The following is a 1,153,433-nucleotide window of genomic DNA, read 5'->3' on the forward strand; positions in this document are numbered from 1 at the left end:
AGCTTATCTTCTCCATGGTTGCTCAGAAGCAAGTTATACGGAATTCAATCGGAATTTCCCCCCAGAGATAAGGAATTGCAGTCTGAAGGCCAGTGGGCTTAAGTGAGCCTAACCCTGTGTGAGCACTTACCGTACTTTTCCATGTATAAGATAAGGGGTTTTTTTATTAGAAAATTATGTTTAAAATCGTGGGTCATCTTCTACACGGATAGTGCATAGTGGGGACTTGGGATTGGTTGCTGCCGTGAGCCAGAGATTGTCAGCGGCTATTGGGCATGCTATTGGTAGCTGTGGCAAGGGCTGGTGTTGATTGGCTGTCGCTGCGGCAATTGGGCAGGTGATTTGCGGATTCTGCAGGCAAGAGGATAGACGATAGGTAGCTTTTGCGACGTGTTCAAGTGGCAGCATCAGTTGGGTGAGCGATTTTCGGCAATCCCCCCCAAAAAAGCTCAGCAACTCTGGGCCACCCCCCAAAAAAGCTCTACAACTATGGGCAATTTTCCCCATTTTCTTAATTTGGAGTCCCCCAACTCCAAATTGTTATACACAGAAAAATACGGTAACTTCTAAAAAGAGAATCGCTGGGTGCAGAATCTGCCTGGAAAGCATTTGTGCTCCAACTGGGAAGCTTTTTCTGGATGTGGGCGAGATGATTGTGGTGACTTTGTGGTGTCATTCTGTAGTCTTAGATGCTAAAAGGCAAAAAAAGGTAAAGGTAAAGGGACCCCTGACCATTAGGTCCAGTCGTGACCGACTCTGGGGTTGCAGCGCTCATCTCGCTTTATTGGCCGAGGGAGCCAGCGTACAGCTTCCGGGTCATGTGGCCAGCATGACTAAGCCGCTTCTGGCGAACCAAAGCAGCGCACGGAAACGCTGTTTACCTTCCCGCCAGAGTGGTACCTATTTATCTACTTGCACTTTGCCGTGCTTTCAAACTGCTAGGTTGGCAGGAGCAGGGACTGAGCAACGGGAGCTCACCCCATTGCGGGGATTCGGACCGCCGACCTTCTGATCAGCAAGTCCTAGGCTCTGTGATTTAACCTACAGAGCCTTGTAAATAAGACAAGTGACATCACTTAGCCACAAACATGAATGCTAGTCACCTTCTCAGTCAACACACTGTATGTAGTCCCCCAGTACCATGTCTTATAGAAGTTTTTCTGCCCCCCCAAAATACAAAGCAAGTGGCCTGCACAAGAGAACATTTGACTCCCTGTATCTTGGTGCTAAACCATGGTATCAGGAATGGAAACAGAGCCCGAGTCTTTGCTCAGATTAAAGAGTGGATGGTTCAGGACTAAGATTTGGCAACAGAAACAGGCTGCATAGCTCTGGTCAACCCTCCAAAACCCAGATTACAGGCATCGGGGGGGAATGAGAACTCAGTCCCACACGAAGGTATACCGAATTCAAATGCCTGGTCAAACACACATTCCTGCAGAGATCAGATGAACCTTATTCCGCAGAGATACAAACATTCTTCAAGGTTTGATCCGGTTCCAGCAAGTGATATGCCTGAACGGAAGAAAGCCAAGTGTCACATCTAAATACAACAGGAGCTAGAATGGCCCCAGGATCCAGATGGCTCATGTTGCTTCCCAGCCGCTGATGCCTGTACCTCTTCCAGTTTGAAACCTCTGCCATGCCTAAATCTGGCACCATTTTCCACCGGCCTGTGTAAACATTTGTAGAGAAAAGAAAGATAAGAGGGAAATATTCTCTGTAAATAGCAGATTGTTGGGTGCCAGCAGGCATTATTAATACATTAGAAATGTCAAATATTTTGCTGCAAGGACATCGTGGTGCGGGGAGTAAATGTGAGGATTACAAGTTTGCTTCTGAGCCTTATTTCAATGCTCGCAACTCACACCCATACGCAGTATTGTGGAATTCTGTTTTTTTTTAAAATGCAGTGAGATTAAAGGGAAGAGCCCAGTTTTGACTTCCTTACTACAAATAATTTGGAAGAGTATGGCGTTCTAGTAAACACCATCGGGGAATATTAACCTGGAAAGCCTGGGCTGTCGTGCCCAAGAATGGGCTTGAAAGCAGCAATCATACTGGTGTGGGGTCCAGTGTGACCAATTCTTGTGTGTGGTTTAATTAAAGGCAGGGGTGTGAATTACCGTATTTTTTTGCTCTATAAGACTCACTTTTTCCCTCCTAAAAAGTAAGGGGAAATTTGTGTGCATCTTATGGAGCGAATGCAGGCTGTGCAGCTATCCCAGAAGCCAGAACAGCAAGAGGGATTGCTGCTTTCACTGCGCAGCGATCCCTCTTGCTGTTCTGGCTTCTGAGATTCAGAATATTTTTTTTCTTGTTTTCCTTCTCCAAAAACCAGGTGCGTCTTGTGGTATGGTGCGTCTTATAGAGTAAAAAATACGGGGTGTGTGGAGTTTTCACTCTCTGTGTATCTGCCTGAACCTCTGAAAGACGTTCTTGGGCAGAACACCTAATCTGGAGGGTGCTGGTCCTCTAAGAAAATGGGTGGGTGGTTGAGTGGAACAGCCTTCCTGTGATTTTTCTGAGCAGCCAAACGAAAGACACACCTGGCTGTTGAACAGCTGTGTGCTCACCTGGTCCATCCACATCAATGGCAGACATGGAAGTCAACTCTAGCATGCAGATCTCCCTTGCTGGACCCAGGCGACAAGCACAGAGGGCTGACAGGCCTCCCCAGCCGCAAAAGAAATGAACCGAACACACACACACACACGAGATAGAGATCGAGATCTCTACTGTAATGTTTATTAAATAGTACTTTTAAAAGGCTTTTATACAAATAATAGAAACACAGTTTGAGTTTGTCTTTCCTTAAACACTGAAGAATCACAGTAAAAGCTTTAAAGTCCACATGACCTGGCTCAGCCAGTAAATGGTCAAACTACCTTGAGCTGGTAAAATGTGAGAAATTCTGTTTTCCCTGCATACCACTTTTTTCCAATGGGGTTGGTTTTCTTTTTTCGTTTTTTCATCCCAATGCTCCCTTGTCAACACCTTCCTGCAAAAGCAAGGATCGGCTACACTAAAGCCTTCCCTCCTGTCAGCCACAACAAAGAGGCCTTTGAGGGGGTGGGGAGTAACACCTATTTCAACAAAGGCATTGGTAACACAGGATTGGACTACTTCTTCTTTTTCTCCTCTGTGCACTTTGGAAAGGGGGGGGGGGAATTGCCAAAGAACGTGGATCAGCAAATATAACACTTTTCCTTTTTTTTTTGCAGGTGAAGATGTATTTGACATGAATGTATGCACCGTTTTTCCTTCCTTGCCCTATTAAAAATACAATCAGTCAAGTTTTCTGCATTAGAACGCTAAAGCACCCAGCAGAGAGGTAAGTGAGGTATCAGCTATGCAGCATTTTGGCCTGATTCTGCTCACTGAGTGCACACAGCCAAGCCCCTACAGCAACCAACATGGAATACCAAAGTACGGGACTCTCCGAGAGGGAGCTGGTTTCGTTTCTACGCAGTTTGCGCCAAAACTCCCCGCTGCATTCATGCCAAGGTCAGTAACATCCTCTGGCCGCCGATTTAAAGGTACAAGTAGTCCCACGTAACCACGCACATACATAACGCATACAGAGAACTCACAAGCACGCGCAAACACATATGCGTTGAAATATATGTATACACGAACTCTCACTCTCTGCATGTCTACTATAGACAGCGACTCTACCTTTTAATATATCTATTAACTCCTGTCAGGTGACCTTCACAGATACAGCCTGTCCTCCTTCATACAAATATAAGAGAAATAAAAATTGAGGGGCGCAATCCTGCCAGAGTTTAGCACATGCTTATCTCCCCCATTGAAATCAATGGGACCGAAATAAAGCGGCTACATTTGGCCGGTTCAGGCCCCTTTCTTTAATGACAGTAGCAGCAATCTGGTCTGCAAAATGACCCTGTACATTACTCTCTGCGTTTCTCTTGAAATTAGGGGGGAAGGGGAGGGAAGTTTGTATGTGGAATATGCCGGAAAGACACAGGAATCCTCTATGAAAATGGACTTTTTAATGGTGCTGCATCCAAACTGCTGGAAAGGCAGTGTTTTTCAAACTTTCTACCACCAGGGAAACTTCCACATCAGCTTCTGCCGAGATAGATACCCCGTGAGCATCAGCCACAGAACTCCTGCACTGAATCTCAAAGCCTGTTTTTTAAAGCATGCAGACAGTTCGCAAGAGATGCTGGCTTTGGGTTGGTTGCCTTGCTTGAACTGTGTGCATGTGCTCTAGGACAAAACCCAAGGCTTTGTTGCGGTGCAGTTTAGGAAAGATTTGCAGCAGTAGACCAAGTTGTTTTTTGGGGATGTGTGTCTACCGGTGTTACTGATGTATAAAAATAACTCCTGCAAAGTTTCCAGGGAATCCCGGCGGTTCCCTAGGGCACGGTATGAAAAAGCACAGTTTTAAGGCCCAGGGTCTGCCACAGAATTAAATGCACTGGGAACATTTGAGTTCAAGGAAACCCAACTCTGTTCTGGATTGTGGCGTTGGCACGTCCCAGAGAATACCGTATTTTTTGCTCTATAAGACTCACTTTTTCCCTCCTAAAAAGTAAGGGGAAATGTGTGTGTGTGTTATGGAGCGAATGCAGGCTGCACAGCTATCCCAGAAGCCAGAACAGCAAGAGGGATTGCTGCTTTCGCTGCGCAGCGATCCCTCTTGCTGTTCTGGCTTCTGGGATTCAGAATATTTTTTTTCTTGTTTTCCTCCTCCAAAAACTAGGTGCGTCTTATAGAGCGAAAAATATGGCAAGTGCTTTGCTCATCCACTTGTATACTGAAGTAAAGAAGCATCGCACGTGCCAAAAGCTCTGTTCATTCTGCAAGATAAGCATACGTGTCAAAGCTGCTCTGAGGGCATTTCACATGTTATGCAGCAAGCAAATCCTGTTCGCTATCTGTTCACACATGACAGGGTGCACACCAAAGAAGCGAAACATGTGAACTGGGCCTCAATGCTTGCTGACATTATGTACCTAGGAGACTGCATCTCAACAGCTGTGCCGGCACAACGTCACAAAACATGCTATTGCGTCAGCATCCCAGCAACGTTATCTCGGCATGCGTGTTTACTGTTGGGTGTCAACCCACAGCAGATTTCTGAAATTTCTGCTGCAGATCCTCACCCACTGAGTCTGGAGATCGTTCCTACATAGCAGCCACTTGGATTTCTCCTAAAACAGTCACTTGAAGATGGCTGAAACAAAAGCTGAAACAAAAGGCATTGGAGATCAAAACTTAGCATTTGTAAACTTCTCTTTTACTGGTCTGTGACACACCTCAGGCGTGACAGCATTAGAAATATATTGGACCAATTGAAAGGACAAAACTCTACCCAGTAGAGTTCCAAGGACGACGATGATGATGATGATCGTGAGGATGAAAAGGAAGAGGAACAGGGGAAAGAGGGGGTGCCTCCCTTGTATTTTGATACATCACACACCTCTAAGTAAAGGGGAAAATATTTGTCTAAGGCACTTGATTAAAAAAAGATACACACACGTACGAACACAAAACCCTTCAAAAACAAACAATTTGCCTTGCAAATCACTAGGGAGCAAGTTGCACTGTTCTGAAGGGATAGGAAGGTGGCAGCAGATTGGTCCAGACCTTTTTTTCTGTTTCCCCGACAACCGCACTGGAATATCAGACGAGACTCGATACCCTGCAAAGGATCGTAATGGTTGCTTCCCACCCAAAGGCCTAACTCTGCAAAGAAGCGATGCCTCGGCTGGGCATAAAGCACCAGGGCCATGCCAGCTGTGCATGTGCTCAAAACAGCGCCACTCAGAGGCGGGGGGATCTGTCGCTGTTGGGATGTTGTTGGACTACAACTCCCTTTATCGCTGACAAATGGCCAGACGTCTTTGCAGAATGAAGCCCTTAGTCCTAGCAAATGAAGAAACTTAAATGATGCCTGTTAAGAGGAAGGAGGTATCCGCAACCACTCTCCATCGGGGCTGTGTTCCTCCCCCCTCCCTTAAACTCCACTCCTCCCCCCTCCCCCACAAGAGTGGTCACAGCATTAACAAAAATATATATAGCAGCCTGTCCTCCTCTCAAAGCATATAAAAAGCCATCTCCTGAGTTCCCGGGCATCTTATAATTGTGTCTTTTGTTTGCTGCGATTTTCTTATAATAAAAGGAATGGGATTATAAAGGGAAGTGCAGGTGGGGGGGGGGGAGGACAGAAAGAAAAGTAAAAGACAGCCCTTATGATGAAGGCCTCTGCTGTTTCAATCCATGATCTGGATTTAATAAATGGCTCTTATTCGCAAATCACTTTAAGGCTCTTCAGCCTCTCTTGAGGAGGCGCCTCTGTCAAATTTCGCACCTCAGGCTGCCTTTCTCTTTTGCTTTGTAATCTGGGAAGAAAGCACCGCTGCTCCCATTGACCCGCAAGCCTAATTCCTGATCAGAAAAAGGTAAAGGCAACAACATACTTTCTTTTTTTGGGGGGGGGGAGCGGGGTGGTGTGTCTATAAACTGCAGCTTGCTGGGCTCGTCTTACCGACAGGAAAGAACAAATCCCTTAAAATCAAGGAGCCTTTCTGAATGGCGATAAGCTGAATTGGGATGGGTGGGTGGGAGATAGGCTCGCATGTGTGGTTGTGTGTAATTTGTAAAGATTAGCCTGGCCACTGAAAGAGGAACCGGGTGTGGGGTGTGGGGAGAGGGGAGGGCGGGGAGAAACTCTCTGGAGTTTTCTCAACTAGGGAAAAGAAGTGGGAAATAACGTTCAACATTCTGTTTCTCACTTCCTAAATGCTAACCAAACGTTTGGACTCTTCTGGATTTGATTCACTTGAATAAGACATAACAACAATAAGCATGGCAGCTCCTTTGCCCGCCCCAACCTGGTTCTTATCGTGAGAACAATAAGCCGTAGAGTTCTCTCCGACGGTCATCCTTCCCCCTGGAAAAAAGAAAGTTTACACCGTCCTCGTTTCCTCCTCCTTTTGTGAAACGGCAGGGCTGTCCGTGACTCCTCCCCACTTGCGTATACCAGCTCCGGCTTCGTGTAAGATTATGGCATTCAGCTCCCATATAAAAAGTAATCTTCACCAGCCACTTTTGCTGGAATGAAATGTCAAATGCGATTCTGGTGCAATCAGTCATGCCTCAGAGCAGCACTTTTGGTGGTTCATTTTGACCTTGTGCTTGATGCCGTCATAAAGCTCAAAGTTGTAGTTCTCCAATGTGGTGGAGCTCCGAGAGGACAGGCCGGCGTAGGAACACGTGCAGTACAGGAGTAACCCCGCGCAAATTGCCCCCAGGAGCACACCGAGGGAACTCATGGCTATGATGGTGACCAGAATGGGGTCCAGTGTGTACAGCCAGCTCTTCTCTTTGCCCATCTTTGGGGTGAGCGGAGAGTTTGTTGAAAACAGCGTGTTGTTGTTCTTCTCCAGGCCTAAGTAGTCTGAAACATAATTGAAGCAGGCGATTAGAAAAGGAGTTATCTTCCTTTATTCTTTGATAACTCCAACCAGTGCAGTTAGGGAAAATGTACAAAACTAGTTCAAATATATGTTGGAAGTGTAAGGAAAAGGAAGGGACATTTTATCATATATGGTGGGATTGTAATGTAATTTTAAAAAATTGGGAAATGATATGCAACGAATTGAAGAAAATGTTCCATTTAACATTTGTTAAAAAACCTGAAGCATTTTTGTTAGGGATTGTAGGGAAAGATCTGCCAAAAAAGCTGAAAAACATCTTCATGTATGCAACAACGGCCGCAAGAGTTCTGGTAGCACAAGAATGGAAGAGTGAAGAAACCCCAACTAAAGAATCATGGCTAGAAAAATTGATGGACTATGCAGAACTGGCAAAACTGACGTACAAGCTATAGGACAAGGATAACTGTGACTTTAAAGATGAATGGGAACCCTTTACAAAGTATTTGAAGACACAACAAAGCGAACTGGACTCCTTGGCTGGTTTTGAATAAACATTCACAAACTTTTTATTGATAATAATCAGCTAAATAGTTTGAGGATTTATACAACTGTGTAACATGCAGAAAACAGCATTTTTAGAGAAACCAAAGACTGGAATTGAGGGAAGTCGGGGGTGGGTTTTGTGTGGGAGGGGGGAGGGAGGAAAAATGGGGGGAATAAGGATGATATGTTTCTGGATAATATGTTTTGTTTTAATTTTGAATAAAAAAGTTATTTAAAAAAAAGAAAAAGAAAAGGAGTTATCTTTGTGCCCCATATGCTAGCTCACGGGCAACGTGGTCCTCACAAGGGCTGGGCGATATATCGTCCCAAACTGGTTTGAAGTCCATGATGGACTTTGCAGAACTGGCCAGATTGACCTTCAGGGTTCGAGATCAGGGCGATCAAGAATTTCAAAGGGATTGGAGTAAATTTATTGTATATTTGAATAATAATTGCAAAAATTTGAAAACCCTAGCAGGATTGAAATAAATCCTACAATGCGGACAATGGAAGTTAAAGAGCTAAATTGCAAGACAGGACTTGAAAGCAGAAAACCTGCTGAAGGGATGTCATATGCTTGGCAGAGCAGAAAGTTTGTTTGTTTGTTATTGTATTGTCGAAAATATTGTTTAAAGAGGAAAATATATATTTTTAAAAAATTTAAAAAATGAAGTCCATCTCGTGATATCAGTTTCATAATTTTTGACCTGGCAATATATTGTGAATCATGATATGTGTGTGTGTGCTGTGCGGAAAACCACAATGTGAGGAAAACCGTGAAGCCAACCGGTGCCTCTACCTAGTTCCATCCTTATTTCAGACATCATGATATATCAGCTGGTGATATATATCACGATGTTGAAAACCAGATATCGCCCAGCCTTAGTCCTCACATGATCACTTTAGGCGATGGGCTCGTGTGGTGCGAACCACCATCTCTGTGTGGAAAATATATATATATCTCCCTGCCCCAACTCTTGCTTCCAATTTGTACAGTCTGTGGAGGTCTGGCTCTGGTAGGGGCAGCGTCACCCACACCTCCAAATTATCTCTCTCTACGATTTCCCCAGCCCATGTTTTCCTCTCTGCTTTTTTCAAAGAAATCCTGCGCAGTTCTGGCTCAGTGCGATGAAAAGAGTGCAAGATAGCATTCCCCCCACAACGAATCAAAACTGTAGCTGTTGGTTGCCAAATTTCTATGCCTAATTTGTCCCCACTTTATGCTCCAGCTGATTTCTGTTCCTCTTGATGTATTACATCTGAAGGATGTTAATTCTGACGTGCTCACAAAAATAATAATGGGAGGGGGAGAATTCAGAAGAGTTCAAGTAACGGTTTTTGAAGTAACTTTTTCTCACACAGTGGCAGCCAGTTTGTTTACTGCACTCCAATGTATTAAGGCCCTGAGGAGAATGCACCCTCAATATTAACTATCAAGGTAAAAGGTAAAGGTAAAGGACGCCTGGATGGTTAAGTCCTATCAAAGGCGACTATGGGGTTGTGGCGCTCATCTCGCTTTCAGGCTGAGGGAGCCGGCGTTTGTCCACAGACAGCTTTCCGGGTCATGTGGCCAGCAGGACTAAACTGCTTCTGACGCAACGGGACACCGTGATGGAAGCCAGAGCGCACGGAAACACTGTTTACTTTCCTACCACAGTGGTACCTATTTATCTACTTGCACTGGCGTGCTTTCGAACTGCTAGGTTGGCAGGAGCTGGAACAGAGCAACAGGAGCTCACTCCGTCGTGGGGATTTGAACCGCTGACCTTCTGAACGGCAAGCCCAAGAGGCTCAGGGGTTTAGACCACAGTATCACCTGCGTCCCTTGTAACTATCTATACTCCATGTTGTCCTAGAATCTAGATAACTGCACCTGCCATTATCCAACAGGATGGAGGAAGTTTCTCCACCTGTGAAAAAAACCTTCCTTTCTGAAGTTTCTCTTCTTCTTGACCAGGCATAGGCAAACTCTGGCCCTCCATATGTTTGGGACTACAATTCCCATCATCCCTGACCACTGGTCCTGTTAGCTAGGGGTGATGAGAATTGTAGTCCCAAACCTCTGGAGGGCCGGAGTTTGCCTATGCCTGTTCTTGACTGTTGGGATTCTCTGAGGGCTAGGTTGTCATACGCAACTTACTTCAGTATATAGTCCCCGCCATTAAAAAGATAAGTACCCCAGTATTTGCTGGAAAAGTCTTTTGCCTGGGATAACTGCCAGTGTCAACAACAGTGAGCTAGATGGACCATTGCGATGACTTGGTATGCAACAGCTTGCTATGTTCCTATGATGTACAGATTTACGAAGTCAAAACATGCTTCGGCCAACCGGGGCGGTAGTTATCAAAATTTGGCATGTTCCAGTGGTCCTTAGAGCAGTGATATGGGTGGTCAGACCAAATCAGATTGTTTTGTGATTCGAGGACCCGTCCCCCGCTTGGGAATAATAAAAAACACGTGGACACGGCATATAAGGTTAATGGGCTAGGAAAAGGCCACAACTTGAGAAGGTATTGGCTTAGGCATTGGACAAGAGCAATTTGACTCTACCCACTCAGGATGAGGAGTGAGTCTAACGAGGGGTTAACCACCGGGGGTCGTGCCACGGCCCCCCGCCACACAGGGCATCGGACAGGATCCACGACTGCCGGATTCCTTTAACGGAATACCCACCTTGCCCTTCCATACACCAACAACACATTCCAGTGCCTAACCACCAGATACCAAGAAAGTTGTGACGATTGCTATGAGGTAGGCGGAAAAAACCACGAGGCCGGTGCCAATTTGCCAATTGAAAAAAACTCCTACCGGGCCCCCCTACCAACCATGGGTCCATAGCAAGTTCAAGCGAGAAACTATGCACTAAAAAGAGTGGTGGGTGGGTGACTTGCAGAAATCGGCAGGGCAATGGAGGGGAGAGCTGGCGCGGCCGCATTTGAACGGCTAGACCACGCCCCCCGCGGTGTCTCCCGATTGGGTGACCGGCTGGGAGGCGTGCCGCGCCAGCGATGATGACTGGGCAGGGGGCAGAACGCCCCCTGTGTGACGCGGGAGCCGGCTCCCGCTCACAACACCTCCCCTCCAGAAGGAGCAGAGGCTTTTCCCAGGCAACTAGTTTAGGTCCCTATCTAAAGCTGCACAGATCGTGATTGACTATCCAGTGGGAAATTCCAATAGCCATCTATCACTAGTTGGCTCTATATTGGAAGGTATTTCGCGAGAGGCAGGCGAAGACAACACCACGCTCCTCCTCCTCCTCCTCAGCCGGCTTTGCTTTGCGTTTCAAGTGTATGTTTGTAATGTATCAATTGCATTTTATAAATGCTGTGATCCGCTCTGGGAACTTCCATCAGAAAGCAGGGTATTAATCTGCTAAGTAAATAAATACGTCGAGTGTGACCTGACTCTCCATTTAAACAACTGGCCACTCCACAGAATGAAAAATGGTGAACTGGGTACAGAAAGCAAAAAAGAAAAGAAAAAAGAAAAGCTCAAATATTTCTAAACATGAAATGAAGCCTCGTAACATTTGAAGATTTTCACTACAGCTCAATCCTCTTTAATGGTGTGACCTTTAATTTAAATGACCTTTGCTCAAGCCCACAAGTCTTACCCTCCCAGACATCCCGGGAATTACTTCCAGACTGAAATGCCTTCTGACATTATTTTCATATACTCCACATGTACTGTTCATACTTTTAAAGCAGCGGCAGGGGATCTCTGGCCTGTGGGCCAATCTGAGAATAATAATAATAATAATAATAATAATAATAATAATAATAATAATAATATATTATTTCTGTCCCGCCCATCTGGCTGGGTTTCCCCAGCCACTCTGGGCGGCTCCCAACAGAGTATTAAAAACACGACAAAACATTAAAAACTTCCCTAAACAGGGCTGCCTTCAGATGTCTTCTAAAAGTCAGATATAGTGGTGTCTTGGTTTACGAACTTAATCCGTTCTGGAAGTCCGGAAGAAAGCATTCTTAAACCAAGGCGTGCTTTCCCATAGCAGCGGGGGACTCAATTTACAAATGGAACACACTCATGTTCTGCTTCCAAGGCAAAGTTCACAGACCAAAACACCTACTTCTGGGTTTGCAGCGTTCTTAATTCATAAACTAAGCTGTTCTTAAACCAAGGTACCACTGTAGTTGTTTATTTCCTTGACATCTGATGGGAGGGCTTTCCACAGGGTGGGTGCCACCACCAAGAAGGCCCTCTGTCTGGTTCCCTGTAAGCTCACATCTTGCAGTGAGGGAACTGCCAGAAGGCCCTCAGAGCTCGACCTCAGAGTCTGGGCTGAACGATGGGGGTGGAGATGCTCCTTCAGGTATTCTGGCCCGAGGCACCAACACTTTTAATTGCGCTCAGAAATGTACTGGGATGCTGGGAGGGGTGGTCTGCAAGGCTATTTCCCCCAAACCACGCCCAACTGCCCATTCCCTGATGGCACCCATTAGGGTGGGGTTGAATCCTGTTGATTATTCAGCTTAAAGAGTGGGGGGGTTTTGGCCAATGAATTCATTCCAAAGCCTACCTATTCATTCCACTGGGCAGTCAGCTACCTTTGGGAAGTGTCAGGGAACTGCCATCGGTTCAGGAGGGAGAGAGGAAAAGCCAGATGGATTACAGAGAGCCCCCAAAGATCATAGAAAGCAGCTCCTCCTCGGCGGGGAAGAGTAACCACGCCTCCAGTGGAGAGGAGCTGCAGGGCTCGGAGGAGGTGAGGCGTTGCCAGGACACCTTGCCTGGGCAAAGCGGGGAGGGGAGAGGTCCTCCGTTACCCACGCCCTCCTTGCGCAGTAAGGTTTCGTGCCGAGAGGGGAGGCGCAGACTGGGTGTCAAGAAATTACTTTGCTGGGGAAAGTTTAAGCCCCGCCCACTCACGGATTCTGCCAGTGAATGAGTCAGCCATGGGAGAGTGGCGCTCTGGACAGATAAAGTTTATTTTGCACCAAAAGCAAGGCTTCACAGCCGAGCAGGGAAGTATTTGCCTGCTTGCTCTCGAGCAACCCCTTGGAAACTTAACAGGAAGCCTAGAAGCAGGGCTTGAAAGAGCCTTCTCCTGCTATTGTGCTCTAGTATCTGGTGTCCAGAGGCATGTTGGACGTCAATACTATGTAGCCATCATGATTAGTATTCATTGGTTCCAACTTGTGGCTGAGCAACTTTGATATAACGTATTTAACCCAGAACTTGAGATTCCACTGTATCTCTGAGATACAGTGGTGCCTTGGTTCTCAAACGCCTTGGTTCCCAAATGCCAAAAACCCAGAAGTAAGTGTTTCGGTTTTCAAAGGTTTTCCGGGGCACCTGCACCAATCAGAAGCTGCGCCTTGGTTTTCGAACATTTCAGAAGTCAAATGGATTTCTGGAATGGATTAAGTTTGGCGCTTTTGTTTTTGCTATTTATTTTGTGTTTTGGTTTTTGAGGCTTTTTTGGTTAATTTGTTTTTGTGACTGTGTGGAACCCAGTTCGGCACAGTACTGATTGATTGATTGATTGATTGATTGTGTGACTGTGGAAATGGATCATCAGTGCAGGTAAGAATTTTTTTTTTTAATCATCTACAATACTGTCTTATTTATTTAAATAGTACAGTACATTGATTATTGCTTTCATTTTATGGATCAATGTTCTCGTGAAATAGTAAAATTCACGTTAAATTGCAGTTTTAGGGGTTGCTTTTAAAAGTCTGGAACAGGCTAATCCGTTTTGCATTACTTTCAATGGGAAAGCGCGCCTTGGTTTTGGGACGCTTTGGTTTTGGAACGGACTTCCGGAACGGATTAAGTTTGAGAACCAAGGTACCACTGTACTTTTCCTGGAGCTGCATAAGGCACATTGCTTTTAAAATACAGTGGTACCTCTGGTTAAGAACCTAATTCATTCTGGAGGTTCGTTCTTAACCTGAAACTGTTCTTAACCTGAAGCACCACTTTAGCTAATGGGGCCTCCCGCTGCCGCCACGCAATTTCTGTTCTCATCCTGAAGCAAAGTTCTTAACCCGAGGTACTATTTCTGGATTAGCGGAGTCTGTAACCTGAAGCGCCTGTAACCTGAAGCGTTATGCAACCCACAATATCTCATACTCACCGTCTTCAGAGTCTTCTCCAAAGTCTTCCCCGTTGATTGAAATGTCATCCTCTAAAGCTGGGAAATCGACTGGAATGAGAAATATTTTGTTGTTACTCTAAAAGTCTGCATCACCAACCAGCAATGACACACTTTTCATAAGATATGCAAGCTCAAGAAAGCATTTTTGTGTGTGTGTGTGGCTATTCATAACCAGGGCCAACTTCCGCTAATATTCATGAGCATACAATGGAAGATATGTATATCATAGGAGCTCTTCTTTCATCTCTACCAAATAATCTGCTTTTAGGGAAAATGAAAGGGAGGGGGGGAGGAGTGGAACTAGATAATTCTGATTGCTGTTGAAACATTGTCAGTAGTGTCTTCATAATGGCTATAATTCATTAGCAACCACTGACACAGGTATTATCTTTGTAACTTTCAACAATGACCATCATTAGTCACCATTAACACAACATCCATTTGGCACACTCTGCATGCCATCATCTGGCGTGCTTCTCAGCAGATGCGACGACCCAAATGACCCGCTTTCAACCTGGGCTTCAAATGAATTCAAAGTGATTTATGGAATGATGTGTGTCATCATCATCACCTAGGTATTAATATAAAAGCCGGACTACACTAAGGAGATGCAGGACCCCACAAATGGGTATCCAGTATTTATGAAAATTATTTCTGTGACCCGAGCCTTTTAGTGTGGGAGATTTTTCTTTAGGTTCTTTGAAACATGTTAAAATATAGGTCCAGAGAGTATTGCGAACGGTGCTAGGTCTCTATCACAATCTGCATTTCATTGTACATCTCCTTGGAAAGTTGTTTTCAAAAGGTATTTTTAAAAAAAGGGGGAGTGAGAACATGTATACAAATCAGAATATATAGTTTCAGCATGTTTTCTTTTCTTTCTTTTATAATAATATTTATTGGTTTAAAATACAGACATAAAAAATCTTCTACAACAGAAACACAGAAGAAAAAGAAAAGAAGGAAAAGTCAAGGTAAAAAGAAAAAACTGTATACAACAGGAAACGGCATCTTCTCGGATAACAATCAAATAAAAGTTTTGGATATAAAACGTCAGCACATTTCAGTTTCAGCACGTTTTCAATGTATGGTTCTTTTGCGGTTAACATGTTCCATATTATGTTTCTGTGTGCATTGTCCCACATTTTCAAAAAGTCTAATTTCACACACGTATGTATGTACAATAGTACCTTGGTTCTCAAACGCCTTGGTTCCCAAACGCCGAAAACCTGGAAATTGAATGTCCGATGCGGCTGTCAGCTATTGTTTCTGGGGTGCCTATTCTAATTAGAAGCTGTGCCTTGGATTTTGAACATTTCAGAAGTCAAACGGACTTCTGGAACGGATTAAGTTTGGCACTTTTGTTTTTGCTATTTATTTTGTGTTTTAGAGGCTTTTTGGGTTAATTTGTTTTTGTGACTGTGTGGAACCCAGTTCGGCACAGTACTGATTGATTGATTGATTGATTGATTGTGACTGTGGAAATGGATAAAAGCCCCCCATCCAAACAATGACTATCATCAGTGAAGGTAAGAGGAAAAAAATTAATGTTAATTTTTATCATCAACAGTACAGTGGTACCTTGGGTTAAGAACTTAATTTGTTCTGGAGGTCCGTTCTTAACCTGAAACTGTTCTTAACCTGAGGTACCACTTTAGCTAATGGGGCCTCCTGCTGCTGCTGCCGCCACCGCACAATTTCTGTTCTCATCCTGAAGCAAAGTTCTTAACCCGAGGTAATATTTCTGGGTTAGCGGAGTCTGTAACCTGAAGCGACTGTAAGTTGAAGTGTCTGTAACCCAAGGTACCACTGTACAGTGAATGCTTGGGTTGTGAACGTGATCTGTGCGGGATGTTCGTTCGCAACCCGCAGCGTCCGCAACCTGCAGTGGCGCGTCTGCGCATGCGCAGGTTGCAATTTGGCGCTTCTGCACATGGCGACCACCGAAACCCGGAAGTAACCCGTTCTGGTACTTTCGGGTTTTGGCAGTCTGCAACCCAAAATAACGCAACCTGAAGCATCTGTAACCTGAGGTATGACTGAACTATCTTATTTATTTTATAATATGGAACATTGATTATGCTTTCATTTTATGGATCAATGGTCTCGTTAGATAGTAAAATTCATGTGAAATTGCTGTTTTAGGGGTTGTTTTCAAAAGTCTGGAACGGATTAATCCATTTTGCACTACTTCCTATGGGAAAGCGTGCCTTGGTTTTGGAACGCTTTGGTTTTGGAATGGACTTTCGGAACGGATTAAGTTTGAGAACCAAGGTACCACTGTATACCACTTGTTCTCTTGGCACTTGATGGCTTACAGCTAAGGGCAGTAGTTCTAGCTGTTTCGACGCAGAATGGCCTGGCTCACGTAGAAAGAGAAAGGTAAGGCAGTTTCATTTTTAACAGTGCAAGGGATTCGGGGTGAGAGATGACTAATGTTTGACTTCCTGCAGCTGCTTAAGTGTTGGATTGGAAGGGAAAGTGCTCAAGAGGAAGTAGCCTTGGGGGACATTTGCCAGAAGCCAGGGGAAGTCTCTGCATTCCTTCCCAGATCTCCTTTCACTGTTTTCAAAGCATTCCCCTCTCTTGCAACACGACTGGCGTAGATCCATTTGAAAGCATAAGCAACTGAGACCACCATATCTAGCTTGGTCCTAAATGTGAGGACTGTCTGCAGAGAAGAATCTATCTGTGATGTCTAATTTGTGACGGCTTTCGCACATGCAGGAACCTGGTACGCAGGCTAAGACCCTACCTGCCCGCGGACTGTCTCGCCAGAGTGGTGCATGCTCTAGTTATCTCCCGCTTGGACTACTGCAACACGCTCTACGTGGGGCTACCTTTGAAGGTGACCCGGAAACTGCAATTAATCCAGAACGCGGCAGCTAGACTGGTGACTGGAAGTGGCCGCCAGGACCACATAACACTGGTTCTGAGAGATCTGCATTGGCTCCCAGTACGTTTCCGAGAACGATTCAAAGTGTTGGTGCTGACCTTTAAAGCCCTAAACGGCCTCGGTCCTGTATACCTGAAGGAGCGTCTCCACCCCCATCGTTCAGCCCGGACACTGAGATCCAGCGCCGAGGGCCTTCTGCCGGTTCCCTCATTGCGAGAAGTAAGGTTACAGGGAACCAGACAGAGGGCCTTCTCAGTAGTGGCGCCCACCCTGTGGAACACCCTCCCTTCAGATGTGAAGGAAATAAGCAGCTATCCTATCTTTAAAAGACATCTGAAGGCAGCCCTGTTCAGGGATGTTTTTAATATTTAACGCTGTATTGTTCTTAACACTTGATTGGGAGCTGCCCAGAGTGGCTGGGGAAACTCAGCCAGATGGGCGGGGTATAAATAATAAATTATTATTATTATTATTAACTGAAGCCGTCAGGTGATGAATTTGGATGTGTCAACAGAGCCAAAGATGACTCCATCTCACGTTGCTGAACCTCAAATGTCTCCAAGAGTGAAGACAAAGAGCAGAACCGCTGAATTTTTTTTTGCCCTATGCTCTCTTAGGCTAAGCAACACGAATGGAGCCACTCCTACCATTCTAGGAAAAAATGTATTCTGCTGTTCGGTGTCTCTCACACAAGTCGAAACACAAACAAAAAACAAACAATCAGCCGACAATTTGTAAGGCCAATGAAGTGAAACCATGAATATGTGCCTGACAAGCATTGCACAAACAATTTGCCTCGCAAGCAATGTGGTGATATAACATTTAGGAATTACAAGCAATTATTAAAACTACAGATGTACTTGCCACAAGGAAAACTAGACATGAATTGCTGTGCAGAAATACGTAAGAGGCTCTGCCGCCGGAAGAGGCACCAGCTAAGTATGTCTCTGGAAAAGGAACGGTTCCAGCGGCTGGAGCAAATAGAACGGATACAGCAGCTCTGTAGCAGCCGGGCTTTCAAGGATGCAGCCAGTGCCAGCCAAAAGCATCATGCTACCTGAAGCACAGCCCAAACGCTTGGCCAATGCTTTCCTAAGTCTTGCTGCTGTATTTAGTCACCAATTCCTCCCCCTTGCCACTCGTGGGGTATCCCAAAACAGATTATTTCACCCTGCTGCATGGCCAGCACCAGTAACATCACAACTCGTCTCCAGGCAACGGCCCTCCAGGCTAGGGCAGCTGCTACTTTTGTACTGCTCTGCTTGAAAGACCTACATACTGGTCTTGAAAGACCTACATTGGCTCCCAATACGTTTCCGAGCACAATTCAAAGTGTTGGTGCTGACCTTTAAAGCCCTAAATGGACTCAGTCCAGTATATCTGAAGGAGCGTCTCCACCCCCATCGTTCTACCCGGACACTGAGGTCCAGCACCGAGGGCCTTCTGGTGGTTCCCTCACTGCGAGAAGCCAAGTTACAGGGAACCAGGCAGAGGGCCTTCTCGGTAGTGGCACCCGCCCCGTTGAACGCCCTCCCACCAGATGTCAAAGAGAACAACAACTACCAGACTTTTAGAAGACATCTGAAGGCGGCCCTGTTTAGGGAGGCTTTTAATGTTTGATGTAGTACAGTATTTTAATATTTTTTTTTGGAAGCCGCCCAGAGTGGCTGGGGAAGCCCAGCCAGATGGGCCGGGTATAAATTATTATTATTATTATTATTATTATTATTATTATTATTATTATTAGTGCAAATTTCTTGGAATCTACACTCATCTCCTGCAGGAGGAAGTCAGGAAGAGAGTGTCACTTGTAAAAAATGGTCAGTGTCATTTCAGAAGGGGGTGTGTGGATCTGTCTATCTCCAGTCTGTGTCCATTTAGCATGAAGTCTACCTGTCCTGTTTTCACATTAATCATAATTTTTAAAACACCCACAAGAAAACTAGTCTCTAAAATGCATCTTTCGTCACAAAACGCATTTTACACGAGCATTTCATCATTATGTGTGCATTTCTTAATGCACCTTATTCTATAACATGCATTTTATTTTTTTATTTTATTTTTTTATATAAATATTTATTGGCATTTTCAAAAAATAAAGAAAAAACAAAAAAACACACACTTAAAAACACATAAAATTTACATTTCTTACTGTCAATAACCAATTTCCTTGACTTCCCCACACCTCCCCTTCTTGTATTCCAGTTCCAATTTTTAGCTCAGCAAGTTCTTGTCCTCAAACTTTACCTTATTTTCTCTAATTCAATTTAGTTAACCAATTTTAACTTATAAACCTCAATCTTTATACATCAATACTTATTCTTAAAAATCTTTTTCTAAGGTCGGCCCCAATTCCCTTCCCCGAATTCCCCATTTTTATGTTATTGGCAAAACAAAATTAAATGAAACAGAATATAATTGTACACCCTTTGGATTCCCAAAGCCCCACCACCCCCTTTCCCGGTTTCGAACCCCAACAAAAGTCCATCAGTCCATCTGCAGTCAGCCTGGCGACCTCACGTCCGAGGCTCTTAATTCTCTCTCAATTCCTCTCTGCCGGTTTTTTTGATAGTCCTTTATATTGAACTCCAAATCTCGAAGAAGCTCTGTCCCAGTAAGGTCCATGTTTCTTCCAGGCAGGCCTCCATATTTAAAAGTGGAGCCAAAATCTTGTTTCTTACTTCTCTTAAGTCCAAATGTCCCAAAAGCTCCAGTTTCCACTTTAGCCAGGTTTGTATTCCATAAGTCTTCAGATCTCCACATAGGGAGATCTCTCCATTCTCCATTCTTCAATTCAAACCAGATTTTCATCATCCTGATCTTATTTTCCTTTATATCCATCTTAACCGGCCTCTGGCTCTCCTCAATCATCTGTGGCATTATAGCTCCTCCTTCTTTTTCCTTCAAATCATCATGTTCCTCTTTCATCACATTCTCAGATTTCTCAAATTTCTTTTCTTGTTCAGCTGCAAAAAATTTTAATTCAACCTCAAAACTTTCCTGTTCAGCTGCAAAGACTTGAGTCAAGTCCCTCCCAGGCTCAGTAACTTTATTTACTGTTCCATTCAGTATTGTAACATTTGTAGCCAAAACATCACTCTGTTCCTGCAACTTTCCCAAGAGAAAAAAAGTCCTCTCCAGTTCAGCCAGTGTTTTTCCATTTACAGCCATTTTTGTAATGTCCTAAACCCCCTCTAGAGGGATTCTGGTTTCTTAGTGTCTTCCAGTTCCAACCCAAAAGTCAAGTTAGCCTTTTCTTCTTTATTTTTAACAATTTGTTACCAAATTGTAACAAATATAACCAGCAAAGACAACAGAAACAAAGTTCTCCTTTTTTCCCAACTTTGACAGCTAGTTTGACAGCTGTCAAAGTCTTTATGTCTCTTCCGCAGGCTCTCTCACCGATCACTCCCGGGTCTTGGGGGAGGGGTGAATTCCGCTCTCAATGTTAGCTCTTATCCTCCAGCACAATCACTTATATTGCCAAAACTTGGAGTTAATGGCTTTTATCCACAAAAAAGAAAGGTATTCTCTCAACCTTAGTTGTAAAATCCTTGCTTTAAGATGTTTACAAGGCGGGTAGGCAGACTTCCTCTTTACACCTTACCTGGTCGTGCCTAATTCCCAAAAAAATTTCCCTTTTAAGTCCAATTTCTGTATTACTCACGGGTTGTTACTTTTAGTCCAAATGTTCAGAGAAAGAAGTCAGCGCTCTCTGTCCATGGCATGCGGCTTCACTCAGTAGGGGAAGCAGTCAACTCACAGCACCGCACCGCTCTCCATCCCCCGTTCCAGAGCCTTTGAAAAGGCTCCTTCGCGGGTCGGGGGGCGCAAATAGTGCCCGCCGAGTCACCAGGTCCACAGGCTTCAGCGCCTGTGGTTTCTGAGGGTCCCCGCGTCGCCGCCGCGGCAGGACCCGACCCCTACTAAGCCGATTCCCTCCGGAGCTCGGAGGGAATCCGCCATTAGGCGATGGCGCTAACCCGGAAGTCCTATAACATGCATTTCAAATGCCCTTTTTGTATTTTGAGCTGAGAAGCGAAGTGCAAAATTCAGACAGGTGCAAAATTCAAAGGATAATTACATGGATCTGGGAACTGCGGACAAGACTGTTTTGCTTTGGAATTTGGGGAGATCAAATTTTAGCCGTTAAAGTTTTTTGTACCGCTTGCTGCTGCTTCCTCGATAGTGCTTGATGGCACCAACAAAATGGAGAAACATGCCACAATTAGAGACTTTGGGAGAGGGTTCTCACCCGCAAATTATCTGGCTGATTTACAAATACCTAAGTACAGACACTCCTTTACCCTGGCCAGATTTAACGTTCTGCCCTCTGCCCTGCTGCTAGGCAGATATGAGGGCAAACCATATGAGTCACGTGTTTGCCCATGTGGCTCATCGGAAGTGGAAACAAGTCTGCATGTATTGCTGCACTGTAGTTACTACGAGGATCTACGCCTGACCTTTATTGCCCCAGTTCTACAAAAGCTTAAAAATGAACCAGAACTCCAACGTATGAGAGCCTTGGTAGAAGATAAGGTTCCTGAAATTACAATCAATGTTGCCAAATTCTGTGTAGCCGCTATTAGGCGCAGGAAACAAGAGCTTTCCAATGCCAATATGCAGGCGAAGGCAAATACTTAATTTTATTTATGCTGTCTAATTTTAAATTGTTGTTATGGCCTAATCTGTATTGAAATTGTCCTTTGTTTTTTCTGGTGTTATGCTTTGCTGACTAGCTGTACGAGTTAATCTGGTCTGTGACCGTTTTAATAAATTTGATGTTTGATGGCACCAACGCTCAAGTTCTGTTCAAGGAATAAGATTTTAGAAAGTAGCACCCAAAACAACAGGTTGCCACCCTGATAGAGAAACAATTACTGAACCACAGGGACAGGGATTCCTGCACTAAAAGGGGTTGGACTACATGACCCTCAGGGTTCCTTCCATCTCCACAATTCTATGATTTTAATAACTTCTTCACATATACAATGACATGGCAGTGAATTTCCATATACAAGCAACCATATTTTTGCAGTGGCCTTAAGACAACCCTAGTTATGTACCAGGGTTCATTTGAAAATAGCACACAGCGTACGGCATGTGGTGAGGTTGTAAAAAAATTAAGAGCTTTTGGGAACTTATATACAATGAATTAATTTTTTTTCAAATTAACATTTACCAAAAATCCTGAAACATTCATTTTAGGTATTATGGCATCAGACATTCCAAGAGAGAAAGGAAGGTTTTCTATGTACACAACAGCAGCAGCGAGAATGCTGACTGCCAAGGGGTGGAAAGGAGAAAAAACTCCAACAGAAGAGGAGTGGCAGGTCAAATTATTTGAATATATGGAATTAGCCAGTATGACAGAGAAGATAAGGGATCGGTCAACCCAAAAGTTCAATAAGGAATGGACAATATCTAAACGAACATTGTCCCCATATTAAAACTTTAGTACGCTTTGACTAACTCTCGGAATGACATGAGGCAAAAAGAACACAAATAACATTTAATACAGACTAAGTTTATAGATAGATAGATGCAAGTAATAAGGAAACAAGGGACCCATGCCGAGGTCGGAAGTTGATAGAGACAGTGTTCAGTTTGTAATAATTTTGTGTTTTGGTGTCGCACTTTTTTCTTCTTTTTGTTTATGAGTTACCTTTTATGGTTTTTTGTATGTATCGTTTATAAACTAATAAAGAAAGAAAATAGCACATAGCAGTGATTCCCATCCCTCACCTGGGCTCTAGAACTTGGAGCAAATGCAATCATATTACTTCATAGCATATCAGCATCTGAGACCAACCTGTGATCCTCCATGTCTTGCTGAACTCCAAATCCCATCCACCCCAGCAAGCATGGCCAATGATCAGGGTTGAGGGAAACTGTAGTCCAACAACATCTGGAGGCCAACAGCTTCCATACCTCCAGTGCTATTTTTCTAGAAAAAGAACTCACCATAAACACCTCCCTCCTTCTCTTAGAATGGCAATGGTGCCCACCTGAGAGGTGCCGGAATTGAGTTCTGGTGAGTTGCATTTGAAATAAAGCCCTGCATACCAGTAAAAGCTATGGTTTTCCCAGTAGTGATGTATGGAAGTGAAAGCTGGACCATCAAGAAGGCTGATCGCCGAAGAATTGATGCTTTTGAATTATGGTGCTGGAGGAGACTCTTGAGAGTCCCATGGACTGCAAGAAGATCAAACCTATCCATTCTGAAGGAAATCAGCCCTGAGTGCTCACTGGAAGGACAGATCCTGAAGCTGAGGCTCCAATACTTTGGCCACCTGATGAGAAGAGAAGACTCCCTGGAAAAGACCCTGATGCTGGGAAAGATGGAGGGCACAAGGAGAAGGGGACGACAGAGGACAAGATGGTTGGACAGTGTTCTCAAAGCTACCAGCATGAGTTTGACCAAAGTGCGGGAGGCAGTGGAAGACAGGAGTGCCTGGTGTGCTCTGGTCCATGGGGTCACGAAGAGTTGGACACGACTAAACAACAACAACAACCAGTGCCTTACAAAGTCTTCTCCGGGAGATGTTGCAGAATGCAAAATGTCCCTTACGATAAGTAATTCCAGCTTAGTTGCAACTGGAATCAGAACACAGCATGTATGGTGTTGTTGTTTTTTAAAACCCAACAAAACCCAACAAAAAAGTTGAAGCTCTATAACATTTGCAGGAAGTCATTATTTTAAAAGTGAGTTCAGATTTCTCATCCCACTTCAGAACCAAGAGAACCAGATGGAAACATCTGCATCAAGAGCTGAAAAGTGCCTCTTGGAAGCAGGATCAAACACGGACAGCATTACTGAGTAAGGGGAAGATGGGGGAGCTCAAGAGGGTGCCTGATGTGCCAGTTATACATTAAAAACACATAGTGATTTTCAGCCTTGTGACCTCATTGGATCCAAGAGGATTGATAGGATCAGCAGAAGGAACATGATCTACCCAAAGTTAGCAATTTTCTGTTTTAATGGAAGAGGAGAATAGTGTTCATGCCTAATGTTCCTATTATAGTAAACAGTGCTTAACTTGGGCTGGATTTCCCCCTCTTTTTTTAGTGTTATCAGTGATTTTTATTCATTCATACTTTTCAAGTTTATACATTTCACTAATTTTACAATCATTTTGACATTTCAAAACTTGGCTTCTTTCTCCCTCTTTCTGCGGTTCCTTAAATTTGTTTTTAATATCTTCTGTATATCCAAATTAACTTAATTTACTCATTTATTCATACTCTATAATTCCCGCCCCCAATTATATGATTTGTAAATCTTTTATGAACTTTCACCTTTTCATACCATAAATAAGCGTGCCAACCAAAAATACTATCCTGACCTTCTAGATCTAGAATATGTGGATTTTCTAATGTCATCCATTCCTTCAGCCACCAAAGACAAGATGCCTCATAATATATCCAGCAGGGAAAAGCCTCCTCTTGGCTGGATTTCACCCCCTCTCCCTGGAACATAGTGGCCTTGCCTTCAGTGTAATATACTGAGCACGAGTTTTGGTGTGTTGTGACCCAGCTGCTTATAACTCGATCGGATCTGTTCTGTGGCAGACAAGCACAAGACCTTTGGTGGACATTCCAGCTGACAGGAGCCTGCTGTCTTCATGGAAGGTCATGACTGCAGCCATGTGGTTTGAGAAGCTGGGTGGGCAATTTTCGTCTTCCCACATCACAGGAAAGCCTGCATTTCAGGGGGACTTGCCGGCGCATGGCACACGAAGGAATAATTTAGCAGATATGAAATGCATCCCGCCGCACTGGAATTTGCGAAATGCCAAAGGCTTGCACTCCAGGAATTAATTCTTAAAGCACATATTCAGAGGAAGAAATAAACAAAGAGAAAATTACAGAGTAGCCCTGTGGATTGAGGGCTGGGCCTGAGATCCGAGTTCCCTGCTGAGCTATAGAAAAGCCGGTTGACGGGGCAAGTCACTTGCTGCCTCATTTTCCCAACTTAAAAACAGGAATTACAGCATCCTACATCACCGAGTTACTTTGAGGACAAATCTGGTTTTGTATTAAAAACGAAACGAAAACAGAACTCTGAAGTAGAGAAGAAAATAAAAGCAGTGGTGGGAACATGAACGAACACATACACACACACACGCACCCCAAGATGGACCAAAATCTGGCAGAGGAATGCTGGAGGATACTCAAATCACACGCAAGGACAGATTGTGAGCAAATGACTCCTTCTAAAAGAATGCTAAGTTAACATGCAAAACTTGGGAGACTTCACATGCAAAATTAGATTCTATCCATCCAGAATCTTGAAATATTTGGTATAGATTGACAAAAAACTTAGATTGCTCTGTGCTCTTCACCTGAGCTTTTTTAAAGGAAATATTAGAACTGCCTAATTGGGATATTGGGGCTCGGGCGGTGCTGTGCTCTAAACCACAGAGCCTAGGGCTTACCAATCAGAAGATCGGCAGTTCGAATCCCCGTGATGGGATGAGCTCCCGTTGCTCAGTCCCTGCTCCTGCCAACCTAGCAGTTCGAAAGCATGTCAAAGTACAAGTAGATAAATAGGTACCGCTCTGGCGGGAAGGTAAACGGCATTTCCGTGCGCTGCTCATGACCTGGAAGCTGTCTGTGGACAAACGCTGGCTCCCTCGACCAGTAAAGCGAGATGAGTGCCGCAACCCCAGAGTCATTCACAACTGGACTTAATGGTCAGGGGTCCTTTTACCTTTAATTGGGATATTATGATTTGCATGCAAAGGACCTGCCACTACAACATGCCCATGCATTCCCTCCATGTTGCACTGGATACTCTTGGCATTGCCACCCTTATCTGAACAGTGGTAGTAGCTTCACATGACTTGCCAGGAAAGGGTTAAAGGTAAAGGGACCCCTGACCATTAGGTCCAGTTGTGACCGACTCTGGGGTTGCGGCGCTCATCTCACTTTATTGGCCGAGGGAGCCGGCGTACAGCTTCCGGGTCATGTGACCAGCATGACTAAGCCACTTCTGGCGAACCAGAGCAGCACACGGAAATGCCGTTTACCTTCCCACCAGAGCGGTACCTATTTATCTACTTGCACTTTGACGTGCTTTCGAACTGCTAGGTTTGCAGGAGCAGGGACCGAGCAACGGGAACTCACCCGTCACGGGGATTCGAACCGCTGACCTTCTGATTGGCAAGCCCTAGGCTCTGTGGTTTAACCCACAGCGCCACCCGCGTCCCAAGGAAAGGGTTACCCATGTTTTAAAATTACTTCATATTTTATGAAGAGCAGCAGCAGAGAATGGTGGGGCAGGGAGGGCAGAGAAATGGGCATGCTTGATCAGGGCCTGAGGTTCTAGGGGTATTTTCCACATCGTTTTTACATCACCAAACAGAACTGAACTTTTGCATGGCTCGAATTTTTGAAAATGCACAAACGTCCTTTTTTGAACGGTCCATTTCCCCTGGCAACTGTCCATTTTGGGTCTGGCTGCCTGTTAACAAAAGCCCAGGCCTCCACCGTCAATGAAACTCACCACCAGCAAAATCTTTTGGGGTGCTTATCTCTTTCCCTACAAACCAGGAGTTGGGCAGTGAAGAAACACACTAGCTAATTACCGTATTTTTCGCTCTATAGGACACACTTTCCCCCTCCAAAAATTAAGGGGAAATGTGTGTGTGTCCTATGGAGCGAATGCAGGCTCCTTGGCTTCAGCGATAGCAACGTGAAGCCTCCGAAGCGCAGAGGGAGCGCTCCCTCTGTGCTCCAGAGGCTTTGCGTTGCTTTCACTGAAGCCTGGAGAGCGAGAGGGGTCGGTGCGCACCGACCCCTCTCGCTCTCCAGGCTTCAGGGATAGCCGCCTGAAGCCTTCGGAGCGCAGCGTGAGTTCCTGCTGTGCTTCGCAGGCTTCGGGTTCCCTTTGCTGAAGCCGGGAGAGCAAGACTCTCCTGGCTTCAGCAGAGAGGGAGAGCTGCGCAGCGCCCTTTCAGCCAAGCAGGTGGAGAAATGGAAGGGGCTCCATTCCTCCTGCCGCTTCACTGAAGGGGCGCTGAGCAGAGAGGGGGAGAATTTTTTTTCTTGTTCTCCCCCTCTAAAACAAGGTGCATCCTATGGTCGGGTGCGTCCTATAGAGCAAAAAAATATGGTGATTGAGGTGGAAGAGTTCTCTCCCATCTTGTACTCCATACTTTCCTTTCTGCCTCTTTTTTTCAGCCAGAAATGTGACTCTCTCAAGTTTCTCGGTTCTTCTCACATGTTTAACTGGGGAGAAGAAATTTACTGCCCCAATTGAGCAAGGGATAAACTGTGCATGGAAAGCAATTTCTGAACGCAGACCTCCCACGATGAATGTACAAGAGGCTGCTACGAGGGAACAGAAAATCCCCTCAAATTGAGCATGTGGGGCTTACTTGCTGTGTGAAGAACGTAAGACCACGTGCCTACTGTTGTACTGCAGTGCCCCCTCCCCGGTTTCCCACTTCCCACCAGTCTAGACCCTTCTCCTCCTCTTCCTTCAAGAGCTGATACTGAGAACCATCTGTTGGGTGCAAGAAAATAAACCGCTAAGAACAGCAAATGTGTAGCTGGTGCAAATGTGACACAGTGACTTTGCTCTTCTCTCTTCTCTGCAGTTTTGTGTGTGTGTGTGTGTGTGTGTGTGTGTGTGTGTGTGTGTAAAGTCACGGGGAACTGTGTGAGGGTATCAGTTAATCAATGTTTTCTAAAGAAAATTCACTCTCCGGGCCTTAAAAGGAAAAAAAATACACTGGGGGGAATTTGAATAAGGAGAACATTTATACAAAAAGCTATTTACTCTGCTAGCAATTTTCTCTATTCCCTTTGCTAACGTTGCCGGCACTTGTGCGTTTGATCAAAAGCTTTATCCTTCACAATCCCATTTCCTTTCCCCGTCCAGTCCTGTAGTGAAGCCATAAACTTACTTAGTGGGGAATTGTTTGGGGATTCAGGAACCAGTCCTTGCGGGGCACGATTAGCAGGCCAGGTTGGTCCCCTCCCAAATGAGCAAATCTTGTGATTTTGAATTACCGCTGACTGTTGATACACGAGGGTTCCTGCCACCGTCGTGGCAACAACTTCTAGTGGCTTCGTAGCCTGCCTGCTGTTCTTCCTCTAAATCTGTGAGCAATAGATGGGTAACCATCGATGCAGTTTCTAGCCGATTCATATCGCAGTGCTTGGGAATGGGATTATGCAGCACATTTGTTGGCAAACCTGAGCCAGAACGAACACAATATAAAATCTGATCACCAGAGAATGGAGAGAGCGAGGGGTCAGTCTACAATTACACTGTGATGCACATATTTCCAATGCTATCTTTTGGTGTGATTTCTTTTTTAAAAACAAAACAAAGGAGTGTTTCATTCTCTCAGCATGATCCAGCTTGCCAGTGCAGCCATGGTACTTGCATACGAAGGCAGTTTAATCCCACTGGCTTCGGGATAACTGGCAGACCAATTTGTAATATTGCTGGAAGAAGCTATGCTGTTACCCCAGGGCTCAACATGGCTAGCCACATAAGCACACATTGATTCACAGGCTGATGTAGGTGTCACATCCTCTAACAATGCAATGTGTTGCAAAGAAGCATTTCACACACAGAAACATCTTGCCTATTGTTTTTCCTCCGTTTATTCCATAAGGTGGAGACTGCTGGGAGTTTGCACATATCCGAGCTGTTGCAAGTCCCCTGGAGTACTTTGTTGGTTTTGCATCGGCGGGTCAGGATTTTTATAGGTTTCTACCCCCAAACATCCCATCTTAATGGCTTTGAGGATGTAGCTGGGAAAAGATCTTTCAGTCAGGCAGCCTCCATTCATTCAAACTGTATAACATTCAAACTGTTAAGTTGTGGGTGAACATATCAGAATTGATGCTTTTGAATTATGATGCTGGAGGAGACTCTTGAGAGTCCCATGGACTGCAAGAAGATCAAACCTATCCATTCTGAAGGAAATCAGCCCCGAGTGCTCACTGGAAGGACAGATCGTGAAGCTGAGGCTCCAATACTTGGGCCACCTCATGAGAAGATAAGACTCCCTGGAAAAGACCCTGATGCTGGGAAAGATGGAGGGCACAAGGAGAAGGGGACGACAGAGAACGAGATGGTTGGACAGTGTTCTCGAAGCTACCAGCATGAGTTTGACCAAACTGTGGGAGGCAGTGGAAGACAGGAGTGCCTGGCGTGCTCTGGTCCATGGGGTCACGAAGAGTCGGACACAACTAAACGACTAAACAACAACAACATATCAGACGACACAGCTCTTGTTTATTCACAGGCCAGAACAGAACTGAACTGAAGGGTTCAGCCAGCCTGCTTATATAGAGCTCCACTAGAACGCAACAGTAACCATTTTCTGTAACTATCCAATCACTGAACATCACTTTCAACCCCTTATTTGCATATGTGGACCTGAGTGAAAACTATCTACAGTATCCCCCTGCTGGCCCAGGGTGAGAACGTCAGTACATAACACAAACGGAGCAGGACTCTGACTGACCAACAGGTTGTTATAATAATGCATTGTCCCCTCAAGATTTTAATATCTGCATTAAACCCACCCGACACAATTTGCCTCTGACTTAAGCAACTAAGCACGTGCATTGTTTCAAGAGGTAATTTGGGGAGTGGATATGTCAATCCTTTGTTGTTGTTTTAATAGCCGCTGCAAACATTTAAACATAAGACGTTAAGTGCAATACTGTTGCTGCTGCATGCATGGAACAGACTGCTGCTGGCACAGAAGATTTTCCCTTCCTCTCTTCCCTACAGCAACCCTCTGTGCACCCTTCAAAATCTGCAGCCACAAAACACACACACACACACACACACACACACACACACACAATCACTCCAGGGGCTGCAGGGGTTAGGAAGGGAAAGTCTATGCACAGCACAGCATTAGATGTAACCTATAAGCTGAAATACCACACACGTATTTTGATCAAATTCGGTGAATATTTCAAAACTAAATTGAGGGGGAAATGTCATCAATATTATATTTTTTTGGGTGGGGGAGGTAGGGGGCTTCCTAAACATGCCGTGAATTACAGCTGTTGAACGTTGACTATCTGAGCAATAACAATAAAGCCATTATTAAGTGATGTCTTATGAAATGGCTGTTTTCCTGCTTCTCCCAGCCTTTCTCGAATCACTGGAAGGATCATTTATAAATCTTGAAAGGGGAAGGCTGCATTTTAATCGATGCACAGGACACCTCCACAGTACATTTCGCGTAGCAGCTGAAAATGGCTGGGAAAATCAGAAAAGAGAGATAATGGCATTTGCATTAAGAGTGCCAAAGGTAGAAGGCTTTAAAACATCCATCTGAGAGCCAGGAAAAGGACGTGCGCAGCCACTGTGCTGACCTCTCTAGATGATTTTCCTGAGATTCGGCTGAAATCATACAAGAAACCAGCATGGTTTATAGCAAGACAGGTTGATCGCCTCTGACCTCTGGCACAGGATAATTTGACTCAGGCAGGCACCCATGTATTCAAAACCAACAAGGTCAGGGGAAATGAAAAGAATGAGGTCTGTTGGCTCTCCCAATATTTCCCCCTTTAATAAAGGTGCTCTTCTTTTGAACTGTGTGGCGCTGTGGGTTAAACCACAGAGCCTGGGACTTGCTGATCAGAAGGTCGGCGGTTCGAATCCCCGCGACAGGGTGAGTTCCCGTTGCTCGGTCCCTGCTCCTGCCCACCTAGCAGTTCGAAAGCACATCAAAGTGCAAGTAGATAAATAGGTACCACTCCGGCGGGAAGGTAAACAGCATTTCCATGTGCTGCTCTGGTTCGCCAGAAGCAGGTTAGTCATGCTGGCCACATGACCCGGAAGCTGTACGCCGGCTCCCTCAGCCAGTAAAGCGAGATGAGCGCCGCAACCCCCGAGTCGGTCACAACTGGACCTAATGGTCAGGGGTCCCTTTACCTTTACCTATCACATAGACAGCTTTTCTGATCTAAAGCACCCCCACTTTCACTTTTGTGAATAGCCTTCCCGGGCGCAATACAAACCCCTATGTCACCTCCCTGCCCCCCAAAGAGCAGGGTTATTAGTAGCTTGGGGCTGTAATTTAACTGGGAAAATATCACTGGGAGGAGGACAAAGACAGAGGGCGGTTAAACACTCCCTACCCCAGCGCCAGAGTTCTGTGAGAAGGCACTGCACCTTACAGCTGCCCGTCCAACTGAGAAATGAAAAGGGTGCCTCCTGCCTTCTCCTGATCACCCCACACTCCCAAGCTGAGGCAGTATTGGGAGAGCAGTCAGCCAAGGAAGCCCAGGGCAAACTTATGGACTGCCTGTTGGCCATCCCCCATATAGGGCATAGCAACGCTTGAGCTGTCCCCAAATTTTCAAAACCCAAACCTCGTTTGTGCCAGGGTTCACTAGGGATGAACTGTTTTCAGTAGCAAGACTGAAGCCTGAGTTGTGTGAAGCTGGGATACAGAAATGCGCCTATGGGCACGAGATTGTCTCTTCTACTCTTGCCACCCCACAGCAACAACAGATCTGCAACCCCACATGCCACTCCCTGCATGGCAGCTTTCTGCAGCATAGTTTATCATGGCGTGCCCTCACCTGTCACGAAAATGTTGTTAGGTGCCTCTTAAACTCCTGAATTAACAGCCCCTTGCTCTGTATCTGCTTTCAGTGTAGTATGAGAGAGGGGCACGAGTAACATTCTTTGTCCAGGGTGCATGTGTTCCAAACATCATAATTTTATTATTTGTACCCTGTCCAGCTGATTGGGTCACCCCAGAGACTCTGGCTGGCTTCAGATGTCTTCTAAAGGTTGTCTAGTTATCTCCTTAAACATCTGATGGGAGGGCGTTCCACAGGGCGGGCGCCACTACCGAGAAGGCCCTTTGCCTGGTTCCCTGTAGCTTCACTTCTTGCAGTGAGGGAACTGCCAGAAGGCCCTTGGAGCTGGACCTCAGTGTCTGGGCTGGAAGCCTTCAGGTATAATCATAGCGCTGCACTGCACAGTGAAGTAGCAACCAAAATCCACCAGTGGGACTGGGATGGAGTACAGAAACTAGTGTATCAGTTGTGGTCCAGTGCAGTGCCAGATTTAGGACGATGTGAGTGGTTCCTTGCATGCGGTGGCGAGCCAAGCGGGGGCCAAATGGAGAATGCGCATAATTGTGAAGATCTGTTTGGGGGTGTCAAATTTTGGCCTCGCACAGGGTGCCATATTGCAAAAAAAACCCAACAACCAAATCCTGCCCCTGGCCCAGTGGCATGGGGCAGGACTCCCTTGCTCAATTGTGTGAGTTGCTGCAATGGCAAAGCTCAGGGATGATGACTTATAGCTGAGTACCGGACGCACTCCATCTGCTGTTATGGGCTGCCTTAATGTGGTTCAACTCAACATCACAAAAAGGAAGATCCTGGCCACTGGTCCCATCACCTCCTGGCAAATAGAAGGGGAAGAAATGGAGGCAGTGAGAGATTTTACTTTCTTGGGCTCCATGATCATTGCAGATGGTGACAGCAGCCACGAAATTAAAAGATGCCTGCTTCTTGGAAGGAAGGCGATGGCAAACCTAGACAGCGTCTTAAAAAGCAGAGACATCACCTTGCCAACAAAGGTCCGTATAGTAAAAGCTATGGTTTTCCCAGTAGTGATGTATGGAAGTGAGAGCTGGACCATAAAGAAGGCTGATAGCCGAAGAATTGATGCTTTTGAATTATGGTGCTGGAGGAGACTCTTGAGAGTCCCACGGACTGCAAGAAGATCAAACCTCTCCATTCTGAAGGAAATCAGCCCTGAGTGCTCACTGGAAGGACAGATCCTGAAGCTGAGGCTCCAATACTTTGGCCACCTCATGAGAAGAGAAGACTCCCTGGAAAAGACCCTGATGTTGGGAAAGATGGAGGGCACAAGGAGAAGGGGACGACAGAGGACGAGATGGTTGGACAGTGTTCTCGAAGCTACTAACATGAGTTTGACCAAACTGCGGGAGGCAGTGGAAGACAGGAGTGCCTGGCGTGCTCTGGTCCATGGGGTCATGAAGAGTCGGACACGACTAAACGACTAAACAACAACAATGTGGTTCAATCTATTCTGCATGCTTATTTGATTATTCCAGCACAGTCTGAGAGAATGAGTCAAAAAACAAATATCCCAGGCCCTCTCTTCAAGCTCTGGCTGCTGAAAAGCCTGGGTTTAGTCACACTCATGTGATGCCTTGCAACATGCCCTGCCCACCGGAGAAAAATCTTATATATATGTGGCCATAATCTGCCGCAGAATGCAGAAGCAGCAGTAAAGAAGGCTGACTGCAGTGCCCTTGAGCAGATATCAGTGACTCCAGGGGCTGACAGAAACATGCACAGCACTGCATCTTCTTCTAGCATTTGGACACAAAAATGTAAAGAAGCTTTGAAGCTGCTGCAGAGTTCTGGGAAGCCTGCTACGAGAGCCTTTTAAAGCCGTACAATTACCTTAATAAAATATAGCAGGGCGTTCTCGAGATTAATGGCCGAAAGAACGGTGATTTACAGCGGAGCCTTAAGCCAAGACTATTTTGCATTAGGGGGGAAATGGGTGAAGGGAGTGTTTGGCACCAGCCTCGCGCCAGAAATGCAAGGGACTCTTGTCCTCTCCCAAGAGAAGCTTCAGGAAGAAAAAAAAGATTGCAGAAAATTATTCTGCATTTAAGGGCAGAGGAGGAAGGGGAAAGCTGATACACCACAATTATCTTTCCAAACATGCTTGTTACAGATGATGTCTGTACTTTGTAGGTGCGCATCAGAGTTTTTCTCTGAATGCCTGGAATGAGTTGCAACCACACACAGAGATATTGTGTAATTCTCCTGTTGCACACAGCCAGATCAATGACAACCAGCTTTCTTTTTGCAAACTCTTTTGAGTTTATATAAGGGCTAAAAAAAGAAAAAGAAAACCTCTTGCCAAATTTAAATGTTTAAAGGAACCTAGCCAAGCTGAAATGTTTTGGACAGAGCTTCATACAAAAACAAAATATTTTTGTGTCAGCCTGACAACCTCTGGGTTGTGCTACATACTGAGAACTTCCACATGAGATTGTCGGTCTCTCGGTCTCTATACAGTCATACCTTGGTTCTCAAACGTCCCAGAACTTGTACGTTTCGGCTCCCGAACGATCAAAACCCAGAAGTAAGTGAGCGTTCTTTTGGAAGCCAAACGTCCAACAGGGCTTTCACGGCTTCTGATTGGCTGCAGGAACTCCCTGCAGCCAATCAGAAGCAGTGCTTTGGTAGTCAAACGTTTCCGAAGTCAAATGGACTTCTGGAATTGATTCTGTTCGACTTCTGAGGTACGACTGTACATATAATCCACCTCAGCTTTGGACACAGGATGCCACCAACTCACAAAGAAGTTAGAATGTGGACAAAGCTGCTTTCTGGGACGCAGAGAAGGGGAACCTCAGGCCCACAGGCAAACTGTGGACCCCTGGTCTCTCTCTCTCTGGCCCCTGAAAATCTCTTCAAGCCACACCCAGAAGATATTATTTGGCAGGGAACTGCTGATTGGCCGATACTCCCTGTGTATCGCACCCCCAGCGATGTACATTGCCTTTTCGATTACCTTTCCTGCCCCACTTCCCCCTGGGTCCTTTTGCCCCTGTCCTCCTCTCTCATCTGCTGGAGCAAGAACTCCCATTTGGCCTCACGTCAGGAGAAGGGAAAGTTGGGTGGAAGACTTGGGAAGGAGAAGGGCCCAAACGCCAGGGCTCAATCTGGCACATTTGGCGCCTGTATTTTAGGAAAGCATGTGCCTTCCAGTCTGAAAATGGCCGGAGGAGGCCAACTCAGACGTTGGGAGCTCTGCTTGCAGCATCTAAGCTTGCTTGAGGTGCTCCAAGCTAGATGCCTCCACAAGTTCTGTCAGCTCACTGTATTAAATAGAGTACTCCATCCTCTTCCCTTCCTTTGTAGACTGTAAATGTTAAAAGGATTACGGATACCTGAAGCGTTAATGAAGCTAACCCCGTGCATCGTGAAAAACATACGGCCTTGTTTTATTTTAAATCTGCCATGTGTTAAAATCTGATTTTGATTCCAGCCCATTCTTATTTTTAAAAAAGTCTGCAGACACCACTTGCTCTTTGCAAACCACTCATTATAAGTTAAATGCTGATAATTCAGTCCCACCACCTCTCATCCAAGCGGAAGCTCTCCGTCTTTTTATCCTCTCCTACGTGGAAAGCATTTTGCGGCCAAGAATGTTGCCGTTGAAAAATTATAGCTGCTTGAAGTCTGACCCTAACAACCCACTTGCCATTCTGACTTCTAACACTTGCCCGTCAGAATTCCTCTAACTGCTCATATTTGTTCCTCGGGGCTGCCTCCGTCTCCAGAGTAATCAATCAAGTTCTTTTGGTGAATCCATCTAACACGCCTGAAGGCAGCGGGATTATGGAAATTGATACCAACTGAGAACATGACCATTTTTGTTCCCCATTAGCACTTTATCCAGATTAAGACAATATGAAAGATGAAAAGCTAATTGCTCTAATGAACTGATTCATTTCATTGAACATGGAGTGGGTGGGTAGGAGGGGATGGGGATGTTTAAGACTAGCAAAAGGCTTTTAAATGCCGAAGGGTTGATAGGAATGATCTAGGTGCTTCCAGTTCATTCAGGCAATTTATTTAATATGACTTTTTCAACAATTATCCATTGGCCAGGGGTAAGATGCAACTCAACAGCAGTTTCCTTGCTAAACTGGGAAGTATGGCATACGGTGTCTGTAAAAAACGAAGTGCAGATCTCTTAATCACTTGTGCAGATTCTGCTGATTCCCACAGCTGTGTTAACCCATGTTTCTTGGTGGCATATGAGTAGAGGGGGTGCTGAGTCAACATATCAGACACCCCTCATACGCCTTTTATTTAGACGCATCCCTCTTAATCTGAGAAGTTTGTTGCCTTTGTAAAAACAGTCATCTGCTTTGAAATAGGTAAATTTATGTGGAATCAATTCTTATACCAGCTGCACTGGCTCCCGGTGGAGTACAGGATCAGGTTTAAGGTGCTGGTTTTAACCTTTAAAGCCCTATATGGCCTAGGACCCTCGTACCTACGGGACCGCCTCTCCTGGTATGCCCCACGGAGGACCCTACGGTCTTCAAACGAAAACATCTTGGAGGTCTCGGGCCACAGGGAGGTTAGGCTGGCCTCGACCAGAGCCAGGGCTTTTTCGGCTGTGGCTCCAATCTGGTGGAACGCTCTGCCACAAGAATCCGGGGCCCTGCGGGACTTGACATCTTTCTGCAGGGCCTGCAAGACAGAGCTGTTCCACCAGGCCCTTGGCTGAGGCACAGCCTGACCCTCTCCTTCTGTAATCCTCATAGAACTCCAGCCCAATGGTTGCCATTAATTTGACTCTGAAATGATTTCATAATGAATGGTTTTAGAATGTTGTATTATTTTACTGTTGTTAGCTGCTCTGAGCCTGGCTTCGGCTGGGGAGGGTGGGATATAAATAAAATTTTATTATTATTCTCTTCTAAATAAAAAGTGACCTTAATAATCAATCCACAGCCCTAGACAAAGAGCGCAGATTTGCATAAAGGTAGACAACACACCCTGAGGAGCACAGAATCAAATGGCTACACTAGGAGTGAGGAACCTTTGACCATCCAGAGATGGTGCTAGCCTACAACTCCCAGCAGCATTGACCACTGGCTCTGCTGGCTGTGGATAATGGGAGTTGTAGTCCAGCAACATCTTGAGGACCACTTTCCCCCCACCCCAGGGCTAGACAGCATCCCATGGATGTGATCTATTCCAGTCCTTTACCCTAAGAAAAGGATCCTTCACAAATTCAATATGTATTTGTGCCAATTCATCTGACAATTTCCATTACTCATTGATATTTTTGGTTTCCCTTCAAATTCCTCAGCTGTTTTGCCTGAGGACACATAAAAACCCTGACTTACCAGATGTAAGGTAAAGGGTAAAGGGACCCCTGGCCTTTAGGTCCAGTCGTGACCGACTCTGGGGTTGCGGCGCTCATCTCACTTTATTTGCTGAGGGAGCCGGCGTACAGCTTCCAAGTCATGTGGCCAGCATGACTAAGCTGCTTCTGGCGAACCAGAGCAGAGCACGGAAACGCCATTTACCTTCCCGCCAGAGCGGTACCTATTTATCTACTTGCACTTTGACGTGCTTTCGAACTGCTAGGTTGGCAGGAGCAAGGACCGAGCAACGGGAGCTCACCCCATCGCGGGGATTCGAACCACCGACCTTCTGATCGGCAAGTCCTAGGCTCTGTGGTTTAACCCACAGCGCCATATACTGCACATAAAATCTCAGCGCCGACAGTACTAAGAAGCCATCATATGAGCTCTATCCCTTTAATGCACATGGAGGTGCGCTGCAGGTAAGAATGAGGAGTCATTCGGGTCCCCATTGCTGTCAGGGTCAGCACGGTGCAAGGAATAGTTTCTCAAAATTGGGGTGCTGCTCCAGTTTTTCCGCATAATTCATTTAGGGTTATGCAGATCTGAAACGGCCGAGGCTAAGCTATTTCACCCCCTCCACCCCATAGAGGCATTTGACGGTGGGCAAGCTGGCCAGATACACATCCTAATTACCAAAGGTTTTTTTTGCAAATGTGCTTTTTGAATGGCAGCTTCTTGCCTTGTTTTGCTGTAGCTGAGCTATCTTGAACCCTCTGGGACGTTTTGAAATGATGTGTCTCGTCTCCTGGGTACGCTCTCCTGAGAAATCTGGCATAATCACAATCAGTAACTGAACACTTTAGCAGAATCCCAAATGAATCATATGAGTTGGCTCAGCTGATCAAGATGATTATGTTCCTAACAAGCACTGACAGAAAGAAAAAAACTGGGAGTGGTAAGCTATCACTGAGGCTTGAATCTTATGCATAAATGGGGTTTGATCCTTGTCTGAGATTAGTCAGCAGAGCACCACAGATAAGAATTAGGATCAGGGTTTAGTCTTCAACTTGGAACCCAACCCCATCCCAGATGTATGGATGCTAGATATAGTTACTCACTAGTGAGGAGGAAAAGGGACATGGGTGGCGCTGTGGGTTAAACCACAGAGCCTAGGACTTGCCGATCAGAAGGTCGGCGGTTCAAATCCCCGTGACGGGGTGAGCTCCCATTGCTCAGTCCCTGCTCCTGCCAACCTAGCAGTTCGAAAGCACCTCAAAGTGCAAGTAGATAAATAGGTACTGCTCCGGCGGGAAGGTAAATGGCATTTCTGTGCGCTGCTCTGGTTCGCCAGAAGTGGCTTAGTCATGCTGGCCACATGACCCGGAAGCTGTACGCCGGCTCCCTCGGCCAATAAAGCGAGATGAGCACTGCAACCCTAGAGTCGGCCACGACAGGACCTAATGGTCAGGGGTCCCTTTACCTTTACCTAGTGAGGAGAAAACATTCTGCATATGGTTAGAACAGTTCTCTTTCACCATTTGTGTCATTTCAGTGACACAACACTGGAAATCAGGATCTGGGTAATAAGATTTAGCAATCTCGTGGCTTAAATTAAGCCGTGTTTTTAGTTGCTGTTGTTGTTGTTGTTGTTTAAAAAAACCCAAGGATCTAGACATTTGCCAATGCAAGTTTCTTCAAATTAAGGGTCCTACAAAATATCAGCACCAATTCCCCTTCCCAAAATTTGTCGTGGGGTGTGTTTGTGTGTGTGGCTTTCTTACAGCTGTTTCCAGCTTTCGCCAAGCTCTGTCAGGAGCTGAAATTGGAGTAAACGTTGACCCTCTCTGCATCTAAAAATCAGACCTATTTTCTGCCATCATTTGGCTCACCAGATCTCAGAGCACATAAAAAAGGAACATTGTCAGATCTTCAAGTTTGGGCTGATCTGTAACTATGGACTATGGGCAGGGATAGGCTACCTAAGGCCCGGGGGCTGGATCCGGCCCAATCGCCTTCTAAATCCGGCCCATGGACGGTCCAGGAATCAGCTTGTTTTTACATGAGTAGAATGTGTCCTTTTATTTAAAATGCATCTCTGGGTTATTTGTGGGGCATAGGAATTCATTCATCTTTTTTTTCCAAAATATTGTCCGGCCAACCACATGGTCTGAGGGACGGTGGACTGGCCCACAGCTGAAAAAGGTTGCTGACCCCTGGACTATGGACATGAGTAGCATAATTTACCGGGGTGGGTGAGGATGAGTGTCATACCCCAGATCACCTTCTGTGAGCAGGATGTGTGCTGTAACAAAAAACGCCTTACCCACACAAGTTGATTTTCAGTATTATGTGTGCTCCTTCCTTCCCGGAAATATTGCTCACAATGAGTAGACTACTTTTGTGAATTGATAAGAGCCATAAGTGACATACGAACCAGCCCAAGAGACGGGTTCTGTAAGGCACCAGGAGTCCCAAACTAGGATTACTTGTGACCAGATTTCAGTGCTACTGAGGGAGCCCATCTGATGAAGGAATTGCAGCCAAGACAGCATTGGAAAGCTCATCAGCTAATTCAGCAACTGGTCAGGTCATCCAGTGGACCAACACAGCTCTAAAATAGGTGGTTGACCTTTATGGGGCCTGGGGGCAGCTTTCCAAAAGCCACATGCTGGTGATGGATGTGGCGAACACACACCTCCTTGGGTGCCCACACACACACACATTCAGACACATAATTTAACTAGGCAGGCACATGCAAACTTAGATAGTCTCTGCCAAGGGGTGGGAACTTCTGCCACACCAGGCTTTGCTATGCATGGAAAAGCCTTCCACTTACCTTGCAAAGGAACCTCTTCTCCCTCTGAAGCAGGGCCAATGGAGGGCACAAGCGCTTAGGAAACAGGAAGGAGTGTCCCTTCCACACACTTCCGCTTCCTTCTTCATAACTTCTTGTTGTGGACTGCTGAACTGGACTGCAAGTGATGTGCAGCCAACAGCAAGCCAAGGCAAAACATGAAGCCATCTCTTGCACGGTGTTCAGTTAGGGCAGGTGTGGGCAACCTTTGCCCCTGCCAGCCGATGGTGCTGAACTACAACTCCCATCAGTCCCGACAAGCGTGGGCAATGGGCAGGGATGATGGGAGTTGCAGTTTGGCAACATCTGGAGGGCCAAAGGTTTCCCTCAGCTGAATTAAACAGGGGAGAGGAGAAGCGAGTAGCAACAGCAGCACTTTTCTGTTGTACAATCTAATTATACTCTAAGATTCCTGAGGAAAACTAAGGGAAGTGGGCAGGCACAGACAACGCCAGGGGGCTGTTTCCTCCCCAAACACACACCAGCAACTTTAGATCTTCCTATACAGTAACGCAGGTGGCGCTGTGGGTTAAACCACAGAGCCTAGGGCTTGCTGATCAGAAGGTCGGCGGTTCGAATCCCCATGACGGGGTGAGCTCCCGTCGCTCGGTCTCTGCTCCTGCCAACCAAGCAGTTCAAAAGCACATCAAAGTGCAAGTAGATAAATACATACCCCTCCGGTGGGAAGGTAAACGGCGTTTCCGTGCGCTGCTCTGGTTCGCCAGAAGTGGCTTAGTCATGCTGGCCACATGTCCCAGAAGCTGTACGCCGGCTCCCTCGACCAATAAAGCGAGATGAGCGCCGCAACCCCAGAGTTGGTCACGACTGGACCTAAAGGTCAGGGGTCCCTTTACCTTTACCCTATACAGTAAGCCCACAACTTACGTGGGGATTACGTTCCAGGGATCACACCTAAAGCCAACATTACATATAGTCCGTTGGCTTCAATGGTGGGCGGGCTTGCCAATGTCAATTTTCCCCAGAGAGCTGGCCCCTTTTAAAGTAATTTTTTTTTTGCCATGTGCATAATTTGTGAGTTTACTGCATCCATAAAAATGTAAAGGCGCAGAACTAGATGGACCAAAGGTTTGACTCAATATAAGGCAGTGCCCTGTGATCCCCATGTGCTTCTACAGAGCCTCTGAAATTCTGCAGATCAGCTGAAGACAGGCAAGAGAGACACAACTCTAGACTGCCCTTAGCTCTGTCAACGAGCTACTCTTATGTGTAGTTATGTGGGAAGCAGCTTCCTTGTCCTTGTTGTTCAGGCTGCGTACTAGACACACCATGCATTTAAAGCATATTTAAAGATAAAGGTAAAGGGACCCCTGACCGTTAGGTCCAGTCGCAGACGACTCTGGGGTTGTGGCGCTCATCTCGCTTTAATGGCCGAGGGAGCCGGCGTACAGCTTCCGGGTCATGTGGCCAGCATGACTAAGCCGCTTCTGGCAAACCAGAGCAGCGCATGAAAATGCCATTTACCTTCCCACCAGAGCGGTACTCACTGACCTACTTGCACTTTGACATGCTTTCGAACTGCTAGGTTGGCAGGAGCAGAGACCGAGCAACGGGAGCTCACCCCGTCGCGGGGATTCGAACCACCGACCTTCTGATCGGCAAGCCCAAGAGGCTCAGTGGTTTAGACCACAGTGCCACCCGTGTCCCTCCTAAAGCATATTTACATCCCCCCAAAAGAATCCCGGTAATTGCAATTACCCCTGGTTTCCAGTATTATCTGATGGCGTGTAAGCAGCTGCACACTCAAAATCAATTTGTGTGAAACAGCTAGCCCACCGTCGACTTGCGTCATTCTCTGCATTCATAACCAAGAGCAGGTTTCAAATTTTTCAATGTCCGCTCGGCATTCGCCAGGATGACCAAAGTGTCCGGTCTTTCAAAGTATGACTAGGGGTTATGTGGTGGTTGTGGTCTACTCTAGTGAGATGAAATCGGGGGCTATTTGCTTTATTCCTGGGATAACAGCAGCATAATCTTCAGGGGGGGGGGGGAAAGTGCTGTGGTGATATACCGTATTTTTTGCTCCATAACACTCACTTTTTTCCTCCTAGAAAGTAAGGGGAAATGTCTGTGCGTGTTATGGAGCGAATGCCTACGGATGGCGGGGGGATCTGCTGAAGTCGTGAGCAGAGGATCCATGGTTCCCCTTCCTTCCCTCCTCCGTGGCTCGCTTTGAAACAGCAAAGCGGGAGAAGAGCCACTGAGTGGAGAGGAGAGAGGGACAGAGAGCCTGCTTGCTTTAGAGGAGAAAAGCGGGAGAGGAGAGGCGCTGCTTATACGAGTGTAAGCGGCTCCTGTCCGGTTGGTTCCTTTAAAGCAAGCAGGCTCTCTGTCCCTCTCTCCTCCCCACTCAGCTCGCTACATAGCAGCAAAGTTTTTCAGCTCGCTAAGCCGGGGATGAGCGGGGAGGAGGGAGAAAAGCAGAGCCTGCTTGCTTTAAAGGAGCAAAGCGGGAGAGGAGAGGAGCCTTCTCCCCTTATACCCCTCTTCTTCATTATTAGCAGCATCCTTCTCCACCCACCCCACGCGTGCTCCTTGTCCCTTGAGTGCTTTTCCTTCCCTCCCCACTTAAAACATGGTTACAAAGCACGGATCCACATGGATCCTAAGGATTTTTGCACTGGGTCACCCCAAATTCACCATCAGATCACATAGCATGTCCATGGCTACAGCTTGCACCAAAAAAATCATGCACCCACTGTTGCCTGGGGCCGCAGTGGTGCAAAAACATGGTTACAAAGCATGGATCCACATGGATCCTCAGGATTTTTTCATTGGGCTACCCCAAACTCACCGTCAGATCACATGTCTGTGGCCACAGCATGAACCACAAAAATCATACATCCACTGTTTCGTTTAGAATATTTTTTTTTCTTGTTTTCCTCCTCTAAAAACTATGTGCGTGTTATGGTCGGGTGCGTGTTATAGAGCAAAAAATACGGTAATCCAACTCCTCCAACCCTTTCCTTCACTTCAAATCAGTGGCTTTAATGTATTAAGATTTAAGCCTCCAATTTCAAAGTGGAGGTGATCAAAGTGTTTTAATGTCAAGTTCTCCTGGAGAGGCGAGGGCTTCATAAGCTTCCATATTTCCCCACCTGGGTGTTGGAAATCCATAGCCTCACATTCCAGCGGTCTTTAGTCATCTTGTCTGGCCTCTTGGCCTTGCATTTCTTGTTCAGTCCACAATAACTTCAGCCATGTTTGTGGTGCTGCAGATTCAGTTTCCCCCCAGTCTCTAATCTTACACCTACCATTTGTCCAGCTGGTTCCCCCCTTCCTTTGATTACCCCCTCTCTCCTGCGTGAAACACACCGATAAGGCTCTGTCCTGAAAGAACAGATCTAAAGAGCCCCTAGACAATACACACGCACACACATATTTGGAAATACATTTTCGTTCAGACACACTGTTCTTACAATCCGATCGGGAGGAGAAGGGGGACAAAAACCAGATATATCTATAAAAAATATCATCATTTTATTACATTCCACACAGTACATTGTCAAGAATTTCAAAATTCCACAAGATATTTTCACACACAGGCAACTGGGTGATGTTGACAATGTCATAGCTGTTAAGGGGCGGGGGTGAAAAGTGGCAGTAAAAATCACGGCAGGGTGGCAGGGCAGTCTTTGGCGAATATCTAAAAATGGGAATCTCTCAATTGGGTTAAAACACAGCCAGGCTGAGCATATTTGAACTATTGTGAAATCTGGAATACAACTGGAGGTATTTACACTTGACTGCTGTTGGGGGTGGGGAGATCAGGAAAATCAGTGGGAGGGAAAAGTTTACATTTTTCTCGTTTTATTTTATTTATTTATTATGTTTTTATCCCACCTTTCCTTCCAAAGGAGCCCAGGGTGCCAAATTCACTTTGGAGATTTCTGATCACACGTACCAGGGATACAGAAATTAAGGTACTTACTAACATTATTTACTTCCACACAGGAAGATGTTCTCTTGGGACCCACAAGAACGAACAAATCACATCTCAAAAGGTGGCATCTGCTTATCTTCTGGCATAAGATGAAGTTGTCACCTTGCTCAGAGGCAAGGTGTCTCTCCCCTCCCCCCCCAAAAAATATTCTGTGATCTGGGACAGGTGATCGCTTTGCTCTCACAAATCCCTTCTTTCTAGATGCAGTTTATAAGCGCACACGCTCCTTTCCCCAACCCCACCCCCATATACACTCTGCACTTTAAAGAACAATTTCCCTAATAAACAGCACTGTGTGGCATTTTAAACCAGCTAAGCAAGCATCTGGACAGAGTAAATTTGCTACATGCACTTAGAGCATGCTACCTGAATAACACAGGGCGGCAGGATGTGACATAGACACCCCTAGATAAAAGTGTTCATTTTGGGGAACTGGCAAAGAATATCCACTCTCTTTCATGACCCATGCCAACCCTGTACATACATAGGGTTCAACCCACTGGGAGTTTGTCCCGCATGGTTATATCAGGGACAGGTCTTGGGGTCGGTCCACACTTCCACTGTCCCGTGCCTAGAAAGAATGGGGCAAGAAGAGGTGTGCACCGCCCCCAAGACACGGGGCTGAGCGGTTTCCCCCTTGCCCGGCTCCTTTCCCAGGGAAAACCACTCTCTAAATCGGAAGAAATATGTGGAAAACCTGATTGCTGTTTGCTCTGAATGAGCACAAAAGAGCAGTTTTCCCCAGCAGGGAGCAGCAGGACAAGAGGAAACCTGGATATGCCCCCAGTGATTTTAGTAGGGCTTCCATAATGGAAAGCACTCATGACTTTCACCCCCAGTATTACAACGCTGCTACTCTCTCCTGAATTCTCAGTTTTCACATGAGGGAGAAATGGCAGACAGGAACTTTAAGAAGGATATAGCAGTAGTCATGGCTGGATATTTTTTTTAAGCAAACAAAGTGTTCAGTGGAGATGTCTTTTGCCAGAAAATATGTCCGATTTAACTGTTCCAACCACCTTTGTGTGTTATCACTTGATAAATCTATATAAGGCATTTCCATTGCATTACTTCAGAGCAAAATCAATAGATAGAGGCTCCATTATACCATCTTCGTTAAAGATGCAGAGATAGTTGGGTTTTAGCAGGCCCTATTCTCGGGGCTTTGGTTGACAGATGTCATTACCAACATCTTAAGAAGCAACATGGCCACGAAAGTAAATTGTGTCAGGCAGCCATTTATGTCGACATGGAGAGAGAAAACAAGAGGGCAAAAGCGTTTTTTGTGTCTTTTTTCAAAATTACCAGTAAAAACACAATGGCGGCATTTCTTTGCTCTCACAAAAAAGAAAAGAAAAGAAAGCATCACCAAGAGTGAGGTTTACCTATAAAATGAAATAAACCTCAGATTCATGGAGCTATAGCGTTTTTCAAAACCTTACATCTATTGGCATCTATGCATCTCTCTAAGGCTGGGTTTAACAGATAAACTGAACATTCATTACAAGCTTCTCTTTTTTTTAATAAGGCAACTTGAAAAATATTTGTTTTGTTGAGGGATTAATTCCACTACCAAAACGATGGCTATGTTTTTGTGATTTCTGGGGGGGCGGAGGTGAAGGAAGCCTACAAGACCTTGAAGTTGACCGTCTCCAAGCCTTTCTCAGTTCTCCCCCATCATACACTGTGGCATTTTGTTTTTGCCCTATCTTTAGGCTTGCCATTTAAAATTTTCCAGGGGCACAGCCTCTCCTCCACCCCCCCCCCAAATCAGCATGAACCTGCTGACGTTTTCATTAAGGATATCAAATGTAAACCCAGCCAGAGCTAGATAAGGCAACAAAAAGCATCGTTCACTTCTCCTAGTAAACAAATCAGTGTATCTGTCCTCAAAAAAAAGGTGTTCTGGGCCTTCCACGAGGCAGGTCAGGGGGGGGAAAAGCACTCCCTTGTGAAGGTCGCAGCGGCACAAGCAAGTCCCAAAAGACCTTTTCGAAATAGCCATTCAGCCAATTCCCCCCCCCCACATGCACACTTACATACATAGATAGGTAAGAGATAATACAAGCACACACAACTTTACTCTGGCATACTCCTCCTGACGCGCTACTGAGTTTTCTTGCAAGTTGTCTACCGGGGACAAAAAAAACCCCACAAGTCCTTGAGAAACGAAATAAAAGGAGCATTCACTTTCAAAGAGACTGGGATGGGGGGGAGGCAAGTCTCCTCTCGCGATCCACGATGCAGCATTACCGTTTTTAAGAGTGTGTTTTTTTTGTCAAGAGAACGAAGGGGAGATGTCTATAGAGTTCACAGATATGCTGGGTGAGGAGGAAAAGTGCAAAATTGAGGCAACGTCTCTGAAAGTCTCTTTTTAAAAAGTTTCTGTGTGTTTCCTGGCTCCGCTCTCAGCAATGCGAACTGCGGTCTTGCTCTAGTTTTATCGTTAAGGTGGGCTCCACCGCCAGAGGGGCCCCGCTGGCATAGTGGGAGCTTTTGTAGGTGATGGAGTGATCGCTCTTCTTGGCCGCATAGCGGAAGCGGTGGTAGTGAAGCACAAGAGCCAGCACGACGGAGACCACAACCAGAACAGCACCTCCGGCGGCCATAACGTAATACCAGTAGGCTGGGATGGGCTGCACTGACACCGTGTCCACTGTGGGCTCGTTCCCTGGCAGAAGGGTGGCCCCTGGGGGAGAGACAGAAGAACGTTGCTAGGTGGCATGCTATAGCGTTTTTCAAAACCTTACATCTATTGGCATCTATGCATCTCTCTAAGGCTGGGTTTAACAGATAAACTGAACATTCATTACACTCGTCAAAGCATACACACACACATATACATGCGTTTCAGAGTTCCCAGCAACTTAAATAAAGGTCTGCATGACCGAGCTTTCCCCTGGGTGGGAACGTAATTTGGGTTTTTGACAAGCAGGCAATTTAAAGCATTTCATTAATTAGGCTTGGGAGGAGGAGGAGGAGGAGGAGGGGGAAAGAGGATGTAAATGTTGTTCATAGCCATTATATTTGGAAGGAACAGCTTCCGCGCCGCCCCCCCTGCCCCCCCCGCCCCAGCCTTGCGCTCCCTGCCACAGCCACCCACAATCAGCTCCGTCTTGTTTCAGCGTGGCACTTGTTTGTCAAGCAATGACAAAACACGTCAGGTTTTTTTAAAACACGTGACAAGAGTTTAATTGCCAAGTACGAAGGAGGTTGTGACAGGATCCCAGAAGAGATTCTAGAGATGAAAAACATGCTTCTTTCCTATGGGGGGGGGGGGGAGAAAAGCAGAAAAGGAATCCGCAGGCAAGACCTTCCGGAGGTCATCATGCTTCAGAGACCCAGAATTTTTAAGGCCATCCCCACCGCAATGCTATCTTCTATAATTCAGGCATGGCTTTCCAAATCACAGCTAAACTGAGACCTTCGGGCAGAAGTAAGACGCCCTGTGTTCGGTGAAGTTTACTCCCCAGTAAGTAATGCTTATGGCAACAGTCTCACACTGCAATTTTTCCCCTTCCTACCTGTTGAATTCAATAAGATTCACTCCCAGGTGACTGTAAATAGGTTTGCAGTCTCTCTGTGTGTGTTACTAATGACAACTTCATATTTAACAACTACAGCAAGCTACAAATTCAGGTTTTACAACTCTCCTGGAATCTCTGTACAGTAGTACCTCGGGTTACATACGCTTCAGGTTACATACGCTTCGGGTTACAGACTCCACTAACCCAGAAATAGTGCTTCAGGTTAAGAACTTTGCTTCAGGATGAGAACAGAAATTGTGCTCCGGCGGCGCGGCAGCAGCAGCAGGAGGCCCCATTAGCTAAAGTGGTGCTTCAGGTTAAGAACAGTTTCAGGTTAAGAACAGACCTCCGGAACGAATTAAGTACTTAACCCGAGGTACCACTGTATTTCCAATGTTTACGTTTTTTTGACCCCATTGAAGTTGTGTCTTGAGGACCCGAAGAGATGCAAAGAGGCCAACCACATTTATTTGTTCCCATGTCTTCCCCATTCAGGTATAAAGAAGTGAATAAAAAAGTTCCCCTGCTGGATCAGGTGAAAGGCTCACCTGGTCCAGCATCCTGTTCTCTTGAGTGGCCAACCAAATGTCTATGAAAAGCAGGTAAGCAGGACCTAACAGCACCCTCTCCCCTTGCGACAGTGGAGGCAGAACACAGCCATCCTGGCTAGCAGCCGCTGATATTCTTACTCTTCATGAGTTTGTCTAATCCTCTTTCAAAGCCATCCAGTTTGGTAGCCATCTCTATGCAATTAATCCAGAACGCGACAGCTAGACTGGTGACTGGGAGTGGCTGCCGGGACCACATAACACCGGTTCTGAGAGATCTGCATTGGCTCCCAGTACATTTCCAAGCACAATTCAAAGTGTTGGTGCTGACCTTTAAAGCCCTAAACAGCCTCAGTCCTGTATACCTGAAGGAGCATCTCCACCCCCATTGTTCAGCCCGGACACTGAGATCCAGCGCCGAGGGCCTTCTGGCGGTTCCCTCATTGCAAGAAGTGAGGTTACAGGGAACCAGGCAGAGGGCCTTCTCGGTAGTGGCGCCCGCCCTGTGGAACGCCCTCCCTTCAGATGTGAAGGAAATAAGCAGCTATCCTATCTTTAAAAGACCTCTGAAGGCAGCCCTGTTTAGGGAAGTTTTTAATAGTTAACGCTGTACGGTTTTTAACACTTGATTGGGAGCCGCCCAGAGTGGCTGGGGAAACTCAGCCAGATGGATGGGGTATAAATAATATATTATTATTATTATTATTATTATTATTATTATTATTATTATTATGCACTATGTGAAGGAGGACTTTCCTTTGCCTGCCCCGAATCTTCCAAGTTCCAACAGTATGAGAGAGAAAATCTTCTCTATCCACTCTGCTCACACCATCACATCTCCTTTTCTCTAGACTAAAAAAACCCCCAAATGTTGTAGCCTCTCTCCTCACAGGGCAGTTACTCCATCCCCTTGGCCATATTGAGTTATTCAGAAAGCTGCATGCTTCAGACACTATATTTTGCATGGAATGTAAAGATGCAAGGAAAACATGCCTAGCGTTGGTGCTGGGAAGCCCCACAAGTCCCCATCCAGACCCCCTTGCCCATGGGAGTGCATCTATCATGGTGGGGAAACCGTTTCTCTACCTTTGAGCGTATTCATTTAAGGGTGAAGGTAAGAGTACGTTTCCCAGCACAATTCAAAGTGTTGGTGCTGACCTTTAAAGCCCTAAACGGCCTCGGTCCAGTGTACCTGAAGGAGCATCTCCACCTCCATCTTTTTGACTGGACACTGAGGTCCAGCACCCAGGGCCTTCTGGTGGTTCCTTCACTGTGAGAAGCAAAGCTACAGGGAACCAGGCAGAGGGCCTTCTCGGTAGTGGCGCCCTCCCTGTGGAATGCCCTCCCACCAGATGTCAAAGAGAAAAACAACTACCAAACTTTTAGAAGACATCTGAAGGCAGCCCTGTTTAGGGAAGCTTTTAATGTTTAATAGGTTATTGTATTTTAGTGTTTTGTTGGAAGCCGCCCAGAGTGGCTGGGGAAACCCAGCCAGATGGGTGGGGTATGAAATAATAATAATAATAATAATAATAATAATAATAATAATAATAATAATAATTAGAGATATGAAGTCAAGATTATATTGCCTTGGGTCCAAAGGACCTTCTGAATCTAAGAGGACTCCACAACTGGGTCACTCTCTCTGAGCAGGTGGGTCACTGGGCAGCCCACATTCACTCTCTCTAATCATGGAAGGGATGCGCAAAATTGAGCATTCCCTTCCATGGCTAGTTGCTGGGCTTCTGCAAGCAGGGCTCCTGTTTCCTCCTCAATCCAGCAACGGCAATGACTGCTGCAGGGAAACCAAATGTGCGTGCATTCTATACATGCTCTGAATTTTACGAGGGGGGCAATAAAACAGGGAGGGCTGTGCATGGCTATAAACCCAGAAAAGAGAAGTTTCCCGCAAACAACCCTACTGAAACAAACTCTTAAAAAAAAAAAGCTGTTTCTCCTATGCACCGTTACCCGGGAGTAAGCGCCACTGAACATAGGGGAACTCGCTTCTGAGTAAGCATGCGTTAGGATTATGTTGTACAACACCAGCAAGTTGCCTTCCGTGCAGTTAAGTAATTCTTTTCAATGTGGTCTATCTGCTCAGTGGGTTCTGGTTCAGTTGTCTCAAATGCCGGGCCCCCAAATTAAGTTTAAAACTATACTCCAGAACACGTGCTCCTCCAGAAACAGAAAAAAAAAAAGCAGCCACTGAGGGATTTGTAATGGAGCAGCAAGAAAGATTCGATTTGTAGCACATACGTGAAATCCCCTTCTGGCGCACGCAAGCTAGAAGCCACTATCTAAGCCATCAGCAATGACCTCCCATCTCCACAGAGAGGCCGTTTATTGGAGAGGGTAATGGAAAGGTGACCTTTCTTCTCGCTCTCCACCAGAGACGACCCCCTCAGCGGCCGACTGGAGTGACCCAGAGTGAGAACGTGCGGCAAACCTTGCTCAGAGCCTGTTCCAGACATAACTAGAGAGCCTTGAATATTAAGACCCTCTCTGGCAGGTATCAGCTTGCAGGGTCCTCTCCCCTCAAAATAAAATAAAGAAAAGTTTAGGAGAGGGAGAGGAGGTTCTGTTCCTGCCTGTCTTCATTCTTCGTCAACTGATAGGATTAAGAAGCAGAATGCTTGATGCCATTCCAGCTATTTCGGCGAAGAGGCTCTACAATCTGCCGCTGGCACTCATACTCACTCACTAAATGTACTAATAAGAAGCTTGCTTTGCTTTTAAAATTGATATTGTGAGGGGTGCGGGCTTAGAATATGGAGCTGCAAACATCAAAAGCTGTCTAACTCCCAGTTCCCAAGGCAGATCACCGCATCTCAAAAAATCAATCGACCAAATTCAGGTCACAGTCAGTGAAGGAGGGTAGACTCTGCAGAGCAAACTGCTCCAGATGACTCCATGCCAGATGGGGAGTGTAGACTGCGAGGGCCTCGGGGGGTGAAGGGAGTGACTCCTGAGAGTACGTGTGATCCAGATTGTGCCGCCTTCCGTGGTTCTGGCTCCATCTCAGGGCCATGTGCCCTGTTGCCTCTGGAGTCATGTCACGGGAGTCTGTAGGCCCTCCTGAGCCCGTGCTCTGGCAACTGCCTAAAGTCAGGGTCATGACACAACTGAGCCAAGCCACAGGGAAGGCAACAAGGAAATCTCCTGACCTTAAATATGTGGGGGTAGTCTGGCCACGATGGAGTGCTAAGTACATTTTACTGGTTGCAACTCCCATCCCATCAATGGGGGTTAAGATGGCGGAGGGAGCCAAATTCAGAGCCAGTCTATGCACTGGGGGTTGTAGGAGAGGTAAAGGTAATGGGACAAATGGTGAAAGAGAACTGTTCTAACCATATGCAGAATGTTTTCTCCTCACTAGGTAAAGGTAAAGGGACCCCTGACCATTAGGTCCAGTTGTGACCGACTCTGGGGTTGCAGCGCTCATCTCACTTTATTGGCCGAGGGAGCCGGCGTACAGCTTCCGGGTCATGTGGCCAGCATGACTAAGCCACTTCTGGCGAACCAGAGCAGCGCACAGAAATGCCATTTACCTTCCCGCCAGAGCGGTACCTATTTATCTACTTGCACTTTGATGTGCTTTTGAACTGCTAGGTTGGCAGGAGCAGGGGCCGAGCAACGGGAGCTCATCCCGTTTGTGGGGATTCAAACCACTGACCTTCTGATCAGCAAGCCCTAGGCTCTGTGGTTTAACTCACAGCACCACCCGCATTAATTCAGAGGACTTCCGATTAGCCTGATTCACACCCACCTTCTCTGCATTCCTTGCTTCCTCCCCCAAATGAACTTTTGGTTCATTTTATAGTGGAAAGTTCTGTCTTGTTTCAAGAAAAGAAACATTAACAAAGGTGGCCATAAAACAACACTGGAGTAATAACGCTGCCTATCTCCTTAGGGAGGATGAACAAGTACAAACTGTCCGGCAAAGTGACAAATGATGTAAATATCTCCAGTTGATCTCCCTGCTGTGCCACCCAGGCAGCCCAGGAATGAAAAACACAAATGGCAGTTTAATCACCAACCTCTTGTAGCCAAGTCACTGGCACTTCAAGGTCTGAATTCTCAGAGAGAGCAATGCAACCCTATGCCAAGGGGGAGGTGGAATCGACTCTGTGGGTCCTTCCTGGCTCAAGGATGACCTTTCTTCCTTCTATTCTATTATAAATGATTAAACCTTGCTGGAAAAGGATGCTCTTTCGCTTTCTCTTGCCTTCAGCGTGGGTAGAAGTCAGAAAATGAGAATCATGACTGAACTATATTCAGGTCCATGGAAAACATGTGCATAAGGTAAAGGTAAATGGACCCCTGACCATTAGGTCCAGTCGTGGCCGACTCTGGGGTTGCGGCACTCATCTCGCTTTATTGGCCAAGGGAGCCAGCGTACAGCTTCCGGGTCATGTGGCCAGCATGACTAAGCAGCTTCTGGCGAACCAGAGCAGCACATGGAAACGGTGTTTGCCTTCCTGCTGGAGCGGTACCTATTTATCTACTTGCATTGGCATGCTTTCAAACTGCTAGGTTGGCAGGAGCAGGGACCGAGCAACGGGAGCTCATCCCGTTCAGGGGATTCGAACCGCCGACCTTCTGATCGACAAGTCCTAGGCTCAGTGGTTTAACCCACAGCAAGTCATGACTGAACTATATTCAGGTCCGCGGAAAACATGTGCATATCTAGACTCAATTAGCTGGAAAAAAAAAGTTCAAGTGGGTCTTGGGTTTGGGGAAACCTCCACTGGGGGGTGGGGCGAGGTATTCTAGACCTGTACAAAGAATGGGATATTTTAATGTTTTGTGGGATCTCCGGACAGAACGGAACCAAGGAGACTTAAGTTCCTTATGGGGTGGAAAAGAATCCATACTTTTTCTCGCATAGTGGACCAGGGATCAGTATTTGTGCAACACTGCTTTCTGGGGAATGAAGTCTATAAATAAAAATGCATTTCCAGGGCATCACCTGGGTCACAGGCTAATGTTTTTATTTCATAAATGCACCCGTTTCCTTGCTTAACAGACTTTCCAAGCTTCTTTCAGTTTCCTTGGGCCCTGGTACTGTGATCCTACCCTCCAAGACAACCATTTCAAAAGGGATGTATCATCCTAGAATTTTGGTGGTACTGATCATACTACAACCCCACCTTCCCCATCATTAAATCATGGTTCTGATGAATCAGCTGCAGCCAATGATGGACCCTAATATTCGGTGTCTAGCTGCTAAAGTTGCTTCGGGTGGTTTCAGGTGTGCCTGTGACTTCCTTTCTCTCTGTCCCTTTTTCAGCATGCAGTCGGGTGCAAGTACATATACCGTATTTTTTGCTCTATAAGACTCACTTTTTCCCTCCTAAAAAGTAAGAGGAAATGTGTGTGCGTCTTATGGAGTGAATGCAGGCTGCGCAGCTATCCCAGAAGCCAGAATAGCAAGAGGGATTGCTGCTTTCATTGTGCAGTGATCCCTCTTGCGGTTCTGGCTTCTGAGATTCAGAATATTTTTTTTCTTGTTTTCCTCCTCCAAAAACTAGGTGCGTCTTGTGGTCTGGTGTGTCCTATAGAGCGAAAAATACGGTACATAGTCATCTCTTGTAACATATAAACGGATGCCACAGGGTATATACATGTAGATATGGTACATGAGACCCCAATGTGCCCTAATTCTTTTTCCTCTCATCATTTTCTATAGCGTGATAAAGCCAGTTTGGGGCCAACAGACTTTGTCACACTATCCTACTGCTAAAAATAGTTGCCCATTTCCTTCCGACCTAACACTGCAGATTCCATCACATTTAGGATACACGTACCAAGACCTGCCTTAAACCAATGGTCCATCCTGCTTTGTGCTACAAACTCTGGGTGACAGCAGCTTGCAAGGAGCTTCGGCCGCTCTGCCACTCGGAGTCCCTTTGGGAGAAGCCGCATGTCAGAATCAATGCTGAAAATGGCCAACCTATGTCACGTTCTCCCTCGTCCACGACCCTCCCCGCTCCCCTACATCCTAATGATCAATATGTTAAGCATTTCCCTCCCTTGATCAGAAATAGCCAACTATGTGAGCAGGGGAATGCTCAGTAGAAGGGTCTCAAGTAGCAGGGCTAGGAAACATAACAGGTGAAGTGCTTTAACAAGCGGCCAGGGGAGATGGATTGCTGGCCTGGGCTCAGCTACGGCTCCTTGTGTATGTTTCCTAAAGGTAACAGGCCCTTCTCTTACAGGCTGAAACCAAAGTAACAGAACAACAACAACAAGGGGTTGATCTTTTAACATCCCTAGTGTTGAGTGGGAAAAATATTGGCAACTGTTTTAAGTACAGTGGTACCTTGGTTTAAGAACAGCTTAGTTTATGAACAACTTGGATTAAGAATGCTGCAAACCCGGAAGTAGGTGTTTTGGTTTGTGAACTTTGCCTTGGGTGTTTTCCATTTGTAAACTGAGTCCCCCGCTTCTATGGTAAAGCACGCCTTGGTTTAAGAATGCTTTGGTTTAAGAACGGACTTCTGGAACGGATTAAGTTTATAAACCAAGGTACCGCTGTAGTTGGATAGGGGTGGGTTGTTGTTTTTTGTTTTGGTAATATATAGTTCTGCCCTTAGGGCCACTTTATAACTTATGCTTTATAGGGGTACACCTATTTAGGCAAACATCAAAACATGCAAAGACCAAAAAATGATAAACAGGTACAGTCGTAGCTTGGATCCCGAACACCTTGAAACTTGGGACGTTTTGGCTCCCGAACGCCGCAAACCTGGAAGTGATTGTTCCAGTTCACGAACTTTCTTTTGGAACCCGAACGTCTGATGGGGCTTCCACAAGCTTCTGATTGGTTGCAGGAGCTTCCTGCAGCCAATCAGAAGCCGCGCTTTGGTTTCCGAACGTTTTGGAAGTCAAACGGACTTCCGGAACGGATTCCGTTCGACTTCCAAGGTACGGCTGTATTTGAAAACAACTGTAGATTTCTGTTGGGGGAATGCTTGGTGGAAAACCCAGTTTCGCTGTCAAAACTAAGCCACATTGTTCTGTGGTTTCCCCAACCCTTTGGAGTACATTTGGGGACAACACAGCGGAAGGGGGGAATCCCCTACTCCTAGTGCCTATCCAAAAAGTTTATTGAGCTGAAAATCCCTGGCTGCTGCTACCTTGAGGATTCCCCCAACCAGCCTCAAATATCCCAGTGAATACCTGGCAGTTAGAACTTCTTCCATTTGTTTCTACTGAGCAGTGCATGTGGGATCCTGCTTCAACTAGTCTGGAAAGGACACACAGTGAAGGTCTGGGAGGAGAGAACTCTTGAGGTATGGGGAGGGACCACAACTACCTTGTCTCCCGATTCCCTGGCAAACTTTCAAAGCGCAAGAGGAAATCTCTGGGCTGCAACCTGGCAGTCCTGCTTAGTCCCATCAAAACGTTTACACGATCTTTTCTGACACAAAAATGGCCTGTGGAAGTCATCCCACGTCCTTCAGTTGCAACTTGCACGGGGGCCTGCGAATCGCTCAGAGCTGTGCTGATGTGGAATACAGCTGTGCCTGGGCTTCTGTCAGGTTAGGGTGCCTCATATATGAAAACACAGCAGAATGAAAGCACATCCAAGCCGTCTCATAAAATCCACCCCTCAGGCCATACAATCTCATATGTTCAACAAAATTACTTTTAGGCTGGTGTTTCTAAACTCTGCTTCCAGTAAACATGGGGCTTTGCTTTTGTTTTCATTTTCAAGGGTAACTAGCAATTTGCATTTGCCTTACTTTTTGTGAAGAAGGTAAGGAGCGTTCAACGAAGCATTTAATTTATACAAGGCTGCCTGGCATTCAGAGTTCTCACTGTGAGGATAAATCTGTGTGTACCAATTCAGGGTTCATGCTCTCTAGGTTTGAGCAATTTTCTGTTTGCCCAGGCACTATCCCCAGGAAACCCCACTCTTCATGCACCAAATCAGAGCAAATATCAATCCACCCAAAACCCAATTGATGTTTGATCCAAATCAGCAGTAAAGGTTGGGTTTTCCCAGGGGAAAGCCACAGGACAAGCCGAAGTCCGGATGAGCCCTCAGGCTGCATGACTGACTATTCCCCCATATGAAAAGAATCTCTGCACATAGGAAACTAGCACATCAAGGAGAAGGCTGGATTAGAACACTTCTACTAGGCATAAAAAGGTAAAGGTAAAGGGACCCCTGACCATTAGGTCCAGTCATCTCGCTTTACTGGTCGAGGGAGCCGGCGTACAGCTTCCGGGTCATGTGGCCAGCATGACTAAGCCGCTTCTGGCGAACCAGAGCAGCGCATGGAAACGCTGTTTACCTTCCCGCCGGAGCGGTACCTATTTATCTACTTGCACTTTGACATGCTTTCGAACTGCTAGGTTGGCAGGAGCAGGGACCGAACAACAGGAGCTCACCCCGTCGCGGGGATTCGAACCGCCGACCTTGGGATCAGCAAGTCCTAGACTCTGTGGTTTAACCCACAGTGCCACCCGCATCTAGATGTCTGGTTTTGTTTGTCGTGTAGAAGGATTCCCACCCACCACAGAAGAACATTTCTGCTTGTGAAACATCAGCTGAAAGGGCATAGCTGAGACAGTAGTCAACCAGCGAGATCTAGGCCAGAATCATAGCTGGGTGTTTCTGCAATCACAGATTAAAATGTGGATCCCAAATTCTCCATCAGAACATGGCTGTCCTTCTGTCTTTTGAAAATGTGACAGAATTGGACCTCAGACCGCCATTTCTGTCTCCTCCAACTGAAGTGAGAAGGGAGCATGCCTAAAGTAATATCCTATGGTTTATTAATAGCTCTGAACAAATATGCCCAGGACTTGAGCAAGCACTGCCCTCAAAGAGGTGCTCTGCTGAGAGCCCAGCATGCTTTGCTTCATCCTGAGCATACTTTGAATGAAGATGGATTCACTGGTGTGTTCACGGCCTGACTTCTGTACCAGGGAACCTCCGCTCTGACTTCTCGCATTAAAACCAAACAAAATGCCAGAACCCTTACAAATAAAATATTTGGCTTTTTAAAGCCGAGCTGCCATTCATATGTAGCAGGGCTGCCATTCACTCTCTGGTCCATCTCTGCCTCCTCCCACTGATTCCTCTGCCTGATTCCCACTGATAAAGGGCAGTATATAAATTGAAATAATAATAGTAATATGCTAATGTAAAAAGCCGTGGAAGGACAGAAAGAGATTCCTAGCCTAGCACAAGTACAGCAAGCATAGAAAGACCTGAGATCACAGATGGTGGACAAATACAGCGGGATTTGGCCAATCATATTATGCAGATGATCACCTTGCCAACAAAGGTCCATATAGTTAAAGCTATGGTTTTCCCAGTAGTGATGTATGGAAGTGAGAGCTGGACCATAAAGAAGAATTGATGCTTTTGAATTATGGTGCTGGAGGAGACTCTTGAGAGTCCCATGGACTGCAAGAAGATCAAACCTATCCATTCTGAAGGAAATCAGCCCTGAGTGCTCACTGGAAGGACAGATCCTGAAGCTGAGGCTCCAATACTTTGGCCACCTCATGAGAAGAGAAGACTCCCTGGAAAAGACCCTGATGTTGGGAAAGATGGAGGGCACAAGGAGAAGGGGACGACAGAGGACGAGATGGTTGGACAGTGTTCTCGAAGCTACCAGCATGAGTTTGACCAAACTGAGGGAGGCAGTGGAAGACAGGAGTGCCTGGTGTGCTCTGGTCCATGGGGTCACGAAGAGTCGGACACGACTAAACGACTAAACAACAACAACAAATTATGCAGATGACGACTCCAGTTACTATATGAAAGCCAAGTTTAATGATCTGCCATTCATGAATGAAGGCTTAAGGGAATTCCTATTAGCGCTTACAGATTTGCTTGCAACGCCCATGTAACATCTTTGCAATGTACGAACAGAAGAAGAGCCTGCTGGATCAGGCCAAGAGCCCATTAGTTCTCACTGTGACCAGCCAGAAGCCCATGGGAATGCCAAAAGCATGGCCAGAGCCCAAGAGTGTCACCATCACGTCAACAGTGGCAAAAACATGGGGTTGAACCATTGGGTCTGCTTCCTTTTAGGAAAATAATAAATGAGCCAGCAAAATCTAAGTATAAAAATAATCATGACTAGGTTGCTATGGAACTTGAAAGCATTAACTTTCAGATCAAAGCAGAGGTTTATGGATGTCTGTGCACCTTTCACCCTTGGCCACAACAGATGCACTGCCTCTCCGTGTTCAATGCCAGATGACTTTACAAACTACTTTTCAAAGAGAAAACACCTTCTCCCACCCACTGAGAAGGCATCTCTTCTGGAAGTCAAAGCCAGCCGCTTTGGCGATGCGTCAGCAATGGCTTGAGAGATTGCTCCAGGAAGAGCAGTCTATCCAATGATAAATAAAAAGGAAATGATTTAATAGAAGCAGAAAGCTCTTGGAGGCGGACGCTCCCTGCCTTTTTGCTGCGCCGGGGTTTTCACCATCCCACAGGTGAAAAGAGAGTTACACAATGAAACGAAATGAAAAATCTCTGGAGCCGCCATGCTCCTTTCCCCACACCACAGCATCTCCACTGACTCAGAAACAAGTTTAATGAAGAGGACGGTCTCTCCGAATCCCTCTCTCCTTTTGTTTCCCTCTGAAGGTTTTATCAACTCCAGGCATCCCATTTTCTTTTCTCCAGGCCAGAATTAAGCTATTAAATGCACAATTTCACCCTGCTTCTCTCTTACTAAATGTCAGCCTTCAAACTCAGGGTGACAGTTGCTCCTGTGATCCAGTCCCCTCCCCATCCTGCTGCTGCTGTCCCTAAAAGCCCCACCGCAGCTCCTGCCTTGCCACTTTTTGGCTGGAATGCAAAACCTCTCTGTGCTAAATATTAATCATTGCCACCTCATTGCACTTCTAATTCGCCACTGATTTGGGGGTTAAGCCTCCCTGCGGTTGCTGTCCATTCCCCCAGCCCCACATCTTAAAGCTTCACTGCTCTTCCCTAGGCGCTGCAGAGGAACAGGGGTTTATCTGTAGCCACATTTATCCCTGTTACCACTTGGCCTCCATTTTATTACATCTGAGTGAAGCTGATGAGTTAAGACCACGATCTAAAGCTTTCAGGTGTCCTTCTAAAGTTGGTTTGTGAAAGGCTTTTGACCGGGCTGCAGGGGGCACACCTGGAAGATCCAGGGATCTGTTGCAACACTTCTGATCTAGGCAGACAAGAAGTGGGGGGCTGCCCTTGAGACTGACCCAGAAACTCCAGTGGGTGCAGAATGCTGCAGCGAGACTCCTTATGGGGTCCTCACTGCGAGATCACATTCACCCGGTGCTATACCAGCTGCACTGGCTCCCAGTGGAGTACAGAATCAGGTTTAAGGTGCTGGTTTTAACCTTTAAAGCCCTATATGGCCTAGGACCCTCGTACCTACGGGACCGCCTCTCCTGGTATGTCCCACAGAGGAACTTATGGTCTTCAAATAAAAACATCTTGAAGGTCCCAGGCCACAGAGAGGTTAGGCTGGCCTCAACTAGAGCCAGGGCTTTTTCGGCTGTGGCTCCGATCTGGTGGAATGCTCTGTCACAAGAGACTAGGGCCCTGCGGGACTTGACATCTTTCCGCAAGGCCTGCAAGACAGAGCTGTTCCACCAGGCCTTTGACTGAGGCACAATCTGACCCCCTCCTTTGGCAATCTTCACAGAACTCTAGCCCAATGGTTGCCATCAATTTGATTTGAATTAATTTCATAATGAAATGATTTTAGAATGTTGTATTATTTTATTGTTGTTAGCCGCCCTGAGCCCGGCTTCGGCTGGGGAGGGCGGGATATAAATATTATTATTATTATTATTATTATTATTATTATTATTATTATTATTTCACCTCTCTAGTCTGTGTCAGATGGAGATAAAGGCAACTCCAGCGCAGGACAGCTCTCAGACTGTGCAGTCTGCAAACACCTCTCACAGGGTGCCTTTGCCATTAACATCCAGGTGACAAGCAGAAATACTGTATCTGGAAGTAGATACAGTGGAGAAAAAATGCACCTGTGGAACTTCAGCCTGTCACACTGCAGTTAAAGGCTTAAGAGGCGCACTTTTTGAAAAAACAAAACTAAAAATGTGTATCAAGGTTCACATACTGAGCAGCAAAGGATATTGACCCAGGTGAAAGAAAGGGCACCTGAATTTCTTCCAGTTCCCCCTGGGAGCCAAAATGCAGAGTTTGCACTAAAGAGAAGCACAACTTATGCATCAATTAAGTACACCTATTTGAAATTCATTTGGGGGCACCTGCAACTGACGTGAAAACTTGGAGCAGGTTTTCATTTGGGAAAATCTTCCGTGAGCTTTCAGGCAACTGATTCAATAAAAGCGGGAGAAAAACTATTCTGTGTTTTATGGGGCAAATAACAGCCAAGCTACTTTTAGCCCCCTTGTCTGCAGACTGTACCTAGTCTAGTGCCACCTGCTGGTGTTAAGGGATGATGCAAATGTGAACATCTTGCATAGCAGCAGGTCTTGTGTTAGTTTTTCTGTTTCTTTCTTTTGCACACACACACACACATTAATTTTTAAAAACTAAAATAAAAAAAAACCATGCAGCAAGAAAGAAACTGCTAAAAGAAATGCAGTTTTACCTGAGATTTCAAATGTGTGTTCTCCGGGGAAAGCTGCGATGGGTTCTGTAAAGAAACAGGAGAGTTGAACTTTAGTCTGATCTCCAAGACAACAGATGAGAGATTCCCCAAAACGGCCTTAGCGACATGTGAGCCTGGCAGCAATGCAGAGAGCTCAGACCTACAAGAGCCTCTTTGTGCAGCTTCCCCCAAATTGCCGTTTTAACTGATTATCCCCCCCTGAACTTAAGAACTCTGCTGGAAGTCATTTCTCTAACAAAGCAATCCTATGTGTGTTGACTTGGAAGTAAGTCACACTGGGTGCAATGGTCCTTACCCCTAATAGTAAGTGTCTTTAGGATTATAGCCTGACTTAACATTTTTCTTCTAGAGCAGGGGTAGGCAACCTAAGGCCCGGGGTCTGGATGCGGCCCAATCGCCTTCTAAATCTGGCCCGCAGGTGGTCCAGGAATCAGCGTGTTTTTACATGAGGAGAATGTGTCCTTTGATTTAAAATGCATCTCTGGATTGTTTATGGGGCCTGCTTGGTGTTTTTACATGAGTAGAAGGTGTGCTTTTATTTAAAATGCGTCTCTGGGTTATTTGTGGGGCATAGGAATTCGTTCATTTATTCTTATTTTTTTCAAAATATAGTCTGGCCCCCCACAAGGTCTGAGGGACGGTGAACCGGCCCATGGCTGAAAAAGGTTGCTGACCCCTGTTCTAGAGACATCATGAGATCAAAGTGTCCAAGCATTCATTCCCTATGTACAAGAGAGAACACATATCCCCTTCTGGAGTCAAGCTGAGAGATGTTTGGAAAGAGATTTTTATGTATAATATTAGCAGCTTCCGCAGATGCATGAGCCCTTAGGTGGCATGAATTCTCCCCTCCTCTTGCCCTGAATTTCACATGGTCTGTGGTGCCTGACGCTAACATGTTTCATAGTCAAATAGGAGAGTGGTCATCCCAGCGTCTGACTAAGAGCCAAGCAACATTGCTATGTTACTCATGCTTTTAAGAAAGTATGCTTGCTGGCCAATTTCATTTTAGAGAAAAAATCAGGTACACAGCGCTGGTCTGCAATGTACGTCCGCTGCCGAAAACCCTCTCCTTCCTCCACGCTGCTTTGATCCTGCAGATGCTGTTGGCTGCAAATAACAGGCCTAGGGACGAAAAGGAGCAGCGTTTTTCAGCAGGAAATTGGCTCAGGAGCCCAATCCAGATCAGGAGTGTGTTCCAGAACATGATTCCGCAGCTGCTTTTTTCCTCTCCCCAGATTAAGCTGGCCAGTTTAAACGTACTTTTTTCAAAAGTGTGAATAGCATACCATGCTATCCGACCACAAGATTGGCTGGTTTGGGATGCATTAGACCAGTAGAAGGGGAACTGAGCTCAAAGGAACAGTCTTCCAAATGGGAGGATATCAAGCCGCCGTATACCTGAGGGAGCGTCCCATTGTTCAGCCCAGACACTGAGGTCCAGCTCCGAGGGCCTTCTGGCAGTTCCCTCACTGTGAGAAGTGAGGTTACAGGGAAACAGGCAGAGGGCCTTCTCGGTGGTGGCACCCTCCCTGTGGAACACCCTCCCATCTGATGTCAAGGAAATAAACAACCATCTGACTTTTAGAAAACATCTGAAGGCAGCCCTGTTTAGGGAAGTTTTTAATGTTTGAAGTTTTATTCTGTTTTTAATGTTCTGTGGAAGGCCACACAGAGTGGCTGGGGAAACCCAGCCAGATGGGCGGGGTACAAATAATAAATTATTATTATTATTATTATTATTATTATTATTATTATTATTATTATTATCAAGCAGTAACAAGCTGCTAGAAAGAAACGGGCCAGAGAAGCGGAGTAGAAATGATAAATAATCATCATCATCCTCCTTAAAATGGGTTTATATTTTTTCATGGACATTCTGACTCACTCTTAAACTGCCTCAAGCATTTACCTCTGATATTATATTACAAGGATTATGGTGGGTGATTCCTCCCCTCCCCAGTCGGGTCTTCTTTGCTTTTAAAAGCTTTGTTGCAAGCAGAAATTAATGCGATAAAGCTGTTCCTTAGCCCAGGGCAGCAATGGCAGCAAAAGCTTTCCCTGCTGAATTTTGCAGGCAGCCTACAACTCTTAAAGGCCAGAAAGATGTTGGCAACCATTTGCTGCAGTGCCACTTTACAAGGCTGCTCAAAAGGAACCACGTGATCTGAACATCGCTGGCATCCCAGAAAGAGGAAACCTCGTCAAGACCTCTTCAGGTCTCTTGGCAAGAGTCAGCACTTTACTGCCTCTGCCTTACCGAAATAAAAAGCTTTGCAGTTTTGCAAATGGGTAAAGGGACTTAAGTTTCCTCCACCTAAACTAGTGATGGGGAAGCTGTGGGTATCCAGGTGTTGATGAACTACAACTTCCACCATCTCTGATCACTGGCCATGTGGCTGGGACTGACGGGAGCTGGGAAGCTCCCCAATCCACGCCTCCCCTTGGGCTACCTTTTCTGCCTCCTCGCTAGGCACCCAAAGCCCTGGCACAAGCCAGGTGCCCACTGAAACAGAGATGGATAATTTTTTGTGTTTCTTATTTTATCTCCCGCTTGGACTACCGCAATGCGCTCTACGTGGGGCTACCTTTGAAGGTGACTCAGAAACTACAACTAATCCAGAATGCGGCAGCTAGACTGGTGACTGGGGGCGGTTGCTGAGACCACATAACACCGGTCTTGAAAGACCGACATTGGCTCCCAGTAAGTTTCCGAACACAATTCAAAGTGTTGGTGCTGACTTTGAAAGCCCTAAATGGCCTCGGCCCAGTATACTTGAAGGAGCGTCTCCACCCCCATCGTTCTGCCCAGACGCTGAGGTCCAGCGCCGAGGGCCTTCTGGCGGTTCCCTCATTGCGAGAAGCAAAGCTACAGGGAACCAGGCAGAGGGCCTTCTCGGTAGTGGCGCCCTCCCTGTGGAACACCCTCCCAGCAGATGTCAAAGAGATAAACAACTACCTGAAATTTAGAAGACATCTGAAGGCAGCCCTATTCAGGGAAGTTTTTAATGTGTGACATTTTAATGTATTTTTAATCTTTGTTGGAAGCCGCCCAGAGTGGCTGGGGAGACCCAGCCAGATGGGCGGGGTACAAATAAATTTATTATTATTATTATTATTATTATTATTATTATTATTATTATTATGCAGTAACAAGCTGCTACAAAGGAGCGGGCCAGAGAAGCATACTCAGAGAAGCAGCGCTCTGCGATTCCATGATTATTTTCCTTCTGCATTCTGCCTGGGAACGCAGTCTCTTGGCTCCAGTGCAGTTTCAATGGAGTGCTCTGAAACAGTCACCCTTCCACAGAATGCAAGTGACAGGTTTGTCAAAAGAACAAAATAATAATAATAATGTGAGTTATTAGATCCTTTTCTCAAGTTGAAAAGGAATTTGATTACTTCTCTGGGTGACAATTTTGAAGCAGTAGCGTGCCACTCCAGTTGCTTCCTTTTTGTAGTCCTGAGAGTGGGGGGAGATGCGCAGAACAGTTCTGCCTATGGTATTATTTCATATCCTGAATGATTCATCAGAAGAACCAGCTTCGCAGTCAAACACTTGAGCTCAGTTCCCACCCACCCACCCAAGAAGCTGCTCTCAAAACCCTACTTTGGAGACAAGCATCCGTGTGGGGCAAACAGGAGCTACAGGGAAGTGGGTGCAGTTTAAATCAGGAAGACAACATGATGCAGAGGATTAAATTATTGCTCCTCAGCTGCTGCAACCCCAATCTGAAACCTCTCTGGCTGCTTTTGCATTTTAAAAAAGCTGCACTTCACAGATTTCCCGCCGCATCTTGTTTGATCCTCAGATAGTTTCGCTTTTCACACAGCAGACAAAATTTGCAACTTGTATACCAGCACAACCTTAGCTTTTTTCTACGGGATGGATGACTTGCCCAGATCATGAAATAGCCATTGTGTGTTCGGTGGAATCCTAACACAATTAATTTTCCAGGCAAGTGTACAGAGATATCTAAGAACACATGTCTGTGGTTTACTGTATTTGGTCTATAAAGTGTTAAAAGGTAAAGGTAAAGGGACCCCTGACCATTAGGTCCAGTCGTGGCCAACTCTGGGGTTGCGGCGCTCATCTTGCTTTACTGGCCGAGGGAGCCGGCGTACAGCTTCCGGGTCATGTGGCCAGCATGACTAAGCCACTTCTGGTGAACCAGAACAGCGCACGGAAATGCCGTTTACCTTCCCGCCGGAGTGGTACCTATTTATCTACTTGCACTTTGATGTGCTTTTGAACTGCTAGGTTGGCAGGAGCAGGGACCGAGCAACGGGAGCTCACCCCGTTGCGGGGATTCGAACCACCAACCTTCTGATCGGCAAGTCCTAGGCTCTGTGGTTTAACTGACAGAGCCACCCGCGTCCCTCTATAAAGTGTAGAACCGCACTAAAGCATTTTGTTTCTTGTTTAATTTCCAACAGTGAGCACTTTTAAGGGCCAAGCTTGCCTGGAAACCGAATGCTCTTTCTTTTTCTTCTTTTTCTTTTTTTAAAAAAACAAGTATACTTGCTTTCCCCTCCACAAATGGCTTACCAATGTAAAAGCAAGCCAAAAAATCAGCAATGGTCCAATGATTAAATGCAAGCCCAGAGATTAAAGAATAGCCTCAGAAGTATGTTGCTTCGTCTTTGTGAAATAAGACAGGCTCTTTGTGTTATTTACTCACGGGTAGAGCTGAAATCACCCATGTTACATGCCCTTACTCTGAACACAGGGGGATTCAGACGCATGGCAAAGAAACAGAACTGAGTCAACTCTTCTAATAACCAAGTAGCATTAGACAGAACAGCCAGCCGCAGACAAGACTGTGAATACGTAAAGCTCTTTAATCAACTCCAGAATTCTAATTCAAGGTATTTTATTAAATGATTCAAGATAAAGGTGTAAGAGATATCAGAAACTGCACAAAAGAAAATAAGCAGTAATTTTCCAACTAATTTTTCCTCTAATACAGTCCCTACATTAGTGCACTGATGTTATGTGCAGTCAGGTGGAGCTGAATTGAGCGAGCTGAGTTCTCTCGGGCAGCAGAGACACACTCAAACCAACCCGGTTTTCATGTTGTGTGCCAGAAAAGTGATGATTCCTGGGTCAACCACCTAGTCCAAAGCGGGCATGGAGGTATGGAATGCCACCATGTAGACTGGAACCCATGGAGATGGGTGCTTAGCACCAGCCCTTCACAGAAATCAGGGAAGGAGGGATTTAAATTGGGGAATAACTCCTTTTGGGTTCTTGCTAGATGGGTTTAACTAAACAGGAAAACATCCCATTCAAGTAAAATGCAGAGCCTATATAGGCGTAGGCAAGCTCGGCCCTCCTGATATTTCTGGCCTACAACTCCCATGATCCCTAGCTAACAGGACCAGTGGTCAGGGATGATGGGAATTGTAGTCTCATCCGGAGGGCCAAGTTTGCCTATGCCTGGCCTATAAGCACCTAAATTAATGTTATTGAGAACCAGGTGGAGAGCCTTCTCGGTAGTGGTGCCCACCCTGTGGAATGCTCTCCCATCAGATGTTAAGGAGATGAGTAATTATGTAACATTTAGGAAACATCTGAAGGCAGCCCTGTATAGGAAAGCTTTTTAAGGTTTAATGTTTTACTATGAAAAGCGGCTAACAATCTCCTTTCCCTTCCTCCCCCACAACAAACATTCTGTGAGGTGAGTGGGGCTGAGAGACTTCAGAGAAGTGTGACTGGCCCAAGGTCACCCAGCAGCTGCATGTGGAGGAGCGGGGAAGCGAACCCGGTTCACCAGATTACGAGTCCACTGCTCTTAACCACTACACCACACTGGTTCTCTCGATATATGCCGGAAGCTGCCCAGAATGTCTGGGGCAAACCAGTCAGATGGGCGGGGTAAATCATCATCATCACCCTATGTTTTGACTGGTAGACGATGGGTTTTCTTAAAGAAACAGAGTTTTGGACCTTTGGTTTTCATCACATACGGCAACTAGTTGCAATTATTTGGTGAAGAAAAGGTATTGTTCATGTGCTCCACAACGTTCATAGTTAGTTCTTGGGAAATTATGGAAGCAGATCCCAAGGTGAAGCCTTGAAAAGCTGTGGTTCATAGCAACACGGGGAGCTGTCCTCTAGCAGATCAGACTATTTGTCCATCTAGCCTAGTACCGTCTACTCTGACTGACAGCATCAGCAAGGGTCTTGCCCAGCACTCCCTATGTGATCCTTCTAACGGGAGATGCCAGGAACTGAACCTGGGACCTTGTGAAACATATGCTCTGCTACCAAGTTATTTCAGGAATAATAATAGCACCTCTGTCCATTAGAAATGTATGTGTGTGTTTGTGTAGCTGCTTTTCTACCAAATATGACACCCCTAATAATATATGCAGGGACGCGGGTGGCGCTGTGGGTTAAACTACAGAGCCTAGGACTTGCAGATCAGAAGGTCGGCGGTTCAAAACCCCGCGACAGGGTGAGCTCCCATTGCTCAGTCCCTGCTCCTGCCCACCTAGCAGTTCAAAAGCACATCAAAGTGCAAGTAGATAAATAGGTACCGCTCCAGCGGGAAGGTAAACGGCGTTTCCGTGCACTACTCTGGTTTGCCAGAAGCGGCTTAGTCATGCTGGCCACATGACCCGGAAGCTGTACGCCGGCTCCCTCGGCCAATAAAGCGAGATGAGCGCCGCAACCCCAGAGTCGGTCACGACTGGACCTAATGGTCAGGGGTCCCTTTACCTTTAATAATATATGCACTGGGTATTCGTTTTGTACATTTCATATTTTCTCCTTTGAAAATACTGTAAAATTGTGGGGTGATCTTATTCATCATGTTGTGGTGGGGCAGTAGAGAGATTAAAACTATTTGTCAAATGCAGACACATAATATTTTAACATATGGAGCATTTAACAAATTAAAGATCCACAGTAGCCAGCGGAGTTCAAAGAGCCAAAATCTAAAACCTAGCCTGGCAGCTGCTTTTCCTAGATGAGCAAAGAATGAGTTACTGTGATGGAATTATCTTGCTTCGCTTTGGAAATGTGCTGGAAGGGAGGGCCCATTTGCACAGTTTATAACTTCCACCGGAGAGGAACTGCACTGCCTTTCAGTCTGGCTCATTGACTTGCTAACACTCTGCAGGTCTTGGGTGTGAAGCAATTCCTCTGAGGTCAGTGGGAAGAATGCCACCGCTTATGGTAATTAGACAGGTACAAAGTATAGCAATGGCAATTCTCCTAGACTTAAAAGAGGAGCCAACCTTCCTTCCATGGACTCCTGGAAGCAGCAGAGAAAGGACTGCTGCTGCAATGTTAAAATCCATAGTAATGGGTATCGTGGTGGTTGAACTGGTTAACTGAGGCCGGTGTGTTGCAGTGAACAGAGCACCAGACTTTGCTCAGAGATACCCAGGTAAAAAGCCTCCCTCATTGCTGGCCTTCCCTGGTGGACCTTGAGCTGGTCCCCACTGTTCAGTCTAGCCTTCACCACAGGGCTGTTGCGAGGATATGCCGTATTTTTTGCTCTATAAGACTCACTTTTTCCCTCCTAAAAAGTAAGGGGAAATGTGTGCGCGTCTTATGGAGCGAATGCAGGCTGCGCAGCTATCCCAGAAGCCAGAACAGTAAGAGGGATCACTGCTTTCGCTGCGCAGCAATACCTCTTGCTGTTCTGGCTTCTGGGATTCAGAATATTTTTTTTCTTGTTTTCCTTCTCCAAAAACTAGGTGCGTCTTATGGTCTGTTGCGTCTTATAGAGCGAAAAATACGGTAATTGGCACAATCACAAGCATATCACCCTAAGCTGCTTGCGGGAAGTGAAGGAACACAAAAGTAATATTTAAATAAAAAGCTACGGCCACTGATCATCTCCATATACACAAGGAACTGCAGAAGAACAAGGCAGGCTGACGGCAAAGGAATAGGAACGTTCTCGCGACAACATTTTAATTCATTTGTGAGGTATTCAATTTCAAATAAAATCACTGCTTGATGCTTGCAATAAAAGTTTCCAGTCTGGCTGCTGTCCCAGCTCAGAGACTGATAAATTCCAGTCCAGTGCAGGAAACTGTTTTGTTATTATTAATAATGCTCGAAGACGTCCTCACTGATTATTCCTATTAATTAAAGGCTCGTGGTGATTTGATCAGCCTTTCTGAGCATGTAATGCTAACTGACAGCTGTTTCCCTGTCTCAAGAGCTTTTCCTTTCGTATGTTTTTCCTTGGTGTCCCCCTATCTATTCCTCTGGCCATCGCCTGCCATCACGGAGACTCACAATGTTCTCTCAATGAGTTGATAGCAAAACCATCAATATCTGCTCCCTGGGCACTCCTGCTCCCTGACTTCCTTCGGGAAGGAACGGACAAGCTAAGCAAATTCCTGAAACTTACCACAATGCAGGCCAGGGGTTCTGTCTGCTTAGCAACTTGAAAAAGTGACTGCCAACAAGGACGGCTGCTTTGTGGTCTATTCGCCGCTGCTGCACTACAGTGCTTCCCACATATTAACTATTCAGTTGCTATTTGCTACGGGAAAAGCTATTCCCATTTATTCTATCCCACAGCTGTCTTCTACTTACTGATGCAATGGAAGCCAGTGATATGTATCTTGCACGCAAAGTGGGTTTGAACCCAGGACCAAAGAGATATTGGGGGGGGTAGATAAGGTGTGCCACTGCTACCTCTGCCCACCCTGGTTAGACTTCTGGTTTTCTGTTTATGGGCTGCATCAGATCGCCAGGGGGGTGGGGACTGCATGAGACTGAACACCATATGTAAATAAGAAGAGAAGTCAAAAGCCTCCCTACATATAAAGTAAAGGGACCCCTGACCATGAGGTCCAGTCGTGACCGACTCTGGGGTTGCGGCACTCATCTCGCTTTACTGGTCGAGGGAGCCAGCATACAGCTTCCGGGTCATGTGGCCAGCATGACTAAGCCACTTCTGGCAAACCAGAGCAGCGCACGGAAACGCCGTTTACCTTCCCGCTGGAGCAGTACCTATTGACCTACTTGCACTTTGATGTGCTTTCAAACTGCTAGGTTGGCAGGAGCAGGGACCGAGCAACGGGAGCTCACCCCGTTGCAGGAATTCAAACCACCAACCTTCTGATTGGCAAGTCCTAGGCTCTGTGGTTTACCCCACAGCGCCACCCGCGTCCCTTTCCCTACATATAGACAAGGCTTATATGTGCAACTTTCACTGCCACTAGCCTCATGTGGAATGCTCAGCCATGAAATCTCCTCACTAACAGTGGTTTCTACCCCCAATATGCCATTTGTGTGAATGAACAGTTTTTGCACAGGTAGTGGCAATGTTGGTTGGAATCCAGGCTCCTGTTTTTGCACTCCGGAGCCAGGATTGCCAGTTTTGGTTGAGAGAGTGAATTGTGGGTTATCGCTATCGTGGCCTGCAATGGTATTTACTGGGGGAGAGGAACAGGAACAGCTAACTGCTTCTTTGCGTGAACCGGCTGCCCGCAGGAACACCACTTGGAATTTCTTTGTTAAAAGAAATTTTGCAACTCAGTAATTTTTTTTTTTTAAATTGGCACCCAAAAAAAGGAAGCATTTGCATCAGCGTTGCGGCTGTTATTTGAAGCGAGAAGCTTGCCGTGCAGATCTCTCCATACTTCCACCAAACACTCCAGCTGGCATTTGCCATAACAGAGAACAGTGCGCATCCGTGGTCAATCTGTACATATACAAATGGTTTGGCATGTGCAGCAGTCACCAAAATAGCCTCCACACAACAGCTCTTTTGCTTTGTATGAAGTGGACCTATGACATAGAGCACCCACAAGAATATAACCCAATAACAGAAGTGCCATGACCTGTAGGCTTGATGGCTGCATGCACCGTCACCCATCACTTGGCGCCATCCATGCTGGTTATGCGCAACAAGAAATGCCATTGCAAGAGCCTCAGTACAGATGGTTGCCTTTTAAACTTGCCTAGCCTCCTGCACAGAAATGATTTTTTTTTTGCTTCTTCCTATCAAACCACTATAGATGCGATGCATGTTGACTTACCCATACAGTTCTCCAAGGAGGTATCAGTGCCTATCCGGACATCATCGATGGCAATCTCACCCAAATGTCCTTTGCTTATAATTCCCTCGAACACAATCTAGGAGTGAATACAAACAGAACAGTGATTGTTATGCTTCCAGTCCAAACAGCTGTTGAATCTTTTTTTTTTTTAAAGGATATACGGTAAAATATACTGAATCCCCTTTGAAAAGTTTTTGCCTTTATTCAGCCAGCTTCCAAGTGACAATGGAAGTTGCACCACTTTATACAATATTTTCTGCAAAAAACCCACAACTTATTCTGCCTTCACTCCCCAAACAGCCGCAGTTGAAAAGGGGAAAGCAGTTTAGTTGCCCAGCTGTCTTAAGATCCACTCCCAGTTACTTCTGGATTTGACCTGCAAGTGTCTGAGAAGCACACTCAACAGTTACTAGGTGTCTACAACATGCTTAGTCACCATCTCTTTCCCTTTCTTACCCTCACAACACTTATAGAGGACATAATGTATAATGGCTGAAAATTCCACGTTGCATCTTTCCTCCCATACACAAGCAGCCCCACCTGTTGGTCTTGCACCAAAGAGCCGGCCAAGTGCACGTGAACCTTGAATATAAGCTTGGTAAGATGACGCAGTCACGAAATTAAAAGACGCCTGCTTCTTGGGAGAAAAGCAATGACAAACCTAGACAGCATCTTAAAAAGACATCACCTTGCCAACAAAGGTCCATATAGTAAAAGCTATGGTTTTCCCAGTAGTGATGTATGGAAGTGAGAGCTGGACCATAAAGAAGGCTGATCGCCGAAGAATTGATGCTTTTGAATTATGGTGCTGGAGAAGACTCTTGAGAGTCCCATGGACTGCAAGAAGATCAAACCTCTCCATTTTGAAGGAAATCAGCCCTGAGTGCTCACTGGAAGGACAGATCCTGAAGCTGAGGCTCCAATACTTTGGCCACCTCGTAAGAAGAGAAGACTCCCTGGAAAAGACCCTGATGTTGGGAAAGATGGGGGGCACAAGGAGAAGGGGACGAGAGAGGACGAGATGGCTGGACAGTGTTCTTGAAGCTACCAGCATGAGTCTGACCAAACTGCGGGAGGCAGTGGAAGAAAGAAGTGCCTGGCGTGCTCTGGTCCACGGGGTCACGAAGAGTCGGACACGACTAAACGACTAAACAACAAGAAGATGACGCCAGATTATTCTGATTTATTTTTGCCTTTGGGTTCCATCTTGCCTTGCCTTTCCTCTTCTGTCTCGGTACCTCTCCCAACCAAGTCACTTGGGAGTGCAATAACATTAGTCCTAGGGCTGAATTCTGTTTCGTTTTGGGCAGTGGCAGGAGGCACTGGCTACATAAGTGATAAGAGCAGCTTCCTCCCACTGGGAAGCCTGGCATGGCCTGCTTTGTTACTCAGCTGTAGCTTTCATTTCCCCGAGATCAAGAATAATACGCTGAGGACCACCTGGTCCTGCACAGTCCCCACTTATGGACTAAATGGATGGACCTTTGGCAAACAAGCATGAGTTTCAAGGGCAGACAGTTGCCAAATCAGACCTAGAATGTCTTGCCTGGGGCCAGGGCCATCTCTTAGCAATTCTCACTGACTACTAAGAAGCAGAGCTGTTTGAACTCCATGCTAGGTAAAGGTAAAGGGACCCCTGACCATTAGATCCAGTTGTGACCGACTCTGGGGTTGCGGCGCTCATCTCGCTTTATTGGCCGAGGGAGCCGGCGTACAGCTTCCGGGTCATGTGGCCAGCATGACTAAGCCGCTTCTGGCGAACCAGAGCAGTGCACAGAAACGCCGTTTACCTTCCCGCTGGAGTGGTACCTATTTATCTACTTGGACTTTGACGTGCTTTCAAACTGCTATGTTGGCAGGAGCAGGGACCGAGCAATGGGAGCTCACCCCATTGTGGGGATTCGAACCGCCGACCTTCTGATTGGCAAGTCCTAGGCTCTGTGGTTTAACCACAGGGCCACCCGCGTCTCCATGCTACACAAATCCAAATTCTGGTACTGTATGTGGAAATGCAAACTCGGCATGAAGCTGGGTGGGGGTAGAGTGAAACAAAATTAATTCCATGCCCTGGCTAAATTATGCAACTCACCGCAATGTATGCAAATGCGCTTGTCAGGTTTAATTTCCATGCTTTATTCTCAAGCTGATAATTGGCGTTTTTACGGGATTTTCTGGCAAGTAGCAGTGCAAGGAACAGAAAGACAATCTGGGTAAACGGGAGGCAGTAGGGGGAAGTGGCGAGGATAACATGTCTGAAGGAGCGTGGTACAGGCAGACAACCATGCAGGACGCAGTAGGTCTGACCCATGCATGATCCAGATATGTCTGATGTTTCCTCAGCTCAGATCCACTGTTCAGACTTAAACTGTTTATAACTATTCTGTTCCCAGGAAACCCTGGAAATTGTAGTTCTCTGAAGGTGGTGCTAGAGATCTCTAGCAGATGATTCAAAGCATCCTCATAAACCATAAATTCTAGGAATCTCTGGAAGGGAGAACCATGATTGTTAAAGTAGTACCGTATTTTTTGCTCTATAAGACTCACTTTTTCCCTCCCAAAAAGTAAGGGGAAATGTGTGTGCATCTTATAGAGTGAATACAGGTTGCACAGCTATCCCAGAAACCAGAGGGATTGCTGCTTTCACTGTGCAGCGATACCACTTGCTGTTCTGGCTTCTGAGATTCAGCATATTATTTTTTCTTGTTTTCCTTCTCCAAAAACTGGGTGTGTCTTATGGTCCGGTTCGTCTTATAGAGCGAAAAATGCGGTATATAAAACAGATTTAAATTTGTCACATAGAAAGGGCCACAAATATTTCAATCACCCTAAGCAGAATTTCTTAAGAAATGTTCAAATCAGCTCTGGAACTCAATTTCCGTGTTGGATTTTGAATATAAGAAGCAGAGACAGTGTTTTAGTTTTCTTTCCTAAATTATCTATTTGTACTCGGCTTCTGCTGTCATATAAGGCGTCTGAGCAGTAGAAGCTCATTTCGCACAACCCTACGCCCCAAATCGAGGAAGTGCTAATTGCTTCCATCCTTCCTCCAAAACAGCTCTCCCCCTCTTTGAAAAACAAGAGCCCTCAAAACAGCATAGAGAAGCTCTTACACAGCCCTTTTCCTATCTGCACGATGCATTTGTGCTTATCCCTCATGAGTTTTCCAGTTCCCTGACAGGACTACCTGATAATCATCTAAGAGAAAATGGGTGGGGGAAAAATATTTGCAGAGGAGAGATTTTAGGAACATAAAAGGCAACCGTATGAACAAAGACCTAAATCTATGTATAAAATAGGCAAATTCTGAATAACAAATACAGTGTCATTTAGTTACTATAGCAACATGGAAAAACACAATGAAGAAGAAAAGGCCCTGCTCAACAATGTTCTCTAATGATGAATGAAATGGGTTCTGTTGAAGTGCATGAAATGAGAGCACAGCAGAAATATCCACTTGAACCAAAATCTCCAGGCTCACCTGATATGCCATATCGTAGCTGGGCAGGAGGATCCGGCCTTCTCGCCACTCGTCCCCTTGGTCTTCCCGGATAATCCACAGGGGCTTGATCTCATGCATTGCTTCCCGACGGACCTGAAGCATCGCTCCGAGGCCGGATACCTGGTATCGGAACATCATGCACACGGCACTCCTGGGCAAGAAGACCCTGGGGCTGATGAGACGGGCGTGTTGCTTTTCTCTCCTCGCGCTGCTCTGCAGTCGCAAATAGTTCTTGCCATCTGTTGAAGGAGAAGGTTGATAATAAACTAGCTAAACCAAAGAAGTAACAAGCTTACTGTCTTGCCCTGTAATAACAGGAGCAATCTTTACGGTTCACAACTCCTCCCATTCTGGACCTCTTTCCTTTCATTTTTTTTTTTTGGGGGGGGGGATTTTAAAAAATCAATTTTAAAAGCAAACAAACTATTGACTGATTGTCCTCACCTTCTGATCCGTACACCAATACAGTGGTACCTTGGTTTGCATACGTTGGTGTTATGTACTGAAGTTCTCACCGTGGGCCAGCAGGGGGATACTGTAGATAGTTATGCAAATGAAGGATCGAAATTGACGTTCAGTGATTGGATAGTTTTTATGCAAATGAAGGATCAAAAGTGATGTTCAGTGATTGGATAGTTTTAGAAAGTTGCTACAGTAACGTTGTACTGGAGCTCTATATAAGCAGGCTGACTGAGCCCTTCAGTCAGTTCTGTTCTGGCCTCTGAATAAACAAGAGCTGTTTGAAGAATCGCTGTGTCGTCTGATATGTTCACCCACAAGTTAAAAGTTTTGGATTACAAACATGTCAAACCTGGAAGTGCGTGTCCTGTTTTGCAACCTATTTTTTGGATTACAACCTTTTTTTTATTATTATTACGAACAATTTTGGGGGGGAGGCCTCATTGGCGAAAGCGCGCCTTGGGTTACAACCTGTTTTGGTTTACAAACGGACCTCCGGAACGGATTATGGTTGTAAACCAAGGTACCACTGTATTCACTTATTCAAGACCTGTTCGTAACTTTGCACGTAGCCCCTTACAAAGATGTCTTTAAAAGCCCCGCATCTATCCTTGTCCAGATATTGCAAACCACAGCAAAGTCAGTAGCGCATCGAGGAGAGCATATTAACCACAGCTTACAAAAATAACGCCACTAAGAGCAGCCCACTTATCACTGGGGAAGGAAGCAGGAGCAGGCTGCAAACGAGGTACAACGCAGAAAGCCCACAAAGCAGGAAAGAAAGAAGCCATCGCTCATTATGAGACAAAATATGGAGGATTTCACGGTTGACATGAACCAAAAGAGACACAGGAGCATAAAAAGGGAGGTAGTCTCAGCATACTTTGACCAAATAGCTAGCACACTGCAAAAACAAGGTCAGAGCAAAACATGCTACTTCAGCACATTGTCATTTGCCTCCTTGAAGTCAGGGACTGGCCTCCTACTTTGTTGTCCTGCACTCGATTCCTATCAAGGTGCGTCGCCTACAGTTACAATGCAGACTCCTATTGTACCTAAGATCCTATCTATGGGATGATCTAAAGGAGGAAAGAGTTCCTGCAGATGCGGTGCAAAAGAGGAGATATTAACAGGATATATTTGTCATGCAAAAGGGACGCGGGTGGCGCTGTGGGTTAAGCCACAGAGGCTAGGACTTGCAGATCAGAAGGTTGGCGGTTTGAATCCCTGCGACGGGGTGAGCTCCCGTTGCTCGGTCCCTGCTCCTGCCAACCTAACAGTTTGAAAGCACATCAAAGTCCAAGTAGATAAATAGGTACCACCCTGGCAGGAAGGTAAACGGCGTTTCCGTGCGCTGCTCTGGTTCACCAGAAGCGGCTTAGTCATGCTGGCCACATGACCTGGAAGCTGTACGCCAGCTCCCTCGGCCTATAGAGTGAGATGAGCGCACAACCCCAGAGTCGGTCACGACTGGACCTAATGGTACCTTTTTATTTGTCATGCAGGGATTCAAAAAGCTATACCTTTTAACATTCCCTCTTCTAAACAACCATCAAAAGTCCACAGACCCTATTCTCCTTTGAAACAGAAGTGTGGCATGGTAACACGCTGCCTCCAGCTCCTGCACTCAACATGGCACACTAATGTTTGGGGGAAGATGCAAAATATTAATGCAAAATAGTTTGATTGCTTTCTGACCTTCTTGCCCAGCAACAGAACTGGTTTGGGCTTTCTTGAATCTTCCAGCACCAAAGGAGTTGGCAACATCTGTCAGCTGGAAGCCAAATGCTACAAGCCTACCTAAAGGTAAAGGTGAAGGGACCCCTGACCATTAGGTCCAGTCGTGACCGACTCTGGGGTTGCGGCGCTCATCTCGCTTTATTGGCCAAGGGATCCAGCATACAGCTTCCGGGTCATGTGGCCAGCATGACTAAACTGCCTTTGGTGAACCAGAGCAGCACACGGAAATGCCGTTTACCTTCCCACCGGAGCGGTACCTATTTATCTACTTGCACTTTGACGTACTTTTGAAATGCTAGGTTGGCAGGAGCAGGGACCGAGCAATGGGAGCTCACCCCATCGCGGGGATTCGAACCGCCGACCTTCTGATCGGCAAGTCCTAGGCTTTTTGGTTTAACCCGCAGCGCCACTCGCATCCCCCCAAAAAGCAAAGGATTACTTACATTGTATTAGGTCCATCCAAGGCTCCTATATCTTTAACAGCTGTGCAACAAGCAGAAATTCGGTTTCCGAAGCTTTTCCCATCACTCCATTTGCACATGGGGAAAAGCTCACCTGGTCACTTTCTGCTTATTGCACAGATATTAAAGACATGGAAACCTTGGGAGGGAAACAGATTCTGCATGCAATTCTAGAAGAAGAAGAAGAAGAAGAAGAAGAAGAAGAAGAAGAAGAAGAAGAGGAGGAGGAGGAGGAGGAGGAGGAGAAGAGGAGTTTGGATTTGATATCTCGCTTTATCACTACCCGAAGGAGTCTCAAAGCAGCTAACATTCTCCTTCCCCTTCCTCCCCCACAACAAACACTCTGTGAGGTGAGTGTGGCTGAGAGACTTCAAAGAAGTGTGACTGGCCCAAGGTCACCCAGCAGCTGCATGTGGAGGAGCGGGGAATCGAACCCAGTTCAGCAGATTACGAGTCTACCGCTCTCAACCACTACACCACACTGGCTCTCATGCTGGAGCTGACTGAAAGAAAAATCCTTAGACAGAGCAAGTAGATATACATAGGATCAGGCTGTAAAAAAACACAAGTCTTCAATTTTTGAAAACATCAGTGTTTTGAGAAAATATGGCACAGAATATGTCATTATAATTAATGGAAGAAATTGAGATATGTGTACCACACAAATTATGATGCATATGTTGGGCTTAATTTATTCAAGTTTATCAATTACGTATTTACTATTTATAACTCTCTAACCTGGTACATTAAGTTATTATCAGATACTTAGTAAAAAGAACCCGTCAAAATGGTCGCTAATACTTTGCGTGGAGAACTTTGTGCAAAGGGTCCCATATCTTGCAATAAAATCGCATCTCTTAGCCTGCCAAGTTCAAATGTTTCTCGTCTGTCCCTCTTTTAATATCAAAAAGAAAATGGGCCACCAAATCCTGCTTCTATTCCCCCAAGATTGGCATCTTGCATCTAAAGGGCTTAGATTATTTTCTGTATTTTCCCTCTCTCCTCCTGTTGCTTATATAGTGGTACCTCGGGTTACAGACGCTTCAGGTTACAGACTCCGCTAACCCAAAAATAGTACCTCGGGTTAAGAACTTTGCTTCAGGATGAGAACAGAAATCGTGCTCTGGCAGCGCGGCGGCAGCAGGAGGCCCCACTAGCTAAAGTGGTGCTTCAGGTTAAGAACAGTTTCAGGTTAAGAACAGACCTCTGGAACGAATTAGGTTCTTAACCAGAGGTACCACTGTACTTCACACCATTCTGAATGACCTCAACTTGTTTTTGTAATAATTTAATTAAAAAATTTGAGAATCAAACATACTAAAAGATAGTTGGTAACTTGCATATGACTTTCGGTTTGAACCCAACCTGTTGGTTAATTAATTAATTAATTAATTAATTAATGATAATAATAATAATTTGTACCCCGCCCATCTGATTGGGTTGCCCCATCCACTCTGGGTGGCTTCCAGCATATATAAACCCATAGCAAAACATTAAATCTTAAAAAAGCTGCCTCCAGATGTCTCCTAAATGTTATCTCCTTAACATCTGATGGGAGGGCATTCCACAGGGTGGGCACCACTACTAAGGTGGCCGTCATAAATGTCTTGCCTGTGGGTTATGAATCCTTTTTGTTTGTTTTATATCTTGCACAAGCCAGTATACGGAGAGACTAGTCTCAGGAATATCCACTGGGTGTACGGAAAGGCGGCAGATTACATTGACTGAGACAGATCAGCAAGGAGGACGTCTATTTCACCAGCAGCCATAAGCATGGAAGTCGGCTGATTAAGACACCGAAAAGCTTAAGGCAAAAGATTGACATAATTAGGACAAGTGAAAGTGCTGTAATCGGCAGGAGAAAATTGACTCTGTAATCATGACATTGGTGGTGGCGGCGGCTCATATTTATTCTGCCTCAAATTTGCTCCGCTTACGAGTCAGAAGCTGATCACAACCCCTTGCCAACATTGCAAGAACGAGGAAGGCAAGCTGGGAGGAGGGAACCTCTCCCTGACACTTGTGGTGTCCCCCCACCCCACTCCCATCACCAGCAGCAAATACTTTGCAATCAGAGCCTGGCTGACAATTTCACTGATGATACATGAGGGAGAATGAAGCTCATCATCTTTCACTTTCTCTATCTCCCCACTTCTTCATATTGCAGACGACTGGCCACCCCGAAGCATAAACAGTGCGGCGAAGTCCTTGCCATCTTTGATCTAAGTAAAGGTGATTCAATCAGGTGAAGCAGGGGTTCAGGGAGAAACGGGGCTGTTTTTAGGTAAAACAACTCTGCCCCCTCTAGTAGCCATGGCCAGTTGGCCATCGTTTCTCCACAATGTCCCTTAAAAAAATAAGTAGGCAGAGGCCTGGTAACATGGGAGGTGTGTATTGCTGAACTTCTGCCCAAAAGTCCTGCCAGAAAACAAGATAGCAACCCAAGGTGAGGAAATTTGAATAAGCATGTCTAGGTGGTGGACAGACTGAAAGTAATCTGAATTTGACTTGTCAACGTTTTAAATAGGAATAGCAGCTGATCGTGCAGTTGAGCCTGGGGCAGCAGGGACTCTTTGCATTACTGAAACTGCTATTACAATTAAAAGGTGTCTCCCCCCTCCTCCACCCCACAATTATTGACCTTGTACACACACACTGGACACAATCTAGTACAAAATTAGGTGTGCTTAAGCAAGTTCGAATCAATTGGATCAAGGACAACTAACTAACTTGGTGTTGGGATGGAGTTGTCGCATCTTGAACTATCTTTGGTCATAAAGAAGAACAATTGTGCTTCTTCTCAGTGCTGCCAAGTGGCTAGTGTTGAACCTCGGAACGTTTGGTCTTAAATGTGATGCCTCTGCTAAGCAGGCAAATAAACACTGTCCTTATATTTATATTGAGAGACACGGGGGAGCTGTGGGTTAAACCACAGAGCCTAGGGCTTGCCGATCAGAAGGTCGGTGGTTCGAATCCCCGCGACGGGGTGAGCCCCTGTTGCTCGGTCCCTGTTCCTGCCAACCTAGCAGTTCGAAAACACACCAAAAAGTGCAAGTAGATAAATAGGTACCGCTCCGGCGGGAAGGTGAACGGCGTTTCCGTGCGCTGCTCTGGTTCGCCAGACGCGGCTTAGTTATGCTGGCCACATGACCTGGAAGCTGTACGCCGGCTCCCTTGGCCAATAAAGCGAGATGAGCGCCGCAACCCCAGAGTCGGTCACGACTGGACCTAATGGTCAGGGGTCCCTTTACCTTTATGCTGAGTGAGACTTGCTTGACTCCTCCAAGCCATCCTTCATATGCTTGTCATGCATTCTAAAGGCTATGGTGTCTTTTGATAACTTTGTTTTCTTACTATATTATTTTCACTCCAACTCATCTGCAGGTGAATTTCAGACAACAAATTTTCTTAACGAGATGGACTTTATTTCCTTTTGCAGTTGATGCTTAGTAAGATGGAACTAAGAGGAACCGCGCTAACGCGTTCAATGCCTGGTACTCATGTTGTCAACAATTTAGATCTTCAGCAAGGCAAACCTGAACCCACCAAGTGGGAACTAAAAATAATAATTGTTAAGTTGTTAAGACATCTGAATCCAAATAATCACCATATGATGAGATGTTAAGTCACCCAAACACGGTTAAGTCATCCAAATACGCAACGTACTTCAGCTGGGGTTGAATTCATATCCAGAAGAAGCTGATTCTATGTACCCTTACCTAGTTCAATAAGCTGGATAGCTCATGGTAGATTTTGACTTGACTCAAGCTATTTTTCATAATTCCCTGCCTTCAAAAGTGAGTGACGTCTAGGCTGATGAGAGCTCAGATACCAAGAAGTACATTTTTCAAAGGCTCTTAGGCACTTATCTTCCAATGAAATTAATAGGTGTCAGACACTCGAGTGTCACTCTGGCATCAAAAAATTCTACATCCACGCAACTAGTATCATAATGTAGCCCTCTTCATTAAAAACATGTAATCAAAGTGTCACTGGATTTAGAGGAGCCGTATCAAGGGAATCAAATGAAATTTGTCAAGACTCTCCACCACTTCTGAATTTCCTGCCAATATGACCAATAGGAGGGAAACACTTCCAGGAGATTAGAGCAGCTGTGCAATAGTGGAACAGGAGACCATTCCCCAAAGCCTTTCTCTGTAGAAGCTATGTGCTACAGAGAAATTGTATTATGCTTGTCTACTATGCCCACAGATCATGAAGCTGAGGCTCCAATACTTTGGCCACCTCATGAGAAGAGAAGACTCCCTGGAAAAGATCCTGATGTTGGGAAAGATGGAGGGCACAAGGAGAAGGGGACGACAGAGGACGAGATGGTTGGACAGTGTTCTCGAAGCTACCAGCATGACTTTGACCAAACTGCGGGAGGCAGGAGTGCCTGGCGTGCTCTGGTCCATGAGGTCACGAAGAGTCGGACACGACTAAATGACTAAACAACAACAACATTATGCCCACTGACCGTATCTACAGTCATACCTCATGTTGAATTCGCTTCATGTTGCGTCTTTTCGCGTTACGTCCTGCGGCAACCAGAAAGTACCGGAATGGGTTACTTCTAGGTTTCACCGCTTACACATGCGCAGAAGCACTAAATCACGCCACACGCCTATACAGAAGCAGCGCTTCAAATTGTAGGCATTTCACATTACGGACGGGCCTCTGGAACGGATCCCATTCGTAACATGAGGTACTACTGTATCTTGCCTCTGGCCTTGGTAAACACTCAAACATTGGGTGTTAACATTTGCACAGTGCCTAAAAAGTCCATGGTTGGTATCCAACATTTCCCCCAACTCTCTTCTGCAGCCCACTGCACATCCCCATAACCCCCTTCAGAGGGTTGGGGGGTCCTTTGGAGAAGATTGGGGGGGCAGCACAGGGTAGGAGAGGAAACAAAGTGCTGTTGCATCAGTGGAACACCACTAGTGCTCCTTTGGCAACAACCCCATAAGTCAAACTGCACGGTCATTTCCCAGATTGTGCGGGTTAACATCTATTTAGGGCCTATGCAGGACCTATGAGAAGGCAAGCTGGATATCCTTCAAACCTAGAAGCAGTGAAACACACTAAAGGAATGCACAGAATTCTGCTACTTGTAGCCTATGGGACACATTTGTAGCCTATGGGACACATTTGCCTAACTTAAGAAGGCTTTTTCAAGTAGAAATAAACATGGACAACACAGAGGTGGTTTTGCCTTTTGTCATATGTAGCATCCCAAGAGTAAAGATGCCTGCTTAATCCCCATTGATCTCCCCGTTATATTACCTAACACAACTGAGCAGCCAAACAGATCACAGCATGGATAAAAGGAAAATGGGAAAAGGTGAGGACACAACAAACTGGCCATCTCCTGACGGAATCGAGGCATGAGGAGTCAGGGAAGAGACCCTTGATAAATGATTATGAGGGTAAAGCTCCAACAAAGGTCCTTGCCAACAAAGGTCCGTATAGTAAAAGCTATGGTTTTCCCAGTAGTGATGAATGGAAGTGAGAGCTGGACCATAAAGAAGGCTGATCGCCAAAGAATTGATGCTTTTGAATTATGGTGCTGGAGGAGACTCTTGAGAGTCCCATGGACTGCAAAAAGATCAAAACTATCCATTCTTAAGGAAATCAGCCCTGAGTGCTCACTGGAAGGACAGATCCTGAAGCTGAGGCTCCAATACTTTGGCCACCTCATGAGAAGAGAAGACTCCCTGGAAAAGACCCTGATGTTGGGAAAGATGGGGGGCACAAGGAGAAGGGGACGACAGAGGACGAGATGGTTGGACAGTGTTCTCGAAGCCACCAGCATGAGTTTGACCAAACTGCGGGAGGCAGTGGAAGACAGGAGTGCCTGGCGTGCTCTGGTCCAGGGGGTCATGAAGAGTCAGACACGACTAAACAACAAAAACAAAGCTCCAACGATGCTTGCGTTGTACACTGAAAACCATTGGTCAATAGTGTCTTAGGCCATCACCCGCTTCAGGTTAAAGTTCAGCAGATCAAAGAACTTTTGACCACTTTGCCCAAGATGCTTTGACCACTTTGCCCAATTCTTTGGTCAAGCAGATCCCAGGTCAACTCTTGCATGGAGGTATCAGGAGTGCATATTAGGCTCCTCCTGTATTGAATTGTTTAGCAGGCTCTGCTGAAGGCTCAGAAACCTTTCAATTTGGGTGTTGCTTTCTATGTGTACCAAAGGAGTAGGAAATGCCATCTGAATACACTCTTGACTCATTGGGATTGCAAAATGTTGCAGTGAGACAAAGATTCCTGGGGAGAGCGTCAGCTGAGGAAGCAAGAACTTTTACTTGTACTTGTACTTTTTTTGCAACGAAAGGAAAGAAAAAATAAAACCAAACCATTGACCGCTGACATTAACCATAAGAACGTTCTATCAATCCTAATTCAAACAGTGATATAGGCAGCCCATATGTCCAAATAGGCATCTAAAGTAGATTAATGATTATAAACCATATGTTGAAACCTAGAAATGGCACATGAGATTCGCAGTAGTGGAGGATGGGTGATTGTCCCTTCAGCTTTGCAGTGCAAGTCTCTTTTATTTTAAGATAGAATATCAGCCTTCCTAAGGAATGATTAAAACAAAAATAATAAAAAACCAAGCAGCAATCTTATGGTTACCTTGAGTACAAAACTGCTTTGCCAAGCAAGACACAAATTTTGAAATGCTATGCTATGCTATGTTTTTTCTTAAATCCACTATCTAGTCATATCTTCGTTTCCTTGCTCTGAAGCTTTAAAAGCTATCTGCAATTCAATGAAGATTAGTCAAGCCAGACTGTTAGCTTCCTGCAGCAGAGTCCAACGTTCTGTAGAGTGCTTAGCAAAACTTATTTAATTCTCACGTTGTCACTACAAACGGTATCACCTATGCACATACACATAGCCACAGATACAGATGTTTTAGAGTTAAAATGGTATCTGATGAACCCTTGGTCGAAAATTAACCACTTAACCTTTTGGAGGAAAATTAACTCATCGCGAATTGCTGCGAAAAACAGTCCAGCATCATTTCACAATTTCTGAGATCCACACGTTCATTACTTGATGGCTGCACCATTAAGCAACTTATGTGAATGCAGATAGAATACCGCAGAAAGAACTTTGGTATCACTAGACACAACACTCCTCAGTAGATCATTTCGTACATCTAGCTGCCAGCCATCATATGTAGAGCAATTCAGCATGGAGAAAGTAGATAAAAGGTAAAGGGACCCCTGACCATTAGGTCCAGTCGTGACCGACTCTGGGGTTGCGCGCTCATCTTTCTTTATTGGCCGAGGGAGCTGGCGTACAGCTTCCGGGTCATGTGGCCAGCATGACTAAGCCGCTTCTGGCGAACCAGAGCAGCGCATGGAAACGCCGTTTACCTTCCCGCCGGAGTGGTACCTATTTATCTACTTGCACTTTGATGTGCTTTCGAACTGCTAGGTTGGCAGGAGCAGGGACCGAGCAATGGGAGCTCACCCCGTCACGGGGATTCGAACCGCCGACCTTCTGATCAGCAGGTCCTAGGCTCTGTGGTTTAACCCACAGCGCCACCCGCGTCCCTGATCAGGAGAAAGTAGAAGGGAGGAGGAAATTTGCCCCAATAGAACTTTTCCTTTCCCTCACTGTCCTGCAATTACTGTGTCGCTGGCAGGAAGACTTGGTGGTTGTGTTAACCCCTTCCAACAATTCACTAGATAATGAGTTCTCTGGACAGCTGCTAGGAAAACCACTGTTTCCTCCAACACAGCCGCTGGGGCACTAAGTAGAGCTCAAGCGTGGTAAGATAGTGAGTCTGACTTGTATCCTAAGTGTTGAACAACATGAAGACGAAATATTGGTGCCCCTTTAAAAGTTGCACAAAGGGGAGAATTTTAGTGGGCGTGCTTTTCTTCCAGTATAGTTCTGCAGCATCGGACTGAAGTTCTTCTTACTATACACTCAGACTGTACCTGAATTTCAAAGCTCCATTCCTAGAACAGTCAGATGAGACAAGGCCCAGCATGTGGGATGTAGAGCATTTGGAACTGGGAAGACATTTGTGGCACTAAGCAAGTAGAAAAGGGGGCGAAAGAATATCTAAGGGCAGCCACAGGGATTGCAGCTAACCTTAAATACAGATGTACACCTATCACAAAAAGATATCCTATGGTCACTAAACAAGAGGGAGGATGTGTTTATTTCCCCCCTAAAGTGATTGATTTTGGCTTTGAGGGCATCCCAAATGCTTTGATGTCCAGACGTTTATTCTTTGGGGAAGACAAGGGGAATCTGTACATAGCTGCGGATCTGGTTCACTGTGCTTCTGAGCTTCAGAATATACTTTGGAGAGACGAGTACAGAACAGGCAGCAGGTATTACCTGCTCTCGTGTAATTTTAAGTATGAAATTGGTGGGTCTCTTGAACGACTGGAGGAATCTGATGAAAGCCTTGTGGCCAAATAAACAAGACCAGCCGCAGAGCTAATTGCCAAAACAGCTTGCCTCAGCCAAGCCATTCCAGTAATTCATATTTTTTTTGACACAGCAAACAGAAAGATAGTGATCGGCACCAAAGGAAAGGAGGTACCTGAATTGAGGGGATGTGGGAGATTATTACTTTTTAAAAAAACCTACCTGACACTTAACCATTTGTAGAAAGCATTTTTGCAGCAAGTTTCTGATCAATACCTCTGGGATCAGTAGCACATCACTCTTTGGTTTTAAAAAGTATCTGTTCTTAGTAAAGAGATAGCAAAAGCTTCCACTGAACTGGCACCCAGTGTTCAAAAGGGTGATCCTAGGATCTGAGGGCAAACCAGTCTCAGAATTTCTGCCTGCTTCTGCAAGCTACAGCTTAATATGGAGATTGATGGGAGCATCTGGAACAGGGGTCAGCAAACTTTTTCATCGGGGGCCGGTCCTCTGTCCCTCACACCTTGTGGGGGGGCCGGACTATATTTTGAAAAATATAAATACAGTGGTACCTCAGGTTACATACGCTTCAGGTTACATACGCTCCAGGTTACAGACTCCGCTAACCCAGAAATAGTGCTTCAGGTTAAGAACTTTGCTTCAGGATGAGAACAGAAATCGTGGTCTGGTGGCGCGGCGGCAGCAGGAGGCCCCATTAGCTAAAGTGGTGCTTCAGGTTAAGAACAGTTTCAGGTTAAGTACAGACCTCCAGAACGAATTAAGTACTTAACCCGAGGTACCACTGTACCCTGCAAGCTGGTCCCGCAGCTGCCTCCAGAGCTGGGGAAGGAACGCACTCTGCACGCGCTCAGGAGCGTGTATTGGCGCCGCCCGCTCACCAGCGTTGTTGATGAGCAGCAGCCGGTCTATTGGCCCGTCCCTGCGGAGCTCCCAGGTGGCATGCACCACGTGCTGTGGCCTGTCGTCCAAGGCCAGGTCAGCAGGCAGGCTGCGCACACGGAGCACCGGGCAGGCGGCGTGCAGATCGCCCTCCAGCTGCTCCAGCGTGGCTGCCAAGTGCGCCACCAGCTGAAGCCCCACAACGTGCCCATCACGATGCCCATGGCGCAGCCCAGACCTGCTGGCCACCCACCGGACTCTCCGTCCATAGCCACACTGGCTTTACCTCAGTGCGCGGGTGGTGAGTCTTCAGATTGCCTGCAGGAGCTTCCTGCAGCCAATCCGAAGCTGCATCAGCGTCACCACCCGCACAGAGGCGTCTGTGGCTTCAGATTGGCTGCAGGAGCTTTCTGCAGCCAATCCGAAGCCACGCAGCGTTGCGGAAGTGTGTCCCCGCGCAGCAAGGCATCCGCTGCTTCTTTTCAAGGAAACGCTGCGCCACGCCGGTTTAGATCAGCGAGGACTGATCGAGTGGGTGGCAGGGTCAGTGGGCCGGATTTATGAGACTGCTGGGCCGCATCTGGCCCCCGGGCCGTAGTTTGCCGACCCCTGATCTGGACAAAGCACTTTCTTAAAGATATAGAAGATCGACTGGCTGACCCTTATGAAATATGAGTGGCTGGACTTTAGCTCGTGCAACATAACAGAAGTGTTTGATTGGTGGGCCCAGTGTCTGTTCCGGCCAGGTAAAGTCTTGGGGGGGGGGCATTTTTACACAGGACTCTAAAGCTGTTTTTGAACCGCTGCTCCACAATTTACACACATTTTTTAATTGTTCAGACAGAAGGAGGAAGAAGTGCACCCTTCAGCCGATGCTAATATTACAGAGAGAAGGCCCAAGGATCCACTGTTCCTCAACGCCTTCCTCTGATCTTCAAAATGAAGACAACAGATCCATAACTCATGGATTCTGGCTGAAATCCCTGAATGGTTTTAATGATCTTACAAAACAATAAATACACAACAAGGCCAACTTAAGCTGGTGCTTTAAAAGTTATACCTTTTCTGCCTGTGTGACATCCTTCTTAACCTGCAGTAGCCTTCCTTGGATAAAGATGGATCAGTCATCAATAAATGTGATATTTATACCAGGTGGGCATCTTGCCTCACAGGGAAAACCTTCTCAATTCAGTTACCTGTTAATTTACTTGCCAAGTCATCACCATTTTATTTTCTAAATAAAAATCCATCTATCAGGCAAATCAATGAAGACTTACAGCACTGCAAGTCGGCACAAAATCAAGCCCTTAATCTAATTTAGGGGAGCCAGTAAGATGATCAGGCCCATCGCTTCAATCACTTTTAATTAAGCTTGCTTTCTCTGAATGGCAACTGCAGCTCCCACTAAGTTTAGCTGTGGTCCTTCTGTTACCATAACTTATTTCAATACCTGAAAGACCAGGCTAACGTCCCTTGTTGTGTGATGTTCACACTAAATGCAAGCTGTCCTCCCTCTGCGAGGGTAAGTGGGAAGGACTGGGCTGAGATGCAAAACCAGCTGGGATAAGACAGTTATTAATAGCATGTGTGTTGATCACCTGGAAGAGGATATGTTCCCAAAACCAGAAGGCATGGAAGAGAATGGACAGGACACACTAAAGAATGCCATGGGTCCCATATAGCTACGGAGAGCTCTGTGCCTAGTTTTTTTTTTACTGTCGTTCACAGCAAGCTGCTTTCTCTTTCGCTGTGGGCACCGGATCACCCACCCACTCCCCTTGTTTGGGCTTGTGCTTTGACCTTGCTATGCCTGTCATGGGGTTGTCCGCCTTGGTGCGGGGGCCTGGTAGGAATTTTTCCATTTGGCTGATTAGTGTGTGCCATTTGGTTTTTGCCTACTGCGTAGCAAATCGTCACAACTTGTAAGGTTGGCGGTTAGGCATTGGTTTAAATTGGTTGGTGGAGGGGTAAGGATTGGCTGTGCCTGCCCCTCCAATGCTGCTGCTGCTGCACAGGAATTCCGTTAAAGGAATTCAGGGGCTTACCATCCTTTCGTCCAAACCCCTGGAATGGGGTTTGGGCCGCGTAAGCCCCTGGGAGCATGCGGGGAGAAGCTGAGGGTCTGTGCCGCAGCTCCAGTTACCCCTGATCTTGTTCCTCCACACTGGCTTTCGCTGGAATCCGGGAGTCAGTGCTGTCCCCCAAGGCGGGAGGACGGGGACAGATAGTCATAACCAATGCCTAAGCAACCACTCACAATTTGTATGTTTAATAAAGTTGTGGCCAAAATTATGCCAAAAACCTTAAACAAAAATTTATGAGTGATGTGTGAGTTATTTGGGCAGGGGTGTTTTGGGGGACCTCAGCACACAAATGCCAATTCTTATAATACTGATAGTTCTTGCTGTTGCTGCTACTACTACTACAACATAGCTTGGGGAAAAGAAAAGGCTAAGGAGTAAAGGTAAAGGTAAAGGTACCCCTGCCCGTATGGGCCAGTCTTGACAGACTCTGGGGTTGTGCGCCCATCTCACTCAAGAGGCTGGGGGCCAGCGCTGTCCGCAGACACTTCCGGGTCACGTGGCCAGCGTGACAAAGCTGCATCTGGCGAGCCAGCGCAGCACACGGAAACGCCGTTTACCTTCCCACCAGTAAGCGGTCCCTATTTATCTACTTGCACCCGGGGGTGCTTTCGAACTGCTAGGTTGGCAGGCGCTGGGACCGAGCAGCGCAAGCGCACCCCGCCGCGGGGATTCGAACCGCCGACCTTTCGATCGGCAAGCCCTAGGCGCTGAGGCTTTTACCCACAGCGCCACAAATCCAGAGTGGAGTCCCCAAGATGGTTGGATGGCACCTTGTATGCCTCCTTCCGGCAACTCCTGCAGCCAAGCTGGTGCCAAATGTATTGCTCTGTTTTCCTTTGGAGATGGACCACGTCAGTGAGGCTGAGAAGGTGGTCTTGTCATCTGGGAAGCCCAGGACCTCCATACACACCACCCAGGCTTGTGCCCCAGGGAGGTCACTTTGTTGCTGCTAACACAGCGGTTTGACTTCACCCCTGAAGGTGCACTCCATTGCCTCTCAAGACAGACAGATGCCAACACCAACATAGCAAGCTGGCATCCATCTAACTCAGTACTGTTTCCACAGATTGGCAGCAGCAACCCAGGGTCTCTGACAGGATTCCTGTCCTGCCTTACTTGGAAATTCCAAGGATTGAACCCAAGGCCATACAAAGCGTGTTCTACCACTGAACTAATCCCCCAAATGATGATACTAATAATACCATTACTGTACCACTCTTTTTGAGGTCACACTCCATTTCCCACAAAATTCTGCCTAACTACTAAATGGTTATAAAATCTAACTCCCAATATCCTCCTTGATTGGCGGCTTCTTCTTCTTCTTCTTCTTCTTCTTCTTCTTCTTCTTCTTCTTCTCCTTCTTCTTCTTCTTCTTCTTCTATTTATTGAGCTCTTCTACTTCACAAGGAGAATTGTGGACTTTGAGAGACCAACTTCGATTTCACTAGGCACTCTTCCATTACAACTAAGAGTGGAATCTGTTTGCCTACGGAAGGCATGTGAAAATCCATAGGGAGAAAATGTTTGCAATCGCTCCTGGTGGCGTGAGGACTGAAGGTTGCATATTCTATTGCCTTGGATAACAGCTGGAGCTCTGATAGGGTGTTGGGGGTGGGAGGGAGACGGGGGTGGATTGGGGGCAGATATGAATGTATGAATGACCTGCCTGGCTCCCTTTTCACCAACAGGGGTCCCAGAATTTGTAACAGGAGCTTTCAGGAGGATGGCATGGAGATAATCTGTGAAGCTGAAGGTACAAGGAACGGGGGGCTAAAAAAGGAAACATGAAGCTGCCTGAAAGACTATCTTGGAAAAAATGGAATGGAAGCAGCGTGTGTCTTGAGGAGTCATCCCCAATGTCAAAGGAGAACTGGAGATGGACACGTACGCCATGAAATGGAAACCAAAGGACATAGGTAGGCTGAAAGATCCCTTCTATAGACTTTACCAGTCAAATGACAATTGCAGCACAAATTTTCCCTTCTCCATCTCTCCACACCTCATCTTCATTTAGTATGAGCTGCCTACTCTCCCTTTCATTTCTTTTAAATCAGATACTTGTTTCGTATCGCTGGCTGTGAAGAATCCAGAGCGCTGTCTGAGTGCCTCTTAGAAGCGGACGATGTGCCTACAGAGTTTGTTGTTGTTGTTGTTGTTGTTTAGTCGTTTAGTCGTGTCCGACTCTTCGTGACCCCATGGACCAGAGCACGCCAGGCACTCCTGTCTTTCACTGCCTCCCACAGTTTGGTTAGACTCATGCTGGTAGCTTCGAGAACACTGTCCAACCATCTCGTCCTCTGTCATCCCCTTCTCCTTGTGCCCTCCATCTTTCCCAACATCAGGGTCTTTTCCAGGGAGTCTTCTCTTCTCATGAGGTGGCCAAAGTCTTGGAGCCTCAGCTTCAGGATCTGTCCTTCCAGTGAGCACTCAGGGCTGATTTCCTTAATAATGGATAGGTTTGATCTTCTTGCAGTCCATGGGACTCTCAAGAGTCTCCTCCAGCACCAGAATTCAAAAGCACCAATTCTTTGGTGTTCAGCCTTCTTTATGGTCCAGCTCTCACTTCCATACATCACTACTGGGAAAACCATAGCTTTTACTATACAGACCTTTGTTGGTAAGGTGATGTCTCTACTTTTTAACAGAGTTAAAGAAGAGTTTAGAAGAGCTCTAACCTGCAACTGCAGGACCTTTGACCCTTAATAGAAGGAGGACCTTGAACACTTCAGAACCACAGCATCTGGCCTGGGCATGGACTGAAAACAGCTGCTGTCCTTTGCCCAGTGGCTTAGCAGGGAAGGAGGGAGAGGGGGGAAGTGGGGGGTTACAAGATTTCAAGAACTCTCCAACCAGAAAGAACGTTTTCATCCTTTCTTGCCTGGGGCCTGATGCTGGTTTTATAGGCATGGAAGGGGGATGACCAGAAAAGCCTCTGAAATATGTGAGTGTGAACTAGACAATATCACTATTCTTCTTCCAGCTAGCATAGTACAAGAGGTTCTTTTTATAACTAGAAACCTGAGGGAGCAGAAAGGCACATTGCCTTTCTAAAAAAAATCTGATAAAATGATCTAATAGTTGCAATGTAAATAGGAAAGCCTTCTGCCTACCGTTTCTTAAAATGAACAGCCTTGCATCTTGGCACCTTACAACCTCCAAGCAAAATATGATGTCCACAGTCCACAGCATCATGTTATTACAACATGAAGGGATGCGGGTGGCGCTGTGGTCTAAACCACTGAGCCTCTTGGGCTTGCCAATTGGAAGGTCGGCGGCTCCAATCCCCACAACGGAGTGAGCTCCTGTTGTTCTGTCCCAGCTCCTGACAACCTAGCAGTTCGAAAGCACACCAGTGCAAGTAGATAAATAGGTACTGCTGCGTCAGGAAGGTAAACGCTGTTTCTGTGTGCTCTGGCTTCCATCATGGTGTTCCATTGCGCCTGAAGCGGTTTAGTCATGCTGGCTACATGACTCAGAAAGGTGTCTGCAGACAAATGCCGGCTCCCTCAGCCTGGAAGCGAGATGAGCGCCACAACCCCATAGTCGCCTTTGGCTGGACTTAACCGTCCAGGGGTCCTTTACCTTTACTATTACAACATACTAAGGCAAGAAAGGCCCCTACCAAAGTGTGATGGAGAGCACAGCACCCTCAAAGTTTAAGAGCATGGGTAGGCAAACTAAGGACCGAGTCTTCACACCCCTGATGCATGTTCCTTTTGGTGGACAACCTGCAGACCCAAAGGCTGTGACCCTCAGCCTAATTTCGTTGGGTGGCAAAGAGGGGGAAAGGAGAGGGAGAAATGGGCAGCAGAAAAGGGAAGAGATGGGTTCTCCTGCCCACGTCGGGCTCCACTCACCAGATGCCCTACAACCTTTTTCAGCCGTGGGGCGGTCCACCGTTCCTCAGACCACGTGGTGGGCCGGACTACAGTGGTACCTCGCAAGACGAATGCCTTGCAAGACAAAAAACTTGCAAGACGAAAGGGTTTTTGGTTTTTTTAGTTGCTTCGCAAGATGATTTCCCCTATGGGCTTGCTTCGCAAGACGGAAACGTCTCGCAAGTTTGTTTCCTTTTCCTTAACACCGTTAATACAGTTGCGACTTGACTTCGAGGAGCAACTCGTAGCACACGGTGTGGTAGCCTTTTTTGAGCTTTTTGAAGACTTTGGTGATTTTTGAAGCTTTTCCAAAACTTTTCCGAAACCGTGCTTCGCAAGACGAAAAAAATCGCAAGACGACAAAACTTGCGGAATGAATTAATTTCGTCTTGCGAGGCACCACTGTATATATATATATATTTTTTTTGGGGGGGAATGAACAAATTCCTATGCTCCAGAAATAACCTAGAGATGCATTTTAAATAAAAGGAAACATTCTATTCATGTAAAAACACGCTGATTCCCGGACCGTCCGCGGGCCGTATTGAGAAAGTGATTGGGCCGCATCCAGCCCACAGGCCTTAGGTTGCCAACCCGTGCCCTACAACCACCAAAACCAAGTGGCCCAATAAATTGCTCCAGAAGAAATGCCACAAAAACAGTAGAGCATTTTGTGAGAAAATTCCACGAAGATTTGGCCTGGTGGTGGGAAGTGATGAGAAAAAGAAAAATCTCAGAAGTCGTTTCAGAAAACTATCTTCTGGGAAATTTTACACTGGATATAGCAGACGTTTTAAAAAATAAAAATGGAATAGAATTGAATGGATGAGTAGCAGTGTGGTTAGTTTCTCCCCCAACATAGATCCCATGCACTGCAATGTGCTGGAAAGGGTTTTGGTGTATCGCTCAAAGGCTGAGATGCATAAGGAGAACCTTCTAACTAAGCATACAGAATAATAATAATCTGTACCAGAGTAATCTAAAGCAAATTGCTTCTTTACCCAACATATGCAGACATAAATGCTTAAAGGGGTGGGGAGAGGGAAAATAATTAATTATAAAAAGTGTCCAGGGAGAGGAAATGGATTGAAAAATTGACTCTGAGTTATAAAAATAAGTAATTTTGGCGACCTTGCAGGAGGCTTATTATATTAAATAAACATTATTACAGCAAATGAGTTGGGGAGGGTTATGAAGTCTTGGGGTTGGCAGTAAGCATTCTCTCCTGTTGCCTGAGGCCCCAGTCATCCTCAGATATTAATCTTCTAAAGTACTCTAAATGCTGAAGAGATAAACACTTGAAATATGAAAATAGTTCTCCGACCCCCTACCCTCACAGCCATAGACACAGTGACCTTGTGTCAACCCGAGATATTTGCTAGATGCCCAGACATCCTGTTCTTCTCTCTAAACCAGGTTATTCTGTAAGTGATACGGTTGTTTCAAGGCTTAGCAGCAGCAGCAACAACAACAGAGAAAAACGTGTGCAAGAGTCAAGGCCAAGCCAGGAATGTGTGTGTTTTGTTACACACATACTCATCGGTTTTGCTATCAATAGGGTGTGGGGGGACAGGGGACTATGAAGCAGGGGTGGAATAATACTTTTACCACTAAATAAACTGTGCAAAGGACACACACCGACCTCCCCGCATTCTGGTACTTAACACCCCTCTCCAAGCTGAGCTCTGAAACTACTGGGGTTGGGGTCTTTAAGAAGCAGGGCATGGAGGATTGGGGGGGGGAAGCAAATTTCACTTCTTTTCACTGAACACACTTCATTTAGTGTTAAAAGTAGTACCCCCCCCACAACAAGCATATATGGCTTCACCCTTCATAAAGGTTGTAAGGGAGCCATCTCCATGTGACATTTTGAAGCTCGGGGAAATGAAAGCTACAGCTGAGTAACAAAGCAGGCCATGCCAGGCTTCCCAGTGGGAGGAAGCTGCTCTTATCACTTATGTAGCCAGTGCCTCCTGCCACTGCCCAAAACGAAACAGAATTCAGCCCTAGGACTAATGTTATTGCACTCCCAAGTGACTTGGTTGGGAGAGGTACCGAGACAGAAGAGGAAAGGCAAGGCAAGATGGAACCCAAAGGCAAAAATAAATCAGAATAATCTGGCGTCATCTTCTTGTTGTTTAGTCGTTTAGTCGTGTCCGACTCTTCGTGACCCCGTGGACCAGAGCACACCAGGCACTTCTTTCTTCCACTGCCTCCCGCAGTTTGGTCAAACTCATGCTGGTAGCTTCAAGAACACTGTCCAACCATCTCATCCTCTGTCATCCCCTTTTCCTTGCGCCCTCCATCTTTCCCAACATCAGGGTCTTTTCCAGGGAGTCTTCTCTTCTCATGAGGTGGCCACAATATTGGAGCCTCAGCTTCAGGATCTGTCCTTCCAGTGAGCACTCAGGGCTGATTTCCTTAAGAATGGATAGGTTTGATCTTCTTGCAGTCCATGGGACTCTCAAAAGTCTCCTCCAGCACCATCATTCAAAAGCATCCATTTTTCGGCGATCAGCCTTCTTTATGGTCCAGCTCTCACTTCCATACATCACTACTGGGAAAACCATAGCTTTATAGCGGCATATATAAAAACACACATGGACATAAAGCCATGTTGCGCAAATTGGTTCTTTGTATAAATCTTTTCATAGAAAAGACATAGGTGGCAACTGTCCCAAAATCCCAATTATTCAGTTTCCTCTACCAACGTATTGGATGAGTGATAATTTTGTATGACATGTTTTGACATGCACGAGCCTTAGAAACCTCTCCGGGAAAAGGTTAAGTTGGAAAGGATTGGAACAGAATGTCTGTATAGAGTTCTTCCCTCCCCTTGCCCGAGGCTCTGATATTTCAATTCAACACATTCAATTCTGCCCTCCCCCCAAGATCTCCAGAACCAGATCCCAGATTCACCTGGAAAGTCGATCACCCAGAAGCAGTGGGGATTTAGTTAGAAAACAAATCTTTCCTTCAACCACCGTGAAAGGGAATTCTGTGCTCAGTGGCATGTCAAGCTGTGTTCCGGTTAGGAGTTACTCAATGAGAAGGTCAGACAAGCTTTCCTGAGACATATCTTCCCACCGCTGCAGGAGAACATAATAGGGGGTTTGGGGCACATTCACGAGGGGAGAAGATGAGAGGCCCAACAGTCCAAGGCCAGTCCCCCAGAACCTTCAAAATCTTCTTCAAATGCACTGGGGTTCTTTGGCAGATACCGCATTTTTCGCTCCATAAGATGCACTTTTTCCTTCCTAAAAAGTAAGGGGAAATGTGTGTGCGTCATATGGAGCGAATGCAGGGGGGAGGCAGGCAGGAAAAGCCCCCAAGAGCCGCACACAAGCTCCCCGCGGCTCTTGCGGGCTTTTCCCCAGGAGGGAGAAGGGACGAAGCCAGTCAGTCCCTTCTCCCTCCTCGTAGAAAAGCCCGCAGGAGCTGTGCGCTCCTTAAAGGCTCCTGTGGGCTTTTGCCGGAGGTGGGGGAACTGCCATAGCCGCGCACAGCCTCTCCCGGCAGGAGAGGCTGCGCTCGGCTAAAGAGGAGGCCAAGACAGCCAGCGGGATCCATCCTGCTCGCTGTCTTGGCTTCTTTGCTCTTTGGGGCTGGGGGGGGGGGTGTGCTTCTTGATTTCCCCCTCTAAAAACTAGGTGCGCCTTATGGTCCAGTGCGCCTGATGGAGCGAAAAATACAGTACTTAAGAGCTCGTGCACAGGAAATGTCGCATGAAAAGTGTTCCTTGAAAACAGAAAGTTTGAAACGCACTGCTGCAAACAAAACAGCCTAACCAGCCAGAAGTCAAATTAATCAGAAGCGCTCTCCTTTATATACAAAACACACGTTCCCTTATTTCTGATCCACCAAGCAGGAGGAGTTTGCTATCCTTCCTTTCAAAAACCAGTCTTGTTATCTCCACCAACAAACAGCAATCAAGAAGACACATCAGTCTGGTTTTCAAAAACGCTGCCTTTTTAGTCAAGAAAGATCCACTGGAAAACTGAGGGGGATGAATTGGGTTCATCAAATTCCCGCGCTCATCACATACAGATGTTGCAATGATCAGTACTAGAGTGTGCAGGCAGCTGGCGGGGGTGTGTGTGTGAAATTAAGCAGTGTGAAGGATTTCCCTAAACAGCAGGCCCACTCCTTGGATTCGTGGTGTAAAATCTTAATGCATGTCTATGGAAACTAAGCAAGTCCAGGCAAGCATTTATTTGAAGCTAGCAAACCTCTCCTGTTCTTTCCAGGTCCCATTTTGGAAGTTTGCAGAAGAGGGGAGCATCCGTCTAGTCTAGTGCAAGAAATGGCACCTCTTGGCAAACCTAGGTTTTCCTCATTGCATTAGAACTCATATTGCAATGGCCTTACCAAAAACAAAAACCCAGTTCTTTTGCCCATGAGCCCGTGCCTCTGTCTTAGAAAAAGCATAACATCTAATGCTAATTTCAGGAGTTTAGTTCCCACCACCCTTACAGGCCCATGCTGAATTCCAGGCTTAGGGATAAATGCACAATCACACAGCGGAAAAGCTGCCCGGTTCCAATTTAGCAACTATAGCTGGAGAGAAGATACTAAAGGAGTTCAAATAACCGTGCCAAGTCCTGTGGCCTGAGTTAGAAAGTACGGGCCAGAGTTGCAAACTCTTCTAAATACTGGGAAATTCAGAGTGAGATATTCCAGCTCAAAGCTTTTCCAGAGGCACTTCAACAGAAAAGGCAGATAGTTCGTTTTCTTTAGTTAGGAGAATGCCACCATTCAACATGCAAGGTCGGGAAAGACTGCATATTATATTAAATTGAATACTGCTTGATGACAAAAGCACCATGTATGTGGACAGCTCACATATATCACCGTCACCTCTTTGACATGCAATGACTTAACTTGCAGCAAATTTGCCCATTTGTCAGTATTCACAAATGTGATTTCCTGGGAGGGCTGTACTATGTATTCCTCCCCCCCACCCAACATATAAAACTGAATGACAATCTCTGTCTGAAAGCAGTGTGGCATCTCTTCAACCGCATAATAACTCAGAATCCCTATTCATAGAATTTTAAAGGTATGTCATATTTCAGGAACTTATTACTTGGTTCCATATTTCGTGCGTCATGCATTTCTTCCTTCTGGGATTACGTGAATTGGCTTACCCGGATAGGCCCCAATGCCTGGTCCTGAATGGCCAGTCCAGGTGTTTCTCGAATGAGAAATCCATGTAAATCCTGTAGATGTGTCGTGAGTCCAACCACAAATATCTCCAGGAAGATCAAAGTTGCAGTTGAATCCCACAGGGATCTGGAAATCTGGTAACAAGAACAGAACAACATAAAAACAGGATTAAAGGAAGGCCAGTCCCAGAGAAATGCTATTTAATAACTAACATAGTTGGCAAACCATAAATAGCTGAGGAAGTATGAAGTCTCTGCCATGTGTGCTTGTATGCTCTCTCTCTCATGATACTTTTAACATGTCTCATGTTTCGACAGCGTTGGGAATCAGTCTTCTGTTCCAAATCATCAAAATGTACATGCCCATATCCCTCAGCTAAGTAAATATAAGCAAAAGCACCAAATGTTTCCATTCTCTTCTTATCCTCCAGAAAACCATACTCTTCAAAATGTCAAGGCTGTTCTCCAGCTGCCCTCCACCACTCTATTGTGGGGAGAGAGAGAGAGAGAGAAGAAAGGAACAGCAAGAAGCCTCAGTATTTCTGATTACTGAATAATGATCAAAACACTAAGATTCTAGCCCAAGATAATGGCCTGAACAGTAGCAATTTTTGGAGCTCTAGAATCCTTCTTGCATCCTCGGTACAGGATCCTTTCTTGGGGGCGAATGTTCAGTCATTTCTGCTCATTATTTGTTTATTTGATTTCAGAATTGTCTTTGCTGTTTCTGTTTCTGCGTTCTGGTCTTCTTAGTCCACAAATCAAGTACGCAGAGCAGGGCTAAGAAACAGCTAGTCAGACTGTGAAGAAGGCTATGCATTCAGATACCTTGCAAGATGATGCAGTGGCACTTTTGCAAACTATTGCTGATTAAGGTGTCTGCGTCAAATCTGCAGGACTTGGTGAACAGGTTAAACAACTGATATGGTGGAGAGGACATGGGGGGCCAGTAAAACAGAGGCCACAAAAAAACCTACAGGCACATAACACTGCTCTCAAGCCAAGTATTAGGAACAATTTCAGAACTTGGGGGTTTAGGAGCAAGGAGAAGAAGGGAACTCTAGCAATCTTCTCTGTGAGCTCCTGACATCGCTGAATGATTCGCCTGAGGGCCTTTATAGTGAAGATTATCAGGTTCCGCACTAAAGAAGATCGCTTAAAGTGTGCAATGGGTAAGGATAAACCGAGCACTGGCAGAATCCTGACCTCTCCAGAATACGTGAAAGAGTTTGCTGAAGCCCAACATATGAAGGATAAAGCTGGTTCCTATCCATACTTATGCAGGTATGTCTTACGTTAGTGAGAAATGCAAATGACTTGATCCTCCACAGATTTCAGGCTGGTTCAGTGCTCCTTGGTTAAGCAGAACATCTGTTGTATCTGCGTCAGCACTTCTGCAAGGTGTTTGCCTGTGTATATGGCAGGATGACTTGCAGAAGTGATCCAATACGGGATAGAAAGCCATCCTTCAGAACTGGCCCTCCCATGAAGGATAGAACTGAAGGCCAAACCAGATGTGTACTTGTTATGTAGCAGACAGCAGATGCCGCATTTTTCCTTAATAAATAACAGGGGTAGAGGACTCCGATTCTCACTGTGTAGAGAGTGCAACTGAAGGAGAGCCTCCCTGCCATGGGGCTTGGAGCCTTAGAGGGGAAAGTCCTCATTTATACCAATGGGGACTTCTTTTCCATTCCGATCTCAGTGAGGGAGTGAAGAGAGACGCCTCCCCTTACAATGGCTGCCTTCTCAATGAGAATCTGAGTGAGAAACACAAGTTGTAGCTGCAGGCTACTTGGAAAGGACAAGTAAGAGAGTTCTACTAGGCCATGCTTGCAGCAAAGCAAATAGCCCTCCAACACTGGAAATCATGGACCACACCAAACACAGAAAATGAGGTGCAATGCCTGCCTAGTGCAAGAAATGAAATCCTTCCAACACAAGAGTTTGCTTTGCTGGACACAACTCTAATTTTATATTGAATGTATAAAATGGCTGCATAGCGGAAAGGTATCTACTATTGCTAAAAGATAAAATAAAATAAAGGAATGAGTGGAATGAAGGGAGAGAAGGCACAGGATGGAGAGAAGGCGCTGAGAGTCTTTATTGTAAAAGACTATCTATCTATCTGGGACGTGGGTGGCACTGTGGGTTAAACCACAGAGCCTAGGATTTGCCGATCAGAAGGTCGACGGTTCGAATCCCCGTGATGGGGTGAGCTCCCGTTCCTCGGTTCCTGCTCCTGCCAACCTAGCAGTTCGAAAGCACATCAAAGTGCAAGTAGATAAATAGGTACCGCTCCAGCGGGAAGGTAAACGGTGTTTCCGTGCACTGCTCTGCTTCGCCAGAAGCGGCTTAGTCATGCTAGCCACATGACCCGGAAGCTGTACGCCAGCTCCCTCGGCCAATAAAGTGAGATGAGCGCCGCAACCCCAGAGTCGGTCACAACTGGACCTAATGGTCAGATGTCCCTTTAACTTTATCTATCTATCTATCTATCTATCTATCATCTATCTATCTCTCTATCTATCTATCTATCTATCTATCTATCATCTATCTATCTATCCATCTATCATCTATCTATCTATCTATCTATTTATCTATCTATCTATCTATCTATCTATCATCTATCATCTATTTATCCACCTGCTGCCTCTCTGCTCTAAATAAATAGATAGATAAATAGACAAACAAATAAACAAATCCCTGCATGTAGAACACTAGCACGCCAAGGAGAAGGTTAGGCTGAAACATGTCAATGTAAATTACCCAAATAATGTGGATGCTCCCAGACCATTTGATAAATGAGATTGGAAGGGAGCATTCTCTCAGAAGCTACTCAAAGCAATCTCTGGATAAGCTCTGGTCGATATAGGTTGAACATAAATACATCAGTCATCTTCTTTTTATTTTTTTTAAGCAACCCTTAACAATACAGTAAATCAATGCAGCATTTTGTGAAGTCACTCACTCCTTGCCATTAAATAAGATCAGACTACTCTAGAGCTTCAACTGTCACTAGTAATATCGTCCCGCAATTTTCAGCTTTCCTGGCTAAGAAGCTCGGGGAAAAACAACAAGGATCACTTAGCAGCAAACTCATTATTGACAACAATATAACTGGAATGGCCAGACTGAAGCTCAGGGCTTAGCTGTGCTCTCAAGAGGTTCGAACCTGACTCCTACCCAACTTGAGGAATAAAGAGTTCACGAAACAATTTGCTCTCTCCCAGCCAAGGAGAGGGTAGGGCAGGAGCCAGGGAACATGGTAAATTTTATAGCCGCCAGGGCATGGGTGAGGGCAGGTGCATGGTATACCGCCGGGACCACATAACACCGGTTCTGAGAGATCTGCATTGGCTCCCAGTACGTTTCCGAGCACGATTCAAAGTGTTGGTGCTGACCTTTAAAGCCCTAAACGGCCTCGGCCCGGTATATCTGAAGGAGCGTCTCCACCCCCATCGTTCTGCCCGGACACTGAGGTTCAGCGCCAAGGGCCTTCTGGCGGTTCCCTCATTGCGAGAAGTGAGGCTACAGGGAACCAGACAGAGGGCCTTCTCGGTAATGGCGCCTGCTCTGTGGAACACCCTCCCATCAGATGTCAAAGAGATAAACAACTACCTGACATTCAGAAGACATCTTAAGGCAGCCCTGTTCAGGGAGGTTTTTAATATTTAACACTGTACTGTTTTTAACACTTGATTGGGAGCCACCCAGAGTGGCTGGGGAAACTCAGTCAGATGGGCGGGGTATAAATAATTATTATTATTATTATTATTATTATTATTATTATTATTATTATTATTATAATACGGGTGCCATTCCTCATGGCCCTGGCATGACAAAAGTAGCATGTGTCCTGGCCCTAGGACTGGGCAAGCTCAGAAGAGGCGACGTGGCAAGACATATTAGTGATAGCTCTTGCCAGGAAGACTGTATCTTCCTTGGAAATGTGACCTGGGTCAGTGGAGGATGAGGAGCAAGAGACTCCCAAACTGAGCTGTGTATGAATTATGGGATGGGCAAGAGAGGGGTGCGAGGCAGCAGGCCAAGAATCTGTGATCACCATACAGGAAATGGAAGGAAGATTTGGGGTGGGGGAGGGAGGAAGAAGGGGCCCAAGAAACCCGAAGTTGTCTCCTGACTTTATGGTGCGAAAGGTGAAATTCCAGCATTAATTATAAAGACCATTTCTTCATCTAAGTTGCTGCAGGCTGCAACAGAGAGCTCCCAAGAGGAATGGCGAAGTAACCGCTTCTGCTGAGGTCATTCTTTCTGCTTCCCTTGGAGTACGAATGCTCAGGCTGACAACAATGTTTGAAACCTTCGCAAGGGGCAAGTTGTGGCTCTTGGCCAAACAGACATTTTTTTCGTCTGCGGCTTTTTTGCTTGGGGCCCCTGCGCATCCTTTTCAACGTAGGATAATAATATTGGCCCAGAAAATACCTGCGTTCTCCAAACAGCCATCACCACAGTCGGTTGCTTCTTCGTCTGTGGGAAACTGAGTGGTGGTCTCCTCGCTCCTCAAGGTGGGCTTCAGAGTCTCCGCAGTGGACTTGACATCTGCATTTAAAAGAAGGCGGGGGGGGGAGAGAGGGGGGGACAAAGAGCGATCATTTCACTGGATTCGGAAAGACGAAAGCAGACAGGCTAGCAACATAGCACGTGGTTTCACTCACTTGAGAGAATGCAGCAGGGAATGTGTCCAAACCCCAGTCATGAGGCTTTTTGTTTACAGAACAAAAAACCCTCTGTATTTGTAAAGTTCTTAATTACACAGTCGTACACCGGATCGTTATGCTAAACTGTTCCTCAGAAAACCTTTGCTGTATGGAGCGCAAAGTTCATCTTCGCTTTCTGCCTGTGGGTGGACGATGCAATCAGAGGGTTCTCCAGTAAAAGGGTCGATGTGGTTTACCTTTGAGGAAAAGTCTTACCTTACACAGGGAGTTGGGAAAAGATCAGTTTTGCTTAATTGAATTGCCAGCCAGCGAGCCTCAGGACCCTAATTTGCTGTCCTGGAGGTAAAGCCCAAGACTAGTCAGTTGCTATGCCCCTAAGCACCAGCTGCTCTCTGCTTCTGTCAACACCCCAATCCTTGAAACCTTATTTCCTTATGGCAGTGTTCCCCAACCTTGGGCCTCCAGCTGTTTTTGGACTACAATTCCCATCATCCTTGACCACTGGTCTTGCTAGCGAGGGATGATGGGAGTTGTAGTCCAAAAACAGCTGGAGGCCCAAGGTTGGGGAACACTGCCTTATGGCACTCTGCATCTCAAGCACCCTGAGACAGTATATTGGCAAGAACTGTTGCACTCATGCGAGGTATGAAGCAATGGGAAGAGAAAGAGGTACCGTATTTTTTGCTCTATAAGACCCACTTTTTCCCTCCTAAAAAGTAAGGGGAAATGTTTGTGCGTCTTATGGAGCAAATGCAGGCTGCACAGCTATCCCAGAAGCCAGAACAGCAAGAGGGACTGCTGCTTTCACTGCACAGCGATCCCTCTTGCTGTTCTGGCTTCTGAGATTCAGAATATTTTTTTTCTTGTTTTCCTCCTCCAAAAACTAGGTGCGTGTTGTGGTCTGGTGTGTCTTATAGAGCGAAAAATACGGTAGTTGGAGGACCAGTTGCCAAGAACTGAGGTGGCAATGATTCTATGCAGACAGAACAAAGCAGTCAACGCCAGGATTCTGCAAGGATATCAACAAAAGGAGTGATGTTGATCCCAAGCACAGGATGCACACCGTGGAAATAGACCAGAACTAAATTTTAACCATCAGAATAATGAATTCAGACTCGCAGCACTCGAGTCACGAAACTTAACAGAAAAGCTTCCTTATGTGCAGGGTAATAAGGTGAGGGAAGAAAAGTTTCTCACATGCCACAGATGTCAACATGGCTCAAGTCCCTTGTAAAGCTTGATTTATGGATGTAGAGGAAATAAAGAATTCTTTCATGTTTGGACTCCAGTGGACAGCAATCTCCTTTGTACTTAGGTTCCTACTGATTTTGGTTTGGGTTTTAAAAAGCAAGGAGGTTTGCTACAGCTTCATGAAAATTGAGATCACAAGGCAACACATTCTTTCCCCTTCTTTACAGAAATGAGACATGGAAAAGACCGGCACCCACATAAACACCCTGAACATGGCAATGTAAAGGAACAAGTCACTCAACACGATGGATGATGCAGCTACAGAAGGGAGCAAAAGAATTTCTGTGACTCTTTGCCGAAAAGCATCTGGCTTCACACTTCAATTGTGAACTTTATCCCACTGCAACTTTTAAAAAAAGAGCCCATGAAACTACCTAATGGCAGGTGTCATGGGCAATTTAAGCCACAAATGAATGAAGTGAAGATCAACAGTAACTTATATTACAGGCACTTACTGCTTCACTTAAGGAGAGAATTAGGCTGGAAGAGCATTTTGAAGAAGTTGGTGTGATACAAGACTGTTCAAATGCAATGCCAAAACAAACATCAAAGATGTTGTGATATGGAAACAGGAATTCTGAACTAAGGAAACACAAATTCTGTGAAAGAAATAGACTATGAAAATCAATGTGCCTGGTAAGAGTTTCATTGCTTTGCATAAATGCATTCAAGGCTTTTATCGTGTGCTCAATTAACTGAGCTTTTGCATTGGTTTTGGGACTGATGAAAGGGAGAGAGACGTATGGGTAAGTCAGAGGCAGGTGGACTTTAAGGAGAAGAGAATACACATGGACCAGTACACATGAGCCTTTGCACATGCTGTCATGTGGGTCAAGTGAGAGAGTGCATTGCAGACAGGTGTTAGTAAAGCACCCATCTCATTGCTTCATGGCATGTCCAACGGCTCAGCACATGAGATGAGTGTCAGGTCTACTTTGCCGAAGCATATGCAAAAGGTTGTGTGAATACGTCCTATGACTGGAAACCAGGGGGAGATAAACAATACACTGATGTTTTGTTCCTTGAACACTGAAGCCATTATCAGATATTGCCTACATATTTTCACATATATACCCACAACCATGAAATATAAGAAATCTGGGGTTGCTTGTTTTTCAAAAAATGGAAGCATCAAAATCCGGCAGCAGATAAAACACTTTTCATGGGAGTGAGCATGAAAGAAGCTGGCAAACATTTCACTACTAATTTCAGGTTATCGTTAAATAAAATTGAAAGCTGAAGAAAATTGCTTTAAACACCTTTCCTTTAGCTTGGACATTCTAGACCTTCTGCTGCTAAATAACCTTCCAAATAACCTTCAACCATCTCCTCTGGCTTTGGGCAGAATACTGTGCAACTACAAACTTGCCAAAATTACAAGGTCAAATCTCTTACAGTGCCATCAAACTCCAAAGGCATCTGAGAACAAGTTACATGCAAGGAATTGAAGCATTTGAGTACTGAAAACTCCCAGGGAAAGCAAAAAGTCCAAAGCTGAGTCAGATACAGTAAACCGTTTCCCCTTGTGCACTGATTTACAGTAGGAGCACAACTGTGTGAGAGATCTTTAAACAGGAAAAGCCACACACTGTGCTGGCATCCTCTGCTGCTGTAATTTTAGAGTCGCTCCAGCGTATTGCATGGTCAATAGAGCTGTACAGGTTTCATGGCAGAATAAAGCAAAATTGCTCCAGCAGTAGGACAGGCAACACGCTCTAAGAATGAAAAGTGAGGGAAAGGTGGCCTCTCTCCTGCCGAGCAGTGTGTGTGCTTGCAAAAGGCATCTGTGGATCCTGTTACAAAGTTCTGTAGCAATGGGAACCAGATGTTTGGAAGTTCAAAGGAGGAAAGACCAGTCACGAGCTCATGTTCGTCAATCTTCAGAGGGGGAAAATGTTGGCAGGTCCTTGAGACAAGCCAGCTGTTGAACTACTGCTTCAATTCCACCCCCCAGTACCAGCCAGTGAATTAGGTCCTGGACTGGGGGTTCTCTACTGGAGCTACTTCAGCTATTACTTCTTGTCCTCAGGAACAAGTGCCTGTGCAAGTTCACATCTTTGAAGTGGTCATTTATTGCGTAACTGAATCAATTAGTACTACTTGTCTTTAGCGGCAAAAACGAGGCCCGAGTATTGCCATGTTCCTCAACACCAGGCACCCCCAAACTTGGCCCTCCAGCTGTTTTGGGACTACAACGCCCATCATCCATGACCTCTGGTCCTGTTAGCTAGGGATGATGGGCATTGTAGTCCCAAAACAGCTGGAGGGCCGAGTTTGGGGGTGCCTGCTCCACACCTAGCGCTGTGCTGCACATATACTGTTGTAGTAGATATCAAAGTGCTGACATTTGGAATTCACAATCGATTTTTGCAGGGGTTGGTTAAGTCGGTTAACAGGCCTCATAATGTGAGGGGTAGGTATGGGTGACCGAAAGGCAAAGCACAAGGTCTCCACTCGGTGACTCCACTCGGGGTGCAGCTTCATTAAACCAGAAGGCAGATGACCACTTCTCTGTACAAGGGCATAGTACTAACGGTGTTGGTAAACCTGTGGCTGGGCTGTACCGCTTCAGGTTGTTGCTCACTTGACTGAATTGCTCCACATAAAACTCATATCGCTTATACATTTAGTTTTCCATGTTTGGGGGTGAGACAAAGGTTTAACAGAGGACCACTTGGTCCCAATCTGATGCCTGAAGTGGTACAGTCCAGACACTAGGGTACCACTCCAGTGAGAACAAAGCTGAAATAGGAGGCTGTATCATAAAAGTAGAGACATCATCTTGCCAACAAAGGTCCGTATAGTTAAAGCTATGGTTTTCCCAGTAGTGATGTATGGAAGTGAGAGCTGGACCATAAAGAAGGCTGATCGCCGAAGAATTGATGCTTTTGAATTATGGTGCTGGAGGAGACTCTTGAGAGTCCCATGGACTGCAAGAAGATCAAACCTCTCCATTCTGAAGGAAATCAGCCCTGAGTGCTCACTGGAAAGACAGATCGTGAAGCTGAGACTCCAATACTTTGGCCATCTCATGAGAAGAGAAGACTCCCTGGAAAAGACCCTGATGTTGGGAAAGATGGAGGGCACAAGGAGAAGGGGACAACAGAGGACGAGATGGTTGGATGGTGTTCTCGAAGCTACCAGCATGAGTTTGACCAAACTGTGGGAGGCAGTGGAAGACAGAAGTGCCTGGTGTGCTCTGGTCCATGGGGTCACAAAGAGTCGGACACGACTAAACGACTAAACAACAACAACAATCATATGCCAGCATCGTTTGCCAGCGCAGGGGGGGGGGGGAGCTGAACAGCAGCATTTTCCCCCACCCCCACCCCAAGTCTTTGCTCCACCAGAGTCCTCCATCCAATAATCTTAAAACAAGCAAGCTTTATTCCTCTTCTTTTTTTATTCTGCCTAACCTTCACAGTCTCATGACAAGCCCTGCCAGGAACTCTGCCTGTCCTCGTTATATCTTAAGGCTTTATTTACATATTTTGAAGTTTGTGAGGCAACTTCCCCAAACCATCCTCCCTCATTCATAAAGTGTTGGCAATGTGTTTCTAGGTTTCTAGGTAGCACCACACCTCTCTCTATCAGGGCAGCGTGGGAGATGCCCACAAAAATTCCTGAGCAAGAAGGGGCATGCTGTGATGTTAAGCCATTTTAGGGTTGTGGTGCAGACATTTCCTGCGGAATAGATAAAAATGGTCAAGGAGACTGGTCCCAGTAACGTGATTGTGAGATGTACAAAGAGGGAGGTTAACCTTCTGAAATCCCTCTCCAGGCAGCTTATCAATTTGTGTTTAAAGCTTTTAAGTCTCCCGTTATTTTTTGTGTGTGTGTGTTATAATTTGATGATGAATGCTTGCAGTATGTTATCTTGTACAGCTTAATTATTGAAAGGGTAATAGCAACTGAGTGAAAGGCTAGGCATGGACTCTTCCCTTTGAGCTTCTTGCAGAAGAAGCCCATGCAAAAACGCTTTTTACAGATGTGGTTTCTAAATGGAAATCAAGCCTCTTTTACCAGTGACATCTGGAAAGCAGATTGAACGTTACGACGCATCTTAACAAAATAAAGGAGAAATAACAACTTTCTGGCCCTAACATTCAGCAACAACAACAACAACAAAGATTTTGTTGTCATTGGTATATTGTGCTTATTTTTGGTCATTTCAGATAAGCGGTGGAAGCTAGAGAGCTAAATTCAGCTGACAGCTCTCATGGGTTATAACTGCACATATCGAAAGGTAAAGATGAACAGTTCTTTTATTTTTAAAGAATCTAATGGATGGAAAAATAACTGAACCTCAAGAACTTTCGGAAGTGAGAGCTGGACCATAAAGATGGCTGATCGCCGAAGAATTGATGCTTTTGAATTATGGTGCTGGAGGAGACTCTTGAAGATCAAACCGATCCATTCTGAAGGAAATCAGCCCTGAGTGCTCACTGGAAGGACAGATCGTGAAGCTGAGGCTCCAATACTTTGGCCACCTCATGAGAAGAGAAGACTCCCTGGAAAAGACCCTGATGTTGGGAAAGATGGAGGGCACAAGGAGAAGGGGACGACAGAGGACAAGATGGTTGGACAGTGTTCTCGAAGCTACCAGCGTGAGTTTGACCAAACTGCGGGAGGCAGTGGAAGACAGGAGTGCCTGGCGTGCTCTGGTCCATGGCGTCACGAAGAGTCGGACACGACTAAATGACTAAACAACAACAACAAGAAGAACTTTCAGGTGCGAAGGCACTGCACTGTAGCTCACAGGCTATCTGCCCCTAACAGTGAACTCAGGTGGGGACTGCCAAGAGAAATGGAGTCCATGTTGGGCCACAGAGAAACAGGAAGGAGGAATCGCCACTTTCAAGGAAATGCAAAAGCACAAAGAAATATATTTTCGAAGTCTAAGGCAGCGAAACCAAAACCATCCAGCTTGCCAACATGGTCTGGACCACATGGCCAGCAAGCCATGGAAAGCTGAGTATCAGCTCAGAAAGAAAAAGTGAAATGGAAGAAGGATTGGGGTATCCTGCAAGGCAGGGCTAGCTGGCTGGCAACTCTTGTCAGGGGAAAGGACACACAGATCCTGACCTATCTTCCTGCCTCCCCCCCCAAAAAAAAAATTAACCCACAAAAATCATGATGGTGAGGAGCATAGAGTAGCAGTGGAGGTTAACAATACCCACTCTGCTTGGGTATTATTCTTCCATATATTCAAAGAAGGCATGGAGAGCGGCACCCCAAGACCAACATCCTATCACTGCCAGCGCCATCTCTTCCTGTATTGACCAGGAATGTCTTATGGGAGATGAACTGGTGCACTTGGCTAAATTCTCCTTGTAATCAGAAACGTCCCCGCAATCACAGATCCCAACAGCAGGATGGATCGTTCCGTCAAACGTCCAAAGAATTTCCATTCAGACCTCAGGCACCGAACGCGCCAGGCCTGAAGCTGCAGCTAACAGGGAGACTGGGAGCAGGACTGGTGTGTGTGTGAAGCTCTGCCCATCCCTCCATACGGACACAAAGGGCTAGCGTGTCTTCACAAAACAGTGTGGCAAGTAGTTCTACTAATTATGAATTGAGCAGAGATCGTTCACAAAGGAGTGCTCGTTTGGGTGAGCATGCTTGACATGACCCCCACAGCCCTTACAGCAGGCATCCCCAAACTCGGCCCTCCAGATGTTTTGGGACTACAGTTCCCATCATCCACTGGTCCTGTTAGCTAGGGATGATGGGAGTTGTAGTCCCAAAACATCTGGAGGGCCGAGTTTGGGGGTGCCTGCCTTACAGCATGGGAATGGTTTCCCCTATGCTTCCTTCCCTAAGGAATCCCTTTCTTCTGCATGGATTTGTCTCTCATCATCAATAAAGCTTGTGCTGGTGGTGGATTCTGGGAGGAGGTGGACCACAGAGTCATACGTTCTTATGATCGAAACAGCTGCAGCAGTCAGTTAATTATATAGGTATATTCAAAGGATCCTTACCGGTCCAATCACATCCCAGCACCTCCAATCGCATACCGATCCCTGCGGGAGACCACCTTTCTGGGTGAACCCTGATGTACTGTGCAGGAACAGGATCAAACCTTCGAACCTCTGGAGTATCATAGTGCATGTTTCCTTCAAAGATCTTGGAGAGAGAAACAAAAGGTTAAGCAAGAACCTCCTTGGCCGCTAGCCACACAAAACAAATCGCCGGTGCACTGAAAGGAGCTGCTGCGTTCTGGGACAGCGGCCGCTCATTTGAACTTTTACGTTTTATTGAGCAACAGCGATGTCTGCTGTAATAAATCAAGACAACCTGCAGAACGCATGCGGTTACAAAACCATCACTGGGAAGAGAAAATGTGAGAATGCTTTAAAAACAACAAGCAGTTAACAGTTCCAACTCTATTTGCTTTATTTAAAAAAACAACAAAAAACCCTTCTCTGTTAGCTTTAACATTGTACAAAAGCTCTCCATCAAACATAGGCATTTTTAGAGCAAAAACAAACAGCCCTGGAGTTTGTGTTATTTACATATCCAGGCTTGGAGCATTGTCAGGTTGATCTGAGGACAGGAGATGGCATGAGAGCAGATTTTTGATTTTTTTTTTTAAGCATCTAAATCAGTACAATTATTTAGTATTGCCTCTGAGGCCAAAAAGCAGAGGTTGCAAGCTCTACCAAGGTTGGTTAGAATGATCAAGAACATTTCCTAATCGTGTAGGTAAAGGGATGAACAATGGAGCAAGGGAACAAGGGAAGCTGTACCGTCTCCTTGCCAGGGATTTTTAAAGCTGAACCCTGCTGTTGCAGGGGGCAAGGTGAACGACAAACATTTCCTTGAACTGCATCAACCTGTGAAGCTGCTATGCGGGCTATGTTAATCTGATTACAGTTCAGTAAGGTATGCTCAGTGGAGAGATAGCCTACAGCTTGGGTTTTCAGAACCACACTGAAAAGGGAGCACAAACTGAGTTGGGCACACTTTTTGACTCTTGATTCTGTTCAAGGTGCACAAGGACCCATGTAAGAAACAAAAGAGACCCCAGTGACTTAGCTGTGAGAAGAGAGTCACGTGTAAAACACAACAGACACAGCACCATTTTCTGATATTTGTAGTTAAGTAAAGGTAAAGGGACCCCTGACCATTAGGTCTAGTCGTGGCCGACTCTGGGGTTACGGCGCTCATCTTCCTTTATTGGCCGAGGGAGCCGGCGTACAGCTTCCGGGTCATGTGGCCAGCATGACTAAGCTGCTTCTGGCAAACCAGAGCAGCACACAGAAACGCCGTTTACCTTCCCGCCGGAGCGGTACCTATTTATCTACTTGCACTTTGAGGTGCTTTCGAACTGCTAGGTTGGCAGGAGCAGGGACCGAGCAATGGGAGCTCACCCTGTCGCGGGGATTCGAACCGCCGACCTTCTGATCGGCAAGTCCTAGGCTCTGTGGTTTAACCCACAGCACCACCCGCATCCCATTTGTAGTTAATGGCTGTACAAAAAAAGGAGAGAGAACCTCACAGTGTTGTGCCCAAAGTGAAAGACCCCAAAAGGTTATATTAAAATAACTTTGATCTGGAAGGCATGCATTTGAGAGACAGCCTAGACTGTCGAACTACATCGGTGTAACTTTGAATAAGGATTAAGCAGTGTCTGTCCTCCTCCTTCCTCCCTCTCACCCCAACCCTACCAGAGGTTGCGGCCAACTTAGTTTTATACAAGAGAAACATATGCCATTGCCAACTATGCAGTCCATCTGACAAAACCACACAGCATGCTTTGGCACGAAACATGCGTCCTCCTAGCCAGATCCTGATCCCAGATACACTGACTCAAATCTGGTATAGCTCTACTGACATCTTGTGTAAATACGATTGGCTTTTGACTCTCTGTTTTTAATGGGCCTTTCCCACCACACTTCCAGAGCACTCCGTCTCCCTTTGAAGCCATATGTACTAAGTCAAGAAAGAAGCCATCAGCAACACAGCTTTGTGTTTCTGTAGGAATCAGATCCCCGGGTCCTCCGGATTAAGGTTATTACAACGGTGCAAAAGTTCAGATATTTCAAACCCTCTACAGATAAGAACATTGCTCCAGGGGACTGGGGGGTAAGGGGTGGAAATTAAGCAGAACCTCTTCAATATCCTCAAGCATTCCCTCACATGCGGTGCCTAAAACACTTCCCCATGGGACAAGGGGCTACCTAAGAAAGAGCACAGCATGATAACACGGTCAAGTGTCTTAATTTGTGTGAAGACATGGCTGCTCACCAAGAAATATTTGTCCTTCTGCGCTCACCTAACAGTCCTGTTTCTTTGCAGGCTCCTCGTCTGCTACCAGAAATCTTGTTTTAAGGAAGTAACTTTTCTCCCTTTACCTCAACATCATCACGGAAAACAGATGAAGCCAAGGGATGCAAGAATACTTCAGATTTCGAAGGTTCCCCGTAATAAAGAGGAAACAGTAAATCTGGATGATTTACAAGTATGGGTAAAATTACTGGACTATCCTAGCTTACTGAACATGCTCCGCATACATCTTCAATCAGTATGTACCATTTTGACACATTTTACACTTTAATCTTTCCATTTCCCTGTAAGGAAAAATATTATATCCCTTGCTTGCAGCCTAAGGTCTCATTGCATCCTCATCCCCACCCCCACCTGCACCATGAACCTACATCTGGGCAGTACAGAGAACTAGATTCAACCAAAAATCCTTTCCAAGAAGTGTGGAAATTTCTTTCCATTGTGTGGCGGCACCATGAAGCACTCACAGTGAAGACAAGGGAGCCTGCCTTCACTCCTAAAGCACGGACTGTCTCGCCAGTGGTGCATGCTCTGGTTATCTCCTGCTTGGACCACTGCAATGCGCTCTACGTGGGGCTACCTTTGAAGGTGACCCGGAAACTACAACTAATCCAGAATGCGGCAGCTAGACTGGTGACTGGGAGTGGCCACCAAGACCATAGAACACCGGTCCTGAAAGACCTACATTGGCTCCCAGTATGTTTCCGAGCACAATTCAAAGTGTTGGTGCTGACCTTTACAGCCCTCTATGGCCTCGGCCCAGAATACCTGTAGAAGCCTCTGCATCCCCATCGTTCACTGAGGTTCAGATCCGAGGGTCTTCTGACAGTTCCCTTACTGCAAGAAGTGAAGCTACAGGGAACCAGGCAGAGGGCCTTCTTGGTAGTGGCGCCCGCCCTGTGGAACGCCCTCCCATCAGATGCCAAGGAAATAAACAACTATCTGACTTTTAGAAGACATCTGAAGGAAGCCCTGTTTAGGGAAGTTTTTAAATGTTTGATGTTTTATCGCTCTATTATTATTACAGTGGTACCTCGGGTTACATATGCTTCAGGTTACAGACTCCGCTAACCCAGAAATAGTACCTCGGGTTAAGAACTTTGCTTCAGGATGAGAACAGGAATCATGCTCTGGCGGCACGGTGGCAGCAGGAGGCCCCATTAACTAAAGTGGTGCTTCAGGTTAAAAACAGTTTCAGGTTAAGTACGGACATCCGGAACGAATTAAGTACTTAACCCTTGGTACCACTGTATTAGTAGTAGTAGTAGCAGTAGTAGTATTCTGTTGGGAGCTGCCCAGGGTGGCTGGAGAGGGCCAGTCAGTGGGCGGGGGTATTAATAATAATAATAATAATAATAATAATAATAATAATAATAATAATAATCCTCTCATTAGGATGTGTCCAACCAACGGTAAACTTCACAATGAAGAAGAAGAAGAACAAGAAGAAGAAGGAGAAGAGGAGTTTGGATTTGATATCCCACTTTATCACTACCCGAAGGAGTCTCAAAGTGGCTAACATTCTCCTTTCCCTTCCTCCCCCACAACAAACACTCTGTGAGGTGAGTGGGGCTGAGAGACTTCAGAGAAGTGTGACTGGCCCAAGGTCACCCAGCAGCTGCATGTGGAGGAGCGGGGAATCGAACCCGGTTCACCAGATTACGAGTCCACCGCTCTTAACCACTACACCACAAGAAACAAAAACAAGGAGGGCACGAAACAGCTAAGAAACGGGCACGCAACCATTTTGTACCCCTTGCGGCATTTCCACTGAAAGGTCCTACCTTAGGCTGCATTGTTTTGGAGTCCTGTATAAACTCCCAGTCCTTCCCGTTCATGCTGTAGCTGACTTTGAACTTCTTCACGAAGGCTCGAGCCTCTGCCACGTTGATGCTGTCCCCACCTCGGGCCCCTTGGATAATCACACCTTTCACATTCTTGGGGACGCCCAGGTCAACCTGAAGCCACTCCTCCCCAGGCTGCGCTTGAGGGATGCGAGGGAACCACCCTGAGCGGCTGCTGACCAGGCGTGCTGCACTGGGAACCCAGTGATATTCTCTGGTAGAGGAGGCTGAGATCTGGGAGTCTGGGATGAGCCCAGAGAGCATCCCCAGCATGTTGGAACAGGGAGAATCTGTGTCAAAAGAAACAGGGAAGGCGGGGAAAATGAAGCAACACAGGCAAAAAAGCAAGTTTGTGATATAAGCACGGGAGGAGAAACATCCCACTGCGACTAACTGCTAGGTACCAAAATGTCAAAACACTTAAGCCTGCTATGCTTTGCTTTATAACAGCCATCACAGCCCGCAGGAGCCCTTCAACAGATCCTCAGGACACCCCTGCTATTACAATCTTCATCCAAATTGCTCTCGCTTGCTAGCCGGCCTTGCCTTCCCAGCCCCCAACCTCCCAAAGTCAGTAGAGGGGGGAAAAGAAATCACATCCACTAACAGCATCCTGGCTGCTCCTCCAGTCCTCTTTAAAAAATAAATATCAGTTAAGGCCATTCGAACAAGAGATAAACTGCAACTGGAGACAGTAATATTAAACAGTTCGGCTGACGGCCTGGCTCATAATGCTTTTTTGTTTGTTTGTTACATGGCAATAAAATACCACTGGAACCACAACCCCTAATGTAGGGAAGAAGCAGTCCTGAAAACACTTCGCCGCATCTACAATCTGAGTTACGGTTCATGGCCCACAAGTTTCCATACATGAAGGTAATGTGTGCATTGAGCTAAGAAGAGATGCTTGGGCAAACTTTGCATGTCAGAACGTTTAGGAGTCCCATCACCATCAAATAATGAATTACCGTATTTTTTGCTCTATAAGACTCACTTTTTCCCTCCTAAAAAGGAAGGGGAAATGTGTGTGCGTCTTATGGAGTGAATGCAGGCTGCACAGCTATCCCAGAAGCCAGAACAGCAAGAGGGATTGCTGCTTTCACTGCTCAGCGATCCCTCTTGCTGTTCTGGCTTCTGAGATTCAGAATATTTCTTTTCTTGTTTTCCTCCTCCAAAAACTAGGTGGGTCTTGTGGTCTGGTGCGTCTTATAGAGCGAAAAATGCGGTAACTTTTAAGTCGGACAAGGCATCAACACAGATCACCAACAGACAGAATGGGAAGCTGGGTCCTTTCCCTGTGTGTCGTCCCTCCCTCAGAGGTGCAGCCTGGACAACCTACCAAATGACTCGATGGAACAAAAAGTTATCTAAATAACTTCCATAATCCCCTCTTCTTAATGGCCACAGTTTAAACATTCCAGTTTAAACTAAGAGGCGTCAAGCACTGAGAAACTGAACATCCACAAATGCATTTAGAATATTCTCTTTCACTCCTTTCAGGAGATCTTTTGGCAGACATGTTTCTCTTCCATTACATCAACCAGCACCGCCCTGTTTTAGAAAATACTTTTGTATTTATAAAATACTTTTGTATTTTGCACTGTTTAATGGTATTTCATTTTTTGGTTGTTGTTGCATATTTTGCTGTGAACCGCCTCAATGTTTTTATATATGGGAGAGATCTATATATTTTAGATTTGCAGGGTCCCTTAGCAGAGCCATCCCAGCTGATGACTGAAGAAGGTGGACTTCCGTAAGTGACATCGCATAATCTGGGTAGCAGGGAAGAATAAGTCTGGGCTGTTCAGATGTGGAGAATCCAGCTTTAGCGCAGGACTGGCAACATCATGAACTGCCGTTGTGGTGATCAGGAATGTGGTGGAGGCCAAGTGCTTTAAGCCTCCCATTTCCCTAGCATGATACCAAACCAAGACTCTCTCGCGACCCCATTACCCTCACTGCTGCCTATTCAAGAAAGAATAGAACTATGCAAGGGCAAACAGAGCAACAAGCGTCACTTCTGTTTTGAGGCATGCTCTGAACCTGGCACTTTCTGGCTCATACCCAACGAAATCATCCTATTAGCACGAGAACGGCTGCTTGCACAACAAAACTTCCCCTTCCCCTCCTTGTGCCTCCCCAGACGGAATCCCCAGAACAGATTTCAGGGTGCACAGGGAGGGCGAGGGCAAATTCCATTAAGCAAACACCCCATAGTCAGGATCGTCCGCCATCTTCCCTTCTGGGAGTGGGGGGAGCTTCCCTCCAGAAGAAAGATCTTTGTGGACTACATACAGTTTGTGAACGATGGCCTCAGGCTAGTTGCTGCTTGGTTAGCTCCCAAGTCTTTAATTCTACAGAATAAGGTAGCCGAGGCACGGCCAACAGGTAGATCAACTGGACATCAGTGGTAGATCATTGGCTGCCCCCACAGAAGCTGAACAACTTTTGCTCCTCTAACAAATGCTCAATATTCTTGTCCTGCACCCCCCCAAAATGGACCTTCCTAAAGAAAGCTGTACAACCTTGACCTGACCCCCCCAAAACAAGGCAAAAAAGCTCAACAACTTAGACCTGAACCACCCAAAAGGAGGTAGATCACTGCCAGTTTTTAACTCTGTGAGTAGACTGCAGTATCTTGGCAGTTGGCCACCCCTGAGCTAGCTGAATTACTCCCACAACATTCCAGGTGTCTCTGCACAGGACGCTGTTGTGACAGTGGTTGCAGGTGGTCAAATTCTACATTTAGGTAATCCACAGCTGGTGATCTCTCTTCTGTCACACGCAGCGGTCTTGTTCCCCAGATCAGTCTATTTCTGGTCTGTGCCGATTGTGCACATGCTTATTAACAATTTCATTCCATCCCAGTTCTGTTGTTGTTGTTCTAATCCATGCAAACAACTGGGTTTAAAATGCTTTTTTTTTTATTGTGTTACAATGCGCAAGCCGGACAAATTTTATCTCAGGGTATGCATATTTAAAGGAATTTTATCCCAAAGCATGCATTTGTTTATGGATTTTGGTACATGTTTTGAGCCAAAAACCTATATCACAGAATTTGAAGAAGTGCAAAATCTAAAGAATAACTGTTTTGATTCACACATTATAGTCTTGGGAGGTGTGACTTAAGTCAGAACAACTAAAAATGCGGGCCAAGTGAGATTTTCCTCCATCCCTGTACTCAGGAAAGGACAACTAAAAAACGCAAACCTGTGATCCGACAGCCATACAGTTCCAAACGAAGTGCAATTCCGCTGTGCCAAACCTGGGGGCGGATCCTGACAAAGCGAGTCAGCACTGGAGCATGAATCTTGTTCAGAACCACTTCCGAGGCATCGGTGTTAGCCTGGAATACCTGGAAAGGAGAGAGCACAAATATAGCGTTATCCTTTCCTACTTGTCAGAACAAGAAAGCCTGGAATGTGAAAGGAGAAAAATGAGAAATAAAGATAACTGCCTGAATGGTTGCACAAAATGCCAGAGAGGATAACTGGCTAGGGCGAAGGTTGTCAAAGTTTCAATTAGTCTCTATTTCTTTGCCTCTAACAACAACCTAACCTGCACATTCGGTGTTTGCCAATGGTTATCTTAAAAAGCAGAGACATCACCTTGCCAACAAAGGTCCGTATAGTAAAAGCTATGGTTTTCCCAGTAGTGATGTATGGAAGTGAGAGCTGGACCATAAAGAAGGCTGATCGCCGAAGAATTGATGCTTTTGAATTATGGTGCTGGAGGAGACTCTTGAGAGTCCCATGGACTGCAAGAAGATCAAACCTCTCCATTCTGAAGGAAATCAGCCCTGAGTGCTCACTGGAAGGACAGATCCTGAAGCTGAGGCTCCAAGACTTTGGCCACCTCATGAGAAGAGAAGACTCCCTGGAAAAGACCCTGATGTTGGGAAAGATGGAGGGCACAAGGAGAAGGGGACGACAGAGGACGAGATGGTTGGACAGTGTTCTCAAAGCTACAAACATGAGTCTGACCAAACTGAGGGAGGCAGTGGAAGACAGGAGTGCCTGGCGTGCTCTGGTCCATGGGGTCACGAAGAGTCGGACACGACTAAACGACTAAACAACAACAACATGTTTAACTCCATGGCATGAACATCTTCGCCTAATCCTATCTTCTAACTTTTAAAGGGAAAAAGAATAGCCCAATATAATTTTTTTCATGTCAGATGGTACCTCAGTTCTATCCTATTCTGTTATGACAACAGCTTAAATGCAAACCCAGACAAACCAATTAAATATAAAAGAGCTTCTGATTTCAGATGGACAAGCCTGAAACACTTTGGCGCAATTCCCAGGAGTGCAAGATGTTCAAAACACTCCTCAAATCTACAGCCCACTTGCCTGAAATAGAGCATACAAGCAACAATTAGCGTTATCAGTTGAACTACTGACTTTACCCACTCGTTCTTCAGCTTCAATATTTACAAAGTGGGCGTAATAATCATAATAATTCTCTTTTGTAAGCATTGCTGATTCAAAACCAGCCCATTGGAACGCATTCGTTTCCTCCATGGAAGTAGCAACCTCTCCGAATAAAAGCATGTCAGTCACTTCCCTTCAATGCAAATGCGCACACGTACAAACACCAGAAATAAAATAAAAACTTTTTTTAAAAACAAGACCTTTATTTGGTACAAGGCATGTTGCAGTATTATTCAAACAAACGGCTGTCTTACCAGATGGTCTTAATCGATAATTACCATATGGACAATTCCATCACCACCCCTTCTGCTATTTTAATAGCCTGTGTAAGTGTCAGCAAATTTTCTATGGGGGCTTCATCTTCTACGTGGGGAGAAAAAAGACAAAAGAGATGTTCTAAAAAGAAAACTGCTACAACCATCCTGGGACACACACTCCCTGCATGCCAGAATCTGAGGGGTCTTCATGGATGAACTCTCATCTGTTTTGGACCAGAGAATCCAATTTTTTTCCTTTTGTGAGTTTTCGGTAGGTGTGCAAATCTCCACTGACCTTGCTTGTGGCTTCGATGCTGGATTAAGCAGAATTGAATCGGACTAGCACTGAAGAGCTAAATCACTTAATCTTTAGAGTCCAGGGATTCAAGAAAAGGCTCTTTTTTTGAAGATCCAACGGCATTTTCCTAATATTCCAGGGGAACCAGCATTAAAGGGATAATGCAGATGTTTCCTGGGTTTGTAACAATCAACTTTAATCATCTTGGGGCAGAAATAGTTTGCCAGAGTCCATGTATCACAACTGCAGTGTCCTCTATGTGAACTTGCTCTCTGCAGGAACGCATGGGGCAGTTGTTCCCACAGCATGAAGCGTGGGAAGAGAAGCCCGGATGCAAACCACGAAAGATCGCAACATGGAGATGGAGTCCTGGTGGGTCTTTCAGCAAAAGGCTATCAGTGGGCCCTCCTAGTCCCAAGATGATCCTTTATCCTTTTTTAAAAATTTTTTTAATGTATTTTTATTTTTTACTTTTCAAGTTTATACATTTTTTACATTTCAAAACTTGACTTCCTTCCCGCTCTTTCTGCAGTTCCTTAAATTCATTTTTAGTATCTTCTACATATCCAAATTAACTTAATTTGCTCATTTATTCATCTTCTTTACAACTGCAGGTTATTACAATAATCCTGCTACTGTTTTAATCTGTTTATAATTTATTTGTAAATATTCAATAAACCATTTCCATTCTTTTATATATATATTAAAATGTTATCTTAATTTCTTATTCTTTCGGTAAGTTTTGCCATTTCTGCATATTCCGTAAGTTTTTTTATCCATTCTTCCTTTGCTGGGACCTCTGTTTCTTTGCATTTTGGGGCAAGTAACATTCTAGCTGCTGTAGTAGCCTACATGAATAAGTTTCTATACATTTTAGGTAGTTCTGTCCCTATAATTCCCAAAAGAAAAACTTCTGGGTTGTTGTTTTTTACAAACGTTATTTTAAACATCCTTTTCATTTCATTATATGTCATTTCCCAGTCCCAAACTGCTCCTGGGTATTACTTTATCTCTGCACAACCATGAGGAGCCTCAAAAAAGCCTTACATTAAGGGGAGTTCTCTGTAAGGGTTCCTGGGACTTATTTATGAGACCCACCTCTATAGATCTCACCAAGTAAATGGCTGTTAATGTGCAAGGAATCAGTGGCGAGGACTGACGATGTGCCTCTTATTCAATTGTTTCTCAATTTGATCCTTTCACACGGTTTTGCATGTTTTGTGGTATTTTATGCATTGTGACTTGCCATTAAAGGTAAAGGGACCCCTGACCATTAGGTCCAGTCGTGGCCAACTCTGGGGTTGCGGCGCTCATCTCACTTTATTGGCCGAGGGAGCCGGTGTACAGCTTCCGGGTCATGTGGCCAGCATGACTAAGCTGCTTCTGGTGAACCAGAGCAGCGCACGGAAACGCCGTTTACCTTCCCGCTGGAGCGGTACCTATTTATCTACTTGCACTTTGACGTGCTTTCGAACTGCTAGGTGGGCAGGAGCAGGGACCGAGCAACGGGAGCTCACCCCGTCGTGGGGATTCGAACCGCCGACGTTCTGATCGGCAGGCCCTAGGCTCTGTGGTTTAACCCACAGTGCCACCCGCATCCCTTGTAAACTTGCCATTACAGTTTAGTAATTCTTCATTGCAATTGTTAAGTGTAAGCTGTTTAAATATTATTGTGAGATATTTAATTTTTCTGTTCACTATTATATTGTAACAGATTTTTGAATACGTCTTTATTTGATACGTTTATTTTAAAGTTAGGCTTTTATTATGACTTTTTTTTATTGGATCAGATTGTTAATAGGTGTGTGATCATTGCTCTCTATTTTGTTCTATTTTTTTCAGCTTGTAAAAAGACTTGTGTATAGTAATATGGAAAGGCGGTACACAAATGAAAAGTGAAATGAAATATAAATGCTCGACTCTGACCACTGCTGAGAATGGCCATCCACAAAAACTATTATAATTGGAGACATCTGAAACTTTAAAATACTTAAAAGCCTATAGAGACAACTCAGCAGTGCATCTCTCTCGGGATTCTGGCATGCCAGCAAATGGAGATTGTGCTAGGAGGAGCTGAATAAACGCCTTGCTAAATCCATGAGGCCCCTTTTCGTCAGCAACAACTGTGCCACAGTCACAACAAGTGTGTGCGATGTGGATTCCAGTCTTCAGGACAGCAAAGTTGAGCGAGATGTATATCAAGGAAGACTTTGCCTGCAAAAATCTGTGCTGGTAATTGGGATCTGGAGTAGGTTTAGAGTTGAACAGAAATGCTAATCCAGAGAATACGGATCACGCTGGTACCGTTTAGAAACACAGCGTGGTTGATGTGTTTTTAATATCCTACTTTTATCCCAGCAGACCCCTCCTTTCTCCTCTCCCTTCGCCTGCTCAGCAGTCACAGAATACCCTTCCTTCAGCAGGAGGCCTGGAAACATCAGCGTCTGCTGTGAGTGGCCTTCATGTGTGCCAATATCCAAGATTCTGTGTGCCAGGATATATTTCACCACTGAAGCTGAAGCCTGTAGCTTTGTGTCAACCCACAAAGCTGATCTGCAGCATGTCATCTAAGAACCTAAGACAAGAGGGACCCCATCTGGCTCCCCACGCCTGCCCTGATTTCAATTTCCCTCCTAATCCTACTTCTGCTGCTTTCACAACTTCTGCCGCAAAACCTTCCTTCTCCAAACACGTATCTAGGTGTCTCTGAAATTTATTTATCTTTTCCCCCTTTCAGCCACCTTCTTCCCTGATTTGTTCCATATGGTGATTACTTCTAATTCTGTCTTGTTTCTTCAGTCTGCACACCAATTTTATTTTATTTTTCAAGCCTCCTTTGCAGTGTGAAAGTTATAGGGGGCAATGCTTTGTCTGAAGTGGTGGGTTGCTGCCAATAACTTTAGCAACTCTCGCTTCCTCGTTTACACCCTTCTCTTTTTATGGCTTCACCATCTTTATCAATCCTTTCTGGAACGCTGATAAACAGCCTTTAGGTACAGCCTCTTATTTCAAAGGGGGGGGGGCGGAATAGTGTTAACAACCTTAACTGCTGCATCACAACTTCAGGCTACATTCATTCATTAGATTCAGCCAGGTGTCTAATTCCAAACAGATGGGCAGGCCTAAAGATTTCGGAATTCCTCTTAGCCTGGCCTTACCTCCAGAAATTGCAGGATTTAGGTATGTGTAACTTGCAATGAAAATCAAACAGAGCACTCCAAAACAGGCTGTGCCATTTCAAAGGCCAGGGAGCAACCGCTGTTATCCAGGGCTTCACTCTTTCCTGTGCAATAACAGTCCCTGCTACCTGCACACAGAGTCCAAAGTGAATTACTTGTGGTATTTCTTCTGAGGGCTTTAAACGGTAACAAAATTATCTCTTAAATTCTATAAAGCTCCAGTATCTTTGTTGTTCCGCTTAACAGTGCCTTTCTCATGAACTATTGCCACTGAAAGCCCCCCAGACATTATCTTGATCACATCCTCTACTGCCCTAAGTCTACTTCCTAAATTCAAGATACAGATTGCTTCAAATATCACTCTCCTTGATGTTTAGCCTCCTCGACAAAGGACACTTCCAGTCTGATGGCCTTCTTCCAACTGTTGGGTATTATGGGTTTGGAGTGCCTCAAACTCCTTCCTGCCCTGTGTTGCACAAAAGGACTAGACCATGTCCTTTGTCAAATTATGCTCATTCAAGTAGCCCATAAGAAATTACCTATGAGGGCAGCCAATGTAAATGCCTAGATTGCAAAATGGCAGCTCCACTATCTCCATATTTGTTGTTGTTGTTTAGTCGTGTCCGACTCTTCGTGACCCCATAGACCAGAGCACGCCAGGCACTCCTGTCTTCCACTGCCTCCCGCAGTTTGGTCAAACTCATGCTGGTAGCTTCGAGAACACTCTCCAACCATCTCGTCCTCTGTCGTCCCCTTCTTCTTGTGCCCTCAATCTTTCCCAACATCAGGGTCTTTTCTAGGGAGTCTTCTCATGAGGTGGCCAAAGTATTGGAGCCTCAGCTTCACGATCTGTGGGCATAGTAGACAAGCATAATACAATTTCTTTGTAGCCCATAGCTTCTACAGAGAAAGGCTTTGGGGACTGGTCTCCTGTTCCACTATTGCACAGCTGCTCTAATCTCCTGGAAGTGTTTCCCTCCTATTGGTCATACTGGCAGGAAATTCAGAAGTGGTGGAGAGTCTTGACAAATTTCATTTGATTCCCTTGATACGACTCCTCTTCTCATGAGGTGGCCAAAGTACTGGAGCCTCAGCTTCAGGATCTGTCCTTCCAGTGAGCACTCAGGGCTGATTTCCTTCAGAATGGAGAGGTTTGATCTTCTTGCAGTCCATGGGACTCTCAAGAATCTCCTCCAGCACCATAATTCAAAAGCATCAATTTTTCGGCAATCAGCCTTCTTTATCGTCCAGCTCTCACTTCCATTCATCACTACTGGGAAAACCATAGCTTTAACTATACGGACCTTATCTCCATATTTACTTTGGTACAAAAATACACACATGAATAACACCTGCCCCCTAACAGGTTTGAGTATGCCTTCCTGAAGGGAGAGAAATTAATTAAACAACGATGAAGCTGTAGCAGGAACCCCCCCACCCCAATCATTCTGTTTGTACAAACTTCTCACACACTACATACGCCACATTTCTGTTATAAATTCATAGAAAATCAAGCATACATCGGATTTGCACTGTTCCATTTTATTTTACTCCATATGACAAGAACTATCAAAGGGGGGTGGCTTGGTCCTGGTCAGCCATAATCCCTTCACCGTCTCAGCACATCCACAGGAGCCCTGCCCAGTTGCTATGCCAACCCTCGATGATCCCAGACAGAAGACAATCAAGATCACAAAGAACTTGCATATGGGAGTGGATTCAGCATGGACTGAAACAAAGGACAATGATCAGATCTTCCCTCTGGGGGCAGGAAACTGCAAACTCCCCTTTGTCTCCTGGAAGTGACTCATGGGGAGGGGGGAAAGGAGGAACCAGCCAGGTGACAAGACACTCAGGTTACCACCAACTCCTCCCTCAACCCCTCCTTTCTGTAATGTATGCATGATGTTTCTGGGGGTGGGCTTGACCTAGAGGAGGGGAATTTCAAAAAGTTTTTATAAGACCTTGCACACTATTTTTCTGGGTCTTTCCTCTCTCTTGCAAGTGAGGGGAACACCCTGTTGCAACAGTTCAATAAAGGCCAAGCCTACAGGCTGCTGTTTTGCTCCAAGTTATCCTGGTTGGTGTCTTTACTTTTTGTCCAAGGGAGCCCTCGGATTTTTCCGTTAACAAAGCAAGCTGCTTGTAATTCGGAGTGTTTGGTATCCAGATTTGACCTTACTGCTCAGTGCACTCAGGACATCACAACTGTTTCGAGTCTCTTCAGACTTTCCCTCAAAAGCAAAGCACGTCTGAAAAACTCAACTTCTGGTTTTTCCCTGTGAAATCTTTGCACTTAAATCTACTGCTGAGAGCACACTGCGAGGCAAACCTCCTTGTTTTTATTGGAACTAAATGCAAACAGGCAGCTTCCCAAGGCATAAAATAGCACCACAATGTATTATTAATGTAAAACATGCAACGCTCAGAGCTTCTAGAAAATAACATTTTCGTTGTCATCTCACAAGCATAAAAAGTTTGAAACTGCAATTAATCCAGAATGTGGCAGCTAGACTGGTGACTGGGAGTGGCCGCCGGGACCACATAACACCGGTTATGAGAGATCTGCATTGGCTCCCAGTACGTTTCTGAGCACAATTCAAAGTGTTGGTGCTGACCTTTAAAGCCCTAAACGGCCTCGGTCCTGTATACCTGAAGGAGCGTCTCCACCCCCATCTTTCAGCCCGGACACTGAGGTCCAGCGCCAAGGGCCTTCTGGCGGTTCCCTCATTGCAAGAAGTAAGGTTACAGGGAGCCAGACAGAGGTTCTGACTATCTGACGTTTAGAAGACATCTGAAGGCAGCCCTGTTTAGGGAAGTTTTTAATATTGAATGCTGTATTGTTTTTAACACTCGATTGGGAGCCGCCCAGAGTGGCTGGGGAAACTCAGCCAGATGGGCAGGGTATAAATAATAATTTTATTATTATTATTATTATTATTAGTAGTAGTAGTAGTAGTAGAAGAAGAACTTCACACGCTCGTCCATGTTTCACGTTTTTCATCCCAGCTATACTCTGCCATTTCAGATCCTTAGCTGCCTCAAAACTATTTTCCACGTCCAGTAAACATCAATATAAGGGGGTGGGGGGGCACAATAAGACTTTAGCAATGAGCCACCCTCAAGAGGCGAGTGGCCGAGTAAGAGCCATCATGAGCCGAATGCAACTCTCAAGCAATTTAAGTACTGCTTTAGTTCAAGGCAGCAGATGGAATTGAAAGAAGCCCATATTGTGGTGCAGGATCTACGGATCTTGTGCTCCATCAAGCCCAACCCAGTCTTCCCAACCACTTTCTGCGGCCTGGATTACCATGTTTCCTGCTGTCCCAGGAAGCCAGCCAAAACAGGACACTGATCACAGCTTATGCATGTGAGGAAACCGGAGGTATAGAGAATTGCCCTTCCAAGCCTCTTCTCTTTGGGCATATGGTGACCAAGAAAGGAGGGGGTTGAAGCCACACAACAACAAAAATCCCAGGATTGGGGAGGAGAACCAAAAGGAATATTTTCTGGATGCTGTCTATGGGGTCTGGGTTGTGAAGGTGTGTTGGTGGAGCAGCAGAGTCGTAAACGGTACATAATAAACAACTAGAGTGGTACCTCGGGTTAAGTACTTAATTCGTTCCGGAGGTCCGTACTTAACCTGAAACTGTTCTTAACCTGAAGCACCACTTTAGCTAATGGGGCCTCCCGCTGTTGCCACGCCGCCGGAGCACGATTTCTGTTCTCATCCTGAAGCAAAGTTCTTAACCTGAAGCACTATTTCTGGGTTAGCGGAGTCTGTAACCTGAAGCGTATGTAACCCGAGGTACCACTGTATTTCGATTTGTAGTTTTCCCAATTTGTAGCTTTTAACCCAAATGAATGGCTTTACCCGCCCCCCTTTCCTTTTTTAACTGCTACTGCCCCCCCCCAAGACATACATACACCTGCCCTTCAGCTCATGCATATACTTAACATTTACCGCTGGTTCTCACTATCCGGCAGGTCGACATGTATCGATAGTCAATAAAGATCTGACCTACATAATTAATTTGCTTTAAGACACCAAGGGAGTGCGCAGAATGACATGGCCGGATGAAGGGCCTTTATCCCACCACGCCGTTCCCTTCTCTCTCTCCCCCCCCCCCAATTCCCCTCTACTGGATTTCATGGCCAGGCTGCTCTTCCAATGTTAAAATGTCCCACTGTCAGTTTGGAGCGTGTGTGTTTTTTCAGTTCCAGTGTGTGTGTGTGTGGGGGGGGGGAACTCTGCTAGCTACAGCGTCAGCAGGGAAAGCAAAGCAAAAAAAAAAAAAAAACCACAACCAGGTGGGTTGAGTACACATTACATCCAAGAAGCAGTTTATGATCCCAAAGACCCTTCGCCTTATTTATTTTTAGTTCTGGTTTTCTCGTCAAGAGTTTCTGAGGCAATTAAAAGGGAGAGGGGTTTGAGTTTTCTGGGAGGGGACCAGAGTTGGGGAGAAAATTCCCCTGCATAATTCGTGCGTGCTTGGACCTGTCTCCCTGGACCACTTGGATTACGTTACCCACCCCCCGTGGAGACAAAAAACGCTAACAGGATTAGGGGGTTCAGGACTTCAGAGGGAGAAGAATGAAGGAGAATCTGTGGAGATTATCTTTCTGCTACAGAGAGACAGGGCTTTGGGTGGAGAGCAGGGAAACTTCAGGCACACGGCGACTCAGAAGTTGGCCAGATCAGTGGTCAGGGATTATGGGAATTGTAGTCCAAAAGCAGCTGGAGACTCAAGTTTGGGGGATCCTGCACTGGAAGCACAATCCTGCACTTGCAAGCAATTTAAGATCACGCTCACATGACCAGTCCCCTCTGCATAGCTGCCAACGTTTCCCTTTTTTTAAGGGAAATTCCCTTATTCCGAATAGGATTCCTTGCGAGAAAAGTTGACAGCTATGCCCCTCTGGGCACTGACAATGGTAACACCAAATGTCTACCCCATTCGCATCTAAAGCAAGGGGTGAGGGAGGCTCCCTGCATTCAGCCGTCTCCAAATTCTTTACTCCTGTCCTGGCTGGAAGAAAAGGGATTGAAGTGACAGAGGAAATCAAGGAAGGTAAAGCTGTGTGTGTTTGTGTGTGTATGTTTTTCCTTTTATTTAATATTTATACCTCAATTCTCTTTTCCAAATAACACTGAAAGTGGCTTACGGCAAAACTAAAACAATAAATACAGCCATATCAAGACAACATGCAATAAAATGCATCTATCTAATACAGTGGTACCTCGGGTTAAGTACTTAATTCGTTCCGGAGATCCGTACTTAACCTGAAACTGTTCTTAACCTAAAGCACCACTTTAGCTAATGGGGCCTCCCGCGGCTGCTGCACCGCCGGAGCACGATTTCTGTTCTCATCCTGAAGCAAAGTTCTTAACCTGAAACACTATTTCTGGGTTAGCGGAGTCTGTAACCTGAAGCGTATGTAACCTGAGGTACCACTGTAATAGTAATATCCCCAATTCATATGAACTTTTCACGCCTAACCAATTAAATAATATAACAGAATTAAACAACAATTAACTAAGTCATCCAGTCCGCTGTAACCTTGCTCCCACCCACACTTTTGTGTAAATAATTATCACCTCCCCACCCCTCTACATGTGAATAGGGAAGACACATGAACAACCAACATGGCTGACCTCTTCAGCTCTCATTTGGCCCTCTGCAGAGGTTCAACAGATTTATAGTGGTACCTCAGGTTACATACGCTTCAGGTTACATACGCTCCAGGTTACAGACTCCACTAACCCAGAAATAGTACCTTGGGTTAAGAACTTTGCTTCAGGATGAGAACAGAAATCGTGCTCCAGCGGCAGGGAGGCAGCAGGAGGCCCCATTAGCTAAAGTGGTGCTTCAGGTTAAGAACAGTTTCAGGTTAAGAACGGACCTCCGGAACGAATTAAGTACTTAACCCGAGGTACCACTGTAACTGGAAATCACATGCTCTCTTCCTTAGCTTCCTGCCTATTGTCCTATACATTAAGCAATCACAGGGAGACGTTAACTTCCAGATGTCCACTATAGCAGTATTTATATCACTGATCCAATGTGGAGTAGCAGCCAGAACAGGCCTGCACCACCAAGCCAAGCACAATCTGCCAGCTGTATATTCGCAGCCTCCCGGAGTGTTAAGAAAGGCACACAGTTCAGGAGCCTGACAATACCACCTCGCTGCTGTTCTCCAATATATTTCAAAGCTCGCGGGAAGGGTATCTTTGCCTCATCTCTTAGAGCAAGGAACTGAGGCACAGAGCGAACTAACTAATTCAGCCTAAGCCACAGCAAGCACCAAGGTACCTTCTGGCCTTGGAAATGTCACTCTAGTTCCCTGTGCACTACACAGCCCTGGATGGTTGCTAAATGCCAAAATGTTAATTTGCACAGAGACTGTGAAACCCATGAAAGGAAAAATAGTATATATATCGAGGGGGGTCTTTTCAGCAGCTGCACCTAGTACACTTGGCTCCCTTCTTACCGGTTTTTCATTTTTTAACTGAGCACTTTATTTCATCCTGGTGAATTTCTACAGATAACGTTTTTTTATGCTTGGTTTTTACTGCTTCTCCTGTCTCCTCCCTTTTGGGTGGTTGTTCTGCGATATTGTGATTTTAATCCAAGCCACCCTGGCTGGGGATTTTGCACCAGAAGTGTGGAATGTAAATATTTTAAGAACTAAAATAAATTAAATAGACCCCTCTCAAATGAAAAACAAAATTAAAGCCCTGAGTTTTAGGCTGTTTACGTAATTTGGTTTGTTGCATATAAAACAGTGCAGTATAAGCAAGGCATTGCAAATGGACTGTACATAAAGGCTGCCAGGTTGTGTCACTCTCCGCCTGGCAGTGAAAGTCCAGATACTGGACATTGCTGAGATGCGCCCCTGAACTTTTAATAATAATAATAATAATAATAATAATAATAATAATAATAATAATTTTTATTTATACCCCGCCCTCCCCAGCCAAGGACACGCTCAGGGTGGCTAACAAGCAATAATAAAAACAAGTTGAATGAATACAACTTAAAAACAAGATTAAAATACATTAAAATATTGAAACATTAAAACATTAAAATGCAGCCTCATCACAGGAGGAGAAAGGAAAAAAGAAAGAGAGGGAGGGAATCAAATTGGCTCCAAGCCAAAGGCCAGGCGGAACAACTCTGTCTTACAGGCCCTGCGGAAAGAAATCAGATCCTGCAGGGCCCTGGTCTCATGAGACAGAGCGTTCCACCAGGCCGGAGCCAGTGTTGAAAAGGCCCTGGCTCTGGTTGAAGCCAATCTAACTTCCTTAGGGCCTGGGACCTCTAGGGTGTTGCTATTTATGGACCTTGAGGCTCTCCGTGGGGCATACCGGGAGAGGCGGTCCCATAGGTACGAGGGTCCTAGGCCGTGAAGGGCTTTAAAGGTCAAAACCAGCACCTTAAATCTGACCCTGTACTCCACCGGGAGCCAGTGCAGTTGGAAAAGCACTGGGTGAATATGTTCCCATGGCAGAGAGCCCGTGAGGAGCCTCGCTGCAGCATTCTGCACCCGCTGGAGTTTCTGGGACAGCTTCAAGGGCAGCCCCGCGTAGAGCAAATTACAGTAGTCAAGCCTGGAGGTGATCATTGCATGGATCACTGTGGCAATGTCTCTCAGAAAAATGAACAAGGCCAAGTCCAATTATTTTTGCTGGTCCCCTATAAAGGATTTTGGCATATTTCAGTTCTGGACCTACAGGAGATGGTTCCTTCAGCCAGGGACATTGGGGTCCCCAATGCATTCATAAAAATATATTTAAAGATGCACACATTTCCCAAACAACAAAGGTCACAGGGACCAAGCATGGTGGGCCATCAGCCAGCTGAGGGCTGGCAATAAGGATGGGAGCAGTGGCAGATGTATAGCCAGATCCCATTGGCTATGGTGCTAATGCCTGCTCTCCTTTCTGGAACAAAGGATTTGCCTGGGCAGCCGTGGTGAGACAAAGTTGGAAGGGACTGGTAGGATAGCTGCCACCCCTTTGGAATTTGGAGGTTATTTGGGAGTGGGAGATGTGCCAAAGCCATTCCACCTCATCTGCTTTTTGAAATTGGCAGATTCACCCATCCCTTGCTGGCAGAAAAACACTTCCAAGCTGAGAAGGAGGACGGCTTGGAGTCTTAGATGGGTGGGAAATCGACCACTGCCTTCTTGCTCTTGTTAGGCACTTCCTGGCTTGAGTAGAGGGGCTGCAATGGTAGTGGCTGTCCTCGAATCCAGTTCTGGGGGTGGGGAGATTAAGGGAAAAGAGAGAAGATTTCCTCCTCTTTGTCCCCATCAGATCCCGCTTGCTGCAATGTATTTGTATATGCTTCATGCAGCTCTCAAGGCATGGCACTAATAATTTAAGTAAAGGTAAAGGGTAAAGGGACCCCTGACCATTAGGTCCAGTCGTGGCCGACTCTGGGGTTGCGGCGCTCATCTCGCTTTATTGGCCGAGGGAGCCGGCATACAGCTTCCGGGTCATGTGGCCAGCATGACTAAGCCGCTTCTGGCGAACCAGAGCAGCGCACAGAAACACCATTTACCTTCCCGCTGGAGCGGTACCCATTTATCTACTTGCACTTTGACGTGCTTTCGAACTGCTAGGTTGACAGGAGCAGGGACCGAGCAACGGGAGCTCACCCCGTCGTGGGGATTCGAATCGGCGACCTTCTGATCGGCAAGTCCTAGGCTCTGTGGTTTATTCCACACAGATTTTAAAAGGGGGGGGGGGGACTTTGCCAAGATGGGCAGACCAGTATTTTTTTGTGGGTGAAAACACTCTCCTCTTCCTGAAGGACCTGAAGATCGTTCGGTGATGCTGATGGCAGACGTGAGGTTTGGAGAATTCAATCAGTTCAACTCAGGTGTCAGGTGTGCAAATCCCTTTCCACCCCACTCCGTCCCTCCTTCTCCCTGAAAGCAGCGCTGCTCTTTATGAAAAACAACACGACCATCCCCTTCTGCTGAAAGCTCTTGCTAATCTTGTTTTCCCTCCTCTTTATTCAACTTATCCCTAGTCCCTTGTCTCTGGTGCACTGCATCAAGACTGCCAACAGCCAGGGAATTGGGAGTGTACTGGTCTTCACAGCTTATAGAAATCCCCAACAACACCAGTTCTTTTCGCCTCCCTTGGTACCAGCGATGACTGAAGGCGAGGGCTGCTCTCTTACGTTCTGGGGGAAATATAATCTTTCTTCTCCAGCTTTGCTTCATGCAGCTCTCCCTGCCTCTTTGGCTCTCTCTGTCTCAATTTCTTTTATGAAGATGTAGATGTTAGTTGACCTGTCAGTAGCACCAGTTAAATTTGGCTCTGAGCCCAACTTACAGATTCAGCAGAGAAGGGACTCACTGCTAGCTACAGAGACACACACGTATGTATGTATGTATGTATGTATGTATGTATGTCTCCGTGTGTGCACATATATACATGCATAAGCAAAATTTGACAGAGTCCTCCTCTATTCTCTTTCCCTGCACTCCATGGCACCAAATCACACTGCGGCAGAATTGACAAATCTATTTGGCATGGCGTAGCTATTTCAATTTGAACCATGCAGAGTGCGGCACTGAGGCACCACAAAAGAAACCCAGTGTGGAATCTGTGCATTCAGTTCAGAACTTTGGGGGCTTCAGAGAGAGAGAGAGAGAGAGAGAGAGAGAGAGAGAGAGAGAGAGAGAGGTTGTGCAATCAGCTTCCCCCAGCGAACAACACATTCAGGCCATTTTCACTTAAGCCAGCTTCTTCCTTTCCTGTACCTGAACATCAAATATGAAACCCGCAGTGGCACAAAATAAGCATTTTGCTCTACCTCTGCTCTCTCTATCCCACATTTCATACAAGAGTCAACTCCCTCTGGGTTTATTTATTTGAAAGATTTCCATCTCACCCTTCCACTGTATTCCCAGAACAATTTTAAAATAATAAAATGGGGGCGAGAGAAAGGATTAAACAGTAACAAAAATAATAAAAACAGAGGTAGGTGCAACAAATCAAAGCAATCCAAAGTCAATGGGTTTAGTCACCAGAAGACCATCAACCTGGCAGGTCATACGCTTGCCAGAACAATAATGTCTTGGGCAGAAGACAAGGGTGCAGAAGACAGAACTAAAGAGGGAGGGAGTCTCAAAAACTAGGCATAGTCACAGAGGAGGCCCACTCCCATGGTCCATCCAGTTGCGTCTTGACCACCCAAAGGACACCAAGTAAAACCACTCGAGTAGATCTTCATGAAAGGGGCAGGTGTTGACAGAACGAGACAGTCCCTCAGATATCCAAGGCACCAGCCATATATGGCTTTAAAGGTAATGACCAACACTTTCTTAAGGATTGGAGATGACCCGTGGGTCATCTCAAACAACCCCCTGCAATGAAGGAATCTCAGCTGAAATCATAACAGATGCCCATCCAACCTCTGCTTAGAAACCTCCAAGGAAGGTGATTCCACCACATCTCATTGGAGTCGGTTGCACTGCCGAACAGCTCTTACTGTCTGAAAGTTTCCCCCGAATGTTTAGTCAGAATCTCCTTTCTTGCAACTTGAAGCCATTGCCTCGAGTTCTACCCTCCAGAGCAGGAGAAAACAAGCATGCTCCCTCTTCCATGTGACAGCCCTTAAAAGTATTTTAAGATGGCTATCATATCTCCCCTCAGTCTCCTCTTTTCCAGGCTAAACATAACCAGCTCCTTCAAGCGCTCCTCATAAGGCTTAGTTTCCAAACCCACGATCATCTTGGTTGCCCTCCTCTGCACACGTTCCAGCTTGTCAACGTCCTTCTTAAATTGTGGTGCCCAGAACTGGACGCCGTATTCCAGGTGTGGTCTGACCAAGGCTTTGAACTGTGCCTGGTAATGGGGTTGTTGTAAAACTGAGCTCCCTTGCTGCCACATAATGGGGCTTGAAAATACTACAGTGGTGCCTCGCAAGACGAAATTAATTCGTTCCGCGAGTTGTGTCGTCTAGCGATTTTTTCGTCTTGCGGAGCGCGGATTCGCTGGGTATTAACGGCTTTAAGAAAAAGGAAGCAAACTCGCAAGACGTTTCCGTCTTGCGAAGCAAGCCCATAGGGAAAATCGTCTTGCGAAGCAACGCAAAAAATGAAAAACCCTTTCGTCTTGCGCGTTTTTCGTCTTGCGAGGCATTCGTCTTGTGAGGTACTACTGTACTTCCAGACCAGCTTCTGCCACATTCAGCCTGCAACTGCTGAACTAATCTGAGGCTAGCTGCTAAACAGGGATGGGGAACAATGTACAGTGATACCTCAGGTTAAGTATTAATTCGTTCCGGAGGTCCGTTCTTAACCTGAAACTGTTCTTAACCTGAAGCACCACTTTAGCTAATGGGGCCTCCTGCTGCCTCCCTGCCGCTGGAGCACGATTTCTGTTCTCATCCTGAAGCAAAGTTCTTAACCCGAGGTACTATTTCTGGGTTAGTGGAGTCTGTAACCTGGAGCGTATGTAACCTGAAGCGTATGTAACCTGAGGTACCACTATAAATCTGTTGAACCTCTGCAGAGGGCCAAATGAGAGCTGAAGAGGTCAGCCATGTTGGTTGTTCATGTGTCTTCCCTATTCACATGTAGAGGGGTGATGAGAGCTGAAGAGGTCAGCCATGTTGGTTGTTCATGTGTCTTCCCTATTCACATGTAGAGGGGTGGGGAGGTCATAATTATTTACACAAAAGTGTGGGTGGGAGCAAGGTTACAGCGGACTGGATGACTTAGTTAATTGTTGTTTAATTCTGTTATATTATTTAATTGGTCAAGACAACATGCAATAAAATGCATCTATCTAATACAGTGGTACCTCGGGTTAAGTACTTAATTCGTTCCGGAGATCCGTACTTAACCTGAAACTGTTCTTAACCTAAAGCACCACTTTAGCTAATGGGGCCTCCCGCTGCTGCTGTGCCGCCGGAGCACAATTTCTGTTCTCATCCTGAAGCAAAGTTCTTAACCCGAGGTACTATTTCTGGGTTAGCGGAGTCTGTAACCTGAAACGTATGTAACCCGAGGTACCACTGTAATCAGCACAACTTGGGATGGGGGCCTTAATCCTTTCCCTGAAGGCTGCTTTTCCTCTGCAACCCCTTCAGCCAGTGTGGTGTAGTGGTTAAGAGCGGTGGACTCGTAATCTGGTGAACCGGGTTCACTTCCCCGCTCCTCCACATGCAGCTGCTGGGTGACCTTGGGCTAGTCACACTTCTCTGAAGTCTCTCAGCCCCACTCACCTCACAGAGTGTTTGTTGTGGGGGAGGAAGGGAAAGGAGAATGTTAGCCGCTTTGAGACTCCTTCGGGTAGTGATAAAGCGGGATATCAAATCCAAACTCTTCTTCTTCACAATCCACCCAAGTCTCTGTCCTCACCCAGCTGGATCAGGTTTTTCAATTTAGGAGGGAAGAGGGACTGGAAGAAGGAACTAAAGAGGACGATCGACAGAAGGTGGGGAGCAGAATTAGGTGTTGTCCCTCCTGCCTGACTCTTTTCTCCTGCAAATCCCATGTTAATGTTTCTCTCCCCCTACTCCCAAACACCACACTGCTCTGCTCAGGATTCCACATTTGCTGTCAAAGGTCTAATTCCAGCCCGAGGCCAGTTTAAAACAGGGGCATATTTTGTTTAAAATGGGGGTGGGGAGAATCTTGAGTTTGTTGGGTAGGGAGGGAATAGCTTTGAAGGAAATTAGATTTCTGGATTAATATCAAACGATGGGTTTGCTCAGCTGGGACAAATCAGCTTTCGAAGTCACTGGCTCCACCCTATTTGCTCCAGATGAGAGCAACCAGGGCTTACCATACTAAATGGGCTAAGAAGAAGAGAACCAGATGTGACAAGAAAGACTTATCAAAACCCACCTCACACCTCCCTTTGCTGTGAACGGCAAATTTCCTACAAGTGACAATCTCGAGTAATTTATGGCCTTTTCTTCCCGAGCATGATTTTTAACTAGTTCTCCAGATCTGTGAATGCTGCAGATATAATCTCGCATGAATCATCTCTCTCCAACTCCTGCCAGAAGGTTAACCTTGGCTCAGGTTCATCCAAAGGCCTGATGATGACAACTCTAAAGATTATTTCCCTTCCTTTAACGAGATCTGCATGGGAGCATATATATATTTGGGTATCCTAAATGTAACTAGGGACGCGGGTGGCGCTGTGGGTTAAACCACAGAGCCTAGGGCTTGCCGATCAGAAGGTTGGCGGTTCGAATCCCCGCAACGGGGTGAGCTCCTGTTGCTCTGTCCCTGCTCCTGCCAACCTAGCAGTTCGAAAGCACGTCAAAGTGCAAGTAGATAAATAGGTACCGCTCCAGCGGGAAGGTAAACGGCGTTTCTGTGCGCTGCTCTGGTTCGCCAGAAGCGGCTTAGGCATGCTGGCCACATGACCCGGAAGCTGTACGCCGGCTCCCTCGGCCAATAAAGCGAGATGAGCGCCACAACCCCAGAGTCGGTCACGACTGGACCTAATGGTCAGGGGTCCCTTTACCTTTACCTTAAATGTAACTAAGATAAAACAAAGGCAGGTAGGTTCGGTGGGTGGGCATTAAAGGAAGGAGGGAAAGACCACATCCCACTGAAAGCCACTTGGGCATCGTAGGTGCTTTAAATCGTGGAGCCCAGAAGAAACAAAGCATGCACTGAAGCAGGGGGAAATCTGCAGCCATTGAAGAAGAAGAGGAGTTTGGATTTGATATCCCGCCTTTCACTCCCTTTAAGGAGTCTCAAAGCGGCTAACATTGTCCTTTCCCTTCCTCCCCCACAACAAACACTCTGTGAGGTGAGTGAGGCTAAGAGACTTCAGAGAAGTGTGACTGCCCCAAGGTCACCCAGCAGCTGCATGTGGAGGAGCGGAGACGCGAACCCGGTTCACCAGATTATGAGTCCACCGCTCTTAACCACTACACCACACTGGCTTGAAAGACAGAGGCAGAGCAGCACTCAGAACACCTCTGAAAGTAGAGGTCTCACATCCTCAAGCCACACCTGGACCTTTTTATGGAGGCCAAAACATCACCTCTGATAACTGCAGTGTGTTGCTTCTTCCCTGCCTGGGCTGCCATTTCATCGCAATAAACTCTGGTCAGGAATACCACAGAGTTTATGTTGCTTCTGCTGGTTATATATGTTACAATTTTTGTTATAATTTGTTGAAAACAAGGAAGAACTGATACAAACTAGCTGGATTTTTGGACTTGGATTGGAATGAACACTAAGAAACCAAAATCCCTCTAGAGGGGGATTTGGGACATTACAAGAATGGCTGGAGAAGGGAGAATTCAAGCTGAATTGGACAGAGTCTTTGTTCTCTTGGGAAAGTTGCAAGGCCAAATTGATGTTTTGGCTATAAATGTTACAACTCTGGACTCAACTGTAAACAATATCATTGAAACTGATAAGGAGTTGAATCTGGAACACTGAACAGAAAGAGAAACTTGACAACTTTGAGAATTTGGAGAAGGAGACATATGTTGTCCCTGAAGAGCTGCAGATGATGAAGGAGGACTTGAGGCCTGACATGATGGTAATGAAGAAAAATAAGAATTTGATGTGGAAAATCTGGCCTGAATTGGAGATTGAAGAAAGGAAAGATCTCCTTATGTGGAGATCCAAAGACCTAAGGATTATAAATTTGCTCAAGGTGGAGGTTGGAGCCTTGGGGACATTTGGACTTGAAAGGAGTAAGAAACAAGATTTGGGTTCCACCTTTAAGTATGGAGGACTGGTTGAAAGAAACATGGATCCTGAAGGGCCAGAGCTTCTCTGAGAGTTGGTGTTTAATTTTAAGGACTATCAAAAAAACCAGCAGAGAGGAACTGAGAGAGAATTAAGGGCCTCGGATGTGAGATCTCCAGGCTAAATAGTAGATTAAGACTGATGGACATTTGTTGGGGACTGGAACCGGGAAAGGGTGGGGTGGGGTTTGGGAATCCAAAGGGTACATAAGTATAATGTGTTTTGCTTTTATTTTTGTTTTTGTAATGTTTATGAAATTTGGGAAATTCGTGGAAGGGAATTTGGGTCGACTTTAGAAAGAATGTTTTAAGAATATGTATTGATGTATAAGTATTGATGTTTAAGTTTGGATAAGGTAAAATTGGTTGTTGTTTTTTTAAAATGAACTAAATTAAAGGAAAATAAGGTTAGCAAAAATAAATTGAGGAAATGGATGAAAGAGTAAAAGTAAAAGAATAACATGTTAATTTATTAGGTTAAGAATTATGGTTAAGGATTTGCTGAATCAATAATTTGAATTGGAATACAAAAAGGGGAGGTATGAGGAGGTCGGGAAAATATGTCAATGAAAGTAAATTTTGGTGAACTTAATGTGTTTTTAATTTTTATGTATCTTTTTTCTGTTTTTTCGTATTTTTTTTCCTTTTTCTTTTTGACTTTTTATATTCTTACTGTATTAATTTTGAAAATTTTAATAAATATCTTTAAAAAAAAAAGGAATACCACATTCTGGAAAACCTAATCTGTTACTCCAAGGAAGCGAAACAATTAGGGCTGGGCGGAATATCGACAGAGCGTCCAAAACCGGTTTGGAAATCCATTTTGTGATATAGGTTTCATAATTTTTGATCATTATTTGATGCTATACAAAAATCACAATGTGGGGGAAACCATGAAGCCAGCCAATGCCTCTACTTAGTTCCATCCTTATTTGAAATTTTGTGGTATATCGGTATATTACGATGTCTAGCTGGTGATATATCACAAAGTTGAAAACCAGCTCCATCCTTATTTTAGACATTGTGGTATATTGATACATTGCAATGTTTAGCTGGTGTTATATCGCGATGTTGAAAACCAGGTATCACCCACCCCGAGAAAACAATACAGTAATCTTCCCTATGTTGTTGTTGTTTAGTCGTTTAGTCGTGTCCGACTCTTCGTGACCCCATGGACCAGAGCACGCCAGGCACTCCTGTCTTCCACTGCCTCCCGCAGTTGGGTCAAACTCATGCTGGTAGCTTCGAGAACACTGTCCCACCATCTCGTCCTCTGTCGTCCCCTTCTCCTTGTGCCCTCCATCTTTCCCAACATCAGGGTCTTTTCCAGGGAGTCTTCTCTTCTCATGAGGTGGCCAAAGTCTTGGAGCCTCAGCTTCACGATCTGTCCTTCCAGTGAGCACTCAGGGCTGAGCGATCCACAAAAACAGTCCCACTTGAACCCCCAGCTCTGGATTACAAAACTAGATGGGAAGGAGTTTGAAGGTGCTGGGTTCTGGGTGGAATTACTTGCTGCTTGGTTTGAGCGGAATTGCTTGTCTCGGGATCACAGACAAACGAAGAGGGAATAAAAGAGGTGCCCCCAACCTTCACCTTGGTAGCAGCCAAGCCGAAGTTTCTATTGCTCCTAGCTAGCATTCGCTGCATCTTCGAGAAGCTTCCCTCCCTCTTAGCTTAAGGTGGGTTTGCTCTGGCAAAGTTTGAATTTGTGTTCTACAGTATTCTGCAGCGGAGAGCACCGAGGGTCAGTTCAGAAGCGCCTCCACAACAAAGGCAAAGATGAATGACAGCTCCATGCCATCCCAGGAGCAGAGACAGCTTTATTATAAACAGCTGCACTCCATGCGGCCTGCTCTCTCGCACACCTGCCCAAAGCACAAAGTAAGTGCCTTCTCTCCCCCCCACTGAGCAAACACTAAGCATTCGGAGGTTGAGGGATCAGCAAGGGTCAACACAGCCATATTTATAGACAGAGGAGGCACAAGCAGAGAGAGGTCAATGCATCACTGCCAACCAACGGCTGCCGCCGCCGCTGCAGATCCCCTATCCCTGACAAACCGAATTTCTCCTCGTTATTTATCGTCGGGCTTTATTCTCTAGGACACTGTGATCCCCTCTCAGGATTTGTGCCCTTTCATTTTCTAAGCCTCAATAACTCCTGAACTGCAGTTTCATGCGGTTTGTGATTGTTAACCCAGCATGTGGACGGGGCTCGGGCCATAAATGCTCAATGAATCTTCTATGGCAAAACACGGGCTGCAGAAGCATTTTCCCCTTCATTTGCAGTCCACAGACGTACCGCAGGCTCTCTCCACTGAGCAAAGCACAACAGCAGCCAGATTCCCGCCCCCCCCCCGTCAAGGAGGAACACTGTTTCCTCACCCCTCAAGAGATAATAAAGATTACTTGGGGAGGGGCGACAGCTCCATGTTTTGCATCTTGGCAGTAAGCAAACGAACAAAAAAAAAGGCAGCAAAAAAAGCAACAACTCAAGTTAATGTAGACCTTCCATTCGACCATCAACAGAATCCTTTGCAGTCTGGAATTATTATTTTGGGGGGAGGGGGTTGTGGGGAAGAGGAAGCACTTACCTTGTGATTTTTCCCGTGACGGTACATCATCCAGTCCTCCCCGTTTGTGCTGACCTCCAGTTTGTACGACCGGACATAGTAGCCATTCTGGGTTTCCCTGGAGATGGCACCCTGAGTAGCAATGGCTGTCAGGACCGTCAGAAAGCGGAGGTCCACCTGTGGGGGGGGGGGGAAGGAGGGCGAAGGAAGAACGACAGGAGCTTCGTAAGTTCAGCAGTAATAAGGTAGACCTGCTCTTTGCTTGAAATATTGGCAGATACAACCTTCCTGAAGCAGCGTCTGCAGACGCCAAATGAGACAAAACTGCATATCAAGAGCAGTGGCATAGCGTGGGGGGTGCAGGGGGGGCCGGCCGCACCGGGCGCAACATCTGGGGTTAGGGCAAATCCACGGGTTAGGGGCGCAAATTACTTGCCTTGCCCCGGGTGCTGACAACCCACGCTACGCCACTGATCAAGAGGGTGAGGACGAGGAAGCCGACGACACAGAACTTGCAGTGAGCACATCCTTCGACAGCAGTCGTGAAGACATATGGGTTTGGTCTGAAGGCACATGAGGCCACCACTGTTCTGAAGCAGGTCTGGGACAGGTCAATGCCTGGATCAATGGACATGAACCCATGTACACGGCCTTGGGTGCCAATAAAGGCAGGCTATACAAATGGGTGGCGCTGTGGGTTAAACCACAGAGCCTAGGACTTGCCGATCAGAAGGTCGGCGGTTCGAATCCCCGCGACAGGGTGAGCTCTCGTTGCTCAGTCCCTGCTCCTGCCAACCTAGCAGTTTGAAAGCACGTCAAAGTACAAGTAGATAAATAGGTACCACTCCGGTGGGAAGGTAAACGGCGTTTCCGTGCGCTGCTCTGGTTCGCCAGAAGCGGCTTAGTCGTGCTGGCCACATGACCCAGAAGCTGTACGCCGGCTCCCTCGGCCAATAAAGCGAGATGAGCGCCGCAACCCCAGAGTCGGCCACGACTGGACCTAATGGTCAGGGGTCCCTTTACCTTTACCTTATACAAATGGAATCATGAGCCACAATGGATCTCAGAGCCACCAACAGCATACAATAGTAGTGTGTTTTGCTAAAGGCATTCTTCAGGACTCGCCATGTTGGGCTGCAGCTGCTTTAAGAAGGCTATGTTTGAAAGTAGACCTGAGGATCGGGTGCTCAGCTGGTATAAATTAGCATGGCGGTATTTCATTTCTAGTAGATCACTGTGACGCAGCTGTAGCTTTTGCCACTGGCCATGTTTAGAGTTGCCTATTCTGTCTAAGCTCTGTTCCAGTATAAGAACTTAATAGGATCAATTTTCAGACCAGCTGAGTTAACATCCCTAGATGTGGCAGCCCGTGAGCCATAGAAGGAAATGTTTTCAGCCTGCCTGGTTTTGTTGCAAGGTTCATAATTGAGGGAGGGAAGCACATTTTGAAAGTGCCCCCCCCCCGCCCACTTCCCGTTGCTTCGTCAGATTGAACGGTAAAGATCTCTGGGATGAAATCCTTACTATGTCTCTTAAAAAATGCCCACCACAACTGTGTACCAGCCTCAGTTGCAAGCCATGATAAAAATTATGCATTGGAGTGGAAGTAATTTGAGCAAAAACAGGCTGTGTGCCCCTTTACCATTATGTCATTAATCATACAGTGGGACCGCCCCCCCCGCCCCCCCGATGCCTTGCTAAGTCTGTTGCAAGCAAATGCCGACAGATTTCAGGAGTGAAAAAGCATTTTTCTGGTTCAGGCAAGGCATGTGCTAGTATTGTGTTGGGAGGAGCCCCTGACCATAAGCTGAATAAAGAACTTTGGCTTTGATGTTCTTAAAATCCAAATAAAATCAAAGCTCAAACTAGGGAATCTTCACCCAAATTAAGCTCTTGCCTCATTTGCAGTGGAAAAGAGGTCAGCATGCATTATTTTTTTGGGGGGGGGCCATGTCCTTTCACATGTAAGATTAAGTCGTGGTGTCCGATTAGTGCTTTTTGGAGATTTTTAGTGATACAGCAGCTTATCGAGACATGCTGGCTTAATAACTGCGCCATGAAGAGTCAGACAGTTGCTCCATTTGTTCCAGTACTTCCCGTGTTGAATGCCCTTTAGCACATCCCACCACACGGTTCTCCATCCAACCCATATGACTTTTTTTGCTGCCATGAAATGGTCCTGTGCAGCCCCTGCTAAAGCCTTCCTTTTGTACGTTCCTGCTGGTTTTCCCAGCTGCTGGTATGCACTGAGATTCCCCGGCAGAATAAATATTGTTCTAGCTGTACTCGCCTAGCACACGCGGGAAAGCCCCGCTCCTTTCGATCTGTCGCGGAGTCGACGGGGCATGTAAGCGGCAGCGTGTTCTCTCCTCTTAGCCCTCTGGAAAGCCCATCAAGGCTCAGGGGCCACCAGGTCAAGCCGAGACTTCTGTAGGAATGTTAATGGCCTAACAGTGCTGCCTTCAGTTCATGAAGGCAAGAGTCACGCCGCCTTTGCCAAACAGCAGCTCAATGCCCTCCTGCTGATTCCCAGCATGCAACAAGGAGATTCTACAAGCTTCATGTACCGGGGTCAATTTGACAGCATGGCAATCAGTTTGGTTTAAGGAGAAAGTGTGTGTGTGTTTGTTTGTGTGTGTGCGACCTGAAAGTCCAGAGGGCAGTGGCAGCTCCCTGCCAAGACAAACCATGTGTCTAAACAAAGACACTTGCTTCCCTCACATCACCCTGCCAAGCCTGCTTCCATGGACACACAGCATGCCAGCCCATGCCAAGCCAAGCTTTTCATAGAGGAGAATGCTAGCTGGGGACTCTCGCTGGCCATGTGTTTGATGACAAAGGCTTGAACATCAGATCTCACCAGTTGCCTGGCAATTCAACTGTTGCTAAGCCGGATATTATGGTTTCGGTACCAGCCTTTCTGAATCGTGCTGCTCTCCCTCCTTAGTTACCGAGTACCGCTTATCCTCTGCCAATTGCTCTCTTGGAGCTGGGCATACATACCTGCAGGAATTCCTTGTTGTTATCTACATTAGGAGTCCACCCATTGTCATCACTATTGAGCCGGCTTTGTTGTGGGGTCCATCTGCCATCCGAGTAAGTAGAGGAGGCCGTGATCTGCTCGTTGGAGATCCGGCCGGTTTCCATCCCCAACGGGCTGTTGCACTGAAAGTCTACAGCAGGTGGAGAGTGGATTAGAAGAGAAACGCGTGCCCCCCCCCTCCACGAATCTGTGGAGCTCCGCTAAGGGAAACGCCGCTAATGGCCTCGTAACATCCGATCAAATAAAATAAGAATTAAAAAAACATGTGTCTGCAAAAATGAGCACAAAATAGAATTGTCTCTATGCACCTATGAAAAGCTGATGAAATATTAATGTTCAGAAACAGCCACATCTGGAGCTCCATCAAATCCCTTCTCATCTGCATCAAAGGGCTGCAACTATGGCAGGTCGGGAACGTCCTTGCCTGGCAATCTTCTGCAAAGTGCAAGGAAAACTGGAATTCTTCACTAAAAGCCTGAAGAAAGCCCTCAATTTTCCAAGTGTGATTAAATATATTGCAGCTGTGCATAGCTAATTTCCAAATCATCTCTATATTTAGGTGGTCGTCCCCCCCGCAGCATTTACAGTTTTTTGTGTGCTGTTGTTGTCCTACAACAGGGGTGGGCCAGCCAGCATGCTCAATGGTCAGGGATTGTGATGGGATTTGTAGTCCAACAACTTCTGAAGTAGCACAGGCTCTGAACCCATGACATAAAAAGAAGATTTTTAAAAAAAACCAAGATATGATGTCACACACTAGAGCAGGGGTTGGCAACGTGCGGCCCATGGGCCAGCTGTGGCCCACAAAGACCGTTTTACCGGCCCACGAGCCACCCCTGAACCGAGCCGCCCGCTCGGCGAGTCCCCCGCGCGCTGTGCTAAACCAGTGCAGCGCGGCGAGTCACCAAGCAGTGCCGGAAATCACGTCTGCACACACGCAGATACCGAAAATCTCTTCTGCGCATGCCCAGATGCTGAAAATAGCTTCTGCGCAGGTGCAATTTCCGGCATCTGGGCATGTGCAGATGCGATTTCCGGAGTCATGCTGTGCTGGCCCAGCCCACGGACGATCTCTGCGGGAGTGATCTGGCTCATGGCTGCTAAGCCTTGCCGAGCTCTGCACTACAGGAAGAGACAACTGTTAACATTCTAATGGTTCAAATTCATGCTTTTTCAATATGGCTTCAAGTGTCTTTCCTTCCTTCCTTCCTTCCTTCCTTCCTTCCTTCCTTCCTTCCTTCTCCTATGTAGAGCATACCCAAAACTCCAATCTGAAACATTTCTGAACAAATTTATTTCACAAAATTTTGACATTTTAATCTTGGGTTTAGGGTTTCCATAGCAATTTCTAAATCTGCTGCGGAAGCTTGGGTGCTAGCAGTGAGCAAAGATAACAAAACAAATAAGAGAGGCTCCAGATGACCAAATTTTAGTTCTGCCATGAAATTAAAATAGCAAAATTAAAAATAATTCTGATGGGGATTCAGAAAAGTTACCCACATGTGGCTACATGTTTGTTTTATTCAGGGTCCCCAGTGCAGAATCTGGAACTAGAGGAATACTGGCGAACGCTCCAACTGAACAAGATGCCAACTTACTCTCTGGCACCTCCTGCGGAACTAAGTAATAGCGAGCAGAGAACCCATCCTTGGCCACTGCCAAATCTGTGTGGAACGTGAGTGACAAGATGCCAGTAGTCGAGTGGATATCCGAAGGAGTTTTAGTTCCACAGTACCTGCCAATCAAGGGGCCAACTGCAACAGAAACAGAAGAAAAGCACAACTCTCAGTTAGATAAACTTGTCGGCATCTTGCCTACGTCGCTTGGGAAGGTTTGAAGGGGCAGAAATAAGCCATCCGTATTATCAGAGGCTACAAGATGAAAATCAAAACATGCAGGGATGAAAACCCCTCGCATGTACACCCTTGTGCAAATTAATTGAAACAAACAATGAATTTAGTACAGTAGTTTATTGTACAAAACTCCCATATACGTACATTAGTAACGGATATGACCTCTGCTATTTTTAAGCAGCATTTGAACACGGTTTGGCAAGGAGTCTACTCGTTTCGAACAGTCACTGTTGATTTTTGGATCCCTGTACCACACTTGAATCAGCGCCTGAATGAGCTTCTCCGTAGTCGTACAGCCTACAGCACAGAGGCAACTTCTGCATATAGCCCACAAATTCTCAATGGGATTTACGTTCAGGGAATTCCCTGGCCAATCAAGTATCTGTATTTGCTGCTCTGTCATGAATTCCTTTACCACTTTCGATGTGTGACAGGGGGCTAGGTCCTGCTGCAATATCCCAGTACCATCAGGATAACTCTTTTCCAGCTCTGGAATAACTCTCTTTTGTAGAACCTCAATATATTGTGGCGAGCGCATCATTCCTTCTATTGGCTGCAGGCTTCTGACACCATAATAACAAGCATCCCCAAATCATCATTTTTTGTGGGTGCTTGGCAGACTGATCGATGTGGCATAGAAAGCATGCTTCGTTTCAATTAATTTGCACAAGGGTGTCTCTGTACCCCAGATTTGCAAGAGCTCTTCTCTGAAAACATAGCAGCCTAAACAGATGATTAAGCTTAGTGGCTGTTGCGTAAAATGCTGCCTGCAGCAAATTTTGTGCATAGGTCAGTAAAGGTAAAGGGACCCCTGACTGTTAGGTCTAGGTCATGGACGACTTTGGGGTTGTGGTGCTCATCTCATTTTACTGACCGAGGGAGCCGGCGTACAGCTTCCGGGTCATGTGGCCAGGGCATGGAAACACCATTTACCTTCCTGCCGGAGTGGTACCTAGTTATCTACTTGCACTTTGACATGCTTTCAAACTGCTAGGTTGGCAGGAGCTGGAACCGAACAATGGGAGCTCACCCCGTCGTGGGGATTCGAACCACCAACCTTCTGATTGACAAGCCCTAGGTTCTGTGGTTTAGTCCACCATAAATTTTACCACCCCATCTACCTACAATCTGGTTTTTGGGCCATGAATGATTACGGCTGCAGTGCTCCACTCACTGACCTGGGAGTACGTCCAAATGAACTCAATGGTTCCTCCTTTTGAGCAGACATGTCTGGGATTATGAAATAAAGAAATCACATACAGTGGTACCTCGGGTTAAGTACTTAATTCATTCCGGAGGTCCGTACTTAACCTGAAACTGTTCTTAACCTGAAGCACCACTTTAGCTAATGGGGCCTCCTGCTGCTGCCGCGCCGCTGAAGCACAATTTCTGTTCTCATCCTGAATCAAAGTTCTTAACCCGAGGTACTATTTCTGGGTTAGCGGAGTCTGTAACCTGAAGCGTATGTAACCTGAAGCATATGTAACCCGAGGTACCACTGTATAGAGAGCTCTCCTGCCTGGTCCCCTGGTGGAGGTTCTTATTCAACGCAAGTAATCATACATGTTCATGCCATTGGAAAGCCTAACCTTCAGCTATTTTCACTTTTAGTGCATACGTTGTTTCGCTAGCAGGAAAAACGGTGACTGACCGATTGATGGATAACATTTCTCGGCAACTTTTTCATAAAAATCGTTCTCAAGGTGTCGTACAAAACTTTTCTGTATGCAATCAATGTAGAAAATGGTCTATTCTATACTTTCTGGCTAAGGGAGCCTCTGAATACTTCAAAGAACTCTCAAAGATGCCAACTTCTGAACTTGATGGTCTGATTATATGAATCAGGTTGTTTTAAGGCCTCAATGTATTTTTAACATCACCTGAAGTTACACTACGGGTGCAATGCCAGCACAGGAAATAGAAAGGAACTCTATCACTGTTCAATTTAAGCTCTGGTCCCTGCTAAGGACAAGGCAACAACATGGGAGATTGGATGGAGCCGTAAAGTGTTAGCAATTTATGACCTTTATGGAATTCTGGAGACTCAAAATTGATGCTGTTAGTGTGACAGTAGCCAGACACGGAAGAGAGCGTCGGCGATACATCACTTTAATCCTTACCTTGAGGAATACCGTCCCAGATGTCCAGCCAATCGTACTTGCAATCTCCCTCCCCGACTTGCAAGGGGTCGTGCTCCAGGTCAAAGGTTAGAAACTGAAGGATGATCTCCATCTTTGGCTTGGCCATGATGGTGAAAGCACAGTCCAAATTGTGAGGATACTTATCGGGGAAACCCGGGGATTCAATAGTACCGTTCGAAGTGGTGAAGTTTCTGGAACAATCTTCAGAGCCTATAGCGAGAAACAAGGGGACATTAACATACCACATCAACATTAACAGTAGCCAAGCTGAGAGGCATAATTCATAATTGCGTGTGTGGTTTTTTTTTAAGAAAGCACTTAAATCCCTCATGCGGAAAATTGCTACAGCCTTGCAAAAGTATTAATTATTAATATTACTGTCCTCGTTTTATTTTCCATCAGAGTGGCAATTAGCAAAGCAGCCTTGCTGAGGTGACACCTGAAATCCTGCGTCTTAAGCACTATAAAAATCGAAAATAAATAGTCGCAGCTTGCACAGTGGCTTAGCTTTAAACGTTTTGGGGTGTAGGAATTGAGGGATTTGGTCAAGAGGACAAACAGAACCGCCTTTCTCACTTGTCCATGCTAACCGCCAGAAATGCAAGTTATTTGCATCCTTATGGAACGCTTTCAGACTGCCAGCAGCACAGACAATATTACCACTTATTTAGCGGTGAACCCAACACTGCCCTCCATTGTGCCCCAGCCGGCTAAGTGCCTTCTATTTCTTGCTGACCCAAGGTGCCTTGGGGGAGAAAGGGGTTGCATTCTGTTCAGGCTATGACTGCATAGAAACTATGGCTCTGTAGGGACCAGACAATTAACAATTGAATTCTCCAGCCCACGGGTCACTGGGAGGGGAGGGGAGGGCTTGGAACAAGGAATTTTACAAGACCCCGAGGTTCCACTGCTTTAACAGAGGATTAACTTTCACAAATGTTCCGTCTTTTGTTTTATTACACAGACGTTGCTGAGAAAAACGCACAACTCCAACTGTGAGCAATTCCTAACACACTGCTAACAACCACCGCAACAGAGCTATATGGGTGTGCATTTGTGCTATATTTTAGAAGAGAGAGAAAAGATTCAGCCCCTTTAAGGGAGATGAAAGATGGACAATGGCAATGTTAAACTAATGGCTATGTAAATTAATTTAATCAGATGACTTCCAAAATGAGTGGGTCTTAATTGGATTGCCTGGCAATGTAGACTCTAGTTGACCAGCTTAGATATAGGCATCTGAAAACAAATCACCAAATTTGCTAACACAACAGACCACACATAATAGGTTTCTTCTCATTCTCCTTTCATTTCAAAACCATTACTAAAGGGCACAGAACAGAAGACCCTGCGCGACCTGTATATACTTTGAATATGTAATTCAGAGATAAAGTGCTTTGATATTTAAATAAAATTTTGTATTCCTAAGAGGAGGAGTTGTTGTTTTGATTTCTTTATGTGTTCCATTTAACATTTGTTAAAAAACCTGAAGCATTTTTGTTAGGGATTGTAGGGAAAGATCTGCTCCAAAAGTTGAAAAACATCTTCATGTATGCGACAACGGGTGTGAGAGTTTTAATAGCACAAGGATGAAAGACTGAAGAAACCCCAACTAAAGAATCATGGCAAGAAAAATTGACAGACTATGCAGAACTGGCAAAACTGACATACAAGCTACGAGACAAGGATAACTGTGACTTTAAAGATGAATGGGAACCCTTTACAAAGTATTTGAAGACACAACAAAGCGAACTGGACTCCTTGGTTGTTTTGGATAAACATTCACAAACTTTTTATTGATAATAATCAGCTAAATAGTTTGAGGATTTTTACAACTGTGTAACATGCAGAAAACAGCATTTTTAGAGAAATCAAAGACTGGAACTGAGGGAAGTCGGGGGTAGGGGGTGGGTTCTGTGGGGGGAGGGAGGGGGAGGGAGGGAGGGAAAATGGGGGAAAATAAGGATGATATGTTTCTGGATAATATGTTTTGTTTTAATTTTGAATAAAAAGTTATTTTTTAAAAAAGATTTCTTTATGTGTGTGCGTGTGTGTGTGTGTGTAGCTACAGATATTGGATTCCAGAGTGTAAAGCAACCTTTCTCAAAGTTGGGTCCCCAGATGTTTTTGGACTACAGTTCCCATCATCCCTGACCACAGTCTTGCTAGCTAGGGTGGTTGGAAATTATAGTCCAACATCTGGGAATCCAAGATTGAGAAAAGCTGGGAGTGAGGGAGGAGAGAGAGAGAGAGAGGGTGGGTGGGAGAGAGAGACTGTCTGGGATGATGAAGAATAAATCTTGGGATATTATCCCAGTCACTGAATGACTCTCTAGTAAACTACCGGGTGACTGAGTGCATTTGAATTTCTCAGTTGTGTCCCAGGCAACCAATGCCCTTTTCAAAATGAGTTTTTTTCCCTATGAAGGAAGTCATGATCGCTAAGAACATAACACCACTAGGACTGGGCAATATATTGATATATCACCCATAACCAGTTTAAAGTCCATACATCATAAATCACTGGGCGGTATATCATCCAAATCCAGATTCAAGTCCATATCATGATACTGGTTTCATGCTGGATATGTGTAAGTAAAAATGAGAACTTACATATGATGATTAACTGCCCAATGATAACATCATTTTGGTGCGAGGTGAGTATATATATATATATATATATATATATATATATATACACACACACACACATATATATAGCAAGAGTAATAAAAAGAAATTGTTATTTAGGGGATTTGAATTTAATTCTAAATTATATACCGGAAACGTGGGAGATTACAAGGGGTAAAAAAAAATGGATGTATCGCGCCATACTAGAAGCAAAAAAACTTGTCTTGATGAATTGGAAGAGCCACAAAAAGATCCCATTGAGCACATGGATTGACACTATGGACAGACTAGTTACCTACGAACAAATTGCATATCGACACAAATTAAGAATGGATAAATACAAAGAAATCTGGAAGGAATACTTAAGCGATAAGGCGGACAGTGGTGGGAAGTAGGGGGAGGAGAGGTGGGGAAATATTGTTAAAAAGGTGTAGTTAGAGGTATATCAGTACTCAAATCTGAATTGTTAAATTGTGTTATTAGTGTTATTGTGGTTTTTGTTGTATATGTTTTGTTGTTGTTGTTGTTTGTATTGAAAAAAAACGATTAAATAATTTTTTAAAAAATGATATTGCTTTCATCATTTTGATCTGGCAGTATTATATTCTGACTCAAAATTGCGGGGGACACTATAAAGCCAGCCAATGCCTCTATATCAGGGCTCAGCAAGGTTTATCTTGCCTGGGCCGGATTGGTCCTGCGGAGATCCCTCTGTGGACCGGATTGCGCACGCCTGCGATTTCGGCGTCTGAGCAGACACGATTTTCTGCGCCGTGTAAGAGAGGCATCGCACTGCGCCGGTTTAGCGCGGCGCGTGAGCGGGCAACTTGGGGGCAGCTCGTGGGCCAGTCAAAAAACCTCCGGGGGCCCCTTCCGGCCCATGGGCCTTAGGTTGCTGCCCCCAGCTCTACATTTGTTGTTTGTTGTTGTTTAGTCGTTTAGTCGTGTCCGACTCTTCGTGACCCCATGGACCACAGCACGCCAGGCACTCCTGTCTTCCACTGCCTCCCGCAGTCTGGTCAAACTCATGCTGGTAGCTTCAAGAACGCTGTCCAACCATCTCATCCTCTGTCGTCCCCTTCTCCTTGTGCCCTCCATCTTTCCCAACATCAGGGTCTTTTCCAGGGAATCTTCTCTTCTCATGTGGTGGCCAAAGTATTGGAGTCTCAGCTTCAGGATCTGTAATTCCAGTGAGCACTCAGGGCTGATTTCCTTAAGAATGGAGAGGTTTGATCTCCTTGCAGTCCATGGGACTCTCAAGAGTCTCCTCCAGCACCATAATTCAAAAGCATCCATTCTTCGGCGATCAGCCTTCTTTATGGTCCAGCTCTCACTTCCATACATCACTACTGGGAAAACCATAGCTTTAACTATACGGACCTTTGTTGGCAAGGTGATGTCTCTGCTTTTTAAGATGCTGTCTAGGTTTGTCATTGCTTTTCTCCCAAGAAGCAGGCGTCTTTTAATTTTGTGGCTGCTGTCACCATCTGCAGTGATCATGGAGCCCAAGAAAGTAAAATCTCTCACTGCCTCCACTTCTTCCCCTTCTATTTGCCAGGAGGTGATGAGCCCAGTGGCCATGATCCTCGTTTTTTTGATGTTGAGCTTCAAACCAGATTCATAGCTCCATCCATATTTCAGACACTGTGATATGTCAGTATATCGTGATGTTTAGCTGGTGATATATCACAAAGTTGAAAACCAGCTCCATCATTATTTCAGACATAAAAGCACTTTGGACATAATCTTAGGTGAGAGGAAAGTAGCAGAACAATTCTTGGAAAATGAGACTCGGCAAAGACTTCCTTTCCTCCTTCCTTCCTGATCAACTGCAGAACACCCTTGGCAAATGTAACAAAGGAGTCCAAAAGTAATTGGAGGAGACCAAAGGACATTATGAAGCCACATGACTCAGTTCTATTGCTAAAGCTAACTAGGGCTGGACCTGTATAACATGACACAATGAGGATATAAGCCACTAACAGTAAGGTTAAAGTGTAATAAATAAGTAGCTGGAAAGGTTGTTCTGGGGGTTTCTCGCACCTACAGAATTGAAATGGATATTATTATTATTTTAATTTATTATCCAACCTTTCACCCTGAGGTCCCAGGGCAGGTTAGAACAATTTGAAATACAACATTAAAAATGCTAGCCTGCCAGCTTCTCTTTGTAGTTGGTTCACATTTGTTTTCCTCAATATACAATTAGCTACACATGTATCTGCAAACGCTAGGAAGCAATATTTGTGTTAGGGCTGGAACCCAGTTGAATAAATCTTGGTTGATTAGTCATAGGGGTTTTTAATTAAGTATTGATTAAAACTGCATAAATTTGCATATAAATAAAACAAACAGTTTGAAACAAACACTCTATTTTTAGACGATGGCAGGCATACATGACAAAGGCGCCATCTTTGATGAGGCACCCCCTTCCTCGTGACAGAACCTGCTACATGAAGGGGCATGTTTCACCTTACAGTTTTTTACAAATACTTTGAAAGTAATGTAATTTTACATGAAACTCTGGTGCTTGAAGATTCGAAAGCACTTTTGTTTAACTGACCAAAAGCAGTTTTGAGCAGTTAAACTAATCAGTTAGTTAGCCAAAGAGTGCAATCCCAACTAGTGTAAAATGAAGACAGCTGTCAACAGTTCCACAATCACAATACCACGTCTTCCTAGCCACACAACCATTTCCTGCAATTCCTGCAAATGGGAATTGCGGTGGAGGAATCTGCCAAGAGCTCAGCCCATGCTAACATTTCCCCCAGCGAGCAGCATTCCAGAGGAGGAGGCACAGCTGATACTGGAGAAACCAAACAGCGAATTTCTCCATGTCACGAAAGATATTGTTGAAGCCTCCCGAAATCAAACCAGAAGTCCAGACATGCTGGTTTTATTAAACTCATGCACTAGCACTCCAGTCGGTGCACAGGGACAATAAATAAACAACATGAACAGCAGTCCACAAACAGAACAACAAATACAAATGAAACTTGCCAGCTGAACTGGAGATGGAACAAAAAATATGCATTTTGCACCCCTCCCCTCAATAAGGCTAAAGAGGAAGGAACCACAGATCTGGGGAGGTGAGTTCATTTCGCAGCCTTGGGACAAGTGGTATAAAGACCTTTCCACAATCGTCTTCCCTTTGCATACAGCAGGGCCCAATGACTTCTTAGCTAAGTGCCAACTACTCAAATTGAACCCAGAAGCATCTCGAAGGCCAGTGCAGCTGTAACAATACTAGTTGAATATGCATGTGCTGACTCACATCTTCAAGGAAATGCACAGCAGCAATTTACAGTAGTTGAACCTTCTGAATTGCCTTTATGGGAAAATCTATTTACAGCACTTAAAACAGTGCTGAAGCCTGAACTTCATAGATTAGAGTTGGAAGGGAAACTCAAGTTCAAACAAGACCAGGAAGGCCCAAGTTCAAATCTTCACTCATCTGTCAAGTTCAACGGGTGGCAATGGGATGGCCTCTCTATCTCATTGCTGTCATGAGAATGAATGGAGGAAACCATCACTTATGCTACTGAGCTTGTTGGATGAAGTTGTTGTTGTTTAGTCATTTAGTCGTGTCCTACTCTTTGTGACCCCGTGGACCAGAGCACGCCAGGCACTCCTGTCTTCCACTGCCTCCCGCAGTTTGGTCAAACTCATGCTGGTAGCTTTGAGAACACTATCCAACCATCTCATCCTCTGTCGTCCCCTTCTCCTTGTGCCCTCCATCTTTCCCAACATCAGGGTCTTTTCCAGGGAGTCTTCTCTTCTCATGAGGTGGCCAAAGTATTGGAGCCTCAGCTTCAGGATCTGTCCTTCCAGTGAGCACTCAGGGCTGATTTCCTTCAGAATGGAGAGGTTTGATCTTTTTGCAGTCCATGGGACTCTCAAGAGTCTCCTCCAGCACCATAATTCAAAAGCATCAATTCTTCGGCGATCAGCCTTCTTTATGGTCCATGTTGGATGAAGAGCAGGTTACAAATGCAATTAAGAAATGTATTTAAATATATAACCCAGGGGTTTTGCAAAGGTATCAGGTACACCTACAGAACTGATCCCAGAACTATTACATCACACATGAGCAGACTCACCTAACAATAAACTATGGATTATCAATACATGAATGAGCCTTGATTGCACTCCCCTTCCTTCCTCTGGCACAGCCAAAAGGAGGAGCTCAGAAGCTTTAAGTTTCATTCTGAACTAGCTGCAGTTTAGTGGCACTGTGGGTTAAACCACAGAGCCTAAGACTTGTTGATCAGAAGGTTGGTGGTTCGAATCCCCGCAACGGGGTGAGCTCCCATTGCTCAGTCCCTGCTCCTGCCAACCTAGCAGTTCGAAAGCACGTCAAAGTGCAAGTAGATAAATAGGTACCGCTCCGGCGGGAAGGTAAACGGCATTTCCGTGTGCTGCTCTGGTTCACCAGAAGTGGCTTAGTCATGCTGGCCACATGACCCGGAAGCTGTACGCCAGCTCCCTCGGCCAATAAAGCAAGATGAGCACCGCAACCCCAGAGTCAGTCACGACTGGACCTAATGGTCAGGGGTTCCTTTACCTTTTTTTTATGCATGGACCACACAGCGGAATCTCTTGTGTGTCTCTGAATTTATGCTTCCACCATTTGTTAAGGTTTCTGAGTAAGATTAGGAAGCTTGTTTGCCCCCCCCCTTATCTCTCTCTCTCTCTGTGTGTGAGAGAGAGTTTCTTCATGTTCTACTTGTGACATAAACCTCCTATGCAAGATGCTAGGAATGGAATGTCTGCCAACCCAGAGCCCTCGCTATCCTTCTTCAAGACACAGCCAGGCCTCTCCTTGATCACTTAAAAACATCGCCTCACCCACGCTCACAGGCACAACACAAGACTATTTTTAATTCTCCAAAAGTCTCATCCCCACACCCACCCATCTGACAAATATTTAGACAGAGCCAATTTAAAAAGGCCTCTGATTAGCTTTTCACTTTCTCCAAGAATAGTTTTGTATTAGAAAGGCATGATGAATAGTTCCTCTTATACGGAGCTCAAGAGGCGCCCGTCTTGCTCCCTTGATGGCACTGCCAACAGCAGCCTGTTTCAGCCAGCGTTACAACCAGTTGCAAAACCCTTGGCTTCTTGAAAAGAGAAAACACAAGGCTATTGATCTGTGCTTGAATCACATATTCACAGGAGAGCGGGGTTGGGAGAGACCTCACTGCAGATCTAAGAGAGGACCACTTTCGCTTAGCCTTGACTTTAACAAGCTTTTTAATATATGCCGCAGAGAAAAGATATACTGTTTGTAGTTCTAGACCATACGGGATAATTTAATGAAGAAGCTGGCTTTCCATGCCATGGTAAAAAATAAAAACACATCGTTAATACCGCGCGTTGCTAAAATATTTTACATCCTTGGAAATGTTGTGGAAACAGATAAGGGAAGGGGTGAGGGAAACTTAAAATAGACTGTGCTGATATGGCCTATGTAGCTAGTTTAAGGACTCTCAAACTTTGTCTCTGTGAATCTACGAAGGATCAAAGTACCCCATTCTGTACATGTTTGTTCAACGCTTGGATATTTCATGACTGAGCGGTTTATAAATTTTCGCATAAAATAAATGAATAAAAGTCATACTCCCTTTCTGTGTTTACATTAGCAGCTCACTGGGCTGAGTGAAAAGCAAAGAATGACTCATGCTTTCCAGGATACTATAAAGTAGATTATATATTAAAATAAAGCTACCATAGTCTGTTACATGTTTTAGGGCTTTTCCAGGGAAGGAAATCATTCTGGACAAAAACGTGGGGGGGGGATATTTTGGGGTTTTTTCACATTAAAACCACATCTTGTTCCCCACATTTTTTGGGGTTTTTTTCACATTAAAACCACATCTTGTTCAGGATATTCAAGTAAGTGTAGAAAAGTTAAAGGACCCCTAGACGGTTAAGTCCAGTCAAAGATGACTAGGGGGTTGTGGCGCTCATCTCACTTTCAGGCCGAGGGAGCCAGTGTTTGTCCACAGACAGCTTTTCCAGGTCATGTGGCCAGCATGACTAAACCGCTTCTGGTGCAACGGGATACCGTGACAGAAACCAGAGCACACAGAAATGCTGTTTACCTTCCTGCTGCAGCGGTACCTATTTATCTACTTGCACTGGTGTGCTTTCGAACTGCTAGGTTGGCAGAAGCTGGGACTGAGCAATGGGAGCTCACCCTGTCACAGGGATTCGAACCGCCGACCTTCTGATCAGCAAGCCCAAGAGCCTCAGTGGTTTGGACAGCAGTGTACATAGGGTTCCACTGCAGCCACCCACCCAGGCGCTGACCAGAACTGGATCTGCTACGCTTCAGCAAGGCTGCTTTATTATATGCCCTCAGACCATGCCCTAGAAGCTGTTCCATTGGGCACCAGTTCTGTCAATCAACATACAATGAGGAGAAGACAACTTGGCTCAATCAAGGCACACGTAACAACTTGGTTGAGGGGCATCAAGAAGTTTGGTGTTTTCCTGCATAGCTGTCAACTTACAGATTTGAAAATAAGGGACCAGCAGCCTTGAAAATAAGGGACCAGCAGCGGAAATAAGGGACCTGCAGGCACTCCAGTCTTCCTGTCCTTCTGCAGTCTGGTCAAACTCATGCTGGGTAGCTTCGAGAACACTGTCCAACCAACTTTGTAACCAGAGGTTCAACTGAATAGAATCTGAATCACATGCACCACAAGGCCTATGCAGCCTCAACTTAAGATGGCTCCCCGGCCTGGCTTTGCACTGCAAAATTTGCAGCAGCACATGCAACAAAATGGCGTCCAGCATTCAAAAAACCCCTCAGCTTGCATTAACTAGCCACACACAAGGCATGCAAGTTCCACCCCCCAGTCGTTCTTAGACTTCTTATTGGGTGAGCAACACAGCCAAGCAACACAGTTGGAGCCTCCCTCCTCCCTGGCTGGCAGGGAGGGGGGGAGAGGAGCTGCTTCCTTTGAAATTTAAGGGACATCATTTAAGGGACATTTAAGGGACATCCATCAGTAAGGGACAGCAGTGGGACATGGCGCTGGAATAAGGGACTGTCCCTTCAAATAAGGGACACCTGACAGCTATGGTTTTCCTGAACAGGTAGGTACTGACCTGTCTTGTAGATCTCATAGCGTAGAGAGAAGCCAGCACCTTGGCGTGCATAGTCTGAGGTGAATTTAATATAGAGAGAAGGGCCTGATGATGTGATGGTAGGTGGAGCGATGTTCCCACAGTGCTTGCCCAGAAGGTCAGCTGATTCACTGTCTCCATCCCGAATCTCAATAAAATCGTATCTGTCAGTGGGGGGAGAAAACAAAGCAAGAAACAATTAAGAGAAAAATCTACCATGAAAATATAGTTCTATTTTACAGATGGCTTATACTTTGAACATGTTGATTTATCTCATCTGTCATGCCAGTCACAGCTCTATAAAAGGTTTCTTTAGACTTATTTCTTTACACATTAAGCAAAAAGCATTGTATTCTAATTAATAAGTTATCACGCTATTTCACATCTGACCTCCTGCGATCAGTATATGCTGATCAGAATTCACATTGTTTCTTCCAAATAGCTTGAAAGCAACAAAACTTTGAGAAATCTGCACGTCTGCTCATTGTATTCAAAACATTTCATTATCTGAATGTTTTAGATGCCCAACGAGCTATTGTGATGAATAAAGTTTTATAGCCATCATAATCTGTAAAACATACAGAGCCAAAGACATCTCTCGCTCTTCCTACAGTTCATAAATCTTTGGCCTTGCTATTTACTTATCTATAAAAATCGCTTCCCCACCCCTTCTTTATAATCCAAGCTGCTTGTCTTTGCCGAATCTTTGCGTGCAACATTCATAATCCGCCATAGAAGCTTGTCGTTCATTAAAAATAAAATTTTAAAAATCACATTTTCAAGCACTGTGGCTGTAAAGGCATGTTCTGAACTTGCTGCAGGAAACTAGTGAGCACATTTTTGAGGCTCGATTTGAGCAGAGCAGTTTATAGTATAGAGAGCAACCCAAAACTCATAATCTGTCAATGCCCTGGAAAGAGTTTTGATGGGGAGGAGGCACCTTCTTGCCCAGCACTGCCAGCCCCACCGGTGAGGATCACCAAGCTAGCACTGGCAACATCCCGGGTGGTATAATTATTCAGTAAATTGCCAACCCTTCACCTGCAAGTGCCAAGGCAGGTTATAACAATTAATCCCAATCTAATGGTGGCCAGTGAAAACTCCCCAACTGAGTGTGGGGTTTTGGGGTTGGCGCTGTGGTCTAAACCACTGAGCCTAGGGATTGCCGATCGGAAGGCCGGCAGTTCGAATCCCCACTATAGGGTGAGCTCTTGTTGCTCTGTCCCAGCTCCTGCCAACCTAGCAGTTCAAAAGCACGTCAAAGTGCAAGTAGATAAATAGGTACCACTCTGGCGGGAAGGTAAACGGCGTTTCCGTGCGCTGCTCTGGTTCGCCAGAAGCGGCTTAGTCATGCTGGCCACATGACCCGGAAAAACTGTCTGCAGACAACGCCAGCTCCCTCAGTCAGTACAGTGAGATGAGCGCTGCAACCCCAGAGTCGTTTGCGACTGGACTTAACTGTCAGGGGTCCTTTACCTTTTTAAGAGAAGACAGTATCTGCTGAATCCTGAGCCAACGCTGCTGCCATCATGTGACAAGAGCAAGCCTAATATGAGCCTCTTCAATGCCTGGGACCTAGCACAGAGGAGGGGGAATTTTTTCTCTGCCCTCCCCTAAGCTTCCGTCCTGGGCTGGATGAGCAGAAATCTCCTTCCTCCTCATCATGAAGATCTCGCTTTCCTTGCCGTGCCTTTGTTCTCTGCCTCCAAGCACACAACTGATCTTTCCTGGGCCACGTTCAAATGCTCATCATGTTGTCACTCAGTGTGGTCTCGCACAAATTTCTCAAGGAAGCCCATGGTGGGGTTCTGGATTTGAAGAGTGTTGCCATATGCTTCTTACAGATAAGTTATCATATCCCAGCAGCTAAGCAAACCCCAAATTCCTTGTGTTAACCAGAATGTGCAAGATTACTCATATATACTTGTATTTTGTGTGTGTCCTTAACAGGTATTGTACAGACACTAACGTATCAATATAATTATTTGAGAGAAAGGTCTATGTAAAAACTTATGGTGCAATCCAATCCCTGACTAAGCTGCATTAAGAACCTAATACAGTGGTACCTTGGGTTAAGTACTTAATTCGTTCCGGAGGTCCGTTCTTAACCTGAAACTGTTCTTAACCTGAAGCACCACTTGAGCTTATGGGGCCTCCTCCTGCTGCTGCGCCGCTGCTGCACGATTTCTGTTCTCATCCTGAAGCAAAGTTCTTAACCCAAGGTAATATTTCTGGGTTAGCGGAGTCTGTAACCTGAAGCGTATGTAACCTGAGGTACCACTGTAATAGCAATATAAGCTTAACCAGGTCTTTTAAAGTCTTTCTTTACCCTTCCAGAGACAGCAATACAAGTGAAATGCAGGTGAACAAATTACCTAACCAACCATTTTGGCAGGTGTTGATTAGAAAATACTGAGATAACAGAAACCAACTAGCAGATAAAGCACAAGGTGAAAAAGCCTATAGGACTGGTTAGCTATATCAAGGTTGATATGAGAGTGGATGTAACTGATATTTTCAACCTCTCGCTTAATATTTCCGCAAAACTGCAGGCAACAATTCAATCATGGAGCAAAGGTTATTGGGCAAGCTGTGTAGGCAACAATAATTACAAAGTTCATTTTAAACTAAGCAAAGTGCTAGTTAGAAGGCTTCTGGGATCATAATCAATCAATTTCCCTCTACTATCCATGACAAGAGAATAAAAGAGGATATTCTCCTCAGAATAAAGGAGTAGACTGTGGATTTTCATGTGTGAAGGCACGACCAGTTTGCTGGCATATTTTTTCCAGTTCATCTGAATACAGTGGTACCTCGGGTTACATACGCTTCAGGTTACAGACTCTGCTAACCCAGAAATAGTGCTTCAGGTTAAGAACTTTGCTTCAGGATGAGAACAGAAATCGTGCTCCGGTGGCGTGGCAGCAGCAGGAGGCCCCATTAACTAAAGTGGTGCTTCAGGTTAAGAACAGTTTCAGGTTAAGAACGGACTTCCGGAACGAATTAAGTACTTAACCCGAGGTACCACTGTACCATGCAGTCTAGTGGACTTTCTGACATAAACGTCTCTCCCCTCCCTCCAATTTGTACTAACATGTAATACATATTGTAAGCACTTTTGCACTCACAATAACATTCATTTGCAGGAGAAGGCCAGTCTCCCTTCCTGTATTTATTTGCATTGTGTTGACCTGTTTAAAACAGCATGTTACCAATCTGCTCCTCAAAGGGGCAGAGGTGGAAAGAAAAGTGATACACTGCCAGGATTCTGGCTTTGTCACAAGATCCTCTATCAGCAAATCAAGAGTTGAAAGGAAAAATAGCTTGCTGGACAAGAAACAAATCTCATGTGACTCATTCCTTTTCCTACAAGACACACAATGCCAAACAACCACTCTAAACAAACTTGCAGGGACTCAATGTGCTACCAGAAAGGCTGGCTGACGGAGTAGTCCTCATTTCAGTCCTTTCTGGGAGTTAATCAGGCTTCACTCCAGAAACAAATGCCTGAGGCAAATATACTCTCTATCTATAGGTTAAATCCACACACTCCACTAAGAGATTTATCTTCTGAAATTGCTTGCTTGGTCAATAGCAGGAAGAATCCCCACCCAGGACTTGGGCTCTGAGCCTGCAGAGACAGAAGAGGTCACCCTTTGGAGTGGCAAACATCTCCCAGCATTAGATACATTAGATCTTCCTCCCTCCCAACCCACCAGCCAGGATAGGGGCCTAAAAGGTATGTCCCTGAAGGGTGAAGAAGGGCAGTCTGCTCTACGTTACAAGGGATGGCCCACACTCAAGATGGGAAGCTACTAGAAAGAAGAAGAGTTTGGATTTGATATCCCGCTTTATCACTACCCGAAGAAGTCTCAAAGCGGCTAACAGTCTCCTTTTTCCCTTCCTCCTCCACAACAAACACTCTGTGAGGTGAGTGGGGCTGAGAGACTTCAGAGAAGTGTGACTAGCCCAAGGTCACCCGGCAGCTGCATGCGGAGGAGCGGAAACGCGAACCCGGTTCACCGGATTACGAGTCTACTGCTCTTAACCACTACACCACACTGGCTCTCACACCACACTGGCTCTCGAGAAAGGATGGGAGACAGCAGGACAACACTTTGGGGCAGACGTCCAGGTACCCCAACAGCAGAAGGAGCACCAAATGCAGCAGAGCTGGCTTGCAACATTTGGAAGTTACCAGAGTAATGCACATAACCATGGGGAAAAGTCCCACCCTGACCTCACTAAGACCCTTAAGTCCAGAATCTAAAATGACCTAACTGCTCCAATTCTGCAACACTAGTAGTTAAGTTGGTGCTGGGGGAGACTCTTGAGAGTCCCATGGACTGCAAGAAGATCAAACCTCTCCATTCTGAAGGAAATCAGCCCTGAGAGCTCACTGGAAGGACAGATCCTGAAGCTGAGGTTCCAATACTTTGGCTACCTCATGAGAAGAGAAGACTTCCTGGAAAAGACCCTGATGCTGGGAAAGATGGAGGGCACAAGGAGAAGGGGACGACAGAGGACGAGATGGTTGGACAGTGTTCTTGAAGCTACCAACATGAGTTTGACCAAACTGCGGGAGGCAGTGGAAAACAGAAGTGCCTGGTGTGCTCTTGTCCATGGGGTCACGAAGAGTCGGACACGACTAAATGACTAAACAACAACAACAACAGTAGTAGTTAAGTTCAGGAAGTGTGCATTACCTGCCATCAAGAGTCAACATGAAGCTGCTCTTGAACATGGAGTTTCTCTACTCTGGAAGGATGCCCTGCTGCTAAATCACAGGCCTCATTCAGGCAGGCAACCTTGCTTTAGTTTGGGGGCTGGGCAATTGATGGCCTCAGGGCACTCTCTGGAATCCTAAGGTTCCTTCTTGAAAATAAGTAATAGTGATAACCAAGCAAATTCATTTTGCAAACAGGTTTAGTGCAGAGCTGTCAACCGTCCCTTATTTGGCTGGAAACTCCCTTATCCCAGCGCTGTGTCCCGCTGCTGTCCCTTATTGATGATGTCCCTTAAATTTCCCGGGTTTCAAAGGAAGCAGCTCCTCTCCCTCCCTCCCTGCCAGCCAGGGAGGAGGGAGGCTCCAACTGTGTTGCTTGGCTGCGTTGCTCACCCAATAAGGAGTCTAAGAACGACTGGGGGGTGGAGCTTGCATGCCTTGTGCCGATCAAATCGGCCGCCTTGCCTGGGGACTCGCCTTTGCTCAGCGCTTCCCAGCAGAGAGGTGACGGTGGTTTACCTTGCTGCATCCCCTTTGCCGGGTTGCTACACTGTGGGAACCACCGCTTGAGGCTTTGTTTGGCTGCTGGCTGGGCTTTCTGCCTTTGGCTCGGAGGGGCTCAGAAGTTGAACCTCCCTGTGCCCAGAAAATCCCTTATTTTGGCTGCTGACCCCTTATTTTCGAGGCTGCTGGTCCCTTATTTTCAAATCTGTAAGTTGACAGCTATGGTTTGGTGTGGTGGTGCAGGCAAGAGGGAAGACAACCTACAGCCTCTTGGCTGTCCAGAAATCATAGAGGAGAGTGTGCTGAGACTTAAGTACCTTTTTAAGGAAGTACTAAATTTCCTGCCATACAATCTGGAAGTGCTGTTTAGGGACAATCAGACACTGGTCTCAGAGTAAAGGAACAAAATGCACTAGCTACTTACCATTAGATCTAAAGTACAGCGTGTGGAAGGAACCCGCCCCCCGCCCAAGCTAATGCAGACTTGAAACCGCTGCCAATCTATAATCAAGAATCCTCTCCAAAAAAAGGAGAAGAGTCATCCCTTATCTGGTTTCTCTATGGAATGGTGATAGCTGCTGCTCTGCAAGTGCTGAGTGAGGGGGGAGATGTCCTCATGATGACATGAGGTGATGATATATGTATCCTCACATCAAGACTAGGAACCTAAAACCAAACCTCACAACTGCTGTATCCATGCAGCAGCTCCCAGGATAGGACCAGTGCTTTTTTTCCCTTTAAAAATGTTTAGAGGTACTCTCGTTTTCCTACTCCTATTGAAATATTGCCCCTCAATGAGGCCAAACTTAAGATTCACAAAATGTTTAGGGGTATGCGTACCCCTGCGTACCCCCCAGAAAAAAAGAACACTAATAGGACTATTAGCCTGCAACCCTATGCCCACTTACCAGGATGTAACCCCAGTGAACTCCACGGTAGACACATGGTTTGTCATTTATTGTGTGTTTTTGTTAGGTACTATGTAAAGAAGGCTGATCACCGAAGAATTGATGCTTTTGAATTATGGTGCTGGAGGAGACTCTTGAGAGTCCCATGGACTGCAAGATGATCAAACCTATCCATTCTGAAGGAAATCAGCCCTGAGTGCTCACTGGAAGGACAGATCCTGAAGCTGAGGCTCCAATACTTTGGCCACCTCATGAGAAGAGAAGACTCCCTGGAAAAGACCCTGATGTTGGGAAAGATGGAGGGCACAAGGAGAAGGGGACGACAGAGGACGAGATGGTTGGACAGTGTTCTCAAAGCTACAAACATGAGTCTGACCAAACTGCGGGACGCAGTGGAAGACAGGAGTGCCTGGCGTGCTCTGGTCCACGGGGTCACAAAGAGTAGGACACGACTAAACTACTAAACAACAACAATGTTTTTTAAAAAAGGCCTTCAGAGACTGGGTGCATTTTGGGAATGTGAAGTTGTTGTTTTTGGTGGTGATGCTATTAGCACTGGTAAGACAAAGCCATCTGCTTGATCTTCCGACTATTTTGATTATTTGTATGTGCTTTCCATATTTGTCAACAAACCTCAAAACCAGCAGAAGGCATGATTTAGATTCCCCACCCCCAATTCTAATTGAAACATTAAGATTTTAAAAATCTGCTGATTGACAGTTTAAACGCAGAAGGAAAGCCAGATTTTATCATCGATTTGCTACATACTGGCTCCATCCTCACATCTCTCCTACGGCAGAGCAGCCGATTCTCAACAACAAACGGTTGCACAGGCATATGGAAATTAATATGCAGAAGGGTCCCAAAAACTAGTATTCATACCACAGCTCAGCCCAGCAACACACGAAGTACAGTGGTACCTTGGGTTACATATGCTTCAGGTTACATACGCTTCAGGTTAAAGACTCCGCTAACCCAGAAATATTACCTCGGGTTAAGAACTTTGCTTCAGGATGAGAACAGAAATCGCGTGGCGGCAGCAGGAGGCCCCATTAGCTAAAGTGGTGCTTCAGGTTAAGAACAGTTTCAGGTTAAGAACAGACCTCCAGAATGAATTAAGTTCTTAACCCGAGGTACCACTGTATTCAACAACAACTACAACAGGGGAGATTTGGGGAGCAATCAATAAAACACAGGACCTCCAAACCAACTACAGTCATAGGTAAAGGTAAAGGGACCCGTGACCATTAGGTCGTCATGGCCAACTCTGGGGTTGCGGTGCTCATCTCGCTTTATTGGCCGAGGGAGCCAGCGTACAGCTTCCGGGTCATGTGGCCAGCAGGACTAAGCTGCTTCAGGCAAACCAGAGCAGCACACGGAAACGCTGTTTACCTTCCCGCTGGAGCGGTACCTATTTATCTACTTGCACTTTGATGTGCTTTCAAACTGCTAGGTTGGCAGGAGCAGGGACTGAGCAACGGGAGCTCACCCCATCGCGGGGATTCGAACCGCCAACCTTCTGATCGGCAAGTCCTAGGCTCTGTGGTTTAACCCACAGCGCCACTGGGATAAATACGCTTCAGGTTGAGCGCTTTCGGGTTGCGCTCCGCGGCGACCCGGAATTAACGGAGCACGTTACTTCCGGGTTTCGCCGCTCGTGCATGCGCAGACGGTCAAAATGACGTCATGCGCGGAGGAAGCAAAATGCGACCCGCAGATGCGCTGTCGCGTCTTACGTTCTGTTCAGGATGCGAACGGGGCTCCGGAACGGATCCCGTTCGCATCCTGAGGTACCACTGTAAAGTGAAGTCCCAATGGTTTCAGTGGGGTTTAAATTAATCACCACTAATATGTACCATCCTTTTAAAAAATGGAACTGAAGCATACAGGATATTGTGACTCACTTCCATTGCATTGGCAGGAGGCAAATCTCCTACAAATGTGGGGATAAAGGTCGCTCAGGACAGGAAGTGTGGGGCCTGAGGAAACAGGCTTCCTCCTACCTTCCTTTAAAAAAAAGATAAGTATGTGAAAAGCTAAATATATCAAAGAGATGAGATGGGGTGGGTGGGGGGTGGATAATGATCTCAATGTCCAATATATACCAAATGTGGCATTTATGTAAACACAGCTCCATTTTCTCTCCCTTGTTTTTTTGTCCAGCTCCTGCAGTCTTCATTCGCTCAAAATTCTTCAATATATATTTTTAACACACTCCTAAAGAGATCTGCATGGTGAGAGACAGCCTCTGTCATGAAATTACTGCTGACAGAGGATGCTGTCTGGCACCTGGGTAGAGATTATGTGCATTTCCTCCAAGAGGGGGAAAAAAATGGGGAGAAGAAGGAAAGAACCCTTTCATTCCCAAAGCCTGGGCAAATATCCCAGTTTGTTTTCAACATGCAATGATTGCTGCTTCGTGTTTTAGCTTTTACAAACACACACACTGATGTCACTCTGCAAAACCACATCAAAATAGGGTTTTTCCTAGTGCTCATATGGTTTTGTTTTCATTTCTCAGTCTGCAAAGGAGAGGGAACTACTTTTATTTTATTTTCTGTTTTCAAAAAACTATGATTCAGTTCACCCATTGCTGGGTGGAGTAACTTTGGGATCCAAAGCTAACTCAGCCAATCACAAGACAGCTCAATTCAAGTAAAAACTGCAGAGCCATTGGTTAAAACCGGTGCTTACTTTTCAAAGTAAAGAGTGCAAGAGGTTCAAGCTTGCCTGGAGCTATTCTTCTCTACCTACTGCTCCTCCTCCAGCTGGAAGGTGAATAGCTGTGATTTCTCAGCAATTAGGAGGGTGTTGAAATATACTCGGAGTCGAGAGTGGATTTCATGCTCTTTATTCGGTTCATAGTGGTGAGGAGGAATGGAAGTTCCCCCAGAATGTCTGCTTTATATACATTATTTACACAATGGGCCCCACATGATTGGCTAATTCCGGGATACTCCTGTGGGCCAATCAGGTTGTGGATTCACTTCCACCTGGAGCTGGATTGGGTGGCTCCTGTGGACCAATCAGACTGCTGCATTCTGAATCCTATTGTTCTAGGACCAATCAGACTGCTGCATTCTGGATCCTATTCAACTCAGTACATAACAGGTGTGCTCAGAAGAACTCTGAAACTGGTCAAAATATCAAGCAAAAAAACAAATCACAGCTAACCCACAGCAGGAAAGACTCTGGCTGGGCAGCAATTATGGAATATGTTCCACTCTGTGACTGATAGGACCAAGATACAAAGCACTGAGATGGGCTGAGATCAAATCCTGACTGCAATGAGCATTTGTTTGCAGATTGCTTTGGTGTGTTGAAAATGGACGGAGACATTTTTTACCCTCTTTCACAACCCTATAACCTGAGTCTGCTCAATGGAACTGATTGACAGCAGGTTTGGGACGGAAAGGTGATGAGGGAATGCTTATTCACACAACATGCAATTAATCACGGAATTCATTTCCATGAGATGCAGTGGTTGTCATTAGCCTATGTGGCTTTTCAAACAATTAGACAACTGGCAGTGGGGTGCAGGTCTATCAACAGCTAAATGGAACGGCAATGTTGGAGGACAATATATTTCTATGTAGTTGCTGACAACAAACAATGCAGGTGGACTTCATACTTGGCTTGTGGGCTTCCCACTGGACACTGTTGGACACAGATTACTGATTAGGTCAAACTCTGGTCTGATCCATCAGGACGCTCATAACCAAATGTATGTGTCATGCGCCAGACCACGTATTGCTTTCGAAAACCACTGAGGTCCATGAACAGTCAAATTATGCAGTCAATTGTTCAAACTGAAATAAAATAAGGCTGTGAATGATTCACTGATCAAATAAAGTGCAATTGGCCTAATGCTGTCAATATGGAACACAGGATGAAATCTCTTTACAAAGAGCTGTATAGTGGAAGGGATCTTACGATACATGTTGCCCTGATTCAGTCTTGTATTTTAGCCCTACAACAGGAAACCAGGAATTCCATGCAGGTGAGGTGGGGGCGGATGGAATATGGATGGATTGCTTCATCCCCCTTCCATTAGCCTGCATGGTTACTGTCTAACCATGGAGGAAATAAAGTCTTTTCTCCCCTGACCATCAGGGAAATGCTGGTGGAGGAAGGCCAATTGCTCCGGTCTACCTCCACCAGTCCAGTTAGTAGAAAGAATGATGTTTTTGTTTTTACAGCTAATATCCTGAAAGATATTAATATCCTGAAAGGGACGTGGGTGGCGCTGTGGTTTAAACCATAGAGCCTAGGACTTGCCAATCAGAAGGTCAGCGGTTCGAATCCCCGCGACGGGGTGAGCTCCCGTTGCTCGGTCCCTGCTCCTGCCAACCTAGCAGTTCGAAAGCACATCAAAGTGCAAGTAGATAAATAGGTACCGCTCCGGCAGGAAGGTAAATGGCGTTTCCGTGCGCTGCTCTGGTTCGCCAGAAGCGGCTTTGTCATGCTGGCTACATGACCCGGAAGCTTTACGATGGCTCCCTCAGCCGATAAAGCGAGATGAGCGCCGCAACCCGAGTCGGTCACGACTGGACCTAACGGTCAGGGGTCCCTTTACCTTTATCCTGAAAGAAGTGTCTCCTCTTTTGCAGCCATCATGGAAATGGAGACTGGTAAAAAAAAATGCTGCAGGATAGTAACTTCTTTAGGCTTATTTCCAAGGCTGCCTTTATCAATTACTTTTTCTTTGAAGGGAAAAACACCTCCCAAAAAAATATTCTGGAGAAGAGGTCACACAGTGAAGGACAATGCAACATTCCTCCATGGACACACGTCACAGTAGGCTCTTAAAGAACAGAACCCAATGTGTGTCATGCTTTTAACTAGGAAAACATATCCATATCCCAATTTTATTACTTCAGAGAAAATAATTCTGATACTCTGTTTTCTTCTTATTCAGAGCAAGCCACTTCTAATGTCTCTTCCATCTCTTGTGGCTAACACTTATCCATTTCCCAGAAATTCATTCCTCTGTTTTCTCCATTAGCCCTGAAAACATTCTAGGCAAAAATAAAGGAAACAAACAAACAAACAAAGCCATTTATTTGTTGCTCCAGTTTATAGCACTCAGGAGAAAACCCGTCACTTCATTTCGGCTTGGTTCTAGCGCATCACCCAAGCAAAATAAAAAGAAACACACTATTCTCTTGCAAATGAACTGAAATCTTTCCCACACATTCAGGGCTTATTGGCAAGAATTATGTAGCCAAGCACAATGGCTAAACTGTTGTCTTCAGATCTTTGATATGGTGCCACGTAGTCCAAATGGAAATCAGAACTTGGAAGTTGAGAGAGGAACCCATGAGCCTCTTTTCTCACCTTCATTCCACTTCAGGATAACTGACCACATGAAAAGAAACCACAAAAAAGCATATAGAATTTAATATTCTATGTTGGAAAGCAGGTCTTTGAACCCCAACTGTAATCTGAAATACGGCTCCCCTGGTTCTTTTCTTGTTACAACCAAACATAAGATAAAGATAAATCTGATGTAACAACCCGAAAAACAATTTTGGAAACTCAGTTCATGTAAAGAATGTGCAATGAATGCAACAACCTGTCTTGAACCAAACTGCCAGCTTGCATAATTAAATGTCATTCAACAGAGAGAACAACTGGGGGTCCTTTATCTGCTTATTTTACCATACTTGTAAAGCAGTTTTCAACCGTAAGGATTCTCAAAGTAGTTCACAATAAAGAAACCATATTTATAGGCAAATCATATTGCCTGCACAATCATAAATCTGGAATACCAGGTGTTATTGACAACATCAAAAATGGCATCATGTGGATCCCTTTTCTGCTCTCCGCAAAAGGTGCTTGGTCGGAGGCAAAGGCGAATCAGATTCCTCTCCTAATCTACCAGCTGCTCCAGCTGAAAACGCTGCTCAACGGAAAATTAAAACTGAACCACCAGCCATTTTATTTTATTTTTAAAGAAGCAGCTCCTACACGGAAGTGGGTTGACACACTGAACTCACACTGCTTAGACAAAAATGAGAAGTTTAACAATCCTCTTCGCACCTTCTCTACCTCCAGATCCTCACCCTTGGCCTTCACTTTTGAAAACACAGCCGTAGGAAAATCAGGACTTGCTTGCATCAGCTTTCCGAAAGTCTGCCTTAACCCATTCTTCCTTAACGCTTCCCATCCGTCTTCGCTGGTAAAAGTATAAAAAAGCCAACTGCTGCTAAAGATCTCCCATGAAATATAGCCTTTCCTAGTGCTTCACAGTTTACTGCTCACATGCAGGAGGAGAAATGAGATAAGATGTGCCCTATTATTTCAGTTACCCTGTCTCCAGAAATTACATAGCCTTGTTATCTCGTGGAAGGGAGCAAGCCACACAAATGTGTATCCTAACTTTTCCAGCCATTTATTGTTATTACTTTTATCAGCAAACATTTATTTCTGTGGCACTTGTCGCTGCCTTGACTGAGCCCACGGCAAACATGAGCGAGTTTATCCTCGCAAGACCCCCGTCGAGGGAGGAAAGAAGACGGGGTCAGTATTTTGCCCAAGGTCACGCAGGAAGTTTGCAAGAGAGACTGAAATAGAGCAGAGATTTGTTCTGACATATATTGTAGGAGACTAAGCCCGCGTCAGATAAGCAACAGAAAACAGAAAGATTAAGGTACTAGGTACCAGTTAAACCTTAATCTTGCAAGTTTCTGATAACTGTTTGCACTTCTCAATTCTGCAGTCGGAGCTGGATCAAAGGGCATCAAAACATGTGATAGTGCCAAACACTGTATGCCACACTCCAAGAGTGTGGTGTGTGTTCTGCGCATTTGTACAGTACTGTGCCAGCACAGAAGTAGGCAGTAGCCAGGATCGTGAAAGATCTCAGGGCTTCCTTTTTTAAAAAGTATACTTCTAGCCAGTACAGGCCAGTACATGGGGCAATGCCCTCTCAGATTTCAGAAGCCAGAGGCAGTGGCAGAGCTTCATGCTCCGGCACTGTGGGGCAGAGAGCAGGCGAATGTGGGGCTGGTGCGCACCCCATGGGCACCCTGGGGGCGTGGTGCTCTGCCCAGAGGGGTGTGACACGCGTCCTGGGGGCAAGGCATGCCTCCTGCAGGGGCGTGGGGCCCAGCACAGGGGGGGGCAGCCGCGATGGCACCCCACCGGGATCGCACTGCCAGGGGCGGTGCGCTGCCCCCTTACCCCTCTTCCTCCGCCAGTGGCCAGAGGAACATCCCGTGGTCAGGGTTGGGTTTTGGTTGACTTTGCAGTTTGTGCCCATAGCAAAATGAATTAAGGAGAATTAAGTAAATACGCATGAAATTCAGTCTTCAGAATGTGACTTGTTTTGACGAAAGATCTGAGGCACAGTCTTCTTTACACTTGTAGGTGAGGCATCTGTGCGTGAAGGGACCTCACAGGGCAAAACATCCAGCACTGTTCTCCCACATCACCTCTTAGAATGCATGTTCAAGGACATGTGCACCATATTCTTTATGGTGCAAGTGAGACTTTGCGCTCCTCCCATCTCCCCATCCAGTCACCCTCTATCCTCCGTCAAGGAGTACAAGATACAGGAGATGCCATCCAGTATCCCCACCCAGATACACCTGTGGGTTAAACCACAGAGCCTAGGACTTGCCGATCAGAAGGTCGGCGATTTGAATCCCTGCGACGGGGTGAGCTCCCGTTGCTTGGTCCCTGCTCCTGCCAACCTAGCAGTTCAAAAGTACGTCAAAGTGCAAGTAGATAAATAGGAACTGCTAAACGGCGTTTCCGTGCGCTGCTCTGGTTTGCCAGAAGCAGCTTAGTCATGCTGGCTACATGACCCGGAAGCTGTACGCCGGCTCCCTTGGCCAATAAAGTGAGATGAGCGCCGCAACCCCAGAGTCGGCCACGACTGAACCTAATGGTCAGGGGTCCCTTTACCTTTACCTTTATGCAGGCTCTGAGTGGAAAATGAATGCACCTGTCAGGGAACTGCCATCTGAGACGCAGGAGGTGAAAGGGCTCACGGAGAGTGAGAGAGACCATTCAGCGGAGGAGGGGACCAGCAGGGGGAGAAGTGGAGTTCCAAGGGAAAGTGAGTCGGAGGGAGGGCTCAGAGACACTTCAAGCGAGAACAGTGGGGAGGTTTCAAGACCTCCTGTAGGGACACCCACTCCTCGCCGGAAACTGTCACGCCGAGAGTCCAGAAGACGCGTTTCCGTTAAGGAGCTTTTATGCTGGAAGAAGTTCCGTAAACGCCCACTGTCCGATTCAACGAGCGACTGATGGAGCCATGCTTAAGGAGCTCCGTCACAGACAGAGGTTTGTGGACTTAGCCAAACTCTGAGGGACTAGGATTTTACGCACAAGCAGCTCACCATCCCATCACAGCAATCGGACAGTCCCTGAAAGCAGCTTGTGCAGAGAGGCATCATGAGCAACCCAGCCGGAGCCGGGGGAGCAGGAGGAGCTGGAGAGGGTCCAAGCCTGGAAGAAAGGTACAGGGTGTTGGAAGTCCAGCTAGCACTGCAAACGGCGAGGCTAGAAGAAAGGAGGGCGCAGGATGCAGAAAAGGCAAAAGGCGCTACACTAGCAAGAAAGATGCCAGGATTGGTGCAGAAGTTTGGGGGGGACCCCAGGAACTACCAAGCCTTTAGGACAGAGATGCAGTATGCTCTCGAACTGCAGTTTAACGACTTTCCCGACGAGGCATCGCGAGTGGCGTTTGTGATTGGCCATCTCGAAGGGGGGGCGAGAGACTGGGTTAGACCCCTGATGGCAGGGAATAGTGAAATGCTGAAGGACACGAGGAAGTTTTTTCGCGCCATGGATTTGATGTTTTCCAGCGAGATTGAACAGGGACTGGTGCGCAGACAATTGATGGCTTGCAAACAGGGGAGCCGATCGGTTCGTGAGTACTGGACTGAGTTTACAATGTTGATACATAAATTGGGATGGGACCTATCGGCGGAACCCATTCAAATGCTCTTTGAAGAGGGGCATTCTTCGGCGGTGAAAGACGAACTTTCCCGGGCGCCCAGGGCGGAGTCTATGGACCAGCTGACCAAATCAGCGCTGACCATTGGAGCGCGCCAGGAGGCAAGAGCCTTGGAGAAGCGGGAGGGGAAAGGAGAGCGTTGGAGGGATTTCCGCATTCCAGAGATTCCAGAGCCAAGTTTCCCGCCAGGAGAGCCGATGGAAGTTGGAACAGCGCGCGCGCGCACAGTTTCAAATCCCAGTGAAGGGAGGAAGAAGGAGGGAAAGAGCGCCAAGAAATGTTATCTCTGCCAGCAGCCAGGTCACTTTGCCAGAGTCTGCCCGCAAAGAAAGGAATGGCAAGGGATGGCGGGAGCTGTTGGGGGGAAGGAGGAGGGAGTCCAGGAGCCAGTAAAAGCCAACGCCTGGCTGCCACCGTCAGGGCACTGCAGCCAGGCCAAGGAGCAGTAAAAGTGCCCACTCCGGAACCTCCAAGACCAGCCCAAGTAATAGAGGTGTTGCTAGAGCTGGCAAACGGATACCCACTAAAGACAAAGGCGCTGTTGGACTCAGGCAGCTCCTGTAATTTTATGAGTAAGGAGTTTGCAGCTGAACACCAAATACAGACACTCCCTTTAAGCAACCCCCTGCAGGTGACCACGATCGATGGGAGGGAGCTGTTGGGAGGAGAAGTTAGCCTACAGACCGTCCCAATGGTTATGAGGGTGGCCAGGCACACCGAAAGGATAGCGTTCAATGTGGCCACCCTGGGAGGGGCTCCCGTCATTTTGGGAATGAGCTGGCTAGCGTTGCATGACCCGCTAGTGGGCTGGCATCAGAGAGTGGTCTCCTTTGGGTCAGCACATTGCCTGGAACACTGCAGAGAGGGAAAGGTGCCAGAAGGGGCAAAAGCCTTTCTAGCAGGGACGGAAGTGGCGGACAAAGGGAAGGTGCCCAAACAATACGCTGACCTGAGCAAGGTCTTCAGCGAAAGGGAAGCAGATAAACTACCACCGCATAGAGACTTTGACTGCCAAATTAACCTGGTCCCTGGGGCCCAGCTCCCCGTGGGCAAGCTGTACGCCATGTCAGACAGGGAAATGCAGGAGTTAAGGGAGTTTATTGATAAAAACCTGAAGAGGGGCTTCATCAGAGAGTCCAGAGCGGTGGGGGGGAGCCCAGTGTTTTTTGTGGACAAAAAAAACACGGATAAACCCAGGCTTGTAGTGGACTACCGGCGGCTAAATGCCGTGTCAGAACCAGTGACTTTCCCCATGCCCAGGATTGATGACATTTTGACCAGGGTGAGGAAGGGAAAGATATTCACGAAACTGGACCTGAGAGGGGCATACAACCTGATACGAATAAAGAAAGGGGATGAATGGAAAACCACCATGTTCACCCCTTTGGGGGCTTTTGAATATCTCGTTATGCCATTCGGATTGCAATCAGGCTCCGCCTGTTTTCAATCGCTCATGAACCATGTCCTGGGACCTTTGCTCTACAAGAATTGTGTGGCCTTCCTCGATGACGTGCTGATATATTCAGAGAATGAGGAGCAGCATGTAAAGGGAAGTGCTGAGCCAGCTGCAAGCAAACCAGCTGTGGGTGAAATTGGAGAAGTGTCAGTTTCACACCAAGGAGGTGGAATTCCTGGGGTACCGCTTATCAGACAAGGGATTAGCCATGGATCCAGGCAAGGTCCAGGCGGTGCTGGAATGGAAGACACCGAAAACGAAAAAGGATGTGCAAAGGTTCTTAGGGTTTGGGAACTTTTACCGTAAATTCATCAAGAACTTTGCCCACTTAACGGCTCCCCTCACGGACTGTCTAAGCAGCAAGAAGAAATTCGTTTGGACGGCGGAGGCGGAGCAAGCATTTGAGGAATTGAAAAGGGCATTCGCTTCGGAAGAACAGCTCCTGCATGTGGATTTACAAAAACCCATGAGAGTGGAAACTGATGCCTCAGACCGGGCGGTGGGGGCGGTGCTGCTTCAGCCAGGGAGCAATAAGTCGGAATGGAGACCGTGTGCCTTCTTTTCACGTAAGCTGAACAAATCCGAGAGGAACTACACCGTATATGACCGAGAACTACTCGCCATTCACGAAGCGTTCCGGAGATGGAGACACTTACTAATTGGCGCACAGCATAAGGTGCAAGTGTGTACGGACCACAAGAATTTGGAGTATTGGAGAACCGCACGAGTGCTCAACCAACGACAAGTGAGATGGGCCCAGGAGTTCTCCAAATTCCATTTTGAAATCTGCTATGTGCCAGGTCCAGAAAACATCAGAGCGGACGCTCTCTCTCGCAAACCTGAATATTTGGAGGGGGAGGGAGCGCCTGAAGAGAGACATATTATCCCAGAGGACCACTGGGTGTGTGGGGCGGCCTGGGTGGGGCAAAGAGAACTGGTAGAGGGAACGGTAAATGAGGAATACGCCCAGGATAAGCTCAGAGGTTTAAGGAGAGAGGGAGAAGACCCCGGAGGTTTTGAAGAAAGAAACGGGGCATTGTATTACAAAGGGGCACTATATATACCCGAAGGGGAATTGAGGGGGAGAGTACTCAAACAGCTGCACGACAATCCCACAGCGGGGCATTTTGGGCAACACAAGACCATGTGGTTGGTGACCAGGGAGTTTTGGTGGCCCAAGGTGAGGGAGGATGTACGGGAGTATGTGAGAAGGTGTGACCAATGCCAGAGAGCCAAAGGAGAAAGGCGGGCACCAGCGGGGTTATTAGAACCGTTACCCACACCAGAACGACCGTGGGAGGCGGTATCGATAGATTTTATGACTGATCTGCCTAAATCCCAGGGGAAAACCGCCATACTAGTCGTAGTAGACCTGTTAACTAAGATGGGTCACTTTGTAGCTTGCTCACATGCAGTCATGGCGGAAGAGACAGCGAAATTGTTTGTAGAACATATTTTTAGGCTGCATGGCGCCCCCTTGAGGGTGGTCTCCGACAGAGGGAAACAGTTCATGTCCAGATTCTGGAGGAAACTTATGAGCTTGTTGCACGTAGAGGTCAACTTTTCGACTGCCAGGCACCCTGAGACCAATGGGCAGGCGGAGAGGGCAAACGGTATCCTCCAACAATACCTGAGGTGTTATGTCAATGACAGAGAGAACGATTGGGTCGAAAAGTTGGCGCTAGCGGAATTTGCTTACAATAATGCAGAGAATGTGTCCACCGGGATGAGCCCCTTTTTGGCTAATTATGGGTACCACCCCAGGGCGTTTCCAGGGGGAGGAGGGGAGAGATGGAGTGTCCCGGCCGCTGAACATTTTGTAGAAGAAATGGAAGCGATCCATTGTCAACTCCAACTCAACTTAGAAAGGGCCAAAGAAGAATATAAGAGGCAGGCAGACAAGAGCAGAAGGGAAGGTGAAACCATTAGGGTGGGGAGTCAGGTCTGGCTATCAACCCAAGGGTTGCCGTTCAAGGGGGGTTGCAAGAAATTGAGACCCAAAAGATTGGGACCATTTGAGGTCATCCAACAGGTCAACCCAGTGGCTTTCAGACTCCGGTTACCGAACCACATGAAACTGCACCCAGTATTCCACAGGTCATTACTGTCACCATATAGGGGGGAAGGTGAAGGGGTATCCACACGGGGGCCAGCCATAGAAGAAAGGGAAAGCAGCAACCATGTGGCGGAAATCATCGACTCCAGGTGGAAGGGTAATCAGGTGGAATATTTGGTCGCGTGGGAAGGGGAACCGGAGTCGGAAAACACCTGGGTGACGGCAGAGGAGGTCCGTGACGAGATCTTGATCGAAACGTTCCACCAAAGGTTCCCCAGGAAACCTCAGCCAGTAGCGAGGTTCCGGAGGGAGTACTTTGGCACCACCGACGATGAGGAGGAACTGGAAGGATTCAGGGAATCGGAGTTGGAAGGAGGAACAGACTCCGATGAGGAGGAGTACTTGGAAACCGGAAACAGCAAGAGGTGGAGGGAAGTGTTCGAAACTTTGGAAGATGAGGGAGGTTCCTTCAGGGGTTTTGCTCCCTCGCCTCCCGCAGAGGAGGGGAGGGAAGGGGGTGAAGGGGGCCCTGGAGGGGAGGTGGATGTCAGGGAACTGCCATCTGAGACGCAGGAGGTGAAAGGGCTCACGGAGAGTGAGAGAGACCATTCAGCTGAGGAGGGGACCAGCAGGGGGAGAAGTGGAGTTCCAAGGGAAAGTGAGTCGGAGGGAGGGCTCAGAGACACTTCAAGCGAGAACAGTGGGGAGGTTTCAGGACCTCCTGTAGGGACACCCACTCCTCGCCGGAAACTGTCACGCCGAGAGTCCAGAGGACGCGTTTCCGTTAAGGAGCTTTTATGCTGGAAGAAGTTCCGTAAACGCCCACTGTCCGATTCAACGAGCGACTGATGGAGCCATGCTTAAGGAGCTCCGTCACAGACAGAGGTTTGTGGACTTAGCCAAACTCTGAGGGACTAGGATTTTACGCACAAGCAGCTCACCATCCCATCACAGCACCCATGGCTTTTTTAGTGCAAGGAGGAGACCTGGCAATATCCTCCTCTTAATCCTGTTAATACAGTATCAGAGTAAAACAGGATGCCTGGTTCTGCCCCCTAAGCTATATAGGTAATGCAGCACCACTTACATTTCTGTACTATCCAGCATTTCTCCAACACCACATCACATGAGAGAACATCCATATTCTGACCTTTGGGTGGAGAAGAGGCAGTCTCTAATACACATATGACCTCCGACGATTACACAGGTATGTGTAGAGCCCTTCTTTCTCGTAATCTAGGGCAAGACAAGAGAGGAAGGATATCCCAACAGACCCTCCAAGTGTCCCAATTTTCCAGGGACAGTCCCAGATTTACAGAAGCCGTCCCAGTTTCTGATTTGACCTCGGAATGTCCCGCTTTTCCTTAGGACGTCCCCGTTTCCATCAGAGAAATATTGGAGGGTATGGAGTTATCCAACCCCTGAGCCAGCTGAAGGCAGCTCTGCGAAGGGAAGTTTTTCTAATGTTTAAGGTTTTATTCTGTTTTTATATGTGTTGGAAGCCATCCAGAGTGGCTGGGGCAACCCAGTCAGATGGGGGATATCACCATCATTGTCATCGTTATCATTATTATTATTGAACAGGATGTCCCTGTTTTCATCAGAGAAATGTTGGCAAGTATGCTCCCAAGTCTTCCCCCAACCTCACCCTGTTAATGACAAACAACATAAATAAAAAAACTCCACAAAGTAAACTCACCATAAACATGTTGCGTAACAATGATGAATTCAACCTTACCATCATTCCTTCAGTTTACTGTGGAGTTATCAGAAGTTTTGAGTTGTTGAAGCAATGGCAAATAGCTGTTTACCAGGGAACAACTGACCATGATGCGTCTCTGTGGCCACTTGGTATGCCACTCCCTCTATTTATCGTCCTGCAAAATGGTGAGTTTTGCCACATTTTTTACAACATCTGGAGAAGCAGTAAAATCCCCCTGTTGACTTAAGACAGCAATTGTGGCAAATTGCAGTACAGGGGTACCTTGGGTTAAGAACTTAGTTCGTTCTGGAGGTCCGTTCTTAACCTGAAACTGTTCTTAACCTGAGGTACCACTTTAGCTAATGGGGCCTCCCACTGCCGCCGCAATTTCTGTTCTCATCCTGAATCAAAGTTCTTAACCCAAGGTATTATTTCTGGGTTAGCGGAGTCTGTAACCTGAAGCATCTGTAACCCGATGTACCACTGTAAACAGAATCCACCCACCAGGCATGTGGAATCAGACCTATTCATGTGCAGATTTAAAGTAGGCTGCACAAGGGCATGATAGAAATCAGAACGAGGGCTTCATTAAACATCGCTTTAATTTTGTCTCATGAAATTTCATTTTCAATTCAGTTTAGAGAGAGGGAGAGGGAGGGAAGGAATAGCTCCTCTTTCATTTTTCCTTTGCGGCTGATTACTTTCCTTCCAAATTCCCTCCATCCCTCTGTTAGGCTGTGCTCCAGGGGCACTGCTGCCAAAATCCTGCAGAGTTGGGCAAAAGAGGAAAAGACTGCTCTTCTCTCCCACATGGGACACATTTGTGAAACAGTTCAGCAATGCGGTATATGGAGACATGGTACAATACCACACGTCTTCGGGGTTTTCTGCAACTTGTCATTCCTGAGTAATACGTGGCTGGGTAATGCTATTTGCATCCATAGAACCCATGAAAGTGCTTTTTCGTTACAAGAACTCTTCAGGAACCGAACAAGGCCAGAACTAAGAGCTTGTAATAAAACCAATCAAATATACTTCACAGAACGCTACTATTTCCACATTATTCTACATTCTGTAACATAAGAAAGAACAGGCCCCATCCTCTAGTCACATTTGAAAACACGACTCTCAGAGATATGGCGCCTCAAGAAACCATATTTGCACCTTCCTAGTGCTACTGCAATCCATTTGTGGAGAAAATTGGACTTTGCTTTCTATTTCATTGCACTGTCACTGCTCAGTAGCACTTGATCACTGAAAAGATGGGGAGGGGGGAACCCACAATAAAATATTATATGAATGTTTACCTCTGAACAGTACCAAGGCAACGGATTGATGGCAGGCCAGTTCAAAATGACGTCCTCATCATATACAGGCCCAGTTCCCTGTCACAGAACACTTCGGAGGAACAGGGAGATTTTAATTCAGAAGAGAACTTTACAGCACCAGAGGACTTTTAGCAGTCAGCACCCTTTCACAGAGTGCGGGTGGCGCTGTGGTCTAAACCACTGAGCCTCTTGGGCTTGCCGATCAGAAGGTTGGTGGTTCAAATCCCTGTGACGGGGTGAGCTCCTGTTGCTTGGTCCCTGCTCCTGCCAACCTAGCAGTTCAAAAGCACATCAAAGTGCAAGAAGATAAATAGGTACCACTCTGGCGGGGTGGTAAATGGCTTACCTGTGTGCTGCTCTGGTTTCGCCAGAAGCGGCTTAGTCATGCTGGCCACATGACCCAGAAAAACTGTCTGAGGACAAACGTCAGCTCCCTCGGTCAGTAAAGTGAGATGAGCGCCGCAACCCCAGAGCCGTTCGCGACTGGACTTAACTGTCAGGGGTCCTTTGCCTTTGACCCTTTCACAGAATATTCTCCACTTCCACAGCCTAAACTGCACAACATGTTTTTGCTGTGCTTCCTTGACCCTCCTCAGCAAATGTGAACAGGGTGGTCACAGATACAACTGGGAAGGATTCCTGTGATAGTACCTACATCAGGGTTGCCATATGTTTGGGAAAACCCAGACATGTCCTCTTTTGGGGGGCGAACATGCCCATCCGGGTGGGTTTTTTACATTTTAAAGGAAATGTCCAGGTTTTTCGGGCTTGGGCTCAGGCTGCTCCACACGCCGTGGACGCTGCCAGCCCGAGCCAGCGAAAGAAGTAGCCGCATGAGCACGGTGGCAGCCCCACATACCCACACACCTCCTTCCTCGGCTTGGGCTGTCCTCTTTTTTTGCTCTTCAAGATATGGCAGACCTAATCTATATGCTTGTTGACACACTCGGAGAATTCTAACAGACTGGAAAAATCCAGGTTCTAAATCCCACTCACCATCAAAGCTCCGCTTGCGCCAGCCACTATCTTTCAGCCTAATATGCCTCACAGAGTTTCTACAAGACTACAATGGAGATAACAGAACCACGAAGGCTCCCTTGAGCTCCCTTGGAAGAAAGGAGGGCTATTAATATAATCAAATCTCGTCAGAACACACCCAGAAAAGAATGGCTGTTAAAGTGGTACCTCGCATTAAGTACTTAATTCGTTCCAGAGGTCCGTTCTTAACCTGAAACTGTTCTTAACCTGAAGCACCACTTTAGCTAATGGGGCCTCCCACTGCCGCCGTGCCGCTGGGGCACGATTTCTGTTCTCATCCTGAAGCAAAGTTCTTAACCCGAGGTAATATTTCTGGGTTAGCAGAGTCTGTAACCTGAAGTGTATGTAACCTAAAGCGTATGTAACCCGAGGTACCACTGTAATGGCTGTTATAAGAACAGCAAATAGCAAGTACATTTTGACTATTGATGGAGATTTAATTATGTACCCTCTTGACTCAGTGACAAATGTGTCACCTTGCCCCTCAAAACATTCTTGCTTTGCTATGCAATAGATTAAAACAATCAATAAGATATTTGTAACCCTCCCAACTGCTGGAACTGGCATAGCCCCAAATCCTAGCCCTCAATAGGCCGACCATCTTATTCTATGCAATGTCTTGAACAGGTTTTATACATTAAGGGAGGTAGCCGTGTTGGTCTGACGCAGTCAAAATATATATAAAAAATTGTCCGGCAGCACCTTAGAGACCAACTAGGTTTGTTCTTGGTATAAGCTTTCGTGTGCATGCACACTTCTTCAGATACACTGAAACAGAAGTCACCAGACCCTTATATATATAGGGTAGTAGGAGATGGGTGATTGACTCAATGGGTATGGTAAACCTGTTGACTATTAATGACTGCAATTAGTCCTACAGGAAAAAGCAAGGGATAATATGCAGATGATAAGCATATGTAATGAGACAGGAATCCAATATCTCTATTAAGACCAGGTCTCTCCATAGCTTTCAGTTTACTGATAAGTTGTAATTTAACAACTTCTCCTTATACAGCTTAACTTACACTAAAAGCATCGCTGAGTACCAATATGAACTTTGAGTCCCGGTCAGGCACAGGTGTTGTGGGTAAGTGGTTCCTGCGTCCAGAAGATGGGAAGGTGGTCTGTTCTGGTTTGGGGGGGGTCATACGCCCTCCGATGGAGCAGGTTCACAGCCTTGGGGTTCTTCTGGGTTAATCACCAGTGGCTGTGAGTGCCTTCTGCAAACTTAGTAAGCAATTTCCCAAGGTTTACTTTAAGCTGGAGAGGCACTGCTGAGGCACCTTTTTTCTACAAGATGGAAGGCTTTTAGTGCAGAACTAAATGTTGTGGAACTCCTTTCCCTACTACTATTAAGCAAGCACCATCAGTATTGTATTTCAGATGCCTGATTAAGGCTCTTCTGTTTCCACAAGCCTTTTCTGATGTAAAGCTCAAACATCGATTGTTGTGTACCACCGTCCAGAAGTTGACTAAGTATTTTTAATGCTCTTTTATGGGTGCATTATGCCCACTGCCTACATGGTCCGTTTACTGTGCAGTAAGTAAGCCTATAAATAAACAAATAAAATATCCTCTAAAAGGGAACCATGAAACTCCCCATGATGCCTTCATTGTCGGAACAGTTTGTTTTTCTTTTTCCTTTTTTTAGTGGCAGGGCAGTGAAGAGGGTGCGAGGCATCTCCCAGTGGCTGGTTTGAAGAGATAGCTTCTTTCGCGTTCAGTAATTTCTTTGCTCTCTTACTGTTTGCACTCTTGGCACCTCCTTTGCCGGATGAATTATGAAGACATTGTTCTGGCTGGGTATAAAAGGCAGCCCTGACACAATAAGACTGGGCTGGAGATTTAATTTTTCCCCCTCCCAGGCCCTAGGGAGGGTTGGAGACTGGTTGGACTTCAAGCAGTAGAACACAGTAAATAGTTTATTCTATTGTTCAGATCGCTTATTGTATTCTGCTCCCTTCCCCCAAATAAATAAATAAAATAGAATCGCATCTTTATAACATTTAAAAACGTATTTTTTAAAAAACAGGAAAATATGCTGACCATCTCAGTCAATCAAAAGATTGCTGGGCTGCAGAGATACAAACACAAAATGACTAACGTATCTGCAGAATGCATTCTGGCTATACATTGTCTGCATTTCTGCCTGATTTAGGCAGAGGGTCTAAATGTCAAACGCAGCCCAAGCACAGGCTAGAAGTCAGGGAGAGGAAGAGGACAATGTTGATCTGTTTTGCTGAATAAAACAGTGGCACCTCCTTTTAGTGGTACAATTTCCAGATTATTGACCATACATTGCTGTCAACTTACAGATTTGAAAATAAGGGACCAGCAGTCTCAAAAATAAGGGATCAGCAGCCAAAATAAGGGATTTTCAGAGCACAGGGAGGTTCGACTTCTGAGCCCCTCCGAGCCAAAGGCAGAAAGCCCAGCCAGTAGCCAAATGAAGCCTCAAGCGGTGGTTCTCACAGCGCAGCAACCCGGCAAAGGGGATGCAGCAAGGAAAACCACTGTCACCTTTCCGCTGGGAAGCGCTGAGCAAAGGCAAGTCCCCAGGCAATGCGGCCGATTTGATTGGCACAAGGCATGCAAGCTCCACCCCCAGTCATTCTTAGACTACTTATTGGGTGAGCAACGCAGCCAAGAACACAGTTGGAGCCTCCCTCCTCCCGGCAGGGAGGGAGGGAGAGGAGCTGCTTCCTTTGAAACCCGGGAAATTTAAGGGACATCATCAATAAGGGACAGCAGCGGGACATGGCGCTGGGATAAGGCACTTTCCTGCCAAATAAGGGATGGTTGACAGCTATGTGACCATACTTCCTCAAGAGGCACTCCCAATTCTCCCAGTGGTATCCTCAGTCTCTTGAAACTGGGAGGGAGCAGAATAGACTTGTCAGTCATGCATGACAACCCAATGCCCCTGGCAAGGCAGGGAACAGTTACTGGGTGGTTTCACCTGTCTATGCAGAAATTTTATCAGCCACCAGAAACCTTTTTAAAATGCAGAGTTACTAATAACACCACTGGGTATTATTTTCAACTTTTGGAAAGTTCAAACCTTCCCTCATGATCTCAGCATTCCTTACAACAACAGCATTGTCATTATCTTCCCCCATATTGCAGATAGGCTTAAGTTTACGGCAGAAGGTGAACAATTGTTTTAGTATTAAAAATCATGCTCTGTTAACCTACCGCTAGTGGATTACAGCATAAATCAAGTAGTAACATATGAACTGAAATAAAATCTCAAGAAACTATTCGGCAAGACAAACAGCTAGCATCAGCGAAGTGAACAGTGAAAATACAACTGCGACACTATCAAAATGGACCTGCAGCACCAACATTTCCATCTTACCTGGCCTCATCCTGTCCATCACCAGCTACAGCTGAAAGAGGCAGTCAAGGGCAACCAGAATACCTCACCACAACCTGCCAAATGGCCTATCCTAGTCTTATGCCGATGATCACAGGTGTGGAAGGGGCGAGGTGTAGCACAGCTACAGAGCTTTGCATATAGAAGGTTTTATCCCAGCCACCCCCATTTAATTTGCTGCCAAGGAGTGTGGTGGAGTCTCCTTCTTTGGGGGTCTTTAAGCAGAGGCTTGACAACCATATGTCAGGAGTGCTCTGATGGTGTTTCCTGCTTGGCAGGGGGTTGGACTCGATGGCCCTTGTGGTCTCTTCCAACTCTATGATTCCATGATTCTATGATTCATTTATATCCCTCTCTGTGGAAAGACAAGGTGGGCAAAACTGGGCTAGATGGACCAAGACCCTACCTCACTATAAGGCAGCTTTATGTGTTAAAAGTATGAGGAATACGATGGAAACACATGGCACCCTGCAGGACAATTCTTGTTACAAACCAATAATCTCCCTAAAGTTTTATTGGGAAGTTTGGGAGGGAGCGGAGCCTGGGCTTGGTTATTAGGCCACTCTACAAAAGTGGGTTTAACCAGTTAAGCAAGGCAATAATCTACAGCGCGGGTGATAGGTCAAGAAGCTGCAAAGACCTTGCCTGCCCCTTCAGCTGGAGCAAATGACGCACTTATCCAACTGTAAAGGTAAAGAACCCCGGACCGTTAGGTCCAGTCGCAGATGACTCTGGTGTTGCGGTGCTCATCTCGCTTTACTGGCCGAGGGAGCCGGCGTACAGCTTCCGGGTCATGTGGCCAGCATGACTAAGCCGCTTCTGGCAACCAGAGCAGCGCACGGAAACAACATTTACCTTCCCGCCGGAGCAGTACCTATTTATCTACTTGCACTGCTGTGCTTTCGAACTGCTAGGTGGGCAGGGGCAGGGACTGAGCAACGGGAGCTCACCCCGTCGCGGGGATTTGAACCGCCGACCTTCCGATCGGCAAGCCCTAGTGGTTTAGACCACAGCACAACCCGCGTCCCCTTATCCAACTGACTCACATCCAAATCAACTGGATAAATGCAGGCCAGGGACACCTCTCGAGCAGGAACGGCATTCCAAGTGGTGCCTAAGTTGGAGCAGGCAAGAACACATTTTATCAGCAAATTTGCTGTGCAAGTATGTTAAGTGGGCTACCCAGAACTCTTAGCCTCTCATCTTGAGGCTTAGAAAAGAGCCAAGCCCAACACTGCCTGGGGAAAACTACCCTGGCAGGCCCTGTGCCTTACTGCTGGAAAAGGAGGACCCTTCACCCGACACGGAGCAGCCCTTAACACCAGCCTTAGCCCACCTCTGTCAACTTTCTGGGGCTCTAGACTGAAAAGCCTCTCCAGCGTTAATGAGCCAGAAGAACGCGCCCTTCTCAATGAACACCAAACACACTTTGTTACCTTACACTCAGACTACAACACAGCTTCTGCTGCAAGCACCATTGCTGCAATGAACGGCTGAAAATAGGTGGCCGGCTGCCTGCAGCAGGTCAGCAAAAGTGGTGGAACAGTGGGGTAGAGGAGAAAGGAGAAATAGGAAGGGACGAATGGGTTTGATAAATATGCTGTTGCAGGAATTTATGTCTAGGTTGGGGGGGGTTGCCCCTCCAGCAGATATCATGCGCATGCAGTCCACTACCAAAATCAGCACAATCGCTTTTGTTACTTTTGTGGTTTGTCCCCACAAAACACCCCATCACAGTTTCTTCCTATCTATTCAAAGGGCACGATACCAGATGTAAGAATTCACTGATAAATGTATCTATGTACTGGCTCACTGGGAAAACTTCAGAAATTCATATAGACATCTGAGCTCAGCTACTCAGCAGCCCCTCTGCCTGAGTGATAATCCCTGGCCTCCTGATACCTGAGTGCCAGACAGGTAGCCATTCCAGAAATAACAAGCCCAGATGAAGACAAAAGGGTGTGATTAACTTGGCTGGGAAACAGGGAAATGTACCGTATTTTTCGCTCTATAACACGCACCCGACCATAACACGCACGTAGTTTTTAGAGGAGGAAAATCCGTAGGCATGCCACCCGTAGGCATTCCCTCCATAACACGCACAGACATTTTCCCTTACTTTCTAGGAGGAAAAAAGTGAGTGTTATGGTGCAAAAAATACAGTAAATATATTTTTTGTTACACTTGATGGGTGATTGGTGGAGGTTAAGGAGAACCATGGGGCAGGGTCCAGGATGCTCAGATTACTGCCACCAGACCTCTCCTTTCATGATGTAACTGTGATGTATGAGTGATGTAGTTTGGGGGGGGGGTGTAACATGGGGATTGGATGCGGGTAGTGCTGTGGATTAAACCACAGAGCCTAGAACTTGCTGATCAGAAGGTCGGCGGTTTGAATCCCCGCAACGGGGTGAGTTCCCATTACTCGGTCCCTGCTCCTGCCATCCTAGCAGTTCAAAAGCACATCAAAGTGCAAGTAGATAAATAGGTACCACTTCGGCGGGAAGGTTAACGGCGTTTCCGTGCGCTGCTCTGGTTCGCCAGAAGCGGCTTAGTCATGCTGGCCACATGACCCGGAAGCTGTACGCCGGCTCCCTCGGCTAATAAAGCGAGTTGAGTGCCACAACCCCAGAGTTGGTCACGACTGGACCTAATGGTCAGGGATCTCTTTACCTTTACCTAACATGGGGATTAGCAGCTAATAAAAGTTTGGGGGCTCTTTTGTTCGCACTCTAGCTCACAATAAAGGGATCCTGACAGTGCCTTGTTTAGTGGTAGTTTCCCATTTTTGTGTAAAAGGCAATGCTTTATTTCACTTCCCGGATGTCTCTCCCCCCCCCCCACTCCTAAGTCTGGTTCAGATCCACTGCCACCAAAGGCAAAACAATTCTAATGCAAACTTTTTCTTCCCGCGCCCGTGTGTCTGTCAGTCTGACCTGCCTGCCTCTCTCTGCCTTTGTCTCTATATCTCTCTGTGTGACAGAAATCAATTACTTCCCCCCCCCTCAACCCTCTTACAACTCTGCCGCTTCTCAAGATTACAGATGAAAAGGGGGAGGTGAGGAAGACGATCCCCGGTTCAGAAGAAATACCTCCTCCTGAATGGTTAGACATCACAAGAAATACCATATTTAAAACACGCAAATAACCCATACTTTCCCGGGTCATCTGCTATTTAAAACACTCTGCTCTGAACTCAAGATAGGTGCCTCCTCATGAAAACATCCATAAAAATGGAGAATATTTAAAGAATATTTGAAGAACCGTGGTATAAATGGTAATCTCCTGGCAGACTTAGACTGAGCCTTGTAGTATATAAAGGTAACTGACAATTTACATAGAAATGCGGTAAAAAATAGAAGAAATAAGTAACTGTGCGGTGAAAGCGTATTTAACAGATAACGTACAATGAGAATGTTTGGAAGTCTCTTTAAAACCTCAACTACTTTTTCTTCTTCTTCTTTATCTTATTTTTATTTATTTTACTTTTTTCACTTTTTCATAAATTGTAGTGTCAGGTGTATTGTGAGGTATACAAAGTATCTTTGCTTCAGTTGCTATCATTTTCTTTTTTGTTAGAAACGAAAACAGCGAGTGTTGTACAAATGTTGTATAAATGTACCGTATTTTTTGCACCATAACACTCACTTTTTTCCTCCTAGAAAGTAAGGGGAAATGTCTGTGCGTGTTATGGAAGAAATGCCTATGGGTGGCATGCCTACGGATTTTCCTCCTCTAAAAACTACGTGCGTGTTATGGTCGGGTGCGTGTTATAGAGCGAAAAATACGGTATATTTTGGGGGTGGAGGATTAAAAATGAAAAAATAAAAGACGACATCTATAAAAAATGCTAAGGGAATCATACTCAACACACTGAGCCCCCAGTGTCACCATCTCTTCTTACTGCTTCCTGCTATTTTTCAGGAGGCAATAAGAAGGGCTCCCATTCACAAATTATGGTAGCATCAGGGTCTTGGGCTGCAGCAGCAGTGCCTTCAGTAACTAACATGAAAGAGGGAGTAAGGTAAGGTAAAGGGACCCCTGGCCATTAGGTCCAGTCGTGGCCGACTCTGGGGTTGTGGCGCTCATCTCGCTTTATTGGCCGAGGGAGCCGGCATACAGCTTCCGAGTTCAAATCTTCACTCATCTGTCAAGTTCAACGGGTGGCAATGGGATGGCCTCTCTATCTCATTGCTGTCATGAGAATGAATGGGGAAAACCATCACTTATGCTACCCTGAGCTTGTTGGATTAAGGTAAAGGTAAAGGGACCCCTGACCATTAGGTCCAGTCGTGGCCGACTCTGGGGTTGCGGCGCTCATCTCGCTTTACTGGCCGAGGGAGCCGGCGTACAGCTTCCGGGTCATGTGGCCAGCATGACTAAGCCGCTTCTGGCGAACCAGAGCAGTGCACGGAAACGCCGTTTACCTTCCCGCTGGAGCGGTCCCTATTTATCTACTTGCACTTTGAGGTGCTTTCGAACTGCTAGGTTGGCAGGAGCTGGACCGAGCAACGGGAGCTCACCCTGTCACAGGGATTGGAACCGCCGACCTTCTGATTGGCAAGTGCTAGGCTCTGTGGTTTAACCCAGAGCGCCACCCGCGTCCCAGGGAGTAAGGTAGGAGCCCCAATTCACATCCTGAAAGTTCTAAGCCTCAATCTCTCTCAGGCCCTGGACCAAGGCAATGTTAGAGCCTAGGAACCCAATCCAGACTCGGGATGGATTTGTTTTCTGGACGGCCGGGAGACAGCTAGGAATTTACTCTTCCTGTTTCACTCAATACTAGAGTGTGTGGGAGAGGGAAAAACGTCCTGCCCAGATGCTCAGGTACAATGGGACCTCGGAAGTCGAACGGAATCCGTTCCAGAAGTCCGTTCGACTTCCAAAACTAAGGTGCGGGCTCCAGCTGGCTGCAAGAAGCTCCTGCAGCCAATCAGAAGCCGTGCTGGACGTTCGGGTTCCAAAGAACGTTCACAAACTAGAACACTCACTTCTGGGTTTGCGGCGTTCGAGAGCCAAAACGTTACGACTTGCAAGGCGTTTGGGATCCAAGGTACTGGTTTCTTTCGAGAATCACAGAAGCTGCCTCTTCCTTAATTTGTTTCTCTCTGCTCTCTATTCTTCCTCCATATGCTGCTCATGTTTTGGTGGCAGAGGCAACATGATGGGGCAGAGGCAGCTTACCTGACCTCCCAGCAGGGGAGTTGCTGCTGCTTACAGGGAGAAATGAGGCAGCACTGAGCAAACACGGCAGCAGGAAGACCAAATGGGCTCCATTTGTGTGTTTGCACCACACAGAGGTAGGTTACTGCTGCATTGCTCCTACACTTCCCAATAAGCAGTGACTTATCTGTCACACAACTGTGCTTTGGTATCTCTTTAGTCTTACATGAACATCCCCTTGCTGCCAACGGTGCAAAGTGAACTCAGCGACTATTCATACTTCTTTTTCGAAACACAGGGCCAACGTTGCTCCTTTTAGCACAGAGCCAACTTCTAATTCCCCCCAAAAAACTACTGTGAAACTATTGCAAGAAAAGTATACATGCTGCTATCCGCTGACTTTTCACATGCACCCACAAATCCCACATGGAAAATCCCACCAAAAGAGGGGAACCACAGAATTTTATAGGTTCCATCAACTTGTCCTAGGGTTGCAAACTGCAGAAGGGAGCAGGCATCTGAAAGATAATAATCTCCATGCCAATATTTAGAAAGCTTCTTGAGTTAAGGCCACTTAATCCTCAAGTAGCTAGAAAAGAGCAGTGTGCTAGGATTAGCTGAGAAATAATTCTATTATTACCAGAATGTTCCCTCTTACAAGAAGTAGAGAACAGACACCAAAACTGCCATAAACACTGGCAAATTTCTCTAGTGGTATTAAATAATCTCAGTAATTGGTCACAGATTGTTACAGGGTTGCCACATCTAAGACTGCACATTTTAGATATTTCTTACAGTAAAATATTTGGATTTCTGCAGCTGCCAGTTTAATCTGGGGTTTGATTGTGTAAACAAAACTAGACACCCCCCCCCCGCATGTTTGATATCTGATGAATTACAAAGATTTGCATTGCCTGATCATTTCTACAAATCTTAGTCCAGAGCGAGATGCTAAAACGGTAACTGTCAGGCTACTGGCCAAAACAGCAGCTTCACATCTTATTTTGCCCACCTCCCGGCAGTATTTAGTAATGCAAAATGTGTGATGACACCACTGTGTTCCAAGTTTCACCATATCTGCTTTACTTCACTGGTTAATGGTAATAGGGAAGAGAAACCTGCCACACAATGGTGCCTAACTAAGCATTACTGGGAGTAAGAAAAGAGACAACACATCACTGCTATCAGTTGTGACTCTACTATGCATAAGCCTGGCCTTAAAAATTTGTATAAGAAAAAGACACACAAGGCACAACCGTCAAGAGTCATGTCATGTCATGTCACACACAGAGAAATCTTGCAGGTATTTTACATGTAACCCGCTTCATGTAGTTTCTCAAATGCAGCAGTTACACACAGAGAACTCAACCCAGATATAGTTGCTTTCAGTACAGCATGCACATCCCATGACAGTATCAGGAAATATGGATTCCCAACCATGTTGCCATGAGGATAGAAATGCAGGTTTTAAAACAACAACAACATAGAAGGGCGTTTTACTGCAGTCCTATTCTATGCTATAATGTGGAACTTGCAAATTTAAATTTAACGACTATATATACATGTTGATTTAGTAGCATAATGATACGCAAGCCAGTTTAAGCAGGTTCACAACCTCTTTATGTTTAGGATTTAGCAGGTTAGCCCCAGGTATACTTGTTTAGTTTTATTTTCCAATAAAATTAGGGGGGAGAAATATTCTGCTAAGATTTCAGCGGCTGGTTGCTACTTAAATGCTACATTTTCAATAAACAAATCAAAGATTTTGGAAGATGTTCATTTTAATAGTGGCAACGCGGCCAAACCATAATATGTTCAGTTTCATCCACTTGTCCAAATGAATCATGAACAATATGGTTGAAGGGTATCCTTGATAGGTGCTGCCTTGTAGACAAGTGTTTGGAATGTTATGCATTAATTAACAATTTTGCCCAAGATTTATATTCCATGAATTATTCCTCTATTCCCAAACTCTGCAGTGTGGCAAAAGGAGCTTGCCACTCCACCCTGTTGAAGGCTTTTTCTGCATCAATGAACCTCAATGCAGCAACTTCCTTTGTCTCCTTGCATTTGTTAATTATTGATCAGCCTCTTCTAGTGTCGGCTGATAATTGTAGTCCTCAAAACCAGATTGCTCCTAATGCACATTATTACCAGTTACGTATATTGTTTAACATATTAGCCTACAGCAAGAGATATTATAATCCGGATGTAAAAGTGAAATTTATATATGTGTTAGGGTCTTTCTCTGGTCTATGTAAAAACATAGTTCTTCTTAACATCATTTCAGAGTGCTGAATCTCTCCAAACATTTGTATGGAGTTTTGTTGGTGGTTGATTCAAAGTATCAGAAGAAGTTTTAGAATATTCACAAAGCAAGCCAACCAATTCATAAGTTACAGTATATTGCTTTGAGCTTTAGAATGGTCGGAGACCTCTGCCTCAACTAAAATTAAATGTAAGAAGCATTTATTAATATTATTTAATCTAGGATGGGGAAAAGCTTCTAATATTTCTTATATCAGTAGTATTAGATAGATACAGATCTCTATTTTTTTAAAAAACCAAAACCAAAAAAGAACCAATGATCATTTTTTTCATTATTCTGCATTGGCCTCTGCATCTTATGATTTCTCGTAGTGTGAAACAGTCTTTTTTGGTTCTTTGGTAATAAATATATTGAGCTAGATATTTTCCGCTTTGCTTCCATTTTCAAATATTTTTTGTTTGACAAAGCTCAATGCTTTTGCAGTTCTGTATGTGTTGACTCTACGTACTTAAAACATAGCTCAAGTTCATTGGAGATTTTAGAATCAACTTTCTAATTATATATAAATTCTATGGCTGATATCCAATATTACTCATACTCAGACTAAGAATTCGGTTGGTCCTCTCTGGATATGACTTAGTTGGATACCATCCTAAGTCTTCAATTTTATATATTAAGTTTTGTTCATTCTATTTATGTTACTTATTGAAGTAAGCAAATATATGAATAAAAGGCCTCCACTCAAATAGTCTTTGTTTGCATCACAAATTACCTTCCCGCCAAACTCGGTTGAATAATTTAACAAAAAGTATTCATGCACTTTTCTAACTGATTTCAGAACAAACTTCTGTTCTTCCAACAACAATAACAAGGCAAAAACCACTTTTCAGTTTCTATCAACAGCAGCTATTTTACAAATTATACACTTAATATTTACATGAACAAGATCTGGCGGGGCGGGGAGAAATGCAAACCAGTTTCCACCAAATTTGTAAGAACAAAAAGTTCTAAACAATTTGTTTAAGTTTGGAAAAAACACACACACACGAGAGAGAAAGTATATATAACAAGCCAGATGTTTTCTTTAAAGCAGGGAGAAAACTCATCTCATCTTCAGTTGTATGTTTTATATTTCTAGCAGCAGTTCCAATTCTAGAGATGAATTTGTATTGTTTCCCAAATGTTTACACATCAGCTAATTATTCATCAATTTCCAAAACAGGGACTAATTATCCACCAGTAATTACTGCCTCAACTGCTCTTTGACCTGAGCTGCTGGAAAGAAAACCGTTTGCAACAGTGCATTCTTGTGTAGAAAAGATCCAGCAAAGGCTGGATGGCCTGAAATTATAATCATCAGCTGATGTCTGGGTATGTGTGTGAGTAGTCAACTCATAACCAAACTTCTCTGACTCACTATTTTATCTTCTGCTTCCTTCCATTTAAGCAACCTAAAAAGAGTTACAAAAAACAAAATCCAGATTTACATAAGATGCACCCATAGCCATGTTACAAAATTGGTATACCAGGACTTCCTCTCTTCATGTGTCCTCCTCGGAGCCCCTCCATCAGCTCCAGGTGGTTGGGGAGGGGGGAGGGGACCCCCAGAACAGATTTTGGGTGTGTGCAAAGGGAGGAGAGAGAAGATATGTTGTGGAAGTGGAAGTCCCAGTGCAAACGGGACGACTTTGCTGCGTACAACCAATAGTATCTTAGCAATTCTTACAACAATCCTGTTGCTGTTATTTAGTCGTTTAGTCGTGTCCGACTCTTCATGACCTCATGGACCAGAGCACGCCAGGCACTTCTGTCTTCCACTGCCTCCCGCAGTTTGGTCAAACTCATGCTGGTAGCTTCGAGAACACTGTCCAACCATCTCGTCCTCTGTTGTCCCCTTCTCCTTGCGCCCTCCATCTTTCCCAACATCAGGGAGTCTTCTCTTCTCGTGAGGTGGCCAAAGTACTGGAGCCTCAGCTTCAGGATCTGCCCTTTCAGTGAGCACTCAGGGCTGATTTCCTTCAGAATGGAGAGGTTTGATCTTTTTGAAGTCCATGGGACTCTCAAGAGTCTCCTCCAGCACCATAATTCAAAAGCATCAATTCTTCGGCGATCAGCATTCTTTATGGTCCAGCTCTCACTTCCATACATCACTACTGGGAAATCCTGTAAGGTAGGCCAACTCCATATTCCAGAAAAGTGAGGCTGGGAGATAATTACTTGAGTTCACTTCGTGAGTTCATTACACCCCTCTTGTTACAGTTTTCTCAATTTAGACATGAAATATAGGCCTCTCATTGCAATGATGAAGGGGGGGGGACCCGTTGCTAGCACTTTGTGTGTGTCAAGGTAAAGGTAAAGGTAAAGGGACCCCGACCATTAGGTCCAGTCGTGACCGACTCTGGGGTTGCAGCGCTCATCTCGCTTTATTGGCCGAGGGAGCCGGCGTACAGCTTCCAGGTCATGTGGCCAGCATGACTAAGCCGCTTCTGGTGAACCAGAGCAGTGCACGGAAACGCTGTTCACCTACCCGCCGGAGTGGTACCTATTTATCTACTTGCACTTTGGTGTGCTTTTGAACTGCTAGGTTGGTAGGAGCAGGGACCGAGCAACGGGAGCGCACCCTGTCACGGCCAACCTTCAGGCTGGCAAGTCCTAGGCTCTGTGGTTTAACCCACGGTGCCACACACGTCCTTGTGTCAAACTACCCCTCAAACTACCCCTTGTGTGTTTCAAACTACCCCTCAAACAGAAGAAAATGGCATAAATAGGCTCCAAAGCAACTTCAACATTTGTCAGCAACTGGAAGAGGTTATAACATCTGGAAATCAGTTATGCCATTCTTTCGGAGAGAACATTTTGCAGACGTGGGCAGTCAGAAAATCGTCACCTCATTACTTTTAAGTAATGCCAGTGCAAATTGCTAAGGCATTCACCAGTTTCTGTTAGTTTTCTGCGAAAGGTATGGATTCTCTAGAGCCTTCTCTATTGACTTCTCAGAGCTTGCAAACGACAGTCCTCTTTCAGCAAGGTTTCTAAAAAATTCATACCATCTGGTATCTGCCTTAGATTTGAATCGATTTTTTGTATGTGCTATTGGGTGTTTTGAACTGTTTCTATATTTTTATATATTTATAACTGTTTTTATATCTGCAATTGTTTTAGCTGTTTTTATACGGTGGTACCTCGGGTTAAGAACTTAATTCGTTCCGGAGGACCGTTCTTAACCTGAGGTACCACTTTAGCTAATGGGGCCTCCCGCTGCCGCGCGATTTCTGTTCTCATCCTGAAGCAAAGTTCTTAACCCGAGGTACTATTTCTGGGTTGGTGGAGTCTGTAACTGTTAAATTGTGGGTGAACATATCAGATGACACAGCGATTCTTCAAACACCTCTTGTTTATTCTGAGGCCAGAACAGAACTGAACTGAAGAGCTCAGTCAGCCTGCTTATATAGAGCTCCAGAACAACGTAACTGTAGCAACTTTCTAAAACTATCCAATCACTGAACGTCACTTTTGATCCTTCGTTTGGATACAAACTATCCAATCACTGAACGTCACTTGTGATCCATCATTTGCATAACTATCTACAGTATCCCCCTGCTGGCCCAGGGTGATAACTTCAGTACATAACAGTAACCTGAAGCTTTTGTAACCTGAAGCATCTGTAACCCGAGGTACCAGTGTATACGCAACTGTTTGATGTATGCTTTGTTGTTGTTTAGTCGTTTAGTTGTGTCCGACTCTTCGTGACCCCATGGACCAGAGAACGCCAGGCACCTCTGTCCTCCACTGCCTCCCGCAGTTTGGTCAAACTCATGCTGGTAACCTCGAAAACACTATCCAACCATCTCGTCCTCTGTCGCCCCCTTCTCCTTGTGCCCTCCATCTTTCCCAACATCAGGGTCTTCTCCAGGGAGTCTTCTCTTCTCATGAGGTGGCCAAAGTACTGGAGCCTCAGCTTCACAATCTGTCCTTCCAGTGAGCACTCAGGGCTGATTTCCTTCAGAATGGAGAGGTTTGATCTTCTTGCAGTCCATGGGACTCTCAAGAGTCTCCTCCAGCACCATAATTCAAAAGCATCAATTCTTCGACGATCAGCCTTCTTTATGGTCCAGCTCTCACTTCCATACATCACTACTGGGAAAACCATAGCTTTAACTATACGAACCTTTGTTGGCAAGGTGATGTCTCTACTTCTCAAGATGCTGTCTAGGCCTGTCATTGCCCTTCTCCCAAGAAGCAGGCGTCTTTTAATTTCGTGATGTATGCTATTGTAGTGTAATTCACTTTAGGGTACCTTGTAGAAGCAATTCCTCTGCAGCCTCCCCTTTCCCTTCACTGGGATGTCACACTACCTTAAAGGTTGGCAGAGCCTTATAATACTGGACCTGAAAAAACTACTGTTGCAAGACTGGATCCCGTATCGGTGAAAAATCACCTGGGGAGAGGAGCTGCAGAGAAACAGTGGGAGACAAAAAAGGATGGGAATTCTTTTATCTGTGTTTTGCCAGCATTTGACGACTTCTCTGTTTAAACAAGTCTTTGATTTGGTTGCTGCTTAATTTTATTAACAGCTCGCCTTGGTCTATAAGGCCCCATATTAAATGCTCTTTTTGTTCTTAATTATGGGAAGGAAAGCTTGGGCAATGGATGGTTCCCTCCCCCCCCCCCGCAGTCCCCAGAACTCCCCCCCCCTCCAAAAATTAAACTCCAGAGGATCAGGGTGAACTATCCAATGTTGTGAGCGATGTCGTACAGGACTGCAGCAGAGGGGAGAGGGAATTGGCCCCAAATCAGGGACAAGAATGTGGCACTCTGCAGCAGCAAGATACCTCCAACCTCTGTGGGACACAGGTGGCACTGTGGGTTAAACCACAGAGCCTAGGACTTGCCAATCAGAAGGTCGGCTGTTCGAATCCCCGCAATGGGGTGAGCTCCCGTTGCTCGGTCCCTGCTCCTGCCAACCTAGCAGTTCGAAAGCACGTCAAAGTGCAAGTAGATAAATAGGTACCGCTCCGGTGGGAGGGTACACGGCGTTTCCGTGCGCTGCTCTGGTTTGCCAGAAGTGGCTTAGTCATGCTGGCCACATGACCTGGAAGCTGTACGCCGGCTCCCTCGGCCAATAAAGTGAGATGAGCGCCGCAACCCCAGAGTCGGCCACGACTGGACCTAATGGTCAGGGGTCCATTTACCTTTACCTTTAGTGAAGCAATGGGGAACCTGTGGTCCTCTAGCTATTTCTGGGCTACAACTCCTATCATCCCTGACCACTGGACATGGTTGCCTGGACCTGATAGGACTTAGAGGGCAACGGCATATAGAGAGCCACCGATTTGCAATCCCTGGTCTAGTGGATGGGGTCTAAAAGAATGGCAAAAAAATGACAGCCACAGAAAGCCTCTTCCTGTATAGCTTTCCACGCTATCTACAATATACGGGCCCTTAAAACAAGCTGGGATGGAATAATTAAGCAGCGACATTAACACACTGAAAGAAGAAAGAGATTGGGTTTTAAATCAATGCTGTTAATATACTCTGGGGGCAGCTGATCTATTTTCCAGGATCAAGACAGCTGTTTTAAAGAACAATGCATAATATCCCTAATGCAGGCTACATTCAAAGTCTGCTTTCTCAAGCCTCAACACTACTAGACTTTCAAAGATTTGGTCACTAGACAGCAGGATGATGTGCAACATAATTTTCCTCCTGGTCCTTTGTTTTTGTTTTTAACAAAAGCACACTTCTCTTTGGGGTGAACACTCCTGTCTGGAATTCCCGACGGAAGTCACCAACTTTTCATCTCATAATATCCCTTTGGCTATAGCCACCCATTCTCAACAGGCCTTTGGGGAACCTACGGTCCCAAGAGATCATGTGTCCTCTTTTTGGCATGTTACCACCAGAGGGGGCTGCAAGCTACACATGCGAGTAGGAGAATTCCAGAGGCAGGGTGGACGCTGGATTGCTCATAACTCAATTGAATGTCATGTTCGGTAAATGATGACGGGGGAAAAACACGCTGGGCTGTGTGTTTTTTTGTGTTTTTTAATGGATCCGTTCTTCGAAATGTCTTTGTTTGCAGAGAGAGAGAGATTGAGAGAGAGACTGTTCCGCTGTGATGTGGCATGAACATGTTTATGCAAGACAGACTTGTGATGCAAAGCCCGCTGAACACCCAATACAATCCTTCAGCAAGATGATTAGTCTAGTGTGGAACAGTGGGTGGCACGTTTCGGCAACATTAATTCAGAAATTGGACGGGCGGGGAGGTGGGCTGAGGGGAGCGATGATGCACACATATGAATTCCAAAGCGAAACTTTGAATTTGAAAGATGCTGTGGGAGGGAGCGAGGAAATGGAAAAGGTGGGCCCTTTCTGTGCAGTGATTCACATACGGATGAGGTTTCAGAGTCAGATTTTCCAACGTTGGCAGCAGGCAATGGACCAAGAAGCAGCGATCATAGAAGAACTGACTGGGCAGGACAGCTACGTGACCAAGCGAGTCTTTCTTTTGCGAAAGGGGGGCAAATAAGTCGCCGCCGTCCCCCTCACCCTTCTCCAGGGAGGCTTGCCCGAGTCTCTCCCGAGATCAAAAATAAACCTTGGCATGGGGATTTTTTGCCCGATGTAACGTGACAGAATGGCAACCTTTTAAAGCAGCAGAATGCTCTTTTCAAACTCCCGGTTCAAATAGCATATACCCAATCCCCACGGCACGGAGGGGGCTGAAGAGCAGCCGTAGGAAAACGGCAGCTGCACTCGCAGGGAGAAATGGCAAGCAGACGGGGGCTATTACAGTTATTTCCGAATAGTTTGGCACGCCTCTAATCAGAGCTTCTGTCCCCCCCCCTTTCCCCTTTCACTCTTGGTTTACTGCTGTGTCATTGCTTCTGAAGGGCAGCAGAACAGACAATGGCTCAGCTTCCAGCCTTCATTTGAGAAAAGTGCCCATCCTGCAAAGTATTAAGGGTCCCGGCTGCGCCGATCGCGAACACACACAGGGCACAAGAACAGGAGGAAGCCAATTTTCTTGGTTTTTGAAGTGCTTTCCAAAACTAAGGAGCTTTTCCTGGAGCAGAAATGGAAGCCGTGGGGGTGAAAGTTGCTTTGATTGTGCCAAGTTGATTCCATTCATGGTGGGGAAGGCAAGAGTCTTTTCCTAATAGAGAACCCTCCCCTCTGAGATTAACCGTTTGAATAAATGAATGAAATGTGCCCCCATAAAAAAGTGGACCCAAAGGGGAACATGAATAGCACACTCGATTTAACCTGCGATGGCAGTCGTGCAAATCACACCTTTGTCTGCAGAGAATGCAAAACTAGACCTGTGCCAAATATTTCTCAATCTGTGTTTTTTTTTATTAGATGGAAACCATTAAGCCATTTTGACAGGGTAGAGGTTTTCGTTTTGTTCAGTACAATTTGACCTCAGCTACTTCACCGGCATTTTCTTTCTATGGCTGCTACTAATTTCTTCTTTATGAATTAGTCACACAGCTTATGCCACCAAATCAGGGATCCTACAGAGAACGGGCTAACATCACAATATGCTACCAAGACAATCAGTCTTGATGTCACCTGGGGCATGAGGCTGCTTGAGATTAAGGGCAAATAAACTAAACACTTTGCTGAAAATATGAAGCCATTTTCTATTTAGCCATAATGAAAACTACATTTATTTATTTACTTACTTACTTACTTACTTATCTATTTCTTTCCCACCACCCATCTGGCTGGGTTTCCCCAGCCACTTTGGGCGACTTCCAACAAAAGGTTAAAAATACATTAAAACATCAGTCATTTAAAAGTTCCCTAAACAGGGCTGCCTTCAGATGTCTTCTAAAAGTCAGATAGTTGTTTATTTCCTTGACGGGAGGGCGCTCCACAGGGCGGGCGCCACCACCGAGAAGGCCCTCTGCTTGGTTCCCTGTAACTTCACTTCACGCAGTGAGGGAGCTGGACCTCAGTGTCCGGGCTGAACGATGGGGGTGGAGGCGTTCCTTCAGGTATACAGGGCCGAGGCTATAAAGGTCAGCACCAACACTTTGAATATCTTGTAATATCTGATTACAAGTATCTGTCTTTGAAGGATTAATATCTTTATACTATGAAACTATACTAATTACACGCAATCACATTACAGCCCCAATGCAGCAAGGCCAATTAACATTTCCACAAGTGAATGAGTCCCTCATCATAGCACCGCAAACAGTATCAGACAAAGTTTAACAGCAACTTACAGTGCAGTTGTTAGACACAGGTGTGCTTTTTTTTTAATATATAATTTTTATTCATTTTCCAAAACAATTATACAAATTACACAAATTTCCATACATTTGATTCCTTTTTGACTTCCTTCAGCTTCTCTGATAATCATCCATATTTACGTCTCAGTTACGCATTTCTCTGATTATATTGCCATTGATCTTCCCTCCCACCTCTATTGCTTTTTAACAATATATCTCGACTTTTACAGTGCTTCTTGAAACCCCGCCAGTGTTGTTTGCACATCACATATTCTTTTCAGATATTCAACAAATTTCCCCCAATCCTCGATGAACTTTTGGTCTTTAAAGTATCTAATTTTTCCAGTTAATCTGTCCAATTCTGAATAGTCTGTCAACTTCAGTCTCCATTCTTCTATCGTCGGAATTTCTTCTTGTTTCCATTTCTGGGCCAGTAGAGTTCTTGCTGCTGTAACCGCATATTGAAAAAGTTTACAGTCTTTCCTTCTTATTTCATTTCCTGTAATTCCTAAAAGGAAGGTCTCTGGTTTTTTAACAAATGTATATTTTAACATCTTTTTCATTTCATTATAAATCATCTCCCAAAAGCCCTTCACTTTCTTACATTCCCACCACATGTGATAAAACGTGCCTTCTTTTTCTTTACACTTCCAACACTTATTGCACGTCTTGTACAGGTGTGCTTTTTAACCACTTTGCATATGTGTTTTGAAAAGGTAAACAAGGGCACTACCGAAGCAATACGAAATCTTGCAGTGCCCACACGACAGCTGCCTTATCAAAATGTCACCCCGTATTCCACCATCCCCCGCATCTGGATTTACTGTTTCCATTGCTTTGTTGTTGTTGTTTTGTTCTTTACCTCTCAAATTTTCAAAGGAAATAGTAAAACTAGATTATATGAGAAAATTACACTGTCTGGCATTTTGATTAAGGCAACATTGTGGAAACACGGCGCCACATCTGCATCCATGAGCAGCACCAAATTCTCAAGAAATAGCCATGTGAAAGAGCCGCAAAGTGAATTTAACAAAGTTGAAAGGCCACAGGTTTATGCTGACCACATTAAACCCAGATACGTTAGACAGACCTGCTGTAATAAGCTTCTCTTCCCACTACGATCACACCATCCTCTCCCAACAGACATTTTCCCACCATTTCATGAGCTTCCTCTTGCATTACGTTTTAAATTTAGTTGTCTTTTAAGCCATGTCAATTCTTTCTTTAGTGCCAGAGTGTAGATCTCCCATTATTCTTTGTTCTGAAATGGGGAACAGCACCCTAGCAGCAAAGTTATACTTGGAATTGAAAGAGGGATAGGATGTTGCCAGAGGTTTATCAGTCCAAACCTTAACTGCAGTTTGTCTGAATTGACAAACCATGGTTTGTGATCAACAAATAAATGAGAATGAGAAACCATGGTTTGAAATTGGCTTGCACACCACACTTTGGAGCAACTATAACTTGATATGTGTGAACTACATCATAGTTATGGCTGCTGCACTGCCTCAACAAGTTTTTGATTCGTTGAAAGGAGAGTGTTGAACAGCTTTAAATCATGCTTTGTGTTGGAATGGTAGGAAATGAAATAAACAGAAAAGATTATAAGCTTTTTCTATACGCAGTAACAGCGGCAAGAATACTGCTAGCCCAAAAATGGAAACAAGAAGAATTACCGTCGATGGAAGAATGGAGAATGAAGTTAATGGAATACGCAGAACTTGATAAACTAACAGGAAGGATCCGAGGCCTACGAGACCACAGATTCACTGAAGACTGGAGTAAATTTGTAGACTATTTGAAAAGTATTTGCGATGAACAATTAACGTTTGTAGGTTTGCAAGAGGCTCTGTGAAAATAATATCAGAAATATTGTAAAAAAGGGAATAAGAGGTTTTTAATAAAAGGCAATATTGGATTAAGAAATGCGGAAGAAGGACTAAAACGGAGGATTTGCAGAAGAGCTGAGGGAACTCCAAAAAAGTGTATTTGTGAAAAATTGTGTTATGTGTTTTTATATTTTTGTATTGTAAAATGAATAAAAAATAATTTAAAAAATAATCATGCTTTGTGTTGGTTTATGGCAGGGGTAAGCAGGGGCCAGATGCGGCCGAATCACCTTCTAAATCCGGCCCATGGACAGTCCAGGAATCAGCGTGTTTTTACATGAGTAGAATGTGTCCTTTTATTTAAAATGCACCTCTGGGTTATTTGTGGGGCCTGCCTGGTGTTTTTACATGAGTAGAAGGTGTGCTTTTATTTAAAATGCATCTCTGGGTTATTTGTGGGGCCTGCCTGGTGTTTTTACATGAGTAGAAGGTGTGCTTTTATTTAAAATGCATCTCTGGGTTATTTGTGGGGCATAGGAATTTGTTCATTTTTTATTTTTTATTTCCAAAATATAGTCCGGCCCACCACATGGTCTGAGGGACGATGGACTGGCCCACGGCTGAAAAAGGTTGCTGACCCCTGGTTTATGGTTAGCAGAAACCATGACTTGATGTCTGAAATAAGCCCATGTTCTTGCCATGTAGAAGAACCCCCCCCCCTGCTGTTTTTACTTGAATTGCCTTTGGTGGTTCCTATTAGTTTTAGAACAGAGATCAGGACACTATGGACCAGAGCCAGGTTTTTTGCAACCATTGCACTGCTTCATATTTGGATTGGAAGATGAGAGAGAGTGAGTATTGGTGTAGCCTGCCCATCAAGTACTATTTCCCACTCCTTTAAGAAAAACAGGATGCAAAACCACATAGAAAAGACTGCAAGATAACACCCAGTTGTAGATGCACAAGAAAAGCTGAACATTTTAGACAGCCTCTCGACCACAGACGTTCTAACAGACCCAAGGGACTACCTCATTAATTCATGCTTTTAATGGTGCTCACTGAAGCTGTTAATTATTTCTTACTAGCTGCTAATTGTTTTTCTTGGACATCCAGCTCCCCAAGTCTTACATTTCACCAAATGCAGAAGAATCTGTCGTATTTGCGATAGAAAAGAGGAAACACCTTGTCTTCTTAGGGGAATGCACATTATAGCAGCAGAATCTACAAGCAGCGGGGGCCGGGGGAAGGGACGAGCAGAGCTCCTGAATTTTGGGTTTAGAAGAAGAAATCTTGGCAACTGCAGCTTTTCTCACTCCTGAATGACAAGCAGCACTTTCTTTAAAAAATAACAATAACGCTCCACCCTTCTGTGCATTTGGTAAACCCTGCCAGAATCTGATTGTTGCAGCTAAGAGTTACAGCAGGGGTAGCCAATGGACTCCAGCCCCCAACATCTCCAGCCAACATGGGCAGTAGTCATGGGTCATGAAAGCAGTAGCCCAGTAACATCTGAAGGGAGCAGCACTGGCTACCTCAAAGTTACAAGGCCATACAATATAGAGGTACCTTGGTTCTCAAACGCCTTGCTACTTGAACAACTTGGAACCCAAACACTGCGAACCTGGAAGTAAGCGTTCTGGTTTGTGAACTTTTTTTTGGAAGCCGAATGTGATCCGTTTTGAGTGTTACGCTTCCATTCTGAGTGCCACACTTCTGTTTTGAGTGTTAACATAGAGGTCTGTCTGTTTTTGATATTTAGTTTGTGTTTTTATTTTTGTGTGTGTGACTGTGTGGAACCCAGTTCAGCTACTGATTGATTGATTGATTGATTGATTGAGTGACTGCAGTATATTGTTTATTGCTTTCATTTTATGGATCAATGGTCTCGTTAGAGAGTAAAATTCATGTTAAATTGCTGTTTTAGGGGTTGTTTTTAAAAGTCTGGAATGGATTAATCCATTTTGCATTACTTTCTATGGGAAAGTGAACCTTGGTTTTGGAACACTTCGGTTTTGGAACAGACTTCCGGAAAGGATTAAGTTTGAGAACCAAGGTACCACTGTACTCCAATACAGGTCTTCAGTTCATACTTGGGATTAATGCACATAACCAAGGGTCTATTTTTCCACTTCTTTTCAAATCAGTATCCCTTTCATCTGGTACACAGGCTGAGACCCTCCCTGCCCGCAGACTGTCTCGCCAGAGTGGTGCATGCTCTAGTTATGTCTTGCTTGGACTACTGCAATGCGCTCTATGTGGGGCTACCTTTGAAGGTGACCCAGAAACCACAACTAATCCAGAATGCGGCAGCTAGACTGGTAACTGGGAGCGGCCGCCAAGACCACATAACACCGGTCTTGAAAGACCTGCATTGGCTCCCAGTATGTTTCCGAACACAATTCAAAGTGTTGGTGCTGACCTTGAAAGCCCTACTGGCCTTGGTCCAGTATACCTGAAGGAGCATCTTCACCCCCATCGTTCTGCCTGGGCACTGAGGTCCAGTGTCGAGGGCCTTCTGGCGGTTCCCTCACTGTGAGAAGCCAAGTTACAGGGAACCAGGCAGAGGGCCTTATCGGTAGTGGCACCCTGTGGAATGCCCTCCCACCAGATGTCAAGGAAATAAACAACTATCTGACTTTTAGAAGACATCTGAAGGCAGCCTTGTTTAGGGAAGCTTTGAATGTTTAATAGACTATTGCATTTTAATATTTTGCTGGAAGTTGCCTGTAGTTGTAATATACAGTGGTGCCTCGCAAGACGAAATTAATTCGTTGCGCAAGTTTTTTCTTCTTGCGAGTTTTTCGTCTTGTGAAGCACGGTTTCCCATAGGAATGCATTGAAAATCAATCAATGCGTTCCTATGGAAACCGCCTTCAGACCAGGTCTGGGGACAGTCTGTCCCCCGACCTCTTCTGAAGGCTGGGGGGGGGGGGGACAAGGGCTTTTCTTCCCACCGCCAGCCTTCAGAAGGCTGTTCTGAAGGCTGGCGGTGGGAAGAAAAGCCCTTCTCCCCACCTCCCACCCCGCAAGCTCCGGGGACAGGAGGGCTTTGCTGCCGACTGCCAGCATTTTAAAAGCCCCCGAGACAGCGGAGGTCTTCTGAAGGCAGGCGGTGGGCGAAAGTCTTTGCTCCCCCCCCGCCTGCCTTCAAAAGCTGTCCGGGATAGTGGAGAAATGCGCTGCGCTTCTCCGCTATCCTGGGAAGGCAGGCAGGGGGGAGCAAAGACTTTTGCCCCCCGCCGGCCTTCAGAAGAGGTCCAGGACCTCTTCTGAAGGCCGGCGGCGGGCGAAACTCTTTGCTCCCCCCCCCCGCCTGCCTTCAAAAGCCGTCCGGGATAGCGGAGAAACGCGCTATCCCGGACCGCTTTTAAAATGCTGGCGGTGGGGAGCAAAGCCTTTCGGCCCCCGCCGGCCTTCCTGGACCTCTTCTGAAGGCCGGAGGGGGGCGAAAGGCTTTGCTCCCCACCGCCAGCATTTAAAAGAGGTCCCCGGAGATTTCCCTATGGGCTTTCTTCTTGCGAAGCAAGCCCATAGGGAAATTCATCTTGCGAAACGACTCAAAAACGGAAAACTCTTTCGTCTTGCGAGTTTTTCGTTTTGCGAGGCGTTCGTCTTGCGAGGCACCACTCTACAACTTTCAGCACTCTCTGTCACCATGGGGTTTGGGGTCTCACCCCACCTTGCAACTGTCCATCTAGTTCAAGAGACCCTGTTGTGGGCAGAGCTCTTACTTTCAGTGGTGGAGTACATGGCCCACATGCAGGTTCAACTCCAGTAGCAAGTGGTAAAGTAGCAAGTAATGGGAATGACCGTTGCCAGAGTCCCTGGAGAGACCCTGCCAGTCAGATAGGAAGACGTCATCTCGCCCAGCATTGTCTACGATCAGTATTAGCAACAAGTGAATCATTACATGAATGGAATTATTCAAAGCATGGTATTCAGCTCTGCTGAACTCCACAGGATTTACTCCTGAATTGCTGCTTAGGATCTGAGCATGGGTAGGCAAACTAAGGCCTGGGGGCCGGATCTGGCCCAATCGCCTTCTAAATCTGGCCCACAGGCAGTCCGGGAATCAGTGTGTTTTAACATGAGTAGAACATGTGCTTTTATTTAAAATGCATCTCTGGGTTATTTGTGGGGCATAGGAATTCATTCTTTCCCCCCCCCAAAAAAATATAGTCTGGCCCCCCACAAGGTCTGAGGGACAGTGGACCGGCCCCCTGCTGAAAAAGTTTGCTGATCCCTGGATCAGAGTACTGTATTTTTCGCTCTATAAGACGCACCAGACCACAAGACGCACCTAGTTTTTGAAGAAGGAAAACAAGAAAAAATATATTCTGTGCAGTGAAAGCAGCAATCCTTCTTGCTGTTCTGGCTTCTGGGATAGCTGCACAGCCTGCATTTGCTCCATAAGACGCACACACATTTCCCCTTACTTTTTAGGAGGGAAAAAGTGAGTCTTATAGAGCAAAAAATACGGTATATATTTTTAAACAAACAAACAAACAAACAAACAAACACCATGCTTCAGCAATAGGGTTTCCAACCAAATTGGGGCCCTTGCTATGATGAGATTCTATACCAGCTGCAGGGAACACCAGATACTGCTGAACTCCCATCATCTATAGCCCACGGCCATGATTGCTAGGGCAGATGGGAGTGGCTGTTCAGCAACATCTGGAGAGGCAAATGCTTCCCCACTCCTGCTCTATCCTGAGCCGCTTATATTTCCCTACAGCTCAGAAGAAAGTGGCTTCTCCCTTCTGACATCTGTTGAACAGCCGGTTCCCAGCCATGAGAAAACTGGAAGTGCCGATAACGTTCGCCAAACGTGGGCAATTTGAGGCCTTCTAGACACAAGCGCTTAGTTGGACAAAAGCAAAAACGAGCGTTTAAGGGGCGCCGTCATTTCTGAACGCAGAATGCAGTCCCACACATCTTCCCTTTAATCTCCATCCTACTGCAGAGCAGAAATGCAATCCTGGGTTGCAAATGCAGCGCTGGAGTTTACAGCTTGAGCGTGTGTTGCGGAAGAGGCTGATGAGATATAATAATGGCTCATCAGACACCCCTGCGCGTATTTTTAACAGTGCACCATATGTGATATATTACAGGCAACTCCCATTTCAGTTCCAACCTCACACACACGTTTACTCCAGTTTTTATGGGTAGCACAGTACTCATTGTACTGCAAGATTAAAGATTAAAGACAGCAAAAAGTCCCATCAGAGATACACACACACACACACACACACATACACCGTATTTAATCTATAAGACGCACCAGTCGACAAGACGCACCTAGTTTTTGGAGGAGGAAAACAAGAAAAAAAATATTCTGAAGCCAGAACAGCAAGAGGGATCACTGCGCAGCGAAAGCAGCAATCCCTCTTGCTGTTCTGGCTTCTGTGACAGCTGTGCAGCCTGCATTTGCTCCATAAGACGCGCACACATTTCCCCTTACTTTTTAGGAGGGAAAAAGTGAGTCTTATAGAGCAAAAAATATGGTGTGTGTGTGTGTGTGTGTGTGTGTGTGTGTGTGTGTGTGTGTATATATGAGTGGTGGTGAGTGGTGGGGGGCGGGGAGTAAAGAGAGAAGAGAAAGAGGATGTGGGGTAATCTCTTACTTGCAGTCATGTTTCTCAATTTCAAAGTGTGGGTTGAAGTTCAGGAAAATCTTCTGGTTGGGTTCCGGAGCATAAATGATCCACTCGCAGTTCTGGTGGGAGGGGTAGTCTTGCGGATACCCAGGTGAAGTCACGTAGCCAGCGTCTTTGGAATTCAGGCGGCCCCCACATGGTTGCGCTACAAACAAATAGAAAACAAAACCTAACATCAGAACAGGCACTGAATTTCAAACACATTTATGGCTTATTCCTCTGGGTTTGTACCAGCAGATTCTGGGCTGCATTAAAAAAAAAAAAGTGTGTTGTTGTTTTTTAACAGACATGTATATTACAACCATGTAAAATCTCCCAAGTACAAAACAAATCTCTGGAAGGTGATTACAACACGCCACAGTCTTCCCCACACACAAGCACATACCGCTGCTCAGACAGACCAGAAAAGGGGTGTGGGGAGAGGAGAACAGCTATAAATGGGCCCAAACTACTGTTTTGTCTTAAAAAGAGCGAGAGAGAGAGAACACAGACATCAGATTATTTGGAAACAGAGTGAACTGCCTTTACATCCTCCCTTCCGCTAACTCTTTTACAAGCATTCCTGTGGCATTCTTCCACTGTTACCCTAACAGCACCTCACAAACATTGCTAGACCCAAGCTCAGCGCTGCCCTAGCAAAATACGAAAGAAAATCCCATCCTTTGCAAAACAAGGACCATCACGGAAAGAAGCTAGGCTAACCGATGTAAGTTTGATGCCTGTCCCTGTCTTCCGAACTCTGCCTGCCTGCCCGCTCCCTTCCCTGAGTTACGTGGCAGCACATAATTGGGTACCCCTCACATAGCAGTCACTTCCATGCTTCAGTGCTGCCATTTGCTTAAGAAAGGGTTTCATAGCACTGAAGAGTCTACTAACCTTCATCATCAACCGACCTTCTGAGGACCACCTGCCAGCTGGGTGCAGCCACTCTGTGCTCTCACAAGCGCCCATGGCTAGGACACCCAAGAAAACCAGTCTCCCTTCTTTAGTTTATCTGTGAAAATCCAGCCTCCCCCAATCTAATGTCTGAGAAGGCAATCCCCCATCCCCATCAAGGTACTGATCCCACCAGGAGGAGTAGGCTTGCTCTGAGTATTTTTCCTTTCCTTTTTGCCATAGCCCAAATTGGAGGGAGAAAAATGTTTGAGGAGCTGGATCGGGCCCCCTAGGCCAGGGTTTAGTCACCCCTGATCTAAACGCTTGAAGATGCAAGATGGGCGGACAAAGAAATTTCTATAGAAGGATTGCAAAATGGCATGTGATGTATTTTTTTAACGATTACGGCAATGTGATCAGCACAGGTTGAACAGTCTTCCTTTTAAAACACACACACACACACAGAGAGAGAGAGAGAGAGAGAGAGAGAGAGAGAGAGAGAGAGGCCCAAAAGGATTTCATTTTTATCCCTCCGTTTCTTCCAAGAATTCATTACAGTTTACAGGGCTCCCCATTTTACCCTCAAGAAAACACCAATAGGTATGTTAGGTCAACACTGACACCATTAACATCCTGGTCAAATGGGGAGTCAAATTCAGGTCCTCCCTGCTCCTAGTCCAACGCTCCAACAACCATTACAGACCAACGGCTCTTGGCAATTCTACCAAATATTTATTTATTTATTTATTTATTTTACGGCTATTAGCCCATTAAGTATGTACAAACATAAAAACACAGAGACATAAAAACCGATATATCCGAAAACAGAAGGTGAACACCACGATGCAAGGGTGGGTCCTTGAGCAGAGCCAAATGACAGCTTGGGGCCAGGAGAGCTCCAAGGGCCAGTTCACAGAAAAAGAAAAACTGAAGACGAGATCTGACATGCACTCTCATCATAACAGTCCGATTAGTTTTGGTGTTTTTGTTGTTTTCTGGTGGTTTTTGTGTGTGAGATAACCGCATTCAGGAATCTCGCCACCTGCAGAGTTACAGAAGGATCTGTATCCTGCAAAAGCAGTGCGGCGTGTAACTCAACAGGCCTGCCAACCAAGCGCAGTAAAGCAGGACCCAGGAATTTAGTCCTGGCTATGCTATGTAGGGGACAGTTGAACATTATATGTGGGAGAGATTCAACAGTTTTCCCGTCACACACGCATAGCGGAGACACCAAACCCTTGGAAAATCTGTGGCTCAGCAGGTTCGATGGAAAGACATTGAACCTTGCACGAATAAATGCGAGTCGGTGTGGTACTGATGAAAGAGATGACATGTATGATGGAAGGCCAAGTGGTGGGGTTATTCCGTGATAACTGGGGGAGCAGACACCCCCACCACTGGCGAGGTTGTGTTGATTTTCAATGTCTGCTAATCTTTGCTCAATAAGGCTTTTGGCTGAGCGTAAGTTCATCTTTAAGGAGTCCGCTGGGGAAATTCCGATGCTCAGAAGTTTGGCTTGGATTTTTCCTACCCACGGATTGACAAATTCTACCAAATAATATTGGCCTGTTCAGTTTCTAAGGCCAGACGTAGGCCTAAATGGAACAAGAAATGAAGGTTCTCCACCCATTGAATAATCATGTGTGGTTTGAGACAAACGCTGCCCCTGCAAACTTTGAACTGACTGAGAAGCAACCCCAAGCAATTACTAAACCACACGGTGGCCCTTTGCAAAGCAGCCTCCGCCCCGTCCAACATTAGGGCTTTGTCTGTGAGATGGTGGGCCCACACAGGAAGCTTCTGGCACCACTAAAAAAATGGCTTCCAGATCGCATTACGGCATCCCTCGTTTCTGTTCCAACCACAAAACTGAGTTTGCACACCCGTATCTGCCTCCTTTCCAAATCTCCCTCTCCCTCTCGGCTTTGCCTCCATCTCCTCCCTGCCTCCTCCAATGTTTCAAGCCAAGCTAAGCAGTTGGAATTAAAAGACTGCAATAATCAACAGTGGTGGTTTTTGTGGTGCAGGCCCACAAAACAGCCTGGTAACAATTACATCTCGAGCGAGCAAAGCACTTTCAGCCCTTGGTTATAACAAGAGACCCAGGAGGGCGATTTCATCTTCAAGTAAACATTTCATCTTACGAATGCCACAAATCTGATTTACTATTTCATTACTGGCTAAGGGACGGGGGAGAGAATCTGCATCATATACACAATTGATAACATACTAAAGAATCCCAACAATGCCCCTTCTCTTCTCTCCCTTTTCCCACAGAACGTCCATCTGTATGGCAGGTTGCTTTTGTTTTCACTGGGTCTTGACTGCACCACAGCCAACAGGCCCTTGTAAGCAACCAGATGAGGTCCTTAGATGGTCCTTAGTCTTCCTACTTCCATGATAGGCCTCATGGCTAGGGATAATGGAAAGTCTGCCTAGGTGGTCCTTGAGAAATACAGTCACCTAAGAGTCGAGAGTGATCTACGTTTCCGAGCACAATTCGAAGTTTTGGTGCTGACCTTTAAAGCCCAAAATGGCCTCAGCCCTGTATACCTGAAGGAGCATCTCCACCCCATCATTCAGTGAGGTTACATAGAACCAGGCAGAGGGCCTTCTTGGTGGTGGCACCTGCCCTGTGGAATGCCCTCCCATCAGATGTCAAGGAAATAAACAACTACAGCGGTACCTTGGGTTAAGGACTTAATTCGTTCCGGAGGTCCGTTCTTATCCTGAAACTGTTCTTAACCTTAAGCACCACTTTAGACAATGGGGCCTCCCACTGCCGGAGCACGATTTCTGTTCTCATCCTGAAGCAAAGTTCTTAACCCGAGGTACTATTTCTGGGTTAGCGGAGTCTGTAACCTGAAGCGTATGTAACCCGAGGTACCACTGTACCTGACTTTTAGAAGACATCTGAAGGCAGCCCTGTTTAGGGAAGTTTTTAATGTTTGGAGTTTTATTCTGTTCTTAGTGTTCTGCTGGGGTCCACCCTGAGTGGCTGGGGAAACCCAGACAGATGGGTGGGGTATAAATAAAATTATTATTATGATTATTATAATTATTATTATTCCAGTCAGGCTCGACTCATTCTTTTCTGCAAATCATTTTCTGCTAAAATTCGTCACCCTCTCACTGCATTTGTTGTTGCATCCGCCCCACCCCGAAACCACTTCTGGGCTAGGCCTAAGATGCAAAGGGGCTTTTCTGCTCCCTTTGAGCACCACCTCCCTAGTCTGAAAAGCAACGAAAGGTTTCAAAAGAGCTCGTCCCTTCTCCTTGTACACCTCAGCTTGCCTCATGGGCACAGCTAGGATTTTTGTTTGGGGGGGTGCAGGCCTTTTGTTGGGGGGGAGAGAGCGAACCTCAGTTAGTTATGTATTTTTATTGATTGGGGGGGGGCAGATGCCCCTCCCTGGCCCCCTTTGGCTACACCCATTGTTATGTACTGAAGTTCTCACCCTGGGCCAGCAGGGGGATACTGTAGATGGTTTTCACTCAGGTCCACATATGCAAATAAGGAATTGAAAGTGACGTTCAGTGATTGGCTAGTTACAGAAAGTTGTTACAGTTGCGTTGTAGTGGAGCTCTATATAAGCAGGCTGGCTGAACCCTTCAGTTCAGTTCAGTTCTGGGTCTGTGAATAAACAAGAGCTGTCTGAAGAATTGCTGTGTCGTCTGATATGTTCACCCACAACTTAACACCCATGGTTTGCCTGTGTGAGCCAAGCCACGGGTACATAGGTAGAACTTTGCCCTAGTCTAGGTTTCTGCCCATACTAAGAGGGGAAACCTAGAGAGAGGGGTTTCAACAAGAACATAAGAACAGCCCTACTGGAATCAGGCTGAAAGCCTACAGTGGTGCCTCAGGTTAAGTACTTAATTTGTTCCGGAGGTCTGTTCTTAACCTGAAACTGTTCTTAACCTGAAGCACCATTTTAGCTAATGGGGCCTCCTGCTGCTGCCGCGCCGCCGGAGCACAATTTCTGTTCTCATCCTGAAGGCAAAGTTCTTGACCTGAAGCACTATTTCTGGGTTAGCGGAGACTGTAACCTGAAGCATATGTAACCTGAGGTACCACTGTATTTGTAAAGCAGCAGCGGCAGCCCAGAAGCTCTTTGGGGACCCACCTGACCCACAAATGCCTCACTCTGGTGGGACCCTAAGTCATGACGTAGGGCTGTTTCCTCAAAGCCCCACACTGAGGGCTGGCATGGCCTGGGGAGGCACCATGTCTCTCATACCAGCTCTGAGGCTACCTGTTCCGTTTGTCTGCTGTAGGCTTGGGAGCCGTGTTCGAAATTCCCATTGTTCCTAGGTGTTATGTACTGAAGTTCTCACCCTGGGCCAGCAGGGGGATACTGTAGATAGATATGCAAATGAAGGATCGAAAGTGACGTTCAGTGATTGGATAGTTTTAGAAAGTTGCTACAGTAACGTGGTACTGGAGCTCTATATAAGCAGGCTGACTGAGCCCTTCAGTTCAGTTCTGTTCTGGCCTCGGAACAAACAAGAGCTGTTTGAGGAATTGCTGTGTTGTCTGATATGTTCACCCACAACTTAACACTAGGTGCATTTTGCGAGAGAGGATTTCATGAGTGCGAGCGGTTTCTGAGCTCTGGGCGCAGTACTGCCCCTAAGATTTCAGATTAAAACTGCAGTCTCTAGTCTCTGAAGACTGGAGAAGAGACCCACTTAAGAATATTAGGGGGATGCGCAGGGGAAGGACAAGACCATGTGAAAAATGAACGTAATATTTTCGTTCATTTTCAGCTTTGTATTCTTTTTATTGGGACTCGGGTGGCGCTGTGGGTTAAACCACAGAGCCTAGGACTTGCCGATCAGAAGGTCGGCGGTTCGAATCCCTGCAACGGGGTGAGCTCCCATTGCTCGGTCCCTGCTCCTGCCAACCTAGCAGTTCAAAAGCACATCAAAGTGCAAGTAGATAAATAGGTACCGCTCCAGCGGGAAGGTAAATGGCGTTTCCGTGCGCTGCTCTGGTTCGCCAGAAGCGGCTTAGTCATGCTGGCCACATGACCCGGAAGCTGTACACCAGCTCCCTCGGCCTGTGAAGTGAGATGAGCGTCACAACCCCAGAGTCGGTCACGACTGGACCTAATGGTTAGGGGTCCCTTTACCTTTTTTATTCTTTTTATTAACAAAGGGTGCCTAGACATTTTGTTGTTGTGCCCATAAACCAGGTTCAAGGTGCCATTTAGCTCGTATCTCAGTTTCTAACACTGCTTTCCCACCCAATCTCTCTCTGGCAATGGCTCTAGTTCCACAAAGACACAGCATTCTAGAATAAGGAATATATTTTAAAACAAGGAGCACCAAGAAAAGCTTAATTGCACGTTCCCTGCATTCTGCTTTCCCAGCACAGCCCTGCAAAAATAACACTCCCACTTTCCCAAACCTCTGATTACCCAAATGCATCGGGTGACCTCATGGCCCTCCAGACACAAAATGAGGATGAAATATATATATATATATATTTTTTTTTTTCGGAGGGGGGGTGAGAAACGTCGCTTCGGCTGGATAGACGTCTGAAATTGGAGCCTAGCAGAAGCTACTGTACAATTATGCAGTGCCTGAAGTGCCCAGGTTTGGGCAATTTTTAACGTCGAGAGCTTCAGCAGACCGCAGCGAGGAGAGGAAGGAGAAAGGTTGAAGAGAAGAAAGGCTTCAGAGATTTTGCTCCTCTTAACGTCAGTCATGCTTGAATATCACCATCTGCGTGAAACAGCATGGCCTTGTGAATTATATATTACTTCTCAGCAGCCAGCTCTCAATAGGAGGACCGGGGGGGGGTTTTCTTCCCTATAGGTGCCATTTCACTCCCCCCCCCAAAAAAAAACCCTGAGAGAGTGATTGCCTCCAGCGTTTCCAGGGTATGGTGCTGAGGGGTCAAGATGCAAGAGGGAAAGATGGGCTCTGGGTACCACAAACCTCTCCACTTTCTTGTGGCCCAGCCTCACTACAAAGCTGAGAAGGTGGTAAACTAAGCTGCCTACTAAATCACACAACAAAATCAGGCCACCGCCTTTAATGGGTGAACACAATCCCCTACGCACAGAAGGGAGTCTGCTCTCTGGCACAGATTTACAATTACACCGCTTCTAACACAATGGCAGAGATATCAAGGGATAATTAGCTCCTTGCAAATCACCCCGCTTCTGATGAACCAAGCTCCCTTTCTCTTCATGCAGCCTCTAACCGCCCCCCCCTTCAAATCCACCACAGGTTGCAAGCAAAACCCAATTATATATATTTTTTGCCTGGGCACTCTCCCCTGAATACCAGAAAGGGTGTGTTTCTGAAACCACAGAGAATGGCAAGGCCAAAACACCTCCGCTGGCTTCCGAGCCACACGCTGACTTCACTCAATCGGGATCCGCTGGCCCTTCCAGGTGTAACCCAACAGGGAGGTGCCAGCTGGCTCTCAAGCTGCGGAGGGTGTAATTTTCCAATTTGTATGCTCCTCTGCAAAAAAAAGCTGGCAGGGGACCCGCGACCCTGGAGTCAACATCCCGCATGCCATGGCGAGACCAAGGAGAACGGCAAAGCCAGACGCCAACACCCTCAGGAAAGGGAGCCAGCAGGGCCTGAAAAGCTCTTTAAACTTTACAAACTGCTTCGCTTCTCTCCCCCTCCCCATCCCTGCAAGGCAGATCTCCAGGAGAAAAACCACCCTCCTTCCTAAGAGAAAGGCACCCCGCTTTGCACAGAAGCTGCGAAAGGGAACAATGGCAAGAGGAAACAGCATCGCAGGAGGGTCCCTCCCTCTGTCCGCCTCGCCAGGGAGTCATCACTTCCTATCCCAGAAATGACTATTTTTATCTTTCACAAATAAAGCCGGTCTTCCTTTGCATGTATGTGTGTGTTGCTTTGTTCTAAAACACTCGGTTGTTTGAATACTTTCTCCTCTTCACATGCCATTGCAATAACAATAATAAAAAAAATGACACAACTTTCCCCTTTCAGGAAAGAGGTGGAGATTAATTCTACAGAAATCACGAGAAAGTATTTAAGTACTAAGAACTTATAAAAACATCTGGTTTTGTTCCACAGAGAGAACTTTCTCAACGCAGAAACATTTTTTTATACAAACCCACTGTTCTGACTAAAATCTCTTCCCTTCACTTGGAAAGCAAAGCACACAAACACGTCTGCGTGTCAGTTTACATTTCACGCAGGAAAGCTACACGCCCATCTTTCAGCTAACTCGAAGGGTGCAGATGTATATGCAATTTACACCTCCGTCCTGTACACACGTTTGCACCCTCCTCGTAAAAACAATCACTTTCTATTTGCCCAAGCAAGAAAACCTTCCAAGAAAAACATTCACACAATGTTTTATGTTTTGCTTGGAGCAGGGCAAAGGCTTGAGGCAAAGAAAACATGTTTGCACTTTCAACACTCCATCATCCCTCACAAGGTCGTAACAGGATTCCCACGTACTCTTAGAATATGAAAAAGTAAGTCTGAAAAGTATCTTCCCTGTCACAGGTCAGTCTGAAACTACAAAGTACTTATTCCTAAGCAGTTCTGATTACCGCATTTTTTGCTCTATAAGACTCACTTTTTTCCTCCTAAAAAGTAAGGGGAAATGTGTGTGCGTCTTATGGAGTGAATGCAGGCTGCGCAGCTATCCCAGAAGCCAGAACAGCAAAAGGGATTGCTGCTTTCACTGCGCAGTGATCCCTCTTGCTGTTCTGGCTTCTGAGGTTCAGAATATTTTTTTTCTTGTTTTCCTCCTCCAAAAACCAGGTGCGTCTTGTGGTCTGGTGCGTCTTATAGAGCAAAAAATACGGTATTTCCTTCAGTACTGGGCTATAAGAATTCAAGATCCATCAGGTTTTCTCCCTAAAGCATTTAGGGTGATTCAGGCATTCCACAAAAGGTTATTCAAGATTATACCCTCAACAAGCATAGGCAATAAATCTTGACTCATTAAGAAGCTTATCTGTATAACAGTATGAGCTAGAAATGGGAGAGGAATTCAATTCAGGCCTCATGAAAAACTGAATCTACGAAATCCACATTTTCTGAAACCATGTGTAAACTGAAACACAGCTTTCCTTTGAAATCTGTGAATTTTATTATGCAGTTCTCAAACCAATGTTACAAAAATGCACATATTAAGGAAAGTGTGGCTAAAAATGGATATATTGGTGCAAACATAAAGCAGTATAGAAATGAAATAAATAAAAAATAGCACACACAAATGCATTCGATTACAGGAATTTGCCTGCAAAAATGTGCACATTAGTCAAAACTGCATATAAAATGTATTATTGGAAGAAATTCATAAAACGTGAGTTTTTTTAAAAAACCAAAAACTTACAAATTGGAAACTGAATTTATGATTGGAAAAACGAGAAATGGAGAGACCCAAAAATGACAGACCCTTTGATCTCTAGTCATGGCCACAAACAACACGATTGCTGCATCCAAAGTTTACATTTTTAGTTGTTATACAGGCATTCAAAAAATGTGCGACCATGCACGTGTGCATTGCTGCAACCCAGAAGTGGTTAGAAAAGGGGGCACAACGGGCTTATATGCGCTACACCGACACACACAGGGTCAGGGAACAAAACCCTCGAGGAAAACAGTTGTGGCCTATACTTAAAACCGTATTTGATATACAGTGGATGCTCGGATTGCTAATGTGATCCGTGTGGGATGCACGTTCGCAACCCGCAGTGGCACGTCTGCACACACACGGGTTGCGATTCGGCGCTTCTGTGCATGTGCGACCGCCGAAACCCGGAAGTTACCCGTTCCGGTACGTCCGGGTTTCGGCGCGTCCATAACCTGAAAAAACGCAACCTGAAGCATCTGTAACCCGAGGCATGACTGTACCTCTAAAGATGTACTGTTTGAAGAGGCCTTGATCGGCACCTCAACACCTATAGTTGCACATGTGGCCAGTTGATGTGCGTTGGGAAAGTTTGGGGATGTGTGTCAAATTCCAGGTTCTGCTCAAGACAAATGAAACTGATGACCCAGGTGCCAAAAGAAAGGACTCAGCATAGCCCAAATGCAATGGTCACCATAAATAGAATACACAGGATTCTACATTGTTTATTTTATTACCATCTCCATAATTGAGAGTGTGTTCCAGCACTCAGGAGACAAACTACGGCTTTCAGAAGACGTGGGGTGGCTACATGCTGGGAGGGGGAAAAACATTCTCCCCTCTCCTTGTGACACGGAGTGTCACTTACTCATAACATGACGTCGCGAAATCAGGCATTCCCCTCCAAAAATAGTCAGTCGTGTAGTGGAGGGAACACATGATTTTATGACATAGCTACATGGGGAAGTGAAACCACACTTTTCTAAGGAGAGCACATAGGGCTGGCCCAAGACGTTTTGTTGCCTGCGTGCAAGGGGGTTGCCCCAGCCTCTCTGGGTGGCTTCCAACATATATAAAAACATTAAACATTAAAATAAAAACTTCCCCATACAGGGCTGCCTTCAGGGGTCTTCTAAAGGTTGCATAATTATCTCCTTGGCTCAGGGGTCGCCATGCCCTCCAACCTTTCTCAGATGAAAACAGAGAAGTCTAAGGAAAAGCAAACATTCTGGGTTCAGATTAGAAACCAGGACAGCTTCTGTAAATCCAGGACTGTCCCTGGAAAACTCTCCTGGCCCCTACCTGGGATAGGTAAAGGTAAAAAGGTAAAGGACTCCTGGACGGTTAAGTCTAGCCAAAGGCGACTATGGGGTTGCTCATCTCACTTTCAGGCCAAGGGAGCCGGTGTTTGTCCACAGACAGCTTTCCAGGTCATGTGGCCAGCATGACTAAACTGCTTCTGGCGAAACAGGATACTGCGACGGAAGCCAGAGTGCACGGAAACACCATTTACCTTCCCGCCACAGCAGTACCTATTTATCTACTTACACTGGTGTGCTTTCGAACTGCTAGGTTGGCAGGAGCTGGGACAGTGCAACGGGAGCTCACCCCGTCATGCGGATTCAAACCACCAACCTTCCGATCGGCAAGCCCATGAGGATCAGTGGTTTAGACCACAGTGCCACCGCGTCCCATCTACCTGGGATACCAGGGACCGAACATGTTCATAGCTTACCCTACCACTAAGCTATGGCCTTTCTTCACTCTACCCAACAATATGGTCTTGGACCATGAAAACGTTTGCACTTTGACCACAGTCACTTTTACCCTTCGGCCCCTGAAATGCTGACCACAGGTCAACGTGGCCCTTGGCCCAAAATTATAGCCACCCATGCTCTAACCACCTCACATTAACTATCTTGCCCTTCCCACAGCGAAGTTAAAGCATGGAAAATGGGAGACGGGGCATTTTAATTCTGGACTTTTACAGTGGTACCTCAGGTTAAGAACTTAATTCGTCCTAGAGGTCCATTCTTAACCTGAAATTGTTCTTAACCTGAGGTACCACTTTAGCTAATGGGGCCTCCCGCTGCCGCTGCACCACGGCCACGCAATTTCTGTTCTCATCCTGAAGCAAAGTTCTTAACCTGAAGCACTATTTCTGGGTTAGGGGAGTTTGTAACCTGAAGCGTATGTAACCTGAAGCATCTATAACCCAAGGTACCACTGTATTTCAAATGTATTAACAAAAGTGTTTCGGCTACCTAAAGCATTTTTGAAAGAACTTTCACCACCACCCCTTTCATGGCGTGAAGAAAAGATTTCGGTATGTTAGTGAATAACAAATCTGTGTAAAATGATCTAATGAGTAAAATATGCAAACTGCTTCAGAGGGCATAATCCTTCCCCTACATGACCTTAGCAGTATTCCCTTCAGCACTTCACAAGCCTCCTGCAACCTAAAAAGCTTACATTTTAACTATCACAAATCTGTACATATTTTCTGGGTGTCGCACATTTCATTAAAACATATATATTTGAACCCATACATGCCATCAAACTTGCGAAACTCTCTCTTGTAAATGCCCAGATGGCTAGGGTTATTTGAGGACAGTTTAAGAGACCAAAAAAGAAGAAAAAGAAGAGTCAAAGGCTCACGCTGCCTAACAATTCAGGCAAGGTTTCTGGAGGAGCTAAATTGCTTGAAATTTATCCCGTACCAGCTTATTATAGGGTGGAGTGGGCATGGGGAGAGAAAAAAAAGCATTGCCTACTGCTAAGCAACTACGTCAATAGCAGCCAATATGGCACTTTCCACAGGCTGTTAAGACTGACTCCCATTGGCCCCAGTGAGTATTACCAACAGTGAGGAATGATGGGAGCTGGAATTCCAGTTATCGTCTGGATGGGAACACATTGGCTAACTCTGTACTAGTGTCAAGAGTGGATCAGATGCACATTCCATTGTGGGAAGAGCACAATGTGCATATAGTTTTGCAGATGTATGCTTTGCTGCGTTTCACGCTTGTGTCCTGGGAACGTCATACTTTTCCGTGTACAACACGCCCCCATGTGTAACACGTCCCCTATTTTGGGGGACTCAAAATTAAGAAAATTGGGGGGGGGGATTTCCCAAAGTTGTTGAGCTTTTGGGGGGAGATTGCCCCCACAATTGCTGAGCTTTTTTTAGAATGACAATTGCCAATGCTGCTCATGCTTGTCGCCACTGCAAACTATCTTCTGTCCCATCAGCATAAAAAGGAGCAAATCAACTGCCCAATTGCTGCGGCGATAGCCAATCAACAACAGCCATTGCAGCCACCAATAACGAGCTCCAGTTTGCGGCAGCAACCTATCCCACGGCCCCACAATGCACTACCCATATATAGGTAAAAGGTAAAGGGACCCCTGGCCATTAGGTCCAGTCGTGGCCGACTCTGGGGTTGCAGCGCTCATCTCGCTTAATTGGCTGAGGGATCCCGCATACAGCTTCCGGGTCATGTGGCCAGCATGACTAAGCCGCTTCTGGCGAATCAGAGCAGCACACGGAAATGCCGTTTACCTTCCCGCCAGAGTGGTACCTATTTATCTACCTGCACTTTGACGTGCTTTCGAACTGCTAGGTTGGCAGGAGCAGGGACCGAGCAACGGGAGCTCACCCCATCGCAGGGATTCGAACCACCGACCTTCTGATCGGCAAGTCCTAGGCTCTGTGGTTTAACCCACAGCACCACCCGCGTCCCACCCATGTATAAGACGACCCCTAATTTTGAACACAATTTCGGAATAAAAAAAACACAGTCTTATACATGGTATTAGAGCATTCTGTCCACCCACCCCACTTCCCCAGATTCCATGCTGATGTTGGACCAAAGAATGGCCCTCTCTACAATGCATCAGCACAGGACTGGATTAACCATTATATTAAGGGCCACTGACTGCGTAGAGCCTGTACTGGAACACGAATCTTGCAGTGAAGTGTCATCCCATTTTTTAACAGGGTGCAAAACAAGAGGCAGAGACCGTATGAAATTGTCCTTTACCAAGTCAGACCTCGGATACTTCTATCCCAGTTTGGTCTCCTCCGAGAAGCAAGAGAAGCCCTTGCTCATGGCTCCAGGTTGAGTTTTTCCCAGCATTGCGACCCAAGATCCATTAACTGATGGACATTGATCCTGACAAATGATGTGCTCTTATCCCTGACGGACTGGACCTCCATGTTCTACCCATTTTTAAAAAGTGGGAAGCACAGGCAGACGCCAGGGCCCCCAGTGACTTGGCCAGGCTCAGCACCACTGATCCCTGCCCTGCATCTCCAGCAATGGTTGGCTAAGAGCTGACATTTAAAACTTCCTTCAATGCCCCCCAAAACCACGGCATTCTGTATCCCTACCACTTCCACTGCCACCAGATAAACCAATCGTCAACACATCCACACAGGAAGGGTGTACAAATGGCGCTTTGCCAAAGGAACTCTCTGTTGGAGATTCATTCCCCGTGTCTGCAGTCATGAGATTGTTGTCCATCACATGACGGTGTATGTTTTCATTCCACAGTGTGGGAAGTGATGGAGACAGGATGTTTGTGTTACTATGTCCCATGAAATGGGATCATTGTCCTTTGTTCTCTCTCTTTGCTGTCTGATGAGAAAGAGGACGGAGCCAAGTCAGAATGCTCCGAGTGTATTATATGTAAATAAACGTAGATTAGCCAAAATGCTGAGTTGCTGAGGTCCGTTACGCCAACTGCAAAAACTCTGTGGATCCCTGAGCGTGTCGGTGTCTGTAGGCATCAGTCGCTGTGATGTTCGGGCAAAAGAAAGCTTTTGAAGCTCCCGAATGATTGACCGGGAGGGAGAGAACATGCCATTTGGGCATGTGTCTCTGCCAGGGTCCTACACAAGAGTAGGATGATCATAACACCCCCAAACCTGGAGCTGGAGCTTCTGAAATGAGCATTTCACTTTGTTCCCAGGTGGACACAGAAGTGCTGCAAGTTTCCGGATATCTGGAAAATATATCTGGCAGATCAAACCCTGTGGGCCATATACATGGGAAATGTAGGCAATAGCCAGTCAAAACTCATCAGCCACAGTCAGACTCTCACAGATGGGAATCACATTGAAAGCAGATCTTATATCAGGGCACCTAGGAATGCAAGGCCAGGGCAAGACTCTGCACTGTCATGACCACAGGAGCAGATACCACAGGCATGCAAGGCTCCTTGTGGATGTAGCCAACGTCCAATGAGATTCTCTGTAACTCCCTGTGTGCCTGAGTCACCCTGTGCTATCTGGTCTAAGCAACCAGAAAGCTAAGAGTGCTTCTAAGAGCAAAACAAAATGGTCTGGCTCATCTGCTCCACAAGTCATCAATGTGTTTCTTATACTGAGAGCAAACATATTCTAAGTGCTTCTAAGAGAAGTTGTTTTCTTTTCCTCCAGACGTAAAGGTAAAGGTAAAGGGACCCCTGACCATTAGGTCCAGTCGTGACTGACTCTGGGGTTGCGGCGCTCATCTCGCTTTATTGGCCGAGGGAGCGGGCGTACAGCTTCCGGGTCATGTGGCCAGCATGACTAAGCCGCTTCTGGCGAACCAGCGCAGCACACGGAAACGCCGTTTACCTTCCCGCCGGAGTGGTACCTATTTATCTACTTGCACTTTGACGTGTTTTTGAACGGCTAGGTTGGCAGGAGCAGGGACCGAGCAACGGGAGCTCACCCCGTCGCGGGGATTCGAACCGCCAACCTTCTGATGGGCAAGTCCTAGGCTCTGTGCTTTAACTCACAGCGCCACCCACATCCCTTTCCTCCAGACGTACCAACTCCCAAAGTTACAGAACTTGTTAAAACAAGAAACGTTTATAACCACGTCAACGAACAACCAATACAGAATCCTATGCAAAAAGAGAGAAGGGGGAAAAGAAGAGATTGCATTGGATAAGCAGCACTTCTAAGATGAGTGGGTTTTCTTTTCCTACTAGATTGGAAAACTAGCACATTCTTGGTGCATTTCTACATTAAAATCCCCAGCAAAAATCACACACATTAAAAAAATAGTATTAACATGCACAAGACAAATACCTATTGAATAGAAAGTTATTTCCCTTTGAGTCTCACAGCCTTACTTGAAAGGGCTCCCAGTAATTGGAGACATACAACTACTAGATGATTTTTGTGTCATTGTTTCGGAGGAGGGTGAATTGGATAATGGATTTAGAGCTCCTTGCAACTAACTAGAGAGCATCTGTTAAACAGCAAAGAGTTGCCCAGGTGTGGTGCTGGAGATTCAGATCTCAGGTGCAGCTCCACCCACTCCCATAAAATGCACATACCAGCCGACCTAAAAGAAAAGAAACAATAGCCAAATGTGCAATTAAGATTTATTGGTTTAAAGCTTGGTATAAGACCCCCCCCCCAAAAAAAAACCCCTCTCCTAGAAATTATGGCGAGAAATACAGGCTACCGAGGATGCTCTGTCCAAATGCTCGGAGTGTAATTGCAAAGGAAGAAAAAGTACAGAAAGCAGAATTTCTGAGCAGCCAGAACTCCAACCCCTTAAGCTGAATTCCTTATTTACTCTTTTCTAAATGCCACGCACATTCGGGTTCACACTCAGCTCCTGCTTGCCTCCCAAGCAAAAAGGAGATTTTCTGCTCATCGCAATTCAGCGCAGAGCGGGAAGATTTCCCGAAGGCAGCTTTCTACACCCGCACGTGTGTCCATTTATAGCTCGCTATAGACTTCATCCAGTTAAGGCTGAGTGCCTCTTGCAAAACACACACACAAAAACAACTCTCTAGGCTGGCAGTGAGGCTGGAAAGTGACCAGCACCCCAACTTGATGAGGCCTTCCAGTGCCCTTCCCTTCTGCAAACCATAAACTTCCCTACCGCAGCTCAGAAATCACAGATGCTTAGAAGTCTGCTTAAAGCTCTGTGAATCAGTAGCTTAAAATCTCAATCCCTCAGCACTGTTCTGCACGGCACTTAAGCACCTATTTGCTCGTGGGCAATCCGTATGTCACAGCGAAGATGCGGCTTGACCGCAGATTTTTCCATGTCTGGAGGGTATTTGGAGGTACGAAACCACACAGGGAGCATATGCCCACTTGAACTTTCAGAGTTGCAAATACCATTCAAGCGTTACTGAAGAGATGTGCTAAACCCGTAACGTGGGAAGGGGTCTTTTTTTAAAGATAACCAGCGCCTTAAAGGTTTAGCAAGTTTGTTGTGGAATAAAGACTCCTTCCTCAGACACATTCAGAGTCATCTTCCTCTAGTACAGTCGTACCTCAGAAGTTGAACGGAATCCGTTCCGGAAGTCCGTTCAACTTCCAAAACGTTCAGAAACCAAAGCGCTGCTTCTGATTGGCTGCAGGAAGTTCCTGCAGCCAATCAGAAGCTGTGGAAGCCGCATCGGACGTTCGGCTTCCAAAAAAAGTTTGCAAACCGGAACACTCACTTCCGGGTTTCGATCGTTCGGGAGCCAAAACGTTCGACTCCCAAGGCGTTTGACAGCCAAGCTATGACTGTACTAGTTTTCTCTCTGCCTGTACGTGACAGAGCGTTATGTTGATGGATCTGTCAAGTGAAGGTAAACACTGCAGGCATCCCAGAAAGTGTGCTCTGGTCCACGTAAACCGATGCCACCATGAACTTGCTGGCCTTTAAGGTGCCGCAAAACTCCTCTGCTGTTTTTGCTGCAGCAGACAGGGTCATAGCTGTCAACTGCCCCTTATTTGGCGGGAAAGTCCCTTATCCCAGTGCTGTGTCCCGCTGCTGTCCCTTATTGATGATGTCCCTTAAATTTCCCAGGTTTCAAAGGAAGCAGCTCCTTTCCCTGCCGGCCAGGGAGGAGGGAGGCTCCAACTGTGTTGCTTGGCTGCGTTGCTCACCCAATAAGGAGTCTAAGAACGACTGGGGGGTGGAGCTTGCATGCCTTGTACTGATCAAATCGGCTGCGTTGCCTGGGGACTTGCTCAGCGCTTCCCAGCGGAGAGGTGACGGTGGTTTTCCTCGCTGCATCCCCTTTGACGGGTTGCTGCGCTGTGGGAACCACCGCTTGAGGCTTCGTTTGGCTGCTGGCTGGGCTTTGTGCCTTTGGCTCGGAGGGGCTCAGAAGTTGAACATACCTATGTTCGGAAAATCCCTTATTTTGGCTGCTGATCCCTTATTTTCAAGGCTGCTGCTCCCTTATTTTCAAATCTGTAAGTTGACAGCTATGGACAGGGTACAACGAAATCTGAAGAGACGGGTAGCAGCCACTCTGCAAACGTAAAGCGTTGTTTGTTGTTATTGTTACTAAATTATTTAAATAGAAAGTAAACAGGCAAATACAGCTACCCCTCTGGAAGTGATTTTCTGAAGACTTTTGATTTCAACAAGGCCACCTTGGGGCTGCTCACCAAGGTAAGGAATCTTGGGGTGAATCAGCCACATTCCCTTTATTAAACTAAATACTAAATAAATCATTTGCCTTGTTCTAAGGAGGCTCCCGCGATGCCTGTGACAAGATGTAGGAACTGGTGATCTAGGTTTCCGTATATTCACTTAGAAGTATCAGAGGCAAAAATATTCTAAAGATCAGAGAGACAAAATCCCAACAGAGAGTTGCAGCCTAGAGGCATGAACAGGGATCGAATAATGTAAATTTGACATCCTCTGATTTAAACAACAGCGCTTATGAAAGTAATTTATCAAAGAATGACACCCAAGACAGGAGTCACTAATAAGGTAGAGAAAAGACAGTTTCAGGCTTGATGGCAAAGGTCATTTTTAAGAGACGTGTCGCGCTGGTTTAATTTGAGCTGTGGGGTAGTTTTTAAGAGACTCCTGAAACAAATTAATAACATGGGGGGGGGGGAATAAAGAGAAAGAAATACTCCCAAACGTGTTACACTTTACCAATGTCACAAAGTCACAGGCCTTTTGTAACCAAATCAGAATGCAAGCCAGCATATATAGAAACACAACTTTCCATTAGCAGCTTGCAAACTAGAAATCCAACCCGTATTGCTAATAAATCCTTCAGACAGATTTTTTAACTTAATTTCATGCTAGGGACACAGCTAAGCTGATTTTAAAGGGTATTCCTTTTCTTCCAGTCTGAAGTGGGATTCTGTTTTATTCAAAATGACTTCAGTCTGTCACAAGACAACCTCATAAATGCCATGTCTGAACTTAAGGAGAGGAGAGGAGCCAATCTATCAGAACAAAAATGTGGCCATTTGACCACTTCCTAAGGCAATCTAGGAAGGGGTATAATATATTCATTTTATAGCACAAGATAGCAGGGGGTGTAAATGAACTCCCTGAAACCTCAGCATATGGCTTTATTTTTCCTGGAAGCTTTCAAGAACAGGAATCAACTTAAATCTTCTTTTCCGAAACAAAGATAAAAAGAACTCTTTTTTTAAAAAAAAAAGCACAAGCCACATTTTCTTACGCATTTAATATCCCATTCTTACAAAGACTTGGGCATGCTTACTTCAACCAGTTTTCAAAGTATGAATGTATTCGTTTTCATCCCGAGCTTCATGATGTTTACATAAACTTTCGAGGTGAGATTGGCCCCAAATCACCCAGCGTACGTCATACCAATGAATGAAGTTACAAATTTGATTAAGAATAATATCAACCAAGGGAAATTCATCTTCCTCCCAGATCTGAGAAAGAACTGTAATCCTGGGAGGGATATTTCCCAATGATGGAGCAAGCTTATTTGCTCCTGTTCTGGAGAGAAAGGACCTGAACCAATGGCTTCAAGCTACGTCAAGGGAGATCTGAACTCAACATCAGGAAGAACTTTTTGACGGAAAGAGCTGTTCGGTGGTGGAGCAGACTCCCTCGGAAAGTGGTAGACCATAGCTGTCAACTTACAGATTTGAAAATAAGAGACCAGCAGCCTTGAAAATAAGGGACCAGCAGCCAAAATAAGGGACCTGCAGCCTCACCTGTTCCAGGCACTCCAGTCTTCCTGTCCTCCTGCAGTCTGGTCAACCTCATGCTGGTAGCTTCGAGAACACTGTCCAACCAACTTTGTAACCAGAGGCTCAACTGAAGAGAATCTGAATCACATGCACCACAAGGCCTATGCAGCCTCAACTTAAGTTGGCTCCCCGGCCTGGCTTTGCACTGCAAAGTTTGCAGCAGCACGTGCAACAAAATGGCGTCCAGCATTCAAAAACCCCCTCAGCTTGCATTAACTAGCCACACACAAGGCATGCAAGCTCCACCCCCCAGTCGTTCTTAGACTTCTTATTGGGTGAGCAACACAGCCAAGCAATACAGTTGGAGCCTCCCTCCTCCCTGGCCGGCAGGGAGGGAGGGAGAGGAGCTGCTTCCTTTGAAATTTAAGGGACATCATTTAAGGGACATCTATCAATAAGGGACAGCAGCGTGACATGGCGCTGGAATAAGGGACACTTGACAGCTATGTGGTAGACTCCTTGAAGGTTTTTAAGCAGAGATTGGATGGTCATCTGTCATGGATACTTGAGATTCTTACATTGCATGGGGTTGGACTAGATGACCCTCGAGTCCCCTTCCAACTCTGTGAAGGGAGTTCATTTTATCTTTAGCCCTACATCTGTAAGGCTATGTATAGTAGCCAGTGCCGGATTTACGTATAAGCTAAACAAGCTATAGCCCCACTCTCTTGGGGGCCCCCAAAAAATGTAAAGGAAAAAAATTGGATGTACATTTCCAAAATATAAGATAAAAAATAAAAGAATATAAAACCTATGTACAGCAACAGTGTTTTGTGTTGTGTAGGCTCCTATGATGTAAGCAATGGGCCCCGCCTGCTAGCCTGCTCCCTAAAATATCACTGGTTTGCTCCTTTCTATATATAGGGTGCCTGCATTCTGCATGTGCAAATGGCTTTAGGTACCTAGTAGGTCCATAGATTACCATATAGCATATATTCAACACAAAAAACAGCAACAGTTTGTTGTTGACAAAGGACAGCTGGACATATAAAGGGCTCCATTACCTTCAGTAGCTGAGGGCCTCATCAAACCTAAATCTGGCCCCGATAGTAGCTAGCATTCTATGTTGACTCATCAGCATACTGTATTTGGAATTTCTTGTTGTTCAAACAAGTGTGAGTGCCTACACACACACACACACACACACACACACACACACACACACACATATTCTCAGGACTTGCAACTTTCGGCCAACAGACACCTAAGCAAGAATTAGCTACATCTACAAAGCTACATCTACAAAGCACACCTGCAACCTGCAATCTGAGGTGTAAACCTGTGCAAGAACGCTTCAATGGCGATATGTTTATTTAATTAAAAAAAGCCTAATTTGGAAAGGGTGGAATTTAGAATAGTGGAATAGAGGGATACTTTCCCCTTCCACCCCACGTACCAAAAAGCCATTTTTGATCTCCAAATCTCTCCCCAATTTCTCAACTCCAGAGAGTTCCATCCATGCACTGGCAACAACAAACTAGCCTTTTGAACTTCCCAGGGTAGGAAGCTAATGGGAAGCGTAATTTGCAGGGGGGGGGGGACCAAGGCAGAGAAAGAGTTAAGTATTCTCCTGCTTCCACACTTTTAAATTTTCCTTCTTCCGAATCTTCTATTCACCGAATTTTTAGAAAGCTGCTTGGAGTTGTGCGGCTCGATATACTTGCATATAATGTGTAGCTTGCCCATTACGGAAGTCAATGGCGTAAAGCCATTTGCAGGAAGCTAGAGAGATAACCCATAATTTATCTTTTAATATTCACATTTTGCTTTTTAACAAATGTAACCGATGCGATTTCACATCCTGAGTTACCCACAATGCCACCTACGCTAACATCATTACCTGTCATCTTATATCATAAACAAATGTAATTCCAATAGGACATGTGATTTCGTAAGTGTTAATTTGTATTTGTGTCCACTATTGCCCAAGCATTACTGCAAATGCAATTCTGGGGCCATTGCTGATAGTTCTGGAATTACAATTTGTATCAACACCATCAATCATTGGTTCTGCCTTAACACAGAGCAGCTCTGATGCCTTGCACAATTTCAGCTCTCTGAGCTCACGTACATATAGCTTCACCAACATGGGTGCTGCTGCATCCAGAATTCCTCTCCTAAATTTTGCTCCAGTGGGTTGGGGGAAACCCATAGAACAGATTGGGCGGGGGGGGGAGGGAAGTCCTCTTGCCCTTATGGGACGCATTGCTCAGCACAACTTTGGATACAACCTCAGGTGTTCAATAGAAATGGACAGTTCAGAAACAGCAGATGAAATCTCCTGCATTTTGTGTTCACCTGCGATTCACTTGTGAAAAGATACAATTGAAGCCACATACAAATTTATTCTTTGCTGCTATAATTATTATTATTATTATTTATTATTTATACCCCGCCCATCTGGTTGGGTTTCCCCAGCCACTCTGGGCGGCTTCCAACACAATATTAAAATACAATAACCTATTAAACATTAATAGGGTGGGACGCGGGTGGCGCTGTGGGTAAAAGCCTCAGCGCCTAGGACTTGCCGATCGAAAGGTCGGCGGTTCGAATCCCCGCGGCGGGGTGCGCTCCCGTTGCTCGGTCCCAGCGCCTGCCAACCTAGCAGTTCGAAAGCACCTCTGGGTGCAAGTAGATAAATAGGGACCGCTTACCAGCGGGAAGGTAAACGGCGTTTCCGTGTGCAGCTCTGGCTCGCCAGAGCAGTGATGTCACGCTGGCCACGTGACCCGGAAGTGTCTCCGGACAGCGCTGGCCCCTGGCCTCTTGAGTGAGATGGGCGCACAACCCCAGAGTCTGTCAAGACTGGCCCGTACGGGCAGGGGTACCTTTACCTTTACCTTATTAAACATTAAAAGGGCTGCCTAAAGAGGGCTGCCTTCAGATGTCTTCTAAAAGTCTGGTAGTTGCTTTTCTCTTTGACATCTGGTGGGAGGGCGTTCCACAGGGCGGGCGCCACTACCGAGAAGGCCCTCTGCCTAGTTCCCTGTAACTTGGCTTCTCGCAGCGAGGGAACTGCCAGAAGGCCCTTGGCACTGGACCTCAGTGTCCGGGCAGAACGATGGGGCTGGAGACGCTCCTTCAGGTATATTGGACCCAGGCCGTTTCTGATGCTGTGCTAATTATAATCTCTTCTCCCCGTACTGAGATATGCTTCTCAGTGCCATTTGTGGCCTGCATTTGGGTTATAGGTTATCTGGTAGCCAGCATCTTGACAGTGCAATCTGAAACACTAGTAGCTGAACAAAATGGGACTGACTTCGCAGTAAACACGCTCAGGATCACGTTGCGCAATTCAGTTTGCATTTCGAGTGTTACACCTTTGCACTGGGGTGCTCAGCAAAACTTCCGAGGCAGTTGAGGCGACACACATCGCTTCTCTAAAAAGAGCAGGGATATCACCATTTCCACATGATCTGTCCTGGCTTACTAAGACACAGGTGTGGACATCAGCATCAGCTGGAAGTTGCAATAAATAATGGAGCTGGAGACTGTGAATGGTGTCAGGCAGGGATGGGGAAAATGGAGCCCTCCAGATGTTACTGGACTCCAACTCCCATCAGCTCCAGCCACCAGTCAGTGGTCAGGGATGTTGAGGACTTGGAAAAGTTCAGTAACATCTGGAAGGTCACAGGTTCTCCTCCCCTGGAATAAAAGCACTTTCTACCTTTCACCAAATATGGTCTGAAGCTCAACATCAAAAAAAGGAAGATCATGGCCACTGGTCCCATCACCTCCTGGCAAATAGAAGGGGAAGAAATGGAGGCAGTGAGAGATTTTACTTTCTTGGGCTCCATGATCACTGCAGATGGTGACAGCAGTCACAAAATTAAAAGACACCTGCTTCCTGGGAGAAAAGCAATGACAAACCTAGACAGCATCTTAAAAAGCAGAGACATCACCTTGCCAACAAAGGTCCGTATAGTTAAAGCTATGGTTTTCCCAGTAGTGATGTATGGAAGTGAGAGCTGGACCATAAAGAAGGCTGATCGCCAAAGAATTGATGCTTTTGAATTATGGTGCTGGAGGAGACTCTTGAGAGTCCCATGGACTGCAAGAAGATCAAACCTATCCATTCTGAAGGAAATCAGCCCTGAGTGCTCACTGGAAGGACAGATCCTGAAGCTGAGGCTCCAATACTTTGGCCACCTCATGAGAAGAGAAGACTCCCTGGAAAAGACCCTGATGTTGGGAAAGATGGAGGGCACAAGGAGAAGGGGACGACAGAGGACGAGGGAGTTGGATAGTGTTCTCGAAGCTACCAGCATGAGTTTGACCAAATTGCGGGAGGAAGTGGAAGACAGGAGTGCCTGGCATGCTCTGGTCCAGGGGGCACAAAGAGTCGGACACAACTAAACGACTAAACAACAACCTTTCACATACTATACACAGCACTTTCTATAGATCCTGCACTGACTCATAACAAGGTCCTCAAGGTCCCTTCCAACTCCACAATCCTGATTCTCATCAAGAAATACTGTCCCACCAAAGTTTGCTTGTTCCTCTAGTCCAGAACCACAACATCTGGGCAGGTAACGCCAACAATCTAATCAGCAACGTTGATCCCGATACGAGAGAAACGCGAATTCTACTAAGAAACCCCTCCTGTCTTTGTTCAGCTTTTAACATATGATTCTGCCATATGCTTTAGGGTTGCACTTCGTCAAGGTTTGCAAGCACAGGATAAAGCTCCTGGATCCTGGATCGACTCCAGTTCAGTATACACAACAATGTACTGAGGCTGTGCCAATGTAAGTGCACTTTCCAAAGGAAACACGGATTCTCTGCCAAGGAAGCCGATATACCATGCTTGAAACAAACTATAAAAATCAATCGAATGTATGCAAATCTACCTGCCTTGCATTGACTTGCTTAATATACATGAACTTGCTTTGTAATGACTTCTAGATCCGAGGATTTTAACTCCATAGCAGATGGCCCACTTCACTGATATGGGCCAATACACACTGCACGTTTGGTACTTTGATACGGATGCGCGAGTACAAATTACATGTGCTGGCAACGCATCAGCTGTGGCTGGTGCAGGTGCACTGTGCAACTGTTCGAATTATCCCACGACATCTGTGGAAACAGGGCTTTGGCCTGCTGTTTTGGGATTTATTGCAGGGAAACCCAGTCACTTAGGCTTGAAGCACATTTTGCAGCGGACTTTTGACTGCTGCCTGAAGTGGTGGCCACACTCATTCCTCTCTCTTCTCTTGTGGGGGTAGAGAAACTCACCAGACCATGTTGCCATATCACACATTTTTTACAAGAGAGAGAGAGAATGTGGAGTGTCTGCTTTTCCACTACGCACATACATCAGCCATAACTTTTAATTCCAGACACACTCACGCCATTCAAAAAGGGCACGCTGAAAGTGTCCATGCCTAAGTAATAAAACATACAGTGGTACCTCTGGTTGCGAACGGGATCCATTTCAGATGCCCTTTCACAACATGAAAAGAGCACAACCTGAAGTGCCGTATCTGCGCAGGTGCGCAGCGTGATTTGGCGCTTGTGCGCAGCACAAATTAGCGCTTCTGCTCATGTGCGAGCGGCGAAACCCAGAAGTAACCCTTTCCGGTACTTCTGGGTCACCATGGGATGTAACCTGAAAGAACGTAACATGAGGTATGTAAAGGTAAAGGTACCCTTGCCCATACGGGCCAGTCTTGCCAGACTCTAGGGTTGTGCGCTCATCTCACTCTATAGGCCGGGAGCCAGCGCTGTCCGCAGACACTTCCAGGTCACGTGGCCAGCGTGACAAGCTGCATCTGGCGAGCCAGCGCAGCACACGGAACACCGTTTACCTTCCCACTGGTAAGCGGTCCCTATTTATCTACTTGCACCCGGGGGTGCTTTCAAACTGCTAGGTTGGCAGGCGCTGGGACCGAAAGACGGGAGCGCACCCCGCCGCAGGGATTTGAACCACCGACCTGACGATCGGCAAGTCCTAGGTGCTGAGGTTTTTACCCACAGCGCCACCCACGTCCCCTCCAACATGAGGTATGACTGTACCCCAAAATATAATAATGTCTGAATCAGCCAACTGGAGAAGCAGTAGCACATATAACTAGAAGCAATTTTGCGGAACACTCTGCCCACTGAACCTGACCACCATGAGAGCTAGAAACATACAGGGAAGAAAGCGAGATTTTTCTGAACCTGGTTTCTTTGGCACTGGCCCAATCCTCCCCACTAGTAAACAGTTGTTGTGTGCCAACAGTATTCTAGGTGCGCATGCCATCCCAGGTCTGCACAATTCCTGCATTGCAGCGGGTTGGACTAGATGACCCTCGGAGTCCCTTCCAACTCTACGATAATCCTTGAAGGTTTATGCATTGTTGGGTTTTTGAAAACCTCGCCTATTATAGCGTGACTCTGTTCTTATTCATCACAGGCTTATCCCACCCTCTCTCAAGGAAGTCCAGGTGGCTCACACGGGGCAGTCTTGAGTTGATATTTGGAATAGCCCAACAAACTTCATGTCTTGAGCATTGATTTTAACCCAGATCTCTCTGCTCCAAGCCCAGAATTATCTGCTGCTGCGCTACTCCTTACGGAGTCCTCGCTGCTAGATCACATTCACCCGGTGCTATACCAGCTGCACTGGCTCCCGGTGGAGTGCAGGATCAGGTTTAAGGTGATGGTTTTAACCTTCAAAGCCCTTCACGGCCTAGGACCCTCGTACCTACGGGACCGCCTCTCCTGGTATGCCCCACAGAGAAACTTACGGTCTTCAAATAAAAACATCTTGGAGGTCCCAGGCCACAGAGAGGTTAGGCTGGTCTCAACCAGAACCAGGGCTTTTTTGGCTGTGGCCCCAATCTGGTGGAACGCTCTGTCACAAGAGACTAGGGCCCTGCGGGACTTGACATCTTTCCGCAGGGCCTGCAAGACAGAGCTGTTCCACCAGGCCTTTGGCCAGGGCACAGCCTGACTCCCTCCTTTGGCAATCCTCACAGAACTCTAGCCCAATGGTTGCCATTAACCTGATTGGAATTCATTTTATAATGAAATTATTTTATAATGTTTTATCATTTTACTGTTGTTAGCCGCTCTGAGCCCGGCTTCGGCTGGGGAAGGTGGGATATAAATAAAATTTATTATTATTATTACTCAGAAACACTGGCATGTCAAAAGAAAAAACCCAAGACTCTGTGAATTTGAGAATTGCTATAATGGGAGGATCAGCAACTTACGCGCTTCTCGTTGAGCATTTGGCAGGAGGCTGTCCAACAGGCATATCAGCGATGTGCTAATGTGCCACTATGGAGATGCTCCCTGCAGCCATCTTTGCTTTCCCCATCCCCCACCCCCAACTCTGCTGGAAGAGATTGGGGCTTTTCTGTGGAGACGCAGGAGGAGAACGGATTATTAAGAGCCTTGCTGGGCAGAGAGCTATTTTGTCTTTTATGATGACTTTCTCCAATTCAGCTATTGCTCGGAGCCTCAATGCCACAGCAGAGTTTATTACACATTCTGCCTTAAACACACCGCTTCCCACTGAGCAAACTCGCAGTAACGGGAAGGAAATAGGAAAATCAGGACGAAAAGGGAACCGGGAAAAGGAAGGGTATTTTTGCTCATCCATGGATGCACGTTCACAAACCTCTCTCCATGGTTCCTCGATGGTTGTTTGGGGGGTGAACTCCTGCCTGCAGGATTTATCTTACCGGGCGATCTTATAACATGTTTACTCAGAAGTAAGTCCCGCAGAACTCAGTGGGACTTACTCCTAAGTCAGCGGGTGCATATCAGCTCAAACGTGTGTGGCAACCAACCATAGGTCTTTAAGATCTGGGTAATGCCCTTATTGGGACGCGTGTGGCGCGGTGGGTTAAACCACAGAGCCTAGGTCTTGCAGGTCAGAAGGTCGGCGGTTCGAATCCCCACGACGGGGTGAGCTCCCGTTGCTCGGTCCCTGCTCCTGCCCACCTAGCAGTTCGAAAGCACATCAAAGTGCAAGTAGATAAATAGGTACCGCTCCAGCGGGAAGGTAAATGGTGTTTCCCTGCGCTGCTCTGGTTCGCCAGAAGCGGCTTAGTCATGCTGGCCACATGACCCGGAAGCTGTACGCCGGCTCCCTCGGCCAATAAAGTGAGATGAGCGCTGCAACCCCAGAGTCGGCCACGACTGGACCTAATGGTCAGGGGTCCCTTTACCTTTACCTTAATGCCATTATCACTGCAAACTACTTCTGAAAATGATTGCAAACTGCTGCACAACCAAGCTGGGGGATCTAGTCCCTTGGACAAGTGTTTGAAATTCGCCAGGCACATTTTGCACCTAGCTATCGGCCACTTGCGACAGAGAGAAGATGCCCTGGTGCCAGGATGGCGCCTGACGTCTCCACCTTGTGGAGGTGCATCCCTGGGGATCCTCGGATCTTGACTGTTTTCGAACGCCAGCATCACTTCCTGTAGAATTCTAGCCATCATTTTTCATCTGCACAATCGGAATGAATTTCAGGAACCCAAAAGTCGTACTAAAAAATATGACTTTCATTTAGCCCTCAAATGGCAACTAGGAGTTCTATTTTGGAGACTGCAACCCTAGTCTAAGAAGCCATTTGGCACCTAGCTTATATATCTGAGTTTCTAACACTGCCTTGCCCAGACATCCCTGATCGGTACAGTGGTACCTTGGTTCTCAAACTTAATCCGTTCCGGAAGTCCGTTCCAAAACCAAAGCGTTCCAAAACCAAGGTGCGCTTTCCCATAGAAAGTAATGCAAAATGGATTAATCCGTTCCAGACTTTTAAAAACAACCCCTGAAACAGCAATTTAACATGAATTTTACTATCTAACAAGACCAGTGATCCATAAAATGAAAGCAATAATGCACTGCAGTCACACAATCAATCAATCAGTAGCTGAACTGGGTTCCACACAGTCACAAAAACAAAAAAAAAAGAACCAGAAAAACAAAAAACGCAAAGTCCAGTTGTACCTCTGGTTACATACCAACCTCCTTGCGAATGCTTCGGGCAACGAGCTTCGCTAACCTGGAAGTAGTTGCTCCTGGAAGCGAACTTTGCCCCAGGATGCGAGTGGAAATTGCGTGGCAGAGATGCGCACATGCAGTGGAAAACCGCATTAGTGAAAGCATGCCTCAGGATAAGAACAGTTTCAGCTTAAGAACGGACCTCCAGAACAAAGTAAGTTCATAACTGGAGGCACCACTGTAGGAAAAACAAAGAGACCTCAGCGTAACACTCAAAACGGAAGTGTGGCACTCAAAATGGAGCACATTCGGCTCCCAAAAAAGTGGTTTACAGTGTTTGGATTCCAAGTTGTTTGACTACCAAAGCGTTTGAGGACCAAGGTACCACTGTAGTAGCCAGCAGGCCAAGGCAGGTGAGGATGTGTTGCTCTCCTGACCTTCTCAATGCTGCCCATGGCCGCCATGCGAAAAAGGGGAAAGGCAAGGCAGGGTGGAGTTCAGCATGGTGTGGTCACAGCGTTGGGAGCATAGGATCGGCTGGCGCTGAAGAGTGTTGGAATCCATCAACGTCTGGAAGCCACCACTTTGGCTACCACTATCCTAGGCCTTTTCCTCAAGAGCCAGAAACGTTTCAAAATATTACAAAAGTGGCTTTGGGCCCAGAACCTCGACACCACCAAAAGCCTGTTCTGGCCGAAGCACCATTGCTCCTCCCAATCGCTTAGCTCACAGTCTGCCTTAATGTTCAGGTCCCAATCCAAACCCTTTGGCAATCTTCAGCAAGAGCTCATGTGCGCAGACAACGGCAAGCGTGCCAAGAAATCGGGGCCGGCCCTCCCATTAGGCAAAGCGAGGAAGCAACTTGATTTTGGACGTCGTGAAAGAACTGCAAATTTTAGAAATAACAGTTGTCCTTATTGCGTTTTTACCGCCCGGGAAGGGGAGATTTTTTAATATAATTTTGTGCCTCGGGTGCCAAAATCACTTGACCCACCATGGGTACTTTGCACCTTGGATTGGGGGGGCCACCATTTTCTGCTCCACCTCAGGCAGCAAAATGCCCTGGCCTGGCCCTGCAAGGAAATGGAAGATAGAAGGGGAGTTTGGTGATCAAAGCTGGAGAATTGGCTTGTCTATCGTAGTTTCCTAGCAACCACAGAGAACCTTTCTTTCCCTCGCACCCCCCCAATACTGGCAAAGGATCCTGGGAATGTAACGGATGGCAAGGGCAGCAGTGCCACCCGGCTGACGACAAGTCTGGGACAAGGGACAAGATTCCCACTTACCGGTGCCACCTCCAGGGGGCCCTGGGGGCCCAGGCACCCCCATTTTATTGCCGTGGGCTCAACTAGATTGGGGCCTGCACCTCCACCATGGGGGCCCAACAGTGGAGGTGCAGGCCCCAGTTTAGCTGCAGCATCAGAGCATGTGCGCCGTGCCCTCGCGATGTCATTACAGTGCGGCGCAGTGCTTGCAGACATTGGGCACCCACAGTGTGTTGGGCCCAAGGTGGCGCCCCTTATCCCACTTACCCAATATGTGGGCCAGCCTCTTATCTGAGCTTGGAGATAAGCAGTTTTGAAGGATCATAAAGTGTTAGGGGAGGAAAGCATGTAAGAACATGATGCTGAGAGTTCACGATTCAGAGAAAAACGCCTCCCGCACCGGGAGAGACTTTGATAGAGGAGAAACAAAAACAGGATAAGAACCTTGTATTTGAAAGTATACACTGATGGATGCCAGCCCATTCCAGAAGACTTGATTAAGGCAAACTCCTACCTCACTCGTGTGTGTGTGTGTGTGTGTGTGTGTGTGTGTGTGTGTGTTTTTCTGTCTGTAATTACACATCAGGAAGCACAAGGACATTGGAGCCGGTCCTTTGAGGGTTCGATTTGACTTTGACTTCAAAGGGTCTCTGCCCTTTATTTTACAACATGGTGACTAGAAGAATTTGTGCTTCTGCTAAGCGCCAGTATTAAAACCATGACAGGAGCTGCAGTGATTTACAATAGCCAATCATGGCTAGCAGGAATCCAGGATGTGGGGAAAGGGGAGTTGTTGTTTTTTTTTTAAAAAAAGTTGTTTTTGAGGGTTGATGCTGCTTTTGCAAAGAACCCAATTCTCCTTTGGCTTGCAAGTATATTAATTAGAAGTGTCAAAGGGCTGCGGCGAGGGTGAGGGGGAAACTGAAATTGGTTATTGCCCCCTCTCTCCCTCGGGTGTGCCTTGGCTGTCATCGAGCCACACTTTCCGGATTAGACTACTGTAATCTGGGACCTCAAGGGGGATGCAATGCTTGTATCGGAAACTGCACATCACTGAGCGAAGAGAGAGAGGGGGGCTTTAGCAGCTTTCCAGTTTGTTGGTGGTGTTTTTCCTCTCTCTCTCTCTCTCTCTCTCTCTCTCTCTCTCTCTCTCTTCTTTAGGACAAAACTGCACCCATCTTCCATGATAAGGGATAAATTGTCTGCTTTGAGATGGGATCCCTCTCTGTCCCCCCCTCAAACCCCCTGCATTCCCACCCCCGGATTCTTAGATATCTGCAATTTGTTTTCATACCGCAGCTGGTCTGCCTAAAGGTCATATGATTTGGCAGCCATCCCAGTTGTTAAAAATTAATTTTTCCTTATTAATACTACTGGGGGTCCCACAGGATAGGATCCCAGGCTTATCTGAACCTGACAGCTTCCTAAACCCTATGAAGGATGCTTTATCCTCTAAGGCTATCGACGGAACAAGGCCGCTGTGTCCTGAAACTCAACTGCTCTGGAATCCTGTTAGGAAACCAAAGCAAATTCCTCCTTATTCTTATTCATTTCTTTAATTTATGTACGCGCACACAATGGCTGTCTTCTAGAGAGGGAAGTGGCTTCTGGGTGAAGCCTTGAGGTTTATCTATAATATCCCTATGGCCTTAGCCACACACCCAAAGCAAACGGTGCTAGAATTATGTGGAAATCATCTATACAGTGGTACCTCAGGTTACATACGCTTCAGGTTACATACGCTTCAGGTTACAGACTCCGCTAACCCAGAAATAGTGCTTCAGGTTAAGGACTTTGCTTCAGGATGAGAACAGAAATCGGGCTCCGGCGGCAAGGCAGCAGCGGGAGGCCCCATTAGCTAAAGTGGTGCTTCAGGTTAAGAACAGTTTCAGGTTAAGAACGGACTTCTGGAACGAATTAAGTACTTAACCTGAGATACCACTGTAATAGCAAGGTTTTCTTAAAAAAAAAAAGTTTTGAGAGAAAGTGCAAGTGTCTAGCCCTGCAAAAGTTGAAAGTGCACAGGGGATGCCCGACAAAATATGGGAGAAAAATCTACACAGCTCTTTTGTGTACCGACACTCCCCTTCATGACGAGAAAAAGCCGAATTACAGCACAATCCCAGCCATGTATACTCGGAAGTAGTTTACTGTCGTGCAGGAGACTTCCATGAGCTCCTTTACTCTTCTTTACCTACTGCTGACCAGATGGGGCTGCCACCGAGAGCTGTTCCAATGCCACGTGGGTGTGTGGGTGTGAGAAAACTCACTCCCGTATCTTAAACATGTTGTAAATATAATACAGAAAAGGGTTTAACATGCATAATCCACTCAGGGGTTATAAGGCAGCTGCCTACGTCCATCTCCTAAAAGGCACTCCTTTGGCAAAACTCTAGCAGTGGTTTCCAGTATTAAGGCGCCTTCCCTGAGAAATGCATTGAGTGGTGCTGTTTTTCCTACACAACTTTTATTATGCACACCTTATGAAATCGGGGCGCAAGACAGTCACAGTTGAAGCACTTTTTTAAAAAATCACTTAGTTCCAATGAGAGCGATTTATGCAGGCACATCCAACTCTCTCAGGTCCTACAAATGTTTCAGGGAAAAGTACTCACTATGAAGTTATTACAGTAAGTGCCACATATTTAATATTATTTTTTGGGGGTACCGGCACTGCCTACCCATGGGGGCTACCAGAAAAAAGGACTGGTTATGCTCTCCTGTGGAAGCCTGGACACCTTTAAAAAAGCATATTTGCCAGCTATTCAAAGAGCTGTTCAAGAGTGGACAGAGTTTCTGGGGTACAAGGAAGGTGACAAGTCTAAACAAAAGGCACTATCAGGAGTTTCCGAATCAGGGCCAAGCCCATTTTAAACCATATGGGGAATTTCGTCTCCTTCCTTTTGCAGCTATCCCTACTCCAGGGAAGTTAACAAAGCAAATATCGCTGACTTAATAAAGTTGATTAACATTCTTAATTAAAGGCAGGCTAGGTTGTTTCAACGGTTCTTCCGACAGCTGTCCATTTCCTGTTGCAATTCCTCATTTCCAATTTTTTTAAAAAAGCAAATCCCCTTCGTACCAAGATTTCGGAAGCCACAGAGCCAAACTTACCAGTTAGTGTGTACAAAATATTTGCTGCAGACCTGCCTCTCTCTCTGCAGCAATATGTTCTGCTAGATTTAGTAGAGCCATTTCTAAAAATACTAGCTTTTCACAAAACATTTCGAAGTCTTTATGAGTGCACATTGCTCAGAGTTGCATAAACAATATCTCTGCCGTGGTCACCCAAATTTCCACCCTCCCCTTCCTTTTTCTAACTAGCCCAGGGAGATGACAAAAACACCCAGTTGTGTACAAGCACCTGATTTTTATCCTTCATCTCCAGCGGGCTGCCTTAAACTGATGTCCTAACTGTTTGCTTGACTACATACAAATTGGCAGCTGAACTGTTTACCTCGGGTTTTTTAAAAGGTTTTTTTTTTATGTATATAAAATTGCAGAAGGCATTTTGATGTACATTACCATATTATTGTCTATTTAAAACTCTTTCCTCTTCTCATCTTACATCCCTTTGGGGAGCTGAGACAGGCTTTCATAATGGAGGAAAGCTTTCAAACACACCAGATTTTGACATAAATTTATCTACCTCCAGCATGTTTTCTTACTCTGCTTTGCTAATTACCAAAGCCATCTGTGGTGAAGTCAGGGCTTCCTCCTTGTCACAATTTATCTTTATCTCCTGCTAGATTATGTAGCGAAGTCACATTACAGTATCTCGGATATCGCACTCATTTCTTTGATGATGGAGCCCGACCGATATAAACAGGATTAGGATTTAATTACCAGATCCAGCACTAGGTCAATACCTCCCCCCCCCCTTATTTCAAATAACAGGAGACTGGCAGGGGCCCAAGAAAAAAAAATGGCATAGCAGTGGGTTAGAAAGAGGGCCACAGTTCAGAAGGAAGACAAAACAGGAAGCCCCACATTCACCAGCCCACAGATGACTGAAAACCAGATGACTCACAGCTGAACATGGGAAGTGATTTCATTAATAAGGTACCACGTGATGAGACAGCAGATAGCAAACTGAAGCAATTCCACTTCCTGTTCCTATCTAGTCAAGAATTCCACCCAGGACTCCTCTTCTCTCTCTCTCCAGACGTCAATAACCTAAGGCTGCTACCATCTCCTCTGCTGATTTAGGTTTGCAACCTTCATAAACTTTGCCTCTTCCTAATGGAACATGCTTCTGCCACCCTAGCAGTTCGAAAGCACATCAGTGCAAGTAGATAAATAGGTACAGCTCTGGCGGGAAGGTAAACAGCGTTTCTGTGCGCTGCTCTGGTTCGCCAGAAGCGGCTTAGTCATGCTGGCTACATGACCCGGAAGCTGTACGCCGGCTCCCTTGGCCAATAAAGTGAGATGAGCACTGCAACCCCAGAGTCGTCCACGACTGGACCTAACGGTCAGGGGTTCCTTTACCTTTAATGGAACATGACCGGCTGCAAAACAATAACGTAAGCCTGCAATTCTATGAGTTCTAGACATAATTCTGCTTTCACTGGGCAAAGATCCTTGCCGTATTTTGCAAAGAGATTGTCTCCGTTCTGTTCCACAGTCAAACCTCGGTTTTCAATCGTCTCTGTTGCCGAATGTTTCGGCTCTCAAACGTCGAAAACCTGGAAGTAAGTGTTCCCGTTTTCAAATGTTTTTCGGAAGCCGAACGTCCAATGTGGCAAACAAGAGGCTTCCGATTGCAAGAGCCAATCAGAAGCCACGCCTTGGAAATGGAATGTTTCGGAAGTCGAACATCTATCCAGAACAGATTACGTTCGACTTCCGAGGTACCACTGTAGTTCCTTTAACAGAACTGAGTTGGAATGGACTGCAGAAATCTCAACTAGATCGTCCATGACCGTTGACCATCCAACCTCTGCTTACAGACTTAAATAGAGCAAATCTCATTGCATTTGCCAATGCTTCAAACATCCTTAGGTGTACACTGCAATTCTGCCATGACCGACAGGACCATCCTAAAAAGTCACACTGATTTCAATGGAACTTTATTCCAAGCCGATTGGTTTTGAATCACATCCTCATTGCACCACCAAACAGGCTCCCACCGTTTCTTGCCTTACACACCTGTGTGCCAGCAACCAAAGGAAGCGACGACTGCTTCCTTTTGGTTTCCTATTTATTTAAATGTAACTATTCACTCATTCCCACAGTGAGGCAGCGGCACTTGGCAAAGAAAGCTACTTGAAGTAGATTTGCTGGGAATGTTTACATTTGTTCTTGTAAAATATACTGAGCCTTTCATGCAGTAATGTGTTGTGCTTATAAATGTTGCTTAACTGCAGGGTTGGAATGGGAGAGCGGAGGACTCAAGGGAAACAGCACAAGGGAGCTGTGCGTTTTCTAATATATACATTCCAATTTCTTGGAATTATACAGTAATACGTTTGGGCCTTCTGGGATTGCATTATTAACAGCTTCTCAACTTTTGCCCCCCCTCCTTTTTTTAAAGAGTCAACAGTTTCTGAATTTCTCCCATCCTTCTTCAGAAAGACATTGGGCATTTCTGAGACCAAAGATTCCTCAATATTTGGAAAACTCAATCACCTTACAGGTGCATATCCAACAATATCAAGGACTCCAGTCTTGAAACATCACTAAAAAGTTAATATCCCCCCCCCCCCAAAAAAAATAATCTAATAGGCATGTCTGAATTTGGAAAAATCCAGCTTCCCACATTACAATTTATTGCTGGTTAAATAGTTTGGTGGCGCTGTGGGAAGGGACGCAGGTGGCGCTGTGGGCTAAACCACAGAGCCTAGTACTTGCGGATCAGAAGGTCGGCAGTTCGAATCCCCGCGACGGGGTGAGCTCCCGTTGCTCGGTCCCTGCTCCTGCCAAACTAGCAGTTCGAAAGCACGTCAAAAGTGCAAGGAGATAAATAGGTACCACTCCGGCTGGAAGGTAAATGGCATTTCCGTGCGCTGCTCTGGTTCGCCAGAGTGGCTTAGTCATGCTGGCCACATGACCCGGAAGCTGTACGCCGGCTCCCTCGGCCAGTAAAGCGAGATGAGCGCCACAACCCCAGAGTCGGCCACGACTGGACCTAATGGTCAGGGGTCCCTTTACCTTTAAATAGTTTGGTGAAAATTTGCAGAGCAACAATAATATACTAATTGGGGATTGCCCTCTCAGGAATTCAGGGATGTACACTGAGTGCAGAATGACAGGCTTATAGAACTGGGAGGGACCATTAGAGTAATCTAGTCCAAACCCTGCAATGCAGAATTATTCGTCCGATCTGGGGCTCAGACCCATGATCCTAGACTAAGAGTCTCATTTATGGATTAATTAAAGATTTGATAGAACTGAAGTAACAGATGAGATGCAGGAGGAAAGGTTGAGATGAAGACCCACAGAAGTTGAGGAGGGAATTTATTGATTATATCTTATTTGTTTCCTTTGTGATCGTTTGTAAACCCAAAAACCCAAAAACAAACTATAAAAAAGAGATTAAGCGTCTCATACTCCAGATTTTGCCTTTGGGGGTTTGGTGGGAGGTGGGTTAGAAGAATTCTCCACCCGACACAAAGAAGCAGCTATTTATACACAGCAACAACATTGCTGAACAGAGCACTGGTTAAAGACGGGATGCGGAGGAGATAAAGGAGTGCAGAATTTCATGTATTGATTCCAACCAGCCATTGGTTTCTAGTTATTAATAATCATCATCCGATGTAACGTTTTTACTGTGCAAAATACATCATCGTTATCACTCCCTTCCATACCCCATGCATTTCAGCAAGACTAGCCATTATTATTCCCATATGATAGATGGGGAACTGAGGCTGAAAGAGAAGGATTATCGCTGAAGCCACCTACCAAGGCCATGGGATTCAAAGCCGAGGCCAGACCTGCCTGGTCCCAAGTACAAACATACCCTCCTCCCTTGCCTCCTATTTGAATGAAACAAAATGGGGAACGGGGCACAGGGACCACCAGACCTGCTTCATATAATAAGGTAAAGGGACCCCTGACCGTTAGGTCCAGTTGTGACTGACTCTGGGGTTGCAGCTTTCATCTCACTTTATTGGCTGAGGGAGCCGGCGTATAGTTTCTGGGTCATGTGGCCAGCATGACTAAGCCGCTTCTGGCGAACCAGAGCAGCGCACAGAAACGCCGTTTACCTTCCCGCTGGAGCGGTACCTATTTATCTACTTGCACTTTGATGTGCTTTCAAACTGCTAGGTTGGCAGGAGCAGGGACCAAGCAACGGGCGCTCACCCCGTCACAGGGATTCGAACCGCCGACCTTCTGATCAGCAAGTCCTAGGCTCTGTGGTTTAACCCACAGCGCCCTGCTCCCAACAGAGTGACAGCCAGATGGGATACAGGTATTAACACATTTACGTCGCCAATGGAGGACATTGTCCTGAACAACTTCCCATTTCAAAACTGGAAATTCAATAAAGCTGGCTGGTTGTTTCTGAGGCGCTCCAGACTTCACATAAGGCAGCGAGGAGTTTGTGCGTGATGTCCCGTCCACGCTTTATCATCGATTTAAGCTCTGTTGAAGGACCTTCTCCCATAACTAACCTGCCTGAGTGTTAAGATCAGTCGGGGTAGGGGGGCTTTTTCCTGGTGACACCACCCTAACGTGACTTGCGGGGCACTGGCATGTGTGAGGGCCTTTTCAGTGGTAGCCCCTTGGAAGTGGGATGTTCTCTCTTCCAAGATGCATCAGTGCAAGATGCATTGGCACTGTACAGCTTCCCTGCTTGTGGAGAGGTTTTTAGTCAGTTCCCCTTCCCTCCTCTGTCTTGTCACTCACCTTCGGTCAGATATAGATGCTACAATTAGTCCAGGTCCTAGCGAAATGTCAAGGGCACTGCCTGGTCATGCGGTATGGGGTCACTTTCGGCTATTTCGTTCCCAGGATGTTGAGAAGATGCTTGGAGAGTTCCACCCTACTACATGCTCCCCTGAACCTTGCATGCCAGTGTGGTGTAGTGGTTAAGAGCGGTAGCCTCGTAATCTGGGGAACCGGGTTTGCTTCCCCGCTCCTCCATATGCGGCTGCTGGGTGACCTTGGGCCAGTCACACTTCTCTGAAGTCTCTCAGCCCCACTCACCTCACAGAGTGTTTGTTGTGGGGGAGGAAGGGAAAGGAGAATGTTAGCCGCTTTGAGACTCCTTCAGGTAGTGATAAAGCGGGATATCAAATCCAAACTACTACTACTACTACTACTATTCTTCTTCTTCTTCTTCTTCTTCTTCTTCTTCTTCTTCTTCTTCTTCTTCTTCTTCTTCTTCTCAAAATTAGCTGTTGGGGAATGATGAGTGTGCCCAGGGGGTGATAAATGCCTCATTGCGGCAGAGGGTGTTTCTTCCTACCTTCAAAGAGGTGGTGGTGGTCCTTTTCCTTAAGAGGAACCTCCCATGGACTCTTAACGGTTGTCATAGCCATCCACCAGCTCACCACCTGCCAACACCCTCTTTTGTTATTCAAGGTGTGTTTGGATTAAGTTGATTATCTTGACCCATTTCAGTCTGGCTTCAGGTCTGGTTTGGGGACCAGAACAGCTTTGGTCACTCTGGCCGATGACCTATCTTGGGACAGAGAGGAGCGGGATACAATCCTGCTTATTTTTCTCAGCAGCTTTTCATACCACTGACCACAGGATCCTCCTGTGACAGTCCCACTGCTCCCTGGAGGGCTGGTTCCAACAGGTAGCATCATGTGACTCCTGTCCGGTGTCCTAGCAATCTTGCTTGGGGTCTCACAGGGTTCTCTTCTGTCCAGTGCTGTGGCCATCCATGGATTTGGAGCTTAGTGCCATCCCTATGACACCAAGCTCTACAAGCCAATAAACTGATGCTTGATCGTGACAAGAGGGAGGCGCTCTGGGAATTTGCTTGTGGTCTGTTCTAAACACAGTTGCACTCCTCTCAAAGAAGCAGGTCTGTAGTCTGAGTCCTGGATCCAGCATGGTTAGTAAAGCACATTAGAAATGAGGAATGCCTGTCACCAGCTAAAGGCCTTCCAGGATCACAAATATTTGCCAGATTAAGCCACATGTTTAGATTACTGCAATGCTGAATGTTCAGCTACCCTTGAAGACAGTCTGGAGATTGCAGCTAGCGCAAAACACTCAGTTATTGCCTGGTGCATCTGCATGCAGTCATATAACACCAGCAGCTCTTGCAAGAGCTGCACTGGTGGGCAATATACTACCAGGCCCAAATTAAGTGTTGGTATTTAAAGTCCTGCACGGCCCGGGGTTCCAGGTATTCGTTGAAGCACTTTCTCCCCTACCATCCATTCTGGGTCACATGGTCAGTAGGGACAACTCTTATTGTTGTCCCGTCAGTTGTCTCGGGCTGCTACATAGCGACGTGTTCAAGAGCCTTCTTTGTTGTGGCCCCACAACTATGGAATTGTCACCGTATCTAAAGTCCAAAATGGCAGAATGGATGATGGAAGCTTTGTTTTCATTTGCTGGCAGAAACCCATCAATCTCATTCTCCCAGTCATCTGTAGCAAATCAGTAAGACCACCCACTGGTGCTTAGCGCTCCCATGCTGTTGGTCCTATTGGTAGTTTCGCTAACTGATTATTTTAATTGCTGTTGTGCATTTGATATACAGTGGTACCTCGGGTTACATACGCTTCAGGTTACATACGCTTCAGGTTACAGACTCCGCTAACCCAGAAATAGTACCTCGGGTTAAGAACTTTGCTTCAGGATGAGAACAGAAACCGTGCGGCGGCAGCGGGAGGCCCATTAGCTAAAGTGGTACCTCAGGTTAAGAACATTTTCAGGTTAAGAACAGACCTCCGGAACGAATTAAGTACTTAACCCAAGGTACCACTGTATCTGTTGTGTGTGTTTTGATATTGATGGAGGAGGTTGAAAAACATCTTCTTGTATGCGACAATGGCCGCAAGAGTTCTGATAGCACAAGGATGGAAGACTGAAGAAATCCCAACTAAAGAATTATGGCAAGAAAAATTGATGGATTATGCAGAACTGGCAAAATTGACTCATAAGCTACGGGACAAGGATAACTGTGACTTTAAGGATGAATGGGAACCTTTCACAAAGTATTTGAAGACGCAACAAAGCGAACTGGACTCCTTGGCAGGTTTTGAATAAACATCCACAATTATTTTTTTTTTAATAATAATTAGCTAAACAGTTGGAGGATCTATACAACTCTGTAACATGCAGAAAATAGCATTATTGGAGAAACCAAAGACTGGAACTGAGGGAAGTCGGGGGGGTGGGGGTGGGTTTTGTGGGGGGAGGAAAAATGGGGAGAGAATAAGGATATGTTTTTGGAAAATATGTTTTGTTATAACTTTGAATAAAAAAAAACTTTTTTAAAAAAGATATTGATGGAGGAGCATCACTCTGATGCTGCGAAGGGTGGTCTACAAATTTAACCAGTGGAATTAAAAAAATTATGTTTTAAGCATTTTTGGTCATTCTGGAGGAATAACTGGAGTAGGGAAGGAACTTCCCCAAGTTACATCACCCAGAGATTTCTGTGCTGACAGTCAAGTCGGACCACAGTGTTGGCCTGGCCTTCATCGCTTGGTCCTCCTCCTTCAACATGGCTGCCTACACCTTCTCCTGCATAGCAGCGCTGTGCATTTGGAACAGTCCTACACCAGAGTGCTTGCGCGTGTGAATTTCTCTGCCAGAAACTGCACCTCACATGCTGCTGTTGCAGGAATATTATGACCCAACAGCAGGGGTGAGATTAAAACCACAGCCTCGCTCCCCACAAATGAATGCGTGACTAGGCCTGGAGCTCCTGCCAACCTAGCAGTTCGAAAGCACATCAAAGTGCAAGTAGATAAATAGGTACCACTCCGGCGGGAAGGTAAACGGTGTTTCCGTGCGCTGCTCTGGTTCGCCAGAAGCGGCTTAGTCATGCTGGCCACATCACCCGGAAGCTGTACGCCGGCTCCCTCGGCCAATAAAGCGAGATGAGCGCCGCAATGCCAGAGTCAGTCACGACTGGACCTAATGGTCAGGGGTCCCTTTACCTTTACAGCTGCAGAACAGGGCCTTGTTTTCGCATTCCCATTGCCGCACACGGCTATGTCATGCAGACATTTCCCTGCCCTTTAGTCACTTTTCTCCAGCAAACTTTCTCCTCTCTTGACCGGAGCACGCTGCAGGATTGAGATTCAGAGCCGCAGGTGACCACGTGGGCTTGCCTTGTAACAAGGGGGTTGGGCCAAATGGTAGCTTTTCATCTCTTCAAATTGTAGTAATCAGAGACGCAACAGGGACAGGACCAGGCTGTCGCACCCCCTGCTCCTTGCTTCCCCTGTGGATTTAATGTAGGTCATATGCTTTTCTAAAGGCAGGGAGCTACCGAGTTACAAGACGTTTCTTTATCTTCAGTAAATTGAGTAGTCCGGGCTCAAGTTCTGGAGCTTGAAGACCAGCACCACACAGGCAATCTCCCCGAACTGAATACTCCACGAGGGTTCCTCCCAGTCTGTACCCGATGCCGAAACCAGCAGATGGCCTCTTTGCTACGAGAGCTACATTGGAAGTGCAAGCCAGAAGGGCAAGGGATAAACAGCCCTGGAGACAAAACTCCCACCATCACTGCCTTCAGATGTGGTCCGCCTGGGTCAGGACCAGGGCAATAAAAGAAAGCCACCGACTTCCTTCTGAAGAGAGCGGAAAGAAGCAGGGGAGGGAAGGAGCAGCAGGCAGGGAGGCTGGGCTTCACCTTCCAGGGCTATCAATCAGGCACCTTTCAATAAACACTAAATGCAAATTGCTGCAAAGACAAATCTCCACCAGCAACAAAGGACCTCCAATGCCTAGCTTGTAGGCTGAAAGGTGCCCATATACATATACATATACATATACACATATTGTGTGTGTGTGTGCGCGCGCAACGCTTTATAAGTTTGTGGATTTATAAATATTTAAATTAAATTAATCAAATAAATAAGCGTGCTATTCTCCTGGGTTGTGAGTTTTCACATTTGCTTAAGCAGGGAGGTCGACTTTGAAGCGTTAACCCCTGCCTTGGCAAATCAACTCTTTACCGACTCCCCTTTTACTTACAGTTATAGCTAAGCCACACAGGAGTTGCCATCGCTACCCTGCCAATTCTGTATTCACAAATAAAGAACCGTCTTAGATTTACGGGCATTAGCTGGGAATCCCACCTAAAACTAGCCCCATGCAAGTCCAAAAGAGTGAATGCACTGCCTTAAAGGATATAATCCTCAACCACATTCAATTATCTTGAATGAGCACCCTTGGGGGTGCGCCTTGCCGAGTAACTTTTACACAGGAGTAGTTCCACTGATGTCTACCGTATTACACCAGGTTGGCCTACAAGCTGCTCCCTTCCTCCTCCTCCTCCTCCTCATCATTAACAGCTTTGCTCATCCAAAGCAAGTTTTGGGCCTCTTTGATTATATTTGTAAAGAACAGAGATTCAATCAAACTAAGTCAAGCGGCTGGGGCGATATAGCTTAATCACAGCTCTGCTCCCCTCTATTAACTTTATGCCGGTATTAAGGAGAAATCAATCAGCTGAAATGAAGCATTAGCCACAATTTCCTCCTCACGTGGGAAAAGCAACAACAGGCAGAGGTTCATTTGCAACTGAAATTGTTCCTGAGGGTGGCGAGAGATCGAAAACGGTTCAGCTCCAAGAATGAGGGAGTTTCCTTTGCGATACATCGGCCCCCCTTCCTTGGGTTCCTAAGCACCCCTTACATTTACACTGAAAGCCAGGGCTGGGAATTTGCTGAGGAGAACCGAAGGCCGTGGTGAAAACGTATCGTAAGCCGGAGAGCCGCACACCATCGTTACATCTAATTAATGCAATCTGCATATCATTTTCACAAACACGGCAGATGCTAAACTACAGTTGGTGGACATGTTGCACAGATTCTTGATCTGAAGCGCCACTGGGGGGCGGGGGAGAAATCTTGCAGCAGTCCTTGAAAAGTCTTAATATGTCTTCTAATTTACAAAGCCGAAAGTTCGGAAACCTAAAGGCGGCAGGCTTCTTTTCTTTTTACTTGCATACTGGAATCTGAAAGCTTTCACATCTGTTTGCCAGCAGCATCTAATTTATCTCTGAAACCTTGAGGACTAGGCAGTTCATTCAAAATTGGTGCAAGGAAAGTTTGTCTAAAAGCAGCAGCAGCATTTCGTAGGCTGCAAAGAAGCCAGCAATAACTTCGGACAGCAAACACAGATGCTGCCCGGGCACATTTGCACAGGACACCCCCGTCTTATTAAAATTAAGAAATCCTTCTTATATGATGTTAGAACTCTCAGCTCAGCTACTGTGGCTGAACAATCGCTAGTCTTCTTTTCTGCATTCCAACTGGTCCACCTTTGCTGTTCCAAGCCTTTACAGCTCCCATAGCCATAATAAGCCTCAATCCTGTATGGGAAGCCCATTAAAAGGTTCCACTTAGGGACTCTGAGCTGATTTGTCTTACCTGTGTTCTTGTATTTTGTTTGGGTGGGTAATCTTTGTCTTAATAGAATTTTTATGGATTGCCTGGGTTTTGTTTCCGCTTCAGCGGCCTAAGCAAATCAATGCCAAGTGGTAAAAAGAGATTGTTCTTCGCTACAAACAGGGACAGCAGCCCTCCCTGCCTGAAAGGAGAGTCAGTCACAAGGACTGGACTAAGCACAAGAAAACCCCTGGAACCACACGCCAGTCTTTATGCGCCGATACATTTCGGCCCACGAACAACGTGGGAAGCAAAGTTAGCTCTTGTCTTCTCCAGCGGCCGCCACGAAGAATCCAAGCCACCTGTTCTTACACCTCTCCCTAACTCTTGTTCGCAGTGCCATTTGGTTTGCATCAAGCATTAGCTGGAACTTAAGCACACAGAAAATCCCCCCATAGCGGCCCGGGAGAAAAAGTTACATCATTGCACTGCGGCGGGGGATGGAATCCTGACACCTGCAGTTCTGCCAGCAAATCTCTCCACGTGCGCCAGAGAGGGCTCTCTGAACACCACAGCTGCAGAGCCCAAGCGGATATGCTTCTTATTCACAGAATCATAAGCGCTGGGAGGGACTCCAAAGGCTGCTTCGGCCAATCCTGAGCCTCCATTCAGCAACCTCACCTTCTCCCCCTACCCCTGCACATCTCTGCAACCCGGCAGTGAGCTATAAGCAGGTACATCTGCTGCAGGCAGCCCTAGCAAGCCATCCACATGCTCAAAACCCAGAAAAATCACATTTTTTGGTATGCAATTACGTTTTTATTTGCAAAGCTAAGAAGGTCCAGTAAGGTTTCGAATCGGGTGGGGGGACGGCGTGTCAAGATTCTGGCATTGCAGGGGTTGGACTAGATGACCCTCGGGGTCTCTGACAATTCTACGATTCCGTGAATCCAACAAAATATACGCCGCAATCTTCTGTTGAGGTTCACGGAACGAACAAGCAACACCTGATTTGCCGAAAGCAAGTCTGTGCCGTGGCAGATTAACCCGCCAAGATACCCCTTGCCACACTTTCCAGTTCTCGCCAGCCATGCTTGCCCCCGCACATGCTTACAGATCCTGCCCACGAAGAGCTCTGGGGCCTGCCCCAGAGAGCCAAGCAGGAAGGGGGCAGGCAGCTCCGATGAGGCTCCTCCATGCTCGGCAGCTGTTGCGCTCTGCCTAAATGGGTACTCTCCAGGGCTCAACAGCTGGGCAGGGAGGCAAGGGTACTACTACTGCCTGCAAATCTTCACCTGACACCCCCAGCCCTCCCCAACCCCTTAGTTCAGCCTGCCTGTGTGTGCTGGGCCTCTGGGAAAGTGGCTTGCTAGGTTCCTGGTGGCTGCCAAACAGAGGTTCCACTGCAGTCTCCAAGACAGGAGCCGTCTCCGCAGCACAGCACGAGTGCCAGGAATCCAGGGACAAGCTTGTATTTTACTACCGCTTCCCCTTTTCTCCCCCCCCCCCCGCCCTCCATTACTTCAATCACATGTTTCTGCTTCCCCTGCCGTTTTCACTTAAATCATCTGGCGGGGTGGGGGTGGGGAAGAGGAGCGGATCCCCTGGAGGGATTCCACAGCACAGTGGTGATGAGATGGCTCATAATCTACTTAGAGGAGAGGGGGTTTTGCAAGGGAAAATACAGCTCCCGGCAACCACCTTGCTTATCCCCAGGAGTCAAAAATCCACTCTGGAGCAGCTCTTGGGAATGTGCACATCAGCTTTTCAGAGGTGACTTCAGGAAGGCATGCTGAACCGAGGTGATTGCTAGGGCTAACAGCTCCGGAGAGCAAGGAAGCGTGTTTCATTATCCCGAATCACTTTTACCCCATATGCCCAGTCCGAATGGGAGAGCAAAGCCCCTTTCTGCTCCCGGCCTATTTTCCTCCCTTCCATTCCTTTGGTGCCCTGGTTTACTCTCTGAGCAAAAGAGCACCCTTAAGGGATAACTGAAGGCAGAAACAAGAATCCGGACTGAGTCTCCCTCCCCTGAACCCTTCTGCCAACACTTATGCTTCACACTCTACCCTCTAGATGTTGTTTGGGTTGGCTGGTTGCTGGGTGTGGAGGCCTGGGCATGTTTCAAGCAGTTTTGTGCTTTCCTTTTTTGGGAACCAAAGCGATGTAGCCATCCCTCACCCTGGACCACAACTGGGTCTCTTCGGCCAGTCCATTCTCATCTCGCCTGTTTCATAGATCATTTAATTCATCTATAGGGATGGCTCCCTTCTCTATATACTGTAGTAGCTGGTCTTTACAGCGACGAGAGCGGAGTTTGCAGCTAGCCACACACAAGGGAGAAAAACATGGCAGGCCAGGCGGGCATTCCAGCCATCCATTCTCTCTCGCCCTAGCAGGGGTAAAGATCAAGCCGGCAAACCTTTTGCCCTGCGAGGGCAGGCGGAGGTGCCCACCCCTGCCTTCACCATGCGAGCTGGTAACTTCTCCTAAAGGCGTTGTTTTTGCAAAGGAAAGCTGCGGGGTTGTTTTTAAGCGAGGGGCGGAGTGATGGTACAGCGGCTGGCGTGGAAAGGGCGATGGGGAGGGGGAGAGAGGCTGGAAGGAAGCAAGAGCAGCTTCGCAAAGCCAGCTTCTCCTGACGGGACTTGATGTATTTGTTTACACGCCGCCCAGCCGAGGAGAGGCGGGCACTGCCGCAAGGTTCAAGCCTTGCCAAAAGGGAGACTCTGCTGCTGCTGGCGGCGTGCAGCACGCTTTGCGCCCGCCGCACCAAGCGCCGCCACCGGGAGAGACCCGGGAAGAGCGCGCTCGCTCGGCGCCGGGCGTTTTACGCACGCGGCCCTGGCCAAGGGACCGGCCGGAGGCTTTGCAGCTAGGCGTGAAACGAGTGAGGGGGGGAGAACGTCCAGTAATACAAAGAGAAAAATAAGTGTGCATTTAGAACAGGGCGTCCGCCCACACACCAATAAAACGCTTCGCTTGCCTTGCTGCAATCGGCTGCCGCCGCCCTTGAATGCTGGCAGGGGTTTCTGTGGCCAGACAAACACCCACCGGGTGCCAAAGCTGTCGAGTTTAACACTTTGGGACCGCCGCCGCCGCCTGCGATTTGCGGCATGGGTTCAGATCTCGCCTAGGGTGGAGAGGGATTTTCTCTCTGGTTTTCCGCCATGCCTTCCTTGTCTCAGAGAGGGGCCGGGGCTCAAACCCACTTAAGGAGCCCTGCCTCTTGACGCGGAGGCCGCGCGCTCTCCGCCTCTAGTTGCGTTGGCAGAGGTGCTCTGCGAGAAAGGCACTCTGCTTATGCTCAGGGCCGCTCCCTACGACTTGATCTCCGGGGCCTGGAGATCCCCGGCTCAAACTACACCCTAGTTTCCTCACCAGCAAAATGGTTTCCTCGTCTGTTTGTTTTTTAAAGCAAAATTAAACACGCGTACCCCTCGCCAGGACTCGCGCGAGGATGACCGGTTGAGGTTACGCTTGGCACCGTGGTGGGCGCAGTTTACCTGGGGGTCCGCCAGCCCCACAGAGCTCGGAGAGGCTTGCTTGCGCGTAACCGTGCGCAGGCAAGCCCCGCTGAGATCCCTTAGCACGCTTACTCGCCAGGAAGCCCCGATGAACAGAGCGGGGCTGGCTTCTAAGAAGACAAGCCCGGAAGAAGCGCGCGGCTGGGATGCCGACCACTCGCCCCAAACTGCGGGGATAGCGCGGGCTCCGAGCATCATTCCCTTGCTTTCTGAGCGCCTCTCCAAGGCTGATACTGCCTCGCTCGTCTTCCCTCCCTCTCCCAAATCCTGTTGTTTTGCTTCTAATCTGCCTTATCTGAGTTTTCACTGCCTGCTCGGTGGCTAATTCGGAGGAAATGAGTGTCGGCTCTCCGATGGAGTAATTAAGGCGGACGGGTTTAGTGCGCCCTCTTCGCCAGTAAGCGGGGATTAGCTCCAGACTCCTTTTTCAGTAACAAGACTGGGGGAGGAGGAAGTTTTTTGTGTTTGTTTTTAAAGAAACAAGACCATTTTACTTTTGGTAATAATAATTCATTGCGGTTTGGGTTGGGGGAAGCAGTCTCTCCTTATCTCTGCATGGCCTTGTCTTACTTATTTCTCCTTCCACCCCCGCCTGTTGGTTTTTTTTTGGGGGGGGGGGGGTTGGTCAGCTCCACCAAGAAAAGTTTACATCCTACTTTGCAAGGTTGTCCTGCTGCCTGTTTGTCTGTGCTTTGCTGATAATGATTTCTCTTTAGCGTGCTCTTTTCTGCCTCTCTCTCCCCCCCTTTAAGCAAAGCCACACGACGGGGTGTTGGAGGGGCTGGGAGACACCAGCACTTTCCCCAGTTACTGCAGCTGTCAGATACCAGGCGAAAAAGGTGTGATGTTCTTACACTCCCCTCCTCAACTGTATTCAGAAAACGCCACCAGCTTTTCGACTTCTGGAAGCCCGCTGGTTCCCCCTTTTCATTTGCAAGAGATGAAAACGTGGGGAATCTGCGAAATGCATCCCAAACGTATAAATGATTTATTATGTCTTTCTGCTCAAAGATAGAGAGCTCTTCTGGGCAGCTCCCCGGGGAATTACGCTCCGCATAAACGGAGTGACGGGGGTGGGGGTGGGAGTCTTGCCTCCGCCCCCGGAAAAATTGCAAGTCGAGGAGACTTTGTAGTATTTTGAGACCTTTGATTTATTCCATATGTGACAACAGCATTATAAAAGGGAAATCCTAAACAGCCTGCCTCCTGCCTATTGCAAGGCGTACCATCCACGCTACAGCCAACTCTACTGGAGGTGAAAGTTGGATTTGGGGGAAGGAGAAGAGTTCTGGGTTCGTGGATGTCAGCAGATCCACTGGAGAAATTTGGCGACGCAAAGAGGGCTCGCTCGCTCGCTCCCCCTCCCCCTCAACCCACACCCCTCAAATACGAAATCGTTGACATGAACGTTGGGAATACTCTGGTTTGCCTTACCTGCTTGCCCCGTGACTCCGGATCCGACCAGGTGCAGAACCAGAAGTGCCCAGAGGAGAGGAAACGTATCCATTTTGGGGAGGAAATGTTCGGCTGCAGAAGGGCGATTCCTCCCAAGCGGCGTGGGCTCGGCGACGCGGGTGGATGCGAGGCGGAGCGAGGTGTTTCCTTCGCAACTCCCTTCTCGTCCTCTTCCTCTCCGAAGGGACACCGAGCCGGTGACTCCCCTTCGCCAAGACTTCGAGTCCCCTTCGGTGCTCCCTGCGCGCCGCTCGCTGATTTAAACACACACGCACACGCGCGCGCAAAACCCACTTCCAAAAAGGATCAGGACGCCGGAGGGAAACTCCTCACATTCGCCAGAGGAAGGAGGCGCAGGCAGCTGCTCGGGAAGCCGCGCGCACCCGCCCGAATGGCACACGGCGCTGGGGATCAAGGCGGAGACGCACGCGCGCACGCCTTTACGCAGGAGAGGGAGAGCGCGCCAGTTCTTCAAAGTGGCGTTCCCCTTAGCGCCGCGGCGGTGCCAACGCTCCGAGCCGAGCCGCCGACAGAAAGGTGCCGCCTGGGCATCGCCAGCAGCCGGGCTCAGCCTCAGATGGACGTCCACACGCACACAATCCGGAGCGAGATGGCAACGGGTCTGGCGAATGCTGCTGCTGCTGCTGTTGCTGCTCCTCCTTCCCAAGCCCCTTGTCCCTCCACGCCCGCCTGCTGCCCCTTTGCGCTCAAGGGCTGCTGCTGGTGGTGGTCAGTTTCACGCTAGAGGCGTTTTCCGGATGCAGCGCCGGGAAGGAAGGAGAAAGCGCTGCTTGCTGCTGTTGCTGTTGCAGCCGCCGCCTTCCAGATGCAGAAATCCCCGGGCTGGAGCTCGAGTTTTGCTCCAAGCCTCCGCCGCTGCCGCCGCCTTGCTTCTCCTTCCTCCTCCTGGGCTTTGCGCGGCTTTCCCCCTCCGGAGCTGAGCGTTGCCGGCGCCCTGTCGCCTCGCTTTGCCTGCCTCTCGGCTCGCTCGCCGCCTTTTCAGGCAGAGCGGCATGTGCATGTCAGACAGAAAGGCAGAGCTCTCCGATTACACGCTCTCGCAGGGCCCGCCCCTTCGATGTTTCTCATTTAAGCCCGACGCGCCGAGAGGGGAAGGGGGAGAAGGAGGCAGAGCCCCGGGAACGCCGAGCAGGCCACGCTCGCAACTCGGCCGCGATCCAGCGAAAAAGGAGAAGGAGAGGAAGAGGGAGGGTGGAGAGAGGAAGAGCCGAGGCAGCAGAGCTCTTCTGGATTCCCTTGCAAGATCAAAGCGGCGGCGGCGGCGGCAGAAACTGGAGTGCCCCCCCAACTCCTGCGCTCCCGGCTGCAACCCGCGCCTCGCCCTTGGCAGAAGCAACAAGTCCAGAGCAAATGCTCCTCTCGCTTTGCACACAAACACACACACTACAGCATCCTGCGCTGCGTAGGTAGCTTTATATTGGCGGCTGCTGTTGGGCGATTCTTGCAGGGCTACCCTGGTTATCGTGGCTTGGATCTGTGTATGACACGTTATTATGTAGATGGGATTATTTTTAAGAGCACATTATTTTTACGCCCGGGAAACGGGGCTGCAGGAGGGAGAGAAGGGGCGAGGTGATCGCGCTGGAATGCAAAAATGCGAAGCCTTGAGTTCCAAACACCCGCCCACACGGAGTGAGACACACAAATAACACTTAAGAGGCTGGCAGGAGGCACGTTATTTGCTGTAACACCGTGGAAGGGTTTTTACTTAAAACTTGCCAGCAGCAGCTCAATAAATAAATTTACCTCTGGGATAAGGCCAAGTATGTAAAGACTCAGCCTTATAAAGAGATTGAGACAGAGTCTGCATGGTAAAGGAAGAAAACTGCAACGCACCAAGAGGCTGTTGGTCCATTAAAGGGTAACACTGCACAGGCTTCCCTGTTGCACAGAGCTCTTCATCAGGCAGAACGGAACCATAGAATTGGAAGCGGCCACGAGGATCTAGTGAGCCCACCCTCCTTTGCAAAGCCTGGTGTGAGGCTCAAACCCGCAAACCTGAGATTAGGAGTCTCCTCTCCCGACTGAACTAGGATGAAAACCTCAGTGTAATATGGAAATGTGTGCATTCTTATGCCTAGGTCTCAGTGAAGTGGCTTTACCTATCTCCCATTCCTTCCACAATCCTCAGAGCATTGACCTGCAATTAACACCCAGTCAAAACTGGTAGAACTTAAAGGAGGACTAAGGAACCCATGAAAGGGACATGGGTGGCGCTGTGGGTTAAACCACAGATCCTAGGGCTTGCCGATCAGAAGGTCGGTGCTTCGAATCCCCACAACGGGGTGAGCTCCCGTTGCTCGGTCCCTTCTGCCAACCTAGCAGTTCAAAAGCACGTCAAAGTGCAAGTAGATAAATAGGTACCACTCCGGCGGGAAGGTAAACGGCATTTCCGTGCGCTGCTCTGGTTCGCCAGAAGCGGCTTAGTCATGCTGGCCACATGACCCGGAAGTTGTACGCCGGCTCCCTCGGCCAATAAAGCGAGACGAGCGCCGCAACCCCAGAGTCGGTCATGACTGGACCTAATGGTCAGGGGTCCCTTTACCTTTAAGGAACCCGTGACCCCTCAGATGTTGTTGGAGCATAACTCCCATCATCCTGTGCCATTGGGTGTGCTGGCTGGAGGCCACAGATTCCTCCTGGTCCCATCTTTGACTTGGGAGGCTGGTTCCCATAACCACATCTGACACTGAAGGCACCTATGTCAGTGAAGTGCTGGTGCTGAAGGGATCACGTGAGGCAGGCTGACTTTTAGCAGGTCCCTCTGTGCTTTAGGAGCACCTGGCGGTGTCCCCAAAAGCAGTGTGCGCCATCAGCCAGACGCATAAACTCTTCCACATATGGCACTGGCGGATGGAATTTAACATGCACTGTAGCCAACTCCAGCCCAAGACATTCTGTTTTTGTTTTTAATATTTTCAAATTTATACATTTCGTTAGTTTTTACAATCCATTTAACATTTCAAAATTTGACTTCCCCCTCTTTCTGCAGTTCCTTAAATTTATTTTTTTCTATCTTCTGCATATCCAGATTCATTTAACTTACTCATTTCTTTACTGTAGATATATACTCATATAAAACTGCAGGTTATTATATTAATCCTGCTAATGCATTTATCTGTTTACAACTTATCTGTAAATATTCAATAAACCATTCCTTTATTAAAAGTTTGTTAGCTTGATTTCTTATTCTTCCGGTAAGCTTTGCCATTTCTGCACATTCCATGAGTTTTTGTATCCATTCTTCCTTCACTGGGACTTCTGCTTCTTTCCACTTAGGGGCAAGTAACATTCTTGCTGCTGTAGTAGCATACATAAATAAAATTCTATACAATTTAGGTAGTTCTGTCTCTATTATTCCCAAAAGAAATGCTTCTGGGTTTTTTTAACAAATGTTATTTTAAACATCTTTTTCAATACATTATATATCATTTCCCAATAAGCTTTAACCTTACTACAAGACCACCACATGTGATAAAAAGAACCTCCTTTCTCTACGTTTCCAACCCTTGATTTAAATTTACACATTTTTGCCAATTTACTTGATGTTCAATACCATCGATACATCATTTTCACATAATTTTCTCTTAAGCTGTAACATGCTATAAATTTTATATCCGTATTTCACAATCTTTCCCATGCTTCCATATCAGCCAAAGAGATTCTGGCAACCACAAAATGGCATCCCCACACCCTCGTCACCAGGGAAGAAGGGGTGAGTGAAGCTCTACATCAGGAATAGGGGTGGAATAAAGATCTGCTGCCCCTGTAGATCCTGCCGCCCGAGGCAGTTGCCTGACCTTGCCTTATGGGTGGGCCGGCCCTGACTAGCTACCATTCCTGAGATTGTGATAAGAACTTGTCCTTGGACCTGCTTAGTTTCCATCAAGAGTCCCTCCGTAATTCTCCTTGTGAAATGGTAACATGAGCAATTAATGTCAGCAATGGCAATCCTTTTGCACACCACCAAAATACTTCCTAGGGGCCGAGTGTTCAAATCAGTATGTGGTTGTGCTTGCTGCTCATACATCATCAGAAGCACAGAGAGCATGTGAATGGACATTTAGGCACAAATCACCTTGCCAACAAAGGTCCGTATAGTTAAAGCCATGGTTTTCCCAGTAGTGATGTATGGAAGTGAGAGCTGGACCATAAAGAAGGCTGATCACCGAATAATTGATGCTTTTGAATTATGGTGCTGGAGGAGACTCTTGAGAGTCCCATGGACTGCAAGAAGATCAAACCGATTCATTCTGAAGGAATCAGCCCTGAGTGCTCACTGGCAGGATAGATCGTGAAGCTGAGGCTCCAATACTTTGGCCACCTCATGAGAAGAGAAGACTCCCTGGAAAAGACCCTGATGTTGGGAAAGATGGAGGGCACAAGGAGAAGGGGACGACAGAGGACGAGATGGCTGGACAGTGTTCTCGAAGCTACTAACATGAGTGACCAAACTGCGGGAGGCAGGAGTGGAGTCGGACACGACTAAATGACTAAACAACAACAAACCAGAACGGTTAAACAGGCAATTCTGAATTCCCTTTCTGGGGAAGAAACTCTGTTGACCTCAGTGGGACTCACTTCTGAATAAATATGGATAAGTCCGGGCTGCACATGTGCTTAAGGGGTGCTGCGCTGGGTACAAGAGGTGGGAATCGACCCATCATCCTATAACCTGGGGTGAACAGGCACCATCTGTCTTCTTCTTTGGAGATCACTCGTAGCTGAGTAATAATAATAATAATAATAATAATAAATTTATTATTTATACCCCGCTCATCTGGCTGGGTTTCCCCAGCCACGCTGGGCGGCTTCCAACCGAATATTAAAAACAATACAGTGTCAGACATTAGAAACCTCCCTAAACAGGGCCGCCTTCAGTTGTCTTTTAAAAGTAAAATAGTTGTTTATAGCCTTGACATCTGCTGGGAGGGCGTAAGATTGCCTTCCATAAACACAATTTTAACAATGAGTACGTAAGTGATTGTGGGCCAATTCTGGATCCGCAAGTCCTGCCACAGTGGGGACATTGGTTTCCGGGCAGGAGTTGATCACGATGTGGATTTGCCACGTGTGCCTTCCTCTTAGCACATTTCTCCCTTGCATCCTGAGTTCGAGTGTCTTCAAAGCCTTTGGTAAAGGCTGTTCTCCAATTGGAGCACTCGCAGGCCAGTGTTTCCCAACCGTTGGTGTTTCTACTACATTTTTTTAGATTTGCCTTGAGGCAGTCTTTAAACCTCTTTTGTTGATCACCAGCATTACGCTTTCCATTTTTAAGTTCAGAATAGAGTAGTTGCTTTGGAAGGCGATAATCAGGTATCCGCACAACATGACCACTCCAACGAAATTGATGTTGAGGAATCATTGCTTCGACACTGGTGATCTTTTCTTCTTCCAGTACACTGGTATTAGTTCGCCTGTCTTCCCAAGTGATGTGTAAAAATTTTTGGAGACAGCGTTGATGGGTCATGTGACCAGTATAACTAAGCTGCTTCTGGCGAACCAGAGCAGCGCACGGAAACGCCGTTTACCTTCCCGCCAGAGTGGTACCTATTTATCTACTTGCACTTTGACGTGCTTTTGAACTGCTAGGTTGGCAGGAGCTGGGACCGAGCAATGGAAGCTCACCCTGTGGCGGGGATTCAAACCGCTGACCTTCTCATCGGCAAGTCCTAGGCTCTGTGGTTTAACCCCCAGTGCCACCAGCGTCGCATGCTGAGAGCTGTTAGGAGACCCTTAATCCCCTCCCAAAGATGCAAAGCTCAGAGTTGCTTAACAGTCACTCTCTTTAAATCCAAGGGACCTCCCTGACTTGGGCTCACTCGCAGCAACTCAGATCAGTTTCTTTGCCCTTTGAAGTGAAAGGTAACCCAGCAGCATTTAATACTAATGAGCCACATAATTAAAAGCTTGTTTGTTATTGTGATAAGGACATGCATTGATTCACTGCTGCCCTGGGGTCCTTTGGGAGGATTGTTAGGATATAAATTTAATAAATAACTTACTGTTGCATGAACTCTGTCTCTGTCTGTGTGTGTGTGCTTAAACATATGCTTGGGGAAGAAAAGGATACCTTTGCCAAGCCAAGGTTTGGGTTGGCTCTCAGTGGAACAATATAAAACGATACCATTAATCTGAAGGAAAAAGGAATGCAGCTAACTCAGACAGAAAGAAATACGGGTAGAGGAGGGTGAAATAGAAATGTGAGAGAAACTCTCCTTTAATATTTTTTTTATGGTGATATGGTATTCCAAAGATAGACAGCTTGTACCTACCAAGTATTTTTAAACTGTGTGGGTGCATGTGTACATTTCACAAGTTCACACAGAGACCCAGGGCTAACAGATTGGAAAACACTTCAGCTTCCCCTCTGAATACCGAAGCGAGACTTGCGGGTTCCAAGCAGCCTTGCTGCAACAGACAGACATAAATACTGAGATTGTGTACACGCTATGCCTTAACAGCACATTCAAAGCACGTCTCTTCCTAATTCTAGGCCCTGTAGTTTACTTCTTGTAGAGTTACCATTGTGAGTCAAGGACCCTCTATCCGCATAGGATTATAATAAAACACACAGATAATAATAATAATAATAATAATAATAATAATAATAATAATAATAATTTATTTATATCTCGCCCATCTGAAGAAGAAGAAGAAGGAGAGTTTGGATTTGATATCCCGCCTTTCACTCCCTTTAAGGAGTCTCAAAGCGGCTAACATTCTCCTTTCCCTTCCTCCCCCACAACAAACACTCTGTGAGGTGAGTGGGGCTGAGAGACTTCAGAGAAGTGTGACTAGCCCAAGGTCACCCAGCAGCTGCATGTGGAGGAGCGGAGACGCGAACCCGGTTTCCCAGATTATGAGACTACCGCTCTTAACCACTACACCACACTGGCTCACATCTGGCAGAGTTTCCCCAGCCACTCTGGGCGGCTCCCAATCAAGTGTTAAAAACAGTACAGCATTACATATTAAAAAGTTCCCTGAACAGGGCTGCCTTCAGATGTCTTCTGAATGTCAGGTAGTTGTTTATCTCTTTGACATCTGGTGGGAGGGTGTTCCACAGGGCGGGTGCCACTACCGAGAAGGCCCTCTGTCTGGTTCCCTGTAACCTCACTTCTCACAATGAGGAAACCGCCAGAAGGCCCTCGGTGCTGGATCTCAGTGTCCGGGCTGAACAATGGGGCTGGAGACGCTCCTTCAGGTATACAGGACCGAGGCCGTTTAGGGCTTTAAAGGTCAGCACCAACACTTTGAATTGTGCTCGGAAACGTACTGGGAGCCAATGCAGATCTCTCATAACCGGTGTTATGTGGTCCCGGTGGCCACTCCCAGTCACTAGTCTAGCTGCCGCATTCTGGATTAATTGCAGTTTCCGGGTCACCTTCAAAGGTAGCCCCACGTAGAGCGCGTTGCAGTAGTCCAAGCGGGACAGACACATTATTTCAGGTTAATGGGCAAAATTAGGCCACAACTTTTATTGGTTACAGCATGTGAGTAGCATTGGCTTAGGCACTGGATGAAACAGCAATACCAGACTCCACCCAGCACAGCCGGGAGTCATATCAGGGTTAACAACCAATGGGAGGAGCTTATTGATGCAAATACAACTGGAAGCTCCCCCATGACGTCACTGGGGGTCGTGCCATGGCCCTAGCCACCAGCAGGGCATCGGACAGGATCCACAACCGCCAGATTCCTTTAATGGAATGCCCAAAAGAGGAGGGGTAGATGATGGCGCATACCCAATCTTCCAACACAGCACACCTATTCCAATGCCTAACCGCCAATACCAGAAAATTGTGACGAATTGCTATGAGGTAGGCGAAAAAACCAAGAGGCTGGTGCCAATTTGCCAAATGGATAAAAAAGTCCTACCAGGCCCCTTGGGCAACCAAGGCAACCAACCAAAGTCCATAGCAAGGTGAATACGCAAAAAGAAGCTGACCTAAGAGGGAGGGAGATCCGAAGAAAGCAGGAACAGACTGGGAGCAGAGCACTGCCGCGGCTGTTTAAATGCATTTAGCCCCGCCCACCAGCCGGCCCTATTGGTCAGCTGGGAGGCTTGGCCGTGGCAGCAGAAGCAATCAGGAGCAAGGAGCCGAATAGGCCCCGCTCTCCGTTCTGGGAGGTAGGCATACACTTCGAATTTGCTCTACTGTGAAGATCAGCAGATATAGATGGAACTGTTGTCTAAAGGGGACTGTGCAGCCTTCCCTACTTGTGAATAAAGGCAAGACACCTGGATTTGTCCCCAAATGTCCACCTGACGGATCCAACCATGTCAAACCTTGGTAGGGCAGCTCCAGAGAATAAAAAATGCACACACACACCCTAACGGGTTACTGCTTCTGAAAGAATAGGTAGGGAGTTTATATTCTGTGCATCAAATTTTTATTTCCCCCTCCCCAGAAGGACTTGCACCTGATTTTAATTCAAGCGTCATTGTTTTAGGCTGTAAAGGTGGAAGAGAATTAATTGCTCCTCCTCACCTGTCTTCCCTCTTTCAGAGACAACCTATAAAACGTGCTCTTCCAAGGAGAATGTGATTCTCCCCTTTTTCCTCCAGTCTTCATCACAGTCAAGCCCTCACTTCTCCCCCACCTTCCCTTATCTTTGATCGTAGATGCCTAAAAATGGGGTGATAAGGATTTCCAATATAATGTGTGTGAAGTGCTTTGTTCACTTAGGAAAAGCATGGTAGCAATATCAACATCTGGTGCTGCAAGGCAGGTAGGGCAGCTGTTGGAGCTCCCCTCCTTGTTTTAGAAGCAGGCAGTCTTCTCAGGAAAAGGGACGCGGGTGGCGCTGTGGGTTAAACCACAGAGCCTAGGGCTTGCTGATCAGAAGGTTGGCGGTTTGAATCCCCACGACAGGGTGAGCTCCCATTGCTCGGTCCCTGCTCCTGCCAACCTAGCAGTTCAAAAGCATGTCAAAGTGCAAGTAGATAAATAGGTACCACTCCGGCAGGAAGGTAAACGGCATTTCCGTGCGCTGCTCTGGTTCGCCAGAAGCGGCTTGGGCATGCTGGCCACATGACCCGGAAGCTGTACGCCGGCTCCCTCAGCCAATAAAGCGAGATGAGCGCCGCAACCCCAGAGTCAGCCACAACTGGACCTAATGGTCAGGGGTCCCTTTACCTTTACCTAGTCTTCTAGGGAAAGTTGTTATTTTGAATTACACAACTGTAGGGCTCTGGCCTTTGTCTGGCGCTTCTTCCTTTACGAGGACACTTTCAGATCTCTCAGTGCTAATTACTAATTGCACTGGATGTTATCATCACACACACACATACAGTGGTACCTTGGGTTACATACGCTTCAGGTTACATATGCTTCAGGTTACAGACTCCGCTAACCCAGAAATAGTGCTTCAGGTTAAGAACTTTGCTTCAGGATGAGAACAGAAATCGTGCTATGGCGGCGCGGCAGCAGCAGGAAGCCCCATTAGCTAAAGTGGTGCTTCAGGCTAAGAGCAGTTTCATGTTAAGAACAAACCTCCGGAATGAATTAAGTACTTAACCTGAGGTACTACTATACACACACAAACACACCCCTACCTCCAGGAAAGAGCCATCTTCTGGGGACAGAAGAAATGCCCACAGTGAATATTTGTGCTGATAAAAGCAAAGCTCTTGGTATTCCTGAATTTATTTTTATTTATTTTTAATCACTGGAAGTTCAGATATACTGCCCACCTCCCTCCAGCATACAGTGGACCCAGTGCCGGACATAGCTGTTAACGTTCCCCTTTTTAAAAGGGAAATTCCCTTATTCCAAATAGGATTCCTCGCAAGAAAAGGGAAAAGTTGACAGCTATGGTGCCGGATTTATGTATAAGCTAAACAAGCTTTATAGCTTAGGGCTCCACTCTATTGGGGGCCACAAATAATGTAAAGGAAAAAACCACCTGGATGTACATTTTCAAAACAGAAGATAAAAAACAATTAAAATAAAACCTATATACAGCAACAGTGTTCTGTGTTGTGTATTACTTTGATAAAATACAATGCACACACACAAATGGTCCATAAACTACCATATAGCGTATATTCAACACAAAAAAGTGACAATTTGTTGTTGACAAAGGACAGCTGGACGTATAAAGGGCCCTATTAGCTTCAGTAGCTTAGGGCCTCATCAGACCTAAATCCGGCCCTGAGTGGACCCAGCTCCCCTCCCCTCCTGCCAGTTTCATCTCCTTTCCTGCCTCTCTCCTCAGATCCCACGCAGCCATTTTCTTCTCACTCAAAACATGTTAGGTTGTTTTTCTAGGCATACCATCTGGGGTGCAGTGGGTCTGCAGCCTGTAGCAGGAGATATACTTAGGCCGCCTGTTTGAATTAGTATGCCGGGGGAGAATTGTAGCTCATTGGCGGAGCATCTCCATTGCACACAGGGTCCAAGGATCAGATCCTGGCAACTCCAGGTAGGAGCTTGGAAAAGCTCCTGCCTGAAACCCTGCAAACCTCTGCTGCCTGTCGGTGCAGAGAGTGCTGGCTTCAATGGACCAAGGCTGTAAGGTCTCGCCAATGTACTACCAACACGGGCTGGTGCACAATAGCAGCTAAAACTATGAATTAAGAGGTCTTCAGTTTCACAGCCAAAGAATCAGTAGCATGGGCAGCCCGCTCTTCTCGAAGCCACTGGCCTCCCTGAGTGCAAGAAAGGAAATCAACAATAGAGGCCGACTACTTACTGGGATAAGGGACGCAGGTGGCGCTGTGGGTTAAACCACAGAGCCTAGGACTTGCCGATCAGAAGGTCGGTGGTTCAAATCCGCGCAATGGGGTGAGCTCCCGTTGCTCGGTACCTGCTCCTGCCAACCTAGCAGTTCAAAAGCACGTCAAAGTGCAAGTAGATAAATAGGTACTGCTCTGGCGGGAAGGTAAACGGCGTTTCCGTGCACTGCTCTGGTTCGCCAGAAGCAGTTTAGTCATGCTGGCCACATGACCCGGAAGCTGTATGCCGGCTCCCTCAGCCAATAAAGCGAGATGAGCGCCGCAACCCCAGAGTCGGCTACGACTGCACCTAATGGTCAGGGGTCCCTTTACCTTTACGTTACTTACTGGGATAATATAAGAGTGTTGCAGTAACAACACTTAGCATTTATACAGCACTGTAGAGTATTTAATGTGCTCACTCACACTGAAACCAGCTCCAGGCACAATATGATGAACGAGATGTTATAGGCATGGGATCTGTTACCTAACCATCTCATGAAGAATCCTATGGCAACTTCAAAGCACCAGATTGATGGTGTCACAATAAAGTTTATGTTGCAATAATGCTGCAATCCTATAACGCATACCTGGGAGGAAGTCTCATTGAGCTTAATGAGAACTTGCTTCTGAGTAAACATGCACAGGGTCACACTGTCATTTTTCTTATCTTTAAGATGCCACAGTAAACTTTATGTTTGTGGGCACAGACTGGCATGGCTACCTCTCTGAGATATTCATGAGATCACTGGGGATCAGTTCAGCTACTCTGCAAGTTGAGAAAAATCACTTTGTAAGCATAGCTGTCAACACTTTCCTTTTTTACAGGGAAATTTCCTTATTCTGAATAGGATTCCTTGCAAGAAAAGGGAAAAGTTGACAGCTATGGCTGTAAGAAAGAGTTTGGATTTGATATCCCGCTTTATCACTACCCGAAGGAGTCTCAAAGCGGCTCACAATTTCCTTTCCCTTCCTCTCCCACAACAAACACTCTGTGAGGTAAGTGGGGCTGAGAGACTTCGGAGAAGTGTGACTGGCCCAAGGTCACCCAGCAGCTGCATGTGGAGGAACGGGGAAGCGAACCCGGTTCCCCAGATTATGAGTCCACCGCTCTTAACCACTACACCACACTGGCTCTCCAGAGGTGAGGTTAGCTGAACACGAACGTGAATTAAATTAGTGCCCGCGTTTTTTTAAGAAAATCTGTGACCAAATTTAATTGCCAGCACAATCCCATTGAGTCCAGTGACATTTACTCATAGGTAAGTGTGTTTAGAATCACTGCCCGGGTCTCTTGCAGTTGGTTCAAGCGGTGAGAGTTTGGTAGGCAATTTCTAAGTCTGGTGGCAGCATCTCAGTGGACTACTTTGGGACTTGCATCTAGGCAGAAAGAGTAAAGGCCTTTGAACAGAATAACTTTCCAGTGGATTGGGCCCATTGTAAGTAGAGTTATCTGTTGCAAGTATTTCCCTAAAGTATAACATCTGATAGGGCATATTTTTGTCTTCATTACAATCTACACCTGCTCACAAAATTCTAAAAAAACTGGAAACTTTATTTAGTCGGTCACAGATGTCTAAGGATAATTTTTAATACATCGCAATGCCCAATTTTGTTCTCATTCTGAAAACCAGGAAGAACTGGAGAATGGCGGGGACACGGAGAAAGTGTCTCGGCTATTAATCCGCTGTGTCTCAAGATGGGTCGGTCACATGCTACTTTTTGCCCACGAGTAGCAAGAAGTCTGAGAGACCTGGAAGCTCTATGGTGATATTGAAGCCTTAGATTAGCAGTACCCGGAGGTCCAGCGGTCCGCCAACCCCGTGGCCAGAGGGGAAAAACAATTCCAGAGACTTCTTGGTCAGAGAAAAGAGATTTATTGAGATCTGCGCAGAGGCAGCCAGTGGAGTCCTCTCCAAAGACTGGCTACAACGATACAAGTAAACAAGCATTTTTATACCTGAGAGCATGTCCATCTCCCCAATTCCCTCCAATCAGCTGGCAAGGTTAAGCTTATTTCCTTATATGGCATATGGCTATATGGTTAGCTAAACGCCCCTCCTTCCCTTGTTCGTGTGTTCTTCTCTTGCGTTACTGCAGCAGAGAGCATGTGCAGAAAGCAACTGCAGTTTCTGCTTAGCTGAGAGAAAACAAAGGAAATGGGCCTCCCTGCTAGCCGGCAGAAAGAGGAAGTTGGCCTTTTTGCAAAGCCGCTGCTCGCTCTCTGCTAGCTGGCAGAAAGAGGAAGTGGGCCTCTTCCAAATTCAGCAAAGCAGGATAGTAAGCAATTTTAACAGAGCAATTTAGAAAACAATTTATCAGAGCAGAGCAATTTACTTTAGAAAACAATTTATCAGAGCAGAGCAATTTACTTAAATATAAAATACAGGGAATACCTTCCCTCTCCCTTCAATATGGATCAAAATCATGGATTCCTTGGTGGTTGAGATATTTTTAGTCCCTTTCGGGGGGGGCTGTGTTCCTCCAGATGTTGCTGAACTTCAGCTCCAAGCCAGTAGGGTCAGGCATGATGTGAGTTGTAGTCTAACAACACATGGTAGGCCATAGGTTAGCTACCCCTGTCTCAAAGACTGTTCGCAACCAGGTATGGTGCACCTGGAAAGAGGAGAGTCAACCAGCTTACAATTTTTGAGTGCCCAGGTGGCATAGCTGTCAACCTTCCCTATTTTTGCGGGAATTTCCCTTATTCCAGCACCGTTTCCCGGATTGTTAGATATCCTGTAGACTGTCCCTGGGACAGGTGAGGCTGCTGATCCCTTATTTTCAAATCTGAAAGTTGACGGCTATGCCAGGTGGAGACCCCCCGGCGCCGAGAAACCACCAGAAGGAATAATGACTCGTGACAACGTGAAATGGAATTAAAAATTAAAAAGGTAAAGGGACCCCTGACCATTAGGTGCAGTCGCGGACGACTCTGGGGTTGCGGCGCTCATCTCGCTTTACTGGCCAAGGGAGCCGGCGTACAGCTTCCGGGTCATGTGGCCACCATGACTCAGCCACTTCTGGCGAACCGGAGCAGCGCATGGAAACGGCGTTTACCTTCCCGCCGGAGCGGTACCTATTTATCTACTTGCACTGGTGTGCTTTCGAACTGCTAGGTTGGCAGGAGAAGGGACCGAGCAACGGGAGCTCACAACTTTATTAAATTTCTCAGATGTAGGAAGACCTTGGCTTAGGCATTGGGTGTGCACCCCTCTCAGCCCCCCAGCCAGGGGAACTGTGGCTCCTCAGGGTGAATGGAATATGGGAGGGTGCACAGCAAGACAATTTGTGTACGCTGGCAGCTCACCCCATATCCCCGCAACACAGGGGAGTTCACTGACAATCTTTCCGTGTATGGTCAGTGACTCCCATTTTACAAACCCCTTTAAGAGGGGACCTTTTGGGCATAGTTGGCCAATGGGTGCCAAAGAAAGACAGAACATTTTTTATGTATGCGACAACAGCAGCAAGAATACTTCTCGCCAAGTATTGGAAGACACAAGATCTACCCACCGTGGAAGAGTGGCAGATGCAAGTGATTGACTACATGGAGATGGCTGAAATGACTGGCAGAATCCGGGACCAGGGAGAAGAACTGATGGAACAGGACTGGAAAAAGTTTAAGGACTATTTACAAAAATACTGTAAAATGTTTGAGTGTTAATATGATGTGGGAAGTGAAGGTAACAGGGTTTGTGTGATTTGGTTAAATGTGAATGAAAAGAAGAATGCTAAAAAGGACAAGGGGTTATGAACAGAACATTATTATGTCATAGTATATAAGATGAGGTATGGGCTAAAACAATTGAAAAATTGGGACATAATATTTAGAAGAATATAAAATTAAGTATGGTTTAAATAAGGTTTTGAACTTGCTGAATTTGATTGGAATAAAGAGGAACACAAAAAAGGGGGATGTGAGGAGGTCAAGACAGAGGGGTATGGAATTTTATAAATCTAAGAAAGTGGATTTTTCTTTTTTCTTTTTTCCTATTTTTCTTTTTTTTGCTATATATTTTTGCTTTTTTGTTGTTTCTGTTTTCTATGTGAGCTTCATTTATGGAAATGATACATTTGAAATGATGAATCTTTTGATTTGTAAAACTTTAATAAACATTTATTTAAAAAAAAATAAACATTCAAAAATTGAAAAAATAAATAAATAAGAGGGGACCCTGGAATCGCCGCTGTGGGGGGGGGGGTGTGAATCACCACTTCACATCCCCCCATATAGGGAAGAAAACAAAAAAGGATTCCACCCAAGGCCACAACCGCCAAAGTTGTGGTGAATTGCTACGGGGAAGACAAAACCTGGCAATGCAAGGAGATTCCTTCCCGGTTCTTCAGCGGCAATCATCAAAAGATCGTAGCAGCGCCCGCTAAACAGAAGAGAACATGGTTAACCTGCAAAAAAAGCATTAAACAAAGGGAGGGTTGGGTGGATGGGTGAAGCTCCGGAGCTGACCGCATGGTTGCTGCTGGCTCCGCCTCCTATTTAAGCAGCTGGCCCCGCCTCCCCACAGGGCTGATTGGTTAACTGAGGTTTGTCGGGAACCTCCAATGACTAACACAGGGAGGGAGGCCAGCCCAGCCAGTTGGGTCCCAAGGGGCCGCGGTGCGGTGCGCAGTCCCGCAAAGGGAGCCCACAAGGAATGTGTGAGCGCTCATGTTCTACAAAGTAGCTTCAGAAATACATGCCTAGACTAAAGTTATTGGCATTTGTTTGGATTGATGGACAAAGGTTGTAAATTTTGTTGGTTTATTCAAGCTAATAATATCTAGGTATTGCCACGAGCCACCATAAACAGAGAGTATCTTTCTATTTCTAACATACAGGCTTTGCCTCATGTTGAAGTCAAGGGATTGCTTGGGCCCAATTTGTGAGATAATTATAATTTTTAACTTGGCTCAGTGGTATTTTTCTACTCGGATTCCTACAGACGCTTCAGTTTGGGGCTGTTTCACCGGCCCCCTTTAGCAGTCATTAATAAAATTTGGAGCATAATCAGGTCCTTTATTCACCAAATTTTCAGGATGGAAACGTGTGACTTTTTAATGGCTAGCTTATGGCTAAACAACTATCAAACTAGTCAAGAGGCTGGTTTATTTTAGTATATAAATCACTCCTGGAAACCATAACAGCGCTGCTTGTGTGTTCTATATGTTCTATATAATTGCACAACCTTCGAAATCCCTATTTGGATACAGATGTGCTGGCGAAAAGAGAACGTGGGACTAAAATGAAGGGAATCGAGTCTGAAACATATTGGCACGATCTCCAAGTATTTCCAACAGGCTGGCAAAATAAATACCTCAACTGCAATGGGAGCGTTACTATGTGATTAGAAAGGCACGTACATAAATTTAGCTAGAGCAACATGATGCATCTGCTAAAGCAGGTAATCAGTAGCTAAAACAGAATTCATTAGCTGATATCCAGTGTTCTCCTCCAGTTGGTAGCTGTTCTTGGAAACTATGGCTAGACAGAAGCATGCACCATGTCACCGTGGTGTTAACAAAACACATATAGAACACATATGTTCTGCTGTGGCTAAAACATTGTTCCTTAAAAAAAACCCCACAATTGTAGCTGTTTCATTTGTTTTTATAATTGTACATTATATTGTTGTAGCATGCCCTGGGACTTTTTTGGCAAAGGGCAAGTAAGAAACCTCATAAATAAAAGTAAATAAATATATTTCAGGGCCCTCCAGATGTTGTGGGACCCCCAATGCCCAAGAGTCCAGCCAGCAAGGCCACTGGCCACTGATGATCATAGAATTGTAGAGTTGCAGGAGACCAAAAGGCAGGTTCCTCACTCCTATAATATATCAACAACTCACCATTGGCGGCAGCCACAAAACAACCGGATTTTAATGAGCCACAATGCAGCCATTTGTTCCTTTAAATTGACCATGTGCTAATGAGAACTATTCACATGAATGCTGCCTCTGACCAAGTTAGAGCGTTGGTCTATCCAACTCAGTACTGTCTACTCCAGAGATGTCCAACTTCCAAGAGACTACTCCCACCAAACCAAACCAATCCTTGCAATGATCTACCCATTGTACTGAGCTTTTTGGGGGGCAGGAAAACCCAAAGCTGTTGACCACAATCTACCAGGGACGCTCGACAATCAGACCAGTAGATCTGACTGACAGTGGCTTTCTATTAGATTTCCCGCTGCAACTGATTGCACATATATACCGTATTTTTTGCTCTATAAGACTCACTTTTTCCCTCCTAAAAAGTAAGGGGAAATGTGTGTGCGTCTTATGGAGCGAATGCAGGCTGCACAGCTATCCCAGAAGCCAGAACAGCAAGAGGGATTGCTGCTTTCACTGCGCAGCGAACCCTTTTGCTGTTCTGGCTTCTGAGATTCAGAATATTTTTTTCCTTGTTTTCCTCCTCCAAAAATTAGGTGTGCCTTGTGGTCTGGTGCGTCTTATAGAGCAAAAAATACGTAACTCAAGTGATTCCCCCCCCCATACAATTAAATAAATGTTTTCGGTTCAACAACCAAAACCATTCAACAACCATTTGTACTTAGGTGTGCTTTTTATTTTTATTTTATTTTAAAAGCCAACCACCTTATTCCCCCCCCTTTGGCAGAATTTAGGAGGCAGGAAGCCTGGAATGCCACAGAGGTGGCTGAAGGCATCTACTACTGGAGGTGTTGGGTAGGAAAAGATTGGCAGGTGCCTCTAAGTGGGGGCTGGTAGCCATACAGATACTCTGTTTCTCCCCCAATGTTACACCCGCCAGCATTTCTCCCTCTCCCCCCCACCAGCACCCTCCCAGATATCTCTCTCTCCACAACCATGAGAACCTTAAAGTTGTCTTTAATGAATGAGAATTGAGATCCTCTGGAATCTCACTTCTGTGCCAGATCCCACATGGGATTCCATGCAAGAGGAGCCACAGAAAAAGGAACAGCTGTTGCTGTAGGACATTATCTACAGCTATAGAAGAGAAGAGATCTCTATCTGCGTTAGGCATGTATCTGGTTTACTTTCCCTTTGTTGGCTGCACAGAGCTAAAGACCCTTTGCTGGCTTCCAGTAGGTACCAGCTTTCTCTTTGCTACGGATGTATCAAATGGGATCCAGCTGTGGAGGTGGCTGCTCAGGGCAACCAGTCTTAATCTGGTCCCGGATTCTGCTTTTCCACTGACTTCAGCAAGAGCTCCGCTTACAAAGGCTAGAGAAGTTCTAGTCCCTTCATGTTATTTCCACTGGAATGCAGAGCCTCAGCAAATGTTATCAGCACACTACTGGAAGCTTCTGCAACCCATCCCCTTCTCAGTATATGAGAAACATCCACAAAACCTCACTGAAAATAGGACAATCTGTAATTTAATTGCTCTTTAATAGTTTGTTTACTTCGCCATCTGCATTAAATTTGGTTGGAAGAATTTCACAGATGAAGTGCTGGCTGCAGTTTGCATGGGATGGAATTTCCTCTCACTGGAGGGGTGGGGGCGGCAGCAAGGCTTCTTCAAGTATGGAACCTATTTTCCCCCATTATTCTCTATTCCTGTCCTGAGAGAAAGGATTTCCTCTTCCAGCATCTCACCTTTCCTTTCTTCCTGTCTCTTAAGAAGCTGCGGTGAGAAAGTTTTCTCCCCGAATGGTGCCATGCCACTCTGTGACCTCACTTGATAGAAGACAGAAAAGTTGCATTTATGGAAACTGGCTCCAAGACTTACATTTTGTGTCTATATGGCTAAAACAGAGATTGGGAACCTGTGGCTCTCCAGATGTTGACAGACTCCTGTTCTCAGCACAGCCAATGGTAAGTGATAATGGGATATGCAGTCAAACATCTGGGAAGCTGTCACTTTCATATACCCAACCTAAAACAGGCTGGTTGCCCTATGGAGTTGCCAAGAGATGGACATTGCTGTAAATTGTCCCTATCAGTGTGGACACAAGCAAGACAGACAGTGTCCATGTCAGTATGGGACACAAGTCTTCCCTCCCATGCTCAGTCTATGTGGCTGTGGTGATCTAGGCAATAAAGGCTGCATTGCCTGCCGCCACATGGGACAAGTTCCTTACACAAGGCCTTTTCTCCCAAATAATCCCTTGACATCGCAATGGTGGCAAGCAGCAACTTGGGAGAAGGCTCTGGGAAATGCTGTGTGGGGTATATTGCTCCAGAACACCCCTAAGGGGAGTGGCACTGATTTCACTGCCTGCTTGCCTGCCCAAACAGGCAGTGGCATAGTGTGGGTTGCCAGTGCCCAGGGCCGTGCAGAGGAAGGGAAATGGACAGAGTACACATGTGTATTCAGGAGATTGCAGCTGCAGAGATAAGAAAAGAAGAGTCTTTCTGTTGTCTGGAGAGGTCACTTCCTGGTTCGCATGGAGAAGCCATTTTCAACGGAGTGCAGCAACGGAAGCGCACAGCTGTATTGAGGCAGTGTCGGGTGTTGAATTTTTGCGACCCTAACAATTTTGCAAGGGACACGGGTGGTGCTGTGGGTTAAACCACAGAGCCTAGGACTTGCTGATCAGAAGGTCAGCGGTTCGAATCCCCGCGATGGGGTGAGCTCCCATTGCTCGGTCCCAGCTCCTGCCAACCTAGCAGTTCAAAAGCACGTCAAAGTGCAAGTAGATAAATAGGTACCGCTCTGGCGGGAAGGTAAACGGCGTTTCTGTGCGCTGCTCTGGTTCGCCAGAAGCGGCTTAGTCATGCTGTCCACATGACCCGGAAGCTGTACGCCGGCTCCCTCGGCCAATAAAGCAAGATGAGCGCCGCAACCCTAGAGTCAGTCACGACTGGACCTAATGGTCAGGGGTCCATTTACCTAACAATTTTGCACCTGGGGCAACTGCCCCTGTGCTCCCCCCACACAACACCACTGCAAACAGGGACCCTGGGGGGAGGGAAAGAGTTGGCTTGGAAGTATAGAGCGATTTCCCCCAAACCTGGTTCCCTCCCAATGTTGGTCTTCAGAGACTCCCATCAGTCACAGCCAGCATGGCGGAGAGTGAGGGATGATGGGAGCTGTAGTTTAGCAACATCTGGAGGGTGCCAAGTTGAAGAATTCTGGGATGGGACAAGGAGCTGAAACTTGTGAGGAAACTTGCATTCTTATGTTCGTTATTTTGATATCCTGACATTTCTCTGTGGATATCAGAGTTGCTTGAAGCCTCACATGCAAAATAAGTTCCTTATAGAAATCAGGACTACGCCATGCTTTCGAGGCCACGGAGCCCAGATAAGCCGCTGTTATGTCACACCACATCTTGTTTCTATCACAGACCCTTGACACCATTCCAAAGCAGCAAACAAAATGGCAGGGCTGAGATTAGCGCGACCGAAAGCCAAACACAAGATTCGCTTGGCCACAAAAATGTGCAGAGCTGAAACTTCTCCCTCTGGCAAGGAACCAGAAGCAACGTAGCAGCGAGAGCACAAGGCAAGGAGCCAATGGCAAAATTATGGGTTTCAAGTCATCATCTAACCTTGAGTCCATTATGTGAGCTTAAGTATCAACAGCCTCAGCTTATGAAACCAGATCTAAGAGAACCAAGTTCCCCCTCTAAGACTGTATGCCGTATTTTTTGCTCTGTAAGATGCACCAGACCACAAGACGCACCTAGTTTTTGGAGGAGGAAAACAAGAAAAAAAATATTCTGAATCTCAGAAGCCAGAACAGCAAGAGGGATCACTGCACAGTGAAAGCAGCAATCCCTCTTGCTGTTCTGGCTTCTGGGATAGCTGCGCAGCCTGCATTCGCTCCATAAGACGCACACACATTTCCCCTTACTTTTTAGGAGGGAAAAAGTGAGTCTTATAGAGCAAAAAATACGGTAGATCATAATGCAGTGTTGCTGGAAGAACTCAAAGGTATCATAGCAGAAAAGTAAGACACCAGTACACAGACCCACAAACATATACCAACACAAACACACCAAATAAGGACTGAACATGCTTATCAATGTTGCCTGGCCATGTGGTAAACTGCAAGGCAAATGGAAATCTTCCAACGAAGAGTTGTGCGCAACTTTAAAATACAGCACTCTTTACAAGAACTAGTAACACACCAAATTTTCTGAAATGCAGTTTGGGAGAGTTAGGGCTGAGGGACGTGCCTGGCTTGACTGGCATTGTTAGGCTACAACTGGGGCCCAGAGCCGTTGCCAATTTGTAACAGGCTCGTTTTAAAAAAGGAAATTAATTTAGGGTGCTCAGCAGGTGACCTCTTAATTAAGCTCAGTTTAAATGGGCCAATTATAAATCAGGCTCAGGGAAGGCTGCCCGACTCTGTTCACCCTCTGTGGCTGATCCAACTGGAAGGCTAAACATTAGTTATTTTGAATTACCATCTGCTGCTGTTGTGGTTTGAGGTGGTCAAAGCTGGTGGAATAGGACTGGGAAGAACCAAGTTCAACAGCCACGTGATCATGAAACTCTCGGTCACTCTCTCTCGGCCTAACCTACTTCACAGGGTTGTTGTGAGTATACAAGGGAAGGGGGGCGATGTGAGTCACCGTGAGTTCTTAGAAGAATGTAAATTTCATAAGGAGAACCCTGAGGGTCATCTAGTCCAACCCCCCCACGATACTGGAATCTTTTGCCCAACATGGGACTCGAACCCACAACCTTAAGATTAAGAGTCTCATGCTCTAGCAACTAACCCTGGATCTGTGGGACTATGGGCAAGTGATGATAGATAGCAAGCTGTTTTCCTGGCCAATCGCACAACCATGTTGAAAGTTAAAATGACAGATCACCTCCATCAAATTCCTATTTAAACCGGGCCTGAGTTCTTGGGGAAATGTAAATACAGTGGTACCTCGGGTTAAGTACTTAATTCGTTCAGGAGGTCCGTTCTTAACCTGAAACTGTTCTTAACCTGAAGCACCACTTTAGCTATTGGGGCCTCCTGCTGCTGCCGCGCTGCCGGAGCCCGATTTCTGTTCTCATCCTGAAGCAAAGTTCTTAACCTGAGGTAATATTTCTGGGTTAGCGGAGTCTGTAACCTGAAGCGCATGTAACCTGAAGCGTATGTAACCCGAGGTACCACTGTATAAAGATAGATGCATACACACACAGAATGTTGCTCAATACCTGGTTCTGACTTGCTTTCCTCCTAAACTTCCGAACTGCTGTTAGCTTAATTAGCCATTGTTCCAGTGTGAAATCAATAGCTTTGAGGCTGGAGTACGGGGAACAAAAGCAGGGAGATGAGGAGAGGAGGAATAGAGCAGAAATGACTTTTTTGGTCCTGAAGAGCCTTCTGAGTGGGCCAAACCAATAGCCACTGTAGTCTTTACTCCTACACTGTTTGCAGAGATGTCAGTCAAAGGTCACAGCTGGGCATAGCTGTCAACGTTTCCCGTTTTTTAAGGGAAATTCCCTTATTCCGAATAGGATTTTCCTTAAAAACAGGGGAAAGTGGACAGCTATGCAGTTGGGGCAGGGCTGCTTTGGAGGGACAGACATCCCTTTTACTTTGCATGCCAGAGAGTGGGGACAGCTTTTCATTTCATCACCCTTTATTGTGCTTCTCCAGGATAAACCCATTTGATACTATTATTTCAGGGGCTGTGTAATTCAGTTGTTCATTTGTTCAGTTGTTCATTTGTTCAGTTGTTCATTTAATGGGTCAGCAAACTTTTTCAGCAGGGAGCCGGTCCACTGTCCCTCAGACCTTGCGGGGGGCCGGACTATATTTTGAAGGAGAAGAAAAAAATGAACGAATTCCTATGCCCCATAAATAACCCAGAGATGCATTTTAAATAAAAGCACACATTCTACTCATGTAAAAACACGCTGATTCCCAGACTGTCTGTGGGTCAGATTTAGAAGGCAATTGGGCTGGATCTGACCCCCGGACCTTAGTTTGCCTACCCATGCTATGGTTGGTAACTGACAGTTTGATTTAGATCACATATAGGGATCCTTTAAAAAAATCTGCATTTTGAGGCTTATTTCATTGCGGCATAGTTCACTAAAAACACCTATTTTGTTTATCTATTAGGTCATTTATAGAGTACGTACTGATTTGTAGGAAGCACTTTGAACGAATTGCCTTCTTGCAATCCTTACCACCTTTCTGTCAGTTTGGCTAATATTATTACATTCACATTGCAGAAAGCCAGTGGTTTGCCTGAGGCCACCTGGTGCTGCAAGAACGATCTCCTCCTTAACCAGCGTGCTGCCTCCAATCTTCACTTTGCAGCGGACTAGGAACTTGGACTCGCATTTATCATGCCGGACTAGCTAGTTAGTTCTGACTTACTGGGTTCTGGGTGCCCAGAAAGCCTTTGGCTCCTGGAACGACCTTGACAGATTAGAGAACTGGGCCAAAACAAACAAGATGAATTTTAACAGGGAGAAATGTAAAGTATTGCACTTGGGCAAAAAAAATGAGAGGCACAAATACAAGATGGGTGACACCTGGCTTGAGAGCAGTACATGTGAAAAGGATCTAGGAGTCTTGGTTGACCACAAACTTGACATGAGCCAACAGTGTGACGCGGCAGCTAAAAAAGCCAATGCAATTCTGGGCTGCATCAATAGGAGTATAGCATCTAGATCAAGGGAAGTAATAGTGCCACTGTATTCTGCTCTGGTCAGACCTCACCTGGAGTACTGTGTCCAGTTCTGGGCACCACAGTTCAAGAAGGACACTGACAAACTGGAACGTGTCCAGAGGAGGGCAACCAAAATGGTCAAAGGCCTGGAAACGATGCCTTATGAGGAACGGCTAAGGGAGCTGGGCATGTTTAGCCTGGAGAAGAGGAGGTTAAGGGGTGATATGATAGCCATGTTCAAATATATAAAAGGATGTCACATAGAGGAGGGAGAAAGGTTGTTTTCTGCTGCTCCAGAGAAGCGGACACGGAGCAATGGATCCAAACTGCAGGAAAGAAGATTCCACCTAAACATTAGGAAGAACTTCCTGACAGTAAGAGCTGTTCGACAGTGGAATTTGCTGCCAAGGAGTGTGGTGGAGTCTCCTTCTTTGGAGGTCTTTAAGCAGAGGCTTGACAACCATATGTCAGGAGTGCTCTGATGGTGTTTCCTGCTTGGCAGGGGGTTGGACTCGATGGCCCTTGTGGTCTCTTCCAACTCTATGATTCTATGATTCTATGATTCTATAAGTCACATCAGGTCAGGTGTGTTTTCACTTTCTTTCTTTCTAGTAATGTTTGCAATGAAAGAAAACAACTTTTTTAAAAAGTGCATCTGAATGCAATGCTCCCTACCTCCAGTTCAGACGAATTAGCATCATTAGAAGTCCATATTAAATATAGTTTCTTGTTTTTCTCCCCCCCCTCCCATTCCAGGGCTTTGAAGCTGTAATGTGCCCAGGAACCATTAGGGGGCAGCTGTGACCAGAAAAGAGCACAGCCAGAGTATTGCAGTGGGGGGAGGGAATAAGTAAGAAGAAAAAGAGGACAGAATGAAGGAACTATTAAAAGAGAGAAACATGGGATAAAGTTATATATATTAAAAGTACAGGGAATATCTACAGAAAGAGGAGATGGAGAAGCAAAGGGAAAAGCAAGACATGAATGGCATAAATACAACGGAATGAAAAAACAACAACAAATTAATAAAAGGCAAATTGGGGGGGGGAACCCTCTGAATTAATCAGGATGAAATATGCAATCATATGAGAGGAAAGGAATTGAGCACTGCTGAACTGGAGAGGTTTAAGCTTTTCGAAAGCTCCTTCGGAGAGGGTGGAGTGGGGAGTTAATAATAATAATAAAAGCTTTCCGACCTTAGCAAGCTGGCTCAATAGGGCTGAATAAGAAAGGTGCCCGTGTTATTTCTCTCAATACCTCAGCAGTTTGAAAGGAGGCGATGGATCTTTCTTTTCTTTTCCCTTTTCTTTTCCCTTTTTTTTTCCTTTCTCAAGGCAGCTTCTGTATAATCTGAAGCTTTCAAGATGTACTTCATCCCAAGCCCTCTCTTGGTTCCAGCAGGTTAACTTCATTAAAGGCTCCCTTCAGCCGCTTTCATGTTTGCGGGGATTCCCTACTGGGTGGCTACATTAGGCAGAGAAAAACCCTCTGTGGGATGATTGTAAACGGATGTTATACACCGGGGAAATGGAACGCATGGGCGGGTTTGGAGGGGGAGAGGAAAGGGGTCTTGGAGGACAGGAGATGGGATCCTCCAGGAGCTATTAATTATAGTCCGCAAAACAAGGCCCCAGACCCTTAGCAAGACGCAACCCTGGGGATTGGAGATGTAACTGAACGGGAGAATCTTTAAAAAACTGGATTCTACAGAAGGAAGAGACTCGCTAGGCAGTCCGCCACTGACCTCTTTGTGATAAGGAATCTCAATGGATGGTATTTCCCTTCCAGTTCCACTTATTATATTTATTATTTGAGGCTGCTGCCTCAAAGCTTTATCTCACTGGGCTTCCTCGCCTTTCTTCTCGCAGAGATTGGGAGAGAAGGTGTTGTGCGCAAAACTCACTGCATTCCTCCAAGGAAGGCCTGAAATCTAAAGGATTGGCGGGACAAGCAAATCCTTTCTAGCCACCTATATTCATGTAGAGACGCGGGTGACGCTGTGGTTAAACCGCAGAGCCTAGGACTTGCCGATCAGAAGGTCGGCGGTTCGAATCCCCACGACGGGGTGAGCTCCCGTTCCTCGGTCCCTGCTCCTGCCAACCTAGCAGTTCAAAAGTATACCAGTGCAAGTAGATAAATAGGTACCGCTCCGGCGGGAAGGTAAACGGCGTTTCCGTGTGCTGCTCTGGTTCGCCAGAAGCGGCTTAGTCATGCTGGCCACATGACCCAGAAGCTGTACGCCGGCTCCCTCGGCCAATAAAGCGAGATGAGCGCCGCAACCCCAGAGTCGGTCATGACTGGACCTAATGGTCAGGGGTCCATTTACCTTTTATAGTCATGTAAGCAAGCAACCCCTGGTTTGTGCTGGGGGGTTGTGTTCCGGGGCATTGTACGCTTGCGCAAAATCATGCACAATTGAAACACCCCGTTTCCCCTCCCCCTCCCCGTCCCTCCCTTTTGGTGACATCTTTTATGACGTTTCCAGGTCACTTCTGGGTTTGGTGCTGTGTGCGATTGTGCACATATTTTTCGCGCCTCAAATGGGGGTTGCCAGTACGCTAGGGGCTGCACTCCACCTACCAACCCTGCTGCTATGTGAACCGTCCGGAGACCTCTGGGTATAGGGACCTCTGGGTATATAAATTCAATAAATAATATAATAATAATCTCCCCCCCCCCATTAGCTCCCTAAGCTTTGCCTTTCCACCCCATGCACTTATTAGGTATGCCCTTCATGGCCCCTTGCGTTTTTCTTCATTCAAATCCAGGATTTTGGTGTGGTAATTGAAATCCTCCAATGGGGGCTACATGGCGACAGCCTTATATTTATATGTATATAGGAAGATACAATTAAGCTTGGCTTGCCATGACAGCCAAACTCAGTAGCATGTTTTTGTTTTGTTTTGTTTTGGTAAACTTCTTTGAGAATTTTTTTCCAATCAAGCACTGTATAAATGTTATTAAATAAACAAACAAATTGCTATTCCCTAAGAAGCCAGGATTGCACGCTGGCTTTAAGTTACACTTTGTTCTGGCGCATTAAGGAGCAACAAATCAGGACCCCTGATAAACCATAGTAAGCAAGTTGTCGAGGCTCCTGCCCCAGACATAGCAGCAGAAGCTCTTACCTGAGAATAAAGCAGAGTACAATACAGGTGTAGCCAGTGCTTTTTTTCTAAAAAAATGTTTAGGGGTACTCTCATTTTGACTCAAGAAAATCACCATTTTATGGTTCAAATCAGGAAAAATAAATACAATAAATGGACAAAAGTACAAAGATTCACAAAATGTTTAGGGGTATGCGTACCCCTAGAAAAAAAGCACTGGGTGAACCTCAACAGTCATGAACCTCAGGTTGAAAAGGTCACCCAGTATGCATCATGGCTGAGTGCAGATTATAATGCAACCCTCACCCAGTTCTGCATTCTAACCATTACCCCATACTGTCTACAAGCAGAATGTTACAAATTACAAGCAGGGTGTTACAAATTGGTACCTAAATTAATCACTAAAATCTTTGAATGTATGCTCTTTATTCTTGTTGACTAGAATAGGAAGAAAACTTGTTGTTTAGTTGTTTAGTCGTGTCCGACTCTTCGTGACCCCATGGACCAGAGCACGCCAGGCACTCCTGTCTTCCATTGCCTCCTGCAGTTTGGTCAAAGTCATGCTGGTAGCTTTGAGAACACTGTCCAACCATCTTGTCCTCTGTCGTCCCCTTCTCCTTGTGCCCTCCATCTTTCCCAACATCAGGGTCTTTTCCAGGGAGTCTTCTCTTCTCATGAGGTGGCCAAAGGATTGGAGCCTCAGCTTCAGGATCTGTCCTTTCAGTGAGCACTCAGTGCTGATTTCCTTCAGAATGGAGAGGTTTGATCTTCTTGCAGTCCATGGGACTCTCAAGAGTCTCCTCCAGCACCATAATTCAAAAGAAAAGGAAAAGAAAAGGAAGAAAACTACACTGTATCAATGCTTTGACATCCAGTGCACCTTTGATAAGACTTTGGGTTTGACATCTTTGTCACCAGCACTCAGCAGGGTTTACCAAATCTGCAACCATAGTTTGTTTTTTTAAGTAATTAAAAAACAACAACTTCTAATTGCAAAGACGATGGGTAAAAGGTAAAGGAGCACTGGACGGTTAAGTCCAGCCAAAGGCAACTATGGGGTTGCGACGCTCATCTCGCTTTCAGGATGACGGAGCCGGCATTTGTCCACAGACAGCTTTCCGGGTCATGTGGCCAGCAGGACTAAACTGCTACTGGCGCAACGGAACACCATGACGGAAATCAGAGCACACAGAAATACCGTTCACCTCCCTGCCGAAGCGGTACCTACTTATCTACTTGCACTGGTATGCTTTTGAACTGCTTGGTTGGCAGGAGCTGGGACAGGAACTCATCCCGTTGTGTGGATTCGAACTGCCGACCATCTGATCGGCAAGCCCAAGAAGCTCAGTGGTTTATTGCAAGCACTGCCCAGTATGGAACCTGCTTTTCTGCTACATATGTCCTGCAAGCTCCCTTGTGATCAATACTGACCAGAGCGAGGGCCTCATCACGCAGAGTTCCCATCAACAGGGACTTCCAGCTACGCAGTCAAAAAGGAGAAGTATTGCTCAGGTCATGGGCATGCGGCTGCCCTTGTGATGCGTTACGAAAACACTGTGAAACAGGAAGTAATCTATGATTGTATGTTACATTAAAACCCTTTAAAAATATGTCACAGAATCATAGAGTTGGAAGGGACCCAGGGGTCATCCATGCCAACCCCCTACAATGCAGGAATCCCACCTAAAGCATCCATGACAGATGACCACCCAATCTCTGCTTAGAGACCTCCAAGGAAGAAGAGTCCATCATCTCTCTTAAGAGTCCATTCCACTGTCAAACAGCTCTTGCTGTCAGAAAGTTCTTCCTGATGTTCAGCTGGAATCTCCTTTCTTGAAGTCGTTGCTTTGGGTCCTACCCTCCAGAGCAGGAGAAAACAAGCTTGCTCCATCCTCCATGTGACAGCCCTTAAGATATTTGAAAATGGCTATCATATCTCCTCTCGGTCCCCTCTTTTCGAAGCTAAACATCTGCATTAATAGGGAACTTCTCAACCACTGAGTGTGGTCAATGGCCATGTGAACATCCACTGGACTCATTTTGAGGTTGTACTGTTGTTATTATTATTATTAAATTTGTATACCAACCTTCATCCAAAGATCCCAGGCGGTTCACAACAGAAAAATACAAAATCTGGCAAAAACAAGCCAATATCCCCCTTCCCTTTGTATAAAACTCCTTTTAAAAAGTATGGGCACAGGGAATGAAGACGGACAGACAGAGGAAGCTGTGGTTGAGTGAAGACCTATCAGGTGGTTGAATGAATGATACCTAAACTGTTTGCGCTCCACACTCCTGAACACAGGTAATACCGAAATGCAAGCACAAAGCAGTACAGGCACAGAAACAAAGCTGTAAAGATTCTTTTTTTAAAAACACACACACCATATTCACTTTTATAAATAGCCTTTCATTTTCTGCAGCAGTTCCTGCTACTGTTCTTAGAAAGAACAGGCTGCCTTTGATTTAGCTGCGCTCCTCGCTGCATTTCACGTCTCACCGTCTCTTCGCAGCATTCCAGGAGGCCGCCCTCCTCATTTCAGAGTCCAGGGGCAGAGAACTAAGTGCCAGAAGGTCTGCGCAGTATTTTATTTTATATTTATTTTTCTGCCAGCAGCCCTGTTATAAACACTGCCATAAAAAACAGATCCCTAAACCAAATTATCAGAGGGATATTTCATCTCCCTCCTGTCTGAAACTTAGCAAATAAATTATCGGGCCAGAAGTGATTCCCCCCCCCCGCTACTCCCCCCATCTTTCTTCTCCTCCACCCCCTCCACCCCTGCTTTTTAAAAAAGTGTGATCTGCAGTGTTTTGACTCTCCATTTGATGGGCCCTGGCAATAAAATCTACATATATTTCAACGACCTTCTCTTCATCTCCCCCCCCCCAACCTTGTTCCAATTTTGCTATGTTTTCGTTTGCGCCCCTCATCTCCCCAATATTTGCACACATTTTGGAATATATTCCCATCCTACCACACTCAGATAATGCATGGCCGTTAGTAGAAATTAACTCCATTCATGTTACTAGAAGAGGCTGTGAAACACTTTCCCCAGTTTCAGGGCACAAGGCTCTCAGCTTCTTCCACCAGTAAGGGCCATTGGATTTGGATTTGATATCCCACTTTATCACTACCCGAAGGAGTCTCAAAGCGGCTAACAATCTCCTTTTTCCCTTCCTCCCCCACAACAAACACTCTGTGAGGTGAGTGAGGCTGAGAGACTTCAGAGAAGTGTGACTGGCCTAAGGTCACCCAGCAGCTGCATATGGAGGAGCGGAGACGCGAACCCGGTTCACCAGATTACGTGACTACCGCTCTTAACCACTACACCACACTGGCTGCATTGCCTAAGCATTGCAGGGGGGAAAACAAGAATAATATCCCGATCTGAAATGCCACCCCTGCTTGTTATCTCTGGGGGATGGTAGGATGCTAAGTGACATCTTCACTTTCACAGTTACTCAGATAATACATTTAAGGATTTCTTGATCCATCTTGTTTGGAGGCAATTTCTCAGCAAAAAACACAATGTCACAAACTAAGTGTGAAAAGAGGGGAAGAAAGCAATGGATCCCCGGAGGGAGCTGTTCAAATTCAAGAAAACGCCAAAGAAGCTATAGATATTTATGCTTGAAAACAGAAAGGGTCATCACACACACACATACGCTAAAATATGTTACAAACAAATGTGCTTGTTTTGCAGTACGCTAACAAATTAGCTACTCCTGTGGGATGCCATACCAAAGTTGGCCAAATCAATGCTGAAACACTAACCTCCAAATCCATATTGCTCTGCAAGCCAAGGGAGAAATTGTCACATTCAGATCTTGAAATGGTGTGAGTGTTTTCTGAAAATTGTTGTGTCTCCGTCCATGTGTTTCTGTGTGTGAACTGGACCCATAGTTTAGTTTGGACTGTGCACCTGAAATATACTTGGAGTCCTGTAGTGACTTCATGCTCTTTATTGCAGCTTCTAAAACAGTGATTGAATTGCCCCAAAACCTCAGGCTTTTATATACATTATCTACACAATGAGTCCCATCTGATTGGCTGATTCAGCTTCCCTCCTGGAGCCTGATTGGTCTTTTCCTGCAAGCCAATCAGTTGTTGCATTCTAGGATCCTACTTGCCTATTGTTCTAGGATCCAAGCTTAGCACATAACAGCACCCATTCCTTATTTGTTAAGTGTTGAATGGGATCATACACCTTTAGGCGCCAGACAAAAATGTTCCTTTTTAACCAGGCCTTTGGTTGATCTTAAGGGACGTGGGTGGCACTGTGGGTTAAAGCACAGGGCCTAGGACTTGCTGATTAGAAGGTCGGCAGTTCGAATCTCCGCAACGGGGTGAGCTCCCATTGCTCGGTCCCTGCTCCTGCCAACCTAGCAGTTCGAAAGCAAGTCAAAGTGCAAGTAGATAAATAGGTACCGCTCTGGCCAGAAGGTAAACGGTGTTTCTGTGCACTGTTCTGGTTCTCCAGAAGCGGCTTAGTCATGCTGGGCACATGACCCGGAAGCTGTACGCCGGCTCCCTCGGCCAATAAAGTGAGATGAGCGCTGCAACCCCAGAGTTGGCCACAACTGGACCTAACGGTCAGGGGTCCCTTTACCTTTACCTTTTTGGTTGGTCTTATTGGCATCCAACACTTTTGGTTTGATTTTATACGTTATGGTCTTGTTGTGAACTGCCCTGAGACCTCCTGGTATAGGGCGGTGTGTAAGTTGAATAAATAAAATAATAATAATAATGGCCAAGGTCAGCCTTGTGAGCCACGATCTGTGGCCAGAGAGAAAGTGCCATCACAAGCCTTTGAATACAACTGAGGAAAATAAACGTAGCCACGCTGCATCATTGCAAAGGTGTATCTAGCCCAACAGATACTTCTCGGGAGCTTGCAAGCAAAGCGTGAAGGCTTCTTCTTTTCATCTGTCTCAGAATCTGGAATTTAGACGCTTACTGCCACCACTTCACCACTGCTAGCAGTATGGCCAAGAGGCCACGATTAAGGTCCAGATCTCCTTTAAAGTCATCCAAGTTGGTGACCAGGGGTGCCGCTGCCAACTTGAATAAAATATTGGGAGGGCCCAGGTAAACCTGCCGGCATAATCGATCACATGACATGGTACACTCACACCATTGGAATGGCAAAGCCTATCAACTTGCCCCCCAATATATTGGGGGGCAGGCAAAGGGACCTCGGACCCTAGCAGTTGGGTCCTACGTTGATTACCGTCACCGAACCTTGCGGCAGCAAATGCCATGGTTTAACTATGTGCCTATGGGACGTGGGTGGCGCTGTGGGTTAAACCACAGAGCCTAGGGCTTGCCGATCAGAAGGTCGGCGGTTCGAAACCCTGTGACGGGGTGAGCTTCTGTTGCTCGGTCCCTGCTCCTGCCAACCTAGCAGTTCGAAAGCACGTCAAAGTGCAAGTAGATAAATAGGTACTGCTCCGGCGGGAAGGTAAACGGCGTTTCCGTGTGCTGCTCTGGTTTGCCAGAAGTGGCTTAGTCATGCTGGCCACATGACCCAGAAGCTGTACGCCGGCTCCCTCGGCCAATAAAGCGAGATGAGCGCCGCAACCCCAGAGTCGGCCACAACTGGACCTAATGGTCAGGGGTCCCTTTACCTTTACCTATGTGCCTATTCTGCATCTTTCCAAACCGGGTGAACATGCAGGTTCTCTGGATGACCCCGGGCTCTAGAGAAAGAAACGAGAGAGAAAGAGAAACTCCTCTCTAGCCCCCCCCAGCCTTACTCACCATTTTTCTGTACTAAAAAAGTCCCTTGACTCACAGGGGAATTCTAGTCCCGTGTTTGGTTCCGGTTGCCCTTTTCTGAAACTTTTCCAGCTCTACAATAACCTTTTTGGAGCTGTGATGATCTCAGCTGAAAACAGCATTTCAACACTGGTCTGAGCATAGGTTTGTATAACAGCAGGGTTTTCCCCACCCCCAGTTCCTTTCTGAATGATTTCTCACATGCAATGCACCTTTTTCTCAGCTGCCACGCACTGGGCAGACATTTCACTATCCACCACAACTCCAATATCTCTCAGCCACCACCCAGTTCAGAACTGGTGCATATGGGATGCTAGATTATTTATTTATTTCCACCACAGCTGCATCACCTCATACTTGTTTACATTGACATACCCTCCAACATTTCCTCTGATGAAAATTTGTTGTTGTTTAGTCATTTAGTCATATCTGACTCTTCGTGACCCCATGGATCAGAGCATGCCAGGCACTCCTGTCTTCCACTGCCTCCTGCAGTTTGGTCAAACTCATGCTGGTAGCTTCGAGAACACTGTCCAACCATCTCATCCTCTGTCGTCCCCTTCTCCTTGTGCCCTCCATCTTTCCCAACATCAGGGTCTTTTCCAGGGAGTCTTCTCTTCTCATGAGGTGGCCAAAGTATTGGAGCCTCAGCTTCAGGATCTGTCCTTCCAGTGAGCACTCAGTGCTGATTTCCTTCAGAATGGATAGGTTTGATCTTCTTGCAGTCCATGGGATTCTCAAGAGTCTCCTCCAGCACCAGAATTCAAAAGCATCAATTCTTCAGCAATCAGCCTTCTTTATGGTCCAGCTCTCACTGCCATAGGGACGTCCTATTCCATACCTTTCAACATTTCTCTGATGAAAACAGGAAAATCACATTCCGGATAGAAGAGAAAAAAGAAGAACATACATTTAAAGAAGTTTGGAAAATGTTTATTGAATATAGGGAAATAATTGTGTACAGTTGAAAACGCTGGCAGCATTAAGATAAATTCAACAGTGCGAAGAAGTTTTGATGGATGCAATAATGCAATAATGAATGGTGTAGGTTTTTTTGTAAAATATGCAGGGATTTATGTTATGTAGAATGAACCATGGGAACAGAAGAAGGGAAGTCACTGATATCTTAAGGATGTAAAATCTTAAACTGTAAAACAGAAAATTTAATAAAAATTATATACAAAAAAAAAGAAAAGAAAATCACATTCCGGGATCAAATCAGAACCCGGAATGGCTTCTGTAAATCCAGGACCATCCCTGGAAAATAGGGACACGTAGAAGGTCTGCACTGAGTCACATTTACCATTTTAAAACCTATCCCACCCACCCCAATCCCATGCCACCCAGTCGAGAGAGATCGTTTTTGGAGCTCCTCTAATCCAGTTCCGTTATACAGTATACCACATTTCCAGCAGAGTGGTGCTCAAAATGGTTTGCCAAAAATGACACTCTAAAATGCAATGATACAACAACCGTGATATGTAATTCAGTTTAGTATTTTAGTTTCACTGCAGTTCAGCAATTAACAAGCCATTTAAAATATATAAAAGAAAATTAAGTGAGCATGAAGCTTACCAACAGGCCAATTAATATCCCAAAGGAACCCTAAAGCTAGTGACAGTATTAACTAGCAACTCCATACCCTCGAACATTTCTCCGATGAAAATAAGGACATCCTATTCCATAATCACCACCATCATAATTGTATTATTTATACCCTGCCCGTCAGACTGGGTTACCCCACCACTCTGGGTGGCTTCCACCATATATAAAAGCATAATAAAACATTAAACTTTAAACAACTTCCCTATACAGGGCTGCCTTCAGATGTCTCCTAAATGTTTTTAAGTTCCTTATCTCCTTGGCCCAGGGGTTGCATGGCTCCATGCATTTCTCTGATGAAAATAGAAACGTCCTAAGGAAAAGCGGGACATTGTTGTTGTTTTTACTTTTTATTAAATACAGTTGTACAAGAGCAACTATTTATTCATTTTCCTCACTGCGCAGTCTGGCATTTGGATTGGTGCCTTTGATAGCAAGCTGAGCTGCTCTTTCCACAATTACCTTCCGATTCTTGGATAAAACATTGTGAGCAATCTCTGCACAATAGGACATCATTAGCACCTCCAGCTCTTTGATGTTGTGGACAAGGAACTTTCTGAATCCTGAAGGCAACATGTGTTTTGTCTTCTTACTGCTACTATACCCAATGCTGGGCATCAGGATTTGGCCCTTGAACCTTCTGCGGACTCTGTTGTCAATACCTCTGGGCTTCTGCCAGTTACGCTTAATTTTGACATAGCGATCGGATTGATGGCGGATGAACTTCTTGGTCCTCTTCTTGACGATCTTAGGCTTGCTGAGGGGTCTGAGTGTTAAGTTGTGGGTGAACCTATCAGACGACACAGCGATTCTTCAAACAGCTCTTGTTTATTCACAGGCCCAGAACAGAACTGGACCGAAGGGTTCAGCCAACCTGCTTATATAGAACTCCACTACAAAGCAACAGTAACAACTTTCTGTAACTATCCAATCACTGAACGTAACTTTCGATTCCTTATTTGCATATGTGGACCTGAGTGAAAACTATCTACAGTACCCCCCTGCTGGCCCAGGGTGAGAACTTCAGTACATAACACTGAGGGCTGGCATAGTGTCTGCTGGAGAATGGCGGCACCCGCGCAGGGAGGAAGCGCGGAGAGAAAGAGACAAAAAGCGGGACATTCTGAGATCAAATCAGAAACCAGGACAGCTTCTGTAAATCTGGGACTGTCCTTGGCATAGCTGTCAAGTGTCCCTTATTTGAAGGGACAGTCCCTTATTCCAGCGCCATGTCCCACTGCTGTCCCTTAATGATGGATGTCCCTTAAATGATGTCCCTTAAATTTCAAAGGAAGCAGCTCCTCTCCCCCCCTCCCTGCCAGCCAGGGAGGAGGGAGGCTCCAACTGTGTTGCTTGGCTGTGTTGCTCACCCTATAAGAAGTCTAAGAACAACTGGAGGTGGAGCTTGCATGCCTTGTGTGTGGCTAGTTAATGCAAGCTGAGGGGGTTTTTGAATGCTGGACGCCATTTTGTTGCACGTGCTGCTGCAAACTTTGCAGTGCAAAGCCAGGCCAGGGAGCCATCTTAAGTTGAGGCTGCATAGGCCTTGTGGTGCATGTGATTCAGATTCTCTTCAGTTGAACCTCTGGTTACAAAGTTGGTTGGACAGTGTTCTCGAAGCTACCAGCATGAGTTTGACCAGACTGCAGGAGGACAGGAAGACTGGAGTGCCTGGAACAGGTGAGCCTGCAGGCCCCTTATTTTGGCTGCTGGTCCCTTATTTTCAAGGCTGCTGGTCCCTTATTTTCAAATCTGTAAGTTGACAGCTATGGTCCTTGGAGGGTTTGCAACTTTCTCCCCCAGCCCCATGACACTTTTATACGATGAACTCAGAATGTCAGAAACCTCCCTTACAGTTATTTGGGCAGCTCTGTCTTTCCAAAGGCTCCTGAGGGCATGGCTGGTGAAAACAGCCATCCCAGGAATGAAAAACACAGCCTCTTTTCCCTCCCTCTCTTCCCTTACCCACCTGCCGAAGTGGGTTGAGCAACGCCTGCTGTGGAGCCTCGTGGTGGGCAACTGGCCGAGTGGCCACTTAGCCGTGGATTGAAAGCTAATCACTATCACTACCCGGTGCCTGGGAAGCCCCATCGCCCCACCGCAGAAATGTTTCATGAATCAGCTTGAAAGGAAAACTAAGATGAAACACTTTGCTTCTGCCAGCCTAAGGGGAATCAGGAGGTTGCTCTTTCAAATTACGTTTAGAGGAAAGAGCTCAATTCAGACCCCAATTTAAACACCTCTGAGGGTTAGGAAAGCTTTAGCATGCAGTCGGTCTTCAATATAATACATTAACCATCCTATTAGCTCTTCTTGGGGAGGGGCCATGGTTCAGTGGTAGAGTGCAGGCATGCACCGCATACAGAATGGCCCGGCTTTGCTTCCAGTTAAACGGCTCTCAGGAGACAGAGGCTCCTTTCTCAGCCGGAGATCTTGGAGGGTCCCTGCCACTGCAGGTAGAGCAAAATGGTCTCACTCAACTGTTACCACTGGTCTCCGGAAGGGTAGCTGTGTTAGCCCCCAGCAGTCTGTTGGCACTGTGAAGACTGGTGACTTGTTGCGGCATGAGCTTTTTGTGTGAACTTTATAAGATGCATGAAGGGTTAGCCTGGGTTACAAGGGGCGTGGAGCAGGGATTGGGAAGGAAGGAAAGGAAATGTAGAAAAGCACAAAGAGTGCAGTGTTGCCATGTGTCCGGAATTTCCTGGACATAGTCAGGATTCGGTCGTCAGAAACAGTGTCCGGGTGGAGATTGCTGAAATGTTCAGGAAAGTCCAGACGAATCGCAATAGATTTTGGCGAATTTCCTTAGAAATAACTCAAAGTTTTCTTTTTTGAGATTTTTGAGCTCAACTACTGTGCCAAAAAGGGACGCGGGTGGCGCTGTGGGTTAAACCACAGAGCCTAGGACTTGCTGATCAGAAGGTCAGCGGTTCGAATCCCCGCGACCGGGTGAGCTCCCGTTGTTCAGTCCCAGCTCCTGCCCACCTAGCAGTTCGAAAGCACGTCAAAGTGCAAGTAGATAAATAGGTACCACTCCGGCGGGAAGGTAAACAGCGTTTCCGTGTGCTGCTCTGGTTCGCCAGAAGTGGCTTAATCATGCTGGCCACATGACCAGCTGTATGCCAGCTCCCTCGGCCAATAAAGCGAGATGAGCGCCGCAACCCAAGTCGGCCACAACTGGACCTAAAGGTCAGGGGTCCCTTTACCTTTACCTTACTGTGCCAAGAAAAAAGAAGTCCAACAACTTTTGTGTCCGGATAGCAACCCTAAGATATGGCACCCACTCACTCCACTTGTGTTGATAATGCAGACATTCTGGCATTGGTAAACCAATGAACACTTGTAGGGTAAGAGTCAACTTATGGGTACCACTAGCAGAAGGCAATGCAGGGGCTCCAGCTAGTGCAACAAAGGGTTCCCCTCTCTCCTCCTTCTGCACCCCATGTCCCCCCTCTATTGGCTCTGGGGCGGCACCGAACAGTGTGTGGTAGGACGAGAGCTGGCCATGACGATGTTCACCTCCTGTGGCGTCATGCCCCTGATCTGAAGATACATGTTCTCTCCCCAAAGCTGAAGCAATTGCAGATGATTAAGAAGTGGTGGAGTTTGGCAGCTAAATACGTGGGCAGCACAATCAGGGGTGATATTCTGGGTGGCCTACAGTTCACCTTTGTGGGGAATAGTGGGACAAAGGGCCTCAAAACTCAAAATAACCAGGATGGTGTTTTCTGGGAGGTTCTCAGTGGAGTTTCCTCAGAAAGTCAGTGGAATCCCATAAGTAACTTGGGAGTACCTGTGGCATATGATCTGACGATGGAGGACATTCTAGGTGACTCGATGGGCCTCTTTGGGGGTCCCTGACTGCTTGGACAAAAGGTCCTAACCTTTCACAATCCGCCAGCATCATACGACAGGAAGGAAAAGGTCCTGGTAGCAGCAGGTACATTAGGGTTCAGTTGCCAATGACTGAGAAAATTGATACCAGATTAAGGTTTAACACCTCCTCTAAAAAAGCAGGCCTACTGTGCCTTTCTTTACCTGTTTCCATGCCAGGCAGAAGTTCAAGAGGTGAAGCCTGTCCCCATACCTCCATTCCGGGGGAAATCTCTACCACTCGAATCCCTGCAAGTCACAAAGCTGTTAAACACACAGTAGCCTTACCAGGAACAGAGGTTCCAGCTACCAAGGGGTGCATTTGTAGAAGGAAGTGCAGGAAATAGTCATTTGGGAACGAGAGTTTATGAGGCCTTGTCCAACCCAGGGAAAGGAAACCCACACGCCCAAGTGGCCAGTTGCCAGAGGACTGTGCGTCAGGCTTAGGAGCCGATTCAAATGCTGCTAGCTGCCAAACCAAGGCGGCTAAAATGATTCCATCTGGCAAGTTCTTTGTGGGGAGCAGAGGGGAGGCTGTGACAAGCGAAAGCTGCACATTATGTGTGGGTCGCCCTAATCTCAGTGACAGCCACAATCGCATGGTAAATGATGTACAGGCTCTAACTCAGGGGTGGACCCACAACTCCTTCCATCGCTGGCCATTGGCCATGCTGTCTGGGGCTGGTGGTGGTTGGAGTTCAGCAGCAATCTGGGAGGCCACAGGTTCCCAACCCTGCTCTAAGTGGGAGAATCCCTATGGGCATCAGCTTTCAAACACGAGGGCCGTTTTTGTTGGCAGCAAGCTGCCCTTGGTGTGATCGGTGGCCACAACCTGATTGCCTTGAGCATCGGGAGTGCCCATTTCTGACAGTCCTGGTGCCATCTTTCTTGGGCAAGGCTTACAGTCAATCTTACAGTGCCCAAAAGAAAGCACTCAGCTCTCACCAGTGGCTCCTAGAAGCTGTCAGTATGCGACAGCATCCACACTTTGACTGGCCAGCGAAACCAGGTGAGGGTAGCCAATGGGTCTCAAGCCCTCAGTGAGTTAGGGACTTGCCCTGCATGCGAAGACAGGCTCCAGCAGACTGAGTAAATGAGACCAATATTGGGTCCAATGGTCAAGAAAGCAGTTTCTGCATGTGAGGGACAGATGGGACTCGTCAACTTGGGAAGGTAGCCCATCTAGGAGGAGGAGGAGGAGGAGGAGGAGGAGAAGAAGAAGAAGAAGAAGAAGAAGAAGAAGAAGAAGAAGAAGAAGAAGAAAATTTATTTATACCCCGCCCTCCCCAGCCAAGACTGGGCTCAGGGCGGCTAACACCCGATATTAAAAACAAATTGATTGAAATACAACTTAAAAACAAGATTAAAATACAACATTAAAACATTAAAATACAGCCTCATTTCAATGGAAACTCAAATCAAAAACTTTTTGGGGGATGAAAACGTCAAGTCTTCAACAAGGCTAACTTTCCAGATTGCTCCTACATGGGCCAGAAAAAAGCCAAGGAAGTCCCCAAATAGGAGTTCCATCACAGGAGGAGAAAGGAAAAAGAAGAGGGGGAGGGAATCAAATTGATTCCAAGCCGAAGGCCAGTCAGAACAACTCTGTCTTACAGGGCCTGCGGAAAGAAATCAGATCCCGCAGGGCCCTGGTCTCATGAGACAGAGCATTCCACCAGGCTGGAGCCAGTGTTGAAAAGGCTGTGGCTCTGGTTGAGGCTAATCTGACTTCCTTAGGGCCCGGGACCACTAGGGTGTTGCTATTTATGGAACTTAAGGTCCTTTGCGGGGCATACCAGGAGAGGCGGTCCCGTAGGTACGAGGGTCCTAGGCTGTGAAGGGCCTAGGAAACTCTGATCCTAAATCTCCACTGCCTTGCAGGATATCTTCAGGAGAAGAAAAGCATAAGGAGTAAACCCTACACAAATCCGGAGTGGAGTCCCTAAGATGGTTGGATGGTGCCTTGTACACCTCCTTCTGGCAACTCCTGCAGCCAAGCTGGAGCCAAACATGTTGCTATGCTTTCCTTTGGACCGCATCAACAAGGCCAAGAGTGGGGTCTTGTCATCTGGGCAGCCCAGAACCTCCAGCCCAGGCTTGCACCCTGAGGAGGTCATTTTGGTGCTGATGATGCAGAGGTCTGGCTTCACCTCAGGAGGCACACTCCATTGTCTCTTGAGATGGACGGATGCCAACAACATAGGAAAGCAGGTCCGTTGCATCTTTGTGCTTCATTACTTCAACATATCCGGTAGGAGAATGCAAAGCATTCTGCTTTCTTGTCAAAGCACTGCCTTAGTCGGATCCAGCCATCAATATTGCACCAGGCAAAGTTGGTATAAAATCTGAAGGTTTCTTTGTGTGTGTGTGTGTGTGTGTGTGCGCGCGCGCGCGCTGGTTCGATTGTAAGCCGGAGGATCATTACCATTAAAGAGACTGTGGAATGGCAGCTTTTAGTAAAACAAACGAAAAGCTGTATTTAGTGTCTTTTGCCACATTGTGAGAGGAATGAATAAAACACTTTATAATATATTTTACAGCTGCCATTTCTTAGGGTTTTCTGCTTCACAATAGAGAAAGCAGCTCTGGCTGGGGAGTAGCTGTAAAAACATTTTGTTGTTCTACTGCTCTATTGAAAGAATGCATATTAATTGCCTCATCATTCCTGAAACTGTTGTTGTGGAGAGTTTGGGACCAGGGGTTTAGAGGGAGGCAGCAGCCGCAGCTGCGAAGAAGAGGCTGGGCGAAGGAGGGCGAGTTCAAGGTAGTGTCATGGGTGACTAGTAGAAGCAAGGAAGCAGAGAAAACAGTGACTGGTCACCGCCAAAACAAAGAGAGAGAAATTTAGATAGATTGCTCTGAGCCGGTCTCTGAGCTGCAGGGATCCCGAAGTACCAAGGAGCTGGGAAAGAAGGAGGATTTCAGGGAGGTGTGTGGAGAACAAAGGAGATAAGGCGTGGGGAGCGAAGGGAAACCAGGGGAGAAAACCTGACAGGAAAGATTAGGAAGGCGCCATTTTTGGAGGGCCATCCTTCCACACCCTGTGTTTCAGACCATAAGACACACATGTGAAAAGAGGAAGAAGAGAAGAGTTTGGATTTGATACCCCACTTTATCACTACCCGAAGGAGTCTCAAAGCGGCTAACATTCTCCTTTCCCTTCCTCCCCCACAACAAACACTCTGTGAGGTGAGTGGGGCTGAGAGACTTCAGAGAAGTGTGACTAGCCCAAGGTCACCCAGCAGCTGCATGTGGAGGAGCGGAGACGCGAACCCGGTTCCCCAGATTACGAGACTACCGCTCTTAACTACTGCACCACACTGGGGTTTTGTGTGAGGAGCCCAAACAGGGGGGAGAGCACAGCTGAAGGAGGCAGGAATTGATGGCATTGGGCCCTTGTTTAATCTTCCTGGAAAAAGACTAAAATGGCCACCTTCTCCAAAACAGCTTGGGTAGTGACAGTGGCGTAGCAAGGTCAGGTGGTACCCGGAGCGGAAAATTTCTTGTCATGCCCCCCCATTGAAATTTATTTATTTATTTATTTGCCTGCAAAAATGGTTTGACTTTATTTCATATTTTTGGTGGGAGCCAGAGTTGTTGAAAGCTCAACATAAAAAAAGCTAAGATCATGGCCACTGGTCCCATCACCTCCTGGCAAATAGAAGGGGAAGAAATGGAGGCAGTGAGAGATTTTACTTTCTTGGGCTCCATGATCACTGCAGTTGGTGACAGCAGCCACGAAATTAAAAGACGCCTGCTTCTTGGGAGAAAAGCAATGACAAATCTAGACAGCTATGATATTCCCAGTAGTGATGTATGGAAGTGAGAGCTGGACCATAAAGAAGGCTGATCGCCGAAGAATTGATGCTTTTGAATTATGGTGCTGGAGGAGACTTTTGAGAGTCCCATGGACTGCAAGAAGATCAAACCTCTCCATTCTGAAGGAAATCAGCCCTGAGTGCTCACTGGAAGGACAGATCTTGAAGCTGAGGCTCCAATACTTTGGCCACCTCATGAGAAGAGAAGACTCCCTGGAAAAGACCCTGCTGTTGGAAAAGATGGAGGGCACAAGGAGAAGGGGACGACAGAGGACGAGATGGTTGGACAGTGTTCTCGAAGCTACCAGCATGAGTTTGACCAAACTGCGGGAGGCAGTGGAAGACAGGAGTGCCTGGCGTGCTCTGGTCCATGGGGTCACGAAGAGTCGGACTAAACGACTAAACAACAACAATTGTGACCTTAAATTCTTATTACAGTATTGAAATGTCCTGGCTCTAGGCTTGAGGCAGGCTTTGCATAACCTGATATGCAAAGTTGGGGTCGGTGGGGCAGCCCATTCTTTAGAGTGGAAGAGGGAATGGGTTGCACATCCAAGTCCTTCGTTATTTATTTCCATGGTCGGAAGGCAGCTAAAGATTTATCTTTCTGAATCATTGCTATTATAAGAGGGAATTTTCTGAGCATCCGTCATTGGTTGCCAGTACAGACTGTTGTTGCGGGGTCACTGACCAGCTGAACATTACTGTTTAGCCCATTAGTATTTTCATTAAAAAATACCACTCGGAATAACTCAACTTATTCTTAGGGCACAAGAAACATGCAATCTGTCTCTGCAATTACAGTTGCTAAGGAATTGGAATGGAAGCTGCCGTCATATTACTGTAACTCATTACGGCTACTAATTGGACACTCATCTGACAAGTGCCTTATTGCTTTACTAGGGAGAAAAAGACAATTAGAGACAAAACAAAATTAAAAATCTCTTTATGGCTGTAGGTACAATCAGGTTGCTGTTGTGTGTTTTTCCCCTGCATGGTTACATACTTGTACATTAAGAAGCAACAGCTAATCAGATCTTGTTTCGGCTTTTTGTCTTCGATGCTTGAATGCGATTCCCTCCCACTGTTGTGTCACATCGCCAGAGATAAAGCAACAATGACTTTCAAAGGTGCTGATTGCATCAAAGAACCGTGGACTCCATCAGGAATGGCTGGTTCCCAGCACATCTGAAAACCAGCCTAGAAAGCCTTTGAAGAGTTTGCACAACAAATATGTACCATCATTTTTTCTTGGCTTAGGATGCCATCCCCTTGCTAGGAAGAAAAACTAAAGGAAAAATAAAAGGCTTGGTTTTTTTCCCTTTTCTGCAGTACTGTAAATCACAAAATATCCAACAACCAGCGTTACCAGAATTCAATTTTAGTTCTAAGGCACGTGTCCCTGGCTGTGCGAAACACATAAACAGCTGTCATTCCAATAGATATTAATTTATATTGTTTTTCATTCCAGCCCTCGGTGCACCGGCTCACAAAGCGAACAGGGTGGCACTGTGAGCTTTACATAAAGACATCTGCTTGAAAGGCTCACAGTCGCTGCAATGGGAAAACTGCACCTGGACTTCTGCTTCTGTTTTTATTTATTTATTTTCAAACACTGCAACGGAATTGCTTCTTCTTGGCTCTCTGCTTTGCAACCCACCTCAGCTCTCAGTCCTTCTGTATACCACTCCCTGCTACCCCCCACCCCCACCCCCCAATTTCTTTTCCATCAGTCAGAAGGAAATTAAATTCCAGGACGCGTTCTGGTGCCACGTGTAAATGGAAGCCAGGATTTCAGTGCCATGTGGATTTGATTCAAAACAACGCCCCCCCCAAAAGAGGCAACTGGGGGGGGGAGGGAACAAAGCTGGTTGTCTGGAAATCGGTAGCATCCACCCAACTTTTTAAAAGGCTTTCTGACAAGTAAGTGCTTGAAAATTCCCAGGGGTGGTGGGCAGCCTGACCAGCTGTTTCATATTTCAGGGAAAGCATCTCTCCTTGAACCCTCCCTCCCTCTTTGGGTTTAGGATTTTCATGGGCCAAAGGAAATCTTGCTGTCTTGTCAAACTACAGCAGGAAATAGGGAGGGGAGTTTAAGCACAGGTGATCAGGTTGGTATAAGGACTTGCTCTGAGCTATTGGCTTCAGGTGTGGAGACAGGGAAGCTGTAAAAGCAGGAAAGGAAACCCCTTTGGCTTCTAGAGATTTGGGCTGCTCCAGATCCTTCACTCTTTGGGGACCCCAGCATGAGAACCCTTAAAATGGCACAGAAAGAAGAGTCTAGGTGATCAAGGTAGGGTTTTCCCTGGTGCAGCGGTACCATTGTGGGACGTAGTATGTTTCTTTCTTTCTTTTTTTTGAATTCTTTTTTATTCATTTTACAATACAAAAATATAAAAACAGATAACACAATTTTTCACAAATACATTTTTTGGAGTTCCCTCAGCTCTTCTGCAAATCCTCCATTTGAATCCTTCTTCCGCATTTCTTAATCTAATATTGCCTTTTATTAAAAACCTCCTCCCTCTTATTCCCTTTTTTACAATATTTCTAATATTATTTTCACAGAGCCTCTTGCAAACCTACAAACGTTAATTGTTCATCGCAAATACTTTTCAAATAGTCTACAAATTTACTCCAGTCTTCAGTGAATCTGTGGTCTCGTAGGCCTCGGATCCTTCCTGTTAGTTTATCAAGTTCTGCGTATTCCATTAACTTCATTCTCCATTCTTCCATCGACGGTAATTCTTCTTGTTGGGACATAGTATGTTTCTATGTGTGTTGGAAGCTGCCCAGAGTGGCTGGGACAACCCAGCCTGGTGGGCTAATAATAATAATAATAATAATAGGCCTAAGAGCAGGTGGTTTAACCCCACTCCAGAGTCAATGAAATCATTCACATTGCCATCTGAAAGGTTGTTTCTCATGAGACGATTAGGACTTCCTTTCTTTTTATTTATTTAAAGTTTTTATTATTAAAATAATTCAGCATCAATACACACATATTGCGAATATACAAGCATACAAACATACATTTCATACAATCCTTAAAAATGTTCAAACATACCTACACTCAATCCCACAGATAATTCCTTTTCCCATCACCATCCACCACCCCTCACCCCACCTTTGTGTTAGACTTCCAATCTACTCAATTGCAGTTTCTTTCCACTTCTATTACTTTCTTTCACACACCTTTAACCTAATTTCATGCTTCTTTTTCTGTTACACATTGTTATCCATCTTATTTAGTATTTCAGTATTTAAAACGGAACTTGTTTATTCTAATAGGAGTTCTGATTTTTCAATATGGTTTTGCAAGTATCCTTTAAACACCTTCCAGTCCCTGTCTATCTTCTCTTTTGAGATCCTTCTAATTTCTCCCATTGTTTTGGATATATTGTAATACCCCAATAATTTGGCAAGCCGCTCTGTTTTTGTCGGTATAATACCACTTCTCCAATTTTTCGCAATCAATAGCCTTGCGGCTACTGTTGCATATAAATATAATGTCTTGTCTTCTTCCTTTAGACTTCTTGGTACTATTCCCAACAGAAAACCTTCTTCTTCTTTTTTTAAAATAATATTTTTATTAAGTTTAACAATAGAAAAGTAGGACAATAAAAACACAGAAAAACAATATAAAACACAACAATACAAACTTTCACAATACATAAAATACAAACATTTAACAAGAAGAAAAAAAGAAGAACAGTCAACACACAAAAAATAAAATAGGAAAAAACACAAATCACTCTTTTCTAGTTATTTATCTTCAATTAACTTATTTTCCTGACTTCCTCGCGCCTCCCTTTTTTTATATCCCTTTTTAACAATTAGTTCAGCAAATTCATATCCCCAACAGAAAACCTTCTGGTGAACATTTTTTTCATTTCGTTATATATTGTTTCCCAAAATTGTTTGATGTTTAAACAATTCCACCATATATGCATCATAGTACCTTTTCCAGTGTTGCATCGATGCAACAATGCAAGACGATTAGGACTTTCAAACTATCCAAGAGTCAGTGGTGGAGCTTCATGGAGGGGGGCGGGGAGCAGGCGGGGGCTGGCGTGCGTCCTGGGGGTGTGGCATGCCGCCTACGGGGGTGTGGCGCGCAGCGCCGGCGGGGAACAGTCGCGATGGCACCCCACCGGGATCATGCCACGCTCCCCCCGCACTCCTCTTCGTCTGCCACTGCCAAGAGTGCCACCAGGGGTAATAGGGAGACCACAGGGCCAAAGTACTAATAGCTGTGACCTGCTTGCCAACCCCAAATGCAAGAGTTTGTTGTTGTTGTTGTTTTTGCGGACCAAGATGAGATGTGGTGATGCTGGCAATCAATTTAGGGTGGAAATGGGAGGCTGGTCGACTGGCTGGTCATTTGCTAACCCTCGCAAACCCTCCCTCATAGGTGGGGCTGGAGCAGGGGTCGCCAAGGTTTACCTTGCCTGGGCTGGTTCACTCCAGTGGAGATCCCTCTGTGTGCTGGATTGGGCATGCCCCCCCAATTTTCGTTGTCTGCACAGATGCAATTTTCGGCACCTGTGTCTGCGCAGATGTGATTTTCGGCATCTGCGCATGCTCAGACACAATTTTCGGCACAGCGGAAGTGAGTCTCCGCGCTGTGCTGCGCTGGTCTAGCGCAGCACGCAGGGACTCGCCAAGAGAGCAGCTCGGTTCGGGGGTGGCTCCTGGGCTGGTTAAATGACCCCCGTGGGCCGCTTTTGGCCCATGGGCCTTAAGTTGCCTACCCCTGGGCTGGAGGGATCAAGCAGGTGAACAGCCCAGTCTCAGGTGGGCACAGCAAGCTCCCTCTGCACAAGAAATGGGGAACCTTAGGCCATAGCTGTCAACTGTCCCTTATTTGGCAGGAAAGTCCCTTATTCCAGTGCCATGTCCTGCTGCTGTCCCTTATTGATGATGTCCCTTAAATTTCCCGGGTTTCAAAGGAAGCAGCTCCTCTCCCTCCCTCCCTCCCTGCCAGCCAGGGAGGAGGGAGGCTCCAACTGTGTTGCTTGGCTGCGTTGCTCACCCAATAAGGAGTCTAAGAACGACTGGGAGGTGGAGCTTGCATGCCTTGTGCCAATCAAATCGGCCGCGTTGCCTGGGGACTCGCCTTTGCTCAGCGCTTCCCAGCGGAGAGGTGACGGTGGTGTTCCTTGCTGCATCCCCTTTGCTGGGTTGCTGCGCTGTGGGACCACCGCTTGAGGCTTCATTTGGCTGCTGGCTGGGCTTTCTGCCTTTGGCTCAGAGGGGCTCAGAAGTCAAACATACCTGTGCGCTGAAAATCCCTTATTTTGGCTGCTGGTCCTTTATTTCCGAGGCTGCTTGTCCCTTATTTTCAAATCTGTAAGTTGACAGCTATGCCTTAGGCCCAGGGGCCAAATGCAGCTCCTGTTAGGCCTCTCTATTGGTCTCTTTGGACTTTTCCCCAGAGCACAAACCATCTCCCTAATGGCTTAAAAAACCCCACCATTGGGACACAAACCCTACAACATCATCTGGGCAGCTTAATCCTATGAGAGAGTACCATTAGGAGTGTGTGAATGTGTGGGGGGGGGAGGGGGCTTTGGGAGTTGTGTTTTTATAGCCCAATCTGATCTATGCTACTTTACTCAGGAGGAAATCCTGATTGAGCTCTGTGGTGTTTACTTGTTGTTGTTGTTATTAAAATTTCTATACCTACACCTGTAGTTCTAATTGCGGTTCGCAACATAAAAATCCAAGATAAAAACACAAAATACATGATTAAAAAACAAGAACAAAATACACAAACCAACCCCCCAAAACACATTTAGAAGGGGTATAAGGTATTATTCAGCCAAAAGCCTGGTTGAAGAAGAACGCCTTCGCTTGGTGCCTGAAGGTGAAGGTCCCAGGCGAGTCTCCCTTGGGAGAGCATTCCACGAATGGAGAGACACTGCAGAAAAGGCCCCTTTTCATGTTGCCACCCTCTGGACCAGGCATAGCAAACTCGGCCCTCCGGATGTTTTGGGACTACAACTCCCATGATCCCTAGCTAACAGGACCAGTGGTCAGGGATGATGGGAATTGTAGTCCCAAAACATCTGGAGGGCTGAGGTTGCCTATACTTGCTCTGGACCTCTTGTGGAAGAGGCACACAAAAAAGGGCCTCAGAGGATTATCTCGGGGTCTGAGTAGCAGGAATGCCAAATTGGCCCTGCGACCGTGGATGCCACACAGCGTGCATGGCCCTGGTGCCGAAATTTGGGGGTGCGCAGCCTCTTCATGGGGAATTTTGTGGGTGCTCAGGCACCTAGGGCCCCGGGAGTTGGCACCTACGCTTAGGAGGTTCATATGGGGAGATGTGGCCCTTGAGGTTTTGCGTTCTGGAGCAGTTTAAGGCTTTATAGGTCAAAAACAGCACTTTGAATTAGGTCTGGAAACTTAACTGGCAGCCAATGTAGCTTGTGTGGTACTTTTAAGCAATGGTGTGCAGGCATGAGGCCATAAGCCTTCAGGCAAATTGTCAGCTTGGCAGCAATGGGGACGAAGGGGAGCAAAGCAGGAACAGCTCACCTACCTATGAGTAAGAGGGTGGTCAGAACCCATGAGGTGGACTGAAAGCACCCACAACCCCAAAGCCAGCCTTGCCCCATCTCAAACTGCTCTTCTATTGGACAGGTTTGCCTACCTAACTATTTAGATTTTCTGTCCTGTATCTAACGCCAATCTCTGGCTGAAATTTTGGCAGCAACTCCTGGAATGGCTCTTGCACATGAAAGTCCCACAAGGAAAGGCCTAAATCAGTGATGTCCAAACTTTTTCCAAAGAGGGCCAGATTTGATGAAGTGAAGGGCTGTGAGGGCCGACCACAGTTGATGACCCTTTTTTAGGATTGAAGTTCTTGAGCTTTTTTAAAGGATGTTACCCCCTTAGTTGAGCTTTTTTTAGGACTGAAGTTGTTGAGCTTTTATTTTTTGGGTTGGAGTTGTTGAGCTTCTTTTAGGATTGAAGTTCTTGAGGTTTTTAGGATTTTACCCCAGGAAATATACTGCCACAGGGGCCAGATTAGGCCCCCGAAACGGACTTTGGACATGCCTGAACTAAATGGATAGCAAACAATAGCACAGGACAGCTGAAACGACAGGTTTGTTATTGCAGGAGGGTCTTGGTCAAAGTTCACCCTGGCCACAGAAATGTTTCAGTGGCAGTTCCCAGTGCTTCCATCCTTTTGATTCCTAACTTTCCAACCCATACTTTCCCCATATGAGATTGAGGAGTGGGGATCATCTGCAGGGGAGAAGGGGCAGGAAGGGGCTTAACCCCCACCTCCACCAATTTGCCCCTGCAAATGTCTCCCAATTTGGGAGCCGGAGTTTGGTGGTTATTGTTGTTGTTGGACTAGGGAGGTAAAAGTGAAGGGAGCCCTGACCATTAGGTCCAGTCGTGGACGACTCTGGGGTTGCGGTGCTCATCTCGCTTTATTGGCCGAGGGAGCCGGCGTACAGCTTCCAGGTCATGTGGCCAGCATAGAATCATAGGATCATAGAGTTGGAAGAGACCACAAGGGCCATCGAGTCCAACCCCCTGCCAAGCCGTGACTAAGCCGCTTCTGGCGAATCAGAACAGTGCACAGAAACGCCGTTTACCTTCCCGCCGGAGCGGTACCTATTTATCTGCTTGCACTTTGACGTGCTTTCGAACTCCTAGGTGGGCAGGAGCAGGGACCGAGCAACGGGAGCTCACCCCGTCGCGGGGATTCGAACCGTCGACCTTCTGATCGGCAAGCCCTAGGATCTCTGGTTTAACCCACAGTGCCACCCGCGTCCCTATTCTGGACTAGGGAGGCCCACGTTCAAATCCACGCTCGGTCATGAAGCTCACCAGGTGACCTGAGTCAGTCATACCTCAGAAGGTCGTTTTGAGAATAAAACACAGCAGACCACAAGGTATGCTGTGCTGAGCAACTTGGATTTCAATGCAAAAGAAAACAGATGCATGTTAAGTCTTTTTCCCAGCCAGGCTCTTAAACCAGCTTTTTGATGGGGAGGGCAATAATGGGGGGGGGGTGGATAAGCATTTGTCCCCCGCATTTCTGTTGTCTTGGCAAAGGAAAATTTGTCCCCCGCATTTCTGTTGTCTTGGCAAAGGGAAATTGGGGGGGGGGGCAAGGGTTGTTTTTCTTAAGGCAGCATGTAGTTCTACCCAGATGATTTCCTGCATGCTTGTTTTGTCTTGTTAATTTATTCCAATGGCAGGATTTGGGTCCCTTTAAAAGAATTTTGCCTCAGGCTTGTGATAGTAGATTTGACACCAAAGGGCTTTTATGCTCCCCTAGCCCTTTCCAGCCTAGGCCTCAACTCTGTTAATTATTGCTCCAATTAATGGAGGTGAACAGCAGAGGCCGGTTGTTAACAAAGTGGACCTCTGCAGAGATTCTTGGAGGAATAGTTGGAAATGGGCTGCTGGCAGGAGGACTGTCACTAGACCAAGATGGAGTGGTGGAGGGGGGGATTCAACCTTTGTTGTTTTTGCGTGGGGGGCGGCAGGAGGGGGGCTTGTATGAGAAGGAACCCACAAATCAGAAAGAAAACACCAGACTGTGTCTTGCGATGAACAGATGACTGAAGCCCTCTCCGAGGTGGGAGAAGGCACCCTCCACTCTGCTTTTGCCTTGCCTCCAATCTGGTAGCAAATTAGAATCAAACTTGGCCGGGCCACTTTGAAGTCTCCCTGTTTGAGGTTATTACAGTAAAGGGATAATGAGTGGATGAAAGGAGCCTCTTTAGCCAAGCTTGTTTTCATGGAGACATAGATGAATTAACTTCAGAAGCAGGGAGAGCACTTTGCAATGCCCTGGAAACAGAGGGCACCCGGCTGGCGTTTGCCTGCAGCAGTGGATTAGAGGGAGCAATGCCCCCCTCTCTCTCTCCCCCCCCCCCGCCCGCCAGGAAGGAACTTCACAGGGGATGCTTCAGTGTCTGATGCTGGAAAGCCAAAAGCTGCATCTGTGGGAGATTTCAGAAAGGGGACGTGCAGGCGGTTCAGTGGGGAGCTGGGCAGACAAAGTGCTGCTGTATTGCAAAGCCGTATTATTGTCAAATGTGCAGGCATGTGAAGCAGGGTGTAATGGCTGTTCAAAGCTTCTGTGAAGCATCTCTACTTCTCGTTCCAGCTTTCACCCAGTGGTATGTTCCCATCTTGGTGTCTCCACCCAGCCACCCTTCTAGCCTTAGTCATGCTGTTGCCTTAGTCATGCTCGCCACATGACCCGGAAGCTGTACGCCGGCTCCCTTGGCCAATAAAGCGAGATGAGCGCCCAGAGTCGGCCACGACTGGACCTAATGGTCAGGGGTCCCCTTACCCTTTACCTTTAAAGTTCTGGAGTGTGATTGAATCCCTCCCACAAAATAGTGACTGTCTGGAGGCACCCTAAGCATGAGATCATCTTGTGTAGTCAATGCATGAATTATGTGAAAAAGGAGAGGGACGAGTTGGCCAGCATCTACCCATTTGGATTTGTGGCCAACCAGAATGGCCAGGCACATTGCAGAGACAAGTTTAGCTTGAAATTCTCAGCCCGAGGAAGAGTTCTGTATGGTTCCTAATAGATAAGCAAAGCATTTTAAGCAGTGATTGATTCAGTCAAAGACAAATGTATTCCAAAGGTGTGTGCATATGCAAGGGAGTGAATGGGTTCAGTGGCGTAGCGTGGGGGGTGCCAAGGGTGCCGGCCGCACCGGGCGCAACATCTGGGGGGGGCGCGAGTCCAGAGGGCCCAGCCGCGTCGTGCCCTCGGCCCGCCCCTATTGTCAGAGCGGCCGGCCAGCCTCCGCCTGCTCCTACCTTGCCCACCCGAGGACTGCGGCAGCGCCCGCCCCCGTGGCCACCTACCCCGCCCCGCCTCGCCCATTGGCTCACCTCCCTTGGCCCCGCCTCTCTCCGATGGCCGCGGGGGGTGTCCTGCTCGGCGCCGGCGCCTTTTTTCAGGAGGTAGGGAGGCTGGACGGGGAGGTGGGGTCGGAAGCGGGCAGAGAAGGAGGGGAGCTCGTAGCCAAAAGGGCTGCACCGGCCGGCAAAGGGCCGGGGAAAGTTTGGAGAGGAGAAACGCACCGTCATGATTTCCCGGTGGAAGCGGCAGGATTAGGGATGGCGAAGCGTAATTACGCATGAATTTCGCTGGGTGAGAGCTTCGGGGATCGATCGGCGGAAATGGGAATCAATTGGAATATGAGAAAGAGAGAGAGAGAGGGAAAATCATTCATAGGCATAGATTTGTAGGGTTAGGGGGCGCAAATCCATGGGTTAGGGGGCGCAAATTACTTGCCTTGCCCCGGGTGCTGACAACCCACGCTACACCACTGAATGGGTTGAGCTTTCTGTCTGCCTGTAACTGATGCAGCAGAGAAAAACAGAGTTTCTGGGAGAGATGTGTGAACTCCGTTCTGCCTCCAAGGCTTGCACATCCATTCCTGCTAGCTTGTTGTTGTTGTTTAGTCGTGTCCGACTCTTCGTGACCCCCTGCACCAGAGCACGCCAGGCACTCCTGTCTTCCACTGCCTCCCGCACTTTGGTCAAACTCATGCTGGTAGCTTCGAGAACACAGTCCAACCATCTCGTCCTCTGTCGTCCCCTTCTCCTTGTGCCCACCATCTTTCCTCTCTTTTCCAGGGAGTCTTCTCTTCTCCTGAGGTGACCAAAGTATTGGAGCCTCAGCTTCAGGATCTGTCCTTCCAGTGAGCACTCAGGGCTGATTTCCTTAAGAATGGATCGGTTTGATCTTCTTGCAGTCCATGGGACTCTCAGGAGTCTCCTCCAGCACCATAATTCAAAAGCATCAATTCTTCGGTGATCAGCCTTCTTTATGGTCCAGCTCTCACTTCCATACATCACTACTGGGAAAACCATAGCTTTTACTATACGGACCTTTGTTGGCAAGGTGATGTCTCTGCTTTTTAAGATGCTGTCTAGGTTTGTCATTGCTTTTCTCCCAAGAAGCAGGCGTCTTTTAATTTCGTGGCTGCTGTCACCATCTGCAGTGATCATGGAGCCCAAGAAAGTAAAATCTCTCACTGCCTCCATTTCTCCCCCTTCTATTTGCCAGGAGGTGATGGGCTCAGTGGCCATGATCTTCGTTTTTTTGATGTTGAGCTTCAAACCATATTTTGCGCTCTCCTCTTTCACCCTCAATAAAAGGTTCTTTAATACCTCCTCACTTTCTGCCATCACCAGCTGTGCCAAAAGAGGAAGCACAGGTCACCCTCGCTTCTCCCCTTTACTCATCCAAGTAACATGCAAGAGCCCACCTTGCTTCTTTTGGGTTTTGAGTCCTGCAGGAATGTCACAGCTGCAAAAAATTGCATTGCATTCCAAAACTACCTACTGGGGAGTCAGAAATGGAGCAGCTGCCCCTGGGGCAAGTTAAACACCCCACAACCCCTCAAGCCTGGACTGAACTGACACTGGCATTGCTCTGTGCTCTGAGATATTTGGCTGAAGTTCTACTTCTTCTTTTTCTCCTTCTGTATTGAGGGAGCAGCACTTTTCCTGTCCTCTGCTGAGGAGGGTTGCAAGATCAGCAGCTGCTGGGGAAAAACAACAGCAGCAGCAGCAGCCTCCCCCAGAAAGCATTGTAGTCACAAAGGATCCCACTGTGAGCCCCCTAGTATTGATTTAAGATAAGACTTATGTCCAAACCTTCCTATTGTTTTTCTGTCGTCTTTCCTGCTGAGATTTGGCAGGCAGTTGTGGGATGGGAAGGAATATGCAGGTGGTACAATCTGATATAATAATAATAATAATAATAATAATAATAATAATAATAATAAATTTTTGTCCTACCTAAAAAAGGGCATGTGTTGCGGTGAGACCTGGAGACTGACCTCCTGGTTGTGGGTGCGTCTAATGGATAGCCACAACTCCCGATTGATAGGTCCCTCGTTGCTGGGTTTGATCTGGCCAATGGGGTGCAGTCTAAATGGATCGAGGGACCTATATAAACCCATGCACTTGACCCACAGCTTCCTCTTTCGGCTCGTGTATCGGAACACCTGCCCACCTCTCCCTAATTTTAGGGCCTTTTGCAATTGACCTTGCTATGCCGTCTTGTGTCATCTGTCATTGGGACAGGGGCACAGCAGGAAATTCCCCACTTGGCTGATTGGCTGTGGCCATTTGGGTTTCGCCTATCGCGTAGCAAGTTGTCACAACTTGTAAGGTTGCGGATAGGCACTGGTTCATGTGATAGGATGGGGGAACGCTCTCGCCATCCCTATGTGAAGGGTATTCCGTTAAAGGAATCCAGGGATTCAACTTGGTTTGGTCAACCCCCGAGAGGGGGTTGTGCCCGTGCCTGAGTCCAGGGGAGCATCTGGGGAGTGAACAGAGTCCCCTGCCTCAGGTGTTCACCCTTGGCTGACCTATGATAGAGCTCTGGGTCAGCGCTACCTGCAAGGGTGCAGGGAGCTAGTCGAACCAGAGCCTATGCAACCACTCACTTTTCTGGAATCAATAAAGTTGTGGCCTAAATTCTGCCAAAAACAAAAACTAAAATTTGAGTCAAATGTGTCTCTGGGTCTGAACATGTTGCGCCTGATGCGGCCGGCACCCCTGGCACCCCCCACGCTACACCACTGAACATGCAATACCCTGAAAGCAGTTAGCCACTTCAAGGCAACGCAAAGGAACAATGCCCTATAAGCTAGTTCATTTACAGTCATACCTTGGTTTTCAAACGCCTTGGGAGTTGAATGTTTTCGCTCCCAAACGATTGAAAACTGGAAGTGATTGTTCCAGTTTCCTGCAGCCAGTTGGAAGCTGAGCCTTGGTTTCCGAACGTTTTGGAAGTCGAACGGACTTCCGGAATGGATTCCGTTCAACTTCCAAGGTACCACTGTATTTATTAACTCACCTTCCAGGCAAGTCTCAAGGCAATGTACAGAATGCAGTCACAGAAAAAAGGGTTTAAATAATACAGAAAATTGCAGCTGTTAAAAGTACAATTACCAAGTAGACACCCACAGTAGAGACCTATTCATTCAGCTGAGAAGCCTTCTTAGAGTAAAAAAAAATCTAGAAAATTTCCAAAAAGTGCAGATAGAGGGGTCCTGTTTTGCTAACTTCACTGGTGTTAAATACCATCTATATATCATTTTTATCAAATTTTCTCTGAATACATTACAAGTTGTAAGTTTATTTCCTTTTTTCCACAATTTTTCCCAATCCACCATCATGATATTGTGCCTCACATGCCTGGCCCATTCAGTCATTACAGATTTCACTTGTTCATCTTTCGTATGCCATTCCACCCCCCATAATTTCCTTGTAAGTAAGGCTGAAACAAGAATATTGAGGGGTCCCTTCATGGGGTTTAGCTTCTTAAGGAAGACTGGACCTTTGGAGACCTTTTGATATTCAAACCGGTCAGGAAATGAACAGAGACCAGACCAGGATATATAAAAACCTGATCTTTATTAATTGTTGCAACAGGGTGCTCATGCAGAAGGCAGGAGGGACCCCAGGCAAAGGTTTGCAAGCCCTTATATAGACTTTTTGGGAGAAAAGCAATGACAAACCTAGACAGCATCTTAAAAAGCAGAGACATCACCTTGCCAACAAAGGTCCGTATAGTCAAAGCTATGGTTTTCCCAGTAGTGACATATGGAAGTGAGAGCTGGACCATAAAGAAGGCTGATTGCTGAAGAATTGATGCTTTTGAACTATGGTGCTGGAGGAGACTCTTGAGAGTCCCATGGACTGCAAGAAGATCAAACCTCTCCATTCTGAAGAAAATCAGCCCTGAGTGCTCACTGGAAGGACAGATCCTGAAGCTGAGGCTCCAGTACTTTGGCCACCTCATGAGAAGCGAAGACTCCCTGGAAAAGACCCTGATGTTGGGAAAGATGGAGGGCACAAGGAGAAGGGGACGACAGAGGACAAGATGGTTGGACAGTGTTCTCGAAGCTACCAGCATGAGTTTGACCCAACTGCGGGAGGCAGTGGAAGACAGGAGTGCCTGGCGTGCTCTGGTCCATGGGGTCACAAAGAGTCAGACACGACTAAATGACTAAACAACAACAAATATAGACTTTTGAACTGACCACCCTGGAGCCCAAGACCACCCCTCCATACAGCATACATACATCACAAAAGGGGTTTAGCCCAAGACTACCCTCCAATACACCATCCGTACATCAGAGAAGGGGCGGACTACAACAGAAATCTGAGTGCATTGTTTTTATTCTGCCTGCCAGGTTACCCGATTGGATTACCTGGGCATCCTGGCCACTATTTTGTTATGTAAAGGTAAAGGTACCCCTGCCCGTACGGGCCAGTCTTGACAGACTCTAGGGTTGTGCGCTCATCTCACTCTATTGGCCGGGAGCCAGCGCTGTCCGCAGACCCTTCCGGGTCACGTAGCCAGCGTGACAAAGCTGCATCTGGCAAGCCAGCGCAGCACACGGAATGCCGTTTACCTTCCCGCTGGTAAGCGGTCCCTATTTATCTACTTGCACCCGGGGGTGCTTTCGAACTGCTAGGTTGGCAGGCGCTGGGACCGAACGACGGGAGCGCACCCCGCCGCGGGGATTCGAACCGCCGACCATGCGATTGGCAAGTCCTAGGCGCTGAGGTTTTACCCACAGCGCCACCCGCGTCCCATATTTTGTTATGATAACTACTCAATTCCTGAATCCAGGTCACGGGTCACAGGCTTAGCCTATTCATATCTTAACTGTGCCCTTGAAACAGGATTTGTGAGCTAAGAGACAATGGGGAGGCTCCCCGTTTCCTTTGACCTTGCAGAGAAATATTTCAGGTCAATTTGGAAGAGGCAAATGGTTTCAGGACTTTTTTCTGTGGGTCTCAGTCATGTGGTCTATACATTTATGTATGCGCTTGCTTGGTACATTTATGAAAATTTACTTTATATATACAGTGGTACCTCGGGATACATACGTTTCAGGTTACAGACTCCGCTAACCCAGAAATAGTACCTCGGGTTAAGAACTTTACCTCAGGATGAGAACAGAAATCGTGTGGCGGCAGCAGGAGGCCCCATTAACTAAAGTGGCGCTTCAGGTTAAGAACAGTTTCAGGTTAAGAATGGACCTCCAGAACAAATTAAGTACTCAACCCGGGGTACCACTGTATATAAGACCTTAAAATTGTTATAAAAAAGGGGCTGAGAATAACATCTTCAACCTGAGTGACCTCTATCTCCCCCTCTCCTTTTCTCTGCAGTCTTATAAACCTTTCCCCAGATAAATACAGAGTTTTTAAAGCAATAATAATTCAACATGGCTCGTTAGCACAGCATACTTTGAGCCCACAAGCCAAACATTTATCTTCTGAACTCATACTTGTTTTGTTTCCAGTGAATTTAGCATTGCCTTATCTGGCACTGTATAGCCTTGCACCCTGAGTTTTCAGTTCCCAGATTGCCCAGTGACATTTTAGATTGTTTTAATATGCACGTGCCTAAAGATTTATAAGGCTATATCCTGTTAGGAACAAAAATGTCCTGGCAAAAACAGCACCATCCTGAATTCATTTCTGTCTTGAACTTTTCCTGTGTTTACAGCCCCACAATGTGATGTTTATGCACTGGGTGATAAGGACAACACAAAATCTCTTGGTTTGAGAAAGCTGGAGGGAGGAAATCTCACACCCAAGTGAGCCATCAAAGCAACACACACACACACACACACAAATGTGTTGCAACAAACAACAAAGGCAGTTGGAGAAAAGTCTCGTATGTTGTTCCCAATTCAAAATGCCCAATATTGCGAGTTAGGACTGCACATCCCTGCCCTAACATGCTTTGAAACATTTCTTATATATATAAAAAATGCTGGTCTTTTACTTATTCTGCAACTGCATTTCATAGCTTTTGAAGAGGCCAGGGGAATGGAGTACAAAATTTGTTCGAGGAACACGGCATGGGTGTTAGAGCTCCCTGTGACTGGAGAGAGGGGGGAGGACTGGGCTGGGGGTGCACAATGCATTCAGCTAAAGGAAACGGGCTCTAGCTGCATCCAATAATAGCCCTTGCCTCAGGAGGTGTCAAAATGGGAGAGGAGAAAGGCAAAAGTTTGGAAGCAATGAAGAAGGAAAGGTTGAAGAGGCAGCTCAGGATATTCTGTGACTCAAAGCAGAACTCCCAAAGGCATGGATGCTCTCCCCCAACTATGAAATCTGTTGCTTCAAGTACAGTGCCTTATCCTACCTAACAAATGGGGATGCGGGTGGCGCTGTGGGTTAAACCACGGAGCCTAGGACTTGCCGATCAGAAGGTCGGCGGTTCGAGTCCCCATGACGGGGTGAGCTCCCGTTGCTCAGTCCCCGCTCCTGCCAACCTAGCACTTCGAAAGCACAAGTGCAAGTAGATAAATAAGTACCGCTCCGGCGGGAAGGTAAACGGTGTTTCCGTGCGCTGCTCTGGTTTGCCAGAAGCGGCTTAGTCATGCTGGTTCCCTCGGCCAATAAAGCGAGATGAGCGCCACAATCCCAGAGTCGGTCACGACTGGACCTAATGTTCAGGGGTCCCCCTTACTTTACCTAACAAATGAGACCAGCCCAACAGGTAGAACAGGGAGCAGCAGCATAGAGATGGTGGGCACACAGGACTTTGGCTGCAGCCTCTGCCCTCAGTATATATGTTTGAAAGCCCCTGCATTCAAAAACACAGCTTGATTGTTGCCTCTTTTCATTGAAATGCAATTACAGTGGTACCTCGGGTTAAGTACTTAATTCGTTCCGTAGGTCCGTTCTTAAGCTGAAACTGTTCTTAACCTGAAGCACCACTTTAGCTAATGGGGCCTCCTGCTGCTGCTGCGCCGCCGCTGCACGATTTCTGTTCTCATCCTGAAGCAAAGTTCTTAACCTGAAGCACTATTTCTGGGTTAGCGGAGTCTGTAACCTGAAGCATATGTAACCTGAAGCGTATGTAACCAGAGGTACCCCTGTACTAATGTTAGAAATGTCTGTCATGTCTTTGATTTGTTTTGGATATATCAGGTAGCCACGTATGTTGCCTAGATAAGAAAAACAGTATCATTGTGGCAAAGCCTGAGAGCCCTGAAGCTGGTAGAAGAGACTTACTTTGTTTGCTGTTGAAGGTGTGTGACCCGTATCGCTGTTGTCTAACCTGAGCCTGTGACCTCCAGTTTTGAATTAAGTCCATAAATGTGCTTGGACTTGCCGATCAGAAGGTCGGCGGTTCGAAATCCCGGGGCGGGGTGAGCTCCCATTGCTCGGTCCCTGCTCCTGCCAACCTAGCAGTTCAAAAGCATGTCAAAAGTGCAAGTAGATAAATAGCCACCGCTCTAGCGGGAAGGTAAACGGCATTTCCGTGCGCTGCTCTGGTTCGCCAGAAGCGGCTTACTCATGCTGGCCACATGACCCGGAAGCTGTACGCCGGCTCCCTTGGCCAATAAAGCGAGATGAGTGCCACAACCCCAGAGTCGGTCACAACTGGACCTAATGGTCAGGGGTCCCTTTACCTTTACCTTTAATCTGAGCCTGTGACATACAGTTTCAAATTAAGTCCGTAAATGTGCTTCGACTTTCCCTGTGGCAGTTGGGATAGCCATTGCTACTAGCAGCGCCCCCAGAGCAGTCAGTTCCTAGCCATGCTGTCATGGAAACGTGGGTACATCCAACCCAATAGCTACCAATATTTTGTCTGTATAAAATGGGGCAGCATTTTTATTTTTTATTAATAGAAAAGTTACCTTACTTTTCCATCTGTAAGACGACCCCACGTATAAGATGACCCCTATTTTTGGGGACTCAAATGTAAGAAAATAGGGGGCGATGGCACAGTGTTGTTGAGCTTTTTTTGGGGGGGGTTGCCAAAAATTGCTGACCCGCATGTGTCGCTAAATCCGCCTCCCTCCTGTCCCATTGCCACCAGAAGCTGCCAATTGCCTGCCCAACTGCCACAGCGTCAGCCAATCAACATCACCCATTGACGCAAACCAATAACACACACAATAGCTGCTGACAGCCTCGGCAACAGGCAATCAAACGTCCACCCTATGTATAAGACGACCCCCACTTTTTAAAGGAAAAAACACAGTCTTATACACAGAAAAGTATGGTATCTCCAAGGAAAAAGTGACTTCAGATCAGAAGCTTCAGTGGTCATCGTGCAAAGTTCAAGTTGTCTGCTCCAGCATTGTTAATATTTCCTTCCTTCAAGGAAACAACTTTTCTGTGAACTGCAGAACTTTCTGGGGGCATTTTGAGGGTTGCTTTTGCAGTAACCATTTAAGAACCACCAAGCATACAGAAAAAGTGGAGAAGGCAGTATAGCACCTGTAAAAGGAAAAGGGGCCCCTGACCGTTAAGTCCAGTCGCAGACGACTCTGGGGTTGCAGCGCTCATCTCACTTTACTGGCCGAGTGAGCTGGTGTACAGCTTCTGGGTCATTTGGCCAGCATGACTAAGCCGCTTCTGGAGAACCAGAGCAGCGCATGGAAACGCCGTTTACCTTCCTGCCGGAGTGGTGCCTATTTATCTACTTGCACTTTGATGTGCTTTCAAACTGCTAGGTTGGCAGGAGCAGAGACTGAGCAATGGGAGCTCACCCCGTTGTGGGGATTCGAACCGCCAACCTTCCAATAAGCAAGCCCTAGGCTCAGTTTTTTACACCACAGTGCCACCAGTACCCAGTAACAAACAATATTCATGCAATCCTGAGATGAACAGTATGTAACTATCAGGATCACAGCAGGGGAGAGGGGGCTTAACCCTTTCCTCCCCTGCTGTGCTCCTGAGGAATACCGTACTTTTCCTCTGAAGTTGATGACTGGGGGGGGGGGCGCGTTCCTTTCCATGCAAATAGTGCATTCAGAGGACACCACATGGCAAGCTTGCTGCTTTATGCCAGGGGTGTGGAAAAGGAAGATCTGAATCTTCTGATAGGTCTCTGGGTGATTTGCAGTAGATTGGCAAGGGTTTCTCACTCCCAGATCTTTAGCAATAGCAACAATAACTTACCGTATTTTTCGCACGATTGGACGCACCGGACCATAGGGCGCACCTAGTTTTTTTTGGGAGAAATAAAGGCTTTCAGGGTGCCCGACGCTTCGGGAAGCAGGCTGCTATCCGCAGCGTGGGGAGCCCTGTGGGGAACTCCTGTAAGGCTCCCCACGCTGCGGATGTGTTCCCGAAGCGCTGGGCGCTCTGCTTTCAGGGCGCCCGACGCTCCGGGAAGCAGGCTGCTATCCGCAGCCTAGACACGGCTAGCGGAGCGCTAATCCCGAAGCTTGGGGCGTGCGGAGCTCAGCGCGCCCCAAGCTTCTGGGTGCCGGCAAGGTCTAGACGGCTAGCGGAGACCTTGCCGGCACCCAGAAGCTTGGGGCGCGCTGAGCTCCGCAAGCCCCAAGCTTCGGGATTAATGCAGCGCTCCGCTAGCCGTGGGAGAGCTGGGTCTCCCACGGCTAGCGGATGGCTTCCTGAAGCCTGGAGAGCGAGAGAGGTCGGTGCGCACCGACCCCTCTCACTCTCCAGGCTTCAGCGAAAGCCTGCATTCGCTCCATAGGACGCACACACATTTTCCCTTGCTTTTTAGGAGGGAAAAAGTGCGTCCTATGGTGCGAAAAATACAGTAGTCTCTACCTCAGTAGGACTGCTGAGATGAAGAAAGGCAGAGGTAACCAGGAATGGATTTTGGTTAACACAGTGTAACACAGAAATAAATCCCCAAGTGCAGCAGCAACATGTTGTTTCCTAATTCTGTCCTTTGCACTTGGCTGTAGCTGGTGGATCTCAGGGTTTGGCTAAAACACAAAATCAGATGGCACAAGCCTGAAATCTTTTCCCCCACCAACCCACTCTATGCCAGTTACAGAGGCAGGTACTTCTTAAAGGCCTCTTTTCTGATTAGGAGCTACCACAGGGGATATCCATACATTGGCTCCCAGTACGTTTCCGAGCACAATTCAAAGTGTTGGTGCTGACCTTTAAAGCCCTAAACGGCCTCGGCCCAGTATACCTGAAGGAGTGTCTCCACCCCCATCGTTCTGCCCGGACACTGAGGTCCAGCGCTGAGGGCCTTCTGGCGGTTCCCTCACTGCAAGAAGCCAAGTTACAGGGAACCAGGCAAGAGGGTCTTCTCGGTAGTGGCACCCGCCCTGTGGAACACCCTCCCACCAGATGTCAAAGAGAACAACAACTACCAGACTTTTAGAAGACATCTGAAGGCAGCCCTGTTTAGGGAAGCTTTTAATGTTTGATGGATTACCGTGGTACTTCGGGTTACATATGCTTCAGGTTACATACGCTTCAGGTTACAGACTCCACTAACCCAGAAATAGTACCTCGGGTTAAGAACTTTGCTTCAGGATGAGAACAGAAATCGTGCAGCAGCAGTGCAGCGGCAGCAGGAGGACCCATTAGGTAAAGTGGTGCTTCAGGTTAAGAACAGCTTCAGGTTAAGAACAAACCTCCGGAATGAATTAAGTACTTAACCCGAGGTACCACTGTACTGTATTTTAATATTTTGTTGGAAGCCGCCCAGAGTGGCCCCTTCGCTCTGAGTTTATCCCAATAACCTGGTGGTGCAGGTTTGGCTGGGAGGTACAGACTGGACCAAGGTCATCAAGTGAGATATACGACAGAGTGGAGTTTGCACTTTGATGTTCCCAGTTCATCTTTTTGCCCATTATAAAGCATCTCCTGGGACCCTGATAGCCCTGCACCAGTCAGGTCCATTACAGCTAGTTATGGACATTAAAGATGTGTAATATGGGATCTGTACTGAGACCGAACATATAATTTGCTAACAAGTCCATTTCCCTCCCCGCCTTGCGTCAGTACTTTGAGCTATAATAAAACCAAGAGATAAAGGGAGAGTCGCTGATGGAAATTGTTTCACTATCTTAGGTTTTACATCTCTACGGCCACTTTGTGCTGGGGCTGAAAATGAAGCCGTAATGCTTTATGATATCAGAGTCATTTTTATTGCGGTAGATGGTGGGGGAATTGCTGGAGAAAGGTTAACCATATGCCACTTTTTTAATTAGGAGTCACCTCCAAGTAACTGAGGACTGTGCCGGGATATCTGTCTGATTTTTACTAGTGTGTTCTTCCAGGTTCCTTAGAAAACTCAGGCTCAGGCAATGGGGCCACTCCCTCTGCAAGTAGCTACAAAAGACCTTTGTTTTGAGCTGGTTAATTCAGGAGTGAAGAGCAACTCTGTAATGTCTTCAAAGGAAGTCAGGGGATTAAGGAGGGCTCTTGTTATCATCTCCCCTATGACAAGTAGGAAAGCCACGCCTAGAGAAAGGCCTTCTCATTATTGAGGCTCCAGGAGCTAAGCTCATTTCAAGAGTCCTTGTTGCTTTACAGAAGAAATTAAGCGTGTTCCTGTCATTAGAGCCCCACAGAGACTTCTTTTTTTGCCATTGAAATTAATGGGGCTTGTTATCAGGGTGAGGCTGCCTCCGGTTTGCGATGACATCCCACCAGCAGGAAATGCAGCCCCCATATTATTTATTTATTATTATTATTAATTTAAAGAAGGCTGATCGCTGAAGAATTGATGCTTTTGAATTATGGTGCTGGAGGAGACTCTTGAGAGTCCCATGGACAGCAAGATCAAACCTATCCATTCTGAAGGAAATCAGCCCTGAGTGCTCACTGGAAGGACAGATCCTGAAGCTGAGACTCCAATACTTTGGCCACCTCATGAGAAGACTCCCTGGAAAAGACCCTGATGTTGGGAAAGATGGAGGGCACAAGGAGAAGGGGACAGCAGAGGACGAGATGGTTGGACAGTGTTCTCGAAGCTACCAGCATGAGTTTGACCAAAGTGCGGGAGGCAGTGGAAGACAGGAGTGCCTGACGTGCTTTGGTCCAGGGGGTCACGAAGAGTCGGACACGACTAAACAACAACAATTAAGGTACTTGCCCTTTGCCCTAAGGTCCCTGGGTGTGTTCCAACATGAAAACACAATATTAAAAACAGTTTTAAACCATTTATATGTGATTTTTCCGAAGCGACTCTCTCCAAGATGGCGGCATGGGGAAGGAGGGAGCTCCAGTGGGAGGGAGAGGGTCACCTTTTCTGCCACTGACAGTTACGTCGTTTGCAAAATCTACAATGGCAAGAATGCTGTGGACCTGTTTGAGTGGAAGCTGGAGAAGGCCTTGGAGGCTCAGTACAAATGTACATTGTGATTGAGCCCATGCGTATTGGGGACGAGACTGCCTGCTGCACAGCCTGCCTTTTCACCCCCCCCGGCTTTTCCCGTCGATTGCTCCCATTACAGTGGTACCTCAGGTTACATACGCTTCAGGTTACAGACTCCGCTAACCCAGAAATAGTACCTCGGGTTAAGAACGTTGCTTCAAGATGAGAACAGAAATCGTGCTCCGGCGGCGCAGCGGCAGCAGGAGGCCCCATTAGCTAAAGTGGTACTTCAGGTGAAGAATAGTTTCAGGTTAAGAACGGACCTCCGGAACGAATTAAGTACGTAACCAGAGGTAACATCTCTTTGCCTGCCGGTGTCCTCAACATAGCCTGCTGCACCCTTTGTGCCAGGCATGGCCAAACTTGGCCCTCCAGCTGTTTTGAGACTACAATTCCCAAAACATTTTGTAGTCCCAAAACATCTGGCAGTTGTCAGGGTGGCAGGGTGCCCCCCCATCCCATAGGTGCTGTCCTGATGTTGTTGGGCTCCAGTTCCCATCCTGACCATCTGCCAAGCTGGTTGAGGTTGATGGGAGCTGGGAGCCCAACGAGATCTGGAAGGCAACAGGCCAGGGGAAACTGCTACAGGCAGCGAATTACAGGAGTAATTCTTCAGCCCCACATTTTGCAGCAGACCAGGGTGGCAAACACTTCTGCGATGAATACAATTTAAAAATAAAGTTTAAAAACCATTATTGAAACATTTAAAAACTGTTTAAAACATCTAAAAACAACAAAATGTCTAAAACAGATTTAAGAACAGGTGTAACAACAACAACAAGTGTCTGGACAGGCACACCAAAACAGACAGGTATCTATACTGATGGTCTTGCCTAATTGCCAATTTGACATTCCTGGACATGTTTGTGGATTGGAACCCAGCTATCAGTTGGATTAAGCATTTCTCCGGATTTCAAGATGATAGTTAAGTCCCAAAAATGTGCCCAAAGAGGTGTATTTTAAGTTTAAAATGTGTGCAAAAAACTCCCTGCTCTAGGGGTGAAATGCATGGAAACACCTGAAAACTGCTGTTTTGCAGGAGGAGTGCATACAATTTAGATTATAATTGTGTGTATGGAAAGCCTTCAGGGAAAAACGCCGTTGGAATGGACCTATGGTGGACGTGGACAAACTTCAGCTGGTCTGGTCTTCCCTAGCTTGTAAAGGTGGTTCTCTGCTTGGGTTCTGAGGATGTTCATGCCGGCAAAATGGATCCCCTGCGCTTCACAGCAGGCCATAAACCAGGCAAATTACATCACTTTCCCACTTACTCAATACGGTAGAAATTACATCAGTGCTAAACAGGATGCTCTGATTCAGCGAGAAAAGGAACCGCTCCTGCTCTCGCCTTCTTCTGCTCCACTTGTTCTGCCTGGATAAGCCAACAATTAAGGCTCCGAGTGAGAAATATGCAGTGAGAATTTTATTTCTCTTATTTTCAAAGCCATCTTTTCAAATCACTTTCCTGTTTCTAGAGGAGGAGAAGTACCCCCTGGGTGCTGCTATCAAACAGAAGAAGCTCCTGATTTCGCAGCATTTCTGGGTAGATTATCACTTGACGCAGGTGAAGCTTGGCAGGAAGACCACCTTGTTGTTGTTGTTGTTGTTTAGTTGTGTCCGACTCTTCGTGACCCCATGGACCAGAGCATGCCAGGCACTCCTGTCTTCCACTGCCTCCCACAGTTTAGTAAAACTCATGCTGGTAGCTTCGAGAACACTGTCCAACCATCTCATCCTCTGTCGTCCCCTTCTCCTTGTTCCCTCCATCTTTCCCAACATCAGGGTCTTTTCCAGGGAGTCTTTTCTTCTCATGAGGTGGCCAAAGTATTGGAGCCTCAGCTTCAGGATCTGTCCTTCAAGTGAGCACTCAGGGCTGATTTCCTTCAGAATGGAGAGGTTTGATCTTCTTGCAGTCCATTCAAAAGCATCAGTTCTTCAGCAATCAGCCTTCTTTATGGTCCAGCTCTCACTTCCATACATCAGTACTGGGAAAGCCATAGCTTTAACTCTATATGAACCGTTGTTGGCAAGGTGATGTCTCTGCTTTTTAAGATGCTGTCTAGGTTTGTCATTGCTTTTCTCCCAAGAAGCAGGCGTCTTTTAATTTCGTGGCTGCTGTCACCATCTGCGGTGATCATGGAGCCCAAGAAAGTAAAATCTCTCACTGCCTCCATTTCTTCCCCTTCTATTTGCCAGGAGGTGATGGGACCAGTGGCCAGGATCTTCGTTTTTTTGATGTTGAGCTTCAGACCATATTTTGCACTCTCCTCTTTCACCCTCATTAAAAGGTTCTTTAATTCCTCCTCACTTTCTGCCATCAAGACCACCTCGCTCTCCCCTAAAAACAAGTGCGGAAAGTTTTCAAAGAGTGGAGCGGATCTTAGTGCAAGTTTACTTCCCCCTTTTCCTAATGAATTTTCATGGCGCTGTTCACCCCAGCCGCCGCAATTCATAAGAGAAAATTAAAAACCTGCCTTGAAACCTGGATGACAATGCCGCTAACATCTTGCAGTTGCTGGCATTATCCTTTGAGAACCTTTCAGCTCCATTTCTATGCCTCATTGTTTTCCCTCACAAAAACATATTTTAAATATGAAACATTGAATGTTCATTGCTTCTTTATATCATTTTTTTATTATTATTCATTGTGTGTTGGAGGCAAAGGACATGGTTTTATATAGAATCTACCCTGAGTGTCTGATTTTGCATTTTCATTTGACGGCGCAGATTCCCTAAGAAATTTATTTTCTTTCAGATGCAGATGTTCTCCTGGGAATGGGAGTTCTAAGTTTCTACGGAGGGTTACCAGGTCCCTGGAGACTCTGAGAGAAGAGGGCAGGGCACTGTGGCAGGTTAAGGAGGCACAGCCAATGGCAAGAGCTCTCCCTTCCGCCGGCTGTTGACTTGTTCTTATAGGCCCCATGTCAGATGGAACTTGCTGGCTGGCATCCCTCTGTCTTGGGAGACAATGGAGGAGTTCGCCCAGTGCAGATGCACCCCGACATTTCTTCTCTCTGCACTCCTCCCTGACTACCCATCTCCACACACCGTGGTAATCTGCAAGGGATTCTCACACAGTGGGGTTGATGTTGCCAGACTTCATGTCACACGTCAAAGAGCAAGCCAGCAGTAAACCACACCATTCAAAGTTGGCTTTGCATGTACTTTGCATGCCCTCTACAATGTATGTTTACAATAGGTGTGCACAGTTGTACCTTGGATCCTGAACGCCTTGCGAGTTGAACGTTTTGGCTCCCAAATGTCGCAAACCCAGAAGTGAGTGTTCTGGTTTCCGAACGTTCTCTGGAACCCTGAGAGCCAGTTTGGTGTAGTGGTTAAGAGCGGTAGTCTCGTAATCTGGGGAACCGGGTTCGCGTCTCCGCTCCTCCACATGCAGCTGCTGAGTGACCTTGGGCCAGTCACACTTCTCTGAAGTCCCTCAGCCCCACTCACCTCACAGAGTGTTTGTTGTGGGGGAGGAAGGGAAAGGAGAATGTTAGCCGCTTTGAGACTCCTTAAAGGGAGTGAAAGGCGGGATATCAAATCCAAACTCTTCTACTCTTCTTCTTCCAAACGTCCAACGTGGCTTCCGTGGCTTTTGAACGTTTTGGAAGCCGAATGGACTACCTGAACGGATTCCGCTTGACTTCCGAAATACTACTGTATTCTCTGTCTCCTGGATTTGGACCTTGTGTCTTTTGAAGAACAAAGGAAAGCCAAAATGTGAATTCTATGTTTCTTCTTTCTTCTTCTTTGGCGATCACTTGTAGCCAAGTAAGATTGTCTTCCATAAACACAGTTTTAACAATGAGTCCATAAGTGACTGTGGAGGCCAATTCTGGATCCACACGTCCTTCCACAGTGGGGACATGGGTTTCCGGGTGGGAGTTGATCATGGTGTGGATTTGCCAAGCGTGCCTTCCTCTTAGCACATTTCTCCCTTGCGTCCTGAGTTCGAGTGTCTTCAAAGCCTTTGGTAAAGGCTGTTCTCCAATTGGAGCACTCGCAGGCAAGTGTTTCCCAGTTGATGGTGTTTATACTACATTTTTAAAAGATTTGCCTTGAGAGAGTCTTTAAACCTCTTTTGTTGACCACCAGCATTACGCTTTCCATTTTTAAGTTCGGAATAGAGTAGTTGCTTTGGAAGATGATAGTCAGGCATCTGCACAACATGACCAGTCCAACAAAGTTGATGTTGAAGAATCATTGCTTCAGCGATGATGTTCTTTGCTTCTTCCAGTAGCATTCTTTGTACCTCACTCAATGTATATACATTTTGCCTTTTGCTATGGTGCTCCTCTCCTCTCAATGTGTAATTTTTTAATTTTACAGCAGGTAAGATTCTTGAATTCCTTTTCTGCTGGATTTCAAATCTGCAAGAGCATATGCTCTTGAACCTTTGGATCAGATTTAGTGGAATGCTGGTGGGACACCCCATTCCACTAAAGGTAAAGGTACCCCTGACCATTAGGTCCAGTTGTGACCGACTCTGGGGTTGCGGCGCTCATCTTGCTTTATTGGCCGAGGGAGCCGACATACAGCTTCCGGGTCATGTGGCCAGCATGACTAAGCCGCTTCTGGCAAACCAGAGCAGCACACGGAAACGCCATTTACCTTCCCGCCGGAGTGGTACCTATTTATCTACTTGCACTTTGATGTGCTTTCGAACTGCTAGGTTGGCAGGAGCAGGGACCGAGCAACGGGAGCTCACCCTGTGGCGGGGATTCGAACCACCGACCTTCTGATTGGCAAGTCCTAGGCTCTGTGGTTTAACCCACAGCGCCACCCGCGTCCCATTTCACTAAAGGGGGAAGTAAATCCAAGAGTCTCTACATTCTTACTCTTGATATATGGTTATACTTGAATACTTTGTATGTTTCTTTTTCTGATTCCACCACACCTCTCCTTGGCCCCCTTCCTATTTCAGACATCAATCTCCACCAGGAGTTTGAACTGCAAAGGCATATACCATACTTTTCAAGGAATACGACAGGCCTTGCCTACAGGCTTACAGTCTAATTAATGACACAAGATGGAGGAAAGGGGAAAGGGAAGGAGGGTTAGACAGGAACAGCTGTGGGGGGGGGGGAGGCGCAAAGGAAGAGAGGTGTCTTAGGGAAGTGTATGCATTTGATAACAGAGGAGGAAGGCAAATGTCCGGTAGTAAAGATATCCTGGTCTTTGGTTTAATTAACAAATTGGTGCCAGTGGAGTGGAGAGCCCAGGAAGACAAGGAAGATACAGAAGAATGCAACCAGGCTCCTGAGAATTATGTACAGGAAGCTCAGACTGAAGATAAGCAGAAAGAGGAAGCCGAAATAATTCTCCTCAGCTTTGCAGTTCCCCAAGCAGTGAGAAGTTTGAATGGAAGCACTGTTGGTTGGGGTGTTTGGTTAATGAGAATAAAAGGAGAATTTCCTGGGTGCCCAGATTCAGCAAGTACTTTTTGGTGAGAGTGCCAACAAAGATTTAAAATCACAAAACATGCAGCAAAGTGAAGCATGGAAATATAGACTGTTAGATCTTTAAAACACCCCCTTCTAAATTTCTTTCCAAATCTTTCCCTTAATTCCCTTGGTACCGAAAGAGACCAATGTTTGGTAAATGTTAATAGTGGTTTACTTACAAACTCTCAAAGTCATATTCATGTGCTTTTCCATACAACAGCAAGAAAACATAGGCAGCAAAACTTACATTTCAAAATCGGTAAAGGTTTCTAAATGATTTGTATAGAAACACAAATATGACTTGCTAAAGCCACATGGTCTGGGCTTAGAGTGATCAGCCCAGACATCTTTTCTGGTCAGTGGAAGAAAGTGAACAAAGGCTTTTGACAAACATTTCTCCCAAACTGAGGGGTGTGCGACCTAGTTACATTTGGCAGAACTGCTTACTCTATGGTCGGATTAATCCATTTAGGATTACTTTCTATGGGAAAGCGTGCCTTAGTTTTGGAATGCTTTGGTTTTGGAATGGACTTCCAGAATGTATTAAGTTTGAGAACCAAGGTTCCACTGTACTTGCTTGTAATTTGGCAGGCTTTGCCTACTTTGAAGGGGCACATATGCCTGCAAATTTTATCTGCTTCTGTCAATACGGGTTGGGGAAGTTACAGCCGTTTTAAAATCTCTTAAGAGTAAAGAGGGACATTCTGAACTCTAATGAACCCCAAGTTGAATCAGGCAGCTTGCAGAGCACCTAAGGCAGGCTGTTTCCCAAAACACTGAACTTTGTGGCTGGTGCAGACCCCTGAACAGTAGTTAAGTAGGACATCCGTGGAGAGCCATCAAGCATTCCTTTCCTTCAAGGCCCCCCAGAGAGCAAGCTGGGCAGCCCTCCAGTCTGTGCCCCCAGGTTTCAGCTAATTCCAGCTAAAAGCTCTCGGCTCTCTCCCTAAGGACATAGGAGATAAACGAGGAGCTATTTTGAGGTGGGTCCCCATAGTTTTAGGTTGTTCATGACTGGACAAATTGTGCACCATAGTCTGTTCCTGTTTGATCAGAGGGTGTATAGTTGAATCCCTTCTAAAAATCACACCAATCTAGTGCTCGTTCTTTGATTTTAGTAGCGCAATCTAACACCTACGGCAACTGCACAACAAAGTTGGAATTGTTCAGTCTTCTCGTCTCCTTATAATTGCCACTAGAGGTTTGTGCCACTCCAGCTGTAGCTGTGTCCCACGGGCTGCAACTTTTTCAAGAAATTTGTATTTCTATGTTCGAGAACTGTTTCAAATGAAAACCAACATTAATCTAGATTGTAGAAACTCTTCTGGCCACTGACACACGCAATTCAACTCGATCTGCCATGCCAAATAACTTTTTACAAAGTTCTGTGTCTATATACTATAATTCAAACTAGGGTGCTCAGGATATAACAGGATAGGTAAACTCCATCGGTTTCCTTTTCCGGCTATTGGAACAAACTTTTTTGTTCGTGATCCCACTCTTGTCTTCTTCCAGGCCCCATGCATGTTGGCATTTTTCTTATAGCATGGGCCAAGGGCTCAGTCAGAACAGTATTCTAGAAGTTGCTCACCTTTCTACCAATGGCATCTTGTTATATTTAAAACATAGGGCATAAGACCAGTATATTGACATGTTGGGGGAAAACAACAACCCAGCCTCTCAGAAGCTGCATGTTGGCTGAGTCATCTGGGCTGCTTATATTACGCTCCCTCACCATGTGCCGTATTTTTCGCTCTATAGGATGCATTTCCCCCCTCCAAAAATGAAGGGGAAATGTGTGTGCGTCCTATGGAGCGAATGCAGGCTTTCGCTGAAGCCTGGAGAGCGAGAGGGGTCGGTCCAGGCTTCAGGAAGCTATCCACAAGCCTTGGGAGCTCAACGGGAGTGCCCGCCGGGCTCCCAAGGCTTGCGGATAGCAGCCTGCATCCCGAAGCCTGGGGCGCACTGCGCAGCCGCCTTCCCGCTGTTCCCCGACCTGGTCTTTGGGGCTGGTGGTGGGGGGAAGCAGCGCTCCCCCCCGCTAGCCCCAAAGAGGAGGTCAAAAGGAACCCAAAGCCTCCAGAACTCCCGCTGGGCTCCAGAGGCTTCGGGTGAACGCACCTTGACTTAGAGGGGGAGAACAAGAAAAAAAAACACTTTTTTCCTGTTCTCCCCCTCCTATGGTCTGGTGCGTCCAATAGAGCGAAAAATACGGTAATTAAGGTGAGTTGGCAACGCATTATCTGCATAATGCCCAGGGAGATATATTGCTTATCTCTTACTGAGTTTGCAAGTCCTGGGTCATACCATTTCAGACTGAATGTCTCACTAGATCCTTCTGTTTCTGGCTGCACAAGAGAGATTTTCCCAGCCAAAACTTTGTGCACCATCACGTGTGAAAATGGCACGAGTGTCCACCGTGCAACGATTACACGGTGCACTGATTTGCTGTCTTTTTTTTTTTGGCTGGGATTCTCAACACAACCCTTAGCTTGCTGCTGAAGCGAAGGCAATTTTCAAGGATTCTCTCTTTCCTTAGCATCCGCTGTGCAGATTGTTCAAGGGGACACTTTGACCCCTGCGCAGGGGACAGGAACATTTCTTCTCTCAAAGTCCTTGTTAACTTATCTCAGCATCCAAGCTTCTGTTTTTGTGTGTAGCGGCAGCATAGAGTACAGCAGATTTAAGAGCAGCTTAAAAAGAAAAAAAGCACAGTCACCAGGTTCTTTGTGCTTAAAAGACTTCTTTTGTTTCCTGTTCTCTTGATTCATCTGTTTATATCATTAGCGGGGGTTGGGTGGGGGAGAAGGGGAATTAAAGCATTAGAGCTTTATCTACCTATGTAGATTTAGTTAAAAGTGCAACACACTTGACAGAAATCCCCTTCAAAATTGCTGTCTACACGGATTATCATTTAATATGTGCTAAAACCAACTTAATGTTGCCTGTGCCTTGGGTATAAATGTCAAACTCTGCATATATATGTCCTGGATTTTCTTGAGCACCGAATATGTTTTAATGAATCCAGTCACAACCTTGATAGATTTGAAGACCTTCTCATGTTCCAGGGTTGAGGTTTCGCCATCCTTCAGTTTGTTCGCTGAATATCATAAAGGAAGAAAGGCTTTATTTAGTGTTGGAATAATCTCTTTACTGACTGCTACAGAGGATTCCATTTTCTTTTCTGTTTCTTTGAGGTGCTTTTGCCAGGCCGCAACATCTCAGATAGTGGCTCTAACTGTTCAAAGATGTGGACCTGTATTATATATTCCTTTGACATCTGTCTTGACTGCTTCTCTTTAGTGTGAAATCTGTCCCCTTTCCCCCCCTGCATCTACTTTTAAAACATCCACAACCTCGCTTGGTGGTTTTACTGATTACAAACCACAGAGCAGAAGCTTACAAGACCAGAAGGGAAGTAATCTATATGTAACTGAGACTACATGAGGGATTTGGGCAGATAAAAAGCAGTCCCAGGCTGGACGATGCCAGACCACATCTAAACTCCTGTAAAAAGTGACAGAGGCTTAGGGTAAGAGAGCTAAACTTGGCAGCCACTCATGTTAGAATGCAATGTCTCTGTCACATGATTAAGCCCATTCCATATTTCTGAAGAGTGAAGTGGCGGTTTGGAAACGATGCGTGGTATTTTATGCAGAAGGAAAATGTATCTTCTGAACACTGAAAACAGTGACAAGCTCTTGTCCATTTCTGTCACCCTTTTTCTCTTTGCCTGATTACCCTCCCAACCCACTGAACTTCTATTGCACATTAAAGGTAAAGGGACCCCTGACCATTAGGTCCAGTCGTGACCGACTCTGGGGTTGTGGCGCTCATCTCGCTTTATTGGCCGAGGGAGCGGTACCTATTTATCTACTTGCACTTTGACGTGCTTTCGAACTGCTAGGTTGGCAGGAGCAGGGACCGAGCAATGGGAGCTCACCCCGTCGCAGGGATTCAAACTGCGACCTTCTGATTGGCAAGTCCTAGGCTCCGTGGTTTAATTCACAGTGCCACCCGTGTCCCTATTGCACATTGCTTGCTGCTTATTCTGCAACTCTGATATCTGTAAATTGACCATGATTTCACTTTTGTAAAAAACAAAACCCCTCCAATACTTAAAAACCTCTCTTTCCCCAATTTATCTGGTTGTCCTTAAAGAACAGAAGCAACTCAAACATATTCTGCAACATTTACTGTTACATACGGTCAGAGCTTCCCCCCCCCTAAAAAAAAAGTTTAGGGGTACTCTCATTTTCCTACTCTTATTGAAATACTGCCCCTCAATGAGGCTAAATTTAAGATTCACAAAATGTTTAGGGGTGTGCATACCCCAAGAAAAAAGCACTGCAAATGGTGCTTTGCTTTCCATCCAACCTGCAATATTATGGGTCAGCCCAAGTAACATATTGGTAAAGGTAAAGGGACCCCTGACCATTAGGTCCAGTCGTGGCTGACTCTGGGGTTGCGGTGCTCATCTCGCTTTATTGGCCGAGGGAGCCAGCGTACAGCTTCCGGGTCATGTGGCCAGCAAACTTCTAGGTTGGCAGGAGCAGGGACAGAGCAATGGGAGCTCACTCCATCGCGGGGATTCGAACCACCGACCTTCTGATCGGCAAGTCCTAGGCTCTGTGGTTTAACCCACAGCGCCACTCGCGTCCCTTAACATATTTGTACATTTGGGCTAATGGTGCCATAGCAATTAATGTCCTGTGCTTAAGCCATTGTCCTACTTAAGCCATTTCTTGCACTTGTTTCTAGGAGGCTGGTATTCAGAGATACAGTGCCTATAATGCAGAAGTACCGGGTAGCTGTTTGCCCAACTCCACAGAGGATAGTCATCTGTTCCAAGCCTGGATTGAAGAACCATCCTGGAACAGGGAAAGTTGCTCATCAGGTTAGTCTTCTGCCCTATGCTGAGATGTACTGTATGCCTATTTAAAAGGTAGCAATTAATTTAAATGGTAGGAATTGGAGAGCCAGTGTGGTGTAGTGGTTAAGAGCAGTGGACTCGTAATCTGGTGAACCGGGTTCGCTTCCCTGCTCCTCCACATGCAGCTACTGGGTGACCCTGGGCTAGTCACACTTCTCTGAAGTCTCTCAGCCTCACTCACCTCACAGAGTGTTTGTTGTGGGGGAGGAAGGGAAAAGAGATTGTTAGCCGCTTTGAGATGCCTTAGGGTAGTGATAAAGCGGGATATCAAATCCAAACTCTTCTTCTTCCTAAATTGGTGTTTATACATATACCAGGAACAGGGACAAGAAAATCCCTATAAATAAGGCACCACTGGCTTCAGCTGAATCTAGTGCCAAGTAGATTTAGATTTGCTTGGTATCTATTTGTGACATTCACAAAAGCAGTTTTGAGCAGCTTCGTTAACGTGTGACAAGGTTGGATTTGGGGACCCCGATTTGCCGTCTCAGTTACTTGGTTTGGGGTGGTGGTGGTGGCAAGAAACTCAGCGTTCGCGGCACAAAAATGGTACTAAACTTTGGCATCAGGTTTTTATTTGGGGGGGGAGATCTGGAATTTCGGGGTCACACTTTAATGAAGCTGTTTTGAGCTAATCCTGCCGCTGGATGAATGCAGCCTGGAGGTTTGTGGTGTGCAAAACAATGGCAAGAAGGAAACTAGCCATTGTCGCAACTGCCTGCATCCCGCCCCATTATGTTTCTTCTCAAAGAGCGTCTCTGTTGAGAACTGACCACAGTTGATGGGGATCAAAAGATCAGACAAAAAGAGCCCTTGGCAGTTGTTCTTAAAGCCTTTATTTTAATGCAGAATAAAACTGTTCAGCATTTATATTGTGATATGTAACCAAAAAAAAAGTGAAACAGTGGTACCAGATGATCTCTTAACCCCCCCCAATAAATTTCCCAAACTTTTAAACAATTTAAAAAAAGCACACACACACACAAATATAGGCGCATATGCGCAACAACAAGAAAGAATAGAAAAGGACAGCAGTGTGCAAACGAGCAACTCCCATTACCGTTCGTGGGATTGCGCCAGAAATAATCTGAAATTGATGTCTTGTGAATGAAGGCTTAAAAATACGTATGTATAAGAAAAAGGTTCTGGTTTCTGCACTGAGAGGCAAACGTCTCTCAAGTAAGTGCACAGATGGCTAGAATGCTCTTGCAAAAAGTTATACGCGAGAGCCTGATCTGGGAAAGCGGTCCGTGCATCTTAGCTCCCACAAGGGAGAGGATATGTTCACCCCAGAACACATCTACCATGGAACGTCTAGTGTTTTTAAAAAGGCAGAAAGGAAGGAGGTAGCGTTTTAACAGTATACAAAGATTAGGCAGCACGTGAAGCTTTATATCTGGCTAAGGGTAGCACTTGGAATGTTGGGGTTTTGAAGAGAATCTGGAAAGCTGACTTCCCAGGGCCTCTCCTTGTTTTCTGGACTCCTCGCCCTTTTCAGTTGCTGCAGTCCGAGTTGATCTTCCATCCCACGAGCTAATAATGTCAACAGATGGTTCTGTTGGGTGTCTGCACGGAGCACCCAGTCACTCAACAGTTAACGCGTCAAATCTAGTTTTCGTCACAAAAATAAAATTAAATTAAAAAATGCAACAGGAATTTGCTCCAAAGTACACTGATGTTTCCAGTAAGTTCAGCGGGCTTTCAGCCAGGCTTCTGTTCCAAATGCAATACCTAAGCCAGCTCAGCGCTCGGGGAATAAATGTACAAAGCTGTATCTAGCAGTTTTGACTGCTTGCTCTGAAACCAGTGTTATGCAGCCCCCATCCCTTGTGCTGTCCTTACGATTTCCCTGCTGGCATGCGCAAAACCTTTGCCCCTCTTCGCAAGGGAGCCCTGTCCTTTGAAGAGCCAGCCTTTGAAGAAAGCAGATCACACAGTTGGTTAGCAACTGCAATGTGCTCCTTCTTAGCCCTTTGGGGGGTTAAGGTGGAAAGGGATAGATGGCTTGTGCAGCCCATATTTGTGCCTTATGATAGGACACATTCTCCCTGCCTCTTGTCAGGATACGGGCATGAATCTGGTCATCCATCCATATTTGTTGGCCTGAGCTTCATGTCTAAAGCAAGGGGAAATTGGGACTGCGGTAGGAGGCACCTGTCTTCACAGGGTGGGGCCGACACGGCAAACCTAATCAACAAGCGCACTGATGCCCATTTTCGAACTTGCGTGTGGAAATGCATCCCACAGGGGCAGATCAGAGCCACCCAAATTCCCTTGCGATGGCTTCTGTCGGATATTCACGTTATCACGGACATTTAGCACACGAGGCCTTTGTGAATAGCAAAGAACCCTCTCAGATCCATTAATATTCACAACCATACGGGCGCATGCGAGAAAAGAGCAACTTGTTTTCTTAATGGCTCGTGTGGAATTGTTTTGCGGGCAAGTGATATATATTTTGATCCACCAGCTACAGCACCTTGTGATATGTGTGTGTGTGCTACACATTTGTCTGCAATATGGTGCCGATAGTTTGTTTTGCGTTATTCCAGAGAAGCAGGATATATATACATATACATGCATGTGCGCACACACCCACACCCACACTCTTCTGTGAGTCACTTAAAGCCGCCAACTGCTCTCCCTCCCCATTAGAAACATGGGGGCATTTCAGACTGATAGGGATGCCATTCAGTTTCCTTTGCTCCTGTCCCCCCAAAACCAGGCCAGGAGTTTTTGCTCCTTTCAGCAAAGCACGAAGCATCTATATAGTACTGCATCTATATTTTTTTAACCAAAAGGAGGAAAAGTCTCCTATGGCTTTGAAATCAGAAGCATAGTTGAATACCCCATTGGCTAAGATTGACAGCTGAGAAGGGTCGTCTCTTGACCTGCCTTGTCCTACCCGCTGCAGTCAATGGGAGTTTTAGAAGGGTGTTTCATGTTACATGGAAAACAACTGAGCACAAGCTTCAAAGGCCATAAATAATCCAGACAGGCTCTTTCCATTCAATTTGGATTTATCCCTAGCTCCTGAAATGCTGTCAGTTATCTCTGTGAATGGGAGCGAAATGGCACCAGAAAGGGGTTAGGAGGCAGGTGATTTATAAGGCAGGAGCTTATCTTCCAAAGCTCCCCTTAATTGTGATCAGGCTACAGATAAAGCCACTGTCATCAACATTAGCTTCTTCTATTGGAGGATCCAACGTATCGTAGGTTATATTTGTACAAAGTGCATTTTAAAATGTTCACCTCACTCCTAGCGGCCTTTCTGCACTCCTTGGACATCTGCCTATCTTTGTCTGTCTTACATATGGCCTATTTACAGAAATCTTTCAGGGGGAAGCACTTGTACTACACCCCAAAGGGGAAATGAATGGGGTTGTTGTTTAAGAGTGGCCTTCTCAGTATCAATCTTGCTTCAGATCCAAAGTTGAAGCTTATCTCAATTAAATGATTGCCTGCATACACCTGAGACGAAGGTCCACCTCCATGCTCTTCAAAAGAGTTCACAAGGCAAGGGATAAAGCAGAAGAATTTCATCACAGAGAATTCCCCCACAGGCTGGGTTTGATGACCTGGATCATATTGTTCGGGAGCCACCAGGCACTCCAAGTGACCTAAAAATCGTCACACATTTGGGGTAACTTCCACTGTTGCAGGTGAAGCTGTAAATACCAGCAAAATGGCTGGCACAGACTACAGGGCCACAGAAAGCAATCTCTTTTTTCATAATGAACTCCACCCAGTGTTTCTCAAACTTGGGTGCCCAGCTGTTGTCGGACTACAGCTCCCATCATCCCTAGCTAACAGGACCTGCGGTCAGGGATGAGGGGAATTGTAGTCCAGCAACAGTCGGGGACCCAAGTTTGAGAAACAAGGAAGAGCTTTGTCCTCCCTCCACCAAACCAGGACAGAAGAATGAAAGTAACATTTTAACATGATTGATCTAATTTGGATGACCAGTCACTATACACCAGTGATCACAACAGGCCATTATTTCCTGTCTTCCGTGTGGTATCTTACCTCGGTTCAGATATGAAACAAGATATTCAACAGGAACTCAGGCTTAGCAAGGAGTAAACAATTCGAGGTTCACACTCTACTTAAGCCTGCAAATGTTAAGGAAGACATGACTGCACTTACCGGGAGAGACTTAGCTGCCCATTTAAAAGTGGGCTGGACAAAATTTAAGGGTATTTTATACAGATACATTTCCCAAAAATATCAGCCTCCCAGCTTACTTATTCACAGCCACTTGAAGTTCATCTGGTGGAAATAGATATTGGCCTTTTACATGGCTATAATATGTATTTGCCATTTTAGGAACAAGCAGTCTGAGAATAATTACAGGGAAAAGTCACTCCCTGGTGACAATTTCTTGTTGGAATTAATGGTAGAAACACAACTGTCCTCGCGAAACTGTTTCCTGCTTAGTCCTGCCTAGAGAGTAAATGACCTAGAGAAGGCTATGAGACACACAACCTTGGATCCCAACACTACTATTTGTTACTCAGGGACTTTGAATCTGAAGCTGTTAGGTTTGGGTTTTGTTCCTTTTCATATTAAACAAACAAACAAAAAATCAATTACTTATATGAATATTAATACTTGGGACAACAATGTTAGGCCAGTGGGTTCAATGCGACACCATAGAACCTTTCATGGGCAATGGAGGAGCTCGTCCTTTCAAACGCTGCAACACAAATTTGTGTGTGTGACAGATTCACTAAGCGCCAAGTCTCTAGAGGCCACTGGGTATAATGAAGCCATTTCAGAAAGGGTAAATGATAAATGGCTGTGCCTGGTAGATGACCCCTCTGTGCAATATATAATAATTATGAGGCGACCTGTGTAATGAATCCTGTTAATTTGCTGCATACCAAAAGGAAACCAACAGCTCCTTCTGCGGCCAGGCCCCAAGGTCTTTTCCTTGAAAGGAAAAAGGCTATGGAATAAATAGCCTTGAAAGCCATCCAAAGGAAAGGATGATTTTATTATTATTATTATTTTAAAAGGGGGGTTTAAAAAAATGATGCTGGAGCTACTCCGAATTCCTAGCTCATCAAAGTTTCAGAGGCTTTCTTAGACAGGGTGGCAAGTAAAAATAAACAGAACCGAAAAGACCCTCCACATCCCCCGCAGTCAATAACCTGCAAACAGGACCACCTCCCTCAGAAATGCAAGCTAAAGGAACACCAGGGACCACCTGAGCTTCCTCCCTTCACTGTTGGAACATGATTGGAAGTCATTAAAACACTATTCTTATCCTGTATCTCTGATCCTCTGGTGTGTTTTTGTCTTCTATCTTAAAATGACCATCTGATAATCCACCATTTTAAAACAGAAGGGGCCTCCTTTGCTACAGGCTCAGCAAGCCCTGGGTGCTGCAGCCCTGCAGAATTTCTGCCAGGCAACAGAGGCCCTGGTATCCCCTGACCTTCCTTCCTGGGGCAGGATCTGAAGAAGAATAGCCTTCACAGGAGACACTTTGAAGTCAAAAGCCAACGCAAGGATAGCCGGGTGCTGTGCTTGCCTGGCCAGCAACTGTTTGTACGGGAGGGGCAGACTCCCGCTATCACTCCTGCAAAATTGGGTGCTGGGGGCGAGTTGTCTTACATAACCACTGCCACCCTCCCTCCAACCCTTTCGTCTCTGAGTTGGCAACTGGGGAGAGTAAATAAGATTCTCCAAATGGTCTCCATGTGCCAAAGTGAGAAACTGAAGAGGGGGACAGAAAAACTGAATATCTGAAGGGGCAATTAAAAAATATGACCGGGATGAGAGCAAAACAGTATTTCCCTATGACAACAGAGAGAAATGTCAGGTCACACCGTGAGCACATCTCCACTCTTAAAACAATTCTCCAATCAGAGGTCATAGAAAAGAAGGGTCTGCCATACTGGGGGCACACACAGTGGCACCCATGGAATACTCTTTCTGAAACAATGTCCAAAATAGTTCCCTGCAATGTGGGCATCTAGCATGTGCTTGTGTAGTTAGTTGCAAACAGCCCTGAGTGGCACTTTTAAGGCGTGCTTAGAAGAAATTCTGCTTACTCTTCGCCTGCCGCCTTCTACGTTTGAGGAAGCGTTAAAACACACACTCCGATACACTGGTGGTACCCAAAAGTCACTGTACCGCTTTTTGCGAGCTTGCAGTTATGTTCACGAACATGTCCTGGGTGCAAACTGGACAGGCTCAAACGACATCTCTCCCCTGGGGTAGGCAAGATCAGTGGTAACGGCTGCAAGATGAGATATCGACAGGAGTCCGGCTTTAGGCTATACGGCCGCGGTCATGGGGTCCTTCTGTCTAGGATCTTGATGCCGGTATTGGTACTGATCCGGGCCGGCTCGGCGATGAGCGAGTCTGCCCATTTCATGATAAGGCAGCCCCCTGTGGCCTTGAGGCGGGGAGGGTGGCACATCTTGGCGGAGGGGTCCTTTGTGCTGGCCTACTGGTTGTTGTGGGAGACCACACTGAGGATACCATATCTCTGTTGCCCTTGGGCCATCTTGTGGGAGAGCATAGCTCCCTTTGGAGGGATGTACTGGTGGGTGGCCCGCTTGATAGTAAGGAAGATCTCTGTCTTTATACATCACCCGTTGTCCTGCTATATACTCCATGGGTTCTATGGGTCCATGCCTGGGAGGGAAAGAAAAGAAGAGAGCTGTAAATAGAAAGCCCCACGTCGCTTCCATTTGAAGTTCCCCATTTGTTTGGGACAAGAAAAGCCACCAAGCTCTAGCGACTGGCCAACGTGAGTCAAGACAGAATAAAGACTTCCTGGCAGATGCATGCTGCTAGATTGGTAAAACACACGCCGGAAGCTGGCGCAAAGGTCCAGCGCACATCGCAGCTCCTTTAGAAAAAGGCACCACTGGAATCCTCCGCCTCACAATGCGAGCTCCTCACGACCCTCTTGCAATAATGGAAAACAAAGAGCCCTTTCAATGATGTGCGCCGGACTGTGTCTTATCTAGCCTGAGGATAAACAGATGAGTTGGGTCTGCATCCTGGCGAGCCCCACAAGGCTCACGAACACCAATATTCACACCTCAAAGCTGTTTCGCCAATTTTCTTGTCTCAGACATGTCAGTCCATAAAAACTCTCCAAGCCTCGCAGTTGGAAAGCCTGGAACTCCCAGAAGAAAACTGTACGGATATGAGGATATTGTATCTGCATTTAGTGGGCTAGCTGCCAACACCGTTTCAGTGGAAAAGAGCACACTCAAACACACATGGGCGTGAGTCTGTGGGCCTAAATCTGCAACGTGTCTGCATCAATAAGGATTTGACAAGCTCTGGTGCATGTGAAAAGCAACATGTGTGACCATGTAATGCCAATGCCAATTATGGAGTAATTTCTGTAGTTTTCTCTGTCTTAATTCCAGGATTTACATTAATGAGGGGATTCTCCCTAATAAGGGTAAAGCTGGGATAAGTGTTACATGGAATAAATAACTGTTTTATGTAGATGTCAACCCAGAAGCCACACATACACACACACAAAAAACCTCTGTGTGATTAGAGATTGTTCTCTTCAAGGCTAAAATATTTCTTCAGTTACAGAAAGAATGCTGACTAGCTCTGAAGAGAACTGTTGACGGCAACATTTTTTCAGATGCAAAAATAGATACCATACTTTCTGGAGTGTGTTGGTTTTTGCAGACCAGACAGCACCCTGCAATGCAGTGCTGAATATCCCCCCCCCCCACATATACGCTTTCTTTTTTGGACCTGCAGTGATTTGGCTTCTATTTTTTTAATGTGTCATTTAAAACAAAACAAAAGCAAATGCTGAATCTCTGCAATCACAGCCCTTCTCCTCTCCCCCATAAATCTGGTCCAGCTTCCCAGAAAAACGTGGGGAACCTTGGAACAAGCCAAGCTTATCTTCCACCTTAAGCAATCTCGGCACATGGAAACTCCGATATACGGATGCCAGTTACAAGCAGATTGGAGGCAGCCTCCAATAGGAAGGAGGAGAGGCAAGACTCTAGCCAGGGAGATATTTTTGGTCATTGTTGTTCAGGCCAATTGTGGAAAAACTTGTATCTTCTGAAATGCCGCACAAGATATAACACACACAACCGGGAAGCAGAGCTCAGACAGCGACAGATCCCTGGACCGACCTTGTTCCTTCTGCATTTATGGAAGATCATCAAAAACAAAACAGAAAAACCCAGAGGAACCCAAGGTGTAGCGTACGACCATTTAAAATCATATTAAAGGTAAAGGTAAAAGGACCTCTGACCGTTAGGTCCAGTCGCGGACGACTCTGGGGTTGCGGCGCTAATCTCGCTTTACTGGCCGAGGGAGCTGGTGTTTGTCCGCAGACGGCTTCTGGGTCATGTGGCCAGCATGACTAAGCCGCTTCTGGTGAACCAGAGCAGCACACGGAAACACCGTTTTCCCTTCCCGCCAGAGTGGTACCTATTTATCTACTTGCACTTTGTGCTTTTGAACTGCTAGGTTGGCAGGAGCTGGGACTGAACAACGGAAGCTCACCCCATCGCGGGGATTTGAACCACCGACCTTCTGATCGGCAAGTCCTAGGCTCTGTGGGCACCACCCACGTCCCTTTAACATCATATTAAATTTATAATTTTATAATGAATGATTTTAGAGTGTTGTTTGTGTTGTACTTTTGTATTGTTTTATTGTTGTTAGCCGCCCTGAGCCCGGCTTCGGCTGGGGAGGGCGGGATATAAATAAAATTTTTTATTATTATTATTATTATTATTATTATTATTATTATTATTATTATTATATTAGCATCAAGTAAAATTGGTAAGAGTGAGCAATAAAGATTTACACAACGGCAACCTAAATCCACAAAAGGAAAGGAAAAGCCAGCAGATTCAAGAGGTGGGGGAAATTTAAAAAGTTTTCACCTAGAAAGAATCTAAGAAGAGTCCTGCTTGATCAGACAGTTGGTGAAACTTTTTTCTTTTCCTTTCATCATTGTGCCATACAACCTGAGTCCTTGTGGTGAAGAGTCTAACCCCCTCAGCCTTCACTCTTCTGAAAATTCAATCCCACTCCAATTTCAATTTCTGCAGTTAACACTTATGTTTTCTAATAGGAGAGCAGCAGCAAATACTAGCCCAGGAAGCAAGAAAGCACAGCAAATCACCACCAGGATATAAATGCACCCGGAAGAACACATTTGCTGTGGACACACATGGCCATTTTACAGATACTGATAAAATGTTTTGAGAGTACCGGTGTAAACGGAAAGAAAGGAAGTGTGAAATGTTGCTGATTTCGCTGATTCATCTCCAGCTCATTTTAACTTGGTTACACGAGGCATGTGGGACGCGGGTGGCGCTATGGGTTAAATCACAGAGCCTAGGACTTGCTGATCAGAAGGTTGGCGGTTCAAATCCCCGCGACAGGGTGAGCTCCCGTTCCTCGGTCCCTGCTCCTGCCAACCTAGCAGTTCGAAAGCACGTCAAAGTGCAAGTAGATAAATAGGTACCACTCCAGCGGGAAGGTAAACAGCGTTTCTGTGTGCTGCTCTGGTTCGCCAGAAACGGATTAGTCATGCTGGCCACATGACCCGGAAGCTGTACGCCGGCTCCCTCGGCCAGTAAAGCGAGATGAGCGCCGCAACCCCAGAGTCGGTCACGACTGGACCTAATGGTCAGGGGTCCCTTTACCTTTACCTTTTACACGAGGCATACACTTAACTGAGAAAGGACAGTTGTGCTTCCATTTTGTGAAGTAAGACATAATGGAAAATTAAGAGCTCATATATGTGAACTGGTATCACTTGGGTACCACAAGTATTATACATCTCCTGTTCCTAGTGATTTGCTTCTATAAATGCTGCAGAGACTGCAGTGGGGAAATTGAGTCCTTTACCCATCAGGAATAGTGCTTGGACTGATCCAGTTTTCAGTCATCTTCATTAGGCGCTGACCATTGACATCTGAGTAGCACAAATTTTACCAGTGAGGGGGAAAAACCACATGACAGCAAGGCAGAAAACAAAACACCGCAGACTCACGATTTGATGCAATTCAGCTCGTGGTACTATCTACTTCCACCTCACAGGCCTGCTGGTATCAAAGCACAGCAGGCAAAGCCAATGTACTGTTGCTGCTCTTTCTTTTGCAGTTCCAGCAGCAGACTACAGTGAGGAATAAGGCTGAACATTCACCCACTCACCCCTGCAAACTCCTGGCTCAGGTTTAGTCATCACTAAAGTGACAGCTTTTGCTTGACAGATCTGAGTCTGGTCACCCGACAGAGCCAGAGATGCTGTAAAGAAGAATGGATGTGTGTCCCTGTGCCTATGGAGGGCACAGTCTCGAAATAGTATCAATTGGTTGGAGCAGAGAACGGTCCGCCTGGCATTCAGAATATCAGGGGAAAGCACATCATCCTATTATTTAACACCTCAGTAGTTTTATTCATAAACTGTCAAGGAGGAATGAGATGGGCTCCTTCGCCAGTGAAGCAAATGTGCTCTCGGGCCAAAACGAATCCTTCCTATTGTCTCTCAAGGAAGCCCGCAAGAGGGACTTTGCAAAGGAGCTCAGTCACCAAAGACTAAATAGAGAGCTCGGATGATTACAATTACAGCCATGCCAGTCATTGACATTTTTCATAACCCCATGGAATGACAAAGAAACAAAGCTCAAGATAAGCAGGGCCGGCTCACTTACGAGGCAATACGGGGTGAGTGCCTCAGGTGGCAGGATGCACAGAGGCAGCGGTAGCAGGGAAGCTGTGGCACACGCCTCGGGAGCCTGCATCTGCTGCCTCCTTGGCAGCCACCCCACAAATACAGCCTCAACAGTAGACTCTCGGTCCTGGTGAGGAGACACCATTTTGTGGTTTGCCTCAGGTGCCAAAATGTATTGGGTCAGCCTTGATGATGAGACTGCTTCGTATTTCTTTGTGTGTGTGGAGGCACAAGCTCTCTGGTTAGCCCTTTTTCCTGTTACTCTACCAACAGCAAGCTCTGTTTGAAACTGTTCTGCCACGTAATACTCCTTTCCCGATGCAGAGCATGTGGAAAGTTTTGAGGCGTCGCTCCTGACAGTTGTAAGTTGTCCACCACTCACTTCCCAAAAGCAGCATGCTCAACATGCAAGCCTCGTAGGCCTTCATCTTCGTAGTGGACATTAGCATCTCATTCTCTTTTACTGTTTTGGAGAGGTGAGCCATTGCCGTAGCTGCCTTGCTAATGCTCTCATCCAGCTCAGCATCGATGCGTGGAACCGAGATGAGTGGAACCCAGTGACACAAACCAACCCAAGTGTGTGATCACCATTGTTGATGGTGGGCATTGCCCTAAAGACCTGCAAAGGCAACTTGGATTTCCTTATTTTCCTCTTTGCATGCCCAATTGAGGCACATGGTATCACTGTCACTCCTCCCAGTCCTCCAGGGATGATAGCATCAGTTGGAAGGGACCCCAGGGGTCATCTAGTCCAACCCCCTGCAATGTAGGAATCTCAGCTAAACATCCATGACAGATGGCCATCCAACCTCTGCTTAGAAACCTCCTAGGAAGGAGAGTCCACCACCTTTGTTCCACTGTCCAACAGCTCTTACTGTCGGAAAAAGCTCTTGCTGTCAAGGCCATACAGTCAGGGTTCCAGAGTCAACATGACCCGATAACACCAAAATTAAGGCAGGCCTGGGTGACAAGGGCTTTGCCTTTTTAGCAACCTCAAATAGCCCCCGGCTCATTTCTGTCGAAACTCATTTCTGTCGAAGCTGCACCAACGTGACATGCAATACCATAGTTTGTGGTGACCTGTTCCTGAAATGGCCACAAAGACCCTCTTGCCCCAAAGCCCTATGAGCCCAGCAGCCGAACAGAAAAGGCGCATAAAACCGATTTAGTAATAATGGCAGAACCTGGATGGTTTCCCAGCAGTGGTTGGTGCTCTGTGTCACCCATTTTTGTGGCCAAAAGTCTAAACTTCCGCAGCAGCTCAACTCTTATCAAATAAATGCATGGAATGAATAACCCCCTCTCCGGGGCTGGCCACTAGTTTCTCTAGAAGGGGAATGTTGTGGGCTGATGGCTACAGATCCCTAGACTGGAAGGGACAGATGGAAGAAGAGAAAACTGAGATGATTCACAGCCTCCCTGGTCCACGTGGGGCTGCCTTCAAGGGTGCTTCCAGATGTGGATATAATATTGTGGGGTCATTCAGTTACCACAAAGGGGTCATTGGCAACAGAGGTTTAAAAATTTTATCAAATGGGGGGGGGCAAAGTATTTCCATCACACTATGAGAAGCACATGTTGCTTCAAAGTGCAGAAACTGTTTTGGTTTGGGGGCGGGAGGAGTTACTTACTGTTTTGGCTTGCAATCCTAAGGAGCAAATCCTAGTGAACTCTGCAAGATCTCACAGTAAATACGCCTAAGACTGTGCTCTAGTCCCTGACCCAGAACATCCTTAGGGCTGCCATATTTCAAAAAGTAAACACCAGGTCACCCCAGAAGTTGTTGAGCTTTTCAAAGGAAATTCCCCCTGGATGTCAATTCCGACTTCAAAATTTTGGTGATGTATGGCAGCCCTAATCTAGATGCAGGAACCATCTCCAGATAAGAACGTTAACTTCCCCTCTTCCTTTAATCCCTTAGAAAAACACTTATCTGGTAAAAAGCCAACATGACCATTGACTGAACCTGTCTGGATCCTCCCACCAAAATATATATTTAGCAGCAATAACTCCAGATATTAGACCGAGAATGAGCTTTGTGCTCTCATGGTCCCTCCTCCTTGTGTACCAAGCCTTAAATCAATACTTAGGTTTGTTAGACCATAGTTTCTCACATCTGAAATGGGAAGCTTTGGTTTAATCAGACTACAAAACCAGATTGACCCATTTGGCAACATACTAGTAAAAAGGTAAAGGTAAAGGACCCCTGACAGTTTAGTCCAATCACAGACAACTCTGGGGTAGCGGTGCTCATCTCGATTTACTGGCTGAGGGAGCTGGCGTTTGTCCACAGACAGTTTTTCTGGGTCATGTGGCCAGCATGACTGAGCCGCTTCTGGCAAAACCAGAGCATCACATGGAAACGCCATTTACCTTCCCGCTGGAGCGGTACCCATTTATCTACTTGCACTTTGATGTGCTTTCAAACTGCTGGGTTGGCAGGAGCTGGGACCAAGCAAAGGGAGCTCACCCCGCCACGGGGACTTGAACCACCGTCCTTCTGATTGGCAAGCCCAAGAGGCTCAGTGGTTTAGACCACAGCGCCACCCGCGTTCCTTACAACACTAGTACTCAGTCTGATAAACCATGGTTTATACTGTATTATCTTTTTTTTAAAAAAAATAATATTTATTACTTTTCCAACAATTTAAACACTACAAAACAAAATGAACAATACAATTAAACTAACAAAACAAAATAAAAACAATTTAAAACACACCAAACAATTTCAATATCTTATCTTTCATTCACTTATTTCAGCGACCTCCTCACACCTCCCTTTTTGTATTCCACTTCTGTTAATTGTTTCAGCAATTCCTTTCCATCTTCCTCTGTTTTCTATCCTATACATATCTTAACATATTCTAACCTTATTTTTTCCTTTAATACTCTAATAATCTATTTATACTTAATTCCTTATAGCATTTCTACTAAAGCCATATAACTTCATTTCCACATTTTTCTAACATTCATTAATTTTACAGTATTTCTGTAAATAGTCTTTAAACTTTTTCCAATCTTCTTCCACCGACTCTTCTCCCTGGTCTCCGATTCTGCCAGTCATTTCTGCCAGTTCCATATAGTCCATCAACTTCATCTGCCATGGTTTATACTGTATTATCAAGTCTACTGCATCTGATCTAGCTCCCCACGTTAGCTGGGAGTACTGCACTACAGCATCTCCCATTATTTTGTATGCCAGTGTGGAAGAGCCGTTCCTTTTCCTGCAGCTAAAACATAAGCTTCCTCATCTTAATGAAAAGAATATGACTGTACAATATTACTGCTTTTGTCCACCTTTGGTATGCAATAGAAATAAAATAATGTCCAACGCCTGCTGCTGAAATGTGGGTTTTGTAGCTGGCCCTGGTGGGGCAAGCAGTGATAGTAGCTGTCTCAACAAAGTGTTTACACAAAACCAATGAAATACCGTGAAAATCCCTGAAACGAGAAGTAATCGACTACAAACATTATCTTATAAAAGTAAAGGTAAAGGGACCCCTGACCATTAGGTCCAGTTGTGACCGACTCTGGGGTTGCGACGCTCATCTTGCTTTATTGGCCGAGGGAGACGGCGTACAGCTTCCGGGTCATGTGGCCAGCATGACTAAGCCACTTCTGGTGAACCAGAGCAGTGCACGGAAACACCGTTTACCTTCCCACCGGAGCCGTACCTATTTATCTACTTGCACTTTGACGTGCTTTCGAACTGCTAGGTGGGCAGGAGCAGGGACCGAGCAACGGGAGCTCAGCCCGTCGCGGGGATTTGAACTGCCGACGTTCTGCTGACCTGCGCTGCTCTATCTTAATTCTATCTTATAGAATTAAACTAAATAACAAAAATCAAAAAGTTTAAGGAAAAAATTAGAAAAACCTAGAATTGAACAAAGCCTTAACGGGATGTGGGCTACAAACCTTGTTTCACTGAACTATTCAGTTTCCTCAGAAGGAAATAGAGAAATCACAAACCTTAAATAATTTAAAACAAACTCAAGAAAAGGGCTGAAACACTCCCCTTAGCTTACAGAAAAGGTTTGAAAACTTAAATGGCAAGTTTTAGAAACAGCCCTATTTAAAGAAAGCCAAGCAGTAGTAATAAGAAGTTGAGGACTCGGCTGTGAAAACTCTAGTATTGCCTTTACAAAAAGGTTTAAAAAAACCTACATACCACAAATTCAAAGAAAGGAATACAAGATAAGCTGTTTTAGATTTTAAACAAACTCAAGAACAGGGCTGGAACCCTCCTATGGTCTAGATGTTACTGCTGATGTTAAAGACTGGTTGTTTCAGGGATTTTCACGGTATTTCACTGGGTTTGTGTAAGTTTTCGGTTCTGTGAATGTCTTTTTTCTACTGGTCTCCACAAAGTGTGGCTTCAGAGTCCTTTCTGTATCTCCGAGTGTGGCTTCAGAGTCCTTCAGCACTTTGTCTGGAGTTTCTCATGAAGTGCTGGGAGGGCCTGTCTTGTGTAACATTCTGTTTTTAAAGTGAAAAATCTCTGGGGAAGGACAAGGGTCCTGAAAGTCCAAGGCCTGGAATTCTTCGCCTCTCTCTTATTCCACTTTAAACAGGAAACGTTCGCACTAAGCAATTCCAGGGGGAGAACGTGGGTTCATTTCAAGGCAGATAATGTTGGTACATTGCCTACATCGGTGATCTGTCCTGTGGACTTAAGTGAGCGGGGCAGCGGAAAAATGCACCTTATGTTTCACTTTGTGCCAAACAATTCTCAGTGAGACGGGGGCACAGGTTAGATTATAGTACACTAAGAGGTGTGTGTATGTGTGGCAGGGGCGGCACATTACTATACAAGCAAGACAGACAGTGGAGGGCAAAAAACAGGGAACAACCAACAATTTTCCTTTTCTTAAAATTATTATGTTGTCAACTACGGAATATTTTTAAGTCTACAAAGTGCTCAGCACCGAGAGCAATTTATCTAAATGGCAATACGACTGGCTCACAATTGTCCTCTCAAATCAGAGGTCACTGAGATTGTGTTTTTGCAGTAAACTACATTCTGTGCAAAGGCAAGCAAGAGGTTTTTTTTGTGTGGGGGGGACGGTGGAGGGAGAGTACAAAGTCCCACTAGTCTAATCAGGTGGATGACAAAAGACCAGGCAGCTGGATTAACAGGATTTGTGGTTATATACGTGAAACATGAACATTGACCCTGGGTTGTGTGTGTGTGTGTGTCTGTTTATGAAATAGAGCAAGGAAGTCTATTTAAGCCTACTGAGAAGGCTCCCAGAATGGACTCTGCAATCCTTCTCTTGAGTGGTTTGATCAAAATCGCGTTATGGCCCTGGAGATCCAGAACGACCTACTTGTTTTTATTTCTCTCTGGGACCATAAATAAGGCCCAGTGTCAAGTGTCCACCTGAGCTAATTTGGGCAGGAAGTGGATCTATTAACCTTTGCTGCTTGGGAAGGATTGGGAATGTCACTGCTGTTATAAATGCGTTTTCTAGAGGACTGTGACATCACAGGAAATCTTAATTCTGGCTGACTCCTTGAGCACAGATAACGCAACATACTTCTCACAGACCCCTGAGAGAATAAAGAAATCACTGGCTAGGATAAGGAAGTGACTGCCTGGAGCCCCCAAACCATGATTGCATTGAATTTCAGCCACACGTGCTACTGACCCTTGCGAAGGCCACGGCGGTCACTGTACAGGCATTCGCTCTTAAATTCTGCACCAAAGTTGACTTGTATAAATTCTGCCTGTTTTTAATTGCACCGCAATGCTATTAAAATGCACTTCAGGCATAAGTAGTTTTGAGTGCACTCTGTGTAGAAATAGGAGAGGATATAAATATTTTTTATTAAAAACCTTTTTTGGGGCATAATATTATTTCTCTTTCCTGCCAACCTAGCAGTTCCTGCCAACCTAGCAGTTTGAAAGCACATCAAAGTGCAAGTAGATAAATAGGTACCTCTCCGGCGGGAAGGTAAACGGCGTTTCCGTGCGCTGCTCTGGTTCGCCAGAAGCGGCTTAGTCACGCTGGCCAAATGAACCGGAAGCTGTACGCCGGCTCCCTCGGCCAATAAAGCAAGATGAGCGCCGCAACCCCAGAGTCGGTCATGACTGGACCTAATGGTCAGGGGTCCCTTTACCTTTATTATTTCTCTTAGATGTAGGAAGACACAAAGTACTACACGTCACACTCCCCGACCACAAATGCTGCCCAGCCTTTTCTCTGCTTTTTCTGTATATCTTTGCTATATTAGGGGGTCTTCCTCTTTTTTAAAAGTGAAAACAGATGATTTGCAGGATGCTAAATTCAACACAGCCGAGGAGCTACGGCAAGGCAAAGCAGCCCCCTATGGCAAACGCAGAGCTGGATTACGTGAGCAAAAATCCACATGGTGACAGTTCTATACCCTCCCTGTCCTTTTACTTTCAAAATCACTTGTTTTTGCACAGCGCTGCAAACACGATGCTCTGCTATGGCTTCTAGCAAGGTCATGAAGTTTAAACTGTTAACATCTGCGGCTGGGGTGGTTCGCCAACTCTCTCATCATGTCCTACTGATGACATCAGAACATGCCGTAGCAGAACCCTCTTTCTGTCCATTTCAAAAGGAAACACAATACAGTGGTACCTCGGGTTACACTCCGCTAACCCAGAAATAGTGCTTCAGGTTAAGAACTTTGCTTCAGGATAAGTACAGAAATCGGGCTCTAGCAGCGCAGCGGCAGCAGGAGGTCCCATTAGCTAAAGTGGTGCTTCAGGTTAAGAACAGTTTCAGGTTAAGAACGGACCTCCAGAATGAATTAAGTACTTAACCTGAGGTACCACTGTAGGGGTCAGCAAACTTTTTCAGCAGGGGGCCGGTCCACTGTTCCTCAGACCTTGTGGGCGGCCGGACTATATTGGGGGGGGGTAATGAATGAATTCCTATGCCCCACAAATAACCCAGAGATGCATTTTAAATAAAAGGGCACATTCTACTCATGTAAAACATGCTGATTCCCAGACTGTCTGCGGGCCAGGTTTAGAAGGTAATTGGGCCGGATCCAGCCCCCGGGCCTTAGTTTGCCTACCCATGCAATAGGGGGACATCGTTTTCTGCTGCTGTTTCAGTTTGTGTGTGGCCTGCAGTGTAGTCCTGCCCTCTGATATCAAACAGAAAATTGAGATCAGACTCCACTGAAACCAGGGGAAGTGCTGGGGGAGATTTACAAGCAATCCCCACCCACCCCGGTCAAAAGCAATAACAGGATCCTACTTGGCCTTGGAAAAAGCCTAAATTGTTACTTGTTTTCTTTCTAAAAACCCTAACTTGTTACTTACTTTTCCTAAAAACTAATCACACACTCGCACACAGTTCATGTGCATGCTTTGGTCATCACCATTCCAATGATTGATAAAACATGGACCGCATCCTCCCTCTGAGGAAGTCCTAATGAATTTTGCACCCACTTCTTGTTTTTGTTGGCTTCTGGGAAGCTCAGAGTTCAGATGCTTGGTTCATGCCTCTCCAGTGATCCATGATTTGGAGGGTACACATGTCTGCCAGGCCAACATTGAGAAGTGGAAAATTTGTGACCTCCAGGCCACATCCAACCTGGTTGTATCAAGCCCATCCACTCCAGAAGGCATGTGAGGAACGTTATCTGTAGTAGGAAATGACGAGAAGTGTCTGTCCTTCGATTTCCTTAACTAAAGCGTGGAAAGGGACTGGATGCAAGCCAAAGAGGACATAGGAAGATAGAAAGCTGTCTTATACAGAATCGGTATGGTCATTACGTCCAGGGTCTCAGGCAGAAATTAGTGTCTTTTCTTTTGCTCAGATGCTAAGATCGATCCTGACACCTTTATGCATGAAGAGCATGGGCCCCAACACCATTGTGGATTTGACTTCCCAGATGAATGGCTGGAAAACTGCTAGGCTCTTCCAATTAGATGGTTATAACCATAGAATCTGGACCATAAAGAAGGCTCATCGCCAAAGAATTGATGCTTTTGAATTATGGTGCTGGAGGAGACTCTTGAGAGTCCCATGGACTGCAAGAAGATCAAACCTATCCATTCTGAAGGAAATCAGCCCTGAGTGTTCACTGGAAGGACAGATCCTGAAGCTGAGGCTCCAATACTTTGGCCACCTGATGAGAAGAGAAGACTCCCTGGAAAAGACCCTGATGTTGGGGAAGATTAAGGTCACAAGGAAAAGGGGATGACAGAGGATGAGATAGTTGGACAGTGTTCTCAAAGCTACTAACATGAGTTTGACTAAACTGTGGGAGGCAGTGGAAGACAGGAGTGCCTGGCATGCTCTGGTCCATGGGGTCACGAAGAGTCGGACACAACTAAATGACTAAACAACAACAACAACCATAGAATCACTTGTCTGTCAGGCTGGCAATACAGTGGTACCTCGAGTTACAAACGCCTCAGGTGACAAACGTTTCAGGTTACAACTCCGCTAACCTGGAAGAGTTACCTCGAGTTGAGAACTTTGCCCCAGGATGAGAACGGAAATCGTGTGCCTGCGGCGCAGCGGCAGCAAGAGGCCCCATGAGCGAAAGCGTGCCTCAGGTTAAGAACAGTTTCAGGTTAAGAACAGACCTCCGGAACGAATTAAGTTCGTAACTAGAGGTACCACTGTATAGAGTTAAGCTAGCAGTTGCACTAAGCAGGCAGACAGTGATTGAACGGGTTTCTGAGATCAAGGAGCCAGCTAAAACTGTGGCGGAAAGACAAAGGTTACATCCACGCCACACACTTTAAGCACAATGTTTCCCTCAGTTGTGGGAACCGCAGTCAACCCTTTAGAATTGTGGATTTGGAAGGGATCGTGAGGGTCAACTAGTTCAACCCCCTGCAATGCAGGAATCTGTTGACCGATGTGGGGCTCAACCCCGCAGCCCTGAGATTAGAAGTCTCATTCTTTACCGACGGAGCTGTTCCCAGCATCTTTAACAAACTAAAGTGCCTAGGCTACTTTGGGGGAAGTCATGTGCCTTGAAAGTATGGTGTTTGAATGTGACCACCCATGCCTGGATGTGATGATAATAATAATAATAATAATAATATAATACCTTTATTGTCAATGTACAACCTGTGTACAATGAAATTAACAGAGCCTCCCTCCCCCCAAACACTCAATCTCATTGCACTCTGTGTGCTTGTCGCACAACACACCAACCCCAAAAGTCATTTGCCCTATATTATTCTCCGTTCAGCAGCCTAACAGCCTACGGATAGAAACTGTTTTTTAGCCTGTTGGTACGACTGATTATGCTTCTATATCTCCTGCCGAGGGTAGAAGATGAAAGAGGTGCTGGCCGGGGTGTGAATCGTCCCTGAGAATTTTTCTCGCTCTCCTAAGGCATCGATCCCATGCAATGTCATCTAGCAGGCTCAGGGGACAGTCCATGATATCCTGTGCTGTCTTCACCACCCCCTGTAAAGACTTTCTGTCCGTGGCTGTCAAGCCAACGTACCACACTGTGATACAATATGAGAGGACAGTAGAAGGAGGTCATCAATTGTTTAACATTGTTCTTTCGCAAGACCCTGAGGAAATGGAGTCTCTATTGAGCCTTCCTAACCACCTGAGTGGGACGCGGGTGGCGCTGTGGGTAAAAGCCTCAGCGCCTAGGGCTTGCCGATTGAAAGGTTGGTGGTTCGAATCCCCGCGGCGGGGTGTGCTCCCGCTGCTCGGTCCCAGCACCTGCCAACCTAGCAGTTCGAAAGCACCCCCGGGTGCAAGTAGATAAATAGGGACCGCTTACTAGCGGGAAGGTAAACGGCGTTCCGTGTGCTGCGCTGGCTCGCCAGATGCAGCTTGTCACGCTGGCCACATGACCCGGAAGTGTCTTCAGACAGCGCTGGCCCCCGGCCTATAGAGTGAGATGGGCGCACAACCCTAGAGTCTGTCAAGACTGGCCCGTACGGGCAGGGGTACCTTTACCTTTAACCACCTGAGTGGGTGGCGCTGTGGGTTAAACCACAAAGCCTAGGACTTGCTGATCAGACGGTTGGTGGTTTGAATCCCTGTGATGGGGTGAGCTCCCGTTGCTCGGTCCCTGCTCCTGCCAACATAGCAGTTCGAAAGCACGCCAAAGTGCAAGTAGATAAATACTTCCTCCGGCGGGAAGGTAAACGGTGTTTCTGTGCGCTGCTCTGGTTCGCCAGAAGCGGCTTAGTCATGCTGGCCACATGACCCGGAAGCTGTACGCCGGCTCCCTTGGCCAATAAAGCGAGATGAGAGGCGCAACCCCAGAGTCGTCCGCAACTGGACCTAATGGTCAGGGGTCCCTTTACCTTTTTAACCACCTGAGTTATATTGTTTTTCCAGGTGAGGTCTTCACTAAGGTAAACTCCCAGGAATTTAAAGGAGGAGACTCTCTCCACACAACCCCCCCAGAGTCCCTGGTCTGAGGCACCTGGGGCTTCACACTGTTCTGTTGCAACAGAGGTTTGCCCCTCACACCCAACAGAGACGTGCAGGTAGAAATTCACAGGTGCAGCTCCCCCAAACACTCTGGCAAAATGGAGGAAGGAACCATGCTGCGACGAAAAGCATCAGAAGGGCGGCAGATGACTGACTGATCTGAGGATCCGCCTGTAACTTTTGAGATTATTCACATATGCAAAGGACTAATCCCCCAAAATCCTGTAGCAATTTTTTCCATTGGTGGTAATAGCTTTGGGTTTAATACTCTTCCCTCCAACACATGAATCCCACAGCGATAAAAACACAAAGGGAAAACTGCTAATCCTATGCTCAATGATCTTCCTTCCTATGAAAGGTTTTGGTAGGCTGGGCTTTAAACAACATGGAGATAACATGATGCTTTTGCTATTAACTTATTGAAAACCACCCTTAACCAACAAACCTTTTAAGAGGAGGTTTTTAACCCAGCACGTCTCTGTATTGGAGTTGAAATGGTTTCCAATATATGCTTTTGTTGTCAAGTTGCTTCAGGATGTTTTTCATCAGAAGCAACTCATAAATTAAACAAACATACAAACAATAATAACCAAGAGCTGCTGTTTCTGAGGAAGAAGCCTAGCTGGAAAAGTCTGATTTGGCTTGATTCACCCAACCATTTATTTTACTCAAGTGAAATGCCTATTTGTATGTGTTTGTGCGAATCCACATGGGAAAGAGAAAAGGACTGCTCTTGTGAATGCACCAGCAAGAACTGAGATCTCAACCAGCCCTTTTCTCAAACAGAATTAAAAAAAAACTTCAAGGCTGGTGAGTCAGCACCGTCTGATCTAAGGTAAGTCACAACATTAGCATTACCACTAAAAATATATACTGCAAAAAGTTAAGACATTGGGTCCCAAATTTGAAAAAGCAACAACGCTTTAAGGTATTTTCAAAAATCAGTTCAATTAAAATGGTAAGCCATGTTCTTACAGCATTCACAACTTGTGGTGAGGTTTTTTTTTTTGGGGGGGGGGGGATTCAGTACTATGTGAAACTGTCATGTGAATCTTCCCAAACACCACAAGATCATAAGCTGTAAAACCAAATACAGTGGACACTCGGGTTGTGAACGTGATCTGTGCGGGAGGCACGTTCGCAACCCTCAGCGTTTGCAACCCTCAGCACCGCATCTGCAACCTCTGCAACCCTCACCGCATCTGCGCACGGGCGGGTTGTGATTTGGTCTTCTGCGCATGTGCAAAGAGCAATTTAGCGCTTCTGCCCATGCGCCGAAACCTGGAAGTAACCCATTCCGGTACTTCTGGGTTCGGCGCGGTGTGCAACCCGAAAACGCGCAACATGAAGCGTCTGTAACCTGAGGTATGACTGTAAAAGGAAACAGTGGCTCAGGCACCTTAAAAGCCATTTCCACTAATGCATTCATCTAGAAGAGTGAAACAGAATGCATACAGCTAAAATCCAGGAGGAAGAGCCCTAATTTTGGATCCCGGTGACTTTTCTTCAAGCCCCAGCTGGGTCATGGAGTCATTGTGGGGCCTCGGCATTCTTCTCTCTCACTCATCTTCAGTTCCCCATTTGTAAAATGGGGAAATCCCATAGGCTTGTGGGGGTGAACTCACTAAAGATTATAAAGCACTTTGCAAATTAAAAATGTTATGGAAATGATAAATGGTGGCTGCTCAGTTCAGAACTACTTGCCCATCTTCTCTTTGTGCAGAGGCTGGAAAAGATGCACAAATGCAAACAGCCTATGTGCCACAAATGCTTTCACCACGAGGTTATATACATGTGACATTTGTTTCTTGGCACAATCAAGAACTATGCTTATAAAACCACTTTTCTAACCATCAGGTGAGAATTTGTGCCTTAAAATTTAGGACTAGTTCCTTCCCACTGAAGCGTACAAGTTGTTTCGCTTCACCTCCTGAAGGAGATTCACCTAAGGACACGTTCCGCTATACAAAAATGTGTCAGGTTTTTATTTTTAAGCTGCCTATATTTTCACAAACCTAGACAGCATCTTAAAAAGTAGAGACATCACCTTGCCAACAAAGGTCCGTATAGTAAAAGCCATGGTTTTCCCAGTAGTGATGTATGGAAGTGAGAGCTGGACCATAAAGAAGGCTGATCGCCGAAGAATTGATGCTTTTGAATTATGGTGCTGGAGGAGACTCTTGAGAGTCCCATGGACTGCAAGAAGATCAAACCTCTCCATTCTTAAGGAAATCAGCCCTGAGTGCTCACTGGAAGGACAGATCCTGAAGCTGAGGCTCCAATCCTTTGGCCACCTCATGAGAAGAGAAGACTCCCTGGAAAAGACCCTGATGTTGGGAAAGGTGGAGGGCACAAGGAGAAGGGGACGACAGAGGACGAGATGGTTGGAGAGTGTTCTCAAAGCTACCAGCATGAGTTTGACCAAACTGCGGGAGGCAGTGGAAGACAGGAGTGCCTGGCATGCTCTGGTCCATGGGGTCACAAAGAGTCAGACACGACTAAACGACTAAACAACAATATTTCCAGTCACATGAGTTGCACTTGCAGTCAAAAGGTTACTACCCTAATAAGAACAGGATCTCAGATTAAGTACTTGCAATTTGCAAACTAGTTCCGAATTCTTCCTTACACTGCACAAAATTGCTAAAGTAATGGCAGTTACGGACGTTTAAGGAGGAAACCAGTGTTCCTCTACTTAAAAACAGGGTTTTGGCTAAATAACCCTCCCCCCCATCACCATAATGGAAAAAGGTGAGGAAGGCCTACAATAAACAAGTATCTCCCCACACTATCCATACTCAGCAGAAATCAGGCAAATTGTGCAACCTCGCAGAGTGAGGAGATGGTTCCACACAGTTCATAAGAATATCCATGCACATGCCGAAATTCTGGCTCAGGCAAAATATCTTAGGAATTCTGAAGTAACTTAGGAACATTATCCTACCTAAACTGGCAGTTTCCAGATGTTTCAGTGCAGAACGCATTGGTTAGATGTATAGTATTATATATTATATTATTTGCTCAAATAACCCCAAGTTCATAAGTGTGTGTTTGGGGGAAGGAACTTGTAGGGGGGGGAAGGCCTGTTTCTAGAGCACAGATTTCCCGGTAGTAGGGCAGGACCTGCCAGAGGGTTGCGAAATCCTTGCCAGACTTCTGCTAATTCACGTTGAAGAACACAAGCCCGGAGTTTAAAGGAGCTTTCTTCTGAATGAGGGGGTTGTATTGGCAGGTTGAACCTGAACAAAAAGAAAATTTCTGTGGGTGAATCGTCTCGGTAAGAAGAAAGGGAGTCTCCGACGTGTGTGTAGGGAAAAGACTGTTGGCCACAGCTCATTAAAATCAATTTTGTAACCCAAGAAGTCTCTGATACTGGCCTGCTATTCATCAAGTGCTCTTTGTTTTAGTAATTTTAAAACAACATTTACAGAACAAAGGGGCATGCTTTTTGCATTTTAAAAATTGCAGGAACACAAACGGACCTGCCGTGCTAAAAGGAAAACATGTTCTGCGATGCCCTGTTCTTTTTGCTACTGCTGATGTCGAAGAAAGACTACAAAACAGATTTCCAGCACATGCCACACACGTATTATTTATAGGCTGCTCTGGTAAAGGTGCTTTCTTCTCCTGCACTTTATCAACAACGAGTGGCTAACTTCCCCTACCCGATAATGTAAACTAATGCAATCCCAGGGCTCTCACACAACGCAGGCCAGGCTGCAGGGGAGCTGTTTTCAGTCTAAGGATTGCCATTGGAATTCCTAGAGTGTCAGATTTCCAGTTACCAGACCCGAAATCCTGGTCCCAGGCACGACTGTGGTTGAGCAGGATTAGTGGACCACTCTGCAACGTTATGTATTACATAGCTCTGCCTTCTTTAGGCTTTACACATCCATAAAAAATAATGGCCATTTGATGACCTAAGCACTGAGTGGAAAACAAAAAGTGAAAGAGAAATAGGCTTTACTTATGCTACCTGTATCTGCTTTGGATTGCATGGAGCCAAAGTTCCCTCACTATTTACCAGTGGTGCAATTAATTCAAGCAAGGGCACTTTTTTAGCCAAGCTTATCGATAAGTGGTGGACAAAACTGCACTTAGCTGCAACTCCACGGCCATCCCTAACACACTCTCGGTGTGGAAAAAAATCTGAGGTCCAAAATACTTTGCATCATTTTCTTGTTCCTGTCTACAGAAAGAAAATAAGCTGAAAAACTTCCACTGTGCTGGCTGGGAATAGTCAGTGCCTGATTAGAACTTACTGAAATGGGAAGCTGAACCTCCAGTGACAACCCTTCGTATTAAGGGCTGTCAAATAAAAATCAACCAGTGCAGCTGTTCTAACTGGTTGGCACGTAGGATTTGAAAACTCAATGCTAACCAACTTCAGAACGCAGAAGAAGATTCTGCTCTGGTAGCGTAATGAGATGCAAAGAAGAACCAAGGCTCCTGTGGGTTTAATAGTCATCTAGAAGAGAGATTCTCCCTTTTTCACACAGCCGCTGTTATTAAGCCATCAGAGCTGTTTGTCAGCAGCTGCTTACCCTGTGCTCCAGAGAAGTCGTTCTCCAGTTCTGGAAAGACATCTTGTGCCTTTTGTGTGCATGCAACGCAAGCAGGTATTGGGCAGCGTACTTTGCAACTGGTTTACCGCTGGAACTAATGAGTTCTCTTGCCACTTTAGTGCCCCCCAGGAGTATTTTGTTGTTGTTGTTTAGTCGTTTAGTCGTGTCCGACTCTTCGTGACCCCATGGACCAGAGCACACCAGGCACTCCTGTCTTCCACTGCCTCCTGCAGTTTGGTCACACTCATGCTGGTAGCTTCGCGAACACTGTCCAACCATCTCGTCCTCTGTCGTCCCCTTCTCCTTGTGCCCTCCATCTTTCCCAACATCAGGGTCTTTTCCAGGGAGTCTTCTCTTCTCATGAGGTGGCCAAAGTACTGGAGCCTCAACTTCACGATCTGTCCTTCCAGTGAGCACTCAGGGCTGATGTCCTTCAGAATGGATAGGTTTGATCTTCTTGCAGTCCATGGGACTCTCAAGAGTCTCCTCCAGCACCATAATTCATAAGCATCAATTCTTCGGAGTAGTTTTACACTAAATCAAATGTGTTTTCAACTGGGAAAACCAAGCAGTGGTATCCTCGGGGAATAAACATTAAAGAAACGGCACAGCTGGTTCTTATATTTAATTGTAACCTACTTCTGTCCTGCCGTGGTGACACGGTTGTCTAAGGTGCCTCGCGTCATGTGGGGCAGTCATTTTTTACTCGTGTGAGAATGCCATTCCAAAACGTGAAAATCGAGGGAGACGGAAAGGAGTGTGAACCGGTTGTATTAAGAGCACTTGCCACATATAGTTGCGGCTCAGAAGTCTTCATTGTGTGAGTAGAATCAGATTAGAAAGGACCATCGCTTAGCGGTAGAGGGCATGCACAAGGTGGGTCAATGGTTTGACAGACTATAAGGCAGTTTCCTACATTCTTAGATTTAAAATACTGCAAGTGCCGGGGAAAGCTTTTCAGTCTTGTTTGTTGAACAAAATGCAGCTTCCTTCTGAACTGGGTTAGACTGAAAATGCAGCGAAGGCCTCCCGCCCCCTCGAAACCCCTTTTCTTCCCTATAACACCTCAACACAAGTGAGCGATTGAGTGATTGAGAGCCAGTGTGGTGTAGTGGTTAAGAGCGATAGACTCGTAATCTGGGGAACCGGGTTCACGTCTCTGCTCCTCCACATGCAGCTGCTGGGTGACCTTGGGCCAGTCACACTTCTCTGAAGTCTCTTAGCCCCACTCACCTCACAGAGTGTTTATTGTGGGGGAGGAAGGGAAAGGAGAATGTTAGCCGCTTTGAGACTCCTTAAAGGGAGTGAAAGGCGGGATATCAAATCCAAACTCTTCTTCTTCTTCTGATCAAGCCCAGGAAGTCAGAAAGACACCTTTTACTTAACACTGACAACCCCTTCCCTGTGTTTGAGCTGCTCAAGATGGTGGCTGGTGTTCTACTGTCACCCTCCTTGACACAAAGGCAATAATGAGATTTGCATAGACTCTGGACTCAAGAGAAAGTGAGCACTCTGCTTACCTCCCTTAGCCTACAGATCATCTCAAGCAATGCCGGGAGGTTGCATGGAATTAAAGAACCTATTGAGCAACGTGAAGCTATTTTGCGACCTTTTCAAAAGCAAAAGGGGGCAAAAGCAGATTGTAATGGCTGGCTACTTAAATTAACAACATGTGTCATTTTGTATGTTGCACATTATTCCGCCCTGCGTAATACCTTGAGAGTCATTAACCTCTTGGCACCACCGGCTCCTGTCTCCATACTAACTAGTCACGCCTTTTGTGTTGCAGCCCCTGTTTAAAGAGCCCCGGGATTAGGATTTGGGGTCTCTTGCCTTTTGTTCCTTGGATCAGCAGAGGCTGAGATCTTTATGTAGAGAAAAACACCCAGTGCTGTGAAAAGGGTGCTTTGCATCTCATTGAATTAACCTTTCCGCTCAGCCTGCTAGAGAAATCTTACCCAATCCCTTTTAGCTAAAGGGAAGGCATTTTTCTGCGTCGTGTTTTGGGGCAGCGGCAATTCTTTGGCTGCTAACTGGAGCAACTCTTGCCTGGAACCTACCTTCGGGTACCATGTTTATGAACATGAAATTGTAAGTAATAGGAAGATGGTAGCAACTTGTTGGGACCTCGGTCCCAAGGGGGTTGCTGATAAATTCACTGGGTATGTTCTCATCACGGAGTATTGTTCTTGATCAGGGGTAGGCAACCTTAGGCCTGGGGGCCGGATGCGGCCCAATCGCCTTCTAAATGCGGCCTGCAGATGATCCGGGAATCAGCTTGTTTTTACATGAGTAGAATGTGTGCTTTTATTTAAAATGCATCTCCGGGTTATTTTTTGGGGCATAGGAATTTGTTCTCTCCGCCCCAATATATAGCCTGGCCCACCACATGGTCTGAGGGACGCTGGGCCGGCCCATGCCTAAAAAAGGTTGCTGACCCCTGTTCTTGATGGAAAAAGTAAGTGGAAAATATTCTTTTTTGGCGCAGGGTACAGGTCTAACAGGGACGCAGGTGGCACTGTGGATTAAACCACAGAGCCTAGGACTTGCTGATCAGAAGGTCGGCGGTTCGAATCCCCGTGACGGGGTGAGCTCCCGTTGTTCGGTCCCTGCTCCTGCCAACCTAGCAGTTCGGAAGCACATCAAAGTGCAAGTAGATAAATAGGTACTACTCTGGCGGGAAGGTAAATGTCATTTCCCTGCGCTGCTCTGGTTCGCCAGAAGCGGCTTAGTCATGCTGGCCACATGACCTGGAAGCTGTATGCCGGCTCCCTTGGCCAATAAAGCGAGATGAGCGCCGCAACCCCAGAGTCGGCCATGACTGGACCTAATGGTCAGGGGTCCCTTTACCTTTCACTTACAGGTCTAACATGGGAGAATGCAAGATTCTCCTGCACCAAAATGAAGTGAAATGTATTTCCTTGCTGTACATCTCCTAGTCCAGTAATTTAGGGTTGTGGAGCATTTTTTTGGGGGGGGACATGGCAAAAAATTAACTTTGGCGGCTTTAAAAATATTTTTTTAGTGTTTTTTTTTTAATTAAAAAAATATTTATCCCTCTTGCCATATGTCCGGGTTTCCCAGGATAATTTTTGCAGATTTCACAAAAATCCACCCAGACAACAAAATGCTACCTGATTCCCAGTTGTGTTCAGGAAAATCCAGACCTATGGCAGTCCTGAATAACTAAACACCTGACCAGAAAAGATATAGCTAGAAGAAAAGGACAAGCTGTGTTACACCTCACATTAAATAGAAGCAGATGACAGCAAGCAAGTCCAACAGATCAGGAAACTGCATGCTGGGAATTGCCCAGATTCCAAGGGGATGTTGCTTCTGTATTTAAGATGAGCACTGCTGGTGTGCTGACGAAAACCATCCTCTCACATACGGAGGAAATGAGCAACCCTGGGCCTAAGGAATGAGACTGATGAAGAGCTACGCAATGTATGTAATAATTCTTCCCTTTGCCTGTGCATTCACTACATTGCAAGTATCCAAATCATTCTATAAAGCACTTTGAAAGTCACATAAAAAACACATTTTAATCAGTTCTCATTCCACACATGAAACGAATTTAAAGCACAATGAACATTCAGCCACATTGTTAAAATGATTTTCAAGAAATAATAGAAGCCATTAGAGAGTCTCCTTAAGTAATAACAACTGGTGCAGAGGTTCTAGCTATTCAAATATTGGATTACTATTAATACACAGCCTGATATTTAGGGGCTGCGTAAAGCAGCACGAGAGCAGGTTATTAATGCTATTACACAACTCTTATTTTTAACATTATCTTTCATCTAAATCAAAGCATTTTTCCTCTGTTTTCCCTTCTTGCTCTCAGTAGTCTCCCTCCTTAGCTATATTCTGTGATTAAAAGAAATACGCCTCAATAAATTACAAAGATACAGAGCCAGAACAGATTGTATTTCCCTTCTGCTTTATTATTTTATTTCTAGATATAGTAACTCAATCGAACTCACTGAAATGTGCCTTTTTATTTTTTCATCTGCGCGGGTTTAAGCTCAAAGGAAGTTCAGAATCTTTTTTTTTTATCAAGTTTTCTCATTGGTTTTATTTAGATATTACCGTTCATGCTCTCACCTAGACCTCAAGTGTACAGCTGTGCCCTTAAACAGGTAACACAAACAATTAATCATGTTTCTATTTCTGCTAGTTAGCGTGTCCCTCCTATCTTCAAGGCACACCAAAAGGTGTTTTGTATATATGAAGGTGTTTCGGAAGGTAACAGCACTCTCTAAGCATGATACAGCCATTTTTCTGGTATTCCAACACATTCTTGTAAATTCCCAAACAATCCACCAATCTAGTAACCAGCTCTTCCTCCATGATTCAAGAGGAAGCAGTTCCACTGAAAGCCAAACTAATGTTGCTCTAAGCATCTACTGAAAGCAAAGCATGTTCTCCCTGAACTGAGAGCACGTGTTGCGGTGAGGTCTGCCAAGCCAACCCTCTGTTGCCCGGCAGGTAAAAGTGAGCTGGCCTGGGGCAACGATTGGATGGCCGGGTTGCTGGGGCAAATTGCATGTTGCAATGTGGTGGGTGGGACCAGAGGCTTTAAATATTGGGGCACTCAGCTTTTGCTTTCTCTTTCGCTGAGTGCATCGGATCACCCGCCCGCCCGCCCTGAGTTCCGGTTGACCTTGCTATGCCTGTCATGGGGTCATCTTCCGTTGGGACAGGGGCCTAGTAGGAATTTTGTCCATTTGGCTGATTGGCTGGTGCCATTTGGTTTTTGCCTACTACTTAGCAATTCGTCACAACTTGTAAGGTTGAGGTTCGGCATTGGTTATAAAAATTGGTTGGAGGAGGGGTAAGGATAGGCTGGGCCTGCCCCTCCAATGGTGGTGTGGAAGGGAATTCTGTTAAAGGAATTCAGGGGCTTGCCACAATTTCGTCCAATCCCTGAAATGGGACCAGGGCCGGCAAGCCCTGGGGAGCATGCGGGGAGAAGCTGAGGGCCTGTGACTCAGCTCCATTGCTCCCCAATATTGTTTTCCCTTCACTAGCTTCCGAGGGATTTCGGAAGTCAGTTCTGTCCCAGGCGGGGGGACAGATAGTCTTAACCAATGCCTAAGCAACCACTCACAGATTATGTATTTTAATAAAGTTGTGGCCAAAATTATGCCAAAAACCTTAAACAAAAATTATGTGTGAATTGTGAATTATTTTGAGGGGTGGCTTGGGGACCTCGACACGCAACCACTGTTTGCCAGCATCCCTCCTTTGTCCATCAGAACTACGATTCTCATACTTCTCTTCTACTTTCACACCAGAAATGGTTTCACGGCTACAGCAACCAAAGAGTAGGTTCCCAATCTCCCCCGCCCCCCCGCAATCAGGCAAAATTAAGATGGTAGCGTTGAAGAGAGGGAGCCCATTCACCTTTGATAATTCACTGATATTTACAGAGCTTAATTTGTTAAAAGAAAACTGATTGCATTAATTAGCAACGATATACCAATGTTAATAACGACAATCAAGAAGCATTAAGTGCACCAGTGATTCGTGATTGGTACATTTAACCACTTTGGTCATCAATATGCATCTTTGCACTAACCAGAGAACACAGCTGGAGGTTTCCTGAGAAAGCAGAGACTCTCGTTGTTTTACACTGGTTAGAATTTCTGTAAGCTACTTTGAGCAATTTTTCAAAAGGTGAGGTACCTATAGTTAACGAGGTGGTAATTTTGGCCTCTAGAACTTGCTGGTGTATCATGAAATGTGTTGCATAAGTGTGTTTTGGAGAAAAAACAGCCCTCGCTGAAAAGCTAACATGAAAGTTATGGCCAGCAAGAAGAACAAAACATGAGACATTTTTGCTCATGGTGAACCTCAGTGGGGACAGGTACCACACTCCAGCAAAATAAAGGGGAAAGAAAGAAAACCAGTCATCATGAAATCCATATATTGCCAGAGTTTGCACTAATATATGCATTTCATGATAATTTATTTCTGTATCCTTCTCCTCCTATTTCTAGATAGGTGTGCCATTATTACGTGGAAATTACAAGGGTGAAGATATCTCCAGAGTTGGGACGTGGGATTTTTTGTTGCTGTTGACTTTGATTGTGTGGTTAGTGCTACAAGGTACAATGTTCACCACAACCCAGAAATAATAATAATAATAATAATAATAATAATAAGAAGAAGAAGAAGAAGAAGAAGAAGAAGAGGAAGAGGAGTTTGGACTTGATATCCCGCCTTTCACTCCCCTTAAGGAGTCTCAAAGCAGCTAACAATCTCCTTTTCCCTTCCTCCCCCACAACAAACACTCTGTGAGGTGAGTGGGGCTGAGAGACTTCAGAGAAGTGTGACTAGCCCAAGGTCACCCAGCAGCTGCATGTGGAGGAGTGGAGACGCGAACCCGGTTCACCAGATTACGAGGCTACCGCTCTTAACCACTACACCACACTGGTCCCTTGGTTCTCAAATGCCTTGGGACTTAAACAACTTGGAACCCAAACATGCAAACCTGGAAGTAAGTGTTCCGGTTAGCGAACTTTTTTACGAAGCCGAATGTGCTCCGTTTTGAGTGTTATGCTTCCAATTTGAGTGCCACACTTCCGTTTTGAGTGTTACGCTGAGATCTGTCTGTCTTTGCTATTTATTTTGCTTTTTTGTTTTTGCAGCTCTTTTTGTGACTGTGTGGAGCCCTCTTCAGCTACTGATTGATTGATTGATTGATTGTGTGTGTGACTGCAGTACATTGTTTATCACTTTCATTTTATGGATCAATGGTCTCGTTAGATAGTAAAATTCATGTTAAATTGCTGTTTTAGGGGTTGTTTTTAAAAGCCTGGAACGGTTTAATCAATTTTGCATTACTTTCTATGGGAAAGCGCGCCTTGGTTTTGGAACGCTTTGGTTTTGGAATGGACTTCCAGAACAGATAAAGTTTGAGAACCAAGGTACCACTGTACTTGCTTGTAGTTTGGCAGGCGTTGCCTACTTTGAAGGGGCACATATGCCTGCAAATTTTATCTGCTTCTGTCAAAACAGGGTGGGAAAGTTACAGCCGTTTTTACATCTCCCAACAGTAAACAGATTAAGTTTGAGAACCAATGTACCACTGTTCTAGATTCAGGTAGGTAGCTGTGTTGGTCTGACGCAGTCGAAATAAAGGGGGGGAAATTAAAAAATTGTCCAGTAGCACCTTAGGTACCACTGTATCTGCCTTTTGTGTGTGCCCTGCCCCCATATATACTGGTGTTGCAACTGTTGCTCTTTCCTGGTGTCTCCTGTTTCTAAGCAGGAAATATCTCTGTGTGTGCCTGTGTGTGTGTAGAGGTATTGAGGATGAGTGAAGGGACATGCATTGATACACTCCCTTCAAAGGACTGCCTCCAAATTTCAGTCCCTTCCCTCTAATACCTGTCCTGATGTCCTCCTATTTAGAAACTAGACCAGAGAGGATCAAGGTGCCAATAATACGATCCCTGCTACATGAAACACTGGACAAACTTGATTCTTTATAACCCTGACACACAGTTGGCACGTTTCCTTGCTGATTTGCATATAAATAGTTGCTATGCCATAATCTGAGGGTTTTTTTAAAAAAAAATCTTGGTATGAACCTTGGGCAGATCTACACTTGTGGTTTATAACGTTAAGGAAGGGTTAAGGAATGATTTTCATAACGTAGATGGACACATTACGCTTTGCTTGAAATGTTAATAATGTGTTATTAAAGTGTGACACCAGAGGGTGCTGCAGAACAACCAGGAACTAATAATAATAATAATAATAATAATAATAATAATAATAATAATAATAATAAATTTATAAGCCGCCCATCTGACTTGATTACCCCAGCCACTCTGGGTGGCTTCAAACAATAGGGAAACTGCATTGGTATGAAAAAAATAAGGTGCGGAATGGTTTTGTTTTACCAGTATCTTTTGAATGTGGTTCCAGAGGGCCCATTAGCTAAAGTGGTGCTTCAGGTTAAGAACGGTTTCAGGTTAAGAATGGACCTCCAGAACGAATTACGTTCTTAACCCAAGGTACCACTGTATGTGTGCAACTGTTGGTTTAAGAAGGCAAATAGGTTCATCGAGGGGGGAAAGGGGTTTTAGTTAGTTTCTCTTTCAACTGTTTAAAATGTTCAGCAAATCGCATAGGGAACACACCATGCCACGACATGGTATCATTCCCAATAAGTTATCCTCAATGAGGAATGCTGCGTGGATAATGCTTGCTATCACTTATTTATTTTTTAAAAAATGCTTAAAGGACGGAAACCTATTGCCACTTTGTATCTATCAGAGAGGGACGCGGGTGGCGCTGTGGGTTAAACCACAGAGCCTAGGACTTGCCGATCAGAAGGTCAGTGGTTTGAATCCCCGCGACGGGGTGAGCTCCCGTTGCTCAGTCCCTGCTGCTGCCAACCTAGCAGTTCAAAAGCATGTCAAAGTGCAAGTAGATAAATAGGTACCACTCCGGCGGGAAGGTAAACGGCGTTTCTGTGTGCTGCTCTGGTTCGCCAGAAGCGGTTTAGTCATGCTGGCGACATGACTGGAAGCTGTATGCCGGCTCCCTCGGCCAATAAAGCGAGATGAGTGCCGCAACCCCAGAGTCAGCCACGACTGGACCTAATGGTCAGGGGTCCCTTTACCTTTACCTATCTATCAGAGAAGCCCCACTTAATCCCGAGTCCGGGAAATCCATAAAAATCCCAGCCTCAAAAAACCTCTATGAAAATCACTTGGCAAAACATTTCAGCCCAGCACCCCTTCAATGTGCTTTGAATATTCTGCTGCTGCTATTATTACTGGCTTGCTACCTGAAACTTTGCATGCTCTCTTTACAAACAGACATTTCTTTTTGCAAGACTACATGTCGGAGAGGAACAATGTCTTCGCTGTGAGAAGCATGGGGAGTGTTTCCCCCGTTTGCCACACTCCTAAAGTGTCTTAATAAAATAAAATAAAATTGGAAGAGAGCACAAGGGTCATCTAATCAACCCCTCCAATGTGATGCTCGAACCCACGGCGCTTATATTAAGAGTCTCATGCTCCACTGACTGAGCTATGCCAGCTTGTTTTACAGCAGAAATGGGTCATATTGGAACAGTAGAATCTATGAAAAATAAGCAAAACAGAAAGAAACATTTCCAACTCTCTCTCAGCTAGTAGACGTCTGTGTGAGACACAAAGACTTTGAAATCTGATTCTAGCCTAGAAGCGTTCATAATATTTTGTCTGCCTGCTCCATAAAAGCATACAAGGACACAATCGGCTCTGCTCACTAACAACAGTCTCAGGGTTTCTGACTGCAGTTTGGCTTCTTTTGAAGGGATCTTTGCTTTCTTCAAAACGGTACAACTTTTTCACTGCCCTAATGTCGATTTCCAGATGTCTCGAGGTCTGACAGTACGTAAGAGATGTACGTTACAGACACTTCAGCTCTCACGGAAACACAGACTGTATTTGGCTGTTCCAGGATGTTTAGAAATACGCTTCTATATAAATGTCAGGTGATATTATTTGAATTCTCTGTGTTTCTAAAAAAAGAGAGTTTTATTAAGCAACAGAAAATATTGCCCATAAATGATATGTGCATTTCCTTCTTTTCACTAGGTTATCCACATCAAAGTGCACAACATACCTTTTTCATGTTTGTTTTCCTGCTACTTCAATAAAAAAGCCCTCTACTTTATTTATTTTTTTAAAATGAAAATGGATAACTAAAATGTCAAGTGCTGTCATATAATACAGTTGCTGTGGCACCTTGATCCAAGTAAAAAGTCATTTGCACCGAGTTTCAACTGTGAAATCCCACTGAGATTGCCTACTCTTGGCAAATGTTGTTGCTATCTATAGCCGCTCGCTCCACAGAACACACCTTGTTTCACCCAGAAAGCAAAGATTCTGAGTGAAAGCAAAAAGCTTCCATTTAATTTCTCATGATACACCCCTGGTTCCCTGGGTGCTCCCCCAAGCCCTCTTCTCCATCAGGAGCCACTCGGAATTAATACACACTTGCTTTTGCTTCCCTCGGCTCTGTAGATTATGCCGAGCCCATTTCTAGAACACGGCCTAACAGATAGCTGAATGTGCATTTTGCATTCTCCATAATAAATTAACTTTGAAGTGGAACAAAACTGGTAGGTAACTCACTTTCCTTCAAGGGTAACACCCTCCTTCCTCTCACTTCCTACGGCTGTTAAGTCGTGTAGAGCATGTTATGCTGTTTTTTCAGCTGTTGCAAAAGCACCGGATATCAATTACTTTGCTCACGAAGGATGCTGACCTGAATAATGTCTCTCCGTTTAACATTACTTCTCACCTCCCTATCAACCGCCTTGCCATTTAAATTCATGCCTCCTGGACTCCTCTTGAGTCAGGGCTTCCTGACTTCCCTTTCCCCCTTTTATTTTACTGGTTCAGAGGGGATTAACTCTTTTTAAACTAACATTTGTCCAAGGGTCTCCCAGGATTGCATGCATTTCAGTCTTCTGAGGCCAAAAGAAGGAGCGAAAAGCCTAGTAATGCGAGACGCACATCACTATTAAGAGATGAAAGTTAAGCAGCAAGAACTTCGTTAAGCATGCACACAACAGGATAAAGTCGCACTTTAATTTAGTTACACGTCACCTAAAGCTTTTCAGCACAAGATCACACTCCTGCCACCGTTGCAAGCTCTCAAGCGTTTATTAATTTCTTCCTTTCGTTAGGATATTGGCTTTTTAAAAAAGGGGCCAGTGGAATTGAAAACGGCGCACAACAGCACATGCATGCTGAAAAACGTATCATAAACGCAGCACTTGGCATTCAGGTTTGACTCAGGTGATCTTTGAAACAGAGGCGAAATGGGTCCAATAACACTGGAATCACAAAAACATTTGCAAAACAGGTGTCAAACTAAGTGTTATTTTTGTGAACTGTTTCTCCATGTATCTCAATTCATTAAAAGATTCAACTCTCTCTCTCTCTCTCTCTCTCTCTCTCTCTCTCTCTCTCTCTCTGTGTGTGTGTGTGTGTGTTGCCTTGATGCCCCTTCTCCATTGATTTAACCATGTGGACTGATATTGTCCCGAATCTTCACCCTCCCAAAAAATTCCAAAGTATTCTTTTGGATGATAATGTCACATCACACAGGGTAAACCTCTTCGGCCACATTCCCACTATACTGTATCTTTCTGTGTATAATACGAGAGTGCAGATGATTGGTGGCTGAGGCGATGCGTATGATTTTCATTGATGGGCAGGCTGTAGAGCGATTGGTGACAGTGACCCCCCTAAAAAGCTTAACAACTCTGGGCAATTTCCCCCCCAGCAACCTCCCCCCCAGTTTTTGTTGCGGTCCAAAAAAATAGGGGTCGTCTTATACATGGGGGGTGTTATACACGGAAGAATACGGTACTATTAACGCATTACGGCATCACTTGAAACAGTTAAGGGGTTTCTCGAAGAATTATGGGGGCTGCAGAGTTGGTAAGAGTGCTGAGAGTGGTTAAGAGACCCCCTTATGTCCCTCGGTGTTGTGTTTAACAGCAAGCAGTGCTCCACAGAAAACAATGTAGACCGTCTCCTTCTTGCAAAGCCCACGAACCTAGAAAAATATATGCTATTCTGTACAGAAAGTACAGGAAAAAACAAAGCATCCGAGAGCTTTGTGTCCTTGAGCCAGTGTGGTGTAGTGGTTAAGAGCGGTAGTCTCGTAATCTGGTGAACCGGGTTCGCGTCTCTGCTCCTCCACATGCAGCTGCTGGGTGACCTTGGGCTAGTCACACTTCTCTGAAGTCTCTCAGCCCCACTCGCCTCACAGAGTGTTTGTTGTGGGGGAGGAAGGGAAAGGAGAATGTTAGCCACTTTGAGACTCCTTCGGGTAGTGATAAAGCGGGATATCAAATCCAATCCAGATGTTACCAGATGTCCCCGTTTCCCGGGGACAGTCCCCAGATTTGCGAGTAAGTCCCTGGACAAATTCCATCCCCGGAATGTCCTTGGATCTCATCTAATGTCCCCGGGAAATGCAGCAGCGGCAGTCTCAGCAGCCCAGAGCAGTTGGTTCTGGCTGGCTTCAGGAGCTGCTTGCAAGTCCCCATATGATGGTGGTGCAGGGGCTCTAAGATGCAGCTTCCGGGCTGCCTCCACCTTCCCTGACCCCGGCAACTAAGCTGCGAAGGGAGGCTTCACGCTGCCTATCAGAGCTTGCGTGCAAGCAGGAGGGGGCAGGGATCTCTCAGTTAGGCAACGGGAAGCCTCCCTTCCCAGCTGAGGGATCCCTGCCCCCTCCTGCTTACATGCAAGTAGGAATGGGATTGGGGCTGCTCCGATGGGAAGGGAGGCATTGCGCTGCCTGAGCCCCGTGGCCGCTCTCAGCCCTACTTCTCTGTCCTCCATGCCTGACTCACCACACACCACTTCCCCACCACCACCACCGAAGAACCAACCTTGGAGGAAGGGGAAATGGTTGAAGTCAAGGCAGCGGCCGCCCCTCTGCCACCGCCATGGCTGCAGCATCAACGTCCCGAACATGTAGTGTAGTATTTATTTATTTATTTATTTAAAGTGTCTCCGGATTCATTGAAAAAAAATCTGGTAACCTTAATCTTGACATCATGGTTCAGTGCTGGACTAAACCCTGTGGAGTGCCCCTAGGCAGTCAAAATCTTGCCCCCTCCCCATTGCAAATTATTTCCTAATACGTTTTTGTAATTTTCTTTCAAGATCACATCGATATTATTTTGATCTGTTGTCAAGAAGATCAAACCTCTCCATTCTGAAGGAAATCAGCCCTGAGTGCTCACTGGAAGGACAGATCCTGAAGCTGAGACTCCAATACTTTGGCCACCTCATGAGAAGAGAAGACTCCCTGGAAAAGACCCTGATGTTGGGAAAGATGGAGGGCACAAGGAGAAGGGGACGACAGAGGACGAGATGGTTGGACAGTGTTCTCAAAGCTACCAGCATGAGTTTGACCAAACTGTGGGAGGCAGTGGAAGACAGGAGTGCCTGGCGTGCTCTGGTCCAGGGGGTCACGAAGAGTTGGACACGACTAAACAACTAAACAACAACACAGGCTGGTGCTTTCTTTGCCTATTTGGCAATCTAGCACTGTCATGTTTCAACTCAGGAGGAAGGAAGACCCCAAATTACCCTGATTTGCCTCATTGTTTGGTTGCCACACTGACCCAATGCACAGCCTTCATTAGATGTACCTTTGGTCTCTTTTGACATAAAGGGGAACATGAAACCAGGTCTCCTGCGTTCTACCTTCAACCCCTACACCACAACACTCTAGATAGCTGTTCCACTCCACTTCCAATTTTGCACATTCCCTTCAAGCCGGCCAGCTGAGCTTCTCAATCTCCCATCTCCTGAGTGATTTCAGTATCTGCGCTATCCATGTCAAGGTTGCGCTTTGCAGCACAGCTCTGTATTCTCCACACACCAACCTCTTGATGTATTCTATGGGACAAACGCTTTTGGTTTTTTTAATTTGATCTTTCTCTTTTTAATCTGCATCCAATTTTCTTTTTCTTTTAGAGAGAGAGAGTGAAATCCTTCCTTTAGACTAAAAGCATTTTCCATTAAAATTTGTGTTTCTTTCCATAAATGGTTTGTTTTCAAAAATAATTTTTGCTCCCGTACTTCTGTGGTTACATGCTATCCTTTTCTTAATGGTTTAATACTTCTATAATTTCTCTATTTATATGTACCAGCATGCCTTTCTGTGGAGAGCGCTCTTTTCCTAGATCTCTTCAGGGCTGATCTTTTCCCCTACCTATGCTTAAGAGTTAGCTCTGAGGCCATGAGGACCATATGCCAAGATAGACAAAACTGTTCCCCCAAGAATTTCACTTTGTACAAATGTACTACTTAGGGAACCATTTTCAACATTTGTCTCCTTTTCTATTTATTCAACTGTTTAGTTACAAGGAACTAACCGACTTCTAAACCATCTCATTTATATCAACGGGCTCTTTCTGAGGATGCGTTGAGACCCATTAAGAGTAAAAGGTAAAGGGACCCCTGACCATTAGGTCCAGTCGTGTCCCACTCTGGGGTTGCAGCACTCATCTCGCTTTATTGGCCGAGGGAGCCGGCGTACAGCTTCCGGGTCATGTGGCCAGCATGACTAAGCCGCTTCTGGTGAACCAGAGCAGCGCACGGAAACGCCGTTTGCCTTCCCGCCGGAGCGGTACCTATTTATCTACTTGCACTTTGACGTGCTTTCGAACTGCTAGGTTGGCAGGAGCAGGGACTGAGCAACGGGAGCTCACCCCGTTGCAGGGATTCTGATCGGCAAGTCCTAGGCTCTGGGGTTTAACCCACAGTGCCACCCGTGTCCCATTAAGAGAGCCATTAAGAGAGCAACGGACAAAATCCAACTCTTTCTCTCTCTCTCCCTCTCTCCCTTTCTGATCTTAGTCTACATCTCCAAAGTATTATTCTGGAACAACTGGTTTTAAAGGGTTCAGGGAGCTTTGTTTTGTTTCGGTTTTTAAAAGAAATGTCCTCATTGATACCAGGACACCACTGCCCCTCCCGCAAGTTGAAATTTCTTTAGTTACTCCCTTGGAGATTACAGATCTGGTTGAACAGCTGCACTCCATGACTTGATGCTTTGACCTTGTGACCTCCTTGACTTCCTTCAAAAAGAATGCCTTTCAGTATAAAAGACCCAATTCAGCTTTCAGAAAAACGGCAACTTGTTAATTACAGGCTTTGTTCCACTTTACATTAAGGAAGCACAAATTATTCCCCTTCCATTATCGGCGTCAAGCCTTTTCCCTTTTTTGTTGTTGTAGGTTGTATCTAATTTCTACTTCCCCTTAAAAGAGAAAGTCTTTCGGATTTCAGATGCAAACACACCTGACAATCTATACATGGAGGTGTCCGCATTCAATAAGTGTCTTTCCCTGTTTTATGTTTGAGCTGAATACCTTGATCTAAGGGAACTTCCTTACAGGAGAAGCCAGAGAGTTTGGTCACAAATCAAGGCCACTTCTGTACTTACAAAAGCATGTTGTGGTACAGCTGGATGCTGTTTCAAAGGCTGTAAAGAGTACAGCCCATAGCAGTGGTGACCAAACTAGACACGAAGTTACTTGTGTGAACGCAACAGTTTTTAAAACTTTAAATATCAGACAGGTAGTGGTGGTGTCAGGACTCGGACTACAGCGTACAGCAGTTTTTAACCACCCTCCCCACACCTTGTGGTCAGAATGAAAACCACCACTCTCAAAACTGCATTTCATTCCAATAATATATCTTGCTCTTGGGAGGGGAGAGGGGGGGATATTTCTTTGCCTAGACCATGGTGGGGAAAGGGTTAAACCCCACTCCCAGTATGCTGTGGGCCTGATCCTGACTGGTGAGCTCTGCAGCTGCCATTTAAACTTTTTAAAAGTTTGGCATAAAGGTAAAGGTACCCCTGCCCGTACGGGCCAGTCGTGTCCGACTCTAGGGTTGTGTGCTCATCTCGCTCTAGAGGCCGTGAGCCGGCGCCGTCCGAAGACACTTCCAGGTCATGTGGCCAGCGTGACAAAGCTGCTCTGGCGAGCTGGCACCAGCGCAACACACGGAAACGCCGTTTACCTTCCCGCTATAAAGCGGTCCCTATTTATCTACTTGCACTTAGGGGTGCTTTCGAACTGCTAGGTGGGCAGGAGCTGGGACCGAATGACGGGAGCTCACCCCACCGTGGGGTTCACACAATTAATGTCACGTCCAGTTTGTGGAGAGAAAAATGGGAAGCTGTGCAAGATGGATCTTATGAAAAGGGGTGCACATATGAGGAAACCCAGAGTGTCTTTCGGCCTCACTTAGGTCCTGCATTCCTGTCAGTTTTGTGCTCAGCCACTTGTACTAAATGCTCGCTCACAACTTTCATCCCATCACAGAGGGCATCAAATTGCTCCACAGTGGAGAGGCTCCCTTCTTCACCTCAAAGTAATTTGGGGTTAGGTAGGGGTAGCTCACAGGGACGCGGGTGGCGCTGTGGGTTAAACCACAGAGCCTAGGACTTGCTGATCAGAAGGTTGGCAGTTTGAATCCCCACGACGGGGTGAGCTCCTGTTGCTCGGTCCCTGCTCTTGCCAACCTAGCAGTTCAAAAGCACATCAAAGTACAAGTAGATAAATAGGTACCACTCTGGCGGGAAGGTAAACGGCGTTTCCGTGCGCTGCTCTGGTTCGCCAGAAGCGGCTTGGTCATGCTGGCCACATGACCTGGAAGCTGTACGCCGGCTCCCTTGGCCAATAAAACGAGATGAGCGCCGCAACCCCAGAGTCGTCCGCGACTGGACCTAATGGTCAGGGGTCCCTTTATCTTTACCTAGGGGTAGCTCACAAACCATGACTGATCGTAGGATCGTAGGATAGTAGGGTGACTGCATTTCACCCTACTAACCAGTCCATAGGGTGGCTCTGGCTGTTGGCCTCTTCCTCTTCCGCCTCACTGTTGCCCTTGCAAAACTCAGCAGAAGTCAACTCTGTCTGGCATTGTCTCTCTGGCTCATCCCTACTGCTGGGCTCCTTGCTTCTTCCTTCACCAGCACCAACAGCCACCTCTGGTGTCCTAACCCATGACCACATCTCTAAAACTGATCTAGATTGCTTCCAGTTCCTTCTAGCTTGCTTAGCAACTCTGCCACAGTTCTGGCCCTAGATCTTTACATTCCTTTCAACAGCAATTGCTGTTCTTTCCATCCTGGACCAAGTTTTTGCAAGCAGATGGAACATAATACGGATGTTGGCTTCCATCCCTTGCACTCAGTTTAAGAGACAAAGGCTCAACAAAAAAGGCACACATACACACAAAAGAAACAGTGTGGTATGCCCAATATGATGAATGAAACATCCTAGTGTAAGCAAAATCAAACTGTCTTTGAGCTTGTAAATTTGACCTATGTGGAAAAACGATGACATGGAAAGCTGTGGTTGGACTGCAACACCTTCTCATAGCACTGTTGAAATGACTTGGTTAAGAATGTGATTTAATGATGACAGCTCAGTCCCATGAACTGTGCAGATGTTCCCCATTATGTGAGTATAGGAAAATAATAGGAAGCTGCTTTTTATCAAGTCAGGTTACAGCTCCGTATCGTCTTCACTGGCTGGGACTGCCTCTCCAGAGTTTCTGATAGCAGCATTCTCCAGTCCGACTGAGAGACTTCAGGGGCGGAACCTGGGAGTTTTTGCATGCAAAGCACAAGCTCTTCCACTGAGACGTTTCCCAACAAGCAGAGGGTGAGGGCAAACGTCTGGCAAGCATTCCCTTCAGCCAGTCACAGCTAGCCCTGGCCCAGATGTTGGTCAGAAGTGTCTTAGATGTCACTCTTACAGGAATCTGCCTTCAATTAAACAGAGAAACTCGGATCTGGACTGTCAACAATTTCACTGGTGCCAAGTACTTTTGGCTGCGTAGCACAACTTCCCCTCCCTCTCCCTGCCTCCCCCTAAATCTGATCTGGAGGGCTAGGGGAAAACCCACAACACATTTAGGAGGTATATGGGAGGCACATGGAGAGAGGGAGAGGAAGTTCTGCCACACAGCTCAAAGTACTTAGTACTTGCAGTAGCAGAACAACTTAATTTAAGGTTACCAGATTTTTTCCCAAAGAATCCGGGGACACTTTTTTTTTTTGAAAAGAGAAAAAAAAAGTTATTTCAAACAAATATTTTTAAATAAAATTAAGAAGTAATATCTTCTCTTCTGTGGTCTCCTCTCTCACGTGGCCTTCCTCTGGGCCCCAGGCTGATCTCTTGGAACGCTATCCACCATGGAGTAGGCTTGGGTTGGGCCTGGGCTCGGCCACATGTCCCTGCCCTCCCGGTGCTCTGCTACCTCTCTTCCTCAGCCTCGGCGGCGGCGGCAGCAGCACGACAACAGCGGGGCTCCCCTCTTTTTTCTCCTTCCTTTTTCTCTCTCTTCCTTCTTCTCCTTCTCCTTGCATCAGCTCCGGGGTTTTACTGGCCCTGGAGCGCCTCTGGGCAGTTGGCCGGGTGGCTGGGCGCTCTCGCTCCCGGCTCAATTTGGGTCATGGAGGGGTCAGCGGTTCCCCCAGTTGACGTGCTGGTTCCCCTTCGGCAGCGGCAGTGGTAGCAGCAGTCTCAGCAGCCCGGAGCCAGCCTGGTAGTGCAGTTGGCTTCAGGAGTTGCTTGCTGCCATAGCGCCTGCCATTTTGCCTCACCAGATGTCCCCATATGATGTGTCTTGTGCCGTTGAACCAATCACGCAACATTCATTCCCTACTAATAAATCTACAACACTTAAAATATAAATCCGGGGACATTAAATGAAATCCGGGGACATTCCGGGGATGGATTTTGTCCGGGGACAGATTTGTAAATCCGAGGACTGTCCCCAGGAAGCAGGGACATCTGGCAACCATAATCTTAGTTTGATACAGCCCACAAAGTCAATAAGCATCGGTTTCAAACTGGGGACCCAGCATTTACTGGGGTGAAAAGAAGCTGAGCAAATATAAATTTAATGCACTGTTATATATCAAGCCAAACAAACAAACAAACAAAAAATTGCTAAGGAAGATATATAACAGATCCGTCAGTTTGGCGATGACAATGAAACACTCAGACTGGTGGCTGTTATCGCAAGCTTACATCTGCACGTAACCTTGCAAGAAAAAAAAGTAATTGCAAACTCTGCATCTTGCTTCAACCTCAAGGGGAATATTCAAAATGGTAAGGTGACTCCAGAAGACAAATGCCTTCTACTGAGCAGATTAATTTTGCACAATGGCATGGGAGAGGCTGGATGGGAAGGGTGAATGTGTAAAAGAAAGAACATGAATCTAAGAAATCTCAGGGTGATTATGGACATGAATTAATGCATTCTTTCAAGGTTTGGCAAGGATGTCGAATTTATGCAAATACAGCAGTTGTATAATAGTGTTGACTCCCCTCTTTGTCAAGTTATTATTTGATTCGCTCCTCTTAAATTACTGTAACAAATTATGCTGCAGGGAAGCCTCTGGTCCCTTGGGACATTTCACTTATTTAGTAGCCGGGGGAAACTAAAGCAGCCATGGCAGGTCCTGAATGTCAAAGGCATGAGCTACTGCAAGACAAACTATTTATCTGAGATAAGTCTAGATGTCCTTTATAAGGCCCATCTTAAACTTTAATGAGCCTGTGAAGATGGGAACGTCATAGTAACTCCCCTCATCCATTTTCTTCACTGCTCCAGAAGTTATTTTCACAATGAGATCTCACCCTTTAGTCTTTCCAGTGTCCTTTATGGTACAAAATGTTGTTCTTGAACCAACACAAGGGCTGAGAAGAATCGAAACATTGATTTTTTAAGAATCAGCATTTCTTGCTAGAAAGGTGGCCAAGGCGCAGGAGATACATCATATTAATACCGATCATTAAAGGTCTCAGTGACTGACCTCTACTTCTGGTTAAGAGTCTATTTCTGGGTCCAAAAGGAGAAACTTTTCACATCTAAAGGCACCAACAGTTCTCTAACTTGGAATGCTCCTAATTATCCCTTGTATAGAAGGAGGCTGCAGTGGAGCCAAAATCAGGAAGCAGGCTAATTTTAACTAGAGATAAAGGCTGGGTGATATTCAACATCAGTCATACTCAAAGTACACCCAGTGAAATCAAAACTTAAATAACTGAAGTCCATTGATTTCAATGGGTCTACTCTTGAGTATGAGCGACAATGGATAATGTCCATTAAATGGAAACCATTCAACGTATTTACATGTCACAGATGGAACCAGAAAACAGTTTGGAGGGGCAAGGGGGAAGATTTTCAGGTATATTAACATTACCTTGCCTTATGGTCAAATTCACGGTGCCAAAAAAGCCCTGCATGTCTGGCAAGAATCATGGTATTTTCTTCCTAAGTGAGAAGCTTTAACATTGCTGAGTAACATTGCTCTAGTCACCTTAGAGCCCTAGAGCAACTAGCAAGTGTGAAGATCTCTTATCTTTCCTGCAAATCCTTGGCTTTGCCTTTTACGCTTTCCCTTCCCTTCTGGAGATTAAATAACACAATCCGGTATAAGAATAAGTATCCATCACTCCCGAGCCCTTGGGAAGGTCTGACTTAGCAGAAAGTTTCCCATGCAAGGTTGCCAAATTATGACTGTAAATTTTTATTAGGGTTTTTAAAAATAAAATAAAAAAAGACACGTTTGATATGATTTGACTCTTGGTTATTTTCCTTTGCAGCTTTTCATAACAGAGAACCCATGCCACCTTAGGAGTCATGTTCCATTAACACTGATGCTTATTTAAAAAGTCAACGTTATTTAACAACCAGAACCTCAAAAGCAGACTCCAAAGCAAAACAGCTAACTGAATTAATCAGCATGTTTATTTGCTTAGGAAGAGGCAGGCTTCTCCCACCTTCCTGCTCCCTGCCACCCAACCATTGGTATCAAACTGGGATAGCAATCTTGCTGATTAGTGTTGCTGCAAACTGTCACGGCGCGCATCTGGTATACTTGTTATCTTTGCATAGAAATACCAACAGGCTGCACAAATGGCATTGCCAGTGGATTTTGGCTTCACTACATTCCCACCCACTTTAATAGGGTATGACTGCATATCTCCACTAGCCTCTTTCTTAGCTAAGGATAATCCTTCATCAGGCTTATTAACTATGTGTCCAACAGGCTGGAAGGCAAAGAGTCCTGGGCGCTGTGGGCTAAGTCTCAGAGAGGACTAAGACCCAGGTCAGTGGTGGTGCGACACAGAGGACCAGTCTGTGGAAGGGAAAAGTTGGGAGGTGAGAGTAGCAGGACAGGGCTGAATGCCAAGGGTCAGCGTGTGAATGAATACTTTGGCATACACTGACACCCAGATCATGAAGAGCTTTGCACATTGCCCAGAGGAGGATCCAGGACCAGATTTAGGTCTGATGAGGCCCTAAGCTACTGAAGGTAATGGGGCCCTTTATATGTGCAGCTGTCCTTTGTTAACAACAAATTGTCGCTTTTTTGTGTTGAATATATGCCCTATGGTAATTTATGGACATAGGTAAAGGTAAAGGGAGCCCTGACCATTAGGTCCAGTCATGACCAACTCTGGGGTTGCGGCGCTCATCTCGCTTTATTGGCCGGCGTACAGCTTCCAGGTCATGTGGCCAGCATGACTAAGCCACTTCTGGCGAACCAGAGCAGCACACGGAAACGCTGTTTACCTTCCCACCAGAGCGGTACCTATTTATCTACTTGCACTTTGATGTGCTTTCGAACTGCTAGGTTGGCAGAAGCAGGGACCGAGCAACAGGAGCTCACCCCGTCGTGGGGATCTGAACCGCCGACCTTCTGATTGGCAAGTCCTAGGCTCTGTGGTTTAACCCACAGCGCCACCCGCGTCCCTAATTTATGGACCTAATAGGTATCTAAAGCCATTTGCCCATAACAAAATATGTATTTTATCAAAGTAATTGTTGAACCGAAATACAATTAATACAGGTTTTTTTCATTTAATTTTTTGGGGGGCCCTCAAGAAAGTGGGGCCCTAAGCTATAGCTTGTTTGGCTTATACATAAATCCGGCACTGGGGGGATCCCTCTCCCTCGACAGAGTCTATGGCTGCTTGGGAGGAGTCCAGAAGGAGAGGGCTACAGATGGACACAGGGACCAAACGCCAGCTCCAGCAACATCTTCAACTAGGGCAGACTGGCCTAGATAAACTCCGTTGTATTTTTACTACAGCGGTACCTCGGGTTAAGTACTTAATTCGTTCCGGAGGTCCGTTCTTAACCTGAAACTGTACTTAACCTGAAGCACCACTTTAGTTAATGGTGCCTCCTGCTGTTGCTGCGCCGCCGGAGCACAATTTCTGTTCTCAACCTGAAGCAAAGTTCTTAACCCGAGGTAATATTTCTGGGTTAGCGGAGTCTGTAACCTGAAGCGTCTGTAACCCGAGATACCACTGTGTTGTGAACAAAAGCTGATTGCCATTCATGTCTTCATTTCCTGACCTGTGGATGAACCTGCATTCCTGACAGTCCCTGGATGCTAATGAATGGCAAAATCTGTGATTCCCTCCGAACTCGTGCCGAAGTTTTGCAGTCATCAAACTAGGGTTCGTAGTTAACACCCCAAAACCCAACAATGTCCAAATCACTTCAAACCAGTTCCAAAGTTTTGCAGCGAAAACTCCACAATTTTCAGCCCCCCCCCAACTGAGTACAGTGGCACCTCGGGTTACACACGCTTCAGGTTACATACGCTTCAGGTTACAGACTCCGCTAACCCAGAAATAGTACCTCGGGTTAAGAACTTTGCTTCAGGATGAGAACAGAAATTGCACGGCGGTGGCAGCGGGACGCCCCATTAGCTAAAGTGGTGCTTCAGGTTAAGAACAGTTTCAGGTTAAGAATGGACCTCTGGAACGAATTAAGTACGTAACCAGAGGTACCACTGTAATTTAAACTGAAACTGAAGGTCATAGGTATCACCCCCAAACCCAACGTTGTCTGATTCACTCCAAGCTCTTGCCAAGGTTAGCCAATAGTCCAATAGCAGTGTTTTTCAGCAAATACCCTAAGTTTTCAGAGCCCCACCAAACCGAGTAATTGATACTCAGACTTGAGGGTCATCGGTATCAAGCCAAAGCCCAACACCGTCAGATTCACTCTCATCTGGTATCTGCCAAGCATTCCTGGTGAGTGGACAAGTGAGGCTTCGCCTGCCTCTTCCCATCCTTGGCAGGTAAATCTAAAGCAAACCATTGGGGTGGAATTCAAGGTAGTGCTAACTGGGGAATGTATGATTAGAATGAGGCTTCTTCCTCACACAACATGCCTTTCCTCCCTCTCCTCCCCTTATTTGCTAAGCCATTTCAAGGGAGGAGCAGGAGAAACTCAACTAAAGGTAAAGGTAAAGGGACCCCTGACCATCAGGTCCAGTCGTGACCGACTCTAGGGTTGCGGCGCTCATCTCGCTTTACTGGCCGAGGGAGCCGGCGTTCAGCTTCCGGGTCATGTGGCCAGCATGACTAAGCCGCTTCTGGCAAACCAGAGCAGTGCACGGAAATGCCGTTTCCCTTTATCTACTTGCACTTTGACGTGCTTTCAAACTGTTAGGTGGGCAGGAGCTGGGACCGAGCAACGGGAGCTCATCCCGTCGCGGGGAATCGAACTGCCGACCTTCTGATTGGCAAGTCCTAGGCTCTGTGGTTTAACCCACAGCGCCACCCGCGTCCAGTAACTCAACTGCTGTGCATTTATTCTGAAATATTTGCCTGTTGCCACACAATTCTCAAATAAAAATCAAATCAAATAAAAAACCTCACATCTTGTACCAGCTGAAATATCAATATTCAGAAATAATAATCTAAATTTGCTCATGTTATTTAAAGGACGGCATTCCAGATATTCTTACTTAAACTAGAGGCTGCCACAAATGTACCAGCCTCTATTCTTCCAGCAGAAATGAAACCCCTTTTACCCTCAGAAACGCAAAGGCTATGGGACATCTTGATTGCTTCTTAAACCCTTTCCAAATACATATCCAGAACAGAGATTAAAACTGAAGTTTGGAAAAGCAGAGAGTAAGATTAATGGCTTGCTTTAGACTTAGAATCGATCAGGAAAGGAGATCTTTGTGTTCGTGTGAACAATGTAAATCTGCTAAACGCCCTGCAGAAGCTGCAGTCAAAGTAGTAAACAAGATGTTGAGGTGGAGGAGAACTGAATGGAAAATGATATTGAAAAAGCTCCTATGTAATATAAATCAATAGTACATGCACAGCTGGGTACTATATTCAGTTCTGATGATCTATTACAGAGCAGATGTAAAAGAAATAGAGGGGATTCAGAGATGAGATGGAAGACAGCAGTGGCTGCAGGCCTAGAAATGACTTGAAGTTGAAGGCGCAGAAGGAATGGAATAGATCTGTTAGTGAGAGGAAATGAATGGAAGGATGCAATCAAAGGACGGAAGGACAGACCTGGGCGGAGGGGTATGTTTGGCTCAGCCTTTTAAGCTGCTCCTTTATGGAAACTTTAGTAACTTTCTGCAATATATAACCTGCCAGTGGGACTCGCAACGCAAATGGACAGTAGCGGAGAAGAATTTCCGAAGATTAAAAACGGATCTTGAAAATATCTCATTACCTGAGGCATGCAGGAAAACAGTGGGGAGCCAAACTAAACTTTTAAGGAAGATAGCTCCTCTGATACTAAGTTAGCAAATTACGGCCCATATTAGTCACAGATGTGAATTAAAGAGATAGTCTGAAATGTAAAAATCCCCTTTAAACTGGAGAACATTATTAACAGTTCTTAGTGTATAGTCAAAGAAAGTTAAAGCCTGGGAAAACTTTTCTTACAGGAGAGACCCAATAAATCCTATCTGATATTCTTAATACTGTTTAATATAAGCCACAGCCTTTAGGAAACATAATGCAAAACAGAACTAAAATAATGCTGTACGTAGATGGCTACCTCTTAGATTTAGAGCATTTTTGCATTACTTCTGAAAGGTGCCCCTGTCCCAGATTGCTCACTATTCAAAATCCTAGGGGGAGTGAAATTAAGATGCCAATTCCCTTTATTGGGATCCTGCCCTGTTATACCGCATCAGTGAAAGCATGGCATAAACACAGTGAGTGGCATTCAACTAAGTTTTATTCAAAGTAGACCCACTAAAATGGATGAAAATTGCTCCATTAGAGCCATTGATTTTAGTGCACCCACTCTGAGCAAAGCACAGTTGAGTAGCACCCAATCTCTTTAAGAGAACAACACTTTCTTGTAAAAATATACTGGCAGGATTACTTGAGTAAAAACATGAGTGGCCAGAAAAATAGGGAGAAGTGTGGAGGCACACTGCCATTTAGCAGACGCCAGATCTTTGAACAGTTTTGTAGGACTGCTCAAGGGAGCCAGCTAAGCATCTTCAACCAGAACCTATCCTTCTCAAGGTAAGAAGGATCCTGAACTTCTGAAGTAGTAAGACAGGAAAAGCCGACGTGGTGTCATGTAGATATGGGCCACAACTCCAATTGTAGCCCCAGCAAGTTTAGCGAATTGTCAAGGATGATGGGAGTTGTAGTCCAATAACATCTGGCAGGCACCATGCTGGCTGTCCGTGTACTAAGAGAAAGGCACCGGTTACATAGAATCATCGAACTGCAGAGCTGCCAGGGAAGCCAAGAGTCATTTAGTTCAACCCCTTCCAATACAGGAATCACTACTCAAGCATCCATGGCAGGTGCCCATCAAACAGAATAATAGAATCAAAGATTTGTAGAGTTGGAAGGGACAACAAGGACCATATAGGCCAACCGCCTGCAATACAGGAATGTTTTGCCCAACATGGGGCTCAAACCCATGTCTCTGAGATTAAGAGTCTCATGCTTCACTGACTGAGTCAGGTTTATTAAGGATATTTAATACCAGCTCCACCTGGTACACAGGCTAAGACCCTACCTGTCTCGCCAGAGTGGTGCATGCTCTAGTTATCTCCTGCTTGGACTACTGCAACGCGCTCAACGTGGGGCTACCTTTGAAGGTGACCCGGAAACTGCAATTAATCCAGAATACGGCAGCTAGACTGGTGACTGGGAGTGGCTGCTGGGACCACATAACACTGGTTCTGAGAGATCTACATTGGCTCCCAGTACGTTTCCGAGCACAATTCAAAGTGTTGGTGCTGACCTTTAAAGCCCTAAATGGCCTCGGTCCTGTATACCTGAAGGAGCATCTCCACCCCCATCGTTCAGCCCAGACACTGAGATCCAGTGCCAAGGGCCTTCTGGTGGTTCCCTCATTGCGAGAAGTAAGGTTACAGGGAACCAGACAGAGGGCCTTCTCGGTAGTGGCACCCACCCTGTGGAACACCCTCCCTTCAGATGTGAAGGAAATAAGTAGCTATCCTATCTTTAAAAGACATCTGAAGGAAGCCCTGATTAGGGAAGTTTTTAATATTTAACACTGTATTGTTTTTAATACTTGACTGGGAGCTGCCCAGAGTGGCTGGGGAAACTCAGCCAGATGGGTGGGGTATAAATAAATTATTATTATTATTGCTTTCCACTACCAAAAGTCCCAAAGTGATTTACAACCAGAAGAAAAACACCACAATGAAAATACATATTGAAACCACAACTGGAATAAAAACATCCAATCCCAAATGCCTGGGAGAAGGAAAAGGTATTTTCTTGGTTCCAAAATGGTGACCAAGTTTGTGCCAAGCCTGCCTGAGGAGAGAGTTACACGTCAAATGGAAATGTTTCTTTTTCCCTGACTCAGACAAACCATGGTTTGCTCATCAAGTGGCTAGAATTTCAAAGCATGTGATACAGTCTGAAGAGAAAACATTACTGCCTTCAGACTCTGCTTCCAACGCTGCGGTCACTTCTGTGTCGTCACAAGCAAAGGCTCCTGGAGGAAGCAGGTCCCTTTTAAGGTGGGGACCTCATTCATCACGGGACGCCACTGGCTACCTAGAGGAAACTGGAAACCTACTCAACGTTCCCTCAGAGATTGCTAGCTGTTAAGCAGCATTCAAGTAAGGCTTTTCTGGTTTCCAGGCCCACTGGGAGCTGTCCGTGGTGCTAACCACATCCTTGCTTGCCCTTTTCCGAGACCTGACCTCCACTTGTTACCTTGTTTGTGGAACTTGCCCCTTGCTAGCCATCCTGGAACCTGAACTCACCATCCATATTCATGTTTGTGGACCTGCCTTCCTGGAATTTGACCTGGGCTCGGTCAAACTCTGCTCACCAGTCCTTGCCTTGCCACAGTGAGCTCAAGAAGCCAGTAGCAGGGAGGGGAGGGAGGAGAACAACTGGCTGCTGACTTGCTCTCTGCATGACCATGGATATGGAGTTAACTACGCAGGAAGTTTACAGATACTTGGAGGGTGTACTGTGGAGCTGTTACTGCTTAGAGGACACACACATCAATGTGGTGTGTGTCACTGTGATAATAATAATAATAATAATAATTTATTATTTATACCCCGCCCATCTGGCTGGGCCTCCCCAGCCACTCTGGGCGGCTTCCATAAAAACCAAAAATACAGTAAAATATCACACGTTAAAAACTTCCCTTAAGATGTCTTCTGAATGTCAGGTAGTTGTTTATAGCTTCGACATCTGCTGGAAGGGCGTTCCACAGGGCGGGCGCCACTACCGAGAAGGCCCTCTGCCTGGTTCCCTGTAGCTTTGCTTCTCGCAATGAGGGAACCGCCAGAAGGCCCTCAGCGCTGGACCTCAGCGTCCGGGCAGAATGATGGGGGTGGAGACGCTCCTTCAGGTATACTGGACCGAGGCCATTTAGGGCTTTAAAGGTCTGCACCAACACTTTGAATTGTGCTCGGAAACGTACTGGGAGTCAATGTAGGTCTTTCAAGACCGGTGTTATATGGTCTTGGCGCCCGCCCCCAGTCACCAGTCTAGCTGCCGCATTCTGGATTAGTTGTAGTTTCCGAGTCACTTTCAAAGGTAGCCCCACGTAGAGCGCATTGCAGTAGTCCAAGCGGGAGATAACCAGAGCATGCACCACTCTGGTCAAACCTGATTTTCACGGTTCTGTAGCTCTCCAGGGCGTATGTAGGGAAAGGAGAAGCAACGCCACAGGTGTGAAAGTCGCAGGTACTGCCCAACAGGTGCTTGGTGATGAGTAACACACACTGTGCCTAGGGCATCTTTGGTTCTGATTTTTCAAATCTGAGAAGGAACGGAGTGGTTGTGTAACCTTCTAAAAATAAAGGAGCAGAGTTTTGATTAGGAATGCAACTCTTCTTCTTCTTAATTAAATTTCTATACTGCCCTTCACCTGAAGATCACAGGTTTACTACACACAGCCCATAATCAAGAGAAGTTCTAGCAATTCTCCTCACTTCCAATGTTCTTTAGTCATAGAGCAGAGTTACAGCACAATCCTGTGCTCAGATGTTTGTCCTATTAAGTTCTGTGGGACTTATTCCCAGGCATGAGTTTGACCAAACTGCAGGAGGCAGTGGAAGACAGGAGTGCCTGGTGTGCTCTGGTCCATGGGGTCACGAAGAGTCAGACACGACTAAATGACTAAACAAGAAGAAGAAGAAGTGTCTCTTTGGCAAATTTCTCACCCAGCCGCAGTTAATACAACTCAGTGTGTAAGCTGGGGTTGTCATATAGGGAGCGCCCTTGCCAAAGGAGTTGAGGCTAGGAGCAGAGGAGTTCTTAGAGACAGCTTGCACATTATATTCAACACAGGGATCAACATCTCAGTTATAAGGTTTCCCAAACTACCTGCCCCATAACTCATGATGGAAGCTGGGTCCAGTACAGTGGTACCTTGGTTCTCAAACTTGATCCGTTCTGGAAGTCCGTTCCAAAGCCAAAGCATCCCAAAACCAAGGCACGCTTTTCCATGGAAAGTGCCGTATTTTTCGCTCTATAAGACGCACCAAACCACAAGGCACACCTAGTTTTTGGAGGAGGAAAACAAGGAAAAAATATATTCTGAATCTCAGAAGCCAGAACAGCAAGAGGGATCGCTGCGCAGTGACAGCAGAAATCCCTCTTGCTGTTCTGGCTTCTGGGATAGCTGCGGAGCCTGCATTCACTCCATAAGACGCACACACATTTCCCCTTACTTTTTAGGAGGGAAAAAGTGAGTCTTATAAAGCAAAAAATACGGTAAGTGTGTAAAGGATTGCAGCCTTAGTGTATTGGGAGAAAGAAACCAGAAACCAAGTCCTTTTCACTCACCTCTGAAGCCACAAACTGCTGCACTGCTGAACGTTTCACAGCACAATTCTGTCATTGCTAGCTATGGTTTTTTTCCATTGTAAATTCTGTTTCAGGCTCTGCTAAGACCTGCTACAACTCTTGTGGAATAAGCTCCCTCTATGTCATATTCTTCTTCGGCAGATCATGACTCTTGCTGACATGTTCATTGAGAGAGACTTTACTCTTCCTCCCCCCCCCCTCCAAATTGGCTGGCTAAATTATTAACACAGCTATAAAGATGGCACTAAATCATCAGGAGAAGGGCAGCACGACAAAATTGCAGCATAATCTCTCATTTCGTTGCCAGATGTCTGTTTGATGCAGATTTTGCTAAACAGTGTGACAATAGCAGAAAACCCGCCTGCAGAAGCAGTGTGCCTGTGTGTGCTTATACATCTACGTATATACAAGAGAGTGAGAGTATGTAAATCTAAAACAGAAGTTACCTGGGTAAGGAGGCATATTGTCTTTCTCTTCCCTCAAACTGGAGATGGTGCGAAGTCCCATCTGGAGTTTTTCCAGGCACCTGTGGAGAACAGCATAATTAGAGATGACGATCAATTATTCAACCCAGTTACTGACAATGTTTCTCAAAATGATAATCAGAGAACAAATGAGGCGCCAGCATGCCAAAATCAACAAAGAAAAAACGCTGAGGCTCAAGGGGAACCACATTAATCTTACCACTATTATTAACATAAAATATATACATAGAACAAAAGAGTGCTTGTTTTCCTTGTTTTGCCATTCTTTTTGCAGTCCAGAAGAGATGCCGTCAATTTGTACATAACATGGGGCAACAGAAAAAGACGTTCTGTATCCTACAGTATCCAAAGACATTCTGTATCCATAAAAAATAAGAAAAAGAATCAAGAATAATATTGGATGAAGTGAAAGCAGCCATTGTTCATTCTGGACCATCTTAGGACTTGGGCCCAAGATAGCTACTGTATTTTTCGCTCCATAAGACGCACCCGACCATAAGACACACCTAGTTTTAGAGGAGGAGAACAAGAAAAAAATAAATTCTCTCCCTCTCTGCGCAGCGCCCCTTCAGCAAAGCAGCAGGAGAAACGAAGCCCCTTCCATTTCTCCTCCCGCTTAGCTGAAGGGGCGCTGCGCAGAGGGAAAGCTGTGCTGCGCCTCTCCAGTGAAGCGAAGCCAGGAGAGCAAGAGCGATCGCTGAAGCCATGGAGCCTGCATTCACTCCATAAGATGCACACACACTTCCCCTTGCTTTTTAGGAAGGGAAAAGTGCGTCTTATAGAGCGAAAAATACGGTATATCTGAACTGCGATGCACAATAGGGTGCACAAGTCTCTCCAACTCAGTTCTCCAATTTACTAATGGGAATATTGTAGGGGTGACAACATAAAGGAATGTTAAAATATTTTGCACCCCCAAAGTATACCGGGAAGGAATAATCATTAACTGAAATAGCTCAGAACCCACATCTGCTTTCACTTTCCATCTCCTTGTCACTCCCATTTTTTTACGAGGCAGCAGCAACCTCCAGCGGTACAGCTACAACTATGGTTTGTCAACTCAGACGCAATGAAAACCATACGTTAGCACACACCATGGTTTGAAAACCTTTTTGTAGCCATCATTTCTGATTCTGGTTTGCTGGCTGATCTCAAAGCATGACCTGTCAATTCAGCATTCTCAACTGTGGGTGGACATGCTATCTAAACTGAGCCAATTGCCTTATTAATGTGAATAAAATTTGGGCTCTTGACCTCCCTCCCTGCCCCTTGCCAGGGCCACAATGACACAAGCTTTTGCTTCCATTTTAAGTTATTGGCAGTTACTTGTTATGGCTGAACCCAAATGTTATTTATTTATTGACATATTAATAGCCCACCTTCCCCTGCAAAGACCTCAGGACAAAGAACAGTGAAATTACACTTCGAAACGCCAATCTACAACACATTAAGTGCAGAATAAAATTCATATTTCAATCAATCATCAAAATGCAAATGCCTACAAATTCTAGCTGAACATTAAAACTTTCCAAAGGCCGGAGTGATTTAGTCATGCTTTCTCCTGGCATGTAAATGGGAAAGAGAGAGCGAGAGTTGACAGACTGCAGAGGAGTTTCACAACTCGGATATCATGGAGAAGACCCTCTCAGATCACTGCATGATGTTTGACACCCGATGTCAGAATGCAAGACTGCGCCTCCCTAGCTGATCTTAACACACCCAGGCAGGACTATATTTAGAGAGGCATTCAAGCTTTTAAAGTCCCAGGTCATTCAGGACTTGATAAGTCATGACCAATACATTGAGTCAACCTCAAGGGCAGGCCTCCACATAGCAAGTTTCCTACATTTATAACTTGCCATGGGACACTCGACAGAATGCATGTGATTCCCAGGTAACCACTCCATTTGAAACCATGGCAGATAATATTGGTTTGTCTCCTTATACCTGCCTTTGCCAAACTGGTGCTCTCCAGAAGTTGTTGGATTCTGACTCCATCAGCCCCAGTGGCATGGCTAAGGCTGATGGGAGCTGTAGCCAAAAAAATAAATAAATAAATCAAAAAATCTGGAGGGCACCAGGTTGGGGGAAAGCTGTCCTAAATCACAGTTAATAAAAATGAACGATGATTTCAAGCACTGACATAAGGATAAACCATGGTTAATTTAAAATATAGGTGAGGTATACAAGAGGACCAGAGATACAATAACAATTGGAATAAATTTATTGAATATATAAAGGAGAACAACAAAGATATTAACACACTAGCAGGACTGGAATAACACCTCCAATGTAAAACAGTAAAGTTATGACAATAATATACTCAAAAAGTATGTGATGTATATACCAGCGGTTGGGAGGGAGGGAAGTCAGGACTCGGCAGAGTCAAAGGGATTATAATGTGACAATAAGGATTGTTGGGGAAAGAATTACATGTTGAAAACAATAAAAAATTATTTGAAAAATAAAATAAAATATATGTGAGGTATGAGCAGAGGCTTATGCATGTAACACTAAACCATAGTTTGCCATTACGACTGAACGAGATCAATGTCTGCTGATGACTCAAAGTATTAAGAGGCTTCTTCAAATGTACTTGTAATTCTCTAGCAAACGCAGGAGCTGCTGTGGCTGGATTCCCTGTTTCTTACATTAGCATGTGTTCCTATCCTGCTACCGCTTGAATCAGCAATTTTATAAAGCAATGTACTAAGAAGCCATTTGAAATATTTTTTCTGTTACTTCCACTCTTTGCTCCAGCACAGATTAATGGAAGAGAAAGGGGACAGGATTTAATGTCTTCTCGAAACATTGTTAACAATTTATGTAAACTTATTTTTATATGGTGTTCATTTTGTCTCTGCATATAATGCATAATGCACACACAATCTAAAATTAGCATGTTCGTCAGGATTCTACGATTCTACAGGTTAGACCGCACTTCTTCCAGTCCTGCAATTTATGCATAGCGTGTCAAGTTTTGCTGAAGACGAGTAAAAGCTGCTGTGACAGGAAGGCTGTGTGAAACAAACTGCACAAAGGTTTGTTGCTCTGTACACTGGTACCTCGGGTTAAGTACTTAATTCGTTCTGGAGGTCTGTTCTTAACCTGAAACTGTTCTTAACCTGAAGCACCACTTTAGCTAATGGGGCCTCCTGCTGCTGCCACACGATTTCTGTTCTCATCCTGAAGCAAAGTTCTTAACCCGATGTACTATTTCTGGGTTAGCGGAGTCTGTAACCTGAAGCGTATGTAATCCGAGGTACCACTGTATTCAAATGTTTTGTGCATAAACTTTCCGGGGCATGTTTCCCTGGACAACACCCCAACTTGACCAATATTATTATATTAAAGCAGTGCTTCCCGAACTTTGGGTCAAACACATGGGGAAGAAAGAACAGCCCTAAGACACCAGGGCTGTCCTATTTCTCTGAGCGTGCTTATGCGTTCACAAACGACGTTCATTCACAACGGTGAACTTGATTATGAGCAAAGTACAACAAAGTCCTGATTTGGCTCACAAACCAGAACCTGACATGAGGTGTATACCACATATCAAACTCTGCTTGACAGCTGACATCATGTGACATCACAGGAAGTCCCACCCCATGATGGTTGCATCACTATGACACCACAGGAAGTCCCTCCCCTGTCAAACAGAGTTTGATGTGAGGGTGGCGCTGTGGGTAAAAGCCTCAGCGCCTAGGCTTGCCGATCGAAAGGTCGGCGGTTCGAATCCCCGCGGCGGGGTGTGCTCCCGCTGCTCGGTCCCAGCACCTCCCAACCTAGCACTTCGAAAGCACCCCTGGGTGCAAGTAGATAAATAGGGACTGCTTACTAGCGGGAAGGTAAACGGCGTTTCCGTGTGCGGCTCTGGCTCGCCAGAGCAGCAATGTCACACTGGCCACGTGACCCGGAAGTGTCTCCGGACAGCGCTGGCCCCCGGCCTCTTGAGTGAGATGGGCGCACAACCCTAGAGTCTGGCAAGACTGGCCCGTACGGGCAGGGGTACCTTTACCTTTACCTATACATCTAATATTACTCCCTGCTGGTTCCTGCCCTGGGCCATTTTCATTTTGAAAAACAAATCTGGCCTGTGAAAACTTGTTGGCTTGGTCTAACTTCCGCTTTAATTTTCCACCATTCTCCAGAAAGCTACTGTGGAAAATTTAGAAGGGTATCCTGCAGCCTCCCTGCACTGCTTGAAGAATAGCTGCTTGAGGATAGTTGTGTTATGCTGAAGCTTGTATTTTGCCTTTGTGATAAAAATTACTGTAATTGTAACATCTTTTAAAATATATATAATTAATTGTTATTTCATAGGTTTCGGAAACATGTGTTTAGCCATATATAGAAGAAAAGCAAGATGGTGCAAAATTCAAATCAAAACTACCAAGAATGGTACCAAAAGAGACATCCAATTCTGGCCCATGCAGAAGTCACTTCCAGCACAGAAATAAAAACAAAAGCTTCAGAAAAAAATGAAGTTTCATAACAACCATAAATTGGAGTATACCTGAGGGACTTCCCTTTTGTTTCTGAAACATTTGGATAGGTAACATATGTGTCTCCGTGTTTACGTTACTGAGCACAATTCAAAGTGTTGGTGTTGACCTTTAAAACCCTAAATGGCCTTAGCCCAGTATACCTAAAGGAGCGTCTCCACCCCCATCATTCTGCCCGGACGCTGAGGTCCAGCGCCGAGGGCCTTCTGGCGGTTCCCTCATTGTGAGAAGCAAAGCTACAGGGAACCAGGCAGAGGGCCTTCTCGGTAGTGGCGCCCACCCTGTGGAACGCCCTCCCATCAGATGTCAAAGCGATAAACAACTACCTGACATTCAGAAGACATCTGAAGGTAGCCCTGTTCAGGGAAGTTTTTAATGTGTGACATTTTAGTGTATTTTTGGTGTCTGTGGAAGCCGCCCAGAGTGGCTGGGGAAACCCAGCCAGATGGGCGGGGTACAAATAAATAATAATAATAATAATAATAATAATAATAATATTATTATTATTATTATTATTATTATTATTATTATTATTATTATTATTATTATTTCCTGTGGCTAAACACAGTTTACAGGAAAGTATTTCTATTAAAGCTGTCTGCCATACCCTCTTGTACCATAATATCAGAGTAGCTGCTTTCAGAACCTTCTGAAATGCGGCTACTGTCATCCATGCTACTACAGATAGCTAATCAAAGCTTTATCTGTCAGCTCAGTATTGTCATTCATGAACAAATATAGCAAAGCAAATCCAGGAGTCTTCTTAAACAGATCGGTGGGTGATTTTGATTATTTCTCCAAATATATGATCCCAGAACACTGACAACTTGGGACACATCCACCAGATAAGTTTATAGCTACCTCTATCCCATCATCAGGTTACCTTATGAATACATAATAATTTTACTGGGGTTAAGGTACCATTTTTGCATGGTTTTCAACATTAATTCTAAAATACTAGTAGAGGTGGATTTGTATGAAAGTATTTCCCATATTTTCATCCATGTCTTTCAGCTGTATTTGCCATGTATCACACCACAGAGGTTGTGCTGCAGTGTAGAAATGTCACAGTCAAAACAGATGATGTTGCTTAAAACTGCCTAACTTTATTGTAAAACTTGGCCTGACTCTGCAGGGAAATAAGTGGTGTGAGTCTCGATTCTAATGCTTCCCTTTTGCCTTTTCCACACCTAAAAGTCTGCCCGTATGATAGTGTGTTGGTGAGTTAAACTAGATTTAATATACTTTTTTCACATATGGATGGGCTAGAGGCTGGAAATCTTTAAGTCAACTAGACCCACTGACCTTCCTGCCTGTCCTCGATAAAAGATAACAAATGTCTCATCTGGTACGCCTCATAATAATTTACAGTAATTGCAATATCTGAAGAAAATGTTTTTGGGAAATGGAACGATAGGAGGACTCTCTGTCGCGAATTCTCCACGGCACTTTAGAAGAAATGCTCAGAGTTCCGGGTTCTTCAATGCAGTATATTTATTGTGAGCTATATATACAAGTCAGAGCCTAGGACTTGCTGATCAGAAGGTCGGAGGTTCGCATCCCCGCGATGGGGTGAGCTCCTGTTGTTCGGTCCCTGCTCCTGCCAACCTAGCAGTTCGAAAGCAAGTCAAAGTGCAAGTAGATAAATAGGTACTGCTCCGGCGGGAAGGTAAACGGCATTTCCGTGCACTGCTCTGGTTCGCCAGAAGCGGCTTAGTCATGCTGGCCACATGACCCGGAAGCTGTACGCCGGCTCCCTAGACCAATAAAGCGAGATGAGCACCGCAACCCCAGAGTCGGTCACGACTGGACCTAATGGTCAGGCGTCCCTTTACCTTTACCTATATATACAAATATCTACCGGCTATAATACACAAGCAGTTCATACAGTCAAACAGAGTACCTGGCTGCACCTTAAGGCAAATAGGAAGACCTCTAAGTCTCTCTCTCTCTGACCACACTCCTCTACACCACCCACTTACTGCTGGACAGGTTTCCCTTTTAAACCGATGACAGCCAATCAACTGACAGCACATTACTGCTGAGTCGTTCTGACGCAGCGCTTCCATAGAAAGTATTGCAGGCTGATTACATCAGCCAGTTGTATCAGCCAGCAAACTCAAGCCTGCAGACTTGCTATCTCACACAGCATTCTGTGAATCCCGACAGTCTCTGCTAGCCAAATTCCCAAAGAACTGAGGCTCTGCTGCTTACCGCACAAGTCCAGGGCAACAATGACCAGGAAGGGGAGCATCTTTTCTCCTTGTAGAACAGCCTTTCTCAACCTGTGGGTCCCCAGATGTTGTTGAACTACAACTCCCATCGCCCCTAGCTAGCAAGGCCAGAGCTCAGGGATGATGGGAGTTGTAGTCCAACAATATCTGGGGACCCACAGGTTGAGAACCACTGTTGTAGAACCTGCAAGGAAGTTCCGTCAATGTACATTCCCATATGTGGGGCTGCAAAGAGCCCAGGAAATAGAGTTGCAAGAGAAGAAGCTTGGGACTTCCTTCCTCAGAAGTCTCTGAGACAAAAATGCATCAGGATTAGGGGTAACAGAGTTATCAAACCTTTGCTCTGATTCAGTCAGTCTTGTTGTGTGTTGAGGTCCCCAGGGCCACCCCAAATAACTCACACATCACAACAAAATTTTAGTTTAAGGTTTTGGCATAATTTTGGCCACAACTTTATTAAAATACAAACATTGAGTGGTTGCTTAGGCATTGGTTGCGACTATCTGCCCCCACCATGGGGGACAGTCTGACATTCCGCACGCATGCGAAAGTCAGAAAAGGGGAATACACTTGGGGGTAGTGACGGAGCAGGGAACCTGCCCTCAGCCCACCCCAAATGCAGCCAGGAGCTCTTGCAATGGCCCAAGCCCCCTTGACAGAGTGGACAAGCAAAAGTTAGCCCCTGATTCCTTTAACGGAATCCCTTGCAGCAGCAGCATTAGAGGGGCAGGCACAGCCAATCCATGCCCCTCAACCAACCAAACCATAAACCAATCCCTAACTGCAACCTTACAAGTTGTGACGATTTGCTACGCAGTAGGCAAAAACCAAACAGCCCCAGCCAATCAGCCAGATGGACAAAATTCCTACTGGGCCCCTGTCCCAAAAGCAGACGACCCCATGACAGGCATAGCAAGGTCAAGCGAACAACACTAATTCTAGGGAGGGATGGACAGGCAATCCGATGCACGGGCGAAAAGAGGAAGCCCTAGCCTCGTGCAAGGAGTTTTAGCATTTCTGGCTGTCAATCAACAAATGGCAACATTAACTTCTTCCCAACAAGGGAAGCCCAATCGGATCAGTGGCCAACGATCAATTAACCTGCCCCACAACTATTGGAGTGTCCTGGCGGCCCCAACCGCAACACGCGCTCTCCATGAAGGAGAACATGCTTTATCCAAGCCACATTTCATCCATTCATTTAATTCCTTGCATTTCACAATTCCCAGCAGCCATGGCTGTTGCTTTGGAGATATGCAACCAAGAGGTGCATTCACGAACTTGCATTTCAGGACCTTGTGATGTTCCATCTTTGAATTTATGGTCATGTCATGGAACAATGACACCAGAAGGCATGACAATAGGAGTTTGTTAAGAAATCTGATTGCATTCTACAGGGTTTGGACAAGCGCGATGGAGTTACTATGGAGTTATTCTTTCACTATAAAAAGTAATCGTGCTTGCTTATTGTATTCATGGCACGCTCCACACATCCAAAGCTCTCCAAGGAGTGTTTAGGAGTCCTTTATCGCTTTGATGATCAAGGTGTACTCCACCATGAGATGACACTATTTTTATACCATTATTTATTATCCATCATTTTGAGAAGAAGATCAGGGTGGCTTACATTATACCCTCACAACAGCCTGTGACATAGGTTAGAATAATAGAGTTGTGAGGGACTCTGTGGATCATCTAGTCCGGGGGTCTGAAAACTTTTCCAGCAGGGGGCCAGTCCACTGTCCCTCAGACCTTGTGGGGGGCTAGACTATTTTTTTGGGGGGGCGGGGAAATGAATGAATTCCTATGCCCCACAAATAACCCAGATATGCATTTTAAATAAAAGCACACCTTCTACTCATGTAAAAACACCAGGCAGGCCCCACAAATAACCCAGAGATGCATTTTAAATGAAAGCACACCTTCTACTCATGTAAAAACACCAGGCAGGCCCCACAAATAACCCAGAGATGCATTTTAAATGAAAGCACATATTCTACTCATGTAAAAACACCAGACAGGCCCCACAAATAACCCAGAGATGCATTTTAAATAAAAGCACACCTTCTACTCATGTAAAAACACCAGGCAGGCCCCACAAATAACCCAGAGATGCATTTTAAATGAAAGCACACATTCTACTCATGTAAAAACACGCTGATTCCCGGACAGTCTGCAGTCCGGATTTAGAGGGCGATTGGTCCGGATCCGGCCCGCGGGCCTTAGTTTGCCTACCCATGATCTAGTCCAACCCCCTGCAATGCTGGCATATGCAGCTGTCCGTTCCGGGAATCGAACTTGCAACCTTGGTGCTTATGAGCACCACGGTCTAACCAACTAAGCTTTCTGAGCTAGATTGTGACTGGGCCAAGCCATTCAGTGAGCTGATTAGACAAATGGCTTAGCAGACATTTAAACCCAGGTCTCACAAAGTGACGTCTGGCACAATAGCCACTGTACCAGAAAGTAGCCTTTTAGTTTTTTCAGATGTAGAGTCCATCCTTCACCCCAACCTGCTACTTGTTACCTAGTTTTCAGTTGTTATTATAGAAGCCCAACTTTCTGCTGCCTTCTCCCTTCCTTTTCTCCTTCATCTCCCAACATCTTCCCACTGTATCCTATGTTTCCCATATTCTTAAAAAACCCACTAAGGGACTTAAAAGAAAAGGAACAGTTGTGCTCCTGGTGTGACCCAACCCAAGGTTGTCTCACAACACAGCTTTGGGTCCCCAACCCTCTAGCTTATTGTATTGTATCAATAATAATAATAATAATAATAATAATAATAATAATAATAATAATTTATTTATACCCTGCCCATCTGGCTGGGTTTCCTCAGCCACTCTGGGCGGCTTCCAACAGAACACTAAAATACAATAACCTATTAAGCATTAACTGGAGGAGACTCTTGAGAGTCCCATGGACTGCAAGAAGATCAAATGTATCCATTCTTAAGGAAATCAGCCCTGAGTGCTCACTGGAAGGACAGATCGTGAAGCTGAGGCTCCAAGACTTTGGCCACCTCATGAGAAGAGAAGACTCCCTGGAAAAGACCCTGATGTTGGGAAAGATGGAGGGCACAAGGAGAAGGGGACGACAGAGGACAAGATGGTTGGACACTTTTCTCGAAGCTACAAACATGAGTCTGACCAAACTGCAGGAGGCAGTGGAAGACAGGAGTTCCTGGTGTGCTCTGGTCCATGGGGTCACGAAGAGTCGGACACGACTAAACAACAGCAACATCAATTCAGCATTAAAAGCTTCTCTAAACAGGGCTGCCTTCAGATGTCTTCTAAAAGTTTGGTAGTTATTTTTCTCTTTGACATCTGGTGAGAGGGCGTTCCACAGGGCGGGTGCCACTACCCAGAAGACCCACTGTCTGGTTCCCTGTAACTTGGCTTCTTGCAGTGAGGGAACCGCCAGAAGGCCCTCGGTGCTGGACCTCAACGTCCAGGCAGAACGATGGGGGTGGAGACGCTCCTTCAGGTATACTGGACCGAGGCCGTTTAGGGCTTTAAAGGTCAGCACCAACACTTTGAATTGTGTTCGGAAACGTATATATTATATTTATATGCCACCTTTATCTTTCAAGGAGCTCAAAGTGGTTCTCTTCTTCCCCATTTCATCCTCACAATGACCTTGTGAGGTAGGTTAGCTTAAGTGAGATGGTGAATGGCCCAAAGTCAGCCAGTGACCTTCATGGCTGAGTGGGGATTTGAACCCTTGGTCTCCCAGGTTACAGTCCAACACTCTAACCATTACGCCACACTGTACTGCAATGCGCTGCACCTCGCTGGCTCTGTGTTTTAACATAATCTTGACTGAGATTCAGAAAATCAGCATCCTGTGTCCTTTTCTTTCTTCTTCAGTTTTTTCACCAGAAAAACAACAGGTGTTTCAGGGAGGGAAAAACAACGATAAACACCGTCGCTGCTCCTTGCCGTCACACTTGTAATTTAAGCAGTTAATACTACTTTAAATAAATGGGAACTCTGGTGACAGACCAGCCTGGAATACTGTACTTATTCTTGTTTTGTGGAAAAATGAAACGAGTCCATACTCCTGGAGCCAAGGAAATAGAAAATAAATACTGCTATCTGCTTGATCAGGAATGCCCAATTAATAACATGCCGCTTCGAGCGATCTGCAAGGAAAAGGATCTCCAAAGCCACTAATTACATATTCTAAAGCAGAACAGTCGTTTGAGGATGATGGTGATGAGTTCTCAAATCCACCAAGAATAAGAAGTCCATTAGTGTACAGAAACACTAAAAAACAGCTATGAATTCATGGTTGTTTACTGAGGCAAGCCTGCACAGCTGCCTTGCAAGGGAAAAAGTACTTGCATTACACGTGTACCTTGTAATAGGCTGTACCATCCTATTTCTGATTGTTTCTTTCAGAGGAAAAAGAAGGGATGGGAGGGGGGGAAAAATCCCCCTGCCAGTTCTGTTTGTGTATGTGCTCTGAGATACAGTTGCCATAGAAACTGATTGTGGATACAGCCTTACCAAATTTGGCTCTGCAAGGCTGATAGATTCTTTAGTGAGGGTGAACTGGGAAGTGAGCTCAAAGAGCAGACTAAGGTTCAGCGTCTCTCATTATTAGAGGCTCAGCTAAGCCCTTCTACCCCTCACCATCTGTCTAGACACAAGTCGAGATGTTGCACCGGCGAATCAGGAGTGAAGGAGAGACTATCTGACCTGATGGAGGACGGGGAAAACACACAGTAACTTATGGAACCGGGAGCGCCTGTCAAGTCAGGCTGCCATTATAGCTACTTGTGCTAGTAACTGATTTTTACGTGGGGCCTTCTTACCAAAACAAGTGTATCTTTGAGGTAGAGGTCACCCATGCAAGAGATATTAGCGTAATGAGTTTAGGAGATCTCGTGTCATTTTCTGAAAACTTTCCCTTCCTTGCCTGATTCAAACCACAACTAAACCGTCCTTTGTTGCAATTTCCCTGCTAAATGCTGGGCGTATTTTACAGAAGGCCCCACTTCAGGTTGATAAACCCCAGGAGATAAGTGTGGCTAATATGAAATATCATTTGTGGAACTTTTAAGTATTTTAATTTTTACAATCTCTTACTGCTCCCATCACCATAATTGCAGTGTTATTTCAAAGAGCCTTTTTTTTTTTTAAAGCAACAACCTGATTCCACCCCAAACAGCCAAACAGTTCCTGCTGAAAGTGAATCTTAGCGGATGTAAAGATACTATTCCCATTTGTACAGAATGCAGCAGAAACATTAGGCATGGGAAGCCTTGAAGTTTATACTGACACACTTGACTGGATTCAAAATAAAGCAGTTATCTCAGGAAAATGGGTTGGGCTCCTCTGGGGAGAACACAGAAAAAGTCTGGGTCTGCTACAAAATCTGTTCTCATGTTTTTATTTATTTCTTTGCTTAGCTCTTGCAAACCAGTGGTTCCAAAGTATTTGAATCTAAGTGGAACTAAAGGTGCTCAAACCCAGGTAAAGGGACCCCTGACCATTAGGTCCAGTAGTGACCGACTCTGGGGTTGTGGCGCTCAGCTCGCTTTATTGGCCGAGGGAGCCAGCGTACAGCTTCCGGGTCATGTGGCCAGCATGACTAAGCCGCTTCTGGCGAACCAGAGCAGCACACGGAAACGCCGTTTACCTTCCCGCCGGAGCCGTACCTATTTATCTACTTGCACTTTGATGTGCTTTTGAACTGCTAGGTTGGCCGGAGTAGAGACCGAGCAATGGGAGCTCACACCATGTACTTAAATAATTTGTGGATCAGACTAGAAAACACAAGGAGATTGATGAGATCTTAGGGTAATAGGTGAGAGCGGAAGGGACCTCAAGAGTCATCTAGTCCAGGCATAGGCAAACAAAGCACTCTAGATGTTTTGGGACTACAACTCCCATAATCCCTGACCACTGGTCCTGTTAGCTAGGGATGATGGGAGTTGTAGTCCCAAAACATCTGGAGGGCTGAGTTTGCTCCTCCAGGTGATCACAGTGATCCATTTGGGATGTACTGGTGAATGCAGTCCTTAGGGAAACCTGGGCCTATGTTACTCAGGGCTTTTACAGTGACACAAGAACCCAGTTTGGTTCTAACACTAGCTGTTCTAGGACACAGTCCTTTAGGATATCTAGAAGCATCTTAAAAAGCAGACAGAAGCAGAGACATCACCTTGCCAACAAAGGTCCGTATAGTTAAAGCCATGGTTTTACCAGTAGTGATGTATGGAAGTGAGAGCTGGACCATAAAGAAGGCTGATCGCCGAAGAATTGATGCTTTTGAATTATGGTGCTGGAGGAGACTCTTGAGAGTCCCATGGACTGCAAGAAGATCAAACCTATCCATTCTGAAGGAAATCAACCCTGAGTGCTCACTGGAAGGACAGATCCTGAAGCTGAGGCTCCAATACCTTGGCCACCTCATGAGAAGAGAAGACTCCCTGGAAAAGAGCCTGATGTTGGGAAAGATGGAGGGCACAAGGAGAAGGGAACAACAGAGAACGAGATGGTGGGACAGTGTTCTTGAAGCTACCAGCATGAGTTTGACCAAACTGTGGGAGGCAGTGGAAGACAGGAGTGCCTGGCATGCTCTGGTCCATAGGGTCACGAAGAGTCGGACACGACTAAACGACTAAACAACAACAACAACAAAGAAGGTTTACTTCTCTGTCATGCATAGAACACATATGTAGCTGGTGTATGTTGCCGTTGCACACGTGGAACAACGCATTTTTGGTAGAAATAAAAATCTATCTGGAAGCACTCCAACGCATTTATTACGGCATAAGCTTTTGCAGATGAATTTATTACCTTGGTGGGCAAACTTCTTAGGGCACTAAGCTCCCCGAAGCAAGGTAGTTATAACATCTCGCTATAAGCCCAACATTCTGCTTCAGTTCAAATAATGATTGGTTGTTGCACTGGATTCTGCAAAAGCAGAAAAGAAGGACCCACAGGTGGCAGACAATGCCACAGGCAAAATAATTAGGATTAGCATTCAGATCCGGCAGGGTGATAACTGCTGGCCTCTCAAGCCAGGCCAACTTGTTTTCTGCATGATTAATACTGCTCCTCTTGCTATTTGAGTATCATTTCAGCCCTGCAGCCATTTTCAGCAGCAGCCAGTTTTATTATTGGGGCACTAAGACTTTTTTGGGGGGCGGGGGAATAAAAATTGCTGCTTTTTTGGACGGGGCGAGGATGCAGTGATGCCTCAACACCATTTAAAGATAATAAAATAAGAATAATAAAATGGCAATTGAGCCGAAGCAGATATTGAACAAGTAGGAAGGGAAGAAGAAGTGAGTGGACAATCAGTCTTGCCGTTGCTTTGTGATGAAGAACAAGAGAGAAACTAGTACGGTGTGGGAGTCGCGGAGTGCAAGATTCTCGCAATTCCCCCCCTTAAAAGGTGAGGGAATCAGAAATGGATCTCCACTGCACATTATATAATTCAATCCAAGAGAAATGGAGCGAAATAAAAGGGAGGGAGGGAGATAGAGAAATGCAGGTGAGAAATGTAAGCTATGGCCCTGTCAACTGTGATAACTATACAGTGCTTTAGCTAAGGCCTGTAATAAGAGCAGGTGATAGTCTGGCTGCAAATAATATCTCACTGCCTGACAATTCCCTCTATGAAATCTTCCCAGAGGGAAAGGGAAAAATACCCACCCAATACAAATGTATGAGAGAAACGACCTGGAGGCTAGTGGAGCAATGATGCATATCAACAGAGGAGGAATGCAAAAAAATATTATGGTGCAACGGCAGCAAGATCACTGAGAGAAAGCTCACCCATCGAGGTTCCTTCTAATTTTTTTTTTTGGGGGGGTGCAAGCTAATTTGAGTCAGATTATGTTGACGTTCATTTGAAATTGTTGAGACGTAGGTATACCTAACATTTTCTGAACTGAGTCACTGCAGAACCAGGCTATTGGGGTGTGTGTGTGGTCATTAGTTGTTCATGTTTCTACATTGATTTGTGGGAAGTTAATCCTGCTGTATGGGATGCGGGTGGCGCTGTGGGTTAAACCCCAGAGCCTAGGACTTGCCGATAAGAAGGTCGGCGGTTCGAATCCCCGCGACGGGGTGAGCTCCCGTTGCTTGGTCCCAGTTCCTGCCAACCTAGCAGCGTCAAAGTGCGAGTAGATAAATAGGTACCGCTCCGGCGGGAAGGTAAACGGCGTTTCCGTGCGCTGCTCTGGTTCGCCAGAAGCGGCTTAGTCATGCTGGCCACATGACCCGGAAGCTGTACGCGGCTCCCTCAGCCTATAAAGCAAGATGAGTGCCGCAACTCCAGAGTCGGACACGACTGGACCTAATGGTCAGGGGTCCCTTTACCTTATCCTGCTGAACATTTAGCTGGCACAGTCAAGTTTCACAGCACTGTACACCAAGGAGCATGGATAAGTTGCAGGGTGGATAAAAATCAATGATTTTTTTAAAAAACAAATAATTTTTAAAAATCAGATTTTAAAAATTTAAACCGGGTTTTTAAGAAAGATTTAAATTGGATTTTTAAAATAAAATGCTTTTGGAGGGAAAATCTTTCTAAAGATAAGTTTTCTATTTGAGTTACATTATAGTCCAAAGGCTATTCATCAGGAAATAAGGATTTGTTTTAAGTTTTTCATGTGTGCTAAAACTCCATCTAAGTGTTTTTTTTTAAAAATCGTTTAAACACATCAGTTAACAAACATGGATACACATGCTATAATGTTATTGTTTTATTTAAATAAATTGTTTCAATTGTTATTAAGGAAACGATTATTTTTCTCCTTCCAATAAAGTGCAGCAGGAAAGTTCTCTGAATATGAACAATAATTTCATAATTACCTGTCTTTGTATTTCTAATAGTATAACCAAATCAGTAATTTTTAATATAACTGTAAAAACTACTCTGGAAATTTATTATTCCAAAAATGAAACCTTCATCTGGTTGTAAATATTAAGATGATACCAGCAAGAATGAGTCTTTCTGTAAAAAAGAAGAAGAAGAAGATTTAAATCAAGTCTTACTGACTAGTGATTTAAATCAGTTTGATTTAAATCAAATCCACTCTGGTAAGGTGGTAATTTCAGTAGCCACCTATCAGCAAACATAAACACAATGGCAATCCAGACCAATGCTAGTTCACCCCAGGAACCAATATGGTTTCTGAACATACAGAAGGAGACCTGAAGTCCTTGATCTAGAGAGAAATTGTGGTGAAAATGATGTTTCTGCAGCATTTATATCTGGGTAGCTGCCACACGCCCTTGTCTTGTGTTAAAGGTGGATAAGTGTCTTGCTTACTCATAATGAAGCAACTCTAGAAACTAGCTACCGTACTAGTATTTCTGCACAGCTACGTAGTGATAGGCAGCTATCACTTCAAGGTACATAACCTAAAGGTAAAAAGCAATGTGTAGCTTCCCCATGTCCAGCACTGAAAAGAAAAAAAGTTTATCTGCTTCAGCTCCCAGCTCCCTCTGGGTATCCTCCTACTTCTGCTGTGTTCAAAAGACTCAAAAACACCTTCTGAGAAGGGACTTCCACCTTGGATGGAACTGATGCTGGATGAAACTTTTGTTTAATAATTCTAGGAACGCGAAGAGCAAAAAATAAGCTTCAGTTTGGAGGAACCGGCAAACCTTATCTACCCAGAAGGGCTATAGGCATAAAAAGGTAAAGGTAAAGGGACCCCTGACCATTAGGTCCAGTCGTGACCGACTCTGGGGTTGCGGCGCTCATCTCGCTTTATTGGCCAAGGGAGTTGGCGTACAGCTTCCGGGTCATGTGGCCAGCATGACTAAGCCGCTTCTGGTGAACCAGAGCAGTGCACAGAAACACCGTTTACCTTCCTGCTGGAGTGGTACCTATTTATCTACTTGCACTTTGACGTGCTTTCAAACTGCTAGGTTGGCAGGAGCAGGGACCGAGCAACGGGAGCTCACCCCGTTGCGGGGATTCGAAGTGCCAACCTTCTGATCGGCAAGTCCTAGGCTCTGTGGTTTAACCCACAGCGCCAGAAGGGCTACAGGCATATGTCTGCCTATTACTCATAACTGCAAGGTGTTCCAAAGGCGTGATGAGGAACATATTCTGCAAAGAGCAAATCTAGCCTGGGCTTTCAGACTGCCACAAGTATTAGACACCAAGAAGCCATTGCGCATAAGGCGAAGATCTTAAACGCAGAGAGCCTGCTTAAATGTCAGCAACTTCAAATGGTGTTTAAGCACCTCAATTGTGCACAGAATTGTAGTCGCAACAGTGATAGGCATCACTTGCAAACTCCGGGGGTCCCACAGATCTAAAAAATAAAATAAAAATGGCCAGCTGCTCTTTTATGTCAAATTGTCACCTTCCCGCCAGTGAAAGGTGACATTAGCAACTCTGAGGTGTCTTATTTGCAGTATTCTCTTTACCTTTGCCAGACACAATAAAGTTGCCCTTTTGAGCAAAGTTTTTGCTGTCTTTAGCTGCCCATCCACATTGTGCTTGGGGGTTTAGCTGCAGGCTAAACCTGACCTCTCCTCTCCAGTAATCTACCCCCCACCCAACCCCATGGAAACCCCCTCCAAGCCTCTGATCCAAGTGCTGAAAAAGTAAAGGCATGAAAGGAACCATGTGGAATTTGCCCTTTGATCTTTGGACTTCTCCTCGCTTGGTTTTTATTTTCCACTTGGGGCGTGTTGATGGGGGTGGAAATGGAAATAGTTTCTTTTTTTTTTATAAAAAAGTATCTTGCCCTGTCCACCTAAAGCTACATTAACTCGTGTAAGAAGAAAAAGAACATGTCAAATTCTATCATACGTAAGGGATTACCACATAAACAGCAACCTTTGTGAACTGGTGTGTTGTTTCCTTTCCGGTACCACGGAAAAGGACCAACCAAACTGACGCCTTTTTTTCTGTCTTTAGATTCCATGACACATTATTTGCTAAACCCTCCAAGGATTGTCCACTTGTCTTTTTATTTAATCAAAAAGGTGCAAATTAAAATTTCAAACATGTTGTGCTCAATTTGAGAAAGAGAAAAATAAAAGAAAGAAAACAGCGCCAGCGTTTTCTTTACACAGGAGAGGGGTGTGTTTTTGCCATCCTGCTTCTTATGATCAAAGTTGAAACAGTGATTTAGCATTATTATAACACTCATCATTTCTGCCTCTAATTTGGATGGTTTTTAATAAAGCTCCATTGATTCCACTGAATGAAATCCCTCTTGGCAAATGCAGAACACACACACTGATTACTAAATATGCAGCAATTATCATATTGAGCAGCACACTTTAATATCTTATTTATAGACGTATCTGTCTATAATTTGCTTTAATTAAGTTGCATTGATTTTAATGACAGGAGCCATCTCTTGAAGACGGGAGCTAGAGTTATGAGACCCTACCAGCACTGATGTGCCATTGCTGGATGACAGACATTTCATAGTTCTCCTCAACTCCAATCTGCCACTGGTTCTTTCCTTTTTAAGGTGCACCAAGAGAGAGAAGGGGGATGCTTTTATTGCACCAACTACTGTCATTGGAGGAATGTGGAAGCTTTCAAGTTACACAAAACTAGGTCTGCATGCTTAATCGGCACATGAATCAAACGGGGCTTTAGTTAATTAATGGAAGGGATTAGAATGGAGATGGGCTATGCATTAAGGTACCCTTGTGGTTTGTTTTGTTGTTTGGCTTTTGTGTGTGTGTGAACTGCAATAGGGAATAAACAAGGCATCATTATATATGGTTTTTCTTTTTAACAAGCAGGATGCATCTTCACCTACACCTGTCACAGACAACATACGTACGCAAGCAACACTGTTGGTCCTTTAACCAAGAGACCTGGTGCGCCATGGAAAACTGGGCCTCTTAATGAGAGGTATTGTCGATGAGACATGACTCAAAGATTAGAATAATCCAATACACGGTTTGCTGAAGAAACGGAACACAGACTAGACTAGCAATTATTTGGTTAAATCTATAAGCAGGCGTGGGGAACCTTTTTTAAGGGGTGAAGGACTCCATTAGGCTCTGTGAGATGCTGCACTTCATTAACAAGTGTAGGGCAGGACTAGGGGTTGGGGAAAAAATTTAGCCGTGGGCCGGTCCACTGTCCCTCAGACCTTTTGGTGGGCTGGAGAAGCGGCACTGGGAGGGGGGGAGCTGGAAGAAGAGGCGAGGGGGGCAAATAGTCCTCCGCCCTAGCCCCAGCCGCTGTGCTTACCTTCCCAGAGGCTGCCACCACGGCCGCCGCCACTGCTTCTCGTGGGTAGGCAGAGTGAGCTCGTCCACTCCGCTCTCTGGCCCACAGGAGCACCAGGGCAGCGGTGGTGGGAAGATGAGCAGCGCGAAAGGGCTGGCTCTGGAGAGGGGCTGATTAAAATGGTGCTCAGCCAGCTCAGCCCAGCCCCCTTCCTCCTCTAGGCAGGGCAGGGAGAAGCCAGGAGGAGGGAGGGAGGAGGCACCACTGTGGTGTGTGTGAGGGAGGGAGGGAAAATGGAATGGGGCAAGGAAAAATGGCACAGTCTGAACGAACAGAATCCCCATGCCGATCCATGGACAATCCGTGGGCCGGATCCTGAAGGCAATTGGGCCTGATCCGGCCCACGGGCCTTAGTTTGCTGACCCCTGGACTGGACCCACACAATCACAATCATAGTCACATGAACAGTCACACAGCACCCCCTTCCCTCGCTCTCTGAGCAAGATCAGTTGAGTTTACAATGTACAGTACTGCAGTGAGAAGGTGGAAAAGATAATGCAGATCCACACGTTATTAAATATTATGCAACACTACATTCAAACATGGGAAATCCTATGTTTCTCATTCTTAATACTACTGATAATTGTTTTTTGCTCAAAATGGCTTTTTTTAAATAATGGCTTGACAACCATATGTCAGGAGTGCTCTGATGGTGTTTCCTGCTTGGCAGGGGGTTGGACTCGATGGCCCTTGTGGTCTCTTCCAACTCTATGATTCTATGATTCTATGATTCACCACTTTAGCTAATGGGGCCTCCTGCTGCCGCCGGAGCCCGATTTCTGTTCTTATCCTGAAGCAAAGTTCTTAACCTGAAGCATTATTTCTAGGTTAGCGTTGTAACCTGAAGCATATGTAACCTGAAGCGTATGTAACCCGAGGTAACACTGTACTCAGAAGTAAGTTCTATGGGGCTTATTCCCAGGTGCTGTGCAAAAGCAATCTCTTACTGTTGAAGAACCGGGATTGCAACAGATGAGCCACGACCACGGCTATGACGTGTTACTACCTTGGTATGGCCAGGGTCTGCACTCAAGGATCATGTACAGAGAGAGCCTTGCCACCAAGTGCGAAGGCTGGAGGTTAGGGATTGAAAGGCTTCTGAACAGGGGTATGATCAAAGGGCAGGAGGAAGTTAAGAACAAAGGAAGGGAAGGAGGAAGAGATGAATCAAGGGGTGTGGCTGAGAGGGAGGAGAAGCCATTCTCCAGGAAGATGAAAAGGTTGTTTTTGGGGACTGATGGAGGAATGAGAGAGAGAGAGCAATAAAAAGGAGGTTGTTTCATCAAGAAGCAGAAGCGTTCACAGGGCCAGAGGCTGCAGAGCATCCTTAGAAGAGAGGGGTGGGCAAAAGGCCCATACAACAATTGCAGTCGTACCATGGAAGTTGAATGGAATCTGTTCCGGAAGTCCGTTCCACTTCCAAAATGTTCGGAAACCAAAGCGCGGCTTCTGATTGGCTGCAGGAAGCTCCTGCAGCCAATCGGAAGCTGTGGAAGTGGCGGCGGATGTTCAGGTTCCAAAGAACGTTTGCAAACCAGAACACCCATTTCCGGGTTTCTGGCGTTTGGGAGCCAAAACGTTTGAGTCACAAGGCGTTCGACTTCCGAGGTACGAGGTATCAAGACCGAGGAAAACCCACCTTAGAGTCGGTTCAGTCAGAGTAGAAATAATTTTGTTGGCTGGAATAATGATTTTTCACTTCGTATTGATATACAGTGGTACCTCAGGTTAAGTACTTAATTCGTTCTGGAGGTCCGTTCTTAACCTGAAACTGTTCTTAACCTGAGATACCACTTTAGCTAATGGGGCCTCCCGCTGTTGCCACACGATTTCTGTTCTCATCCTGAAGCAAAGTTCTTAACCCCAGGTACTATTTTTGGATTAGCAGAGTCTGTAACCTGAAGCGTCTGTAACCTGAAGCGTCCGTAACCCACGGTACCGCTGTATAGGGCAAGTTGGAGTTTGCCAGCTTTCTGAGTTGCAAAAAGCACATTTGTTGCCCAAATGTGAAGGCCACACCTAGGAGCTAGGGAGGTAAAATAGTTCTCCTGGGGCAGAAAATGCTTTCACTATACTATACAATACAACACTATTGCAATGTTTAAATGTTTCTCAGATTGTCCTTCAATTTTCCTGCCACACTTGCTGTCCTCTCCAGTACCCACACCAATATGGCGTGCCAGACCCTTTGAGACCCACTGCCTTAGTGCTACTCTGAATACAAGCCAGAATTATCATCTTCATCAGCATCACACTTAATAGTACTATTACGATTATTACACGCACCTCTTCCTGAAGTCTGTGGGAATTTCTTTTAAACAACCTGTTATTGCGATTACAATGCCTTCATGGTTCCCAGAGCATTTCACAGTGCTTACACACACACACACACACACACACACACACACACAACACGGATGGATCTGAACTGCTTTTCTAAATCACCGCTTTTTAGAATATATCATCATAACTGTGTAAGCATTATCCAACTAAAAATGCAAGTGCATGATCTGAAAAGGGAAAAAAACTTCCTCTAAGGCAGTTTTACTGGTGCATTTTCAGTTTCTGGTCATTTTTCAACTCACTGATTACTGCTATAAGTGTTGATTAATAGTTATCCTCATGTCACTAGAATGCACTTCCCATGGGTCAGGAAAACATCCCTGAATAAAATAACTAGATAGAATAATCACACCATCCTTCTCGTTCACCATAAAACAGCAGCAACAGACTTGTGCATTAAGGTTACTGATGACCTGGTTAGAAGAAGAAGAAGAAGAAGAGTTTGGATTTGATATCCCGCCTTTCACTCCCCTTCAGGAGTCTCAAAGCGGCTAACATTCTCCTTTCCCTTCCTCCCCCACAACAAACACTCTGTGAGGTAAGTGGGGCTGAGAGACTTCAAAGAAGTGTGACTGGCCCAAGGTCACCCAGCAGCTGCATGTGGAGGAGCGGAGACGTGAACCCGGTTCCCCAGATTACGTGACTACCGCTCTTAACCACTACACCACACTGGCTCTCCACTGGTTAGCAGTTCTGAACACTTTTACTGAAAAGCAAAATTAGACAATTATGTGTCCTTTTAATCTCCCCATTGTTCATTTTTTGAGAAAGACGGTGAAAAATATAGAGAGAGTGGTGCTCAAATAATGACATTGCTAATATATTTAAATTTCGGTTCTTCCCTCCGTACAGAACCACCATGAAGCTTCTAAGACCATCGTTATGCCCCTGTTTTTTTTCTTCTTCTCCCCATACTTTAGCTTGTTTCACTAATGCAATATCTAGACTTGGACAGAGAACAGTTCTTAATGAAGAAACCAAAATGCAGATGGGGATTTCTGGCAAGAAAAATAAGAGAAAGAAACACCTGCGCCTAAAATTGTGTCAGTTGCCTTATCTAAGTAGTAGAGTAACTCAGAATTAGGTGTTATCGCTCCGTATAAAATACAGAGGTTAACAGATTACGTAGCAAATGCAGGGGCAAGTGTAGGGAAAATGCCGCTGTAAACATCTAAACCCTGAGCACACACTGGCTATTCTGTCTCTAGCTCAATAAGCTTCTGCGTCAAGAATCTCAAGGGTTGCCTCTGTTTCTTTTATCTATTACGGATGAGATCATTGGCTCCTTCGTGCCCTTCTCTCTGGGTGGCTTTCCTTCCCATTAATCCAATAATTTGTTTTTGTTAATTTGACCCCTTAATTGTCTTAAATGCACACCAGATTGGTGAGGCCCTCACGACTGCAACCGAACCCTGAGATAAACTAGAAAAGCAAACAGTAGACACCTTCAGCTTAGGGCTGGCCGTACTTGTATTTCAAAGAAGCAGAAAGGCTCACATATGCTATTCCCACTTTTCTTCAGACCACATTAGTAATATTTCAGGGTCTTAACAGAACATGGAAAAGACTAAAGGAGGAAAGCCTCTTTCGAAGCATCTAAGGAGCAGCAATCACTCGGAATGGCCAGCTTTTGTTTATTTTTTTGAACTGGATGGACATGGTTTATCTAATACAGTCACGACAATCTGCCCCTTTGGCACATCCATAATATTAAAACCAACCTTTTGACATTGCCTGTGACTGAGAATGAACTGCCTTTTGTTCCTCCAAGATCTTGCAGTCTCCTCTCCTCCTTTTTATGCAATTAGTTGACTATACAATTTATCCAGATAACTGCTGCTTTCAGATTACAGACTGTTCCCCTTTCAAGACAACTCTTTGTCTTGTTAACATTTGGAATTGTTATCTGTACTTCCAGGCTCTTATGAGGCATTTCCTCCTATCACATTAGCTTTTTAACCAGAAGTATGCTGAGCTCTCCACACTCAGTGCTACTTCTCAGGGGCTAATCTGTTCAGCCTAAGCCAAGCATAGGCAAGCTCGGCCCTCCAGATGCTTTGAGACTGCAATTCCCATCATCCCTGACCACTGGTCCTGTTCACTAGGGACAATGAGAGTTGTAGTCCCAAAACATCTGGAGGGCTGAGTTTGCCTATGCCTGGCCAAAGCCATGCAAAAGATGTTTAGAAAAGGCAACAGTGAAGTCAAAATGGGGGTGGGGGAGAGGGGGCAAAGGGCAGGGGTAGGGGCACCAAATTTTTTTCTGTTCCTTTGTTGAGGATGAAGCTTTTACCACTTTTAAAGGTAAATGGTGGGAAGGTAAATGATGTTTCCGTGTGCTGCTCTGGTTTGCCAGAAGTGGCTTAGTCATGCTGGCCACATGACCCGGAAGCTGTACGCCGGCTCCCTCGGCCAGTAAAGCGAGATGAGTGCCGCAACCCCAGAGTCGGCCGCGACTGGACCTAATGGTCAGGGGTCCGTTTACCTTTACCTATTTAAGCGAATAATTATTAAATAAATAGGAGCAAGAACCAAACGTAGATTTAAACATATGCATAGAATACTTAGCATAATTAAGCATAGATAATGGGTGAGTAAAAATGTATAAGAAAAATTAAAAGATCGGTTAACACAGCTATATGGGGTGGGCCTCAGAACTGCAGATCTAACAATATGGGCCTTCAGTTTAGGATTGAATTGTAGCATAGACCATTATTCCTCAAATATCTATCATGGCAGTGCAAAATGTGGTGACATAATATGTGACTTCTAGGCTCTTGTCCTGTAGTAATAGGGAGATGTTGTGTTGTTCTGAATGTCCAGGAAACTTATATAAGATGGGTTGGATAAACCAAGTTCAAATGTATATATATCATATTATATTATATTATATTATATTATATTATATTATATTATATTATATTATATTATTATATTATATTATTATACATATAGTACTGGCAATGAAGAAGGGCATGCTCTGTTCTTTCCTGTTTTTATTTATTTTCATGGTACAGAAGATAAATTTTAAGAGAACAATTGTTACAACAGTAAACAACACAACTTTAGAGAAAAGGAAAAGCTGCTGAGCAAAATCTACAAATTCCTTAAAAAGCGATCAAAAATACAAATAATGGTGGGGTGGGGGTGGGAACGGGACATCTCACACAAATTTTTGCTGTTACATTTTAACCCTGGACGTCTTCTTTCTAATCTTAACAACAAACCAGATGAGTATTTGAGGAATTTTAATGGCTAGAGAAGTAAATCCACCTTAATCCTTTAAAAAATAGAGTAAGCAAGAAATGAAATCTCCTCTGCTATCCTCTTTCTCCACCTTAAATAACTATGGCAAAAAAACAACCACCACCCACCCTCTTCCAGACTTTGCCTTCAACAAAACACACCAACAAAATCCAGTAATTCTGCCTTATAAAAGCTCTCAGTAGAAGAGGGTAGCTCTATTCCATATGCCAAACCGTGTGTGTGTGTGTGTGTGTGTGTGTGTGTGTGTGTTTTCTTGGTCCCAGCTTTCCAAACGATACGGATATTGTTTCCTTCAGCTGGCAGTCATGATTGGGAGGCAACCTCCCTTTCCGTGCCGATACCAATTTGGCAGCTGGTATAGTATTTCTGCGATCTGGTACTATCTGTTATTTGTTGGTACCAGATGGATGCCAGATGGGCAATAATGGCCAACGCCTTCTCCGGCACTGCGGTTCTAAAAAGCACCACATACAGGGTCAAGTCCTGTCAGCTGGATGAATCAAATGGCACTTCAAAGAAAGGCAACTTGGGGTGGGGGAAGAGACAAGAGACAGGGCTTTGCAACATCTGTTCCTTGCTCCTAATGACCATATATATATATGTGTGTGTGTGTATACATGCCATGGGTAGCTATGCTCTCTTTTAGCCAGAAGTTAATATCCAGATGCACAATAATCTAGTTTCTACACTATGCCTTAGTAGGTGGCACAGATGCCAACTCTTCAACCCCCAGTGTTGGCTCTGAATGTGACGCATAATCAATATACTTCTCTCTTGTGATAGCACCACAAAAAAGAGGCTCAGAGACTGAGCAGGGAAGCTTTCAAGCTCAATCTTTGTGCACTGGGCAAATCGGGTCCTCCCTTAAAGAGGGCACGTATTGCGGTGAGACCTGGAAAACCGACACCCTGTGTTGTGGGTGGGTACGATTGGTCAGCCACAACACCCGATTGGTAGGTCCCTCAAAGCTGGGTACAATCTGGCCAATGGGACGCAGTCCAAACAGTTCGAGGGACCTATTTATGCCCATGCACGTTACCCAGAGCTTTCTCTTTCAGCTTGTGCATTTGGAACACCCGCCCACCTCTCCCTACTTTTAGGGCTTTGCGCTTGACCTTGCTATGCCGTCGTGTGTCGTTGGGACAGGGGCACGGCAGGAATTCCCCCCACTTGGCTGATTGGCTGTTGCCATTTGGATTTTGCCTTGTAAGATTGCGGATAGGCACTGGTTCATGCGATAGGGATGGGAGAACGCTCTCGCCATCACTATGTGAAGGGTATTCCGTTAAAGGAATCCAGGGACTTGATGGTTTGGTCAACCCCTGAGAGGGGGTTGTGCCCGTGCCTGAGTCCAGGGGGACATTTGGGTGGTGGAGATAGCCCGTTCCCAGCTTTACGTTAATCCAGGTGTTCACCCTTGGCTGACCTATGTTGGAACCATGGGTCAGCGCTACCTGCATTACAGGGAGCTAGTCGAACCAGAGCCTATGCAACCAGTCACTCTGTAATCAATAAAGTTGTGGCCTAAGGTAAAGGGACCCCTGACCATTAGGTCCAGTCGTGGCTGACTCTGGGGTTGCGGCACTCATCTCGCTTTATTGGCCGAGGGAGCCGGCGTACAGCTTCCGGGTCATGTGGCTAGCATGACTAAGCCGCTTCTGGTGAACCAGAGCAGCACACGGAAATGCCGTTTACCTTCCCACCAGAGTGGTACCTATTTATTTACTTGCACTTTGACGTGCTTTCAAACTGCTGACCTCCCGATCGGCAAGTCCTAGACACTGTGGTTTAACCCACAGCGCCACCCGCATACCCTAAAGTTGTGGCCTACATTCTGCCAAAAAGCAAACCAAAATTTTGAGTCAAGTGTGAATTTATTTCGGGGGGTGGGGGGAGGTTTCTGGGTCTGAACACGGAAAGCGGAACAAGAAGAAAACAAAACTCTCCACGGCTTTTGAAGAGCTTCAGGGATGGACAAGAGGAGGAAAGTTATGGAAGGAACCTGTTATTCATATTCATATTATTATTATTATTCTTTCAGGAGGCTGACCTGCCATTCAAACTGGAATGGAAACTTAGAAAAGGTCATTTAATGGTTCTGAATGAAGCCTGGAGCAGCCAATACAAATGCAATTTTGTAAAAGGCTCCATCCACATCCACCCACAGAGAGACAGACACACCCCTCACACTTCCTTTATGTATAAATGAAAAAAAAAAGTTTAAGAGGGTGAGTTAAATTGTCCTTAAGTTTAGAAGGCTGTCTGCAGGAAAATACGGCTAACATCAAAGCATCCTCTCCACTCTGCAATTTGCTTCATGGAGAAGTTATGATAAACAGGATATGTGGTTCCCTAAGGTTACCATGGAAACCTTTTCTTTTCAGGCCATCATTTCCAAAGGTACAATTTGCATTAAAATGACAGAACTTGATTTTTTTTTTTTTGGTAAGACTCAAGAGGGGTCATGCCACCATATATTATAGCTATTATTTCAAAACTTACGTACATAACATTCAAGGGAAAGATCTATTAATCCACATAAATATCTTGGTGACCAAGTACACTTTAATTGCTGGCTTGGCAGGCATTTTCCTGACAAATTAGCAGAGAATATTAGAAGGATAAAAGTTAAAGCTAATTCACTGGTTGTGTACTTTTTCTTCTACTCTTATGTTCACATACTTGAGTCTTGATTTTCGATGGTGGCAGGTCAGTCGTGTAAAATATGACTTCCCATCTTCTCTCGCAGAGCTTTGTGTTTCTGAATCAGTAAGTTAGTTTAAAAAAATAAAGAATAATCTTAAAATGGCACATGAAAGCAATGCGTAGTCTCTGCAAATATAAAAAGAGGTATCTCCAAGGCCTACACTTGTCTGTTTCTTTTGTAGTGGATGATTTGTTGGTGCACTGTATGTAAGGTAAAGGTAAAGGTAAAGGGACCCCTGACCATTAGGCCCAGTCGTGACCGACTCTGGGGTTGCGGCGCTCATCTTGCTTTATTGGCCGAGGGAGCCGGCGTACAGCTTCCGGCTCATGTGGCCAGCATGACTAAGCCGCTTCTGGTGAACCAGAGCAGCGCACGGAAACGCCGTTTACCTTCCCGCTGGAGCGGTACCTATTGATCTACTTGCACTTTGACGTACTTTCGAACTGCTAGATTGGCAGGAGCAGGGACCGAGCAACGGGAGCTCACCCCGTCGCGGGGATTGGAGCCGCCAACCTTCTGATCAGCAAGTCCTAGGCTCTGTGGTTTAACCCACAGTGCCACCTGCGTCAACACTGTATGTACCAAGACACAATAGCTTTAAAAAATAATCATCCAAATGATAACCTCCATGTCTATTGCATACATGTTTAAGATCATAAACACACAGGAACAGCTTTTCTTTCACACACGCAGGTGTGTCCTCTCCAATGCGACATGTTCAAGAGCTGTACATCTGCAATCAGTATGTGTACACAGAACCCAAGCAGTAAACAATTCACCCATTGCTCAGAGGATGAAGGACACATTTACATCTCTCTCAACAGGTTGATCTGAGTTAAAGATGGCTCTTTGTAGACATATGCAAAGAACATGTAGATATATGCAAAAAGCATATTTTCAATTCCATTTTCCCAGCTCCAAGCAAACGAATCTGACTATTTGAACTTTGGCTAGTTCCAAAAGTGCAGAATCTTGAATTAATTGCTTAAAGGCCACAGCCATTATGTCTATGGGGGGGGGGGAGGTTGGCATGTCAGTGTTTTGCCACCAAAATAAGAGCCATGTGGTGTCCTGCTTGCTTGATGGAGGCAGTGGTAAAACCACTCCTCAAAAAACCCTGCTTGGATTTGGAAAACCTAAAGAATGGAAGCGGTTTTGTTTGAAAAGGCTAAAATATTGCAAGCAATAAAATATTGGTTTGGGCTTTCACACATGCGTGTTTGCTTGTCATAATACAGACAATATGGCAAGACTCAGTTGAAGTACCCCACGAATTATGTTTTTGTTCAAAAAGGCTGAAATACTGCAAAATATATATATGCAGAAGTATCATACAAACACATTCAAATAAGAATGATTCATAGGCAGATCATTGAAAGCATGGCAGATTTTGGAATGTTTTTCAGAACTTTTGAATTAAAATTCAAAAGTAACTGTCCTGCAACATTCAGCCAGAATACAATTGATCAAATGTCAGCAGCAAATCTATCTGTGTGTTGAGCTGCTGAGCAAATTCCTGAAGAGGGCATTTTAGCCTATGACTAGCCTTTCTATAGTGATGTGGGTGGCACTGTGGTCTAAACCACTGAGCCTCCTGGGCTTACCGATCAGAAGGTCGGCGGTTCAAATCCCCGCAATGGGGTGAGCTCCCGTTGCTCGGTCCCTGCTCCTGCTAACCTAGCAGTTTGAAAGCACGTTAAAGTGCAAGTAGATAAATAGGTACCGCTCCGGCGGGAAGGTAAATGGCGTTTCCGTGTGCTGCTCTGGTTCGCCAGAAGCGGCTTAGTCATGCTGGACACCGGCTCCCTCGGCTAGTATCGATTTAATCCGGCTCCCGTGGCAGTATATGTGCTGGGGTAAAATCTTTAATCTCCTAAAAAAAGCTCAACAACTTCGGACAGCCCTCATGCATGTTCACTTCATCAAATCTGGCCCTCTGTGAAAAAAGTTTGGGCACCCCTGCATGGTTGGAGTGACCAATGGCAAGGAGGAGAAGATGTGGCCGGGGGTCGGGGAGTGATATGGAATCTTTCCCTTCCTACCATCTCACTGTGCCACTCAACGAACTAAAACAGGAGAGCAGAGTAAAAATTTAATTAACCAAAAAACAACAACAACCAACCCCAAAAATGCCGTAATCACTTCCAGTACTAAACCAAATTTCATAGTGGGGACCTGAAGCCCCACGGATGAATGGGTTTCTCATTCACTCGTGTAAGGAGGAAATGGTCTGCAAATGACTGGAGATGGTGGATGGCAGCCAAGGGGAGCAATCCAGCGAGAATGACAAACACTTATTGAAATCAATGAGCCTTGGATTCTCAACAGCCTACTTGTTCTATTTACGACTCCACCGTACCCAATTATAACATCCTAGAACTTCTTCCCCAAAGGTTTTATTTGCTATGACTGTGATCCCCTGGAATGATTTGATTTACTTAAGATCACACAATGCTTTTTTTTGGGGTGGCGGTGGGGTTTAGGATAAATGATTTTGCCATGACCTTGATAGTCGTGGACAGGGCTAGCACTCATTATCTTTGCATGGTGAGCAAAGCCCAGGTGCCTCGTTTCTGAGTACCTTTCGATTTCGCAACCGTGTAATATGATGAAGCAACGGCAGCTCTAACCAGCAGGACAGAACAAAATGTGTAAATACTACAGATGGGCGAACCATGCTGGCTCCAGTCCCCCAAAACAGACCTGCTGGCTGTTCAGATTATATTAATATTGTGACTCATGCTGCCTAAGCCTCATGAACTGGTCCAGAACAGCAAATAAGAACACCAAGCCTGGGACACAGACTATCGAAGCATTGCAGCTTTTGCTGCTGCCTCAGTGGCCAAGGAAAAGAGAGTGATGGAAACACTGGGTCTCACTAAGCCAGCGCCCAGCCTTGTGATGGCCAATCCTGTCCTGCTCTGGGTTCAATCCTTCGCATTTCCAGTGAGAAAAGGTGGAGCCACTGACAATCAGAGCAAACAAGATTGGCCTGACTCAGTATATGATGGCTGTGAGAGTGTACACAAATATACGGATGCGGGTGGCACTGTGGTCTAAACCACTCAGCCTCTTGGGCTTGCCGAATGGAAGCTTGGTGGTTCGAATCCCCACAATGGGGTGAGCTCCCGTTGCTCTGTCTCAGCTCCTGCCAACCTAGCAGTTTGAAAGCATGCCAGTGCAAGTAGATAAATAGGTGGCTGTGGCGAGAAGGTAAACGGTGTTTCCATGCGCTGTGGTTTCTGTCACAGTGTCCCATTGCGCCAGAAGCAGTTTAATCATGCTGGCCACATGATCCGGAAAGCTGTCTGTGGACAAACCCTGCTCCCTCAGCCTGAAAGCAAGATGAGTGCCGTAACCCCATAGTTGCCTTTGAATGGACTTAACCATCTAGGGGTCCTTTACTTTACCTTTTAGCAAACTTGGCCCTCCAGATGTTTTGGGACTACAACTCCCATCATCCCTAGCTAACAGGACCAGTGGTCAGGGTGCATAAAGATGTTGAAAAGCATTGGGGAGAGTATCGCACCCTGAGGTACTCCACACACCAAGGAGTGGCGCGATGACAATTCCCCCCCAAGCGCCACCCTCTGTCCCCGACCAGAGAGAAACGAGCACAGCCATTGAAGGACTGTGCCCTGGATCCCCACGTCGGCAAGGCGGTGGTCCAGAAGTTCGTGATAGACCATGTCGAAAGCTGCTGACAGATCTAGAAGAATCAGCAGCCCGACCCGCCTCGATCCAGCTGTCTACGAAGATCATCTGTTAGGGCAACCAGAGCTGTCTCGGTCCCATGACCAGCGCGGAAGCCGGACTGGAATGGATCCAGAGCTGATGTTTCATCCAGAAACCCACCAAGCTGTTCAGCAACCACTTTCTCAATCACCTTACCCAGGAACGGAAGATTCGAAACCGGGCGGTAATTGGATAGATCTAAAGGATCTAATGATGTTTTCTTTAAGAGCGGGCGCACCACTGCCTCCTTCAGTTCCCCTGGGAATATCCCGGTGCCAAGGGACAAATTGATGATATCCCCCAGGGGGGCCCGCACCTCGTCTGGACACGCTCTAATCAGCCAAGACGGGCACGGGTCGAGAGGACAGGTGGTGGGCTTTCCAGCTCGGAGAAGTCTGTCCACATCGGCTGGGGATATCCGGTCGAAGTGGTCCAATACTGGACCCAAGGACAGTCGAGGGGCCTCCAGTTCCTTTATTGTATCCAAATTGGCAGGGAGGTCATGGCGGAGCAACAAGACCTTCTCCGCAAAAAAGCTCGCAAATGCCTCACAGCTGTGTGTCAAATTGTTATTTAAATTTGGCTGTACCTCAAGGGACGTTAAAGACCTGATTATACTAAATAATTGCGCCGGGCGAGAGCTAGCGGATGCAATGGAGGCCGAGAAGTAAGACTTCTTAGCAGCCTTCACCACCATCTCGTAGGTTTTCATAAAAGCCCTATAAGATGTTCTTGAGGCTCCGTCACGAGCACCCCGCCATACTCGCTCTAGCCGTCTGAGGTCCCGCTTCATTTTCCGGAGCTCCTCGGTAAACCAGGGAGCCCGGTTTCTGCGGGGTCGCAGAGGGCGCTTCGGTGCGATCTCATCGATGGCTGCCAGGAGCTGGATATTCCAGCCCTCAACAAGCTCAGTCAATGAGTCGCCAGGGGGAGCAAGGTCCCGCAAGGCTTGGTGGAATTATTATTATTATTATTATTAATAATAATAATAATAGTAATAAAAATTGCAAGGAGATTCCAATGAGATTCCAGAATTCAGGACCAATGAATGTGCAAACCAGCCTTACTGTCTTACAACGTTGTAAGAACACTGGGAAAATAAAATGTGGATGTGCTAGCTTGCTAAGATTGTACATTAAATGGGGCTGCGGAGTCACACTAAATACGGTGAATATGCCCTTGACACAAAACCCTACAAATAAAAGCTTAATATCATAGTCCGTACTTTAAACGAGGTTGTGTTGTTAAAGCATAGGTACCGTATTCTTCGCTCTATAAGACGCTCCAGACCACAAGACGCACCTAGTTTTTGGAGGAGGAAAACAAGAAAAAAAAATATTCTGAATCTCAGAAGCCAGAACAGCAGGAGGGATCACTGCGCAGTGAAAGCAGCAATCCCTCTTGTTGTTCTGGCTTCTGAGATAGCTGCACAGCCTGCATTCGCTCCATAAGACGCACACACATTTCCCCTTACTTTTTAGGAGGGAAAAAGTGAGTCTTATAGAGCAAAAAATACGGTACTTAGGCCTCAAAGATAGTCAACCTCTCTCTCTTTCTGGAAAAACTGAAAGTGCGGATTTCTTTTTAAAAATCCAATTTATTCAAGCACACAGGAACATCGAAAAAGATTTTTGAAATTAGAAATACAAACAAAATGGAATTGCACGAGAACCCGAGTGGATGCTTTTAACAAAAACCATTGGTTGGGTAGAACGCCTTTTAATTATTTAAATCACATTGCCATCAAAAAATGAAGGTGGGGTCAGGCTAGCATTTTTCAAAATTTCAGCAGGTAGTGAAGTCGTGGGCAGGAAATCACAAAAAAGAAAAGGACAAGAAGAAGAGGAGACTTTGACTTTTTCCAGAAGAGCTAAGTTTGTGTAATGCCAGGGGTTGATTTAGCAAATGAAGTTTTCCTCTGCCCTATTTTGCTCTGTACTTTAATGCATTCTTATTAGATTAGCATCTGCACTGCAGACGTCGAGGTGGGAACTAATAAAGTTATCCACACAATCTCTAGGTGTCTGAGCCACTGACTTTATTTTTCATTTAAAATAATTATAACAATGCCACTTGTTTGTTAAAAAGCCTTTTTATATTCACAGATAATTGCCTTCTACAACACCCAGCAATACATTCTCATTTTCACATCTTTGCTGAGAAAGTGGGGGGGGGGGGGAGGAGAGAATGAAACCTCACACTTTTTAGAGTTTGCTGCAAGTTGACAACGATGCAGCCACCACACTTTAAAGCCTTGAAGTTAAACAAGCGCAAGAGCTCTAATGGCAGATTAACAAGCAGCCGAGCAATTTCAGAACACCTTTACTGGTGATATATTTTATCAGCCACGGGACTATTACCAATGAAAATTTATGGCCTGACCTATTCCAAGGCGTTAGGGAAGGATACACAATAAACACTCACCTTTTTAACATGAAATAAGAGGTCGATCCCTGTCCTTGACACCTAACTGTGTCACCAGAGCTGATGCTCTGTAGCACCTCATTTTATCTGAGTCTAACATACAGTCAAGGGTGGCGCTGTGGTCTAAACCACTGAGCCTCTTGGGCTTGCCAATCGGAAGGTCGGTGGTTCGAATCCCCACGACAGGGTGAGCTCCCGTTGCTCGGTCCCCCTGCTCCTGCCAACCTAGCAGTTTGAAAGCACTTCAAAGTGCAAGTAGATAAATAGGTACCGCTCCAGCGGGATGTTTTTGTTTTGTTTTTTGTTTTAAATTGTTTTTATTTTTTATCTATGTCATTTTGAATTGTGATTGATATTAACGCTGTATTCTTTTTATATGCAACTACTGCAGCAAGAGGGACGCGGGTGGCGCTGTGGGTAAAACCTCAGTGCCTAGGACTTGCCGATCGCATGGTCGGCGGTTCGAATCCCCGCGGCGGGGTGAGCTCCCGTCTTTCGGTCCCAGCTCCTGCCCACCTAGCAGTTCGAAAGCACCCTTAAGTGCAAGTAGATAAATAGGTATCGCTTTATAGCGGGAAGGTAAACGGTGTTTCCGTGTGCTGTGCTGGTGCAGGCTCGCCATAGCAGCTTCGTCACGCTGGCCACGTGACCCGGAAGTGTCTCCGGACAGCGCTGGCCCCCGGCCTCTTAAGTGAGATGGGCGCACAACCCTAGAGTCGGACACGACTGGCCCGTACGGGCAGGGGTACCTTTACCTTTACCTTTTACTGCAGCAAGAATATTACTAGCCCAAAGATGGAAGCAAGAAGATATATCAACAAAAGAAAAAAGAAAAGAAAACTGATGGACTATGCCGAGCTGGCAAGAGTTACAGGGAAAATTCGAAACCAGCAGGACCAGACTTTCCTAAAGGACTGGAGGAAATTTATGTTGTATTTGAAACACAATTGTAATGACTCAACATCGCTTGTAGGGTTGCAAGAAGTTTTGTAAGGAGGATTATTCAAATTATTGTGAAAAGGACTAAGACTAGCTGATGTAAGAATGGATTTATAACAATAAGCATTGTAATAAAATGCGTAACCAGAAAGGAATTTAGAAAACCATTAGAAGGGGTTGAAGGAAGTCTTAGGCTGTGATAGCCAAGGATTTGTTATGTTGTGTTGGAAAATTGTATAAAATTTAATTAAAAATATATATTTTTTAAAAAAGATATTGATGCTGTATTCTTAGTTTTAGATTTTATGATTTATGTGGAAATTGTTTTCCATTTGGCTGTGTACTTTTTGTTGTGTTTTATTTATTGTTTATGCTTTTCGTCCATATAGTTAAAGCTATGGTTTTCCCAGTAGTGATGTATGGAAGTGAGAGCTGGACCATAAAGAAGGCTGATCGCCAAAGAATTGATGCTTTTGAATTATGGTGCTGGAGGAGACTCTTGAGAGAAGATCAAACCTATCCATTCTGAAGGAAATCAGCCCTGAGTGCTCACTGGAAGGACGGATCCTGAAGCTGAGGCTCCAATACTTTGGCCACCTCATGAGAAGAGAAGACTCCCTGGAAAAGACCCTGATGTTGGGAAAGATGGAGGGCACAAGGAGAAGGGGACGACAGAGGACGAGATGGTTGGACAGTGTTCTCGAAGCTACCAGCATGAGTTTGACCAAACTGCGGGAGGCAGTGGAAGACAGGAGTGCCTGGCGTGCTCTGGTCCATGGGGTCACGAAGAGTTGGACACGACTAAACGACTAAACAACAACAATGCTTTTCGTTATGTTGGTAATTATGTAATTCTTGTCATGTTGTAAGCCGCCTTGAGCATTGTTTTAATTATGGAAAGGCGGCATGCAAATATAGTGATGGATGGATGGATGAATGAATGAGCAGAAGCCCTGCAGAAGGCCTTCCGCTTCTGCAGGAAGGCTGTCCTTCCTCTTCTGCTTCACGATGCCCCTAAAATTGGCTGGAACAAAGCTTAGGGGAAGGGGGGAATATCGTTCCTTCTGGCAGGCTGAAATGCTTGCACCAACAACATTATCAGAGTGTGATATTGACTTCCTCTCTCTGTTTTTCTTTCCTGACATCAGAAAAGTTGGGGTAGCGTTTGTAAAGTTATCAAAAAATAACCTTACTTCTTGGGGGTGGGGTGGGGCGGGAGGGATGTGGCTGTCAAACTTTTAAGAGGAATTCTACTTTTCTTTTCTTAACAAACACATTTAGATGTCAGAAGAAACTGTACTTTATCCTTTGGCATAAATGGCACTAGGACGCTGGATGTCAAGAACAGAGCTGTAATTTGGGAGTGCGTTTCAAGCAGGCGAGTGAAGGCTCAAATGGAGAAATATTAGGAATGCGACGTCTTGTTCATCTTCAGAAAGACTTAATGTCAGAAGCCCACCCACCCTTCAGAATTGCTGTGATTCGTGTGCTCTTTTCCACATGGAAGGCCAATTCCAAATTTGGAATATATGGAAACGGGTGCTTCAGCTATGTTAACAGTGGTACCTTGGTTTAAAAACAGCTTACTTTATGAACAACTTGGATTAAGAACGCTGCAAACCCGGAAGTAGGTGTTTTGGTTTGTGAACTTTGCCTTGGAAGCAGAACATGTTCCGCTTCCTGTTGAGTGCGTTCCATTTGTAAATTGAATCCCTTGCTGCTATGGGAAAGCACACCTTGGTTTAAGAACGCTTTGGTTTAAGAACGGTTTAAGTTCGTAAACCAAGGTACCACTGTAATGCTGAGCTTCACGAATGGCAGCAGCAGGTGTCTAGAAAACTTTGGATAAAAAGGTAAAGGTAAAGGGACCCCTGACCATTAGGTCCAGTTGTGACCGACTCTGGGGCTGGGGTGCTCATCTCGCTTTATTGGCCAAGGGAGCCAGCGTACAATTTCCGGGTCATGTGGCCGGCATGACTAAGCCGCTTCTGGCAAACCAGAGCAGCGCACGGAAACGCTGTTTACCTTCCCGCTGGAGTGGTACTTATTTATCTACTTCCACTTTGACGTGCTTTCGAAGTGCTAGGTTGGCAGGATCAGGGACCGAGAAACGGGAGCTCACCTCGTCGCGGGGATTCGAACCGCCGACCTTCTGATCGGCAAGTCCTAGGCTCTGTGGTTTAACCTACAGCGCCACCCGCGTCCCTTAAAGCTTTGGATGCTGGCCTGCAAATGCACGGATAATTCTTAGGGGCTCACCTAACCGTGCAAATGTACGTGTAGTGGCAAAGTACAAAACATTGAGCTTGATGGCTCATTAGCCATACTTGGCTGTATCTGAGTGCTGAGCATACAATAGAGTGGTACTTGCTGATGTGGAGCCTGTGGAAGTCGGTTGACTTTGATTGGTCTCTCTTGTGGTCAGTGACTTTGTTCTCCCTTGTCAAGTGAAAGGGGACGGACAGAACTCATTACAAAGCTTTGAGTACAGAGCAAAAGAGGAAGAAAAAGCCGTATTGATCTGTGGGCACAATTTGTGGATGGGAGGAAATAGTTAAGAAGTAATCTGTAAATAATTAAGGACGAAACGTGGGGTCCCTTTCAGCACAGCTGTTTTAGGAATCTAGGAGCTGTGGGGAAGACAGGTACTGGCCAGGATCAGGTCTTCATCACAGGGGGAGGGAATTAACCCTTCCCCTGTACTCTGATCCTGATAAAAATCCCCCCATGCAGGTCTTTGTCAAAGTACCTGCTGGAGCAATTTGCTTCCCACAGCAAATAGCAACTAAGAGGAGGAGATCTCTGTCAGGAGGGGAGAAAGGGTCAAGCCCTCTCTCCCTGTTCATCATGGTCCTGATACTCATAATCCCCCAACCCCTGGTTGCTTATAAAATCAAAACAAAAATGAAAGAGATGTGCTAAATATGACTACACACATGACGTTAACGTGGGTTCTTACTAGGCATCCGTATGGCCAAGGAGAGCTGGCAAGCAAGTGAGCAACAGCAGTACTGCAAGCAGGGCCGGCCCACCCATGAGGCAAGGTGAGGAGACTGCCTCAGGTGGCAGGATACACAGGGGCAGCACATCCAGCCAAAAGAAATGCATTGCCCACTGCAGCTATGGCAGACTGCTTGGAGGCCAGATCTGCTGCTGTCTTGACAACCAACTCAATGCTGTCTCTACAGCAGTCTCTTGATGAGTAAGAGGCACTTCTGATCTCCTCCTAACCCTAGGGAGGAAATAGTAGGGTCTCCTGGGCTTTGCACCTGTCCTTTGTGATACAGCATGGGCCTCTTTTGCCCCTGCGATGGCCTTTGGTTCACCATTTCAACCATCTGATAAGGTTGATTTGATTCGCCCTTGGTTCCCAATGTTGATCTTCACTCACTCCTTCTTCCCTAGCAGGTTGGAGCTGCCATTCTGTGATTTGCCTCAGGTGCCAAAATGTATTGGGCCAGCCCTGACTGCAAGGAGTACCCAGGACTGGGGAGGAAGGATAGAAATTCGCTGCTGCTACTTCTCGGCAGCAGCTGGTCAGGAGGTTGGCACCAGTGGGCCCTCCCGAGTCCCTGGGGCCTTGGAAGCTGCCCAGTGGTGCCAACCATGGTGTTGGCCCTGAGGGCACTGAAGACTTAAGGGAGTTCTGTAGTGTCTGTTTAGTTAACACTATGCATATGGAGCCCAGGAGAGGAGAGGAGACAGATACGCAGTACGGTTTAAGAAAGTAGAACTGGCTTTCCCCAAACAACAGTACAGTGGTACCTCGGGTTACATATGCTTCAGGTTACATACGCTTCAGGTTACAGACTCCGCTAACCCAGAAATAGTGCTTCAGGTTAAGAACTTTGCTTCAGGATAAGAACAGAAATCGGGCTCCGGCGGCGCAGCAGCAGGAGGCCCCATTAGCTAAAGTGGTGCTTCAGGTTAAGAACAGTTTCAGGTTAAGAACGGACCTCCGGAACGAATTAAGTACTTAACCTGAGGTACCACTGTACCTGGTCCATTACACACACTTGTTTTGTGGTAACAGCTGCAAAAATACTGACTTCATTTCTGAAATATACTCATCATTCAGACTGCTGCATTCTGAATCCTATTGTTCTAGGACCAATCAGACTGCTGCCTTTTGGATCCTATTCAACTCAGTACATAACAATTTCTCTCTCGCACGTACCATTATCTAAGCATTTCCTCGCCAGGCTGAACACTGGTCTCAGCTCTCCTGTACGGAGAGGTAAGCGTGGTCTTCTAGGAACATTCAATGCCCACCAGAGTTAACCAAACAAACGTTAACATCAGCTACCCAACAGCTCCACAAAGAACCTAGAGAAAAATTAACGTCTTCTCTTTGCTGCCAGGAAAGGACATCATTTTGGGGCAACGCAAGTCATAAGGCAGTTTTGTGAAAGGGATACCACCACAGCACATTTTTAAAACCAAGGTTTTCTTAAAAGGAGCTAAGAAGTACGGAAAGGAGTAAGAACGGCCCAATTGACTTTGCCAGCCAGATGGCTTTCAGAAACACTTGAATTCATAGGGCGGGTCGGCAGTGGCTTCCAGGATCACATAAAGTTGTCATATCCCCCATTGCCTGAGAAGGCAGGAATGGTTTTACTCTCCCAGAGCTGGAATGCCCCCTTTTCAAAAAACACGATCCAATACAAACGTTTGTGGTTTGGGGGAGCCTAACCTACTTGAAACTCAACATCCTGAAGCTGGAATTAATTGCTCATTAAATGCACAAAGAGCTCCTTTCTGAGTCCAAAGTAAGCACAGAACCTTTTGACACGTTATGGAAAAATAATGCAGTTCTCAGGCTTCTTTTCCTCCATTTTACTTTTTTTGAGGTCTGGATCAGTGCCAGATGCACAATAAACTCCCTGGCCTTTAACACAAACTAGCATGATTCGTCTTCTTTCAGTAACCTTAATTGGGAACTGACAAAACGGAGTATGTTACAAAAGTGTTTCTGTCAAAAACCTGTTGACAGAACATATATTTGGGCCATACTATACAGATTTGACGCCGGGAATGGCTGAGAGGAGATCAAATAACAAAACATGTGATCATTTTTAAAGATGTTATTTATCAACATTTAAATCTTACTTGCAAAAGAGGAAAGGGGAGAAAAAGAGAGTTATGAGGCTGGATGTAAACAAGGCACCATGAAAGGAAATTGTCATGCCGTCTGCATCTCCCCTACTAGTGAAGAACTACACAATTACTGTGTTTTATGCAGTTCTTGAAGACGAAAAGATAAGCAAGGGAGGAAATTAATGCCACAGCGAGGGACAGGGCTAAGATTATAAAGTAACCAAATCTATGTGTGAAATCTGTAAAGCAATCCCCACAAATGCACGAAGAAGATTACTAATTCTTAGCTATTTTAGGTTCCATGGGGTTGTGCAGATGCGGACATCCATATTCAGTGGTTCCAATCCAGCAGAGCATGCCGGGAGCAGCTGAAGCTTTGTGGGTGCATCACTTTTTACAAAGGGTTATATGCATTTGGGGTCAGATATTGGATTGGGCACATGTAGTTCCACCCCCACCTGATTTTTTCCTCTCTCTCTCTCTCTCTCTCTCAACTATAGGCGCAGTTCCCCATACAAGGCAATGTATAGCTCAGTTGGTTAGAGCGTGGTGCTGACAATGTGAAGGTGTCACGGTCTGGTTCATGGGCGATCGAAGTTCTGGCAGGGGATGTCAGAATTGGGGGCAAGATGGCGGGGTGGCAGCAGGAACGGCGGTCCAGAAGCCAGGAGTCCGGAAGCCAAGAGTGTCAGGGTCAGAGAGCCGGGAGTCAAGAAGCCAAGGGTCCGAGGGTCAGGAAGCACGGAGTCAAGAAGTCAGGGGTCCGAGGATCAAAAAGCAAGAAGTCAAGGGTCTGAGGAGCGAGAAGCAGGGAGTCAAGAAGCCGAGGTTCAAGGATCAGGAAGCAAGAAGCCAAACACAGCAAGGCAAGAAGAGTGTTGCGCCACCCGCGTCCCATAGCTTGTTTAAGGTAAAGGTAAAGGTACCCCTGCCCGTACGGGCCAGTCTTGACAGACTCTGGGGTTGTGCGCCCATCTCACTTAAGAGGCCAGGGGCCAGCGCTGTCCGGAGACATTTCCGGGTCACGTGGCCAGCGTGACAAGCTGCATCTGGCGAGCCAGCGCAGCACACGGAAACGCCGTTTACCTTCCCGCTGGTAAGCGGTCCCTATTTATCTACTTGCAGCCGGGGGTGCTTTCGAACTGCTAGGTTGGCAGGCGCTGGGACCGAGCAGCGGGAGCGCGGGGATTCGAACCGCCGACCTTTCGATCGGCAAGCCCTAGGCACTGAGGCTTTTACCCACAGCGCCACCCGCGTCCCTATTTTAGCTTGTTTAGCTTACACATAAATCTGGCACTGGATATGTATCTGTCGGTCTGTTTCAGCAAGTACACAGTCCCGACAGGACCATGACAACAATGACAACAATACTTTCCTCAGCTTACAATGCCTTTCTTAGCAGAAGCAAAGAAAGCCCAAATATACCAAGGCCCCAATATACTCTCAATTTCCTGTAATTTTCTTTCTGTTTGTGGAAGTAGACTGAGATTAATAGGAAATTCTGTGTTTGACTTCAAAGGATTTTCACTCAGATGCCTAAAGCGGAGACCAAAGGCTGGCTTAAATTATTACAGAGAACAATATACAAAACCTATTGATACCAGGCTAGTATAGTCATAAGTAGATGTATTTTTTTATTATTATCTAGGAACCTGTCTTGGTTTTTTTATTGTTTTGAAAAGCAAGTATTACTTTTATAACTACAGCCTTGCCTGCTTTGAGCTGCAGAGATGGACCAAAAAAGGTTAACTAAAATACGTTAATAATCCAGATATGGTACAAACGATACAGGATTCTATAATTTCTCCTCACGCTGAGAAAGTACAAGCAGTCCAGGAGTGAAGGTGGCAGGTTCTGCGTTAGAAAGTAATCTGATAAAAAATAAGCAGATTTCAGTCCTGATGTGTATAGTCAATAATTCTAACCAGAACTTCTTACCAGGGTGGCACTGATTATATCAAAATCTGAAGTTCTTTTTTTCAAAAATAAATAAATAAATCCAGAATTTGTGCATTAACGTTGCGCGTCAGAAAACATGAAAGCATCCTCAACAGAATAAATATTTTCTCTCTCTACTTTCTAAGGAAGCTGGGTCTTTTCAAATAATGATGTGTACTTTATATTTAATTTGTTGTGTTTTTATTTTGAGCTAGAGTGGTGAGGCACTCCTGCAGTAAGAAAGCTTTAAAATAAAATTTAAAAAAGAAACCTGAAAGGAAAAAAAAGCCATTTTCTTCTTCCAAGCAAGCAAGATTTATTTATTTAGTAATCAAAAAAAATTACAGTGTTCAACTTTTTGTTTTGTGCTGGTGTGATCCTTTTGAGTTATAAAATATTTTTTATGTTGCTCCAAGGAGCAAAAAGTTATTTTCTTCTGAGTTTTAGGCTGATGAGCTCCTGCAGAATAAAGCAATAACAAGAACCATCTTCAAAGGGATGAACATTTCCCCCTCCCCCACAGAGATGTAGGGAACTTTCGTTCTGTGCATGGGCAAAAATGCATGGCCAGCATTCCAAAATTTTCCTTCCTTGCTGAAAGACAACTGGGGAGGAAGCCCAAACACAACAGAAGGGTGGGAATGATGGAGTGGTACTGGGAGAAAGGGGACGTGGGTGGTGCTGTGGGTTAAACCACAGAGCCTAGGACTTGCCGATCAGAAGGTCGGCGGTTCGAATCCCCGCGACAGGGTGAGTTCCTGTTGCTCAGTCCCTGCTCCTGCCAACCTAGCAGTTTGAAAGCACGTCCAAGTGCAAGTAGATAAATAGGTACTGCTCTGGCAGGAAGGTAAATGGCGTTTCCGTGCGCTGCTCTGGTTCGCCAGAAGTGGCTTAGTCATGCTGGCCACATGACCCGGAAGCTGTACGCCGGCTCCCTTGACCAATAAAGCGAGATGAGCGCCGCAACCCAGAGTCGTCTGCGACTGGACCAAATGGTCAGGGGTCCCTTTACCTTTACCTTTATTTTCATTGGAGAAATATGATATGATACGATAATATTTACTGCCATTGTCCTGTTCAGAAGAACGAAATTGAAAATCTACATCAGACATTCAGAAACCAACAAGCCTGCTATCCCAGCCTGGTTAGCCCCCTAAAAACTCTGATACCCCATAATTAAATACAATATACTCCCATAGAGACTACCTTGCACTGTGTTTAAAACCAAAATCGCATTTGAATAGAAACTGTTTCTCAGGCGGCTAGTCTGGAAACCTGCTCCCACACCACCAATGTTGGAGTGTTTGGAGTTATGCGACCCCAAAGCCTCAAAGATGAGAAACTATACAACCTTTAGAAGACATCTGAAGGCAGCCCTGTATAGGGAAGTTGTTTAGTGTTTTATCATGTTTTTATATATGTTGCAAGCTGCCCAGAGTAGCTGGGGCAACCCAGTCAAATGGGCAGGGTATAAATAAATAAAATTATTATGATTATGATTATGGAATAGGAGATCCCTTTTTCATCAGAGAAATGTTGGAGGGTATGATTTTTTAGACCCCGCCTTTCCTCTCGTAAGAGTCCAGGGCAGCTAACAGTTCAGCATCAAAAGCGAAAATCGAACCACAATACAAAATGCAACATACAGTAACAACCAACATTGCATTACACAAAAACAGTTCCATTCCTTTTTTCAAATGGTAAAAGGGTAAAAGAGTATTGGGAAATGATCCATAATGAATTGAAAAAAATGTTTAGAAGTACTTTCCCAAAAAACAAAAACAAAACCAGAGTCCTTTTTGTTGGGGGATAACTCAGACTGAAATTCCCAGGTGTCAATAAATGGTTATTTAAGTATGCCACTACTGCGGCTCGTGTTTTGTTAGCCCCAAAATGGAAAACGAGCGAGGTCCCAACCAAAGAAGATGATGGACAACTTAAGCTGACAGAATATGCACAGCTTGCAGACTTAACATATAGAATAAGAGAACAAGAAGAACATACGTTTAGAGAAGATTGGAAAACGTTTATTGACTATATGGGGGGGGAATTGTGTACACTTGAAAACGCTGGCAGCATGAAGAAAAATTCAACAGCGCAAATAAGTTTTGACGGATGCAATAATGGAATACTGAATGGTTTAGTTTTTGTAAAATACGCAGGGATTTATGATGTGCAAAAGGAACCACGGAAAGAGAAGAAAGGAAGTCACTGATATTTTAAGGATGTTTAAATGAGTATTCTAAATTGTAAAACAAAGTGCTCCATTCCTGTTTATGCTCTTAAGGCTGACTTGCTACGAGGTGGTGCTGGGAATTTCTTAAGCCACTGCAGTATGGGGGAATGGAATCTAGGGAAGAATCACGGATTACCTTTTCCTTTTATAAAGCTGCTTTTCTCAACACGTTCTTAAAAGGGGGATGGTTAGAAACGCCTCTGTCAAAAGCTCTGCCCCATTACGTCGTCAGCAAAAGGCCACTTGCTAACGTCAGCTTTATCCTTGGGCGCTTGCCCAGACACACACTTGTTTTATTTGTGTGTCCACACGTACACAACCGGTATACAGCAATGCATTCAAAAGAGGGACTGTTCTTAGCCTGCGGACTCATGACAGATGCCATCCAAACTGAACACTCAGTTAGATAGTGAACGGTGAATAATACGGCAGCTGCTTTACATTAGCAGGACGTATTGTAAAGGAAAGCTGGCTTAGCTAGCATGGCTAACTGACAAGAAACACAGGGAGAATCCATCTAGCATTAACTGTACATAAGAAGGGGTCACCAGCTGCATTCCCCCCAAGTGAATACCCTATACAGGGAAAGGGAAAAACCTTTTTAACAGCAGGATTTCCTCTTGTCTCAGCATTATGTGCCTTCTTCAGAACAAAGACTTGGAACGATGTGGAGCTGCAGTAAGTTTTCAATTTAATCACAATTATGGAATTAGCCTTTTCTCTTCTCTTGTAGGAAACAAGTCAGCTGTTTCTCTGTCCCTGTTCCCAGGGAGGAAAAGCTAGTTGTAAGTAGCCTGCCTGCTAGCGATCATGGTCTAGGCTAGATATTCTTGACCACATGGGAAGGGGAAATAAACTATTCATACAAAGGCAGCATGAAGCAGGGTCTAAATTTTGGGTTGCAGCTGGATGCAGCACCAGCAGAGAAAAAAATGTTTGCAAGGACGTTCCCAGTGGCCCGTAGCTCAGTGACCTACCTATATGAATCATGTTAGTGCAAAACTTGAATCAAGTCAGTGCAAAATTCAGTTTCACTGCCGAGGGCATGCAAAATTTAGAAGATCCATATTTGAGAAGATCCATTTGGGGGCACCAAATTTTGGCCTGAGTCAGGGTGCCATACAGTGGATGCTCGGGTTGCGAACGTGATCCGTGTGGGATGCACGTTCGCAACCCGCAACGGTGCGCCTGAGCACGTGTGAGTTGCGATTTGGCGCTTCTGCACACGCGCAACCACCGAAACCTGGAAGTAACCCGTTCTGGTACTTCTGGGTTTTGGCATTTTGTAACCCCAAAAGATGCAACCTGAAGCGTCTGTAACCCGAGCTATGACTGTATTACCAAAGATTAGCAAAGTCCACCCCTGAGAAGGTGTTGACGGGGAGGGGGGGTATTGAGGTTTTCTTTTTCTTGGTTTGTGTGCGTTTTGTTCTTATTTCTCTCATGTATTTTGTACTTTTATGTTGCATTTTTATTTTGCGAACCTCTCTGAGGTCTGCAGAGGAAAGGCAGTATATAAATTTAATGAACAAAATAAAATAATATATATACAGTGGTACCTCCGTTTATGAACTTAATTCATTTTGGAGGTCAATTCTTAACCCAAAACCGTTCATAACCTGAGGCGCACTTTCACTAATGGGGTCTCCTGGTGCTGCCGCGCCACTAGCACGTGACTTCTGATCGCATCCTGGGGCAAAGTTTGCTACCCACAACACCTACTTCCAGGTTAGCAGAGCTCGTTACCGAAAGCGTTCGTAAGGAGGACGGTACGTAACCCGAGGTTCCACTGTATATATCTATATAGAGAGAGAGGCTAGAAATGGGATGTTGTGTTGGAAACTTGTGCCTTTACTCCAGGCAGGTAGGAAGTTTGACAGGAGGAATGTTGGGTACCAACAGAAAGGTCTACGATGAGTAATGAGGAACAGATGGCAGCCCAGAGTTGCCACAGGCAAGTTTCTGTTCCAATCCTCAAAAGTGGAGGGCGGGGAGCAGATAAAGGAATTTTATTGTCTATATGCGTAAAGAAAGATCCTGAGTTGAAACGCCCTGAACTGTATTACTTCAAACTGTAACTGTGGACTAAAGGTAAAGGGTAAAGGGACCCCTGACCATTAGATTCAGTCGTGGCCGACTCTGGGGTTGCAGCGCTCATCTCACTTTATTGGCCGAGGGAGACGGCATACAGCTTCCGGGTCATGTGGCTAGCATGACTAAACCGCTTCTGGCGAACCAGAGCAGCACACAGAAACGCCGTTTAATAATAATAATAATAATAATAATAATAATAATAATAATAATAATATCTTTATTGTCATTGCCCCCTCTCAGGGACAACGAAATTACTCGACTGCTCCATAAAAACACTAATTAAAACAATACAGTATAGTACAGCAAGGAAGATTTACCTTTCTGCCGGAGTGGTACCTATTTATCTACTTGCACTTTGATGTGCTTTCGAACTGCTTTGTTGGCAGGAGCAGGGACAGAGCAACGGGAGCTCACCCCGTTGCGGGGATTCGAACCGCCGACCTTCTGATCGGCAAGTCCTAGGCTCTGTGGTTTAACCAACAGCGCCACTTGCATCCCGTAACTGTGGACTACTTGTCTGCAAATTATCTCATATACAGTGGAACCTCGGCAGTCGAATGTAATCCGTTCTGGAAGATGGTTTGACTTTCGAAACATTTGACAACTGAGGTGCAATTTCCAGTTGGCAAAATCCATTGAAAAAATTATAGAGAAATGTGCCTCGGAAGCCGTTCGACTTCTGAGGCGCGTTCGAAAATGGAAGCGTTCACTTCCAGGTTGTCGGTGTTTGAAAACCAAAACGTTCGACTTCCGAAGCGTTCAGCAACCAAGGTTCCACTGTATATATGGGACACCACATGCAGTTTGAAGTGGTATAGCCTAGAAATAGATCTACTAAAAAGATTTAACTTTTGGTCTAGACCAGAAGCTAAGGGGAATTTCGCTAAACAAGAGGAAGGGGCTTTCTTTAAAAATGAAGGACTTTGCTCTGGGACAGGAAGCAGCTTAGTTTTGTAAATGTCAGATAGTTCCCTTTCCTGTATCTCACAGTGCTTCCCAACTAACCAACAAAATTTATATACCGCTCGATTATAAAAAAGTCACTAAGAAAATATATAATGGAATTATGGATGAAAACAGTTAAAAAACAGATATTTTAAAATACTAAATTATTGAAAACAACAACAACAACAGCATGCAAATCTTATATGTCTGAATAGGCTTGCCTAAACAAAAATGTTTTAGTAAATGTAAAGGGACCCCTGACCATTAGGTCCAGTTGTGTCCGACTCTGGGGTTGTGGTGCTCATCTCGCTTTATTGGCCGAGGGAGCTGGCGTACAGCTTCCGGGTCATGTGGCCAGCATGACTAAGCCGCTTCTGGCGAACCAGAGCAGCACACGGAAACGCCGTTTACCTTCCCGCCGGAGCGGTGCCTATTTATCTACTTGCACTTTGACGTGCTTTCGAACTGCTAGGTTGGCAGGAGCAGGGACCAAGCAACGGGAGCTCACCCCGTCACAGGGATTCGAACCGCTGACCTTCTGATCGGCAAGTCCTAGGCTCTGTGGTTTAACCCATTTAAACAGGCACCAAAAGAAGCAGAGCAAAGGCACCTGGCTGATGTCAACCGGCAGGGAGTTCCAATATTTATTAGATGCTGCCACACTAGAAGATTGATTTCTTACAATGATGGAATGAGTATCAAGTGGACCTGCAACAGAGCCAGTTCCGTAGATTAAAGCAGCCAAACTGACACATTTGGGGAAGCGTGATCCTGCAAATAACTTAGTCCCAAGCTGTTAAGGGATTTACCGTATTTTTCCGTGTATAACATGCCCCCATGTATAAGACGTCCCCTAGTTTTGGGGACTTAAAACTAAGAAAATAGGGGGAAATAGCCCAGAGTTGTTTAGCTGTTTTGGGTGGAGGATGGCCCGCAGTTTTTGGGGGGAGATTGCAGAAAACCTCTCACCCGCAAGACAGAAAGTCTCAATCACACTCATCGCCAAACGTACCAATCGTATGCTCACAAAAAGCAGCCCCCAATCCCCAGCCAAAATGTTGCTGCAGTGGCCAATCAACAGCAGCCTTTGACCCAGCCAACAATCAACTGCCCTTTCACCACAGACAATATCCTGGTTGCAGAAGCAACCCCCCCATCCCACCTGTGCAACATTCCGTGTATAAGACGAACCAAAATTTTGAACATGCATTAATCAGAAAATAACCTCGTCTTATACATGGAAAACTATGGTATATGCACCTCGATTTATCCTGGAGGCAAATGCACGACCCCCGACCACCACTGAGAAGAGGTGCTGTAGGCCCACAGGGTCTCCTTCTTGCCGACAATCACGTTGCAGCATTCTGCACTAACTGCAGCTTCCAGACCAAGCATATGGGAGGCCCCAAACAGTGCGCACTGCAGCAATCCAGCCCTGAAGTCACCAATGTTGTTGTTGTTATTGTTTAGTCGTTTAGTCATGTCCAACTCTTCATGACCCCATGGACCAGAGCACGCCAGGCACTCCTGTCTTCCACTGCCTCCCGCAGTTTGGTCAAACTCTTGGTAGTAGCTTTGAGAACACTATCCAACCATCTCGTCCTCTGTCGTCCCCTTCTCCTTGTGCGCTCAATCTTTCCCAACATCGGGGCCATTCCCATGGAGTCTTCTCTTCTCATGAGGTGGCCAAAGTATTGGAGCCTCAGCTTCAGGATCTGTCCTTCCAGTGAGCACTCAGGGCTGATTTCCTTAGGAATGGATAGGTTTGATCTTCTTGCAGTCCATGGGACTCTCAAGAGTCTCCTCCAGCACCATAATTCAAAAGCATCAATTCTTCGGCAATCAGCCTTCTTTATGGTCCAGCTCTCACTTCCACACATCACTACTGGGAAAACCATAGCTTTTACTATATGGACCTTTACTGTGGTCAAATTCTGCCAGTCCAGGAATAGCCATAGCTGTCACACACAAGGCGATTCTTCTAGCCGCTGAGGCTACCTGGGTCTCCAGGGGCAGAGCTTGTTTTCTGCACTGGCAGGACTTTGGGCTGAATCCCTTCCAACTCTGTGAATCTGTGGAATTCTCTCTCTTTCCAGAGCATGTTTGTGATCCTCTTAATTTTTCATACGACACGCTCCCAAACAAAATCACAATCGCAGTTGGGAGAAGCTGGGCAGTTTATGGAATCAACGCTCAAGAATCAACGCAATGCCTGAATTAATTTTTTTTTTGCCAGTGAAGTTGGGCTACTGTGATTCCCGGCCAGCCTCCTTGCATTACGAGCCGCCGAGTTAATGTTAGCACAAATGCATCTGAATGAGAAATGGAAAGAGTCTTGAGACGCCTGATATTAATCCGAGGGACTGAGAGCTTTAAAGCTATCTTGGGTGCTTTGATTAACAACTTCTCCTCTCAAAAAACATGTCGCCTTGGGAATCAGTAATCTTAGGGTATTACACCTAATAGAAATGGCTTAAAGAGGATTACTCAGAAGAGACCTTTGTGAGGCTTTGGAGACTATATGGGGCCGCAGGTCTGAGCTCCCTCAGCAAGGTAATAAAGCCCTTCAAGGCTTGATAAGAAATGGGATTCCTCAGCCTGCTCTCAAAGCTTCATTGACCAGGTCTAGGATTATTTGCTGGGACATCAATTATTCTTTAAACATCTACCCTGGGAGCACAGGCAAGTTATTTATGAGCACCGTTTGGTGAATAGTTTTCTTTTTCAAAAAAACCCACCTAAGCACTAAAACTTTGTATATTTGCCAAATAAGGTTGACTTCATCAGGAGTACGTTAAATTGATTTATTCAGCAGAAATCCCAACAAGAATATCTCTGTTAGAACCTACAAAAAGTCACTATGCAGTGAGCTAGCTATTGCGTTCATCCTAACACTTCCTTGGGCTCGATGTTCAGCAAGAAACACAAACAAATGAAAAGAGGAAGGAGAGAAGCAAGACCTGGGTATGGTGAACCCCACCGGAGTTTGAAATAAGAGTCAATAATATATCATGCAGACAATTAGCAGCAAGGCTAGAGGTTAAAAATCAAGGGGTACAGAAAGCCACCCCCAAGGCACCACAATTCAGATCATGAAAGTCTGGAGCCTTGGTTGTAACCCCAGTTGCTGACTTGGAGGGGAGGTCTAGGGTGCTGTGACATGCTCTCTCTTGATTAATAACTCAGATAACCCAGATTTCTGCATTAGGCAGGGATTCTGGTCCAGGGAAACAGGAATTAAGATACCGCAGGGTAGGTTTAGTGATGCACAATGGACAATACTGATTTTTGACATAGCTTCCTAGTTGGATGACCATCTGTTCTATTATAAACGGCCCAGTATACCTGAAGGAGCGTCTCCACCCCCATCGTTCTGCCCGGACACTGAGATCCAGCGCCAAGGGCCTTCTGCCAGTTCCCTCATTGCGAGAAGCAAAGCTACAAGGAACCAGGCAGAGGGCCTTCTCGGTAGTGGCACCCTTCCTGTGGAATGCCCTCCCACCAGATGTCAAGGAATTAAACAACTACCTGACATTTAGAAGACATCTGAAGGCATCTGAAGACAGCCCTGTGACATTTTAATGTATTTTTAATCTTTGTTGGAAGCCGCCCAGAGAGGCTAGGGAAACCCAGCCATATGGGCAGGGTACAAATAGTAAATTATTATTATTATTATTAAACTGTATTTGGCCTTTTTTTTTTACAGTTATATAGAGCTATATATTTGACTGGTATTCCACTGTGGGAGGGCTTACAGAACCTCCCTGAACATTGAAATCCACCAAGATGGTTCTTACATTGCATAAGTTAAGCAAGTCCAACTTTTATTGGTACAGAATTTGGACTGCCAGGGTACAAAACGTCCTACTAGTGTGAGAGCAGGCCTCTTGCTGCTTTACAAAATAAATTGTGTCCGACAAAGAAAACAAACTGAGCTACAGCTTAGATGAAAGGACAACTTAAGAAGTCCATTTTGTTGAGAGATTAGCTAGCACAGTACTGACTTGACATAGAAGAGATGTGAAACAAATAGCACTTTTGTTCAGAACCACAGAGTTGGATTAAAGCAACATTGCCTTCCTTCCCTTTAGTGTAGCATGGCGGCCATTCAATGTCAAATCCTAACGCAGCTCCGTAAGATAATGTTGTAACAATATCCTCAGAGAGTAAGGAACAATCGTTTGCGTTATAGCTGTAAACAACAGAACCATGGAATTCTAAGAAGGGAAGGTTGTCTCCCAGGACATTCCGATGGACTGGATTATTCTTTTTGTCCACTTTGGCCTCTTTAGTCATCCACTGAGGTAGTTTATTTGATGAAGAATCCATAGTCCTATCAAATTTATTTGTTTGGATTTGTATGTTAACTAACCTAAGGTTTCCCTGGGATCCTCTCCACTCCACAGCTCCAGAGCACAAACCTCACCCCCATCCTAGCAACCTTTCCCGCCAGACCCCCATTAGACTGTATTTGTTACATTCAGAAATAATAATAATAATAATAATAATAATAATAATAATAATAATTTGTTTATACCCCGCCCATCTGGTTGGGCTTCCCCAGCCACTCTGGGCGGCTTCCAACAAAATATTAAAATACCGTAATACATTAAACACCCCTTACCTGAACATACAGCTTGATTTACAAAACACGGATATTCCAAAACTGCTCTAATTCATAAGGTAGAAGAATCTACAGTGGTACCTCGGGTTAAGAACTTAATTCATTCTGGAGGTCCACTCTTAACCTGAAACTGTTCTTAACCTGAGGTACCCCTTTAGCTAATGGGGCCTCCTGCTGCTGCTGCCGCCACGTGATTTCTGTTCTCAACATGAAGCAAAGTTCTTAACCCGAGGTACTATTTCTGGGTTAGTGGAGTCTGTAACCTGAAACGTCTGTAACCTGAAGGGCCTGTAACCCGAGGTACCACTGTACTAAAAAGATAGCACAAAGTCTTTGTACAGAAGCGGCGTATTAAAGAGATCATGAAATGTTACAGGTAGAGATAGAAGATTTTAAGGGACACCTCAATCCTTGTTAATATACAAAATTACATATTGATGCAATGTAGTTCTAGTCTATGAGGATTTGACCTAACGTCACTGAAAATTATGGCATAGATACCGAAATCAATAGATGAGGAAGGGCGAGGAAGTGGTTTTGTTTTTGCAAACAGTTTTGCTTCTTTTGGTAATTTGGTAGAGAAGCTGAAAACAGCCCACTCTGGAGGTTCAGAAGTGAGGTTACAGGGAACCAGGCAGAGGGCCTTCTCAGTGGTGGTGCCTGCCCTGTGGAACACCCTCCCATCAGGTGTCAAGGAAATAAACAACTATCTGACTTTTAGAAGACATCTGAAGGCAGCCCTGTTTAGGGAAGTTTTAAATGTTTGAAGTTTTATTCTGTTTTTAATGTTGTTGAAAGCCGCCCAGAGTGGCTGGGGAAACCCAGCCAGATGGGCGGGGTAGAAATAATAATAATAATAATAATAATAATAATAATAATAATAATAATAATTACTCTAAATTGGCTTTGTGATGTCACACAACCATACCTTATTGGCTAGGTCGCATTGTGATATCATCTGGCTGACAGCATGACCTGTAAGCAGCTGGGGTCATGTCGCCAGCAAGAAGGATTCAATATATTGGTTCAAAAAAGGCTGCCAAAATTAACCCCACTCAATGGACCAGAATGTGGTCTAAACCCCCCTTTAAATCCATATCAACGAAAAGAAAAGAAGTCACACCTAACACCAAGAAAACTAGCGCTAATACGCCCAGGAGAGGGTGCACCTCCACAGGCACATACCTCCACGTGTGGTGGGAGTGCCCCCAAATCCAACTATTCTGGACAACAGCCCTATGAGAAATATGTAAAATAACTAAGCAAGTATTAGAAATCACCCCAGAATTGGCCCTACTAAACATCTTCCAAGACAACAATGCCCATTTACACCACAAAGAACTCATAACCCACCTACTTTCAGCAGCCAGAAACACTATAACCAGACACTGGAGAGACCTGTCAGGAGTAAGCATGGACCAATGGTACCAAGTAATATGGGAAACAGCCCTACTAGAAAAATTAACCAATAAACGGAAACTGACACGGGGACAAACAGAAGAAGACGCCCTTACCCCGGTATGGCTTCCCTTTATCACATAGACAGCCCAACAAGACAACGACAGGAATGCACCAACAACATATGAATCAATATGGCTAACCTGATTCAAAACACCCACCCACCCACCCCACTCACACACAAAAACAAAGATCACCACAACCAATCACAAACAAACAAGGCCAACCCCAACCTCTCTCACCACCAAAGGAACACAAGTGAACAGCAGAAAACCTGCACAAGCAACACTGACACCAAACCCTACATACATTAAGCAAAATAGAAACATCACCACCCGACCCCACCCCCACCCGTCTTCCACCCCTCCACCCCTCTCCCTCTTTTCTTCCTAATGTCTCAACAAATGAAACTGATTTGTAAAAATGTTACATGGAAAAAATACAAGAGAAAGATATTACACATACTTCTGTAAATCAAGAAAATATTTAATAAAAATACAAAAAGAGGCAGCCAAAGCACAAAAACCACAAGAAACACAAAAACTTCCAAAATGTTAAATGGCCACACAAAATCCACCCCCCGCTTCTTTTCCATGCAAGTTGTTTGCTTTGTGGACATTTAGTAAAAGGTACAGGGACCCCTGATCATTAGGTCCAGTCGTGACCGACTCTGGGGTTGCGGCACTCATCTCGCTTTGCTGGCTGAGGGAGCCGGCGTACAGCTTCCGGGTCATGCGGCCAGCATGACTAAGCCGCTTCTGGCGAACCAGAGCAGCACACGGAAACGCCGTTTACCTTCCCGCCGGAGCGGTCCCTATTTATCTACTTGCACTTTGACATGCTTTCGAACTGCTAGGTTGGCAGGAGCAGGGACCGAGCAACGGGAGCTCACCCTGTCGCAGGGATTCAAACCGCCAACCTTCTGACTGGCAAGTCGTAGGCTCTGTGGTTTAACCCACAGCACCACCCGCGACCCTATTGTGGACATTTAGGACAGCCTTAATGTTAAATCAGCCTTAGTTTTGGCAACATGCTTGGGCATAGAAGTCCATGGTGTATTATATACTCCAAAGGTATTTACAGCTTTCAGTGTTAAGGTATCATCATAAAAACCAGTGGAAACTGTTTTTAACAATTTCAGTCATTTCCGCTCCTCTGTCATGTGATAAGAAAACAGCCAGTGTAGTCTGAGACTGGGGAGAATTTAAGAGTCTAGCACAGGGCACAGATGCAGAGGCACTCATTTCTGCTTACACAATCAAAGGGACTCCACTTTATAGCTTACTTAGCATAATGGCCAGTGTATCACTGAAAGGCCCCAAGCTTTTCACAGAGCAGTTATTAACTTGGGGAGGGAAAGTGAGGCTTGATCATAATTCTGGAGAAAGGAAATCAAATGCCATTACCTGCTTTCATATGAACATGTAGCAACTTGGCACATATAGGAACGGGTTGGGATGGGGAGGCGGTAAAAAAGATGTTTCATGACCACAGCAGACCCCTGGTGAGGATATGTACCTCTTTCCATCACATGAATCTATCTCAATTAGCCTAGCAGAACACGAAATCAACTGAAGAACGGAACGGCGACTGAAATATATCAGTTGCCATGCTCACCTGTTAGACCATAGGATAGTGGCTATGGTTCTTCCTTAGCTACCAAAATCTACATCACCCTTGCATTTAAGCACTTCTGTAGAAGCCACAGATAAAAATAAATTGTCTGCTTGCCAACAAAGTTCTGTATAGTAAAAGCTATGGTTTTCCCTTTGACCAAACTGTGGGAGGCGGTGGAAGACAGGAGTGCCTGGCGTGCTCTGGTCCATGGGGTCACGAAGAGTCGGACACGACTAAACGACTAAACAACAACACTGGTTTTCCCAGTAGTGATGTATGGAAGTGAGAGCTGGACCATAAAAAAGGCTGATCACCAAAGAATTGATGCTTTGGAATTATGGTGCTGGAGGAGACTCTTGAGAGTCCCACGGACTGCAAGAAGATCAAACCTATCAATTCTTAAGGAAATCAGCCCTGAGTGCTCACTGGAAGGACAGATCCTGAAGCTGAGACTCCAATACTTTGGCCACCTCATGAGAAGAGAAGACTCCTTGGAAAAGACCCTGATGTTGGGAAAGATGGAGGGCAAAAGGAGAAGGGGATGACAGAGGATGAGATGGTTGGACAGTGTTCTTGAAGCTACCAGCATGAGTTTGACCAAACTGTGGGAGGCGGTGGAAGACAGGAGGGCCTGGCGTGCTCTGGTCCATGGGGTCACGAAGAGTCGGACACGACTAAACGACTAAACAACAACAACAACAAAGTACACACAGCCCCATCTAGGTGAGCAAGTAAGCAGGCAGAAGCTGTGAGCTATGAAAAGTGTCACAGGGTGGCGAATGAGGCATGGCACTCTCTGTCCCTACTCTGCCAGCCCCCAGTAGGCTACTAATTTTTTTCACAGGCTAGTAACTTATGTGGGGTTATTTGCAAGGCTGGCCAACATATACTTCTCAATGAATTATTTGGGAAACACAACTAATTTTGTGTGTGTTGTCCCTGTAATATTCGATGCATACTTATTAGACTTCGGCGGAGCACCTTACCCAGTGCTGATCATAATCAGATGGTCTTCCTCTGCCCTCCTCTTCGTCGTAGAAAGGTAAGCCTTCTCGTCTTGCTTGATGGTACTCCTTCCGTAACTTCTGGATGCGGTCTGCAGTGCCAACAGGTGGATGGTCACTGGAGAATGAAGAAAATGTAGGATTAGTTGCATCAGAGGGTGTTTACATTGTCAGCACAGAGTCCAGGTGGAATTCATTTTCAGTTCAAGTTGTAGTGAAAACTTTCATTTTGGGTATGTGCACGGGCAGGCTAGTTAGGGCTCCTGCTTGCACCGTTTACACCAGGGGTTGGCAGCCTAAGGCCCATGGACCCCCACCACCCGCTCAGGGACCCCTGCCACCCACTCAGTCAGCTCCTATGGACCGCCTTCCGTGACGCTGGCCGGCTTCCCATTGGCTGCAGGAAACTCTTGCAGCCAATGGGAAACTGCGCACGCCTCCTCCGCACTGGAAATAGTATTAGCGCATGCATGCACATGCATTCCGGCCCACCGTGAACCGGCTCAAGCCACAAAAACATTGCCGGCCCCTGGTTTACACCTTGCCTCCAAGCCACAAATTCAAGAAAGCAAAATATTTAACAAATGAAATGGAACATGCTAATATTTATTTGGGTCTGTCCACACCGCAAGTTTATTTTGCGTCACCGCAGAGCTCAACCTGAAACACCGACACCCAAGACATCTGGAAACTTCTGCAGACACCTGGGTTCAAGTTATTCCTCTCTGAGGGTGAGGAGTTCCTGCCACAACTTAACTTTCAACCTGCTACTTAAAACAAAACCGTGGTTTCCATGAAACAATTCTCCGGCTTGGCTGCAGTGATTGCTATGGCTCGGTTGGCTACTGAAGTAATTTGTTCACAGTTAGAACACTGTGGTTGAAAGGGCTGAGAGATAGTTGGGTGGGAGGAAGGAGACAGTGATGTTTGAGATGCACAATCAGCCTCTAAATTACAGCAATATTAAGCTTGCATTAGATGCATAAAGCGAAGAAAGAAATGGAAGTGTATGCGGGGTGGGGTGGGGAGTACTGCTAGCTGGCTAAGATTTATATTTCCTGTCTTATGCGGGTTTAGATATAAAAATACTAGACTAATTTGATTCACAGAGACGTTTATGGATGCCATATATACATTCCCCATGCCTGCCCAATGTGGGTATTAAATGTCAAGGGAGAAGGAATAGTTTTTGATGAATGAGGCCTCATTGGGTAAATAATATAGGCACACCATGGAAACCAAGCTCCTGATCTGGGCACTATACATCTGCTGATGCAGCCTAGAATAGCATTAGCTTTTTTTGCTGCTGCATCACAATGTTGCCTCATGTTAAGCTTGTGGTCCACCAAGACCCCTAGATCCTTCTCACATGTGCTACTAGTAAGCCAGGTGATGGCCGTCTTTTACTGGTGCAGCTGGTTCTTCCTGCCTAAGTGCAGAACCTCACATTTGTCCCTATTTAAATTCCTTTTGTTAGTTTGGGCACAGCTCTCCAATCTGTTAAGGTCATTTTGAATCCCAATTCTGTCTTCTGTGGCATTAGCTACCCCTCCCAGTTTGGTGCCATCTGCAAATTAGATGAGCATCCCCTCAACTCATTCATCCAAGTCATTTATAAAGACGTTGAACAACAACAGAACCCTGAAGCACCCCACTTGTCATTTTCTTCCAGAATGACAAGGAACTTTTAATCAGTACTCTTTGGATTTAGTCAGTCAACCTGCTGCAAATCCACCTAACAGTTATCTCTTTCAACCCCCAATTTACCAGCTTCCTTGAAAGAGTATCTTGGGGGACTTTGTCAAAAGCCTAACTTAAATCAAGATAAACAATGTCCACAGCATTCCCCTGATGCAACAAGTTTGTAACTCCATTAAAAAAAAGAAATGAAATTTGTGTGGTATGACTTGCTTTGAGAAACCCATGCTGGATCCTTTTTTAAGTGCTCACAGAGCAACTGCTGAATTATCTGTTCTAGGACCTTTCCTGTTAAAGCTATGGTTTTCCCCGTAGTGACGTATGGAAGTGAGAGCTGGACCATAAAGAAGGCTGATAGCCGAAGAATTGATGCTTTTGAATTATGGTGCTGGAGGAGACTCTTGAGAGTCCCATGGACTGCAAGAAGATCAAATCTCTCCATTCTGAAGGAAATCAGCCCTGAGTGCTCACTGGATGGGCAGATCCTGAAGCTGAGGCTCCAATACTTTGGCCACCTCATGAGAAGAGAAGACTCCCTGGAAAAACCCTGATGTTGGGAAAGATGGAGGGCACAAGGAGAAGGGGACGACGGAGGACGAGATGGTTGGATAGTGTTCTCGAAGCTACCAGCATGAGTTTGACCAAACTGCAGGAGGCAGTGGAAGACAGGAGTGCCTGGCGTGCTCTGGTCCATGGGGTCATGAAGAGTTGGACACGACTAAATGACTAAACAACATCAAGGAACGTTCCTGGTATGGATGTCAAGCACCCTGGGTGGTAGTTACCTGGGTCTTCTTTCCCCCTGTTTTTGAAGATGGGGACAACATTTCCCCACCAATCTGCAGGGACCTCACCTGTTCTCCAAGAATCCTCAGACAGAGGCTCTGAAATTGCCCTTGGGTGCAGCTCATCAGGCCCTGGAGGTATGAATTCATTTAAAGAAGCTAGGTGTTCCCTTACCACCTCTGTTCCTAACTTGGAACTGCCGCTCCCTCTTTACATCATTTATTCTGTTACTACCAGGTTGGGCATTGCTTTCCTTTTGCATGAAAACAGAGGCAAAGCAGGTGTTGAGCAGTTCCGCCTTCTCTCTGTCACCCAATAGCATTTCTCCATCTTCTCTGCACAGAGAACCTACCACTTGCTTGTTGTCCCTCTTGCTTTGAACACAGCCAAATTAACCCTTTTAAAATTATTTTTAGAATGGCAGATGCAAGTAATCGACTATATGGAAATGGCTGAGATGACTGGCAGAATCCGAGACCAGGGAGAAGAGTTGGTGGAAGAAGATTGGAGGAAATTTAAAACTTATTTACAGAAGTATTGTAAAATGTATGAATGCTGATGACATTGAATTAAAATGAAGGGGTTCTAGTAATAAGAGATAAAAATTTGAAACTTGGGGGGTAAAATAAATAAGGATAAAGTAGTAGGATACGAATTTGCTGAACTAATTGTTAAAAAGGGATATAAAAAAGGGAGGCGTGAGGAAGTCAGGAAAATAAGTTAATTGAAGTTGAATAATTAGAAAAGAGTGATTTGTGTTTTTCTTATTCTACTTTTTGAGTGTTGATTTTTTTTTTGTTTTCTTGTTAAATGTTTGTATTTTATGTATCGTGGAAGTTTGTATTGTTGTGTTTTATATTTTCTCTGTGTTTTTATTGTTCTACTTTTCTATTGTTAAACTTAATAAAATATTATTTAAAAAATAAAAATAAAAAATAAAATTAAATTATTTTTAACCTTGTTAATGGGGAGGCTTGCAGTGGGGACTTAGTGTGTCAGTGAGAGTTGGGTGCCCTGACTTCCGTAAGTGAGAGCACTTTTCACTAAGGTAATAATAATAATAATAATAATAATAATAATAATAGTAATAATCATAATAATAATTTATTATTTATTATTTATACCCTGCCCATCTGGCTGGGCCTCCCCAGCCACTTTGGGCGGCTCCCATAGAAACCAAAAATACAGTAAAATATCACACGTTTAAAACTTCCCTGAACAGGGCTGCCTTAAGATGTCTTCTGAATGTCAGGTAGTTGTTTATCGCTTTGACATCTGCTGGAAGGGCATTCCACAGAGCGGGCGCCACTACCGAGAAGGCCCTCTGCCTGGTTCCCTGTAGCAAAGACCACTCGGCTGATTTCGTGAGGTAGCAGGCACTGTCGTCTCCACAACATAATGTGAGAAGCTGCCCTTGCTGGAAGCGCTGTCTATAAAATACAATCTGTCGGCAAATCTATATGGTAGAATAGCAAGTTGGCTTTGTTGGTCATTTTTGTGGGGCAGCAAACCTCTTCTGAGAATCCTTCTGCAGGATAATTGCAAGCTTAACCTGGCCCAGAGTCTTAAATATTAGGGGCTAAATAAAAAACCAAGCTGCTGTGTGCTTTAGAATGAACTTTCACCAGCAGATTGCCCACAATTTAGCTGCAGGTTGGAGCTACAAAGGTCCACACTACAATAAGAGCGAAATTCTTCTGAAAGGGGTGGGTTGGTGGGTGGAAGCTGAGGAAGGTCAGTGTTGGCAGTACACCCCCATTTTATCCTCCAAACATAAAATGTTGGACACAGCCTTAAGAGATGTTTTCCTTAATAACTGCCCAGATAGTTAGAAGTACTGGCTTTTTAAAGATTTCAGTAGCTCGGGTTACATACGCTTCAGGTTACATACACTTCAGGTTACAGATGCTGCTAACCCAGAAATAGTGCTTCAGGTTAAGAACTTTGCTTCAGGATAAGAACAGAAATCGTGCTCCGGCAGCGCGGCGGCAGCAGGAGGCCCCATTGGCTAAAGTGGTGCTTCAGGTTAAGAACAGTTTCAGGTTAAGAACAGACCTCCGGAACGAATTAAGTACTTAACCCGAGGTACCACTGTAATTGAGGAGAGAAACAGAGCCATCTTTTCCATTGGGCTTACTGGCACGTTGCGCCAGGGCGCTGGCCTCTCAGGGGCACCACAGCGAGTGGGGGAGCTGCATGGCTTTGCCGGCGGCCTCCCCTTTCTCTCCTGCATGTCCGCCAGCTGTGCCCCGTCAACCATATGGCTGGTGGGCATGCAGCCTGCTTCCCAAGCCTCCATGGGAGGTGAGCGATCTCCGCAGAGGCTTAGGATGGAAGCTGCACCCCACCAACAATATGACTGGCAGCTTCCTTCCCAAGCCCCCGCAGGAGGAGAGCGATCCCCGCAGAGGCTTGGGGAAAGGTCAACAAAACGTGTTCTCCCTAGCAGAGAGAGCGTGTTGCGGTGGGGGATACAAGCCACCCCAGTGTTGCTGGGTGGATTTGTGGAGTGACCCAGGCAGTGAATTGGTTAATTGGGTCGCTGGGGAGAACTGCTTGTTGCCAATTTTGAAGGAGGGGTCAGAGGTTTTAAATACTGGTCGCCCAACTTTGGGCGTCCTCTTGGCTGCTTGCACCGGATCACCCGCCCACCCTCCCTGTATTGGGGGGGGGGGTGTTGTTCGCTTGACCTTGCTATGCCTGTCATGGGGTCGTCTGCTTTGAGGCAGGGACCTGGTAGGAATTTGTCCATTTGGCTGATTGGCTGGTGCCATTTGGTTTTGCCTACTGCGTAGCAAATTGTCACAACTTGTAAGGTTGGCGGTTAGGCATTGGCTCAAATTGGTTGGTGGAGGGGTAAGTGCCTACCCCTCAAATGGTGATGCGGAAAGGGAATTCCGTTAAAGGAATCCAGGGGCTTGCCATTCTTTTTGCCCTTGTCCCTGGCATCGGACTTGGGCCCCAGGAGCATGAGGCTGAGAAGTGAGGGACTGAGGCCCAGCTTCATTTTCTCCCCAAAATTGTTTCCCTCACTGGCTTCCGCTGGAATCCGGAAGTCAGTTCTGCCCCTGGGCAAGGACAGATAGTCAGAACCAATGCCTAATCAACCACTCACTTGGGTGTATTTAAATAAAGTTGTGGCCAAAATAGTGCCAAAAACCCAAACCGAAATTGATGTGTGATGTGTGAGTTATTGGGGGGTGGCTTGGGGACCTCGACACGCAACTCTGGGAAATGGGGGTGCAGAGGTGGGGCGCTGGAGGGATTTTTGCACCATGGCGCCGGGTATGCTTAAGACAGCCCTGGAGATAAATAGGAAATGAGTAACCATTGCAGAGTCAGGAGAGGGAGAAGAAGCACCCCACTGCAAGTCCCCCAAGCAATGCGAAAGAAATGACTGTGATGCCCAATCATTTAAGAGTTCTGAATTTCAACTTGGCTCCTGACAATTACATGAATATATGAACCGCATTCAAACTCAGCAGATGAATTCAATCAGGGCCAGGCAAATATCGCATACATAATCTATTAGTTTACCCCAAAGAAACCGGAGCATTGAATTCAAACAGAATGAAGTCATCAGTAATAAAAAAAAGAAACTGATAAGGCAATATTAAAAAAAAAGACCACCATTTTCTCACATTTTCAAGAAAAATCATACTTTGACTGCAACCTATTCTCCCATCTGACTATAAATACATATATTTAAAAATATGGGTTTGATCAGATACCAATTCTAAAGCAAAGGAATGAAGAAGATGGGTATTTTTTTTTAGTTGCATAGGATGAACAAATGATTGTCCTGAAAAGAAATCAGACCTTGAAATAGAAATATAAAAGAATTATGCCAACTTCAAAAATAATACTTAAAAAATTTATACAATAAAGAATCTCGCTGGAATGCATCAATAAGACTTGTGATCAGCATTTAAATTGTAAGATGGTTAAAGAGAGCTGCATTATCCCTTTCCTTTTATGGCTGCCCTGAAACTACAGTTTTGGAATGGAAAATGGATGGGCTATGATTGAACCCACCACTGTCACTATTTCTGATTTGCCTTTGATTCGTCCTGGTGTTAAACTTTCATTCTTCAACTAGTCACTCCAAAAACTAAGGTGTCTAAGTCCCCAAATCCAGTGAACAAACTGTGCAGTCCCCATGCAGTTCTGTGTTCTAGCCCAGATGTGAATTAAATGCTCCAAAAGTTGTTTGTCAACACAAAAAACAAAACCTCCGCCAATCCACTGATAATTATTGTAGCCAATTCAAAATTAAAATTGGATGGTGTACTTGTAAAAGGGTAAAAGAGTATTGGGAAATGATCCATAATGAATTGAAAAAAATGTTTAAAAGTACTCCCCCCCAAAAAAAACCAAAATCAGAGTCCTTTCTGTTGGGGATAATTCAGAATGAAATACCCAGGTGTCAATAAAGGGTTATTTATGTATGCCACTAAGTGAGGAGGAATTAAAGAACCTTTTAATGAGGGTGAAAGAGGTGAGCGCAAAATATGGTCTGAAGCTCAATATAAAAAAAAACGAGGATCATGGCCACTGGGTCCATCACCTCCTGGCAAATAGAAGGGGAAGAAATGGAGGCAGTGAGAGATTTTACTTTCTTGGGCTCCATGATCATTGCAGATGGTGACAGCAGCCACGAAATTAAAAGATGCCTGCTTCTTGGGAGAAAAGCAATGACAAACCTAGACAGCATCTTAAAAAGTAGAGACATCACCTTGCCAACAAAGGTCCGTATAGTAAAAGCAATGGTTTTCCCAGTAGTGATGTATGGAAGTGAAAGCTGGACCATAAAGAAAGCTGATCGCCGAAGAATTGATGCTTTTGAATTATGGTGCTGGAGGAGACTCTTGAGAGTCCCATGGACTGCAAGGAGATCAAACCTCTCCATTCTTAAGGAAATCAGCCCTGAGTGCTCATTGGAAGGACAGATCCTGAAGCTGAGGCTCCCTCCACTTTGGCCACCTCATGAGAAGAGAAGACTCCCTGGAAAAGACCCTGATGTTGGGAAAGATGGAAGGCACAAGGAGAAGGGGACACTGTGGCCCATGTTTTGTTAGCCCCAAAATGGAAAACGAGTGAGGTCCCAACCAAAGAAGAATGGCAGCTTACATTGACACAATATGCACAGCTTGCAGACTTAACATATAGAACAAGAGAACAAGAAGAACATACATTTAAAGAAGATTGGAAAATGTTTATTGAATATATGGGGGAGGGATTGTGTACACTTGAAAACATTGGAAGCATTAAGATAAATTTAACAGCGTAAATAAGTTTTGACAGATGTAATAATGGAATACTGAATGGTTTAGTTTTTGTAAAATAGGCAGGGATTTATGATATGCAAAATGAACAATGGAAAGAGAAGAAGGGAAGTCACTGATATACTAAGGATGTAAAAATGAGTACTTTACATGGTAAAACAGAAAAATTAATAAAATTTGCGTGTGTGTGTGTAAAATGGGCCTTTTGCTCATATCACCCAGGAAAGTAAATTCTTGAGCTGTTATCCGTATGTCACTAGCAAAAGCACCCTGCCTGCCAGGGGAATAATCTCTCCCATGTTAGCAAGAAGCCACACCCCTGCTAGTTGTAAGAATGGGGAAGTGGTTAGGCCCTTTGGCAGGAAAAAGTGTCCTTCACAATTGTCATCTTCTATGTCCAGAAGGCTGATCGCCAAAGAATTGATGCTTTTGAATTATGGTGCTGGAGGAGACTCTTGAGAGTCCCATGGACTGCAAGAAGATCAAACCTCTCCATTCTGAAGGAAATCAGCCCTGAGTGCTCACTGGAAGGACAGATCGTGAAGATGAGGCTCCACTTTGGCCACATCCTGAGATGAGAAGACTCCCTGGATAAGACCCTGATGTTGGGAAAGATGGAGGGCACAAGGAGAAGGGGACTACAGAGGACGAGATGGTTGGACAGTGTTCTCGAAGCTACCAGCATGAGTCTGACCGAACTGCGGGAGGCAGTGGAAGACAGGAGTGCCTGGAGTGCTCTGGTCCATGGGGTCACGACTAAACGACTAAACAACAACAACAATGTCCACTATGTGGCATGCAATGATGACTTGCATTTGGGTTGGTGGTGAACAGCGTTCACCTAATGTGTACACAGCACATATGGTGCCACTGCCTTTCTCACCCCCCTCACAGTGCAGCTCAACAAAGTCGGCATTGATGCCTCTGGTTGGTTATGGGGCGGCTACCAAGTGGTGTCGAATCTTCCCCTGGGATGAATGTGCCAGCACACTTCATCCTGAAACTGACAGTATTATGCAGGGCACTGCACAGGAAATAAGGCTCTGTCGTCTTTTGCGGTTTTAAAATCAAAATCCCCTGCCTTCCAATGGGCAGCGTTGTGCTGCCACAAGCATGTCATGCAGCATTTCAGGAAAGGCACCACCAAACTCACAGAATTCTGTCAAGTGACACTTGACAACTACCTGACATTCAGAAGACATCTTAAGGCAGCCCTGTTCAGGGAAGTTTTTAACGTGTGATATTTTACTGTATTTTTGGTTTCTATGGGAGCCGCCCAAAGTGGCTGGGGAGGCCCAGCCAGATGGGCGGGGTATAAATAATAAATAATAAATTAATAATAATAATAATAATAATAATAATAATAATAATAATAATAAAATTTAAAACTTATTTACAGAAGTATTGTAAAATGTATGAATGCTGATGACATTGAATTAAAATGAAGGGGTTCTAGTAATAAGAGATAAAAATTTGAAACTTGGGGGGTAAAATAAATAAGGATAAAGTAGTAGGATACGAATTTGCTGAACTAATTGTTAAAAAGGGATATAAAAAAGGGAGGCGTGAGGAAGTCAGGAAAATAAGTTAATTGAAGATGAATAATTAGAAAAGAGTGATTTGTGTTTTTCTTATTCTACTTTTTGAGTGTTGATTGTTTTTTTTGTTTTCTTGTTAAATGTTTGTATTTTATGTATCGTGAAAGTTTGTATTGTTGTGTTTTATATTTTCTCTGTGTTTTTATTGTTCTACTTTTCTATTGTTAAACTTAATAAAATATTATTTAAAAAATAAAAATAAAAAATAAAATTAAATTATTTTTAACCTTGTTAATGGGGAGGCTTGCAGTGGGGACTTAGTGTGTCAGTGAGAGTTGGGTGCCCTGACTTCCGTAAGTGAGAGCAAAAAGAAGAAAAGAAGAAATTGGGCGCTGCCTCCAGCTGCGGAGCTTCATAAAAACCCCACACACAATTCTGTCAAACTGGTTTTTGTCCACTGTCAAAAACACTGATTGAATTTCCTTTAAAGCAGGGGTTCTTAAACTTTCTACCCCCAGGTCCCACTTGAGAGGGCTGAAAATTTCCGACACCCAGCAGTCACAAAATGGCAGCAGGAGGAGGCAGAGTTTGGCACAATCACCTGGTAATTACAGGCATAATTTTCTACTGATATCTAATCCACCATTCCTAGATTATTTGCCATATCCTTTGGTCTCCTCAGGGATAGATAGCTACCTTTCCTCCCCACCCAATTGTCTTCTAGCTAACTTAACTCAGCATGCAAGGACTTGTTGGTGGTGGCACTGGGTAGCCTGTGGCACTGGGGCCCACTGGAAAATGCACCAAAACCCCCTGCCTGAGAGAAATGGCCCTAGTTGGTCAAATTCAGGCATCACGTCACAGCTTTACCCACCTTGCCAGTTAAAATAATTCCACAACTGAGCACTCAAACTGGGTTGAGAACTTCATTAAGAGCAAAACCAGGGTGCTTTGCTGAGCAGAACTACTAAAAACGAGCAACAGAAAGGAATGTGAACCAAATTTAAGTAGATGGCTAAGGGGCAATGGGGTTGCTGGGAAACATCCCCAAACTGCCAAGCAAGAAATAGATATCCCAATATAACATTATTCATGCGTGATGTTCCATGCCCTGCCTCTGACCCTTTGTGATAAAGCATGGAGAGCCATGGATGTTGCGCAGCTGCTTCAGTCAGGATCCTTCAGTATCTGCGTGTCGTAGTTGCCAAGTGTGCAAAACAAGTTTAATTTAACATTTAATGTTTTGGGGAAGCAATCAACGAAGGAGGGGGGGAAAACATTTTTTAACCCTGCTTTATTATTATTATTATTATTATTATTATTATTATTAAAAAGCAGAGACATCACCTTGCCAACAAGGGTCCCTATAGTTAAAGCTATGGTTTTCCCAGTAGTGATGTATGGAAGTGAGAGCTGGACCATAAAGAAGGCTGATCGCCGAAGAATTGATGCTTTTGAATTACAGTGGTACCTCGGGTTCAGTACTTAATTCGTTCCGGAGGTCCGTACTTAACCTGAAACTGTTCTTAACCTGAAGCACCACTTTAGCTAATGGGGCCTCCTGCTGCTGCCGTGCCACCGGAGCACTATTTCTGGGTTAGCGGAGTCTGTAACCTGAAGCGTATTTAACCTGAAGCGTATGTAACCCGAGGTACCACTGTATGGTGCTGGAGGAGACTCTTGAGAGTCCCATGGACTGCAAGAAGATCAAATCTATCCATTCTTAAGGAAATCAGCCCTGAGTGCTCACTGGAAGGACAGATCCTGAAGCTGAGGCTCCAATACTTTGGCCACCTCATGAGAAGAGAAGACTCCCTGGAAAAGACCCTGATGTTGGGAAAGATGGAGGGCACAAGGTGACGACAGAGGACGAGATGGTTGGATATTGTTCTCGAAGCTACCAGCATGAGTTTGACCAAACTGCGGGAGGCAGTGGAAGACAGAAGTGCTTGGCGTGCTCTGGTCCATGGGGTCATGAAGAGTCGGAAACGACTAAATGACTAAACAGTAACAACAATATTATTAGATGGCATTTCATTCTGATCACCTCAGTGTGGCAATGGCACTTTTCTTTCATAAAGAAGGTGCCGTTCTTTCATGTTATCAGTTCAATATCAGTGGCATACAATATGTATCGCTAGGCCTCAGGTACCACACAAAGGTACCTTGGCTGCTTTATCCCTGAGAATCTGATGTGGATGTCAATCAACAGAACAAATTTTTTGGGGGGTAACGACTGATGTCTTACTGAGCTTCCTTTAACAAAACTCAGTGAGTAGGTGCATTTTGTTTCTGAATAAAGTATTTTGCTACTGGGCCTTTCCTGTCTAAATTCATATTTCTGAACTCATATTTTCAAACTGCAGGCGACGGCAGCAGAACTTTGGGTTTAACACCGTGTCTGCCCCCATCATGTAAAAAGTGAGGGCTTGGAGGGCAATTTCATAGCAGAAGAGGAACATGGGTGAAATAAATTAAACCCTCTGGCTGTCTGTGGCTTCCTCTTTGAACCTCCTTCATAGGCTATCCTAGCTGGGCTCTTGACACCAGCTCCGGACTGGAGATCCTACACCTTTGTGCAAATTAACTGAAACAAGCTATGTACTTTATTGTACAAAAGTCACATATACATGTACAAAAGTCAAATATACATACATTAGTAACGGATATGACCTCTGCTATTTTTAAGCAGCATTTGAACACGGTTTGGCATGGAGTCTACTCGTTTCGAACCGTCACTGTTGATTTTCGGATCCCTGTACTACCCTTGAATCAGCGCCTGAATGAGCTTCTCCATAGTTGTACAGTCTACAGCATGGAGGCGACTTCTGCATATAGCCCACAAATTCTCAATGGGATTTACGTTCGGGGAATTCCCTGGCCAATCAAGTATCTGTATTTGCTGCTCTGTCATGAATTTCTTCACCACTTTCAATGTGTGACAGGGGGCTAGGTCCTGCTGCAATATCCCAGTACCGTCAGGATACCTCTTTTCCAGCTCTGGAATAACTCTCTTTTGTAGAACCTCAATATATTGTGGCGAGCGCATCATTCCTTCTATTGGCTGCAGGCTTCCGACACCATAATGATCAACTAACTTTTCGTGCTTGTTTTGAGCACAGGATTACGAGTAAGATAGAAAACATGCTTTGTTTCAATTAATTTGCACAAGGGTGTAAGTGCTGGGTACAAGGAGAGTTCATTTTCCCCCTCAGCCATTCTCAGTGGGAATGCAACGCACTCAGTGCTAAGTTCCAGGGAGCGAGAGGATCCTGCAGAGAGCTGGGCTTACCATCGCAGCACGAGATGTCACACACCCTCACGGTCCATGAAGGTGTGAGGTGGCTGCTTCTGATAGCGGATGCCATACAGCCTGCTCTCCACCCCATAAGTTGCCCTTCTGCCATCAGATGTCATGGGAGAAAACACTGCCCCATCACCAGAGTTGAAGTAAGATTCAGAAACCAATTCAGTTGGCTTGTTTAGGAGGAATTGGGTGCCATCTTGTCCTTTGTCTCAGGAAACAAAATGTATTGGGCCAGCCCAATTCTGTAATAGATGGAGCCAGAGGCTGGGTTTAGGAAGGAGTCTGTGAAGCTGTGTACTAGTACTGAGTTCATACACTCCAACATTTCTCTGATGAAAATAGGGACGGCTTCTTCTTCTATTATTATTATTATTATTATTATTATTATTATTATTATTATTATTACAGTGGTACCTCGGCTACAGTGATGTGTGGTACAGTGGGACACGGGTGGCGCTGTGGGTTAAACCACAGAGCCTAGGACTTGCCGATCAGAAGGTCGGCGGTTCGAATCCCCGCAACGGGGTGAGCTCCCGTTGCTCGGTCCCTGCTCCTGCGAACCTAGCAGTTCAAAAGCACCTCAAAGTGCAAGTAGATAAATAGGTACCGCTCCGGCAGGAAGGTAAACAGCGTTTCCGTGTGCTGCTCTGGTTCACCAGAAGCGGCTTAATCATGCTGGCCACATGACCCGGAAGCTGTACGCTGGCTCCCTTGGCCAATAAAGCGAGATGAGCGCCACAACCCCAGAGCGGGTCATGACTGGACCTAATGGTCAGGGGTCCCTTTACCTTCACCTTTACCTCGGGTTACACATGCTTCAGGTTACATATGCTTCAGGTTACAGACTCCGCTAACCCAGAAATAGTACCTCAGGTTAAGAACTTTGCTTCAGGATGAGAACAGAAATCGTGGAGCAGCAAAGAATGAAACCCCACCACCCCAACCCCATTTTAATTGATTCTGGCAGGAGGGGAAGAAATCATCCCAAACTAAGAAAGACAACTGTGTACTGATTGGAGGAACATGTCGATTCCTATAGCTACAATGCCATAAAAGTCAAAACAGAATTCTGTCTACAGACAGGAACATCCCTGTCTTGTACGTACATAAAACATGTGGGAAAGCACTCCTGAATGGTATTGTTCATTTATGGTATCACTCACTTTAAGAAGTCAAGGATGGTGAATTTCAAAGGGTGCGTTACAAAGGCTACATTTACGATGCCAGCATTTTATTTCAGAGCAGTGAAATCTTGCATGTTTTATCGAAGCGCCTTCGCAGCTTCAATAATAGGAAGAAAGAAAAAGAATAGTTGGGGGGGGGGAAATGATAAAAATAAAACCCACACTAAAAAAATATAACTCTCCAATATTTCAAGCTTTCATCTTTGTCAGCCATGGAGAGAAAAGATAGTATACAAGGAAATGAGCTTTTGATGTTTACATCTCTACTTGAGCAAATGAATGATACTGCGATAGAAGAGCGCTCTGACAATTCTCTAAGATAACAGAAGTTAAAATTCAAATAAAGAGTACTCAAAATGTTAAAAAAACCCCACAGCTTGCAGATTTTGCAGCCGAAATCAGCCGCAGGCTTCCGATTTCTGTTTTTCCAAACCAGGAAAAGTCTATGAACTGGTTAAAAAGAAAATGGTGGGAGAGTCAAAGTACGATACTACCAAAATGGAGATTCCATGCCATATCTTATTATTATTGCAGTGGCAAAAAACAATTGCCAGTGAAGTTAGGCACCACGTTATCCAACAAAAACATGAACCTTGGGCACCTCTGGAGGTACGCATGGCAGTGGACTGAATCAGAAAGGCTGCCTGTTTTTATATGCAATGACAGCAGCAAGAATATTATTGGCACAAAAATGGAAGCAAGAATAATTACCGACGAAAGAAGACTGGAGGATGAAATTGATGGACTATGCAGAGTTAGATAAATGAACAGGAAGGATTCGAAACCTGCGGGACCAGAGATTCTCAGAAGACTGGAGTAAATTTCCAAGCTATCTGAAAAGCAATTGGGATGAACAGATTACGCTAGCAGGATTGCAAGAAGTTTTGTAAGGTGAATTATTTGAAATATTGCAAGAAAGACTATGAGGAGAACTATTAGTTAAGGATAATTAAATGTAATATAAAAATTAAGAAAGTGACAGAGAACGGAAAATCATCAGAGGTGTTGACAGAAGTCCAAAATATTATATAAGATGAGAAGCTATGTTGTATGACTGCTGGAATTGATATGTTAAGAAATTAATAAAAATGTGTGTGTGTGTGTGTGTGTGTGTGTGTGTGTGTGTGTATAAAAGGTAAAGGACCATTAGGTCCAGTCGTGGCCGACTCTGGGGTTGCAGTGCTCATCTCGCTTTATTGGCCGAGGGAGTCGGCGTACAGCTTCCAGGGTCATGTGGCCAGCATGACTAAGCCGCTTCCAGCGAACCAGAGCAGAGCACAGAAATGCCATTTACCTTCCCGCCAGAGCGGTACCTATTTATCTACTTGCACTTTGAGGTGCTTTTGAACTGCTAGGTTCGCAGGAGCACTTTCAATGTGTGACAGGGGGCTAGGTCCTGCTGCAATATCCCAGTACCGTCAGGATACCTCTTTTCCAGCTCTGGAATAACTCTCTTTTGTAGAACCTCAATATATTGTGGCGAGCGCATCATTCCTTCTATTGGCTGCAGGCTTCCGACACCATAATGATCAACTAACTTTTCGTGCTTGTTTTGAGCACAGGATTACGAGTAAGATAGAAAACATGCTTTGTTTCAATTAATTTGCACAAGGGTGTAAGTGCTGGGTACAAGGAGAGTTCATTTTCCCCCTCAGCCATTCTCAGTGGGAATGCAACGCACTCAGTGCTAAGTTCCAGGGAGCGAGAGGATCCTGCAGAGAGCTGGGCTTACCATCGCAGCACGAGATGTCACACACCCTCACGGTCCATGAAGGTGTGAGGTGGCTGCTTCTGATAGCGGATGCCATACAGCCTGCTCTCCACCCCATAAGTTGCCCTTCTGCCATCAGATGTCATGGGAGAAAACACTGCCCCATCACCAGAGTTGAAGTAAGATTCAGAAACCAATTCAGTTGGCTTGTTTAGGAGGAATTGGGTGCCATCTTGTCCTTTGTCTCAGGAAACAAAATGTATTGGGCCAGCCCAATTCTGTAATAGATGGAGCCAGAGGCTGGGTTTAGGAAGGAGTCTGTGAAGCTGTGTACTAGTACTGAGTTCATACACTCCAACATTTCTCTGATGAAAATAGGGACGGCTTCTTCTTCTATTATTATTATTATTATTATTATTATTATTATTATTATTATTATTATTACAGTGGTACCTCGGCTACAGTGATGTGTGGTACAGTGGGACACGGGTGGCGCTGTGGGTTAAACCACAGAGCCTAGGACTTGCCGATCAGAAGGTCGGCGGTTCGAATCCCCGCAACGGGGTGAGCTCCCGTTGCTCGGTCCCTGCTCCTGCGAACCTAGCAGTTCAAAAGCACCTCAAAGTGCAAGTAGATAAATAGGTACCGCTCCGGCAGGAAGGTAAACAGCGTTTCCGTGTGCTGCTCTGGTTCACCAGAAGCGGCTTAATCATGCTGGCCACATGACCCGGAAGCTGTACGCTGGCTCCCTTGGCCAATAAAGCGAGATGAGCGCCACAACCCCAGAGCGGGTCATGACTGGACCTAATGGTCAGGGGTCCCTTTACCTTCACCTTTACCTCGGGTTACACATGCTTCAGGTTACATATGCTTCAGGTTACAGACTCCGCTAACCCAGAAATAGTACCTCAGGTTAAGAACTTTGCTTCAGGATGAGAACAGAAATCGTGGAGCAGCAAAGAATGAAACCCCACCACCCCAACCCCATTTTAATTGATTCTGGCAGGAGGGGAAGAAATCATCCCAAACTAAGAAAGACAACTGTGTACTGATTGGAGGAACATGTCGATTCCTATAGCTACAATGCCATAAAAGTCAAAACAGAATTCTGTCTACAGACAGGAACATCCCTGTCTTGTACGTACATAAAACATGTGGGAAAGCACTCCTGAATGGTATTGTTCATTTATGGTATCACTCACTTTAAGAAGTCAAGGATGGTGAATTTCAAAGGGTGCGTTACAAAGGCTACATTTACGATGCCAGCATTTTATTTCAGAGCAGTGAAATCTTGCATGTTTTATCGAAGCGCCTTCGCAGCTTCAATAATAGGAAGAAAGAAAAAGAATAGTTGGGGGGGGGGGAAATGATAAAAATAAAACCCACACTAAAAAAATATAACTCTCCAATATTTCAAGCTTTCATCTTTGTCAGCCATGGAGAGAAAAGATAGTATACAAGGAAATGAGCTTTTGATGTTTACATCTCTACTTGAGCAAATGAATGATACTGCGATAGAAGAGCGCTCTGACAATTCTCTAAGATAACAGAAGTTAAAATTCAAATAAAGAGTACTCAAAATGTTAAAAAAACCCCACAGCTTGCAGATTTTGCAGCCGAAATCAGCCGCAGGCTTCCGATTTCTGTTTTTCCAAACCAGGAAAAGTCTATGAACTGGTTAAAAAGAAAATGGTGGGAGAGTCAAAGTACGATACTACCAAAATGGAGATTCCATGCCATATCTTATTATTATTGCAGTGGCAAAAAACAATTGCCAGTGAAGTTAGGCACCACGTTATCCAACAAAAACATGAACCTTGGGCACCTCTGGAGGTACGCATGGCAGTGGACTGAATCAGAAAGGCTGCCTGTTTTTATATGCAATGACAGCAGCAAGAATATTATTGGCACAAAAATGGAAGCAAGAATAATTACCGACGAAAGAAGACTGGAGGATGAAATTGATGGACTATGCAGAGTTAGATAAATGAACAGGAAGGATTCGAAACCTGCGGGACCAGAGATTCTCAGAAGACTGGAGTAAATTTCCAAGCTATCTGAAAAGCAATTGGGATGAACAGATTACGCTAGCAGGATTGCAAGAAGTTTTGTAAGGTGAATTATTTGAAATATTGCAAGAAAGACTATGAGGAGAACTATTAGTTAAGGATAATTAAATGTAATATAAAAATTAAGAAAGTGACAGAGAACGGAAAATCATCAGAGGTGTTGACAGAAGTCCAAAATATTATATAAGATGAGAAGCTATGTTGTATGACTGCTGGAATTGATATGTTAAGAAATTAATAAAAATGTGTGTGTGTGTGTGTGTGTGTGTGTGTGTATAAAAGGTAAAGGACCATTAGGTCCAGTCGTGGCCGACTCTGGGGTTGCAGTGCTCATCTCGCTTTATTGGCCGAGGGAGTCGGCGTACAGCTTCCAGGGTCATGTGGCCAGCATGACTAAGCCGCTTCCAGCGAACCAGAGCAGAGCACAGAAATGCCATTTACCTTCCCGCCAGAGCGGTACCTATTTATCTACTTGCACTTTGACGTGCATTCGAACTGCTAGGTGGGCAGGAGCTGGGACCGAGCAATGGGAGCTCACCCTGTCGCGGGGATTCGAACCGCCGACCTTCTGATTGGCAAGTCCTAGGCTCTGTGGTTTAACCCACAGTGCCACCCGCGTCCCTATATATATATAGAGAGAGAGAGAGAGAGAGAGAATTGGAAAGGCTGGCTAAACCTTTTGGCCCAAGGACCTCATTTAAGAACCACATGCCTGTGGCCACTGAGCATGCACTCCATCTTGCATATTTGCACTGTGCTCACCATGCATACAGACCCCATACTGCCACCACACATCCAGGCCACCCTCCCTACTTTCTCTCCCCTTCGCACACATGCAGACATTTGCTGCATGCATCCCCAACACAGCACTAGGCTAAGAGGAAAGGTTGAAACCTCCTCGTCCCCTAAGGCAGTCCTGCAACGAGAAAACCACCCCAGGGGTTAGCAGCTAACCATGGTTTTTTTCAAGCCAAGATGCCTGGTTCTCACTTCACACTAAACCGAGTGAGATTCTTTTAAAACAGAAGTAAAGGTGGGGTAAATTCTGCTCCTGGCTCCAGGGGAGGAGAGTATGCAAGCCTGTTGGGTCTCCCTGAGGCTCGTACACAGTGGAGCTGCTGAAAGCGTGGTCTCCTTCATGGAGAGCACGTGTTGAGGTGGGGGGCGCTAAGGCACTCCAAAGTTGTGGGGCGGGCTAATTGATTATTGGCCACTGTTGTGATTGGGCTTCCCTTGTTGTTGGGAAGAGGTTAATGTTGCTATTCTGTGATTGACAGCCAGAAATGTTAAAACTCCCTGCACGAAGCGTAGAGCTTCCTCTTTTCGCTCCGTGCATCGGATTGCCCTTCTCCCCCCCGCCCCTATTTAGGGTTGGTTTTTGCCTACTGCGTAGCAAATCGTCACAACTTGTAAGGTTGTGGTTAGGCATTGGTTTAGGGTTTGGTTGGTTGAGGGGTATGGATTGGCTGTACCTGCCCCTCTAATGCTGCTGCTGCAAGGGTATTCCGTTAAAGGAATACAGGGGCTCACCATTGCTTTTGTCCGAACCCTATCAAGGGACTAGGGCCACGCAAGAGCCCCTGGTTGCATTTGGGGAGGGCTGAGGGCGGCCTACTTTCGCAGGCTTGTGAAATGTCAGCCTGTCCCCACTGGGGGCAGATAGTCACAACCAATGCCTAAGCAACCACTCATTTTTGTATTTTAATAAAGTTGTGGCCAAAATTATGCCACAAACCTTAAACAAAAATTCCATGTGATGTGTGAGTTATTTGGGGTGGCTTGGGGACCTCAACATGCAAAAGGAGAGGAGGAGACGAAGGCATTCGTAGAGACAGTCCTCTTTCAGCTACTCTCGAACACTCAAGAGTGCATGAGGAACTCAGGATAGTGGGATGGTGTGTGTTGAAAGCGAAACTCTGGGGAAACCGGCAGGCTCCCCTCAATATCACAACTGCCGCCCGCAGCATTTGAAAATGTATCCCCCACAACCGCGAGAGCAGTAAAGTTTGAAAGGCAGAAACCCGAGAATTTTCAGGACACAATTGTGGAATTCCTTTCGAGCAGAGTCACAGCGCTAGACATCCCTGAAAATGGGAACTGACAGAAAGGTAACCCTATAGCTAGACATATGTAGAATATATGGAAACCATATATTTAGTCACGGAGGTACACAAAGTGAATGCCAGGGAGGAGGAACCATGAGAAAACTGCATAGACATTCATTTGTAAACAGAAACTGGCTTTAACTCGGGCTGGAAAAACACCAACTAGATCATGATCTAGTTTTAAATACTTTTTAGAAACGAAAAACAAATGTGGTGACCTTTTAGCCCGGCAAACTTGCATGAAAGCATTGCAGCCACTTCCATCCAAAAGGTTAAGGATTCCTAAAGCAACACATGGGCATCATTTATCTGGATGAAAATTGAGCCCGGTGACCCACAACATCGCTGGTGACTCTTTGACTTCAGAGGCGGCTTAGTGGAAATTCAGCAGCTAATATTATTTTGGCTCCCAGGGATTAATTAAAAAACAATTAGGCTCTTCTTCTTACCTGTAGCAAGCACTGAGTGGAATTAAATATCAGCTGCCTGAACTAGTTGGCAGAAGTGCTTTTCGCAAACATCTCACGGTCTGCTGTTATTATTTTTTAAGTATGACTTAGCGTGCCTGAACAATTTTCTCAACTGCTCATAATGTATCTTCTCCATACAAAAAATTAAAACAACAACAACACAATGATGAACTTATTCATTCAAGCTTCTTTCCCATCCCGTCTCTTCTTCAAACCTATGTTTTCTTGATTTCGTAACCTACAGCTGGCAACGGACTTCTCTTCCGACTGACGTTTATAAAAGAAGGCTGCAAGAAAACATATTCCAAGATTGGCAGAGGTTCACCCGGCTCTGCATACTAAACAGCAAAGCCCAGATGCTCTCCTTTTGGGGTGTTGTTGTTTAGTCGTTTAGTCATGTCCGACTCTTCGTGACCCCATGGACCAGAGCACGCCAGGCACTCCTGTCTTCCACTGCCTCCCACAGTTTGGTCAAACTCATGCTGGTAGCTTCGAGAACACTGTCCAACCATCTCATCCTCTGTTGTCCCCTTCTCCTTGTGCCCTCCATCTTTCCCAACATCAGGGTTTTTCCAGGGAGTCTTCTCTTCTCATGAGGTGGCCAAAGTATTGGAGCCTCAGCTTCACGATCTGTCCTTCCAGTGAACACTCGGGGCTGATTTCCTTCAGAATGGATAGGTTTGTTTTTCTTGCAGTCCATGGGACTCTCAAGAGTCTCCTCCAGCACCATAATTCAAAAGCATCAATTCTTCGGCAATCAGCCTTCTTTACTTTCCAGCTCTCACTTTTATACATCACTACTGGGAAAACCACAGCTTTAACCATACCTTTTGGGGTAGATGATGCTTAATTTTAAAATGGGGCAAAGTCCCTAGGAATACAGAAAGCTGCCTTGTAAAAAAATGTCAGATCCTTGAGTCATCGAGCTCAGGACAGTGGTACTTCGGTCTTCGAACAGCTTAGTTCCCAAACAACTCGGAACCCAAATGCTGCAAACCCAGAAGTAGGTGTTCTGGTTTTTGAACTTTGCCTTGGAAGCCAAACCTGCTCCTGAGCTTCCGTTTTTACTGCTGTGCAGCAAATTTGAGTCGCCCCATCGTAATTATGGTTTTTCCCATCCCATTTTACCCTTGCACAGCAAATTTAAGTACCCCCATCGTAATTAGGGTTTTTTAAAATCCTATTTTACCCTTGCGCAGCAAATTTAGGCCCCCCCCCATCATAATTAAAGACTTCCGTTTCTGTTTGCAGTGTTCTGAGGTGATATTTGGTGCTTTTATTTTTGCTAATTTTTTGCGTTTTTGTTTGTGTGTCTTTTTCATTTTTGTGACTGTGGCTTGTTTTTCGTTTTATGATTAATTGATTGATTGTGTGGCTGCAGAAATGGATAAAAGCCCCCCATCTGAACAATGAATATCATCAGTGCAGGTAAGGGGGGGAAATGTAATTTTAATTTTTATCATCTACAATACTGTCTTATTTATTTTATAGTACAGGACATTGATTATTGCTTTCATTTTATGGATCAATGGTCTTGTTAGATAGTAAAATTCATGTGAAATTGCTGTTTTAGGGGTTGTTTTTAAAAGTCTGGAACGGATTAATCCATTTTGCATTACTTTCTATGGGAAAGTGCACCTTGGTTTTGGAACGGACGTCCGGAACCGATTAAGTTTGAGAACCAAGGTACCACTGTAGAGTCATTGGAACTGACTCTAGCAGTCTCCAACAAGACGCCCTTCTGATGTTGTGGACTATAAGCCCCTTGAGTCCCAGCCAGCATGTTTCAGGTTTTTCTTGCCCAGCGTTACTTAGAGTTGCCGGAGATTGAACCCCGAAGATTCTGCATGCGGAGACAAATGCTACCACTGAACTAGAGGTCTTTCTATTGACAGCTCTCCTGCTTTGCATTTAAAGATACTGGAATGTAACCTTTTCCTATGATAATGCATGCAAACAAGCTTTGGCGTTGTATTTAATTTTTCCTTTTCTCACCAACGAAACTTGTGATGAAATGCTGCAGTCTGTCCTACCTTGTACACAACGCTATTTTTCTAGAAAATGAACTTCTCCCTTTGTTCTCTTATAATGGCAATGGCGTCCACTTGAGAGGGGTCAGAACTTTAGAAAGCCCTGCCTGTATGAGAAGCGCTTGCGCTCAGGGTTTCAGCTAGCCACTCCGATACTCCATTTTTCTTTTCTAACTCTTAGTGAATCAGTGAATCAATCAATCAATCAATCAATCAATCAATCAATCAATATTTATTGTGGTCAAAGACCAGACAGCAGAATTAACAACAGCAACATATACGACAATGCATGGTTATGGGGCGTGCCCAGTTTTCATTCAGAGGGTTTGGGGTTTTTATTTTGCCTGTTTAGGTTTTTATTTTGCCTGTTTAGAGCCAGTGTGGTGTAGTGGTTAAGAGCGGTAGACTCGTAATCTGGTGAACCGGGTTCGCTTCCCTGCTTCTCCACATGCAGCTGCTGGGTGACCTTGGGCCAGGCACACTTCTCTGAAGTCTCTCAGCATCACTCACCTCACAGAGTGTTTGTTGTGGGGGAGGAAGGAAAAGGAGAATATTAGCTGCTTTGAGACTCCTTCGGGTAGTGATAAAGCGGGATATCAAATCCAAACTCTCTTCTTCTTTAAAATGTTTTGCACTTCAGCAAACCTCCGAGTTCTCTTCCAGATATATCTGTATTGTGTCTCGGTGGCTTCATGTTGGCCACAGTCTTGTCAGTATTCACCACCTGAGTCACAGGAGCAAACTCCTAGGAGCAGAGGTCCCTCTGCCCCCCCATAAAATATTTGAAGGGGCTGGGCCACTCCCAAGTTTATGGGCGTTGCCATTCAAATGGCTTGCGTGTGCTGCGTCTTGTGATTGATTATTCAGAATGGGGCTAACCTGCCCCCCAATACTTTATTCAAGTTGGCACCCCTGACCCAAGTTGACTATTAAAGGGCGGGAGTGATGATGAAACTACTTTGTAGGAGACAGGTTTGAACTTTAGGCTTAGAAGGAGCAAATAGCAGTAATGGGAGTAACAAATGTTGTGTTTACATCAGATTGGTGTCATGGGTGTGCTGGCTCTATGGATGTATTTTATTGCTCTGTTTTCTGTATCATTTAATAAAGATGGAGGGGGGTAGAATTTGCACAGAACAGAGGATTTCAGCAGGTGTAACTTTTTAAGCACCACTTTGGAGAAAATATACCGTATTTTTCGCTCTATAAGATGCTCCAGACCATAAGACGCACCTAGCTTTTGGAGGAGAAAAGCAAGAAAAAAAATATTCTGAATCTCAGAAGCCAGAACAGCAAGAGGGAAAAGCAGCAATCCCTTTTGCTGTTCTGGCTTCTGGGATAGCTGCGCAGCCTGCATTCGCTCCATAAGATGCACACACATTTCTCCTTACTTTTTAGGAGGGAAAAAGGGAGTCTTATAGAGCAAAAAATACAGTACTTCTTGCATTTTTAAAAAATGCCATGGACTGCACAAGGAACCTTGTTCTACAGCAAAGAGAGCAAGTCTGCTTAAAAGCCGTGCAACTTTAAGGTCCTGTGAGGTTACACCAGAAAAGGGGAAATCTGGTACTCCTTACTTTGCTGAATGCAGTGCAATAAAAATGTTTAATTTTCAGCCTCACCAGAACGCCAGCTATAGAAGAGGAGGGGGGACGTGACGGCTGGGTAAATTGGCTGCTTGCGGTCATATGATTGAGGGGAAGAGTCATTTGGGAAAAGACATTTCTTGCGCTGAAAGATTCCTAGCCAGAATGCGCCTGTTATGGGAAAACAGTCACAAGATCTTCATTAAAAAGCATTATGAAAAGGGTGACGTTGAAGCTAGTTAAGGGCAATGTCTGGGGCATATATACCCCCGCTGGTGGTTCTGCAATATGAATGAATCTGCAAAGGGCTACAAAGAGGAGGGCGATTACGGGACTCAGCTGCTGACAACAGTTGAACTTTCCACAGCCTGTGCACAATAGCAAATAACAAAAGAGAAACTCAGGGTGTCCCTCATCCCACCCGCCACCAATGCTCGAGTTTCTGTTTTGTACTACAAAAATGACATCAATTATGTCTTCTTTCCATCACAGGATCTTAATGAGATACAATAATGGAGGGCAATCTCTGTGTGGCAGTTTCCTTAGGACACACACAGCAGAATACTTAAAATTGCCATCTTCTGGCACCCTCTCGTTTTACAACTGGCTTTTTATTTTTTATAAAAAAAACTTCACTGAGAGAAAGCAGCTGGCACGTTTTTAACATATAGGTCACACCAGCACGGAGCGAAGATTTTCAGCCCTCCCACTCAATTTATAACAGCTGTAACAATTCAAGGGAGCGAACGCTGAATGCTAATTATGGCAAAGGAATGCTATTGTATTTCTTACACCTCTCTCCTAAGAATGCTTACTAAGGGTGCAATCCTATACGCACTTAACCTGGGAGCAAGTCCCACTGGACTTAGGACTTGTTTCGGAGTAGACGTACGTAGGACTGCACTGTCAGAAGTCGGTGTTATTTTTTTATTTCGTAAAATCTATACACCTCTTGATTGTAAAAGAACAACAACAACCCTGAAGGTGCTTTACGGAGAGATAAAAACAATAAAATAAAGAAAAATTCAGAAACGTTCTTTAAAATATACAAAACGTACTAAAATGAAAAAAAAAACCAACTTTCTGAGCATCATAGTGGCATCCACATTCAATCACATCTAGTCAATTGGTGACACTGCTCCAGGTCATGGTGGGGGGGCTACAAGCTGGAAACACACATGCAAACAAGCAGCAATTCTCTGTCATACTTCAGAGAAAGGGGGGGACGCATCCTGTTTTGCTGTGCTGCTGCTGCAGACTCAAGGGCGGAGAAAAGGGGGTGCGGTGGGTGTGGGCCTCCCTGGGTGTCACTACTGGGGGGGGGTGACAAAACGCCGGGTGGCACTCACCGTAAGGCCTGCAGCGCACCCGAGCCACACATCTCTCCTGGGAGAGACGTGGTGGCTTGGGCGCGCACAGGCTCCGCCTGCCGCCTCCCTCCCAGTTGTAGGGCAACTGAGTGGGAGGAGGCAGGCAGACTCTGGAGGCCCCGCCCCTATGGGCAGCTCGCCCCGCCCCTGGGCGCGCCACCCCAGGGGCCCGAGCGGCTTCCTCCGCCGCTGCGCAAATTCCATTACCTGGGTTGTGTGGCGATGCCCACGAAACAGTAGCAAGAACGGCTGGTTCCGGCGAGATCTCACAATACGATGCGATAATCTTTATTGTCATTGTCCCATACAGAACAACGAAATTGAAAAAATCTACATCAGACGTTCAAAAACCAACAAGCCTGCTATCCCAGCTATCCCAGCCTGGTTAACCCCCTAAAAACTGTGATAAAAAGGTAAAGGTAAAGGGACCCCTGACCATGAGGTCCAGTCGTGGCCGACTCTGGGGTTGTGGCGCTCATCTCGCTTTATTGGCTGAGGGAGCCAGCATGACTAATACCGTTTACCTTCCCGCCGGAGCGGTACCTATTTATTTACTTGCACTTTGACGTGCTTTCGAACTGCTAGGTTGGCAGGAGCTGGGACCGAGCAACAGGAGCTCACCCCGTCGCGGGGATTTGAACCGCTGACCTTCTGATCGGCAAGTCCTAGGCTCTGTGGCCCACAGTGCCACCCGAGTCCCAGAGACTACCTTACACTGCATTTAAAACCAAAATTGCATGTGGGTAAAAGCTGTTTCTAGTCCTAGTCTTTATAACCCTGTACCTTCTTCCAGAAGGCAGAAGCTGAAAGAGATCATTTCCGGGGTGTGTACTATCCTGTACTATCTCTGCAGGTTTCTTATGACACCTGGAAGCATAGATTTGATCCAAGGTGGGAAGAGTGCACCCAATTATTCTCTCCGCAGTCTTTACAACCCTGGACAACATTGTTTTCCCCCTGACTGTGCATCTCCCAAACCACACACACGGACCATAAGTTAATACACTCTCAACAGTACAATGGTAAAATGCCACCAATAGGTCCTTGGGGAGATTATTTTTCCAGAGGATTCTCAGGATTCTCACTGAGATCTTGCGAGATTTTGATGGACTATGCAGAATTAGATAAACTAACAGGAAGAATTCGAAACCTGCGGGACCAGAGATTCTCAGAAGGCTGGAGTAAATTTACGGACTATTTGAAAAGTAATTGTGATGAACAGATTACGCTAGTAGGTTTGCAAGAAGTTTTGTAAGGTGAATTATTCGGAATATTGCAAGAAAGACTATGAGGAGAATTATTAGTTAATGATAATTGAAGGTAATATGAAATTAAGAAATGCATAATAAGTGATAAGAACGGAAAATCATCAGAGGTGTTGACGGAAGTCCAAAAAATATTGTATAAGTTGTGAAGTTCTGTTGTATGAATGTTAATTAATATGTTAAAAAGTAATAAAAATGTATATATAAAAAAGAGATCTTGCGAGATTTTGACTCACTCTAGTGATATCTTGCCAAAGGTCAGTGCCACTGCTGGCACTGCTTCTCTGCCAGGGTGGCTGGAGCGCACGTGCCACCTCTTGGGTTTGCGCCGCCTGAGGCGGCTGCTTCATCCTGCCTCATAGGTGAGCCTGGCCCTGTTCTCAGAAATCCATCTAGAAGAGCTGTTTTTTCCCCTCCCTTCTGAGTGATACCGACTAGATCTGAAGCTACCTTTCATGAGCCTCTCGTGAAAACAAAGTTCCAGACTTGAAATTCTCCCTTATCTGCCATTAGAGCTGTGGTTCTCAAACATTTTTCTCTGGGACACACTTTCAGAATAAAAATTTGCTTGCAACCCACACTGATTATTTTTTTAAAAATTGATAAGAAATACATTGGAAAACACAGCTAGGATTGTCCGCAGTATCACTTGCTCTCATTTTGAAAGAATTGTCCTCCTCAATTGATGCTCTCAAATAGATCTTATTGGAATTTTGATTGCCACAACCCCATAGTCACCTTTGACTGGACTTAACTGTCCAGGGGTCCTTTACCTTTACCTTTATCCACCTACCTCTGAGAGGATATTGTAATAAATAAGCCACATGTATTGCCCTTTCAAGCAGGAAGCCTGGTAGGTGCAGAGTTCTTCTGTACAGTCATCATGAGTTAACACAGCAGGGGAAATCAGCGCTCTGCTATAAGGAGACCCCCAGCTGCTCAGCAGAAAAATCCTGGAGCAGAGCTCTCATCAGAGAGTCCCCTTAAGGATATGGTGTGGGTAACATGAGATATATCTCAAGCACAGATCAAGGAAAAAACAACCAGCTGTCATGGACACACCCTTAGGAGTTCCATCACAGAGGGAGGCAGATAATATTTCCAGCCCCGAGGGCCTTCTGGCGGTTCCCTCACTGCGCGAAGTGAAGTTACAGAGAACCAGGCAGAGGGCCTTCTCGGTAGTGGCACCCGCCCTCTGGAACGCCCTCCCATCAGATGTCAAGGAGATAAACAACTACCTGACGTTTAGAAGACATCTGAAGGCAGCCCTGTTTAGGGAAGTTTTTAATGTCTGATATTTTACTGTATTTTTAATATTTTGTTGGAAGCCGCCCAGAGTGGCTAGGGAAACCCAGCCAGATGGCTAGGGTATAAATAATAACTATTATTATTATTTGTTGTTTAGTCATTTAGTCGTGTCCAACTCTTCGTGACCCCATGGACCAGAGCACGCCAGGCACTCCTGTCTGTCATTATTATTATTATTATTATTAATTGCTGAAACAGCAAATATAGAGTACGACCCTTTCCACCCACACTCTATATGATCTGTTGAGAGATCATAAATTCCAAATGATCACACGCCACATCATTTCTTTCGTCCTGCCATAAATTCTGGCACGAAAGTGTATCCGTAGGGAGATGAAAATAAAGGGATGCCATGCTAATCTTTTTTAAAAAGGCACTGTGTAATACCAGGAACTATGATTATACCCAGAAATACCTGAAAATGAAATAGACAGCGTTGAGTAGTGGGTGGGAACCCTAAATTTTGCTTGTTATGAATCGACACATCAACGTCACCGGAGGAAGTTCAGTGTCCCATTTTATCGTGCTCCTTCATTTTTTAACGCTTATCCCGAAGCAGAACTATCGTAGGGATATATGGCCGTGGCAAAATCTCCTTACATTTTAGATTCTCTGCACAGGTAATCCTGAAGAAATAATTTGCTTCTCTCTTCTTTAAAGGTTATTTATAGGCAAGCCTAAGATGTCAGAGACGTAGATGGTTCACATGGTCAAAAAGCACCCTTATAATAAAAGAAACCTTTTAATGGATGATGGCTACTGGGATAACATTAATCCAGTATTAGGACTTTTACGGGAAAAAAATACAAATGTAATTCATCTTTTTAACTGTCAGCTGCATTTCCAAAGCTTTCAAATCTGTAGCATCCAGGGGCCCTTTGTCTTTCTGCCATGGCAGGAATATCTTGGACAGCTGTAAGAGCTTTGGAAGCTATCTCTCTCAAAATCCATTAGCTAATTCAAGGAACCTAATTAGAGCTGCCATTTTGATGAAGCATACCAAATTCTTAATACAAACTAGTAACACCATCAGTGTTTATTAGAAGACCGCAGGAAACAAAGGTCCATTAAATGTAAGAAAAAAGCGATGGACACAAGCACACCATTTATGAAAGCATGCACGTTAATGACTATATAAAGGAATATTAAGGAAATGAATGCACGTTTCTTGGTGGAATATAGACACACACTAAAATGCACAATTTCAGATAAATTAGTAATCTTGGCGGGGCGTTGCTGCAAGAGGAGCTGTTCCCCTGCTGGTATTTATGACTCTTTTTCTTCTTTTTAAATATGCAATTAAATGACTATTTAATTTATTTATAAAATTAATATACTACCCATTCGGCAAAGCTCTCTGAGCAGTTTATAAACCTATTAAAAGTGCAGCAAACCAAAATCTTTCAGGGACAATTGGGCGGAAGAACATAAAAGCCACTGAAATTAAAAGGTCTGCTTTTTGAAAAGTCGCAAAATGGTCTACGATTGTAACAGATTTTGTGGGAGGGGAGTTGGGATGCCCAGTTATGTCATGAGCCGCACCCCAAAGTTCCATTTCGTTGCTGATTGACTGGGGGAAAACTCTCATATTTACATATTAATTAATTAACTGCCATGAGCCATTAACAAGGCTACATTGTTGTTGTTGTTTAGTCGTTTAGTCGCGTCTGACTCTTCGTGACCCCCTGGACCAGAGCACGCCAGGCACTCCTGTCTTCCACTGCCTCCCGCAGTTTGGTCAGACTCATGTTTCTCACTTCAAGAACACTGTCCCACCATCTCGTCCTCTGTCATCCCCTTTTCCTTGTGCCCTCCATCTTTCCCAGCATCAGGGTCTTTTCCAGGGAGTCTTCTCTTTTCATGAGGTGGCCAAAGTATTGGAGCCTCAGCTTCACGATCTGTCCTTCCAGTGAGCACTCAGGGCTGATTTCCTTAAGAATGGATAGGTTTGATCTTCTTGCAGTCCATGGGACTCTCAAGAGTCTCCTCCAGCACCATAATTCAAAAGCATCAATTCTTCGGCATTCAGCCTTCTTTATGGTCCAGCTCTCACTTCCATACATCACTACAGGGAAAACCATGGCTTTAACTATACGGACCTTTGTTGGCAAGGTGATGTCTCTGCTTTTTAAGATGCTGTCTAGGTTTGCCATCGCCTTTCTCCCAAGGAGCAGGCGTCTTTTAATTTCGTGACTGCTGTCACCATCTGCAGTGATCATGGCTACATATCCATCTTCAATTGCTATAGCATACTATAGTGCCTCCTGCTCTGGAGGGGAAGACTCGAACCCGTGGCTTCAAGTTACAAAAAAGGAGATTCTAACTAAACATCAGGAAGAACTTTCTGACGGCAAGAACTGCTCAACAGTGGAACGGACTCCCACAAGAGGTGATGGGCTTTCCTTCCTCAGAGGTTTCTAAGCAGAGGTTGGCTGGTCATCTGTCATGGATGTTTCAGCTGAGATTTCTGCATTGCAAGGGGTTGGACTAGATGACCCTTAGTGGCCCATTCGCACGCTACAATTCTGATTTTTCAGAAACGCGACATGTCCAAATGAGTGGAACAGAGCTATGTGTGATGGCCTAGGACTCGGGCTCGAACTCGGAGCCAGAGGAGTCTCAGTCTGCACCGGATCCTTTGCCTCGGGCATCATCTGAACCGAGTCTGGGGCCTGATTCTGAAGAGTCCCAGTCTGCACAGGTTCCCCTGCAACAAGCACCAGCTGGGCCAAGTCAGGGGCCTGAACCTGCCCTGGCTCCAGATGCGATGATTACCTCGTTGCCTCCAGCTGAGCCATCACTTACAGCTGCTCCACTACCAGTTGGGTCAGGGGAGGCTGAGGCGGCCCCTGGGTCTAGTAACCCACCGACGTCTCCCGAGCTGCAGAGACTGAGGTCTGAGAGAAGGAGAGACTTGCAGGAGGAGTGCTCGCCTTCGGGCGAAACAGGGAGATGAGTCGCCAGGGGATCAGGACCAGCTGTTACCCCAACAGAGATCAAAGGCTGCTGGACCACACCCCAGGTTGCGGGAGCAACGTTGCTGTTTGCCAGAACCTGCCTGTGATCCTGTGCCTGACCTTGCCTGGTTTCCTGCCTTGGCCCTGTCGGACGGACTCCTCGCAGAACCCTTGGGTTTGGGACTGGACCTAGACCGCGTTACTCAGGTTACCCCTGGGCCCAGCACACTACGGCCCACAAAACTTATGTCACGCCAGACTTGTTAGTTTTAAGGTGCTACAGTTGTCCTGAGGCTAAATTCTATATGACATATAACTTCATCTTCCAACAGTTTTTTAGCTTTAAAACAATGCTGGGGAGGGAAAGGCGAGCTATTGGAGGGAGATTAACTCTCTTTGCCTTCTCCATCCCAGCTGTTTTTGAGGCTAAAAGAAAAAAGAAAGAAGTGATATTACGTTGGAATTTGCACAGCTATTACTCTGGAAATTTTGTACTAAATAAATGACTCAGTCTACAACATACTTCTAATTCAGGGGTCAGCAAACTTTTCCAGCAGGGGGCCGGTCCACTGTCCCTCAGACCTTGTGGGGGGCCGAATTATATTTTTTGGGGAAAAATGAACAAATTCCTATGCCCCACAAATAACCCAGAGATGCGTTTTAAATAAAAGGACACATTCTACTCATGTAAAAACACCAGGCAGGCCCCACAAATAACACAGAGACGCATTTTAAATAAAAGGACACATTCTACTCATGTAAAAACACGCTGATTCCCAGGCCGGATTTAGAAGGCGATTGGGCCTGATCTGGCCCCCGGGCCTTAGTTTGCCTACCCATGTTCTAATTGGATAAAGCTATTATTTATTACACTTTGATTGGGGGGGAGGGAGAGGAGAAAGCAATTTGAATTTCTTTTACATAGGTTTTCAAATCCAGACCTCTAACACTGCAAACAATGGAAGGCTTGGCATACCCTACCAAGAGCATATGTGGCGATGCATTTCGAAACAAACATCTAATTATATCTCAATCCCACTTATATGTTCAACCAAACAGATGTAAAAACAAAATCAGCATCTTTTTCCACAGAAAGAAAGCAGATGTTCTTGTTAAGCCAGTAGCGAGCAGGAGGTGAAAGGTGCGAGTCTTACAAGGAAAGAATGAAGCGATTTAACGAGGGACAGCGTAAATAGCAAATGAAATAATTTGTAAAGTATTTCGTTAGCTGTCAGCGCAAGATGCGAGGCAGGATGAAAGCACGGCTGGTAGTAGCTGTGCATGGCAGAGTGGCTCTTACCAGAACAGAGAGCTCCTCAGAGATGGGCACATTTAATCAGTATTATAATTATTGTGATATTGCCTCAGGAGTCCCAAGCACAGGGACCAGAAGCAATTTTGTTAGGCATTGCTCAAAGACACAGCCAGCGCAGTTCTTAAGTAGATGGCACACATCATTCTCAAGGAGGCTTTGGAATCGGGGAAGTGCCACACAATAGGAAAGACGACGAGCATCCTTTGATTAAGGAAACTATTCACGGGGGGTTCTGGCACTCCTATGACAAGTGCGACAATGCAGTTAACGTGGAGACCGATCCGAAAAAAGCCTTTGGCTCACGAACCTGAATGAAATTCAAATCTCCATGCATGGCCGCCGATAATAATCATTCTGTTTTTGCCACCCACCAGCAGCTGTCAAGCACCAAGACACTTGTTTAGTCGTTTAGTCATGTGATGCTTCCGGTTGGAAGGTCAGCAGTTCGAATCCACATGACTGGGTGAGCTCCCGTTGCTCTGTCCCAGCTTCTGCCAACCTAGCAGTTTGAAAGCACACCAGTGTGAGTAGATAAATAGGTACCACTGCTGCGAGAAGGTAAATGGCATTTCTATATGCTCTGGTTGCTGTCACGGTGTCCCATTGCACCAGAAACGGTTTAGTCATGCTGGCCACATGACCTGGAAAGCTGTCTGTGGACAAACACTGGCTCCCTTGGACCGAAAGTGAGACGAATGCCGCAACCCCATAGTCACCTTTGACTGGACAGTTAAGTCTTTTACCTTTACCTATACCCCTATAGTGGAGAAATGCTGTGATCATTCTGCCTGCTCCTCAAGTGTTGATGGGCAACTGTGAGACCCCCTGTACTCTCTTTTCTTAGGGTTCTTTATATTTAAACCAGACTTGGGCTGGGCAGGCCCTTCAAACAGAGGGCTGCTTCAAATAGAGGACCACTGTAAAAAGCTGGACATTTGGCCACAACAACAGCTGTAGGTGTGCAATTCTCCATCTTCTTAGATTATGATAGGAAGGAAGAATAAGATTACTCCAGACATCGTAGAACATTTGTGTGTGCCAAAGAGCATTAAACCATGATGGAGCCTCTGAACACTCAAGTAGTATAAATATCGAACAGCCATAGTTCTGTTTTGAGCCTTCGTGGGCAGATAGCTCTCATCCCTGTGTTCCAAACGAAGCTGTAGTCAGCTTAACGAGATGGCTAATTGATGAGCACCACTTCCTTCTCTTGTCCATTAAGGTAAGTAGAGCACGTGGACATCTCGGCTCGTCAAAGGCAAGAAAAACACATTAATTTGGAGAGTAGGGGAGCTGTTAATAAATCTGACGTTGCCTGGCAGTTCTTCTTCATTTCCTCCTATTTGACGGACACTGCGATCACAAGTTGCAGAAGACCTATTTCCCCCCATAAAATTGCAACTTGAGTGTTTGCATGTGTGTGTGAGGGATCACAGAAAGAAGCTTCAAAATACAGCCACGAGGGTATTTTATTTCACTTTAGGAAGCCTACTCAGTGAATATTTGCTAGTGTGAGCAAGCCACTTACTCAAACCTGCCCTGTGCTATATTCATGAATATTATTATAAAAAATAAACATGCAGTCTGCTTGTTTTGATGTAGTTGGTATTCTGTTCAGAGGCACTCCTTGTTGTAAATCCCTTATACTATACTTTTCTCCCCCCCCCTCCCTCCCAAACTGAAATTTGTACAGGCTCAACTGAGCTATTTCTAATAATTTTTCATTACTAACAGATTTTCATGTGTGTGGGTGTTATACCTTTGCCTTTGGGATAGGGAGAGGCAAAGGGCAGGACGAAAAGCTTCTTTAACTGCCCTGAAAATGATCTTCCTGAATCTGGGCCTCATAAATCCTATTAAATGTTATATTTCATCAGCAGACTGGGGAAAAAAGCTGCTGCTTCTTTTTTTCCTGGGCAGCGATGAAGCCCAGCCTTTAAATTTATGGTTTCATTTTAGAAATGGACTATAAAGAGAGCCTGGCTTTGTTGTCTATCAGAGTGACTTACGTGTGTGTGTGTGTGTGTGTGTGTGTGTGTTTTCTAAACAGGCTTCCTTAATGTCTGGTGTGGCCCCTGGGCTCAGTCAAAACTGGGGATGCTGACTTCACAGGCATACCAAAAGAAAAATTCTCTCCTAAGGACTGTATACTTGTGTCAGTAAGTAATCCTCTATAACAGTTCCGTTGTTTTGCTCAAGCCATAAACACGGGGGGGGGGGATTGTTGTTTAGTCGTTCAGTTGTGTCCGACTCTTTGTGACCCCATGGACCAGAACACGCCAGGCACTCCTGTCTTCCACTGCCTCCCGCAGTTTGGTCAAACTCATGCTGGTAGCTTCGAGAACACTATCCAACCATCTCGTCCTCTCTTGTCCCCTTCTCCTTGTGCCCTCCATCTTTCCCAACATCAGGGTCTTTTCCAGGGAGTGGTCTCTTCTCATGAGGTGGCCAAAGTATTGGAGGCTCAGCTTCAGGATCTGTCCTTCCAGTGAGCACTCAGGGCTGATTTCCTTAAGAATGGCTACGTTTGATCTTCTTGCAGTCCATGGGACTCTCAAGAGTCTCCTCCAGCACTATAATTCAAAAGCATCAATTCTTTGGCGATCAGCCTTCTTTATGATCCAGCTCTCACTTCCATACATTACTACTGGGAAAACCATAGCTTTAACTATACGGACCTTTGTTGGCAAGGTGATGTCTCTGCTTTTTAAGATGCTGCCTAGGTTTGTCATCAGTTTTCTCCCAAGAAGCAGGCATCTTTTAATTTCATGACTGCTGTCACCATCTGCCGTGATCATGGAGCCCAAGAAAGTAAAATCTCTCACTGCCTCCATTTCTTCCCCTTCTATTTGCCAGGAGGTGATGGGACCAGTGGCCATGATCTTCGTTTTTTTGATGTTGAGCTTCAGACCATATTTTGCACTCTCCTCTTTCACCCTCTTTAATTCCTCCTCACTTTCTGCCATCAAGGTTGTGTCATCTGCATATCTGAGGTTGTTGATATGTTCGGCTAAATCTCCTTCAATCTGCCATGTATCCATCTGCCTTTATGATACGTGACTCCTTAGTCTCTTGAAACCTTCTAGGATGTTCCTGCATCACTGCTACTTCCCGGCTCTGTTCCCTTCCCTTGGACTCTTCTGCAAACTACTTCACACTTTACTTAGCAGTTGTGATTGTCATGACAACACGACCAACATACACAGTAAACACATCATGTTGGGAAGCAGCAATAAGGACTCAGGAGCAGGCAGAGGAGGACAGCACTGACTGGCTATAGCTTCTTGGCGCATGTCCACAGCACATAGCCACGGCAAACAGGATTGCTGTGCAAAATGACGCTGTCTTCAGTTTTTGTTTCCCACTTAAAGAATGCAAGGCAAATCTGTGTGTGTGTGTTGGGGGAGAGGGTTGACATAAGAGAACCAATATTTCAGTTTGGCGCAAGATCCATGCACCTCAATGCCCTGTGTTCTGGGCATCCTGCTAGTTCTGTGCCTGTTCTAAGGCAGGAATGGGAAAACATGTTCTTTCCTCTTGGGCCAGCCTTCCATGCTAGTGATGGGATGGTTTAGAGGCAATAGATGTGACAGAACTCAACCATGGAAGAGTTGGAGGTCTATCTACACAGACATCGCTCTCTGTCCTCCATGCAACCAAGCAACAGGGCATTGCCACACCTCAAGAGCAGATTCAGGCCAAGCAAAATCACCTGAGAGCATGGGGTAGAACCAGTGAGAGACGCAGGAGGGCTGGAAAAAGAGAGAGGCATGGAGGTCTGCATTCACCCCCCTTGCCCTGAGACCCCCTGTGCCTGGCTCTAAGGAAATACTACTCAGGTAACACAGCTGGGTTTAAGGGACGTGGGTGGCGCTGTGGGTTAAACCACAGAGCCTAGGGCTTGCCGATCAGAAGGTCGGCGGTTTGAATCCCTGCAATGGGGTGAGGTCCTGTTGCTCGGTCCCTGCTCCTGCCAACCTAGCAGTTCGAAAGCACGTCAAAGTACAAGTAGATAAATAGGTACTGCTCCAGCGGGAAGGTGAACGGCGTTTCTGTGCGCTGCTCTGGTTCGCCAGAAGCAGCTTAGTCATGCTGGCCACATGACCCGGAAGCTGTACGCCGGCTCCCTTGGCCAATAAAGCGAGATGAGCGCCGCAACCCCAGAGTCGGTCACGACTGGACCTAATGGTCAGGGGTCCCTTTACCTTTTTAACACAGCTGGGTTACATTTTTCAGAATTCTTTCTACAACTCCATCCAGAGAGCCAAGCAGCTCATGAGTGCAAGGCAGACTTCAGTTGTCCAGGTGAAACTTTGAAGTGCTTTAGCATCTGGGCAATTTGCACATCTGAATCAATGCCTTAGTCACAAATGGAAATAGATTATTTGCGAATTGCAGAAAGAAAGATAAAAGAGAGAGGCAGACTCCCATAGAACACAAGACTAAAAACTGAATGGGGGGGGGGGAGAGAAAAGGAACTAGGTAGTGTTGCCATGGCAAAGTCCAGATTCTTACATAGCATTCTTTTTCCTCCCACTGATAAGCACTATTATTATTTTCAAACCCATGTATTCAAAGTAGCAACACTGCCAGAAAAAGTCACATTAGCATGATAAAATAATGTTTATGGTCTCACAGATGAAAGATCTCTATGCTTGGCGTATAAATTTAAGGAGAATTCAGGAATTTACATCCAATTGTTGCTAGGTGAGCAAAGAACCCCACGCGCCGGCATCGCAATAATGAAAGTAGAATAAAAATTCACACAGGAGCAGAAAACAATCTAGCTGGAATTCCCTTTTGCTATTGTTATTGGCATACTTCCTCCTCAGCCAAAAAGAAAAGGGTGGCTTTGGCGCAGGAAAAAAAGGCCTACCCCTCTTATTCGGCATTATAACGTGGTGTGAAAGTTGCACCATGGGGAGACAAAGGTTGGGGGTGAATAGTGAAGAGAGAAAGACAATGGTACTGAGGGGGGGGGGGAGTTAATGGGCAAGAGTCCGCAAACAAGGAGCAGCCTCTCTCTCTTTCCATTGCCAGAGGAGATATTTGTTATGTACTGAAGTTCTCACCCTGGGCCAGCAGGGGGATACTGCAAATAGTTTTCACTCAGGTCCACATGCAAATAAGGGATTGAAAGTGACCTTCGGTGATTGGATAGTTACAGAAAATGGTTACTGTTGCGTTCTAGTGGAGCTCTATATAAGCAGGCTGGCTGAACCCTTCAGTTCAGTTCTGTTCTGGCCTCTGAATAAACAAGAGCTGTTTGACGAATCGCTGTGTCGTCTGAAATGTTCACCCACAATTTAACAATATTAAACCTGAAATTAAATACAGGTCACTTGCACCAGTGGCGTAGCGTAGGTTGCCAGAGCCCGGGGCAAAGCAAGTATTGTGCCTCCTTGTCAGGGCCGGGCATTGGCGGTGATGGTGGTGGGGAAGGGCCTTCTCATGGAAGGAAACTGGAGTTGGGGCAGCTGCTGCTGCCATTTATTTTATTATTATTTATTTCATGGCATTTTTACACTGTTTGATTATTTTTTAATAACCCCCCCCCAAAGCATTCTATTTTTCTTTTGAAATTTTGTGCCCTCCCCAAATTTTGCCCCCAGGGCAGTAGCCCCTCTGCCCCCCCAACTACACCACTGTCACACAGGTGCGCTTGGAGAAGAGGGGACTTAGGCAGTTGTGGGGAGATGGGGACCCTCAGTCTTGACAAAGCGTGTTCTCCTTCATGGAGAGCACGTGTTGCGGTGGGGGCCGCCAGAACACTCCAAAGTTGTGGGGTGGGCTAATTGACCGTTGGCCACTGATGCGATTGGGCTTCCCTTGTTGGGAAGAAGTTAATGTTGCCATTTGTTGATTGACAGCCAGAAATGCTAAAACTCCTTGCACGAGGCTAGGGCTTACTCTTTTCGCCCGTGCATCGGCTTGCCCGCCCCGCCCCCCTAGAATTAGGGTTGTTCGCTTGACCTTGCTATGCCTGTCATGGGGTCATCTGCTCTTGGGGCAGGGGCCCGGTAGGAATTTTGTCCATCTGGCTGATTGGCTGGGGCCATTTGGTTTTTGCCTACTGCGTAGCAAATCGTCACAACTTGTAAGGTTGTGGTTAGGCATTGGTTTAGGGTTTGGTTGGTTGAGGGGCATGGATTGGCTGTGCCTGCCCCTCTAATGCTGCTGCTGCAAGGGATTCCGTTAAAGGAATCGGGGGCTAACTATTGCTTGTCCACCCTGTCAAGGGGGCTCGGGCCACTGCAAGAGCTCCTGGCTGCATTTGGGGTGGGCTGAGGGCAGGTTCCCTGCTCCGTAGCTAGCCCCAAGTGTATTCCCCTTTTCTGACTTTCGCAGGTGTGCAGAATGTCAGACTGTCCCCCATAGTGGGGGCAGCTTTTCGTAACCAATGCTTAAGCAACCACTCACATGTTTGTATTTTAATAAAGTTGTGGCCAAAATCATGCCAAAAACCTTAAACATAAATATTGGTGTGATGTGTGAGTTATTGGGGAGGCCCTGGGGACCTTGACACGCAACTGCTTCATGGAGGCAAGACCTGCTGGAGATGAGTTGCTGTGCTCATTAGCGCTGTAGCCGTGTGGTGCAGCCATGGCAGAGCTCAGTGGAGGGAGAAGCCAGCCAACCAGCCTAGTCTCAGGGGGTACTTGCCTGGAGGCAGAGTCCGTATACAAGGTCCAGTCCTAAGGTCAGGAATTTCTCAGGTCATGTAGTCAGAGGTGGTCCAAGGTTACAAGAAGAAGAAGGGTCTGGCCAGGAACAACGAATACTGTTTCCAGCACCTAACTGAAGCTGAAAACCCAGCTCAAGAAAGCTGGAGCCATCAGGAGCAAGAAGGCTGATCAGCACAAGGTGGAGTCACTTCGCCTTCTGTTCCTTCAGGCTGCTGCTCAGCAGGTGAAGCCAACTCCTGGCCAATGACAATTACCGTAGGTCTGGTACTTGGTACAGATCCTGCATTTGCTAATGAAGAATTAACTCCAACTTGCTTGGGCAATTTACGGCTAGCTTGCTCCTGTCAGCACATGATAATGGAGTTGTCCGTGCTTAGATTTCAAAGAACCTGATGGCAAATTTTCCAGTGACAATGGAATTCTCCCAATTCTTCTTCAGCAGTTGGGTAAAATCCCTTGAAATCACTTAAGTTTCCCACAGGTTTGACAGTGTCTCTTCTGAAGCAAGCACAGAGAAGACCCCAAGCAGTGCTGGAGTTATGAATAAGCTAAATAAGCTCTCTTGGGAGCCCCCAAAAAATGTAAAGGAAAAAGACAACTGGATGTACATTTCCAAAATATAAGATAAAAAACCAACTAAAATAAATCCTACACACAGCAACAGTGTTTTGTGTTGTGTAGGCTCCTATGATGTAAGTCATGGGCCCTGCCTGCTAGCCTGCTCCCTAAAATATCACTGGTTTGCTCATTTTTGTATATAGGGTACCTACATTCTGAATGGACTGTTTGCATGGGAACATGTGCCAATGGCTTGAGATACCTATTAGGTCCATAAATTGCCATATAGCATATATCCAACACAAAAAAACCAGTGACAATTTGTTGTTGACAAAGGATAGCTGGACATATCAAGGGCCCCATTACCTTCAGTAGCTTAGGGCCTCATCAAACCTAAATCCGGCCCTGACAAGGCACATATGATCAATGCACAAAAGTAGAACTCTGCAACCATTTTAGCCCCTTTCCCCTTAAAGTCCATTTAAGATCGTCTTAATGGTGGCGCCATTTTTGTATCAAAACTCAGTATTAATTAAAAGTATGACATCCCTCAACTGCTCCACCCCATTCTGTAAAACTGAAGGCCATGTTGCAGGCCCAATATGCGGGTTTCCTCCTTGAAGAAATAATTTGGTATTTTATTGTAATTTAGTACACTTACAATGAAGACATTTCGCTATCCACTGTATTATAATATTGCTAAAGGTAAACAGTGATTCTGATGAGTAAATACTGAGTAATCTATCTGCACTTTACACAACAAAGGAGTAGCAAATCTGCTTAAAGTGATATTTAAAACCTTCTCCCTAAGGAGATGAATGCAACAGAAAGCGGATTCTAGCATTTCTTGATGGCGGAATATCCATTCCTCTATTTCCGAATAGCTGTGCATATCAGCATGTTAGTGATGCTTTTGCAAAGAAGGTTTGACAACAATAGAGAGTCCCCCGCCCGCTAAACAAGAAGTGACAACTCCATTTGAAAGCTGTCCCTGGATGTGTTTTATGTGCAGAAATTATCTGTGACAGTTCAAATCAAAACAGAGTTTTCATTTCACATGGGAGGTAAATGGACGCTAGAATAGGTTGCTTTAAATGCTACGGTCTGGTGCAATTAACGTTGCAGAAAATTTCTTTCGGGGGAGACTGCTCATTGCTAGTTCTAAACTTTCGGGGGGGGGGGGGGAATAATGTAAAAAAAAAAAAGTTATTTCCTCTGATGGCTACTCCTTGGGAAAAAAATCAAACCGGAATGAAATGTAACTTCCAAGAAAGAAGTATCAACTTTCAGCAACTGTGCCAAAGCAGTGACATTAATCATAGAAATAAAGAAGAAAGCGAGTTCATTATCATTTTAACAATTATATTCTCAGCCTAATTTTCCACACTACTATCCGAGCACACATTTAAGTGCATGTCAAGGAATAGAAACTGCTTTCCCAAGGATTTGGGAAACTGGAGAAGAATATGATTGCGTTCTATCCTTCGCGCAGAAGAGGAGGGACTGTAACTTTGTGGCAGAGCACATACTTTTCATGTAGAAGGTGCACGGATCTAATTGTGGTCATCTTAGCTTAAAGCAGTGATGGCTAAACTTGGCCCTCCAGCTGTTTTGGGACTACAATTCCCATCATCCCTGATGACTGGTCCTTTTAGCTAGGGATGATGGGAGTTATAGTCCAAAAACAGCTGGAAGGCCAAGTTTGACTGTCACTGGCGTAAAGAAACCTCAGGTATCAAGACCGAGGAAAACCCACCTTAGAGTCGGTTCAGTCAGAGTAGAAATAATTGGGTTGGCTGGAATAATGATTTTTCACTTCGTATTGATATACAGTGGTACCTCGGGTTAAGTACTTAATTCATTCCGGAGGTCCGTTCTTAACCAGAAACTGTTCTTAACCTGAAGCACCACTTTAGCTAATGGGGCCTCCCGCTGCTGCCATGCCGCCAGAGCATGATTTCTGTTCTCATCCTGAAGCAAAGTTCTTAACCCGAGGTAGTATTTCTGGGAGTCTGTAACCTGAAGTGTATGTAACCCGAGGTACCACTGTACATGTGTTGTACAACCATTAATATAGTGAATATTTGCATTTTTATGGAATCCACTCTTTTGCTCTCACTTAATGTATTAAAATCTTAAACCAACAAATTGGGCTTTCTAATACTTTACAGGGCTATTCTATATGGAGAGATACTCTTGCTCTTTTTTCAACCCATGCTTAAAAAATGTCCAAACTTTCCCCCTCTTATTACTCTTGCCATTTTCTCATTATACAGGACTGGTGACGACAGTGAATGCCACCCAGGGAATTGCCAAAGGCAGCTCACTGAGAATTAAGAATCTGTTGGCTTATAAATGCAGAAATGCTTTAAGAATGTAACATTTAATGCTCATTGGCTTTCTCTAGGCAGTGCCAATGGAGCCAAACAGCATTCTTTTCATTGTTACCTCAATTAAGTAAAAGCACTCTTAAACGTTCTACTGTTTTAGTTCTGCATATATGAAACCAAATGTCTTCATTTAAGACACTTCCAAACAGCAGCTTTCTCTGTCTTCAATATGGCACCGTAGTAGCCAAAGATTAAGAATGTACGAAACCATTTTGCTGGATAAAAACATCGAAAGTCTATCTGGCCTAGTATCCAACATTTGACAGTGGTTAGCCTAGTGAAGGCACAACAACTTTGACTTGAACCCCCCAAAAAGGGGGTAGATCACCGCCAGTTTTTTAACTCTGTGAGTAGATTGCAGTCTCTTGGGAGTTGGCCACCCCGGTGCTTCTACGAAGTTCACATCTTGCCACAGTGGTCCATGCTCTGGTAACCACCTAACCAGATTACTGTAAAGTGTTGTACATTGTGCTGCCCAAGGAGACAACTCAGAAGCTTCGGTTAGTCCAGTATGCAGCTGCCAAGTATATTAACAGTAATCCAATTCTAAAAGAATTACATTGGCAGCCTATTTGCTTCCGAGATCAGTCTAAGGTGCTGGCACCTGGACAGCAGCCAGAGGAGACACCTACAGGTGAAAATCAAAAAATTAGAATATCGTGGAAAAGTTCATTTATTTGAGTAATTCAACTTAAAAGGTGAAACTAAGATATGAGATAGTCTCATGACATGCAAGGTGAGATATGTCAAGCCTTTATTTGTTATAATTGTGATGATCATGGTGTACAGCTGATGAAAACCCCAAATTAACAATCTCAGAAAATTAGAATATTAAATGAAATCAGCAAAACAAGGATTGCAAATAGAGCAATATTGGACCTCTGAGAAGTAGAAGCATGCAAATGTACTCAGTGCTTGGTTTGGGCCCCTTTTGCATCAATTACTGCCTCAATGTGGCGTGGCATGGATGCTATCAGCCTGTGGCACTGCTGAGGTGTTATGGAAGACCAGGATGCTTCAATAGCAGCCTTCAGCTCTTCTGCATTGCTCGGTCTCATGTTGAAATGGCTCCCCAAATCAACACAGACTGTGGTAACTTCACACTGGACTTCAAGCATCTGGCATTGTGTGCCTCCCCATTCTTCCTCCAGACTCTGGGGCCTTGGTTTCCAAATGAGATGCAAAAGCTGCTCTCATCAAAAAAGAGATTTGGGGAGCCATGTCATCAGCTGGTGTTGGTCCACTGTGCTTCATTGAATCCAGGGTCAACACAGCCGTCTACCAGGAGATTTTGGAGCACTTCATGCTTCCTTCCACAGATGAGCTTTATGGGGATGCTGACCTCATTTTCCAGCAGGACTTTGGGATCTGCCCACACTGCCAAAAGTACCAAAACCTGGTTCAATGCCCATGGGAGTACTGTGCTTGATTGGCCAGCAAACTCGCCTGACCTGAACCCCATAGAGAATCTATGGGGCATTGCCAAGGGAAAGATGAGAGACATGAGACCGAGCAATGCAGAAGAGCTGAAGGCTGCTATTGAAGCTTCCTGGTCTTCCATAACACCTCAGCAGTACCACAGGCTGATAGCATCCATGCCACGCCGCATTGAGGCAGTAATTGATGCAAAAGGGGCCCAAACCAAGTACTGAGTACATATCCATGCTTCTACTTCTCAGAGGTCCAATATTGCTCTATTTGCAATCCTTGTTTTGCTGATTTCATTTAATATTCTAATTTTCTGAGATTGTTAATTTGGGGTTTTCATCAGCTGTACACCATGATCATCACAATTATAACAAATAAAGGCTTGACATATCTCGCTTTGCATGTCATGAGTCTATCTCATATGTTAGTTTCACCTTTTAAGTTGAATTACTCAAATAAATGAACTTTTCAACGATATTCTAATTTTTTGAGTTTCACCTGTAGTTAGTCTTCCCCACTGTGGTGGCATGTATTAGCTTAGTTGGTTAGAGTGTCATGCTGATAACGCCAAGGTTGCAGGTTCGATTCCCCGTATGGGACAGCTGCATAGTCCTGCATTGCAGAGGGTTGAACTACTAGACAATTCTCAGGGTCCCTTTCAACACTGTGGCTCAACACACAATTCCCTTGTTCTGTACTGTATTTCTATTTTAATTGCAGCGGTTTCTTTTTTAAAAATATCACCTATACATATAAAGCTGCCCAGGCGACTTTGTGCAAACCTGTGCCATCTTTTTTGGCGGCTTGTTACACTTCTCCTAAACAATGTGTAAGTGGTCACCCTAACTGGGACTCACCAGGATTCCATTGTCCGGCCTGAAAGGGGCCAAGCATGGCGGAGGAACCCTCTCCGGCACCCGGGGCAGGACGCCGAGGGGCGGGACACCTCGTACGGAGTGCGCATGTACAGCAGCCCATACAGTCACCGTGGGAGACACAGCCCGTACGGACGCCAGTATGGACGGCACATGAGAGCAGCAGCCCGTACGGTCGCTGTGTGAGAGGCAGCCCATATGGACTGCGCGCCCTCGGCCGCTCTACAGCTGGGGGGAGGCAGGGGCCATCTTGTCACCCCCCACAGTGGCACCCGGGGTGGCCCACTCCCTCCACCCCCCACTTCGTACACCCCTGGGGCCAAGCCTTTATGAATGGTCAAACCAAATGTTCATTAAGGCTCGGGCTTTTTGTGAGCATTTCATCTGAATGTTTGCAAAAAGCACAGCGGGGGCTCACGAAACGCCCTCGGCTGCCTCCCCTTCCCACCAGCGTCCAGACATTTTTTCTGGGGGCAGTGGAGTGAGATAAGTTGGCAGGTGCTTCCTGCCCTTCCCAGTCCCAGTGATGGAACTGGGACCAGCGTTCTCAGAAACCACAGACAAAATGATATGGACAACACTGGTCTAATGCCTAAGGTAAAAGGATTTTGCACTGGGACCAGAGAAGCTGCACATTTTTTAAAAAAACAGAAGCATTTTTACTTGGTATTATAGGTCAGGACATTAATAGGCAAGATGTTAAATTGTTTTTATATGCAACAACTGCGGCCAGAGTGTTGTTAGCCCAGAAATGGAACCAAGAAGAAATTCCTACGAAAGAAGAATGGCAGACGAAATGAATGGACTATGCAGAATTGGACAAAATGACAGGGAGGATTCGAAACCTGCGGGACCAGAGATATACAGAAGATTGGAAGAAGTATATGAATTATTTGAAGAGCAACTATAATCAAAAAATTACACTAGTAGGACCACAAGAAGCTTTGTAAGGAGAAATATACGAAGTGTTACAAAGTGGGAAAAGATAGAGATATTGGTTATGAGTTTGAAATGTAATAGGGAAGATAAGAAATGCATACTGGGAGATTAGATTGGAAAATTTTCAGACAGGATTGATGGAAGTCAAAAATTTGAATAAGATGAAAAAGTATGTTTAATTACTGTTGAAAATGATATGTTAAAAAAACTAATAAAAAATTATATTAAGAAGAAGAAGAGTTTGGATTTGATATCCCGCTTTATCACTATGCGAAGGAGTCTCAAAGCGGCTAACATTCTCCTTTCCCTTTCCCTTCCACAACAAACACTCTGTGAGGTGAGTGGGGCTGAGAGACTTCAGAGAAGTGTGACTAGCCCAAGGTCACCCAGCAGCTAAATGTGGAGGAGCGGGGAATCGAACCCCGTTCACCAGATTACAAGTCCACCGCTCTTAACCACTACACCACACTGGCTCTACACCACACTATATACAAAAGAAGAAGAAAAAAAGAAGAAGATGCACCACCCCATTCCTGGACCCCAGACTAAGTTGCTGGAGTTGAGTAGTATTCATAGGATGAAGGTGAACAGAGTGCTACTCACCTCATTCCTGCGCATGAACAGAGGAGCCAAAAACCTGTAACCCCAGTCTCTAAAATCCCAAGTAAATTCTATGACAGCAATTTTAAATAACCCCATTTCCAATGTCTCTCTTTCCCACCATTTTGGGGAGCAGGCATTATAGCTATACAAATGTCTTAACTGAATGGTGCTCAACCCCAAGTGTGCAAAAAATGCACAAGGTTTTGAGCACTTGAGGGTTGCTTGTTTCAAATTCACGGTGAGGCACCTCGCTGGTTGCTTCTATGCCCCCGCGCAGAATTGCAAACCTCTCGTCTGAATGCACACCCAAATTAAGCTTCTCAATGGATCTATGCAACGCCAGACTACTGAACTGGCTTTGTGCTCCAAAATGGATTAACAGGAGAGGGAACTAAATGAGAAAATGAAAGAGCGCAGATCAAAGAAAAGTGAAAGAAACACGACTTAATAGGACTGTTTAAAATGGCCCCTCAACCACAAAAGGCAGCCTTACATGGTGGTAAGTACAATTCATGATAGCGGAACTTTCTTTACAGCAAAGGATAGCAACGTGAACCAGGTTTAACTAGAAATAGCCGCGCATCAGTTGTAGTTAAAATGATCAAGTTGGCATCAGCACTCAAGGCACGAGAATGGGATTTTCTGACTGTTGAGCTCTGCAGACACTGCCTATTGCTCACGGTGGAAAAGGCTTTTCAGGCTCTGAAGCAGGGAGGTCAAAGCATCAACAATGATGCAGACAGTGGCATTTACAGGGAAAAGGAGGAAAAGATCAGTTCACCCCCTTCCCCCTTCCCCACCCATTTAGCAGCAGCAGCAGCTGCATAAACATTGCTATTTGCCATACAGGCCCCGAATAGCCGCCTCTCTTTATCCTTACAAACCAGGAGCCGTAGTTACGGAAAATATCAAAGGAAGGAAACGAGACTTTCTTCAGGTGAGGAACTCGCATGGGCTGCTTTCCCCGCAATTTGTGCACTTAACAATCAATAACAATTAGGCGCAGGCTTGTGGCTGATTTAATGCTGCTCCCCAAAGCCGCCCCCCCACCTCTCCCCCCAAACCACCACTAACCCCCCACCCCTCCATCATGCTGCAGGAGTAGCTGCTGATTTGTAAAGCAGGGGCCTGCGCTGCAACAACCCGCCTCTGTTATTACCTGCGAATGGATCAGAAGCACTTCAGCTCCCCTGGTTAGCAGAACACTTACTGCACAAAAGTACTCATTTAAAGCAGCCCTTTCAGGCAATTATTGAGCATTACAGGCGCTGAGAAATAGAAAATAGCGCTACCCTTTACTCCAAAAGAGTGGGTTTTTACCCCTTCCATCAGTGCTCCACCCCCCCCAAAAAAACACCACACTATATATGTCGTGGCTACTTTCAAGATTTTCTTCAAACCACAAAAGTGTATTTATAAATGTTTTTGGCTTGTGCCCTTAAACAAACCGCACATACAGGCTGTCCCCCACCCCACTCCATTAATAAATTAAACGGTGTCCCCTTTGGCACGTTTTAATCATTATATAAGGTTCCTACCGACTTACGAGGTAAACATATATTGGGCTGAATATCCTTAAAAGCCCAAAGGCAGAACTGTTTAACGCCGATAAATTCAGAAGCGAGCGCAGGCTATGTTTTCAGTGATTACGGAGTTGACAGACAACACCCCAAAGTAACTATTACGCTGAAAATTATAATGTATCACCATTTGAATTTTAAATGAATAAGGGGGGAATCAGGCACAACAATGGGTTGTCAAAAGGGCTGATTATTCAGATTTATTTGCAAAGACGGTAAAATATTGGCACCTCGCTGCCCTTTCCTCCATTGTGAAGCACTCTCATCTCGCACCTTCTTGGCAAGACTCAAAAGCTCTTATTCCCTCGGAGAGGAATCGAGAGGGAGGGGCGCACACTGTGACAATAATATGTGACAGCTGCACAATGGAGAATGAAAAGACTTTTGGCCTCTGGGGGAGGAAAGGGATCGCGGCAAGAGGAATGGAGGAGGAGGAATTAAAGAACAGGGCCTGAATAATGTCCTATGCTTCAAATATATACTAAGAGTGCATGACATTATTGCAGCCAAACAGGCCTGGCCCTATATGCTGTTTCTATGCCTACAGCAATCTGCTCCTCAAAGAAGGAATTTGAGCAGAAACATTCAAAAGGCATTTCTAAAAAAGCAACAACCAACGTTTGCTTAAAAACATGAGCCCTCCATGTGTTACTGAGCTGGCGCTCCCATAAATTCAATAAATAATAATATATTTTGTGGTTTTATATTTGGATTTTGTTCTGTGAGCTCCGGGTATAGGGCGGTATATAAATTCACTAAATCATCATCATCATCATCCCTGACCTCTGGTCACGCTGGCTTGAGTCCAGCACAATCTGGATAGCCACAGATTTCCAACCCATTGTTTATAAAATCCTAGAAAATACGGAGAAAGTAGATGGAGATATTTTATTTCTTTTCATTATGATTACAAAAAACTGTCTTATAAATGAAAGGGAGTGGTCATTTCTTATAGCCTAATCGTGATAATGAAACTTGGTTAATGAAAAGATATCCCATCTATCTATACCTAGCAACCTACCTACCTGAGACCTTTCTCCCATCTTTCTTCAAATCATAAAGTTAAGTGAAACAATGTTGGATATTAGGGATGAAGAGATTTTATTCCCATGTGTTAAAATCTGGGGTTGCTCAAATTTGGGACGGTGAGTAGCAGTCTAGAAGCTTCTGCTTCTGGTCAGCCACATTTTGCCATGATGCTCCGATACAAAACTGTGCTTAATTTAACTAAAACTAATTGAAACAAGCAGCTTCAGTAAGCATAGTTTGAAGTTGGCTGTTTGAAACCAACCCTAGCTAATGTTGACCACCATTTGTAAGTCAGTGTGACATGACAAACAGTGGCTAAACAAAGACCCACGTGAAAGCTTCTGAACTCCTTCCCCTGGCTCTGTGAGAGAGGGAGCCAAATGTTTGCTATCGCTCTATAATGTTCATTTACGTGGCACTAGACTATGGTTTAGCGTGATGGTCTTGTTTAGATGGAAAACTCTGATTGCCAGGTATGGCCGCATGGTCATGGGAATGCATAAAAGCAGCTCTCTTTTAAACTATCTGGAAGAAGAAGCTTGAACTGTCCATGTGCAAAATAATAATAATAATAATAATAATAATAATAATAATAATAATTTTATTATTTATACCCCGCCCATCTGGCTGGGCCTCCCCAGCAACTCTGGGCGGCTTCCACAGAGACCAAAAATACACTAAAATGTCACCCATTAAAAATGATGGACACTTCGTGTTATGCCTGTTTGCAAATTAATTCATATCTGGAAACCCCATAATTAAATAATAATACTGTATTTTTCCGTGTATAAGACAAAGTTTTTTGCTATAAAAAATTGGGCAAAAATTGGGGGTCATCTTATACACAGATAGTGAATTCAGTGGGGGTGGGTGGGCGATTGGCAGTGGCAACCTTCCCCCCACCCCAAAAGCTCAACCACTCAAGAAATATATATTTCTTAATTTGGGGCTAAAAAAAGGGGGTTGTGTTATACATGGGGGTGTCTTATACATGGAAAAATATGATAATTCTTGCCCATGGTTCAAATGACTGACCACACCTAATCTACTCTGGAGATCTGCCAGTACATTTCTTTTGTGCAATATGAATTGCCTGAAGAGTCAATTGGTGAAGACCACATCACCTTTCTGCACATGCTGGAATGATGCAGTGCTTATATTAATACTTTGGCGTCAATGTCTGTGGCTGCTTGCCCAGTTTTGTCCATTGGTCCGTATAGTTAAAGCTATGGTTTTCCCAGTAGTGATGTATGGAAGTGAGAGCTGGACCATAAAGAAGGCTGATCGCCAAAGAATTGATGCTTTGGAATTATGGTGCTGGAGGAGACTCTTGAGAGTCCCATGGACTGCAAGAAGTTCAAACCTATCCATTCTGAAGGAAATCAGCCCTGAGTGCTCACTGGAAGGACAGATCCTGAAGCTGAGGCTCCAATAGTTTGGCCACCTCATGAGAAGAGAAGACTCCCTGGAAAAGACCCTGATGTTGGGAAAGATGGAGGGCACAAGCTGGAGGGAACGACAGAGGACGAGATGGTTAGATAGTGTTCTCGAAGCTACCAGCATGAATTTGACCAAACTGCGGGAGGCAGTGGAAGACAGGAGTGCCTGGCGTGCTCTGGTCCAGGGGGTCATGAAGAGTCGGACACGACTAAACAACAACAACAACAGGTGCCCAAGATGTCAGTTCTCAATTCTAGCACATTAGTGTGAAGAACTTTTTCCTGTTTGGACTATCTCTTATTGACCAGGTGCCATGCACAATGAGCCCCCTCCCCAACCTCGAAGCTTCCAGTAGACAACCACAGTGGAACTACCTTGTATTTCACATGCCAAGTCCCAAATCAATATTTCAGGAATTTCCTGTGGTGCTGATGTGTTGCTTTGCAAACATAAGCCTCCTTTAAAACCCATAAGGAATATGGGCTACCTTAATTGGTTACTAGGGACGCGGGTGGTGCTTTGGTCTAAACCACAGAGTGTAGGACTTGCCGATCAGAAGGTCGGCGGTTCAAATCCCTGCGATGGGGTGAGCTCCCGTTGCTCGGTCCCTGCTCCTGCCAACCTAGCAGTTCGAAAGCACATCAGAGTGCAAGTAGATAAATAGGTAACACTCCGGTGGGAAGGTAAACGGTATTTCTGTCCGCTGCTCTGGTTCACCAGAGGCGGCTTAGTCATGCTGGGCACATGACCCAGAAACTGCCGACAAACACTGGCTCCCTTGGCCTATAGAGCGAGATGAGAGTGAAACCCCAGAGTCGTCCGCGACTGGACCTAGCGGTCAGGGGTACCTTTAGACCTTTAACTGGTTAGTATGCCTGAAAAGTCTATTGTTGCTGTTTTACTTGTTCAAGGCCCTTGGGTCCAGCATAGACACTTTCCCTCCTTGCTGATCAGAAAACACCTGAAATTTATTAGGTAGTTTCTGATTTAATAATTAGTCAGGCATCAATTGCACAACTCTTTTTATAAACCTGCTTCCTATTGGAGCAGTGTCTGATAATCTAAAAGCATTGTCGGCGCATCAGGAAGAACATGAAAAAAATCATATAACATCTAGAAATTATGGAAGGAACCTACAAGCTTGATGTAATTTCTGACCAAAAGTCTCCAAATGGGGTAGCTTATTGCTGTAAGATAGGTAGGCAACACATCTGTTGTGAATCATAGTGAAAAGGTCTGCTTAGAAGTCAAGGAAACGTCTCCAGGGGAATGTGAATATTATTTCCCTCTAGGTTTCTGGAACTGACGACAGCCCTGCTGCTGGTGGCCATACTAAGATTTATAATGAATATTGCATTGCATGAATATCTATTCTGCCTAGGATAATGAATCTGAGGTGTCACAAAACACCTCCGATTTTGTACTGTTGGAAGAGGAGCTGTAAGCCTGAAGGTCTGTGCCAAGAACCTATTTTTCCTGAACTTTTCCAGGAAGTTTTATTTCTGGGATGTTAAACAGTAAGTTCTTCCATCTTTGCCTTCACATCAGCTTGCAAAGCAGTGAAATCCAGCCAAATATGGCTTCAAAAAAACCAAGAACTGTGGCAGTATTTCTTTATAATCCACAGCATGGCACACCACACTTCTGTGGGATGTGCAACACAGAGCAATCAAGTACAACATCCCTAGAGTGGACATAAAAAGGGGATGTCTGGACCAGCCAGTCGGAACCTCCTGTTTCCTCCTAGGCTGGGACAGACTTCCTCTACATGTGACCAGAAGTGTGCATTACCTCACCTATGCAGGTAACAAAATACCTCAGCGGAAGCTGCCATCTCTCTCTCTGACTACATTCGTCGAAGAAGCAACATCTGCTTAGCCTAAGATGTTTTCTTGGCTTCCAGCCAAGAGAGGACAAAGAGACTATCTCTTTATGGGATAGATTTCAGGTATATTACTTTTGTAACTGAAGTCTGCCTTCTGGGATCCATCTGTGAACAGAATGTGAGTGAGTAAACTCTTTTAATACTTTTATAGAAGACTGTTGTGTCTATTACTTTTATGAGGGACTAAAGGGGAAACTATGGGACGCGGGTGGTGCTGTGGTCTAAACCACTGAGCCTAGGGCTTGCCGATCGAAAGGTCAGCGGTTCGAATCCCTGTGACGCGGTGAGCTCCTGTTCTTCAGTCCCAGCTCCTGCCAACCTAGCAGTTTGAAAGCACATCAAAGTGCAAGTAGATAAATAGGTACCGCTCCGGCGGGAAGGTAAACAGCTGCCCCTTGCGCTGCTCTGACTAAACAGCTTAGTCATGCTGGCCACGTGACCCAGAAGCTGTATGCCGGCTCCCTTGGCCTGTAAAGGGAGATGAGCACTGCAACCCCAGAGTCGGTCACAACTGGACCTAAGGGTCAGGGGTCCCTTTACCCTTTACCTTAAAATGTGGGATGGGTACTCTACGCAGAGGACTAACATCCCTCATATCTTTTAACACCCATTTGCCACTTCATCCCAAATTATGAGAGGGCCTTGCAGTCTTGGATTTCTTTCTCCAATGGTTCCAAAGCTGATTCCTCCTGACCCTTATCCCTGCTCTGGGGAAACGAAGGAGACCGTACTGTGCTTAGCTCTCCTTATAATACAATTCTTTCTGTACTGGAGTCAGTTTCAGCTAAATCTGGGTGGATTCTAACTATCACATTGCGCCTACTGCCAAAGCCTTTGCTTACAAAGCTGCTTTAAGGGACACAGCCCAGTCACTGTGGGATTTTGGCAAGAACTGCTTGCAAGCAGGCCGCCTCTTGCCTGGGTATACTTTTGCAAAAGCCCTGTTTGTGCCACAAAACTCCGCAGCCCATGCCAATGGATGCAAGCACACGTTTGGAAGGCGACTTCTTTCAAAGAACAAACAAACCCACTGCAATCTAAAGAGAATCTCATGAAGATGGAAACACCAGAAAGCACACACAAATGCTAGAGGGACGCTCGAATGTCAGAGGACTCTGGAAATTTCCACGGCTGGCATGTACGTGCATAGTTCCCATTGACCATGAGGATGAATTATCAGTGGCTAAAGCTATCACCAGGGATGTGGGTTAAACCACAGAGCCTAGGACTTGCCGATCAGAAGGTCGCGATTCAAATCCCCGCGACGGGGTGAGCTCCCATTGCTTGGCCCCTGCTCCTGCCAACCTAGCAGTTCGAAAGCATGCCAGTGCAAGTAGATAAATAGGTACCACTCCGGTGGGAAGGTAAACGGCGTTTCCGTGTGCTGCTCTGGTTCGCCAGAAGCGGCTTAGTCATGCTGGCCACATGACCCGGAAGCTGTACGCCGGCTCCCTCGGCCAGTAAAGCGAGATGAGCACCGCAACCCCAGAGTCGGTCACGACTGGACCTAATGGTCAGGGGTCCCTTTACCTTTACCTTAAAGCTATCACCGCTAAATAGAACATCCATGTTCAGAGTCAGGGTGCATCTAAACATTGGGAAACAAAGTGCTTAGATAGGCTGTTGCTTTCATATCCTGTCTGGCCCGTGGGCTTGCTGGAGGAATTTGCCTGGGAAAGAGGGTTCTGCATCAGAAAGAAGATTTGGCTGTTGCCTCCAGCATGACTCTGCTTATCTTCTGATATACCGTATTTTTTCGTGTATAAAATGCCCCCGTGTATAAGACGACCCCTATTTTTTGGGACTCCAAATTAAGGAAATGGGGGGGGGAGAGATTGAACAGAGTTGTTGAGCTTTTATTGTGGGGAATTGCCGTCAATCGCTCACCCGCCTGACTGCCACTGCCAATCACACACCTCGTTGAAGCCCCCGATTGTCTGCCCACTCACCACCAATCGCCCGCCCACTTGCTGCAGCAACAGCCAATCAGCAGCAGCCACCAATCACCCGCCCAAATGCCGCTTACAGTCTCCCCCAAACACCCGCCCCCCCCTTTACACTACCAATATATAAGACGAGCCCCTATTTTTCACAATTAGTTATAATAAAAAAAATCCTTATCTTATACACGGGAAAATACGGTATGTACTTTTGTAGCTCAGTTTGCACACAGCATATAGCAGCAGCAATATATACACGGACATATAGAGGAAAAGAAACGACTGCAGAAACTTTGTCCGCAGACTTTAACAATGGCTTCCTTATTTCAAAAACCGAAGAGCAGGAATGTACACAGTGGGAGAATAGCCGCACTCTCTCTCTAAAAATCAGACACAGTAGCCAACCCAGGTGGTCTTCATCTTAAGCCATACGGAACCCAGGGAGAGCGTTGCAGCTGTTTCCAGTTCACTGTCATCTTAATCATCATTGTGCGTGTCCTCCTCCACCGCTTCGTGCATTAAGACTTTCCATCACTGTCTAACAAATCTTCTGCAGTAAGCAGCATGTAATAATTGCCAGGGGAGCCCTCTTGGTTGCTCCATACCGACCTCACGCTTATGAGGTCACCTGGTCAACCGAAGTATTTATTTTGATATAGATGGGAGAACTAGGCCTGACATCCCTGCTTAATCATGCTAATCACTGTAGGAAAGAACTCGAGATTGGAAATGGCTTGGGAAGGGCTTTGCACTTTGCTTCTCCATCAGACTGCCCGGGGGGGTGGGCAGTGTCATGTTGTTATCTGTCTCCACAACCTCTCCATCACCACCACCTGCTGGGAATAGGAATATCTGATTTTTGACTATAATTCCTGCGCTGCATTGCAGACGGACTCAAAGGCAATTTGGTTTGCCAGTTGCGATGGATTTTGTTAAGGGAGAAGCCCATTGTTCAGCAGGCGTGCTCTGCCATTGACAGGCCCTGTGCCAATTGGGGGAAGGAAGTTTTAGTTGTGATGGCGGATTACAGTTAACAGTTTGTCCGTTCAGCCTGCGGCAACCGTGGCTGAGGGCGCTGGCCCTCTTAAAAACATGAAAACCAACCTTCTCTAGTATGGCCTCAAATGAAGGAACAGCAGCAAAATAATAATATACAAGTCATACCAGAGCCTAGAATGCTTCTTTCTCAATATTCTCAATATTCACAATATGGTGAACTGTGTTCTAAGGTGCTGTCCAGGAATGAAAGCAGTACATTAATGGGCTTTCCAGAGAATCATTATATTGCACCAAAAATAAAAATGGATAGCTGCCTTGCAATCCGAATCTCCCCCCCCCCTCCCCAAGTTAGTGCTTTTTGCAGGGATACTGCTTTTCCCAGCTTTCAAAAACAGCAATGTTTTGATGCTTACAAAATGTGAATCTCCTTCCCCGCCTCACCCACCCTCAGTGAGACGAATACTGGTAGAACAACAAATTCAGAGTTTTATCGTTCGTTTTGCGGTATTTATTTAGTATTAATGTACCCTCCAGTAAAACCTTTCTGACCTTACGTGTATGTAGCATGCTGGAAAGGTGTTTGTGTGTGTGTGTGTGTGGTTTGAGGGGGGAAATGCTGTAAATTGCTTGCTAGATAGGCTTGCACTTTTGCTATGCAAGTGACTGGCCTACAAACAAGATTTTAGCAGGTTCTCTTTTGAACAACTCTGACTATTTAATTAATCTTCAAGCCATTAACCATTCATTTAAAATGCCACTTACAAAATCTTCATTTTGCACATTATCAGCTGGTTTGCAAATAGCTATCCATGAGCAGACGCGTAATGATCTTTCTCTCCCATTCTTAGAGCTTACCAAGCTCATAGTCAATTTTGGCTTCTTAATTACCCGCACACATATTAGCATTTAAAATTAAATGGCAGATTTTTTTTTAAAAAAAAATATTATATGCCCCCGCGCAAAAATGAGTTAACATTCTTATTACTGTGCTGCCTGTTAAAGGAACCACAACCCACTTTTGGTTAAAGGGTACTTTGGCACTTTTCCCACAACAAATACCGTATTTTCCCGTGTATAACACGACCCCTATTTTGGGGGACACAAATTTATGAAAACTGGGAAGATGATCCCCACGTATAAGACGACCCCTGTTTTTTAACATTATTTTAGAGTAAAAATACCTAGTCTTATACCCGAAAAAGTACAGTATATATAGAGAGAGGGGGGAACATTGTGGAGTAGGGTAACATTGATTAAAGAAGAAAACAAGCCCCTGTTCAGAAAGGGATTTGAATCAGAGTCCTAAATTCCTGTTCAGGCTTGAATTTAGTGGCTTGGGCATCACATCAAACAAAATGTAAGAAAGCTAAACCATAGTTTGGCATTATATCCAGATCGAAAAACCATAGTCTGCAACCAGCCAACAAACCAGAAACAACACATTTTGCCGCTACAGTGGTACCTCAGGTTACATATGCTTCAGGTTACATACGCTTCAGGTTACAGATTCCACTAACCCAGAAATAGTGCTTCAGGTTAAGAACTTTGCTTCAGGATGAGAACAGAAATTGTGCTCCGGCGGCGCAGCGGCAGCAGGAGGCCCCATTAGCTAAAGTGGTGCTTCAGGTTAAGAACAGTTTCAGGTTAAGTACAGACCTCCGGAATGAATTAAGTACTTAACCTGAGGTACCACTGTATTAGCAAAACGACCCAATGACCTCCAACCAGATCTGGGGCCCTGCCCCAGCGCCACTGCAGTCTCGCCACTGCAACTGTATCCTTGCACCCGTGTCACAACGCAGTGGCAAGGGCTCAGCAACAAGGGCAACGGCGCTGGGTTGTTGCTGCGGGAAGCCCCAGCAGGGCTGGCTGTGGAGCACTGGCGGGGAATCGATACGCCACCTGAGGCAAATGGCTTCCCCGGCCATGGGTCGAAGTGGGTTTGCATCATTTGCTTGTAAATTCTTAACTATGGGTTGGGATCAAAACTATGGTTAGCAGAAACCATGATTTTGAAGTAATGTCTGAACTGAACCACTGTATGGTTTTAAGCTAGGTACACTGATTATTATTTTCCGTATTGCCAATGCTAGAATTCTAGCCAGAGGTGTAATATTCACAACTGCACATTTCTGCAATGCTATAGTAAGAGGCGTTTTTTGTGCTGCTCAGCCTTTAATTTTTCTGACGTGAAAAATGAAAGACCGCACTCATTACTTCCTACGTCACCTTCCGCCCAAAAAAACCTGCATCAGAAAAATGTGGGAAATGCAGTTAACAACAACGGCCATTCACACATTGCATTTTACTAACTTTTCCCTAGTCATGTATCAATATCCATTTTGGTAAAATCCCATGTGGCGTTAAGTCGAAGACTGTAAAGCACTTTCTTCAGCTGAGGTTGAGAAACAGTAGAATTCATCACATGCATCACTCCCTTCCTCAAATAAGCAGCACCGACGTAATAAAGAGATGGACAAGCCTAGGCTGTTTAAGTGCTACATCGTAATGTTACCAAGCATATCTGACATGACACTTCTAGTTTGGGTGTGTGTGTGTGTGTGTGTGTGTGTGTGTGTGTGAGAGAGAGAGAGAGAGAGAGAGAGAGAGAGAGAGAGAGAGAGCGAGAGCGAGAGAATATTCATATGCAATAGAAAACTGGTTTGGTAAAGGAGTACATTTAATTTTCTTTTTGCGCATGAAAGAAGAAAGAGGAGGGGAAGAATTCTAAAACATTGTTCAAAGTTTAGACCCCTGGTTCCCAATGTGGGGGCACACGTCCCACAGGAGGGCAATTTGATTTTTTAAGGGGGAGAAATTGATTTTTAAGGGGGGCAATTCAAGAATGACCGCTCCCCACATCAAATGGGGGGGCACCTTCTGCAGGGTCGCATGCAGCCCCCTGGATCTCAGTGTGACTCCTGGTAGTACGGGCTGGCTTCATCCTCCCCAGGCTGGAGACCTGGAGGTCTCCGCCTACATCAGCCAGTCGCACAATCCCGCCTGGGGAGGCGTTGCCAGGATATTGGCCAGGTAAGGGGAGGGACCATCCTGCCCAAACAACAGTTGGGCAGCAGTTGGGCATGAAGCGGTGACGCACGCCCCCCCCCTTCCGGCGATGATCCCAGGGTTCCCCGCTAAAGGGGTCTTGAGGTATTGGCCATACGCTGAGAGGTTGCCATTGCTCTCCCCTCCAACGGTGGCGAAAAGGGGTGGGTGGGCGGGCTCTCTGCTTGAACATATGTTCTCCAGAGCCAGCCCAACCCCCACACATTCTGGATAACCCTGATGTCTCAGGATCCCTGCGATGGGGTGAGCTCCCGTTGCTCGGTCTCTGCTCCTGCCAACCTAGCAGTTCAAAAGCACACCAGTGCAAGTAGATAAATAGGTACCACTCCGGCGGGAAGGTAAACGGTGTTTCCGTGCGCTGCTCTGGTTCACCAGAAGCGGCTTAGTCATGCTGGCCACATGACCCGGAAGCTGTACGCCGGCTCCCTAGACCAATAAAGCGAGATGAGCACCGCAACCCCAGAGTCGGCCACGACTGGACCTAATGGTCAGGGGTCCCTTTACCTTTACCTAACTGTGAATTTTACAGACAGCAAATCATCCACCAGCTACGACAGGATGGATTAACACCATACTGGTAAACATATGGTTTTAGCGCTTGCATTTGGGATTATTTCTTGGGTTTTGATGTATAGAAAGGCTTCTAATTATTGGAATAGCTTTGACAGTAATGTCCTGTAATGAGTAGGACTTTAAAACCGGGTACTTTGTAGAGGGAGCTATGACTAGCTGTATGTCAGTATGAGGTACACTGATCAAGCCACAGAGATCTTTCATTATAAGATGCCTCATAATTTTATAAAATCATTAAAGGGATGATAATACATTTTTCACCGGAGAAAATAAGTGATTGCATGAGTTTTAATTCAATCCTCTATGGTAATGGCCCATGACTGGAATTCTAAGACTGAGATGAAGTAATCTGGGTTCTGTTTGTTGAAGCTAAACAACTAAACGTGAGCGCTGTGCACAGACCCCCCCCCCCATTCTGATTCGTGGCCTCAGTTTGTAAATCTGGATTGGACCTGATTCAGTCTTGACTGGTCGGACCCGATCCTATTTGCCCTGGATCACGATCCGGAAAATACAAATCTCTAGAAATCCCGTTGAATTGCATAGCCAAACCAAAATGGCAATAACTTTCTTGCTGTTGCCCCCCCTCCCGCTACACATATGAGCAGGGAGAAATAATATAAGTAAAGGTAAAGGGACTCCTGACCATCAGGTCCAGTCGTGACCGACTCTGGAGTTGCGGTGCTCATCTCGCTTTATTGGCCGAGGGAGCCGGCGTACAGTCATGTGGCCAGTATGACTAAGCACCATATTTCAAAAAGTGAAATTTCCTTCCTTCATCTTGGTCTGGTGGACTTGACCTACTGAGGGAACTACTGACCCACAGACTGGCCGTGGGTGGCTACTTCCACGTGGCAAGCCATCTGCAATTCTTGATGCCACTACATATCTTGCTATCTGGAGGCCTGCAGTGGTACCGTAGTGGCCATCTGAGGCAGCCTATACAGTCATACCTTGGGTTACAGACGCTTCAGGTTGTGCGTTTTCGGGTTGCACACCGCACCAAACCCAGAAGTACCAGAACGGGTTACTTCTAGGTTTCGACGCTCACGCATGCGCAGAAACACTAAATTGCACTTTCCGCATGCGCAGAAGCGCCAAATCGTGACCCACGCATGCGCAGGTGCGGCGCTGCAGCTTGCGAACGCAACCTGAGCGTCCTCTGCATGTGGCCACTGTTACAAGTGCCCATTGTAATTGCCCATTATTTTTAATTTTCTCAGAGAGAAGAGTCTTCTTTTCGGTAGCAGCCTTCGTTTCCAAAGGAACCGTTTGCGAACAATTTATGGCTGTGGTTCGGATTTATAGGAAACACTGAACATAGTCAAGTCTTCTAAGAGATCTAGGGCACCACAAAAAAAGCAATCTTACAAAGAAAATTGTTCTCCTGGTATGGCGGGCTCCCATAGACAGGCACGAGCAATAGCATGCATATAGATATCAAGCTTTTGAAAGTTCAGGGGGCTGGTAAAATAAATAAATAAAGCAACCTGGGGGTTCACAGCCTGAGATTCTGCTAGAAAGAAAATGCCCTGATAAACCCTGGCTTTTCATTCACACCATTACTTTATGATAATACGCTCAGCTTGTTCTCATCCTCTAGCGTAGCCTAGCAGGTGTTACAAAGCGCAGCAGTAAAGTTTCTTGAAGTTCCTAGATTGGAAGTATTGATGCAGATTAATAGAATGAGACCACGGTTGAACCACATAGCATTATTGGGGTCACCAACGATAGCTTCTTTTAATTGTCAGTGCTGCTTTTAAGATGCTTAACTGCAATATATTATCCGAATGATCAGTCAGGATGCTGGGTCCATACAAAACACATATACAAATATTGGGTATGAATCATGTAATGTTTGATTGAATCCGTATGCTGCCTCATAACATAAAAGTTATCTAGTCAGCTTACAATGCTGCTGGATTCAGTATGGGCTTTCGGTGGCCATTTCTGATTTAATGATTACACTATAAACATATATAGATAGATGATAGATAGATAGATGATAGATAGATAGATGATAGATAGATAGATGATAGATAGATAGATGATAGATATATCCTGTTAACCTCAGGATAACATATATTCTTATCCTGTTAACCTCAGGAACTATTAATATCTGGCCCAATAGTTAGTTCTGAACCTCTTTCCAATTTAGCACATGAGTAGGCAAACTAAGGCCTGGGGGCCGGATGCGGCCCAATCGCCTTCTCAATCCGGCCCGCAGACGGTCCGGGAATCAGCGTATTTTTACATGAGTAGAATGTGTGCTTTTATTTAAAATGCACCTCTGGGTTATTTTGGGGGCATAGGAATTAGTTCATTCCCCCCCCCCAAAAAAAATATAGTCCGGCCTCCCCACAAGCTCTGTGGGACAGTGGACCAGCCCCCTGCTGAAAAAGCTTGCTTACCCCTGCTTTAGCACATAAAGGAAGTTCTAAAATGGTATTGATTCCTGCAAAAGAGTCTTAAACGAATTAATCTATACACAAGTCCATACTATTTACTGTTCCTTTAACCAAAATTAGGACTAGTGATAGCGCTGACAAGCAAATTATACAAACCTTAGTAACAACCATTCATTTTTACTCTTCCAGCATAGGTTCCAACTCCCTGGGGCCCTGGGTGCCCAAGCACCCACAAAACTCCCCATGAAGGGGCTAGGCACCCACAAAATTCAGTGCCAGGGCCATGCATGGTACCTATGGCACCGGGGACCCACAGTCGCAGGGCCAAACTGGCACTCCTGTCTTCTAATTTGTCTAGCTGTTTGCTGTTTTAGAGTGTTGTTTGTGTTGTACTTTTGTATTGTTTTATTGTTGTTAGCCGCCCTGAGCCCAGCTTCGGCTGGGGAGGGCGGGATATAAATAAAAATTATTATTATTATTATTATTATTATTATTATTATTATTATACTTTCACATACTGCCGCCACCTTCAAGAGGTGTCACAATTTATTGTAGCACACAGGAAGTCTAATCAAGCTCTCTTTTATTTTTATTTTGTATTATCAAATGCCAACTTTCAGAATCTCATGGTGACGGCTCCACAACTGTGCCTGCGAATCTGTGTTTTCTTGTTTAACTCATACGGGGGGTGGGGAATACTATATTTCTTATTGCTATCAACCTGGAAGCTTGACAGTAAGGATTAAAAATGGCTCCTCTCTCCCTGCTTGGTTATTGGAAAGGACCTGAAAGGTAATCTGTCTTGCAAAGCCACGCTTTACAGTCTGCATAAAAGTGCCGCGATTCTCAGTCCTCCCTCCGACTTAATTGAAAGCGCATAATATCACACAACAGGGGAAATGTAAACTGTAAGCATACATAGTAAATCACTGCATATGGTACAAAAGCTGGTTGCTAATGGCGCCGAATGATCACGGGGGCAAAAAAGCACAATTTGAGCACACAAGTCTTTTATGCTGCAAAATAACAAGTTCTTCAGAGCAGGAAGCAGGAAGGAAAAAACCCACTTATTTGGTAGTGCCGCAATTGGATTGGAGTCAGGTCAATTCTGTCAATTTTGTGAAGTAGAAGCCTTTTAACAATGATTTCGATTTTATCATGACCTTGAGTGGCGGGACTAGAACTGGCGCAAATGTAAAGCGAATACACTGTTTGCATTTAAACAAATATTCCTTGATCATTCGCAATAACTTAGCCAACCCAAGTAAAATTGCAACAGTGCTGAAGCAAAGCTATAATCTGGATCTCTCCTCTTGTAAAGAGTGGATTTGGGAGTGGAAAAACCTGAAGCTTAGCTCCTTGACATTCCGATCATAAACATTTCTACTGTTTAATTTCCCTACCTCATTACTTTGTCATAACATCACAGTTTGCGATGGTGCTGCCGTGCTACAGCCATTCGTGTACGCTAGCCAAAGTGGTAATATGTCCATGCGACAAACCTTGCAGAAAACATGTTAGACACAAAACCAGCCTGCCCTCATAGACTGATGGAACCTAGTATGTTCCTGAATGTTCTGTCTTTTGAGGTCAAGCCTTCTTTGTATTCCCTTTTGGTGCCTGCTAAAAGCATTCTTGTTTAGGCAAGCCCTCCCCAGATTCTTAGAAAGTTGAGGTAATCTTAAACTCTTTCAATATTTTAACTTTTGCATGTTTGTAAAGTACAGTTGTGATTTCCCCCCCTTGATTTTACCGTTTTATCTTTTGCAAACTGCTTTGAGGATTTTTAACAACCAAGTGGTGTACCTTGGTTCTTGAAGTCCGTTCAACTTCTGAAAACGTTCGAAAACTACGACGTGGCTTCCGATTGGCTGCAGGAGCTTCCTGCATTCAACCGGAAGCCCCGGAAACCCCGGCACACGTTCGGGTTCCAAAAAACGTTTGCAAACCGGAACACTCACTTCTGGGTTTGCGGCGTTCGGGAGCCAAAACGTTTGAGTCGCAAGGCGTTCGACAACCAAGGTACGACTGTATAAATTTCATGACATAAACAAACAACATGCTATTTTGTTACATCTGCAAATATTTGCAGGTGCAATAATTTCCATGATATGAATCACTACCTCTCCACAGGAGCGTGCTGATGAGACGGCTTGTTTATCCTCGCATACAGTCCTTCAAGGTGGTCCCTGTCCACTGGCACTGGAGGGCTGTCACACCCAAAGTTTTCCGACACAGGTGGAGAAGATGGTCTGTACGCACTGGCAGGTGGATACATTTCTCGGAAGTGATTGACTTGTGCGTAATTGGGGTCTGTCTCGTCGTCGTCAATATCAGGCAGAGGGCCCACGGGGCCAGGGGAATACTCGGCAAGCCCCCTGGCCTGCTTCTGCCGCAGCTCCTGATGTTTCGCACCAATCCTAGGAGACAAGACAACAAAGCTCAGAGTTTGCATCAACATCTAGCGAAGCAAAGCATGCGACTTCTGGAGGCAACAGTTGTTTTGCATAGGCAACAAAAACCACAGCTAGAACCTTAGGAAACATCTCACGCGTTATAATCATGCTCCAGCATTTAACGCAACATATATCAAGCAAGCACGTCAATCATAAATCCACCACGATTCGCAACAGATAAGCACCCCATCGTCATCCAAGTATTGGCAACGTGGTGACCCATATCCTAACTGAACAAACATGCATTCCTTTGAGGATTATGAAAAAGACATCTCTATAACAGGTCCATATTAAATGCCTGACGAAAAGTACCATATTTTTTGCTCTATAAGACTCACTTTTTCCCTCCTAAAAGGTAAGGGGGGATGTGTGTGCGTCTTATGGAGTGAATGCAGGCTGCGCAGCTATCCCAGAAGCCAGAACAGCAAGAGGGATTGCTGCTTTCGCTGTGCAGCGATCCCTCTTGTTGTTCTGGCTTCTGAGATTCAGAATATTTTTTTTCTTGTTTTCCTCCTCCAAAAACTAGGTGCGTCTCATGGTCTGGTGCGTCTTACAGAGCGAAAAATACGGTAACTTCTTCTGTGCATGTGAATTAACAGATAACGTTATCAGTGCCACTTCCTCTCATTTGTGAGAAGTGCAATAATGTGGGCATATAAATGCAAGGGGGGTTGGGTTGCCTGAAGAGTCAAAAAGACCAGAGTCAGTTCACTAGGGATTTTTGGACCCCCTCCCCCACTTAAGTGGGGGGACATCATACCTCATTATACAGAGGCTAGGGACAGAGTAAGACAGGGAAGAAATGAATAGAAGCCTGACAGAGATGAATTGGTACATATAAGTGAATTAAAGACTATTACTGGCAGTACTCCACTGTGATAAAGCCTTAAGTGGTATTACAAAATGCGGCAGCTAATCAGTGCCATTGTGTAATCTGCTGGGAATAAGAACGGTAAAAACATACCCAGGTATAATTTCAAACCTCGCCAAATTCAGATGATTCAACATTTGCTTTGCAACTGAAAACTTTAAACAAGGCGCTATTAATATGAAACTTAAACGTTCAGCTGCCACACTCCATAATTAAAGCAACGGAAAAGATCACAGCAGCAAGATGAGCCCTGGTACGCAGAGAGCAGGGAATGAAAGGCAAGAGATGGATTAAAGCTCAGGAAAGCTGCCAATTAAAAAAAGCCAGGCTTTACCCACCATTATTAAATTCTGGAGAACAGAAGATGCTCCTGGAAGCAAGTAGGTGTAGAGGATGTATGAAAAGAATGGCGAGAGAATAATAAGTGTTTTTTTAAAGCATCAACTTTTGAAGTTGGAGGAAAATCAAGAACCAGTAAACGAGTAACTTTGGATGGCAAATTAGGGAAAAACACACACCAAGAATTAGGTAAACTAGGCAGAGAAGAGGGGAAATAGATTCCTCTAGAAAATGAACACAAATGAGAAGGCATGAAGACATTAAAGCTTATACAATGCTTGCTACCCAGTAAATGTAAAAGTATTATACTACTGTGTCTTTCACTAAGAATGATTGTGAAATCAGAGGACCTCTTCATATGGCTTTAGGTATATATATGCCAAGGACATATCTAAAATTGAAGATGCGGGCATCGTGTAAAAGAGGTTTGTAAACCCATGTATACAGGCACACAAGGTTAGATAGCCTTGATCAGCTCCAGTTCTTCATAAGTTGTACACTCAGTGCGAAACTTGGGTTTAGTGTTGTGTGAATAGCCAGAGTGCAAACTGCAAAACCTGATGGTTTTACACGACAGTTTCTCATTCAGTGCTGGGAAACTGGAGGCAAACACAGGTCCCTAACGCATGCAGAGACAGATAACCCCCTGTGTGCATTCGCCATACGCAGGGATCCATAAATCTTGAGGGAAAGTGGAGTGGGGAAGAGAGAATCACAGTTTCTCAACAGCTAAATGTTAACTTTGATTGTGCAAATACATCATATCTGCAACAAAAATGCCGCCTGAAGGAAAGAAGTCTGGATCTTCCGTATTAAAGAAGTAATAGCGGCGCTTTTTTATAAGGTCTTTCTAGACAAAATAAGTTTATCCCTTTAACCCATTTACTGAGTTCCCTACCTTTAAACTCATAGACAAGTTCTTTCCTGAACACTTCAAAAATCTTAGCTACCCATTTTGATCTTCTCTCCCCCTTCCCATCATCTTCATAGCCACCCAAGAACCCCTCATGGTAGCAGGATATCACAGTCCATCAATATTTTGTATGGGCTGCAGGATTGTGCAGTATCTCCTCCAGTCCCCCATCGTTCTGCCCGGACACTGAGGTCCAGCGCCGAGGGCCTTCTGGCGGTTCCCTCACTGGGAGAAGCGAAGCTACAGGGAACCAGGCAGAGGGCCTTCTTGGTAGTGGCACCCACCCATCAGATGTCAAAGAGATAAACAACTACCTGACATTCAGAAGACATCTGAAGGCAGCCCTGTTCAGAGAAGCTTTTAATGTGTGATATTTTAATGTATTTTTAATCTTGGTTGGAATCTCCCCAGAGTGGCTGGGGAAACCCAACCAGATGGGCAGGGTACAAATAAATCATCATCATCACCATTATTATTATTATTATTATTATTATTATTATTATTAGCTTTGAAACTAGTTTCCAAACCCTGCTTAATAAAGAACCCAAGTTATGTGGGATATCCAGCCTCATATAACCAACACGCTTAACTCTAATTAATACATTAAGGGGTTAAGACCACAGAGTAAGTTATCCTGCCAGGCTGAGCTAGGTCACCCCTCCTCACTTTGGGATGAAGCCTTTGTTCTTCCATTCAACCATGTGAACTCTACCAGCAAGGTCTAAACTGGGTGCTCAAAGCTTAGACCATGCGGCTTAAGTAAGCCACATTTGCGTTTATATACCAATAATTTAGAAACCCTTGCCATTTTGGAATCTTTGTTTTGCTGCCTATATTTTCTTGCTATGTGGAAAAACACATGAATCTGACCTTTGGGGGGTTTGTAAGTAAACCACTTTCAACTTACCAAACGTGCGGTCTCTTTCTACGCTAAGGGAACTTTGGAAGTGACTTAGAAGGGGATGTTTTAAAGGTCGAACATTTCCATGCTTTACTTTGCTGCATGTTTTGTGATTTTAAATCTCTGTTGGGCTTCTCTCACCAAAGAATAAGGTAACGGTAAAGGGACCCCTGACCATTAGGTCCAGTCGTGGCCGACTCTGGGGTTGCAGCGCTCATCTCGCTTTATTGGCCGAGGGAGACGGCGTACAGCTTCCGGGTCATGTGGCCAGCATGACTAAGCCGCTTCTTGCGAACCAGAGCAGCGCATGAAAACGCCATTTACCTTCCCGACAGAGCGGTACCTATTTATCTACTTGCAGTTTGACGTGCTTTCGAACTGCTAGGTTGGCAGGAGCTGGGACCGAGCAACAGGAGCTCACCCCGTTGCGGGGATTCGAACCGCCGGCCTTCTGATCGGCAAGTCGTAGGCTCTGTGGTTTAACCCACAGTGCCACCCGCATCCCTGCCCCAAATCTGGTTCTACGGCATTCTCCTTTTATGATGCCGTACTACATTTTCCCTTTTACCCAAACCGAAAAAGTTAGCCCTAACTGATGGTTAAGGGGCCAGTGCCAAAATAAAGGCACATGGGGCTCACTTGCTGAAGGCAGTGATTTGGAAAGAAAACCCATTATCTATTTCTGATCCTTTAATCATGAGCACAAACACCCTATCTGCAATCACTGCAATGCCCCTATACAGAATGCTTATTGTTAAATGGAGGCAAGAACAAGCCTCTAGGATGGTAGGGGGGGGGTTGGGGTTGGGGTTTTTTTTTTTTTTTTGCATTCTTCAGATGCAAGCAATCCCCAGAAAGTTGGAAGAGCTGTAAACAAACAAAAATAGGATTAAGGAGAGGCTTTGAGGTTGCCACAGATAAAAAATAAAGAATGAACATTTCCTTTTATTTCCATAATGTAACAATCCCTAGCACACAAGTAATTAGTGAACAGATTTTTTTCAAAAATAAATAAATGAAAGAGGCTCAATTCTCCGAGGGTCACTGAAAGAAAGATGAAAGAAAGATCACATAACAGCGAGAGAGAGAGAGAAGCAGAGGCCCGGTCTGCCCATTCAACGTCTTGATGGAACAAATGCATGGATATATATGTAGAAAGTTAAAACCCGATCAATTTTTGTCAACAGAAACAATCCTTCCTGGGAGAGTGGAGCCTATGGATCCCATTGTCATTGAATGCCTGCTGCATGGCAACAACCAAGATGGATTTCCATTGCAAATAAAGGTAAGAAACGTCAATACCAAAGACATTTGGAGTGGGGGGCGCAACTGAATGGATGCTCTCTAGCTCTCTCTTACACACAGAGTGCTTTCAAGAGAAATTATAATGTAGAAAATATTTTTTTTTTTACACACCCCACTATAGGGTTTTGTTTACAAATGAAGACTGATTTTTAAAATAATAATAATAATCTGTCAGTCAATTGATTAGCGTCTGTTTCTGAATGCTTCTGTCTTCAGCTGTCATAGATTCATAGAGTTGGAGGGACCACAAGGATCATCTAGTCCAGGCATGGCCAAACTCGGCCCTCCAGCTGTTTTGGGACTACAACTCCCATGATCCCTAGCTAACAGGACCAGTGGTCAGGGATGGTGGGAACTGTAGTCCCAAAACAGCTGGAGGACCAAGTCTGGCCATGCCTGATCTAGTTCAACCCCCTACAATGAAGGGATTTTTCACCCAACGTGGCGCTCGAACCCACGACCTGAGATTAAGAACCTCATGCTCTACCGATTGAGTTGTATCTGACTGACCAAGGTCTGAAGGCAGGATGTTCAGTTGGCTTCCCTTGAATTATCTCTGCTGATATCAGTTGAGTGTTATCTCACTGTATACCAGTTGTACAAGTGACAATAAAGTATTTCAATATTGACATCAAGTTAGTTTTGCCTTACGTCCAGAATTTCCTGGACACACCCAGAATACTGTAGTGGGAAGCAGTCTCTGGGCAGAAATTGCTGCAATGTCTGGGAAAATCCAGACGCATGGCAATCCATGTCGGCTGTGTCATTTTTGCTGATTTTCCTTAAAAACAGCTCCAAAATCTTCTTCCTTCTTCCTTCCATTTTGGGGCAAATAACATTTTTTGCTGCTGTAGTTCAACAGCTTTGGCCCAACCCCCCAAAACTCAACAACTTTTGTGTCCGGATGTTCACTTTTGAAATATGGCAACCCTACATCAAGTGAGAATCTTGTCCATTTGAGACATAGCTTTTGTGCCAGACATGGGAAAGCCTACTAGTATTAGAAAACTCCCGAGTAGTGTTAAATATGTGTATTTTGCACTGCAAATCACGCTTCTGAAAATGTAATGAAGGAAGGTTATACTGGGCTAACCTCCAGAATTAAGAAAGAGTTCTTGAAAGGTTAACAGATTGAGGTTGAATCCTGACAAGACTGAAGTACTGTTTTTGGGGGACAGGGGGCGGGTGGGTGTGGGGGACTCCCAGGTCCTGAATGGGGTAACTGTACCCCTAAAGCACCAGGTGCGCAGCCTGGGAGTCATTTTGGACTCACAGCTGTCCATGGAGGCGCAGGTCAATTCTGTGTCCAGGGCGGCTGTCTACCAGCTCCATCTGGTATGCAGGCTGAGATCCTACCTGCCTGCGGACTGTCTTGCCAGAGTGGTGCATGCTCTAGTTATCTCCCACTTGCACTACTGCAATGCGCTCTACGTGGGGCTACCTTTGAAGGTGACCCGGAAACTGCAATTAATCCAGAATGCGGCAGCTAGACTGGTGACTGGGAGTGGCCGCTGGGACCACATAACACCGGTCCTGAGAGATCTGCATTGGCTCCCAGTACGTTTCCGAGCACAATTCAAAGTGTTGGTGCTGACCTTTAAAGCCCTAAATGGCCTCGGTCCTATATACCTGAAGGACCGTCTCCACCCCCATCGTTCAGCCCGGACACTGAGGTCCAGCGCAGAGGGCCTTCTGGCGGTTCCCTCATTGCGAGAAGTGAGGTTACAGGGAACCAGACAGAGGGCCTTCTCGGTAGTGGCGCCCGCCCTGTGGAACGCCCTCTCTTCACATGTGAAGGAAATAAGCAACTATCTTCTTTTTAAAAGACATCTGAAGGCAGCCCTGTTTAGGGAAGTTTTTAATATTTAATGCTGTATTGTTCTTAACACTTGATTGGAAGCCGCCCAGAGTGGCTGAGGAAACTCAAGAAGATGGGCGGGGTATAAATAATAAATTATTATTATTATTATTATTATTATTATTATTATTATTATTATTATTATTATTATTATTACAAGTATGGGAACAGTCAAACCAATTGGATAACTATCCCATGAGGTAGATGAAGTTGTAACCATGGCTGTTCGTATTCTGGGAATTTTGATGAACATGATGCATTTTTAACAACAGCTACAGCTGGGATAGCTCAGTTGGTACAGAATGAGATGCTTAATCTCAGGGTTGTGTGCCGAAAGATTCCTGCATTGCAGAGGAATGGACTAGTTGACCCTCATGGTCCCTTCGAACTCTACAATTCTACAATTCTATACTATTCATAGATTTGTTTTCTTGATAGATTTGAAATGCAATGTTAAAGAGGATTAATAAAATAAGAGTTCCTGCCTAATTATATTATCCACCCATTAGATCTGTACAACCAAGGCACAAAGAGAGGAATTCTTTGTGGTTGCTCCCAAGTGGCCTCCTTGCATTGACATGCCAGCATATGATTTTACAGCTTATATTGTTGAATATGCCCGTTTTCCACTGTCAGGCAGGTATACTGGATTTGCGTGCCAAGACCCTCAAGCCATCCCCCATTAGAATAAAGAAACTCACACTGACACAGAATTTTGGTTGAAGGTTAATGGGCAAAATTTAGGCCACAACTTTATTGATTATAGCAAATGTGAGTGGTATTGGTTTAAAGAGATAAAGGTAAAGGGACCCATGGCCATTAGGTCCAGTCGTGGCCGACTCTGGGATTGCTGCGCTCATCTCACTTTATAGGCCGAGGGAGCCAGCGTACAGCTTCCGGGTCATGTGGTCAGCATGACTAAGCCGCTTCTGGCGAACCAGAGCAGCGCATGGAAATGCCGTTTACCTTCCCGCCGGAGTGGTACCTATTTGTCTACTTGCACTTTGACGTGCTTTCGAACTGCTAGGTTGGCAGGAGCAGGGACTGAGCAACGGGAGCTCACCCCGTCGTGGGGATTCGAACCACCGACCTTCTGATCAGCAAGTCCTAGGCTCTGTGGTTTAACCCACAGCACCACCCGCGTCCCACGGTATTGGCTTAGGCATTGGCAAAAGACTATATTGGACTCCTGACCGCTTTGCAGGAAGTCAGTAAGGGTAAACCACCAAAAGAGGGAGCTGCTTCGGGGGAACCCGCCTGCATCTCCCTCGGTGTTCCCAGAGGCCTGGCATGGCCCTAGCCCCTCAACCGGACTTCGGACAGGATCCAGGTCCCGGATTCCTTTAATGGAATACCCTTGGACAATGGAGGAGCAGGCGGTGGCTGACCTCCCCTCCCCCACTCATCAATAAGCCAATGCCTAACCGTCAAACCTTACAAAGTAGTGACGATTGCTAAGAGGTAGGCGAAAAACCAAAAGGCTAGTGCCAATTCGCCAAATGGAAAAATTCCTACCAGTTCTCTGTCCCAAGACGGGCGACCAACCGAAGTCCAAAGCAAGGCCAGAGGACACCCAAATTAAAGGGAGGGTGGGCGGGTGTTCGGCAGCATGAAGCAGGTGCTTGGCACATGTCACACTGCCACTTTTATACCCCCCAGGATCACCCCACTCAAAATGATTGGCCAATAGGCCTGGGGTGATCGTGGTGCCACCCCGGTGTGAGGGTATTGCTCCACTCATGCCAGGGTGGAGGGAACTGGGTTGAGGGCCTGCCAGCAACCAGGACCGTCTTTTAAGATGATCCAACTTACTTCATAGGGCTCTGATCGAATCATTCTATACAACTGTGCATACAGTGGTACCTCGGGTTAAGTACTTAATTCGTTCTGGAGGTCCGTTCTTAATCTGAAACTGTTCTTAACCTGAAGCACCACTTTAGCTAATGGGGCCTCCTGCTGCCACCGCACTGCCGGAGCACAATTTCTGTTCTTATCCTGAAGCAAAGTTCTTAACCTAAAGCACTATTTCTGGGTTAGTGGAGTCTGTAACCTGAAGCGTATGTAACCTGAAGCGTATGTAACCCAAGGTACCACTGTATTTGGTCTTCTGGTGCATTGCTAAACATTTTAAAAGCTGGTGTCAAATCAAATGCAAACCATGGAGACTATATTATTATTATTATTTATTAAATTTGCATACCAACAGATTGCAGGGCGGCTCACAACACAGAACTACAATATAAAAAACACAGAATACAGTGGTACCTCAGTTTAAGAACTTAATCCGTTCCGGAAGTCCATTCTTAAACCGAAACCGTTCTTAAACTGAGGCGTGCTTTCCCTACTGAGGCCTCCTGCCCTTCCACCGTTCGGCTTCTGTTCATCTTCCGAGGCAAAGTTCGTTAGCCAGAAAACCTACTTCTGGTTTTGCGGAGTTCGTTGCCCAAATAGTTCATTAACAGGACTATTCGTAGACCGAGGTACCACTGTACATAACAGAAATAAGAACAAAGGCCACACAATAACCCCCTCTTCCTCAACCTATATGAGTTAGGGTGTTATTTGTCCTCCTGCCTCATGAATGTACTCCCTACAGGGTCTCCCTAACAATAAACTCAAATCTCAGTGTGGTTATTCTATGGCAAATACACCCAGCTGCCTGACTGGTTCAGTATTAGCTTTGCTGCTGAGGGAACTGCTAGCCAAATAGATTATTCCCCGGTTGCTGCTATGGGGAAAATGTGTGTTGTGGCTCAAAGTGCAGGTTAACACTTAAGTCATAAGCAGAGCCGTTTGTGAGTGCAATTATTCACAATATTGATCATGCACCAAAATGGGCAACACGAGAGTCCAGGATTCTAAGGATCTCTGCTTTAATTTGAAAGAAAAACCCAAGTTTCCAGTTGTTACGTCTGGTAAAAAATTGCTGCAAGTTTCTGGATTATGTCTGCTGGAAACTCAGACGCCACTGCTTGCACATATCATTCTTTGCCAAACCTCTGAGGCAGAACCAGTGAAAATCTCTTCGCCTTCCTTTCTGTGCTGGTGGAAGTACCCTCTGGGTCAAAGAGTCTTTAGGCCGCAAAGAGATGGTTGAATGCAGCCTACAGTGTGTCTCTCTCAAGAGGATTATTGTGAAGATAAAATGGGAAAAGAAGAGCCATATACGTCACCTTTAGCAAATTGAGCAAAGGCGGTATATGATTGTGATAAACAAACTAACAGCAGGCCCATGGGTGAACGTTAGTGATAGAAAGGAATAAACACATTGCTGTCATTCGTAATAATCTTTTGCTGCTTTTGCTAGTCTCATTAATGCTTCTTTAGTTCAACTTTCCCTCTTTTACCCCAATGGCTTGTCCTTTATCTATTGCTACATAGTCCCATTCCACCAACAAATTTCACCATGCCTTTTCATGGAAGAAATAGCAATTGGTCAACTGGACTCCAATGCAAAATATTTGTTTTACATGCATTTTTTTTAATGAATGGACAGGCGATCCAGTATTAACCAATTGTATTTGATACTGCTGAAGGCCATTATTGACCCAGTTTGGTCAAAAGGCATCTTGGAAATTTTAAAATGAATAACATACAATAAGAGGATTGCTTCCAGTAGCACCTTAGAGACCAACTAACATATAGTGAGAGGGTCTGGTGACTTCTGTTTCAGTGTATCTGAAGAAGTGTGCATGCACACAAAAGCTCATACCAATAACCAACTTAGTTGGTCTCTAAGGTGCTACTGGAAGGAATTTTCAAATTTTGTTTCGACTACGGCAGACCAATACGGCTACCTACCTGTAACTAATACAATAAGAGGGATGCAGTCCTTTGGCACTTGTGTGATACGTTTACTCCCCGCTGAAACACAAACTAAGCTGTGCTTGGGCCAAGGAAAGCTCATTATGCGACACGTATCACTTTTGGAAACTGAGCCAATTTTGAATGATTACCTTTAATTTTGCTTAAGTTTTGCATCTGACTTTGGAAGTCAACAAGAAACACGTTGTACAAGGCACCGATGGTACGGTATGTGGCACAGCAGATTGCAGGGCCAATGCCGAATTCACAAAAATGACACTCTCCCCTTTCCAGCTCACAAAGCTTCAGTTGGCTGAAAGAGCCGTCCATCAGCACATACAACTAGATACAACCCTATCTGGAAGAACTTTCAGTAGCTGAAGTGAAACTTATGTCACCAGAATAAAGCCAATATGTTGTCGAGTATTTCATAGACTGATATTATCTATGTATGTGTGCTCAAAACCCGGTAATAAGTATTTGCAGGGTGGGAATGGCTGGGAGGGAATGGATGTGACTATGGTTATTTAAGCCTATGGGTAGGCAAACTAAGGCCAAGGGGCCGGATCCGGCCCATTCGCCTTCTCAATCTGGCCCATGAACGGTCCAAGAATCAGTGTGTTTTTACATGAGTAGAATGTGCCCTTTTATTTAAAATGCATCTCTGGGTTATTTGTGGGGCTTGCCTGGTGTTTTTACATGAGTAGAATGTGTGCTTTTATTTCAAAAGCATCTCTGGGTTATTTGTGGGGCATAGGAATTTGTTGATATTTTTTTCTCTCCAAAATATAGTCCGGCCCCCCACAAGGTCTGAGGGACAGTGGACCGGCCCCCTGTTGAAAAAGTTTGCGGACCCCTTTTTAAGCCATTTGGGATAGTGGGGTTAAATACGGAAAAAGTTAAACAGCAGTGGAGTACAGTCGTACCTTAGATGCCAAACGCCTTGGTACTTGGACGTTTTGGCTCCCGAATGTCGCAAACCCGGAAGTGAGTATTCCAGTTTGCAAACGTTCTTTGGAACCCGAATGTCCGACGGGGCTTCCGCTGCTTCCGATTGGCTGCAGGAGCTTCCTGCAGCCAATCAGAAGCCGTGCTTTGGTTTCCGAATGTTTTGGAAGTCGAACAGACTTCCGTAATGGATTCCGTTCGACTTCCGAGGTACGACTGTAGTTGGTCCTAAGAGTTCTTCAGGGGAAGACTCGAGAATGCTTACTAAAAGTACTGGGCTCCTTTGGAAGGAAAAATGGGGTGTCAATTTCAGGAAGGAAGGAAGGAAGGAAGGAAGGAAGGAAGGAAGGAAGGAAGGAAGGTACTAGGCCCAGATTTTTTCTCTCTTAAAAACTTAGAGAGATTTCTAAATTGTACCCAAGGAGGAGACCACCATAGTGGCTCAATCCATCTCAGACATAGTAGTATTCTTTCGTATTTGATAGCAACAATAATTTGTACTGCTGTCAATACTGGCACTCCATACACAACAAAAGCTGGAATTGGGTCACCACAATTCTCTTTCGTTCCTACAGAAAGAAAGAATATATAGTTTCTTCACTTTGTTCCCTTATAAATGCAGCCTACAATTGTACCTGCTCAAAGACAATGACTTCCTCTTTATGTTGTACTTGGCTAGCCAATACTAGGCTATGTGAATTTGTCCATGATCAATGCTTCATCTCCTAGACAAGGCTATTATAATTGCATTAATATTTCTTGTTTATTTCTCGCTCCTCTGTGGAAAATCTATACGGTTTCGTCAATGATCTCTCTTTTATCCAGTTCCATTTTTCACTTGATAGTTCAGTTATAATGCCTGAACAATACTGTACACATTTTTGCCTCTTTTACGATATTCCTGCTAACTTATTTCTCCTGCCTTCCAAATAATCATTTGGAAGGCTGCATTTTAAAATATTTGTATCTTTGGGGATCTTTCGATCTTTTGTATCGCACCTACTGTGTAACAGACCTTTGCGATTTCCCTAAAAATGGTAGTAAGCTCACCTTGAAAGCAAACCCACATTAATTGTGTATTTCTGCAGCATTTCATTATTTGCTAATGCATTGCTCACAACATTCATTTGCAGAATTAGGTATGTGTGGAAATGAAGGCCTTCCAACCTCCCATTAATGCCAGTTCTGTCGTTGCCCCTTTGCAAAATGCGAAGTTGCAGTTGTTTTCCATTCCTTGCAGCCTCCTTCCTTTTCTACTTGCTGCCTTATCTATGGGTGCTTCGTTAAGCTTAACAGTCGTTAAGATTGTTGTTGTTGTTTAGTCGTGTCCGACTCTTCGTGACCCCCTGGACCAGAGCGCGCCAGGCACTCCTGTCTTCCACTTCCTCCCGCAGTTTGGTCAAACGCATGTTAGTAGCTTTGAGAACACTGTCCAACCATCTTGTCCTCTGTCGTCCCCTTCTCCTTGTGCCCTCCATCTTTCCCAACATCAGGGTCTTTTCCAGGGAGTCTTCTCTTTTCATGAGGTGGCCAAAGTATTGGAGCCTCGGCTTCAGGATCTGTCCTTCCAGTGAGCACTCAGGGCTGATTTCCTTCAGAATGGATAGGTTTGATCTTCTTGCAGTCCATGGGACTCTCAAGAGTCTCCTCCAGCACCAGAATTCAAAAGCATCAATTCTCTGACACTTGAGAGCAAGTGTGGTGTAGTGGTTAAGAGTGGTAGTCTCGTAATCTGGGGAACCGGGTTCGCGTCTCCGCTCCTCCACATGCAGCTGCTGGGTGACCTTGGGCCAGTCACACTTCTCTGAAGTCTCTCAGCCCCACTCACCTCACAGAGTGTTTGTTGTGGGGGAGGAAGGGAAAGGAGAATGTAAGCCGCTTTGAGACTCCTTAAAGGGAGTGAAAGGCGGGATATCAAATCCAGTGGCGTAGCGTGGGTTGTCAGCACCCGGGGCAAGGCAAGTAATTTGCGCCCCCTAACCCGTGGATTTTAGCAGGGGGCAGAGAGCTGCGAGTGCAAGCGCGCGCCCCCCAGATGTTGCACCCGGTGCGGCCGGCCCCCCTGCACCCCCCACGCTACGCCACTGATCAAATCCAAACTCTTCTTCTTCGGCGATCAGCCTTCTTTATGGTCCAGCTCTCAGCCTTATCTATGGGTGCTTCGTTAATCTTAACAGTCGTTAAGACTGGATGGCCCCTAATGCCAAGAGAATCCAGGTGAGTTTCTTTAAGAAAGCACTAGCTTGTCCTAGGGGGTACTGGGAGGATCAAAAGCAACTTCTCTCAATTCTGCTGTTTAATTCTGAATTTTTTTCAAGTCTCAGGGCAAAGAGGGGAATTAAGGAGGGGGAGAGGGGCTTTCCTGATGGCTTTGCTTTCATGCCTGAGCTGGTAGAAGAAGAAGAAGAGGAGTTTGGATTTAATACCCCGCTTTATCACTACCCGAAGGAGTCTCAAAGCGGCTAACATTCTCCTTTCCCTTCCTCCCCCACAACAAACACTCTGTGAGGTGAGTGGGGCTGAGAGACTTCAAAGAAGTGTGACTGGCCCAAGGTCACCCAGCAGCTGCAGGTGGAGCAGCGGGGAATCAAACCCGGTTCACCAGATTACGAGTCTACCGCTCTTAACCACTACACCACACTCGCTCAGAACCACCAGCAAGGAGACAAGTGCTCTGAAGTGTCTAGAACCAGGGTGCATTTGATTTAAATCAAATCGATTTAAATCAAATCAATTTAAATCACTAGTCAGTAAGCCTTGATTTAAATCGTTTTTTTGCAGAAAGACTCATTCTTGCTGGTATAATCTTAATATTTACAACCAGATGAAGGTTTCATTTTGGGAATAATAAATTTTCAGTGTAGTTTTTACAGTTATATCCAAAATTACTGATTTGGTTTACTATTAGAAACACATAGACATATAATTATGCAATTACTGTGAGGTTTAATAAGTTGCCTGTTTATATTTGGACAACTTTTCTGCTGTACTTTATTGGAAGGAGAAAAGCAATCATTTCCTTAATAACAATTCAAACAATTTATTTAACTAAAAGAATAACATTATAGCATATGTACCCATGTTTTTTAACGGATGTGGTTAAACGGTGTGGTTTTTTTTATAAAAAAAACTTAGACTAAGTTTTAGCACACATGAAAAACTTAAAACAAAACCTTATTTCCTGATGAATAGCCTTTGGACTATAATGTAACTTAAATAGAAATCTATCTTTAGAAATATTTTTCTTCCAAAAGCATTTTAGTTTGAAAATCTGATTTAAATAAAAAATATATTTTTAAAAAATACATTTTTTAAAAAAATCATTGTTTTTTATCCACCCTGTCTAGAACTCACAGGAGACAATTGGCAGAAAACCTTTCATTTCTTCCCCAAACTTTGCTTTTCTAAGTTTAGAGGGGGAGACAATGGAGATTCCATCTGTTGTTCCTCCCATTGGACTTGTTTCTGAAACACTTTTGGGCACAATTGTTCAAAGCATAATGTAGAAAATGGAAACTTGCTATTATTTCTAGCAATCAGAGAGCATATACAAGTTACTCTTCTTACAAAAGCCTGCCACATCAATGACAAACCAGGCTTTGGAGTTGCCGTAACAACCTTTGGGTTTGATCAACTGCGTCCACGGGGCAAATTTTGTCAAATGGCAGGCATAGATGCATAGCAACCGACTCATCAGCCATGATGATGGAAATAAAAAGACAGAGAATGCAAGATATGGATCACAATTGCTATCACTCAGTGAAATTGCAAGGTTCTTCCTGACGGTAAAAGTGCCATAGAACGAAAAATAGGGAAGAGTCAGAGAGCAGCCTTCACTTTCCCTAAAAAAGTAAAGGACCCCTGACAGATAAGTCCAGTTGCAGACAACTGTGGGGTTGCGGCGCTCATCTCACTTTACAGGCCGAGGGAGCTGGCATTTTGTCTGCAGACAGTTTTTCCGGGTCATGTGGCCAGCAGGACTAAGCCACTTCTGGCGCAACAAAACACCAAAACCAGAGCAGCGCACGGAAACACTGTTTACCTTCCTGGCAGAGTGGTACCTATTTATCTACTTGCACTTTTTGGCGTGCTTTCGAACTGCTAGGTTGGCCGGAGCTGGGACCAAACAATGGGAGCTCACCCCATCACGGGGATTCGAACCGCCAACCTTCTGATCGGCAAGCCCAAGAGGCTCAGGGGTTTAGACAACAGCGCCACGGGAGTCCTACTTTCCCTGTGAAGCTCTTGTTCTTCTGCAGAGATGCCTACCTCCTACTTTAAGAACTCTGCGTCTAAAAAAGATCACAACAGGTCACATTACCTAGCAAGACAAAACTAGGTGAGCATGAAACTAAGGGATGAGGGCTGCACAGTACAGTGGTAGCTTGACTAAAGTCCAGTCTGTTATAAGACCGTTTTGGACTAAGTCCAATTGCAACCTGGAAATGAGTGCTCCCGGTTGAGTCATTTTTTTATATACAGTGGTACCTCTGGTTACATACTTAATTCGTTCCGGAGGTCCGTTCTTAACCTGAAGCACCACTTTAGCTAATGAGGCCTCCCGCTGCTGCTACGCTGCCAGAGCATGATTTCTGTTCTCATCCTGAAGCAAAGTTCTTAACCCGAGGTACTATATCTGGGTTAGCGGAATCTGTAACCTGAAGCGTATGTAACCCAAGGTACCGCTGTATATAAGTTGGGCCCGGCTGCTGTTTTAGGGCTCGCTTTTCATCGTCTGGTTCCTGTTGAGTGTGTTTCGTTTGTTAATTGAGTCCCTCGCTGCTAATCAGAGGCTTCCTGCTGAGTCTGCCAGCTGTTGAGTCCCGAGCACCCACGCAACACAGAGGTGATATTTGGAGGTTTTGTTTTTGCTATTATTATTTTTGTGTGTTTTGGTTTGTGTGGCTTTTTCGGTTTTTTGACTGTGACTTTGTTTTATGGGACTGACCTGTGATCGTGGCTTGTGACTTCATTTTTGTGACTGTGTGGAACCCAGTTCAGCTACTGGTTGATTGTGTGACTGCAGAAATGGATAAAAGCCCCCCATCCAAACAATGACTATCATCAGCGATCAGATATAGGGGTGTCTTCTTGTTGGGACAAGTCTGGATGTATCTTGCCCTATTCTCTACTGGGTTTAGCCAGCACATGAACCAAGTTTACTGTTTAACTTTAGTATCATTTCTCTGTGCCTTTTCTTATGGTAACCCAAATGTAGGACTCTTCAAAAGAATGACCGTCTTGGATCATGGGCCGACGGGCTCTGCCTTCATGCCTCATTTTTTTATTCTATGGCTATTTCTCAAATAAGCTTGCCTATACAAACGCAACCAAAGCCAGTGTGGTGTAGTGGTTAAGAGTGGTAGACTCGTAATCTGGTGAACCAGGTTCGCATCTCCGCTCCTCCACATGCAGCTGCTGGGTGACCTTGGGCTAGTCACACTTCTTTGAAGTCTCTCAGCCCCACTCACCTCACAGAGTGTTTGTTGTGGGGGAAGAAGGGAAAGGAGAATGTAAGCCGCTTTGAGACTCCTTCGGGTAGTGATAAAGCGGGATATCAAATCCAAACTCTTCTTCAAACACTTCTTAAAAGTTGCCTTCCCTCAGGAAAAGCTATGTTGGGTGGATTCCATTTTGTGTCTTTGCTGAGGAGCAAAAGAGGAGGCTATCTCTATATATCTGCAGGAATAATTTATTCTCACAAGGGGTCTGCAGTAATCAAGCAAGCTCTAAGCCACCCTACCTATAATCTATGTTATCTAGGAAAAATAATAATCCTAGAAACATTGCCATTTTTATTTAAAATATTATTTCTTCTTCTTCTTACCTGCATTATCTGATCTGGGAAAATTCTGACTGGCTCATTTTCTATTTCATTAGTGCCTTTATCCTTCTGGTCAGACTTATTAATGAAATGCACTACAACTCAGGTTTGTGTTTCATGGTGATGATATGTGGTTAGGAGTTGGAACCTGAAGAGTCAGCAGATGGATGCTTAAACCAACACAACTATACCCAATTTTTTTTTAAAAAAATTAAAATCTCAAGAGTCCTGCTGCTTTAGACTCCTAAAAGAAAGAAAGAAAGAAAGAGCAGATGGTGGCAGGATGCCAATTTATGATGTGTTTCCGTGTGGCCGTAATCCCAGCAACAGCGATGGAGTAACTAAAACTCTGTCAACAGCAGGCTATGGCTGAAAGTATGGTTAGTCCTGCGCAGGAGTGGGAGTGGAAATGGGCTGAAACATGGAGACAAATCTCACAGGGCAACTTATTTTAAAATTAGGAAGCAGTTGGATAAAAGAAACCCAAGGAAGTCAACCTGGAGTCCACATCTATCATAGGGAGGGAGCCAGAAGAGGAGGAATGCAGGAGAGCATCAGATCAAAAAGGAGGCAGCTGTCAAAAGATAAATAAAACCACTCTGGAAATCAGGGAAAGGAACGTGCAGAGAAATCTAGAGACAAATTCAGATTTTGTCTTTACCACAGGCAAAGCATTTACAGTCAGTCTAAGACCAAAAACATGGGACGCGGGTGGCGCTGTGGGTTAAACCACAGAGCCTAGGACTTGCCGATCAGAAGGTCGGTGGTTCGAATCCCCGTGACGGGGTGAGCTCCCATTGCTCGGTCCCTGCTCCTGCCAACCTAGCAGTTCGAAAGCACCTCAAAGTGCAAGTAGATAAATAGGTACCACTCTGGCGGGAAGGTAAACGGCATTTCCGTGCGCTGCTCTGGTTCGCCAGAAGCGGCTTAGTCATGCTGGCCACATGACCCGGAAGCTGTACGCCGGCTTCCTCGGCCAATAAAGCGAGATGAGCGCCGCAACCCCAGAATCGGCCACGAATGGACCTAATGGTCAGGGGTCCCTTTACCTTTACCTTAAGACCAAAAATGGTTATTTTGTTTTGTTTTTAACAATGGTGTGAGAGGCAGCCATGCTACTGCCTAGGAAGGAATTATAGTAGTACCTCCGGTTGTGGATGGGATCCGTTCCAGAGGTCCGGTTGGATCCCGAGGTTTCCACAACCTGAGGATCGCTTCTGCGCATGCGCATGTGGCGAAACCCAGTAAAATACTTCCGGGTTTGCCGCGCACGCATCCCAAAGTTTACATAACCAGAGGGTTATGTAAATGGAGGTTCAACTGTACTACCCCGCCCCCTCCCTCCTTCTCTCCTCAAACCATAACTTTTCACCACAAGGAAGAATAGTAGACATACGGCAATGTGCTTAGCTCAAGTCTTGCCTGATCCCGACGACCTCCAACTTACAACAAGCTCTTGACTTTTGTTCTCTATACACTGTGCAATAATTTACAATGCATGTAGTCTTTCAGCCCTAACTCAATAACGTACACTATGGTAGTGCTTATCTGTCTTCTGAGTGCTTATCATCACAAAATTATTGACCAATGTAAACTGTAGAACACAAAGAGGCAAGTATTTAGCTATTGAAGGTTTTGTTTCTGTGCTTCATTCTTACACTTCATGGTGAACACTTCTATTTCTGAACTGCTTGGAGAGCTTTTCGTTAATGGGGGGTACAGAAAATATAGATAAATTCCAGGTTGCAGAGGAGAGACATCATTTCAATTTTCATCGTTTTCATGGAGCTCTCTCTCTCTCTCTGTGTGTGTAGTGTAAACTGTCATTTGTTAATGAAAATATGGAGGAAGGAAGGAAATCATGTTGTATGGCACATATTCTGAGAATTCAGTTGTGGCTACAACAGGCTGAATTTTGGGCTGCGGCAGTAAAACCATGGTTTGATGCAGTTCCAAAAATCATCATATGGCACCAAGGTACCTCTGTGGTCTATAAGCCACAAAACAAACAACAACAAAAAACAACAACAGAAAAGAAGGGCATTCAGGTACAAAAACCCTCTATTTCCATCCCCATCAAAGATGTATGAGAAACTTGATTTGTGGTGAACTGACCCAATAGACATTTACTGTGAGGCTAGAGGAGTAGGAGTACAAAAACAGAAGGCTGAAAGCACACTGTTCTGCACTGCAACAGTATAAAAGATTTATCACCAGTTAAACACACAGTGTGATATCCCTCCCTATTCTGCAAAACATTTTTGGCCGGGGAAAGGAGCACCAACAGAGCGAGTGAGAAAGAGATGCCTTCTGCAAGACTTGGAAAGCCATTTTTTAAGGCTGACAATTACTTTAAATCATCGTTATTTATTTTCAAAAGATGACCAGTGAGAGTTTGATAAAAGAAGACGTCTGACAAGTAGAAGATCAATAGAAAAGGGATCTGTTGCACACACATCTGCTGGAATTCTATTCAGGTGCAAGCACAACTGTCTTAACTCTTCCTGCAAGCATTTCCTGGTTTAGCAGTAGCAGATTAAGCCGTATCAGAAAGTGTGGTATAGTCACAAACGAAGCAGTGAAAACGCCCTGAATAGAACATCTGTGAATATTGCTACTGTATGATGGAAAATTGGAAGAAACACATAAGTTTTCCATTTTGGTCCACATAAGTTTTCTGTTTTTGAATTACTCAAAAGTACAATTTGTCAAGAGCAGTGCAGCACATCTGTCAAGTTCCCAGTCTGTTTTAGTTAGAACTTTATTCTAAAGTTACTACTTTATTCTAAATGCTGCGTCACACTCTATGGATGGAAAGATACCAAACTGTTTACACTGGCCTGTATGTCAACCATATTCCTTAAATAGCCAGTGGAGAAGTGAAACCGCTGCTATATGCTTTGGTGTGTATACCAGCAGAAGATCTGACTATCCTATCCTTTTGTCTTGTGCTTTTGCTGTTTCTTTGGAAACCAGAAATCTGATAACTTCATGTAGTCAGCATAAAATAGAATGACGACCTTGTCTAGCACAACACCAGCCAGTATATTTTCCCCCATAAATTAGACATACCATAGCTATGCTGCTATGATCTAATAAGAATCTAAAAGTAATTAACTGATTTTTATAAAAAAATATATATCAAAAACTCAACCTTAATCAAATATGTATTCTTATCAGGGTTCTGAGGCAGCAGTAAATTGGGACATTTAAAAAACTGGGACCTCATCCAATCTGTGATCTGATCAGGGTTCAATGGTTATAATAAATTGGGACTATTAAAACTGGGATCTCATCCAAAACTTTATTTTGTCTAAACCACAGAACCTAGCGGTGCTGCTAAGTCAGGAATATTCAATGAACAGAAATGCTGTGTTGAATTAACTCTTACCAAATAAGATGCAAAAAGTATAGGAGATTCAACGCAGATACACTCATTCTAACATTGCATTGTGGTTATAATAACATTAGCTATGTTTTATTTGAAATTCAATAAGATTTTCTAGTATAATATCTTTCTATATCTATCAATACAATTACTATATAATGTTATTTTAGAAGCAATAATAATAATAATCTATTTCTGCTATCCATTTCGGGCACAACCTGCCTTAACATTGATATCCACTATCACTTGGAAAAGAAAAGAAAAAAGATGAAACATTGCATAGGTTAGAAATAGATTTTCAAGTCTCCAGCATCCCTTCAAATATACAGCCCTGGTTCAAAGGTCACAATAATCCAAACTGTGTCTTACTGGGACCACATAGATGTTTGGGCTCATAGAGAAGAACTCAAATCCACTTTGCTCCTCCCTGGTCTTATTTATTCCCATGCCCCATTGAGCTAAGATGAATCCCAAACTGAAATTAAGATTGCATGAAGAAATAACAACCTCAGATATGCAGATGACACAACTTTAATGGCAGAAAGTGAGGAGGAATTAAAGAACCTTTTAATGAGGGTGAAAGGGGAGAGTGCAAAATATGGTCTGAAGCTCAACATCAAAAAAATGAAGATCATGGCCACTGGGCGCATCACCTCCTGGCAAACAGAAGGGGAAGAAATGGAGGCAGTGAGAGATTTTACCTTCTTGGGCTCTATGATCATGGCAGATGGTGACAGCAGTCATGAAATCAAAAGACGCCTGCTTCTTGGGAGAAAAGCGATGACAAACCTAGACAGCATCTTAAAAAGCAGAGACATCACCTTGCCGACAAAGGTCCATATAGTTAAAGCTATGGCTTTCCCAATAGTGATGTATGGAAGTGAGAGCTGGACCATAACGAAGGCTGATCGCCAAAGAATTGATGCTTTTGAATTATGGTGCTGGAGGAGATTCTTGAGAGTCCCATGGTCTGCAAGAAGATCAAACCTATCCATTCTGAAGGAAATCAGCCCTGAGTGCTCACTGGAAGGAGAGATCGTGAAGCTGAGGCTCCAATACTTTGGCCACCTCATGAGAAGAGAAGACTCCCTGGAAAAAATCCTGATGTTGGGAAAGATGGAGGGCACAAGGAGAGGGGACGACAGAGGACGAGGTGGTTGGACAGTGTTCTTGACAGTGTTCATGCTACCAGCATGAGTTTGACCAAACTGTGGGAGGCAGTGGAAGACAGGAGTGCCTGGCGTGCTCTGGTCCATGGGGTCACGAAGAGTCGGACACGACTAAACGACTAAACAACAACAACAATGTCTGAACCCAGACTTATGGTTAAGCTCTCTCTTCACTAACCCTGAAATGTAGCCAAGATTGGCACAGGAGTAAAAAGAAGATGACTAGGCAGGAGAATGTTGGGCAAAAGATTCCTGCATTGCAGGTGGTTGGATGAAATGACCCTCATGGCCCTTTCTGACTTCTAGGATTCTATGAAAGTGGCTGTGAAGCAACTTTGCCCAGATGCTTGCATGGTCCCAGCAAGCCATAGTTTAGCTTACCGTGCTGCGTAAATCAGTTTCTCTCTCTCCCCATACACATGAATAAAAATGTTTTCTTCTTCTGTGGGATGAATGTAGCTTGTGCAGGATGCTCAGAGCTGCAATATTAAATTCCACTTTCCAGAACATATGTATTGATTTAAAGAGTATTAACATGAGCAAGGCTCAGGACCGGTAAGACAGGGGAGAACAATTCTACGGTGTTGGAAGGCTTCCTAGAAGTAAACCACAAACTTGAAGTCATTTGCAAAGTCCTAGGTCTGAGAATCACTTGCTTAAATATTCAGTCCTTGCCGGCTGCTGAAAATAAGAGCCAGATGTACATTCAACTTCTTACTTTTCTGCTTATACACTTATTTTCTCCAGTGAGAAAACCACAGGCACAAGTGTTTTTATTAAGAAAATAAGCTCCTATCACAAAGGTACCAGCATCAAAATTTAACTGTATGCAAGGCTGTGCCAGTGGAGTTCCATTGGCTCAATGGGACTTTTGTTCCCTCTCTTTCTTCCCCAGTAAGCCCCCCACATATGCTCCAGAAAATCCCCCCCAAGCTTCTGGAGCTTATTTCGAGGCAGCAGGAGCAAGGGCAGGGACTGGATAGGACAGGACAAGGAGACCAACGTCTGATGCAGTGCATTGGCTATGGCCCCAAAAGATGTTAAAGCAAAGATTATGGGATAATGCACACAGTGACTTGCGATCTCGATCACACGCAGTCTGTAGTCCGCTGGTAGTAGGAGTACAATATGGGTATGTCTTTAAGTTAACATCTTACATCAAAAACCTGACAGTACCAAACTATCGAAGGCTTTTCACCAAAGCCAGACTAAACGTCTTTCCTTCTGCAGTGTTGGATGGCAGGTTGAGAGGAGTTCCCTACCAGGACAGACTTTGCTCGTGTGCTCAAGACATCGATTCCATAAAACATATTTTGTTGCACTGTGCAAAATATGAGCAAGCCAGGGCTGAACTGATACTACCCTTGCTGGTACCTTTCCCAGGAAAATCAGAGGCTCACTATGTCAGGTTCCTATTGGAAGACCGGACAAATGCTAGAACATTAGCAGTGGCAAAGTTTTTATCGGTGGTTGCAAGAACAAATAATCCCTATATTCTGAACAAAATGCTTGTTTAAACTGGAGGTGGGCTGTATGAATTGTGTATTGCTTTGTAATGATTTGTTGGGTCTCTGGACTGTAATAAAGATTGATGATTGATGATATTTACAATTTATATTCTATCATGAGCTTTTGTGGAAAAATACAATAAATTATCACATATATACACCAATTTTTGTGTGTGTATCTCTATTTATTTATCAGCAGAAATATGTAAGGATCTCCTGAAAATAAGAATCTCAGTGGGGATAGGAGAAAGAGGTAAATAATCAAGAAAACAGCTCTCTTTCAGCAGATATTAATATTAAATTCAGTTTTTAAGAAGAGGACAGATTATCACAAAGTACAAGCTACTCAATACATCTGGTTTACTTTAGATAGATCTTCAAAGACAAGAAAATTAAAAAGCAACATGAATAGCCTCCTAGGTATGAGTGAGGGAGACACTTTTCATTTCAGAAAAGGAAGCCTATCTCTCCCCATATTGAAAGTTTAATCTGTAGTGGTTTAAGACTGAATCATCTCAATTAAAAAGAAAATACACTGAAAGTAATGTTTTCCTTTTATGGGTAGACTTTAAGCCTTTGAAGCTGGTCTAGCCAAATTTTGAAAAGCAGCAGCTACACAATGACTTTATGCATACCATAAAACAGATTCACTCTGATGAGATAATAGCTCGGATTACGAAGGACTAGTAATCTGCTCTCTGCGAAAACTGTATCTCTGGGAAATGAAGAACAGCAGTGGTCTCCTTATGGAGAACGGATCTTTAGTTTTGAGTCACTGATGTGTCAAGGGTGACTTTCACCTACAGCTTTAGCACATTGTTGGCTGGACCAACAAATATTCTCGTGTCTAAATGGCTAGGTAAAGGGACCCCTGATCATTAAGTCCAGTCACGGATGAGTCTAGGGTTGTGGCGCTCATCTCGCTTTACTGGCCGAGGGAGCCGACGTTTGTCCGCAGGCAGTTTTCCCGGGTCATGTGGCCAGCACGACTAAGCCGTTTCTGGCAAAACTAGAGCAGCGCACGGAAACACCATTTACCTTCCCGCCAGAGTGGTACCTATTTATCTACTTGCATTTTGACGTGCTTTCGAACTGCTAGGTTGGTAGGAGCTGGGACCAAGCAACGGGAGCTCACCCCGTCGCAGGGATTTGAACCGCCGATCTTCTGATCGGCAAGCCCTAGGATCTGTGGTTTAGACCACAGCGCCACCTGTGTCCTGCCTATCTAAATGGCTAGCCAGTTGTCATCTGACTGGTTTTGTCCGGCTATTGCCACTCATAGATGAGCAGCTTCTTCCAGGCATGAAAGACACTGAACATTTACCAGAAGCTTCAAATAATAATAATAATAATAATAATAATAATAATAATAATAATAATTTATTATTTATACCCCGCCCATCTGGCTGGGCCTCCCCAGCCACTCTGGGCGGCTTCCATAAAAACCAAAAATACAGTAAAATATCACACGTTAAAAACTTCCCTGAACAGGGCTGCCTTAAGATGTCTTCTGAATGTCAGGTAGTTGTTTATCGCTTTGACATCTGCTGGGAGGGTGTTCCACAGGGCGGGCGCCACTACCGAGAAGGCCCTCTGCCTGTAGCTTTGCTTCTCGCAATGAGGGAACTGCCAGAAGGCCCTCGGAGCTGGACCTCAGTGTCCGGGCAGAACGATGGGGGTAGAGACGCTCCTTCAGGTATACTGGGCCGAGGCTGTTTAGGGCTTTAAAGGTCAGCACCAACACTTTGAATTGTGCTCGGAAACGTACTGGGAGCCAATGTAGGTCTTTCAAGACCGGTGTTATATGGTCTCGGCGCCCGCCCCCAGTCACCAGTCTAGCTGCCGCATTCTGGATTAGTTGTAGTTTCCGAGTCACCTTCAAAGGTAGCCCCACGTAGAGTGCATTGCAGTAGTCCAAGCGGGAGATAACCAGAGCATGCACCACTCTGGCGAGACAGTCTGCAGGCAGATAGGGTCTCAGCCTACGTACAAGATGGAGCTGGTAAACAGCTGCCCTGGACAAAGATTTGACCTGTGCCTCCATGGAAAGCTGTGAGTCCAAAATGACTCCCAGGCTGCGCACCTGGTCCTTCAGGAGCACAGTTACCCCATTCAGGACCAGGGAATCCTCCACACCTGCCCGCCTCCTGTCCCCTAAAAACAGTACTTCTGTCTTGTCAGGATTCAACCTCAATCTGTTAGCCGCCATCCATCCTCCAACCGCCTCCAGACACTCACACAGGACCTTCACCGCCCTCACTGGTTCTGATTTAAAAGAGAGGTAGAGCTGGGTATCATCCGCATACTGATGAACACCCAGCCCAACTCCTGATGATCTCTCCCAGCGGCTGCATGTAAATGTTGAAAAGCATGGGGGAGAGGACAGAACCCTGAGGCACCCCACAAGTGAGAGGTGCAGTTTAGCTATGTTTACAATGTGGACTACGCCCTCTGTGCCAGCATCTCCACAGGAACCTCCAACGCACAAGCAGTCAGTGCCGGAGGTGAGGAGGGGAAGAAATCTGCACATTTGAGCTTTGGCTGAAAAGAAAGCCAGCTCCAACCACAGCTCCAAAGACACTTAAAAACAGGAAGGAATAGGAAAACATGGCGCCCATGCTGTAGAAATGCGAATAAGAAAATCTAAATAATACACACATAAGTGGTGGTCAGGTATTTAAACAATTTAAAAAGTACTTTACCACTGGCCTTTTCTAAGACTTATGTGGATTTTTTTCCAGCAGTAAGACTTGACATCTGCACATTCTTGGCTGATTGGGCTAAATGGCTGCGATCATCCCTGCCAGGTGTCAGAACATCCCATTTACTGTTGAAAAGACACTTGACAGCCATTCTAGCCAATCTACACTTACAGAGGACATTGTGCTTCCTTAACTAAAATTCTTTTGAAGAGCTCACCCGTCAGCCTTTGTGACAACAGAAGATTTCCTGGAAATGTTTATCACAGAACTGTTCCCATCAGTTGGGCCCAGTCAGAACCAAGATGGCCGCTTTCAGAGTAATCCTATTTGTGCGTTGGAGACATTTCTTCCTTCACAGAAGGAATTGCTTCATTTGACAGCAGGCTTTCCCTCTGACTTCTCTGAGATGCTTTCACTCTTTTTTCTTGACAACCAAGCCAGGAATGAGGTCAGGCTGATCAGACAGGTTGGCCCCAATCTCTTTGCAGACAACACAACCGAGTGACTGGGCGGGAGAAGAAGAGAGCATGTTGGGTATTTTTACATTTGTCTGGTGTTACGCGTTAGACCAGGCTTCCTCAACCTCGGCCCTCCAGATGTTTTTGGCCTACAACTCCCATGATCCCTAGCTAGCAGGACCAGTGGTCAGGGATGCTGGGAATTGTAGTCTCAAAACATCTGGAGGGCTGAGGTTGAGGAAGCCTGCGTTAGCCCAAGGCAATCTTTATCTCTCCAGTCTCAATGGCTGGCCAGACTGGCCAATTCTTATCTGACTGGTTGGGCTTCACTCCTACCATCCAAAGAGCAGCTGCTTCTTTGAGGCTTCTCTCCCCGGAGTGGACAGCACCACTGAAAATGCAGTTTTCACCTAGCAGTATTGTAGGAACCCAGGGGTTTTTTTGCATCCAACGTGCACCACACGTGAAACTGTGCGTGGGCCACAGCAAGCCAAAAGAACTGGAATGTGTAAAACTGTGACACCCGCAAAAACAAAACAAAATCCTACATTGGCCTATTTCACCAGTCCTTGGTTAACGGAGGCCTCAGTATTGGGTGGAAGGAGGCCAGTGTATCAGAATCTTTCTTCTGAAGAGCAGCACAGAGTTAGGCCAGAGTGCTTGGCCTTGGACTAATTCTCTCCCTGTTTCCCTTCACCACCAACACCAACAAAATCTGCCATGTTACCAGGCATGGAAAGTGAGCAGTAGGAGGCTAACGAACTTTTACCAATGATACCGAATTTGTTGTTGTTGTTGTTGTTTAGTCATTTGGTCGTGTCCGACTCTTCGTGACCCCATGGACCAGAGCACGCCAGGCACTTCTGTCTTCCACTGCCTCCCACAGTTTGGTCAAACTCATGATGGTAGCTTCGAGAACACTGTCCAACCACCTCATCCTCTGTCGTCCCCTTTTCCTTGTGCCCTCCATCTTTCCCAACATCAGGATTTTTTCCAGGGAGTCTTCTCTTCTCATGAGGTGGCCAAAGTATTGGAGCCTCGGCTTCAGGATCTGTCCTTCCAGTGAGCACTCAGGGCTGATTTCCTTCAGAATGGATAGGTTTGATCTTCTTGCTTTCCATGGGACTCTCAAGAGTCTCCCCCAACACCATAATTCAAAAGCAGCAATTCTTCGGCGATCAGCCTTCTTTATGGTCCAGATACCGAATTAGGAGAGCAATTAAAATCTCCTACAAGGCCAAGTTGTTTGTACCTGTGGCTTTCGCACACCACATACAATACTCCTTTCAGCTCTGGGCCCGTCAATTGTTACGTTTTACTATAAATTAATTTCTCTCCTAGTAAGGAATGTGCAGAGTCTACATTCTAGTAAATCTTTCCTGAAGCTTTCGTCCATTTGGAAGGCAAGACAAAGTATGCAGCTAGTGAAGTCATAGTGGCAGCAAGATCTACGGCACCGACTCGCTGTGCAGTCGCCGTTGCCAATATGTGCATTAAAATCTTAGGCCTGAATTACATTATACATTATGGGATTAGTGAATCTGGGGACAGGGTTATAAAACTCATCTTTACTGTCTATGTAAGCTATCATTAGGTGAGCAGTCAATAACAACATAAAGCACTAAAGTTCCAGTCAACTGGATAACTTAGAGCTTATCTTTCAAACTCTCCTGCAATTCCACCCCTCCCAGTAATATGTCACAAGGAAGGAAGCTTTCCCTTTTTCTTGTTGTTAATATCATCTGCTACCTTTCCAAGGGCTGAGCAATAAATTATTTTTACCAGCCCAAACAAGGCTCCTGAGTTACTTCAGACTTGTCTTCCCTAGGGACCAGTTCACACTGTAAATGCGTGTTCGTCATTTGATGACTGAAGCATCACACAGGCGATTTGTATCTGCAAACAAGCTAGGTAAAGGGTAAAGGGACCCCTGACCATTAGGTCCAGTCGTGACCGACTCTGGGGTTGCGGCGCTCATCTCGCTTTATTGGCCGAGGGAGCCGGCGTACAGCTTCCGGGTCATGTGGCCAGCATGACTAAGCCGCTTCTGGCGAACCAGAGCAGCGCACGGAAACGCCGTTTACCTTCCCGCTGGAGCGGTACCTATTTATTTACTTGCAGTTTGACGTGCTTTCAAACTGCTAGGTTGGCAGGAGCAGGGACTGAGCAACGGGAGCTCACCCCGTCGCGGGGATTCGAACCGCCGACCTTCTGATCGGCAAGTCCTAGGCTCTGTGGTTTAACCCACAGCGCCACCCACGTCCCATGCAAACAAGCTATCACTCATCTTATCCATCCATTCATCCAAAAATACAGTCAGCATAAAATAATCACGGAGTGCCAACCAGTAGTACAGGTGGTCGCAGACACCATGGGTTTGAAGATAGTTATTTCTCAAGCAGCTTGGCTCATCAGGTTAGACGGGGAAAAACTGTGGAACTGCATGCATGTGCTAGTACGAAGCATTCCTACATGCTGCAATGGACTTGTGACGCAGTTGCTAGCTACCACTGCTCCACGCAATGTGAGCTTGAAAGTGAGGTTATGTAGATATGACAGAGAAAACAGAAATAGCCTGCTTATCTCAAGTCATCCTTTGGGAATTCACTGGATAAGCATCCCCCCCTCCCTTACAACAGAATTAAAAGGATATGAAATTGCCCAGTGGGAAAAAAGGTGATATTTCAGCTCTTGTTAATTGTGGGATAAGAATCAAATATGTGAGTTAAAAATATCATCTAGGTTCATCAGCTTCTAAGCACACCTGCTGTTCTCCATTTCAGTCTCAAACATTTCCAGGTCAGAAAGGTGAATAATTATTAGAGAAGATAAACCAGAATTATAAAGGCATTGAACTGACTGTTTTTAATAGGTTCTTACCAATTAACTGTCACTCCAGGGAATACATTCTATTTCAGAGGAGAATTTATCACTAAAAGAAATGTTAACAACAATTATTCCACGTCCAATTGGAACATTAGCCCTAGAAACAGACGGGATCATTCCTTCAAGTCTGCCAACGATTTTGCAAATGACACTGGCCCTTTAACAGATGGGACGCATACTTCTTAGCTTGCCAGGATCCTAATAAAAGACATTGGCTCCTGTAAATGAAGGACACATACCTCTCAAATTGCCAGCATCCAAACGGGGAGTTAGAAGTTGAAAATAAAGGAGAACCCAGGCTAGCAGTACTAGGCATATGTTACAGAAATTTCAGTACCACCGGTGCAAACCTTGGCCAAATACTAATTAATTTGTAAAGACCACTTATGTATATTCAGGATAAAGTTCCATTTCTACTAGACAGACTGTCAGTTGTGCCATAACAGAAACTGGGGAGGTAGTGTTTCGCTTTTCAGTTTGTTTGGCATGGCTGCTGATTTTGTGACTGTCAGATATTGTTAGAAGATTTCATCGTTCTAGAAAGCTTTGATCATATTTTTATGTAGAAAATCATGTTATAAACAAACTATAATGAAACAATTTGCTGCACTGAGCAACCAGAACTAATTAACAGAATTAATTTTGTTCATTGCTGGGTGATGTGGTCTTGTATTTTATGACATTTAAAGGATTTTTTTCATTGTTTTTCTTATGAGTTGGCAGTTTATAAATGCCCCAACAAACAAACAAACAAACAAACAAACAATAACCATTAGTCTTCTGGTCACAAGTTGTGACCCACCAAGCCAAATAATGTGCGTAAGCCATGCACCACAAACTTACCTTTTCTTGTTCCCTAGCAGATCAGGGCTCTAAATGACACATGGAGCCTAAATGTTTACAGCTGGCTCCCTGCTGCAAATGTTACCATCACAACACATAAAAAGTGATGTGAAAAAGTAGGCAGGGTCATTCCACCTGCTTGCATGAATGCAATTGTGAGATGAAGAACACCTGAGAAGGTTTTAAGTATTTACCTGTACTTGGGATCTCTTTCCCTCCCCCCCACCTCTTTCAGTGCAGAAACAGATACAGCTTGAATTATGAAGGAAGAGATGGGGGTGGGGGTCTTTAATTAAATCCACAAACCCACCCCTTATCTCCACCCATTAATTATCTTTCAGAGACAGAAGCTAAGCAGGCCAGTGCAAAAGGCTGGGGGGAGAACTCACTTTGGGCTGGTTCAAGGAAATCCTAGGTATAGCTGTGACAGGACAGACTCTAGAGCAGGCATAGGCAAACTTGGTCCTCCAGATGTTTTGGGACTACAACTCCCATGATCCCTAGCTAGCAGGACCAGTGGTCAGGGATGATGGGAAATGTAGTCTCAAAACATCTGGAGTGTCGAGTTTGCCTATGCCTGCTCTAGTGCTTTGCAAAGAGGATGTTCAATGCACACAGGGTTCAGACATGACTGTCTGGTTAGGGCCAGAGTTAAGGAAGGTAAATTCCAGCTGCAGTCAACGAAGAATCTCATATGGTTGCTTTCCTTCCAACCTAGCCAACTCGTTGTGCTGATTGAGATCCAAAATAATGTGTCCAGATTGACTGACCTGCAAACAGGTATTTGCCTGAAACCATCAACTTTGGCCCTGTTTTTGCACGGAACCCTTAACCAGTTTGTTTCTGGCTGTTCTGGGGGAAGGGAACATAGAGGTACCACTACTCAGCATGTTTCCCAACCATCTCCAAGTTACTCCCCCGCCGCCTGCTTTGGGTTGAAATGCCAGAGCGTCCAACCTAGAGATGGCTGCACAGTGATGGTTCACGATGTGGGTTGACCGAAATGAACAGGGGACCTGAGAGTGAGAAGAAGTCTTCCCCTTTTCCAGGGATGTTAGGCATCAAGCACGGCCTTGTCACTAGTACGGTGAAACGTGCTAATAATAGATGCAAGGAAACAAAGGCCGTGTGTAGTGCAGGCTTCCTCAACCTCGGCCCTCCAGCTGTTTTGGGACTACAACTCCCATGATCCCTAGCTAGCAGGACCAGTGGTCAGGGATGGTGGGAATTGTAGTCTCAAAACATCTGGAGGGCCGAGGTTGAGGAAGCCTGGTGTAGTATGTGGTGGACATGTAAAGAGGTAAAAGCTTACTGGGAAATGATACATAATGAGTTAAAAAAATGTATAAAAACACTTTTGTTAAAAAGAACCGGAAGCATTTTCATTGGGTACATTGGGTACCAAAGGGAGAAAAGAATTATTTATGTATGCAACAATTGCAGCAAGAATCCTCTTAGCCTAGAGTGGCTGGGGAAACCCAGCCAGATGGGCATGGTATAAATAATAAGTAAGAATAAGAATAATTATTAAAAATGGAAACAACAAGAAATACCAACGAAAGGAGAGTGGCAGATGAAGATAATGGACTTTGCGGAACTGGAGAAGCTGACAGGAAAACGACCGGCATGATCAAGTATTCCAAGAAGACTGGAGGAAATTTACACAATATTTGAAGGACCATTGTGAGCAATTAACAACACTAGCAGGGTTGTGAGAAGACAATTGTTCTTACCTTTTATATTGATTCAAAAATTGTGACATTCTGAATGAGTGAAACATAAGTAGGAGAATGAATAAATGCTATGATATCAAGTTTAACTCTAAAAACCAAGAGGCGGGAGGGAGGGGAGTCAAAGCTAGTAAGAGCAAAAGAAGTTAGGTGGATAATGAGGATGTGTTTAAATATTATGAGATGGAAACTCAATACAGTGGTACCTCGGGTTAAGTACTTAATTCGTTCCAGAGGTCTGTACTTAACCTGAAACTGTTCTTAACCTGAAGCACCACTTTAGCTAATGGGGCCTCCTGCTGCTGCCGCACCGCCGGAGCACGATTTCTGTTCTTATCCTGAAGCAAAGTTCTTAACCTGAGGTAATATTTCTGGGTTAGCAGAGTCTGTAACCTGAAGCGTATGTAACCTGAAGCATATGTAACCTGAGGTACCACTGTAAAAATATTATAAAAAACAAACAAACAAAACCAGTGTGTGGCGAAGCAAAGTGAGGCTTGCTGTGGCTCAAGAGTCTGGCAAAAGACTGAGGAGAGGTAACAACATGGCTGTCTGCAAGAGAGGAATGACTGACACACTGGTTGCAGGATGACTGGGGTGCCATGGAAGCTGTATCTGCTCTGACTTCTTGCCCATCTTCAGTGAACACAGGACAAAGCCTCTCCTTTTCCAAGAGGGGAGGTGTTGTGGGCGGGACACGATTTCTGTGACATGCAGGGGGCGTTATGCCCCCTGCCCCACTCACCTGGCTGGCGCACCACGCCCACAGGTAAGTGCCCACCTGGGCGGCTTGAGGGGGCGTGGTTTGCAGTTTAAGTTACTGCTGCGCCAGCCATTCCACCTCATTTCCGCCTTCTCGTCACCCACCCTCCACTCCCTTAGAGTTTAGGGCTTAGTTTTCTCTTGACCTTGCTATGGACCTTAGGTTGGTCACCCAGGTTGCCCAGGGGGCCTGGTAGTAATTTTTCCATCTGGCATTAGGCCTTTTGGTTTTTTCGCCTACCTTGTAGCAATCGTCACAACTTTCTTGGTATTGGCGGTTAGGTTAGGCATTGGAATGTGTTGTTGGTGTGTGGAAGGGCTAGGTGTGGCCATCGCCTACCCCTTCAAATTTGGGTATTCCATTAAAGGAATCCGGTGGTCGTGGATCCTGTCCGATGCTTGTGTGGCGGGGGGCCATGACACGACCCTCGGTGACATCAGGGGAGAGCCTATAGTTGTATTAGCATCAACAGGCTCCACCTTCTGATGAATAAACCCCCTTTGGGCTCACCCCTCTCTGAGTGGGTGGAGTCAATCTGTCATGTTCCAGTGCCTAATCCAATACCTTCTCACTTGCTGTAATCAATAAAGTTGTGGCCTTTTCTTGCCCATTAACCTTATATTCCGTGTCTGTGTGTCTTCATTCCACAAAGCGGGGATCGGGTCCTCGAACCACAAAATGTACCTGTCGCTCAGACTCACCTTTCCCGCTCCTCCTTCATCTTTTCCAGGTCCTCTTCTCTGAGGGTGCCATGCTTGGAGTTTCCCTTCTGATCACCTTTGGCACCTTTCTCCTCTTTTTTCTTGCCAAACCTAATTAGGAAAGGTGAGATTAAAGGAGGCTTAGAAACAGGAGGAAAAGGGGGCATAAACCCAAACCCACGTGATTTAAACAAGTACAGTATAATGTGCATCTGCTTCTGCTACAAGTTGGATCTTCCTAACAGAGGGTCCATGTTGTGCTCGGCCCCTGAAACTCTTCCCCAAACTGGCTTGTGGGTGGGGCTTGCATCGCTCCAAGCCAGTGGTGCCACAGTTATGCCACTGGCCTTTAGCCAACTGGCATCATGGCAAAGGTTGGGGGTTGGGGGTATAGCGTGTTCTCCATAATAGAGAGCATGAGTTGCGGTGGGGGCCAAAAAGGCCACCCCACTGTTGTTGGGCAAATTGGCCACATGCTGTGATTGGGCAAGGAGTGTTGCTGGGGAGAATCTTATGTTGCTAAAGTATGGGAGGGGTCAGAGGTCTTAAATGCAGGGCTCGCAGCCTGGGGCCTTCTCTTGGGCTGCATGCACCGGATTGGATCACCCGCCCACCCTCCCTGAAAAGGGGGGGGGTTCGTTGTCCTCTGACCTCGCTATGCCTGTCATGGGGTCGTCTGCCTTGGGGCAGGGGCCTGGTAGGAATTTTGTCCATTTGGCTGATTGGCTGTTGCCATTTGGTTTTTGCCTACTGCGTAGCAAACTCGTCACAACTTGTAAGGTTGGCGGTTAGGCATTGGTTCAAATTGGTTGGTGGAGGGGTAAGTGTCTACCCCTCCAATGGTGGTGCTGAAAGGGAATTCTGTTAAAGGAATCCAGGGGCTTGCCATCCCTTTTGTCCTAGTCCCTGGCATCGGACTTGGGCCGTGCAAGCACCAGGGGGCATGAGGGTGAGAGATGAGGGACTGATGTTCAGCTTCATTTCTCCCCAATATGGTTCTCCCTGACTGGCTTCCGCTGGAATCCGGAAGTCAGTTCTGTCCCTGGGGCAAGGACAGATAGTCGTAACCAATGTCTAAGCAACCACTCACGTGTGTGTATTTAAATAAAGTTGTGGCCAAATTCATGCCAAAAACCTTAAACGAAAATTGATGTGTGAAGTGTGAGTTATTGGGGTGGCCTGGGGGACCTTGACGTGCAACTATTTGGCAGCGCGACGTAGGGACCTCCTTTTGCTTGGCGCTGCCAAACACCCGCCCACCCGCCCATTAATTAGGTCGTGTTTGGCCTTGCTTTGGACTTCGGTTGGCTGCCTGTTTTGGAACAGGGGCCGGGTAGGAATTTTTCCCAATGTGGCAGATTGGCTGTGGCCACTTGGTTTTTGCCTACCTCTTAGCAATCGTCACAACTTTGTAAGGTTTGGCGGTTAGGCATTGGTTTAGGGGGATGTGGGGAGGGGAGGCGCGGCCATCACCTGCCCCTCCAATGAATAGGGTATTCCGTTAAAGGAATCAAGGGGTCTGGATTTCGTCCGAAGCCCGGAGAGGGGCTAGGGCCATGCCAGGACCCCCGGGAACTCCAGGGGTGAGCACCAGTCAATATACACTGACGGAGATCCCCCTGCTGGTTGTTCACCCTTACAGGGTTCCTGCAGGGTGGGGCAGGAGCCAGATATAGTTTTGATACCAATGCCTAAGTCAATACCAGTCACATTTGTGTATTCAATAAAGTTGTGGCCAAAATTTGCCCATTAACATTGAAACTAAATTCTATCTCCACTGTGTCTTTATTTCCATGAGGGATGGGTTTTGGGGATCGGAGCACAACTCCTAAAATAAAGCTGATATGTAACTAAACATTCCTCAGAGTATGAATTAACTAATTTTCCATACACTTGGAACTTAATTTTTCCAAGACACATGAGTAACGCATGCTAGAGATTTCTCAAGATGTTAAATGAATGGAGTTTTCAGTGCTAAACTATTATTAGCATAAATTTCGAAGGAGCTGAAGGGTCTTCTTTCCCCAGGGACAGCTTGTGTGTAAGTAATCCTTTGGCAGGCTCCAAGCTAACGCAAGGAACCACCAAACCATATCTTGGTCTCATCAATAAAAGCTCCTACACATCATGCACAGCCTAAGCTGCATTCTCTTTACCTCTAAAATAAAGGTTATGCACAGACAGCATCAAACTAAATGATACTACATTGGATGAACAACAAAAATAATCTACTTTAGGAAAACCACTTTGCAAAAACTCAATACTCTTTTTCATTACGAAGAAATAACTTGCATATGGTAGTGACATAAAAGGTCTTGCAAATAATAGTTTTCAATTGTGCGCATATGCACACACACACACACACACACACACACCTCCCCTATGCTGAAAACCCACTAAGCATTATGGATTAGAACTGCAACTTTTATAACCAAGACTAATGCCGGCAGTTGGAATGTTTTATCTTCTTATTTAGTTATATGCATTATGCTGCTTTTTCTGACTCAAATTTGCATGTAGGACTGTTTCTTTGAAAATTTGACCATGCAATACAGGATTTTAAATGAGGGAGTGCAAATGATATGGAAAATACAAATGAATAAGGATTTTTTTTACCAATATATCTCTGACCAGAGGACATTGGGGTGCCCTCCTCTGCAGACTGCCAAATTACAATTATTATTATTTTTTACTTAAAGCAAGAATCACAACATTGGAAACATATAGCACCGATTTAATTCGGCAAGGAAAACAAATGCCATTGATGAAATGATAAGACATTTTAGGAATTAATTATTTGTGTAGCTCAATACATGCTGAATATTTCATATTTCGTTTGCCATTCATCCCTAATGCCATCTATTTAACAGAAAGCATTTATCTTCAATTTCCATAGAACCAGAAATTAGAATCGAGATGCAATAGATGTGAGACAACATCTCCCTCAGTCTAAATGCTACCTTCTGCCAACTGAACCCTTGTAGATAACTTTACATAAAACTACATGCCCCAAAATGTATCCAATAAGCACATTTCATATTTATCGACATAATCTTCAGGTGATTTTAAAAATCCAGTTTCCCATCTGTCTAGAGAACGTTCTTTTATTCATTAAGTAGGCTCTCCGTGGCCTCAAGCATGTTGGCTGAACTATATTTTTCTCTTCAATATTGGCATTCCTCCAGTGACCAACACTGAGATCTTGGGTTTCACGGCAATCTGATAGAACTCAAGTTACTAATGAATTCAAGCAGTGAGACTATAGCACACCAAAAAAAATAGCCCCTAAAAGGCAACACAGTACCACAGAGTGTCCCTCAAGTGTTTGCTGAAAAAGTCTTACCATAAAGAAAAAATGTGTACAGTATATAGACAAGATCAGGCATAGGCAAACTCGGCCCTCCAGATGTTTTGGGACTACAACTCCCATCATCCTTAGCTAACAGAGCCAGTGGTCAGGGATGATGGGAACTGTAGTCTGAAAACATCTGGAGGGCCAAGTTTGCCTATGCCTGGAGAAGACAGACACCATTATGTGCAAATGCAGTCTGCTACAGATGGGGTCTGAAAGAGTGGGCCCTTTGGAAGTCTTCCTGCATCAGCCCAGGTGATGTGGAAAGCCTTCTACATACTTTGACTATGGGTACAATTATGACTCTGTCAGATCACGGATAACCTGGATTCAGTAATCTATGCTCTGGTCACCTCCGCTGCCTTGTGCATCACAGAGCATCATGAAAGGGCAGAATGTTGCTCAGATTATTATTGTTGCATTTTTACTGCCAGGGAGAGGGAGATGCACATCTGTTGTTTTTTATTCAACCTCGGGTGCCAAAATATGTATTTGTATGTCTATTTGCTGTTGCACCTGAGGCAACAAAATATATCGTGTTGCCAATGCTAAGAGTGTATCTGTGTGTGCATGCACACACGTAAGTACATAGAGTGGTACCTCAGGTTAAGTACTTAATTCATTCCGGAGGTCCGTACTTAACCTGAAACTGTTCTTAACCTGAAGCACCACTTTACCTAATGGGGCCTCCTGCTGTTGCTGTGACGCTGGAGCACGATTTCTGGTCTCATCCTGAAGCAAAGTTCTTAACCCGAGGTAATATTTCTGGGTTAGCAGAGTCTGTAACCTGAAGCGTATGTAACCTGAGGTACCACTGTACATATGAACTGGGGGACTGGCTGCTTCTTTTGTTTGCTGCAATGTTTAGCCAGTTGCAGATTTTTTGTTAAATGTACCACCATTTAAGTCCTTGAACATGTTTTTGAGGGCCCTGCTGCTTTTTATACAGCAACTGAGAAACAGGGGGACCTGACCAAATCAAATCAAATCATCATTATTTTTTTAATGATCAGGAACCATTGACCATGAGGCTGCTGAGAGATGTACTCCAATGACATATGAAGGACCACAGGTTCTTCATAGCTGGTTAGTCTTAAGTGCTACTTCTCTCTTTGCTAGCAGACATGGAAAAACAATTCTCTCCCCGATAAAGTCTTGGGCTCCACGATTACTGCACATGGTGACAGCAGTCACAAAATTAAAAGACGCCTGTTTCTTGGGAGAAAAGCGATGAAAAACCTAGACAGCATCTTAAAAAGCAGAGACATCACCTTGCCAACAAAGGTCCGTATAGTTAAAGCTATGGTTTTCCCAGTAGTGATGTATGGAAGTGAGAGCTGGACCATAAAGAAGACTGATCGCCAAAGAATTGATGCTTTTGGTTTATGGTGCTGGAGGAGACTCTTGAGAGTCCCATGGACTGCAAGAAGAAGAAACCTCTCCATTCTGAAGGAAATCAGCCCTGAGTGCTCACTGGAAGGAGAGATAGTGAAGCTGAGGCTCCAAGACTTTGGCCACCTCATGAGAAGAGAAGACTCCCTGGAAAAGACCCTGATGCTGGGAAAGATGGAGGGCGCAAGGAGAAGGGGACGACAGAGGACGAGATGGTGGGACAGTGTTCTCGAAGCTACCAGCATGAGTTTGACCAAACTGTGGGAGGCAGTGGAAGACAGGAGTGCCTGGCGTGCTCTGGTCCAGGGGGTCACGAAGAGTCGGACACGACTAAATAACAACAACGAATCAAGTCCATGCAGATGTTTTCAGTGGCTCTACTCCTTTCACCGGTCTTTCTTCAGATATGGACTTCTTGTTCAGGGAAAGTGAAGCCCTGCTTTCTATATATGCTACCAAACACAGTGCTTGTTCCGCACAAGGAATGGGATAGAAGAAACAGCTGAGAGGAGTGGAGAATGAAGCTGATGGACTATGCAGAACTTGATAAACTGACTGGGAAGATCAGATATCTACGAGATCAAAAGTTCACCGAGGACTGGGGAAAGTTAGTTGAGTATTGGGAATGTACAAGTGATAATGAAATAACGTTAGTGGCATTTAAAGAAGCTCTGTAACAACATAAGAAATATTGTAAAAAGGGAAAATAGAAATGGGTAGGCACAAAGGCAATAGTAAAATTGGGAAATGTGTAATTAAAGAAGTTATAATTCGGATGATTGGTAGAGAGGCTGAAGGAAGTCAAAAAATGGAAAAATTAATAGAAGTTGTAATGTGGTGTGATTGGATGCTTTTTGATGGAAAATTAATAAAATATAATTATAAAAAAAGAAAGAGCTGAGAAACCCGATCAGAAAACAGAAAGAGAATGGAAGAAGTGGAGAACACTTCCCTCCTTAAGAGCAGGAATACCACTGGTTCCTACCTCCCTCCTCTTCAAGATGGAAGTGGAAAACAATACATAGAAAATATCTGCTCCCCGTTTTTGTTTGTTTGAGAGCTCATTAGAAGAGGAGGATTTGGGGGAGATTCTTCAGATCTACACACATTCATTCCCCTCTGAAGGATCAAGCTCGCACTTCGGCAGAATATTCAGAATACATCCCATCCATGTACACAAGGAGATCACAAACTACACATAGATACTGTAGATCTACAGCTTTATAGGTTCAGACAACTAATAGATGTCAAAACCTAAACAGAGAAAAGTGAATGTGAATATAACTGTATCATGCAACTTTACAAGTATAATCGAATGCATAGTGTAAAATGGCCTTCAAACCAATTCTGGAAAGGTCAGAATCTAAGAGCAGCTGAGAAGATAGCTTTCTTGACTAAAGCATAGATATTCAATGAATGCCTCATTGCTTCTAGACAGTCCCGAAAAATCCTGGCTATGTTCCATAACATACTTTTGTTCTACCTGCATTCATTTCCTTAGAGTTTCATCTAAGTAGGCCCGGGGTCTAGCATTTGATTTAGCATTTATAGATTTTTTTAAAAAAAGAATATATTATTGCTGGGGGTTTTTTATATTATGATAGGGGGGAAAGCAAACATAATAACATATATGAACACAAGTTACATAATAAAAAGGAATGCAGCAGCTACATAATTTACCTCTGCTGTCTCTTCGAATCTGATACTGGTTCTTTTGCATAGAAGAAAAAAGCTTTATTTTTAGAAATGACAATTTTAATTTCAACAACCGCCAATCAAACAATATGGAAAATCATTGCTGCCTGGCGGTACAGTTTCTGTTGTTGCGAGAAACTGGTAAGTTCAAATGTGATTAAAAAAGTAATAAGTGGTTAGTAAATTTAGAAGAAAATTATTTTTTCCTGCTTTTTTTGGCTTCACAGCAGAACTGTGTGAAGTTGTTTAGCACACCTGCTCTACTAAATAAGCAATCTTTGGCCCCAGGTTGGATCTTTAAAACTTTTGGTTTTGTCTTTTATGATATCCTTAAAAAGATTTCCCATTTAGCTTTACACCAGAGCAGAAAAGTAGGCAAACGTCTGAAAATGCATCATACCCCCTTTCTCATATGTCAGGGAACTGCCATCGGAGAAGCAGGAGGTGAAAGGGCTCACAGAGGCTGAGAGAGACTTATCAGCTGAGGAGGGAACCAGCAGGGGGAGAGGAGGAGCTCCAAGGGAAAGTGAGTCGGAGGGAGGGCTCAGAGACACTTCAAGCGAAAACAGTGGGGAGGTTTCAGGACCTCCCATAGGGACACCCACTCCTCGCCGGAAACTGTCGCGCCGAGAGTCCAGAAGACGCGTTTCCGTTAAGGAACTTTTATGCTGGAAGAAGTTCCGTAAACGCCCACTGTCTGATCCTACAAGCGACTGACGGAGCCATGCTTAAGGAGCTCCGTCACAGACAGAGGTTTGTGGACTTAGCCAAACTCTGAGGGACTAGGAATTTTATGCACAAGCAGCTCATCATCCCATCACATCATACTTCACAAGAATTCAAAGGGTTTGATCCAATGACATTAATAGGACTTGATTTCAATTGAACTGCTCCAAGTATGAACAGGTATGACTTCAGCCCATAGTATTATCTTATCCCCAGTCTCCTTCCCTCTTTCCATGATTCATGTTACTAAGTGTACCGCAGGCATGACCAAACTTGGCCCTCCAACTGTTTTGGGACTACAACTCCCATCATCCCTAGCTAACAGGACCAGTGGTCAGGGATGATGGGAACTGTAGTCCCCAAACAGCTGGAGGGCCAAGTTTGGCCATGCCTGGTTTACTGGAAGCAGAGGATGCCTTCAAAAAATATGGTACACTGCTACAGTTGGTATGATTCAGAGATCACGAATACACTCAAGTGTTGAAGTTCTTAAGTGTAAGCTGGGTCTATTGCAGGCAATAGGATGGAGTTCTGTCCTTCAGGTGCAACAGCACTCTGTTGCTTCAGGTGTGGAAAGGTGTCAATCATCTGTGGAAGGCAGCCCTGAAACAGTGGAAGGAACTGACTGCCTTTAGTAGACATGGTGAACAGGTCTCTTCATCTGGCAGCCATTCTGTTACTGGTCAAGTTAGAAGGACAGAAGGAAAGGGAACTGAGAGCAACAGCATTAGACAGAAGTCTGATGAGCAACATTAGATTTCTGCTGCCCAAAGATGGAAAGAAGCAGCAGTCCCATTGAAAGACGACTGGCAATTAAAACTGATAGAATATGCAGAGATGGCAAAACTTAACGGAAGAATAAGAGATCAAAACGAGAGACTTTTTTAACAGAATGGGGAAAATTTGTTGAATTAAAAAACGTTAGAAGGATTGACATAAACACGAGCAGTAAGAATTAACTTAAAGGGAGTAAAAAGGTTAAATTTGTAAATAGGTTTGAATTGGTTATGCAGTAAGATAAGGAACCGCAGAGGGGAAGAAAATGGAGGTTGAATTTGTTTAGATTTAGTTTTTGTTGTTGAAATATTGTAAAATGGAAAATTAAAATATCTGAGGAGCATTGGGCTTCTGAATGGCAGGCTGGTGCATGAACATGGCTGGAACCAAAAGGGAGCAGCAGTGTTGAAGTCCAGCTGTGGTCTATATTGCCTGTATAGGTTTTGACCATGGGGCCATATACTGTCCATTGTTCCCAATTGCTCTTTGGGGGAATGCGCTCAGATAACTTTTCACGATCAACACAATCACATGGCTGTGCAGACATGAATGAAGTGTAAGCAACACCAATAATTAACTTCCAATAGGGCCCAGAAGAAGAAGAAGAAGAGTTTGGATTTGGTATCCCGCTTTATCACTACCCGAAGGGGTCTCAAAGCGGATAACATTCTCCTTTCCCTTCCTCCCCCACCACAAACCCTCTGTGAGGTGAGTGGGGCTGAGAGACTTCAGAGAAGTGTGACTAGCCCAAGGTCACGCAGCAGCTGCATGTGGAGGAGCGGGGAATCGAACCCGGTTCACCAGATTATGAGTCCACTGGTCTTAACCACTACACCACACTGGCTCTCAGGATCCAGAAGTATCACATGATGCTGATGGGAAGAGGGTACTCTAGAAAGGGATGTGAGTTGTTGAGTAGGCAGAGGTGGTGACTGGGCCACAATTCCCAGCAAGTATAAACAGAAACAAAAGCTCTTCTTTTTAAGAGAATTTCTTGTGCGATTCCTTTGAAAAGAACACCACACCTCAAAATACCCAGAGATAGAAGTATTATTCCTCAGGTATGGGAGGAGTGTCAGAAAGTGATGGGGCAAACAGTGTCCTTGCAGCCAAAATTGCCAATTCAATGAGCAGAGAAGAGACTCGGAAAAGAGCAACAAATCTGCTGCCTATTTAATATGTTAAATATTTCAGAATTGCTGTTTCAAAACTGCATTAAAAGAGAGAGAGAGAGGAATATCAAGTTACAAACACTGTGGCCTCATGCCATCCTGTACAGTGTTTTGGTGACACAGACGGAAGTTTGCAAGGCACTACGAAGGCAGCTGTAGCTCTAAAGCCATTAGTATTCTGTCTACAAGGGAAAGGCAATATTCCAAATGCATTGTGCCTACGAGGTGCGCATACGAAAGTGGGAAGGGATTTTCTTTAATGTGACTTGCCACCAGGATTTTTTAAAAAAAAAATTCTGAAGAAGGAAGAGTCATCCTCATGGGAAAGCCAGCAGTGTACTGTACTTGAGAAAAAACAATGTAGATACATGAGATACACTCCCCACCAATTTCTGATGCTAGCTTTAACAACAACACCCCGAGAACAAGAAGTGGTCCAAGTTCTGGAGAAGAAGAAGAGTTTGGACTTGATATCCTGTTTTATCACTACTCGAAGGAGTCTCAAAGTGGCTAACATTCTCCTTTCCCTTCCTCCCCCCACAACAAACACTCTGTGAGGTGAGTGAGGCTGAGAGACTTCAGAGAAGTGTGACTGGCCCAAGGTCACCCAGCAGCTGCATGTGGAGGAGCGGGGAATCAAACCCGGTTCACCAGATTACGAGTCCACCACTCTTAACCACTACACCACACTGGCTCCCACTGGAGCTCCACTTCTGGCTACAGGAATACGAATCAGTGGTATGCGCCACAGCAGTTTAAAGAGCAACTTGCCACTAGTCTTTCCCAATCTAATGCCCCTAGCTATTGTTGAACTACAACTCCCATCAGCCTTGACATTATAGAGCTGCACGGGCTGGGGGGTGTTGTAGTCTAAAACAGCTGTAAGGAACTAGGTTGGGGAAAAGCTGTCTTACATTTATCACCTAACACACACACACCAAATTATGCTTGGTCACGTCCACAGAATGGAAGATGGCAGGATCCCCGAGGATGTGGTCTATGGGTTCGGGCTTCGGGCACCAGGCCCTTCGGCAGACCAACTCTGCGCTACCAAGATGGCTGCAAAAACGACATGAAGGCAGGCAACATTCAGCCCACTGTGTAATAACCCCTTGTAGATAATCACAGTGCCTGGAGACAGGCAGATAGGTCATGCACCCATAGCAGTGACCAGAGGAGGGATGGATGATGAGAGGAGGGCCAAGAATAGAATCGTCATTGTACTCCTGCATCAGCACGACCGGAAGCTACCCTCTGCCCCAGCTGCAACAAAACATGTCTCTCCCATATTGGCCTCTCTAGGTCTTGAAAGACCTACATTGGCTCCCAGTACGTTTCCGAGCACAATTCAAAGTGTTGGTGTTGACCTTTAAAGCCCTAAACGGCCTTGGTTCAGTATACCTGAAGGAGCGTCTCCACCCCCATCGTTCAGCCCGGACGCTGAGGTCCGGCACCGAGGGGCTTCTGGCGCTTCCCTCATTGCGAGAAGCAAAGCTACAGGGAACCAGGCAGAGGGCCTTCTCAGTAGTGGCGCCCGCCCTGTGGAACGCCCTCCCATCAGATGTCAAAGCGATAACCAACTACCTGACATTCAGAAGACATCTTAAGACAGCCCTGTTCAGGGAAGTCTTTAATGTGTGACATTTTAGTGTATTTTTGGTCTCTGTGGAAGCCGCCCAGAGTGGCTGGGGAAACCCAGCCAGATGGGTGGGGTACAAATAATAAATTATTATTATTATTACAGTAACAGCAGGCGCCGTAACTCTCCAATGGTTTGACTTCACCCTCAAAGGCGCACTCCTCCGTTATCTCCAGAGTCTGACAAATGCCACCAACAATAGCATTCTACGCATTCGAGGTATAAGCTTATTTAAGACGAGAAACAGCCGCCACCTTTGTCCCACCCCAGCTTTTGTTGGATCATGGAGGGCAGATATAAGGACAGGAGGCCCATAGGATGAAAGATTCCACTGGCATGGATTAGCTTGGTCTTTTTCCGCTGTTGTATCCCGATAATAAAAGGGCCTCTCTATGGAAACTCACTTGTAAATGACCCTGGTTTCAACCCCGTGTCGTCATGCCGTTGCTGCATCTTTAATTTAAAAGAACATGCTTGTTGATTTCTCCTCAGTGCCTATATTGTTTTGGCTGATTGTTTGATTTTATACCATGATTATTGCTTTATGGTTATATATGTTGAATTGTGGTTTTACTGCCCATATCCTGGCCTGAGATCGGTTGATATGAGCAGGTTAGAAATATTTTAATAAAACAGCTAGTAACAAATGAAAATTGGATCCATCATTTGAATTTGGAATGTGCGATTGTATACAAGAATATTTGTCGATCTAATTTGTCAATTATGTTTTATATATTCTGTAAGCCGTCCAGAGCGGCTGGGGAAACCCAGCCCAGGGGTATAAATCATAAAATTATTATTATTATCAACTTACTAATGTACACAGAGACAATATTTCTGTATCTATGCTGACTTGCCCAGGCGATGAGAAGAGCTGATTATTACTCATCCCAGTGACATCATCTTTTCTTTGTTTCCTTTTTAATTTTGAGGCAGGCTTAAGATGAACTTGCTGTTCTGTGAATCTACTTTGTTGCTCCCACGATGGATTTCTTACATGCAAGGCCTAAAAGCGGTGGCCATGGTAACATTTCATTTCTGTGCTGAAGAGCCAGTTTCCACATCTCAAATGTGTTGATATTTACTTTGAGGATTAAAGAGCAGGGAGGTCTACAAAGTCCCCAGACTTCTAATGCAGGAAAAACATCTGCTGGACAGAGTCCTAAGCAGATTGCTAGCTAAATTCAGCAACTGGGAATTCTTTTGGTTAATTAGGTCTCCCATATCAGTAGATGTCACAGCAGCTAACTGAGAACACAATGGTATTTGAAGCATTTTGTGAGAAAGGAACATTAATTCAAAAGGTCACCCAGTAATAGGGGGGGAAGGCGACGACAACGGCGACACAGCAGCAACATCAACAGCAAAACTTATACTTAAATGTTGCCATCTGTAGATGCGATCTGTGTTTTGGTAAAACTAAAGTGGCTTGCAAATTACATGGAACAAAAATGAAGAGGTGTGTATGAGCACCATCAAACCCATAACCGCACCTGCTACTGTTTCTGTTGGGACCGACCTTTGTCGGGCTTCATCAGCATTTAAAGCATATGGGGCTCGTCAGCCCGGGCAGGTAGCCCATCTAGGAGAAGGAAAACGCCGACCCTAAACCTCCACTGCCTTGCGGGATAACTTCGGGAGAAGAAAAGGCTAAGGAGGAAACCCTACACAAACCCAGAGTGGAATCCCTAAGATGGTTGGATGGCACCTTGTACGTTTCCTTGTGGAAACTCTTGCCGCCAAGCCTGTGCCAAACGCACTGCTCCATTTGGACCATATCAGCAAGACCATATCCTTTGGGCCATATCAGCAAGACCAACCATATCTTGTTGTCTGGGAAGACCAGAACCTCCATACACACTGCCCAGGCTTGTGCCTCGGAGAGGTCACTTGGATGCTGCTAACACAGCAATTTGACTCTGCCCCAGGACACACACTCCATTGTATCTCGAGACAGATGGATGCCAACAGCCCTAAAATAACACTCAGGAAATGGCCTCTGGTCAGAGGAAACAAAAGGATTTTCTATTTACTTCTGAGGTCGATTCACCTGACAAGTGCTGCAGGGGTTGGACTGGAAGGCCTATGGGCAAGGTGCCATTGAGGCCACTGGTTAGAGGAGGAGCAGATGGAAGTTCTAGCTGGGATACTAGCACCACAGGCCAGAAATCTCCTAGCTTGAGGAATCAAGTTTTCTGAGACAGACAAATCCCTCACCACTGATACTGTATTGGCTGCAACAATACTGACTGTGTTTCTTTACTCTGGGCCACTTGTTACAGAAGACACTAGGCCACCCTTCTGTGGCTCCACACTCTTGACCTAACCACTAGAATACTTGTCAGTCTCACTTACTAATGTACATAGAGACAATATTTCAGGAAGACCTGAAACATGTATACAGTGGGAGATACAAGATCTGGTTGTAAGAATGAGACAACGGTATAAATCAGAGGATTTCAACCTTTTTGAGTCCACGGCTCCCTTGACCAACTGCATTCTTTCTGCGGCACCTGTGGGGCTCTGGAGCCCAGTCACCGTATTTTTCACTCCATAAGACGCACCAGACCATAAGACGCACCTAGTTTTTGGAGGAGGAAAACAAGAAAAAAAATATTCTGAATCTCAGAAGCCAGAACAACAAGAGGGATCGCTGCGCAGTGAAAGCAGCGATCCCTCTTGCTGTTCTGGCTTCTGGGATAGCTGCGCAGCCTGCATTCACTCCATAAGACGCACACACATTTCCCCTTACTTTTTAGGAGGGAAAAAGTGAGTCTTATAGAGCAAAAAATACGGTATGTCACCCCTTGCCTGCAGAGCTGGCAGTCTCCCATCCTTTTTTGAACACCCACCCTGGTGGAGTGTTCCCTCAGCCTCGTCTCCCCTTTCCTTGGGAGTCCTCTGGGCAGCTACCGCTGCCACCCCTGGTCTCTGAGCTTCTCCACCACCCAAAAGAGAGATGCCCCCTCACGCTGCCCCACAGGGGCCTGGGGCTTGTATGTCCATTCCCAACAGCAAGAGCTAGTGGACTAGCTGGCTGGGCTCCCTCACCCACTTGCTTTCTTACTCCGAGGCCGCCTCAGCTCCTGGCAACCAGCATCCCCTGACCAGAGGCAGCATTTGCCTGGAGAGATTATAGCCAGGGCAGCTGCAACAAACAGCCACACAAGCCTTTTGGAGGCAGAGACATGAGAAGGCATCATGGAAGGTGTTAAGTTGTGGGTGAACATATCAGACGACACAGCGATCCTTCAAACAGCTCTTGTTTATTCACAGGCCAGGACAGAACTGAACTGAAGGGTTCAGTCAGCCTGCTTATATAGAGCTCCAGTACCACGTTACTGTAACAACTTTCTAAAACTATCCAATCACTGAACGTCACTTTCGATCCTTCATTTGCATAACTGTCTACAGTATCCCCCTGCTGGCCCAGGGTGAGAACTTCAGTACATAACAGAAGGGAGAGAAGGAAAGAGGGACAGAGCCCAGTGTTCCCTGTGGTACCCCTGACCATCATTCAAGGCACCCCGGGGCGCCATGGCACACTGGTTGAAAACCACTGGTATAAACAATATTCTGTTGAGTTGTAAATTAACAGTGCTTAATGGTCAGGTTTGCACCACTGTTTAGGAAATAACATCAACTATCAACGCGAAGTTCAGCTTAAATCAATCCACTCTGTTTCAATTTGAAGGCAAGTGAAATAAAAATACAGCAAAACATTCTCGATATTTGGGGAAAAAATGTATATACAGGAAACCCCCTCATTGCTAAATTCAGATGTAAGTAAAAAAGCGAGTGAGAAAGATAAAGATACTAATAAGGTATGATTTTCAGGTCCACACAGGGACTATAAAAAGCTTATTAACTGCCACTACTGCCGTGTGTTTTAAGTTATTTTATCACTCTGCGTTACAGCAGGAGAAATACTCTCTTGGAGCAGCACTGTGCTTTTGATTAATTACTTTCATACATCGGCTTTTACAGTGCAAGAGTGAGTCAGACTGGCTGCCTGTGATTACCAGCCCAGACTCATTTTACATTTATGTTAATAGGAGTGTTAATGAAAGAAATCTTTTACATTTTTAGTGTTTTTCTAACTACCTAAAAGCTTTCTGGTTATATTCTTATTGGGCAGAAATTATGGGTGCTGTGCACTGCAGTTCTATGGATCTTGCTGGAATTATTGCAAGGGGTTGGCAGCGGCAGAGAATATGCACAGTAAATCACGGAGGAGCCAGCTCACAGCCGGGGAACGACTGGCCAGACACCCAGCCCTTCACACCTTAAGTGAGAACGACAATACGGCAGAATGCATGATAGTAGAAGCCATGCAAGCTAGTTGCTGCTCTGATTTAAAGCACAGCTAGACAACATTGAAGTTTCCAGAGCTCTTCAGCTATGGCATATCTACATCTATCAATCTAGATCTTCCTTTATTTGAGATCCGATGCTAATAGGAATGATGGTTTCTCAAAATGTCAGGCAGGTGTTTATTGTCAAATCAAATGTCAGGCAGATGTTTATTCAGGGTCCAGTGTGAATTTAAGTGGCGGTTAATAATAATAATAATAATAATAATAATAATAATAATAATAATTTTTATTTATACCCAGCCCTCCCCAGCCAAGGCCGGGCTCAGAGCGGCTTACAAGCAATAATAAAAACAAGTTAAATGATTACAACTTAAAAACAAAATTAAAAATACAACATTAAAATATTGAAACATTAAAATATTAAAATGTAGCCTCATCGCAGGAGGAGAAGGAAAAGAAAAAAGAAAGAGAGGGAGGGAATCAAATTGGCTCCAAGCCAAAGACCAGGCGGAACAACTCTGTCTTACAGGCCCTGTGGAAAGAAATCAGATCCTGCAGGGCCCTGGTCCCATGAGGCAGAGCGTTCCACCAGACCGGAGCCAGAGTTGAAAAGGCCCTGGCTCTGGTTGAAGCCAATCTAACTTCCTTAGGGCCCAGGACCACTAGGGTGTTGCTATTTATGGACCTTGAGGCTCTCCGTGGGGCATACCGGGAGAGGTGGTCCCGTAGGTACGAGGGCCCTAGGCTGTGAAGGGCTTTAAAGGTCAAAACCAGCACCTTGAACCTGACCCTGTACTCCATCGGGAGCCAGTACAGCTGGAAAAGCACTGGGTGAATATGCTCCCATGGCAGAAACCCTGTGAGGAGCCTCGCTGCAGCATTCTGCACCCGCTGGAGTTTCTGGGACAGCTTCAAGGGCAGCCCCGCGTAGAGCGAATTACAGTAGTCAAGCCTGGAGATGACCGTTGCATGGATCACTGTGGCCAGGTTGGGGCGGGAAAGGTAAGGGACCGACTGCTTGATGCAGCAAAGGTGGAAAAATGTCGCCTTGGCTGTTGCTGTAACTTGCGCCTCCATGGAAAGGGAGGCGTCAAGGATTACACCCAAACTCTTAACGGAAGGCAATGGCACTAATTGGGCCCCCGCAAGAGAAGTGAGTTGGTCCCTCATCCCCATGCCATCCCAACCCAGCCATAGGACCTCTGTCTTCGAAGGATTTAGTTTCAATCGGCTCCCAGGAAACCATCCAGCCACAGCTTCCAAGCATCTGGTCAGTGTGTTCGGGGCCGAGTCGGTGTGGCCATCCATCAGCAGATAGAGCTGAGTGTCATCAGCATATTGGTGACAACCCAGCCCAAAGCTCCGGATAATCTGGGCATAAAGATGTTAAAAAGCATTGGGGAGAGGATTGCGCCCTGTGGCACTCCACACACCAAGGAGTGGCGCGGTGACATTTCCCTCCCTAGTGCCACCCTCTGTCCCCGACCAGAGATAAAAGAGCACAACCAGTTATGGGCTATGCCCTGTTAAGAGAAGACATGACATCTATCTTCCAATATCTAAAGGGCTGTCACATGGAAGATGGCACAATCTTGTTTTCTAGTAGGACCTGAACCAATGGAATCAAGTCACAGGAAAAGAGATTCTGACTAAACATTATTATTTTTTGAGGGGGGGGGCTTTCTGGCAGAAATAGACATTCGATGGTGGAATAAACTCCCTCAGAAGGTCGTGGACTCTCCTTCATTTGAGGTTTTCAAGCAGAAGTTAGATGGCCATCAGTCAGGACTAGATGACCCTCAGGGTCCCTTTCAACTCTACAATTCTATGATTCCAAGACAAAACCATTATGAAAAAGAATTAACTCAAGAGAAGCCACATGAATAAACTATGAAACACTCAAGTGGACCAAACTTCACATTGCTATTAGAGGGTGATGCACTTCAGATCAAAAGTGTTGTAAACTTCAAGCATCTCCTTGAGGTGACACTATGAATGCAAGTCCTGGCATTAGCTCAGTGTATTTCCAGGAGCAGCAAACTTTGTGCTCCTGTGCAGGCTAAAGCTTTTTGTAAGCTAGGAGTGGGGTGGGGGTGGGGATAGCAGCAGCTCCTACCTCTGCTGGTCTTGGGCAGATGGCCCAGGCTTTGTGTCATAAGCCTTGAACTCTCACCCTCTGGCTCCAACCTTTTACTTCCTTATTATACCAAGAGGGGAGGGGAAATAAACATTGCCTAGTTCCAACCTCCATATGCCTGTCACTTAATGCAACAGTCCCATGACTCCTCCTCTGGTGTAGAGTGTTGTATCCAGTTCAAAAATACCTATTGTCATAACCTTCCAGATCTAATAAATCTGTATTCTCCAACAATATCCAATCCCTTAACCAACCTAGACAGGACACTTCATAATATAATCTCAAATCTGGCAGAGAGAAACCACCTCTTTCTTTTGTATCTGTAAGAAGCTTATATTTAATTCTCGGTCGTTCCCCCCCCCCCCCCCCGATAAATTTTGATAATACTTTTTGCCATTCTTTGAAGTGACCCACCCCGCTGATCACCGGGATTGTTTGATATAAAAGCAACATTTTAGGTAGCACATTCATCTTTACAGCAGATATTCTTCCCAAAAAAGATAATCTAATCCTTCCTGTAATGTTAAACGCTTTTAACAGGGCTAGGACTGAAATGGGACCTAAAAAAAACAGATTCCTCATCCCTACAGCAATGACTAAACCAAGTCCCAATGGGTCTACCGAGTCTGGATCCAACCTAACATCTAGTTCTAACCTTGGTAGGTCATCCGAAAACAGGTTAAAACAATGCCTAATGCTGCTATGATCAGCAATATGAGGAAGGACAAGACATTTTGCACTCTGGACGTGCACTATGAATGGGGGAATAAATATATTGAAATAGCATGGCAGCTAGAAAATATAAGAGTGAAAGAGAAATCATGCAGGAGTGGGATGATTGAGTCCCCTGTGGTTAAATCTTATCACTGCTTTCAGTAAATCAGACTAAAGATAGAGAATAAACACACATTCAGAGAGAAAAGTCCTCTTTGAAGTCAAGAGCTGGTGTATCTCAATGTGTGAGGAAGGAATCTTCCATTTCAAATCTCACCTCAGTCATAGAGGTTGCTAAATTATAGCAGGGGTCACCGAGCCAATGTTTGTGAAGCACTTTAAGCACTCAGAAAGCATTATATATCTGGTAAGATTTCTCCTTCTGAAAACTCAAAACGCCCGATAGCTTATTTTCAGCTGCATTGCAAGAATGGTGCTTCAAGCAGATGAATGCCGAGTGGATAAAGTCAAGAGTGGGAAGTAACACATTCTTACAGAAATAAAGATATGAGGGAATTCGGCTGAGCAAGCCGAAAGAACTGCGTTGGAAGAAACTTGCCACTCATTTGATTAAAGCATTAAAAAAAAACCCCAGAGGTTTTGAACAGGAATGGGTTGGAGGGCAAAAAAGCGCGAAGCAACAAGGACAAAATTGGAGATGTAAAATCCAGTTCAAAAATTTGGTAGGGAGAAAAAAATATGGAAAGGAAAATAAAGATGCTGTATTAACAAGTGAGACACCAGAAACAGAATGGGACTCCTTTCAGTAATTGCACTTATGTTCAGAACTCCAGCCCATGTGAACAGAAGTTTTGTGGTGTTGTTTAGACCTCTTGTGTGGGTTATGTAATATCTTATATAAACTCAGTTAGAGTAGTGACCTGAGAGAAATAAAGTCAGTAATAAATGTTGGAAATGTAAAGAAAAATAAGGGTTATTTTATCATATGTGGTGGGAATGTAAAAAGGTGAAATGCTTCTGGGAGATGATATATAATGAATTGAAAAAAATGTTGAAATATACTTTTATTAAAAAACCGCAAGCATTTCTTTTAGGTATTGTTGGAAATGATATAAATAGGAAAGATTGTAAGTTGTTTTTATATGCAGTAACAGCAGCAAGAATATTATTGGCCCAAAAATGTAAGCAAGAAGAACTACCAACATTAGAAGAATGGAGGATGAAATTGATGGACTACGCAGAATTAGACAAACTAACAGGAAGGATCCGAGACCGGCAGGACCAGAGGTTTACCGAAGACTGGAGCAAATTTACTGAGTATCTGAAAAGTATTTGTGATGATCAGATTACGGTTGTAGGACTACAAAAAGTTCTGTGAGGAGTAATTTAAGAAATATTGTAAAAATGGAAAGGGAGAAATGATTTGTTAGAAAAGGTAAAGGCAATATTAAGTTAAGAATTGCAGGAGAAATAATCAAGACGGAAGGCTATCAGAGTTGCTGAAGGAAGTCCAAACAAGGACATATGTATAATAATTTGTGTGGTATGTCTTAAAAAATTCTGTATGCTAAAAAATAATTAAAAATATTATAAAAAAGAGAGAAATAAACCGTCTCCCAAAATATTTACGGAATACTCCTTGTTGTGCAACAAATTATTGTGACATGGACCCCGGCTTTAGATCTTCTTACAATCCTTTAGCCTCCAGAAGACAAGACAAAACTGTTATTTAATAAGCATTATATGGTTGCAAAGGATAGTAACATGTAACTGAACATGCGTTCTTGGAAAATATGACACTGATATAAATCCGTTCCTTAACCAGTTCTTGCAAATAAATGGAGGATCCTTACAGATAAAAGAGATTATCATAACAAGTGTGATATTACTTTGATGGACAAAAAATTCAGCTGTATGCAATAATAATAGATATCTCTCTTCCACTTTTCATGAAATATAAAGACAACAAAAGATAAAACAAATTAAAATATCAAAGCCTAGTAATGTAGATTAAAAGAGTATTGAAACAAAAACAAGTTGAAATATTTATTCTCCCAACTACTGGCACCATCCCCTTATCGCTGAAATGTAATTATGAAAGAATTCAGATCTCACAATGCGCTGCAACAATGTAAAATCAAAAACTCTCCAAACCTGCCACCAAATGTGGTATTCTTAGGGAACAGATGACAATTAGACTCATATCTATCTTGTGGGAGAGCTGTATCCCTAGACTGTTATTTAACCCACTGAACAATAGAAAAACAATTCAAGTATGGCCCCATCAGAATCTACAATGCTTTCCTGCCCTGATTATGCCTATTCTTGCATGCACTCGTTTTATCATTTTCAGAGAGCAAAATTAAAAACAAGCATTGATTGCAGTTGTAACTCTGCCACTTCCCATACAAGATCAGCAACCATCACGATGGCTGTGTGTGTGTGTGTGTGTGAGAGAGAGAGAGAGAGAGAGAGAGAGAGCGCTTGGGAGGCCCAGATCCAGTTCCATTCCCTGATGAAACTGTTGTAAAGCTGAGGGGATCTTGATAGGATCCCATACGTCCCATGCTTTAAGAAAGCAAACAAATAAACAAAGCACCGGACTTCAAGATTATGTATGAAAACAGGAGGGTAGGGAAAGCACTAAATAATCAATTACAAATCGATAAGTAAAAGCCTGCCCCTTTCCATTAGCGCAATCATTTGGGGGTAAAGTAGTGATCGTAAGAATCAGGTTTTAATCCCTACACTGTGGCTCAGTTCCAATGAATGCACAAATCTTGGCTTAACCAACTGAGAGATGCATGAGTCTTGCGCATGTGCACTATGTTCTCACCCTGTCCCTTCACTTCTTGACTGAGATTAATCTAGTTACATCCAAACATACATATGTTAACCATAGTAACATCCAAACTGGGGAACTATTAATAGTGGTACCTTGTTTCTCAAACCCTTGGTTCTCAATTGCCTTGGTTCCCAAACACTGAAAACCCGGAAGTAAGCGTTCCAGTTGTCAAATGTTTTTCGGAAACTGAACATCTGATGCGGCTGTCAGCTATTGTTTCTGGGGCGCCTGAACCAATCAGAAGCTGTGCCTTGATTTTTGAACATTTCAGAAGTCAAACACACTTCCGGAACGGATTAAGTTCGAGAACCAAGGTACCATTGTATTTGGCGCTTTGGTTTTGCTATTTATTTGGCGTTCTTGTTTTTGAGGCTTTTTCGGTTAATTTGTTTTTGTGACTGTGTGGAACCCAGTTCAGCTGATTGAGTGAATGATTGATTGATTGATTGACTGACTGTGTGATTGTGGAAATGGATAAAAGTCCCCCATCCAAACAAGGACGATCATCACAGCAAGTAAGAAAAAAAATAATTTTAATTGTCATCATCTACAATACTGTCTTATTTATTTTATAGTACATACATTGATTATTGCTTTCATTTTATGGATCAATGGTCTTGTTTGAGAGTGAAATTCATGTTAAGTTGCTGTTTTAGGGGTTGTTTTTAAAAGTTTGGAACAGATTAATCCGTTTTGCATTACTTTCTATGGGAAAGCGCAACTTGGTTTTGGAATGCTTTGGTTTTGGAACAGACTTCTGGAACAGATTAAGTTTGAGAACCAAGGTACCAGTGTACTTGAAATTGGTGCAGGACCCTGGTTTGTTGCAGTCTTGGTACAAGCTTTCGATGGGCTACTGTTAAAATCTAACTAGACAGGATATATTTTAATTGGCCACGAATCCTTGGGCTAGAGCACAAAAATCTAAATAAACTCCTGTTTTCTAAGAATATGCTTAAAAAACAAAAACAAAAATGCAACAGCTGATTCAGACTTTTCAGATTTGGGGCTAATTATTTCAAAAGTTAGACCACATGCTTTGAGACCACCAGCTGAGACGTTGCATCTGCTGTGGCTGTGAAAATAATATAAAATAACATGAAAAATGTGCACAAGTACCATGGTTGTACAGAAAGCTCACTGGGAGAAAATAGCTCTGGGTGATGCAGCAATTAAAATATATATATTAGGAATCACTAGAAAAAGGAATTAAAGATAAAAGAGCAATTCATCACAATAAGGTAAAGGTAAAGGTACCCCTGCCCATACGGGCCAGTCTTGCCAGTCCCAATTCATCACAATACCATTGTATAAATCAGGTTGGCTAACCTGCAGCCCTGGCTAATGGGGCGCAGGTGGCGCTGTGGGTAAAACCTCAGTGCCTAGGACTTGCCGATCGCATGGTCGGAGGTTCGAATCCCCGCAGCGGGGTGAGCTCCCGTCTTTCGGTCCCAGCTCCTGCCCATCTAGCAGTTCGAAAGCACCCCTAAGTGCAAGTAGATAAATAGGTACTGCTTTATAGCGGGAAGGTAAACGACATTTCCGTGTGCTGCGCTGGTGCTGGCTCGCCAGAGCAGCTTCGTCATGCTGGCCACGTGACCCGGAAGTGTCTCCGGACAGCGCTGGCCCCCGGCCTCTTAAGTGAGATGGGCGCACAACCCTAGAGTCGGACACGACTCGCCCGTACGGGCAGGGGTACCTTTACCTTTACCTTTAACCTGCAGCCCATCAGATGTTACTGAACTACAGCTCCCATCATCCCTGATCATTGCCACTGCCAGTGTCACTTATGGACTCACTATTAAAACTGTGTTCACAGAAGACACTCTTACTCAGCTATGAGTGATCGCCGAGGAAGAAGAAGAAGAAGAAAGATGTAAAAGTGATAATTGTTGTTTCCTATCTGAAATGGTTTTAAGATTGCACTGCTAGGGTAGACCAGATTAGGAGGAAGCCAACTCCACAGGTCCTTCACAATCTACCACAACTATACACAACACACAATTCCGCTTGGTGCCTTCTCAAAAAGAAATGTAAGAAAACGTACAGAAAAAGCAACTAAAAGGAGCAAGGAGTAGGGTACATCTTCTTTCTTCTTTGTCATGACGCACAAAAGAAATAAATAATAATAATAATAATAATAATAATAATAATAATAATAATAATAATATTATTTGTACCCCACCCATCTGGCTGGGTTTCCCCAGCCACTCTGGGCGGCTTCCAACAAAGACCAAGAATACACTAAAATATCACACATTAAAAGCTTCTCTGAACAGGGCTGCCTTTAGATGTCTTCTGAATGTCAGGTAGTTGTTTATCTCTTTGACATCTGATGGGAGGGCGTTCCACAGGGCGGGCGCCACTACCGAGAAGGCCCTCTGCCTGGTTCCCTGTAGCTTTGTTTCTCCCAGTGAGGGAACCGCCAGAAGACCCTCAGCGCTGGACCTCAGCATCCAGGCAGAATGATAGGGGTGGAGACGCTCTTTCAGGTATACTGGGCCGAGGCTGTTTAGGGCTTTTAAAGGTCAACACCAACACTTTGAATTGTGCTCGGAAACGTACTGGGAGCCAATGTAGGTCTTTCAAGACCGGTGTTATGTGGTCTCAGTGGCCGCCCCCAGTCACCAGTCTAGCTGCCGCATTCTGGATTAGTTGTAGTTTCCAGGTCACCTTCAAACGTAGCCCCACGTAGAGTGCATTGCAGTAGTCCAAGCGGGAGATAACTAGAGCATACACCAGACAGGCAAGACAGTCTGTGGGCAGGTAGGGTCTCAGTTTGCGAACCAGATGGAGCTGGTAGACAGCTGCCCTGGATACAGAATTGACCTGTGCCTCCATGGACAGCTGTGAGTCCAAAATGACTACCAGGCTGCACTCCTGATCCTTCAGGGGCACAGTTACCCCATTCAGGACCAGGGAGTCCTCCACACCCGCCCACCCCCTATCCCCCAAAAACAGTACTTCTGTCTTGTTAGGATTCAACCTCAATCCCTTAGCCGCCATCCATCCTCCAATGCCACCATACACAACACATAATTTACAAAAATTGCTACTTGCTTAGACTGACGAGACAAATTAATGAAAAGTAGGCCTTATAGCTAAGCCAGATAAACTGAATGTCTGTGCCTAGAAGCTTGGATTCCCAAACCACGAATGGAGAAAGTGTGTTAGTGTAGTTCTGCAAACTCTTGCGCAAGCCAGTGGAAGACTTTTCACAGCACAGCACTGCCATGTATCCAGGGTCGGGTTATGCTATGAGAAATATGGTGCACAGGGCTTCCCCCCCCCCAGCTGAAACTCACTGGAACTAAGTTCCAAATGGCACCAGCCAATCAGCCAAATGGACAAAATTCCTACCAGGCCCCTGCCTCAAAGCAGATGACCCCATGACAGGCATAGCAAGGTCAAGTGAACAACCCCCCCCCCCAATACAGGGAGGGTGGGTGGGTGATCCGGTGCAAGCAGCCAAGAGGACGCTCAAAGTTGGGCATCCAACATTTAAAACCTCTGAGCCCTCCTTCAAAATTGGCAACAAGCAGTTCTCCCCAGCGACCCAATTAACCAATTCACTGCATGGGTCACTCCACAAATCCGCCCAGCAACACTGGGGTGGCTTGTATCCCCCACCGCAACACGCGCTCTCTGCTAGGGAGAACATGTTTTATGAGCACGCTATTTTCCTTGGAACTTTTCCTATTCTCGAAAAAGAAATAAGTGTAAAGCTGTGTGTGTCTGTGTGGGTTTTTTTTTTTTAAGGATGGAGAAATGTATGTGCGTGCGCCCAGAATTTGAGGTCATTTCCCCTCACATATCAACATTCCCCTGGGCCGGGAACTGCCTTTTTTTTGTGAATAGAAATTCCCCTTTGGCTCCAACATGCCTTGCAAATGAGTTTCAGAGACATCTGATTGGCCATTGCTGTAGGCAAAATGGCGGGCAAAATGGACCTTTAGTCTCATGCACCATCAAGGCAATTCTTCTTGTTAAGTCAAACACACAGAGTGTTTTATTGCTGTTTGACTTGTGATACAACTCTTGATATTCCTCAGCCCTCACCCTTGCCTTAGATGGAGTCAGTTCTAAGTAGGAGGCCTTAAGAGCTCAGCATTGACAAAACCTAAAGTCTAACTTCCCAGCATTCTGCTGAAAGAGGAGGATTACTGCCACAAAGATTTAAATCGGATATTTGCTCAAGTATCAGTTTTGTTAGAAATGACAACCTGGTTGAAATCAAGGTTAACCGAAACACTTCAGTGTATCAAATCCATACATTTTCAAATCAGCTTTAGAAAGAAACCGGTCACGGCACTACCGATAGACAATATTTACTATTTGTCAGGAGAAATTGAGAAAGGAACAGTTAAGCAATTCAAAATGTTACCTGGTGTTTATTTCTAAAATTCAAAGCAGCCTCATTTTGTTAAAAAGGACAACACTCATTAACATCATCAATATTGGCTGCTGTTACTGCTTAAGACATGAAAAAAGCACTCCTATCCTATGTATTCAATTGTGGGGAGCAACACCCAAATCACTGAGCTCCCAGAAAGTCCAATAGGAGCTAAACTTATCTTTTCCAACAACTCTGATTAAACAAAAAGGAACGGCTACTTTGATGCTCAAATTAGCATCTTTTCTTCAACAAGCTGAATTAATTAGCAGAGTGACAAAAGAATTAGTCCAGATAGGATCAAAGCTGAAACTATATTTATTTGGAATTTTAAATGAAACGCACAAAACATTAACTCTTTACATCCCAATTTATCTCTTTTGTTTAAGTGTGCAGAACATGAACCCTCAGATTGTTGCCTGTGGTGTTCTGAAAGGAGGGAAAATGGGATCACTGCAGCAAACTTGCCAATTCCACAAGGAATCCTAGAGCGTCAGGGTGGGTGGTTTGGAGTTGCTGGGGCTTGGTTTTTTGTGGTTTCTTTTTTCTTTTTGGTCTTCTTGATTAAGTAATTTCAAAAGCACCAATATAATTAAGCAAGAGAGATCTCATGAAGAATGCTTAATTTGAACTATCGCTCAGATCATTATTTTAATTAGATCTTAGGCCCAATTTTAGAAACCTTCTCTCTCATGTGATAGTTACAACCATATTTTAGTTATAATTGCCTGCATGTGTGAAATGCCTGTCACAGATTCTAACCTTATGGCTCAAAATAGCATTGTTCTGTGTTTGTGAGTCTGTATCATCTGTCCATTTTTTCACATTTTGTATGTTCAGCTGCAATTTCAAACATCATCATTTATGATGTTATATGACAAACCTAGACAGCATCTTAAAAAGTAGAGACATCACCTTGCCAACAAAGGTCCGTATAGTTAAAGCTATGGTTTTCCCAGTAGTGATGTATGGAAGTGAGAGCTGGACCATAAAGAAGGCTGATCACCGAAGAATTGATGCTTTTGAATTATGGTGCTGGAGGAGACTCTTGAGAGTCCCATGGACTGCAAGAAGATCAAACCTATCCATTCTTAAGGAAATCAGCCCTGAGTGCTCACTGGAAGGACAGATCGTGAAGCTGAGGCTCCAATACTTTGGCCACCTCATGAGAAGAGAAGACTCCCTGGAAAAGACCCTGATGTTGGGGAAGATGGAGGGCACAAGGAGAAGGGGACGACAGAGGATGAGATGGTTGGATGGTGTTCTTGAAGCTACCAGCATGAGTTTGATCAAACTGTGGGAGGCAGTGGAGGACAGAAGTGCCTGGCGTGCTCTGGTCCATGGGGTCACGAAGAGTCGGACACGACTAAACGACTAAACAACAACAACAACAACAACATCCCACCTTTCCCCCCAAGGAGCTCAAGGGGGCAGTGACAGACCCACCGTGTCCCTATTTTCCAGGGACAGTCCTGGATTCACAGAAGCTGTCCCGGTTTCTGATTTGATCCTGGAATGTCCCGCTTTTCCTTAGGATGTCCCTATTTTCATCAGAGAAATGTTGGAGGGTATAGAGTAATCCGACCCCCAAGCCATCTAAAGGCAACCCTTTGTAGGGAAGCTTTTTAATGTATAATTGTTTTGCGTGTTTAGACCTTTAAACCTCCCCCTTAAATAAATAAACCTCCCCCTTAAATTCAAATTCTGCTTTCATTTTATGGATCAATGGTCTCGTTAGGTAGTAAAATTCATGTTAAATTGCTGTTTTAGGGGTTGTTTTTAAAAGTCTGGAGCAGATGAATCCATTTTGCATTATCGTATTTTTTGCTTTATAAGACTCATTTTTTCCCTCCTAAAAGGTAAGGGGAAATGTGTTTGCGTCTTATGGAGTGAATGCAGGCTGCGCAGCTATCCCAGAAGCCAGAACAGCAAGAGGGATTTCTGCTTTCACTGCGCAGCGATCCCTCTTGCTGTACTGGCTTCTGAGATTCAGAATATATTTTTTCCTTGTTTTCCTCCTCCAAAAACTAGGTGTGCCTTGTGGTTTGGTGCGTCTTATAGAGCGAAAAATACAGCACTTTCCATGGGAAAGTGTGCCTTGGTTTTGGGATGCTTTGGTTTTGGAATGGACTTCCAGAACGGATCAAGTTTGAGAACCAAGGTACCACTGTACTGGACCCAGCTTCCATCATGAGTTATGGGGCAGGTAGTTTGGGAAACCTTATAACTGAGATGTTGATCCCTGTGTTGAGTATAATGTACAAGCTGGTTCTAAGAACTCCTGTGCTCCTAGCCTCAACTCCTTTGGCAAGGGCGCTCCCTATATGACAACCCCAACTTACACACTGAGTTGTATTAACTGCGGCTGGGTGAGAAATTTGCCAAAAAGAGGGGCCCACTAGGGGGCGCATAGGAAGATGGCCGACAATAACATCTCTCCGACCCACAGGAGGTAATTTGGAGGCTATGTTGGGAGTAATTAGCCTCCCTACCCACTCAAGACGGTGAGTGGGGCCGTTTGCCTGCTGTGCCCGATACCACCCCCGAATTTGTGAGGGGGATGGGGGCACTAGGCACAAAAACCCTCCCGTGGGTTCTCGGCACTCCTCGACGCTATCTCTGATCTGCGCCACTAGCTGCAAGAACTTCAAAAGAATTAAATTGGCACGAAGGAAATGCACATACTTCAGGAAATGAGGAGGAGTGAAGGCTGCAACAGAAGAGGTCTCTGGAAAAACAAGATTTAATTTATGAGAAGATACGTCAAGATACGGTACGGCAAATGACCGATGGGGGAGGGGGAAAAATGTTTTTTTTTTTTACTTATGTGATTAAACCCAAGAATCCCCTCCCTTCAAGAGTCAAAAGCCAGAAATGAGTAAGGACTTAAGCTGTGAATTTAAGGCCGTGTGGAGATAAACTTTCGAACCAAAGCATGTTTATAGAAGACTGTGGAATGTATAAGAGCTTTGTTATGACGCAGTCAAAAATTCCGACGCCATTTTGGGAAGCTCTGCCGGAGGACTAAGACCGGGGGGAGAAAGAGTGAAAGAGAGCCTTTTTAAACTCCTCAAAGAGGTCTTAAGATCGACAGAGCTATAAATCTACGATGGAAAAAGTGATCTTATCTCCGAAGGTGACGATTTATGGGAACTATCTGGACTTGAGGAATGACGACGGGAAATTCACACAGGAGTATTATTGGCGTTTATCAGCTTAAGGAGACCATCAGAAGAGACCATAAAGGATTATAAAGGACAAAGAGAAAATATAAGAATAAGAAGTGATGTGGAAACAGCAAGAGAAGATTGGAAAGAACTATGAACATGTGTTTGGACTGTTGGAACATCTATTTGGACTTATTTGGACTGATTTGGACATTAATGCAGAAGCAAGGATTTAGATCAGAATCCTTCCTCGGATCTGGAAGTATGGGACCCCCAACAAAATTTAAAAATTCGGCTCTGTAATTTGGAATTTATGTGGTTTGATTTGATGTGATTGGCCGGTTAATAAAATTTATTTTTTTTTTTTAAAAAGAGAAATTTGCCAAAGAGACGCTTCTTCTTGTTGTTGTTGTTGTTGTTTAGTCATTTAGTCGTGTCCGACTCTTCGTGACCCCATGGACCAGAGCACGCCAGGCACTCCTGTCTTCCACTGCCTCCCGCAGTTTGGTCAAACTCATGCTGGTAGCTTTGAGAACACTGTCCCACCATCTCATCCTCTGTTGTCCCCTTCTCCTTGTGCCCTCCATCTTTCCCAACATCAGGGTCTTTTCCAGGGAGTCTTCTCTTCTCATGAGGTGGCCAAAGTATTGGAGCCTCAGCCTCAGGATCTGTCCTTCCAGTGAGCACTCAGGGCTGATTTCCTTCAGAATGGATAGGTTTGATCCTATCAAACGCTTCTTCTTAGGGCAGATAAAACATCCAGATCACAGATTTCCCACCGGTGTTCTTATATTCCAAAAAAGCAGCAGAAATGGGAACACCAACATGGTGTGCTTCTAGTGCAACTTATGAGAAGGATTTTTGTGCAGATAGAATCATAGAATTGTAGTGTTTGTGCAGCGCAAAATTTGATCACCTTTTTTTAGACTGTACAAACCCTCTCTGAGCAATGTCAGGAGAAAAAGGCATCCGGATTAGCATTCATGGTAAAGCTCTGTAGTTTATCTGTAATTAATTTCAACCTTGCTCAAGTCCAGGCCGTTTGAGCATTTTTATATACAGTAAAGTAAAGTAAATAAAATAATGGTTTGTTTGTTTAAAAAAATCCTCACATTTTACTAATGCAAATGACGTGTCTCAATATCATAAAGATCTAATATTTTAGCACTTTAAAGTGTCAAAAGAAGGCTGTATGATAAATAATATCTTCCATCCCTGGCTATAACCATAGCACTGTCATATATTTATAATTAGATATAGTAGGATATGGTTAGCATCATTCTCATGAGATTTATTATTAGTGTGTAGATTTTTTCAGTTGAAATCTACTAATGCTAAGGATCACTGCAGTCAAATCACTTGAAGCAGAGGCAAAGAGAAATCCGCTTGCCTGTCAAAGGGGTGGTTATCAATTATAAACTGTAAATGTATTTTTCCTTACATTTTGATTTGTTGGTAGATGAGGCGATGTATGTGGGATTTGAGAGACTGGTTTCGTATTAAACTAGGGGATCTTTAGAAAAGAACTGATGTACCAATGAAGAGGGGGGAGGGGATGCTCTTTAAAAAACAACAAGAAAACAAAACTAGGTCCAGAATAAAATCATGTTGAAAATATATATATGTGCATTCAAATCATTTTAAAGACTCATTGAATGGGACATCTTAATAAATCTGGGTCGGGTTCATTCTTGTTAGGTGGCTTAGCAAAAATTGCAAGACAGCTGCTAAATAGAACAGGAAATAATGAAACAGTAGAAAAACACAGTACATAAAAGCTAGCAGAAGGATGCAATTATACTGCTCAGTAGAAGAATCTAATTTAGGGGAAAAAACTCAGGAGCAAAGGTAGTTGTTTTTTCTTTGATACAAGCACATAACTCTCATTAGTGTTAATAAGACTTATGTGCAGATATATCGAGGAGAGCATCCTTTCCTGGAGATTAACGCTACCTTGTTATGTGGACTAAAGGAGGTTCTGTCACTCAAAGACTGTGTCTCTGCTGGTTAATTAAGCAGGAACCTCTGTTGTCTATCGTGGGAGGACGCTCTGCCTCTTCTAGCTCCAGCCAGGTTGACACAAAACCAATTGTCAAACGTCAAGAACAACAAAATGGATGATAGCAGCATAAAAATAAAAGTATCCAGGACAGGTTCCAATGTCTCCCTGCCCTGGTGCTGGGCCGAGTTGGGCTTTCGACACAGTTGACGTCCAATTGATTTCTTACAGATAAATTTGGGCTTTGGAGACTGCGGCTAAATAAATCCAAGGCAAGGATTTGTTTAATATCAGAATTGCATATTCATTATCTTGTCTCGGGGACAGGCCAAGATGTATGAATAAGGATCAAGCCAGTTTAAGATAACAAAGATTCTCTCCCTCCCAAGTGGCTGGTACAAAAAACATGCCAGCAAAAGCCCAGGACCATACTCTGTAATCAAAAAGATGACTTTCTGCTCTCAAAAGTGCAAAGATCCAAGACATGGATGAATTTGTTCATCGGCTACATACACAACAGACAGCTCCAAAATGTTAAGAAATGAGGCAAACAGAAACATTTCACCGTTCTACCAATGCAAAGCTATATGTTAAAAAAGAATAATACACCCCAAACCAACAAACTACAGTAGTGATATTCCTTTAATACAGCCTGATTTTTTTTAGATGCCGTATTTTAAGATTTCATGTTAAACATCTCATGAATAAAAATAGCCAGGGCATAATAACCTGGAAACAAATCATATGCATAAAAATCCCATGGAAACAAGGCATCTTTATGGATTATTTAGTGAACTACAAGATATTTACATAAAGGACTACAGGATTAGGGTGTCCCCCCCCCCCCCGATTTAGTCTTAAAGGTCATAGACGAAGAAAGGGACCCGTGGAGCTAATGCACCATGCTGTGTTGTACCAACGGTTAATAGTAGTAAGTAAGCATTTAAAAAAATTTCACGCATTATAATTCTTTCAGTGTTAAGAGATGCAACGAATAACAACACATTAGGGACAGCCATAGGTAGCCTATGGGAACACGTTTCCAGTGGCATAAACAGCACAGTGGTACCTCTGGTTGTGAACGGGATCCGTTCTGGAGGCCCGTTCGCAACATGAAAAGTGCGCAACCCGCAGTGGCGCGTCTGCGCACGCACGGGCTGCGACTCGCTGCTTCTGCGCATGACGTCATTTTGCACTTCTGTGCATGTGCAAGTGGCGAAACCCGGAAGTAACCCTTTCTGGTACTTCCGGGTCGCTGTGGGATGCAACCTGAAAGAATGTAACATGAAGCGGACGTAACATGAGGTATGACCGTATATGTTTGTCCTGTCGTCTCCTCCAGGGATCTGTAGGCAAGACGCAACCCAACCCATCCCCAAACAAGGAAAAGCCCATACGGTGGTACCTCAGATTACATACGCTTCAGGTTACAGACTCCGCTAACCCAGAAATAGTGCTTCAGGTTAAGAACTTTGCTTCAGGATGAGAACAGAAATTGTGCTCCGGCAGCGCAGCAGCAGCAGGAGGCCCCATTAGCTAAAGTGGTTAAGAACGGACCTCCAGAACGAATTAAGTACTTAACCCAAGGTACCACTGTATTTCCAGTAGTGTGACCAGGGGTGGCATGCCCCGTTTTGCACGCTGTTTTGCCCTGCCGATGCTCCTGCCACCACCTACCGGCTCCCTGTGTGCCCTGCCACATCCACCCGCCTCTGGTAGAGAAGCACCACCACCACCTGTGCTAAATTTGGGCAGGATCGCGCTGGTGTTTGGTGAGATCTCACCCAAAACCACGCGAGATCTTGTGTGCTCCACAAGAGCGCGCCCCCAAATGGATGCAATCTTGCCCCAAATCAGTGCCGCTGGTGGCAGTGCTTCTCGTCCCCTGGCAGAGGCAGCGGGATAATAACAAATAATAATAAATTTTTATTTATACCCCGCCCTTCCCGGTTCAGAAAACCAGGCTCAGGTCAGTTAGCAACAAACTTAAAACACTTAAGTGTAATATAACATAGAAGCAGCATAAAATACAATATAAAAGCATGAATGACAATAAAATTCAGAGTTCTAAAATCAGTTTGGGGGAAATCCAAGATTAGATAGTCACCAGGGCTAGCTGGCTGAATTAGTCCTACTTGGGCCAGTGAGGAGGCCAGGGGAGAATTAGCTGTGGAGTCTCAGAGTGGGTAATCTTCATAAAAGGGGAAGGGGAGGGAAGAGAAGGGAAATAAAAGATCAGGCTGAATTCAAATTAAAGGCCAGGCGAAATAGCTCTGTCTTACAGGCCCGACGAAAGGTGGCTAAAACCTGTAGGGTCCTAGTCTCATGGGACAGAGCATTCCACCAGGTTGAAGCCATCACTGAAAAGGCCCTAGCCCTGGTGAAGGACAGTCTGACTTCCTTAGGGCCTGGGACTTCTAAACTATGGTTATTCATGGACATTAAGATCCTCTACAGGGCATACCAGGAGAGGCGGTCCCATAAATACACAAGGGGATAAAGCTTGTACATGCCTCCTGGGAGGCTTCTACTGTCTGAAGCAGTTGACTCACCCTCCCTAATGTCTGGGCCCGGCTCTAAGTGTAACACTATCTCATTCTTTGGACATCATTTGTGGCACACCTGTCAATAAGACTGCGTGACACTGCTTTAGAAGGCAATATAATATTTGATTTCCATGCCACACAGAACACCCCTCCGCACTGCTGTGCCATTTTGCATTTCTCTATCTTCTGTTTAGTGCAATTTCATTGCACCCTTGAGCGTCCCAAGTTTGTACTCCTTGTGCTGTTCTGTACTCTACAGCCAAATGTTAATCTGGGCAACAAATTGTACAAAGCACAAAACAATCCATTCTTGAAAGCAATTCTAACATCTAGCCAACACAAACACGGCTAGGGCCTAGTTCAGATATAGCAATTTGAGTCCAGCAAACCTCCCAGTACATGCCTGGCTTGTTAAAACTGGTTTTCCATGACATTCAAACTAGGAGGTCATGGTTTCACATCTTGGTTTGTAGAGACTTCTTAAATTGTGGTTTCCTAGTATGGCTGTCACAAAGGACACCAATATAAGAAACTGGGATAGCTTCACTGAAGCTTGTGTGCGTGAAATGAGGAAGGCGGGGGGCAAGAAAGGACATGATACTTTCCTGGTCCAAAAACCTATAAATGGAGCCTGATAATGGGGGAAAATCTTCATAATATAGCTCACACAAACCCCTTGGGACAGAATGTGACAGAAAAACCCAGACACATATTTTAAACAATTACACAGTATGTTACTGTAACTGACAGAAAAATCAATGATTGAGATGAATGAAAATGTGTTGATAAATACCATACATCTGTAACCAATTTGTAAATAACTTAGCCTCTTCACTCCACTCTCAGTCTGCCTCTGCATTAACCACAAATTGTCCGAATCTGCTTATTATTAGCACCTATCCCTTAAATCTGTGGAGGGAGGCAGTAATATTCCTAAACCATTTCTAAGAAGTCCTTCCCCTCCTTGCTACATGCTTCCACGAGCCCAACATTTGTTATACAAGCAAAGCTGTTTGGAGAATGGTATAATGATACAAAATGGTCGAGACCAGGCAGGCGACCAACAACAACGTATAGGGTTGCTAGCAAATTGTGTCAGCATAATTCAGGTCAATATATGCAATTGCATCAAGTGAGAATATTGTTCTGAAATTGCAGGCAGTATTACTGAAATCTGTGTTGCCTTTGTCGGATGTGCTAGTCTTATTCTCTGAAGTGGTGGAGCTTTCAGTGCCACACAACCAGTGTCCTGTGTTCTTAAAACATTTTAACCCAATTATGTCAAACCATCTCACAGAAATCGCATCCAAACCCACATCATCTTTATGCGATAAACGTCAATTGGAAACTCTGAAAATCTGCCGCCTTCCCTTTCCTTACAGGTCAGAGAACAGAAGCTTTAGTACTACAAAACCATGATTGCAGCGTAAATGAAATACGCACAAGCAACAATTTCTGAGGGTCCTGAATTTAAGACGAACTTGGAGAGCCAGGGGCAGCCTGTCTGAGGCAGACGGAGGCCACAACCTCAGCAGCAGAAGCCAAGGGCGGCCTCTGCAGGGCTGCCGTTGCCAGAGAAGTTAGAAGTAGCCGCAGCATCTTCCAGATTCCAGCAAGTTCTGGCAAGAGCCCTGAAAGGTTGCACAGAGGACTTGTGTGGCGTTCCCAAGACCCTGGTAAGCAGACTACCTTGCTTATCAGGGTCTCAGGAAGGCTTCTGCAGGGCTCTCGTAAGATCCCACTGAAACCCGGAAGCTGCAGCCACACAAGCCCAGTAAGTGAGGCTTCCTGCTTTGCCTCAGGTGGCGAAAAAGGATGGGAGACGTCTGTGGAGGTTGAAGGCAAACACAAGAACTGGGCCGTGAAAAGTTTGCCCAAAGTCTGGTAACTCGGGTCTGTGAACATGTTATTGGCAACGGAATTTCTCATGTGGATTTCTGCACGTTCCCAGGATGTGCCTAAATAAAACTGGCAAGCAATGCCAACTTGAAGTCTTGTGCCCATTTGCCTCAGAGTATGCTGTGGGTTGAACCACAGAGCCTAGGACTTGCCGATCGGAAGGTCGGCGGTCTGAATCCCCACAATGGGGTGAGCTCCCGTTGCTTGGTCCCTGCTCCTGCCAACCTAGCAGTTTGAAAGCACGTCAAAGTGCAAGTAGATAAATAGGTAGCGCTCCGGCAGGAAGGTAAACGGCGTTTCCATGCACTGCTCTGGTTCGCCAGAAGCAGCTTAGTCATGCTGGCCACATGACCTGGAAGCTGTACGCCAGCTCCCTCGGCCAATAAAGCGAGATGAGCGCCGCAACCCCAGAGTCGGTCATGACTGGACCTAATGGTCAGGGGTCCCTTTACCCCTTACCCACCACAATAGGACCGACTTCTGAATAGACATACATAAAACTACACTGTGAAGCTTTCTCACTGCGGGGGGAGCCGTGATCCTGCAAAGTCTCCAGAAAAAAAGTCTTTTGTCTGCTGTGTCCAATGGTCTACTGTGCTTTGTACGCTATCAGTTCATAATGTTTCCCTTGCTGTCACCCCTTATTAATCTAAGTAGCCTCAATCTTTTTCTATCACTCCCTCCAGGTAGACTAATATTGTATGGACTGTGTTTGGCTAATATTTGCTCATCCCTTGACCCCTTCTGTTTCAGTTTTCCTGGCGAGAGCCATACTATTGATTTATATAAGCGAGTTTTACATTTTCAGGATTATTATTTTTCCCTAGCTATATATCTCAGTCATATTCTGCTCCCTCCCCCCTCTAATAAAGATGGAAATGAAACCCCTTTTTCATTCTTCTCTTTCAGTCATACAATTTCCTGTCACCTTAATACTCCAGTTCTCCAATCATACTGGTGGGAATTGCAAACACACTGGCCAGTGATATTTAGCGGTGGAGAACAACAGGATATAGGAGCAGAAAGTGGAAATCATGATAAAATCCAAGGCCCTTAAAATGCGGCAGATGGAAGCTTTATGTCCTGAGAAACAGGAAGCAACCTAGGCCAGCCATAATACCTGAGATTTAACGAGCGTCTTCAGAATACCAGGTTTTGCTTTTTGGGTTTTTCTTTAACCCACTGTTTGTCGTCTTATGCAAATCAAGAACAGTAATAAAATAGCTCACCGTTCATTGTCGTTGCCTTGTTCTGAAACTCGAGTCAGTTTTTGGATAGGACTGGAAGCCAATTTCTGAAACTGAGGCCAACTTCCAACAAGGTTATAAAACTGGGTGGTCTGTGAGATCCAGGAAAGACAGCAGTGGACAGTGAAGTGGAGAGACACCATTTTCCTGACCTCCCCTCCAGTCAAGTTCCTGCTGCATGCTGGGATGGAGAGCTGGGAGAGCTGGTGGCAAGACTGTTGTTTAGTCGTTTAGTCGTGTCCGACTCTTCGTGACCCCCTGGACCAGAGCACGCCAGGCACTCCTGTCTTCCACTGCCTCCCGCAGTTTGGTCAAACTCATGCTGGTAGCTTCGAGAACACTGTCCAACCATCTCGTCCTTTGTCATCCCCTTCTCCTTGTGCCCTCCATCTTTCCCAACATCAGGGTCTTTTCCAAGGAGTCTTCTCTTCTCATGAGGTGGCCAAAGTATTGGAGCCTCAGCTTCAGGATCTGTCCTTCCAGTGAGCACTCAGGGCTGATTTCCTTCAGAATGGAGAGGTTTGTTCTTGTGCTGGTCCCGGGGGGAGGTTACCGTGGGGCGAGGTCCAGGACCTGAGTCGAGGGTTGGCAGACAGTCCTCCACGGGCGAAGCAGGGTCCACAGCGAGAAGCCGGGCAAGGACAGGAACTCTGGGGAAACCGGACTGGGTGCTGGCCGAAGCAGCTCTTCAACGACGTTGCTCCCGCAACCTGGGACCGGGCTGACTGGCCTTTATCTTCTCTGAGGCCAGGGGCGGTCCCGGCCCCCAGAAGACCCGCCTCTCCTGGCCTTAAGGCGAGCACTCCTCCTGGGAGAAACCAGTTCCCTCCGCCTCTCTGCCCTGAGCCTCTGCAGTTCAGGAGAGGCTGAAGGGTTACTGGACCCAGGGGGAGACTCACCTTTGGCACTGAGTCCTCAACCACCTCCAGAGCCAGAGTGGATTCACCTGGTGCCTGTTCCTGAGGATCCGGCACAGGTGCAGGCACTTCAGAATCAAGGCCCTGCCCCAGTTCAGCCGGCCCTGGAGGCGGGGACTCCTGTGCAGGCTGGGATTCCTCCGGTTCAGCCTCTGAATCAGATTCCCAGGCCATCACAGATCTTCTTGCAGTCCATGGGACTCTCAAGAGTCTCCTCCAGCACCATAATTCAAAAGCATCAATTCTTTGGCGATTTATGGTCCAGCTCTCACTTCCATACATCACTACTGGGAAAACCATAGCTTTAACTATACGGACCAAGATTAGCCTGATTCAAATGTACCAGCAGAACCTATCCAGGGTTCCTGTCAGTGAGTTTGCACCATGCTGACCTCGTCCCTCACCTTTTCCACCCTGGTATGCAACAGTGACTTGGTGGAATCTGGACACATATAAAAACTGCTCTGAAAATGCCTTTAAAAATTGTTTTAAAAATACATTGAATTTTCCATAAGGCTTACCATTGTCATCTAGTGTCACATTGTATATTGCACTTAGAACAAACTTAAACGTTCTTATTTACAGCTGTATAACTGAGTCCTTGGTCAGAGATAGGTCAGGCAATTGTTTTATTATTATTATTATTATTATTATTATTATTATTATTATTATTATTAATTGAATCACGACACCATACCATAGCAACAAACCAAAAGAGTAACCCCTTCTTTTTAGTTTTAGGAGGCTATAGATTGTTTAATTTGTCAAAAGCCTGGGAGAAGTGGAATGTATTTGCCTGGTATGCCTAAATATAAGTAACGAAGGTGCCAGGGCAGCCTCCTTGGGGAGAGCCTTCTGCAATTGGGAAGCCACCACAGAAAAGGCCCGTTCTCATGTTGCTGCCCTCTGGACCTCTCACAGAGGAGGTATATGAAGAAGCGCCTCAGAGGACGGGTTGGTTCAAATGGCATAACTGTCACAGCTTCACCATACTGTTCACCACCAAAAACAGATTATCACTTTCATAGTCTGAGGGTCCTTCCTGAAATTATATTCATAACACGGGGGCCTCTTCAGCCCAGCTTCTTCCCATACAATGAAGGTAGCATCACAAGCCCTGTGCCAAGAGCCCCAAATCCAAAATCTTCCCATATCTGTGCTGCAATTCCTGGAAAATTTAGATTGCATGAGGGGACACTGAACCCTAAGGATTCTTTTACAGTAATACCTCCGCGAACGTCCGCCTCGTCTAGCGTCCGTCCCGGTGAACGTCCGCGGCAAACCCAGAAGTACCGGAACAGGTTACTTCCGGGTTTACTGCTCGCGCATGCGCAGAAGTGCAAACCGCTCCGCGCATGTGCGCAGATGCGGCGCTTTGCCCTGCGTCCTTTTCAGCTAGTGGCCGGGGCTCCAGAATGGCTCCTGATCACAAAACAAGGTACGACTGTATAAGCCAAAACATGACTAATGCACACCGTGTTGGTGACCGGCAGCATTCTGAGAGAAAGCAGGAGAATTTCTGCAACAGTAGCATGGCAAAATGGCTTAGCATGTGCTTGAAGGTCTGCAAATGCTGCAACACTATGGGATCATCACTACAGTGGTACCTCGGGTTACATACGCTTCAGGTTACAAACTCTGCTAACCCAGAAATATTGCTTCAGGTTAAGAACTTTGCTTCAGGATGAGAACAGAAATTGTGCTCTGGCGGTGTGGCAGCAGTAGGCGGCCCCATTAGCTAAAGTGGTGCTTCAGGTTAAGAACGGACCTCCGGAACGAATTAAGTACTTAACCCGAGGTACCACTGTACTATTAATGTTCATCTGAACATAGCAGATAATAAAGGGTTGTTGTTGTTGTTGTTGTGTGTGTTTTTTGGGGGGGCTAGTTCTATAATCGGCAAGTAACTAACTTGATTGTCAAAATCAACAGTGAAATTCTGAGCAATGTAGGCAGAAAGTGGTACGAGAAACTATTATCAAGTTTGACGCTAAATAATATTCCTAATATACTAGAGAGCGTGATGAAACTACTTTCTTATTACCAAGGTTAAGAACAGTTTCAGGTTAAGTACAGACCTCCGGAACGAATTAAGTACTTAACCCGAGGTACCACTGTATTTCAAAACATGCCTTCTCTTTTTTCTTTTTTCAAAAAAGCCTTTTAAAGCTTCCTTCAGTTTCCACATGAGCAAAGCGTGTTATAAATGGCCGTTACAAAAATTTGCAGAAAGACCAGCTACCAACCTGCCTATTAAAGTCCTGATCAAATAGTATATAACTGGATATATGGAGTACAGCTATGATTTACATTTGTTAAAGATACATACAGTGGTACCTCGGGTTAAGTACTTAATTCGTTCATGAGGTCCGTTCTTAACCTGAAACTGTTCTTAACCTGAAGCACCACTTTAGCTAATGGGTTAACCCAAGGTACTATTTCTGGGTTAGCGGAGTCTGTAACCTGAAGCCAATGTAACCCGAGGGACCACTGTACATTTTATTTCCCCTATGTTAATCTTTACTCCTGCTAATTGAGTCTTAGAAGAGCACAAAGTGCAAAAAATGAGCAGCAGCTATACTTTGATACCTCCACTCCCAAATTGAAATGACTTCTAACCCAGCATCAAATATTCAAAGGACTTTCCCTTTGCTACACTAACTTACGAGTGCTTTGGAAAACAGCTCCCTTTTTCACTGCAAGTGCTCTCTGGCATTTATTTCTGATGCTCTGAGCTGCAGCCATGTCAGACTGCACAAGCTAAACAATGTCAGGTCTTGGAATGAATTTCTCAAAAATAATAAGTAGCCAGGTTCAGAAAGTAGTCACGATACATGGATAGAAACCCGTTCAACCTTATCTAAGAAACTCTAAATGTGCAATTAAGGTAAATGAAGAATAGCTTCTTGCCAGGAGGCAAGCACCAGTCTCCTGGAGGCCAGAGAGTATATATAGCCACGTGGAAAATAATTGTCGGATAGCTAGGGCAGTTGTCTTGTTAGCAGGTTACTGTGCAGTACTCAGAGCCCAGATCAGAAATCAGCCTTGGGCTAACAGCAGCATAATTTAGATGACAGTAGAGCAGCTATTGCCAAAGGAAAAAGCAGCGAGGGTTGCAGAATCTGGTGCTTCAAGTTGATGTAGATCAAAGCCGTAAGACAGGTTACTTGTGAAGTATAGCCTATGGACCAAAATAACACCAGGTGTACATTTTAGAGAGAAAAACCTTGTTGCTTCCTGCCCTACCGTATGTTGTGAAATGGCCATCGTCATTTAGTCCTGACTACAGCCAGTTCCTCACTGACATGTCAAAAACAAAGCACATAATTTGTAACGTCTAATCAATAATTTCCAATAAGTAAAGCTCATGTATACGAGGTTCATGGCCACCGGTCCCATCACCTCCTGGCAAATAGAAGGGGAAGAAATGGAGACAGTGAGAGATTTTACTTTCTTGAGCTCCATGATCACTGCAGATGGTAACAGCAGTCACGAAATTAAAAGACGCCTGCTTCTTGGGAGAAAAGCAATGACAAACCTAGACATCACCTTGCCAACAATAGTCCGTATAGTTAAAGCTATGGTTTTCCCAGTAGTGATGTATGGAAGTGAGAGCTGGACCATAAAGAAGGCTGATCGCCAAAGAATTGATGCTTTTGAATTATGGTGCTGGAGGAGACTCTTGAGAGTCCCATGGACTGCAAGAAGATCAAACTGATCCATTCTGAAGGAAATCAGCCCTGAGTGCTCACTGGAAGGACAGATCCGGAAGCTGAGGCTCCAATACTTTGGCCTCCTCATGAGAAGAGAAGACTCCCTGGAAAAGACCCTGATGTTGGGAAAGATGGAGGGCACAAGGAGAAGGGGACAACAGAGGACGAGATGGTTGGATGGTGTTCTCGAAGCTACCAGCATGAGTTTGACCAAACTGCGGGAGGCAGTGGAAGACAGGAGTGCCTGGCGTGCTCTGGTCCATGGGGTCACGAAGAGTCGGACACGAATAAACGTCTAATCAACAACAATACAAGGAAAGAACCCAACTCATTCTCCTAAGTTGCTTTTGTTGCTTCCAACGGGAAGGAAGTAACACTCCAGAGAGTAACTTTCTGACTTTCTTTCAGTGACCCTTATCCTTAACATCTGAGAGTCTATTTGCAATTGTGCAGCTCGTAATGCCTTAATGCTTTGATGCATTTGAATGGACCTGCTGTATGGCTGAACGCAGAGAGAGAACCGAATGAAGTCAAGAGGGTTTCTGATTCTCTGGAATGCAACGCCCATCTGGAATCCTCACGTCATTAGAAAACAACAGTTTGGCTGGTGGATGGAAGAGTTTATTTTCTACATGCACACAGGGAAACTAACAGAGAACATTCCCTCTCTTCTAAATCAAGACAATGCATTGCCAGCCACATAACTCTTTGATTAGGAGCCATATGTCAGCCTCTAGAAAGCACATGTTGATACCTCACAGAATTAGTGTTTTCATGGAGTTTGCACCTAACGCATAACCCTGACCTGCTTTGATATTCAGTTGTTGGCAAGCCGAGAGAACATTGTCAAAGCTGTTTGAGCTTCGCCAGCCAAAACCGGAAAAGGGGAGAAGTAGACAGCATCTTAAAAGGCAGAGACATCACCTTGCCAACAAAGGTCCATATAGTAAAAGCTATGGTTTTCCCAGTAGTGATGTATGGTAGTGAGAGCTGGACCATAAAGAAGGCTGATCGCAGAAGAATTGATGCTTTTGAATTATGGTGTTGGAGGAGACTCTTGAGAGTCCCATGGACTTCAAGAAGATCAAACCTATCCATTCTGAAGGAAATCAGCCCTGAGTGCTCACCAGAAGGACGGATCCTGAAGCTGAGGCTCCAATACTTTGGCCACCTCATGAGAAGAGAAGACTCCCTGGAAAAGACCCTGATGTTGGGAAAGATGGAGGGCACAAGGAGAAGGGGATGACAGAGGACGAGATGGTTGGACAGTGTTCTCGAAGCTAGCAGCATGAGTTTGACCAAACTGCAGGAGGCAGTGGAAGACAGGAGTGCCTGGCGTGCTCTGGTCCGTGGGGTCACGAAGAGTTGGACATGACTAAACAACTGAACAACAACAAGAAGAAGAGGCACTGTCTTTCCTTCTCCAAAGATAGCAGTCATATACCTGGTTCAGTGCTGAGGCTTTTCCTACAGCCAGCCATGACCAGGTACACACATGCTGTGTTCATTTCTGAAAGCCCCAGCAGAGCAAAGCTGAAGGGATGAAATAGGATGTAGTTTGTGGGAGGAGGTGAAAGCAAAATGACCTGCCCTCTTTGCACAGGGCTTCGTGGGACACTGGCAGAGATAATACCCCGTTCTCTCACATCCAAAACCAGAATCTTATACAGGGAATGACCATTTTGTGCGTGCTCAAAGCACGCATGACCGTGCATGCACATGGAGTGTAATGGGGTGGTCCCATGCGCGCTCCGACCTGGATTGTAATAGCTGAACAAATCAAGGGTTGCCTGTATATCACTACAAACCCTTATTTCCTATTTTCTCAGGTTTCATTCCCAAAATGTGTACCCCTGTGTGTGTGTGTGTGTGTGTGTGTGCGCGCACACACATGAAAAGAGAGAGAGAGAGAGAGAGAGAGAGAGAGAGAGAGAGAGAAAGAAAGAAAGAAAGAAAGAAAGAAAGAAAGAAAGAAAGAAAGAAAGATGTGTTAGCTGTTCCTGCTGATGTGTAAGCAGTGCTGGATTTACGTATAAGCTAAACAAGCTATAGCTTAGGGCCCGACTCTCGGGGGGGGGGGGGGCAAAAAATTTAAAGGGAAAAAACAACAATTGGATGTACATTTCCAAAATATAAGATGAAAAACAAATAAAATAAAACCGACATACATCAACAGTGTTTTGTGTTCTGTAGGCTCCTATGATGTAAGTAATGGGCCCCGCCTGCTCCCTAAAATATCACTGGTTTGCTCATTTCTATATACAGGGTGCCTACATTCTGCATGGACTGGTTGTATGGCAACACGTGGCATGCAGCTGCAAACTGCAGTGCAGCACACTTGAATGTAGGTCAAGCTGTTGTACCTGTGATCTAATATTAAGGAGTGCTTGTCGACTGATGATCAGGCAGCATAGACTAAGGGTACGAGTCTTATGCCTAAGGACTGATTTCATGTAATATGTAATTTATTTACAGTGGTACCTCTAGATGCGAATGGGATCCGTTCCGGAGCCCCGTTCGCATTTAGAAGCAAACGTAACTAGTGACAGCACATCTGCACACGTGCGCGTCGCTTTTCGCCGCTTCTGCGTATGCGCGTGATGTCATTTTGAGCGTCTGCACATGCGCAAGTGGTGAAACTCAGAAGTAACGTGCTCTGTTACTTCCAGGTTGCCGTGGAGCGCAACTCGAATGCGCTCATCCTGAAGTACATTCAACCTGAGGTATGATTGTATTTTGATCCCATTATGGCTTTATGAGGTCCGTAAATTACCATATAGCATATATTCAACACCAAAAACAGCGACAATTTGTTGTTGACAAAGGACAGCTAGACATATAAAGGGCCCCATTACCTTCAGTAGCTGAGGGCCTCATCAAACCTAAATCTGGCCCTGTGTGTAAGAAATCAGACAGGACTGGAGAGAAAGACTTCCTTCTCTTATCTGACTCTCCCACGGGGCAAAAGGCATGTTTACCAAACAGTTCTGCATTGCAAAGGGTTGGACTCAATGACTCTTGGGGGTTTCCTTCCAACTCTACAATCCTATGATTCTACCGATATATATATACCGATAAGACGAAAGCTTTCCTATGACTTTGTAGAACAGACCTGCATCCTGTCAACATTAAATTAAATATGTAAATCATTCTGCAATACATATTCATAAGTGGGTAGCGATACACTCAAGGTGCCAGAGGAGGATTTACAGTCTTCATATACAGAGCTGGCAAGGATACTGCAGCATGTTATTGATTACTGATATCAGGCACAGTGTGGAACATTAACTATAAATTTGTTGACATTTTCCTGTTTATGTTCTCTGCTTTAACCTTTGAAGGTATTGGCCTGGTTGCTGGGGGAATGTAAGTATAACTAATTCCTTCTTCCTCTCCAGTGGATAAACCTTAGCATGATGAAGATGTATCTTCATTTGTGATATCGTTGCAGTTAGCTTCAAGGCCTCTCTCATAAACGAAATTAACTAGGAAATTCATTAACTTATTTGGTCATAAATGCAGCCTTAGATCATGGGAACTTCTCAGCATCTGCAGGGTGCATTGGTAAGTGATACAAATTAGGATCACTAAATGGAGATGGAAGCAAGCGCGGCTGTAATATATAGGGCATAAAAAGTGAAATTGTTATTATTGCTTAAAGTCTCTTCAGATTCTAACATGTCTTTCAAGGCATAATAACTGAAAACAACAGCAGCAATAAAGTTTAAGAACAACCGGCACAAGCTTACTGATTACAAAGCTTTCTATAAAGAGTTTGTCTTGCTTTTAGCTGATTAATTAACAAATTAAAATATTATAGTATCTCCTCACAGATGTTTCGAGGATATGGAGTGAAGACAATAGATCCAGCTCATTTTAAACACATGGCATGGATCAAAGGAAAGAAGAAAAGAGGGTTTATGTCATCAGCCCTGAAAGTCTCTTCAAAAGGAACACATCCAATTCAGATCTGAAAGTCTGTGGTTAAGGAATTAATTAATTGATTCCAACTTTTGTATTTAGTCTCTCACATTTCAAGCTTGATTTAGGGGAATTAAAAGTCTGTTCTGCCCACTCATTTTTAAGCTCTGGAGTTGCCCCTGCACCTCTGGCATCACTTCAAGAGTGATGGGGTCTTTGCAAACCACCTTGGCTTGCCCTGTGGAGAAGAGCTGCAATGCTATTTTCCTCACAGGTTTGTGGTTCGAGGACCCGATCCCCGCTTTGTGGAATGAAGACACACAGACACAAAGTATAAGGTTAATGGGCAAGAAAAGGCCACAACTTTATTGATTACAGCAAGTGAGAAGGTATTGGATTAGGCACTGGACCATGACAGATTGACTCCACCCACTCAGAGAGGGGTGAGCCCAAAGGGGGTTTATTCATCAGAAGGTGGAGCCTGTTGATGCTAATACAACTATAAGCTCTCCCCTGATGTCACCGAGGGTCGTGCCATGGCGCCCCGCCACACGGGCATCGGACAGGCTCCACGACCGCCAGATTCCTTTAATGGAATACCCAAATTTGAAGGGGTAGGCGATGGCCACACCTAGCCTTTCCACACACCATCAACACATTCCAATGCCTAACCTAACCGCCAATACCAAGAAAGTTGTGACGATTGCTGCGAGGTAGGCAAAAAACCCAAAAGGCCTAATGGCAATTGGAAAAATTCCTACCAGGCCCCCTGGGCAACCTGGGCGACCAACCTAAGGTCCATAGCAAGGTCAAGAGAAAAAAACTAAGCCCTAAGCTCTAAGGGAGTGGAGGGCGGGTGACTTGCGGCGAAAAGGTGAAGAAATGGGCGGAATGGCTGGTGCAGCAGTAAGTTAAACTGCAAACCACGCCCCCTCCAAGCCGCCCAGGTGGGCGCTTACCTGTGGGCGTGGTGCACCAGCCAGGTGAGTGGGGCAGGGGGCATAACGCCCCCTGTGTGACGCAGAAATCGCGTCCCGCCCACAACACCTCCGCTCTTGGAGGAGGAGAGGCATTGTCACTATACCTACCAGGAAGGAGAGACAGGGAGGCAGCAGGGAATTTAACATAGTGTGGGAACAGTAGCAGGAGTGCCGTGCCAACCTCTCCTGGCAAGCACAACGGCACATCTGCCGGGAAGCTACCCTTGTAGCTCTTCCGCACTGGGCAAGCTTCTTCCAATTAGCTGCGTTAAGACCTATTTCACTGCTTCTCAATGACTAAACCATGGGTAGGCCATCTAAGGCCCGGGGGCTGGATCTGGCCCAATCGCCTTCTAAATCCCGCCTGCGGATGGTATGGGAATCAGTGTGGTTTTACATGAAGGAGCGTCTCCACCCACATCGTTCAGCCCGGACACTGAGATCCAGCGCCAAGGCCCTTCTGGCGGTTCCCTCATTGAGAGATGTGAGGTTACAGGGAAGCAGACAGAGGGCCTTCTCGGTAGTGGCGCCCGCCCTGTGGAATGCCTTCCCTTCAGATGTGAAGGAAATAAGCAGCTATCTTATCTTTAAAAGACATCTGAAGGTAGCCCTGTTTAGGGAAATTTTTAATATTTAATGCTGTATTGATTTTTAACACTCGATTGGGAGCCGCCCAGAGTGGCTGGGGAAACTCAGCCAGATTTGCGGGGTATAAATTATTATTATTATTATTATTATTATTATTATTATTATTATTATGGTACCTCAGGTTACATACGCTTCAGGTTACATACGCTTCAGGTTACATACTCCGCTAACCCTGAAATAGTGCTTCAGGTTAAGAACTTTGCTTCAGGATGAGAACAGAAATCGTGCTCCGGCGGTGCGGCAGCAGCAGGAGGCCCCATTAGCTAAAGTGGTACTTCAGGTTAAGAACAGTTTCAGGTTAAGTACGGAGCTCCGGAACGAATTAAGTACTTAACCCGAGGTACCACTGTATTATTATTGTTGTTGTTGTTGTTGTTGTTGTTGTTGTTGTTGTTGTTATTGTTATTATTATTATGAATAGAATGTGTCCTTTTATTTAAAATGCATCTCTGGGTTATTTGTGGGGCATAGGAATTCATTCATTCCCCTCCCCCATATATATAATCCGGCCCACCGGATTACAAGGTCTGAGGGACAGTGGACAGGCTCCCTGCTGAAAAAGACTGCTGACCCCTGGAGTCCCTAAACCATGTGAATCCCTAGTGAGCGTCAACAGCACCCTAGAAGAAGGCATTGTCGGTTCCTGGGGAAAGACCCATGCAATTAGACACTTGCCCAAGCGGCCGGGTCCTCCCATCATTAGTTTGGCAGTATGCGATCTGCTCGTGGAACTGTGGCTCCTGCTTCTCACACAGTTTGCTTAATGTGTGCAGCAGCACTGAAGAAGAAGAAGAAGAAGAAGAAGAAGAAGAAGAAGAAGAAGAAGAAGAGTAGTAGTTTGGATTTGATATCCCACTTTTTCACTATCCGAAGGAGTCTCAAAGCAGCTAACAATCTCCTTTCCCTTCCTCCCCCACAACAAACACTCTGTGAGGTGAGTGGGGCTGAGAGACTTCAAAGAAGTGTGACTGGCCCAAGGTCACCCAGCAGCTGCATGTGGAGGAGCGGGGAAGCGAACCCGGTCCCCCAGATTACGAGTCCACCGCTCTGAACCACTATACCACGCTGGATCTCCACTGAAAAGACAGCAAAAGTGACTAGCCAGTTTTGTTTTGTTTTGAGTAGTCCGCCAAGGGTTGAACAGTTTACGTTTCCATGCTGTTCCAGCCCAGGGGGCGTAGCCAGGTGCCCCTACATAAATCAAGCGAATAAATTAAAAAATTTAACTAAAGGTAGAAATATTCAGAATATTTGAAACTGAAATGCTCACTGAGGCCACTTGTATGATGTTGTGGCGCATTTTAGCAATGCAGCTGACAACCCAACGGAGAGATAGCCTTGGCTTCCGTGAACTGACCAATCGTGTCACAGGGAGCTTGGTTCTGGAAGCTTCTCATAGTTTCCGCCATTTTCTCCTGAGAGTGTGCACCTGCAGGGCCTGTCTATAAATGACTGGAAGTCATCATCAATCTTTATTACGGTCCAGAGACCCAACAAATCATTACAAAACAATACATACAGCCTACCTCCAGGTTAAACAAGCATTTTGTTTAGAATATAGGGCTCATTTGATCTTGCAACCACCGATAAAAACTTTGCCACTGCTAATGTTCTAACATTTGTCCGGTCTTCCAGTAGGAACCTGACATAGTGAGCCTCTGATATTCCTGGGAAAGGTACCAGCAAGGGTAGTATCAGTTCTGTCCTGGCTGAAGCTTCTCCCAGTCTAAATGGGTGCTGGATGGCCATAACCTTGAACAGATAAAATACTTCAGTTACCTAGGGCTCACATTCCATCATACAGGATCTTGGAAGCATCACTGGCAAACCTCCCTTCAAAAGGTGGAGATTACAAAGCTAGCTATACTCAGACTGGAAGTTTCCCACTGGCTGTTTATACTGCAGAAAGACCTCAGGCCTCAGCCGACGATATAGTTCAGCTTATTCAAGTTCACAATTCAGAGCCAAACAGAGGATAACAGGTGGGGGTGTCTTGCCCCCTACTCACATGAACCTTGGTTAGGCCCATGCTCCAGCCCCTTCCTCTGAAATCAGCATGGAAACCAAGAGGGCTGGCAGAGGAGGGTCTGAATCTGTCCCTCTGCCATCCAGTTTACTTGCATGCACGGAACTTCCTGTCACCTGCAGAGACCAGGTGAGTTCATAATTCAAGGCTGATGCCAAGGGTATCAAAAGAATCAAAAGTGGGTGTCTAGCTTCCAGAAAGAAATTGTAGATGAAAATTTTAAACCATTAAAAAAGATGTACAGTGGTACCTCGGGTTAAGTACTTAATTCGTTCCGGAGGTCCGTTCTTAACCTGAAACTGTTCTTAACCTGAAGCACCACTTTAGCTAATGGGGCCTCCTGCTTCTGCCGCGCCGCCGGAGCACGATTTCTGTTCTCAACCTGAAGCAACTTTCTTAACCTGAAGCACTATTTCTGGGTTAGCGGAGTCTGTAACCTGAAGCGTATGTAATCTGAAGCGTATGTAACCTGAGGTACCACTGTATAATATTTTATTAGAATGGGAGACGAAAGACGAGGAGGTGAAATCCACAATGATTAAGTGGGTACAAGATATAGGACACAATATACAGTTGGAGGATTGGGAGAAATTATGAAGAGTAAATTTGAAATTTACCGATTGTATATTATTAAAAGAGAATTATATGAAAATGATATATCGTTGGTATATCACACCAATGAAAATGGCGAAAATGTATAGATCAAGCTCCAATAAGTGTTGGAAGTGTAAAGAGAAGGAAGGCACTTTCTATCATCTATGGTGGAATCGTAAAATAGTTAAGGATTTTTGGGAAATGGTATATAATGAAATGAAAAAAAAAATGTTTAAGATAACCTTTGTTAAAACCCCAGAAGCTTTTTTGTTAGGAATTTTAGGTCAAGATTTGCCAAAGGGAAAACATGGAGTTTTTATGTAGGCTACAACTGCAGCAAGGATGTTATTGGTGCAAAGATGGAAAAGTGATAAAATACCAACAAAAGAAGAATGGCAAGAAAAACTTACAGAATATGCCAAAATGGCAAAACTAACTGACAGGCTATGAAATAAGGACTAAAAATCACTTAAATAAGACTGAGAATCGTTTTCAGCTTATCTACAGAAACAATGCAAAGAATTGGACTCATTAGCAGGTTTTGAGTAAACATTTACAAATAACAAAATTTATATAAATTATAAGATTAAATAAAAAAAGAAAGGAAAGGAAATAAGCATGAGTTGATAATGTGTGAAAACAAACAAGAAAAGGAAGTTGAGGGAAGTCTGGGGGGGACAATTTGGGATTGGTGAATTATGATATATGTTAAAATGTAATTTTGGGGGGAAATGAAAAATTTAATAAAAATTATTTTTTAAAAAGAATCAAAGGGGGGGGGGGAGATGAGTAAAATCCAATTTCAGAAAAAAATCAAGACAAATATTCATTGTGTGTGGTGTTAAAGGGTCCAACTAAGACTGGGAAAAAATCAACCCTAAAGAGAGATTCGGAGACCCAAGGAACATTGTGAAAGCTGTTTATCAGGACACAGAAAATCAGAGAGGTCTGCAATAACTATCTAGCGACCAAAAAATAATCCATAGCTGTGTGCTGCAAAATAAAGATTATCGCCCAATGTTTTTCCTGCACGTACATTTTGAATATCCAGCCCTACGCACATGTGAACGTCATATACAGTCACACAAGAGTATTGAGCTCAATTAATAGGCAGCATGTAGCAGTTGCCAATCTTCTCTCAGCTATTACAATTTAATAGAATTGTTTCCTGTTAAGAAAGACATTGTTCTCCATCAAACACCTAGTAATGTCTTCTTGAGAAAACAGTATTCACATCTGCAAACCATCAGCTTTATCTAAAGAGCCTTGGAAATGTGTTTTGGCTCCTGGATATATTTACAATGTAGTGCATCCTAGCATACTCTTAATTAAATAATACAGGAGAAATGACTTCTGCCTGGAAAAATGATGAAGTATCATAGGGAAATGTTTTGGGGAAAACAATGGGTCTCTCTGCAGTGTAGATTCATCTGAATTTTCCACCCATTTTAATTGCTTGGTCATACTTGGTATTACTTGGGCATACACCCGGGACGCGGGTGGCACTGTGGTCTAAATGACAGAGCCTAGGGCTTGCCGATTAGAAGGTCGGCAGGTTGAATCCCTGCAACGGGGTGAGCTCCCGTTGCTCCTGACCATTAGGTCCAGTCGTGGTCGACTCTGGGGTTGCGGCGCTCATCTTGCTTTATTGGCCGAGGGAGCCAGCGTACAGCTTCCGGGTCATGTGGCCAGCATGACTGTGCCACTTCTGGTGAACCAGAGCAGCGCATGGAAACGTCGTTTAGCTTCCCGTCGGAGCGGTACCTATTTATCTACTTGCACTGGTGTGCTTTAAACTGCTAGGTTGGCAGAAGCAGGGACGGAGCAACGGGAGCTCGCCCCATCGTGGGGATTCGAACCGCTGACCTTCTGATCGGCAAGTCCTAGGCTCTGTGGTTTAACCCACAGCGCCACCTGCGTTCCACATATTGCACACCAAAATCTCCTCATTTACCTTGCTGTTTGGCATTGATCAGTGATTAATTATGCCTCCATTAAGTTGAAATTCCTGGTGTAAAACTATACCCCTCCTCTCATCTTGAGTGGCTGGTACCATCTTCAGGGATTAGACAAGGTAATATTTGTTTTATAGCCTATGAACCTAGTAAAATTAAGAGTCGTGATAGTGGTTGGCATTGAATAGCTGAACCCCCATCACCTCCACAGGGGTGTAAAAAAATAGTCAAAATGCAAAATAATCAAATGTGAGCAACACACTGAGAAAACAACTTGGAAAAATGCAGTATAATCTAAAAGAAATAGAGGAAAATAACAGATTTTGATTCCCTGACAATGCTTTTAGTATGCTAGTGTGCTGCCATACCTCCATTCATGAGTCCACAAAAAACAGAAAAGCAAAGATGTGTTTTCTCTAGCACTTTTAACTCACTATGAAAACAATTGTCTCTTTAGTAGCAACATGGCTCATTGCTAGGATCCTACCCTATCCAAAAAAAGGGGGGTCCTTGGTTATTTACCCTGGATGCTAATGACCCTCTTCTGGTCCACATACTTCATGCAGCTTCCCCCCAAAAAACCCATGCAAATGTGAAATTGATGGTATAGCTTTAAGATTACAAAAACCATGATGCAGTGTGCCTGGAACCATACACATGCAACTCCACCACACAAATAACTGGAGCTTTTAAGTCTGTTGATTATATTGAACAAATAGCAGCAGAAACTAAACTGTCACCAGCCAAAATTCAAATATACAGATGGATTATTATTTTTCTAGAAATCTGCTGCTGAAGAGAAATGGAACTGTTATTAAAGGGGGGGAAAGCAGAATTGGAACATGCTGAATAATGTTCAAAACATGTCTGTCTAGGGTATTCTTTTAAATAAACTGTTTGAAAGCCCAATAAATAATGGACTACTTAGCTTAAGTTACTCAAATTCCGAGAGGCCTCCAATTGTGATTATACTTACACGCTGAAAAGCAACTGAAAAGCAACTTCTGACTTCTTGGGATTATTTATTTCAAAGGGCTGGTGCAGATGTCAAGGCAGGTGATCATTAAATCAATATTAAGATATTGGGAATCCACTGTGGGACTTTATATTCTCTCCTTCCCTTGGAGTATGAATTCCCTTCACCTGGGATTTGTATGGTTAGCCATGATACCGACACAGATGTTAACAGTGGCAAAAGGCAGCCAAGTTTCCCAAGTAATTCATAATCTGAAACTGGATTGAAACCTTGATTTTAGTTCCTGGTGAAGGCAAAACCCTCTACCTTAAGCAACATGAACCAAATTGGACATTCACTTCAGATGTGCTTTGTAATAAAACATTAAGATGGTCGGTACTTGAAGCCTCAAGCTGTCTCTATCGAAGACTTATATTGACTTTAAAAAAAGGAATTCTACTAAATAACTTGAAATAGTCTCTGACTTCAGAGGTCCAAGGTTCACAGGGCATTATAAGGCAAGTAGAAGAATGTGCGGGGAGGAAGCATTAAAGTGTTACCAGTCTCTCTGTTGACATCTTGGGAGATCATTTCCAGACCCTCTTTCTGTGCACAAAATAGTGGCTTGCTCATTAAAGGTAGACAGAGCTCAATTTGCAACAGAGGCCCGTTGTTCAGGAAATAGATACCATTTGGCAAATGGCACGACATGCACTTTGCGTTCCTTGATGCAACTGCTAATGTCCTAGGGTGCAATCCTGGAGTTGCTTGTGCTAAGCCTACTGTCTTCAAACACTGCTGAAGGATACAGAATTGCAACTCATATGAAGCCATAAGTACATGCTTAATGGTGATATGGACTATCTTTTCAGCTTCCCTCTGGCTACTTCTTATTTTTGCTGTTTGCAAGTATATTTGTAAAAGGCAAAGGGACACCTGACCATTAGGTCCAGTCATGGCCAAATCTGGGGTTGTGGCGCTCATCTCGCTTTATTGGCCGAGGGAGCTGGCATACAGCTTCCGGGTCATGTGGCCAGAATGACTAAGCCGCTTCTGGCAAACCAGAGCAGTGCACGGAAACGCCGTTTACCTTCCCGCCGGAGCGGTGCCTATTTATCTACTTGCACTTTGACGTGCTTTCAACTGCTAGGTTGGCAGGAGCAGGGACCGAGCAACGGGAGCTCACCCCGTCGCGGGGATTCAAACCGCCGACCTTCTGATTGGCAAGTCCTAGGCTCCGTGGTTTAACCCACAGCGCCACCCGCGTCCCAAGTATATTTGTACATATTCCTAAATCACATCAAATACCTTTTCATTTCCCTCCCATTTTACCCAGAGGTTAACTAATACCTGAATGCATTTTTGCATGCTTTTTGTTCTACCCCTACTGTATTCTGAAGAATGATGGAATCAAAAGTAAATGAAAATCACCACCACCATTTCCCGAATTCACACAAGGGAAGGCAACTTAAATCTCCAGTCTTCTCTCCTTGCTATCACAGGGGCGGGTAATGAAAGCCCGGAATGCATATAACATTTCCCATTAGAGGTGATGGGATAATGAATTATAAGGAAAATTATGCTACTCACCATTAAAAGATTACCTTAACAGAAATTGAAAGGCTTTGCGGATGCATAGACCACAGTTTTGAACACCAGCGTTGTTTAAATCTGAATCAATTCTATTTTACATAACTTACTCCAAGCATAATGCATTATATGTATATTCATTTGTGCTTGGTAGAGACAAAAACTGGAGATCTGTCATAGATGTCTAAAGGCCAGTTTATACATTATGTGCCCACAGCTCAAGTTCATTGGCAACCCCAGTTGGACGCATTATGAGACTTCTGGAGCCTTTTCTGCCTGGCAAAGTTTCTTCATGTTTTTCATGAAAGCTCATCAGATTCAGCCAGATGGGGAAATAGAAGGGAGGGGAAGCCATGGACATCTGTCTCTTTCTGATGTGCCACAACCGAAAGCAAAAGAAACTTGCAGACAAGTGGAAAGGAGGCTAGGTGCTTTTTCACCAGGACCCATAGCTTTATGGACCCATAGCTTTATGTGGGTTAAACCACAGAGCCTAGGACTTGCCGATCAGAAGGTCAGTGGTTCGAATCTCTGTGACGGGGTGAGCTCCCGTTGCTCGATCCCTGCTACTGCCCACCTAGCAGTTAGAAAGCACGTCAAGTGCAAGTAGAAGGGAAGGTAAACAGCATTTCTGTGCGCTGCTCTGGTTCGCCAGAAGCAGCTTAGTCATGCTGGCCATGTGACCCGGAAGCTGTACGCCGGCTCCCTCGGCCAATAAAGCGAGATGAGCGCCACAACCCCAAAGTCGGTCACGACTGGACCTAATGGTCAGGGGTCCCTTTACCTTTACTTTATAGCTTTATGGAAAATAAGGTCCTCTTGCCATTCCACCCAGCCGTTAAATCCTCCTCCTCATGTGTACTCAGAATCCAAGAATTCCAAAGCTGGCTTGAATCAGGCTCGCATGGTGAGCACAATCTCAGTCAGTATGTGTTGCAGCCTATTCATATTCTGGTCAACTTTTGTCAAATGAAAACTTTTCACTGGGGTACTTATTACCCCAGATAAATCTTGCCTTGTACAGTGGTACCTCGCAAGACGAAATTAATTTGTTCCGCGAGTTTTTTCTTCTTGCGAGTTTTTTGTCTTGCGAAGCACGGTTTCCCATAGGAATGCATTGAAAATCAATCAATGCGTTCCTATGGAAACCGCCTTCAGACCAGGTCCGGGGACTGTCTGTCCCCCAACCTCTTCTGAAGGCTGGGGGGGGGGGACAAGGGCTTTTCTTCCCACCACCAGCCTTCAGAAGGCTGTTCTGAAGGCTGGCGGTGGGAAGAAAAGCCCTTCTCCCCACCTCCCGCCCTGCAAGCTCCGGGCTTTTAAAATGCTGGGGGTCGGCAGCGAAGGCTTCGCTGCCGCCCGCCAGCATTTTAAGATCGCCCAGGACAGCAGAGAAGTCTCTGCTGTCCCGGGAAGGCAGGCGGGGGGGAGCAAAGACTTTTGGCCCCCCGCTGGCCTTCAGAAGAGGTCCAGGACCTCTTCTGAAGGCCGGCGGTGGGCGAAAGTCTTTGCTCCCCCCCGCCGGCCTTCAAAAGCCGTCTGGGATAGCGGAGAAACGCGGTGCGCTTCTCCGCTATCCTGGGAAGGCAGGCGGTCGGGAGCAAAGACTTTTGCCCCCCGCCGGCCTTCAGAAGAGGTCCAGGACCTCTTCTGAAGGCCGGCAGTGGGCGAAAGTCTTTGTTCCCGACCGCCAGCATTTTAAAAGAGGTCCCTGGAGATTTCCCTATGGGCTTTCTTCTTGCGAAGCAAGCCCATAGGGAAATTCGTCTGGCGAAGCACCTCGAAAAACGGAAAACTCTTTCTTCTTGCGAGTTTTCCGTCTTGCGAGGCATTCGTCTTGCGGGGTACCACTGTATAGTGGTATAGCAATCAAGCCATTTCCACAGGATCTGGTAACAGGTATGTCCCAGTGAGGAATTTTACAAATTACATTTCCATTTCTAAACAACTTGTGTGGCAAGACGCCCCTACCCCCTTACCTTTCATACCTCCCAAATACAAATAAATTAATTTTTTTTATTATTATTCTTAACTGTCTTCAAACAAAAATATTTTGGAGGTCCCTGGCCACAGAGAGCTTAGGCTGGCCTCAACCAGAGCCAGGGCAATTTGGCTGTGGCTCCGATCTGGTGGAACGCTCTGTCACAAGAGACTATGGCCCTGCGGGACTTGACATCTTTCCGCAGGACCTGCAAGACAGAGCTGTTCCGCCTGGCCTTTGGCCAGGGCACAGCCTGACCCCCTCCTTTGGCAATCTTCACAGAACTCTAGCCCAATGGTTGCCATTAATTTGATTTGAACTGATTTTATAATGAATTGATTTTAGAATGCTGTATTATTTTACTGTTGTTAGCCGCTCTGAGCCTGGCTTCGGCTGGGGAGGGCGGGATATATATATATATATATATATATATATATATATATATATATATAATAATAGGTTAAGAGGCATGACAACTATCATTTGGGTGAAATCAGGCCACATCTTTCTTGACTAAGAGGTTTGGCATGGACACTGGGTAGACCCCCACCCTACCTCACTTGCCTGCCAGAAGGACTTATGTTTGGGGTCAACCGGAAATGAGGGAGTCCCTGACCTACATCAAGGAGTAACTCCCCCACCAGATTGCACCTGGGGAGCATTGTGGCTCCTTCCTCCCATCTGGGCGTCCAAACAGAGACTCCTCCCCCTGGATCCCTTTAATGGGATACTCCATTTCGTAGGGGCCAGACAGAGGCTACAACCTCTCTACCATCCAAGACTACGCCTACCCAAATACCTAAACCGCCAAAGTTGTGATGAATGCTATGAGGATAGCAAAAACCAGAGGGCTGGAGCCAATTTGCCAACTGGGAAAATTCCAACCCGTCTCCGAAAATGGCAACCGACTATACCATAGCAAGTCGGTTTCTCCCTTCCACCACCGCCTGCCAATATCTTCAGGATGGCTCCCCATTAGGGTAGGAAGGGGGTAGGAAGGGGGAAAGGAGGATAGATAAGGCCCACTATGTTACTGGATGCCTGCTTCTACTACATGACAACTTCTCCAATACCTGGAGAAACCCAGAAGAGCGGCGTATAAATAATAAAATTATTATTATTATTATTATTATTATTATTATTATTATTATTATTATTACCTTTCATTTTGAATTTTCTGGTAGACAGAGGAGAGAAATGAAAAGGGAGAAGATTTATTTGCAATTACAAATATAGGTACAGATGTGTGTGCAAAACAATTTTGATAAGAGTTCAAGTTATACTATACGTACATAGAAGAACTGGCACGGGATTTTGCATTACCAGCTCAAAAGTAACTGCACTGCAGTAAAAACAAGGAAGACTCTTATTGTTATTATTTATAGTGGCACCTTAAAGAGTGTTGTTATATTGATAATGGCATGTAGTATTGCAGACTATATCAGAAGCGGATATGGCTTATGCCATAATCAGTGAAGTCATACTCAGAACAGATGCACCAACACCAACTTATGCTAAACTCATTTATTTCACCTTTACCTATTCCGACCCACTGAAATACACTGAGCATTGAGGTGAAGGTTCCATCAGTGTAATGATTTATTTTTGTGCAAACGAACTTTCTCCCCCACCATCCTCCCTTCCCCCTCAAAAAAATCTGGGTTTTGCCCTAATCCAGGGGTCAGCAAACTTTTTCAGCAGGGGGGCGGTCCACTGTCCCTCAGACCTTGTGGGGGGCCGGACTATTTTTTCCCCGGGGGGGGGGAATGAACAAATTCTTATGCCCCACAAATAACCCAGAGGTGCATTTTAAATAAAAGCACACATTCTACTCATGTAAAAACACCAGACAGGCCCCACAAATAACCCAGAGATGCATTTTAAATAAAAGTACACATTCTAATCATGTAAAAACACACTGATTCCCAGACCATCCGTGGGCCGGATTTAGAAGGCGATTGGGCCGGATCCAGCCCCCGGGCCTTAGTTTGCCTACCCATGCCCTAACTCACTGTAATGGGTTATTTGGTGATTTGGAGATGACACGCAACAGTGACCTTTGGTCTTTCAAAATTTAGCGACCCCGTTTGAGGACAAAACATGGCGCCTCTTGCCTTCTGTCATAGTTATAACGCCCTATGGCGCCAAAGAAGGGCAGTGCCAAAGAATGCTCCAACTACCGCACAATTGCACTCATTTCACACGCTAGCAAGGTTATGCTTAAAATTCTACAAGGAAGGCTCAAACAGTATGTGGATCGAGAACTCCCAGAAGTGCAAGCTGGATTTAGAAGAGGCAGAGGAACCAGAGACCAAATTGCAAACATGCGCTGGATTATGGAGAAAGCTAGAGAGTTCCAGAAAGACATCTACTTCTGCTTCATTGACTATGCAAAAGCCTTTGACTGTGTCGACCACAACAAACTATGGCAAGTTCTTAAAGAAATGGGAGCGCCTGATCACCTCATCTATCTCCTGAGAAATCTCTATGTGGGACAAGAAGCTACAGTTAGAACTGGATATGGAACAACTGATTGGTTCAAAATTGGGAAAGGCGTACGACAAGGCTGTATTTTGTCTCCCTGCTTATTTAATTTATACGCAGAATACATCATGCGAAAGGCTGGGCTGGATGAATCCCAAGCTGGAATTAAGATTGCCGGAAGAAATATCAACAACCTCAGATATGCAGATGACACAACCTTGATGGCAGAAAGTGAGGAGCAATTAAAGAACCTTTTAATGAGGGTCAAAGAGGAGAGCGCAAAATATGGTCTGAGGCTCAACATCAAAAAAACGAAGATCATGGCCACTGGTCCCATCACCTCCTGGCAAATAGAAGGGGAAGAAATGGAGGCAGTGAGAGATTTTACTTTCTTGGGCTCCATGATCACTGCAGATGGTGACAGCAGCCACGAAATTAAAAGACGCCTGCTTCTTGGGAGAAGGGCAATGACAGGCCTAGACAGCATCTTGAGAAGTAGAGATGTCACCTTGCCAACAAAGGTCCGTATAGTTAAAGCCATGGTTTTCCCAGTAGTGATGTATGGAAGTGAGAGCTGGACCATAAAGAAGGCTGATCGCCGAAGAATTGATGCTTTTGAATTATGGTGCTGGAGAAGACTCTTGAGAGTCCCATGGACTGCAAGAAGATCAAACGCATCCATTCTTAATGAAATCAGCCCTGAGTGCTCACTGGAAGGACAGATCGTGAAGCTGAGGCTCCAGTACTTTGGCCACCTCATGAGAAGAGAAGACTCCCTGGAGAAGACACTGATGCTGGGAAAGATGGAGGGCACAAGGAGAAGGGGGCGACAGAGGATGAGATGGTTGGATAGTGTTCTCGAAGCCACAAACATGAGTCTGACCAAACTGCGGGAGGTAGTGGAGGACAGAGGTGCCTGGCGTGCTCTGGTCCATGGGGTCACAAAGAGTCGGACACGACTAAACGACTAAACAACAACAACAACAACAACCAATGGCGCCCCCTAGCCTCAGCTCCCAGTGCGGCGGAACCAGTTATACTGCCCTAAATGTGCCCCTGTGGCATGGGGTATGTGTGGGGGTAAGAGAGTGGGAAAACCCCCTTGCACTAACGCTAATCTGGGGTAAAAAGTTAGTCTTTTAAGACTTTAAGGAGTTACAAGACTCTTCACTGTTTCTGCTGCAAGAGAATGACACCATTTCCTCTCTGGAAAATATATTGCAGTAGTAGTCACTGTACCCATACCTTATGTTTCATCTTAACCAACTGCACGCAAAGTAAAGGGTTCCTTTAAAAATAAATAAATCTCCCCCTATTGTTGCACAGTTATTAGGCGCCCTATTCTGCTTCGTTGAAACAGCGCGGCTGTATTTACAGAAAGGCAGGCTGTGTTCTTTGAAGGTTACAGGTTAGTTTTGTGACAAATGAGGAATGTGCAGGGCTGAAATCCAGCACTCCTTATGCACCATAGGTAAACAGACATTTCCACAAGAGAGTATTCAATCACTATGCCCAGGAGCGGCAACTGTATAGAGGGACTTGTTAATACATACCATCTGTAACCACTTCATCAACTTCAAAGTATGTACACAAAGTCAATTAAAAATCCCTAAAAGTTTGATTCACCTTCTTGTCTCTTCTTTCAAGTGCACCTCTGCTCTTTACATGGAACGTGGGCGTTTGGGGGCCCGGGGGCGGCGTAAGGTGGGTGCCCAAAAAGCAAGCCATCCAAACAATTTAAAACATCTCCTTTGAAGCGAAGAACAAGCACAATCTCAGGTTTTGTTTTAGATGGCCTTTGTGTCAAGGTACAATCAAGCAAAGCATGCACATCCATCACCTGAAAGATCCGGAGTGGAGATTAAAAAACCCAGAATGCCTAAAAACCTGGTTCTTTGGCATTCCAAAATCATTTTTCAAATGAAGAGTGGGAACGTTGGAATGAGCGTGATTTTTTTCTCTCCCCAAGAGCTTACAGAAAATTCAGGGGATAACATCCTACCCATGTCCATGATTAAGGAGAAAATACCTTCCACTCAGGCAGAGAGATGTGGGCTAACATTTCTTTCCATCAACAGCTCCTCATGTCTCATGAAGTGACGCTCCAGAGATCCCTTGATCTTGGAGGTAGCTTCTCAAGAGACATGTGGGCCTGCCCCTGGAAGCACGACTGAAATTCCCCAAAAGCACCAGGATAATAACTGCATGTCACAGAATGCCATCAATTTTTAACATATTCATTAAAAGATTCAGGAGGTCAAGTTCTCTCTGATATATTATCCTTTGGCATACCCAACTGATCTCTGGAAATTGTCTGGGCTGTTTTAACTGGGATGTCAGTGGTGCAATGGGACGCGGGTGGCGCTGTGGTCTAAACCACAGAGCCTAGGGCTTGCCAACTGGAAGGCCAGCAGTTCGAATCCCCATGACAGGGTGAGCACCCGTTGCTCAGTCCCCGCTCCTGCCAACCCTAGCAGTTCAAAAACACGTCAAAGTGCAAGTAGAAAAAGAGGTACCATTCCGGCGGGAAGAGGGGGCGCAGGTGGCACTGTGGTCTAAACCACAGAGCCTAGGACTTGCCGATTGGAAGGTCAGCAGTTCGAATCCCCGCAACAGGGTGAGCTCCTGTTGCTCGGTCCCTGCTCCTGCCCACCTAGCAGTTCAAAAACACATCAAAGTGCAAGTAGATAAATAGGTACCGCTCCAGCGGGAAGGTAAACGGCGTTTCCGTGCGCTGCTTTGGTTTGCCAGAAGCGGCTTAGTCATGCTGGCCACATGACTTGGAAGCTGTACGCCGGCTCCCTTGGCCAATAAAGCGAAATGAGTGCTGCAACCCCAGAGTCGTCCGTGACTGGACCTTACAGTCAGGGGTCCCTTTACCATTTACTAGGAAGCAGAAGCTTCTAAGCATTTGGCTAGATCCTAAAAATCTCCCCCACAGTACCCTTTCAAGGGAACTGACTATGAACCAATTCGCAATGTTGGCTAAGTTCTTCCAGGTTAACTTAATTTCTCCAGTTTCATACTTGGAGGAAGAGCAATAGGAGTGAATCACTAAGAAACACACACACACACACACACACACACACACACACACACAATAGCTCCTCTTTCCCTACCTCACATTATTATAGGCAGTGGCTCATTGAAAGTGCATTATTGAACATTATGGTTGGATCATAGCCACAACTTAAATCTCCCCTTTGGCTCTGCTCAAGGTTTCAGCAATATTGTAATAAGTCAGGACCTTAGCATTAATAGTAATGCTTTTATAAATGAGATTTTTCAAAGGACGTGCATGGCATTTATACCATTATTTTTTAGGTTTCAGATATACCATATCTGCCTCTCATTTCCAATGTAGGCGAGTTTTACATTCTAGGCAGGGGGGAAGTATTGGGATATATTTCACAAGTTTTCATTCTTTTGCTCACTCACTCATTTTGCTTTAAAAGTTAAATGCTTCTTTGCACCCATAAACTCTTATGAAACTTTTCTAAGAACCAGTCAGGCCGATACCCTATTCCCAACCATTTGCACTGGCAGATTTGTCTGCAATGCAGTCATGTTTCATTAATATGTGCCACTATTAACTGCTAATTTGCTGTAGCAGAAGTCTAGAGATTGCACCATGAGAATCATTTTTGGTCTAGCAAGTCTATGTAATAATTGTAAACTTGTTTTCCAAAGGCGGACATTTATATAGCCAAATTAACACCATCTATGAACAAGAGGGAGGTATCAGCAGATTTGGTGACAGCAGCCACGGAATTAAAAGACGCCTGCTTCTTGGGAGAAAAACAATGACAAACCTAGACAGCATCTTAAAAAGCAGAGACATCACCTTGCCAACAAAGGTCCATGTAGTTAAAGCAATGGTTTTCCCAGTAGTGATGTATGGAAGTGAGAGCTGGACCATAAAGAAGGCTGATCGCCGAAGAATTGATGCTTTTGAATTATGGTGCTGGAGGAGACTCTTGAGAGTCCCATGGACTGCAAGAATATCAAACCTCTCCATTCTGAAAGAAATCAACCCTGAATGCTCCCTAGAAGGACAGATCCTGAAGCTGAGGCTCCAATACTTTGGCCACCTCATGAGAAGAGAAGACTCCGTGGAAAAAATCCTGATGTTGGGAAAGATGGAGGGCACAAGGAGAAGGGGACGACAGAGGATGAGATGGCTGGACAGTGTTCTCAACCAGTTAAGCATCCAAACTGATCCCTTCCTACTGACGAAGGACTTAGGTAGGCTTAGGTAGAACAGAAGGGAGAGAAGACTTTTCTGCCATCTGCTCCCAAGGAGGCAAGTCCTCCGAAGAGTGTCAGTTGCCACTATTTAAGTGAAGAACTGCGTAAAATTTAGTTATAACGCAGCGGCTGAAAAAATATAGCATTAATTTTCTAAGCTTTGCTTCGAGCCCACTGATCCCAGTTTTAAGACTCTTAAGCAATCCATAATTGCTTTCTAATTTCCTTGGTAATAAGAAAGTAGTTTCATCATGCTCTCTAGTACATTAGGAATATTATTTAGCATCAAACTTGATAATAGTTTCTTGTACCACTTTCTGCCTACATTGCTCAGAATTTCACAGTTGATTTTGACAATCAAGATAGTTACTTGCCGATTATAGAACTAGCGTTCCCCCCAAAAGACACACACACACACACAACAATAACAACAACAATGACCGGCAGGATCCGCGACCAGGGAGAAAAGGCAGCAGAAGAAGATTGGAAGAAATTCAAGGATTATCTACAGAAATATTATAAAATTAATGAACTTTGAAAAGATGTTGGTTTGAACTTTGGTGGTCTCTAGCTGTTATGATAAAGATAATGGGGATTATAATTGTTTATGTTATTAAATTTAAAAAAGTTGAATGGAAAATAAGGTTTTATTTTAAAAGGAATGTTAAGAGATTAGGATTTGCTGAATTAATAAATTGAACTAGAGAACAAGAAGGGGAGGTATGAGGAAGTCAAAGAAACATGTGAATGAAAAACTGTTATTGAAACCGAATTGTTTTTAATATTTTTCTTTTTCTTTTTCTTTTTGTGTTTATATAAAATTGGAAAATTCAATAAATATTCATTTAAAAAAAAAAAATAACAACAACAACCCTTTATCATCTGCTATGTTCAGATGAACATTAATAGTACCAGGTTTCCAGATCTTAATATGCAATGATCACTCAAATAAGACATATTTCAAAAGTCTAGAATTACATCAAACTCCATAGCTGGAAGATTAAACTGAATATTCTGCTTCTGCAAGACCATCCAAGTATTAAAAATGTGAGTTTCTGAATATATAAATAATCAACTGAACCTATCCTATTAAACTCCTGTAATGATCTTTCTGCTAGTTGGTCAAATGCACTGTTGTCCATATTTATTCCAACTAAATTGTCTGCCATGTTACAGTTCATCATAGGATGATTTACAGCACACTGGAAATAATCTCTGGACTTCTCATTTTCATGGTTTCAGTCCTAAATTGCTTAAAATCCCTGTGCATTTCACAGTGAAACTAGTTCATTTTTTTCCTTATTCTGCCCTTAAAATCCCCATGGATATTCAATAAATATCTGCGCGGAGTCCTATGCTTTATTCTTGAGAGAACATCAGCTATTCTGTAGTTTTTAATTAAATCTCATGGCTTTAATTATCTATATACAGATGTTGTATAAATTTATGTTTATTTTACAGCACTTTCCTTTTACTTTTGCATCCCCCCCCCCTTTCATTGATGTTTGAGGAATTATTAAGAGTCTAAAAATATATTTACAAAGGTCACGATCCACTTCCACAGCAGGTACAACAGCTTTAAATAAAAAGAAAATTCAGAAGGGAGCCCGACTGTACTTAAAAGACATGGTTCATGAATATTATGCAGTGCTAGGTGACCCAGAAAAGCACTGCTCAGGGCTCATCCTCTCTACACTACAGAAAAGCACTGCTACAGGGCTCTTCTCAACCACCACACACTCTCTCTATATATACCAGCGTGGTCCTCCATGTATTGTTGGATTCCAATTCCCATCAGTGCCAGTCATCACAACCAATAGTTCAGGAAGATGGGAGCTGGAGTTTAGCAACATCTGGAGGGCAAGCGAAATAATGCTGGTCATTGCTGGGTCCCCAGTCCATCTTAGGGGGACCCTGCCTTTTTCAATGTCCCCAGCAGTGGGGTTTTGGAAAACTGGAAGTTTGAGTGCACCTCCCATATATTGGACTCACAGCTGTCCATGGAGGCGCAGGTCAATTCTGTGTCCAGGGCAGCTGTCTACCAGCTCCATCTGGTACGCAGGCTGAGACCCTACCTGCCCGCAGACTGTCTCACCAGAGCAGTGCATGGTCTGGTTATCTCCCGCTTGGACTACTGAAATGCGCTCTATGTGGAGATACCTTTGAAGCTGAGTTGGAAACTACAACTAATCCAGAATGTGGCAGCTAGACTGGTGACTGGGAGCGGCCGCCGAAACCACATAACACTGGTCTTGAAAGACCTACATTGGCTCCCAGTACGTTTCCGAGCACAATTCAAAGTATTGGTGCTGACCTTTAAAGCCCTAAACAGCATTGGCCCAGCATACCCGAAGGAGCATCTCCACCCCCATCGTTCAGCCCAGACACTGAGGTCCAGCTCCGAGGGCTTTTGGGGGGGTTCCCTCACTGTGTGAAGTGAAGTTACAGGGAACTAGGCAGAGGGCCTTCTCAGTAGTGGCACCCACCCTGTGGAATGCCTTCCCACCAGATGTAAAAGAGAAGAACAACTACCAGAGTTTTAGAAGACATCTGAAGGCAGCCCTGTTTAGGGAAGTTTTTAGTGACTGATGTTTTAATGCATTTTTAATCTTTTGTTGGAAGTTGTTGTTATTTTTTTTTTTTATTATTATTATTATTATTATTATTATTATTATTATTATTGAATTTAAATCACGCTTCTGGAAAAGTTTGTGTGAAGGGCTTAAACAAGCACCGTAAAATTACTGCTGATAAAAATAGGAAGGAGATTCCATAAGACTGTAGGACCTGCTCATCCTTCTAGCAAAATGCAGGCAACATGCATACTCTGATGGGAGTCCTTTTTCTAATTGCTAGAGAGCTGAGTCTGGGCATAGTGGCAACTTATTGGACCTAACCTGGCAGATAACAATAGGCATAAGTAGATGCCAAAGTAGGAACAGTAAGAGGCACCTGAGAATCTGCTCAACCCACCTCCCATTGGTTTAAATGAAGGCCAGGCTGCAGACCATGGCAGTTGCAACCAGCAATGGAAATGTCCATTGGCTGCAGTACCCCCAGCTCAGCATGAGGTGAGCATGCCTTTAATGTGGCTGTGCAGGACTTCCATTCTGTGCCCCACTAGGCCACCACTCTTGTATCATACAAATGAGCCATGGCCCACTATTTGATAAGCACTGATGTGTGAAAATCAAGCACAATAAAACAAAATGGAAGTCCTGGGCCATGAGATTCATCGCCAGTTTGCCTCTGCCACATCATCTTGTGATGAAAGGAGAACCAGAGTAACCTGACAATATGAAACATTTATCCAGAGATAGTGCATGATTACAAGTCTGCAGGGTTTTCCAAGCATATTTTACAGATTTGTAAAATCTGACATGCTTCTAAACCGAGCCGGCGTCACAGAGTGCCCAGCAGTGCAGTTCCTCCAGCAAAAACCCTGGGAAGGTAACAAATCTCTGTAAAATAAGGAGTATCTCTACAAGACATATTTGTAATAGCAATTTCTGAAAAGGATCTGTAAGAGAACGAATTCCATGTTATTATGGCAGTAGGAACTAAAGCCAGTTATCCACTCAGAACTAGGAAGCTGCGTGCCAAATCGGTTTTCACCACCCTGTGGGTACAACACACTTCTCATGCAAATCAAGAAATTAAACAGCTTACATAGAGTCATAGCTATAAAATTGACAAGATTTGTAACAGGACAGATTCACAAAAAAAATAACGGAAAGGATGTGTTTGTTTCGGGAGTTGATGAAATACCAACACTGTATAGCTGAAAACAGCTTTTTAAACTTTGCAGCTGAAATTAATATAGCAAAGATAGAGTTTATGAAAGTGAAATGTGGAAAATTTCAGAAACAGCATTGAATAATAAAAAGTCTATGTCCTTATAAAGCAAACAATCTGCATACAAGCTTAACATAAAGGATATGCAGCATTGCACCCTACCTATGCCCACACAGTGCACAGCCAGCGCATTGTTGTTTAGTCATTTAGTCGTGTCTGACTCTTCGTGACCCCACGGACCAGAGCACGCCAGGCACTCCTGTCTTCCACTGCCTCCCGCAATTTAGTCAAACTCATGCTGGTAGCTTCGAGAACACTGTCCAACCATCTCGTTTTCTGTCATCCCCTTCTCCTTGTGCCCTCCATCTTTCCCAACATCAGGGTCTTTTCCAGGGAGTCTTCTCTTCTCATGAGGTGGCCAAAGTATTGGAGCCTCAGCTTCAGGATCCGTCCTTCTGGTGAGCACTCAGGGCTGATTTCCTTCAGAATGGATAGGTTTGATCTTCTTGCAGTCCATGGGACTCTCAAGAGTCTCCTCCAACACCATAATTCAAAAGCATCAATTCTTTGGCGATCAGCCTTCTTGATGGTCCAGCTTTCACTTCCATACATCACTACTGGGAAGACCATAGCTTTAACTATACGGACCTTTGTTGGCAAGATGATGTCTCTGCTTTTTAAGATGCTTAAATTTCTCTGCTTTTTAAGATGCAAGGTGATGTCTTTGCTTTTTAAGATGCCAGCGCATTAGAAGCCTGCATAATTTGCCCAGTCCTGAGATGAGTAATTTCTGTCCTCAGAATTTGAGTACAGAGTGCATGGCTTGAACTTACATACACATCAATATATGAATCCATTCTTACACAGCTTGAAGGCAGTGCACAAATTATGTTTGCTTGGGGCAAGAATGAAAGGAAAACAGTGTCCTAAAAGAACAACAATAAAAAGGCAACAACAAAATAAGTAGAAAGGCTTAAGATTTCTAGCTCTGCACACTCAAGAAGCAGCGCTCTGTGGGCTTCTGGTGATTGGTTTGGGTTTAATCATCTTCATAATCTAACTTCCTATCGCCTCCTTTTTTTTGTAAGAGCACAATAAAAGGTCAACCTTCTGAAATATTTGCTAGGCCATATTTTCATGCTTGAAACAAATCTGTTTTGAAATAATTAGACTAATGACTGTATATCAGTAATAATCTTTGCTAAAAATGTCAGTAGGGTTTGAAATGACTTTTTCATTTAATCAGTGTCAGGGCACTATAAAACAAATTCTGCTTTGATCTTATTCCATTGCCCAGAGTGAGTCAATCTAACAGAAGGGGAGGAGCAGCAAAATTTATTGACACTGTTCGTAATGGGGACCCTGTTTGCATGGTTGTTCTGCTTCTGTTTCTAACTTAATTACCAATTGCGTGGGGGAGACATCCTGTGACACCTAGGTAAAGGTAAAGGGACCCCTGACCATTAGGTCCAGTTGCGGACGACTCTGGGGTTATGGCGCTCATCTCGCTTTATTGGCTGAGGGAGCCGGCGTACAGCTTCCGGGTCATGTGGCCAGCATGACTAAACCACTTCTGGCAAACCAGAGCAGCGCACGGAAACGCCATTTACCTTCCCGCCAGAGTGGTACCTATTTATCTACTTGCACTTTGACTTGCTTTCGAACTGCTAGGTTGGCAGCAGCAGGGACCGAGCAATGGGAGCTCACCCCGTCGCGGGGATTTGAACCGCCGACCTTCTGATCAGCAAGTCCTAGGCTCTGTGGTTTAGACCACAGCGCCACCCACGTCCGCCCCCCCCCGAGACACCTACAATGCTATTTAAATGGGTCAGACAACCTCTAATTCCACCACCTCTAGTACTTGAGGCATCTTTTATGTGGGCAGCAACGACTGCTTCACTTACACTGACCCATAATCGATCATGGAACTGTATGGGAGTTTATGACGAAAAAGACTTCAAGCTGGACCAAAACGCTCACTTTTTCTGGGTGCTCACATTTCAGAATGTCAAAGTGCCCTCCCGTTCCTGCCATTTTTTTGCCACTCACCGTGAACTCATTTGTATTATGTCGGCGAGATGTCTTCTTTTGCGACTGATGTTGCTGACCTCATTTGTCCATGCCACCATTTAACACATGGCATTTTTGATCAGTTTAGAATGCTACGTCTGGTGTTACGATTCCATTGGTGTGTAAGCAAAAATGAGTGGGTTGCACTAGGCAGGCAATTTAAGTGGGAATGAATGATGCCAACGAGAGCAAAGGAGCGATCCGGTGCAAAGCAGTAGCAGCACAAAAACCGTGTGAATGCTTAGCAAGATGTGTACTTTCTTGGTAACCGGGGTGCTATTATTAGGGCTGCCATACATCCAGGAATTCCTGGACATGTCCTCTTTTGGGGGTCCTACATGCCCACCCGGGGAGAATTTCACATTTTACAGCAAATGTCCTGGATTTGTTTTTTTAAAGGTTCCATGGGCAGCCATGGGCACACTGAGAGCCACTGTGGTGTAGTGGTTAAGAGCGGTAGACTCGTAATCTGGTGAACCGGGTTCGCTTCCCCACTCCTCCACATGCAGCTGCTGGGTGACCTTGGGCTAGTCACACTTCTTTGAAGTCTCTCAGCCCCACTCACCTCACAGAGTGTTTGTTGTGGGGAGGAAGGGAAAGGAGAATGTTAGCCGCTTTGAGACTCCTTCGGGTAGTGATAAAGCGGGATATCAAATCCAAACTCTTCTTCTTCTTCTTCTGGCTCAGCGGAGGAGCAAGCCAATCGGGCACCTGGGCCGGTGCGTGTGCCCTGCGTCCAGGGGTGGGGCCAGCCACCCAGGGCCAGGACGCTCCTCAGGGCCTCCGAGGGGTCTGCCTGCCTCCTCCTACTCAGCCTCCCAGCTGGGGAGGAGGCAACAGGGGGACAGTTGGGGGCAGTGCGGAGCCTGCAGGCGCCCAAGCCACCACGTCACTCCTAGGAGAGACGCAATGTTTGGGCGCGCTGCCGGCCTCACGGTAAGTGCCTCCCGGCATTTTGTCACCCCCCTCAGTGGTGACACCCGGGGCGCACCGCCCCCACAGCCCCCCTTCCTCAGTCCCTGTTCTGGCTCTGGCACTTCAGTGGCCGAGGGGCTATTGGGCAATTGCCCTAAAAAAACGCAACAACTTTTTGTGTCCGGATTTTTACCTCTTGAAATATGGCAACCCTAGCTACTAGTAAAACTGAACTCTGCCCCAAACTGCAATAACCTCCAGAGTTCCCATAGCCGTTTTTGCTATTGCAAAAAAAAAACAACAGGTGAGATTCTACCCTCTAGGTCCTTTTGTACTACATTGTTTTCTGAAAATCTCTGTGTTACTCTTCCTTAAAATATTCACAATGGTGAAAGAAGAGGGATGGGCAGTCCCCAGGGGAATCTCAAGAACAGCGCATCATGAAGCAGGCAAAATATAGCACTGTTGCACTTTTATACCAAAGTTGTATCCTTTGACAGCTTTGTTGTTGTTTAGTCGTTAACTCGTGTCCGACTCTTCGTGACCCTATGGACCAGAGCACGCCAGGCAGTCCTGTCTTCCACTGCCTCCCGCAGTTTGGTCAAACTCATGCTGGTAGCTTCGAGAACACCATGTCGTCCTCTGTCGTCCCCTTCTCCTTGTGCCCTCCATCTTTCCCAACATCAGGCTCTTTTCTAAGGAGTCTTCTCTTCTCATGAGGTGGTCCAAGTATTGGAGCCTCAGCTTCAGGATCTGTCCTTCCAGTGAGCACTCAGGGCTGATTTCCTTCAGAATGGATGCGTTTGATCTTCTTGCAGTCCATGGGACTCTCAAGAGTCTCCTCCAGCACCATAATTCAAAAGCATCAATTCTTTGGCGATCAGCCTTCTTTATGGTCCAGCTCTCTCTTCCATACATAACTACTGGGAAAACAGCTTACACTATCCTTAAGATTACACACACACACACACACACACACACACACACACACACACTATTATGTTGCAGTAAAACAGCAAAAGCAGAAAGTAGACTTGACTAAGGAGCTGGTCTAGAAAGGCGAGAAATCAGCCTGCAGTTCTTGCAAGTCCTCCTGTGTGACAGCCTGAGAAAGAAGGAATGAAGAAGCAGGAAAGTACATGGGAAACCTGCAAAGACTTGAAAGCAAAGTTTCTTTTCCTTAAAAAGGTTTTGGGTTTTTTATTTTAATTTTAAAAATGATATAAATAGAAGACAGCCTCCTAGAGCTGCCAACTTAATGTTATTTTTTTTAAATAATTTATATGGCAGTTCTCTTTATATTTGCACACTTTTATAAAGTTTGAGTATTTCTGTGTGTGTGTGTGTGTGTGTGTGTGATTTTTACATCAACACACATAAACACACACACACTGCTCTGTCTCTTTCAAAGTTCAAGCTCTTAGTCTCCAGTTCTTTCCTTTCCATCAAAAACAAGTCGGAAGCTTGACTATGATTTGCACCACAAATATAGGTCATCTTATTATCAAAGTACATTAATGAGTTAGAAGGCTATACTCCCCTATGATGCGCTGGCCTAACTCGTTAACATTAATGAGATTTATGCATGTATGCTAAGAAAAGAATAGAACCCTAATTAAACAAATAAACCTTTAGCAATGTGTACATGAGCATTTTTAATATGAAAATATTCCTCTTGTCTTTGCTTTTGACAAACACTAAGCACAACTAAGGACTAATCAAAATTTAGGGGGAAGGGAGAAGGCGAGGGTGTCATAAAGCAGCCAGTATATTTTTTTTAACGATGTGACAAATGGGCCATGCATATGTTCTCAGATTAATTATTGCACCCATCCACTTTGCCTGCAATAACTAAAAACACGGTAGTTTTATTTAACAACTGACAGTTTTGTACAGTAGATATAAATCAGAAGAGAAAAATTAAAAATGAAGGCCTCACAAAACCTTTTAAACAGCTTCTGTTTATAATTTAGTCCTCCCTTTGCAGTACCAATGTATGCATTTATTCCCATCACTTTCCCACCTACATTAAGTGGTACTAAAAACACTAATGCACCACTGGATTCAGAAAAAAATGAGTACACACACACACATGAATACATGCAAATATTTAAAAAAAACCCTATTTATGTTTCATGTACAAAAAGTATCTCAAGGATTACTGTAATAATATGATGTCAGTGGCAGGCTTTGAATGACTTCTGTGGTATGATGGATAATTACAAGGGAATACAATACTGATGAAAATTAGCATAAGAAAATAAAAATAAATAGTCCGCTAGATAGACTAAGTGGTAGATACATGAGGGGGTGGCAGGAAATCGCTAGAAACTTAAGAAGAACGTATTGTGATGTGATGTGACAAATATTGCCATTTTCTTTCCTTTCTTTTGGACAACCCTTTTGTTTGTTACGTCTTTTTAAGCTCAATAAAGCATTATAGGGGGAAAAACAAAACAATTAAAACCAGTACAAAATAATCTTTAAAATGACTGGGTCAATAATTAATGCTTTACACAGAGGTGTAGGCCTACTGACATACAAAAAGTCTTAAAGAAATGCCTGGATGTTATCAGTAAGGTTGGTCTTCTGAATCCTTGCTGGAAGAATATTCCTCATCATGGGACCAGCCACACTGAATACCTGACTTCATGTTACGCTCTGTAACATGGGGAACACCTAGCAGCACTGCTCCAGGTGGTCTCAGTGATCAAGCAGGTATATAAGGCTCAGGGGTTCCTTTGGTTATCCTGGAACCAAGCTGTTCATAGCTTTGACTATCAACACAAACCTGGCTAGGAAAGGCACCAAACACTGAATCTGGATGAACGCGGGTGGCGCTGTGGTCTAAACCACTGAGACTCTGGGCTTGCCGATCAAAAGGTCGGCAATTCGAATTCCCGCGGTGGGGTGAGCTCCCGTTGCTCAGTCCCAGCTCCTGCCAACCTAGCAGTTCAAAAGCACGCCAAAATGTGCAAGTACAGTGGTACCTCGCAAGACGAATGCCTCGCAAGACGGAAAACTCGCAAGAAGAAAGAGTTTTCCGTTTTTCGAGGTGCTTCGCCAGACGAATTTCCCTATGGGCTTGCTTCGCAAGAAGAAAGCCCATAGGGAAATCTCCAGGGACCTCTTTTAAAATGCTGGCGGTCGGGAGCAAAGACTTTCGCCCACCGCTGGCCTTCAGAAGAGGTCCTGGACCTCTTCTGAAGGCCGGCGGGGGGCAAAAGTCTTTGCTCCCGACCGCCTGCCTTCCCGGGATAGCGGAGAAGCGTAGCGTGTTTCTCCGCTGTCCCGGGGCGATCTTAAAATGCTGGCGGGCGGCAGCGAAGGCTTTGCTGCCGCCCGCCAGCATTTCCAGTGGGCTTTTAAAATGCTGAGGGTCGGCAGCGAAGGCTTCGCTGCCGCACGCCAGCATTTCCCGGGGGCTTTTAAAATGCTGGGGGTCGGCAGCGAAGGCTTCGCTGCCGCCCGCCAGCATTTTAAAATCGCCCCGGGACAGCAGAGGCTTTGCTGCCGTCCGCCAGCATTTTTAAATCGCCCCGGGACAGCGGAGAAGTCTCCACTGTCCCAGGGGCTTTTAAAATGCTGGCGGTCGGCAGCAAAGCCCTCCTGAACAGCCTTCTGAAGGCTGGCGGTGGGAAGAAAAGCCCTTGTCCCCCCCCCCCAGCCTTCAGAAGAGGTCAGGGGACAGACTGTCCCCGGACCTGGTCTGAAGGCGGTTTCCATAGGAACGCATTGATTGATTTTCAATGCATTCCTATGGGAAACCGTGCTTCGCAAGACAAAAAACTCGCAAGAAGAAAAAACTCGTGGAACGAATTAATTTCGTCTTGCGAGGTACCACTGTAGCTAAATAGTTACCGCTCTGGCGGGAAGGTAAACAGCGTTTCCATGCGCTGCTCCGGTTTCACCACAAGTGGTTTAGTCATGCTGGCCACATGACCCGGAAGAACTGTCTACGGACAAACGCTGGCTCCCTCGGCCGGTAAAGTGAGATTAGCGCCACAACCAGAGTCGTCTGCAACTGGACTTAACTGTCAGGGGTCCTTTACCTTTTTATGTCTTCTTCTTTGGCAATCACTCGTAGCCGAGTAAGATTGTTTTCCATAAACACGGTTTTAACAATGAGTCCGTAAGTGACTATGGAGGCCAATTCTGGACCCACACGTCCTTCCACAGTGGGGACATGGGTTTCCGGGTGGGAGTTGATCACGGTGTGGATTTGCCACGTGTGCCTTCCTCTTAGCACATTTCTCCCTTGCATCCTGAGTTCGAGTGTCTTCAAAGCCTTTGGTAAAGGCTGTTCTCCAATTGGAGCACTCGCAGGCCAGTGTTTCCCAATCGTTGGTGTTTCTACTACATTTTTTTAGATTTGCCTTGAGGCAGTCTTTAAACCTCTTTTGTTGACCACCAGCATTACGCTTTCCATTTTTAAGTTGAGAATAGAGTAGTTGCTTTGGAAGACAATAATAGGCATCTGCACAACATGACCAGTCCAATGAAGCTGATGTTGAAGAATCATTGCTTCGACACTGGTGATCACCCATATGTATCACCCATATGAAGGAAGTGGGGAACTTAATATTGAGGGCAGGGACAGGTACTGCGGACAGCATATCCAGTGGTGACTGGCACACTTCCAAAGAAACAACGGCATCAATGACCTGTGACAATGTGCCAAGGCACAGAAAGGTACACACACAAAGAACCGCAAAAACCAGTTCACGGCTGCTGTGTCCCTCTTGGCTGAGGGCTGTAAAAGCAGGGGGTTAGTTTAAGCCAAAGGATGACTATTATTCTACCTTACTATTACAGAGGCAACACCGCTGGCCATAAAAAAAGTAAGAGGTGAAAAAAGGGACTTCATTTGATAATGAAAATGTTTCTTCTCTTCTAACTGAAATGGGGGGAAAATAATCAGGTGCTTAGCTCAAAGCAACACTAGCAAATCATTTAGACAAACAACAGCTACTACCTTCACACCCTGAAAGCGAAAGTAAATAAGATTAATTGTGAGTAGGAAAATGTAATATTTCCAAAGAAGTAAAGAGTGGGTACAACTCATATTAGACACTATATTAATTGTTCCTGCACACTTAACTGAGTAACACATAACAGAAAACTGTTTTCCACTGAGATTGTTGTTGTTGTTTAGTCGTTTAGTCGTGTCCGTCTCTTTGTGACCCCATGGACCAGAGCACGCCAGGCACTCCTGTCTTCCACTGCCTCCCGCAGTTTGGTCAAACTCATGTTGGTAGCTTCAACAACACTGTCCAACCATCTCATCCTCTGTCATCCCCTTCTCCTTGTTCCCTCCATCTTTCCCAACATCAGGGTCTTTTCCAGGGAGTCTTCTCTTCTCATGAGGTGGCCAAAGTATTGGAGCCACAGCTTCAGGATCTGTCCTTCCAGTGAGCACTCAGGGCTGATTTCCTTAAGAATGGATACGTTTGATCTTCTTGCAGTCCATGGGACTCTCTAGAGTCTCCTCCAGCACCATAATTCAAAAGCATCAATTCTTCCGCGATCAGCCTTCTTTATGGTCCAGCTTTCACTTCCATACATCACTACTGGGAAAACCATAGCTTTTACTATACGGACCATCCCCTGAGATACCCCTCTGCTATGCGTCAGGGCTGTTTATCAATGCTGCCCCAGAAGAGCCACCATCGCCATGAACATATTCAGGCTAATTCAATTGTGGAAAGAGAGACGGTGCTATGCTAATGGCATTTCGAATGTACTATGGAAACATAATACGAGGTCTGGAGCCCTGCACTGCACATACATGGCTTTCCTTCTTTTCTCCACCGAATATGCCAGATATACAGTTGGGCTGTACTTTATAAAACCCAAACATCATGACTCCAACCTATTGGCTGTCTATAGGGAGCTAGCTATTAAAAATTTCATTGGTATGGCTGCAGTCCATTAGCTAACTTACCTTCATACCATAAAAAGTGAAGGGTAAACCCAGGATTTTTACAACCACTATCTGGAAAAGGTAATAGCGGGGCTACAGTCACATTACATTTATTATACACCATGACTCTAACAACTGCTCTGGGATCAGGCCACAGAGCAACAGTGCACCGTGACAGATGCCGTTTTCTCTCGGTGATTTAAAAGGTCTAGCTTTTATTTAACTTAATTTAAAAAAATGAAGTCAAAGCTTTGGCTTTGCAGTAAGGGAAACACACAGGCTGAGATGATTTCAGGTCAGGCAACTAGACTAACTAGGCCACAAATTAAGAACTTAATACCCATCATCCAATTCAGCAAACTCGAGAATATGCTTTCACATAATACCCTTTTGGATGAGCAAGCACTGCGTTAAGCGCAGTTAAGTACTCAGAAAGTGACAAACGGATTACCGTCTTCACACTGACCCAAATTGCGTCGGATGGGGTTGTCATAAGAATTGGAAGATTAAAGTTCCTGCTTTGCTAAGTAGAAACACAACATGCATTTTACATGGTTGTCACAGCGTGATTTGTATAATGGTGTTTCGAGGTGGGGGGAACAACGACACAACACACATTCAGCTTTACAAAAGCTACAAAAAGTTTTAGCAGGGAAGCAAAATCTATTTCAAAGCAGAGTCCAGAGCCTGTAACTCCACTCATTTGTAAGGCTCTAGAAACTTGATGGGATGTGGGTGGCGCTGTGGGTTAAACCACAGAGCCTAGGACTTGCCGATCAGAAGGTCGGCGGTTTGAATCCCTGCGACGGGGTGAGCTCCCGTTGCTCGGACCCTGCTCCTGCCAACCTAGCAGTTCGAAAGCACGTCAAAGTGCAAGTAGATAAATAGGTACCGCTCTGGCGGGAAGCTAAACGGCGTTTCCGTGCCCTGCTCTGGTTCGCCAGAAGCGGCTTAGTCATGCTGGCCACATGACCCGGAAGCTGGACGCCGGCTCCCTCGACCAATAAAGCGAGATGAGCACCGCAACCCCAGATTTGGCCACAACTGGACCTAATGGTCAGGGGTCTCTTTACCTTTACCTTAGAAACTTGATAAGCTGGGGCTGCCATATTTCAAAAAGTGAATTTTTTTTGTGCCACAGTCATTGAGCACAGTACCAGGAAACACTTCTAACTGTCTGGGTTACTCTAAAGGCTTGAGCCCCTTCTCTCTGTGCATTTTCAAAGTCCTCATGTTTGCTTTTATCAGTGGTTGGAGCCATCTGAAGTACCACGTTGCCCTTTTGTACTTAACACCCTTTTACAACCGGAACTCAGTTCTGGCACCTCTCAGATGGGCACCATTGCCATTCTAAGAGGGAGGCGTTCATAGTGAGTTCCGGCACCTCATCTTCTAGAAAAACAGCGCTGTTGACATGTACGGCAAACATTTGCTGTATAAAATGTGGATCACAGCTGACCATTCAGAAAGAATAAATCATACCAGAGGCTTAAGGAGTGCAAGTGAGCAGAGTTATAAGCAGATACCGGAGACAAAAATTTGATCGGCTCACAAATAAAGCTGGAGAGAAGTGAATCAACTAAATGTGAGGATGCAGAAGAAGCAGAGAGTTCATAACACAAAACCCAGAGAGCATCTGTGCAGTAATCTCCAGTACTTTCTCTGGGTCACCAGATGAAACCTAGCACCATGCTCTAAGTGGGAGAACACTGTCTTACGGTCATGCCCATGGCCATGCGCAGATTGTCTACAATACAGTGCCCCACAGAAAGGCAGAGAATCAGCTTGATGCTTTGCAGTGGGAGGAAATGAAATGCTCACCCAGAAAGCAGAATAACGGCGAGATTTAGAAACACAAACTCCATGTCTGAAATGCTGAGCATTTTATACAGCAAACACCCTGAGATGCCCATTCACATAGAACAGACATGTTCAACCGGTCGAACGGGATCAACAGGTAGATCCTGGGTGATCCTGGCAGATCATGGGATCCTTATCGATCGCTTGGGGGTGGGGAAACAGGGAAGGAATGTGTTCCCCTCACCCTTCTCTATGTCGTGTCATGTGGGCAGTCATTTGGCGCTTGCTGAAGTTGATTGTGGATACGATGACTGTCTATTTCGGTGTGTGCGTGTGTTTGATGTTGATTTTCCAGTTAGTGATGTATGGCATTTCCCTTTAAAAAAGTTCCACAACTCTGGTACATGGGCGTACGAAGTGGGGGGCAGAGGGGGCTGGCCGCCCCGGATGCCACTCAGGGGTCGGGGTGACAAGATGGCCCCTGCCTCCCCCCAGCTGTAGAGCGGCCGAGGGCGCATGCAGTCCAGATGAGCGCCGCTCACATGGTGTCCGTACGGGCTGCCACTCTCGCAAGGCAACCGTACAGGCTGCCACTCTCATGTGCCATCCATACGGGCATCTGTATGGGCTGCCTCTCACACGGCAACCATATGGGCTGCCGCGCATGCTCACTCCATATGGGATGCTGCACACATGCAGTGCATACGGGATGCTGCACATGCGCAGTCCATATGGGCTGCCGCACACACGGACTCTGTGCGGGTTGCCGCTCACGCGGCAGCCCATATGGTCGCTGTGCAAGTGGCAGCCTGCGCAGCCAGCGCACGCAAACAGCAGCCCGTACAGACTGTGCATGCACGGCATCCCGTATGGAGTGCACATGTGCGGCATCCCGTACGGTTGCTGCTCATGCACACTCCGTACGGGCTGCCCCGCCCCTCAGCGCCCCACCCTGGGTGCCGGAGAGGTTTCCTCTGCCACTGCTCTGGTCTCTCCTCCCCCACAAAAGCTCAATAACCTCTCCTTCCACACCCCACGCACACTCCTCCTCCCTTCAATGACAAAGGGTAGATCACTGCCAGCTTTTTTATACTGGGAGTAGATCGCAGTCTCTTGGGAGTTGGACGTGACTGACATAGAAGAACTACTGGGAATTAGGGCAATCAATTCCCCCCCTTCCTATTGTAACGTCACTGGGTTCCGTTCAAGAGGGTCCCTAACTCTGTGCATTCGTGCATTTCAGGGTTGCAGAATGATTGGTGTTACAAAAGGACACTTCGGATCCTAGCCTTTCTGCATGGAAGTGCAACTGTATAGAACATTGTTGGTAATGTTCTTCCAGGATGAAGGGCACACTGATAAAAGGAAGGTATTTAGCGGGAAACATGTAGCCTGAAGACCTGTGTGAAACCAACTCCTTAAGGACACTTCCTATGCAACCTTTTCCAAGATGCGAAAAACATCCATCATCTTTGGCAGACGCCGCCTTTTCCTTTCATGTCAAATTAGAGAATGCACATTCCTCTCTGAGCTTCCCTGTGCCCTTAGATCTTATAGTAGTGCTTAGCTATGATCCCCTTCTCTTTCTACTGATATATGACACATTATTTTCCATGATGGCAACGAATCCACTGAACACCATCTCAAGAGAAGAGCACAAAAGCTCCGGTCTTACAGACATTTAGACATTTATTATTATTACTATTTTGCCAAGCCATAGTTGGCTAAATGTAGTTTATCCTATACAGTGGTACCTCGGGTTACATACGCTTCAGGTTACAGATGCTTCAGGTTACAGACTCTTCTAACCCAGAAATAGTACCTCAGGTTAAGAACTTTGCTTCAGGATGAGAACAGAAATCGGGCTTCGGCAGCATGGCAGCAGCGGGAGGCCCCATTAGCTAAAGTGGTGCTTCAGGTTAAGAACAGTTTCAGATTAAGAACGGACCTCTGGAACAAATTAAGTACTTAACCTGAGGTACCACTGTATAGTTAAACAGCTTTGTTTGTTGTGACTTGGCTTTTTTTTCTAAAAAAAGAAAGAAAGTTAGGAAACAAACTTTATCGAAAGAATTAAGAGGCCTGTGTTGCAAACGCGCATTCCTGGTTCCGAGTTTAATTGCTGAATAAAGGAAACTAGCAATCAAAGTGGCCTTTTGTCAATAGCAAACGTGGTTCAATGTGGTTCAGTGGATATTGTGCTTGGCTTGTAGAAGAAAGACTATCAGTTACAATCTGTCTGGGGAAAGCTCTCCTTTCCTGAATGCAAAATGATTCCAGGTTTAAACCCTGTCATCTAGATAAACGTCAGGCAATACTTCTATTAGTAGTTTAGTTCAGAAAACACCGAGTGTGAAGGACCAAGCACCTGAATATTTTCCTAACTTGAGTCTGCGGTAAGAAATAAATAAATATCCATCTAGCATAATATTGAGTCGGCGGTTATGAAGAAATAAATATCCATCTAGCATAATATGAATTGATGGAGAGAGAAAAACGTATTTTACCTCAACATGGCACCCAAACCTTTCTTCTTTGTTTTTCTTTCTGGATCTTCATTTTCTTCCTTCTTGTCCTTTTCTTTCGCTTTAGATTTGAGCTTCAGATTTGCTTTTTTATTCTTATCTTTCATTTTTTCTTTTGCCTTCTTGTGTTTCTTCGCCTTGGCTTCCACATCCTCTAACTCAACCTTCATGTGAAGGGCTGATTCAAAGTTATGAGCTTCCTGATCCGAGAGAGAGCTTTTATCAGACGGACCATCTGCAGGAGGAGAAGGATAATCAATAAGCACAAACAAGAGGTGTTTATGATGAACACATGGAAATTGCAGGGTAGTTGTCCATATGCGGTGTCCTATAATATACGTTCACCGAATTAAAAGGGCTATCAAACATAGCCCGTTAATTTCAGTCAGACTTTGTTGCAAATTAAGAAAAGACTCATTATGGGTTCTTATTTCCTAGTTTGATAACAGGTAGACAGGGAAACACACTGTTGGTATGCATTCTAGGCTTGTTGACCCTTCCCAGTTTTAAAAATACAGTTGTACCTTGGTTTTTGAACAGCCTAGTTTTGGCTCCCGAACGATTGAAGTGACTGTTCCGGTTTTCGAACATTCTTTTGGAAGCCAAACATCCGACGGGGCTTCTGCGGCTTCCGATTGGCTGCAGGAGCTTCCTGCAGCCAATCAGAAGCCACGCTTTGGTTTTCAAACACTTTGGAAGTCGAACGGACTTCTGGAACGGATTCCGTTCGATTTCCAAGGTACGACTGTACAGATATACTCCCTTTTGGAACACCCACAGTCATGGATTATTTCAGTGATGGAGAACATAATTAAACCTTAATGAGTCCACATTTTGTGTATGCAACAGGACCAAGTCATTTGGCAGCTTTCCAAAACTCCTGGTTGGGTATTGCAACACATGGTTTTTCGTCTGGTGCGTTGCGTCTCACAGCTAGGTGGTCTAAGGCAGAAAGCACCCCCCACCCCTTACTTATGTCTGTCCCGTTCCCCACAGGTGAAGAAAGGGAACAAATGAAAACAAAGAACTATACATAAAAATCAAAAGTAAATGGGAACATGGGTGGTGTCTAATAGGAAATGGAGGGGACATGTACATAAACGCTGTGGAAAGCCATCCATTCAGGTTGTGTAAGCTGCTTGGGACATACTGAGCTGCCTGGGTCAGCTGAGGCTGAGGCAACAGGCACCCCCTAAATTACAGCCATGGGTCGAGAGATGCTGTTCATTTATGAGGGTTCCTCACCATATGGTCCAGGGTGGACCAAAGCAATGGAACCCTGTGGAGGCCAGTCTACTAGGACAGGTGGGGCACTGCCCATCCTAAACCCTCAAAGGATGCCTCCAGGATCCCCCAGAGTAACATTTGTAGACTCCCTATGCATTGTTAGTCACTTGCAAACCTGTCCTAACCCTTGCACTTCACTACTCTCACAGGTGGAATCTACTTTCCCTACAGAGGAAAGGACAACTCAATTTCACAGGCTCCGCGGCCTGTGAAACTGACTGTACTAAACCAGGCAAAGTCTCCAAAGAATGGAGAGAGAGAAGGAAAGATGGAGAGAGAGAAGGTGATGACCTCCCTGTGGACCTTCTTCCCAGGAAAGGCGCCAGAAGGGGGTGTCCTGGCCTGCATCTTCACCAGGCCACCGTCTTCCCATACCAATAACATGGTATGATGGCCTTTGCTGAGGAATTTCCCCCCTCCCCAATTCCACAGAGAGGCAGGAATGGCAAGGAACCATCCAGTACGTTTCCGAGCACAATTCAAAGTGTTGGTGCTGACCTTTAAAGCCCTAAACGGCCTCGGTCCTATATACCTGAAGGAGCATCTCCACCCCCATCGTTCAGCCCGGACACTGAGGTCCAGCACTGAGGGCCTTCTGGCGGTTCCTTCATTGCGAGAAGTGAGGTTACAGGGAACCAGACAGAGGGCCTTCTCGGTAGTGGCGCCCGCCCTATGGAACACCCTCCCATCAGATGCCAAGGAAATAAGCAGCTATCCTATCTTTAAAAGACATCTGAAGGCAGCCCTGTTCAGGGAAGTTTTTAATATTTAACGCTGTACTGTTTTTAACACTTGATTGGGGGCCGCCCAGAGTGGCTGGGGAGACTCAGCCATATGGGCGGGGTATAAATTATTATTATTATTATTATTATTATTATTATTATTATTATCCACCAGCACTGGCCAAGTCACAGCATTTGAATAGCTCTTGGTGGCTGCTGATTGGCTGCAAGTCAGTAGCAAGTTCCTCCCTCTCATGCGCACATTCTGGTCCATGTTCTGCCTCTGCTTTAGCCTATGCCATAGTTCACTCTGAGGAAATGAGATGAAATCCCGTTGCTGGTGAGCAGTAGAGGGAATCAAGTGCTGGCTGGAGGAGCAATACTTGTTGCAGACCCCTTGGGGTGATTCTGCGGCTCCCAGGAGTCCGGGGCCCACAGGTTGGAAACCACCGACCTAAATGATCTTTTCCACGATCTTGTCAGCTTAGTCAGGACCCACAAGAACGTACACTGGATTTAGGCCTTCGTTCAAAGCTCTTAAGCATGTCAGCTCAAATTGGGAGGAAACAGACACTCTTGTGCACTGAAATGGAAATTTTCTAAAGCAGAAAATAGAAGCAAAGAATACCTTCTGCCATGTCTTCAGGTCCATCATAAGATTTGTCAATAGCAGCTCGAAAGCTCTCATTGCATCCTCTGCCACGAACCATGTGAGGCCTGGGCCTATAGAATGGAAGCTCATTCTTTTTCACTTCAGCAACAGCAGTCTGAAGACTCTCTAGGGAGCTTGACTTCTTTAAGCCCAGGGTGGGACCAATATCCTTTCCAGAAGACGCTGAAGAAAGAGAGCGAGAAATATTTGACTACTTGGTACACTTTTTAAACCTTAGATTCTCCAGCTGCACAACTGGAAGTCACTTCTTGTTCTCTAAACTAACTGGGGCTTTTAAATCAAAGACATTAGGTTTGTAACAAAAACATATGTAATTCAAACACAGTACTAGTATTCTGAGCCCTCCAGAGAATCAATCCAAAGGAGTAGGGGATAAAAGGAGCTATTTTGCTAAGATGAATGAATACGGATTTTGCAAAGGAAGTCACTCTCCTGTTATAATCACAGAAATCCTAACTCCATCAGCCCATTACACTGAGATTTGTTAGCAAATCCCCTTTTACTGCTCAGCCTTTCCCTTTAAGAAAAAGTTCGCATTAATTCCTTTCTGTTAGATAATTTACACCCTCCATTTTCGGCACAGAGGCACATCAGTCATCAAGCAACTTGGCATTCCCATAGCCAGAAGCCTCAGTGTTGACTTGTTTGAGCCACCGAGGGAACTGCCATGTCTCTCAAGACTAGAGCTCCCCTGAAGAGTGGGAGAGAGAGAGAAGATTAAATAGACTGGATGGAATCACAGGACAAGTTGTTAGATGAAAAAAACTATGTAAGAGAAGCTACGGCGCAGGTCTGCACAACATTAACTCAGGGAAGGTAGCAGTATATGAGCAAAGTGATGGGGAATTCTCAAAAGGTGCCTTTAAAGCAGTTTATTATTGAGCACCATCATGTTTCAAGTCCTCTTCGTCAAGGTGGGCCAAGTTCCTTGAGCCAGCTGAAGCACCTCTGCCTGCTGATAGCGAAAGCAGGGGTGGGGAGCTGCTAGCCCACAAAGCCCTGCTAGCCATGGGCCAAATTTGTGGTGGTGGTGGCTTAGGAGTTTAACCTCTCTACCCAGCCCAGCGCTCAGTGGCGTGGGATGTGGGGCACAGGGGCAGTTTCCCCTGGTGCAAAATTTGTTAGGGGTGCAAAATTTCAACACTCAATGCTGCCTCAGTACGGCTGCATGCTTCCACCACTGGGCTCCGATGATAACGGCTTCTCCATGCAAACCAGGAAAGCCATTTCCGAACTCGCGAGGAGAGGGGGTTGCGGGCTGCCCCCCTCCCACACACGCGAGAACAGGGAATCCCCGGGCGTGCCTGCGACCCTGCCCGCCAATCGGCGGGCTGGGGAGGCGTGGCCTAGCCCATTTAAGGCCAGGCACGCCCGGGGACCGCCCTCTTTTCCCCGTTCCAGCTGACCGGTTTTCCCATCCCACCCACCCTTTAGGCTTAGCTAGGTATGACCTTGCTATGGACTCCGGTTGGTCGCCGCAAGGGGCCTGGTAGGAATTTTTCCAACTTGGCGCACTTCCAGCCTTTTGGTTTTTTCACCTACCTCGTAGCAAATGTCACAACTTCCGCGGTATTGGCGGTTAGGCATTGCAGGTGTAATTGTTATGCAAATGAAGGGGGAAGGAAGCGCCATCACCTTCCCCCAATGAAAAGGGTAGTCCGGTAGAGGACTCCGGGGGGCGTTGCCTTGTCCGAAACCTAGGGAGGTAAGGGCCTCCGGCACGCGCCTGAGCGGTGACACCCGTGGGATCCTAGTTGGCGTACTTCAACAGGACTCCCACGGCTTGTGGATAACCCTTCCTGGTCCCCATGCCAGGTAGTCAATAGGAGCCAATGCCTAAGGCCAATACCTTTCAATCCTGTAATCAATAAAGTTGTGGCCTTTTTATGCCCATTAACCTTAAATAATGCGTTCGGTGTCTTCATTTCACATGGGGGAGGGGAATTACCACACAAGTGACCTCTCCAGACAATGGAACAACTTTTCTTATCTCTGTGGCTGCAATCACCTGGGTGAAGCGGACCCTGTTAGGCAGTTGAATGCACATGAGTACTCAGTCCGTTTCCCACCCTCCGTGTGGCCCGGGCACTGTCAACCCACGTTATGCCACTGCCAACGCTACAATGGGAACGAAAACCACCCTCTAACCTTCAGATCATGACTTGAAACAAATGTTCTTTTGTCTGTACCTCTGTACTGGCTGCTAACAAAAAAAAAGAATTCTGGGAATGTATAATTATTTCTCAAGAGTAATGTTTTCTTTTTAGCATATGGATGAAAATTAGCAAACCTGTGAATCCTTGCAAAGTTTTTAATAACTCAGCTCTAAGCTATGCCTGCCAAACATGGCGCTACGCTATCAAATTATCAGCATGGTCTCCATGAATTAAACATAAATATTTCTAGCAAGATACTGATTAATACGCATTTCATTGCACTTCATGAGACAGCATTTTTTAAAAATAAATTAATAAAGAGGAGCAGTAGGCATTCTTTCTTCCCTGCCAGTCCCTTCCTTTTGCACAAGAGCTGCATAGCCCACAGTGGAACTACAGCAGGAACCCATTTTGTAGGAATTTCTTGCTTCTGTAGTGGTTGTTCATGAGTGGTGATTTGCCGAGAACACTTTCACACAAAGTGGATTGCTTTGATTGCTCATCCAGACAACTTCATAATTATTGACATATTCTCAGGCCACAGAAATTCCTACTATTTTCTGAAGAATAGGGATGAAGAGTAGATGCCTTTAGAACTACTTTTCCACCCTTCTTCAAGGGCAGGGATTTGACCCGGGAGAACAGTATGGGGCAGGTGAACAAAACACAGCTTAACACACACTTACTATAACCACTTGTAGTGGTCACTATTTTAGCACAATATTTGCATTTTTAAATTAACCTTTTAATTAGTGCAAAACCAGTTTTCAGCTACACGTGTTATATATATATATATATATATATATATATATATATATATATATATATAAAATTATAAAATTCCCAAGCCAGAATTAAGATTGCTGGAAGAAATATCAACAACCTCAGATATGCAGATGACACAACCTTGATGGCAGAAAGTGAGGAGGAATTAAAGAACCTTTTAATGAGGGTGAAAGAGGAGAGCGCAAAATATGGTCTGAAGCTCAACATCAAAAAAACGAAGATTATAGCCACTGGGCCCATCACCTCCTGGCAAATAGAAGGGGAAGAAATAGAGGCAGTGAGAGATTTCACCTTCTTGGGCGCCATGATCACTGCAGATGGTGACAGCAGTCACGAAATTAAAAGACGCCTGCTTCTTGGGAGAAAAGCAATGACAAACCTAGACAGCATCTTAAAGAGCAGAGACATCACCTTGCAAAGAAGAAGAAGAAATGGCTGGGGGGAAAGTCCTCTACCCCACTCTGTCATTTAAAACATACAAATAATTTGTGTTATAGTGTTACAGTGGTACCTCGGGTTACATATGCTTCAGGTTACATGCGCTTCAGGTTACAGACTCCGCTAACCCAAAAATATCACCTCAGGTTAAGAACTTTGCTTCAGGATGAGAACAGAAATCGTGCAGCGGTGGCACGGCAGCAGCAGGAGGCCCCATTAGCTAAAGTGGTGCTTCAGGTTAAGAACACTTTGAGGTTAAATACGGACCTCCAGAACGCATTAAGTACTTAACCCGAGGTACCACTGTATATGGGACGCGGGTGGCGCTGTGGGTAAAAGCCTCAGCGCCTAGGGCTTGCCGATCGAAAGATCGGCGGTTCGAATCCCTGCGGCGGGGTGCGTTTCCGTTGCTCGGTCCCAGCGCCTGCCAACCTAGCAGTTCGAAAGCACCCCCGGGTGCAAGTAGATAAATAGGGACCGCTTACTGGCGGGAAGGTAAACGGTGTTCTGTGTGCTGCCCTGGCTTGCCAGATGCAGCTTTGTCACGCTGGCCACGTGACCCGGAAGTGTCTCCGGACAGCGCTGGCCCCCGGCCTCTTAAGTGAGATGGGCGCACAACCCCAGAGTCTGTCAAGACTGGCCCGTACGGGCAGGGGAACCTTTACCTTTACCTTTTTACCACTGTATATATGAAACAAATGATAATGATACAAATGGTGATTAATAAAATGGCAGGAACCACAACAGGTACAGAGTTTAGCTTCAAATGGCTGCTTGTGTGAATTGAACCTGTATCAAGCAATACTGGGTGGGTGGGGGGGATGTAGATTATCTAAAATAAAAGTGATTAACTGAACCAGGGAAGGGAGGGATGGGTAAGCATTGCCACCAGATGATGAAAGATCAGCAACACACAAAGCAATTTAGCATTGCGGTTCTCTGGGGAATATGACATCTAGTGTACAATGGTGTACAAGAGAGAGAGAGAGAGAGAGGGAGGGAGAGAGGGAGGAAGAGAGGAACCAGTTTAAAGGGGAACCTGGTTGCTAGGTCACAAAGTGCAAGCTTCCTTTGTTCATTAATTGCCATTGTGGAGACTACCATTATTGCCAAATTAGCAACTGCTGAAATGGATTTTGAGCGCTGCCTTGCTTGCAACATAAAGGTGCTTTAAAATTATTCAAGGCATAAGCATCAGTGAGAAGTAGAGCAGGGCACATTTGAGGCTTGGAAGGAACAGCAGAAAAGAGGGGCATAATCACTGAAGAAGAAACAGATAAAGTAAAAGCTTTTCTGATCAGCAGAGGAAAAATCCAGGCTGCTTTTCAGTGAGAAAACAGCTTTGATTGCTAGCTTTCGACAGGAAAATCACTGCACAGCTCAAAATATAAGATTCTCTCGCAGGCTTAATCTGAGCTGGGACTGAGCCTCAAGATCTGCTTTCAGTGTTCATGCTCTTCCTTGAGAGAGATTTTTTGAGATATATAAGGATAATAAGGAGAGTGTCTCTGAGCATGTGCAATGTCTTTTCCCCGAATGTAACATTATTATTATCTGGACAAAAGTAAACTAGCGTGATTGATAAGACGATGATGAAATACCACTGAAAACTCAACTCATGTACACAACGTCCGTGGCCATGTGTGCTTAAGATGACGAGACCTCATGAGAAATAGAGGAAGGAGAAATGAATTATTCTCCTTGCAGGTCCTGCTAGCCAGGGATGATGGGATTTGTAGTCCAGAAACAGCTGGAGACCCCAGTTTGGGAAACTCTGATGTAGAACATTGGCATCAGGGAGAAGACTAAGCTGCAGAGCTCCGGTTTTATAATTTTAGGCTTAATGATCTTATCTGTAGACCCAAGTGGGTATTGTGTCACATACTTCTTCAAACTGGAAAGCAAGCCCCACTGTGTTTGGGGGTCCTCCTGTCCATTGTGCTGAGAAGGAGCTCTCAACTTCTCCACCAGAGTCCTGCCTGGACCACATCACTGCTAAGCTGGACAAGCTACTTTTCTGCGTGGAAATTTTTATTTCACCTTATTCTTTGTACGGAGGAGAATTCAGTGACGTGAGCTCCCACTTGCAGCCTTAAGCAGTGCACCCCAGATTATCACCTGATCTGCTCTGCTTTGAAAAACCATGCCTCAGAGTCCACAGGAGCTGGTGGCAAGAATGAGAATTAAGATGGCATGCCCCACACCTATGTTCCAGAAACCTTCTCAGATCCACCCCAAGCTATCTCATCGGAAGCAACCTGAGATGTCTTCAGAGTTCAGTATTTAAGCAGAGACATGCTGTTTCATTGTGTACGTCTAGGAGGACCCAGCTGAGACCATGTTTTTACTACCAGCTTAAAGATGCTGATAAATGTTTTAAAAGCACATCATGCTATTCCCAACTCCAAGTAGAGTATCACTTTTGGGCTTTGGGGTGATGTATGGTCTCATCTCCCAGTACTGATGTATGGAAGTGAGAGCTGGACCATAAAGAAGGCTGATCGCCAAAGAATTGATGCTTTTAAATTATGGTGCTGGAGGAGACTTTTGAGAGGCCCATGGACTGCAAGAAGATCAAACCGATCCATTCTGAAGGAAATCAGCCCTGAGTGCTCACTGGAAGGACAGATCCTGAAGCTGAAGCTCCAATACTTTGGCCACCTCATGAGAAGAGAAGGCTCCCTGGAAAAGACCCTGATGTTGGGAAAGATGGAGGGCACAAGGAGAAGGGGACGACAGAGGACAAGATGGTTGGACAGTGTTCTCGAAGCTACCAACATGAGTTCGACCAAACTGTGGGAGGCAGTTGAAGACAGGAGTGCCTGGCATGCTCTGGTCCATGGGGTCATGAAGAGTCAGACACGACTAAACAACAACAACATGGTCTCATCTGAAGGCACATGTAGCTCCCACCTTGGTGAAGCTAAGCAGGCCTGAGGCTTGTCTGAGGCTGGGTGGGTGGACAGCCGGGACTCACATGTATGCTGGCTTGAGTTCCAAGGCGGAAGAACAGTGGGATATAAATTTAGGAAAATAAATAATGCAACCATTACAGTACGTGAAGCAAGGGGAAGCCTACTCAGATTGTCTTTGCGCATGACTGGATCTTTCCCTGACCAATCTGGTTGGTGGTGTTTATTGCAAACGCTTTGGCACTACGGAATGGGTTAAATTAAGACGAATGGAGAGCAATTGTGAAATATCTTCCATCTATCAAGTCAAGTTTGAACTTGTGAAGGCAGAACAAAGACATGTGGCGTTAAAATATGGCATATAGATGGTTGCCATGTGTTCACAGTGACACTTGGGAGACATTTTATATTCCTATAAAATAAATCTAATTTTTGCCTTTGAAAATGCAACTCAAGGATAATTATTTATTTATTGAATTTATCATTCTCGGTGCGCAAATATGGGCAGATGGCTGTGATCAGGTATCCCTGGTTTATCAATTCTGTCTGACACATCCTTGGATTTCACAGCTAGCTCAGACAGGTTACAAATAGGATGGAACAACTCAATGTAATTGCCGCAAAAATGTAGAAGGACCACTTGATTGACACAGCCACAAAGCACTCCACATGTTGTCCAGCCACCACATCCTATACGTTGAATCTAGAGATACAATACCCACAAACTGAATACGCCTCATTCTCACGAATACCGGCAAAGATTTCAGAGCACCCTTCCTTCGTACATTTTCAAAGGAGAGGAAAGATCACAGTTACAGGTAAACTCAGTCAAGCACTTCATTAGATCATTTAAGCTCCTGTTAATGCACCTAAAATTAGAGAACAAGTTGAAGTCCTGAGTTCAGTTTATGGCCTAACAGCATTTTATAGGGATCCTGTCAAAATACGGAGTGAAGTGGCAAAGATTAACTATACGTTCTAAGCACTTGTAATGAAACTGAAATTCCCCCTGTCACTTCCTTCAGTTCTGCCATTTAAAAATAACTATCCTCATTTATTTTATTTTATTTTTAAATCTCACTGAGGATTCTCTTTGGTAGATTAATAGTTGAACATTTAGTTGCCCTTTTCCTCAGGCTATATAATCATTTAAACTGACTTTTTGTTGTTGTTAGCAACACTGGAAATTTCCTAAATTAAACCTTCAAATGTGAAGCTATTTTGGAACAGAAATTAAAATACTGAGGCCCTGATCATCACTTAAATGTGTTGACCGGCTATTACTTGTGTAAGCAATTCAAAAGCAAAAATTCAAAGGAAAAGAAAATCTGAGTAATACCCTGAAACAACCATACTATATTACTGTGTACATATATAGCTGCTATATATTTTGAAAAATGGTTTGTCCATTTGTTTTCTATGTCTCTGAATGCCTCAAGATATTGTTGCCAAACTTGGCATGAGGGTTCCTGAGGTAGAAGCGGCAGAATCTGTTGCCGTTTAGACACCAGGAGCCTTTTTTAATCAAGCTGGTGGAGCAAAATATAACTTAACTGTGGCTTTGCCCATTTTTTGGCGTAGGTTCAGGGGCCTCTGAAGTTGTCATCACCAAACTCAGCATGAGAGCTTGTGATGTGTGTGTGTGGTGGACTTTGTCAACATTTGGATGCCAGGTGCCATCTTGAATCAAGATGGCAGACCAAAATGTGACTTTGAGGTGATGTCACCTGGGTTCAAAATCACAAATGACACTTTGTTGTTGTTGTTTATGTTCGGGTGGTCAATTACGTCCAGGGGTCCGGCACACTTCTCTTGCGCAGCTCTGGTCTTCCCCCCTGGAACCTTTGACTCAGCAGAGCGTAAAACACAGCGGAACAGAAGCTTGAACGTTCTGTCGTGTGGTAATAACTCAGGCCGAAACGCAGCAGTCTCCTTATCTTAAAGACTTTATTCCTTAGCAAAACACAACAGTTATAAATCTCCTGCCTGGAGAGAGTTCGCCCATGTTGCTCCTTTCTCCATGGAGCTAAACACGCAGACTGAAAGCACACAGAGAAACCACTCCCTTTCCGTGTTCTATGCCCGCCCTCAGAATGTGAGGCGTCATCACTCAGAACTCTTAACCCTGTAAGTTCTGAGCCTCTCCTAACACCCCCTCTCGAATCACGTTCTGAGGGGACTTCTGAGTGTTCAACACCTTCCCCATTGCCTTCCGCCCCTTCCTGGCATCGTTGTTAGGCACCTGTTGAACCTCACAAACCTTAGGTTCGCACTGTGCGAAACCAACCCACGCATTTGTGACCTGAAACCTCTCAGGTGGAATTCCCTTTGTAGCCCGCGATGACCGCCTGGGCACAAACTGGGGTGCTCCTTTTGACCCACTGGGGCCAGCGTGTGCGTCTTCCTCATCAGAAGACTCCCCCTCTGACTTGACACTTCTGTGAGCTTTCTCCATTATGCGCACAGGAGATGAGGGCTCACTCTTGGACACTCCCTTAACAACCTGTGGAGACGCCCTACTCTGTTCAGGGACCTGGTCTCCACCAGCAGGTTCAGGCTCTGGCTCTCTTTCCTCCTCAGCGTCAGACAGACAATCTGAGTGAACGTCAGAGCGCACTTTGCGCCTTGCCCAACCATCCTGCTCAAAGAACTCAGCCTGTTTACTGACCAGAAGCTTGGTCTGATCACCTTCTGGATATGCGAATCTCCACCCTTTTGTCGCAGGCTCATATCCACAGAAGATCATTTCCTGGTACTTTGGACCACCCTCTTGCTGCAACCACTTTGGTACAGGCACCATGGCCCTGCAACCAAACGAACGGAAGAAATGCACCTGTGGCTTCTGTCCGTTGAGCAAGAAATATGGGGTGTCACCTACCACTGCATTGTAGCACCTGTTCATCGAGAAATTGGCCGTTTTTACCGCCTCCCCCCAAAAACTGTGAGGCAAACCAGAGTCATCCAGTAGGATCTCGGATGCTCGAACCAGAGCTTTACTCCTCAGCTCTGCCACGCCATTCTCCTGAGGAGAAGTCACCTTGTGACGTATCCCCCTCTGGCGAAAGAAACCCTTTAGAGCAGACCCAGTGACCTCAGAACCACGGTCGAACTGGAACCCTTGCACCTTGGTGGAGAACCTCTGTTCCACCTCTGCAACCCAATCTTTGATCAGTTGCGCTGCTACCTCCTTAGCTTTCAGCGTGAAAGCCCATGCGTTCCTAGTATAATCATCTGTCAGCACCATCAGCCACTTGGCCTTGCCCAGACTTGGCTGAGGCATAGGCCCAAACAGGTCTGCGTGCACAAGCTCAAAAGGCTTTGTGGTTACTCTCTCTACTCTGGGATGGCTAAATCCCTTGTTTCTGGCTTTCCTGCAAGCCTTGCAATTCAAAGGTTTACCACATTCTTTTACCTTGCAACCTTTGGTGCACTCTGATAACATCTGAACGTCCTCACAGGACCCATGTGACATTCTCTTGTGCCACACGCAAGCACACGACACATGAGTGTGATCAGTGGCTTTCCCAATATTCCCCTCACCCTCCAGTGGTGTTTCCAAAACAAAGAGGTTGTTTTGATCCTTTCCAACACTTACGAGCTCCTTCCCATCTCTGGAAATTGTACAAACATTTTTCTCAAAACTCACAGAATATCCCTCCTGTAAAAGGCACGGTACAGATAGCAGGCAATGTTTTATCTCAGGGAGAACATAAACCTTCAATTCAGCCTGTAAAAAAGAGACAAACATGTTAGAAACATGGGTTACACGTCCCTGTGAACCTGTAGCAAATTGAACTGTTTTCTCAGTTGAAACAGCCTTGCAGTTCCACATTTGTCCATCAGGTGGCGCTGTGACCAAATGGGCATTCGCAGCCGAGTCAACAACCCAACGTAGGACTCTCCCCCCTCTGGAGTTGTCCTTCTTTGTTGCCTTAGCAACTGCCTTCCTGCTGCCCCCGACCTTGGAGCTATCGCTGCAGGTGTTGTTGCTGTCCAAAACTGCCATCGACGCAGACAGTTGATAAACGCTCTCCTCCCCTTCCGGCCGACCCTGGGACTTTCCACGCTGGCCTCTTCTCCCGGGCTGGTTCCCATGGGAAATGTCCTTGGGACTTTCCTGCCCTTTGTCTCGCTGTGGACAGCTTCGGCGCAGGTGCTCCGGAGAACCGCAAACAAAACAGCAACGAATGGAAAACTTTTCAAACTTGCCTTTGGACGTCGGTGCCCCCCCACTCTTGCCAGCAGCACTCCTCGAGGCTTTTCTGCAGTTGGGAAAATGGCTTTTGGCTTCTGCTGTGGTTTCTCTGCAAACCCTCTCCAGCTCCTGCCAAACAGCCTGGGCACTCTCAAGACCCTTGGACTGGCCTTTCTGGCCTGCACCCCCAAACTTGGGTGCACAGCCTCCAGAGGAACAGCTAGCCACTGCTTTCCTCTTCCCAGCTTCCAGCAGCTTTCCAGCACACGGCTGCCTGTCTCTCTGGCGTGTCAAAGCATCGCAGCAGCTTTCAGACACGGCTCCAGCCCACTTTGGGCTTCCAGGGCGTCCCACAGCCCCTCCTTGACTCTCTGGGCGTTCCCCAGCTTCTGTGCAGCATCTGGCCCCCTCTGGGCGTCCCTCAGGCTGGCGTCTAGCCCCCTCTGGTCTGGCTCCCACTCTCTTCAGTGCCTGCCAACCGACCCAGGGCTCCTTCCCGTCTGCCTCTTCAAAAGGGACTGCACGCGATTCATGGCTGTCTGCCATCTCTCCCCCGGGGGCCCAGCTTACTTACAGGTACCTCCCGGTCCGGCAGATCTCAGCTCCTCCCGGCTGGCTCCAGCTACTCCTTAGCTGGCCTTTGGCTGCTCCTCAGCCGATTCTGCCTGCAGTTTCACTTCCCAGCGTCTCATCAGCTGGCCTCTGGCTGCAGCCTCCTCACACGCACGAACGTTGCTTATCTTTATTGCTGATCGCCATAACCTGTTCGGGTGGTCAATTACGTCCAGGGGTCCGGCACACTTCTCTTGCGCAGCTCTGGTCTTCCCCCCTGGAACCTTTGACTCAGCAGAGCGTAAAACACAGCGGAACAGAAGCTTGAACGTTCTGTCGTGTGGTAATAACTCAGGCCGAAACGCAGCAGTCTCCTTATCTTAAAGACTTTATTCCTTAGCAAAACACAACAGTTATAAATCTCCTGCCTGGAGAGAGTTCGCCCATGTTGCTCCTTTCTCCATGGAGCTAAACACGCAGACTGAAAGCACACAGAGAAACCACTCCCTTTCCGTGTTCTATGCCCGCCCTCAGAATGTGAGGCGTCATCACTCAGAACTCTTAACCCTGTAAGTTCTGAGCCTCTCCTAACAGTTTAGTCGTTTAGTCATGTCCGACTCTTCGTGACCCCATGGACCAGAGCACGCCAGGCACTCCTGTCTTCCACTGCCTCCCGTGTCATCTGCAAATTTGATGAGCCCTCAATTCCTTCGCCCAAGTCATTTATGAAGATGATGAACAACAGCCAGCCCAGGACAGAACCCTGCAACATCTCACTTGTCACCTTTTCCCAGAATGACAAGGAACTATTAAGGAGTACTCTTTGGGTTCAGTCAGCTAACCAGCTACAAATTCTGTGTGAAATTTGTATGACTCTCCTTTTTTTGCAGCTGGTAAGTCTTGTTTGCAGAATGTCCTCACACGCTGGTGTTTATGCCGAATCAATCCAAAAGTCCTTCTCTGGTGGCAGACGCCATCTTCACTCAGTTCCAATGAAATAAAATCTGGGCGTTTGCTCATAAATTTTCTCAGACAGGTTGCATCAAACATTAGTCCTTCTAGGGGAGATTTGCCAAATCGAACTTGAAGTACAGATATACCGTATTTTTCGCTCTATAACACGCACCCGACCATAACACGCACGTAGTTTTTAGAGGAGGAAAATCTGTAGGCATGCCACCCGTAGGCATTCCCTCCATAACACGCACAGACATTTCCCCTTACTTTTTAGGAGGAAAAAAGTGAGTGTTATGGTGCAAAAAATACGGTAATAACAAATTAAGAGCTCATCTGCCCCAAGACTGTTTATCTCTGCAACTCGTTCTTATCCCGTAATGGCGGATCCCAATTAAAGAATGCGTCACATCACCCTTCTCAGCATCCGTCCAAAGTTTTTTGGGGTCTCTCCAGCGGCTAACGAGATCCTGCTTCTTTCTAATATCAATATTTGGAGAGTCTTTTATCTTCTTCCAAACGTTTCAAAAATCAAAAGCTTTAGTTATATAGTATTATTATTTCCACACAGTTTATATTTTCCCATCTCACTTGCTGTAAATAATGTAAACGGTTCTTCGGGGGGGGGGGTTGTTAGATATTATCATAGTAAAAAAAGAAAAAGTTTTATCCCCCCTCCTTTCCATTCCTTCTCTACAATTTTTACCCATAAACTGCCCATCTGCCTTCCATGTTCCAGGTCATGGATCTCTTCACAAGTGTACACATCCTTTACATATGATGCTACTCCTCTCCCTTCCTGGAAGATGAACATAGCATAGATGTCACAGGTCACTGTAGTGGCTCTCTCGCCTTCAATGTCTCTTGGTCCTACGTACACTGAGAAGCAGAACGGCCTCTCAAAATGCCCTTGGAAATGCCTCTGTTTACAAGTTCTTATCATAAGCTCCTGGTTACAAGCTCCCAGAAACTGCAATCAGTTGAATTGCTGTTGGCTGCTAACTGCTCCCCCAGCCCACTTCCTTGTTTATTTACACATCTGTACTACCTGAGTGTATGATGGAGGGCTTCGCAGCATTATCATCCCAAGAGGGTCTTGCTGCTCCCATAGCCACAGCCTGGGATTCCAGCAGAAATCAGGCAGAGCTCTGTCGCCCAACCGCCCAGCCTACAGGAGGCGGGCCAGAATATCAGAAGGGCAGATAATGCTACCTGAAACATAAAGCCAGAGGGAAGCTGAAGTGGTGGGGTTAATGACTGAGAAACTAAACAGAGCCAGAAAATTAGCAAGTGCTTCAAATACTGACATTTTAATTTATCTTATATGGTAATTTCTTTGTGTACTCCAGCAAGGAAAAGGTGCTTCTGGGAGTCCGTTTAGAGGAACAAAATTTGTATAAGACAGGTGATTCAACTATCTAAATGTTAAAGGGATATAATGAGATTACAGCCATTTCAGAAGAAAGAGAGAAAGTTGGATTAATACATTGGTTTCATTAAAAAAAAAAAAAGTAGTGTGTTTGCCAAACTAGACATGATCAGAGCACCTACGCATTTAGTTAGGCACATGTCTGCTTCCTTCATATATAAAGCAGCTTTGTAGTCAGACTACCTCTGACTATTTTCTTTTTTTACTTGCGTGTAGAGGACCCCACAGCCACCCTCAAATAAAGACACAATTCACAGAATTTTTGTTTAAGGTTTTTGGCATAAATTTTGCCCACAACTTTATTGATTTATTTATTGAGCATGTGAGTGGTTGCTTAGGCATTGGTTCGCGACTATCTGTTCCTGCCTAGAGGTAGGAACAGAACTGACATCCGCAGGCCTGCAAAAGTCAGTAAGGGAAACCATTTTTGGGGAGAGCATAGAGCTGGGTGCCAGGCTCTCACCTCTCCCCAAATGCTCCCAGGGGCTCTTGTGTGGCCCAAGTCCCTTGACAGGGGTTCGGACAAGAGCATGGCGAGCCCCTGGATTCCTTTAACAGAATACCCTTGCAGCAGCAGCATTGGAGGGGCAGGCACAGCCAATCCATGCCCCTCCACCAACCAAATTTGAACCAATGCCTAAGCGCAACCTTACAAGTTGTGACGATTTGCTACGCAGTAGGCAAAAACCAAATGGCACCAGCCAATCAGCCAAATGGCAAAATTCTTAGCAGGCCCCTGCCCCAAAAGCAGACGACCCCATTGTTAAGTTGTGGGTGAACATATCAGATGCCACAGCAATTCTTCAAACAGCTCTTGTTTATTCATAGGCCAGGACAGAACTGAACTGAAGGGTTCAGTCAGCCTGCTTATATAGAGCTCCAGTACAATGTAACTGTAACAATTTTCTTAAACTATCCAATCACTGAACGTCACTTTCGATCCCTTCTTTGCATAACTATATACAGTATCCCCCTGCTGGCCCAGTACATAACACCCATGACAGGCAAAGCAAGGTCAATGCGAACAACCCTAAATATAGGAAGGGTGGGTGATCCAAAGCATGCAGCGAAAAGAGGAAGCTCAACGCTGCGTGCAGGGAATAAATAGCCCCTCAACAGTCACCCATAAAATTGCTACACCAAATTCTCCCCAATGACTGAGGGGTACCCAATCAGATCTGTGGCCATCTATACTAACCCACAGGGACGCGGGTGGCGCTGTGGGTAAAAGCCTCAGTGCCTAGGACTTGCCGATCGAAAGGTCGGTGGTTCGAATCCCCGCGGCGGGGTGCGCTCCCGTTGCTCGGTCCCAGAGCCTGCCAACCTAGCAGTTTGAAAGCACCCCCGGGTACAAGTAGATAAATAGGGACCGCTTACTGGCGGGAAGGTAAACGGCGTTCCCGTGTGCTGCGCTGGCTCGCCAGATGCAGCTTGTCACGCTGGCCACGTGACCCGGAAGTGTCTTCGGACAGCGCTGGCCCCCGGCCTCTTAAGTGAGATGGGCACACAACCCTAGAGTCTGTCAAGACTGGCCCGTACGGGCAGGGGTACCTTTACCTTTTACCTATACTAACCCACCCAGCAACTGAGGGGTGTCTTGGTTGCCCCCACTGCAACATGTGCTCTCCATTATGGAGAACACACTTTCTCAAAACAGCATGAAGCTGAAGGGAACTAGATTAAACTTGAAATCCATTTTGTGATTTCTGGCCCAGTTCTCCAATCTATTAAAGGTCATCTTTAATCCCAATTCTATGGGATTAGCTACTCCTGCCAGTTTGGTGTCATCTGCAAATTTGATGAGTATCCCCTCAATTCCTTCACCCAAGTTGTTATGCTCTCCCCAGTCATAGGAAGAAACCAGTAGAATACTCACACTTTGAAGCAATATTAGCTATATTTTAGAAATCAACATAATGTTTTATAAAATCTTTTCAAGACTGTGCCTCCTCCTCTTCTGTTCCTCCCCGTCAATTACTCATATACATTTTCAGGCACGATCTCTACAGAGATACTAAAAGTTATCTTCAACGGAGGGGATTTCAATATTCATCATACTGTTTAATTTGCGCTCTTCAGCTGAATAGCTATCAGAAGCACTCCTAATGTTGTGGCCTTTTCAACACTGGCTCATTTAGAAAACATGGAGAGAATTATGAGGGGCTTGATAAAAAGCAAAGAAATATGCTAAACCTCTTATGCTCAGAAATTAGCGATAACGATTATCTTTTAGTTAGTCTTTTGCCGTAAGCAAAGGGTCCTAAATTGGAAACAGAAATAAAAGGTGTCTGGGTAATCTTATGCCTGCGATAAAATAAATAAATCACAAGAATCAAAATGGGGAACTTGATAAGTTTTTTGATTAAAACCTCTCATTACAGATCTGAGATTTACTAATATTTAAATTGTTTCTACCACCTGCCTACATATAATGGCTACATTACAGTTTCTATCACAATCCTAATTTCATTCATGAATAGCGATTACTTGTGACCGTGAAAGCCCAGGAAAACTCCTCTCTACTCAGCTGAGAACCCAGAGAAGAAAATGTACTGATGGCAGCCATGTTTTCCCACTAATTATTGGTAGATGATGATGATGATGATTCTTTTTATAGCACTTGAAATATCTCAACAGTTATAATTGTCTGTCACCAAACAATTGCTAATGACATCCAAACTCGGCTGGGTCATCGGCTGGGTGAGTACTGCAGGGCCTGCTCCCTTCCAGGGCCTTCTCCAACTGGCCCAGGCCCTTATTTGGAACAAACTTTTTGGGAAGGGTGGGAAGTGTTCTGCCATTGCTTCCCTGTTCCAGGTGGTTAATGTGCTTTAAAATGTCCTCAAGCAGTTGGTGGCAATTTAAATTTTTATTTCTTTTTTTCCTTTCTTCCTTTGTTGGGGGTGGGTGGGATGGATATTTGGTTGGGGATTAATTTTAGCATAATTGTTCTGTTCCTTTTTGTTGTTGTTGTTTTATTGGTTCTGTATAGTTTGTGTTTTGTTTTTAAGGGGCGGGATCAGGGTTGCCTGGGAGTGGGGCCCCAGCCAACACGATGGCTGGGACAAGTTCCGCAGGGGGGAAGCACTGGGACATCCGATCTCGGTGATCATGGGCAGGAGGCGGAGCTACGCTAAGACCAGACCATGTCATTACCGAGGAGGCAGGTTTAGTCGTTGTTTGAAGACTATCCCTGCCTCCGGGTCTGGCCTTGTCCGGATGGATACTGGAATCAACAGGGGAAACCTACATGACCTGAAGGTGTTGCTGTGTAATGCCAGGTCAATGATGAATAAAACCACTGCCATCCACAACCTGATTGTGGATGGAGGATTTGACCTGGCATGTGTGACAGAGACCTGGTTGGAGGAAGCAGATGGGCCTGTCCTTGCCGCTGCTTGCCCACCAGGTTTCTCTTACGCACAGCAACCCAGGTCATGTGGGCGGGGAGGGGGGGTTGCAGTGATATTTAGGAAGTCACTAGCTTGCACCAGGCGTCCTACTGGGAAGATCCAGTTTTCTGAGTGCATGTTCTGGAAGTTGGGCAATAGGGGCAGTACGTGATTCCTTTTGGTGTACCGACCTCCCCGCTGCACCAAGGATTCCCTGTCTGAGCTGCTTCAGGTCGTGGCGGCTTTTCTCCTGGAGACACCTACTTTGGTTGTCCTGGGGGATTTTAACATCATGCCGACATGACCTTACAAGGGGCCGCTCGGGACTTCGTGGAAAGCATGGCCTCCATGGGGCTGTCCCTGAATAAGTTTGGCCCAACTCATAGTCATGGACGTGCCTTAGACCTGGTGTTCACCTCTAGTGACGTGGGTGATCTGACACTAAGTAAAAGTGAAACAAAAGAAGTGCCATGGTCAGATCACTTCCTGGTGCAACTGGACTTCTCCGCGACCCTTCCCCTCTACAGGGAGGTGGGACCAATTCGGATGGTCCGCCCCCGCCACTTAATGGATCCAAATGGTTTCCAGAGAGTGGTAGGGAATGCTTTATCCCATGTTGATGGCCTTTCAGCTGATTCCCTGGTGGCCTGCTGGAATGTGGAGTTAACCAGGGCTATCGACTGTCTGGCTCCGAAGCGCCCTCTCCGATTGCATGGAGCCCGGACAGCCCCGTGGTTTTCTTCGGAGCTGAGGGCGATGAAACAATCGCTGAGACGGCTAGAGCGTCGGTGGCAAAAAACTCACTCCGAATCTGACCGGACATAGGTTAGAGCTCAACGTCGAGCCTACCAAGTGGCGATAGCGACGGCGAAGAAGACTTTCTTCACTGCCTCTATTGCATCTGCAGAAAATAGTAGCAGGAGACTCTTTCAGGTGGTTCACAATTTAACGGAACCACCTTTACCACCGGGGCCTTGTAAAGACCCCAAGATCTCCTGCAATGATTTTGCAAAGTTTTTTGCAGATAAAATCACTCATATTTGGAAGGAGCTAGACACCACCGTGGGAGCAGGGCTGGGGTGGGAGAGTGCTAGAGCTCTGTCTGGTCAAGTTGCATGGAATCAATTTCAATCCGTTACCCCTGAGGATGTGGACAGGCTGCTTGGACGCGTGAAACCAACCACCTGTCTCCTGGATCCTTGCCCATCCTGGCTAATAAAAGCAAGCCGGGAAGGGCTGGGCGATGGGCTCTGCGGGGTGGTGAATGCTTCCCTCTGTGAGGGAACATTCCCAGATCCACTGAAAGAGGCGGTCATTAAACCGCTTCTTAAAAAACCATCTTTAGACCCGGCCAGTATGGCCAACTATCGCCCAGTCTCAAATCATCCATTCTTGGGCAAGGCGATTGAGCGCGTGGTTGCTGAACAACTCCAGGCACGCCTGGAGGATGCGGACCATTTGGATCCCTTCCAATCAGGATTCAGTCCTCATCATGGGACTGAAACTGCCTTGGTCACGCTGGTTGATGATCTCCGGCGAGCTAGGGACAAAGGTGAGAGTTGTTTCCTAGTTCTGCTGGATCTCTCAGCGGCCTTTGATATAATCGACCATAACATCCTTCTGGACCGTCTAGAGGGGCTGGGAGCTGGGGGCACTGTTATACAGTGGTTTCGCTCCTTCCTCCTGGGCCGTGTTCAGAAAGTGGGGGGGGGGATGAGTGTTCAGACCCCTGGGCCCTCACTTGTGGGGTGCCTCAGGGTTCCATCCTCTCCCCCATGCTTTTTAACATCTATATGAAGCCGCTGGGAGAGATCATCAGGGGGTTTGGACTGGGTGTCCATCAATATGCAGATGATACCCAGCTCTACCTCTCTTTCAAATCAGAACCAGTGAAGGCGGTGAAGGTCCTGTGTGAGTGCCTGGAGGTGGTTGGAGGATGGATGGTGGCTAATGGATTGAGGCTGAATCCTGACAAGACAGAAGTACTGTTTTTGGGGGACAGGGGGCGGGCTGGTGTGGAGGACTCCCTGGTCCTGAATAGGGTAACTGTGCCCCTGAAGGACCAGGTGCGCAGCCTGGGAGTCATTTTGGACTCACAGCTGTCCATGGAGGCGCAGGTCAATTCTGTATCCAGAATTGTCTACCAACTCCACCTGGTACGCAGGCTGAGACCCTACCTGCCCGCAGACTGTCTCGCCAGAGTGGTGCATGCTCTGGTTATCTCCCGCTTGGACTACTGCAATGCGCTCTACGTGGGGCTACCTTTGAAGGTGACTCAGAAACTACAACTAATCCAGAATGCGGCAGCTAGACTGGTGACTGGGGGCGGCCGCCGAGACCACATAACACTGGTCTTGAAAGACCTACATTGGCTCCCAGTACGTTTCCGAGCACAATTCAAAGTGCTGGTGTTGACCTTTAAAGCCCTAAACGGCCTCGGCCCAGTATACCTGAAGGAGCGTCTCCACCCCCATCGTTCTGCCCAGACGCTGAGGTCCAGCGCCGAGGGCCTTCTGGCGGTTCCCTCATTGCGAGAAGCAAAGCTACAGGGAACCAGGCAGAGGGCCTTCTCGGTAGTGGCGCCTGACCTGTGGAACGCCCTCCCATCAGATGTCAAAGTGATAAATAACTACCTGACATTCAGAAGACATCTTAAGGCAGCCCTGTTCAGGGAAGTTTTTAATCTGTGATATTTTAGTGTATTTTTGGTTTCTATGGAAGCCGCCCAGAGTGGCTGGGGAAACCCAGCCAGATGGGCGGGGTACAAATAATAAATAATAATAATTATAATTATTATTATTATTATTAACTGCAACTGTGTTAAAAGTGCAATAAAATAACTACATTCAAACTAAAGCCAGGGTAAAATGTGTTCACATTCTTCAGCTTTCTGCTAAATATGCACACAAGTTAGCCTCCAACACACATTATTTTTTAAAAAATGCTTTTTAGATATTTCTTGTTAGCTTATGTAATTGTGAAAGCTTGAAGAGTGTTCTCACACCATTTCTCGATGCTTGTATACATGCCACAAAACTGAAAATATTGAGGGTCCATTCTGGGCATTTGCGTATGTCATTCTGGAATACTAGCTGAATGATGACATTGTGTGGCAACATGCCAAAAAATTCAAGCCAAGCCCCCAAACCCAGCAACTATTCCACCATAAATGGGAAGTGCGGAAAGGCCCTTAATGATATTTCTGATAGCAGCAATTCTTGTCCAAGCCTCCCTGCGAAGTCTTTTTGTCGAAGCACTGTATGTAACTCTGAAGTCTCAAACAGGGGACTGAACGGTTTCAGCAATTGACTTCTGAATGACGCCATTTTTAAGGGTGGATTAACAACAAAGACAACTTGCTAACCTGCATCTAATGGATAATCACAGCTGTTACAATGGTACAGGCAACGACTGTTTAACGTACGTCCAAAAGACACTATGCCAAACCCGGAAGCGACCAAAAACATCACTAAACATGGCACCCCAAAGGGCAGAACTGGCATGGAACAGACTGAGGCGTGTTTATACGTGCTCCGCCAACCCAGGCATGAGCTGGGAATGCCCCCCCGGGCGACATGGTTGCTGACTGCAAACTAGGAAACAGGGCTAGAGCCACATTATGGCTGCTTTGACAGTAAAATACAACAAGACCAACTTCCTACATTTTAAACTGGCCAAGGGAATACCTGTTACATAATGCAAGTCGCACCTTTATCTACCACTGAACTATGCCAATGATGCTTAAAACTCAGATTAAATCGACTTCCGGGTTAGCGCCATCGACTAATGGCGGATTCCCTCTGAGCTCCGGAGGGAATCGGCTCCGCAGGATTGGGTCTGGCCGCTGCGGCGACGCGGGGACCCTCAAAAATCACAGGCGGTGAAGCCTGTGAACCTGGTGACTCGGCGGGCACCATTTGCGCCCCCCCGACCTGTGAAGGAGCCTTTTTAAAGGCTTCGGAACGGGGGACGGGGTGAGCGGCGTGGTGCTGAGAGTCGACTGCTTCTCCTGCGGAGTGAAGCCGCATTGCCATGGTCGGAGAGCGCTGACTTCTTCTTGTGAACAATTGGATTCTAAAAGTAACAACCCATGAGTATTACGGAAATTGGAACTGTAAAGAAATTTTTTTTTAAGAATTAGGCACGATCGGGGAAGGTGTAAAAAGGAAGTCTGCCTCCCCGTCTTGTAAACAAGTTAAAGCAAGGACCTGCTAACTAAGATTGAGAACCTCTTTTTTCCTTCTTTGGTAAAAGACTTTAATTTCACGGTTTGGCAGTATAAGAAATCTTGCTGGAGGATAAAGAGCTAATTTTGGGAGCTGAAGTGCCACCCTCCCGGACCCGGGAGTGTTTCGTGAGAGAGCCTGTTGATGAGGTACTAAAGAGTTTGACAGCTGTCAAATTAGCTGTCAAGACAGAAAAAGAGAACTTTGTTTCTGTTGCTTCTGCTGGCTATATTTGTTACAATTTGACTATATTTTGTTGAAAACAAGGAAGAACTGATACAAACTAACTGGATTTTTGGATTTGAACTGGAATGAATATCAAGAAACCAAAATCCCTCTAGAGGGGGTTTTGGGACATTACAAGAATGGCTGGAAGGGGGAGAATTCAGGCTGAATTGGACAGAGTCTTTGTTCTCTTGGGAAAGTTACAAGGCCAAATTGATGTTTTGGCTACAAATGTTACAACTCTGGACTTAACAGTAAACAAATTCATTGAATCTGACAAGGAACCCACTCAGGAAGCTCATGCAGCTGAACAAGAAGAGAAACTGGAGAGCTTTGAGAGTGGGAAGAAAGAGATATATGGTGTTCCTGAGAAAAAGGAAGGAGGAGCTGTAATTTTACAGATGGTAAAGGAGAGCCAGAGGCCTGGCATGATGGCTGTAAAGGAAAATAAGAACTTGATGGTGAAAATTTGGTTTGAATTGGAGACTGAAGAATGGAGAGATCTTCTTGTGTGGAGATCTGAAGACCTATGGATTACAAATCTGATTAAGATGGAAGTTGGAGCTTTCGGGACATTTGGATTTAAAAAGAGTAAGAAACAAGATTTAGGCTCCACTTTTGAGTATGGAGGTCTGGTTGGAAGAAATATGGACTTTATTGGACTAGAGCTTCTCCGAGATTTGGTGTTTAATACTAAGGACTATCCAAAAAGCCGGCAGAGAGGAACTGAGAGAGAATTGAGAGCCTCGGACGTGAGATCCCCAGGCTGAGAGTAGATTGACTGATGGACGATTATTGGGATTGGAACTGGGAAAGGGGGGGGTGGAGTTTGGGAATCCAAAGGGGGCATAATTATAATCTGTTTTGTTTTTATTTTGTTTTGTTATCTGTATGAGAATTGGGGAAATCGTGGAAGGGAATTTAGGTCGACTTTAGAAAAAAAGGCTTTAAGTATGAGAACAGATGTGCAATTATTGATGTTTATAAGTTATAAGTTATAAATTTATAAGTTAAAAGTTTAAAAGTTAAAATTGGTTTTTCTAAAATGACTGAAATGTAAAAAGGTTAAAAACTGGGGACAAGAACTTGTTGAGCCAACAATTTGAACTGGAATACAAGAGGGGGAGGTGGGGGGAAGTCAGGAAAATATGTTATTGAAAGTGAGGACTTTGAATTTTATGTGTTTTTAAATCTTTTTTTGTTGTTTTTTTATTTGTGTTTTTGTGGTTTTCTTTGATTTTTTGGATAATGGAAAAATCTTAATAAATATCATTTAAAAAAAAATGAATCAGGAAGTTTATTCAACTGAACAGAAAGAGAAACTTGACAACTTTGAGAATTTGGAGGAGACATATGTTGTCCCTGAAGAAAAGGAAGGAGGAGCTGTAATTCTGCAGATGATGAAGGAGGACTTGAGGTCTGACATGATGGTAATGAAGGAAAATAAGAACTTGATGTGGAAAATCTGGCCTGAATTGGATATTGAAAAAAGGAGAGATCTCCTTATGTGGAGATCTGAAGACCTAAGGATTATAAATTTGCTCAAGGTGGAGGTTGGAGCCTCAGGGACATTTGGACTTGAAAGGAGTAAGAAACAAGATTTGGGCTCCACTTTTAAGTATGGAGGACTGGTTGGAAGAAACATGGATCCTGAAGGGCCAGAGCTTCTCCGAGATTTGGTGTTTAATTTTAAGGACAACCAAAAAAACCGGCAGAGAGGAATTGAGAGAGAATTAAGAGCCTCGGATGTGAGATCTCCAGGCTAATACTAGATTAAGACTGATGGACATTTGTTGGGGACTGAAACCGGGAAAGGGGGGGTGGGGTTTGGGAATCCAAAGGGTACATAATTATAATGTGTTTTGTTTTTATTTTGTTTTTGTAATGTGTATGAAAATTGGGAAATTCGTGGAAGGGAATTTGGGTCGACTTTAGAAAAAATGTTTTAAGAATGTGTATTGATGTATAAGTATTGATGTTTAAGTTTGGATAAGGTAAAATTGGTTTTTTTTAAAATGAACTAAATTAAATGAAAATAAGGTTAGCAAAAATAAATTGAGGAAATGGATGAAAGAGAAAAAGTAAAATAATAATATGTTAAATTAAGTATAGAAATAGGTTAAAAATTATGGATAAGGATTTGCTGAATTAACAATTTGAACTGGAATACAAGAAAGGGAGGTATGAGGAGGTCAGGGAAATACGTTATTGAAAAATAGGTATTGTGAACTTTATGTGTTTTTAATCTTTTTTGCTTTTTCCTTTTTGATTCTTTTTTATTGTATTAAATTTGAAAATCTTAATAAATATATTTAAAAAAACAAAAAAACAAAACTCAGATTAAATCTTACAGACTTTAGATACTTTTGAATAATATTTTTGACTGACTTGGGGGCTTATACATAGGTTTGCACGCAACTTGTGACACTACCAATTTAAGCAAGGATTAACTTTCTAGGTACAGTACTGGAACAACCATTTACTGGTAAACATTATTTCCAATTTCAGTATTCCTGGTTTTTGTTTTGTTTTATTGAGCTATTTGCTGGGCTATGGAAATCTGCTCTCCCGAAATCCATTATTTAACACGCAACTGATTAAGTTCAAATGTGCTCTGCCAATTTTCACAGAAAATTGGACTTAAACATTTATTTCAAACCACACATGAATGGCTGTGGGAGAAAGACTGCCTGGGGCTCTATTTGGAGGAATTATTAAAAATATTATCACAATGTGGAAAATTAATGTAAAGGGGCATGGGGAAGAGATGAGGTTACGTGAGGATTCAATTTTCATGTCTGAAGCCGCACTTAAAACAAAACAAAACACCCAACACAATTCTGCCACTCAGTCGGAACTGTTAAGGCTAGAAGCATAAAGCAGAACTAGCCAAATCGAATTAGGGGGAAATCTTTTGTACACCTGCCGACTCGCAGTCCGATTGAGATGTGCGCCGTCCAATTGCACACTTGAGATGTTTACGAGCGCACTTTATTAGACTTCTTCCTGCAGCTGCCCAACATTTACTCTAATTTAAGAAGCTCTAAATATTGTTGCCGTGGGCGACACAGGAACATAGAACTAGGCAAGACTCCACTAATAAAAAGGCTTTCACAGCGTTTCAGCCCTTGCTCACAAGTAAAGTTAAAATTTACGGCTTTCAAAATACTGGATCTGGGAGAGGTCAGGTAATATAGCTTCCAGTAATAAAAGAAATCAATATGGCAGCGCATCTGAGGAAGCCGGCAAACTAAATAAACACTTCATCCAAATCCACTTGGACCTGAATTAAGAGAACATAAAGTACCTGTGTTTATTTTCCTTGCTCTTTATCATTCAGATAGTTTGCATAGCCTGGGTTCCCACAGTCTGACACCAGGTGAGACACTAATATTTGCCAGCCAAGGGACAATTAAACTAGATGTCAGAGCCGAGTCTTTAACGTTGTCAACAGATTCACTTGTACATGAGTATGTTACAAATACACCCAAGACTCAGTAGAGTTCATTAAAACAACTTAATACACCCATGCCTGATTCATAAAGAACGGTTGTTGGGAGCCATCAAAACACTTCCCTTAGTTCAGTCTAATAACTTGAAATCATGTGGTAGGTCAGATCTTCTGGAGTTATCCTAATCACATCAACTGCTACACTATTTTCACCCATCTAAAACTGAGAATAAGGGTTAGTACGTAAGACCAGGGCCGGATTTAGGTTTGAGGAGGCCTTAAGCTACTGAAGGTAATGGGGCCCTTTATATGTCCAGCTGCCCTTTGTCAACAACAAATTGTTGCTGTTTTTTGTGTTGAATATATGCTATATGGTAATTTATGGACCTAATAGGTACCTAAAGCCATTTGCACACGTTGCCATGCAACCAGTCCATGCAGAATGTAGGCACCCTATATATAAAAGTAAAGGTAAAGGTACCCCTGACCATTAGGTCCAGTCGTGGACGACTCTGGGGTTGCGGGCTCATCTCACTATATAGGCCCAGGGAGCCGGCGTTTGTCTGCAGACAGCTTCCGGGTCATGTGGCCAGCATGACTAAGCCGCTTCTGGAGAACCAGAGAAGTGCACGGAAACGCTGTTTACCTTCCCGCCAGAGCGGTACCTATTTATTTACTTGCACTTTGGCATGCTTTCGAACTGCTAGGGGGGCAGGAGCCAGGACCAAGCAACGGGAGCTCATCCCGTCGCGGGGATTCAAACCGCCAACCTTCTGATCGGCAAGCCCTAGGCTCTGTGGTTTAGACCACAGCGCCACCCACGTCCCTTGCGCTATATATAGAAATGAGCAAACCAGTGATATTTTAGGGAACAGGCTAGCAGGCGGGGCCCATTACTTACATCATAGGAGCCTACACAACACAAAACACTGTTGCTGTATGTAGGTTTTATTTTATTTGTTTTTTATCTTATATTTTGGAAATGTACATCCAGTGCTTTTTTTCTTTAATTTTTTTGGGGGTTCCCAAGAGAGTGGGGCCCTAAGCTATAACTTGTTTAGCTTATACGTAAATCCAGCATGGTGTATGGCCATCCCTTCCACACACACACTCAGATGACACAGCAAGCAGATTTTGAGGAAGAAGACAAAAGAAGGGCTAATGAGGTTCATCTCTCATCGGATTTATACAGAGACAAAGCCACCCATCCTGGATCCAAACTAAGTTAAGCAAACCAAGAAGTTTTCAGCGATGTTAAGAACACTGAACGCTAGCCGCAAACACTTTTACTGAAAATGATCAGAACGATTACAAGACAGCAGATAAAATTCAAGAGGAAGCATGTGTTGATATTTGTACATTGCCTACTAAAGAATTCGATTCAGCAGGTTCCCATCCAGAGATGGCTGTTTTAAGTCCACATTTTTGTAATGATGCTGTGTGTCAGGGAACTGCCATCGGAACGAGAGGAGGAGGAGGGGCTCCACGACGATGCTGGAGAGGGGCCAAGTAGGGAGAGAGGCAGGTCTCCTGTTGGGGAAGAAAATCAGCGCGACACCAGGGATGGAGGGGGGCCAATGGGGGAAGCGGAGAGCAGGCTCCGAGACTCTTCACTGGACACCAGCGGAGAGAGCACAGGTCCTCCGCTACCCACGCCCACCCTGCGCAGAAGGCTTCCGCGCAGGGAGGCTAGGAGGAGACTGGGCGTCAAACAACTTTTATGTTGGAAAATGTTGAAGAAACGCCCACTGTCGGATTCTGCCAGCGACTGAACAGCCACGAAGTGAGGGGCTGTCCAGTCAGGAAAGGTTTAACCAGCCCACCTAGCCAGGAGTGGCGGCAACTTACGCACGAGCAACCCCATAACCATTATACTGTGTAAACAAAGAATTTAGTATTTGGCACAGTTTCCAGCATTTTCAGAACCTGTGCTTGCTTTTTCTAAAAATAATCGTTTTTAAACCCCTTGGGGTCGTTGGTTCCATGACAACAGAAAAATATATATGGTGATATTGGGAGGCACATAGGCAGTAGCACCAGAAAAACTGGAAATCAGAGCTGGAAGAAGTTCCAGTGGCAGTCTGTGGAGCTTTATAGGGACCTGCAGAAAATCTTTAACCCTTCCAGGCAGCTGAAAAATCAACTCTAGTGTGTTAATGATTATATATGCATCTACAGGAGTCTTTTGCATCAACAAGAAACTCTACTACGTCCAGTTCTTGGGTGGGTGGGCTGGAATAGAGGGGGGGAGGAATAGTTTCCCTTATAATTTACTATGGAATTGATTCATTACTGTATTTTTATATATATAGAAAAAAAGGACAGGTGTATATAGGAAGAGAGAAGCTGCCTTATACCAATTCAGAACTCTGGCTCATTTAGCTTAGTACTGTCTGCTCTGAAGCTTTTCAGCGTTTGGGGCGGGAGCTTTCCCCAATCTTCCCTGGGAACCCCAGGGGCTGAACCTCCTGTACACAAGATAAGATGCTCTATCACAGACCCATGGTCCTTCCCTTCCCAACACTTCAGTTTGGAAAGCAAGCTAGCTTTGTCAACTTCTACAGTGATACAGTGGTACCTCAGGTTACATATGCTTCAGGTTACATACGCTTCAGGTTACAGACTCCGCTAACGCAGAAATATTACCTCGGGTTAAGAACTTTGCTTCAGGATGAGAACAGAAATCGTGCTCCGGCGGCGTGGCGGCAGCAGGAGGCCCCATTAGCTAAAGTGGTGCTTCAGGTTAAGAACAGTTTCATGTTAAGAACGGACCGCTGGAACAAATTAAGTACTTAACCCGAGGTACCACTTTACCTTGGTTTAGGAACTTAATCCGTTCTAGAAGTCTGTTCTTAAACCAAGGCATGCTTTCCCATAGCAGCGGGGGACTCAATTTACAAATGGAACACACTCAACAGGAAGCAAAACAAGTTCTTATTCCAAGGCAAAGTTCACAGACCAAAACACCTACTTCCGGGTTTGCAGCGTTCTTAATCCAGGTTGTTCATAAACTAAACTGTACTTAAACCAAGGTACCACTGTATTAGAATCATCCAGAACTGCACATATGAACCTCTCTGTAGAATTAAACAATAAGCAAATTCCCACCAATGTTTATTTGAAGAATGCACTTAACCCCCCCCACCAAAAATCCCTAAATCTTACTTTCTTCAAGGCTATAGGGCAGGGCTGGGGAACCTGCGACCCTCTAGAATAGATCAGTGGTCCCCAACCTTTTTTTGGCCATGTCCCCCTTAAGCATCTCTAAAATCCTGAAGCTCTGGTCTGGTCTAAAGCTCAACATCAAAAAAACGAAGATCATGGCCACTGGTCCCATCACCTCCTGGCAAATAGAAGGGGAAGAAATGGAGGCAGTGAGAGATTTTACTTTCTTGGGCTCCATGATCACTGCAGATGGTGACAGCAGTCACAAAATTAAAAGACGCCTGCTTCTTGGGAGAAAAGTAATGACATACCTAGACAGCATCTTAAAAAGTAGAGACATCACCTTGCCAACAAAGGTCCGTATAGTAAAAGCTATGGTTTTCCCAGTCGTGATGTATGGAAGTGAGAGCTGGACTATAAAGAAGGCTGATCGCCAAAGAATTGATGCTTTTGAATGGTGGTGCTGGAGGAGACTCTTGAGAGTCCCATGGACTGCAAGAAGATCAAACCTATCCATTCTTAGGGAAATCAGCCCTGAGTGCTCACTGGAAGGACAGATCCTGAAGCTGAGACTCCAATACTTTGGCCACCTCATGAGAAGAGAAGACTCCCTGGAAAAGACCCTGATGCTGGGAAAGACTGAGGGCACAAGGAGAAGGGGACGACAGAGGACGAGATGGTGGGACAGTGTTCTTGAAGCTACGAACATGAGTTTGACCAAATTGCGGGAGGCAGTGGAAGACAGGAGGACCTGGTGTGCTCTGGTCCATGGGGTGATGAAGAGTCGGACACAACTAAACGACTAAACAACAACAAAAATCCTGACACACACACACACACACCCGTGACATATAATTCTTATTATTCAAAAAGTGAACTATTCACGTGGAGGAAGCCTAAAAGGCCATTAACTGTTAATATCTCATTCTCGAATTGCCCCCCTTAAAAATCAAATTGCCCCCCTGTGGGTCGTGTGCCCCACGTTGGGAACCGTGGCTCCAGATGATGTTGTACTGCAACTCACATCAAGCCTTGCTGTTGAAGCTGCTAGAAGTTTTAGGTCAACAACATACAGAGGGCCTCAGATTCCCCAACTCTTCTAGAAAGGTTACCAATTTCCTCTAATCACTCTCCTCCCCAAGATCGATATAGCTCAGTGCACAGTAATACTATCAAGGGTTTTTTATTATTTCCAACCAAAGCAATGTTTGACTGTTACAGGTACTATTTCCCCTCCTTTGAGAGGTGGCTGTGTTAGTTTTGTTGCAGGAAAAACAGCACCTTGTGGTGTCTTAAAGACTAACCGATGTAGTGTGGCACAAGCTTTCGCAGACTCGAATCTAACAAAAAGCTTATGCCACAACAAATCTCTCATGCTGCAATCCTATATCCAGTCTCCTAGGAGTAAACCCTATTGAACTCGCAGTGCTAAGTAAAGATGGAGGACTGAACCACAAGTTTATAAGGTACCAAACTATCCTGTTATCATCACTCTGAGCATTGGAGGAGTTGAAGGGAGCAATGCCAAACCCAAAATATAAAACTTTGTCAGATGGCTTCCGGGACTCATTTTGAACTGAAATTGCTTATCAGTCTCTCCACGGTTCAAACAAAATTCCTCATCTTTTGAGAGCTGAAGCTGTCAGAACAAAGGCCCGGTATAATTTTATCAGAAGCAGCTATGGTGTAATAACTTTTTCCCACTCTTCCCACCTAGAAGAGTTAAAATTCCTTTGCCATAAATACTGTAGCAATGTTCCAGCAATCAATTCAAAATGACAAACGCAGATGTAGTGAGTTATGCTCCAGGATATTTATAAAGTATCTAGAAATACTAGGGAAAGATCCAAAATCACTTAATTTGATATTACACCCATAAATTAATGTATTTGTTGGGACAACAACATTCCTCAATTTTCAGAGAATATACACAGGCGAACAGTGTCATTTATTCCGCTATGTTCACATTAACGTAGTTGAAAGCTTTATCTTTGGACAAATTCTCTGCATTCATATAAATAATGTCTTTATAACCACTAAGAGGCATGAACATTAGAATTCAGATCACTAATGACAAGAAGTCAACGGAATTGTGCTTCAGCATCATATTATCATATTATGCTTTTTATAGTTTTGACCAATGCTACAGTTTAAAGATACCCTGCAGAAGTGGAAGAACAGCTATTTTCTTTCATTTATTTTGTGAATACCTTGATTAACTCTTTTCGAGATCTGTTCAATTACATGAACTCATCTTTCCAAACTACGGTCTCTTCTATATTTTTGAACTAAATATCAGGACCAGCATCCTGTTTTAAAATGTTTTTATTTCTCCTTTCCTTTTAATATATAATATAAGAGAACTGCTATAAACATCTTGACAGTCTTTGCATAAGTCACCCATTCTTAGAGCATTCAGAATACAGTGGTACCTCGGGTTAAGTACTTAATTTGTTCCGGAGATCTGTTCTTAACCTGAAACTGTTCTTAACCTGAAGCACCACTTTAGCTAATGGGGCCTCCCGCTGCCGCCGCTCCACCGGAACACGAAGCAAAGTTCTTAACCCGAGGTACTATTTCTGGGTTAGCGGAGTCTGTAACCTGAAGCGTATGTAACCTGAAGCGTATGTAACCCGAGGTACCACTGTACCATGAATGTAAGGAAAATACATTGTCATGCCATACAAATAGCATGCAAGAATATACTCTTAATCAAGAAGATCTCTCCAAAGTCCACCAGGAGACTGTGGGCTGGGGGTCCTTGTCTACTCTTCCTGCCTCATGCAAGATATAAATGATTGTCATGCCATGTAAAAAGAAGAGGGGCATGTTAAGTTTTTCTGCCATTACTGCTGACCAGACTCCTTAGGAACATGCTTTGACTCGTGTTGCTACTATACTGTTTGAATAAATATTGTAATATTAAAGATACGTAATCACTTGAAAGAATCAATTAAGCCTAGGATTAAATTGGGATTAAATAAATAAGAAAATGTACGGTAAGAAAAGTTAGGAAATAGGACTATGACTGTGATATGGTTTTATGAAATAATGATATTGGAAACTACTATATATAATTACTAAGAAACTCAGATGGAAGAGATTTGAGGAAGTCAAGTAATATGTTTATGAAGATGGATTTTGATTGATTAACTAAGTTTTCGTTTATGTGCTGATTTGATGTATTTTATGTTATATGTTCTTTTTTCTTTTTCCGTTTTATTCTTTTTTCTTTATTATTCTTTCTTCTGTTATGTTTATGTATGGAAAATAATAAATATTATTGTAAAAAAAAAGATAAACCTAAAACTTCCCATATATATATATATACAGTGGTGCCCCGCAAGACGAAATTAATTCGTTCTGCGAGTTTCTTTGTCTTGCAGGTTTTTTTGTCTTGTGAAGCACCACTATTAGCGGATTAGCGGATAAGCGGTAATTAGCAGATAAGCGGCTTAGCGGCTATTAACGGCTTAGCGGATTAGTGGATAAGCGGCAATTAGCAGATAGGCGGCTTAGCGGCTTTAAGAAAAAGGAAAAAACTCGCAAGAACCCGAAAATTTTTTCGTCTTGCAAGGCAAGCCCATATAAAAATTCGTCTTGCGAAGCGGCAAAAAAAATGGAAAACCCTTTCGTCTTGCTCGTTTTTCGTTTAGCGAGGCATTCGTCTAGCGGGGTACCACTGTGTATGTGTATATGTGTATATATATGAAAATATATATGAATATATATATATGTATATGTGTATGTATGTATATATATATATATATATATATATATATATATATATATATATATATATATAATGAAACATTACCATAGCCTATTTTGAGGGACTCAAATTTAAGAAAATGGGGAGAGATGGCACAAACTTTTTTTTCAGAGGATTTCTCAGAGTTGATGAGCTTTTTGGGTGTGCAATTGCCGAAAATCGCTCACCTGCACGCCTCTCATCTGTCCCCTCACTGGCAGAAGCTGCCAATCGCCCGCCCAATTGCCGCAGCATCAGCCAATCAACACCAGCCATTGACGCAGCAACCAATGACACACCAAATAGCTGTTGACAGCTGCAGCAGCAACCAATCAAATGTCCACCCCATGCACTATCCAGGTATAAGACGGCCCCCATTTTATTTTATTTTTAAAAAAAACTGAGTCTTTTACACAGAAAAGTGCGGTATTTTAAACAGTTTGCTACTTCCCCAAACCCAGTCCCAGACACATTGACCTTTGAAACCCGAATTTCAGCTGTACTTCTACAACATGAATATATTCCACTTAGTCTGTATACATGATGAACATCCAAAACTATGATGAGGAATGTGCAACCATGTCAAGAAGCAATACTGGTGGATGGGTGGATTCTACCCCCCAACCTGACCATAGAAGATTCAGAATGGCAGATGCTATCTCAGAGGTCCTCAGTTGGAACACAGTCAATGAAGAACGACATTGGGCCCCCTCAGTTACCCGTCCCAATTGCATTAGTGACTAAACATTGCAAAATGCATTTACTTCTTCCAAATCTCGCCATGTTTAATAACATTACTTTATTTTTTCTCCTTAGTTATTTATTTATTCAGTTTACATCTTGCCCTTCCCTCCTGAAGGAACACTTAAGGAATGATAAATATTCATTTTACGAATTTTTTGTCTCACCTTGTGAAGCTAAACTGAGATGTTTGGTTGTCCATGATATTATTGCAGTCTCCTAACATGAAGGGTCATTTTCTTTTCCACAGAAGCAACTGTGTACACCCAAGGGAAAGGGATCTGAGAGGTGGTGGCAATGCCAAGCAGAATAAAATTCAGTTGGAGAAGGAAAATAGAAACACACAGTGATTTCACCATGAACATGAATAAGCTCCTGTGGACTAATATTATTTCTAGGCCTTCAAGTGGGAGCATGGAGTAGAAAAGTATTTCCAGCCACTAGGGGGCGCATAGGAAGACAATAACATCTCTCCGACCCACAGGAGGTAATTTGGAGGCTATGTTGGGAGTAATTAGCCTCCTACCCACTCAAGACGGTGAGTGGGGCCGTTTGCCTGCTGTGCCCGATACCACCCCCGAATTTTTGAGGGGGATGGGGGGCACTAGGCACTAGGCACAAAAACCCTCCTGTGGGATCTCAGCACTCCTGGACGCTGTCTCTGACCTGCGCCACTAGCTGCAAGAACTTCAAAAGAAACAATTTGGCACGAAGGAAATGCACATACTTCAGGAAATGAGGAGGAGTGAAGGCTGCAACAGAAGAGGTCTCTGGAAAAACAAGATTTAAATTGTGAGAAGATACGTCAAGATACGGTATGGCAAATGACTGATGGGGGAGGGGGGGAAATGTTTCATTTTTCTACATATGTGATTAAACCCAAGAATCCCCTCCCTTCAGGAGTCAAAAGCCAGAAATGAGTTTTTAAGGACTTAAGCTGTGAATTTAAGGCTGTGTGGAGATAAACTTTCGAACCAAAGCATGTTTTTAGAAGACTGTGGAATGTATAAGAGCTTTGTGATGACACAGTCAAAAATGCCGTCGCCATTTTGGGAAGCTCTGTCGGAGGACTAAGTCCGGGAGGAGAAATAGTGAAAGAGAGCGTTTCTACATCGTGGGAGAAACTCCTCAAAGAGGTCTTAAGAGCGACAGAGCAATAATTTACAATGGAAAAAGCGATCTTATCTCCGAAGGTGATGATCTATGGGAACCATCTGGAATTGAAGATTGACGACGGGAAATCCACACAGGAGTATTATTGTGTTTATCGGCTTAAGGAGACTATCAGAAGAGACCATAAAGGACAAAGAGAAAATATATGAATAAGAAGTGATGTGGAAACAGCAAGAGAAGATTGGAAAGAACTATGAATATGTGTTTGGACCGTTTGAACATCTATCTGGACTTATTTGGACTGATTTGGACATTAATGCAGAAGTCAAGGTTTAGATCAGAATCCTTCCTCGGATCTGGAAGTATGGGACCCCCCAACAAAATTTAAAAATTCGGCTCTGTAATTTGGAATTTATGTGATGTGGTTTGATTCGATGTGATTGGCCGGTTAATAAAAATTTATTTAAAAAAAATAATAGAAAAGTATTTCCCCTTTTTTCCAATTTGACTGGTGAGATAAGCCGGGTTGTCTAGCACACAAGGGTGGTGGATTTGCATTCAGATTTTAGTACAGGAAAGGGTTCAATGACTGACCTTTAACAAGCCATCGCAATTCCACCTCAGTTTTACTTCCAAAAAATGAGATGACTGATTATGGTACTTGCCTCGTAAGCCTTAGGAATAGGCCTGTGCTATACCAGATAGAAGAAGAAGAAGAGTTTGGATTTGATATCCCGCTCTATCACTACCCGAAGGAGTCTCAAAGCGGCTAACATTCGCCTTTTCCCTTCCTCCCCCACAACAAATGCTCTGTGAGGTGAGTGGGGCTGAGAGACTTCAGAGAAGTGTGACTAGCCCAAGGTCACCCAGCAGCTGCATGTGGAGGAGCGGAGACGCGAACCCGGTTCACCAGATTACAAGACTACCACTCTTAACCACTACACCACACTGACACTACACCACAGATAGGTGGGGTATAAATAAATATGTAAAAATATTTTTATTATTCTAACATATTTCCAGGTACTCCCTTTTCTCATGGATCAAGGTTTGAAGCTGAATAAAACTAGTGATCTATGACTAAATCAAGGCCTGACAACAGGCAAGTACATGTACTGGTTAAAGATTAGCTGTGGCATACTGTGGGTTGCTGGTGCCCGGGGCAGGGGCATGCATGTCAGGGGTGCCTGCACGCTGGAGGGCAGGACACAGTGAGTGAATGGAGCGTGCCATGCAGAGAGGGCAGTCAGTCAATGCAGCCCTTGGTGGGCAAATCTCCCCGAGACATGTGAAGAGGAGCACAAGACCAGGCTGCATTGGGGGTGCCTGTGTGGGGGCCCCTGGTTCACACCCCTCAAAATTGTGGCCCCTGGCCACACAGTCCACACTATGCCCCTCTAGATTAGTGTCTCTTACAGATGTCTAGTAGTTGCACACCTCTGTGTAAATGCAAACAAAGGCAATGTTGTAGCTGGGAAATGGATTTGGTAGTGCTTCACATAAACTGCCTTGAAACCAGATTACTATTTTCACATAGAAACTAAGAGTGCCTCCTTTGAAATATGCCAGATGTATTCAATGGGGCTTACTTTTTGGTAAATGTATGATCTTCTAAGACTTACAACATTTGTATGCTTCATACCTAGCCAAAAAGGCTTCAGATATTTTGTGTCCCCTCCCTCCGCCTCCAGAATGTCTTAGTTCTCTGCAGATAGGAGGAGAAAGCTTATTTAAGGATATGGGATATCATCCACCAACATCTCGTAAGACTTGAGGAAGGATGTGATTTCTTTCAGAGACTGACCACAATGAAATTCTGAGACGATATTTTGCCTGAAGGCAGTGCTAGATAACCATCAACTTAAATTCTTGGCAGACATTAAGAACTCCAAGGCAGCGTTCCAATGGACAGATGGTTGGCAAGTGGTCCATCCTCAAAGCTCAAATGGCTTATCTGTGGTCATGATTATTTTGATGTGGTCCATCAAGATAAGGGGGAGGGGGATGAAAGAAAGCTGATGAAGATTCCAGAATGGCGCACATTGTTACTGATCATTCTTAATCCCCATATGGAACATGTTCTACTATTCCTTAAAGGAAACAACTCAGGTGTCACAGTCCGGTTCACGGGTGATTGAAGTCCTGGCAGGGGACATCAGGACCGGGGGCAAGATGGCGGGGTGGGAGCAGGAATGGGGGTCCGGAAGCCAAGAGTCAGGAAGCCAAGAGTCTGAGGGTCAGGAAGCAAGGAGTCACAAAGTCAAGGGTCTGAGAATCAAGAAGCAAGGAGTCACAAAGCCAGGGGTCCGAGGATCAAGAAGCAAGGAGTCAAACGCAGCAAGGCAGGGAACATGTTGCTGTGTCAAAGAGCAGAAGGGAAATGCTGACCTTATATCCCTTCCTGGCTCTTGCCACCAGGTGCTGTGAGTTACCAATTGGCCTCACCTGTGCGGCCGTGCCTTGCCTCTTCAGAACAAACTTAGGAAGGCCCCAGTCCTGCAAAGTCCAATTGGTCACAGGGCCTGGCTCCTGCATGCACACCTGACATCAGGTAACTGGTGCACTTTAATTATGGGATGGAGTATGCTTGCAATCCCTGCTGTGGCTTCCTGCAGTCGTATATCCCAGTTACAGTTGTGAACGAGACATGCGACACGTAAGATGGTTTAGTGCTGACATGTCATAACCACCACGTTGAGCTTTTCATCTCTTGAAGAGACTAAGAAAATCTTCAACTCTGTTAAATCAACATTCTTGTGATAAACTTTTTTGTATGAGCATACATCTTTCCACAAGGGTCAACATTGATGCCGAAATCCAGCATCGCCTGAGCTCTGCAAGTGCAGCTTTCTCCCGACTGAAGCGCAGAGTGTTTGAGGACCGGGACATTCACATGGAAACCAAAATGCTTGTTTACAAAGCTATTGTACCACCAACCTTATTGTATGCTTGTGAAACATGGACCACTTACAAACGCCATCTCCAACTTCTCGAAAGTTTCCATCAACAGTGTCTCCGAAAAAGCTTACACATCACTTGGGAAGATAGGCAAACTAAAATCAATGTACTGGATGAAGCAAAGATCACCAGTGTTGAAGCAATGATTCTTCAACATCAACTTTGTTGGACTGGTCATGCTGTGCAGATGCCTGATTATCGTCTTCCAAAGCAACTACTCTATTCAGAACTTAAAAATGGAAAGCGTAATGCTGGTGGTCAACAAAAGAGGTTTAAAGACTGTCTCAAGGCAAATCTTAAAAAATGTAGTATAAACACCGACAACTGGGAAACACTGGCCTGCGAGCACTCCAGCTGGAGAACAGCCTTTACCAAAGGTGTAATGGACTTTGAAGACACTCGAACTCAGAACTCAAGGGAGAAATGTGCTAAGAGGAAGGCACACCTCGCAAATCCACACCATGATCAACTCCCTCCCAGGAATCAATGTCCCCAACTGTGGAAGGACGTGTGGGTCCAGAACTGGCCTCCACAATCACTTATGGATTCATTGTTAAAACCGTGTTTATGGAAGACAATCTTACTTGGCTACGAGTGATCGCCAAAGAAGAAGAAGACTGCCAAAGTGAAGTAGCTAAAAAATGAAGCACTTCTGAAGACTATCCAATGATAGCGACTACTCAGAAGGCTTTCAAAATGGACTAGGCAAAGTCATGTCTAGATCTAGCGGCTACCAGTCCAGATGTTAGCTCAGTTAACTTCCATTTTCATATTCACTGTCATTCTGAATACAGGAGCTGGGGAACAAAACTGCAAGTGCCTAGTCTGTGGTCTCAGCATATATCCCATCAGAAATCCAAAATGCACAAGAAGCCGCTCTTCCTGCTCAGTTCCTGTTTGCGGTAGTTTGGTCTCTCCTGTGTTTTACATGCCCTTTTAAACATGATGACATTTCAATTGATGTGAGGACTGATGTGGTGGCTGATGTAGGTGACTTCTCCTTCGATGAGAGTAACACCCTCACCATTTTGTAGCCCAGTCATTCTTTATGCTCTTTTCTATGTGGCAGCCATTTTGTGTTACCCACAGCTCCGTGGCAGCCATTTTGTGACTGGTGCCCACGGAATTTTCTTGAAATTCCAAATGTGCCCACAGCTCCAAAAAAGTTGGCAACCCTTGGTGTTCATAAAATTGTGTATCAGCACTTCTGTATCTCGTTTCATTAGAGGTCCATGGCTTTCTACTCTGTTAGAATATTTTCCTGCTTAAAGATTTCGTATCCATGGTTGGCATTTTAAGCATTCCAGCAAAAGTGTCTCTTAGAAAACTTCTGTGCCTAAAAATAGCTGACCCAACTCATTTAAGTATACTTCCTTCCTTCCTTCCTTATAATCTTGGAGTACTTACTTGGCCCTCTTTTTGAGGAGGCTTATCTGAGTCTCACACTTCCAGTATAATGCGTTTCTTTACAGTTTATTGTTCAGTGTGATGTCTGAGGCTTAAATATTTCATGGAGAACAATTTCTCTTTTTGATGTGTGGGATTCCTCAAGCATGTCCCTTTCTTCTTCCAGTCAGCTGAGATGTGCCCCTTTTAAAGGTGAAAGTAAGCAGCTGATCTGATGTAAAATTAAATTCCTATAGATATGCACTCAATCCAGCCTGAACTTGAATTGTTGAGATAAGTATAGTAATTCAGATGGATGTGTGAGTGCCGGCCTGCAATTCAGTTGGAGGCAACTCCTTGTAGTAACTTCAGTTGAACAGACTTATAAGTGCAATCTACTTGGCTCCTAAAATACGGTACTTGGACACTATTTGTCGCACAGCTGGGATAAGTGTGTTCTGAACGCCACTTGAACCTTGCTTCTTCTTTCTTACGTTCTATAAGAAAAACACACAGTTCCCTAACTGCACTTTAAACATATACAGGCGACAGTAGTCAGTTGTATTTATATTAATGTGTCACTGCAGTGGGGTTCCTTATCGTTACACATTGGTAGCACTAATCTTGCTGACTGGAGCATGCTGAACGGTATATCCCCAAATTTTAATCTGGAACAAAGTATTTGATTAATAATGTTTGATGTCAACAAAGAATGTGTGGCTCTTATCAACCTAAAGATTGCTTTAATGATTTTTAAAATTAAAATGGTTATCTGTGAAATTTCAGGCTTCTAAGTAATGCAAAAATGCTTGAAAATTCAATCTTAAATTAAAACGAATTCTCTATTAAAGATAATACATGCACGTGGTCCTAAAGCCACATTTTTCAGAGTCATTTGCCATTCTGGAATTTGTATTTTTGTTGTTACTGTTAATTTCTGCTGATTTTTTACCTATTCCTGTTGAGGTACCTTATACTCTGCCATGTAAACATGATGACCCATGACCCCTCTGGTTTGCAGATCTTACAAACCAGAGAAACTCCACATGTAGTATGTGGATTTTCAGATGTAACGTTCTTCAAATAAAACGGGAAAAGTACCATTTTTTGTTCTACTAAAGAATGCCACACATATAACACCACCTTGGGTGGTTCTCTTACAAAGGGAATACAGTGGTACCTCCGGTTAAGTACTTAATTTGTTCTGGAGGTCTGTTCTTAACCTGAAACTGTTCTTAACCTGAAGCACCACTTTAGCTAATGTGGCCTCCTGCTGCCGCCGCACCACCGGAGCACGATTTCTGTTCTTATCCTGAAGCAAAGTTCTTAACCTGAAGCACTATTTCTGGGTTAGCGGAGTCTGTAACCTGAAGCGTATGTAACCCGAGGTACCACTGTAAGGGGGAAAAGCACTGCTGCATACCACAAGGAAGTTAAATGAGTGTTTCCCAAACTTGGGTCTCGAGCTGCTTTTGGATATCAAATCCCATAATCCCGGACCCCTGGTCTTGCTAGCTAGGGATGATGGGAATTGTAGTCCCAAAACAGCTAGAGACCCAAGTTTCAGAAACACTGAGTTAAACTAAAACTCAGTTCAGAAAGTGAATGAAAGAGCTGCCTGATTGATTGCCCCCATGCAAAAATTTTGCTGATTATGAGAAGGTAGTGTATTAAGAAGAAGGCTTCAAGAGGATCTTTAACATCAAGGTATGAGCGGGTGGCGCTGTGGTCTAAACCACTGAGCCTCTTGGGCTTGCTGATGGGAAGGTCAGCGGTTCGAATCCCCACGATGGGGTGAGCTCCCGTTGCTCAGTCCCAGCTCCTGCCCACCTAGCAGTTTGAAAGCATGTTAAAGTGCAAGTGGATAAATAGGTACCGCTCCGGTGGGAAGGTAAACAGCGTTTCCATGCGCTGCTCTGGTTCGCCAGAAGCAGCTTAGACATGGTGGCCACATGAACTAGAAAAACTGTCTGCTGACGAACACCGGCTCCCTCGGCCAGTAAAGCGAGATGAGCACCGCAACCCCAGAGTTGTTTGCGACTTGACTTTACCTTTACCTTTATGAGCATTCTACCTGTGGGCACATCAGTGGAAGGATGGAGGGAGGAGAAGATGCCGAGTGAAAAGGTAAGGTAATGGGAGTGAACCACCCCCACCCCACCCCCCGTTTGCTGAGCATTTGACAGTAGCCAATTCTCCAAGTCTGCATCACAACTAGAGTAAAGTAGTACTCTGTTAATCTTCCTCCTGTCCTCTGAGGTATAAAACTAGGAGGGCAGATGTATTATCTGGGAAGTGTTCCAACTTCATTAAGTCCAAGGCATCAGTGGTTCCAGCATGCCCACTGCCAGAGGAGTGTCACAAGCAGGGAAAAAAATCTAGCATCTGCAGGGAAAGGATTAAGGAAAATTAGGAACTCATCAGCAACTGCAGGTTTCTTTAGTGGCATGCAGTAGCTCACAGCGTTTGCCAGTGACGAGAGCCAACTTTTCAAGTCTCTATGGAACAGACCCCCCCCCCCCAAACCTCCACCCACGGCTTTCCTCCTGCATATCTGCTGACCTCTCAACCAGGACGGGAACTTGAAAAGACACTCACTGACTAGAGGCATAGAGCTAAGAGACAGAGGTCAATGATGGGGTAATGCAGAGCAAATTAAAAAGCACTCCACAATTCTAAATGGCTTTGCTGCAACAGAAGCATGTTCTGACATGGTGCATAAGCTGCCAAGGCTATTTTCCTCCCTCCCTTTGTTCAGAAGATTTCATAATTTTGTTGTTGTTCTAAAGTCAGCATGTTTGTATAGGGTATGCAACTTCTTAAAAGACTAGAAGGCAGCCTAGCAGCAGTTTTAAAAATGTATCCGCAAGATTCAAGTCTTTTTGAATATAAGAGGATTTAAGTACAGAAATGAAATGTTTATTTGCCAAGCTGAGATCATTTGGGAATTTTGCAGGTGCTTTGCAGCCAGGTGCTGTGAAAGAGTTTCCCATTTGAGCACCCTTTGATGAGCAGAATTGCATATAATTCATGATTTCCAAGATATGGGGTGATTTGCAAGAGATGGAGCTTTCTAAAGTTGTCCGAGGACTTTTGACATGTGCTTCAGGCCATCAAGCACTAGATATTTGGCTACCCAGCGTGACTTGTTTGCCTGCATTTGAGGGTAAAATTGCTTGACTTCACAGTGACCTTGATGCTGATATTATAGCAAGTCCAAATGAGGTGTCCAATATGCCATCTGAGAGAGTTTTGTGGGATCAATTTCAGTTAATGCAGTCTGAGAACACGGACAAAGTACTTGCTGATATGCATCCATCCACATGATCTCTCGACCCTTGGCCGATTAAAGCTAGCCAGGGAGGTTTCACTGCACGGGTTCAGACTAGTAAATGTCTCATTACTAGAAGGAGAGATGCCTCTGGTTTTAAGAGAGGCTATTATACAACTTCCCTAAAGGTGAGAACTTCAGAGCAAATTGTGCTGGACAATTATAGGTCAGTGGCCAACACTCCTTTTCTGGGTAAGTTGACTGAGAGAGTAGTGGCCATGCTACAAACATTCTTGGAAGATACAGATCATCTTGACTGGCTTTGGAGATGAATTGGCCCTGGTCACTCAGATGCATAGCTGTCAACTTACAGATTTGAAAATAAGGGGCCAGCAGCCTTGAAAATAAGGGACCAGCAGCCAAAATAAGGGACCTGCAGCCTCACCTGCTCCAGGCACTCCAGTCTTCCTGTCCTCCTGCAGTCTGGTCAAACTCATGCTGGTAGCTTCGAGAACACTGTCCAACCAACTTTGTAACCAGAGGTTCAACTGAAGAGAATCTGAATCACATGCACCACAAGGCCTATGCAGCCTCAACTTAAGATGGCTCCCCAGCCTGGCTTTGCACTGCAAAGTTTGCAGCAGCACGTGCAACAAAATGGCGTCCAGCATTCAAAAAACTCCTCAGCTTGCATTAACTAGCCACACACAAGGCATGCAAGCTCCACCCCCCCAGTCGTTCTTAGACTTCTTATTGGGTGAGCAACGCAGCCAAGCAACACAGTTGGAGCCTCCCTCCTCCCTGGCCGGCAGGGAGGGAGGGAGAGGAGCTGCTTCCTTTGAAATTTAAGGGACATAATTTAAGGGACATTTAAGGGACATCCATCAATAAGGGACAGCAGCGGGACATGGCGCTGGAATAAGGGACTGTCCCTTCAAATAAGGGACACTTGACAGCTATGCTCTGATGGATGGGGGTGTCAGAAATGTTCCTTCCCAGAGTGAAAGTGAGGGATCCGAGGCCCAAGGAGCGGGGAGGCAGAAAGAGATGGAGGTTTGCTTTCTTCACAGGCAGAGAGTGAAGCAAGCCCCTCCTTCCCTGGAATACTAGTCATAAATTCCCAGGAAAATTTAAGGCAGGCAGAGGAGCCACAACTTTCAGACACGCTTTCAGAGGAGGAGATGCAAGCTGGACGGTCTGTTCCAGAATCTCCTTGCTTTCGGAGAGTTCAGGCTTGGCGTCAAGCCCACAAAAGGAGCAGCAGCTAATGGCGTATTTCCTGTTGGAAAAGAGCCCACCCTCCAGTGGGCTCAACTGACCTATCTAGCGAGGAAGATTGAGCTGTGTGCTCGGACTGAGCTACTGTGTAAATAGCAATAAATCTGGACATTATAAAAGCACCAGCCTGTTGTCTCTTGGTGTGAGGGAGAGATTGTAAATCCTGACAGGGGGAGCGCAATCCTGCTGTTGTTACTTGATCTCTCAGAGGTATTCAAGACGGCTGAACATGCTGTCTTCCTGGACCAGCTCTGTGGGAAAAGGTGGCACTCTCCCTCAATGGTGCCATTCCTACCTGCAAGACCATTAACACAGAGTGACTTTGAGTGACTGTAAGTCAGCCCCCTGGCATATGGGGTTCCCCTCAGGGTACCATCTCGACCCCAATGGTTTTAAACAGTTGCTTGAAGGTGGCCGGGGGGGGGGTTTGGTGATGGGCCAATAAACTGAAGCTGAATCCTAATAAGACAGAAACCCATGGGCAAGCAGTTCCCAAGTTTGGGAAACTGGCAGGTTGCCTGTTCTTGACAGAGCTGCACTCTCCCTGAAGGAGCAAGTATGTAGCTTGAGGGCACCTCTTAGATTCAACACTGTCACTGGAAGCAAAGGTGTCCTCAGTGGTCAAGGGAGGGTTTTTTTGGGGGGGGTTTAGCAGCTGTGACTAATACTCCAGCTATGGCCGTTCTTGGACAGGGCTAGGATGGAGGGAAGAAAAGATAATTCCCTCGGTAGAATTACAGATCTGGCTTAAGACACTTAACTATTGGCTTCACCTAAACTCAAATCCCCCTGGTCTAATATCCCTAGTGCTGTAAGATTGTCACAAGAGCACCTGGACTAAAATTGTCTATCAAAAACTTTACTCTTCTAGTTTATCACCACAACAGCTACTCACTTTGGGTTTTAGTAAAGCAAACAGTCTAATTTGTCAGCGCATAAATGATATCAAGCGTCAGAACAACTTGCCCACAATAAGGAAATTTTGCCCTTGGTGTGACTATTTTCCACCTACTCATTTCGACTCTCTGGCACCCTATCTGCATAACCTAGCAATTCTAAAATATAGGCGCGTTTTTACTCTCGCAAGATTGAATGTATTGCCCTCGGCGGTACTTGAGGGACAATTCCAACAGATTCCACACGAAAAACGCTTATGTCCCTTTGAAGATGGCAATACCAAATTGGTGGCGCATGCCCTTCTGGCATAAAAACTTGAGGAATGAGATTATCACCCCTCTTTTATTGTCCATTCCGGGTCGCCCAACCACTGCCACAGTGTCCTTTCTCTTGGCAGATCAAGATGAGCAGGTGACAGCAAAGGTTGCAAGGTTTTTATCTGGGGCAATCAGAATAAGATCCACTATTTGACTATTGATTCAAAACTGTAAAATGTATTTTATATAATTGACTCCCCCCCTATTCTTTGTATATCATATTGTTGCTTTATTGCTATGGCCGACGGCTGACGCAAATAAAGATTCATTCATTCATTCATAATGGCTGTGAACCACCAACCCCATCACCTTCCAACAGCCAGAGGTGATGAGAGATATGGCCCAAGAACATCTGGAGGATGCCAGGTTGGGGAAGTTTGACTTAGACATTGACTCCAGTCCTTCCTTTTCTCACTTCCTGCTAGACTCTATTCCCTATCAGATTCAATGCACATGAAAAGTTGGGAAGAAAGTCCAACACCGTCGCATTTTATTTCAAAAGCGGGTGATTATTTAGAAGGAAGCTGAAAGGGAGAACTAAATGGGCTAACTTTCTCCAAGACACTTGGGAAGCTATTTTAAATCATTATGATAGAAGCTCAGCTAGAATGTATATCAACAGATTAGGAAATGTACTAAAAAAAAAAAATTCAAGATGATGCCAACGTGATTAATGAACAGAGGCAAGGAAGCTATAAAAAGCAGAAAGGCTGACTTCAGAAAATGGAAGCCTTTCCCAAATGAGAATAGAGAGCAGCACAAACTCTGCCAAAACTCTGTATGTTGATGATAGGAGTACAAAAAAAGAATTTGGAGCCACATATTGCTAAAAACAGAGGGACACGGGTGGCGCTGTGGGTTAAACCACAGAGCCTAGGACTTGCCAATCAGAAGGTCGGCGGTTCGAATCCCCATGATGGGGTGAGCTCCCGTTGCTGGGTCCCTGCTCCTGCCAACCTAGCAGTTTGAAAGCACGTCAAGTGCAAGTAGATAAATAGGTACCGCTCTGGCGGGAAGGTAAACGGCGTTTCCGTGTGCTGCTCTGGTTCGCCAGAAGTGGCTTAGTCATGCTGGCCACATGACCCGGAAGCTGTACGCCGGCTCCCTCGGCCAATAAAGCAAGATGAGTGCCGCAACCCCAGAGTCGGCCACGACTGGACCTAATGGTCAGGGGTCCCTTTACCTTTATTGCTAAAAACCTTAAGACCAACAGGAAGAAATCTTTAGAATATATCGGGGGAAGGTGGACAGGATGGTGGTTTGATCGTTAGATGACAAAGGAGTGAAAAGAGTTCTAAAGGATGAGAGGGATATTTCAGAGTATCCAAATTAATTATTTCTGTCTGACTTCGTTAGGGAAGATACCGTGCTTGAACTGGTATCATGCCAGTTGTCAGAAACAGCGGAGGGCGGGAAGAGTGCTAAGGGTTTCCACAAACATCTGGCTGGCCGTTGTGGCCACTGGATGCTGGACAAGATGGTCACCAGGATTTTATTATCGTCTGAATTTAACAGGAGAATGAAGTCCAATAAAGTTGGCAAGAGTTGAAGTTTCTTGAAAATGAACAAGTCTCGAGGTCCAGTTTGCACAGACGCAATAGTTCTTAAAGGAAAAAGGAAAAGAAACTGCAACTTGCAACTTGTTGCAAAAGTCTGTCTCCATACCAGGGAATTGGAAAGTAGACAACCTAAAGATGGGATTTAGGAGGGGGATCCAAACAATCACTGTCCAGTTAGCTAAGCTTCAGTTCTGGATAAAGCGAGAGGCAGCATTAAGGTTAGAATTATTAAGCGTATAGAAAACTAACAAAAGCTTAAGAATGAAAGATGCCTTGGAAAAGATGTTCTATATAGCTTTCATAAACCATTTTTTCTCCCCCAACTGATGGTCCTGAAAAAAGAGTTCATCATAAATTAAGGTTCCAAGTATGTGAACAATCATCTACTGCAGAACACAAATTAAGGGAAGTAAGCAATACCTAAACTTTGCACATGGATCACAAGTAATGCTAAACCATGCTTTACCAATACAAGGATAAGCCACAGTGAGACTTTGGAATATGTGCTCGTTCCTTCCCCCCGTTGCATGGTCACATGAAGAGAAGATTGGAAACTCCCACAGTTAACACTACAACCAAACCCTAAAATGTGGCAAATCTTATCTATGGTTATTAAAACTAAGGTAAACATAAGGACCCCAGTCCAGTCAAAGGTGGAGTTGCAGCGCTCATCTCGCTTTCAGGCCGAGGGAGCCAGTGTTTGTCCACAAACAGCTTTCTGGGTCATGTGGCCAGCAGGACTAAACCGCTTCTGGTGCAATGGGACACTGTGATGAGTGCCAGAGCGCATGGAAACGCCATATACCTTCCTGCCACTAAGACAGCTTAGGGAAGTATGGTTCTGCTAATCATAATCTGTGAGATCCACCACAATTTGTCGAGTTAACTGTGGTTAGCTCATGAGTTACATCCACCTTTACACTCCTGAGAATTCAACTTTTTCTGGTGTTCAGGCAACGAATGTTCAGGACAACACCATCAGATTCTCTAAAAGAACAGACATCCAGGAAAAAAGGAACATAATTTGGCAACCAGTGTGGTCTTAGGAAGTGGAAAAGATCACTGTGTTAACCTGCTGGAACGTGGAGCCTTCCCGACACGCATTAGTCCTTTTGATGGGAGCTATTGGTTTAAAATCTCAATATACATGTGTTTTAGAAAATTAAAATAGAAAATAGCAAAGGTTTCTTTCTTTTGGTCCACTTTGCTAATTAATATGTCAAAGCTCGTAAAGGAGGACTCATCAACTTTTCTCCAGTACTGTATCATTTTAAAGAGCTGTGTCAGCAGAGAGCTCAGCAGACAGTCAATACATATTAAGAGAGTCGCAAGCATTAAATCAAAAGGGAAAAGGAAAAGAAAGAAAGAGGGAGCCATATGAAAAATGAAAATAAAGCAAATAGCTGTGAGGCTAATGGAATACCATTTGTGACTTTGCATAAACGAGGGGAAAGGGCAGCATTTGCCCAACATAAACAATAACCTGTACATAAATCCTTCTTACCAATTCCATTATAAGTACTATAACACACAACAGTTAGTTGCACATTTATAACAGCTCAAATTAAGAGAGGCATCTCGTGAGTTTTTGTGGCAAATACACTAGAGCACTAACCACCCATGTTAGCGCAGCTTGCTGGAATATGGTATTTTGCAGCAATTGTGGCTCAGTAACCTTGCCGCCTTTCCCAATTTTGGTTCAAAATTTGGAAAGGAGTACGACAAGGCTGTATATTGTCTCCCTGCTGATTTAACTTATATGCAGAATTCATCCTGCGAAAGGCTGGGCTGGATGAATCCCTAGCCGGAATTAAGATCGCCGGAAGAAATATCAACAACCTCAGATATGCAGATGACACAACCTTGATGGCAGAAAGTGAGGAGGAATTAAAGAACCTTTTAATGAGGGTGAAAGATGAGAGCGCAAAATATGGTCTGAAGCTCAACATCAAAAAATCAAAGATCATGGCCACTGGTCCCATCACCTCCTGGAAAATAGAAGGGGAAGAAATGGAGGCAGTGAGAGATTTTACTTTCTTGGGCTCCATGGTCACTGCAGATGGTGACAGCAGCCACGAAATTAAAAGACGCCTGCTTCTTGGGAGAAAAGCAATGACAAACTTAGACAGCATCTTAAAAAGTAGAGACATCACCTTGCCAACAAAGGTCCGTATAGTAAAAGCTATGGTTTTCCCAGTAGTGATGTATGGAAGTGAAAGCTGGACCATAAAGAAGGCTGATCGCCGAAGAATTCATGCTTTTGAATTATGGTGCTGGAGGAGACTCTTGAGAGTCCCATGGACTGCAAGAAGATCAAACGCATCCATTCTTAAGGAAATCAGCCCTGAGTGCTCATTGGAAGGACTGATCGTGAAGCTGAGGCTCCAATACTTTGGCCACCTCATGAGAAGAGAAGACTCCCTGGAAAAGACCCTGATGTTGGGGAAGATGGAGGGCACAAGAAGAAGGGGACGACAGAGGACGAGATGGTGGGACAGTGTTCTTGAAGCTACCAGCATGAGTTTGACCAAACTGTGGGAGGCAGTGGAAGACAGGAGTGCCTGGCGTGCTCTGGTCCAGGGGGTCACAAAGAGTCGGACACGACTAAACAACAACAACAACCTTGCTGCTATCCCAACATTACACCACATACTCCAAAGGGCTTATTACTTTTCCACTTTGCCTCCCACACCTTTGAAAGTATTGTCTAGAAATGTTGCAGATTGGACAGGGGGAAATATTCACCTCCAGGTCTCTTCTTCAGCTTGCTCCCCCCATTTAAGACTCACTGCTTCCATTTCACTGTGGGTTCAATAGTAAACTGTCTAGCCGGATGAAAGCGTCTAGTAAATATTATTAGGAATTATTTGCACCAGGCGGCTGCTTTGGGGAAGATGAGAGTGCTGTGCCATACCACTCTCCACCATTCAACATAGTCTTTCTGAGATCTTCGTGAATGGTAAGAACTGGTGCCTAAGTTGACTTGTTTGCCTGTTCTTTCTCACCCCGTTTCCCTTTTGTGTCATCTTAGGCCTCCAGGCAAGAACTGTATTTGTGCTGTTTGTTGGTTAAAACTTAAATTAATATTGAATGTTGGGTCTTCTTGTTAATATCAACACAACAACAGCACCAATTCAAATTAAAATAAGTGCAGGTGGAAGGGGAAATTGGGGGGGGGGGAGGAGGTCAGCACTCAAAGATTTGACCATATAGGTATGATATATAGGTTGGTAAGCTAAAAAGCAGAGACATCACCTTGCTGACAAAGGCCCGTATAGTTAAAGCTATGGTTTCCCCAGTAGTGATGTACGGAAGTGAGAGCTGGACCATCAAGAAGGCTGATAGCCGAAGAATTGATGCTTTTGAATTATGGTGCTGGAGGAGACTCTTGAGAGTCCCATGGACTGCAAGTAGATCAAATCTCTCCATTCTGAAGGAAATCAGCCCTGAGTGCTCACTGGAGGGACAGATCCTGAAGCTGAGGCTCCAATACTTTGGCCACCTCATGAGAAGAGAAGACTCCCTGGAAAAGACCCTGATGTTGGGAAAGATGGAAGGCACAAGGAGAAGGGGACGACAGAGGACAAGATGGCTGGGCAGTGTTCTTGAAGCTACGAACATGAGTTTGACCAAGCTGCGGGAGGCAGTGGAAGACTGGAGTGCCTGGTGTGCTCTGGTCCATGGGGTCATGAAGAGTCAGACACAACTAAACGACTAAACAACAACAACAGCAAAGCTAAAATCTGCAATCCACAATATGCAGCTATTTCACGCATACTGAGTAAGGACCTGCCCAGTCTACACTAATGGGTTGTCAAGATGGTGTTTACTTTTCCAATGCTGAAAAAATGATGCGTTTGGCAACCAATGCCTAAGTCACTGCCTGTAAATTTTTGTCCTGTTTCCTGGAACAAGGGAATGCAGACAGTGGTCTCTGTCCAAAAGGAAAACAACAACATGGCAGTACTACACTATGTGTGTACCCACCTGCAACAGTGCATTGCCAGCAGCTGGAGGAGGAATGCATTCTCTCCCCCCCCCCCCAAATAATCTCTGTTCTATGGAGTGCAATCTCAAATACAGGGCAGAGGCTTTAAGCGAAGAGAGCACAGCTTTCTGTTGGCTATAGTTCCATTGGCTATAGCAGTTTCCCAAATTAGGTTCTCCAGCAACTCTCATTATCCTTAGCTAGCAGGACCAGTGGGTCAGTCCAAAAACAGCTAAAGACTCAAGTTTGGGAAACCCTGGGCTATTGTATCCGTTTGGGTAGTATGGGTAAGTAAAGTAGATTCTGTAATATATTGGGGGGGGCACAAATTAAAAGCACTGTGGATTGCATTTAGCAACTAATACATGTTTCAGTTGTAAATAGTGCCACTGGCAGGTGTCTGGAAATCCATATGGTTCTTAAAAGGAACACATTTGCTTTCCATTTCTATAAATGTACCCCCCCCAAAAAAAAATGTGTGACAAGAAATTCTGGGTTATGTTAAGTTGTAATTTTTTCTCATGGGTGTAAGGGCCAAATTTTTGTGGATAGCCTTGAGCATGTCATACTAAATGCCAGGAGAAACTGGTAGAGACAGTAAGAATTTTATCATAAAAATGCGGATATGTTTGGAACTGAGGGCTGTCAACCCCATCAATAGTTTTAGTGAAATTATGTACAACAACAAGCAGGAACAGCAGCTCCCCAGAGCTGTGCATGTATGGATAAATAAATAAAGAGGAGATAGAAGGCCCATCACAAAACATTATAAAATCCACAGCTGGTCCAAGAAGACCAGCTGTAATCTGATGGCTGTTTTTCAGAAACCCAGGGTTGTTGTCTTTCTAATTTGCTCTTGACACTTATGGATAGGGAAAAAACCACCCACCCACACTTGGAGCTTGAAATGGTAGATTCTTGATTTTCTGAGCAACTCTTTGCCCACTTTTATGTCTGCAATGGGATTTGTTCCAATGTGGACTGACAGGAAGGGCTTATATTTATCGTTGGCAAACTTAAGGCAGCTGCAATATTTGCAAGCCTCCTTCTGCGTAATAGCAGGGCACACCTTTCCAAATGATGAGTCACTTCTTGGAAACTTTCTTGTATTCTCCTCAATGAAGAGAAAACAGAAATTTCAGGTGCAAGGAAAACAGAAGGTACCAGCTGAGAGAGAACCTCAGTTTCAAATAAATAAGAAAACCTCTTTAGTATGCAGGTGAAGGAAAGGATTGGTGGAGATGGGGAAGGGTGGAAGACAAGAAACATTAAAGAGGTATTGGCTGAGGAAATATGAGCAGCCTAAATGTCAAAAAGGCTGAATAGAAATTTCATGTATTTCCCAGAATTATTCACTATTTGTATATACTTTAATTTGGGTGTGTGTGTCATTTTTAGGGCATAGGAACGTGATAACACTGAAGCCTATATTTTTCTAACGCTTGCAAAATCTTTTTAACTTATTCAAAATGACTAAGTTCCCCATACCCTTTTCAAGCAGGACATAGCTTCTGAAGATAAGTAGAAAAGATACCAAAATATTTCTCTCTGACATTCTGTTTCTGAGGAAGTTAAGTAATTTTCTAAACTTGCATGGGAGAACTTAAAAATGATTCTTAGCTTGTGAGCTTCTTGCCTGATGCAATCAAGAGTAACTCTCACCGTGGGAATGCTTCCAGTATGAAGAAGGAATATATTTATTGTCCCTCCCAGACCCCATGTTGCAGGACCAGTTTGAATCCAATAGATACTAAATACTTCAGAACAGAAAAGTAAGGGGAGTTGAGGAAAAAATATGGACTTTAATATTTTTTCTCTGCATGATCCATAGATTCACATAAACAAGTGCATTCAGGCCAACTCAAATTATGAAGTAAGAAGTTTTCATTCAATTCACATTCCAAGATCTCCTGAAAAAACTTGCAGTTCCATTTAGTGAACAAGAAGACACACTTTAAAAAACCCCACACAACTCTACATTTCTATTTGGTGTGCTCTCTCATAATCAAGACAGCACAAGTAGGGTGTCCCAGAGGCATTCCACAATATATGAAGGGAGAAGATCCAAAATTCAGAACTAATACAAGACCTTTCAAATACTTCCCCTGGGCCTGCACAGAACAGCATTTAAAGCAAATTTAGTTTGTGTGAACTAGACAAGAACTCTGTGCAGCATAGTCAAGTCAAACCAAGAACCTCTTACCTAGTTTATGTTCAGTCAACAAGCAAACATTGCTTTCATCTGGCACTGAAGAAAATGGAGGAAAAAGAGAAACAGTTAACAGATATTGTCATGAATCAAACATTTATTTAACAGATACTCAGTTTTCCACCAGCGCTTAATCCTTTCTTAGCAAAACTTGTTAAGGTCCTGTTTTTGGTGCCCAAAACATGTATAAAAAATATTTCCTAGAAGCCAATGGAAGGTCTGTACTATTTATGTTATAGAAACGCCAAAGGAGTATACAAATTCATCATATGTTATAATCTACAAAAAGATACACACAGGTCTTTTTCACAGATTTGGGAAGCATACAATGTTCAGTGTGCAAGAGAATTGTCTGCACTTGACTGATCCTGACACAAGTCCTTATCCATACATATTTGATACGCATGCTTGCTAAACTTCCCATTTTGAAACCTACACACCATCCAGATGTTTGAAGGTCACAGCTGACTTGTATGTTGACGCAGACCCACCATTTTGCCCCACATTTAACTTTCCCAATAAGGCCACTGTCTCTGGGCAGAACACTTAAATCTAGAGAAATGATAATTGTTCATAGTTCTCTTACCCAAGTTTCCTAGCTTACATCACAACTAATTTGTGTATGTTCTTTCAAAGGATTGCATGAATGAACTAGTCACCTCTATTTACAACATTATTTTTATTTCTCAGGGGGGGAAACTATTGGATGCTAAGAGGTTCACTCCACACCCATTTGGCTTTAAGGTTATGATATTATTATAATTTAATATAAATGGAGACCCTGCCAAAAGAGGCATGAGAGAGCCAGTGTGGTGTAGTGGTTCAGAGCGATAGACTCGTAATCTTGGGAACTAGACAAGAACCAGATTACATTCACCAGATTACGAGCCTACCACTCTTAACCACTACACCACACTGGCTATAAACTGCTAACAGATGCTATGTCTAGGTGGACATGTCTCATCGCTTCTCTGGAAGTGCTGCCTTGCCTGGGCAAAGAGTGCTGGACCCAATTCCCAGGGGTGGGGCCAACCACCTGCAGGGGTGGGGCGAGCCAGGGCAGGATGCTCCGTGGGGCCTCCAAGGAGTCTGCCTGCCTCCTCCCGCCCTACAGCTGGGGTGGGGGGAGGCAGCGAGCGGACCATTTGAGCAGTGCGGAGCCTGCGTGCGCCCAAGCAACCACATCTCTCCCAGGAGAGACATGTGGCTCGGGCGCGCTGCAGGTCCCGCAGTGAGTGCTGCCAGGCATTTTGTCACCCCCTTCAGTGGTGGCACCCGGAGTGGCCCGCCTCCACTGTACCCCGCTTCCTCCGCCCTTGCCAACTCCCCCTCTGAATCCTGTTGGGTCCCTCCAGGCTGAACCCCAGTGCTCTCCCTAGACTCCAACAGCGCTCTCTCCCCCACAGGAGGGGAGAGGAGCAAGTAGGATTCCTGCCTCAACACTAGAGCCAGATATGTTCAAATGGAAGGAAGGGCTAAGAGAACCTAAGCTTAGATGAGCTATAATATAAACAGATTTAGACAAGCTACGGCACAATGAAAAATAACCAGCACCCCCACTAAAAACCTCCTTGAAAAAGTCACAAGTATTCTATCTGTAGAAAGCTAAACCGAAACCATCTAAAAAGCAGATTAATCAGTCAAGGTCCTGTTTCCAAATACAAACACTTCTTGCATGCTTTTAAGGATCTAAATAAATTACTTTCCCTGATCTGAACATATTTGCAGGCAGGGGGAAAATCTGATGCTAGCTCTCCAGATGGATATTATCCTTACACAGCCCTTTCAGCATAATAAAGATATAGCACCATCAATTAATTTTAAGTCAATGATTGTGCCAATAACATGACTCCAGCAGCTCTTATTTATCCACCGCAGCCTTTCCTCATTTAGGGATGGCTGCATATTACTCACAGAAAACATGTCAAATTCTGGCTCGAAACCATCCTTTTACATAATTTTTTTAAAGCTGTTTTGTTTTTGAGTGGGAACTCTTTTTAGCGTAAGTGGACATTCTTCATCTCTAATGTAATGGACTGACTTTACAGTTATACATTAAAAGTAAGTATTTATAAACCTAGGATAACTTCCAAACTACACTGCAATCATCTTTAAATACTTAAGAAATAGATTTCGATGTTAAATGTGGGAAACAACGAGGAACGGAAGTTTATTTAGCCTATTCTCAAAAAATCAAGCTAGCCGCGGTAAAAAAAAGGAACAATGCGTTTATACTCTGTGTGCGCCAGTTTGTAAGACTCTCTAAGATACTTCTGAGATACTTCTATGCAGCTGACAGTATATTCAGAAACATACCATTACTTCTGCATTACTTGGTTAATGAAAACACTTATCAGTGCTAGGGCACAGACTGGTTCTATACATTTATAGGCCTGAATCAGATGTCATGCTAAATTATGAACTAGAGCAAGAACATCTTTCACCTCTCGTCCTCTTTCAAGCATGGAATGAGACTGAAAGCTTCTGTCCCCTGCTTAGAACTAGACTCAGGGCCGTCTTTAGCATACGCACCATGGGGTGCAAAGATCTGCCCAGCGCCCCCCAAATTTAGTTTAGCCCCCAAATTAACTTTTATTATTCCTATGTTAGGGGATGTGGGTGGTGCTGTGGGTTAAACCACAGAGCCTAGGACTTGCCGATCAGAAGGTCAGCGGTTTGAATCCCTGCGACGGGGCGAGCTCCCGTTGCTCGGTCCCAGCTCCTGCCAACCTAGCAGTTCGAAAGCACGTCAAAGTCCCAGTAGATAAATAGGTACCGCTCCGGCGGGAAGGTAAACGGCGTTTCCGTGCGCTGCTCTGGTTCGCCAGGAGGGGTTGGTGAGGCTTCGGCACCCAGCACCAGCCAGCAGGCAGGACGGCAGGCAGCAGCAACAGCAGCAGCACGGCCAGGGCTCCCCTCTGAGCCTCCCCATCCATGCCGAGCTGCAGGCAGGTCCGGCGTGGCGGTGTGGCAATCCGAGCCGGCAGGCACCTGAGAGGGGTGCACAGAGCTCAAGGGGGTGGGCAGGTGCCAGGGGGGACGCTATGTTTGGGAGGCCGGGGGGAGGCTGGAGAACCGGATCCAGGCCTCCCCCTCGGCCAGCGAGCAGGTCGGTCAGGGGCAAGGTGGCAGGTTGTGAGCAGGTCCCCCAAAAGTGGCAGGGCAGAGGTCAGGCAGAAAGGGGGCGATCCTGGAGAGTCCGAGTTGCCCGGCAGCCTCCTGGCGGCCAGTTGCCAGCAGGCATCTCCAAAGCTGGCAGGTCCTGCTTAATGGTTTCAGTTTGTTTGCCTCCAGCTCACACAGAATCCAGTCAAAAAGAAAAAAGGGGAGGGGAGTGCGGACACTGAGGGTGGGTAAGGAGGAGGGCGGTTTTTTTGTGAATGACAAGCGCCACCACTGGCACAGCGTGTCTTTGGTAAACAAGCGCACAAAGTCGAAAGTCCTTTTGCTTTTCTAGCTTGATCAAAATTATTTATTATTTCATAACAGGTAGATGGTATAGTTAAAGCTATCGTTTTCCCAGTAGTAATGTATGGAGGTGAGAGCTGAACCATAAAGAAGGCTGATCGCCAAAGAATTGATGCTTTTGAATTCTGGTGCTGGAGGAGACTCTTGAGAGTCCCATGGACTGCAAGAAGATCAAACCTCTCCATTCTGAAGGAAATCAGCCCTGAGTGCTCACTGGAAGGACAGATCCTGAAGCTGAGGCTCCAATACTTTGGCCACCTCATGAGAAGAGAAGACTCCCTGGAAAAGACCCTGATGTTGGGAAAGATGGAGGGCACAAGGAGAAGGGGACAACAGAGGACGAGATGGTTGGATAGTGTTCGCAAAGCTACCAGCATGAGTTTGGCCAAACTGCGGGAGGCAGTGGAAGACAGGAGTGCCTGGTGTGCTGTGGTCATAGAATCATAGAATCATAGAATCATAGAGTTGGAAGAGACCACAAGGGCCATCGAGTCCAACTCCCTGCCAAGCAGGAAACACCATCAGAGCACTCCTGACATATGGTTGTCAAGCCTCTGCTTAAAGACCTCCAAAGAAGGAGACTCCACCACACTCCTTGGCAGCAAATTCCACTGTCGAACAGCTCTTACTGTCAGGAAGTTCTTCCTAATGTTTAGGTGGAATCTTCTTTCCTGCAGTTTGGATCCATTGCTCCGGGTCCGCTTCTCTGGAGCAGCAGAAAACAACCTTTCTCCCTCCTCTATGTGACATCCTTTTATATATTTGAACATGGCTATCATATCACCCCTTAACCTCCTCTTCTCCAGGCTAAACATGCCCAGTTCCCTTAGCCATTCCTCATAAGGCATTGTTTCCAGGCCTTTGAGCATTTTGGTTGCCCTCCTCTGGACACGTTCCAGTTTGTCAGTGTCCTTCTTGAACTGTGGCGCCCAGAACTGGACACAGTACTACAGGTGAGGTCTGGTCCATGGGGTCACAAAGAGTCGGACACGACTAAACGACCAAACAACAACAACAACAGGTAGTTAAGAGCTTAGGCGGCCGCAGTGGTGGGCGCCTGGCTCCCCCCAGAATTTGGTGCCTGGTTGCCCTGCACCCCCAGGTAAAGACGGCCCTGACTAGAGTCATGGGGGGAAAGGAAGTACACCCTCTTTGAATTCTGTGGTTTTACATCTCGGGACTTAATAACAATACCCTGTTCCTTAGCAGGTCTTAGCATTAGGTAAATACAAACTCAGTTGAATAATAATAATAAAATTTTATTTATATCCCGCCCTCCCCAGCCGAAGCCAGGCTCAGAGCGGCTAACAACATTAAAATATACAACATTCTAAACAACAACACATGACCTATTACCCCATGTCCTGATTTATTTAACAAAAATATATTAAAAGCCAAAATAGGTAAGTCATGTGTGAAAAAGTAAGCACATAACTTGTAGAACAACCTTTAGCTTTTTCCCTCTCTCACATCGTTGTGGAGGAATTTTGGCCTGCTCTTCTTTACAACGTTGTTTCAGTTCATCGAGGTTTGCCGGCATTTGTTTATGCACACTAAACTATGGTTTAGTGCTATATGGATGAGCCTGACTGTGCCTAGACAAAACACTGGGCCTATGCACTCCCTGGTCCCAGACAGGTGGAAGAAGTTCTGCGAAGCTCAGTTTCATTTATACTCAAACTCTGCTATCCATTACTTTTGCTCAATTCCAGCTTAGTTTCATGGCAGTGCAGTCCACCGGGATACATTTTCAAGAATGCACATGGGCTGTACAAACTATTGTTATCTTTGCGATGATGCAAATTGTTCCTCTCCATAGCGTTTTCACCTCTCCTAAGTAATTCATCGTTAATTAAGCCCACCCTAGCTTATTTTACACTTCTTCTTCTTTTGCTGCACCTACTTTCCCCACGCACTAAATGAAGCTGAATAATCCCCTTGTGATGAAATACTGTAAAACATTAATAAACTAAATCCTAATTGAACTTTGTGGCATGCCGTTATCAATTCTGCTCAGCTTCCGTGGCATAACCACCACTACTTTGTTATCAAAACTTCTCACGGAACAGAGTTTATGAAGGAATATAATCTCTCTTCTCGGCCTGAATCTTCAGCATCGCTGAGCCATTCATGGGTATTACAGAAAAGGGATTGATATTGTCTGTTACAGTCATACCTCGGGTTGAATGTGCTTCGGGATGAGCGCATTCGAGTTGCACTCTGCGACAACCCGGAAGTAATGGAGCGCGTTACTTCTGGGTTTCGCCGCTTGCGCATGCGCAGACACTCAAAATGAGGTCACGCGCATGCGCAGAAGCGTCGAAAAGTGACACGCGCGTGCCAGATGTGCCATCACTGGTTATGTTTGCTTCTAGATGCGAATGGGGCTCTGGAACGGATCCTGTTTGCATCTAGAGGTACCACTGTATTCCAGTTCTTGGAGGGGTAGCTTCTAAGTTTAGATTTTTTTCTTACTTAAGAATTCCTGTTCTAGAGTAAATACTAATCAATATTAAACTTTGAAGGCAACAAGAGGGTTTACTAAATAAATAAATAAATAAATAAATAAATGGTAAAGGATCTCTGGACAGTTAAGTCCAGTCTCCGCTTTCAGGCTGAGCTGGCATTTGTACACAGCCAGCTTTTCTGGGCCAGCATAACTAAACCACTTCTGGTGCGCCATGACAGAAGCCAGAGCGCATGGAAACATTGTTTACCTTCCCGCCACAGCAGTACCTATTTTATCTACTTGCACTGGTATGCTTTTGAACTGCTAGGTTGGCAGAAGCTGGGACAGAGCAATGGGAGCTCACCCCGTCGTGCAGATTCGAACCGCCGACCTTCTGATCGGCAAACCCAGTGGCTCGGTGGTTTAGAGCACAATGCCACCTGCTCCCTTTAAAAAAATCAATTTAAAAACTCACTTATAATACCGTTGCAATCTATACAATCACACTTCACATCTTTCTAGCACAAGGAACCATTAAACTAGCCCTCACACCTCTTGCTTCCTCACCTCCTTCCAAGTCAAATTAAAATTAGAAAAGTATCACTACTCCTAATGGCAAACTCAGGGGCAGCCAAAAAGGAGGCAATGTCAAACCAAGGGGTGTGTGGATGTGTCAATATGCCTAAGGAAACCCTAATGTGTGTGTGTGCGCCTTACCTAACAGGGCAAACTCCCTGAAGACTGAGCATGCTCAATAGCCATGGAATGCAGAGCGACAATTGTCCCAGAAAACACAGTGGAGGTAGTGCAATAACAGGCTTAGAGTGAAGGGCTGGCGGTCGCCCTGAACTCATTTTAGGAGGGAAGATACTGTTGGTGATCTCACTTCAATAATGCAAGTTGAGTCCAGAGAGAGAAAAATACCTGGTAGGGTGTTGGACTCCCTCAAACCCTGGGTCCAAGTAGGTGCTAGAATTTAATTGAGGTTTGGGGTTGTTAAACAGGTTTAATAGCCAGACCCATGTGATTAAGTCAGACCCTTGTGTGCATCAAGCTTTGAGCTGGACACTTTTAATCCTTTAATTAAGCCAAGTGTTAAAAGCTAATTAAGCGAGGCTAACTTCCATGTGAGGGACGCGGGTGGCGCTGTGGGTTAAACCACAGAGCCTAGGACTTGCCGATTGGAAGGTCAGTGGTTCGAATCCCCGCAATGGGGTGAGCTCCTGTTGCTTGGTCCCAGCTCCTGCCCACCTACCAGTTCGGAAACACAAAGTGCAAGTAGATAAATAGGTACCGCCCTGGTGGGAAGGTAAACGGGGTTTCCATGCACTGCTCTGGTTTCGCCAGAAGTGGCTTAGTCATGCTGGCCACATGACCCGGAAGCTGTACGCCGGCTCCCTCAGCCAATAAAGCGAGATGAGTGCCGCAACCCCAGAGTCAGTCACGACTGGACCTAATGGTCAGGGGTCCCTTTACCTTTACCTTTTTAACTTCCATGTGAGGTGATAGGCTAAAGGACGGGCCACTGAAAAAGAACACAATGGATAGAAGGAGCCCAGTGTGAGACAGCAGATGAGTGGCGCCTTTCTCACCACGGATAAAGCAACATGGGTTAGTAGCTTAGGGTCAGGTGTCACGTGAGCAGGAAATGCAAAACAACAGGCAGAGCATGATGTTGGATCTCGGCTGGGATCCTAGGCTGCACCCATGGAGGAAACAAGACCCTCTTGGAGTGTTGGTGCTGCAAACTACTCCATCGTAGGCAGGGGCGGATTTAGGTTTGATGAGGCCCTCAGCTACTGTAGGTAATGGTGCCCTTTATCTGTCCAGCTGTCCTTTGTCAACAACAAACTGACACCGGTTTTTTGTGTTGGATATATGCTATACAGTGGTACCTCGGGTTACATACGCTTCAGGTTACATACGCTTCAGGTTACAGACTCCGCTAACCCAGAAATAGTGCTTCAGGTTAAGAACTTTGCTTCAGGATGAGAACAGAAATTGTGCTCCAGCGGCGCGACAGCAGCAGGAGGACCCATTAGCTAAAGTGGTGCTTCAGGTTAAGAGCAGTTTCAGGTTAAGAACGGACCTCCAGAACGAATTAAGTACTTAACCCGAGGTACCACTGTATTGTAATTTATGGACCTAATAGGTATCTAAAGCCATTTGCACACATTGCCATGCAACCAGTCCATGCAAAATGTAGGCACCCTATACATAAAGGTAAAGGTACCCCTGATCATTAGGTCCAGTCGTGGACGACTCTGGGGTTGCACGCTCATCTCGCTCTATAGGCCAAGGGAGCCGGCGTTTGTCCGCAGACAGCTTCTGGGTCATGTGACCAGCATGACTAAGCCGCTTCTGGCGAACCAGAGCAGCACACGTAAACGCTGTTTACCTTCCCACCGGAGCGGTACCTATTTATCTACTTGCACTTGACGTGCTTTCGAACTACTAGGTTGGCAGGAGCAGGGACTGAGCAACGGGAGCTCACCCCCTCGTGGGGATTCGAACTGCTGACCTTCTGATCGGCAAGCCCTAGGCTCTGTGGTTTAGACCACAGCGCCACCTGCGTCCCTTGCGCTATATATAGAAATGAGCAAACCAGTGATATTTTAGGGAGCAGGCTAGCAGGCAAGGCCCATTACTTACATCATAGCAGCCTACACAACACAAAACACTGTTGTTGTATGTAGGTTTTATTTTACTTGTTTTTTATCTTATATTTTGGAAATGTACATCCAGTTTTTTTTCCCCTTTAAAAATTTTTGGAGGCCCCAAGAGACTGGGGCCCCAAGCTATAGCTTGTTTAGCTTATACAGTGGTACCTCGGGTTACATATGCTTCAGGCTACATACGCTACAGGTTACAGAAATAGTGCTTCAGGTTAAGAACTTTGCTTCAGGGACTTCCGGGTTAGCGCCATCGGTGAATGGCGGAGTTCCTCCGATCGGAGGAACGGGCTCCGTGGAAATTGGGTCTTCCCGCCGCGGCGAAGGTGGGGACCCGCTAGAAATCCCAGGCGGAGGAAGCCTGGGAACGTGGGGTTCAGCAGAGCACCAGGAGCGCCTCCCCTACTCGCGGGGAACCACATTTCGGGGCTCCGGAACGAAGTGGGGTGAGCGGCGCGGTGCTGTGAACTGACTGCTACTTTCACGGAGGGAAGCCGCATAGCCATCGCCGGAGAGCGCTGACTTTTTCCTGTTGACAATTGGACTCTAAACAAGTACCCGTGAGTAAAAACGGAAAATTGAATCAAGAAACACTCGAATTAGGCACTGAAGCGGGAAGGTTCAAAACAGGAAGTCCACCTTCCGCTTTTTGTAAACAGACTGAAGCAAAAACCTTGTAATCTAATAGCCTGGAAAGTTGTTTGCAAAGGCTGAAATTTCCTGCATTTATAACCAATAAAACCCCCTTGGAAGCAGGAGAAAAGGGGGGGGGATTTGACTGTTTAAGCCTGCAGGAGAGGGAGTAAAGGAAAATAAGTTTCCATCGTCTCAAACCTGGGAACGGGGTGTCAGGATAGAAATTGTTGGAGATGTCCATTGATTGTAATTGGAGCATTTTGACAGATAGTTAAAAAAGAGAAACAAACTGACTTCAATGTTGCCTCCTGCATTCTAAAGAAACAAAGTATTTGAAAATTGAAAGTAACTTTCTTTTGTTGGATATGTTTCAAAAAGATGGATACAAATAGAAATTGTGTCCCCTAGAGGGAGCTTGTCAATTTGTTGCTGCAGTTTACTTGGAGACCTTACAGCTGCGAGATTGGGATCGTGGGACCAGTCGTTTGACCTTGAATAGAAATGTGTTGGGAGGAAGTTTTGGTGACTGCCTTTTGTAAGACAAATGCTTTGCTGGAGCAGTTACACGAGAAGACGGATTTGATGAATGAGAAGTTGGACTTGATGACTGCTGTAGTCAGTCAATATGGATCAACAGGAAATACGGTTACAGAAATTATACAGCGACCAACTCAGGAAACTGGTTCGACTGGGCAAGTGCAAGGGCAGATGAAGATGGAGGAGGCTGCGATCGCACCTCAAGCAATACAAATGGAGAGACCCGAAGCCCTGCAGGAGCATAAGCCGCTGTTTTGGAAGATTGAACTTGGAGTGGGCCTGAGAGAGCCTGGAGCTAAGGAGGCTCTTAACTTTGGTGGGACTCTGAAATATGCTGATAACTATTTTTTGGATAACTACTTTTCGGATTACAATGATGATGGCGGGGAGTGGGACTGTGGGGAATGGGCTAGCCTGATGAGGGAGGATGGAGATAATTATTGGTTGGAATCCCCCAGAGACCTACTCCTCAAGGAGAAAGGGAAGAAATTAAGAAAGAGACCAACAAAAAACAAGGAAAAGTGTAAGCATAAAAAAAAGAAGAAAATCTACAGAAGGGGCATAGAAGAGACGTAAGGGCCTCAGACATAAGATCACCAGGTTGATGGACTGGATGGAATGGACAGTAAGGACTGACAAAACCCGAGACCAGGAAGAAGGGACGTTGGATTAAAATTAGAAGAAAAGAAAAAAGCCTAGAAAAGGGAAAAAAATTATTTCTGGAATTAGTGTAAAACTAATGAAATACTAGGGAAAATGTGGGAATGGAATTATCTGGCTTTAGTAGAAAGCATATAAGGAGTTATGTATAAATATGTTTTAAATTTAGAATTTTAAGGTTTATTATGGTAAGATAAGGTTAAATAAATTAAGGTAAATTGAATAACAGAATATGGTGAAAGACGGAAAGGATTTGCTGAGTTAACTAATAGGCTAGACTGTTAAGATAAAGTATTTAAATAAGAATTGAGAAAGATGGAAAGAATTTGCTGAAACAACGAATTTAGCTAGAATACAAAAAGGGAGGTGTGAGGAGGTCAAAGAAATAAGCAAATAAAAAGATGTAACATGGGATTTGTACTCTTTTTTTTCTTTTTTTGTTGTATTGTTGTTATTGCTTTTTTCTCTCTCTTTTATGTACCTGTTCTTTTTCTTACTTTTTCTTTTCTTTTGTATTTTTGAAATTTGGAATAAATATCATTTTTTTAAAAAAAGAACTTTGCTTCAGGATGAGAACAGAAATTGTGCTCTGGCGCCACGGTGGCAGCAGGAGGCCCCATTAGCTAAAGTGGTGCTTCAGGTTAAGAAGAGTTTCAGGTTAAGTACGGACCTCCGGAACGAATTAAGTACTTAACTTGAGGTACCACTGTACGTAAATCTGGCACTGATCATAGGTGTGGGTTGTATACATGTGTAAATAAACAATATATCACAAAGACATCATGGTCTATTCTGTGCCTCATTTCCCAAAAAGAAACACAGACCCTGGATAAGCACTGCTCAGAGATTGGGGATGGCATGCAGCAATACATTGTTGGTTCAATTTGACAAAAACAACAATATACATATGAGGAGAGAGGTTTTGTCTTATTTATAGGCTTTGCCCAGAACATGTTTATTCAACTGGGGGTTGGGGAGACACTCCAATGACATTTTTCTCTCTCTCTTTTTTGGTCTTCACTCAAAAAAGAATAGCAAGCACATTATGAGGAAAGTGTCTGGTTTGCTTTCCCATTCGTTCAAATTCTCTCCCTAATTGCTCAGCTGCTTATATCTAGCAGGGCACTGTTCCGTGGATGATGAATAAAAAAGAAATTTAACACCACAATACTATTAACTGAGAATCAGTATGGTTCCATGTATGCTTTCAAAAGGATGTACTAAGTTTAGAAAGCCACAAAATTAAAATGGAAGGACCTCACTGAATTCACTCCCTGTTAAGTGTGCTTAGGACTGCAGACTAAAAAGAGGACCCCCAATTTTCAAGCACAGTCGCTTCAAAATAAGGGGTTGGGGGGCTTCCATGTGTGTCACGCCTTATCTTGAGAGAAGGCCTGAGAACAGCACCTATTTGCTGTTGAAATGGAATACTCAGGATGAGACGGTTAAATCTGCTATGATTAAATGGGCACAAGACGTTGGACATAATATTATGTTTGCTGACTGGGAACAGTTATGGACCACAGGTATGAAGTTTACGGCATGTAATGCCTTAAGAGAGAATATCAAGCTTGCAAAAATCTATCATTTGCCCGATAATAAATGTTGGAAATGTAAGGAAACCAAAGGTACATTCTTTCACCTTTGGTGGACGTGCCCTAAGGTTAAGGCTTTCTGGGAAATGATATATAATGAATTGAAAAAGGTATTTAAATATACCTTCTTGAAGAAACCAGAGGCCTTTCTCTTGGGCATGGTCGGCCAGTTGGTGTTAAAAAAGGATAGAACTTTCTTTATGTATGCTACAACAGCAGCAAGAATACTTATTGCAAAGTATTGGAAGACGCAAGGTTTACCCACTCTGGAAGAATGGCAGATGAAGATGATCGACTGTATGGGATTGGCAGAAATGACTGGCAGAATCCGTGACCAGGGAGAAGAGTCGGCGGAAGAAGACTGGAAGAAATTTAAGGACTATTTACAGAAATATTGTAAAATTAAAGAATGTTGAATGATGTTGGATTGAAATTAAGGGGTTTCCAGCTGCAATGTTTTGAGATAAGGATTTGCTGAGTAAATAATTTGAATTGGAATACAAGAAGGGGAGGTATGAGGAGGTCAGGGAAATATGTCATTGAAAATTAAGTATTGTGAACTGTATGTGTTTTTAAACTTTTTTGCTTTTTTTCTTTTTGTTTGTATAAAATTGGAAACTTAATAAATATCTTTATATATAAAAAAAGAGAACAGCACCTATTTCCATGCCATCCATCAACGCAATAACACCAGGGTATGTTACAATAAAACACCAAATGCAGAGTAAAAGCAGCAATGAAAATTAAATGTTAAAAAACTTCTGAAGTAACACCTAGAGCAGGGGTCGGCAACCTAAAGCCCATGGGCCGGAACAGCCCAAGAGGCTTGTCTAACCGGCCCACAGCACCCCCTGCTGCCCCTTCTTACCGGCCCAGCCAGGCGCGGGCACCAACTTCTGGGTTGATGGCGCCTGTGTGCATATGCACGGGTGCTCCTCTGTCCCAGATGTGCACCGGAAATAGCATGTGCACGTGTGCAGAATGGAGAAGCGGCCGTGCACGTGTGCATACGCTATTTCCGGCGCACTTCCGGGTGAGAGGAGCGCCGGAAATAGCATGTGTACAAGTTCGGCTTCCGGAAAAAAGTTTGAAAACCGGAACACCTACTTCTAGTTTTGCAGCGTTCGGGTTCCAAGTTGTCTGTGAACTAAGCTGTTTGAAAACCGAGGTGCCACTGTAATTAAAAAATGTGTAGAGTCTCACCACAACGTATTTATGTAATACCACAGCGAAACAGATTACCATATAACAACACAGTCTGTTCGGGGAAATAATTTTCCTCCAGTGTATCCCAGTATAAAATCCTCAGATGCTTTCCGCAAGAAATAACACATTTGTACATTTGGTTTGTCAGAGGGAGGATGGCTCACTCTGACCCCACTGATCACTGTTTGACACCCTAGTGCTATGACTTGGGATCATGGTCTTAAAAACAGATATTAGAACAAACTTGGTCCAATTATAACACTGATATAGCCCAAATAATCGTATCTCACAGCATCTGGGCAATGGAGGGTGGGATCAGTGTGTAACGGAGAAGTAGGAAGTATGCAAACCTGTGAAGTGGTCTTAAGGTAAAGGTAAAGGTACCCCTTCCCGTACGGGCCAGTCTTGACAGACTCTAGGGTTGTGCGCTCATCTCACTCTATAGGCCGGGAGCCAGCGCTGTCCGCAGACACCTCCGGGTCACGTGGCCAGCGTGACAAGCTGCATCTGGCGAGCCAGCGCAGCACACGGAACGCCGTTTACCTTCCCGCTAGTAAGCGGTCCCTATTTATCTACTCACACCCGAGGGTGCTTTCGAACTGCTAGGTTGGCAGGCGCTGGGACCGAGCGACAAGAGCGCACCCCGCCGCGGGGATTCGAACCGCCGACCTTTCGATCGGCAAGTCCTAGGCACTGAGGCTTTAACCCACAGCGCCACCCGCGTCGTATGTGAAGTGGTCTTATTCTGTGTTAAATATGAACAGAGTGATAAAGACACATATATACATAGGTACAATGGGAAGGCAGAGGGTGGGAATGTAAACAGTGAGGTCAAAAGGCAAATGAAATGGTCTGTGACCATTAGATATAAAGTTGGAGATAAGATGCCCATCCAAACATTGCTAATTTAATTAAAACATGGGCTGAAATAGGAAACCATTATCTCAATTCAAACCTAAACAGATAGAATCAAACGTCACTCTAAGCTTATTATGCAGCAGTTTTAATGCTTGAGTCTCCCTATGAAAGTCCTTTGGAAGAGAATAGCAAGTTGCAATGGTAGAGTTTTCTTGGAAGACTGAAGGAATGAATGAATGAATCTTTATTTGTGTCAGCCATTGGCCGTAGCAATAAAACAACAATACGATATACAAAGAATAGAAATAAAAAGTCAATTATATAAAATAAATTTTAGGGTTTTGAATCAATAGTCAAATAGTGGATCTTATTCTGATTGCCCCAGCTAAAAACCTTGTAACCTTTTCTGCGGACTCAACCTTTTCTGAGGACTGAAGTTTCTGAATGCCTCAGCCCAAAGCCCATTCACTATTCTGAATTACCGTATTTTTGACTCAGAGTAGGGGAGATTTGGGGGGGGGAGAGATTGCCCAGACTTGTTCAGCTTTTTTGGAGGGGGGGGGTAGCCGAAAATCACAAACCCACAGGACTGCCACAGCCAATCGCACACACATCGACAAAGCCACGCATCATCTGCACGCTCACCAAAAGCCAGCACCAATCACCCGCCCAATTGCCGCAGTAGCCAATAGCCAGCAGACCTTGCCGCACCCACCAATCACCTACAAATACACCACCGGCAATCTCTTGCTCGCAGCAGCCACCAATCGCCTGTCCCAACTCTCCACTATGTGTGTATAAGACAACCCCCAATTTTTAAACAAAAAAACCCCTCATCTTATACATGGAAAAACCCGGTACGTCACAGAATCATAGAATTGGAGAGTTGGAAGGGACTACGAGGGACCAAAAGCAATGACAAACCTGGACAGCATCTTAAAAAGCAGAGACATCACCTTGCCAACAAAGGTCCGTATAGTTAAAGCTATGGTTTTCCCAGTAGTGACGTATGGAAGTGAGAGCTGGACCATAAAGAAGGCTGATCGCCAAAGAATTGATGCTTTTGAATTATGGTGCAGGAGGAGACTCCTGGGAATCCCATGAATGGCAAGAAGATCAAACCTCTCCATTCTGAAGGAAATCAGCCCTGTGTGCTCACTGGAAGGACAGATTGTGAAGCTGAGGCTCCAAGACTTTGGCCACCTCATGAGAAGAGAAGACTCCCTGGAAAATACCTGGTTGTTGGGAAAGATGGAGGGCACAAGGAGAAGGGGACGACAGAGGGCGAGATGGTTGGACAGTGTTCTCGAAGCTACCAGCATGAGTTTTACTAAACTGCGGGAGGCAGTGGAAGACAGGAGTGCCTGGCGTGCTCTGGTCCATGGGGTCACGAAGAGTTGGACATGACTAAACAACAACAACGAGGGACCAACCCTCTGCGATGCAGGAATCTTTTGCCCAATGTAGGGCTGGAACCCCTGACCCTGAGATTAAGAGTCTCATGCTCTACCGGCTGAGCTATCCTTGTCGTACCCCCGCTCTCCGATTTGTCCGAGGCCTTGCAAGGTGCAAATGTACATGAGGTGTTGCATAATCGTGAGTTTTAAATTGGTGAAGCATGTTAAGTGCTCTGCAGTGGCAGCACAAATACTCAGCACTATACTGCTTGCTTTTGGTCCTATGCGGCAAGATGAAATCAGGTGACAATGTAAAAGGTAAAGGTAAAGGACCTCTGGACAGTTAAGTCTAATAAAAGGCGACTATGGGGTCGCAGCGCTCATCTCGCTTTCAGGCCAAAGGAGCTGGTGTTTGTCCACTTTCCGGGTCATGTGGCCAGCATGACTAAACCGCTTGTGGCGCAACGGGGAACTGTGACGGAAACCAGAGTGCACGGAAACGCCATTTACCTTCCCGCCGGTGTGGTACCTATTTATCTACTTGCACTGGTGTGCTTTCGAACTGCTAGGTTGGCAGGAGAGAATGTTTTCTCTAAAAGTAGTACATGGATGATTCATCACTCTTGCCCTTGCAGATATGAAAGGAAAAGCTTCAGTCAGTTGCACGAGATCTCGCAAAAACACCCAAAAATCATATTCTTGCAAAAATGATCATACTGAAGCATTTTTATGGGTTTTTTAAAAAAATTATCATTAAATAAAACAAAAACCCATGTAGACCTTGGTTGGCTCTCCAATTAAAAAAAAGCACTATCTGGGTGAAAATCCTATTAGTCACTTACCAGTAGCAGCCAAATGTACAACAATATTTTTCTGCTCATATGGCTCTCTAAAGTACATTAATCATGGACAACTTTGAGAAATGTAGCGTTTGTTTTTTGTACAGTATTGCTCCCAATTCCTCTAACGAGCTTGGAAGAAAACTTCGCTTGGAAAGTAAAATTAGGACAAAACAGGAGTTGAAAACTCATGTGCATGATGAAAAATTCACCCTTCAATGTAAGATTCAAATTACGTCAGAAAATCATCCTTATAGTACACTCCCACAAACTCCCTATATATACACAACTGTCCTTTTTCTACATTAACACGGCCAGACATTTTGTCTTGAGCAGCTGTTCAGCAACACTGGTATATGTTAATATCACTCAATTCCTTATTTAACTTACACCAAGGAGAGCTAACAGGGCTTTCATGTTTTTAACGCATTTTCTGTGGCTGTAGTTCTTTCAGATCACTTGTGCAAGGCCGAAGGAGGCATTGTGTAAATAGTTTTGTGGAAAACAGCTAAGTGATGCTGATATAAATAATAAAATGCTAGGCTTTTTAAAAATGGTATTCGTCTTCTGTTACAAGTTAGGAGGAAAAAAATCGTTTTGTCATGCAGCTGGCGAAGAACACTGCTGTACACGTGACCAGTTAATGCATTTTAGTGCATAATGTGGCAATTATTGTCTATACAACTATCCTATTGTACATGAATAGGAAGTGGCATCATTCTTACAATAAATTGTACGGTAATTAGCCATTTCCCCTCATTTCCTTTCTGAACTCCGATAACACCGAGATATATCATCTGTCTTGCTTATTTGCAAAAGTAAGAACAAACCATCTGTACTGCCACTGTTCTAAATTAGATGGACTGTAATTTTCAGGTCTGTAAAGCAAAGGCTAGGAGGTCAAACCTTGGAATTGTTTGCTGAGGGTCATATTGTATTTAATTTAGGTGCCCTAAGACATTCCGTACATAAAGAAAAACGTGGCAGCTAAACTATTGCCCAGTTTAGAAGCAGAGAAAATACAGTCAACATAATCCAGTTATATAGAGTTTGTATATATATATCATGCAACCAGCCACAGAGGGATGGATACTGATTTAGCCACCTGCCACTCTTTCATCCTTTCTGCAGCCCCTCTCAGGTCACTGGCTTCTGAACCCCAGCCACATTTGCATATTCCAAATAGAGATCATATTATTCTTTACATAATTACTTATACCAAGGAACAGCAGATGCAACCCGTAATTGACAAAGAGCAACCTTCCCCTCAGTTCCAACTCATTCATTTCTATTTAACTCCTTTTAGCAGCCTGGCTAGCTCAGTCGTTAGAGCAAACTCTCACCACCAACACCCTCCCCTCATTCATTCCCCCGATATTTCTACCAGACATGTTTGGTGCAATGGGTTTCTGCCTGAGGTTAGATCCCCAGGCTGAGGCTGAGATAGAACTGAAGCAACACAGAATCATAGAACTGCAGAGCTGGAAGGGATCCAGTGAGCCATGTAGTTCAACCCCAAAGGCTTTGGAGAGAAGACATAAAGTTCACCGCATGTTACAGTTTGAGAGAAAATTTATTGAAAAGGCTGTACCGACGGTACCTGACCACGGCCAAATTGACCAAGATGTATAAGAATAGCTCAGACGTATGTTGGAGATGGAAAAATGGGGTAGCTACCTTCATGCACATGTGGTGGGACTGTGTGAAAATAAGAGAAGTTTGGGATACAATATATAATGAACTCAAAAATATCTTCAAATTTTCCTTAAAAACAAACAAACTGAAGCCTTTCTGTTAGGCATTATGTCCATGGAAGTAATAATAATAATAAAAAAACTAGAACCCTTTTTAAGTATGCAACCACAGCGGCTAGGATTTTAATAGCTAAAAATTGGAAAAGTAATTTGATCCCCACAAAAACTGACTAGCAAGCGAAAATGATAGAATACCTAGAGCTTGTGAAAATGAATAGGAGAATAAGAGGAAAATCAAATCAGAAAGTTATTAAAGATTGGGCAATAGTCAAAGAATATCTTTATAAGTATTGTGCTAATGCAATGCTCCTGACAGACTTAGATTGAATCTTGAAGTGTAAGGAAACCTTAACAACAAAAAATTCTTTTGATAAGCAACACAAAAGAATAATAACAATGAAGTGTGTATAGAATAATAGGGTGCAAAAAATACAATAAGGTGAGTTGGAAGTTAAAGCGTGTGTAATGTCAAAAGATATGTTGTTAGTGTTTATGGTTTGTTTATGTTGTTTATTGTGTTTGTCTATGTTTGATGTAAACTTTTGTAGTAGTAGTAGTAGTAGTAGTAGTAGTAATAATAATAATAATAATAATAATAATAATAATAGTAATAGTAATAATAATTTTTAAAAAGCAAATGCAGGAATCTGGCCCATGGCCGTCTCTCAGTGGGCTCAAACCACCAACCTACTGGTTAACAGCCAGATGCACTGATGCATCAGGCCACCTCGTATTCAGGAGGATTTGAATACCGTGAGATTGAGTGACCAAGGAAGCTGTGGAAAGACCAGGAGTTGCCATCCTTGCCTGTTACCATAATTTCAGTGACCCAGTACAGTGGTGTGTATGCATAACAAATGGTAGTGAGATGGGAAGGAACACTATTGGGGAGCATGCGCTGGAGACAATTGGACCACCCCCTGGGTCCCCTCTGCAATGGTGCTAGTAGTGCCACACTGTTGTTGTTGTTGTTTAGTTGCTTAGTCATGTCCGACTCTTTGTGAGCCCATGGACTAGAGCACGACAGGCACTCCTGTCTTCCACTGCCTCCCACACTTTGGTCAAACTCATGTTAGCCGCTTTGACAACACTGTCCAACTATCTCGTCCTCTGTTGTCCCCTTCTCCTTGTGCCCTCCATCTTTCCCAACATCAGGGTCTTTTCCAGGGAGTCTTCTCTTCTCATGAGGTGGCCAAAGTACTGGAGCCTCAGCTTCAGGATCTGTCCTTCCAGTGAGCACTCAGGGCTGATTTCCTTCAGAATGGAGAGGTTTGATCTTCTTGCAGTCCATGGGACTCTCCAGAGTCTCCTCCAGCACCATAATTCAAAAGCATCAATTCTTTGGTGATCAGCCTTCTTTATGGTCCAGCTCTCACTTCTATACATGTCTACTGGGAAAACCATAGCTTTAACTATACGGGCCTTTGCTGGCAAGGTGATGTCTCTGCTTTAAGATGCTGTCTAGGTTTGTCATTGCTTTTCTCCCAAGAAGTAGGCGTCTTTTAATTTCATGACTGCTGTCACCATCTGCAGTGATCATGGAGCTCAAGAAAGTAAAATCTCTCACTGCCTCCATTTCTTCCCCTTCTATTTGCCAGGAGGTGATGGGACCAGTGGCCATGATCTTCATTTTTTTGATGTTGATCTTCAGACCATATTTTGCGCTCTCCTCTTTGACCCTCATTAAAAGGTTCTTTAATTGCTCCTCACTTTCTGCCATCAAGGTTGTGTCATCTGCATATCTGAGGTACTGCCACATACCCCAATGCATGTACAAAATATTTAGCAAGGGTACAGAAAGCAATCTCCATGTCACCAATTCTCCACCCCCTTCCACACACACACACAACGTTTGGAAGTCGGTTGCTATAACTGGCTAGGAAATACAACCTCATGGTTTTGTTTGTTTGTTCAGGGGCCAAATTACTGAAGAACTGAAGCCAGAAATCAGTGGGGAGGTGAAAGGACTATATAAGGTAAAGGGACCCCTGACCATTAGGTCCAGTCATGACCGACTCTGGGGTTGCGGCGCTCATCTCGCTTTACTGGCCGAGGGAGCCGGCATACAGCTTCCAGAGCACACCAGAGCAAACCAGAGCAGCACACGGAAACGCTGTTTACCTTCCCGCCGGAGCGCTACCTATTTATCTACTTGCACTTTGACGTGCTTTCGAACTGCTAGGTTGGCAGGAGCAGGGACCGAACAACGGGAGCTCACCCCGTCACGGGGATTCGAACCGCCAACCTTCTGATCGGCAAGTCCTAGGCTCTGTGGTTTAACCCACAGCGCAACCCGTGTCCCTTGAAAGGACTATATAGATGGCCCTATATGTGGGAGGCATATGTCCCAAGTCACACACCATGTTCCACGTGTGTGTGTGTGTGTGTGTTGGGATGGAGAGAACAACATGGCTCTAAACTCCAAGGATGGAGAAGCTGTGAACTGGCACCGGAGCATGTACATTTTATTTCTACAAAAAAAAAAAACAAAAAAATAACAAACCCAGTTTGGTCAGAGTAAAAGGCAATATATCCATGATATTAGGGACAACAAAACCATTCATTGAGAACAACTGGGCAAAATTGCATTTCTCTGCAAAACTAATTCCCTCTTTTCCCTACTCTATGGATGAAAGCAACAGTAGCATGAAAACGTCCAGTATTTTCTCTCTCTTCAAAATGTGCCGTAGTGCTAGAGCACCCACCTTCTGCGAAAACAAATTTTTAATTAAACAGTTTAATTGGATGTATCAAAAATTAATTGGAAACCGATTCTGTAGTAACCAACAAAGGGTTTTTGCAGATGGAGAGGAGGAAGAGGTGAAGAGAAAGGAACAACAGTTTACCCATGGTCTGACTCAAAAGATGTGCCAAATGTAACAACAGAAAGCCAGCATGTACACGCATAGCAGTTTGGCTCCGCAAATATAGTCTCAGTTATGGAGTAGGGAAGGCATTTAGATGCTTATACACATGATTAACTCTTCTGAACAAGTGAAATATGGAAGCAAAATGAACTGGTAGCTATTTACCAACTTTGCTCCCATTCTGGCACAGCTGAATACAGTGCTGAGAGCTTTCTGACAACTAATGAGAGATGCATGACTAATCACAAAAGACATCATGACTGCCAAAGGTACAATGATAATAAGCAAGCTAACAATAACAGAAAAACAATGGCTACCAGGGATGTATAAGTAACAGAATTCGAGCAGCAAATACTTGGCACTGTTTCATTTTAAGCCTTGCTTGTTTGCTGAAAGAGCTCTCGCTAACTACTTGAAGTCAGAGAAACCATATTGGAAGGTCTGCTGCCGGCCATCAGATCGTCTCACGAAACCATCTACCCTGCAAGAGCAGCTCAAATTCTGCAACATGCGCAGCAACCCACTCAAAGCCACGTGTGCAAGCGGCTTCCAATTCAAGAGATAGAGATTCAGTGCTGGGCAGCTACTGTTGTGGAAGAACATATGATTCTACACATACATAAAAAAGGTGTTTCTGTTTGTTGCAAAGTTCAGTGGCCACTTATGGAAAGCATCTTAGTACGGCAGTAGCCAAGAGACCACTGCATATGCAGTACAGTGGTACCTCCGGTTGCGGACAGGATCCATTCCGGAGCTCCGGTCGGATCCTGAGGTTTCCGCAACTGGAGGTGCCTGTTCTGCGCATGTGCACGGGGTGGTAGAGTGCTTCTGCACATGCACATGGCATGGTAGAGTGCTTCTGCACATGTGCACAGCGTGGTAGAGCGCTTCTGTGCATGTGTGCACGGTGAAACACGGAAAAATTATTCCGGGTTTGCCACGTGCATATCCCGAAGGATACGTAGCCAGAGGTGTGCATAAGTAGAGATACCACTGTACTTTCATTCTGATGCCTTACTCATCTTCCTAGGTATTCAGGGAAGTTTTTGAAGGTAACAACTTCATTTCCCACCTCTTGCACAGTTCTCCAAATTAATTTGGCATTGCAGTCTGCAACCCTCACTTCTCCAGTTCCACAATCCTCAGCTGTCTAAAAGTCTCCTGCTCCCTCAAATGACTATCCTTTTCCCCCTTGCAAAGCATCGCCACCCAGAACAGCTACACTCCAATGATAGCATTGGATTTGTTCTTGGCAGTGATGTGGTAGGTAAAAGTTAAAAGTTAAAGGACCCCTGGACAGTTAAGTCCAGTCAAAGTTGACTCTGGGGTTGGGGTACTCATCTCGCTCTACAGACCGAGGGAGCCTGCGTTTGTGCACAGACAGTTTTCCGGGTCATGTGGCCAGCAGGACTAAACCGCTTCTGGTGCAACAGGACACCGTGACAGAAGCCAGAACGCACAGAAATGCCGTTTACCTCCCTGCCACAGCGGTACCTATTTATCTACTTGCACTGGCATGCTTTCGAACTGCTAGGTTGGCAGAAGCTGGGACAGAGCAATGGGAACTCACCCTGTCACAGGGATTCGAACCGCTAACCTTCTGATCAGCAAGCCCAAGAGGCTCAGTGGTTTAGACCACAGTGCCACTCACGTCCCTGATGTTTTAGTACAGTGGACGCTTGGGTCGCGAACGCGATCCGTACGGGAGGCACATTTGCAACCAGCAGCGCCACCTCTGCGCATGCGCAGGTTGCTATTTGGCACTTCTGCGCATGCACAAAGTGCGATCTAGTGCTTCTGTGTATGTGTGAGTGCCGAAACACAGAAGTAACCCGCCAGAGCCACGAGGAGTACAATTAAGGTACTACCTGGAGGTGTTGCCTTAAATAAAGCTCTGTATAATGATCACTTTAAACTTTAAAGAAAGGCTTTATTTTGAAGTACTGGGGGAGCTGTTATCAGTTCCATACATCCAGAAATACACGTTTCCCCAATTCCAGTTATAATCATTGGTGAATTTCTTCATCAAAACCTGGGGAAAGGTTCAGACATAAATTTCCAGCTCCCTAAATTGTAGTTTCAGATCTGATCCTGGTTTGAGACTCTGAGTAGTAAACTGAAAGTAGTAACCCACAGCAGGAAAGTCCAGTTTATGCTCACCAGGGTCAGCGTATCAATGAAGGGAGGAGGGAAAGGGAGAGCTCACAGGACCAACACTTACCCCCTAAAATATAATTTAACAGGCCAGGGATTTATGTCAAAGCTGGGCTTTAGTATAATTCTCTCTCTTCAGAGGGGCAACATCATATAAGGTTCAAGTGAGATCTGAGAACGTGTTTGCACGTTCCTTATGCAAAACAAGAAAATCTTGATTCTGATTCTCTAGAAATTTATCCTGCTAAGAGGGAAATGGTAAAAGCATTCCAGACCAGCAAGCACAGCCTGCTTCTGACTCAGGCACTGCCATTACCATTTTGATAGTGATTCAAATAACTTTCTCTTTGATTTCAGGAATTACTGTAATTTCAGAACTACACTTATAATTACAATAAGCTGTTTTGAAGAGGGAAATGATTAGAGGTTGCTTTGTGTGGGGGGGATTTATTGTTTCATGTAATATTTCATATTTTATTATGTCTACGAAGAATTGATGCTTTTGAATTATGGTGCTGGAGGAGACTCTTGAGAGTCCCATGGACTGCAAGAAGATCAACCCTATCCATTCTGAAGGAAATCAGCCCTGAGTGCTCACTAGGAGGACAGATCCTGAAGCTGAGACTCCAATACTTTGGCCACCTCATGAGAAGAGAAGACTCCCTGGAAAAGACCCTGATGTTGGGAAAGATGGAGGGCACAAGGAGAAGGGGACGACAGAGGACAAGATGGTTGGACAGTGTTCTCAAAGCTACCAGCATGAGTTTGACCAAACTGTGGGAGGCAGTGGAAGACAGAAGTGCCTGGCGTGCTCTGGTCCAGGGGGTCACGAAGAGTTGGACACGACTAAACGACTAAACAACAACAACAACAACTCTGTGAGGTGACTTTTATGTACGACAGGCGATGACAAAGCGTGTTCTCCTTCATGGAGAGCACGTGTTGTGGTGGGGTCCAGCAGGACACCCCCTCTTGGTTGCTGGGCGGGACCGTTTGGATGGCCATGACTGCGATTGGGCTATAATGGTTGTTGGAGAGATTTTGATGTTACCATTTAGTGGGTTGGCCCGAAGGTTATATATTTTTTGCACGCAACATGGTGCAGTCTCTTTTGCTGCGTGCATCGGATCGCCCGCCCACCCTCCCTAATTTAGGGCTTTTGCGTTTGACCTTGCTATGCCTGTCATGGGGTCGTCTGCTTTTGGGGCAGGGGCCTGGTAGGAATTTTGTCCGTTTGGCAGATTGGCTGGTACCATTTGGTTTTTGCCTACTGCGTAGCAAATCATCACAACTTGTAAGGCTGCGGTTAGGCATTGGTTAAAAAATTGGTTGGTGGAGGGGTAAGGATTGGCTGTGCCTGCCCCTCCAATGCTGCTGCTGCAAGGGAATTCCATTAAAGGAATCCAGGGGCTCGCCATGCTCTTGTCCAAATCCCTGACAAGGGGCTTGAGCTGCGCAAGCCCCTGGGAGGATGCGGGGAGTGGTGAGGATCTGACACCCAGCCCCATTCTCTCCCCAAAATGTTTTCCCTTACTGACTTTCGCAGGGTTCCGGAAGTCACTTCTGTCCCAGGGCAGGGACAGATAGTCGTAACCAATGCCTAAGCAACCACTCACATTATGTATTTTAATAAAGTTGTGGCCAAAATTATGCCAAAAACCTTAAACAAAAATTCTGTGTGAATTGTGATTTATTTAGGGGGTGGCTTGGGGACCTCGACACGCAATTAGACACCGGCTACGTATACAAGAAAGCCTATGGCTGAGCTAGCTGTGATGTTATGCAAGGTTCACCATCATTTTCTTTGCCTTAGATGCCTGAGAAAGCTCCATTCCCTTTCCCCTTCATTGCTGTGCAATTTTTAAAAATTCAATATGGGTCACTACATTTGACACGCGGCATCTACCTTACAGAATTACATTAGCCTGAAATGCAAGACAAAAAATAAAATAAAAAAATGAGCTGACCCAGAACAAACATGAAAAGGTGCTGACTCCAGTCTGACGCTCAGAGCACCTAAACAGTCGAGGAAATTGAGAAGAGGGCAACACTCAGTTCCAAGAAGCATGAAAATAGAGAGTTAAATGCACTGTATCAGCCTTCCCCAACCTTGTGCTCCCAGCTGCTGTTGGTCTATAGTTCTCATCATCCCTAGTGAATAGGGCCAATGGTTGTAGACCAACAATATCTGAGGGCACAAGGCTGGGAAAGGCCACACTATATTAAAGCTTTGTTCTTATTTATTTATAAAAGATTTGTTCGTTCACACTAATTGTGCAATCTTATGCACTCTTACTTGCTAGTAAGACCCACTGAACAAAGAGGGAGTTAGGTCAAGTCACGATTAAACCAGGATGTCTCTAATTAACCACTGTGTTGTGTTTTATCCAAAACAGGTGACCAGCTTCAGAACAAGCCAGGATATATACAGTACACTGTTTGAAGTTGGCTTAAAATCCTGGATTTTCCAAAGCTGGTAACCATAATTCCTAATTTAAATGAAACAGGAAGCTTTTGTTAGAGATTTCCTGGTTTGATTGCTGTACAGAGCAAGAAGAGGAGCAAAGGAACTAGGAAAAGACTTGTGCACTTTTTAGTTCAATAAGCAAATACATGATTGTCTGAACACAGCAAATACTTTCTCAGGTAAAACCACTATACATTTAATGTGTGTTTTAAAATTCACTCTCAAAGGTTATCTAAACATGTTTACCAAGGCATGAGTCCTAGTAGATCACCCAAGTAACTCCCCACTAGAAAGCCAAACTGATATTGCAGCTATGAGACTCTGTCTCCATCATTTATCAAGAATTGTTGTTGTTTAGTCATTTAGTCATGTCCGGCTCTTTGTGACACCGTGGACAGGCACTCCGGTCTTCCACTGCCTCCCGCAGCTTGGCCAAACTCATGTTCGTAGCTTTGAGAACACTGTCCAACCATCTCGCATCTTGTCCTCTGTCGTCCCCTTCTCCTTGTGCCCTCTATCTTTCCCAACATCAGGGTCTTTTCCAGGGAGTCTTCTCTTCTCATGAGGTGGCCAAAGTATTGGAGCCTCAGCTTTAGGATCTGTCCTTCCAGTGAGCACTCAGGGCTGATTTCCTTCAGAATGGATAGGTTTGATCTTCTTGCAGTCTATGGGACTCTCAAGAGTCTCCTCTAGCACCATAATTCAAAAGCATCAATTCTTCGGCGATCAAGAATATTGAAGCACTAATCTGATTACACAAGGGCACAAACTCATTGTTGCATTTACGAATCAATAATCATTTTGCAAGGAGCTTTATAATTGTTGTGCATCATTACAAGATTTCTGCAAGTTATATACTTGCAACTCTATTTTATAGCAGGACAATAGAGGCTGAGTGATAATGAGTTAGTAAAAAACATATGGCTAAAACCCAAATGTCTTGGTCATAAGCTCTCCAATTTTGGTAAACTAGTCTTGATATATGAACAATGAAAATGCTTATTTTGTTTATTGCTTTGTCTATGAAAAGATTTTAAATTATCAATACAAATATATTCAGGTACTTCATAGGTCAATCATTCATGCTTCAAGGTATTTATACTACCAAAGTAACTTGACCAAACACTGGAATTAGATCACACTGTCAGCCATCTTCAAAGCATTAGGAGAGCGGTTATTTTTCCATGCAGGAAAATATCTTTACCAATACATATCTAACTTTTGATTTTAATTCTCTACCACTCCACCGCCCCCCAAATGTTCAGAAGCCTACTCTTTTAAATGTTCTGGGATAAGAGTTCCATTTTGTAAGAAAAAATATTTGCATACATAAAATTCAGCAGAGAGCAGGTGAAATTAAAATTATATCTTATGCAGATGCTTTGTCTTTAAAAAAGAAAAAGGAAAAAACCCTGAATGTCCTAGTTTTTCAGAAATGCTGACTATTCCGTATTGTCCATCATTTCATTGTTCAATGCTTATTCTTAGAGCCTTTGGGGGAAGAAAATTGTGGATATAAACAGCTCTATATGTTTGCTGATGACGCATGGCATTCAGAGGCTGGAGGATCTTAGTTGTCTGTTGTTGTTGTTTTTAAAAACCAAGTTGTGGGCAAAAATAGCTGAGACTCAAAAGGCGGGGCCTGCTGAAACCAGGCAAACTCCCAGGGGTTGAGAGAGAGAAAGCGTTAGGTTCTTCAAGCTGTCCTCTTTTGCGGTCCAACTTGTCCAGCCTACCCTTAACCTGCCAGTTCATATTCTCTGAAAACTGTGGAGCAGTAACATGGTATCGCTGGAGCTGACAGACCACCAACTCTTGACATGGGTAGAACTGTAGGGTGCATTAATGCAATAATAGATAAAAGGTAAAAAGGTAAAGGATCCCTGGATGATTAAGTCCAGTCAAAGGCGACTATGCTGTGCGGCGCTCATCTCACTTTCAGGCCGAGGGAGCTGGTGTTTGTCCACGGACAGCTTTCCAGATCATGTGGCCAGCATGACTAAACTGCTTCTGGCACAACGGGACACCGTGATGGAAACCAGAGCGCACAGAAACACCGTTTACCTTCCCGCCACAGAGGTACCTATATATCGACTTGCACTGGCATGCTTTCGAACTGATAGGTTAGCAGGAGCTGGGACAGAGCAATGGGAGCTCACCCTGTTGTGGGGATTCAAACCATCAACCTTCTGATTGGCAAGCCCAAGAGGCTCAGTGGTTTAGACTACAACGCCACTCACACCCAATACAATAAGCAGTCATCTGATTTTATCCAAGTTATAACCAATCTTAAGACTGGATATAGTAATTGCTCTCTCGCAGTTAAGGCAGTTTCACACATTGTGATTATTCAGGCTTTTTCTGTTGTCCAATGGATCTCTGCAACAAACATAGCACAACGTGTAGTCCAGAACCAGGACCCATAATAGTCTCGTCCTCACACTGATGTGTTCTCTGCAGAGAAATATGGTAGACTAAAAGGAACCTGGCTCTCCTATAACATTTCAAGCAGGACTGCTGCCAGCGAGAAGTACCAACATAGGGCAGATGTATAGATGGTATATAACACCTGTCAAGTTAACGAAAATGTATAAAGTCAGTAATAAATGTTGGAAATGTAAAGAAAAAGAGGGAACATTTTATCACATGTGGTGGGAATGTAAAAAGGTGAAATGCTTCTGGGAGATGATATATAATGAGATGAAAAAAATGTTGAAATATACATTCATAAAGAAACCAGAAGTATTTTTACTGGGCATTGTGGGGAGTGATATAAATAGAAAGGAATGTAAGCTCTTTTTATATGCAATAACAGCAGCAAGAATATTACTGGCCCAAAAATGGAAGCAAGAAGAGTTACCAACGATCGAAGAATGGAGAATGAAGTTAATGGACTATGCAGAATTAGATAAACTAACAGGAAGGATTCGAAACCAGAAGGACCAGAAATTCACGGAAGACTGGAGTAAATTTACGGACTACTTGAAAAGTATTTGTGATGATCAGACGACGTTTGTAGGTTTGCAAGAAGTTTTGTGAGGAGTATTATTGGAAGTATTGCAAAAATGGAGAAGGGGAAGGGTGATTTGTTAAGAGATGTAAAGGCAATATAAAGTTAAGAAATGCATAAGAAGTGGTTAAAACGGTGGATCATCAGAGGTGCTGATGGAAGTCCAAAAAGATTGTATAAGTTTTGTGGTACATTTTATAATTTATATGTTAAAATCAATTTTAAAAAAAGTAAAACAACAACATAGGGCAGATATAATCTTGAAGCCATTCTACAAACTTTAGTTAGCAGTATAGTTCACCCTCGAAAAACTGTCTGCGATCTAAACATATGTACTACTGTGGTAACTGTGGTTCTTCCTGAAATATCAAAGAGGGACTAAGACTCTGATGTTTCAGGCAAGTAAAAAAAACACAACAAGAATCACATTGCCTCTGAATGGTCAGAACGCTGCAGGTTTCATTCTAGCGGGAGACAAAACAAAAGCCTATGCTGAAATATCCAGCTACATTCCACAATAAACTGCGTGCAAAAGATACACCACCTTTCTCCACAGAAAGCAATCTCCAAAGAAATTGTTCTATGCTGTGCTTACAGGGTGGAAACTATTTTCTGCCGTACTTTAATATATTTTGCACAGCTCTAACAACTAGCAAGGCGCAATGCTGCCGCCAATCACATATATGTAAAAGTGAGCCCGTAAGTTCTCCCCCCCCCCCCAATTTCTTTATTGAGCTTTAACCTATGCCAGTGAGGGTTTTGCCCCTCAAGCCCTTCTAAGCCTGGGTTGGGCCAGGCAAAAGCTACGATCAGGCAAAGAATCATAGACACCAAGAGATAACAGGGTAGCAGGCTGCTAACGGTGCCCCAACTATAAAATTGGAGAAATCGAGAGAGATATAGCCGCACCGGCAGCATATCTCTTCTTTCTCGTATCTAGAAATGCAAGAAGGGCCTTTACACTCGCCAGAAGCGCGGCTCTTCCCTCGTCGGTCCTGGAAGGAGCATTTAAAAAAGTCCCATATGCTCAGAGACTTTGCGCCTGTCCATTGGGAGAGATAGGAAGCCCAGAACACTTGTTCTTTAGATGTCCCTTTTACGAAGAGGCACGTAGTAAGTTCATTGATCCCCTACTGGTGAGGCTCGCCGACCTCCCAGGAAAGCAAAAATTCGACCTTTTCCTGTTAGGCAAAGTTCAGAAGACAAGCTGGATGGTCGCCAGATTCTGTGTACAGATCTGTAGGCACAGACCACCTCCCAACTGAAACTAGTTCGTTATGAAAATCCCCAAACTGGGTTCCATGGGTCAACTCTCTGCAGTAGTTTATTGTTGTACATTGCTTTTAAATTTATTGTTGTACATTGTTTGTTTTTCTTCTGTGACTGTACACCCAAGTGTGTTTTATAAGCTGGTCTCCGACCGTAATAAATTATCTATCTATCTATCTATCTATCTATCTATCTATCTATCTATCTACCTATGCTAGTGATGCCCTTCTCCTCTTGTCAGGGACTGGCACATTCAGACAGCATGCGTGGCATCCCAGAAGACAGGAAAAGGCACCGAGCAGCATGGACTCCTTCAGCGACTTGGAAGGACAATACAATCCAGAAAGGCAAGACGGAGTCTCGCTCTTGTCCATCAGCTTGGGTGCTGGCGACGGAGACCATTCTCTTGAAGTGTGGCCCTGTTCCTTTAATGGGAGGCTTTGGCAGCAGCCACAGTGGGCAGGCGGGAGATCCTCTGAGGCAAGAGGCCTCTGAGGGGCTCCCAGGAGGAGTCTTTCCCTCCCTGATCTTATAAGCTCTCCCCACTTGGCATCTTGGCTCCGTCCTGGCCGGCCGGCCTAGCCCAGAAGCAGCAGCCAAAGTCTCCTCCCTCTCTGAAATAACTCGAGAGGCTGTTTTAATGGGAGAAAACTGCCCCTGAGCCAAACAGGGCCAGGAAAGAACCATGCCCACATGGAGAAGGGGCAGTGGGGATGTGGTGTGAAGGTTGACAGCTGGGAACCGCCGGATGTTCTCTTGCCCTTCATCCCAGGAGCTGGAGGTAAAGGTAAAGGGACCCCTGACCATTAGGTCCAGTCATGACCGACTCTGGGGTTGTGGCGCTCATCTTGCTTTATTGGCCGAGGGAGAAGGCATACAGCTTCCGGGTCATGTGGCCAGCATGACTAAGCCGTTTCTGGCAAAGCAGAGCAGCGCATGGAAACGCCGTTTACCTTCCCATCGGAGAGGTACCTATTTATCTACTTGCACTTCGTGCTTTCGAACTGCTAGGTTGGCAGGAGCTGGGACTGAGCAATGGGAGCTCACCCTTTGTGGCGATTCGAACCACCAACCTTCTAATCAGCAAGTCCTAGGCTCTGTGGTTTAACCCACCGTGTCCCAAGTTCTTATTAATTGTTCTTATTGATGAAGTTTCCCCGCCCGAGGCAGACAAATGTCACGTACATTTTTAAAGCTATTTTAAATTGCTGGAAGAAAATTCTCTTTCCAGTTCAACGAGCATTTAGACACATACATTTCACAGATAAACTTTGCAAGTGTCCTGCCTTAAGTCTTCTTCATAATTTCCTTGCACGTGGCACACTTTTTAATGCTGCATTGACAGATGTGTCCCCCATATGATGCACATTGTACCTTGTTCCTTTCTCATTGGCTAAGTATCACTTTTGGCAGGGAAATTAAACCTGTGCAAGACATTACTGCAATGATATTTGCAGGTTGATCCCCCCCCCCCCCGAAATCAGTCTTGGTCACCATTCTGGATGACCTTTATTGAGAAGGGGATGGAGAAGTATGAATCAGTTACTCAATCTCCCAGCTGCTTCTGATACCATTGACCATAATATCCTCCTGGATCAACTGTTCAGGATGGATAAGTGAGGCAATGTATTACAGTGGCTTTGTTCATACCTGTGTGGCGATTTTGACCAGACAAACAGAAGGAGAAACTGAGTCATTTCTGATAAACTGGGACTTCCATAGCAGCTTTCCGCAAAAATAAAACACAGTTAATTTCTCCTACATTTCCTGCAAATTTTCCTTGTTTGGCCCTAATAACGTTTTTCTTCCAATGTATGCGTGTTTAAGAAACAAAATCAGAAAATAAATGATGAGGCTAAAAAGAATTATTAGTATTTTCCCACCCCATCTTACCAAGATCCATGCTTTTGGAGGCTTTCAGATTAATTGATTCTGTCTGCTTGGCCAGTGTCAAAGATCTGAAGTTGATGTGCTGATCTCGTAAGTATGTTGCTGAATCTGCTGCCGAGCTGTGGAAAGAAGCCATACCACAAATAAAACAGAATGAAATAAAATAGGCACCAGCTCAAAAACAAATGAAGTAATTAAACCCTATGAAATATAAACGAATTTTCCCTTCTCTGTTATAATGCAATTTAAATTTCTTACATGAGTTATTGCCTCTATTAAATCTGACTTTACTTAGGAGAGCCATAACCAGAGCAAAAAAAGGCAGGTTTTATCCTGTCTGTCCACTTTGTGGGCCATCTCAGTAATTGTTGTTGTTGTTGTTTAGTCGTTTAGTCGTGTCCGACTCTTCGTGACCCCATGGACCAGAGCACGCCAGGCACCTCTGTCCTCCACTACCTCCCGCAGTTTGGTCAGACTCATGTTTGTGGCTTCGAGAACACTATCCAACCATCTCATCCTCTGTCGCCCCCTTCTCCTTGTGCCCTCCATCTTTCCCAGCATCAGTGTCTTCTCCAGGGAGTCTTCTCTTCTCATGAGGTGGCCAAAGTACTGGAGCCTCAGCTTCACGATCAGTCCTTCCAGTGAGCACTCAGGGCTGATTTCCTTAAGAATGGATGCGTTTGATCTTCTTGCAGTCCATGGGACTCTCAAGAGTCTTCTCCAGCACCATAATTCAAAAGCATCAATTCTTCGGCGATCAGCCTTCTTTATGGTCCAGCTCTCACTTCCATACATCACTACTGGGAAAACCATGGCTTTAACTATACGGACCTTTGTTGGCAAGGTGACGTCTCTACTTCTCAAGATGCTGTCTAGGCCTGTCATTGCCCTTCTCCCAAGAAGCAGGCGTCTTTTAATTTCGTGGCTGCTGTCACCATCTCAGTAATTAATAAGGCTTATTAAAAGGTTCACCAAGGATCAAAAGGCAGAAAAGAGTCCTACTGCCTAATACATATCTTCAACGTAAGTTATTTTTGAAATGCATTTAGCTGCTAGGTGCCACACAACATGCCTCATTCTGAAGTTCAGGTATGTGATTATCCAAATATCAAGCAAACTAAAGCCCAAACTCATAAGACGCTTCATTTTTCAGCTGAGATTACATTTTATCCTTCCCAGTTTCAGGCAAATCTTTAAAATCACTGACAGCACCAGATGCAGCAGACAACAGATTTCCGGAAAACTTTCCCTACGGTATCCTCTCTCACTTTAGTTACAAAAAAATTCCCTTCCAAGCATATGCATGGCACAGGAGGAGGCTACTTTCTTCAGATCTCTACCACTTCCTTAAGAAAATTGTCATTGGGAAATGATTTATAATAAAATGAAAAAAAAAATGTTTAAGGCAACCTTTGTTGTGGATCGAGGGCCCGACCCCCGCTATGTGAAATAAACACACAAGGACACGTGATATAAGGTTAATGGGCAAGAAAAGGCCACAACTTTATTGATTACAGCAGTGAAAAGGTATTGGCTTAGGCATTGGATGACTATAGGAGGTGGGTTTATTCAACAGTAGGTGGAGCCTGTTGATGCTGATCCAACTATAGGCTCACCCCTGATGTCACCGAGGGGCGTGCCCTGGCCTCCCGCCAAGCAGGCATCGGACGGAATACACGACCGCCAGATTCCTTTAACGGAATAACCCACGGTAGATAGCATAGGCGATGGCCACACCTAGCCCTTGACACACATGAATCCAATGCCTAACCTACCCACCAATACCACAAAAGTTGTGACGATTGCTACGAGGTAGGCGAAAAAACCAAAAAGCCTAATGCCAAATGGAAAAATTCCTACCAGGCCCCCCAGACAACCGGGGCGACCAACCTAAGGTCCATAGCAAGGCCAAAAAACCTAGACCCTGAGCTAAATGGGAGTGGAGGGTGGGTGACTCGCTGTGGGACGACGATGACTGAGGAGGAGGCGGAGCTGGAGCCGCAGCATTAAGCTGCTAAACACGCCCCCCGGAGACACCTGGTTGGCTGCCTCTGGTGGGCGTGGGCGCCAGCCAGGTGAGGAGGGGCGGGGGCTAAGGCCCCCGGTCAGGGGCGGAGCTCGGGCTCCCGCCCACAACCACTCCCCTCTCTTCCAGGGAGGAGAGTCTTTAAAAGACCAGAAGCTTTTTTGCTAGGTATTATTGGTCAAGACTTGCCAAAAGAGTGGAAGAAACTATGTATGCCACAACAACGGCTAGGATATTACTAGGCCAAAAATGGAAAGATGACAAGATGCCAACGAAAGAAGAATGGCAAGTAAAATTGATGGAATACGCTGAAATGGCGAATCTTACTGGGAAACTTAGAGGCAAGGACAACAGAGACTTTAAAAAGGATTGGGAACCATTTATGGTGTACTTACAGAAACACTGTAAAGAAGTGGACTCACAAGCAGGGTTTGAGAAAACACTTACAATAAAGAAAACAAACATAAAAGTCGAGGTGCAACAATTGGGGAAAGAACAAAGCGTAAGATGTAATTTGAAAAAAAAATTGTATAAAATTGATAAGGATGCAACAATATTTAGCTAAATGATCACAAAATTAAGGTAGAACACAATAGGCAGGTGAAGCAAATATTTAAAGAACCAGAAAAGGAGGTTGAGGGAAGTCATGGGAGGGTAGTGGGTGGGTAGGGAGACTGGGATTTACATATTCTTTTTGTGATAATGTTGATTCTGTTGAATATAAAATTGTAAAACTTAATAAAATTACGGAAAAGGAATGTAAAAAAATGAAGTGCTTTCTGGGAAATGATATATAATGAGATATAGAAAATCCTGAAATATACATTTGTTTAAAAACCAGAAGCATATCTATTAGGAATATTAGGTGGTGAAATAAAAAGGAACGACCAGAAAGTAATTTTGTATGCAGTAACAGCAGCCAGAACTCTTTTAGCCCAGAAATGGAAACAAGAAGGAATGCCTACGATTGAAGAATGGAGATCAAAATTAATGGATTACGCGGAACTGGACAGATTGACAGGGAGGATTCGCAACCGACGAGACCAAAGATTCACTGAGGATTGGAGTAAATTTACAGAATATATTAAAAATATTTGTGATAATGATATAACGTTTGTAAGTTTTCAAGAAGCTCTGTAAGAAGATTTGGTAGAAATATTGTTTAAACAACATGGTAAGATAAGATATATATAGTGCAATATAAATTAAGAAATGTGAAGATTTGTGATAATTACGGGAAATTATCAGACATGTTGATGGAAGTCTAAAAGAAAAAAAGATGTGTGATGAGTTTTTGATGTTTAATGATGTTATAAATTTGTTTTTATATTAAAATTAATAAAAATCATATATAAATAAATAAATAAATAAAATAAAATAAAATTACGGAGAAAAGGAAAATTGTCATTGGAAGAACTTTAGGCCAGAGTCACACTTGGGGATTTGGGCATGCCTGAGAGACTGCAATGAAAATGTATGCAGACAGATATGACTCTGCTTCTGTCTGAGCCTACCACCCTAAATAAACTTGGGATTCACCTTCTGCATGTGCTGCAGTTGTTACATACATAAATAACCTTTTCTGACACCTCGAAATTTCTGTCTTATTCCCAACAAAAAGGACTCTGTTTTGGGGGGGAAGTAGTTTTAAACACTTTTTTCAATTCATTATAAATCATTTCCTAATACACTTTTACCTTTTTACATGTCCAACACATGTGAAAAAACATTCCCTCAACTTCTTTACACTTCCAACACATATCTGATTCTGTTTTATAAATCTTAGCCAACCAACTCAGTTAAATACCATCTATGAATCATTTCACTTAACTAAGATTCTTAACCAGTTTCAAACCCCATTCAAGAATACCAGCAAAGTGGGAGACATTATTAGCCTCAACCGAAGATAATGTTGGTGCTAATGTATACCATAATAACCCTTGAAGATTAGGAAAACATCTAAGCAATAAATAAATGTGTTCTGATGCAAATTAAATGTCATAAAGCAACATGTGGGCTTTTTTACATATCATGTAGGAAAAGCATTCCTATCACCAAAAATAAAGTTATAAATAGTAAGCAGTTTCAAACCTTTGATTATAATCTGCAAGCAGCTCATCACAAGGATGTGGAGGCAAAGGGGGTGGGATTTCATTTTCAGCAATGCCACTCTCAGATGTATAAAGCTCTGAAATTAAAGGGGGGAGAGGAGGAGTGATAAACTACGGCACCACAAATACATTACGTCTGTTTGCTGATCAAGAACCGAACCCGCATGTCTCTTGAAACTAATAACAAATTATAAAAAATCTCCAAACTAGCCAAACTAGAATTAAAATTACACCAAGCAGAAAATGCATCCCTTAGGATTTTCAAAAGACCTGATTTTTCCATTTGAACATGCATAATTAAAGATAAACATATTGAAATCCTCCTTATGGTAGAATAGAGTCAAAGTTTATATTGGTTTTATTAATTTCAGCAGATAGTCTCTCACACACCAAACATACGCTGAACTAAGGATTGAATAAAACATTCAATAGGTGCATAGCTGCAGCACACCAACAGGCCTTTATCTTTTCTAAGCATTTGTCTGGGCATTTATCTTCTCTCTCTTTCTTATCTACAAATTGGGGCTAGGCCATAGATTCATAGAATTGTAGACCCAAGGATCATCTGTTCCAACCTCCATGACAGATGGCCATCCAACCTCTGCTTGAAAACCTCCAAGGAAGGAGAGTCCTGGTCCTGAATGGGGTAACTGTGGCCTTGAAGGACCAGGTGTGCAGCTTGGAAGTCATTTTGGTCTCACAGCTGTCCATGGAGGCGCAGGTCAATTCTGTGTCCAGGGCAGCTGTTTACCAGCTCCATCTGGTACGCAGGCTGAGACCCCATCTGCCCGCGACTGTCTCACCAGAGTGCTGCATGCTCTGCTTATCTCCCGCTTGGACTACTGCAATGCGCTCTATGTGGGGCTACCTTTGAAGGTGACCCGGAAACTACAACTAATCCAGAATGCGGCAGCTAGACTGGTGACTGGGAGCAGCCGCCAAGACCACATAACACCGGTCTTGAAAGACCTACATTGGCTCCCAGTACGTTTCCAAGCCCAATTCAAAGTGTTGGCGCTGACCTTTAAAACCCTAAATGGCCTCGTTCCAGTATACTTGAAGGAGCGTCTCCACCCCCATCGTTCTGCCCGGACACTGAGGTCCAGCGCTGAGGGCCTTCTGGCAGTTCCCTCACTGCGAGAAGCCAAGTTACAGGGAACCAGGCAGAGGGCCTTCTCGGTAGCGGCACCCGCCCTGTGGAACGCCCTCCCACCAGATGTCAAATAGAAGAACAACTACCAGATTTTTAGAAGACATCTGAAGGCAGCCCTATTTAGGGAAGCTTTTAATGTTTAACAGACTACTGTATTTTAATGTTTTGTTGGAAGCCGCCCAGAGTGGCTGGGGAAACCCAGCCAGATGGGCAGGGTATAAAGAATTCTCTTCTAACCTCCCGAGGGAAACCGTTCCACTGTCGAACAGCTCTTACCCTCAGAAAGTTTTTCCTGGTTTTTAGTCAGAATCTCATTTCTTGCAGTTTGAAGGCCTTGATTTGAGTCCTACCCTCCAGGGCAGAAGAAAACAAGCTTGTTCCCTCTTCCATGTGACAGCCTTTGAGATATTTGAAGATGGCTATCCTACCTCCTATCAGTCTCCTCTTTTCCAGGCTAACCATACCCAGCTCCTTCAACCACTCCTCATAAGCTTGGTCATAACCCTCATAACCCTTGATCATCTTGGTTGCCCTTCTCTGCACAGGTTCTCCGTAAATTGTGGTGCCCAGAACTGGACACAGCATTCTAGGTGTGGTCTGACCAAGGCAGAACAGAGAGGTCAACTTTAGGGTTTTGTGGGCCCCCAAGCAGAATGGCACCAGCAAATTCTCAAACCATCTCTAAAATAGCTGGGGCAAGCGAAAAGTGAGAGCTTGCCCCCAAGTCTAAGTCTTGGCAAGAACATTGTTTGCCAACTGTATTCAGTAGTAGTTCTTCCTACATTGAAAGAAGCTGCAGCTTAATTAAGTCCTCAATTCTGAATGGAATGGGAAGTCCACACAGTGTCAAAAAACTTTCTTCTTTTTTTTGGCCTTTGGTTGCAAACAGTTTTTCTGTTCTCTTTTAGTGAATTGAGCAGGAGAGAAAAGTAAGGGAACTTTGCTTACATGCTTGCATTTTTGAGGGTAGGGGGAGTGAATGTCATTTTCTGGGATGTAAGACTAACACAAAGGACGCGGGTGGCGCTGTGGGTTAAACCACAGAGCCTAGGGCTTGCCGATCAGAAGGGTCAGTGGTTCGAATCCCCGCGGCGTGGTGAGCTTCCATTGCTTGGTCCTTGCTCCTCCCCACCTAACAGTTTGAAAGCCCGTCAAAGTGCAAGTAGATAAATAGGTACCGCTCTGGCGGGAAGGTAAACGGCGTTTCCGTGCGCTGCTCTGGTTCGCCAGAAGTGGCTTAGTCATGCTGGCCACATGACCCGGAAGCTGTACGCCGGCTCCCTCAGCCAATAAAGCGAGATGAGCGCCACCACCCCAGAGTCGGTCACGACTGGACCTAATGGTCAGGGGTCCCTTTACCTTTTACCTTTAAGACTAATACAGTTTCACCTACAGACCTTGCCATCGTGCTCTTGGAAAAATAAAGCCTTAGCTAGCTAGTCTATGAGGTAAAGGAAGATGCAATTCTTTTGTTATGTTAAATGCACATCATGGGTGGTATTCAACTAAGTTTTACCCAAAGTAGACTTACGGAAATTAATGAACCTAAGTAAGTTAGGTTCATTAATTTCAATGGGCCTACTCTTAGTAAAACTTCATTGACTACCACCCCATAATCTAAACAACTTTTATAGCAGATTTGAAGGAGGAACTCTATCTGTGTTGCTAGTCGCTTTTAAAATATTTACCACTCATGTATACTTGAGCGTATATGAAAGTCTTTCTCTGCTGGTTGCCAGAATTAAATTTCTGGTTGCCACAGGCAGATGCGTTTGTGAACCATTATACAAAAACTTGTATTCATGACCTAAGGCTTATTTATATTATCTGTTATCCTGAGCTAAAACTGTACACCAGAACCTATTTCAATCTGTGATTTATCACTATAATCAAGTGGTTTGATATGGAGCTGAAGTAATTTGAAAATGAGACGAGAGCTTCTGGAGAAATTGAAGACCCTCTCTACAAAAGAGGAAAGTGGTCATTAACTTAAACATACAGAAATGGATGTAGTTATTTTGGAAATATTAATGCTAATACATCATATTGATATGTCCTAAATGCACGGCAGTCCTGTTTGTTTTTTTGGTCAAGGCAAGGCAGTAGGGGGCAAAATGAACTGTGCTGACACAATGGGACTTCCTGTATGCATAAATTAATCTGAATTAATGACATCTGGCATTAATAGTATGACTGTAGCCTAACGAAACAGAGGCTGGAAAAAGTTTTGCCTTTATAACGAGGATTGCAAACTGTAGTCATTTTCAGTTGGTAGATCAATCAACCATAGCTTTAGTTGATTAATCAGTGGGAACCAATTTTAATAGTAGTACTGCAAGTTAAAGATATGCTATTTCCATCCTAGTGTATTGCCTAATAGACAACGAAGAAGAAAAATATTCAATATAGCCTTATATTCTAGAATGAATGGCTGGCTTAGAAAAGAAGAAGTAAATTCTGTGTTTTCTTATACTCACCTTAACATCTGAAAAAGCCACCTTATTATGAGGGGAGGATAACATACATATTTAAATGTAATTATTAATGAATTGCTTATGTGGTAGATGATTAACCAACTAAAATCCTTTATTTGATTCACGGCCTTGGTATGAAGTAACATTTCTCTCTGTAATGTATTCTTGCTTACACTTAATTTTCAGAGCCATTTCTTAGGGCAAACATTAGAACAAAAACCTGTTACTTAGCCACAAAGATGACAGCAAATCCCTTGGCAGACTGGTAATTTTTTTGGGAAGTTACAAACCTTCTGATGAGGCAGATTCCAGTAATCTTTCAGCAACAGAAATGTGAAATTGCTGGCACTGAAGTAAGACTTCTTTGAAGAGGTTGTACTAAAAAAAAATGCTGTCTCTGCACAACAGTTTGGCAGAGGAACAAACTGAGGACCTCTGGGTGGCAAGTATTAGATTATTCATATAAAAATAGACTGAATGCCCGCATTTCAATATTGGATTTTAAAGATTCTTTTATTCAACTACCCATAGGCAAAGCAGATTTGTTGTTTGTTGTTTTTTAAAAAAAGATATCATTTAGCAAGTGGTTTTTTTATATAAATCTATGCTTTATATTTTCTCTTTAACAAGAATATTAGATTTCTTTTAAAACTCAAAGTGAGTTGGTAGAGGACCTGTGTATTTGCGTTGGGTTTATAGAAGTACACTACAAAGAGTACCAGGAGCATTAAGTAAACATTTAAACTCTCTATTTGAGGAAACTCACTATGGCGTGCACCAAATTAGTATGACTAGGCCTTAATGCCGAAGATTGAAGTCCGGACCTCTCCACCTCAAATGCAATTTCTTTGTTCAGTTACGTATGCCTACGTAATTCTTACCTAATATTTTAAGGATCAATTCTTCCCTCTCTTCTCATCCACAGCCGCCACAGATCACACCACATGACATTCAGGGGTGTCCTCCTTTTCAAAGGAACACCCCACAAACCAACAGGTCCTTATCTGCATGAGAGCTCTAGAATCGGGGGAACTGGCTCCATGCATGCATTGGAACAGCGTATGCAGAACTGACGCTGTGGCAAATGGTTATCTTTCCTTACTAGGGTGCAGTGAGTGAGACTCCCAGAACCAAGAGAGGCATGAAAAGGGCAGAGCAAAGGCACAGTGCATGCAGGCACAGTCTTCGAATGCTTGGAAGAAGCCCTGGAGAGGAGGAGACATAAGACGGCTGTGGAGAGGCTGAGACCTTTAGTCTCTGCAACTGATTCCATGCAGTAAGACCTACAGGGAATGAGCTGCTGTGCTCATTAGGCCTGACACTCAGTCACGTCTATGAAGATTGCGTTTTTGCTAATACAGTGTTACCTTGGTTCTCAAACGCCTTAGTACTCAAACAACTTGGAACCCAAACACTGAAAACCTGGAAGGAAGTGTTCCGGTTTGCAACCTTTTTTCAGAAGCTGAACATGTTTCATTTGAGTGTTACGCTTCTGGTTTGAGTGTTACACTTCCGTTTTGAGTGTTACGCTTCTGATTTGAGTGTTACGCTGAGATCTGTCTGTTTTTGCTATTTATTTTGCGTTTTTGTGGCTCTTTTTTGTTTTGTTTTTGTGACTGTGTGGAACCCAGTTGAGCTATTGATTGATTGATTGTGTGACTGCAGTACATTGCTTATTGCTTTCGTTTTATGGATCAATGGTCTTGTTAGATAGTAAAATTCATGTTAAATGGCTGTTTTAGGGGTTGTTTTTAAAAGTTTGGAACGGATTAATCCATTTTGCATTACTTTCTATGGGAAAGCTTGCCTTGGTTTTGGAACGGTCTTCCAGAACGGATTAAGTTTGAGAACCAAGGTACCACTGTAAAGAGTTAGCTCCAACTTTCTTCTGTGTCATTTGCTGGCCAGCGAGCTCTGTGACAGTAGAATATTGTGCCTTGTTGACTGATTGACACTGCTGGGGGGAGAATCCAGGCAATGTCTGCATTGGTAATGAAAGCACATACATCTGTTTTTGTATAAAATTTGTTTTAACAAATAAATATATTAAATATATGCAAAATATATTAAATATTAAATATATTAATATTAACTATATTGTAAACACTTTACGATATGGAAATTTAATTCAGAGTGTGTCCCCCAGGTTCTGTGTTGAACTCTGGGAGGTTGGATCCACCCTCCTGCAAGTCACCATATTTTTCGCCCCATAAGAAGCACCTGACCAAAAGACGCACATAGTTTTTAGAGGAGGAAAACAAGAAAAAAACTATTCTGAATTTAACAGTGGATGTATGATTTTTGTTGTTCATGCTGTGGCCACATGCTATGTGATCTGATGGTGAATTTGGGGTGACCCAATGCAAAAATCCTGAGGATCCATGGGGATCCGTGCTTTGTAATCACATTTTTGCACCATTGCAGCCCCAGGAAACAGTAGATGCATGATTTGTTTGGTGCAGGCTGTAGCCATGGACATGCTATGTGATCTGATGGTGAATTTGGGGCGAATTTGGGGTGACACAATGTAAAAATCCTGAGGATCCGTGGGCTTTTACCTCCCCCCTCCCAGGCAGCCTCCGCTAGCGTCCCTTATCTCTCTTCCAATCCCACCGATCAACTGCTTCCTTTCAACACTCCCTTTCCTCTTGTTTGCCTTAGGGTCTTTTCCTTAGCTGGAGCAGTTTTTTGCTCCTCCTTTTCTTCTAATTTCTCTCCCTATTGCTTTAGTCTTCCTGTTTTCCTCCTTTGCAAGTTTGCTGTCTTTACCTCCCCCCTCCCAGGCAGCCTCCTTTATCTCTAGCATCCCTTATCTCGCTTCCGATCGCTTGCGATCAGCAGCTTTGTTTCAACACCCACTTCCCTCTTTCAAAAGAAAAAAAAGCATGATCTGCTTTTTGCCCCTGGGCAATTTGGCTCTAGAGACCACGCATTTGCTCCATAAAATGCACAGATATTTCCCCTTACTTTTTAGGAAGAAAAAAGTGTGTCTTATGGAGCGAAAAATACGGTAAAACCCTGACATAGCTGCCACACCATAATGAACTAAAAGAATCAGGGAGGATCAAAATGGCTGCAATCACTTCCCTGGAAAGCAAGCAGCTTCTGATGGTTGTGCTCAGACATAATTGGCTTAGAGTTATGTGCAAACATGGCCAACTTTTTCGAGCTCATTTCTCTATATTCCATACTGCTGGAATCTGCAATCTATGGATAAATGCAAGCTAACCTCTGTAGCTCAATACCCTTTGAATCAACACAACTATATGAACAATTGCAACCTTCACACTCATATTAATTTATTGATATCTCGATTCAAAGAATTTAAAGCCCTGCCATATGTACTCTAATAGCCTGTGAAGAGCCAAAGTTTCCCTACTCCATCCCACACTGCAATGCAGGCTAGAAAGCTACAGAAAACCTCAGACTGGATTTGGTTAATGGCGGTTGGCTACAAACACTCCTACGTGAGGTCAAGCAGGATCAGTATGGTCCACGTTGGATAGGTGTGTTCAGCTACAGTAGAAAATAAAAATAAATAATTTCTGTGAATAAAAGGAAAAGACCAAGAACTGCCTTGTTTGGGCTTGCATATGTCTATGCAAGCAGACTCAGCAAACTGTTATTGAAACGGGAGGGGATTGTTGGTTTGTTTTGTTCTTGATTTTATTATGTATTATGTATTTTGTAAGGTAAAGGTAAAGGGACCCCTGACCATTAGGTCCAGTCGTGACCGACTCTGAGGTTGCGACGCTCATCTCGCTTTACTGGCCAAGGGAGCCGGCGTACAGCTTCTGGGTCATGTGGCCAGCATGACTAAGCCGCTTCTGGCAAACCAAAGCAGCGCATGGAAACACAGTTTACCTCCCCACTGGAGAGGTACCTATTTATCTACTTGCACTTTGATGTGCTTTAGAACTGCTAGGTTGGCAGGAGCAGGGACAGAGCAACAGGAGCTCACCCCGTCGCGGGGATCTGAATCGCCCACCTTCTGACTGGCAAGTCCTAGGTTCTGTGGTTTAACCCACAGCGCTACCCGCATCCCTTCTATGTATTTTGTAAAGAATAATAATAATATAATTCAGAGTTTTTAAGGAGCATTACATCTAACAAAGCAAACAACAGGGCTTTTTTTTCCAGCCAGAACTCAGTTGGATGCCATCGCCATTATAAGAGAATAAGGGAGCCATTTGTTGTGAGTTGTGGCACCTATTTTTCTAGAAAAGTAGCACTGGCAAGCAATACATGCAAAATATTAAAAACAAATAACTAAGAATACATCCATAAGTCACTAAAAGCAACACTGGGTGCCACCTCAAAACCAGATACACAAGTTTAAGAACATAGGGATGAAGAACTGTAGGAAAGAAACACTACAGTTACACTTTCCACCTGTAACTGTTTTATATCCAGTCTTATGTGTTGGGCCAGCAAGCTAGAAACTGTCACTTAAAAAGTGGAATTTGTGCCAGGAATCTAATTTGCGGGTTCTGAGTCAGCTCTTCCGCCTTCCCTGAAATCTTCACGTCTGCACTTACTCTAATTAATTGCCTTCGAAGTTGAAGAGTTTCTGAAAACAAAGCGCCACCAAACACACACACACACACACACACACACACACACAAAAGGTTTAAAGCAAAAGTTAAAGTAGGATGCGCAACACTCACCTTTCAACCTCTCCTGAGGGTAGCAGGATACAAAACACTGGACAGCAGCATCACTCCGTCTCGGAATGGTTGTAGAATTAACGTTTCCCTCAAGATCCAGTTTTGGAAATGGTACAGCAGGCTCCTATGAGGAAGACGGATCACATTTATTGATGTAAAAAAGGGCTAACTATCACACTATATTTATCAGTCTCCCTATCTGCTACTCAATTTGTACATTATTTATGAAGTGTTTATTGCATATTATCAATGCTCAGAGCTGAAAACAGTAAAACAGCCTTTTTTAAAAAAAGAAGAAGGCATCAATAGTCATTGATGAAGAAACAAAGAGACATCCAGCTTGAAAAGTCTCCTAGAATTTAATCCACTAGGTAATGATCCCAATTACTGCAGCAAATACAGTGGTACCTCAGAAATAGTACCTCGGGTTAAGAACTTTGCTTCAGGATGAGAACAGAAATCGCGTGGCAGCAGCGGGAGGCCCCATTAGCTAAAGTGGTGCTTCAGGTTAAGAACAGTTTCAGGTTAAGAACGGACCTCCGGAACAAATTAAGTACTTAACCTGAGGTACCACTGTATCCAAGAATCCCATTCTTTGCACTTGAGGCTGAGCCATAAATTCTCTCAATTCCAATTTGCGAGAAAGAAGACGAGGGGGCAGAAGGACATAACTGACCTACTTTTTCTGCCCATTCTTTGCCATTTCTTGTTTTGTGTCAGAGCTCCTCCTCCTCCTTAGAATCCTCAAGTTGGAAGCCACCATATTTATGTCCTTTAATGCCCCTTAAAATGAGGTGGTATGATGGCACTGCAGTCTTAATCTGGGAACTGACTCAAACCCTGCAATCATCATCCGAGGCCCTTCTTTGTGTGCCTCCACCACGAGAGGTCCAGAGAGCAGCAACATGAGAACGGGCCTTTTCTACGGTAGCTCCCCCTTTGTAGATTGCTCTCCCTAGGAAGGCTTGGTGATGTATTGTATTTTTAATATTCTGTTGGGAGCCGCCTAGAGTGGCTGGGGAAACCCAGCCAGATAAGAGGGGTATAAATAAATTATTATTATTATTATTATTATTATTATTATTATTATTATTATTATTATTGTGGTACCTCAGGTTAAGCAAAGTTCTTAACCTGAGGTAATATTTCTGGGTTAGCGGAGTCTGTAACCTGAAGTGTATGTAACCTGAACCATATGTAACCCGAGGTACCACTGTATTATTATCGTCCAAATCCAGTTACCATGTTACCAATATATTGCCACGTTGTGGTAACAGTTTCATAACATGGCAATATATTGTGAATCACAATGTGTGTGCGTGTTATGTAAAGAAACACGATGTGGGGGCAAAACGTGAAGTTCCTTTTTCTAAATCTCCAAAAGGACTTTCACCGCAGAGTTGGGGATCTCAGCCTTGCCTTGCAAGGCCCAGCACCTTGCAAATGTTTTCTGCAACAAAATGTCCCCTTCATCAGATTGCGTTTGGCATTCCTTGCAAAAAACACACACACTACAGTGGTACCTTGGGTTACGAACTTAATTCATTCTGGAGGTCCATTCTTAACCCGAAACTGTTCTTAGCCTGAGGCGCGCTTTCGCTAATGGGGCCTCTTGCTGATGCTGTGCCGCCGGCGCGCCATTTCCGTTCTCATCCTGGGGCAAAGTTTGTAACCCAAGGTACTACTTCTGGGTTAGCGGAGTTTGTAACCCGAGGTGTTTGTAACCTGAGGTACCACTGTATTCATGCAGACAGCATGAATCGCTATCCTGCCATCAGTGACATCAGTTAGAACTGGCTACATAATTGGCTACATAATATTGTGGCACCATTCCTGATTAGCTGTGATCACCTACGAGTGATTCAGAAAAGAAAAGGCATTTGGGGAACAATAAGCACTGAAGTAGCACCATCCAGGAAAAACAATGGCACCAACTAGGACTGGGGAAAAGAAGATGGATATTCACAGACTCCAAATGTGTGGGTTTTTTGGAAAATATTTCTACCACAACAAATGTTTGGCCTGAAAGTGAAAACCGGAGCATATTCGGCACAGTCCCTGATTATGCCCATCAAAAGCAGAATGCAGAATAGTGTTTCTTCTGACCACAACTGGCTTCCCATTATTACTCCATCTGTGAAGGCAGCTTGTGGCCTTGTCAAGACAAGAAAAACTGTGCCAATGGTAATTTTCTGACAGCCAGCTGGTTCCCTTCTCTCAGTGGCTGCCACATATGCTCTGTAATGAATGCACACCAGAATGGCTTTGGAAGTAAATGGCAAACCCTTTGGCTTTTCAAAGTTTCCCTCTCGCTCATCAATAACAATTCCAAATTCGTTCTGACATTTGCTTTGTAAAAATAAACAATTTACTAAGCAGAATTAGTTTTGAAGGACTAATTAACTGTTCTACTGTAAAAAAAACACACACACAAAAAAACCTGAATACGATTCCCTCACATCCATGTCTATTAAAAGCACCCTGCCTTCATTCAAAACTATTTGCAAAAACATGCCAACTTGGCCTCTATTTCGCAAAAATGAATTCACAGGCGAAGTAGATCTTGCTTTCAAGGTGCAATTACTTTCATCGGATATATATATATATATATATATATATATATATATATATATATAGTTGGAATCACAGCCAAACTACGGTTAGTTGAACTTGTTTCCCTCTGAAATCAGTGGGATAAATTAATCGTGACCTAAGTCCGACTGATTTCTGAGGAAATTACATTACATTAGCTTAGTCTGGACCCAACCCACTATAACTATTTGTCCGTGTCTGCCTTTGTGCATTTTGATCGCATATGACCCAAGCAGTTAATAAAGTACCTAATATGTATTAGGTGTTGCACATTTATTTTATTTGATTTGATAAAAAAAGTCGCTGCTGATAGGCTCGTAATTCAAAAATTGTTAGAAAACAGAGGGGAGTTGGAAGGTAGGGGAAAATGTGATACAAGCCCGGACAGTCTGGAAGGAGGACAGAATACAACAATTAACCTAAGATTGGGAATGAAACCAAGACTGTAGCTAAGAAGTCAAATACACTGGGAGGGAAATAAAAGAGACAAGCAGATAGTTTTCAGCAATTCTGTAGAGTAAGACAAAGAAGAGGACAATGGAATGTCATGGACTGGCTGGATGCTGAGGAGCGGTTGGAAGAAGAAGAAGAGTTTGGATTTGATATCCCACTTTATCACTACCCAAAGGAGTTTCAAAATGGCTAACCATCTCCTTTCCTTTCCTTCCCCACAACAAACACTCTGTGAGGTGAGTGGGGCTGAGAGACTTCAAAGAAGTGTGACTAGCCCAAGGTCACCCAGCAGCTGCATGTGGAGGAGCGGAGACGCGAACCCAGTTCACCAGATTACGAGTCCACTGCTCCTAACCACTACACCACACTGGCTCTCTGGAGGTGCCAGGTGGGGAACCCCAAGAGAAGAAGGCTCAGAGCCCAAGGAGTGGTGGTGGGAAAATGATGAGTGGTCAGTGGGAGGACAAGATTTCGGACGCTGGGGAGTTAACAGGGTTTAGTGAGCAGGAAGAGTCTGTGGAGCAGTCCAGAATCAGAAGCTGGAAAGCAGGAGGTCCAAGAGGCAGACTGCTGAAGAAGCCAAGGTGTCTCCCGCTCCTGCTGCGACCAGCTCCTCTCCCTGTTGGTGTCCCAGAACCGAGAGTGATATGAAGAGGGCAGAGCAAAGACAGGCAAGGAGGCAAAGTCTCAGATTTGGGAAGGACTGGGAGGTGGGGAAGAGACTTAGACAACTGTGGAAAGGCAGGCATCTTCTCTCTCCACAACTGCCTGATAGGCGTAAAAACTACCGGGATGAGTTGCTGTGCTCACGAGGCCTGGCTTCCTGAGCAGACCTGGTTTCCTTGAAGAGTTACCGTATTTTTCCATGTATAAGACTAGTTTTTTCAACAACAACAAAAATAGGTTAAAAATTGGGGCTCATAAAAAAAACACGGGTAGTGCTGAGGGGTGTTTCCTTAATTTGGAGTCCTCCAAAATAGTGGGCGTCTTATACATGGGGGCGTCTTATACATGGAAAAATACGGGAATTGCACTGATGCCATTTTGATTTATTGCTGACATGGGGCTTCCCACCTGCTTTCCCGCCACATCTCCCCAAATTGGCTCCAGGGGATTTAAGAGAACCCCCAGAACAGTACTCAAGGAGGGGAATCATTCTACGGGCATAGCTGTCAAGCATCCCTTATTTGGCGGGACAGTCCCTCATCCCAGCGCCATGTTCCACTGCTGTCCCTTATTGATGATGTCCCTTAAATAAGCTACTGAAGGTAATGGGGCCCTTTCTATGTCCAGCTGTCCTTTGTCAACAACAAATTGTTGCTGTTTTTTTATGTTGAATATATGGTAATTTATTGACCTAATGTATATAAAGACATTTGCACATAACAAAATATGTATTTTATCAAAGTAATTGTTGATCCCTTATTTTGGCTGCTGGTCCCTTATTTTCGAGGCTGCGGGTCCCTTATTTTCAAATCTGTAAGTTGACAGCTATGTCTAAGGGGCAAGTTACAATTGCTTGTGCAGATGGGAGTGTTCATCACAGAGTGGCACTGAATTCCACCCGACACCCCAAAAAACAACTTTTTCTTTGAAAGCAGTTTCTGTTCTCAAACCTTTACAATACAACTCCCAAATTCTCTTATATGGAGAATTCTGAATACATCACAGGGGCAAACTATTACTAAACACAGATACCTTATAGGAGAGACAGCTGTAAATTAATGGCAACTGGGGTGGTGGGAAATCTGCGTTTCTAGCTCTCTGATAAACAACAGAATCAATAGCTCAACAACTGATCAGTACACTGCCTAATTAGAGAGCATTCAGCTAGTGAAACAGAGCTGTCATGAAAAGGTTCCATTAGTGTCCCAGCCAATAAGAAAATAATGGATTTTTAAACATATCCTGCTGTACTAAGCTGGGAGGCAGCAGGGAGGGAGGTAGCTCAGGTAAGGAAAAAGGGAAAGGGTCATGCCCCATTTCGCTATAGTCCTCAGCCGCAAATGGAATTACAATTGAACTGCAAGCACATCCTATAAAAAATAATTTCTGTTTAAAATGAGTTTGATTCAATAAAAAGCCAGTTGTATATTCTTCAAAGAGAACGTGCTAGAAGTGTGGGTGCATTTCATACGTACATAGCCATATTTTTTTTGGGGGGGGGACTCAAACAGCTTTTAGTACAGGATTTCAATAGGATATTCAACTGTGGGGTGTTGGTAAATCTGAAGAAAAAAAATGTAAGTGAAGGCCATTGATCCTGTTTCAGAAGACCAACAGGACCCTAATTTGTTGATAAAAATTGAACACAACTATACATCAAAGGTACAGTTGTTTTCATTTTTAATTCTGATATAGAGTCGCTTATGTCCATTCTTCTGCATGAACAGCCCCTGTCATTGCACTACAGTAAATAAGAACTACAAATGTCCCTATGTGATATTTCGTCCTGTTTCTCCAATATACACAGAAAAAACAGTTGGTCTCTAAGGTGCTATTGGACAATTTTTTATTCCAGTATAAACATTATGGTAAATGGAGTAAAGTGTAAGATTTAGTGCTCCCCCATTAAACCACAGGGCTTAGGTACTGCAAAAACAGGTAGACTTCAATAAATTTAGTGGTGGTTGTTGGCCTAAAAATTCATAAATGGAGAAGGGTGAAAGGTAAAGGACCCCTGGACAGTTAAGTACAGTCAAAGGTGACTATGGGATTGTGGCGCTCATCTCACTTTCAAGCTGAGGGAGCCAGCGTTTGTCCACAGACAGTTTTTCCGAGTCATGACTAAGCCGCTTCTGGTGAAACCAGAGCATCACACAGAAACGCCGTTTACCTTCCTGCCGGAGCGGTACCTATTTATATACTTGCACTTTGACGTGCTTTCAAACTGCTAGGTGGGCAGGAGCAGGGACCAAGCAACGGGAGCTCACCCCATTGTGGGGATTCGGACCGCCGACCTTCCGATTGGCAAGCCCAAGAGGCTCAGTGGTTTAGACCACAGCATCACCAGCATCCGTTAAATGGAGAACACCTCCTTTGGTCGCCCAATCATTTTGGGTTGCAATTGTATTCTGGAGCACCTCTCACAATTTGTAAATTATTTTCTGAAACCATTCATGCCCCAACTTCCATCCTGTATACAGGACAACGTATTGAATTAATAGACTGGAGTTGATAAAAGTAGAGCTAGAGAAGGGAAGGGTTTCTGCAGCTGGCCAATGATAGGAGAACTGGTAATATATTAAGACAGTGCCAGTCCTTAACCACCACAATTTTTGTGGGGGATAGGAGCCAGATATTTGTAGAGGAGACAACCCAATATTAGAAGAAGCAAGACACTGTTTCTTGGGTCACCTGCAAGCTAGTCACTTGCTCTTTGAACAAACCATGGTTATAACAAACTATGCCTTGGTATTATGCTTCTCGGTAGTAGCGCCTGCCCTGTGGAACACCCTCCCAGCAGATGTCAAGGCAATAAACAACTATTTTACTTTTAAAAGACACCTGAAGGCAGCCCTGTTTAGGGAAGTTTTTAATGTCTGACGCTGTATTCTTTTTGATATTTGGTTGGAAGCCACCCAGAGTGGCTGGGGAGACCCAGTCAGATGGGCGGGGTATAAATAATAATAATAATAATAATAATAATAATAATAATAATAATAATAATTATTATTATTATTATTATTATTATTATTATTAACCCAATGTCAATACTAACTGGTTGCTCTTGTTCTAAGAGGATTTTGTAATGATAATATTCCGAAGGAATTTTCAAAGGAAAAAAATAGCAATGTCAACTGAATCAGCCCCCTCTCCACACAGCGGCTGTTACATAATGATGGACACATCTCCCATAAATTCATAAACAGAGACAAATGCTTTGCATACCGCTTCTGTTTGCCTGTCCAGCCTTCTGAGAACCACTAGCTGGATCATTCCACGAATGTTTCCTTCCATGGACATGGAACGCCTCAAGGTCTCCATAGCTTCATGGTTGGATTTCCCAAGCAGGGATTCTCCATTCACTGCAATCAGCTGGTCATTTATTCTCAGCCGTCCATCCTGCAAAGGAAGGATACGAAACATATTAAAGTGAAAAATCCCAGATAGCGATAAACGGAAAAGTATTTGCTTTTTAAAGATAAGAAGAACACTTGCAAGATTTGCATATGATTTGTGCAGTATTAAAGAACAAATTGACAAATATTCATGTGTATGACCTGGGAAACATATTATGAAAGTGGTGAATGCAAAGGGGAAAGAAAAATTTCATCTTGGTTACTGGCTACTTCAAAGCGTGGGGACATATCTTAGAGAGAAGACACTAAAGGCAGGTTTAGCAGATTGTTGTTGCTGTTAACAGAACCAGCTTCCTCCAAAATCTGCTCCTTACATTGGATACTAAGTCTGAACTAGTAAAAACGTACAGGCCATTCAATGGACCACTCAGCATGTTCTGGGTGCACCGCAGGAGCCCCATTCGGAACCCAACAAGCTGTGCCAAAAACCCGTCAAAAATGTAGCAATTGGCCCGGCACAATACGAGAAGCTGAAGAAAAATGGAAGAGCGTCAATGCATACCTAGAAGACTTGCACAGGTCCAAGGCAATATTTGGATTTTAATTTGCCATTAAAAAATAAATAAACCTCTGACCACCAACCAGATTTTGAGTGGCGATCCACAATTCACCAGGGGACGAGGCTGTTCAGAAGTTACTGAGCTACAGCTCCTATCATCCTTGACCGTTAGCCATCCAGATGAGAGTTGGGAATTCAACAACATCTGGATAGCAAAGCGTGTTCTCCATAACAGAGAGCACATGTTGTGGTGGGGACCTAAAGGCCACCCCACTGTTGTTGGGCAAATTGGCCACATGCAGTGATTGGGCAAGGAGGGTTGCTGGGGAGATTGTTATGTTGCTAAATGGTGGGAGGGGTCAGAGGTCTTAAATACAGGGCTCACAGCCTGGGGCCTTCTCTTGGGCTGCGTGCACCGGATCACCCGCCCACCCTCCCTGAAAAGGGGGGGCGGGTTCGTTGTCCTCTGACCTTGCTATGCCTGTCATGGGTTCGTCTGCCTTGGGGCAGGGGCCTGGTAGGAATTTTGTCCATTTGGCTGATTGGCTGTTGCCATTTGGTTTTTGCCTACTGCGTAGCGAATTGTCACAACTTGTAAGGTTGGCGGTTAGGCATTGGTTAAAATTGGTTGGTGGAGGGGTAAGTGCCTACCCCTCCAATGGTGGTGCTGCATAGGGAATTCCGTTAAATGAATCCAGGGGCTTGCCATCCCTTTCGTCCTGGTTGGTCCCTGGCATCAGACTTGGGCTGTGTAAGTCCCAGGGGGCATGAGGGTGAGAGATGAGGGACTGATGCCCAGCTTCATTTCTCCCCAATATGGTTCTCCCTGACTGGTTTCCTCTGGAATCCGGAAGTCAGTTCTGTCCCTGAGGCAAGGATAGATAGTCATAACCAATGCCTAAGCAACCACTCACGTGTGTGTATTTAAATAAAGTTGTGGCCAAATTCATGCCAAAAACCTTAAACAAAAATTGATGTGTGAAGTGTGAGTTACTGGGGTGGCCTGGGGGACCTCGACGCGCAACAGATTCCCCATCCCTGCCGTAAGACAGATGGTACAACCATGATGAAGCGCCAAGCACATTCTCAATCTATTTGCCGCATATCACGTGGAGATTTGTGGTACTGAAGCCACAGGTTTCTTTAGGATAGCGAGGAAAAGTGAAGTAAAGGGAAGCGTGCCACGCAAGTCATTTCAAGATGAAGCGCCCACCACTGATTCATATGCCCTGCAGTATACAACATTTCTCTCAATCATAGAGATATGGTAGTACTTCTTTATTAAGGAAGTAGTTTTTCTTATCTGAGAGACATCTTAGTTCAAATTATTCATGTTGATGCCATAAACCTGAAGAAACCTAATATGGGCTGAAAGGGTTTGCGGTAAAAAAAAAGACCCATAGTAGAGGAAGCAGAATTGAAAAACCATTAGGCTGCTTACAGTGAATTTGATTCAATCATAACCTCATTAAGAGTTTTCTATAAGCACTCGTCAGGGTTGCTTACATTTCTCATATATCTTAGTGGTCCATAATATGTATATTTGCAATTCAGATACACCCATCGTTAAAAGCATTCAATGTATTTGTGTTACATTGTTGCTGAGTCTAACTAAGCATTTTCTCCTTATAACCAGTGATGAAAGCTGTTACAAGAACAGAAGTCAGAACAATGAGTGCTACCGCACAACCGATGAGGAAAGGAAAAAATGGGTTATGAGCAGGATGGGGGGAAAATAAACCAAATTAGTGAGACAAGAGATGGAAACTTATAGTGAACACAAGAGTTCTAATCTAGGTAACAAAACGTTTCATGAGTGGTGCAACATCCTTCACAACCGGAATCGCAATCTTGGACACAACTGGGAACATTTATAAACATTTTGACAACCTTGTATTGTCACTATTACTGTATACACAACATACATTTTTAAGTCACAACACCGCAAAATACATTCACATTAACATTCTACTTTTTAAAGTGCTGAAAAATTAAAATTAAAAATTAAAACCTTAAGATTTTTTAAGTATCTACTCCATTAAACTTAAGTGTCCACAATTACTTTGGTTCCAACAATATCACACCTAATTTTATTTTAGCAGCAAAAAGGTGTTAAATGAATCTATTTTAAATTATTGTATCATATACACTATAAAGTTGCATTATAATGGGCTTCTCCGGGAGAAAGGGTAGGGTGCATATTTAACAAATAGATAGGGCCCATTTTTTTTCCAATTGTTCATGTTCCCATTTTCCCTTGAATCAGTAAGTTTGGACAATTGTGTTGCTATTCTTTTTAGTGTTATTATTTACCATAATTTTGCCCCAACCTTCATTTCTTGAAGCCCACCTTCCATTTGTAAGGCTCCTAGGACAGGTTGCAAAAACAATTCAATAAAAATACACGGATCAAACAGCTGTATCAAAACAATAAAACATTATATAAAATATATGACAATTACAAACAGTTATATATTGCAGAAGCAACCCATCCAACTGTTCGGGTTCCAGGCAATACCTTTAGCTCACAAGAACCTGAAGGAAAAGATTTTTTTTTCAATTGGTGCTGAAAGACCACTACCACAGGGGCAGACATCTCTGGGAAGGGAATTTTACATCCGGGATGTGGCAAAAATCTGTATAGTGCTGCAGTATAGTGGTACCTTGGTTCTCAAATGCCTTGAACATTTTTCAGAAGTCGAATGTCCGATGCGGTTGTCAGCTATTGTTTCCGGGGCACCTGGACCAATCAGAAGCTGCGCCTTGGTTTTCAAACATTGCGGAAGTCAAACAGACTTCTGGAACTGATGAAGTTGGGCGCTTTTGGTTTTTTTTGTGCTTTTGTTTTTGAGACTTTTTCAGTTAATTTGTATTTGTGACTGTTTAGCTACTGATCGATTGACTGATTGTGTGACTGCGGAAATGGATAAAAACCTCCCATCCAAACAATGACTATCATCAGTGCCGGTAAGGAAAAAAATAATTTTAATTTTTATATACTGTCTTATTTATTTTATAGTACAGTGCATTGATTATTGCCTTCATTTGATGGATCAATGGTCTCGTTAGAAAATAAAAGTCATGTTAAATTGCTGGTTTAGGGGTTGTTTTTGAAAGTCTGGTATGGATTAATCCATTTTGCATTACTTTCTATGGCTTGCCTTGGTTTTGGAACGCTTTGGTTCTGGAACAGATTTCCGGAATGGATTAAGTTTGAGAACCAAGGTTCCCCTGTACAGTAAATGGACAAAAGTACAGTACAAAGATTCACAAAATGTTTAGGGGTATGCGTCTGCCTGCATCCCCCCAGAAAAAACCACACCTGAACTCAGATTGATCCAGGTAACAAGAGTTATCCAGGAACACTTGGCCATTGTTCCATTGCAGTTCTTTTACCACTTTCTCCCCCAAAGGGGGATTGGTGATTGGTTATGGGGAAGAGAGGGGGAGAAGACAGGAAGATTCTTCTTTTGTGTGGCTGCATGTGTATGCAATAGAGGGACGCAGGTGGCGCTGTGGGTTAAACCACAGAGCCTAGGACTTGCTGATCAGAAGGTCGGCAGTTCGAATCCCTGCAACGGGGTGAGCTCCTGTTGCTGGGTCCCAGCTCCTGCCAACCTAGTAGTTTGAAAGCAAGTACAAGTAGATAAATAGGTACCGCTCCGGCGGGAAGGTAAACGGCGTTTCTGTGCGCTGCTCTGGTTTGCCAGAAGCAGCTGAGTCATGCTGGCCACATGACCCGCAAGCTGTACGCCAGCTCCCTTGGAGATGAGCGCTGCTACCCCAGAGTTGGCCATGACTGAGATTACAGAGTTGCTTTGAAGTTCAGGCCGTGGGAAGCCGCAAAATCAGAACTAAATTTGGAAGAGAATTGGATTTTTTTATTTTAGTTTTTTTATTTTAATTGGATTATGATTATGATTTGAATGTTAATTGGATGTTTTTATTGGAAAATTAATAAACGCTCTAACAAAAAAAATTAGTTGTCATCTGGTTTTAAGGGGAAATATCTTTTGGAAGTTTGGACTGAAGACAGCAAGACCACCTTATTTTTTGCAAGCACAGAACCGTGTGCATGTTTCAGTGAAGAACAGGGGGGTGGGAAGCAACCTCAAATATCTTATTTACTGCAATGTCTTGCACAGGTTTAATTTCCCTGCCCAAAGTGATACTTGGCCAATGAGAAAGGAACAAGGTACAATGCGCACCACATGGGGGACACATCTGTCATTGCAGCATTAAAAAAAGGGTTTGGTTTTGGAACGCTTTGGTTTTGGAACGGACTTCCGGGACGGATTAAGTTTGAGAACCAAGGTACCACTGTATTACATGCCACTTTGACTGACAGCAGTATGAGCAGAACTTCCCCTGCTTTTTGTTTAGTCTTTTAGTTGTGTCCGACTCTTCGTGACCCCATGGACCAGAGCACGCCAGGCACTCCTGTCTTCCACTGCCTCCCGCAGTTTGGGCAAACTCATGTTGGTAGTTTCGAGAACACAGTCCCACCATCTCATCCTCTGTCATCCCTTTCTCCTTGTGCCCTCCATCTTTCCCAACATCAGGCTCTTTTCCAGGGAGTCTTCTCATGAGGTGGCCAAAGTATTAGAGCCTCAACTTCACGATCTGTCCTTCCAGTGAGCACTCAGGGCTGATTTCCTTCAGGGTGGATAGGTTTGATCTTCTTGCAGTCCATGGGACTCTCAAGAGTCTCCTCCAGCACCATAATTCAAAAGCATTAATTCTTTGGCGATCAGCCTTCTTGATGGTCCAGCTCTCACTTCCATACATCACTACTGGGAAAACCATAGCTTTAACTATACGCACCTTTGTTGGCAAGGTGATGTATCTGCTTTTTAAGATGCTGTCCCCTGCTTAGAGTCGGCAAACAATGAGAGAAGAGCTCTTTAAAATACTTGGGCCACATGGGTCACTCAAAGTTAGACGCACAAATACCAAAGTCTTAAATTGTTCACACAGCGACACACAAGCAGAAATCATTTTCCACTGTGATGGTTTCATAGTAAGATATATGATGCAATCTTTATTTGGACACCCCCCCCCGGTTTCTCCTTTTAAATCTGCCACTCCACATCCTTTATGTAAATATACCGCATGAAAGAAGTGACAGAGATAATTAAATACTGGGGAGGCGAAGAATCCGTAAGAACATTTCTAGGCCAAAGTCAAAGGCAGTGTGCCCCGTGACAATGTTGGCAGGAATTCACCTAGAGGATGTGATCTGTAACAGATAAGCCCCCCCCCCCCACTTTCTATTAAAGAAGCACAGAGCAGGCATTAGACATGGTATTCATCATCTTTTGTATTCTAATAAAATCCTCACCAAAGAAATCATTCATTTCAATGGCTGAAGGAAAGAATGAGTATTTTATTGTTGTGATCTTTTTTCATGGAGGTTTTGAAGAGCTCTTCCACTTTTTGCGAGCACAAAGCTCCCTTCTTTTGTTAACGTTTCGCTCTAGCCATTTTAGCGTCGCTTCAGAGTCCTTAAAAGTATCTTCAAACCTATGGAAGATTTGTTCGCATAGAGCTAGGAATGTCTGTCCTACAAATTAAGGACAAGTAGATGGGTGTCTTGCTCCATTCTGAGCAGACAACGGGATACGCTTGGGGTGTGCTGATCTTGTCTTTTTTGCAAGTCAGGAAAGCTGAAGCTTAGGTGAGAACTGTAATAATGCTGGTCCAATAACCATAGTTTATAGGACCACAAAGAGGCCTTGTGAATTAACAGGCCAGGATAAAGGCACCGAAATGAAACATGCGAACGAGGAAGAGAATGGTGAAGGGTGAGGGTGTTGTTCATTCACAGTTCAATAAACTATTGTAGCCTTATTAGACTTTACCGATTGGTGGGCTCTGCGTTGCTCCTGGACAGGAGGAAGGAAGTCAAATGACACCGAGGGTTGGTTCAGAGAAAGAGTTCTTTATTTCTGCTCTCCGGAGCAGCAGAAAGGCACTTGCGTGGTGAGTCCACAGCAAGTCCAAAGAAATGAGAGATTTCATGCAGTATATATATCCTCCAGGCACCCTCTTCCCTCCTTCCCCAGGAATCCAGGCACGGCAGCTTGTACATGCAGGTTGATATCACAGATGTTCCTGCTCCGGTACTCTTAACCATAAAAGGGTTTTCCTTCCTGTACTTCTGACCATAAAAGGGTATTCCTGTTCCTATACTCTTTATCTTGGAGCAAGAGGTCACCAACTCCAAGAACACACTCTGGTGTTGTTCCCGGACTAGGTCTGTGCGTCAGAGTGTGGTAAGATAAGACCCAGACATGTCATCCCTACTCCACTGGAACAGCCAAGGTCATCCATTGCCGTGACTGATAAAGGAGAGAGCTTTGTTTATACAGCTGTGTTCTTGTTATGCATTTGCTCAACAGCTCAAGTTAATGCATTTTAGAAATGCTCCCTTGGAGAAAGAAGAAAAGGGGGTTTTGGGTCCCGTTTCAAACTGAAACTTCACTATGGTATATTATTAGCTCAATATTATTATACCAGCAAAGGGCCATGGAATGCCAGTCTCCTTTAAAGACCATTTCAGCCAGAGTCCGGTGTTGAAGGTACAGTGTTTCGCTAGTAGTGGACCCTGGTCAAGCACTCTTATATAACTTCTGTGACTTCATCCCATTGCTGGCAGGACTATAAGAAGACCTTCATCATCATCATCATCATCATTTGAACCTGGAGGCCTCAGGGCGGTTACAGAATAAAACCAAAATATAAAACCACAAAACACATAATCAAAATAAAAACAACAACCAATAACCCCCCCCCAAAAAACCCCACATTTTAAAAGGGGATAGGTTGTCAATCAAGTCAACCAAAGGCCTGGTTAAAAAGGAACATTTTGCCTGGCACGTAAAGGTGTATAATGAAGGCGCCAGGTGAACTTTCCTGGGGAGAGCATTCCACAGACGGGGAGCCACTGTAGAGAAGGCCCCGTTCTCATGTTACCACCATCCAGACTTCTCAAGGAGGAGGCACACGAAGAAGGGCCTCAGAAGATGATCTCTGGGTCCGGGTATGGAAAGAGGCAGTCCTTGAGATATGGTGGTTCTGAGCTGTTTAAGGCTTTATAGGTCAAAACCAGCACTTTGATTTGGGCCTGGAAACTAATTAGTAGCCAGTGCAGTCGGACCAGGATCGGTGTAATATGCTCAAACCGTCTTGCTCCGGTGAGCAACCTGTCCACTGAATTCTGCACTAGCTGAAGTTTCCGAACCATCTTCAGAGGCAGCCCTACACATAATGCATTGCAGTAATCTAACCCTGAGGTTACCATACATATCATACATTTATGGTGGAAGTGCAACAAGCTTACTGGGTTTTGGTGATACAGGTTGATCACGATCTACCGGTCGATCGTGGATGTGTCCCTGGTCAATCGGGTATTAAGGAAAGTGATTGCCTGTGTGATCTTTAATGATCCCCCCAAAAGCTCAACAACTCTGGGGCATCCCCCTCCCTAAAAAAGTTCAACACTTTGGTCACTTCTCATTCCTGGGAATGGGTAGATCACAGCCAGTTTTTTTATACTGGGAGTAGACCACAGTCTCTTGGAAGTTGGACGTGTCTAGTTTAGAGGAACTGGTGGGTAGGGGGATTAATTCTTGACACGTAATTTCTTTTAGAAAACGGAACTGTGAAATCCCCATCAATCTACCTCAAATCACTCAGAGATCTACTAGCAGATCCTGATCTAACTGCTGCTCATCACTGGTTTACAAGACACCTCAAGGAGAGATTGCAAAGGCTGCAAGTAGAAGCTCACCAATACCACAGAGGCTGCAGCTTGAACAAACGTCTCTACTTCTGAGTTCTCACTTCTAAAAAGGGTGAACTTAATGGACTCCCTGATCCTTATAGATAGTCAGCATTTTGATCACTGTTTCTTCAAGAGAGTGGGTGAAGATTCCAAGTGCTGGATAAGTCATTTCCTGCAATTTCTAAGGATCTATACTGTCATTTTACAGAGCAGTCAATTCCCCTTTATAACTAAGAACAGTATTTCTAGTACAATATTACAGTGGGGGGGGAAATTGAATTTGCTTTAGTATTAACCTCTTTCCTGAATGCTATCCCAAGGCATTTCTGAAACTCATTTATTAGACTAGCTTCACACTCACATTCTCTCCTCTCGCTTATCACAAGCTATCTGTAAAGGGACTATCCTTACAAAAAATAATGATTTTACATGTTACAGTTTCACAGCCAAACTTCGGTTCACTTAAATTCAATGTGTACCCTCAAGCAAACAACATTTGCAGCTCTAGGAAGGAGCAAAATGTATTTAAAGGAGGAAACGCATAAAATCAAGAGCAGAAAGGAAAAATTAAATATATTTTATGAATTTCATGCTAAGAATGGGAAGCCCAGTCTTAAGGTTGGAAAGCATGTACATGAATGCCTGAATGCAGATAGATAAAAATCTCACACCTACAGATGTGCATATCCACCCGAACATCTGCACTCCCCTATTCATGTTGTTTCTAATGTTGTTGTTTAGTTGTTTAGTCATGTCCGACTCTTTGTGACCCCATGGACCAGAGCACGCCAGGCACTCCTGTCTTCCACTGTCTCCCACAGTTTGGTCAAACTCATGCTGGTAGCTTCGAGAACAACGTCCAACCATCTCATCCTCTGTCTTCCCCTTCTCCTTGTGCCCTCCATCTTTCCCAACATCAGGGTCTTTTCCAGGGAGTCTTCTCATGAGGTGGCCAAAGTATTGGAGCCTCAGCTTCAGGATCTGTCCTTCCAGTGAGCACTCAGGGCTGATTTCCTTCAGAATGGATAGGTTTGATCTTCTTGCAGTCCATGGGACTCTCAAGAGTCTCCAACAGCACCATAATTCAAAAGCATCAATTCAATGTACCTAATTCAAATTTTTATAGCAAAAACTAGTGCTGTGCAAGGTAGAATTCTGCCACAAAAAGAAAAAAAAATCACCCTCAACTATTTTTAAAAAGATGAATAGAATTTTGACTTTTATTGCCTTTTTCTCCCCAAGGGCATAAGCTCCCCCCCCAAAAAAAATGCTCGCTATGATAGTTTCTAGGGGGTTATTACACAATATATGTAGAGGACCAGGGAAGAAGTGAAGTTGACTTGCAATTTCTGCGTGTGTTACCTTCTGGAGATAGCGTGGAAAGGCGAAATCATGTATAGCTAAAACCAGCTCTCCGACTTGCTTAGTGGGCTCTGCAAGGCTCTTCCAAGATCTCACAAGGCCATCTGGCATCTAGTGAGAGCCTTCCAGAGCCCACTAAACAAGTCTGAGAGCGTGAAAACTCTTTCTGCGCTGTTTTTCTCCAGGTAAACTTGAAATGGCTTGGCAAATGTTAAAATGTGTGCATGTTGTGAGTCGACTGTATTAAAATTGTATTGAAGCATCAGTTTGCGTGTCTCTTCTCTGTCATTGCCCTCCCACATTCAGCATGGTAGTCAATAGCGTCCAAACTGGAGGGGGTTGGGGTGTTTTCTTTTAATGGATTGGAGGTCAGGGTAGATCAGAACTCATAGATAAATGTGACCTCTTCCAATTCATACACTGCCTACAAAAATCAATTGGAATAAATAAATAGATTCAAGCCCAAGAACCTGATTGTATTGTATGGGCAGGCAGAGGGGAAGAGGTATAATGCAACTAAACAATTGAAATGAAGACACAATTATCTAATGTAAAAACAGGAGTCCTTCAATAATCACTAAAGCTTTGTTCGTGTTCTTTAAAAGATTATCTCCATTTCAGAATGAATCCTGTTCTTTCAATATTGCCAAGTATACGCTAAAAGGGAGGCAAAAGAAACCTCTCTTAAAAGTGTATACCATGGGTCAGAAAACTAAGGCCCGTGGGCCGGATCAGGCCCAATTGCCTTCTGGATCTGGCCTGCGGACGGTCCGGGAATTGCCGTGTAGATCGCCAGTGCATGCGTTCTTTCTCTCTCCCTCACACAGCGCCTCCGCCGCCACCTCCTCCCTCCTGGCTTCTCCCCACCCTGCCTAGAGGAGGAAGGGGGCTGGGCTTTGTTGGTGCCATTAGCAGCAGCCGCCATTTTAAGCAGCCCCTCTCCGGAGCCACTCATTGAGTTTTGTGGCTGAGAAGGAACTTGGACCTAAGTTTCTCCAATGCAGGTGCCACGCTTAATCAACAAAGCCACACTTGGGTTGTAAGCTCATAGATCCAAATACATGTACCCCAAGGATTAACTTACAACCAAACAGTCTAGATTTCAAATTAAATTTTTGCTTCGAAGGAAATAACACCAACAGTAAAATCTAAAGTCCGGATGTTTAAAAAAGGCCCATTTTCTCATAGAAATGAACTGAACGGTTTTTCCCCTTTAAGGGAATGAAGGCAACTGAGTACTGCATATTCACCATGCATGCCAATTACTTGATTAATATATTTTCAATAATGCATATATCAGCCATACAGCAAACTGTCCTATTTAGAGGAGTACCAGGATATAAATGTACATAATTTGATGAAAAAGTGTTTCTTTCGGAGGGTGTCTTTAGGAATTGACTTTAAAAAATAATGTCTATTTAGGAAAGTAAATATACTATTAAATAATTAGAAAGGGTTTGTTTATTTTTGGGTGTTTACATCTATTCAAATCTTACAAATCAAAACAATAGTGTAGAATACTAATTGCGTTGCAACATGGTGGAAAAACCCAGAAGCACTTTCTTTTATTGATTTGTTTAGCTCAGAAATAATTAAGTTTTATGCAACTGATATAACTCCTGCCAAGTCACACATTTTTGTCCACAATACTATTTTAATTATTCAATAAAAACATGGGGAAGTAGTTTTTAATTTCTCACATAAACGGAATATACTTTATTTCAATTCATAGGCTTGGTGAATTTATTTCTACAATCAGGAATTGTGTCTCTTCGTTGCTTTTCTGCTGGTTTATGAGCCCACCTGCGCTGCCCCTGGGGACTATGTAAAGCAGCACAGAAAGAATTCTAAATGGCAGAATGTTGTTATGGAGGCACCCTCGTGGCTTAGCAGTTTGCTGCATAAAACAGAGTTTGACTCCCTTAATGAAAACGTGAAAATTCAAGGAAGTCACTCTAAAAAAAATGTGAATATTTTCAATAACTGATTTTCTAAGGTACTTTCACTCTCTGCAGGTAACTTTTGTAGAAATAAAAAATAACAACGTGTGCCGTTCCTTTTAAACGATTATATCTACAACTACGTTTTCAAGGATGCAATGAGAAAGAAGATATAACATTCAGAAACTTGCAATAATTCCACCCAGTACAGTGGTACCTCGGGTTAAGTACTTAATTTGTGGGTTTTTTTAATGATATTTATTAAGATTTTTCCATTATCAAAAAAACCAAAGCAAAACACAAAAAAGAAAATGAAACAAAAAACGAAATTTAAAAACACATAAAATTCCAAGTCATTATTTTCAATAACCTATTTTCCTGACTTTCCCACACCTCCCCCTCTTGTATTCCAGTTCAAATTGTTGGTTCAACAAGTTCTTGTCCCCAATTTTTAACCTTTTTATATTTCAATCATTTTAGAAAAACCAATTTTAACTTTTAAACTTTCAACTTATAAATTTATAACTTATCACTTATAAACATCAATAATTATACATCTGTTCTTATTCTTAAAGCCTTTTTCTAAAGTCGACCTAAATTCCCTTCCACGATTTCCTCAATTCTCATACAAATAACAAAACAAAATAAAAGCAAAACAAATTATAATTATGTACCCTTTGGATTCCCAATCTCCACCCCCCCTTTCCCGGTTCCAATCCCCAATAATCGTCCATCAGTCAATCTGCTCTCAGCCTGGGGATCTCACGTCTGAGGCTCTCAATTCTCTCTCAGTTCCTCTCTGCCGGCTTTTTGGATAATCCTTAGTATTAAACACCAAATCTCAGAGAAGCTCTAGTCCAATAAAGTCCATATTTCTTCCAACCAGACCTCCATACTCAAAAGTGGAGCCTAAGTCTTGTTTCTTACTCTTTATAAGTCCAAATGTCCCGAAAGCTCCAACTTCCACCTTAATCAGATTTGTAATCCTTAGCTCTTCAGATCTCCACACAAGAAGATCTCTCCATTCTTCAGTCTCCAATTCAAACCAAATTTTCACCATCGAGTTCTTATTTTCCTTTGCAGCCATCATGCCAGGCCTCTGGCTCTCCTTTACCATCTGTAAAATTACAGCTCCTCCTTCCTTTTTCTCAGGAACACCATATATCTCTTTCTTCCCACTCTCAAAGCTCTCAAGTTTCTCTTCTTGTTCAGCTGCATGAGCTTCCTAAGTCGGTTCCTTGTCAGATTCAATGAATTTGTTTACTGTTAAGTCCAGAGTTGTAACATTTGTAGCCAAAACATCAATTTGGCCTTGTAACTTTCCCAAGAGAACAAAGACTCTGTCCAGTTCAGCTTGAATTTCCCCTCCTTCAGCCATTCTTGTAATGTCCCAAAACCCCCTCTAGAGGGATTTTGGTTACTTAGTGTTCTTTCCAGTTCAAATCCAAAAATCAAATTAGTTTGTATCAGTTCTTCCTTGTTTTCAACAAAATATAGTCAAATTGTAACAAGTATAGCCAGCAGAAGCAACAGAAACAAAGTTCTCTTTTTCCGTCTGACAGCTAATTTGACAGCTGTCAAACTCTTCCAATACCTTCAACAGGCTCTCTCGCGGATCACTCCCGGGTCCGGGGGGGTGGCACTTCAACTCCCAAAATTAGCTCTTATCCTCCAGTAAGATTTCTTTTAGTGCCAAATCGTGAAATTAATGTCTTTTGCCAAATAATAAAAGAAAAATTCTCTCGACCTTAGTTAGTAGGTCCTTGCTTTAGATTATTTACAGGAGGAGGAGGCTGACTTCCTGTTTACACCTCCCCCGATCATACCTAATTCCTCAAAAATTTTTCTTTAAAAATCCAATTTCCGTACTACTCACGGGTTGTTATTTTGAAGTCCAAATCACAAGAAGAAGTCAGCGCTCTCCGGCCATGGCAGCGCGGCTTCACTCCACAGGAGAAGCAGACGACTCACAGCACCGCGCTGCTCACCCCGTCCCCCGTTCTGGAGCCTTTAAAAAGGCTCCTTCGCAGGTCGGGGGGCGCAAATGGTGCCCGCTGAGTCACCAGGTTCACAGGCTTCTCCACCTGTGATTTTTAAGGGTCTCCGCGTCGCCGCAGCGGTACGACCCTAATCCTGTGGAGCCGATTCCCTCCTTTTGTTCCGGATGTCCGTTCTTAACCTGAAACTGTTCTTAACCTGAAGCACTACTTTAGCTAATGGGGCCTCCTGCTGCTGCCCCGCCACTGGAGCATGATTTCTGTTCTCATCCTGGAGCAAAGTTCTTAACCTGAAGCACTATTTCTGCATTAGCGGAGTCTGTAACCTGAAGCATATGTAACCTGAAGCGTATGTAACCCGAGGTACCACTGTATTTAAGAAAACAGAGGAACTCTTTCGTAAGTTAAGGGGGAAAGTATCTGTAAAAGATGCATAAACAGAAGGTACAATTGCCCACACACACACCCCGGCTTCCTACAGGCTTGTATTACTTGTGTAGTTTTACAAAACTGCAGTGCAAACTGAAACATACAAAGAGCACGCAATATTCACAACACGCAAGTAGTATGTCATGGACTGGTTGGATGCAAAGGAATGGTGGGAGAAACCACTAAGGAAAGAAGACTCAGAGCCTGGGGAGTTACGGTGGAACAACAATAGGTGATCAGAGGCAGAAGACTGGGAAGAGCAGGTGCTGGAAGCTGAGGGGGTAACAGGATTTAGTGAGCTGGGAGAGTCTTTGGCAGAGAGAAGTTCAGAATCGGAGGCAGAAGCTGAAGCAGGGGAGGAGGGAGGCCAAGAGGCAGAGAGGAGTCAGGCTGGTGAAGAGTCATGGGTGTCCCCTTCCCCTGCTGTGACAAGCTCCCCTGGTCTCCCAGAACAGGAAGAGACTTGAAGAAGAGAGATGTGCAAACACAGTCTCTGACTGGAAAAAAAAAAACTTGTAGAGGAGGGGACTAAGGCAGCTGTGGGGAGGCTTCAGTCTCAGAAACTGCTTCATGGGGGCAAGACCTACTGGAGATGAGTTGCTGTGCCAATAATAAATAATAATAATAATAATTTATTTATACCCCGCCCATCTGGCTGGGTTTCCCCAGCCACTCTGGGTGGCTTCCAACAAAAGATTTAAAAATCAGCCATTAAAAACTTCCCTAAACAGGGCTGCATTCAGATGTCTTCTAAACATCAGATATTTGTTTATTTCTTTGACATCTGGTGGGAGGGCGTTCCACAGGGTGGGTGCCACTACCGAGAAGGCCCTCTGCCTGGTTCCCTGCAACTTCACTTTTCACAGTGAGGGAACCGCCAGAAGGTCATCGGAGCTGGACCTCAGTGTCTGGGAACAATGATGGGGATGGAGACGCTCCTTCAGGTATTCTGCGCCAAGGCCGTTTAGGGCTTTAAAGGTCAGCACCAACACTTTGAATTGTGCTCGGAAACATACTGGGAGCCAGTGTAGGTCATTCAAGACCAGTGTTATATGGCCTCAGCAGCCACTCCCAGTCACCAGTCTAGCTGCCACATTCTGGATTAGTTGTAGTTTCCGGGTCACCTTCAAATGTAGCCCCACGTAGAGAGTGTTGCAGTAGTCCAAGCGGGAGAAAACTGGAGCATGCACCACACTGGCGAGACAGTCTGCGGGCAGGGAGGGTCACAGCCTGCGTACCAGATGGAGCTGGTAGACAGCTGCCCTGGACACAGAATTGACCTGTGCCTCCGTGTTCAGCTGTGAGTCCAAAATGACTCCCAGGCTGCGCACCTGGTCCTTCAGGGGCACAGTTACCCCATTCAGGACCAGGGAGTCCCCCACCCCTGCCCACCCCCTATCCCCCCAAAACAGTACTTCAGTCTTGTCAGGATTCAACCTCAATATGTTAGCCGCCATCCATCCTCCAACCTGACATGCCTGACACGCTTGCATGGATCGTGTTTCTGCTCACAGAGAGTTAACACCAGCTTTCATGGTGTGATTTATCGCCTCTGATATAGTAAGTAGGCAGGCCATAGCTTGGTGGTCGACTACGAACATATGTATGCAGAAAAGGTCCCAGGTTCTATCCCTGGCACTGAAAGAACTTGCAGGACTTTAGATGGTTGGGGTCATGGGACAGCCGTGTGTGTGCACTGGTGTCTTTGCAGAGAGGAAGAGGTATCATTCACGTTCTAATTTTGGGAGGTGCCTGCCGGTCAATGTGCACAGTATTGAACTAGATGGGCCAATGGGTTTGACTCAGCATAAGTCAGCTTCCTTCACAAATGCATTCTGAACAGATGTCTAAGAAGCTTCCGCGGCAGGAACAGAACATGTTGTAGAATTCTATGTAAGGATTTTGAATATTCATGGAGAAATTAGTTGTTGCCACACAACCTAAAAACAAAATTTTGGAGGTTTTCTTCCTTACTCATTTACAGAAGGTCAATTAAAATATTTCCATTATGGGACTCTATGGTGTCATTTTGAGAAGCCAATCCTCACTGCAAAGCATTCTGATTCATCGCATTCTTAAAAGATGGCAGGGCTGAATAATCTATTATTGTCTCTTTTGCCAAGTCTATTATCACTGAAGTCTGGTTAGCTTCCTCCAACTCAATGCGCTTAATTTTTAAAGAAACCACTTATCTTATCCCACTGATCTTATCCTACCTTTATACACCATTGTTTCATAAGAATTTGGACAATTTGATAAGCGTAAAAGTAAAGGTAAAGGGACCCCTGACCATTAGGTCCAGTCATGACTGATTCTGTGGTTGCGGCGCTCATCTCACTTTATTGGCCGAGGGAGCCAGCGTACAGCTTCCAGGTCATGTGGCCAGCATGACTAAGAACCAGAGCAGCGCATGGAGAACCAGAGCAGCGCATGGAAACGCCGTTTACCTTCCCCCCAGAGCGGTACCTATTTATCTACTTGCACTTTGATGTGCTTTCAAACTTCTAGGTTGGCAGGAGCTGGGATTGAGCAACAGGAGCTCACCCCGTCGCGGGGATTCGAACCGCCGACCTTCTGATCGGCAAGTCCTAGGCTCTGTGGTTTAACCCACAGCGTCACCCGCGTCCCTTTTGATAAGAGTAGAGTGTAGGCTTCCAAAAGCAAAAACAGGAGACTTCATTTTCAACCTACTAGGTGTTAAGAACAAGCAACTCTTGATACATGTACTGGAAAAAATGTGCAGCAAACAGTTGAGAGGAGCCTGGTGTTCTCAAGTCAGGGGGTATTTGCAGCTGCTGCCAAGTCAGGAAAGCGAAAGAAGAAGCTTCATGTGAATGAAAGGAAGGTGACAGAGAGCCATATGCACACCTCTAAACCTTGGTTTATTACCCCTCTTAAGGCTCCCAAACTATTTGAATTCCTTAACTTCTTCGGCTCATAGATATGCCTTTGTAAAGGCAAGATTCAACACCTTCCCATCGAACGTGCTGAGAAATAGATTCTCCAATGGACAGATATCGCTCTTATGTGATTGTAATTGTGGGGCACCGGAATCGTTGCATCACATAATTTTTGATTGTGCATTTCACTCATCGGCCAGGAGCAAGTTTCTTGCTCAATATCTAAAGGGAATTGCCGATGATACGAATGAAGCCAAACTGAGATATCTATTAAATGATGATGACCCCCTAAGATCACTCATGGTTGCCAGATTCTTGATCAGCGTCCTATCCCTAAAGAAGAGAAACGGACTCCTGTGCGGCTCGGATAATCCCTCTAAACTATGATCTATGTTTTAGGATGTAATTAGGTGATATCACCATTGATGTCTTCTACTAATTTATGAGTAGAGGGCGATGTTTATGTTACAAATTTATTGTAATGTATGATGTTGGTCTTCTGTTTTTGTTTTGCTTTGGTTCTTGTCTGTTTTTTGTAAGTTTTGGCGGTTTTAAATTTGGAGGTTTAAGTACATTATGTTGGTATGGGAAACTGTCGTGTGATGGGCCAATGGCCGTAATAAAGTTCAATACAATACACACTTAATGGTTCTCCTGCAGCAATTCCTAGCATGGCTGACTTGTATCAGCCATCCAGCCTCCCCTGAATAAGCCACACTACAGAAGTCCTTGTTAGAGGAAAAATCCATGATCATCATCAAGCTCTGGTGGCTTCTTGTTGGTCAGACAGATGATGGGGCAGAGTGTGGACCTTTTGATTGACCCAGCACAAAGATTCTTATTTTAAGTACACACACTGTTCTTGTGCACACAAACCTGGCAACTGCTTCTCATATTTTCATTCAAAAGTATTGGTTAAAATAAAATAAAATAACTGATATTTTTCCCCATACCTTGTAAGCAGCACCTCCGTGGATAATGGATTTGATGAAGATCCCTAGGTCAGCCCCAGTCTCACGAGATTTGTTGCCCTTTAAGCTCACACCAAGTCCGGCCGAACCCGAGTCATTCAGAGGAATCTCAAAGGTCAACTGCTCTGTGGTGTCAAGCGAAAGAGCGCTGCAGTAGGGTTCTCCTTTCTGTTAGACAAAGAAGCAGAACATCTGCATAAACAGACAGGAGTTAAATAAATGCCTACTTCTCAGGTGCCCTGTTCTGCATTTTGCATGTCAATGATTTGAGAGGCATACACCGAGGGAAAGGAGGCATATTATTTGATTCTCTTTTTTTAAAACAGGGTCAATTGCAAATCATCATGAAAGAAATGCCCCCCCCCCCCAATTGGATCAGAGGTTATTTATATTACAATACAAATATAATTAAAATTCTCCAAGTTTCCATAAGCAAAAGTGAGATACAGAGAAGTATGGGTGGGTGTGAAGCCAAGGTATAATAATAATAATAATAATTTATTATTTATACCCTGCCCATCTGGCTGGGTTTCCCTGGCCACTCTGGGCGGCTTTCAACAAAATATTGAAATACAATAGTCTATTAAACATTAAAAGCTTCCCTAAACAGGGCCGCCTTCAGGTGTCTTCTAAAAGTCAAATAGTTGTTTATTTCCTTGACATCTGGTGGGAGGGCATTCCACAGGGTGGGTGCCACTACCAAGAAGACCCTTTGCCTGGTTCCCTGTGACTTCACTTCTCACAGTGAGGGAACCGCCAGAAGGCCCTCAGAGCTGGACCTTAGTGACCAGGCAGAACGATAGGGGTGGAGACGCTCCTTCAAGTATACTGGACCGAGGCAGTTTAGGGCTTTAAAGGTCAGCACCAACACTTTGAATTGTGCTCAGAAACGTACTGGGGGCCAATGTAGGTCTTTAAAGACCAGTGTTATGTGGTCTCAGCGGCCACTCCCAGTCTAGCTGCCGCATTCTGGATTAGTTGTAGTTTCCGGGTCACCTTCAAAGGTAGCCCCACGTACAGCACATTGCAGTAGTCCAAGCGGGACATAACTAGAGCATGTACCACTCTGGTGAGACAGTCCGTGGGCAGGTAGGGTCTCAGCCTGCGCACCAGATGGAGCTGATAAACAGCTGCCCTGGACACAGAATTGACCTGCGCCTCCATGGACAGCTGTGAGTCCAAAATGACTCCCAGGCTGCACACCTGGTCCTTCAGGGGCACAGTTACCCCATTCTGAACCAGGGAGTCCTCCACACCTGCCCGCCTCCTGTCCACTAAAAACAGTACTTCTGTCTTGTCAGGATTCAACCTCAATCTGTTAGCCGCCATCCATCCTCCAACCCTCTCCAGACACTCACACAGGACCTTCACTGCCTTCAATGGTTCTGATTTGAAAGAGAGGTAGAGCTGGGTATCATCCGCATATTGATGAACATCCAATCCAAACCTCCTGATGATCTCTCCCAGCGGCTGCATGTAGATGTTAAAAAGCATGGGGGAGAGGACAGAACCCTGAGGCACCCCACAAGTGAGGGCCCAGGGGTCTGAACACTCATCCCCCACCACCACTTTCTGAACATGGCCCAGGAGGAAGGAGCGGAACCACTGTATGAAAGTGCCCCCAGCTCCCAGCCCCTCTAGACGGTCCAGAAGGATGTTATGGTCAATGGTATCAAAAGCCGCTGAGAGATCCCCTAATCCAGACCCCAAAGGAACACCCACGTTTTCATCCCACCAATGTTATTCACAGCACTGCTTCTTCCATGGTTTTGTTTTTTTGTTGTTTTTACTGCTGCTCTTTCAGTTTCTTCATAGTCAGACTCACTCGTTGAGCCCAGATAACCAGGAAGATGCAAGCAGCATGACATCACAACATGACTTTTCCAAACCCCCTCCCCCTTCCTGCCATTCCCGCACCACTCTGCTCAGGTGGAAGTTGCAAAGTTACAAAGCAGGTTACACATCTGATTGGAAGCCCTGGTGGTCTTAACGCCAATGTGAGGACTGTGAAATCAACTGGCAACTAATGCAATGTAAATGAAACAGTTTATTTATTTATTTTATAAAATTTTTATTAGTTTTTCAACATATAATATAAGACAATACAAACAACAAACACTAACAAACAAACATATAAACATGTATAATTTCAAAAAAAAAATTTCATATACCCAATTTCAACGACTTCCCCATGCCTCCCTTTTCTGCATCCGTGTTTTAAACTTTTTTCAGCAACCCCTGGTCCGAATTACTTATAAATTCCTTTCTATAACCCTTTTCTTTCCTCTTATCCAGTCATATCTCTGCAAATCTGCTATACTTTACCCATGACATTTTAACACTCAGTAATTTTACAAGAATTTTTAAGATAAAGTTTAAATTTCTTCCAGTCTTCCTCCACTGTCTCTTTCCCTTGGTCACGGATTCTGCTTGTCATCTCTGCTAGTCCCATATATTCAATCACCTTCGTCTGCCACTCTTCCAGCGTGGGTAGTTCTTGTATCTTCCAATACTTTGCTAGTAGAACTCTTGCTGCTGTTGTAGCGTACATAAAGAACGTCCTGTCTTTCTTTGACACCAATTGGCCTACTATGCCCAGGAGAAAAGCCTCTGGTTTTTTATGAAAGGTACACTTAAGCACCTTCTTAATTTCATTATATATCGTTTCCCAGAAGACCTTAATCCTTGGGCACGTCCACCAAAGGTGGTAGAAAGTACCTTCAGCTTCATTACATTTCCAGCATTTGTTATTGGGCAAGTGATAAATTTTTGCAAGCTTGACTGGGGTCATGTACCACCTATAAATCATTTTCATAATATTCTCTCTTAAGGCATTACACGCCGTAAATTTTATACCGGTGGTCCATAACTGTTCCCAGTCAGCAAACATAATGTCATGACCAATGTCCTGTGCCCATTTAATCATAGCTGATTTAACCGTTTCATCCTGTGTATTCCATTTCAGCAGCGAGTTGTACATTCTTGACAGATTCTTAGTATTGGGTTCTAACAATTCTGTTTCTAACTTTGACTTTGCCACCTGGAAGCCAGTAAATGAAACAGTTTAGCCTATGTGATGCTGCCACAAGGAGAGTTCAGAGGTTAGCCCAGCAGTTCCTGTCCTCACGCTAAATGGGCAAACACGTTCACCTCTATTTGAAACAAAATAACCAACAGAACAACTGTTCTGCATGAACACTTCTACACATAATCTTTGACTTGGTCCTAGTCAAGAGTGCCAATCAGGATGCTCCCCCAAAATCTCTTTTGTGGACCACCACTGAAATTGATGAACTATGAAAGAAAGTAGTTTCCACCCCGAAAACCCTTGATCAGGTGCTCCCACAATGCAATTAAAACCTACTATTTTTAGTCCTGTGGAAAACTAAAATAAATAATACACTTTTAATCTGGAAGCCTCCATATGGGGGAGGGGGGGAGATATGCAAGGTCTACTGAACCTCAATTCCAATAAGTATCAAGAGCAAATATTTAATATATTTAATCATATGACAAAGTTAATGCATTTCATTTAATTGGAAAACATAAAAGTGGCCCGATGTTGACATTAGTAATTTTTGTCTGATCTAGCTATCCATTTCCCTTGTTCTTTGTTAACTTTTCTGATATATATTTTTAAATAAAAATAAAAGATGCTCGTGTGCAAGTCTGAGTCCTTCAGAACAGAACTGTCCAACTAGTACTGTTGGAAAATGAATGTTACTTTGCAATCACTGAGTTATAAAAGCTCCCACTTTCAAGAAATAACAATAATCTAGTAAAGGAAATATTTTTGGGTTTCTGACATTCTGATTTTGAAAAACTAACTCAGCTCTAGATCACTGCAGTTACAAGTAGTTTTGTACAAAAAAAACCACAAGGCCAAATGGAAATCTGTTGAAAAGTAAATCAGAAAACACACATGCACTGTGGTTAGATCAGAGCCAACTGCTCATCGTTTTTCCCAGCTATAAAACCACCTTTAGATAGTTTACTGTTCTGAAGTTGACAGAACTGGGTGCATTTTTATTAGACCGTATAAATATTCTGTATGTGGGTTGTGTCTAGCACTGCCTAGGTTTGAGCAGAGCAAACTTACACCTTCCTCTCCTTCGCACTTTAGCCTTCTGTGCGCCCTCAAAATCTGCTTGGGATAGCTGAGGATTTAATCTCTCTCTCTTCTTTCTTCATAACAGACTATCCTTCCCTTGGCCTTTTTTCCAATTCACTTTTTTTAGCCATCTAGTAGCCACATCTTCCAACTCTCCCACCTCTATCCAATTTATTTATAACATGTCTCAAGATAAGGACTGGGATGCAAATTCCTTCTTTCACATCTTATGCAAAGCCACTAAAGCTTCTTCCCTTTGAAAAGCAAAACACATGACACACAATATCACAAACTGTTTTGCAAAGTTCTTTCCACTCAGCTGTGGCATGCATGTGGCATGCTAACTCAAGTAAAGGTAAAGGACCCCTGGACGGTTAAGTCCAGTCAAAATTGACTGTGGGGTGCAGCACTCATCTAGCTTCAAACCAAGGGAGCCGGCGTTTATCTGCAGACAGATTTCCAGGTCATGTGGCCAGCATGACTAAACTGCTTCTGGTGCAATGGGACACCGTGACAAGTGCCAGAGCACACAGAAACACCGTTTACCTTCCTGCCACAGCAGTACCTACTTGTCTACTCGCGCTGGTATGCTTTTGAACTGCTAGGTTGGCAGCAGCTGGGACAGCGCAAGGGGAGCCCAACCCGTCATAGGAATTCGAAGAGGCTCAGTGGTTTAGACCACAGTGCCACTCGCGTCCCTGATGTGTTAGTATTACGTAGAACTGAACATGCACTTGAACAGCTGTGTTACCATAAGGCAGGTTGCACTTTGAAAACCTCTGGCACTGATGTGCGGATTCAAAGTGCCCACCTTATGATCGTCAAGCCCAAGAGGCTCGGTGGTTTAGACCACAGTACCACGTCCAAGCACCCTTGGTATCTTTAGATCCTGGCCAGGAGATAATAACACAGATTTATCTATCTAGTGGAATTTTAAATATTCCCTCCCCCCCCCAACAGTTTTGACGCAATGTTCAAAATTAATACGATAATAAAAGCACAACGTGATAAAATAAATGCAGCTGAAAACACACATGAGCTAAACAGATCAGATATTGAAACAGCACCAGATAAGGCTGGGATACATGGAGAAGTGTGAAGGAGTTGTAAGGGATCATACTGTGAAAAGCTGTCCAATTTTTCTTTTCTTGTCAATTCAACAAAAAGCAGAGCGGCGGTGGGAAGGCCATCATGGACCCGAGGTAATTCAACTCTATATACACACCTATTTCAGGAAACATTGAAGCTGTTCTGATCTGCCTGTCTCCGCAGTGGTGGCTGCAGAGTCCCTTGCGACTGGTCGGGCAGAAGGCAGGGAGACCAAGAGCAGATGGCTCCAGAGCCGAAGACAGGGAGAGCCAACTAACTCACTTTGTTCCATGTGGAGTTGTACAAGGCCAACACTGAGCCGAAGGAGGAGGAAACTGTCAGACAGGGTGACCCACTGCACTGGCTGTAAATAAGAAAGTAGGCGGACTTGTCTACAGGGAGACTGAAGTTGGTGGGAGCCTAATGGACCATTGTGCAACTGGAGACAAGCAACACAAGCAAAGCAACAGAGCAGGGCAGTGACTTCAGCACTATGGACAGCTCCCAGTGACTACAATGTCCAAGAAATGCTGGAGTGAAACTGATGAGCCTGGGTGTGCAAGTCCAATCCTTCTAGGCTCCACCCCCTTGCTGGAAAAATGTAGATTCTTAAAGGGGCAATAACAGATATTTTGTTCAGACTACACTGGTAGCTCGCCAAAGAATTATGGTGCTGGAGGAGACTCTTGAGAGTCCCATGGACTGCAAGAAGATCAAACCTATCCATTCTGAAGGAAATCAGCCCTGAGTGCTCACTGGAAGGACAGGTCCTGAAGCTGAGGCTCCAATACTTTGGCCACCTCATGAGAAGAGAAGACTCCCTGGAAAAGACCCTGATGTTGGGAAAGATGGAGGGCACAAGGAGAAAGGGACGACAGAGGACGAGATGGCTGGACAGTGTTCTCGAAGCTACAAACATGTGTTTGACCAAACTGCGGGAGGAAGTGGAAGACAGGAGTGCCTGGCATGCTCTGGTCCATGGGGTGAAGAAAAGTTGGACACGACTAAACGACTAAGCAACAACAATGGTAGCTCGGTCTACAAACAGTCCTGTTAACGAACTATTCAGGCAACGAACTCTGCAAAACCAGACGTAGGTGTTCCAGCTAGTGAACTTCGCCTCGGAAGATGTACGGAAGCTGAACGGTGGAAGGGCACTGGCGGTGGGAGGCCTCAGTAGGGAAAGCACGCCTCGGTTTAAGAATGCTTTGGTTTAAGAAGGGACTTCCGGAACGAATTAAGTTCATAGATCGAGGTACCACTATATTATGTATTTTCACTTTTCCCATGACAAGAATATGAATAAAATGCTGTGTTATACGGATTTGGGAAAAGAGGTTTTATTGAATAATTAAGCTATAGCACCACTATGGCAGGGATCCTACTGACCTCAAAGTCCATCTCTTCCATTAACATATAAGCAATACAATAGAAGCTTCTTGGGAAACTTTTGCAGATAGCTGTACCCATCTGTCGAAGCACCACTTGTACATCTTCGTACAGACAAGTGCACCTGTGTGTTTACTTGCTTTTTTGCCAAGTTATTTTATTGTACCAAATTGCTAACTTTACTTCCCACTTCCAATGGAGCAACAGAATTAATTGGAGCACAGCAATTATCTCAATTTATATAACGTGCTTGTGTAACAACAAATATTATGCACACCTGTTCATATCTATCACCGGAATGTTCTCCATTTCCATCTGCAACAATTTTATTATGGGTATTTTAATAAATACTTAGTCTGAACACGCCAAACCTTTGATCACAATAAATCTCAGTGTAGCAGAATCTAAAAAGCAACAATACAGGAGAGTAGTGTTCTTTTTAAAAAATAATAATAAGGACAATTTAGAGGATTTTGGGAACAAACTGTTCTAATTCTAACTGTTCTCCTAAATAAATACAGAGCTAAGTGATTGGATTACCAAAATAAACATAGCGCCAAAAACAACATGACACACAAATTTAGGTGCTCAAGTGTTTCATGTTTTTCCTAAGATTTATTAGTTTATTAAAAGGGAGTGAATGCATGCATTAGTTCTTTGCACCAATCTGTTGGGTTATCGTCAGACTGTGTGGGCATGCTATCAGTACCAAAATAGAGTTGTTAAAATGTGTTGAAGCGAGACGACAGATATAAATATACTAAATCATTTTCAAGTATTAGGTTTCCTTCAGCTCTCCTCTTACATCCAGTTTGGAATCCATAATATTTCGCAGCTATTTACCTCACTGGAGCTCTCTGGAAAGCAAGTAAGTGGTTTGCACAAAGCTCTGAAATTTAGGGTGGGCACTTTCACAATGCCAAAAGAAGACTGCAACGCCAAATAAAAGAAGGGGGCCACATTTGCATAACATTTGCATGTCCTAATTTATATGTATAGGTGCATTATTTGGAAATAATGACTATAATTAAAATAGAACTACAATATACCCACCACAATGAAGGCTGTGACTCGGTGACCTATGTTTATGCTTGGTCTGCGCTCCAAAGTCCCTGCTCTCTTTTCAAACTGAACAGCCCTTAGAGGTCTGCCTCTGTAAAGTATAATGCATGGGTAGGCAAACTAAGGCCCGGGGGCCGGATCCGGCCCAATTGCCTTCTCAATCCGGCCCGCGGATGGTCCAGGAATCAGTGTGTTTTTACATGAGTAGAATGAGTCCTTTTATTTAAAATGCATCTCTGGGTTATTTGTGGGGCATAGGAATTCATTCTTTTTTCCTCTTCAAAATATAGTCCAGCCCCCCCACAAGGTCTGAGAGACAGTGGACCAGACCCCTGCTGAAAAAGTTTGCTGACCCCGGTATAATGAATGACAATCCTATTTAACTATCGTATCTGAAGAAGTGTGCATGCACATGAAAGCTCATACCAATAACAAACTTAGTTGGTCTCTAAGGCACTACTGGAGGGACGCGGGTGGCGCTGTGGGTAAAAGCCTCAGCGCCTAGGGCTTGCCGATCGAAAGGTTGGCGGTTCGAATCCCCGCGGCGGGGTGCGCTCCCGCTGCTCGGTCCCAGCGCCTGCCAACCTAGCAGTTTGAAAGCACCCCCGGGTGCAAGTAGATAAATAGGGACCGCTTACCAGCGGGAAGGTAAACGGCGTTTCCGTGTGCGGCTCTGGCTCGCCAGAGCAGCGATGTCACGCTGGCCACGTGACCCGGAAGTGTCTGCGGACAGCGCTGGCCCCCGGCCTCTTGAGTGAGATGGGCGCACAACCCCAGAGTCTGTCAAGACTGGCCCGTACGGGCAGGGGTACCTTTACCTTTACCTTTAAGGCGCTACTGGAAGGAATTTTTTTAATTTTGTTTCAATCCTATCTAAATTACTGTAAGTTAAAAAATAATAATTGTACACCAGCTAGTTTAGGAACAATCCATTCTGATCTCATTCTCCTCACATCAGGTTTTCTTATCCGTGGAACATAACACACTCATACATTCTTAGCAGTGAGATTAGTTTCATTACCTTCACAGTAATGAAAAAACAGGCTTGATCTGCTTTAACTTCAGGAATAGAAAGCCATTAGTAAAATTTCAACAATGAAGCAGCTGCTTATGGATACAGCATCTCATTGCAGAGGCTGTGTTTGCTGTGGCCATTAGGTGACAAGAGAAACACCCTCTGCTGGGAGGGCGTTTCACAGGGCAGGCGCCACTACCGAGAAGACCCTCTGCCTTGCTCCTTGTAACTTCACTTCTTGCAATGAGGGAACCGCCAGAAGGCCCTCGGCGCTGGACCTCAGTGTCTGGGTTAAACGATGGGAGTGGAGATGCTCCTTCAGGTATACTGGACCGAGGCCATTTAGGGCTTTAAAGGTCAGCACCAACACTTTGAATTGTGCTCCAAAACATACTGGGAGCCAATGAAGATCTTTCAGGACCGGTGTTATATGGTCCTACCCAGATAGTTCCCTGCCACTGGCCCAGGTGCTATGTATTTGCTGAATTACTGCAGTGTGCTTTCAAACACAAATCTAGCTTTTAATTCCAAGCTTCTTCAGGAATATCAAGTGATATTTTAACAGACTCCTGGGAGATTACTGCAGGGCATGCTTGAATTGCACACAATGCAGGAGTACTTACAGTAAAGCCCATATTAGTTACTGGTACAAATACAGGACTCGAGAAGAAGGTCCTGCCTTCAGTATTGCATTTCCCACCCCAGCTGTTCTCCTCCAGTCCAGCCCTTACTCTCCAAGTACACTTCCTTCTCCATTTACCGTATTTTATTTCCTTCCAGCTACGCTTCAGAAGTCTACCTCTGCACTTGGGGATGGCAGCTTGCAGCTAGCTAGCTATGTCACAATGGAAGCAAAAAACCAAACAAAGACCGAAGTTGACAAAGAAAACACTAGTTTAACACACACCATAGCATGATACAGGGAAACTAAAATGTCATATACAGAGGAAAGTACATTTCTCATATTTAAAAAGCAGCAATGCAATCGACCGTATTTTTCTGTGTATAAGATGACATTTGCTAAAAAAAAAAGCAAAAATTGGGTGTCGTCTTATACATGGATAGTGAATGCAGAGGGGGGATGTGTGATGAATGGCAGCAGCAAGCAGGAGATTGGCAGCGGTCACTGGGCAGGTGATTAGTGGCTGTGGCAAGGCCTGCTGGCGATTGGCTGCGGCTGCAGCAACTGGGCAGGCGATTGGCGGCTGTGACGAGGTGGGCAAGGTGATTGGTGGCTGCGGAAAGTGGGCAGGTGGGCTTTCAGTGGCAGTGAGCGGGCAGAAAATTGGCGGCTGCGGCAAGGTGTGCAGTGGCTGTGGATAGTGATCAGCAGTGGGGGGCAGGCGGGTGAGCGAATGGCAGAATTGATGTCCACCCCCCCAAAAAAATCTAAATAACTTAATTTTTTAATTTTTGGTTTTAAAAAATAGGGGTCGTCTTATACATGTGGGCATTTTATACACAGAAAAATACAGTAATCAGGTATGCTGGGAAACACCATGAATGTCCACTGATAGCCTACATGTAGCAATTCAATTATGAGGGTCTTCACTAACCAGACATCTCATTAAGAAACGTCTCAAGGCAGGAAGATTTGCAAGCCCGTCTCCAATATCTGTTTTCAAGGATGCATATATTCTCAATCAGTTTTATGACAGCTGGCATAACTTGGCAACTCTAGAATCTTAAACAACTAAAAATAGTAATTTTGCTAAATTTAAACACTTACTGCAGTCAAATGTTTTTCTCCTACATATCACAGACGACTGAAAATTCATGGGATATATCAACTCTAGTAACTGGACATGAATGCGGCGCTGAATCCATACCCTTAAAATAGAGCTGGATTTGACACATGTCAGTAAAACAAAGTGCCAACACGAATTTTTTTCCGTTCTTCCTTTGGCAGCAATCCCTCAAAGTGTCAATAATTTACCCAAACAGTAAAAGAATTTAAGAACTCCCGGTGCCAATGCTGATTTTACTCATTCGTATTATTAAAGAGATTTTAAAGAAAATAAACACATTCAAAAGCATTGCAAGTTTTAAAAACTGGAGGATAGTGGAAAACAAAAAACTAATAAGCCAGCTGCTACTACTACTACTACTGATCTACAATTCCTTCCCCCTCTTACTAGTGCTTCAGAGAAGGTAAAGGTAAAGGACCCCTGGGCACTTTAGTCCAGTCAAAGGCAACTATGGGGTTGCAGCACTCATCTCGCTTTCAGGTCGAGGGAGCCGGCATTTGTCCACAGACAGCTTGCCGGGTCATGTAGCCAGCAGGACTAAACCACTTCTGGCGCAAAGGGACACTGTGATGGAAGCCAGAGCACATGGAAACTCCGTTTACCTTCCTGCCGCAGCGGTACCTATTTATCTACTTGCACTGGTGTGCTTTCAAACTGCTAGGTTGGCAGAGCAATGGGACAGAGCAACAGGAGCTCACCCCGTCACGGGGATTCAAACTGCCGATCTTCTGTTCGGCAAGCCCAAGAGGTTCAGTGGTTTAGACCACAGCGCCACCCGCGTCCCTGCTGCTTTAGAGAAATACTACTGTCGTCTTTGTATTTCCGACGAGAGGCCCTTCTTTTTTCCATTATGTCCCAGCATATTCCTCCCTGTAACCTGTCATCTTTTGAACAGCAGTGTGCTTAACCATCATCCAAACGTTGGCTCTGTATATCTTACAAGGGAAAGGCTGTAGCTCAATGGAAGAGTGTCTGCCTTGCAAGCACAAGGTTCAAAGTTCAACCCCCAGCCTCTTCAGGCAGGGTTGGGGAGAGACTCCTGCCTGAAATCTTGGAAAGCTGTTGCCATTCAGTGTAGACAAAACTGAGCTATATGGACCAATGGTCTCACTCAATATAAGACAGTTTCCTACGTTCCTATGAATGTTCGCACGTTCCTTTACGGACACTGGCTGTTCATAGCAAAGTTACTGTACTGGGTTCTTTTGCTTCCATTTGTCTCTGAAGAAGGTACAGCTGAAGAACGAAGCTTCGCCTAACCAGGATTTTCTAGTCATTTCTTTTCAATTCTTGTTTGATTTGGGTTACAAAAGTATGGAAAATTTCACAAAGATTGTCACAAACTGGCTAAGTGGTTCTCAAAGCTACTAACATTTGTTCATTTGAGTGCTAGATGGGTTCAACGAAGAGGACTTTATTACCAGTGTTAGACTCGAGGAAAGTAACTAGATCGTTCCATTCCATCCTTCCCTTTCCTCCTCTCTCAATCCAATTCCTCTTCCCTTCCCTATCTGTGTCCCTCCTCTTTTAACCAATTCTTAATAGTTGAAAACAAAATGCTCTTTGGAGCATCTATTCGTTTTACTCATCCTCAATTTTTTCCCCTTGGGAGGCACCTATAGCATGGCGTACCAACACATAATATACCCATACAGTGGTGCCTCAGGTTACATACGCTTCAGGTTACAGACTCCGCTAACCCAGAAATAGTGCTTCAGGTTAAGAACTTTGCTTCAGGATGAGAACAGAAATCATGCTCCGGCGGTGTGGCAACAGCGGGAGGCCCCATTACCTAAAGTGGTGCTTCAGGTTAAGAACAGTTTCAGGTTAAGAACGGACCTCCGGAACAAATTAAGTACTTAACCCGAGGTACCACAGATGTGTATGCAGTGAAAATAACAGCTCCAAACACTGCCAAATTGTACTGAAACTACAATCCTACATTTTTGGTGGGCGGGAGATAAGATAAAACTATTCACATGCTCAAAAGTAGAAGCTACTTTTAACAGATGCCGTCCATGAATGTCAAATGCCAGTAAAATGTGCTTTTGGCCTTTCCTACTGCCTAAATTAAAATCTCCTTTATTAAACAAACAAACAAACAAAACTAAGATTGTTCCTCATCCCATAAATTCTTCTTTGTCCGGCCAACGTTAATATATGCTCTCTCTTGTCTCAATCGTCTCTCTCTCCTGAGACTCCTTTTCAATTAAACCCTGTTATTTAATCTAAGAATGCCGACACTCACTGACCACTGCACTTTCTATCTGTGGATTTATGATAATCTAATGCACATCTCCCTTGGCAGAAAGGCTGTCTTAGCTTCTCCTATTGTTCGGTGGCCAAAAAAGAACCTTAAACAAAAACAAAAAACCAACACACACAAAAAACTTTAGCTCTCACTGAAGCCAGGAAGGAAACAGCATTTATTTAACATAGCAAGAAACCTTTCACTAACTGTCAGATGTCCTTGACCAGCACACACCATCAGGGCCTCTCCAGTGTGTGCTGGCTGCCCCCTTGCCTGACTGCTCAGTACTGATAAGAGGAACATATTCCCCAGAGTGCCGTTCAGATCTGAGAGCAAGAGGCAATGGACTTAGAAGGGATCATTTTCAAAGGCTTATGAATTTGCATTCTCCACAGTGTTCTTTTCAGGAAAGAATCATGCAAGATTAAAGAGCAATCTCTCGGTGCCACATAACCATTAGCCGACAGAAAATACTTGAAAATAAGATGTTTCGCAGTTTGTATTTATTCCTTATAATTTCCCCAGTAAGATTTCTTTGAAAAACAGCGAAACTCCAAACGCCCACCAACCAGCCACAAACTCACTGTTTGGACGATACCCACAAAATGTTGCGCTGACATGTGACAAGGAAATCTTACTAAAGCAATGCTAAAGGTAAAGGGACCCCTGACCATTAGGTCCAGTTGTGGCCGACTCTGGGGTTGTGGCACTCATCTTGCTTTATTGGCTGAGGGAGCCGGCGTACAGCTTCTGGGTCATGTGGCCAGCATGACTAAGCCGCTTCTGGCGAACCAGAGCAGCGCACAGAAACGCCATTTACCTTCCCACTGGAGCAGCACCTATTTAACTACTTGCACTTTGACGTGCTTTCGAACTGCTAGATTGGCAGAAGCAGGGACCTTCTGATCATCAAGTCCTAGGATCTGTGGTTTAACCCACAGAGCCACCTGCGTCCCAAAGCAATGCTGGCCTCAAGTTAATGTTGATGTTCAGCTCAGAAATAATTGAGTTACCAAATGGTAGCACTCTTTCCCACATATTTATATGTCTGAGATTTAACGCAGGCTTGGAAACAAGTTTTGTAATATCTTGTCTCAAGCTACAGGTTACACCCTCTCTTCGAGCTCATTTTACATTAACAGCAAACCAAAAAAAGACAGGATGCGTTGAGAGATGCTTGCTTGCCAAAAGGCCACCCACCCAGCAGCTTTGGAGCTGAACAAGAGGCCTTAACTGGGGCCTCCAACATTGAAGGCTAACACCATGCACTGGGTCGGACAATCAGCTTAAGCCAGAGTGTTTCAGCTTAATTAAATTGGGCTGTGTCTAGCCAGCCTTTTATGCTACATCAAGCAGTTGAGTTGCTCCCTGTGTCAAGGACTCCCGATATTTACATAACTGCGAGCTGTTTACTTTACATAAAACCAGCATGTTTTAAAGTGAGCACATGCTTAGAAGCATCTAATTTACAAGGAAACATGTGCATTCCAGATGTCGGCTTCCCTGGACTTTCTGCAGATGTACACTTGTCCAGGAGTTGAGATCTCTAAAACAGAAAACTCGAGAGACAACACATAATGTACCTGTACGCATAAACATATAGAGCACCTGAATATAACGTGCTATACGCATCCTTCTTTCGTTAAAATATGCATCATCAGTTCACAACCTGATTGTGTTACAGCACTCAAGAACTTTCTATGGTTAAAGTTACAACTATGTTATCTTTTCATCCCCAGCCAGGGAAGCTGATGATGTTGTGAAGTGGTGTCCGGGGCCAGCTAACAGGCTGGATGAGGGCTAATCAACTGAAATTTAAATCCAGTGAAGGAAGAGATTCTATGACCCCAGTCAAGCTTGCAAAAATTTATCATTTGCCCAATAACAAATGCTGGAAATGTAATGAAACTGAAGGTACTTTTTATCACCTTTGGTGGACGTGCCCAAAGATTAAGGCTTTCTGGGAAAGGATTTATAATGAAATGAAAAAGGTGCTTAAATGCACTTTTGTGAAGAAACCAGAAGCCTTCCTCCTGGGCATGGTAGGCCAATTGGTGTCAAAGAAAGATAGGACGTTTTTTATGTATGCGACAATAGCAGCAAGAGTACTTTTAGCAAAGTACTGGAAGACACAAGAACTACCCACACTGGAAGAATGGCAGACGAAGGTGATTGACTACATGGGACTGGCTGAGATGACCGGCAGAATCCGCGACCAAGGGAAAGAGACGGTGGAAGAAGATTGGAAGAAATTTAAAGTTTATCTTAAGAACTGTTGTAAAATTAATGAGTGTTAAAATGTTTTGAGTAATGCAAAATAGAATTGCAGCGATAAACAATTGGACATGAGAAAAAGGACTTAAAGGAAGTGTTATAAGTAATCAAAATTAGGGGTTGCTGGAAAGATTTAAAACAGGGATGCAGAAAAAGGAGGTATGGGGAAGTCGCTGAAAGAAGGCTTAAGGAAAAGAAGGTTAAGAAATTATACGTGTTTATATGTTTGTTTGTTTATGTATTGTTTTGTATTGTCTTTTAATATGTGTTGGAAAATAATAAAAATTTATTAAAAAAAAAAAGAGATTCTTCTGGCCAGGAGACAGACAAGAGTTTGGGATACGAAACGCTTTACCTTGCATCGGATGGAGTAGCACTCCCTTTGAAGAATCAGTTTTCACAGTTGGGGTGTGCTTTCAGACTCAGGAGTTTTGGCTGGTGCATGGACAATACCAATACCTGATGAGGTTAGACCTGGCCAGGGCCACACATACCTTAGCTACACCTAGACTGCATGACTGCAGTGAGCCCTACAGATGCTACCTTCTTGAGAAGCTGTAGTTGGTCCAGAATGCAGCAGTGAAAATGCTGATTAGCACTCGCTTACAGAATCTTATGACACCGCTGCTGCAAGGACTTCATTGGCTTCCAGCTCCTTTTTAGGCAAAATTCAAAGTGTTGGCAATGACCTTTAAAGCCTGAAATGTCCTAGGCCCAGGATAATTTAGAACGGCCTCCTTCCACGTCTGCTTGCCTACACCATAGGAAGCAGCAGACAGACCCTTCTCTATGTTCAGTCTATGGTAGAGGCTCAGCTTATGGGTTTAGACAAATAACTTCCTTTATGGCTGTACCCAAATTGTGAAACCTTTTGTCCACAGGTGCTCAGTTGCACCCCCCCTGCCTTTTAGGGTATTTATTTGCCTGGCAAAAACCTTTTTATTTAGGTAAGCATTTGTTTTATTGGGTAGATAAGGGTTTTTTTAATCCAACGTTTTATTTTTAATTTGGTGCACTTGGAACTTTTTTTGTCATATTGTGTTGTTTTCTTTAAAAAAAAGAAATAAACGTCTCATATTTTATGTTTGATTTTAATTGTTAGCTGCCCCGAATACTGCCTATGCACCAGAAGCCCAGGTTATATAGGGTGTTTTTTTTAATTAAGATTTTGCATCGGGTTTAAGGTACATAAAAGTAAAACAAACAGAACAATAACAACCACCACCAAAACAATCAAGTGTGGGACAATCAAATTTTAAACCAATGACAAGTAGGTTTCGTATCTATGCCAAATATAGTCCATAATGTTTCATGAGTTGTGGGAGGGTTAAGAATGCCCTCAGACTTAGTTATATGCTCAATAAATTTATACCATATGGCTTACAATTTATCTGCTTCCGGACGATTTATTAGGGCTCAAAGAAAAGATTATAATGTTAGGAGCTCTGTGAAGATATCATGGAGAGGATGGCTAGATTCTGAGGAGGACTGGGAGGTCAGGGAGCTGGAACTGGACAACACTGGGGAGGGTCCTAGTAGGGTGGGAGAGAGGAAATCACGACCCCAGGAAGTGTATGAGCCTGGAGAGGAGGCTAGGGGCCTAGGGAACAGAGAGCTGGATCCAGGGGAGGGACCAAACAGGTTGGCAGAGCAATGTTCTGCCCCTGTGACACTCGACACCCCTGGTCAGATACTGAGGAGATTTCACCCCTCCCATATCCAAGAATCTCCTGATGAGTCTGGTGATTTTCCAGAGAGGAGGGGCGGTGTTCTGCTCTCTACTTATTGCGCTCCAGCCTAACATCAGTCAGTCAGTCAGTGTGTGGGAGAGAGAGAGACTGAGTGTTAGAGATTGTGTGTATAGATAAGGTTGCTGCTAAGAGCAGCTGCAGACACTCGGTGCAGTTCAGCATTCATTTAGTTTAGACCTCATTTAGCTCTGTATATAGTTGTAGATAGAATAAAGAAGATATTCTACAGAGCTGCTCTCTGAGTCGTATATGCTCTGCTAGACTCTGCTGTACTCTGCTGTGTGACGACTGTCTTCTTGTGGAAGTGAATCCGGTGCTCACAACTCTAAGTTGTGAGTCCACAGCACTTTGACCTGTTCCTGTCCAGAAGGTGGTCTCTGGAAGTGCTACCCAGCTCGCCTAGCCCAGTTGGGGCTGAGTGGATGAGTCCAGTTCGTGGCACTGGCTCAAGGGCGATGCTGACAACGTGGAACCTCCTTATTCAAGGGAGGCAACTAAGAGTGAATAGGTTGCTGAGCCAATTCTGACACTGCCTCAGCTGCGAAGGACACAGAGATGCCCTCATGAACAAACCTTCCAGACTCAACCCATTGAAGGAGCATCGGGCCCCAGGACTCCAACTGTATTTCCCATGCAAAGAGCTGCACCTGCTCCGCTCTTCAAAAGGAAAGTGCAGAGGGAGTGTTGTTTGTTGGATCAATGCTTAGCTTGCGTTTAGCCATGGATCTATACCTCTCATGGACATTCCTGCCCCTTATAATCTGCACCATGCCTACGTACCAATCTGATTTAGGCATTAAAGACTTCGGCAGAAACTGGGTTGGGAATCTGAGCTTTGTGTCTGCCAGTGAGGGCCATGCCATATAAAACAATTAATAAAGGGAGAAAACAATTAATAAAGGGGAATCTTCATATTCCTTCCAGTGACACTTAGAACAAAAAGGAATAATTGAAAGCCATCCTAAATGTAAGGAGGAAGAGATATACAAACACGTGTGTAAGAGAGTGAGTGTAAAAGTATAGGCATATATGCTGTCCTTTCCTAACAAGGGGCAAATCTACCTTTCTAAACTTTTTATTATTTGTCACGTTTGGCTAAGGACTAGACTTTTGCCTTTCTGTGCATGCACATGCAAGCGTTTCCATGCGTCCATCTCCAGGTCTCTGGACTCTCATTAAAATAACAAAAAACATCTTTCATAGTTATTTTGCACAGGGAGCCCACACAGCTGCAGCGCAGCACGGGTTAAACAGCAACTGCTTCCAATTAAAGTGGCTTGCTTACTTTGCCAGCATGAAGAAAAATGATCCTTAAGTTAGTTTAGAAAAGTGTGGGCTCATGATCAATCCTTTTGGGGAATGGCGGATGAGAAGAGGTGGCAACAGGCACGGCCAAACCTTTTAATGTTTTCGGAATCAGGTGGAACAGTAGCGCGACTCCGAGAATTCTGTTTACTTTTAAAGCAGTCAGAAAATACAAACCAGATCACTATCAGACAGTTCCCCCACCCTACCCCACTCCTAATCTTTAAACAGTCTTCAGAGAAGTCAGCAGAGTATTTACTACATAGCTTAAAACCCAAATGTATCTTATAAAATATACTAATCACAAGGCAGCCTGGAGAGTCTGGTAATTAAGCAAATCAAGATAATCCCCCAGTGTTTTGCAACCAGCTCCTTACCCCAGCTGCTACACTGTCAACAGCTGGCATGAATTACTAGTAACATTTGGCTAACTGGATAATAAAGAGGACAGACTGTGTTGGTCCCAACTATACTTTGCTGATCTGCTTCACAAAAGAATCTTCTTAAGATTCTCTTATTCCCTTCTGAAGCAATGACAACCCCTCAAAGAGCAGTCTGGGTTTCACTTCGCTTGCAATGCGAAAACAACGTTAATTAAACAGCTCTTTGATGTTAGTTTACAGAGCTGTACTTAACTAAGCCCCAATATCCTGTAATCCAATCAACAGCCATTATATCCTATACCTTGCCAGGAGCAAGAAGAGTCATAAAACCATATGGCAAATTCAGGCTGCTTTCAGAAACCCCCCCGTCCGAGACTAGAATTGGTATCAGCCTTATGCACACATACTTAAGAACTGTGGGTCACCCAAATTGTTTCAGGGTCAGCGGGAGATGAATTGCTACAGGTGTTTGGCAGATGCCCAGGAAAATTGCAAATGATGACCTTGTGATTGCAATATTTCATATAGTACTCTTAAACAGAAGGCTGACACAAGAATGGAACTCTGGACTGGTGGTGGTGGTTTTCTTCCTGTGGTTCCTGCAACACATTCTCTGGAGCTACATTAACTACAAAAAGTTGGGACTGCCGTGCTGCAGCCATATGGATGCAGTCTAATAAGGGAAGCCTCCGCCCAACAGGCCCAAACTGCTGGTTTTCCCTAAATTGGGGCCAAGGGAGTTTTTGTCCACCCTTGTTTTCCCATTGCATGCTACACATGAAATTCTAGGACTCACCATGACTACAAGAGACTGCATTGGGGAAAACTTGCACAGTCGCTCCTACACAGATCCTGGTGTCACTCACTGCGGGGCCTGCAGCACGCCTGTGCTGGTCCCATGGGTTACCCGAGAGGTGAGGTCCAAGTACAGTCCGTGGTCAAAGATGAAACGCGGAGGCAGTCCGTAGTAGCTGAAGCTGGGTGCAGGGCAAGGAGTCGGGTGAGGTCAGGAACAGGCTTGCAAGCAGGGAGCCAGGGTGGGTCAGGAGCTCAAGCAGGACAGGATTCGGGCAGGAACTAGCAACCAACAATGTTGCTCCCGCAACTTGGGACTGGGGCTGGCCGGCTTTTATCTGCCCCGAGGCATAGGGCGGCCCTGATCCTCTGGTGACTTGCCTCTCCTGGCCTGGAGGCGAGCCCTCCTCCTGCGGGAACTTAGTTCCCTCCACCTCTCTGTCCTGAGCAGAGGCAACCTCAGCTTCCCCTGACGGGGCTGAGAGTGGAGCACCTGCAGGCAATGGGTCCTCCATCACCTCCAGAGCCAGAGCAGACTCAGCTGGTGCCTGCACCTGAGGATCCAGCACAGGTGAGGACCCTTCAGGCTCAAGCCCCAGCCCCGGCTCAGCTGGTTCTGGAGGCAGGGAATCCTGTGCAGGCGGGGATCCCTCAGGTTCAGCATCTGAGTCCGAATCCCAGGCCATCACAGCGCCCAAGCCATGAGTTTCTCCTGGGAGTGACATGGTGGCTTGGGCGCCCACAGGCTCCATGCTGCCCCAACAGTCTGCCTGCCGCCTCCCCCTCAGATGTAGGGCGGCTGAGTGGGAGGAGGTAGGCAGACTCCTCGGAGGCCCCACGGATCGTCCTGCCCCAGCTCGCCACACCCTACGGGCGGCTGGCTGCGCCCCTGGGAGCAGGGCACAAGCGCCACCCCAGGCGCCCGATCAGCTTGCTCCACCGCTGTCCACCATAACTATACACCAGACCAAATTGTACTCCAGGAGACAGAAAGTTATTCAACAGAACCCACAAGTGACCTCCTGTAAACTAGGACTTGTCATTTGCTTCTTTTGTAAAGGTTTATATTAGGCCCGGGATAGCCAAGGGAAATAATAATGCAATATTTAAGGAAGAAAACCAAGAGTAGCATTGTCAACATTATGATTTTTTCCAGAGGGGAGAAGCTTTAGACAGACTCATTTCAGATGGCACAAGCTTGAAAACACACTCTCAAAATCAAACAAGCCATTGTTTCTGCCGGTCGACTACTGAACACACAGTGTCATGTAGTTGTGGAGTGACCTACCAAAACAGTATGCATTAAAATTCCTATATTATACTTGCTATGAGGCCTACCCACCTGTGCATCCTTCCCTCTCTCAAGGGAAGCTGTTGAATGGGAAAATTGACAATATGGGACATTATAAATGATGCTAAAAGCCCTGCAATAGCATTTGAGTAAGCAAACGACAAACAAAAGCTTCACTACCAAAACCCACACAGCTTGGCACACTTACTGCCTGTAGCCTTATCTAGACACAAGTGTTCAGGAAGCAGCGGCAGAAGCTGTGAAAAGATAAGGGGGTCACTTCTCAATAATTCAACCTACGTTAGGGCTTTCCTGTATGCCGGCCAACCAACTGACCAGCCGACCAGCCAACGGTGTGTTCTCATTGCCAAAACAGCCAGCCAACAACGATAAGAGTGCTAAAAGTAAACAAAAGGGGGAAATGTGGGGAAACACAGGCTCAGGGTGGTCCTTTCTGCATTACGTGAAGCTAGAAGGTGCAACACCGAGTTAAAATAAAGTTCTTGATGAAATGAAAAGTAAGTTCTTGGAGCCAGAAAACAAAGGCAGTTTTTCTTTTCTTCCAAGAGGAGAAAATTAGACAAAGGCAGGAAGTTCTGTCCTTCCTTTATCCTACTGGATTTTGAGTTAAAAAATAACAGAGTAGACACATCCATCAAGATAACAGGGAGGGGACCAGAGAGGTTACGTTTGTTTCTGTGACAGCAGATATATATTCCAGAAAAGTACCTTCTATACATTGAAAACCCCTCTTTATGCATTTCTTTGGTAGAAAGAAGATATTTTAAAATTAAACAATCCTCTAATTTTGTAGTATCATTCAGCAATATATTGTTGACAAATTGGTGAATAGGAAACTATTAAATATTTAAGACACTTTTAAAAATCACTTTAAAATGTCTAGAGGCCAAAATACTACTCCAAGATCCTACAAACCTCCTCACCACAATGACCAATGGGAGCATGACATAGGTTACGAAATAAACCCTACCGAATGGTCTAAGCTGTGGTCTAAACCACCTTTTAAATCCATCTCAGCTGAAACAAGGAAACTCACTTTGAAACTTATTTATAGATGGTACCTAACACCATGAAAGCTGGTGCTGAAACAGCCAGGAACTTCACCTAAATGGAGAGGCCGCACCTCTACAGGCACATACCTCCACATGTGGTGGGAATACCCCCAAAATCCACCCCTTTTAGACATCAGTCCTGCAAAATAACAAAACATATACAGCACAAGACAATGATCTATCCCCCCAACAGCATAAAAATCAATATCACTAATATGGCACACACCCCTCACACAAACAAACTAACCATACTGCAACTAACCAAAAATAACCAACCAAGCTCTGGACCCTCCTATCTCTCACAATGCCAATAAAAATAAATATACAGTAGTACCTTAGTTATCAAACGGCTTAGTTGATGAACAAATCGGCTCCTGAACGCCGCAAACCCGGAAGTAAGTGTTCCAGTTTGCGAATGTTTTTCAGAAACCGAATTTCCGTCGCGACTTCTGCTTGACTGCAGGAAGCTCCTGCAGCCAATTAGAAGCCATGCCTTGGTTTTTGAACAGTTTTGGGAGTCAAACAGACTCCGGGAATGGATTAAGTTTGAGAACCAAGGTACCACTGTATATATATATATATAAAAAGGGCGTACCCACGTGACTCACATAAAAACCCCACACAAATACTATCCAATAGAACAAAAGATCATTATCCCCCCCCCCAATTTGACTCTGGGTTTCCCCAGAGGAAAGGGGTGGGACAAATGGAGGTGTGGCGAAGCCTGAAGTTAGGCCCATTAATTCCAATGGGTCTACTCTGAGCAAAACTTTGTTGCAGTGGCCAGAATGTGGCATTAGGACAGGGGAAAACCCAGCTTCAAATCTCTTGTCAACTAGGCTGAACTCAGAGCTGTCATTATCAAAGATGCCAACCTAATTTGCAGGGTTTGCACTCTCTTGTCCTTGAAGGAAGGGTCAGATAAATGAAATAAATTGTCTGGACTCATTTAATTGAGGAGATTTATATTACTAAAGTACACTGCCATGTATTTTGTCATCACCCTTGACGACAGAGAAACTCACTATTAACCATCATCATTGGAATGGTAATTTCACAAGGCATAAATGTCCAGCTTTGAAATTGTGCTTCAGATTAATTTCTTCTTTTCTTTATGAAGGATAATATAGTTTTAGTCATTCTCTGGGAGATAGCTAATGATTTCTGCCCACTTGCACAATGAAAATCCACTTGTGTAATGGTTTCCTCTCCCCCCCCCCACTCCCTGCACACACAAAATCTGCTCCCCATCAATATCCCACTAGATTTCACCCTCTGATTTTAGATACAGCTTAATTCATGCATGTATCTTGTTGGTTGTAAGGTACTAGACAGTATCTTAAAAAGTAGAGACATCACCTTGCCAACAAAGGTTCGTATAGTTAAAGCTATGGTTTTCCCAGTAGTGATGTATGGAAGTGAGAGCTGGACCATAAAGAAGGCTGATCGCCGAAGAATTGATGCTTTTGAATTTTGGTGCTGGAGGAGACTCTTGAGAGTCCCATGGACTGCAAGAAGATCAAACTGATCCATTCTGAAGGAAATCAGCCCTGAGTGCTCACTGGAAGGACAGATCCTGAAGCCGAGGCTCCAATACTTTGGCCACCTCATGAGAAGACTCCCTGGAAAAGACCCTGATGTTGGGAAAGATTAAGGGCACCAGGAGAAGGGGATGACAGAGGATGAGATGGTTGGACAGTGTTCTCGAAGCTACCAGCATGAGTTTGACCAAACTGCGGGAGGCGGTGGAAGACAGGAGTGCCTGGCATGTTCTGGTCCAGGGGGTCACGAAGAGTTGGACACGACTAAACTACTAAACAACAACAATCTCATTGGTTGTGCTGATTGTACCTTTTCTAGCATAAAGACAAAATGTAGTAAGTTAAAATCTAACTGTTATGGGCCTTGTGGCATCAAGCTGCTGATGTCGTAAGAAACATTGACTTCTCAAATTACGATTTCCCAAGCCAGCCGTCTGATTAACCGAAATATTTCTCTGCGGACTCTGCTATGCAAAGACTATTTACCAGTTCTCTGGGCAAAAAACTTTCTTCCTGGCGAGCGATGGTGAGGGAGACGATGTCTCCTTGCTTTGTGCTCCTCAACGTACTGACAAGCTCCTCCTGGGTTCTCCCAGTGATGTCTCTACCATTCACCTAAAAGATGCAGACAAACACAGATAGGGGGGAAAAAAGAGGAATTAACCAGAAGGTTTTGAAATATATCCTACTGAAACTTTATGAGTGCAGTCTGCCCTATTAACAGTGTTGGACGCAAGCGTTACACCCTCACTGGCTGTTGAATTAATGGATGTCTGGATCTGGCCCAGAACAGAACAGAATATTTTCATCACTACAGCCTCCTAAGTGTGTGTGCATTGCAGAATTCAGTGCACCACTTAGCCTTCACTAGATCAGAACTTGGTTTGTTGATAAATTAACATGTGCCATTAAGGTAGGATGGGGAATATGAAGGAGAAATGATTTTGGAGGAGATAGGGAAAGTGTTTGTAGAATTTGTACTGTTAACACAGAAAGGGGTCAAACCATCGCAAGAGGTGTTGAAATTTTGGGAGGTTGGGTAGTTATAATGGAGTGGTCTCGGTGGTGGGGTGCACATTTTTGTTTTTATTTGTTTATGATTATTACTTTGTCAAATTCAATCAATCAATAAAAAGAATGTATAAAATGTAAATAAGAGAATGAGGGGGGAGGGAAAAAGGGAAAAAAGAACTTGGCTTGTGTGTGTGTGATACACTTGGAAGAGGTCTTACTAAACTCAGGTGGTCATGATGAAGTAACATCAAGTACAGGTGTCCCGCTACTTCTGCAGGGTTTATATTCCAGGCCCTCGCATGCATAAGTGAAATTGTGCAATGTGGGAGACCCTCTAAACTCCGTTTAGACACCTTCTCTACTGCTCTCTCTTCAACCCATACAAAAAATTATGTATCCTAAATATTTCAAAGCTTTGGGGCAGGCACTGTTGCTGTACTATTCTGCGGATGAGCTCTTAGGTAGGAAGACTGAGCAGTGTAAACAAAGCCTGCACTCACACTGGTGTCCTCTTAGCCTCTGGGGAGAGTCTCCTCGTGAGTCGTGAGGACTCTCCAGCTCTCTCTCGCCCAGCGGCAGAGAAAGCCGATCGGGCATCTGGAGCAGGGCCAGCTGGGGCAGGACGCTCCGTGGGGCCTCCGAGGAGTTTGCCTGCCTCCCCCCACTCAGGTGCCCTACAGCTGTGGGGGAAGTGGCGGGCGGACCGTTAGGGCAATGTGGAGTCTGCAGGCACCCAACCAACCACATCTTTCCCAGGGGAGAAGTGTGGCTTGGGTGTGCTACAAGACCCACAGTGAGTGCTGCCCGGGATTTTGTCACCCCCCCCCCCGGGAGGACTGCTCCCACTGCCCCCCCTTTCTCTGCCCCTGCTTCCGCCATTTCCAGGTTTAAATAATAATAATAATTTATTATTTATACCCCACCCATCTGGCTGAGTTTCCCCATCCACTCTGGGCAGCTCCCAATCAAGTGTTAAAAGCAGTACAGCATTAAGTATTAAAAACTTCCCTAAACAGAGCTGCCTTCAGATGTCTTTTAAAGATAGGATAGCTGCTTATTTTCTTCACATCTGAAGGGAGGGCGTTCCACAGGGCGGGTGCCACCACTGAGAAGGCCCTCTGTCTGGTTCCCTGTAACCTCACTTCTCACAATGAGGGAACCGCCAGAAGGCCCTCGGCGCTGGATGTCCGGGCTGAACGATTGGGGTGGAAACGCTCCTTCAGATATACAAATTATTGAATTATTTAACTACATGTATATGTGGTCACGTGCGAGTTGATTGTGCCTAAGTGGGGAGGACACTTGTACCTTATGTGTGCAGTCTTGGTTGGTTGCTTACACACACATGTACACAAGGGGGCCTTCTGACCAAAATGAAATTGGCCCAAGTTAGAAGGTACAACAGGGAACAACAGTTCCCTATCACATAACAAGGGGAACGCATAGCAACTCCCCAGGGTTTTGCAAACTGTCTGGCAATTCTCACCAGTGTAGCTTAGACCAGGGTCAGCAAACTTTTTCAGCAGGGGGCAGATCTACTGTCCCTCAGACCTTGTGGGGGGGCTGGACTATATTTTTTTGGGGTGGAAATGAACAAATTCCTATGCCCCACAAATAAACCAGAGATGCATTTTAAATAAAAGGACACATTCTACTCATGTAAAAATGCTGATTCCCAGACCGTCCGCAGGCCGGATTTAGAAGGCGATTGGGCCTGATCTGGCCCCCGAGTCTTAGTTTGCCTACCCATGGCTTAAACTGAACAGGATTGTTTGCTGAAGTATCTTGACATCTTTCTTGTAGCTGCTATGAAAATGGCAATATTAAGGTCAAGGTCTTAGGGCTGGCGCTCTAATTTGCAAGCACTTTGTAGAGAAAGGTATTAAAACTTGGAGGGAGAGCAGGTTTTACTGGCTTCTGGGAGAAAAGGGCCCCTACATTTTATGCAGTAACTGTCTGGAAGATTTAAAGTGAAGAAATAAAACCAGTAAAGAGCACTTCCAATACAGTCGCGTAATTCAGGTTCATGAAATTGGTAGCCACACAACTAATTTCATGTACCCAATGAGACTTTTGTGTTCCTTGAACAGCAACCCAGGCCTGACCCCAAGCTGTATGGAAACCTAAATCTCACTAATCCTCAGGCATCATATTCCATAACCCTCAGAAAAATTTAAAATTAAGAATTAGAAGAGAATGTATCAATTGGTGTGCTTTGACTGAATGAGAAAGTTCCCTTTCATCTCATGTTCTGTTAGCCAACATTAAGAAGTGCCCTAAAACACACACACCTGGTACCCTATTATCTACGCAGAGTTTACCCATTTAAATTAATGGACCTGAGCTCATCGTGTCCATTTACTTCAATGGATCTACTCAAAGTATTAATATCAATTGATTTTTTTTTAAAAATGATCCACTGCATTTAAACCCACTAAAAAATAACTTTTTGTGGTGAGCTGCAAATGAACATTTTCCAAACCTCCAGTATTCTGTCTCCCGACTGCAAGCGGCCATCTTTAACTGCTGCGCCACGAGGTAAAATGCTTTTCACAAATATAGGACCCGGACCATGTACTGAGGAGTCTCTGGTAACCACAGTGAAACCAAGTCCTTCAGGGCCTAAAGTGCAGAAAAAAATATTTGAATCTCACACTACTTTTGCAGCACCTTAATCAAGTATGAGCACAAATACAGTGGTACCTTGGTTCTCAAACGCCTTAGTACTCAAACAACTTGGAACCCAAACACTGCAAACCTGGAAGAAAGTGTTCCAGTTTGCGAACTATCTTCAGAAGCTGGACATGCTCTGTTTTGGGTGTTACACTTCCATTTTGAGTGCCACAATTCCGTTTTGAGTGTTTCTCTGAGGTCTGTCTCTTTCTGCTATTTATTTTGCGTTTTTGTTTTTGGGGCTTTTTTGTTTGCTTTTGTGACTGTGTGGAACCCAGTTCAGCTACTGATTAATTGATTGTGTGACTGCAGTACATTGTTTATTGCTTTCGTTTTATGGATCAATGGTCTCGTTCGATCGTAAAATTCATTTGAAATTTCTGTTTCAGGGGTTGTTTTTAAAAGTTTGGAACGGATTAATTCCTTTTGCATTACTTTCTATGGGAAAGCATGCCTTGGTTTGGGAACGCTTTGGTTTTGGAACAGACTTCCGGAACGGATCACCGTATTTTCTGCTCTATTAGATGCACCGGACCATAGACCTAGTTTTTAGGGGAGGAAAACAAGAAATAAGAAAGGAACGCAAAGCCTCCTGAGCTAAGAGGGAGCGCTCCTCACTCTTCGCACAGGAGGCTTTGCGGGACTATCCCTGAAGCTAGGAGAGCAAGCGGGATCGGTGCGCACCGATCCCTCTCGCCCTCCTGGCTTCAGCGAAAACAAGCCTCCTGGCTTTCCCCCCACCTCCCGGCAAGAGCTGCGCACTCTTTAAAGGGAGCGCAACTCTTGGGGGCTTTTCTGGGAGGTGGGATGTTAAGTCATGGGTAAACATATCAGACGACACAGCGATTCTTCAAACAGCTCTTGTTTATTCACAGGCCAGGACAGAACTGAACTGAAGGGTTCAGCCAGCCTGCTTATATAGAGCTCCAGCACAACGTTACTGTAACAACTTTCTAAAACTATCCAATCACTGAACGTCACTTTCGATCCTTCATTTGCATAACTATCTACAGTATCCCCCTGCTGGCCCAGGGTAAGAACTTCAGTACATAACATGGGGGAAGGGACAGAGCGGCTCGCTCTGTCCCTTCCCCCACCTCCCGCAAAAGCCAGGGATAGCCGCACGAAGCCTCCGCAGGGCAGCGCGATGAAGGCTCCCAGCTGCCCTGCGGAGGCTTCATGTGGCTAAGCCAGAAGCTAGAACAGCTAGAGGAAACACTGCGCAGCGCTCCCTCTTGCTGTTCTGGCTTCTGGCTTAGCCTCGCAGCCTACATTCACCCCATAAGACGCACACACATTTCCCCTTACTTTTTAAGAGGGGAAAACTGTGTCTTATAGAGCGAAGAATACGGTAAGTTTGAGAACCAAGGTACCACTAGATATGAAAGTCATTTTAAGAAACATCAGGGGGAGGTTTAACAGACCTTTCTTGAGATCTATCCTTATCCTTTTTGCATTCTTTTTACTGCCGAAACCCATCAGGGGCGATAAGGTAGGTGATGATGGCTTCCTACTAACTCTTGAAAAGCTGGGACTCTTGGCAGGATGCACCCCCGACTCCAAGTGGTTTGTTCCGGACAAGTCCACTTCCCTTGTCATTGGCTTTGCATAGATGGGAGGTGCAACCTTTACTCTCGAAACATGTTCCGCGTTATCTGCTGGATATAAAGGTGCGATGGCGGACTTTTCATATTGTTCACGGCTGTGTGGAGGAACCACTTCCAAAACGATAGTCTGGTATTTCATGGCTAGCCGAAATATATCTTGCGCTCTTGAGGAAACAAGACACAGGAGAAACGTATGAAGATCTGGAAAATGTAAGCCATGCTAAAAGCAACTTGGAAGTTGCGTTGCGGAAAAGGCTTTTAAAGATCCTTTCCAAAGAGTTCCTTTTCGTTCTTGTAAAAAATTGTTGCCACTTTGCAGTTGGCTTTCTTTGACAAAAATCTTTGTTATTTCCCAATTTTATAGCACTTCATTTTCCCCTTCAGTTTACAGAGCTCTAGCCTCATTTTCTGCTCAAAATTGTGAGATAAGCATTCCTCACTGAGATAGAAGGACCTATTGTTATCAAAGGAGCACCATAGAGGAACAGGGATTTCCACACAATCCCCAGGACTGTATCCACTGCAACACAATGACTCCCCAAAGTACTACTGAGTATGTGTGCAACTTGTGTGTTCACACACACACACATATTTATACACACACACACACACAAATATATACACACACACACACACACACACATACAGTGGTACCTTAGGTTACATACGCTTCAGGTTACAGGCTCCGCTAACCAAGAAATAGTACCTCGGGTTAAGAACTTTGCTTCAGGATGAGAACAGAAATCGTGCTCCGGTGGTGGTGCGGCGGCAGCAGGAGGCCCTATTAGCTAAAGTGGTACCTCAGGTTAAGAACAGTTTCAGGTTAAGAACGGACCTCCAGAACGAATTAAGTACGTAACCAGAGGTACCACTGTATACATACATACACACACACACACAAACACACACACACACACACATAAAATTAAACATTTTCATGTGAATAAAAATCAGTAATTCCAAAGAAAGACCTATTTTAGTTTTACACAAAATGCATCCTTCATCACAGCAAACGCTTTCATTTTGGGTGTGTTTGAGAGAGAGAGAGAGAGACTTTTTTTGTTCGCATGGAATTATTTAAAAAACAAAGTTAAAAACACAAGAAACCAAAAAAAAAAAGGAGCTCGCAACAATCAACAGATCACTAAGCAAGAGAAAAAGTAAATTCATATTTCTTATGGTAGAATATATATCTTCTGGGATGTCACCATCCACCGTATTTAATAAATATGTGTTTTATGAATAAATCACTTTACATTTTTACACATGAGCATTATAACTTCAAAAACTACTGCATGACTAATTGGAAAAAAAATATTTTAAAGAACTTTTTTAAAAATCTAAAATTCTGGTAAATGCTGTATCCCTAATTATTATAAGACCCAATAATAATAATAATAATAATAATAATAATAATAATAGGAGATAAATCAGCAGAAATTCCTTGAACACAAAAAAATAATAAAGTAACTGGCTATGCTTTAAAAAGTAATGAAAAGATCTAACAAATTCTAAAAATTCTATCAGAAATAAATTTCTAGCCTACTAAACTACCTATAGCAAGCGTGCTGGCTCGCCCCCATGACTAAGGGGGCAGTGCGCACCACATGTTGATGTGTTGTGCACACGCCTCATGGCTTGCACACATGACGTCAGCACGTTGCACATGTGCATATTGTCATGGAATATTGAGGGGGCCCATTTCCCTCATAAAAATTTTTGGGGAGGCCTTCGGCCGCTCCTTTATGGCACCCTGACCTATAGGTAACTTACCCAAAAAGGGTTTTCTTAAAAAACAACAACCCAGATTGATGAAATTATTTATCTTTTATCACTGGGATCAGGTTATGAGTCTCTTAGGTAAAGGGTAAAGGGACCCCTGACCATTAGGTCCAGTCGTGACCGACTCTGGGGTTGCGGCGCTCATCTCGCTTTACTGGCCAAGGGAGCCGGCGTACAGCTTCCAGGTCATGTGGCCAGCATGACTAAGCCACTTCTGGTGAACCAGAGCAGCGCACGGAAACACCGTTTACCTTCCCGCCAGAGCGGTACCTATTTATCTACTTGCACTTAGATGTGCTTTTGAACTGCTAGGTTGGCAGGAGCTGGGACCGAGCAACGGGAGCTCACCCCGTCGCAGGGATTCAAACCGCCAACCTTCTGATCGGCAAGTCCTAGGCTCTGTGGTTTAACCCACAGCGCCACCCGCGTCCCATATGAGTCTCTTAGTTGGATTATTAAATAGCACTTTCCCAAGTGGCTAATAAAACGTTCCACTTACAGTCAGTCTCTACAGCAACAGAAGATCAGATATTCTATCCCCAATGTGACGCTACTAGAATTTTATTTTATTTTATTTTACTTCATAAGCTTCCGAGGAAGAATTGTAGTATTTTAATCATAGCCAACATTGTAAAATTGACTTTTGGAAGTCTGGATTGATGTGTGCTGCATAAATTCCTCAGGTTAACAGAATAAAACAATTCGGCAAAACTCACTGTGCAAAGGTTTTATCTGCAAGTTCTGTGTCGTTAATTTTCACAATGCACTCATTTTCAAGTAAAAGTCCATCCCTCTTAGTTCGGCTGTTCTCCTCAATGCCACGGATATAAAGTCCTAGAATCCTGACGGTAGGAATGCAAAGTAAGTTATGTCAGTAAATTAGTATAGCTTACCTTTTTCATCATTTACTTCATTTCAATTCATTTATGAATCACTTTGCATAAAACATCTCGTTTGATAATGTTGATTGTTTATTTTTTTAGTGAGACTGTCTTTTAATACTTGTCTATTCTACATTTATACTCCAATTCCGAATATTTAAGGAAATGTTTCAAATGAATTGTTTGTGTTTATTTTTTGAGTAAGAATGTCTGCTGTACTTATCTATTCTGTATTTATACTCTGATTCTGAATTCTTTCAAGATAATTTTCAAATGAATTGTTGTGTGGTTATCACCAGGAAGTTCCACTTAAATGCAGTATAAGACATCAAAAGTAAACTTAATCATGGTTTGAATAAAACAAAATAACAGAAGCAAGGATATTTTCAAAACTACATGTTATACAAACCCTTCTGTAACCAACATAATAACCCTATAGTTTTATATGATAGCCTCTGGTCTTAAATACTTATTTGAGATGTGGAATATAGACATGTGGATTGCGTTAAGTGTTTTCTGGGAACATAAACCCATTACTTCCTTGTTTTTATTATGTAGCGTCTCAACATTAACATCGTTTTATTGTGTTCTTAAATTTTTAATTTCCTCTCTTTTATTGTGTAACATTTATATATGTATAAACATATATAATTTAAATTATTTCAATTAAGTGAAAAGACAGAAGTAGGATGCTGATTGTGCACCAACACCTAACTCAAAGCATTTAAACGTTGACACAAACACTTAAAAAAATATTTTTATCAGTAATATTTGGTGGGGTGTGTGTGTGTCAAAAAACCTCCTAGTATTAGCACAAAGAATTCCGCAACATACTTCTCAGTATTAAGAGTAAAGAGCTCAAAAAACTTTAATGACCTCTCTTGTCTAATTTAAAATCTATTCACAGCCAAATAACGTACCGTATTTTTTGCACCATAACACTCACTTTTTTCCTCCTAGAAAGTAAGGGGAAATGTCTGTGCGTGTTATGGAGGGAATGCCTACGGGTGGCATGCCTACGGATTTTCCTCCTCTAAAAACTACGTGTGTGTTATGGTCGGGTGCGTGTTATAGAGCGAAAAATACGGTATACAGTTTGCAACTTGTAAATACGCTCAATTTGTTTCAAATACAAATGTTCCGCAAAAATAGTAGCAAATTCAGCTGAACGTCACCAAAATCTTTCATTCAAGATAGTTATGCAAAGATTTTGCTAGCCTTTCAAAGAAGCAACTTTGCCAAGTCAGGTCTCATGGCATTTGTCAACAAAAATATTAAAGAACAGATAAATTAATCCAGAGTAGGCTTTTTGGAAGGAACGCGGGTGGCGCTGTGGTCTAAACAACAGAGCCTAGGACTTGCCGATCGGAAGGTCGGCGGTTCCCGTTGCTCAGTCCCTGCTCCTGCCAACCTAGCAGTTCGAAAGCATGTCAAAGTGCAAGTAGATAAATAGGTACCACTCCGGAGGGAAGGTAAACGGCATTTCCGTATGCTGCTCTGGTTCACCAGAAGCAGCTTAGTCATGCTGGCCACATGACACAGAAAAACTGTCTGTGGACAAACGTAGGCTCCCTCGGCCAGTAAAGTGAGATGAACGCCACAACTGCAGAGTCGTCCGTGACTGGATTTAACTGTCTGGGGTCCTTTGCCTTTACCTTTTAGGCTTTTTGGACAATTCTTTAAGAGACATCCTTGCTTGAAGAGGTAAGTGATCAAACATTGTTGTATTCAACAATGCATTGTAAATCCATGCGCAGCAGGGCTTCCATCATTTTAACATGATTAATATTAATATTAATAATTTTATTATGTCCACCCTGCCTATCTAACCGGGTTGCCACAGCCACTCTGAGCGCCTTACAACATATATAAAAACATAATAGAACACCACACATTAAAAAGCATTATGCACCCTCTAAATTTGTTATGGGGATCCCCCAACTCTCTGGAGCAGATTTACAGGTGACACAGGGCACCTGCAGAGGGGAAAGTCCTTTGCGTACAAGCAAGTTGTATTCAAACATAACATTATGTATGAATGTTTTGTTCCTACCTTCTTTCAAGTGGGGAACCAACCCATGAGAGCTGCTTCACATGTAATGCTAAGCCATCCAACTGTTTTTTCCTTACTTTAGAAAGGGAGGATGTGGGAGTGCTTAGTCCATGCGTAGGCAAACTAAGGCCCAGGGGCCAGATGCGGCCCAATCGCTTTCTCAATCCGGCCCGTGGACGGTCCGGGAATCAGCGTATTTTTACAAGAGTAGAATGTGTCCTTTTATTTAAAATGCACCTCTGAGTTATTTGTGGGGCACAGGAATTTGTTCAACCCCCCCAAAAGAAAATAGTCCGGCCCCCCACAAGGTCTGAGGGACAGTGGACTGGCCCCCTACTGAAAAAGTTTGCTGAGCCATGGCTTAGTCTGTTTGCACAAGCATACAACTTGTGGACAGACTAAGTTCCTCACCATTGTATATCACTGGCATTGCATCTGAATGCAAGCAACCAAGGAGTGTGCAAGAAGGGAGATTATTCATTGGGACGTTGTTGTTTTTAAAAAGTGCCAACTTTCACTTGAAAATATCACAATGCTTAATGGAAGCCCTTCCTGTGCCAATTTAAATGAGCCACTCTCTGAATTTATTTACATTTAAGGCAGAAAGGAGACTGAAGTATCACTTCTCAGGGCTGGAGTCAGAGGCAGGTCAGCAATAAAGGAAGCAGATCTCTTGTCAGTGAAGTTAACTCTTTATTCAAGGAAACAGAATACAACTCAACAGCCCTTCCCAGTAGGTCTTGCCGCTATGGGGCAGTTGCCATGACTGCCTTCCAAATCTCTCTAAGGCTTCTCATCTCCCGGATATTTCCCAAGCAGTCTCAAACTGCGTCTGCGCACCTCTGACTTCTTTTCAATACTCTGTGAGTTCTTGCAGGGGGAGGAGAGCTTGCCGCAGCAAGAGATGGAGGCTCACTGGATTCTCCAGCAGTCCCTTGACTCCCCTCCTCTGCTTCAGACTGAACTGCTCCCTGTCCCAGGCTCTTCCTGCTCACTGAACCCTGTTGCCCTTTCAGTATGTGGGACCTGCTCCCAATCTTCACCCTCCGATCTCTCCTCAATGTCCCACCACTAATCAGAGCCTTCCTCCTCTGGGGGTTCCCTTTGGGGGGGTTCACTGGCTGGTGCCCCCCATCACTCCTCTTTGTCCAGCCAGTCCCTGACATCATTTGTCATCCACAAGACTGACAACTTCTTGTTGTAGTCACAACAAACTAATAGCAGTAATAGTAATAGTAATAATTTTTATGCCACCCATCTGACAAGGTTGCCCCAGCCATTATGGGCGGCTCCCAAGAAAAAATTAGTAAAAATGCTGCTTCCGAGTTACACTGCGCAAGGACCTTGCAGGTTTGCACACTCCTCCTTGCACTGCATGCATGATATTATCTACCGTATTTTTTGCTCTATAGGACGCACTTTTTCCCCTCCAAAAATTAAGGGGAAATGTGTGTGCGTCCTATGGAGCTAATGCAGGCTCCTTGGCTTCAGCGACAGCAACGCGAAGCCTCCGAAGCGCAGAGGGAGCGCTCCTTCCATGCTCCTGCCACGCTCCAGAGGCTTCCCGTTGCTTTCACTGAAGCCTGCAGAGCGAGAGGGGTCGGTGCGCACTGACCCCTCTCGCTTTCCAGGCTTCAGGGATAGCCGCTGTGCTCCGGAGGCTTCGGGTTCCTTTCACTGAAGCCGGGAGACCAAGACTCTCCTGGCTTCAGCGGAGAGGGAAAGCTGCACAGCGCCTCTTCAGCCAAGTGGGAGGAGAAATGGAAGGGGCTCCATTTCTCCTGCCGCTTTGCTGAAGGGGCGCTGAGCAGAGAGGGGGAGGGTTTTTTTTCTTGTTCTCTCCCTCTAAAACAAGGTGCGTCCTATAGATCAAAAAATATGGTAGTTAGCATTTGCAAAACAGCTTCAAAACTTACGTTTCAAACTCTAGATTCAAGCTACCCGTGATGAGTGTTAGCAGTGGGGTGTAATTCAACATGACAGCTAATGCTGACAAAGGGAGGGAATTTACACAAGAGGGAAAGGAAGCATACAAGACCATGGTTAAGCGATTAGGAAATGTTGTTTCATAACAGACCAAATACATCATGAAAACCATACCCTGAAGTAAAAATGTTGATAAGTCTTAAATTGAGGTGCAAAGGTTTGAATCTCTTAGTTTAAGGCATGTGCGCAACAGCTGACCACCATATTAAAATGATCAAATGTAGGATAATCAAGAAGAAGAAAAACATATGGTATTTTCTTTATGTGACAAAATGTTCTGCAAGGGGGAACATAATTTAATTTAGATGCCGTCAAGCTGGTTTCTATTTAAGGAATAAGGAGCGCAGATATGAGAGACAGGTGGAATCCTGTTCTGGGCGCCACAATGTAAGAAGGATGTTGACAAGCTGGAATGTGTGGCAAGGAGGGCAACCAAGATGGCCAAGGGTCTGAAAACCAAGCCTTATGAGGAACAGTTGAGGGAACTGGATATGTTTAGTCTGGTAAAGAGGAAGTGGAGAGGAGATATGATAGCCATCTTCAAATACCTAAAGGGCTGTCAAACAGAGGATGGAGAAAGCTTGCTTTCTCCAGCTCCTGAGGAGCGGAGGACCCAAACTAATGGGTTCAAGTTCCAAGAAAGAAGATTCCTACTAAATACCCGGAAGAACTTTCCGACAGAAGGGCTGTTAAACATTGGAACAGACTTCTCTCTGGAGGTTGTGGACTCTCCTTCCTTGGAGGTTTTTAAGCAGAGGTGGATGGCTTAAATCCACATACATGGTGGATCTGTCATGTACCGTATTTTTCACTCTATGAGACGCACCAGACCACAAGACACACCTAGTTTTTGGAGGAGGAAAACAAGAAAAAAATATTCTGAATCTCAGAAACCAGAACAGCAAGAGGGATCACTGCGCAGTGAAAGCAGGAATCCCTCTTGCTGTTCTGGCTTCTGGGAAAGCTGTGCAGCCTGCATTCGCTCCATAAGATGCACACAGATTTCCCCTTACTTTTTAGGAGGGAAAAAGAGTCTTATAGAGCAAAAAATGCGGTATCTTCTAGTTAAGATTCTTTAATTGTGGTGGGGTTGGACTACATGAGCCTCGGGATCCCTTCCATGATTCTATGAGAAGCAAAAGGGACACAAGCATCTTCTCCTGTTTCCCTACACCTTTGAGCCACTTCAGTGTATCTACAACCAACATGCTTATGCATAAGGTGTTTAGCACAAAACAATAACAACAACCACCGAGTTCGTTTTCATCAGAATGGCAATGCAAATCCTTACCTTCCGCTTAATGATGAAATATATGGTACCACATGGATCCCCAGCGGCCCGCCTTCCCCAGAAATCTCTACCGCTCTTGTCAAACCACTAAGGAAGAAGAGGGGGAAACAGATATGGTTACATTCAACAAAAATCGGAGAGCAATAGTCTCACCAGGAGACCAGCCTACCACCAACCTTGTTGTTGCTTCAATGCCAGGCAAAGATGTTTTTGTTTTCCTGGGAATTTGGGCAACTTCCATGGTTCTTTTTTTTTTTGTATTCTTAAAACTGTTTTTTATAGGTTTGTGTGATTTTATCCTTGTTTCTTCTTGCTTGGCCGTACATAGCTTTGAGGCTGTTGCTTTTAAAGTTAGAAGCTATATAGTAATGCATTAAGCCTAAACTTTAAAAGAGATCAAGACAAAAGCAGCTGTGAAAGGTCAACAAAAGTAGAATAGCCCTGCTTCATCCCTGGTCTCATTGACACTTATATTCTCCTTTATTCTAGTATTGGTTCCGCATTGTGGGGCCTTTTGTATTCATGAATTCTCCCCAGGAGATTAAAAACCCTGGAACCCATGAGTTTTCCATTTTTTGAGTCGTTCCGCAAGACGAATTTCCCTATGGGCTTGCTTCGCAAGACGAAAATGTCTTGCGAGTTTGTTTCCTTTTTCTTAAAGCAGCTAAGCCATTAATAGCCGCTAAGCCGCTAAGCCGTTAATAGCCGCTAAGCCGTTAATAGCCGCTAAGCCGTTAAGAGCCGTGCTTCGCAAGACAAAAAATCCGCAAGACGAAGAAACTTGCAGAACGAATTAATTTCATCTTGCGAGGCACCATTGTATTCTCCCCAGGAGAATAAAAACCCTGGAACCCATGTGTGCAATAATAATGGTGGCTAAAGACAGGGACAAGAAGGCTTTTTTTATACTTGTGCTACAACATCTGAAGTGGGCTCATGTAGAGGTAATACTTATCTGACAATGCCCCTTCTATACAGTCGTACCTTGGTTCTCGAACACCTTGCGACTCGAACGTTTTGGCTCCTGAACGCAACAAACCCAGAAGTGAGTGTTTTCCGGTTTGCGAACGTTTTTTGGAAACCCGAACGTCCGACGTGGCTTCCGCAGTTGAGTGCAGGAAGCTCCTGCAGCCAATCGGAAGCCGCGCCTCGGTTTTTGAACGTTTCCTGAAGTCGAACCGACTTCTGGGACAGATTCCGTTTGAGAACCAAGGTGCGACTGTAATGAAGTTGGAATAACGACCTGATTCTGAGCTTCACTTCCTAGACGTAGTGACTGCATCTCTTTCACAAACATACTCAGCTCAGTATGGGATGTCTCTCAAATCCGAAAGTTTACTTCAGCCTCTGTGTGATGTCTTGTTCTTGTCTGGACAACCATCTATTAGCGCACACTTGACCACAACAGCTCTTTCTTCCTGTTTTGTTCCCCATTTCATTTCCTGCAGTGTTGTGGATTTAATCAGTGGATAATGTTCTGTGTTGATTGACACAATTTCCTGATTACCTTGTTATCACCTCCCTGGTGCTTTCATATGCCATGCTCAGGTGTCTGTCACTGCTAATCATTTTCTAAAATTTTATATGAGCCCCGCTAGGTTCAGGGTGTGAAATGAATCAACTGCATTAACTGAAAAGTTTTGTGGACATGGAAGTACACTTTTATCCATGACAGGTTACGGCAGGCATAGGCAAACTCGGCCCTCCAGATGTTTTGGGACTACAATTCCCATTATCCCTGACCACTGGTCCTCTTAGCTAGGGATGATGGGAGGGGTGGTTTAATGCAACCCCAAAACACCCCTCCCCAGCAGTAGCCAAATTTAAATAAAAAAACTCTTCCTTAGGAGCCAAAATGTTTTTGCTTTGTTTTTAATTACGAGTAACTGCTATATAAGGGACACGGGTAGTGCTGTGGTCTAAACCACTGAGCCTCTTGGCCTTGCTGATCAGAAGGTCGGTGGTTCGAATCCCCGCGACGGGGTGAGCTCCCGTTGCTCAGTCCCTGCTCCTGCCAACCTAGCAGTTCGAAAGCATGTCAAAGTGTAAGTAGATAAATAGGTACCACTCCAGCGGGAAGGTAAACGGCGTTTCCGTGCGCTGCTCTGGTTCGCCAGAAGCGGCTTAGTCATGCTGGCCACATGACCCGGAAGCTGTACGCCGGCTCCCTTGGCCAATAAAGCGAGATGAGCGCCGCAACCCCAGAGTCGTCCGCGACTGGACCTAACGGTCAGGGGTCCCTTTACCTTTGCCTGCTATAGGGCCAGGGGGAGGGGTGAAGCTGTGGAGGGTAGGATTACATGCAATTCCAGTCCTGATCGGGGCAGGGGAAGTGGGGGGCTTACTTTTGAGCAACACCAAAAAAAATATGTAGTTGCTCACTATATATAGTATTAAAAACCCCCGATATGTTTGACCCCAAAACAGCTGGAAAGGGGAAATGAACCAAACATGCTGAAAATAAAGTAAAATGTGAGCTTTTTATTGTTGCACTTACAGTTTATTAATGTAAGAAGTGTATTTCAACCAAACTGGTACCAAAGCTGGCCTAATACAACCCCGGCCGATCCAATGAAGCCTTTAAATGAGTAACCTATGCATGATGCAGTTTCAGAATGCCAAGTAATCAACTGTTATTAAACCAAGTATCTACTTTCTAATAGTCTCGGTTTAATTTTTCATTAACAGAGCTATTTTTAATATGGAAAAAAAAACATGTTTCTGTGTGAGGCTTGCAAAAATATTTCTGTTTCTACATGTTGCACTACAGGGTAGAATTACATGACTGGCGATACATTCCTAAACTACAGTATAATGCCTTGTTATTTTTAACCTCTTCCAATTAAGAGGTATTGGACAAGAAACATGAATGCAAGAAAGGGGGAAAGGAAAAAAAGAGAAAGAAAGAAAGAAAGAAAGAAAGAAAGAAAGAAAGCTTGCTTCAAGCTTTCTTTATGGAGCACATTAAAATTCTACGCAAGGGCATGTGATTTTATTGAGCTTGCTATTAAAGCAATCTTCTTATTTATTGTTAAATAAGAAAATGTACCATTTTTTGTAGACAGAGTTTTTGCTAACTGGTAATAAACAAAACACCTCTCTTTCTCTTCCCCCGCATAGTTCCCATCTTCCTATAAGCACACAAAGAAATATTCTCGTGTGTGTGTGTGTGTGTGTGTGTGTGTTTTGGGGGGGGGTCACAGACTTCCATTCTTTATTTTGAGACAAAATGAAAAATGGTGTTTACTGTCTTCTTGATACATACAGAAATTTTAACAAGATATACATGGGAAAGTAATAGGGGTAAGGCATGCAGGCCTATATTGAAAGGGTTTTTTAACTTGTCTGAAATCTTGGTTAAAACAAATACACACAAACAAACACACACACACTTTGGTTTAGGGCTTGAATGACAACATTTTGGAGGTCCCAGGTCGCAAGGTGGTTAGATTGTTCTCAACTAGGGCCAGGGCCTTTTCAGTACTGGCCCCGATCTGGTGGAACGCTCTGTCACAAGAGACTAGGGCCCTGTGGGACTTGACATATTTCCGCAGGGCCTGCAAGACAGGGCTGTTCTGCCTGGCCTTTGGTTTGGACTCAGTCTGACCCTTATGTTTCCCTCCCCTTATGGTTTTGATCTATCAGCTACTTTTAAAATGAGGCTGCATTTTAAATTGCATTTTAACCTGTATTTTAAATTGGTTCCTCCCCCATTATGTTTTTATTGTAATTTTACTGGTGTTAGCTGCCCTGAGCCCGCCAGGGAGGGTGGGGTATAAATAAAATTTATTATTATTATTAGTGCTAAATCTAGCTCCATTCAGTTACCAGGCACCTGCAGTTTTCAACACTGCCACTGAGACTTCCTTAAAAACCACCTAGAATGCAAAAATCGCAAGCAGTTCTGAATTTGAGAGCTGTTTTTAGCCAGGTGCTCTTAACCACCTCGCCACTGTCACCGCAAGCAGGTTTAAATATCAGATAGGAGAACAAGGCACCTTCTTACCGGAATATTTATATTTGGCAAATCTTTATCTGATTAGGAAAACTCATTGCTTCCTGCTCGTTAACGATCTGACCACAGAGATCCTTGAATTCAAAAAACGCCAAAGCGAGTAACGCAAATGTAACATAATTGAAGGTGGCAGCCATGCAGGAAAGTTACCGCTAACATAATACGCCTGCTTTCCCACCGCCCAAATCTTACTATCACTTCCCCTGCGGTTCGAAGCCATCAGCGGGTCAGAGATCGGCTGCTCCATCTCCTCCATCTTTTTATCCACCACCCACCAAAACTAGCGTTCTCATTTGGACCATGCTGTTCTTAATTTGGTTTAGCTGAAGCAGAATGATATGATGATATATAGAAAGAGCAGAAGAAAGCATGGCGAAGAATGAGAATGGCAAATTAGGAAGCAGGGAGAGAGACTTGCAATTACATACATGCTGGTGAAACGTTATTTCATTACAATCAGGGTCGGCAGGAGAGGACATAGACATGGCCCACCCCACCCCACCCAAATACACACACCATAGCAGAATGCCACTGTATTTCTGCAGGGCGAAGCTTATCTGCCTTCCCCCCCCCCCCGAAAAAAATATTTTACAGTGGTAAGGTAAAGGTAAAGGGACCCCTGACTGCTAAGTCAAGTCGCGGACGATTCTGGGGTTGTGGCGCTCATCTCGCATTATTGGCTGAGGGAGCCGGCGTACAGCTTCCGGGTCATGTGGCCAGCATGACTAAGCCGCTTCTGGCGAACCAGAGCAGCGCACGGAAACACCATTTACCTTCCCGCCACAGTGGTACCTATTTATCTACTTGCACTGGTGTGCTTTCGAACTGCTAGATTGGCAGGAGAAGGGATCGAACAACAGGAGCTCACCCCGTTGCAGGGATTTGAACCGCCGACCTTTTGATCGGCAAGTTCTAGGCTCTGTGGTTTAACCCACAGCGCCACCTGCGTCCCATATTTTACAGTGATACCTCGGGTTAAATACTTAATTCGTTCCGAATTAAATGAGTGGTGGCAGCGGGAGGCCCCATTAGCTAAAGTGGTGCTTCAGGTTAAGAACAGTTTCAGGTTAAGAACGGACCTCCAGAACGAATTAAGTGCATAACCAGAGGTACCACTGTATATCAGCTGCCATTTGAATTTTGCATTATAAGAACTCATGTCGCTTTTTCCGTTCTGGATTTCTAGCATGACCCAACGGTATGGGAGTTTCATGAGTATATCTCACAATGCCTTCTTCCATGTTTGAAATCAGTCACAGGGGGAGGTTTGTGAGTTACACAGGGGGTTACATGGCAATGAGGGAGTTAACCTTTTCTCCCCATCCCACAATGCAGTGTGTTCCAATTAAAAATGTCACCATGATTACTATTAGCCTGGGGTTGGGGGCAGACATCTAACTTTTTTCTCCCTCCAGAGCTAACAGAAGCTTGGAGAGAGGGATTGGGGAAATCACATGCTGGAGAAAGTTAAAATCCTCTCTGCCCGCTATGCAAACCCTATTTTTCCCATCCTTGCCCCACAGCTACTTTAAGCAAATTGGAAGGCCTAGACATATATCTCCCATGTCACATCTAGTTTGGTCCCAGGTAATGTGACAACAGAGGGACACAGGTGGCGCTGTGGGTTAAACCACAGAGCCCAGGACTTGCCGATCGGAAGGTCAGCAGTTCGAATCCCCGCGATGGGGTGAGCTCCCATTGCTCGGTCCCTGCTCCTGCCCACCTAGCAGTTCGAAAGCACGTTAAAGTGCAAGTAGATAAATAGGTACCGCTCTGGCGGGAAGGTAAACGATGTTTCCGTGCGCTGCTCTGGTTTGCCAGAAGCGGCTTAGTCATGCTGGCCACATGACCCGGAAGCTGTACGCCGGCTCCCTCAGCCAATAAAGCGAGATGAGTGCCACAACCCCAGAGTCGGCCATGACTGGACCTAATGGTCAGGGGTCCCTTTACCTTAATGTGACAATAAAGAGGCTTTCAAGCATCCTGAAATCTACCTGGTGTAAATATCTGCCATTTCTCTTCAACAAATTGATTTAAGGAACTATATTATTTGATCTATGATAGGCAGAAGGTCACGAGCCATACATAAACACACACATGCATACATCCAAAAGATGTATGAGGTTTTTCTTTTAAAAAAGTAAAAAAAAGATAAGGTAAAGTAGAAATGAAATATAAATGTATTCATACATACTTGAAAATAAATTTTGTTTTCTGAGACGCCAGCGCTTCGCTGTGTGCAGCAAGATCCCAATCTTCTGAAGACGAGTGGGTCAAACCCTAAAGAGATTTTGAAAATGTGCATTTTAATGTTAAATAATATGATTTGGATTTAGAGCAGTTGTTAATACTTATGAATTAGACTCCAAACCAAAAAGCAAACGTCTAGGAATTCCAGCCTTACTGATGCCAACAACTGCTCCATACCTCTGCTGCAACAAGGCTTGAAAAAGACATGATCTGATATTACTTTATTTCCACCGTTTCACGAAGCAGTTGGAATGGTAAGTGTTAAGTTGTGGGCGAACATATCAGATGACACAGCGATTCTTCCAAAGCAGCTCTTTATTTGTAAACTGGAACAGAACTCAACTGAGGAGCTCAGTCAGCCTGCTTATATAGAGCCCCACTAGAACGCAACAGTAACCATGTTCTGTAACTAGCCAATCACTGAACGTCACTTTCGATCCTTCATTTGCATAACTATCTACAGTATCTCCCTGCTGGCCCAGGGTGAGAACTTCAGTACATAACAGTAAGGTTGGATAGAAAGGGGGGAAGCAACTGAGACATATACACACAAACCCCACATATGAGCAGAAAGTGGAAAGAGAATTTCCTTACAGCAAACCCATTAAAAACGTTCTTGATAAATGTAGATGAACATAGTGAGTCCAATGTAGACATGCCTTTCTGCAAGGGCCTTCAACCTAGCGGTGGAGAATCCTCTGTAAAAACAATCTCTCAAAGGACCTGTTGATGGCATTTTACCATTGTACTGTGGAGAGTGTATTAACTTATGGTCTGTGTGTGTGGTTTGGGAGCTGCACGGCCAGGGAAAAAACAGTGCTGTCCAGGGTTGTAAAGACTGCAGAGAGAATAATTGGGTGCACTCTTCCCACCTTAGATCAAATCTATGTTGCCAGGTGCCATAAGAAAGCTGCAGAGATAGCGCAGGATAGTGCGCACCCCGGAAATGATCTCTTTCAGCTTCTGCCTTCTGGAAGAAGGTACAGGGTTATAAAGACTAGGACTAGCCGCCTCAGAAACAGTTTCTACCCAAATGCGATTCTGGTTTTAAACACAGTATAAGGAATCTCTATAGGAGTATATTGTATTTTAAAATGGGGTTTCAGAGTTTTTAGGGGGTTTTGAATGTCTTATGTAGATTTTTCAATTTCGTTGTTCTGTGTGGGACAATGACAATAAAGGTATCGTATCGTATAGTATTGAGGAGAAAGGAGGGCGGGGAGATTATTGGCTATTTCCTTTCCTCCCTGAAACCTCTCAGTTGTTCCGGAGGGTACCCCAATCCTCAGAGGGTCCCCAAGAGCAGATTTTCAGAGAGTTGCAGGATGAGCATGAATCTAGACCAGGCATAGGCAAAATCCGGTCCTCCAGATGTTTGGGACCACAATTCCCATCATCCCTGACCACTGGTTCTGTTAGCTAGGGATGATGGGAATTGTAGTCCCAAACATCTGGAGGACCGGAGTTTGCCTATGCCTGATTTAAACATATTTTGACATGGCATTACTTTCATAAATGATATTCTAAAACGGACAACACTAACTTATTGGGATAGAATTAGAAATATATTGACGCTTTGTCGCTTTTTTAAAATATTTGGGTGGAACAGACCCTCCCCCCTCTCTGTATCAGGAACTGAAACTGAATCTGAATGTCACTATCTAGTTAAAGCCACTTTATATAAGAAAATAATTGTGGCTGAAAATGTCAAGATTAATTAGTGAAGTCCTGTTTCATCCAGAGTATCAACACTGATACCGAGTGATCTAATTTCAGCTATAAATGATGTAATGTGAACTAATAACACAGAAAAACAACAGTTGAACAAATGACTTTTTTTTCTCACAAGGGATTTCAGGATAGTAGAATACCTTGAGATGAGACAATTCACCTTATCTATATTCTAATACCAAGTCAAGTCCTACACTGTGCTTGCCCTTATCCACCTAAAACACTATATAGCGTGTTCTCCTTAATGGAGAGCACGTGTTGCGGTGGGGGCCACCAGGACACTCCAAAGTTGGGGGTGGGCTAATTGATCGTTGGCCACTGATGCGATTGGGGCTTCCCTTGTTGTTGGGAAGAAGTTAATGTTGCCATTTGTTGATTGACAGCCAGAAATAGTAAAACTCCTTGCACGAGGCTAGGGCTTCCACTTTTTGCCCGTGCATCGGATTGCCCGTCCCGCCCCCCCTAGAATTAGGGTTGTTCGCTTGACCTTGCTATGCCTGTCATGGGGTCGTCTGCTTTGGAGCAGGGGCCCGGTAGGAATTTTGTCCATCTGGCTGATTGGCTGGGGCCATTTGGTTTTTGCCTACTGCGTAGCAAATTGTCACAACTTGTAAGGTTCGCGGTTAGGCATTGGTTTATGGTTTGGTTGGTTGAGGGGCATGGATTGGCTGTGCCTGCCCCTCTAATGCTGCTGCTGCAAGGGATTCCGTTAAAGGAATCGGGGGCTAACTATTGCTTGTCCACTCTGCCAAGGGGGCTCGGGCCATAGCAATGAGCTCCTGGTTGCATTTGGGGAGGGCTGAGGGCAGGTTCCCTGCTCCGTCGCTACCCCCAAGTGTATTCCCATTTTCTGACTTTCGCATCATGCGGAATGTCAGTCTGTCCCCCATGGTGGGGGCAGATAGTCGCAACCAATGCCTAAGCAACCACTCACATTTTTGTATTTTAATAAAGTTGTGGCCAAAATTACGCCAAAAACCTTAAACAAAAAATTCTGTGTGATGTGTGAGTTATTGGGGTGGCCCTGGGGACCTCGACACGCAAATGCATCCTCTGGAACGAGGTTTCAAAATTCTTTGAAATTTTGCAAACATTTGATACGGAAAAAGCCCTGGAATTCTAAAGCTAGTTCAAAGCACAGCTGAAAGTCTTTTGACCGGGACCAATCAGCAGAATCAAATATCTTCACTGAGTCCTGGCCTGTTTCAAAGGACAGTCTGAAGACCTTTCTTCCGGAGCGCCCATCTTTAGAAATTACTGTATTGGCCCAAATATACGCCACACTCCCCCCCCAAAAAAAATTCCGAACATGAAAAGTTAAAGTGTGGCTTATATTCAGGGCGGGATTTAGGTTTGATGAGAACCTAAGCTACTGAAGGTAATGGGGCCCTTTATATGTCCAGCTGTCCTTTGTCAACAAGAAATTGTCACTTTTTGTGTGTGTTAAATATACTCTATATGGTAATTTATGGACCTAATAGGTATCTAAAGCCATTTGCACATGTTCCCATACAACCAGTCCATACAGAATGTAAAGGTAAAGGGACCCCTGACCATTAGGTCCAGTCGTGGCCGACTCTGGGGTTGCGGCACTCATCTCGCTTTATTGGCCAAGGGAGCCGGCGTACAGCTTCCGGGTCATGTGGCCAGCATGACTAAGCCACTTCTGGCGAAACAGAGCAGCGCATGGAAACACCATTTACCTTCCCGCCGGAGCGGTACCTATTTATCTACTTGTACTTTGATGTGTTTTCGAACTGCTAGGTTGGCAGGAGCAGGGACCGAGCAACGGGAGCTCACCCCGTCGTGGGGATTCGAACCGCCGACCTTCTGATCGGCAAGTCCTAGGCTCTGTGGCTTAACCCACAGCGCTGTAGGCACCCTATATATAGAAATGAGCAAACGAGTGATATTTTAGGGAGCAGGCTAGCAGGCAGGGCCCATTACTTACATCACAGGAGCCTACACAACACAAAACACTGTTGTTGTGCGTAGGTTTTATTTTATTTATTTTTTTATCTTATATTTTGGAAATGTACATCCAGGTTGTTTTCCTTTAATTTTTTTGGGGGGGGCCCAAGAGAGTGGGGCCTTAGGCTATAGCTTGTTTAGTTTATATGTAAATCCAGCACTGCTTATATTCACGACCTTACGCCACCAGCAAATGGGCGTGGCTCCCCCCCGGGACGCTCAACCCACTCGCAGCTCCCACGCCTCCCCCAAGCCGCCAAATTTTAAAGGTGCGGCTTATTTGTGGGTGCGGCTTATATTTGGGCCAATATGGTATGCGGCTTATTTGTGGGTGCGGCTTATATTTGGGCCAATACGGTATGCAGCTTATTTGTGGGTGCGGCTTATAAATGGGCCAATACGGTATGCGGCTTATTTGTGGGTGCGGCTTATATTTGGGCCAATACAGTAAGTGGGTGGTGACTGGGAAGAGGGTCTTCTCAATGGTGCTATTCTGCTTATTGAGTTCTCTCCCAAGGAAGGCTTGCCAGGCATAGAGTTTCTCTTTGGGGGTCACCAAGTAAGCTTAAAAAAATAATAATCCCTAGACTATTTTTATCCATCAGATACAGATACAATCTATAAAATTAATAATAATAATAATAATAATAATAATAATAATAATAATAGCAATATATGAATATGTAGATTTATACGGATCTGTTGTTGTTGTTGTTTAGTCGTTTAGTCGTGTCCGACTCTTCGTGACCCCATGGACCAGAGCACGCCAGGCACCTCTGTCTTTCACTGCCTCCCGCAGTTTGGACAGACTCATGTTTGTAGCTTCGAGATATACGGATCTACCAGGCTCTTAATCAGCAATTAATTTTTGCTGGTAGTTTTATTTGCTATCTTAATTTTCTTGCATCTTTTATTCCTCCCCCCCCCCCCGTTTTCGTGGTGAAAGCTGCCCTGAGAGATGAAGGTCATCATAGAAATGTTGTAATAGGTTTTAAAATGGCATTGATTTCAATGGCAGAGATGAACGCCTGCATAAATTTCCCCCAGTGACCTCAATGGGACTTCTGAGGAACTCTGGTTACATCGTGCTCCACATTTTAAATGCATTACAGATACATGCAATTGCAAGCCCAGTCCAACTTAGCTTTGTTAATAAATCTAGTGTTTTTGCCATCTTCAGACTTAAAAAAATATATATATTGATAGTTTATCTTAAAATCCATAAGTTAATTTGGAAGCAAAATGTCCTACTACTGGAGAAAACATTGTTATTAAAAGAAATCCTGAAGGATCTATAAATATATTTTAAATCCGTGTGTGTGTGTGTGTGTGTGTAAAGAGACAGCAGAAAATAACCTTTAGCTAAGTGTGATTTGTTCTAATAATTCAGTATAGAATTCAGTGAAATAAGAACTGAAGTAGTGTATTATGCCCTGAATACCTAAGTGACTGGATGGTTTGATAAAACGGTGGCATAACCTGCACTGAAACAAAGCAAAATAATTATTAAAGATTTAAAAAAATAATGAGAAAAAGCAGGATATATTAACATTTGTAAGTAATGAGATCATGATGCAGAAATTCACGGGACACACAAAAAAAAACCAGCACAGCTACAAGGACCCAATAAAAGGTTAATTAAAGAACATTATATAATACATCCTCAGAATCATAAAATTATTAAGACAACAACCATCAACAGAAAAGCTGCCGCTAATATGCCTCATTTGTAATTTTATTTATTTATTTATTGAAAAGCATGAACTCGCACAGCAGACTTCATTTCATATTAGGAGATAGGATTACTGACAACAACAATGTCTTCGGGGGTTCAGAGGGTTTAATTGAAGCATTGCTGTAAAGTAATGGCTGCATACTTAATTAGAAGAATAAAAGTAAGGAAACAAATTGTTGTTGCTTAGGTGAGCACGACATGGACACACAAAAATGGAACGGGCGAAAGACTATATATTATATCAGGGGTAGGCAAACTAAGGCCCAGGGGGCCCGATGCGGCCCGCCAAGCTCGTAAATCTGGCCCGCGGACCCTGCCACCCGCTCGGTCAGTCCCTGCATGCTGTGGACGCCTTGCCGTGCAGGGACTGACTTTGGCGACACTGGCACAGCTTCTGGGCGGGCAGCGATGCTGGCACGGCTTCAGATTGGCTGCAGGAAGTTCCTGCAGCCAATACGATGCCTCGCCACCAGCACACTGAGGTAAACGCAGCGCGGCCATGGACAGAGAGGCCAGTGGTCGGGCAGCAGGTCTCGGCTACGCCATGGGCATCGTGACGGGCGTGTCGCAGGTCTTCAGCCAGAGCTTGGCGCGCTTGCTGGCCCCGCGCCTGGCACCCGGCTTGGCGGTAGAGGGCGAGCTGCGCGCCACCTGCCCGGCGCTCTGCGTGCGCGGCCTGCCCACCAACGTGGCCTCGGACGAAAACTATGGTTTGTTGCTCCTGTTGGCTAGAAGGAAGCAGCAAAGCAGCAGTCATTTGTGTGTTTTCGGTAAACTGTCAGCTATGATTAACCGTGGCACATGAATCCACAATAAGCATGACCACGAATCATTGTAGCTTCCGACGTGACATAATTCAAAAAAAGTCACTCTGAACTAAAGAATGAACCAATTGTACTGCTTCAACATAAAGCACAAAAAATGTGAGCACCTTATGTAAGTTTCTACTATCAAATTGGTGTCAAAAGAGGGCACTGATCTTGTGTGGGTTGGAGAGTCACAACTAGGCCAGATACCACTTACGCCTTTTTTCTGGATGGCCACACATAGCAAAATGAGGAAATGGAAACCCAAGAGGATAGTTCCTAACATTTCCAAGAAATGTCATTTATGAATTTTATGGTTGGGATAGAGAGAGCTACTCCAGACACGCCAAAAGACTTAGTGGGATATTTGGCTTTTTGCATTTTCCTTTTAACGGCAGACACATGCCCCAGATGACAACTGTTTATGAAATGAGAAAAGAGTATTGCTAGCCCAGAAATGGAAGCAAGAAGAAATTCCGACGAAAGAAGAATGGCAGATGAAAATAATGGACTATGCAGAATTGAACAAAATGACAGGAAGGATTCGAAACCTGCGGGACCAGAGATTTACAGAAGATTGGAAGAAGTATATGAATTATTTGAAAAGCAACTGTAATCAACAAATTACGCTAGTAGGACTACAAGAAGTTTTGTAAGGAGAAATATACGAAGTGTTACAAAGTGGGAAAAGATAGAGATATTGGTTATGAGTTTGAAATGTAATAGGGAAAATAAGAAATGCATACTAAGAGATTAGATTGGAAAATTTTCAGGCAGGACTGATGGAAGTCAAACAAATTGAATAAAATGTAAAAGTATGTTTAATTACTGTTGAAAATGATATGTCAAAAAACCAATAAAAATTTATATATTTTTTAAAAAGACGATTGTTTATGAAATGACTAAGCCTTGAATTTGGCTAGGAAGGCTCCCACTTCATCTATGTTCATGTTCCTTCACTGAGCACTAAGTTAACACCACAGCTAATGGAGAAGCAGCTATTTTTTGTAAACTTGATTGAGTAATGTGAACTACATAGGCGTTATGCAGGCATTATAAAAGCAGCTAGCTTATATTCACCACTAACAGAAGGTCAGACGTTGTTGCTTTAATATAAAAATAAAAAAGGTTTTTCCAAGAGAGAAGTTCCTAGTTCAGTTCCCTCTGAAGGAATATGGAGCTGACTGACAGACGAATTAGGCACACAAGCAATGACAGGTATATAATGAAATCTTTTACGCAAAACTGGAACTTAAATCTCGCAGGAACTGTTCCATTCTTCAACATTTTTTTTTACCAAGTAAGACTTTTTCTTCCTTCAAAGTCTGTTATCTTTTATTACCACCTTACAAGGCTGCACAGCAGGAGTTAAGGTTGCATGTGTGACTAATTTTAGGAAATTGGACACATGCAGAATTTAAGTGACAAGCGATTTAAGTGTTTTTGAGTATTTAGGAGTGTTCTATATTTAAGAGCATTTCAACTTAATTTCTCCAAATATTATTGCTGCTTTGACATACAATTTCCTCTAATTATTGCAGCTATTAGAAAATCAGGTGAACAACATGGATATGTGTGAATTATTTAGTTGTTAGAACCTCTGATTTATATGTCTGCAGGTGGCAGTTTCATTTGTCCCTTAGACCTTTCAAATCATCATCTATGGAAAGGCCAAATATTAATTTTCCAGATCCAGTTAAAATCCAGTAATATATGCTTAGCAATAGCTAAACACACAGTTAAGACCAAGTGTGAGACTTCCTCCAACTTGTCGCTTATTCTAAACACACGGCCTAATTGTTTTGATTTGGAAACACTCAGATAAAGTTAAATAAACTGAGATAAGTGCAAGCTGCTAAACATCATTTGTGCCATTTATGATGACAGATAACATGATAAATCTTGAACTTGGGTTTTGCTAAAAACCATTTTCTGAAGCAAGAATGAGAGCAACTGTGCGAAAAATTTTGCTGGGCAAATCTCAGCTCACTGTCTCTGGGCTGTTTCCCAAGATACAATTCCCAATTCAGCCACTGAAGTCAATCAACCAGGGCTCCCTGTAAAATTTGAATGTACATCACTGTTTACATTTTAAGGTACCGTATTTTTCGCCCTACAGGACGCACTTTTCCCCCTCCAAAAATGAAGGGGAAATGTGTGTGCGTCCTATGGGGCGAATGCAAGCTTTCACTGAAGCCTGGAGAGCGAGAGGGGTCAGTGCGCACCGACCCCTCTCGCTCTCCAGGCTTCAGGAAGCTATCCGCAAGCCTTGGGAGCCCGCGGGAGTTCCTGCCGGGCTCCCTAGGCTTGCAGATAGCAGCTTGCATCCTGAAGCCTGGGGCGCGCTGAGCAGCGCACCCCGGGCTTCGGGCAGATATCCGCAAACCTGGAGAGCCCAGCGGGAACTCCCAAGGCTTGCGGATAGCAGCCTGTTCTGGGGGCTGGGGTCAGGGGAAGCTCGGGCTTCCCCCGCCCCAGCCCCGCACCTGGGGGGGGGGAATAATTTTTTTTCCTTTATTTCCCCCTCCCACAAAACTAGGTGCGCCCTATGGGCCGATGCGCCCTATAGGGCGAAAAATATGGTATGAACCTAAAACATAATGAGTCAGGGGGTGTTCTGCTGGAATGTGTAAAAAAAGTAGGGTTGCTTCTTCAGCAGTTCCAGCAAACAGGGTAAAAATAGATGGAAAGCTGAGAATATCAACCTGAGTTGAGATACTTGAAGCAGGTCATGAGGAAAAAAACATGCACACTCTTCCTTTCCAGTCTTCTCCAAAGTGAATCCCTTTAACTGCAGTTAAGAGCTACGTCAACTTAGGTTTTAATTGCAGTTTGTACTAAATCGGCTCCATCCTAATGAGGGATTATTAACCAGCTCATTTCAAATTCCATTTCATCCTACCTAGTATTAACTGTGGTCAATAACTTCAATAATAACACCTCTTAAGTGTGATTCTGTTTGAAGGGAGTCCCTTTTTTTGGTGAAGGGTAGCGACTGGAGGAAAACTATGTTTCAGTGCCCTGTTCCCCATCAGAACAAGATTTATAGTGCACTAATGTATAGCTCTCAAAACAAAACTTATTTTGTATGATGATAATTTGTTTACAATTTTAAGGGGGTGGGTTAATAACGTCTCCCCGTTACATTTTAGGGTGGAGCATTGCTGCCAATACTCCACCCTAAAATGGACGCGGGTGGCGCTGTGGTCTAAACCACTGAGCCTAGGACTTGCCGATCAGAAGCTCGGCGGTTCGAATCCCCGTGATGGGGTGAGCTCCTGCCAACTTAGCAGTTCGAAAGCAAGTCAAAGTGCAAGTAGATAAATAGGTACCGCTCCGGCGGGAAGGTAAACGGCGTTTCCGTGAGCTCTGGCTTCCCTCACGGTGTCCCGTTATGCCAGAAGCGGTTTAGTCATGATGGCCACATGACCCAGAAAGGTGTCTGCGGACAAACGCCGGCTCCCTCGGCCTGAAAGCGAGATGAGCGCCACAACCCCATAGTCACCTTTGACTGGACTTAACCATCCAGGGGTCCTTTACCTTACCTGTGAAAATGATGTTCATGCAGGGACCCACATGACTTCTTATGTGCATTGTCCTACAAGGTCTGTCCCCAAACCTCCCACCAGTCTATTAATGAACCTGTGCAAGCCTTAAGACACACACACACACACACACACACACACACACACATATATATATATATATATATATATATATATATATATATATATTACAGAAGGCGAGAGCTTACAAATTTCCTAACAGATAAGAATCTGCCCGTGAAGACCTCTGAATGTTTAGAACATGAGCATTCCTGTACACATCATGAACAGATGATGCAGTCTCTGGAGACAAGTTCTCCAAAACATCATTACCCCCTCAGACAGCATTTCTGTAAGACTTTATAATCCAATGGCTGCAGAACTGACAAGGAATATTCTAAGCCAATGTTGGGCTGTAGTTACAAATATGAAAATAGTGGAGATATCAGGTTGCTTACTATAAGCAGAATTAAGATAACTGTTCTTATATCCTATTTGTAACAGAAACCCTCCATATATATTTTTTACTTATTAGGTCTCCATTCTCCTGTGATATCTGGAGCAGACTGTATATTTGCATTGCACCTTTGCAACATTTTCTTGTTTAGAGCTAGGACAGCTCTGTAACACATTCTGTCACCTCCCATCTGAAGGCTGGTGGGAAGGAGAGAATTGAAAAAAACCTAATAAAGTTAAAAAAAATATCTAGTTTATGTTGCAATGTTCAAAGCAAACAGAAAGAGTCTGGTATAGATAAACTAATTTCCACCTGTTTCTGCTTACTGCATATACAGTAACTCAATTTAGATTGATCGGATAATGTTTGCAGACTTACTACACTGGCACGAGACGACTATAGCCATTCAGATTATTATTTCAAAAGCACGAAGATGAAATGCTGTTTGTGTTCCTTTTAATTTCGTTTTAGCTCTTTGTTTATCTCTCTACTTCAAAGCACTTTCAGCATCTGACAACTATGTAAAATTGAAGCAGGAAAAGGTGCCACGCTCAATCTGCCTTACTTTGCAAGGCATTAGAGAGGCATGATTCGGATATGATGCCATGCGAAGAAGCACCCCCGAAAAATAAATAAATAAATAAATAAATAAATGCTCAACGTTTCTGGCAGCGCTAGTTTTATTAAGGAGGGATTGTCTCTTTTCCCTTTTTTAGAATATTTTTATTAACGTATTTTTCGCTCCATAAGATGCACCTGACAATAAGACGCACTTAGTTTTTAGAGGGGGGATGCAAGAAAAAAATATTCTTTAAAGGGAGTGCTGAGCAGAGCCTGTATGCATCCCAGGCTCTGCTCAGCGCTGCCTTTCACGAGCCGCGTGGAGCGTATGTGCGGCGCTTGCAGTCTTTTCCCAGATGTGCAGGCTACATGTAATTCCTAGCATTGAAAACGTGGTGACTCACATCTTCCTGTGGTTACATCGCCCCAACCTTCCTCAGGAGGACCAGATCTCTGCTACCAAGCTCCCATGTCCGATGAAAGTCACATGATGGTGATGGCAATGTTTTTCTTCCTAGTGTCCTGATTTTGGGGGGTTTGGGAGGGTTTAAGGTCGAATGCTCACCCTCCACCAGTAGTCACTCTTACCCTGTGCAACCAACCAGCTTGTCAACTTCCACATCTGCATGCGATGTCAACGACAGACACATGGATTACTGGCAAATGCTGAAATGCGAACATTTACCACAACTTCGTGAATAGTCTCTAACATATACCTAGATTACCCTACATGTGCCCCTTTCAAGCACTTTGGCACTACAGCAGGTAGTGCCACATAAAGGTAAAGGGACCCCTGACCATTAGGTCCAGTCATGGCTGACTCTGGGGTTGCGGCGTTCATCTCACTTTATTGGCCGAGGGAGCCGGCGTTTGTCCGCAGACAGCTTCCGGGTCATGTGGCCAGCATGACTAAGCCGCTTCTAGCGAACCAGAGCAGCGCACAGAAACGCCGTTTACCTTCCCGCCAGAGCGGCACCTATTTATCTACTTGCACTTTGACGTGCTTTTGAACTGCTAGGTTGGCAGGAGCTGGGACAGAGTAACGGGAGCTCACCCCATTGCGGGGATTCGAACCGCCAACCTTCTGATCGGCAAGTCCTATCCTCAGTGGTTTAACCGACAGCGCCACCCGCAATTGTAAGAACTTGCTTGTTTAGTGTGGCAGTGGAACATTGGAACTCCCTGCCTATTGAGAGAAAGCAGGCCCCTTCACTGAATTCTTTCAGGCACCTGCTTAAAACGTTCCTGTTTAGACAAGCCTACCCAGATGCTTAGAAAGTTTTAGTATTTTAACTTATTTATGTTTTCAAGTAGGGTTGCAAATTTTCATTGATTTTACTGTTTTATCTTTTGCAAACCACTTTGAGGGCTTTTGTGTGTTTTTTTGCAATCAAGTTGTACACAAATTTTACAAAATAAATGAAAATAGATAACATCTTTGATATAAGTTACAAATGCAGCATTTGTTGTTGAAGCACAAATATACCATAACAGTTGTTTTTTATGTCAAGCAAGATACCTGAGGAATTATGACCTCACTGAGTTAACTAAGCCAGCGACTTTCATTCGCTTGAAACTGTAAAGGGCTGAACTATGGAACTGTAATATTATGAATTCTGAAAATGCAGCATTGATTACAAAGCAAGCAGTCTTCACAAACTACAAGTTACAGAGCTTTCCCCCAGCAGAGATCAATCTCCAGTACAGTGGTACCTCAGGTTACATACACTTCAGGTTACATATGCTTCAGGTTAAAGACTCCGCTAACCCAGAAATAGTGCTTCAGGTTAAGAACTTTGCTTCAGGATGAGAACAGAAATTGAGCTCTGGCGGCGCAGCAGCAGCAGCAGGCCCCATTAGCTAAGGTGGTGCTTCAGGTTAAGAACAGTTTCAGGTTAAGTACGGACCTCCGGAACGAATTAAGTACTTCACCTGAGGTACCACTGTACAAGAGATGTTATAATGCACAGCAGCCAAAAGAAGATCCAAAAAAATTTACCTATTCAGTATGTGCTTCCCTGAAGCAAGTGCCCCTGCTTTTATTACTTATTTTTTCTACTAAGCCAACAGCCAAAAGAACAAATAAAACAGGAAAAACGGAATCAAACAAGTGCTGCACAGATTACTGAACTGAAAGCAGGTCATGGAAAGGACGTCAACTATTGCAGTACGCTTTGATCTCTCCCTGATTTGACTTTACCCCACGTCCCCAAACCAATGAGGTCAACATGTTGAAGTCATAACAGATCCTCCTTTTTGAATACTGCCTTTTCAGGAATGCCGGCAATTTCATATCCGCCGCATCTTTGCCATCTAAAACAGCAGAAGACACACACCCATAGCTGGTCACGTAAGAACAAGAAACACAGTAGTATGTTAACTTGGCAGCCTTTTATTTATTTATGCATCATAAATAAGTCTAAAAACTTTTTTAGAAAGCACATTCTCCCCCCATCCCTGTCCCGCCCTGTGGATTAAGACAGCTAGATAACTTTGGCTTCTGCAATGCATCATAGCAACAGCTCCAAAACTAACTCGCTCCAGATGTCCCTGTGATCATCTAATCAGACATCAAACGCAGCACTCTGACAAGCCCTCACACTGATTATAAGTATTCTATATATATGTTCCCACAGCATAAATACATACAGTAGCTACTTGGGAGCTTGGGTTTGTTGTGGTTTTTTAATCTCTCTCTCTCTTTAAATTGACTCATCTAATTCAGAATTCTATTTAAACATACATGAGCAGCTATGGAAAGAAACGCCAGGCCTTCTAAATGACAGAAAACTCTCCCATTCATTCCCAAAGGGCTCTGTTCTTCCGTTCAATGCAAATGTATGCATTTCAAAATAGTATTTAAAAGCAGAGCCAAAAAAAGGAAAGAAAAAGAAAGCTTGATAGCTAATAAATACACCTCTTGGGCTCACAGGTTCTGAACCAAACGTAGGTCTCCTAAAGAGAAGAGATTTAGAGGAGTCGTGTGTTTATCCGTTCACACAGTCACCAAATGTTACAAGATGGGTAAGAAGACCTCTGCTGATTCTGCAATACCAGGTGAATGCATGGAGTGGAAGGAGCAAGCCCTTATTCCATCGCCCAGCTCCAAAAATCCATTTAGATGCAGAAAGAATGGAAAACATTTAAAGAGCATTTGAAAAATTATTGTAACAACAAAAATCTCCCAGCAGAACTTGAATGATTATTGTAGAATAAAAAGTACAGATAACAACTTTCTTTTGACAAGAACAAAGAAAATAAAATGGTAATTTGAAACTGTGTGTAAAATAATAATAGGAACAACAGTACAATGAGTCTAATCGGAAGTCAAATCTATTTTTCTCTTGATCTTTCCCTTTTCGTTTCGTTTCTTTTTCTTTTTCCTTTCTTTTTTCCTCTTATTTTCTTTCTTTTTTCTTTATCTATTTTTGTTACGTAAAACAGATACAGAAAAAAACTATGGAATGTTGATCTAGTTGTTGAGACATTTTGTAATGTTATGTATTGTTAAGGATGGTTGACTGTAATGAATGGCGAATTGCTGTTTTAGCTATTGTTGATTGTTATGTTATTGTTGAGTGCTAAATAAAGGCTAAAAAGAAAGAAAGAAAGAAAGAAAGAAAGAAAGAAAGAAGAAGAAGAAGAAGAAGAAGAAGAAGAAGAAGAAGGAGACCTCTGCTGATGTGGCCACAGTGCATTCTGGTTCATTTATACCTGGGAGCAGACCTCCTTTTTGGAAAACTAAAAACAAATACATTAATGCTCCAATGAGTCTAGGAGCAAATGATTCATCCCCTGGTCTCCTCCTTGGTCCTCCTAAACTTGGATTCTAGGTGATTTTGCAGCTCTCCACTGAGAAGAATTCATTTGTATCTGGAGATAGACAGCAAAAGTTTAAGGCGCCCAAGTTATCGCCAAGTCACAATCAAGCCAGAAATTGCCTGCTAAATGATGAGAACTGGTGTGTACAGTGGTACCTTGGTTCTCAAACTTAATCCGTGCCAGAATTCCGTTCCAAAACCAAAGCATGCTTTCCCACAAAGAGTAATATAAAATGGATTAATTCGTTCCAGACTTTTAAGAACCCCTAAAACAGCAATTTAACATGAATTTTATACTATCTAACGAAACCATTGATCCATAAAATGAAAGCAATAAACAATGTACTGCAGTCACACAATAGTCACAAAAAACAGGAAAAGAGAGCCACAAAAACAAAAATGCATAATAAACAGCAAAAACAGACAAGACTTCAGCGTAACACTCAAAACGGAAGCGTGGCACTCAAAACGGAGTATGTTCGGCTTCTGAAAAATGCTTGCAAACCAGAACACTTACTTCCGGCTTTGCAGTGTTTGGGTTCCAAGTTGTTTGAGTACCAGTAATAATAATAATAATAATAATTTATTATTTATACCCCGCCCATCTGGCTGAGTTTCCCCAGCCACTCTGGGCGGCTCCCAATAAAGTATTAAAAACAATACAGCGTTAAATATTAAAAACTTCCCAGAACAGGGCTGCCTTCAGATTTCTTTTAAAGATATGATAGCTACTTATTTCCTTCACATATGAAGGGAGAGTGTTCCACAGGGTGGGCGCCACTACCGAGAAGGCCCTCTGTCTGGTTCCCTGTAACCTCGTTTCTCGCAGTGAGGGAACCGCCAGAAGGCCCTCGGTGCTGGACCTCAGTGTCCGGGCAGAACGATGGGGGTGGAGATGCTCCTTCAGGCATACAGGACCAAGGCAGTTTAGGGCTTTAAAGGTCAGCACCAACACTTTGAATTGTGCTCGGAAACGTACTGGGAGCCAATGCAGATCTCTCAGGACCGGTGTTATGTGGTCCCGGCGGCCACTCCCAGTCACAAGTCTAGCTGCCGCATTCTGGATTAATTGCAGTTTCCGGGTCACCTTCAAAGGTAGCCCCACGTAGAGCAAAGGCGTTTGAGAACCAAGGTACCAACTTGAATACAGTGGTACCTTGGGTTACATACGCTTCAGGTTACATACGCATCAGGTTACAGACTCCGCTAACCCAGAAATATTACCTCGGGTTAAGAACTTTGCTTCAGGATGAGAACAGAAATCCTACAGTGGCGGTGCAGCGGCAGCAGGAGGCCCCATTAGCTAAAGTGGTGCTTCAGGTTAAGAATAATTGCAGGTTAAGAACAAACCTCCAGAACGAATTAAGTTCTTAACCCGAGGTACCACTGTACTTTATTATGAGATGCAAAGAGCTTGCAACTGTCCCCAACAGAATGTCAGAACAAAGCCTCCATTCTTCATAACACTGGTAACCTAAGTAACCACTGGTAACTAAGTAACAAACTTCGTTGGCCTTTAAGGTGCTACTGGAAGGAATTTTTTAATTTTGTTTCGACTGGTAACCTAGGAATAACTGCACTGAGCTCTTTCTATGCTTTCAGAGTTGCGTGTCAAGGCCACACACACACACACACGTAATAAGGGCACAATGACACATGAATTAAGTTTAAATGTTAATGGGCAAATTTTGGCCACAACTTTATTGAATGCAGAATCTGAGAGGTATTGTCTTAGGCATTGGAACCCAAACCTATAACTGACTCCTGCACACCTTGCAGGCAGTCTGATATGGGTAACCACCCGAAGAGGGAGCTGGGTTAATGGCAATCGATTTGAGCTGTACCCCAGGGCTCACAGTGGCTCCTCCACGGGCTTCAGATGAAATCCAGGCCCCTGTATTCCTTTAACGGAATCGTGTAGGAGCAGGTGATAACCGCACCTCCCCGCACCTCCCCTCTACGTCACTAATCCAACGCCTAACCACCAAACCTTACAAAGTTGAGACGATTGCTACGAGGTTCAAACTCACTGACAGGAACCCTGGATAGGTTCTGCTGGTACATTTGAATCAGGCTAGATTTGGTCCATATAGAACAGAAGAATTGGGAAGTGTTAGAAGAAGGAGACAGCATCTTTAAAAGCAGAGACATAACCTTGCCAACAAAGGCCAATATAGTTAAAGCTATGGTTTTCCCAGTAGTGATGTATGGAAGTGAGAGCTGAACCATAAAGAAGGCTGATCGCCGAAGAATTGATGCTTTTGAATTATGGTGCTGGAGGAGACTCTTGAGAGTCCCATGGACTGCAAGAAGATCAAACCTATCCATTCTGAAGGAAATCAGCCCTGAGTGCTCACTGGAAGGACAGATCCTGAAGCTGAGGCTCCAATACTTTGGCCACCTCATGGGAAGAGAAGACTCCCTGGAAAAGACCCTGATGTTGGGAAAGATGGAGGGCACAAGGAGAAGGGGACGACAGAGGACGAGATGGTGGGACAGTGTTCTCAAAGCTACCAGCATGAGTTTGACCAAACTGCAGGACGCAGTGGAAGACAGGAGTGCCTGGCGTGCTCTGGTCCATGGGGTCATGAAGAGTTGGACACGACTAAACAACAACAAAGAAGAAAACCAAGAGGCCAGTGCCAATCTGCCAAATGAAAAAATCCCTACCAGGCCCCCGATCCAAAACGGGTGACCAACCAAAATCCATAGCAAGGCCAAAGACACACCTAAAGTAGAGGATGGGTGGACAGGTGTTCTGCAGCTCAAGGCCGAGAAGGCTTCCAGCGGCCCCTCAATTAAGAGGATCCGATTTATCATGAGGTGGACCAGCCCATAGGGGAGAAACCAACTCAGTGGCTTCCCCCACACCACTGTTGCCTCATTTCATGGGAGGAGCTGCAGTATGAGCTCTTTACACCACGGTTGCTACAGCGCCTCCTATACCACCCGTGTAACGTAAGAAGGGAGCCTTAACTATTTTACTCAATCCTTAAATTCATTATTTAAATTGTCAAGGGGAAGCCAAGCTGCATCTCAAAGATGCATCCTTGATTTTAACATCGTACAACTACAAATTAAGCATAGAAGGCGTCTACATAATTCATTAATTACAGCTAGGCATACAACTACATTTTGTAATATAATGTAACGTCTCTGTCAAGGACATAACATTCTGCGCACATCTTTGAATTTAATTAGGAATACATGGGCAAGGATGCAAAACTTTCCAATCTGAGCAGAGCAAAAGAAGAACAGCGCAAAAAAATAAAATAAAAAAAATCCTAGCAAGAGAGAGATCATTTTGAAAACACAGAGGCGCATAATATTTCACTCTCACAACCATGGCCTAATTGAACAGCTGGAAGTACACATTCTGTAACTATTAATTCTCTGGGTCAAGAAACACTCCATCCGTATGTGTGATTTAATGGTTTAAAAATTAAATAGTGCTATTTAAAAGGTAATTTACTCTCCAGTTTTTTGAAACATACCGTATGTGTGTGTGTGTGTGTGTGTTAGTGGATAAGTGATTGATATCGCTTTAGCTCAAATATAATCTTTTGAATTGCAACATGGTTTCATCTCCAAATGAACCCAGCCATATGAAATTATGTACAATGGTATCAATTGGCCTAGTACATCATACTATTATGCTAATGTTAAAACACTTAAATCACAATAGCTAATACTTTAAAATTACAATTAGCCGTATAAGAACCGGAGGCTTGACCTTTGTTCTTTTTCTTTTTAAAAGCAAGAACATGAAACATAAAAAGCTTCTGATTAAGTATGAACCTTTTTCCAAATTACAAATTATATACCCACAATGCATAAAAGGGAACCAAATTTGATATGCATAATTTATGTATAAATTCCTAGTAGGTGGAGCTATTAGAGCTTGCTACATATTGTTGCAACATATTCTAAAGTGTAGAGTGATCTTGCTACAAATCAATATAGCACCTAGACAAAACTTCTGAACCAACGTTTTTATCTTGTGCTAGATCCAAAAATGCTCACCTTACAAGTGCAAGTAGATCACCATTCAAGGAACGCCTATTCTATATCTTGTGGGAGAAAACAGAAACCCAATCCAAATATGTTTACTCTTACATAAGCTCTGGAAGAACTGCACTTGTTGCTATTTTACTTCCACTCGTGGTTCATTCAATGCAAACATGTGTGCTGTACACACAAATTGTCTCATGAAGAGAAAAAGTCACATGGCGAAGTGTAAACAGAGAAAGGTCTGAGGTTGAGGCCATTGTCGGAAGACACAAGATCTACCCACCCGGGAAGAATGGCAGATGAAGGTGATGGACCTTATGGAACTGGCGGAAATGACTGGCAGAATCCGAGACCAGGGAGAAGAGTCGGTGGAAGAAGATTGGAAGAAATTTAAAGATTACTTACAGAAATATTGTAAAATTAAGGAATGTTAGAAGGAGGCTGGAATGAAGTTATGTGGCTTTAGCAGAAATATTATAAAGGATTAAGTAAAAATAGATTGTTAATGGAGGAAAGGAGGAAAGGTAAGGTTACACTATATTAAGATAAATTATAGGATAAAAATTGGGAAAGATAGAAAGGATTTGCTGAAATAGTTAACTGAACTAGAATACAAAAAAAGGAGGTGCTGAGGTCAAGGAAACAAGTAAATGAAAGATAAGTTATGGGAAGGTTCGTTGTGTTTTTTAATTGTTTTTATTTTTCTGTTCCTCTGTTTTTTATAATTTTTTTCTTTTTTTTTCCTTTTTATTTTCTTCTTTTTTTATTGTGATGTGTCATTAAGTTTTTGTTCAACCTGGAATTATTTTTCTTTCTTTTTGTAACATCTAAAACTTAATAAATTTAAAAAAAAAAAGAGGTTGATGCCACTGTCCTCAACAAAATTTGTTCCAAACTCTCAACAATGGAAGGTATTTTCATTTCATTTCTTCTTCTTCTTCTTTCCTTTCTTACGCAACTCATTTGACCAATAGTGGTTCTGCAAGTGGCAATAAAACACCTATTTATGGCCACGTATTTGAGCTTATATATTATACATACAAATATTCATAACTATTTCACATCATTGGCTTGAGCTTTAAAATTAGTACATTTATTAGGTAAAAGGTAAAGGCACCCCTGATCATTAGGTCCAGTCATGACCGACTCTGGGGTTGCGGCGCTCATCTCACTTTATTGGCCGAGGGAGTTGGCGTACAGCTTCCGGGTCATGTGGTCAGCATGACTAAGCCGCTTCTGGTGAACCTGAGCAACGCATGGAAATGGTGTTTACCTTCCTGCTGGAACGGTACCTATTTATCTACTTGCAGTTTGACATGCTTTGGTTGGCAGGAGCAGGGACCGAGCAACGGAAGCTCACCCCGTCGCGGGGATTCGAACCGCCAACCTTCTGATCGGCAAGTCCTAGGCTCTGTGGTTTAACCCACAGCGCCACCCGCGTCCCTTGTACATTTATTACAACCTTCTAAATCATTAACTGTAAGAAAATACTACTTAATCCATCGACATGTTCAAGTTAACTGAAGCAATATTTAGTTCATACTTCAGGGCAACACCAGGCCTGACTTTTATTAATTACAAGAAAACAATCTAGTTGAATTTGGAAGACTAGATAGAAAGCTCTTCTTGCTGGAACACAACATCCTCTTGGTAAACGTGTTCGGTAAATTGTTCATTTCTTCCAAGCCTACATTTACATAGCCTACATTATGAATTTAGATCATGTGCCATTATTCACTATAGACAAATTTTGCTAAAGCAAAGTGTCCACACATCCGTCCTTCTGCCTATTATGGCTCACTTAGCTGCAGAATGACACCATGAAACTCTTCTTAAAAATGATTAACCACAGATGGTACATAACACCAGTACAATTAGGGAAAATGTATAAAACTGGCTCAAACCTATGTTAGAAATGTAAGAAATGTGGTGGACTGCAGTAAATGTGGTGGGATTGCAGTAAAATTAAAATGTTTGGGGAAATGATATATAATGAGTTAAAGAAAATGTTTCATTTAACATTTGTGAAAAAGCCCGAAGCTTTCTTATTAGGGATTGTGGGGAAAGACCTGCCAAAGAAATAAAAAAATATTTTTATGTATGCGACAACGGTGGCAAGAGTCTTAATAGCACAAGGATGGAAAAATGAGGAAATCCCGACGAAAGAACTGTGGCAAGAAAAACTGATGGACTATGCGGAATTGGCAAAACTGACACACAAACTACGTGACAAGGCTAACTGTGATTTTAAAGATGAATGGGAACCTTTTATGAAATATCTGAAGAAGCAACAAAATGAACTGGACTCTTTGGCAGGTTTTGAATTCACAAACTCTTTATTGTAATATATAGATAGATAATTTGAGGATCTTTACAATTTTATAACATGCAGATAGAAAGAGGTGTTGAGAAACTAGAGAAAGGAGCTGAGGGAAGTCTGAGCGTGAGGGGTTGGGTTTTCTGTTTAGGGGGGAAGGGAGGGAAAAATGAGGGGGGGACAATGTGGATGATGTATTTTTGTTAAAACTATTGTGTTGAAATTTCTAATAAATTTTTTTTTTAAAAAAAAGAATAACCAATGTTGCAATCACTCCCTTATTCAGCAAACCACATACATCAAAGTATTCTACCTTTATTTCACTTAAAGCAATACACATATCTGGTCTTATGCTCAGAATTTTTACAACACAGGAAAGCATACTGAGCTTCTGTGATGGAAATATGAATTGCGTGTTCTGTATATAATTCTTTCATCAGCTTGGTTATAGAACTTGCAAAAAGCCCACGGCTCATTCTCTCAGATCTGGGATGTTTTCCCCTGAAACATCTATACAGGGAATCCTAACCTTTACTGTACTTTCCTCTTTGAACTAAATCTAAATCCTGTGTCTCCTTTGAGCATCTTCCTGGTGGTGTGGCCTAACAGTGCAATATTAATTAACCGTACTCCAAACTCAGCTTAATGTAGAAGATGTATATTAATGAGTTCATTATGACTCTTTGATTTCTGTCCATATTTGTTCTAGGAAATAGGTGTGTACAAACTACATTAGTAAATACTTCCAATTTCACGGGAAAACCTTCAGGTTTGCAAAGAGAAAGCCAAGTCAATCCACGAATCCTACATTCCCATGGAATTTTCCATAAATATCAACTCTGATATTTAATAGCTTTATAAAGAAAAAAATAATCTCAGTTATAGTGAGTGGACAGTGGGGGCGTCTTTCAATATCTGGATGTATAAAACTCATGCCAGTTAGAACCAATGAAATAAGTTATAAAAGACATCCATATTATTATTGCAATCATTCCTCAGCTGCTTTGTCCTGACTGCTATCAAAGATTAAATGTAACAGTAAGAGCTGGTTAACACCTTCAGAAAGTTGCATATAAACCAAGTCAAATAATTTGGCGTGAATTCAATGCTATTAAGCAATGAGCCTCCCATTTTGTAATTGTATTGTATTTAGCACTCCCCTCGTTCCCCAAGTGGCTTGCATGTTTTCCAGGGAATTTCCAAGCCTAGACAGACTACAGGGACAGACGTGCTTAGCTTCAACAACTGTGGGTGCAACAGAACTGCATAACGGGTGAGAAAACCCATGGGTCTGGGTGTATGCATGAAAAAAAGAGACTTTACAGTTCATATGACCTTTTCGTTGCTGCAAATACACAAATATTACACGGGCATTTCCCATACCATACATAGGAAGCTCAAATGATGACTCCTTAAAACACCCATCGTAGGAGTCCCAATCAGATCCTGTACTTGAAGCTAACGCAATTGCCGCAAATCACTAATGTAAGAAATAATCAGAGGATTTATTAGTCGTTCTTATCAAGTGTGCGAAACCCTTGGCCCCAAAGGCATTGCTGAATTACAACAAGGCCAATGGCCATGGAAGTAGTCCAACAACATCAATAGGAGTATAGCATCTAGATCAAGGGAAGTAATAGTGCCACTGTATTCTGCTCTGGTCAGACCTCACCTGGAGTACTGTGTCCAGTCCTGGGCGCCACAGTTCAAGAAGGACACTGACAAACTGGAACGTGTCCAGAGGAGGGCAACCAAAATGGTCAAAGGCCTGGAAACGATGCCTTATGAGGAACGGCTAAGGGCATGTTTAGCCTGGAGAAGAGGAGGTTAAGGGGTGATATGATAGCCATGTTCAAATATATAAAAGGATGTCACATAGAGGAGGGAGAAAGGTTGTTTTCTGCTGCTCCAGAGAAGCGGACACGGAGCAATGGATCCAAACTGCAGGAAAGAAGATTCCACCTAAACATTAGGAAGAACTTCCTGACAGTAAGAGCTGTTTGACAGTGGAATTTGCTGCCAAGGAGTGTGGTGGAGTCTCCTTCTTTGGAGGTCTTTAAGCAGAGGCTTGACAACCATATGTCAGGAGTGCTCTGATGGTGTTTCCTGCTTGGCAGGGGGTTGGACTCGATGGCCCTTGTGGTCTCTTCCAACTCTATGATTCTATGAACATCTGGAGGGCCCAAGTTTCCTCACATCGAATTTAAATAATCACACATTATGCAGTGAAAGAGTCTGCATTTTTGTATCTCCTGTGATTGTGGTTGCTATTAAATACAGCACCAAAATGGTCTGGGTTCTGCACAGTGCTAAAAATGGCAACCCAACAGACACACACAATCGTACAAGAGAGTTAAAAGCAAGCCAGTCTTCTACTGTATTGTGTTTCATCACGAGAATTGTGTTTGCCTAATAACCATATATTTAAAACATGTGAGTATGAATAGGTGAATAAGGCTATGCTTATCCCAACTGCCCCCCCTCCCCGGATGTGTCTCAAGACAAATATCAGACGTCGTAGCTTGGATAGAAATAGCTGCTTTTTCAGAAGGCACCTCTGATTCCTCCCATAACTAAAGCAGAATATGCTACATTACTGTCAGGGAACTGCCATCGGCTCAGGGGCGAGGGGGGGGGAAAGGCAGATGGATTACAGAGAGCCCCCAAAGATCATGGGAAGCAGCACTTCCTCAGCGGAGGAAGGAAGCCCCGCCTCTAGTGGGGAGGAGATGCAGGGCTCGGAGGAGGCAAGGCGGTGCCAGGACACCTTTAGGTCCCCCTTTACCCAAGCCTTCCTTGCGCAGCAGGCTTTCGCGCAGAGAGGAGAGGCGTCGGCTGGGGGTCAAGAGACTACTCTGCTGGGGAAGGTTTAAGGACCACCCACTCTCAGATTCTGCTAGTGAATGAGCAAGACATGGAATAGAGGCACTCTGCATTGTAAAGGTTTTTAGCAACAAAGCCATTTCCGACCTGGGAGGAGAGGGGGTTGCGGGCTAATCCCTCCCACATGCGCGCGGGGGCCGGCCTTTGCCCCCGCGTGAACAGGGAATCCCCGGGCGTGTCTCCGACCCGGCCCGCCAATCAGTGGGTCGGGGAGGTGGGGCATAGCCTATTTAAGCCCAGGCACGCCCGGGGACCGCCCTCTTTTCCCCTCGCCAGCTGTGAGGTTTTCCCATCCCGCCCACCCTGAGGTTAGGCTCCCTGAGGCTAGGCTAGCGATGACCTTGCTATGGACTTCGGTTGGTCGCCGCAAGGGGCCTGGTAGGAATTTTTCCAACTTGGCGCATTTCGAGCCTTTTGGTTTTTTCGCCTACCTCGTAGCAAATGTCACAACTTCCGCGGTATTGGCGGTTAGGCATTGGCAGGGGTTAATTGTTATGCAAATGAATGGGGGGAGGAAGCGCCATCACCTTCCCCCCAATGAAAGGGGTAGTCCAGTAGAGGACTCCGGGGGCGTGGCCTTGTCCGAAACCTAGGGAGGTAAGGGCCTCCGGCACGCCCCCGAGCGGTGACACCCGTGGGATCCTAGTTGGCGTACTTCAACAGGACTCCCACGGCTTGTGGACAACCCTTCCCGGTTCCCATGCCGGGTAGTCGATAGGAGCCAATGCCTAAAGCCAATACCTTTCAATTCTGTAATCAATAAAGTTGTGGCCTTTTATGCCCATTAACCTTAAATAATGTGTACAGTGTCTTCATTTCACATGGGGGAGGGGACTTGCCACGCAATAATAAAGCTCTAGAACAGACCACTGAGGCATCTTGCCTGATTGCTCTCGAGCAACCACCCAATAGCCATAACAATCGCATATGCTGTTGGAGACCCCCCTCCCAACTCCTCAGGTGGATCATTTCTGCGAGCATGGAGGGCTGCTGTCGAAGGTGGAGCAAGGAGCCCCAGTGACCTAGTACGAAAAGCCACACTCACCATTCACCCAGACCATGCCAATCATTGGCTCCAGCCACAGTCATTGGCCCCCAACTGCCCACCCACTCAAGGCCAAAAAGGTTGTCCACCTGGGTTCAAGTGGAACTCTTCCTGTGATTCTTTGGAACAAGCTACTACCTGCGGTAGAGACATCACCAAAGTAGAGACATCACCTTGCCAACAAAGGTCCATATAGTAAAAGCTATGGTTTTCCCAGTAGTGATGTATGGAAGTGAGAGCTAGATCATAAAGAAGGCTGATGGCCAAAGAATTGATGCTTTTGAATTATGGTGCTGGAGGAGACTCTTGAGAGTCCCATGGACTGCAAGAAGATCAAACTTATCCATTCTGAAGGAAATCAGCCCTGAGTGCTCACTGGAAGGACAGATCCTGAAGCTGAGGCTCCAAGACTTTGGCCACCTCGTGAGAAGAGAAGACTCCCTGGAAAAGACCCTGATGTTGGGAAAGATGGAGGGCACAAGGAGAAGGGGGTGACAGAGGATGAGATGGTTGGATAGTGTTATCACAGCTACCAGCATGAGTTTGACCAAACTGCGGGAGGCAGTGGAAGACAGAAGTGCCTGGCGTGCTCTGGTCCAGAAGGTCACAAAGAGTCGGACATGACTAAACGACTAAACAAAAAGAACACTAGGTAAAGGTACCCTGCCCGTACAGGCCAGTCTTGACAGACTCTAGGGTTGTGCGCTCATCTCACTTAAGAGGCCGGGAGCCAGCGCTGTCCGAAGACACTTCCGGGTCACGTGGCCAGCGTGACGAAGCTGCTCTGGCGAGCCAACACCAGCACAGCGCACGGAACGCCGTTTACCTTCCCGCTATAAAGTGGTACCTATTTATGTACTTGCACTTAGGGGTGCTTTTGAACTGCTAGGTGGGCAGGAGCTGGGACCGAAAGACGGGAGCTCACCCCACCGCGGGGATTCGAACCGCCGACCATGCAATCGGCAAGTCCTAGGTGCTGAGGATTTACCCACAGCGCCACCCGCGTCCCTTTAACAAGAACACTACCTGCTGCTAATTAATATTAATTTCTAAGTAGCCTGATATTACTAGGAACAATGGTAACAGAATTCAGAAGCACAAGATACCTACTGTCACGGATGTCTTCAGAGCATGTTCATTGGCATTCAAAGCTCCAGCAGCAAATTCGACAGGTGGGCCTAAGGCTGGATCACTGCTCCTTCTTACCAAAAGTGGTGTCCCTGAAGACAAAAGCAAAATGAAGGATAGAAATATGACACTAAGAATTTAACTGATTATTGCAACATGTCCTGCATACACTCTAAAGTTGTTCTGCTTCTTCACATCACCAGTACAAAACAAAGACTGATCGGGTGACATGCTAAAAGCCAATACAGAAGTTAGCAGGGGAAGTGAAACTGGTTGTTGTTGTTGTTGTTGTTGTTGTTGTTGTTGTTGTTGTTTTTCAGTATGCAAGAGAAATGGGGGGGGGGGACCAATCTGGACCTAACTCCTCTCTACAACTCACAGAAAATCAGAACATAATAAAACATAATAATGCTTGCTTCTAACTCGCCTGTGGAAACAACTCAGAGGTTATTAAGAAGAAAAACGATAACAACAAGAAGATTGGAAGATGGGACTTGTGAACATCAAAAGCAGCAGAAATATGAGATGATTGGACCCTTGCTGAACTTGAAGCATGGGAACCCCCAACAAAAATTTAAAATTTGGCAAAATATTTGGACTTTATGTATTGGTACAATTTGGAATAACTAATGTGATATGATTGGATTGTTGAATGGAAAACTTAATAAAAAATTATTTAAAAAAGAAAAAGAAAATCAGAACTTCTTAGGAGTCCTCCCAACAGTTCCTGAATTACCACAGTTTTGTGTTTGCAATTGGCTAAACTACCATTGTGTTTGGGATTATTGCAAAGTATTATGTATGCCAAAGCATGGAAGAATACACAGAAACCAAATAAGTTAAATAGAAATTGAGAAAATGTTGGAGCAGTGTAATGTGATCAATTTAACCACTGTGCAGAAGGATTAGGGAAAGTATGTAGAGGTGTTGAATCAATGGAACCTGGTAACCGTGTGCATTAAAAGGGAACTAGGAATATCCAAAAATGGGGTAAAATATTTGTTATTATAAACAAATATCGTTTGAATTTAATGCCCGCCCAGGAAGCTTCATTTTTAGAGTAAAAGTAAAAACAAGCAACTACCGGTAGATAAATTCTCTGTGTATAGCCCTTTCAAACCTTTTTTAAAAAATTTTGTACAACTTTGATACCATTTTGATAATTTGTATAGTCGTAACTTGGTTCTCAAACGCCTTGTGGCTACCGAACACCACAACCCCGGAAGTGAGTGTTCCGGTTTGCGGAAGTTTTTTGGAAGCCGAACATCCGACGCGGTTTGTGCTTGAGTGCAGGAAGCTCCTGCAACCAATCGGAAGCTGCACCTTGGTTTCTGAACGTTTTCGGAAGTCGGACAGACTTCCGGAACGGATTCCGTTTGAGAACCAAGGTATGACTGTATTGCATTGAGCTGCTTTACACGGTACGGTAAACCAAACTCTGGCTTAGTGGTACCACATGAATGTGAAGGCTCCAGGAGATAGACTTGCACCCACTTGACAGCAAAAAAAAGGACCTAGATGGAGCAAAACAGAAGAAGAAGAAGAAGAAGAAGAAGAAGAAGAAGAAGAAGAAGAAGAAGAGGAGGAGGAGGTTTGGATTTGATATCCTGCCTTTCACTCCCTTTAAAGAGTCTCAAAGCGGCTAACATTCTCCTTTCCCTTCCTCCCCCACAACAAACACTCTGTGAGGTGAGTGGGGCTGAGAGACTTCAAAGAAGTCACCCAGCAGCTGCATGTGGAGGACTGTGGAATCAAACCCAGCTCACCAGATTACGAGTCCATCGCTCTTAACCACTACACCACACTGGCTCTCAGCTGTAAGGTCCTCTTGTGGGAGCCCACACAGGCCCTATAAGCCATAGGATTGGATTACCGTATGTAATAAAAGACATTTTAAACTACTGTAGCATATCTCCTCAAATTCGTTTGTACTTTTATCATTGCCAATGTACTCTAAATGTCATTCATCTTCAAGACCAGCCAAAAAACTTCAGATAATTCAGAAAAGCAGCTACCATGCTGTGTCAACTGAAGTCTTGTGAAGTTAAAGGGGGGGAAACTAGTCTTTCTTCTGTCTAATGTGGTAAATGTGGTGATTTTTTTTAATTAAAAAAACTTAACTTAAAACACTAGAAATGAAGCCCCCCCCCCTCAACTGTTTCCAAATTAATTTACCCTTGGAGCAGTGCCAAGAATGAACGCTAATTGGCCCAAAATGATTTTCTATCACTTACAAACAAATGGAAGTAGGTTTATGAAACCGGAATGCATCTGCAATATTACCTAGAGGATTTAAAAATGCAGTGTTCTATTTTTGACTAATATAGACGCAAATAAATGTACGTGAATTTGGAATTTGGCATGATATACGTATAATAAAAATGTGCAGGTTTATGTGTGCAAGTGTTTGAAATATACTCTTGAGAAAATGCATTCAGATTGGCTCATTGATAAAAAAATTGTTTGATCATCAATACAGAGGTTCCAAAGTCCAGTTGGCATCTGCCCTGTCATTGGTTCACTGAGATCAATCAGCAAGATAGTGTGCATTGCCCAATCACTTCCACTTCATTCTCCCAGGGTGGGAGAAACAAACCAAGATGGCGTCATTAATCTTGGCTTTCCATTACATCTGAACCCTTGACTGTGGTTTGTTGCCCCCTAACAAGCCACAAGTGCCAGTGAGTCTTAAACCATGGTTTATTGCTGGCTTATAGATCACAGCTTCTTATGGATCAACAAACCACAAACCTTGTTTTGGATGTAATGGATGGTAAAGGTAAAGGTCAAGGTAAAGGGACCACTGACCATTAAGGTCCAGTTGTGGCCGACTCTGGGATTGCGGCGCTATCTCACTTTATTGGCCAAGGGAGCCGGTGTACGGCTTCCGGGTCATGTGGCCAGCATGACTAAGCCGCTTCTGGCGAACCAGAGCAGCGCACGGAAATGCCATTTACCTTCCCGCCGGAGCGGTATCTATTTATCTACTTGCACTTTGACGTGCTTTCGAACTGCTAGGTTGGCAGGAGAAAGGAGCTCACCCCGTCGTGGGAATTCGAAGTGCCGACTTTCTGATCGGCAAGTTCTAGGCTCTGTGGTTTAACCCACAGCGCCACCCACGTCCCGTACTACTACTACTTTATCATTTATACCCCACCCATCTGGCTGGGTTTCCCCAGCCACTCTGGGCGGCTCCCAACAGAATATTAAAAACACAATACAGCATTAAACATTAAAAACTTCTCTAAACAGGGCTGCCTTCAGATGTCTTTTAAAAGTAAGATAAGTTGCTTATTTCCTTGACATCTGATGGGACGACGTTCCACAGGGCAGGTACCACTACCAAGAAGGCCCTCTGCCTGGTTCCCTGTAGCCTCACTTCTCACAGTGAGGAAACCACCAGAAGGCCCTCAGAGCTGGACCTCAGTGTCCGGGCTGAATGGTGGGGGTGGAGATGCTCCTTCACGTATACTGGGCCAAGGATGTTTAGGGCTTTGAAGGTCAGCACCAACACTTTGCATTATGCTCGGAAACATACTGGGAGTCAATGCAGGCCTCTCAGGACCAGTGTTATATGGTCTCGGTGGCCACTCCCAGTCACCGGTCTAGCTGCCGCATTCTGGATTAATTGCAGTTTCTGAGCCACCTTCAAAGGTAGCCCCATGTAGAGCGCATTGCAATAGTCCATATCTACACAGAACTAAGGCCCATCAAATTCAGTGGAGCTTACTTTCAGGTTAGGTGGGTATAGGATTGCAGTCTAAGTTAAAGTTTACTCCACACTCTTATCAAGTACCCGCTAACCTCAGTTCAAACAGCTCTCAATTATAAGAAAATGGTTTTGTCCCTAGCCCTACTCATTTTCTTTGTTTTACATGTGCTGCTTGGATGCCAATGGCAGGTTGACCAAGCAAATTCCATCCCTTTCGTCTATGACAGCGGTTCTCAATTAGCTAAGTATTGCAGACCGCCTGTTTTTCAAAAGCCAAGCCATGGACCCCCTACTTTAGAAAGTGTTGATATATTTATGGTAGTTTTTGCTATGTGAACGGTGCCGCTATGCCCTCCAACGTGTCCCAGGGCGAAACTGTGCCACACGTCTTCTGGTGTGAGTCACGTGACCCAAGCGACAGCATGCTCCCGCAAAGCAGGGTGCCCCAGTTGACGGGAATGCACCACGGAGCCCCTGTGTGCTGGTCCCGGGGGGTTACCATGCGGTGTGGTCCGAGTCCAGTCCGAGGTCGAGGGTGTGGTATGGAGGTTGTCCGTCAAGGCTGAAGCGGGGTCCAAGGCAAGGAGTCGGGGGAGGTCAGGAACTCTGGCAGAAGAGCAGGACAGGGTGCAGGCAGGAACAGGCTACCAACGATGTTGCTCCCGCAACCTGGGACTGAGGCTGGCTGGCTTTTATCTGCCCCGAGGCATAGGGCGGCTCTGGTCCACAGGTGACTCGCCTCTCCTGGCCTGGAGGAGAGCACTCCTCCTGTGGGAACTTAGTTCCCTTCGCCTCTCTGCCCTGAGCCTCTGCAGCTCAGGAGAGGCTGGAGGGTTACCGGACCCAGAGGCAACCTCAGCTTCCTCTGACGGGGCTAAGAGTGGAGCACATGCAGGCAATGGGTCCTCCATCCCCTCAGGAGCCAGAGCAGACTCAGCTGATGCCTGCACCTGAGGATCCAGCACAGGTGAGGACCCTACAGGCTCAGGCCCCAGCCCCAGCTCAGCCGGTCCTGGAGGCGGGGGCTCCTGTGCAGGCTGGGATTCATCAGGTTCAGCCTCTGAATCCGATTCCCAGGCCATCACACCCTGGGTGAGTTACATGAACCACCAATTGGGAAGCAGTGCTCTACAGTATAATTTGTAGGCTAAATATTGTATTGGCTGCATGTGGATGAAAAAGGAAACTGAGTTCTTATACCAAGGAGCAAACCATTGTGTTTTATTATTTCCCCCTAAGTTTTCCAACTTGCAGGCACACCTTCTGCCTCTTGGGACTCTTCCCTATTAGTAAGAAATGATGCTTAAAAGTTTAGCATGGCGGAGACCAAGGAATGCAATGTAGCGCTTGAGCTTCCTTTTCTAATGGAGGAACTGGGGTTGATGCCAGCTCTAATTACCCCTTCAATGCCAAGTACTAAACACTTGACAAACTTTTTTTTTTAAAATTGCCAGAATAAATCCTGCTTTCTATGCAGCCTGATTTTCTTTTTCAGCCTGTGTTTTAATTATTCAGCACTCATTATGTCACATTGCGTTATGCAGCCAAGTCAGAGATCCAATTCGTAGGCTCAAGGACAACTAGACCAATCAGCTGGAACAACTCGGGTTCATCCAACTAAGTTCTACTTACAAACAGACCCACTGAAATTAGCTGGCCAAACCCATGCCTGATGTTTTAACAGCTCTAAAGCATGGGAAGATGGTTCCTGCCAATCTACAACAGGAGGCCAGGAGGCTACAGAGCATGTCTGGTGCTGAAGCTGCTTTTCTTTGACTCCAACTACAAAAGCTGAGGATTGCAGGGCCCTGACTGACTCCATCTACAAAAACTGCTGAACAGCTTTCGGTCTGTGATATTGTTTAGGATGTTCGGTTGGGTTTTGTTGTTGTTATTGATATTTATTTCAATGGTTCTACTCTGAGTAAAGGTAACAGTACCCCTAACCATTAGGTCCAGTTGTGACCGACTCTGGGGTTGCGGCGCTCATCTCACTTTATTGGCCGAGGGAGCCGGCGTACAGCTTCCGGATCATGTGGCCAGCATGACCAAGCCGCTTCTGGCGAACCAGAGCAGCGCATGAAACTCCGTTTACCTTCCCGCCAGAATGGTACCTATTTATCTACTTGCACTTTGATGTGCTTTTGAATGGCTAGGTGGGAAGGAGCAGGGACCGAGCAACGGGAGCTCACCCCATCGCGGGGATTCAAACCACCGACCTTCTGATCAGCAAGTCCTATGCCCTGTGGTTTAAACCACAGTGCCACCCATGTCCCTTTTCTACTCTGAGTAAGTCTAGCAATTAATACAACCCACTAGATTTATACTTGGGAAGAGAAGGCAGTGCGTGTGTAGACTGAATCATGTTCATTTTGGGGGAAATCATAAAACACTTTGCAGCATTAATGTTAAAGGAATGGCCTGATTCTCTCTTTCCAAGCTAATTATATAAACAGTGTTTTTTCCTAAAAAATAAAATAAAATATTTAGGCCTACTCTCATTCTCCTACTCATATTGAAATACTGCCCCTCAGTGAGGCCAAACTTAGATTTACAAAATCCTTACGGGTATGTGTACCCCTGCGTACCCCCAGAAAAAAAGCACTGAATATAAAAACCTTTCTTCCAATTTCAGCTGCGTTATTTCGAGAATGGAAACATCTTTGGCAAAATCTTAAACCAACCCTGTTAAAATCTTACTTTGTTTTTTTAATTTACATATTCATTAAAATATGCTTTTTCTATTATTCCAAGAGGTCTTTGCTATTTGAAACTTTCATATAATATGTTTCTAAAACAGAAAAGTTTACCACTTGATATAAATCCCAAACAAAAGGGGGAAAATGCCCAAGAAAGTACTTAGACTTTTCCTCTACGCAACAACAGCGGCCAGAATAATTTATGCCCAACGGTAGAAAAACAAAAATAGTCCCGCAAAAGTAAAAAGGTAAAGGTACCCCTGCCCATACGGGCCAGTCTTGACAGACTCTAGGGTTGTGCGCCCATCTCACTCAAGAGGCAGGGGGCCAGCGCTGTCCGCAGACACTTCCGGGTCACGTGGCCAGCGTGACATCGCTGCTCTGGCGAGCCAGAGCCGCACACGGAAACACCGTTTACCTTCCCGCTAGTAAGCGGTCCCTATTTATCTACTTGCACCCGGGAGTGCTTTCGAACTGCTAGGTTGGCAGGCGCTGGGACCGAACAACGGGAATGCACCCCGCCGCAGGGATTCGAACCGCCGACCTTTCGATCGGCAAGCCCTAGGCGCTGAGGCTTTTACCCACAGCGCCACCCGCAAAAGTAGACTGGCAGAATAAGCTAACAGAATACACAGAGCCCGCAATGTTGACTGCAAAGAGAAGAAATCAGGACGAGTCGGATTTTTAAAAAAAGAGTGGGAATGCTTTGGTGAATATTTAAAGAAATATAACAATCAGATATAACAACCAGAACCTTTACCTTTACACACAGCCACACTTAACTGTTTAAAAAGTAATCATCACAAATATATCATACTCAAAGTCTTTATCTTGTCTCAGCTCTATGTTCATATGGTTATGGCAACCACACTTCAAGTCTTGGGCATGAGGGCCATTACTGTAACTCTGATGTACAAGCAGCAAGGAAGTGCCCTTCATTTTGTGTGGCACTGCCGTAAGGAAAGTTCCCAAAGTAAATATATGTTGTGCATGTGTATGCAAAACCTCTGGATTATAGTACTTAATCAGGAAAGTTACATAGAGCAGACTAATATGTAGATATTCTATTCCAATCACACTTTTCTCTCTTTTGTATCTGTGATATGATTAGCCACATATCTATTCTAATTAAAACCACTCTCCAACACTTGGTGTGTCTGTGTTTTTTAAAAAATATCCTAAGCAGGGTCAGTTCACCCATAATTTAGCAAGTCAGATTGTATTCCAGTCATGCAGAAATAGGACAAGACGATTTTCATTTGCATTATGGATTTAAACTGTTAATAGTGGGGGGCAGGATGGCTTTGAGAGATGTAAACAATAGCAGAATATTTATTAACAGAGAGATATGATAGCTAGAAATTGGTCAGTCAGATTTTCAGAACCAAGTAAGCTTTATACCACACCATCAAGACAAAAATACCGAGTAATGAAGGGGAAAGTCCTTGAATCTATTTGCATACATTCACTGAACATCTGGACTTTCTAGTAGCCACAGTTTTTTTAGTTCTGTGAATTTTAGTAACAGAAGCAACTAGGCCTTGTGAACGCCTTAGAGTACCTCATCGTCAGCATTTTATTTCTGTTCCACCTTTCTTTAGATAAAACCATGCTCAAGGTGGCTTACAACATGAGAAGGTTTAAATAATTACGAACATAATACAGTGGTACCTCAGGTTACATACACTTCATGTTACATACGCTTCAGGCTACAGACTCCGCTAACCCAGAAATATTACCTCAGGTTAAGTACTTTGCTTCAGGATGAGAACAGAAATCGTGCTCCGGCGGCACGGCAGCAGCAGGAGGCCCCATTAGCTAAAGTGGTGGTTCAGGTTAAGAACAGTTTCAGGTTAAGAACGGACCTCCAGAATGAATCAAGTACTTAACCTGAGGTACCACTGTAAATAAAACAGATCGAAAAGCACACAACCAAATTGAAACAACTTCCACATAAATCATAATAAGATCAAAAAATAAAGATACAAAATTTAGTATCAATAACAACAACAAACCTCAACAAAATACCCTAAACAATACCACAGCCCAAGAGTCTGCTCAGCAGCTTTTGTAGCTGGAGTCAGTCAGGGCTCTGACCTCCTACGCTAGGTTGGAAAAGGCCAGCAAGGAGGGAGCCAGGTCTTCCAGGACTCACAGCCAAGATGGTGCCTGGCCTCCTCAGCAGCCTCCATATTTGTAGTTGGAGTCATCTAAAAGCAGCTTCAGCGCCAGCTTCAGCGCCAGAAGGCTGTAGCCTCCTTACTCCCTGATGAATTGGCATTGGTTTGGCCACTTACTGAACTTCCAACACTATCTTTCTATTCACATTTTATTTATTGTACTTCAAGTAACAAAAAACTTAACAAATACATTACATACATTACACATAATACATACCTCACATACCGACATATCCTACATGTACACCACACATAATAGACTTCCAACTCTTCTCTTTGTACCTTGTTACGAAACTTAACTCTGTACGCATTTCATATTTGTTATTCTACTTTTCTTTTGTACTTATCTAACCAGATTTTATCATACCTTTCCTCTATTTTCAAGATTTAATCTATATCTCCCAGGAGACTTGTGTTGTCCATATAGTATTTAAGATAGTCTTTAAAAGTTGACCATTCGTTGTTAAGTTTTTGAATAGTCTTTCCTCTTATTCTCCCTGTTAATTCTACAAGATGTAGATATTCAATCATTTTTCTTAACCAGTCAGATTTGGTGGGGATAATATTGCTTTTCCAGTTTTCGGCTATGAAGATTCTTGCTGCTGTGGTGGCATACATAAATAAGGGTCTATAAATTTTCTTGATTTCTGCAAACCTGATACCAAGAAGGAAGGCTTCCGTTTTTTGTGTGAAAGAGTTTAAACATTTTCCCCCATTGCATTATAGGTGACATTCCATAATTCTCTTAACTTCTTACACTCTCACCACATATGTATGAAGGTACCATTCCCCTCTTTACACCCCTAGCACCTTTCTGTGCTATTCTTATACATTTTGGCCAACTTGGCCAGGGTTAGGTACCATCTGTATTGCATCTTTAAAACATTTTCTCTAAGGTTGTAGCAGGTGGTAACTCTAATGTCCTCTTTCCATAGCCTTTCCCATTCACTCATAAGTATGTTGTGACCACTGTCCTGAGCCCAGCGTATCAAGACTGCTTTTACCATTCACATTTTAAAAGTATGTAGGGAAGTGAACAAGTGATGTGGCGCCAGTCCCAATGCTAAACATTCGGGGGTCCTACCCATCTCTATTGTTAGAACTGTCTGCGTACTCCTCCTCCTCTCTGTAGTCTCATAGTTTCCAATCTGTAAGGGGAACCAGTCTTATGCTGTGACAGCCAGGTCTCAAGGAACTCCCCAAGGCTGGCGTGCAAGACATGTTGATTCTTCCTCTGAAATCTTGCTCCTCTATTCTTTAAAAATTTTCACTGATTTCTGCTCTCCACCAACAAATAACATTTTTCACCTCACATTAGCTAACTGGCATGTGATTACCTGGATTAGCTTTGGGTCCCCTTTGGAAAATCAGTGTGACATTGGCTGCTTTCCAATCCTGTGCAATGGAGGTCGTTTTTATGGAAAGTTTGCTTCTTCTTTTTTAGAAAATAGTTTCATATTGAGTCATTTTCTTCATAAAGTCTCGGGTAGGTGTCATCTGGGCCCAGTGACTTGCTCATTTTTATTTCTCAGCAGAACCTAAAACCTCATCACTTTTCACTTCTGTTTGATTCAAGTCTTCAAACACATTTCCTGAAAAAGTCAGTTCAGGAGCAGGAATCTGCCCTATATCTTCTGCAGTGAAGACAGACACAACTAAATCATTTAATTTCTCTGCAGTCTCCCTACCCTCCTGCTTCTCATGTATTAAAAGCATTTTTTTTATTGTTATCCTTAACGTTTTTAGCAGTATGTTCCTCAAATTCTTTTTTCTTCTTTATTTTCCTGTCAACTTACATTGGTTTCAACAGAGTTTGTGCTCCTCTTTCGTCTCCCTCAATTTCTGAAAGTAAACCTTCTTGCCTTTTATAGCTTTCTTCTCTGTTCATTAATCATGCTGGCATCGTCTTGGATTTAGTGGTTCTGTTCCTAATCTGTGATATACATTCCAGCTAAGCTTCTATCATCATGGTTTTTAAAAGCTTCCAAGCATCTTGGGAACAGATTTGACCCTCTTGACTCTCCCTTTTAACAATATTCTAAATATTCTTCTCACTCTTGAGGAGTTTTGCCTTTTGAAATTGAATACTACTGTGTTGCCCACTTTCCACACTGCAGTTGTTGTTCCCAGTTGGTTTTTCCCCAGTCCTCCAGAGCAGAGGAAACACAGGGGCAAGATAGAAAAGGGAAGTTCCTCTGCACATAGAAAAGCCTTTCCTCGCATTCAATAATTTAGTTGGATAGAAACCTAAGCCTAGGAATTGTCTCTGGCTAGTTCCATGAGAAAGTTAATTGGGAAAGGAGTACGACAAGGCTGTATATTGTCTCCCTGTTTATTTAACTTATATGCAGAATTCATCATGCGAAAGGCTGGACTGGATGAATCCCAAACCGGAATTAAGATTGCCGGAAGAAATATCAACAACCTCAGATATGCAGATGACATGACTTTGATGGCAGAAAGTGAGGAGGAATTAAAGAACCTTTTAATGAGGGTGAAAGAGGAGAGTGCAAAATATGGTCTGAAGCTCAACATCTAAAAAACTAAGATCATGGCCACTGGGCCCATCACCTCCTGGCAAATAGAAGGGAAAGAAATGGAGGCAGTGAGAGATTTCACTTTCTTGGGCTCCATGATCACTGCAGATGGTGACAGCAGTGACAAAATTAAAAGACTCCTGCTTCTTGGGAGAAAAGCAATGACAAACCTAGACAGCATCTTAAAAAGCAGAGACAACAAAGGTCCGTATAGTTAAAGCTATGGTTTCCCCAGTAGTGATGTATGGAAGTGAGAGCTGGACCATAAAGAAGGCTGATCGCCGAAGAATTGATGCTTTTGAATTATGGTGCTGGAGGAGACTCTTGAGAGTCCCATGGACTGCAAGAAGATCAAACCTCTCCATTCTTAAGGAAATCAGCCCTGAGTGCTCACTGGAAGGACAGATCCTGAAGCTGAGACTCCAATACTTTGGCCACCTCATGAGAAGAGAAGACTCCCTGGGAAAGACCCTGATGTTGGGAAAGATGGAGGGCACAAGGAGGAGGGGACGGCAGAGGACGAGATGGTTGGTCCATAGGGGTCATGAAGAGTCAGACACGACTAAACAACTAAACAACAACAACAAGTTCCATGGCCAACTGTTCTAAGGCATAGACATTTAGGATATCTGGCATTTTTGTCTCTTTGTTTGGAACAACAACAACAACAACCCACAAGTCCAGTTTTGGGTGACACAACAAAGAGGACTGTTTCATCTGTGATTTAAGGAATTTCCCAACTATATTCTTCTGTTGAGATGCCAGGGACCTATTATGCACTCCATTGACTAGAATCACAAGGACACTTTTGGTAAAAGCAATGCACAACAAAAAGAGCTACATTTAAAACACTGCTCACAAAAGATGATCTCTACCAGTAAGGAAAGGTCCCTTTCAAACTATAGAACTTCCCAGAACTTTTTGCAACACTGGGAGCTGCCTTGTGAAATTTCAGTCTTTATATACACACACAGGTTCCCCTTTTTCCTATTACACACACATATTATTATCTGTGGTAGATTTAATTAGCAGTCAGTACACCCTTTCCTTCGCTCGAAATATGTGCATTTACTTTTCTCCAATTATTTTATCTTAAGCAATGCAACTAGGGTCGCACTCAGAAGTAGCGTCCAGGAGATCCAGAGGGCTTTCCGTCCAGTGTCCCCATCCCCTCCTTCTTTCAAACTCGGGGGTGATCTATTGGCAACTGCGGACGAGGCAGCATCTTCCCATCCCCTGGGAAGAATTCGGGAGGCTAATTTATTCCCATCATCAGCCTCTTAATTACCTCGTGTGAGCCAGAGAGATGGTATTGTCGGCCATCTTCCAAGGCGCCCCTAGCGGCCCCCTACACACACACACACATATCATCATCATCATCATCATTATTAATTGAATTTATATTCCACCCTATACCTGCACAAGACACATGAGCTGTAGACTAGCATTTATCTCCGGGATCCTCTCCAGAAATTACCATTTCTCACATGCCAATTTGATCTTTCTCACTATCACAAATATGCTCTGCTCACTTTCCTACATGCTTTTACATATATGAATGAACACTTGAGAGTTACCAAGTTCTGACTCCTGAACTTGTAAGGAGGAATAGAAGGAGAGGGAGGAAAAAGTGGTCAGTGACAAGGTCAACCAGATGGCACTGTAGTGTCCCTGTGCATGGAGTGTGTTTGCAAGAAATATTCAACAATGAATGCTGAATAATAAATATTCCCTAAAAGTATGAGGAGAAAGACAAAACAAGGGTGCACACTTTCAAGTTCACTTCCCTGCTTATTTACGATGGCTGACTTCCTACCAAATGGGAATTCAAGCTTTAAAAACTTCTATGACACTTTGATTCCCCATGTTCTACAGTTCTCAGCCTAATAAGTATTAATATGTATTGAAAAAAATAACTTAACTATGCCAATGAGTAGCTGAAACAATAACATAGCAACATATATATTGTTTATTTTCCCAAGTTTGCTTCCACCTTTCCAGCTAAGAGACAATAAAATCATGTGGCAACTTGTATTAAAAGCAGTCTATCACATGGCAGCTACAGTTTATCTTTAAGACACTGGTGTACCACTAATATTTTGTAGACAGAAGCTGTATCCTTGACCCACACTATTTATGCTGACAGGTACAAATGGAATACATAAAGTCAAGGACAAAGGAAACAGACAGAAATAAACATAATAGGCAATGATGAATGGTGAAAAATAATTAATTTATGGCTCAGACCCATAAGCATAAAGTGCCACTAAGGGGGAGTGGAAATTATTTGCATTAAACAACCCCAGAGTCTAGAAAGCTATTGTATGAAACAATACTTCCTTGGTCTTCACACACACACACACACACACACACACACACACAAAACAAACACCATACTAAAATTTGGGGACAAGGTCTACCTTGTCTCTATTGCTTCCTTAGGCAAAATTTCTTCATTTGTTTTATTTTATTATTATTAATTTGTTGGAAGCCGCCCAGAGTGGCTGGGGCAACACTGTGAGATGGGTGGCTTATGATGATGATGATGTTCTAGAGTTTTATTGGCACCTTATGCCAAGGACTTTTGCTGTTTTAGCAACTTGACAGGAACTAGTCAGTCAGCACTACATATATTCCTGTGTATTATGTTTCCACAATCATGTAGAATTACAAAAACATCCTCAGATTCTGGAATTTGCTATGTAGTTCAGCTTCTTAAGAATGCCATCTTTAATTTTAGTTTACATCAGTAATTTCCACTTCTTACGGTCTCGGATATGCTTGTGAGTAGCATGTTGAGATTTCAGAAGCCAGGAGATTTGCTAACTTAAGAAACCACAGTGCCTTGCCTATAGCTCTCGTGCTTTCTCCCAAAACAACAGAAATAGTGGAATACATCATGTATACTGTAAGAGAAATTACAGAAAATATGTCCAATTGGCATGATTCACATATACTATGAATGGTATTGTTATTAAAATATTATAGCATTTTATTTAGTTATTTAAAGCATTCATTAAACAAGTTGGTTTAAAAAAGCCAAAACAAGTACTACTACTACTACTACTACTACTACTACTACTACTACTACTAATAATAAATTTTATTTATATCCCGCCCTCCCCAGCCGAGGCTGGGCTCAGGGCGGCTAACAACAATCAAATAATACAACATTCTAAAACCATTTCATTAAAATTAATTCAACTCAAACTGAAGGCAACCATTAGGCTAAAGTTCTGTGAAGATTGCCAAAGGAGGGAGTCAGGCTGTGCCCTGACCAAAGGCCTGGTAGAACAGCTCTGTCTTGCAGGCCCTGTGGAAAGATGTCAAGTCCCGCAGGGCCCTAGTCTCTTGTGACAGAGCGTTCCACCAGATCGGGGCCACAGCCAAAAAAGCCCTGGCTCTAGTTGAGGCCAGCCTAACCTCTCTGTGGCCTGGGACCTTCAGGATGTTTTTATTTGAAGACTGTAAGTCCCTCTGTGGGGCATACCAGGAGAGGCGGTCCCGTAGGTACGAGGGTCCTAAGCAGTATAGGGCTTTAAAGGTTAAAACCAGCTCAAACATGTAAACTAGCCAACAGATAAAAGCACACAGCCCTGGAAATCTCTGAGTTTAGAATGCCTAGAAGACAACAAAGTTGGTGCTAGATGCACAACTCCCTTGGAATAGTATATCACAGCTGTGGCATCAATATAAAAAAGAAAAAAGCCCTCTCTTTTGTTGTTTCATCTGTAAAGGATACAGAATTTGGAATAATGCATTAGCCAATGACGTTAGCAAGTTGGCAGACTGATAAGAATAGGAGATGCTTCTTCTTCCAAGTATGTTTTTATCAGTGTGCGCAAACCCAGAAGATGACAAATGCACCCACAGAACAGCAGAAACAGCGCATACCTCTCATCCAAGATAATTATCAATCTAAAAATGCATACGCACATACCTAGTCTCAAAGCGGAGGGTGTCACTTCAATCTCTCCTCTGATTGGCTGAAATGCAGCCAGCTGGGCCGCTACATCCGTCTCGAAAGCATCAGGGCTGTTTCCATTTGTCAAACTAGTGCTGGCGTCCTCAGACTTGGAGATGGACTCTTGTTCGTCGTACACAGCAATCAACTGCAAAATGAAATGTTACTTTATTAAACTTTTGTAACACGAAGGGGGTCCCCTCCTGGAAACACAACTAATTACGACATGGATCTAAAGAACTCTATGTGCATGATGACATGAGGATTTTCTCGCCTGACAGCCCCCAGCAGCAGTACCCCCCCCTTTCTGATTCATCTGCAAATGTTAGGATGGACTCTTAATAATAATAATAATAATAATAATAATAATAATAATAATAATAATTTATTTATACCCCGCCCATCTGGCTGGGCTTCCCCAGCCACTCTGGGCGGCTTCCAAAAAAATATTAAAATACTCTGGGCGGCTTCCAAAAAAATATTAAAATACATCAAACATAGAATGTGATAGTATTTTATTACTTTTTTTAAAAAAAAGTATTATCCTACAAGTAGCTTAACAGCGCAGATGGCACTGTGGTGCAAACCACTGAGCCTTGGGCTTGCCAATCGGAAGGTTGGCGGTTCGAATCCCCGCGACGGGGTGAGCTCCTGTTGCTCGGTCCCTGCTCCTGCCAACCTAGCAGTTTGAAAGCACATCAAATTGCAAGTAGAAAAATAGGTACCACTCTGGCGGGAAGGTAAACGGCATTTCCGTGTGCTGCTCTGGTTTCGCCAGAAGTGGCTTAGACATGCTGGCCGCATGACCTGGGAAAACTGTCTGCGGTTAAGTCCAGTTGCGAATGACTCTGGGGTTGCAGCACTCATCTCGCTTTACTGGCCCAAAGAGCCAACGTTTATCCACAGACTGTTTCCCCCCTGTATTTTAAAATATAAAAACTGGCACCTTGAACTAAGCCTCAAAATGTACTGGCAAGAAGTGCAGATCAAAAGCTGTCCTAAGAGATATCTCAAGGTATATTGTAAAACAGAGAAAAATACATGAAGAACAAATGTAAAGCATTCATCTTACGGCACCCAAAAGGTAAACAGAAAGAATCATTCTACAAATAAATAGTTCTGAACAGGTAGGAGGAATCTATAAGCAGGCCACCAAAGCATAATCAATGTTGTTCTGGTGTTTTATTTTGTTTTGTTTTAACAGGGCATGAACACAGAGTAATTGTGCCGGGGGGGGGGGTTGTGGGGGAAACAAGGATGATATGTTTTTGGATAATATGTCTTGTTATGATTTTGAATAAAAAAAGAAAAAAATTAAAAATTAAAAAACTAAACACATTTACTGATAAAAAAAAGAAGTACTATATCTAAAGCAGCAATGGTCAATGATAATGAAACTATACTGTCAACAATATCTTGGTTTTACAAAGCAGGTGTTTTACAGTGGACATCTCAAAGGCTTATAGAACAAAGTAAATACTTTAGACCCGTGACAATTAGAAAACATATTCACGTTCGAGTCTTCAAGCAGGTAGATAAGAACAGTTCGAGGCAAAATAACAAAGGTATGTGGGGAAAACAAATTGAGGGCTGGGAGAGGAAGCTTCTAGAAATGACAGTGGGAGCTGTGCTGCCCATACAGACGGTAAAGATAAATATCGTATAGCACTTTGATACAATAGACGGTGGGTAACTGAGGGAATTGAGGTGGCTAATACCCAGAAAGCAGAATATAAAAGGGGGGCAGGGAAATGCCACAAGCACAGAGGAAAGGTCATCAAAGGCAAGCACATGTACAAACAGAGTAGACCGGGGAAGCATTGTAAATGAAATCAGATTTATTACAGAAAAGAAAACAAAAGTGGGGGAGGGGGGAGCTGAAAAGACCACACTGTTCATCAAGCTGAAATAAGAAACAACTATGCAGAAACCCCCATCTGAAAAGAACTGGACCACACAATATGTGTTTGTGTGATAAGAAATGGAGTACCTTCTAAATTACAAATCATCATATCTATGCATGCTGCTTTTTGGGAGAAAACAAATACAGCAAAGTAAAGAAGATGGCCCAGATAATATTCTGTAAAAAAAAAAAAAGGAAAACATACAAGACTACAAGTAGTAGAAATAGCAGCTGATTATTTTTATCACATGGTGGTTCAGCAATAGACAGAAGTACTATATCCATTTAACATTTCCATTTAACATTTGTTTAAAAACCCGAGGCATTTTTGTTGGGGATTGTAGGGAAAGACCTGCCAAAAAAGTTGAAAAACATCTTCATGTATGCAACAACAGCCGTGAGAGTTCTGGTAGCACAAGGATGGAAGACCGAAGAAACCCCAACTAAAGAATCATGGCAAGAAAAATTGATGGACTATGCAGAACTGGCAAAACTGACGTACAAGCTATAGGACAAGGATAACTGTGACTTTAAGGATGAATGGGAACCCTTTACAAAGTATCTGAAGACGCAACAAAGCGAACTGGACTCCTTGGCAGGTTTTGAATAAACATTCACAAACTTTTTATTGATAATAATCAGCTAAATAGTTTGAGGATCTACACAACTTTGTAACATACAGAAAACAGCATTCTCAGAGAAACCAAAGACTGGAACTGAGGGAAGCCGGGGGGGTGGGGGGGGAGGGAGGAAAAATGGGGGGGGGGAATAAGGATGATATGTTTTGGGATAATATGTCTTGTTATAATTTTGAATAAAAAAAGAAAAAATTAAAAAATTAAAAAACTAAACACATTTACTGATAAAAAAAGAAGTACTATATCTAAAGCAGCAATGGTCAATGATAATGAAACTATACTGTCAACAATATCTTGGTTTTACAAAACAGGTGTTTTACAGTGGACATCTCAAAGGCTTATAGAACAAAGTAAATACTTTAGACCCGTGACAATTAGAAAACATACTTTGGGGCTTTGAAATAAAACAACCAAACAGGGATATTCTCCCATGATAATTCCTGCCACAGCTTTGCCAAGTTTGATTTATATTGGGATATTAGTGGGAAAGAGCACTGTGTCTTCAGTTCAAGATTACAATAGTGTATGCTGGTGAGAACCTCCAGAAATGCTTGATTATTTGATCATGGAACAGCTGTCAGACTGCCTGTTTTTCTTCTTATATTTTCTTTGTAATAGCTTTTGCTTATACATAAATAAAAACTTTTTTAAAAACAACAACAGGGAAAGCTACAAGAAACATAATAAAACATAACAGAAGATGCCTGAAGTTATGGGATCAATAGAAACCTTAAGAGAACATGGGGAATTTCCACAGTAGCATCCATCGTGGAAGATGGAAATGTTTTTAGCAAGCACTAAAAAGAGCACATGGGACGCGGGTGGCGCTGTGGGTAAAAGCCTCAGCGCCTAGGGCTTGCCGATCGAAAGGTCGGCGGTTCGAATCCCCGCAGCGGGGTGCGCTCCCGTTGTTCGGTCCCAGCGCCTGCCAACCTAGCAGTTCGAAAGCACCCCCGGGTGCAAGTAGATAAATAGGGACCGCTTACTAGCGGGAAGGTAAACGGCGTTTCCGTGTGCGGCTCTGGCTCGCCAGAGCAGCGATGTCACGCTGGCCACGTGACCCGGAAGTGTCTCCGGACAGCGCTGGCCCCTGGTCTCTTGAGTGAGATGGGTGCACAATCCTAGAGTCTGTCAAAACTGGCCCGTACGGGCAGGGGTACCTTTACCTTTACCTTTAAAAAGAGCACAGTGCATGGACCTGCCTGATGTCAATAGGCCGGATGTTCCAAACTGTGGGTGCTTCCACACCAAAATATTGATTTCTTCCAAATGCAGAATGGATATTATGTAGCACAAGGGTAGGCAAACTAAGGCTTGGGGGCCAGATCCGGCCCAATCGCCCTCTAAATCTTGCCCACAGATGGTCCAGGAATCAGCGTGTTTTTGCATGAGTAGAATGTGTCCTTTTATTTAAAATGCATCTCTGGGTTATTTGTGGGGCCTGCCTGGTGTTTTTACATGAGTAGAATGTGTCTTTTTATTTAAAATGCATCTCTGGGTTATTTGTGGAGCATAGGAATTTGTTCATTATTTTCCCCCAAAATATAGTCTGGCCCCCCACAAGGTCTGAGGGACAGTGGACCGGCCCCCTGCTGAAAAAGTTTGCTGACCCCTGTAGCACCTGTAATTCTGCTTATCAAAGTAGCTGAGTGGGTAAGGTAAGGCGACTTCAATGGTAAACTGGTCCCAAGAGAAGACTCCCTGGAAAAGACGCTGATGTTGGGAAAGATGGAGGGCACAAGGAGAAGTGGACGACAGAGGGCGAGATGGTTGGACAGTATTCTCGAAGCTACCAGCATGAGTTTGACCAAACTGCGGGAGGCAGTGGAAGACAGGAGTGCCTTGCGTGCTCTGGTCCATGGGGTCACAAAGAGTCGGACACGACTAAACGACTAAACAACAACAACATTAAAATTTTATTTATATCCCGCCCTCCCCAGCCGAAGCCAGGCTCAGAGCGGCTAACAACAGTAAAATAATACAACATGCTAAAATCAGTTCATTATAAAATCAGTTCAAATCAAATTAATGGCAACCATTGGGCTAGAGTTCACCCCTTGGAAGGAACAAGGCCTAAAATGGTTTTCAGGGTTACAACGTTGTTAAAGGGTAGGATCCAAGAAAGAGGGAGCAGGGCTCTTTTTGTGTACCATGGCTTTCGTGCCTCTACTCTCGAGGTGCAACCCAGCGCACCCCCTTAAAAGTCGTTTCTGCAGGTGGAAAGACCTTTTAGAATGGCACAGGACTGCAACGGGGGGGAGGGCAGACCGGGCAGAAATTGGAGGGGAGGGCTTGCATGAGTGGGAGCGTCTTCCACTCAAAGGGGGAATTCCTGTATCCCAGTTACTTCAGCTAAATTAAAACGGAATGCAATGTTACATGTGCAAATTTAACTCTCTTCGGATGCTTGTATAAGCCAAGAAGAGAAAGGCAGGAGTGCTGTTCCGTTAAATTTAAAATACTACTGTAACATCTCATTCTCTTTGTCACTTTGAAGATCTATGTCACAATGATACACTAGGGTTAGTAAAATAACAGAACAAAAAGACAAATATTTAATGAAATCCATTTGCCCGGGGCAAGGAAACAATGTGAAATAAGGAACTGGGTGGGAAAATAAGGAAAGAAAGAAAGAAGGGGCGGTGAAATTTAACGGCTCAAAAGAAATTGACATTTTTGGGTCTCCTACTCATTTATAATTTGGTTGTAGAAAGGGTGTCAGCTCATGTTCACAAAGACATATTTTAGTAGCATCCACATGCATGATAATTAGGGCGGTAACACTGTGCCCCTCTTCAAATAAAGCATGCATACTTTTGGCAGGTCTCTTGCCATCCAATTTAAGTTCTGTGTGGTGTTTATTTTTATTTAACATCATCACCCTGCCATTCCTCATAGAAAGAGCTAAAGGCAAACAGCAACATCAAACCGCAAAGCAACAATGTAAAACATCAGTTGCAAAACATCATTAATGCACATTAACAAATACAGCTGTAGAATAGCAACATCAAGAGCAGCAGCAAGCGTTGTTATTCCAAATAAGCAGACTGTTAAAAGCTATACAACTCGAACAATCACCTGCAAGCCATAGAAGACGCCCAATTACGACCAATAGGTGTATGGCAACTGCTTTAGGACCAGAGTTGTACTGTGGGGAGGAGTTGTAGTGGATCGCATGGCCACACACTCTCCTCCGGGGGAGGGGACAAAGTCCTGCGTTGCCCAGGGGATCCTGGCTGCGTCATTGACCAGCCAGCCAATCCGCTGGTTGGTGGGGGGCGTGGCCAGAACCAATTAAGCTGAGGCGCGAGCCGGAGGGCTTCCTCTCGGCTCGCTTCTTCAAACTGCCCCTCCTGCTTCCCACACCTTGGCCACCCTGACACTTCCTGCTGTACCTGGGCACCTGGGCTGAAGACACACCTCGGTCAGCGGGAAGAAGGGGCCTGATTTGCTTTGGGCTCCCTGGGCTTCAGGACCTGGGCTGCGTCTTTCTTGACGTGTGGGCGCCTCCCCTCCTGCAAGAAGTGAATGCAAATCTCCCACGGAGCTTTGAGGGAGCTTGAACTCAAGCCCTTTGATATGTGTATATCAAATGTTTTTGGACCGAAGGCTGGGCGAACCAGTGGGGTAAAGGTAAAGGTGAAGGTACCCCTGACCATTAGGTCCAGTCGCGGCCGACTCCGGGGTTGCGGTGCTCATCTCACTTTACTGGTCGAGGGAGCCGGTGTACAGCTTCCGGGTCATGTGGCCAGCATGACTAAGCCGCTTCTGGCGAACCAGAGCAGTGCACGGAAAAGCCGTTTACCTTCCCACCAGAGGGGTACCTATTTATCTACTTGCACTTTGACATGCTTTCAAACTGCTAGGTGGGCAGGAGCAGGGACTGAGCAACGGGAGCTCACCCTGTTGCGGGGATTCGAACCGCCGACCTTCTGATCAGCAAGTTTTAACCCACAGCGCCACCTGCATCCCTAACCAGTGGGGTAGAGAGGCCCTTTTGGGGAGGGAGGAAGCACCTGTGTTCTGTTGTAATCACTGCTGGAAACGTCGGGTAAGATAGCACCAGCATCCCCCTTTATCCGTTGAGGTTTCCTTCCTTAAAAATTAAACCTGTGGGCTTGCGACGTTTGGTCCAGAATTAGCTTATGGTCCACAAGATACCTATCTTTCCCTAAGAAGAAAGGCTTTCATTGTGACAGCCCCCACTGCGAGACCACGTTCACCTGGTGCTATACCAGCTGCACTGGCTCCCGGTGGAGTACAGGATCAGGTTTAAGGTGCTGGTTTTAACCTTTAAAGCCCTATATGGCCTAGGACCCTCGTACCTACGGGACCGCCTCTCCTGGTATGCCCCAGAGAAACTTACGGTCTTCAAATAAAAACATCTTGAAGATCCCAGGCCACAGAGAAGTTAGGCTGGCCTCAACTAGAGCCGGGGCTTTTTCGGCTGTGGCTCCGATCTGGTGGAACACTCTGTCACAAGAGACTAGGGCCCTGCGGGACTTGACATCTTTCCGCAGGGCCTGCAAGACAGAGCTGTTCCACCAGGCCTTTGGCCAGGGCACAGCCTGACTCCCTCCCTCGGCAATCTTCGTGGAGCTCTGGCACAATGGTTGCCAGTGGCTTGATTTGAATCAATTTTATAATGAATGATTTTAGAGTGTTGTTTGTGCTGTACTTTTATACTGTTTTATTGTTGTTAGCCGCCCTGAGCCCGGCTTCGGCTGGGGAGGGCGGGATATAAATAAAATTTATTATTATTGTTGTTGTTGTTGTTGTTGTAGTTGCCGCATCACAATCCTGGATTTGCATAAAGGCAGCAGGCAAAACTGAAGTCAGGTTGCACAAGAGTAGTGAATGTGGCATGACAGTGAGAAGGGAGAAACACTGAAAGGCTGGAGGGGGCGGGGAAAACTGGCAGTTTTAAACAACGGTAAGAATCTTAAAAAGCAGAGACATCACCTTGCCGACAAAGGTCCGTATAGTTAAAGCTATGGTTTTCCCAGTAGTGATGTATGGAAGTGAGAGCTGGACCATAAAGAAGGCTGATCGCTGAAGAATTGATGCTTTTGAATTATGGTGCTGGAGGAGACTCTTGAGAGTCCCATGGACTGCAAGAAGATCAAACCTCTCCATTCTGAAGGAAATCAGCCCTGAGTGCTCACTGGAAGGACAGATCCTGAAGCTGAGGCTCTAATACTTTGGCCACCTCATGAGAAGAGAAGACTCCCTGGAAAAAACCCTGATGTTGGGCAAGATATTGGGGGCACAAGGAGAAGGGGACAACAGAGGACGAGTAGCTGCTGCATTACCCACCCTAGGCTTAGACTTAGACTCGAGTCAATAAGTTTTCCCAGTTTTTTGTGGTAAAATTAGGTGTCTCGGCTTATATTCAGGTTGGCTTATACTCGAGTATATATGGTAGTTCACCTTCTGTTATCAAAATCTCCTCCTTTTCAGTATTCGCGAAAATAATTGCCCACGTGGCAATTTAATCAAGTTTAAGTAGAACACTTTGGATGCCCCCACAGCCTCTTGGTTAAATGAAACTTCACTGTATTTACTCACAGGTGAAATAAATGCAGCATAAGTGTAAGAAGGTAAACAGATACAGAGAGAGCCTCAAGGGCCTTAGGAAATCTTAATATATGCCTTGAGAAACAAATATTTAAAAATAACAAAGTTGTGGATCAGTTGAGACAAGTAAGTCATAAAGCCAAAAAGAAAAAAAGAAAAAAAGCATGTCAGTCTCACATAGAACCCTGAACCCTAAAGATGAAAATGGCGAAGAATATACACTCTATATGACGCACCAGACCATAAGACTCACCTAGTTTATGGAGGAGGAAAACAAGAAAAAATATATATTCTGAATCTCAGAAGCCAGAACAGCAAGAGGGATCGCTGCGCAGCGAAAGCAGCAATCCCTCTTGCTGTTCTGGCTTCTGGGATAGCTGCGCAGCCTGCATTCGCTCCATAAGACGCACACACATTTCCCCTTACTTTTTAGGAGGGAAAAAATGAGTCTTATAGAGCAAAAAATACGGTATATGGTATGGAAGATTTAACCAAGCGAAACTACTAAATGTAATTAAAACACTGAAGTTTCAGCACTTCAGCAAACGGGGGGGGGGGGGGAATTAGCACCTTTAAGTGGAGAGGGAAACAGTTGTGTTTTAAAGCATTTATATAATTGTAACTCAAGGCAATTAGTTTATATCAATTGTATACCATTTCAAACATTTCGTAAGCACTTGTTTTTCCTTTTTTTAAATGTGGAACCAGATTAACACTTTCAATTAGGTTAGAAAGGTAAGATTCTTATTAACCTCTTCCTGAGTACGCTAAAAACAACAACAACACATGACTACACTAATTTAGTATCACTTAAGTCGAGCCAGAGAGATACTTCTGCTCCTTCCCCAATCTCTGAAGCTTGGAGAGGGAGGAAAGATGCCATCAATGAGCGAGGGAAACCCACAACTGAACCTACATGCAATTAAATTCATCAGTTTTCAAGTACTGCCAGGTTAAGAACCGTTTAAAGAAATAAATATATTCTTTTTAATTTTTTAAACAACATATTAGATACCGTATTTTTGCTCTATAACATGCACCCGACCATAATACGCACGTAGTTTTTAGAGGAGGAAAACAAGAAAAAAAATATTCTAAATGAAACAGTGGATGTATGATTTTTGTGGTTCATGCTGTGGTCACAGACATGTGATCTGACAGTGAGTTTGGAGTAGCCCAATGCAAAAATCCTGAGGATCCATGTGGATCCATGCTTTGTAACCACATTTTTGCACCACTGTGGCCCCAGGCAACAGTGGGTGCGTGATTTTTTTGGTGCAAGATGTAGCCATGGACATGCTATGTGATCTGATGGTGAATTTGGGGTGACCCAGTGCAAAAATCCTGAGGATCCATGTGGATCCGTGCTTTGTAACCACGTTTTAAGTGGGGAGGAAAGGAAAAGCACTCAAGGGACAAGGAGCACGCGTGGGGTGGGTGGAGAAGGATGCTGCTAATAATGAAGAAGAGGGGTATAAGGGGAGAAGGCTCCTCTCCTCTCCCACTTTGCTCCTTTAAAGCAAGCAGGCTCTGCTTGTCTCCCTCCTCCCCGCTCATCCCCGGCTTAGCGAGCTGAAAAACTTTGCTGCTATGTAGCGAGCTGAGTGGGGAGGAGAGAGGGACAGAGAGCCTGCTTGCTTTAAAGGAACCAACCGGACAGGAGCCGCTTACACTCGTATAAGCGGCGCCTCTCCTCTCCCGCTTTGCTCCTTTAAAGAAGCAGGCTCTCTGTCCCTCTCTCCTCCCCACTCAGCGGCTCTTCTCCCGCTTTGCTGTTTCAAAGCGAGCCACGGAGGAGGGAAGGAAGGGGACCCATGGATCCTCTGCTCACGACTGCAGCAGATCCCCCCGCCATCCGTAGGCATTCGCTCCATAACACGCACAGACATTTCCCCTTACTTTCTAGGAGGAAAAAAGTGAGTGTTATGGTGCAAAAAATACGGTAATTAAAGAGGGTACATTGGAAGATGGAATGCACAAGTCTTGCCATCTTTCCAGAGTTTCTCCAGTGAAATGACTGATTGATCTATTCAGCCCTGTGAAGACCACTACCGTAAGCAAGGCATTATTCAAAACCATGGCAGGAACCCCATGTCTTTTTCCGATGCAGACGTACTACAGCTCCCATTATCTCTTGCTATTGACCATGCTGACCGATGGGAGTTATAGTCCAACATCTAGAGGACCACAGGTTTCCAATCACTTTTATTTTTTAATTGTAATTTGGAACAAGACACAAAATCCCTGTTTTTATCAAGTGATCAAATGCTCTCCCCATTTTTTATATTTGTTTTTTTCTGAAGACAACAAATAAAAACTGCTCGCACATCTTAAACATGCAGGGAACCGCTTAAAGACAACATTTCCTCATATTTGCAACCTGCTTTTCTATTAAAAATAGTGAAAGCAGCCCACAACTCCATAAAGCTCATAAAAATTGCACCGGTTAAAATAATTAAAATAACAGCAATCTTAAAGGCAGCCAGACTAAGCCAGCGAACAACCTCAGAAGGATAACTTGTACTCACTCAGTAATCCCAACACAGTTTCAAACATATCCCCCAAAGGTTTGCTGGAATAAATGCGTTTTCACTGCCCACTGAACAGCAAGCAAAGAGGGAGCCAGACAGAACTCCTTTGGGTCCCTCAATTTGGCAGTCATTTAGCAAATTACATCTACCTTTCAAGCTGCTGAATACCTTTGTTGCAGGCCTCCAGTGTGGGACCACTACAGAAAATGGCAAGTTCGTGTTTTTGTACGTGCTCTGATAGATTTGGGTTTGCTCCTTCAAGTTTACTTTCCCACACAGTTAAAAGTAACGCATGTCACATTACACTGGTACCTTGGTTCTCAATCGCCTTGGGACTCAAACAACATGGAACCACAACACTGCCAACCCGGAAATAAGTGTTCCGGTTTGCAAACTTTTTTCGGAAGCCGAACGTGCTCCGTTTGGAGTGTTACACTGACAATTTGAGTGCCACACTTCTGTTTGGAGCGTTACGCTGAAGTCTGTCTGTTTTTGCTATTTATTTTGCGTTTTTGTGGCTCTTTTTGTGTGTGTGTGTGTGTGTGTGTGTGTGTGTGACTGTGTGGAACCCAGTTCAGCTACTGATTGATTGTGTGACTGCAGTACATTGTTTATTGCTTTCATTTTATGAGTCAATGATCTCATTAGATAGTAAAATTCATGTTAAATTGCTATTTGGGGGAACGGATTAACCCATTTTGCATTACTTTCTATGGGAAAGCACGCCTTGGTTTTGGAACACTTTGGTTTTGGAACGGACATCCAGAACAGACTAAGTTTGAGAACCAAGGTACCACTGTATTCTAGCTCTCGGGTCTACCAAGTGAGGTTGTAACAAAGCAGCTTGTTTATGCAAACCAAAAAGCAAAGCATCATGTGCTTTATATACAAATCTTACATCAATTCGTTGGGCTGCAGCAAGAAGGAGTATTTGGAGAAAATTGCATCCTTTCTTCCTCCAACAGGAACATCCAGGAGCTAGAGTTCTGTTCACTGGAATTCTACATTCAATCCCTCAATTTATTTTCTCAAGAATCAGTTGTTTTCAATATGCGGCTTCATATTATCTGTTGCAATATTTCATTTCATTTCTACTTTGTGATGGGAAGAAGCTACATAACTTGAAAAACAACGTTCAAGGCCGTACATCTATGAGAAAATAAGATGCATGGGATTTGCTTCTAGAGTAACATGTATAAGTTTCTCTGACTAGAAAGATATATATATTATAGTGTGGCTACTCTTTCAAACCTGTGTGCACAAGCATGCATTCAACTGCTAAGATTTTAACATCTGAGATTTATTCTTGTACAAGCTGGGGGATGATGAAACAAAGAGAACCTTATCAGACTGAAATAAATACACCAAAAGGCCATTTCTCTTTTTGTGCTTGGCAAGATTCATGTTCAACATTATTTGTAGACCCATTTCATTCTTTTCAGCTATAAACAAGACTGCTCCTGAGTTTTGAATGATAAGAAATGCCCTTATTTCTTCTTTCCATTTGTCCAAACGTGACGCACAACAAGGAAGACTACAAACTTCAATCGAAGGTTGGCTGTATTTCTGAAGCTGCAGAATCAACATGAAAGACTAAAAGAAAAAGCCTTCTCCGTTTTCAAATTAAGATGATAGCGGCTAACAGATTGAGGTTGAATCCTGACAAGACAGAAGTACTGTTTTTGGGGGACAGGAGGCGGGCAGGTGTGGAAGACTCCCTGGTCCTGAATGGGGTAACTGTGCCCCTGAAGCACCAGGTGCACAGCCTGGGAGTCATTTTGGACTCACAGCTGTCCATGGAGGCACAGGTCAATTCTGTATCCAGGGCAGCTGTTTATCAGCTCCATCTGGTACCCAGGCAAAGACCCTACCTGCCCGCAACTGTCTCGCCCAGAGTGGTGCATGCTCTGATTATCTCTCGCTTGGACTACTGCAATGTGCTCTATGTGGGGCTAAGGACGATATGTTTTAAGATAATATGTTTTGTTTAAATCCCTAATAAAAAATTATTTAAAAAAAAGAAAGGGGGAAAGGGAGAGGGGATGCCTGTAAAAAATATGAATAAAGGCTATTTGGGGCAGCTTCACCATCACACTGGTGAGTGTGGCTTGCCCGCTCTGTTTTACTCAGATGAATAAACAAGTGATTATGAGAACCTCCTCTGTCTATGGCATTTATTGGCTTTTCAGTGATCCTGGCAGCTGTTAGGATATTTCCGTTCCACCTTAAAAGGGAGCAGGATGTTTGTGTCACAGCCTGCGTATTTCCTGTCTCACAGGATGTTTATGTTGTCAGTTGCTTTCGTTTTCCTTCTTGCCTGAGCAGCCGGAGCAGGCGGTCATGGTTTCTTTGTTCTGACCAACGCTGAATAAACTGTAAATATGCTCTCCTGCTGTGCATCTTTTGCTGTGTGAATTCTGCTGATAGAGTGTGCACCAGTCCAAGAATGTGGCAATCTAAATTCTTGAGGCTTCGTGTCGCTGATTGCTGATACTGCGTGACTACGGGAGATCGATGGATCGTCCGGCAGGAGCTTGGGGGCTCAGATGGACTTTATCTCCCTGGCAGTATCCCAACAGCAGCTTGGGCAGGATTAGTGGACCCCGACAGTATGTTTGAGGCATGAGAGAGAAGTAAACTAAAGGCACCACCTTCTTAGCTCTGAAGATGGTTCAAAAATTAGTGTCGTGCAGGGGTAGAGAAATTATTATTATTTTCTGTCAAGGGCTGCGTTCCCTTGGGTAATCTTTCTGGGGGCTGCATGACAGAAGTGGGTGGAGCCACTCTTTTTTGTTTCAATTTGTCTTGGCACCCCTTTATCTCTCTCCCACTCTCAGACTTTCTGCCACTCCTGCTTCCCTCAGAGGTGACATACTCCAGTCTCCAAATGTTATATACTGAAGTTCTCACCCTGGGCCAGAAGGCGGATACTGTAGATAGTTTTCACTCAGGTCCACGTATGCAAATAAGGGATTGAAAGTGACGTTCAGTGATTGGAGAGTTACAGAAAATGGTTACTGTTGCGTTGTAGTGGAGCTCTATATAAGCAGGCTGGCTGAACCCTTCAGTTCAGTTCTGTTCTGGCCTGTGAATAAACAAGAGCTGTTTGAAGAATCGCTGTGTCGTCTGATATGTTCACCCACAACTTAAGACCAAACACAAGGGATTCCAGGAAATTGGATACAAAACTGATCAGCTACAAAGGGCCATGAAGTGGTTTTCATGTGCATGTTTACTGCCCCAAATAATTGAGTTCTCCAGTATGTCAGCACAGGTAACAGGCTTGATGGGGCAGCATCAAATAGAAGAGGCTGTGACTAAGATGGAACGTGCTGCAGGTCATGTCTTGCCAATGGGCCAATAGTTGGCTACGCCAGGAGTGTAGAAAGCAATTGGGATACCAGTGCTACAGGATCTGATAAATGCTTAAAAGCTCTGACGTGTGTTTAAATGGCTCCAAGCCTGATTTTTAAGGAACCTAACAAAACACACACAAAAGTTGAAAACAACAACAACATGTGAGTGGCAGATCTCTGCAGAATGAGTTCTACTTTTTCAACATTACCATTAGAGGGTGCACGTTTTGCTGAACTCCTCGGTAACATTTGGGGAACAATTTTGTTAAGAGGAGCTAAGTACCAGTACTTTTAGGGGAAATGGAACCTTTAAAATTTTGCATGATTTAAAGTATTTCATATTCATTTCCCCAAATGCTCTACAACAAGAAAAAAAAAGTGTTTCAAAAATGTGCTTAAAATCCCAGAGAGATTTCTATTTCTTTCTGTAGTGAGAAACAAAAAGGAAAGTATCCTTAGTCAATCTGAGAATGTATTTTATGCAAATCGTCTCTCAAAAATATTTCCTGGGAAACTTTCCTACAGGAATACAGCAGATACGGGTCATCCATAATATATACTATATTGAAACTGCTACAGCGTACCGATATTTAGAGAATTATTAATATTAGTGTAGGGCAATCTCCTGAACACATGCGACGTTGAAAGAAAGCTGCAAAATATTCAAAAAGTGAAAAATAATTTTCATTTAATTTGTCAAATATGTACAGATCCTCTTTTTGGAGCAAAATTACATGCTCGGCCCACTCACAAGATGCCCAGCAGTAAATATAGGCATATTACGTTTCAACAATTGCACACACATCTAAAACTGAGAAGAAAAGTTCATTCTTTCATGTTTTGACCACACAGAAAGAATCCCTATCACCGACAATGGAGCGCTAATGAACCAGCACTGATTGCAGTTTCCATTTTAAAAGAGGTATTCATAAATCGGATAAATAAAATGCAGCAGAGCTTGGGTAAAGATCACTAGTTGAACCTCACTTATCTATTGCACATCTGCCACACCGCATTATTTTACTGCTCAAGCGTCAATTTTGCATTTCAATGCAGCAGCAGCGCCATCAGATTAATGCCCAAGACATTTCAGCTGTGCGGCACACAAGTGAGTGGACGTACAGGAATATTATGCATGGTCTGTATCATTGACACTAAGCAAAGGAAATGTGATTAGTACCAAATTGCATCTGACAGGGGAATCGGAAAGCTGTCAAACACAATGACATGGATTCCGTATTTAGAAGGCAGAATGGGGGAAATAAAGGGAGTTGGCCAGCCTGGCGCAGAGACAGCAATAACACACAGCCGCTATGATAAATTAATTCATTTACTTATGAAAAATTAGAGGCTTCCACACGCAGCTCTCATTTATAATCCTGTCAATCAGCCTAAGTAAATAAAAAGCCCATAAGATTCAACATACTGCACATGAGCAAGTGAGGAAAATGGGGGTTTTGCGTTTAATTTTAGACTAATTTTTTTTAAAAAGCACCCACTCATTATATTGGGGCTTTTTTATATAGTTACTAATGCAAAGATATATAATGTTTTTATTTTGATGAATAGCACTAGTTTTCTTTTTAAAACCACAAGATTGTGAAATTAAACACCTGGTATCCATATAAACTGAGTTCCTACACTGGAATGCCTATCCTAGTCAAAGTATCTAGTGTTACATCCCAATACACCAGAAAAAGCTGTCTCTCTCTTCTTCTTCTTTTAAACATGTAACAAGCTTTATTAATAGCCTTATAATCCAGTACATTACATATATATAGTACATCTCTTAAAGTAAATTGAAATTCTAATCATGTACACAAAAAATGAAAAAAACCCCACATACTTATCTTTTCTTACATAATTATGAACTTTAAGCTTTAGCTGTATTTATACTACTTTTTATGTCATTATTAACAAAAATTATTAGCAAAGATTATTAATAAAAAATATCATAAAGACTTTGGACTTCCTGTCAATTCCCATTGTATGATTTTATTCTAATAGTGAATGTACATTATTACTCTATTCTTTATATATTCTCTAATACATTCTTACAGCAATTTGTACCGTTGCTCTTATTTCTCATATATTTCTTTATCCGAGGTTAATCAAAAGCTGCCATAGATGAAAAACCACGGGTATATTTTTGTACATATCTCTTATATTTATCCCATTTTTGTGCAAATTCTTGTCTTGAACTGCCGCTTAGGCTGCTGGTCAATTGCACCATTTCCATTTCCATGAAAAAGCTGTCTCAATATCATGAGCAGCAACAATATGGTCAAGTCAACATAGCTGATCTCAGTTGACCAATATCATCACATTTTATCTTCCTGAGATGCCAACCAGCTGGAAAACTACTAGGTCAGTTTGTCTTAGAAACCCCTCATGCCAGGTGAGGGAGGCAAGAAATGGCATTTTCCACCTCCTCCCGGTCTCCAAATTGATTTTCTTATACAGCGGTACCTTGGTTCTCAAACGCCTTGGGATTCAAACAACTTGGAACCCAAACACTGCAAACGTGGAAGTAAGTGTTCCGGTGTGCGAACTTTTTTCGGAAGCCGAACATGCTCCGTTTTGAATGCTACGCTTCCGATTCGAGTGCCACACTTCCATTTTGAGTGTTACACTGAGGTCTGTCTGTTTTTGCTATCTATTTTGCATTTTTGTTTTTGCGGCTCTTTTTGTTTTGTTTTTGTGACTATGTGGAACCCAATTCAGCTACTGACTGATTGATTGTGTGACTGCAGTACAGTACAGTGGTACCTCAGGTTAAGTACTTAATTCATTCCGGAGGTCCATTCTTAACCTGAAACTGTTCTTAACCTGAAGAACCACTTTAGCTAATGGGGCCTCCTGCTGCTGACGCGCGGCCGGAGCACAATTTCTGTTCTCATCCTGAAGCAAAGTTCTTAACCCGAGGTATTATTTCTGGGTTAGCGGAGTCTGTAACCTGAAGCATATGTAACCTGAAGCGTATGTAACCCAAGGTACCACTGTAATACCTCCGCAAACGTCTGCCTCATATAGAGTCCATTCCGGTGAACGTCCGCAGCAAACCCGGAAGTACCAGATCAGGTTACTTCTGGGTTTGCCGCTCGCACATGCGCGGAAACACAAACCGCTCCACATGCATGTGTCAACGCGGCGCTTTGCCCTGCATCCTTTTCGGCTAGCGGCCAGGGCTCCGGAACAGATCCTGTTCACAAGTCAAGGTACAACTGTACATTGTTTATTGCTTTCATTTTATGAACCAATGGTCTCGTTTGATAGTAAAATTCATGTCAAATTGCTGTTTTAGGGGTTTTTTTAAAAGTCTGGAATGGATTAATCCATTTTGCATTACTTTCTATGGGAAAGCACGCCTTGGTTTTGGAACGTTTTGGTTTTGGAACGACACAACCAGAGGTACCACTGGATTGGAACATTCACAACCAGAGGTACCACTGTTTAGTGGTTTAGATATACAAAGCACAGAACACACTTTCACGAGGTATGAAGACCTTGTAAGACCTTTAGGAGCCCATAAATATAATCTCTCACGTCTTTCTTTTTTGCTGTTGAAATAAATATAAAGTTGTAGCAGCTGGGTTTAAGGACAAGCATTAAGAGATGAAGAACATCTGAGGAAAGTCTGAGGTAAGGGCTTTAAAACTGACAATTCTGGCATGCACGGCAACGCATTTTAAATCCATGTGAGATGGGCAGAACACAACATTTGTTAATTTTTAAAGTGCAGGCTATTTACTGAGACTGAACACACCAATCAAGCATCATCATTGTTTATAATAATTTTAGAAGTTGTTGTGAGAAACACATTTTCATAAGCTGATTATGTATATGTTTAAAATATATGTGTTTGCTGATATTTTTATGTTTCCTAGGTGTTTTTGCTGTAATTTGTGTTCCTAGTTTGAAAACCATTGTAAATGGTATTTCAGGTCTATTAAACGCTTATTTTAGATAGTGTTTTTAAACAGAGGGTGGGATTCAACATTGTGCTCTTCCAAATGTTCCATCAGTGTAAAGCATTACAGCCTGGCAGAAGGAGTGATCCCTGCTCTCCGCCCCCCACATGATTTTTCTAGGGGTAAATCGTTTTCTGGATTCCTAATACCTTTGGGCTCAAGGAACTAGTTGCTTTAGTTGAAAAACTTCAATGTTCCACAAGAAATCAAAAATTTCACAATGTGTATTCCAGGGCCAGATTTAGGTAATGAAGGTAAAGGGGCCCTTTATATGTCCAGCTGTCCTTTGTCAACAACAAATTGTCGCTGTTTTTTGTGATGAATGTATGTTGTATGGTAATTTATGGACCTAATAGGTATCTAAAACCATTTGCACATAACAAAACATGTATTTTATCAAAGTAATTGTTGAACTGAAGTACAATTAAGAAGAAGTATATTAATAATGAAATAATTATTAAGCTCTAACTGTATGTAGGCTTTATTTTATTTGATTTTTATCTTATATTTTGGAATTGTACATCCCGTTTTTCCCCCCTTTAATTTTTTGGGGGGTCGCCAAGAGAGTGGGGCCCTAAGCTATAGCTTGTTTAGCTTATACGTAAATCCGGCACTGGTGTATTCATTAAAATAGAGTATTTAGTCAAATCATGGGCAGAACTTCACTTGAATACTGCCAAGGAAAGGGAAATTGCGTCACAATGGTGAAGTGGAGGAAAATGTAGAGTTTGGGCCCTGAAAATCGGCGTCTGAACCTGAGGGTTTGTTTGCTGATGTCAAGGCTCTGTCAAGGCTTCGGGAAAGCTATTCCTCCCCCAGTTGCAGCCAGAACAGAGAAAACAAGGTAGAGACCTTTTTAATGGGTTTTATTCAATCCTACTAGCGAGATACAAAATAATGCAACAAGCCTTAACAATGGCATTGCTGCAAACTGGGCTCCTCCCCCTTAGCAACAGCATCTTCCTTTACGGTGGCCACTCGTGGTCAAATGTCTCTGATTCCATTGTTCCTGCACCCTTAAACGAATGCCGAGTTCTGGGGGAAGGGGGGATCAGAAATACTCTCCAGTGACAACGTGTCAGTTGGTTGCCCTTCCTCAGTTTGCCCCTCCTTCTTCTATGTTGTTGGTGTTTAGTCGTTTAGTCGTATCCGACTCTTCGTGACCCCATGGACCAGAGCATGCCAGGCACTCCTGTCTTCCACTGCCTCCCGCAGTTTGGTCAGACTCATGCTAGTAGCTTCGAGAACACTATCCAACCATCTCATCCTCTGTCGTCCCCTTCTCCTTGTGCCCTCCATCTTTCCCAACACCAGGGTCTTTTCCAGGGAGCCTTCTCTTCCCATGAGGTGGCCAAAGTATTGGAGGCTCAGCTTCACGATCTGTCCTTCCAGTGAGCACTCAGGGCTGATTTCCTCCAGAATGGATAGGTTTGATCTTCTTGCAGTCCATGGGACTCTCAAGAGTCTCCTCCAGCACCATAATTCAAAAGCATCAATTCTTCGGCGATCAGCCTTCTTTATGGTCCAGCTCTCACTTCCATACATCACTACTGGGAAAACCATAGCTTTAACTATACGGACCTTTGTTGGCAAGGTGATGTCTCTACTTTTTAAGATGCTGTCTCCATCTTCTAACACTTCCCAATTCTTCTGTTCGCCTATCTCTGAGCTGTTACTTCCCTCAAACTCCTCAAAGCCCTGCTGTAAATCGATGCTGCATTCATCTCCTCCTGCAGCGTCAAGAGGGGTGTGTGATCTCCACCATTCCTCCTCCTCTCTCTTGCCCTCTTGAGTCCAATCCCTGACAGCTGATTAGTCTGCAGGTTCACAATTCCAGAAATGAACAGAAAGGTAACGTTGGCTGACGCCCAAGAACTCCCAACTCCAGAAGGCAAAGCGGTGGATTGGCCATTTCATTCCACTGCTATCTGGACTTGTACTTACAGGGTCCTCACCACGGGATCACATTCACCCGGTGCTATACCAGCTGCACTGGCTCCCGGTGGAGTACAGGATCAGGTTTAAGGTGCTGGTTTTAACCTTTAAAGCCCTATACAGCCTAGGACCCTTGTATCTACGGGACCGCCTCTCCTAGTATGCCCCAAGGAGGACCTTACAGTCTGCTAACAACAACATTTTGAAGATCCCGGGCCCCAGGGAAATTAGACTGGCCTCAACTAGAGCCAGGGCCTTTTTGGCCATGGCCCCAGCCTGGTAGAATCATAGCTGTCAACTTACAGATTTGAAAATAAGGGACCAGCAGCCTCGAAAATAAGGGATCAGCAGCCAAAATAAGGGATTTTCCGGGCACAGGTATGTTCGACTTCTAAGCCCCTCCGAGCCAAAGGCAGAAAGCCCAGCCAGCAGCCGAACGAAGCCTCAAGCGGTGGTTCCCACTGTGCAGCAACCCGGCAAAGGGGATGCAGCAAGGAAAACACCGTCACCTCTCCGCTGCTCCACCTCTCCCTGGCCAACAGGGAGGGAGGGAGGGGAGCTGCTTCCTTTGAAACCTGGGAAATTTAAGGGACATCATCAATAAGGGACAGCAGCAGGACACGGCGCTGGGATAAGGGAGTTTCCCGCCAAATAAGGGACGGTTGACAGCTATGGATAGAAAGCTCCCGCACATGAGACAAGGGCCCTGCGGGATTTGACATCTTTCCACAGGGCCTGCAAGACGGAGCTGTTCCGCCAGGAGTTTGGGCAGGATGCAGTTTGACTTACTTTCCTTTGTATAAAACAAGCCCAAAGGAGCCCCCAACCCGCTCACAGGTCCTTGTATGATCAGTGGAAACAGTTGGTCCTGGCAAGTATCAGCCACTCTCAGTTCCACCCTGATAATTGCCACCTGCCTGGATTTTAACTTGTCTGAATTAATTTTAAGGTGTATTTTAATTAATTGGTGTCTGTTTTTATGCTTATTGTGTTGTTTATATGTTAGCCGCTCTGAGCCTGGCCTCGGCCAGGATACAAATACAAATTTATTATTATTAGTATTCTTACTCCAGAAGAAACATGATTAGACAAAAATGACCGAAGTTACCAACCAACCTTCTAAAATTATCTACACAAACTAGTCCATAAGATTCATGGCTGTTAGGCTGTAACAATTTTTATCTGATGCGTATTTTAAGTTTTCGATGCTAAGAGACAGGCAATTATAAATGGCACTTTGACTCATGGTGCTACAAAATGCAATCAATCAAGAGGCTTTAAAATTAGATTTACTAGTAATCTTAATCTCTGCTGCCAAATTTTCAGCTGATGGCAATTTCCCCCACAAATACACATTCGCATTTATGGATTGCTCAGATGGAGGGCTTCCTAACAAAACACAAATGCAAACTGATCTGGAACAACATTATCCACACATAAAATAAAAATAAAAATACTAGCTGTTATCAAGGCATGCTTTGCAAATCAACTTACCAGACTTTACTACATATAAGCTACACTGCAATAGCTTATGTAGCCAATGGACACTGGTTTTCTTAAATTGGTGCTTTTCAGCACTGGTCTACACAAAAGCAGTTGCTGCAGTACTTTGGGAGAATATTTTGAATTCCAGGCAGAATTTGATGTTGCAGACCCTGGTGTTGCAAACATTAACGGTTCTTTGGATGGGGTGTGTGAGTGTGTAGAAACTAGCCTACTAGACAAAGATAAAATTTACATTCATTGCTCTGATCGCTTATGCCTCTGGCCTTGCCCACTACTGGTGGAGATATGGTTGCAAATATAGAGATAATGTAGAGGAGGCCAGGAATTTCACCTAATTTGTCAAAAATCATAATGAGCCTTAGTCCCCTTGGGTACTGACAATCAACCCACCACCGACTCCTGTATTATCGCATCTTTTTTAAGAAGAAGAGTTTGGATTTGATATCCCGCTTTATCACTACCCAAAGGAGTCTCAAAGCGGCTAACATTCTCCTTTCCCTTCCTCCCCCACAACAAACACTCTGTGAGGTGAGTGGGGCTGAGAGACTTCAGAGAAGTGTGACTGGCCCATGGTCACCCAGCAGCTGCATGTGGAGGAGCGGAGATGCGAACCCGGTTCCCCAGATTACGAATCTACTGCTCTTAACCACTACACCACTTTCTGGCATCTCTTGACAGAGAAGATGCTCTCCATCCATAATAGCAAATAGGAAGACTTCACCCACCTTGGAAATGAATGATTTCTGGTTTCGGCAGATTTTCCAGCACACCAGTTTTTTTGGGGGGGGGATATAAAGGATGAAGAGGGTGGCGCTGTGGTCTAAACCACAGAGCCTAGGGCTTGCCGATCAGAAGGTCGGCGGTTTGAATCCCCGCGACAGGGTGAGCTCCCTTTGTTCGGTTCCAGCTCCAGCCCAGCTAGCAGTTTGAAAGCACAAAGTGCAAGTAGATAAATAGGTACCGCTCTGGCAGGAAGGTAAACAGTGTTTCCGTGTGCTGCTCTGGTTTTGCCAGAAGCAGCGTAGTCATGCTGGCCACATGACCCGGAAAAACTGTCCTGCTCCCTTGGCCTATGGAGCGAGATGAACGCGTAACCCCAGAGTCATTCGCGACTGGACTTAACTGTCAGGGCTACTTTTAAACGGTAAAGGGACCCCTGACCATTAGGTCCAGTCGTGACCAACTCAGGGGTTGCGGTGCTCATTTCGCTTTATTGGCTGAGGGAGCCGGTGTTTGTCCACAGACAGCTTCCAGGTCATGTGGCCAGCATGACTAAGCCGCTTCTGGCGAACCAGAGCAGTGGACAGAAATGCCGTTTACCTTCCCGCCAGAGCGATACCCATTTATCTACTTGCACTTTGACATGCTTTCGAACTGCTAGGTTGGCAGGAGCAGGGACTGAGCAATGGGAGCTCACCCCATCGCGGGGATTTGAACAACCCTTTACCTTTAAAAGATGAAGAAACTACAGTGGTACCTCAAGTTAAGAACTTAATTCGTTCTGGAGGTCCGTTCTTAACCTGAAACTGTTCTTAACCTGAAGCACCACTTTAGCTAATGAGGCCTCCTGCTGCCGCTGCACTGCCAGAGCACGATTTCTGTTCTTATCCTGAAGCAAAGTTCTTAACTCGAGGTATTATTTCAGGGTTAGCAGAGTCTGTAACCTGAAGCGTATTTAACCTGAAGTGTATGTAACCCGAGGTAGCACTGTACAAGAAAAGCTTTCATGCTAATATGCTTCTAAGGGTTGCTGATGTTGCCAACTCCTCCTATTTTAATTTTCCAACAAAATGTCTTAACCTCTCACCCTACCCTCCCTTCCCACCCACCTTTGTAACAACCCTGTTTCAAATGGCAGGAACTGGAAAAACTGACTTACAATAGAGTTGATTCATAGAAGAAACCCAAGGCAAAGAAAATTTCAATTGCCTAATTTTAATAATCAAGTGACATTTCCAATAATCATTTATCCAGATAGGAACTGCTTGTTTAAACCCCCGTGTGACATGATCCACTTAACTACTACTTTTCCGCAAATCTCTTGCCATAGAAAGAAAATTATTTTCTGACAGTCTATTCATGAGCAGCAACGTTTAGCATATTAGTAAAGCACCTAGGATTACTATCAGATGCGACTCTGAAGACAGGTAGATCTGCCAACAAATGCCTTGCCCCCACCCTCTCAAACACCACTCTTAAGAAAACAATTTTCATAGTATCAGAGGCAGATGATATCCCACTCAGGATTTCTTTAATAATAATAAAAAGCCCTACTCTCCTCAAAGTTCTCTCTGCATGCATGCTTAGAGTTTCATCATCATACAGTTGCTAGATAACAGGCATTACATTGTTGTTGTTGTTACTATTATTATTATTTAATGTTATTTTGTTAAATATTTTCTTGATTTACAAAAGTATGTGCAATGTCTCTCTCTCTCTCATATATTTTCCCCATGTAACATTCTTCACAAATCAGTTTCATTTGTCGAGACATTAGGAAGAAAAGGGGGAAAGAGGAAAGATGAGAGGGGGGTGGGATTGGGTAGCGATGTTTCTATTTTACTTAATATATGTGGGGTTTTATGTCAGCATTGCTTGTGCAGGTTCTGTTATTCGCTTGTGTTTCTTGGGTGGTGAGAGGGGTTTGGGGTTGGCCTAGGCTGTGGTTGTTTGTTTGTGATTGGCTGTGGTGATCTTTGTTTTCATGTGTGAATGGGATGGGTGGGTGTTTTGGATCAGGTTAGCCATATTGATTTGTATGCTGTTGGTGGATTTTTGTCATTGTCTTGTTGGGCTGTGTATGTGATAAAGGGGAGCCATACCAGGGTGAAGGCGTCGTCTTCTATTTGTCCCCGTGTCAGTTTCAGTTTATTGGTTAATTTTTCCCATACTATTGGGAAATTGTTTCCCATACAATTTGGTACAATTGGCCCATGCTTACTCCTGACAGGTCTCTCCAGTGTCTGGTTATGATGTTTCTGGCTGCTGAAAGTAGGTGGGTTATGAGTTCTCTGTGGTGTAAGTGGGCATTATTGTCTTGGAAGATATTTAGTAGGGCCAATTTTGGGCTGATTTCTAATACTTGCTTGGTTATGGCTGTTGCCCAGAATAGTTGAATTTTGGGACATTCCCACCACATGTGGAGGTATGTGCCTGTGGAGGTGCACCCTCTCCAGCACTTTGGTGAGGTTCCTGGGCGTATTAGCACTAGTTTTCTTGGTGTCAGGTACCACCTGTAGGTAAGTTTCAGAGTGAGTTCTTTTCTTTTCGTTGATATGGATTTAAAGGGGGGTTTAGACCACATTCTGGTCCATTGAGTGGGGTTAATCTCATAGCCTATGTCATCCTCCTATTGTTTTTTTATTGTGTCTAGGGAGTTCGTGGGATTTTGGAGCAGTATTTTGTATATTGCGGATACCATCCCTTTACTGTGTCCCTTTGTTTTTGAAGGTTGTCAGGGGCCTAGTTGCTGCTGATTTTACTACTGAGTTGTTTAAGAGGGCATGTAATTGGTGATGTGTTAACCAGGGCATTTGGGTGTCTTTTAGTTTGTCTTGTATTTCTTGTGTTGACAAAGGTTTGTTATTTTTATAGAAGTCTATTTGATGATGATGATGATTACATTTGTATTCAACTGTTGCAGGCACCACAACTTGAGTTTCAGAGTGTACAAAACTGCTACTGCCTCCCATTGGAGAGCTACAAAATTTGTATCCTGGAACAGGTGTGTACTATACTCTTCTACATGGGAGCCATCACTCCACTCCTCCTCCCTAGCCTCTCAGATGTACTATGTTCTTGTTGCTCATCCTGCAATAAGAGGTTAAGTGGTGGCGAAATGGTCTGCTTTCACATTGTGGCTTGATGGTCTGCCGCGCTTCATTGTTGTGTGCAAGCATTGTCCACACGTAGCCTGGATTGTGTGCTATCATTGCTTATCCTGCTCTGAGTTTCCAGAACAGGTGTTCTTGCAGCTCTTAGATTCGCTGCAATTTCAGTCATCAGAGCTTCTTTCAATTGTCTGATGAGATCTCTCCTGATTGCTGAACTGTTTTGTTGCTGTTGAGTTGTTTTGGCAAAAGACACCCTGTTTTGTTGCATCATAGTAGTATAAGATCAACAGGCTTGCCGGCATAAGTTTAGTTGCATATACCATATTTTTCCATGTATAAGACTAGGGGGTTTTTTTTACCAAAAAGTTAGGTTTAAAATTGGGGCTCGTCTTATGCACGGGTAGAGCTGAGGGGTTTTCTTAATTTGGAGTCCCCAAAAATAGGGGGTGTCCTATACATGGGGGCGTCTTATACATGGAAAAATATGGTGGTTTGGCAGTCCCGCATTTTGTTATTGTAGCACTGGTCTACAGTATCTTGTTTCACCTGTAGGGGGCAGTAGTGTTCATGTTATACTACCTGTGTTTGGCCTATGGTGGCAGCAGAGTTATTTGGCTGCAATGTGACCCTTTCACCAGTGGTGGCAGTATAGGATTATAATCCCCTTTATGTCTGCTTTGGTGGCACCTGACCACTGAAAAATGAGCAGTTTGATAATGTCTGTTCTTCCTGATGCCTGACTGTGAGGCAGATTCTTTGAGGGTGCTTCCCTCACCAACAGGTTGAATTGTATGACAACATCAGAGCTTGGGACTTTTGTAGGCTCTTTGTCCGCCTAAAACAGCTGAGCGGTAGAAGAAGAGGAGTTTGGATTTGATATCCCGCTTTATCACTACCCTAAGGAGTCTCAAAGCAGCTAACCATCTCTTTTCCCTTCCTCCCCCACAACAAACACTCTGTGAGGCTGAGAGACTTCATAGAATCATAGAATCATAGAGTTGGAAGAGACCACAAGGGCCATCGAGTCCAACCCCCTGCCAAGCAGGAAACACCATCAGAGCACTCCTGACATATGGTTGTCAAGCCTCTGCTTAAAGACCTCCAAAGAAGGAGACTCCACCACACTCCTTGGCAGCAAATTCCACTGTCAAACAGCTCTTACTGTCAGGAAGTTCTTCCTAATGTTTAGGTGGAATCTTCTTTCTTGTAGTTTGGATCCATTGCTCCGTGTCCGCTTCTCTGGAGCAGCAGAAAACAACCTTTCTCCATTCTCTATGTGACATCCTTTTATATATTTGAACATGGCTATCATATCACCCCTTAACCTCCTCTTCTCCAGGCTAAACATGCCCAGCTCCCTTAGCCGTTCCTCATAAGGCATCGTTTCCAGGCCTTTGACCATTTTGGTTGCCCTCCTCTGGACACGTTCCAGTTTGTCAGTGTCCTTCTTGAACTGTGGTGCCCAGAACTGGACACAGTACTCCAGGTGAGGTCTGACCAGAGCAGAATACAGTGGCACTATTACTTCCCTTGATCTAAACTTCAAAGAGGTCTAGCCCAAGATCACCCAGCAGCTGCATGTGGAGGAGCGCAGAATCGAACCCGGTTCACCAGATTACGAGTCCACTGCTCTTAACCACTACACCACACTGGCTCTCCAGTGAATGCTTGTCCAATTGCCTTGATATCTTTGGTCCAGTTTTCTTTTGTTTATTTAGCCAGGGTCCTTTTAGCTGCTACTGCCACTCCTGCTTGGTTGCCTGGGCAACCTTCCCCCACCGCCATGGCTACCTGGACTGGTTGGACGCAGAGGAATGGTGGGATGAACCAACTGGGGAACCACCAAGGGAAGAAGTCTCAGAGCCTGGGGAGTGGGACAGTGATGAGTGGTCAGAGAGGACGGCTGGGGAAAGGTGTCGGAAGCTGAAGAGGTAACAGGGCTTAGTGAGCTGGGAGAGTTTGTGGCGGGGAGAAGTCCAGTGTCACGGTCTGGTTCATGGGCAATCGAAGTCGCAGCAGGGGATGTCAGAACCGGGGGCAAGATGGTGGGGTGGGAGCATGAACGGGGGTCCAGAAGCCAGGAGTCCGGGAGCCAAGAGTCTGAGGGTCAGAGAGCCGGGAGTCAAGATGCCAAGGGTCCGAGGGTCAAGAAGCAAGGGGTCAAGAAGTCAAGGGTCCGAGGATCAAGAAGCAAGGAGTGAAGGAGTCAAGGAGTCAAGGGTCCAAGGATCAAGGAGTCAAGAAGCTGGGGTTCAAGGATCAGGAAGCAAGAAACCAAACGCAGCAAGGCAGGGAATGTGTTGCTGTGGCAAAGAGCCAAAGGGAAATGCTGACCTTATATCCCTTCCCGGCTCTTGCCACCAGGTGCTGTGAGTTACCAATCGGCCTCACCTGTGAGGTCGCACCTTGCCTTTCCAGAACAAACTTAGGAAGGCCCCAGTCCTGCAAAGTCCTATTGGCTACAGGGCCTGGCTCCTACACGCACACCTGACATCCAGCCTCAGAGGCAGAAGCTGAAGCAGGAGAGGAGAGGGGCCAAGAGGCTGAGATGAGTCAGGCTGATGAAGAGTCATGGCAGTCTCCTCCTCCCGCTGCCCCTCCCCTTTTGTTCCCCAGAACCAAAAGCAGCATGAAAAGGGTGGAGGAGAGGTTTGCTGAACGCAGGAACAGTCTCTGATTGCTTGGAAAAAGCAATGGTGAGGAGGGGGTGGCTGCGAGTGAAGGAATGGGTTTCTGTGCAGTCAGTTTGAAACTGACCCAAAATCCCCATTTTTCCTCCTCCAAGGGAGCATTTCTAAAATGCATTAACTTTAGCTTTTCAAGCTCAGGAAGCTTGAGCTTGAGACAATGTATAAACAGAAAACCCAGCTGTATAAAGAAGTGCTCAAAGCCCTCTCCCGTATCAGTCCGTGACGGCAATGAGTGGCCTTGCCAGTTCCAGTAGAGCAGGGATGGCACGTCTGGGTCTTATCTTACATCCTGACCACAAAGACGCACAGACCTTGTCAAGTCTGACAAGAGAACCGGGAACAGCGCCAGGAGTTGGTGACCTCCTGCCCCAAGAACAGGAACAACCTTTTATGGTCAAGAGTGCCGGAACAGGAACAACTGTTTATGGTCATGGATGTCAACTTACGTGTATAAGCTGACATGCTTGAATTCCTGGGGAAGGGGGGAGAGGGTGCCTGGAGGATATATATATATATATATATATATATATATATATATATTGCATGAAATTTCTCATTTCTTTGGACTTGCTGTGAGCTGACCACGCAAGTGCCTTCTGCTATCCGGAGAGCAGAATAAACTCTTTATCTGAATCAACCTCAGTGTCATTTGACTTCCTTCCTCCCGTCCGGGAGCAACACAAGACGCCACCAGTCGGTAAAGTCTAAGAAGGCTACAACGAGGAGGTAGGGGATTTCAGTCTCAGCAACTGGTTTTCATGGAGGAAGACCACTGAGAGTGAGCTGCTCTGAAACTTTGTTGGGTTTTGTTGTTTTCCCAGCTTGTTCCTGTTTCTTTTGCCTTTGCTTCAGAAGAAGCTGTAAGCTTTTGTTTTAAAGATGAGCCGAACGGCATGTGGGGTTGTGGTGGTGCCTCTCCCCCAAAAAAGCCTATTGCTTTTGAGGATTCTGCAGGGTGGAGCCCCTTCTGTTATAATCAAATGCAGTTGTTGGGGCTAAACAACAAACAGTTCAGTTTCGGAAGCTAAACTGCGTAAAATTCATCCAGGAAGTCATCAGAACCAAATAGTCACTACATCAGTTGATTTGGGGTAGCTACTTACAATCAAATTAATTGCTTTCAAAACCAGTTTTAATCAATCCATTTTAATCAATTTATTCCATTTCATCAACTTTATTCCTTTTATAAAAACAACAACACAAAGGAGAGTAAAATACACAAGTAGAAAGAACACACTAAATAGCATGGAAGTAACCCTTCGTTAGCCCTTAGCTAACTGTGAAGTTTCTCCTGTGAAGGTTAAAGTCGAGGGGGAAATCTTGCAAGAGCAAAAAAAAAATACAGTGGTACCTCGGGTTAAGAACTTAATTCGTTCTGGAGGTCCGTTCTTAACCTGAAACTGTTCTTAACCTGAGGTACCACTTTAGCTAATGGGGCCTCCCGCTGCCGCCACGCCGCCACCACGCGATTTCTGTTCTCATCCTGAAGCAAAGTTCTTAACCCGAGGTACTATTTCTGGGTTAGCGGAGTCTGTAACCTGAAGTGTCTGTAACCCGAGGTACCACAGTATGTTAAAAAAGAGAAACTGCCAGTAAAGAATGGAAGAACAATCACTCACACTTAAGAATAATATCAGGCGCTCACACTTGCATTTTTCCTCATGTTGAGCCAATCGATCAATAGATTTTTATTGTTTAGAGTCAATGGCTATCACAATACAAGAACTGCTGAGCCAGAGGAGCCATTGAGAAACAGATCCAACTTCAAGTGATGTAGGAAACAATCTGACCCCTAAAGGAAGGGGAGGAGCTGATATTCAAGGTCATGGAGCTACACAACAAACAACTGGTGGTGCCTGTTATGCACTGAAGTTCTCACCCTGGGCCAGCAGGGGGATACTGTAGATAGTTATGCAAATGAAGGATCAAAAGTGACGTTCAGTGATTGGATAGTTTTTATGCAAATGAAGGATCGAAAGTGACGTTCAGTGATTGGATAGTTTTAGAAAGTTGCTACAGTAACGTTGTACTGGAGCTTTATATAAGCAGGCTGACTGAGCTCTTCAGTTCAGTTCTGTTCTGGCCTCGGAATAAACAAGAGCTGTTTGAAGAATCGCTGTGTCATCTGATATGTTCTCCCACAACTTAACAGTGCCCTAGTGCCCACTGGAGAATAGACACAGGAGACAGAATTATCAAAAATGTTGAGACGACATAAAGAGAATGCACAGCAGCTGCCTGGGATAAAGTTACCCCAAATGCAATGCACATGGTGTGTTGGGTAATTTATTGGGTGGGCTAAAATGGCTCCCAATCATGCCTTCTTCCACTGCCAAAGGCATCACATTTGCAGGGAGGGTGACTGGTGGTGCTTCACAAGGGACAGGTGGACATATAAAGGTCCCCATTACCTTCAGTAGCTTAGGGCCCCGTCAAACCTAAATCCGGCCCTGCCTATGAGTTCTTGCCATGAAGACTGGCACAAACCAAGATTAATCGACTCTGGCAACCATTGGTTCTACCTCTACAGTGGCTTCCCTTCCCTGTTGTTGTTTAGTCGTGTCCGACTCTTCGTGACCCCATGGACCAGAGCATGCCAGGCACTCCTGTCTTCCACTGCCTCCCGCAGTTTGGTCAAACTCATGTTAGTAGCTTCGAAAACACTGTCCCACCATCTCGTCCTCTGTCATCCTCTTCTCCTTGTGCCCTCCATCTTTCCCAACATCAGGGTCTTTTCCAAGGAGTCTTCTCTTCTCATGAGGTGGCCAAAGTATTGGAGCCTCAGCTTCAGGATCTGTCCTTCCAGTGAGCACTCAGGGCTGATTTCCTTCAGAATGGAGAGGTTTGATCTTCTTGCAGTCCACAGGACTCTCAAGAGTCTCCTCCAGCACCAGAATTCAAAAGCATCCATTCTTCTGTGATAAGCCTTCTTTATGGTCCAGCTCTCACTTCCATACATCACTACTGGGAAAACCTACCGGTCCCCCAAAAGGCACTAAACACCACTGGATGAACCATATATTTCCTAACTGCCTTCAAAATGCCCCGCAGCCCCTTACAAACCACTGGTTGGATTGAGGGACAGCAGGAAACTCACCTGCTCTGATCTCACTGAGAGAGTGAGTGAGTGAGAGAGAGAGAGAATTGTGAGTGTAAAGGAAGTCAGTGTCTAACGCACATCTGTGCATGCACATGCGCGCGCGCTCGCACCAGCCACTCTTTTCCCTTTAAACTGAAGGTAGAACTTCAGTCAGCATTTCAGTTGTATAATACAGTGGTACCTCAGGTTACATACGCTTCAGGTTACATATGCTTTAGGTTACAGACTCCGCTAACCCAGAAACAGTGCTTCAGGTTAAGGACTTTGCTTCAGGATGAGAACAGAAATCGTGCTCCGGCGGCGCAGCAGCAGTAGCAGGAGGCCCCATTAGCTAACCTCTGGAACGAATTAAGTACTTAACCCGAGGTACCACTGTAGTCCTAATGAAAAAGACAGGCTGAGTCATTCACATGAAGAAGAGGAAAAGAGATTACAGTAGTACCTCGGGTTACAAACACTTCGGGTTACAAACTCTGCTAACCCGGAAGCAGTACCTCGGGTTGCGAACTTTGCCCCAGGATGAGAATGGAAATTGTGCGCCGGCGGCACGGCAGCAGCGGGAGGCCACAGTAGTGAAAGCGCGCCTCAGGTTAAGAACGGTTTTGGGTTAAGAACGGATCTCCAGGTTCGTACCACCGAGGAGAAAACAGCCTCGGACACATTTAAAGTCTAACATTACACATCTAGATAATGTTGCTTTATCTGTATTCATCTAAAATTCCTTTGCACTGAGGCCTAATATCAGAGAGCTACACAGCAGCCTTCAAAAAGCACTCCAGCCTTTTGCAAATCACATAAATACGTTTTTGAACTCTACACCCGCCATCCCACCTTTCAAAATAACTCCTTTGTGTATTTACTTATTTGTGTTTTTTTTCTTTTTCTTTTTTAAAAAACCACCTTCTGATATGGCATGACAATCAAACTCTTGCTATAGTTCAAGATTTAGACCTGAAACCATGACATATGTGGATTATCACCTCCCAGAACAGCTGACATCTTTCCTCCCACCATGGCAATGGGTGGAGACACAGATCCGTCTACTGCAGGCATGGCCAAACTTGGCCCTCCAGATGTTTTGGGACTACAACTCCCATCACCCCAAGCTAACAGGACCAGTGGTCAGGGATGATGGGAACTGTAGTCCCAAAACATCTGGAGAGCTAAGTTTGGCCTGGTCTACTGCCATCCATGTACGCATGAAGTACTTTTGCTGATGGAACTGGTGCCTTACTGCTACGCTGGATTCCACCCTCTATGTCGATACGAGTGCAACCTGAAAGGTCCCAGTTCAAACCTCTCTCCTCTTCTATGAATTCAACAGGTCATAAATCAAACTCCCATTTGCATTTCAACATACACAGCTTCAATGATCCTAACAATATTGACCCGCCTTATAGGGTAGCTGTAAGCATTACTGACATTAAGTATACGAAGTTTTTCAAATGCTGTATAAATGCTAAGGATTACTCGAGGTATTAAATGCATTCTACTAAAGTAATTAGAGGTTTTATTGCACTCTAGAGAGCTCAATACTATTCCAGTTCTCATGTCCTCCATTACCCGAGCTCCTGAATATTCTCTTTTTTAAAAAAAAAAAAAAAAAACAAAAAACCCCTACTCTCTCCATCTTCCTCCTTTAATAAATAAAGCATGAATTAAATGAAAGTAAAGTGGATTACCTGGCACTGAATTTGCATTCTATGTATTGGGTAACTTTGCCACATAAGAGGAAAATTCTCTTCCCTGCCTGTTTCTGTAAATATTTAATATTTATGCTACATACAAAAAAAAATGTTCTGGATCAGATAAGAGTGTAGCCTGAACCATTTGTCTCGTATCAAATTTAGTTCTTAAAAAAAGAAAACCCAGCTAGCTTAATATGCCTCAGACTTGTTTGAAAACAGCTGCAGACAGCAAGGAGTAAAATTTCAATGGGAATATTCTTTTGATTATGCAGACAAAGGATCCAGAAATCTACAGGATTGCAATTACACCACAGCTTGCCTCTCTGAACTTTTTGGAGATGCTAAAAGTCTCCGTGTTAATTTAAAATGTGTCTCAACCTCATGACTGCCATGCAGATTTTGAAGACACCACCTCTGGACTGGAATAATAATTATTATTATTACTACTATTTTAACTTATTATTTTCTACTTATTAATAAAACAATTGTTTCAGAAATAAGCAAGTAAAATATCTGCTTGCTCCTCTCTTCCACTGAGCCTCAGGTCCAAACCACCAGTTCTACTGCACCTCTTGCTTAAACCCTTGTCTTTACACTCAACAGAAACGAAGTCTAAAGACATTACTGTCTGCACATATTGTGTTGTTGTTTAGTCGTTTAGGGCTGATTTCCTTCAGAATGGATAGGTTTGATCTTCTTGCAGTCCATGGGACTCTCAAGAGTCTCCTCCAGCACCAGAATTCAAAAGTATCAATTCTTCGGCGATCAGCCAGCTCTCACTTCCATACATCACTACTGGGAAAACCATAGCTTTAACTATACGGACCTTGTTGGCATGGTGATGTCTCTGCTTTTTAAGATGCTGTCTAGGTTTGTCATTGCTTTTCTCCCAAGAAGCGGGCGTCTTTAATTTTGTGGCTGCTGTCACCATCTGCAGTGATCATGGAGCCCAAGAAAGTAAAATCTCTCACTGCCTCCATTTCTTCCCCTTCTATTTGCCAGGAGGTAATGGGACCAGTGGCCATGATCTTCATTTTTTGATGCTGAGCTTCAGACCATATTTTGCGCTCTCCTCTTTCACCCTCAATAAAAGGTTCTTTAATTCCTCCTCACTTTCTGCCATCAAGGTTGTGTCATCTGCATATCTGAGGTTGTTGATATTTCTTCTGGCAATCTTAATTCCGGCTTGGGATTCATCCAGCCCAGCCTTTCACATGATGAATTCTGCATATAAGTTAAATAAGCAGGGAGACCATATACGGCCTTGTCGTACTCCTTTCCCAATTTTGAACCAATCAGTTGTTCCATATCCAGTTCTAACTGTAGCTTAGAGATAGAGATTTCTCAGGAGACAGATGAGGTGATCAGGCACTCCCATTTCTTTAAGAACTTGCCATAGTTTGCTGTGGTCAACACAGTCAAAGGCTTTTGCATAGTCAATGAAGCAGAAGAAGATGTCTTTCTGGAACTCTCTAGCTTTCTCCATAATCCAGAGCATGTTTGCAATTTGGTCTCTGGTTCCTCTGCCTCTTCTAAATTCAGCTTGCACTTCTGGGAGTTCTCGGTCCACATACTGCTGCACATATTAATATTAATCTGCACACATTAATCCCAGCTTAATCTTGCCTCTCCTTTCCCCACATGTCCCTACCTTCTCCCACAACCAAGCAGGAAACATTGCAAACAACAACACATAAACACACCAACTGTTACCACAACAAATGTTAATGCAAGCATCCCTTGCTTCCACAATAACACAAAAGGCTCTGAATGACATAATCTGTTCATTTACTCTGCGATAGCTCAATCTGGGACAGGTGATGATATGGGGCAGAAAGTTTTACAATGTTGTTTTTTTCCCTGTGGGCAATCTTCCAAATGTACAAGTTTGTAGTAAGAATGAATGGATGTCAACGGCAGTTACCAAGTTTTTCAGCTTTGTTTATTAAACACAAGTAAAATGAGCGTGTTAAATTGCTTGCGCTCTAAGGCACCAGAAAACGCTTCGATGCAAATTACCCCGTGCAAATTACTCAAATTCAAAAACGTCAAGAAAACCTGCATTGCTGGGAACAGATGTGCCACCAAGTTGACCATAATAGTGTCCCTTGTTAAACGTGTAAGAACCTTTGATAAAATTCTATTTCAGAATGGACCTGGCTATAATTATTGAAGAATAGTTGCAGTCCTGCATGTTTCACAACATTTGCTAACTGGATGGGAAGTTGCAGAAGGAACAAGGAAGAATACTCCATAACAGGTGTGCGAACAGTAGCCGGAAACATTTAACGCAGGCCAGATCTTTCCAAAGGGAGAGATTTAGCACAGACAAGTGCTTTAATCAGTGACTGTTCAGATAGGAATATTTTAGAGTGTCTCATTGTCTTTCAATTTTACGCTGAAATATCCCACATCCACTGAAACACTGGAGAACACAGCAAGACCCCATAATTCCTTAATTAGGAGAAAGATGGTGACAAAAGTTGGGGCTTGTGGCCAGTGCCAGATTTACGTATAAGCCAAACAAGCAACAGCTTAGGGCCCCACTCTCTTGGGGGCCCCAAAAAAAATTAAACGAAAAAAACCCTGGATGTACATTTCCAAAATATAAGATAAAAAACAAATAAAATAAAAACCTACATACAGCAACAATGTTTTGTGTTGTGTAGGCTCCTGCAATGTAAGTCATGGGCCCCGCCTGCTAGCCTGCTCCCTAAAATATCACTGGTTTGCTCATTTCTATATATAGGGTGCCTACATTCTGCATGTGCAAATGGCTTTAGATACCTATTAGGTCCATAAATTACCATATAGCAGGGGTCACCAACCTTTTTCAGCCGTGGGCCATTCCACCATCCCTCAGTCCATGTGGTGAGCCGGACTATTTTTTTTTGGGGGGGGAATGAACAAATTCCTATGCCCCACAAAAACCCCAGAGATGCATTTTAAATAAAAGCACACATTCTACTCATGTAAAAACACGCTAATTACCGGACCATCCGCAGGCTGGACTGAGAAGGTGATTGGGCCGGATCCGGCCCCCGGGCCTTAGTTTGCCTACCCATGGTAAAGATTGATCTTTAAGGCGCTCCATATGTTCCATATCCCCAAATTTGATGTGGGGGGGGGGAGGGAGGGAGAGGGAGATTAAAATGTACCATGGCTTTGCATTCTTACTTTAAAATTCTTACCCTGCGAGTCTTATTTCAGAAGCTTAAAAAGCAGTTTCACTGCAGCTTTTAAATTTCAGCTAGACAACTTTTTGATGAGTTCCTAAATTATTGTGAATATGCTATCTTTGCTAGTTTGTGATTTTTCCTGGTTTTAAAGCTGTAAACAGCACTGGGAACTGTTTTGTTTATATTTGGTATATATTTAATAATTTAAATTTAAATCTATAATGCAACATTTATTATTTTAAATAAATAAATGTCACGGTTCTCTCTCTCTCTCTCTCTCTCTCTCTCTCTCTCTCTCTCTTAATCATGCAGCTGGAAATATTCCAAAGCACAGTTATTTGGCTTCCAAATTCTATCAGAACATCACTGGAATTTGAAAATATACCAAAGTCCCCTCTTCCCTCCACATCAGCCAAGCATAGACTTGTTAGCTAAGAGATCAGCATATCGCTTCCATTTTTGGACTACTGAACACTCTGCTCAGGCAAGATTACAAAACAATAATTCAGCACTCAGAAGAACAACATCACAGTCACACTTCCAGAACATCTGCTGTCATGTAACCACCTGATGGTAGCTCTGCTCCAAAGTAATTAGTTATCTTCCTTTTCCGATGGGTTTATTGCGAGAAGCGGGAGATCAGAAAAAACAACAACAACATACCCTGTCTACTGCAAAGTAACTTCAGTACAAATCAGCTGTGTATTTCCGTGAATAACAAAGCTTTTTACACACTTCCTAGTACACTGAAAATAATGCTCGGTCAAGCCATAGATGATGGAAATGGTTCGGGGGTTAAGCACAGGTTAGCATATATTAAGCTCTTCTCTCCCAGTTGACACTATTTAATCTCAATTTTTTAAAATGTGCTATTCCTAGCAAGGAAAGATATTAAAAATGGGGAAGGGGATGAAACAAGGTATTTGAATGGATGCTTCAGTGTAGAAATAATTGCTTGGTGCAAATGGGTGAAGCAGCCTTACAAGGAATACAAATTATAGGGTAGCTCAGCCAATGCAGCGTGAGGCTCTAAATCTCAGGGTTGTGCGTTTGAGCCCAACGTTGGGTGAAAGATTCTGGCATTGAAGAGTTGCACCAGATGATCCTTGTGGTCCGTTCCAACTCTACAATTCCATGACTCTATCCAAGTGGAATGTTTTATGTAGGAAAACTGATGAAAACTATCTCAACTGCAATAGTTCCCTTTTAACAACATGCAAGTTCTCAATGTTACGATTTGCTTCTACACGTGCCTGGGATGTGGGAATGTTCAGGGAGGCCAGTATTTCACCCAACCTCTGTCTTGTATTTTTATCCCTTCCTTTGTCAAAGTTGCTCAGGGCAACATGGATATGTATATCACCACCACCACATTATCATCACATTAGCCCTGTGAGGTAGCCTAAGCTAACATAGGGGTGGCAAACCTACAGCCTCTCCATAATTCTAGTACAGTGGTACCTCGGGTTACAAACACCTCGGGTTACAAACACTTTGGTTTCCAGACTCCGCTAACCCGGAAGTAGTACCTCGGGTTAAAAACTTTACCTCAGAATGAGAACAGAAAATGTGTAGTGGTGGCACAGTGGCAGCGGGATGCCCTATTAGCTAAAGTGGTACCTCGGGTTAAGAACGGTTTCAGGTTAAGAACGGACCTCCGGAACGAATTAAGTTCGTAACCCGAGGTACCACTGTATAGCACCCTAACCACAATGACTCTCACCTAGGCTTGCTGCAATGTAGAGTTGGTTAATATTAAGACGCAGTCTTCATATACTGTATATTTTTGAGAGAAGACATCATCTATGAACAATTTTCAGGTGTTTCAAGTAATCATGAAATCTTTGCAAATTTTGTTGTTGTTGTTGTTTAGTCATTTAGTCGTGTCCGACTCTTTGTGACCCCATGGACCATAGCATGCCAGGCACTCCTGTCTTCCACTGCCTCCCACAGTTTGGTCAAACTCATGCTGGCAGCTTCGAGAACACTGTCCAACCATCTCGTCCTCTGTCTTCCCCCACTCTGCCTACGAATTATAACTGCGCTGTTAGGAAAGCTTGCCTCCCCTCCCCAATTTTCAAGAATTTATTCTTGTAAACCCCAAACCATGGCATTTTGCAATACTTTTTGGTAGCCCAGTAAGTTTTTGCTTAATGCAGAAGAAGTCCCAAACCCAAAATCATGAAGGCCATTAAAGTGCAATTAAATACAAGCATCTCATTTTGTCCAGCACTTTCTTACCTAACATCTACAGTTAGAACACTGCTACATCACATTAGAATTATACCACCCACCAAGGGACTACAGGCAATGTAAACTCGTAACAGCCATTCTAGGTAAATTATGGTCTAAGGTCAATATTTTCAGATGTGTGCATGTAGAAAGAAAGGATACACGCACACAAAAAAACTCTATTTATGTACCTCTTTCTATACAATTACAATAGTGCCCAGATACATGTCTGTGGGTGGTCAATGCTCTTGTAGCTATAAAAAAGCAAGCCATTTATTGTTGGCGCCTACGTAGGTATTTGACCGCTGAACAGTGAGAGACACAAGTCTGAAATTACTCCAGCTCCAAAAAACAAATACCTTTAGAAACAAGGAAGAGAGAACTGAAAAGTTGGAAAATGCTAGATTACATCATCTGCTAAGAAATGTATCTTGCTCACATAGGACGAGAACTGACAACCTCTTTACCAAACTAAAATATTTAACATGGTTCAGACTCTCAGAAACTTTTCTTTAAGGTCAGGTAATCTTCCAAATTGTTTGTATACGGAGGAAAGTTTTCAACCAGATAAATGCATGGAACTTCATTTGGAATATATATTCATGGCTTTAATTATTTCAAATTAAAAGCATAATTTTGCATTTTCCTCCGCAGCCACAAGGAAGATTCAAGTGCCCCCAAAGGTCTAACTACGCTTTCCTACATTTTATTACTGCGGTGCCCATGATTTTTGCCATTTGTGCCACAAGTAAAGATCAAATTATGAGAAAGTTCCAACCTAGTGTCTGTGAGACTTAGTCTTATGAATGAAGAGGCAGCAGCAGAGTCTGAAAGGGCAGGTAAGAATGAATGACAGGCTATGCCATAATGAAGAATGCCCTGCACCCCTGCCCATGTGTGCCTAAAGTCATTATATTCCGAGAATGGCCATTTATGTTTAGTATCTTCCATTTTCCATAGACTGGTGTCTACACAGAGCATGAATACTGCCTTTCTATGTATCAAATATCCACAGCAAAGATTAACTTTTTTTGGCTGAAAGAAGGAAGGGGGTGGAATTAAGGTCTTATGCTTGCCTTTCCTGTGTATATATAGACACAGGTGGCGCTGTGGTCTAAACCACTGAGCCTAGGGCTTGCTTATCAGAAGGTTGGCGGTTCGAATCCCCGCAATGGGGTGAGCTCCTGTTGCTCGGTCCCTGCTCCCGCCCACCTAGCAGTTCGAAAGCACATCAAAGCATGAGTAGATAAATAGGTACCACTCCAGCAGGAAGGTAAACGGCGTTTCCGTGCGCTGCTCTGGTTCGCCAGAAGCGGCTTAGTCATGCTGGCCACATGACCTGGAAGCTGTACGCCGGCTCCCTCGGCCATTAAAGCGAGATGAGCATGCAACCCCGGAGTCGTCCGCAACTGGACCTAATGGTCAGGGGTCCCTTTACTCCTTTACCTTTTCCTGTGTATAACTGTAATGGCAGGGCTTTTTTCAGCTGGAACTTGCCAGAACTCAGTTCCGGCCCCTCTCAGGTGGGCGCCATTGTCATTATAAGAAAACAAGGGAGGTGTTCAAGGTGAGTTCCAGCACCTCTTTTTCTAGATAAATAGCACTGTGTAATGGCATTTATAAAAAAGAAAAAAAAGTAAGCAAGCAAGCGCATGAATATGTACACAGACACACACGCACACACACTTTCCTCTCAAATAATGCGTAGGCAACATTATCTTTATTTTAAGGTATATTATACAAAAACATGCCTACTATAATAGCAAATTACACTTCCAAACATGCCTTGCTGAATCACTGCACTGCTGCTTCCCAACTCAGTTTTTAGAACAGTGATGGATGGAAAAATTCAGACTACAATTTTTGGTAGGTGGCATAAATATATTTGGGCCTTAACCATTTATGATAGATCTTACAGCTCCATCTAGCTCTGTACGAGGGAACTCTGGAGTTAATGATAAACACTGAAAGGAGCATGCATTGTTAGCAGCTTCTGAAATTAACACAGTAGCTATTAGCTAGGGGACTAATGGTTTCAAGAGTAACTCTTTTTTCACCAAATGATACAATTCATTGACATCCACATCCTGTTACAGTCTCTCACCTGATTTTAAAAGTGAGGCCTTTGACTAAAATGAAACAGCTTATGAGCAAAGGTGAAGGAAATAGGAATGAAGGCTTTTCCAAGTATACTGATCCTTTTTCTGCTGTTGTTTAAAATGTGTTACCGCTAGCTACTGACAAAACCCTTCTAGCTACAGACCTCTAGGGGGAAGTCCAGGCGGGGGGGCTCTATCTGGAAGGGTAAAGACCAGAGGACAGCAAACTGGGCCGGTCCACTGTCACTCAGACCTTGGGGGGGGCGGACTATATTTTGGGGGTTGAAATTGAACGAATTCTTATGCCCCACAAATAACCCAGAGATGCATTTTAAATAAAAGCACACATTCTACACATGTAAAAACACCAGGCAGGCCCCACAAATAACCCAGAGATGCATTTTAAATAAAAGCACACATTCTGCTCATGTAAAAACACCAGGCAGGCCCCACAAATAACCCAGAGATGCATTTTAAATAAAAGGACACATTCTACTCATGTAAAAACATGCTGATTCCCGGACCGTCCGCGAGCCAGATTTAGAAGGCGATTGGGCCAGATCCGGCCCCCGGGCCTTAAGTTTGCCTACCCATGGTAAAAACTGATCTTTAAGGATCTCAAGAGGGGAGGAATTTAGTTCAGTCAATATCTGTTAATATTGCCTCCCATCACAGGAAAACGAACACATAGTGGAAATATTTCTGGAGCTTCAAAGCAGTTATACCAGGGAACAGAGTGGAACAAATAACTGAACTGAAATCGGGTATTTTGTTTAGAGCCTTTGTGAAACTCACGTTTATCATCTATGATGACAAAATTTCCTAAACAATGAAACACTTTTGGTAGAGTCTAAGAGGAATTTCAAGTGGCTAGAAAGGAAAGTACAGTAGTATCTTGGTTGTCAACAGCCTTGTGACTCGAACTTTTTGGCTCCTGAACGCCACAAACCCAGAAGTGAGTGTTGCAAACGTTTTTTGGAAGTTGAACGTCCGATGCGGTTTCCACAGCTTCCGATTGAGCGCAGGAAGCTCCTGCAGCCAACCAGAAGCTGCGCCGTGGTTTTCGGAAGTTTTCAGAAGCTGAACGGACTTCTGAAACAGATTACGTTCAAGAACCAAGATATGACTGTATGTAAAGTTCAAACTGTTAATATTATGAAGAAACTATTGATCTGCAATTTCATTGTTAAAGAGTGCTCAGAGTCCCCAAGTTAGATATTATCAACAAAGCCTTAATAATATAAACACAATACATAAATTGTGTAGTGCCATGTCCCACCCATTCGGACCTCCCTGACTTTGGATCAGGCAAACTTCTTAGTGGATTCTCCTCCCAGGACAGCTCAGCAGGATCACATAGGCAAGTGTTTTTAACAAAAGGCTAACTCCAGCTCCTTAGAATCCCAACAAGGCTTTGGAAATACATTTTGTTTCCAATACCACTAATTATGTTTTTTATCTGTGTTCTATACTCTCATATCCAATTTTATTAATATGTAAACACTGTTTTGATTTTCTTTTTAAAGTAAACTGATTTTCATAAAACCATTTCCCCGAGATAGTTCCTTTAAATATTTTGCTGCCAGTCTGAACCCACAATAAAGTCCAAGATGTGCACTTATTATCATGGGAGATGTTAAACTGCCTACTTAACTGGTAGTAATAATAATAATAATAATAATAATAATAATAATAATAATAATAATAAATTTTATTTATATCCCGCCCTCCCCAGCCGAAGTCGGGCTCAGGGCGGCTAACAACAATAAAACAATACAAAAGTACAACACAAACAACACTCTAAAATCATTCATTATAAAATTAATTAAATTCAAGCCACTGGCCACCATTGGGCCAGAGCTCCGCGAAGATTGCCGAGGGAGGGAGTCAGGCTGTGCCCTGGCCAAAGGCCTGGCGGAACAGCTCTGTCTTGCAGGCCCTGCGGAAAGTAACCTAGTGCTATCTGAATACTAGTAGAATATAACTCTCTTAAAAGGAGAAATGTGTAAAGAACACTACTAAGAGCCCCCCCAAACAAATATCCCAATATAATTTACAACATATAAAAGCAGACCACAGCAGCACTTCTACAGCTCTGTTTACACTAACCGCTGAAGGCCATGTCAAAAATGTGATTCTTTGAGGGCTGTTTAGAAGCACCGAGGGAAGGAACAGTGAGAAATAAAATTTATATATCCTAAGCATTTCGTTTAGTACCAGCAGAGTCAGAGATGGGCTCTGTGGGACTCTGAATATCTATGTCAGTTCAGCAATTCTTGCTACAAGTGTGATCAAGTTCGGAAGAGGTTAAACTGGAGGTTCTACTTATCTCAGAATTGAAAGTGTTCAGAATGGATTAATGATAAAAACTTTCCTGTTGATGGCCTCTAAGCTATGTATTTGTTAATGGACGAGAAACAAAGGGGTCGTTCCTTAACCCACATCTGTTTCAATGCTTGTAACAGTTGATTTGTAATCTAAAAAACAAACCAGAACCAGCAATATAAACAGTTTGACCACAAAACTCCCAACTTAATAGTTTTCCTGTTCAGCTGAAAAATATCCCTATATACGTTTATGCTTTATCTAATATTACTGGAAAGGGACATGGGTGGCACTGTGGTCTAGGGCTTGCAGATCAGAAGGTTGGTGGTTCGAATCCCCACAATGGGGTGAGCTCCCGTTGCTCGGTCCCTGCTCCTGCCAACCTAGCAGTTCGAAAGCACGTCAAAGTAGATAAATAGGTACCCCTCCGGCGGGAAGGTAAACGGCATTTCCGTGCACTGCTCTGGTTCGCCAGAATCGGTTTAGTCATGCTGGCCACATGACCCGGAAGCAGTACGCCAGCTCCCTCGGCCAGTAAAGCGAGATAAGCGCCGTAACCCCAGAGTCGGCCACGACTGGACCTAATGGTCAGGTTTCCCTTTACCTCTACCTTTAATATCACTGGAGTTCAGAGAAGTAGTTTTCATCCAGAATCAACATGACTACTTCTGCAGTTCGTGGGCACCTCTACTGAGATTTTTGGCATTCCTGGACAAGACACTACAGTTGGATATACAATAGAAGAGGTCTCCAATGTGACAACTACAGGTGCATATGTAGCTACAAATGCTTCCTTTGGTACTCACAGAATCCACTGTCCTCACTGAAATCAGACTTGAAATTGGTATTCTATTGAAGTAAACAAAGGAGGTTGTGGGTGGGTGAGGTGGTTGCCCATGACAGCTTCTCTAGTTTGCAAATGGACTCACCGGCCAAAACATGTCAGTGACCCTTGTGATTTAGCATGGTTAGACATAAACGCCTGCCCACCTCTCTGGTGCCATCTGCTTCCTGGCCTGGCATTCCAAAAGGAAAAACCAAAGCAGGGCTATATATACTGTGTCTTACTTTTAACTTGCTGCACTTTGATCATTACTCTCACTGACACTCTCAAATCTTGTATCGGGAGTTGCTCTACTTCAGACTGCACATGGGAAGTCACATGGCTGCTCCTTAGTATCAAAAGCTGCGGTGAGGATAAGAAAAACCCCAACATAGGAAACAGAATGTCGCAGAAAAGTGCTCTAGCATAACTTTTCCTGGCGTGATAGCTATGCATGGTGGGTTGGGCTTTGTTTGTGAGAAAGAGAGGCTGAAAACTGTAATCTGAACTGGGCCAAAGATTTTGGGTATAATATACAGCTGAGTGATTGGGTTGAAATTATGGAAGGAAGGTTTAAAATTTACTGCATGCAATGCCCTAAAAGAAAATGTGATGAAAATGATGTATAGATGGTATATTACACCTGACAAGTTAGCGAAAATATATAAAGTCAGTAATAAATGTTGGAAATGTAAAGAAAAAGAGGGAACATTTTATCACATGTGGTGGGAATGTAAAAAGGTGAAATGCTTCTGGGAGATGATATATAATGAGTTGAAAAAAATGTTGAAATATACATTTATAAAGAAACCAGAAGCATTTTTATTGGGCATTGTGGGGAGTGACATAAATAGAAAGGAATGTAAGCTCTTTTTATATACAATAACAGCAGCAAGAATATTATTGGCCCAAAAATGGAAGCAAGAAGAGTTATCGACGATCAAAGAATGGAGGATGAAGTTAATGGACTATGCAGAACTAGATAAACTAACAGGAAGGATTCGAAACCGGCGAGACCAGAAATTCACGGAAGACTGGAGTAAATTTACGGACTATTTGAAAAGTAATTGTGAAGAACAGACAACATTTGTAGGGTTGCAAGATAAGTGATAAGTTTTGTGGTACATTTTATAATTTATATGTTAAAATTAATAAAAAATATTATAAAAAAAGAAAACCGTAATCTGAAGTGGGGCAGCCAGTTGCAAGTTTACCAACTCAGCAAGAACAACGCCTTAGAAATTTAGCAGACTTAATGGTGGCTTTACAAGTCGTGTTACACAGCAATTAGTCACAGGCCAGAAGCCATGCATCCAAATTGCTCTGCCTGAAGTTAACTGTGCAATCTACCTTCTTGGAATAATATAAATTAAATCAATGAGGAAATAAAAATTTAGGGCTGCTGGTGGTGGTTATTCCATTGTTTGGAAATAGACTGAGTAATGTGGTCGCTAGATAGTCAAGTCACTAGCAAACATTTATTCTGCTCAATGATGGTTGTTGGTTTTTTGAACCTGCCAGTTTTATTTTCTGTACTTTGTGTTTTATTTATTGTACTATTGCTGTTAGCTGCCGAGCATAATTTGCCAAATTTAGCAAATACATCGTAATCATTGCAGATAGCTGAGAGGGAAAGAAACCGATATAGTCAGATGCCACACAAAGACAGGGAAAGAGAGAAAGAGAGGAAGAGAGAGAGAAAGACAGAGAACAGTTCTGTATGGATAGCACAATGGGACAACTTTGCTGGGGTATTCCTCATTGCAATACCAAATAAGCAAAGGGACCGTTGAACATTTCCAAGTGAAATCGTTTCAGATCTTCAAGTGGCTTATTTCTTTTTCCAGTCCCACTTTCCAAAGCTTCCTTTTCTGCATATGTGAATTATTTTAGGGCAAAAACAGCAAAGCACAGGAACAGATTTATCAGTGTGGATAATTATATGGAAATATTAACAGTTGTAGACTTTTTGAACCATGGTGCTTCTTCTGACATCTTTATAACTTTGCTTTTACAGTATGATAAATAACAGCTGCACAAAAGTTTGTTCATGAGATTAAGGATAATAGACTCCACTGAGTTTCCCTACGGCTATAAAAAAAATAATCCCATGAAGTCAGAATTACAGACTTTGCTGTCATTTATTTCTGTCATTTATTGTCCTAGCTTGTTTGTTGGTGGTGGTTACTACTACAACAAACTTAACTAATGACTGAATCACAGGACCTTCCAAGGTTATTGCTGTCATAATCTTAAAGAGTGTAAAATCCAGGAAATGTTATCTTTCCATTAAAATATATTGTATCTAAATCGTTTGGGGCATTAGAGGTGATTGAAAATAATGTTCACATATGTAGAAGTAGACTTATCTCTACAACCATATGTGGTTTAATATTAAATAAACCACATTTGCATCTTCACACTTGTCATGGCTCAACTTCTTAATTTTAATCACCTCTTGATCCTTCTTTTGCTATAAATGTTAACCTGAAATAAGAAACTTGGAAATGGTCCTCTTAAAAAAAGATAGGGGAAAAGCCTGTTCTCCAAAAAAAAAGTTATACAAACTTAAGCAAACATGTTTTCTATTATAAATAATACATGGTCCCTCTTTTCAAGAGAACAAGTTTTATTTTTGATGCTGTATATTGAACTACAGTGTACAACAATACTATATTGTATTATGAGAAATTCATCATGCAGGACTGAAATAAACACTAGAATTATCTTGAACACTATATCTCTGTTCTTCTTTCTCTTCTAGGCAACAATTATAAGAAGCCAAAGTAAAATAAATGAAAAGCAATTAAGGTTTGCAGGAGGAGACCTGTTGCATACGACAACTTATTATCCCCATGTTACAATGGGGAAAGAAACCAAGAAGATAATATAAACCACAAACCATGTGAAAAATAAAACACAAGAGTTAAACTAAAAGAAAGCCTTAAGACAACAGATCAATGGTTCATTCAGGACCAGAAGAATGTTCCATTGATACCAAGCACTCCACTAGCTAATACACTTTGTTAAGATGTCCCTATGTTTGTTTAACACAGGTTCATTCTTTTTTTAATTGTGAACAAAACCATTATTTGAAGCCCTATCTTTTTTAATCTCTTTTTTTTTAAAAAAAGATGCAATCTGCAAAAGAAAGGGAGCACTCTCTGAAATCACACAGTGCCATTCCATCATAGAACAAGGAAAGCTGTGTAACCCACACAATAAACAACACTAGGCGGGGGCCAGTTCAAGATGAACCAAGCTAAATGTGTGCCCATGGTGGCTGCAGGGACTCCAAGTCAAGCTCCCCCCATTCCGCAAGCAGCTAATGAAAACTTCAAACGGTGTGCACGAAAACTCCTCTCAATTACATCATGAATCCACCAATTAAAAAAAGCCTAGGCTGCCCACTTACCCAGGAGTAAGCATCATTAAACACTTAGGGCAGAGTTCAGCATTGCACTAAGGTGATAGGTTTCTTTTCAATTCATTACAGTGGTACCTCCAGTTGCAAACGGGATCCGTTCCGGAGCTCTGGCCGCATCCCGAGGAATTCGCAACCGGAGGTGCCGCTTCTGCGCATGCACGCGTGGCGAAACCCAGAAAAATACTTCCGGGTTTGCTGCGTTCGCATCCTGAAAGATACGCAACCAGAGGTGTGCGTATCTAGAGGTACCACTGTGTGTATATATATTTATATAAGGCCACAACCTCCCCTCCCTAAACCAAGTTTTACCAATGCCTAACCGTCAAACGCGGGTGGCGCTGTGGGTAAAAGCCTCAGCACCTAGGGCTTGCCGATCGAAAGGTCGGCGGTTCAAATCCCCGTGGCGGGGTGCGCTCCCGTTGATCGGTCCCAGCGCCTGCCAACCTAGCAGTTCGAAAGCACCTCCGGGCGCAAGTAAATAAATAGGGACTGCTTTCTAGCGGGAAGGTAAACGGCGTTTCCGTGTGCGGCTCTGGCTCGCCAGAGCAGCGATGTCACGCTGGCCACGTGACCCGGAAGTGTCTCCAGACAGCGCTGGCCCCTGGCCTCTTAAGTGAGATGGGCGCACAACCCCAGAATCTGTCAAGACTGGCCCGTACGGGCAGGGGTACCTTTACCTTTACCTTTAACCGTCAAACCTTACAAAGTTGTGACAATTGCTATGAGGCAGGTGAATACCACATGACTGGTGCCAATTTGCCAAGTGGGAAAATTCCTACCTGGCCCCCTCAACAGGCGACCAACCGTGGTCCACAGCAAGGTCAAATGATGAACGCATGAAAATAGGGTGGGAGAAGATCTGCCGAAGAAAGACGTAAGGAGAGGGAGCTCCCCAGCTGCACAGCAGTTTAAATGAGGTAAGCCATGCCCCCACCAATGGTCGACCGGATTGGTCAGTGGGGGGGGGTGTGTGACACAGCTGGGACCCCAGTGGCTTTCCCATGTCCCACGCTGTTTGTGGGGAGTGCACGAAACCCACCTGCAACCCCACACCTCTGGGAAGAGGAGTGGCCCTATGAACTCCGCAAGTCCTTGGGACCGTGAAAGAGCTATGAATGTGTGTCTTTCAAGCCCAGGTCTGGCATTTGTTGTTTAGTCGTGTCCGACTCTTCGTGACCCCATGGACCAGAGCACGCCAGGCACTCCTGTCTTCCACTGCCTCCCACACTTTGGTCAAACTCATCTTGGTACCTTCGAGAACACTGTCCAACCATCTCGTCCTCTGTCATCCCCTTCTCCTTGTGCCCTCCATCTTTCCCAACATCAGGGTCTTTTCCAGGGAGTCTTCTCTTCTCATGAGGTGGCCAAAGTATTGGAGCCTCAGCTTCAGGATCTGTCCTTCCAGTGAGCACTCAGGGCTGATTTCCTTCAGAATGGATAGGTTTGATCTTCTTACAGTCCATGGGATTCTCAAGAGTCTCCTCCAGCACCATAATTCAAAAGCATCAGTTCTTCAGCAATCAGCCTTCTTTATGGTCCAGCTCTCACTTCCATACATCACTACTGGGAAAACCATAGCTTTAACTATACGGACCTTTGCTGGGAAGGTGATGTCTCTGCTTTTTAAGATGCTGTCTACAGCATAGTAAATAACACAACGCAGTTAGCTGGTGCTGCTTGTTGTCCAACTCTTCATGACCCCATGGACCAGAGCACACCAGGCACTCCTGTCTTCCACTGCCTCCCGCAGTTTGGTCAAACTCATGTTAGTAGCTTTGAGAACACTGTCCAACCATCTTGTCCTCCATCATCCCCTTCTCCTTGTGCCCTCCATCTTTCCCGACATCAGGGTCTTTTCCAGAGAGTCTTCTCTTCTCATGAGGTGGCCAAAGTATTGGAGTCTCAGCTTCAGGATCTGTCCTTCCAGTGAGCACTCAGGACTGATTTCCTTAAAAATGGATAGGTTTGATCTCCTTGCAGTCCATGGGACCCTCAAAAGTCTCCTCCAGCATTAAGAACTCAAAAACACGGCCTTTTGGCTAAGATCAAGTGAAGAACTCAAAAACCGGGTTGTTCATGCCAGTTCAGGCCCAGGCCAATGTATTTTAAATTAATGTATCAAAGGTTCCTTAGCTCTCTCTCTCCCCACCCTCCAACTTGTAATCATAAAGAATGTTCATATTCCAATTAAACTATATGAAGAATTTAAATAAGTCAGCACTTAAAAATAGAATAATTAGAACTCTAAGACACTCCAGGGCAGTGTATATCGGTAAAATTATTACTTGTCTCTGGAACATTAAAGCACAAACCAAAGACAAATTGACTTAGCCTCTTGGGAAATGCAACATCCCCAGAAATTCTCTATTTAAGTCTCGCCTCTTACTGGTATTGTGTGTGACTCTTTTATGCTAAAGGTCACGGTAAATGAACTCACTGCATTTTTTTAAAAAAAATGCCTTATTTCATTAAAGGCTTTCTTTATTAAAAAGATAACCACTATATTAAGATGAGGTGCTACAGATAATTTTGGAGCATCAGCAATTTTAATTTTTAGGAGTATGCTAGGTGGTACTTGCTATCAACTGTTTAATTTCCATGGTGAACATGGTTCCCCCCCAATCCATAAAAAATGTACTCTAAATTTAATCACCCTATTTTAGTGCAACATAAAAGCAGAACTGTGAACACAGCTCAATTTAAAACTAATAGCTGACTTTTCACGAACCAAAAGCAGCATATGAGCCCTAAAAAAAAGTTTTGAAACTGAATATTCCTATGCTGCAGCCTCATTTTGTGTTACGGATCTATAAAACTAACAACATGACCTGATCACTAAAACTATACTTAAGGAAACAAAAATATTTCACACTCTTTTGTAGTATGTGTGAACGCACATATGTTTGAAAGACTTCTACAGCTGATATTTAAAAGCAGAAAATGCAATAATAATAATAATAATAATAATAATAATAATAATAATAATAAAAAATTTTATTTATATCCCGCCCTCCCCAGCCGAAGCCGGGCTCAGGGCGGCTAACAACAATCAAATAATCAAACAATCAAATAATCCAACATTCTAAAAACATTTCATTATAAAAATTAATTAAAATCAAATTAATGGCAACCGTTAAGCAAAATTCTGTGCAGGTTGCCAGAGGAGGGAGTCAGGCTGCGCCCTGACCAAAGGCCTGGTGGAACAACTCTGTCTTGCAGGCCCTGCGGAAAGATGTCAGGTCCCGCAGGGCCCTAGTCTCTTGTGACAGAGCGTTCCACCAGATCGGACCCACAGCCGAGAAAGCCCTGGCTCTAGTTGAGGCCAACTTAACCTCTCTGTGGCCTGGGACCTTCAGGATGTTTTTATTTGCAGACCATAGGTTCCTCTGTGGGGCATACCAGGAGAGGCAATGAGTTGTTATTTATTATTCAAAGTGTTGGTGCTGACATTTAAAGCCTTAAACGGCCTCGGTCCAGTATACCTGAAGGAGCATCTCCACCTACATCGTTCTGCCCGGACACTGAGGTTTAGCACCAAGGGCCTTCTGGCAGTTCCCTCACTGCGAGAAGCGAAGTTACAGGGAACCAGGCAGAGGGCCTTCTCGGTAGTGGCACCCGCCCTGTGCAACACCCGCCCACCAGATGTCAAAGAGAAAAACAACTACCAGACTTTTAGAAGACATCTGAAGGTAGCCCTGTTTAGGGAAGCTTTTGATGTTTGACGGACTACTGTATTTTAATATTTTGTTGGAAGTGTTCCCAAGAGTGGCTGGGGAAACTCAGCCAGATGGGTGGGGTATCAGATCAGCCAAAGGTCTGGTTAAAGAGGAACATTTTCCCCAGGTGCATAAAGGTGTATAACGAAGGCGCCAGGCAAACTTCACCTTGGCTGTGCAAAGAGACGCTTGCAGCCAAACCAGATTCAACCCGCTTCTTCTCAGCTGTTGAGCAGGGTCTAAAACCTTCTCACTTTGGCTCACATGCCTGTTCCCTACTGGGATCAGTGCCGGATTTACGTTTAAGCTAAACAAGCTATAGCTTAGGGCCCCATTCTCTTGGGGGGCCACCAAAAAATTTAAAGGGGAAAACACTGGATGTACATTTCCAAAATATAAGTTAAAAAACAAATAAAATAAAACCTACATACAGCAGCAGTGGCAAATGGCTTTAGATACCTATTAGGTCCATAAATTGCCATATGGCATATATTCAACACAAAAAACAGTGACAATTTGTTGTTGACAAAGGACAGCTGGACATACAAAGGGCTCCATTACCTTCAGTAGGTTAGGGCCTCATCAAATGTTAATCCACGCCCTGACTGGGATGGTATGAGCTCACTTCTTTAAAAGCCCACTATGAACAGAGAATAATAACAATATACCAGTCACCAATGTCCTTTTCTAAGATGGTGGAGAGAGTGGTTGTGTTCAATTATCTAGGTCCACTACAATCTGGGTTCGAACTGAGTCAGCCTTGGTCGCCCTTCTGAATGAATGACCTATATCAAGTAGCAGAGGAAGTGCTCAATCTCTCAGCAGCTTCTGAAACCATTGACCATTGTAGCCTTCTGCACAGATTCAGTGGGCTGGATATTAGAGGCAATGGATTGCGGCGAGCCTGTTCTTAACTTCACATCTGTGTTCAGAGACTAGGTAAGGTAAAGAAGCCCTGGATGGTTAAGTCCAGTCAAATTCCACTATGGGGTGCGGCGCTCATCTCCACTTTCAAGCCGGGGGAGTCACCGTTTGTCCATGGACAGCATTCCGGGTCATGTGGCCAGCATGACTAAACCACTTCTGGAGCAACAGGACATCGTGATGGAAGCCAGAGCACACAGAAATGCTGTTTACCTTCCCGCCACAGTGATACCTGTTTATCTACTTGCACTAGTGTGCTTTTGAACTGCTAGGTTGGCAGGAGCTGGGATGGAGCAACGGGAGCTCACCCCATCACAGGGATTTGAACTGCCGACATTACGATTGGCAAGCCACAGAGGCTCAGTGGTTTAGACCATAGTGCCATGGCATCCTTGTTCGGAGATTAAGAACAGGCCGAGTACTCATCAGACCCCTGACATTTGAGCTACAGGGTTCCACAGAGAACACCTATGGATCAACACAGTAAGTGCAAATTATGCTACGTGTTAAATCCTTTGCCAGGCTGATTGTTTATTAATAGGCAAGAACAGGAGTGGAATTTCCCTCAGTGGGAGTCAATGACTGGATATCCTTCTCCTGAATTTGTTTTCAGAGTTGGTACCTATATTATGCATTGATGTTGTGGAAGGGAAGATTGAGGTGCAAGGAAAGGATGAGAGTTTTTAGCTGGAACTACCTGAGGCAGCCATGGGATACAGATGCTCTCTTGGGAAACCAGGTGTGGGATTAGCAATTGTGCAGTCTTCATATTTGTGTCCCATAGTCTCTACTGATACATTGGTAAATTTAAATATATAAATAAACATATGCTAACAGAAAACAGTGTGCTCTGACCAAGAGGAAGCTAAACTTGCAAGTTCTCTCTCTTTCTCTTTCTTTTTGCAGTCCAGGCACATTAATTCAATGCGACGAGAATAGTGAACAGACGCTGTTGGGCGCACAGAAGCCTATCCATCTCTGTATAAAGATATTGTCTTGTGCCTTAAAAGAAGAGCGAGCTGTGTTGTGCCAGAACGCACACTGTGAGCCAGAGATAACTTATCTGGGTATTTGGGTTGGAGGAGGAGTTAATATTGTATCAACAACTATCATTTACCATGGATAGCAGCCAAAAATATACAAGTTAAGACCAGAAGACCAAAGAAAAACATAAATCAGCAATTACATGTTGCTAATCCTTTGGCAAATAGAAGGGGAAGAAATGGAGGCAGTGAGAGGTTTTACTTTCTTGGGCTCCATGATCACTGCAGATGGTGACAGCAGCCACGAAATTAAAAGACGCCTGCTTCTTGGGAGAAAAGCAATGACAAACCTAGACAGCATCTTAAAAAGTAGAGACATCACCTTGCCAACAAAGGTCCGTATAGTAAAAGCTATGGTTTTCCCAGTAGTGATGTATGGAAGTGAGAGCTGGACCATAAAGAAGGCTAATCGCCCAAGAATTGATGCTTTTGAATTATGGTGTTGGAGGAGACTCTTGAGAGTCCCATGGACTGCAAGAAGATCAAACCTCTCCATTCTTGAGGAAATCAGCCCTGAGTGCTCACTGGAAGAACAGATCCTGAATACTTTGGCCACCTCATGAGAAGAGAAGACTCCCTGGAAAAGACCCTGATGTTGGGAAAGATGGAGGGCACAAGGAGAAGGGGACGACAGAGGACGAGAAGTTTGGACAGTGTTCTCGAAGCTACCAGCATGAGTTTGACCAAACTGCGGGAGGCAGTGGAGGACAGAAGTGCCTGGCGTGCTCTGGTCCATGGGGTCATGAAGAGTCGGACACGACTAAACGACTAAACAACAACAATCCTTTGGCAGCGTAAGCTGAAAGCTCTTCCCTTTTAAAGCAATGGGGGACTTCCACCTATCCAGAACTTCAGCTACAGTGGTTGAAGCAGAGGAAGAATTTCCCAAAGCACAGTACACAGAGCAGGACCATAGAAAATCAACTGGCCAAAGCTACAAAGCGTTCCTCAACACCATCACATGGCTCCGCTGCCATAGTGCAGATCAGCCTTCTGCAATCTGGTGCCTTTCAGATGTGTCAGACCACCACCCCCATCTGTCCCAGTCCTCATGGCCAATGACCAGGGATAATGAGAAGAGGTCTAGATTCTTGCAACCAATGTGGCAGTAGCATTAATGCAGTTGCTCCCACAACCAATTGTGTTTAAAGCTTTATGAGGTATGTTCAACTGATCATTTCTTTCTGCTACCTACCCAAAAAGGTTCCTGGCCTATGCTCTCACCCCATGTAAAGTCTTCCCACTTCCAGGGAAGTTTTTAATGTTTAATGCTGTACTGTGTTTTTAATATTCTGTTGGGAGCTGCCCAGAGTGGCTGGGGAAACCCAGCCAGATGGGCAGGGTTTAAATAACAAATTGTTATTATTATTATTCCACTTCCTGCCTCCACACACTAGCACCACACAGTGCTACAGAGTATGGACTGGAGACAGTAACAGAGAAAATGAGGTTTTCTATATTAGTGACGACAGGAGTGCCGGGCGTGCTCTGGTCCAAGGGGTCAACATATTAGTGACAGAAAAAGGAGACTCTTTGAACAACGATGCTCTTGAAAAAAGAGCAGCTTGAAAATTTAACTACATTTTTAGGCTACTCATTCAGAGATCCTGGCTTTTCAAAATATAACTGGAATTGCTCTTATCCATGAATGAAAAATCATTTGGCATCAAACTTGACCTGATGCTATTAGAAGCAACAAAAGTGTGCATCTTGTAAGCAAAAATTGGTATGCCCTGTTCTTTAACATCACCATGTAGTTCAGTATTTTAACCAAGAATGCATCTGTCAGGTATCAGAATGTTCTTTTCATCATTTTTAAGGGATGGAAATGTGTTTTGTGAAGTTGGTCCAGCACCCTAGAGCAGAACATGGAGACACACTCCATGCTTATTACCTTAACTGTATTACTATATACTGCTACTTGCACTGTTAGTATATTTTATGCTTAAACTTTTGACATTCTTAAAAATGGCGGAACAACTGTTGCACTCTCCGTGTTACGCTGTAAAGTATCATGGCGATACAAACTATTGCTGTATTCACTCACCTTATTTTCTGTGGGCCTCCGTGGCCACAATGCATGTCTGCTAAATAAACAGACTATGCCTAGAATATAACATAAGACATTAGCCCAAAACAGTGTATTGAGAATCGCTTCCGTATTGCAAGAATAAACGAATGGGTAAGTAACAGCAGGGAATAGGACCTCCATTAAACTGCTACCAAAGACTGTGACAGTCAAGACGTTCTGTGGATTGCTTTGTTCCAGAAAAAAGTACAGCAGTTGGAATGTCTGTCCCTTGTACTCCATGTGGAATAAATTTCCAAAAAGATTGCAAAACCCCAGGCTGTTTTCCTCTCTCGTGGCACCTGAACATGCTGCTCCTCACAACACAGATTATGTGATCACAGTGTGCAGCTATATATATATATATATATATATATATATATATATATATATATATATTCATTAATCACTGAAGTTGGACCCTTGAAGAAGTGTATCAAATCACAAAGGGAAATTGGTAAGCCCCTGAGTGATACAGAAGTTATTTTCTGGTCTATGCCAACATAAGTATTCCATTAAAAAAAAAGGTAGGGATTCCAATTAAAATAGCTAGCGGTCAGTGTTTTCTTTTTCTTTTCTTTTTTTAAAGTTCCTGATATTTGAGGCTTCTACAATTATTTCCTAATTGTATGCCTGAAATAGCTGCATTATCAAGGTGTGCTTTTCTTGGCATGGGAAGATTAAACTGGGCTAGAATGAAGAGTGCCTAGGAAAAAAAATCAACAGCTGCTTTTGAAATTGAGCTTACTATCTGTTATTGTACAGCTTAAAACCTATTCACATTCAGCACAGTCGAGGAATGAGCAAGGTGAGAGCCTGGAGGCAGATAACATACAAAAGAAAATATATTTTTCAAAGCGAGTGCTACAAACAAAGGAGTGGTGGGGGTTTTTTTTGCTTTTTTGTTTTTTTAATGGCTTGACATATTAATTCTTCAATGAACAGTAGGCTTCCTTCATCCACAAAAGACAAGCTATCTCTAAGATCAATCTTAATAGCTGTGTGTTGTAATAAGGAATCCAAGATAGTGAAAAGCCTAGCTACCATAGACTTAAATATAGATTGGCAGAATCCTTTAAAGTTCCCCTTCTCAAGACAAATCCAAGTCTAATTTAACAGAAACAAATCCGCAAGGAAAAAGAACTTGAAATGTAACTCTTCTCAACATCTCCTAGTAACTTGGATTTTAACAACAGGTTACTGTTTAGCTAACTTTTTTTTTAAGATCTGTGCTTTTAGGTAGGTGCTTTTAATGCTGATTTTTTAAAATAACATACAGGTAGGTTTTAATTCATAAACAAATACAATGGGCCCAGGATCTAAACAATCATGAAACGTAGTTCTGCATATCCACTGTTGTTTTCCCATGTTTCCTCAATAGCAGCTCTCCCCAGGCATCACACAGTAAATGTTTATAAAACAGGAGTATTAAAAACAGTTTGTGATATTGCATTTGGGAAATATTTGCAAAGAGAATGTTTGAAGTTTTAAAAACCTTCCGCTGAGATTACTCAGAACCGAAAGCAGCTCTTTGGATGCGAATACTTTAGAAGTGAGGTCGCAGTTGTCACTTTGTGACACTGATAATATCCTCAAAATTCAAACCTGGATTTGAAACATCTAGCAACTTTAAAACGAAGTCTCTTTCACAGGGATGCCAATTTTAGATTTTTATTTGAAATGAAGACTGGCGCTACTCTGGGCTTTTGACAATGTAAAAAGCATCAGGGAAATCTCTCGTTATGGGGTTCCAAAGGTATTTGCTCACACAGAACATTACTTGCTTGACCAGCTATATGTCTTCCTTGCAGAGTGACAAATTATTTAATGGCTAAAATTCTACTACAAGGGCAACTGCTTTAGTAGGACGCATTTGACTGCTAAGATTTATGGTAAGTTTCCCCTCCCCAATATTCCGTTTTTCCCCCTTGTAAAGTTCCTCAAAGAATCATTAAAAAGTTCACTTAACTCAGCCTGACAGTTTTTATTACAGATGCAACTTGAATTTTCTGCAACTCTCTGGGGAAAGGAGGTGGAAACTAAAATGTACACCTCAGGCAATCTCTTGTTAGATTGCATTTACTCTACTTATGAACATACTTGGAAAGTAATTCCGTTCGCGATGCCACGACAAGGATGCACTTTTATTAAAAACAAGCACGTTAATGGCTTCTTCTCAAAGCTCTGCTCAGTGGAGTTATAGGACAATGGTGGAAATCCTCTGGCCTTCCAGATGTTGTTTAATTCAGCACCAGGCTGCAGGGACAACAACCAGGAGTGATGGGAAGGGAGTAGAGTTCATCACCATCTGGAAAGTCAGAGGTTCTCCACTCCACACATCCATTGCCTTATTAATTTTAATTTTTATCATCTACAATAAAGGTAAAGGTAAAGGTACCCCTGCCCGTACGGGCCAGTCTTGACAGACTCTGGGGTTGTGCGCCCATCTCACTCAAGAGGCCAGGGGCCAGCGCTGTCCGGAGACACTTCCGGGTCACGTAGCCAGCGTGACAAAGCTGCATCTGGTGAGCCAGCGCAGCACACGGAAACGGTGTTTACCTTCCCACCAGTAAGCGGTCCCTATTTATCTACGTGCACCCGGGGGTGCTTTCGAACTGCTAGGTTGGCAGGCGCTGGGACCGAGCAACGGGAGCGCACCCCGCCGCAGGGATTCGAACCGCCGACCTTTCGATCGGCAAGCCCTAGGCGCTGAGGCTTTTACCCACAGCGCCACCCGCGTCCCTTCATCTACAATACTGTCATATTTATTTTATAGTACAGTACATTGATTATCATGGATCAATGGTCTCGTTAGATAGTAAAATTCACGCTAAATTGCTGTTTTAGGGGTTGTTTTTAAAAGTCTGGAATGGATTAATTCGTTTTGCATTACTTTCTATGGGAAAACACGCCTTGGTTTTGGAACGGACTTCCAGAATGGACTAAGTTTGAGAACCAAGGCACTGTAAGTCACAATACATAAATAATAATAATAATAATAATATTAGAACAATAGAAGCTGATTAAAAAGTCAATATATAACCAGCAACAATCAATTGCACAAGGTCAACAGCAGGATATCAGACAAAGACCATCTCCTCTAGGAGATATGACTGGTTTGATTGGATGGAATCCATATTCCCATCCAAGTGGCCACAGCTTATGGAATGCTCTCCCCAAGGAGACTTGCCTGGCGTCATTACATATCTTTAGGCACCAGGTAAAAATATTCCTCTTCTCCCAGATCTTCTGTTAATTAAACAATCTGTGAGCTTTTAAACTGGGAGTGAACATTGTTTTTGTTTGTTACTGTGTTGCTTATTTTTGTGTTTATACATTGGGAACCGCCATGTGACCCTCAGATGATGGGAGATATAGAAATTTAATAATCATAATAAATATTATTCTGAGTAACAGGGCCATCCCAAGATGTTATGCCATCGGAGACAGAGTAGCAAAGGGCAACCCCTTTGCTGGCGGTTCCCTCACTGCGAGAAGAGAAGTTACAGGGAACAAGGCAGAGGGCCTTCTCGGTGGCGGCGCCCGCCCTGTGGAATGCCCTCCCACCAGATGCCAAGGACATTTAGAAGACATCTGAAGGCAGCCCTGTTTAGGGAAGTTTTTAATGACTGATGTTTAAATGTATTTATAATCTTTTGTTGGAAGCCACCCAGAGTGGCTGGGGAAACCCAGCCACATGTGTGGGGTATAAATAAATTATTATTATTATTATTATTATTATTATTATTATTATTATTACCCCCTCCCAATCTAAAGGGACATACAGCACCCAAAGCTGATCAAGTTATGTTGGTACCAAAATCAGAAAATCTCACAAACATCTCTCCATGGCAATTAGTTGTTGTTGTTGTTTAGTCGTTTAGTCGTGTCCGACTCTTCGTGACCCTATGGACCAGAGCATGCCAGGCACTTCTGTCTTCCACTGCTTCCCGAAGTTTGGTCAAACTCATGCTGCTAGCTTCGAAGACACTATCCAACCATCTCGTCCTCTGTCGTCCCCTTCTCCTTGTGCCCGCCATCTTTCCCAACATCAGGGTCTTTTCCAGGGAGTCTTCTCTTCTCATGAGGTGGCCAAAGTATTGGAGCCTCAGCTTCACGATCTGTCCTTCCAGTGAGCTCTCAGGGCTGATTTCCTTCAGAATGGATGGGTTTGATCTTCTTGCAGTCCATGGGACTCTCAAGAGTCTCCTCCAGCACCATAATTCAAAAGCATCAATTATTTGGCGATCAACCTTCTTTATGGTCCAGCTCTCACTTCCATACATCACTACTGGGAAAAGCATAGCTTTTCTCCATGGCAATAAATATACATTAATATTTAGCCATTTGTTGCCCTTCAGCAGACACCCAATGGAGGCTTCCTCTGGCACAACCTGGTTCACTCAGTACTTTTTCCCCTTTTTGCTAAGGAGGGTTTGTAATATGCATGACTTCAAACCTGTGCAACATTCCCTGATGGCAAAATACGAGGCGGATACATGGCTGTTGTTTTCAATCTCTCATTTGCAGAAATAATAAGCTTTTTGGTAAATATTTTCAATGCATTTTTGGAATTGAACAAAGTTGTCCATGGCTCTAAGCACTGTAAGAATTATAGTTCAGGTGCCACTTGCTTGTCTTCTTCTTTTTTTTAATATAATTTTTATTAGGGTTTTTTTAACATATCATTTTCAACAGTAATTAAACATACTTTTACATCTTATTCTATTTTTTGACTACCATCAATCCTGTCTGAAAATTTCCCAATCTAATCTCTTAGTATGCATTTCTTATTTTCCCTATTACATTTCAAACTCATAACCAATATCTCCATCTTTTTCCACTTTGTAACACTTCATATATTTCTCCTTACAAAACTTCTTCTAGTCCTACTAATGCAATTTGTTGATTACAGTTGCTCTTCAAATAATTCATATACTTCTTCCAATCTTCTGTAAATCTCTGGTCCCACAGGTTTCAAATCCTTCCTGGCAATTCTGCATAGTCCATTATTTTCGTCTGCCATTCTTCTTTCATCGGAATTTCTTCTTGTTTCCATTTCTGGGCTAACAATACTTGTGCTGCAGTTGTTGCATATAAAAACAATTTAACATCTTGCCTATTAATGTCCTGACCTATAATACCAAGTGAAAATGCTTCTGGTTTTTTTAAGAATGTATATTTCAACATCTTTTCCATCTCATTTTATATCATTTCCCAGAAGTTCTTTACATGCTTGTCTTCTGGCTAGTTTGGCACCCAGTGATTCTGCCACCTACCTCCTGGTCCAACATTGGTTTGGGGTTTTCCTGCTCTATGTGGAGGGGTGGGGAGGTTCTTTTAACTAAATGATCATCATTATACCAAGTACAAAACACTATTAAAATACTAGGTATTTATGAATTTTTAAAAGTCTCCAAGCACTATTATACCCCAATTTTTTAAAAAAACCCAAAACCATTAAACTTCCTGGAACGACTTATTAAAATCTGACCTTGCATGTAATCTTCCATTATACCTTCCAATTACAAATATGTCTTTGAGGTTCTTTCTTGAATTATGTAAAATGAGTACCATTAGCCAAGATTTGCAATGTGCTTTACTACTATATTTTAATAATAAATATGCTTCTTTAAAAAATATATTAGCGCTAAAAACAGCTGACTAACCAACATGATAAAACTACTGTGGATTTTGACAGTCGCTGAAAACCCCAGACACATAACAGAACACTTTACACTAAAGTACTGGCTGAAGATCCTGCTTCCATAATAACTTCCTCTAAAATCTTTTAAGTATTGCTGGTGTTATAACCATCATCTTGCTATTCTTCACCCCTATTTTAGATAATAGGTTACGTGAATAGATTTACAGACATTTTAGAGACACTCTTTTCCAAAAGGCTAAACCAATTGTTAAGTTGTGGGTGAACATATCAGACGACACAGCGATTCTTCAAACAGCTCTTGCTTATTCACAGGTCAGAACAGAACTGAACTGAAGGGTTCAGCCAGCCTGCTTATATAGAGCTCCAGTACAATGTAACTGTAACAATTTTCTAAAACTATCCAATCACTAAACGTCACTTTCGATCCCTTCTTTGCATAACTATCTACAGTATCCCCCTGCTGGCCCAGGGTGAGAACTTCAGTACATTACACCAATCAAGGTCATCATCCCAATTACTGAATTCAAACCCCAGTTTAACCCTGGATTTGCCAGAAATCTCAAACATTTAGCACCATCTTACTATTTGTAACATGGGAGTAGAAGCAACCTAAGTCACAGGACAACTGCTGTGGTGACAGATGAAGATAAAAAATCAACACTGTTACCCCCACATTGTGCTTTCAAAAAAAAAAAAGGGAATGTAATAAAGCAAACAGACAGCAGCAAATAAAATAACAAGATAAGAACTAGAAATCAGTTCGAAATTACGCATAGTTTTGATAAGAAGATCCCAAGATTTCCTCCAGTCAAATGTTGCTTAGAGCCATCAGGCCTTGCATTGCATTTGACATGTTGATAAATCAGTTCTGTTCTTCAGGAATCGAGGGTGGGCAATTTCTTAACAGGCTCGCTGATATCTGCCAAGTAAGCGTCTAGGAGAGAAAGAATTCACCTGACAAAGATTGAATGGGCTTATGTACTGTTATAAAGCTCTCCTTATTCGGATTCCACACTAAGATTTACTTTTTAATCTCTGGAAGTACGCGGCACATTACTGATACTTCGCATAACCAGGCTGTACCTGTGAAAACATGATCTATTCATAAAAGCAGCAAGATCCTATACACTTGACCTGTAGTATTCTCTGTATTAAAAAGAGCAGCCCTTTTTCATTAGCTAAAGAGCATGCATACAAATTTATAGAATTCTACTGTTGTTGTTTTTTTAAAAAAACAATAACCATAGCTTTTCTCTGCCTCATATAGCCAAGAAGAAATGTAAGGGGTCTTCACTTTGCAAGAAAAAACAACAACACATTACAATACTCTATCAAAACTACAAATAAAGCAGTGGGAGTTTAAAAATGAGGCAAAAATCAAATAAAGGCCAGCAGCAAACTGGGTAATAATAATAATAATAATAATAATAATAATAATAATAATAATAAATTATTATTATTATTATTATTATTATTATTATTATTATTATTATTATTATTACCATGCCCATCTGGCTGGGTTTCCCCAGCCACTCTGGGTGGCTTCCAACCAAATATTAAAAGCACTGGCAAAGTAACGACACATTTTCTAAAATACATCATAAAGACAGCAGAGCAAGGGTGCTCCCAAGGTGAGATATCACAACAGAAAAGATCCTATTCCTCATTAGCACCTACCACAGGGAATGGGAATCTGCAGCCTTTCTGATGTTGTTGAGCTAAACTCCCACTATCCCTGGAAGTGCTGGCTGGAACCAACAGGAGATGGAGTTGAACAACATTTGGATTTTCACTGGTTCCCCACCTCTGACCTACCATTTGGATAACACCAACTGCACGGTGATGAAATTGTAGAATTTAGAATTTAGAAATTTAGAGTTGGAAGGGAACCTGAAGATCATCTAGTTCGGGGATGTCCAACCAGTAGATCATGATCTACCGGTAGATCCCCGGCTGATTCTGGTAGACTGCAGGATCCTTATCTTATGAGAGCCAGTGTGGTGTAGTGGTTAAGAGTGGTAGACTCATAATCTGGGGAACCGGGTTCGCGTCTCCGCTCCTCCACATGCAGCTGCTGGGTGACCTTGGGCTAGTCACATTTCTTTGAAGTCTCTCAGCCCCACTCACCTCACAGAGTGTTTGTTGTGGGGGAGGAAGGGAAAGGAGAATGTTAGCCGCTTTGAGACTCCTTCGGGTAGTGATAAAGCGGGATATCAAATCCAAATCCAAAACTCTTATCGTGCACAAAAAGTTACGGGGGGGGGGGAGCTAAAAAACTCTGTGCAATTCTCCCCCCAAAAAACTCAACAAGTCTGGGCTATCCACCCACCCCAAGAATGGTCCTCCTCCCTTCAATGACAATGGGTAGATCACTGCCAGTTTTTTTTATACTGGGAGTAGATCGCAGTCTCTTGGGAGTTGGATGTGCCTGATCTAGTCCAAGCCCCTAAAAGGAATATTCAGCTGTCCCTTATGGGGATCAAACCTGCAACCTTGGTGTTAACAGCACTATGCTCTAACCAACTGAGCTCTAAAAGGTAAAGGTAAAGGGACCCCTGACCATTAGGTCCAGTCATGACGACTCTGGGGTTCATCTCGCTTTATTGGCCAAGGGAGCCGGTGTACAGCTTCCGAGTCATGTGGCCAGCATGACTAAGCCACTTCAGGCAAACCAGAGCAGCACACAGAAATGTCGTTAACCTTCCCACCAGAGTGGTACCTATTTATCTACTTGCACTTTGATGTGCTTTCGAACTGCTAGGTTGGCAGGAGCAGGGACTGAGCAATGGGAGCTCACCCCGTCGCGGGGATTCGAACCACCGACCTTCTGATCGGCAAGTCCTATGCTTTGTGGTTTAACCCACAGCGCCACCTGCGTCCTGAGCTCTACTGCATGGTTAATATCCTTAATATGGGTGGATTTTGAATATTGGTTTTAAAGTGCTTTTGTCATTTTAAGGTTTTGCTGTACAGTGGTACCTCGGGTTACATATGCTTCAGGTTACAGACTCCACTAACCCAGAAATATTACCTAGGGTTAAGAACTTTGCTTCAGGATGAGAACAGAAATCGTGCAGCGGCGACGCAGCGGCAGCAGGAGGCCCCATCAGCTAAAGTGGTGCTTCAGGTTAAGAAGAGTTTCAGGTTAAGAACAGACCTCCAGAACGAATTAAGTTCTTAACCCGAGGTACTACTGTATTGTTGCTAGACAGCAAATTGCCCTAGGATCATTACTGATGAAGGCAGTTTAGAAATGGAAAGCAAGAACGCTCACTTCAGAGGTCCGGGGTAATTCTGAACAGGGTTTCTCAAAAAAGAAAAATTCTTAAAGTTTAGGTAGGTGTGCCTGGGAGCAGGTGGTCCTTCAAATATACTCAGGTCTGAATCCATTTAGGGCTCTCAAAGCTTAAAAACTAGCACTCCGAATTGTGTCCAGAAATGAATTGGCAGCCGGTGACATTCTTACGTTTCTTTTAAAAAGATGGCAAGATGTTTCCCTTATTACATTTGTGCCATCATCTTTCCCATCACTCTTCCAGCAAAGACGACCAAAAGGCAGCTTACAAATACAGAAATAAAAACAGTATTACCCACCCACCCCGGGGGAAAAATTCACATAGTACTGTTTTAATAACACATTTCTGAAAGAATTCACATGGAAAGCCTTCTGATATAAAAACTGTCTTCAAAGCAACTTAGACGCACAAAGAGCAGGAGCGTGAGGTATTATTTGGGCGGAGGAGATGTGAAAGGTCTCTGAGTACCTGGAAAAAGCTCTGCTGGGCACTTTGCACAAAAGAAAGGGCGACTGGAATGTAATTCCACCTCTATCAGTGAAACGCACCAACATTCTCCACAATTCTAAAGTATGTGAGAGGATGCGAGTGTGTGCATGGGTGGGAGACAGACAGACAGAGAGAGAGATTTCTTTTTACACGATTGGACAATCGAAGCTGAATGGTTTACCTGGCTGCATTCTTAACCTTCCCAAGCAAAATTAATTAGAATGTTAAGAAACCTTTCTGTTAAATGCTTCTTTCTTGCACTCTAAACCTGCCAACTAGAGCATGGCAAAATGTCACAAAATTTCAGAGCTGCCAAGAAGTGAGGACTGGAAAACAGAATTGTATGCTGCCAGTCCTACGGTAACAAGACACCTAATATTCTGTGTCCTGCGTGGGTCACACAAAATTAGAGAACATGTACAAAGAGACTTCTTGTATACCGTATTTTTCGCTCTATAGGACGCACCCGACCATAGGACGCACCTTGTTTTAGAGGGGGAGAACAAGAAAAAATAATTCTCCCCCTCTCTGCTCAGGGCCCCTTCAGCGAAGCGGCAGGAGAAACGGAGCCCCTTCCATTTCTCCTCCCGCTTGGCTGAAGGGGGGCTGCGCAGCTCTCCCTCTCTGCTGAAGCCAGGAGAGTCTTGCTCTCCCGGCTTCAGCAAAAGGAACCCGAAGCCTTCAGAGCGCAGCGCGAGTTCCCGCTGCGCTCCGGAGGCTTCAGGCGGCTATCCCTGAAGCCTGGAGAGTGAGAGGGGTCAGTGCACACCGACTGCTCTCGCTCTCCAGGCTTCAGCGAAAGCAGCGCGAAGCCTCCGGAGCGCGGAGGGAGCGCTCCCTCTGTGCTTCAGAGGCTTCGCGTTGCTATCGCTGAAGTCAAGGAGTCTGCATTCACTCCATAGGACGCACACACATTTCCCCTTAATTTTTGGAGGGGAAAAGGTGCGTCCTATAGAGCAAAAAATACAGTATTTTGTTCTTATTTTCTTACATGGGAAAAAGAACCAACGAACACTGGAAATCTCAATCCTTTCCGCTACTTTTAGGCAGGGAGTAGAGGCAAACCCTAAGCAGAAAATTTTGGTGTAATGCTAAAGGCAGCTAATCGTATTTGTTTAACAAGGAAAGTTCTACACACTAACTTCCAACAAGCAGCTCAAAAACTTACATTAAATAATGAAGCTACAATGAAATGCCATTTATCATGTCTAATGTCTTGAATCTTTTGGAAGTATTTACAAGCAACCAAAATGCATGGAGACATTGGAGAGAGAATCTCAATTCTCTCTCTCAATTAATACAGCCGAACATTGGAAGTAGCTCGTTTAAAAGGCATGTGCCACAGGTTCATTATTTTAACTAATCAAAGCTACTCTAACATTCTGACCTCTCTTTGCTAGGCTAATAGAGGCCCCAGAACATCACTGATTCAAATATTTTGACCTTGCTGAATTATGTACAATGACTTTTTAGCCAGGTAACACAGACTTCGCTAAGAAGCTTTCCGATATGATTGTATTATTTCAGAAACAATTAGTAGAACAGCATGATGTCATTTGTAGCATTTAACTGACTTGTCAATTTTTCTTCCCAAAAATGCTTTCTTTGGGTTGAAGCAGCAATAAGCAAAGATTAGTTCAGCCACTCCAAACTAGACTAACAGAACTGTGCTGAGGAACGACCTCATACATGGCATTGCAAAGACGTAGAAAGTTAGGAAATATAATTTAGTAAACAAAGCTAAAAACTGCCTAGCCTTCATAATATATATTCACAGCTAGCATCCATTCATTTTCATTAATGAACTTATAAAACAGAAACTTTTCCGCAGAGAAATGAAGCACTGGGATATTTGCGATTTTGCTAAATTTCTAACCCCGCATTAGACCAGTGGCTCATCTTGCCCACTATTCTCCACTCTGACTGGATGCATTTGTCCAAGGCCTCTAGTGGTGCTTTGCTGCGAGTGTATCCTTTTGACCAGAGTCCGGAGGGCGGGCTTTCTGCCTACATCATGTGCTCCACACTGACCTATCTGCCCTCTTGTCTATTCCACTCCTGGCAAGATAAGCTGCTCGATACAAGGTGATATGTGTTTGAGACAAGCATACATAAAGCAGCACCTGGCAGAACAAGCTCTGGATCAGACCACATTTACCAGGGGCTACGCATCACTGGGCTAAGATCCACATCCCACAGTCAAGATCTGAAAGCCTCTAGCGCCACTATTTCCCCTCCATGTTGGTTCACATATCACTTCAAGCTTACCCTACCCACACCATCAAAGCAGTTTGGTCAATTGGGCTCAAGTGAAAGGGTAATGGCAACAGCAGTGAGAAGGACAGCTCACTGGCTCCCAGTACGTTTCTGAGCACAATTCAAAGTGTTGGTGCTGACCTTTAAAGCCCTAAACGGACTCGGTCCAGTATACCTGAAGGAGCCTCTCCACCCCCATCATTCTGCCCGGACGCTGAGGTCCAGCGCCGAGGGCCTTCTGGCGGTTCCCTCATTGCGAGAAGCAAAGCTACAGGGTACCAGGCAGAGGGCCTTCTCGGTAGTGGCGCCCGCCCTGTGGAACGCCCTTCCAGCAGATGTCAAAGCGATAAACAACTACCTGACATTCAGAAGACATCTTAAGGCAGCCCTGTTCAGGGAAGTTTTTAACGTGTGACATTTTACTGTATTTTTGGTTTTTATGGAAGCCGCCCAGAGTGGCTGGGGAGGCCCAGCCAGATGGGCGGGGTATAAATAATAAATTATTATTATTATTATTATTATTATTATTATTATTATTATTACTACTGAGGGCATCTTGCCTAAGGACCTCTGAAAACCTGGAGTCAGCATTCAACATTACACCTCTTGTAAAATCTCTCCAGCAGCTGCTCCCAGGTTCCTTCCATGTCCAGCTAAGTTTCCATGTCCTTCCTTGCTTGCTTTGCCCTACCTTATCATCTTGGACTTGATATGTCCCTGCCCATGATTGCTACTGTGTGACCAGGCGCGACAGCCCCAGCCCCCAGGGAGCGTGGGAAAGGAAATAAAGACTCTGACAATGTCATGGAATTAAAATTAGGCCACAACTTCCTTAGACTTCCAAATGTAGGTAGGCCTTGGCTTAGGCCTTGGGCGTATATCCTTCCCAGCCCCCCAGCTGGGGAACTGGGGCACATCAGGGTAAATGGGATATGGGGGTGCTCTGCGCGACGTAAGTGTAGGCAGGCAGCCGAGCCCATATCCCCACACGCAGGGCAGTTCACAGACAACCTTTCAGTGTATGGCCAGTGACACCCATTTTTGTAACCCCTTTAAGAGGGGACCCTGGAATCGCTTTTGAATTATAGTGCTGGAGGAGGCTCTTGAGAGTCCCATGGACTGCAGGAAGAACAAACCTATCCATTCTGAAGGAAATCAGCCCTGAGTGCTCACTGGAAGGACAGATCCTGAAGCTGAGGCTCCAATACTTGGGCCACCTCATGAGAAGAGAAGACTCCCTGGAAAAGACCCTGTTGTTGGGAAAGATGGAGGGCACAAGGAGAAGGGGACGACAGAGGACGAGATGGTTGGACAGTGTTCTCAAAGCTACCAGCATGAGTTTGACCAAACTGTGGGAGGCAGTGGAAGACAGGAGTGCCTGGCGTGCTCTGGTCCATGGGGTCACAAAGAGTCGGACATGACTAAACGATTAAACAACAACAACAAGCAGCACCAGCTAACTATAGTACAGGAACCTCTATCAGAGAGCAGCCAATGTAATTGAGAAAGCAGAAACAAAGGATGCTTGAATTTTACTTTGTGGCTGGATGGTCAGGAAAGATGATCCCAGGGCAGCAGTTAATAGGACATAGATAATTGACTGTTCAGCACTACCAGCACACAACGACCAATTTATACACGCAGCTAGCACAACATTGGCATGGTTGAAATTTGATTACTCGTGACCAAAACAAACAAACAAAAACTCATTCACCACATGGTGCACTACTCATGCAGATACAGGAAAAATCTGCTTTCTTTTCAGGCTTCCAGTCTGGTTATGGGGAAGAGGCTTCATTAATACCCCTGAAAGACTATATTTGTACAGAGAACAACATGGCAGGAGGGCAGCATTCTGCTGATGTTGATGGACTCCTCAGTGGCTATTGCCACAGCAGGCTGTGCTTTTCTTTCAGACCATCTCAAATTTATGTCAAGTGCCTTGGGAAGAATCCAATATTCAGCCTCTCTTTTTTCATCTAAATGGACTCTAGAGGTTGGTTACTGAAGGCGTCAGGTCAGTGGGTGTTAGTATCAGCTTTAGTATTGGGGTCCTCAATATGCTGATGACATCTAATCCATGTGCATCTTTAACAAAGCATCAAGGAGCAGTGCTCTCTCTCTCACTGTCGCTCTCTCCATCTGTGTTCCAAACCAATGTCTTGAAGCTATAGTCAAATGGACGAGAAGGAACAGATTGAAGTTGAATCCAGATGAAGATGTAGGACAGACTGTTACTGGAATATATGAAACAGCCATTTTCTAGAGGGCGGAAACTTTTCTATGACAGACGTAACCCAAACTCATCAGATAAAGAGAGCCATATTCATGGACCAGATCTGCTTCCTGAAAAGCAGGTTGGAGTTGTTGCTAAGACTGTCGTTCTCCATCGGCACAAACACAGCTGTTCTGTCCCCCTTACTGTGTGACTGATGTGCCTGTAACTTAAGACTTCATTACTGCAATGAGCTTGAAGAGGACTTGGGAGCTATCAACGAATACAGAACACGGATTCACATCTACTCTCAAGAATTTAAACATTCAGTCTGTTTGGTAACTAATGCACTTCTGGAACCCATTTCAGGGTGCTGATCTTGAAGCGCTGCTTTTATGAGGGTCTCTTGCCATGCACAACCATCTTCCAGTTGAGATCCAGACAACTGGTCCCATCTTGGCAGGTCAGACCATCAGTGGATAGAAGCAATAACCTTATGGTCACAGATCTAAATCTATGAAGCTCTCCTTCCTGAAATAGTTAGGAAACTTCCCTCTTTAATAGGTTTGCAGCAGGATTGCAAAACATTTATTTTTCTGTCCCCTGCTCCACTTCCACTGTTCCTGATGTGTGGTTTGTTTTTATCTTTTATAGATTTCACTTCTTGTTCTTATGACTGTTATATGATTTCTGGTCCAATTCAAAAGCATACAAAGAGAAGAAATGGAACGTAAGTTAATGAAACATTCTGCGCAAGTTGGTTTGTCTTTTGCGCATGTTAAATCAATACAATTTAGACAGACATCAAGAAGTTAGCTACAAACCCTTTCAGCACAAACACCACATTAAAGCAACCACAAGCTTCTTCTAAAAATCAATTTGCAATACCAGTGGCAGAAATCTTTTAACATGCCACAACTTCTAACCACTCAATGTGACTTTGAACAAGCAGGAGAGCTAAGCCACGGCTATAATATTCAACCTTCACTTGAAATTTATCTCCAGGGCAGAAAATAATTGGATGTCGCACCTATTAACTCAGCTTCATTCTGCTAATTATCCTTTAGCAATAATCTTGGGTTTCTTTCCTCACCACTGTATTTTGAGCAGGATTAATATATGCACTGGTGAAATTATTTTGAAGGCTATCAAATAATACAGTAAATCAAGCTTCTACGGCCATACCTACTTCAGTTAGCACCAAGGACAGCTCCGACACAGAATGCTTTGTGCTAAATTTAAAAATAGCTCAAGAGCTACATCTCTGCCTCAGTTTCTCACTTAATCCTCAAATTAGCCTTTCCCTCAATTTTCCCTTCATTGTTACGTTCTGGTTTTATTTTAATAGACCATGATATTGGTTGATGTATTGTGGGAAGACTGAACGCAGTCCTACAACAGCAATAACATGGCAACAGCTATTGTACCAGCACAGGGAGAGATGGGAAGCTGAGCCGCTGAGTTGGCTCCACAGAGAGACCAGCTACATTTTACTTCTCCTCTAAATAAATCTGTTTCTCTTCCACCTGGTCATAATAACCACTATTGTTTCCTTTCCTCCTCCCCAATCCCTCTCCCTATTCCAATTCTTTTAGATTAAAAGCCCATCAACAGAGACGTCTTATTAATGTTTGTAAGCCCCTCTAGGGGCCCCTTTTTCACATGAAGAGTAGGGTAGGAAAAACATTAAATAGTACAAGGCCGATCATCTGGTGTCAGGTACATGACAGTTATCTCCCTTTTAAGCACTATGATAGGAGATGAGCCCTACTTGAGAGGAAACTGCAGCAGAGAGAAGTCTTCTAGCTGCACCTTGACAGTAATAGGTAGTATTTGTCCCCAAGTCCCAACCCAGGGCTGGGTGGAAATGTTGCTTTTCTACTCTTAAGGAGCAGGCAGATCTCTAAAGAGCAGGCAGAGGACTTTTATCTCCCAATATCAGCACTAAGCTATGAACCTCTCTAAAGAGCAGCCACCCCACTCCAGCGTTGCAATGGAGGACTGGAAATTCTATGAGTGACTAGCTTGTCTATGTACCGTATTTTTCGCTCCATAAGACGAACCCGACCATAAGACGCACCTAGTTTTTAGAGGGGGATTGCAAGAAAAAAATATTCTTTAAAGGGAGCACTGAGCAGAGCCTGTATGCATCCCAGGATCTGCTCAGCGCTCCCTTTCATGAGCTGCGTGGAGCATGTGTGCGGTGCTTGCAGGCTTTTCCCCGAGGAGGGAGAAGGGCCCAAGAACCACACACATGCTCTGCGCACTCTTTAAAGAGAGCACTGAGCAGAGCCTCCCGTCTGCATTCGCTCCATAAGATGCACACACATTTCCCCTTACTTTTTAGGAGGGAAAAAGTGTGTCTTATGGAGCAAAAAATACGGTATGTATGAGAAAGAAATAAAGTGTGCCTAGGGGTCTGGTGCATGTGTGTGTTTATGGCAATGGAGTGGGGAAAACAGAGATGTGTGTGTTTTCTTTGTGGAGGGTTGCACCCCATACCACTGAAATACAGCTCCAATCTGGCCCTTGAGCTGAAACAGAACCTGAGCAGCTTGTTTTGCCTCGAAAGGTTTTCACCTCTAGCCCAACCAATGGAAGAAGACTTTGCCCAAATGGTTGCCATAAGTGATAAAACATTGAATGCAGGCAAACGAAGGGCTTCTGGAGTGCTCTGTCCCTCCTCCGCCAGTTCCTGTTAAGTTACTTTTTTAAAGGCTAATCAGTGTTCTAGGGTTATGAGCTGTCTCATGAATTCGTTCAAGATGCCTCAGTTAGGAGGTTTCCTATTTGCATAGTGGTGGTCATAGTGGCATGACAGTTTATGAGAGTTCCAAGAAAGGTAAGTGGGGGAACAACATCACAACACAGATTGGGGGGCTCCTCTAATATTCCATCCTAAGTGTCAGGAATGAGCCAGCTCCAAGCGAAGGTTTGCAGCCAACTGCAGAAAGCAGCCAGGAACAGAGAGGCTTAGATGTTAGTCAGGCAGGGGAGAGCCGACAGCTGCAGACTTCAGCTCTTCCTGACCTTGACAGGCTGGCTGATAAGACAGTAGCTGAGAGTGGGCTAGAATGCAGTCAAAGCTCGCCGGAAGCACAAAGAGGCGCGAAAGAACTCAGAGACAGCCTCTCAGAAAAGGAAGAGGTGGGAGATGATCCACTAAGTCCAAGGAGTCGGCGAATGGGAGGGCTGCAAGATAGGAAGCAAAACAAGAGATGTAAGGTTTGTAAGTTCAATTGCTTCTGGCGACGCCGGAAGGAGTCTTCAAAAGGGTCATCTTGAATAATGGTGCCGGACACTTTGTTAGAGCCATCCGGAGCTATCTGTTTGTTTTTGCACTAAATCCACCTTTTTAATTAGCTACGCTTACTGTGTTATCAAGCTGGGAATCTGGACTCCTGACACTAAAACTGCAACCAGATGCAATCTCCATGGCTTCGCCATCCGCCAACCTTTCCCTCCCCTGCAACCTTGCTTTTGTTTACCACCTAACTTGTTGCAGATAACTCAAAACCTTTTGTGAAATATGGGTTAGCCTAATATGCAGACTATGAATTTTGGAACAGATTAATGAGATCATTATATAAATCAATAGATCACATCCATTTATTATTTCTTAGAAGTAGTGGGGACGGGTCTGAAACCTGGAACTGCCGTAAGAGTTCTGCCCCCTAACCTGAGATAACCAGGAGCCAGTTATGACTCCTTTCATGCAAAATATGGGGCATGTTATTGCTTTAGATGGGCAGTGTGGAGAACTGGTATTCAGAACAGTTTTCATTAGCTCAGTCTTATAAATAAAGGGTTAATAAGAGGTCTCACAACGCATGTCTTACAAATGAAAAAAGGGTAGGCTTTTAAAACTGAAACAAGGCCAAACAGAACAATCCCTCTTTAGCACCTTAAACTACGGAAACCAAATGAGCCAGAAATTAAATTTTTATAACAGCTTTTCATTATTTTAGACTGCTTCAAATTACTAGAGACTGCAACTCTCAGTCTGGATTTATTAAAATATAAGTTACATAGTATTAAGCAAGGCTGTTTATTAGCTTACTTTCCTATACTTATTCATGAAAGGCTAATTACAGTTTGAAATGTATACAGTCTGTGTCATAATTAACCACATTGTGATAGTCTAATTAATCATTATAGCCTGAGACCTCATTTTTAATGCAGGAAATTAAGTAAAGAATTCTACAGCAACATAGAAGCCACAAGGAATACCAAGAGATCCAACTTTTGAAATGTAGTCTTCAAATAAGCGAGTCAAGCACAAACCAAAACGCCGTTCATTTTCATCTGCATCCATGTAGATTGTGCAAAAGGCTGCAAGTGTTTTAGGAGCACAATGTGGCCACCATGTATTTCAGAACAATCTCTAAGAAACTGATGGTGTGCGTGGTCATCCCCCAACACCAACACCCTGGAAGTTCTCAACACCAAGTCCTTGATCACCTCTGCAAGGTCAGCCAGAGAGAGACTTGAGCAGCCTAGCCCCAAGACAGGATTCAACCTGATGCCCTCTGATCATAGCTGTCAAGCGTCCCTTATTTGGCGGGACAGTCCCTTACCCCAGCGCCATGTTCCGCTGCTGTCCCTTATTGATGATGTCCCTTAAATTTCCCGGGTTTCAAAAGAACCAGCTCCTCTCCCTCCCTCCCTGCCGGCCAGGGAGGAGGGAAGCTCCAACTGTGTTGCTTGGCTGCATTGCTCACCCAATAAGGAGTCTAAGAATGACTGGGGGGTGGAGCTTGCATGCCTTGTGCCGATCAAATCGGCCGCGTTGCCTGGGGACTCGCCTTTGCTCAGTGCTTCCCAGCAGAGAGGTGACAGTGGTTTTCCTTGCTGCATCCCCTTTGCCGATTTGCTGCGCTGTGGGAACCACCGCTTGAGGCTTCGTTTGGCTGCTGGTTCTCTAAAATCCCTTATTTTGGCTGCTGATCCCTTATTTTCGAGGCTGCTGGTCCCCTTATTTTCAAATCTGTAAGTTGACAGCTATGCCTCTGGTTGTTTCAGACTACAACTCCCATCAGAGTTCAGCCGGCATGAGCAAGGGTGAAGGGAGCTGTCTCCCAAGCACATCTCCCAAGCTGCAGAAAGCTACCTTAGGTAACAGTGAGTTAAGAAGAAGAAGAAGAAGAGTTTGGATTTGATATCCCGCCTTTCACTCCCTTTAAGGAGTCTCAAAGCGGCTAACATTCTCCTTTCCCTTCCTCCCCCACAACAAACACTCTGTGAGGTGAGTGAGGCTTGAGAGACTTCAAAGAAGTGTGACTAGCCCAAGGTCACCCAGCAGCTGCATGTGGAGGAGCGGAGACGCGAACCCGGTTCCCCAGATTACAAGACTACCGCTCTTAACCACTACACCAAACTGGCCTTAGATGGTCCTTAGTACAATGCCAGCAGAGCCGTCTTTCCTATTGAGCTTACTGGTGCGTTGTGCCAGGGCACTGGCCTCTCGGGGCGTCCCAGCAAATGGGGGAGCTGTGCAGCTTTGCTGGCCTCCCCTTTCCCTGCACGCCCGCCAGCTGTGCCCCATCAACCATATGGATGGTGGGTGTGCAGCTTGCCTTTCAAGTCTCCGCAGGAGGAGAGCGATCCCTGCAGAGGCTTGGGAAAAGGTCGACAAGTCAACAACTCTGGGAAACGGGGGGTGGGGGTTGCCGGAGGGATCTTTGCACCACGGCACCGGATATGCATAAGACGGCCCTGAATGCCAGCTTCACATTGCAAGCTCCGGTTGCCTGTCGTTGTTTTTGTTGTTGTTTAGTCCTTTAGTCGTGTCCAACTCTTCGTGACCCCAGAGCACGCCAGGCACTCCTGTCTTCTACTGCCTCCCACAGTTTGGTCAGACTCATGCTGGCTGAGAACACTATCCAGCCATCTCGTCCTCTGTTGTCCCCTTCTCCTTGTGCCCTCCATCTTTCCCAACATCAGGGTCTTTTCCAGGGAGTCTTCTCTTCTCATGAGGTGGCCAAAGTATTGGAGTCTCAGCTTCAGGATCTGTCCTTCCAGTGAGCACTCATGACTGATTTCCTTCAGAATGGAGAGGTTTGATCTTCTTGCAGTCCACGGGACTCTCAAGAGTCTCCTCCAGCACCACTAATCTCCTCCAGCACCACTAATGCCTGTCATTAGTAAGAAATAAATTATTCAGAGCATTCACTGGGGAAGGAATAGGCAAGAAGTACCTCTGCCTTCTAACGTAACCTGAAGACTGGGGTGCAACAATGGATCTAGGATACTCCATTGCGACGGATAGAAGGGTTTAGGTGCACCTGAAGCATCTGTAGAGTTCGAAGGGACCTTGAGGGTCATCTAGTCCAACCCAGAGTTAGAATGGGATCAAATCACCAACTGGCCATCTACTTAATTTCTGCAACGGCTGCACATGCTCTCCCAAGGGATGTTCAGCTGGTGCCTTCATTATACACCTTTAAGGGCCAGGTGAAAACGTTCCTGATTGGCATCTGTTTTTACTGATTGACATCTGACATCCTTTGAAATGTGTTTTTTTTGGGGGGGTCTTATTGGTTTTTGTTCTTGTTTTTATTATGTATTTTGTGGTTTTGATATTGTAATTCTATGCTGTGAATCCCCCAAAGATCTACAGATGATGGGGGGTATACAAATTTAATAAACTATATTATTATTATTACTATTAGAACACCAGTCTTCCACAATATTGTGCCCAAATACATAACAATTCAAAAACCACAATAGGAAAAAATAGAAGGGGAAGTCAACTGTTCCCAGTAGAAGGAAATGAGTCAAACATTAACTGACGTGCATAGCCATAAAGAGCTCTAATTTCCCTGCTATGGCTTAAGTTTTTAATGTAGCTGAAATATGGTTGTTGCCAAAAGTAACTTAAGCTTATTTATTTTTTATTATTATTCTATTATATTAAATGTTTCCTCTGAAGGGAAAGAGCATAGATATAATTTATTAACAGAGTAGAACAAAAAAAAAAAGATAAGATGTATTATGCTGTCAGCATTTATAAGTGCCCAAAAATGAGCCAGCTGCAGAAGCATATAGAGCTCAGCAGCATTATTGTAACGAAAGTATAAAAAGGTAAAGGTACCCCTGACGGTTAGGTCCAGTTGCGGAAGACTCTGGGGTTGTGGCGCTAATCTCGCTCTATAGGCGAGGGAGCCGGCGTTTGTCCACAGACAGTTTTTCCGGGTCATGTGGCCAGCGTGACTAATCTGCTTCTGGCGAACCAGAGCAGCACACGGAAATGCCGTTTACCTTCCTGCCAGAGCAGTACCTATTTATCTACTTGCACTTTGACGTGCTTTCAAACTGCTAGGTTGGCAGGAGCAGGGACTGAGCAACGGGAGCTCACCCCGTTGCGGGGATTCAAACCTCCAACCTTCTGATTGGCAAGCCCCTAGGCTCTGTGGTTTAGACCACAGCGCCACCCGCGTCCCTCCCGTTCCCAAAGTGTGTGTGTGTGTGTGTGTGTGTGTGTGTGTATATATATAAAATCTATAGGTGCGATGGGATTGTTTTTAAAAAAGTGTCACCATAATGGTTTCTGACAGACCAGGATTAACCATCAAGTATAATAAAGAAATGAAAGAATAACTGGTACATACCAATAACTAACTTAGCTGGTCTCTAAGGGACGCGGGTGGCACTGTGGGTAAAACCTCAGCGCCTAGGGCTTGCCGATCGCATGGTTGGCGGTTCGAATCCCCGTGGCGGGGTGAGCTCCCTTCTTTCGGTCCCAGCTCCTGCCCACCTAGCAGTTCGAAAGCACCCCTAAGTGCAAGTAGATAAATAGGTACCGCTTTCTAGCGGGAAGGTAATCGGCGTTTCCGTGTGCTGCGCTGGTGCCGGCTCGCCAGAGCAGCTTTGTCACGCTGGCCACGTGACCCGGAAGTGTCTGCGGACAGCGCTGGCTCCCGGCCTCTTAAGCGAGATGAGCATGCAACCCCAGAGTCAGACATGACTGGCCCGTACGGGCAGGGGTACCTTTACCTTTACCTTTAAGGTGCTACTAGAAGGAATTTTTTTATTTTGTTACAAAAATAAACGTTCCTGATCAAGAGATTTGAGTAGCAGGCAACAGGAAACAAATTCCACCCCTCCCTCATTAAAATGTCCACAGTCACCCCCACCCTTAACATTAACCGCAGCCAAAACAAAGGAGGAGTCAGCCTTCGGGGTTTGAAGCTGGTTAAAAGGATGGCTTCATTTGAATTTAATTTTAAGCCATGGTTAACGGCTCATGGAGATTTAGTGGCATGCAAGTACATCTTCAGAAGCACCAAAGAAGCCATAAAGCCTTGTATGATTGTGAAGCCATGATCTGTTCTTTGCAAGTTGATCATGAGGAATTAAAGAACCTTTTAATGAGGGTGAAAGAGGAGAGCGCAAAATATGGTCTGAAGCTCAACATCAAAAAAACTAAGATCATGCCCACTGGTCCCATCACCTCCTGGCAAATAGAAGGGGAAGAAATGGAGGCAGTGAGAGATTTTACTTTCTTGGGCTCCATGATCACTGCAGATGGTGATAGCAGCCACGAAATTGAAAGATGCCTGCTTCTTGGGAAAAAAGCAATGACAAACCTAGACAGCATCTTAAAAAGTAGAGACATCACCTTGCCAACAAAGGTCCGTATAGTCAAAGCTATGGTTTTCCCAGTAGTGATGTATGGAAGTGAGAGCTGGACCATAAAGAAGGCTGATCGCCGAAGAATTGATACTTTTGAATTATGTTGCTGGAGGAGACTCTTGAGAGTCCCACGGACTGCAAGAAGAACAAACCAATCCATTCTTAAGGAAATCAGCCCTGAGTGCTCACTGGAAGGACAGATCCTAAAGCTGAGGCTCCAATACTTTGGCCACCTCATGAGAAGAGAAGACTCCCTGGAAATGACCCTGATGTTGGGAAAGATGGAGGGCACAAGGAGAAGGGGACGACAGAGGATGAGATGGTTGGACAGTGTTCTTGAAGCTACCAGCATGAGTTTGACCAAACTGCGGGAGGCAGTGGAAGACAGGAGTGCCTGGCGTGCTCTGGTCCATGGGGTCACAAAGAGTCGGACATGGCTAAACGACTAAACAACAACAACAACAACCCGCTGTCCCAAATTTGAACATAACGGCAAGACGAGGCTTCATGGTTTGTTGCTCGTGTCAATGGAGGAGGAAGGTGGGACTGGAGGGACCTGGTAGACCTGCTTGATGGTTTCTCATTGTGAACAAAATGGACTCGGTTGTGCGTCCATGTCTGGGCAAGAGACGACTCTGAGCCCAGCTTTGGCTGGGGAGGGCGGTATATCAATAAAATAATAATAATAATAATAATAATAATAATAATAATAATAATAATAATAATAATTATTATTATTCAAGGAGGACAAGGAACAGACAACATCACAGTCCTCTCCCCAGTTGTGTTGCATCTGCACCAGCAGTTATTGGTGGCCATTTTTATGTGTGAACGGACCACAAAAAGGAATTTCATGTAGTCTCGCATCTCAAAATGCTGGGTTTGTTAATACGAAACCTCTCAACAAGTAATGAGAAACCAAACTACATACATTTATGTTTTACCCGATTCAAACATTCTACATCTAGATACACTGCTCACCAATAGTAAAAGCAGATGAAGGAAACACAGAAGACAACAAAACGCCTTGGGAAAAAGCTCAGATTAAAAATTAAAAAATTGGGAGGGGGAAATGCACACAATAAAATTGTCATTGATTTAATAACAAGCTGAAGGAGGACAACAATTCCATTTCTAACATTGGAACTTTATTGATCCTTATAAGAGCAATGACAGCTCAAGTCTTGCACCAGGAGTTCGTTGAATAAAGCTAGGTTCTATAATTTTTATTGCCTTGCCTCTTCTCATCACCCAGAGACCGAAAAAATGACCAATGAAGTTTGATGGAATGGTAATATGGATGCCCTTTCAAAAATTAAAAAAAAGGTAAATCATGTTTCTCTGCACCATTTTTAAACATATTGCCTCAAGATAAAAACACCACAGAAATCAATGGAATGCAAAGATTTATTTGAGTTGTTAGGAAGGGGTGGAATTTCCAACAGAAGACTTAATTAAAGGCTCAAGGAACAACTATGAGAAAATGGGGCAAGTTTAACAAACCACAAAGGTTGACATAAGTGAAATAAACCATGATCCCCGGATTGGACATACTGCTAAGCTAGGGTTTATGGTTTATCCCAGGGGTCAGCAAACTTTTTCAGCAGGGGGCCGCTCCACTGTCCCTCAGACCTTGTGGGGGACTGGACTATATTTTTTGGGGGAGGATGAACAAATTCCTATGCCCCACAAATAACCCAGATGTGCATTTTAATAAATAATAATAATAATAATAATAATAATAATAATAATAATAATAATTTATTTATAGCCCGCCCATCTGGCTGGGTTTCCACTCTGGGAGGCTTCCAACAAAACACTAAAATACAATAACCTATTAAACATTAAAAGCTTCCCTAAACAGGGCTGCCTTCAGATGTCTTCTAAATGTCAGGTAGTCGTTTATCTCTTTGACATCTGGTGGGAGGGCGTTCCACAGGGCGGGTGCCACTACCGAGAAGGCCCTCTGTCTTCAAGGCCAAGGTGATCCCGACAATTGCTTATGCCATCTCAATTTGGGGGACTTTTGTCAACCTATCTCACCTAGAGGTTATTCAAAATCAGTTTTTAAGAGGGATATTGAAACTGCCCAACTGTGTAAGTAATACAGCGCTACGCATGGAACTTAATATTGTATCCCTGGAAAACGCTCTGTGGAAGCACATACTTTGTCACTGGTTATCTCTATGGCACAATCTCCCAAACTTGTACTTGATACAATGTATGTGGAGAGATGATTTCCAGAGCCCATGGGTAAAAAATTTACAACTGAAAATTACGGCAATGGGAATCTCCCCATCCAAATTACTAGAGCAGGATATAGTTCCAGCTAAAAAAACAGTAACCTGTAAACTAGAGGAGATGGACTTGCAGCAGAAAATGGTCTTGGGCAATGGTACCTGCTCACCTCTAAACCTTGGTTTATTACCCCTCTTAAGGCTCCCAAACTATTTGAATTCCTTAACTTCTTCGGCTCATAGATATGCCTTTGTAAAGGCAAGATTCAACACCTTCCCATCGAACGTGCTGAGAAATAGATTCTCCAATGGACAGATATCACTCTTATGTGATTGTAATTGTGGGGCACCGGAATCGTTGCATCACATAATTTTTGATTGTGCTTTTCACTCATTGGCCAGGAGCAAGTTTCTTGCTCAATATCTAAAGGGAATTGCCGATGATACGAATGAAGCCAAACTGAGATATCTATTAAATGATGATGACCCCCTAAGATCACTCATGGTTGCCAGATTCTTGATTAGCGTCCTATCCCTAAAGAAGAGAAACGGACTCCTGTGCGGCTCGGATAATCTCTTTAAACTATGATCTATGTTTTAGGATGTAATTAGGTGATTTCACCATTGATGTCTTCTACTAATTTATGAGTAGAGGGCGATGTTTATGTTACAAATTTATTGTAATGTATGATGTTGGTCTTTTGTTTTTGTTTTGCTTTGGTTCTTGTCTGTTTTTTGTAAGTCTTGGCGGTTTTAAATTTGGAGGTTTAAGTACATTATGTTGGTATGGGAAACTGTCGTGTGATGGGCCAATGGCCGTAATAAAGATCAATACAATAAGGCCCTCTGCCTGGTTTCCTGTAACTTGGCTTCTTGCAGCGAGGGAACCGCCAGAAGGCCCTCGGTGCTGGACCTCACACTAAAAGCACACATTCTACTCATGTAAAAACATGCTGATTCCTGGACTATCTGCGGGCCAGATTGAGAAGGCAATTCGGCTGCATTCAGCCCCCGGGTCTTAGGTTGCCTACCCATAGGTTATCCCCTCTTTCACCAGGGTAGGAATGAAGCAAGCACCATCTTCATATTCAAGGAAAACCACTAACTATGATTTACCAGCCACTACATGCGCGAACAAAACACAGGATAGGTAAATGTCAAGCTATACTATTTTTGTGGACAAAGGAATAATCAAAGAGGTACCACCTAAAGCAGGGATGGCTACCCTGCAGGTCTTGGGCTGTATGTGGCCCACAGTGCCCTCCCCCCCCCCAAAAAAGTGCCAACTCCTTAGGGGGGTGTGGAGAGTTTTATCCATGCCACAATATTTCTTGTGTTGTCTGGGTGCCTTTTTGCTGGTTACGTGGCAAGACCCTCAAGCCATCCCCCATTAGCGTAAAGAAATCCACACAGACACAGAATTTTTGTTTAAGGTTATTCGGCAAATATTTTGGCCACAACTTTATTGATTACAGTAAAGATCATGGCCACTAGTCCCATCACCTCCTGGCAAATAGAAGGGGAAGAAATGGAGGCAGTGAGAGATTTTACTTTCTTGGGCTCCATGATCAATGAAGATGGTGACAGCAGTCACGAAATTAAAAGGCGCCTGCTTCTTGGGAGAAAAGCAATGACAAACCTAGACAGCAGCTTAAAAAGCAGAGACATCACCTTGCCGACAAAGGTCCGTATAGTTAACAGCACAATCCTTCCCATCCTTCTCATTATACTGTTTGATATAACATTCTTTTTTACACAGGTTTACACTGTAAAATATCATTTCTTTCTGCTTTGTATACATTCCTTTGATCTTAATAGCACTATTTCAAATGCACGGTCAAGTCTCAGGTCTTGTACAATAAAGACCACTCAAGTCTTTTGCCAACCTACTAAAAACAAGTATTCCTGCCCAAATGCCTCTTGTATGGCTCACAGAGATGTGTTTATCATAGCAGTTGACAAGGCAGCCCAGGTGTTTTATAGGCACTAAGCTGTTTCTCCTATTATTAGTTTGCTGCCTGAGGACAACTACCAACCATGTTCCTTCTGCCACCCACTGCCTCTTAGAAAAAGTGAACACAGCATAGTTTTTTTCCTGTATGGTTGTTCCTTTCACTTTCAGTAGCAGCAGGAGGCAAAATTGAAAAGAAGCAGCTTGAAAGAAATAAAGGCAATTCTGAAATTCTGAAATTACCACTGCTTCATAACCCATTGCCTCAAGGGGCAGGGGGGGGACGGACGGACTGTTGGGATACTGCCAGGGAGACAAAGTCCATCATGGCCCCCAAGCCGGCTGCCGGACAATCCATCAATCTCCCGTAGTCACGCAGTATCAGCAATTAGTGACATGAGTTTCTAGAAATAGCTTGCCACATTCCAGAGCTCATGCACACTCTATCAGCAGATAATTCACAGCAGAGGTTGCACGCAGGAGAGCATTATTTACAAGTTTTATTCAGCGTTGGTCAGAACAAAGAAAACCATGACTGCCTGCTTCAGTGTCTACGACACAGAGAGAAACGAAAGCAAAGATACAACAGAAACATCCTGTGAAACAGGAAATACACAGGCTGTGACACAAACATCCTGCTCCCTTTTAAGGTGGAACGGAAATATCCTAACACGGACAACCAAGAGTACATGAATCTTTGCCTCCTTAACCTCTCACTTTTATAAAAGATTTTTATTACAGAAGCACAGGATTAAATATCTCTCCATACTTCCTCCAGAGATGTCATACTTTCAAACTCACCCAAATTGTGTTACAGAGAAGCAGATGTTTGCAAAAAGATTTGGAAAACTAGACCATGTTTTTGCCCTAAGGCGTACAGAAAATAAGTCAGCCCTTCCCAAGCATCGGTGAATTCTCTGGGGTGTGATAACAAATCCTACAAACATTCATTAGAGAAAAGGTTGCTGTTTCCATGTTTGCATAGCCAAAACACTTGGGCAGAATTCAACCTCCACTCAACTGAACACTGTTGTTGTTTAGTCGTTTAGTCGTATCCGACTCTTCGTGACCCCCTGGACCAGAGCATGCCAGGCATTCCTGTCTTCCACTGCCTCCCGCAGTTTGGTCAAACTCATGCTGGTAGCTTCGAGAACACTGTCCAACCATCTTGCCCTCTGTCGTCCCCTTCTCCTTGTGCCCTCCATCTTTCCCAACATCAGGGTCTTTTCCAGGGAGTCTTCTCTTCTCATGAGGTGGCCAAAGTCTTGGAGCCTCAGCTTCAGGATCTGTCCTTCCAGTGAGCACTCAGGGCTGATTTCCTTCAGAATGGATCGGTTTGATCTTCTTGCAGTCCATGGGACTCTCAAGAGTCTCCTCCAGCACCATAATTCAAAAGCATCAATTCTTTGGCGATCAGCCTTCTTTATGGTCCAGCTCTCACTTCCATACATCACTACTGGGAAAACCATAGCTTTAACTATATGGACCTTTGTTGGCAAGGCGATGTCTCTACTTTTTAAGATGCGGACACTAGGTATGTATCAATCAGTCTTTCTGGCTTTTTACCTTGTGCATTATTGTAGAAACATCTATAGCATTTCCAGAGCAATCCTAACCATGTCTACTCATGTCGTTCCTACTGAATCCACTGGGACTTATTTCCAAATAAGTGGGGCTAGGATTGCTGCCTAAGGGGGGTCAAACAAATCTTTACTATTATATTCACACCTCCATATTAGCTGTTGATGGGTATCTATTTTGAACCTAAATGTCGAGTGTACTCATCATGCAACTTTCTGCCTTATGGGAGAAGTGGTGAACCAACTTTGCAACTGCATACAGAGTTTACAGCTTTGGGAGAACTAATGTACAAGTCTGATAAATAAAGGTTGTACAGATATGTATGTATTTTTAGAATATACCGGTATTTGGATGGGCATCACATTCTATAAGCTATTGGGAGAGAGAAAAGGATGGCTAGTTCTGTTTTCCATACCCTGTTACAGTTATGAAATAAAATACCGTATTTTTCGCTCTATAAGACGCACCAGACCATAAGACGCACCAAGTTTTTGGAGGAAGAAAACAAGAAAAAAAATATTCTGAATCCCAGAAGCCAGAACCGCAAGAGGAATCTGGCTTCTGGGAGGGCCTCTTGCTGATCTGGCTTATGGGATAGCCGTGCACAGCCTCTCCTGGGCAGCAGGAGGAAGGCTCCCCCAAGAGCCGTGCTCCCTTTAAAGAGTGCGTGGAGCATGTGTGCGGCTCTTGGGGGCTTTTCCCTGAAGAGGGAGAAGGGAAAAGCCCCCAAGAGCCGCACACATGCTCCACATGGCTCTTTAAAGGAAACGCTGAGCAGAGCCTCCCACCTGCATTCGCTCCATAACACACACACACATTTCCCCTTACTTTTTAGGAGGGGAAAGGTGCGTCTTATAGAGCGAAAAATACGGTAACACCTTAAATACACAGTCAGACAACGCATTGTGGTTGGTCCTAAATACAGCTAACAAAATTGTGGCCAAAAAAATTGAATTCCTCCACTGTGGGTTTTGGGAGATTTTTTCCCTTTATGGATCAATACAGCTACCTTTCCTTCCTATAAACCAGTAGAAAGTGACTCACACCACAGAAGAGAGAAACTAAAACCCCAACATAATTGACAGACATTTCAGAGAAAAGTCGCAAGAGAAAACAGATGTGCCCAAATTATAAAACTCTTATGTGAGAATTTTAAGCACAGCATGAAATTTTGCATTCGTATAGCTAGGTTGGAAAACTTCATGATAATGCAGAAGGAGAACTGACATTTTCTATGAGCAGGTGTTGTTGCTCAACACTTGAACATGTTGAATATTACTTCCACACCCTAGAAAAAGGGACTGTAGTAAGTAAGTTGGGGGAAATCTTAAGACACAGATTCCCTGTGAATCTGAATATTCAAAACCACCCAAAAATGCATCAGTAAAGCAGAAAGATGTAATATTTTAAATACATGCAAAAGAGAATTAAGTGAAAATGTTCCACTGTTTATTATAGAGCATCACATATCACTTCCATTCAGAAAAAACGGTAATGTATTTTAACCACCACATAAATATTCAGTATCTGTTTGTAACAAATATGTAAATGCTTTATTTAACCTGTAAGAAGGATGTTGGTGCAAAAGCTACTGTCCCTTGTTAGCACAAGCTGCTTTCTTCTCCTTCCACCCCCTGAACAAAACCATACCTAATAACTCGCGATTGTTGACTGCTCGTCGGCTTCCCTTTGAAAAATTGTTCTGTATCAAGCGCTCTCCCTTTCACACATTTCAACCCAATTAGAGACAAGACAGATTAGTGTGAAAAAGGCAGTTAATTTTAGAAAATGTATGCATAAAATCAAACGTGTTTAATTATTTCAATATTTCCAGCATATGACAGATTTTTAAAAGGCAATGAAATAATGTTTCACAAAGTAGAATGAGAACAGCAGATTGACCAATAAAGGTCTTTAGATTGGATTTTAAATGCATAATGTTTTAATTTGCCTTTCATTCAAGTTCTGTATTAGATTTTACTAATAATACACCACCGGAGCTGCAAATTCTGAACCACGTAATTTTCCCACACAGACTCAATGAATATTTTTGGCCATTTGTTCTGCGATATGCAGGCTGTTATCTTCTCCAAATTCACTATAAATTAGTAGGAGACTTTTAATCATTTAAAATATTTAAGTGTATTGCTATGCTGGCAACATACATCATCTTGCTAGCATGCACAGTTGTCATGTGAGAGGCAAGAGCTCTCAGACCTGAAGAGCAGAAAGAAAAATAGTTCACACAGAGGACAACGATGTGCAATTACAAACGTCAATCAACACTGTGCTTTCCTAGACTTCTTAATCCCATGAACACCTCCAAATGGATTGAATTGATCTTTGGGCAGAAGAAACACAATTTATGAAGATAAAAACATTGCAGAGATTGGTTGCTTGTAAGTGTTTGTGGATTCATTTTTATTTCTATTTTAAAAAAGCAACAACAACCTGAAGAATCATGCCTAATAAAACTATAAAAGATTACAGTTACAATTCAGTAGGACTTACTTATGAGTAGACACGGTGAGGATTGCATTGCACAAGATACTTTGAACACTCTATAAATCACTTCACAAACATTAGTTGAACATTACTTGAGCATTAGTACAACAGCTTGCGAAGGAAATTGGGTGTGATTATCCCCATACCAATGATGAGGCTAAACAAGAATGGTTTGCCTAAGGCCACTCAGTAAGTTCACAGCTAGAGGCGAAATTTGAAACATAAGCCTTGCAAGCTCACACTCTGAACCACCACGCTAACGAAATCTCATCACAACCAAGAACTAATTCACTACATGCCAACTTTTTTAGGTCCATGGGCACACCTGGAGCTTTCACACCTGGAGGGCTGTGGCCTCCACCTCCTCTGGTAACATCTCTTCACACACACACCCAAGAAACAGAAAGAAAGTGTCTCCACACACGTTTCACTTTCCCAAGGGAAGTGGGCAAAAGTTGGGCCCATTAGAATTCATCTCAACCTTGAAAAGCACACACAGCTGAAAGAGGAAGTCGAAAACAGCACCATCCTCCAATTCCTTGCTTCGGTTCTATGTACATTTCGAGAAAAAGGTAAGCCATTTTCACTACCACGTGATCAAGGAGGAAGCGAGTGTATGTGGGAAGGAGATTCAGAAAGTTTGTGGGCACCAGGGGATGTTGGCAACTCAGTAATAAATAATAATAATAATAATAATAATAATAATAATAATAATAATAATAATAATAATAATAATACTTCTTTATTATTTATACCCTGCCCATCTGGCTGGGTTTCCCCAGCCACTCTGGGCAGCTTCCAACAAAACACTAAAATACAATAACCTATTAAACATTAAAAGCTTCCCTAAACAGGGCTGCCTTCAGATGTCTTCTAAAAGCTTGGTAGTTATTTTTCTCTTTGACATCTGATGGGAGGGCCTTCCACAGGGCAGACGCCACTACCGAGAAGGCCCTCTGCCTGGTTCCCTGTAGCTTTGCTTCTCGCAATGAGGGAACCGCCAGAAGGCCCTCAGCACTGGACCTCGGTGTCCGGGCAGAACGATGGGGGTGGAGACACTCCGTCAGGTATACTGGGCCGGGGCCGTTTAGGGCTTTAAAGGTCAACACCAACACTTTGAATTGTGCTTGGAAACGTACTGGGAGCCAGTGTAGGTCTTTCAAGACTGGTGTTATATGGTCTCGGCGGCCGCTCCCAATCACCAGTCTAGCTGCCGCATTCTGGATTAGTTGTAGTTTCCGGGTCACCAGTAATGCAAAAGTAACAATACTGCCCACCTTTATAGGGATGTTGTAAAGGTTGCGGAGACAGAGCAATCGATCAGTGCTCTGGTCAGACCTCACCTGGAGTACTGTGCCATTCTGCTCTGGTCAGACCTCACCTGGAGTACTGTGTCCAGTTCTGGGCACCACAGTTCAAGAAGGTCACTGACAAACTGGAACGTGTCCAGAGGAGGGCAACCAAAATGGTCAAAGGCCTGGAAACGATGCCTTATGAGGAACGGCTAAGGGAGCTGGGCATGTTTAGCCTGGAGAAAAGGAGGTTAAGGGGTGATATGATAGCCATGTTCAAATATATAAAAGGATGTCACATAGAGGAGGGAGAAAGGTTGTTTTCTGCTGCTCCAGAGAAGCGGACACGGAGCAATGGATCCAAACTGCAGGAAAGAAGATTCCACCTAAACATTAGGAAGAACTTCCTGACAGTAAGAGCTGTTCGACAGTGGAATTTGCTGCCAAGGAGTGTGGTGGAGTCTCCTTCTTTGGAGGTCTTTAAGCAGAGGCTTGACAACCAAATGTCAGGAGTGCTCTGATAGTGTTTCCTGCTTGGCAGGGGGTTGGACTCGATGGCCCTTGTGGTCTCTTCAAACTCTATGATTCTATGATTCTAGTGTTTTGCATTCATACAGAACCATTGTTATAAATGAGAGAGGAGTGTAGCAGCACGCTAGCTTCTTATTAAACAAAATGTTGTGAGAAGAAATGGCGTATTCTTTGCCGGGGCGGGCGGTGAGCAACGAAGACTGGAGAAAGATGAAAAAAGAAAGGAATTAAAAAGGTAGCAAAGGAGATGCAAGAGATAATGCAGGTTTCACTAGCAGCTGGTGAAACAGAGAAAGTGTATCTATGGTGGCCCAGGGTAGGCTCTGCCACTGATGTGGATGGGCTACAGATTTGGGGACCTTCAAAGGTAGCAAACTGCTCTAATTATACACAGGGGAAGGCTGGCCCAGGAAGCAGAGCCAGGAAGAGCTACTGAGGCAGAATGGAAAGCTCCCAGACACCAGGAACTAAAAGGTGCATGGCTGCCCTCCTCTTTCAAACCACTTCTTTAGCATCCTCCTAAAAGTAAACAGCGTACAAGAATAGTTGGTTCCTCAAAAGGATGGAAAAGACATAGAACGAATGAGACTTTCATTATACCCGAACACTTTGTTGTTTTGCTCATCACCACCAAAGCACTCCCTGTTCCTATTACCTCAAACAGCTGTTAGCCAGCTCTTCTCCACAATCCCAACAGTTAATTAGCAACAAGAAACAGTAAACATGTACAGCCTGCCACATTTAATTATACTGTAATTTTCTTAAGTTAGAAACAGTGCATTATTCAAATGTATGTCCCTTTTTTTAAAGAAGGGGAGCAATTTTTTTAACCTTACAACTAAAAATGTCTGCAAATTCTATCTTTGACAATTCTAAGATGGTTAAATTGCTTCAGGTGCCTACCATAACTTTACAGGAGGTAAGCCATGTAAGGAACTAATTGGCATTTTAAAGTTCCCTGTATTTACTTCACAATGTGATAAATAAAGCTTCTTTTCTCTTCTCCCAGTCTTGAGAAATTATAGGATGAAATAGTACTTTAAGATATTTCAGTAATTGTTTTTTGTTAGTGTACTAAAACAATTACTTTGCAGAATTGGTGGAGAAGTCTATTGAGAGTAGAGGAAGTAACTATCTTGCCCACCAGCAAAATCCAGTTTCCCACCCCTGAAAACACACACACACACACACACACACACACACACACACAGAGGTTCGTTTTCCATTCACTCAAATACCTTATTATGCAGACATTTTGGAACTACTGGGCTACCAATAGATTGCAAGCTCTTTAACATTGGTCTTTCTCCCCTTTAATAAGCTATCATATTCACTGTTTGTTTTTTTAATGGGAGATGGCAGATTGTGCTGTGTATACAATGGAAAGGTTGAATACTGCAAAACACAAAACAGCAACTTGAAAAGAATAAGCTGGTAATTACACCAAATCCCCTTTGCAAGCCTGTTGTAAAGATGTTGAACGAATGCAGTGCTTTTTTTCTTTTTAAAAAAATATGTGTAGGGGTACTCTCATTTTGACTCAAGAAAATCACTATTTTATAGCTCAAATTGGGAAAAAATAAATACAGTAAATGGACAAAAGTACAAAGATTCACAAAATGTTTAGGGGTATGCGTACCCCTGCGTACCCCCAGAAAAAAGCCCTGGATGAATGCTTGTGAAATGCTTTATAGGGTTTTAAAATGGTGTTATTCAAAACAGTCCCAACTTTTTTTTCTGCCTGTGACCTTCTAAGCACTAACCAAGGTGTCCTGAGTTTAATGAAACAGTTGTTTTATATACAGGATTTTAAAAACCTCTGTCTTTGAAAGCAGCAGGGAATGAAGAACGGTATCCAACTAAGTCGTACTCAGAATAGATCCATTGTGACCAATTGACTTAAGCCTACTTATTACAAAGGGTCAATACTCCGAGTATGATTTAGATAGATGATTAATATACTTTGAGTTAAGTATCTGATGTGCTTGTGTTTAGTCAGGGCCAGAAAGCAACACCATAAAGTAGTGTTTCACAAATATTACGCAAAGATTTGGAGACAACGGCTCTTAATAAAAGAATGGAATGGGCAACGGCTCAGGATTTGCTTTGAATTTAGACGTTTCCATGGTTCATTCCCTGGTCATTCCAGCTAACATAGCTCAAAAATAACAGGGCTGCAAAGGCATTTCTCTCTAAGACTCTGGAGAGGCCCTGGCAGTCTCAATTCAGTATAAAGCAGATCAAGATGCTTATTTTATGTGCAGAAGCAAATTACTGGCATTTGCCATCTTAGTACCAGGGAAAATAATACAAAAAAGGACGAAGAGATGCCTTTAATTTCATTAGAATCAACCACCTTTTTTGCAGTGGCAGACAGGCAGCAAACAGGCAGAATTCAGCAGCAGCCAATGGCGTCTACGTTTCAGATGATCTCTCGTATGAAAACAATGAACAAGAAAAGCTTGCTAGACCGCTCACCTCTCAACTGGCACCCAGACCCATGAAATCTCTCTCTCAGAAACCTCACATTGCCACCTTCCCTTCAGTATTTATAAAAATGAAGACTGCCCTGCTTCAACAGGCCATCAGTACTTCAGTATTGATGCCTTCATTGTTGGTGGGTTCTTATGAGTGGAACAGGCAGGTAAGAACAGGTGGCTCACTCCATCTTGTTTCTGCATAAACCCCATTGAAGCCCATCCCATTTCGTTTCCATGAGGGTTCCCCCCTCCCCGGAGAAATTCTGAAAAATCCTTCAAAATTCCACACAAAAAAGAACTCCACCCACGATTTATCCCCATACTATCCCCCCTGAGCATGATGACATGTCATCAGGTACTATCATTGTGAGGGGGAATTAGAACAGAGCACAGGGCATAGCAACAGCCCTACCCACAAACTACTGTATTTTTTGCTCTATAAGACGTACTTTTTCCCTCCTAAAAAGTAAGGGGAAATGTGTGTGCGTCTTATGGAGTGAATGCAGGCTGCGCAGTGATCCCTCTTGCTGTTCCGGCTTCAGGGATAGCTGCGCGAAGCCTCTTCATTGCTTTCAAAATGTGGGTGAATTAAATGCTGTATGTGCGTGTGATTTCCTTTATTATAAATATCTCATACACATACAATGAAGCAAGGCTGGCTTTGTGAAAACAAGCAGAAGCATAATAGAATCGTAGAGTTGGAAGGGAGCCAAGGATCATCTAGTCCAACCCTTTGCAATGCAGGAATCTCAGCCAAAGCATCCATGACAGGTGGCCATCCAACCTCTGCTTAAAAACCTCCAAGGAAGGAGAGCCCACCACCTCTCGTGCGAGTTTGTTCCACTGCCAAACAGCTCATACTGTCAGAAAGTTTTTCCCGAAAGTTTAATCGGAATCTTCTTTCTTGCAACTTGAAGCCATTGCCTCGAGTCCTACCCTCCAGAGCAGGAGAAAACAAGCAAGCTCCCTCTTCCATGTGACAGCCCTTAAAAGTATTTTAAGATGGCTATCATATCTCCCCTCAGTCTCCTCTTTTCCAGGCTAAACATGCCCAGCTTCTTCAAGCACTCTTTGTAAGGCTTAGTTTCCAGACCCTTGAGCATCTTGGTTGCCCTCCTCTGCACACGTTCCCGCTTGTCAACATCCTTCTTAAATTGTGGTACCCAGAATTGGACACAGGATTCCAAGTGTGTTCAGGCTAAGGCAGAATAAAAAGGTAAAGGACCCCTGACAGTTAAGTCCAGTCGTGAACGACTCTGGGGTTGTGGTGCTCATCTCACTTTACTGATTGAGGGTGCTGACGTTTGTCCACAGACAGTTTTTCCAGGTCAGGTCATGTGGCCAGCATGACTAAGCCACTTCTGGCGAAGCCAGAGCAGCACATGGAAATGCCGTTTACCTTCCCTCCTGAGTGGTACCTATTTATCTACTTGCACTTTGACGTGCTTTCGAACTGCTAGGTTGGCAGGAGTTGGGACCGAGCAATGTCACGGGGATTTGAACCGCCGACCTTCTGATCGGCAAGCCTTAGGCTCAGTGGTTTAGACCACAGCGCCACCTGTGTCCCAAGGCAGAATAGAGTGGTACTATTACTTCCTTCGATCTGGAAACTATACTTCTTTTAATGCAGCCTAGAATAGCGTTAGCTTTTCAAATCAACACACATCTAAAACCAGTGCTTGACTTTATCAGCAGCTACTTTTTTCAGAATTGTAAAAGGAGCAGGAAATATAGTTTTAACCAAAGTCCTAATGCAAAGTAGCAATGCATCAGGTTGTTTCTGTCCAGCATCGATACTGTGCAGCAGAAATGTACCTCAACAAAAGCCTGCCAATTTGGGCTATTCAACCTAATATCACTATGAAATAGCTATTCAGTCTATTAAGCTATATGAGGTTATAACACAGTCAAGCAGAGCCTTAATTCAATCTGACAATTTCCAGTTAAAAATAGAGCATTATTCTCCATCTACCTTATCTTTGTCTTCCACAACATCTGCCAGGATGTCATCTGGGTCCAGGATTCCTCCATCTGTGTATTCCAGATGGTGAATATTCACCCAATACGAAGGATCCTGCAAATGAAACATAAGTGTATTTTCTCCTTAATTTACCACTTTAGCATGCTTCAGTCAGCAACAGAGTATCAAAATATTTAGTTAAAAACATCATCTTAAAATATGGACGTGTTCAAATAATCTCTCTTCAGAATATTGCGATTATTTTTAAAGAATATAATTAATAGCTGTAGATTAAAATGTAAAACTACCATTTTAAAATTCACATTGGGTTGGGATCTAGAGAGGCATGAGCAAGAAAGATTCGACCAGCGATGGCACTGTACTATGAAGCTGAACAAAACCAGTGGAAGACATTTGTGTGATACTGCAAGATACTGGATACTGGGCGATGCGGCTTGGGATTGAGACATTAGATGAAACTTTCACTGCACAATGCCTTGCCAAGCAGAAGCACGCCTCTGAATTTCAGCTCTCTTTTCTCGCATATGGATCTTTCTGCAACAATCGCAAATTAAGTCGGAATATCTGTCTCTTTAAGCTTTGCAATTTGTATCAAATTGTTTCTGATGATGAAACAGTGACTGTTTTCAGAGGTAACAGCAAACCAGACTTTTGGGATGATGCACTCCCACCATGCATGCGAGGAGGTTACCAGAATCTCCCACTCCCGTTATGCCCCAAATAACTGGCTATTTTGTCCAAAGCTGATGAACTATAACCTAAATTAACCAATATCCCAAACCAGGATATTAGCTTGTAAACCTATCTAAATGCAACCACTGATTCCCAGCTGTTTTCAATAAGGATCTTGACGTTCAAATTTAAAAAAAACAAGTGCATCCTCACTGTAATCCAGTGTCACAAGGAAGTTGCATTTTTACCGGGAAGGTTACCTTACAAAAATCCTGCTAGTTCAGTTAGCAAAATTCATTAACTAGCTAAATATGGACAAAAGACAGTAACATTCACAAATAGTTAAAACACCAAGTATTTCCTACACAACACCAGTGCAGTTAGGGAAAATGTACAAAACTAGTTCAAATATATGTTGGAAGTGTAAGGAAAAGGAGGGAACATTTTATCATATGTGGTGGGATTGTAAGGTAATTTAAAAAAATTGGGAAATGATATACAATGAATTGAAGAAAATGTTCCATTTAACATTTGTTAAAAAACCCAAGGCATTTTTGTTGGGGATTGTAGGGAAAGACCTGCCAAAAAAGTTGAAAAACATTTTCATGTATGCGACAACGGCCATGAGAGTTCTGGTAGCACAAGGATGGAAGACTGAAGAAACCCCAACTAAAGAATCATGGCAAGAAAAATGGATGGACTATGCAGAACTGGCAAAATTGACATATAACCTACGGGACAAGGATAACTGTGACTTTAAGGATGAAGGGGAACCTTTCACAAAGTATCTGAAGACGCAACAAAGCGAACTGGACTCATTGGCAGGTTTTGAATAAACATTCACAATTTTTTTACTGATAATAATCAACCAAACAGTTTGAGGATCTATACAACTTTGTAACATGCAGAAAACAGCATTATTGGAGAAACCAAAGACTGGAACTGAGGGAAGTCTGGGGGGGGATGGGGGGGGATAAGGATATGTTTTTGGATAATATGTCTTGTTATAACTTTGAATAAAAAGAACTAAAAAACACACACCAAGTATTTCCAACTAACCATAGCAGCAACAAAAGCTTCCAGATCCTCCATCCAAACTGACCACTCTAGGTCAAGCTGGCACAACTAAAGTGATATTACAACTGAGTGATATATACCGATTGCACAAGTTAACTATACTTCAGTTTCTGCCAGGCATTCCAGAATATGAATCTAGCAATGTCCAAGATTGTTTATCATGCCAACACCTTTGAGTTCCCAATCTTTTCACAGTTCAGCATTCCAGTCCTCTTGGTCATTACAGTACTTTCTGGCAACTCCTTCCTTTTCCATAGTTTCTTCTGATAATTGGATGCCACACATATCTGATAAGACTTACACATGCAAGCGTTCGCTAATAAACAAGGCAATTATTCCACACTGTTTGGAGAAGCCATTTCCTCTCTCTTTTTTACATAACTTGTTAGATAAAAATTAGTCTAGTTTACAATGGTCATGAACACAAAAGACGGCACTTTGTAATAATAAAAAGCAAGCCAAGCGTTCTTTTCTTCTGCAATAGTTCCAACATTTACTATATAACCAGGTTCGCGTCTCCGCTCTTCCACATGCAGCTGCTGGGTGACCTTGGGCTAGTCACACTTCTTTGAAGTCTCTCAGCCCCACTCACCTCACAGAGTGTTTGTTGTGGGGGAGGAAGGGAAAGGAGAATGTTAGCCGCTTTGAGACTTCTTAAAGGGAGTGAAAGGCGGGGTATCAAATCCAAACTCTTCTTCTTCTTCTTCTACCCCAACTCAAATTGTTTCTGATTTTAACAACACCTAGGTCATTTCACATATTTATACTCACATTTCATAACATCGCAGACTTGCAAGGAGCCACAAGGTTCATCGTCTGCAATTTTTGCTGCTGATCGCATGCATGCATGCATGCAGTACAATTCAAAATACATGGAAGCAATTTTGTCCTTTTGCTGCACAGTACATACATTTTAGGGATGCGGGTGGCACTGTGGGTTAAACCACAGAACCTAGGACCTGCCGATCAGAAGGTCGGCAGTTCAAATCCCCGTGACGGGGTGAGCTCCCGTTGCTCGGTCCCTGCTCCTGCCAACCTAGCAGTTTGAAAGCACGTCAAAGTGCAAGTAGATAAGTAGCTCCAGCGGGAAGGTAAACGGCGTTTCCGTGTCCTGCTCTGGTTCACCAGAAGTGGCTTAGTCATGCTGGCCACATGACCTGGAAGCTTCTACGCCGGCTCCCTCGGCCAATAAAGCGAGATGAGCGCCCTGACTGGACCTAATAGTCAGGAGTCACTTTACCCTTTAACTTTGCATACATTTTTATTTGTGTACAGTGGTACCTCGGGTTAAGAACTTAATTCATTCTGGAGGTCTGTTCTTAACCTGATACTGTTCTTAACCTGAAGCACCACTTTAGCTAATGGGGCCTCCTGCTGCCGCTGCGCTGCCACTGCACGATTTCTGTTCTCACCCTGAAGCAAAGTTCTTAACCCGAGGTACTATTTCTGGGTAGTGGAGTCTGTAACCTGAAGCGTATGTAACCTGAAGCATATGTAACCTGAGGTACCACTGTAGTAGTTTGGTTTCTTTACAGTTCTATCACTGGCATACCAGTATTTCAACATTTTAATGAAGTTTCATGTGGTAATTGCTAAGCACCAGAACGTACCCCCTAGAAGAAGCTATTACAGAATAAATTGTTAATTAGCGGTACTGGTTTATATATCACATAGTGCCAAGATCACCAAGAAGAAGAAGAGTTTGGATTTGATACCCTGCTTTATCACTCAAAGCGGCTAACATTCTCCTTTCCTTTCCTCCCTCACAACAAACACTCTGTGAGGTGAGTGAGGCTGAGAGACTTCAGAGAAGTGTGACTGGCCCAAGGTCACCCAGCAGCTGCATGTGGAGGAGCGGGGAAGCGAACCCGGTTCCCCAGATTACGAGACTACTGCTCTTAACCACTACACCACACTGGCTCTCAAGTACAAATTCTTCCTCAACCTGCTCCCAAATCCTCCTACAGGGTAACTAAATGATAAAGCTTAGGACAGCACTCACTAGATTGTATTTCATCATTGTTTCCTCTTTTAACCCTTTAATTTTGTGTTTCTTCCTTTCTTCAGTGATCTCAGACGTACACAACTATATGTAACTTTTACCGCAGCATCTCTGCCAAAGCTGTTATGCCTTACATAACTGAGCCTTAGTACTGAAAAAGAGTTTGGAGAGGTGACTGGCTTCAGCCATAGTGAGCTTCTCAGTGGTACCCACTGAATGGACAAAGGTTGTGAACACAGCCCTCAAGAAGGACACTGACAAACTGGAACGTGTCCAGAGGAGGGCAACCAAAATGGTCAAAGGCCTGGAAACGATGCCTTATGAGGAACGGCTAAGGGAGCTGGGCATGTTTAGCCTGGAGAAGAGGAGGTTAAGGGGTGATATGATAGCCATGTTCAAATATATAAAAGGATGTCATATAGAGGAGGGAGAAAGGTTGTTTTCTGCTGCTCCAGAGAAGCGGACAAGGAGCAATGGATCCAAACTGCAGGAAAGAAGATTCCACCTAAACATTAGGAAGAACTTCCTGACAGTAAGAGCTGTTTGACAGTGGAATTTGCTGCCAAGGAGTGTGGTGGAGTCGCCTTCTTTGGAGGTCTTTAAGCAGAGGCTTGACAACCATATGTCAGGAGTGCTCTGATGGTGTTTCCTGCTTGGCAGGGGGTTGGACTCGATGGCCCTTGTGGTCTCTTCCAACTCTATGATTCTATGATTCTATGATGTCTGAGTTCTGTTACATCTGTGTACATATTTTAATTCCAAAGAAATCAATCTTCTTCTTCTTCATTCAATCAACCCTCTTTAAAAGCCAACGGAAATCTGGTCTGGATTCTACCCACCTCCATCAGACATTAGGCGAGAAAAATAGCTTACTGTAATTCAAAATGCAATATAAAAACAGGCAATGGGGTGGCATGACAAGATACATAACTTGTGTTCTACTAGAATAGAATACAGACATCTCTTTTTCCTAGGATGATAGTTTATTTAGACAGTCTGTGAAAAGATGAAGTTGTATTATTCCATTTAAATGCACAAAAATTAACATTTTCAATTTATTTTCCAATTGGCTAGTTGCTTCATACAATGAATTAAAGGGAAATAATTGAAGAATAGATCCTTCGGGGGGGTATCAATATTACAATGTGCTGTAAATATTGATCATTCTCTTATAATCATGAATCTTGCAAGTTTGATGGTATCTCAAAAAATGAACTGGAAAAAAAATTCAATAGAACCGGGGTGTATGAGCCTTCTGCAGCTGAAAAACAGGGCAAAAATACTTTAAATAATAAACAAACCTTTCTTATATAAAGAATTTGGAACTGAAAAGCTTGAATATGTTTTTCAAACTAGAATACAAATTAAAGCAACACAGGCCTTGTTTGTTTTAAGTCATGACTTTAAGCCAATTTCATGGGGATTTGAACATTTGAAGACGAAGAGAGTGTAGTCCTGTCTAGCAGTCAGTAAGGTCATGAATAAAGCTCCCACATGGGTGTTTCAGAATCAGACCCAGAAAGGGCAAGAATACAGGCCCTTCTTCTCAAGACCAAAGTCTTTGCAGAACCTCGCGGGCTGGATTCACCTAAACCAGACATAGGCAAACTCTGGCCTTCCAGATGTTTGGCACTACAATTCCCATCATCTCATCCCTGACCATTGGTCCTGTTAGCTAGGGATGATGGGAATTGTAGTCCCAAACATCTGGAGGGCCAGAGTTTGCCTATGCCTGACCTAGACAGCCACATCAGCGAAGACCCTGCACAAGGATTTCCAAGGGCGCTTCGCTCTTCTCCTTCACCCAATGTCCGTCCCCCTCAAAATGGCTAAGGGAGTTTCAGGAGAACCTCCAAAATAGTGTGCAGGCCGGGGCGAGGGGGGGGAGGCACAACTGTTCCATCTGATGAACTGTAAATTTTGCGCATACAGAACATTTGTAATAGTATAAAGTTGAATTCTATCCTGTGATTTTTATGGTCTCACTTACCTCCTCTTTAGCACTGAGATTCCGACATGCTGCAGCCCTTAGGATCCAGCTCTTGAGAAGAATTACACAGGTGATTTAACTTTAAACACTTTTAAATTAAATGTTGCCTGGCATGCGAAAGTTTAAAGCTAAGAATTGCCCGAATCGCTGCAATACCAACAGCCCATGAAAAGATGACAAATGGGCGAAGGCTGCTATCAAAAGTTTAAGGTTTTTATTAGAAAGGTAAATGCTAATATGATAATGTTAAGAGTTATTAACTAAACTGCATCGCTTAAGCTTCCACATTATTTAGCATACATTTCAGTTAACCAGTTTTTTAAGCCTAAATGTCGTTTTTAATTAAATTTTTAAAAACAAGCCATAGAGGGTGGTTGGTTTTTTTGATAATCTTATAATTTTGGCTTCATGGTTCCCAAAACACAACTGCAAGACATGTGTCTGTCTTCTATATTTTTCAAATCACTAATGCAATTCCAAAAAACTAGCATCATGTACATGATCTTTTCTTTGCACACACTAGATTGGAGCAACCATTTTCACCCAAATTAGCATGCATAATTTTTTTTTTTAATGGGATCTAATAAATCGCTGGTAATGAAGACTTAGAAGAAAAACTATGTGCTCTTGAAGAATGCAACTTGATGCCAGAAGACAAGACCACCCTTCTTGCAAACACATACCCCCCATACATTCCTTACTCAAGGACTCAGAACTACAAAAGAATTAATTTGCAAGTGTAATATCTGCACAGATACGCACAGCTCAGCAAAACTTTACTCAGAAAAGCACACTATGATCATCTGCCTTAAGGCAAGTAAGATCGAGAGGAATCCGAATGCAGTATGGAACCTCACTAAATGGATTGGAAGAAGCAGTTGCAATGAGATTTGTTCTTTTCACGTGGAAATAGTAAAACTACTACAGATACTAAGAATGGCAACTCCAGTGCTGCCAGAACTTCACATACAGTGTTCCAGTTCGCACGTCATAGTAAACCACAGTTATCAGCTAACCATGAATGTCGAGATCACTACAACTTCATCCCTATCCTAAGGGGAATGGCAACAACAAACCACAACCCATGACTTTGCACCGTGTCCTAACCAGGGATTGTAGATTGCTTCACTGAAACAAACGGTGATTGGTAAGCCAAGAACAAACATTGGCTTCACACAGCTGGAAGAGAAACTAATCATATTGCAGGGTTGGGCATAATTGTAACCTGATGTTTATTGTTCCTATTCACACCAGGTGGTGAGCCAAGCAGGAACCACGAAGCGCTGTTGTAGCTTTCTTGGTTTACCACTGTGGTTTGTTGGGAGAGAAATACCGTAATTTTTGCTCTATAAGACTCACGTTTTCCCTCCTAAGAAGTAAGGGGAAATGTGTGTGTGTGTTATGGAGCGAATGCAGGCTGCGCAGCTATCCCAGAAGCCAGAACAGCAAGAGGGATCACTGCTTTCACTGTGCAGCGATCTCTCTTGTTGTTCTGGCTTCTGAGATTCAGAATATTTTTTTCTTGTTTTCCTCCTCCAAAAACTAGGTGCGTCTTCTGGTCTGGTGCGTCTTATAGAGCGAAAAATGCAGTAAATCACAAGGACCGGTTCACACGTAATGCGAAGGCAGCCACAGGTTTGCTCCCTACACATAAGTAAGGAAGGAGCAAAGGAGACACGCCACATGAACTTTTGAGCAACGCATGCCAGCACGCTGACCACTCACAATATACCTCAGTTTCATTCAAACCGTGGTTTAATGTGACACATGGACCAGGTCTGAGAAACACATTTCACTGGTATCTCGGTTTTCGAACAGCTTAGTTCCTGAACAACTTGGAACTCAAATGCTGCAAACCCGGAAGTAGGTGTTTCGGTTTTCGAACTTTGCCTCGGAAGCCGAATGTGCTCCTGAGCTTCCGTTTTTACCCTTGCACTGCTAATTTGAGTCTCCTGAAAAGTGATTAAGGCTTCCTTCCTTCCATTTTTACTGTTGCACAGCTCATTTGAGTCCTAATTAAGGCTTTTTTCCTCCCGTTTTTACCCTTACCCAGCTTGTTTGAGTCCCCACCCCAAATCATAATTAAAGACTTCCGTTTCTGATTGCAGTGTTCTGAGGTGATATTTGGTGCTTTTGTTTTTGCTAATTTTTTTGCATTTTTGTTTGTGTGGCTTTTTCATTTTTGTGACAGTGGCTTGTTTTTCTTTTTATGATTGATTGATTGATTGATTGATTGTGTGACTGTGGAAATTGATAAAAGCCCCATCTCCCCATCCAAACAATGACTATCATCAGTGCAGGTAAGAATTTTTTTTAATTTTAATCATCTACAATACTGTCTTATTTATTTGGATCAATGGTCTCGTTAGAAAGTAAAATTCATGTTAAATCGCTGTTTTAGGGGTTGTTTTTAAAAGTCTGGAACGGATTAATCCATTCTGCATTACTTTCTATGGGAAAGTGTGCCTTGGTTTTGGAATGCTTTGGTTTTGGAATGGACTTTGTGAACGAAGGTTCCACTGTAGTCCCCTGGAGACTCCTATAGTTCCACACAATTCTTGTGCAACCGCTTGAAAAGCACCGTTTGATACCACCGCAGCGTAGAGTTAATAGGGTCATTTAGTAAAAGCATTTTATGGTCTACTCTTTTGAATAACTTCTAAACTCCTAATTATGGGAATGGCAATTATCGCCTGCAGCATGACATACGTTAGCATATGTGCTAAGCTACAATTCTATCTATAGTTTCAATCAAGACATCATACTACATTTTTAAAAGAGGAGACATTTGAAAATACCTACTTAGTTTAATTCACCACGGCACTTCAAATGAATATTGAACAGCAATATTTAATGTGCATGTGCTATTTGCCTAAGGGCTGAGACCCTTGGTTAGAATCAAACTATTCCAAGGTTGTTTATGATCACATTTTTTTTATGCAAAGAGCAATGCTTTCAGGATTATTATGTAAATATTTTCCTCATCACATATATATTTCTAAAAGCTAGTCACCTGAATATATATATATATATATTGGTGGTGATTTGATTTTCCTGAACAGCCTTCCTGAACAGGAAGAGGTGACTTAAATTTGTCTAAATAAGCTATATATATATATATATATATATATATATATATATATATATATATATGAAGCAGGCATTACGGTAAATTTGTCTAAATAAGCTACCGTAATGCCTGCTTCATATATATATATATATATATATATATATATATATATATATATATAGCTTATTTAGACAAATTTAAGTCACCTCTTCCTGTTCAGGAAGGCTGTTCAGGAAAATCAAATCACCACCAATAATTTTACTTCACCTCTAAGCACTAACAACGCAAAGCTCGTTTCTAGACTCACAACACGTCAAAGGAATAGGAAGGTAAGGGGATATATACAGTGGTACCTCTGGTTACGTATTTAATTCGTTCCGAAGGTCCGTACTTAACCTGAAACTGTTCTTAACCTGAAGCACCACTTTAGCTAATGGGGCCTCCTGCTGCCGCCGCGTCACCGGAGCACGATTTCTGTTCTCATCCTGAAGCAAAGTTCTTAACCTGAAGCACTATTTCTGGATTAGCGGAGTCTGTAACCTGAAGTGTATGTAACCTGAGGTACCACTGTACTAACACGGCATCCCATGCTGATTACAAGTCATGATGTTTGACAGAAGACGTAACATGAAGCAAGAAGCAGGCCAATGAATGAATACAAGCAAGGATAGGGGTAGCTGATGCACAATGGCCGCTCAGGTTAGATCAGCTGCGTTTGGCTTCTCCTCTCCCTGAACTTCCTTCGTTGCAGCTGGTCATTATAAGAATTAGGGTGCAACTTTAAGAATGCTCCATTCCATCCTCCATTCTCATCCTTCCCCTTTTCCATCACATGTTTTAGATTGCAAACCTGTGACCAGGGACTGTTGTTTCGATGTACAATGGTACCTTGGGTTACATACCCTTCAGGTTACAGGCTCTGCTAACCCAGAAATAGTACCTCGGGAATGGTCAATATTTACAGGACATTATAATATTGAGACCCCCCCCCCAGAAGGATCTATTCTTCAATTATTTCCCTTTAATTCAGTGTAGCAACTAGCCAATTGGAAAATAAATTGAAAATGTTAATTTTTGTGCATTTAAACGGAATAATACAACTTCATCTTTTCACGGACTGTCTAAATAAACTATCATCCTAGGAAAAAGAGATGTCTGTACAGTGGCACCTCGGGTTACATACGCTTCAGGTTACATACGCTTCAGGTTACAGACTCTACTAACCCAGAAATAGTGCTTCAGGTTAAGAACAGTTTCAGGTTAAGAACGGACCTCCAGAATGAATTAAATACTTAACCTGAGGTACCACTGTATATTGTGTAGGGGACTTATTCCATCTTTATGCAGTGGCGTCGCAACAGGGGGCAGGGGGTGGTGCGCCCCGGGTGCCATGTCTGGGGGGACGGACAAGAAGGCACCCTGCAGGGGCTCGCGGCGGCGCGAGCAGCCATCGCGCCATGGAGGATCCTCTGTTCGTGCCTGCAGTCGCAGAAGGATCTCGGTACCGGCGGCAAACTGCTATGTACGGCACATGTGCAGTGTCACATGCATGCGCTGTATGTAGCGATGTCGCACATGTGCTGTATATAGTGGTTTGCCACCGGCGCCGCTCCAGCACCGTACGGATGGTGGTAGGATCCCTCCGTCACCGCTACAGCCACAAGCAGAGGATTCCGGCACCATCCGTACGGCACTGGAGCACGCCGCTGACAAACCACTATGTACAGCACATGTGCGGCGTCACTACCTATTTATCTACTTGCACTTCAACGTGCTTTCGAACTGCTAGGTGGGCAGGAGCAGGGACCGAGCAATGGGAGCTCACCCCGTTGCAGGGATTCGAACCGCCGACCTTCTGATCAGCAAGCCCTAGGCTCTGTGGTTTAGACCACAGCGCCACCCGCGTTCCTCAAAAAACATGAGTTCATTCATGGCCTCACTTTTCCTTGACAGCTAAGTTGTAATCCCTTAGAAACAAGAATTTTCCTTTTCCATGCATAATATAATAACCAATCCCTGAGCTCTTGGAATAGAGCAAATTAAAATAATACCTATTGCGTATTTGTTGCTGTGTTGGCCCTAAAATGCCAGAAACAAAAACAGGCAAGTTGGTATCTTTTACTGGCTCAACAAATGGGACGCGGGTGGCGTTGTGGGTAAAACCTCAGTGCCTAGGATTTGCCGATCACATGGTCGGCGGTTCAAATCCCTGCGGCGGGGTGCGCTCCCATCGTTCGGTCCCAGCGCCTGCCAACCTAGCAGTTCGAAAGCACCTCCGGGTGCAAGTAGATAAATAGGGACCGCTTACCAGTGGGAAGGTAAACGGCGTTCCGTGTGCTGCGCTGGCTCGCCAGATGCAGCTTGTCACGCTGGCCACGTGACCCGGAAGTGTCTGCGGACAGCGCTGGCCCCCGGCCTCTTAAGTGAGATGGGCGCACAACCCTAGAGTCTGGCAAGACTGGCCCGAACAGGCAGGGGTACCTTTACCTTTACTGGCTCAACAAATGCTCAAAAAAGGGAATGTGTATACATATCAAACAATTACCAACAATATATAAGAGTAGCTATCATTTTTATGGCTGGATCAGAGCTCAGAAGTTCCAAAGAAACTACAACTTATAACAGAGACTTTTATAGCTAGGATCACTATAACGCGTCATCTACATACCCCTTTTAAAAGATAAATAAAACCTCAATCCAAAACCAGGAAATATGCCAAAATCATGAAAAATAAACTCACTCTAGATAATGTGCATGTGACGCTTGGTTTTCAGCCAAGAGAAAGAGTCTTCAGTTCCCCACAAAATTATTAAATGGCTTCATTATTACAAAGGGGATGACATAATCAGAAAACAAATGGAATTCCTCACAGACTCCAAGTAAAATGATATGAAACCAGTCTTGTTTTCAGCCGAAGTGCAATAATGCATTTCTAAATAGGTATTCAGTAACAACTTGATTGTGCCAAACATCTGTTTGGATACAGATGTCATGAAATCACTTTTACACTACTTAATTAATGTAGATACATTAATGGATGTCTTTTACAGCAAGTTTTCAAAAATCCTCAATATGCAAACCAGGTAAACTGTTGGGTTTGCATGTTGCGATTTTAAATGAATTCTGGGAGCCAGGATGGCTGCTTCGAGGAAAGAATAATTCTAAAAAGTGTGGCATTTGCAATATTTTTAAAAATAAGTAAACAAAAGTCTACATAAAATTGTCTTCCATGGGTTAAGTCCATGGGAAGTTAAGTTATGGTGTCTGTATGGATCCAGTAGCAATCCCTTCCTTCTTAATATCCCAGAATTTGATGGTCGTTTTATGGGAAATATTTTCAAACCAGAGGGAGAATTAAAATGCTTTGAAACAGGATTATTATTATTATTATTATTATTATGTACTATTATTCAGTTTTCTGAAGTTTCTCCCTAATAGCAATCCAGGGTGCTTGCATTCAGTAATCCTTATTACATTGCTAGACTCACAGCAAGATGTTTTGCTTCATGAACTAGCTTCCGTCAGTTCTGTTTTTAATTACTGTATAGCGGTTTCTCTAAGCACAGGTGTTACGACCAGTTATGTGACCCTGCATTAATGATGGGAAGGTTTATTTCAGCTCTCACCAGCGTCACAGGCTTTGACGTTGAAAGAAGACAACAAAGAGAGGCTTGCTGGTGGCTTTCAAAAGGTGTCGCCAAGTGAATTGGCAACCAAATGTTTTCGCAACAGCCAGCTGAAACTTTGTTGTTGTTGTTTAGTCATTTAGTCGTGTCCGACTCTTCGTGACCCCATGGACCAGAGCACACCAGGCACTCCTGTCTTCCACTGCCTCCCACAGTTTGGTCAAACTCATGCTGGTAGCTTCAAGAACACTAGCCAACCATCTCGTCCTCTGTCGTCCCCTTCTCCTTGTGCCCTCCATCTTTCCCAACATCAGGCTCTTTTCCAGGGAGTCTTCTCTTCTCATGAGGTGGCCAAAGTATTGGAGCCTCAGCTTCAGGATCTGTCCTTCCAGTGAGCACTCAGGGCTGATTTCCTTAAGAATGGATAGGTTTGATCTTCTTGCAGTCCATGGGACTCTCAAGAGTCTCCTCCAACACCATAATTCAAAAGCATCAATTCTTCGGAGATCAGCCTTCTTTATGGTCCAGCTTTCACTTCCATACATCACTACTGGAGCTGAAACTTAGGAGGTGCTAGAATGGAAGGCATGTGGTGGTCTTTGCTTACTCCACATATTGAGTTCACTGGTTACTTTGCAAAAGCTAATACAGTGGTACCTCGGGTTACATACGCTTCAGGTTACATGCGCTACAGGTTACACACTCCACTAAGCCAGAAATAGTGCTTCAGCTTAAGAACTTTGCTTCAGGATGAGAACAGAAATCGGGCTCCGGCGGTGCAGCGGCAGCAGGAGGCCCCATTAGCTAAAGTGGTGCTTCAGGTTAAGAACAGTTTCAGGTTAAGTTCGGACCTCCGGAACGAATTAAGTACTTAACCCGAGGTACCACTGTACCATGGGTAGGCAAACTAAGGCCCGGGGGCCAGACCCGGCCCAATCACTTTCTCAATCCGGCCCTCAGACGGTCCGGGAATCAGCATGTTTTTACATGAGCAGAATGTGTCCTTTTATTTAAAATGCATCTCTGGGTTATTTGTGGGGCCTGCCTGCTGTTTTTACATGAGTAGAATGTGTGCTTTTATTTAAAATGCATCTCTGGGTTACTTGTGGGGCACAGGAATTCGTTCTCCCCCCCCAAAAAAAAAAATATATAGCCTGGCCCCCCACAAGGTCTGAGGGACAGTGGACTGGCCCCCTGCTGAAAACGTTTGCTGACCCCTGTCCAATACCGTTGTCACAATTATGTACACAGTAAGCCCTCAATTTAAGTTCCAAAAGCATACACAATCGAAACCCATTGGGTTCAATGGTGTGTGGGATTGCCAAAATAATTTTTCCTAGAATCCTCTCTGGGTGGTGAGAGGATGGTCACACATGTAAAGTAGAATGCACACAAGTTAAAAGGTGTGCAAGTTGTGGTCTTACTGTGTTCAGTCCAGAAAAACCAAACCTTGTGTTTCTTTCGTGTGTTTCGGAAGACAGAAATTCCAGCGCAGTATAAATTTTTCCGCCATACAAATCTGTCACCAGACAGGGCACCACAGCAAAACATGTCCTCTCCCAGTCACCTCAGATGGTGGGGACATTCTCAAAAGCGCACTAGAAATTGGCTAAAATGTACACAGGAACCAACAGTATTTTAAGTACAGTACCTGATTTCCAAGTTATGTGGGGCTTTATAGGTGAGTACCAGCACTTTGAACTGATTTTGGAAAAGGAGAAGGGACCAGCAGTTTTATTCCAACATCAGGAAATACATTTCCAGTGACTGATAAGGACATTAGCAGCTACATTGCGCAGAATGTTAAGGAGGGAGAAGAGTTATCAGGGTTGGAATCATCAGCTGACCATTTATGATTGGTCATGTTCCTGGAATATGGAACTTAAGGAATCTGGAATTTTATGTGATGCCCCATCTTTCATTGCATCGCCATGGTGACACATTTATGACATGGATTCCTAAAGAAAGAATGTGCACCTCTGCATGCACATAGACTGACATTTGCCTCTAGTTATGTGTTACATTTTGTTTTCAACAGTTTTTATTATTATTTATTTAATGGGGCTATTATTGGGATTCCAGGATAAAAGACGAGAAGTGCTGTGCCTCAGTGGTTGCTCATACAGTGGTACCTTGGTTCTCAAACTTTATCCGTTCTGGAAGTCCGTTCCAAAACCAAAGCGTTCCAAAACCAAGGTGCGCTTTCCCATAGAAAGTAATGCAAAATGGATTAATCCGTTCCAGACTTTTAAAAACAACCCCAAAAACAGCAATTTAACATGAATTTTACTATCTAACGAGAACATCGATCCATAAAATGAAAGCCATAAACAATGTACTGCAGTCGCGCAGTCAATCAATCAATCAATCAATCAGTAGCTGAACTGGGTCCCACACAGTCACACACAAAAAAAGAGCAGCAAAAACAAAAATGCAAAATAAATAACAAAAACAGACAGACCTCAGCGTAACACTCAAAACGGAAGTGTGCCACTCAAATCAGAAGCGTAACACTCAAAACGGAGCATGTTCGGCTTCCAAAAAAAGTTTGCAAACCAGAACTCTTCCTTCCAGGTTTTCAGTGTTAGGGTTCCAAGTTGTTTGAGTACCAAGGCGTTTGAGAACCAAAGTACCACTGTATTTACACAACATGATCTGATACATGTAGCTGATTACAATATTTGGATACATTAATTCCATGGTTTGCAAACACTTGTCTCAACTGGGTTTCTTTCAGCAACATCTCTCTTCCCTTTACACTCAAGGGAGATGTGGTCTCGTCACCCTGAGTAGCCACTTATGCCTTATCCTTCCTGAAATGGATCATGGACCCCTTTGGAGCCTCTTTGATCTCAGTTGGCTTCAAGACATCTAAGTTCCAACTTGAAGTCGGTGGGATTTTGCTGTTGTACCATTATGCATTTGAATGTATTGCGATGTTGAAGCCAACTGCAGCGGAATGGGAAAATACCATTTTTTGAAAGAGTGAATAAATGTCACAATGGCTACAGGTGTGTTCATACTTCCCTGCTCTCTGTATGTGCCCAGGTACTCTATTCTGAACTTAAAAATGGAAAGCATAATACTGGTGGTCAACAAAAGAGGTTTAAAGACTGTGTTAAGGCCAATTTTAAAAAATGTAGTATAAACACCAACAATTGGGAAACACTTGCCTGCGAGTGCTCCAATTGGAGAACAGCCTTTACCAAAGGTGTCATGGGCTTTGAAGACACTCGAACGCAGGACGAAAGGGAGAAATGTGCTAAGAGGAAGGCACACTTGGCAAACCCTCACCGTAATCAACTCCTACCCGGAAACCCATGTCCCCACTGTGGAAGGACGTGTGGATCCAGAATTGGCCTCCACAGTCACTTACGGACTCACTGTTAAAACCATGTTCATGGAAGACAATCTTACTCTGCTATGAGTGATCGCCAAAGAAGAGGAAGATGTGCCCAGGTACTTTCAAGCACGACAGCTGCTTCAGAAGCCAACATCACCTGCCTATTTAAAATTTATTATTCATAAAAGTTTATATACTGCTTGATGGCAAATAAAAATCTCTAGGCAGTTTACAAGAAATTATTAAAATTATCAATAAGAACACTTATAAACAAGTGATTAAAAACATGCAAAAGATATCTAACACTAACAAAGAGATTAAAACATGTCAACAACATGAACAGAAACAACAGAAACAGGTCTGTTTCTGGACAGACCTGTTTGAACAAAATTAAAATTAAGCATGCACCAATGAGAGTACAGTGGAGAAGAGGAGGAGGAGTTTGGACTTGATATCCCGCCTTTCACTACCCAAAGGAGTCTCAAAGCGGCTAACATTCTCCTTTCCCTTCCTCCCCCACAACAAACACTCTGTAGGTGAGTGGGGCTGAGAGACTTCAGAGAGAAGTGTGACTAGCCCAAGGTCACCCAGCAGCTGCATGTGGAGGAGTGGAGATGCGAACCCGGTTCCCCAGACTACGAGGACAACAGGCAGGGAGTTCTGAAGTATAGAGACTGGCATACTAAAATATAGAATATAGGCACCCTACATATAGAAATGAGCAAACCAGTGATATTTTAGAGAGCAGGCTGGCAGGCAGGGCCCATTACTTATATCATGGGAGCCCACCCAACACAAAACACTGTTGCTGTATGTAGGTTTTGTTTTATTTGTTTTTTATCTTATATTTTGAAAATGTACATCCAGGTTTTTTTTTCTCTTTATTTTCTTTATTTTTTTGGAGGGGGGCCAAGAGAGTAGAGCCCCAAGCTATAGCTTGTTTAGCTTATACGTAAATCCGGCACTGTTCAAACTTCATTACATGTTTGATATCACTGCATACATAGTAGAAAAATATCCAACACTTGTCTTATTTCACTGGACAACTCCTAATGAAATGGAGTTAGAGGTAAGCAAAAACTGAGTCCGCTACCAATCTAAATTCCATATAAGATAATCAACATTGCTTAAAACTTCTCAAGGCTATTTTGTTAAAGGGGTATCATTAAGTATATGGCTTTTAGCAATAAATCCACCTTAGTTCTTTCTCAGTATTTGAAATAATCAGAGCCCATTAATATGTTTTCAGGATTCCAGTTGTCAAACACAAGAAACCCAGGCTCCAGGAAAAGATATACAAAGTTGTCATTACTGAATTAAAGAAAACCCCCGATTTAATTTGTTCATGAACCTTAACAACTTTGTAGAATGTATTTTTGTGACACTATCAAGGTGGCAGCCATTGTTCCAGATTTATTTGGCGAATCAAGCAGTCAGTCAATCTAAAACCAGCATACAAAAGGTTCTGCACAGCTCACAAAAGAACGGGGGAGGAAACACACAATCATTGCAGTGTTCACGTTTGAACAATGGCTAAATAAAAAGGAGTATCAAGGATGCAGCCATCTAGAAATGAGACAGTATTCTTCACATTATCTACTCCAACCGTTAAAAGATGAAAGGTCAGAGGTTGGGCTCTACTTGGTAATATGCTAATTTCGAAGGTTTACCTTCTGCAGATTATAAGGTATAATTTTAACACAGACACACACAATATGCATCTAAATTAAGGTCCAGCACTTTATTTACCAATGCAAGCCGGAGAAGGGGAGGGAGTTAAAATACAGGCGCATTTTTATTATATATATATATATACACACACACACACAAATATATATATATACACACATATATATATACATACACACACACACACACACATATATATATACACATACATATTACAGATAGATAGATATCTATATTAGATAGATAGATCTATATAGATGGCTTTAGCATTTTACAAAACTGGGAGTAATAATAGTAATTCTGCCAGCTATTTTGCAACATATTCCCGCTGGCGCACAGGGATAATGCAATCAATGCATGGCATTTTTTAAATGGTTCTTCCAGTAATTATTGTTGTCACTCAACATGAATATTCCTTAGCCACTCTTCCTACCCCTGGGGAAACTTTAGATCAAAGCTGATTTCTGGTTGATGCACTTTGTGCAGAAATAAATAAGACCGATTTTAAACCCACAGAGAAGAGCGCCTTATGAGCCATTGTGCCAGCACAGCAGTGCACAGGATAATGGATCTCATCATTAGCGATGCCACAATTCAGGGCACTGCAACCAACCAGCATAGGATCTACTGTGCCAGTGATGCCCTATCTACAAGGTGTAGAAGCCTCCTAGGCCAATTTTACACTGAAGAAACAGGGGGAAAAGGTTCTCTCAGCAAGTAAGAGAGAGTAACTTTTTACTCTCAAGCAAGTAAGCAGGATAGCTCTGCCAGGGACAAAACACTTTTGCAGATGACAACAGCAACGAAGGATCTCAGCAGAAGTCAAAACACTGACATCCATGTCAGCAAGAATTAGGGGAAACCAAAGCAGTTATTAAGAGGGGGGATGGGGGTGTATGCCACAAAAGTAAACCAAGGAAATCACTGTGGTTTACCAAATAACATATGCAAAATTCTGGGTTTGAAATCCATGAGATCATTTTGTGGTATAATTCTATTTTTGGGGGGGGAGGAATATATAGTCGTATGTCTTCCTCATTCAATATTATGGGACAAAGTCTTTCATTTATGGGACTATAGTCTCTATCGACTTTTCTCAGCTTTGACTCATATGCCCTTTCCTTGACAGTGATATCACCACCTCAGCAATCCATGCACTGGTAACCCCCCCCCCCTCCAAATGACTGCAATGTGTTGAATATGCCTTTAAAGACCATCCATACAATTTGTGAAGAATGCAGAAGCAAAATTTCTACTTGAACACATTACACCAGTGCTTTATTCCCTCCATTGCCTAGGTCCATGTCTAGGTTCACTGCAAAACGGTGGCTTCAACATTAGGTCCTGCACCACTTAGGACTTGGGGTACCTGAAGGATTGACCCTCTCCCTACACAAACACACATCTCTGGGCCCCATAATAATAATAATAATTTATTATTTATACCCCGCCCATCTGGCTGGGCTTCCCCAATCACTCTGGGCAGCTTCCAACAAAATATTAAAATACAGTAATCCATCAAACATTAAAAGCTTCCCTAAACAGGGCTGCCTTCAGATGTCTTCTAAAAGTCTGGTAGTTGTTTATTTCCTTGACATCTGGTGGGAGGACATTCTACAGGGCGGGTGCCACTACCGACAAGGCCCTCTGCCTGGTTCCCTATAACTTGGCTTCTCGCACTGAGGGAACCGCCAGAAGGCCCTTGGTGCTGGACCTCAGTGTCCGGGCAGAACAATGGGGGTGGAGACGCTCCTTCAGGTATACTGAAAATCATCAGCTGAGCCTCCCACCTTTGGACGGCCCCTCAATCTGAGACAGAAAGAGGGAACATCAGTGATGCCCTCAGTCACAGGATGCCTTCCCCTGGGAAGTCTGCCTGGAACTGACATTATTCTCTTTTCAGCATCTGGCAAATACCTTCTTTATTTTATTTAACACCATTCTCCAAGCTGGTTTAGAACTGTATTAACATCTTAAACCCCGCATTTCATGACTAGTGTGTTGCTTTAGCTCTGAAAGGACGTTTTACGATTCCGTCATTTTAGGATTACAGCAGAATTTATTTTACTTTTCACGTTATCACCAGTAGTTGTGCTTTGATAGTTGTTGTTGTGCCGATTAATGGCTAGTATTTCGTTGGATTTTATTATTTTGAAATTGTTTTAATTGTTCACTGCCCAGAGAAGTTTGCTATGGGGCAATTCACACATACAATAAAAAAGTAAATAATAAAATTCATACCGTGAAAAGGGTTCTCTCCTTAACCTGGCAAGCAATCACCAGCAACTCCCACAAAAACATGAGGAGCTGTTGCATGAAGTGATACTTGAGCTTATTAATATGCTTGTCATGGTGAACGAACTTTAATGCTGTACAGCTTAATTAAGATTTTCTATTCAAGAAAACATATTGATGCAAGGGCAAATTAGAGGGTTGTTAATGAACTCTGATCCATAAAGGATAAATTAATATTTAGTTGGGTATGAGACAGTATAATCTTGAACGTGTCTGAGTAAGTTGCATCTAAAAACTCCGCCTACAGTTTCTCATGCTACAAGAACACAGATAATCCTACTCACTGGGAAAATTAGAAATAACTGCCTTCATCCAAGCATGGAAGCACAACTGAAGGAAATCACTATAGACCAACCCCGGTTGTTACAAGCAATAATTTCACCTTCCTCTCTTAACAAATACAATATACCACACTGGTTTAGCAGCTATGTTTTGCTTCTTAAAAAGAAATGCCTAATCGTGGGGAAACAATGTCCAAGACCAACCAGAGGTCAAAGTAACCAGAAAACTAACCCAGAATTTAGCACAGAATTAACATCTTGTGTGTCCTGACTCCTGACATCTTCCTCACCTCTTGTTTATTGAAAGACCCCATATAAGTGGCCCTGCTCAACCTGGGAAAGAGGGTGATATTGCAGCAAACATGTGGGTAGCATAGAATATACATCTCATTTGGTGATTTAACCTCCCCAACCCAAAAGCAGCAGGAATAGGACAATCACCAGCATCCATTCCTTTGGTCAACAATGGAAATGGTATGGGGAAGTCAGTTGCAGTACAGTGGTACCTCGGGTTAAGTACTTAATTCGTTCTGGAGGTCCGTACTTAACCTGAAACTGTTCTTAACCTGAAGCTAATGGGGCCTCCTGCTGCTGCCGCTCCGCTGGAGCACGATTTCTGTTCTCATCCTGAAGCAATGTTCTTAATCCGAGGTAATATTTCTGGGTTAGCGGAGTCTGTAGCCTGAAGTGTATGTAACCTGAAGCGTATGTAACCCGAGGTACCACTGTATAGAATTGTACTGTACCTGCCCTCCAGCTGCACCTAATTGTTAGAATACAGTGGTACCTCGAGTTAAGTACTTAATTCATTCTGGAGGTCGGTTCTTAACCTGAAACTGTTCTTAACCTGAAGCACCACTTTAGCTAATGGGGCCTCCTGCTGCTGCCGTGCTGCGGGAGCACAATTTCTGTTCTCATCCTGAAGCAAAGTTCTTAACCTGAAGCACTATTTCTGGGTTAGCGGAGTCTGTAACCTGAAGCGTATGGAACTTGAAGCGTATGTAACCCGAGGTACACTGTATTTTCAGAAATATTCTCATTTAGTCTAGTTCACTTCTTTTTTGCAGCAAAATGCTCTAACTATCCAAGTCCTTTATCTACTGTTCAGTTTCTCCAAATTCAGTCCCTGGTTCACACATTACGCTAAGCCACGGTGCATTTAATAACCACAAGTTAGCCAAAATTTGTCCCGCGGATTTTGAAACAAACCATGGCTTGTTTCCCCAGAGTCTCTATTTGCTTCCAGTTGTTCTTGTCTAACACCTTTGTAGCTTGGGGAGCACCGGCAGAGTGGGAAGGTGCAGGATTCAAACATAATGGCAAGCCAAGATTCATAAACCTACACCAAACCATGGCTTCAGATTATAGCTTGCTGGCAGTAACCAAGCATAGCTATGCCGCTAGGCAGGGTTCATACATAAAATAGGTTAGAATTATACAGCTCAGGTGTTAGAAACTGAGATATGAAAGTTAGGAGCTAAATGGCACCTTAAACCGAGGTTATGGGCGCAACAACAGAATGTCCAGGCACACTTTTTTTAATAACGAAGAATACAAAGCTGAAAAATGAATGAACTGCAGCTAAAATATTACGTTCATTTTTCACACAGTCTAGTCCTTCTCCTAGCCACCACCCTAATATTCTTAAGAGGGTGTCTTCTCCAGTCTTCAGAGAGTAGCTGGAAGTGGGGAGGCAGAAAATGGTCCTCCTTTCCTTCCACTCTTCAGTTTTAATCTGAAATCTTTGGTGCAGTACTGTGCCCAGAGCTCAGAAACTGCTTGCGTTCATGAAATCCCCTGCCGCAAAATGTGCATAGAACAATGGAAGTTTCGGACGCTGCCAAGCCGCACCATCTTACCTGTCTCATTAATTAACTTTTTGTGCTAATCTAACTTTACTTGTGTTCTTTCCCTTACCTTCCTCATGATTCAGTCTACAAGCCAGTGTGGAACCAGATTTAGAGGCAACTAAGTCAAGTACTAGTGATGTATGGAAGTGAGAGCTGGAAGTGAGAGCTGGACCATAAAGAAGGCTGATCGCCGAAGAATTGATGCTATTGAATTATGGTGCTGGAGGAGACTCTTGAGAGTCCCATGGACTGCAAGAAGATCAAACCGATCCATTCTGAAGGAAATCAGCCCTGAGTGCTCACTGGAAGGACAGATCCTGAAGCTGAGACTCCAATACTTTGGCCACCTCATGAGAAGAGAAGACTCCCTAGAAAAGACCCTGATGTTGGGAAAGATGGAGGGCACAAGGAGAAGGGGACGGCAGAGGAGGAGATGGTTGGACAGTGTTCTCGAAGCTACCAGCATGAGTTTGACCAAACTGCAGGAGGCAGTGGAAGATAGGAGCGCCTGGCGTGCTCTCATCCATGGGGTCACGGAGAGTCGGACACGACTGAACGACTAAACAATAACAACAACAAAGTCAAGTACAGGCAACTCCTCTCTTGCACATGATCGACTAGTGTGCGACCATGCACACACGTGGCACCGGGAAAAGAGAAGCAGCAGGAGAGAGCTGGAAAGTCCTTCTGGCCTGCAGAGAGACCCTCCCAGAGTCCAAAGAGGGTGCCGAAGAGACCAGAGGCACAGCAGGGCTTTGTTTTGGCTGCTCAGCCTCCCCGCCTAACAGCTGGTGTGGGGAAAAGCAGTTACTGCTGCCACACTAACCTGTGCATCAGCTGTTCGACGGGGAAGCTGAGCAGCCAAAGCAAAGCCCTACTGCACCTCCAGCTGTGGGGAGGGTATCTTCACGGGCCACGCCAATTCTCTAGGGTGCTCCCCGCGTACGTGCATTTCACTCATGCGCACAGGGCGCCGGGAAGTAACATAACACCTGAGTAAGTGGGGAGTCGCCTGTAAAGATATTTGCATTATCCATCAATCTATCGGAGGCCCAGAATAGGAAATGACACCATTAGAAGCAAAAGCACAGTTATTCCTTCTCTTCCAATACCAGCAGCAAGTTTTGTCTCTGGCAAGGACTAAATTCTTGAGACTAAATTCTTAATTGATCACCACAGGAAATCCCAAAAGGCAAAGGCAAACACCCAGAAGCCCTCTAAGCAGAAAACCTCACTGGACAGTTGCAGTTCCAAGTCCTACTTCTTTATACGTAATTAAAGGGTCACACCTCAGGGTTACACCTAGGGGGGAGTCAGGGACAACCTGCTTACTTCTGCTGGTTGATAACAGTTAACTGATTTGTATTCCCACTGAGAAAAAGTTACTCTGCCAAAAAGAACGAAAAGAAAACTAGGTTGTTTTGGCATTTATTTTGGGGGGGAAAAATCCATGTTAACTACTGCTAATCATCTTATTTTCCTTTAAACGCTTACAAAATCACTTACAAACTACATTCACGCAGCATTAACTCTGCTGGGTGTGTGACGTTACTCTAATTGGATTACAGGTTGTAGAGCAACTCTAATTTCTTTTTTAAAAAACAAAACAAAACACCAAACTATGAATACAGGATTTCTGATAGTTTTGAGATCAAACTACTAGAGATAAGGGCTCTGAAGAAAATATATATATTTTTTTAGTCACAGGAAAGATATAGTCCCCACAGGGTTGATGTGTGGCACCACACCAGTTTACATCCTTGTGACTGAACCTTTTTGTTACGGTAATTATCCGTTATCGACAACTTTCGATAATCAACTAGGCGTGTGGAAAGCAAGATGTCCAGGTGTCAGGATGGCGCCTGACATCTCCACCATCTGGAGGTGCATGCCTGAGGATTCTTGGATCTTGACTGTTTTCACACACGAGTTACACATCCTGTAGAATTCTATCAGCTATATTTCATCTGCACAATCGGAATGAATTTCAGGAACCCAAAAGTCATATTACAAATTTGACTTTTGAGGCATATGGCCCAAAAATGGCAACTCAGTCTTTTGTTTAGGGGACTGTAAGGTAAAAGTAAAGGGACCCCTGACCGCTAAGTCCAGTCGCAGACGACTCTGGGGTTGCAGTGCTCAGCTCACTTTATTGGCCGAGGGAGCCGGCGTACAGCTTCCGGAACACGTGGCCAACATGACTAAGCTGCTTCTGGCGAACCAGATCAGCGCAGGGAAACGCCGTTTACCTTCCCACCGGAGCGGTGCCTACTTATCTACTTGCACTTTGACGTGCTTTCGAACTGCTAGGTTGGCAGGAGCAGGGACCGAACAACGGGAGCTCACTCTGTCACAGGGATTCAAACCGCCAACCTTCTGATCGGCAAGCCCTAGGCTCTGTGGTTGGAAGAGAGCGATCCCCACAGAAGCTTGGGAAAAGATTGACAACTCTAGGAAATGGGGGGTGGGGCGCTGGAGGGATCTTTGCACCACGACGCTGGATATGCTTAAGACGGCCCTGATCCTGAGATTAAGAGTCTCCATTCTCCAGCAGCTGAGCTATCACACCGTCATGCACATACACCTGTGCATAAAGAACTTCATAAAGCGCCAGCATTGCAGATGCTCTTTTGAGACTAGAATTATTACAGGGCAGCGATGAGAAAACTTCACTTTTCAGCAATGTTTTAAAAAAATAATAACCCTGTTAGAAGCAAGGCTATCAGTCTTACAAAGGCACTCTGTTTTGACGAAGTCTGGAAAGACGGGCTAAATATAACCAGCCTCCTCCAGGTTTGGCAGCATTATGTTTCCAAATTGTGACTATCACTTGAGAAGAGATAATGGCAGATTTGTTTTGTTTTCTGTTTCGGTCTCTCGCAAGCATGAAGGAAGCCTATCTAAGGGAGGTGTGGGCAGTAGGGGCAAAGTCTTCTCCAGCCCACCTCACCATGCAGTTTGTGAAAACAAGTTATTGGCTGGGATCCAAATCAAACGTACCATCCATGCGCATGCCAGCACAATATGTGCTAGAGGAATGCACTTGTGCTTGGTTGCAGTAATATTTCATAGTCACATAAATAAATATACATTTTTGTTGTTTAGTCGTTTAGTTGTGTCCGACTCTTCGTGACCCCATGGACCAGAGCACGCCAGGCACTTCTGTCTTCCACTGCCTCCCGCACTTTGGTCAAACTCATGCTGGTAGCTTCGAGAACACTGCCCAACCATCTCCTCCTCTGCCGTCCCCTTCTCCTTGTGCCCTCCATCTTTCCCAACATCAGGGTCTTTTCCAGGGAGTCTTCTCTTCTCATCAGGTGGCCAAAGTCTTGGAGCCTCAGCTTCAGGATCTGTCCTTCCAGTGAGCACTCAGGGCTGATTTCCTTCAGAATGGAGAGGTTTGATCTTCTTGCAGTCCACGGGACTCTCAAGAGCCTCCTCCAGCACCATAATTCAAAAGCATCAATTCTTCGGTGATCAGCCTTTTTTTATTGTCCAGCTCTCACTTCCATACATCACTACTGGGAAAACCATAGCTTTTACAAGCATAAAGAAGTAGGGGGGAAGGAGATAATATAAGCTTAAACAAGACTTCTATAAATAACTGTATGATTTGTTCACATACATAATTCAGAGTATGTGTTGTTTATCCTACAGTCCCCAATTAAAAATAATAATACTACTTTGGCTTTTATAAACAATTTCAGTAAAGCAACCTCTTCAAAAATGTTGCCTATCCAATGACCTTTTAATGCTTCTTCCTTTCTACTGTTTTTGGGAGACAGGGGGCAGGCAGGTGTGGGGGACTCCCTGGTCCTGAACGGGGTATCTGACTTTTAGAAGACACCTGAAGGAGGCAACCCTGTTTCGGGAAATTTTTAATGTCTAATGTTTTGCCATTTTGTATGTGCTGCCCAGAGTGGTTGGGGAAACCTAGCCAGATGGACAGGGTAAAAATAATAAATTTATTATTATTATTTATTTCCCCGCTATAAATCAATTAAAAAAGGGCATAATATTAACTTCCAGAACTCCTTTGTGGGTGCCAGTCCAAAGGGCCCTGAGAGATTCAGGAAGGTCAAGACCATGAAGGTGAACAGATCAGCGCACACAACACTTTGGCTTGCAGACCATATCTTGACTATGTAAGGAAGGCTGCTAGTGAGCATTTGCCCCTGAATGACCTAATATTTGTCTCTACAGGTAGCAAGAGCACAACACTGCCCATATAGTTTTTACTTGCAAATGGTCCTTTCCTAGCTAGATACAGCTTGGTGTATACATTCGTACACACCAAGAGTTCAAACTATCAATTCACCCATTTCAATTTAGTACAGTGGTACCTCGGGTTAAGTACTTAATTCATTCTGGAGGTCTGTTCTTAACCTGATACTGTTCTTAACCTGAAGCACCACTTTAGCTAATGGGGCCTCCTGCTGCCGCTGCACCACCACAGCACGATTTCTATTCTCATCCTGAAGCAAAGTTCTTAACCCGAGGTACTATTTCTGGGTTAGTGGAGTCTGTAACCTGAAGCGTATGTAACCCGAGGTACCACTGTATGCAGATCTGGCTCACCATTCAAAAACTCCTAGCTGGGATTATGGCTCCTAACTAGTAGTAACTATTCACTTTCCTATGCCTCCTTAAACCTGACAAGAGGCTTCATTTTAATATTGTTTTTTCTGTTTCAGATTTTTTCTCCATTTGGATAGTACAAGAGAAGAACACCCCATCTGTATTATAGTGAATAATGCAGGGGTTTTTTTGAGAATCTCTCGCAAGAAGTTTGACCTGAATTTTTCAGGTCTCTGGAATGTTTGTTTTGTATTCCCTAACTTCTTGTGAAACAAACTTACGAGGAAGTTTGACTGTTTGTTTTACCATCATAATTAACGGTGACAATTTAGGCTTAGATAAATAACCAGGCACTTTGGATGCTATACACTAATAACTCAAACATTTATCAAAGACAGGAGAAGCTGAATCTTCATCTTTCCTCCCCTGAAAGCATTGCTTAAGAGGGACATTTAATTGAATGGAACTTCCCACACATAAGTCAGACTGCATCCCAGATTCTTGTGAAGCGGATGCACATATTTGCAATCAGTACGACAATTGAGATGCCATCCTGATGGATGCTATAGCCCAAGACATCTGAAGGGCCATAGGTCCCCACCACTCCTCCAGAACAGGCACATCCAACTCCCAAGAGACAGCGATCTACTCACAGTATATATTTAAAAAAACCAGACAGTGATCTACCCATTGTCTTTGGAGAATGGACCAGAGTTGTTGAGCTTTTTTTAGGGAGCCAGAGTACGGGGGGTTTTTGTGGATCACGATCGATCTGTTGGACATGCCTGCTCTAGAATTACCGTATTTTTCACTCTATAAGACACACCAGACCTTAAGACATAGTTTTGGAGGAGGAAAACGAGAGAAAAAATATTCTGAATCTCATCTCGTTTCAGAATATTTTTTCTCTCGTTTTCCTCCTCCAAAACCAAAACCAAACGAGATTAGAAACTGTTTTCAGAGCTATTTCAGGAGACTCTATGCACAAGGGCCGGTGAACGAAAAAGAAATTGAAGAATTTCTTCAAAAATATGGATTACAAAAAATTTCGGAACAAAGTAGAGTGATTTTGAATCAGAAGATAACTGATCAAGAAATTGAGGGAGCCATTCAAAATATGCAATTGGGAAAATCTCCAGGACCGGATGGACTGACCTCCAGATACTACAAAGCTTTGAAAGAATGGCTTATGCAACCGCTGAAGGAGGTCTGTAACGAAATTTTGGAGGGGAAGAAGGCACCTGAATCGTGGAAAGAAGCTTATATTACACTTATACCAAAGACAGAGACCGAGAAGAACCAGGTCAAGAACTACCGCCCTATATCATTACTTAATGTGGATTACAAAATTTTTGCAGACATTTTGGCAAAAAGACTGAAAAGAGTTTTGGTGGAGGAGATTCACAAAGACCAAGCGGGCTTTCTTCCAGGAAGACATTTGTCAGACAATGTGAGGAATATAATAGACATTATGGAGTTACTGGAAGCTAATATCAATACTAAGGCAGTATTAATATTTGTGGATGCGGAGAAAGCCTTTGACAATATTTCTTGGAGTTTTATGAAAAAGAATCTCCAAGGGATGGGGGTAGGCCAAGGTTTTGAAAATGGTATAGGTGCAATTTATTCTGAGCAAAAAGCAAAATTGATTGTAAATAATGTGGTTACAGAAGAATTTGCTATTGAAAAAGGGACACGACAGGGATGCCCAATATCCCCACTACTTTTTATATCTGTCCTGGAGGTTTTATTAAACATGATTAGAGAGGACCAGCTGGTTAAAGGGATTCAGGTCGGAGCTAAACAGTACAAACTGAGAGCATTTGCAGATGATTTGGTTTTAACCCTACAAGAGCCAGACACTAGTACGAAAAGAGTTTTAGAACTAATACAAGCATTTGGTCAAGTAGCAGGTTTTAAGTTGAACAAACAGAAGACGAAAGTACTGGACAAAAACTTAACAGCTGTTGAAAGGGAAAAGTTTCAGAGTGAAACGGGTTTAATGGTAACAAAGAAGGTGAAATACCTGGGGATTAATTTGACATCTAAAAATGTGAATTTATTCAAGGATAACTATGAGAAATGCTGGTCAGAAATTAAGAAAGATCTAGAAGTATGGTCAAATTTGAGACTTTCCTTGTTAGGCCGTATTGCTGTTATTAAGATGAATGTCTTGCCTAGAATGTTGTTTTTGTTTCAAACATTGCAGATTTTAGACAAAATGGATTGTTTCAAGAGGTGGCAAAAAGACATATCTAGATTTGTCTGGCAGGGCAAAAAGCCCAGAATAAAATTTAAGATATTAACTGATGCAAAAGAAAGAGGGGGGTTTGCCCTGCCGGACTTAAAGTTGTACTATGAATCAGCGGCGTTTTGCTGGCTGAAAAGTTGGCTGCTTCTTGAAAATACAGACATTTTGGATTTGGAAGGGTTTAATAACAGATTTGGCTGGCATGCATATATATGGTATGACAAGGTAAAAATTCATCAAGGTTTCAAGAACCATATTGTTAGGAAAGCATTGTACAAGGTTTGGACTCGATATAAAGAACTGTTGGAAAACAAAACCCCCAGGTGGCTGTCACCAATGGAAGCTAAGGAAGTGAAAAAACTTAATATGGAATCCAAATGGCCAAAGTATTGGGAAATTATAGAACAGGAGGAGGGAAAAGTGAAATTGCAGAGCTATGAGAAATTGAAGTCAAAAGTAAGAGACTGGCTTCATTATTATCAGATAAATGAAGTCTTCAAACAGGACAGGAAAATTGGCTTCCAGGTGGAGAGGTCAAAATTAGAAACAGAGCTATTGGAACCCAACACTAAGAATTTGTCAAGAATGTATAGCTTGCTGTTGAAATGGAATACACAGGATGAGACGGTTAAATCAGCTATGATTAAATGGGCACAAGATATTGGTCATAATATTATGTTTGCTGACTGGGAGCAGTTATGGACCACCGGTATAAAGTTTACGGCATGTAATGCCTTGAGAGAGAACATTATGAAAATGATTTATAGGTGGTACATGACCCCAGTCAAGCTTGCAAAAATTTATCATATGCCAGATAATAAATGTTGGAAATGTAAGGAAACTGAAGGTACTTTCTATCACCTTTGGTGGACGTGCCCAAGGATCAAGGTATTCTGGGAAATGATTTATAATGAAATGAAAAAGGTGCTTAAATGCACGTTCGTGAAGAAACCAGAAGCCTTCCTCCTGGGCATGGTAGGCCAATTGGTGTCAAGGAAAGATAGGACGTTTTTTATGTACGCTACAACAGCAGCAAGAGTACTATTAGCGAAGTATTGGAAGACACAAGAACTACCCACACTGGAAGAATGGCAGACTAAGGTAATAGACTATATGGGACTGGCTGAGATGACCGGCAGAATCCGTGACCAAGGGAAAGAGACGGTGGAAGAGGACTGGAAGAAGTTTAAAATTTATCTTAAGAACTGTTGTAAAATTAATGAATGCTAAAATGTTTTGGGTAACGTAAAATTGAATTGCAGCGATTAGCAATTGGATATGAGAAATAAGACTTAAAGAGATATTATATTGATATTAGGGGATGCTGAAAAGATTGTCAACAGGGATGCAGAAAGGGGAGGTATGGGGAAGTCGCTGAAAGAAGGCTTAAGAAATGAAAGGTCAAGAAATTATACGTGTTTGTATGTTTGTTTGTCTTGTATTGTGTTGTATTGTCTTGTATTATGTGTGGAAAAAACTAATAAAAAATTTATTTAAAAAAAAATAAAAAAAAATATTCTGAATCTCAGAAGCCAGAACAACAAGAGGGATCGCTGCACAGCGAACCCTCTTGCAGTTCTGGCTTCTGGGATAGCTGTGCAGCCTGCATTCGCTCCATAAGACGCACACACATTTCCCCTTACTTTTTAGGAGGGAAAAAGTGAGTCTTATAGAGCAAAAAATACGGTAATTTCCTGGACTTTTGTCACAGAGTTACATTTACCACGGGCCCCTATTCCAAGCCGCCTATTTCTTTCATAGGTGGTTCATGCAAAACTTTAAACACATCACCAAAGCTGGAACTCTAAGGTAAGTTCTGAAAGAGATTATGGTATATCTTTCGGAACTCAGAACATAGGCACAGTGATTACAATACATTGTTTCACACGCAAATAATTCATAGCTGGAGCGCAAATTGTAATGCATCGTAATCAGCATAAAATACAAGGTATTTCTAGTCAACGGAAGAAGAAAAAACTTAGAAGTGTTTCCTAGGGCTCTTTCTCAACCACCTACACTGATGTTGCATCTTGTGGATGAAAGAATACTCAGCCTGTGAAGCAGCATTATCCAGAAGGGAAATGTGTCTGTAATCAGCTCTCTTCTAAATCAATCACACGGCACACAGGTGTCTAGGGTTTATGGTGTTAACAGAGCAATAAAAATGAAACACTTGCAGAGTACCTGATTTACATCATCAGCATGTGCTTGTTTTTAAAGGAGAAGGAATAAAGCACTGATCAAGCATTTGTAGAAGCTTGGAAAAGACCACACTGGCCCAAACACACATTGATTTGAGAACCAAGGACTCTGAGGGGCATCTAAGGTAGGGTAGTCCAATGACCACATGTGGCCCTCCAAGGCCTTTCTTCAGGGCCCTCAGAAACATCTGACAGGGTCCTAGAGTCCTCCTGCATCCTTCCCAGGAGGTAGGAGTGCTCTAGGGCAGGCTTCCTCAAACTCGGCCCTCCAGATGTTTTTGACCTACAACTCCCATGATCCCTAGCTAGCAGGACCAGTGGTCAGGGATGATGGGAATTGTAGTCTCAAAACATCTGGAGGGCCGAGTTTGAGGAAGCCTGCTCTAGGGCTCTGCCAGAGCTTCGCAACGCCTTCCTAAAGCCCAGTGCATCACTTACCCAGCTTTGGGAAAACAGAACGAGGGCTGGAGAGGAGCATCAAATTTTGGCCTGACTCTGCACCCCTGCACAACACAGCAGTATGCAGCCAGCGGGTTCCATGTTGAAGTACCCATTTGATATAAAAAGTTGGACCGCCCTGATCTATAAGTAAATATGCACACCATCACCACTGTTTACCAAATACACCACTCCCTTTATGCCCTACTGCTTTATCTTCTTTATTATACCCATATTTAACACAGCAGAGTATAACGTATGTTTAGCAGCTCAATAAACAATCTGAAATAGCGACCACCCATTATGGTGGAGGGGGGAGAGGACTGGGAGAGGCGATTTGTGTTTACAGTTGTTTCATGGCAAAAATCAAGGCAGGAAACTATTATCATACGGAAGACCAGTTGGAAGGCCAAAATCAACCATCAAACCTCATGAATCTCCGAACTGTTCATGTACAAGTTATTGGGTTTTTTTGTTACTCAATGGTTTGTTTTCAATTAGTATGATGCTTCTACTTTAAGTATGGCTATAAGATGAACATACAAAGCTTTCCGATATATCTAGCCCTATATTCTCAACATAGATATTGCCTATCATTGAGCTGATGGATTTCCCCAACCTAAAACATACAATTCTGCATCCAGCCTTGCCAAGCACTGGATTTGGCATGTCTCATAAAGAATGCATTCTACCATTGAGCTATAGTCCTGGTCCAGTAGGAAACACATGCCATTGGGGAATCAAGCCCTGGTTTCCCGCACAATGGACATACATGTTCGCCGCTCTACTAACAATGAAAAGGGTTCTCCATTTATCAGAGCCAGCAACTCATTGTAGTAAGGCATAGGTAGGCAAACTAAGGCCTGGGGGCTGGATCCGGCTCAATCGCTTCTAAATCCGGCCCGCGGACGGTCCGGAAATCAGCATGTTTTTCCATGAGTAGAATGTGTCCTTTTATTTAAAATGCATCTCTGGGTTATTTGTGGGGCATAGGAATTCGTTCATTATTATTTTTTCAAAACATAGTCTGGTCCCCCACAAGGTCTGAGGGACAATGGACTGGCTCCTGCTGAAAAAGTTTGCTGACCCCTGTACAGTCATACCTCAGGATGAATATGCTTCGGGTTAGGCAAATTCGGGATGCGCTCCACGGCGACCCGGAGGTAACGGAGCGCGTTACTTCCGGGTTTCGCTGCGCGCGCATGCACAGACCGTCAAAATGATGTCACGCACATGCGCAGAAGTGCCGAAACGTGACCCGTGCACGCGCAGACGCAGGTTACGTTCGCTTCAGGATGCGAACGAGGCTCCAGAACGGATCCCATTCTCATCCCGAGGTACCACTGTAGTTTGTTATCTGAAGAAGTGTGCATGCACACGAAAGCTCATACCAGTAACAAATTTAGTTGGTCTCTAAGGTGCTACTGGAATTTTTTTATTTTATTTTTTATTTTGTTTCCCCTATAGTAATGTATCCCTTTTGGTGTAAGACATGCCATGAACAAAAGAGATACTTTAAAAATAGAAAAGGTTCACAAGCAGTAACTCAGGTGGAACATGAAACTATCTGTTTAAGAAAGAGAGCAGAATTTGAAGATCATCCTGGAGCGAGGAACCAGCAGCTGTCTAGATGATACAACTCCAGTCATTGGCTATGGTGGTTGGGGCTGATACCAAGTCCAACAGCCTCTGGTGGGCCACACATTCCCAACCCATCTCCTACAGGAAATACAGAGTCAAGACACAACAGAGGCTTACCTCTGACCCACCCACTTTCACACCATCCAACATACTGGGATCTTCAGAAGAAGGAACCAGAGGCAGCAGCTATGCCAGTCAGTCTTGCATGAAGGACAAGAGGAAAACAACATAGGGACAGAGCATGTTCTCCAGTTGCAAGGTGGACTCAAAGCACCTTCCCACAGCTGAATGCTCTCTGCCCAGCCTACAACATTAAAAGGCACATGGAGCTCAGCCATCCCATTTTTGGCGACTTCACCATTTCTCCTCCAGCAGTTGCCAGGTATGTGGGGCAGCGCGAGAACTCAGAATGAGATGGATGGAGATGGACCTACACAGCAATTGCTGTTAGATGCTACAGACTGGGTAAAGGTCATTCATCACAAGGAGGTTGGTTTTGCTGGCCATCAGCTTGGCAAAATCATAACGAATGCTAGAAAGTGACAAACAAGTCCTGTGATGCAGACTTAAACAAGTCTATGGCCCTTTAGTTTAGGAATCTTTAGTCACCTGTGGTAAGTAGCTCAGAAATGAAGAAGAAACATAGCTAAGTTGACATGGAAGTTAGCGGCACTGCAAAACCCAGGACACTTAAATTAGAATAAAGGCCCGTTGAAGCGGTAAACAAAATAGAGCTGTACGTCTAACCTTCCGATTGTAACAATTCATACAAACATATTTGGCAGTGCTGTTCTGAGTATTATTTGCAACCTCTTGTCTTCCTGGTACTCAAGAGCTGCTATTGGCTGGACAACCTATCAGCTCCCAGGGAGATCTTATGATGGTGGTATATAAATCTAATAAATAAATAAAAGTTTGGCATTGCTATTTGCAACTAACATTTTGCCTTTATAAACACTTCAGCCACACATAAAACACAACAGTTTTTTTTCCCCTTAAAGGAAACCAGACAATATGTTTATAAGCAACATTGATGAAGGGAAATTGGCATGGAACATCACAATCCCATCGCTCATCTTATGCTGTGGTGTCATTTTTGACAGCAGTCTACCATCTACATGAAAAGGCCATTCAAGCAACTGGCAATGCGCTTCTGTCTCAAAATATGCACGCATGCAGCAGAAGGATGCATGCAATCACTTTGCAGGCAGAAGCCACAGGAGGCAACTTTGCCTTGCCTTGTCACAGGTAAAGAACATCCCTTACCTTTTCTTTAGTTTTCAGGTATCTCTGGAGAGCCTGCTGTGTTAAGTCTCTAACCGGGATCTGTCCATCTTTACAGGGAACCACAATCCCCGTCTTGCCAAAGCAAACCGTCACTTTCATCTCATCCAAATAAAAACCTATTTAGAGGCCTGTTGTTGTTGTTGTTTTTTAAAAAACGAGGGGTTTCAAAAGGAAATGATTGGGGGGGAGGGCAGGGAGGAGAGAGGTGTGGGCAGCCTTGCCAGTAAAGCAAGCAAAATAACATTCACTTTCCAACTCTTAAAACAGATCCTAAGGCTCACTGTTTGGGGGGCAATGGGGTGGGGGGGGGAGAGAGAAACTAAAAGCTCCTCTGAGCAGCAGCAGGTGTTTGAGGAAGGGGGAGAAAAAGAGAGAGAGAAGGAAAGAGGGCCAGAACTACTGGAGGGAAGGAAACAGGCCCGGGAGATGGAGGCAGGCCAAGCAGCCCTGAAGGCTGAGGCAAAGCGCAACGGCAACAAAGGTCACACGCGAGTTCTCCAATGGAGAGGGAGAGAAAGAGGCAGAGTGAGGGAAGGAGGGATCGAGGCAAACTGGGTCTGCCCTATGGAAACCAGCTGCAGGCACCACGGAGGGGAAGAGAGAGGAGGGTGGCGGTGGCGGCGAGCGCGCGGCCTCCGTCTCCTGAGCGCTCAAACGCAAGCGGCGGCTCGGAAGGAGTTGGGAAGCGGCGAAGGCGCGCAGCGGCGGCGACCCCGAGGGCGAGGGAAAAGGGCGGCCCTTGGCTCCCCACCCCGCCGAGCCCTCCCCACAGGCTGCTTCCCCAGAGGCGGAGGAGGCGGCCAAAACCGGAAGGGAGAGATTGGAAGCGTCTGTGCGCCCCAGGGGAAGAAGCGCAGGCCGAGCCTTGGAGAGGGGCGCGCCAACGCGGCGAGGCACCTTGGGCTCGGAGGGAGGGCAGCTTGGGAACGGCGGGGGGGGGTTGGTTCCTTCCTTCCTTCCTTCCTTCCTTCCTTCCCGCCGCCCGCCCCCTCTCTGTGGGGCAGCTGCCTGGGCGCCCCGACTCCCGCCCCTTCCCGCGCGTCCTGCCCGGGTCTCTCCACCCGACTCCTCGCGGCTCAGCGCCCAGGCACCCCGGGAAGGGAAAGGCACGGCTCTCGGTCGTGGGGGGCGCGCAAGGTTTGCGCGCGTGCTTTGCTTCCTCCCGCAGCAACGGCAACAGCTTAAAGGGGCCGCGGACACCTCCTGGGCCGGCCGGCAGCCCTCCCGCTCCTCCTCCTCCCGCAGCGAGCGTTTTAAATGCAAGCTCCGTAGCACCGCAGCAACAAGTCCTCTCGGCAGGGCGAGGCGAGGCAGAGGGAAACTACGTATCCACTGCTTGATCTGCTTCCCACCAAGTTGCGATTTTGTTTTTTTCCCGAAACTTTGTTGACATTTTTAAATACAGTGTTGCCTTCCAAGACACGAGCAGATGTGAAGTGTTGCAGGCAGACTTCGACGCTGCGCCGACTGCAGGAAAGCAAACATGGGGGAATCTTCCGCATTTACAGATCCCAGTTCTGAAAGCTCATATGTATTCTTCCATAGAATTGGAAGGGAGGAAAGGGTCATCTAGTCCAACCCCTGCAGGAATATTAACACGCGGTTTCCCAATCCGATTTGAAACCGGACCAGAGTCTGCTTAGCTTTGCAGATTTCTCCTTAGTGCAGATTACTATTTGTTAACAGACAATGCAAACCAGCCAAGTTGACTTGGAGAGGTTAGCCTGCTTTCTGTGATTTTCGTCACATTCGCCAGCTGTGGGACTGTGCAAACCCTGTGTGTTTATGTGGCAATTAAAGGTAAAGGGTCCATTAGGTCCAGTTGACTCTGGGGTTGTGGCGCTCATCTCACTTTATTGGCCGAGGGAGCCGGCGTACAGCTTCTGGGTCATGTGGCCAACATGACTAAGCCGCTCCTGGCGAACCAGAGCAGCGCATGGAAACGCCGTTTACCTTCCCGTTTAACTTACCTATTTATCTACTTGCACTTTGACTTGCTTTCGAACTGCTAGGTTGGCAGGAGCAGGGACCAAGCAACGGGAGCTCACCGTGTCGCGGGGATTCGAACCGCCAACCTTCCGATCGGCAAGTCCTAGGCTTTGTGGTTTAACCCACAGCGCCACCCGCATCCCTTTATGTGGCAATTAAGTTGCACCACATTCACAAGTATGGCCTGGTGGCAATAGTATGCATACTTCCCATGGCAATAAGCAGGGCCGGCCCATGCATGAGGCAGGGTGAGGCAACAGCCTCAGGCAGCGGGATCCACAGGCAGCAGATCCCAATGTAAACCTTCAGGCACTAAAAGTCTGGAGTCAGCACGCATAGGGACTGCAAAGGCTATTCTGGCAAATAGGTGCTCCGACCATTTTGATTGAGCAGTTTTGCGTTGCTTACACAGAACAACCATTGCTCCTTAGGTAAAGGTAAAGGGACCCCTGACCGTTAGGTCCAGTCCTGGCCGACTCTGGGGTTGCAGCGCTCATCTCGCTTTATTGGCCGAGGGAGCCGGCGTACAGCTTCCAGGTCATGTGGCCAGCATGACTAAGCCGCTTCTGGTGAACCAGAACAGCGCACGGAAATGCCATTTACCTTCCCGCCGGAGCAGTTCCTATTTATCTACTTGCACTTTGATGTGCTTTTGAACTGCTAGGTTGGCAGGAGCAGGGACTGAGCAATGGGAGCTCACCCCGTTGCGGGAATTCGAACTGGCGACCTTCTGATCAGCAAGTCCTAGGCTCTGTGGTTTAACCCACAGCACCACCCGCGTCCCTCATTGCTCCTTAGGGTGAAAGAAATGCACTGAAAAAGGAGGGTTGGTGAGCAGCTGGGAGGGTTTCATTCTAGGATTCTGCACATGCCCTACATTAGAGATGTGCAATGCAATGCATTTACTCAGAAATAAATCCCACTGTGAAGGCAATATGGTTTATAGAAGCTGTCGTCAATCATGACTGTACTCCCAGTTTTTTTAAAACAACCCAACAACATCCAAATTAACTAGCACCCTATGTTATTTTCCTTTAAAATGTTTAATGTGACAACAGTCAACTATTTAGAATGACAACAACAACAATGTATAGAAACAATAAAATCTCTATGAGTAAAATAGCAGCAAAAGAAAATAGATGATTAAAAGCTAAGGAGATTAACACTGTCTTGGCCTGCTGCTTGAAGGTTAATGAGACTGGTGATGAGGTTCTCTTTCTTGGGATGGTATTCCACAACCAGGGTGCCACCACTGAGCAGTCCCTATCTCTGGTGGTAATCGACTTAAGCTTGGAAGAAACAGGGTTACTTAGAATAGTTTGGCACCCATTGGAACTGGTAGGCTGGCAAACAGAACATGAAGCCAGAACCAAAGATAGGCAGAGGTACCCCCTCACTGGCTGTAAGCAAGAAGGCAGGCAGGCAAGGGTAGACTGTGATTGATGGGGTACTGTCTCATTCACTGTTATAGACCAGGTTCCCATTACCATTGTTGTTCGGTTGCTTTGTAAGGAAGAAAGCAGGGTCACACTTGGTCATGTGGAAGTACGGTACATTTCCTCATTCCTAGAAACAGCTGAAGTGGCCTTGGGTTTGTTTCCCGGCACAGTTCCAAGTGCAGGTATTGACCTTTAAAACCACATTGTTTGGGTCCAAAGTACATGATCGCTGAATTCACTGAATTCAGTTCATACAGTTGTTCCACTGTATGAAGTGAAAGAAGGATGTGAGCCTTCTTGGTGGTGGCACCTAGCCTGTGGGATGTTCTTCCTACAGAGCCTCATTTGGTGCCCATGTGATCTTTTTCGCATCTCATACAAATACCTTTTCTATTTCCCCAGGCCTATTAAGAAGTTTTAACCCTAAGCAAATAAGTTTTATTTTTTTAATGCTGCTCTTACCTACGATGACACAAACAGGTATTAAAACACTTCCAGCACTCTGAAGCTACTCTGATGATTATGCCAACCAAGCCTGCGATCCTAACCGCCTGCCTGAGAGTAAGACCGATTGAATTCAATAGGACTTACATTTGAGTAGGCATATTTAGGATTGCATTACTAGTCATTGAACAGGACTACCACACCTGAAATGACATGGGTGGCGCTGTGGTCTAAACCACTGAGCCTCTTGGGCTTGCCGATCAGAAGGTTGGCGGTTCGAATCCCTGTGACGGAGTGAGCTCTCCCGTTGCTCAGTCCCAGTTCCTGCCAACCTAGCAGTTCGAAAGCACACCAAAAAGTACAAGTAGGTAAGTAGGTGCAAGTAGATAAGTACCTCCGGCGGGAAGGTAAATGGCGTTTCCGTGCGCTGCTCTGGTTTTGGTGTTCCATTGCGCCAGTAGTGGCTTAGTCATGCTGGCCACATGACCTGGAAAAACTGTCTGCGGACAAATGCCAGCTCCCTTGGCCTGTAAAGCGAGATGAGCGCTGCAACCCCAGAGTCGTCTGCGACTGGTCTTAACTGTCAGGGGTTCTTTGCCTTTACCTTTTTACCACACCTGAAGAAACAGTCCAACTCCCCAGTCATACAGACCCCCCCAGATGGGTCCCTGCATTGCACCGAGGTCCAGACTCCCACCCTTCACCCTGGTTCCTATGAGACGAAGACGGGCCCAGTGAGACATTCCGAATTGGCCATCCTGGCTGCAAAACTTTAGGGTCAGAAGTCTATTCAAAGAGCAGGAGCAAGTGCATCTTGTAGTCCACTGATGATGAGGAAGAGGTGGATCTGACTGTAGCAGCAGAAAGCGTCTCAGTCTTTTCCTGGCCTTTGCTTTTACAACAGTTCTTAGTTGGCCTCTTGTTTTTGTTGGGTAGCCCCATAGCTAGTGCCTGATCCTGATTGATCTACCTCAGCTGAGTGGGAAGGGGTTGCCTGGTGTTATGTACTGAGTTGAATAGGATCCAAAATGCAGCAGTCTGATTGGTCCTAGAACAATAGGATTCAGAATGCAGCAGTCTGATTGGCCCTAGAACAATAGGATTCAGAATGCAGCAGTCTGATTGGCCCTAGAACAATAGGATTCAGAATGCAGCAGTCTGATTGGTCCTAAAGCAATAGGATCCAGGATGCAGCAGTCTGATTGGTCCACAGGAGCCACCCAATCCAGCTCCAGGTGGAAGTGAATCCACAACCTGATTGGCCTACAAGCCAATCACATGGGGCCCATTGTGTAAATAATGTATATAAAGCAGACATTCTAGGGGAACTTCCATTCCTCCTCACCACTATGAGCTGAATAAAGAGCATGAAATCCACTCTCGACTCCGAGTATAGTTCACCTGGGTAATATGTCACAGTCCCATCCTATATCCAAGGCGGGTTAGAATCTGGTAGAAGAGGCTGCTGAACTGGTCAGGCAAGTTTAGCTAAGTTGCAATAGATACAAGGAAGTGATGGTGCTTTCCAGGAAGTGGGGGCTAGCATTTCTCCCACTCCGGATGCCACATGAACCTAGGATGATGAACACTAGGCCAAGGGGGCTGTGCATGGGAGAGTTGTGAGGAAGAGCTGGCTGATACTGGAAGCTGGAGAACAGAGGTATATCTTGCAGTGTGCTGGGCTTTGGGTTCCCCCTGGAAACCTAAGAGGACACAAGATCTGCTGAAGTGTGAATGCTTTGAGCCCCTCCATCCTATGTTCAGGTTACATATATTACAGTGGTCCCTCAGGCTACATATGCTTCAGGTTACATAAGCTTCAGGTTACAGACTCTGCTAACCCAGAATAGTGCTTCAGGTTAAGAACTTTGCTTCAGGATGAGAACAGAAATCGTGCTCCGGCAGCGCAGCAGCAGCAGGAGGCCCCATTAGCTAAAGTGGTGTTTCAGGTTAAGAACAGTTTCAGGTTAAGTATTAAGTGAATTAAGTACTTAACCCAAGGTACCACTGTACATGTAAATAAAATACTCATGGCTCTTAAGGTAAAAAAAAAGGTAAAGGACCCCGGGATGCTTAAGGCCAGTCAAAGGGGACTTTGGGGTTGCGGCGCTTATCTCACTTTCAGGCCGAGGGAGCCAGCGTTTGTCCACAGACAGTTTTCCGGGTCAGGTGGCCAGCATGACTAAACTGCTACTGGTGCACAGAGGACCGTGATGAGGCCCAGAGAGCACGGAAACGCCATTTACCTTCCCACCACAGTGGTACCTATTTATCTACTTGCACTGGTGTGCTTTCGAACTGCTAGGTTGGCAGGAGCTGGGACAGAGCAATGGGAGCTCACCCCGTCACGGGGATTCGAACCTTCAGCAAGCCCAAGAGGCTCAGTGGTTTAGACCACAGCATGGCTATTAACCAAGGAAGTCTGAATACATAGTGCCTGGCAAAAGTAGGCTGCCAGAATAAACGGCCTTTGCTAGTCATCATATTTTGCTGGAAGTGAGGCACAGAGGAGCTTGTGTTGCGTCAAATCATCTTCAAATCATCTTCAAATATCTAAAGGGCTGTCATGTGGAGGATTCTATAGGCTTGTTTTCTTCTGCTCCAGAGGCTAGGCTTCAAGTTATAAGAAAGGAGATTCTGACTAAACACCAGGAAGAACTTTCTGACAGTGAGAGCTGTTTGACAGTGGAACGGACTCCCACAAAAGATGGTGGACTCTCCTTCCTTGGAGCTTTTTAAGCAGAAGTTAGATGGCCATCTGTCATGTATGATTTAGTGGAGATTCCTGCATCTAGTCTTGTAGATCCTAGGATTCTATTCTCCAAGTTCAATTTTTAAATCGAAAGAGCAAAATCCTCTGAAAAAGCTCCCAATCCCTTTTGCAGCTACTCATTCTTATCTGCTTCCCTTGCTACTTTGGCAGTCATTCCCCCCCGCTGCCTTTTTTCATGCCTTGTTGGATTACCCTAGTCAATCAGGGTCCACATATTGGGGTAATGATGTCACAACACTATAGAATCAAATAGATTTAGCTATGTGCTGGTGTCACCAAGGCAAATGAAGCTCATTAGAACGAGGACAGTAGTTCGTAGCCTGGGGTACAAAGGAGATGCTAGATAACCAGGGATCACTCTGAAACTTATATCTCTGCCAATTTGTAGCAATCCCAAAAAATTGTGAAGTGGGTTTCATCTTGATTCTGACAAAACTTCTAATCAGGCTACCTCTCCTTTTAGCTCTGTAATTGGAGCTGCAGCTACGGCAAAGTGAACTCACATTCTTCACATGTCAATGTGTAGCAAACCTCAGTACATCTTTCAAAAGAAGAAGAAGAGTTTGGATTTGATATCCCACTATCACTACCCTAAGGAGTCTCAAAGCAGCTAACATTCTCCTTTCCCTTCCTTCCCCACAACAAACACTCTGTGAGGTGAGGTGAGTGGGGCTGAGAGACTTCAGAGAAGTGTGACTGGCCCAAGGTCACCCAGCAGCTGCATGTGGAGGAGCAGGGAATCAAACCCAGTTCACCAGATTACGAGTCCACCGCTCTTAACCACTACACCACGCTGGCTCTACTTGGTAGCCACATTTGAGAAAACCTGTGCCAGAAACGAAGAAGGAACTAGAACGCTATTAAAGCTGCTGCCCAGGAGGACTGCCTGCTGAGGGCCTGAAGGACCCTGCCCTTACCTCTCTGCACCTGGTTTGGGGCGGGGCCTGACAGGCTTCACAAGGACTGCGGCTGCTGCTCAGCAGAGACAGCCCCTCTTTTAAACTGTTTTTAATTTTTATCTGTGTCGTTTTAAATGAGACCACCTTGGCTGTGAGGCCTGGAAGACTTGCACTCTGCCTGGCTGGCCTTTCCCCATCTGGCCTGGGAGAATGGAGTGTTGACTGACTCCAGCTACAAAAAATCAGGCTGTTGAACAGATTCTTGGGCTGGTGTATTGCTTATGAGGAGTTGAGAAAGCTTGTTGCTGTTATTGATATTATTGTTGTATCTTTAGTTTTAGGTCTTATGATTTACATGGAAATTATTTCCATTTGGTTGTGTATGGTTTGATGTGTTTTATTTATTGTTTAGGAGTTCTGCTATGTTTGTAATTATGTAATTTTGTAAATTATGTAAACCTTGTCATGTTGTAAGCCACCTTGAGCATAGGAAAGGCGGCATACAAATAAAATGATGATGATGATGATGACCCCTCCCACTTCCTGTTAAACAAACCATATTATATTGAGCGTATCTTAAAATAAAAAGGTAAAGGGACCCCTGACCATTAGGTCCAGTCGTGACCGGCTCTGGGGTTGCAGCGCTCATCTCGCTTTATTGGCCGAGGGAGCCGGCGTACAGCTTCCGGGTCATGTGGCCAGCATGACTAAGCCGCTTCTGGCGAACCAGAGCAGCGCATGGAAACGCTGTTTACCTTCCCGCCGGAGCGGTACCTATTTATCTACTTGCACTTTGACGTGCTTTTGAACTGCTAGGTTGGCAGGAGCAGGGACTGAGCAATGGGAGCTCACCCCGTTGCGGGAATTCGAACTGGCGACCTTCTGATCAGCAAGTCCTAGGCTCTGTGGTTTAACCCACAGCGCCACCCACATCCCTTATCTTAAAATAAACTAAGACAAAATGAGGACTGTCTGTTGCTTACAGTTGCCTTGGAGCTAAGGACAGGCAGAGCCCTAGAAAAGGAAGAGAACGGGCCCAGAGGTTTGCTATGCCCTTTTAAGATTCTCCTCAAAGGAACAAGGCCAAGCTCCATTCGAGGTGCATCTATTTCACCTCTTGAGAAATACTAGCTTTGACCAAATGTGTACACTCAGTAAGTTCTCTTCTTAACCATTTTTGGGGGTGGGGAAGCAATCACCATTCAGAACACCATTTAAAATTTCACATTCACAGCACCACTTTAAGAGCTCTCATTCTATAAGTAGGCTGCCTGGCTATGGTAATGGAGGTAAAGGTAAAGGGCCCCCTGACGATTAGGTCCAGTCGTGGCCGACTCTGGGGTTGTGGCGCTCATCTCGCTTTATTGGCCGAGGGAGCTGGTGTACAGCTTCCGGGTCATGTGGCCAGCATGACTAAGCCGCTTCTGGTGAACCAGAGCAGCACACGGAAACGCTGTTTACCTTCCCGCTGGAGCGGTACCTATTTATCTACTTGCACTTTGATGTGCTTTCGAACTGCTAAGTTGGCAGGAGCAGGAACCGAGCAACGGGAGCTCACCCCGTCGCAGGGATACAAACCGCCGACCTTCTGATCGGCAAGTCCTAGGCTCTGTGGTTTAACCCACAGCGCCACTCGCGTCCCTTCTGGTAATGGGGGGCGGGTGGTAAAAGGAGCAAAGGAGAAGAATTAGTACATAGGGAATAGGAGTGAGCATTTGTAACATCAGGCAAATTCAGGACTACCACTGAAGAGCAAAGGGACAAATAGTTAATTGGCACCCTGTTAGATGTAGCTGGGAAGGACCTTCAAACCTTCCCATTTTCCTTAGCCTAGTTATACACAAGCCATCTGGAGCAGCCTTGCTGAGTTTCCTACCTCTCATCTATTTATTTTTTAAATAACCAGGGACACTCCCTTGCAATATCCTTTCTCCAGATGGTGTTTGTTTCTTGGACATACCTAAAATATGCCAAGCCCCCTCTCGTTTTAACTTGTGCAACTATTTGTGTATGAACAACAAAATATGTAACATCCTTACTTCACAACGTTAACAGGCTTCTCTCTATTCCCAGCTACATTGCCCCTCCCTCTCCCCTACTTCTGCATCTTCTTTACTTAACAGTGCAACATCCTGAAATTGTCCTGTCTGCTGACATCAGCGTCTTCACTGCAATATTTCCGAAGGGAATTGCACAACCTGTGTGCAATCGTAGCTAAAGGGAATTGCAAGGGAGGAGGGAGGCCAAGAAGCAGAGACGAGGCAGGCTGCTGAAAAAGCCAGGGTGTCTCTGGTTCCTGTTGCAACCAGCTCTCCCCCCCACTCTGTTGTCCCAGAACCCAAAGAGGTATGAAGAGTGTTGAGCAAAGACAGGCAAGATGAAGGAACCTCAGATTGCTTGGAAAGGACCCTTAGGCAGGTCTGGGAAGGCCACACCTCACAACTGTACTCATTTGAAGGTGACCTGGAAACTACAACTAATCCAGAATGCGGCAGCTAGACTGGTGACTGGGGGCAGCCGCCGAGACCATATAACTGTTACGAAAAAGCAGCAATGCAGAAGCGAGCTCCAGGTGGCTGGAATGGTAAACAGGAAACTGATGTTATTGGATTGTATCGTGGGAACCAGGGACAGTCTGTTCAGAGCTCTGAGCACTGGATGTTAGCTCAGAGTGACACATGACCCTGTACTGGAAGTACATGGGTGGAGTTTATTCTCACTCTGCAGTTAGGAATCAGAGTGTACAGACATGTTTTCTCTGTACTGGTGAAAGACAGGAATAAAAAAATGTAAATATATTTCTGTCTGTCTCTTTCCCCCTCCCTGGGAGAGGAGTGGGAGGAATGGTGTGTTCTTCTTTCACGTTGGGAAGAATCGCCGAGGGAGACCTCCCTTGATCCTGCCGGGAGTCGCTGGGAGGGGAGGTCAATAAGGATTCAAGCCGGGCACCTGGAGGGTGGCCAAATTCCTCTGGACTAAGAGCTGGGACTGGCTCTGGTGGCTTGCAATCCGACATCTGGTAGCATTCCGATGGATATCTGATCTATGAGAATCTGCATGAGAGGTGAGAGGTCGATGAATCGTTGCCATCCTCTGCACCTAAGGAGATGAAAGAAAGCGTCTGCCTGCAGCCAAAAGCTTGAACAGACAGCTGGACACCGAAAGGCAACGGAGCTAAAAAGGTAGGCTGCATTTTGGGCAAAAGAGAGTGAACACAGAAAGGATTATTTTCTGTTCACGAAAGAGCTGCATTTTAAGAAAAACAGCTCTGAAAGAAAGGCTGGCATACCAGGAATTCCTGTGGTTAGATAAGGAATCCCGTCCTGAGCAGGTTGCTAGGCAACGTCCGCCAGCACTTGTAAAGTTACTGAGTGGCTCAAAAAGAGCCTGGGAAGTCGAAAGTATTTTGATATCTGCGCAGAATGTGCAAGGATTTTGAAAACAGCCCAAAGGTTTGCCTGCCAGTGAAACAGTAAACACCCAGAAGAGAACTTTTGGTTTTTACTGACTAGAAAGTGAAAGCAGGCTTGAGAGAGAAAGCACAGACTTGAATTCAAAATGGATTCCAAGAAGGCGGGAGGGTTGCCCTATCCCCCTCCCCTGACAAATGACAATTATTCATCTTGGTCTATAAAGATGAAGGCCCTGCTGCAGAATCAGAGGGTCTTTGACGTGATTGAGAACCCCATCCCAGCAGCACCAACCCGAGGTTGGGAGTCACAGAATCTGAAAGCCAGAACGGCTATAATTCTGTGTGTGTCAGATGACCAATTGGTGCATATTCAGGGTTTGGAATATGCACGGGAAATTTGGGAAATGCTGCGTAGAATACATCAGAGGGATGCTGGTTCTTCAGCGTTGCTGTATTTTGAGAAGCTGACCAATCTGAGGCTTGCGCCTGATGGAGATGTTCAAGCGCACCTGACGGAGATGAAATATCTGCACCAGCAGATGGTGGAACGCAATTTCCGTCTGCAGGAGGAAGTGTTTTGCTTCATGATGATCAACAGCCTAAATCGGACTTACAAAACGGTTGCCAGTCAGCTTGGTTCCCTCCCGGCTCAAGATTTGACCGCGGAAAGGGTGACTGCCGTCGTGTTGAATGAACATGACAGACTTGCTGCACTGGAAGAAAAGGACAGGGGGAGGGAGGAACGGAGTTCTAATTCCCCCGCAGATGAAGCTACTGGAGAGAAAGCTCTAGCTTTGAACGCTGTCCGATGTTACAATTGTGGACAGGCTGGGCATCTTCAGCGGAACTGTAAGAAGCCACGTCAGCCAAAAGGAGCGAAGGGCCGCTCAGCAAAGCCTGAGGCGTCAGGCAAAGGTCACACCAAGACTTCGGTGAAACCTGGAAAAGCTTTGATGGCGAAAGGAACCACGCCAGATGTTGGGAACTCGTTTGTTATTGACACTGGATGTACTTTTCATATGTCCCCACACAGAGAACTCTTTTCAACGTTTAAGAAGCAAAGCTTCACTGTGACACAGGCCAACGGTCAGGAGCTGGAAGCGGCCGGCGTGGCGACTGTCTATCTTAAGAGTCTGAACTTGACAATAAACAATGTTTACTTGGTTCCTGAATTGAAGTTCAATCTGCTAAGTGTTTCGCAGATTGCAAAGAGAGGACTGAGATTGTCCTACGATGCTGAGAGCTGCAAGATCTACAAAGATGGAGAGTTATTTCTTTCGGCCAGAGAGAAGGATGGACTATATTTGTTGACTTTTGCACAAAGTGATTACATGGAATGTAATTCATCTGTGTCTAACCTAGTTTCTCTTGCAGGTGTGAGCAAGAAGGTGACCGGGGTCAACAGAGCATTTCAGCGGGTGTATGCTGATGTGATTGGTCCTCTAGAACCATCTAGAGGCAATGCAAGATTTTATCTTGTGTGTGTGGATCATTTCTCTAACTATGTCTGGGTTTATGTGTTGAGAAAGCCAAAGGAAGCCTTGGAGAGGTTTCAGGAGTTTTGTGACAAGGTTAAGAGTATGCATGATGCTAACATTGATTGTCTATTCACAGATGAGAAGCAGATTTTTCTTTTACAGGATTTCCAAAGGTTCCTGCAGAAAAAGGGAATAAGACACAAGATTGCTGTTTCAGCGGAAGCGTGGAACAGGGGTGTCTGTGTACGTGTGAACAGAGAATTGCAAAAGGGGATGGAAGCGCAATTGCTTAGTTCACATCTGCCACATGAGTACTGGGCCGAGTCTCTGATGTCGTACTGTTATACGAAAGTGAGAAAGGTTTCAAAAGAGTTGGGAAGTTCTCCTTTTGAGAAACTGTTCCACAGAAAACCTTCTGTTGCCCATTTCAAGGTTTTTGGGTCTCATGTGAGAACAGAAGCTCCAGGTGGAGTAAAGAATGCCAGAGGCATTTTTGTGGGGTATGAAAAGGGTCTCTACAGAGTAATTTTGTCTGAATCTGGTCAGGTGGTTCTCACAAAATTTCTAGAGAGCGCCCCTGAACAGGAGAGAGTGATAGTACACACATTTCCCACTGAGGACGATTCAGATGATGATGATTTTACTGATTACAGCTGTACTGAAAGTGATGACACTGATAGCTCGGAGAGCTCAGTTGTCACAGTCATTGAGAGGAAGTCTCACACAATGGATAGGCCTTCACAACTGAAGGATGAACCACTGTTTACCATTGGAACTGGTTCTCCAAAGAGTCCTGAGACTGGACCAGTGAGCAGAGAGGATCAGCACCTCATACGTAGGTCTGAGAGAGTTACAAAGGGTCAACCACCCAAGAGGTACTCAAAAGAGTTTGCTAACTTAGCTGTTGCATGTGTTGCTGTTGTAAACAACCGAGGACAGGTTGGAGCTGTGTCTAAGTCAGAGACAAAGACACAACAGAGAGTTGCTAGCCAAGGTAATGCAGATGCACTCATTCCTTGGAAACCAGACAACCAGAGAGGTACACTGGGGAAACCAGTGGCGGGGAGTTCCAAGGGTGGAACTGAAACAACAGGGGAGTGTTATGTGTATAACAACTGTTTGTTTTCTTCTCTGGATCACGCTTTGTTTGCCGCAACACGCATTGATTCTTTTGGGGGAGGATGTTACGAAAAAGCAGCAATGCAGAAGCGAGCTCCAGGTGGCTGGAATGGTAAACAGGAAACTGATGTTATTGGATTGTACCGTGGGAACCAGGGACAGTCTGTTCAGAGCTCTGAGCACCGGATGTTAGCTCAGAGTGACACATGACCCTGTACTGGAAGTACATGGGTGGAGTTTATTCTCACTCTGCAGTTAGGAATCAGAGTGTACAGACATGTTTTCTCTGTACTGGTGAAAGACAGGAATAAAAAAATGTAAATATATTTCTGTCTGTCTCTTTCCCCCTCCCTGGGAGAGGAGTGGGAGGAATGGTGTGTTCTTCTTTCACGTTGGGAAGAATCGCCGAGGGAGACCTCCCTTGATCCTGCCGGGAGTCGCTGGCAGGGGAGGTCAATAAGGATTCAAGCCGGGCACCTGGAGGGTGGCCAAATTCCTCTGGACTAAGAGCTGGGACTGGCTCTGGTGGCTTGCAATCCGACAATAACACCAGTCTTGAAAAACCTACATTGGCTCCCAGTACATTTCCAAGCACAATTCAAAGTGTTGGTGCTGACCTTTAAGGCCCTAAACGGCCTTGGTCCAGTATACCTGAAGGAGCGTCTCCACCCCCATCGTTCTGCCCGGACGCTGAGGTCCAGCGCCGAGGGCCTTCTGGCGGTTCCCTCATTGCAAGAAGCAAAGCTACAGGGAACCAGGCAGAGGGCCTTCTCGGTAGTGGCGCCCGCCCTGTGGAACGCCCTCCCATCAGATGTCAAAGAGATAAACAACTACCTGACATTCAGAAGACACCTGAAGGCAGCCCTGTTCAGGGAAGTTTTTAATGTGTGACATCTTAGTGTATTTTTGGTCTTTGTGGAAGCTACCCAGAGTGGCTGGGAAACCCAGCCAGATGGGCGGGGTACAAATAATAAATTATTATTATTATTATTAGGCCTGGCACTACTCAGCAGCCTTGTTTCTTCTAATAAAGAATTAACTTCACGTACTCTGTGTGATTTATTGCTGACCTGCTCCTGACATACAACTTCAATGGAACAGCTTTTCACAACATGTTGTTACCTTCTGATGTCTACACATCAAGCTGGTTTTTAAGAAACCGTGCTGGGGTCCCATTAGATCTGCTCAAGGGCCACAATTGGCCCCGAGGAGTCCAGCTGCTGATTTGAGTATACATACATTTCTTAATTCATATTGTCAACTCTGATCATATACATAGGCGGCTCACTCATGCTCCCTTCAACACCTGGGAATAACTGTTTTCCGTCTACAGCCGTACACATCACAAGTAAACCGTTCTATTTGGCAGGTCTAATGTGGTTCAGTAAAGGTCATGGCCATGTCATTGTAGAAGTGCTTTTGAACAACAGCAAGTACTTATCACAATTAAAAGAAAATTGGTGGAAATGGCAAGGTAGGTTGTTTCGGTGGCTATCCATGAAATATATAGCACAGAGAATAAATGATACGAGATATACAGATATTATAAAATAACGTGCATTAAAGCACAACATCTTGAATGAAATGCACAGTAATGAAAATCAGCTTTGTCTACAAGACCCCCACGTTGTACATTAGGAGGATTTTCTTGCCATCCATCACAGTAGGGAGTGTACTTCACAGACTGATGACATTATTTTAATTATGCTGATGTTTCACAGCGCTCCTTGTATTACCTGAACAGGGTATTAATACCCTGCAGAGGTAGTTATGCACAAGGAAACTACTGAAGATAGAAAGAGGATCAATTGAAAACAGATATATTTAGCAAGATTCTAAAGAAAAGAGTGTTGATTGGTAGTGATTAACTATACAAGCTGGGAAAATGCAGTGATTAGAGTTCAGAGAATTGATATACAAAAAGCTGCGTTTTACATTTTGGGGAGTTTGAATCTGCTTGATATGCGAGTTTATCTATGCTCTTTATTTCCATTTTGAGTGCTTGCTTCAGTAAATGAAAAATCTGAAGGCAATGGTTTTTATGCCATACTTGTTTATATGAAATGTGATCTGTAATTGAAAAAAAATAGATTTCTCTCTCTTTTAGCCATTAATGTTCTTGGAGTCATTAAAGTTTCTAAAAATAATCTCCAAAGGGTGATGACTTTGGCTTATTCATTTCTCAGTCTTTAGCTGAAAGAATTCTAATGCTAAGATAGTTTTTGAGACCTGCTGCCCGATGTAAAATAACTAATGTAAGAATTATTTAGTTTTGCCAGAACTTAGTCACTGTTAGAGTTTGAAAAATCACTCTGTTATATGGGCCCAATTCAGAGTTGACACCAAACTATAGTTTGAACAATTCCTAGCCCAGATTTGGATGTAACATCAAATTATGGTTTGTTAGGAGAATTCACCATAATCGGACGTGAGCTCCTAGGCTCTCCGCTCTCTCATTCAACTTTTTTTTTTCGCACAAAGACAAGAATAGCAAAGCTACTACAGTGGTACCTTGGGTTACATATGCTTCAGGTTACATACGCTTTTTAATGTTTGATCTTTTATCACTTCTTCTTCTTCTTCTTCTTCTTCTTCTTCTTCTTCTTCTTCTTCTTCTTCTTCTTCTTCCTGGAGCCGCCCAGAGTGGCTGGGGAAACCCAGCCAGATGGGCGGGGTATAAATACATACATACATACATACATACATACATACATAATTGAGAAGGGTAAAAATGTGACCCTCCATTATCCCAAGATCAGTGATCCTCTCCCCAAACACTATTGTACTTATCTGTAGTAGGGGTGAGGACAGCAGCAGCAGCAGCAAGTGACCCTCCATTTCAATTGCTGCAATGCCCCAGTGAACTATTATTCAAGGACACTGCAGAACCCACTAGGTGGCTCAGTTAGGACGCTGCTGATGCCTGCCACGAGCCTTTAGCTCAACTCTGTACTCCTCATCTGCAACTAAAAACGATGCCCATAGAGTGAAACCCACCTATAACAACAGGTTATATATTTTTAAACTATGGTTTTCCCAGCAGTGAGAGCTGGACCATAAAAAAGGCTGATCGCCGAAGAATTGATGCTTTTGAATTATGGTGCTGGAGGAGACTCTTGAGAGTCCCATGGACTGCAAGAAGATCAAACCTATTCATTCTGAAGGAAATCAGCCCTGAGTGCTCACTGGAAGGACAGATCCTGAAGCTGGGGCTCCAATACTTGGGCCACCGCATGAGAAGAGAAGACTCCCTGGAAAAGACCCTGATGTTGGGAAAGATGGAGGGCACAAGGAGACGGGGATGACAGAGGATGAGTTGGTTGGACAGTGTTCTCGAAGCTACCAGCATGAGTTTGACCAAACTGTGGGAGGCAGTGGAAGACAGGAGTGCCTGGCGTGCTCTGGTCCATGGGGTCACAGAGTCGGACACGACTAAACAACTAAACAACAACAACCACCTCTTGGTATCTTTGCCTCTCTCATTCATTCCCTCAGCCATTTGTTGCTCTGGCCTCTTCGTGTCCCTCTCTTGTTTCCCCATGTTGAAATTCAGTTTGTAACCTCTGTTGGCCCAGGCTCTGTCTTTTCTCCTTATGAAACTGTGTCAGGTGCCTGCACTCTGATGGAGCAGATATAAACAATAACAATCGCGCACCGGTGGTGTGGCGGCAGGAGGAGGCCCCATTAGCAAAAGCATGCCTCAGGTTAAGAATGGTTTCGGGTTAAGAACAGACCTCTGGAACGAATTAAGTTCATAACCCAAGGTACGACTGTAATCCATAAAGGTAAAGGTAAAGAGACCCCTGACTGTTAAGTCCAGTCACAGACGACTCTGGGGTAGTACTGCTTATCTCGCTTTACTGGCAGAGGGAGCCAGTGTTTGTCCGCAGACAGTTTTTCCGGATCATGTGGCCAGCATGACTAAGGCGCTTCTGGCAAAGCCAGAGCAGCACATGGAAACGCCTTTTACCTTCACGCCAGAGCGGTACCTATTTATCTACTTGCACTTTGACGTGCTTTCGAACTGCTAGGTTGGCAGGAGCAGGGACCGAGCAACGAGAGCTCACCCTGTCGCGGGGCCTCGAACCGCCGACCTTGCAATCAGGAAGTCCAAGCAGCACAGTGGTTTAAACCACAGCGCCACTCGCGTCCCTATTATAATCTATACCAAGCCACAAATACCCAAAGTGCAGTCAGGATGTGTTGGTGCAATACATCTCAGGGGAAGCTAGAAGGAGGGATTTTCCCAGAGTGGGATAAAACACACTCTAATCGTCCTGGGTTTGGGCGACATTGGCTTTCTGGTTCCTTTGAAATCTTTGTGCCTTAGTTAGGTGACCATGACAGTCTTGTTCCACTCAGCATAAAGCTAATAGAACTCAACATTTTGAAGAGCAAACAAAACCTGTAGTTGTCTTCTTATTGGTTTGTGTTAGGTCTTAAGCATTGCTGTGAGGTTGTTTGTAAAAGGATCATCCCTTCTCTTCATGAGCCTCTCCCATTAAGGGGGTAGCTTTTCCTCGTTTACTCTGTAATTGCATATCATAAAATGAAGTGTTCATCTCATCACTTTTCTTCTTCCCTGATGCATCCAGATGTACTTAGCCAGCTCTCCTTTAAAGCCCAGTATATTTAAATCCAGTTATTTGGTTTGGTTTGGTTTTAATTACCAAGGGACAGACTGGGTTGCTTTTACGGATGAGCATGTCTTTAAAAAAAACCTTAAGAACCCAAAATAATTCTCAGTTCTGTGCTCTCTCACATACCTTCAATTGAAGGCTTGTGCCATTTTTATTTTTAATTTTTTGTTATTATCCTGCTCTTCTGCCCTTTAGCAACGGATGGGCACAAACGATTCAGCAGCTGAAGCTTTTGCTGGTGGAGAAATGAACTACTTCGTTTGTTGAATGTCTCTGTATTTGTTTGGTTGCAATTATTAATTTTTCCTTCAAGGATAAAGATAAGCCCTTACATACAGTGGTACTTTGGGTTAAGTACTTAATTCGTTCCGGAGGTCCATTCTTAACCTGAAACTGTTCTTATATGCAGCTTCTGTTACACATTGTCAATTAGGGTGATAAAAACAGTTCAGTTCCTCATTTAATCTTGTACATGATAACCCACTTCAAGGTTGCAGTCCTGTGCACATTTTGGAGTCTGCCTCGTCAAACAGCGAGGCTCGCTTATAGGTAAACATATATAGTGGTACCTCAGGTTAAGGACTTAATTTGTTCCGGAGGTCCTTTCTTAACCTGAAACTGTTCTTAACCTGAAGCACCACTTTAGCTAATGGGGTCTCCCGCTGCCGCCGCACCGCCGGAGCACGATTTCTGTTCTCATCCTGAAGCAAAGTTCTTAACCCGAGGTACTATTTCTGGGTTAGCGGAGTCTGTAACCTGAAGCGTATGTAACCCGAGGTACCACTGTATATGGTTTGGGGATTTATTTACCATCTCAAACCAAGTTCCAACATAGCATACTGAAATTTCTCAAAAACAAAAGTCACATGTGTTCAGGGCCAGATTTAGGTTTGATGAGGCCCTAAGCCAGGAATTGGCAAACTTGGCCCTCCAGATGTTCTTGGCCTACAACTCACATGATCCCTAGCTTACAGGACGAGTGGTCAGGGATGATGGGAATTGTAGTCCCAAAACATCTGGAGGGCCGAGTTTGCCTATGCCTGCCCTAAACTACTGGAGGTAATGGGGCCCTTTATATGTCCAGCTGTCCTTTATCAACAACATATTGTCGCTGTTTTTTGTGTTGAATGTATGCTATGTGGTAATTTATGGACCTAATAGGTATCTAAAGCCATTTGCATGAAACAAAATATGTATCTTATCAAAGTAATTTTTGAACTGAAATACAATTAAGTAGTATATTAATATATCTTATATTTTGGAAATGTACATCCAGTTTTTTCCCCTTTAATTTTTTTTGGGGGGGCCCCAAGAGAGTGGGGCCCTAAGCTATAGCTTGTTTAGCTTATACGTAAATCCGGCACTGTGTGTGTTATATCATAGTATCATAAAATTGTGGAGGTGGAAGGGAAAACAAGGTGGGGTTCAAATCCCATGACCCTGAGATTAAAAATCTCATTCTCTGCTTACTAAGATATCCAATCAGAAGAAGGGAATTCTACTTCTCTGGACCAGTTTTGGTTTGAAAAACTCCACACACTCTGTCACACAACCCTAAACACATACATTTTACTCCTACTCCAAACAATTCACCAATTTCTCCTAGAATCAAAGGAAAACAAGGATTACCTAGGAATTGGACCTTGGCCTAATAAAGAGTAAGAACCCATCAATGCAAATAACAGCAATAATAACAAATCTCTAATAATATCCGCAAGGGAATATCACTGTACACAATAATAATGATGACACTAAATCATGTATATAATGTCAAAACGTGACTGCTGGCAGTGGATGGAGGCTTGTAAACGTTAAGTGATGGTAATAATCTCATCCTGTATCCGTTCCAGGCATGAGTTTCTTGTGTTATTTAGGTAGCCTTTAGCTGCCTGCTCCAGATGGTAGACAGCAGTTGCTTTGACAGAAGAGACTGTCTTGTTGTTGTTGTTGTTTAGTCGTTTAGTCGTGTCCGACTCTTCATGACCCCATGGACCAGAGCATGCCAGGCACTTCTGTCTTCCACTGCCTCCCGCAGTTTGGTCAAACTCATGCTGGCAGCTTCGAGAACACTGTCCAACCACCTCATCCTCTGTCGTCCCCTTCTCCTTGTGCCCTCCATCTTTCCCAACATCAGGGTCTTTTCCAGGGAGTCTTCTCATGAGGTGGCCAAAGTATTGGAGTCTCAGCTTCAGGATCTGTCCTTCCAGTGAGCACTCAGGGCTGATTTCCTTCAGAATGGATCGGTTTGATCTTCTTGCAGTCCATGGGACTCTCAAGAGTCTCCTCCAGCACCATAATTCAAAAGCATCAATTCTTCAGCAATCAGCCTTGTGGTGTAGTGGTTAAGAGCAGTGGACTCGTAATCTGGTGAACCGGGTTCGATTCCCCGCTCCTCCACATGCAGCTGCTGGGTGACCTTGGGCCAGTCACACTTCTCTGAAGTCTCTCAGCCCCACTCACCTCACAGAGTGTTTGTTGTGGGGGAGGAAGGGAAAGGAGAATGCGAGCCGCTTTGAGACTCCTTCGGGTAGTGATAAAGCGGGATATCAAATCCAAACTCTTCTTCTTTATGGTCCAGCTCTCACTACCATACATCACTACTGGTCTACTCCATAGCAAATATCTCAGACCATGGTGTCCCAGCATGGGCTCAGTTTGAGGAGCCTGTTAGAGGAAGGTGCAAGCATTAGGAACAAGCGCAAACTACCACACAGAGTTATGGTGAGAGTGACCATGTATGCCAACCTGATCTCCTCACAGAAAGTGTGGGGTCACAACGTGTTAAAATGTAGTTAATTAAAGCACCTCAAGCCTGGCTGAAAACAGATGGGTGAGACAAGCAGCGATAACCGAGAGAGTAGTTCTGGTTGGGTGAGTAAGGTGGACTATTGCAGGGGTAGCCAACGTGGTGCCCAACATATGTTTTGGACTGCAACTTTCGCCATCCTCTCCCATTGCTGGCTGGAGGTGGTGGGGAGCTGGAGTTCAAAAGAAGAACACCACATTGACTATGCCTGGACTATTAGCTCTTGGTGTCAAAAACTGGTAATCTCTATCCCCTTGTGGTGAACTGTACAACCGACATGACTTATTTTTGAGAAACCTATGTTGGGATGTGGGTGGCGCTGTGGTCTAAACCACAGAGCCTAGGGCTTGCTGATCAGAAGGTTGGTGGTTTGAATCCCTGCGACGGGGTGAGCTCCCGTTGCTCGGTCCCTGCTCCTGCCAACCTAGCAGTTCGAAAGCACGTCAAAGTGCAAGTAGATAAATAGGTACCACTCCAGTGGGAAGGTAAACGGCGTTTCCGTGTGCTGCTCTGGTTCATCAGAAGCGGCTTAGTCATACTGGCCACATGACCTGGAAATTGTCTGTGGACAAACGCCAGCACCCTCGGCCTATAGAACGAGATGAGCGCCGCAACCCCAGAGTAGTCTGCGACTGGACCTAACGGTCAGGGGTCCCTTTACCTTTTTTTAATGCTGGGTCTTAGTAAGCACAGCATCCTTTTCTAAGTGCTCACAGACCAACTGTTGAATTATCAGTTCTAGGACCTTTTGTGGGATCCATGTCAATCTCACCGGTCGGTAGTTACCAAGGGGCTGAAAAGCACTCCCTAGGCATCATCCTCTGGGGACGACTATCCAAGTAGGACTGGAACCAGTGTGAAGCAATTCTATGCACTCCTAACTTGGACAGCTGCTCCAGAAGGACACCATGGTTGATGGTAACGAAACCGCTGAGATGCCGAGGAGAATTAACAGGGACACATTTCCCCTGTCTCCCGTCTAAGGTCATCATGCAGGGTGACCAAAGCAGTTTCTGTGCCAAAACCGGGCCTAAACCCCATGAAATGGATCAAGAAAATCAGTTTCCTCCAAGAGCAAAACTAAAATTAGCTGTCTTTGCCTGTCACTGACTCCGGCTCTAACTGCATCTAGGAAAGCCTTTGTGTATTACTATAGATAAAATCAATAAGCAGAAGAAAGAAAGACGAAAAAGAAGAGGGAGGGAGAGCGAGAGAGAGAAGACTTTGATTATAAGTTGTGAATCAGTAACTTTTTAGAGCAAACCCGCAGCTAGGATGGTAGATTGATGGGAAAGAAAGCCTGTCAGCCGAGAAGGTTATATAAGTACAGAATGACAACCACCTGTGGAGAACCTATCTGTCCCTCCTTATACGGAAAGAACATTACTGTGGGAAGTTTTATTTTTTGCTTCCAATATTTATCTGTTTCAGTGCTTTTGGAGACAAGTGTCCCAGCAGGCATTCTCGGCACCGCCATCCATTCCTTAGAAAATTGTAGTGCCTTTCGCCTTTTGCATTTTGACACGGTGTGTCTGCCTGGGACACCTGGCGCTGTCAAGAGTGAGGTGAAATCCTTTGGGTAACTATCAATTTGAATACATTGCTGGCTTCATTTGTCATGTATCTACACCACCACCACAGCTATTATTTTATTTTAAAAAAACAACAGCTACTGAATTTTTGCCTCGTAGATAACCATATTTTCCCGTGTAAAACACGCCCCCTTGTATAAGACGCCCCCTATTTTGGGGGGACTCAAAATTAAGAAAATGGGGGGAGGGGAGATCCCCCAAAGTTGTTGAGCTTTTTAGGGGGGATGTGCAGAAAATCGCTCACCTGCAAGAGCGACAATGCCTGGTTGCATGCCTCACAAATGCCACCGATCTTCTGTTCCCTCACTGTCAAAGGCAAGAAATCGCCCGCCCAATTGCTGCAGCGACAGCCAATCAACACCAGCCCTTGCCGCAACCACCAATAACAATCTACCAGTCGCAGCAGCAACCATTCCCATGACCTCACAACGCACCACCCATGTATAAGACGACCCCCAATTTTAAAGATGATTTCTGAATAAAAATACCTAGTCTTATAAATGGAAAAGTATGGTAATTCTTTTTCTCTGTGTGTGAAGGTACTTAAACCTTCCACTCCACTGTTTTCACACTTGCTTGTCCTCATGCTTATTCAAAGAATAACTCTGCTGGACTTTAATCCACAAAGTGTTACTAAGACATAGAATGGTAAGGAAAGGAAGGGAACACTACATGTGAAAAGGATCTAGGAGTCTTGGTTGACCACAAACTTGACATGAGCCAACAGTGTGATACGGCAGCTAAAAAAGCCAATGCAATTCTGGGCTGCATCAATAGGAGTATAGCATCTAGATCAAGGGAAGTAATAGTGCCACTGTATTCTGCTCTGGTCAGACCTCACCTGGAGTACTGTGTCCAGTTCTGGGCACCACAGTTCAAGAAGGACACTGACAAACTGGAACGTGTCCAGAGGAGGGCAACCAAAATGGTCAAAGGCCTGGAAACGATGCCTTATGAGGAACGGCTAAGGGAGCTGGGCATGTTTAGCCTGGAGAAGAGGAGGTTAAGGGGTGATATGATAGCCATGTTCAAATATATAAAAGGATGTCACATAGAGGAGGGAGAAAGGTTGTTTTCTGCTGCTCCAGAGAAGCGGACACAGAGCAATGGTTCCAAACTACAAGAAAGAAGATTCCACCTAAACATTAGGAAGAACTTCCTGACAGTAAGAGCTGTTCGGCAGTGGAATTTGCTGCCAAGGAGTGTGGTGGAGTCTCCTTCTTTGGAGGTCTTTAAGTAGAGGCTTGACAACCATATGTCAGGAGTGCTCTGATGGTGTTTCCTGCTTGGCAGGGGGTTGGACTCGATGGCCCTTGTGGTCTCTTCCAACTCTATGATTCTATGATTCTATGAAAAATGGAAGGGAACAAAAATGAAACCCAACTCTGAGCTCGCCTACACTTCTGCTTGTCCTGTGCCTAGAAAACACGGGTCTGAGCGGGTTTGCGTTTGCCCTACAGCTTCCCCCTGGGAAACAAACTCCTCAGAACTGAATTGGAACAAACAGCCATCCATGGAAAACCCCATTTGGTCTGATTCAGCAGGTAAACCATGGGTTTTCCCAGGGGAAAGCTACTTGACACCCGAGTAGCATCTTTTCTTTGGGCACCCCACACAAATAAAAACAACATATTCTGTGTGAAAAATGCAGTACAATATAAAACAACGTAAGCAGCACGTTCTTCCTGGGAGGCATACAATAAAACACAAATCATCTTTATTTATATAAGTAAATTTGTAGGCTGCTGTCAGAGGCTCAGGAGCAGAAGAGCAGGGGAGAGAGCAAATAGAGAGCGGAGGAGAGGAATCAGAGGGGAGCGTAGGGGAATATGACAGTGGCCCGAGAGATTCCATGAGCTTCTCCAGTGAATCAGAAGATTCCCAGGAGGGGGCGCCTATGGTAAGGGCGAGGCGAGTCCCAGGGGGGACGATCCATAAACAAGGAACCAGAGGGGAGTCCCAAAGGAGTAGCGGAGGATTAGGACCAGTTCCCCCACCAGAGCACAGTGGGGGGGAAGAGTCACATGAGTCAGGACCAGCTTCTCCTCCATCGGGGAGTGGGGAAACGGAGGGAAGGCCAGGTCCAGCTAGCCTCCCCGAAAGAGGGAGCAGTGACACAAGTGTAACGGTCAGAAGGAAAGTGGGAGGCTGCGCGCGCGCGCCAAGTTCAAATGTGGAGGAGCGCGGGACAGCAGAAAACCCGGATTGGGAGCCAGGTCCTAAGGCCCGAAGGAGGGGGGGAGAAGAGTCGGCGGACTCAGCGTCAGAAGAATCGAGGAGGGCTGAGACTCCGACTAGCAGGAGGACCCAGAGAAAGAAGGAACAGAGGAAGAGGTGGAGTAAGGCTAGAATCTTAAGCTGGTGTCAGGGGGGAGGAGATTCAGATGGGACTTCTACGGTCTGAGGCATAGACGTAGCGTTGCGCGCTGCGCGTCTGGAAATGAAACTGAACTTCAATAAAGACTTTTTAACTTGAGGAAGAAGCAGCGTTGGTCTTGTGTGAGCTGGGACCTTGGGCAGCGCTGACAGTAAGTCCCATCTCAAAAAAAACTCTGCAAGCTCACGAAGATAGGCAAAGATGACTACAGAGGAGAAAGTCAAGCAACTGCAGGAAGCGGTCTCAACGCTCTACGCAGAATTGGCTGCGTCTAAGAAAAAGGAAGGAGAAACAGCTGCGCTCTGCCAGGATCTGCAAGCCAGGTGGGACAGATGGGGAAAGGAGGGGCAGCTGGGAGCCAAGCCGGAGGGAGTTGGCCTCGGGAAAAGGGGGGTGAGTATTGTGACCCATTTTGACGGGAACCTGCAGCAGTACCCTAACTTCAGAGCAGAAGTAGTTTTCGCGCTCAAATTGCTTCGGAAAGACTTTAGGGATGAGGAGGAGAAAGTGGGTTTCATAATCACTCATCTGCATGGGGAAGCTAAGTCGTGGCTGCGAACCTTGTTACGCGAAAATGACCCCGCCCTCAAAGATTCAAGCACCTTTATTGAAGCCATGGACGCTTGCTTTAAATCAATGGTGGATGTGGATGTCGCTAGAAGGGAAATGCATGGATTGCGGCAAGGAAAAGCGACGGTGCGCCAGTATCATTCCCGCTTTTTTGGGTTAGTAAATGTGCTGGGCTGGCAGAAGGACTCAGCTGCCGTCAGGGATCTGTTCTGGGAGGGGCTGAATGGAGCCGTGAAAGATGAGCCGGCGAGGGGGGAGAGACCCCAAAATACCACAGAAGTAGTCCAAAGGGCGCTCGCAATTGGGGTGCGCCTGGAAGAACGCCCGTGGAGCAGGGAGGAGGGACGAAGAGCACACACGTCAGTTAGAACAACTCCCTTCCTACCCAGAGAGACAGAGCGTGCTCAATCAACGCTTCCGCTGGGGAGGGGAGAGGAGCCAATGGAGATTGGAGGTGCAAGGGCTCAGACAGCAAGCAGAGCCCAAACACCAGGAGCAGTCAAGGCGAAGGCTCCTAGAGGGAGCAGGAAGTGTTACATCTGCGACAGTGCACTGCACATGGCCAAAGAGTGTCCCCAGAGGCTCCAGAAGCACACTGCAGCCTCAGCAACTGTAAAAGGAGCAATTCAGCAGGGGGAACAGCAGCAGGGAAACGACGAAGCCTGGTTGGAGACGGAGGCACTGGGGCTCAACCAGGCGAGTCAGTGAAGCAGTCCCCAGAGATTTTGCAGCCCACAGACCCCCTCCCACCCAAACCAGTGGTGCAACTCACTGCATCGCTCCAGCTGCCCGATGGGCTCACCCTGGAGGTCCCTATTACCATTGACTCTGGTAGCAACGCAGACTTTGTAGGGTTGGACTTCGTCAAGCAGCATCGCATAGCACTCCTGCCAGCCACGACGCCCCTAAATGTTGTCACGGTAGATGGCAGGAAGATACTGGGAGGAGAGGTGGTACAGCAGACACCGCCTCTGGTGATGCAAATTGGGAACCACCGTGAAGTCATCAGTTTCAACGTCACCCACCTGTCGGACACGCCCATAGTGTTGGGCATGAGTTGGCTGGATAGGCACAGCCCGGCATTAGCGTGGTACCAGCGGCAATTGACCTTCTGCTCTTCCTACTGCGCAGTGCACTGCATCCAGACCTGCCAGGAAGAAGAGGGGCAAGAGGATGCACCGCAGCTACACCTAGGCATGGTGCAAGCGGTGCCCAACAAGTACAAGGCCTTTTTGGAAGTCTTCTGCGAGAAGGAAGCAGACAAGCTGCCTCCCCACAGACCCTACGACTGCAAGATTGACCTCCTGCCGGGGGCGACGCTGCCGACTGGGAGACTGTACTCCATGTCTGAAGACGAAATGCAAGAACTCAGGGAGTTCATAGATCGCAATTTGAAGCGGGGATTCATCCGGGAATCCAAAGCAGTGGGGGGCAGTCCCGTGTTTTTCGTGAAGAAGAGAGACACGCCCGAATGGAGGCTCATAGTGGATTATAGAATCATCAATTCCAGGACAAAGCCCACAGCATTCCCCATGCCCAAAATTGACGACCTGCTCGCGACGGTGAGGAAGGGACGGATCTTCACCAAGTTGGATCTACGAGGGGCCTACAACCTTATACGCATGCGGGAGGGAGACGAGTGGAAGACAGCCATGTTTACGCCTTTAGGAACCTATGAATACAGAGTCATGCCGTTTGGTCTCCAAAATGGCTCCCATTGTTTCCAAGCTTTCATGCACCACGTGCTAGCGGGACTCCTCTACAAGAAGTGCGTCTGCTTCTTAGATGACATCCTGATCTTTTCGGAATCGCAGGAGGCGCACGAGGAGGACGTCAAGGAGGTCCTGCAGAGACTACGGGAGCACAGACTTTACGCCAAACTGGAGAAGTGCCAGTTCGACACGACAGAGGTGGATTTCCTGGGCTACAAGCTGTCCGACAAGGGACTTGCCATGGACAGCGCCAAGGTCCGCTCAGTGTTGGACTGGAAGAGCCCGCGCAACCGGAAGGAGGTCCAGAAGTTCGTCGGTTTCGCCAACTTTTATCGCAAGTTCATCAAGGGGTTCGCGAAGGAGACGGCGGCCATCACGGACACCCTCAGCTCCAAGAAGAAGAAGTTCACCTGGACGGACCAGGCGGAGCAGTCCTTTCGGAGGCTCAAGCGTCTCTTCGCGTCCGAAGAACAGCTGCTACACGTAAACCCCAGCAAACCGATGAGGGTTGAAACGGACGCCTCGGACAGAGCGGTGGGGGCGGTCCTGTTGCAGCAAGATCTGCAAGGGGACTGGAGACCGTGCGCATTCTACTCCAGGAAGCTCAGCACGTCGGAGCAGAACTACACCATCTGGGACAGGGAGTTGCTGGCCATTCATGCAGCCTTCAAGGCGTGGCGGCACTTCCTCGTTGGAGCCAGACACACAGTGCAGGTCCGCACGGACCATAAGAACCTGGAGTACTGGCGCACGGCGAAGTTCCTGAACCAGAGACACATCCGCTGGGCGGAGTTCTTTGCAGATTTTGATTTCCGGATAGAATACATCCCGGGAGACAACAACGTCATGGCGGATGCGCTATCCAGGAAGCCGCAGTATCTCGAGGAAGCGGCACCGGCAGCGGCCAAACACATTTTCGCACCAGAGGTGTGGGCGTGCGCTTCAGCCGCAGTGGACCTGGACGCAGTCCGTCGCGCGCTACAGGCGGATTCGTTTGCGCAATCCAAGATGGAGGAGGTGCGAAACGGCACAGCGAGGGACGACGAGTTCCAGATACGCGACGGACTACTCCTCCGTAAAGGGGCTCTCTACGTACCGGGAGACGACCTTCGCGCGAGAGTCTTGCAGCAGCTGCACGACGCGCCCAGCGCTGGGCACTTCGGCAAGGACAAGACGGCGGAATTAGTCACCAGGGACTTTTGGTGGCCCAAGGTGCGGGGAGAAGTTGCGGATTACGTTTCCAGGTGTGACACCTGCCAAAGGGCCAAGCCAGTACACAGGAAGCCGGCGGGCCTGCTGGAACCGCTGCAGACGCCGCTCGAACCATGGGAGAAAGTGGCCCTGGACTTTGTTACAGATCTGCCCAGTTCGCGCGGCAAAACAGCGGTACTCGTGGTCGTAGACCTCTTCACCAAGATGGCGCATTTCATTCCGTGCGCGAAGGTGGCCACAGCGGAACAGACCGCCAAGCTGTTCATAGACCACGTGTTCAAAGCTCACGGCTTGCCGCGGTCCATCCTGTCCGACCGGGGCCGCCAATTCATCTCGAACTTCTGGCAGAAGCTGCTGGACATCCTGAACGTCAAGATCAACTTAGCGTCGGCACGACACCCGCAGACCAACGGACAAGCGGAGAGGGTCAACGCCATCATGCAGCAGTACCTGCGATGCTACGCCAATCAACAGCCCTCGAGCTGGGTGGACTACCTACCGCTAGCCGAGTTTGCCTACAACAACACGAAGCACGGGTCTACAGGGGTGACACCGTTCTTCGCCAACAATGGGCGCCACCCCAGAACCTTCCCGGGGTTGGAGACCGAGGGGGAGGGGGAGCCACGGGGGGCAGAGCACTTAGCCGCAGAGTTACAGGAGGTCCATGAGCAACTCCGAAGGCACTTGGAACTCGCGAAACACGCTTACAAGGTGCAGGCAGACAGGCACAGGAGGGTTGGGGAAGACATACAGGTAGGGGACTGGGTCTGGTTAGCAGCTCAGGCAGTGCCGGCCAGAACGCTAGCTAAGAAGAAGCTCGGGCACAAGCAGCTGGGACCTTACCAGGTCGCGGCACAAATCAATCCAGTGGCCTACCGGTTGACACTCCCGGAGGGCTCCAGAATGCACCCAGTCTTTCACAGGTCAGTGCTCACACCTTACAAGGCACCCCACAGGTTTCAGGCGCCAGGGACCGCACCAGCCCCACGTAGCCCATCGCCAACAGGGGAGGGACCATAGAGGGCGACCCCACTCAACGAGGTCACGGAGATTTTGGACTCCAGATGGGGGGAAGAGGGAGTTGAATAGCTCCTCGCCAGGGAGGGTACTCCGGCCAGCGCCAACGAGTGGGTGCCGTGCTATGCCGTAGAGGAGCACTACCTCAAAGACGAGTTCCATTCGATCTTCCCACACAGACCCATGCCGGCGGAGTATTTCGACGACTGGCTTTTCACACCCACACTGTCAGCCAGCACGTTCCAGGGTTTCTCCTCAGATGAGGAGCCGACGCCTGGGATGAGCTCCCAGGAGGAGTCGTTCTCGGGGTTTGTCACGGACCGCTCCTATTGGTGGGACACTCAACCAGAAGTGGGGTGGAGCAGGGAACTGCTGAGGGGGCCCTTGCACACAGCCTCACCCGAGAGACCGGGTGGAGAGGAGGACATGGACGTGTGGGGGGAGGATCTTGGTTTTGAGCATGACAGCAGAGAAATGGAAGCAGAGGAAGTCGACGTCGACGAACCCATCGTGGGGGGGCCTGATCCCGCTGGCCGGTTGCACACCAGGGGGAGAGAACGGAAGCCAGCACTCACACCCCCAGCGCTGGAGAACCTGGATCCCACACCCGAAGAGGGGGAGGGGGGAAGGGGGGACTTCGAGGGGGGGATGGATGTCAGAGGCTCAGGAGCAGAAGAGCAGGGGAGAGAGCAAATAGAGAGCGGAGGAGAGGAATCAGAGGGGAGCGTAGGGGAATATGACAGTGGCCCGAGAGATTCCATGAGCTTCTCCAGCGAATCAGAAGATTCCCAGGAGGGGGCGCCTATGGTAAGGGCGAGGCGAGTCCCAGGGGGGACGATCCATAAACAAGGAACCAGAGGGGAGTCCCAAAGGAGTAGTGGAGGATTAGGACCAGTTCCCCCACCAGAGCACAGTGGGGGGGGAAGAGTCACATGAGTCAGGACCAGCTTCTCCTCCATCGGGGAGTGGGGAAACAGAGGGAAGGCCAGGTCCAGCTAGCCTCCCCGAAAGAGGGAGCAGTGACACAAGTGTAACGGTCAGAAGGAAAGTGGGAGGCTGCGCGCGCGCGCCAAGTTCAAATGTGGAGGAGCGCGGGACAGCAGAAAACCCGGATTGGGAGCCAGGTCCTAAGGCCCGAAGGAGGGGGGGAGAAGAGTCGGCGGACTCAGCGTCAGAAGAATCGAGGAGGGCTGAGACTCCGACTAGCAGGAGGACCCAGAGAAAGAAGGAACAGAGGAAGAGGTGGAGTAAGGCTAGAATCTTAAGCTGGTGTCAGGGGGGAGGAGATTCAGATGGGACTTCTACGGTCTGAGGCATAGACGTAGCGTTGCGCGCTGCGCGTCTGGAAATGAAACTGAACTTCAATAAAGACTTTTTAACTTGAGGAAGAAGCAGCGTTGGTCTTGTGTGAGCTGGGACCTTGGGCAGCGCTGACAGCTGCCCTTCATCCAAAAATCTCAGGGTGGTTCACTGCATAAAGGTAACAGAGAAGAACCCTTGGACCATTAAGCCCAGTCAAATTCGACTTTGGAGTGTGGCACTCATCCTGGCTTTCAGGCCAAGGGAGCCAGCGTTTGTCCGCAAACAGTTTTTCCAGGTCATTTGGCCAGTATGACTAAACCACTTCTGGCATATGGGACACTGTGAGAGGGGCCAGAGCACATGGAAACTCCATTTACCTTCCCGCCACAGTGGTACCTATTTATCTACTTGCACTAGTGTGCTTTCAAACTGCTAGGTTGAATTTGGTCAGGTGGCAGGATTTAAACTGAACAAGTTAAAAACCAAAGTTCTTGAGAAAAATTTAACACCGATAGAGAGAGAAAAGTTCCAAAATGAAACAGGCCTGACTGTGGTTAAGAAAGTGAAATATTTGGGGATTAATATGACAGCTAAAAATGGGAATTTGTTCAAAGACAATTATGAAAAATGTTGGGCTGAAGTGAAAAAAGATTTAGAAATTTGGTCAAATTTGAAGCTTTCCTTGTTGGGTCGAATTGCAGCTATAAAGATGAATGTATTGCCTAAAATGATGTTTTTGTTTCAAACTTTGCAAATTTTGGACAAAGTGGATTGTTTCAAGAAGTGGCAGAAAGACATTTCTAAATTTGTCTGGCAGGGCAAGAAGCCTAGAATAAAATTTAAGATATTAACTGATGCAAAGGAAAGAGGTGGATTTGCCCTGCCAGACCTGAAACTTTACTATGAATCAGCAGCATTCTGCTGGTTGAAAGATTGGCTGCTTCTTGAAAACACAGACATTTTGGATCTTGAAGGTTTTAACAATGTTTTTGGGTGGCATGCATATTTGTGGTACGACAAGGTGAAAGCACTCAAAGCTTTTAAAAATCATATTGTCAGGAGAGCACTGTTTAATGTTTGGACTAGATATAAAGATCTATTGGAAAATAAAACTTAAAGGTGGTTGTCACCAATGGAGGCTAAAGCTCAGAGAAAACTTAACATGGAGGCTAAATGGCCAAAATATTGGGAAATTTTGGAACTAGAAGGGGACAGATGGAAACTGCAGAGTTTTGAGAAATTGAAAGATAAAGTGCGAGATTGGCTTCATTATTACCAAATAAGGGAGGTTTATAATTTGGACAAGAAAGTTGGTTTCCAGGTGGAAAAATCAAAATTGGAAACAGAATTGCTAGAATCCAAAACTAAGACCTTGTAAAAAATGTATAACTTGCTGCTGAAATGGAATACTCAGGATGAGACGGTTAAATCTGTAATGATTAAATGGGCACAAGACGTTGGACATAATATTATGTTTGCTGACTGGGAACAGTTGTGGACCACCGGGATTAAATTCACGGCATGCAATGCCTTAAGAGAGAATATTATGAAAATGATATATAGGTGGTACATGACCCCAGTCAAGCTTGCAAAAATCTATCATTTGCCCGATAATAAATGTTGGAAATATAAAGAGACTGAAGGTACATTCTTTCACCTTTGGTGGACGTGCCCAAAGATTAAGGCTTTCTGGGAAATGATATATAATGAATTGAAAAAGGTATTTAAATATACCTTCTTGAAGAAACCAGAGGCCTTTCTCTTGGGTATGGTCGGCCAAGTGGTGCCAAAGAAGGACAGAACTTTTTTTATGTATGCCACAACAGCAGCAAGGATACTTATTGCAAAGTATTGGAAGACGCAAGATCTACCCACTCTGGAAGAATGGCAGATGAAAATGATCGACTGTATGGGACTGGCAGAATTGACGAGCAGAATCCGTGACCAGGGAGAAGAGTCGGCTGAAGAAGATTGGAAAAAATTTAAGGACTATTTACAGAAATATTGCAAAATTTCAGAAAGTTAGATGGTGTTGGATTGAAATTGAGAGGTTTCTAGTTGCAATGATATATAAGAACATAGATGGGGGAAAAAAGGGTTTGAAAAATAAGGTAATGTTACAAGCTGTAATGCTTTAAATGAAGGATTTGCTGAACAAATAATCTTAATTGGGATACAAGAAGGAGAAGTACGAGGAGGTCTGAGAAATTTGTTATTTAAAAGTACGGTTTATGAAATTTATGCCTTTGTTTAATGTTTCTGTTTGTTTTGTTTGTTTGTTTGTTTAAAAAATTGGAAAACTTAATAAATATTCTTTAAAAAAACAAACAAACTGCTAGGTTGGCAAGAACTGGGACAAAGCAACGGGAGCTCACCTCGTTGTGTGGATTCGAACTGCCAACTTTCCGATCGGCAAGCCCAAGAGGCTCAGTGGTTTAGACCACAGCGCCAGCCGCGTCCCTACTCACAGCATAAAAATACAAAGTAAAAACACAAAATGCATAATTAAGAACAGGAACAAAGCAAACCAGTATCTTCCCCCAAAAGAAAACCATTTAATAGGACATAGAATGTTAATCAGCTAAAGGCCTGGTTGAAGAGGAAGATTTTCACCTGGTACCTAAAGATGTATAATGAAGGCACCAAATGAGCCTTCCTGAGGAGATACTGCAAAAAAGGCATGTTCTCATGTAGCCCAGATTATAAAATAACTGCTCCAAAAGGGATTGGGTATCTCATTTAATTGCTACTTCTTGTCATATTGCCGTTCAAGAAGACACTCAAATCCACTCCTGTTGAAGTTAGCTTGTGCATAAGAACATAAAGGCTTGTTTAGATATGGGTGTTAACAGTTACTGTTTTGGAAGAGAGCAATTTGTGATAACTCCCCTCCCCTAGTTTTACTTGTTCTTATCAAAGGCAGATATTTGTAGATTTCACACATCTCACGCATGTCTTGTCATCAAGTTCTGAATGCAATTGTTTTTCTCCATGAATACTCCACCATTTGAAGAACGCTTCTCATGCAGTTAGTGCTCTGTTAGAATTAAAATGCTCAATCGATGGCACATTTGCATTCTTTAAAGCCTTCAGTCACATAGCCACAGAGTGTCACTCGGTTATCACCCCCTCTGGCAAAACAGAACAAGCGTATCCCCATCTACCCTCATTTTGTGTGTCTTCCTGGCCATTCTGAAATTAATTTACCTCTTTAGGGCTATTGTAGCATAGATAACAGTGTCTGGCACTTGGCATCCAGACGTGAGAAGAGAAATGCCATTCACTTTTTGTTTATTAATTTCACTCGTTGTAGATACAAAAAAACTATTGTAAATACAAAAAACAAGTCTATGTATTTTGCGTATTCTTTTCCACAATTATTCTATTATTTTTGAACTGCTCTCCCTGCCTGTCTGAGGGTGGAGGGAGATTCTGACAGAGTCTCAAACAAAGACGTGCTCTCCCAAGCCCACAATCCCAGCATGTTCACACTCCCGTCTCAGCAACATCTATGCTGGCTCAGTCATGCCCAGATTGGAAAATGGATGTGCTCTATAGGGAGCTGGCTTCAGGTACCAGGCCTGTTGGCAGGCCAGCTGTGTGTCACAGCAATGACTGTGAAGCAAAGAGCCCTCTCTGGGCTCAGAGAGAGAAGACTACAATATACCCTGGGTTGAAGTAGCTTCAAGTTAAGTATTTCCGGGTTGCGCTCCGTGGCGACCCGAAAGTAACAGAGCACGTTACTTCTGGGTTTCGCTGCTTGCGCATGCGCAGACGCTCAAAATGACGTCATGCGCATGCGCGGAAGGGGCGAAACGCGACCCGTGCACACGCAGACGCGTCTTACATTTACCTCTGGATGCAAACGGGGCTCCGAAACGGATCCTGTTTGTATCCAGAGGTACCACTGTACAGTGGTACCTTGGGTTAAATACGCTTCAAGTTACATACACTTCAGGTTACAGACTCTAACCCAGAAATAGTGCTTCAGGTTAAGAACTTTGCTTCAGGATAAGAACAGAAATCAGGCTCTGGCGGCGTGGCGGCAGCAGGAGGCCCCATTAGCTAAAGTGATGCTTCAGGTTAAGAACAGTTTCAGGTTAAGAACAGACCTCCGGAACGAATTAAATACTTAACCCGAGGTACCACTGTACTTGTAACACTGGTAAATAGTGTGGGTGTGTATGGTAGTGTATCGCTGGTGTTAGCCTAGTAAACTCTGCTAAATGGCTGTTTTCTGTGGTGAACTTAACCACTTGACTGAGCTTCTGCAGCCCATACACCCAACACAGATACCAGTAGGAAGCCGGGTTTTGGTAATACCAAATCAAAAATAGAGACTGAGTTGTTAGATAGGAAAAGGAAAACATTGTCAAGAATGTATAAGTTATTACTGGAATGGCACACAAAGGATGAATCATAACCAAAGAGATGGTTATGATTAAATGGCCTAAGATTTGGGTCACAATATTGATTTTGAAATGTGGGAAAAATTGTGGCCAAAAACAATTAAATTTACTGCATGTACAGCACTTAAGGGAAATTTAATGAAGATGATGTATAGGTGGTATTTGACGCTGTCTAAACTTGCTAAAATGTATAGAAATCAAGACAAGGGATGTTGGAAATGTAAGGAAAAGGAGGGGAATTTCTTCCATATGTGGTGGACCTGTGCTAAGGTTAAAGCCTACTGGGATATGTTATACAATGAACTGAAAAAGGTTTTAAAAAATACCTTTATCAAAAAACCAGAGGCATTTTTGTTGGGTATAACTGGAGAAGAAATTCCCCAAAAATATATAAATTTATTTATGCATGCTACCACAGCCACGAGGATACTTTTAGCCCAGAAATGGAAGTAGCAGGAACTTCCAACATTGGAAGAATGGCAGACCAAAATGGTGGAATATGCAGAACTGGTGAAGCTGACGGGTAAGATACGAAACCAGTGCAAAGAGCTGTTTGAAAAGGACTGGAGTAAATTTATACAATATATGAGAGAACATTGTAAACATTTGAAAACATTTGCAGGCTTGAGTTAAAATATTTTGTAATGTTAATTTTTTGGAACCTCTTTACGAGTATTAAGGTAAATTTTATAAGCATGAAAGAAGGTAAATAGGTTGATATAGAAATACTAAGTTATAAGTGAATATTTATGAAAGCCAAAGAGTGGGAGGGGGGGAAGTCAAGGCTCAGTTTGAGCATGGCTATAGGTGATGTTAAATGGGACGCGGGTGGCGCTGTGGGTTAAACCACAGAGCCTAGGACTTGCTGATCAGAAGGTCGGCAGTTCGAATCTCTGCGACGGGGTGAGCTCCCGTTGCTCAGTCCCTGCTCCTGCCAAACTAGCAGTTTGAAAGCACGTCAAAGTGCAAGTAGATAAATAGGTACCGCTCCAGCGGGAAGGTAAACGGCATTTCCGTGCGCTGCTCTGGTTTGCCAGAAGCGGCTTAGTCATGCTGGCCACATGACCCAGAAGCTGTACGCTGGCTCCCTCGGCCAATAAAGCGAGATGAGTGCCGCAACCCCAGAGTCGGCCACGACTGGACCTAATGGTCAGGGGTCCCTTTACCTTTATAGGTGATGTTATGATTGTTATTATGGTAAAAATAATGTAAACTCGATAAAAATTATTATTAAAAAAAGATACCAGGAGGAAGCCTTCAGGCTGTATATGACTGCAACAGCTTTGCCCAGCTGCAATTTCCAACGAAAGGTCCATCATTGCTGCATGCCGCAGTAAAAAGTGAAGAAATATTGTATGGAGCTCCCTTCACGTCCTCTGACGTAAGACACTTCCTTAAAAGCCATTACTCAGGTCATGGGACCTTAGGGGATGGATGTGGGAATGATCAGAGACTGAGATGTTTTTTCAGGGACTGACTACTCTAGACTGATTATCTCATGCCAGCTACACAGAGCAAGAGGGAACTTGTACTGAGCAAGAGAAGAAGGAAAGAATAGCAGAAAGCCTGAGGGAACCTGCTGCTGAGGTGATTAGGCCGCTTTGAGCTAGTAACCCTGATGATACTCCACTGGAATATCTTGATGCCTTAGGGAGTGCATTTGGGAGCACTGAATGCAGAGAAGAGTTTCTGTGGAAACCCCAGCTGTCAGAAACCAGGAGAGAAACTGTCACAGTATGTAGTTCATCTAGCACAACTTAATTAAATCGCTTGCCACAAGAAGGGAGTAGCTGCTACTCAGTAGCTGTGCTGGTCCCGAGGGTTAACCGTGTGGCGAGGTCTGAGTCCAGTCTGAGGTCGAGGGTGTGGTATGGAGGCTGTCCATCAAAGCTGAAGCGGCATCCAAGGCAGGGAGTCGGGTGAGGTCAGGAACTCTGGCAGAAGAGCAGGACAGGGTGCAGGCAGGAACAGGTTACCAACGATGTTGCTCCCGCAACCTGGGACTGGGGCTGACTGGCTTTTATCGGCCCCGAGGCATAGGGCGGCCGCGGTCCACAGGTGACTCGCCTCTCCTGGCCTGGAGGCAAGCACTCCTCCTGTGGGAACTTAGTTCCCTCCGCCTCTCTGCCCTGAGCCTCTGCAGCTCAGGAGAGGCTGGAGGGTTACTGGACCCAGAGGCAACCTCAGCTTCCCCTGACGGGGCTGAGAGTGGAGCACCTGCAGGCAATGGGTCCTCCATCACCTCAGGAGCCAGAGCAGACTCAGCTGGTGCCTGCACCTGAGGATCCAGCACAGGTGAGGACCCTTCAGGCTCATGCCCCAGCCTCAGCTCAGCTAGTTCTGGAGGTGGGGACTCCTGTGCAGGCTGGGATTCCTCAGGTTCAGCCTCCGAGTCTGAATCCCAGGCCATCACAGTAGCAGTGCAAGACTGAAATCAACTATGACCAAGGCAAGCACTTGAGGGGGCCAGATATGCTGGACTAATGTTTTGGTTGAAACTGGAAGGCAGGAAGGAAGGACAATCCACCACAATTTTCATCTCTGATGAGAGAGATTGGGGAGAAATTGGGGAATTGGATAATACTCCTCTTAGAAAAGGGACGTGGGTGGCATTGTGGTCTAAACCACTGAGCCTCTTGGGCTTGTCGATCAGAAGGTCAGCAGTTCGAATCCCTGTGATGGGGTGAGCTCCTGTTGCTCGGTCCCAGCTCCTGTCAATCTAGCAGTTTGAAAGCACACCACTGCAAGTAGATAAATAGGTACCACTGCGGTGGGAAGGTAAATGGAGTTTCTGTGTGCTGCTCTGGTTTCAGTGTTCCGCTGAGCCAGAAGCGGCTTAGTCATGCTGGCCACATGATCTGGAAAAACTGTCTGTGGACAGACGCCGGCTCCCTTGTCCTGTAAAGCAAAATGAGCGCAGCAACCCCAGAGTCGTCTGCAACTGGACTTAACTGCCAGTGGTCCTTTACCTTTACCGTTACCTCTCAGAAAAGCTATGGTGACTGCATTCTTCCTAGAAGCTAAAGAAGATGCATTTATTTCTGAAACTGGTAAGACGAGGAAGCAACAACTGGATTTTGACATATCAGACTTCTGGTATGTCAACTGCCCAAATGATTCAGGCACAGAGTAACAGCCTCAGAAAAAGCCAGGGAGTACACTTGAGCTGAGGAGACCCCGTTAGCAGCATTTGGAGGAGTCAGCTTTTCTCTTCTGTGCCCCATTTTAGTTATCAGGGCGGAGACGGCTGTTATTATTTAATCAGGTACTCAAATCAAGCAAATCCACTGAGAGCTGTGGAAACCTCAGAGCAAGGAAACTTCAAAATGCCAGGGTAAGGGAACAAACTCTACCATCTTCCAAGAAGATATATGGAAGGAGACTAGACTGTTATCCTGGAAAAGTGAAATATACTTGGAGTCGAGAGTGGATTTCATGCTCTTTATTCAGCTCATAGTGGCGAGGAGAAATGGAGGTTCCCCCAGAATGTCTGCTTTATATACATTATTTACATAATGGGCCCCACGTGATTGGCTAATTCCGGGATTCACCTGTAGGCCAATCAGGTTGCGGATTCGCTTCCACCTGGAGCTGGATTGGGTGGCTCCTGTGGACCAATCAGACTGCTGCATTTTGAATCCTATTGTTCTAGGACCAATCATACTGCTGCATTCTGAATCCTATTGTTCTAGGACCAATCAGACTGCTGCCTTTTGGATCCTATTCAACTCAGTACATAACAAAAAGTTTACTTTCTCTGAAGGAATAACCCAAACATCATGAAGTTTCTTTCACACAGAGAAGCTTCCAGAACCCTCTTGAATTAATTAGAATAGGAAAGATCTCTACACTTCAGATCAATTCTTTCTGCAGTAGGAAATGCAAACTGACAATCTTATATTATTTTACTCAGCATTTGAAAAAGCGGAATACTTTTTTTGGGGGGGGGGAGTTGTGTCCCTGTTATATCGAGTTGATAATCCCTAAATTATTGACAATGTGGGAGGGGAGATACAAAGGTAATAAAGCATTGATGTGCATGTTGGTGCACCCCCTTTTAAATTTCCGTTTTGCTGAAGACTGAAAATATATTAAAAAGTGGAACTGTTTTAGAAGTTTCATGCAGCTAAATAAGAGAATAGGAATAATTTGTAGTGGCAAACCAATGTTTTCCCCAGGATCTGAAGAAAAAAAAGCTTACCAACTAACAACTCCTATCCCACAGCAAAGCCACAATTTAAGACTAAATTTACATTGTAATTAGCTTCTCAGAAACGCGGAGAACTTCAATATAGTTGTCCATTAATAATCTCACTGCTGTTGGAAAGCCTGTTCCACCCACATGTGCTCCTTAATTAAACTCAGTGTTCCTCATTCATATAAGACTGTTATGAGAAGCAGGTGGTACCTAATTTGAAGATAATGGATGTATGGATCTTCGTGTAATTTCATCATCCTAAGTGAAATTATCTGACACCTTGCCTGAACCTACAATCTTTTCCTCTCTCCTAAAAACCAACTTCCTTCCGAGGACTGCAAAAAATCTTTAGGTTGAGATAAATGTGTATGGTGCAGTACCCCACTGCCATGAAAAAGTAATGGTTGAAGAGTCTGGTACAATGGCTTTGAAATGTACGTGGGTTCCCACAAGGCAAGACACAGTGATAACAGCAAGAACCTTTATTGAACTATATAAATAGGGAACAAGAAGCGAGTGGTGCTGTGGGTTAAACCACAGAGCCTAGGGCTTGCCGATCAGAAGGTCTGTGGTTTGAATCCCCGTGATGGGGTGAGCTCCCATTGCTCGGTCCCTGCTCCTGCCAACCTAGCAGTTCGAAAGCACGTCAAAGTGCAAGTAGATAAATAGGTACCACTCTGGCGGGAAGGTAAACGGCGTTTCCATGTGCTGCTCTGGTTCACCAGAAGCAGCTTAGTCATGCTGGCCACGTGACCCGGAAGCTGTACACCCGCTCCCTCGGCCAATAAAGCAAGATGAGCGCTGCAACCCCAGAGTCGGTCATGACTGGACCTAACGGTCAGGGGTCCCTTTACCTTTACCTTTAGGTGGGGCATGGCCAATAAATAGTTGGGAACCACTGCTCTAGAAGTAATTCACGTTTGGAAATGGAAGATTTGCATTACATAGCCAATTTCTCATCAGCTTCTATGGCAGTGGTTCTCAATTTTTTTCCTCTGGGCCACACTTTCAGAATAAAAATTTGCCCACGCCACACGAATTCTTTTTATTGATAAGGAATACATTGGAAAACAAAAAGAAACAACCCCTAGCTGTGCTTGATTTATAACACGGAGTACAACTACTTTATAATATGATCATGGGACATCTGGAAAGTATAAAACAATGCAGCGACATAGGAACATGAATCATTCCCGAAATATAATTATATACTACACTGCACTGAAATGTTTAAATGTTTCTTTGTTTGTCCTTGAAACATCCTGGCAAACTTGCCAACCTCTCCTGCTACAGTGGTGTGGTGCACTACGCCCTTCGAGAACTGCCTGTTCTATGGAGTGAAAATTTATTCTGTAGAAAACAAGGGGTTGGAGCCAAGCAGTTAGCAGAAGGAAGTCTGGCCACAATGCTCTTCCATTAACTATTGCACAAGAGATAGAGGCAGGGACGCCAACAGGATTTTCTGGGTCCAATACACTGCATTTGGATTGAGGCCCCTACACACACACACACACACACACACACACACAATCTGTTGACAAGACCTGCTCCTTAGTTGTTATTTGTGCAACTAAATGCACATTAAAATCCTATTCCAATCAATGGGGTTTAATCACAACAGAGTTTTGCTGGTTTCTACCCAGTACGTTTTTCTGAAGGGTCATAATCATTTCTGATTATTCCGACACAAATGGTGATCAAGACATTTGCTATTTATAAAGATGCTTCTAGACATTTAAAAATGTATAAGGAACTTCAGTGACAAGTCAGTCAAGAAACAAGAGAATTTTACAGATATCCCGTTTTGGATTTTGACCCTAGACTATAGCAATTTACTAAAACAATGAAGCATTTTAAAGCCTGGAAGATTGTTTAGAGGAGAAACTAATGGCTCTTTTAAAACTTGATTCTAACAGTCATTTAAAAGAGAAAATATAATCACGGCATAATCAATGACGTGAGTTATATTTACTGGTTGAATGATGAATGGCACTCTTGGGGAGAAGAAATATTTTTATGTATGAGTTCTGACAGCTAAGGTAGCCTTAAGCAGCAGCAGGTTGCAATAAATATTTTATTTTGAGGAAGCTGGAGCCTTCAAATAGGGCAAGCAAATTTACTGATGCCTACATATGCTGCTCATTGTCTAGATTTTTCTTCTGCTGGTTTACAAAATTAAAGTGGTAGCCTACTTTCCCACCACAGCTGATTCAATTTTCGCTTTTTAGGTTAAATGTCTTTGATCACTTACCTGCAGCAGTCAGTTTTGATGCAAGGTATATATGCTATTATTCTGGGAGCGAAAAGACTCTTCAAGTTGTATTCTATGCTAAGCTAGTGAAATGGCTTCATTTGTGAAATAAGCAGCAACATCACATTTGCAAAGCAGGCAGTGTCTTTGCCTAATTTGTAAAATAAAAAAGCTGTTCTCTGTCGCCTAATATCCCTGTATTTTTCACCTAGAGAAACTGGTAACATTCATTTTGACCTGCTGACTGCTTAAAGGAGTCTATGAAATTTCTGATTCCATTCTCCTTTTCAAAAAAATTGTATTCCCCCTCCATCCATTGTATTGTATCCTCTATGTCACGTCAACTTCAAGCAACTCTCTTTCTTTATAAAAGTTCATAGAATCATAGAGTTGGAATAGACCACAAGGGCCATCGAGTCCAACCCCCTGCCAAAATTTTGTCCCAAAATTAATGCATGAGTGTGGGGAGAAAAAAAACCCATGAAATGTTAGCACAGAAAATACACTATAAAATCTTTGTTAAATTTGCTCCATGGTCATTAGAATGACAATGAACCTACCTGCCCACGGACTGTCTCACCAGAGTGGTGCATGCTCTAGTTATCTCCCGCTTGGACCATTGCAACACGCTCTACGTGGGGCTACCTTTGAAGGTGACCTGGAAACTGCAATTAATCCAGAATGCGGCAGCTAGACTGGTGACTGGGAGTGGCCACCGGGACCACATATCACCGGTTCTGAGAGATCTGCATTGGCTCCCAGTACGTTTCCGGGCACAATTCAAAGTGTTGGCGCTGACCTTTAAAGCCCTAAACGGCCTCGGTCCTGTATACCTGAAGGAGCGTCTCCACCCCCATCGTTCAGCCCGGACACTGAGATCCAGCGCCGAGGGCCTTCTGGTGGTTCCCTCATTGCGAGAAGTGAGGTTACAGGGAACCAGACAGAGGGCCTTCTCGGTAGTGGCGCCCACCCTGTGGAACACCCTCCCTTCAAATGTGAAGGAAATAAGCAGCTATCCTATCTTTAAAAGACATCTGAAGGCAGCCCTGTTCAGGGAAGTTTTAAATATTTAATGCTGTACTGTTTTTAACACTTGATTGGAAGCCGCCCAGAGTGGCTGGGGAGACTCAGCCAGATGGGTGGGGGTATAAATAATCTATTATTATTATTATTATTATTATTATTATTATTATTATTATCTGTTGCACAGTCTTTTGTGTCTTTAGATGTAGAGTTTGAATCATGTCTGTCGTCCCCCCCCCCCAAATTATGTAAGTGTCAGATGCAGAGTGCAGTTGTGTTGTATCACCATGGTAAAAATGAAACCTGGTGCCTTCCCATAGGAGTGCACTAGGTTAATTCAGGCTGCCTTATTCCTCATTTTCCCCCCTGAACTTGCAGCTAGCTCTTAAGTGAAGAATGGAGTCAAAAGACAAACCATTCCAAGAAGCCATCAAGCCTTCAGACAGGTGACGCACAGGAGAAATATGACAAGGGATAACAACAGCAACAACAAACTTTTAGGATGATGTCAAATAAAAGATGGATGCAATCTTGCCATTTCCCAGAGGAGAGTCATCGTGACATCGAAGGCCTAATTCAAACACTGAGTCTGTGGTACAGTTGCTGCCCGAATTCTTGAGGGTGGTCTGGTTTCCATGCAACAGCAAGGATGTTTTGCCGCTCTTCCCATACAATTCAGATTAGCACCGACATCCCTTAGGGGGCAGGGGGTGGCACTGTTTTTTCACACAATCCAGCAAATTCACGTGGGAAGAAGATGCAAATGTTTTTGCTGCAGAACCAGTGAAAATTAGCAAGGTTTTGCAGGCTGATTATTTAATTCATTTCATTTTTTAAATGCCATTCATCCGAAAGGACTCCAAGGCTGTTGGCAGGATTCACATTAAAACAGTAAAACTGCTCATGGAATATAAATCTAAATAATCGATACAACCATGACATGGAAACAGTTTCATATCAATAGCAATGGAGAAATCAGTTTTAGGTGCTCCACCCCTTCACGTAATTTCCTCTAAGCACCTGAGTGAAGAAATGGGTCTTAAGGTGGCACTGAAACCCCACCAGCGATTGATAAATGGGGTGCCACTACACAGAAGGCCCTGTTCTGCATCACACCCAATGGGCTGAACCCATTGGTGAGATGACAAGAAGGACCGGGCCTGCAAATCTTAACAGCTGGACAGGCTGGCGTAGAGATATGTACCTCCTTTGCATATTTGGCTCCCAAATGGGCAATGGTGTCATCTTGTAGACAAAACATTTGGCACAAATCTTGTTTAATATCTGTGCTCAGCGATATTCACTGGGTGGCCTTGGATGTGGAAGTTCCACTTTTCTTTTAGCGTTTAGTTTCTCCATCTATGTTTTATGAATCATCATAACCCGCCTTGAATAATTGTTGTGTGGATAGCTAACTAACTTTATGCCCTCAGGTAATAAAAAACACAGTTCAAAGCAATCCATGATTATGAGAAGGAAAACTCCCTAAAGTTTGTGGTAGTCAGTTGATACTCTGGCCTGTGACCTATATCGCTAGTTCCACATTTAGAAATTGGCTTCCATTTTCTGAGCAGCTCATTTCTGTTTTTCAAGCATACTGCCCAGGAATGTATCTGAAGAACCATAAACTGCACCCATATAAGCTGCTCTGGGCTATTTTTCTAGAAAAAGAGGTGCCTGTACTCGCTTGTTCTCTTAGAATGGCTATAGCGCTCACTTGAGAGATGCTGGAACTGAGTTCCTGTGAGTCCCCCCTGAAAAAGTCTTGCACATAGGTTAAATAAAAAAAGAGCCTTCCCTGTACATCCATAAACAGATAGGATTCATCCTTTTGATATTTTCCGGTTTCTGAAAATTGGAGACCTGCATGCCTGTAAGCACACAAAAATTCCCATTTCCCCCCACAAAGGAAAATATGTCTGTCACAAAAAAAGACCCATTGGAAAAGTGCTCCTGATCTTTTTTTAACCTTAGAGGGATGTTTCCTCTTAGGTCTGTAAACTTCTTGGGTGTGCTGTGGAATCTGATGTCCTGTGCCACACACAGGGTTCACCTGCTGAGGTTCAGAGTGGCCCCACGGATTCTGCATTCCCTATAAGAATAATTAGCTTTATGATGTTTCAGCAGGATGAGGTAACAAGACAACAAGTTACTAGATTCGTCTACTATGTATGAAATGCAGTCATCACCGTCATGTGATACATTAATGCACAGGTGTACACTGTGGGAATGTTCAGGGAGGCAGGAGAAGATATATTGTTTCTTAATATCCTTCCTAACTTGCGCTAGCAAGTTCCTTTACTTAGCAGAGTTTACATTCCCCTTTTTACATGCACAGCAGATAGCTGGTTGCAGGCTTGTTTAAGCTTCTCACTATTAGGTTCCTGGTAAGTTCCCTTATATCCCTCTTAAAAGAATAAACATGCCACAATCTTGTGTAAAGTATATAAAAGTAGTTTACTCACATTTCTGTTCACGGTTGGATCCCTGAAGGCAGACTTAGTTACAAAGTATATACATATGGAGCTATTCCATATGGGAATAGTCCCTTTGTCCTCGGTTAGATGAAACCACAGAGCATCTCTAGCTAAAAAGCTGCTGGTCCTACAATGGAGGAAGTCAAAAAGAGAGATGGCTACCTGCCTTGTCCCTTTTGTTACCTGGACAGGTAAGGTCACACCCACCTCTAGTCACATGCAAAGCAAGTATGTCCCAGCCAGGAGGAAACAGGAAGTTTTCGACTGGCTGGACCAAACATTCCCCCCACATGTCCACTCTAGGAAAACAAGGAATGTTGCACTTGACTGCTACTTATGTATCATATCCCACATACACTATGACAGCAAACGCATGCGCATGAACAGCAAGAATGAATTTGCTGAGACTTTGCATTCTCCAGTTCGGACAAGTGGTGAAAGGGAAAAGATTCAGGCTAGGTTGCTATCCACATACAGCTGTCTGGATTGCAGCCCTGGCACCAATTTTAAATATAGTTGCCAGGCCCTTCTTTATTTAGTGAAATATCTTTCTCATATATCCCCATTTTGAGAGAGCACAACATCAAGCTTAATACTTTCTTTCTTTCTCTCCTTCTTTGGGGAAAAAGAGATATCAGCAGTCTGGTTAGAATTAATGACAGGCTGACATAATCTATATTAGTTTGTTCAGAGAACCTCTTTGTAACTGCTGCCACATGGCTGTAGAGCACGCTGTCAGTTCCTTGGAAAGATTGAAGAATCCTGCCAATACATTCTCCTCTGCCAGATGTTTCATTTATTACAGAGCCTCTACACAGACAAATATCCCTCTCCTGTGCCAACTCACTGCCGTGATATCTCCTTGCAGTACTTTTTCCCCTAACTAGCTTTTCACCGTTCTTGTTCTAACAAGAAGGACAGGCACTTAGTGAATGAGTGTAATTAGCTTGATGATGTGTCATCAGGCTGGCACGGTGGCAGCACACTAAATTGCTAGGCAGGATTTGCAATAAAGGAGCTCCTACACCTTGGTTGGTGATAAATAAGCCAAAGACGAGAGGATTTCTGGTCTCTTGCAACACTTCCCCCTTCTCCCTCCCTCTCCCTTTGAGTTTCACATTTGGGGGTGGCGACAGTGGTTTCCAGGAAGTTTGTTGTGGAAACTAGCTAGCTGAAGAAAGTGACGACATTTTATGACCTCGTGAAATGGAAATGCCATCACGGTGTTATCAAGGGATGAGGTAACTGTGTTTTGTTTAGCTTGCTTGCTTGCTAATAACAATCACTTTCTCAACGTAGCTAAAGATGTCTTGCTCCATGACTTTTGATGGGTGGAAAATACTCTTGAATACCTATATCCCACTTTATAGCCCCAAGAGGCTGCCAAAGAGCTAACAAATGACTTTCACAATACAGTCACAATCAAATAAAGGACAGGGAAGATAAATAACTTACCATCTTTCTGGGGCCACGATTATTCAGGCTGCAATTTCTGCTTCTGTGCCTTCCCTTTGGACCACCAGTTCTTATGCAGCAGAGCCCACTAAGGACCTCAGGGGCTCACCTTGTGTGGAAAATAGGTCTTCTTTTCTTCAATGAGCCCTGAGAGTTCCGATAACTTTGGTGTAAATTTTCCTTGCTTCCAACAATTCCCTCCTCCTTTTCCATAGGGTCTTCTTTGTAGACCTGCAGTAGAGATGGACAAATTGTTCAAGCTCAGTCTCTCAGCTTGCCATTCTTAAGTTCAGTTCTACAGATTTCCGCATCAGCATACCTTGTAAAAACAAAAAAGTCTTCATGAAAATTCACCAGCATTTTAATATGATTTTCTCCCAACAGACCTTATTTTTGCAAGCAGTTTTTGCTAGTATGTATGTATGTTGTGTTTTTGTATGCTACTTTAATAATAATAATAATAATAATAATAATAATAATAATAAATTTTATTTATATCCCGCCCTCCCCAGCCGAAGCCGGGCTCAGGGCGGCTAACAACAATAAAACAATACAAAAGTACAACACAAACAACACTCTAAAACCATTCATTATAAAATTAATTCAAATCAAGCCACTGGCAACCATTGTGCCAGAGCTCCACGAAGATTGCCGAGGGAGGGAGTCAGGCTGTGCCCTGGCCAAAGGCCTGGCGGAACAGCTCTGTCTTGCAGGCCCTGCGGAAAGATGTCAAGTCCCGCAGGGCCCTAGTCTCTTGTGACAGAGTGTTCCACCAGGTCGGAGCCACAGCCGAAAAAGCCCTGGCTCTAGTTGAGGCCAGCCTAACTTCTCTGTGGCCTGGGACCTTCAAGATGTTTTTATTTGAAGACCGTAAGTTTCTCTGTGGGGCATACCAGGAGAGGCGGTCCCGTAGGTACGAGGGTCCTAGGCCGTATAGGGCTTTAAAGGTTAAAACCAGCACCTTAAACCTGATCCTGTACTCCACCGGGAGCCAGTGCAGTTGATATAGCACCGGATGAATGTGATCTCGCAGCGAAGACCCCGTAAGGAGTCTCGCCGCAGCATTCTGCACCCGTTGGAGTTTCTGGGTCAGTCTTAAGGACAGCCCCACGTAGAGCGAGTTACAATAATCCAGTCTTTCACTAATATATGTTTTGTTTGATTGGAGAACAAAACTATGGACTATGTAGAAGGGCAAATTTTGAAAGACAGCTGTGTTTTAGTTAGTGTGCGTATCTGAGAAGTATGGATTAGGTAAATTCCACTGAAATGCAAACTGGCCAAAATTTCACCCAAATCTCTAACTATTAGACAATCATATCCCACCTAGGATGGTTCCTCTTCTCTGACTGGACGATCAAAGTCACATGAAAATCCTTGCTGGGGGAGGAGTCATTGCTCGTTTTCAAGACCGGTTGGCCAAGCAGGAAGAAAACCCCTCCCCCTCAATTGCCACATTGCAGGTGCACTTATTTCTGGCCTCCCACTCCAGCTGGCATTTTCCTCTGTGATTTAAGGCATGTGAAGACAGGCTCGGGAAGATTGAAGGAACAAGACCAATAATAGATCTTGCTCAATATCTAAAGGGAATTGCCGATGATACGAATGAAGCCAAACTGAGATATCTATTAAATGATGATGACCCCCTAAGATCACTCATGGTTGCCAGATTCTTGATCAGCGTCCTATCCCTAAAGAAGAGAAACGAACTCCTGTGCGGCTCGGATAATCTCTTTAAACTATGATCTATGTTTTAGGATGTAATTAGGTGATTTCACCATTGATGTCTTCTACTAATTTATGAGTAGAGGGCGATGTTTATGTTACAAATTTGTTGTAATGTATGATGTTGGTCTTTTGTTTTTGTTTTGCTTTGGTTCTTGTCTGTTTTTTGTAAGTCTTGGTGGTTTTAAATTTGGAGGTTTAAGTACATTATGTTGGTATGGGAAACTGTCGTGTGATGGGCCGATGGCCGTAATAAAGATCAATACAATACAATAATAGATCCAACAGTCAAGAAGGCGGTTTCTGCATGAGCTGTGGAGGGAAGTGAGGGGTGGATAGGGCTCATCAACCTAAGAAGGTAGCCCATCTAGGAAAAGGAAAACTTTGATCCCAAACCTCCTCTATCTTCTGGATTATTTCCTGGAGAAGAATAGGCTACACAAATCCAGAATGGAGTCCCTAAGATGTACAATGACAATAAAGGTATTATTATTATTATTATTATTATTATTATTATTATTATTAGTTGTGAACAGCTACAACAGTTTGTATGATGTGTGAGGAGCCTCTTTTCTCATCTAAGCTCAGTGTTGGTTTGCCAGAGATACAAATGTACACCTCCTTCCAGCAGCTCCTGCAGCCAAGCTGGTGCCCAACATGTTGATCTTTCCTTTTGACCACCTAAGTGAAGTCAAGAGGGGGGTCTTGTCATCTGGGCAGCTCAGGACTTCTATTTTTTTTTTAATTTATATTTATTGAGGTTTTAACAATAAACTCAACAATAACAATAACAACAAAAACCACTACACACTACACAGACACAAAGAAGAAAAAATACAACGCAAGAAAGAAAGATGAACAATCAAACACATACAAGAAAAAAAACAGCACATAAAATTAAACGTTCCAAAATGTCCTTTCATTAACTTGTTCCTTTGACTTCCTCTCGCCTCCCTTTTTGCATTCTATTTTAATTTGTTATTTTAGCAAATCCTTCTGATTTAACATTACCTGCTTTTTCATAATAATATATTACACACAATCTTAAAAACAACTTTTGCAAAAGTCAAATTGTTTAATACCAGTCTCTTTCTAAACTTCTTTAATTTTGCCGTATTTCTGTAAATAGTCTTTAAATTTCTTCCATTCTTCTTCCACCTTCTCTTCTCCCTGGTCTCGAATTCTGCTGGTCATTTCTGCCATTTCCATGTAGTCGATCATCTTCATCTGCCAATCTTCCCGGGTGGGTAAATCTTGTGTCTTCCAATGTTTTGCAATAAGTATTCTTGCTGCTGTCGTAGCATACATAAAGAAAGTTCTATCCTTCTTTGGCACCAATTGGCTGACCATGCCCAAGAGAAAGGCCTCTGGTTTTTTCAGAAAGGTATACTTAAATACCCTTTTAATTTCATTATAGATCATTTCCCAAAAGGCCTTGATCTTTGGGCATGTCCACCAAAGGTGAAAGAATGTACCTTCAGCTTCTTTACATTTCCAACATTTATTATCAGACAAGTGGTAGATTTTTGCTAGCTTGACTGGTGTCATGTACCATCTGTAAACCATTTTCATAATGTTCTCTCTTAAGGCATTGCATGCTGTAAATTTAATACCAGTGGTCCATAACTGTTCCCAGTCAGGCAGCTCAGGACTTCTATACACACTTCCCAGGCTTGCACCCCAGGGAGTGCTACTGACTCCAGAGGTGAAATCTATTGTTTCTCGAGACAGATGGATGCCAACAAAAGATGGTCATAGTAGGTTGTGAACAGGAGGAAGAGAGGGGAACCTGCCCTGTTGTATATCAGGGGGCGCTGTATGAAGTGAGTCTCCTCCTCTAAATTCCTGGGAGTTTACCTTAGTGAGGACGTCACTTGGAAAATCAACATAACTCAGGTGGTCCGAAAGGCCCAACAGAGACCCCATTTCCTCAGGGTCTTGTGAAAGAATAATGTTGAACAACAACTGATGAACTCCTTTTACCGGTCCACAGTAGAAAGTGTCCTTTCGTATTGTATCACAGTGTGGTATGCTGGCCTGACAGCCACGGACCGAAAGTCTCTACAGAGGGTGGTGAATACGGCACTTGATATCACGGGCTGTCCCTTGAGTCTGCTAGATGACATCACAAGGGATCGTTGCCTTAGGAGAGCGAGAAAAATTCTCAGGGATGACTCACACCCCGGCTATCACCTCTTTAATCTTCTACCCTCGGTCAGGAGATATAGAAGTATAATCAGCTGTACCAACAGGCTAAAAAATAGCTTCTATCCGTGGGCTGTTAGGCTGTAGAACGAAAAATAACATTGCGAAATTGCGAGGTGGTGTGTTGTTTGGTAAGAGATTGAGTGTTTGGGCGAGGGAGGCTCGTTTAATTTCATTGTACACAGGTTGTACAATGACAAGTTATTATTATTATTATTATTATTATTATTATTACTACTACTACTATAGATTGTGAACAGTTACAGTAGTTTGTATGATGTGTGAGGAGCCTCTTTTCTCATCTAAGCTCAGTGTTGGTTTGCCAGTGATACAAACACTCAAACCTCTCTATTCTACTAATCTCACCCCAGGAGCGACACTCAAAGGAGCTACTCCAGCCTTTGGTACAAGATAAGTTTAATTTCTGGTGCTTTGCTACAAAACTTCTCACCAACCTACTTAAGTCACTTTGCTCATTGGGCCTGGCAAGCAGGTGCAATAACATTCCCCATGGCTAGGAACATTGCCCAACTGTTTCTTTTTGATTATGTTCCTAGCTGCGGTGAATTTTAAAAAGATCTCAGTGGGCACAGAGAATAGGGTAGCCTCCTGACCATACATTGCTCTATTTTATGGCAGAAGGATTGCCCCCTTTGGATAAATGAATGCTAAGTCATTGCCAGATAACTACACATCAGCAGGGATCCTTCTCTATAGCAAGCATAGCTTAATAGTAATTTTAGTTCTGCATTGCATACACTCCTTTTAAAGAGGAGTCCATTAACTGCAATATATATATATATGACAGGAGAGCAACTTTGTAAGACAGCTCTTATAAAGCTGCTTGTCATGCTATGCAGTACATTGTAGGTTCAAGTTGTTTGGCAATACCAAAGGTTTGTACCTTTATAGCAGTTCTCCGCCCTCAAATAATTCTTGTTTGCTAAGGGTTGTTTGGAATTCTATGTGAGGGGTGAACTACAATGCCCAGAATTCTTTGAGTGGAAGAATGGACTTTGAATGGTCTTTAAAGGTATTGTGTGAAATACTAATAATGATAATGATAATATACAGTGGTACCTCGGGTTACAGACGCTTCAGGTTACAGACTCCACTAACCCAGAAATAGTACCTTGGGTTAAGAACTTTGCTTCCGGATGAGAACAGAAATTGCGCGGCGGCAGCGGGAGGCCCCATTAGCTAAAGTTGTGCTTCAGGTTAAGAACGGACCTCAGGAACGAATTAAGTACTTAACCCGAGGTACCACTGTAGTGATGTATGGAAGTGAGAGCTGGACCATAAAGAAGGCTGATCGCTGAAGAAGTGATGCTTTTGAATTATGGTGCTGGAGGAAACTCTTGAGAGTCCCATGGACTGCAAGAAGATCAAACCTATCCATTCTGAAGGAAATCAGCCCTGAGTGCTCACTGGAAAGACAGATCCTGAAGCTGAGGCTCCAATGCTTTGGCCACCTCAGGAGAAGAGAAGACTCCCTGGAAAAGACCCTGATGTTGGGAAAGATGGAGGGCACAAGGAGAAGGGGACGGCAGAGGACGAGATGGTTGGACAGTGTTGTCAAAGCTACCAACACGAGTCTGACCAAACTGCGGGAGGCAGTGGAAGACAGGAGTGCCTGGCGTGCTCTGGTCCATGGGGTCACGAAGAGTCAGACACGACTGAACGACTAAACAACAACAGCAGGTCAAAAACAGCACATTGCATTGGGCCTGGAAGCTAATTGGCAGCCAGCGAATTTGGTCCAGAATTGCTGTAATATGCTCAAATTGTCTTGCCCCGGTGAGCAACCTGGCTGCCAAATTCTGCACCAGCTCAAGTTTCTGAACTGGTTCAGAGGCAGCCTCACGTTCTAGTAATCCAGCCTAGAGGTTACCAGTAAGGACCATGAGAGAGTGATGACAGGTGAGAAAGGCCTACATGATATCTCGCAGCCAGCTGGTTGTAACCTTTGTACATGTTCTTCCATATAAAAGTGGCTTCACACAGTTACTGGGTTTATGTGATGGCAACCACAAACAAAGTTAGTTAAATCATCAGCTCCACCCAACACGCTATCCTTTGGCAAAGGAGCATAGCTGTCAAGTGTCCCTTATTTGTAGGGACAGTCCCTTATTCCAGCGCCATGTCCCGCTGCTGTCCCTTATTGATAGATGTCCCTTAAATGTCCCTTAAATGATCTCCCTTAAATTTCAAAGGAAGCAGCTCCTCTCCCTCCCTCCCTGCCAGCCAGGGAGGAGGGAGGCTCCAACTGTGTTGCTTGGCTGTGTTGCTCACCCAATAAGAAGTCTAAGAACGACTGGGGGGGTGGAGCTTGCATGCCTTGTGTGTGGCTAGATAATGCAAGCTGAGGGGTTTTTTGAATGCTGGACGCCATTTTGTTGCACGTGCTGCTGCAAACTTTGCAGTGCAAAGCCAGGCCAGGGAGCCATCTTAAGTTGAGGCTGCATAGGCCTTGTGGTGCATGTGATTCAGATTCTATTCAGTTGAACCTCTGGTTACAAAGTTGGTTGGACAGTGTTGTCGAAGCTACCCAGCATGAGTTTGACCAGACTGCAGAAGGACAGGAAGACTGGAGTGCCTGGAACAGGTGAGGCTGCAGGTCCCTTATTTTGGCTGCTGGTCCCTTATTTTCAAGGCTGCTGGCCCCTTATTTTCAAATCTGTAAGTTGACAGCTATGCAAAGGAGATACCTGCTTGGTCATTCCAACTGTTTGAACAAAAATGTGGTTAAAGCTTGTTAAGGGATAATTAATATCCATTAAGAGATCTGATGAAAGCCACCTACGATAGATTTGCATAGGCACCAGTTCTAAACATATTTGTCAGTCCTATGGAAATGAATGAATCACAGCCTAAAACCTGCCTGTCTTTTCCAGATTCATAGTCTGTTGGATTTAGAAAATTGGAAGCACATGTCTCAATTAAGAACCAATTAGTATGACATCCCAGTAGGAAAGAGGTGTTCTGAAAAGGCAACCTGCTGCAAATTAGCCAATTTAAAATTCCGCAGACTTTTAAAACCCATGTTTCATAAAACTGCTAAATGTTTAACAATTTAGCTACACAGGCCTAAAAGTGAACATTGCCTCTCTAAGGCTGCAGCCCTAGATACTCTTACCTTCGGAGCGCATCTCTCAGTCAACATGGACTGTCTTGCACATTGACAATGGCTCAGCAGGCTAGCAGATAGCTCATCTTCAAGACCCCCCAACCTGGATAGGACTGGTAATTGATTTTTGCATGTTGACAAAGGCAAATCATAAAGGCCTGGTCTCCCAAATGAATGGCCATGAATTATTAATAACCAGCAGTTGTTATTAGCTGTGCGGTAAAACCTATTTAACTGTATAAATAATTAGACTTTAAAGGCCCTGCCTGGGGTATAAAGATTGTTGCAGTGTAATGGATCTTGAAGGCACTAGCTTGACTTGGGATGAATGCTACTCCTTAAAGTGCTGCAAGCAACTATCCCGATGCAAAGACTCGGGAAAAGTTGTGAGATTTTGGAATTTCAGCTTGAAAGCGTTACAGTGAATAATGTCAGAAACATGGCGAATGTTGATTTTTGCCACTAATTGCAAGATAAAAAGGGACCAGCAGGAAAGGGTACAAGTTTTTGAGAAGTCTTGGTAATATGTTTTATTTTGTGTTTATTCTACAGGTGAAACTCAAAAAATTAGAATATCGTGGAAAAGTTCATTTGTTTCAGTAATTCAACTTAAAAGGTGAAACTAATATATGAGATAGACTCATGACATGCAAAGCGAGATATGTCAAGCCTTTATTTGTTATAATTTGTGATGATTATGGCATACAACTGATGAAAGCTTCAAATTAACGATCTCAGAAAATTAGAATATTAAATGAAATCAGCAAAACAAGGGTTGCAAATAGAGCAATATTGGACCTCTGAGAAGTAGAAGCATGCATATGTACTCAGTACTTGGTTTGGGCCCGTTTTGCATCAATTACTGCCTCAATGCGGCGTGGCATGGATGCTATCAGCCTGTGGTACTGCTGAGGTGTTATGCAAGACCAGGAAGCTTCAATAGCAGCCTTCAGCTCTTCTGCATTGCTCGGTCTCATGTCTCTCATCTTTCTCTTGGCAATGCCCCATAGATTCTCTATGGGTTTCAAGTCAGGCAAGTTTGCTGGCCAATCAAGCACAGTAATCCCATGGGCATTGAACCACGTTTTGATACTTTTGGCAGTGTGGGCAGGTGCCAAGTCCTGCTGGAAAATGAAGTCAGCATCCCCATAAAGCTCATCTGTGGAAGGAAGCATGAAGTGCTCCAAAATCTCCTGGTAGACGGCTGCACAGAATGGAAGATGGCAGGATCCCCAAGAAGGTGCTCTACAGTGACTCACATGGGAATGCTGACCTGGAATATGGCATCTCGGTTTGGGGCCATTTCATATTGGAGGGTATGAGATAGTTTGCTTCCCCCAAGTGCACCAATTCTTATTTTTTTCCCTTACTTGTAAGGTTGAAATGGTCTTTTCTTTCCTTTTTAAGGACCTGATCTCCTTCCACAGGGCCTGTAAGACAGAGCTATTCCACCTGGCCTTCAATTTGAATTAGCCTGATCCTATTCCCTTTTCCCTTTCCTCTTCTATGAAGAAACCCTTATTCACACACCTCCTTGCTGGCCCTAGTAGGACCAACTTGGCCAACTAGCCCTGGTGGTCATTCAATGTCTACTGACTGGGGTTTTGGTTTTTTCCCAAAAATGCCCCCCGAATTTTTGAATTTTATTGATATTGATGCTGCATTTTATGTTGTATTGTATGCTGTTTTAAAGTTGCATTTTAATAAATGTTTTATATTTGCTGTTAGCCTCCCTGAGCCCAGTTTTTAAACTGGGAACGGCGGGGTATAAATAAAAAATTATTAATTATTATTATTATTATTAAACAGGTGAGCATTAAAAACCCCACCTCTCAGCATTACAGACTCAAGGGTCCACAGAGAAAATTTTAGAAAATATTGTCTATTTCTAAACCTTTGGGCCACCTTTTCACCCAAATGAGGCCCATTAGTTCACTTACAATAAGATTCGGCTCTATATCCTGTCTTTTATGGGACTAAGGTTTGGCAGTGGTTCGCCTCCATTTTGATTGTGAGCATGGCAGCATTTTGATTCTAAACCAGTGTGGATCACTACATTCTATGGCATTCTGATATTTTTGAAAATGCTTTTGGTGAACCTCCTCTCAAGAGCTGTTCTTTTGTTGTTGTCATTCCTTCCCATCATTTAGAGATTCTGGAACTATCAGTGCCACTACGGGTTGGTCAAACTTAATAAAAGTGATGGCAAACAGAAGGCTTGGTTTGGTTTGGGCTTTTACTTGGAGGGATAAAATCCTTTTCACATGCCCATTCTATATTCTTCAAAACTGCAAAAAGAATATCTGATATGTATATGCTTCCATTTTGATTGCTGTTCTCGTCATAAAGATGAATTAATGTGGTGCCATTTTCAATTCTCATTATAATTCTTTACCATGAGATGAAATATTGGACTTCTAATGGCTATACGAATTTCAGCAGCATGCTGTACCATGTTGACCTTTTCAATATTCTGTGTTTTCACTGGCTGGCATTTCCACTCCTCCTCTCAGTGTAACAATGGCACTAAACTTGCTGGTACTCCTTGAACGGGGAGCCAATGAAAAGGAAGAATATTGAAAAGGTCATTGTTACGCAGTCACTCCCATATTTCACTCTCTATATAAGGCATTTAGGCGCTCATGAAACAGTGCACGACAGCCCTGAAAAATGATATTGTTCACCCCTTCTCTCATTAGCCTGTTACAAGAGCTTGCTGAGGTTTTGTGACACAAAACTATAACGAACAAAATTAGAGTGTGGGTTTCCAACAGTAATCGAGGCAGGGGGGTTTAAAACAAAAAGTAAAACCGTTTCTCGCGTGCTGAGGTCCAAACGACACATGACATTAAATTACTATTGTCCATTCATTCATTCATTCATTCAGTAGCAACATAAGAAGAAAAGGTCCCATATGAGAGCTGGGAGGGAGTGCTACCTTCTGTGAACTGTATATATAGAAAGATTTATTTGTTTACGGACATTTAATGGAAAAAATGAAGAAGAACAATCTTGTAGAAAATGGATAAAGAGAATGCGAAAAGTCAAAGAGGACATAAAAAAGCCAGAAGAAGGAAGGAGGGAAGTCAGCTCGGGAGAGCAAGAACAAATGTGAAATATAATGTATGTGTATGTATAGTATGTAACTAAAAATTCAATAAATATCATCTGTAAAAAACACACACACACACACACACACACAAAAACACAAAGTGCTGTTGTTGACCTATAAAGGTTCAGGACCGCAATACCTTAAGGACCACCGCTCCCCAAACGACCTGACCCAGACCCTGTGCTTGCCATCTGAGGCCCTTCTCTATGTCTCCCATCCCAGAGTGGTTTAGATGGTGGCAACAAGAGAAAGGGCCTTTTCTGTGGTGGCTCCCTGAATGTGGAAGGCTCTCCCCAGGGTGGCTGGTGCCGTCTTTACATGTCTTTAGGTGCCAGGCAAAAACATTCCTCTTCACCCAGACCTATGGCTATTAAATAACCAATGGTTTGTGAAAGTGTGGGGGACAGGACTGTCATCATGATGACTATTTTATTATTAGAATGTCAGTCTGCTTTTTAGTATGTTTTTTTTATCATTGATGCTCTGTAATGTGCTTTTACTTTATTGTATATTTTTTCTTAAATTTTCTAATTTACATTCCAAAACATTCATTTAAGCAGCCTTAAATCGATGATTTCCCTTCTTCACTTTCCGTGGTTTTTTGCATACCATACATCCCTGCATATTTTCCATGAACTAAACCCTTCAGCAATCCATTGTTACATCCATCAAACTCATTTACACTGTTGAATTCATCTTAACGCTACCAGCGTTTTTAAATGAACACAATTTCCACCCATATATTCAGTAAACATTTTCCAGTCTTCTTCAAACGTACATTCTTCTTGTTCTCTTATTCTATACAGTGGTACCTCGGGTTAAGTACTTAATTAGTTCCGGAGGTCTGTTCTTAACCTGAAATTGTTCTTAACCTGAAGCACCACTTTAGCTAATGGGGCCTCCTGCTGCCCCTGCGCCGCCGGAGCATGATTTCTGTTCTCATCCTGAAGCAAAGTTCTTAACCTGAAGCACTATTTCTGGGTTAGCGGAGTCTGTAACCTGAAGCGTATGTAACCTGAGGTACCACTGTATGTTCAATCTGCAAGCTGCACATATTCCATCCATTTAAGTTGCCATTCTTTTTTGGCCGGGACCTCGCTTTTAAAGTTGTGCTTTTAAAGCTGTACACTGCTCCAGGGTCTTTTGATAAAGGGCAGCATATTATTAATAAAAATAATTAATGAAGCAATTTCTATAGCCAGAGTTAGGTTAGCTTCCTCTGCATGCGAGCAGTCAGAAGAACAGGGATTTGATTGGCACAAGATCCCCAAATCAATTCAGCGCTGCAGCCCCTCCCATGGCTTAATTCCATGCTGAAGAGGAAAGCAGATAGGCACTAACCTATGAGGAGACATGGAATGAGCTGCCTTATCTGCCCAGGCTGTCTGTCAAACACCTAAGCACCTTCCCTCCAGTTGCCTTGCATTTTAAGCCTCCTGGAGGTTCTTTGTTCGAACTCAAGTTATCACCAGTTGGAGCCAGACAATTCGGTGCACACATCAATCTTAGCGACAATGATTGTCAAAGGGGAGCTTAGAAACACCCCACAAACCCTTATTAATGAAATTATGGCAGGTGCAGCAGCAGCAGCTGTTAACCCCTTCCGCCTCTGTTTTGGTCTTCCAGTTCAGATCCATTTGAGATTTCTTTGCCACACAGAAGTGCATTGCATTGCATTGCATTTTAATTTACCAATACTACAGACCCTCTAGGTGTCCCTATTTTCTAGGGATGTCCCTGACTTAGAGAAGCTGTCCCGGTTTCTGATTTGATCCCAGAATGTCCCACTTTCCCTTAAAGGTAAAGGTAAAGGGACCCCTGACCATTAGGTCCAGTCGTGGCCGACATTGGGGTTGCAGCGCTCATCTCGCTTTATTGGCCAAGGGAGATGGGCGTACAGCTTCTGGGTCATGTGGCCAGCATGACTAAGCTGCTTCTGGTGAACCAGAGCAGCGCACGGAAACGCCGTTTACCTTCCCGCCGGAGCGGTACCTATTTATCTACTTGCACTTGACGTGCTTTCGAACTGCTAGGTTGGCAGGAGCTGGTACCGAGCAACAGGAGCTCACCCCATCACGGGAATTCGAACCGCTGACCTTCTGATCAGCAAATCCTAGGCTCTGTGGTTTAACCCACAGCGCCACCCGCATCCCTATTTTCATTGGAGAAATGTTGGAGGGTATGGAGTTATCCAACACCCGAGCTGTCTGAACACAATCCTGTATAGGAAAGTTTTTTTAAATATATATTTAATGTTTTATTATGTTTTTATATGTGTTGGAAGCTGCCTAGAGTGGGTGGGGCAACCCAGTAAGATGTGTGGGGTATAAATAGTAAAACTATCATTATGGAATGGGACGTCCCTGTTTTCATCGGGTGGGTCTTGCTAAAGCCACATGTTATAGGACAGGGTCAGCAAACCTTTTCAGCAGGGGGCTGGTTCACTGTTCCTCAGACCTTGTGGGGGGGCAGACTATACAGTGGTACCTCAGGTTACATACGCTTCAGGTTACAGATGCTTCAGGTTACAGACTCTGCTAACCCATAAATAGTACCTCGGGGTAAGAACTTTGCTTCAGGATGAGAACAGAAATCGGGCTCCGGCGGCGTGGCAGCAGCAGGAGGCCCCATTAGCTAAAGTGGTGCTTCAGGTTAAGAACAGTTTCAGGTTAAGTACGGACCTCCGAAACAAATTAAGTACTTAACATGAGGTACCACTGTATTTTGAAAAAAATATATGAATGAATTCCTATGCCCCACAAATAACCCAGAGATGCATTTTAAATAAAAGGACACATTCTTCTCATGTAAAACCACGCTGATTCCTGGACCATCCGCGGGCCGGATTTAGAAGGCGATTGGGCCAGATCCGGCTCCCAGGCCTTAGTTTGCCTACCCATGTTATAGGATATCAGAGTCTTGCAGGAGTGAAGGGAGGAGTGGATTTTTCCTTGGGTTGCACCTGAAGGTTGGTGCAGAATGCTCTTAAAGTGTTCCTTCAGAGTCTACAGTTCCTGTGACCTTTTGTGTTAATAAAGTGCTGTGTTCAGTTACAGGGCTCTGCAATTATTTCTAATAATATCATAGCATGAGCGAGTGTCAGATGATGTGGGAAACTAATGCACATTTAGATGCTTTGAGTCTGCCAAGTAATTAAAAGACAATTTAAGAGAGAATGAAATAATGAATAGTTTAGCTGGAGATGAGAATAGCTGGGCTATAATAAACGAGAAGGGGTAGAAGGAGTAAAGATGAAGATCTCTTGCCGGTGGCAGAAAGAAATTGCCGAACAAAAGATAAAAAGAGCTCCCTGCCTTTATTCGGCAGTGTTTATGGGAAAGAGGAGCATAAACAACATTCCATAGCTCTGCTTTGTTTGCCCGAAGGTAGAAGTCCTGCCACTCCATCTATTTGCGGTGATTCTTGCTTGGCGTTCACAATTCCGTTTCAGATGGGAGTGGCGAGAAACATCCTCTCGGCTCAACATTAACCATTTCAGATTCAGGAGTGGCCCACGCTGTACCTCACGTGAAGCTGCCTCATACTGTTATGTACTGAAGTTCTCACCCTGGGCTAGCAGGGGGATACTGTAGATAGTTTTCACTCAGGTCCACATATGCAAATAAGGGATCGAAAGTGACATTCAGTGATTGGATAGTTACAGGAAATGGTTACTGTTGCGTTCTAGTGGAGCTCTCTGTAAGCAGGCTGGCTGAACCCTTCAGTTCAGTTCTGTTCTGGCCTGTGAATAAAGAAGAGCTGTTTGAAGAATCGCTGTGTCGTCTGATATGTTCACCCGCAACTTAACACATATCAACTGTGCAAACATTATGAGTCTCGCTGGTGAAGGAGCTGGCTTGCGTATGGTCTGCCTCAGGGTTGGCACAATACATTTTGCCACCTGAGACAAAGGACAAGATGGCGCCCTGTGTGCAGAAGCTATCAGAACTGGCAGCGGACTCTTTCTTTATCAAGACATTAGAACCCAGGAACCCTTATACAGAGTCAGATCCTTGGGACAACTAGCTTAGAAAAGCCTCCATGGACTGGCAGAAGATCTCAAGAGTTTTAGGCATCAACCTTTTGACTTGGAGATGCTGGGACTTTCAGCAGGCAAAATAGACCTTCCAAGTGCCCCTATTTTCCAGGGACAGTCTCGGATTTACAGAAATGGTCCCAGTTTCTGATTTGATCCTGAAATGTTTCGCTTTTCCTTTGTTGTTGTTTAGTCATTTAGTCATGTGCGACTCTTCGTGACCCCATGGACCAGAGCACATCAGGCACTCCTGTCTTCCACTCCCTCCTGCAGCTTTGTCAAACTCATGGTCATAGCTTCGAGAACACTGTCCAACCATCTCGTCCTCTGTCGTCCCCTTCTCCTTGTGCCCTCCATCTTTCCCAACATCAGGGTCTTTTCCAGGGAGTCTTCTCTTCTCATGAGGTAGCCAAAGTATTGGAGCCTCAGCTTCAGGATTTGTCCTTCCACTGAGCGCTCAGGGCTGATTTCCTTAGGATGTCCCTATTTTCATCATAGAAATGTTGGAGGGTATGGAGTTATGTGACCCCCAAGCCAAGGAGATGAGTAACTATATAACTTTTAGAAGACATCTGAAGGCAGCCATGTATAGGGAAGATTTTCAATGTTTAATGTTTTATGTGTGGGTCCAGAATTGGCCTCCACAGTCACTTACGGACTCATTGTTAAAACCGTGTTTATGGAAGACAATCTTACTCGGCTACAAGTGATCGCCAAAGAAGATATTTGTTGGAAGCAATCCAGAGTGGCTGGGGCAGTCCAGTCAGATGGGCAGGGCATAAATAATAAAATTATTATTATTATGATGGAATAGGACATCCCTATTCTCATCAGAATAGGGTATGATGGGCTGTAACACTGAGCCACAGCCTTTCCCAACAGCAGTGCTCAGGTGAGGAGACTTCTTGATTGAGCCTTGGCTAATTCTGAATCTGACGGGTTCCTGCTAATACTGCATCACCATTCTGAAATTCACATTTTCCTTTGTTGTTGTGCCAGGAGAACAAAGAGTACTGCTTTTGCTGGTGCTGTTGCAAGCAGAGCATAACTCTCATTCTGTGTGTGTGTGTGTGCAGTGCCGGATTTACGTATAAGCCAAACAAGCTATAGCTTAGGGCCCCACTCTCTTGGGGGCCCCCAAAAAATTTAAAGGGAAAAAAACTGGATGTACATTTCCAAAACATAAGATAAAAAGCAAATAAAATAAAACCTACATGCAGCTACAGTGTTTTGCGTTGTGTAGGCTCCTATGATGTAAATAATGGCCCACGCCAGCTAGCCTGCTCCCTAAAATATCACTGGTTTGCTCATTTCTATATCAATTACTTTGATAAAATACATACAGTGGTACCTTGGGTTACAGATGCTTCAGGTTACAGATGCTTCAGGTTACAGACTCCACAAACCCAGAAATAGTACCCCGGGTTAAGAACTTTGCTTCAGGACGAGAACAGAAATCGTGCGGTGGCAGCAGGAGGCCCCATTAGCTAAAGCGGTGCTTCAGGTTAAGAACAGTTTCAGGTTAAGAACGGACCTCCAGTACAAATTAAGTTCTTAACCTGAGGCACCGCTGTATCCAGAAGTCTAATCCAAATTTGGGAAATGTGCAAATGGCTTGAGGCGTCTATTAGGTCCATAAATTACCATATATTCAACACAAAAAACAGTGGCAATTTGTTGTTGACAAAGGACAGCTGGACATATAAAGGGCCCCATTACCTTCCGTAGCTGAGGGCCTCATCAAACCTAAATCCAGCCATTTGTCTCTCTGTGTGTGTCTTAGCTACATCATAGAGCCCGTCTGTGAAAGGTTTAGGCTCTTAATTCTTTTTGGAAACTTACTTGCTAAGAAGGTGCAGATAAATAATAAAACACATTGGATTTGGAAGCTGGTGGCAAGTGTGACTTTGTTCTTACCTGTTTTCTCCATAGAGATTGACTTTAGTTTTCTCTATGGTGAGAGAGAAAAGAAATTCGATTCGTTGAGTTGTGTGTGTGTGTGTGTGTGTGTGTGTGTGTGTGTGTGTTTTAAGCTCACCCAACTGCTGACATTAAATGATCTGGGGGGAAACACTCCATGCCTTGCCACAAGTCACAATAACGTCAAGCAGCGTGGCTCTTTGCAAATATTATTAGGACAAACAGGTGTCAAGGCTGGGTGTGCTGGATGTGTGAGCACAAATCATTTTCTTGTGCACTGTAATGACTGTGGAATTGAAGGGAAAGCCACCAGTCAAATCAAAACAGTTCTGGGGAGGTGGGCAGGGGGGGAAATGTTTCTAAAAATAGAAGCCAGCCTGCAAGATTTTTCCACTCTGATTCCTCTGGCAAAGATTTCATCCTGGGGGTTGGGGGGTAAATAAGGTTGGGGAAAAGCTTGGCATTCTACACATTCCCCCTGCTTTCTCTGGAATTCTGTTCTCCCCTAGTGCAATGACAATGTGGGCAGATATGCCTTGATGCCTACTTTATAGTAGTCACGCTAGAGGGCTCAAATGGTATTTTATTGGTTTAAAGGGCAACTGCTGCCATTGCATTGGAGGTTGGTTAGTTAATTGATTGTCATATTTGTATCGCACCCTTCCACTGCATTTGCAGTGTTAGACGGTGGCTTGCAACAGGTTTTTTTTTAAAAATAAAACAAAGCAACATAAACGAACAGCAATAGAAACACATTCAGCACATCAAATCTATCCTGGAAAATAAGATGAAAATCAAGGGGCCAATCACAAAAAAATCCTTAGCTGGGCAGATGGCGCTGTGGCCTGGTACCGCCCCCCACATCGCAATCCTGCGGCGGCTGGGTTGGGAGGCCTGGTCGGAGTGTGTGGTCTACAGACCTCCACGCAGTGGCCAGATGGTAGCCTGCCTGCAAAGTGGCCAATCACAGCCAGGCTACTGTGCAGGACCTCCCCAGAGGCAAGGCCAACCACGTTGGCAAGCATTGCTTGGTTCTGTGCCCAGGGAATAAATAGAGGGCCGGCCCAGGTCTAATAACCCAGCTCATCGCTGGATCTCCCGCCTTCCCTCCCTCTTTGAAATATTGAATTTTTGCTGGTACGTGGTTTTGCTTTGGACGTTGTTGTTAAATTGTGGGTGAACATATCAGACGACACAGCGATTCTTCAAACAGCTAATTTCACTGGTGTAATATACCATCTATACATCATTTTCATCATATTCTCCCGATCTTATAGCAATATCAAGATGCCGAGGTTTTTGAAAAAGCTGGCATACCAGAATGGGCTTAGTGGTCTATCGGGCTTTGTGGCAAGTGGAAGAGAGTCAATGGATATTCAAAAATATTGTGGGATGACATGCTGTTTTTTCTTGGATTATGTGTGTGTATATGTAAATGTGTGTTTCACTATATGTGCATTTAAGCTGCCTGTTACCCAGAATGCAAGCTGAGCCCACAATTGCTAGGTTATGAAAACATAGCGGACTATTTGAAGGAGGCCAGTTAGAAGCCTTGCCACACGAGTAGTTCATTTGTGGAGAACTGCTCAGTTTCCTAAGCTAGCTCCCCTCCTCCTGCTTCAGAAAGCTAGACTTTCCCTGTCTTGCTTTAAATTCAGTTAATATCCTTCCCTCCTCCAGCCCCAGGAGTGCATCACTGCTAACAATGGGCTCATGAAACCCAGCAATGGCCCTCTGGCTCCTCCATAGTAGGTTTTTATTTAAAATCTAACACACAAATCTTTGCACACCGCTGGCTGCAAAATAACTCTTTCCCCCTAAAGGGAACTCTTTCGATGTGTTTCAGTAACAGATCCTGCGCCATATAAACAACTTCACTCAAGCCAGCTCAGTGCCTGCCAGGGAGAACTCCCTTCGGTAGAAGTGCAAGGGAAAGCAATGCATCTAATTAAGAAAAAGAAGAAATATTTGTATCTGCTGGAGAGATATTTTCAGCGTTAATCGATTCGTACAAATACAAAACTCAAGTACCATATAATTAATACCCTAACCGTGCTTTGTAGGTACTCCTCTCCCCCCCCCCACGCAATTCTGGTGCAGATGAGCCTCTTTTATCTGAATTCCCAGAGGGATAGCCACATTAGTCTTTTGCAGCAAAAGCAGCCGAAAGTCTTGTGGCACCTCAAAGGCTAACAAATTATTCAATGGACTGCTGTCAAATGCATGAAATGTTCACACACACAATGGGGCTGGGTGAGTAGGTATAGCAGTCAAATGCAGAATACAGACAGTGATACAAATATGTTGTTGACTGTTGTAATTCACACACACAAAAGTTGCTGATATGACGGGCATTCTGGCAGTGGAAAAGCCAGTTAACGCATACAAAATCATGCGTCTTAGTTTAATACCCAAATGATAGCATGGGACCTATTGACATATATTCGGTGGGTTCATGTGCCCGTCTTCCTTTGAAATTCCTTTGCTCCAGGATAGTCACGTTCAGATTGTCCAGAGAGGTTGAAATTGCATTACCAAAATAGGTATAGGGGTTAAAAGTAAAGCGGTTGGTGCTGTGGTCTAAACCACAGAGCCTAGGGCTTGCTGATCAGAAGGATGGTGGTTCGAATCCCCACAATGGGGTGAGCTCCCGTTGCTCTGTCCCAGCTCCTGCCAACCTAGCAGTTTGAAAGCACACCAGTGCGAGTAGATAAATAGGTACCGCTGTGTTGGGAAGGTAAACAGCATTTCTGTGCGCTCTGGTTTCCGTCACAGTGTCCCATTGCTCCAGAAGCGGTTTAGTCATGCTCGCCACATGACCCAGAAAGCTGTCTGTGGAGAGTGGCATAGCTAGCGACTCGGGTGCTGGGTGCGGCGTGCGCGTCCTGCAGCTGGGGGCGGGGCAAGCTGCCCATGGGGGTGGGGCATGCTGCATGGAGCCTCTCCGCTGCCTCCCCCTCAGCTGTAGGGAAGAAGAAGAAGAAGAAGAAGAAGAAGAAGAAGAAGAGGAGGAGGAGGAGGAGTTTGGATTTGATATCCCGCTTTATCACTACCCTAAGGAGTCTCAAAGCGGCTAACATTCTCCTTTCCCTTCCTCCCCCACAACAAACACTCTGTGAGGTGAGTGGGGCTGAGAGACTTCAGAGAAGTGTGACTAGCCCAAGGTCACCCAGCAGCTGCATGTGGAGGAGCGGAGACGCGAACCCGGTTCCCCAGATTACGAGTCCACCGCTCTTAACCGCTACACCACAGGCCCTGGACTTTTATATCCGAACGTTTTGGAAGTCAAATGGACTTCCGGAACGGATTCTGTTCGACTTTGAAAGTACTACTGTGCACTGAAATGCCATACGATCGTCATGTTCCCTTCTACCAAATTTAGACCCTCAGTCCATATAAATGGTTTTGGGGTGGGGTTTTTTTGCTTATAATTTGGTGCACACATTGATGGTTTTGTTAACACCGCCCCCTCCCCTGTAAGTCTTATTTTCAGGGGGAAAAATCTGCTTCCCTTATCTATTTTTTGATAAATTATTTGCATTGCTAAAGACACCTTAATACTGACCATAATTCCTCTGGTTTTCTTTGTTGTTGCAGCATGAAAGATGTTGCCTGAGAAAAAATCGTTCAGATACTATTCATCTTTTTTCTTTTTTTTAAGGGTACGTGCCTCCTAAATAAATAAAATGTCATGTTCATCACAGACTTTTTTTAAAAAAAAATATGCATCTTTTGAAAGGGCTCTGTAGGCCATTAACATCCAATGCCATAAATGTAATTGCTTTATTCAGTCTTTATTTTAAAGTGAAAGAAAGAAAGAAAGAAAGAAAGAAAGAAAGAAAGAAAGAAAGAAAAGTAGATTATCAAAAGCAATAACCCTCAGGATTATACTACAGTTCTGTTGTCTGGGACTATGCCCCAGCTTTTTGTTAGATTTTTGTAGATAAAAGTCAGGGAAGATTTTCTTTCTGTCTGCTCTATTTAATTCTTCTGCTCCTGCTTCATCAGATTGTATATTTCTTTTTTAAAAATCGTCTCTTCCAGAGTTTTGATCACTGTTTGATTCCTATTATGCATCATAAACTGAAACAGAAAACCTCATTCATAACAGATTCCTTCTTTTTCAAATACTTTGCTAGAAAGTTCTGCTCTTTCCTTTACAAAAATGTTACTAGGAAGATCTACTAGCACACCTCTGTCAACTTCCATTTTTGCTTCTACTCTAAATGACTATTATCTTGCTCTTTGAACACCAACCCATACACTTAGTTAGCGTGGCTGTGGTGAGAATCTTATTGTGAAGACAATTGACCATGGACTAGATCAAGAATAGGCAAACTCGGCCCTCCAGATGTTTTGAGACTACAATTCCCATCATCCCTGACCACTGGTCCTGTTAGCTAGGGGTGATGGCAGTTGTAGTCCCAAAACATCTGGAGGGCTGAGTTTGCCTAAGCCTGGACTAGATCAATGTTTCCCAAACCTTGGTCTCCAGCTGTTTTTGGATTACAGTTCCCATCATCCCTGACCACAGGTCCTGCTAGCTAAGGATCATAGGAGTTGTAGTCCAAAAACAGCTGGAGACCCAGGTTCGGGGAAATCCTGAGCTAGATCATATGATCACGTAGGGAAGAGCTTCTGTGCTGTCTCCATTGTGTCCTTGAGTCCAGGAGAGTCCAGCAGAATTGGTTCAAGTGGTTCACATTGTGGGAATGTTCAGGGATGCAGGAGAGGATATATTGTTTGATTATATCCTTTCCAACTTGTGTTAACAAGTTCTACAATTTAGCAGAGTAACAGTCCCCCTTTAAAACTTGCACAGCGGATCCGTTTGCTCAGGCCCACTAAAGCCTTTAAAATAAGTTTCATTGGTAATTTCCCATTTAGTCCCTCATAAAAAGATAGACATAACACAATCTTCTATAAAAATATAAAAAGAGTTTACTCACTCACATTCTGTTCACAAATGGATCCCAGAAGGCAGACTTAAGTTACAAAAGTAATATACACCTGGAAACTATCACATAAGGAGATAGCTCCTTTGTTCTCTCTTGGCTGCAAGCCAAGAGAGCATCTTAGGCTAAGCAGATGTTGCTTCTTCGACGAATGTAATCAGAGAGAGAGAGATGGCTGACCAGTCTTGCTCTTTTGGCCAGGTGAGGTCATGCCCATCTCTAGTCACATGCAGAGGAAGTCTGTCCCAGCCTAGGAGAAACAGGAAGTTCCGACTGGCTGGTCCAGACATCCCCTTTTATGTCCACTCTAGGAATGTTGTACTTGGCTGCTCTTGTGTTTCACATCCCACACACATCTATCTTGGCAAATGGGGTGCTGGATCCCCAAAACACCTGCTGTGACACAGTTGCAAGGAGGTGAAATCACTCATCCACATGTTGACTTGAATGCCAATTCCAAACAAGGGGCTTGTTCTGAGAGATCAGGTCCAGCTTCTGAGGATGTGGACAAGACAAGATGCTTGGAGCGCTGTTTCCAGCTACTTGCCCTGTTGCCCTTTGTGGCTAATTCAACCTAGTTGCAGGGGATTGACTGAGTTGCTCCCACGTGTGGCAGACGTGTCATTGTGGGATGAGTGGGTGCCTGATGCCTTGAAGGACGGTGCTGCTGCAATGGGGTCACACTTCCTCAGAAGCTGCAGGTCTGTAGTCTAGGGCGGCTCCTGTTAGAATTCCTGCTCCATGATTGCAGTCATGGGATTTTTGTCAATCACATGACGGTGTATATTTTGACTCCACAGAGTGGGACGTGACGGAGATAGGATGTTTGTGTTACTGTGTTCCATGAAGTGGGACTATTGTCCTTTGTTCATTCTCTTTGCTGTCTGATGATAGAAAGAGAGGAAGCCATGTTGCAGTGCTCCGAGTGAGTTTATATGTAAATAAAGTAGATTAGCCAAAATGCTGAGTTGCTGAGGTCTGTCACGCAAGCTGTGAAGACTCTGCAGATCCCTAAGTGTGCCGGTGTCTGTTGGCATTGGTCACTGTGATGTTCGGGCTGAAGAAAGCTTTTGAAGCTCCCAAACGATCGACCAGGAGCAAGAGAACATGCCAGTCAGGCATGAGTATCTGCCAGGGTCCTACTCGAGTGTAGGACAAGCTCCTGGGTCTATCACTGTCTGCAGAGACACAAGTAGTGTACATGGAAATAAGCACCTATTCCCAGCTATGGCTGGTATGCCAGCTACACTAGTTTTTGAACAGATATGGTCTGGCCACAGTAGGGGTTGCCAACTAGTGACCCACTGGTCTGATCCAGCCCCCTAGCACTCCAATTTAGCATGACCACTTGGGGGGCGGGGTGTATAGCACCTGCAGATTTTCATTCCAGTCACGTGCTGGGCTGGACAGAGAGGCTTCAACCATTCAGCCCAGTGTCGCCATGATTTTAATCAAGATTGCTTCCTCCTGTTGAATGGTTTATTTAAATGTAAAGGTTCATCATTGTTGCACCCGATGTGTATGTCTTTAAGGGGCCAGAGCAAGGGCCAGAGTAAGATAACGAGACCCAGCTTTACAGCTGTGAAGCGTAGCAGGTGCTGCTGAGTTGTATTTGATTAAGGTGTGTCAGCATTTGGGTGTAGTATATAAGGAGCAGCACCTAGCTCTCCCATTACCCTGGGGGATGGGTTGGTGGTTGGGTCTGGTTTGGTTGTTAATGTACTTAGTGTAAAAGGAGTTTTTGTTTTTCTTATTAAAACCTTGTTTAAGTTATTTTTGAGTCCTTTCTTTTTAATGCATGATCTCCCCAGCAAGCTCTCTGCAGCGTTACCATACTGCAAACAGCCAACATCTTTGGTTATGGGCCCAGCTGCTGAGTGGATGACTGCATATTTTTGGACTCTGAGAAAGGTTTGAAAACTCCTTCTCCTGTTAGCGTAGTTCTGTGGGTCTGGAAGAGTTCCAGAATGGTTGACCGGGTTCCTGAAGCTGAGAAGGCTCTGGTCTTCCCACAGCTAACAGATGAGAACTATAGTTTATGGTCTTTTCGGGTGGAGGCGCTTTTGACCTCTAGAGAAGTATGGACCTATGTAACTGATGACCCTCCTGACCCTGTGACTAATGCTTGGTCGAAAGGAGATGCAAAAGCCAGGGCGATAATTAATTTGGCAGTCAGCGACCAGCAAGTAGTCTATATAAGAAATAAGAAAACTGCCAAAGAAATGTGGGACAGTCTTGCAGCAGTGCATGATAGAAAAGAGTCAGCATCTGCATTGACGTTTTTCAAGCAGTTGTACCAGACGAAGTTGCAGCCTGGTGGTGATTTGGCAGCACACTTGAGACGTCTGGAGGCAATACGCTGCGAATTAATTCGAAGGGACATGGAGATACCTGATATTCAGTATGTTTTTATCATTCTATGTTCCCTTAATGAGGACTTTGATGGTATAGCTAGCCAGATATCTGCCGTTCCACCAGCACAATTAACTGTGGAAGGGGTGACGGCAAGATTAATGGGCGAGTTGGACAGAAGGGAGGCTTGTGCCATAAGCACTCCTATTTCCAGAAGTAGTGAGGAACGCCATATGCAAACCTGTGGTGATACAACTGCATTTAAAGCTGCAAAGCGTTGTTGGTTCTGCAATAAGCAAGGACATTTTGCAAAGGACTGCAGATCCAAAAGAAAGCAAAGTACTCCCAAGCCTGTTTCTGTTCGTCAGTCACGGTCGTCAGCCCAGCAGCCGACATCGTATAGTAGAGACAGAAACGAGCCGCGAGTTTTCCATGCTAGGACAACAGATCGTAAAAGACTTAAACGTGCCAAGTGGAAGTCTTTTGTTGTGGACTCAGGAGCATCTCAGCATATTTGCAACGATCGAAGCTTGTTTATTTCTTTCGAAGAGGAAATTGGTAATGTACATTTAGCCAATTCACAAGTCTTGCAGTCGCTTGGCAGGGGTACTGTTAAACTTGACTCTTTAAACATTACAATAGCGAACTGCATTTACTGCCCGTCAGTGGACAATTTATTATCAGTATGGTGTTTTGCTCGTCAAGGCATAACTGTGCGTTTCTTAAAGTCAATGTGTGAGTTTTTCGATGGGAACAAACGTCTATTATATGCCCGGGAATCTGATGGTTTATATAGACTGTATTTTCGCACCTACTCCCAATCGCCTATAAATTGCAGAGCAGCACAGTCAAGCCAGGGGTTGAGGAATGTAAGGCCACATTCCGGGTGTGTCCATGAGGCACACAGAATTCTGGGACACCTGAATTTTGCTGATGTAATTAAGACAAAGAATATTGTTAATGGCCTCAACTTAAAACCATGTAAATTCTTTATGCAATGTCTATCCTGTTGCAAGAATAAGATTAAGGTTGCACGCAAGGGTAGGTGCTCAGATAGGAAAGTAACTGAGCCATTTGAGCGTGTACATTGTGATTTAGTTGGGCCACTCCCACTATCATTAGGAGGTTCTAAGTACTGGCTTACTCTGATAGACCAGTATAGTAGATATTGTTGGACTTATGCAATAGCTGAGAAGTCCCAAGCATTTGAGAAGTACAAAGTTTTTTGCAACTGGGTAAAAACGCACTTTAACAAATCAATTAAGAACCTGTTTTCTGACCGGGGCGGGGAATTTGTTTCTGAGGATTTTGAGAAATTCCTGGAAGCGCAGGGGACTACTCATGAGTTATCTTGCCCCCGAAGTCCCTGGCAAAATGGGCTTGTTGAAGTTGTGCAGCGTGACCTACAGGCAGGGGTTAAAACGTATCTGCACGATGCTAATCTGCCCAAAGACTTTTGGGCTGAAGCGCTTAATGCGTTTTGTTATGTTAGAAATCGCAGTTATCATTCTGGTTTAGATGTCACCCCCTATGAGAAGCTGTTTAAAAAACGCCCTAATCTGAAATACCTACGCATTTGGGGTTCAGATGTAATTATGCATTATCCCGCTAAGCAGAAATTGGGTGAACGTAGTGTCCAGGGAAAATTAATGGGCTACCAGCAGGGGGCGTACAGAATTTACATACCAGCAACTGGCAAATTTCATATTACCAGAAGCATGATACAAACTGTAAATTGGAATGGAGTTGCTGTCTTCCAAGATACTGATGGTATAGATAATACTGAGGAAGAAGAGGAAGAAGCAGCAGCAGCAGGAAATGGTGCTTCTGAATTAATGGAAAAAGACAAAAAGTCTGTTGAATCTGATTTGTTTGATGATTTAAAGTCAAAGGCACCCGAGGAGAGGTTAGATTCTCTTGAGTTTTCTGACCGTGAGCTTAGCCTACAGGCATCTCTTCAATCTGACAATGATTTACAACCTGAAACTAGTGGTTCACTTAGTCCCATTAAGTCTGAGGAGTCTGACTCTCCTTCCGGACTGAGACGTTCAGATAGAAAGAGACAGAAGCCACAACGTTTTGCAGATGAACATTTTAATACTGTGTATGCCAATAAGGCAGTTTTTGAGCCAAAAAGCTACAATGATGTTCAGAAATTACCTAAGCAACAAGCTGCAAATTGGTATAAAGCTATGAACTCTGAGATAGCTTCTTTAAAAGAGCATAACACTTGGTCTCTTGTACCACAAACCCCAGATATGAGACTTATTGATTCAAAATGGGTTTATAGAGTTAAAATGAATGACAAAAATGAAGTTGTAAGGTACAAAGCAAGATTAGTTGCTAGGGGTTTTCAACAAATTCCAGGTGAAGATTATGATTTGTGTTATTCACCAAGCGTAAAATATGAAACAGTTAAGCTTTTGTTAAAAGATGCATCACAACGTGGACATTCTGTTTATCACCTAGATATAAAAACTGCATATTTGTTTGCAGACTTAAAAGAACAAATTTTTATGCGTGTTCCTGAAGGCATAGACGCCGCTGAAGGTTTGGTATGCAAATTAAATAAATCCCTTTATGGTCTGCACCAAAGTGGAAGGAATTGGCACCAAACTTTAGCAAAAGAATTGCTGGATATTGGTTTTTCACAAGGAAAGGCAGACAACTGTGTGTTTATAAAGGAAAGGGCAAACTCTGTAACAAAAATATGTGTGTATGTAGATGACGTGCTAATTTCTACAAAAACTAAACAGGAATATGAACTGGTAGTATCACAGTTACAGAAGAAATTTGATGTGGTGGAGTTAGGCATAGCTAAAAATTACTTATCCATGCAAATTGAGAAAGGCAAAAATGGATCTTTTCTGGTTCATCAAACTGCAAAAATTGATGATCTTGTTAAAATGCTATGTTTAGAAAATGCAAATGGCAAGGAAACGCCTATGGTGTGTGGTTTCACCTTTACAGGTGAAGATAAGCCATTTCCTAACAAAACTTTGTATCGTTCTGCTATAGGCAAGCTAAATTTCATTCAAAGAATCTCAAGACCAGATATAACTTATGCTTTTCACTTTCTGGCAAAATTTGTGGAAAAGCCTACTACACAATGTTTCTCTGCTCTTAAGAGAGTGGTAATGTACCTTAAACACACCAAACATTATAGGTTGCAGTTTACAACATGTATTGACAAAGGTTTTGAAATTTTCTGCGATGCATCTCATGCAGTGGAACAAAATAATTGCAGGGGTGTGTCTGGTATGGTGTTTTGTTATAACGGTTGTCCATTTGAATGGAAGTCCCAGACACAAACCATTATTTGTCTCTCCACAACAGAGAGTGAATTATGTGCATGCGTTCAGGCCACTCGTGATGTAGAATGGTATCTGCAAGTATTTGCAGACCTACAGATGCAAGTAACACTACCAGTAAAAGTTTACCTTGATTCCCAGAGCGGACTTGCTATCCTGTGTTCAGAGACCAATACGCAGCGCACTAGAGTCTTAAGGTTACGTTTACAGTTTGTAAAGAAACTAATTGCTGACGAAATGATTGTATTTGAATATGTTCCAGGTGACAATCAAATTGCGGACATTTTTACTAAAGCACTTCCAAAGGTTACACATGAAAGACATGTACAAAATATGCTTTATGTTTTTGTTCCACAATGATGAACCGCAGGGGAAATGTTGAATGGTTTATTTAAATGTAAAGGTTCATCATTGTTGCACCCGATGTGTATGTCTTTAAGGGGCCAGAGCAAGGGCCAGAGTAAGATAACGAGACCCAGCTTTACAGCTGTGAAGCGTAGCAGGTGCTGCTGAGTTGTATTTGATTAAGGTGTGTCAGCATTTGGGTGTAGTATATAAGGAGCAGCACCTAGCTCTCCCATTACCCTGGGGGATGGGTTGGTGGTTGGGTCTGGTTTGGTTGTTAATGTACTTAGTGTAAAAGGAGTTTTTGTTTTTCTTATTAAAACCTTGTTTAAGTTATTTTTGAGTCCTTTCTTTTTAATGCATGATCTCCCCAGCAAGCTCTCTGCAGCGTTACCATACTGCAAACAGCCAACACCTCCTTCTGCTTAAAGGTAAAGGTAAAGGGACCCCTGACCATTAGGTCCAGTCGTGACCGACTTTGGGGTTGTGGCACTCATCTCGCTTTATTGGCCGAGGGAGCCGGCATACAGCTTCTGGGTCATGTGGCCAGCATGACTAAGCCGCTTCTGGCGAACCAGAGCAGCGCACAGAAACGCCGTTTACCTTCCCGCCAGAGCGGTACCTATTTATCTACTTGCACTTTGACGTGCTTTCGAACTGCTAGGTTGGCAGGAGCTGGGACCGAGCAATGGGAGCTCACCCTGTCGTGGGGATTCGAACCGCTGACTTTCTGATCGGCAAGTCCTAGGCTCTGTGGTTTAACCCACAGCGCCACCTGCGTCCCTCTCCTTCTGCTTAGAAGATGATAAATCTAATGATTAAGGGAAGGAGGAGACGTTCATCTTTATCGTGCTGAAGCGGATGAAGAAGGTATCCGTTCTTCATTTTAAGAACCAGTGAGGTGTATTTTAATTTGAAATAATTCAAATTAATTCAGCAGTGCCAGTCAACTGTTATCCAGGTAAAGTAGTTCTAAATCAATCTGTCCAATCAGATGTCAGTCAACATATTAAAGTGAATCATCTGGACATTCAATGAAGATGGTTCAGTCAAATCTTCAAAGCCAGCCAGCTACTCCCCTGTAAAAAGCGGCCCAGAATAAAACAAGGCTGATTTAGCTGTGTCTCAACTAAAGATAATTTATCCGAGTCAGTCAGTCATCAAAATTAATTACCACATTTCATTCAAGAATAATCAATATTGCCTATAAATCCTGGTTTCAGTTCTTAAAGTTCCTATGATGTTCTTGTCCCACAGAATTCTCCAGCTTTCATCTAGATGAATATCAGCCAAGATTTTTGTTTGATGCCCACAGTTATTAATTTCTTACAAGCCCAGAATCTAAAATTCATTGCCTTTTTAAATCCATGGCTTATAAATTATATTGAATTAGCCCAAGAATGACTTAATCTTGAAGTTATAGTTGACACTTCTCTATACTGTACAGTGATTTAATTCCCATTGTACATTGTGTGTCCAATTGAATATAGCTGGAAAGATGTTCTGATGTTGTTGTTTAGTCAACATCAGTCATTTAGTCATGTCCAACTCTTCATGACCCCATGGACCAGAGCACGCCAGGCACTCCTGTCTTCCACTGCCTCCCACAGTTTGGTCAAACTCATGCTGGTAGCTTCAAGAACACTGTCCAACCATCTTGTCCTCTGTCGTCCCTTCTCCTTGTGCCCTCCATCTTTCCCAAAATCAGGGTCTTTTCCAGGGAGTCTTCTCTTCTCATGAGGTGGCCAAAGTCTTGGAGCCTCAGCTTCAGGATCTGTCCTTCCAGTGAGCACTCAGGGCTGATTTCCCTAAGAATGGATAGGTTTGATCTTCTTGCAGTCCATGGAACTCTCAAGAGTCTCCTCCAGCACCATAATTCAAAAGCATCAATTCTGTTGATGTTCTGATATGGCAACTAAGTAACCATGAGTTCAGGCACTAGCTCAGAGTAGAGTTGGAAGGAACACCAAGGGCCATCTAGTCCAACCCCCTGCAAGGCAGGATTCTTAGCTGGACGTGTGGTTTTTCTTGGTGGCAACCCTGATGGTAGAATTCCTTTCCCAGGGAATTGTGACTGTCACCCATGCCATCAAGTTTTAGACACCTACTAAAAACATTTTTGTTTCTCCAGGACTCTAGCACAAAATATTTGCCCTGAATCGCAGTATCATTATTGTTGTGGTATGGTTTTTAATTTTATTATTACCAGAGTTACTACCCCTCCCCTATCAACCCCCCCCCCAAATCTGCTTCCTGATATTTCTGTCCCATTCATCCAAACAATATACGGACAAGAGTTATAGTATGTTACAGTGGTACCTCGGGTTAAATACTTAATTTGTTCCGGGGGTCCATACTTAACCTGAAACTGTTCTTAACCTGAAGCACCACTTTAGCTAATGGGGCCTCCTGCTGCCGCCATGCCGCCGGAGCCTGATTTCTGTTCTTATCCTGAAGCAAAGTTCTTAACCTGAAGCACTATTTCTGGGTTAGCGGAGTGTGTAACCTGAAGCGTATGTAACCTGAAGCATATGTAACCCGAGGTACCACTGTACTGTATTCTTCCGTGTATAAGACGATGCTTTTTGCTAAAATATTTCAGGCAAATATTGGGAGTCGAACAACTCAAGCACGAACAACTCAAGGCTGATCTCTCCCAAAGAAGCTCAACAACTGTGTCTTAACTCCCTCCCCAAAAAAGCTCCACACACAAAAAGCTCAACAACTCAATAAATATGGATTTTTAAATTTTGGGTTCAAAACAATAGGTAAAGGTAAAGGTACCCCTGCCCGTACGGGCCAGTCGTGTCCGACTCTAGGGTTGTGCGCTCATCTCGCTTAAGAGGCCGGGAGCCAGCGCTGTCCGCAGACACTTCCGGGTCACGTGGCCAGCGTGACGAAGCTGCTCTGGCGAGCTGGCACCAGTGCAGCACACGGAAACGCCGTTTACCTTCCCGCTATAAAGCGGTACCTATTTATCTACTTGCACTTAGGGGTGCTTTCGAACTGCTAGGTGGGCAGGAGCTGGGACCGAAAGACGGGAGCTCACCCCGCCGCGGGATTCAAACCGCCGACCATACGATCGGCAAGTCCTAGGCACTGAGGTTTTACCCACAGCGCTACCCACGTCCCTCCGTTCAAAACAATAGGGGTCGTCTTATACATGGAAAAATATGGTACATTATTTTCTGTCTTTCCACAATTAGCTTCAACGGGACAAATGTATCTTTCCCTACAACACACACGCACACACACACATTATCAATCCGCCAAGCTTTGAAATACAGCGTTTAAAACGGTCCCCTTCTATCAGCCCCATCAAATCTTTCTCCTCTTCTGTGTGCGGAGAGGATTAAGCTTTTTGCTGTCATGCAACATTAAAATAAGAAGGCGCACACAAGGCTGACATGCATTTGACAAAAAATTAATGATTTGTATATCACTTTAATGCCTTGAATCTGCATTTCATGTATGCTAATTAGGTCATAATGGGCCTGTTTGAGAACTGAACTGTCATCTTGCCACTGTGCTGGTTTCTGGAAGTGGAGATAGAGCTGCCTTCCCCCCCCCACCCCCCCCAGTTGGCTCAGAGCTTGCGTGCTGCAACCTGGCAGATCTGTTTGCTGAGCCCAGCTTCCCACCATCCCCTCCACTTTACAAGACAATTGTTCTGAGGATGGGGGAGCCTTCATCTATCAGGGTTATAATGGCATATCTCCACCAGCTAGTTCCTGGGCCCTGCAATACACCCTAGCAGGAGAAGAGAGTACAGTAGCTATATCTAAATGATTGATTCGTAGACTTTTCAAGCTGTCATAGTATATCTCGTAGGGCAGCTGTCAGCTTCTCAGATACATGAAGTTGTATTTATGCAGCACATTATGGGGGAGAGGAAAAATCTAACTCTCTTATTTATGGACAAGGAAGGCTGTAAAACTTAGAAAACAACAACGGCGAAGGATTCAAACTGGGGCTATATTTTATTCTCTTATTGAAAAGCCTCTCCTATCTGGCTGCTGCAGGAAAATAACATCTCTGCCTTTTCATGCAGATCTTCTCTCTGAGGCAGGAGCAGTGCCAGTGTTTCCTACACAAAGGTATGCACAACAAAGAGAGCTTGGGAGAGAGAAATGGATGCCAATCTGGTGCCAGGAAACGGTGTACCTCACGATAACATTATAGGGGATCTTTCTCTGGTCATAGCAGCAACAGATTTTGAGGGGTTCAGAGTGTTAAGTTGTGGGTGAACATATCAGACGACACAGCGATTCTTCAAACAGCTCTTGTTTATTCACAGACCCAGAACAGAACTGAACTGAAGGGCTCAGCCAGCCTGCTTATATAGAGCTCCAGTACAACGTTACTGTAACAACTTTCTAAAACTATCCAATCACTGGACGTCACTTTCGATCCTTCATTTGCATAACTATCTACAGTATCCCCCTGCTGGCCCAGGGTGAGAACTTCAGTACATAACACGGAGAAACCCAAAGAGAAACCCAGGCAACGTCCTAGCAATTAGTGCATGCAACTGTTGTGGAAGTTATGCCTTTGCATACCCTCCAAGATTTCTCCAATGAAAACAGGGACGTCCCATTCCATAATGACAATTTTACCATTTATACCTCGCCCATCGTATTGGGTTGCCCCAGCCACTCTGGGCGGCTTCCAACATATATACAGTGGTACCTCGGGTTACATATGCTTCAGGTTACATACGCTTCACGTTACAGACTCCGCTAACCCAGAAATAGCGCTTCAGGTTAAGAACTTTGCTTCAGGATAAGAACAGAAATTGTGCTCCGGCGGCGTGGCGGCAGCAGGAGGCCCCATTAGCTAAAGTGGTGCTTCAGGTTAAGAACAGTTTCAGGTTAAGAATGGACCTCCGGAACGAATTAAATACTTAACCCGAGGTACCACTGTAAAAACATAATAAAACATTTTTAAAAACCCTTCCCTATACAGGATTGCGTTCAGACGGCTCAGGGGTTGGATAAATCCATACCCTCCAAATTTCTCCAGTGAAAATAGGAACATCCTTCCACCCCCTCCAACATTTCTCCAATGAAAATAGGGGCATCCTAAGGAAAAGTGGGACATTCTGGGGTCAAATCAGAAACTGGGACGGCTTCTCTAAATCAGGGACGTCCCTGGAAAACAGGGACACTTGGAAGAGTCTGCCTTTGCTGGGGATACTTTCTGAAGAATATTCAGGAGCTCACAAGAATGACAGCAAGCAAAGTGTGCTTTAGCAGAAATCAGGAGAGTTCAGAGCGCAAGGTATGCACCACAGAGGACCTTAAGGTCCACAAATGACAACATTTCGGAGGTCCCAAGTCGCAAGGTGTTTAGATTGGTCTCAACTAGGGCCAGGGCCTTTTCAGTACTGGCCCCGACTTGGTGGAACGCTCTGTCACAAGAGACTAGGGCCCTGCGGGACTTGACATCTTTCCGCAGGGCCTGCAAGACAGAGCTGTTCAACCTCACCTTTGGTTTGGACTCAGTCTGACCCTTATGTTTCCCTTCCCCCTTATGGTTTTGATCTATGGGCTACATTTAAAATGAGGCTGCATTTTAAATTATATTTTAACCTATGTTTTAAATTGGGTCCCCCCTATTATGTTTTTACTGTAATTTTACTGGTGTTAGCCGCCCTGAGCCCGGCTTCGGCTGGAGAGGGCGGGGTATAAATAAAATTTATTATTATTATTATTATTATTATTATTATTATTATTATTATTATTATTGGGCTGGCCCAAGACATTTTGCTGCCTGGGGCGAATGACTAGATAGTGTCTCTGTTCCACCTACTCAGGAGAATGGGGATACTTCAGGGGACTGTTTCCTCCAAGCACACTGCCTCCGTCATCTGAGATAGAAATTGTTATGTACTGAAGTTCTCACCCTGGGCCAGCAGGAGGATACTGTAGATAGTTATGCAAATAAGGGATCGAAAGTGACGTTCAGTGATTGGATAGTTTTAGAAAGTTGTTACAGTAACGTTGTACTGGAGCTCTGTATAAGCAGGCTGACTGAACCCTTCAGTTCAGTTCTGTCCTGGCCTGTGAATAAACAAGAGCTGTTTGAAGAATCGCTGTGTTGTCTGATATGTTCACCCACAACTTAACAGAAATCTCGCTCTGCTGCCCAACAGTCAGACTGGTCCTGCATACCTCAGGGGAAGAGCACATCTTCTCCATGCAGAAGGTCCCCTACACCAGCTCAGCAACCAAGACAGCTGCTTTTCTGCTCAGCCATGAAACTTACCGGGTAGCCTTGGGCAACTCAGTCTAAATTGCCTTGCCCTGCTGTTGCGAGGGTAAACATGGGCTCCCGTCATCTGCAAAGGGAGCGCAGGGTGACAACCCTTTCTTTCGCCCAATCCCTTTTGTGGTGTGCCTCTCAGATTGTCAGCCTGAGGACGTTGTTGTTGTTGTTTAGTCGTTTAGTCACGTCCGACTCTTCGTGACCCCATGGACTAGAGCACACCAGGTACTTCTGTCTTCCACTGCCTCCCACAGTTTGGTCAGACTCATGTTTGTAGCTTCGAGAACACTGTCCAACCAATTTATCCTCTGTCGTCCCCTTCTCCTTGTGCCCTCCATCTTTCCCAACATCAGGGTCTTTTCCAGGGAGTCTTCTCTTCTCATGAGGTGGCCAAAGTATTGGAGCCTCAGCTTCAGGATCTGTCCTTCCAGTGAGCACTCAGGGCTGATTTCCTTCAGAATTGAGAGGTTTGATCTTCTTGCAGTCCATGGGACTCTCAAGAGTCTCCTCCAGCACCAGAATTCAAAAGCATCAATTCTTCGGCGATCAGCCTTCTTTATGGTCCAGCTTTCACTTCCATACATCACTACTGGGAAAACCATAGCTCTTACTATACAGACCTTTGTTGGCAACAGCCTGAGGACAGGCTCTGTCTTATTGCTGATACTTGTAAGCCACTCTGGGCTGGGTTTTGGTTTTTAACTGTAGAGTGGGGTACAAATGCTTCAGATGGATAAACAGAGAGATATAAAGTCTCTGGCTGGAATGGCATGGCCTATTTTTAATACCTGAACTTCAGGTATGTTTTTCTCCTGTGTGTCTTGGCTCTTTTTGGATGCCTTCAGAGTGTAATATTAATGCTTGCCTGAAGCAAAAACATAGTTCTTTCTCTTCCCCTTCTACATATGAATGTGTTCAGACCCACCTTGAGCAATTAACTTCAGCAAGGCTGCTTTGACACAGAATGCCTGTCGGCTATACTTTTCTTGGTGCATATATAGTGTCCCGAGAGGTTGCTGCAGGATTTGAAGGTGTATTTTGAAATATAATTCGTGTGAGTGGCAGCGACAAATGTCTCTGAGCATTTGTCTTTGTCCCATCAGAGGTAAAGAGATACCTTTCTCCGACTGCTTTTGGCAACGTAAACAATCTCGCTTGGGCATTTGACCAGTCCTAAAGAAGCAACAACAACAGAACACAAAGTCAATTGACATGACATATCACAGGCCTCCAAGTGTTGCTGGACTCCAACTCCCATCATCCCTGACCATTGACCATGCTGGCTGGGGATGATGGGAGCTGGAGTTTACCAAAACCTGGAGGACCACGAGTTTTCCACCCCAGATTTGAACCATTAATTTATTAGAACAATAACAACAATATGGAAGAATTGTGACAGTAAAGCAGCAACTATTTTCTAGAAGACACCGTGATTCCAGTTCTAGAATCTTTGTGGAGAGCACCATGACAAATAATATGGGAGCCCCATCTTCCAACAGGAAATACACATTATCTGGAGAAAGACTTCATTCCTGTACAGTGGTACCTCGGGTTACATACGCTTCAGGTTACAGACTCCGCTAACCCAGAAATAGTACCTCGGGTTAAGAACTTTGCTTCAGGATGAGAACAGAAATTGTGCTCCGGCAGCGCGGCAGCAGCGGGAGGCCCCATTAGCTAAAGTAGTGCTTCAGGTTAAGAACAGTTTCAGGTTAAGAACGGACCTCCAGAATGAATTAAGTACTTAACCCGAGGTACCACTGTACACTTATAACTTGTTCCTCTGTGACAATTACTTGTGCGACTGTGTACACATTATACCTTTAGAGCACATTCAAAGCACATTCAAATTCTTTCCCTCAAAGGATTCTGGGCACTCTAGTTTGTTAAGGGTTGCAGCGAATGGTTAACTCTGTGAGAGAAAAACTACAGAGCCCATAATCCTTTGAGGGGAAAGAAGGCTTTAAAGGTATAGCCTGTACACAGCCTGTGTGTGTTTACTTCATGTTTCCGTTTCTGGAAGAATGAGCAAAAGGGCAATTAGATGGGTGTCAAATGAGGTGTGCCTGTAGATTGTTGTACAAATTCCCCACATTATGCTGATTTTCCAAGGCTGGAAAACATTTCCTTTCTTCCTTGTTGGGTTTTTCAAGTGTCCCCACCCCTTCCCCAATTTTACGGCCTTTGGATATGATCTCTTACAGGCCCCTGGGATGATAAACCCTCAGTCTTTGCCTGCGGGGGCCTCTTTCATCAGCACAGCTCAGTTTCAAGCGACTCTTTTGGACAGATGGATGACTTCTCCTCTAATTCGGAAGAACGACTTCTCAGCAGCAAGTAATGGGTGCTGTAGCAAATCTATTCTGACAGCCGACAAGCATAGAGAATGGGCTTTGCTCTGCCCCCTTTAATAGGATGTGGTGAAATGAAAGAGCCAGAGGACACAGAAGTGTTTTCAGTTCTGAATGGACAGCACAACATTTGTTTGTGTAACAGGATAGGCCCCAGCATGTGCTGAGTGAACCTCTACATCATAGATTGAGGCCAGTTCAGCTCCCTGTCTACTGAGCTTTAGGTAGCTGACATACCATGGGCTTTATTTTATTTTATTTTTATTTCATTTATTTATTTTTTTTAAAGCTCCACTGAAATCCTGTGAAATAGCCAGCAACTTAGGGCTGGGCTGGTGGTGAATGCCTCTGGGATGGTGAAATATACTCAGATTCGAGAGTGGATTTCATGCTCTTTATTCAGCTCATAGTGGTGAGGAGGAAAGAAAGTTTCCCCAAAGTATCTGCTTTATATACATTATTTACCCAATGGGCTGCACGTGATTGGCTAATTCCGGAATTCTCCTGTAGGCCAATCAGGTTGTGGATTCACTTCCATCTGGAGCTGGATTGGGTGGCTCCTGCAGACCAATCATATTGCTGCATTGTTCTAGGACCAATCAGACTGCTGCATTCTGAATCCTATTGTTCTAGGACCAATCAGACTGCTGCATTTTGGATCCTATTCAACTTAGTACATAACAGATGGGATGAAAACTGAAATACAGTCGTACCTTAGATCCCAAAAGCCTTGGTACTCATCCATTTTGGTTCCCAAACGCTGCAAACCTGGAAGTGAGTGTTCCGGTTTGCGAACATTCTTTGGAACCCGAGCGTTCGAAGCGGCTTCAGATTGGCTGCAGGAGCTTCCTGCAGCCAATTAGAAGCTGCGCCTTGGTTTACAAATGTTTTGGAAGTCAAATGGACTTCTGTACCGGATTCCGTATGACTTCTGAGGTACCACTGTGTTATGTACTAAACTTGGATCCCACTGTATGCACAAATATGAGTCTTGGTGAAATCTGGTAACCGGGTTCTGATTTCATGCTTAGGGTCTTAACTCAGTAAAATTTCCGGCGACGTTTAACCTCCCTCAACGACTGATGCTGATTTAATTACAATTATACACTGCCCAGCCAATCAAGTTCGCTGTATTTCTGATGTTTTCCATAATGAGCATTGCTTCTCTCATTCCCCTCAGCAAAGTGGAATTTGCTCCTTTTTTTAAAGACACATTTATTTATTGACCAGCCAAGCTCTACTGTGTACTTGTCAGCACTTGTCAAAGCCAGAGGCAAATTGAGTTACTGCAAATCTAAGAGATATTCTTCCGTTGTCATCCGAACAGTGTCCTAAAATAGACTGGGTCCCTTTCAGAGGAGATACTGCCTCCCAAGGGTGAGACCAGCTGTTCAGAGATACCTGTGGTTCCATTCAAGGCTCACTTGGTGTTGGCTGCTTTTGGAGCTACATTCAAGTCTGCCTTGTTTGACTAGGTGACACGGCTTGCAATACTTGCCTGCCTTGTGGACCTTGACCTCTGCTTGCTATGTGGCCCAACCCTCTGTGTTGAACTTGTCTTTGTTGAATGGTCACTTTAAAATGTGAAGGTTCATTATTGCTTCACAAGTTGTGTATGTCTTTAAGGGCCAGGGCCAAGGCAAATAACAAGACCCAGTCTTGCATCTGTGAAACATAGCAGGTGCTGCTAGGTTGTGTTCACTTAGAATTCACTTAGAATCATAGAGTTGGAATAGACCACAAGGGCCATCTAGTCCAACCCCCTGCCAAGCAGGAAACACCATCAGAGCACTCCTGACATGTGGTTGTCAAGCCTCTGCTTAAAGACCTCCAAAGAAGGAGACTCCACCACACTCCTTGGCAGCAAATTCCACTGTCGAACAGCTCTTTCTGTCAGGAAGTTCTTCCTAATGTTTAGGTGGAATCTTCTTTCTTGTAGTTTGGATCCATTGCTCCGTGTCCGCTTCTCTGGAGCAGCAGAAAACAACCTTTCTCCCTCCTCTATATGACATCCTTTTATATATTTGAACATGGCTATCATATCACCCCTTAACCTCCTCTTCTCCAGGCTAAACATGCCCAGCTCCCTTAGCCGTTCCTCATAAGGCATCGTTTCCAGGCCTTTGACCATTTTGGTTGCCCTCCTCTGGACACGTTCCAGTTTGTCAGTGTCCTTCTTGAACTGTGGTGCCCAGAACTGGACACAGTACTCCAGGTGAGGTCTGACCAGAGCAGAATACAGTGGCACTATTACTTCCCTTGATCTAGATGCTATACTCCTATTGATGCAGCCCAGAATTGCATTGGCTTTTTTAGCTGCCGCGTCACACTGTGTTAATTAAGCTGTGTCAGCATTTGGGCATAGTATATAAGGAGCAGCACCTAGCTCCCTCTTTACCCTGGGGGATGGGTTGGTGGTTGGGTCTGGTTTGTTGTTGATGTATTTAGTGTATAAGGAGTTTTTGTTATTAAAACCTTCTTTAAGTTATTTTTTAGTCCCTTTTTAATGCATGGTCTCCCCAGCAAGCTCTCTGCCACGCTACTAAACTGCAAATAGCCAACAGTCTTTGAGTTCTGGGATTCTTGAACTGAGATCATGGCCCGAGGCACAACTCTGCCCTGAAACAGGTTTTGATTTTCCTTTTGCTGGACCCCAATACCTTCTTAGCTCCCTAATATCAGCGAGCAAGGCAGCTGATATTCCCTACTAGTTTCCCCCTTCCGTTTGCGATGTTCCATTCCACTCCATCTGCCTGCACTGCTCTGCAGAGAGACGTCCAACGTCCCGCTTAGCGAGAGCTGCTTTTGTCTGACAAAGCGGGTTCTCCTTCATGGAGAGGACGTGTTGTGGTGGGAGCAACCATGACATTCCCTGTTGCTGGGCCGGTTAGTTTGGATGGCCACGGATTTGATTGGGCACCTCCAATGTTGCTGGGGGAAATTGATTATTGCAATTTTATTTGATTGATGGGGTGCTACATAGGTCCCTGTGTGCAGCGTTGAGCTTCTTCTTTTCGCTGGGCACATCGGATTACCCGCCCACCCTCCCTTTATTTAGGGTTTGTTTGCACTGACCTTGCTATGCCTGTCATGGGGTCATCTGCTTTGGAGCAAGGGACTGGTAGGAATTTTACCATTTGGCTGATTGGCTGATGCCATTTGGGTTTTGCCTAAAAGGTAAAGGTAAAGGGACCCCTGATTAGGTCCAGTTGCGGACGACTCTGGGGTTGCGGCGCTCATCTCGCTTTATTGGCTGAGGGAACCAGCGTACAGCTTCTGGGTCATGTTGCCAGCATGACTAAGCCACTTCTGGCGAACCAGAGCAGCGCACGGAAACACTGTGGTTTAACCCACAGCGCCACCTGCTGTGTAGCAAATCGTCACAACTTGTAAGTTGCGGTTAGGCATTTGTTAATTTTTTGGTTGGTGGAGGGCTGTGCCTTCCCCTTCAATGCTGCTGCTGCAAGGGTATTCCGTTAAAGGAATCCAGGGGCTTGCCATGCTCTTGTCTGTATCCCTGACAAAGGGCTAGAGCCCCTGGGAGCATCTGGGGAGAGGTGTGAGCCTGGCACCCAGCTTTTTCTCTCCCCAAAATTGCTTACCCTTACTGACTTCCGCACGGGTGTGGTTGTCCGTTCCGTCCGTACCTCCAAGTGGGAGCAGATAGTCGCTAACCAATGCCTAAGCAACCACTCACTTACTGTAATTCAATAAATTGTGGCCAAAATTATGCCAAAAACCAAAACAAAAATGATGTGTGAACGTTTTTATTCAGGGGTGTCCTGGGGGTCCTCGACACGCAACATTTCGCAACACCACAATGGCTTCCTTGCCACCGCTCGCAACCCCCCTCCCTTGCAGCGACTACAAACTGAATAGCGAAAACATGGTAAGCACCTCCATGGAGCCAGACGTCTCTCCTGGGCCCAGAATCTCATGGAACCATCGGAGCAAGATCAGAACAAAGGTCTCGCTAATTAAGCAGGCAGGAGGAGAGGGGGGAATAAAATCTAGGAGCAATCCAGCTGGCCTTGGGGACCGGTTTAATTTCATTAGTTGGAGACGAGCTGCATCATCTTGAGCGGTAATTGGTGTGCTGAGCATGTCCCTCTGCACTTGCAATGGGAGAGAATGATAATGATGATATCCCAGGGTTCATATTTTTCGGCCTGGCATTGCTTTTTCAAGAGGACTAATAAAGTGCATTATTTATAGAGTGGCATTCTGGGAGACGCTTCGGACCACGCCCACAACGCCTGCCAGCACGCCATGCTGTGTGCCTTTAAGTAGCTTGCTAATAATGTGTGCCTGGTATTCCAGCACACACAATTAGTTTTAGCAATAATTAACCCTCTGCATCTCCACACCAAGATAATTCACCCACAAAGACATAGATTTGGTACATTAAAAAAGCAAAACAATATTCACCCCCTTATTGCTGCACTATATAAAGGTTGCTAATTTTTTACCACCAACTCCCATTTCAGAATGCCTGACAATGTCCTGTTTAAACACAGGATTCACCCAACTTTATTTTTTTTTTAGTGTTCCCTTTCTTGTGCCTTTCGCATGGAATGAAAAGCCTAACTAATGAGAGCCCAATTAAATATTTTATTTTTATTTTTGAAAAAATACATCTGCAAGCCCCAAGGTTTTTCAGCTATGGAGGAGACAGGGCAAGGGAGACAGATGAGTTTGACATTCAATTGACTGGGCAACTAATTCAAATTGGTTGGTAAGAAAGTGAGTGGGGAACCAAAAGAGAGGAGGTAAGGAGGCAAGGGACGCGGGTGGCGCTGTGGTCTAAATCACAGAGCCTAGAGCTTGCCAATTAGAAGGTCGGCGGTTTGAATCCCCGCAACGGGGTGAGCTCCTGTTGCTCGGTCCTGCTCCTGCCAACCTAGCAGTTCGAAAGCATGTCAAAGTGCAAGTAGATAAATAGGTACCACTCTGGCGGGAAGGTAAACGGCGTTTCCGTGCGCTGCTCTGGCTCGCCAGAATCGGCTTAGTCATGCTGGCCACAAGACCCGGAAGCTGTACGCCGGCTCCCTTGGCCAATAAAGCGAGATGAGCGCTGCAACCCCAGAGCCGGCAACAACTGGACCTAATGATCAGGGGTCCCTTTACCTTTACCTTTAAGGAGGCAAGAGTAGCCTGAGGATAATTTCAGATCGTCCATAAGGATGTCTTGTTCAGATTGAAGAGCTAGGGCTGTGTCAGAGGCTTTATAAGACCAGGTAGATCCCTACTGGCTTCTCACATTGGGGCCCTCTCTCTGAACTAATAGCTGCAGTCTTCTCTTTTGGCGATCATTTGTAGCCAAGTAAGATGGTCTTCCATGAACACGGTCTTAACAGTGAGTCCATAAGTGACTGTGGAGGTCAATTCTGGATCCACACATCCTTCCACAGTGGGGACATAGGTTTCCGGGTGGGAGTTGGTAACGGTGTGGATTTGCCAAGCGTGCCTTCCTCTTCGCACGTTTCTCCCTTGCGTCCTGAGTTCGAGCGTCTTCAAAGCCCATGACACCTTTGGTAAAGGCTCTTCTCCAATTGGAGCACTTGCAGGCCAGTGTTTCCCAGTTGTCAGTGTTTATGCTACATTTTTAAAGATTTGCCCTGAGACAGTCTTTAAACTACTTTTTGTTGACCGTCAGCATTACACTTTCCATGGTCCTCTTGACTCTAAAACTTAGGAAGGTAGGGCTCAGGCAGATATTTCTGGGGAGGGATATCAGGGTATCATGGAAAAGGCCATTTTCCCCATTATAATCTGTCTAATCTCTGAACGGGGGGGGGATGGGGGACATGCGTGCCTCAAAAAGGACCTTTGAAAAAAAATCTCATGGGAAATGATGGGTGGGCGAAGGGTTAAGCACCCCTTCCTTCCCAGCTGCTTTTAAATTGCCATTTCCTGCCACTTCATATTGCAACCACCAACGCTCACCTCTGCTGGCAAGCTTCTGTTTTGGCACTTAGGACGCATAATTCTGTACCCCTACCAATTTGTGCAGCGCGCTGTATAAAATTTGGCACCTTTTGGGTTTCTGAAAAGCTTTGTATTCCTGTTTTTCTAAGGTGCTTTTAAAAAATGCGCGGATGACTGCCAACCCCCTCCCACCAAACTAAACAACAACTCCTGTGTCCCCCTTCCCACTTTGCCATAACGCACGTCAAAGCCTTTTGAATGTACAAACCACGTTCTGAAGCCCCCCACCCCACCCTTTGAACAGTTCACAAAGCTGCTTGTAGCCTTAATACCAGAAAATTCTGAATGGTGCCTGTAAGCTTAAATTGTTTTCTTCTTGCCATGAAATATTTAAGACCACTTTGTGGATGTAAGGCATGAAGGGGAAAGATATTGTTTGTGTTTATGTTTCTTGTTTTCCTTGATTTTTTTCTTTTTTTCTTTTTAAGGATATGGCAACCTTGTGCTTCCTGGTCCTTACAGCATTCTGCAGATGAAGGTGTGCTGAAATAAGCAAGAGTCATCTCCTCAGAGTAGATTGAGGGCTGAATCCCAAATATTTCTCTAACAAATATTTTCATCAAGGGCTGGAATTATGCAGCAGCTTTCAAATACCATCAGGTTCACTCACAGTGCAGCTGACAGATACATAGAAGGTTTGATGAAAATATATTCATTTGAAAATATAATTTCTCTGTTGGTTGCTGTGTTCCTGAGCCTCAGTCTGCCTGGACCGCTGGGAGAGGCTGCAGAGCAATGAATGATGCTCCCCGCCCCCCCATCCTCCACTTTCCCTTTCTCTCAAATTACTTGTGAAATAGTAGGGGAACTAATACGTTATATATTCAAATGAAAGGTTTTCAAAAACAGAGTTCAGCTGAACTGCAAATTCAAATCACAAGGGTGATGGGCTTAGAATTGACCTTTATCTTGTCTGTCTGTCAGGGATTTTCAACGAAGAATAAAAAATGCAAAATATGCTCTCTTTCGCCCCAAAGCCATCTTGTAAACCCAAACTGCACTTGCCGGTGGGTGGAGATGGAGAAGAGGAAATGTTTGGGTGCAGGTGAGAGGTGTTTTTTTTAATTCGGACAGGGAAAAAGCTGTGGTGGTCTCTGTCATTTGAGTCCATTCCATTGCTCGTAGGGTTTCAAGTTCTGATCGATCCAAGCCGTGCAATGAATCAACCAAAGCTTTAATTGTGCAGATTAAAATTTACCCCTTGATTAATTAGTGGTGCTGCTCACAATCTCAAGCCGCCTTTTAACGATGCAAAATGAGTCTGGAATTCTAAAGTGTCTTGTGTTTATGTCATGTATTGCTAAAAAGTTTTTGGACAGAAATATATCACAAAATCTATTCCTAATTAATGCCAGCGAGCTTTAAAAAGGCCCGGTCTGGGTTATTGGTATGCTGCTGCTTCTTCTTTCATTTTCCCCACGATAGCGGGCATGGCATTTATGGTTGTTTTGCTCCTCTATAGCCACTTAGAGCATTACATAAGATTGCTATATGCAGAATAACTCTGGAATATAGTTTTTCATGAATGATAAACTCCGCAGAGCCCCTTTCTTCCTGAAACTATTTATATCTGTATAGTTATAATGGGGCATATTATTCCAAATGCACAGTGCTTCACCCAAATTGGGTGGGCATGTATGTATCAGTGTACGCCGTGTGCTAACTGAAAAAGCACTGCGGGTTGATCTTACTGTTGCTGATACAGTGACTCTGCTTGGCAGCTAAGAATGTTCTCTGCAAGCACTCTGGGGGTAAAGGTAAAGGTAAAGGGACCCCTGACCATTAGGTCCAGTCGTGACTGACTCTGGGGTTGCAGTGCTCATCTCGCTTTATTGGCCGAGGGAGCCAGCGTACAGCTTCTGGGTCATGTGGCCAGCATGACTAAGCCGCTTCTGACGAACCAGAGCAGTGCACAGAAACGCCGTTTACCTTCCCGCTGGAGCGGTACCTATTTATCTACTTGCACTTTGACGTGCTTTCAAACTGCTAGGTTGGCAGGAGCTGGGACCGAGCAACGGGAGCTCACCCCTTCGCGGGGATTCGAACCGCCGACCTTCTGATTGGCAAGTCCTAGGCTCTGTGGTTTAACCCACAGCGCCACCCGCGTCCCTTACTCTGGGGTAAGCAGGGAATAATATGGGAAACTGCCTTACTTTAAGACAGTCACTTGGTCCATACTGAGCTGGAGGCAGTACGTTCTGATAAGGCAGCTTTCTTTACTCCTTGCTCAGCCTTGTCTGAGAGATGATGCTCCATGTATAGCAGAGGGAAGGGGGTTCCATATTACAGGGACAACGGCAGAAGAAAATGTTAGGGGCTTTTTTGGGTCATCAGCAATGGTGACAATCAGGGCCAGATTTAGGTTTAAGCTACTGAAGGTAATGGGGCCCTTTGTCCAGCTGCCCTTTGTCAACAACAAATTGTCGCTGTTTTTTGTGTTGAATGTAAGCTATATGGTAATTTGTGGACCTAATAGGTATCTAAAGCCATTTGCACATGCAGAATGTAGGCACCCTATATATAGAAATGAGCAAACCAGTGATATTTTAGGGAGCAGGCTAGCAGGCAGGGCTCATTACTTACATCATAGGAGCCTACACAACACAAAACACTGTTATTGTATGTAGGTTTTATTTTATTTGTTTTTATCTTATATTTTGAAAATGTACACCCTGTTGTTTTTTCCTTTACATTTACCCCTTTACATTTCCTTTACCCCAAGAGAGTGGGGCCCTAAGCTATAGCTTGTTTAGCTTATACGTAAATCCAGCACTGGTGACAAAAGAGGTACAATATGGGATCCCTGTTCCAGACACTTTGAAAGCCACTGCACTTACTATATAGTTGTAATTCATTCCCCTCTCAAACTCCTTGAACACCCCAAATTTAAGTAACAGCAGCATATATGCAGTCACTGTCCAGACATTGCCTTGCTATTGACCTTTGCTCGTAAATACTTCTGGAAAAACACTGGCTCTGTTACGGTCATTTAAAATATACTCATGCAAGTGGTATTTTCATCTCATAGTACAGTGGTACCTCTAGTTACGAACTTAATTCGTTCCAGAGGTCCGTTCTTGACCTAAAACTGTTCTTAACTAGAGGCGTGCTTGCCCTCATGGGGCCTCTTGCTGCCGCTGCGCCGCTGGCACACAATTTCCGTTCTCATCCTGGGGCAGTTCTCAACTCGAGGCAACTCTTCCAGGTTAGCGGAGTTTGTAACCTGAGGCATTTGTAACTCGAGGTACCACTGTATTTTCAGCCTGTTCTCTTTTTCTTCTGTAATAAATAATGCCCACACAATATCAAGATATCGTGCATGGTTTCCAAGGTCCAATTCTCTGCCCCCAAAATGGATGCCCTAAGTGACATACAGAAAAACACATGCAGAAATAGGCTTTTGATGTGGACACTTCAGAGAAAGATAATTGGATATCTTAGCTTATGAAAGTACAGTGGTACCTCGGGTTACATGCGCTTCAGGTTACAGACGCTTCAGGTTACAGACTCTGCTAACCCAGAAATAGTACCTTGGATTAAGAACTATGCTTCAGGATGAGAACAGAAATCGTGCTCCGGCAGTGTGTCAGCAGCAGGAGGCCCCATTAGCTAAAGTGGTGCTTCAGGTTAAGAACAGTTTCCAGTTAAGAATGGACCTCCGGAACGAATTAAGTACTTAACCCGAGGTACCACTGTATCCAGAAGTCTAATCCAAATTTGGGAAATAATTCAGATGACGACATGGTTTGTTTCTGTGGTTTAAAAATCTGATGCTATGAGTTCTCGCACCAGCTCGTAAGTACTTAGGTCAGTATTAGAAAAGCATCAGACACTCAGCACTGCAAATGTCCAGCCATGCTGGCATTCCAGGGTCATTATGGAGGTGTATCAGCAAAATACCGCTAGAGCAAGACCACACATGCCACTCCTGACGCAACTTGGATGGTCTGAAATAGCTGCATGTTATGAACACATTTTATTTTATTAAGCAGAAATTTTATACTGCTTAATTGTAAATAAGGCCCGTAAGCGATTTTATTTAAATGTGTGTTGTTACTGGTATTATTTATTTAAAACATTTTATGCTTTTCAGCCTCAAAGGCTTTCAGAATGGCTTGCGGATCGATAACAAAGTCCCTGACCTTCATGTCCAGATTGATTCAAGTTGAACTTTGCCATTCCCACATTCATCATGTGGTTGATGAAGTCAAGTCTAGATTTGTATGTTTGTGCCTTCCATTTATTTCTACGGTAGTGGCGCCCGCCCTGTGGAACGCCCTTCCAGCAGATGTCAAAGCGATAAACAACTACCTGACATTCAGAAGACATCTTAAGGCAGCCCTGTTCAGGGAAGTTTTTAACGTGTGATATTTTACTGTATTTTTGGTTTTTATGGAAGCCGCCCAGAGTGGCTGGGGAGGCCCAGCCAGATGGGCGGGGTATAAATAATAAATTATTATTATTATTATTATTATTATTATTATTATTATTATTACGTGTGCCTCCTTTGGGTAGATATTTGCCGCCGTAAGAAAGCTCCCAGGCAGCTGCAATGAGTGCCGGATTAAACCAGCACATGAATTTCCATACCCTTGTCCTCAGGGCATCCTTTCCATGTGCCAAGGAACCTCTATGCATTTGCCATGGAGATGCTGCCAGGCAGGGCCGGCTTTCCCCAGGGGTGCAAGGGGTGCAGGGCACCCGGGCGCCGAATTCTGGGGAGCGCCAGGTGCCTGCCGCTGTAGCCGCCTAAGCTCTTAACTATCTACCTGTTATGAAATAATAAATAATTTTGATCGAGCTAGAAAAACAAAATACACATATACCTAGGTATTACCCAAATGTCCTTTAGTGAAAAGACTTTCGACTTTGTGCACTCATTTACCGAAGACGTGCTGCAGTAGTGGCGGCGCTTGTCATTCACAATGGTGCCGTGCATGCAAAATTAACTTTTGTTGTTGTTGTTTAGTCATTTAGTCATGTCCGACTCTTCGTGACCCCATGGACCAGAGCACGCCAGGCACTCCTGTCTTCCACTGCCTCCCGCAGTTTGGTCAAACTCATGTTCGTAGCTTCGAGAACACTGTCCAACCATCTCATCCTCTGTTGTCCCCTTCTCCTTGTGCCCTCCATCTTTCCCAACGTCAGGGTCTTTTCCAGGGAGTATTCTCTTCTCATGAGGTGGCCCAATTATTGGAGTCTCAGCTTCAGGATCTGTCCTTCCAGTGAGCACTCAGGGCTGATTTCCTTCAGAATGGATAGGTTTGATCTTCTTGCAGTCCATTGGACTCACAAGAGTCTCCTCCAGCACCATAATTCAAAAGCATCAATTCTTACATCAAAATATTATGTTACGCTGCTGTGTGGCAGCAGGGTCAGCGGCACCTATGACATGACTGATGTTTCTCCTAAGTAGGTGCCTAAACAATACTTATAAGTTTAAGTGTGGTAGTGTTGTATACTTAAGTATGTGTATTGTAAATAAATGAGTAAATAAAAAAGTTTGTTTCTTTTTCCTCCCTTCTTTCGTAAACAAGAGATAAGGCATAAGCGTGGTGTCTGACATAAGCATAATAAAAGTTAATTTGGGGGCTAAACTAAATTTGGGACGCTGGGCGGATCTTTGCACCCTGGCGGTGCATATGCTAAAGACAGTGCTGCTGTCAGGGATCTTGGGGGACCTTCCAAGACACATATTTGGGTCACATCTCATCATAGCTGTCAACTTACAGATTTGAAAATAAGGGACCAGCAGCCTCAAAAATAAGGGATCAGCAGCCAAAATAAGGGATTTTCCGAACACAGGTATGTTGAACTTCTGAGCCCCTCCGAGTCAAAGGCAGAAAACTCAGCCAGCAGCCAAATGAAGCCTCAAGCGGTGGTTTCCACAGCGCAGCAAATCGGCAAAGGGGATGCAGCAAGGAAAACCACACCGTCACCTCTCCGCTGGGAAGCGCTGAGCAAAGGTGAGTCCCCAGGCAACGCGGCTGATTTGATCGGCACAAGGCAGGCAAGCTCCACCCCCCCAGTCATTCTTAGACTCCTTATTGGGTGAGCAACGCAGCCAAGCAACACAGTTGGAGCCTCCCTCCTCCCTGGCCAGCAGGGAGGGAGGGAGAGGAGCTGCTTCCTTTGAAACCCAGGAAATTTAAAGGACAGCAGCGGGAAATGGCGCTGGGATAAGGTAGTTTCCCGCCATATAAGGGAAAGTTGACAGCTATGCTTCTCATTTAAAGCTGCCATTTAAAACATGCTTAAATTGTGCAGGGTTCACACAAGGGAATGGTCTGACACACATACACGCACACACTCACCAAAAAAATCATGCGCAAAGAAAACCAACACATAGAGGGTTTTCTTCCTGATCTGATAGTTTTTCTATCGGCCGGGAATTCCAAGATGTGAACCCCCACCTGCAATGCCTCTCTTTATAACTGCTGTCAACCTGCCCCATTGGACTGGACGAACTGAGAATCTGATAAAGGACGTGCCGGATGCTCTCTTGCCCTCCTTCCCAGGAGGGAAGGCTTGTTAATGGGAGATCAGTAATGGCATTCCGAGTATTTTTGTTATCTTGAGTCGAGCGATTGCTGTGTGATGATGACAATTAATCCCTGTAGAATTTCGGTGTTTGGGGTGTCAGGTGGAGAAGGCTGAATTTGGAGCCTGCTGTCTCGGAAGGAAAGTGCCAGATGTATTACTTGAGGAACAAGATGTGCCACTAATTCACTGTGTACTCTGGGTGTCATCTAGGCTCCCAAAAAAGAATGATCACCTAGCCGGCAGAGTCAAGATAAATGATGCCGTTCAGGAGATAGCATGCATGTTTATGTAGGGGATTGGGGAATAAGAACTTTGAGAGGGAGATGGATTATAAAAAATTGTAGGAGGGCAATATTACTTACTTGGCAGGTTCATTTCCACCATCAAATAAATACACATTCTGCAGGTATGTTTATCACAGGACCCAGCTAACGCCATCTGTACGGATCTGTGTTAAAATTTGTGATCAGTCAACGGCTCAGGGGAGGGGAGGAAAGGGGGCAGAGGAAAAAAGCACTGCGAAAGAAACATCTCTGTTCCCAAGCACACTCACCATTCAGAAGACAATGCCTTCTTTCTTCCACATCTCAATTCATGTATATATCTGAACCAATGTGGCATGCATCCAAGTGGCCAAAGGTCTAGAATAAAAATGCCGCTGAAACAGGAAATTAATTAGCTGACTGTCTTCTGGATATTTGCTTTGGGAGGACTGTAATAAATTAAGACGCTCATTCCTGGATGACGTGAAGGATGACAGGGGAGAAGTAAAGATATGGAGAAAGGGAGAGCAGCAGCAATAATCCTGGTTGTGTTTAAGCTGTTCAGATGTATCAGAAGGATTGCTTCAGAAGCTCCAACTTTGGCCCAAGGATACACCGGTTTGAAGAAAGTGATTTCAGCTACCATTCTTTTACACTGCGTAGCAATCTCCACCTGGGTAAAATCAATTCAGATCACGGCTGACAGTTCTTTATCTTTCCCTATTAAGGGAACCAGGGTGGTCCCTGTGTACATAGGAGCTCCTGCGGAACCATTGGAGAGACGTGGTTAACTTCTGTGGGACGAAGCACATGTCACTAGGCATTTTCGATTGCAGCCTGAAGTGATTATTAGCGATAATAACAAGAGTGCCAGCCCAGTCTCCAAGCATGGCAAGACTCCAGGGATTCCAGGTGCTTTTCCAGGTCTCTGTTTCCTTGGAATCAGAGACACTAGAGACTGTGGTGTCTTTATGATATATGGTTTCCTTACACAGCCTAAACTCATGGGGCTCATGGCATCAACACCCCAGAAGGCCTTGCGTCTCCCATAGTCCCACAGTCCCAGCCTTGGATTCAAACAGAAATGAAGCATGGCGTTGCTCTCTGACCTCCTGCCTGCTTCAAGTTCATCTCTCTCTGGCTTTTGTCCTTCTCACAATCAGCAACGGAATCCTCTGCCAGATCTCCACCCTTGCTGGATCCAGAGGATTAGAAGGGACTCATGAATCATGCAGCTTAATGGCCTCCCACACCATATATCGAAAGTGCATGGTTTCACGCAATGGATCCTGGGAACTGTAGTTAGTTCAGGGTGCTCTGAGCGGCAAACTACAATTCCCAATTCTTTGGGGGAAGCCAACCTGTGTGCGTATGTGTGTGATTGTATGAGATACAGACACACAGACACACAGAGACTGATGTGATCCTCTTCCACTCTTGTTGTTATCAGTCATAATTATTTCGGGCTGTGTATGGTGTACATTTCATGGTCACCACTTTTCTCTCCCTTTTTTAAAAAATATATTTATTAAGATTTTCAAATTTAATACAATAAAAAAGAATCAAAAAGGAAAAAGCAAAAAAGATTAAAAACACATAAAGTTCACAATACCTATTTTTCAATAACATATTTCCCTGACCTCCTCATACCTCCCTTTCTTGTATTCCAGTTCAAATTGTTAATTCAGCAAATCCTTATCCATAATTTTTAACCTATTTCTATACTTAATTTAACATATTATTATTTTACTTTTTCTCTTTCATCCATTTCCTCAATTTATTTTTGCTAACCTTATTTTCATTTAATTTAGTTCATTTTAAAAAACCAATTTTACCTTATCCAAACTTAAACATCAATACTTATACATCAATACACATTCTTAAAACATTCTTTCTAAAGTCGACCCAAATTCCCTTCCACGAATTTCCCAATTTTCATACACATTACAAAAACAAAATAAAAACAAAACACATTATAATTATGTACCCTTTGGATTCCCAAACCCCACCCCCCCTTTCCCGGTTTCAGTCCCCAACAAATGTCCATCAGTCTTAATCTAGTATTAGCCTGGAGATCTCACATCCGAGGCTCTTAATTCTCTCTCAATTCCTCTCTGCAGGTTTTTTTGATCGTCCTTAAAATTAAACACCAAATCTCGGAGAAGCTCTGGCCCTTCAGGATCCATGTTTCTTCCAACCAGTCCTCCATACTTAAAAGTGGAGCCCAAATCTTGTTTCTTACTCCTTTCAAGTCCAAATGTCCCCGAGGCTCCAACCTCCACCTTAAGCAAATTTGTAATCCTTAGGTCTTCAGATCTCCACATAAGGAGATCTCTCCTTTTTTCAATCTCCAATTCAGGCCAGATTTTCCACATCAAGTTCTTGTTGTTGTTTAGTCGTTTAGTTGTGTCCGACTCTTCGTGACCCCATGGACCAGAGCACGCCAGGCACTTCTGTCCTCCACTGCCTCCCGCAGTTTGATCAAACTCATGCTGGTAGCTTCAAGAACACCATCCAACCATCTCATCCTCTGTCGTCCCCTTCTCCTTGTGCCCTCCATCTTTCCCAACATCAGGGTCTTTTCCAGGGAGTCTTCTCTTCTCATGAGGTGGCCAAAGTATTGGAGCCTCAGCTTCAGGATCTGTCCTTCCAGTGAGCACTCAGGGTTGATTTCCTTAAGAATGGAGAGGTTTGATCTTCTTGCAGTCCATGGGACTCTCGAGAGTCTCCTCCAGCACCATAATTCAAAAGCATCAATTCTTCGGTGATCAGCCTTCTTTATGGTCCAGCTCTCACTTCCATACACTACTGGGAAAACCATAGCTTTTACTATACGGACCTTTGTTGGCAAGGTGATGTCTCTGCTTTTGAAGATGTTGTCTAGGTTTGCCATCGCCTTTCTCCCAAGGAGCAGGCGTCTTTTAATTTCGTGACTGCTGTCACCATCTGCAGTGATCATGGAGCCCAAGAAAGTAAAATCTCTTACTGCCTCTATTTCTTCCCCTTCTATTTGCCAGGAGGTGATGGGACCAGTGGCCATGATCTTCGTTTTTTTGATGTTGAGCTTCAAACCATATTTTGCGCTCTCCTCTTTCACCCTCAATAAAAGGTTCTTTAATTCCTCCTCACTTTCTGCCATCAAGGTTGTGTCATCTGCATATCTGAGGTTATTGATATTTCTTCCGGCTATCTTAATTGCGGCTTCGGATTCATCCAGCCTAGCCTTTCGCATGATGAATTCTGCATATAAGTTAAATAAGCAGGGAGACAATATACAGCCTTGTCGTACTCCTTTCCCAATTTTGAACCAATCAGTTGTTCCATATCCAGTTCTAACTGTAGCTTCTTGTCCCACATAGAGATTTCTTAGGAGACAGATGAGGTGATCAGGCACTCCCATTTCTTTAAGAACTTGCCATAGTTTGCTGTGGTCGACACAGTCAAAGGCTTTTGCATAGTCAATGAAGCAGAAGTAGATGTCTTTCTGGAACTCTCTAGCTTTCTCCATAATCCAGCACATGTTTGCAATTTGGTCTCTGGTTCCTCTGCCTCTTCGAAATCCAGCTTGCACTTCTGGGAGTTCTCGGTCCACATACTGCTTGAGCCTTCCTTGTAGAATTTTAAGCATAACCTTGCTAGCGTGTGAAATGAGTGCAATTGTGCGGTAGTTGGAGCATTCTTTGGCACTGCCCTTCTTTGGGATTGGGATGTAGACTGATCTTCTCCAATCCTCTGGCCACTGCTGAGTTTTCCAAACTTGCTGGCATATTGAGTGTAGCACCTTAACAGCATCATCTTTTACAATTTTAAATAGTTCAGCTGGAATACCATCACATCAAGTTCTTATTTTCCTTCATTACCATCATGTCAGACCTCAAGTCCTCCTTCATCATCTGCAGAATTACAGCTCCTCCTTCCTTTTCTTCAGGGACAACATATGTCTCCTTCTCCAAATTCTCAAAGTTGTCAAGTTTCTCTTTCTGTTCAGTTGAATAAACTTCCTGATTCAAATCCTTATCAGATTCAATGATATTGTTTACAGTTGAGTCCAGAGTTGTAACATTTATAGCCAAAACATCAATTTGGCCTTGTAACTTTCCCAAGAGAACAAAGACTCTGTCCAATTCAGCCTGAATTCTCCCCCTTCCAGCCATTCTTGTAATGTCCCAAAACCCCCTCTAGAGGGATTTTGGTTTCTTAATATTCATTCCAGTTCAAATCCAAAAATCCAGTTAGTTTGTATCAATTCTTCCTTGTTTTCAACAAATTGTAGCAAAATTGTAACAGATATAACCAGAAGAAGCAACAGAAACAAAGTTCTCTTTTTCCGTCTTGACAGCTAATTTGACAGCTGTCAAACTCTTTAGTACCTCATCAACAGGCTCTCTCGCGGAACACTCCCGGGTCCGGGAGGGTGGCACTTCAGCTCCCAAAATTAGCTCTTTATCCTCCAGCAAGATTTCTTATACTGCCAAACCGTGAAATTAAAGTCTTTTACCAAAGAAGGAAAAAAGAGGTTCTCTCAACCTTAGTTAGCAGGTCCTTGCTTTAACTTGTTTACAAGACCGGGAGGCAGACTTCCTTTTTACACCTTCCCCGATCGTGCCTAATTCTTAAAAAAAATTTCTTTACAGTTCCAATTTCCGTAATACTCACGGGTTGTTACTTTTAGAATCCAATTGTTCACAAGAAGAAGTCAGCGCTCTCCGACCATGGCAATGTGGCTTCACTCTGCAGGAGAAGCAGTCGACTCTCAGCACCGCACCGCTCACCCCGTCCCCCGTTCTGAAGCCTTTAAAAAGGCTCCTTCGCAGGTCGGGGGGCGCAAATGGTGCCCGCCGAGTCACCAGGTTCACAGGCTTCACCGCCTGTGATTTTTGAGGGTCCCCGTGTCGCCGCAGCGGCCAGACCCAATCCTGCGGAGCCGATTCCCTCCGGAGCTCAGAGGGAATCCGCCATTAGTCGAGGGCGCTAACCCGGAAGTTCCCATGGTCACCACTTTTCTCACTGCTAATCCTTGAGAGTTGTCACTTAACCGTTTTTATTGCTGTGGTGGAAGAGGGTGGGGTGGGGGGGCTGGAGAGAATGCATAGCTTGAGGGCTAGGAGAATTCAACGTATCGATAAGCAAGCTGAATAATTTGTGCTGCCAGCAGCAGCTAACATACCAAATTATGACATAACTGTAGGAATAACGGCTGCAGCTGTTGCCTCTGTAAAATGATCTACAATACCACATGCTAATAAAAAAGACAACATGTCTAAGTCACTTTGTACAATGCCGGCAGACTAATCCCACTCCATGCAGCACGGTGCCAAGAGTGGTCATATCACAGCAAGAGGATAAGGCCTGGAATAATCACATCCTCGGGAAAAAAATATCCTCTGTGTAATACAATGAAATCCCATTTAAACAAGACAGCCTTGCGAATCTATTAGAGCTCCGCGTCCCCAGGGTTCTGCTGCTGCAGCCCTCCTTATAACACCCAAACGGATGTCTGTTTGCCTGCAAAAACGCAGAGACGCTGGAGCAGCGTATTTACTACCGACTTCTGTCGAGAGCGAGAGCATGTGATGCCTTCGCAAAACTATTATTTCTGTCAGGATTCTGGGGAACGCGCTGCTAAGGATTCAGGCTTCAAAATCCCCCGCCAGGCTGGGAAAGCGTGTTCTCCTTCATGGAGAGCACGTGTTGCGGTGGGGGCCGCCAGGACATTCCAAAGTTGGGGGTGGGCTAATTGATTGTTGGCCACTGATGCGATTGGGCTTCCCTTGTTGTTGGGAAGAAGTTAATGTTGCCATTTGTTGATTGACAGCCAGAAATGCTAAAACTCCTTGCACGAGGCTAGGGCTTCCTCTTTTCGCCCGTGCTTCAGATTGCCCGTCCCTCCCTCCCTAGAATAGGGTTGTTCGCTTTGACCTTGCTATGCCTGTCATGGGGTCGTCTGCTTTGGAGCAGGGGCCCGGTAGGAATTTTGTCCATCTGGCTGATTGGCTGGGGCCGTTTGGTTTTTGTCTACTGCGTAGCAAATCGTCACAACTTGTAAGGTTCGCGGTTAGGCATTGGTTTATGGTTTGGTTGGTTGAGGGGCATGGATTGGCTGTGCCTGCCCCTCTAATGCTGCTGCTGCAAGGGATTCCGTTAAAGGAATCAGGGGCTAACTATTGCTTGTCCACCCTGTCAAGGGGGCTCGGGCCATAGCAATGAGCTCCTGGCTGCATTTGGGGTGGGCTGAGGGCAGGTTCCCTGCTCTGCATAACCCCCAAGTGTATTCCCCCATTCTGACTTTCGCATCGTGCGGAATGTCAGTCTGTCCCCCATGGTGGGGGCAGATAGTCGCAACCAATGCCTAAGCAACCACTCACAAATTTGTATTTTAATAAAGTTGTGGCCACAATTATGCCAAAAATCTTAAACAAAAATTCCGTGTGATGTGTGAGTTATTGGGGTGGCCCTGGGGACCTCAACACGCAAAGCCTCTCGTTTTTGTTGGACTTCTGCCAATGCAAGAGCGTTGAGGCATTCAAGTCCAGCCCCACAAATCACTCCCACCCACCCCCTGCCAGCCTCAGTTTCCCAGCCTCAAAAAACAGGCTGTTCGTGATGGGATGCAGACTGCCGGACATGCCAGGAGCCAAAACACAGGACCAACAGGCTTGGACCCAGAGATTAAGGGGCACCTGGGCAGAACCATGAAGGGTGGGGAGAACCACGGGAGGTGTTCTCCAATGAGAGAGCCCACAGCAGGCCAGCATCCGAGCTGCAACATTCCTTTTCCTCCAGCTTGCTATATTATTTTTATTATTTATTAAATTTATATTCCACCCAGGGGTCACAGAATAAGATCAAGATATAAAACCACAAAATACCTAATAAAAACAACAACCCAGTAGCCCCCCTCCCAAGAACCACATTTTAAAAGGGCATAGCATGTAAATCAAATCAACCAAAGGCCTGGTTAAAAAGGAACGTTTTTGCCTGGTGCCTAAAGGTGTATAATTAAGGCGCCAGGCAAACTTCCCTGGGGAGAGCATTCTACAGACAGGGAGCCACTTCAGAGAAGGCCCCGTTCTCGTGTTGCCACCCTCCAGACCTCTCGAGGAGGAGGTACATGAAGGAGGGCCTCAGAAGGTGATCTCAGGGTCCGGGTAGGTTCATATGGAAAGAGGCGGTCCTTGAGGTATTGGGGTCCTGAGTCATTCAAGGCTTTATTTATAAAACCAGCACTTTGAATTGGGCCCAGAAACTAACTGGTAGCCAGTGCAGTCAGACCAGGAGCGGTGTAATATGTTCAAATTGTCTTGCTCCGGTGAGCAACCTGGCTACTGAATTCTGCACCAGCTGAAGTTTCTGAACCGCCTTCTTGTGGGGTATGAAACACAGAGCAGTCAAATACAACATTCCTAGAGTGGACATGTTTAGACATGAGGAGGGATGTTTGTCCAGCCAGTAGATAAACTTCCTGTTTCCTCTTGGGCTGGGACAAACTTCCTCTACATGTGACCAGGCTTCCATTAACAGAATCCAGCCCATGATGCAATGCGGTAGAAATCACACACACTGCGCACGCTTTAAGGATACAACTTTCCCCTCCGGGTGATAAAAGAGAATGCTTTTATCGTTGAAATCGTTGCCCAAGCATCCTTAACCGGTGGAAAAAGAGAGCGGTGCCCGTTGCCACGAGGAAATTTCTCCCTTAAAAACGGGGGAGGGAGTATGTTTTGCATCAGGAACAGCCATTGCTCAATGAAAAGAAATAAATTCTGCAGCAGTTGGAGGTTTTGGATCTAATGGGAAAGGAGTGTGATGGCCTGGGAGTCTGATTCAGAGGCTGAACCGGAGGAACCCCAGCCTGCACAGGAGTCCCCACCTCCAGGGCTGGCTGAGCTGGGGCAGGGCCTTGGATCTGAAGCGCCTGCACCTGTGCTGGATCCTCAGGAGCAGGCACCAGGTGAATCCACTCTGGCTCCGGAGGTGATTGAGGACACAGTGCCTACAGGTGCGCCTCTCCCAGCCCTGTCAGGGGAAGGTGAGTCTCCCCCTGGGTCCAGTAACCCTCCAGCCTCTCCTGAGCTGCAGAGGCTCAGGGCAGAGAGGCGGAGGGAACTGGTTTCTCCCAGGAGGAGTGCTCGCCTTAAGGCCAGGAGAAGCTGGTCTCCTGGGGGCCGGGGCCACCCTGGCCTCAGAGAAGATAAAGGCCAGTCAGCCCGGTCCCAGGTTGCGGGAGCAACGTCGTTGAAGAGCTGTTTCGGCCAGCACCCAGACCTGCACCTTCAGAGTTCCTGTCCTTGCCCGGCTCCTCGCTTCGGATCCCGCTCCGCCCCTGGAGGACAATCTGCAGACCCTAGACCCAGGACCCTGACCTCGCCTCCCAGTAACCTTTCCCCCGGGACCAGCACAAGGAGAAAGATGGATGTGCAGAAGCTCGTCTTTTATAGCAAGCTTTCGTTTGCTTGCTGTCAGGAAAGGGCAGGAGCAGGGACAAGGCGGATCCAGCTTGTTAACCTGCCACAGCTGACATTTTTTATTGGTTTTTAATTAAAGGCGCCCCCTCCCCCAGCCAACCGCACCAGCATTGCTTGCCTCCTCTCCCACCGTCATTCTGCAACCTCCTCTTGAAACCTCATTAAGAGAGAGGACCACAATTACACTAGGAATCCAGGGTCACCTCTCCCAGTTCCACTTGACTGCCTGATCTGCTTTGTATGAGCAAAGGGCAGCGCCGGGTAATGCAATATGTATCACGTTGTCTTCTGAGTCGCTGGACGAAAGGGCAGATCACCAGCATATTCAATATGGATCTTTCTCTCTCCGTGCATCCGGTATTCAAAAGAGAAAACTGCCGTTCATTCCAGATAGAGGACAGATGCAGGGCTTAGGGAGAAATGAAGACACCGAGCCTCTGACTATTGTTGCGATTGCAGCTTTGGATTGCGGCGATAATTAAGATTTAATGACAAAACTGAGGACCATGACAGAGGTGAATGGGGACATGTTATGAGCGGCTACATTCTTTCCTGTTAGCTGTCCCAGTGGGCTGCACTGGAGAATTAATTAGCCGTCCCGAGTGCGTTTCCATCCCATAAATCGCAAGGCTGGCCATCCTATATTTTTATAACCACCGGGTAAGTGAAGGTACGGCTCCAGTACGAGATGCTTTGATACCGACGGCCGAAAGATGTATAGCCAGGGACCCCAACTCTGCAGAAGGAAAATGCAAATCCTGTGAGCTGAAAATTATGACTTCTGCCACAGATTAATTGCTTGTGCAGATTAAATTCTTCTTTAACCGAGTATATAAATTTCATTCACAATGACTTGGCAGATTTTGAGAGGGGCTGGTGGGCGATTGATGGGGGGTGTTATGTACTGAAGTTCTCACCCTGTGCCAACAGGGGGATACTGTAGATAGTTTTCACTCAGGTCCACATATGCAAATAAGGGATTGAAAGTGACGTTCAGTGATTGGATAGTTACAGAAAGTGGTTACTGTTGCGTTGTAGTGGAGCTCTATATAAGCAGGCTGGCTGAACCCTTCAGTTCAGTTCTGTTCTGGCCTGTGAATAAACAAGAGCTGTTTGAAGAATCGCTGTGTTGTCTGATATGTTCACCCACAACTTAACAGGGGGCACTGAAAATATTTAAGTGCTGGAGACCTGCTGAGAACAAAGGAGGGAGACGATGAGCCAGGGTGTTCATATGAGTGGAGGGTAAAATTTAGCGTGCTTCCAGCCATCCTCTGAACCCTGGAAGAAAGGAGAACCTCCAGATGTTCAGGATGGAAGTGGTCAATAATGTTCTAGGGCCATCACCCAGCACATTTTGGCTGTGGAATTCCAGGCCTCAATGCTTCAAGACTTTGGATATTGGGTGGCACCTGGTTATCTTTTCTCATGTGTCCACCATGATTGTATACCTACCATAAAAAGGTAAAGGTAAAGGGACCCCTGACCATTAGGTCCAGTTGTGGCTGAATCTGGGGTTGCGGCGCTCATCTCGCTTTATTGGCTGAGGGAGCCAATGTACAGCTTCCAGGTCATGTGGCCAGCATGACTAAGGCGCTTCAGGCGAACCAGAGCAGCGCACAGAAATGCCATTTAACTTCCCGCTGGAGCAGTACCTATTTATCTACAGTGGTACCTCAGGTTACATACGCTTCAGGTTACATACGCTTCAGGTTACACACACTTCAGGTTGCACACGCTTCAGGTTACAGACTCTGCTAACCCAGATAGTACCTCGGGTTAAGAACTTTGCTTCAGGATGAGAACAGAAATTGTGCTTCGGTGGCGCGGCAGCAGCGGGAGGCCCCATTAGCTAAAGTGGTGCTTCAGGTTAAGAACAGTTTCAGGTTAAGAATGGATCTCTGGAACGAATTAAGTACTTAACCCGAGGTACCACTGTACTTGCACTTTGATGTGCCTTCGAACTGCTAGGTTGGCAGGAGCAGGGACCGAGCAACGGGAGCTCACCCCGTTGCGGGAATTCAAACCACCAACCTTCTGATTGGCAAGTCCTAGGCTCTGTGGTTTAACCCCCAGCGCCACTTGCGTCCCTACCATAGTATGCATCTAATCATCATCATCACCACCACCATCATCTAGTTTATCAATGACCTTCAGCCATAATGTTATATTCTCTTTGGCCCAGTATACCTGAAGCAGCATCTCCACCCCCACCATTCAGCCCGGACACTGAGGTCCAGCTCCGAAGGCCTTCTGGTGGTTCCCTCACCACAAGAAGCAAGGTTACAGGGAACTAGGCAGAGGGCCTTCTCAGTGGTAGTGCCTGCCCTATGGAACGCCCTCCCATCAGATGTCAAGGAGATAAAGAACTATCTGACTGTTAGAAGACATCAGAAGGCAGCCCTGTTTAGGGAAGTTTTTAATGTTTGAAGTTTTATTCTGTTTTTAGTGTTCTGTTGGAAGCAGCCGAGAGTGGCTGGGGAAACCCAGCCAGATGGGCAGGGTATCAAAATTATCAAAATTATCAAAATTATCAAAATAATTATCAAAATTATTATTATGTGCTGAAGTGGCTCAGCACTTCATTGCAACCAAACAGATGCTGAGGAAATCTAGGGTGTGTTCTAAATTCCTCAGCACCACATGGCTTCCTATCAATTAATACAGTGGTGCCTCGCAAGACGAAATTAATTCGTTCCGCAAGTTTTTTCTTCTTGCGAGTTTTTCGTCTTGCGAAGCACAGTTTCCCATAGGAATGCATTGAAAATCAATCAATGCATTCCTATGGAAACCGCATTCAGACTAGGTCCGGGGACAGTCTGTCCCCCAACCTCTTCTGAAGGCTGGTGGTGGGAAGAAAAGCCCTGCTCCCCACCTCCCGCCCCGCAAGCTCCGGGGACAGGAGGGCTTTCCTCCCAACCGCCAGCATTTTAAAAGCCCCCAGGACAGCGGAGACTTCTCCGCTGTCCCGGACCGCTTTTAAAATGCTGGCGGTGGGGAGCAAAGCCTTTCGGCCCCCGCTGGCCTTCCTGGACCTCTTCTGAAGGCCGGAGGGGGGCAAAAGGCTTTGCTCCCCACCGCCAACATTTAAAAGAGGTCCCCGGAGATTTCCCTATGGGCTTTCTTCTTGCGAAGCAAGCCCATAGGGAAATTCGTCTTGCGGAACGACTCAAAAACGGAAAACTCTTTCGTCTTGCGAGTTTTTCGTTTTGCGAGGCGTTCGTCTTGCGAGGCACCACTGTCCTGCAAGCCGGAGCATGTTTTCTAACAGAAACCAGAGGTTAACTTTGTGATGGTAAAATCCGGTGCCCTCGCCTATTGCGTTCCATTCTTCAGCATTGCTGTTCTACCCCCTTGCAGTATGGTACCCAGTGCAGCTTCTGGGTTTTCTTATATCTCTCGCACCCCTTGGGTGCTTCCAGTTGGAGGGCTGTTGTTTTGTTTTTTAGTTTTATATTCTCCCACTGTATTTTCTAGCACAGGCTTCCTCAACCTCGGCCTTCCAGATGTTTTTGGCCTACAACTCCCATGATCCTTAGCTAGCAGGACCAGTGGTCAGGGATGATGGGAATTGTAGTCTCAAAATATCTGGAGGGCTGAGGTTGAGGAAGCCTGTGTTACCACTTTCCATGCTTCCTCAGGCTCTCAGGCACACATCTTCCATAACATCAGTGTTCGTTGCTACAGGTCAGAGAGCGGAAATTCCACATTAAAACCCCTAGGTTGTGTACACACATTACCAATTTAAAACGCAACGGGGTTATGCTTCTTTCTCAATTCAGATTGAAGCTGGTTTAAGGGAAACTGGGTACACTGCTTCCCAAACCAACGATGGGAGCAGAGTAAACAGGAATGTGTAGAGTACACAGCTTTAAGGTTGCTTGGCGATTCCCGCCTCCCCCCAATTGGAATAAATAAAGACACAGGACACCATTGATTAAGGTTAATGGGCAAAAATTGGCTACAACTTTATTGGTTACAGGTAAAAGCGGTATTGGCTTTAGGCATTGGTCCTATCGACTATCCGGCTCCAGCCTGTTGGCATGGAAACCGGAAAGGGTTAACACCAACAGGGGGAGCCCTGGGGTGCACATCGCTAGGAACTCCCCCAGGGGTCACCGCTCGGGGGCGTGCTTTAGGCCCTGGCCTCCATAGGTTTCGGACGAGGCAACGCCCCCCAGAATCCTTTACCGGATTAGCCTTAAATATTTGGGGGAGGTGATGGTGCTCCTCCCCCCCAACAAGAGATGTTGTGACGATTTGCTACGAGGTAGGAGAAAAAAAACAGATGGCCAGTGCCAATTCGCCAAGTGGAAAAAAATCCTACCAGGCCCCTTAATGGCGACCAATCGAGGTCCATAGCAATGTCAGAAGGAAAACCTAAGGGTGGGTGGGTGAGAAACCAAATCTGCAGCTGGGACGAAAAGGGGAGATCCCGGGGCCACGCCAGCCTTAAATGTCCAGGCCATGCCCCCAGAGCCCGCAACACCACCTCCTCCTTATGTCGGAAGTGGCTTTTCAACCAAGGTGCGGAGTGCATCAGGATAAGAACCCAGTGAGGTAGTTGCTTGCATAAGGATATGCTTGCCTTATGGCTGAACAGGAATGAGCCCAAGGCTTACCTAGTCTCCGTTTGACGGAACCACAAGCAATCTATAAGAAAAGAGGAATGGTCCAGAGTAAGCGAAATTGACATTTGTGTTATTCTTATGCTGTTTTGACAGTCTTTCATACAGTTGGAGCCCATTACGCCCACTTCCTCCTGGATTGATAAATATTCATCTAAAATTTATTTGAGCAACACAGGGACATCTTGAGCTTCTCACAGAAAAGGAGGCGCACCAAGTTCCTTTCCCCACAAATAAATAAATAAATGCAACTTTTTGTGTGTGTCCATTTGTGGCATTCCGTTCCTGGCATCTCACTTACCCTGTTTTGATTGTCTCTAAAGGAACAAACAACACATCTTAACTCTTTGCAAAAGGGAGAGCGAGAGAGAAAGAATAGGAGCTGGCTTCCAGTTGTTATGGCAACTAAACTTCTAAAAATAATGCAAAGAAAAGACCACCTTTAATATTGCAAGAAGTTGTTATGGTAACTTGAATTTTTAAAGTAACTAGGTTAAACTACACTTTTTATTCACAACTCTGCATAAACAAATTCTGATTAAAATATCAGGTTTAATTTAATCAGTTAATTAATGTCACTAAATGTCATTTATCTTATAACTCATTCATATTCAGAGCAAAATTACCCAACTTACTGAGTTCTAGCTATTCTGTCATCAGCCTGATATTTTGGAGAAGAAAGATGCATTTATTTTGACTTCCCCTGCCCCCAACAGCAGAAACAGAAATTTTGCTGTTTTGATCATAAAATCATGGAATTGTAGAGTTGAAAAGGACCTGAGGATCATTTAGACCAATGATGTCCTGTATGCGGATCAAACCAGCAACCTTGCTGCTATCAGCACCATGCTCTAACCAGCTAAGCTATCCAGGCTTGTGTTATACAAGGTGTGACCGGAAAGTTCGGTGAACAGTCACAGAAATCGGACAGCGAGAAATACCGTATTTTTCGCTCTATAACACGCACTCGACCATAACACGCACGTAGTTTTTAGAGGAGGAAAATCCGTAGGCATGCCACGGATTTCCTCCATAACACGCACAGACATTTCCCCTTACTTTCTAGGAGGAAAAAAGTGAGTGTTATGGTGCAAAAAATACGGTATTCGAACATACAATCGGCATCAGAAACCCACGAAATGCTCACAATTGTGTACAGAGATGAAGCTGTAACTCAAAAGACAGTGTATGAGTGGTTTAAGTGTTTCTATGAAGGGCGGCAAACCATCGAAGTTGACCCTCAGTCTTGGCAGACCGTTGCCGAGCAGAACGGCAGCAAACGTCAACAGAGTTCGTGAGTTATTGATGCGGGATCGGCGTTTGTCCATCCGAATGGTGGCAGAACTGCATATTCTGCATGAAATCGTTACTGAGGTTACTGATTTGACCCAAAGCGGCTCACATTCTCCTTTCCCTTCCTCCCCCACAACAAACACTCTGTGAGGTGAGTGGGGCTGAGAGACTTCAAAGAAGTGTGACCAGCCCAAGGTCACCCAGCAGCTGCGGAAGACTAGGTACTGTTTGCACTAGGTGTGAGGAGAGTTGAGGGCATCTCTAAAAATGTGGCATATGTCTTCTTCCCCCATTGGGTACATTAACTTCCAAGAGGCTCTCCTCCTGGGGAGAGGAACGGATTGCCCTCGCCTTGTTGTCGACTTCAGCTGTTTGATTAGGAATGCGAATTACCTGGAATCGCCAGAGATTATTACATCGGACAAGCGCTTAGGAGTATTGATCAGACTTGACTCTAGTGACTAAGCAGTGCAAGGGCACAGCTGCCAGAGTGGCAGCACGAGGCAACAGCTGCGGACAGGCAGGAGAAGCCAGGAGGTACTCAGCTGTAGCTTCTCTAAACCGTTTTGGACGTGTCATTTATCTTCTTCAGAGAGGACACGGAAGGGCGACAAGGCCCACAAGGAAACGAGGAAGGCGCAATGTGTGGAATTGTGGAGTTGGAACGGACCCTGAGGATCATTCAAGCCAACATTTCCATTGAGGTATTCCTGCCACCCATGCACCCCAAATTTGTGGCTGTTCCAGAGGTTGAGAGGGCAGGTTCTGTTCATGAGCGAGCAGCCGCTTTGAGCCAGATTGTCTGGTTTCACAACCGTGTCATAATTGGTCTTCACAACCTGAAAGTACTACCGGGGTGGGGTCATCTTTGAGGGACCAAAAGGCTTCAGTCTGGGCAACTTGTTGCTGATGAGGTGGCCCACTTTCCCTTCTGTGCCATTCGACAACAAGCCTTCAGCTGGTCCTGATCTGGGCAGAGAGGGAATTGCGGAGACCACTTCCCCAGCCTGACCCTTCCAGAGAAGAGGAAAACTGTTATGTACTGAAGTTCTCACCCTGGGCCAGCAGAGGGATATTGTAGATAGTTATGCAAATAAGGGATCGAAAGTGATGTTCAGTGATTGGATAGTTTTAGAAAGTTGTTACAGTAACATTGTATTGGAGCTCTATATAAGCAGGCTGACTGAACCCTTCAGTTCAGTTCTGTCCTGGCCTGTGAATAAACAAGAGCTGTTTGAAGAATTGCTGTGCCGTCTGATATGTTCACCCACAACTTAACAAAAACAGTTTAGATTTACAACAGGGGTTTGAGGGAGGTCACAGCTCAGAAACAGATGAGGGGAAAAGTTGGGAAATAATTGGGGGAGGGGAGGAAGCAGCAGGGGGACGACAGCTGATGGACACAGTGTCTTTAGAAAGCATTTCAGGTCCTCCATCTCCCAGAACCTGGCGAGCCTTGAAAGTTGGAGAGCAAAGAGCTCAAAGACAGAGGGCATGTAGCAGCACCCGTAGGAGAGACAATGAAATTGATGAATGAGGAAGTGGGAGAGATGGGTGGGTGGGTGGGTGGGTGAGTGGAGGTTCACTCTTATCCAAGAGGCTTGGTTCTATAGCCTCTCTCTGTAAATACTGAATAAAAACAGGACGGTAAGAAACATCCCCTTGTCTTTGTACGTTCATGGGCAACCAGCCGTGATTTGCTGGCCTGACATCCCCTGTTCTTGGGTCTGAACATCTGACATAACACATCATTGGCACGTTGGCTTGGGCCCCAGCGATTTTTTTAGCCAGAACTCTCCGGAGCTCAGTTCTAGCACCTCTCAGGTGGGCACCATTGCCATTCTAAGAGGTGGCATTCATGGTGAGCTCTGGCACCTCTTTTTGTAGAAAAATAGTAGTTGGCTTGGCCATGGCTTGTTAAGTTAGGGCTCCTTTGCCTACCACCGCCAGTATGATGGTAGTGGCTCTACTTAGGCCAGACATATTTAGGTTCAAATCTATGTTCAGCCCTGAAGTTCGCTGTGTGACTTTGGGCCCTTTGCTGTCCCTCAGCCCACCCTGTTTCACAGGGCTGCTGTGGAATTTAAATCAAGGAGAAGTAAGTGTGTTTGCCACCATGACATTGAAGGGCATGGAGATTGATTGGTTGATAGGGAGATAAATAAATAAATGACATTTCTCCTTCACAGTGTGGAGATACTGCAGATATTTCGCCACGATTGCCACTTGTTCTAGAAGCCATTGTGTGCAGGGGAAACACCACGTGTGAGGTGACTTGCGGCACAGTAAGGATACCTACAAGGGGTTATGTGTTGCCGTCTACGAATGCCTGACTGAAAAGAAAAATTGAAATCTGTGGGGCCAAAGAGGTACAGGCAGTGTTCAACGCTGCTGAAAAGAGCAGGTTTTTCTATCTATGGTGCTCAAAGGGCTTATCCCTTTGTATTTACGAGGTGTATTGAGCTGGTGTGAGCGAGAGAGTTTAAAAGTTAATTAAAATGTTTACAGTTCTCACAATGGCTAGTGGTGAACAAAAAAAAAAGAGGCGAGTTGCCCTTTATAAAGGGGGTGCCCTTGAGACAGCACATTAATTTGTTATAAAGCATGAAATAAGACAATTTAAGGGAAATTAGAATTAATATGAAACATTTGTCTCCAGCCTTGGTTAAACGGTAACACGGAACGGCCTAACCCCCGATAGTCAAGGAATACAGTGTCGGGAGATAAGCTGAAATTAAACTGTGCAGCACCATGTAATCCCCCTTTTGAAGAGAGCAGTTTGATGCAAAATATCTTTACATGTCTTCATAATGGAAAGCAGATAAGGGAAGCGATAGGAGGCTTGCGGTAAATAGAACGTCACAGCACAAAAGCACATTGCTGCTCGCAAATCCTTCCTGCCGTTTTCTCTGCTCTCCTCCTCCTTCCCCGTCAGTGATTATATTGTAAGCATACTTAGAAACCTGGGACACAGTTACCAATGCCAGGTTTGCTCCAGAGTTGTGTCCCCCCCCCGCCCCATGGTAAAGCTCCCACTGACCCTGGTAAGGTAAAGGTACCCCTGCCCGTTTGGGCCAGTCTTGCCAGACTCTAGGGTTGTGCGCTCATCTCACTCTAGAGGCCAGGAGCCAGCGCTGTCCGCAGACACTTCCGGGTCACGTGGCCAGCGTGACAAGCTGCATCTGGTGAGCCAGCGCAGCACACGGAACGCCGTTTACCTTCCCGCTGGTAAGCGGTCCCTATTTATCTACTTGCACCTGAAGGTGCTTTCGAACTGCTAGGTTGGCAGGCGTTGGGACCGAGCAACGGGAGCGCACCCCGCCGCGGGGATTCGAACCGCCGACCTTTCGATTGGCAAGTCCTAGGCGCTGAGGCTTTAACCCACAGCGCCACCCGCGTCCCTACTGACCCTGGTAGGTTCATGTTTATTTCACTGTCTTGCACCTATATGAAAAGCTCTCAGCTCCTTAGGCTCCGTTGTGAATTTTCCATATATCGAAACTCTGAAGTCAGAGGGGGCGGAGGAAAGAGATTTTTGTTTGCTCAGGTTGCTGATGGGTGTGCCAGCCCTCAGCAAAGATGCATGCGAGATAACAAGTAAGTAGGAAGTGAGAGCTGGACCATAAAGAAGGCTGATCGCCGAAGAATTGATGCTTTTGAATTATGATGCTGGAGGAGACTCTTGAGAGTCCCATGGACTGCAAGAAGATCAGACCTATTCATTCTGAAGGAAATCAGCCCTGAGTGCTCACTGGAAGGACAGATCCTGAAGCTGAGGCTCCAATACTTTGGCCACCTCATAAGAAGAGAAGACTCCCTGGAAAAGACCCTGATGTTGGGAAAGATGGAGGGCACAAGGAGAAGGGGATGACAGAGGACGAGATGGTTGGACAGTGTTCTCGAAGCTACCAGCATGAGTTTGACCAAACTGCGGGAGGCAGTGGAAGACAGGAGTGCCTGGCGTGCTCTGGTCCATGAGGTCACGAAGAGTCAGGCACAACTAAACGACCAAACAACAACAACAACAAAGTGAACAACCTGCGCTCGGTTTGTAGTGTGCAGAGCATATGTAGTTCCTGGAACTGTGCAAACGTTTTCACAAGACTCGCGTCTGCTGTCACCCACTGACAAAGAATTCCGCGAAACTCAAAAGGCGACATGTTCCTTCACCAGAAACTAGCCCAATATAATCACATTCCCTGACTTGTATATTTTGTCTTCTGCGATCACATTTCAGCAGTTATCTCCAGCGCGCACAGGTTAATGTGGTTAACTGTACTAAATAAACCCAGACTTGGGAGAATGAAAGTGATTCAACAGTATCTTTTGTTCTTTTTGTGCCTGAAGTGCATAGCTGATAATATCAGCAGTCTGATCAACACTTGAACATTGAGGTAGATAGTGTGATAGGAATTTTATGGTCTTAAATATATGGTAATATTCATAAGTGTACCAACCAAGCACCTATATAGATCAGCACAGGAAGACCAACCTGGAACCATTTTGTTTTTTTTAAATAAATGTTTATTGAGATTTTACAAAACAAAAAAGTCATCATTTCAAATAAATCAATCAATCATATAAAGCCCAAACAAAAAACAAAGAACAGAAAAACAAGAAAAAATACACACTTAACAAAGTAAGAAAAGAAGAAAAAAAGAAAAATCCACTTTTAAATTTCAAAATTCCATATCCCTCTGTCCTGACCTCCTCACATCTCTCTTTTTTGTGTTCCTCTTTGTTCCGTCAAATTCAGCAAGTTCTAACCCTTTTTCAAACCTTACTTATAATTATACATTTCCAGTTATTATGTCTCAAATTTCCCTTATCTTAGCCCATTACTCCACCTTATATACTATGACATAATATTATTCTGTTCATATCCCCCTTCTCCTTTTTGAAATTCTTCTTTTCATATCACTTTTAACCAAATCCCACATGCCCTGTTACCTTCACTTCCCACATCATGTTAACACTCAGACATTTTACAATATTTTTGTAAATAGTCCTTAAACTTTTTCCAGTCCTGTTCCACCAATTCTTCTCCCTGGTCACGGATTCTGCATTTTGATTCCTAAACTGAGTAAATGTTTTCTCTATAAGGTCAAAGTGGGAAACTTCCCCATTGTCTCTTTCCTTACAAATCCTGTCTTAAGGGCACAATTCAGATATGAATAGGGTGTGAGCCTGTGACATGGCCCAGGAACTAAGTATTTATCATTACAAAAGAATTGCCAGGCTACCCAGGCAATCCAATCAAGTAACCTGCCAGACAGGAGATAAACAACGACAGGAGAAAAACAACATTCAAATTTCTGTTTTAAGACCACCTTTTCCGTGATGCAGGTATGATGTATCTGAGGGGTGGTCTTAGGTTACACCCCTTCTGTGATGTATGTATGATGTTTCTGGGGGTGGTCTTGATCTACAGGGTGGCAATTTCAAAAGTCTTTAAAGGCCTTGCATGCCATTTTTCTGGGTTCCTCCTCTCGCCTGCGGGTGAGGGGAGCACCCTGTTGAAACAGATCAATAAAGATCAGGCTTACTAGCTGCTTTGCTTCTCAATATTCTCTGGTTGGCCTCTGTTATTCTCTCCTACCAATAGGGAACTTATGTAAGGACTCTATATGCGCTCTTGGATACCCCATAAGGGAAAAGGGCAATTTTTGTTTACAACAATAGAGGACTGGTACATGAGGATAGCTTAGTGGGTAAAGCATGTGACTCTTAATCTTGGGGTTGTGGGTTCAAGCCCCATGTTGGTCAAAAGATTCCTGCATTGCGGGGGGGGGGCGGCGGTTGGACTAGAATCAGCAGTTCTCAACCTGTGGGTACCCAGATGTTGTTGGACTACAACTCCCATCATCCCTGAGCTCTGGCCTTGCTAGCTAGGGGTGATGGGAGTTGTAGTTCAACAACATCTGGGGACCCACAGGTTGAGAAAGGCTGGAGTAGATGATCCTTGGGATAACTGCCCACTCTTCAGTTCCATGATTCTACAAATTTCGTTTTTTTGTTTTGTTTTTGGAAAGATTATTCTAGAGAGGACACCATTTTCCTGCCTTCAACAATGACATCTGCTTGCCATTAAAATGTTGAGCTGAGAGAGTTTAATTGTATTGCTCTCTCTTTTTTGCAAGCAATATTTTGTTGGTCTTGAGGAAAAGAACGACAGTTAAACAATGAACATATGTAGAGTATGCATTTCCAAGGGCAGAAAACCAAGAGACCACAGACCTTTTGCAGCTTCAGTCCTACTAGAATTCACTGTGCCCCTTCAGAAAGTGAGAGCCAGCGTGGTGTAGTGGTTAAGAGCGGTGGACTCGTAATCTGGTGAACAGGGTTCGCTTCCCCGCTCCTCCACATGCAGCTGCTGGGTGACCTTGGGCCAGTCACACTTCTCTGAAGTCTCTCAGCCCCACTCACCTCACAGAGCGTTTGTTGTGGGGCAGGAAGGGAAAGGAGAATGTCAGCCGCTTTGAGACTCCTTCAGGTAGTGATAAAGCAGGATATCAAATCCAAACTCTTCTTCTTCTTCTTCGTCGTCGTCGTCGTCATCAGAAACTACAAGAACAGGCTGTGGCAAGTTCTTGTTCACAGAACTTGGAAGAGGAAGCTAGACTTTATCAAAATGGCCACATTCCAACATGCCTCTGGTCACCCTGCTGTCTCATGTTAGGCATCAGGAAAGAGCAACCGTCCATTCGTCATTGCAGTATGACCAGTGCGCCAGATTTCCAATGCAGTGCAATTTTCACATAGCTTAATTTTATGTGCACAAATACACAAAAAGGTAAAGAACCCCCGGACAGTTAAGTCCAGTCAAAGGCAGCTATGGGGTTGCAGCGCTCATCTTGTTTTCAGGCCGAGGGAGCCAGTGTTTGTCCACAAACAGCTTTCCGGGTCATGTGGCCAGCAGGACTCAACCACTTCTGGCGCAACAGGACACCATGATGGAAGCCAGAGCACAGGGAAACGCCGTTTACCTTCCCGCTGGAACGGTACCTATTTATCTACTTGCACTGGTGTGCTTTCGAACTGCTAGGTTGGCAGGAGCTGGGACAGAGGAATGGGAGCTCACCCCATCACAGGGATTCGAACTGCCAACCTTCTGATTGGCAAGCCCAAGAGGCTCAGTGGTTTAGACCACAGTGCCATCCGCGTCCTGTGACAAATACATAAGGCTGGTGTTGCTGAGGTAGTCGCTATCGCCCTCTCTTGAGGACACCATTTTCAGGCTGTGTCTGACAGAACATCTGTGAGGAAATGGAGAAACCGAGAAGGAGTGCAGTTTGACTTCTAGGACCCAGCTGGAAGCCACTAGGTTCATCAGTCTCTCAATTTCAATGTTCACCAGGTGTATGAAAGGAATATCATTATTTTGTGCCAGTTTCTGCAGTTGTGAGATGACAAAAAGAAAAAACAAAACCCATTACAGCCAGACTGGTGGCTCTTTGGCCCAAGGAGACAGCATGACAGTACCTCCAGGAGAAAATTGGCTGACCCATGAGAATTGTACTATTGACCAATCCGCCTTCCTGTACCATTAAAACTACCTAAAGCGAGTTACTAAGCTACATTTGCTGTATCAGAAGGGACAGGAACTTCTGTTGCAGAAAAAATGGCCTTTCTGAAATCCCTGCATACACATAACTTCATTGGGTCTCACTGTTGCCTGGCAGATGCTGAAAACTGCAAAAATAATCAGCTGAGCTCTTTATGTCTTGGTCAAGAAAAGCTCTTTTAGCAGTGGTAAATTTTTTTTTCCAGAACTGGCAGCATGTCCACGGTCCCGTGTATGTCTACTCAGAAGTAACTCGATGGGACTTAGGGCTCATCTGGACTTCTTTTTGTGACACACTTCTAGGCACAGGTCTGCTTTTTAAATATCTGTGTCTGAGCTTGTTTCCATTTCCTTTTGCCCCGGTGCTTTCTTTGCAAAAACAAAACAAAACAAAAAACAAAAACTCTCTTTACTGCTGATTCAGAGCAAACAGCAATCTGCAAAAAAGCCAAATCGCTGCTGGTCTTCTTGGGAATCCTAGGTAATAAAGCTGTTTGTATGTATGACAGAGTGGGGACGCGGGTGGTGCTGTGGGTTAAACCACAGAGTCTAGGACTTGCCGATCAGAAGGTCGGCGGTTCGAATCCCCGCGACGGGGTGAGCTCCCATTGCTCGGTCCCTGCTCCTGCCAACCTAGCAATTCGAAAGCACATCAAAGTGCAAGTAGATAAATAGGTACCGCTCTGGTGGGAAGGTAAACGGCATTTCCGTGTGCTGCTCTGGTTCACCACGAGTGGCTCAGTCCTGCTGGCCACATGACCCGGAAGCTGTACACCGGCTCCCTCGGCCAATAAAGCAAGATGAGCGCCGCAACCCCAGAGTCGGTCACGACTGGACCTAATGGTTGGGTGTCCCTTTACCTTTACCTTTATGTATGAGAGAGAGTGTGTATGCCTGAGACAGGTTCCCCAGCAAACTTCAAGGCTAAGGAGGAGGATGATTCTGAACTCGGATTTAGGATCTGCTATGAATTGTGTTTCTGTGTGTGGGGAAGGGGGTTCATCCCTGCCAAGCTGTTTTTAACTTTCATTAAGTGATTTCCCCGCTGGACAATACACTGCTTGTTGAGTATTTTCTTCACATTGTACATGATGGTCAGCCTCAGCCACCGCACTAAGGTGCAATAGTATTTTCCAACCATTATTCTGGTGGGTTACTTCTGGTGAGCTGCTCTGTTCTATTCTGTGTTCCATAATTTTGTAACTAAGCACTTGTGCATTCACCATTTGCTTATTTTCTCCTCCCTCCTGATGCATTTTCCTTTTGTGTCATATATTTTCTGATTGTGAGCCAGGCGAGCTGGAACTGGTGTGTGTGTGTGTGTGTGTGTGTGTGTGTGTGTGTGTAAGTGATCTCTATGGCCATTCTGAGAGCAGAAGAGTGGGATATAAAAGCATTTAAGTAAATAATCTTTCAGTAAATTTAAATACTATGATTACTAGCCAGCCAGTCAGCATTGAGATACGTATTTTTATTTGTGACTGTGCATGTATATTCATGCAGTAACAGAGCTGAGGAATTATTCTGAGTTATGTTTTAAGATCAAACCTAGCCATTCTTAAGGAAATCAGCCCTGAGTGCTCACTGGAAGGACAGATCCTGAAGCTGAGGCTCCAATACTTTGGCCACCTCATGAGAAGAGAAGACTCCCTGTAAAAGACCCTGATGTTAGGAAAGATGGAGGGCACAAGGAGAAGGGGACAACAGAGGACAAGATGGTTGGACAGTGTTCTCGAAGCTACCAGCATGAGTTTGACCAAACTGCGGGAGGCAGTGGAAGACAGGAGTGCCTGGCGTGCTCTGGTCCATGGGGTCACGAAGTGTTGGATACGACTAAACGACTAAACAACAACAACAATGTTTTATTTCCTAGGTCTTGCCCGTAACATCTCAGTAGCAACAGGTAGCACAACAGACAAGGCTTAGCAATGTTTGGAAAAGGAGAGTCCTCCTTTTGACCATTTCAAACAGCTTCTTTATTCAGGTTTTCCACATTTACCTATTTTTACCGGTCTCCTTTTCTGCTCTTTCAGATGTGGTGGCCATTTACTGCCTTTTAAACCACATTGGCCTTACAGCAAGGTACTACAAAGAGTTGAGATTAACCCTGATGACACCATTAAAAGAAGTAATGAATAATATTTTAAAAGAGAGAGAGATTCCTGAGACCTGGAAAGACGCATTTATAACTTTTATTCCAAAAGAGGACGCGGATCCAACACAAGTAAAGAACTACAGACTGATTTCCTTACTAAATACGGACTACAAAATCTTTGCAGGAATAATGGCAAAGAGATTAAAAAAGGTTTTACAAGAAATCATTCATGAGGACCAAGCGGGTTTCCTTCCTGGCAGACAGATGAGAGATAATGTGAGGAATATAATAAATATTTTGGAATATCTGACAGCCAGGAATGAGAGACGAGCAATGTTAATGTTTGTAGATGCTGAAAAGGCATTTGACAATGTATCATGGGATTTCATGTTGAAAAATATAGAATATATGGAGATGGGGAATGATTTCTTTAATGGAATTAAGGCAATATATACTGAGCAAAGGGCGAAGCTGATAGTAAATAACGTGATAACAGAAGAAATTAAAATATCAAAAGGTACTAGACAGGGCTGTCCGCTCTCACCTTTATTGTTTATAATGGTCCTGGACGTCTTTCTGAATTCAATTAGGAAAAATGAAAGGATAAAGGGGGTGACAGTAGGCCAAAATGAATATAAAGTCAAAGCCTTTGCCGATGATTTGGTTATAATGGTGGAAGATCCGATGAATAGTGCAACTGAAGTGTTAGAGGAAATTGAAAAATTTGGTGATGTCGCAGGTTTTATATTAAATAGGAAAAAAACTAAAATTATAATTAAAAATATGGATCAAACAATGATGGAAGTGCTGCAACAACAAATGGGTATTGAAATTGTTAAAAAGGTTAAATACTTGGGAATATGGTTAACTCCAAAAAATATCGATTTGTTTCAGAACAATTATGTTCCGGTGTGGAATGGAATCAAGAAAGATCTGGAGGGATGGGGAAGGTTAAAACTATCCTTTTGGGGTAGAATTTCAATGATCAAGATGAACGTGCTACCAAAGATGTTATTCTTATTTCAGATGATTCCAATACTAAAAGGAGTAATGATTTTTAAGGAATGGCAAAGAATGATTTCAAGATATATCTGGCAGGGCAAAAAGCCGAGAATTAAATATAAATTATTAACAGATGCAAAAGAAAGAGGAGGCTTTGCCCTGCCAGACTTGAAGTTATACTATGAGGCATCATGTCTTTGCTGGTTAAAAGAATGGATAAAACTTAAAAATACAAAACTATTGGATCTAGAAGGATTTGATAACAGATTTGGGTGGCATGCGTATCTATGGCAAGAGAAGAAAAAGGGTTATAAATCGTTTGAAAACCATATCTTCCGGAAATCGTTAATTGAAGTATGGGACAGATACAAAAATTTATTAGAAATGGGGGTTCCACATTGGTTATCCCCACTAGAGGTTATGGGAGTCAAGAAAATTAACATGAGGAGTAACTGGATTACTTGGTGGCGAAAGAAGGAGAGAAATGGAGATTGAAACCATATGAGCAAGTAAAAGAACATGTATTTGACTGGCTGCACTATTATCAGATAAGTGATATGTTTAAAAAGGATGTGAAAGAAAGAGGGTATAAAGAAAAAGATTCAAAATTTCAAACAGAAATTGTTAATAATGATTGTAAGATAATCTCAAAAATGTATAAAATTTTATTGGAATGGCACACGATGGATGAGGAAGTTAAAGCGGTAATGATTCATTGGGCCAGAGATTTAGGGTATAGTATAGATATGGAAGATTGGCAAAAAATATGGAATGAAAATCTGAAGTTCACAGCATGTACTACGTTAAAAGAAAATGTTATGAAAATGGTATACAGATGGTATATGACACCAGTTAAATTGGCAAAAATGTACAAAACCTGTAACAAATGTTGGAAATGTAAAGAGAAAGAGGGTACATTTATTCATATGTGGTGGGAGTGTAAGAAAGTGAAGGGGTTCTGGGAAATGATATATAATGAGTTAAAGAAAATGCTGAAATATAGCTTTGTAAAGAAACCAGAAACCTTCTTACTGGGAATAACTAAAAATGAAATAAATAAGAGGGACTGTAAACTCTTTCAGTACGCAATAACAGCAGCGAGAATATTGATGGCCCAAAAATGGAAACAAGAAGAACTACCGACTCTGGAAGAATGGAGAACAAAACTAACAGACTATGCAGAACTGGACAAATTAACTGGAAAAATCAGACTTCAAAGAGACCATAAGTTTCTAGAGGACTGGGGAAAATTCAGAGAATATTTGAAAACTGTATGTGAGGAACATACAACGCTAGTGTGTTTTAAAGAAGCTTTGTGAAAAAAATAAGGAATATTGCAAGAATGTAAATGAGGACAGAAAATTTTTACTTAAAGGCGATACTATAATTAAGGAATGTGAAGATAGAAATTTAACTACGGATGACTGTCAGAGGAGTTGGGGGAGGTTCAATAAGTCAAAATATGTGATGTGGAAAATTGTATGATTGGAGATATTATGGAAAAAATTTAATAAAAAATTAATAAAATAAATAAATAAACCACATTGGCCAGTTTCTCTACCCCTGTTAAGATTTTCATTTCCTGGGTTGGCCTGGTCAGTGCTCCCCCTTATCCATTCCAAAGAGTGACTCGCTGCCTCCCTTCCTCCAGGAGCCTGTCATTCTTAGTGGGCCTTTCATACTTCAGGGCAACATAATAAAGCTAACAGCTATCTAGTGCCCTTTCATTTCCCCTTCCCGTTGCTTATAATTGGTCTGTGAATAATACGCAGCCAACACAGGAGTGGTAGCTGTGGGTTGAGTCTAATCAGTGCCCCTGCGCGTTATTCTATCTGGCTAGCCGGAGTCTAATATTAATCTGGGTAATGTTTTTTCCCCTTTGCTATCTAATTACAGGCATTTATTCAAAGCCAGCCAGAATGATGTGGGGTGGGGGGGGGGAGAAAGTAATGTGCTGGCTATGCCCCCTGCCAAATTAAGTGTGCGGACCCTTTTAAAAGGTGATTCCATTTAGGCACTCTTTATTAGAGGAGATATTCTGCAAACTCGAATCAAGCCCCGAGTGCAGGGGCACCGCTGAGTTCGCTCCCACTGTTGGATCAATGGGCTGGCAGGGTTCCTTGGCCAAGCAGCTTAGAGCGTCCTTGGGCTTCGCCGCAGGGGACCCACTCAGTGCCGAATCTGAAGACAAAATAGGATTCAAGTGCAGGGGACGTGCTTTAAGCTTCTTCGCTTTTAACAGGATGCCATTTCAGATAGTGATGGAAGAGAGAAAATAGATGTTTTTGCTGACCTTCCAAGTATCCCTATTTACCAGGGACTGACCTGGATTTAAAGAAGCCATCCCAGTTTCTGACTGTCCCCCTTTTCTTTAGGACGTCCCTATTTTCACGGAGAAACGTTGGGTGGTATGGAGTTACGCGACCCCAGAGCCAAAGAGATAAGTAACTGTACAACTTTTAGAAGACCTTGGAAGGCAGCCCTGTATAGGGAAGCGGTTTTTTAAAATTGTTCAATGTTTTATTATGTTTTCATATGTTGAAAGCTGTCCAGAGGGGTAGTAGTAGTAGTAGTAGTAGTAATAATAATAATACAACAATGGAATAAAAGGTAAAGGGACCCCTGACCATTAGGTCCAGTCGTGACCAACTCTGGGGTTGCAGCGCTCATCTCACTTTATTGGCCAAAGAAGCCAGCGTACAGCTTCTGGGTCATGTGGCCAGCATGACTAAGCCGCTTCTGGCGAACCAGAGCAGCGCACGGAAATGCTGTTTACCTTCCCGCTGGAGCGGTACCTATTTATCTACATGCACCTTGATGTGCTTTCGAACTGCTAGGTTGGCAGGAGCAGGGTTTGAGCAACGGGAGCTCACCCCATTGCAGGGATTCGAACCGCTGACCTTCTGATTGGCAAGTCCTAGGCTCTGTGGTTTAACCCACAGCGCCACCTGCGTCGTCCCTATTTTCATCGGAGAAATGTTGGAGGGTATGTTGTTGGTTCCCCTTTTGTATTTAATAGCTGAAAATGAGAGGTGCCAGGTGATCCTGTCTCTCTCTGTGCATGTGTGAGCGTACGTGCACACACACACACACACACACACTCACAGACCCCACACACTTAAACAGAAAAGGTGAAGAGATCAGAGCTAATCAGATTAGAGATGTTGCCACACCATTTCTCCAGGTTCTGTAAAATAATATGCAAAAGCCCTTGGTGATCCATCTCTCCCTTTCAATTAACAGCAATAAAGTCCTCATAAAATATTCTAAACAATGCTGGACGTTTCTTCTGGCCTTACATTAATTATGGAGCGCGCTGATGATACTTGTCCTTAAAGCAACTTTGGAAAGTGTGACTCCCCTTCTCCGTGGAGAACACAAAGTTGAAGAGTTGTCGTTGAGTTAGGGGAACATTCTGTTAGCAGGCTTGTCTGATGCCATCGCATCACACACACACAGCGCCCTTTAGAGGTGGAAACCTGTCATGACCACTGCGCACATGTGTGTGTAAATCTTGTGTTTCCTGATGTTTTTGCCTTTTTAAGAGAGACGCTTAGAGGCTGGGTGCTGAAGCTTAGAGGCTGGGTGTTTAGTCATTTAGTCGTGTCCGACTCTTCATGACCCCATGGACCAGAGCACGCCAGGCACTTCTGTCTTCCACTGCCTCCCGCAGTTTGGTCAAACTCATGCTGGTAGCTTCGAGAACACTATCCAACCATCTTGTCCTATGTCGTCCCCTTCTCCTTGTGCCCTCCATCTTTCCCAACATCAGGGTCTTTTCCAGGGAGTCTTCTCTTCTCGTGAGGTGGCCAAAGTATTGGAGCCTCAGCTTCAGGATCTGTCCTTCCAGTGAGCACTCAGGGCTGATTTCCTTCACAATGGATAGCTTTGATCTTCTTGCAGTCCATGGGACTCTCAAGAGTCTCCTCCAGCACCAAAATTCAAAAGCATCAATCCTTCAGCGATCAGCCTTCTTTATGGTCCAGCTCTCACTTCCATACATTACTACTGGGAAAACCATAGCTTTTACTATATGGACCTTTGTTGGCAAGGTGATGTCTCTTCTTTTTAAGATGCTGTCTAGGTTTGTCATTGTTTTTCTCCCAAGAAGCAGGCATCTTTTAATTTCGTGGCTGCTGTCACCATCTGCATTATCCTTTACCTTCTCCTTACTGGGTTGTGATTCTCCACTTTGGAGATGAATAAGCCTCTTTGGAATGTTGGCGTCGTATCAGATCATGTCTTGTGATGCTCTGTGCAAAGCTATTCCACCCAGCGCATTTGCTTTTTATGTCAGTTTCCACCGTGCCCCCATTCCTAGGCCTTGGGCAGATTTCAGTTCAGTGACACACCTTCAAGGAACTGGGCATAAACTAAGAAGAGGAGGGACAGAGGGCAAAGTTCTGTTAAGAATTCATGCCAAAAAGCTGACCGAAAGTCCAGAGGTAGCAATGTTATCAATTTATGACGGGGTGGAAGGTTTGCCGGCTATGAAGGACTTGCTCACAAATTTATTGACAGCTGCATGAGTTACTGTAGCTAGGAAGTGGAAGGGGCAAGGTGAATATAAGAATGGAAGAATGGTATAAAGAGGTGTGGGATATAGCTATTAATGATAAATTAATATGTGCTATTAAGGTAAGACGAAATGATTCTGAGGAGATATGGAAGGCGTTTGTAGAATTTGTAAAATGGAAAGGGGTCAAACCATCGCAAGATGTGTTGAAATTTTGGGAGGTTGGATAGTTACAATGGATTGGTCTCGGGGGTGGGGTGCACATTTTATTCTTATTTATTTATTCTTATCAAAAATAAAATACAGTGGTACCTCGGGTTAAGTATTTAATTCGTTCCAGAGGTCCGTTCTTAACCTGAAACTGTTCTTAACCTGAGGTATCACTTTAGCTAATGGGGCCTCCTGCTGCTGCCGCGCCGCAGGAGCACAATTTCTGTTCTCATCCTGAAGCATAGTTCTTAACCTGAGGTAATATTTCTGGGTTAGCAGAGTCTGTAACCTGAAGCGTATGTAACCTGAAGTGTATGTAACCTGAGGTACCACTGTAAAAAGAATTCATGCCACAGGCCAAACTTGTCAGTTCATTGTGAGGTATGCGAAAGATCGTCGCAAACACTCGTATGAAATGCACTTCCTTTTCAGTTTAATTTTTAACGTTCTCAAGAGCAGGTCTTTTGGATCTTGGTGAGGCGTATACCTCCCGCCCAACCATCAGCTCGTCTTTACTGAAATGTCAACTAGCAACCCAGGGGTTACAGCAGGGGAAATGTACAGACATTCAGAAAAATATTGAGATGCAGGCACTGTTTTCCAGGACCAGGGAGTTCCACAGCTCTGTAGCTCTGGTGAACAGCGAATGATTAAGATAGTCAATCTGAAGGCCAAGCCTTATAGACCCTTTGTAGGCGTGATTTTTGGTGTCTGGGCAAGCGCAGAAGCTATTTCCAGTGCCGTGGACATGTGCAAACATGATTTAAGGTGCAGCACTGTGCTGGCCCGGCCCACAGATGTTCTCCATGGGAGTGATCCAGCCCATGACCCGTAAGCCTTGCCAACCCCTGATTTAAGCACACTCTGCCTACTGAAAATACAGAACTGCCTTGCGTTGTAAAGAATTTCTGCTTGCCCCGTGTAATCATTTGCTCCACCAGGGCTGGGAATGCAGACCCTGTAGTAAAATGAGCGGCCCAGGAGTCGATAAGTGAGTGCGTGGGTGTGTACTGAGAAGAAAGAGCTGGTGGTTTTACTATTAGCCTTCTGGGATGAACTTATTAGATGACTTTAATTAGTAATTATGTTATGGGCAATTGTAGCACTTTTGGAAATTAACCTTCAGCAGGGCTCCAGAGAAAGGTCAGCAAAGAGATGAACTTGGCAGGTTCCTTCCTCTCCACCATCAGGGAGCTACTCTGTGTCATGTAATGCTGACTGCCTTCCATTTGGCTTGGGGAATTCAATGGCTCTAAAGGGTTTCGGAATGACACTTCCTGTATTTTTCATGAAAATATCTGTCTTCTTACTCTCATGCCCCCCTCCCCCCCCGTGCGCTTCCTCTTTTCCTGTGCTGGGATTGATGCTTTCCCCAAATAATACCCTTGCAAAAAATTACAGGATTTGGAGTTGTGTGATGCGAAAAATACACCACCTGTTTCCATGCTCCATGAGTCATGGAAACACCCATTTTATGAACTGAAGAAAAGCAGCCGGAAGGTTTTGGGCTGTTTTTCGGAGAAAGATGCCTCAGAACAGGAAAGATGAGAGGATAAGCTTCAGACACCTCTTGTTGGCAAACACAATCGGTTTCTCCCTTTGTAAGCCCATTTGCAGAAACTGGTTTTAGCGTACTAGTAGGAAGACTCTCTGAGGTCACACAACCGGATTGTTTACCATTAAAAGGAAAGATAACCCACATGCCCTTTCCTAGCCAAGGCAACACAGAAGATTGGCAACGCTGAATGTGCTGTATTTGAGTCCAATCGGATGTCAACTTCGTTTCTCCAGCTGCTGTTGTATTCTGTAAGGAAGTGACTTCACCCAAAGTGATTTTATGAGCATTCTGGATTGTTGGCAGTTCCCCTTGAGTGGGAAATGACGGACATGTTTTTGTTGTTGAAATGGTGTGATGCGTAGAAATTAATCACTGAGTTGAGAGGGGGCAAAATGAAGACTCATGTATTCCTGGCTTCCCAATGCCTGCTTAGTTCTTGACAAGATGCCTGTCCAGCTTTTTCTCCCATTTCTCTATGCTGTTGGCCCAATTTATGGAGCGCATGCCAGCCTGGTTAGAGTGTCCACCATGTCTGCAAATTTCATCCATTCTTACAAACAACAAACACAAACCGTAGGCAACTCTTTTTAGACAATATTTTTTTAAAAAATAACTTTTTATTCAAATTTAGAACAAAAGATATTATCCAGAAACATATCATCCTTATTCCCCCCCCCATTTTTCCTCCCTCCCCTCCCTCCCCCCACAGAACCCACCCCCCACCCCCGACTTCCCTCAGTTCCAGTCTTTGATTTCTCTAGAAATGCTGTTTTCTGCATGTTACACAGTTGTATAGATCCTCAAACTATTTAGCTGATTATTATCAATACAAATTTTGTGAAAGTTTATTCAAAACCAGCCAAGGAGTCCAGTTCACTTTGTTGCGTCTTCAGATACTTTGTAAAGGGTTCCCATTCATCCTTAAAGTCACAGTTATCCTTGTCCCGTAGGTTATATGTCAGTTTTGCCAGTTCTGCATAATCCATCAATTTTTCTTGCCATGATTCTTTAGTTGGGGTTTCTTCAGTCTTCCATCCTTGTGCTATTAAAACTCTCACGCCCGTTGTCGCATACATGAAGATGTTTTTCAGCTTTTTTGGCAGATCTTTCCCTACAATCCCTAATAAAAATGCTTCAGGTTTTTAAACAAATGTTAAATGGAACATTTTCTTCAATTTGTTGTATATCATTTCCCAAAAATTTTTAATTACCTTGCAATCCCACCACATATGATAAAATGTCCCCTTCTTTTCCTTACACTTCCAACATATATTTGAACAATATTTTTAAAAGGTACTGAACAATTGCACCTCTACCCCTGAACCTATTTGCCTGTGATCTGGGAAGCTTGAGCACTCAACCTGAGTGGGGTTTGGCTTTAGACACTGAGCCCAATTGGATATCCTTAGAAGAACTTCAAGCTTAAGTGGGCTGTTTTCCAAGGCACGAAATTGAGCTCAGGACTGGATCCTGTTTGGCACACACTGCTAGAATATAGGAGACTTAAGTTTAAGGCCCCTCCACAGCCATGAGGCTTGCATGAGTCATTAATCTCTCTGGCAAACCTATTTGTGTTGCTAAAATACTGTTCTTAGCTCTTTAGAGGGAAAGCCTGGTGAGAATAAATACGAATTAATCCAAAATAAAAAGAAGAGATGCTGATGAAATTCTCATATCAGATGATCTTGCAGAACAAACAGACCCCGGGAGATAATACAGAAAACGAATCACTGCGTAGTAACTAGAATCTCCCTCCATTTCTGACCACAGATTTAATTGACTAATGGAATAGGCCCTTAAAAAAAACAAAAAGCCCTCAATGCCTTGTATCAGAAACGTTTCCACACATAATGCGTGTGATATTTTCAATTTCATTCAGCCCACATGCGCATTTTCTACTCTTAAAAGGTGTTCTGTTTCATTGACTCACAATTACAGCCGTTTTCACCTGACTAAAACATAAATGTGCCATTGTTTTGCTCAGCTTAAAATGCAAAACACTTGTTAAGTAACATTCCGCAGCAAAAGGCATATTAAAAGTGGAGCGGGACACGATGGCTTTACAACGGCGAGCACATTGTTCTGAATGCTGATATGCAAGGGCTGCCTCCTTCATTTCATTTTTATGTGTTCTTCTCCAAGTAAGAGAGGTCCCTAACCTCCATAAGCAGACTTTTCCGTTTTTGAACTGTGCCTAATGAGGTTTTCCTAACATTTACTCTAATCTATCTGCTTGTAATGCAAACCCATTCTTCCTTGTGCTGCCCCTAGCATGATTTATCCATCAAGTTTATACAGCCCCCCTTCAATAAATATTCCATGGAAGGCTTAAAAGCAAAAAACACACACACAAAAAACAGTGTTAAGAATGCAACGGGTAATAATAATAAACACCAAAGAGTAACAAACACCAAAGAAGAACAAAATACAGGAAAACACTTTTTCTTGTTGCAAGAGATGCAGCATAAAACCGCTCAGATGAAAAACACAATTAAAGACCACGGAAGTGATTGGCAAGACATGATGATGACAGAATGCAATTCAGCTGACTCACCCTTAACAGTAGGGTCACAGCTGTGGTCCTACAAGAAATAAATAAATGCGCTGTTGTATATTTCTCTTTTCCTTTCCCAGAGTCTTTTTCCGTCCCTCGCACAGCCACAAACGTGTCATATTCCAACTGACCCTCCCTGCGCGACACTCATTCTCACTCCATCTGACCATTTCACCATTCAAGCTCCTTTCTCTTCACTCGTGACAGGTTTGTACTGAGCACATGTGTTTGGGGACACTCTTGCATGCACAGGTTCTGCGAGCACCCACCGCCTTCCAAAAGACCACTCGTGACCAGGGGCATATGAAGGGGGGCAGACGGGGTGGGCCGCCCCGGGCACCGCCCTGGTGAGGTTTGACAAGATGACCCACTGCCTCACCCCCGCTGTAGAGCGGTGGAGGGTGCGCAAGCAGTCAGTGTGGGCGCTGCTCGCGTTGTGTCCGCATGGCGACTGTACGGGCTGCCGTGCATGCACAGTCTGTATGGGCTGCCGCTCGCGCATAGTGTCCGTACGGGCGACTGCTTGCGCGTGGCGTCCATACCAGCTGCCACGCATGTGCAGTATGTATGGACGTTGCACATGCGTCACCAGGCGGGTCATCCCGCCCTGGGTGACGGAGAGGATTCCTCCGCCACTGCTCGTGACAACATTATAAGGTTTGAATCAGCCACAGCTTTGTTTGATTACAGATGGAAGGGGTTTGGCATGGGCATTAGGTCAACCAATATCAGCCAACCTGCCGGCTGGATGATCTACCAAGGGGTCCAACCAGTGTTGAGGAGGACCTATGACATATATCAGATAGGTGCCACTTCTCCTGGATGGTCAAATAGAGTAGTACTATGGCCCTAGCCCCTCCTGAGCATCCAGACATTTCTGTGAAGAACAGTCCAGCAGTGGATACTCATAACATTCTCTGAAACATACAGTTAAATAATACCAGATGGCAGCACAACTGGATGATTTTGCTCCCTGGAATCTTGGAGAACCGCTACGTTAGACTAGACAGAACTGAGCTAGATTGGTTATTATGGCTTGGGTCTGTATCAGGCAGATATATATATGGGACCCCGAAACCTTAGAAATTAATAAATGGTCGGATTTTGATTAATTGGGTCATGGATGAAAGTACGAGCTGCAGAGCTGTGCCAGACAATGACTTCCTGGACTGGCTTATGCAAACCAGCCTGGCTGGCCTAGCGAAGAGCACCTCTTCTGACATGACAAAAGGTGTTGATGGGCCATTTGAGGAGAATCCCTTGGCCTAGGGATACAAATGTTGCCAAGATGATGGAGTGTGTTTTTGAGGTGACAGGAAAAGGGAGCCTTGAGCAAGGGTTGCTGGGAAGAAAGAGGAGGAAGAGAAAAGATTGGGATCCATCTTGGGCAGGCTGGCTGAAGGCTGGCTGCACTGCTGTGGGGGATAAGCCCCTCTTGAAATGACCATGCTGTAAGGTGCAGACTGAAGGTGTAAATAGGTGGATAAACCATATTTCTTAAAGCTATGACAGTCTCTGCTGTGTCTCAATTCTCCAAAGGAACACAGACCATGGGTGAGTGCTGGGAACCCCAGGGGCTCTTGCTACCGCTTGGCAGAGAGAGGGGCAGTCAGCCAACTTTTGTAAGAATATGTTAGAAAGGGCATCCCAGCTAGAGAAAAACGTGATCTGCTGGCTGCGTTCAGACAAAGATTTAAAGCATGATGCATAAGCAATGGTTTGAAGTTGGCTATGATTTGAAGGTCACTATCTGTGAAGGTAAAAAGAAGCTGCTCTTTCAGTGTTGAAGACCTTTCCATCTTCTGACTTCTCTTTCACTGACATGCCCTTACGTCTACTGAAGTACTTTTATGAAAGGTGTGTTGTTTATCTGCTCACATACAAAATGTGTACTAAAAAAAGGCCGTTGGAAATGGAGCAACTGCTTCAGCAGCACCTTGGAAAGATCAGCAACACGACTGGGAACATCTTGCGACGCTTCTCATTTTCAAACTTAGTTTTGCCTTTTTAATCTTCTCAGTTCTCCGTGGAAGAGTTGTGTTTTATCATGCGCTGTGACAGGAACAAATCTCATTCTCTTTCAGAGACAAAAGTGAAAATAAAGTGTAAGGAATCAAAAGGAAGTTGTAGAATGAGAGGCAGATGTTGTTACATTTTTCTAACAAAAACCTGTGTGTCAGACGCATGATGGATGACATCCACAAGACAGACTAATGGGCATATACCCCACTAGTTATAATGTTTTTAAAATGGGGAAAAAAATCCTTAATGGGTGTCAAACAAATGTAAGAAGTAGTCCAGTAATAGAAATATTTCAAAACATGTTTGCTACAATTATCACGTTGGAGGTATATAAAAGAACTATTTTTAGATTTTATTTTAAAATGCAGTCTTTTCTATTAACCAGGTCTCCTGATTCTCCCTTGATATTTGTCTTGGTTGTTCTATTGAGTCTTCCCAATTGTTGTTCCCTCATTCCAAGTCTTTCCCTATTATCGCTGATGAATGCTTCTTGTCTGCTTCCTTAACATTGCTTCTTAGTTTCACCCTCCATAAATACAAATAAAAAGAATGCATGCTGAACAGAAAAATAATTAAAATGGGGATTTTGGCACCAAGTGCCATGTGGCTCTTCCTCTCTTTTAAATCAGAACCAGTGAAGGTGGTGAAGGTCCTGTGTGAGTGCCTGGAGACGGTTGGAGGATGGATGGTGGCTAACAGATTGAGGTTGAATCCTGACAAGACAGAAGTACTGTTTTTGGGGGACAGGGGGCAGGCAGGTGTGGGGGATTCCCTGGTCCTGAATAGGGGTAACTATGCCCCTGAAGGACCAGGTGCGCAGCCTGGGAGTCATTTTGGACTCACAGCTGTCCATGGAGGCGCAGGTTAATTCTGTGTCCAGGGCGGCTGTCTACCAGCTCCATCTGCTACGCAGGATGAGACCCTACCTGCCCACAGACTGTCTCGCCAGAGTGGTGCATGCTCTAGTTATCTCCTGCTTCGACCACTGCAATGAGCTCTATGTGGGGCTACTTTTGAAAGTGACCTGGAAACTGCAACTAATCCAGAATGTGGCAGTTACACTGGTGACTGGGAGTGGCCGCCAGGACCACATAACACCGGTTCTGAGAGATCTGCATTGGCTCACAGTACGTTTCCGAGCACAATTCAAAGTGTTAGTGCTTTAAAGCCCTAAATGGCCTCAGTCCTGTATACCTGAAGGAGCGTCTCCACCCCCATCGTTCTGCCCGGACACTGAGATCCAGCGCTGAGGGCCTTCTGGCAGTTCCCTCATTGCGAGAAGTGAGGTTACAGGGAACCAGACAGAGGGCCTTCTCGGTAGTGGCGCCCACCCTGTGGAACACTCTCCCTTCAGATGTGAAGGAAATAAGCAGCTATCCTATCTTTAAAAGACATCTGAAGGCAGCCCTGTTCAGGGAATCAGGGAAGTTTTTAATATTTAACGCTGTATTGTTTTTAACACTTGATTGGGAGTCGCCCAGAGTGGCTGGGGAAACTCAGCCAGATGGGCGGGGTATAAATAATAAATTATTATTATTATTATTATTATTATTATTATTATTATTATTAGTATTGGTATTATTATTATTATTATTATTATTATTATTATTATTATTATTATATGTGTCAACCCATACTGCAAACAGTGGCTCAGGCAGGTAGAACAAAGCCTACTCCAGTTTTTCTAGTGACCCCCAGATTCCCTAAAATGTTGCTCTGGGCCACGAACATCAAATGTGATACAGTAGGCCCGAAACTTATGCACAGTTTACTGACTGTATCATAGCCTTGTGACAATTAAAGAGGGCAGGTGACCAAAGGGGCTGTGCAGGATCTCACAACAGCCTCCAGAGCTTTGCACCACCTTCCCAGTGGCCAGAAAGCGAGGCGGAGGGGTTAACAACTGTTTCGGTGGTGGGAAAACCCAGTGCAGAAAGAGCTTTTTAAGCTCTCCGCCTTGCTAACTGGTCTCTAGGAAGGTTGTGTGAGGACTCTGGAAGGCCCTGAGAGGCTCCAAAGATCTCACCTGCTCAGCATATCAGGGTCAAACAGACAGGGATTGTCGCATGGTGGTGTGGGGTTCTGATGTCTTCCTGACTCTGCACAATTTTGCCTTTGTGCACAGACCCCTGGAATGTAACCCCTTTGTAAGTTTTGGGCTTATTGTATAGCCATTCTCCATGATAGCCAGATTCTCTCTCTCTCTCTCTCTCTCTCTTGGATGCCCAGATTATGTGCATCTGGCCTCTACCTGGCCTCTTGTGTGGCTAATGTATGCTACCTGGTCTGCTTAATCCTCATAGCAGAACAGGACACTGCATCATATTGAGTAGATTGAGTAAGTTTTTTTTAGGGGAGGGTTGGCCAAAGGTGATCACTACACTTCATACCGTGATCTACCTAGGACACCCCCGCGATCTACCTGTTGGACATGCCTGCTGTACATTGTCTGATTGTCAGGGGCTGGACTGAGGAGGAATGGTGGGAAACACCACCACCCCTTCTCCTGAACCTTCCTGAGAAGAGGAGGACAGTATAGATTTAGAACAGTGGTTTGCAGAAGGTCATAGTTCAGAGGCTGCAGAGGGGAGAAGCTGAGAAATATTGGGAGAGCAGCAGGAAGAAGAAGCACCGGGAGAGAGACAGCTAACAGTGTCTCTAGAAAGCCTTCCTGACCACCACTCTCTCCCAGGGCCAAGTGTGTATTGAGAGTAGTAGAACAGAAAGCTCAGAGGCAGAAAGCACAGATCAGCTGGCTCAGGGGTGACACAGAATAGGAGGGACTGAGGGGGTGGGACTTTACTTGTAGCCTTATTAGACTTTACCGATTGGTGGGGTCTGCGTTGCTCCCAGGAGGGAGAAAGGAAGTCAAATGACACCAAGGTGGATTCAGAGAAAGAGTTCTTTATTCCTGCCCTCCGGAGCAGCAGAAAGGCACTTGCGTGGTCAGTTCACAGCAAGAGCACTTAAGGAGTGGTTATAGACAGCTTATATACCCTTTCTGGTCCCTTTGCCCCCTCCCGAGGAATCCAGCCACGTCAGCTGACATCCACGACCATAAACAGTTGTTCCTGTTCCTGTACTTTTATCTTGGGGCTAAGAAGGTCACCAACTCTAAGAGCACTCCTGGCGTCATCCCCGAGCAGGGGTGTCTTGCAAGGTCTGTGCGTCAGTGCGTCATGATATTTACAACCCACAAGATAAGATAAGCCCCAGCTCTGCCATCCCGTCTTCACTTCTGGAACTGGCAAGGCCATCTATTAGCATCACAGACTGATAAAGGAGAGGGTTCTGAGCACTTGTTTATACAGCTGGGTTTCTGTTGTACATTTGCTCAAGTTAATGGATTTTAACTAAGGAAAAATGGGGATTTTGGGGCCCGTTTTAAACTGACTGCACAGTCAGTTTTGGGTTTGGGAAACCCATTCCTTCATACTTGGAGCAATGCCATTATCTAAGAGAGACAGCATTTCTACATCTCTCTCTGTGAATATTGAATAAACTACTTGGTAAGAACTCTTCTTGTTCATCTGTTTCTTGGCATCACATCAAGGGAGGGATAAGATTCCCTGAAGCTTTATCACTGATAGTGGCTGTGCAGGATTTCAGATTAGAGTCTTTTTCCAGATCTACCCGGAGATACGAGGGATTGAACCTGAGGAATTCTGCATGCCAGGCATGTGTTCCATTGCAGAGCCTACAGTTCTTTCCCAAAGCTGCCATTTTGTGTACGGAGTCATAAAAACAGTCCCGTGAAACTGATCTGTCTTGCTCTTCTCTCCAGTGTTTGTGTCGCTAAGCTCCAAGTGACACACGAGCACACTGTGATTTGGTCTTGCAGGCGGGGTGGTTTCGCCGCAGTTTGAAAATATAAATTTGTTGAGCTTAATCTGCAATGTGAATTACGACTGAGCATAGCGCTGTTGCTTGCATACTGAGGATGATTTATGTGATTTTCATGTAGCTGTTGGACTTTAATTATTCACTTGATTATCAATAAAAAATAAGCACGGACCGCGACGGAATGCTAAGAGGCCTGAAGGGGGCAAGCAACCTCTGGCAGAAAGCAAATATGGATGGGGAGAAATACATTTCACTTTCTCTAGGCAACGAGTAGAAGGACAGTTCAGAAACAGAATCCACACATTTTTCTTGGATTTTTTTTTTTAATTCTCTTTTACAAACAACAACAAAACCTGCCAACCTGTTAATCAGTTCCCTGATGACGGACAAATGTTCCAAGGGGAAAAATGCCAAATATCAATTGATATTGGCTGAAATTCAATTGGATCCAGTGAATTGAGCCTGGCATTCCGTTTGGCACAATGCAATCGCTGATCAATAGCAAGTAATTGGACGCTGCTTTGTGCGGAAGAGAATGCTGGAGCTGTTACATCACCCTGCGTTATAGATGAGATTAATCACTGCCTAAGTGTTTCATCAATGTAACTTCTTTCCATCAACGTGCCACGGTATTTAAAAAGGCAGCCAGGAAGCTCGCTCCTCTACCCATCCAGTTATTAACTGGAAATTAAAAGCCGAGATGCCCAGTGAAATGTGACAGTGCAGCCGCATTGCAAAGTAATCACATCATCATGCAAAGTTATACAATGCACACTTGCAGCAAGCGGAAGAAAATCACACACACACACACACACACAGACACGCAAATCAAATAGCAGGCGCCCATCTGGTTTTAGGAAATATTAACGGAAAAGCATGTTTCCTCCAGTTCTTCCTAATTGCAATCACTGAAGGACCAGCAGGAGGAAAAGATACATGTCTTTCGACAACTTGAGATAGTTTGCAGGTGTCGGTATCGTTGGATGATTGTGAATATGTATATTTGGAAGACTGATCGGCAGCACCTTTTGTGCCTGTGATTCAGACGTGTGAAGGAACATACGGCATAAAATATGAACCCCAACTACAGTGGTACCTTGGTTCTCAAACTTAATCCGTTCGGGAAGTCCGTTCCAAAACCAAAGCGTTCCAAAACCAAGGCACGCTTTCCCATAGAAAGTAAGGCAAAATGGATTAATCCGTTCCAGACTTTTAAAAACAACCCCTAAAACAGCAATTTAACATGAATTTTACTATCAAATGAGACCATTCATTGATCCATGAAATGAAAGCAATAAACAATGCACTGCAGTCACACAATCAATCAATCAATCAATCAATCAGTAGCTGAACTGGGTTCCGCACAGTCACAAAAAAAGAGAGACACAAAAATGCAAAATAAATAGCAAAAACAGACAGAACAGACCTTAACGTAACACTCAAAACAGAAGTGTGGCACTCAAATCGGAAGTGTAACACTCAAAACAGAGCACGTTCGGCTTCTGAAAAAGGTTCACAAACCAGAACACTTACTTCAGTGTGGTGTAGTGGTTAAGAGCGGTGGACTCGTAATCTGGTGAACCGGGTTTGATTCCCCACTCCTCCACATGCAGCTGCTAGGTGACCTTGGGCTAGTCACACTTCTCTGAAGTCTCTCAGCCTCACTCACCTCACAGAGTGTTTGTTGTGGGGGAGGAAGGGAAAGGAGAATGTTAGCCGCTTTGAGACTCCTGAAGGGGAGTGAAAGGCGGGATATCAAATCCAAACTCTTCTTCTTCTTCTTCTTCTTCTTCTTCTTCTTCTTCTTCTTCTTCTTCTTCTTCTTCTTCTTCCAGGTTTGCAGTGTTTGGGTTCCAAGTTGTTTGAGTCCCAAGGTGTTTGATAACCAAGGTACCACTGTAGAGGTAGTATTTTTCCTGCTTCAGATACTATGATACATTCCAGCTATTTCATTTTTTATCCGCGTTAGTATCTAACAAGTGCGACCTGCCATAAAATATTGCTGTGTGGAGTGTTCCCATTTACTGTTGCAGCCAGTCGGCCTTGCCCCCTCCAGAATACCCACACACAATCCATTTTTCTGCCCGTTCTCCATCACCTAGAATTCCGTAACCAAATATGCTGAGTCCTCACTGGGTTTTCCTAGGATTCTCTCCTTAGGGTACTGTTTTTGGGGGACAGGGGGCGGGTGGGTGTGGGGGACTCCCTGGTCCTGAATGGGGTAACTGTGCCCCTGAAGGACCAGGTGCGCAGCCTGGGAGTCATTTTGGACTCACAGCTGTCCATGGAGGCGCAGGTTAATTCTGTGTCCAGGACGGCCGTCTACCAGCTCCATCTGGTATGCAGGATGAGACCCTACCTGCCCGCAGACTGTCTCGCCAGAGTGGTGCATGCTCTAGTTATCTCCTGCTTCGACCACTGCAATGAGCTCTATGTGGGGCTACCTTTGAAGGTGACCTGGAAACTACAACTAATCCAGAATGCGGCAGCTAGACTGGTGACTGGGAGTGGCCGCCAGGACCACATAACACCGGTCCTGAGAGATCTGCATTGGCTCCCAGTATGTTTTGGAGCACAATTCAAAGTGTTGGTGCTGACCTTTAAAGCCCTAAACGGCCTCAGCCCAGTATACCTGAAGCAGCGTTTCCACCCCCATCGTTCAGCCCGGACACTGAGATCCAGCGCCGAGGGCCTTCTGGCAGTTCCCTCATTGCGAGAAGTGAGGTTACAGAGAACCAGGCAGAGGGCCTTCTCGGTAGTGGCACCCGCCCTGTGGAACGCCCTTCCATCAGATGTCAAGGAAATAAGGAAATAATGTCAAGGGTTACTATACGGACCTTTGTTGGCAAGGTGATGTCTCTGCTTTTTAAGATGCTGTCTAGGTTTGTCATTGCTTTTCCTTAGGATGTCCCTATTTTCCTTGGAGAAATGTTGGAAGGTATGGGGTTATGTGACGCCGAGCCAAGGAGATAAGTGTCTATACAACCTTTAGATGACACCTGAAAGCAGCCGTGTATGGGGATTTTTTCCCATCTTTAATGTTTTATTATGTTTTTATATGTGTTGTAAGGCGCCCAAAGTGGCTGCGGCAACCTAGTCAGATGGGTGGGGTATAAATAATAAAATCATTATTATGGAATGGGACGTCCCTATTTTCACCCGACAAATGTTGCAAAGTATGCAAAATATTCAATGATTGTTGGACACTGTTAAAGCATTGACATCAGGATACGGCAGGGTCTTTTCATTTTGTTTTGTTGTTTAAGTTGCTACAGGAAAAGTGTGTGAGACTGTGGCACCGCTCACATGTCATTTCATGGTCTGTTACAACTCTGTAAGAAAACCCAGAATTGGGAAAGTCGAGCCTTACCTCCATTGCGGCACTGTTTATGTTCCAACAAAAATATGCAACTCACTACTGAAACCAAGGGACGCGGGTGGTGCTGTGGGTAAAAGTCTCAGCGCCTAGGGCTTGCCGATCGAAAGGTCGGCGATTCGAATCCCCGCGGCAGGGTGCGCTCCCGTTGCTCGGTCCCAGCGCCTGCCAACCTAGCAGTTCGAAAGCACCCCCGGGTGCAAGTAGATAAATAGGGACCGCTTTCTAGCGGGAAGGTAAACGGCGTTTCCGTGTGCGGCTCTGGCTCCCCAGAGCAGCAATGTCACGCTGGCCACGTGACCTGGAAGTGTCTCCGGACAGCGCTGGCCCCCGGCCTCTTGAGTGAGATGGGCGCACAACCCCAGAGTCTGGCAAGACTGGCCCGAACGGGCAGGGGTACCTTTACCTTTACCTTACTGAAACCAAATCCCTTGCTGGAGGGTTGGAAAATAGCCAACATATTACCTTTAAAGGGGGGGGGCTTCAGAAAGGTGCCAGGAAATTTTAGACCACTTAACCTAGTGTCTCTCCCAGATAAGTTGATGGAAAGTGTTAGTAAAGCCAGAATTATTTAAAAATATAGAAGAACTGGCCTTGCTGATGAAAGAACACTGTGGTTTCTTCTGCAAAGCGAAGTCTCTTTTTACAACATCAATAAACAATAGAGTACTAGAACTCAAGACTCTCCAATGTAGTTGATGGGGCATAGATTCAGAACAGATAAAAGCAAGTACAGTATTTTTCGCTCCATAGGGCGCACCGGACCATAGGGCGCACCTAGTTTTTAGGGGGGGAAATAAAGGGGAAAAAATTTATTCCCCCCCCCCAGTCCCAAAAAGCAAAGAAGCCAAGACAGCCAGTGGGATCCATCTTTAGCCACACACAACCTCTCCAGCTGGGAGGCTGTGTGCGGCTTTGGCAGAAGCCAAGACAGCAAGCGGGATGGATCTCACTCGCTGTCTTGGCTTCATTTTTAGCCGCGAGGCTGGGGCAGGGGAAGCCTGAGCTTCCCCCGACCCCAGGCCCCAAAACAGGTCCAGGAGCGTTGGCAAGTTTGCGTGCAGCCTTGCCGCCGCTCCCGGAGCTTGCAGGCTGGGGGAGCACTCCGAAGGTTTGCGGATAGCTGCCTGAAGCCCAGGGAGTGCAGTGGGAGTTGGCACTGCACTCCCTGGGCTTCAGGCTTCAGGCTGCTATCTGCAAGCCTTTGGAGCCCGGCGGGAACTCCCGCCGGGCTCCAAAGGCTTGCGGATACCTGCCCGAAGCCCGGGGTGCGAGAGGCGTCGGTGCGCACCAACCCCTCTCGTTCTCCAGGCTTCAGCGAAAGCCTGCATTCACTCCATAGGACGTACACACATTTCCCCTTCATTTTTGGAGGGGAAAAAGTGCATCCTATAGAGCGAAAAATACGGTACTTGTTTACACAGTGCATAATTAATCCTGTGCAATAGGGTTATTCCCCCCCCCCCCAATGCTAATTGCGGTGCTGGAGGGACTGTTCTAACCGAGATCAGGGCTGGAGAAGAACATTAAATTCTCCTCTCCTGGCTCACCAAGGCTGTTCCTTCCCCTGCGACCAAGACTCCATTTTAAAAAAATGTGATTGCTAATCACATTATTAGTGTCATGTGTTGTTAAGCCTTCAGTAACGTTAGTATGGAGTAACAAGCTCTGGCCTCCAAAATGAATAAATAAGATTGCAGAGTGTAATTTTATTTCTTTTTAGTCATTTTCATTGATTTTGCATGATTAGAGGTTAAAGCTACGCAAACTCATGCAGTTCTACACATCTCGCCGGGTATACTGAATTATTTTGAAGATTTTCAACATTTCGAATTGAGCCTCTTATATGTAAGATAGAGTGTTTGTATCTTACCAGTTGGAAGATCTGAGTTTACCGAAGAACGTGGGAATTAATCTTGCAAGTTTTGCGGCTCATTTGAATGTCCAGCTTGGAATCTTATTGCCTGGTTATGCTTTCTGCATGCTGTGATGCTACAGTACTGTTACTGATCTAAGATAAGGAAGCTCAAAGGATATTGATTATTAGGTTGTGAACACAGCACTATTATTTGTGCATCCATACATATGCCAGGTTTGGTTCATTACTGCTCTCCCTCTTTTTGCCTTTCTTTTTGAAACATGTCCCCTCTCCTACGTGGTTAAAATGTCACTCAGATGCTTTCTTTTTTTGTAGAACCCCAACCACACCTTAATGGAAGTTCGGCTGAACAGATTGAAGCCCCTTTGGAAACAATGGGTCTTAACAAAGTAGCTGTGGATAATACTGTGTTTAGGGCTGCAATTATATACATACTTACCCTATTAATATTAATAATAATACCGTATTTTTCGCTCTATAACACGCACCTGACCATAACACGCACGTAGTTTTTAGAGGAGGAAAACAAGAAAAAAATATTCTAAATGAAACAGTGGATGTATGATTTTTGTGGTTCATGCTGTGGCCACAGACATGTGATCTGACGGTGAGTTTGGGGTAGCCCAATGCAAAAATCCTGAGGATCCATGTGGATCCATGCTTTGTAACCACGTTTTTGCGCCATTGCGGCCCCATGAAACAGTGGGTGTGTGTGTTTTTTGGTGCAGGCTGTAGCCATGGATATGCTATGTGATCTCATGGTGAATTTGGGGTGAGCTAGTGCAAAAATCCTGAGGATCCATGTGGATCCGTGCTTTGTAACCACATTTTAAGTGGGGAGGGAAGGAAAAGAACTCAAGGGACAAGGAGCACGCGTGGGGGGGTGGAGAAGGATGCTGCTAATAATGCAGGAGAGGCTCCTCTCCGGCTTTGCTCCTTTAGAACAAGCAGGCTCTGCGTCTCTCCCTCCTCCCCGGCAAGGAAACCATGATAGTAACCACTCTGAGACAAATCAAGAAAAATTGCGACCAACACTCTCCCCCAACAAGCGCAGTGAGGTCAAAACACACACGCAGAGAGAGAACTGGCCCTAAAGTCGCAGGGCGCTGGAAGCCGCAGGGACGCTGGGGGAGTGAACGGGAAGCAAGAGAAGGAGAAGGAGCCCTCACACACACAGAGACACACAGAGTGTCGATTCTAAAGTCGCAGGGGCGCAGGGAGAGTGAACGGAAGCAAGAGAAGGAGAAGGAGCCCTCACACACAGAGAGACACACAGAGTGTCAATTCTAAAGTCGCAGGGGTGCAGGGAGAGTGAACGGGAAGCAAGAGAAGGAGAAGGAGCCCTCACACACAGAGAGACACACAGAGTGTCAATTCTAAAGTTGCAGGGGCGCAGTGAGAGTGAAGGGAAGCAAGAGAAGGAGAAGGAGCCCTCTCACACACACAGACACACAGAGTGTCAATTCTAAAGTCGCAGGGCGCAGGGAGAGTGAAGGGAAGCAAGAGAAGGAGAAGGAGCCCTCTCACACACAGAGACACACAGAGTGTCAATTCTAAAGTCGCAGGGGCGCAGGGAGAGTGAACGGGAAGCAAGAGAAGGAGAAGGAGCCCTCTCACACACACAGACACACAGAGTGTCAATTCTAAAGTCGCAGGGGCGCAGGGAGAGTGAACGGGAAGCAAGAGAAGGAGAAGGAGCCCTCACACACAGAGAGACACACAGAGTGTCAATTCTAAAGTCGCAGGGGCACAGGGAGAGTGAACGGGAAGCAAGAGAAGGAGAAGGAGCCCTCACACACAGAGAGACACACAGAGTGTCAATTCTAAAGTCGGAGGGAGAGCGCAGGGGCGCAGGGGGAAGCAGGAGGAGGAGAACGATAGCTCAAGCACACACACACACACAGCCCCTACAGTGGCTAATCCAAAATCGGACAGCAAAAAACTGCAGGTAGGGACAGAGAGCACGGGGTTGTTTTAAAGTAGCCAACCCCACTCTGCTTCTCTCCCTCCTCCCGGCTAGGCTGGCTGAAAAGCTTTGCTGCTACTTAGCAGCTCAGTGGGGAGGAGAGAGGAACATAGAGGACGGGGTTGTTTTAAAGCAGCCAACCCCGCTCTGCTTCTCTCCCTCCTCCCCGGCTCCGCTAGCTGACAGGAGCCGCTTACACCCGCTTTGCTGTTTCAAAGCAAGCCACGGACTGCTCACAACTGCAGCAGATTCCCCCGCCATCTGTAGGCATTCGCTCCATAACACGCACAAACATTTCCCCTTACTTTCTAGGAGGAAAAATCTGCGTGTTATGGAGCGAAATTTACGGTAATAATAATAATAATAATAATAATAATAATAATAATAATAATAATTTATTATTTATACCCCGCCCATATGGCTGGGTTTCCCCAGCCACTCTGGGCGGCTTCCAACAAAACACTAAAATACAATAACCTATTAAACATTAAAAGCTTCCCTAAACAGGGCTGCCTTCAGATGTCTTCTAAAAGTTTGGTAGTTATTTTTCTCTTTGACATCTGGTGGGAGGGCGTTCCACAGGGCGGGCGCCACTACCAAGAAGGCCCTCTGCCTGGTTCCCTGTAACTTGGCTTCTTGCAGCGAGGGAACCGCCAGAAGGCCCTCGGCGCTGGACCTCAGTGTCCGGGTAGAACCATGGAGGTGGAGACTCTCCTTCAGGTATACTGGACCGAGGCTGTTTAGGGCTTTAAAGGTCAACACCAACACTTTGAATTGTGCTCGGAAACATACTGGGAGCCAGTGTAAGTGCTATTGAGCTCCACGGAATTTGCTCCTGAGTATACATATGTTGGATTGTGCTGTTCATCTCACTTTGACTGTCAAGGAGGATGTGTGAGTTCCTTTTTAACCCAATTTGAACTCTACTAGATAAAAGAGAATGCCCTTGCTTTTAGAATATAACTGACAAGGGCTTGAGGAGTGAGGTGGGAAAAGTTTTGCCATTATAGTTTGAACTTCTACTGTCATGTTAATTGAACAGCAGATGGAAAGCTGTTGGACCATGATAATCATCATCATCACCACCACCACCACAATAATTTTACTTATACCCCGTCCATCTGGCTGGGTTTCCTCAGCCACTCTGGGCATAAAGAGAAGGATGCAGCAAGTTGTCACATCTTGGCTGGGGTCTCACACTCTTGAGGACAAAGCCATACCAGGAGATGGAGGAGATTACACTTTCTTGTCTTAAGGAAACAGCCCCAATCTCTCTCTTTTTGTGTTTTGGGAATTGATTTGAAAAGTATAGTATGAGTGATAAACGAGAAGCCATGTAAATGCCCCACAAACAAATCAGGACCTCCACACACACTGCCCAGACTTGTGCCCCAGCGAGGTCACTTTTATGCTGCTAATGCAGCAGTTTGATTCCACCCTCAGAGACACACTCCATTGTCTCCTGAGACAGACAGATGTCAACAACAGCAAATCTGCATATGCTTTGCCCAGGTATTTTTAGCAGCCGAGGGTGAATCATTTCCCAACAGATGGGGGCCAGCTTTCGCAATATCGCACAAAAATAAAAGGGGAGAATATTTATGATGTATGAACAATTGCTCATTTATTTGGAGGAACAGTATGGTTCAGTGATCCAAACACAGGAGGAAAGTGCAGCCAACTCTTTGTGTGTATGCTTGCCTCCCATTTTAATTCACAGCAAAAAATAAATAAAATAAAATAAAATGAGATGTCTGCATTTTAAGCTGATTAGAATACGGATCCTTAACACGTTGACCAGCAAAACTTCCTATGGTTCTGAACCGGCACCAGCAATACATTCAGTCTAAGCTGAATGCCTTCAAAGAAATGTCTGTGCCTTGCAAAGTAGCAATATGGCAACCTGGGCTTTGCCAGCCAATTGCTCCCAAAAGCTGTAGTGAGCTGCTGCTGTTTTGCTCCAGATTCTCCCATACTTGGTGCCCTCCCAGCTCCTGCCCTGTCCGGGTCATGTGGCCAGCATGACTAAGCCACTTCTGGCGAACCAGAGCAGCGCACGGAAATGCCATTTACCTTCCCGCCGGAGCGGTACCTATTTATCTACTTGCACTTTGACATGCTTTCGAACTGCTAGGTTGGCAGGAGCAGGGACCAAGCAACGGGAGCTCACCCCGTCACTCCTTAGGGTAGTGATAAAGCGGGATATCAAGTCCAAACTCCTCCTCCTCCTCCTCCTCTTCTTCTTCTTCCTAGGGCTGCCATACGCCCAGGTTTTCCTGAATCAGCAAGTAGGGTGAATTTTTGGGGGGGTTTATGGCAACTTTAAAGCCTAATAATAATAATAATAATAAATTCTCCCTGCGATAGAAAACTTCCAGAATGTGTTCTTTTTTTTTTCTAGGAAGGGAGACTTTTCTACATTTTGTTTTGTTTTGTTTTAGCAGAGACAAAAAAGACCAGATTTGAAGCAATACCTCAAACTCATATCCATGCAACTAACCAGCGAGAGGAAGGGTGGTTGCTGTGTGTGTGTGTTTCACAGTGGGAGCTGACAATTTGATGATACTTCATCAGCTCAGATCCCCTGCTGTGCAGTAGATTGAGACAAAGGAAATGCCTCTCACTGATGAAATGAATGGAAAATCAGATTTTCTAAAGTTATGGTTATCTTGTTATAAAGGGTGCTTTGGGTCAATTCCATAGCAGATAACAGTTTTTATTTTGTCTAAACTCTTTCCGGGGTTTGAGCAATTCCATCTCAGACACCTATCACTGAAGGAGAGAGCCTCACTTGGTGGCTGAATCTTTGGATTTTGCTTTGGGAATGCTAAAATGCAATTTAAAGATCTCACTAGTGACTTAATCGCCGAAGAATTGATGCTTCTGAATTATGGTGCTGGAGGAGTCCCATGGACTGCAAGAAGATCAAACCTATCCATTCTTAAGGAAATCAGCCCTGAGTGCTCACAACAACAAGGTGAACAACCTGCACTCTGTTTGTAGTGTGCAGAGCATATGTAGTTCCTGGAACTGTGCAAACGTTTTCACAAGACTCGCGTCTGCTGTCACCCACTGACAAAGAATTCCGTGAAACTCAAAAGGTGACACGTTCCTTCAGCAGAAACTAGCCCAATATAATCACATTCTCTGACTTGGTATATTTCGTCTTCTGCGATCACATTTCAGCAGTTATCTCCAGCGCGCACAGGTTAAAGTGGTTAACTGTGCTAAATAAACCCAGACTTGGGAGAATGAAAGTGATTCAACAGTTTCTTACAGTCCTTTTTTTTATTTCAATCTTTACAAAGAGAGGCTATAGAACCCAGCTTCTTGGATAATGGCGTTGTCCCGAGTGAATCTTCACCCCAATCTCTCCCACTTCCTCATTCGTCACTTCCACAGGTGCCCTCTGTCTTTGAGCTCTTTGCTCATCTACTTTCAAGGCTCGCCAGGTTCTGGGAGATGGAGGGTCTGGAATACTTTTTAAAGACACCGTGTCAGCCAGCTGCCGTTCTGGTCCTGCCTCCTTCTCTCCCATGATTTTCCAGCTTTCCCCCTCATCTGCCTCTGAGCTGTGACCTCCCTCAAACCCCTGTTGTAAATCTATTTTTTTTTATATATATTTTTATTCAGAAATTTTTCCATATAAACATAACATACATAAACATACAAAAACAAAAACAAAACAAAAAACATGTACCATTTCATATCCTAATTTTTTATACCTTCCTTCCCCGACTTCCTCATGCCTCCCTTTTCTGTATTCCAAATTCTTATCAATTACTCAGCAAATCTTCCCTTATTTTAATTTAACTTTAAGCTAACCTCCCTTATTCTCCTTGTCTTAACCATTGCTAATAGTAACCATTTACTTTCAATCCATCATCATTCTAGCTTTCATTAACTTTGTGGTATTTCTTTAAATAGTCCTTAAATTTTTTCCATTCTTCTTGCGCTGTTTCTCTTCCCTGGTTTCGGATTCTGCTCGTCATTTCTGCCAAACCCATGTAGTCTATCACCTTCATCTGCCATTCTTCCAGTGTGGGTAGATCTTGCGTCTTCCAGTACTTTGCGATGAGTATTCTAGCTGCTGTTGTAGCATACATAAAGAAAGTTGTATCTGTCTTTGACACCCCTTGGCCGACAATACCCAAGAGAAAGGCCTCTGGTTTCTTGGTGAAAGTATATTTAAATACCTTTTTAAGTTCATTATAGATCATTTCCCAGAATGCCTTAATCTTCGGGCACGTCCACCAAAGGTGAAAGAATGTACCTTCCTTTTCTTTACATTTCCAACATTTATTGTCAGGCAAATGGTAAATCTTTGCAAGCTTGACTGGGGTTATGTACCACCTATAGATCATTTTCATAATATTTTCTCTTAAGTCATTACATGCCATAAATTTCATCCCGGTGGTCCACAACTTTTCCCAGTCAGCAAACATAATGTTATGACCAATGTCCTGAGCCCATTTAATCATACTTGACTTAACCGTTTCATCCTGTGTATTCCATTTCAGCAGCAAATTATACATTTTTGACAAATTTCTAGTACTGGGTTCTAACAGTTCTGTCTCCAATTTTGATTTTTCCACCTGGAAGCCAATTTTACTGTCCATTTTAAACACTTCATTTATTTGATGATAATGCAACCAATCTCTCACCTTCCCTTTTAATTTCTCAAAATTCTGCAATCTCCATTTGTCCCCTTCCTTTTCCAAGATTTCCCAGTATCTTGGCCACTTTGACTCCATATTAGACTTTTTAACAGCCTTTGCTTCCATTGGCGATAGCCACCTTGGAGTTTTGTTTTCCAGCAAGTCTTTATATCTGACCCAGACATTTAATAGTGCTTTTCTGACAATATGGTTTTTAAAACTTTTATGTGCTTTAACCTTGTCATACCACAGATATGCATGCCACCCAAAAATATTGTTAAAACCTTCCAAGTCCAAAATGTCTGTGTTTTCAAGAAGCAGCCATTCTTTCAGCCAGCAGAAAGCTGCCGCTTCATAGTACAGTTTGAAGTCTGGCAGGGCAAACCCCCCTCTTTCCTTTGAGTCCGTTAATATCTTAAATTTAATTCTGGGCTTTTTGCCCTGCCAGACAAATTTAGATATATCTTTTTGCCACTTCTTGAAACAGTCCATTTTATCCATTATTTGCAATGCTTGAAACAAAAACAACATTCTTGGCAATACATTCATCTTTATGACTGCAATTCGACCTAACAAGGAAAGCTTTAAATTTGACCAAATCTCCAAGTCTTTTTTCACTTCTGTCCAAGTTTTTTCATAATTATCTTTAAATAAATTCACATTCTTAGCTGTCATGTTTATACCCAAGTATTTCACTTTTTTAACCACAGTCAACCCTGTCTCATTCTGAAACCTTTCTTTTTCAACCTGTGTTAGATTTTTCTCCAATACCTTTGTTTTTGACTTATTCAGTTTAAATCCTGCCAATTGACCAAACTCTTGGATTATTTCCAAAATTCTTTTCGTACTAGCTTCTGGCTCTTGCAATGTAAGTACTAGGTCATCTGCAAATGCTCTCAGTTTGTATTGTTTAGCTCCGACCTGAATCCCTTTAACCAACTGGTCCCTCCTAATCGTATTAAGCAAAACCTCCAGGACCGATATAAAAAGTAGTGGGGAGATAGGGCACCCCTGTCGTGTCCCTTTTTCAATCTTGAACTCTTCTGTAACCACATTATTTACAATTAATTTTGCTTTCTGTTCAGAATAAATTGCACCTATACCATTCTCAAACCCTTGGCCTACCCCCATCCCCCGGAGGTTCTTCAACATAAAGCTCCAAGAAATGTTGTCAAAGGCTTTCTCGGCGTCCACGAATATCAAAACAGCCTTAGTATTTATGTTCACTTCCAACTTCTCCAAAATGTCAATTATATTCCTTACGTTGTCCGACAAATGCCTTTTCGGGAGAAAGCCCGCTTGGTCCCCATGAATCTCCTCCATCAAAACTCTTTTCAATCTCTTTGCTAAAACATCAGCAAAGATTTTGTAATCCACATTTAGTAACGAGATGGGTCGGTAGTTCTTAAGTTGGGTCTTTTCAGTCTCTGTCTTTGGTATAAGTGTAATATAGGCCTCTCTCCACGTATCGGGTGCCTTCCTCCCCTCCATGATCTCGTTGCAGACTTCCTTCAAAGGTTGTGTAAGCCCTTCCTTCAAAACTTTGTAATATTTGGAAGTCAGTCCATCCGGTCCAGGTGATTTGCCCAACGTCATGTTTTGAATGGCATCTTCTATTTCCTGTGCTGATATCTCCTGGTTCAAAATTGTCTTACTTTCCTGCGAAATCTTTTTCAGCCCATTTTTCTCGAGGAATTGTTGTATATCTGTTTCTTTTTGCGGCCCTTGTGTGTAAAGTTTTCTAAAGTAGTTCTGAAAACAGTTCCTGATTTCAGCTGGGTTACTTATATTCTTTCCTTCCACTTCTATATTTGTTACCGTGTTGAGTTTTTGTCTCTTCTTTATTTGCCAAGCCAATAGCTTGCCACATTTGTCAGCAGATTCAAAAGTCTTTTGTCTCATTTGCTTAATTTTCCACTCTAATTCTTGATTCGTCAGTTCCATATATTGTGTTTGATAAAATTTGATTTCTCTTAAAATCTCTTGTGATTTTGGCTTCAATCTTAGTTTCTTTTCCCCTTCTTTTATCTTTTCCAGAATTTTTTCCTTCCTCTCATTTTGTTTTCTTTTCTTTAATGTATTTTGTTGTATCAGAAACCCTCTCATCACGGCTTTGCTTGCGTCCCATACTATTCTTTTTTCTACTTTAGTCCTTAGATTAATTTCAAAATAGTCTTTCAAAGTTTTTTGGGCCTTCTTGCAAATCTCCTCATCTCTAAATAAGGTGTCATTCATTCTCCATCTGAAGGAGCCAGTTGTTGTTTGCCTCATCACCATCTTTACTGCATTATGGTCGGAGAAAGTTTTTGGGCAGATTTCCACTCTCTTTATGTTCTGCGCCATACTGCTAGTCACCCAAATTTGGTCGATCCTTGTCCATGTCATTTTGGCTTCAGAAAAGAAGGTTCCCTCTCTTTCTAATGGGTGTTTTGTTCTCCAGATGTCTATCAAATCCATATTGTCAGTCATTTCAAAAAAGGTCTTTGGTAGTCTTCCATCTTTTGTTACTGCCTGTCTTTGTGCTTTGTCCATATTTGTTGAAACCACTCCATTCATGTCTCCCATCATAATTAGATTATAATCCATGTAGTCCATTAAAGTCTCATGCAACTTCTTGAAGAATTCAGCTTTCCCTTCATTTGGCGCATAAACTCCCACTATCAGATACTTTTCTCCTTGAAATTGAATTTCAATTGCCAAATATCTTCCTTGGTCGTCTTTAAAGATTTGTTTCGGTTGCAGCTTTTCCTTTGCATAAATCACTACTCCTCTCTTTTTTACTCTGTCTGAAGATATAAATTCTTGTCCCAGTCTCTTATTTATTAATAATTTCCTATGTGCTCTTGTCACATGGGTCTCTTGTAAGCAAATCAAGTCCAATTGGTCTTTCTTTAGAGCATGAAATATATTTTTCCTTTTTCTGGGAATGTTCAAACCGTTACAATTCCAGGTTAGAAGTTGCAGAGCCATGATGGGGTTATTTGCTCTTTCCTCCTACAGCTCCCAATTTTTGTTCCTCGTTTGTCGGTGGTTCCGTGTCCGTATCTAGTGAAGGATGCCCTTGCCCTGGAAACGTCTCCTTCTGTAGGTCTTCTTCGTGTTCTCCCAAGAACTTGTCTTTGTCACTCACTGTCTTTATTCTTCTTTTCTTCCCCTTGTATTTAAAAGACAAGCCTTGGGGAAACTCCCACCTGAATTGAATGTAGTTCCTTTTCAGCAGTATCACCAGGTCCTTGTAGTGTCCTCTTGCATCCAAAATGCTTTTGGGAATATCTTTAAAGATCTCAATGTGAAAATCTTCGATTCGAAGGGTTGTTTGGTAATGCAGGTTCAGTATTTTGTCCCGTTCCTCCTTTGATCTCAAAGTTATTAGACAGTCTCTGGGTCTGTTCTTCCTCTGCCTTGCTCCCAGTCTAAATGCACTTTCTATCTTAAATTCTTCTTTGTTCAGCTCCTGCTTCCAAAAGTCAGAAAATTCTTTTGTCAAATAGTCCACCAGGTTGTCTTCTTCCTTTTCCGGCACAAGTCTGATCCTTAAATTCCTCTCCTTGCGTTGCATATCCTGCATAGAAAGTGCCAGTTCATATTCATCTAGTTTCTTAAACACTGGTGGAAACTTTCCCTCAGCAGCAGTTGCAATTTCTTTAGCTTCCTCAGCTATCTTTCTTGTTGTAGATGATTCTTCCAATAATTTCCCAATTGCTTCTGCATTTGAGTTCACTTTGTTCCCAAGGTCAGTTATACTTTTTGTGTTTGAATCAATTTTTCCAGAGATTTCTTCAATTTTCTTATTTGTTTCAGCAACTTGTGCTTTAGTTTCAGCAACTTGTACTTTAGTTTCTGCACCTTGCTTTTTTAGTTCCTCCAAAGAGTCATTTATCTTCTCCAATACCTTGGCAAATGATTCTTCTGTAGACATTGTTTTCACTCTTGCCTTTGGGGCAGCTCTTGCCTTTGGGGCAGCTGTAGTTCCAGAGGCTCCTGATATGGAAGCCCTTCTCTGCATGAAAGAGTCAATTTTGTATTGTCTGCCAGATCTCAAAGTTGTTTCTTGAGAATCCCCTTTCTCTTTACCATCTGCCATAACAAAGTCTTTTAGTCAAGGTCATTCCCACACTCTTAAGCTGTCAAAACAGAAGTTCTCAGATTTTACACTTCACTTGTTGCTGTAACAATTTGTAAATCCTCTAGAGGGCGCAAAGTCAATTTTTTTACTTCTCCAGATAGTCCCGCACTCTCCTAATAGATGTTGTAAATCTATACTATCTTTCTCTTCCTCCTCCCTGGAAGGGTCAGGATAGGGAGGTGGTCTCCACCATTCCTCCTCTGCCCAGTCCTTTGCATCAGAGAGCAAGAGTCTCCTCCTAATAACTTCAGGACTGCCAGTAACCCTGCTGTTGTTGTTGTTTAGTTGTGTCTGACTTTTCGTGACCCCATGGACCAGAGCATGCCAGGCACTCCTGTCTTCCAGTGCCTCCTGCAGTTTGGTCAAACTCATGTTCGTAGCTTCGAGAACACTGTCCAACCATCTCATGCTCTGTCGTCCCCTTCTCTTTGTGCCCTCCATCTTTCCCAACATCAGGGTCTTTCCCAGGGAGTCTTCTCTTCTCATGAGGTGGCCAAAGTATTGGAGCCTCAGCTTCACAATCTGTCCTGTCTGAGGAACCCACAATTTCTGCTGAGTCTTCAGATGCCAACATCTTTGCTACAGCACGAGAAAACTCATTGCTGGTTGCCTGTGTTTCTAGCTGTCTCTTGGATCCCACCACCTGATCACCCCGGGGCCTTAGGCACAGAAGAGAGGACAATCCACTCAGGATTATGTTGCTATGCTTGTGAAGGGCCTTGGAAGCCACAGGAAGCTACCCATCAGGAGAGGGGGCAGAGGGAAGCCTGTGTGAGCACCAGAAAGGGGAAGGACCTCAACATCTGCTCAACATATGCCAGACCACAGCTGGCATAACAGGACCATCAGACTTTCTGCCAAGCTCCCAGCAGCTCACATCCACTGCCTCTCCAGAACTGGGGAAGCGGTTTGTTGTATAGTCGTTTAGTCATGTCCGACTCTTTGTGACCCCATGGTCCAGAGCACATCAGGCACGCCTGTCTTCCACTGCCTCCCGCAGTTTGGTCAAACTCATGCTGGTATCTTCGAGAACACTGTCGAACCATCTCGTCCTCTGTCGTCGCCTTCTCCTTGTGCCCTCCATCTTTCCCAGCATCAGGGTCTTTTCCAGGGAGTCTTGTGTTCTCATGAGGTGGCCCAAGTATTGGAGCCTCAGCTTCAGGATCTGTCCTTCCAGTGAGCATTCAGGGCTGCTTTCCTTAAGAATGGAAAGGTTTTATCTTCTTGCAGTCCATGGGACTCTCAAGAATCTCAAGAGTCCAAGGGGAAGCGGTTAGGCATGTGAAAACCTGGGAAATGGGGTGAATGGCTATTAAAAATTACCTCTCCTCTCCAATTTCTTTTGACCCAAAGGATGGACACTAACATAAGGGACGAAAGCTTAGCAATTCTCTGCTCCATCTGCTGTTTTCAAAGCTCCTGAACTGGTGGAGAGATGCACTTGATCAGGCATAAGCAAACTCGGCTCTCCAGATGTTTTGGGACTACAACTCCCACCATCCCTAGCTAACAGGACCAGCGGTCAGGGATGATGGGAACTGTAGTCTCAAAACATCTGGAGGGCCGGGTTTGCCTATGCCTGCACTTGATCATTCCCGGAGTCTCAGTATTTGCAAAGCCCATGCAAACGTCTTCTGTGTGAACCTCAGGTGTCCTGACCCACAAGTTGAGAACCTACAATATGAATGCATATTTGGGGTGACCAGGTGTAAAGAAGAAAAAGAAATAAAGCTCCCATACCTTTTCATAGTTAAGGAGAAAGAAAGGACTCTTGGCAGGTTCCGCTTGTCTGTACTTAACTATAAAAATGTCAAAAGCTAAATGGAGACATCATGTTTAAAACCGAAACACCTTTCTAAGCGAAGCTGCTGAAAGCAGAACCACAATAGCCAACAGCTGCTGGGCTTCAAACTCGAGACGTAACAAGGCATTGATTTCCATCCTCCTCCGTATTTGTTACATACAGTGCTGTTTCCTTTCCACTACAGTTCAGATTCCAGAAAAAAACCTATGTTCTCTGTTTTGCTGTCCCCCATGGCTAAATTTTATGTCATTAATTACATCATTCCATACCATTTGTTTCAATGCAAAGAAAACACAATGCAAACTGGAGGGGAACGCCGTATGTGATGTATGCAACGTTTGTTATGCAACATTTGCAGACTGAAAACAACAAGAAGAGTGGATATGGTTTGCACTCATTGTGGACTTCTCCAACATGGCTACTTCATGGCTCAGTGCAAATAAGGAAACCTGCAAATTACCACTCAAGACAAGCCATGAGTTGTTACCAGCATTCTTGGAAGTAGTTGGAAGATGTGCATTAGAATGAGTGAAATAAGTATTTGATCCCTTTGCAAAAGACAACTTGGTACTTGGTGGCAAAACCCTTGTTGGCAATTACAGAGGTCAGACGTTTCTTGTAGGTGGCCACCAGGTTTGCACACATCTCAGGAGGTATTTTGTCCCACTCCTCTTGGCAGATCCTCTCCAAGTCAGTGAGATTTCGAGGCTGACATGTAACTACTCAAACCTTCAGCTCCCTCCACAGATTTTTTTTGATGGGATTAAGGTCTGCAGACTGGCTAGGCCACTCCAGGACCTTAATGTGCTTCTTCTTGAGACACTCCTTTGTTGCCTTGGCCATGTGTTTTGGGTCATTGTCATGCTGGAATACCCATCCATGACCCATTTTCAATGCCCTGGCTGAGGGAAGGAGGTGCTTACCCAAGATTTGACCATACATGGTCCCGTCCATCATCCCTTCGATGCAGTGAAGGTGTCCTGTCCCCTTAGCAGAAAAACACTCCCAAAGCATAATATGTCCCCCTCCATTTTTGACGGTGGGAATGGTGTTCTTGGGGTCGTAGGCAGCATTCCTCCTCCTCCAAACACGGTGAGTTGAGGTGATGCCAAAGAGCTCGATTTTGGTCTCATCTGACCACAACACTTTCACTCAGTTCTCCCCTGGGTCATTCAGATGTGCACTGGCAAACTGCAGACGGGCCTGAACATGTGCTGTCTTGAGCAAGGTGACCTTGCGGGCTCTGCAAGATCTCAGTCCTTCACAGCGTAGTGTGTTACCAACTGTTTTCATGGTGACTATGGTCCCAGCTGCCCTGAGATCATTGACAAGTTTCCCGCTGTGTAGTTCTGGGCTGCTTCACCACTATTCTCCTGATCATTGCAACTCCACGAGATGAGATCTTGCGTGGAGACCCAGACCGAGGGAGGTTGACAGTTATTTTGTGTTTCTTCCATTTGCGAATTATTGCACCAATTGTTGTCACCTTCTCACCAAGCTGCTAGGCAATAGTCCAGCCTTGTGCAGGTCTACAATCTTGTCCCTGACATCCTTGGACAGCTCTTTGGTCTTGGTCATGGTGGCTACTTTGGAATCTGCTGGATTGATTACTTCTGTCGACAGGTGTCTTTTGTACAGGTACTGTAACGAGCTGGGATTACAGGTAAGACCTCTCCTTACAGCAGGTGGTTCTAATCTCAGCTCCTTACATACAGTGAAGATACCAGGTAGCCTGACATCTGGCTGGTTGATAGGGGATCAAATACTTATTTCACTCATTCTAATGCACATCAATCTCTGGCTTTTATCTTCTGGGTTTCTGGGGGTTTTCCTGTTGTTATTCTGTCTCTCACAGCTACAATAAACCTTCCATTAAAATTATGGACTGGTCATTTCTTTGTCAGAGGGCAAACGGGCAAATTTAGCAGGGGATCAAATACTTCCCCCCTCACTGTACGTTAGCCCTGGCTAGTGCAGCAGCAGGAGGATATGGTGAGGAGCACAGTGGCTGTGATCTTCACTCTGAGACCTTGGACATTTGTTTGTCGTGCATGCTAAGACATGGTCCGGCTTAGCATTATGTGAGAATTGGACCAGGCACAGAGCTGTATAAATGTCAGTGAGCTGTAGAACTGTCAGTGAATGAGCATTGCCAGTGCTCAGTCTGTTCTCAGTTCTGCAAAAGAGGTGTGTGTTTTTTAAGCACGACTCTGTGCTAAAACCCTTCCACAGCATTGAGCGGGGAGGGGTGGAGGAAGCGATCTGGGATCCAAAGCCTTCGAAAAGAGAAGAAAAAGAAGGCGCAGATTCATGCTGTCACACGCTACAAACAGACAGGTATCGAGTTGCATTTAGTAAAATCAATATCTTTCTCGAGCTGTCTGAAAGCAAATCTATCATCCAGTCTCTCTGATCTGCAGAAACACAGCAAAATCCTGTTACTGTAGTAAAAGCTTGGGATGTCATTTTAATGGGATTATTTGTGCTAAACTACCTAACCTTCTTTCTTTCTTTCAGTGCCCCTTAGTGCAGATCGTCAGTTTTAACTAACTGCTTTGGTGTGCAGGATCCCAGACAGTTCCTTTTCCAAGGAGGTGGTCTCAATAGCGTTCTAATAAGCAATATGTGTGCACCGCAGAGCCTGAAATGGGGATGTGGAAGGAGTCATATATCATCGGCAGTACCTAGTAACACTGTACATAATAATATATTGATAAAGGACCCTGTCAAGTCCACTATGGTTCCTGGCCATAAAGCCACATGACACTACATTTTCATTATTAAAAATGAAATAACACAATGGCCAGCTTGTTCTGCTATGAGCCCAGAGCTGTTCCTTGAGAAATACCGACTCAATCTCAAGGTTTTACAGCACCTCTCCACAACATAATGAAGTTGGCCTTCTGTTGGTCGAACACAAGGACTTACTGTGGCTGCTTTTTGTGATGTGTGTAAACACAAAACATGGAACAAAATGCCAATTGGATAGTGGGTGATAGGTTGCCTGCCCTAAAAACCTCACGAGGTGTTTCTCATCTCACCAGCTATTTGCTTCTTTTACACATGATAACTTTGGTCCTTGGAGCAACTGACTTAAGCCAAGCTGGGGCTCATTTCCTGGTGCGACAATATCTCTTGCTAACAGGGACTGGAATATGTAGGAAAATTCTACACATCACTTGGGAAGACAGGCAAACTAATGCCAGTGTACTGGAAGAAGCAAAGATCACCAGCGTCAAAACATTGATGCTTCAACATCAACTTCGTTGGACTGGTCATGTGTGGATGCCAGATTATTGTCTTCCAAAGCAACAACTCTATTCCAAACTTAAAAATGGAAAGCGTAATGCTGGTGGTCAACAAATGAGGTTTAAAGACTCACTTAAAGCAAATCTTTTTTAAAAAAGTAGTATAAACACTGACAATTGGGAAACACTGGACCGCGAGTGCTCCAATTGGAGAACAGCCTTTACCAAAGGTGTCATGGGCTTTGAAAATGTTCAAACTCAGGACGAAAGGGAGAAACGTACTAAGAGGATGGCACATTTGGCAAACCATCACCGCGATCAGCTCCCATCCAGAAACCCATGTCCCCACTGTGGAAGGATGTGTGGATCCAGAATTGGCCTCCACAGTCACTGACTCACTGTTAAGACTGTGTTCATGGAAGACAATCTTACTCAGCTATGAGTGACTGGAGGAGGAGAAGAAGGAGAAAAAGGAGAAGGAGAAGGAGAAAAAGGAGAAGAAATAAAGTTGGAAACAACTTGCAAACAGAACTTGGTTTCCAGTTTTGGACAACTTTTTATGTGGAAGCTGAACATGTAGAATGTTGAAGTTTTTGCAAGGTATCTCAGTTGTGTCTGTATTCAAACACTGGCATGAAAATTTATGACATAATTACCAAGTTTGACTTTTTAAAAGTCTATTTTAAAACTGAGCATATTCAATGGATAAAAGAAATGGAGGCTAGAGGTCAGTGATGGTGGAGCAAATGTTCTGTATTCAGATGATCTCAGGTTCAGTTCCCAGCATCTCTAGCTGAAAGGATCTGGTAACGAATAACTGAGAGACACATCTGTCCAAAACCTCTGTCCATCACAGCAGAGAATCCCTGGCCAATGCTCAGACTCAGAATGTGGCAACTTCCTCTGTTCCTAACATCTCACAGAATCTGGATGTGAGACATGTTGCTAGGGCTTGCCATCTGGTATTTGTTATCATGCATCCCCTTTGGTGGTTGACATAATTCTGTTTGATTTATGCTATTCCTACTGAGTCATTATACTCGCAAGGAAGTAGAACGTAAGAGAGGGACAAGTGGAGATGTGAGCCCCACTCTGCCCACCCACCTCATTTCTGGAGTAAATGTCCAAAACCATCTGCTGTGGATTCTACATCACACGGGGCTTTTCTGAGTAGAGGAGGCTCAGATGAAACAAATCAGGATGAATGGTCACTGATATATATGTAAACTTTTCCAATATGCAGTTACAGCAGCAAGAATTTTACTGGCCCAGAAATGGAAATAAGAGGAAATACCGGCGATAGAAGAATGGAGATTGAAACTGACAGATTATGCAGAATTGGATAAGCTAACTGGGAAAATTAGATATCTTAGAGACCAAAAGTTCATTGAAGACTGGGGGAAATTTGCAGAATATCTGAAAAATATATGTGATGTGCAAACAACACTAGTGGGGTTTCAAGAAGCACTGTGAAATTTGAGATGTATTGTTAAAAGAAATAGAAGTGGGCGGGAAGAATAATGGCAATACTAAATAGAAGAAATGCGTAATCAAGAGGTAAAGATGGATGATTGTCAGAGAAGCTGAAGGATGTCCAAAAAGAGATAATTTATGAAAATTTGGATAAAATTGTATATTTGTGTTGAAAATTAATAAAAATTATTATTAAAAAAAAGAATGGTCACTGATATATAGCTGCTGCTTTAAAAATAATAATCAGATTGAATGCTCAATAAAGACAGGTGAGAATCTGACCTCCACATAAGCTATGTGGAGAGCCAGTGTGGTGTAGTGGTTAAGAGCGGTGGACTTGTAATCTGGTGAATTGGGTTCGATTCCCCACTCCGCCACATGCAGCTGCTGGGTGACCTTGGGCTAGTCACACTTCTTTGAAGTCTCTCAGCCCCACTCACCTCACAGAGTGTTTGTTGTGGAGGAGGAAGGGAAAGGAGAATGTTAGCCACTTTGAGACTCCCTAGGGTAGTGATAAAGCGGGATATCAAATCCAAACTCTTCTTCTTAATAATAAAAATAATAATAAATTTTATTTATATCCCACCCTCCCCAGCCGAAGCCGGGCTCAGGGTGGCTAACAACAATAAAACAGTACAAAAGTACAGCACAAACAACACTCTAAAATCATTCATTATAAAATTAATTCAAATCAAGCCACTGGCAACAATTGGGCCAGAGCTCTGCGAAGATTGCCGAGGGAGGGAGTCAGGCTGTGCCCTGGCCAAAGGCCTGGCGGAACAGCTCTGTCTTGCAGGCCCTGCGGAAAGATGTCAAGTCCCGCAGGGCCCTAGTCTCTTGTGACAGAGTGTTCCACCAGATCGGAGCCACAGCCGAAAAAGCCCTGGCTCTGGTTGAGGCCAGCCTAACTTCTCTGTGGCCTGGGACCTTCAAGATGTTTTTATTTGAAGACCGTAAGTTCCTCTGTGGGACATACCAGGAGAGGGGGTCCCGTAGGTACGAGGGTCCTAGGCCGTATAGGGCTTTAAAGGTTAAAACCAGCACCTTAAACCTGATCCTGTACTCCACCGGGAGCCAGTGCAGCTGGTATAGCACCGGGTGAATGTGATCTCGCAGCGAAGACCCCGTAAGGAGTCTCGCTGCAGCATTCTGCACCCGCTGGAGTTTCTGGGTCAGTCTCAAGGGCTCAAGGGTCTTCTTCTATGTGCAAGCAAATCGGGAGGAATGCTCAATAAATAGGCCACCTAGAGGAGCTGCCACCCTCAACTCTAAATCAGCCTGTTTTCTGCATAGGTTCTTTTTGGGGTGGGGAGATGGATGGTTGGATTTGTTTATTTACTGTTGGCATCCCTCTCTTCTTTGTCACCCAAATCACAGTTACTGAATTGCTGGGCGAAATCACAGATACCGGAAAAGATTAAAGGGGAATGAAAGGAAAGGAAAGGAAAATTGCTCTGAGCAGGAAACATCTGCTACGAAGCTAGGGATGTTTTTAGGGAACAGTAAGTAGGCAGAAGCCAAACTGAAAAATAATAAAGTGGCTTTTAAGTAAAATCAGCAACAACTCGGATTTATATTGTGCTCCATATGTTCTGCATGAGTAATACCCCTAAAGCATTTCAGAGTAAAATAAAGTAAGGTGTCTGCTCAAAGGCAGGAAGAAAACATATTATAGGGAAATAAGCAAAAAGCACTTTCAGCTTTTATTAGGGGCCGCTTTCTTCATTTTAAGGTAACTGATAGGTTATGGCATCAAGGTGCTGCTTTTATTTATAGCTGCTTGAGCGAATGTGTGAGAGACCAGTGTGGGGCAAGCCAGTGGCGTAGCGTGGGTTGTCAGCACCCGGGGCAAGGCAAGTAATTTGAGCCCCTAACCCGTGGAGCCAGGTAGGGGCAGAGAGCTGCGAGTGCGAGCGCGCCCCCCCCAGATGTTGCGCCCGGTGCGGCCGGCCCCCCCTGCACCCCCCACGCTACGCCACTGGGGCAAGCAACACACTCTTCTGCTCAAACTCCTAGCCTCCCATGTCTGTTCTTCTCCTCTTTTTTTAGGGAAGGACTTGCCTGCTAAATAATGTCTTCTTTGAGGGAGCCAAGACCTTTAAATGTAGGCAAAAATGTCCTTCCTTTAGTTGGAATGCTCATTTTGGTCTTTTGGCACAAGTTTGAGGCCACATGGAAAGGAGGAATCCTCTTAGCCCTCCTGGAAGCACAACTGAGATTTTTGTGGGGCAGAGTGGAAAGACATCCTTTGGAGGGCTAGTGGTTATTCCCACTCAGTGCTTTTTTTCTTTAAAAAAATGTTTTGACTCAAGAAAATCCCCATTTTACAGTTCAAATTGGGGAAAATAAATACAGTAAATGGACAAAAGTACAAAGGATTCACAAAATGTTTAGGGGTACAGTGGTACCTCAGGTTAAGTACTTAAATCGTTTCAGAGGTCCGTACTTAACCTGAAACTGTTCTTAACCTGAAGCACCACTTTAGCTAATGGGGCCTCCTGCTGCTGCCGCGCCGCCAGAGCACAATTTCTGTTCTCATCCTGAAGCAAAGTTCTTAACCTGAAGCACTATTTCTGGGTTAGCAGAGTCTGTAACCTGAAGCGTATGTAACCTGAAGGGTATGTAACCCGAGGTACCACTGTATGCGTACCCCTGCGTACCCCCAGAAAAAAGCAGTGTTCCCACCGGTAGCTGCTTTGTTTGTTTTCATCTTAGGCCAGAGACCTTCCAAAGTGCAGCTGTCAGGAACAAGGGGCAATCTTAGGTGGAAATGCTTGGATGTCACTCGAAATGAGCTAGTGAGAGAAAGGAAAGAGAGCGACCGCGAAATGTACAGTATCAAAGGTTTGTGCAAAGCAACTTTGGAACAATTCCCCTCCCTCCCCGCCTTGTTGTTTTCATGTTGTTTACCGTGACTCATACCTAATCTAAGCCGTTATTTGGTCCCATCATAGAACAAAGGAGGAGACCTCCAATTATTTTGCAGAGTGGAGTTCTTCCCTTCCCCCAAGTCCAAGCTGATGGCCTGTGCTTCCTCTCTCCCTCACCCGCCGGCCACTCTCGTCTGCCTCCAATTTAAGTTTTCATTTCCTTTATGGCAACTCAAAAACTCCACGATTTGCATGCATTTGAAAGGTTGCCGAAGGATGCAACCAGGTGTCCTTTGTTGCTGCCCTGAATGAGAAAGAGTGACCAGATGCACATAAAGGACTAGGCTTTTCAAGTACCTTTAATAGTTGTGTGGGAGAAGTTGGATCATCCTAACAGAGGGTCCATGTTATGCTCGGCCCCTGAAACTCTTCCCCAACCGGTTTGTGGGTGGGGCTTGCCCTGCTCCAAGCCACTGGCCTTTAGCCAATCGGCATCGTGGCAAAGGTTGGGGGTTGGGGGTATATATATTTTGGCAGTGCGATGTAGGGACCTCCTTTTGCTTGGCGCTGCCAAACACCCGCCCACCCGCCCGTTAATTAGGTCGTGTTTGGCCTTGCTTTGGACTTTGGTTGGTCGCCTGTTTTGGAACAGGGGCCGGGTAGGAATTTTTCCCAATGTGGCAGATTGGCTGTGACCACTTGGTTTTTGCCTACCTCTTAGCAATTGTCACAACTTTGTAAGGTTTGGCGGTTAGGCATTGGTTTAGGGGGATGTGGGGAGGGGAGGTGCGGCCATCACCTGCCCCTCCAATGAATAGGGTGTTCCGTTAAAGGAATCAAGGGGTCTGGATCTCGTCCGAAGCCCGGAGAGGGGCTAGGGCCATGCCAGGACCCCCAGGGACTCCAGGGGTGAGCACCAGTCAATATACACTGACAGAGATCCTCCTGCTGGTTGTTCACCCTTACAGGGTTCCTACAGGGTGGGACAGAAGCCAGATATAGTTTTGATACCAATGCCTAAGTCAATACCAGTCACATTTGTGTATTCAATAAAGTTGTGGCCAAAATTTGCCCATTAACATTTAAACTAAATTCTGTCTCCACTGTGTCTATTTCCATGAGGGATGGGTTTTGGGGGCTCAGAGCACAAAGCATTTCACAACTATAGCCTCGCATGGCACACAGCACTAGCTAGGAATCCTTCATAGGTGCAGCAAGAGATTGGTCTTCTTTTTCTACCAGGCTGCCTGAGCTCAAAGGTTCACACGCTGCTTGAATGGTAGACAAAGAACAGAATTCATGTCAAAGCCTCAAGAACTTCCAATATTTGCAGACTAAATTAAATCCTGTTAATTTCTGAGCTAGAGAAAATGTAATGCTGGACAGAGGTTCACTGACACACATATATGTGCAAGGAAACACACATATGCAGTCATACTGTACCTCATGTTGCGTCCGCTTCAGGTTATGGGTTTTCGTGTTGCGTCCCATGGCAACCCAGAAGTACTGAAATGGGTTACTTCCGCGTTTTGCCACTCGCACATGCGCAAAACCACTAAATCATGGCATGTGCAGGCGCGGTGCTTCGTCTTGCGTCCGTTCCGTGTTATGGACAGGCCTCCAGAACATATCCCGTCCGTAACACGAGGTTCCACAATATGTGCAAGGACTGCGGTATTTGAGGGGAAGTTCTGTTGGGAGTTTTTGCTGTTGTTACTGATATTAACTGATATTACCTTTTTGTATCTTTATCTTTATGTGGAAATTGTTCGATTTGGTTATGTAGTTTTTAATGTGCTTTATTTTTTTGACTACTTTGCTATCTTTGTAATTATGTCAATCTTTTCATATTGTAAGCTGCCTTGAGAATTGTTTTAACTGTGGAAAGGAGGCATACAAATAAGATGATGGTGATGATGATGATGGAAACACAAAAGGCAAACCCCACAACCGTGCTACATAATATTGTGGCAAGATTGAGGAGGTGTGTTGGTTGGGTCAGGAGAGAGTTAATGGGGCCATCTTGACAGCAGACGGTTGTTAAAGGTCAAACAAGCCAAGTTGCCGGCCATATTTGTTGTGAGGGAAGTTCCAGGTACTTGGCCCGGAATGACTAGGGAAATAGCGGAAGGCTTCTCTGGAAGATGAGAACCACTTGGGCAAAATGTGTCCCTTCCTCCCCAACTCTTGGTTGGGGATGGAATAATCTAGGTGGCCGTGAATGAAAGACTTCAGTCTGAGTCAGAAGCGAGAGACTGCAGGCTCATCCACGCTTCCATTTCAGCCCAGTGATTTCTAGGCATGGGGCTGAGAGGTTTTTCTTTTGTCCCGCCTAGGGCTGGGCGATATATCGATATATATGGGACGCGGGTGGCGCTGTGGTCTACACCACCAAGCCTCTTGGGCTTGCCAATTGGAAAGTCAGCGGTTTGAATCCCTGTGACGGGGTGAGCTCCCATTGCTCTGTCCCTGCTCCTGCCAACCTAGCAGTTTGAAAGCACACCAGTGCAAGTAGATAAACAGGTACCACTGTGGTGGGAAGGTAAACAGTTTTTCCATGCCCTCTGGTTTCCATCATGGTGTTCCATTGTGCCAGAAGCAGTTTAGTCCTGCTGGCCACATGACCTGTCTGTGGACAACGCCCGCTCCCTTGGCCTGAAAAGCGAGGTGAGCAACCCCATGGTTGCCTTTGACTGGACCTAACTGTCCAGGGGTCATTTACCTTTACCCTTTTTACCGTAACCTCCAAAACCGGTTTGAAGACCATGTCGTGATATTGCTTTCATAATTTTTGACCTGGCAATATATCACGAATCATGATGTCACTGTGTGCTATGCAAAAAGCACAATGCGGGGAAAACTGTGAAGCCAGCCAATTCTTCTCTCAATAACTGCTGCCCTTGTCACCTCTGCGGGCTCAGCTTCTCCCCTTCATCATGCAAGGCGCAGTGAATCACAATAGCAGGCACTGGGGAAAACCGTGATGCCAGTCAATGCTTCTACATCATGGGTAGGCAAACTAAGGATCCGGCCCAATTGCCTTCTAAATCCGGCCTGCGGACGGTCTAGGAATTAGCGTGTTTTTACATGAGGAGAATGTGTCCTTTTATTTAAAATGCATCTCTGGGTTATTTGTGGGGCATAGGAATTCATTCATTTTTTTTCTTCTTCAAAATATAGGCTGGCCCCCACAAGGTCTGAGGGACAGTGGACCGGCCTGATGAAAAAGTTTGCTGACCCCTGTTCTACATAGCTCCATCCTTATTTGAGACATTGTGGTATACTGGTATATTGCGACGTTTAGCTGGTGATGTATCATGAGGTTGAAAACCAGATGTCGCCCAGCCCTCTTGAACACACAACCTCCCCCTGTTTATGCTGTGGATGTCTAGGGTTATAGCCATGGGCATTGCTTACTTGGGAATAATCCCCGTCGAACTCCGTGGGACTCACTTTTCAGAATATATGCATCAGGCCTGGGCATAGCAAAATACTTAAAAGAACACATTTGCATAAGAATTGAAACGGCACAATGGAAAACATAAATATGTTCAGAATTTTTATGTCCCCTTACGGCTTGGCATTTTGCTAGGACTTAAAGGTTATATCTGTCATGTGTGGATGTTGGGAATAGTCCTTCACCCTTTCCCAAGTAATTGGGCTTCACGCTGATAGGAAGAATGGAGGGCGCTCTGAGCCGCTTACTTCTGCAGGCCGTGATGATAGACAGTTTCGGGACAAGGCCTAATGTTATGCACAAACTCGTCACACCGGAATAAATACACAATTCTTTTATTCCCTGCGGAAAGTAGATATCTTGTAATATTCTCGGTCACGTGGCAACAATAGAAATCAATCAAGGGGCCATCAAATTAAATTAGCCTGACACTCAAATTTGGACATGTGTGACAGTCCTCTTAAAGGAGCCCCTTCATTTATAAACCAGAGTAAAGTAGATCAACCCTCTCCCCCTGGTTTCCGACTAGCGCCATATGTCTCTTTCAATATATGGGAGTTGTCCAAGAGAGACCCTGGCTGAGGCTGCGGATGCCAGCAACCAGGCTGCGACATGGTTGATGTGCTGTCTGATTTGTAGTCCTTGAAGTCAGTCGCCTGAGTTTATGCCCTCCAACATTTCTCCGATGAAAATTTGTTGTTGTTAGTCGTTTAGTCGTGTCCGACTCTTCGTGACCCCATGGACCAGAGCACGCCAGGCACTCCTGTCTTCCACTGCCTCCCGCAGTTTGGTCAAACTCATGCTGGTAGCTTCGAGAACACTGTCCAACCATCTCGTCCTCTGTCGTCCCCTTCTCCTTGTGCCCTCGATCTTTCTCAACATCAGGGTCTTTTCCAGGGAGTCTTCTCTTCTCATGAGGAAGCCAAAGTATTGGAGCCTCAGCTTCACTATCTGTCCTTCCAGTGAGCACTCAGGGCTGATTTCCTTCAGAATGGATAGGTTTGATCTTCTTGCAGTCCATGGGACTCTTAAGAGTCTCCTCCAGCACCATAATTCAAAAGCATCAATTCTTTGGTGATCAGCCTTCTTTATGGTCCAGCTCTCACTTCCATACATCACTACTGGGAAAACCATAGCTTGAACTATACAGACCTTTGTTGGCAAGGTGATGTCTCTAGTGACGTCCTATTCCATAATAATAGCAATAATAATAATTATATTAGTTATACCCTGCCCATCTGACCGGGTTGCCCAAGCCACTCTGGGAAGCTTCCAACACATATAAAAACAGTGCTTTTTCTGGGGGGATGCATACCCCTAAACATTTTGTGAATCTAACGGGAGAAGAAACTATATTTAAAAAAAAAATTAAATAAAAAAAAAATAGTTTCTTCTCTGGCACGGTGAATCTTCAGCTCCGTTGCTGCCCCTGATGGCGGCCTCATTTTCTTTCCCAGTGTTTCCTGAGTCTCAGATGGAAGCCAGCATTTAATGTGTGAAGTAAGAGTTGGAATCTAGCACAGTGATTGGTCAGTTTCGCTGTTACCACCTCCGATGGCGACTTCCTTTCCTTTCCTGGTGTTTCCTGAGTCTCAGACGGAAGCGAGCGTTTAATGTGTGAAGTACGAGTTGGAATGTAGATGTGTGGTGTTTTACTGATGAAAGTTTGGCCTCATTGAGGGGCAGTAATTCAATATGAGCCATGCATGTTCTTTGTACTTTTGTCCATTTACTGTATTTATTTTCCCCAATTTGAACTATAAAATGGTGATTTTCTTGAGTCAAAATGAGACTACCCCTAAACATGTTTTTAAAGAAAAAAAGCACTGTATAAAAACAAAGTAAAACATTAAAGATGGGGGGGGGATTCCCTATACAGATGTCATCTAAAGGTTGTATAGTTCCTCATCTCCTTGGCTCAAAGGTTGCATGAATTCGTACCATAGGCTACTGCAATGCGCTCTACGTTTGGCTACCTTTGAAGGTGACTTGGAAACTGCAATTAATCCAGAATGCGGCAGCTAGACTGGTGACTGGGAGTGGTCGCCGAGACCATATAACACCGGTCCTGAAAGATCTTCATTGGCTCCCAATACATTTCAAGGTGTTGGTGCTGACCTTTAAAGCCCTAAACGGCCTCAGTCCTGTATACCTGAAGGAGCGTCTCCACCCCCATTGTTCAGCCCGGACACTGAGATCCAGCGCCGAGGGCCTTCTGGCGGTTCCCTCACTGCAAGAAGTGAAGTTACAGGGAACCAGGCAAAGGGCCTTCTCAGTGGTGGCGCCTGTCCTGTGGAACACCCTCCCAGCAGATGTCAAGGCAATAAGCAACTATTTTACTTCTATAAGACAACTGAAGGCGGCCCTGTTTAGGGAAGTTTTTAATGTTTGATGCTGTATTGTTTTTAATATTTGGTTGGAAGCTGCCCAGAGTGGCTGGGGAAACCCAGCCAGCTGGGCGGGGTATAAATAAATTATTATTATTATTATTATTATTATTATTATTATTATTATTATTATTATATCATCCGATGAATGAAAATAGGGACATCCTAAGGGAAAAAATGGGACATTCCAGGATCAAATCAGAAACCGGGACGGCTTCTGTAAATCCAGGACTGTCCCTGAAAAATAGGGACACTTGGAGGGTCTGTGAATTGGCAGAATGGGAGTTTTTAGATTCATAAAGGTAAAGGTAAAGGTACCCCTGCCCGTACGGGCCAGTCTTGACAGACTCTAGGGTTGTGCGCCCATCTCACTCAAGAGGCCGGGGGCCAGCGCTGTCCGGAGACACTTCCGGGTCACGTGGCCAGTGTGACAAAGCTGCATCTGGCAAGCCAGCGCAGCACACGGAAACGCCGTTTACCTTCCCGCCAGTAAGCGGTCCCTATTTATCTACTTGCACCCGGGGGTGCTTTCGAACTGCTAGGTTGGCAGGCAGATCAAACCTCTCCATTCTTAAGGAAATCAGCACTGAGTGCTCACTGGAAGGACAGATCCTGAAGCTGAGGCTCCAGTACTTTGGCCACCTCATGAGAAGACTCCCTGAAAAAGACCCTGATGTTGGGAAAGATGGAGGGCACAAGGAGAAGGGGACGACAGAGGACGAGATGGTTGGACAGTGTTCTCGAAGCTACCAACATTAGTTTGACCAAACTGTGGGAGGCAGTGGAAGACAGGAGTGCCTGGCGTGCTCTGGTCCATGGGGCCACGAAGAGTCGGACACGACTAAACGACTAAACAACAACAACAAAGGTAAAGGTACCCCTGACCGTTAGGTCCAGTCATGGACAACTCTGGGATTGCGCGCTCATCTCACTCTATAGGCCAAAGGAGCCGGCATTTGTCCGCACACAGCTTCTGGGTCATGTGGCCAGCATGACTAAGCCACTTCTGGTGAACCAGAGCAGTGCAAGGAAACGCCGTTTACCTTCCTGCTGGAGCAGTACCTATTTATCTACTTGCACTTTGACGTGCTTTCAAACTGCTAGGTTGGCAGGAGCAGGGACCGAGCAACAGGAACTCACCCTGTTGTGGGGATTCGAACCACAGACCTTCTGATTGGCAAGCCCTAGGCTCTGTGGTTTAGACCACAGCACCACCTGCATCCCGTATTAATTAATACTGGGCTGCTAATATCATGGCATTATTCTAAATTCTCATTTGCACCCAGACCACTTTTGTCTTTTCTTCACAATTACCAAACTGTTTTATGGTGCCTGCCATTATACTTTCTTTCCTGCACGCTGCCATTCCAGCTCAAAACCAAGTAGTAAACAGAAAAGATTATCTTAATAGCAGTGCAAAAGAATCACATTGACAATTACCTGCCTATTGACTTAATGGGAAAAAAGCTGAATTGATTACACAGAATATGTTCCATGCAAACAAACCTTTCCTGCATCAGAAAATAATTCACGGTCTGGAAAAGGCACTCAGCAACTCTATAAATGTACTGGCTTGACAAATAAGTAAATAGGGTTTATCATTCCACTGTCTTGAAAAGGATTAGTGAACAAGAATGGGAGTCAGTGCAAATGTTACTCATTCTGGACACAGTCCCAGAACAGTAATCTTATTGTTCTTCATGGTGAGTTATATCGCAGTGCCAAAGATGAGAGCACAATTTTAGCTATGTTTTATATTTTAATTATTTTCCCCTTGCTGCTTATAACAAATAACTTTGAGAAAGGCACAGAGATGAGGCGTATTAGATTTGGGACTAGGAAATAAATAGCCGGCGCAAGAGTGAAATGACCCCTGGGTTACAGTGTAATGTGAGCATTATTGATGTTTGCCATTGATTCTTCTGCAAAGTTCAATGCCTGAGTGAAAAGTATCACTCGGTTGCAATGGAGTTGTCTGTTCTGAACCTGGGTTACTGTGAAAGCCAAAGCCATTGTCTTGTGTCGGGGGCCCATAACCTGTCTGCAACAGAGGGCCTTTTTCCAGCAGCTGAACTTGGAGTGACCATGCACCCAGATGATCTTGCAGGGCCAGTCCACCAATGGGCAGAGTGGGTCAGCTGCTGGAGGAGGCTAGCAAGGGCCAACAATTACCACACAGGCTGAGACCCTCCCTGCCCACAGACTGTCTCGCCAGAGTGGTGCATGCTCTAGTTATCTCCTGCTTGGACTACTGCAATGTGCTCTACGTGGGGCTACCTTTGAAGGTGACTGCAACTAATCCAGAATGCAGCAGCTAGACTGGTGACTGGGAGTGGCCACTGAGACCATATAACACTGGTTCTGAAAAAGCACAATTCAAAGTGTTGGTGCTGACCTTTAAAGCCCTCAATGGCCTCGGCCCAGTATACCCGAAGGAGCGTCTCCACCCCCATCGTTCTGCCCGGACACTGAAGTCCAGCGCCGAGGGCCTTCTGGTGGTTCTCTCACTGCGAGAAGACAAGTTACAGGGAACCAGGCAGAGGGCCTTCTCGGTAGTGGCACCCACCCTGTGGAATGCCCTCCCACCAGATGACAAGGAAATAAACAACTATCTGACTTTTAGAAGACAACTGAAGGCAGCCCTGTTCAGGGATGTTTGATGAATTACTGTATTTTAATATATTTTGCTGGACGCTGCCCAGAGTGGGTGGGGAAACCCAGCCAGATGGGCGAGGTGTAAGTAATAAATTTATTATTATTTATTATTTATTTATTTATTTATTTATTATTATTATTATTATTATTATTATTATTATTATTATTATTATACCACCTGTTCCTCCTGAGCTCCTCCTGGTCTACAAATAAAGTAGTGAGAAAGTGGCTTGATTTACGGGGCTAGGGGAGCAATGGTAAGGAGAAGCCACATGCAGAAAGCCATTAGTATTTCTCCATGTTTCAAATGCCACCACCTATATTTGCCACTTGAGAGACATTTGCTGAGCTGTTTTCATGACACAGGGCAATGCGGGACACCACAAACACAATAGTATTAGTCAATGCAGAGATACAATGGACTCTAAGTGATGTTTGGTATCTATGAGGCTGCTGTGAGAGAATTTGAAGATGCCTTTTGAAACGCTTCCATTAGCAAAACGTTTGCGGAAGGCTAATTAAAGGTTTTTAATTTAACTATCTTGTTTTTAACTAATTAACTGCCCAATTAGCGGTTTACAATAAACACCATTGTTTTTCAGCACAGATATTTTAATGACCTCATCAATGGAGCTCCTTCTTCAAGAGCATTGATTAATAAACCACACGGTTTGAACTCAAGCGTCAACACTGTAAATCAGACTTCAATTTTGGGTTCACAGATGTAGAGACTACTGACATAAAGGAGGAAAATGGTTATATCCCAGGAAAAAATAAGGAAGGTCTTGGATCAAAAGATTCTTGTTCCTATTCTGGGTCATTCCATATCAAGAAATCCAACTTTTTTTTACCTCATGTCTTCCAAGTTTCTTAATCTTTTGTACACTTGTGGAATGATCAAAATTAAGTTTAGATCTAAAATTTTAGGTTTTTTATCTCATCCCGTTTTTAAGTTATGAGGGTTTGAAATTTCAAAAAATTGACAATTTTGCCTTTGTGAGGCTACACAAAAACCTTAAAAGCTCAGCCCAGCAGTGAGATACGTCAAAATTAAAAACACCAACCTCTTCTGACCTTCATGAGATTTCATATGATATGTCACATGATGGACTTACCTTAAATTTTAAATGTAAGTTACAAAAATTTAAATTTTAAAAAGTGATAAAAAATTAATATGATTATTTTTTTCAAAAACTGCATTGATTATTTAATATTATAAGAGCTACCTGTAAAATGTCATCTTGGGATCCCAATTGGATCACATTAAAAGAATATTTTGTTCATACATGTCTGCCTTATTGGGTTCTATTTAGGATAATTGAATCTTCTTGGAGTAAAATATAACAGAATAAAGAAGATTTCAAACTTTAATATCAGTTACTTCAGGCATTTCTTTAGAAAGTTATTCAGTTAAAAGGTATCTGAAAAGCTAGTCAGGCTTTTCTTTTAAAAACGTGTTCCAAAGCAGTATGGTAGCTCGTTGTTGCATGATAGAATTAACGCTTTGAAATAATTATTTTTAGTACTTCATTTCATGAACATTACAACAAAATGCAATTTTCAAACCCTGATAACTAAAAAACGGTATGAAATAAAAAAACACCTAAAATTTTAGATTTAAACTTAGTTTCGATCATTCCACAAGTGTACAAAATATTAAGAAAATTGGATGACTTGATAAAAAAAAATTGGATTACTTGATATGGAGTGCAGTGAGAACTGGGGGCAGGAGGCGGAATCAGAAAGCACCAAAATTGTGTGGCTAAAATTTGTCTGCTCTCCATGTGAGCCCAGGGGGCTTAAAAAGGTAAAGGGACCCCTGACCATTAGGTCCAGTCGTGACTGACTCTGGGGTTGCGGCGCTCATCTCGCTTTATTGGCCAAGGGAGCCGGCGTACAGCTTCCGGGTCATGTGGCCAGCATGACGAAGCCGCTTCTGGCGAACCAGAGCAGCGCACGGAAACGCTGTTTACCTTCCCGCCAGAGCGGTACCTATTTATCTACTTGCACTTTGACGTGCTTTCGAACTGCTAGGTTGGCAGGAGCAGGGACCGAGCAATGGGAGCTCACTCCGTTGCAGGGATTCGAACCGCTGACCTTCTGATCGGCAAGTCCTAGGCTCTGTGGTTTAACCCACAGCACCATCCGCGTCCCTTGCCTAGTGTAGTAATGGGTAATAACAAGAGTTAAGCATTGTCTCTGGTAATTTTGGCCTGGAGCAAAGACAGCTCACCCTTTCTTTTCCCTATGCAGTTGTATAAATAGATTCTTGTTCCGGGCCTGACGTGCTTTCGAACTGCTAGGTTGGCAGGAGCAGGGACCGAGCAACAGGAGCTCACCCCGTCGTGGGGATTCAAACTGCCGACCTTTTGATCGGCAAGCCCTAGGCTCTGTGACTTCTGCCGCTGGCTCTCCCATTCGCTCTGCTGTAGAGTTGCTCTATAAATCTAATTGAATTATTTTTTAAACCTCTGGTTGCGATGCATGTTTTCATCCCTGTAAGATTAATCTTACTCTGATTGTGATTAGATGGATTGTCCTGGATCTTGTTTGCTTTGATGTTTGTGTTCGCTGGATTGCATTTTATGATTTATGTTAAATTGTCTGCTTTAATTTGTAGTTGCCCGGAGAACTTATGTGATAGGGAGACTCATAAATATAATAAATAAGAACTTCTGCTCTCCTCATCCATCAGTACAAAGAAATACTGTTATGTACGCCCCAGTTTCAGAACAATGCGAGATCTCAGGGATCCCAGTGCATACTTTGGGTTTGGTTTCCCAGGTAGGAAGGACATTGGAGACTTAAGAGAGCTTTCTGGGACGTAAGCTTTATATATACTTAAGATTGAGCCAAAGGGAGAAGTTTCACACCATTAACATGTCAACAGATTCTGTTCTTCACCAGATTTCTAGTGAAGGAACAAGTTACCCAAACCTGACTATGCAGTCACCCGAATTGGGCCCCAAAATTCCCAAATTCCTCCTTCAAGGATCCATTAGCTAAAATTCATTAGCTTGAGCTGTATAACACAAACCCAGCTGTATAAACAATGCCTTCTCTTTTATCAGTCCATGAAGGCTTAATGGATGGCCTTGTCAGTTCCGAGTGAAGATGGGATGGCAGATCTGGGTCTTATCTTATAGGTTGTAACTATCCTGACCACACTGACACACAGACCTTGCAAGACAGGCCTGTCAGCCCCCGTGCCCGGGGATGGCACCATGAGAACTCCTATAGTTGGGTGACCTTCTTACCCCGAGATAAGAGTACAGAAAGAGGAATTTCTGTTCATGCTCACGGATGTAAACTTACGTGTACAAACTCATGAGTCTGGATTTCTGGGGAGGGGGAAAGGGGACCTGAAGGGGATATAAGCTGTATGTAACTGCTCTTTAAGTGTGCTTGCTGTGACTGATCACGCAGTGCCTTTCTGATATCCGGAAAGCAGAAATAAACTCTTTCTCTGAACCAACCCTCGGTGTCTATTGACTCCTTCCTCACTCCCGGGAGCAATGCACACCCAACCCATGGGAAAAGTCTGAAAGGCTACACTAGCAGGGCTCCCCAGTGTCATAGCTGAGTAGATTCTCAAAAGCAAGTAAGGCGCCTTTGCCCCACTCCCAAGACCATCAATTGCTTTTAAACACTGAGACCTTGATCATGTGGTTAAGAATTTGGCTTATACACCACCTGTTCATTACCCAGGTGAGGGAACACCTTTTAAATAAAACACGGAACCAAGAGAATTGCAGCAATCGTCAGCAGATCAAGTTAGGGGCCCGTTTTCTTAACTACTGCAATAGGACAGCCTTGCCAACCAGCTGCTCAGCAGAAACAGGAAGAAGAGACTTCACAGAGCAAATTCTTAATAAAGCTCATACACTCATACCTTGGTTCTCAAACGGAATCCGTTCCAGAAGTCCGTTTGACTTCCGAAAACGTTCAAGGTGCGGCTTCCGATTGGTTTCAGGAACGCAATCGGAAGCCACGTCGAACGTTCGTCTTCCAAAAATCGTTCGCAAACTGGAACATTCACTTTGGGGCATTCGGGAGCCAACACGTTCAAGTCGCAAGGCATTTGAGATCCAAGGTCCGGCTGGATAGGGTTTCAAGCACAGCACACCAGGAGTCATAAAACATCAAACATTCTTCTATGTACATCAAGAAAGGTTACAGGTCATGAGAAGTAAAACACACATGACTCCACTCAAGTACCTTTTTTTTTTTAATATAATATTTTATTAGGTTTAACAATAGAAAAATAGAACAATAAAAACACAGAGAAACACAGAGAAAATATAAAACACAACAATACAAACTTTCACAATACATAAAATACAAACATTTAGCAAGAGGAAAAAAAGAACAATCGGCACACAAAAAATAAAATAAGAAAGACACAAATCACTCTTTTCTAATTATTCATCTTCAATTAACTTATTTTCCTGACTTCCTCACGCCTCCCTTTTTTATATCCCTTTTTAACAATTAGTTCAGCAAATTCATATCCTACTACTTTATCCTTATATATTTTACCTCCCAAATTTATAATTTATAATTTATAATTTTTATCTCTTATTACTAGAACCCCTTCGTTTTATTTCAATGTCATCAGCATTCATACATTTTACAATACTTCTGTAAATAAATTTTAAATTTCCTCCAATCTTCTTCCACCAACTCTTCTCCCTGGTCTCGGATTCTGCCAGTCATCTCAGCCATTTCCATATAGTCAATTACTTGCATCTGCCATTCTTCCAAGGTGGGTAATTCTTGTGTCTTCCAATACTTTGCGATGAGTATTCTTGCTGCTGCTGTAGCGACTCCACTCAAGTACCTTCACCCCCACAATTTCCTTGGGGTTCCCCTGAGTGCCCAAGCCATTTGGGTCTCACATTTGGGTTTATCACTGTTTCGTTGACAATAAGGCCTTTGACAGGGTCGTTGACATTCCTGTCCCCATCTCACTTCCCTTTGTCCCTGAGCCATCTCAGGAAGTTTCAAGGATATGTGTTTGTTTACACTCCAACGTTAACTAGAACAATGTCCTTAATGACCATTTGTGCTACTTTCAGGTTTAGTTAAGGTTTCTTGTTCATGGCCTAGAGGACACAGGGGTTATAAAATGTCAGTGATGCATTCTGTCTTTCTAAAGGTTAAATGCCATTAATATTTGAAACATAATTAAATCAAAATATACATCCTGGGTCTCTAATTCGTGCATCCATTGTATCACATCTAGCCAGGGGGAGGGCAGAAGACTTACTCCCTTCACCTCATCTTCCCGAATTGTCTCCAGCTGTTTAGCTTTTGTGGCAACTTGTGGTCCTAGCTGTACATTACAAAGCATATACTTAACCCTTTACTCAACATTGAAACTGGTTTGACCATTTTAGTAGTCCCCCTTTTCTCTGCAGAGTTCAGTCTTACAGCTATAAAATTACAGGCTTGGAGGACACACACACACCCGCAGTCTATAGTGTTGGAAACCTCTACTTTACCAAATAAGCAGAGGTGGTGGAGGTGGAGAAGAAGAAGAAGAAGAAGAAGAAGAAGAAGAAGAAGAAGAAGAAGAAGAAGAAGAAGGTGGTTTCTAGAAAATGGAAGCCATTCTGCCGCATTAGCCCAGTGAACCTGCCAAATCTGTTTGTACATGATCACAATACCTGTATGCCTTAGACATCCATTGTTTGTGAGTTGTGGCCTTATGTTGTCTCCACTTGCTCCACCAGGTGCCCCTAGCTGCTAGAAATAAACCAACAGGAGTTCTTTCTGCAGGGCCAGAGAATGATCCAATTTCTATCACATACAACAGAACCTATGTTCATAGCTGTCAATCGTCCCTTATTTGGCGGTAAACTCCCTTATCCCAGCGCCGTGTCCCGCTGCTGTCCCTTATTGATGATGTCCCTTTAATTTCCCGGGTTTCAAAGGAAGCAGCTCCTCTCCCTCCCTCCCTGCCGGCCAGGGAGGAGGGAGGCTCCAACTGTGTTGCTTGGCTGCATTGCTCACCCAATAAGGAGTCTTAAGAACGACTGGGGGGTGGAGCTTGCATGCCTTGTGCTGATCAAATTGGCCGCGTTGCCTGGGGACTCGCCTTTGCTCAGTGCTTCCCAGCAGAGAGGTGACGGTTTTCCTTGCTGCATCCCCTTTGCTGGGTTGCTACGCTGTGAGAACCACCGCTTGAGGCTTTGTTTGGCTGCTGGCTGGGCTTTCTGCCTTTGGCTTGGAGGGGCTCAGAAGTCGAACATACCTGTGCTTGGAAAATCCCTTATTTTGGCTGCTGATCCCTTATTTTCGAGGCTGCTGGCCCCTTATTTTCAAATCTGTAAGTTGACAGCTATGCCTATGTTGGATTCGTTTCAATCACACAGCGAAAGACATTACTGCGTTGTGATGAATATTCCTTTGCAGACGGGCTGTGCCTCAAGACAGCCTCACTGCAGTTCTGACTTTTCCATCGTGCTTCCAACACATCTGACTATCGATGCATCTCAGTGCCTTCCGCCCTCTTGTCCTGTCAGGAGAGATCAGGCCATCCAGTGTCAGCAACTGACAGCAGGTTGTGCCCCAGCGCAACGTTATCCTCAAGTGCCCTGCTTTTGCTTTTCCCGTAGGCATCAGTGGCAGCCATTAATTTATTATATCACAATGGCTGCTGGCTGACTATTCTTTTGGCTAGGTTGAAAGCCTGGGATGGCTGGCTGACATTTGATGTTAATGGCACGAGTGCAGTCTCCCGAGAGCTCTTAATTCTTCTCAAGCATCTATTAGAGTAGAGATGGAGAACGTGTGGCCCTACAGATGCTGTAGGACTAATGTCGTCTCCCTGACCACTGGTCATGCTGGCTGGGTCTGATGAGAATTGCAGTCCAACAACATCAGGAATGTGGAACAGTTGATCCTCATGTGTGTATTTATGTGTGTGTAAGAGAGAGAACACGGGACGCGGGTGGCGCTGTGGGTAAAAGCCTCAGCGCCTAGGGCTTGCCGATCGAAAGGTCGGCGGTTCGAATTCCCGCGGCGGGGTGCGCTCCCGTTGTTCGGTCCCAGCGCCTGCCAACCTAGCAGTTCGAAAGCACCCCCGGGTGCAAGTAGATAAATAGGGACCGCTTACTAGCGGGAAGGTAAACGGCGCTTCCGTGTGCTGCGCTGGCTCGCCAGATGCAGCTTGTCACGCTGGCCACGTGACCCGGAAGTGTCTTCGGACAGCGCTGGCCCCTGGCTTATAGAGTGAGATGGGCGCACAACCCTAGAGTCTGTCAAGACTGGCCCGTACGGGCAGGGGTACCTTTACCTTTAAGAGAGAGAACAGAAATGTAGGAGATAAAGAAAGCAAGCAAACTGTGAGTCAGCTGTGGGTACATTTGGGAGGTGCAGGATATCTCTAGTGATTTGATGCAGGGTAAGGGATCTGCTGAGGGACACGGGTGGCACTGTGGGTTAAACCACAGAGCCTAGGACTTGCCGATCAGAAGGTTGGTGGTTTGAATCCCCACGACGAAGTGAGCTCCCGTTGCTCAGTCCCTGCTCCTGCCAACCTAGCAGTTCGAAAGCACGTCAAAGTGCAAGTAGATAAATAGGTACCACTCCGGCGGGAAGGTAAACGGCGTTTAAACGGTTTAAGGAGCCATTTGCTGCCTAGATCACATACCTGAGTTTCCAATGTTGACTCACATCCAAAGAAACCAAGCCATGGTAGCATTCTCCTCAGTGTTTTCAACTGCGTAGCGGTGAGGAGTGCAGAAGAATATAATAGACGTACACAGCTAAAAGTGAGAAGGGAACTGATTACCGGAGAGCATATATTTGTTTTTTCCTTGGCAGATCACACAACCTCAGGGATCTTGGCATCGCTCCTGAGCTCAGACTCTTTCCGACAACAATACCCCTTGATTAAAATGCAGCCTTATTCAAACCCCGGTAAAGTTGTTCCTGTGCTTGGTAAAAACCCAGAACTCACAACTTATTCTGAGCCAACACAGGAGCAGCTTGTGTCCTCCACAGCAGGCATGTGTGATGCTTCTCCCCCTTGGCTGTGCAGCTGGAAAGGCTTGAGTCATTTCTGAGAAGGAAGCCCTCCGAGGCAGAAGCGTGACATTTTTTTAATGCAGAATTTCAATGCAAAACCTCTGACGCTTTTGCATGGCCGTCGCGCAGAGCAACCGAGTGCTGACAATAACATCCATCATGCACAAGCCAGGTACCTCTGAGCCATCCTGGCAGCAGGCCTTGGGCTCTCCCTCTTTGGCTCTCTGCCGGAACAGCAAGAGCCTGAATCAGTGGCACACAAATCAAACGGCATCCCTGACACAGCGACTGTCCGTCGGAAGGTGCAAGGGGAACTAGAAAGGAGGCACTAGAAGATCTCGATGAGGAAGAGATTCTTCATCTCCTTTCCTTCACAGAAATTGGAGGTGCGCTGCTATGGTGCTTCTCTCATCCAGAAGCAGCAAACCGATGAAGAAAGGAGGGTGTGGTGGGGCGGGCTGCCCAGGGTATCACCACTGAGGGGGGTGACAAAATGCCGGGCAGCACTCACTGCGGGGCCTGCAGTTCGCCCAACTCTTCCGGAAGTCACACAGTGGCTTGGGCGCCCGCAGGCTCTGCACTGCCCCAAACGGTCTGCCCGCCACCTCCCCCCCCAGCCATAGGGCGGCTGAGTGGGAGGAGGCAGGCAGATTCCTCATAGGCCCTGTGGAGCATCCTGCCTCAGTTCGCCCCACCCTGTGGGCGGCTGGCCCCACCCCCATTGGCGGCTGGCACAGGGCATGTGCCCCACCCCAGGCGCACAATTGGCTTGCTCTGCTGCTGGACTCACCTAACTTACTTTTGCCTCATACTTTCTAAGCACAGGCCCACACTCAGCGCCTTTTTCTGACCTGGCGTTTTCCCAGCCAGTGTGGTGTAGTGGTTAAGAGCGGTGGACTCGTAATCTGGTGAACCGGGTTCGCTTCCCCGCTCCTCCACATGCAGCTGCTGGGTGACCTTGGGCCAGCCACACTTCTTTGAAGTCTCTCAGCCGTACTCACCTCACAGAGTGTTGGTGGTGGTGGAGGAAGGGAAAGGAGAATGTTAACCACTTTGAGACTCCTTCGGGTAGTGATAAAACGGGATATCAAATCCAAACTCTTCTCTTCTTCTTCTTCTCTGCAAATGGCAATCTGTGGGAAACCCAAATTGCCATTTGTTTCGATTCAGCGTTCCAGAGTGGGTTTTCCTGGGGAAAGCAAACTTCCCTGGGGAGAGCATTCCACAGGCAGGGAGCCACTGCAGAGAAGGCCTTGTTCTCGTGTTTCCACCCTCTGGACCTCTCGTGGAGGAGGCATATGAAGGAGGGCCTCAGAAGATGATCTAAGCATCTGGGTAGGTTCATATGGAAAGTGGCAGTCCTTGACGTATTGGGGTCCTGAGCCATTTAAGGATTTATAAGTCAAAACCATTACTTTGGATTGGGCCTGGAAACTAACTGGTAGCCAGTGGAGTCGAACCAGGATCGGTATAATATGCTCAAACCGTCTTGCTCTGGGGGGCAACCTGGCCATTGAATTCTGCACTAGCTGAAGTTTCTGAACCGTCTTCAGAGGCAGCCCTACACGTAACGCATTGCAGTAATCTAACCTTGAAGTTGTGGATCGAGGGCCCGACCCCCGCTATGTGAAATAAACACACAAGGACACGTGATATAAGGTTAATGGGCAAGAAAAGGCCACAACTTTATTGATTACAGCAGTGAAAAGGTATTGGCTTAGGCATTGGATGACTATAGGAGGTGGGTTTATTCAACAGTAGGTGGAGCCTGTTGATGCTGATCCAACTATAGGCTCACCCCTGATGTCACCGAGGGTCGTCGGACGGAATACACGACCGCCAGATTCCTTTAACGGAATAACCCACGGTAGATAGCATAGGCGATGGCCACACCTAGCCCTTGACACACATGAATCCAATGCCTAACCTACCCACCAATACCACAAAAGTTGTGACGATTGCTACGAGGTAGGCGAAAAAACCAAAAAGCCTAATGCCAAATGGAAAAATTCCTACCAGGCCCCCCAGACAACCGGGGCGACCAAGCTAAGGTCCATAGCAAGGCCAAAAAACCTAGACCCTGAGCTAAATGGGAGTGGAGGGTGGGTGACTCGCTGCGGGACGATGACGACTGAGGAGGAGGCGGAGCTGGAGCTGCAGCATTAAGCTGCTAAACATGCCCCCCGGAGACACCTGGTTGGCTGCCTCCGGTGGGCGTGGGCACCAGCCAGGTGAGGAGGGGCGGGGGCTAAGGCCCCCGGCCAGGGGCGGAGCTCAGGCTCCCACCCACAACCACTCCCCTCTCTTTCAGGGAGGAGAGTCTTTACCAGAGCATAGACAACAGTAGTTAGGCTATCCCTGTCCAGATAGGGGCATGGCTGGGTCACTAGCCAAAGCTGATAGAAGGTACTCTGGGCCACTGAGGCCAAAGCTCTTAACCTAGCTCTAGGTTGCCATCTGAACTAGCCAGATGTTTAAGTAAGAATCAACTGCAGTCAGTCCATCATTTGAAAAATAAAGACTTTAGACCCGTCTTGTCCCAAAATGGCAACCGGACATTCTGTTTTGGTGACTGCAAAATTGGTTTAAGGAGCCATTTGGCGCCTAGCTTATAAATCCAAGTTTCTAACACTGTTTATAGTGTGGACCTGTGCCTGGAAGTGCAGCACAAAAGGAAGCCCGGATGAGCCCTTGCTCATAGGATTGTGCTGTGGTTCGAGGACCCGATCCCCGCTTTGTGGAATGAAGACACACGGACACGGAATATAAGGTTAATGGGCAAGAAAAGGCCACAACTTTATTGATTACAGCAAGTGAGAAGGTATTGGCTTAGGCACTGGACCACGACAGATTGACTCCACCCACTCGGATAGGGGGTGAGCCCGAAAGGGGGTTTATTCACCAGAAGGTGGAGCCTGTTGATGCTAATACAACTATAAGCTCTCCCCTGATGCCACCGAGGGTCGTGCCATGGCCCCCCGCCACACAGGCATCGGACAGGATCCACGACCGCCGGATTCCTTTAATGGAATACCCAAAATTGAAGGGGTAGGCGATGGCCACACCTAGCCCTTCCACACACCAACAACACATTCCAATGCCTAACCTAACCGCCAATACCAAGAAAGTTGTGACGATTGCTACAAGGTAGGCGAAAAAACCCAAAGGCCTAATGCCAGATGGAAAAATTCCTACCAGGCCCCCTGGACAACCTGGGTGACCATCCTAAGGTCCATATCAAGGCCAAGAGAAAAAATTAAGCCCGAAGCTCTAAGGGAGTGGAGGGTGGGTGACTCGCAACGAGAAGGCGGAAAATGAGGCAGAATGGCTGGTGCAGCAGTAAGTTAAACTGCAAACCACGCCCACTCCAAGCCGCCCGGTTGGGCGCTTACCTGTGGGCGTGGTGCACCAGCCAGGTGAGTGGGTGACGCAGAAATCGCGTCCCGCCCACAACACCTCCCCTCTTGGAGGGAGGAGAGGCTTTGTAAATATCTTTCCTATGCAGCCAAATGCACCATACGTTTTCTTTGACGACCAGCTCCCAAGCCCAGTGGTATTTTAATAATATTGTGGCAGGATGGTGGTTGATAGATGCATTTTCTTTGGTCACGGCGTGGCTGTGATGGCAGGAGCCACATTTGATGAATGTTTCCTGTACCAACCAAGCAGGCATGAAAAGCACAACAGTGCCCCTCTGGAAGCCAGGCTCTGTTGCTGGAGAAGGAACATCTGAACAATTGCTTTACAAGCCAAAAACGACTTCTAACTAGAGATGGACAGATCAGTTCATTTCACATGTGTTCATCCATAAATCCGTTCCAGCACCTAGAAAAAAAAATCATATGGAGGTTTATATTTTATATGTACTTTATTATTATTATTATTATTATTATTATTATTATTATTTCAATTTATTACTTGTTTGTCGCCATAAGGTCCCAGGGTGAATTGCAACACTTTAAAAAATGGTATTAAGAACGGTTTAAAACAAATTATAGTCACAAGAACAGGGTATGTAGTGAAATAATCATTCTTATTTATTGAATTTATCACAAAATGTGTATTTTACCTTGACATATGCATTTCTAACTGTGCTGGTCCTGGGGGGAGTTACCATGCAGCGTGGTCTAAGTGCGGTCCTAGGTCGAGGGTATGGAGGCTGTCCGTCAGGGGCGAAGCGAGGTCCAAAGCGAGGAGTCGGGCATGGTCAGGAACTCAGGAGAGCAGGACAGGGTGCCGGCAGGAACAGGTAACCAACGATGTTGCTCCCACAACCTGGGACTGGGCTGACTGGCCTTTATCTTCTCTGAGGCCAGGGGCGGTCCCGGCCCACAGGTGACTCGCCTCTCCTGGCCTGGAGGCGAGCATTCCTCCTGCAGGAACTTAGTTCCCTCCGCCTCTCTGCCCTGAGCCTCTGCAGCTCTGGAGAGGCTGGAGGGTTACTGGACCCAGAGGCAGCCTCGCCTTCCCCTGACAGGGCTGGGAGAGGAGCACCTGCAGGCAATGGGTCCTCAATCACCTCCGGAGCCAGAGTGGATTCATCTGGTGTCTGCTCCTGAGGATCCGGCTCAGGTGAGGGCCCTTCAGGTTCAAGCCCCTGCCCCGACTCAGCCGGCCCTGGAGGCGGGGACTCCTGTGCAGGCTGGGATTCCTCAGGTTCAGCCTCTGAATCAGATTCCCAGGCCATCACACTAACGGTGTTTTATCCTAAAACACACATCTGTTTTACACATTGTAGCACTTCTTTCAGCCAAGAATTGCATTGCACAATTTAGTTAGATGTGAAGGATAATTATGTTCCAGTCTCTGCATTAGTCCGAAAGATACAAATTAGGTCGACGCACTTAAAAATGCACACCAAATGAGACTCTCTCCCTTCCCTACTCCCACCTGGTTAATCATTTATCAGATTATTCTTAAATTTCAATCTCTATAGAACTTTCAGAGTGTTCTTCCCCAGCCCTTGGCTAATCTTCCAAAAGGAAGATCTGTAAGGCAAACAGATGAAGCTACCTTTTAACAGAACAAGAAGAGAAGCTGAATGACAGTGATTTTCTAAAGGCTTGCTTGTCATGTTTGTGAAAGAGCTAGGGATTTGAAACTGGTCATCCCAATTAGAAAATCAACATTTGGTCGGCAGAGTTGCCAGCTTACAACCCAGGAGAAAAATGTTTTTTCCTTTAAAAGACGCATTTGCTCCACCCCACACCTGATCTGCTCAACCAGGTATTTAATTCTTCACTGCAGGAAAGGGGTAAAAGGGGTTGATGGAGAACCAGGGCCAAAGAAACATCCTATGACTTCATAAGAAAACACAAAAGAAGAATAAGAGGAGTTTGGATTTGACATCCTGCCTTTCACTCCCTTTAAGGAGTCTCAAAGCGGCTAACATTCTCCTTTCCCTTCCTCCCCCACAACAAACACTCTGTGAGGTGAGTGGGGCTGAGAGACTTCAGAGAAGTGTGACTGGCCCAAGGTCACCCAGCAGCTGCAAGTGGAGGAGCGGAGACGCGAACCCGGTTTCCCAGATTACGAGTCTACCGCTCTTAACCACTACACCACACTGGCTCTCTTGCATCATCCCAAAAGCCTTATCTAGTCTAGCATCCTGTTCTCATTGTAGGTCAAATCTACAGCATATTGTTAGAGCTGGGTGCCAGGGTTTGTGGGTGCCAGATTCCCCTAAATTGCCGGGCCCGATAAGTGTTAGAATTTAATCAAAGCTTGCTGTCTGACAGTGGATTTAGCAAAGTGTTAATATACAGACCAAAGAGTGGATGGCGGTTAGGAGTTGTGCAATGGAGTGGCCTGGAAGTGGACTGGGAGTAGCCGCCGAGACCATATCACACTGGTCCTGAAAGACCTACATTGGCTCTCAGTACGTTTCCGAGCACAATTCAAAGTGTTGGTGCTGACCTTTAAAGCCCACAACGGCCTTGGCCCAGTATACCTGAAGGAGCGTCTCCACTCCATCGTTCTGCCTAAACACTGTCCAGCTCTGAGGGCCTTCTGGCAGTTCCCTCACCGCAAAGAAGTGAGGTTACAGGTAACAAGGCAGAGGGCTTATTGGTGGTGGTGCCCGCCCTGTGGAACGCCCTCCCATCAGATGTCAAGGAAATAAACAACTATCTGACTTTTAGAAGACATCTGAAGGCAGCCCTGTTCAGGGAAGTTTTTAATGTCTGAGGTTTTATCACTTATTCTTCTTCTTCATATTTCTGTTTGGAGCTGTTTGGAGATGGATGGGGTATAAATTAATTATCATCATCATCACCATCATCAACATCATTATCTAGTAAGCAGCAGGCTGGAGAGAAAGTCAGAGAGCCATATTTGGGAGCAATGGTTGGGGTCTTCTGAAGTGTAAAGGTGTTGTGGCTCTGGGAGAAGTCCAGCCTCTTGGAGTGTGAATGTTGTGAACCCCTCCACTGTAGGCTCAGGTTGTATACATGTGTAAATAAACCATGTATCATAAATACACCACAATCTCTGTTGTGTCTTGTTTTCCAAAAGAAAACACAGACTCCAAGTAAGTGTGCCTTCATCTCACATGGCTCGTGAAGATTGAGGTGGCATGTAACAATACATTTAAAGGACATTCAATGCACATTTAAAGCACGTGACTTCCCCCAAAGAATCCTGGGAGCTGTAGTTTGCCCATCACAGTTCTACAATTCAATCATTCATAATTTTATCTGTATGCCATTTCTCTCCACCACCACCCCACCACAAAAAATCATGCTCAAAGTATCTTACAACAAAGAAAACAGCAATGCATTTCAAACAGTGGGGAAAACAATTTCCTAGTAACAAAAGTAACATGATAGTGGATATAACAATTTAGAAAAAAACAAAAAAAAAGTCAGTAGTCTAAATGCAAGAAGATTACACTAATAACAAGGAAGCAGAACGCCTTGGTACTTGTACATTTTGGCTCCCGAACGATTGAAACCCGGAAGTGAGTGTTCCGGTTTTCGAACTTTTTTTGGAAGTCGAACATCTGATGCCGCTTCCACTATTGTTTCCTGTGTGCCTGTGCAATCAGAATCCAATTGGAAGCCTTGGTTTCTGAACGTTTCAGAACTCGAACAGACTTCCAGAACGCATTCTGTTCAAAAACCAAGGCATGGCTGTACTCTTAACAAACTACAGTTCCCATGATTCTTGGGGGGGAGAGGGAACCCTGTGCTTTAAATATGGATTGAATGTATGGTATGGATCTGCATACAGTGGCCAACCAGATACCTATGGGAAGTTTGCAAGGAGCAGCTGGGGACAACACCACGCTCCCCTCTTGTGGTTTCCAGGAACTGGCATTCAGAGTTATGCTGCCTCCAAGAGTGGAGACAGAACATGGCCATTTTGGCTAGTAGCCACTGACAGTGGTATCCCTTCAGAATCCATCTAATCCTCTCTTAAAGTCATCCAAGTTCATAACATTTGAAAGGAAATGTCGAGACTTGGCAACCCTGCTGTCAGATGGGCATCCCTATGTCAAGAAAATAAATGTGAGGCTTCCCAAGGTAACAGAGACAGACTTTACCCGACGGAAGAGAAAACGAAACAGAAATATAGAAAGTTGATCTTTTTAAAAATCAAATAAGCAACAACTTGGATTTAAATAGCACCCCATATGTTCTGCATGCGTAATACCCAAGGCAATATTTTAAGAGCGAAATAAGGTAAGCTATCTTCCAAAAAAAAACACACACAACACAACACTCTCCCACCAAACCTTCGGAAATCAGCTAAAAATATTTTCAGCACAGTTCTATTTAAAAAGATAACAGCAGCTGGGCAACATTGTCGCATCGAAGAGCATAGCTACTGCAAGGAAAGCACAGAAGGTTGTTCCTAGGTAGTCATGCTTGTTGTTTAGAATTTAAGTTAGAGGCACTAATTTGATGGCAAGGAGGAAAAGGATAATCATATCATTGAGCTCACTAGGAAAGTGAATGGTTCCTACCATAATACAGACTATTATTATTATTATTATTATTATACCCCGCCCATCTGACTGGGTTGCCCTAGCCACTCTGGGTGGCTTCCAACATATATACAAACACAATAAAACATTAAACTTCCCTATACAGGGCTGCCTTCAGATGTCTTCTAAAGGTTGTGTAGACACTTATTTGCTTGGCTCGGGGTGTGTGTGTGTGTGTCACATAACTCCATACCTTCCAACATTTCTGCAATGAAAATAAGGACATCCTAAGGAAAAGCGGGACATTCTGGGATCAAATCAGAAATTAGGATGGCTTCTGTAAATCCAGGACTGCCCCTGGAAAATAGGGACACTTGGAGGGTCTGAACTGGAGTTCTGAGACCCAAATATAATAAAAAACATAGGCTGGGCCTACCCGTAAATAACTCCAGTTCTACCCCAACAAAGAAAAATGGACCGGAGGAACAGGGAAGACTCTGCCGAGCCCTGATATGATGGCTCCTGAGAGACTGCTACAGAGGGGACTATGGCGAGCATACACAGGGCCCCTGGACGTTTGATGGTCTATTGACCCTGTGCCGCCACTGCGATTGCTTTTTCCGCTGCCACCACCCCATATCTCACGGGGACACACGGAGTCCAGTCAGTTGTTAACATAAACAAATAATCAAGTTTATTTTTAAATGCAGGAACAAGCTTATGGTTTCAGTTAATTTTCCTCTTGTCAGTTTCTTATTCTTAGTTCCTAACAACTCCAAACTGATTATTCCAACTATCTATCTGACTCCACCTAACAATTCCTCTCACTCTCTCACAATACAACTCTACCAACCCACACCTAAACCTCCCTCTTCCTTCTTCAACTCCCAAACCTCAACTTCAACTCCCAAACCTGAACCCAACTCAACTCCCAAACCACAACTGACTTTCAAAACCTCCCACTCTAACTTTTATTCCCCCCCTTGCATTCTCACTGGCCAATCACATCACACCTATTTTAACCCTTTCCTTATCACCCATCCTAGGAGGCAAATGCCACAGGGACGCATGTTAAGTTGTGGGTGAACATATCAGACGACACAGCGATTCTTCAAACAGCTCTTGTTTATTCACAGGCCCAGAACAGAACTGGGCTGAAGGGTTCAGCCAACCTGCTTATATAGAGCTCCACTACAAAGCAACAGTAACAACTTTCTGTAACTATCCAATCACTGAATGTCACTTTCAATTCCTAATTTGCATATGTGGACCTGAGTGAAAACTATCCACAGTATCCCCCTGCTGGCCCAGGGTGAGAACTTCAGTACATAACAACGCACCCCCCCCCCAAGGCTTCTCACCGCTGAGCTAGAGTGAGGATTTTGTTCAGAGTATATACCATTTTGGGGGGCGGGGTGCAGTTGGTTTAAATCTTGTTAGCGGGACAGTTTGTACTAAATACTTGGTCCCGGACTCCTTGGAGAGTCAAAGACCTTGCAGTCCCTGCATTCGTATGCTGGAGGCAGAGGAGAATTCGGATCTACTGAACACAACTGCTCCTTTGCTCCCAAGTGCCTTTTGTGTGTACCATCCAAAGCCTTTTCTCTGTCAATGGAGGCTAGTTATTTCACTGAGTGAGCCATTAGGCCAGGGAGTAAGGAAATTACTTCTTTGTCTCCCATTCCAAGGCCAGAGTAGAAAGGGGAAACGAATTCTATAGCCTTTTTTATCAGACGGGATTGATTTCACATCCTTCAGCTATTTATCTGCTTTTCCAAAAAAAGAGAGGTATCTGTGGACTGGGCAGATGGAGGGGGGCAAATGCCTCTCCTCTGCTGTTTTCTGTACAAATTTGGTTTTGGTCACTGTCATCCATTTGCCACCGGCTGATTGCTCAGATTAATTTCTGGAATGAATACTTCCCCTTGCATTACCAACGTATGTGACAAATAACTAATCTGGCTCATCAAAATGCATTAGGATGCAACGTTCCAGCTCACAGAGGACATTCTGAATGTTGCAACTTGATAGATACGGAGAGGCTACTCATGAAGAACTATCCATGTTTGGAAAAACGTACATATGAAACCAAGAGGGGCTGGTGTGTGTGCAGAGAGAGAATATGTGTGAAGATATCCTCTTGCTTGCTTTCTGTGGCGAGAAATGTAACAAGCCTTTTCTTTGCAGTTCTAAAGCACTGTAGATAGTGTTTGAGCAATCAGCCTTACAAAATGCACATTTGGAAGACAGGTATTGCATGAATATTTACTATTTTAGACTGTGTACGAACTCATGTTCACTCTGCATCCAGCTGCTATCGCTGGTTTGGGAGATGATGCACATACCGTATTTTTTGCTCTATAAGACTCACTTTTTCCCTCCTAAAAAGTAAGGGGAAATGTGTGCGCGTCTTATGGAGCGAATGCAGGCTGCGCAGCTATCCCAGAAGCCAGAACAGCAAGAGGAATCGCTGCTTTCGCTGCGCAGCGATCCCTCTTGTTGTTCTGGCTTCTGAGATTCAGAATATTTTTTTTCTTGTTTTCCTCCTCCAAAAACTAGGTGCGTCTTATGGTCTGGTGCATCTTATGGAGCGAAAAATACGGTGCATTGTTAAGACACAACCCACAAATTCCTTATGAAACACTGTGTTTTGTTCTGCCTCCTGGTTTGTTCTTCTTTCACAATTTGCTCTTCGGTCCTGACCTCTGGTTTGTTCCATGGCTCTTGGTTTGCCTCAGTCAGCCGTAACAACCCCAGACGAGCGGCTGGACAACTGTGTGCCCCCCAAGAATAGAGAAGTTGGTCATTCACCATCATTCAAACATGACACGGAAGAGTTGAAACACATCTGGTAATAGTAGCCTGAACTCTGCATTAAAGTTGCCAACTTATCAAGTGCAATTTGTGTCTTCAAGAACAGCTGACTGCCCAAACGTTAGCAGGTGATAATGGTTATCTCTGCATTCTGAGAAGCTTCAGCTATGATTTGTGTGGAGCCAACGGCTTTTAAAAGCATAAGGCCGGGTCATAGTCAGTCAGCTGGCAACTCTATTGTTTCTCTTTTTTTTTTTACATAAGTTAAAAATGAGAGTGCTGTTCATCTGCACACAGAAGCAATTCTGACAGACCCCCTCCCAAGTGTCCTATTTTCCAGGGACAGTCCCAGATTTCAGAAGCCGCCCCGGTTTCTGATTTGATCCTGGAATGTCCCGCTTTTCATTAGAAGGGACGCGGGTGGCGCTGTGGTGTAAACCACAGAGCCTAGGACTTGCCGATCAGAGGTTTGGTGGATCGAATCCCCACGACGGGGTGAGCTCCGGTTGCTCGGTCCCTGCTCCTGCCAAACTAGCAGTTCGAAAGCACGTCAAAGTGCAAGTAGATAAATAGGTACCGCTCTGGCGGGAAGGTAAACGGCATTTCCGTGCGCTGCTCTGGTTTCGCCAGTAGCGGCTTAGTCATGCTGGCCACATGACCCGGAAAAACTGCGGACAAACGTCAGCTCCCTCGGCCAGTAAAGGGAGATGAGCGCCACAACCCCAGAGTCGTCCGTGAGTGGACTTAACTGTCAGGGGTCCTTTACCTTTTTATTTTCATTGCAGAAATATTGGAGGGTCTGGAATAGGACATCCCTGTGGGTTTTTCCCCCAGCCAGAACACACAGGAACTCAGTTCTGGCACCTGTCAAGTGGGCGCCATTGCTATCCCAAGAGAACGACGGATGTGTTTATGGTGAGTTCCAGCACCTTTTTCTAGAAAAATAGCACTGGACGTCCTTGTTTTCATCAGAGACCTGTTGGAGGGAATGCAATAGGATGTCCCTATTTTAAACTGAGAAATGTTGGAAGGTATGTTCTGGAGTTCTCTCATATGGCATCTTTATTGGTTTCAGAGGTGCAAACCCAAGTCGCAAAGGCTGACTGCAGTATCAGTGCCTTTTGAGATGGATCTTTAACACTTCACTCGTGTTCTGTGTTATAAATCAAGCACTGCTAGGAGTTGTTTCTTTCTGTTTTCCAATGTATTTCATATAAATAAATCAAAATCAGTGTGGCACGAGAAATTTTTTATTCTGGAAGTGTGGCCCAGAGAACAAAAGTTTGAGGACCACTGTGTATGAGAAGAGCCTTCTGGATTAGACCAGTGGCCTATTTAATCCAGCATCCTTTTCTCACAGTGGCCAACCAGACACTCAGTCAAACAAACAAACAAACAAATTATTTATTTATTATTTATACCCCACCCATCTGGCTGGGTTTCCCCAGCCACTCTAGGCGGTTCCCAGTATAGTATTAAAAACATGATAAAACATCAAACATTTAAAACTTCCCTAAACAGGGCTGCCTTCAGATGTCTTTTAAAAGTCAGATAGTTGTTTATTTCCTTGACATCAGGTGGGAGGACGTTCTACAGGGCAGGTGCCACTACCAAGAAGGCCCTCTGCCTGGTTCCCTGTAACTTCGCTTCTCGCAGTGAGGGAACTGCCAGAAGGTCCTCAGAGCTGGACCTCAGTGTCCGGGCTGGACGATGGGGGTGGAGACGCTCCTTCAGGTATACTGGGCTGTGGACATTTAGGGCTTTAAAGGTCAGCAACCAACACTTTGAATTGTGCTTGGAAATGTACTGGGAGCCAATGTAGGTCTTTCAGTACCGGTGTTATATGGTCTCGGCGGCCACTCCCAGTCACCAGTCTAGCTGCCGCATTCTGGATTAGTTGCAGTTTCCAGGTCACCTTCAAAGGTAGCCCCACGTAGAGTGCATTGCAGTAGTCCAAGCGAGAGATAACCAGAGCATGCACCACTCTGGCGAGACAGTCTGCGGGCAGGTAGGGTCTCAGCCTGCGTAGCAGATGGAGCTGATAGACTGCTGCCCTGGACACAGATTTAACCTGTGCCTCCATGGACAGCTGTGAGTCCAGAATGACTCCCAGGCTGCGCACCTGGTCCTTCAGGGGCACAGCTACCCCATTCAGGACCAGGGAATCCCCCACACCTGCCCGCCTCCTGTCCCCCAGCTGACTGCAACGTCACTCCCCACCCGTTAAGACCCCCAGCGACTTGTTTTCAGAAGCACACTTTCTCTGATGGTGGAGATAGAAATTGAATGAGGAGAGATGGAGGTGGCGGGGATTCCTGGATTTGAACAAGGGATCCCTTGTATGAACAACATGAAGCTAGATGCAGGTCAGTGTTTTATGCTCTTTTCTTCTCCGATTGCCTGTTGAGGCTGTCTGAGGGTTGTGGGGAGGAAGAGAAATGTCCTGGGATGTCCATCATTCCTCTGTGCAGGGAGCTGTGTTGTTAGCAATGCCAGGTCTAGTCCTGTGAGTTCCTCCTCCATTGCCTCTGATATTCTGTGCCCCCCAACCACCACTGAAAAGGGCAGGGGTGTTGTTGCTTCCTTCTCACTGACAGGAGCTGAATTCTCACCTGCTCTTCCCAAACCCCATGCCTTATGGTATGGGGCTCCTTACTCCGGCCCACGAACCTTACAGACCCTGCCTCCTGCTTGGTCAGTCCCTGCGCTAAACCGGCGCAGAGGCCTCGCTGCGTGGGGACTGACTTCCACAGGTAGCTCCTGCAGCCAATCTGAAACCGCGGATGCCTCTGGGCAGGCGGCGATGCTGGCACCATTTCGGATTGGCCGCAGGAAGCTCCTGCAGCCAATCCGGAGCCATGGACGCCTCTGGGCAACGCACCTCCCTTCCCACTGAGGTGGCCGCGTATGGCCAAGAGCTGAGCGGGAGGAAGCAGTGGCATCGGTGGGAAGGCTGCCTCCGCCACCCAGGCCAGCAGCATGGTCTCTGTGCCCCACGGACCCCTGGCCAAGGCAGAGGACGACGACACTGCCGAAGACGAGGTGGTGCCGGCGGCTGTGGCGTGAGTGGTGGCAGGGGGTCCTTTCAGGAGAGGGTGGGTCTGGCCCCCCACAAGGTCAGAAGGACAGTGGACCAGCCCCCTCCTGAAAAAGTATGCTGACCCCTGTCTTATGGAGTGTGGAGGTAATGGCTGGGCTGGTGGAATCTTGGTGTGGGTGTGCTGGCCTCCTTGTGTGTTTTGCCTGATGTCACAGAGCGTACAGGAGCAGTGTGACATCATTGTTGTGTGCTTATCCGTTGCCTCCATGCCCAGATGGTGTGTGGGTGACATTGGTGTCACCATCCCCGTGACTGCTTGTTCCAGGAACACTGTAGGTGTGTCTTCTTATTTCTCCATTGGCTTTGTATTTTCTATTTTTGAGTTTTCCTTCCCTTATTTAATTTTAATCAATTAATTTTTAAAATTTATAAAATGCCCTCCATTTATTCCAGGGACATTCCAGGTGAAATATCCATATGTCACCTTTCCTTTTAAAATTGTGTACCTGATCTATTAAGGCAGCAAGAAATTAAAACCATAGGGTTTAGTTCCTTCCTCCCCTATATGAACAGCGCAGGGTTGTCAGTCAATCTGCAGGCATAGATGGGGCATCTATCTTAAGACCCACCATAAGGGGGTGGCGAAGCCTGATATTTGAATTGTGGAATGGGGGTCTCAGTTTGCTTGAGGTTTAGGTGAGTTTTGTGTAACAGTTAAATCAATCCTTGCTGATTCTAGAGCTTGATTCTAGAGCATGTTTAGTCTAATGGCAAATCCTGCCGCAATGTCAAGGAGAAATCACCATATTCCATATCCCCTTTGGAATTTTGTACATAAATGAGTTCAGAAAGGGTAAAGAAATGCATGTGATGTGATGTGGAACCATCAATAATAAATGGATTTACTTGCGAAAATGTCTGCTTATTGAAGTAAATAAAATGAAGTACAGGTAGAAGCTAGATCCATTTTGTGTGTGTGTGGTTCAAGGCACAGAGATGAAGGTTCTCTCTAAAATGTTTCAAAGTAAACGAGGCAGTTTAATGCTCTGGATTCCGCAGAGATCTGAACAGCTGAGGATGCTCTGAGAGACAAAACGCCCAGGCAATCTGGATGGAAGGGTGTAAGTTCTGAAATGGCAAGAAGTAGGTTATTCTGAAGTCTATACTGTTACTAGCAAGCAAAAACAAAACACGAAACCTTCGTCTTCAACCCAGTGCTAGTGACAAATATAACAACCACGTTCCAAACCAAACATTATTGAAATGATTCATTTCGGTTCCTACAAAATGGCAATGCCTGGGATTGCCAACTGGCAAGAGGAGTCGGGGAATCAACGCTGCCTGGCTTGCTCTTGTGCAGCGCAATGTGTAGCCAACAGCAGGCGATGGCTTATCTCCATGCCATCAAAAGCTTCACCTGCTGGTTTCTGCACATCTAGCTGCTGTTAAAAGTACAAGTGCAGAGGCCGGTTTGAAAGCTGGCAACTCCACTGCCACCCCTCAATGCTTTTTGTACCGAAACCTGCATCTGTAAACCATTGATACGGTTACTGGGTCTTCTGGAAGCCTGTTGGTGTGAGCCCACTGTGACCTTAGATGCCCTTTCTCCATCTTCACCCAAGTAGTCTTGGTACTGGGGCTATCCCTGTTTCACATTTCAGGATCTCTGGAAGCCCCTGGGACACACGAGAATGTAAAGGCTGATCAACATTATTATTTATTTGCATATTACTTCAGTGTCTGAATTGGTTTACAAAATATAAAAGCCAAATACACAAAACCAGATTAAAACCCGTGATTAAAATACATAATAGAACAGTGTCAGAAATGGTGAGATGGGTTGGGAAGGTAGGATATGATATTTATTAATTGCCCTTCCTCTTACTCACTTGAGCAAGATCAGCGTGTAGTTTAGCAGAGCTAAAAATATACCTTCCTTTGCAGCAATAACACCAAAACTTGGTACAAAGCTGTGTTAGCTTTCTATAATAATCCAGGATGCCTTGAGCAGACTGGATCTCCCCTTTCTTTTATCCCTCTAAACAAAATAACGCAAAAATCTGTAATGTAAGAATATAAAAGTATTATTTACTTACATAAAGTTGCAGACTTGATTAAGGCAGAAAATAGCAGTGAAGCAAGTTAAGTAAAATCTCCTTCTAGATTGCAAAATACATGGTTTAGTAGATCAAAGATGGCACCTGGGCTCAGGAGCGTACCGACTCTGACTCCTGTCCCTATGGCTGAATGACGAGAAAGAAATGGTTCCTCAGGTGGGAGGAAGTAATAAGAATTATCTTCCTGTTGTTGCTCATCTTGCCTGGAGAAGCAGAGGATGTGACCTCACAGAGTACCCTCTAGGAATTTACAGGGGGAATCCAGGTGTCTTAACCCTTTGCTCACCTAGCAAACATAGAATTTAATATATTTGACTGTAGCAGTGTTTTCCCACAATAAAAGCAGTACAACGTTACTAAAATAATGTTGACCAAATCCTGGTCAAGGGATCAGGTGCAACGGTTGTGGAAATAGGTGCATCTTCAAGAGGTGGCAGAATACCAATGGTTATAGTGTTTCTTCAGTTTCAACAGAGAGGGCATTCTACGTGATCACAAGTCAATAGTTATTGGTCACAGCCAAGGCTAATTGGGTTATGTTCACTGATTTTACAGGGCAATAGAGGAGAAGCTGCCTTTTCAGGTAACCTGATCCTGAGTACAGTAGTTTAGGGTTCTTGTCTGCTGCTACTTTCATTGCTCAGGCAGAACATAGCCAAAAAAGAAGGCTACATTCAACAAGTCCTGCTGATGTATTCCATTGCATGCTTTAGTATTTATTGCCGAAAGCGTCCTTCTAGAGAGATAGGTGCCAAGTCATTTTTAGTTGCATACTGACGATGCAATCCGACAACCCTGAAGTAATTGTAGACTCCTGTGATTATATTGTCACTACTTGGAAGACTCTAAATAATCCTGACACTTTTTTTTTCTTCAACTGATTGATTGCTAGCAATGATGTAATTTGTTCTAGCTGCAAGTCAGATTATTAAGAAACTGTCTCATCTGTTGTGTGGTTAATAGAGTATTGGGAGGCGGTTGTAAATAGCTGCTCTGCTATGTCTAAATTATAAGGGAACGTCCCAGAAAGGGCAAAATGGGCTTGAGTTCATGTTCACCCATTGGAATCCCCTACTCGCGTTGTAGTTCTGGTTGAAATGCAGGGGTCTGGAGAAAAGGTAAGCCAACAAATGAAGAATCAAAAGGTTCGTTGGGAGTTTTTGCTTAATTTCCTGTAATTCCAAAGTTTCATCAAAACTCAGTTGACAACAAATCTCTCTGATTGCCTGGTGGTTCCATCATCACTATTGTTGCTCTTTCTCCCACAGCACAACATCGCACACTAAAAACCTCCCTAAACAGGGCTGCTTCCGGATGTCTTCTAAAAAACCACATAGCTGTTTATCTGTTTGACATCTGACGGGAGGGCGTTCCACAGGGCAGGCGCCACTATTGAGAAGGCCCTCTGCCTGGTTCCCTGTAACCTCAGCTCTTGCAATAAAGGAACCACCAGAAGGCCCTTGGAGCTGGACCTCAGTGTCCGGGCTGAACGATGGAGGTGGAGATGCTCCTTCAGGTATACAGGGCCAAAGCCATTTAGGGCTTTAAAGGTCGGCACCAGCACTTTGAATTGTGCTCAGAAATGTACTGGGAGCCAGGGAAGATCCTTTAGGACCGCTGCCGCATTGTGCATTGGTTCTCATTTCTCATTTCTGAGTCACTTTCAAATATTGGTGGACTCCAACCATAGCTGTCAACCGTCCCTTATTTGGCGGAAAACTCCCTTATCCCAGTGCCGTTTCCCACTGCTGTCCCTTATTGATGATGTCCCTTAAATTTCCCAGGTTTCAAAGGAAGCAGCTCCTCTCCCTCCCTCCCTCCCTGCCAGCCAGGGAGGAGGGAGGCTCCAACTGTGTTGCTTGGCTGCGTTGCTCACCCAATAAGGAGTCTAAGAACGACTGGGAGGTGGAGCTTGCATGCCTTGTGCCGATCAAATCGGCTGCGTTGCCTGGGGACTCGCTTTTGCTCAGCGCTTCCCAGCGGAGAGGTGATGGTTTTCCTTGCTGCATCCCCTTTGTCGGGTTGCTGCGCTGTGGGAACCACCGCTTGAGGCTTTGTTTGGCTGCTGGCTGGGCTTTCTGCCTTTGGCTTGGAGGGGCTCAGAAGTTGAACATACCTGTGCTTGGAATCGGATGGATACGTCATCGACAGCCCCCTCACCCTTGCTGGGGAAAAGGTCTGTCTGGAGAGAGGGCACATGGTGAGGGGAAAGGAAAGGAGCTGGTTGAGTACAATGGCGGGTGGCGATCTTGTGTGGGGGGGGTGCTTTTGGATTTGTTTTGGAGGCTCCTTTGATTGACTGTTATGGGGGAAAGGAAAGGAGGTGGTTGACTAAAATCCCTTATTTTGACTGCTGATCCCTTATTTTCGAGGCTGCTGGTCCCTTATTTTCAAATCTGTAAGTTGACAGCTATGACTCCAACCATCCCTATAGCCACTATGGCCAACAGTCAGGGGTAGGTGGTGTTGTAAGTTCTCCATTCCTGCTTTAGAACTGCAGAACACTATATATACATATATCTGCCCAAATGTGACCATTGACTGGAATTTCACCAAGCCTGGAGTGTCAGAACTGCAGCAGCAGAAGGCGAAGCTGAGAGTGGTTGGGAGCAGGTGTCTGGCGGCACCATCCTCTCTTGGAGCTCGTTCCCTGACATTTAGGAACATCATGGCTGCACATTTCATTGCCAATAACTGGGGGCTGCTATAGCATGTGCCCACCCCCTTTCTTCGCCGGGACATTTGTTAGCCCACCCACCTAGCGAAGAAAATGGGAACGCGGCACATTAAGAGGGCGGGTTTGTTGTTTTGTTGTGTCTGCTAGACAGCAGGTTTGTTTTGCAGCAGAACATGGATTCATGGAGGGATAGAATTGTCTCCAAAAGGAGAAGAAGAAGAAGAAGAAGAAGAAGAAGAAGAAGAAGAAGAAGAAGAAGAAGAAGAAGAAGAAGAAGAACCCTTTATGGCCGCATCACACTTGGAAGCGTTACTGGGCAAACAGGTGGGATGGAAAATCTCAAGGCAGATGAAGGAGAAAAATTTCAAAGCTCCCAGATAAAGATGTGCAGATTTAAAAGATGGACAGCATTCGCACAAAACCTGGCAAACGGCGGGTGCTTTCACAAGGCAGTCTAAGAATGCCTTTATGCTCCTGCGGTGTTGCAGCATTTAACACAGGAAAGCGGTCCTTTTTAATTTAAATGAGACCCTAAGAAAATACCCCACTCTTGAGACATTCTATACTTTACTTTCAGGTTTAATGAATTGGGGGATTCTCCTCCCGTGCTTCTGAGGTGATGGAGTCTTAGAGATTAACATTCTCAGTTATGAAACACCATTTTTGCCATAGATAAAAAAAAAACTTGCATCCACACTCCCCCCCCCCCCAGGAAGATAGAAAGGTGTCTTATACTGAGTCAGACTATCTAGCTTTGTAATGTCTCCCCTAGATGGTGATGGACTCCAGTTCCCATCAGCCCCAGCCACTGTGGCCAATGGTCAAGGACGGGGGAAGCTGTACCTCTGCGCAGGAAATAGTGTTCTCCTAGCAAAAGGGACGCGGGTGGCGCTGTGGGTTAAACCACAGAGCCTAGGACTTACCGATCAGAAGGTTGACGGTTCAAATCCCCGTGACGGGGTGAGCTCCCATTGCTTGATCCCTGCTCCTGCCAACCTAGCACTTCGAAAGCACGTCAAAATGCAAGTAGATAAATAGGTACCACTCCGGCGGGAAGGTAAACGGCGTTTCCGTGCGCTGCTCTGCTTCGCCAGATGCGACTTTGTCATGCTGGCCACATGACCCAGAAGCTGTACACCGGCTCCCTCGGCCAATAAAGCGAGATGAGCGCCGCAACCCCAGAGTCGGTCACGACTGGACCTAATGGTCAGGGGTACCTTTACCTTAGCAACCCTTAACATGCCACAATTCCCAGGATTCTTTAGGGGAAGCCCTGCCTGTTACAGTGATATGATAGCGCTTTCAATTTATAGCACAGATGGGACCACTGCAGTAATGTCCTCTGGAGGAAGGGCCATGTCACGCATCCCAGTGTCCATCATTTTAACAAAAGACGGGAAGACCAGCTAATTTTCTGCCAGGCATTTGTTGAACCTGAGTTGCTTCCCTAGGTTCAGCACAGCTCCAAACACTTCATCGCAACCAGTTAAACAGCATCGCCATGAACCTTGTGGTCCACCTGAGATCCAAGCTGTAGCTGTAGGTCCTGCTTCTCAAGCACCTACGTTAGCACTCCACCCTTGCCTAGTGTAAAGATAAAGATAAAGGGACCCTTGACTATTAGGTCCAGTTGTGGCTGACTCTGGGGTTGTGGCGCTCATCTCGCTTTATTGGCCGAGGGAGCCGGCGTACAGCTTCCGGGTCATTTGGCCAGCATGACTAAGCCACATCTGGCGAACCAGAGCAGCGCAAAGAAACGCTGTTTACCTTCCCGCCGGAGCGGTACCTATTTATCTACTTGCACTTTGACGTGCTTTCGAACTGCTAGGTTGGCAGGAGCAGGGACCGAGCAACGGGAGCTCACCCCGTCGCGGGGATTCGAACCGCCGACCTTCTGATCGGCAAGTCCTAGGCTCTGTGGTTTAACCCACAGCGCCACCCGCATCCCTCTTGCCTAGTGTAGTAATGAGTAATAACAAGAGTTAAGGATTGTCTCTGGTAATTTTGGCCTGGAGCAAAGACAGCTCGCCCTTTCTTTTCCCTATGCAGTTCTATAAATAGATTCTTGTTCCGGGCCTAAAAAGTGAGTAAGCCTGCTTCATATTAAAGAAGAACTAAGCTGCCTTCTTCCTCATGGTCTATCAGCCAAGGAGAGGTGGCATGTCTGGGGCAGGTGTTCCTCTATGATTGTGTTCCTCTCATTTCCAGTCTTGAGTCCCTTTGTTCAGCCCCTTCTGTTTCTTCCGTCCCACCTCAAGCCTTCTCCTCATGCCCCCAACTGTGCTTATGAGGGTCTACCCATGAAGAGGCCACAGACCACTGGCTGCCTCCCCCCACAAGATGTAGGTTGGCGTATGGACTCCTGTCTGCCGTTCAGCTGGTATGTGGCAGTTGGGACCTGCACGCATCTGGGGTCAACCCCCACTTTGAGCAGCAGTTGGGGACATCTGCTGTGGCTTAATGGTGGACCAGGTGGCTCTATTTCCCAGGGATAGTCACGGATTTACAGAAGCCATCCCTGTTTCTGATTTGATCCCTGAATGTCCCGCTTTTCCATAGGATGTCCCTATTTTCATCGGAGAAACGCTAGAACGTGTGGAGTTATGTAACCCCCGAGCCAAGGAGATAAGTACCTACACAACCTTTAGAAGACATCTGAAGGCAGCCCTGTATAGTTTTATTATGCTTTTATGTATGTTGGAAGGTGCCCAGAGTGGCTGGGGCAACCCACTCCGATGGACAGGGTATAAATATTATTATTGAATAGGATCCCTGGACAGGTAAGTCCAGTCAAAGTTGGTTATGGGGTGCGAAACTTAACTGATTGATACTAGCAGATGGTATTATGATTATGATTGTTGTTGTTACTGTTACAGAATAGGATGTATCATTTTCAAGGCGCTAAATATACAGTGGTACCTCGGGTTACATACTCTTCAGGTTACAGGTGCTTCAGGTTACAGACTCCGCTAACCCAGAAATAGTACTTCAGGTTAAGAACCTTGCTTCAGGATGAGAACAGAAATTGTGCTCTGGCGGCGCGGCAGCAGAAGGCCCCATTAGCTAAAGTGGTGCTTCAGGTTAAGAACAGTTTCAGGTTAAGTACGGACCTCCGGAACGAATGAAGTACTTAACCTGAGGTACCACTGTAAGCTGAGCAGAGGCTCTTGGGAAGAGAGCTCTGCTCATACGCTTTTTAGAGGTACCATTTTACTATTCCTTAGGCCTAAGCAACTCGGTTTCAGGATAACAAGAGGATCTCGCTTTGTTCCGTCTCCAGTTGACAGGTGGAGAGCTGGGGCTAACAGCTGTCCGTCATACTCAGAGATGACATTTATCCATGAATGCTCATCATTCAGGCATTAGCACATTGGCCTTGGGAGCCATTCTCCAGGTCTGCACTTACAGGTGGGAACTTGCTTCATATTTTGATGGCATTCAAACAACACCGGAACAATCTGTGATGCCTGGCCCAAAGGGAGTTAGCGTGGCTTTCTGAAAATGTCATTTCTTGGTTCACAAAAACCTGTACACTGTCATGGATGGAAATCTAGGCTTCAACCTTCTTGGTGCTACATTAGAGCCCTTAGGAAACAAACACACATAGCAGCAGCAAAAAGAGAGCCAGTGTGGTGTAGTGGTTAAGAGCGGTAGACTCGTAATCTGGGGAACTGGGTTCGATTCCCCGCTCCTCCACATGCAGCTGCTGGGTGACCTTGGGCTAGTCACACTTCTCTGAAGTCTCTCAGCCCCACTCACCTCACAGAGTGTTTGTTGTGGGGGAGGAAGGGAAAGGAGAATGTTAGCCGCTTTGAGACTCCTTCGGGTAGTGATAAAGCGGGATATCAAATCCAAACTCTTCTTCTTCAAAAATGGAGACTGCTAAGTATTCAGTCAGAAGGCTAATCAAAAGTTTTCCCACTCTAAATAACTTGTGAACCACATAGCTCTGTTGACTCTTGTGTTTGACGGGCTACCTGCGCTGCAGTCAGGCTACAATTTATATGAGGGGGAATCAAATCATCAGCTAAAATCACCCGGTCCTGATTGTCAGGCTCTTGAGAACTATGGTTTAGGAAGGCAACGGGTAGAAAGCTGCCTTGCATCGAGCCACTCATCCTGATTATTGAGTTGTTGTATTTTAAATGCATTATACACCGTCTCTTGAACATTGGTTGGCAAGATGGTAGGAAGGTGCCTTATACTGCACTAGGGCTTGGGCAATATCTGGGTTTCAACATTGCGATGTATCGCCAGCTAAACATTGTGATATACTGACCTATTACAATGTATGAAACAAGGATGGAGCTATGTAGAGGTATTGACCGGCGTCACGGTTTCCCCCACATTGTGATTTTTTGCCTAGCACGCTCATACACACATCAAGATTTGTGATATATTGCCAGGTCAAAAATTCTGAAACTGATATCACAATATGGACTTCAAACTGGTTCTGGACGAGATATTGATATATTGCCCAGCCCCAAACTAAACCAGACTAATGGTGAATCTAGTTCAATATTATCTGCCCCAGCTAGCTGTGCTGTTCTCGGTTTCAGAATGGGGTCTTCCCCACTTCTGCCAAGAGATTCCAGGTACTGGACCTTGGACCTTTTTGGGAAGGTGAACCATGGATCTGTACTGCTGAGCTGCAGGCCTTCCCAATGCAATAAGTGTTGTATAATAATAATAATAATAATAATAATAATAATAATAATAATTTATTTATACCCCGCCCATCTGGCTGGGTTTGCCCAGCCACTCTGGGCGACTTCCAAAAAAATATTAAAATACTGTAATGCACCAAACATTAAAAGCTTCCCTAAACAGGGCTGTCTTCAGATGTCTTCTAAAAGTCTGGTAGTTGTTGTTCTCTTTGACATCTGATGGGAGGGCATTCCACAGGGTGGGTGCCACTACCGAGAAGGCCCTCTGCCTGGTTCCCTGTAACTTGGCTTCTCGCAGCGAGGGAACCGCCAGAAGGCCCTCGGCGCTGGACCTCAGTGTCCGGGCAGAACCTCGCTCCCTCTGTTGTGCTGATAGCTGGGTAGCTTTTTGTGATGCCCCAAATCTGGGGCAAGATTCAGATGCTAATAACATTTGCATGAGATCCATAGGAAGGAAGGTGGAGGTCTTTGTACCCTATGATCAGCAGGTGATGCCTTGTTGCTGGGGACTGCCTAGGTTGGTGTGAACCCACGGCAGGGCCTTCTCAGTGGTAGCTCCCCACTTGTGGGATGCCCAACCTATTGAGGTGTGCCTGTGTGCCTCCTTAACTGAGGAGAAACCTTAAAGCTTTCCTGTTTACCCAGGCATTTGATGGCTGAAATACACTGTTCCTAGCAACCCAGAGATCACTGGTTGAGAGACTGGGATTTTGTTTTATTTTGTTTAGAATGCATATAGGGGCCACCCACTGCCTCCCATCCTAACATGCCTCACAGGGTTGTTGTAAGGATAAAACAGGGCAGAGGAGACCCCCGGGTGTCACTTTGAGCTACTTGGAGGAAGGGTGGGATAGAAATGGAATAAATAAATACATAAACAATCAAACTAACATATAAGGTAAAGGTAAAGGGACCCCTGACCATTAGGTCCAGTCGTGACCGACTCTGGGGTTGCGGCGCTCATCTCGCTTTATTGGCCAAGGGAGCCAGTGTACAGCTCGGCCAGCATGTGACCAGCATGACCAAGCCGCTTCTGGAGAACCAGAGCACTGCACGGAAACACCGTTTACCTTCCCGCCAGTGTGGTACCTATTTATCTACTTGCACTTTGACGTGCTTTTGAACTGCTAGATTGGCAGGAGCAGGGACCGAGCAATGGGAGCTCACCCCGTCGCGGGGATTCGAACCACCGACCTTCTGATTGGCAAGTCCTAAGCTCTGTGGTTTAACCCACAGCACCACCCGCATCCCCTTAAACTAACATATAGAATGCATATATATTTAAAATGAATGTGTTTGCTGCCTGGGGCTCCTTTGGGAGGAAGGGCGGACTATGAATAATAATAAACGATCAGTGCCAGATATACGTATAAGCTAAACAAGCTATAGCTTATGTCCTCACTCTCTTGCCCCCCCCCCAAAAAAAAATTAAAGGAGAAACCTTCATACAGGAAAGAGTGTTTTGTGTTGTGTAGGCTCTTGCGATATATGACAATGTGTGAAACACCTTGAAGAACAAATTGCTAAAGTGAGAACAATTCACAACTAAAACATGTATCCACCTGGACCAGAAAATTAGTAGGAGAGGCAATGGGACATTTAAGAACAAAGGAGTAAAAGTGGAATTGAAGGAAGGCGGAGAAACCAACACATTGCTTGTGTTTCTTGGGCAGCCCAACTCCCTTTAATTGGCAAGGCCCGTGCGAAGATTCCCACCTCCAGTCTGCTGCCCTGCCAAAACTCCCTTAACGTCTTTCTTTCTTCCCTTTCCTTTCTAAAAAGCATCTTAGGGAAATTTGTAGCTTTTGCATTAGGCAGATCATTAATAAATTGGACTGTAACAGACTCCAGCTGCAAGCCTGCTGAATAAGCTGGATGCAACATTCAGGTAATTGGCAAACGAGCCACCTGTCGCCTTTCTTCGTGGCACCAGAAGCCTGAATTGCTTCTACCTGGGGTGCGATTCTACTCAAGGAGAAAATGGGGTTCTTTTAATTAAATTAGCCTTTCCTTCCACATCATCCTCGGCTTTTCTACTCCTTTTCTCTTTTCAGAAGGCGGAATGATTCGCTGGGATTTACAGACACAATGGCGGCAGCTTGTCATGCTGCAATACACCCTGATTAATACGCGTGCGTTGCTTGGGGAAAAGATTTATTTGCAACCAGAGTTCTGAAACTGCCTTGGCTATATGCTCCCCCCCCTTCTAGATGTGCGTCTTAATTGTAGCCACCAGATATTCTCCCGCATCGACTTCCTCCGGCGCAGAGCAATGTCCCTTCTCCAGTCCTGAGGGCTTTGTCATCAGAGCTGGTAAACACGAAAAGCAGCGTTCATTTTCTGGCAGCGAGAGCCATGACTGGGTGCTCAGCACACTGTCACTGGTTGGCAAGGCAGTGTGGGTGCTCTGGGTGGGGCATGAAGGATGGCCCTGCTCAGTCTTGAAATTGTGCACTCCCTACATGTGAGTAAAGCATAAATAAGTTTACCCTGCTACTCAGCACCACAGGGTCATATAAAGGGCCCCATTAGCTTCTGCAGCTCAGGGCCTCATCAAACCTAAATCCGGCCCTGTAAATGATGATAATCTTTTGCTAGCTTGTAGCAGACAGAATTTGGGTGGGTGTGGTTTTCTCAATGGTCAGTCACTGTCGGGGGCTGGACTGCATAGGAATGGTGGGAGCCACACCCCCCCTTCTCCTGAATCTTCCCAAGGGCAGGAGGACAGTATTGATTTAGAACAGTGGTTTGCAGAGGGACATAGTCCAGAGGGGGAAAGCTGGGAAATACTGGTTGAACCAAAATGACCGCCAGGACACAGCACAGGTCTCAGTTATCTTACCTCCGAGCTACCTGACACCAGCCCTGTTTAGTGATTCCCCCCCACACTTAATGTTTAATTATGTTTTTATATATGTTGGAAGCCATCCAGAGAGGCTGTGGCAACCCGGTCAGATGGGCGGGGTATAAATAGTATAATTATTATTACGGAATGAGGCATTCCTATTTTCATCAGAGATATGTTGGAGGGGATGCACAACCATTAGGGAACAAAAGGAAAGCATATTCAGAAAGAAGAATTACAGTGGTACTTTGGGTTAAGAACTTAATTCGTTCTGGAGGTCCGTTCATAACCTGAAACTGTTCTTAACCTGAGGTACCACTTTAGCTAATGGGGCCTCCTGCTGCCACGCCACGATTTCTGTTCTCATCCTGAAGCAAAGTTTTTAACCCGAGAAACTATTTCTGGGTTAGCAGAGTCTGTAACCAGTAGTGTATGTAACCTGAAACGTCTGTAACCTCGGGTTAAATACGCTTCAGGTTACAAACTCTGCTAACCCAGAAATAGTATCTTGGGTTAAGAACTTTGCTTCAGGATGAGAACAGAAATCGTGCTATGGCGGCGCAGCAGCAGCGGGAGGCCCCATTAGCTAAAGTGGTGCTTCAGGTTAAGAACAGTTTCGGGTTAAGAACGGATCTCCGGAACGCATTAAGTACGTAACCAGAGGTACCACTGTATTCTATATTCAGGTAGGTAGCCATGTTGCTCTGATGCAGTTGAAATAAAAAATAAAAAAAATAGTCCAGTAGCACTTTAGAGACCAACTAAGTTTGTTCTGGGTATCAGCTTCCGTGTGCATGCACACTTCTTCAGATACACTGAAACAGAAATCACCAGTGGGAGGGTGGGGGGGGGGTCTTCTCAGAAGGATAGTGGGATATGGGTGATTGACTCAATGGGTATGGTAAACCTGTTAACGACTGCAATTTGTCCTACAGGAAAAAGCAAGGAATAGTATGCAGATGACCAAAAATAGCTTTAGCATGTGTAATGAGACAAGGATCCAATATCTCTATTCAGACCAGGTCTCTCCACAGTTTTCAGTTTAGTGTTCTCCTACTGGCTTCTCTTAGAGGGACGCAGGTGGCGCTGTGGGTTAAACCACAGAGCCTAGGACTTGCCGATCAGAAGGTCGGTGGTTCGAATCCCCGTGACGGGGTGAGCTCCCGTTGCTCGGTCCCTGCTCCTGCCAACCTAGCAGTTCAAAAGCACGTCAAAGTGCAAGTAGATCAATAGGTACTGCTCCAGTGGGAAGGTAAACGGCATTTCCGTGTGCTGCTCTGGTTCGCCAGAAGCGGCTTAGTCATGCTGGCCACATGACGCGGAAGCTGTATGCCGGCTCCCTCAGCCAGTAAAGCGTGATGAGCACCGCAACCCTAGAGTTGGCCACGACTGGACCTAATGGTAGGGGTCCCTTTACCTTTACCTTTACTGGCTTCTCTGGATAAATAGACATAAATCTGACATCAGGAATCACAAGACAGAGAAGCCAGTAGGAGAACACTTCAATTTCCCAGGACATTCAATACAGGATCTCAAAGCAGCTGTCTTATTACAAAAGAATTTCAGAAATAGACTAGAAAGAGAAATTGCTGAATTACAACTTATTACTCAGCTGAAAAAGGGACATGGGTGGCGCTGTGGGGTAAACCACAGAGCCTAGGACTTGCTGATCAGAAAGTCAGCGGTTCGAATCCCCGTGACGGGGTGAGCTCCTGTTGCTCAGTCCCTGCTCCTGCCAACCTAGCAGTTTGAAAGCACGTCAAAGTGCAAGTAGATAAATAGGTACTGCTCTGGTGGGAAGGTAAACGGCGTTTCTGTGCGCTGCTCTGGTTTCGGTGTTCCGTTGTGCCAGAAGCGGCTTAGTCATGCTGGCCACATGACTGGAAAAACTGTCTGTGGACAAATGCCAGCTCCCTCGGCCAGCAAAGCGAGATGAACGCTGCAATCCCAGAGTCATCTGTGACTGGACTTAACTGTCAGGGGTCCTTTACCTTTACAGTAAGGTTACCAGATATTTTTTTCCAACGAATCCGGGGACACTTTTCAACTTCCTACTAAATAGATGGATTTTGTCAGGGGACTGATTGGCAAATTTGGGGGCTGTCCCTGGAAAACGGGGACGTCTGATAACCTTAACCTATGGGTCTAACTCAAGGCAGCTTTCAAGGAACAGGCACACATTATCTGCCACCCAACCCTATGCAAAGCATATAACAAATCTAATCCTCCCTTCCGCTGCTCGCTGTAACTTTGTAGAAATCCTTCTACCTTTTCCCCAGAGTCTTCACTGACAGCTGGCAGATGCAGAAATAAGGAAAGAACCCAACCCCCCCCCCCGCCCCAGTTGATCACAAAGTCAGAGCTGGAATAGACGTACCAAGGTGCTGATAAAAACATAGAAAGTTTCTGTATTTTGCTGCCACATGGTGGAAGAAGGGGGAATTTTTCTCTCTCTTCAAAGATGTCAACAGCTTCCTTAACCAAGAATATACATATAGCCATGATAGGCATTTGGGGATAGGTGTGTTTATGGGTGTGCCATCTTTAAAGCCTCAAAAAAGGGGGCTGCAAATATTGGTTTACAAATTGATTATGTTATTGATTATAATGTTTGGTAAATGAGCCATTCTCCCTTTATAAACCCTGTTAGTCAAGAGGGCATGATCTTCCTGGAGGCATGCTCTAAAAACAAAACAAGGCCCTGTTTGTTTTCATATGCATATATATGCAGATTTTGTAAATTGGTTATTAGGGCAATTGACTAAGGTTTCAGTTGCATGCTCCCTTAAAAGGTAAAGGGACCCCTGACCATTAGGTCCAGTTGTGACCGACTCTGGGGTTGCGGCGCTCATCTCGCTTTATTGGCTGAGGGAGCCGGCGTACAGCTTCTGGGTCATGTGGCCAGCATGACTAAGCCACATCTGGCGAACCAGAGCAGCGCAAAGAAACGCCGTTTACCTTCCCGCCGGAGCGGTCCCTATTTATCTACTTAATAATAATAATAATAAAATTTATTATTATTATTATTATTATTATTATTATTATTTATATCCCGCCCTCCCCAGCCGAAGCCGGGCTCAGGGCGGCTAACAACCCTTGCACTTTGACGTGCTTTTGAACTGCTAGGTTGGCAGGAGCAGGGACCGAGCAACGGGAGCTCACTCCGTCGCGGGGATTCAAACCGCCGACCTTCTGATCAGCAAGTCCTAGGCTCTGTGGTTTAACCCACAGCGCCACCCGCGTCCCAATTGCATGCTCCCTTACTTGGGATCAAGTCCTTTTGAGCTCAGTGATGATTACCCTAGAACCATAGAATTGTAGCATTGGAAGGGATCATCTAGTTCAACCCCCTGCAAAGCAGGAATATGCGGCTGTCCCATACAGGGATCGAACCTGCAACCTTGGCATTTGCCTGCACCACGTTCTAGCCAACTGAGCTATCCAGTCCCTTCTGGGTAGACGTGACCAGCACAGCCTGATAAGAACCTGATCTCATGACAGCTTGCTGCTTACTGGAAGGTGGGGGAAAGATCTGGAGAAAAGCACAGCCTTGATCGCTTTTGTTTATTATGCCATTTTCAGGAGCGCAAGTAAAATGTTGTCACGCTCCTGTTTCACCAAGTGTTTCTGAAGAAGGTGCTTCAAACCGCTCTGTTCGAGTGTATCCCAAGCAGCCTATGAATAGAGGCTCTTGTTGCAGTGGTTGCTATTAGCAAGCCCTTGTTCTAAAGTGAATAGCACAGTAAATAATACTTGATGAGCTGTGAAACACCCACAAAAGGGTAGGATCACCAGTTAAAATAGCCCCGAGCCATTTTTAATTGCGTATTGTCTTGTTGCTGTTTTTATTTTCATCCTGAAAACTGTACCCTTTTATGCTGTGGGCCAGAGAACAGGAACACTATTATTATTATTATTATTATTATTATTATTATTATTATTATTAGCTTTAAAATCAGTCTACATAAAAACAAGGCACTAAATAAAAGGCAGCAAAAAAGCAAAGCAAGTCTGCAACACATGTAGAATTGTAGAGTTGCAAGGGACCCTCCGGTCATCTAGTCCAACCCCCTGCCCACAGCTTGAACCAGCAACCTTGAAAGTGTGGGGGGGAGGGGGCGGGGAAAGGAATCCATATTTTGATTTTACTTAAAATATGGCTCAGGTGATATTTGTGTATGTGCGCACTAACTTTTGAGGCCACTTAAAAGTTCCTGGTCTGAACTGGGAGATCCATTAATGGCTCAGAATATGAGTTCGGCTCAATATGCGGTCGGCGCCTTTCCTCGGCCATGAACTCACCGAGACAGAATGATAGGAGGAGGAATCTATCGACGTTGGCCAAATAATAAAAGGCTCTCTCGATAGACAAAGCAACCAGGAGTCAAGGTGCCGCGAGACTCTCTGTTGGTTTTCCCGCAACACAGACTAAGACGGCTGTCCTTCTGGAAATGATTAATGGCTGACAAGCTCTGGAAGCAACAGGAGGGAGATGTGAATTGGCACATAGGACACAGTGCTGGGCAGAAGGATGCTATGCTCATCTTCTGTTCCCATCATCACTTTAAACGCTGGCCTTTCAATGTGACGATTTCAACAGATTCCACACGGAAAACACTTATGTCCCTGTGGAGATGGCAGTACCGAATCGGTGGCGCATGTCCTTCTGGCTTGCACTCTCTATAAAGACTTGAGGAATGAGGTTATCACCCCTCTTTTATTGTCCATTCCGGGTCGCCCAGCCACTGCCACAGTGTCCTGTCTCTTGGCAGATCAAGATGAGCAGGTGACAGCAAAGGTTGCAAGGTTTTTAGCTGGGGCGATCCGAATAAGATCCACTACAGTGGTACCTCGGGTTACATACGCTTCAGGTTACACACACTTCAGGTTACAGACTCTGCTAACCCAGAAATAGTACCTCAGCTTAAGAACTTTGCTTCAGGATGAGAACAGAAATCATGCTCTGGTGGTGTGGCAGCAGTGGGAGGCCCCATTAGCTAAGGTGGTGCTTCAGGTTAAGATCAGTTTCAGGTTAAGTCCGGACCTCCGGAATGAATTAACTACTTAAACTGAGGTACCACTGTATTTGACTATTGATTCAAAACCCTAAAATGTATTTTATATAATTGACTTTTTATGTCTATTCTTTGTACAGTGGTAAAACCCACCCAGAACATCATCCAATCACACACACACAAACCCCATTGCTGGATTGTCTACCACCTGTTTTCCAATGGGCACACTGTGGGGCAACATAGACTCAACTTACGATGAGCTTTTATCTCTTGAATGAAACCAGTTCCCCTTGAAGCACTTTTCAGAGGCAAAGACATGTGTGATAGACAAGGGCGGATTTAGGTTTGATGAGGCCCTAAACTATTGAAGGTAATGGGGCCTTTTATACGTCCAGCTGTGCTTTGTCAACAACAAATTGCCGCTGTTTTTTGTGTTGAATATATGCTACATGGTAATTTATGGACCTAATAGGTATCTGAAGCCTTTTGCACATGCAGAATATAGGCACCCTATATATAAGGGTAAAGGGACTCATTAGGTCCTGTCGTGGCCGACTCTGGGGTTGCAGCGCTCATCTCGCTTTATTGGCCAAGGGAGCCGGCATACAGCTTCTGGGTCATGTGGCCAGCATGACTAAGCCACTTCTGGTGAACCAGAGCAGCGCACGGAAACACCGTTTACCTTCCTGCCGGAGTGGTACCTATTTATCTGCTTGCACTTTGACGTGCTTTTGAACTGCTAGGTTGGCAGGAGCAGGGACCGAGCAATGGGAGCTCACCCCGAAATGAGGAAATCAGTGAAATTTTAGGCAGCAGACTGGCAGGCAGGGCCCATTACTTACATCCCAGGAGCCTACACAACACAAAACACTGTTGCTGTATGTAGGTTTTATTTTATTCGTTTTTTATCTTATATTTTGGAAATGTATATCCAGTGGGTTTTTCTCCTTTGAAAAAATGTTGGGCCCCCAAGAGAGTGAGGCCTTAAACTATAGCTTGTTTAGCTTATACATAAATCTGGCACTGAGGGTAACGTAGACTTAACTTGTGACAAGCACTTATCTCTTGAATGAAACCAGTTTCCCAAG

General features: G+C 44.8%; 3 protein-coding genes and 1 long non-coding RNA gene across 9 annotated transcripts; 1 reads left to right on the top strand and 3 right to left on the bottom strand.

Annotated features, from left to right (window-relative positions):
• Window positions 1-5,991: 5,991 nt before the first annotated feature.
• On the bottom strand, window positions 5,992-253,009 carry NRP2 (neuropilin 2). 4 transcript variants are annotated; one of them, XM_053366078.1, is made up of 17 exons: window positions 252,486-253,009; window positions 204,574-204,751; window positions 155,360-155,541; window positions 145,592-145,822; window positions 143,217-143,372; window positions 141,579-141,748; window positions 138,597-138,752; window positions 116,293-116,437; window positions 113,023-113,372; window positions 108,931-109,075; window positions 101,463-101,579; window positions 96,999-97,151; window positions 73,900-74,159; window positions 70,401-70,497; window positions 60,366-60,410; window positions 14,056-14,124; window positions 5,992-7,432 (listed from the first exon to the last, which is right to left on the bottom strand). In XM_053366078.1, the coding sequence occupies exons 1-17, from the start codon at window positions 252,556-252,558 to the stop codon at window positions 7,125-7,127; spliced, it is 2,835 nt and encodes a 944-aa protein (XP_053222053.1). In that variant the 5' UTR covers window positions 252,559-253,009; the 3' UTR covers window positions 5,992-7,124. The 4 variants fall into 4 exon arrangements, with proteins under 4 accessions (XP_053222053.1, XP_053222062.1, XP_053222070.1 ...); XM_053366087.1 differs by lacking the exon at window positions 60,366-60,410; XM_053366095.1 differs by lacking the exon at window positions 14,056-14,124.
• Window positions 253,010-286,625: 33,616 nt separating this feature from the next.
• LOC128407820 (60S ribosomal protein L32-like) lies at window positions 286,626-288,385 on the bottom strand. Its single transcript, XM_053376707.1, has 2 exons — window positions 288,264-288,385; window positions 286,626-287,084 (listed from the first exon to the last, which is right to left on the bottom strand). The coding sequence occupies exons 1-2, from the start codon at window positions 288,383-288,385 to the stop codon at window positions 286,676-286,678; spliced, it is 531 nt and encodes a 176-aa protein (XP_053232682.1). The 3' UTR covers window positions 286,626-286,675.
• A 38,966-nt stretch (window positions 288,386-327,351) lies between these two features.
• On the bottom strand, window positions 327,352-945,065 carry PARD3B (par-3 family cell polarity regulator beta). 3 transcript variants are annotated; one of them, XM_053366043.1, is made up of 23 exons: window positions 944,446-945,065; window positions 910,167-910,268; window positions 818,472-818,643; window positions 803,386-803,495; window positions 777,337-777,422; window positions 771,128-771,214; window positions 765,633-765,758; window positions 762,952-763,298; window positions 761,337-761,476; window positions 758,327-758,455; window positions 734,745-734,930; window positions 716,688-716,861; window positions 709,752-709,875; window positions 701,438-701,534; window positions 697,324-697,439; window positions 665,587-665,631; window positions 614,199-614,405; window positions 611,544-611,796; window positions 532,545-532,655; window positions 499,301-499,597; window positions 436,774-436,909; window positions 381,343-381,422; window positions 327,352-333,181 (listed from the first exon to the last, which is right to left on the bottom strand). In XM_053366043.1, the coding sequence occupies exons 1-23, from the start codon at window positions 944,563-944,565 to the stop codon at window positions 332,818-332,820; spliced, it is 3,609 nt and encodes a 1,202-aa protein (XP_053222018.1). In that variant the 5' UTR covers window positions 944,566-945,065; the 3' UTR covers window positions 327,352-332,817. The 3 variants fall into 3 exon arrangements, with proteins under 3 accessions (XP_053222018.1, XP_053222026.1, XP_053222037.1); XM_053366051.1 differs by lacking the exon at window positions 665,587-665,631; XM_053366062.1 differs by lacking the exon at window positions 614,199-614,405.
• Window positions 378,711-379,910, top strand: LOC128402259 (uncharacterized). The gene is made up of 2 exons (XR_008327661.1): window positions 378,711-379,091; window positions 379,673-379,910. It is a non-coding gene; the product is annotated as an uncharacterized LOC128402259 (long non-coding RNA).
• Window positions 945,066-1,153,433: the final 208,368 nt, after the last annotated feature.

This window comes from Podarcis raffonei, chromosome 1 (genome assembly GCF_027172205.1).
Source record: "Podarcis raffonei isolate rPodRaf1 chromosome 1, rPodRaf1.pri, whole genome shotgun sequence".
NCBI classification, from domain to species: domain Eukaryota; kingdom Metazoa; phylum Chordata; class Lepidosauria; order Squamata; family Lacertidae; genus Podarcis; species Podarcis raffonei.

Coding starts and splice junctions, on each gene's coding strand:
- LOC128407820 (XM_053376707.1), bottom strand. CDS start 288,385: ATGGGGCTTCCCAGGCACCGGGTAGTGATAGTGATTAGCTTTCAATCC. Junction 287,085..288,263: donor TGCTCAACCCACTTCGGCAG/GTGGGTAAGGGA, acceptor GTCGTCTGATAG/GTTCACCCACAACTTAACAC.
- PARD3B (XM_053366043.1), bottom strand. CDS start 944,565: ATGAAAGTGACGGTTTGCTTTGGCAAGACGGGGATTGTGGTTCCCTGT. Junction 771,215..777,336: donor AAAACAAAATTTATTTTCAA/GTATGTATGAAT, acceptor CTTCTTCCTTAG/TGGTTTGACAAGAGCGGTAG. Junction 697,440..701,437: donor CTTGCAGATTATAATCAAAG/GTTTGAAACTGC, acceptor TTCTTTCCACAG/CTCGGCAGCAGATTCAGCAA.
- NRP2 (XM_053366078.1), bottom strand. CDS start 252,558: ATGGATACGTTTCCTCTCCTCTGGGCACTTCTGGTTCTGCACCTGGTC. Junction 204,752..252,485: donor CGGAGTCACGGGGCAAGCAG/GTAAGGCAAACC, acceptor ATTTGTTTGTAG/CGCAACCATGTGGGGGCCGC. Junction 70,498..73,899: donor GCTACGATATGGCATATCAG/GTGAGCCTGGAG, acceptor ATTCACTCCTAG/ATTGTGTTCGAGGGAATTAT.